Source organism: Perognathus longimembris, chromosome 11, assembly GCF_023159225.1.
Source record: "Perognathus longimembris pacificus isolate PPM17 chromosome 11, ASM2315922v1, whole genome shotgun sequence".
In the NCBI taxonomy this organism is placed as follows: Eukaryota; Metazoa; Chordata; class Mammalia; order Rodentia; family Heteromyidae; genus Perognathus; species Perognathus longimembris.
In genome coordinates, this window is record NC_063171.1 from 65,474,370 (window position 1) to 66,611,222 (window position 1,136,853).

The 1,136,853-nt window shown below is 44.7% G+C and overlaps 13 protein-coding genes, 5 long non-coding RNA genes and 5 other non-coding genes across 47 annotated transcripts; 13 read left to right on the forward strand and 10 right to left on the reverse strand.

Moving 5' to 3' along the window:
- Window positions 1-1,194: 1,194 nt before the first annotated feature.
- On the reverse strand, window positions 1,195-93,380 carry Cdc73 (cell division cycle 73). Its single transcript, XM_048357445.1, has 17 exons — window positions 93,050-93,380; window positions 89,883-89,988; window positions 86,779-86,848; window positions 83,921-83,983; window positions 83,776-83,828; window positions 81,615-81,703; window positions 78,610-78,826; window positions 74,112-74,210; window positions 72,770-72,848; window positions 70,263-70,327; window positions 29,120-29,177; window positions 20,820-20,855; window positions 20,284-20,371; window positions 10,288-10,449; window positions 8,175-8,275; window positions 2,664-2,805; window positions 1,195-2,237 (listed from the first exon to the last, which is right to left on the reverse strand). Exons 1-17 carry the CDS (start codon window positions 93,178-93,180, stop codon window positions 2,201-2,203), a joined length of 1,596 nt encoding a protein of 531 aa, XP_048213402.1. The 5' UTR covers window positions 93,181-93,380; the 3' UTR covers window positions 1,195-2,200.
- LOC125359639 lies at window positions 34,819-53,278 on the reverse strand. Its single transcript, XR_007212592.1, has 3 exons — window positions 53,267-53,278; window positions 47,439-47,442; window positions 34,819-35,152 (listed from the first exon to the last, which is right to left on the reverse strand). It is a non-coding gene; the product is annotated as an uncharacterized LOC125359639 (long non-coding RNA).
- B3galt2 (beta-1,3-galactosyltransferase 2) lies at window positions 43,579-51,948 on the forward strand. Of its 3 annotated transcripts, none has more exons than XM_048357447.1 (2): window positions 43,579-44,443; window positions 48,241-51,948. In XM_048357447.1, exon 2 carries the CDS (start codon window positions 48,963-48,965, stop codon window positions 50,226-50,228), a length of 1,266 nt encoding a protein of 421 aa, XP_048213404.1. In that variant the 5' UTR covers window positions 43,579-44,443; window positions 48,241-48,962; the 3' UTR covers window positions 50,229-51,948. The 3 variants fall into 3 exon arrangements, with proteins under 3 accessions (XP_048213404.1, XP_048213403.1, XP_048213405.1); XM_048357446.1 differs by having other exon boundaries at window positions 48,841-51,948; XM_048357448.1 differs by lacking the exon at window positions 43,579-44,443 and having other exon boundaries at window positions 47,927-48,404; window positions 48,841-51,948.
- On the forward strand, window positions 55,590-56,667 carry LOC125359638. The gene is made up of 2 exons (XR_007212591.1): window positions 55,590-56,366; window positions 56,588-56,667. It is a non-coding gene; the product is annotated as an uncharacterized LOC125359638 (long non-coding RNA).
- LOC125359637 lies at window positions 57,154-58,131 on the reverse strand. The gene is made up of 3 exons (XR_007212590.1): window positions 57,961-58,131; window positions 57,587-57,589; window positions 57,154-57,396 (listed from the first exon to the last, which is right to left on the reverse strand). It is a non-coding gene; the product is annotated as an uncharacterized LOC125359637 (long non-coding RNA).
- An 8,401-nt stretch (window positions 93,381-101,781) lies between the features above and the next one.
- On the forward strand, window positions 101,782-106,852 carry Glrx2 (glutaredoxin 2). Of its 2 annotated transcripts, none has more exons than XM_048356759.1 (4): window positions 101,782-101,943; window positions 104,258-104,324; window positions 105,406-105,582; window positions 106,591-106,852. In XM_048356759.1, exons 1-4 carry the CDS (start codon window positions 101,831-101,833, stop codon window positions 106,747-106,749), a joined length of 516 nt encoding a protein of 171 aa, XP_048212716.1. In that variant the 5' UTR covers window positions 101,782-101,830; the 3' UTR covers window positions 106,750-106,852. The 2 variants fall into 2 exon arrangements, with proteins under 2 accessions (XP_048212716.1, XP_048212717.1); XM_048356760.1 differs by having other exon boundaries at window positions 101,828-101,927.
- Window positions 106,853-107,086: 234 nt separating this feature from the next.
- Window positions 107,087-112,591, forward strand: LOC125359644. Its single transcript, XR_007212593.1, has 3 exons — window positions 107,087-107,098; window positions 110,294-110,298; window positions 112,459-112,591. It is a non-coding gene; the product is annotated as an uncharacterized LOC125359644 (long non-coding RNA).
- Window positions 112,592-114,979: 2,388 nt separating this feature from the next.
- Ro60 (Ro60, Y RNA binding protein) lies at window positions 114,980-137,340 on the reverse strand. 2 transcript variants are annotated; one of them, XM_048357464.1, is made up of 9 exons: window positions 137,196-137,340; window positions 130,079-130,663; window positions 125,963-126,183; window positions 124,114-124,260; window positions 122,816-122,953; window positions 120,392-120,508; window positions 119,208-119,321; window positions 118,843-118,989; window positions 114,980-117,090 (listed from the first exon to the last, which is right to left on the reverse strand). In XM_048357464.1, the coding sequence occupies exons 2-9, from the start codon at window positions 130,656-130,658 to the stop codon at window positions 116,938-116,940; spliced, it is 1,617 nt and encodes a 538-aa protein (XP_048213421.1). In that variant the 5' UTR covers window positions 130,659-130,663; window positions 137,196-137,340; the 3' UTR covers window positions 114,980-116,937. The 2 variants fall into 2 exon arrangements, with proteins under 2 accessions (XP_048213421.1, XP_048213422.1); XM_048357465.1 differs by having other exon boundaries at window positions 130,079-130,679; window positions 137,196-137,296.
- Window positions 137,341-137,574: 234 nt separating this feature from the next.
- Uchl5 (ubiquitin C-terminal hydrolase L5) lies at window positions 137,575-168,010 on the forward strand. 3 transcript variants are annotated; one of them, XM_048357467.1, is made up of 12 exons: window positions 137,576-137,779; window positions 143,822-143,885; window positions 145,171-145,276; window positions 150,272-150,397; window positions 150,478-150,539; window positions 150,665-150,795; window positions 152,465-152,528; window positions 155,482-155,584; window positions 156,286-156,399; window positions 159,034-159,132; window positions 162,504-162,647; window positions 168,000-168,010. In XM_048357467.1, exons 1-11 carry the CDS (start codon window positions 137,704-137,706, stop codon window positions 162,546-162,548), a joined length of 990 nt encoding a protein of 329 aa, XP_048213424.1. In that variant the 5' UTR covers window positions 137,576-137,703; the 3' UTR covers window positions 162,549-162,647; window positions 168,000-168,010. The 3 variants fall into 3 exon arrangements, with proteins under 3 accessions (XP_048213426.1, XP_048213424.1, XP_048213425.1); XM_048357468.1 differs by having other exon boundaries at window positions 137,578-137,779; window positions 156,289-156,399; XM_048357469.1 differs by lacking the exons at window positions 162,504-162,647; window positions 168,000-168,010 and adding an exon at window positions 160,339-160,374 and having other exon boundaries at window positions 137,575-137,779.
- On the forward strand, window positions 141,307-141,440 carry LOC125360304. Its single transcript, XR_007212698.1, has one exon. It is a non-coding gene; the product is annotated as a small nucleolar RNA U109 (small nucleolar RNA).
- Cep170 (centrosomal protein 170) lies at window positions 167,309-262,637 on the reverse strand. Of its 14 annotated transcripts, none has more exons than XM_048357450.1 (20): window positions 262,304-262,637; window positions 238,562-238,707; window positions 234,041-234,130; window positions 230,357-230,435; window positions 223,238-223,296; window positions 222,987-223,149; window positions 221,518-221,652; window positions 214,290-214,766; window positions 209,131-209,294; window positions 208,436-208,729; window positions 197,702-197,851; window positions 194,100-194,223; window positions 191,816-193,624; window positions 185,504-185,738; window positions 180,644-180,821; window positions 178,085-178,255; window positions 174,871-174,959; window positions 169,933-170,026; window positions 169,258-169,309; window positions 167,309-167,746 (listed from the first exon to the last, which is right to left on the reverse strand). In XM_048357450.1, the coding sequence occupies exons 2-20, from the start codon at window positions 238,664-238,666 to the stop codon at window positions 167,457-167,459; spliced, it is 4,758 nt and encodes a 1,585-aa protein (XP_048213407.1). In that variant the 5' UTR covers window positions 238,667-238,707; window positions 262,304-262,637; the 3' UTR covers window positions 167,309-167,456. The 14 variants fall into 14 exon arrangements, with proteins under 14 accessions (XP_048213407.1, XP_048213413.1, XP_048213406.1 ...); XM_048357456.1 differs by lacking the exon at window positions 262,304-262,637 and adding an exon at window positions 261,965-262,293 and having other exon boundaries at window positions 185,504-185,630; XM_048357449.1 differs by lacking the exon at window positions 262,304-262,637 and adding an exon at window positions 261,965-262,293.
- Window positions 184,233-184,358, reverse strand: LOC125360296. The gene has a single exon (XR_007212694.1). It is a non-coding gene; the product is annotated as a small nucleolar RNA SNORA40 (small nucleolar RNA).
- Window positions 262,638-262,887: 250 nt separating the features above from the next.
- Sdccag8 (SHH signaling and ciliogenesis regulator SDCCAG8) lies at window positions 262,888-446,596 on the forward strand. Its single transcript, XM_048358258.1, has 18 exons — window positions 262,888-263,108; window positions 272,547-272,699; window positions 273,806-273,891; window positions 275,927-276,040; window positions 286,620-286,745; window positions 292,340-292,480; window positions 293,522-293,586; window positions 295,812-296,000; window positions 306,387-306,525; window positions 313,181-313,333; window positions 320,383-320,517; window positions 324,233-324,349; window positions 354,816-354,958; window positions 387,218-387,345; window positions 389,407-389,515; window positions 400,450-400,581; window positions 446,268-446,394; window positions 446,534-446,596. The coding sequence occupies exons 1-18, from the start codon at window positions 263,042-263,044 to the stop codon at window positions 446,594-446,596; spliced, it is 2,187 nt and encodes a 728-aa protein (XP_048214215.1). The 5' UTR covers window positions 262,888-263,041.
- Window positions 446,597-450,939: 4,343 nt separating this feature from the next.
- Window positions 450,940-641,318, reverse strand: Akt3 (AKT serine/threonine kinase 3). 3 transcript variants are annotated; one of them, XM_048357470.1, is made up of 14 exons: window positions 641,259-641,318; window positions 630,436-630,574; window positions 537,930-538,055; window positions 517,259-517,370; window positions 509,575-509,719; window positions 506,641-506,772; window positions 502,761-502,826; window positions 501,614-501,682; window positions 490,351-490,473; window positions 483,421-483,549; window positions 471,357-471,571; window positions 464,668-464,755; window positions 455,320-455,422; window positions 450,940-451,105 (listed from the first exon to the last, which is right to left on the reverse strand). In XM_048357470.1, exons 2-14 carry the CDS (start codon window positions 630,479-630,481, stop codon window positions 451,020-451,022), a joined length of 1,440 nt encoding a protein of 479 aa, XP_048213427.1. In that variant the 5' UTR covers window positions 630,482-630,574; window positions 641,259-641,318; the 3' UTR covers window positions 450,940-451,019. The 3 variants fall into 3 exon arrangements, with proteins under 3 accessions (XP_048213427.1, XP_048213428.1, XP_048213429.1); XM_048357471.1 differs by lacking the exon at window positions 641,259-641,318 and adding an exon at window positions 632,206-632,479; XM_048357472.1 differs by lacking the exons at window positions 501,614-501,682; window positions 641,259-641,318 and having other exon boundaries at window positions 630,436-631,484.
- A 6,349-nt stretch (window positions 641,319-647,667) lies between these two features.
- LOC125360340 lies at window positions 647,668-647,770 on the forward strand. The gene has a single exon (XR_007212727.1). It is a non-coding gene; the product is annotated as a U6 spliceosomal RNA (small nuclear RNA).
- A 110,848-nt stretch (window positions 647,771-758,618) lies between these two features.
- On the forward strand, window positions 758,619-758,741 carry LOC125360294. Its single transcript, XR_007212692.1, has one exon. It is a non-coding gene; the product is annotated as a U11 spliceosomal RNA (small nuclear RNA).
- A 1,652-nt stretch (window positions 758,742-760,393) lies between these two features.
- Window positions 760,394-760,500, reverse strand: LOC125360317. The gene has a single exon (XR_007212707.1). It is a non-coding gene; the product is annotated as a U6 spliceosomal RNA (small nuclear RNA).
- A 50,294-nt stretch (window positions 760,501-810,794) lies between these two features.
- Zbtb18 (zinc finger and BTB domain containing 18) lies at window positions 810,795-818,868 on the forward strand. 3 transcript variants are annotated; one of them, XM_048357487.1, is made up of 3 exons: window positions 810,795-810,866; window positions 812,841-812,924; window positions 815,166-818,868. In XM_048357487.1, exons 2-3 carry the CDS (start codon window positions 812,912-812,914, stop codon window positions 816,746-816,748), a joined length of 1,596 nt encoding a protein of 531 aa, XP_048213444.1. In that variant the 5' UTR covers window positions 810,795-810,866; window positions 812,841-812,911; the 3' UTR covers window positions 816,749-818,868. The 3 variants fall into 3 exon arrangements, with proteins under 3 accessions (XP_048213444.1, XP_048213445.1, XP_048213446.1); XM_048357489.1 differs by lacking the exon at window positions 810,795-810,866 and having other exon boundaries at window positions 812,277-812,924; window positions 815,166-815,853; window positions 815,966-816,103; XM_048357488.1 differs by lacking the exon at window positions 812,841-812,924 and having other exon boundaries at window positions 810,810-810,866.
- Window positions 811,001-812,269, reverse strand: LOC125360235 (translation initiation factor IF-2-like). The gene is made up of 2 exons (XM_048358259.1): window positions 812,242-812,269; window positions 811,001-811,833 (listed from the first exon to the last, which is right to left on the reverse strand). Exons 1-2 carry the CDS (start codon window positions 812,267-812,269, stop codon window positions 811,001-811,003), a joined length of 861 nt encoding a protein of 286 aa, XP_048214216.1.
- Window positions 818,869-1,016,841: 197,973 nt separating the features above from the next.
- Window positions 1,016,842-1,028,742, forward strand: C11H1orf100 (chromosome 11 C1orf100 homolog). 2 transcript variants are annotated; one of them, XM_048357498.1, is made up of 4 exons: window positions 1,016,842-1,016,897; window positions 1,021,510-1,021,602; window positions 1,023,478-1,023,641; window positions 1,028,000-1,028,742. In XM_048357498.1, the coding sequence occupies exons 1-4, from the start codon at window positions 1,016,842-1,016,844 to the stop codon at window positions 1,028,110-1,028,112; spliced, it is 426 nt and encodes a 141-aa protein (XP_048213455.1). In that variant the 3' UTR covers window positions 1,028,113-1,028,742. The 2 variants fall into 2 exon arrangements, with proteins under 2 accessions (XP_048213455.1, XP_048213456.1); XM_048357499.1 differs by having other exon boundaries at window positions 1,023,565-1,023,641.
- Window positions 1,028,743-1,030,798: 2,056 nt separating this feature from the next.
- On the reverse strand, window positions 1,030,799-1,062,411 carry Adss2 (adenylosuccinate synthase 2). Its single transcript, XM_048357497.1, has 13 exons — window positions 1,062,107-1,062,411; window positions 1,051,837-1,051,939; window positions 1,050,667-1,050,735; window positions 1,048,295-1,048,345; window positions 1,042,326-1,042,392; window positions 1,041,835-1,041,942; window positions 1,040,375-1,040,456; window positions 1,038,889-1,039,015; window positions 1,037,384-1,037,538; window positions 1,036,967-1,037,091; window positions 1,035,547-1,035,644; window positions 1,031,181-1,031,330; window positions 1,030,799-1,030,863 (listed from the first exon to the last, which is right to left on the reverse strand). Exons 1-13 carry the CDS (start codon window positions 1,062,293-1,062,295, stop codon window positions 1,030,811-1,030,813), a joined length of 1,377 nt encoding a protein of 458 aa, XP_048213454.1. The 5' UTR covers window positions 1,062,296-1,062,411; the 3' UTR covers window positions 1,030,799-1,030,810.
- LOC125359661 lies at window positions 1,054,712-1,060,938 on the forward strand. The gene is made up of 3 exons (XR_007212597.1): window positions 1,054,712-1,054,722; window positions 1,056,953-1,056,959; window positions 1,059,423-1,060,938. It is a non-coding gene; the product is annotated as an uncharacterized LOC125359661 (long non-coding RNA).
- A 3,566-nt stretch (window positions 1,062,412-1,065,977) lies between the features above and the next one.
- On the forward strand, window positions 1,065,978-1,133,345 carry Catspere (catsper channel auxiliary subunit epsilon). The gene is made up of 22 exons (XM_048357500.1): window positions 1,065,978-1,066,042; window positions 1,067,036-1,067,084; window positions 1,068,362-1,068,435; window positions 1,068,766-1,068,835; window positions 1,071,784-1,071,854; window positions 1,073,482-1,073,506; window positions 1,074,333-1,074,410; window positions 1,083,386-1,083,492; window positions 1,087,102-1,087,610; window positions 1,096,473-1,096,940; window positions 1,101,464-1,101,906; window positions 1,102,338-1,102,396; window positions 1,103,707-1,103,782; window positions 1,108,725-1,108,777; window positions 1,110,079-1,110,129; window positions 1,110,916-1,110,949; window positions 1,111,244-1,111,323; window positions 1,117,028-1,117,127; window positions 1,118,976-1,119,062; window positions 1,120,464-1,120,621; window positions 1,127,951-1,128,004; window positions 1,133,084-1,133,345. The coding sequence occupies exons 1-22, from the start codon at window positions 1,065,978-1,065,980 to the stop codon at window positions 1,133,235-1,133,237; spliced, it is 2,865 nt and encodes a 954-aa protein (XP_048213457.1). The 3' UTR covers window positions 1,133,238-1,133,345.
- The last annotated feature ends 3,508 nt before the right edge of the window (window positions 1,133,346-1,136,853 follow it).

Below are 1,136,853 nucleotides of genomic sequence, written 5' to 3' on the forward strand. Positions count from 1 at the left end.
CTTGTTCCCTGGAAATCTGCATTCTGAAACTCTTAACACCAAGTACAGTCCAGCTACTTGTAATAATCCAGTGGGACTGGAAGCACGCCATTTTGCTATTTACTGAACGCCTACTATGTGCAAGGCACTGTGTTAGGTGCTGCTACTGTAGGAGGGTCACAAGAAAATGATTAGTTTGTGTTGTTTTGGTTTAAATAATTGATAGAAATTAATTACATGGGCCTAATTCCTTAATTTTCTTCCAAGCTGAAGAAACCCAATTACATACAAAGGGTCTGATCTAAAAACACATGGTATAGCATATTTGTACTTTACCTCATGTTCCATACAGTATTTCCAAGTTTTTTTTAATATATATAAGGCAAATTTAAAATAGAAAAATAAACCTTGTTCAAAGTAGATGTTAGTTTTAACCATACTCTGTATCAAGTGAATTTCATATACAAGTATAAATACCAAAAGTCGTTATGGAAAGGTAGTTCATGTCCACTTGCAGTAGTCCTAACAGGTAACTGTACGATGAAATGCTACAGTCTGTCCTTGACTAGGTCCACATGGACAAAGTTTACACAATTCATAATTAATTTGAAAACAGACTTATATGCTGAGAAATTCTAATGTGAACAAAGTGAGTTTTCTTTTATTCAAGAAGAAGGGAAGTGCAAAGAGGAGGAAAATGTAAGCACACTGTTCAAATCTTACAAATATACTAAGCCTAGTCATTTAAAATGCTGACTGCTTTTCTTCTAAAGAGCCCTGTGAGTTCCATCTGAATTAATACCTGTTCTAGATCTTATTTGGTATGGATTTGTGTGGTGGCTTAAAAAATAATGATTGCTTCTAAGCTTTATGGTAACAGTAAATCCCAAAAAGGCTAGGTAATGTCAGAGTAGTGGCTAAGAGCTGTTGAAAGACGAGAGAAAGGAAGAAGGGAGAGAGGGAAGGACAGAGAGAAGAAGGGGGCAGGGAGGGAGGGGAAAGGCTAGCCTAAGAGCAAATGGACAGCAGTAGTTCTAACAGCAGAGACAAGGTGGGGAAGTTCCCGGCCATTCTACAGCAGTGTAACCAGGTCACTCCTTGTACCTTGAACACAACACTGCCTGAAGGAGAGTAATAGTAAAATATTTACTAAGTTAAAATATGTTTTATATTTTATAGCATATTGAATACACACATAAAAATACCAGTGTTTTCTTTTCCTTATCTTGTTTCTGTTCTGACACTTGAGCAAATATGTTCTTTGGTGCCTGGGAGTTCATCAGTACTTAGGGATAATGAAAGATAAGACCAAAACTGACCTGCCTAGAAATAGACTTGAAATTGTACACCATGTAAAGTAACCATCAAAAGGGGACTTAGGAGAAGCAATAGGAAGTGAAAGATACACTGCAGTAGGACCAATGCACATTCTTCTCCAGCTCCCCAATAAAAACCCCTCCACGCCCAGTATACACACGCAGTACGCTTTACATCTGTTTTGAGATTTTCCAAGTGGAAAGATATCCCAGATAGAAATATATCTTTCTAAGTTTTAAAATCATCAAAGTCAGTGAGAAGAATGTACATTCATTCAATATATTCATTTATAAAAGAAAAAAAAGGCTGAACATTTCAACCAAAGATGAAGCGTTGTTCTTGATTTTTCATTATTCCTTTCAAATAGTTAAGTATAGATGTAGTATACATACAGGCTGACATTTTGATTCATTCAAAATAGTCACATCCCTTTTATGTGTGTTCCAAGTTCCAAGTCTACAATTTAATACCACTCATGACACAGTATTTTCAGTGGAAGGGATCATAGAGCAATGAAAAATCAGAAGCAAGATGGCTTAGGAAGCCTTATAACCTCTAAATATACACACATTTATAACCTGGATTTATTTCTAAAGAAACAAATTTTAAGTAATGCTAATTTAACCCATAGAGAAAAAACTTCTATCAAAATATACAATTTCCATTACAGACTAGAAGGCTAATATTAAAAAAATAGTTGTAAGCCAAAAAGTTTGCTGATACGGATGGTGGACGGCACCCTCTGCAGCACAACGCGTCAAGCAAGTCTCAGGAAAGACTGCGGTGACCTTCCTTTCCAAGTTCATCACCAATTCATAAAGCTGAATCCCAGTCTCTAGGTCAAGGTATTAAGGTATTCCACGCTTCTCAATCCAGCTTTTCACGAGAGGAACCTCCAAAGACTTCAGAATCTCAGGTGGGATTTATGCTTCACCATGTACCTGGAACACAGGAGAGCAGGTTAGGATGGGGGCAGCAATCACTGAGCAGGAGCTGCAGCCCTCGACTTGCATGAGCAGCTGAGATGAATGGAGAAGTTAAACTCCTCTCCCAATACACCCCTAATGCAAGCACCCTCGAGCGAGCGAGCACTCGGGGTGCTGGCACGTGGACGCACGCTGGTACGCAGGGGGCTCAAGTCTGTCTTCCACACTCACGGTGTAGGCCATAAACTTTGCTCCAACTATCTCAAAGGTCAATGTATCCAAGATACTTATCTTCTATTAGAGCCCAGCCTCAAATTAGACAATATTTGAAGAGGGAAACTGGGGAAGATGGCTCACACTTGATGGAATTTCAGATGCAACTGATGAGAGAAAATCACTAGAATTCACACACAGGTTAGTGCATGTTAGGGTCAGAATTACCTATCCAATGTTTCCCAGAACCGCAAGAAAACCGGTCTGTCTAGATGGCGCTTGTGATAGCTGAGCTCCAACACCGTGACGTCCCATTTCTGAACATTTGGGTCTAGACGGACTTCATCATACTTAAGATGGAAGGCTTTAACTGTAGGAGGCAGGGAAGAAAAAAGGTCTTTTCTATTCAAACTGTTCTCAGAATCAGGAAAACATCTATACTCTGTGTGTCTATATCTAGTGTTATATTAACAAGAAAGCAAAAAAATGGGAAAAATTTTAAAAGTTAAAAAGAACCCTCAATCTTCCAGATATCAATTGAAGTTACATAATCATCAAAGTGATCTTTTAAGTAGATGCTAAGCACTCTACTATTGTCAGAAACCATCAACCTTTTAGTGAGCATTTATATAAGTCAGCCAACTGGGGATTAAAAATGAAGAACAAGGTAAAATAAAGTGTAAATGGCTCAGTGAAGAATAAGGAAAACACTATTCATACAGTAAATATAACAAGGGCAGTCAATGTCAGACTCAACATAGTATCCTTACCTAGACTCTGAATCCCAAAAAGGCTTGCATAGGCAGTGGGTGTCTAGTCTTAAGACCATAAAGGTCAAGAAAGAAATAAGCGGACAATGCAAGTGGTTCAGCTATAGCAAGAGAGCAGATACTTGAGGAAACAGGAACTTTGTAATCTCCTTACAAGCGTATGATACAGAATAACGCAGGAAGGGGATAAAAGACTTAAGAACAGGGGCTGGGAATATGGACTAGTGGTAAAGTGCTTGCCTCTGGGTTCAATTCCTCAGCACCTCATATATAGAAAAAGCCGGAAGTGGCGCTGTGGCTCAAGTGGTAGAGTGCGAGCCTTGAGCAAAAAGAAGCCAGGGACAGTGCTCAGGCCCTGAGTCCAAGGCCCAGGACTGGCAACAAAAACAAAAAGACTTAAGAACACAGGGGGTTCAGAGCAATGTTGTGCTTGAAGCCTATCATCAGAGTGTGTACTTTTGTTCAAGTAACATGGACAATCACTGTCAAGTATTTAACACTCTGCTACAATTTAGTAATCTCAAAGAGGAAGAGATGGATTCTTTCAACTAGGTAGAAAGTATACAGAAGAGAAATAATCGAGAGAGAATTGGGGAGTAAGAACGGGACTAAGAAAAAATGATGAAGAGAAAAAGAAACATTGACCATTAAAGACACGGAACCTTAAATGAGTGACCCCCACTTGGCATGCACATTTTAGATACCGTGGATAAACCAGTGACCAAAGCAAAAGTGTCCGCCCTCAAGAAGAACATTCTAACTGCGAGTATAAGAGAAACAGGTGATAGGCAGGCAGCATAAGTGCCACTGAAGAAAACAAGCAGGGTAAGGAGACAAAGTAATGAAAGTGTGTGAGGAGGTGTTTTACATTCCATGTTTAGGGAAGGCCTTTTGAGGAGGTGACCCAGAGGCAGATAAATAAAAAGTATGTCTTGCAAAGACTTAAGAACATCCAGGCAGGAGGAACAGTTGCTACAAAGGTCCTGAGGTACACAAACAAGCTTAGAATGTCTTATAACTTTAATAGTTCTTAGAGGCAATGGTTTATGCATATGAATCTGAATTTTATTCCAAAGGTGAGACAAAGCCAATGGGAAACTCAGATCAACAAGGTAACATGGTGTGGTTTTCATTTTTTTGTTTGGTTTGTTTTTTGCCAGTCCTGGGGCTTGAACTCAGGGCCTGAGCACTGTCCTGGCTTCTTTTTGCTCAAGGCTAGCACTCTGCCACTTAAGCCACAGCACCACTTTCGGCCTTTTCTATATATGTGGTGCTGAGGAATGGAACCCAGGGCTTCATGGATACGAGACGAACACTTTACCACCAGGCCATATTCCCAGTCCCTGGTTTTCATTTTTAAAAGACAGTCATGGTGGTGCACACCTATAATCCCAGCACTTCAGAAGGTAAGGCAGGAGAATAAATTCCAGGCCAGCCTGGACTATATAGTGAGACTCTGGCTCAGTCCATCAATACATAGCAACAAAAATCCCTAACTCCAGGGTCAGGGCAGATATAAGACTTCAACAGACTTTATCCTGGACAATCCAGCGGACACACCCCAAGTAGTTTACTATTGTACCTGCAACCAGTTTCTTACCAAATAAGCTTTGTTTTTCAGGTACATATGCAAAATGTTTATTTTTTTCCCCAGGTTTTAAGATTTTTTTACTAGGATATAATTTTTCCTGTGATTAGCATCACCCATATTGGATTTCTAACAAGAAAAATAGTGACATCATTGAACATTTTTGATAGCTATTCTATTTATTGTTCCATAAAGCACACTGGCATATTGGCTTTTGAAAATATTAACTACTCATCAACATTCAATTCTTGATGGAAGTTTAAAATCAGTAATTTGTGCCCAGGAGAAAAAGCACAGACATGTTGTTGCTAAATTACTTGTTTTTAGAAACAAAATCCTCTTCACCAGAGGCAAGTTATTTATTTTGAAGTTAATTAAATCAATTTGTTAAGAGTTATATGCTATGGAGTTTGGAAAAGCCACTCTTAAAATGAAAAAGTTGCCAATTCTTAAAATTATTATCGATCTAACTTCGTCAACTTTGGTCTTCCTATTGCATGTTTTACTTTTTTAATATGGTTCCTGGTTTTCTTTAAATGGTGTCCATGGCTCACGCCTTTAGGCAGAATCCTGAAAGCCCCAATGGCCAACTATTAAGATAAAGGCCCTCTACACCCCCCCCCCCCATGCTCTCCGCGTGTGCCTGGAGGAGCACTGAATCAGGACGGCACGACACGCATGCACTGCTCGCGCCCTCACCTTCTCAAGAAAACTAGATAAGCAGCCAAACTAGATTCTTAGATTAGGAATCAGGGTTCGAGGCAAGCAGAGGCAAAGAGCAGCAAGCAGGACTCCATCTCACTCTGGCTGGGCAAGGTGGGGGTGGGGGGGTGGGGGGTGTGCCTGTACCACCACCCTGAGGCATGAGGCACAAGGAGTAGGGGAAACGTCCAGGCTGTGGCCCAGGCGTAATGTGAGACTCACCTCAAAAAGAACCACAACCAAAAGGGGCTGGAGGCGTGGCTTCAGTGGTACAGTACCTGGCTGGCAAGCCTGGGGCCCTGTGTTTAATTCCTAGCACAGGAGGGGTGGGGCGTGCAGCGGATGGGTCCCTGACTTCCTACACCTGCCCGGCCACTGTACAGTTGCCAAACCATCTGGGAGAGTTCTAATTTTGTGCCAACAGTTGCCCTGCCTATTACATAATAGATCCCAAGACCAGGCAACTGGCTCTTACTCCAACTGCCCACCTCATGCCTCAAGTGCACTGTCACTATACTGGCACCTCATCCCTAGCGTCTCCCCACTCTTGGTGGTGGTTCTGCTGCGCCTGCAGGTGCGTCTGAGCTCCCAGAGAACCCAACAGAGAACCTGGTAGAGAACTGCAGTCTGCCCGGGCCCAGATCTCAAAGTGGGACTATAGTACCACAGGAGCATTTTTCTTAATTGCTAGAAGAAAAGAAGCAGTACAGAAGCAAGACTGAAGAAAAAAAGCGAACAATGTGTGTAAGAAATCACCAATTGAAAAAGAAGTGTCTTCTATGTTGAAAATGAACTATACAATTGTGGGTGGGGATGGGAGGGAAAAACTGGGGGAGATGGGAAGAGGGGTAACACTGTCCATAAGAAATGTACTCTATCTGCCTTATGTAACTGTAACCCCTCTGTACATCACCCTTATAATAACAATTAAAAAGATTTTTAAAAAGTTGTCCCTAAGCAGTATGGAATTTAATAAACAATAGTAACAATAAAGACATTATTGTATTTCTAATGAAATCCATACAGCTGGGATAATATTTTTATATGCTGAGGATTTTTTTCCTTGTTAAAATAGTATTCAACAACACAATCCAAGTATACAAAAGACAGGATATTTGCATTCACTGACATTTTGCTTTCATTGAATTCTCATTCTCTCTGCATATTTAGCTTCTATTTACCAACTCTCTAAACATTACTCTAATGATAACATAATGACAGTAATACTGCAATTCATTTTATAAATAAAGAACAACAATAAATGAGTCCAGCGTGGAGTATTCATGGCAGAACGGTGGCACCAGCCACAAAACCAGTTGCAGAAAAGCTGCGCCCTCACGCTAGTGCCCCATATATTCATCATCAAACATCAGAATCGTTTACAATTCTATAATGTTACTACTTTAACTGCATCTTCCAGCTAAAGAATCATTTCAGTAGTCCTCCCGAGCCAATAAACAGACGCGTGAACTTGGTCGTGTCGGTGGACACCCATGTGTTCACTAGAAGATGCAATCCACGGGCAAGGCTGTGCTCGGAGGAGCTTCCTGCAGGGCTCTTCCGAGCTGAGAACACAAGGGGGAGGAACACAGCAAAGGCGTCTCTGCGGGTGGAACTTGCATTCCGGCCACACAAAGTTGCAGCAGAGACCCAAGTGCTCAGAGTCCCGTCAAGGAACTAAAATAGCTAAGAGAGAGGAACTCGGAGATGATGGGCAGAGGTCTGAATGATTGAACTGAGGTCTGAAGAAGGAGAGAAGGCCATTCAAATTACAATTATGCCATATGATGGAACTGGCTGGCAAGGGTCAGAGGGTATGCTACGCAGTTTTGGTCAGCATAAAAACTGATAATTCACCAGGCAATGAGGGTTCATGACTGTAATCCTAGCTACTTGGGAGGCTGAGATTGGGAGGATCACAATTCAAGGCTAGCCAGGACAGAAAAGTTTGAGAGATCCCTTTTTGGAGAGCAAGATGTGTGCCAGGTATTCTGGCCACAACGGAAAATCTAAAATGTAACAATTATGGCCTAGGTACACCCTGAGCAGGAAGTAAAACACTAAGTTGAAAATAATCAACATAAACTAGGGCTGGAAGCATGGCTCAACAGTAAGAGTGCCTATCTGGCAAGGATGAAGCCCAGAGTTCAATATTGTTAATTTAAAACAACATCCAAAAAAAGAAGAAAGCTGATTATCATTGGATTCATGTGTCAGTGAAAACTAATTTGTGTAATTCATAAAATACTAGCGCCAGTAGTGGTGATGTACATCTATATGTATACATCTACACGTATATCTCAGCAGTCAGGAGGCTAAGGCAGGAGGAGAATGGCAAAGTTGACGCCAGCCTGGGCTACAGAGCAAAACTTTGTCTCCAAAAACACACACAAAAAAAGAATCAGCTATAAATTTTAACAAAAATATGCAGACATACAACCTATTAATGATTAAGTGACCTAAAAGAAATATGAGTTGCAAACTAATTAACAGTCACTTCTATATATAACTACACAGAAAATATTAACATAGGAAAGGGCTTAAGAATATTCCCAGGGGCCGATGTGCTACTTAAAGGCAATCCTTTAATGTACTCATCATGTATGCAGAGCCGTGAGACTTTTCCTCAGAAAGAACATTTCTATGTAGGATAAGCAGCAAATATACAGAGAAACTTACTTTTAGCAAATATGTCAACTGGTGATCCATCAGGCAAAAGCCACGGCCAGCCTTTGAACTGCCACGCAGGACCTTGGACAAACACTGCTACAACTCGGTCCCTATAAGCAGGCGGTGGGTGGGGGAGAAACGGAGAGTATCTCAAAGTTGGGCTTCAGGTACTATAAACTGCTAAGAAAACAGTCCCCCGTTATTCACGTGACACAGTCTCCTGGGAGGCCTGGCAAGACATGGGGTGTCTCCATCGCAGCACTTTGAGGCTGCTGTCCCTCCCAGGCTTCTGTTGTTTTTTCCTTTTCCAGCTAACAATTTTTTTTTAATCCTGGTAGCTGCAGAAAAGGGTTACGAGTATGCTTCTTGGTCAATGTCACCCCTTCCTTCAACCTCCCCCACTTCCCCCCTCCTGCTCCTACCCCCACAGCTCATGTTTCATATAATGTACACTGACCATAATGACTGCATTTGCTCACCTTTCCTGTCTTCATTCCTGTGCCCTCCCTCTGCTCACTCCCTAAAACAGGCTTCCACCTCCTGGGACTGGTGGTGAACAGTGCATGAGTTGTTCAGAGGATGTATGTATGCCTTTGGGCTCCTCCTGGAAGCATACCCCCCTTTACCCATAGCCCCGGCTGTGACCAGGTATGGCTGTAGGGTTTTTTGTTTGTTTTGGTTTTTTTGTTTGTTTGTTTTGGCCAGTCCTGGGGCTTGAACTCGGGGCCTGAGCACTGTCCCTGGCTTCTTTTTGCTCAAGGCTAGCACTCTGCCACATGAGCCACAGCGCCACTTCTGGCCTTTTCTATATATGTGGTGCTGAGGAATCGAACCCAGGGCTTCATGTATACAGGGCGAGCTCTCTACCACTAGGCCATATTCCCAGCCCCTGTTCTGTAGTTTTTATCTAGCTCCCACATGAAAGCATGCACCAGGCATCGGTTTTGTGCACCTACGTCTTTCACACATATTCACACAACAGTCTTATATGATCTTCTCTGTCTTTTCCTTCCCATTAACTGAAGTAGCGGTGTACTTTTCCAATGAATAGGAATTTCTAGCTGATGTATTAACTAAAACATTTTGTTTTAAAAGGAACAAACTTAAAATTCAGGTACATCTTAAATATTTTGCTTTAATTAAAATACAGTAGATGAAGCTCTGTTTTCTAGTTCGTCAGATCTTTAGAAACTACCTTCAGAAAATCTGACTTCATTTTCTGAAGTGCTTCATGTACCCAATATGCTGTATATTTGTTCCCCCCCTCCCGATTCCCATCCTCCCCTCAGTTCTGAGCCTGAACTATTCCAACTGAACTATTCCAACTGATTTGTCAGGAGAGAATAAATCTCTTTGTAGGCTCTTATATTTCATTATCTTGTACAATATTAGTTGACTATCATAAGTACTTCAGTGAGTAGTTTAAGGAGGTAACCACAGAGCTGTGAGCAAAACACACAGAATGGCTACTATCAGTCATGAAATATAACAACTATGAGCCGTATACAAACATCTATGAGTCATATACACACACTGAGCCTTCAAAAACAACCTGTAGAAACCAACACTGCCATTCTCCATTTTCAGATGAGGAAACAGAAGTGCCTTGGTACACTGGGGAAGAATCCACTACCCAGGAAGCAAAGGGAGAGGGGCAGGAAGGAGACCAGATGATGAACTCTGGGTACCGGGGCGTAGATGGCATGGTTCCTCTTTAAGGACTGGAAACAGCCACTCAGTCAGTCATCTATTATAGAGAGTTTTGACCTTACAATTCCAAGGGAAGGGTCTTGGAAATGCCCAGAGACCTGCAGACTCCTCACATCCAATAAAACCTCAACACTGCTAAGGAGAACTGCAGCCTTAAAATTCATAACCCTGCTCTGCATTTCTGGAGCTACAATTAAACCTTAAGGAAAAAAAGAAACCTTCATTCCATGGGATACATGCCCCAAACTGTCAAAACCATCTTTAGCACTGCATTAAAATGAATTTTACAATGTAATTTATGCCAACAATAGCTGAAATACTACAATAGTACCATTATTGACAACCAAGTTAGAGCTACCTAATCACAGTTTTCAAAAACAATACACATGCACACACACTCTCTCTCTCTTACCAGTCCTGAGGCATCAGCTTAAGGGGCTGGTCCACCACTCTATAGGGTACTGTGACGCTAATTGCAGCACCCCCTGGCTGCATCTGATCTTTTCTTCTCTGTATCAGAGTTTCATTTTCTCGTTGACAACCTTGTTTCTTCTTTTCATCTGATGGGACAAATCTTTGAGTAAACAGAAGAAAATCAAACGTAGTCAATGTGATGAAATTAGGAAAATACATTTTGAAATAATCTTTAGAAGACTGTTTTTAAGCTAAAATGTTTAAAAATAAATACTGTATGCATATATAGATCATGCTGCCTACAGAGTATGGACCTTTCCTTTGTCAACATGTTTCTATTCATTTAACACATATATAACATTTACTACACTAAATCTCCATTTCTCAAAACTATCTACTAGAGAAAAACTTTACAATAAAGGAAACTTTATCAAAGAGGAAGAAACTCAGGTGGCTAGATAGGCTTCTCCACTGGCAGCTTAGTTTATACCAAACCTTCATATAAGTCCACCCTTTTTCACAGTACTGAGCTTCAGCAAAATTAGGAAAATGCTGTAAAACTTGAGTTGCTTTAAAGATTTTAAAGTAGGGAAATCAATGTATATGGTAGTCTATTTTAGTAAATACCACCAATACTACTGACTCAACCTTAAATGGTTCAATCCTCCATGCGCTCCCAACAGATCTTTAAAAAGAAACGCTGCAGAGTTACTGTTCAGCTATACAATTGGGCTGTGTACACTGCCATTTGAAACAATCATCTAAGAGTCCCTTCAATGGCATTTGGCCAATACAACCAATGCACCAATACAACCAATGCAAGGGTGAGAGCTGAGGTGTACAAGAGCTTGCACTCTGTGGAATTCCGGGAAGTTTCAATGCCACACCTTGTATTCATCACACAGAGGCATCAACTTCGCAGTCATGAAGGCTTTTGTGTCTTAAGCTGACTGATTGCAACACTGTTTTGAAACCTGATTTTAAAAAACGAAGGTATCCATAACATTAAAGAAAAAAAAGTCTCCCAACAAAAGTCACCAGTGATGCACACCTGTCACTTTAGACAGTCAGCAGAGTAAGATCTGGAGGACAGAAGTTCCAAGCCACCCCTGACAGAAAAGCCTATGAGCTTCTACCTCCAAAAATAACCAGCAAAAAGCAAGGCTGGCGGTTGTGCACAGTGGTACAGTACCAGCCATGGGCAAATAGCCCAAGGGAGAGCATCCTGGGGTCAAGGACTGGTAGTGGCAAAAACAGGTCACCCCAGATAATCAGCTACTCTTCACACATTTTGGTTTTCTTAATCAAACTCACACAGAAAATGTGAAAAATAGTACTAACATCTAGAGATAACATACACTGCTGAATTCGAGCAGAAAGCCACAACCTACGAAAACAATATGTACAGTACACAGTATTATTTTCTAATCAAGATTATTGCCTTCAAAGTACCGCCTCTATAGACATAAAATGCATTATTTCAAAATGCTTTTCAGCCTTAATCAGTTGACAACTTAAGGACAGCAATGATCCCTTGAACTGGAATCTACTAGAAAGATTAGCATTCTACAAAAGGTTAATAGAAAAATTTCCTGTGCACCCTACAGTAATTGGTCAAATCTAACACACCAATGACTGTGAGGTATACTATTTACATAATACCACTATGAAAGAAAACAACTGCCAGTTAAAACCCCAATATTACCTTACCCTTCCACACCTAAACCGGAACCATCAACCCAGAGGGAACTGGAATGGTTGCTTCTCCTGACTGCAACTTCCTCTTTGATATTGTGAGGGGAAATTCTTTTGTTCTCGGGAATAAAGTAAACAAAGGTTCACATAGGTAGGAACAACTACCTCATTCCACAAAATACTTCAGTTGTTGTTTGACAAGAAAGCATTGAGAGCATTCCTTCTACTCCACTGCTTCATTTCAGTTTATTTCTACACAAACAGCATTTTTATTGACATAAAATTTACACACTATGAAATCTGCAAGCTGGTTTTTATACAGACCCAGTGTGTGCACCATACCAATCATGACAAAGACCAGAACCAGGACACATGCATGCACTCGGTGGCCTTATGCACCATTCGGGCAGTTACACCCTGGTACCCATTTGCAACAAGCACACACGGTTTTGTCACCATTCATTACTTCTGCCTGTCCTGAGAATTTAGACATACAGTAATACAGGTGTATTCCTTTGTACCTGGCTTCTCCAAACAATTTAATGTTTCTGATATCCACCCATGCTGTGGGGCTTATCAGTACTTCATTCTTTTATTGCTGGGTAGAATCCTACGGTAATAATACATCACAATCTATCCATTTTCCTGCTGGTGGGTATTTGGGTATCTTGGTCTATTTGGGATGCAATAACAAAAATACCACAGATTAGGTGAGTAATGAACAACAGAAATTTGTTCTCACTGTCCTCCTCAAGAGGCTAGCACCTCAGGGGTCTCCTGAGGAGCTGCTTAGTGGCTCTGACCGACATGCCTCTGTTGTGCTCTCACAGTGGAAAGGGGCAGGGGAGCTAGGTGTTCACTACATAAGAACACTAAGCCCAATTCTGGAGGCAGAATTCTCCAGACATAATCAGTGAAACAGCATCCTATCAGAATCAAGCTTCAACACATGAGACTGGGGAAAGAGATCGTGGGTGTATACAAGCATGCTGTGTATAGCAGAGTGGTTGCAAATGTGGGCACTGCAAATAAAGCAAATCTTAGTAGTACTCATAGATGCATTTATGAGCCTTTGTGAACATATGTTTTCATTCCTCTTATGTGAATACCTTTGAGCAGAACTGTTGGATCAGGTGGTACGCTTGACTTTACAACTAACTGTGAGGAAGTTTTCCACAGTAAGTTTTTTTCTGGTTTTAGTTTTCCTTTTTTGGCCAGCGATGGGGCTTGAACTCAAGACTTGGGCACTATCCTTGAGCTTTTTTGCTCAAGGCTAGCACTCTATCACTTTAAGCCACAGCACCACTTCTCTTTTTCTGGTGGTTCACTGGAGATAAGAGTCTCACAGACTTTCCTGATTGGGCTGGCTTTGAACCACAATCCTCAGACCTCAGCTTCCAGAGTAGCTAGGATTACAGGCATCAGCCACTGGTGGCCAACAGTCTTCTTTAGTTTTGCTGAAGAACTATCTCATTATGTGCCTACAGGATATTTGTGTGCTCCTTTCATGAAGTCTTCTGCTAATGCTGATTGCCTTTTTAATGTTCATATATAGGAGTCCCTCATACATTCTCACACAGACTGTTAAAAATATGCAATGATAATATTTCCAAACTGTGCCAGGAATACCATCTAGCCCTTGCAACTCTAAGATGTCAACAATTAACAAGATATATCCTAATTTCAGAGACATTAAGATATTTTTAAATCTCTATCTTAAAAACAGAAGTACACAGTGCTTCAGCCAACGAACCCAAGGGCTATATGATGGTGGGACTGTTAGTTTGGCTACTCTAGGCCAACTGTCAATTCTCAGTGAGTGCTCTTCCATTATAACTGCATCCACAACTTGCAACTATGGGCCAATAATGATAGCAATGGCCAGATTAAAGTAAACAAAGCAAACACTAAGCCTATCAAGTTTGACCAGACTAAAGTCTTAAAGTAGCACACAGTACTATTTTACAACCTTGGGCAAGAAGTGTGAAGAAATAAGTACGGCTTTACATCAACTACTGTCATCATTTTCTAGTCTGTAAGGTGGCATCTGGAGAAATAATGCATCTGACATTTAAATATGAATGAGATAATTTTGGTTCCCTAGCCTACCAGATTTTAAATGTATTTCTAAAGATGGATTTAAATTTACTTAATTCTAAATTTAAACCGTGTGTATTACACTTTGGATGTATAAATGTATTGCCTTTATTCAAAGTAGCATTTAATTTTGTTGTATTTTGCAAGTGTTTTCTTTACTGTAGCAATTTACATAAGCTGTTATTTCCCTACCAGAATTGTAGGCTTCCTGAAGGAAGAACTAGCTATTTGGACATGGCCATAGCGTTCATACCAACTAGTGTGCTGCTCTGCCTCTCCCAAGGTTCAGATACTAGCTAACATGGAAAACCAACCGGAAAAATTACTTAAGATAGAACCATGTTATTTAAGTCTCCTAAGGGTTCTGAAATCCACTCATGAGCTGTGACAACTGTATTCTGATACTTATTTTGGAAAAGATTTATTAACAATGGCTTGAGCTAACACAAACAAATTATGACCTTTGGCTAACTAGGTCTTTTTTTCTTTGTTTCTTACATTGTTATTGTAGAGTTGATATAGAGGGGTTACAGTTACATGAATCAGGTAATGAGTTATGAGTACAATTATTTTTGAACCATGTCTCCCCTTTCATCACTCTCTCCCAGACTTTCCCTCCTACCCATGATATCCAATTCATTTTCCACATAGTATCACTGTTGTATTTGTTCACTCTTGTTCCACCTTTCTTACGTCCTCCCTTACTAACAAACAAAAGGAAAAGAAAACAAAACAGCAACAATCGCAACTAAAAAAATGTCTCCTTTCCTCTTCTTGAGTTCATTTCAGAGTATTATTTTCTATGATCATCTGTACATAGCTATGAAGACTTTGTGCACCACCCTATGCATGTCCTCCTTTGGCCTCGGTATGTCAATGACTAGGGTCCTATATAATTTATCATGTCCCAGTGTGTGTTGAGATATATGTGTGTGTACATATATGTATATATATGTATACACACACATACATATATACGTAAATTCAGAGTGTTAACTTGTAGATTAATAGGCACATTCTAGTTACCACAAATGAGGGAAACCATGAAAGCCTATGTTTCTTTGGTTCTGACTTACTTTGCTTAAGGTAATTTTTTCCAAATCCTTCCATTTCCTTACAAATGGTACAATATCATTCTTTCTGACGGATGAGTAGAATTCCATTTTATATACACACACACACACACACACACACACACACACACACAAACACACACACCCCACACTTTGACCCATTCACCTACTGAAGGACATCTAGGTTTGTGGCTTTATTGTAGCCTGGTTTATGGTCCACTGGATAAATGCTTATGAGTGGAATTGCTGGGTCACAGGGAAGTTCTATGTTCAGTCTTTTAAGGAACCTCCATATTGCTTTCTAGAGTGGTTGAACAAGTTTGTGTTCCTACCAACAGTGTAATAGGGTTCCCCTTTAGACCACATCCCTGCCAACATTTGTTATTGTTAGTTTTCCTGATAATGGCCATTTTAACTGGTAACCAGGTCTTTTAAATATGCTCCTGATATAATATGACAAACTCCCTAAGTAATTGGAATAATGCCTCCAAAAAAACTAAAAATTATTAATAAAGGACTTCAAGATTCTTAAAGGTACCTCTGAGTAATGAGCAAAAAAAACTGTAGACCATTTGGGTGAAGACTAGAACTCAGAAATGACCCTGTGCTTTGCTAGGCATAGCAAAGCAAGCACATTCCCTCATCTCCTTGGGCTTCTTTGAGTATAGGAAACAAAGCTCAGATCCTCTCACTGTAGGGAATCTAGTAAGGGTTACTTCTCGCATAAGCAGACTCTCTGGGGCTAAATTCAGTACAATGGTAACACTAGAAAAAAAGCCCAAACTTGTCTGCTTTTCTTCCCTACCTTTCCCTAAGACATAAATAACCTTTACCCAGGCAACTGCAAAGAATACCAAAATGTCTCAAAACCGAATATGCAGCAAAAACAACAATACTGGGACATTTAATCCTCAAACTGGCTAGGCATGGTGGCAATTACCTTTAATCGCAGCTACTCAGAATTTAGAGATGGAGAGGATTATAATCCAAGGACAGCCCAGGCAGAAAGTTAGTAAGACCCTCATCTCAACTAGCCTGTGGTGCAAACCACATGGGAAGCATAGGTTAGGATTGTGATCCAAGATGGGCCCCCTGTAAAAATATATCTGAAACTACCTGAAAAATAAAGCAAAAAAGGGCTGTGGATGTGGCTTATGTGAGAGTACCTGCCTAGCAAGTTCAAGACCCAGTGTCCCGGTGTTCCCAGCCCCCATGCTAACACAAAAACAAAACAGACCCTCAAATGTAGAAGCTGAGGGGATGCTTACAGGAGGTATTCAGTAAACCTGCTCCACATGTTCATTCACTGAACACACTCAGTGTCCTCAGAAAAACATTCCAAGGGATAGCTATGTGAAGTCATAAAGGTCAAGCCTCTGAGAATCATCATTGGCGATAATCCACAGATTTAATTCTAATAAATCCCAAATAGCAAACATAGGAAAGACCTCCACACCTAAGAACAGCAGATACATTTTCAATTATCTTAAAATAATCACACAAGGCAATCTCCCTCCAATGACCGATTATCTCAGTGAAGGCTAGCTTATCTTCATCAAGAAAGGACCTAGAAGCTACTGCAAGAAGACTTCAATGTGGCAAGAAAACTAAACATTGCTGTATGAGTTTCCAAAGCAGCTCTAAAGTACTTGCATCGCCTGTGGTTTTAACATGGACAGCTGAGGACAGTTCCTGTCATGTGAGCTCCAGGAACTGCCCTCATCCTGGCTGCTTCGAGTCGCTTCCTCATAGGCAGGCACACAAGCAGACCCTCTGAACATTCCCTGTGCAATCTCTCCTCTTTAGACTCTGCCATCATGGCCAGAATACATGCTCTAACTAATTGGTTTATTTTTAAATAACCTACTACATTTCTTTCAGGTTTGCTATTTAGGATGTTAAAAATTAAGCCTAGTTTTATTTTTGTTTCATTTCCTTATTGAAGGGGCTACAAAATTGAGGAATCTGTGACTTTACATAAAACCAAACAGAATCTAGTCAAACTGAACCTGAGTTACAGCCAGTCCTAAAATTGTGTGGAGGAGGTTTCAATTATGCATTAATTACATAGCAAAGCCTCCAGCTGACTCAAGCAGTAGGGGAGATGTCAGTTGCAATGAGGTGTTAAACAATGAAGGGAATGTTTTGAACTTGGAAGAAAACTAGCATAATCTACCCTCAAAATGTAGTCCATTTAATTGTTTGGCTTCTCTACAGCCAGGCTTTCAAAGAAAGACATTAATATATCTACTTCGTGATTTCTGTTCACCAGAAATGCTAGATTCGTAATATATTAAGAAAAACATTGCAAAGGTTCTAGAGAATGAAGAACTGGTAACAAAATTTTTCCTTTTTCCTTCTGGCCAACAAATGCTTATTAAATCAGAAGTCACAAATCAAGTCAAAACTTCTTTGCTATAAAAGTCATATAATAATGCCAATAATACATTGCCAGCCTAATTATGCCAGCAGAGTTCCTTTCCATTCCATTCTCTGCACACGCACAATTCTCTCCACCACGGCTGGCCATTCACTGGCATCCACTTCTCAAAGTGTCCAGTGGATCAGGGAGGGCCAGGTAAACAAGCGGGGTGCAGGCAGAGGCCTGGGCATCGGCCAAAAGGGGGTAGCCACAAGTTGCAAGTGTCCCTGGGCTTGGCCAGAGTCAGACTCAGCTACAAGAGTCCAAGAATTCCACCTGTTTCCAATTAGATAGCAGAACTGCTTGAGTGTTTAAAGTACTTTCACTTGCTACTTATAATATACAGCCATTCAGGGCAGGCGGGAGTTGGGGGGTGGGGGGGAGGGCTGACCACTTTAAATAGGAATATTTTGGCCATTTTAAATATGTTAAAATGAGATGAACAATCAGAGGCAGGGAAATTTCTGTTGAAAACCAAATTATCTTTCTCCAAAGATAGTACAGCTTCAGACAAAATAAAAGCCAATAAAGACAACATTTCTGTCTTGATAGCAAACATTTTCTTAACATTTCACCAACTTACTGTGAATGTGTGTAATAAATACGTTTATAAAAAACTTCAGTCATCAATTACTAAATATTGTGAGAATTGAATAACAAATTACCAAATCCTAAAAAATGAGTTAAGAGGTTTAAAGATCATCTTATCCAAAAATATAGAGTAAAAAACTTGATTAAGTACAAAACTTAATGTTCTAAGGATAGACATGACATATATCAAATACATTTGATCACAAATTGATACATCACTCACACTCACACTCACACACACACTTTGACCTTTCTATTTAGTAGAAGAAGAAATCGTTTCCTAGATAGTTTGTAAATCAAAGGCAAGACTTACTATAATGTCATCAAAGTCTGAACTGAATTTAAATTTATGTTACCATAGGGGACCAGAATTCTTTAAATAGGAAATTTAATACATACACATCTCAAAAACTTAAGGCTTTGGATATTACTGGAACATCTGGCAAAAAAATCACAAAAATCACTCTGAAAGGGTATGTCATGGATCTAGGATTTCCTCAGATAAAGCCATATTAAAGATTAGTAAACCATAGTCCAAACTCATATCAAACGTCAAGATTAAACCACCAGGTATGTATGCAATTGGATAATTTGACAACTTCTGTTTAGTAACAAGTGCCATAGGCAAGTGCCAATCACCACGAAAATACTGCAGCAGAATACAGTTAACCCTTTGGCTATCACTGGTGTGCACAGCATCTCTTACCCCCAAACATAATGCACTTTGAATTTGTTCCATTTTCTTTCCCCTGTATGACAAGAAGGCTGGGACAGAAAAACCTGCACCACCCATCAGTGTTTGATGGAGTATGTAAAATACATAGCCTTTTCAGCAACTAGTGTATGAGAAGAACAAAAAAATCCAAAAAGAGATTCTCATTTTGCCATGCTGATTCAATAAATCTGACAGTATTCTGAAAGTCACCTAAATACAGCTCATTTTAAATCTTGCTAATAATGTATGTATCACTGAAAATTATTTAAAACAACTTTCACATTACCCATATTTCCACAGAGAAAAAATACAAACCATCAAGTTATATAAACACAAAAAAGTACTTATGAGTGGTAGATGTACACTCGTCAACATAAAGAAAATTGCTAGTGAAAACATGTAATCTCATAGTTAAATTTTAAGTCTGAGGATGATTGGAAAGAAATTTACTTTGTTCCCATTTACCATTATATTTATGAGAACAAAATGAACTGTAACTGTACTTTCTTTCAAAAAAGGAAGCTCTAAAAAAGGTAAAGTTCAAAAGGGCTACTCAGCTGTACCCAGATACAGGTTTATTTTCACACCCACAGCCTTGGGTTTTGCTTTGTTTTCTACGCTGCTGTTGGTGGTGAGGATGATGGTATTGAGTTTGGGCTCTATTTCTTGAACTTTTACTGCTGTCTAGGTTAAATAGCTGTTCTCCCCACCTTGCCTCTTCATCCTCCTGAGAAAATAGCTGAACTTATTTTTTAAATAATCCTTAAGGTCTTCAGAGAAAAAAACAAAAACAAAGCAATTCATTTGAAAAGAATAATGTCCTTTTCTTACAATTGTAGCCAGAAGTTGCTGTAACTTTCTCTTAAGGATCCACACATAAAAGAATGTACTAAGCCAGGTAGGTGCCAGTGACCTACATCTGTAATCCTAGCTACTAAGGAGGCGATCTGAGGATCACAGTTCAAAACTGGCCCAGGCAGTACAGTCTGTGAGACTCTTATCTCCAATAATTTACTCAGAAAAGGCCAGAAGTGGCACTGTGGCTCAAATGGTAGAGCACTACCCTTGAGCACAAAGAGGCTCTGCTCCAGACAACATCCAGGCCCTGAATTCAATTCCCCAGGACCCCAGGGAGGGAGGGGGGAGGGGAGGGGAGGGGAGGGGGGAGGGGGAGGGAGGGAGGGAGGGAGGGAGGGAGGGAGGGAGGGAAGGAGGGAGGGAGGGAGGGAGGAAGGAAGGGAGGAAGGAAGGAAGGAAGGAAGGAAGGAAGGAAGGAAGGAAGGAAGGAAGGAAGGAAGGAAGGAAGGAAGGAAGGAAATTAAATAAAATTTGACTCAGTGGCAACTAACTTCTTAGGGATACCTCAGTGTCCTAGGAAAAGAAGCCTCATAATGCACTTACTTTAGATCCTGCAGAAGGTCTTTCGCATTAAGCATGGTTATTAAAGAAGTGGTAGCAGCAGGTATTATGATAATGGGTGTCCGTGATCCTGTAAAGACCAAATTTTAAACATAGCAAGTATATTTAGTTTTAGAAGCAATTATACTTGTTCTGTCTGAAATTTTCCGAATGTATAACTAATTCTTTAGAGCTGAAAAAAATAGTGGTTTTCAACTGAACAACTCATGGGGGGGAGAGGGAAAGGGGGAGGGGAATGAAGGAGGAGGTAACAAATTGTACAAGAAATGTACCCACTGCCTTAAGTATGAAACTGTAACCCCTCTGTACATCACTTCTGACAATAAATAAGTAATTATTATTTTTAAAAAATAGTGGTTTTAACTAGCAATAATAGCAATAGGAAAAGTATTTATAATCAGCGTGTCACAGGACTGGGCCAATCAGAACAGGCACAAAGCACATACATGAATGGCACCAGCACTGGTTTTGTACCTGGTTCACCCACTTTTACTTCTTAAGTAACTTTAAAATTTTACCTTTCTTCTGATTTGGAGGAGGTCTTGCTTGAGAAACTGTAAAGAAGTGAAAAAGAAAATCACAACGGAGTGTTACAAAAACCATATTCTTATTTTCAAACTTCTACAATAGAGGCCTAAAAACTGCCAGTATTCACATTACTAATCATAACATTTAAAAAAAAACATACAAAATATTTTCTCAAGTACTGTTACCTCTCTGCTTCATAGAAATATGAAAATGCCTTACATTACTGAGCAATGTTTTGTGTTTGTGAACACTAAGGCAGGAAATTGTCACACAGTAAACGTTAAACTTCTACATCTACAACACCAGTGGATAAGAATACACAACCAGGGGCCAAAGGGTGTACATCAAAGGAAAGAGAGCCACTGGGAGTTAGGACCTGAGTGCCCACTCTCCAAAGAATTTTTAATTTCTTATTAGGAAAAGAAGAGACCATTAAGATAAGGAGTAAAGTATATTTGAAGACTTCTGTTATGTAGATGTGACCTTATTAATATACTTATGCTACCAATAATATTAACATAACACTGACGATCTTATTACTATTAATGATAGGGTAATGGTTACAATGACACAGATTATGATGTTGATTTCAGTTATGATTAAGTAATTGTGGTTATGTTAGAAAGTATTTTGTTTTACTTTTTGTAATGGTGGTAGACCCATTTGAACCACATCTCCAGCCCAATTTTACTGTTTTTTCAGTATGTGAGAGACTTCATAGAACACTGAAATGTTCATTAGTATTATGGCAACTATTAACAACTGATGAAGAACAAAGGTAAGTGCTGCAAGTCAATTTTCAGCATTTATCCATGTAATAAAATCTTATCAACTGTTTTCTATGCAGCATATGCAATGTTGGAGGTGATTTTATAAAATCACACAAAAAATTAGGAAATATGAAATTCTCATTCCTTCTGCATGTAATGGAGAGAACACAAGACACTACGAATTGTCAAGACCACAGAACTTCACAGCACCAACATTGATTTGTTAAAACTCCTTAAAAAAAATAAAAAATAGGGGCTGGGAATATGGCCTAGTGGTAAAGTGCTCACCTTGTATACATGAAGCCCTGGGTTCGATTCCTCAGCACCACATACATAGAAAAAAGCCGGAAGTGGCGCTGTGGTTCAAGTGGTAGTGCTAGCCTTGAGTACAACGAAGCTAGGGACAGTGCTCAGGCCCTGAGTTCAAGCCCCAGGACTGGCAAAAATAAAAATAAATTTTAGAAAAAACATTGAGCATGGTGGAGATGACAGGATGGACTGCACACCGTGACGGGAGACCTTGCGCTGCCCGTGTAGAACAAGCTCACTATAGGAGATGGGGACAAGGTGGCAGCGCATCTCCAGGACTGCAGGCAAAAGGAGCTGCCCAGAGAAGAAGGGAATCTAATCCGTGTGCCTGTTACACACCAGAGCATTCTGGGACTGTCATAAATGTGTACAGTACTGTGTGCAATCACTGCGTATGTCTGCCAGACTGCAATGGGCAAGGGATTGGTGAATAGTAGGGGGAAACTAATTCAACTATCAGGTTTTAGAAATAGAAACTAAGAAGATCAGACAGTTTTGGAGTATGTTCCCTTTGGAGACAACACCCTGCTACATTTTTAATCTTTCATACTCTTCTGTACAATTAGTTGGATAATGTGATCTGCCAGGTACATATAGCTCACTTAAGTACATATTTAATTGTCTTTTCAATATCCTTCTTACTGAAAAAAGACACTGAAACTTTCTCAAATCATTTCTAGAAAAAGAACTCACAAATCTGATCATAATATTTTAGTATTTGTTTGAGGAAAAATGAATGACAGGACAGTCAGTCACATGAATGATCAAGAGACAGAAGTTGCTATGAGTGCAACAAAGGGAAGTATGCCAACGATGGAAGGGGGCAGGAGGGAGGGAGGGCAGGAGGGATGGAGGGAGGGAGTCTGCAGCACTTCAGTCACAGTTGATCTTTCTTTTGGGGAAGGGAGTCAACAAATGGACTCAAAAATTGAAAATAAAGCCTCAGAAAATCAAATGTAAGGAAAGGGAAAAACACAAAAGTCCACAAACGCCAGGTGCCAGGAGCTCATGTCTGTAATCCTAGCTACTCAAAAGGCTGAGACTTAGAGGATTGTGGTTTTAAGCCAGTCCAAGTAGAAAAGTCTGCAAGAGTCCATCTCAAATTAACCAGCAAAAAAGCAAGACTGGAAGCAGGGCTCAAGTAGTGGAGTACCAACCATGAGTAAGAAAAACAAGGCAGTTAACACCTCTGAGTTCAAGGCCCAGTATAAAGTATGTGAAGGCATGAGGCTCGGAGATAGTCCACACCTCCTGAAAAATAATGATCAAAGGTTTAAGAAAAAAAGGACCAATGCAGGGGAACTGTGACACTCCATCAACCTGATAAGCTTGATTCAAAAGGGGCAAGGAGGTAAGACATCTGCGTGTAAAGTGTACAATAGTGAGGTCCTGCTTTTTTGTTTTTAATTTAGCAAAGATTTGTACAACAGGTTAAAATAGGGAGAGAAATAGATTAAGAAACATTGCCTGCTCCCCATGTAGGAAAGGGGAATTTAATTAAGACCCCTTCATAGCAAGGGTCTGCTTCAATGACTTAAATGTGTGTCCCCATTTGCCACTGCCAGGAACATTACTATGGCAAGCTGGTTGACTGTGCTTAGTTAGCACCAGTTTCCTCCTATACACAGGAATAATTTTCACATCATGGTAAGTGGTGTGTAGACTTTTAAAGCAATAGGTATACTGAGTTCTTAGCCAGGTCATGGTATGTATTTATGATTTCCTGACCCTCCAGCTAGAGCTAATGACAAATGCTGCTGCAATGACTCTACTACATACACAGAGTGACTCCAATGGCACGCCAAGAAAGGGCCATGAGGAAAACCACTACTGCTGCTCTGTTTCATTCCAAATGACTGCACTCTCCACATAAGTAACATTTATACAGAGCCTCTGTACAAAGTCTGTGATTATTAAATGTTAAGTAAAAGAGCAGTTAAGCTTCTCATTGAAAGGACTCTCAGAAGACTATGAGAGACAGATCCTATGAATAATATACACAAAGGGAACATATTAAGGAACAAACTGAATGTGTACGGCAAAGTGTCTTTTAGATATGATATTTAGAAAAGACCTCTCAACGAAAGTGACATTTAGACTAGAATTTTTGAAGGGTGAGAAGACGCCAACGTGCAAAGAACAAGTGAGTTAACTGTCCATGGGAATGTTTGCAAATACAATGGGAAGGAAGAATCGCTGCATTTATAGAACTGAAACAAGGCAAATGTGTAGACCACAGGGAAGGAAAGAAGGGCAAGAGATGAACTCACACACATAAGCAGGAAATCAATTCTCAGAGACTTGTGTGCAATATTAAAGTTTTAATTGTCATATGGCCTATGTTGTTTAGGCTGGTTTTGAACTCCTGGACCCAAAGTAACCTCCTGCCTCCAAGCAGCTGAGACTACAAGTTCACAAAACTATACCAGTCCCAAATTCATAATGGGGAAAGGGAGGGGACAAGTAAGGAGTTTTCAATTCAGGGCCTCATGCTTTACTAGGCAAAGGCACTTACACTTGAACTATGCCCCCCAGCCCTTCTTGGTGTTTGTTTTAAACAAAAGTCTATGTGGGGCTGGGAATATGGCCTAGTGGCAAGAGTGCTTGCCTTGTATATCTAAGCCCTGGGTTTGATTCCTCAGCACCACATATATAGAAAATGGCCAGAGGTGGCGCTGTAGAGTGCTAGCCTTGAGCAAAAAGAAGCCAGGGACAGTGCCCAGGCTCTGAGTTCAAGCCCCAGGACAGCCCCCTCCCCCCACAGTCTATGTGTAGCTGGAATCACAGGTGTGTACCATGCCTAGCCCCTGAGTTTGTAATTTTAGGACTAACACAAAATCTTGTAACTTCTAATCCAGAAAGTGACATGATTTGATTTTCACGTCACACTTTCTGCAAAAGAAAATAATGGCTTTAGACAAGAGATCAAAAGGGGAACAGTGTGAAAGCACAAAGCTCAGTTAGAACAGTTACAGTAATCTACAATGGTGCTCCTAAATCATTTGTGGCTTAAGGATAAGAGGCTCTTTCTCTTTAAATTCCAATCTAAGACCACTGAATTATTTAAAAAAAAAAAAAAAAAAGATGATCCAGCACTTGAATAGTTTGACAGTAATTTACCCTTAATCTCTTGTATCTGACTGAGGTCCAGAAACAAATAACAGATGGACAGCTACTGACCTGCTGACCACAATTGAAGATGCTCTGGTCTAGATATATGGTGCTCTTCAGTTGAACAAAGAAGATAAAACAAAAAAGGTCAAGTAGGAATGCAGTCAAATAATCTGACAGAACCCAATGGCTGACTAAGAAAGGAGTAAGGAAATGTGAGGAACAAAATAGGTCTGTAAAGGTGTTCAACTATTAAACAGAGTTAATGGAGATACTACTTATAAAGAAGCAGAAAAGTGTTCAGTAAGAGATTTGAAGGCAAAATAGTTTTACAACATCTATGTCATACCTAAATGAAAAACAGGTATGCTAATACATAGGATGGAGGGTCTAACTGAAGACACGGGCTTGGAAGTCGCCAGCACGTATGTGTAGAAGTATGTCAAACAGTATGTACATTATAAACCATATGGATAAATAGAAGAAATTTTTTTTTTTTTTTTTGGCCAGTCCTGGGCCTTGGACTCAGGGCCTGAGCACTGTCCCTGGCTTCTTCCCGCTCAAGGCTAGCACTCTGCCATTTGAGCCACAGTGCCGCTTCTGGCCGTTTTCTGTATATGTGGTGCTGGGGAATCGAACCTAGGGCCTCGTGTATCCGAGGCAGGCACTCTTGCCACTAGGCTATATCCCCAGCCCAATAGAAGAAATTTTTATTGAGCAGATAAGCAACCTAGAGCTATATGTCATTTATTCATCTCAAAATACCTATGAAATACAAGAAGAGAATTAAGGCCAGAAAGTAAAGTGCGGACTGTGTGTCCATTAGAAATGAAGAAGGAAAAAAATGAGGTATGTGCAACTGGTTTAATCACGCAAGAGGAAAAAACAAAAGACAGCCAGCTGCTAATGGCTCACACCTGAAAGCTGAGATAAAAATCAGTTTGTAGACAACCCAGGGAACAAATCCTCAAAACTCTAATGTCCAATTAATCACAAAAATTGGAACTGGAGATATTATTCAAGTGGCAATGTCAGCCAGGGGAAAAAACCCAAACCAAGAGTGCTATGCCCTAGGTTCAAACCCCAGTAGTGACACTCAAAAAAATAAAAGACAGTGAGGACTATGGCTTATCAAGACTTGTATTTCTAAATTCAATGGAAAATATTTGTCCATTTTCAGTTAAATGCTCTGAAGAAATTCTTTAAGGTTTAAAAATTTTTGGAGTTAAAATGTTAAATTTTAGCCAGAAATTTGCCTAGTACAATAGTACTAAGTAAATATTTGACACAAAGGTACAATAAAAATTTTGAGCTGCTCAAAAATGGAACTTCATACTTAAGTTACCTCATTCAAGAAGAGACTAGATTCCCATTTCCAAATAACACGCAAACTCTACTTACTAAGAAGCAGTCTCACATATTACACACTTACTGTCAAATGCACTTTTGATGTGTGGGGTTTTTCAGATTTAAAAAACTAGTAATATAGGTGCACATGTCATATATTAAGCAAACGTCTAAGCCAGGCAGCATTCCATAAGCAAATACATTTATTTTTCAATCCATACCATCCACTGAAATTAGTTCTTAATACCAAGTGAGCACTAAAAAATATATTTCTTACAGAAGAGTAGGCTGAACTAAGGTCATATAGGAGTCAAGAAAGTAAGAAGGGAGGTTTCACACGACTAAGATTATTGGTAAGTATTAGGGGGCTGGGGATATGGCCTAGTGGCAAGAGTGCTTGCCTCGTATACATGATGATGCCCTGTGTTCAGTTCCCCAGCACCACATACACAGAAAATGGCCAGAAGCGGCGCTGTGGCTCAAGTGGTAGAGTGCTAGCCTTGAGCAAAAAGAAGCCAGGGACAGTGCTCAGGCCCTGAGTCCAAGCCCCAGGACTGGCCAAAAAAAAAAAGATTATTGGTAAGTATCAGACTAACTTCCATCATCAGATAGCTAACTAGTGACACGTTACTATCAGTAATCAATCTACTGACCGGTAGAGTAAAAAGTATAATGGGTTACTAAAAGTTGAAAGATTCTCACATAGATGTCTTAGCCACTTCACTTTGTTTTATCACAGAGCATACCAGAGAAAACAGCTCAAGCCTACTACTACTCCCTCTTCTTTCTGATGATTTCACCAAAAAAAAAAAACCCAACAACAACAAGAAAAACTGGATCGGGTCTTAATTTTTTAATTTTTTAGATCATTTTTGGCTTTCTCCAGTTATCTTTGTTAGAATGACAATGTAACTTCCTCTCCTACTTTTCAAAGAAAGATTCTGAGAATTTTATCTCTAAATCTTATCTCCAATTTGCCTCCAAACAGCAGCTTGAAGTGGGACTGTGGCTCAAAACATGGATAGAGCACTAGCCGTGAGCACAAAACTAGTGACAGAGGCCAGGAGCTAAGTTCAAGCCCCAGGACTGGCGTGTGCGCACGCAAGCACGCACGCACACACGCACACACACACACACACACACACACACACACTCCTGTCGCTTCAAATATATTACATCCAACTACCCCAATTCCAGTATAACATAGGCCTTGCTCTCCTCCCCCTCCTCCTCAAAAGATAGGAATAACACAGAAGAAAAGGTCAAATGGAGAGAGGGAAGGGATGACACTGTCCAAAAAGAAATGTACTCATTAGCTGATTTCTGTCATTGTAACCCTTCAGTACAACACCTTTACAATAACAATGACATTTTTAAAAATTTTAAGCAAGGGTCATGTCTAAGGGGAATGTAAATCCAGGAAATAAATCATTCTAATTCAAGTGTCAAATAACTTCAATGCAACTTTTGAAGCACTTCCAGAAATACCTAGTATTTATCACGTATAGTTTTAAAAGTTGCTTGTATGAGAACATATAACAAAAAAAAAAAAAAGCAAATCTGCAGTTGCTACTACAGATATTTTGAGGAAAATCACCCAAATTTTTGTCTATGCAGTTCCAATTCTTCTCATTTTCTTTAGTCACACTGAAGAGTAGAATGTAAGGGGGGTGGGGAGGGAGAGAAGATGGTATAGACTAGCACTTAATTATGCTAAATAGAAAAAATAAAACATCAAAAAAAAAACCCACAAATCCAAAGCACTTAAAACAAATGTAGTATTGCCATCTCTAGGTATCTATAGAGACTTTTCTGGAGAGTAAAGTACCAGAAAATAACTTCAACAATACCCTTGCTTAACACATATTTTTATGTGATTACAAAAGTTTTAGGTGCTCTGTAACAGAGATGTCTGAAATTCTCTTATCAAAGCAAAACAAATACCAGTCTATTGAAATTATGATGATGTACTTCAACGTTTACACATAATGATCATTAATCTAGTAGGTAAGAAAATGAATACACACAGCCTTTTGAAAACACTTCTGAAAAAAATTCTTAACCAAAACAAAAATATCTTAAAATATTCTTTTAACTCTTTGACTGTGTCTACTTGTTCTCATGATAACTTTAAAAATCATTATTATAAAGCATAGTGCAAAGAACCTATGCTGTCAGATAGCGTTAAACAATCTATTTTGTCAATGACCTTTAACCCAGATTGAGGAAACTATTACTTCAGCAAAGAATATTACAAAATCCAGGCAAGCTGTATAAATATAGTACAGGAAAACAGTGGTCCGATACGCTTTTCATTTCATTATGGTTTTCTGTTGAGCCTACAAAGATTTTTTTTTTCTTTCTTTTGCCAGTCCTGGTGCTTGGACTCAGGGCCTGAGCACTGTCCCTGGCTTCTTCCTGATCAAGGCTAGCACTCTACCACTTGAGCCACAGCGCCACTTTTGGCCGTTTTCTGTATATGTGGTGCTGGGGAATCAAACCCAGGGCCTCATGTATACGAGGCAAGCTCTCTTGCCACTAGGCCATATCCCCAGCCCAAGCCTACAAAGATTTTTAATGATGCTACAGTTGAGCAAGCTTATTTATAAGCACTAAATTTTGAGGCATGCACAATACTGGTTATGTAAGCTTTCAATTTCTTAAGAGTTATTATACATATAATTAAAACAGACAAAAATCATCGTAATGATTACGTACAGGAAAAAGGAAAAATCAAAGTTTTGTATTTTTACCTGGCCTCGGTACAGGCTGGGCTGCAGGAGTTTGAGTCTTACGAGCAGATGCACCTTCCTAGTAAAAACAAATAATAACCATGTATAACATCAAAATTCCTTTATATAACAGTTAAACAATTAATGCCAAGAAATCCTACACTGCTCTCAGTTCAGTCATTCATCTAAACCCTAAGAGTATGGAAGATTAAAAATAAATAAATGAAACTATCATTATTATTAGTCCTGAGGTACAGCAATACAAATCTTCAATAGAAAGTAAGTTTAAATTGAAGAGGCACTTATATACAAGCATGTAGTAGGGTTTAATAATTTGTTTAATTGCTGACCATTTTAATATTCTCAGAAATGCCATTAACTGCTTTAAAATCAAGTCAAATAATTTTCTCTAAAGAGGTCCAAAATGAATACATGACACAAAACCTGGTGTTAGCAAGATATAAGCAATATTACTTTAGAGTCCACTTTAAAAACACACAAATATTTTGAATAAGTAAGTACCTTTAAAACTGGATAATATTTCTTGTATTTGAATTATGAATAAGTAAGAATATCTTAAAAACTAAGTAACAAATCTCAACTAATGACTGAGCAGGTAACATGGGCAAAGAAATAAGCTACAGGTTGAATCACATCAAGTTCAATACTCAGGAACAGATGCTTCCAAAATGCCTGTAATCACTGGCAAGCAAACCCATGTTTCATGGAGAAAACGCAGGCACAGAGTACTGAGTGACAATAACATGCCGAAAGAGGCAGAAGGTTAGTAATGTCTTATACACCTACCATCTAGTTTAATGTTCTGACAGGTACTTTCCACCCCTCATCATTCATTAAATGCCCCACCTCACCATTCTCCACACCCTACATAAGACAAAACAAGGTATGCAGTTTATAAGTAATTTTTGCTTGCCTTATTTTAGAAAATGTGACCATCTAATATCTCCTTGGAAATAGAATAACAGTATTGCTTGGCATCAAAATTAAACCAAGCATTATTTTATAAGGGAGTTGGGGGTGGCGGTTATTAAGGAATCAGTTTCTTGAAATGAGCTAAGAAAATACATTGCTTTTTTTTTTGCCAGTCCTGGGGCTTGAACTCAGGGCCTGAGCACTGTCCCTGGCTTCCTTCTGCTCACTCTACCACTTAAGCCACAGCACCACTTCAGTTTTTTTCTGCTTATGTGGTACTGAGAAATAGAACCCAGGCCTTTCTACATGCTAGGCAAGCACTCAACCACTAAGCCACATTCCCAGGCCTACACTGCATATTTTGTGATGAAGATAATAGTTTACATTTTTAAGAGCTCTTACAGCTTCATCCTCCCTTCTTTATCCTTCAGACATACTTTAATATTTTAATAGAGACCACTTTAGCTTTCCAATTTATCCCATGTACAAATATTGTGTGGTTGTGGATACTCAATGAAATTTTAAGATAGTATGCTGTTGAATACATTCGTGTTCATTTGAAACTTATGAGTGCTAAATTCTAACACTAAAAATTGGTTAATGCTCCACAACAAAATGTGTAACATAAAAATAAACATTCAATTTCATAGATACTGTCTTTCATGCTGGGTGTATTACACAGAGTCATCCCAACTGGCTCCCAATACATGTGACCTCAATTATAAACAACCTGACCCGTTTGTACTTAAATATAATTTTTAAAATATAAATAAATAAAGCAGTTTGAGCGTTTTTTAAATTTAAGAAATTATAGACACTTATTTATACTCTATGATAGACGAATAGCAGAATTAACTCACTAAGCTATATGGATTGTCTCCAGTTAAAACAGCAATAAAAATCATAATAGGAATAATTATTGGTCTAATAGCCTTGAGCTCATATTACCTCCCTAGGAAGTATTATGAAGATGTCAAAAATTTCTCAAAATATAATGTCACTCAGTTGAAAGAAACAATCCACTGCTCTGTACTCCTTGGACAGCAGCAAGCAGCAGGACGATGGATGTAAACAATATAAACAATCAAAACAGGGCCCAATATTGGGAAACATGGGAAATCATGCTTTCCTTGAATCTAGTCCAAATAACCAATCTTAGAAATGAAAATCAAAATTGTAAGACTCAAACTTCCAAATTTCAAAACTTGGCATAAAGACAAACATATAGATCAATGGGATAGGAAGCCCAGAAATAAAGTCACATACATGGTCACCTGATTTGCTGACAAAGGTGCCAAGGCTATTTAATGAAGAAAACACAGTCTTCTCCACAAATGGTGCTAGCAAAACTGGATATCAACATGACAAAGAATAAAGTTAGATGATTATCCTTTTATATGTAAAAACTAATCTCAGCCGGGCACCAGTGGCTAACACCTGTAATCTTAGCTACTCAGCTGGCTGAAATATGAGGAGGATAGTTTGAAGACAGCTCAAGCAGACAAATCAATGAGACTCTTCAGTTAGCCAGCAAAATACTGGAGTGGTGGCATGGCTCAAGTAGCAGAGTGCCAACCCTGAGCCAGAAAGCCAAGGAAGAGTTCAAGGCACTGAGTTCATACCCCCGGACTAGCACCAAATGCCTAAATTTTAGACCTAAGATTTAAACTTTTAAAATAAAAAAGAGGGGGGCTATGAATGTGACTTAGTGGTAGAGTGCTTGCCTAACATGAACGAAGCCCTGGGTTGGATTCTTCAGCACCATATAAACAGAAAAACTTGGAAGTGGTACTGTGGCTCAAGAGGTAGAGTGCTAGCTTTGAGCAAAGGAAGCCAGGGACAGTGCTCAAGGCCCTGAGTCTGAGCCCCAGGACTGGCAAAAAAAAAAAAAAAAGAAAGAAAGAAAAAACTTCACAAATAAGGTTTGGCATTCATTTTTTTTGGACATGAAATCATAGACAATGAAATAACAAATAAACTACACTATCAAAATTAGGTACTTCTGTGCAACAAAGGGCACTGTCCACACAGTTGAAAATCTAACTCACACAAGTATTTACAAATCATGTATCTGAAATTAATGTCTAAAATATGTAAATAAGTTCTACAATTTAGTAAACATACACACACAAAACAAACCTTCAAAATTGGGTAAAGGAAGGCCAGTAATCTCAGCCTCTCAAAAGGCAGAGACCAAGACGATCAATGTTTAAGGTCAGTCTAAGCAAAAAGTTAGAAGACACTCATCTCAACAAAAAGCGGGACAAAATCTCGGCTACACAAGAAGCAGTTGGGAAAATCATGGTCGCAGGCTGGCTTCAAGGTAAAAATTGAGACCTTACCTAACAAACTAAGAGAAAACACACACACACACACACACACACACACACACACACACACACACACACACACACACACACACACACACACCGCACACCACACACATACCCCAAGCTGAAGTTTCAGCTCAAGTGAAACCCAATACTACAAAATATAAGTAAAATAAAAACAGGCAATTGACTTGACTAGATATCTCTTCCAAGATTATATACAAACGGTGGGTTCAACATCACTAACCTTTAGGGAAATGCAAACTAAAAACCATGGGATGCTAGGTCAGTTATTGTCAAAGCAGCAGCAACAACAACAAAACACATCTGAAAATAAGTATAAATGAGAACCTGGAGAAATTAAAACACTTTGTAATTCTGGTAATAGTGTAAAATACAATTTTCCCTGTACACCATGTGTCAGTTATTTTGACAGTATTACAAACAAAAACAACACGCATGCACAATAGCCATGGGTCTGCAATTCTACTTGTGAGTACACACTCAAATGAACTGAAAGCTGAGCCCCTAACAGCAACATTATTCACAGAAGCCAAGAAGTGAGAAGCCAAATGTCAGCACTGACAGATAGACAATGGATAAGCAAACCCTGAGACAGGCATACAAGAGAATGACACCTGCCTTGAAAAGAACAAAATTCTGTTTGTTTGTTTTTTACCAGTCCTGGGCCTTGGACTCAGGGCCTGAGCACTGTCCCTGGCTTCTTCCCGCTCAAGGCTAGCACTCTGCCACCTGAGCCACAGCGCCCCTTCTGGCCGTTTTTCCATATATGTGATGCTGGGGAATCGAACCGAGAGCTTCATGTGTAGGAGGCAAGCGCTCTTGCCACTAGGCCATATTCCCAGCCCAAGAACAAAATTCTGAACACACCACAACATCAAGAAACCTTAAAGACACTACACGCAATGAAATAAGCCAGACACTGAAAAGCAATTATTTTATAATTTCATACATATGATATATGCAGAAAGGTCAAATTCCCAGGGACTGGAGGCACTAGCAAATTGGGGAGTCATGAACACAGAGTTTCAGTTTGGAATGATGAAATGTTCTAGAGATAATTTAGTAAAGGCTGTAAAACATTTTCAATATAGTTAATGCCACTAAATTACATACTTTAAAACTGTTAAAATTTTCAAAATCAAAAACCAAAAAACAAGCTGGGCGCCAGTGGCTCATGTCTGTAATCCTAGCTACTCAGGAGGGAGGGTAAGATCTGAGGATGGCAGTTTGAAGCCTGCCCGGCCAAGTAAGTCTGTAAGGCTATCTCCAATAAACTACTCAGAAAAAGCCAGAAGCAGTGTTTTGGCTCAAGTGGTAGAACGCTAGCCTTGAGTCAGAGAAGCTCAGGGACAATGCCCAGGCCCTGAGTTCAAGCCTCAAGACAGGCAACACACACACACACACACACACACACACACACACACACACACACACACACACAAAAGGAAAAAACTATGCTTAAAGGCATTAACAAAAAATTCAAGTGCCAACTGCAGTGGGCTCACTGGGGAATGTCTACTCAGCATGACCTGCCCTTTGCTCAGAAGTGCAGGACCCAGAGCCAATGACACGCATGCGCTAAACTTACCTAGCCACATTTTCTCCCCTCAAAGCCACACTGAGATGGAGTGAGTAATCCAAACTAGAGCTAGATGGAGTCTTGTTGGTTTGGGGTGGGGGTGGGGGGTGTGACTATGCACAAAGGACCAGAAAGCTCAATAGATAGACGCAGAAAAGAACAAGTAGTCGTGTAACATCACAGAGAAACAAGGCATGTTTCCTTGATTTCTGACAAATTTCCAATTTCTCACTGTATTCTTTCAAAGGCCAAGATAACAATTCTTTGCCTGAGGTTTTATGAAATATTCCTATAGTGTTATAGTGGATATATTTTTCTTTAACAGAACAGAGTGGTTTTCTGCAACCTGAAAAGTATTATAATCTCAATGGAATAAAATATGCTATTCCAATCAATATCTATTGATAGTAATTAAAACTTTGACCTGGGAATATAACACTAATTTTATTTATAGTCACAGAAAAACTGGGATACACAGAGCTAAGTAGTAACAGTAGAAAGAAGCAAGATACTGATTAAAAATAAGTAATACTAGTTTGTTGTTTTTTTTAAACAGAAGTCTTTAATTCATGTTCTTTGTACCTAGCAGTCAGTCACTGGCCACCTGAGAACAGTAAGGTGTTTTGGTTTTTATAGTTTTTTTGTTTTGTTTTTGCTGGTCCTGGGGCTTGGACTCAGGGCCTGAGAGCACTCTCCCTGGCTTCTCTTTGCTCAAGACTAGCACTCTGCCTCTTGAGTCACAGTGCCACTTCTGGCCATTTTCTATATATGTGGTGCTGGGGAATCGAACCCAGGGCTTCATGTATACGAGGCAAGCACTCTTGCCACTAGGTCATAGTCCCAGCCCCTACTAGTTTTTTCATTCAGAATGCTCTCTTGGTTTGAAAATTAAACTAGTTCAACAGTAAATGCATCATACCAAAAGAGAAGCAAGAAAAAACTTAAAAGATTGTTTAAAAAGTCATAAAGGGATCATGAAAATAATCTCCTCAGTCACTAAACACATTCTAAAATGTTTGGCAGGCTGGCACCGTTTTCTACATGTGTCACCAAACCAAGTGGCAATAAAAGGAAGAAGACTAAAATGGTTAATTGTGCTGGGCAGTGGTGGCTCAAGCCTGAAATCCTAGCTACTCGGGAGGATGAGATCTGAGGGTCATGGCCAAACAAGGCAGGAAAGCCCAGAAGCTACAAGTGGAGCCGTATTCAAGTGGAAGAATGCTAGCCTTAAGCACAAAAGCTCAGGGCCTGGGTGCTATCTCTGAGCTCAAGCTCTAGGATTGGTACTTCCCCCCCAAAAAACAAGATGAACAGACTTGGTGACTGCCCCCATCCAATCCATAGCACACCCGAACAGAACAAAAGGCAGACCGAGACAGCACTCCCTGACTGTGTTCTAGCAGAGAACCATTCTCCTGCCGCCACAGAATTCATAGTGCTACAGCTCTTATGTACTCAGGCCTTTGGAAATGAAACAATACCACTGGCTCCTGTGTCCACACCACGTAGACTGTAGACCCTGTGCTTCTGAGGCTCCATAACTGTGTGAACCAATTCCTAAAATAACTCCCAAAATACAGATTAGCAGTTGAGTATCAGTAATCCAAAATGCTCCACACTCTTGTAAAGCATTCTGAAAGTGCTATAGCTACTTCAAGTGACAAGTTCATCATCAAAATGCAAGCACGTTAAAAATACAAGGTTACATTAATCTTCAAAGAGTGCATATAATGCATATCTTAAATATAAACAAAATTTTAAATATAAACGAAAGGGCTCAGTGGCAAAGCACTTGCCCAGCAAGTGCAACGTCCTGGGCTCATCCCCAGGAAGAGAGAGAGAGAGAGAGAGAGAGAGAGAGAGAGAGAGAGAGAGAGAGAGAGAGAGGAGGGAGGGAGGGAGGGAGGGAGGGAGGGAGGGAGGGAGGGAGGGAGGGAGGGAGGGAAAAAGAAAAGAAAAGAAATATAAGTGAACTTGTTTATTAGGCTTAGGATCTATCCTGGGACATCTCATTATGGACATATTAATATTTCCAAAATGCAAAATCTGAAATACTTCTCAGTAATTACAGAAGAGCTGTCAAGTGAAAAACTAAAAATGGAGTAGCACTGGTGCAGGGCAGTTAAAATGGAGTTGGGTGCCTCCTTTTTAATTACATCTCAGACATATCCTCAACTGGATCTTTGAAATGAGCTGCAAACTTAGCAGATGTAAACTGGCCCTTGAAACACTGCTAACTTCTGTGACCTGCACAGCGGATTCCTCTCCCTAAGTTACCCAGAGACTCAGATGGCACCCAATCCCTCCAATCCTTTTTTTGTTTTTATTTTCACTTTTGTTTTTTTGCTAATCCTGGGGCTTGAAATCAGATCTGAACACTGTCCCTAGGTTTTTCCACTCAAGGCTAGCACCACTCATTTAGCTTGTCGGTGGTTAATTGGAGATAAAAGTCTAACAGACTTTCCTTCGTGGGCTGGCTTTGAACCTTGATCCTCAGATGTCTACTGAGTAACTAGGATTACAGGCGTGGGCCCTGGTACCCCAGTCCCAGTCCCTTTCTGAGCAAGACAGCTTTCGCTTCTGCTAAGGCCTAACACATGGGACTAACATATGAGCCATTCTACAGTTTAAGTCCTTAAAAAAAAAAGAAAGAAAGAAAGAAAAAGAAAAAAATATAGCTAACATTTTAGACAACATTTGGAGCACTTTTCAAGATCATCTGAACCTGTCTTTTCCCATACCTCAATACTAGTTCCAAATAAATATAATTTTCTTTATTTTCAATATAATCTATATTAACAATGTGGCTTGTAAACATATAGAAACAGATCCTCTTGGCTTATTTCCTATAGAGAATGTAGACTAATACAGAAATTAAAATTGGGCCCAAAGAGAGGAATAGAAGAACTAGGGTCTGTGTAATTAATATCAGCCAACAATTAAAAAACAAAGGGGGGGGCTGGGAATATGGCCTAGTGGCAAGAGTGCTTGCCTCGTATACATGAGGCCCTGAGTTCAATTCCCCATCACCACATATACAAAAAACGGCCAGAAGTGTTGCTGTGGCTCAAGTGGCAGAGTGCTAGCCTTGAGCAAAAAAGAAGCCAGGGACAGTGCTCAGGCCCTGAGTTCACGGCCTAGAACTGGCCAAAAAAAAAAAGAGGGGGTGGGGAGGTAATTCACTCAACTCAATGGTAAAGGTTTGCTTAGCATGCTTCAAACTCTGGGTGGGGAGGGAGGAAAGAAAAGAAAGAAGAAAAGAGAGTAAGACAGAATATGAAATCTTAAAAAGTATATGTTGAATACATGTCTCTTATCCAGTGATTGAAAACCTGCACCCACATGAATGAAACTGAAGTGTTACATTACAGAACTGTAATTAGCAATCAGGTGCACGCACCACTCACTGGCTTACACCCAGAAAGATGGGATCTGAGGATAGTGGTTCGAAGTCAGCAGGGGGGTAAAGTCTTGTCTCCAGTTAATCACCAGAGAAAGTGGGAAGTAGAATTGTGGCTCAAGAAGTAATGTGCTAGTTTAAGCAAAAGATGCTCAGGGTCAGCGGGACAGTGCCCAAGCCTTGTGTTCAAGTTCAGGACCGGCACAAGAAAGTGAAAAAGAAAAAGAAGTGTAATTAGTAACCATACATTGATGATCTTCAATATCAAGGTCTTCTAGACAAATGAATAATTCTTTTTCCCCCTTTGGTGTATGTACTAGATCTAGATCTTGAACTCAGGGTCTGTGCTCTTGCTTGGCTTTTTCACTCAAAGGCTAGACTCAACTCCACCACTTAAGTCACACCACTTCTAATTCTTTTGCAAGGCTCACTGAATTGTAACATTTATAGTGGCATGGATTAGGAAGAAGGCCCATTTATGTAGCTGAATGGGTCCAAATTCACGATGGAACTATCAGGAGGCAATGCTAAGAAACCTGCTTTTACAAATCTTGAGATTTAAGTTCTAGCCCTGCCTTTGCCACATTAAATAGGACTTTTGGAAAAAAATCTTGACCTCACAGGAATTTAGTTACCTGCCCCATCCTGATCTCAAAGGTTCAGTTCTGCTGATTCCATATTTAATGTTCTTAATGGATGAAAACTTAAGACCTATCTAATATGTTTTTTTCTTCAATGACAGTAGGATCAAAGTCACAAATTTTTTAATGTAAATAGAAATGAAAAATATTCTCCTGCATAATTAGCTCTGTATACCAAAGGTTATGGTGCTTCAAATTAGTTATTTTTCTGCTTTGCAAAATTTCTTTGTACTAATGACCCTATACCTAATCAGTCTATAAAGTCACATGATGGTCACATGAATGGAGAATCAAGCATGGCTAACTGCGCCCTTCTTTCTAATTTTTGTTGCTACATATGTTGTCCTGCACTAATAATGTTAAAAAAAAAAATAGTGCTAGCAATGTGTTGGGCCTGAGGGAGTATAGTGTATGGTGCCTCAATTATCTTACTCAAATATGCTGACCTAAAGGCTTTACAACCTCTTCATATTAAGAAATACTTTTTGGGGCTGGGGATATAGCCTAGTGGCAAGAGTGCCTGCCTCAGATACACGAGGCCCTAGGTTCGATTCCCCAGCACCACATATACAGAAAACAGCCAGAAGCGGCGCTGTGGCTCAAGTGGCAGAGTGCTAGCCTTGAGCGGGAAGAAGCCAGGGACAGTGCTCAGGCCCTGAGTCCAAGGCCCAGGACTGGCCAAAAAAAAAAAAAAAAAAAAAAAACTTTTACAGATACCTCTAAACTAAGAAACTTACATGGGATGAATTGGTATTACAACTAACCTATGCATGTATCTTTAAAATGTACTTATAATAAAATACCTATTTTGGTATACAAATCTAAAGATATGTCACTCAAGATGATTAAGTAGATGCTAATACCTATACATAAAAAGCTGAGGCCAGTAGCTCACACATGTAATCCTAACTACTAAGCAGGCTGAGATCGGAGGATCACAGTTTGAAGTCAGCCTGGGGAGGGAAGTCTGGTGAAACTCTTATCTCCAATTCACCACCAGAAAAGCCAGAAGGGGCACGGTGGGGCTCAAGTGGTAGAGCACTAGCCTCGAGCAAACAAAAACAACAATAACAACAACAAAAAACACAGGGACAGCACTCACCCTGAGTTCAAGCCCCAGAACTGGCACAAAAGGCAAAAAACAAAACAAAAAGACAGTGAATACAACAACGTCACAGATACACTGTACTAGTGATTCAATTGCTATAAACATCATTGATATAACTTTTTTTGGAATAGTGAGCTAAGTACTGACAAAGTTCAGTCCAGCATGAAGAAAAAATCCTAAACGTGAGTATCTGCTCAACGACTCAGTAAAAACTGAATGAGAAAAATAAGATGGCAAACACTGACACTTGTGGTCATTCTGAGATTGCTGATCTGCAGTTCGGTTAGTCTGTCCTTTGTAAGCTCAAAGAAAAGTAATATCTATCATTAATGGGCTTCAGAGGGAATTTTTAAACTTTTAATAAACATTTAATTTTTCTTTAAAAGGGAAAAACATTTACTAAAATTAAACAACCAAAAATAGGTCATTCACCTAAATCTTTCATATAACAAAAAAATTACATCTGTTTATGTGTGTGCACCCACACCAAGCCCTCCCTCAGCTTGCTTGCCTGCCTGCAAACGGCACTCTACCAGACCTACAGCCTGGTATTTCACTATTTCTTTTCTGCTGGAGAAGGCTTAGACCCTTAACCTTCCAGGATAACAGAAAGGAGTAGCTAGGATTATAGGTGTGAGCCACCAGCACACTTCAGGTAACATTTAATTTTAAATAAAAACAGTTAAAAGGTATAAACTCCAAATATTACTATGCAAAATTATCTAGAGACCTCGACAACTGATGCACCTAAGTAGCCATGTCAAATGGCAGTTTTCAGAGTGATATGGTGCAAATTACATCTGACCCAAAAGATTAGAATCTTAACATTGAAAAGGATAGCCAGTTCTGATGAGCATCAGGTTAAATAAGTGTCTTAGATTTCAGTGCCAACAACTCAAACTAAAATAGGAGTAGAGAGTAGATTTCGTCTCCCTTGTGATATTGTCCAAGGCCATCTTCTGTTGCTCAGTGCTTTATGTGTTCTCCCCTTCGAGTTTCTTTTGCCAAGGACATACAGATGAACGTGAGTTGTACTAGGTCTAACTGGATGGTGAGCATGCTGAGGTTTACATCTGACTGATCACCTTAATAATCACCCAAAAACCACTAACTACATGAATTAAAGGAACAATTATTTCTATACAAAACACAAACTAGGAATTAGGTATTAATCACCAAGTTCCTTAAAGGCTCCTCCAGGGTGACAATGATCAAGATGCATTTCATTGTATTTACAAACTGCTTTGTTGAATGGTAACTCCTTTGTACAACTATTTATGTGATTAAAAAACAACAACAACCATTCCTACAGATATGTTCAAGAAAATCCTAGAACTGGCTATACAAGTCTTAGTCATAATACACAGAGTAATGGACACAGAATTTTCCATCAGGGGCCTGGGAATATGGCCTAGTGATAGAGCGCTTGCCTCGCATACATGAAGCTCTAGGTTCGATTCCCCAGCTCCCACATATATAGAAAAGGCCAGAAGTGGCACTGTGGCTTTACAGGTAGAGTGCTAGCCTTGAGCACAAAAAAGAAGCCAAGGACAGTGCTCAGGCCCCGAGTCCAAGCCACAGGATCGGCCAAAACAAAACAACAACAAAATACCCTAAGATACATAATAACATATGCAGAGGGACACCCAAGAGTGCACTCAAAAGAACAAAGAAAGGTGCAAGTACTGGTGGCTCATGAGCCTGTAATCCTACCTATTCAGACCTGAAGATCACAGTTCAAATCCAGCCCAGCCAGAAAAGTCTGTGAGGCTCTTTATCTCTACCTAATCAGCAAAATGCCAAAAGTGAAGCTATGGTTCAAGTGGTAGAGTACTAGCCAATGAGAAACTTTTCAACTTTTTTTTAAAGTATTAGCAAAAATTATTTATTGCAATACAGTATAAACATGTGAGATATAACAAAATTCCCTATGTACAATTAATATAAGCTTAAAAAATTATCTCTCTCCTTGGAGAAAGAATGGAGAATATTTCTAAATCATCCTCATACTTTTAACATTTAATATGCTGTGCCTAAATGTAAATGTTACTATATAGTATTGGATCAATAGATATTTTTGAAAAGTGAAAATAAAGACATCATGGTATTGAATGATTCCAGGAATGCTGTGTTGGGGGTAGAAATCCTCAGTTTCTCCAGCAGTTGTGTCATCTAATGTTTAAAAGCGGGTTGTAAGAACACAGAAAATCTCGCTTTGAAGTTCAGCAAGACCTCTTTCTCATCACTCCTTACCTGACTTACCTGACATTTGAACTGATTAATACCAGGCTCCAGCTCACCTTGAAAATAATGTAAACTAAAACTATCTCGAGGAACAAAGGTCATTTTTTATAACAGCTCAAACGTAGTAAAAAATTACTTGACCTTTGTTCCTTCATGATAGAGTTTTACTACACATAATAAAAACAAATTGGGGAATATGTTCAATAAACGGGCAGTGCCATCTACATCTACCTCACAGTCAAATCCTATAGTATGGCTCACTGTCAAACATTACTCTACAAAAATCTACTTCTGGGCTGGGAATGTGCCCTAGTGGTAGAGTGCTTGCCTAGCATACATGAAGCCCTGGGTTCAATTCCTCTGCACCATGTGTAAGAAAAGGCTGGAAGTGGTGCTGTGGCTCAAATGGTAGAGTGCTAACCTTGAGCAAAAGAAGCCAGTGTTCAGGCTGAGTTCAGTCCCCAGGACTGGCAAAAACAAAACAAAACAAAACACCCGACATCTACTTCTGGAGACTCAATAAGTACGTGCATAAACAATATTCTCTTGCCTAGTTTGTCTAATTGCTATCTAAAAAACTGGTGAGTAGGCTGGGAATGTGGCTCAGTGGTAGAGTACTTGCCTAGCATGCATAAAGCCCTGGGTTTGATTCCTCAATACCACATAAACAGAACAGAAAAGGGCAGAAGTGGTGCTGAGGCTTAAGTAGTAGAGTGCTAGTCTTGAGCAAAAGAAGCTCAGGGACAGTGGCCAGGCCCTGAGTTCAAGGCCCAGGACTGCCCCCCCCCCCAAAAATAGTGAGTGTTATAGTGTGAGTGGCTATAAAAACTAAATGCCAAGGTCTGGGTTCTAGTCTTCTTCTCCTTAAAGTTCAATCCAGAGCTGGGTGCTGGTGGCTTATGCCTATAATCCTAGCTACTCAGGACGCTTAGATCTGAGCCTTGTGGTTCAAAAGCCAGGCCGGGCAGGAAAGTCTGTGTACTCCAATGTCCATGTCTCCAATGAACCACCAGAAAAGCAGAAGTAGAGCTGTGGCCCCGAGTGGTAGAGCGCTACCTTGAATTCAATCCCCATGAGCAAAAGAAAAAAAAAATCAATTAAGAAGTCAAAGCTATAGGCCTATGTTTTCTGTTTATAACACTTTTCTTCTCTTTCATAATAATCTTTCCACTATTTCTAGAAAAATCACATTATAAATAATGGAATAAATGCTTTTAAATCTTTATTCATTTGAAATAATAGGTATTTTCTGTGGAAACAAGTAAGATGAAAATTATGTATAACCATGAACATATAGGCAAATCTCCGGAATTGTAGTTTCTGAGAGTTACAGTCACAAGAATATCAGAGGAAAACTGAGAATTTATTATTAAAAAAAGCAAAAACAGGCTGGGGATGTGGCTTGGTGGTAGAGCGTTTGCCTAGCATACATGAAGCCCTGGGTTCAATTCCTCATAACCACATCAACAGAAAAGGCCAGAAGTGGGTGCTGTTGCTCAAGAGGTAGAGTGCTAGCCTTGAGCAAAAAGAAGCCAGGGATAGTGCCTGAGTTCAAGCCCCAGGACTGGCAAAAAAAAAAAAAGTAAATAAATACATAAAATAACAACAACAAAAACAATCCATCACCATATTCACAGAAAAACAAGATACCAAAAAATGCTAAGGAGACTAACCATATTTAGCAGTTCAGAGTACCCAATACAAAATCTGTTTGGTGGCAATTTAGTACACCATCTTGAAAAGCAGCAAAAGTAAACATAATTGTGACAAATCTCATCACCAAGAAGAGGTTTCAATAACAGTATATCACACTGTATTATTTTGTTTAATTTTATGATACATGAACTTTTAAAGGAAAAAATACAAAACCGTTGATATTAAAAAGTTACTAAAAGTAAACTTTTCTGCCTTCAAGAACACTAGGAACCACAGAGAACCAAGTCAGTAAGTAGACTGTCACACTGCACGTGGAGCAATCCATGACAGTCCATTTACATTAACTGCAGAAATACAGGGGAGAAAAACCTAGGTTACTGATGGAAGGATAAACAGTCCATCCCTATTAGCCCAGACCTTACCAAAACCAGAGCAGTTAAAACAAAAAACACCTTCAAGACCCGGCATGCACTGAAAGGGTTAACTTAATTCAGCTTATATTAAAAAGGCACATGTTGGTTATACCTTCCAGAAGCTTGTAAGAAACATAAGTGCCACCATCTAACACAGAAAATATTTAGAAAGCCTATGCTTTATTTTTCTGAAGAAAATTAAACTGTAAGAAAATCATAATCCCCGTTTCATAATCATTCCATTTTCATATTATCCACTCATCACTACACTTGGTACTGAATATATAGGATTTGCCACACAGAAGCAAAATTCCTAAGCCTCTCCCTACCTTAGGCTTTTAGTCAAAATGAATGCAAACAATCACGTGGGATTCAGCCAAGCAGTGACGTTAAATTCTGCTCTGTCAGAGAGAGCATCTGTCAAGCCCACATTTAAACTGCTGCCTGCCTGTGCAGCAGCTGAGGAAGCGTGGATTTCATATTACAGCCTAAAATCCCAGTGAAACTGCTCAAAAATCCTTTCTGCAGCTGCCAGGCAACAACCAGAGGAGAGGAAAATCCCGTTCTTTCCCACACACACCCGGAGCACCAGATTCGGGCTCTGCTGCTTCACAGTGCAGCTCAGTGTTATTACTAGAAATATGGATACTGAGAAGAGAACACAGCACTGCATTGTCCAGCCAGGAAAACAGCAGATGTAAAAAGCTTCAATGCATCAACTGTCGGAAAGAGTCAACAGTGCTCCAAATACAACGGACAACTCTGGCTCTTTTGTTTAACAAAGGAGAGAGAAAATGAAAGAAAGGGAAAATCTCACAAGACGAGGACCCATATGAACCAGGAGGCTAACTGGAAGACACACAGACAGATGGACACTGGACCTTGGAAAGCAATCGCGGGAGGCAGACTGTGGGGGATGTGCGCATGTTCTATAGCATCTTTCTGCTGAAGTGATGGCGTGCCAAAAGTATGTTCAGTGGCATAATCCTCTCCACACAAATGGCCTGACCAAGGAAGGTATGTTGCTATCTTGTATATGATACTCATTTGAATGTGTTGTCTTTTTATGGCCCTGGAGGGCACTGATACTTGATAAACAAGTTCATACAGTTCACTGCCCTTGAAACTGTGAAAGGATTCCTAAATATATGATCTTAAAATCTGTTTTGTTTAGAAAACAAGCTGTCACCGCTTTACTCAGCTAATATGCAGCTTGAAGTAATTCTGGAATATCAACATGAGAGACAAAAAAAAAAACTAGATATAGCTAAAGAACTATCTGAGAAAATAATCTTAAAATCTGTAGCCCTTTACAGTAAGCACAGCAATCCTCTATCAAATTAGGTCAAATTGAATCCTGATCTAGTAAATTAAAGAGCACTCTTGAAAATGGCTATCAAGAGACAATGCAGTGAAATTACATTAAGCAGTATCAAGTATGGTCTTGGCATTAGAAGCTTGGCTGCGAAGTCATTTTAAAACAAAATCTTAATAGCTCATAGTAATGAAGTCTTTCTTCTAATACCCACCTCCCCAAATAAAGGGGATAGAGAACAAACACAATCTAAGAACATGCCAACTAATTTTGGTTATTACTGAGCTACAAGAACATACTAGAAGGAAAACATGAGCACAGGATCACAGAGGTTGTGTGAGTTTATGAACAGCATACACCACAGTAGTCACATGTTCACAAACAACTTTAAACAAAGAGATAGCAATAACTGTTTTGGTTAATCACGCTATTTGAAACAGTACACTCTTATTTTAGGTAATAGACTTATTCTAAATGATCCAATATAAAATTATTTCCAGAGATTGTCTTAAAAGTAAAACTCTAACACAAAAAAATACTTAGATATTTAAAAAAATCTACTAACAGCTTTACAAGATCAAAACATTCATATAAATGCAGCTAATGTCTTCTAGGCTATATTAACATGCAGTAATGAACTGCTGCTACATACGTGTGTAGAAGACAAAGCTAAATCAAACAAACTATGTTAGCAACAATCCTCATCGAAATAGTAACTCAGGACTGAAAAACTCAGATACTACTAAAATTGTCCAAATCCATCAAATCTTGATTTGTCCCAGCTGATTCATACAATTCACTACCCTATTTAATTACAAAAGGCAAACATTTTTAAGAGAGGTAAACACTGTATTCCAAAATTAAAATTAAACAAGTTCAATATTAATTATCAACCATATTCATGAATGTTTATCTTAATGAAATTTAAAATAAGGTACTACAAATAAAAACATGGTTGGTTATAAAAATCAAGTCCCTCTTGGTACCGTGATCAATGTTATAGTCACCAATTAAGCAGTTTTACAAGCTAGGTATTCTCAAAATGAAAGTTCAGAACTTTTTCTATAGAAGCAACACTTAAATCTAGACCATTCCATCAAACTAAATACATTAAAATTTGAAAGTCAAACCATTAAACTATGTATGTGTGAGAGAACCACATGTTATAACAGCATGCTTACGAACTTCATAAGATACAAATACATATTTTGAAATTATCAAGGCTAAAAGATAAATCATAGCTATTTCTATTCTATAAATATAAAGTGCAAAACTATTTTATATACCAAGATATTTAACTTCCCTGTCTTCTCACTTTGCAAGATTTAAAATACAACATACATTAACCAGACAATAAGTTTCTCATTTATTTAAAGGTGAAATAGTTGCTTTAATTTTGTTTTCTCTGTCACAGCAAAAATATGGTAAATATCTAAAAAACTTTTAACAAAAAATTTTGAAGGCTAGAGTTTCACATGAATCTCATTAACAAATAGGCTTGTGTGGACGTCAAGCCTCTTCAGATTAATATTCATAAAATTACAACCATCATAAGTAAGATATATGTTAATCATGTGGTGTTATAAAATTATTTTAGAATCACAATTATACACTTATACTAGAGTACATACAACTTGCTGTTGTCTGTAATAGGAAATACTTTGGAACTTATTACTACCATACTACCTCCATTCACTTCTTAAGTCTTCTAGTCACTCAAGTATCTGATCTTATATTTATTGCTTCTTAAATGATAAATTTGTACTTTTAAAAGACAAGCAAAAAAGCCTCAACCAGGTTCTAAACACTACTCTTAACAACAGAAAGCTGATACGTGTAAGTTATGTTTAGACTACTTGAAGCAGATCAAATAAACCTTTTTCTTTTCAATTTATACACATAGCCCTCATATGCTCCAGTCTCTTTATTATGAAGGGATACCACTACTATCCAGAAAATATATCACTTTCTTTCATTAGCTTTAAAGTCCTAGTCTAGACAGAATGGCCCAATATTTATAAAAATAGGAAAATATGGAGTTTCTAAATCAAAATATTCAGCTCTAATACTTTCAACTTACTCATAGCATAACAGTAATTTCTGTTGATACAGAGACTATCCATGGTCTTATAGCAATGTAATATTTAAAATTCCTGTAAGTAAACTAATGAACAGTGAGCTCCTTTTTAAAATTCCAACTTAAAAAAAAACCACTGTATAACATTTATCAAAACTTTTCATTAATTTTTACAATTGACAAATATTATAATTGCTGAAAGCACAATGTAATTTCAGAAACTAGAAATTATGGAACGCTGGTGTCTGCTGTTACACTTTCGAGATTTATTCCAATTCCTACCTACTTGCTCCTCCTAGTGGCTATTGCTAGAATAACACTTTCATTCATATACATCTAACACTTTCAATCAATATTTTCAAGGTACCTATCATTATGCATGTGAATTTTACTCTACAATTATTCAGCGATATGGGGATTTGCATGCTAAATACACGCCTAAAATAACTCATATCAAAGTTAAATATTTCACTGAACATGAGTTACTTATGTCATAGGTTAAACACATTCATTTACATGAATAATTTCAAATAAACAAATGTTCCCACATTGAAATCTTACTATTTTTCTTTTGCTTAAAGAAATAATTTTCAGTAAGAAATTCAAAATTAAAACTACACATTCCTTTAGTACCTATCCCAAAAGTTTCTCTTCATAGAATTCAAATTCCATTTCATTTACCTCTATTCCCCCACCAGCCAAATCCTTGGACCAGAAAAATCTAAGTATGCAGAGAAAGAAACTGAAAATAAACAGAAACAAGTTTGTGCTGCACAGTAAAAAGGCTTTTTAGTGTGTGACATCGTGAACCTCCCACACTGACATTTCTCTTTATTAATGATCATTAAGCAGTTGGACAAAGGAGTTGACATTTCTGACCTCTGATCATTTGTTTTATTTTTATTTTTTGCCAGTCCTGGGGCTTGGACTCAGGGCCTGAGCACTGTCCCTGGCTTCTTTTTGCTCAAGGCTAGCACTCTGTCATTTGAGCCACAGTGCCATTTCTGGCCGTTTTCTATGTATGTGGTGCTGGGGAATTGAACCTAGGGCTTCATGTATACAAAGCAAGCACTTTACCACTAGGCCATATTCCCAGCCACTGATCATTTGTTTTAAATATAGGGGCCTTTAAGTGTTAGCCTACAAGACTGAAAATTACAAAACTCTATGCATTCAAACACAGCTTAACTCAAGAATGTTTTAAAATGTACTTTGTGAAAATTTTATTTTTAAAACCATAGATAACTAAAGATAATTGCTTGTTATAAAGTCAATCTCAAAATTCAAGGACAATAACTTTTACATACTTCATATTTGAAGTGGAAGGTTAAATTAGAAGCGTACTCTCAAAACCGTTAATCATTTATTACTGCTTAAAAATCCTACCCTGCAGTTACTGGATCCTGAAATTCATTTTGACAGGTGCATCTTCTCACTGACTTTCTCAGCACAGTGGGGGCCAAAGGAAACATGACAAGCAGTGTACTGTGTCTGCTATCATCAACCTTGCACCGTCTGGCCCACGACTGATACATGACCATTTTACAAAAAAGGCCAGTGACAGAACACCATACCTACCATCAATGGTATGTCAAATCAATTTTAATTAATGCCAATAAATTTTCCATCTGCTCTCAAGGCCTTCTTACACAGCCTCTGTCAGGAAGCTAGTAACATTTTTCTTTTCTGTACACATGCAACTTTTAAAGCTTTAAAAACCTAGAGTAAAGGTACAAATGACCAGAGCTACTGAAACAATGACATGAACAGAAATAAAATCTATCATCTTCCTCTACCCGCTCATCATGCCACACACATACAAAAAGAAATGAATTCTGTTCCCAGTGATGCCATTGTATTACCAAAAGGAAGCAAATTTCAGGCTCTGCTTCTGAGCTAGCCTATGTTCACAGCTTAAAAACTTCCTTCCTATTTGCCTTAATTTTACTAGTATCCAGAGCCCCTTTCAGACCATTTTGAGACATATTGCATTTTTAAAACCTTTATTCTTTGTCTTTACAGAATGACTGTAGGGGACACGTGACCGACCTGAAAACAGATGACAAAGAGCAGCACTGACTCTGGAGAAAAAGCGGTATTTGGGGCCACCAATATCTCACACACCATTACTGGATAGTTACAACATGCTTCAGTGGAGAAGACGGCACTGCTGCTTTGCAAAGATGACCTGGAATGCTAAGAGGTCTCTGTTCCGAACTCATCTTATTGGGGTACTTTCTCTAGTGTTTCTTTTTGCTATGTTTTTGTTTTTCAGTCATCATGACTGGCTGCCAGGTAGAACTGGATTCAAAGAAAATCCTGTGACATACAGTTTCCGAGGATTTCGTTCTACAAAGAGTGAGACCAACCACTCTCTTCGAAACATTTGGAAAGAAACAGTCCCTCAGACTCTGAGACCCCAAACTCTAACTAACTCCAACGACACAGACCAGTCACCACAAGGAGTTACAGGACTGGAGAATACACTCAGTGCCAATGGGAGTATTTACACTGAAAAGGGTACTCGGTATCCAAATGCTTATCACTTCAAATATATCATCAATGAGCCAGAAAAATGCCAGAACAAAAGTCCTTTTCTAATACTACTAATAGCTGCAGAACCTGGACAAATAGAAGCTAGAAGAGCAATTCGGCACACTTGGGGCAATGAAAGTCTAGCACCTGGCATCCAAATAACACGGATTTTTTTGTTAGGCCTAAGTATTAAGCTAAACGACTACCTTCAACATGCAATATTGGAAGAAAGCAGACAATATCATGATATAATTCAACAAGAATACTTAGACACATACTACAACTTGACTATTAAAACATTAATGGGCATGAACTGGGTTGCAACATACTGTCCACATATTCCTTATGTCATGAAAACTGACAGTGACATGTTTGTCAACACTGAATATTTGATACATAAGTTACTGAAGCCAGATCTGCCTCCCCGGCACAATTATTTCACTGGGTACCTAATGAGAGGCTATGCGCCCAACCGAAACAAAGACAGCAAGTGGTACATGCCACCAGACCTCTACCCAAGCGAGCGCTACCCTGTCTTCTGTTCTGGAACTGGCTATGTTTTTTCTGGAGATCTAGCAGAAAAGATATTTAAAGTTTCTTTAGGTATCCGTCGTTTGCACCTGGAAGACGTGTATGTAGGGATCTGTCTCGCCAAGTTAAGAATTGATCCTGTGCCCCCTCCCAATGAGTTTGTGTTCAATCACTGGCGAGTTTCTTATTCCAGCTGTAAATACAGCCACCTAATTACCTCTCATCAGTTCCAGCCTAGTGAACTGATAAAATACTGGAACCATTTACAACAAAATAAGCACAATGCCTGTGCCAACGCAGCAAAGGAAAAAGCAGGCAGGTATCGCCACCGTAAATTACACTGAAAAAGAAGATTGTTCAAGTGTACAATCTGTAAATATTGCTAAAAAGCATGTATAGTTAAAATCGATGACATCTATAGGTCAAGTTTTAGTTAAAAATGCACCACATAAAAGAATTCCATTTTTTAATTTCTGAAGGTAATTCTTAATACTGCAATGTTATATGATTTTTTTACAGCTTCCCCAAAAGAATCTATTTTTAAAAAATGTATAATGGGCTTCTGTGTATTAACATGCAATAAGAAGCATGCATACATCAGTGGGTCAAGTCTTATGCTGGTTGGGGCCAATAAGATGTATTGCATACATTTTCAACATAAGTTTTCATCTAAAAAATGGACGCAGTCAAAAAACTTCATTTTAGATTTAACTTCTCATTTGAATATAAAAATTAAATGTAAATAAAACACCATTATCAATTTTAAGAAACTTTGTAATTGTGTAAAGGACAAATTTTCAGACCTATAATAGAGTTCTAAAGACATATTCATGCACTAAGATTTAGTTCAGTTATTGTCCATAAACTCATTCATAAAGTTCAGATGTTTTATCAATGCAGTTCTCGCTTAAGGATTTACTTTAAAAAAAATAACTGATACTCAATTTTATTTTTTTTGTTATTGCTCATATATATTGGGAACGTTATTTTGACATGACATGAAAAAAATGTGAAAAAATATGTCTCGGGCTCAAATTTTTACTTTCAAAAGTTCTTAAATGCTTCAAAACAGATAAATTTTCTTTCCTCACTGGTATTAAAGGTCCCGCTAGTATTTCAATGAGTTGATTAGATCAAATACTGCACTCTTCAAGAGTAACACTTTATTTAACTTTAACTCTGATATCAAGTATGTCTATAAAAACCAATCATGTTCCTCACACAGGCGAAAGTAATCACTTAAAAGGCAACAAGAAGATGTACTGTTGGAGAAAGAATACAATAGCAGTTTCATTCCATTCATTTTTATACACATGTCTGACAAACTGCAACATACAGGAAGTTTCTTTACTGGCAACAGGTGTGGACATGCCTTATTTATTTTATGGCCCCTATTTCTTTCTCTGGGTGCCAAGTTTACAAGGCTACAGTTTTTAATTTGGTAGATGACAAATATTCTACATCACCAATTAAAAACTTCTGGGGAAGAATAGGGAGAAAAGCTAAAAATGTTTGATGAACACTTGATTCTTGGAAGAGCAATGTATACAATGCACTTTTATCAAGTTTTTAATAAAAAAGTGAAACAAATGAGCCTTCACTGAGTGTCATGATACAAATACTTTCAAAATTTTGTTTGGCTGCATTATGAATTTTAAAATCAAGACAAACTAATCCACTAACTTTAAAGTAGTATTTTTATCCCCCATAAGGACATAAATTTCTTAAACTTAAGTCAGGATGTTTCTTCAATTCTAGTAACAATCATTTTTATTCCTGATTGTATTATGAAAGGATAAAGAACCAGAGTAGCTTAACATCATGAAAAATGTTTAAGTATTTCCTAGTTAATGTGTTGAATCTTAATTCTATTTATCTCTTATTTTCTAACCGGTAGCCTAAGTGTTTTATTCTGCATCAAGTAATTCCAAGTAACAAGCTGTGAAACACTCCCAGCTACTGATTCAAGCCTAGTTTTCATTTAATTTATTTTATATATTGCAGAATGACCAACACCACTAAGCAAAAGTCATACAAGGATAACCCAATCAGATGTGTGTATACAAGTGTAGAAACAACACAAGTGTTATTTGTATAAACTATGATAATAATAGTATAGAAACTTTTAAGAACAGTATTTCTCTTTTGTAAAAATTCCATAAAAATGAGACTGTATTTCAAAACTAAGCACAGCAAAAAAGCTGGAGATGTGCACAAGCATAGAGAGTTTAACAAAGCACAAGGTCCTGAGTTCAAATACCTGTATCCTTCAACAGGATTCTTAGCAGACATTTAAATTTCTTTTTCAGGTATAAATTTAAAATCGTTTCTATGTTCCTAATAATTCTATCTTGAAAAACGACAGTAATGTGCTGACATTCTGAGTACTAGAAAAGCATTAGACTAGTGAAGTTTCTTAGTAAAGCCAAAAATCCTTATTTTTCAGTGTGGTGGTTCATGCCTATAATCCCTGCAGTCAGGAGGCTCAGACAAAAGGACAACAGCAAGCTCAAGGTCAGCCTAGGCTACACAGCTATATCCTGTCTTTCAAAATATACTTTATTTTAGATAAAGTCAATATTCTACATTTATTATGAGACTTCACTTTTTGCACTTTGCAAGTTAACTGTTTGAGCTAAGAAAGCTAATACTTAAATATATCACCAATTGTTAACTGTTTTCTTTATCCAACTACTATGTAATTTCTGTATGTATAAAAATGTAATTTTGAATGACAACACTGGATTTAAAGAAAGATTACAAAATAACTGTGTATGTTATGCTTAGAATGTGAATAGGTATTTTAGAAGAAAAATATCAAAACTCTGTTTACAATGCTAGTTTAATAAGATTAGATATAATGAAATTCTATGTCACCTCAATAATTCAAACTTCTCATTTCTTTCTTGTATATGGCATAATCATATGTTCTAACATAAAACCTTATTTATACCTATTTCCAAGAAATTCTACAAAAATAATACCAACAACCACAGAAAGACTATTTACTAACTATGGAAGCCATGTACTTGTTACTGCATTACATACAGTATTTCACATAATCTTCAGAGAAGCACTAAAACATAGGAAAGACTCATCATCTAAGATGTTAGAGCAAAGCTAGTAAAATCAGATTTGATAAAAGACATTTCAAAGATCATGCTGTTAACCATTCCATTGTTCTAAGTCGTATCTCACATATAATGGCTCTGAGATGGTCTACAAAGCTAAGCACACCGCCTCTTCTCTATTCTCCCATTCTCTGCTCATTCTCCATTCTTTGCCAAGGACCTCCGGGCTCCTAGCTATTTATGTGCTGAACTATGGCACCAGATGTTAGGTACAAAGAAAGAAATGGAGGGGATATGTGATCTCCTAGTACTTTTCTCCAGTTGTTGGGGAGTGACACCACAACCACTGAAGAACATGGTCAGTTTCTCTTGCTCCTTTTGGCTCTGACATGCATCTGTAAGTAGCAGGTAGCACTTAGAAATTATAAAAGGTGCTTCTTTTGAAGTACTATTGGTAGTTTTTTTTAACAGACAAACTAGCAGTGCATCTCCCCAGTAGGCTATTCAACCATTTATTATTTGTGGTGAAGTGTTTGTAAAGCCAGATAGCTGGTTCAGGCAAAATCTCCCCATTTCATGTTTATTGCTTGCTTAGAATATTTGACTAACAAAGAAGTAAAAAGAAAAAAATGATTTCTTACATACATTTGTAAACTGTATCACATAAATATTACTTGCAACAGACATTGGTAATATACTTCAGTTACTAAAGCGAGACACTGTGAATTTCGCAAAGAAACCTTTCACAGTACACTCCACCAACACACTCTCACTTAAGGATTCCCAGAGATGAACTGCTCTCAAGATATAGAAAATAACTTCCTCTTCCCCTACACCACACAAATGGCTTCAAGCACCCGAAGCTAAAGTACCCACTTGCCTCCATCCATGTATTTACTACTCTGTTTTAATTTCAAACAATCTCACAGGTTTGGCATTTGAATCTCACTTCAAACAGTATCCTAAACCTTAAAAAAAGACAATTCCAATAATCAATAGTATCACAGACAACTAAACAGAAAGCTTTAACAAAATATGTAAAATCTCATGCTTTCATAATGTAAAATAATGAATTTTCAGGACTAGCAGTGTGGTTCAATGGTAGATCATTTGCCTAGCAAAGCCCTGAGTTCAAACTCTCAGTACTCCCCCCTCCACCCCACAGAAACTAAAACTAAATTTCTGGAGGAGTTTTAGGGCTAGGTGGCAAGACCAAGAGAGCCAACGGTGTCTAGAACTCTGCTTTTGTCTTAACAGCACCTCCACACTATGTGTGAGTGTGTCTGCGCCAGTCCTGGGGCTTGAACTCAGGGCCTGGGTGCTGTGCCTGAACTTTTTGCTCAAGGCTAGTGCTCTAACACTGTAGCCACAGTTGAAACTTCTGGATTTTTGGTAATTGCAGATATGTATCTTGTGGTTTTCAACAGTAATCCTCAGATCTCAGCCTTCTAAACAGCTAGGTTTTCAGGCATGAACCACTGGCCAGTGCCTAGCCACCTGTTCTTTTTTATACTTTAAATGAGGCCAGGCCAAATGAATGTTCATTTAAAAAATGGAAAACTGGCAACTACATGAATGATTCTTAGTTATGAACACAGAAAGACAAACTTTTGCATACTATGAGTCACTAGGATCTACTAACTTGATGGGCTTGAAAACACTTAGAAAATCAGTCAAAAATAAAGACAATAAACCACCATAAGAACCTACTATCCTATGTGGGAACAATCTTATTCACAACAGTAGCATATTAAAAATAATAACAAGAAAGTGGAGAATTCAATGGGGCAAAGTTAAGAAAATGGAGAGTTCAAAACCTATCTTAAGGGGCTGGGGATATAGCCTAGTGGCAAGAGTGCCTGCCTCGGATACACGAGGCCCTGGGTTCGATTCCCCAGCACCACATATACAGAAAACGGCCAGAAGCGGCCCTGTGGCTCAAGAGGCAGAGTGCTAGCCTTGAGCGGGAAGAAGCCAGGGACAGTGCTCAGGCCCTGAGTCCAAGGCCCAGGACTGGCAAAAAAAAAAAAAAAAAAAAACCTATCTTAAGAGAATTTTGTGAAAGGTCTTTCAATACAGGTAGGTTTTAAGTAACAAAAACACTACAAAGGAAACTATCACTTCACATGTTTTGTTCATCAACATATTTAACTGTTCTATGGGGGAAAGTTATGTTATGGGATTCATATAAATGCTACAAAATCCTTTTTTTTCCCATTAGTGCTAGAGATGGAAGCCAGGGCCGTGCACAATTAGGCAAGCATTCTGCCACTAAGCCACATCAAGAGCTAAAAACACTTGGTAGATGATGTAAGATTCTACTTTAAAGCAACAATGATTCTGATGTGAACAGGCACAAGAATTAGGCAGTCAAGAAAAAAATTAGGGTATAGTTTCAGTGATAGAGCACCTGCCTAAGCAAGCATAAAACACTGACTTCAAACCTTGACACCAAAAAAGATATGAAAATTATTATTATTATTTGTTGTTGTTGTTGTTGTCAGTCATGGGGCCTAAAGTCAGGACCTAGGAGCAGTCCTTGAGTTCTCTGCTCAAGGATAGTGTTGTTTCACTTTGAGCCACAACTCCACTTCCAGTTTTCTGGTAGATTAACGGAGGTAAGTCTTACAGACATTCTTGCCTAGGCTGGCTTTGAACTGCAATCCCCAGATCTCAGCTTCCTGAGTAGCTAGGAATACGGGCATGAGCCACTAGAGCCCAGCTAATTTGGTATCAGAACAATTTAGAAGTTAATAGATCACACAGTACCTCATATATAATAGATGAATTGGCTAGTGGAAGGAATTTAATGTTTAGGCATTCAAGTTAAATTCTCCATTTAAATTGTAGTTGAGATAGATGGAGGAAGAATGATCAAAGTGGTGACATCAATCAAGATGCATTGTACTCATAATTGACATGTTGAACTGAAACATTTTTGTACAACTACATGAATTTTAAGACAGAAAAGAAATATGATAGTAAATGTTTAAAAACTGTACTAATACAAAAATAAGATTCCAGGAGACATACTGTATTAATAACTATCAAATACCTAACTACTGTTAAGCTTCTGAATGTGAAGGTCTCAGGAAACTAGTTCATCACACACTACAAAGCCAGAAAAGAAATTTTTAAAAAGAAGATGGGGAAGGGGACTGAGAGGGAAAATTTTTAAAAAGTAATAATAATAAAGTAATAAATGTTTAAAAGAAGATAAACAGAACAGTAATTTCTGCATAAACACAATGCACTTCCACTAAAAACAAAAGGCTAGCAGAATGCAATGGGGCCTATCATTTGAGCTACTCAGTAAGCTGAGGTAAGAGAATCACATAAGCCCCAAAATTTCAAATCACTATAGGCAAGATAGGAAGATTTTTCTCAAAGTATGTTTTCAAAAGGGAAGAGGTGGGCTGGGAATGAGGCCTAGTAGTAGAGTGCTTGCCTTGTATACATGAAGCCCTGGGTTCGATTCCTCAGCACCACATATATGGAAAATGTCCAGAAGTGGTGCTGTGGCTCATGTGGCAGAGTGCTAGCCTTGAACAAAAAGAGGCCAGGGACAGTGCTCAGGCCCTGAGTCCAAGCCCCAGGACTGGCAAAAAAAAAGGGGGGAGGGGAGGGAAGAGTTACAAAGGGCAAAGTTTACCTATTGACAAGATATACTCTTTTAACAATCCCACTCTGATCCCTTAAAATAAAAATATCCCAAAAACAATGAACTATTCATAGTTCTTATTCTACAATCACAATCACATATAACCAGAAAATAAAAATACTTTATTTCTGGAAAATGAGTAATGTTTGATTCCTCACATTTTGCACATTTTTTCATAAAAAAGTGAAAAACAAAGTCATTAAGGAGCCAATGAGCAGCCTATCAGTTCATCTATGTCTCACACAATTATTACATTCACTGCTCAATAAATCTGTAATTTAATCAAATGTCAAATAAATTTAAGATACTGTACTTATACTGTTTAGAACTAAAAGGTAATAATCAAAATCCTAATAAAGTTACAAGAATAGAACTTTTTTGAACTTAGGGACTAGGTGCTGTCCCTGAGTTTTTCTGCTGAAGTATATATTTTTTGTCTTTTTTTTGGGGGGGGGGGCGGGTACTGGGGATCGAACCCAGGATGTTGCACTTGCTAGGCAAGCACTTTGCCACTGAGCTACATCCCAGCCCTCTGCTCAAGTATAGCACTCTACCACTTGAGCCACAGCTTCACTTAGAACTTGGCTTTTTTGGGGGGAGGGGGGATGTTAAATAAAAGATAGTAAGATAGTAACTTTTAAATAAGGTATGAAAGTCTCAGCAACTCTCCTGGCTTTGAATGGCAATTTGCAGATCCTAGCCTCCTGAGTGGCTAGGATTGTTACAAGGAAGCCACTGGAGCCCAGCTTAGACTATGAAATGTTTAACACTTCAGTCACTCTTCCAACATCCTTAAAGTGCCCACTATTTTCCAAATACTGACATTATTATAATGACAGCCAGATAAAATATGGTGTCTTTAGTAAGTCAAATCTGTATAACTGAACAACCATATGAAAAAATAAATGTTGGCTTAACCATACATGAGAATAATTTCGAAAGGGATCAAAGATACAAAGGTAAACGAGACAAACTTGAAGTTGGGGTGGGAGACAAAACCCTTTATAATTTAGAAAAAGGGGAAAGTTCCTAACTGTACACAACTGAGAAACAAAGATTTACAAATATGATTACATAAAAACTTGGAAAAATTATTTCTACAGGAATTAAAATATCAACAGAATCAGAAGCCCAATAGTAAACTAGGAAAGGATACTTGCAATCTATAAAGGCTTATGGTCCCAAATATCAAACATGAGACAGAGACAGAAAACCACTACCACAAACACTACTACCTTGTTAGAAAATGGGCAAAAAAAATTTAGAGTTCATAGATAGTATCTCCCCTAAACCAAGATCAACCTTGGCCGTAGACAAGTGTAAATAGAAACTTCACAGAGAAACCCCTCATTACATATGGAATAAGCAAAAACTTCAGACTGGCGTATTTGCTTCCTAGATCTCTGAGGAACAGAAGTGCTCACATGCTCTGGAAGAACGCAAAGGGTAACAACTGTTAATACCGCCACCATCACAATGCTCTTAGTAATGGCTATGACTGTCACCAAGAGAAATTACATACTTGCAAATGATATTAAAATTGTTACAAATATCTAACATGGGGTTAGGAATATGGTCTAGTGGTACAGTGCTTGCCTTGCCTACATGAAGCCCTGGGTTTGAGTCCTCAGTACCACATATATAGAAAAAGCCAGAAGTGGTGTTGTGGCTCAAGTGGCAGAGTGCTAGCCTTGAGCAAAAAGAAGCCAAGACAGTGCTCAGGCCCAGTTCAAGCTCCAGGATTGGCAAATAAAATCTAACATATTATCTATGCTCATACTTTAAAAATTCTGCCATTTATTATATTTGCCACTAGGTCTTATGATCCATTAGTAAAGCACAAATTACCCTGTCATAAATGCCTATACTTAAGATTTTTGATGATGGGTTTCCCTTATCTTATACAGTCTAGTTTTATTAATTAAAATTAGCATTCAGATAGATACCAGTGGCTCACACTTGTAATCCTAGCTATTCAGAGGGCTGAAATCTGAAAATGGATAGGAGCCAGCTCAGGCAGTAAAGTCCATGAGAGAGGAGAGTATGTGTGCATGTGTATGTGTGGGCCAGACCCGGGGCTTGAACTAAGGGCCTGGGTACTGTCCCTGAGCTTTGGAGCTCAAGGTTAGCTCTCTACCACTTGACCTACAGCTCCATTTCTGGTTTTTTGCAGTTAACTAGAAATAAGAGTCTCATAGTCTTTCCTGCCTGAGCTGGCTTCGAACCACAATTCTCAGATCTCAGCCTCAGGAGTAGCTAGAAATACAAGCATAAGACACTGGTGCTTGGTTTACAAATAAAGTCAAATAAGGCAATTCCCTAAGCCTTGTTAATGAGTCGAGTAAAATACGATGATGTGTTAATTCTAACATTGAATTATAATCTACATATCTGAAGAAATACATTCTAACTGGGAAGGGATTAGTCAGACCTAACAGCAAGGAACAGAAGTCCTAATAGCAAACGATGACAAAGCCTGTCCAAGCAGTGGCACATTCACACTCTCGGACCATTAAACATTTGAAGAATTATTCTGTACTTGTTATGCAGCTATACTGCAACTTCCAGTATTCGCTCTTTACACAGAGAATGTAGGTATGCTAGACGGAAGGTGTGATCTTGTCCACTGTATTTCTTGTTATGAATTAACAAATCAGCATTTAGGATGGCAGATGTAGCTCAAATGGTAAGAATGCCCACCCAGCAAGCTCAAACTCCATATGGGAATTTTCTTTTAAAAATAAAAAAAAAGATAAATCAGCATTTGATGCCAGATGTTACACTGATAAGCTTGATTAAAAGGAATTAACTCAAACTTTATATCAATGTTACTTTTCTCTTCACCATGATGAGTCACTAAAGCAATGCCACCCTCTGAGGAAACCTGGGATGCGAGCAGCGCACCTTCCCCAGGTACCACAGCTCTGCCCTCCTGCTCCTCACCGGCCCATCCTGACGCATTACATATCAAAGGTGACATCTATTCGGGACCAGAGAGTGCAACTACACATTAGTCTTCAGTGACTTACAAGAAGTTTCCCATGAACAATGCAAATAGCATTTCCAATATGACACAATTAGAAGTATGTTTTCTAAGGCCTACTATACTGTGATCTTTATGCTGGTACTTATAGAAACGTTTAAAAAATACTAATACATTTACAAAGTTATCAATAATTCATATACTTAGATATACACAGAAAACACGGATCTCCTCAAAACTGACATCTATCAATTTGTTTGAAGCCATCAGGTAATCAACATCTATAATCTTTTAATCCAGATGAAGAAAAACTATTTCCCAATATCAACTTAAACAATCAAGTTTTATTTTTTCCTCTGCAGTGATGGGGAGTAAATCCAGGGCCTTACACATGCTAAACAAGCTTCTCCTCCACTGAAAGATAGACATCTCAAGTTTAAATAACTATGTTCCTATAGTTTCTTTTCCTGTTACTGTTAAAGTAGTTTTTGTAGCTTAAGAAATACATATGCCAAAGTTCATAATAAATTACAATGTATTACAAATTTATCACCAAAATGACCAGTACAAATGCCACTTTACTTATTTTAAACTCCATATTCCTAAGGAGAGTATTTTTTATATATACCCTTTTAGGATACATTGTTGAAATAAATACAATGACACCAGAAACTGAATTTGGCAAGTTAGTTTTCACAAACAAAACTAATATGCCTGTAAACCCCAAATCTAGGAAGTGTCAGATCAAGAAGATCATAGTCCTTCTAGGCCAGCCCCAGAATACAGTTAGCAAGAACTCATCTTAACAAATAAGCTGGGCATGGTGATGAATCCCAGGAATCCCAGATGAACATGAGGCCATAGGTACAAAGACTGTAGTCCAAGGCCAAACCTGGGCATAAGAAAATCCATATACCTTTTTCAAAAAATCTAAACCCACCCCCGCAAAAGAGAAAATTAAAAGCTACCTATTAAATAGAAGCTAAATTTCATTAACTTTTAAAAGATCAAAGAGTTGTTGAATTGTAGTTCTCAAATTTGATACACTGAAACATTCTACAATTTGGGGAAAGGGTTGGTACTAGGGATTAAATTGGGGGCCTACAAAGCGTATACCACTTGGGCCATGTTCCCCTCTTACCCAAATAGCTTTAGGCTTCTGTTTTTGTTTTGTTTTTCCAGATAGGGTCTCACACATTTGCCTGAGCCAGCTTTAGACAATAGTCCTCCTACCTCAGCCTCCCATGTACCTGGGATTATAACCACAACAAACTGCAGGAAAACTGAAATTTCTATCTACAAAATACTAAACTTAAGGAAGCAAATGTTTAAATGAGTAATAGTGCCCATAATTCACAATAAGACTAAACCAACTCTTCCTAATTTATGAAATAAATTGCAAATTAAGTCTATATTTGATTTTTACATATGCTGCAAAAATTTAAATGTAAAGAACCTGTTTTTTCAATGACCAATAAAATACCAGCACCACAGTGAGATGATATCTGTGTTCTGTGACAAGACTGTTGTCACAAAGTTGAAAAAAACAATATCTTGAACTGTTTCCAATTCTAAATATTTCAAATAACTACGTCTTCAACTTATTCACAGCAAAGCACCATTCCAAAATTTCAAATAAAAACTTAAGTTTCTAATAGATTTGTCCAGACCAAAACCAAAAGTTTAAAAACAAGTATTTAAAATAAACATGGGAACAATCACTCACAGAGGAACATGAGAAGCAGGAAAGACAAGAAGAACAACACTAAAAGAAACATCCATCAAGAAAAAGACCTGGAAAAGAAACCAAAACTTAGAATTAAAGATCAGGTGAGGCTTGGCAGGATGGGGGAGGGGAGAAGGGAGGAATGACCTAACTAGACAACCCCAAAAATATTAAGACAAAAGTACTAACACAAAAATGAAAATAATAATTTGAATGTAAGAATTACATAAAAGACTGAAAGCTCACTTAAGATTTAAATTGATTATGAAGATCTAGAAATTGATAAAACAAACTAAAGCACAGCCTACAAGAGTCACTGAAAAATAGCAAGACATATCTAAAAATATAGCATGCCATTAATTTTCTTGGGATTTTTCCTATGAACAAAAGGGTTTAGGATCTTCCATCATGAAATTCTTATAATATGAAGATTCATATCTATTCTTCAAAACAATAAAAGTAAACATACAATAACTGAAACATTTCTATGTTAAATAATAGTAGTGGTTAGTCTAAAAGTAGAAAAAAGATGGAATTTTAATGTTTTGAAATATGCTTGGTATAAATACTAATCTTATTTAAATTAGCTGAGATAAATTTGTATCAATGCAGGAAAACAGAAAAAGAGACTGTTGAACTTTTAAAGGAGACTGTTAACATGAAAGAAAATTAGTAGGGCGTCAGCCAGTGGGTCACATCTGTAATCCTAATAACTCAGGAGGCTGATATCTGAGGATCAGCTAGAGGCCAGCTGGGGCAGAAGAGTCCTTGAGATTCTTATCTCCAATTACCACAGGAAAAAAAAGAAAACAAAAACCCAAAACAAGTGGAGCTGTGGCTCAAGTGAAAGAGCACTGGCCTTGTGCAAATAAGCTCAGAGACAATACCTACACTGACATAAAGCCCCAGGACCAGCACAAAGCAAAAAGAAGGAGGGGACGGGGGAGGGAGAAACCAGAAGAAAATCAAAATTTGCTTCTGTGCAATTCTTTTTTTTTGGCCATTCCTGGGCCTTGGACTCGGGGCCTGAGCACTGTCCCTGGCTTCTTTTTGCTCAAGGCTAGCACTCTGCCACTTGAGCCACAGCGCCACTTCTGGCCATTTTCTATATATGTGGTGCTGGGGAATTGAACCTAGGGCTTCATGTATACGAGGCAAGCACTCTTGCCACTTAGGCCATATTCCCAGCCCCACTTTTATGCAATTCTTAAGAGTCACATGCCTCTGTATATAACCTTTATAATGACAATTAAAAATTTTTAAAGATTCATATGGAACTATGTACAAAGACAAAAGAATATAAATATGTGTAGATTGTAATTTCATAGCATATATTTTATGTCATCAATAAAATATCTTTTTCTATTTCTATTATTATTAAAATATTCTCAAACAAGCTGATATCAAATTTATATTTACAACTTATCAATTGTTTTCAGATTATTCCTAGCATATGTGCCAATAATAACTTTGTTTTAAAAGTAATCTCAAGAGTATCATGTCATTATTTCTGTGATAACAGACAGATTCATTTTAAAGGTTATGCTATACATATTACTGAAATCTCTACAACCTAGAACTAGGTTTTAGTAAACCAATTATTACTCTTTAAGAAAATACAAAGCTAAATTAAATGAAATTTGATTACATAACATGTCAAAACTACTATCCAGTGTGCAAGGAATTTTCAATAAATACTAGTAGCATACATAAACTGGAAAAATTACAAAAGTTACCTTGATTTTATATGTATTTAAAGTTCCTTGACATTCACTACTATGTTGTTATAATTCACTAATCTTGATGTATATTAACATCTAAATACTGATTACATATTTAAAATATTAAATTTGGATTCTAGCCTTTTTACCACAAAGAAATTATAAATGTAATAAAATTAATACCCACTCATCTAAGTAAGTATTCTGTTCTAAATATAAGCTGCACAGGAGAAAAGGGCAGTCTGCACTACACAGTATGAAAAGTTCATGAATATTATATATACTTACTTACTAGAAAGTGTTTCTGTAATAACTACAATTAGTTCCATGTTACAGAAACCACACCACAAAAAAATATTGAATAAAGTACATATACCCACAATAAGCCCCACAACAAAGCATTTCACTACTCTTCAGATGAAAAAAAATTAATGCCTGGTTTACTGAAATAAACAGGCCAGCAAATCATAATACAAAGTAATTTCTTCTATCTCCCTTATAACAAGATCTAGCACACATCTACAGCCACCAGCATAATACAAATTTAAAAATTAATAAAATTAAAGTAGCGGGGCTGGGGATATAGCCTAGCGGCAAGAGTGCCTGCCTCGGATACACGAGGCCCTAGGTTCGATTCCCCAGCACCACATATACAGAAAACGGCCAGAAGCGGCGCTGTGGCTCAAGTGGCAAAGTGCTAGCCTTGAGCGGGAAGAAGCCAGGGACAGTGCTCAGGCCCTGAGTCCAAGGCCCAGGACTGGCAAAAAAAATAAATAAATAAAATTAAATTAAAGTAGCAACAGCAGTACTTAAAACTGGAAAAATTGCAAAGGGAAAAATTACTGTAAGTATAAAGAAAAACCACTATGTATTCAAGTTACTGATAGTTTCTTAAATTGTATAATATTGTGTGTCATTTCTGAACTATCTTGTGTAACAGGTAATAAATTTACAGAATTTATTTTCAAAAGCTTAAGGGATAATAAGGGTTATATATTTCATTTTTGTATTTTATGAAGTGTTGATATATTCATATGAGACTTAATGTTCTCCTTTGTTTAGAGGGTGCACACTTACACAATCAGATTAAAATATGATAGAATCACCTATGCCCTTTAATATAAAGACAATAAAGCAGGGCAACAGGAGTTTACACCTATAATCCTAGCTACTAGTAAGGAAGCTGAGATCTGAGAATCAAGGCTCGAGGTCAGCCTAGGCAGACAAATCTGAGAGACCTTTATCTCCAATTAACCAACAAAAAAGCTCCAAGGTCCTGAGTTCAAGTCCCAATACTGGCATGCACACACATACTCCAAAAGACAATCAAGCGTTAAAATTTACTTAGAATACAATACTCACTATACCAGTCTAAATGTAAACCACAGAAAAGTAGTATTTCTACAATTTCGTGACAATAATCAAAATTACAAATCCTACTGATGCAGTTTTAGATTCTTCATATATATGCCCTAAGGGGAGATGGAACAGGCTAACCAAGCTGTCTTATCATTTTGCATAAGAACTTCTTTACAACTGTCTTCTCTTAAAGACTAAAGTTTTCTTCTTCAATAAATACACACAGCTACAGAAGAAGTCGTCCTCATGTGACTTTGATTGGCACTGCATTATTAATGAAGCTACTGCTGATATTTACATGTAAATCAAATTTATCTAGAATTATAGAATATAAATCTAGAGATCTACCTCGAATCATAAATTCATAAGGAAGTAATCACTTGATGAGTCCTGTCTGTGTTAAAGCACTTTTACACATTTTCTTTCTATTTTTATTATAACTTACACAGAATGAATAGCAAGGCTGGGATTCAGAGCCAAGACCAAATTCAAAGTTTTACATCTTTAGTGATTCAAACTGACTGAATTCTCTGTAATAAGCTAGCACTGTCTTTATTTAGATCAGGGATTTCAAACTCATAGTATCTATAAAGGAAGCATGAATAAATCAAGGGTAGATAAAAAGAAATAGAGGGGTAAGGCCTCTGCCAATCTAAAAGAAACTAGAACAGGTAGCACTGCTCAGGTGAAAAAGTGGCTACGGCTACATGAGATGGACACCCATTATACACTCACACTAGGTAGTTCTTGAAAGAATTCAGTCTGAATTTCCAGTTTGTGCAACCAACTTTACTTTTTAAATGCTTGCAAGTAGAATGAAATGTTAAGTGAGAATGGCCTGACACAAAAAATGATTCCAGAAGTATGCTCCACAAAACATATGGGACAATATACTGACATCTAACTATACCTAATTCTACATCTAACTCTGAGAAAAAGCTCTGCTGGAGCTGTACTTAAATCTATACAATCTAAGGGTCTTCTTTCAAATCTTTCTAGTTGCTATGCTCTTCCTACAATCTCAGAGCTTTTTTTTTTTTTTTTTTTTTTTTTGCCAGTCCTGGGGCTTGAACTCAGGGCTGGAGCACTGTCCCTGAGCTTCTTTTGCTCAAGGCTAGCACTCTGCCACTTGAGCCACAGCACCACTTCCGGCTTTTTCTATATATGTGGTGCTGAGGAAGCAAACCCAGGGCTTCATGCATGCAAGGCAAACAGTCTACCTTTAGGCCATATTCCCAGCCCCAATCTCAGAGCTTTTAATCTGTCTGCTAATCCTAAAAGTTTTCCTGCCATCTTCATAATGTTAACCCCTACGAAAGTTACAGATTTGCCTTCAAATACTACTTCATTAATGATGTTTGTGGATTCCTACAACAAATCCCCCATTTCAGGATCTCAGGGCACAGTGTCCCTCCTTACACAATCACAATTTCATCACTAACGTGCCTGTCTTCCACTGTCCGCTAGGCCACAAGGAAACTCTATAGCACATGTCTGCTTTTAGTCATCTCTGATATCCCAAATCCCAAGAGAGTGAGTGCCACAGAGCAGCTACTGTACAAGTGTTTGCTGAAGGACCAAAGGTCAGACAGAACATTGCTGCTACTATAGTTCCACAGTACTTCCACAACACAACATGCAGAATTGAAGAACAAATTCTCAACAAACAGAGGAGAAGAAAGCAAGCTTGGTAATGAGGTGACTAATTGTATGCAGCTCCTAGTGGCTCAGACTTTAGTCTAGCTATTGAGGAGGCTGAGATCCGAGGATCACAGTTCAATGCCAGTCAGGCTGGAAAGGCTGGGAGACTCTTTTATTAACCGTCAAAAAGGAAGTGGATGGGCTGGGAATATGGCCTAGTGGCAAGAGAGCCTGCCTTGTATACATGAAGCCCTGGGTTCGATTCCCCAGCACCACATATATAGAAATCGGCCAGAAGTGGCGCTGTGGCTCAAGTGGCAGAGTGCTAGCCTTGAGCAAAAAGAAGCCAGGGACAGTGCTCAGGCCCTGAGCCCAAGGCCCAGGACTGGCCAAAAAAAAAAAAAAGGAAGTGGAGCTGTAGCTCAAGTGGTAGAACACAAAGGCTTGGGACAATGCTCAGGCCCTATGTTCAAGGTCCAGAACCAGTGCACGTGCAAACCCCTACACACACACACACACACACACACACACACACACACACACGGGACAGCACTCTAACCTGGAGTTCACACCCCAGTACCAGACCAAAACAAATGACTAACACATTTTAGGGAAGAACTACCAACTAAGAAAAGCTCTCCAGGGGCTATAGGCTGGACTCAGTTGGTACAGTGCTAGTCAAAAAGTGTAAGCAGCAGGTACTGAGTTCTTCAGTCCTGTTCTTAGGCCTAAAAAAAAAGAGAAAAAGAAAAAAAGCTCTACAGTTACTCAACAATTTTACAACTTGTGCTTCTGGAAGTTTACTCTGAAACAGTTCATTTTTTAAGTTAAAAATTAAAATTAAAAAATAAAGTTAACCTGAGCTAGGTTTGGCAATATATGATTATACTCCCAGCTAGTTAGGAGGCTAAGATAGGAAACTGTCTTGAAGCCAGGACTTCAAGACCACCCTCCACAACACAGTAAGAGACTATCTCAGAGGAAAAGTCAAGCATATTAAAACGCAGAGATCTGTAACTTAAAGAAACCTAGAGCTGGGCCCTGGTGGCTCACGCCTGTAATCCTAGCTACTCAGGAGGCTTTGAAGACCTGGTTCAAAGCTAGCCAGCGCAGGAAAGCCTGAGACTCTTAACTCCATTAACCATCAGAAAACCAGAAGTGGACCTGTGACTCAAAATGGTAAAGAACTAACCCTGAGCAGAAAGAGCTCATGAACAGTGTCCAGGCCCCGAATTCAAGCCCCACAACAAACAAAAATAAATACAGATACCTGGAATTCTATTCTTAAAGGAAATTTCAATAAATTACTACTTTTATGTTATAACACCCTGCCTAGGTATTTCCATAACAAATTTGTTAACTTTGTTTCCATAACAAATTGTAGTAACCTGCGATTTTTATTAAATTTACTTACTAAAATATTGATATAAAACTTGTTCATTTTTACATCTAACTCTTGCATCCATATCTGACACTAAGAGGTTAATCCTGGTGTAGAATACTCCAAACTTCATTAAGTTTGTTTACAACAAGTATTTAACTCTGAAGAACAATAGCAAAACTAGTTTAGCACAGTATGTAAAGTAACAAAGCCTTTTAACAAAAAGGTAAGAGCTGTGTGTGTCTGGTTAGACAGTGTGAGACCTGTCCTCCCTGCACAGCACAGAATGGCCTAGAGCTCCCAATGTTGGTATCTTTGCCTCTAGAGGGCTGAGATTATAAACATGCACCGTCACACCCCGCAGGGTAACTTTTGTAACCAGAGAATAACCTAAGAATTTGGTAAAACTCACAAAGTCCGAACCAAGTAAAGAAGGGGAAGAAAATACTAAGTTGGAAGCTTAAGTCTGAGGTACAACTAAAAAGAAATGATTATCTAAAAACCTCAAAATGTTTAAGTTAATGAAAGGATAGGGTGGGGTCAAGGGGAGAAAGGTAGACAAATGAAGAGGGGTGGAGAATGCAGTCAAGAATTCCATGTATATCCTACAAAATTAAGGATGACATATAGGGGCTGGGGATGTGGCCTAGTGGCAAGTACTGCTTGCCTGTGTACATGAAGTGCTAGGTTCAATTCCTCAGCACCACATATATAGAAAAGGCCAGAAGTGGCAGCGTGCTAGCCTTGAGCAAAAAGAAGCCAGAGATAGTGCTCAAGCCCTGAGTTCAAGCTCCAACTGGCGCAAAAAAAAAAAAAAAAAAAAGAAATGATAAATAGCAATTTGACTATTTTCATGATTATTCTTTAAAATCCTAAAGCGTAAATTTGTTTAGATACACCTTGTTTGAATATATTTTAGAATAAAGGTTCTGAACAGGAAGAATGGTTATCAAACTCACACTGCTCAATTAAGGTATCCTTGGGTTCTACAAAAATTGTTCTGTTTCAAGTATCACGTCTAAAAAGTATCATTGCTTTTACTCTTTCCATAGAAGCTCATATAATGAAATAAATTTTATGGCCTTTTTAGAGCTATATATAAGAGAAAAACAACAGTAACAGTTAAAGAAAAAAATTAATTTTGATGGATAATTATAATAACTTCGGTTTCCCTAGTAATTCACCTGGGGAATAATCAGAGGCAAGGCTGGTGTCTTTAAGAAAATGTTAGTAACTGAATCAGGTAAGAATTAAATAAACTATTATAGTCATACACTATAGTTCTTAATAATGGTAAGAAAAGCACATCTCTGTGTATCAACTCGCCACTTCTGCCCTCTATCACAAAACTGAAACCGGAGGCACTGGCCATCATGCTTTGATCTACTGGCCCTCAATCTTACCCCATTTCACTCAGCAAGAATGTTCTTCTGCCAGGACTCTGTTCTAGTCAGCGGTGAGAGGCTCTGACTACTCTCTCCTAAAGAAGTTTATTCACAACTAAACAGTATTCCATAGGTACTTGTTGAATGATTTAATTTCAGTAAAAAAAAAAAAATCTGATGACAATTTAAAACCAAATAAAACATCTGATACTCAATCCCAATTTGAGGTCTATAAAAAGATACAAAGGTTCTTAACTTTTCAATCAGGTTCTCTACATTTATTCTGTCTGCTTCTGGAAATGAATGAGTGAAGCATGGTAAATTCCAAACTGACATAAAGGTCTTTCTTAATTGTGAGAAATTTTGTGTTAAATGGAGTCTGTAAAGATCTGGTGATTCACAAGCAAATATAGAAGTAATTTCACTATTAGTAGGTTTTCAGTATACAGATACTCTAATGGATATACACTGTATTTTAAAGTATAAAACTTCTAGGGCATAAATGTGCAAACGAAGGTAACAGAATTCCTGCTCTACCTCACCAATTAAAGTTAACAGTGTTAAGTATACCTTGATCAGACATCTAGAAATAAATCAGTTAAGAGGAGCCAGGCAGAGTCACCCTGTAGCTTCAGGTACTCATGAGGCTGATGGAGAAGGGTCACTTGAGCCGAAGTGGCCAGCCTGGGCAACACAGCAAGTGGGTAGGAGGTGGCAGTAGAGAGCTTAAGGGAGAAAGAAAAACGGGAGAGGGGAGTGGAGGGAGTGAGGCCCCTCGTGAATATCGAGGGCGTGACTCTGTCAGGTGTGCGCTGTGTCAGTACCCCATCATCACTGCATTCTTTCAAACTTTTTTCTTTTTGGATGCCAATCCTGGGATTTAAACTCAGGGCCTGGGCACTGTCCCTGAGATTCTTTTGCTCAAGGTTAGGACTCTACCACTTGAGCACAGCACCCCTTTCCAACTTTTTCTTAAGTTTGTTGAAGACTCTCACAGCCTTTCCTGCCTGGGCTGGCTTTGAACTGCAATCCTAAGAGCTCAGCCTTCTGGTTAGCTAGGATTATAGGAGTAAGCCACCAGTGCCCAGCCACTCTAACTTTTTAAAACACATAAGGTATTACATCCAAAAGAACAAGAGATAATGCAGCCAAGAGCTTGTCCCCGAGTGACTCTTAAGTTCCTGTGTGACCTTATATACTCCCTAACGATATAGCACTGCCCCAGTTGCAAGCTAGTAAAAAAGTTTTTATTTACACATACTGAAGCTTGGAGAAAAACAAAGAAACAGGACTACCAGGAATCAAATAACCACACAGATCTATCAGCACAATTGATCATTAAAAATACATGTTCTGAATAGGAGATATTAGAAAACAAAAATTCTCTTCAACATCTGCTACTCACATAAAATGCCTGAAGCAAAAAAGCTGTGCAGTCAGAATGACTTACCGTTACAGACTTCAGTGTCATGCCATGGTAGGTGCCCATCGTGTCGATTTTAAAGCCTTCCGTTTCTATAAACAAAAGGGGGTTGGCTATTAAAGATTATTTATTTCATGATAGATAAGAAATCTAAAGTTAGCCAGGAGCTGGTGGTGCCTGTAACCCTAGCTGCTACTCAGGAGGGCTGAGATGTGAGACTCTCGATTCCATGCCAGCCAAGGCAGGGAAAGTCTTTGAGACTCTTATCTCCAATTAGCCACCAGAAATCCAGAAGTGGAACTGTGGCTCAAAGTGGTAGAGAGGGGCTGGGGATATGGCCTAGTGGCAAAGAGTGCTTGCCTCGCATACATGAGGCCCTGGGTTCAATTCCCCAGCACCACATATACAGAAAACAGCCAGAAGCGGCACTGTGGCTCAAGTGGCAGAATGCTAGCCTTGAGCAAAAAAAGAAGCCAGGGACAGTGCTCAGGCCCTGAGTCCAAGCCCCAAGACTGGCCAAAAAAAAAAAAGTGGTAGAGACCTAGCCTTGAGCAAAAAAGCTCTGGGGAAGCACCCAAGCCCTGAGTTCAAGCCCCATGACCAACCTACCCACCCCCAATCTAATGTTATCTAAAATTATATATGAAAGCCAAAACATTGTAACAAAGCTTTGAATCTTCTATGTATAAAATCTTTATAGAAGACACCAGCCTCAAAAATATATTCTATACACAGCAATAAACCTACTGCACAGAAACTGGTTAAGACTATCTCTGTGACTATGCTCAAAAATTAAATTTAATTCTCTGAAATCTCAAATTATTTACTAGCAATAATCAATAATAGTACCACTAGAAGAACTAATAAAAATAGTTCTTAAGTTATAAAAAGTTGTGTCCCAAAGTTCCAATCATGTTATTCATAGCTTGTTATTCATACATGTTATTTATAGTTTGTTGACAGCACTGTTGTAATCAGAGCCCCAGGACACTACCAAGCCTCCCTTGCACAAAAAGGGTGATATAGGAAATATTTAACACTTTTCAAGCCACAAATCTGTCCCCATATCAAATTTTGCCATTATAATGCCAAGACAATATAAATAATATTTGCATATACAAAGAGCAGGGTGGAAATAGTCCATAAAGAGTTGGACCTGGGGCCAGGAGTGTGGCCTAATGGTAGAGTACTTGCCTAGCATGCATGAAGCCCTAGGTTTGATTCCTTGGTACCAGATACACTGGAAAAACCAGATGTGGTGCTATGGCTCAAGCGGTAGAGCACTAGCCTTGAGGAAAAAAAAAAAAAAGCAGCTCAAAGACTAGGGCATGAGTTAAAGCCTCAGGAATCGCAAAAAGAAAAAAAAAATTGGACCTGTTGCATGAGCTGCTTTATATGATTCATTCTATAAGGAAAAGTTACAGTGAATACAAGAATGGATCACTGTCTTCCTATGGCATTTACTCAGGGTACGGCTTTATTAAGTAGATTAACCTCAGTAATAAGGTAACAGATTCTTTAAAGAATGTTAAATGGGGATTTCAAATTATGCTGAGAGAAATGGGAAGGGATATTGGTCCATCAATTATGGAATCATGCAGAAAGGGTGTGCTACTGCATTAGCCGGAACTCTACATAGAAATCACAAGGAATGCCTCGCCTGCTCACAGAAGGTCCACACTGCTCAAGTTTTCAATGTACACATTTCTAATTGGAGATCATGACTTAATACATAGAATCTCCATCCTAAAATAAATTCCCTAGACAGAACTAGTGTTGCTGGGCACCGCTGGCTCACACCTTTAACCCTGGCCACTCAGGCAGATATCTGAGGGCAATCCTCAGATCTTCAAAGCCAGCCCAGGCAAGAAAGTCCATGAAACTTATATCCAATTAACAAACAGAAAACCGGAAGTGGCACTGTAGCTCAAGAGGTAGAGTGCTAACCTTGAACAAAAAGAGCTCAGGGGCAGCACCCAGGCCCTGAGTTCAAGTCTCACAACACCCTCCCACACCTTGTACCCACACAAAAGAACTAGTGTTACTAATAGCAAACTTTTGTAGATAGTTTCTTTCGTATCAGACATCTTTTTAGGAATATCCTCTTTTTTTAAGAAGTTTACTTTCCAACAATAACCCTATTAGAAATGTCTATCTTTACATGAGGGAAACACAGACAGAATACAGGTAATACTAAAATTTCACACAATATAATGAGCTATGACACAAGCTATCTGCTTGTAAAATCCAAACTACAACCAGAGATTAATTTTGTTTGTAAAGTGCCAGTTATTACTTTAAAACTTTGCCCACTATATTATCTCTGTCAAAACAACATCAATTGTGCTGTCATAGAACTAAAGAAAATATACAAATGAATTAAAATGGCTGTGTTCAAAAAGATTTCTATTTACAAAGATATGAGTGAGGCAGATTTTCCCTGCAAAAGACTTTCCTAGTTCTAACATCAGAACATACCGCCTTCGAGGTCAGCACAACCACAGTAAGAGGAAGGTTAAAAGCAAGCAACTTGCCTTCTTTCCCTTTGAATCTCTCCTGGTCATATCTGTTGTAGGCAGCTGGGATAGGCTGCTTAGTACGCAATGTGGGATCCTGAGAAAAAATAAATTATGAGTTACATTAATATTTAAAATCTTACTTTAGTATTAATATCTAAAGCTGGTCCTGGGGCTTGAACTCAACTCAAGGCTTGGAAGTTATTCTTGAGCTTTTATGCTCAAGGCTAATGCTCTACACTTGAGCCACAGCTCCATTTCCTAATTTTTTCCTGGTTCACTGGAGTTTCCTAAGACTTTCTTGCCCCATCTGACTTCAAACCTCAATCCTCAGATCTTAGCTTACTGAGTAGCTATGATTACAGGAATGAGCCACTAGTGTCTGTTGAGGTATTTATTTTGTTTGCCCCTTTTTTATATAGACCATAAAACAAAACAAAACAAAACACAACAAAACAAAAAAGGTGAATAAGCCACATTTGATGACTAATAGTCATTTTTCAGATACTATTGTTGCTAGAAAATTACTGTCCTTACCAAAATAAGGACAATGCCACATATACGTACAAGTTTATACTTAATACCAGTGGCTACTCAGGAGGCTGAGATCTGAGGATCACAGTTTGAAGCTAGTCTCTGCAGGAAAGTCTGTAAAACTCTTATTTCCAATTAACCCCCAAAAGGCTATAAAATGGAGCTGTGGCTCAAATGGTAAAGCACTAGCCTTAAGCAAAAGAGCTCAAGCATCCTTTCAAGCCCCAGAACTATCACAAGAAGGGAGGGGGGGGGGCCAACAGACAAAAAGCGAAATGTCTTCAAATTACAATGTACACCAGTACTTTCATTAAAATTTCTATGTGTAACAACTGTACAAAGTATTACTGTTTTGATAAATATTTAAAGGCCATGGAATAGTTTTCTTTGTTGGTTATAATAATTGCTTTAAATGGACAATTTTTTGGTCCACTCTATTTTATAAATGACTGCATAGGACACAAAATAAATTGATTCTGATATAGCTGTCTAGGTGAATGCTGAAACTATTCTGAAAATTAGGTGCTATATTGTTTTTCCAACCTCAATAAAAATATTTTAGTACTGAAAAAAAAATTCTATGTAGGACTGGGAATATGGCCTAGAGGTAAAAGTGCTCGCCTTGTACACATGAAGCCCTGGGTTCTATTCCTCAGCACCACATATAAAGAAAAAAGCCAGAAGTGGTGGTGTGGCTCAGGTGGCAGAGTGCTAGCCTTGAGCAAAATGAAGCCAGGGACAGTGTTCAGGCCCTGAGTCCACGCCCCAGGACTGGCAACAAAAACAAAACAAAACAAAATTCTATATAAGCAGAAAGCATTCTTACCACAGGTGCTGCGTTTGGAGCTGGTCGCTGTTCGGGTGCTCGCCCTTCTTCTCTGGCTTTTACAGATTGAAGAATTGCAAAAATATTCTTGGAAAAGTTCTACAACATAAATGAATTCTAATTAAGTCTATCTAGGTACACAAAGGCAGTAAGCAGCTCTCTTCCTCTCAGTTCTTTCCTGTTTCCCCAGGCTTCATTAGTAATGCTATGGCTAGGATGTGGCCTGTCTCCACACGTTCACAAGCTCAAGGCCTGTTTATCAGTGTGGTGATGCTGAGGTTGGGGAACCATGACGTTACTGCAGTCAGAAGGAACTGATGCTGGCCTTGAAGAGTTCTTTCTCATGGGCAGGCTGGTGTTAAATGAGTTAACTGCAGACATTTGCTCCTCCTAAGCTCGAGTTAGCTGGGCAGCCTCAATCCTTGAGATGATGAGCCGTTACTGACACTGGAGTCACCAACTATGGAGGGTTGTTCTCCATTATGGGTAACTCTGTCAGTCCCAAAGTATCCTGTGTCTATGGCACATAGCATGCACATAATGTTGACAGCTTTGGGTTTTAAGGGGTCTCTCCATGCTGGTGTGACATACAAAAGGCCAACAGATAGGTGATCCAACCTTCAACTTTTAACCTCCCAAACTGTAAGCTAAAACTTGTTCTTCCCCTCTGGTTTCCCCTCTCTCTCCTCTTCCCCCGACTGATGATCAGACCTAGGACCTCACATATGCTAGGTAACCTGTGGCCTAGCCATACACCTCCCTTTCTTTTTAAGTATGCAACTTTACTTTGGTATAGCAAAAGAAAACACATTTCAATGGCACACAAGTAAAATCCAACCACTAGAAAACTGGTCCACAGTTCAGTGATCATAAAACTAGTGATACTTCATGATTTTTATTCACTTAGCATAATTACCTACAGTTTTATTCACGTTCAGCCTCTATTGAAACATATAACTAGGAAACAAGTTAACATTTGAATAAAATAGAATTACATTTGCACTCTTAGGAAATAGGTCCCCAGAGACATTAAAGTCATAATATTTACCACATTGAAAATTAAAACAACTTTTAAATATAATTGATTTAAAATAAGAAAAACATGATTCTATGGAAACATAAAAAACATACAGAAAATCATTTTCCAAAAGGTACAAAAAGACAAGAATGGGGCTGGGAATATGGCCTGGTGGCAAGAGTACTTGCCTCGTATACATGAAGCCCTGGGTTCGAGTCCCCAGCACCACATATATAGAAAAGGCCAAAAGTGGCACTGTGGCTCAAGTGGTAGAGTGCTAGCCTTGAGCAAAAAGCCAGGGACAGTGCTCAGGCCTTGAGTTCAAGCCCCAGGACTGGCAAAAAAAAACAATGATGCTTCACTACTAAAAAGACAAGAGTGACACTGTTTTAAAGACTGGAGGCATAGCTCACATGTAGAGCTCTTATCTTGCAAGCTCAAGGGTCTGAGTTCAAAGCTAGCACCAAGAAAAAAGTGACCTTGTTTTAAATTTCTTTAAACTTCCTAGTATAAGAAGATAGCCGTGGGGGGAGGGGGGTGGGGAAGGAGTTAGAGAAGGGGAAAGGCAGGAGAAAAATGAAGGAGGTAACAAGTTTGATAAATGTATTCACTACCTTACGTATGAAGCTATAACCCCTCTGTATATCACTTTGACAATAAATCAATTTTTAAAAAAGAAGACAGCCGTATTCTCATTTACTTCTCCATCCAGTATTTGTTGTGCTCTCTTATTATTAGTCAAATACTATAGAGAACAATTATATAGAGCCTCACGATTAGAAAAAGGAGAAATACAGTATAACTTTGCACATAATTGTGGATATTCCTTATCTTACATCATACCAAAACAAATGGCACTTGCTTTAGGTAATAGGTTTGGAAATCATCTTAAAACTTATTGATCTATCTTGTACTATTTTTGGTACTGTGTTATTTTTATAGAATAAGATATATAATTTAATGGCATTAGAAAACTGGGTTGCATTATTTGGGGTGTTTTAATATAGGTACATAAAAGAATATATTTCTATTTTTTATGGCAATTTAAACCTGTCTTTTTTTCCCCTGAAACTCAGAAAACAGAGAAGTCCTGATTACCAGAAATAATGAAGGTCGGTCTAAAAATCTGTTCAGATTAAAGTTTAACAGAAAAAAATAGTATACTTTAATACTGAAGCAAACCTAAACAACAATTGTTAAACTATTAACTCATTTTTTAAATAAGGTGGTACCAGTAACATTAAATTAAATTAGACCACTAGGTTTTTGAATTGTGGTACAATCCTGCCACCTACAGCTTAAAGAAAAATGTTCATCTCAGTTATTTGAAAATTTACCGTTTGATGTAAAGACAAAAAGGAGGGCATCAGTTGTTATTTCTTTACTTTAAGTTTAAAATTTCCAGTAATTATCAGGATCTCTATAAGCCACAGTATGTTTCGAGAATTAGTCATACTAGGTAATGAAAATGAATATGTAGGTCATTTAACTGTAAACTAACAAAAGTAGAAAAAGAAAGTTCTCAGCATTAGATTTCATTACAGTTCTAAGCTCTGGAATATGATTCTTTACTCATAACTTGTAAGTTATGTGTTATTCTTTACTCATATCAAGATTTATGGTATTGAAACGATTTTATGTAACTACTTAATATAAAAATAAGCCAGGTGCCAGTGGCTCAAGTCTGTGATCCTAGCTACTCAGGAGACTGAGATCTGAGGGTTAAGGTTCAAAGCTAACCTGGGCAGGAAAGTCTGTGAGACTATCTCCAATTAATCAACAGAATACCAGAAGTGGAGCTGTGGCTCACAGTGGGAGAATGCTAGCCTTGAGAGAAAAAGCTCAGGGACCTGGCTCAGGCCCTTAGCTCAAGCCCAACAACCTATGGGAAAAAAAATTTTTGACAAATGAAAGTAAGAAAAACAGGAAGGGCTGAGAATATGGCTTAGCGGTAGAGTGCTTGCCTGGCATGTATGAAGCCCTGGGTTCGATTATTCAGTACCACATGAACAGAAAAGGCCAGAAATGGTGCTCTGGCTTAAGTGGTGGGGTGCTAGCCTTGAGCAAAAAGAAGCCAGGGACAGTGCTCAGGCCCTGAGTCCAAGGCCCAGGACTGGCAAAAAAGCAGGAAGAATTATTTTCTTCATGTACTTTGGTAACAACTTTATTCTCTTTGTGTGCCTTTCTTGGGGCCTGAACACAGGGGCGTTTGTCCCTGCGCTTCCCCCCCGCCCCCCCCCCCATGCTACCACTTGAGCCACAGCTCCATTTCTGACTTTTTGGTAGTTATTTGGAGACAGGGGTCTCTAGCCTGGGCTGGCTTCAAACAATGCTCCTCAGATCTCAGCCTCCTGAGTAGCTAGGATTAAAGAAAGGTGTGAGCCACAGGCACCAGGCATAACAGCTTGACTCTTATATGGCACAGAGAACTTAAGACTGTGGGGACAGGAGGAAAAAACTGGGAGAGAGCAAAGGAAGGGGTGACATGTCCAAAAAGAAATGTCTTCATTACCTAAGTCATGAAACGGTAACCCTTCTGTAACCTTTGTAATAACAAAAAAAAATAATTTCTTTCTAAAAAAAGGATTTAAGGCTAAAGTCCAGAAGTTCAATGATCAAAATCACACTGGAAGAAGGTGGGAGAAAAGGGCGGGGGGGGGGGGGAAGGTAACAAATATGAAAAGAAGTGTAAGCCCTCAGCTTGATAATAAAATTAATTTATAAAAAGAAACAGTCTGTACTAGATGTTGGGGTATACACCTACACTTCCAGTACTTGGGAAGCAAGAGGAAGATCAGGGCTTCAAGGCCAGCCTGGGCTAGAAAGTGAAAACTGTGTCCAAAAAGGGATATATACTTCTTTGTTTCTAAGTAGTAATCCTTGGCTGTACAGATACAAATGCACAGAACTGTACCTTGTCTTTTAATGCATTATGTCTAATAGTGAAAAGAATAAAAAGGAGAACAGAGAAGGATAATGGAAGAGAGAAGCAAGGGGACCAAAAAAACAAAAACAAAAACAAACCAGGAAGAGGAAGACAAACTCCAAATTCCTGAGGCAAAAATAAAGTAACATTTCCATTAATAAGGAACTAATGTCTACCATCCACAGAGAACACAATGTATAAAGACAACACATATTTGTTGACTGCTAACTGTATGTCCTCTATAAAAAAAAATAATTAATGATTATATCAGCTCTCCAGTGAGTCAGAAAGCTTATAATCAGTATCCCACTACATCAAGTTTAGACAAAATTCTCGACATGAAAACTAAGCTACACTATGATTCGCAAATGATGCATAAAGACTTTGAACCAGATTTTGTTTGTTTATTCCATTCTTGTGAATGGAATAGCATATATGGCCACTTGAAGATTTATATTACTACTGATTGCTCAAAGACATATAATTTGAACACTCCTCCAAATCCTAATTTATAAATAATTTTGTAACTATGGGACGGGTAACACTGTGATTACCTTTCCTGTGCTCTGTAAGATAGTTGTTCGCGTCCTCCACACTCTCTCTCTGCTGACAATATCGCGGGTCACGTCCACCTCGGCATCCACAAAACTCCTCTGTTTAAGGGCAGTTATATCATCATCTAGATCAGTCTTGATAGTAGATCTTTTCTTAGCCATAATTTTGGCTTTGATTGCAGCAATTTTTTCCACTGACATAGCTTCAGACAAAGACCTAAAAGCAATTTATTCTTAAATTTTTGCAGCAGGTTTTACCTAAGCATGTATTTTCATATATTTATAAAATTCCAGTAAAAACTTTAAATAACAATAATTGATATTTTCTTATATATAAAACTGATATGCTTGATATACCATATAAAAGTTCATGTAAGCACCGGTGGCTCATGCCAATAACTATAGCTACTCAGGAGGATGAGAAGTGAGGACTGCAGTTCAAAACTAGCCCTGGCAGGAAAGTCCATGAGACTCTTATCTCCAATTAACCACCAATAAGCTCTGGTTCAAATGGAAGAACACTAGCCTTGAACAACAAAAAAAGAAACACAGGGACAGTGCCGAGGCTGAGTTCAAAAACTGTTGTTCCTGAGCTGGGAATGTGGCTTAGTGGTTGAGTGCTTGCCTAGCATGCATGAAGCCCTGGGTAGATTCCTCAGCACCACAGAAAAGGCCAGAAGTGGTGTTGTAACTCAAGTGGTAGAGTGTTAGCCTTGAGCAAAAAGAAGCCAGGGACAGTGCTCAGGCACAGAGTCCAAACCCTAGGACTGGTAAAAACAAAACAAAACTGTTCCTGAGGTTTCAAGTGAGAATAAGAACCCTGTCTGGAATTAAGAGTAGAGGCTTTAAAAAAACAAAAGTAAAAAAACTAGTGTAGCAAACAGGTCCTTGCACCCAGACTCTGAATTAGGCTGAACTGAAAAGTAATGGACTAACTTGACAGACACCTGTAATCACTACTCAGAAAACGTTTCTAAGAACTGGAAGACAGATTCAAAGCCAGCCCAGGCAGAAATGTCCATGAGACTTCCTGTCTCATTTACCAACAAAATGCCTAACTGGAAATGTGGTTCCAGTGGGCAGAACACTAGCTGTAAGCAAACAAGCAAATATGTGAGAATGCAAAGCCTAAGTTTACACGCCAGTAAAATCTTAAAAAAAAAAAAAAAAAGACAAAAGTAATAAGACTAATTTGGAAGAGAAAATTTTCAGGAAGCTCAGTACAAAGACACTAAGGCTACAGCTGCTTTTAACCAAGTTAACAGAGAGAGAACTGTGAGCAAAAATAAGATTAGAAAGATCTAAAATACTTGAACTTTGGCTGGGAATGTGACTTAGAGGTTGAGTGCTTGCCTAGCATGCATGCCTGGGTTTGACTCCGCAGCACCACATAAACAGAAAAAGCCGGAAATGGCACTGTGGCTCAAGTGGTAGAGTACTAGCCTTGAGCAAAAGGAAGACAGGGACAGTGCTCAGGCCCTGAGTCCAAGCCCCAGGACTGGCAAAAAAACAACTTGAACTTTCCAAAAAAATAAGCTCATAGAATGCCAAGCTACAGCTTGGGATGATAATGGGTCTCCTTGACATCTATCTACATGATGCTGTTTTTGTATGCATACATAATCCAAGAAGAGCCAAGGAGGCATGGAGACTTCCACACAATTTCAAAGGAGGGTCTGGGAGGCCCAGCAACATGTGGTAGGGTCAAATCTCTGCAAACAGGGAGAGAGAGTGAGCAATGTATGAAATGATGAAGGCGAAGCTGAAGATACCAGGAATGTGGAATGTCTGTTGCGCTGCAGGCAGTATACAGTGGCAGCCTGAGGTGCCACGTGAGCTACAAGTGGCAAGGCCATTCTAGGGGGGCTGTCCCAGCCCAGCGCAGCTCGCTTCCTGACACACATACCACTGAGGTCAGACATGGCACTGCAGGATTTAATATTTTTGCCCTGCTGGATTCTGGTCTGCTTTTGTCCCATTCCTCCTTTCTATGTCCACATTCCTACTTTTCAGAATAGGAATGTGTACTGTCATTAAATGTTCAAAATATGTACTGTGCTTTTGAAATGTTATGGAGGCTCACAGCTAAGAGTCTGCCTTGAGTCTCAGAAGTCTTGAACATTTGAGAAATGGAGACTTCTAGAGATGGACTGAATTAATTTTATAATACGAAACCAACACAATGAGTACCAAAGGGGGGAAAATTATGGTTTAATTATAAAATGACCCCAGCGGGCTCATGTTTTAAAGGTTTGATCCCCACAGACAGGACATTGTGGAGAGTGGGCTTAGTGGGAGGGTAGACTCTGAGTGAGAACAAGCCTCCCTCCATGATCAGGGGCTTTGCCTTACTGCACCTTGGCCCAGAAGCAATGGAGTCAAGTGGTCTTAGATAAACCTCTGAAACTGTGAATCAAAATAAATCTTCCATCATTTTATCAGGTATTTGTCACACAGAAAGTCTAAACTGTAACACATAATCTAGAAATAACTTAAAGGATACAGAGGGGGCTGAATATGGTGGCCCATACCTATAATTCCAGCCACACAGGAAGAGGAGAGGGGAGGCTCATAGTTCTAGGCCAACAGAAGCAAACAAGGCATGCCTACAATCCCATCTATGTAGGAGACAGATGTAGACGAAACATAGTTCAGGGATAGCCTAAGGCAAAATGCATGAGACCCTGAATGAAAATTAATTAAGCAAAAAGGGCTGGAGGAGTTGCCCATGTGGTAATGCACTTGCCAAGAACGCTCAAGGCCCTGAGTCCCCAGTATTGGCAAAAAACTAAAATTTAAAAAAATACAGCAAGGCAAGTATAGGATATATACAAATATCATGCTATTTTATATAAAGGAACAATTACTGATGGAGTCCAAGGGATAATTAATCTTCTGAACATAGAAACAGAGGCATATAATGAATGAAGGAGGTAAACATGAATGCAGATGGCATTTTCCATATACACTTCTACATAACTCCTGTCCACTAAAGCAACCCTTACCTGATCTGTTCAGTCTGCACAATGCCTTCTTTATGGCCCTCCAGCCGAGCAGCCAACCTTTCTTTATCAAGGCGTACACATTCTTCATCCTGGAAATAATCCCTAGTTAGTCAACATCACATTTTTATTTAATTCTGAAATCACCTCAGAGATTTTTCTTACCAAAAAATCCCCCTTGCAGTTTCAGGTATTCCTGTACTTAAGCCAATGTAAGAATATGTATGAATAGTCACATAAAGATGGGTTAAGATGGAAAGGAACCATATTTTCCTTAACTTAGGGTGGGATTCCATTCTTTTTTTTTTTTTTTTTTTTGCCAGTCATGGGCCTTGCACTCAGGGCCTGAGCACTGTCCCTGGCTTCTTTTTGCTCAAGGCTAGCACTCTACCACTTGAGCCACAGCGCTACTTCTGGCGGTTTTCTATATATGTGATGCTGGGGAAATCGAACCCAGGGTTTCATGTATACGAGGCAAGCACTCTTTGCCACTAGGCCATATTCCCAGCCCGGTGGGATTCCATTCTGATAAACCCAAGATTTAATAAAAAAAAAAAATACTAACTACTTAGGAGGCTGAGATCTGAGGATAGTGGTTCGAAGCCAGTCTGAGCAACAAAGTCCATGAGACTCTCATCTCTAACTAATCACCAAGAAGCTAAAAGTAGAGCTGTGGCTCAAGTGGTAGAGTGACAACCTTGAGCAAAAAAAGCTCAGGGAAAGTGACCAGGACCCAGGACAGGCACACACACAAAAAAGTCCTAAGCCCAAACTGTGTTCACCATACCTATCCTACTCAATAGTATAGCTTGACACATGCACCAATCCACATGAGCCAAAATAACCTAACACAAAGCCCATTTTAAAGAGCTTGGCAACTCTAATAATTCATTAAATACTATACTAAAAGTGAAACATTTTGTAACGAATGTAGGCCTATCAACTTTTGTACCATCTAAAAGTTAAAAAACCAGCCAGGAACTGGTGGCTCACACCACCAGTGGATCCTGGTTCAAAGCCAGCCTGGGAAGGAAAGTTCAAATGATTCCATCTCCAATTAACCAGCAAAAAGATGGAAGTGAAGATGTGGCTAAGGAGTAGAGCTCTAGCCTTGAGCAATCAAGTCAAGAAAGAGCACAAGGCCCTAAATTCAAGTCTCACTTGTGTGTGCAAGAATATACGTGTGTACGTGCATACACATGAACACACATGTGCATGCACACACCACTCATGACCATGTGTAAAAGCTTATAAACCTTCTTAGACACTTCATCCCACTCTATCTATACATGCTTCAGGAAACCTAGAATGTTAATGAAGCGACTATAACAAGTACTCAGTGCTCACAGATGAGAGTAAAGACAACTCCCACCCCGACCCCAGTACAGGAGTAGGAAAACCATACCCAAAGCCCACTACACTGCCAAAGCCAAGCCATCATCCATCTGTGATGGCTTTCACAACACAACAGAGTGGAGGAGGAGCTGCCACAGACCATGTGTACCAGGAAAGATGATGTACCACTTTTTTCCGAACTTTCACAAAATTAAACTTTGCGTGTTTGTCTGGTGGTACTATGGATTAAACCCACTGTCTTCTGCCACTTGGGTCCACCCACAGCCTTTCTGGTTGTATTGTTTTTGAGTGAGGGTCTGGCTAACTGTCCAGGCCAGACGTGAACTGAGATCTTCCTGCTTCTACTCCAAGTAACTGGGACTACAGGTGTATACATACTACCACATCCAGCCAGAAAACATATCCAACCTAAAACTTAGCACTATATTCCCAAGAAAAGCAGAGATAATAAAAGTACTGTCAGTGGTACTCACTAAACACTACTTTGAAAATGAACTATATAACTTATAGGTAGGGACAGGAGGGAAAAACTAGGAGAGGGAAGGAAAGGGTGACAATGTCCAAGAAGAAATGTACACATTATCTGGCATATGTAACTGTAACCCCTCTGCACATCACCTTTATAATAAGTTTTTAAAAATAAAAAAAATTATTTGTCTATCACAAAGCTTGGATGTGAGAGTTAACACTGTTCAAGCTAACCAACTTTTTTTTTTCACTTCAAAAACATTTCCAAGAAGAAAGAGCTTCTAGAATTACTACGATTCAGGTACTAGTGTGAATCGGCTTTAAAACAAAGTTGTATTACCTCAATTCGTGGTTTCTTTGCTTCGGCTAAAACTTCATCTGAAGCTCGTTTGACTATTAAAAAAAAAAACAAAGGAAAGTAAATAAATGTATAGAATTTTGGAATGGGATTTTGGACATAGAAAATAAAGATGTGACAAGCGTACCTTGAGTAGATCTCTGAAGACCTATTTCCAGGGGGGCACTTCTGTCTATACTTGCCGATGTTGCTGAAAATGTAAAAAGACTTACATAAGCAGATCAGTATTTGAATACCTATATTAGATATTATTACAAATGCAGGGACTTCACTAGGTAAAAGTAAGTTTTAGCCAGGCACCAGTGGCTCACATCTATAATCCTAGCTACTCAGAAGGCTGAGATGTGAAGGTCATGGTTGGAAGCCAGCCCAGGCAGGAAAGTCCATGAGACTCTTATCTCCAGTTAACCCCAGAAAAGCTTAAGTAGAGTGGGCTCAAAGTGGTGGAGTGCTAGCCTAAAAAAGCTCAAGACCTGAGTTCAAACCCTATGACCAAAAAAAGTAAGAAAGCAGCTCAGTGAAAGTATTTATTAAAAAGGTTAATCTAGATTGCAAAGTCTGTAAGAAAACAAACTATTTTTAACAATATGACTGAAATTAATCAGTAATTGTGAAGAATATAAAACACATGTAAAGAAGTATACTGATAATAAATATATATGCGTGAGGCAAAGTTTAAGTTAACATTCATATTAAATGTGCAATTTTTGGTTGCACATAATCAGAAAACTTCAAGTTATCTTTTCTATTTACTTCTTTATTTAGTGCCTGTCCTGGGGCTTGAACTCAGGGTATAGGCACTGTCCCTGAGCTTTTTTGCACAAGGCTAGCACTCTACCACTTGAGCCTTAGCTCCACTTCCTTTTTGTAATTTTTTAATTTTTTCTGTAGTTTAGTGGAGATGAAAGTTTCACAGACTTTCCTGCTCAGGCCAGTTTTGAAGCACAATTCACAGATCTCAGCCTCCTAAGTGGCTAGGATTACAGGTGTGACCACTGACATCTGGCTCATATTACTTAATTTTTGAATGACTCGACATAATAAAACTATAAAAACCTACACCAAGATAAGAAAAGGCTGCACTTATTCCCATCTACCTTTTTCCTACCACCAATGTAACATGCAATCAATGTTATAAATGATATGTATTTCTTTTAGATTTCCCTTTTGTACATACAAGAAATACAATTATTAGACACTATATGGTAAATGAACTAAACAACTTGTGGGTCGGGACCAGAGGGAAAAACTGGGAGAAAACAGGTGACACTGTCCAAAAAGAAATGTACTCATGCCAGGCGAGGTGGCTATACACAATATTCTTTTTTTTAGCCAGTCCTGAGCACTGTCCCTGAGCTTCTTTTGCTCACTCTATCACTTGAGCCACAGCACCACTTCTGGCTTTTTCTGTTTATGTGGTGCTGAGGACTCAAACCCAAGGTTTCATGCATGCTAGGCAAGCACTCTACCACTAAGCCACATTCCCAGCCCCATACACAATGTTCTGAACCCTGCTCTTACCTAACAGTGTCATGTCAAATATGTTTCCATACCAGAACATGGGGAATTTCCTTAACTTTTGTACAATTATTATATACTAATTACAATTTGCTTAAATAATTCCCTATGGATAAGTATTTCAATTCTAAGTCTTCTGTCCTTATAAATAATAGTATGAGGAAAATCTGGGTGTGTGTGTGTATGTGTATATGTGTGTGTGTGATTTCATAATTTTCAAATATACCTCTTAGATACAGTTCTAGAGGCAGGATGACTACGTCAAATTTGCAATGATAAACTGTCACCAATTCCCCCAAAGATTGCATCAAATCACTTCATATCCAACAATATAAAGTATACCTCCAGTTTCACTCAAGTATACTCAAATTATAAGGGTAAAAAAAGGGCTATCTTTGTAATGTTGCAATTTGTAACTTATGAATAAATTAAGCATATTTCCATATAATTTTGTGATCTTCCTATATGACTATAGTCCATTAAATTATTGGGGTTTTTTTGCATATTATTCCCAGGAATACTTCATGTATTAGTGAAACTCTGTTTTTTTGAAACTGCCTCTTTTTCTGTGATAGAAAGTAAACTTTTTTCCCCCCCAGTTTATCATATCTTGTTTCATGCTGGGCTTGGTGGTACACTTCTGTAATTTTATCTATTCAGGAGGGAAGCAGGAAGATGTTGAGTTCAAAGCTAACAAGATTAGTGCTATCCTAACACAAAAACAAAATAAAGTTAGGTACTACTGGCTCAGGCATACAATCCTAGCTTTCAGGAAGCTGAGGTCTGAGAACAGGTTCAGTGTCAGCCCAGGGAGACAAATTTTCAAGATTCTTATCTCTAACTGGCCAGCAAAAAAGTGGAGGTATAGGTCAGGTGGTATAGAGTCAGCTGGGAGCAAAAAAGCCAAGCGAAAGCACAAGGCCCTGAGTTCCAGCCCCAGAACCAGCACCATCCACCCAACCACAGACTACCAAGTATAAAAGCCTTAAGAATAAAAGAGCTAAAAGACTAATGAGATGAAATGCTGTGATCAAATAAAGACTGGTAGAAGATGAGGTCACAGAGATTCAAGCAGAAGCAAGATCAGGAGGCCAGAGTAAGGAGTAATAAGCATTAGTTTAAGTAGATGGAATCACAGAGGGCCTTTGTCAGGTGAATGATACAATCAAGTTCCAAGGTTTTTCAAAAACCAGCAAAGATTGAATCTTAACAAGCCAAGCCTAGAAGGACATACCTGCAGTCATAGCTGTGGGGGAGGAGTAGGATATAAGGGTATAGAAGGGTAATCTAAAGCCAGCCACAGGCAACAATGTGAAACCTTACCTGAAAAACTCAAAAGCAAAAAGGACCCAGGATTGGGGGAAGGTGACTACAGTGGCAGAGTGTCTACGTAGCAAACAATAAGTCCCTAGTTCAAATCCCAATATTAAAGAAAAAAAGAGTGGGAGCAATTAAAACACTACTCACATGCTTCACCATTGAGATACCCAAGGAGATCTTTTCGGTCAGGTCTTCTAACCACAGGGATATTTTCAGTCTGGAGCCAAAATTTGAAATTAATTATTAAAAAGACAACTATATGAAACTAATCCAAAAACGCTAGACTAAAAAAATTTTTTCAATGCTGAAGAATTAAAAAAAATGCTAGACTAAAAAGAACTACAAACCATTTTAAATGTGTTCATTTTTTGTAAACTTTTGAAATTCTACTAAGATATAAAAGATAACTATTTAAAAAGCAGCAATGTGGGCTGGGAATGTGGCCTAGTGGCAAGAGTGCTTGCCTCATAGACATGAAGCCCTAGCTAGGTTTGATTCCTCAGCACCACATATATAGAAAAAGCCAGAAGTGGCGCTGTGGCTCAAGATGGCAGTGTTATTATTAGCCTTGAGCAAAAAGAAGCCAGGGACAGTGCTCAGGCCCTGAGTTCAAGCCCCACTACTGGCAAAAAAAAAAAAACAAGAAGCAGCAGCGATAACCATCCCTGTTCAAGGTCTCAATCAAGTCCTTTTTTCCCTTTAACTTATTGTAAATATTTATTCTTTAATTAAACTCACAATAGTATGTGCTTGAAACTTAACATCTTAGTCCCTGTTGTCTCAGTTCATAAAGTGTCAGTAATTTCTCATACACAAACCAGACTTCAAGATATTCAACTTGAACTCTTTAATTAAACTAAATTAGCTACCAAAACTAAGCTTGACAATGAAAGATGCATATTTTTTCACATAAAATAAAGTGCAAGATATTTTATAGGAAAACACTAACAGTGGTGGTCATTTACCTTCTACATCAAATACTTCTTTTTACATATATTTTTTTTTTAATGTAAGTCCTTGGGCTTGATCTCAAAGCTAGAAATCTACTACTTAAGCCACAGCTCTACTTACAACCTTTTTGGGGTGGTTAATTGGAAATAAGAGTTTCACAGACTTTCCTGCCCCGGCTGGCTTCATTCAAACTGTGATCCTTAGATCTCTGCCTCCTAAGGATTACAGGCATGAGCTACAAGTGCCCAACATCACATAACTTTTTTTTTGGTGCCAGCCCTAAAGGTTGAACTCAGGGCCTGGGTGCTGTACCTCAGCTTTTTGCTCAAGGCTGTCGCTCTACCACTAGTGCCAAAGCTTAAGTGGCTTTCCGAGTGTTAACTGGAGATCAGTCTCAGAAGCTGGCTTCAAACTGCAATCCGCACATCTCAGCCTTCTAACTAGTACTATAGAAGTGAGCCATTGGTGCCCAGCTTAATTTTCTTTTTATTTCTTAATGTGAATAAATTCTGTAGGCAGAAGAAAGATTTTTAAAAATTAAATCTGAAAAGAGGATATGCATCTTAGAAAACTGGGTAGTTTTCCTGTAATTACCTACATTAGTAATGTGTAAAAAGATGAGCAAAATGTCCACACCAGGCAGTAAGCCAACTTGGACTTTTGAGTGACTTTTATCACTCTCTTTCTAATGTACAGTGCAGTATAAACCCAGTTGAAGTTCTTTGTCATCTAAAATGAATAAGAACTCTATGTCTCCCTGACTATTACCTCGTAACACCACCAAACATCCTCACTTACTTCTTGTTGACTTGTTGAACTATACTTCATTACTTAGAAACTAATCCCTAGTCATTTTTTAAAAAATTATATCTATTTTAGTTTCTCCTTATAAGCCTTTAAAAGCCCATAAAGTTTTTCTTGTTAAAACAAGTCTGCATGGAATGTTATAAATATTTGAATTTCCTCTAACTTTCTGTTTCTAGTCCAACAATGCACTCTATCATTTAGTCATTACTGAATTATGTACATTACAGCCACAGGATAAAGATGTTACATCTACTGACATTCAAATGGCACTACAGCTGGGTACCAGTGGCTCACACCTGTAATCCTAGTTACTCAGGAGGCTGAGATCTGAGGACTATGGTCCGAAGCCAGCCTGGGCAGGAATGGTAATGAGATTAACCAATTAACCACCAGAAAACCAGAAGTGGTGCTGTGGCTCAAAGTGGTAGAGTGCTAGCCTTGAATGAAAAAGTTCAGGGAGAGCACCCAGGCCATGAGTTCAAGCCCCAAGGCACTATAGTTGAGCACCAGCAGTTCATGCCTACCTAACTCAAGAAGCTCAGATTAAGATCTGAGGATCACAGTTCAAAGCCAGCTGGGGCAGAGTAGTCTTCAATACTCTTGATCTCCAGTTAATCAGCAAAATGCTGTGGCTCAAGTGCCAACCTTGAGCAAAAAAAAGCTAAGGGAAAGTGTCCTGGCTCTGCATGTGAAACCTCAGCATCAAAAACAAAATCAAAAACAAAAACCAAACCAAACCCAAAAAAGCCCATTAGAAATTAATTCTGGAGCTAGCAATGTGGCTCGGTGGTAAGAGTGTTTTCCCAGCATGCATGAAGCCCTGGGTTCAATTCCTCAGTACCACATAAACAGGAAAGCCAAAAGTGGCACTGTGGCTCATGTGGTAGAATGCTAGCTAGCCTTAAAGAAGCTCAGGGATAGTGCCCAGGGACTAAGTTCAAGCCCCAGGACTGGAAAATAAAAATTAATTCTGAAAATGTGTCTGTTAATATTTTTAAGATTAAAACAAAACAAACAAAAAACAACCTGTCTTGAAGCCAAGTGCTAGTAGCTCACACCTGTAATCTTAGTTACTCAGAAAGCTGAGATCTGAGGATCCAGGTTAAAAGCCAGACAGGGCAGGAAAGTCGATAAGACTCTTATCTCCAATTAACCAGGAGTAGGGCTGTGGCTGAAGTGGTAGAGCACTAGCTCTGTGAGACCCTCAGGACTGGCACAAAAAAGAAAAAAGTCTTGAGATGAGAGTTGCAGAATATCAAGAACCTTTCACAGACTTTATAAAAATAAACAGATGTTTATTCTTAAACATCTGTTTAACTGTCTGTAAAACTTTCATTGGTATCAACATTACACCAATCACATAGTAGCCTAATTCTGCCACTTACGGAGACTTTCACAGACAGGAAACCAAAGGAAGGGAGCTATCCTTGATGAAAACAATGCCTTTTCGTCAATGGAGTAACTGAACAAGTTTGAAAATGAATTCTACTTACAGCTGCACGTCGAACGTAAACTGGATGAGAAAGGTGCACATTATTAAGCAGAAATAAGATGGAATCCAACGTGTAGTATTCTCTGGGCTGGCCTTCCTTCCCGGTTCTGCAACAATTACAGAAAGATTTATTTATTTTATTTTATTTATTTATTGGCACTGGTCCTGAAGCTTGAACTCAGGGCCTGGGCACTGCCCCTGAATTTTTCTGCCCAAGCCTAAGGGCTCTACCACTTGAGCCATAGCTTCACTTCCAGCTTTTTTGGTGCTTAATTGAAGATGAGGGACTCATGGAGTTTCCCACCCAGGCTAGCTTCAAACTGCAATCCTCATATCTCAGCCTCCTGAGTAACTAGGATTACAAGCATGAGCCACTGGTCCAGAGAGGAAAGATTTTTATTCACAACTCAAATTCAATTCTTTGGGCTCAATTGCACATATTCTCTTAGCTATAACCCATTTAAGCTATCTAGCTGTATATTTAACATTTGTCTAAAAATACATAAATTATAAAATCTAATAATAAATGGACTGTCAATAGGGGGAAAAGAACACAAAGGAAGACAAAAGCAAAATAGAAACTCCTTTTACAACTACTTAAAAGCATTTTTAACGCAAGAGACAGAGGAGGAACCTGAGGGGAAGCAAAGGAGAAACTAAATAAAACAGTAAGAAAGTGGTGCTGTTGCTCAAAGTGGTAGAGCGTTAGCCTTATGCAAGGAGCTCAGGGACAGAGCTCAGACCCTGAGTTCCAACCCCATGACCCACAAAAAGAAATGATCATGATAATAATAAAATATACTTAAAAGTAGCAAAAACATAATAGGAAAAGCAAATAAATTCATACTCTAAAGTACTACATACACTTCCTAGAATTAGACCAAATTAGGCTTTGGAGAAAGAAACTAGCCAGTTACACACTGGAAACTATCCTTAAGAGAAAAGGATCAAACCATTAGTGCTTAACTTAGAAGAAATGTATTCTATGGCTCTTTTTAAACAAAATACTGCTGAACAATTGAGCCTGTAATCCCCACCAACAGGAGAGGTATGTAGGAGACCATGAACCAAGGGCTCACTCTGGCAGAAACACGAGATACCATCCAAAAATTAACTAAAGGAAAAGGGTTGTAGGAGTGGCTCACAAGCTCAAGGCCCTGAGTTCAAACTCCAGTATCAACAAAAAGTATCAACCTAATCAACCCTAATCTATTCATCATAACTCAAATTTATTATCTGAATTCATCTACCTACAGCCCACTATAATCAACCCCAAGTCTACTTTTCTGGCCTCTACCATAACTTTTCCTAAAAGTCAATGTACTTCAAACCATGTATCATTTGCAAGGTTTTTGATGTTTTTCGTTTTGTTTTGCTTTTTGGTGCAGGTACTGGGGCTTAAATTCAGGGCCCGGGAGTTGTCCCTTTTCTTTTTTCATAAGGCTAGCACTGTACCACTTGAGCCACAGCTCTGCTTAGACATGGGTGAATTTTTGTACAAAGTAATTTAACTCCATTTTTTTCTTAATGTAATTTTACTTTATTTATTTATTGCTAGTCCTGGGGCTTGAGCTCAGGGCTTGAGCACTGTCCCTGGCTTCTTTTTGCTCAAGGCTAGCACTCTGTCACTTGAGCCACAGCGCCACTCCTGGCTTTTTCTATATATGTGGTGCTGAGGAGTCGAACCCAGGGCTTCATGTACCCAAGAAGAGCACTTTACCACTAGACCATATTCCCAGCCCCTCTTAATGTAATTTTAATGTAATACTATCTATGCACCCATGTACACACAGAAAATGAACACCTTGTGTGTGGTTCGCTGCTGAGGGCGTTTGAAAATAGCTGAAGCATTCCTAGATCACTGGCACCAAAGAACTGCTGTGTAAACCTCCCCTCCAGCTCCATCCCCCTTAAGAGTTCACCATTCCATTTATGCACAGAATTCTCGCCCGTTCTGTGTGTGCATGTGCTGGGGGGGTGGGGGAGGAGAAGAGGCTTGAACTCAGGGCCTGGGCGCTGTCCCTGAGCTCAATCACGGCTAGTGCTCTACCACTTGGTCCGCAGCTCCACTTCCAACTTTGGGCTGGCTAACTGGAGATAAGCTTCAGACTCTTCTACCCTGGAACAGTGATCCTCAGATCTCCGCCTCCTGAAGTGGCTGGGAATCCCAGGCGTGAGCCCCCAGATGGCTAATTCTTCCCGGCTTATTTATTTCTTCTGTCGGTTAGGCAAGCACCCTGCAGGATGCCAACGTCGAAGGCAGCGCCTCGGAGCCGCCGTCCCTAACTAAGTGCCCCCGACCGGACCGTGACGTTCTTAGTCCTATAAACCGGAACGCACTTCCTATCTCACGGTCAGAGATAGTCTCTCTCCCACTCCAATTAAGGGTACCGAGGGCTCTTCTGTTCCTCAGACTACGCTGTTCTACACCTTGGTGACACGGGAGCCGGCTTTAAAAACGCACACAGACCCACCAACTAGTATCCCACCCATGCCACACTCCTTTACCAGGATGGAACGCGGGGAGCTCAAGGCACGGTGAATCAACTCCGTAAAGCCCTGCCGGGCAAAGGCGAGGGGAGGACCCCAAACCCCCCCCCCCCACGAAAGTCCTCCATCGACCCTCCCTCCACAGAGCTCCTTCCCGTCCGTCCCGTCCACACCAGACGGGGAGCCCCGTTCGGAGCGTATCCACGCGTGACAGCGACGCCACGGGAGAGGCCGGGCCCGCCGGCGCGGGGCTCGCCCGCCTCCCCGAACCTGCCGTCCGGAACCCGGCGGGAAAGTTTCGCCGCACCCGCCCCCCCTCTCCGATCCCCCGCGACAACTTTCTCTCCCGGAGGAAACCCCAGCCCGATCCGGGCCCCGGCCGGCCGGGTGGGCGGCCCCGGTCTCCCTCGACTACGGGGGAGCCGCCGACCCCCGACGACGCGGGGGGACGGACGACGAGCGGGGCGACGCCGGCGGGCAGGTCCCCGGGACGAGCCCGCGCGGCCCGGCCTCCCCACGCCCCGTCCCGGTCCCGCCCGCCGCGGGCCCCGACGGCAACTTTTTCCCCGCGCGCCTCCGCGGGCCCCGGCGGCCCCGACGGCGGGGTCGGGGGTGGGGGGGGGGAGGCCGCGGAGCCGGCACGGGCGCCCCGGCCCGCCGCGCCCCGGCCGCACTCACCCCCACACCACGTAGTTGGTCTTGACGTTCTTGGGCCAGGAGAACTCGCCGAAGATCACCTCGTCCCCCTTCACCACGATCTCCTTCTTCTGGATGTTGTACTGTCGCAGGACGCTGAGCACGTCCGCCATCTTCCCCCCCCCTCGCCGCCGCCCGGCCCGGGCGCCGCCGCCGCCGCCGCCGTCACCGCGCCGGCCGCCGCCTGCCCGCCTCGCCTCGGCCTGGGCCGCCGCCGCCGCCGCCGCCGCCCCCGCCGCCGCCGCCGCCGCCGCGAGCCAACAGCCGCCGCACCAACAGCCGCCCCCGTCTACGACAGCAGCAGGGGCAGTCGCCGCCCAGGCCGCCGAGGACCCCGCGCTGAAGGCGAGGCCCCGCCGAGGGCTGCCCGCCGAGAACGCCTGACTGCGCGGCGCCAGCGCCTCACGCCTGCCGCCAGGAGGCGCTGCGCGGGCCGGAGGCGCTGCGTCCGCCCGGGGCGGGGAGGGGAGGGGCTGGAAATGCCCCTCCCAGACTCCCACGCGGCACGCGGCGGACTCCCCGCCCGAAACGTGGAGCGCGAGAGGCCACGCCCCCAAGGGGCGGCCCGCGCGCTCTCGGGGAAGCGCTGGCGGCCCGGCGCGCACGCGCACTAAGAGCAGGGACCGGCGTCCTCCCCCGGGAGAGCGCTCGGTGACAGGTGCGCGCGCAGCGGGGCGCGGAGCTCCCTGGCGCCCCGGGATTCTTCCCTCCGGACCCCCGTGCGTGCCAGGAGCACCTCCACCCGGGGCCGCGGGCTTGAACTCGGGCCTGGGCGCTGCCCCTGCGCTCCCCTGCCCAAGGCCAGTGCTCCCAGCACTGGAGCCGCAGGTCGGCTTGGAGCCCTTTGCTGGTTAGTGGGCGGTGAGAGAGCCTCGTGGATTTTCCTGCCTTGAACTGTGATCCTAAGATCTCAACCTCCTGAGTAGCTAAGATTATAGGTGTGAGCCACACCGGTGCCTGCTGGCCTGCCTACGGTTTTAAAAAGTTGGAATTGTTATTGTAAAGGAGATGTACGCTTGCATAAGGTATCTCCTCTCCTTGACACGTTCATGGGTCAAAACCTAGCTCATTGATTGCTTGCCTGGAATAGGAGACCGGTATCTGCAGCCAGATTAGACTTCATTTTGAGTTCGTGTTAAATAACTTGCGGTAGTGCTATATAGTTCGGATGTGTTTTGAGTGCGTCGTTTGTTTGATGTTTGGTTCCCCAGTGTAGTGATGTGGCTCAAGTGGCAGAGTGCTATCCTTGAGCAAAAAGAAGCCAGGGACAGTGCTCAGGCCCTGAGTCCAAGGCCCAGGACGGGGGGTGGGGGGGTGGGAAGTGTGGCATAAATGCACAATAGAGTTTTACTCACCTATCAGGAAAAATTATCGATATAACGTCATTTGCAAAATAAATGGATGGACATGGAAAAAATTAACTAAGTCAGGCCCAGAGACAAGGAATTCATGTTTTTCTCTCACATGTGAAGGTTAGATCTAATTTACAAATAAAAATATATGTGTGTGCGTAAACAAATGCAGGGTTGTGTTGTACTGGAATTCAGTCATGAGAAAAAGAGAAGCCACATTTTGAGAGGTTGACTTGGAGAGCCAGCGACTGCAGGTGGACTCCTGTCTCAAAGATCTGCAGCCCTGAAAAGAGCTAACACAAAGCTTTTAAAGACAAAACCAGGTTTGGGGTAGAGGCCATACCCAACGGAAACAGACCATACAGGGAAATGCTCAGGTACAAGCAAAACTTCTCATCTAGGGAAGTAGCCCAGGAGTCAGCTACAGTTTCCACATAGGGGGGGGGGGAACTCAGAGGTGAGAAAAAAAAATTCAGGGAAATAGTCAGAGACAAAAGTTCTCTGTAGCAAAGCTCTCCTGGGGCCAAACAGTATGACATCTACACTTCAATAAATAGCCTCTCTCATCCCTAGGCTTTTGAAGCTGGGTGCAAAGCCCCCGTCACCCAGCAAGGCACCAACAAGGAGATGTTACACTTTTTTTTGTTTTGCTTTTTTGTTAGTCGTGGGGCTTGAACTCTGGGCCTGGACGTTGTCCCTGAGCTCTTCAGCTCTAGTAGCGCTCTACCACCTGAGCCACAGGGCCACTTCCGATTTTCTAGTGGTGACTGGGAGATAAAGAGTTTCATGGACTTTCCTTCTTGGGCTAGCTTTGAACTGCGATCCTCAGATCTCAGCCTCCTGAGTAGCTAGGATTATGGGCATGAAGCATGGCACCCAGCTGAGATGTTGCTTTGACCCAGTCTCCTTATTTTAGTAAGCACAGGTACACAAGCATATGGTATATGCAGGGGAGGATTCCTGGTGTAACTACTTAACACAACTAGCTCACAGTCTTATAAAATGGATAGCAGGAAACAGGTACTTGAGGTATATGGGGGGGCATAGGAATGAAGAGAGGAACAGGAAAGAATGCAGTAAAAACATTCAATATTTAGCCTATGAAGCCAGGAAAATTGAAGGCATGGGTGGGGTTGAAAGGGTTGAAGGAGAATGATGAAAGAGGTGATACTAATCAAGAAGCATTGTATTTATAAGCAGACATGTTGAATTGTAATCCCTTTGTGCTATTACTAAGAGACAATAAAAATAAAATTAGAAAAGAAAGAAGGAAAGAAAGAGAAAGGGTAATCATGGACTGATTTTGCTCCCAGGTTAATTACAGGAGTTATTTTTATATCTTAAAAGACTCCTGAGTGGTCTTGTCTAATCTTGATACGTTGTGTTCATATGTGTTTCCTTTGATTATTGATGCTCTGTGAAGTGCTCAGCAGAACATCATGCTCCAAATGTTGGCACCAGTCAAGATCAGTGATGACAAAGCCTACCTTCCTCTTCATTGAGGAGGTCTGGGTTTGGTCTGACCTATCACAGATGCCCTATGAGATTTACCCTCTACATTAATCAGCTTGACTAGTCTTTATTCTGTGTTTGAACTTCATGTGGTGGAGAGTTGGTGACACAGAAACTAAAAGTCAAATATCAATTCTCAACTGTGTGCGTGCCTGTGTGCCTGTGTGTGTGTGCGCGCGCGTGCGTACGCGTGTCTATAGGTCAGTACTGGGGCTTGAACTGGGGCCTTGGCACTCCTGCTTGGCTTTTTTCCTCAAAGCTGGTGGGTGCTTTACCACTTGAGCCACAGCTCTACTTCTGGCACTTTGGTGTTGATTAGCAATAAGAGTCTCACAGACTCTTCTGTCCAAGCTGCTTCAAACCCAGATCCCCAGATCTCAACCTCCTGAGTAGCTAGGATTACAAGTGTGAGCCACTGTGGATTGAACTCAGGGCCTCTACCATTTGAGCCACGCACAGCCGGATGGGAATCTGTGATCTCAAAATGTGGATCCCAGTTCCCCACTCCTCTAGGGAGCAGGTGCCCAAGGACTCAGAAGCAGGCCACACCTGGCTGAACCAGACCCGGCCAGTGAGTGGGTTTACACAACGGACTCCTGGAGCCAGGCCTGCATAAATCATTCTTGGCCGAAACCACAAACTTGCCAAGCACGTCCTGAAACCTTTTGTACCCTCCAGACACTTTTAATCTTACCCCATTCCCTACCTAGACCTCTTCACCCCCTAGGGCTCCCCAGTACACCTCCTGGCCTTGGACTCCCTGGACTCCCTCCCCCCACTCCCACCCCAAATCACCTGGCGTCCATCTTCAAGGTTCACTAAAGTTGATCTGGTCTGTTGAGGTCGGTATTTTTGTCTTCCTTTGTCCTTCCTCCCCAACCCCCGCCCCCCCCCCCCCCCCACAGCAGCACTTCTGTAGTTAGTACGTTTCAGGACATTTTCCAGATTGGGACTTGCATTAACTTTGTTGCCTTAGACTGTCCTCTTACCTGAGCCTCCCAAGCAGCGGGGAATACAGGTCTTCACCACCAGGTGTAGCACTGAACAAGTTTATCTATGTGAACCATTCAAATGCAGTGTCTGATAGACCAATACGCATGAGCTCGTTTTCTCTTTTGATAATTTGATTCTGCCCTCTATTTAGAAAGCCTTTTTTTTTGTCAGTCACAGGACTTGAACTCAGGGGTTGGGTGTTGTTCTTGAACTTTTCTGCTCAAGGTTAGCACTACCACTTTGAGCCACAGGTCCACTTCCAGCTTTTCCGGTGGTTAACCGAAGATGAGAGGCTCACACTTTCCTGCCTAGTCTGGCTTTGAACCACAATCCTCAGATCTCAGCCCTAGTAGCTAGGATTACAGGTGTGAGCCACTAGCACCTGGCTAGGAAACATTTCTTTTCCCAATTCTGCCTACTTCTCCTGATTCTTCAGAAATGATAAAAGATACAAATTAGGAGGAAAATAATCATTGTTAAAGTATGGTTGGAAATTGTACTTGTGAGTCACTATCAAAACCCTAAAAACTGGGGCTGGCAACGTGGCCTAGTGGTAGAGTGCTTGCCTAGCATGCACGAAGCCCTGGGTTTGATTCCTCAGTACCACATAAGCAGAAAGAAAAATAAACCTAAAAACAGAAAAGTGATGCACTTATCATATAACCATTTGACTCCTGCCTGTCATCCTAGCTACTCAAAAAGCTGAGATCTGAATATCACAGTTCCAAGCCAGCCTGGTCAAATCTGCGAGACTGTTAGCTCCAAATAACCAGAAGAAACCCAGAGGCGGAGCTGTGGCTCAGGTGGTAAAGACTTGAGTAAAAAAAGCCCGGCACAAGCATGAAGCCCTGCGTTCAGAGTCCCAGTAAAGGCCACACACAGACATACACAGACGCACAGACACACAAAAGATACATAGGTAAAGAAGTGGCACTTGTCAGAAAACCAACCATTGATAGCATACTGGATGCAATGTCTTCAGAAGGGAAGCATAGACTTATCACAGCCTTTAGTGTTGTTCCCTTAATCCACGATGCATTTCCCATCTTTAGGCTAAGCACACTAGGGAACGCTGGTTCAGGAATGTCTTTTGCCTGGTTCTCCTGTGAAGACACAAAATAGCCATTCTCTGAATCCCTTTTAGCTTACTCTCAGGACTCAACACATTTTAATACACCTTAGTTTTGACACAAAAATGGATCTGAGTGCTGGGGATATGGCCTAGTGGCAAGAGTGCTTGGCTGGAATACATGAAGCCCTGGGTTCAATTCCCCAGCACCACATATACAGAAAATGGCCAGAAGTGGCGCCGTGGCTCAAGTGGCAGAGTGCTAGCCTTGAGCAAAGAGAAGCCAGGGACAGTGCTCAGGCCCTGAGTCCAAGGCCCACCAGACCCCCCCCCCCAAAATGGATCTGAATAAATCCTTAATCATTTCTTACTGCCAGATATTTTTATCTACCTAAGAGAAACATTTACTAATCTATTTCTGAGGTAGGTATGAACCTGAACATGCTTAAATGCGACAACTTCAAATAAAATCAAAGACACTCATAAGTCATGGACTTTTATCTCCAGGTTTTTTTTTGAAACAAAAACACCAGACAGGTCCTTTGGTACAATAAAAAATAATGCAGCCAAGTGCTGGTAGCTCATACCTGCAATCCTAGCTACTCAGGAGGCTGAGATCAGAGGATTGAGATTCAAAGCCATCCTAGGCAGAAAAGTCTGCAAGACTCTCTTATCTCCAATTAACCATCAAAAAGCCAGACGTGGAGCTGTGGCTTAAGTGGTAGAGCACCAGCCTTGAGTGAACAAAGCCAAGTAAGAACAAGAGGCCTGAGATCAAGTCCCAGTAGCAGCGTGTGCGCACACACACACACACCACAGCAGTATATATTTGGTCCTTGCCTTGGTTCAGTTCCAGGCACAGAGTTTCTAAAACCCTTGGAGTTTCTGAATAATAGTAGAATCTTGGATCATTCACCATGAGCTTTCTTCCTCTGTCCTGCAGTTTATGCTGGGGTGACCCCATGAGGGACAGGAGGGAGCTTTGCTTCCCTTGAAGCAGCTCGTTTGGACCCTTCAACTCCCACCATGATGGTGGCAGGGAGCTGGAGATTGATTCAGTCATCGATAGCTGAAGATATAACCAATTGTGTCTTTGTAAGGAAACTGGGCTAATTAACGTTGTCCCATGAGAGGTGCGTAGGACTTACAGGCTGAGGAGCCTCTAGGTGGTGTGCCTGGGATCCCCTTCCCCCTTCCTCTCGTGCAGGAAACCCTCCTGCCCTGCTGTCCCCAAGCTGTGCCTTTTACAATGAAACCTGAATGAACCCGGCACCGGTGACCTGTAATCCTAGCTACTCAAGAGGCTGACATCAGAGGATTGTGGTTCAAAGACAGCCTGGGCCCTGGGCTGCAAAGTCCCTGGGACTCTTATCTCCAATTAACCCCCAAAAACTTGGAAGTGAAGGTCTGGGTCAAGTGGTGGAGCGCTAGCCTTGAGGAGATAGTTCCCATGCCCCTGGATAGAACCATAAAGGAAAAAAAATTCATGAGTCATTCCAAAAGATTCCCGAAAGTGAAAGGTCACGGGAATGCCCAAATTCTGGTGGCCTGGGACTCTTGCATGGCGTTGGTACCTGATGTGGGGTTAGTCTTATTGGACAAGTCCTTGACCCTGTGGGGTCAGTGTCAACCCTGGGGATTTAAAAGTGGGGATTTAGTGTCATTGTTGAACTGTAGGACGCTCAGCTGATATCAGAGAGCTGGATTATTGGCTGCTCTTTCAAAAAAGCACATAGTCCTCATTTTCCTATGAAATAACATTGTGTTGTAATGTTTGTGCTTGTAGAATGAGAAACTCCGTAGGACAAAAACCTTACAGTGAAACTCAGCAATAATTTTAAACCAGCACAATTTCAGTGATAGTGGCAATATATTTGGAAGGGGGGAAAAAAAGGAAAAGTTGACTAGAGACCATTGAAGTTACTTAGTAAAGCAATGTGAGGCAAAGCCAGCACACATACAGACAAGAGAGTGTGGGCTGGGGATATGGCCTAGTGGCAAGAGAGCTTGCCTTGTACATGAGGCCCTGGGGTGGATTCCCCAGCACCACATATATAGAAAACGGCCGGAAGTGGCGCTGTGGCTCAAGTGGCAGAGTGCTAGCCTTGAGCAAAAAGAAGCCAGGCACAGTGCTCAGGCCCTGAGTTCAAGGCCCAGGACTGGCCAAAAAAAAAAAAAAAGAGAGAGTGGGCAGGGGGAGAGGCAGCTGAGCCTTCCTCCAGCAGAGAGATTTGTAACGTGTACAGGGCACTGGGGTTAAGCATTCCTTGAGCCAAGTGCTTCTTTGTCCTGTGTACAAGTCTATCCCCAGGCACTCCTGTTGCAATAGTACTCTGACATCATCAGTTCAGCCCAGACCCATTACTTCCGAGATGCTATTTTGGGGGTGCTTGGAATGAAGACTTGGGCTTCTGGTGACTTTTAATGGCTACCTTTTGGATGGAAGGAGCAGGGAGGGGCCCTGGCAGTTTGCTGGAGAGGCGCATGGTGATCCTTGGGGGCACAATAAGGGCCAGAAGAACGAACAGGGGTCATTGGGTCAGGAGGGAGGCCGTCTTTTCTGTCTCTTCTTTATTGTTCAGTGAAGGAGTTTGAAGCCAGGCCCCGGATGCTACCACAGAAAGTGTAAGTTGGAGGATGTCCATCTGAGATTGGCCCTACAAAAGCTGCGATCCTAAAAGAATCTGAAAAGTGAAACGGGCTGGGGGGCACTACTTAAGTGGTATAGTACTTGCCCAGCAACTGCCGGGTCCTGAGTTCAAATCCAGCACTACCCAAAATGACTAAAAAAACAAAAATCTCTCCCTCAAATTATAGAGAACATACCTTTAGTTAAAAAAATTATATTTATGAAACGTGATTTTTTTTACCCCTTTAGGCACTATTTTTTTGGGGGGGGTAACTACCTTTTTAGGAAATTATGACATATAGCCCACTAGAAAGGAGGGAGGAACGTCTGAAACCGGACTTCCCGGTTGCTACTTTGGCTCTGTGGATCTCACTGAGTTCCAGGGTCGTCGGCGTCCAGTCCCGGTGGTTGGTTGTGCACCAGCACGGTCCTGGCTTCCGGCTGGCGTCTCCCAGCCTCTCTAGCCTGGGCGGGCCTCGAACCGCGATCCCCAGGCCTCCGGGGCTGGCGGGGGCGCGAGCCGCGGCGCCCGGCCTGCCCTCCCCGTCCACGCCGAGGGCGGATGCCGGGCCGGCGGGCGGGTAACAATTTCCAGGTGACCTTCGGGGTCTTATGTCACACAGGAGCCGGTCCGGCCGCCACGCGGGCTCGGCAGGCCCCGCACGCCCCGCACGCCCCGCGCTCCGCGACGCCGCGGCCGGACGTCCCCGCCTGCTCGCCCGTGGCCGGGATGCCCGCCCGGCTCCCGCGCCGCCGCCGCCGCCCCGAGCACCGGAGGCCTTGAGGGAGCCGGCTGGCCGAGCGCGCGGTCGCCAGGTGAGCCGGGCCCGCGGCGGCCCCGACGCTGCCCCGCGTCGCGGGGACGCCGGGCTCCCGAGTCGCAGGAGGAGGCGCGCTCACGAGGCCAGCGGCGGCGGCGGCGGGCGCCTCGGAACTGGGGCGCTTGAGAACTCGGCGCGTGCACGCCAGGGGCGGGGCCGCGCGCAGTGGGCGGGGCCGGAGGGGGCGGGGCCCGCGGCGACGCGTACAGCGCTGGGGGGCGTGGCCGCCAACGAGGAGTGTGCCTCCCACGGGGGCGTGGCCAGCGGCGCGGCGTGCAGCCGGGAGGGGCGGGGCTTGGCGCGGAGGGCGGGCCATCCCGCGGTGGGGGCGTGGCCTCCGGCGGCGCGGGCCCGGAACGCGGGGCTCGCGGCCGCCTAGACCGGGACATGTACCGGTGCCGCTTAGCTACTCTGGTTGGGACCGGGCTCGTCTGGAGCGGGAGCAGCTCAGCGGGGCGGCTCGGCCGGGCGTCGGTGGCCGCCCGTGCGTGGGCCTCGGGGTGCGCGTCTCCGGGGCAGGATGGGTCCTGCGGGGCCTCGAGGCCCCGGTAGGGTGGAGCGGGGCGGAGGGGCCGGGCGCCGAGCCCTCGGGCCCGGGCGCGGGAAGCCGGTGTCGCGGCGCCGGCCGGCCGGCCGGGGTTTCCGGGGCGCGGCGCGGGCTGGCGCGGGGCGTGCTTCAGGACCGGGCTTTGCCGTTTGCATCCCGTGCTCGGTACGGGACGGCCGCCGCCGCGCTTCCTTCCGTTCACCCCGCGGGTAGCGGAGGGCGCGCTGCCGGGTGCCCGTCGTTGGCGGGGCCTGGAGACCCAGTGCCGGCGTCGGGGGACCGGGCCCGGTTACATGGCCGCGTGGGGACGCGGATGCTCGTTCCTCGGGGCGTCGCCTCGGCCGGGACCTGGCGCTGCCCGGGGCCCCGCGGCCTGCAGCCCTAGGCGCCGCCTCCGCGATCGGGCGCCCCTCCCGCTTCGCCAGCCTCTCCAGTCCCCAGCCGGAGGCCCCGGTCACCCCTGTCCGGGACGGTCGGGTCCTCCGGCGGGGCCCGGCACTCCCGGCCCGGGGCGCTGGGCCCAGTAGCGCTCGGCTGCTCGCGGACTGGAAGGAAGGTGCTCGCGATTAGTGGGGTGTATTTCCCCCCTAGGTTTCTATTATTTACCAAGGAAAAGGTAATCTTCTACGAAACAGGCTTTTGAAAATAATCGGCTCATGCATTTCAATTTAAAAAAAGAAGTGAAATGCTAGAATTATAAATGGACTGTGTCAAAAGTTACTTTGAGCTGGCAGCGGGAAAAGTGATCTGAGGATCACTCACTCCGCAAAGCCAGCCTCCTGAGCAAAGTCCCTGAGACTTAACTCCAGCCAACCACCGGTGGAGCTGTGGCTCAATGGTAGAGCACCAGCACTGGGCAAAGAGGTTCGGGGTCAGCCCCAGGCTCTTAAGTTCAAGCTCCAGAACCGGCACTAAATAAGTTAGTGTGGGAGCAGGCATCCATTGGTATTTGCAAAATTGTATTTACTTAGTGCTGGTACTGAGGCTTGCAATTCAGAAGTGGATGCTGTTCTTTTGCTGGTTACTTTTTGATAGAACTTTCCTACCTGGGTAGGTTTAAACCCTGAGCCTCAGATCTTAACCTCCTGAGTAGCTAGCATTACAGGCAGGAGCCACTGGCACTAGGCTTTACCTTTTCTTTTGTGGTTTAGGCTTCACACATTCATCTAACTCTTTTTCCGAAAGCTGGCACCTCCACCCAACTGGAACATCATCTCCCTAACTCCCTATGTCTTGCTGAGATGAGTACACAGGTCTTTTAATGTTTTTCTTGCTAGCCTATTGGGAATAATAGGTGATAAATGTTCGGTAATTATAATCTTTAGGCACAGTAGCTCTGACTTGTGCTGGAAGTATGTATTATAGTTTTCTTGTTTATTGTTTTGGCGGTGGTACTGAGATCTGAACCCAGGGCTTCAGGCTTGCTAGGTAGGTACTCAACTACAGAGAGATGCTTACTTTTGTATTTAATAGCATTTGAATTTTAAGTGCAGTCACAAGCTTCAATATGGAGGATTTTTTTCTACCTAAGTTTGAGTTTTGCCACAAAAAAGTTAACTTTCTAAAGGTATTTGGACCTTCATTTTTGTTTAAGAATTCTTCCAATCCTTAGATATTGAAATGGTTCTTTTTGAAGCACCTATTCCTTTAGTAAGAGAGATAATTTCCCTCTGTATGACTGACATCCCCCACTTCCCCTAAAAAAATTAAAAATGCTAGTCCTGGAGCCTGAACTCAGGGCCTGGGTGCTGTTCCTGAACTCTTTTGCTTTAGGCTAGTACTGTACCTCTTGAGCCACAGATCCATCACTTTTTTTGGTGTCTAAGTGGAGATAATAGTCTCACAGAGTTTTCTTCCAGGGCTGGCTTTGAACTGTGATCCTTAGTCTCAGCCTCCTGAGTAGCTAGGATTACAGGCATGAGCCACCAGCGCCCAGCACATTTATAATAGATTAATAGATAGAGATAGATAGATAGATAGATAGATAGATAGATAGATAGATAGATAGCCAGGTCATCAATGAGAAAAATGTTTGAAATTCTTATGAGTAAGAGGGTCTCAAACTTTGAATACAATGACTGATTTTGTTAAATGACTAAGAATATACAGCATCTGATTAGATAAGCACACAAGCCCTTTTGGTTTAAAGAATCACGTATTTTGTTAATTGGTATCTTGTATGGATAAGTGATTTTCCAATTTCATATGCTTGGGTATATTAGTATTTGAGGTTTCCTTTGACTTTTGGATTTTTGGTTTTTTTTTAGAATGGGGAACACCACCACATCATCGTCTTTAGGGAAGTCAGCAAGTACTCCTGTGAAACAGATCCAAGTGAGTGACAGGGGAGATGTATGCAAATCATATCTATGGGGAAAGTTGCTTTATATACTTAATTGCTTGATCTGTGTACACCATTGGTTGAGTCTAGCAAATGCATTCCTAAACTAAGCCATGTGCCAAATTCTGTCTTATTTTGGTAGTCAAACTTTATGACATTTATTAATAGAATTTGTACTCCAAGTTGGATCTGTGAGGGTGCTTTCCATTTTACCTGCTGTAAGTCCACTGTTGGTGCCTGCCAGTCAAGCTGCCCTAACTGTGGATACTATTTGATTTTTGGCCTGGTTTAACAGCTTTCTACCCTAACACAAAAGCTAGTATGTAGTAGTTACTCCATGTTTCTCTCAGGGATGCTGTCGATTGCTATGTTCCTTGATGGTTTTGTTTTTCTTTTGGAATTTGAACTCAGTACCTCCAGCTTGCTAGGCCAACACTATACCACTCTAGCTTTTTGCTGGGTGTAGTGAACTTTTCTGCCTAAGCTGCACTTGAACTGTGACCCTCCAGATCTTAGTCTCCTGAGTAGCTAGGACTAGAGTCTCAAGCCACTGGTGCCCAGCTTTACTTTCCTGTTTTAAGCTTTCCTATTGACCGTGCTGCTTGTGATCCACCCCTTAAGAACAATCTAGAGGGATGCTTTGGTGCCTGGCCTGGGCATTCAAAATCTGCCTGATGCCAAACCTAAAATCTCTCGGAGAGATGCTTAGAACAAAGCAAACCTCACAGGTTCTTCAGACATATAGAAAAATACCTTTCCCACTGTTTATGATTTGGGGGGGAGGGGATGGTAATGGGACTTTAAATCAGAACCTGGGTGCTGTCCCTTAGCCTTTCCACTCAAGGTTGGTGTTCTGTCACGTGGGACACTACTCAAATTCTGGCTTTTGGATGGTTCATTAGAGGTAAGAGTGTCAAGGTTTTGTCTGCCCAGGCTAGCTTCAAACTGCAATCCTCAGATATCCTCCTCCTCAGTAGCTAGGATTACATATGTGAGCCTCTCCAAACCATGATTTCGTTTCCAAAATTTAATGTCCAGAATTAAATCGAGTTTTCACTTTTGTTTTTATTTCAGCAAACCATTTCTGACAATTGTGTGGTGATTTTCTCAAAAACATCCTGTTCATACTGTAAAATGGCAAAAAAGATTTTCCACGACATGAATGTTAATTATAAAGCTGTGGAATTGGACATGCTTGAATACGGGAACCAGTTTCAAGATGCCCTTTGCAAAATGACCGGGGAGGGTACAGTGAGTATCTTCTTAGCATGCCGGTGGCTGGGCGGGCGGGCCCCCAGCGGGCAGCCCTTCGGGGTAGGGAAAGCTAGTCGCGCTCTGTGAGGCAAATCTAGAGCCTGGTTCTAAGAATGGGGAAGAGCAGAGTGAGTTCATTGTCGTTTGTATTGTTTGTGCGTGTGGGTTGGGACTACCATTGTGATCTCGTGAGTGCTGCTTGTCTGGACCCCTTTGCAAAAGAAGAGACCATTCTTCTGTTATGGTGCTAATATAGTGCTTAGTGCTCTTCGCCTCCTTCTGGATTCTTGAGTTTATAGCTTTTTCTGTAACATGCATAATCAGTCTTGCTGCTGTTCCTTGTTTATATGTCCATAGTAGTCTACAAGGAATGTATTCTTAACTTCTAGTAAACATACAGAAAAGCAGTTATTAAGTCCAGTGCTGGTGGCTCACACCCATAATCCTATCTACTCAGAAGGCTGAGGATCTGAGGATCATGGTTTGAAGCCAGCCTGGGCAGAAAAGTTCATCAGATTCTTATCTGCAACTAACCAGCAAAAAGCCAGAAGTGGAGGAGCTCTGGCTCATGTGATACAGTGCTAGCCTTGAACAGAAACATCCAAGCTGCAGTGCAAAGTCCTGAGTTCAAGCCCGAGTACCAGTACATATTATTAACATTATTAATAATGACTATTTCAGCTTTTATGTACCGTAGTAATTAGGATCTTGGGCAAGCTGTACTCACTCATCTTTCTCCAAAATTGGGCTAAACTTGGGCTGGGAATGTGGCTTAGTGGTAGAGTGCTTGCCTAGCGTGCATGAAGCCCTGGGTTTGATTCCTCAGCACCACATACACAGAAAAAGCTGGAAGTGGCGCCGTGGCCCGTAGTAGAGCGCTAGCCTTGAGTGAAAGAATCTCAGGGACAGTGCCCAGGGCCCTGAGTTCAAGCCCCAGCTTGAACTCAGGCTCAGCTTATTACCCAGCACGTCAGCCTCTGTCATTGTCTGTCGGTTATTCCACAGGTCCCACGCATTTTCGTCAACGGGACGTTTATCGGCGGCGCAGCCGACACTCATCGGCTACACAGGGAGGGGAAGCTTCTGCCCATGGTGCGCCAGTGTTACTTAAAGCAGAGTAAGATGGAGGGGGTCAGTGAAACCGCGACCCCTCGCATGCTCTGAAACCCAGGATCATACCGTAGCTCCTCTTACACGCCTCAAGATGTTCCTGAATCACCTTAATGAACAGTGAAGATAATCAAAGATAAATTGTTGTGGAAAAGTCGCCTTCCCGTCATTTCTTTGTGGGGCAGTAGTTCAGTTTGAACTCGGGACCTTCAGCTTGCGATACATTCTCTACTACTTGAGTCATACCTTTCTCTTTCTCTGCCTTTTCAGGTAGGGTCTCATGCCAGTTCCCGACTTGAACTCAGGGAGGGCCTGGGCTCTGTCCCTGAGCCTCTCTGAGCTCAAAGCTAGAGCTCTACCTCCTGAGCTCACACCACCAGTTCCGGCCTTTTCTGTGTATGTGGTACTGAGGAATTGAACACAGGGTTTCATGTGTGCTAGGCAAGCACTCTACCATCAGGCCAAACTCCCAGCCCGGGTCTCAAATTTTTGCCTAGGCCTGGCCTTTGGCTGCATTCCTACTTATGGCCTCCTGTTTAGCTGGGATTACAGGTACAAAATGTCATGTCCGATTTGTTGAGATGAGTTCCTGCTATTTTTTTTTTTTTGCCCAGACTGGCCTTGAACCTCTCCCTTCCACATAGCTAGGATTATAGGTGTGAGTTACCCAGCTTTGCCGATTCTTGAGCAAAAGAGATGCTATTTACTTTTATTATGCCATGCCTGGGGCTTGAGCTCAGGGCTGGGGCACTGTCCCTGAGCTTTGGTGCTCAAGGCTAGTGTTCTGCCACTTTGAGTCAACTCCACTTCTGGCTATTTCAGTGATTCGAGTTTAATCTCATGGACTTTCCTGCCTGGGCTGGTTCTGAACCGGGATCCTCAAATCTCAGCCTCCTGTATAGCTAGGATTACAGGTGCGACCCATTGGTGCCTGGCTAAGAGATGGTATTTATGAGAATGGGGTTGTGTCCAAAAGGAAAGAATGTTTAGGAATTGGTGTATGCATTTTATAACTAAGAGCTAGATTCTATTCTCATATTAGGAGTTAACACCTTTCCATTTTAAAAAAAAGGAATAATGTATGTTTTGTCTCAAATTTCAGGCTGTCACTAATAGTGGTGAACTAGGGAGGGTTATCCTACTGTGACATGCACTGACACTTTGTACTCTGCAGAGCAATAGAGAGATATTTAACTTGTAGGCTGGAGTGAAGTTTATCTTAGGGAAACCAGATTACTCACCTGATGGATGACTCGCTAGATGTGGGGAATGGGAACGGAAACGGACCTATGGGCAGAATCACCACTGTACGAGGACGAACTTTGCAAAGTGTCCAGCAATGCACTTATGCTTCCAGAACATATTGAACAGAAATTTAAGAGGAGCAGGTATTTTAAGTTCAGACTCAGTGTTCCTTCTATGGTCTAACAGGGTCTCCCAGAGTTCCTCTATTGGAAGCCTAGTCTGACTGCTGCCGCTGGGTTGGCAGGGAATTAGACCATGAGGGAAGATGGATGAGTGCGGTTACCCAGGGAGCAGTGCACTCACTCACTGGTGGACAGGGTTCTCCTGAGGATCATGCAGCCTGTCTCTCCAGTGCATGGCCTTCTGGGATGGGATGCCCTGGGCAGGTGTAGCCCCTTGATCTTGTCAAGCTCCTCCAGCTAAGAAGAAAACGTGTTATGTAGTCTCAGCTATTTCTATTACAAAGTGAAGAAGATAGTCCTATCGTCATTCCAATGTCCATATTCTGTTGAGTGAAACTACTATCCAGATTGGTTTCATTTGAGATAAAATTTACAAGATTTATCCTATAGGAAGTCTTGTTTTACAGTAATTGAAAACAATTTCAATGCTTTATTAATCAAGTCCTACTTCCAGATTCCTATGAAGATTTCAGTGCCAGCTGTCTTTTCCTAGTTGATTCCGTCTCCTGGGGCGTCGGGGGGCAGCTTACCAGATGCCAGGGAGCCTCTTCCTCTGAGGGCTAAGATGAGGGACAGATTTCCATACAATAAGCTCCCGCTTCTTGCTCACAGTAAGCATCTTTAGCCAGTCACCAGTAGCCAGCTCATGTCTGTAATTCTAGTTACTCAGGAGGCTGAGATTGGGAAGATCATGGTTTAAGGCCAACCCAGGCAAGTGAGACTTCATGAGAAAAAGCTGGATTTGGTGGGGCACACCAGCAATCCCAACTAAGTAAGGGCACCGTCTAGGCCAATGTGGGCATAAAGCAGTACTGCAAATAGAACCTACTATTTTCCTCAGGGTGATTTTCTTAAGATTTAGTAGTTAAAACTTCGTTTTCATGAAGAAAGTCTAAAAGTTAATTGGGTTTTGATGGGTACATTCTGGTGCAACTTGCTCTCACTTGCCAAAAACCGGCACTGAAACAAAACGTCTTATTTTCCCAGTGCCTTCCTCCTGACAGTGCTGTTTATGATCCATCCCAAAAAACAATCTAGAGGGATGTTTTGGTGCTTGACCCTGTGCATTCAAAATCTACCTGATGCCAGACCTTAAACCTCCCATCTGGCTCTCCACGTTCTCATTTTTGCTCAAAGCTGGTGCTCAACACTTGAGCCACACTTGCACCTTTTTGCTGATTAACCCAAGGAAAGTCTTGAGGATTTTTCTGTCCAGGCTGACTTCTAGCCTTGGTCCTCAGATTGCAGCAACCTGAGAGTTTAGGATGACAGGTGAGTCATGGGCACCTACCTGGCTTTGGGTAAATTTTCAAAGAATCCTATTATGAATGCTCAGGGCTCACGCCTGGCATCCTAGCTACATGGAGGGCCAGAGCCCAAGAGACCTCTTCTCAGTGGAAAGAAAGTAGCTGAGGGTGATGTGGCGAAGCAAGGCATGATGCTGAGTGCGTGCACACACACGCACACGCGCACACACACACACACACACTCACACACTACATCTCGACTAAACCCAATGGTCTTGATTCTATAGTCGAACTCTACTGGAAAAGAAAACCCAACTAAAGCTGGGTGCCAGTGGCTACTTAGGAGGCTGACATATGCAGACCACGGGTCAAAGCCAGCCGGGGCAGGATAGTCGGTGAGACTCCAATCAACTACCAAAAAAAATCTGGTAGTGGAGCTGTGGCTCAAGTGGTATAACCCTAGCTCTGACCTTGAGAAAAAATGCTTTGGGACAGTGCCCAGGCCCTGAGTTCAAGTGCTAGGGGGTGGGGGTGGGGAGAACAAACCACAAGTTACACTTAAATGCCTATGTGCACGTTTCAGGCATTAAAACCTAACTTTACTTGACTGTAAGAGATTACTTAAGGGCATTAGATATAAGGGACATTATCAACTTTTAAAACTCCCAATTTCTTAAATGAAATAGACAGTGATTGGATGTGCAGAGGATTTATTTGGTACACCTATCAATTTCTACAATAAACGGGCCACAAACAGTCGTCATGCTCACCTACAGTCTCTGTGTGCAGTGACTTAGACTGGACAAGCCTAAGTGAGAAAATTCAAAGTCTCAGGCGCTCTAGACTTGGGGCCCCTTCAGGTGCCAGCATGATGGCACCAGCGGTGTGGGAAGCCACTCCTGACCTCACGCGACAGCCTGCAAGTAAATGTGCACACACTAAAACCACAGCCGCCTTCCCTGTGTGTAAGGTGTGCACGGCACCTCCCCAAGTGCTCTCCTATGTATGTGCAAATAGCTCCAAAACCTGAAACATCCCCCAACACCCCCAGAGCCAAGCCTTTCAGAAAAAGGACACTAGGCTGGTGTTCAATAAAGTACTTTGCACTGTTAGAAAGGAGAAAAAGATTGCACAGTATTGGTGATACTTTTTTTTTTATAATGATGTCAATTTAAAAATTAGAGTGTTCATCCATTCCTGACGAGAACATGGCAGAATCAGAGTGCTGTCTTATTTACAGAGGAACTTGGAAGACTTGACAGAGCATCAGTTAGGTAGGTGATCAGCAGTCCTGGCAAAGCCCCCGCTGCCCAGTCAGGCTCCTTTCCTTGCAAATGAAATAAACTTGGTTTCTATAACCGTGTACCCTGCTCCAGGTTGACCGCTGAAAGCGAGGTTTTCTTCCAGTTTTATAAAACGTTGCTGTCTTTGAAAGGCAAGGTAAAGATGTGAGTGCAATTTTAAAATTCACAGGTCTGTATGCTTCCCAGTGCAGTCATCTCAGTGTTCTGGCTCTCTGTCACAATTTGCTTGTAGGATTCAGAGAAAATAACTAGCCTTTTGTCTTGAAGAATTCACTTAAAAAGCGACCGTTTTTGGAACCACCATCACAGTTAAATATGCAAGTTGGTCATGATAAAAAGTTCAGCTTCTTGGATAATTGGTTTTATGCAAAACAATAAAAAAAATACTACCATAGAACATTACTGATGTTAGTCACAACCCAACAGTGCACCCAGATTATTCTACCCATGTTTAAAGTACTAAAGTACAATCAGGTTTTTAAACAGTCAAAAGTCTCAGTTTTTATGAAAAATTAATAGCTCAAGAAGACCCTTTGAGTTCTACACTTCATAACTACTAGAACACTATTAAGGCATTCCCTAATGACAACCCCAAAGTAAGGAACTAGTATGCCTGTGTAGGAGAGCTAGTCAAATATTAAGGCAGTCAAAGGGTCTTTTTTTTTTTTTTTTAAACTTTAAGGCCATTAAGATACTTAAATTGATCTATGCAGACATTATTCAGGATAATTTAAATATTCATCAAGTGGCCAATTCTGGAAATGAAAGCTATTACATAAAGCAAACAGACCTTTCAGAAAGGTTGCACTAGCCCCTCCTCCCCCAACTTTAAAAGGGATGATTTCCTATCTTGTTCCTTTGAAAAGTTGGTAATTAGAAACTGGCAATACAAGGAAGACAATGTAACTCCAACACATTACAAAGGAAGTCTAGTCCACACCACACCAAATACAGCTGGCACTTAGATGTGAGTGCAAAAAAAAATTTTTTTTCTTTCATTTCTACTCCTTAGAGGCTTATTTTAAATTTGGCTTCAGTATTAGAACTTTACACTGCAAACAGAGCCTAAGCCATATAACTCAAGTATCACTAAGTTGTATTGATAGAATATTCTACCAATTATTTATGATGATATGTCTAACATCAAGTGTTTAGCTTCACTCACCACTCCAAGCAATCTGTTATTTCCCTGCATAAATACAGATTCTGCTAACATGTAATTTTAAACTTCTTTTCCCTTTTGGTGCCAATATTGGGGCTTGAACCCTAGAGCTTTGGTGCTCTACCTGAATTTCTTTTGCTTAAAGTTAGTGCTCTACCACTTAAGCCACAGCTCCGCTTCCAGCTTTTTGGTAGTTTATTAGCTACTTTCTTGCCTGGGGAGCTGACTTTGAACTGTGATCCTCAAATCTCAGCCTCCTGAGTAGCTAAGATTGTAAGGTGTGGACCATCAGCTAAGTTTAAACATTTTAAAATAAAAGATGGAATTTCACTCATGTTCATAAATCTAATACATACATGCCTAAATTAGAAACAAAGGGAATAAATAGTCACCTTAATGTCAGTGATAAGACTTTGCCATCTACTTTCTCTTATTTTCTAATAGATGCTGCTATATTCACGGTTTAGGAAAATGTGTCATTACAGTTTTACTCAAATGCTAAGCTCAGGCCACATCACTAGTATTCTGGGTAGAAAATATTATCAAAGAAAATAAGAAATTACAAAGATATTGAATGTCAGTACATGTTATTTATAAGGCTTTTCACACTGGGTGCTTCGAAGGAAAGACTTAATAAACCAGAAATCCTGACAGAAGTGCTTACAGTGATGGAAACAGAAGAACGGGGCACACTGCTTCAGAGCATGCTTGATCACTCTTCCAGGAAGGCTCACTTAGAAAAGCACCTTTCTAGAGCCCAATGCCGGTAAGCACATCTACAACTGCTAACAAAGGTTGGACCTCTGAGTTACTGAGAGCCATGAAATGTCTGGACCATGCAGTTTACCTTGATTTGGGAAGAGAATATACCAGTCCAGTTACTATTTCAAGAAACATATCCATCTTTAATCCAGAAAAAAAAAAAGGATCTTAATTCTGCCTAAGACAAAAAAGTAATCTAAGCAGATGCCAAACTCTTACACCTGTAATCCTAGCTACTCGGGAGGCTGACACCTGAGGATCACAGTTGAAAGCCAGCCAAAGCAGGAAAACCTATGAGACTCCCATCTTCGATTAATTACTAAGCCAGAGAACAAGGAGCGGGGGCTCAAGTGGTAAAGTGGTAGGTAGCCTTGAGTAAAAAAGCTCAGTGACAGGGCCCAGGGCCCAAGTCCAAACATAAAATCTATAGACACCCATTCCAAACCTAAATCTGGACAGCTTTCCTGGCAATCATTTTATTACCCAGGTATACTAGACTACAAAAAGGACAAAAATGGGAGAAGGAATTCACACAAAAAAACCCCAATAATTGTTCATGAAATAAAAGGTTAGTGCAAATACCAGTGAAACACTAGATTCATTCAGGGAACACAATCTAACTCCACAGTATCACCTATTGCTGTTTCCTGATTTTTCCTTGTTTATGTTTGTAGTGAGGCTCTATGACATTTCTGAGGTCATCTCAAACTTGTATGACTCAAGACGTATGTTTTCATTTTTGCATACTTTTACTAGGTAGCACTTAACAAGTTTACGCTGTTAACTTTAGGTCAAATGAAAATAAACACAGCAGATAAAAATGGTTTAGCTTTTATTTACTTAGATATAGCTTTATTGTGCTTTCATAAGGGTATTTCTCATGTAATGGTTATATTCTGAAATTTACCCAGAAATTCTGCTTTATCTTTCATATATATATATTTTTTCAAAACCTAGACAATGAAAAAAAATCCCAGACATTTATATGTTTCTTAGTTTAAAACATTAATCGTTTTTTGTTGTTGTTAGTAGTTAGGGTGAATTTTTCTAGGTCTACAATACCCAAGAGGATCTTTGATTTGCAGTTTTTATCTATAGAGAAGTGTGACATCTTAGTCACTATCTTAACTGTGAAAACATTTTCCTTTCTGAATAGGCCTGTGTTTCTAAAACATGTTTTACAAACTTCAATCATGGACTCTTCCAAGCCTTGATATATTCTTTTCTGAAGATAGCAGGCTTCGGCTTCCTGGCTGTCTGCAATCACACAGCACCCAGCAGGTAACACTGCAGTTACCCCAGCAGGTAACACTGAATTCCATGCCCTTGCACACTGCCTTCAGTATCCTCAGAGAAGAGCTGCTACACAAAATAATGTGAGTTTTGGTTTTTTTTCCCCAATCCTGGGTCTTGAACTCTGGGCCTGAGCACTGTCCCTGAGCTTCTTTTTGCTCAAGCCTAGCACTCTACCCTCCTAAGCCACAGCGCCACTTCCTGCTTTTGCTGTTCATGTGGTGCTGAGGAATCGAACCCAGGGCTTCATGCATGCAAGGCAAGCACTCTACCATTAGGCCACATTCCCAGCCCCATAATCTAAGTTTTAATAAATGGAATATCTAAGGGCGTTCAGCTAATAAAAAGGATAAGATTGTAGGATTAAGTTTTTGTTTACTAATTAAACTTGGAAATATTTACAATGTTAGGTAATAATGTTTTTCTCAGACTTGTGTTTTTTAAAAGGAATGGTTCCCCAAATAATAATGTGATAGTAACTCTAAAAATAGTTCAGAAAAATGAAACTTTTTTTTATTACTTTATAATAAGGTAAAGACTTCGTTTTATTTTTTTCTGTAGGACTATGTTATATAGAAACATGAGCTTATTAAAACAGTTGTGTTTAAGGATTACTACAAATTATAAAATTATACACATTCACAATCTGGTCCCCTACTCCTATAGCAGTCATATTTCACATCGTTTCCTAGCATCTAAATAAAAGTTTACAATTCTGAGCAACGTGCTCCTATGCCATGAAAAGAGAACACTGGGTGGGGTAGAATGGGAGAGAAAAGGCTGGGATTTTTTTTTTTTTTTTTTGCCAGTCCTGGGCCTTAGCACTGTCCCTGGCTTCATTTTGCTCAAAGCTAGCACTCTACCACTTGAGCCACAGCGCCACTTCTGGCTTTTTTCTATATATGTGGTGCTTGGTGCTGAGAAATCAAACCCAGGGCCTCATGTATGCCAGGCAAGCACTCCACCACTAGGCCACATTCCCAGCCCAAGGCTGAGATTTCTAAGTGATGCTGTTCAGACCATATTGTCTTAAGACTCTGGTTCTCTAAAAGAGTCAAAAAAAGGATTCAAAGTTTCTCAAGTTTCTTCCAAGTCTGTAGTTCCATGACTTGAAAATACAAATTACTTGTGGTAATGGCTTCTTTTAATTTTCTTTTCTTACATCTTACCCCAATCCATTTAACTAGATCAATCTAATATTTCAAAGAGGTACTTCTAATGCTACATTTCTGGTGGGTTCAATACTGGATTCTAAGCATACCATATTGCCTAAAAATCCTTTAAATAGTGTGTAACTCATAGAAATAAACTTTCCCATTCTACTTAGCATCTCCATTAGGAGTTACAAAGTTAAATCGTTATAATTTTATTTTCAGAAGATCCTGGGTTCAAAGAATTCCTAAGCTCATACAATTAATTCTTAGGCTCTTTAACTTGATTCTGCTGGAACACACCATTTTTAGGTGTCAAAAGTAGCCAAAATGTTAACTTCCATGCTTGACAAACAGTTAAAATGAGAATAATCATAGACCCAATGCATATTTGACACCGAAGGTACTTCGAGCTTTGTGAGCCACAATGCCCTAGGTAAATAATAGTTGCTACCAGTTTCCCTGAGGCATGTTTACATGCCAGAGCTAGTATTAATGTGTCAAATCTATTTGAAAAGAACATTTTCTCATTATTCCTAGAGCCTACATTTCTCATGAAACATAAAGAAAATATGTACAGAAATCCTCACACTATCAAAGCCTTTTACCATATATAAAAAACTTCTAATCCCCAGGCACACACAGGGCTTTAATTTACACTAACTAGTGTCTGACTTTTCACATAACAGTGAGAAAGGTTTTACTACTCCCACCCCCAAATCTTCAATTAATATTGAAAGAACAATGCACCTGTAAGCTATCTCAGATATCATTACAGAATTAAGAGACTGGCATCTTAAACCTTCAATGAAGACAGAATATTTACTCAAGAAAAGAATAAGTATAGTGAAAAAAAATTTTAATTTCCTATAGACTTTTAAAATTGCCTTTTGAGGACCTAACCTGTTTTTTTCTTTTTGTTATTAAAGAATCGATAGTGGATGAGGCCACTGACAGGTTTACAATTTCTAGAAAATGAAATTAAAGCAATTTTTTTTAAGAGCAAGGTAAGTCCAAATCTGATTATAACTCTTGAATCTTTATACTTTCAAGATTATGAATAGAGGACTTAAATGCATGAAACATCTGAAGTTATTTTTGTCTACCAAAAGGACAAAACGCCTGTGAGTAAAGAGCTAGGTTGTTGCTAAGAAGAAATCACTTTTCCTCGGGTGTTTGCTCCTAGCAATAAAATATGATGAAGTGCATTCACCTCCTGCAGACCTGTGAAGAGTCTCTTCTTAAGGGTTTCATTATATTTTGCCTAAATGTTAACAAATTCTAAAAGTAAATAAAACAAGCATTTAAGGATCTTCTCACTGAATAAGCTGTTCTTCATGTGACCTTAGAAAGCTCTGAATTTGTAAACCTCATTCATAATTTAATCAAATGTTTTCCTTTGTTTTTTTGGACCCCATGGCATAAGTCCGCACGAGTCTTAACTCCCCTCACAGTTACATGGTCTAATGCACTGTAGAGATCTGGACATTATCAAAGCTTTTTCCAATGAAAACGTTTTAAGAAAACAGTAAGCAATTCTTAAACAGGTGATATAATGTGGAACTGCCCATACTTTAGGATCTCACACCTCTTGGTACAAATGTTGGACTATCTGACTGTCTACTAACAACAGAAGTTTTTTATGATATAGAGGAAGCTACAGTATCTTGAACCTACTTCCCAAGTGCTAACTTAGTAAACAACCACGGGCAACTCTTGTTTTGCTCCTTCCTTCTCTCCTTTTTCGTGTCTTGTTTCCCTTCCTTTGGTTGAAATAAGTTCCCATTCTGCACACACTGGACCACTGTCAGTGCACTGATAGTAGCAGGGAATTAGCAAGTGTTTGTAGAAGTCAAGGAGGGCAGCGGACCTTTTAGGCCACACTGGTGCTTACGGTTAAATCACATCTAATGTGAAATTTCGAATTACATCCAGAGCGCCAGTATCAAAGCCACACATATCCAACATGCCTCTGTCATCTGGGTCTGCAATAGTAAAACCATTTGATGTCATTCCACAAACAATCAGTTTAGCTGGAATATCCATTTTCTGTGGGGAAAAGACATGAAGAATAGTAATTATACACAACACTCCAAAACTAAGACTCCAGGGCTGGGATGCAGCTCAGTGGCAATTTCCTGGGTTAAATCCCCAATATCATGAGACATGGAAAAAATATAGGTAAAAAAATTTGAGACTCTTAAAACCATAATGTAAGTATTATTGTGTTTGTTTGGTTTTGGGTGCCGGTCCTGGGACTTGAACTCAGGGATGGGGTGCTGTTCTTGAGCTTTTCTGCTCAAAACTAGCCCATGCTACCACTTGAGCCCCAAACTCTACTGCTGTGTTTTGGTGGTTAATTGAAGGTAAGAGTCTCACGGACTTTCCTGCCTGGGTTGGTGGCAAACCTTCATCCTCAGATCTCATCTTCCTGAGTATCTAGGATTATAGGTATGAGCCACAGAAGCCTGGCTTACAAGATTTGTTTGCTGGCCAGTATTTTTGGGTCAGATTATGTCAACTGTACAAGAAAGTAGGATGATAAAAATGATTTACCTGAAATTTTCTCACTCTGCCTTTTACTTGTTTTATGGTCTGCAGAGTACAACCTGAGCAGCCTGAAGACTTTGTGAAACAAAAGCTGTCAGCATCTGCAGGGTGCTAGGCATTATATCAAGATGTCAAATGTAGGGACTGTGAAAGTATGTATTAATGTAAGGACATACTTCTCTAGATTATCAGCATCTGCTTTACTTTTTTTCTTTCACCAGTCCTGGGTCTTGAACTCAGGGCCTGAGCATTGTCCCTGGCTTCTTTTTGCTCAGGGCCTAGCACTCTACCACTTGAGCCACAGCGCCACTTTTGGCCTTTTCTATGTATGTGGTGCTGAGGAATAGAAACCAGGGATTCATGTATGTGAGACAAGCACTCTACCACCACGCCATACTCCCAGCCCTGGTTTCTATTTTTTTTTTTTTTTTTTTTTTGACCTTGGACTCAGGGCCTGAGCACTGTCCCTGGCTTCCTTTTGCTCAAGGCTAGCACTCTGCCACTTGAGCCACAGCGCCACTTCTGGCCATTTTCTGTATATGTGGTGCTGGGGAATTGAACCCAGGGCTTCATGTATACAAGGCAAGCACTCCTCACTAGGCCATATCCCCAGCCCTGGATTCTATTTTTCACATGTGTGATAAAGCCTGTTATCTACAGTTACATTTTCTTTTTTATATTTGTGCTGATGACTGGAGCCAGAATCTGGCATATGCTAGGCAAGTGCTTTACCACCGTGCTGTACCCACAGCCTCTACATAAACTACATTTCATGTTAAGATAAATAACTGAATATTTGAGAAAACTAAAGGAGTGAATTGTCAAGACACTACAGTGGACTCTTTAAACAACGCATATGGTGTTCTTTTTGTTTGAATTCAGAGCCACTGCCTGCTAAGGAGGTGCTTGGCCATTTGAACCACTCCACCAGTCCCTTTTTATGGTAGGGTCTCACTTAACACCTAAACCAGCCTGGACTTTGATCCTTCTATTTGTGCTTACCTTTGCTGCTTGAGTGACACGTATACACCCCTGTGAGCGGTCCCTGTGCTTCCACTGAGGCTTTTAAGACAGGAACAGGACACTGCATCCAGTCATTGGTTGGGATAGGGTCTGTCTCACAAGCTTTTTTGCCTGGGCTGGCCACACACCATGACCTTCTCATCTCCACCTCTCAAATAGCTCAGCTTCTAGGCTAGCCTCAGTGTACTGAGCCCCATTAGTTGTGCCCTCGGCCCTCACTTGTTTTACCTTTCGATACTCTCTCAAAGCCACAGCAGGGTGGACACCTCCAGCAAAGGTCTCGTTGTCAGTGAAGACGATGAAGACGTCAGCAGCCGTGCTTGTTTTCTGAGCCCAGATCATGGGGAGAGCGCAGTCAGTGCCCCCTGCCGGGATCTAACTCAGACACAAGCAGGACAGAATAAACAGTATTCCTCCTTGTCCTTAGTGAGATGTCCAAAACAATCAAATATTTAAAAGTGCTACTATTTTAGTACTTTTCTTTAGCCACTACACATTTGATTTCGTGCTTCTTTTGGAGAAAAACGAATCAGCATGATATAAAGTTAAAGTTAGAATACAAGATATGTTAAGTCCATTTAATAGGTTCTTACTTGATTCATGGCCACTAAAACTTGCTGTAAGGTCATGTCTGTAGTCACTGGACATGGCACCATTTCATCTGAAAAAGCAACTATGTAAGAATCTTTCTCTGTTCTTGTGACCACCTGAAAAATGAAATGACAAACATTTTCAGCAGATCTGGAGAAAATAAATATGGTCTCTTGATGCTTATACAACTTGATCTTTCTTTTTTTGTTGCCAGCTCTGGGGTTTGAACTCAGGACCTGGGCACCATCCTTGAGCTTCTTTTGCTCAGGGCTAGCACTCTACCATTTGAGCCACAGTACCACTTCTGGCGTTTTCTGTTTATGTGGTACTGAGGAATTGAACCCAGGGCTTCATGCATGCTAGGCAAGCACTCTACCACTAAGCTGCATTCCCAGCCTCCAATTTGACCTTTAAAAGAAAGACAATGATATGAATTTTATTTCGAATCTGGTATTACTGTGCTTTAAAATATAAAGTCACAGTAAAATAGCTATCAAATTCTTTTCACAAACTGTTTTTTTTTTTTGGTAGGTTGTGGGGCTTGAACTCAGGCCTGCTCCACTTCCAGTTTTCTAGTGGTTAGATTGGAGATAAGACCGTCTTTCCCTGGGCTGAGATTCTTAGCTCAGCCTTCTGAGTAGCTAGGATTACAGGTGTGAGCCACCAACAACCAGCTTCTATTCACATTTTACCAAAACAACAACAACAACAAACCCAAACCACCAAAAACCCACAAAAGAAACAACCCAAAAAGCTCCACAATAGCCCTTCGAGGTAAATAAAGGTTATGATTTTCTTCTATTTCATTAAATTAGGAATAAAACCAGAGTTAAGTTATTAAGTTTGCCTCACGCATCTGCTTCTCATCACACTAGGGCTAGAAAGTTTCCTGACTCTATGTATCAATCCCTAGACCCTTCAACTTTTCTAAGTAATTTTCTAAAGCATCATTTACTTCCTCACAAATACTATTACTATTTAGTGTGTTATAAAATCTGAAAGTTCAACTCTACTTCTTGGATGTGCTTTCAATGTAATTAAAGTCTACTTTACAAAATTGTCATCAGAGATAAAATGGCAATTGTGGTCAAAACTTAAAATTGCTGAGGACAGCTAACTTTAGACCAGTGAATGACAAGCACGTCTGCTACCGGGTCATGCCATAGAGTGCTTCCCATGCTCTTACCATGCACATGGCCGCAGCCACGGTACTGGCATCCAGTATGCTGCCCAGGACTCTCTGGTTCATAGATGCACTGACATCAACAGCCAACAAAAACCGCTTTCCAGTTGGCTCAACTGTCTGTTATACAAGAGAAAACAAAATAAGACAACCATTAGTCACAGAAATGGTAAGGAAGATAAAGTACGTAAGACATAGTCTTCCCTTATCTTTAATTCAAAAGAGACTCTTAGGCCAGGGACTGATGGATTATGCCTGTAATCTTAGCTATTTGGTAGGCTGAGATCAGAAGGATCACAACTGGATGCCACAATGGGCAGAAAAGTTTGATAGACCTCCCCCTCTCAACCCATACTTGGGAGCAGCTGCATATGCCTGTTATTCCAAGCTACGCGGGAGGCTGAAGATCAGGAGAAAGGTAGTATCAGGCCAACCCAGGTAGTTAAGACTTTCCCCATGGAGGGAAGCTGGCTCAGTGGTATGCCGTTCCATTGACAGCGTGAATGAACCACTGCCCATTGTGGGTCTAGATGGCAGAAAGACCCTCACTGGTTAGTGAGAAAGAGCTGGGGGTGTGGCTTAGCATTATCACATCAACCTAGCAAGAATCAGGCCCTGAGTTCAAACATCAGTACTGCCCCCCTCAAAAGAAAAGACTTAGATGTATGTTAGCTTACTACAGGTAAAACAAACATATAAGAAATAAGGTAATCTACTTGGTAATTTTATTTAAATAAGTTACTATCCTATGTTTTATTCTTTTTCACTGAAGTGAAACAAAAAAACCCAGTCAACACTAGCATTAGGTACATTCACAGTATGTACCATTCTGTCTATCCTCAGTCCCGCCCACTTTCCATCCTGCTTTCCTGCTCAATAAGTAGCCTATTTTACACACTTTTTAAAAATCATGCAATCATATAATACTTGTTCTTTTATCTGGTTTCTGTCACTTAAGCTGTTGGTTGACCCAGGGCTGGGAATGTGGCTTAGTGGTAAAGTGCTTGCCTAGCATGCATGAAGCCCTGGGTTTGATCCTCAGTAACACATAAACAGAAAAAGCTGGAGTGGCTCAAGTGGTAGGATGCTAGCTTTGAGAAAAAGAAGCTCAACGACAGTGCTCAGGCCTGGAGTTCAAGCCCCAGGACTGGCAAAAACAAGTTGACCCATGGTATAGAATAGATCAAACTTCATTCCTTTGTAAGGCTAAACAACATATAGATTTATATAGATTTATATAAAGAAGATTACTTTTTTTATATTTACGATTATGGCACCTGAGTACAATGGTGATTCTACTGAGTTCAATGGTAATTTTATTTCTTTTCCAATTCGGGTAGTTTTAAAAATAAATAACCTTGACCACTTGTCTCTTTCTTGGTGCTGAAATTTGAACTCAAGGCCTTGTACTTGGCAAGGCAGGTGCTCACTACTTAAGCCAGGCCTCTCGGATCTTAAGGGAAAAACTTTCAATTTTTCACCATGAGAATATTAAGTTAGGATGTTCGTTATTTTTTGTTTGATTTATTAAAGATTTTAAAAATTAGTATGCACTAGGGGTTTCAGGGTGACAGTTCCACACATGCATAGTATGTACCCCAGCCTCACCCAGCTATAACTCTCCCTGGCCTACTTCCCCACTTCTTTTTCTTTGGTGCCAGATTTGGGGCTTGAACTCAGGACATAAGACTACCCACGATCACCTGAGCCACAGCCCTTCTTCCACTTCTTTGTGGTTAGAGTAGCTAGGATTACATATGTGAGCCATTGGTGCCCGGCTATCCTCCCATTCTTAAAAATGAATTTCCCCAGGTTTCACTGCTGTATTTTTATACATGCATATAAGGCACTTTGACCACTGTTCGTCCTTGCCCTCCACTGGTACTCACCCCAAACAGACACTGTACCGTGTTAAGGAAGCCCACTATTCTACTCCTAGCCTATTAGGTGCATGTGTATCTTTAATGCTGAAATGATGATAGGGTATAAAGCATTTTGTTGGTACTTTTCCTAATTTGTGTGAAAGTCACTATCATTAGTATTTTAAGTTTATGAATATTTCTTCTTAGTGTTTCTTGTAGCAACTACTCATATTAAGGCAGTTAGTTACGATTTGATGGGCACCAGGACCTAAAATGTACTTTTACAAAAGACATTTATTTACAAGCTGGGTGCTGGTGGCTCACACCCACAATTCTAGCTATTAAAGAGGCTGAGATCTGAGGATCGAGGTTCAAAACCAGCCCAGGCAGGAAAGTCCATGAAACTCTTATCTCCACCAAAAAACCAGAAGTGGCACTTTGGCTCAAGTAGTAAAGCTAGTCTTGAGCTGAAGAATTCAGAGAACTCAGCATCCAGGCCCCAACTTCAAGTTCCACAACTGGGGGGGAGGGGGGGAAGCGGGGTAGAAAGAAATGAAAGGATTACCTTAAATGTTTTATAAAAAGCAGCATCCAATGCTTTCAAGATTTCCTCATCAGGGGACCACTTCAGCTTTCCTCTGAGTCCATGGCCTGCCTTGTAAGTTTCTAGTGCAATCAAAACGTGAAAAGGATGTATATGAGCCTAGAAACAAATAGAAAAAGGACACAGTAAATGCAAACTCCAAGTGAAAGTAGCAAATCTACGTCTTCCTTAGAGTTTTGTTGTTGTTAATGCAGTTACTAAACATACCTAGCAAAATAGAGTAACCTTAAGAGTCAAAATGCAATTTAGTAAGATAGAAGTTTCAGAACATCTAAAAATTCTGATTTCCTAAGACTTTGGAGCCCACTTAAAACAACCAATATCTTATTCTTTTATTTTGAAATTAAGAAGTTGTACAAAGGAGTTACAATTTCTTTTTTTTTTTTGGCCAGTCCTGGGCCTTGAACTCAGGGCCTGAGCAATGTCCCTGGTTTCCTTTTGCTCAAGGCTAGCACTCTGCCACTTGAGCCACAGCGCCACTTCTGGCCGTTTTCTGTATATGTGGTGCTGGGGAATTGAACCCAGGGCCTCATGTATACAAGGCAAGCACTCTTGCCACTAGGCCATATCCCCAGCGCCCCAAGTTACAATTTCTTAAGTAATGTTGTAAGTACAATGCTTCATTTTCATTCTCCTGTCCCTACATATAAATTTCATAGTTTTTTACATAGTGTAGATTGAATACAATGACTGCGTCTGTTCCCCCTACCTCCCTCTATTCCTCGTCTCCTTGCCCCAAAAAGGTTTTCCTAATATTCTTTCTTCTTTTTGTTTTCTGAGTGGTTAATTGAAGAGTCTTATGGAATTTGTTGCCTGGGCTGGCTTTGAGCCACAATCTTCAGATCTCAGCCTCTTGAGTAGCTATGATTAGATGTGAGCCACTGATGCCCAGCTCCTGGCATTTTTTTCTGATAAATAGTTTATTTGCTCAGAAGAGTTATGACTTTGGATTCCTCCAAGTATACCATCCTTTGGTCAGTTTGTATGTGCATGTATCATGCCCAGTTGCATTTCATATCTAGCTTCCACATGAGAGAAAACACGAGCTGTTTGTCTTTCTGAGCCTGACTTATTTCATTTAAGATGATTTGTTCTAAGTCCATCAATTTCCCTGCAAATAACATAATATTCTTTCTGATGGATGAATAAAATTCCATTGTGTATATATTCCATTGTGCCACATTTCCTTGATTCACTCCTTGGTTGTAGGAGCCTAATTTTTCAAGTCAGTAGTAACCATGGCCACTGTGAATACATACCTTTTTTAACAGTTTTTCATTACACAGTTTTTCACACACTAAAGACACTTCAGAATTCCCTGGTTCAAGCACTGAGTTAGCAGTCATCTTTCCCAGATTCCTTAGTAATGCAGTAAGAGGCATTTCTTGTAACAAGGCCTTCCACACCTATAGGAAGACAGAAGGAATTAAAGGGACTCATACAGGTAAAAATACACAAAACTAAGAGGAAATGAATTACAACAACATAGCCCTATCAATGCTAATATTTATAGCATATTCTCTAAGATTTTTGTTTTAGGTTCAGGGACTTCCACACTCAAAGAAGCTAGCTTGTTCTCTATTAGAATGGTAACTGGAGTACAGGAGACAACTGCTATCTGAGGTTTATGATTGCAAGGAGACTTTGGTGAGGAGAACCCTGTGTGCTCAAGATGGAGAGAGTTCACCACTGCACTGTGGATATTTGACTCATTTTCCTCAAAACTGTGCCTTTCAACAAGTCTCTTAAAGTCTTTCACTTTAACATATAACTGGACATAAAACTAAAGCACATTCACTTTTACTAAACTTTTGGGACACTACCTGCTGGAATGGGGACAAAATTAAGCATAGGGCAACACCAGCAGACAAACACCATTTAAACACCACCGGTATTGTAGGATAAGTTAGAGCTCATCAACTGAGCTGTGCTAATAGGTGCAAAGGATCTTAAAAGGTTTTTGAAAAAAAATTTTTAGGGGGGCGGGGGTGCCAGGCCCGAGTTTTACCCTCAGTGCCTAGGTGCTGTTCCCCGAGTTCTTTTTTGGTATAATGCTAGCTCTCTACTCTTTGAGCCACAGCTCTACCTCTGGCCTTTTTTGGTTGTTAATTGGAGATAAAGAGTCTCAGAGACTTTCTTGCCTGGGCTGGCTTTAAACAGTTATCTTCAGATCTCATCTTCCTAAATAGCTAGGATTACAGGTACGCAACACCAGCTCAAACTGACCCTCAGATCTCAGCCTCCTAAGTGGCTAGGATTATAGGCATGAACTGCTAGGCTTGAAATGTCTTTTGATTTTTAAAAATTATTTTTCTTGATCAAGCTTTATCAAATTGAGTGTAAACAAGATGAACATACTGGTATTTTATCAAAGAAATACATATATCTCCTTAAATGCAAAAGATAGCATTTTTTTTTGGAGTGGAACTAGCATAAAATGCTAATTACATATGGGTGTTGTATTATGCTTTATTTTATTTATTTATTGCTGGTCCTGGGCCTTAAACTCAGAGCCTGAGCACTGTCCCTGGCTTCTTTTTGCTCAAGGCTAGCACTCTGCCACTTGAGCCATAGCGCCACTTCCGGCCGTTTTGTATATATGTGGTGTTGAGGAATCAAACCCAGAGCTTCATGTATAGGAGGCACTTTTGCCACTAGGCCATATTCACAGCCCGATTTTTATTTTTTCAATCAGTTGTGGGGCTTGAACTCAGTGCCTGGGCCCTGCCCAGTAGCTCTTTTGCTCAGGGCTAGTGCTCTACCATTTTGATCCACAGCTCCACTTACAGTTTTCTGGTGGTTAACTAGAGATAAGAATCTAATGGACTTTCCTGACCAGAGTGGCTTCAAACCACGAACCTCAGATGTCAGCTTCCTGAGTAGCTAGGATTACAAGCAGGAGTCATCAGCACCTGGCTTGAGTTTTGAGGCAGGGTATGGCCTACAATTCTGCATCAGCGTTCTTGCAATCATGGGCATGTGCTACCATGCCCAGTCATATTAGTAATATTAATCAACATTTGTTTCAAGACCTTTTTCTTTGGTGATGCTAATTATCAAACCCAGTGCCTTACACATGAGTTTTTTCTCTTGGCAATGATTACTCACCTCTTTAGACTTTAAGTGATTTGTTAGCAGATGTTCCCTAACTAACCTATGCTCTTCTATTAGATGAATGACTTCAAGTTCATCTTTTGTACGCTTCACTCTCTCTACAGCCTCCAGATACTTCAGCAATTTTTCAGACTCCACAGGAAGTGCCTTTTCTTTATATAATTCATGGACTTCTTTCCAGCCCTTTGTGATATATTTGGTCACAATGGCAAGTCCTGTAACAAGATAATGAATTAACAAGGCAGGTAGGATTACCAAGTAAAAAATAGCACATGATTCTAGAGAATACATCATGATCCGCTTAACTAGACACAGTTAAACTCTCAAATTAGGCTGCTGCTTTCTGCATACAACAAGCACATTATGTATTTATAGATATTTGTGGAAGTTAACAGGTAGAGAGGTCCTTTTCAAATTGACGATTTTCTTTTAATAGCAGAAAGAGGCTTGGGGTTAAGGAAATCTGGTTGTAGCCTACAAGTGTCAACAAATGTTGCTCTTCTGTGAGGAAAAAGTCAGTAGGGCTATGGCAAGCTGAAGAGCATGCGCATTGACTTGTATTGCTGCCCTCTTCTGGTTTAGCACTGTCAAAATTGTACTTTCAAGAGAAGTCAGAAGACAAAATTTTAAGTTAGGCACTAGTGGCCCGCTGTTGTTAGTCTAGCTAGCTATTCAGGAGGCTGAGACTTGGAAGACTGTGGTTCAAAGCCAGCCTGGGCAGAAATGTTTACCTGACTATCTCCAAATAACCAGCAAAACATAGGACTGAAGGTGTGGCTAAGGTGATACAGCACCAGTATAGGCCCAGGAAGTATGTGCATATGTGAGTTCAAACTCTACTACCAAAACTAGCAAAAGAATATATATATATATATATATATATATATATGTTTTTTTTTTTTTTTTTTGCCACTCCTGGGCCTTGGACTCAGGGCCTGAACACTGTCCCTGGCTTTTTGCTCAAGGCTAGCACTCTGCCACTTGAGCCACAGTGCCACTTCTGGCCATTTTCTATATATGTCTGAGCCTATATGCTATACTTGAACTTAAAGAATTGATTAAGAGTAAGTGCTAGTTCAGACGCCAGTGGCTCATGCCTGTAATCTTAGCTACTCAGGAGGCGAAGATTTCAGGATTGTGGTTTGAAGCCAGCCCACACCAGGAAAGCCTCATTTTTAATTAAACCTCAAACAGCTTGAAGTGGAGCTCTGGTTTCAGTGGGCACTAGCCTTGAGCATAAAAGCTTGGGGACAGCGCCCAGGCCCCAAGTCCAAGCCCTAAGATCTGCACCAAAACAAACAAAATATAAAACTAAATACGAACATATGGGACTTGAAAAGCGGGTCTTATCCTACCCAGTTTTATACTTACACTGGCACATACGTGCATAATCAACAATTAACTGAAGCATACTTTGACTTATTTTGTCTGTTACAAACACCCATTTTAGCTAAGACATTAATATGTTATTTATTCGGTAGCTAATTTAAGAGTTTGAAAATAGGACTGTGAGAAGCTTAAGGATCTTCTATGCCCAATGAGATAATAGGGCCATGTCTTTTGTCCAGGTGAGCCTTGGCTACAATCCTCCTAGCTATTCTTCCACCCGTAGGTAGGATGACAGGTGCACATCACCATGCTCATAAGATCTTGTAACTTTTCTCTGGCCTGGAACCTTGATCCCCCTGAATCACTCTCCTCTGTAGTTGGATAGCTGACCACTAGTGTTGGCTGAATCAAGGTCTTTCAATCATGTTTGCCTGGAATGGCATAAAATCTCAATTCCTCCCAGTCTTAGCCTCTAGAGTAGCTGGGATTACAGGCATGAACTTCTAGGAACAGCTTAGAATGAAAGAACTTTATGTGTGGGCGTTTAAGGAACATCTAACTCTTCATTTTATCAATCAAAAAAAGAAAGCTCAGAGTATTATGTTCACATACTTAGAAACTAATTTATGTAATTAGAATGAGTAATAGGTTTTTTACTCTAGTTTCTGCTACATACCATCCTGCAATGTCTCAACGAACAAAGCTGGGTGCCTAGATCCTTCTCATACTGCATCAAAGAAAAAGTATGCGGGCTACTGGTGGGGTGCCCCTGAGGTCTCAGCTGTGCAGAATGCTTAAGTAGGAGGGGATCCTGGTCCACCGCAAAAGGCTGGCCTCCAGCAAAAATACAAGACCCTATCTGGAAAAGGAAGTAAATTTAAAAAGGTCTAGGAGTAGGGCTCAAGTGGTTGGACACCGACAAGCAAGCCCCAGGCCCTGAATTCAAACTCCCCAACCCACTAAAAATAAGTGTAAAAGATAAAACAAGTAAGTAAGCCCACAGATAAACTGGGTGCTGGTGGCCCACAACTATAATCCTTTCTACACAGGAGGCTGAGAATGGGAAGTTAGTGATTGAAGGAAAGCCTGGGAAGAGATTCTGAAGACCCATTCTCCAATGAGAGCTAGGCAATCCCAGCTACTATGGGAAGCCTAAAATAGGTCATTGCAAACCCAGGCATAAAGCTGGGGAGGAAGCCAGACCCTGCCAAAAGCAAAGCCCTGAGCTCAAACCCTAAACTCCTATGCAGCCCCAAAACTAAATAAAAATGCCATAGATTGCTTTTAAGACCTGAATGTTCTAAAGTCTTTACTGACCTAAAAAAATAGCAATTCTTTTTAATGGAAAGTATATAAAGGTCTGTTACATATTTGTGTTGTAAAGCACAATTAGTATATAGGTAGGAGAAATTTTCAGTAATATATAAATATATCACGTATAGTGATTAATTCTCAAGGACAGAACTCATACTTTCTGTGTCAGTTTTCTGTAATATTCAATATCATAAAACCCAGGCTCACTTAGAACTCTCCATCTTCCTGCCTCAACTTCTCTGTGTGCCACTATGCCCAGTGTGTTCAACTATCTAAAAATAAGCAATACCTAATTTTAAAAAACAAAATAAAGTGTTATACACAAACACATGCAATGCTGGGCATGGTAGCTCACGCTGCCAGTAATCCTAGCTACTTAGGAGGCTGAGATCTGAGGATTGTGGTTTAAAGCCAGCCTGGGTAGGAATGTCTGTGAGACTCTTACCTCCAATTTATCACAGAAAAAGCTGGAAGTGGAGCTGTGGCTCAAGTAGTAGAGTGCTAGCCCTGGGCAAAAAGGAGCTCAGGGACTGCATCCAGGCTCAAAAAATAAAAAGGGAAAGAAACAAATACCTGCAACACTTTATTGCTAAATTTAATTGGAAAGATCATTTCCATCAAAACTTGATAATCATGGGTTACTGAAGAGATTCTGGGCATAAAGCTACCATTATACAATACATATAGAAGAAAGAGGGATAAAAGGGAGGGCAATTCTACTACTACCAGGAACCTTGTTGCCTAAGTATTTTAACACACATTTTATCACAACAACTATAAGGGTTAATTACTTCTCTTTGCCCCTCATTTAATGGAACAGGTTACAAAAACTTAGAAACACTAATTCATTTCACTTAAGGACACAAAGCAATGAGAACTAAAATTTGAGCTGAGTAGCCAAAAAAAAAGTCGAAGTTTGAGCCTGCCTGCCAACTTTTGTAGAAGCTCAAACTTTGTTATTCTTTCTCAGGTCTTGTTTCTCTTCTGAGGACTAGTGATTTTTGCAGATGGGTCTACTTGTGAGGACAGGAAAACTGCCCCAAGCTAACATGCTTGAATGCTTGCGGACAACCTCCTCAGTTAAGTTCAGCACTAAAATCCCATGGCCTTAAGGCTCCTTGGCAGTTATATTCTAGGAAGCCAGAGAGGGAAAAATGAGAGACTAGGGCAGCATAGCCTTACTATCTGCCATCTACTGACAAGCAGCTGTTCTGCTACAGCGTTGGTCTGCGTTGTACTCAGAACCTATGGTTACCTGGGTGACCATTCAAGTTTTTGGCATGGTGACATTTAGCATGGAAAATCTGTCATTCTTTGGGATGAAAGCAGATGTTTAGTTCTAGATTGACATTAAATATACTTGAATTAATTAGTCAAAAGGTCCTGTGAATAAAAGGCCAGTTCCAGAAAACAATTACATGAGAATATGAGACCACTACACTACCCCTCAGGAGGTCTTATGCTTACCTTCACTGGAGGGTTTAAGATGTGACAGTCTTAAAAGGTCTTTGTGAGACCAGCCATTTCTTTGTTTGTATTTGGTGACTGCTAGAGCAAGCGCCATGCCACCTTTTTCGTTGTACCAGTCAGCAACGGCCTTCCGAAGAGCACGGCCCCACATTCCACATCTCAGGCTCTCCTTCAGGTCTTTCTTGAACTGGATAAAGGTGAAGAGATGGGTAGGGATGCGACAAACTTCAGCAACAGCTTTAAACGCTGCTTGTTTTGTGCTGATGTCGGAACACTGGGAACAAATAGCCAGTGCAAAAAGCAAAGGCTCTTGCTTTGCTGTTCTGCCTTCTTGACTAAAAGACTTTATTTCCTGTATCACTTCAAATCCTCTGCCATCTTCGATCAGTCTAATCAAAGCTTCAGCATTCTCCAGGCCCAGCTTCTGTTCCTTGATGTAGTAAGTCCCACCTTCAGAGCCGAAGCATAAGAACCGATGTAGGCGATTCATGTCAGTGACTTGCCACACATTTCCACCTTCAGAGTTGGCTATTTGCTTCTCATTCAGTGGTTGCATCTGGTTTGGTGACTCCTCCATTTTTCCTGTGAGAAAAACCCACTGAAAAAGCAACATATTATAAGTAAATGGACATGATTTACAATTATATAAGAGAAAACAGTACTTACTAACTTATGCTTATTGACATCTATTATGAAATCTTTTAAAGCTAATTACCTTGAAACTCAGTCTTTCAATACAAAATCAATATAAATGGCCCTAAAAAAAAAAGGTAGGATTTTTTTTTTTTGCCAATCCTGGGGCTTGAACTCAGGGCTTGGACACTATCTCTGAACTTTTTTTTTTTTTTTTGCTCAAGGATAGCACTCTACCACTTGAGCCATAGCACCACTTCTGGCTTTTGCCTGCGTATGTGGTACTGAGGAATCGAACCCAGGACTTCATGCATGCTAGTCAAGCACTCTAGCCACATTCCCAGCCCAGGGAAAAAAAAATGACCAACTACTAGTAGTAATACCTTGCTTAAAGCTTACTTAAGTTTTTTCAAGTGTTTTCTTATTTTTTAAATCTCTTTTTTGTACGCTAGTTCTGAGGTTTGAACTCAGGGTCTGGATGCTGTCACTGAGCTTTTTCATTCAAGGCTCTTGCTCTACCACTTGAGCCACATCTCTACGTTCAGCTTTCTGGTGGTTAACTAGAGATGTTTCCTTCTGGACTGGCTTTAAACCACAATTCTCACATCTGAGCCTCCTGAGAAGCTAGGATTGGATTACAGCCATGAGTCACCAGCACATGGCTACATTCACATTTGTATAATGTAGGGAAATGTAAAATATTTTAAAGCAAAAAACAACACACACACACAAACAAACATGGGATTACTGCCACAGTAGCACAGAGATCAGAAATAACTATTGTCACATCTTTCTTTTCTTTTTTTAGGTCCAGGACTGGGACTTAAAACTTGGTACCTGACACTAACAAACAGCTTACTCCTTGAAGAACAGTGCAGACATGTTTGGTTGCCTATCTGATGCCCAAGCTTCTCTTTTTCCCTTCTTTCTGGCCTTGGAGTCCCTTAGAAGTTAAGAGAATTCACTGGGATTGACCAATGAATTTTAATTACACTTTGTGTGCATCAAGATTACTGTCATACTGGTTAAAATGTAGGACGTGGAGGTTCGCCTTGGCTCTTTCGTGACTGAGAAGGCTCGATGTGAAGCCTAAGCATGTGCACTACTCTGACCCCAGGCTGATGCTGCAGGACTCAGTACTGGCACTCGCATTGGTCACAGCTCACACAGCCCATGCTAGGTTCTTATAAGATTTTCTTCAATTCTCAATGGGAGCTTAGCTTCTTAAAAACATTGTTTCTATTTTCTACCATTGCAGGTGATACTTGGAATAGTGACAGTTACCTTTTAACTTTACAGGCCTCTTAACTCAGAAGAATTAACTCCAGGTGGCACATCAACCTGTCTATTTCAGCTCACTCAATTTATTACACGAATAACACTGAAATGTTACTATCAGACTGACTACACCTGCTTTCCTTCCCCAAGGCTCAAGTGGTGGGTGGGATTTAAAGGTCCCAATCCAAACCTTAAAATACCTACCCGGGCCCTGTCAATGTTTCCCTTTCATTACTTGTGAGCACCTCTATTTACATAAAGCTTTGGCTTGCTTGTGAGCAAAGACCAGGTTTCACGATTACAAAGAATCCTCCTCTGTACCCAGAAGACCCAGCACCATTTTACAGCAATAAGTATCATATAGTTAAGAAAAAGTAAGAATGAAAGTTGGTTTCCTGAATCACTTGTTTTATGCATTTTTTCTTTCCTGCAACTCATTTGTTTTAAAAAAAAAAAAAACAACCTCAACATGTGTGATAAAAAAAAACCAATATTACGAGTTGACATTGTCCAATTACAAATGTACTCTTTACCTGACTTACGTAACTGTAACCCCTTAGACCATTACCTTATAACAATAAAAAATTAACACCATTCCCCCAAAACAATGTGAACAAGCCTTTACTATAAATTTATAATCACAATAATTAATGCACGTGTAACAGAAATACAAAAAAATAAAACATTATCAAAATGTCACCAAGGTTCTCAAGCTTTTTCTAAGATATTCAATATTAGCTATTCATGTATTTTTTGCAGAACATGTGAAAAAGTACAGTTTTAAAACTGGGAGCCTGGAGCTGGTGGCTCACACCTGTAACCCTAGCTACTCAGGAGGCTGATCTGAGGATCAGTTCAAACCTGGCCCAGGGCACGAAAATGTACTTTGTTCAGAGTGCCTAAGCTAGGCTTCAACAAATCAGACTAAACTAAAATTCAGTCACTCATGCTGCATAAACAAATTGAAACTACTTTTGTGCTCAAGGCTAGCCCTCTATTACTTGAGCTACAGCTACATTTTCAGCTTTTTTGGTGGTTAACAAGAAATAAAGTTTCACAAACTTTTGTGCTTGAGCTGGCTTCGAACTGCGATCACTAGGTGTTAAGTGGCTAGGATTTATAGGCATAAGCCACTGGTGCCCGGCTGCAAATGGACAATTTTAGGGGAGCAAATGCTCAAACAGACCAATTTCCTGAAAACAGGAGTTTTCTAGTCCATCTGGGCTCGGAACGAGTTCCCCTCCTTTAACCTAGAAAAAAATAAGTTAACCAGCCAGTTTTACCCTATTATTTTGTTTCTTCCTTTCCATCTCACTAAGCCACAATTCAACTAATGCCTAGTAATACCACTCAACTTGTCACAGAATAAGGTGTTGCTTAAGTCTAGAATTACAAATAAAAGACTAAATAGAAGACAGTTATCTGCCAGCTACTCAGGAGGCAGAGGCAGGAGGATCTTGAACTGAGTGTCAGCCTGGGCAAAGTGTGCTGAGACCCTATCTCAAAAATAAAATACATGGGCTGGGAATGTGGCAGAGTACTCGCCTAGCACGCATGCAGCCCTGGGTTTGATTACTCAGTACCATATAAACAGAAAAGGCCAGAAGTGGTGCTGTGGCTCAAGTGGTAGTCTTAAGTAAAAAGAAGCTCAGGGACAGTGCCCAGGCACTGAATGGCAAAAACAAACAAAAGAATAAAATACAAAAGGGCTGATGCATCAAACAAGTTTGAGGCTTAAGTTTAAACCCCAGTATGGCAATATTAATAAGTGTTGGTAATAAATTAAATATATTCTGCTATTAGGAATATAACTGATGCAGTGTAGCAGCTGCTCCATATAGCTCCCATTTGATTTAGGAATTATCCTATGTATCCAGAAAAATGAACACAGGTGTCCTTACAAAAACTTGGTAAGATTTTCTTGTCATAATTATTCACAATAGTAAAAATTCAAATTTCCATCAACCAAGGAATGGACTGAAAAAGGTGGTATATCCACATTATGGAGTATTATTTGGCAATAAAAAGGGATAAAATGCTGGACACCAGTAGCTCATACCTGTAACCTTATCTATCCAGGAAGCTGAGCTATGGTTCAAAAAAGGTGACAGTGCTCAGGCCCTGAGTTCAATCACCAGTAACTGCATAAAAAAAGTGATGAAGTCCTGATACATAAGACACATGTCTTAAAAACATTATATCACATGAATGAAGCCAGTCACAAAAGGCCACATAATGTATGTTTCCAGAACAGGCAAGTTTATAGAAAGAAAAACCTAGTGGTTGCTGAAAGCCAGGGGGAGGGGAAATTGGCAAGTATCTGCTATGGAAGGGATTTCTTCTGAGGTAATAATGTTCTCAAATTACACAGTGGTGATGGTTGTACAACTCTGTGGCTATACTCAGAGCCAATGTATTGACTTTAAAATAATTATTTAAAAATGTACTTTAAGATAATTAAACACTATCAGGATTCTAACTTTTAAAAACTAAATATTTAAAATAACCAGGCACACCTACACTCCTAGCTGCTTGGAGGCTGAGACTTGGGAGGATTAAAGTTCCAGCCAATCTCTCAAGATTAAGACCTACATCTTAACCAGCAAAACCAAGTAAGTCCTGGACATAGTAGTGCATACTGTCATCTATGCTAAAAGGGAAATGTTCACTAGGAAAATGGTGGTACAGGGAAAGGGGCAGGGAGTAAGGGGTGTAGTGTTAGAAAGGAGACTCTATCTGAACAAATAATAAAAGGTGTGGAGATGTGGCTCATGCAGTAGAGTACCAGGTAAGCAAGCACAATACCTTGAGTTCAAACCTTAGTACTATGCCTCCCATACCCTGCACCAAGAAAAACAAAAAGGGCTGAGGACATGGCTCAAATGGCAGGATAAGGACCTTCAAACTCCAGTGCTCAAAAAGAAAACAAAAAACAAAATGAAAAAGAGAAGAAAAATTGGCTAAATTTGAAAGTACTTTAATAAATTGCACAGAGTGACTGTAGTATAATGTATGATACATTATAAATGATGTATAATGTATGATACATAGCTGTGTGTATACTTTTTATGTATGCCTTTGGAAAGCAACATGAGATACATATGGAAACTTAAGCTCTTTCCGCAGCTGTCAATATTGCTCTCTCTTCAAAGCTTAAGCTCCATATGTAATTTTGAAGGCAGATAGGCAGTAAGGTCAAAGACAGGTCATTGGATAATCCACTACTGAATAATCAAGGATTGCAAATGCACATTAACAGCAATAAAATACATAAAAACAGTTAACTATCCTTTGTGTTGTCCTAATCTCTTCAGGCACATTTACCCAAAGAATTTTAATTGGTCTAGGGCTGGGAATATGGCTTAGTGGTAGGGTGCTTGCCTTGCATGTATGAAGCCCTGGGTTCGATTCCTCAGCACCACATAAACAGAAAAAGCCAGAAGTGAAACTATGGCTCAAGTGGTAGAGTTGCTAGCCTTGAGCAATAAGAAGCCAGGGACAGTGTTGAGACCCTGAGTCCAAGCCCCAGAACTGGCAAAAACAAAACAAAACAACAACAAAAAAAAAACAAGAGAAAAAGCCAATAATAATAATAGTAATAGTACATTATTTGAAAATACCCTTATCCCCAAAACCTAAATAAATGTGCAGCTTAATCCTTTTACAATGAAGTCAGGGCTGACTCCATTGGATGAGTGAAAGGTATAAAACAATTGGAAAGAAGCTACACTACAGAAACAACTTCATCCAGATGGTAATGGTAATGGCAATAAGTGGTCAACTCCTGCGTGCTTCAATACCTAATGGTGAGGAAAAGTGGCAGACATTGGACTCCTTAGAAAGGAGCTGGCCAACTGGCTGCCAATGGCTGCAAGCTTTGTCTTGTCTCACTTTCCTCAAGATCTACAAAGCAGCTTTTGATGTAAATTCTCAGTATTAAATTAACAAAATTAAGGAATAGCACTTTCTGATTATTTCTATATTGTCCCAATGGCTAAATTTTCAGTGTGATCTTTCCACAATAAGTACCATGTTGAGCACCAACTTATTTATTTTGAAAATGTTTTCAAGTTCATAGCAGTATTACAGATTTTTAAAATACTACTCACGCCCCTGAGATCTAATGCCAATTATTCTAAGAATGGCTCAGAAAGAAATTAGGCCAGGAACCCTCCAACTTCTCCAATCAGCTACCACAAGGGTAGATTTTGAACAGTCCCCACCTCCTCCATCATGTGAGCCCTTCAAGCTTCATAAACTTGTCTTGTTTTAAAACAAAGCTATTTTGTTATTTCTCTCTATAAAAACACCTATGTTTTCAGCTGTTACTGGTGGCTCACATCTATAATCCTGGCCACTTGGGAGGCTGAGATCTGTGAGTTATGGTTCGAAGCCAGCGAGGGGGCCGGAAAAGTCCGCGCGAGATTCTAATCCTCAGTAAACCACTAAGAAAAAGCAGGAAGTGGCTCTGTGGCCTAAGAATGCTAGCCTCGAGCAAAAAGTAGCTCTAGGGGCAGAGGCCCAGGCCCTGGGTTCAAGTCCGAGGACCTGCCAAAAAAAAAAAAAATCCACGTTTATTTCGTGGCTTCATCAATTGCTTGGTCGATAGTTCCTAACTCCCAAGATACCTACCTACCAGTCAACTAACTGGAACATAGGGGCCTGGTCAAATAGTACCCGTTCTTGGTTTAATTCATCACCTAGCCCTAGAATCGCCCTAAATGTTTTTAGTTGAGCCCGTTAAAGAAATAAGATCCCCACTGGCCTTTCAGTCATCGCATCCCCGCCCTGTTAGGGCCACAGCTTTCAGGTCAGACTTTCCTCGGCTCCCCCCAAAGCATCAGCCGGGCCTTCCAACTTCCCACAAAGCGCCTCCCGCCCGAGGCCGCGCCAGCGCGCGCGCAGCGGCCGCGGCGGGGCGGCGCCGGGGGAGGAGGGGGGGCAGGCCGCGCGCGCCGGGCGGGGGGGAGCCGGCCCGGGCTCGAGAGGGCACCGGCCCGGAACGGCCCCGTCCAGTGCGGTCCGGCGAGGCCAGGCCCACCTCGGCGCCGCCTCCGCTACCCGGCGGGTGGGGCGCAGCGAGAGCGGCGAGGCGGAGGCCCCGGCCCCGGCCCCGGCGGTCGCGGCGCGACCGCGGGGTCTCTCAGACCGCACAAAGGTCCCCACGCCCCCTTACCCAGCCCGGCTCCCACACATGCCTCACCTGTGCCAGGAAGCCGGCCCCCCCAGGCCCGCGAGACGCTCGGTGCGCAGCGACAGAAAACGACGGGAGAGGCCGGCCTGACGGGCGGGTACCAGTTCAGCCCCACCCCCGCCGGGACGCCCGCGGTGCGGTCTCGCAGCAAGCCCCGCCCCTTTCCGCGAGCCCCGCCCCCGGCGGACACCCGAGGGTCCCGGATGTGGCCGCCTTCCGCGCTCGGAGTCCCCGCCCTTTCTCCGTAGGCCACGCCCCTTCCTGGTCGGCTACGGGTCCTGCGGAGGCGCGAAGGCGTTCCGGCGTCGGTCGGGCGGCTAGAGCGTCCTCCCGCGCTCCGGCGCGCAGCAGGTGGCGGCTCCCGGAGGCTGTCGGGAAGGAGGCGGGGTGACGTGGGGCTTAAGAGCTCCGCGGCGAGTTTGCCGAGGTCGGTGGCCGGCGACGGCGGTGGCGGCACCGGAGGCGGCGCTTGCTTCAGAGCCGGCGGCGGCGGACGGGGCGGCGTGCGGCCGGGGCCATGTCGAGCAATGCCGGGGAGTGGTGTCTCATGGAGAGCGACCCCGGGGTCTTCACGGAGCTCATTAAAGGATTCGGTGAGAACCGAGGGGACCGTCCTGGGCCGGGGAGCTGGGGGCAGGCCCGGGCCCCGCGGCCGCCCGCGCGGGAGCCTGGCTGCGGGGCCCGGGACGGGCTCGGCCCGCGCTCTGCCGGACGCCGCCCGGGACTCACACTTCCAGGCTCGCGAGCTCCCCCGTCCCCGGTGCCCCGCGCGTCCGTCTCTTCCCCGCCGGTGCGGCCGGGTGCGGCGCTGCGGCCCCCAGCCCTGCCGGGAAGGAGCCCGGGAAGCCGGCAGGGCGTGTCCCCTCCGGGGTGGCGGCCGAGCCCCGCGCGGCTCCCGGCTGCTCGCGGGGCGAGCCGACCCCGGGGGCGCGGCCCGGCGGAGCGGCGTGGGTTCTCTCAGCGTCGAGCTCCCGATCGGAGGCCACGTGCTTTGCTCCCCCAGCCTCGGGGATCTTTTTCTTCCCTGCTGGTCCCCAACGCGGGACTTGTGCCCTTCCTTCCTGCGGTGCGCCCTGCCTCGCCTGGGGGGCGTACCTTTGTGTTGATTTGTCACATTTCCTCGATTGCTCTTTGTAACTATTTTGTCAGAACTTGTACCCGGAATCACAAACGCTAATGCAAAATGTCTTGTAGCACACTGATGAAGATTTAGAATAATATTTAGTATATGTTGCTTGTCTCGGGCATACTGTTAAGGATTTGGGCATTTTTATTGCAAATAATGTTTTGAAGGACTGACAGACCAGGGTAATTGTTAGATTAAGAGCATGCGGAAAATACTCAGAACTCAGGTCTTGGAGGTACACGTGGAAAAGGAAAAGCTGTTTGTTCCACTTAAACAGTTTAGGAAGCAGCTGAGATTAAAAAAAAAATGTCACGGTCTGGAAGAGTTGGATCTGAAGGTGAAAGGGTAAACTGAGGCCATTGTTATGGGGTCCGGAAATACACGATCAATGAGATCACTCAGATGACAGTCAGGGATGGAAGGAATTTTATTGAGCTAGAAAGTACTGAAGCCAGGACTGCACTCGAGGGAGGTCGGGATCTGCAGATGCAGCTGTCATGGCAGGCTGCTTACAAAACCAAAAGCCACAGGAGTTTCCCTTTTAGCATAACCACAGTGCCTAGTTACTTTAAACAGTCCCAGACTGGTCAGGGCGCCACGACCTTAACTGGAAATCATCTGATCATCAGGTGATAAAACAGGATAAATTCTTGGGGGGGGGTGCTTAAGGATGTGGGCAATACAGTGAGAAACAAGTGAAAAACAAGTTGGGTAAGTACAGCTCAGGCCAGGTTACATTGAACAATACCAATCGTAGTGGTTCAAAGCGAGTGTCAGTAGATGGCCAATTTTCTGCATTTACATCATCTCACCATGTTGTATCTTTGGGATTGCCCTGTTGTCACTGGGTACTGTAAGAGATTTTCAAGTATTTTGGCAGAAGAGAGAACTTATTCAGCAAACTGCTGGCCAACTGCTAAACCCAAGGCACTGTGTAGACAGATGGTTGGGGGTCGGGGAGGTGTGACTTCAGAGTGGGGGCCGGGAAGTATCTGCCTCTAGATAACTAGTGAGAGCTTTAAACAGGTGCTGGCATCTGCATTGAGCCCTCCCTGGGGTGGACCTCACATACTGCCTTTCCCCTGGCTACTTCTTGCTGGCAAGGGGCGGGATGAGGCAGCAAACAGCAGTTGTCCCTTGGTGGTAGGTTCTTAGACGAAGTCTCCAAGAGGTCTCTTGATGCCAGGGTTGGGTCTTCAGGTATTCGAGACAGCTTTACCTTGGTAGGCCCAAGTCGGGGGGACCAGGTGTACCTCTACGTCAGTGTTGGTATAGAAGAGCAGTAGCCCTTTTTAATCTTGATAGATGAATCCACTGTGGCTGTCCCTTGAGCTTCACCTTGGTGGGATTGGTCAACAGAACCTGGTGAGGCCCTGTCCGTATAGGATGTAAACCAGATGGAGTAAGGGTCTTGAGAAACACTTGATCCCCAGGCAAGTGGGAAAGGGGCCTTCATGAGGCCGAGGGAGACATTGCTCAGCATGTTGACGTAACATGTGCTAAGAAAGGTTAGGACAGGAAGGTAGTCTATTAGTGGAGTCTACCCTCAGTCGGTAAATTACCTAGAACAGGCCTTCTATACATTAATTCAAAGGGGCTGAGAAAAGTAGGGCCGCGGGGAGAGGTATGTGAGCGCCAGAGGTAACAATTCTGGCCAGGATTGCTGGAGCTCTAAAAGAAAGCTTAGAAAGTTGTGTTTTAATGAGCGCATTCGCTCACCCAATCTTTCCAGAAGACTGAGGCCTACAAGGAATGTAAAGATTGCACTGGATATTTAGAGAGGCTGCCACCTGTTGGGTCACTTTGGAGATGAAGGCCGGTCCATTGTCAGATTGAAGTGACTTGGGTAGGCCAAACCTAGGAACAATTTCTTTTATTAGGACAAAGACAACAGCAACAGCACTCTCTGTTTTGGGATAGGCCTCAGTCCGTCCTGAAAATGTATCTACCATAGAAGGCCATTAGGATAGGTTGTCCAGTTGGTACTGTGGCCAGATATAAGTACAAGAATGAATTAGGAGTTTTGGGTTGATGCAGTCCTTAAGGGATAAAACCTCCAATGAGTGCAGAAGGCATTCCAAAGGGGTTTCCTGCATCAGGCCTGAGTTGAAGCACCCCATTAGAAGCGTGGGAGGAAATAAGTTTGGTGAGTAAATGAGAACTTAACTGGATGGAAGCAGCAACCAGGCCCCAGGCCTGAGAAGTTCTCTGGTGTGGTACCATGTCTGGAAAGAGCGACAAACCTGTAGAGCGAGTTCACTCACCAGAGCGATATGAATGTAGAGGCCAGCAGTGGTATTTATTGGTGGCGTCTCACAGCAGCTCAGTTTGGGGAAAAAGGGCCATCTGGACTGGGGATACTCCTCAGAAAAGAGGAGGAAAAACGGGAAAAAACACGGAAATCTGCCTGCCCTGACTCAAAGCCCTTTCAGGGTCTTGGCATCATTTGTAAGAGATTTTCAAGTTGGCAACCAATGATAGAGAACTCCACAACCTATTGGGGCTGAAGAGAGCTTTATTAGGCCGAACTGCTGGCCTGTGACTAAATCTAGTCAGGAGTAGAAGGCTGGAGAGTCACTCTAGTATGATGCCTTACCTCGGGGGGGGGGGGGGTGACGGGGGAGGTGTGTCCAGGTGGATTAGAGTGTGACCTCAGAGAAGGGGGAGGTAATTGCTTGCTTCCAGGAATGCCTAGGTAACTGGATGGAGATTTAAAGTGTGTGTGGGGGGGGATCTGCATGGAGCCCTCCCAGGGGTGGACCTACTTACTGTCAAAGGGATTTGGATGAAACTGAAATATATTGAAATGAGACGACTTTTGGAAGCCAGACATGTTATGAGTGTGGCGTGCCTAGTGTGGCTGAACGCTGTGAGCTCACTTCACAGACTAGAAGTCTCAACCTTAAAATGGTGAGAGTGAGGTGCCTGGCTTGACAGTAGTAGTTGAGTAGAGAGGGGAATGTAGACAATCCTTGGCTGTGTTCGATTGACCTCTTGCATGTGGAAATGCCTCTCCTTCTTTCTTGTGGAGCAGGAATACATCCATAACATGCTACATTGAAGTAGGAGTCCTCAGGGCTGCCAACCTTCCAGTAGAGGTTGAGTAGTAGTATATTTCTCCTACATCAAAGGAAAGAGAAGTCAACAGGACTACTGAAAGGATGTGGGGGGAAAGTGAAAATGACTCTGGTTTCTGCCTTGGATAGCTGGTATAGTTCCAAGAACAGGCTCAATTTTGGGCATAAACTTAAGTTTGAGATAGTTCCAGGTTTCCAAACCTTAGCTGTCATAATATTTTAAAAGTTGGCATTCACAAGTATTACAACAAGAAGTTTATTTTAAAATTAATGCATTTACAGGGTCTTGGGGATCACACTTGTAATCTTAACTACTCTGGAGGCTGAGATCTGAAGATCACAGTTTGAAGCCAGCAGAGGCAGCAAAAGTCAGTGAGACTTTTTCTAGTGGTTAATTTGGAGATGAGTCTCATGGACTTTACTGCCTGGGCTGTCTTTGAATCACAGTCCTCAGATCTTAGCCTTTTGAGTAGTTAGGATTACAGGCATGAGCCACTAGCACCCGGCTTAAAAGTTCTTATTTACACTAAGAACCTGACAAAATAATTTGTTTTAATTGTTATGGTGCACACCCATAGAATACATACATGTGACAAAACAAACTGATAATTTACTAATAAAGATTAACAGCTGTAGGTATAGCAGGATGCGCTAGTAATTTTGCTGACTCTGTTTTGGCCTGAGAAAGGAAATCTGGAGTACCAGTTGAGGAGTAGAAATTAACAGGGTGAAGCTAGGTGGCTCATGCCTGTAATCCTACCTACTCAGAAAGCTGAGATCTGTAGGATGGTTTGAAGCTAGTCTGAGCAGAAAAGTCTACTAAACTCCATCTCCAAAATAGCAAAAAAACAGAGATGGAGGGCATGGTTCAAGGGGTAGAAAGTGGTAGAGTGCCAGCCTAGCAAGCAGAGCCAAGAAAATGATCTGAAATAAAAGTGCCTAGACTCTGGGACCAGATGTGGCTTTTCATTTCCTGGAACACAAACTAGCTGTAATAAATTTTGTCAAACCATTTAACATTCTAAATCCTCTCTCATTAAATTCCTGCCTTGTAGTAGTTAAGAGAAAATGCATTTAAAGCACTGTAGATGGAAGAGACACTGGTAGATGTAGTCATTGTTTTGTATTGTGTTACACTAGCTAGCGTTTAGTGGGGCTAGCGTGTAGTGCTAGGCTGTAATGTTTTTTATTCCTTTAGCAACTTGGAGTATGGGGAATGAAGAGGTGAAAGGTCATGTACTAGTAAATGGAGGAGTCATGATCCATACTGGTATTCTGAGGTTAGGTGCTCAACCACAAGATACATTTTACTGTCTGTTAACAGGGTTTCTCAGCTTTGGTTGGCATTGTTGGCATTTTAGGCCAGATACTGCTTTCTGTTTTGAGATGGGGGTCTCAATGTCTGTCTCATGATGTTGCCCAGGCTGGCCAGGACTCCTAGGCCCCGAAAGTTCTGCCTCTACCTCCCAAATAGCTGAGACCACAGGTTTGCACAGTCCTGCCCCTAGTCAAAGTTCTTGTGAGGGCTGTCCTATGGCATGTAGGTCTCTCCCTTCCAGTAGACCTCTACCACCTCTGTTGCTCCCTCTAGTGACAGTAATGAGTGTCTCTGCTGGGAATGTGGCTTGGGGGTAGAGTGCTTGCCTCGCATGCATGAAGCCCTGGGTTCAATTCCTCAGCACCACATAAGGAGAAAAAGTCAGAAGTGGCGCTGTGGCTCCAGTGGTAGAGTGCTAGCCTTGAGCAAAAAAAAAAAAAAGCCTGGAACAGAGCCCTGGGACTGAGTTCAAGCTCCACAACTGGCCTTAAAAAAAACAAACACGAAGAATGTCTAGACACTGCTACGTATTTCCTGGGGAGTACAGCCTCCCCATATGTAGCAACTGTCCCAGAAGCAAAGAATATTTGGAGAGGGAGATGGGTAGAGTACATTGTAACTTGTAAAAGAGGGCAAAGAAAGGGTAGGGGAAATTTAATAGAGGAGGAAGAGACCAGGATTGAAAAAGAAATGGAACAGTTGGTCATAGGGTGCTAATATAATGGAAATAACGTAATTGTGAATAATAGAATAATATATTGAGAATTAATAGCATTTGGTCATGAGCTTTATCACTTTTCACATACTAATTTGTGTGTCTTAGTGGCTTCTTATTTAATTTATTGTAAAGTGATGTACAGAGGAATTACAGTTACATAAGTCAGGTAATGAATACATTTCTTTTTGAATTGTGTCACCCCTTCCCTAGCTATCTCCTAATTTTTCCCTCCTGACTCCCTCCCACCCCAAGTTGTATAGTTTTCAACATAGAGGCTAGTGAGTATCTCTGCTGCATTTGTTCACTCTCTGTGGCTTTTTAAGTTAATGCTGTACTTGGTGGTAAAGGAAAAAGTGAATTAGTTTGTTTTCTAAAGAAAGTAAATTTTTTTTTCAGGTTGCCGTGGAGCCCAAGTAGAAGAAATATGGAGTTTAGAGCCTGAGAGTTTTGAAAAATTAAAGTAAGTAAAATTCAAGCTGTGTTAGAAATAAGATACCTACACTTGTGACTTTTAGGCCAAATGCATTGTTTTCTCTGAGTGTTTTTAATGCTGAGGAATACATAGTATTCCAGTTTTATAACCATGAACCTGAGGCTCATCGGTAGATAACCTGTGAGGACCATGGTCATAACTGTGAACAGAGACACGTTCACAGTGCACTGGCTGGGTTTTTTTTTTTTTTTTTTTTCACAAACTTCACTTATGGGTAAGTAATGTTAGGCTATGGAACACATTGATCATAAGAAATATCGATTGGGTCAGGCTATGGAAGTGTGTTTAGTAATTGCTTCTTGGAAAAGTTTTAGTATAAGTTCCAAATGTAGTAATAACAGGATGAGTCTCCCCATCCCTGTCACCTCTAATTCTGACTTCCCCGGACCTCCATGGTATCCAGCTTCCACTCTGCAACCTGCAGACGGAAGAGCAGAGGCATTTCATTGTTGGGAGTGTTATTGGGACCTTGCAATAGGGACAGAATAGGTTTTTGCAAGGAAAAATGGGTGCTGGGCAAAGTGGCTCACTGGTGCCCAGGAGGCCATAAGAATTATGGTTGGAAGCCAGCAGTTTGTGCAGCTCCTTCGTGTTAGAAATCTAGGCTTGGGGTGTTGGAGGAATGACTCCGGGAGTAGGGCACCAGCCAGTGAGGAAAGGACTGGATACCAAGTTTGAGCTTCGGTCTCGAACAGAACCAACCAGGCTGTGCCTGGTGTCATGTGCCCGCCATCCTAGCAGTGCCGGGAGAGCGGGATTCATGCGGGATTCATGCTGGTACGAGCAAATTGAGATCTTGTTAATATCGAAAGCCGGAAGGCCTGGAGTATAGAATTCAGAGTTCTACTTAGGTTCAAACTCTAGTACTACCAAGAAAAGAAAAGGAAAATGGTAACTTGAAGGTATGGCTACTGTCATTGTGTGTGTGTGTGTGTGTACTGGTCTTGAGGTCAAGGCCTGGGTGCTGTCTCTGAGGTTTTTTGTTTTTGTTTTTGTTTTTTTTTGCTCAAGGCTAGGGCTCTCCCAGCTCCACTTGTGGTTTGTTTTTTGTTTTTTTGATGGCTAATTGGAAGTAAGTTTCATGGACTTTCCTGCCTGTTCTGGCTTCTAACTGCTATCCTCAGGTCTCAGCCTTCTGAGTTGCTAGGATTGATTACAGGCATTAATTAAGCACTGATGCTTGGCTGTAGTTAATATATTAGTAATGGGTTATGAAGGATTTGATGTCACTAATTTTCTTTTTATTTTGTAGGCCTGTTCATGGATTAATTTTCCTTTTCAAATGGCAGCCAGGAGAAGAACCAGCAGGTTCTGTGGTTCAGGACTCCAGACTTGAAACAATATTTTTTGCCAAGCAGGTATGTATGGTCTCTGCACGATCTCCAGTCCTGAAGGCTTTGTGCTTTTAATGTGGTGGTCCTTAGACTTTTTGCCTAGAGGCTCCTTTACACACTTAGAAATTATTTTTATGGGAGTATATGTTGATATTTATTATATTAGAAAGTAAAACGGAAACATTTAACAAAATATTAGGTGGCTTAAAAATAGGAACCGTAGGGCCTGGGAATGCATCTTAGCTGTAGAGTGCTTGCCTAGCATGCATGAAGACTTGGACTCAATTCCTCAGCACCAAATAAACAGAAAAGGCTGAAGTGCTGGGGTTCAAGAGGTAGAGTGCTAGCTAGCCTTGAGCAAAAAGAAGCCAGGGACAGTGCTCAGGCCCTGAGTTCAAGCCCCAGGACTGGCAGAAAAAAAAAAAAAGGAACAGAGTTTTACATAAAGGATAAATAAATATCCTTTTTTTGGTGTCAAATGAAGGGCCTCATGCATACCAGGCAAGAGCTCTACCACTAAGGCACATCCCAATGCTAAAGTAATACTAGGTGAAATTGAACTATATTCCCTAAAACAAAGAAGTTGGTGAAAAGAATGCCTTGTTTTAAATATTTTCAAATCTTATGTCTGGCGTTATAGTACCCAGCTGGATTCTCCCCTGTCTCTTAATTTGAAAGAAATCACCTTGGTTAAAGTGGAGAGAAGGAAGGCCTTGAGACTTGCTATAGAATTAAGTGTACATAGCAGAGGCCTAGAGAAACTATAGGAGAGTACACAATATACCATAGGTAGAGATAGGGGCAGAGAGATTTCAGCAGGTCATACTTAGGAAGTGGAGTAATTAGTACCTCTAATGCGTAATGGATTGAATGAGAATAGAAGAGGAAGACATACCAATTGTTTTTTCCTTAAAATTAGAATTATTGCTGGTTGACAGTGGCTCATACTTAACAATCCTAGCTACTCAGAAGGCTGAAATCTGAGGATCGTGGTCTGAAGCTAGCATAGCCTGGTCAGGAAAGTCCATACAACTTACCTGTAATTAACCACCAAAAAGTCAAAAGTAGTAGAGCATGCTAGCTTTGATCCAAAAAGCTAGGGAAGGTGCCCAGGTCCTGAATTCAAGCCCCAAGACTGGCACATACACACAAAAAGAATAACTACAACTTTGGTTAGTATTTGGTTAGTATTAGAGATCAGGGCTTTCTACTCTCACTTGGCTTTTTCCCTCAAGGATAATGCTTTACCACTTGAGCCACACCTCTGGTTCCATTTTGCATGTAAGATTTAACCTGATAAAGTATGTTCTTTGTGATATTTTTTGAAGACTTTTCCTACTTAATATTAAGATTCAGTGTAAGTTGTTCATGATGGTTCATTTACTTTGCATGGTATCTGATACCAGTTGTGTGGCCATATTGTTGTATACTGTCATTTGGGCTTTCCATTAGAGTCCTGGAAATCATTGTGCTCTAAGTATTGTTATACATCTCTCCAGTATATCCATAGTAGAGTAAATTCTGTTCAAATGTACAGTCCCACTAGCAAAGTGTCAAGAGTTCAGAGGTAGTGGGCTGGGAATATGGCCTAGTGGTCCTTGCCTCGTATACATGAAGCCCTGGGTTCGATTCCCCAAGCACCACATATATAGAAAAAGCCAGGAGTGGCGCTGTGGCTCAAGAGGCAGAGTGCTAGCCTTGAGCAAAAAGAAGCCAGGGACAGTGCTCAGGCCCTGAGTTCAAGCCCCAGGACTGGCAATAAAAACAAAAAACAAAAATAAGAGTTCAGAGGTAAATATTACAATACATGGTACTGCTGAGCTTTTAAAATTTTTGCATGCTAATTGGTTCTTAAACATCTTCATGATCCCTTATATTGAAATAGCATTTTGTTGTTACATTGCATTAGGTCTCTCTGATCACTTATATTGAAATGTTACTTATATGTATTCCTGTGTCCTCCGTGAAATTCCTTTCTCCTTTCTATCCTGGTTTTCTATGGGGATAAGTTCATTTGTAGGAGTTGTTGATCTTTTATGGTTTCTTTCCTTTGTCTTTTTTCCAGCACTAGGGTTTGAACTCAGGGCCTTATGCTTGCTAGATAGGATATCTACCACTCCAGCCATGCCCCCAGCCCTTTTTGCATTAATTATTTTTGAGTAGGTATTTATACCCAGGTATATCTAAACTGTAATCTTCCTTTTTATGTTGACTCTCTCTCTCTCTCTCTCTCTCTCTCTCTCTCTCTCTCTCTCTCTCTCTCTTTGCCAGTGCTGGGGCTTGAACTCAGGGCCTGAGCACTTGTCCCTGGCTTCTTTTTGCTCAAGGCTAGCACTCTGCCACTTGAGCCACAGCGCCACCTCTGGCCTTTTGTGCTTATATGGTGCTGAGGAATCCGTCCCAGGGCTTCGTGCATGCCCCGCGAGCTCTCTACTGCTAAGCCACATTCCCAGCCCCTCACTTGGCTTTTTCAAGGAAGACTGCTGTCCTACCACTTGAGCCACACACCTCCATTTCTAGCTTTTTGAGGGTTAATGGAGATGATAGTCTCCTGGACCTTTTTACTCTGGCTGGCTTTGAACTGCCATCCCCAGGTATGTGGTAGTCAGTTGTAGTTAGGAGTCTCTTGCCTGGGCTGGTTGGATCCTTAGGTCTCATTCTCCAGAGTAGATAGGATTGCACGTGTGAGCCACTGCTGCCTGGCTTGAATGCATTTTTTTTTTTAATGTTCTTTACTATGTGTCGCATAACTTCTTGGTGGCACTAAACTTTTAAACCTTGAGGAGCTGGTTTTATTCACACAATACCACAATTACTGTTCTTCACACACATGTAAGATGAACTGTAATATGTCATAGACAGTATAAAATATTGATGCCTAACAATGTCTAAATACAGGAGGCTTTTTTTTGGCCACAGTTTTCTAAGGAAAATTTTCAGATGCTAGATTGCAGATTTGAAGTCCTTGATCACAGATGTTTCATAGGATATCTACTGTAGTTTGCCCACCTTGCCCAGCATTCACAATATGTTTAATATTTCATGATTTTGAAAAGTGTGAATAAGTGAATTTTAACTTCTAACTTCACTCTTGGTACTCCATCCTCGGATAACTTCACCCCAAAAAGGGAGCATAAAACATTGTTAAGAATTAGCCACATTTAAGGTCTCCTGTAGTCACTAAAACTTTTCATCCAAATTTACTGCAGGATTGTGCCTCAGATGAAAACACTTGTAATAGAAACCAGCAAAAGTGTTAATTAGGTTCTAATTACGTTTTCACGTGCTACCTTCCAGAATTCATTATTCTGTACAATGGTATATAATGGTTTTGAATTGTATGTGGTGGCTCTCAGAGAGGATTTGCAAAGGGTTGGTATTGTGATTGCTAATATTTGGGTGTAGAAGACTGTTCTCCAAGGGAGAGCATAGTCTTGCCAAGGGATTTCACAGACATAGCACAACTAAAACATATAAGCAATACTAAATACTCGTCAGACTTTTCGAGCCTCTGGCAAGACAGAAAGTCAAGGGTTGCAAGAATTAAAAGGGACCAAAGAGTTGAAGTATTTTCTTCTGAGACAGGCAGGATAATTTATTAAAATGTAAAATCATAAACTAACATTACTGGAAAGATTAATTCAAAACAACACTTGTAAGATAGCAACAGAAATGACAGGACTAAGCCATCCTTTTTGAATTCATTCAGCTCTGCAGTTAGCCTTTTTGGTGCTCCCTCTCATCATCTTGGGTGTTTTCCTACTGGACGCTCTTACAGCAGAAGTGCTGTGGGAGTGTGCCTTCTTTTTTTTTTTTTTTTTTTTTTTGGCCAGTCCTGGGCCTTGGACTCAGGGCCTGAGCACTGTCCCTGGCTTCTTCCCGCTCAAGGCTAGCACTCTGCCACTTGAGCTACAGCACCGCTTCTGGCCGTTTTCTGTATATGTGGTGCTGGGGAATCGAACCTAGGGCCTCGCGTATCCGAGGCAGGCACTCTTGCCACTAGGCTATATCCCCAGCCCGGAGTGTGCCTTCTATTGTATAGGAAATTGCATAATGGCTCCCTATGCAGATTCTAGATCGCTTGATTCTAGATCCTGATCAACTTTTGCTTATGTATTCCATGGGAAGTTTCATAACCTGCATGCACCTCAGTGCCCACAGTATAAAAAAGGATAAGAACTACTCCTTCGTCATCGTTGGTGGAGGAATTAAAAGAATTTGTAAAGTGCTTAAGAAAATGACTTGGCCCCTAGTAGGTGCTAGCGAAATGTTTTCTCCTCTGGATAAGTATAAGGTCCATGTAATATGTTAAATATGCATTTGTAAAAGCTAGATGACAACACTATATGATTGAGTAAAAACAGTACATGGACAATAGTATACCCCTATTAGATCAAATTAACATGGGTTGTTGTAGAACTTCTTTGACAGCCAACTATGTGTGGTTGAGGTTGTGCTAGGTACTGAATTAAGGAGTATATTTTGGAAGGCAGAAATAAGCAAAGGAGGAATTGAAGAATAGAGAAGGGAGGACAAGTTCTTTTGGAGTGGGGGGATGTCCTGGGACTTGAACTCAGGACCTGGGCACTGTCTTGAGCTTTTGTGCTTAAGTCTAATGCTCTACCCCTTGAGCCACAGTGCCACTTGGAGCTTTTTGGTGGTTAATTGGAGATAAGAGTCTCAGCACTGATATCCTCATATCTCAGCTCCTGAGTAGCAAGGATCACAGGTATGAATGACTTGGAGGATAGGTTCGTGATGAGCTATGTTTTCAGTTGGGAAAATTGGCCTTTTTACCTAAAGCTGGATTGGCTATCACTAATGTCATAGATGACTTACTTAGTTTTAGTTCCTAAAATGTACAATTCCAGGGATGGCAGCAAATTCCTGAAAACAGACAAGAATAGAAATTATATAATTTGAATTAAATATAAACATAAATTCATCGTTTTGGGTTTCTCAACAGATAATACATTTTTGTAAACAAACCCTTAGTATCTTCACGTGTCTGTTTTGTAGGTCATTAACAATGCGTGTGCTACCCAAGCCATCGTGAGTGTGTTACTGAACTGTACCCATCAAGATGTTCATTTAGGAGAGACATTATCAGAGTTTAAGGAATTTTCACAAAGTTTTGATGCAGCTGTGAGTATGGTCTTTTCTTGATCCTGAAGTGACTTATTCATGATTGGTCTTGTTTTAATCGACTTTTCAAATTCTTTTAGATGAAAGGGTTGGCGTTGAGCAATTCAGATGTGATTCGACAAGTGCACAACAGTTTTGCCAGGTAAAGGCCCTGTGTTAAATATGTCCTCTTCTCTCCCCCTGTGTTAAATACGTGCTCTTCTCTCCTTTGTTCTGCTTTTCTTAATTCTTTTTTGCTTCTTTATCTCTGTGTTTTCTTTACCATAGACAGCAAATGTTTGAATTTGATACAAAGACATCAGCCAAAGAAGAAGATGCTTTTCACTTCGTCAGTTACGTTCCTGTTAATGGAAGACTGTATGAATTAGATGGATTAAGAGAAGGACCAATTGATCTAGGTAATCTGGTTCTTGTTACTGAGTGTTTGTTAACTATTATTTTAGCTACAATGCTGCTCAAATTTTAGAGGTGAAAGTTACTGTGTGGTAGTATTCTAGGATGGTCTTAAGCTGCTCACGAAATTATTTATTTTAAGCCAGTGGCTTACTCCTATAATCCTAACTACTCAAAAGGCTGAGATCAGAGGATTGGGAGCCAAAGCTAGCTGGGCCAGGAAAGCCTGTGAGACTTTTATCTCTAATAAACTACTCAGAAAAAGCTGGAAGTGGCTCTGTGTCTCAAGTGCTAGAGTGCTAGCCTTGAGATCAAAGAGGCTTAGGAACAGCACCCAGGCCCTAAGTTCAAGCTCCAAGATTGGAAGAAACAAAACAAAACAAAACAAAAATGGCCAGGAGTTTAGCTCAGTACTAAAGTACTTAAAGTACTTAAAGTACTAAAGTACTTATCTAGATACATAAAGTCCTGGGTTGTTTGCTTCATCCTTGAGAAATAAAAAATTTTTTTTAAAGTGCCGCTTCTGCGCTTGGGCTCATGGCCCAGGTACTTTTTTGAGCTTTTTAAAAAGCTTTTTTTGCTCAAGGCTGGTGCTCTGCCACTTGGGCCACAGCTCCACGTCAGGCTTTTTTGGTAGTTAGAGACTAGAATATGTCAGTCTTTCCTGTCCCATGCTGGCTTCAAACTGTGATCTTAAGATCTCAGACTCCTGAGTAGTTAGGATTACATACAGACTTGAACTATCAACACCTGGCTTGTTTGTACTTTGAAAATAAAATCCTGCATGTAGGATCAATAGTCTGTCTTGTGCAGAGTTGTGTGCTGTTTTTAATGCTTAAAAGTATTTATCTTTCTGTGTCTAGGACATTTATTTTTCCGTGTCTGAAAATAAGTAGACTATCCTTTAATTATGTTACAGGTAATTTTCCTGTTTGGGTCATTGGTCTGATCTCTGCATTTTTTTCTGCTGACTTCTTTCTGGTCAGCCATTCCTAATTCATTAAAACCATAAACATGGAAGAAGTGAAAAAAAAAAAAAACAGCAGCCAGTTTACTGCAACTATGCTTTAATTTCTTGCAAAAAGAGTTAAAACATTTGAGTAGAATTGGTCTTCCATTATGGCTGGATTCCTTTCTCCATGTCAGACAAGAGCTCAGCGTCTGCCTCTTCTACTCATTGGCTGTGCCTCTGCCTGCTGCGCCAGGCCTCCAACCCTGTCGTTTTCATTTTTATTTTTCCTAAAATACAGTTATGATTGTGGAGAGGCAGACATAAACAATTAGTTTTTTCTTTCTACTAACATTGACTGGCTTATTCAAAGCCCAAGTTTCATCAGTTGTAAAATGAGGGTCCTTAATTTCCCAGAGTTTGGGGCTAAATATTTGTTTGATGCCTAAGATGTCACATGATAATGTGACAGTGCAGGTCATGCTAATACTCTTTCTCCAGCTGTTGAAGGCATGGCGGCTCATGCCTGCAATCACGGCACGTGGGAGCCGGGGGTAGGGTCTGCCCGAGAGGCCTCACCAGGACCCTGTCTTAAAACAAAAAGGGAAAAAGGGACTTCTGTCCTGGATTTGCTAAAGTATGTGTATAATAGTTTAGATGAAACCTTTGAGAGACCGTTACTACCGCTTTTTACTAATTTTAACTGTTTTTACATTTCTTTCTAGGCGCATGTAATCAAGATGACTGGATTAGCGCAGTAAGGCCAGTCATAGAAAAAAGAATACAAAAGTAAATGCTCTCCTAATATTATTGGCATAACATTGTGCTTTTGTTTTTGCATTCACTTGATTCTTTTCACCTTGTGTTTGTTCATGTACTTGATTTGACTAACTCATTCAGGAGATCTATTCAAGAGTCAGTGAGTCTTACTGAGAAATGTGGCTTGTTGCTGGGCATGGTGATGTATACGGTAGTTAGTCTCTGCATTCTTGAGGCTGACGATGTTGAATTGGAGGATGGTGAATCTGCTATGAACACTTTTCTCCTCAGGCTGCCTTCAAGTCATTTTTTTTCCAGGTCTTGGCCTTGTGGGTTGCTGGGATTATTAGTCACTGCCCTGCTCGTTAGGTTTTTGTTTACTGTCGATACCCTCGTGTTCTTTCTATACTTTAGATGACATTCCCTGGTCAGACTCATTGCCTCCAGATAGTCTCGGGCCAGCTTGTTATCATCTCTCATGAGTGAGAAGTCTTAGTCCAAATGAAGTGTGCTTCATCAGGATTGCCCATTTATTCCTGGCTCCCTTGTAGTCACATGCTGTTGCTTTTTGGCCTGAGCCTAGATGGTACCGTTCTGTTTTCTTGCTTGGTACACCTGCTTGGTTGGATTCCCATAAAGGTTTTTACATTTAAGTCTGTGGTTAATTTTGTTTTTGTTTTTTTGTTTTGTTTTTGCCAGTCCTGGGGCTTGAACTCAGGGCCTGAGTGCTGTTCCTGGCTTCTTTTTGCTCAAGGCTAGCACTCTACCACTTGAGCCACAGCACCACTTCCAGCTTTTTCTATATATGTGGTGCTGAGGAATCGAACCTAGGGCTTCATGTATACGAGGCAAGCACTTTTACCACTAGGCCATATTCCCAGCCCCTGTGGTTAATTTTGAAGTAATTTTCATTTGTATATGTGTTTATTTTTACTTACACATATTCAGTATTTCTGTCACTACTTGTTTAAAAGCTTACCATCCTCACGTAAATTCGTGTGAAACTTTTGTTAGAAAAAACAAACAGGGCTTGCTTGGGTGATTCTATTTCTGGGTTCATTGTTTTTTTTTTAACTTTATCCTTTTTGCCAGTACACAGACTTGATTCCTATAGTGAGTAAATCTCCGCATGAGGTAGATGAGAGAACTCTACTTCATTTTTCTTTAAATGTAATTTTAGTTATCACTAACTTGCATATGAAGTTAATATAAACTTAATGATTACTTACAGTAGTTTAATTTTGCCCTTTCTAAATTTTTTTCCACTTCTCTGTTTTCCTTCCCATTTTGCTGTTATTCAAACACTTTTTTAAAATCCCGTTTTTATCTGCAGTATTTTTTGAGTCTTCTCAGCATATTAGAGTTTTAGAGTAATGAGCATAACCTTGTCTTCTTTCCCTGTTAAAGACACAATTATCTTTGTAATTTCTCTATATGTTATGAGAAGATCAAGTTCAGTTTTTGCTTCAATCATGAAATGATGGAACATGAGAAGGACACATACTGTATTTATCTATACTTTCACTCTTTCTCTGGTGTTCCAGGACTCCTTTCATCATTTCTTTTTCTGTTTAGAAACTATGTTTTAGCATGGGTCCTCCAGGAACAGAGTCCTTATTTTTCTTCATCTGCAAATCCCCTGATTTCTCCTTCCTTCCTCAAGCATATTTTCAGGCATGTAGATCCAAGTTGGACAGTCTTTCTTGCTACACAGGAAGAGAGTTTTATCCCTTCCTTCTGTCATCATGGTTTCTGATAATAAGCTCCTGTCAGCTTCCCGTAGGTGTGGTGTTTCTCATGCTATTGGAAGAAGTTGTGGCCTGGGCACCGCCCTGGAGGTTTTGTGCATAAGGCAGGCACTCTACCACTTGAGTTGCAGCGCCACTTCTGGCTTTTTTCTTCTTAATTGAAGATGAGAAACTCATGAACTTTGTAGGAGGAAGTCTGGCTGCCTTTGAACGGAATTCTCAAACCTCAGCCTTCTGAGTAGCTAGGATTACAGGCGTGAGCCAGGCACTCAGCAAGTCTTTTTCTTTAGTTTTAAGAAGTTTGACTAAGATATTTATTGAAATAAACTCTAAGAAATGGAGATAGAAGTTTTTTCTTTGTTAAAAATAATAAATACGGGGGCTGGGGCTATGGCCTAGTGGCAAGAGAGCTTGCCTCGTATACATGAGGCCCTGGGTTCGATTCCCCAGCACCACATATACAGAAAACGGCCAGAAGTGGCGCTGTGGCTCAAGTGGCAGAGTGCTAGCCTTGAGCAAAAGGAAGCCAGGGACAGTGCTCAGGCCCTGAGTCCAAGGCCCAGGACTGGCCAAAAAAAAAAAATAATAATAATAATAAATACGCAAAAAATATATCTAGAAAAAAAGGTTGACTAGGATGTTTCTTACTGTGAATTACTTCACACTCATTCCGTCTGGATCCTGCTTAGCTTCTTAAATCTCTAGAGTGCCTTCCCCCTTGAGATTTGGGAAGTTTTCAATTATACCTTGTTTATACGTTTGTTGGTGCCAGTCCTGGACGTGAGTGAGAACCTGGGTCCTATGGCTCTTCCTTGCCCATAAAGGCCAGTGCTCAGCCACTTGAGCTGTACTGCCAGCAATTTGCTGGTTACTTGGAGACAGAGTGCTACCAGCTTTCCTGACCTGTATGGCTTTAAATGTTAATCCTCAGATCTCCTTAGGATTTTGTAGTTTTTATAAAGTTAGGGAAATATAATGGAAACAAACGTTCATCATTTCTATTGTTTTAAGTGGAACTAGCATTGTTTTAGGATATTTAAAAGTAGTTGTGAGTGGTAAAATTTAATTTGTTTGCCATAGTTAAACTCTCATCTACAAACCTTTAAAAATACCAATTTTTATTGTGAGACAATTGATCGATTTTTGTTTATCCTGAAAAACTATATGGTAACCATAATTATAATGATGGCTCTATCATTTTATTACATTTAAATTTTAAAATAACTTTTTTCTAGGTACAGTGAAGGAGAGATTCGATTTAACTTAATGGCCATTGTGTCTGACAGAAAAATGATATACGAACAGAAGATAGCAGAGTTACAAAGACAGCTTGCAGAGGTTTGTGACCGTGTTTTATTACAGTGCTGTAGCTTATTATCCTGGGAAATGTATGTGCTTTATTTTTCTATTTTTTTAAACAGAACACGCTTGGGATTCAGGCCTAGACTTGGGTTCTAGCTTTGCCACCTCTTGTGGTACGAGGCTAGTCGCAGTTACTGCTCAGGTCATCTGAGGCCCAGGGAGGCCGTGCACATACAGAACCCTTGCGTGTAAGCCACTTACTAACCACAGTGACTGACAAATGCCAGACAAGGGTTAGCAATGAACTCGTCTTGCGCTACACAAGTTAGAACTTGTCTCAGAGTTTGCTGGGTATATATTTACATTTACATGGAATCTTTATGGTTACTTTTCCGTAGTAAATATGATAGAAAAGGACAATTATTAGTAGAACAAAGTCTTAGCCTTGATTACATTCCTTAAGAGGATACCAAAATCTACTTTGTAGCATAGTAGAGGACTGTAGCAACATTGTATGTTACAGACTTAAGTTTATCTTAGGTGAGAGATTTATTTGCATTATTCCAGGAATCTGGAAAGTACTATTCAGGACTTGCTCCTTTCATTTTGCTATTACTGGACTGAAACTGTCTCGGACGTGAGGAGTAGGAATGTGAAAGTTCTGGGTCTCTGTCAGCCATTTACATGTTCTGCACATAAGCTCAGTCACTAGGGTGTGCCATTTCCTCTTTCCCAAGGAGGAACCTATGGACACCGATGAGGGCGGCCACACGTTAAGTGCTATTCAGTCAGAACTGGCCAGGAATCAGATGCTTATTGAAGAAGAAGTACAAAAACTAAAGAGATACAAGGTATGATTCAAAACCTACATTCCTCTAATGCTTTAATAAAAGTAATGTGGTTTGAGATAAGGTTGCTGAATGCTTGGTGGCTTTTCTTCTCAATTTTCAGCATAACATGTTGATTTTCTGACACCCTACAAAGATGAGGAGTGTGGTTCCTTTTAAACATTTCTTTGAGCTGGGGACGGTTGGTTCACACCTATAATCCTAACAGATCTCAGGATCATGCAGCCCAGGCAGGAAAGTCCATGAGACACTTCTTTCCAATTAATCACCAAAAATTCGGAAGTGGAGCTGTGGCTCAAGTGGTACAGGACTAGCCTTGAGCACAAAAGATCAGGGACAGCACCTGGGCCCTGAGTTCAAGCCTCAGTACTGACACCGAAATTTAAAACCCCACAAAACTGTCCTCGTGAGCAGATTTTTAAATCTATTAGAGCTTCAGCTTACTATATTATTCCTGCTGATGTCAAATCACCCCATCTACAATCCATTGGGAGCAACTTTCGGCTATCTCCGAAGGCTTCTCCCCCTCCCTCCAGAAGGGATTGAATTCAGCAAGTACCTTGCATTCAAGGTTTCCTTGTTGACAGCTGGTGCTCTACTACTTGAGCCACAGCGTCAGCCCAGCTTCTTCTTTTTTTTTTTTTTTTTTGCCAGTCCTGGGCCTTGAACTCAGGGCCTGAGCACTGTCCCTGAGCTTCTTTTACTCAAGGCTAGCACTCTGCCACTTGAGCCACAGGGCTACTTCCAGCCCTTTCTGTTAGGTGTTACTGAGGAATCGAACCTAGGACTTCATGCATGCTAGGCAGGCACACTACCACTAAGCCACGTTTCCAGCCCCTGAGATACTCTTATTTCTAGTTAACTAGCAGAACAAGGTGAAGTTGTGGGTCAAAGTGGTGGTAGAGCGCCGTCCTGGAGCAGAAAAAGCCAAGTGAGATTGTGCCTGAGCACTGACCCTGAGCCTCTCCGTGCTCAGGGCTGGCGCTTTACCACTTGAGCTACAGCACTACTTCTGGTTTTTTCTGTTGATGTGGTACTGAGGAATCAAACCCAGGGCTTCAAGCATGCTAGGCAACCACTGTACCACTAAGCCTCACTCCCAGCCCAGGCCCTGAGTTTTAGTGATAGATAGATAGATAGATAGATAGATAAAATAATAAAGGATTTAACTTATTTGACTACAAAAACTGATAAGAGGCCATAGAAAGTCTGAGATGTGAAAAAAAAAAAAAGCAAACCCTCACATTTTAATGAAGAGAATGTTGCAATGCGTTTACAAATGGCGGAGCTCTGTGCTGTGGAAGGGCAGTCAGTTGCACCCCTGTCAAGCCCAGTCTGCAATAATTCAACGGCAGTGGAAATTCCATCACTCAGGAAGCGGTCTCTAGATAAGCCATTGTTTCCCACTAATTCACATATTTTTCCTTCTTTTTTTTTTGGCCAGTCCTGGGCCTTGGACTCAGGGCCTGAGCACTGTCCCTGGCTTCTTTTTGCTCAAGGCTAGCACTCTGCCACTTGAACCACAGCGCCGCTTCTGGCCATTTTCTGCATATGTGGTGTTTGGGAATCAAACCCGGGGCCTCATGTATACAAGGCAGGCACTCTTGCCACTAGGCCATATCCCCAGCCCTTTTTGCTTCTTTTTAAATTTGGTGCCAGCCAGTCCTTCAGCTTTTTTTGCTCTATGCTACTATGCGCACTATCACGTGAGCCACAGTTCCACTTCTGGCTTTTTGTTGTTTAATTGGAGATGAGTCTCTCAACTTCTACCTAGGCTGGCTTTGAACCACAATCCTCATATCTCTGCCTCCTAATTAGCTGGGATTATAGGTGTGAGCCTCTGATACCCAGCACATTTCTCTTTTTGATAAAAATAATCCCAAAGTTTGTCCTTGGTCACAAATCAAGCTGATTAGTTGTAGCAGTACAGTAGCAAGTATTAATTTGTTCATGTAGACCTTAAATATACTTTTATAATTTCTTTATGGCAGTACTGGGGCTTAAACTCCGCGTTTGCTATGCGGATGCTCTACCACTTGAGCTACACCTCTGGTCCCACTTTTTGCTGAGTATTTTGGAGATAAGAGTCCTGGGCTGCTGGGCTGGGGATATAGCCTAGTGGCAAGAGTGCCTGCCTCGGATACACGAGGCCTTAGGTTCGATTCCCCAGCACCACATATACAGAAAACGGCCAGAAGCGGCGCTGTGGCTCAAGTGGCAGAGTGGCTAGCCTTGAGCGGGAAGAAGCCAGGGACAGTGCTCAGGCCCTGAGTCCAAGGCCCAGGACTGGCCAAAAAAAAAAAAAATAAAAGAGTCCTGGGCTGGAGATATGGCCTAGTGGCAAGAGTGCCTGCCTCATATATATGAGGCCCTGGGTTCGATTCCCCAGCACCACATATATAGAAAATGGCCAGAAGTGGTGCTGTGGCTCTCAGGCCTTGGCTTCCTCAGTAACTTGGATTATAGGCCTCAGACACTAGTAGTATGCAGCTTATAGTTTGTTCTTTTGTAATTAGCCTTAGATTGCACATTTAACAGCCACTGCTATGCTGGGGGTGGGAAGCTAGAGCACATTTCTGTATTAAATTAGATGCAAAGTAGAAGTGTAATCAGCGTAATTTGATGTTTTACTTTCAGATTGAAAATATCCGAAGGAAGCATAATTATCTGCCTTTTATTATGGAGTTGTTAAAGACACTAGCAGAGCACCAGCAGCTGATACCGCTCGTAGAGAAGGTAAATATTTTAAGGTTAATGAGTAATAGCTTTTCTTTTGCATAAGCTGAGGTAAAATTTCTTGAAGCACTTTTAGTTTTATTCTTTAGCATTTACCTGTTCTAAATTCTACAAGAATTGGTTTGGCTGAATACTATGGTATAAATACAAAGAATTGCCCAACAATTTTAGTATTAAACCAAAATTTAAAACACTTTTAGTTGAGCAAAGCCTAAATTTAATGTAAATAATTTAGATAGCAGATTTTTCATATCTAGTTTGGCATACATTTGAATTGATATCATAGTTCTGGGTTTTTTTTTCTCCTCTGTTTTGTTTTTTGCCAGTCCTGGGCCTTGAACTCAGGGCCTGAGCACTGTCCCTGGCTTCTTTTTGCTCAAGGCTAGCACTCTGCCACTTGAGCCACAGCGCCACTTCTGGCCTTTTCTACATATGTGGTGCTGAAGAATCGAACCTAGGGCTTCATGTATATAAGGCAAGCACTCTTGCCACTAGGCCATATTCCCCCCTCCCAGTTTTCATATCTAGTTTGGCATACATTTGAATTGATATCATAGTTTTGGGTTTGTTTTTTTTTTTTAAATACAAAGTTTTGATCTGTAATGCACGTGATAGGGGATCAGAGACTAGTCTGGACTAGGAAATGATCCATCCAGGATCTTATCTGTGAGGCTAACAGAAATTGAGTGAAAAATGATGTCTAAGATTCTTTTCTTCACTCAAAGGCACTTAATATTTGTATCATAAATGCAAGGCAATTAAGTTGTTCCTAAGTTTATGCTGTAAATCAGCGTTTCTGCAAATGACCTCACGGGCAGCACTCTTCACCATACCCGTCCGTCGCCCGGGCCTCCGCAGACATTGTGCTAGTAAAGGGATCTTGACTAAGTTCCCCTAGCCATTCTAATACAGCTTACCCGAGTACCACATTTTGAGCAACACTTTGAGAAGCCTAGCAGGAGCTAGGCAAATAACATTCTGGACCATTAAGATAATATAAAGACCAGAACATATGGTAGGTATATTTTCCTTACTAATTTTTAAAAGTTTACAAATCAGCTGTTTCTCACGATCAGTTTCAATTAATAGGAAATTTGAGTTCTTTCAGATTTTGCTATTAAATGTATCATGAGTTCCAACTTTAGCAGTAGATTGCTAAGTCTTTTCTTTCACACATATTCTTCTTCCTCTTTATGCGTCTCAGAGTATTCCAACATGGGAAGCTGAGTTTTAAATGAAAAATTAGGCTCCTGTGGTTTTCAGAATTGCATGGTTAAAGTGTTCTTTGTACTAAATACCATGAGATGTTTCTCAGTGAAAAATAATAACATTATCTGCAGAATTGATTTGAATTGGATTGAAACCTCTGGTAAGGTGTCACTGACATTGTAAGTGTTGCCTTAAGGTTTGTCTTTGATATTTTATTGTGCAAAGTAGAAAAAAGTTTTCATTTTTTTATGGTAGTATCTGCCCCAATATTGATTGATTGATTGGTAGGCGTGAGGCTTGAAACGCAGGGCCTGGGCACCGTCCCTGAGCTCTTGCTCAAGGCCAGCAATTGACCACTTTGAGCCACAGCTCCACTTGCGGTTTTCTGTTGGTTAATTGGAGATGAGTAGCGAGGATTACAGCCATCAGCCGCAGGCACCCAGCTTTGCCCAAGTGTTCTGAGGGCATTCAGAGCACCAGATTTCCAGCTCAGTGTTAGAATCGTAAGCAGTGGGCCATAGCACTTTCCCCTGGACACGAGGTGGCAGTGTGTGATACCAGATATCACTAGGACACCTGCTCCATTTGTTCTGTTTGCATTTTATTTTTGGAGGAAGTACTTATTGACCCACTTGTGCCTTTTTCTGGAAACCATTCTAATAATACTGTATATGTGATATGAAACACATGAAATCCTTGTATATATGCAGTAGCTGCTATTCCTCCTACGTTCTGAAGAAACTGAGGCTCATCATTAGTTTGGAATTCTTGAAGTATTTTTAGTTATTCACCAATGTAGCTGTAACTATTTGCTGGCCAGGGAGGAACTAAGGATATGATAAATGGTGGTACTGGGTTTCAATTCAGTTCTTTACTGGAAGGCATGTTTTTGCTCTGGTTATTTTTTGGATAGAGCCTCACTTCCTGCCCAATCAATTGAACTGTATCTGCCCATATCAGGCTTTCCTTCACATGTAGAATAACAGCCCCAGTAATTTTTAACATGCTACTGGCACATTATAGAGGATGGTGTGTTTTTTTTTCATGCTATTTAGAAATACGGTAGTATCTTTCATTTTTAGCAAAGACGATAGTGCCAATGCTCTGAGTTGATTCTTGGGTAACACACAGGGGATTGTACCTGCTGAACCTTTGAGCAACTGAATGAAATCTGTTTATAAAGTATGTGGGAATGCTCAGTTATATATCTGAGTTGAGTATATCTGAATTATACAATTTCATGTATGGGTTGTTTTTTTTTAATATTTGCTGATTGAATTCTCCTACAAAGCAATAAATTTATTTTTGTAAATTTTCACTAGACATTCTGTTAAGTATATTCAGATATCAATAGGAAAGAAGCGTGTACATTCATTTAAAAGAATGCCAGAAAATAAACTGCATTTTCATTATTTTAAAATAAGAGACTTGGGCTGGGGATATGGCCTAGTGGCAAGAGATCTTGCCTCATATACATGAGGCCCTGGGTTCAATTCCGCAGCACCACATATATAGAAAACGGCCAGAAGTGGCGCTGTGGCTCAAGTGGCAGAGTGCTAGCCTTGAGCAAAAGGAAGCCAGGGACAGTGCTCAGGCCCTGAGTCCAAGGCCCAGGACTGCCCCCCCCCCCAAAAAAAAAAGAGACTTGTCTGGGTATACTGACGTGTGTGTGTGTGTGTCTTGGGGCTTGAACTCTTAGAGTCGACACACTGTCCCTGAGCTTTTTTGCTCAAGGCTGGTGGTATTCTACCACTTGAGCTACAGTGTGTTTTTGGTGGTTAATTGGAGATAACAGTCGTAATGGCCTTGACCTATCCAGGCTGTTTTTGAACCAGCCCAGGGGCGAGCCCCTGGCGCTCAGCCGATTTTTTTTTTTTGTTGTTGTTGTTTTTCCTGTGTAATCTATGGGAATTCTTTCAGTTTTAAATTGTGTAATAGCAAGGCCATTGAATGTGTTGCCGTCAAAGTGCACCAGGCCTCAGATGGAATCCCCAGAGCAGTGAGGCCTGCACGACCCCACGGGGGATGCTGGTCGGTTCGCTGAACCGCGCGCCGGGCCTGGGCCTGGCCGGGGCTGCCCGCGCTGCCCGCGCTGCCCGCCCCGTGCGCGCATGCGCGGCGCCGGCCTGGCGATTGGCTAATCGGCTCGCTTCCCTTGCCAGGCAAAGGAAAAGCAGAACGCCAAGAAAGCGCAGGAAGCCAAGTGAAGCGGCCGCTCTGGGATGTGGACGCGGGCGCGCGGTTTCTCGCGGGGAGACCGGCAGGGAACGGGGGCCACATCCCGAGCCGCGTGCACGTCCCCGGCCGTCCCCGGCCGCCCTGGCCACTTGTCTTGACTGCATGGACTCCACCCCCTGCCCGCCTCCTCCGAACGCCAGCGCCTGCTCACCCTCCTCCTCCTCCTCCTCCTCGACGGCGGGCCTGCCTGCAGCGGCGCAGCCGCGCTGAGGACCACGGCGAGCCCCCCCCCCCCCCAGCCACCCCTGAAACCGGCTCGGAACACCGCGTGATGCCAGGCCGCTCGGGAGCGCAAGCAGCTTCTGCCTTTGATTCGCCGGGAGGATCTGGACGCTGGATCTCAGCGAGCACACCGAGCTCCTCCTGCGAACCACCGGGCGGCTCCCGTACAATTGCTTTCAAACCGCTGCCAGCAGGGCACGTTACCCGGTAAATCGCCGCGGCCAGTCTTACTGTAACGAACGTTCTTAAAATGGGGTGGCTTTGTTGTGGGACTGTTCCAGGAATTCTGGATGGTATACAAATTCCCGCTTGCCAACACCTTGTAGGCTGGAGGTGGGAGCGCGGCCCCTCCCCCACCAAAAACTTGTGAAGCGGCGTGGTGGCACTCTCGATTTGGCAGAGTGTTCTTTATGGAGAACAATCTCGACCCTGGTTCAACTTACGTGCTTTATAAAGGAAGGTGGCAGCTGCACTAGAGAATACTTTTATCCTATTTAAATAAATTTAGTTCAGCCACTGTCCGTGAGCCGTAGACAATTTGCATACAACAGATTTTTTTCCCCTTGCTTGGGGTTTTATTTTAGAAAACAATATTGTATTATGATTCTTGCTCCTATTCTCTCGCCCCCCCCCCCCAAGTTAAACTTTAAAAGGCAAGTTATAAAACTTTTTATAAAATAACCTGTTTTGTCAAGCCACATTTGGGGGGGGGGGCTAAGTGACTTTTTAACATTTTATTATAAATAGAATGTAATTCATTTTATTGATTTGAACCTGTACTCCTCCTCCCCCTTTCTAGCTTCACATGAATTTCATAGGGTTATTTTAAGGCTTACTAATCACAGTACTGTTAAATTACTCAGAACTCCCAGGAGGAGCCTGGGACAAAACTGAGTGGGAAAATCAGTGAGGTGTTGTTGCTCCTCCATAATTTCAGTTGCAAGTAATTTAGACTCTGTTTTTCCCTTGGTTGTGGGTGAATACTTATTTTCCTCATTCCAAAAGTGGTGATAGATGTTTTTCCAAAGCTGTCGTACAGTTTAAATTTTAACCTAATATTTTTATTGAGGATTCTTTTGGGGTTAAATTAGACTCACTTTGACACCATTTCTGTGCTTACGCCTCCTAAAGCAGTAACAAGGCCCCAATTATTGCAGAGTAGTAAGCCACAATTCAGTGCGTAGAACAGGAGAGAGACCGGGAAGCCAGGTTAGTGTGTGTCTGCTGATTTGCGAGGTGGCGGAGAAGGAGCGTTTCCAGCAAATGAGCCAGAGAGAACTGTAACAGGACTGTAGCTGGACAGCAGAGGGGGCATGTGTGTGCAGCAGCTAAAAAGAAAGATGGTTTGCAGAAAACCGGTAAAAATCTGTGGTTTTCTTTACATCACAGAAAGCAATAACCATAAGATAGTTTATTAAAATAAAAATCTCATCATTGAAGTCACAGTTAAGAGTAGTGTCAGATGATGCTTATGAGCTACAAGGATTCGTCTTTATCTAATTCTGGTAAAATTCTTTGGTAGGCATTTCCATACTGTAATGGCTTGTTTTGTCTGCAGCTTCTTTGATTACAAATGCTTTGTGAACCTTGAAATCATTTCTGCTTGTGAATAAAGACTTATGACTTGTCCCTGTTTTGGCTCATGTGTTGGTTCGAAATGTCATTAAGCAAAAGGGCCGAAAAGAAATCCAGAAATGGATGTATGTAAAGTGGCTGGTTTTGAGCGAATAATTGAAAGAAAACTTCATTTTTGCCTTTTCTAAAATTTCATATAATGACTGGGTAGGTGAAGACTCTTTAAAAATTGTTATGCTTTTAAAAAGGCAGTTCTGGGCTGGGAATATGGCCTAGTGGCAAGAGTGCTTGCCTCATATACATGAAGCCCTGGGTTCGATTCCCCAGCACCACATATATAGAAAATGGCCGGAAGTGGCACTGTGGCTCAGGTGGCAGAGTGCTAGCCTTGAGCATAAAGAAGCCAGGGACAGTGCTCAGGCCCTGAGTCCAAGGCCCAGGACTGGCCTATCTCTGTATGTATATCTATATCTATCTAGGTATCTACATATCGTAGTCCAGGCTTGCCCAAGAATAAACCAAGACTCTTCCTTGAAAATCATCAATGGAAAAGGCTCTGGAGGCATGGCTAAAGGATGCCTTCTCAGCCAGCTCAAGGCCCTGCAATACTATCAAAAGGAAAAAAGAACCAAATAAACAGCCAGTTCTGTGGACAATACTTTCTGCAATTCTCAATGAAAGCCTGCCCACACTAGTGTGGGCTAGGCTAGCAGCTCATGCTGTCCTGAGGTGGATGCCCCTTTCCCAGCAGAGTCAGCTCACCCTGCTCACTAGAACACACACATGCTTGCTTCATGCAAAGACATTTTAATGTCAATGCCTCTTTGGTGGTGGTGGTGGTGGTCAGGGGGCTTGAACTCCAGGCCCAGGCACTGTCACTGAGCTTTTTTAGCTCAAAGCTAGCACTCTACCACTTTGAGCCATAGTACTATTTTCCGTTTTCTGGTGGTTAATTGAAGATAAGAGTCTCATGGATTTTCCTGCCTGGGCTAGCTTTGAACTGTGATCTTCAGATCTCAACATCCTGACTATCTACAATTACAGGCTTGAGTCACCAGGCACCCTGCCCAAATGTCCAGATACTTTACTTTTCCAAACATCACTGTCAAAAGGAATTCAAGGCTGGCTAAACATCATGAAAGTGAATTATACTTAATTTTCTAATTTAAAGTCAAAACATTTCCAAATGGTCATGTCAATTAAAACAATGGTTCAGTTGCCTTGGAAAGTGGTTTGTAAATAGTTATGTGGGAAACTGATGAATTATTAGATGGTAGAAGAAATAAAATATGTAATCACTGTATAAAGTTCCAGAAACACTTTATTTAAAAATGGAGTTGTAAATGCATAACAAAATAACATAATAAATGTAATAAAAATAAATAAGGAGAATAATGTATTATATAAAATAAAAACAACATAGTAAAAGGTCAAAGGCTTATAATTGAACAAAACTGTAAACAAACAATAATATATGCAGAGTAGATTCTAATACTTCCTGAAGTCCTTACCTTCTACTCCCATGTGGATATGATTAGTACCCGAAGATAAAAGTGGGAACAATGATGCTTAGTTTAACTTTCTTGAAATGGACTGACCCTGTTTTCATGTTTTATTTGTTCCTTCAAAGCATTTATCTTTTAATTCTTTAAAACCCTTTTCAGTATTCCTTTATTAGAACGGGGAATTTAGCTTTACAAGGAGAACAGTTCATTTAACTTTTTCAATTTAAAGAAAAATACGAGATCCATTATACAACAGGCTTTTTTTTTTTTACATCTCTACAAAACAATTCCGCATTTTAACTGATCCAACAGTAGAGGATTTCTTAAATCCTGTGAAGATTTAAAGTATAGTTACTTGGTTTCTTAAAACAAATGTAGCACAAGGTATGGATAAAATATTAAAGACCATTTCATAAAGTTGCAGTTTAACCGTTATAGACTGATGAGGTCATGGGGGTAAATCTGGGTCTCCTAACAATATTGAAAAGAATTAAAATTCAGCCAAATTATAGTGCTCTGGAAACAAAGATAGTACTTTCTTTCAAACTCATCCAAATGAAATGTGAGCGGATGAGAGAAGAGAGGAGGTGGGGAGAGAAAGAGGGAGAGTGAGGAAACTCAAAGAAGAGACAGAAAGGGAGGAAGTGAAACCCAGGTGTGAAAGACCTCACTTAGGCTTTGTTAGCAGCGCGCGCCCAGGCCTCGGCTGCGTCTTGCAGGTCCGTGTGCGCGGGAAAGGCTGAGACAGGATTGACCACCGGGTGCTATGGGAAGCAGGCAACTCCTTGCTGGGAGTGGAACTATCAACTCATGACTACTGGCTCTCCAATCCTAATGACAATTTGCCTTCATGATCATTTCAAGGGGGAAAGGTTTTGTTTTTTGGGGTTTTTTTCAACTGTCTCATATAAACTTGGTAACACAGGGCAAATGTACATGTTCTTAGTTTTAAAAATATACTCCACCTAAACTATGTGTCTAGCTTAATGTTTCTAGATAACTGTTTAATCTAAAATGACAGACAAAAATCTTCCATTAAAAAAACTGGAAAAAAGTGCCAAATTGATCTTTGTGAAAGTGGAGTAAAACACGGGGGTTAACACAAAGTCGTGTCAGTTTGCTATGTACAAACGGTTAGTTAGTCCTCACCGGTCTGCAGACAGGCGGGCCGGTCACCCCCGCGGCCCCGCAGGGGACCCGGCGACCCGCCCCGGCGGAAATCCCCGGGGGCTGAGGACGCTCGGGCGCTCCCGGGCCAGGGCGGGGCGTCCGCGCCCCGGGAACGAGCGCGGGGCGGCGGGTTCGGGGGCAGTTGGCACCGGAGACGGGGTCCCGAGGTGGTGGGGGCTGGGGTGGCTGCGGGAGGGGAGGCTGCGGGCCCGGCGGCGGGGGCGGCGCGGGAGGGGCGCCCCGCGCGGCTGGGAGGAGCTGGCGGACCTCATCCCAGGTACAAAATAAATAAGACGACCGAGACGGGCGGCCGGGGCTGCGGCTGACGGAGCCGTCTTGTTGGTCAGCGCTGCGCCACGGGGACGTCCCGGTCACCCCGGCGGCTGCGCCGTGCGTGCGGGAAAGTCATTCCTGCACCGCCACGTCCTCCTCCTCCCCGTCGGGGTTGAACCTGTTGAAATGGATACTGAAGTCGGCCTCCGACTCGGCGTGCTCCAGGTCGGCGGGCGCGGCGGGCGCGGCGTCGGGCGCGGCCCGGGCGTCGGGCGGGCCCAGGGTGGGGCTCGGCCCCGCGCCGCCGGGCTGGTGGGCGGGGCTGGGCTTCTGGGTGGGCGGGGACGGCAGGGCGGCGTGGGCAAAGCCCATGTTGTTGAGCGCCTCCAGCGTCCCGTCGGGGTCGATCATGGTGTTGATGGCTGGGGAGAAGGAGGGAGGCGTCACGGTCTGGAGGCGGGGAGCGCGCACGCAGCCGCCCCGCCCCCGTGGGGAGCGCGCACGGCCCAGCGGAGCCAGGACGCGCGCGAGCAGCGAGGACGCGCGCACAACTCCGCGAGGCCCTGGAATCGGCGCTCACGGTGATGAACGAGTCACGGAGACACCGAGAACGACTGTAAGTCTACGCTCCCAGTCCTAACCCATCTGTCACGGGTCAAAGGGGGTCACCCCAAGGCGGCGGGACCACAGCGCCGCGCTCCCTCCACCGTGCCCCCTCCACAGCGTGCGGGGTACTGGCCGAGGGCTGAGCACTGACATCCCCCCCCGCCCCCCCGCCCGCCAGCTCGGGGTGGGGAGGGCAGGTCTCACCCAGGGTAAAGCACTGTCGACGACAAAACCACTCAGGAGGCTTTTCAAAATACAGCCTGATTCTATCATCCAGAGTCACAGTCTTTTGTTTTAATTATGACTGGGCGTGCGCAGGATGGCAATCATCAAGCAGCATTTTTAGCTATATATGCTCCTTAGAGTTATTTTAAGGCATACAATGTTTAGTATTTAATTGGCTCATGATGCTCAAGACTCAACATCCCTGTAGATGTGATTATTTTATATTGGGTTTTAAACTTCCCTCTTAGCCAGGTACCGGTGGCTCCCACCGATAATTCTAGCTACTCGGGAGGTTGAGATCTGAGGATCTTGGTTCAAAGCCAGACCAGGTAAGGAAGTCTGTTGTCTCCAGTTATCCACTAAACAGTCCCAAGTGGGGCTGTGGCTCAAGCAGCGGAGCGCCAGCCATGAGCAAAGAAAATGCCCGGGACAGCGCCCAGGCCCTCGTCCAAATCCAAGGATGGGAAAAACCCTTTCCTCTCATGAATGACGTGGATATATGGAACTGCACCTTCTCATAAACAGCATTACATTTAATCAATATTGTCCCAATATTTTATGAAATACCTCCTAGAGTGCAATAGCCCTTAACTGTTCTTTGTCTTTAATTCTCTTTCCTTTTTTTTTCTTTTGGTCTGTTGAACTCTCGGCCTGGGCTCTGTCCCTGAGCTATTCAGCTCAAGGCTAGTGCTCTACCACTTGATCCAGAGCACCACTTCCGGTTTTCTGGTGGTTAATTGGAGAGAAGAGTCTCACAGACCTTCCTACCGGGCCTGGTTTTGAACTGTGATCCTCAGATCTCACCCTCCTGAGTAGCTAGGATTACAAGTGTAAACCACCAGCACCCAGCTGCTTTCCTTTTTTTCTCCTTTCCTTCTTTTTCCCCCCTCCTTCCTTCTCCTCTCACCTCTCCACCCCTCCCTTTCCTTTGTTCCTTTCATCTTCCTCTCTTTCCTTCCTTTTCCTTCCCAGTTGTTCAGCTCCTAGAATACTTTGCAGCTGCAGATCATCCAGCCTTAGGCTAAGTGCTGGGATTACAGTGGTATGCCTTCACATCCAATGGTAACATCACGTGCTCTACCCACGTCCATGGCAAATTTACCTTGTAATTGCTTTTCAACTCTTTTCAGTTCCTGTAAGATAGAAGAAATCTCCTGCAGAGAAAGCAGTAACAAACATTAGCTCACTACAAAACATTTTCAGTTGACAAGCAATGCCTCCCAATCTTCTTTTTTTGGACATTTTTATGGGAAATCGCATTAGTAGAAATATGAAATAATTATGACATCCAGTGAATAGGATTCAAACTTAGAATCTTAATGTTACTTTTTTTTTCAATGACATTTTGACAGCAGAAGGTAAAAAAATTCAAGATAATATTATACTGGTCACTCAACAGCTTTGTAACAAAGTGTCTGCCGATTTTCTTTGGAGAAATTTATAAACTACAATTTAAATACTTCTAGAACTATACTTTGAGCAAAATAATCATTGGTACAATTCTTTTTAAAGAAAGACAAGTAGTGTATGAAATGAAAATGACTCATCAACTGCAATGTACAATTACTATAAGAACAAGATAGGTCACAGTAAGAAACACAAAAGCTCCTCCTTCAGACCCTTTGCAAAATCATCAACCTTTTTAACTCTGTGCATCGTCAGCTGAAGGGCTGCATTCCCTAAACCTGTACAATCCTTCCTGTAGCACAGTGCACACCACCAAACACCTTTCCCACCGCGGCTGCACGCGCACATCTCTGAGGAGCGCGGCACGTACCATGCTGGAGGTCTTTACAATGGGGACTTCACTCTCAGCTCTCAGTTTGCTCTCTATTTCATCCCAGTTCCGATCTTTGTCTTTGAATAATATCCTGTAAGTAAAAAAAACAACGACGTAGCACTTAATGTTTCATATATACAAAAATCTATCACGGGCTGGGGATATAGCCTAGCGGCAAGAGTGCCTGCCTCGGATACACGAGGCCCTAGGTTCGATTCCCCAGCACCACATATACAGAAAACGGCCAGAAGCGGCGCTGTGGCTCAAGTGGCGGAGTGCTAGCCTTGAGCGGGAAGAAGCCAGGGACAGTGCTCAGGCCCTGAGTCCAAGGCCCAGGACTGGCCAAAAAAAAAAAAAAAAAAAAAAAAAAAATCTATCACATTTTTGTTAATATAAATAGGATAACAGTAGCTAATAACCTTAATGAAAACGCCTTAACTTATATATCTTAACCAAGATTTAATCCTTATATCTTAGTATCACTTTTTCTGGACAGTGCTAAAATTCAAACTCAAGACCTTTGCTCTTGCCAGGAAGCACTCAACTATGCTTCTTTCTGAAAAGTCCTTCTACACTTTTGGTGTGGTCCTGGGGTCGAACTCAGGGCCTAGGTGCTCTCTCTGACCTTTGCTGCTCAAGCTCTACCACTGGAGCACAGCTCCTCTTCAGGCTTTTTCCTGTGTGTTTAACTGCGAGTGTGAGTATCATGGACTTTTCTGCCTGGCTGGCCCGTGTCAGCGTCCTGAGCAGCTAGGATGACAGGCGCGAGCCACCGGCACCTTGTGTCCGCTCTTCCTCTGCGTCCTCGGGCCAAAGCTCAGGGCCTGGGTGCTGCCCCTATGGCTTTCCTTCCTCTTCTGGCCTTCTGGTGGCGTGGAGAGAAGAGTCCCACGGCCTTTCCTACCCAGGCTGGCTGCCAACCCTGACCGTCATAGCTCAGGATTATAGGCGCGCGCACCAGTGCCTGGCAACTTTATTTTTTTATTGGTTGAGATAGGGTCTTACAACTTTTTGCCCAGGCTGGCCTCAAGCTCTGATCCTCCCTGTCTCCACTTCCAGAATAGTAAGGATTATAGGTGAGTCCTTCTGCTAGGTAAAAAGCCTATATTTAAAACATAACTGATTTGATGTTTATTACTGCATGCATAACCCCTTAATGTTTACCTCGCTCACAATTGAAAACTGGGTATAAAAAAAGTATCGATGGCATAACCCCTAATAAAACTTAACTGTTTTTTGGTTTTTTGTTTTTTTTTTTTGCCAGTCCTGGGGCTTGAACTCACTAAACCACATTTCCAGTCCAAACCCAGATTCTTGTATGCAGGTAAGCAAGGACTCTATCACTGAGATATAGTCCAGTCCAACATTGCATATGTAAGATGATTTTAATCAATGTGTATCTCATTTATTCCTCCAGTGAATAATTTTTCCACAATGCCTAGTTTTATGAGACTCTAATTTTAGTGGAATTAAATTTGAAATAAGAACATTCTCTATTCTTCAAGTATTTATATTAAGTCATAAGCAGTCCTGGGACTGGGACAGGTTTCTTAATTCACATGTACTAAGTAGCCAGCGATGCTGCGTGTTTTCAATGAGACAGACTGGAGTTTCTCTTGGGTCAGCCCGGGGAATGCAGCCACACAGGAGGACGGCTATACCAGGGAAGAAGAGCTCTCTCATGGACAGAAAATGAGATCAGTGAGCTTCAGGTTGGTGTGTCATTAAAAGAAAAGAAACCTTGCTGAAGACACTATTAGAACACTACTCAATCACGGAGAGGGAATAAAGTGCATTGGACTCCTAAGTACAGATTTTATAAAATGTATTCTGAAGTTGTTTGCAATTAAAAAAATGAATGACAGATCTTAATTTAATAAGAGTCCAATTTATTTGCTGAAATTCCAGTGATCCTTCACCTGTTGTAGCAGTTGTGTTCCAGAGGCCTCCACGGCCTCCAGTAGCCTCAGTTGGTGGTCCTCGCCCCATGGAGGGTCACTTAGTGCTGCTTCACAGATCTTCACCTGCCGCAGGGTCTCTGCAAACCGCTCCCGCGCTAAGTGCAGGATCACTATCTACCCTCAAAACAGTGAAGCCCCAGTGCGTGAGGCGTGACATAGTGAGGGATGACTGTACTATTTTCCTATTTTTTCAATCTCTTCTAGGTTTTCTTTTTCTTTCTTTTTTTTTTCTGCTTGCCCTGCCCTCAGGGCATGGTTGCTGTCCCTTCAGCCATAACTACATTTCCAGCTCTTGGGTGATTGTGGGCTTTCCTATCGTGCTGGCTTCCAACTGTGATTGATCCTCAGATCTCAGCATCCTGAGCAGCTGGGATGACAGCCGATGTGAGCCACCCACAGCTCGCTCGTTTCGCTTTTTGTGCTCAGGACTACCGCTTGAGCCAAAGCTTCACTTACACTGCTGGCTTTTTGGTAGCTAATTGCACATAAAGAGTCTTAAGCATTTTCCTCTATGGCTAGCTTCAAACCTTGATCATCAGAGATCTCATCTTCCCGAGTAGCTAGGATTACAGATGTGAGCCACTGTATCTCACTATGTTATTTGTTTTGTTTTTTTAAGTTTTTATTATAAAACTGATGTACAGAGAGTTTACAGTTTCACACGTTAGGCATTGGATACATTTCTTGTACTGTTTGTTACCTTGTTCCTCATACCCCACTATGTTATTTGTTATTAAAAAAAAAAGAAGTGCTTAAAAATAAAATAATGCAGAGTAAGACAGTATAGGTTACACCCTCTCTCTCTCTGTCTCTGAACTCATCATGTATTCTACTATTTGAGCTACTCCTGCAACCATTTTTTGCTTTGTTTGGGGCCATCCTTGATCCCTATGCTACCATGCTTGGCTTTAGAAAGACAATGAAGAGAGGAACTGGTATCATTTTAGACATAAAAATACATGAGCTTAAAGCTGAGCACCAAGGGCTTCAATCTGTAATCCTAGCTACTCAGGAGGCTGAGACAAGGGGGAATCAAGGCTCCAAGCCACCTTGACTAGATTCCATCTTCAAAATAGCCAGCAATAAGCTGAGCTTGAGGTGTTATCCAAGTGGTAGAGTGTCAGCCAAGCAAGGAAGCTAAGCATGAGGTCCTGAGTTCAAACCCTGTTTCTAGCAAAAAACAAAAAAACCCACAAAAGCCCAAAGCAACAATAAAAAGCTAAAACTTCTAGTAGGCTTCAGGAGGCTGGCATGTAAATTTCCTGGGTCACAGAAAAGTTCATATACTGTCTCTATACCATTAAGAAAGAGGAAACCAAAGTTTGAGTTCTTATGGTAAAAGTAGCATTTAGACTCTGCTATTATTACTGTTGTTGTTGTTGTTATTACTATTACTTTTCCAGTCTTGGGGCTTGAACTCAAGGCCTGGGGACTGTCCCTGAGGCTTTTTTTGTTTTGTTTTGTTTTTGCCAGTCCTGGGCTTGAACTCAGGGCCTGAGCACTGTCCCTGGCTTCTTTTTTGCTCAAGGCTAGCACTCTGCCACTTGAGCCACAGTGCTACTTCTGGCCATTTTCTGTATATGTGGTGCTGGGGAATCGAACCCAGGGCTGCATGTATACAAGGCAAGCACTCTTGCCACTAGGCCATATTCCCAGCTTTTTTTCTTTTTTTTCAAGGCTAGCACTCTACCACTTGAGCCAAAGCTCCATTTCCAGCTTTTCCTGCTTATGTCATACTGAGGAACAGAACCCAAACCCAGAGCTTCATGCATGCTAGGCAAGCTCTCTACCACTAAGCCACATTCACAGCCCAGGTTCTGTTATTGTAACTTACTATTAATTTTGTGAAGAAGGAAATGTTTCTTATTAGTAAAATTAGTCTGGGTGGTTATAGCTGTTAATTCTCACATAGAGGCTCACACTGAAGACATCGTTCAATGTCTAGCTCTTACTTGTGCCTGAAAACCAAGGAGCAGAGCAGAGACCTGCTCAGGGTTCCATCAATTCCTCCCAACAGGGAAGCCAGGGATTTAAAAAGAAGCAATTCTCTCCTAAGAATATCCTCCTTTGGTCTCACTCTGTGAATGCTTAGAGTCCTGTTTAATTTATCACGTCCAAATGTAATTTTTTTGTCTTTTATTATTCATTGGGTTTACTTGTAGATTTATAAGCACATTCTATTATTACAAATGAGAGAAACCATGCAATCTGTTTCTTTGGGTCTGGCTTACTCAACAGCTATGTGCATATCATCATATAAAATGATGCTTATTGAAATGAACTCTCCAAGAAATGGTTTTTTTTCCTTCCTGTTTTTCCTTTGGTTGTTGTTTTTGATTTCTGTACTTTTGTCTTGTATGTATGTGTACCTGATTTGGGGAGGAGAATGGGAAGCACAGAAATATGGTGGACAAAGTGTGAACTAATTCAGCAGTGATTCTCACTAAGCACTAGTTGGAAATGAACTATAAAACTTGGCAGGAGGGGAGTTGGGAGGGGAAAAATGGGAGAAACTGAGGGCAGGGGAACACTACTCAAGAAAAAATGTTCTCAATACCTGACTTATGTAACTGTAACCTCTCTATATATCACCTTTACAATAAAAAAATTTAAAAAAAACCAAAAACAAAAAACCAGCAACCCTGGGCTGGGAATATGGCCTAGTGGTAGAATGTCTGCCTCACATACTTCATGAAGCCCCAAGTTCCATTCCTCAGAACCACATACACAGAAAAGGCCAGAAGTGGCGCTGTGGTTCAAGTGGCAGAGTGCTAGCCTTGAGTAAAAGGAAGCCAGGGGACAGTGCTCAGGCCCTGAGTTCAAGCCCCAGGACTGGCAAAAAAAAAAAAAAAAAAAGGAAAAAGAAACCCCTTTGTACAACTAAAGACAGTAATAACAAATTTTAAAAAGTAAAATAATAAAGGAAAAACAAAAAAGAAGTGATGTAAAGCAAGATTAGAGCAACAGCACATACCTGATTTTTCCAGCTGTTTTGTCTATAGACTGTCTTATCTTTCTAGAGAACTGAAAGACAGATGACAGCAGCAGATTATCTCCCATGACCTGAAACACAAAGGAAAGAGTAGGTTGGCTTCTAAGAATACTAATCACAAGTTACTGTTTCCCATCCTTATGCTAAATTTAATTGAAAAAAATAAAAAACAATGAAGTAAGTTATGAGTGGGAAATATTAACAAAGGAATTCCTGCAACCCATTTTACCCTCCCTTCAACTACTATCCCCCTCTCAAGTCCAAATCATCAGGAAAAGAATAATTCAAGTAACTCTGGGAGTTGGGTGCTGGTGGCTAACACCTGTAATCCTAGTTACTGGGGAGGTTGAGGCTCGAGGACCACAATTCAAAGCCAGCCAGAGCAGGAAAGTTTGTGAGATTCTCATCTCCAATTAACCACCAGGAAACTAGAAGTGGCGCTGTGACTCAACTGGTAGAGGTCTAGTCTTGAGCTGAAGAGCTCAGGGACAGCGCCCAGGCCCAGAGTTCAAGCCTCATGACCAACAAAAAACCAAAACAAAACAACTCTGGGATCTAAATTCTTCTATCAAGAAATAGCCATATACAAATTAAGAGGGACACAATGCTTGTTTTTTTACTTGGAGAGAGGAGTGAGGAATTTTCAAAAATTTACTCAAAAGAGTAAGTTTTCCTGATGGGGTTGAGCTACGGACGAAGTGGGCGCTGTAGGACGGGCCACAGAAGCAGGCTGCTAGGCCTCCCCGGTGCGGGGCTGCGGTCCTTCCTTCCCTCAGCTCTCCAGAGCACTGAGAGAGGGCAGCGGGCAGCGGGCCGGGCGCTGTGCTATCCACAACAAGAAAAGTAGGTGAGCTGCCGCTGGTGAAGCTCTTGTCTGAATCATGAAAGGCAGAGATGGTACGGTATTCTAGAAAAAGGACTGACTGACTTTGAGTATACTCATGGATCCCAAAATCAGCCTGTCTATACATTCAGGACCATATCCTGACTACAAGAAAGCCTAGAAAAACGGAGATTGTCTGAATACCTGCTTTCAAGGCCCACAGCACGGGAGGTAACAGCACTCGGGGAGTATGTGCTACAAGTGAGAAATGTTGAGAGGCAGTGCTGGAAGAACTGTGAGTGGACTTAGCTCAGTAAAGGTGACATAATAAAAAAGAGGTCATGGGAAAAATGGAACAAAGACAGGAAATCAGTAGAAGACAAATGGTTTACTTAGGATGTAAAAAATAATATAAAAAAAGCCATCTAATTTGAATGGGATTTAGGGTCTTCAAGTACAAGTGGAACACGGAGTCGGGTGTGGTCTCACACCTGTGCTCCCAGCTAGAGGGGTGGCAGAGATCAGGTGGAGCATGGTTCAAGGCCAATCTCAACCAACAAGCCAGACATGGTGGCATGTGCCTGTAATCTCAGCCAGGAAGCTACAATTAGAAGACCCTATTCCTGGGTGGCCCCTGCAAAAATTCATAACTGCACTTGAATAATAAAGGGCAAATCAATGGTGGGGCGATGGCGCAACTGGTCGAGCACCTGCTCAGCAAGTACAAAGCTGGTTCAAGCCCCAGTACTGAAAATTTAACAAAATCAAAGATATTCTCCAATTAGGAGAGAATGAGAAAGAGAAGGACAATCTAAAGAAAGATTTTAACATAGAACATGATATTTCTCTTTTGTACTTCATAAAGCATGTATTAAATACATTTCTAATGTCAACCTTGTGATTATCAATCTACATATTTCAACTCTAAAGAATATAAACATCTTTATAAATAAAAAAAATGATTAGTTACAGGACCAGCTGTCTCTGAAAATACCCGCTCAGAATTAGTCTGGTACCCTGAAAGAATGAGCCCCTTTCCGGGTGTTAAGAACAATGCCCAGGAGGCCACGACAGCGAAAGCATGCTGCGCAAGTACCACACTGAGTGTGGCGTCCGAGCTAGCCGCCTCATTTCCCAGTGGGAAGGACACATATCTTCTAACACATGAACTTTCAAAGTCCCATTGTGTGTGTGTGTGTGTGCGTGCGTGCATGCATGCACGTGTATGCGAGCTGGTTCTGGAGCTTAAACTCAGAGCCTAGGTGTTACTCTTGAGCTTTAATACTCAAGGCTAACACTCTACCACTAGAGTCATGGCTCCGCTTCTGGCTTTTTGGGGTTAACTGGAAATACGAGTCTCACAGACTTTTCTGCCAGGGCTGTCTTTGAACTGAGATCCTTATATCTCAGTCTCCTGAGTACTAGGATTACAGGTGTGAGCCCCTGGCAGCATTCAGATCCCATTCTTTGAAACAGGCATCTTGAAATATCAATCTATGATCCATTCCTCTTTCTCAACTCTGCTTGCTGTACTCTTTTACTATTTACCTCTTGATCAATGCACACAACTCTGCTATTGCTGGTCACTTGAGAGATGGAGCCGAGTGAGCTTTTCGGCCTGGGCTGGCCTTGAACTGCCATCTTCCAGATTATCAGCCTGCTACGTAGCTAGGATTACAGGCACGAGCCATTGCTGTCTGGTGTTAAAACTTTTTGTTTTTGCAGTAGCCTTGAGGCTTGAACTTACAGGCTTTCCTGCTTGAGCTGGCTTGGAACCTTGATCTTCAGATCTCAGCATCCTGAGTAGCTAGGTTTATAGGGGTGAGCTACCAGCACCATACTAAACTATTTTTTGATTGATAAAAGTCCTTAGTTTTAGGGCTGGGAATATGGCCTACTGGCAAGCAAGAGTGCTTGCCTCGCATACATGAGGCCCTGGGTTCAATTCCCCAGCACCACATATATAAAAAATGGCCAGAAGTGGCGCTGTGGCTCAAGTGGCAGAGTGCTAGCCTTGAGCAAAAAGAAGCCAGGGACAGTGCTCAGACCCTGAGTCCAAGGCCCAGGACTGGCCCCCCAAAAAAGTCCTTAGTTTTAATATATTTAAATTTATCAATCTTTGAAAGTAAAAAAAAAATCGTGTAATTTAAGAAATTATCCCCTACGAGAATGTTGAGATATTTTTCTATGACTTTTACTACATTTTTATAGTTTTCCTTTTGTCATTTAAGATATTAATTCCTTCAGAGTCAATTATCTGTAGATGATATGATATGCAGATGCAATGCTTTCTGCCTACAAGGCAACGGCTTTGTCCCAGCCCACCTCTGAGGCCTGCCCCCGTTGCCACGCTAAGGTCAATGGCTGACTGACCTCATCCCTGCTCCAGGTTCTCCGTCTCGTAATGGTGAGGTGGTCAGGAGGCTCTACCGGCTGAGCTCTCCAATCACCAGACCGACCATTGTTTCCTTCTGGAGTTTTAGAATGAACTAGTGGAGGGATTTTTCGGAAGTTGAGACTTTCATCAAAAACACGATCAACCAACTAATGAGACAAAAGCAAACCCTTATGAGAACAGAGTAATGTTGAAAAGTTTAGACACTAATATAATTTCTTTCATTTGACAGAAGTTACTTCATTCTATAGAAACAGAAACATGACATCTTCAATAAACCAATTTATTTTTTATAATTACTTCAAAGTAATCCCTTAATAAAACAGATGTTCATCTACATAGATTTTATTTTCAGAATCCAACATGTGTAACTAGGCTAAATGCAATTCTTCCATGAAAAAGATTTTTTTCAACTGAAGAACAGATGCTACCAAGAAAATAACTAAGCCATGTAGATGGACAAGGAGTGCAATTACTCATGCTGTCTTACAAAGTTGTATTTCTATTTCTTTTTTCCTATCTTGTTTTGTCCAATCCAAATCCACGTGCCAAATTTCTTCATAAGACACATATATTGCATATTCTAATTAGGTTTACAAAAGGAAAACCTTAAGTATTTTGTTCTTAGTCAAGATGATATGCTGCCATCTACAGTGCCAATCAGACACAGTTTACTGAAGAGGGGTGAACTCTTAACGTTCTGAATAAAACAGAAAGGGAAATGGACTCTAGCAAATGAAATGCTTCATAATCTTACTGGGTCTGGGTAAATGTTAATAAACATGTTAGGGAAGTTTTAGTTAGAAAACAGAAAATAATATCATCATTTTAAATGTACCAGGCACATGTGTACGTCTTGTCACCAAGAAAAGTTTTTTTTTAACCAAAAAGGATGATTTCATTTACAATTACAACTCATCAGGTGGTAACAAAACTCTACACAGACTGATGAAATATCATTTAACTTAGACAATATATGAAAGAAAAAGAGACAAAAAGTGATAATTAAAGAACTACATGAAAGAAGAAATGTGACAAAAAGCAGCTGAAGAAAACAGTTGACCAGAATCAATAAGGCTAGCTGTTTTTGGCTACTACTTTATTTATTTAATAATGTTATTATTTAATAAAACAAAGGAAGTGAGTCATCAAGATCAAGGGCTGGCAAACGTTTCTGTGGCAATCAGTACCTTAGGCTTTGTAGCCATGTGGTCTTTGTCTCAGCTCTGCCCCAGTCAATGGTCAAAGCAAGGGACTATGCCACATGGAATAATAAAACTTTAGTTATGGTCCCTGGAATGTGAATTTCACACAATTTTCATGGTATGATTTCTTACTTTCTATTTTTTCAATCCCTTAAAACTATAAAAATGGTTCCCGGTTTTTACATATACAAAAACAAATTCATTTACTTATACATTAATTTTGTTGTTGTTTTGCTTGAGACAGGGTTTTGCTATGCATCCCAGGCTGGCCTTGAACTCACAATCTTTCTACCCAAACACTGGGATTAGAGGCATGCTCATTCACACCTGGCAAACTTCTGGCAGGTGTTCTACCACTAGAGCTATGCTTCCAAACCTTTTAATTCTTGTAAATGTCAATTATTTGGTTGCATTTCTGCCCAGATCAAAATAGCATGGCCAGAGAGTGCAGTCAATACTGTCTATGTAAGATGATCGAAATGGATGAACAAGTAACATGCATGCAACTTTCTCTGTCACTCCCCAGCAACACAGCGCACTACCTTTTTACACAGTGCTCACATTGCATGAGTCTAGTGTGGAGGGATGCACCAAAGTTTGATATGTGACTAAATCACTTTCTATAAGAGATTGAGTATCCTTACATTTTTATATCTGTAGGGAGAGGAGGGAGATTCTGGAACCAATCCTCTACTGATATCAAGGAATAAGAGACCACTGTACCATTAGCTTTCTGTTGCGGGAACTTTCTGGAAGAATGTTATGCAGATAGTGCCCTGTGAAGTTTTGCTGCACAAGGCTTTGATGTGGGTGAGTCAACAGTCTACTGTGCTAATTTATGTCCCATAGTTTATAGAAATAATCTGAGCATTTATATATGTATGTACACATTTGTTATTAAAATATTTCATTTTATATGTTAGTATTCATCAATAGAATTATTAAAGTATTGAAAACTATCAAGTTTTTCACTTTGTGATTAACATATAGTGCCCTGTGAACTAGCAAAGAGAATTGGAGTGTTATCAGTCAAAATTTACTGAAACTTTATGCACTCATTTGTCAGATTTTGGCTTGCTTTTCAGATATCATGTATACTCACATTTCAAGTATAGTTATGGACCAGGAATTAGCTAGCAGGCAAAGTGCGTATACTAATGGCTTTTGTTAGTAGTAGACCAGATGTTAGCCTTTATTAGTTGTTACAAAACAAAATAAACTTGCTAAAGCAACATGGAAAACGCAGAGAGTCATGCAAACAGGAAGGGGGGACATAAGTAAAAGAAATTAAGCAAAAAGCTAAAAGAAAAAGAAATAAAGAAAAGAAAGAACCTTATGCATTTCTCCATGAAGATCTCCTACCTCTTCTCTAGTGTCTATGGCAGAGCCAGGGGTGGTGGCAGCAGTGCTTACTGTGGTGCTAGGGGCCGTGCCCGAGGACGTCACCGAGTCAATCTCTCCCGCCACGTCGTTGATCTCCCGAGCAATGAGGGCGAGATCTTGGCTGATCCTGGTGGTAATTTTAGGAAGGAAGTTTAATGCCACTTAAATACCAGCTCTAGAAACACAATCATGCCAGAACTAGTTGTGGAAACTGCATATAATCAAGACTTAGGATTCTTTGGAAGTGTTCTTAATTATTTTGATACTAAAAAGTCTTAGATCTTAACTCTAGATAACTACATTCCGAATAATCTACAAGATAACACCTTGACGCTTTAAAGTAGAGACATACCTTTAAATATATATAACACATGATAATGACTAATGGTGCTATCACGGGGAGGTAACTGAGAATTCAAGCAGTTTCTGAACAAGAAGAAGCAATCGTATTTCTACTAACCTGTCAGTAACTGATGTGAGGTATTTCTTTCAATTATAAACACAGGAATAAGCTCCAAGTGTAGTAGTGATACCGGTGATTTTTGTAATCCATTATAGTTGAAACCACATTACAGTTGCTACATGTACCTCAGAGTTCATTATAAGTCACCAATCCTTCAAAGTTACTTAAGTCATTAACTTGCAATACTGTTTTATTAAATATGTTAGTAGGGGATCCTATGCTGTTACAACACCTGAAATAATTGGATAACTGGAATAATCAAATATAACTAGAACTCTAAGTACTCTGTTTATGATTTAGACACACTTTTGAGATGGTTCCCTAAACCCCACCTGAGAGCACAGGGAGCCCGGGCTCCATGCACTTTACATCATGCACAGACAGCACTGTCTACTGTGGACTGGGTCATCTGACTATCCTACTCCTTCCAAACCTCCCAGAGGAACAAATTATAAAAGAACACAACATTTTCACTTATGGCTACAATTTATTTGCTTCCTTGGTAATATCAATAAAAATGTAATCTTAATTTTAAGATCTAATACATCATTCAAATTTATTTTCATTTCCTTAGGACAATTTTTAAATTTAATTTTATTGTCAAGGTGATGTACAGAGGGGTTACAGTTACATACGTAAGGTAGTGAGTACATACTTGTTACCCCCTCCCTATGGCAAGTGTGTGTGTGTGTGTGTGTGTGTGTGTGTGTGTGTGCGCGCTTGCCAATAATGGGGCTTGAACTCGGTCTGGGCAATATCCCTTAGCTTTCACACTCAAGGCTGGTTGCTCTACCACTTGAGCCACATCTCCATTTTTGGCTTTGTGGTAGAAAACTGGAGGTAAGAGTCTCACAGACTCTTCTGCTTGGGCTGGCTTCAAACCATCGTCTTCATCTCTCAGCCTCCTGAGCAGCTAAGATTACAGGTGGAAGACCATAATTGGCCCCTGTTTGGAAAATAACTTTTGGTATAAATCATGAGTCTACCTATAATAAGCTCTCTTTTCTCAGACAATAGTATATACACTGCTTTCACAGTGGTTTTTTTTGTTTGTTTGGTTGGTTTTTTTTGGTCAGTTGTGGGTCTTGACCTCTGGGCCTGGGCACTGTCCCTGAGCTCTTCAGCTCAAGGCTAGTATTCTACAACTTAAGCCACAGCACCACTTCTGGTTTTCTGGTGGTCAACTGGAGATAAGAGCCTCACGGATTTTCCTGCCTGGGCTGGCTTTGAACCGCGATCCTCAGATCTCAGCCTCCTGTGCAGGTAGGATTACAGGCATGCACTACTGGAGCCTGGCCACAGTTAGTGTTCTTTAATGCAGATTTGAAGTTATCTTGCTCTGCAAAGCACACAAAATATGAATACCCATGACCTGGCTTCAACAATTCCTATTATTTGGCCATCGTTGTCCTAACTTTAGTGAGCTCATCTAGTAAGTGAATATTTTTTTTCTTTGTTTGAGCAGAACATCATACATTTCAAATCTGACACACTACAACACAAGGACAAACCAGACACATACACACCTTGGACTCTACTAAGTATATTTCTATCTGAGTCATCCTCATGGTCTCAGGCTAAGCACAACAGGAGTGCTTAAAAATGATCTGTTGAGTTGAGGGGGACTTTGTGTGTTTGTATACATACATACATACATACATACACATGTATATGTAGTTAATTGTGAATGTATGTGCATATCTATGTATGTGATCTATCTATCTATTGTGTAGAAGTAAATTTAATCTAAAAGAATTCTGTATGGGTATACAAAAACTGGTTACTTTTGCAAATAATGCTCTCAACTCATAAAGATAAAATGCTACAGGTTGGCTTTATCTTTTAATCATGTCTGTGTATAGAATATGAATGTACAGGATAGAATTATTTTTCACATTTTTAGTTTATGATTTAAAGTATTTGAAAATAATTTTTCTTACATCATGCTAACTTACCTACTGCCCAATAAAAATGTAAAATATCAACATTAACTTTCTTTCCTTCTATACTGTATCCTTCATTCTTTTCCTCTGTTTCCCATGAAAAACAAAACAAAGGAGTTCTATGGTGCTACAATATGTAAACAAAAATGTGTCTTGAAAAATTAAGATTCTAAAATTTGCTACTGGAAAATAGAGGACATGCATGATAAGGGGGTGACCAGCTTGTTTCTAGAGCTCTGCAGACAGAAAAAACATAAACAAGGTAGTGCTGCACTGCACAAAGCAAAACAAATCCAAGTGAAAACAATGTCTGGTCACTCCTCCCACCCCTTGTGTTACCTTCCCAGAAGATCAAGGCTATTAGTCTTTCTAGTGGAGGGCACAGAGAACTTGAGGGGTGGGCTGAGACATATAGTCTAGTTTTCTGGTCCCTCCTTGACCTTGTGCAAGTGGGCATTTCCTCATAGGAAAGAGATAAGGTGAAACAGAGCAAGACCTGCTATAGTCAATTATGTCCAGAACAGAAAATGTGATGTTTTTCTGTACAAACATTTTGTGGGTCCACGATGATCTTATAGATTCCAGAGCCTTTTCTTGACATAAAAAGTTTCAGTGACTATCATCTTTATCCATTCATTTAATAAAGGTACTTGAAAATTAAAGATACTTGGCAAAATGAGATTAGAAGGTTAGGTTCTGTAAAAAGTAGAGCCGTGCAAGTAATCAGTCATGAAACATAAAGGACTAAAGACTATTTTAAATTAATGGGCCAGAAAAAACAAGTCACAGAAGTCAACAAAGAGAAAACACCATTGAACTATGGTAAAAGATTGTAAACCCATCAGTGGATTAATATCATATGCATGTTACTAATACTGCCAAGCATTAAACTTAATATCCTAAAAAAAGAAGTAATTTTAGCATGTATGCAACAAAAATGTCTAGGTAACATATGACATACTACAGTAAATTTAGTATCTTACAAATATGAAACACAAGCACTGCATTTGAACCATGGTTACATCAGTTTGATTGCAACTGCTCTTCATTTATTTTACCTTTTACATCAACTGTTCTCAGAGCTAACCTGTATGAGTTAACAAACTCCAACATTGCCGAATACTGTAGGAATCATATTCCTTCTTACATCTAACAAAATCTCATACTCCACAATAAGATCTGGGTTGCAAAAGAGAATTTACTGTTTCCACCTGTTTGTAAGGCTTTGTTACAAATTAAAGACAAACATGCAAGTGCTACTGCTCTTTAATTTTATTTAATTATTTATTTGTTGATCATGGGGCTTGAACTCTGGGCCTGGGCACTGTCCCTGAGCTCTACCACACAGTGCCACTTATGGTTTTCTGGTGGCTAACTGAAGATAAGAGAATCACAGACTTTCCTGCCGGGGCTGGCTTTGAACCATGATCCTCAGATCTCAGATTCCTGAGTAGCCAGGAATAGACATGAGCCACTGTTGCCTGGCCATAACTACTCTTTAATGTTCAACCAAAGTAAGTTACTAAGTAATCACATCTGGAGCATGAATTTTCCTTTTTGTATATAATCTAAAAGTTATATCAAAGTCATTTAACACTCATATCTTCATTTATTAAAGGGTTGAGCTAATTATACTTAACTCATCAAAGTATAATGGAAACTGTGTATAGAGGCACAGTTCTGTATATTCCAGTTGTTTGGAGGCTGAGTTGGGAAGATTGTGAGTTTGAGGGCAACCTGGGCTACAGAGAAAGATCTCTCTCTCTCTCTCTCTCTCTCTCTTTTGTCAGTCCTGGGGACTGAACTCAGGGCCTGGGCACTGTCCCTGGCTTCTTTTTGTTCAAGGCTAGCAATCTACCACTTGAGCCACAGGGCCATTTCCGGATTTTTTCTGTTTATGTGGTGCTGAGGAATCGAACCCAGGGTTTCAAGCATGCTAGGCAAGCACTCTACCACTAAGCCACGTTCCCAGCCCCAGACTCCCCTCTCAAAAACAACAAAAACAAACTACAAGAACAAAGGGAAAATTTATCCACTCTACTTTTCCCAAGAGAATAATAGCGACATATCTTAAAGATTATTACTTTCTTGGAAGTTAAAAAAGATCAGCTTCCTGTAGAATTCTTAATTAGGTAGAGCTGATACTCTATTAGAAATTTTAAAGGGGAAAGAAATCAAAATCAGTTCATTCTACAGCAATGTGTTCTACAGTGTGTTGGTAGCATGGGCATTTAAGTAACTGAAAAACAAGGCAATTTTAAAAACAAAGGAAAAAAGCTGATGGAGAGTAATTCTCTTGACAAAAAACTGAGTTTGCCATACCTGTGTACCCCAGAATCTTTATTAGTAGTACAAGTCAAGCAAAAGCCAATTTTGTTGAAATAAATGTTGGTGGAAACCAACCTGGCTATCTCTTCTCGATGAGCAGTCCAATCGCGGATGTAGTCTTCCTGTTCTTTGATTCGGTGCTTGAATGAAGAACTAGCAGGCATTGCTGATCCAGAGCTCTGCAAGCGAGTGGTTTTCAGGGCTGGAGAAGTACGTAGACGGGTATGTTTAGGGGAATTACGGTTTGATCCAAATTCATCTTCTGAGGTGGAAGCATAATCAGTAGGAAAGCGCCTCCATCTTGAATTTACTAAATTAGTTTAATTATTAAAAAAAGAATTATTATGTTATCATTTAAAGGAGATAAAATAAGTATGATTTCAAAACCACAATGAGTGCACACACAGCACAGTTGCCAGTTACTGACACACATACCTCACATAAACTGTAAATCCACTACTCCTTAAAGATACAACAAATAAGGAAAAACAACCAAAAAGACTGTTTTCTATTGCGTAGTGAATAGACATTCAGATGAAAATTTCACTGATGATGAACAACTAAGCAAGCTCTAATCAATTGCAAATATTCTCATTTGCGTGAAACTATGGATGTTTTCAAAAGGACAGAAACAACACCAACACCAACAAAAATAAAAACTGGGGAAAAGATTTCCTCATGCCACATGGACTTCCAACATGGAGATGGTAAAAACCCTCTTTTCCCAACAGACAAATGTGCATAATTCCTGCAGTGGAAATTATGCCTTTATGGCAGAAAAAAAACATTACCTCTGTCATTCAACATCCTGTTATGCTATGGTTGGAAAAAAGCTTTTTACATGGTAAAAAAAACAACAAAGCATCTTCAGTAAAACTTTCTGCTTCTTGGACACTGAAAGCATATGGTCAAAATAGACAATGGTGTAAGAATCTGGAGAGTGCAATTTTAAGCTATTTTCACAATCACTGACATTTATGGCACAGGAGATACTGTGAATAATCACATTAAAGAAAGTGACTACCACTTTCTTATTTTAGGGGAGGACATTTAAAAATGGTACTGCTGAGACATTTGAAAAATCAGAAGACAAATATGCAGACATTTTACTACTGTTGATATGAAAGCCAAACATATGCCAATTTGTGAAGCATAAATAGAGGTAAAAAACAAAGAGATGACTAATTCACAGTAAACAAGGGCAGGAAACGTATAATCCACTAACACATACCTAGTAGCTAGTGAATGACTGGCCAGCAAATGTTTAATAAGTATTTTCTTCATATTTTATCTTTGGTGGCAGTACTGGGGCTTGAACTCAGGGCCTGAGCTGTCCCATAGCTTTTTCTGCTCAATGTTAACTAAAGCTCTACCACTTGAGTCACAACTCCATTTCCAACTTTTTGGTAGTTAATTGGAGATAAGAGTCTCATGGACTTTTCTGCCCAGGCTGACTTTGAACCTCTATCTGCAGACCTCAGCCTCCTGAGTAGTTACAATTGTAAGCAGAAGCCACCATGCCTGGAACTTATTAAGTATTCTCAAATTAATGAGCTTCTGGATGTAATGCATTTGCTTTTCTCAAGATTAGAAGCAGCCTGAGATATTTTTAGTATTTTAATTGACAAAACTTTGGCATCTGCTGTAAATTCCTACTAAATTGCTACTAACATTGGAAGAGTTTTCTTTTCTCTCTCAATATGTCTGTCTATCCATACACACAGGACCTTGATCTAATTTGAACAGCAGATTGGTCAAATCCAGAATTTCCTCATCCTTCTCCACTAGACTTTTATACCTTCCTTGCCTTTTCTTAAAAAAGAATTTTTTTGGTTGGTACACTCTGAATTAGGTTATGGAATAGAGAAATCAATAGCAAGAATATGCCATAAATTAGGGCCAACCCAATTGTTCTAATTCCCACCTTGGAACTCTGGGGCTTAAAACAATGAACCTATACAAAACCTTTTGGCTCTATAAAAATGTATGCAAACATATAAAGAACTATAGGTAATTAATCACAGATTTTTTCAAGTCAGACTAAAATATAAATTTGGATTTTAACACTGTAAGGTAACATTACATAGATAACACCTTTACCATGGTAGAAATTCACTCATTTCAACACTTATGCAAACTCTCATAAACTGAAGTTATTTTGATACTTGAAACCATTGTATAAAAACGTTTGTAAATCAGAGCAAGAGGTTAAAAATATGGCAAACAAGTTTTTACTTTGCAATAAAGGCATTTCATAAAATACTAAATGTGTGTTTATTTAATATCTTAGAGATAAAAAAAGAGGCATTTTTACTTATCAGTCATTGAGCTTGAACTCAGGGCCTGGGCACTGTCCATGAGCTCTTCTGCTCAAGGCCACTGCTCTACCACTTTGAGCCCCAGCTCTACTTCCAAAAGAATCATTTTTAGTTCATATAACCTATTTTATAATTTCAAGCTATGGTTGACATATCTACAATTGAAAACTGTCTTGAAAAAATACCCAAATAACATCAGAGTTTTAATAAGTTACAGAATAAATGAAAATGTAAAGAAGTATGATTGATGAACATAGGGTAATTTAGGAAGAACAGCATCAATCAATAGCTGGTGAATTTCTTATGTGGCAGAATACATAAAAGCAGAATGAGAAACCAAACCAAGTCCTAACGATCAAACTACAGTTTATCTTATAGAGCCACATTCAAAGTAACTTTTAATGTGAGTCCCAAAATGTATAAAACAATTAGCATTTTGAGGAGGAACAGTAAAAAACAAAGAAGGCAACAACAAAAATGTTTATTATCTCTCTCTCTCTCTTTTTGGTGCTAGTACTGGGCCTTGAACTCGGGACCTCATACTTTACTTGCTCATGTTGGTGGCTCTACTATTTGAGCATCTACAATTTGGCATTTCTTCTGGTTAACTTGAGATGGCGTCTCAAGGCCTTTTCTGCCTGTGGTGTTTGACCCACAATTAGGTCTCGATATCCTCAGTAGGTAATATGGCAGGAGTGAGCTGGAGGCATCTGGCTATTAGTTTTATAGATCTACTTAGAAGTCTGTACAAATACTAAAGCATTTAGTAATATATTTAAAAACAAGCAAAAGAAGAGTGTATATTTTAAAAATTGGAGGACATCTTTATAATTTCACTTAGGGTAAAATGAGAGGGTGAAATACTCTAAAACATTTTCTAAGGGTATCAATATGTTTTTACTTTCGATGGTGTGCATTTCATACATAACCAAAAAAAACCAAAAAACCCTTGCTTTGTTTTGGCTACTCAAGGTCTATAATTATGAACATGTTATTCTAAATAAGACTGTATGGACATTTCTATTGTAGTAATATTGAAAAAAATGTCACTGAAAGAATTTGGAGGTGGGGCAATTTGGTAAGACTCCTACAAACAAATTACATCAGAGTGGCATAAAAGGACTTAATATAAAGTTGGCAAATCAAACTTTTCCAATGATCAATTTTTGTTTTTGTTGGGGTTTTTTTTGCCAGCCCTGGGGCTTAGACTCAGGGCCTGAGCACTGTCCCTGGCTTCTTTTTGCTCAAGGCTAGCACTCTACCACTTGAGCCACAGTGCCACCTCCAGCTTAAAAAATATATATATACACACACACACACACACACACACACACACACACGGTGCTGAGGAATTGAACCCAGGGCTTCATGTATATGAGGTGAGCACTTTATCACTAGGCCATATTCCCGGCCCTCAATGATCAATTTTGATCATATATATTCCTATAAAAACTTTTGTTAAGATTACAGAATATACAACTTAAAATATTATTTGTTTAAATCATATTTCAAAGGCTAAGCTTTTATTTTTCCATTCAAGATTATTACTATTTTAGGCCATTAGAAATGTCAACTACCAAAGATACCTAACTACCTTATTTATACTACCTACTATATGTAGCTACTGTAATGTTTTCCCCACTAACTGTAAGATCATGGCCACTAAATTTCTAGATCAGATATAGTACTATAAATGGACACCTAAATGGACATTTATAATACTATAAATGGACACTATAAATGTATGATAAATGGTGCTTAAGAGAATCTGAATTTATACTTTTCAATTGCAATGTGGCTTTAGGTCCAGAGAGTGGAATAAAGGGCATAAACTAGGTAAAATAGCAGACTTGCAAAAAATTTTAATACACAACTGTGATATTGTATACTGAACTTATATACACTTTTGGTAATCCAATAGATTTAAGCTATCTTCCAGAAGCTGGCAATGTGTTTTTCAGAGTTAAGAGTAGATGTGGCAGAAAGCAACAGGCTGGTAATGAAAGGCACTGGGCTCTCATTTTGCTCAGCAGTGCTAAGCTATCTGGACAGAGCAAGGTAGTTCAGCATCCTGGTCCCTAAAGGAAATATCCTTTCTACTTCTTAAATTCCATGACTGTCACAACTTAATATATGACTAGTACATTTTTTATATACTGTCATAAACATATGGCATCTCAATTTTCCCTAAGGAATTTTAAGGAATTCAAACTTCTTTTTAGACAAAGAAAACTGAGTAACAATTTCTGTATTCATAGTAGAATACAAATTAGTATATGTAAGTAATATGGTATCTTGTTTTGTTTTATCAGTCCTAGGGCTTGAACTCAGGGCCTGAGCACTGTGTCCCTGGCTTTTTTTTTTTGCTCAAGGCTAGTACTCTACCACTTGAGCCGCAGCGCCACTTCCAGCTTTTTTCTATATATGTGGTGGTGAGGAATTGAACCCAGGGCTTCATGTATGCGAGGCGAGCACTTTACCACTAGGCCATATTCCCAGCCCAGTAATATGGTATCTTATGGTTCTCAAACTTACTAAAGCAATCACAGTCTCACAGTATGCAATGAGGAATAAAACTAGCTCACTTATGTGATAAGAGCTAGTTACCAGTATACAAGGAAGAACTACTCTACACTACTTGGTATCAAACAATTTATGATACAGCTTATGACAGGATGGAAGAATATTGAATATTTCAATGCACTGGAATGGAGGGAGGGTGACAAAACAGCGAGGCAGGAGAAATTTACAGGATACACACCATAGAATGCAGCACAAAGGGAATGTGAATTGAAGAGGTACTAGAGCCATAAGAAACAAAGAAAACATTACTAGATAAACACAAATCAAAACACAGTAGTCATCAAATACTTGGCAATCAATTTTTAAACAACCAATTAAAGCTCAACATGTAGAAACAAGGGTTAAAGTAATTTAGAAAGTCCACAATTGTGTGTTCTTCAGTTCCAGCATGTATCTACTCCTACCACAGACTATGGCTACCATTATCAAACCCACTAGCCAACAGAAATAAAAGTAGAGGAAAGCAGCAGGGAAGAGGAAGAAGAGGAACAGAAAGTGGAAAAAATACATATTCAAAATTACCTTCAGTTTTGAGTCTTGTGTGATATGTTGTGGTAGATGTAAATCAAAAAATAAAAGATAAAATTATACACCAACTTTCCTTCTACTCTTAATTCAAGACTGGGCACTTAAGATGTTGTTGACTGAAAATAATGATAAATCTCCCAGTTTTATAATAGATGGATTATCCACTGACCTTTTGTAGCCACACCCATAAACAAAGCTGCTTATGAAGTAATAAGAGCATGCTTACAGGATACTTACATAAATATCTACACCTCACTACTCTAGTCACACGTGTGAAAGAATATTAGGTACACAGACAAATACACCAACAGCAGTTAAGAGTCTAGGTGTCAGTTTCTGGAGTTTTTATACTCAATTACAGTTAACTACTACAATGAAATGAGATAGTAACAATACTTGTGATAATGCTCACAGGTAGCTAATTTCTACAGCCTAGTTTGAGCCACATGCACTTAGTGACTGCTCATGATGTCATCTTCTTCCAACGAAATAAGAATTAGTTTTCACCTATTCAGTAATAAACTTTAAAATATGTAAGTATAGAAGACACTTCAAAGTAAGTAGATAATAAAAGAAAAAAACATAGATTTCTGTCTATCTCTGTCAAGACAACAATGCACTGTGCTTCTTTTCAGGTCTGTAAGGGTTTTGAAGTACCTGTCTTTAGAAGCACATTATTCTATTATGTAAACCACTTAAGTACTAATGCAATTTTGACACACAAATCCATCTTTGTGTCACCAAATGGAAAACTGAAACTCCTAACTCACTTCAATCAGTTGGCCCGAGTACTTTTAGAAGTGTATTTACTTCTGAATTTTCCAACTACTAAGCTAAGTAATATCATTTTTAAAGGAAGAACAGTAACTGGATTTTAACCTTTATCTTGACTATTTGGTGAAGAAATTTAATTCAAACAGAACAGGCTTATGCTATTAGAAATCTGGATACAATTTACCTGAAGAAGAGCCATGAGATGAGGTCATACTTTTGACTTTGGAATCTGATAGCCGAGAAATACTGTTAGCTCTAATTCTAGGAGAAAATTTATCTGATGGCATTAATCTCGCTCCACTTCTAATGATGGCTTCTGCAGTGCGTGAAGAGGCACTACTTCTCGATATTGTTGCTTCGGAGTCACTTCGGGCTGATAAGGAGCCAAGCCTCGTTCTACGAGGCTGAGCCAATAGATCAATCCTAGAGATGTTGCGCCTTCCTGTGGGGGGCTTGGATGTGGAACTTGTGGTGGATACTTCAGAAGCAACAGATGCCTTGTCAGCATCAGCAAGCTCGCTGTCTGAAGCCTCACCAAGCCGTGCTCTGCGCAAGAGGGAAGTCCTGGTAGGTCTAGGCCTTGGAAGAGTGGTTGATTTACTGGATGAACCGGAAGCTACTGGAGAAGTCTTAGACTTGGGTCCTTTGCTTCCGTCCAGTTTGGAATGTATGTGCTCTTCAGTGGAGGTAAGAGGAGTCCTTCCATGAGATTTGCAAGAGTATGTTTCCTGGTCAGATGACATGATATCAGAGATAGCAGAATGAGGTACACTGGACGTCTGGTCATCATCTGTTAAGTCTACTGAAGGCTGCCTTATTCTTCCACTGGATTGTACAAATTTTCGACCATCTGCTCTTGAACCTATATCTGTGGAGCGACTTTTTGTTTTCTTTTCAATTTTCTCCCGAACACCTGAAGATGAAGATTTTGTAACATCTTTGGAAGGAGAGCTTGTGGAACACCTATCTTTGTACAGGCTAGTGAAGCTTTTCCGCTTTTGGGTGGACTTTCTTTCCGTCTCTCCAGTGACCAGACTAATTGTGCTAGCTGTATCCACGTCGGATTCTGGGGAGATGGAATTGTCTCGGTTGTAACTGGGAGTATCTGGGCCTTCATCAGTTTTATTATCTTCACGTAGTTTGGCTTCTAAAAAAGCCATCACTGCTTCTGTGTCTTTGAGAATAAGTGTTGTATCCATACTAGAGTCAGTCTCCACAGAGTCACTTCTGTCTCGAGGTCTGCTTGCAGAGGTGGGCGGTGCCTGCTTGTCTATATGGGGAATAAGCTCTATTGGGATGTTTGGGCTGGGTTTTTCTATAGTGAAGCTCCCTTGTCGCACCAAAGACTTGGAATATTCCTTCCTGTCCCCTCCCTTCGAAGTCTGACTTTTCAGGATTTCCTCGGCTTTTTTTCTCTTGCTTTCATTTTGTATTATCCTGTCTCCCTTGCTTGTAGAAAGTCCCGGAAGTTTTTCTGGAGGCTGGGACTCTTGTTTAGAAGTTTCTTCCCTACATTTATCTATTGTACCTGAAATATTTTTTGATGACAGCTTAGTAGGTGTCCATGGGGCCTGCTCCTTCTGTTCTTGTTGCTGCTGGATTTTAGCTAATGTTTGCTTTACCAAAGAAGCTTCTGAATCACGTTCGGTCCTCTCCTTCCCAGGAGAGCTGCCTAGGTGAAACGGGGTTTTATCTCCACCAGTTTGAAGAATTTCACCATTGACTGCCCGGTTCACTTTATTCGGGGTTCTGTCAGCATCTTGTGTGTCTTTCTGGTGTATCTGTGTGGGAGTTTCTTTCTCCTGAAGTTCTGTGTCTTGCTTCTCTCCGATCTCTGACCTCTGTGTCGTAGTCTTTGTTCTGGCACTCTCAAGGGCTTTTTCTTCATTTGGAAGCTGGGGAAGAGTTCGTCTCCTCCTCTCTCCCTGACTAATCAAGGAAGCTGCTGAGCCAATATTTCGCAGTGACATGCCTGATTCACCAGTATCTGTCTCTGTAAGATAAAAGCCACAAATAAGGAACCAACTGTGGTTAAAAAAATAACAAAGGGTGGATAATATATTCAATTTTGATTTTAAGTTAAAAAATGATTTGTCAAGGTTGGAGGCATGGCTCAGGTGGTACAGCCTGCCAATGAGCATAAAGAGTCAAATATCAAGTTGAAGTCCCAGTCTCAAAAAGCAACAACAAAAATGACTTGTCAACAGCAAGCTAGGTGACTGGTTCACACTTGCCTTCCTAGCTACACAAGAGGCAGAGATCTGAGGATCTGTGTGTAAAGCCAGCCCAGGCAGGAAAGTCTGTGAAACTTTCACCTTCAGTTAATCATCAAAAAGCCATAAAACTTAAATGAATGTTTGCTTAAATTTGTTTTTTACTATACCAACTTAATCTTTAAAAAAATACTGGTTTATGACTCACAAAAGGAATCAAAAAAAGGAGGAGGAAAGGAAAAGAAAGGAAATGACCATTTTCTAAAGGAAGAGATGCAGCTAATTCAGTTATCCTGTCTTCTTGATCATGCCTTGTATGATTGGCAGCCAGACTAGCCCACTGTGAAACCCAGCGCTTGCTTCCAGATGATGTGCCTTCCTAAAAGAGAAAAATAAGACCATGAAATAACAGAGTGGACAGCTCTGATTCTCATGAAAAAGAAGTTCATTTAGTCATAACTATCATCTACCTTCAATAAACAAATACTGTGTTCAGCAGAAACCAGAATAAAATTCCTCCAAGTCAAAGGGGAATAAATAACATTAAAATATAGTAACTGCTTTGTTTTGACAGTTTCCAGAAAATGGCAAACCATAGAGGTATCATTTAATCATCAATAAGCAATACATAGATCCCTTTACATGTCTATAAAATATCTTATTTGCCAGGTGTGGGGCTCTTGTAATTCTAGCAACACGGGAGACAAAGATGGGGAGGGCCACAGTCCAAAGGCAGCTTGGGCAAAATGTTTGTGTGTTCTCATCTCAATAAAAAAAAGGGGGGGAGTGAGTAGTGGAGAGGGCTGGGAATGTGGCTTAGTGGCAGAGTGCTTGCCTAGAATGCATGAAGCCCTGGGTTCAACTCCTCAGCACCACATAAACAGAAAAAGGTGGAAGTGGTGCTGTGGCTCAAGAGGTAGAGTGCTAGCCTTGAGCAAAAAGAAGCCAGGGACAGTGCTCAGGCCCCGAATTCAAGCGCCAGGACTGGCAGGAAAAAAAAAAAGGGCCTAGCGTGGTGGCACAACCTGTCCTTTCAGCTATGTGCAAAGTATAAATAGTAGGATCCCCAGGCTGGGGATATGGCCTAGTGGCAAGAGTGCTTGTCTCATATACATGAGGCTCTGGGTTCAATTCCCCAGCACCACATATACAGAAAATGGCCAGAAGTGGCGCTGTGGCTCAAGTGGCAGAGTGCTAGCCTTGAGCAAGAAGCCAGGGACAGTGCTCAGGCCCGGAGTCCAAGCCCCAGGACTGGCCAAAAAAATAAAAAATAGTAGGATCCCGGTAGACACCAGGACAGGCATAACATGATGCCGTATTTGAAAAAAAATCAAAGCCATGTATGGAAGCTCACGTCTGCAATTCTAGCTACTGAGGCAGCAGAGATCTGGAGAAATGGTTTGAAGCTCGAGGAGAAAAATGCCTGCAAGACTGATCTTAACTCAACCAACAAAGCTGAATGTGGTGGTGTCATTCCAGCTATATGGGAAGTGCAAACAGGAATACTGCAGTGCAGGCAGGTCAAGAGTTATACTCTTAGAATAATAATGAAAGCAAAACCATTGCGGGTGTAGTTTAGAGCACCTGCCTACTAAATATAAGTCCCTGACTTAAAATCCAGTACAGCCAAAAAAAATTTTACATCTCATACAACTATAAATAAGATAAATGTAAGCAAAACGGTACACTTTATCTTTTGTTTTGCCAGTCCTGGGGCTTGAACTCAGGGCCTGAGCACTGTCCCTTTTTGCTCAAGGCTAGCACTCTGCCACTGGAGCCACAGCGTCACTTCTGGCTTTTTCTATGTATGTGGTGCTGAGGAATCAAACCCAGGGTTTCATGCATGCAAGGCAAGCACTCTGCCGCTAAGCCACATCCCCAGCCCGATTTCTTTTTTGTATTTGGTATTATTTACCATTCATATATCATAAATTAGCTTTGTTAAAGGCAGCATAACATAATGAGTAAGAGAATTAAGTCAGCTTCAGATCCAGATTTTGGTCCCTCAAACAACTTGGCCAAAGTGTCCTATATACTTCCAGTTTACTTATTTGTAAATGTCACACTAAAGGCTTCCATTGAATTTTACCTTCTATTTACTTTTTATTTGTTATACTCTGATCTATATACATTTTTACATTTCTTTTTTGACACATCAAATAGATAGGAAATCTGATGCCACAAGTATATTGAACAAGTCATCCTTAATCTCACATTGTTCTGATTACATCCTGGCCTGTTCTACAATGACTTACTGAGGTATGTAAGTTGTATTTATCAGAAAGTGCCTTTCAGGCTGGGAAGATGGCCTAGCGGTAAAGTACTAGCCTCGTATACATGAAGCCCCGGTTAAACTCCTCAGCACCACATAAACAGAAAAAGCCAGAAGTGGCGCTGTGGCTCAAGTGGTAGAATACTGGCCTTGAGCAAAAAGAAGCCAGGGACAGTGCTCAGGCCCTGAGTTCAAGCCCCAGGACTGGCAAAAACAAAACAAAGTAACAGAAAGTGCCTTTCACATACACTCCTTGGCATAACAGATCTTTGAATTCCAGACATACACTTTTTTTTGTTTTTTTTTGGCCAGTCCTGGGGCTTGGACTCAGGGCCTGAGCACTGTCCCTGGCTTCTTTTTTGCTCAAGGCTAGCACTCTACCACTTGAGCCACAGCGCTACTTCTGGCCGTTTTCTGTATATGTGGTGCTGGGGAATTGAACCCAGGGCCTCATGTATACGAGGCAAGCACTCTTGCCACCAGGCCATATCCCCAGCCCTAGACATACACTTTTTGGAAAATATAAGCAGTATATATTTCTGGTTTTGTCTCATAAGGCCATTTAGAATGATAAGCATAAAAGCTTATTAATTTACTTTTCCTTACTAACAAAAGGATATTAATTTAAAAGACTGAGAAGGGTTGCTGTTCAAGTAGAGCATGAACCAAGAGTTTGCAAGAACCATCTCAAATAAATAACAGTGGTGAAGGGCCTATCACCCACCTACATAGGAAGCATAAATAGGCGAATCATGGTCCTGGACTGCCTAAGAAAAATATGCAGCCCTATCTGGGGGAAAATAAGAAAAATGAAAGCACACATGGCTTGGATGTGGTTTAAGAGGTAGAATGCCTGCCTAGTAAACACAAGGCTATGAGTTCAAACCAGCCTACTACAAAACAAATGGACATACTAGGGAAGGGAAAGGGAATTATCAAAATTAAGAGACAAAGGATAAAAAGACAAGTGCCTCCAAAACTCATGGGGGGGGGAAGGGGGAGGCCTTGAGGGAGGAGGTAACAAGTTGAACAAGAAATGTACTCACTGCCTTACATATGAAACTGTAACCTCTCTGTACTTCACTTTTTGTTTGTTTGTTTTGTTTTTTTGGCCAGTCCTGGGCCTTGGACTCAGGGCCTGAGCACTGTCCCTGGCTTCCTTTTGCTCAAGGCTAGCACTCTGCCACTTGAGCCACAGTGCCACTTCTGGCCGTTTTCTGTATATGTGGTGCTGGGGAATCGAACCCAGGGCCTCATGTATATGAGGAAAGCTCTCTTGCCACTAGGCCATATCCCCAGCCCCTGTACTTCACTTTGACAATAAAGGGAAAAAAAAAAAAGAATGAGAAAGAACTTCGAGCTGCTGACTCAGCAGCTATGTTGGGGTTCAATAAACTTTATAATTGACAGGTTGAAAAAAATCCTAAAAACTAAGCCAAAATTGCTTCAGACTTTTGTTAGAAAATTAGTGAAGATTTAGATTTTACAACTGTTTTAAAAGGGGATCTATCATTAATGTACGTACACGTAGTAAACATTCATACTTATGCATATAAAATGTCAAGTACACAGAAGAGATGAATACCTCCGAGCTGTGGAATCCAGGTGTGCTAAGTGGCTTTCTTTCTTCCATTACTACTGAAGCAGAGCTGAGAGCCCAATCTTTGATCAGATCCTTATGCTTTTCATTGATAATGGGCCTATTATAATCCTGATTGTCATCTATTCCAAACACCTATGAGGAAAAAATTATTTTGTAAATAAAAATGTAAGTCTGAGCACCAGATTAATAATTAATATGTGGATGATATCAATAATTTCAGAGGCAAATAAAAATATTCTAAATTAACTGCAACAGGGATTTCAATAACAAGGAAACTTGTTTAATGGCAGGGTAATGTCCAAATGGGAGTAGTAGCTGGAGAAGAAAACAGGAAGTTATAATTTATTGTCCAAGTAATCACTTTTTAAAAATAGTAAATGTCCTGGTCAATAAAAAAAATAAGCAATATTTAGGGAATCCACTTGATTTTTTTTTTTTTTGGCTAGTCCTGGGGCCTGAACTCAGGGCCTGAGCACTGTTCCTGGCTTCTTTTGTTGCTCAAGGCTAGCATTCTATCACTTGAGCCACAGCGTCACTTCTGGCTTTTCCTTTTCTCTCTTTTTAAAACACATATTTCTTTATTGTCAAAGTGATATATAGAGGGGTTACAGTTTCATACGTAAGTCAGTGCATATTATCTTTATCCAACTTGTTACCGCCTCCCTCATTTTTCCCCTGCCTTTCCCCTCCCCGCCATGAGTTGTGCAGTTAGTTTATACCATATAGTTTTGTAAGTATTGCTGTTGCATTGGTTTGTCTTTTATTTGTCTCTCCATTCAGATATACCCCTTCTCTTCCCTAGTTCCAATAAACATATATACAATATCCAGGGTACCAAAATCAGTTACAGTGGCTTTTTTTTTTTTGCCAGTCTTGGGCCTTGGACTCAGGGCCTGAGCACTGTCCCTGGCTTCTTTTTGCTCAAGGCTAGCACACTACCACTTGAGCCACAGCGCCACTTCTGGCTGTTTTCTATATATGTGGTGCTGGGGAATCGAACCCAGAACTTCATGTGTATGAGGCAAGCGCTCTTGCCACTAGACCATATTCCCAGCCCCTACAGTGGCTTTTTCTATGTATGTAGTGCTGAGGAATTGAACCCAGGACTTCATGTATGCAAGGCAAGCACTCTACCATATTAGGCCATATTCCCAGCCTCTTCACTTGATTTTGTTACAAGACTTAACAGTGTATGAAACATGACAATAATTCAGAGTTAGGAAAGAGAACCTCTTCAGGATGTCTTCAGCTTGATTGTCTGCTCACCTCTTTTTTTTTTTTTCTCAAATTTTTATTATCAAACTGATGTACAGAGAGGTTACAGTATCATACGTTGGGCATTGGATACATTTCTTGTACTGTTTGTTGCCTTGTCCCTCATGCCCCCCTCCCTCCCCCCCTTTCCCTACCCCCCCCCAGGTGTTCTGCTCCCCTCTTTTTGACAGTACTGGGATTTGAACTAAAAGGCCTCAAATTTGTGAGGCAGTGCTCTATCTACCACTTGAGCCACATTCCAAGCCCTTTCTGTTTTCAGTTATTTTGGGGTAGGCTTTGAGTTTTTACCTGGACTGCCCTGTGATATTCCTACATATGCCTCCCACATTACCAGGAATCACAGATATGAACTACTATGGCTGTCTTATTGGTAACTTTTTGCTTCTTTAAGCTGGGCTTAAACTATGATATTCCTAAGAAGCTGAGGATACAAGTATAAGTCATTGTGCCTGGCTCTGATCTATTAATTTTTGGGAACCATGTTGAAAAGCAATAAACATATGACTCTTTTTATCTGTTCTTTCCATATCAAGCGGTTAACATTAAATGTAAGTTAAATTCATATGCATAATTTTCAGTTTTGGGAGATAAAGCTGAAGGCCAGTTGCTTGATAAGCAGGTACTCGTACTGCTTGAGCCACAACTCCAGCGCTAATTTTTACTTAGTACTTGTTTTTTTGCTAGTCCTGGGGTTTGAACTCTAGGCCTGGGTACTATCCCTGAGCTTTTTACACTCAAGGATAGCACTCTACCACTTGAGCCACAGCGTCACTTCTGCCTTTTTTCTGTTTATGTGGTACTGGGAATCGAACCCAGGGATTCATGTATGCTAGGCAAGCACTTTTACCACTAAGCCACATTCCCGGCCTTATTTATTATTTTTGACACAGGGTCTTGCTTCCTGCCCAGAAAGAAGCCTCAGCCTGATCCTCCTGTGGCATGCTTTCTGGAAGCTAGGAAAACAGGTACATAGCCATTGGAACCAGCTCTTCAGTGAGAAGATGTCTCTTGGAACACCTTTCTGCTGGGGCTGGCCTTCAACTGATATCTCAACCATTTCAGCTTCTCAAATATATAGGACTCCAGGTGTGAACCAGTGGCACCTTGCTAAATTTATACATACAGTTTTGTTGCTGTTATTTGTGCTGGTCCTGGGGCTTGAAGTCATTGTACAACAGTGGGAATGAATTAAAGTCACACTGAATTTTACTATATATTCCGGTTGGACTCAAATTCCAATTCCAATTTTCCTGCCTTGGCTTCCTGAATGCTGAGATTGGTATGTACTGGGCACGAATAGTAAGTGTGTGTGTGTGTGTGTGTGTGTGTGTGTGTGTGTGTGTGTGTGTGTGTGTGTGTGTGTGTGTGTGTGTACCAGTACTAGGGCTTGAACTCAGGGCCTGCGTATTGTCCCTGAGCTTTTGAGCTCAAAGCTAGTCATCTACCACTTGAGTCATCACTCCACTTTCAGCATTTTTGGTGGTTAACTGGAGTTAACAGTCACATGGACTTTCCTGCCTGGGCTGGCTTTGAACTGCAATTCTCAAATCTCAGCCACAGCCACTGGTGCCTGGATGAGTTGCATATTTTTAATGACCAAAAGTATCCATTTTATGCTATGTGAAATTTATTTCAATTTTTTAAAGAAGATGTTACTTTACCATATTTTCTCCTTGGTTCCTTTTTAGGTGTAAGGTATGTTCTTAAATCTTTTTCCTCTTTCTTAACATATATATAATATATATATATATTTATATATATATATTTGCCAGATCTGGGCCTTGGACTCAGGGCCTGAGCACTGTCCCTGGCTTCTCTTTGCTCAAGGCTAGCACTCTGCCACTGGAGCCACAGCGCCACTTCTGGCCGTTTTCTGTATATGTGGTGCTGGGGAATCGAACCCACCCATGTGGTGCTGGGGAATCGAACCCACCCAGGGTATAAGAGGCAAGCACTCTTGCCACTAGGTCATATTCCCAGCCCCTGATTCTTCTATTTTAGGAATCGTATATTCCCTTTTTACCCCTTCATTTTCCACATCATTTTCTAGTGGCTCCGTTACTCCCTGTATTTTCAACGTATTTTCTAATAGTCTCTTTTAATACTTTCAAATTACTCTCATTTTATGTTCCGTATAAAGTAAAAGTGTTCCATTTTTCCCTTTGATGGTTTTCACTTGGTCTGCTACTCTGTTGCTCTCATGAGCATCTTAGTTTATGTTTGGGTACACTTTGGACATGTTGTGTTTGGACATGTTACTTTGCCTTCGATTTTGTCTGGTCCACATTAGTTCTGATTTATCATGGTTCTCTCAGTTCTGACAAAAATTTTTGCTGTGTCCAGACCCAGGACCCACATTCACAGCAAGGACTTTGTTGGACTAAGACTCACTATGTTCTCTATGTTGAATTTCTAGTCTTGCTACACTCTGGTTCTGGATTCCTTCCCACAAATTGAAATAGAACTAGCACAAACTACACTCCATGAGGGAAGAGAATGTGCTAATAATAGTATTTTTGTGGGAAGGTAGGTTGGCAACAGTGGATAAGAATCAAAACACAGGATAAGCAAAAATGTTTTTCTCTGATAGGAAATTTAAGAGGATGAGAGATCCTCTTCGCAAGCCCTTTACAATGATCCATATTTTTCATCTTCATTTAATGTTCAGCTTTCCTTTCTCAGGGCAGTTTCTCTCATAGCTTGGAAGGCTAGAAAGGAATAACTGGGAGGATCTTCCTTACCCACAGTAGTATCTTTGAGGAACAGGGGGAAGAAATTGGTACTATGATGGGTTCTCTGGGAAGGTAGGTATCATAAAAAGGTCAGGACGGGGAGAAATAAAACTATTTTATGGGGGGAGATGACTTTGTTCGATTGAGGCAATAAATAACACTTTCAACAAGTACTGTTCATAATAAATAGTATTTTTCCATATAGGTTTTGATGTAAAACTTAAGAAGTTTTTATAAATCTCAGGCAAGTGTTAAGAATATAAAAGGAGAGCTAGGCTATGATAAGGATACCTGCAATACAGCACTATTCACAATAGCCAAGATATGGAAACAACCCAGAAGACCCACAATAGGTGAATGGATCCCAAAAATGTGGTACATATATACAATGGAATTTTACACAGCCATAAGAAAGAATAAACTAATGTCATCTGCAGGGAAATGGATGAAACGAGAACAAATCATGTTAAGTGAGGTACGCCAAGATCAGAGAGAAATAACACGTTCTCCCTGATATGCGGATATTTGACTTAAAACACACTGGGATAAGACAAATTACCCACAATTCTACATACCCACATACAGTGAGACCAACAGAGGACAGTTCTAGGAGAGAATCACAAAAGTGCAATACTAAGCAGCTCTTCATATGAATATAAAATAATACACATAGTGAAATGAACTCCAAAGATATGGAAACAAAGGACTTTTGTCTTAATTTGCTATTTCTTTGTTGTTGTTGTTAACTGTATTCTTTACCGTATATAGGGTATATTCACATGTACATTTGCAGGAGGATGGGAGAGGGCACAGAATCAGAGGGAAAATGGAGAAAAAGTGCAGCAATAGTGCACACTAGCTGCCCTAGTCACTGATGAAAGCGAACCATGCAACCCATGGGTGGAGAGGGGAGGGAGGGAATGGGAGAGAATGAGGGAGCAGATGGCACTGTGTATCACCTCTAAAACAGTAAGGTAAATTTAAAACAATATAAAAGGTAAATTTGAGCTTATGTATAAAATAATGTTACATACAGAAAGAAAACAAAAATAACAAGAATTCAGGAATTTCACAATGTGAGGGTGGGGAAAAGAATCTGTCAACATCTTAACTACTGGTAACAGAAAAGGAAGGATATAGCATTTCAACATGGCTATTTAAAAAGATCTTATTTTAATTGTGCACAACTTCTCTTGGGCAGAGATCAAATATGTTGCAACCATCCTTAGATATGGGATTACAATGTTTTGTGTGGAAAACCAAAAAGCATCCAGTGCTTATTATATTTAACATCAGTATATCATGTGATATTGTTGCCTACTCATTTCTCTTTCATATTGATGCCAAAATGGTATTTTGCTTATCTGATCAGACTTATGTCTGATCTGATCTGATCTATGTCTATCTGATCTGATCTGGTTTGCTTATCTGATCAGACTTATGTCTCCTTCATCCATCATTTCTTTCTACAGCAATGTTAGTGTGGCTAAGAATTTCACATTTTCTATTTACCCATTTGTCTAGTTGATTTCAGCCCCTATTCAATATTTAATTTCCCTTTATTTTCTTTTTTTGAATAGTGATAATGGAGGTTTAAACTCGGGACCTCATCCTTATTAGGTAGGTAATCTACCACCTGAACATTTGAAACATCCCACTTATTTTAAAGTAATTTGTAATTCGTAATTTTTTGTGCGTGTGCATATATGTGTTTTGTTCCTGGGGCTTGACCTCAAGTCCTGTCCTTAAGCTTTTTTTGCACTCTTCACTGAGCCAAAGCTCCACCTCTATGGTAATTTGAGATGAATCTCAAGGACTTTTTTGCCTGGGCTGGCTTTGAGCAGCTATCCTCAGATCTTAGCCTCCTAAGTACCTAGGATTACAAGTGTGAGCCACTGGTGCCAACAGTAAATCTGTATTTTCAATCTAGATTTTTTGTTTTTTACCTGAGATCCAGACATTTATAATTATAAATTGCCTTCTCTATTTCTGACCTTTCCAACTTCTAATCCATAGTATATGCTTCTGACAGTAATTTGAATGTCCTACATAAAGTTTGTTTTCCATGATTCTCCATTGCCTTCAGCATTAAAGGAAAGAAAAGGAAGAAGTAGAAAAAGAGGACAGCCAGGCACCAGCAGCTCACAACTGTAACCCAAGCTACTCATGAGGCTACCGAACTGAGGACAAGAGTTTGAAACCAAGCTGGGCTGTAAAGTCCCAGAGACTGTGTCTTTAAACAAACAGTCCCCTTCTTAAAAGGCTGGATGGAGGCATGACTCAAGTGACACAGTGCCAGCCATCGATGAAAAAGTAAGAGTGTGAGGCTTTGAGTTCAAGCCATGGTACCAACACAAACAAACTAAAGTCCATGGTACCTTTATCTTTATTTTTTGGTGGAACCACAAGTTTGAATACAGGACTTGACAGGGGTTCTCTACTACTTAAGCCAGACACTCAACTTCAACCCTTTCTGATTCCATTATTTTTCAAACAGAGTCTCACATTTATGCTTAGGCTGGCCTGGACCTCAATTCTTCTATTTATACTTCTTTTTTTATTTGTTGTTATCATAAAGGTGATGTATAGAAGGGTTACAGTTGCATAAATCAGGCACTGAGAAAATGTATTTATATTCTTGAATGATTATATAATGATCCATCTTTTTGTTGGTTAAAATAGGGCACCACTACATCTGGCCCAGCTGTACTGAAACTGGGATGTTTCTAATCTTAACCTCAGGAGCTTGGATTACAGGTGTGAACTACTGTGCCAGGCTCAAATGGATTTCTTTACATGTGAATCAGTCTCAGAAAATAATGTAGTGTTCTAGATTTTAGAGGAACAAGCACTTAGCTTTCACTGCTGATGGTCATAAATGTTGTTTATTATGCTAATGTTTATTCCTTCCACATCTAACTTGTCAGGAGATAATTTAATAAGAGGGTCTCACTAAAGAGGTGGAAGCTTTAGCAAGGATTTACTTTACCATAACAGGATAAAGGAGAGAGAGGTGAAAGAGAAACATTTATTGCTCCCCAGAGGAAATGGCAGGTAAAGATTCTATGTTATTAGTTCTGTTCTTTTTCTTAAATAATGAAAGTATGTAGGATTTTGTTAAGTGTTAGGATTATGGGCTTAAGACACTGTGTTTGACTAGTCCATATTTTTTGAAAACCCAATGTGTCGTGTCTACTATGAGATTAATTACATCTTCTGAAAACTAGCTGACAGGCAATTACTGTTCTTATTGAGGAGTTTTTATATGGTGACACTAAATTTCGGTGGTCATGGATTTGACATTTCCCTATCTCCTCCCCATAGGAGAAGTGAGGAAACAATAACATAAGCAGGAAAATAGAAGTCGTGACAAAGTTTACACTCATAGAGGAACAGGCTGATGGCAGTCACATGGAGGTTTTTTTTAAAGACATCTCCAACAAATATTTCTTCTTGCAAGCTAGTCGGATCTTTCCTTCAACACCTGATACCTAGCAGAAACATTTAACATACCATTTTAAATTTATTTGTATTTACTCATTCCTCACACACAAAACCTAGCACATTACCAATGACAAGCCAGTTATAGAGTGAAAAAGGAGACACCATGTGAATTGTTCAAGACCAAAAACCACCGAGGTTCAGATGCACAATAGCTGCCCTAACTTCTGCCTCACACACCCGAACACAAGGAAAAGAAGAAATGACAGAGCTCATAAAGAAATTTGACATGAAGCCAGAATTTACTCCAAACCTCTGCAGTGCTGCTCATTCCCTCGAGCTGGCTCTTTTCTGCCTCTGTTTCCCACACCCACAGATTACTTCATGTTTTTCAGACATCTGGGTCTTGGTTCACTTCTTTTGTTTCCTGAATGCCAGATCTGAATTAGCCTCAATCCAGCACTCAGCATTAACCACAGCTAACAGAATCTCAGCTCTTTTACTTTGGTAGTCACAAGATAAAGCAGTGACCCTTGCTTTCTCTGAAACAAGGTCTCAGCTTGGTTTTCTGTTTCATATATATTAAGAAAGCCTGACTTAAGTATGTAGTTTCATATTGTCATTACTCCTTTAAATGAATCCTGTTCTTAAATCTTGGGTTTCTCTATTCCTAACGTGACTATACAACTCGATGTCAAACTGGGGGCCCCCTGATGACAAAAAGATGCTTATAATACAGACAGTAGGTATAAACTAGATTCTTTAATCTCCTTTTGGTCCAACATCCTAAAGGGCCTCAACTTCAACAATGACTTCTTTCTTGGCTATATTCTATCCTAGCTAAAGGCCCTTACATGGTACCTTTCACTTTGGCTTCACATTTGACTCGTTCAGTGCTGAAAACTCTTCCCGGGATTTGTCAATACTTTGTGTTGAGGTAAGTAATAATAAACAGAGGAACCCTAAAGCCCTGTGAGGACTATGACTTCACTAGTGAGCTTGGATAAGACCACCAGTGGAAACCCTGGTTGTGTGGTTGTTTACACTACATCTAAGTGAAGACCTAAGATTACAAGTATTTGACCTTCTGCAGTAAACCTGTCAAAAGACAAGAGGAGTCTTTATATGGACTTAATGCTTCCTGATTTCTTATTTTCTACGTCTTGGAATGTACCCTTGTATTTTCTGCATAACTCTTTTAAAAAAGCCTGGGCCAAACTGAACCTATAGAAATGGAGGCTGGGAAAGACACCCTCAGTTTTATCTTGTCTGTCATTTAACCCATTCCTTGCCCCATTGTGTTATTAGGAGATTATGAGGTAATACTGCATAGGCATATTCTTTATCTGTCATCTCTGAATCTGCTGGCCAAAACTGGCAAATAAACACAGCTAATTTTTTCTTTCTTTCCTTCTTTCTTTTTTTTTTTTTTTTGCCAGTCCTGGGGCTTTGACTCAGGCCCTGAACACTGTCCCTGGCCTCTTTGCTCAAGGCCAGCACTCCACACTTGAGCCACAGCAACCACTTCCGGCTTTTTTCCCCATTTATGTGGTGCTGAGGAATCGAACCCAGGGCTTCATGCATGCTAGGCGAGCACTTTTACCACTAAGCCACCTTCCCAGCCCCACACAGCTAATCTTTATAGGGCTCTCATAAGACCTATGATAAGGCTATCATGTATTTAAAACACTCTTTTAGAAACCTAATTAAATGTCTTCCATTTTACAAATGAAACCCAGATTTAAGGAAGTTAATTTACCCAAGGGCACATATTAGTATCTGAAGAGTTTGTACTTCATGCAGACATGTCTGCATTCTTAAATGTTGAAATACACACATACACACTGCTAATTGTAACAATATAATAAATCTTTTTTTTTTTTTGAGCTGATACCAGGCTTGATTTTAAGGCCTCAAGTTCTTTCTTGGCTTTCTTGCTCATGGCTGGTGCTCTTATCACTTGAGATGTTTACTGGCTAATTGGAGATGGAGTCTTAAAAACTTTTTGGCAAGAGCAACTAGGATTATAGGTGTGAGCCATGAATGTCCAGCTAAAATAATACTTTATGGAAAAAAATCAATCATTATGAATAAAGTATCTATTTCTTTCTAAATAACGTACTCTTCAGTATACATACTTTTAGGAATTGTGTATGTGTAATACATTGTATTGTAATGCATTGTATGTGTAATTAATACATTGAATACACTATAGGATACACTCTAAAGTGGTATGGTTTACATGGTAGAGTGACTTCCTAACAAGCACGAAGCTTTACATTCAGACTCCAGTATAGCAGAGAAAGAAATAAGCAAAGAAAGAGGAGATTAAAAAAAGTGAACATAAATCCTAATATTTTTTTCGGCATCCTAGAAGGTTAGACATCTTGTCCGTTTCCTGGGTAGGATCATTCTGGAAACTAATCAGCTAAACTAGAGCATCCCAAATATTAATGTGCATATGAATCACATGGCCATCTCGCTTTTACTTCAGATTCTGATTCAGTATGTTTGGAGTGGTCCTCCTGATGCTAATATTGCTCACCACTGGAACACACTTTAACCAGAATTTAAGTAAGAGATTTTTAGCCAGGAGGTGCAACAACTAGCTGGTTCTAAAGTCAACTTCCAATTAACACCATCAAAATAGAAAAAACCTACTTCTTAAAAACATTCAATGCCCATTGTAAACATCAATAATGTCAAAGAAATATCTGAAATGTAGATAACCATTATCACTCGGTATAAATTTGGGTAAGATGAGTACAATAAAAATGATTTTGTTCTCATACACTTCTTTTTTATCCCCAAAGACAAAATAAATAGAAATAAAGAAAATAAAAATTAGGACAAAGTTCATTAAAACATATGTAATGTCATCTACTTCCAAAATCACAAACTCGGTATGCAGTAAATCTGTAGTTAATATTTAAGTTTATGTTAATAGAATTATAGCAACCTATTTCACTGCTTAATTTGGATAAAAATGAAAGCAAAATACTATTTTTAAACCTGAGGTTTACATGCGTTTAAAAGATTCAGTTTAAACTTGGAAGACCTTACATACAAAACTCAGACAAATGCAGAATGTAAGCTAAGGAAAGCAGAAAGCATTTGTCTTACTCTCAGTCTTCTAGATCCCTAACAAAATCCTAAGGTTCTCAGACCACTGACTGCATAAGACCATTTCATTTGATTCTCCAAGTAATTTCTAACAGTCAAATATACCACACAACAACTAACATCATGCTCGCATTCAGTTATTTACCTTGTCAATCATTTTTCTTGCTTCCACTTCCTCACTGTTGGGATTCTCTAACTCAATGGTATAAGTACCCTTGTCACTTTGGTCATCATCATTATCCTTTTCTGAAGTGGCAGAAGTAGCTTGATTTTTTAAGATTTTATCCATCTCCTGGCTTGGTCTGTGCCCAAGACTCCCTGAACTTCTCAATAATGCAGTTTGTAGGAAGGGTATTGACACCGACGGCTCCTCTGATTTCTGTTTTAACAATTTCCCATGTGGAACACCATGCCCCCCTCTGTGATGCGCAGAGCTAGTCTGTAAAGACAAAGAAACCACTTTGGCATCTGCTGTTGTTGAGTTTGCTTTTTTAAGTTTTGTTTGTGGTGCTGAGCAAGTAGTTTCCTGACAAAGGATTCCTATACTTTATCTTCATCAATAAATGCAATCGTGCCTGGACCAGTGACTCATGCCTGTTAATCCTAGCTACTCAGGAGGCTGAGATCTGAGGATTGTGGTTTAAAGCCAGCCTGGCCAAGAAAGTCTGCAAAACTATTATCTCCAATTAAGCACCAAAAAAAAAAGCCAGAAATGGAGCTGCAGCTCAATGGTATACAATGGCCTTGAGCTGAACGCTCAGGGACAGTGCCTAGGCTTGAGTTCAAGCCCCAGGACCGGCATCAGAAAAAAACAACAATAATAAAAGCAGTTTGACTTACAACAGGTTGATCTTGATGTCTTTCAGTAGCCTGGACCTTTTGTGGCTTTTTCTGTTCGGAGTGGTGGCGTCTTAAGTGCTCCTCAAGAGTAGCACGCTTGCTACAGCGCCTATGTGCCCCAACATTCTCTGAATCACTCTGTGTACCATCATCATGTTTATTTCCTGGGCACAAAAGAGAAGTCACATAATAGAGAAGAAAAGAGTCCCATGTAGAAAATTAGAGGCATATACAAAAGTGCTATTTGTTTTGGTTCCCTCCCCCTTTTCTATCCAAAGTCATATGTTCTTTTTAGTAACAGGCTCTGCAAACTTCCCTCAATTGCAATGGTTACATTCAAAATTTATCAACCAACAATGAGGTCCATTATAAATAACTGAATCAGATTACTTTCCTTTCTCCAAATCTTAATGTTATAGTTTCATCAGTGTCTTAACAAATAAGCTATGTTCTATCATCTGTCATAGTTTGTATTCATAGCCTAATACACATTGCTTCTGCCTTCAAGTCTTAAATTCTGAATTAAAAAATTAGGTTCTAACATTAGAATGCAAGAAAGAGGGTGATACTACTGAAATAGTTATTATGAAAAGAGAATACCATAAAATGTGATAAATCTTCATGTGTGGTAATACTGAGTACTGAAAAGTCCAGCATCCCCTTTGCTTTAATGAAAAGATTCAAATTTATAGTTCTTACTAGCAATAGCACAATTTTCTCAATTTTTTCTAAGTATGATAATTTTGAAAATTACATTTTCAAAGCTATTCTAATAGCTTCAAAGAGGGCTTAAACAAAGGATGCTAAGAAGTCTTTCAAGGAAAAGAATAACGATGACTTTTTTTTTTTTTTTTTTGCCAGTTCTGGGGCATAGGCACTGTCCTTGAGCTTCTTTTTGTTCAAGGCTAGCACTGCCATTTGAGCCATGCACCACTTCCCGCTTTTTCTATTTATGTGGCACTGAGGAATTGATCCCAGGGCTTCATGCGTTCTAGGCAAGTACTCTACCATTAAGTCACATTCTCAGCACAATTATGGCATCTTTAATCTTTGCACCTATGGGCAAACAACACAGGACTAACTGTAAACAGACATCCTCAACATCAAGCATATACAGTCAAATTACAGTATTTGAATTTATAAACTTTATTTTCTTCAGGTTTTCCTGTAAGTAAAAACCATTAAGTAGTTAATTACCTCTTATAGTTCTTTTAGAGACTAGATGTGACACTATGAACTATTTGATCTTTTACTGATTTAACATCAACTTAAAATTTTTCCTACCTAAATAAAAATTTCATTAGAATAACCAGCTGGGTGTTGGTGGCTCACTCCTGTAATCCTAGCTACCCAGGAATATGAGATGTGAGGATCATGATTTGAAGCCAGGCTGGGCAGGAAAGTCTGCGAATCACTTATCTCCAATTAATAACTAAAAAGTTAAAGTGGAGATGTGGCTCAAGTGGTAAAGTTCTAATCCTAAGCACAAAAATTCAGAGACAGTGCCCAGGCCCTGAACTAAAAAGATAATCACAAATCAGTGTTTAAATAAATGATTTCACTGAAAGCTACAAAGAACCTGGTACAGGGAAATGTGGAAGCACATTACAATACTTCCAAAACTAAAGATGATTTTTAAATATCTCTGGGTTACAAATTTTAATGCAAACCAATGCCTGTTCAACAATACTATACCTGACAAGATAATGAGCAGAAGTGAAAGGCTGGAGAGATGGAAGAGAAAAAGTCCTGTCTAGGGAAAAAGTTGAGTTTTAATGTTCCTGGGTTTGTTCCAAATCAATTTAGAGGCTACTAACTGGTAGTAACAAAACAGTAAATTATTTGTAAAAATGTGCTAAAAAAAAGGAATGAGAAGACTCACTAAGGAGTGGCAGAAAATGGTGATGGCAGAAAATGGTGATGTTTTAGAAATATAAGAAAAATAAAGAGCAAAACTAAGGGATTTGGGGAAAATTCCTATCAAAGTGATATTAATACCATAATAATCAAAATATAACAAAACTAAAACTTTTTGAATCATTATTCAAATTACAATATGTAAAGAAAAAAGTGTTTAATGAAATTCCTGCCTCAGATAAACTAGAAATTATAGCGAGCAGAGGAAAACATAACTGTAGCTCTAGTTCAAATACACAAGTCATTGAGAACATCACATTGTACCACTGACTTTACTGTTGCATTGGATATAAATGAAAAGGAATCCAGTTTGTAATAGCCAGAAATAATAAAATTCCAATTATTTCCTATATAATAAGACCAACATAACTCTTAAGAAACTTCCACTTAACTGTCCTAGTGAAAAATATGATTGCTATAGAACTTACATCTTATTCCAACATATAAAGTTTGGCCCTTAGTTGTGTCAGGCCCTTTCAGATATCTTTCATATAAATTATAGTTTAAAATTTTTTATAAATATAAGCCATTTTTTATTTGGACCATTACTCTTCTTTCTGTATCAGGGAGATAACTCAATAGAGCTACAACCGTCTGTATTCAAAACAAAGATCACTTAGAAACTCTTAACCAGGCGTTCCCCTGCCGCTGCTATCATTAGCCATACCTAAACATACTCAAGTTCTTTTCAGGTAGGTTAGCCTAGATGTACTTAGTAGCTATAGCTAAAAGAAGCTGCAACTCTCCTAAAGGGTGAAAGTGTATGGGCTTTGTGAACATTATTTTCCTCACTGTCCCAAAGCGCGTGCACTTTACTCTTGTAGGAGCAAGGTGTTTTTGTTTTGTTTAATTTTTAAACAGCTGAAGTCTAATTTTTGTAAAACTGTTACTACTTGCTAATTGTATTTATTTGGAGTCTGAGTTATATCTTTTGACATCCTAAAAATTTAGAAATGATATTTCTGTAACTTGGTAAGTAAATAACTATGGCTAAGGTAGTGATACAGTGTGCATGAGGATATCAATGGCTATTTAAAATTAGAGTCACAAATGGGACCTTTCTCAAGAACAGAGAATGATAGCTTAAAAATAACAGTGAATACAGAAAACTTTTATCCTGACTAAAAAAGGATTTAACCAGTATCTTAGAAAATGCCATATTCCTTTTTGTTTGTCTGTTTTTGGCCAGTCCTGGGGCTTGAACTCAGGGCCTGGGTGCTGTTGCTGAGCCTCTTTGTGCTCAAGGCTAGCACTCTACCACTTGAGCCCTAACACCACTTTCGGCTTTTCTAAGTAGTTTACTGGAGATAAGTGTCTCATAGACTTTCCTGCCTGGGCTGGTTTCAGACCATAATCCTCAGATCTCAGCCTCCTGAGTAGCTAGGATTATAGGCCTGAGCCACTGGCGCCCAGCTAGAAAACAGTATATTATTTTTTATTTTTTATTTTTTTTGGCCAGTCCTGGGCCTTGGACTCAGGGCCTAAGCACTGTCCCTGGCTTCTTCCCGCTCAAGGCTAGCACTCTGCCACTTGAGCCACAGCGCCGCTTCTGGCCGTTTTCTGTATATGTGGTGCTGGGGAATCGAACCTAGGGCCTCGTGTATCCGAGGCAGGCACTCTTGCCACTAGGCTATATCCCCAGCCCAGAAAACAGTATATTCTTAAAGCGTCTTTTGAACTCATTTCTTATGTAGTTAAATGTGGATTACAGAAGATTTTCTAAATTTTCACTTCACACTAACACTTATAAGCCCATTACGATACTGTACAGTTTTCAGTTGTCAGCTTTAATAGTTTTCAATTATGTATCTGTATTATTTAGTCTAAAAGTAAAAAAACAAAACAGAACTATAATCACGTCTGAAAAGTACATATCCCAGGTAATTGTTGTTGACTATAACGAAATATTCTAATAGATGCCAACAAAGAATTAGGAAATTACATCATGTTACTATTCTGAAATGTCTTAGGAACAAATCAGAAATAAATAAAAGGTTATCATTTCTTCATCACTTGACCAAAATCCCAGGATAAAAGGGACAGGTTAAGTCAGTGTATATTCTGTCATTGACAGTGAAGTCATTACTCAGCACCTATCACATGCTCAAGTCCCTGATAAAGTGTTAAGTTATAAAGTATGGTTCTTAAAAGAATATGTTAGCGAAGGCACAGAACAATCAGATTAACATATAGTCACAATTTGTCCCAAATCATTCTTTTATAGGTAGAGTATTAAATAAAAATAACAGTAACAGAAACCTGTGTTCAATAATTCTATAAAAAATTCAACTGACAAAACTAATGAGGAAAAATGGATCATTTGGTATCATGAAAGTACAAAGAGTTGTACAAAGTGAAAAGAGAAATTTTTGTTTGTTTTTGTTTCTGTGCTGATCCTGGGGTTCGAGCTCAGTGCTATAAACTGTTTCTCAGCTTGTTTTGCTCGGCTAGCATCCTACCATTTGAGCTACAGCTCTACTTCTAGATTTTTGGTGGTTAGCTAAAAAAAGTTTCATGAACTTTCCTGCCCAGGCTGGCTCTGAACTTTGATCCTCAGATATCAGCCTCCTGAGTAGCTAGGGTTATAGACATGAGCCACCAGCATCTGGCAAGGAGAGTTTCAAAAGTATTTTGGTCAAATATGATATTAATAAAGAATAGGGTTATTCACAAACGAACATTCTCAGTCTTAACATTAAGAAAAATTTGGATTAATAGATACTCAGTATTTCTAAATAAAAAGTAATGTTTTATGAGTAACTATTGAGAAATAGTTTGACCTAATCAATGGTGTGACTTTATTATAAAAGTAGAAGTTTGGGGTCATAACCAACAGCTTAAAATTTTTTTTTAGAATCTAGATATTAATATCTTTCTAGAAGCAGTATAAGAGAACAGAACTGTATGTATCTTTTCCTCAAATCAAGAAAATGATGGCAATTATCTTCTAAGGAAGTCCATTGGTGAGCTGAGTTTCATATTTCCATAGGAAATATAATTTAATGACAAATTGAAATTTACAAAACCTATTTGGTTTTGGCAAGAAAATGAAGAAAGACTATTTTTGAATGAGTAAGTTGGATATAAGCAACATGGTTTGCTTTTGAGCTTTAAAATTAAATGTAAACTTCAAAAAATCCATGATTCAAATATAAAATACTTTGATAATTATGGAGGTCAAAGTTTTTGGCTTTTTTTGTTATTAGACAATACGAAGTTCTGAAATGATCAATTCACTTTACCTTTCAACCTTTTCAAGTATACTGGAACATCACTTTTAATACTTTTAGAATCCTCTTCTGTTCTTTCCCATACCATTTGAGGAGGGTTGTTTTGTGCTAGCCAGTCAGCTACTTTGTTTTCTGGTGCCATCATTCCAGTTTGAATTCCCGGCAAGTCTTGAGTTCCAGGAGAAGACTTCTTTGACTTGTGGCGCTGATCAGAAGTAAATTTTGTCACATGGTCTCTAATAGTTACCTTTCCTGGGGTACTGTCATCAAATTCAATGGTAAATGAAGCATGCCCTGCACCTGTTGTATGAGAACTTGGTGTGTCTTTTGTTGGGATTTCATGAATAGTGTTCTCTGTAATTTGTGATGGTTGCTGGAATTCTTTTGTAGGGATTTCAAAATAACTTGGTTCCCTACAGAAAGGAAAAAGCACTTCTTCATTTGCAGCTGCAGACTGTTCCTCAACTTGCTTGGCATTTACGCTGCATCCTAATGAGAAAAATAAGAGAGAATTCAAAATATTTGGGGACTTGTAGCATTTGAGGGACATTGGTAATGACCATTTGCATTTCTCTCAAGAATCAGAAGGCTGATTACAGCTGGATGAACAGAGGCATTTTTATCATGGCCCTTTAAAGTTCAAACTTAGGTACCTATCAGAAAAATAAAAGTAACAAAGAAGAAAAAAATCTAGATTATGAACATACAAGATAAGCAGCAGCAATGGCTAAGCACAGCAAAGGAATCAAGAGATGGCCCTTGCACAGACAGCTCTGTCATTTTCTAACTTGATCTAGATAGAAATCATCAAGGTACAAGACTTGAAATCAAATGGAGATGGAGATACAAGCTAAATATAAATATTGCTGGATGGATAGAAAAAGCATGACTACTTCATCAAGTCAGCAGGATGAGATACTGAGATTTGTGAACTAATGTAGTGCTCCAATGAAGAACAGGTACTCAAATGAGTACCTGTAAAGTAAAAGGGTAAGTGATGCTTTGGAAGTAATCATCACACTTACCATTCTTTAGCATTACATTCATGATGTTTAAGATGTTAAAGTAATATTCTTACATTTTATAAAGACCAAAGAATGATTAGATAAAACAGGTGATTTGTTTGTGTAGTAAGGAGGTCAGATCTGGCCAGAGGCATCATTGGCCACATGGTGAGTGGTACTGTCTGGCATCTTGTGTTCATGGTTGTGGATGAATTCCGAGAGGAAGGGAAGTCCCACTACCAGGTGATGGGTGTTCCTCAATCCCTGGAGACGGGGTTGGGCACTTGGTCTATAGGTTACTGAACCTGTCAGTCAAGTGCCTGGGACTGGGAGCTTCCTGTGACCCTGCCCCCTGACCTGACCCTATTTAGGGTCAGGCCAGCTCAGGCACCATCATGGTCATGCCATGCCACACGTCTCCATGATCAAGTCCTGTGTCCTGTCTCTTGGCTCATCTCCGGTCATCATGGCGTCCCACTTCAGCTTTCCAGTGGAGCTGAATTGGTGGTTTGTTGGTATTGTTTTTGTTCTTCCTTTCCTCTCTGGCCTGTTTCCTAACAGTGTTAAGGCTATTTAGAGATTGCAGGTCTTCGTAACAACTGGCTGCCTGCAGACTGCTAATGCTCTAATAAAGACTCCAAGATTAGATCTTTCAAAATGTGGCTTCTCGGATTATTTACCAAATAACATTTTCAGCATAGCAATCCAAGCAACAGTATGAAAGAAATAATGTAAAATTAGACAATTCAGTTGCCAGTCAGTAATTCTGAAAGATGATTACCTTGCATTTCTATATAGCACAATGTGTACGAGGAAAACAAAGTCTTTGGAGGAAAACCGAACTGAAAACCTCAGATGAGAAACAACTGGAAAGAGGAGCAAGCAACTATGGAATGCTAGGTTGTTGTGTTGCCTCTAAACAGAAAGGCATGAAAACAGATGTTTTTACAAGTAAGATAAATGATAGTATGTAAATGAAATAACTAAAATGCCTTATGTTGTATGTTATTGGGTACGGCAAATGCACAAGAAAAAAATTAAAGTAAAAAAAGTGAAAGAGCCAGGCACTGATGGCTCATGCCTGTTATCACAGCTACTCAGGAGGTTGAGATTTGAGGACTTTGGTTCAAAGCCAGCCTGGACAGAAAAGTCCTCATGAGATTCTTATCTCCAATTAACCACTCAAGAGCTGCAAGTCACCTGTGGCTCAAAGTGGTAGAATGCAAGCCTTGAGCAAAAGAGCTCAGGAGCAATGCCAAAGTCCTGAGTTCAAGTTCCATGACCACCACCACCAACAACCACAAAGAGTGAAACAACTGCATCTATTATTATGAAGACCTATTATCAAGAATGCATTTAAACAACGTATTTTTCTCTAAAAAAATCCACTCAGTATTCAAACATATTGTTAGGAAAGTAAGTTTGCATATAATTTATTAGGAAGAAAAGGCAATAGATTATTATTTTTTGTTAAGTGAAGAATTTTGTCTTCTGAAATCTCTTCCAATATTCAATATCTTTGTGAGATTCATCAGGTGCCATAATTGATTTCTTGATAGTACTCTGAATATGAGACCATCATAAAATTGTCTGGTTAGGCTACAGAAGAACAAGAATTAACATCCCTGTAATCAAACATATAAGACATAGTATAGAACACATCAAATTCCATTCCTCAAATAATACTAATAGTAATCATGAAAATATAGTGTCAAAAAAAATCTACTCTGGGCTGGGGATATAGCCTAGTGGCAAGAGTGCCTGCCTCGTATACACGAGGCCCTAGGTTCGATTCCCCAGCACCACATATACAGAAAATGGCCAGAAGCAGCGCTGTGGCTCAAGTGGCAGAGTGCTAGCCTTGAGCGGGAAGAAGCCAGGGACAGTGCTCAGGCCCTGAGTCCAAGGCCCAGGACTGGCCAAAAAAAAAAAATCTACTCTGGCATGATGGATCTTGCCTATAATCCCAGCTGCTCAGAGGCAGAAATGAGAGGATGGTGGTTTGAGGTCAGTCATAAACAAAAATTTGTAAAATCCCTATCCTAACCAATATAGCAGCACATGCATCACATCGTTTGCATGAAAGCTCATAGGCAGCAAGAAGATAAAAGGATTATGAATCTGAAGCTAGTCTTAGATTAAAAATAAGGTCCTATCTGAAAAATAGCCAAATCAAAAAAGGCTAGATGAATGACTCAAGTGGTAGTAGAGTCCTTGCCAAGCCTGAGTTCAAACACGAGAGCTAAGCAAAAAAAGGGGGGGGGAACTAAACTGAAGACTAAGAATATTTCAGGACAATAGTTTTAATATACAGTTATTATTTTCAAAATTTACTCAGTGGTTGAATGTTTGCCTTAGTCTGAGTTCAAACCCTAGAACCACCACCAAGGAAAAAGAGCTAAACAAAAGACTAAGAATTCTCAGACATAATAATTTTAATATGAAAAATATTATTTTCAAAATTTACAGAGTTTTGTTTATCTTTGAAAATGAAAAGATTAAATTTGCAGATAAGAGGCAAGACAAAAAAAAATCTATCAAGAGCCTAAAAATCATTGAGCTTCAGTGCCATCTTGTATATACAGCAGTCTTAGATACTAGGCTCGAGGACATCACTGTAAAGTATAATTCAATACTTGTTTTCATAGCAAGGATTCTGAGTAATAAAGAAAAACTTTAAATTGCATTCCATCTACTTTCTTTGCTTAAGAAGATAGTGATATGTGTAGTATGTTTAACAGAAAGGAAATGGTTTCAACTATTTAAAAAACTCAGTTGTAAAAGTAAATTAATTCAACTAGTATAGAACATTCATTATGTGGAGAGATTCGTGTTCCTGACCCCTGCCCAAAAAACCCCAAAAAAGTGCTAGAAATGTGGTCCTCTTCCCAGTGTCTACTAGAAAAACTGTTACAGATTATGATAAAAAAACTTATCTTTTCTTAGAGCATTGAGAACATATTCTGTAATTTCTGAATTTACCAATCATTTCAACATATATTTTGTTTATGCCAAAGTAAACATCACATGCTATTTGCTTATATTGATATTTTATTACTAATCTTCATTATTTAGATTTGAAAAATTACTTGGTAACTTGTTTCACCAGCATGAATTGTGTACATTTTATTCAAAGGAGATCAGCTGATGATAGTCTGTTTTTCAGGTATTTCATGACTGTAACTTTCCAGGAATACTTGTAATACTTATATCCACAGCACTTATTGTTCTATGCTAAAACAAAATGCTAAATCAATTCAAGGCAACAGAAACTGATCACTATGACTTGCTCTGCTTAAGACACCCACACTAGACAAATTGAACACCTTGATACTGTTGTTTCTTTTGCCAAAAAAGGAGGTACAATCTGAATGTTTACAGATTTAGTTTTACTTGTTCAAAACTAATATAAAGGAAATATGCTATGTACAGTTATGTGCCTTTACAAAACATACTTGACATTTAAAGTCCTTAATTGTAACCTAAATGAATGTTGAGAGTAAGTTAGCAAGTAGAAGCAAAATTGCAGCTATGTAAGCTAAGGATATATTTTCTATAATAGGATTAAAAAAATGAACACAATTTCTAGACAACCTGATTGCTCTAGTGTTTGCTTTTAATATTTTTTAGCTTATATGGCAAGTTGTCAGGACATTGTAGACACATGTAGACCCACAGAGGGGACAAAAGAATGATTATGTAGTTATCACTCTGGTAATTCTTTGTAGAATGTTCCATCTTTTTATAGTAACATAAGTGCAGTTTTTAAATTAAAAAAATTAGTAACCAAGAAAGAAATCACTTTTTTTCTGAGTAGCGAGATCAAAATCAGGGCCTCCTATGTGCTGAGAAATTATTTACTACTTCACACCTCCAGCCCAAAACTCATTTTTTGTTTTGATTAAGAGAGTATCTTTGGAGTATAAGTTTTTAAAGCAATAATTTACATTTCATGTGAAGCACTTAAAACTGTTTAAATTCCAAAAAATATTGTAATTTCAAAATTATCAAAGGTATACATTTCAAATCCTACTCTATAATACCTGCTGACTTCAGAAGCCATTAAGTCAATAATCTTCTCTATTCTAAATTATAAAAAAAACTGCAAATGATACAGTAACATCATCCGATAAACATGAGGAAGCAAATAAGACTCAATCAACAACAGTTAACCAGCTGAATTTGACCAATTTAAAGCTATTTAACACAAATCACTTAATTCTTTATTTCTCAAGACATTCATACCTTTCCTTTCTTCCTTTCCTCTCCTCCTTTCCTTTCCCTTTCTCCCTCCCTCCCTCCCCCCCCCCCCCTCTTTCTTTTTTGGTTGGCTGTGGGACTAGAACTTAGGGCCTGGGTGCTGTCCCTGAGCTCTTCTGCTCTAGGCTGGCCATCTACCACTTTCAGCCACAGCACCACTTCTGGTTTTCTGGCCGTTAATTGGAGTCTCGTGGACTTTTCTGCCGGGACTGGCTTTAAACAGCAGTCCTCAGATCTCAGCCTCCTGAGTAGCTAGGGATTACAGGTGTGTGCCACCAGTGCCTGGCTGACAATCACAATTTTAAGAGAGCTTTTGATCACTTGGAAGAAATGACAATGAACAGTGCAACTCACTGCCAATTGTTTAAAATTTTAGAAAATTCTGTTAAATACTTCACAATTTTAATATTACTACATTATGCTGAGATAAAAAGGATCGGTTTTCAACATCTGTTTTCGGAGTTTAAATCTTTGCACGTTCTGAATTATATATCGTTTTGAATTTTATCTGTATGTATATGTGTTTATAAGAGTAATACGTCACTGAAATTCTAATTGTTTGTTAAGAGATTTGGAGCTTTGAACCTGGGTTCAAATCCCAACTCCATGATTTGCTAGTTGGGTGACTTTGGTAAATAAATGAATATTACTGTGCTTTCGTTCTTTTATCTATAAAATGGATGCAAATAACTGTCTTCAGGTAGAGCTATGAGGATCAAATATACAATGTCACTTAGAAGAATTTCTACATAAACTAAGTATCATTGAAGTATAAGCTAAGTCATGGTTTTGTCTCTATACTGTATGGCTGCTTTACCCTTCCAGTCTGGTGTCTTTATCTTTCTCTTTTCCTCTTCCCTTTACCTTCTCCTCCTTCACACTGTTTCTCTCTCTATTTTGCTTGTGGGGCTTGAACTCAGGGCCTGGGCACTGTCTCTGAGCTCTTTTTACTCAAGGCTAGCCTTCTACCACTTTGAGTCACAGCTCCACTTCCAGATTTTAGGTGGGGAATATGGCCTAGTGGTAAAGTGCTCGCCTTGCATACACAAAGCCCTGGGTTCAATTTCTCAGCACCACATATATAGAAAAAGCTGGAAGTGACACTGTGGCTCAAGTGGTAGAGTGCTAGCCATGAGCAAAAAGAAGCCAAGGGACAGTGCTCAGGCCCTGAGTTCAGGCCCTAGGACTGGCAAAAAACAAAACCAAAAACATATTTTGGGTGGTTAACTGGAGATAAGAGTCTCATGGCCTTTTCTGCCTGAGCTGGCTTTGAACCGCAATCCTCCTATCTTCAGCCTTCTGAGTGGGTATAAGCTACCAGGGCCCAGCACAGTCTGATGTCTTTTCAATATCCTTACAGGGCAGATCATTTTTCTTCCACTTTATTTTCTGGAAAACTTATATTCTGGTTTTTGACTATTTAGTTAACTACTCCACTAACAGATTTCCAGTTTGCTCATCTGCACATTAATCTGACCCAGAACTTCATTTACTCTGGCTGCCTAGCTTAGTAATCATGTTGCTATCATACCCCCAAAACTTAAGACGCCCAAGTTTTAAAGAAATTATCATTTTATATCACATTTCTGGACATAGTAGAAATAATTTATGTTAACATGAGTATGAGCTTCTGGATAAGACAAAATTCACTTGTACCTACTATTTTTGTCAAATTTATTTTACCAATGTTTATTCAACATAAAAATATCCAGTTGTATCAATTAATCTGTAAGTTTTAATGATTTCATATACTGGAAGAAACTTTAAATGAAAGTGCTACACAAAGATATTGAAATTAATATTTTATGTGAGATAAAGACTTCATAAGAAATTTCTATTGAAGTAAGTCAATTAAAACATTCATTTGACTTTAAAACCAAGTAACAGAATAGTAAATCACCCCTTTCACCCCTTTGATGAGACTATAAATGCTTTCTAAAATACTCATTGAAAGACAACTACTGAGATGTTTTTACCTGATGTTCCAGTTTCATGACTTTTCTCTTCAGACTTGCCATTGGATTTGAAAGCTTTCTGTTCATCCACTTCATCATCACCCCACCAAGATGGCTGCCCGTACAATGGAGTGCCACGGGGCACAGCAGAAACATCTGGAAGGTGAAAATAAAATCTGTCTAAAGTAGGTGAAACAACAACAACACACATTTTTACATAATGCTAGTATTGTTCAGTTGGTTAAAAGTTCTCTACGTTGAATGAAAACTCAAAAGATTTTTGTCATTTATATGGTTAAGACTTCTTTAGTATATAACTGAGCCACTTATAAACCTTTGGTTTGAAAGTGTAGACAGAAGTATCTTCAGTAGTAACAAAATTAGCGAATTAGCTAGGAAAGAATGAAATCAGTCTGATCAAAAGTGTCATTAGGAATAAATGCAAAAAGTGAAACTAAAATATATTTTGTCATGACTAGTTACTTTCAATTTTGTTTTCTTTTTTTTGCCAGTCCTCGGGCTTGGACTCAGGGCCTGAGCACTGTCTCTGGCTTCTTTTTGCTCAAGGCTGGCACTCTGCCACTTGAGCCACAGCGCCACTTCTGGCTTCTTCTGTTTATGTGGTGCTGAGGAATCGAACCCAGGGGTTTGTGCATGCTAGGCAAGCACTCTACTACTAAGCCAGCCTGCAAAACATTTTTCATACTTCCTGCAACTGTAATTAATCTGATGACATTATGATGATGCAAACATTATCAGGTTTACAACTTTCCCTTACATGACAAAAGAGGAAAATTAGAGCAATTTCTTTAATAAACTCAGATGTAAAAATTCTCAATAAAATACTTGCAAACCAAATTTCCCACAGTGAAAAGACTGTAATATACCACGGAAAAAGTTCCTTTTAACTTCAATGGTTATAATTATGAAAACTGCAAACACAAAGTATATTGATTGCCTTTAAATATTCAAAATACATTTATTTTCCTAAATATTTACAAATATTAAGCATGCCTACATACAATTACAACAATTATGTTTTCTAACTTTGGTTTTTTGTGGTAATGAAACCAGACCTTGAGCCATGCCCCTTAGCTCTTTTCTCCACATTTAATTTTTTGGATAGGGTTTTGAACTTTTTATCCTGGAGGCTGGTCTCAGAGTGTAATTCTCCTACATCTCTTAGGTATCTTGGGTGAACCACCATGCCTAACTTGTTGGTTGAGATGGAGTCCTGCTGATTTTTTTTGTCTGGGCTTACCTTAAACCACCATTCTACTTATCTCTACCTCCTGGGATTACAAGCATGAGCTACCACACCTGGTTGTGCTTTATAATGCTTAATACTGAAATCATCCAGTGCATTAAGATACACTGTGGAATCATCATCACTATAAATAATTTTTATATGTACACAGCCAGTTTTTTGAGAACTAGTGTGATTTCTTCCGAGTCAAGTATAATTTGGTGTTTTTAGGAGACTGGCTTACCTGTGGACTTTTCCTCAGCCTTCAGGACCTCTGTAGCTTTGTGTGGCACTTCTGGAGCAGCATCTGCAACCTTTGAATCCGCACTTTTGGCACATGCAGATTTTGACAATTCTGATTCTGAAGATTTCTGAGACAACTGAAGCTGAATAGTAAACTTCTCGTGCTAGGAAACATTTAAAAATTGAAGTGATACACTGTGAATGAAACCAAGCCCCCAAAGGCTATGTTCATGAAAGATGGGAAATTTTTACCTTAAGGGCTTCTTCAGGGACCCTCAGCTCTCCTCGGACTACAGTGAAAAGATTTGTATGTAAACGGGGCTAAGGAAGAATAGAACTCTGAAATCTTGGTAATCAGCTTAAAACTAATTTAAAAGACTGCCTTAAACAAGGACTTGCCACAGCAGAATATGAAATGTTAAAACATACTTATAAATACAAAAATTTCATCCAAAGTACTTTAAAAAAGCCCTAGAGCAACTATTTCTAAGCCATAGGTAACATTGGCTTTTAAAAGCCAAATAATTAGGTAACTAATTAGAGCTCAAACCCTTTTTAATTTTTATAAAATGAACTGTTTGAGATGAAAAAAAAGCACCTACAGTCAAGTTATCTTGATAGCTAGTCATGAAAATGTAAAAGAAGTCTGTCCTAAGTGATTGCCCAGCAGCAAATCCTGAAGAAATTTGATTACTTAAATTTTCATGCATTTGGATAAAAACTAAGTTCATTTTACAAGTCCAAAAGAAATGCTATAACTAAAGTATTACTGCAAACCAGGGTCACATTACATTATCAACAACAGATTCCATACAGATTACAACCAAGTACTAGATATGAATGCCTTCATTATCATGCCCAATGAATAATGCCTCTGTACATTAAAAAGATTTACTGAGTAAAGATCCTATCTCCTCCTCCCATTATTTAACATGTAAAGAAAGGAACTTTAAACCATGTACTGTGATCTGTTCTTCTGTACCTATTTATAACACTCATCATCACTTCTAGGGTAGAAAACAAATTAGCATGACTACTGGGGGGGGGGGGGGAGGGAAAGGCAACTTCCAAAACATAATAGAAGCAGTACACTTATTAACAGAACTTTTTAGAATTGTGATGAACTTCGGAGAATATCTATTCAAATCCATTCATCTTTGTTCTTGTCTTACAGATAAAGAATTTGGGTATTGGAGAGAGAGAGAGAGAAGCTAAAACAAGAATCTAGTTACAGAATCCAGAGCTTTCCTACCACTTCATACACAACGATCTTAACAGCTTTGAAATACTAAAAATTTCCTTTTCTGCCAAGTACATACACTGTCCTATATCTGCTTGTATGTATGGAATACACACTTCATAAATAAAAATATTTACTAAGTAACTTCTGTTAATATTTTACCCCCAAGAAACTTAAATCACCTGGAAAAGATTGACAGCTTTCCTACCATTTCAACAGAAATAATAGCATTAAAAGTGTTATTGGTTTGGGCTGGGAATGCGGCTTAGTGGTAAAGTGCTCGCCTCACATGAATGAAGCCCTGGGTTCAATTCCTCAACACCATACACAGAAAAAGCCAAAAGTGGGTGCTGTGGCTCAAGTGATACAGTGTTAGCCCTGAGCAAAAAGAAGCCAGGGACAGTGCTCAGGCCCTGAGTCCAAGCCCTAGGACTGGCAAAAAACCAAACCAAACCAAACCAAAGATGGTGGTTTTTCATAGAAAACCTAAGTAATTCCAGTATGTTGTAATGACTTTCTGGGCTTCAGCTTTACCTCCTGTTAATATGTGAAGGTTATTATTTAGGGCTAGTCTAGGCTATCCTAAGATCTAGACATGTTTTACGCCAGGGAAGAAGTGAGAGTCCATGCCTCTTAATTCAAATGCATTTCTTGAATGTGGACACAAAGACCATCTCAAGGGTTCTTGTGTATGTCATGAATTTATCTGAGAACTTCAGACACCTATAGGATTTTGAGAGTTCCCAAACCCAAGCTCTTTCCTTCAAAGCTATGGTGCTGATCTAAGTTGTTACTGGTGCTGATTAAGGTTTTAAATTTGCTAATCAATAAAAATGATAAACTGGGCACAATTACTAATCATATCTGTAAATTACTAAAAGCCTAAATGTTTATTATTAAAAAATAACTTTGCCTAATTAACATTTGTGGAGTGTTTGCTCTCAAACAATGCATATCCTTTTCACACAGATATGGATCATTTACCTAGAACTAATTCTGTGCTATTGAAAAATATGTAAATTAAAAAAGATTTGAGATACATTTTAGAATACATTTAGAATATACAACTTGGCAGAGTTCTGTTCACTGACTACAGGACAATTAAAAATCACTAACAGATCTCTGCAAAATTCCCCAAATATCTGGAATGAACTTATATAACTCAAAGAAGAACTCAAAAGGTTAATTAGAAAGTATACACAACAGTAAAACAGCATTTAGGAGGAATTCTATAGCAGTGAACACATGTATGACAAAAGGAAGTCTCAAGTGAATAATGTCAGTTATCAACTTAAAACAAAAAAAGGAAACAAAGACACCAGAAAGCAAATTATAAAACAGAATGCTGCTGGGTGCTAGTAGTTCATGCCTGTAATCCTCACTACTCAAGGAGCTGAGATTTGAGGATTAAGGCTTGAAGCCAGCCCAGGCAAGAAAGTGCAAGAGATACTTATTTCTAAGTAACCATCAGAAAACCAGAAGTGGAGCTGTGGCTCAACATGGTAGAGTACTAGCCTTGAGCAAAAAAGCTCACAGACAGTGTCCAGGCCCTGAGCTCAAGCCTTGCAACAACAACAACAAAAAAATTAAAAAATAAAATAGAATGCTAAAATAAAATAATATTTATCAAAGTGAACTCCAGGAAGTAGCAATAAGGTTTTTTTCTTTGTTGTTTTCTTTTCGTCTTCTCTATTTATTTTCTTTAGGTGGGTAAGGGGGCCACAGAAATGGAGGTACAAGGAGTGAACAAATGCAGCAGTGGTACTTGCTAGATATTATGTTAAAAATGATCTATACAACTTATGGGTGGGGACAGGAGGGAAAAACTAGAAATGAAGGGGGAAACGTCCAAAAAAGAGTACCCATTACCTGAGTCATAGAACCATAACCCCTCTGAACATCACCTTTATACTAATAAAATCTTAACAAGTAGAATATAGAACTCAAGTGTAAAATTGTGTGTGTGTGTGTGTGTGTGAATGTGAAGACTTCTCCCCAGTCAACCTGTTCTACCAACAGAATTCTCTAGGTCACTTAATAATGCTTTCATTCTTCTTACTGCTCAGGCCCAAATCTTGGATCTTCTTTCCCTCACTAGGCATCCAATCAGAAAATCTTATTGGCTTTATTTTAAAAATATACACAGAATCCCAGCATTTTTCTCATAATCTCCACATTTACTATACTGGCAAATGGCATACCTCCTTTATGAAGCTGAGCGACTGCAATACCCTAACATTAATTTCCTTTTTAACACGTCCTCCCCATCTTCCCCTCCAGTCTCCTTTGGACAGGAATGGCTCAAAGATCTTTTCACACGCATTCACTGTCACCTTCGGGTTAGAAACCTCCACTGACTTCCCATATCACTCAAAAGAAAAGTCAAACTCCTTATTTTGGCCTTCTAGGGCTGATATATTTTGCCTACCAAAATACTAATTCTATTACACTTGCTTTAAAATGACATTCCTCGAGCATGCCACACACTAGCTCTATAACCCCTTTCAAAATTTTTATGAAAAACAACTTATAACCTTCTAATCTGTCCATTTTTTTCTGTGTGCTGTTAGAACTCTCCAATTCCATTGAAGAATAAGCTCAGGACAACAGTAGTACAATCTGTCCTTTATTTTTTCTTTGTAGTACTGGGATTTGAACTCAGGGTCTCTTGTTAGGCTGGTGCTTTACCACTTGAACCATGCCTTTAGTTTTCCTTTTTGTTGCTTATTTTTGAGATAGGGTCTCTTGAACTTTTCTGTCTGGGTTGTCTAGAACTACAATTATTCTGCTCTCATCCTCCCCAGCAACTAGGATTACAGTCATGAACTACTAGCACCCACTTGCAATAGGAAATGTTTAACAAACGCAAAATGAATGAATGTGGGCCTCCTTATCTGCCAAATGTTGAACAATTAAAGAACTTTCTAAAGGTTACCTTGATTACTGTGTTTTTGTGCATCTCATGAGTTCATTTTGAAAATGTGGACATTTGGCTGCGCACATGGTTTAAAAAGTGTTTAATCCCTCTAGAAAAAATTTAAGGCATGTCATGTTCTCTAATTCTAGTCTCAATCCATGATAAAATGTTTTTCTTGAGATAGGATTTTTTTTTTTTTAATGTCAGTCATATTGCTGAACTCAAGGCCAAGGCACTGTCCCTGAGCTCTTTTGCTCAAGGCTAGTGTTCTACCACTACTTTGAGGCACAGCGCAACTTCCAGTTTTCTGGAATGTTAAGTAGAGACAAGAGTCTCATGGACTTTCCTGTTGGGCTGGCTTTTAACCTTAATCCTCAGATCTTAGCCTTCTGAGTAGCTAGGATTACAAGTATAAGCCACTGGCACCTGGCTCTGAGATAGCATTTTAATTAGAATACTCTTAACATGCTGTGCTCTAAGGCATACAAGTTTCTAGATTGGTTATTAAAATTAAATTTTATTTTATTTTTTGTTCTGAGGACTCAAACTCAGTATCTGATGCTTTGTCAGTTGACTTGCACTCTATCAATTGAGCCATGCCTCCAACTCCAAAACTAAAATTTAATATGAATATAGCTTAATAATCTTTTATTTTGTTTTGTTTTGTTTTGTTTTGCCAGTCCTGGGGCTTGGACTCAGGGCCTGAGCACTGTCTCTGGCTTCTTTTTTTTTTGCTCAAGGCTAGCACTCTGCCACTTGAGCCACAGCGCCACTTCTGGCCATTTTCTGTATATGTGGTGCTGGGGAATTGAACCCAGGGCCTCATGTATACAAGGCAAGCACTCTTGCCACTAGGCCATATCCCCAGCCCTTAATAATCTTTTAAATCTAGTATAGTTAGGACAGAAATAAATGTTCTCAAATTTTCATCCTACTAATAAAATTTCTGCCATTGTAACGGCCAATTAGCACTTACATAAAAGGTTCACATTCATAATCAATTAAAGATAAACTAAATGAGCCTACCTGCAAATGGGTATAGCCGTTGTGGCTCAACACTCACTGTATAACCCTGAGAAAATCGTATGGTATGAAACATTTACTTTAAGACAATTTTAGATAAGACATATTATAAGTTAGCGTATTAGGAAAAATTGGCTAGTTTACTATTAAATTACAGGGGAACCTGTAGAGTACAGATTATTTCTTAAATTTCTTTTCTCCTTTCTTTCTGAGAATTTCTTAACGTCTATCTTCAGGCTCAAGTAATCTTCTAGACACAGGTGTATACAATACCCATTCTATAGATTCTTCTTGAATTTTATTCCAAATTAATTTTCTATACAGTTTTATTTAAACCTCAATTTCAGTATTTTCATTTTAAAACAGCTGCATAAAAATTAAGGAAGTAATGAAATACAAAATATACTTGCATTTGATTCTCTGAAAAAACTTATTCTGGTTGAAAATGGTCCATTCATGAAGGTTAACATGCTAATTCTTTTATTCTTTTGTATTGGCTTATACCAGTTATACAAGGAAGGGAACTGATTATTACATTTCTACATGCTTAATGCATACTCTTATGTAAAACATATATACATGTGTATGTGTGTGCTGGTAGTGGGGCTTGAACTCAGGGTCTTGAGCTCTTGCTGAGCTGTTTTGCTCATGGTGGTGTTGTACCACTTCAGCTATGCCTCCAGTTCTTGAGATGTGTGTGTTGGATTTGCATGCCTTGAAATTGATCCTTAGATTTCAGCCTCCTAAGTAGCTAGGATTATAGGCATGAACCACTGCTGCCTAGTGGTACATGTATTTTAAATATTTTAAGTATACAGTTGCTAAGTATTTAAGTTGTTGATACTTATATATTCATTTGGGTTTTCAAGGGTTAAATATAAGATGTGCTACAAAATTTTTCTACAAATACATTTAAATTAAAAAAATTATATTTCACAAATTTTAAGTGTTAATACTCTAAGTACTATAAGTGCATTCACTGAGCCACCAGTACTTTAATGGACACTACACCTCTCATCTTAACTACTCAGGAGACTGAGATCTGAGGATTGCAGCTCTAGGGCAGACTGGACCTTAAAGTCCATGAGACTCTTATCTCTACCTAACCACCAAAAAGTCGGAAGTGGAGTTTTGGCTCAAGTGGCAGAGTGATAGTCTTGAGCACAAAAACTCAGAGGCAGTGCCAAAACTTTCTGCCTTGTACAAATAGGAATGTTTTAATTTTTCTTCAATTATATTCCTTCCCACTACTGGAGCTTATTTAAACTACCTATGTAGAATAATACAATCTTACCTTTAGCTATCAGACTCTGAATTTTGATTTTTGGGGTGGGGGATACTGGGATTTAACTCAGGTGCTTGCAGTTGTTAGGCAGGTGCTTTACCATTTTGAGTCACATCTTTAGCCTTTTTGGTTTATTTTTCAGATAGGATCTCATAGTTTTGCTAGGGTCAGCCTCAGACTGCCATCCTACAACCTTCAGTTTCCAGCAAAACTAGCACTACAGACATATTATCATCACAGCAGGCTTACTGAGTGGGGGTTCTTGTTAACTGTTTATCTTGCTTGCAGTGAACCTTAAGCCTCCTGGTTTCTGCCTTGCATGGAGCTGAGATTTCAAAAGCAGGTCTGCCCATGATCTTTAAACAGCAGAAATTCAAATACACACTAAATGTCCCAAGTACTGTTATCAGAGGACACATGATGCTGAAAGTTTGAATTAAATAGGTAACATAGATGTAATGCTTAAAAGAGTTAGGGGAGAGATGGAAAGAAAGGCAGGTTGAAATTCTTACATTCCCTCCAGGGGGTTGACATGGATCACTGTAATCTACCAGAGAAGAATTCCTGAGCTGAGCAAAAATGAAATGCTCTCCAGGTCCTCTCTCCAGGTACATTCTTCCATGCCGAGTGCACCAGTATGCAGGGAGTCTGCTGCTAAGACTACATAAAGAGTAAGAGAAGGAAAAAGAGCGGAGGCTATCAATTTTCCACAATGATTTTTAGGAAGAGACCTAGTAAATAAAAAAATATTTTTGAACATGTATTATTTTAGCATGGGAAGGGATCCAATAAACAGATTTCTAATATTCTTATATTGATAATTGGTATATCTTAAAAATGTTAATTTATACCAGAGCAAATATCTTTGAATACATTTAATAAATGCACAAAATCACATAAGGATATCATATCCAAATCTCAGCTTATCTTCAAGCTTCAAAGTGATATAAGTCTGTTCTGGAATCCTTACATCATTGACAAAAGTCTGCAAAGAAAAAAGAAGATATTAGGTTAGATAAGAAGTATAATTTTGCACATTCCATACAAATTCCAATCAAATTCTCCAACCTCATATATGTTATATTGTATACATATCATATGATGGCCAATAGAACTTGTGTATGTATCCTCAGATGCACCATGTATCCTACAGCATGATACATTACTCTCTAGCAAGCCTTTCTCAGAATTACTGACAGCAAACAAAGACCAAGGTGCTGCCAGGATGAATATAGGCACTTAGCACCATTCTGAAAAACGATGCCAAGAAAGCTCCTACTCTGAATTCAGCCAACAAATTGGAAAGAGGGAAATATTTAACTCTTACTATATCAAGCTTTACTGATTGCAATTGTAACATTTAAGGAACACTATATTTGTTAGGACTGACATTTCATCACTTTTATTTTTAGCACTAACCCAAAGAATAAAAAGAAACTTTACTTAAGAAAAATTTCTATGTTACAACTGCTAGATAGCTTCTCTGGGTAATTTAATGAATCTAAGATATATAATAGAATCTTAGTGAGGTAATTTTCCTATATTTTCAAATTCTGCTAGTTTATAATCATTTTAATTGTTTCATCTTTATTCAACTATTTCTAACAATGCTGAAAATTACTAAAATAGTAAGAAAAAGACTAGTAGAATAACCTTACACAGTATTACTCAACAGTATACTGCGAATCACAAAGTAAACCATGAACACTTTAAATTTTCTAGTGGCCACAAATAAAGGTAATGAACAGATAAAACTAACTTTAATAAAATATTTTAAATTTAATCCAGTGTATTCCAAAAGTGTGCCATTTCAGCAACCAATAAAAAAATCATCATGTTTTTTATATGCATATGTGTGCATATAGAAAATACCTAAAATTAAATTTGGGGTATATGGATTATTTTTATTTTGACAAGTGACATTTCCAGTACTCAGTAGCCACACATGGCTCATGGTCACTATAATGAGAAGCACAGACCTCGGGGAAGATGCCACAGTGAAACGATTCATCATTTTATCATCCAGTTTTCTTACTGCAAGGCCCAAAATACTACATGAGCTTCTCAAGAAGACGTGAAAGACATCTGGCGATACTACCTTTATGAGGTTTGTATATTAAACTATCAGAGCACTAATGAAAATTCAGAATTTCTGATTTACTGCCCATAAAAATAAAGAGAACAGGAAGAAAGATATTTCTTAATTATAAAAAATATAATAAGACATAGATGGCACCATTCTATAGACTAAGATACAATGATAAATGATACTATGGGAAAAATTATGAGACCTTCAGGTCTTCAGAGAAAAATGATCATATGTGAACTTTCTTTAATCCAAGAATTAGTGAGAATAGAATGTTTCTAAAGGCAAAAAGAAAACAAAGTATAGGCATTGAGTTATATATTCAATAGGAATCATATGATATTTTTTAGTAAGAATCTGATTTTGTATTTTAAAAGAAATGTTACCAGTATTCTTTTTGTTAAATTGGTTTCTGTGGTACAGTTTGTAAGTGGATAAATGCCCAAGGCCAATTGTCTACTGCCAGGTGACTTAGAGGAAAATAAAGGTACATCATTTCTACAAAATGGTGTAAAAATAAAATTATAAGATTTATCTATCTTCTATTTGTTTATAAATTTAAAATAAGAAATATTTTTCAAGAACAATAATTAAAACTATTAAATGAACTGCTACTAAAATGAGTTAAAAAGCTACTAAAGTTTAAGCTGGCTTTCAAGTGACACTGCCAACTGTGTATATCAAGTGCCTCTGAAAACTAAAAAAGTACAGAACAAAAGCTTGCTTACCATACCTAAATTTTGATGAAAATTTCAGATTGTTTTTATTCTCTCTATGCTTACTTCTATAAATTATATGTGAAAAAACTTGAAGTATATATGAAATTAAAATGTTCTCTGGACACAGAGATGGTAAAATGTGATGACTATTTTTGCTTGAATTCTGAGAAGACTAGAATTCATTAGAAGTAAAGAACACTAAAGCAAATGTGGAAATCATCTAAAGATTTTCTTTGGTAAATTGAAACTTTCTTTCCCTGAAAATTCCATTTTTCCATTATACTTTATTTCAGATACTTGGAGGGCTTGTTTGGAAAGGTTCCTCATGGTGAGGAAGTTTAAAGGGCCTCCAGTGCTGAATGATAAAATGCATAAAGGGATTATGCTATTACTGTCACATTCTCAAATTTCTGTGCATAATTAGCTCTTTGTAATATGTCATAATCAAAAGTAATCTTAAATCATAACTTGGGGCTAGAAATGTGTCTAGTGGTACAGTGCTTCCTTCTCTAGCTTGCATGAAGCCCTGGGTTCAATTCCTCAGTACCACATAAATAGAAAAGGCTCAAAGTGGTGCTGTGGCTCAAGTGGTAGAGTGCTAGCCTTGAGAAAAAGAAGTTCAAGGACAGTGCCTAGGCCCTGAGTTCAAGTTCCAGGACTGGCAAAAAAAAAATCCAATAAAATCTCAACTTTCCAACATACTGTATATAAAGGTTGAAATGTTAATGCAAAGAAAACAAAGGCTCCTGGGATTTATAAACTCTAATTTATATTCATTTATAACATAAGCATGTCAGAGTGTTTTAATTATTTTGTTTTGTTTTGTTGTCAGTCATGGGCTTGAACTCAGGGCCTGTGCCTGTCCCTGAGCTTTTTCGCTCAAGGTTAGTACTCCACTACTTTGAGTCACAGTGCCACTTCTGGTTTTCTGGCCATTAATTGGAGATAAGAGTCTCAAGGACTTTCCTGTCCCAGCTGGCATGGAACCACAATGCTCAGATTTCAATCTCCTGAGTACCTAGGATTATAAGCGTGAGCCACTGGTGCCCACTTAAAGTTATGTTCTTAAGCTTACCAAAACAGAGTATAACTACAAAACAGAAAAGCCTAGGAAAACAAAAGCATAAAAATATTCACTGATTATTGTATGCAGAAAATAAGCAAGTAGGTAGGTACATAGTTAAGAGGAATGCCACAGTTCTGAGTCAATTTTATTTAAATCTATCTCATAGTAAATAAAAAATGAAACATTTACTCAATAGGTCTAAAATGACCTATCAAACCCATTTAAAGCATAATCACTCAACTCTCCTAAATATAAAGCATCTATAGTATGACATTATGTACTAGCCATTTTTCAGAGATCATGAAACAATTTTTAACATGATGTTATGACAGATATATTCCCTAAAGTTTAAAAAGACCTAGGAAATAAGCCAGACAAAATTTCAGCTCACAAGAATGTAAGTGAAAACATCTGGGAGAAAAGAATCTCCTGCAGGTCTAAAATTGCAAAAAGAAGAGAGAAATTTTCAAACAGTAACAGGGAAAAAGAAACATGCTAATAAATCACATATAGGAAGCTAAATAAGATTTGTTTCTATGGCAACACCATTAGATCACAACTTTACCTCTGTCTGTCTATAGGTGGAAGAAAAATGGGGCACAGAAAAAGGAGTTATAATCAAGACCTCAGAGTCTAGAACAGAAATTCAGATTCAGCTCTCTGAACTACAAACCATGCACTAGTTCATCAAGAAGGTAAGCTGTGAGAAATCAACTTACCCCATTCAGGCTGCCTAAATCTTTCACCAAATGTTCATCTGCAGCGGTATCATAATTGATTACGGCATGTTGCTTATCCACACTGCGAGACTGAAAGGAATTTTTAAAGTCAATAAATACAATGACGTATTAGAATACTATCAAAGATTTTAAACTAGATGCATAATATTATTAGATTAGTTGAGAGAATAGGGAAGTACCAAACAAAAGTGCATTACATGAGATTAAAACTGTATTACTATTATACAACAAATTCACCATAATTCCCCAAAGAAATTAGCAAAATTAAAAAAAATTATTTCTACTCAATGTACATGTTCTAATTCTGAGAGAATTTATATGAAACTTTTCATGGAAATTATGTTGTAATATTTTATATGTTTTTCTCCATAATGTTAGGGGTGGAACCCATGTCTCTGTGTGCTAGGTTAAGTGATATGCCATTGATCTACATCCCATCCTTTAAATGTTTTATTATTTAAGAAAAAACCAAAACAATACCCTGAAGAATCTTTTTCTTTAAATACTGAAAATTTTAATTGTACAGCAACCCAAAGACTTATATAAAAGAATCATAATGAGGTAACTCTGTCTTTAATTATCCTTGCTTGAAATGTGGATTCTAAAACTGGGTTTCTTGGGTAAGCTTTAGGAGTGAAAGAAAGCCAATAAAAAGGAATGTAATAGTTTTTTAAAGTTCCTTTTAAGTCCCTTTTTAAAGTCCTCTCCCCTCTTCTCTCCAGAAGTCAGTTGTGTGTAGATCATTTACAAACCTTTGGAAACTGCTATTGAAAAGAAGTATTAGTACAATCACAGGAAGAAATAGCTTGGGAACCAATGAACCTTAACACTGTAACTATTTACTATAAGGCAGCTATGTAAACTTTTAAGCAGCAAAGGTGGCACCAGAAATGGCAAGGAAATATGACTTCTACTTTACTGTCTAATATGTAAACAACTTGGAAGTTATCACCTCCACTCCCATTAGAAAAATATGGAATAGGGGCTGGGGATATGGCCTAGTGGCAAGAGTGCTTGCCTCGTATACATGAGGCCCTGGGTTCGATTCCCCAGCACCACATATACAGAAAACGGCCAGAAGGGGCGCTGTGGCTCAAGTGGCAGAGTGCTAGCCTTGAGCAAGAAGAAGCCAGGGACAGTGCTCAGGCCCCGAGTCCAAGCCCAGGACTGGCCAAAAAAAAAACACAACAAAATGGTGGAGCACCAGCCTTGAGTGGAAAATGTAAATGACAGTGCCCAAGCCCTGAGTTTAAATCCAGTACCAGCACACATTCAAAAAAAAAAGAAAAAAGAAAAATATGGAATAAACTGGGTGTTGGTGGCTCATACCTGTAATCCTACCTACTGAGGAGGCTGAGACCTGAACATCCCAATTCAAATCCAGTAAAGGCAGTTAAGTACATGAGATGCTGATCTCCAATAAACCACCAAAAAAAACAGAAGTGGAGTTGTGGGTCAAATGGTAGAACACCAGCCATGTGCACAAAAGCTCAGGGATAGCACCTAGGCCCTGAGTTCAAGCCCCCAAATACACACACACACACACACACACACACACACACACACACACACACACACACACACGAACAAACAAAAACCAAAACGTCATCTCAGGATGGGGTTGGGCTAAGAAGGAGGGTGAATAAGAATGAATATAGTCAAAATTGTTTATTTCTATGTATGAAAGTAGAACAAAACCTGTTGGAATTGTTTTTAGGAAGGGGGAAGAAGGGCAAGGGGGACCAGCAGAGGGGTTGAGACTGATGGGAATACTCTGTATACATGTGTGGAAATATCACAATGAAACCTCACCTTGTACAATTACATTAATTGTAAAATGATTTAGAATAAAACAATAAAAACAAGAATAACACCTATCTCAGAAGGCAAATTGCCAAGTGGGACGTATGAAGATAAGCGAACAGAGAAAGACTGGCTTTAAACATAACAATTCTTTTCTTTTCCTACGTCGTATATCTAGAAGCCCAATATATATGTCAAGGTACTGATATATCTATCAGGGGGAGGGAAAAGGCATCCACAATGGAATATATCTAGGGCATTCTGTTTCTGGTCCCCTATTCAAAAACGTGTGCTCAAAACAACTACTATTTTAACCAAATCCTAACAAAGGAGAACAGGAATCCCCAGTGCCAACCCTTGATATTGTCTAACTTATCTAACGAGGCAGAAAGATTAAAACAAACAAACAAACCACCAAAATAACAAAAAACCCTAATAATTAGTACTTTGGTACTTTGGAAGGCCATAACCCCAGCTAAGTTTGAAAACTAGTCACAGTATTATGCTTTGCTTCCACAAACAACCTTATCACACCAAGTGAAGCTTTCATGGAGAACTGAAAGCTCAGATCCTGGAAGGACTCTCTAGTTTCAAACCTAACACAGGAGACAAAAACAAGAACACAAAACACAAATCAAATGAACTCCTTATAACAACGTGCTGTAAGTCCTACCTCAAATGATCTCTACTACAAATAAACATTTATGAAATTACAAATTAAAAATCCCTAAGTGACTTACCAGTCCAAATTGGCAAGATTTCCTACTGTCATTTGGAATTCAAAACTCTATAGTACGTAGAAATTAATGTCATATTACTTAAAACCTACATATTTATCAAACATGTTTATTCTTCAAAGCTTTAAAGGTAATTCTTAGGTTTGGCTAAGTTTTCATAGCAATTGAATTCCAGAGAAAGTACCAATTTCATAATCAAAATGTCTCCTGTGAATGTAATATTGCTGCCACTTCTCTACTGTCAACCTTGAAAACTGTCTATCTTCGTCATAACTAATCATTTACAGCTACTGGCATAAAGCACCTGCATTAAAGCTAAAACTTAGGCTTCAGTTTGATTATTTGGGTATCACATCACTATTCGATTAGGCAACAAAAGTGAAAACAAATATTTGGGCCTATCAAAATAAAACGCTTCTATATAACCAGGAAAACAATCAACGAACTAATTTGGAAATCCAAGGGAAAATGTTACATATCTGGTTAGAGTTATTAGCCAGAATTAAAAGAGACAAACCAACCAACAAACAGAAGCCCAAAAACTCATATAACTCAATAGTGAAAAAAAATTCAATTTTAAAATGAGCAAACCAATGATTAGGTATGTCTGGAAAGAAATGAAAATGGCCAAGCTGGTATGCAATTGCTTAAAAACAAAAACAAAAAGACCTTGGAGTTGGACGCATTGCTTAGACAGATAGTAGAACACGAGCCAATGAGTGAAAGCGTGAGATGCAGAGCTCAAGTCCCAGTCTTGGACCAAAAAAAAAAAAAAAAGTATACAAGTGCTTAACTAACTTAACCATTAGGGAAATGCAAACCAATGTTGTAGCTATATAGAAAACAGTATTGAGGTTTCTAAAGAAATTAAAAATAGAACTACCATATGACCCAGCAATATGTTCTGGGCACATACCATAAAAAAGTGAAATCCACTGCTTAAAGACATCTCTACGCTACCATGAACATTGTAGCATCATTCACAATAGCCAAGCTATGGAAATAACCTAAAATAAAATGGCTATATGCAGAAATAATGGAATATTATGCAGCCCTAAGAAAGAGTGAGAACCTTCCATTTGCTCCTACACATATGGTAATTGAAGGATATGATGCCCAAAATATACTAATATAGAGAGCATGATCTCACTTCTCTGTGGAAACATTAAGAACTACACACATACCGACAGAAAACAGTTGTTAGCTGGGCAGTAGGGGTAGGGTAAGGAAATGTAGGTCAGAGAAGACAAAGCTGTAGCTAAGTAGGAGTAAGTCTAGAGATCTAATATACGACATGAAGACTATGTCACAAAATTGTACTGCATTCAGGATTCATACTAAGTGAGGTTTTGTAGCTATATGATAGGACTGATATGCGAATTTGCTTGATTACAGTAAATATATGTAAATATATATGTACATATCCTAGCTCAACATATTAAATACCTTCTACATAAATAATACATTTCATATTCACCCACCCCCCAAATCTTTAATTATGTTCAAGTCATAGTAGTATCACATTCTAAAAGAATCAGTGAAACTGAGTTTAGTATCATTAAAGTGTAGGTTAAAATTCAGTTTTATGGGGGGCGGGGGGGAAGGGAAGTGGAGAGAGGGTAAGGTGGGGGAAAAATGAGGGAGGAGGTAACAAACTGTACAAGAAATGTACCCAAGGACTAACGTATGAAACTGTAACCTCTCTGTACATCAATTTGACAATAAAATAAAAATTAAAAAAAGAATAAACATTTCTATTCCAAGACCTCATCTTAAAAAATATAATCCTCAAAACTTAACTTACAGATGATTCAAGGGCAAAATGATGATGCTAGAGTTAAAAAGTGCGACAGAAAGTTTACCAGTAAGCACTGTGATTCTCTAGCAAAAAATTTCATGTCTAAGTGAGTAGAAAAGCATTTTGTATGTCACTAACGACATATAAAAGGTAGAATCATACCTGTAGCATGAGCTCGCAGTCATCTCTTCCAACAAAAATCATTTCCCGAGGCAGCCTGTGGCGAGTGCCTCCACTGCTCACCAAAAACCAGGATGTTAAGCTCATTTTCTGCTTAGCGTCTGAGTCTTTGGCAAAGCTACGTCATCCTGCAATAGGGAAGGAAACACACACTTAGATATACTTAGCTATAGTATCTATTTATAAATCATATAAGTCGGCCTAACCACAGTATGGCAATTATCTTTGTATCCAATGTATATTAAGTTGTCATCAGTAATGTAAGCCACATATTCCATGAAGCATCCAATTAAAAAGAAAAGAAATAGGTGGCCAGTCAATAAAGTTTCAACCATATTTCTGAAAAGCCTTTAAAGTAGCTTATGAAAGTCTGCAATCTTCAAGTAAAGGTCCACATTAATACAATTAGAAAATAGCTGTGCTGTACAAATAACTGTCTTATTCATCGTTTTAAGAAGAATAAATTCAAAAGAAGTGCACATGATATGTAGCTAATAACTACTGAGGCCAAAAATGGACCATTAGCTGGGCAAAGTGGCTACTAATCCTGGCTATTTTGGAAGCAGAAACCAGAGGATTGCAATTAGAGGCCAGGCAGGGCAAAAAGAAGCCCCCATCTCAAACCAATAGCTGTGGATAGTGGTGTACACCCGCCACCCCCACTACACAGGAAACATACATATAAGGATCACAGTACAGCCTGTCACAAAGATATGAGACCCCATTAAAAAATAATAAAACCAAGAAGGGTTCGAGTTCAAGCGGTAGAGGGCCTCTCTAGAAAGACAAAGCTTCTATTTCAAAACGCTGTACTACCAAAACACCCTTTTAGTTTCTGAAAAACAATAATAAAATCACCTAAAACTCAAAATGTAAATTTTATAATTCAGTATTGGGCCTTGAGACCATGCAGTAGCTCCTGTTTTATAAGTGGGAAAGTAATAGAGAGCTGCTCCCTGTTTTTATTTGGAACACTCTCCCTACGACAACTACCCCCAGCATGAGTAACACAACACCTGGTTGGTTGTTTTTGGCAACACTAAGAAGGTTTGTGCGACCCAGGCTCCTTTAGATGACAAAAGAGACCTTTGGTTTGAACTTGTGTAAGACATGATCCAAGTTTTACCGAGATGTGAAAACAGCCATATTATGTTTCAGCTTTCAGATTAGTCAACAAGACATGGAAGTTACAGTTGTTTCTGAGTTAAAATTCCAATCATACTTCCTAAGTGACTGTAATACATATTCACACAAGATATGTGATATATGAGATTTATAATAACATAACTATATAATTATAACATATAATAATTTATAAGATACAATTAAATAATGTATATCATTTTGTATATAGTAATGCTTCTACAACTCAGGTATTTTATCTATAAGAAGGAAGAAATCAAGTACATAGAACTAAGACAAAAGATGTAACTACAGAAAATATCTGAAGAATCTAGTTTGGAACAATGGTATGTATTAAAATTAAGTTTCAGTTTTTTCCATGGCAGTAGTTACTATCACCCATCCACTACGACAGTAACTACAAGGACTCTAGAGACAAGACAGGCAATAAGGGCCTAGAATCTTTGGGCTGTGTGTGTGTATGTGCGTGCACACACACATGAGCATGCATGAACATGTATGTATGCGTGCAGATCCTGGGACTTGAACTCAAGGCCTGAGCACTGTTCCTGAGCTTTCGTGCACAAGGCTAGTGCTCTACCACTTGAGCCACAGCTCTACTTCTGGCTTTTTGGATATAAGAGTCTCACAGACAACTGAGGGGCTAGCAAAGGCAGGCCACCAATTTTCAACCATCACTGGCTTTTATAACTTCCAAGGGATTAATAAAGACAGTGTATGTTACTTTCCCTTCTTTTGGAACATCTTTTAAATCTTTATTAGGCCATTAGCTGAGTGAAGAGATGACAGATTAAACTTTACTAATCATACACAATGATTATGCACCTAGGATGCATAGGCCATAAAGAGGTTTCAACTGTTAAGACTCAAAAACTGTTGAAGATTCAATGGGAAAAACCTCTAAATCTGAAGACATCAATATACATACTGAAGAATTCCAACAAACTCCAAGCAGAGACAAACTAAAAGAGATTCCTAAGAAAACATGTTACAAAGTATCAAAACCTAAAAAAGCCCCACACTTTGAAAACAGGGAACTCTATGCCCCAGGGACCCTCAATAAGACCAACACATTTCCTTTCAGAAAGTATAGATTCCAAAAGGGAATGAGGTGGCACAAAGTCCTGAAAGAAGTGAATGTCAACCAAGCACTCTAGATCTCACAGTCATCTTTGAAACATGAATCAGAAATTAAGCCAGAAGTGGTAAATCATGATTGTAATCCTAGCTACTCAGGAGGCAGAGATTGAGAGAACTACAGTTTGAGGTCAGCTCGGCCACAAAGTTAGCAAAAATCCATCTCAACTAAAATAAACTTAAAAAAAGAGCTGGGCACAGTGGTATGCACTGCAATGCCAGCTATCTGGGAGGTCATGAGGAGGAGGATCACTGTCTATGTGAGAAAAGAGGGCTAGTGCTAAAGTGGCAGAATGCCTACCTTGCAAGTCCAAGGCCCTGAGTTCAAAACCTAGTCAAACAGAAACTAACCAGGGCACCGGCTCATATAATGTGATGTCATATAACTCTATGATAATGGATGAAAGTGTTTTTGTTTTAATTTATAATTTTAAAATATATAATCCTAGCTACTGAAGGGGCTGGATCTGAGGACCATGGTTCAAAGCCAGACAAAAAAAGTAAAGTCTATGAGACTCTTATCTTCCAATAACCAAAAAGTCAGAAGTAGAGCTAGGTCTCAACTGGTTGAGAACTAGCACTGACCAAAAAAGAAGCTGAGGGACAGCACCCAGGCTGAGTTCAAGCTTGAGGACTGGCACAAAAATAAATAAAATTAAGATGTTTCTAGTGAAATAAAAGCTTAGAGTTCATTAGACTTTCTTAGGGGAGGGAATGTAAGAAAGAGACTTTCAGGAAAGGACACTAGATAGTAACCTAAGATCATAAGGGGAAAAATCAGTAGTACAGTTAACTATTATAATAAAGGTAATAAATCCAGTGTTACTGTACTTTTTTTTTTTTAAAAATAAACTTTAGAAAAAAAACAGAGCTGGGAATAGAACCAAGGGCTTCCCATCTGCTAGGTAACTACCACTGAACTACATGCCCAGATCTGTGTTGTTATTGCATTTTGGATATAGTTTGTAACACTTATTTTTTTTCCTGCATGATTTGATAAAGGCACAAAGCAGTAATCATAAAGGTTACTTGGTATATTATCTATAAAGGTAAGCCCATGACAATTGCAATACAAGGATAGAGGGACTGGTACACACCAAAGTAGAAAATACTGAGTTGATATTGGTTAACCTTGGTTTATAATTTTGAGATATTAATTATAGCATGTAAGAAAATGATCTAAGTTATCAAGAAAACAACTAAAGTAAACAAAGAAAAATGAAAGAAGGGAATAAAAATACCAAGGTACAAAATAATTAACTAAAAATTTTAAAAAGCAATAATGAAAATTTCAGGAAAATGTATAACATACATAAAACTAAACAAAAGTGAAGTAAAAGCTTTACCAGAAATTACATTAAACAGAAAATTTCCTGCTAAAAGGCAGAGAAAGGCTGGATCAAAGAAAAGGTTCTATCTATACACTGCAAAATTTACTTTGCAGTTTCAATTACATGGGATTCAAATATATGAAATGGAAACTTTTATAAACCAACACTTGTTAAGATTTATTTACTTATTTATTGCTGATCCTGGGGCTTGAACTCAGGGGCTAGGCCCTGTCCCTGAGCCTATTTGTGCTCAAGGCTAGTAATCTACCACTTTAGCCACAGTGCCACTTCCAGTTAACTGGCGATTAACTGGAATGAGTCTCATGGACTTTCCTGCCTGGGCTAGTTTCAACCCAGGATCTTCAGATCTCAGCCTCCTGCGTAGCTAGACAGGTGTGGTTTAATAGAATTTCACTGAAATACATACTTATCACTTTACAAGGAGTTAAATAGCTGCAACAGAGGCCATATAGCGCCAAAGCCTAAAGTGTGTACAGTACTGATAGCAGTTTTCAGTCTTACCATTTTGGGTGAAATAATTTTTAATATATTTCACATTTATCTACCTTTTCAAATCAAAATTATGAATTCAAATGAATTTTAGTAGTGGTTCATGACAGCTATAAACAACCAACATACTATGCCATAAAGTAACTCTACATTACTTCCTCAGAATTTAGTATGGAGTAATGATGTATACTAATTATATATGTTACATATAATTATATATGAGACTCTGTACTTGCATTTATGGTTTTTCTTTTCCCTATTAACAGTAGATTCATCATAATAGTCACGTCCCTCCTCCAATGCCTAAAAATAATAAAAACATAAAATACAACCACTTTCTGTGGTTTAAATTACAGGTCAGGCATCCCTAACCTGAAAACATGACATTCATCATGATTTTTTTTTTTTTTTTTGGCCAGTCCTGCGGCTTGGACTCAGGGCCTGAGCACTGTCCCTGGCTTCCTTTTGCTCAAGGCTAGCACTCTGCCACTTGAGCCACAGAGCCACTTCTGGTTGTTTTCTATATATGTGGTGCTGGGGAATCGAACCCAGGGCCTCATGTATACGAGGCAAGCACTCTTGCCACTAGGCCATATCCCCAGCTCCTCATCATCATGATTTTCTTCAAAGGGTTTCTTTCTTTCTTTCTTTGGTCGGCTGTGGGGCTTGAACTCTGGGCCTAGGCACTGTCCCTGAGTTCTTCAGCTCAAGGCTAGTGCTCTACCATTGAACCACAGTGCCACTTCTGGTTTTCTGGTGGTTAACTGGAGATAAGAGTCTCACACACTTTCCTGCCTTGGATGTCTTTGAACCTTGATCCTCATATCTCAGTCTCCTGAGTAGCTAGGATTACAGGCATGAGCTACCAGTGCCCAGCAAGGGTTTCATATTTTGAAGCATAGTTTCAGATTAGGAATGCTCCTAGAGCAAGAGTCCCAAATCCAAGGAACACAAACCTGAAATACTCTGGTGTGCGGTATTTTGGGTAAGGGACATTCAACCAATGCATGTAGTTTCATAGGCTGTTAAGACAAAAATTTTGTCACTGATGGCTTTAGGTATTCTTTTTTTGTTGTTGTTCATTAGTTGGTAGGCAGAATTCTTTTTTTTTTTTTTTCCCTCAAGGCTAGCACTCTGCCACTTGAGCCACAGGGCCTCTTCTGGCCTTTTCTATATACATGGCACTGAGGAATCAAACCCAGGGCTTCATGTATATGAGGCAAGCACTCTTGCCACTAGGTCATATTCCCAGCCCTGATAGGCAGAATTCTAGAGGTGAGATGTTATTGAAAAAACAAATGTCATCTTTCCGAGTGAAAGCCTAAAGTAAGTAAAAAGATTTCCTAAATTCAAATAAATGGATTTGCTACATCTAGGGCACTGTTTTTGCTATCTACTACAACAGAAGAATTTTATGCAATAAGTAATTTAAGAGACTAAAACATTAGCCCCAAAACTTTAAGTGAAGTTTCAGAGATTGGATCACATAGTATATATTAACTCACTACTCATTAAAAATAATCTGTGTAAGACTTAGGTTAACTCTCAACAACACATGCAGGGTCTACAAGTTTTATAGTGTGTGTGTGTGTGTGTGTGTGTGTGTGTGTGTGTGTGTGTGTACTTGGGGCTTGAAATTAGGGTCTTGGACTCAGCTCAGCTTGCTTTTTTTTTTTGCTAGTCTTAGGGCTTGAACTCTGGGTCCAGTGCTGTCCCTGGGCACCTTTTGCTCAAGACTAGCCCTGTACACCACTTGAGCCATAGCACCACTTAATTTCTTCTGTGACTAACTGGAGATAAGAGACTCACAGACTTTGTTGCTGGAGTTGGCTTTGAATAGCAATCCTCAGATTTCAGCCTCCTGAGTAGTTAGGATTACAGGTGCAAGCCACCAGCACCCAGCTTTTGCTTAAGCTTTCTTGATCATGGCTGTTTCTTGGCCATGTGCTAGTTAATTAATGATCAAAGTCTCATGTATTTTTCTGTGCTATCTGTGAACTGCAATTCTAGAGCTTTCAACTGCCTGTAGCACAGGCGTGAGCCACTGGTGCCCAGCTATACAAATTTTATTATTTTTTTTTTGCCAGTCCTGGGCCTTGGACTCAGGGCCTGAGCACCGTCCCTGTCTTCTTTTTGCTCAAGGCTGGCACTCTACCACTTGAGCCACAGCGCCCCTTCTGGTCGTTTTCTATATATGTGGTGCTGGGGAATTGAACCCAGGGCTTCATGTATAAGAGGTAAGCACTCTTGCCACTAGGCCATATCCCCAGTGCCTATACAAAATTTTTGAATAAGAAATCTTGCCCTGCCATGATGGCATACATCTGTAATCCTAGGAGGAGGGAGGTGGAAACAGGAAGATCAAGAGTTCAAGGCCAGCCAGGGGCTATCCAGCAATACCTTGTCAACACACAAAACCAACAATAACAAAAAGAAAACTATTAAACATTTTTGTGTACAATAGGCAAGAGTCTTAATTAAGACAAAATAGCTAATATTCTAGGAACTCAATTGTGATTTACACACATAAAAGACTATTATCAAGAAATAAATGTAATTTTGTCTCATTTAGACTGATTAATAATATAACTTAAGCAAGATTTCAAACTCTTCCATTTTCCAAATCAGAAATCTTCATTAATCTTTTCTGTTATCATAATATATCTTAAAGCAGACTAAGTATAACATAAAACTGTATGTTTTTATCTTCTGATCTGTGTTTAAGGAAGAAATCCTAGGCTGGGGATAGTAGTTGTTAGAGGATCCCAGCTACCTGGGAGGTGGAGAGAGGAGGATCATGGTGCAAGGTAAGCCTGGACAAAAAGTTAATGAATCCCTATCTCAAAGACTATTGCAGGCACAGTGGCTCAAGTCTGTAACTCCAGCTACATGGTAGCAAAGGTAGGATGAACAGGATGATCAGGTTCTGAAGCTGGCCCTGGGCAAAAATCACGAGACCCTATCTAAAAAACAACTAAAAGGCAAAAAGAGTTGGGGGTGTGACTGTAGTTACAGCACTTTCCTAGCAAGTATAAGGCCTTTGTTCAAACCCCAATACAGCATAAAGAAGGAGGGATATAAATTTCAGTATATGATTAAGTAAACTGAAAAGATCTGTTCTTTTATAAATTTTTCTATTTCTCCATGACAGCCATTCTTTTTTTCCCCAAGAGTTCCATAATACTTCATTCAAATATTTATAATTTAAACTCTGATTTATGGTATTGTACTGCAACTACAAGATTATGTCTCTAGTTGCTGAGCACTGGGAAAGCACAAAACTGTCTTTGTCTTCCTCCCTCCCTTCCTCTCAACAAACCCTTATTGAGAAGCCTCCCAAATCCACGGCCTAGAAGCATCTAGGACACAAAGCAAAGAGCAAAAGACTCTTGCCTCGGGGAACTCAGTCCTGTAGGGAATGCTGGTCAGTACTCCATATTGTACAGACAGTAGCTGTCAAACTGTGTGCTGTCCTGAGTGACACCATTTTATGAAACCATTTGCTCTACTTTGAGAGCAACTGCTGAGGCAGGATGACTCCATCTTGTTTGTGAACTAAGTAGCCACTGTCTGTCCAGCCCCAAAACCTGGGACAAAAAGGATAGGTAACTTATTTACATGAGTGAAACTTTACCATCTTTGAACGTATCAAAATAAACAGGGACAAAATGGACACATGGGAGTATCAAACCTGTCTCATACAAAAAAACAAGTCCACAAAGTCATCTATCACATTAGACCCAGGAGTACCGAGACCTCTCTTGTATCAGGTGCACATGGTGGGTATGGTGTGGTCATCACAATGTCTGTGCACAAGTCAGGGTCAAGAGGCAATGTACTCCTGACTCTAGGGTTTCAGCTCAGCTTGATCCCTGGGCCTGACAGTAGACCGCTGGAATTACAGATTTTTAAACTGTCAGATCTAGTAAGAATGAAATCAATTCTGCACCTTGAACCAGTATCAAGGAACAGCTCTGATGTTTGACACCACCTTGCCTCAACAGCATAGGTGGATGGGTTCCTTATCTAACCACCTACAGTGAGTGTGCATCTTTATCAACTCCAGTTTTTGCCTAGACAGCAAGGTCTCTTTGAATCTTGGGGTGATATTATCTCTTTCTTAAGCTTCCTGTGTCCTAATATTAAGTTAATATCAGTAATTAAAATTGGAATAAAGGACTGCCAAGTGGCTCATGTCTATCAAGCAAAATCGGCAATACTTGGCAAATTAGTGCCAACAAAATTGAAGCTTGTGAATGTATTGAAATCCAATAGACTACGGCATTATAGAGACACAAGTGCGTCCGTTTGTGTTTTTTACATAGCTTACTCAGGACAGATGGTACCACTCCAAATTAGAAGAGGGCTAAAATATGCAGATATTTCATCTCTGTATCTTGGAGCCTACAGCAATGTTTCACCATGCCAATATTGGACAAGTTATTTTCTTTGGGGGGGGGGGTGGGGAAGACTGGTGGGCTGTGTGGCTTGAACTCAGTCAGGGCCTGGGAGCTGTCACTGAGCTTTTCTGCTTAAGACTAGTGCTCTACTACTTTAAGCCACATCACCACTTCTGGTTTTCTGATGGTTATTTAAAGATAATAGTCTCACAGACTTTCCTGCCCGGGCTGGCTTCTAACCTTGATCCTTAGATCTCAGCCTCCTGAGTAGCTAGGATTACAAGTGTGTGCCACCAAGCTTTTTAAAATGAATGAACAAGTAGCTTTGGAGCTGGTACATATCTGGAAGTTTGGATAATCTGAGTATTTCTAGAAGCAGGAAGAAATTATCATTATATCTTAAGTCAGAGACCTTTTGGAGCTCTCTTTTACTTTTCTCTTAGGAACATAGGGTTTTACGCCATAAAAAAGTTTAAAGCTGGGCTGGGGATATGGCCTAGTGGCAAGAGTGCTTGCCTCGTATACATGAGGCCCTGGGTTCGATTCCCCAGCACCACATATACAGAAAACGGCCAAAAGTGGCGCTGTGGCTCAAGTGGCAGAGTGCTAGCCTTGAGCAAGAAGAAGCCAGGGACAGTGCTCAGGCCCTGAGTCCAAGCCGCAGGACTGGCCAAAAAAAAAAAAAAAAAAGGTTAAAGCTCAAACATTTCAAATTCCTATAAAAGCAAAAAACAATGCAGCCTCACAGTTCCATTTCTATGTTCCTGAGATGGAGAGCTATGTTTAATAGTGGACTCTTCTTGGAATCACAGTGCATTTCAGTAGTGAGTAAACTGAAATTTTATTCCTTAAGGTTTAGATCTAAAAAGAGAAGAAACAAAACCCTTGTAGTTGTTAAGCAGAGCATACAGCTTTACTCACACTCTAGGTTTTAACAATACACATTTTACTGCTTATATTTATGTTAAGGAATATTGGTTCTGGTCAATTTGGGAAATGATAGCAAGTGGGGTTTGATATTAGTGTAACTGTAGTAAGTGTAACTTTACAGTTATGAGATAGGTAATGACACTGCAACTACAAACTACTGCATTACAAAACCCATGGCAAAAAAAAAAACCTCAACAGTTTACAGACATGATTAATTTGTTAAAAAAAAAAATAATAATAATAATCAGGGCTGGGGACATAGCCTAGTGGCAAGAGTGCCTGCCTCGGATACACGAGGCCCTAGGTTCGATTCCCCAGCACCACATATACAGAAAACAGCCAGAAGCGGCGCTGTGGCTCAAGTGGCGAAGTGCTAGCCTTGAGCGGGAAGAAGCCAGGGACAGTGCTCAGGCCCTGAGTCCAAGGCCCAGGACTGGCCAAAAATAAATAAATAAATAATCGGTGGATGCAATTGCTTGAGCAAAAACACATTAAAGACAGTCCATCCTTATACTCTGAAAATCAGCTGGCTGACTCATAAGAAGGCTTTACAGAGAGTAAGTGTCTTCTTATCCCACAATTCGTGCTATTGCAGAGAAAGAAATGGTCTCACGTTAGGACCCTCAGTGTACACAATGGAAAATACTTTCCTATAACCTAGGCATTTTTATTTTAATAAAATATTATCTACTTCTGCATCCATGTGACAACTTTTCTTCTTTTCCTCTGGAGGCAGGAAAGAGTGATAATGATCTTTATGTGCCTGGCTCAAAATCTACTTCTATTTCCCCGAATGATGTGATTTTTTCCTAAGTGAAAATGTAAACAAAGGGAAAGAAAATGATAAACATTGTCATTTAAGCCAGCAATAGGGCTTACAAATTAAAATGAACTCACTGATGGGCAATGATAGCACACACCTGTAATACTAGCTACTCAGGAGGCTGTGAAGCTCCTGGCTTGAAGCCAGCCAGGTAGACAATCTGAGAAAAAAGACCCAAGTGGAGATGTGGCTCAAATGGTAGTGTATCAGTCTTGAGCAGAAAGAGCTAAGCGAGAATGTAAGGCCCTAAGTTTAAGCCCCAGTACACTGCAAATACACGCATGCGCACCCCCCGCCCCCCAGAAAAACCCTCACTCAGCAACTTACTTTATGAACTTGATAGGTTTTTATAATTTGTATTATCTTTGTTTTTTTTTTTTTGGTCCTAAGGTTTGAACTCTGGGCTTGGGCACTGTCCCTAAACTACTTTTGCTCAAGGCTAGCACTCTACCACTTGAGCTACAGCATCACTTCTAGCTTTGTCTTTGATTAATTAGAGTCTCATGGACTTTCCTGCCTCGGCTGGCTTTGAATTGTGAACGTCAGATTTCAGCCTCCTGAGCAGTTAAGATTACAGGAATAAGCCACCATCACCCAGCTTGTACTGACTTTTTAATCTATCATACCAAGTACCTAAAGGTGTACTTCAGAATTCCATTTCACATTTTCCCCATATTCAGTCCCTAATAGAAAATATCCTTGACATTAAAAGTTTGTTATCTTAATACCACATATTTGTTTAAATAAAGTAGCTTTCTGTAACTGCTTATAGTCATATATATGAAAGGACCATATATTTAGTATTTTATGTGGAACTATATAATTGTTTTAAACTAAAAATTACGCAGTTCTGGGAAATGGATATAAACATTACACACTAATTACACAAGACTCCAGTCTTATACAATTATAAATTGAATTAATCCATTTTTTTCATTCACAAGGACTCCACATTACAGATAATAGGGAGAGAATAAAGACCAATATTAAAAAGTTCCTAATTTCATGATAGCAACTACAGATAGCTATATAAAAAAGACCATTTCAGTGATATTGAGGAGGAAAAAGAAACACAGCAAAAGGATGACATAGTAGCTTAGGGCGGTGCTTTTTAGGCTGGATGGTCAGATGAAATGTCTGGGAAACTGACATGCTTAGAAAACTTGCAAAAATTCAACTTTGCTGTATAATTAACTTGATCTGGGACAGATAATGAAATGCACTCTTGGGAAAATTGGTTTGTTTCTTTCTATCCCTGCCCTCATTTGTACAGTTACTCCCAAAAAATATATCCACAGCTGTGCTTGTTTTGGATTTCTACCAAGATTTGTACTCCATGCTCATGTGAACAAACTCAGCATTGGGGAAAACTATGTTCTCATATACTCATGATTAGTTTGGAATAATTGTTCTGGAGTGCTTCAAATTTTTACCTTTCTCATCTGCCACATACACAATTCTTTTTTTTTTTTTTTTTTGCCAGTACTGGGCCTTAGACTCATGGCCTGAGCACTGTCCCTGGCTTCTTTTTGATCAAGGGCAGCACTCTGCCACTTGAGCCACAGTGCCACTTCTGGCTTTTTCTATATATGTGGTGCTGGGGAATCGAACCCAGGGCTTCATGTATACAAGCACTCTTGTCACTAGGCCATATTCCCAGCCCTCATTTTTTTTTAAAGAGTAGTTAAAATAAGTATGTACCAAGAAGAAATAGAATTTACAATTTAAACCTGGAATAGCATTAATGCTAAAAATTACTTCTCATAAAAAACAAGTGAAGGTGAATACATATTCCATATCAGTTTTACAGTATATTCTTAAAAGAAGACAGATTTGATATAAGAAACTACAATATCATGAAACATTCTTTCATAAAAACATTGTAATAAAATGCTTACAGAAAATTTTAAGGGGAAAAAGTTACACTTTTACATAAATAATTTAGGCATTAAAAGTTCTTGTCAAGTATTCTCTGCCAGGCTATTTAACTATTTTGCTGTATTAACAACAATCAAGTCTTAGATTCAAACCTTTATCAAACATCTGTTTGTATAGTAACTTTCCTAGGCACTTACATTCCCATTCTTTCATTTAACTCCTAAAATTGGCATTTAGAAGACATTTTCTCATAAGAAAGATGAAGTTAAAGGCTTACTGTAGGTCACAAATGGAGTTGTACAAATCATATAGACTCAAATCCTATACCATTATCTCCTTATCCTGGTGAAAATAATTTCTAGTCTCAAATTTGGCTGACAAGTTTGTAACATGTTCTCTGACACTATCTTTTTCAGCATTAAACTGGAAGTTTAAGCAAAATTTAATCTATCTTTGAGCTGCCCTCTGATTTGCCTTTAGATCCCCAGTAGAACTAGCATTCTGGACTTGAGGGATAGAATCAGTTATCAAAATCAGTTGACCAATCTAGGAAAATAAGGCAAATTTATTAAGTCAGGGTGCAGCATAAATCAGAACCCAGGATGTGAAAGAAGCATAAACTACCTCTAGTCTCGTGGGGCTACTATGAATCTGAAAACTATAAGGTCGTAGAGCACTAGGAAAAAGTTCATGAAAGTACCTCTAAAATCTGAAATCAAACTAGGGGTGATAATTATGGCAGGAAAGCAGTATGAGTTCGGGTCTTTAAGATTCTGAAACAGCATTTTTAGTTCTATGGCAATTTCTATTTCTGTCATTTGAATGAAATTGATTTTTACCATATTACTGTCCCACACGCTTTTTAAAGGTAGTTTCTGTTTTCCTCAACACCTTCTCTCAAACACTGTATGTTAACTCTTTGGAGAGTAAGTATAAGTCACTTCCATCACAGTATTGCTGTAATACATAAAAACTGAAATGAAACTCAAAACAACCAACATGCCTCTGAGTTTGTTTATTTGCAATAGGACCTTGCTATGCTATGTCACCCCAGTGGGTTTTGAATTTGTGATGCTTGTGTGTGTGCCTCCCAAGTGCTAGTAATACAGACATATGCTACCATGCCTGGCTCAAGAGTATGTTTTAAGCAAGAATGCATTTTATGAAGGTATTACAAATGTACACTACTGTATAATATGTTGCTAATCACTAGCTTAAACTATGCAATTTTTCTTATTACCTACTATAATGCTTACAAATAGCTCTATACTTCCACAATGCAAAAGAATTGTGATGGCGGAAATGTTCTACGTCTTATAGTCTTGTAAGCTGACCACAAGCCACATGTTAACTATTGAGTACTTTAAGTATGTAACTGAGATTTATATTTTCTTTAATTTTAACTTACATATTCAGATATGGTTTTTAATCTACTCTAATGCTATTCCAATAGCAACCCACAATTACTTACAGTGAATGGCTTGATTAAAGTAAAAAACATACTTTACTGTCTAATAAAATGAGAAAGGTAGCATCAGGATGACTAGCAAATAAATTAGTAAATTAAATAAGCATCAAGTCTCGCCTTTTGGTTAAAATTTTTCAATAACCACTTCAACTGTTACTGAATCTGTTAAGTTTGTTCTTTCAGAATCTATAACACTTTGTTATCCTTATTGAAGTTACTAGGCTTGTCCTTACATGAAGCACATAAAAGTTCACTGAGGATATTCTGGAGTATGATTAGTTCTAATAAAGTGCATTACATGAATTCTGTTAAGGAAGAGCACCTTTAGGCATAACCAGCCTAAATAATTCAGACATTTTTTTGAAAAAATCTTCAGTAATTTGGAGGATAAAATGTACTATAATGGCTAAAAGATTACTGGTATCATCAGGTAACACAAGTAAACAATGCAAATTGTCCATGAATAAATGAATGGATAAGCAAATAATGTTATAAAAATATTGAAGATATGCAGAGTTCAGGATGCCATGTCCATGGCTTCTGCATCTGTGGATTCAACTAACCCCAGATGAAAAAAGCATTGGGAGAAAATTGTTTTGAATACATATGGACTACTTTTTCATTATTTCCTAAATTGTGTTACCTATTATGGATAATACAGAGATGATTTAAAGTATACTGGAGGATGTGGATAACTTATATGCGAATACTATGTTTTTTTGCTTCTTAAATTTTTATTGTTATTATAAAGGTGACATACAGAGGGGTTATAGTTATGTAAGTCAGGTAAAGAGTATGCTTCTTCTTTGACAATATCATCCTTTCTCTCAACTCTCTCCCATTATGCATTTTAAGAGATTCAAGTATCTAAGAATTTAGTCCTCCTTGGATTCTGAGGGGGTGACTGCAGTTTTGAGTTTTGATCCTGAGGATAGAGCCCAAGACTTACTATCAGCTAAGTACAGGGTTTACCACTGAGTCCTCATCTGCCATATTTTTAAGCTATGGTCCTACTGCCTCAAAAATCTTACTACAGAAACTCTTCTATTTACAATCAATATTTGTTTGTTTTTATACTTTACCCCCATATCATCAAGTAGGCTCCATTTTCCTGTCCTCTGCTTTCCTTAAGTCAGTGTTTCAGATGGTTGCCTGGAGTTCAAGAGTCCTAACGGACTTGTGAGATTTATATATTTTCTTTTTTTTAATATTTATTTATTTATTTATTTTTGGCCAGTCCAGGGACTTAGACTCAGGGCCTGAGCACTGTCCCTGGCTTCTTTTGTTGCTCAAGGCTAGCACTCTGCCACTTGAGCCACAGCGCCACTTCTGGCCATTTTCTATATATGTGGTGCTGGGGAATTGAACCCAGGGCCTCATGTATACGGGGCAAGCACTCTTGCCACTAGGCCATATCCCCAGCCCATATATTTTCTTTTTCATGTAACGTTTTACAAACCTGTAGGTAGTATCATCCATAGAAAAGTCAGTTAAAAGACATTCTTGTTGATCTGCTAATAAAAAAAAAAACCAGTAAGTGAACTTTCCTACATTTTTTTCTGCCTAGGACTAAAAAGAAGAGTTCAGGATTAGAGGATGGTACTATCTCAAAGCCTGGTTGTTCTTTTCCTCTACTAGCATGTCATCCTTTGCCCCACTCCCAATTCTGTAAAGTTATATGCAAAACTGCCTTGGGCATGGAATCTACAGGTTGTAAAAACTATTTCTACAGTGAGAAAGAAAAGTATTTTTCTCACTCTAGCCAATATAGTTATTTAGAACTAACAGTAATGAGATGGTATCACATTTGGAGAAATATGGTAAGGAGATCCCTATCTGTAATTACACTTTCCTTTTGTTTATTATATCAATTTCATTGGGGCATCATAATAAACTCTGAGGTCTTTGCTCTACTACTACTTTTAATTTATAAATGAAATTGAGCTCCTGAGATTAAGCAACACAGTCAATACCACACAACAGTAATACTATAGTCAGATCCTGATAAATTCTCACTAACTTTACAGACTCTCTGTTGAAATCTCAATAGCAGGAAATCGCAGTAACCTACTTATGAGTACAACTTTGCTCAGGCCTTTAGATTTAGTAGTTTCCAGGGAAGAGTAATTGTGAACATTCTTGTTTATAAGCCAGAATGAGAAGTTTTCTAAGAGACCACTGGCAAGTTATTACTCCTTTCTGAAAAATAATTCAGATGATTATAGAGATGGAGGTGACTTATCATTCCTTTTCTAAAAACACTTTCCCTTTTGGCTTCTGGGGCACTTATTCTAGTTTCTTCATACCTTTCTGGTATCTTTCAGTCCTTCCTGATGGCTTCTTTTGCTACATTTTCAATGGAACCAGATCTCCACCCTTACGCCTCTTCTCACCCTAATTAATCCCCAGTCTACAGGTAATACTTAAAATCTATTTTCAATCTGATTGTCACTTCTGAATATTTATATATCTCACTGTCTACCTGAAGTGATTAACAAATATTCCTAACTTTGTTTCTAAAAGTTTTGATATTTTAAAATTGGAAGCAATCACCAAGGCTGTCCAGTCTGAACAATAACATCTTAGTCTATAGCATTCTAATTATTTCTTAGCTCATTTCTCTTACTACCCTACAACCTATTATCCATAAAAAGATCCAGAGCCCTCCTTTAAAAACTTTCAGTAAACTCCATCAGCACTTACAGTTTACCAATAAACTCTTTACCCAATCTCAATTGCTACTCTTCCCTTTGCTCACTTATCCTCCAATCAACTGTAGCCTCCACTCTCTGAATTCTATCCATCCATGTGAACAGAACATTCTTCACTTAGTTACATGTCAGTAGAATAATCTCCACCTAGATAATACATGGATTGTCAACTTCTCTAGTACAAACCTGCTAAATATTATTTGACTGAGAAAGTAGGAGGGGAAGGAGGGAGAGGAAGATGCTCCCAACCACAAGAAAATAGCAGCATTCAAGGGACAGAGGCAATCCTTTATGTCAAGGAGGAAAGAAGAGTTAAGAACACCTGTTTATTTGCGTTTGTTTGAACTGAAGGATATATATATATATATATATATATATATGTTATTTATTGGATCAGGACAAAAGGTCACTGGGTCACTAAGGACACAAAGAATAGGAGTGGAAGAAATTTTCATATTATGTTTTTTAAATATTTTTTGTAGTGAAGCAGCAATTTTATTGAAAGTGAAAGATTATAAACTCCCAGTTGAGAGAGGCTCCAGAGTTGGAGTTCCAGAAAACTGACTTTTTGAATTAACCCCTGTAAAGTTAAGGACACACAAAAAATGCAGTTTTTCATCCTTCACTCTCTTTACCCTGAGTGATTTTTCTTCATGGTACCTTGATTTTTTTTCACAGCTACTTAACTTAAGCTTTGCATCATTCCACTATGTAATTATACAGAGCACTCATCAAATATGTTTTCTTCTTCTTTTTTTTTTTTTTTTTTTTTTTTTTGGTGGTATTGGGGATTGAATTCAGGGCCTCATGCTTGCTAGACTGGCTCTCTGCCATTTGAACCAGGTCTCAAGCTTTGCTTTTGAGATGGGGCCTTGCTTCCTGCCAATTTTAGGTTTCTTGTTGTTGCTAGGGTCAAGTGTGAACCACCATGCCCAGCTTCTCTGTGGAAATTGAGGCTTAAGAGACTTTTCTGCCCAGCCCAGACTGGAACTGTGTCATCTGAATTTCTGGTTTCTACATATCTTGAGGTGACAGCAATGTACCACTATGCCCGGCTGTGAGTTGAAAAGGGGTATTATGAACCTTTCTGCCTAGTCTAGCCTTGAACCTCCTCCTGACCTCACCCTCCCAAGTAGCTAGGATTATAGGTATGAGCCACTGATGACTAGCTAGCATCCACCAAACTTAGAAAAACAAATTCCCACCACTTTAAATTTCACCCGGGTCCTTTACTATTAAGAGGATGTAAGAGTTTTATTCCTAACCTTATATAATTATGAGATTATATCACCTACTAAACTTTAATTTCATCCAATTATTTTAACTACTAGAGGATACAAGAGTATTATTCTTAAAACAAGTAAAACAAAACTCTCCAAATGATTTTTACTATCTTTGTATCACACAGCCCCCCCCAATGATTTGTTTATATAACATTCGTTCTATTTATAAATCTGCTTGGTTTTGTCCTTGGCTATATTCAGTACACCACCGGGATGAAGACATTAGAGATCTTGCTTGTTAAATTTATACATTTCGCAAGGGCAGGAAGGGAAGAGAATCCCTTGGATGATAGAATTATGATTCAAAAAGATATCAACTAATTTGTGGTTAAATCCAAGAAGATGAAAAAATAATAGAGAATAAAGATAAATTACTGCTTCAAAATCAAATTTAAATTCAAAACATAATTTAAACAGAATGGGAGAGATATAGGTAAATGAGTAGTTCCAGCTAAATTTTTCAAAAAACAAAGTGGGAACCAACATAAGGTGCTTTTAACCAGTTATTTAAAATCACTAAAACAAAATAAAAACTCATAATATCAAAGAAGCTTACTGGGGCTGGGACTATGGCCTGGTAGTAGAGTGCTTGCCTTGCATGCATGAGGCCCTGGGTTTGATTCCCCAGCACCACATATACAGAAAATGGCCAGAAGTGGTGCTGTGGCTCAAGTGGCAGAGAAAGAAGCCAGGGACAGTGCTCAGGGGAGGGGGAGGAGGGGGAGGAGGAGGGGGAGGGGGAGGAGAAAGGGGAGGGGGAGGAGGAGGGGGAGGGGGGGAGAAAGAGGAGGGGGAGGAGGAGGAGGAGGAAGAGGAAGAAGAGGAGGAGGAGGAGGCAGCTTACTGCTTACTAACAATATCATTTCATTAAGAAAGGTTACTTTCGGCCAGGCAGTGCTAGCTCATGCTTGTAATCATAGTTACTGGGGAGGCTGAGATCTGAGGATCAAGGTTAGAAGCTGGCCTCAGCAGAAAGTCAGTGAAACTCTTATCTCCAATTAACCAATAAAGAGCAGGAAGTGTATGTGTGGCTCAAGTGGTAAAACATTAGTCTTGAGCAAAATAGCTGAGCAAGAGTGTGAGGTCCCAAGTTCAATTCCCAGTACCAGTACATACAACAAGGAAGTAGATTCACATTAGAGAAGCAAACGTACAGAATCTAAAGGAAAAAAAATCCCCAATACATAAATTGATCTTGGAAATCCACAGAACATTTTTTCCCATTGTTTTTGCTTAGAAGTAAAAAAGACATAACTGTAAACACAAGTGTACAGCTAGAAATAAGGGACAGTTTCAGTACACTGCATTCAGGCCATAACTGTAGAGCTAAAATATGGAAACTAGATCAGAACAATGAATAGCATTGGCCAATGTGATTGAGCCCAGATATAGAGAGGTGAGAAAGGCAAAGGAAAACATTATATGAAGTTGCAATATTTAATTTGGTAAGAGAAATATTAGTAGAAGGCTAACATATTGGGGGGGGGGACCATTCTAGTGATAGAACTGTACAAATGGGAAGAAATTGGGCAGAAAACCAGGTACTAGCTCAATTTAAGTAAGATGTTGTAACAGGGATGCCTTTGCTCCCCTTAAAGGAGCAAGGTAATTGGACCAACTCAGATTATGCTCACTGCCTATTCAGAGTACTTGGACTAAGGGCCTGATCACTGCCCCTGGCTTCTTTTTCTCAAGGCTAGCACTCTGTCACTTGAGCCACAGCGCCACTTCTGGCCTTTTCTATATATGTGGTGCTGAGGAATTGAACCCAGGGCCACTCATGCCACTAGGCCATACTCCCAGTCCCAGTAATAATGATTTGAGTCAGCAAAAACCTAGCAGAACCAATGCTCAACCAGCTCACAGGGAGACTAATATTGCCTGACTATGCTTGCTTCTGGTTCCTCTGTCTTTGTCTTTCCTCTACAGAACCCTGGAACTATTACCAGTACCCCTAAAGACAGGACCCAGGATGCTAATCACTGGGTTCCTTCCCAGAGTAGCCATAGGAAATAGTTCCTTTTTTGCTTTACCACCAGTCTCTACTCTTAAGTATGTGATAGCTAGCTAAATCTAGCCTGCTGGCAAGCCCTCAGTCCTAATGCTCTAAGTAATAATTTTTTCTTTAACCTAAATGGGCTTTCTCTTAAGAGCTCAGGGAAAGATTCATGACAAAGCCACATTCAAAAACATCTCTGGAGCAGGAGTTGGAGGAGGAACAGCGACAAGGGAGTGAATCTGATCAAGATATATTGTATGCACCCATGGATATGTCAACATGAAATCTCCTTGTACAACTGATTGATTAAAAAAAAAAACCCAAAGAGAAAAACATCAGGAATAGTAATAGGTTGCACACTGTATGAACAATTTATAAAGCTTCTTCCAACTCTAACTTAGGAATCAAAGGACGGGAATGCAAGTGCTGGCCATTTAACTTACAATAAAAAAAATGGGTAGAAATTTGGCTTTGGTCAAAAACAGAAAGTTTCCATTATAACTTGGTAATATGCCACAGAAACTTATTCAGTAGCTTTTGTGTCTAAAATCTGTTTGACTTTAAGTGTGTACAACAATATATTTAAGGAGAATGTGTGCAAATTAAACACACACAAAAATCACTTCCTGACATAATAAATATGGTGTCCCAAATACTGATAATTTTATATCACTTATAATTTACTGATATACTTAAATAATGACTTGTTTTCTTCTATGTCTTGTTTTTAAATCTATGCTTTTGGGGGTATTCTCACCCACTTCTATGAAGTGCCTATTAGTATGCAAGTAATTTTTATGACATTTTCCTTAACCTTTCTTTTTTTCACCTTTGACATAAAAGTAGGCTTTATACATATTTTAATTATATTTCATGTTGGCTAAAAAGTTATATTGTTACACAAGTATTTCAACCAAACATCATAACCAGTTTAATAACTTTTTTATTCTTTTTTAAAACTTATTTTTATTATAAAGGTAATATACAGAGGAGTTACAATTATGTAAGTCAGGTAATGAGCAATTTCTTTTTGGACAATGTCACTCCTTCCCTCACTCCCAGTTTTTCCCCTGCCAGCTATAGTGCACTTCAACATAAGTGTCTAGGGAGAACTACTGCTGCATTTGTTCCCTCTCCGTCCCTTCATTTCTGTGCCTTCCCTTACATATTATTCTTTTGATACTTCAAAATGTCTAACTTGTTGCTGAACACACCCCTCACTAGATATTTAAGTAAATAAATTTCATTTACCACAGTGTTTATTATTACAAATTCCCATGATTAACAAGTTTAATTTTTTTAAAAGATGATCTGAGAGTCTTCCTCATTAAGCATAAACCTAATTCTTACCAAAACAGACGAATGCTCACAATGCTACATCACCTGAATGCTAAAATAAGACATTGCAGAATACTTATTCCATCCAAAAATAATTTTACAATACCATGTAACTGACCAGTAAAATACATTGGAAGACTAACTGAATATGAGTCACACAGAGTTCACAGATTATATTTAAGTTGTTTAAAATTTAAGGGAAATCAATTCTACAGAAATGCCTGATACAGTAAAGTATAGCATTAAAAGGCTAAAATTACACAGGTCATCATCAACAAATACTGCATTGTAAAACTAACCTAATTTTAAAAAATAAAGCTACTTTTGCTCAAAAAGTAAACCCTGGTTTATGTTGAAAGTAACATAAAACTTGTTAATTGAAGAAAGATATTACAACTTCAGTCAGGTGGACATTTTAAGTTTGTAGAGTTACTATAATTTGGTTACTAATAAGTGGGAAAACATTCTAGTAGTTACTTTTTAAGAAAAGCACAAGTTATAGGATCTTTTCTTTTACTTTGTAAAACTGAAGTTTCTTTTTATTATAAGTGCTAGTTCTACTTCACAAAGACAGAGTTGTGTTAACAGAGTTGTGAGCATCAAGTTCAATTCTACCAACCACTCACGCTACCAATAGAGCCTTCCATAAATTCGTACAAGTGGTAGGACTAAAGGAGACAGACCTGGGTTTTATTTGGCTCTGTTTTCTCATGAGTTTGGCTTGCAAAACTTTCAAAGTCTGTCTTCCTCTGACTCTGTCAAGTACACTTAAGACTACCTATCCTGTAGCAAGGAAGAATGGTGCTCGCCTGTAATCCAGACCTGGGGAGGCTGAGCTAGCAGATCCAGTCCAGGTAAGCCTGGACTACAAGGTAGAAACTCTGCCTTACATAAACAGAAAGAGGAACAAAACTAAGCAACAACAAAAAGCCCCTAAAACTCCAAAATTTTAAAGCATTTACAATGTCAAGAAGAATTAAGGGCACTTGGGTTTTAGTTCCTTTAAAAAAATAATGGCAATAATAATAACAACAACAACCAGGTTGGGTTCCAAAGCTTAGTTCCAGAGCTTAGTTCCCAAGTCTCTGAAGCATAAGAGAATTTGTACAGATTGTACTATCTACAGTGTGACTCTCAGTTCGCCCATTATTCTTCCACCTGCCCCTCCCCTCTCTCCTCCATCCTCTCTTCCGCTGCTTGCTTAAAGGAGAAACGTCAGCAAAGGACTGTTAAGCCCTGGAAGCCTCATTTTCAAATCATTTTTAAAAGATGCCTTTCCAGCCAGATATATCCTCCGCTTCAACAAATTCCTCTCGGTCGGCTGCATTTTCAACAACAGAATAAGAAAAGAAAAGAAAAAACAATTGCAGAAACAGAAATATGCCAGGCCTATTTTTTTTTTTAATGTTTTGATGGCTTAAATAACGAAGCCTAACCTATTCCCCTGGGGACGAGAATGCATTACCCATGCGATGGGCGGGGGGGGGGGGGGGGGGAGGGAGGCGGGAAATAATTCTGCTGCTTCATTTCCCTGCTGCCCAACAGCCTGTCAGCAGCCCCTTCCTCGCGCAGTCCTCATTGTCACTTAGCAATCTTATTCCGCCGATCCCCTCCCTCGGTCTCTGCCTTCTTCACGCTCTCGGAAAACACAGACAGAGGCGAACCTCCACTGAGAGCCGGGGAGCGGGATCTAAATCCGTCCTCCCGCCCGGTGTTCAGCAGCTGCTGGTGTATCCCCCCCCCCACCCGCCCCCCGTGCATAAAATAGCCGGGAACTGTATCTACCAAGCCCTACACACTCAAGTCTCAGGACAATGAAGCCGACGGCGAAGACCCCGTCCTGGCCGGGGGCTGACGGCCGAGCCGCGCGGCCCACGCGGGGGAGGGGGGGCGGCGGCCTCCCGGCGGGGTGCGTGACACCCCGCGTCCTCCATCGACCACGTCCCTCTGGGCCGCCCCGCCCGACGCCGACCGTACAAAAGGGCCCGGGCGCCGCGGTCGTGGCTGGCATCCCGGAGAAAGGCCCTTCCCGGCGGCGCCCCGCCCGCGCCCGCGCCCCGCACGCAGGGGCCCGGCGGAGGGGGCGCTGCACAAAGCCCGGGCCGGGCCCTGCACCGCCCCACCCCACCCCGCCCCACCCCGAGCGCGGGGCGCTCGGGCACCCGGGGGCTGAGGGGCTGGGGGTTGGGGGGGCCTGGGCCGCGGGGGTCGCGGCCCGGTGGGTGGGGCGGGGGAAGGGAGCGCGGCCCACCGGGCCCGGGCCGGGGGAGGCCCCCCGGGGGGGGGATGGCGACCACGCGGAGCGTCCGGGAAGCGCCCCCTCCCGTCGCGGGCCGCGTCCCCGACCCCGCCGCCATCCTGGAGGAGGAGGAGGGCGGAGGGGCAGCGGCGGGCGGCGCGGCGGGCGCCGGGAGCCACCGGGCGCATCACTTACCCCTCGCCGTGGAGAGGGACCGGACGGGGAGGCGGGGTGTGTCGCGTCCCGTGAGTCGCTGGCGCGCCGTCCTCCCCCCACCCCGGCGGCGTCGTCGTCGTCGGCGTCGCCGCTCTCGCCGCGGCCGGGCTCCGGGGCCTGTGGCTCCGCTGGGCAATAACGTTATTCCACACACGCCCCACACATAGCGGTAACGGCAGCGAGCGGCCGCGCAGTGCGCAGGCGCCTGGGGAAGGGCGAGGAGCCAGGCCCGCTCCCTCCGCCGGCCCCGGCCCTGCGGCGCCCAGTGCGCAGGCGCCGGGCCCAGACAATGGAAGTGGGCTTCGCGGAGGGTCTCACCCCCGCGCTCCGCCGCTGCCCACTGCGCACGCGTGCCCCCAAGACTGGCTCCAACAATAAGGCCTCAGCCCGGGCCACGGAGCGAGGACTGCGGCTCCCGGTGGAGGTTGGGTGGCGGGGCTGGCGAGGACTGCGGTGCTGGCCGCCTTCACGGCCGGGCTGCAGGGAACATCTAGAAGTCCTTGTTCTGGAAGATGTGGCTGTTGGGACAGATGTCGAAACTAGACTAGGGCTCCGGCGCTTGTGATAGGCGTCCTTGAGGGGCCTCCAGGGGTCAGCTGCGCGGCCGCACACTCGGAAGCGCCCAAACCTCCCTCGGGCGAGCCGCGTTGGTCACCCGGGTGGTCCGCACTTGAGGAGGGCGGGGAGGAGGGCGGGACTAGGCGAGACTGGGCTGAAGGGAATTGGCGCGGCCTCCAAGCCTGTCTCCTAGCAACAGGCTTCCGCGACCAAACGGCAGTGCGGGGCCCAGAGCGCGCAGCCTTCTGGGAGTGGTAGTGTAGCTACCGGGCTCGGAGTACCTTCCAGGTTGTGGACCTCGAGCCTGCGGACTACAACTCCCGACGTGCACCTCGAGGGCCAGTGGTTAAGAAGCGCCCAGGAGCTGGGTCCGGGTCTCCAGGCCCCTAGGTGACAGCGGCGCTTCGGAGCTCGCGGGCGTCCCTTGGTACTAGGCCTTGACCTCCGAGAGGGGCGTGCACTGGCCTTTCCCTTGCATAACTCGCTCCTCTGGGCCCCATGGAGAAGTCCCCGGGGAACTCTACCCTGGAGGAGAGTCTGGGGCAATACCAGCGGAGTCTCCGGGGTGAGTTGCTCCGGACCTCACAGCCGAGCTCCTAGGTACCCGGGGCCGTAGTGGGCGGGACAGATGGCTGCCTTTCCTCACGTCTCCGCCGGGCTCCAGCCAGCCAGGCTGCCGAGGGAGGCGATGGAGGGGGTTCTCGCAGTTTGAATTTGTTTTCAGGGTTAAGCTGCTTTGTTTGCTTTGACTCTCTGAGTGACCTGAGCCAGCAGGATTGCCCTGCTCTAGACTTGGGTCTCTTTCTCAACAAGTGCCAGCCGAGATTCTTGGACGGTCCAATCCCACTCTGGTCTTGTTTCATTCACACTTGGCTGTTAAATTCAATAAAGTCCCGATCCCCACTTGTTGTACGTTCAAATCATGCTGTAGTGGGTCCAATGTGACTTTACAAGACCAGGAGCAAAACACTAACCATTATGTGAGATATGGCACTTCCATTGATTGGTATAAACTTTTAACATACTGTGGGTCATTTACAAATTACAACCATCTTATGACTATCCCTGTGGAGGCTAAAGTTAACAGTGGTTGAGTTATAGGCCAAAGCCCACACAACTGGTTAGTGGAGAGCCAGGTGTTAAATTCAGGCCGGCCTTTCAAAGCCTATGTTTTTCTTCATTGAACAAGTCAAAGGTATTATTATTATTATTATTATTATTATTATTATTATTATTATTATTATTATTATTGGCCAGTCCTGGGGCTTGAACTCAGGGCCTGAGCACTGTCCCTGGCTTCTTCTTGCTCAAGGCTAGCACTCTGCCACTTGAGCCACAGCGCCACTTCTGGCCGTTTTCTGTATATGTGGTGCTGGGGAATCAAACCCAGGGCTTCATGTATATGAGGCAAGCTCTCTTGCCACTAGGCCATATTCCCAGCCCTTAAAGGTATTATTTTGTTATTTCAAATTTTCTTAGGTTGGTACCCTTATGAGTGATTAATTTGGAGAATTAATGTCTATTATTTAAGCTTTGCTATCTCCAACAATACATGTATCCTTTAGAAATCTCAATTCTCAATACAATATATGGAAATTGTGGTGTTACCTTCCGGGGTATAATGAGAAACAAAGGAGTAATGTACACAGAGCAGTAATTTTCAGACTTGTGAATATTGTTACCCATTGTAAGGGAAGTCGAGACTGGGGATGGAAAAACAAAACAAACAAAAACGGTTTATATGCGATACATCATGTAAACTAGAAGAAACATTTCATCAGGGATTTTTTTTTTTTATCATGCTAGATCCAATACCCTCTGTTTTCTATTCTGTTGCATTTTTATAATGTCCATCAGTCATGACTAACAGTAAAATTTGAAACATTAAAACCCAAATGTATTGAGCAAATATTCATTCAATGCCTACTATGTGTTAAGTTTACTAGGTGCTGAGTTTAACATAAGGAATAAGATAAAATCCCTGTGTTGTAAAGTCTCCAGGTTTGTGGGAGATAAATGTCCGAGGCAAAGGAATTACATATAACTCTGATAGCAAAGATAAAGATCAGTATTTGTCACATGCATGTTCATTAATTTTTAGCTGCTGTGTATATTTGATACTTGACGCAAAATGAAGATTTTGAGATTAATGAGTATGAATGACTAAAAAGTTTTAAATTTTGTGGGATTGATAGTAGTGCCATTAGTGTTCAAACTGTAAGAGTTAAAGAATAGATCTTCACCAGTATATTAATCAACATATTCATGTTACAAGAATGTTGCATATCAAAATAACCACCTTTCACTTTTCATTTGGAAACAAAGCATTGTACACAGTCGTATGAGTGAATATATTTACTCTTTTGGACTGGTCATTTTTTTATCATTCTCTCTCTCTCTTTTTGTCTTTTCTTTTTTGCTACAGGAGATCAAACTCAGGATGTTGCACTTGCTAATAAGCAAGTGCTTTGCCACGGAGCTATATCCCAGCCCTTTATGTCTCTTTTGATGTTTCTTCTCTGGCCTTATTTTGAGTCTGAATGTACTCATTGAATGTACTCATTGAATGTAATTTTTGTGGTTCTGGTGATTGAACCTAGCTCGGATCTTGTGCATTCTAGGCAAGCACTCTACCACTACCAACTTAACATAATTTTATAGTAATATGTTTAATGCCATTAATACTGCTTTCAGTAATTAGAAAGTTTTCAAAGTTAACATATTTTAAAATAAGCTTAGTGCAATAACAGTATAATGTAGTCAGAACATTTTATTAGTAGCAAATAAAAAGAAAAATGGTAAACAATGAAATGGTTAGCCAAAATTTTTATAGTGAAACAGAAAATCACCCCTGACATTTTTATGGGTTTCTAGGATTTATTTTTAGTAGCATTTTGTTTTTACATTGTAGTTATTACTTTTAGAATTACTTCTGAATTTTAGCACACTCAAGTTCATGACCGCTTTTAAACAGAATAGTTCACTTTAAAATAAAATGTTGTTTTTGAATAATCAAAGTAGGTGGATTTGGTATGTGGCGATTCATTATTTTGTTCCTAACAATTGTGTTGACAAAATATTTTACTTAGTTCATACTAACAGAGGCTAATGATGTGTTTGTCTTTCCTTACTGGTTATTCTTTTTTAATTTAAAGAATACTTTATTAGTTTCTGTAATCCCATGTAGAGATGACTGTACATATTTAATATAGTGTGTTTACCCCTGTACAAATGGAAAAAATTAAGGTTAACATTTCTAGAACAATATGGATATTAATTTTTTATTTTTATTTATTTATTGTCTGTCATGGGGCTTGAACTCTGGGCGCTGTCCCTGAGCTCTTCAGCCTAAGGATAGTGGTCTACCCTTTTGAGTCACAGCACCGCTTCTGGTTTTCTGGTGGTTAATTGGAGGTAAGAGCCTCAGGGTTTTCCTGCCTGGGTAGGCTTTGAACTGTGATCCTCAGATCTCAGCTTCCTGAGTAGCTAGGTTTATAGGTATGAGACACTGGTGCCCGGCAAGACTATTCGCTTCTATACAGTTTTGCCAACTCAACACAGTAAACTGAGGTACTTTTTCCAAAGTTGATAGCATTGCTAAAGTTTCCAAAAAGTCACACACACACACACACACACACACACACACACATGTTCATATATATATGTATGTATGCACACATGCGTACATACATACACCAATAATGGCAATATGTTATGCATCAGTAGCTTACTGGTTATTCTTATGATTTAAAAATACCTTTCATATAAATTTCATATAAATTTTAAAATGCCTGTTTCTTTCCGCTCAGCAAGGAGGTAGCCAGTAAACATGCAAAAACAATTCATAGTTTCTGTAATAATATCTTCATTTAAAATAGTTTTACCTTGTTTTTTTAGTACTAGTAAATACTTTCAGAACATTTTCTTCTTTTTATTTGGGACTTAAATCTCCTTGCGTAGCCCAAGTTGGCCTTGACCTCAAGAACCTCCTGCCTCAGCCTTCTGACTGCTGGAATTACATATGTGTACCACCACATTGCCTGGTAAAGGAAGAATGGGAAATGCTGGAAGTGGAGGTGTGGTGCACACACACACACACACACACACACACACACACACACACACCCATAAGAACCTCCTGCCTCGGCCTTCTGACTGCTGGAATTACATATGTGTACCACCACATTGCCTGGTAAAGGAAGAATGGGAAATGCTGGAAGTGGAGGTGTGGTGCACACACACACACACACACACCCCCATAAGAACCTCCTGCCTCGGCCTTCTGACTGCTGGAATTACATATGTGTACTACCACATTGCCTGGTAAAGGAAGAATGGGAAATGCTGGAAGTGGAGGTGTGGTACACACACACACACACACACACACACACACACACACACACACACACACACCTATAAGAAAAAGTGAAATACTGGCAGGAAAAGCAGAGATAAGGTTTACTCTCTGGGATCCATTCCTGTATTTGACTTTAATGATGCTGAAGCAGCCATGAAAACAGAAAAAGTATTCTCAGACTATAAGTTCACCTCTTGTCTTTTACAGTTTTTCACACATATTCATTGTTCACTTCCTCCAAAGCTTCTCCTTTTTTTTTGGCCAGTCCTGGGCCTTGGACTCAGGGCCTGAGCACTGTCCCTGGCTTCTTCCCGCTCAAGGCTAGCACTCTGCCACTTGAGCCACAGCGCCGCTTCTGGCCGTTTTTTTCTGTATATGTGGTGCTGGGGAATCGAACCTAGGGCCTCGTGTATCCGAGGCAGGCACTCTTGCCACTAGGCTATATCCCCAGCCCCGCTTCTCCTTTTTTGTTTGAGTGTCTGGCAATACTCTCCACTCCATAAAAAAGATTGTGTGTTCCCAGATATCTCGTGCTTTGGGTTGCCTATGCCTTTTTGTGAGTAATTAGCCAAGCACAGTGGCTTATGCCTGTAATTCAAGCATTAGGAAGACTGAAGCAGGAGAATTGAATTTGAAGCCAGCCTGGACCAATAGCCAGACCTTAAGGAAAGAAGGAAGGGAGAATAGAATAGAAGGGGATGGAGAAAACTCAGAGGAAAAAAAAAAGCTGATTCTGAAGGAAGAGATAGAGGAGAGAAGGAAGGAAGAATTGGAGGAAGAAAGGGATGGATGAAAAGATTGAAGAGTTGTAAGAGAGGGAAGGAAGAGTCAGAAGAAACGGGAGGAAGGAAGGAAGGAAGGAAGGAAGGAAGGAAGGAAGGAAGGAAGGAAGGAAGGAAGGAAGGAAGGAAAAGTTAAGAGTAAAACATTATTTTCCTTCAAAGTGAAGAGTTCTGACAGGACACAGGAATGGTTCACTGCCTGGAAGATCTTTAATGCTATTCCTACATAGTCCATGTCCTAGAAGTTTCCAGTGTAGTAAAGTGCAGTATGTCCTTGGTGTTCCGGGAGCTGAGGGGAGTCTCCTGACAGCATGAGTAGGTGCACATTTACTCTATAGGAAGTACTAATTCAAAACCTACAAGGGCTGAGAAATATTTGTAATTGGGGAGGATAATAAATGCCTGCTCTCTAATTTAAATTTAGTACATAGAGACATGGCTGGTGATAGAATGTTTGTCTAGAGAATGTGCTCTGTGTTTGTTCCCTAGCACCACAAAAATATATACATTAATAAATTCATCATTTTATAGGTCTGGAGACATTTTTGACATTTTGGAGTATCATAACTTGAGATGGAAGGGACTTCTACTGGCATTCCATAAGTAAAAGCCTGGGATGCTGCTAAACAGATATAATTGAATCCCTTTCAACAGAGTTATCATATGTAAAATATCAATAGCACTGAAGTTAAGAAACTATGACCTAAAGCCAGGAAGGCTTTGTTCATATCCCTTGCTTTCCAGGAATCATACTTCATGGCAATTGCGATTAAGGATATAGACAGTATTGGCTGGTGATTTTGCCCACAGTGTTTTAGCAGCCTAGCTAGGATTAGTGGAAGTGACAGGTATAAAGCTTCTCAGCTGGTGCAGAAGAAATGGCAGGTGTATCCCATGATCGGACACAGGTAGTCTTTTGCATTTGGCTCCTCCCATTCATTATTCATGATCTTCTAGACCCTGCTTTCTTAACATGTTTTCATTCTTGTTCAGATTATCTTTTGTTTATGATGCCTACCACTTTAGCATGTTTTCAGCTATTAGAATCTTGTTATAGTATTCTGAATAGTATTTTCACTTCTGTAATTGCTATGTACAGAATTAGCCTTGTCTGCCATAGGATTGTGCTGTTTTTACCTTGATTTTGGTACCTGCCAATCTTCTAGTAAACCATGACAGCAATCATGAAAATAGGCTGAGGTCCAGTTAATAGTGGACAGACGCATTACTCTTTTCTTACTGTGGTCCTATTTTCCTGCTTGTATTCTCTTGTCTAAGCTTATGTCGGGAACTGAGGTGTATCTCGATTTTGGCTTAAGGGATAGTTTTCTCAGAGACAGCTGGGTGCTTTGCTGGGCACTTTCCCCGTCACCAGGGCAATTCTCTTTCACGTCTTCCAGAACAGATGGAGACTGTTGCAATTAACAATTCATGCTGTGTATGGAGTTTGGTGATCCTTCCTAGACTGAGATAAATCTGCATTTTGTTAGAAAACTTCATCCTGATAAGAAGCTCCATGGTGAGCTGGGAGATAGAGCCTAGAAAGCAGGGAAATGGACTGAGAAAGTGAATAAGTGAGACTTAAAGCTCACCAGCATTCACAGCTCAGGAGCCTTTTAAGTGCTTATTGTGCTGATCGGTATTTGGGTAATGGACTAGCAGAAGTACTGTTTACTTGTATTTCTGTTCATGAAATCTCTGGGACTCACTGAAGTTCTGTTTGTATTCATACTTACAATTTTTTCTTCAGTCTGGTTGGTGCCCGGGAGAAGTCAGGATGCGTTCTGAAATGTGCCGCTGTCCTCTCGGGAGAAGAGGAAGTGAGTGCTCTGTCTCCTGGTTAGATAAAGCTGTGTTCCATTAGCAGTGCAATGGGAAATGATTTTTAGAGCCTCCTGTCAACTCTGGTTTCCTTAAGCCCCAGCAGCAGAGAATGTGTCTTCATAAGGAGGAGGGGGGTGGGTTCAGTTTTAATGTCTTCAGTTGAAGAGTGGTGAGAGTTCATCTTGAATCTTCTGAATGCTCTCATTCCTGAGGGTTAACTCAAATTGTGTCATAGTGTGTAATTATGTTACTATGCATATATTTGAATATCCCTTTACATGTTTTGAAATGCAATGAAATAGCTTTAAAATGTCATTTACTTCCTTGATCTTTTCTAACACAGTTCTTATGAATTCTGTCTCTTCTCTGATGCTCATAACTCAATCAGTAATTGCAACCACCCCCCCCCAAAAAAAAAGCCTTATATATTACTTTTCTTTGGGGGTAGTTGTTACATAACTCATTATTTCACATAATATTATTTTCTTAGTGAAAGTTGGCAGGCACTCTTTGAATGTTATGAATCCCTAAAGATTGAACAAAAGTATTAGAAAAAGAGGTAAAAGGACTATTAAACTCTGACATCAGCCATTTTGTTTCTTTACCTCTCAGTTCCTTCCTGGGGAGCAGGATGTGCTTTTCTGTTTTTCCCTCCCTTAGCCCTATAAGAATGAAATAACTTGAATAAACTTAAATAAATATCCACCAAAACAACAAAAAAAGTTCTGTCATCAGACTGAGGTGCAGTGGATCAAGTGGCTGGATATTTGTCCAACATTCACAAGACCATTGGTTCAGAAACCAATCAAGCTGGGCACTGGCGGTTCATCCCTGTAATCCTAGCTATTTAAGAGGCTGCGATCACAGGATCCCATTTTGTAGCCAGTCCAGCAAGAAAACCTATAAGACTTGTATCTCCAGTTATCCACCAAAAAGCTAGAAGTGTAGCTGTGGCTCCAGTGGTAGAATGCTAGCTTTGAGCAAATAAGCTGAAGAACAGCAAGCACCCAGATCCTGAGTTCAAGCCCCAGGACCAGCACAAAAACACAAACAATGCATCAACACCACCAAAAACCCCTGTTATCATTGTAATCTGATGAAAGGACTCTACTGTTAGCCATTTCCAAGGATGCGCTTTTCATTCCAGATTTCTTCTCTTTTTCCTAATATAGTTTATTAGCTTTTAGTCTGAATAGGTATAAATAAATAATTATCCTTTGTCTTAGAGGTGAATTCAATTGATAGCTCCAAGGAGCATACTCCTAATGTTAGTCAAACTCTGTGTTTCAGTTGTAATGGATGCAATAAAGACAAATGCCTTATTCATAGATTTAAGAGCATAAATCTAAAGCTCTGAACTAAATTGCTTAGCATATAACACTTTGGTTTTCCTTTTCCATTTATGTCTCCCTAGAAAATACTGAGTTACTGAAAAACTATTTCTGCTATTTATATTGATCAAAGTAGGAATGCATCTTATCTGGACTTCCTATAATTCAGAATGAGGAAGTGGAGACGAGGCTTGGCTAGTAATCAGGACCACATTTGTGTCAGGAAGATTTATGTGAAAATAGTATTAGTATGGAGAAAAATGTAGTGATAGACTCACTAAGTCTCTTGAGTAGTCAAGTAATGGAATTACACTGTTTAATAGAGACTTGGAAGATTTGTTCTCTTTAGTTTAATCAAAGTAGAAAATGAGTTGCTATCGGTAAAGATATGACTGCCTATTTCCGTAACAGAATATTTTTTCTGTTAAGTAATATGAATATTGTTCTAAATTTTGAAATTAATGAACTGAGAGAAAATTGGGTTTGTTTTTCAAGGTCCTATAGAATATGTTATAAAACATTTTCACACATGAAAATCATGATTGATTGGTAATGAATCATTCCTTTTCCTGCCATTGCAGTTTAACAACCTCTTTTACTAGAGTCTTCTTGGGCTGTCAGAGTAAATGGTAGGCTTTCCTTCTCCTTGTAGTCACAATGCCTTTCTGCTTATGGCCTTTTTACAGGTCTTTGCAACAGGCTGGTCAGCTTCTAAAAGCAAATATTCCAGTCAGAAAAAGCAGAAGCAGTCAGTCCTTCTAACCATGACACTTAGTTCATGGCCCACCTTCCACAGCATTCTGATGACAGGCCTACTCATTTTCAAACTAGGAAGTGAGACTGGGTGCATGGGGCTATGTTTAGAGGCTTACTGTCACAGTAAAATTACCTTGAAGTACTTTAGCTTAGGAAGTTTATATTATTTATGTGCCTTAAGCTTCTATTCAAAAGGTGTTCAGTTGTGTTGATCAAGAATCTACATGACAGCTGGTCAGTACAGTACATAAGCACCATACAGTAGGATCTGCCACCATAACCCCTTCAACTCCTGATCAAAACTAGGCTAGAGCCCAAGGCCAGTAGCTCATGCCTGTAATCCTAGCTACTCTGACGATTGTGGTTGAAGCCAGCCTAGCCAGTAAAGTCCGTGAGACTCTTATCTCTAGTAAATTACCAAACAAAAAAATGCACATGGTGATGCAGATCAAAGGTAGAATGCTAGCTTTGAGCAAAAGAAGCTTAGGGACAGTGTCCAGGCTCCAAGTTCAAGCCCTAGGTCCAGCCAAAAAAAAAAAATTAGAAAATAATTGAAAAAAAATCAACAAACCTAGACTGGTCAGTTTGATTTCTCTTGGTAGGGCAGAGGAGTACGAGGTTCTCAGAGACAATGAGGCTTCCCTAGGCCAGAGTCTGCTGTGACTGAGTCCCTCTGGCTGGTCCTACCACTTACCTATGCCTATAGGTGGGGTCAGCACCTCGTAAAGCTGAGGAGGAGGAGAGTGCATCAGGGTAGGAAGAGCTCTGCCATTCCAGCCTCTGGGGTGGTGGTGCCATATGGAGTGATGATCAACAGTTTGTAGTGACAGGAACCATATCATAAAGTCTAAAGTCTAACCTCTAGTAAGTGTCTGTGTTACTACAAACGTTTTATCAGCTCTGACTTTTATTAGGTGCTTTTTTTTATTGTTCTTTTAAATTATTGTTGTTAGAACGTGCCAACAGAAGCATTCACCAACTGAAATGTGCCTTGAGAGAAGGTGAGGTCACTGTTGAGGAAGGAACCCTGGATCCCTCCTTTAACATCACTGTAGACAATGAGGACGCTGGGACGGCTTGGCATGAGCTGCAGCATAGCCACGCTGGTGAGTATGAATGTCAGTGCTAGCCTGCGTGGCACTAATGCTTCCTTAAGACTCCACAGAAAAATGACCTCATACCTTTCTCTATTCTGCTGCTGGGATGTTATTCTTGAAACACAAACCAAGTAATATTACTCCCTGATTAGTTTTTAATACTCCCTAATACTGAGAGTCCAAATTCCTTAGAAAAAGAACAATATTTTTTTTAGAGATCTCTACAACCTTCCTTCTCACACTGTCCAGTTATCCTAACTGCCCTTCTTACAAATCACATTCTCATTATAATAATAACCTATTGCTGCCTTTGCACGTGCAATGACTCCTGATTCTTCCTTTGCTGCTTGGGGAACTCCTGTTGCTATTCCTACTATTAGCTCCTCATTGAAAACAAGCACAGTTACACATCCTCTCCTCTTGTGGCACTGTGGTGCATATTTATTTTGGTAGTACTGGGATTTGAACTATCAGGGCCTTGGGCTTGCTAAGCAGGTTTTTCTGATGAATCATGACCCCAGCCCAAACTTCTTATATTACTATAGCTCTTTTGCCCACTGAATTCCTAGCTCTTAAGAGGTCTAGTTTTTATTGCTTGTCCTTGTATTCCCAGTCATTATCATAGTTGTTAATGCCTAAAAGAAGTTTAAATTATTTCTGGGATGTATGCAAGGATGAGTAGTTGATGACAAACTTGTTAGTCAGCTTTTTATCACTGTAGCAAAGAGCTGAGATAAGTAAATATATAAAAAGAAAAAGGTGTATTTGGGCTCACAGTTTCGGAAGGTTCAGGCCATGATCAATTAGCCTCATTGCTTTGAGGCTGTGGCAAGACAGTCTATCTTGTCTAGAGAAAAAATTGGTGTGCCTCCTGGTTGTAAATGGAGAAACAAAGGAAAGGGCTGGGGCTGTCTATTCACCTCAGGATCATACCTCTAATTCCCTGAAGACATCCTACTTAACACACCTCTTAAAATTCTCACAATCTCCTGTAGCACCAAGCAAGGGAGTAAGCCTTTGACACATGGCCCTTGGGGAACATTTGTGATCCACCCTGTAAAGTAAACCATGGATTAATCAAGCAAGTTAATAAATCCATTGCTTTTGCTTTGCAGTTAATCAGCTCAAAGCCTTGTTGCGCCAACAAGCAAGTAAGGAAAATGAGATATCTCCAACGAGAAGACGAAAAATGTCACCTTTGGTATGTATCAACTTTCACAAATGGACTAAAGCATTTAAGTTCTAACTTTTCCAGTGTTGTTTCAGTAGTGCATGTTGTAGACCTTTCTGATCATAATAATAGTGTAAAGCATTAGAAGAAATTCTATCCCCTCTGAGTGTTTTGGCTGAAGAGAAAGGTTGTCATGGGTGAAGGGAATCTTGGTACTTTTTGTTCATTTGCTTAGAAGTGTAAACAAAAAAGTGCTCTGAAAATTCGTTTGACTACTGATATCAATTGTACCAAAAAGGGCAGTAACTATAAAGCATATGTTTTATTTCCTTTTTAGAAAATCATGTCTATTTTCTATTATCTTTCAGTTACTCAATACTTACAATATTATTGGAGTGTTAAACTAAAGTATGTAATATTATTTTACATGTAAAAATGTATGATTCTAAAATTGTAAGGGGTGTTGAAAGGAAACCCCCATATGGTTCAGGTAGAAGAGGGTTTATTGAGAGAGGGAGAGACCAAACTGCCGCCTGCACAAAATTGAGACTTGCTGGGGCAAGAAAGCTAATGGCAGGAGGAAAAAGAGTATATAGAGGCGGGTGGGGAAGAGGGGCGTGGCCACAGCAGATGCGATGTGACCTCAGAGGATGGGGAGATCAGAGCCTGAGAGACCTCCCACTGCCCCCAGGTATCCCGGTTGCCTGGGTTACAAGTGCTGAGCAGGGACTTCTAGGGTACACAGGGAGAGAACCAAGGGAAGGGGCCATTTCTCTCAGATGGACCCAACAGGAAATGTTGTCATTCTAAGGTTGATTTTCCTTTTATCCCTCTCTTCATTTTTCTTCTCTTCTCTTTGTGTGTTTGAAGTCAGGGCCTTGCACTTGCCTACCACTTGAGGCACACTCTGAGTCCCTGGTGTTGAAGACTAAGATCAGGAAGATTGTGATTCTAGGCCAGCCCAGGCAAGAAAGTTCATGAGACCTCATCTCAGCATAAAGTGCTGGGTGTGGTGGCACACCTCTCTCATCCCAGATACGGTGGGAAGTGTAAATAGAAGTATTGTGGGCATGGACAAAAAGTAAAACCCTATCTCAAAAATAACCAGGGCAAAAAGTGCTAGAGGTTTGGTTCAAGTGGTAGAGTACCTACCTAACAAGCATAAAACCGTGAGTTCAAATCCCAGTACTACAAAAAACAAAACAAAACAAAAAAACAGCCATAGTATGATACGATAAACCATTTCACAGCATGTCAAGGTAAGGTAAGGTATGCGTTAAAAGCTCCAGGAGTGCTGTGGAGCTAAATCACATTAGAACTCTTTGTGAGATGTCTTAGGAGGACTCTATGTAGTTTATCACTCAGTTTTGGGTGGCTCTTATTTAGGGTTCTAGTCTTGGCTATTCTGTGCACCAGAAAAGTATGTTTTTAGATTTCCTGAATACTAGGTCAGAAATTTAAACAAAACTCATTTTTAAGTTGAAAAAAATGACCTCATTGTCACACATTTAACCATATGTCCTGTCTTAAGAAAGCTCTTTCTGTTGGGGGTGGAGGCACATCCCTGTAATCTCAATACTTAAGATGTAGAGGTAGGAAGGCTGAGTTTGAGGTCATCCTGGGATACAAGGTGAGATCTTGTCTAACAAAAAGCAAAACAACCACAAATACACAAAAAAACAAACAAAATAAACCATAGATTTCTCTAATCAGCGGACCTGTAATTTCAGCCGGCAGCCCTCTTCCATGGTAGTGTCCTGGAGGGACTTGTTCCTTGTCCCTCAGCATTTCTGAATGGGACGTCATGGTGTCAGGGTGTTCAAACAAACAGTCAGTCCACACCAGTTCCACTTGCATGAGCTTCATGTAACACTATTTTAAAAAAGATGATACTCATATCCTTGATCTTGTGTATTTGTGGAATTTCTAGAGATATAAATACGATTAGCCATGCTGTTATCTATCCTGTGTTTCTATCATGTCAGCAGTGCACTTGAGTGTTGAGAGAATGGTTGCCAATTGGTTGCGAAATCCAAACCTGCTTCCTTTGTGCTTTGTGCCTCAGAGGTCATCAGAAGGTGAGGAGGCCAGCATACCCACGCTGAACAACCTGGTTCCCATCATTAATGACCAGTCTCAATACATTCATCATTTGGAAGCAGAAGTCAAGTTCTGCAAGGTACATCTTTCATTAAAAATGAATATGTCAAGATAGTAAAGCTTATACCAGTTACCTCTTACATAAAATATGCTATTATTGTGTTTATAACAATAATTGAAAATACCATTCTTACATTATTTTTAATTTTTATTTGTGCCAGTAGTAGGCTTGAACTGAGGGCTCGCCTACTGTCACTGACCTCTTTTGCTCAAGGCTAGCATTCTACCACCACTTATGCCAGAGCTCCACTTCTGGCTTTTTTAGTAACTAATTGGAAATAAGAGTCTCAGATTTTTCCTGCCTGAGATGGCCTTGACTATGACAGCTCATTGCTTAATTCCCTTTTAGCCCATTATAGTTTTAATGATTTCATACTGTGTTCCAATTTTCAGCACTTTTCCTTTCTATTTCATTTACTGCAGCAAATGCAAATGTTTTGGGATTCTAATACCAGTGATGTATCCTCCCACTCGTTTCAACCTATGAAGCTATGATGCAACCATCAGGAATTCTAAGCTATAGACTAAATTTGGCCCAGTGTTAATATTAAAAGTCTAACCTTGATTGTGAATACCTGTGAAATACTCATTATAGATAGTAATGATCAAGAAAAAGAAATACACCTATAGCTTGTGTGCTATATACAAGAAATATAGATTATATTTCTCAACTATATTCAGTTTATTAATGTCATTAGAGCCTTTATACTTTCCCAAAATATATTAGTGCTTTAGAGTTTTCTTCCTACATTTTTTCATTATAATTGCATAAGGTAGTATGATTATATTTTACTTTGTTTTATTTTTTAATGCTGTAGATTGAATTATGTACTTTTTATAGGAATTAATGATATTTTTGTATCATTTATTGTATTATTAACATTTTGGGTGCTCTCATAAGGTCTAAGGACAGTATATAATTTAATGAATTTAGATATTTCATTATCTAGAGTTTATAAGAGAGGGCTGGGAATATGTCCTAGTGGTAGAGTGCTTCCTTTACATACATGAAGCCCTGGGTTCAATTCCTCAGCACCACATATATAGAAAAAGGCAGAAGTGGTGCTGTGGCTCAAGTGGTCGAGTGCTAGCCTTGAGCAAAAAAAAGCCAGGGACAGTACTCAGGCCCTGAGTTCAAGCCCCAGGACTGGCAAAAAAATAAAAAATAAATAAATATAGAGTTTACAAGAGAGTTCATGATTTAACATGCAGTTTTCTACTTGTCCTTGGAGGGCATAATCATTAGCACGGACAGACATTTTAGGATTACCAGTAAAGCCAAAATGATATACCAGTAATCATTTCATCAAGAAGAATCTACTAGCCTGGCGCTGGTGGCTCATGCCTTGAATTCTAGCTACTCAGGAGGCTGAGATCTGAGGATGTTGGTTTGAAGCCAACCTAGGCCAAAAAGTCTCCAAGAAACTATTCAGAACAAAACAAAACAAAACAAACCAGAAGTGGCACTGTGTAGAGCATTGGCCTTGAGCACAAAGTAGCTCAGGGACCATGCCTTGAGTTCAAGCCCCACAACTGGAAAGAAAAAAAAAGAAAGAAAGAAAGAAAAAAGACGACTCTGCTAATCAATGCAATATGTGGGTAAAACTTAAGAAATAATAAATTTGCCATTTGATTTAGGTGACAGAATTATTACCTGTGACTACCATAATAGTAGCATACTAGAAAATTAAAAAATAGTATTTTATTCCATGATATAAGTGTAATTGTAGTGTGACAAGAAAGTTGTGAAAATCTCATATCTTGCAGGTATTATTTTTGGTTATATTTGTTTTTGTTTTGAGACACTGTCTTGCTATTCTTGAACTTTCTCTTTCTTCTCCTGGCTTACTGCTCTAGTAAGTAATGACCCTCAGTATTTGCCGACTCTCTGTCGGGCTTAATTTCCACGACGGCAAGCCTCTAATTGTGGGGGACACTCGGCTCTGTGCGCTGCTCCTGCCGGCGGGAGGGCAGAGTGTGTCCCGGTTAGGATAAGCTGAGCTGGGATAGGGCTGCCCAGATGCCCCGGATCCCCAGCTCCCCTTACATTTAAGAGAAGGCACTGCACATGGAGATTCCGGGGGAGCCGTCCGATGGTCTACCGGCTTCCAAAGGGTTTTATTAAAGGGAGGGGTTTATATAACAGTAATGGCGTCAGGAAGAGGAGGGACTAACTGGATATTAATGATTGGCTTATGAACTGTCCATCACAGTGATGTCACTGAACTTCCCGCAGAGGCCCGGCCTCTTGGCGCCATTACAATATCACATGTGGCCGAAGTGGAAGGTGGGGCTGGTTTGCTATCTCTTCCGGTAGAACCCGGAAGGAGGTGGGACTACTGGCTAGCAGCCAGCCGTCACCTACAACTCTCCAATTTTGGAGGAGTGGTGTTTCCTGGGGCCTCAATTCTTTGATAGGTCTAAGATCTTTGCTTTTCAGTTTATACAACATTTTTCTCATTTGAAGATGAAATTCATGCTACATGCCAGAAATTTGGAAGTCTGAAATATGGTTTTGCATTACAGATTTCAAGTACAGCTTTTTCCTTTCTTTGTGTGTCTTATTTTTCTCTTTGGCAATTGGAGTTTTTTTTTTTTTTTGCCAGTCCTGGGCCTTGGACTCAGGGCCTGAGCACCTTCCCTGGCTTCTTCCCGCTCAAGGCTAGCACTCTGCCACTTGAGCCACAGCGCCCCTTCTGGCCGTTTTCCGTATATGTGGTGCTGGGGAATTGAACCGAGAGCTTCATGTGTAGGAGGCAAGCACTCTTGCCACTAGGCCATATTCCCAGCCCTGTTTTGTTTTTTATAATTTATTTATTAATTAAACAAAATTTTTTTGACAAGGTGTTGTGCAAAAGTGGTACAGTTACATAGTAGGGCAGTGTGTACATTTCTTGTGATATTTTACACCCTGTTTTTCTTTCCCTTCCCTAGGTCAGGTAGACATATATACAATACACAGTGTACCAAGAACATATACAGTATCCACGTGGCCTATGCCAAAGAAAATTCACCTAGGGCTTTAAATGTAATGTCACCAGTAGACAATATGTCGACAATAGTCTTATATGAACTTACATAGCTTTTGAGCTATTGTGATCCACTGAGAGGTCTATTTTTGACCTTTATATGTTGAGTAGTTGTTTGGTTTTAGTTACATAATGTAGGGTCACTGACCCAAACCTGTGATATACCATTGACAAGAAGATTTTGGTTTCGCAGACCTGGTCTCTACTGTCTCTCCCTCCCCCCTCCTTAACAGTCATATATCAAGGAGATCATGCCCCTTTGTTATCTGTGTTCTAGGCTTGTCTTGCTCAACGTTATTTGTTCAAGTTCTGACCATTTCCCTGAGAATACCAATATTTCACCATTTCTAATCGCTATGTAATATTCCATTGTGTATAGGTACCATATTTTTTGGATCCATTCATCTGTAGACGGGCATCTGGGTTGTTTCCATATTTTGGCTATTGTGAATTGTGCAGCGATAAACATGGAAGTGCAAATGTCTTTTTGATATCTTGGGACCTGTTGTTAAGGATAGATGCCTAGGAGTGGTATGGCTGGGTCACAGGGTAGGTCTGTGTTGAGCTTTTTGAGAAACCTCCATACTGTTCTCCAAAGTGGTTGTACTAATTTGCACTCCCACCAACAATGAAGAAGGGTTCCTCTTTCCCCGCACCCCCTCCAGCATTTGTTGTTTCCTGAGTTCAGAGTATAGGCCATTCTAACTGGGGTGAGGTGGTATCTCAGGGTTGTTTTTATTTACGTTTCCTTTACTAGCAGGGATGTTGAGCATTTCCTCATGTGTTTCTTTGCCATTTTTATATCTTCTCCAGAGCTTTTTGGGCATCGACTGAGATAACAATGTGATTCTTGATTTTAGTTCTGTTGATGTGGTGAATTACATTGATTGATTTACGGATGTTGAACCATCCTTGTTTCTGTGGGATGAAGCCTACTTGGTCATGATGTATAATTTTCTTGATCAATTTCTGGATCCTGTTAGCTAATATTTTATTGAGGAGCTTTGCGTCTGTGTTCATTAGTGATATTGGTCTGTAGTTCTCTTTTTTTGTTGGTCTTTGCCTGGTTTGGGGATGAGTGTAATAGAATGAGTTTGGGATTTCTCCCTCTGTTTCTATTTCACGGAAGAGTTTGAGGAGTATTGGTATTAGCTCCTCACTAAAGGTTTTACAGAATTTGCTGGTGAATCCATCTGGGCTTGGGCTTTTCTTTGTTGGGAGGCTCTTGATTACCCCCTGTATCTCACTGTAAGTTATTGGTTTATTTAGTTGATTTATTTCTTCTTGGTTCAGTTTGGGCAGTTTATACTTCTGTAAGAATTTATCTATTTCTGTAAAATTATTGTTTTTTAGTGAGTAGACGTTCTGGAAATAGTTCCTTATGATTGTTTGAATATCGTGTGTATTTGTTGTAATTTTTCCGGTGGAGTCCCTGATTTTACGTATATGAGTCTCTTCTCTTCTTTTTTTTGTAAATCTTGTGAGGAGTCTTTCGATTTTATTTTCTCAAAGAACCAGCTTTTAGTCTGATTTGTTTGTTGAATGGTCTTTCTATTTTCAATCAGATTTATATCTCATCTTTAATCTTTGTGATCTCTCTCCTCCTAGTCATTTTAGATTCGATCATTTCTTGTTTCTCCAGTTGTTTTAGTTTCATCGTGAGGTTATTCACCTGCTCTGCTTCCCTTAGCTGTATCCCACAGGTTTCTTTGTGATGTATTTTCATTGTCATTGTGGCTTACGAATTCGTTGATTTCATCTTTAATTTGGTCTGTGGCCCATGTGTTGGATAACAGTGTGGGGTTTAGCCTCCAAGAATGTGTATAGCCTCTGTGGTAACCGTTGTTATTGAAGGTTACCTTTAATCCACTGTGATCAGATATAATACATGAGATGACGTCAATACTTTTTTTGGCCAGTCCTGGGGCTTGGACTCAGGGCCTGAGCACTGTCCCTGGCTTCTTCTTGCTCAAGGCTAGCACTCTGCCACTTGAGCCACAGTGCCACTTCTGGCCATTTTCTGTATATGTGGTGCTGGGGAACCGAACCCAGGGCCTCATGTATATGAGGCAAGCACTCTTGCCACTAGGCCATATCCCCAGCCCACGTCAATACTTTTGTATTTGCTGAGGTTCTTTGTGTGGGCTATGACATGGTCTATTTTGGAGTATGATCCATAGGCTGCTGAGAAGAAGGTGTATTGTGTCTCTGTAGGGTGGAAGATTCTGTATAGATCTGTCAGATCCATTTGGGATATGGTGTTACTTAGGTCCTCAGGTCCCTTGCTGATCCTCTGGGTGTTGGATCTGTCTCTTGGAGAGAGTGGGGTATTAAAGTCTCCCACTATGATTGTGTTTGCGTCTATCTTGTTCTGTTGTTCTGTGAGAATTTGCTTGACATATGTAGGGCTTCTTTTGTTCGGTGAGTATACATTCATCACCGTGATGTCTTGATTCTGGATTTTTCCTTGTATTAAAATGTAGTGTCCTTCTTTGTCTTTTTGAGTTGATTTCAATGAGAAATCCAGCGTGTCTGAGATCAGGATGGCTATTCCTGCCGTTTTGGTAGGTGCATTCGCTTGGAAGATCTTGCTCCATCCTTTCATTCGGAGCCTGTTTTTATCCCTTGCTGTAAGGTTGGTCTCTTGTAGACAACAGATGGCAACTTTTTGTTTGCGGATCCACTCTGCCAGTCTGCTCCTCTTTATTGGAGAATTTATACCGTTTATATTCAAAGAGATCAAGGATAAGAGTGTTTTTTTCCCCTTCCATTTTCCTGTTAGGCTGTTTTTCCTCTCTTTTTTTTTTCTTGCCTTTAGTGAGCTTCTCTTTCTGTTTGGCTCTGGCTATTGTAGTTTCTTTCTGTTTCTGTCTGTGTGTCCTGTACGATTTCTGTTGGGTGGGGTTCTCCTCTTAGAATTCGCTGTAGGGCTGGTTTTTTATTCACATACTCCTTTAGATTCTCTTTTCTATGGAAAGATTTGTTTTTTCCCCCAAATATGAATTCTAGTTTCACTGGCTATCTAATTCTGGGTTGGCAATTGTGGGCCTGTAGGACTTGGATTGTGTTCTTCCACTCTCTTCGTGCATGGTAGGTTTGTGTGGAGAGGTCTGCTGTTATTTGGATCCTTTTCCCATTGTAATAAATCTTTTTCTTCGCTTTGGCTGCATTCAAAATTTGCTCTTTATTCTTGAGATCTGAAGTCTTGATTATTATGTGCCTGGGCAAGGATTTTCTAGGGTCTGGTCTGCCAGGCGTCCTATTGTCTTCAGTTACCTGGGTGAGGTCCCTTGTGAGATTGGGGAAGTTTTCTGCAATCACTTTATTGAAAATATGTTGAAGCCCTCTGCTCTGGTATTCGGCTCCTTCTTCTCTTCCAATTATGCGCAGATTATATCTCCTGTCTTTGTCCATTAGCTCCTGGATTAGTCTGCCCTGGAGCTTTACCGTTTCTTGGAGTGTGGTAATTTTCTGGTCCTTATCGGCTGCATCATCGTCCAAGAGAGAGATTCGGGATTCAATATGGTCAATTCTTTGTGCTGTGGATTCAAGTGTGGAGTTTATGGATGTCAGGGAGCTATTTATGGTTACCAGATCAGCTCTGATCGTGGAAATTTCTTCCTTTAAAGAGTTGTATTTTAAATCTATTTTTTCATGCATTTCGCTTCTCAGGATGTTAAGGTCTTCTTTAACGGAGGTTTGCACTGTATCTTTTTGCTTCCATTTCTTTCTTGTCTTCCTGAAGATCCTTTGAGACTTCCATTCTAAACTCCTGGAATTGTTTTCTGAATTTGTTCCTGAGGCTTTCCATCATTTCTGCTATCATAGCCTCAGTTGTTTTTTTATCCCTCATCTCCTCTTTGGTCGTACTGCTTTTTGGAGCCTGCGAGTTGGCTTGCCCTTTCATGAAATTTGTAATATTTCTTTGTGATTTGCGCATCTGGAGATCTGTAGGTGGCTTCCTTGGCTTGGCTTTGTGCTGGTTCCCACTGGTCCGTCAGTGGGAAACTTGTTTGTGTCCTGGCTCTGGGTTTGAGTTTGGCTGTTGAACTTTACTGCCTAATGGGTGAGCGCCACCGTGTTGGTCATTGCTGGGGTGGTCACCTTCACTGCACTTGGAGGTGGGTAGGTTCTGTGTCTTTCTCTGCAGGATAGTGTCCTGCTGCTGTGTTGTGCTAACTCTAGCGTGCCCCTGGTGGGGGTTTGCGGGTCACTGATTCAGTGTGGCATGGAGGCTTTTCTCTTCTTTGGTTCTTTTTTCCACTCGGTGCCTTGGTCAGAGGAGCTCACCTCTCAGATTGAGATTTGCTGCTGGGAGGCAGCTCGCCCCCCTGTGTGGATTGCTCCTGTTGGAGCAGGTGTTGCTGTTGTGGGGCAGCCCGCCCACCTGTGCAGAATGCGCCTATCAGAGCGGGTGCTGTCACTGGGGGGGCTCTGCCCACCTGTGCTGGGTGCGTCTATCAGAGCGGGCAATGCCGCTGGGGGGGAGTGCACCTATCAGAGTGGGTGCTGCCACTGGGGGGCCCTGCCCACCTTTGTGGAGTGCACCTGTCAGAGTGGGTGCTGCCACTGGGGGGCCCTGCCCACCCGTGTGGAGTGCGCCTATCAGAGCAGGTGTTGCTGCTGAGGGGGCAGCTTGCCCGCTTGTGCGCTCCCGCAGGGGGTTGGGCAGGAGATCCTCCTGCTGGAGGGCTAGCACGCTGGCCCTCTCGGGGGCGCATGCATGTGCACTCTAGTGCTTCTTTTGGGGAGCGTGCTGCCCCAAGTTGTTGGAGGGTGCTTGTGCCCTCTCGCGAGTTTGCTGTGGGGAGCGGTATGTGTGAGCCCCATCAGGGTCAAGTGTCCCAAGCGCGGGTTGGTGCCCACAGACTCTCTGCGCCTCCGCTGTGAGGGGGGCATGTGATCGGGCTCAAGTGTCCCTACTGTGCTGGTATTGCACACCAGCGAGCCTGTGACTGTTGTTCAAAAAGTCTGCGAGGACCAGGCGCCTCAGGTGGGGCTTCTAATGCCTACCAGTCCCCGGGCCCCTGCTGGGAGGGGGCAGGGCTGGTGCGGACAGGTTCAGGCTCCTCTGTTGGGGCTTCGGGGGGATGCCTGATTAAGGTGTTTCCCGGTCCCCTTGTTGGGCGCTGCTCCACCTCTGCTAGTTCTCGTGTCCTCCCAGAGGCTGTAGGGTCCTAGAGCTGCCAGAGATGGGGCTCCTTTGTTCCCTTGGGGTAGGGAGGGGGAGGGAGGGAGCTCTAGCTTCTTTGTAGGTTTTGGGTCTCTGCCAGAGCTGGGTCTCCCATGGGGGGGGGCTAATGGGGAACTTACTGGTCCTGGATTTTGTGTGTGTGTCCCGTGCTGCTGTGGGCTTTTTGGGGCTGGGGTGCTGGGGTGTGGCAATCGGTCGTTTGGTGGTGGTGGTCCCAGCTCTCCCTGTCTGCAACGCGCAGTTCCCCTGCTGTTTATGGCTGATCCCGGCCGTTCGGTCCTGCACCTTCGGTCCCTCACTGCCACCGTCCGTCTCGGTCGGTCCGCGCTCCCCCTGGGGTCCGTGGAGCTCATGCTGTCTGGACTCTGCGCTCCTGGCGTGACTTTTTGGCTGTTGGTTTGCCAGTGCTGGGTCCCCTTTCCCAACCTGGCCCTGTTTGGGCCAGGGTCGGCAGGTGTGGGGGGGGGGTACCCCGGAGATTTTCTGGCTCCGTGCAGGTTATAGGCTCTTCTTTTTCTGTTCTTTTTTTTTTTTTTTTTGGCCAGTCCTGGGCCTTGGACTCAGGGCCTGAGCACTGTCCCTGGCTTCTTCCCGTTCAAGGCTAGCACTCTGCCACTTGAGCCACAGCGCCGCTTCTGGCCGTTTTTTCTGTATATGTGGTGCTGGGGAATCGAACCTAGGGCTTCGTGTATCCGAGGCAGGCACTCTTGCCACTAGGCTATATCCCCAGCCCCTTTTTGTTCTTTTTTGTTTCCTGTGTTTCTATTTTGCTTCTGGTTGTTGAGTTTGCTGGATTCTTGATGGGGTGTTGGGTGCTGGAGTTCCCAGCTCACTATTCAGTTGGAGCGAGTTGGGGTGCCTCCCTATTGTCATGGTGCCATCTTCCCTCTCTCTAGAAATTGGAGTTTGAACTTGGGAGCCTTGTATTTTCTACATAGGCTCTCTATTACTCTTATTTTGCCCCCAGCCCTTTTGACTTTAGTCATTTTCAGATAAGGTCTTGGACAAAATTTTTGCCTGGCTGGCCTGAGCCCACAGCGCTCCTTCGCGTGGCTCCTCCCTGCGGCCTGCTGTGTAGCTGGGATAACAGACGTCCACGTTGCTTATTTGTCTAGGCTGGACAACTTCCCCTCCCGAGAAGCTGGATTCTGGCATGAGCCACTGTACCTGGCTTGGTGTTGGGTTTTGTTCCTAAATAAAACAGTTGCTAGGAACTTACCACGATATAATAACTTTTTATTACACTAGGTTAAGTATTGATTTTTTTGGGGTGGTGGTATTTTGGCTTGAACTCAGAGCTGTCTACTTGCTAGACAAGTGCTCTACCACTTCAGTCAGCCAGGTCTCCATCCCTTTTGCCTTTTTATTTTTCCAGATTACCTACAGTTTTCCTACCTCTGTTCTACATAGCTGGAATTACAGTTGTATACCACTATGCCCAGCTTATTTGTTGAGATAATATCTTGTTAACTTCTTGCCTATTTTGTCCATATTGGACTTGAACTGCAATTCCCCCAATCTCAAGTAGCTGGGATTACAGGTGTGAGCCATACTATGTCAATATCTTTGACATTTATTTTCATACAGTGAGGTATTATTTAATAGCAATTCTGATCGGTTTTTTTTCTGTAACTTCATGTTACAGATACTTTATATTATACCCTACAAGGCCAAAGGAGAACTCAAAACTTTCTATCAAACCTCTTTTCCTACAATTTCTTTCCATCTGATACCAGTTCATTAAAAAAAAAAAATCACCACACATTTCTGTGCTTTAATCTCAGAGTCTCCTTGTTTTATTCTTCCAAATTACTGACATTTGATCTTAATATGTCTTAACCTTAGTTTTCAGCATCATGTACTACATTCTCAAAAATATCAGAGATAACTCAGACCTTTAAAAGCCTCACTCTGTGGAGAAGGAAATGGTCAGGAATTGCACACTTTATGATAGTGCACCCTCAGCTCTCACCTTTACTTTGTTAACTAGTGTTTATATAGTTTTCCACATCTAAATATGGCTACAGTATTTTCGGAAATTGATAGCATAAGAATTGCACACTTTATGATAGTGCACCCTCAGCTCTCACTTTTACTTTGTTAACTAGTGTTTATATAGTTTTCCACATCTAAATATGGCTACAGTATTTTCGGAAATTGATAGCATAAGAATTGCACACTTTATGATAGTGCACCCTCAGCTCTCACCTTTGCTTTGTTAACTAGTGTTTATATAGTTTTCCACATCTAAATATGGCTACAGTATTTTCGGAAATTGATAGCATAAGTCTTCCATGCCTCATATTGTTCTAGATTGTCTAGCATTCAGTGTTTAAAAATATGTGACAATGTATTTTGGTTTCTGCTTTTTGTAGGAAGAACTCTTTGGAATGAAAAATAGGGTACAAGTGGTGGTACTTGAAAATGAAAGCCTCCAGCAAGAGCTGAAATCTCAAAGGCAAGAGGAGACAATGCGGAAACAACCCCCCCAGGATGCATCTGTAAGCATGTTTTATAACCATACATTTTATTTTTCTTTGAATACTCCCTTCTGCCCTCTCTCCCAACCCTCTGAACTGCTTAGATTCTCTCATGGAAGTTTGGCCAAGGTACTATGCTGGCATTTGCCTGATGCCTCACAAGTTAGAATTTCCTGTGGCAGATTAAATCCTACTGTGAACCCATGCACTGATGCTAGCAGTCACTCCGTTTTCTGGAGTGTTGCCTTATCGCTTTTAAAGCCACATGTACACAGTGAGGTTGAAAGCGGGAAATGTTACATCGGAAAGACTTCGTTAAATCTAGAAACTGTCCGGAACCTGCGTTAGGTCTCCGTTGGATTTCTCTAATTTTTCTTGACCTCTAAAATCTTAATAAGTCTAATTAGGAACATGGTGTGTCAGAAAGAATGTTGTCCAAGAATCAAAATCTCAGTCTTCCCATTGTTACTAAGAAGCTGATATTTAGCAACTTTGTTCTTTGTAGTTTGATCTGTCAGGTAAGACCTTGAGGTTCCTGGGGCTTCTTCCTGATTCTGTCACTTAGTTTGGTATTAAGATCTCATATTGATGAGTTTTTAATGAGTTGCCACAGTGGCTGTCTGTGGCCCATAGTTTACAGTAGATTAGATAATCTCTGTAATTCTGACACATAATTTTGTGGCGATATGTAAATCAAGTCTAATTTTCATACCTTTGACTTATCAGAGATCTTTTTTTTTAATTTTAAAAACCACTTTTATTTTTAAAATTGACATAATCTTTGGGTAAGTCACAATTAGCTTAGGCATGTTTTAGAAGGTTCTGAGACTAAGGTCTCACCTCAAACCAAGAGCAATAGCTTATTTGATTGGTAAAAGGATTGAGGTGGATTTCATGATGCAGAATGAATAGATTACCGAAGACAGAATTCCATACAAAAAGCTTTTTTGCAGTATTCTTTTTTTTAAGTTACCAGTTACAAATATTAAAAATACCTCATCAGATCAATAATACCCACAGCTTACTTGCATTTTACTAAAGTTTCTACACAGAACGCCACGTTCTGCAGACTTCAGAATCATTCTTAAATTAATTTAATCCTTCACATTAAGCATAACAACTAAAAACTAGATTCTACCCAGTGTAGTCTCACCATCCAGGACAACAGTGTCCTGCTGACAGAATGCCATCTACCTGGGCACCCATGAATCAAAACATAAAGCAAGCCAGAAAAAGACTCCTTCCATGCAGCAGTTGGTAGCTCCCATTTCTCCCAACTCCATGCAGAATCAGCCTGAGCTGCAGAGAAGGAGTACGGGCACAGGTTCCATATCACCTAACTATCAGAGATCTTTTTGCACTAGTGATGTTTTCTACTCTTTTGCTACAGCTCACAGTTAATCATAGCTTTTCTGCTTTTTTTGAGACAAATTCAGTGTTCCATGAAAGTTTTCATACTTGCCTATTACAGACTTAGTTTGAAATAGATTCTTGTGGTGTTTGAGTAATTGCTACTAGTAAACAAGTTTTGTTAAGAAAAATGAAGCTCCAGCTTGGTGTTTGTTTGTTTGTTTCTCCTGGCTAATTGGCAGTTAGGAGTCTTGTGGACTTGTCTTCCTGGGCTGGCTGTGAACCTTGAATCAACCTCTGAATAGCTAAAAGATGTAAGCCACCAGTGCCTAGCTTGATTCTGTTTTTGAAGTTTATTTTCCAAATCTGACCTAGTATTTCATTTCCTATCCCCAAGTTCTATGTGTACTAGAATTTATATGTATAGCGTTTCAGTTTTATTAACTCTGTAAAATAAAGTTGGCTGATTACTGTTTCATTTTTCCCCCGTTTACATTCAAGTTTGTGGTCAGTTATTTTTCCCTTAGCTTTATATTTTTTTCTGAAGATGTATATATGTGTGTGTGTGTGTGTGTGTGTGTGTGTGTGTGTGTGTGTGTGTTTAAAATTCCATCTTACCTACTTTAATGTCCATTTGAAGAAATCACCATATGAAAACTACACAGCTCATTAAAAATATTCTTTTTGCCTTCCTTGTAAATATGTAATGACTTAGTGAGTCAATTATTCATAGAAGTGGCATAAGGGGAAGAGAACTGAGAAAGGAAATCAAGCAGACCAGTGAGTCACAGAGCAGGGGAAGTGAGGGGGCAGAGGAAATGGCAGCACCCTCTCCTTCCAGTGTGTAGCAAAGGGAATTTGTCAGAAAAAAACTACAGTCCTCAGTGTAGAATGGACAAGGTTACAGGGAGACCCTGCTAGTGATCTTAAACATTCACTTGGTGTACAATGTCAGACAGAAATCAAAATGATTGTTGCAGCTAGGTCAAGTGACTTTGATATTTAATTAATATTAGGTTAAAATTTTTTTTCCCCTTTTCCCTCTCCTGAACCTGAACTCTGGGCCTGGGAACTGTTCCTGCACTTTGTGCTCAAGGCTAGTGCTCTATAACTTTGTTCTATTTCTTACTTTTTGGTAATTGATTGGAGATAAGAGTCTCAGGGACTTTCCTCTCCAGGCTAGCTTTGAACTTTGATCCTCAGAAGTCAGCTTCCTGAGTAGCTAGGATGATAGGTGTAAGCCACTGATGCCCAGCGACTTTTGTATTTTTATTATTATATAATTGTACCCCCACTTTTTACCTTTGTAGGTGAATTGATCCATTTTATAGACATACACATGCTACTATGTTGGAGATTTAATATAAGTAACACTTTTTTTAGAATATCTTGAATATAAACCAAAAAGAGAGATTGTATTTTTTAGAGGAGACTTTTTAAATGACTCCATTAAGGTGTTGTCTATTACCCATGCTATTAGCTCATTTGAATATAGATTTTTCTAGTGTTTCCTAATGTGTTCTTTTGTAAAAATTGCTAAAACAACCATCATGTCATAAGGAACATGTATCTATGACTTCATGGTTGTATATGTTAGCCACTGTACCAGGCACATTGTTGGCACTGTATTTGAGCAGTGTCCTAGTGCATGCACAAAGCAGGTGGTATTATCTGTTTATTGTTACATGCACAACAGTGAAGGAACCTAAAGAACTGGTCTAATGACACAGATGTATAAAATGGCAAATCCAGGATTTAAACCTCCACTATCAGAGTCCTCAAATCTCTTTACCTTCCTTGAACTCATGCTTCCCTTCTGCAGAAATTAGATAGAGCTAGTCAGTTTTGAGCCAAATGGTTCTAGAAAATTGAAATATTCCATCAGAAAAAAAAATATAGACCTCCTACTCAGTGTATCTCCCTGTTAACTCCAGACTGGCCTCATATATGACCTAGATGTTGAAAAGGGAAGCTGATTATTTTTTTAAACCAAAATGTCCAAGTACCTTTGTTTTCTGTTTTCGTTTTTCGTGGCTTCTATTTATTTTCATGAAATTTCTCTTCCTTGGAAAGCTTTACCTAAAGTTAAAAATTTAAGACAATCCCAAATCAGAAATGTTGGAATGTGTACTCATTCAAATATCTGAAAGTGTGTGTGTGTGTGTGTGTGTGTGTGTGTGTGTGTGTGTGTGTGTGTTTGAACTCAGGGCCTGGGTGCTGTCCTGAGCTCTTATGCTGAAGGCTAGCACTCTACCACTTGAGTCACAGCTCTACTTCCAGCTTTTTTGGTAGTTGTTTGGAGATAAGAATGTTATTGACTTTCCTGCTTAGACTGGCTTTGAACCATGATCCTCAGATCTTAGCCTCCTGAGTAGCTAGGAGTATAGGTGTAAGCCACTGACACCTGGCTTTAGAAGCTTGTTTGTTTTTTGAAGTATAAGTTTTTTTTTTTTTTTTTTTTGGCCAGTCCTGGGCCTTGGACTCAGGGCCTGAGCACTGTCCCTGGCTTCTTCCCGCTCAAGGCTAGCACTCCGCCACTTGAGCCACAGCGCCGCTTCTGGCCGTTTTTCTGTATATGTGGTGCTGGGGAATCGAACCTAGGGCCTCGTGTATCCGAGGCAGGCACTCTTGCCACTAGGCTATCTCCCCAGCCCCTGAAATATAAGTTTTCTGAGTTATTTTTTTGTACGTTTGTTCACGTTGGCTCCATGACCAGCACTCTCCTCAATAAGAAATAAAAGATCACAAATGATATATAGGGATTTAACATACATAGATTAAACAAATCTTGGTTAAATACACCATTCAAATACTTTTATTATTTTTCTCTTTTAATTTTATTTCCTTTATTTATTGTTTATGTGGTGCTGAGGAACTGAACCCAGGGCCTCATGCATATTAGACAAGCACTCTACCACTAAGCTACATTCCCAGCCCCCATTCAAATTTTTAAACATTATCTGTGGAAAAACAGAGTGTTCATTAGACCAGAACTTTTTTCTAAAGAATAATTGTACTTATGAAATGGCAACACCTCTATACAACATCTTAACAATAACAACAAAAGTATATTAAAAAGAACAATAGTACTTTGTATTATAATCCAGCAGTCTGTGGTCTACAGGGTTTCTCCAGTTTCTCCATGCAAAATTTGTGTCCCTTTCCATTTTGGTCTCAAAAGCAAGTTTTTGTTTTTTGTTTTTGGGTTTCTTTTTTTTATTGTGAGGCTTGAACTCTGGGCCTGGGCACTGTCCCTGAGCTCTTCAGCTCAAGGCTAGTGCTATACCACTTTGAGCCACAGCACTACTTCCAGTTTTCTTGTGATTCACTAAGTCTCATGGACTTTCCTGTCTGGGCTGGCTTTGCACCGCGATCCTCAGATCTTAGCCTCCTTAGTAGCTAGGATTACAGACATGAGCCACCAGCTGCCCAGCTGCAAAAACAAGTTTGAATGCAATCAAATATTGGGAGATTTGACCCTGCCTTCAGAATCGAGTACATCTTTATTAGCGTGGCTGTGTTACCGTTACGCCCCTTATTTGATTATCAAGTTTCATGTTCTGGCATGCATGACCTTGTACTTTCACCTCTTATGATTCTTGCAGTTACCATGCTCTTTCACACTTCTCTGACAATTTTAGTGACGTTCCCCTTCCCCATCTGAATAGCCCACTAGGGCCAAAACTTCTCCAGAGAGTTTACATTTGTATTCTTCTATTCTAGCCTAGTTCTCCATGCACATCACTGGCTTAGCACTTACCTTGACATGATAATTGAAATTGAAATGATAATTGCTTATGTATTGCACTGTAAATAAAATATACATTAAATTCCACTTACCCTGCCTCTGTGACCATCACTAAACTGTGTGGGAATATGTAAAGCAGCGTCTGGCACATAGCAAAGAGCATGTGTGTTTGCAGTTTTTACTGTTATTAGCTATGTGGCTCTGAAATGTGGGAAGTGACAGACAAGACAAGACAGGGGACGTGTTCCGAGAGTGTCTGTCTTCAGAGGAGTAAGGGATAACCCCTATGCAGAATGCTCTGACACGCAGCCCTCTTTGTTCACATTTGACTTCATAACACCTGCTGTGCAATAGGACCCTAACAGCCCCGAATGTAACATGATTTCCTGTAGTTGAGAAGCATATGCTTTCCCCTCCTGCAACATGCGTAAAAAAATATCAGCATTTGGTTTGTAAAGTCTGCATGCTTATTTAAGGTTGAATGCCAATTATAATTGCTAATACATTTTTCTTTTAGGGAAATATGCAGAATTTGTGGGTTAAGACAGGTGAAGATTCTAGGTTGGATAAAGCTGCCAAGAGATCATTCCCTCTGGCTGATGTAGACATGGGCACAGCTGTGTGTGCTGGCGAGGCTGAAAAATGGAAGGTGGAACTGGTGAGTCCCAGGGTGCTTGTTGCCTATACAGTTGTGTCTGTCTGTCTGCTTGTCTGTCTGTGCCTGCCCCCGCTCCAGTCCTGGGACTTGAACTCAGAGCCTGAGCACTGTCCCTGGCTTCTTTTTGCTCAAGGCTAGCACTCTTCCTCTTGAGCCACAGTGCCACTTCCAGCTTTTTCTATAAATGTGGTGCTGAGGAATCGAACCCAGGACGTTGTGTATGCTAGGCAACCACTCAACCTCTAAGCCACATTCCAAGCCCCTTAAATATCTTTGTATGTGTTTGTTGGGCATTTGCTGACCCCTATTTAGAGGTCCATTCAAATTTCTGTGTCTTCTTTTTCTTGACATATGTGATACTGGAAATCATCCTCCTAGTCTCTTAGTATTTGCTCAGTGAAGCTTTCTTTCTGGCTAAGTTAATGAAGTATAGGCCTTTCTGATTTTGTCTAGTCTTCTGCATATCTCACTAGTGCAAATGCATGTAAATGAAATTGTTCACCTCTCTTTCTATTCCTTTCTAGAAGATAAGCTCCTTGAGGTTTGAAGCTCCTTTGTTTTAGATATCTAGTAAATAGTTGCTGAATTAAAGAACATTTGGAAACAGCAGAGGCTTGTAATAGGTAGTGGACCTGTTTGGCTTTTTGTTGTGTAACTTACACATTTCCGTTGTATAATTCACCCAGCACACACACATTGTATGCCAATTAAGCTGAAGTCATGTGGGGTGGGGGGTGATTCTGATAATATTTTAATTTTTTCCTCACGGTCATAATTAGAAAAGTTAAGGTTGTTTTTCTCAGAGTCATATTTTTAGGGGTAATACCTACTGTATGCAATTTTGATGAAGAAAATAAAGATCAGCTGTTGCTATTCAGTGATTCAATAGTTCCTGGTAGGCATTCACCTAATGAAACTTAGAGTAAGCCAGCTGAAAGGTAAAAGGAAAAGAAAAGTTTAATATATATTAGTAATTTAACTTTGTTTATTAAATACAGGACATGTAGAAAATGCATTTTTTTCCTTTTTTCTAATCTGTAGGAGAAGTTAAAAGTTATATATGAGGCCAAGAGTGAAATCCTGGAATCTCAGTTGACATTTTTGAGGTAAAGTGAAATCCTCCATTGATAATTGCAACAAAAACATGATGGTCTTAAGCACACTTGAATGCTTAGTGTTCTGTGAGTTTTGTTCAATATTAGAATTACTTAATAACATTTTGCATGCAGTGTAAAAACGTTCTCAGATTATTAATGGGTGAAAGAACAAAAAACTGTGCATTCTTTTCTAAATCTCATTTGTATGAGCTAAACAGTAAATTCTATCCCTTCATCAGTTGTAGAATATTTATGTTTGCTCACCGATATAAAGTTTACTAGTTGTCCCTATAGATTATTCTTTTGTAGTAAAGTGGTGAAAATAGAGCACTCAGTTTTGAAATTACAAGCATTTTTTTGTGCTCTTCATCTAATTTTAAACTGTGGCAATAGTATGATTGTTTGAGTTTTGTGCAAAAATTGAGTGTATTTGATGAATGGTCATGTACTTTAGTATGGACTAAAGTATCGATCTATAATATATAGGTGTTATAAATCTCAATATAACCTATTTATTATAGATTAACCATTAGTGATTTGTGTATACTTAGAAAAAGACTTGTTTTGTTAAAAGTTATTTTAAAATAGTGGTAAGAAAGTATTTTTAAGTCAAACACTTTGAAATTTCAATAGTGTTTTCAGATTAAATAGTTTTGTAATTCAATTTTAGTAAGTCTAATTTAAAATAAGTATTAAAATCTTCTAGCCCATATGTACCAACTAGATACAACTAGAAGATAAGAACTAGAACTCATGTCTACAGTCCTAAGGACTCTACCACTTGAGCAACCCCCCCCCCCCCAGTACTTTTGTTTTTGAGACAAGATCTCCCTATCATACTCATGCTGGGCTCAAATTTTCTATTTTCTTGCTTCTACTTCTTGACTAACTGGATTATACTCTTGTACTACCATGCCTGGCTTGGTGCACTTATTTATTTTTAATGTATTCTTACGCTTTTCCTAGTTTGTCCTGATGAGTCTGAGGATTTTGATAGATGTTTTTACTTTTTCAAAAAGAAACCTAACATTTAAAAGTAGCTTAATATTTACTGTCTTGCTTTCGAATTTTACTTCATTAGATTTTAATATCTATTGTGGTTTGACATTCAGAATTTAACTATCCCTTATTTAATTACATTAAAACACCAATTTGGAATGATTTATATATATATTTTTTATTCTTGGGTTTCTTCACTTGTAGCATAATTTTAAGATTATTAAAAAGCATTTTCTTAAAAAGATGAGATCAATTTTCCGAAGTTCTAGCTCTTTAAATTTTTTCTCATTTGTCATGTCTAGTAGCCAAACCTATGAGTCTGAACCTGACAGAAATTCAATAAAGGAGCCCTTTGAACTTTGGAATTTGCTTCCAAAGTTCAATTTTTTTTTTCTTAGCCTCTGACACTTTTTAAATAAAAATTCTCTATGTCAAAGATGCTATCTTGGAGACGGGGCAAAAACACCTCCTCTTTTATTTTAATTTTTCTCCCCTACTTTGGACTGTCACTAGATTAGCTTTTTCTTTTTTTTTTTTTTTTTTTTGGCCATTCCTGGGCCTTGGACTCAGGGCCTGAGCACTGTCCCTGGCTTCTTCCTGCTCAAGGCTAGCACTCTGCCACTTGAGCCACAGCGCCGCTTCTGGCCGTTTTCTGTATATGTGATGCTGGGGAATCGAACCTAGGGCCTCGTGTATCCGAGGCAGGCATTCTTGCCACTAGGCTATATCCCCAGCCCAGCTTTTTCTTTTAACCCTCCATTTTCCTGGAGCTGCTCAACCCAAATGTTGCAGATGTTGTGTCACAAGTAGGTGTGTTGGTTGTGGGCTCCTCTGGCACAGTGATCAAGTTGAGATATGCTCCTGCTACCTGCCTTCCCCACCCACCCCCACCCGCCACAGACCCTACCTCCACACCCCGGCACAGAAACGCTGAGTAATAGAGTTCTAATGTGAGTAGTAGAATGTTAATGGAAGTGAGATTCAGTTAAAAGACAAACTGATCTGTATTAAAATCTTACAAGAAATTGAGTTAATTAGTATAATTAAATCTCCATATTCAGTGTTAACTAGGATAACCACATCAGTCTTTCAGGATTATGGTAAGAATTAATAAGACACTGTGTGGAAAGCACCTCATAAGTTAAACACCTATAAATGTTGGTAGTAGTTTATTGTGATGAAAACCATATACTTTTATCTGGTCAGTCCCTAGAGTTTTTTCCTCTTCTTTTTAGAAAGGACTTGGCTGAAAGTCAGAAGAATTGTGAAGACCTCAAGGGGCAGCTGAAACACAAAGAGTCTCTTCTTGCTGCTAATATTCCCAGCCGCGTTGGTGGGCTTTGCTTGAAGTGTGCTCAGCATGAAGCTGTTCTTTCCCAAACCCACAGCAACGTCCACATCCAGACCATTGAAAGGCTGACCAAGTGAGTATGCATTCGTGCGCAGAATCTCTGCCAGCCAGCAAACCCTGTCTTTGGAGGGCTTTGTGCTCTTCTGTCCCATGCTCACTCACCTGTGAAGTGAAGCTTCAGATAAAGAGGATTTTAAAGATTCCTTCACTATAACTTGCTTGAAGAAAGAATGGGGATGTTCTCCCATCTGTAGGTAATCATGTCACTTTGGACAAATAATTTCTTTTCCTTTTCCAGAACTGGGCTTTGAACTAAGGGTTTCTCACTCTTACTCAGCTCATGACTGGCATACTACCTCTTGAACCATGCATCCAGCCTGGCTTTTTGCTGGTTATTTGGAGATGGAGTCTTGCAGACTTTTTTCCTCCCGCGGACTGTCACCAGATCTCAGCCTCTTGAGTAGCCAGGATTGTAGGCATGATCCACCAGGCACCCAGTTTGGACATTTTTTTTTGGGGGGGGGGTCCAGTCCTGGGGCTTGAACTCAGGGCCTGGGCACTGTTTCTGAGGTTCTTTTGCTCTACCACTTGAGCTATAGCTCTACTTCAGGCTTTTTCTGTGTATGTGGTACTGAGGAATCAAACACAGGGCTTCATGCATGCTAGGCAAGCACTGTACCACTAAGCCACATTGCCAGCACAAATATATTTTTTAAATCTCTTTTAGTCTTTATTGAAGTAAGGGAATAAAAGTAGTTTCTTTTTTGGATTTACTGAGGTTGGAAATCAGGGCTTCAAGCCTACTAGGCTGGCACTCCAGCCTAGTTAGGGCCATGCCTCCAGCCCTACTTTTTGCCTTTTTTTTTTTTTTTTTTTTTTTTTTAGGTGGAGTCTAGTGGACTTAACTTGTTTGTTTGGAACCATGATCTTCTAGATCTCAGCTTTTTGAATAGCTAGGATTGCATGCATGAACTACCAGTACCTGGCTAAACTACATAATCTTTATAGTTTGTCTAATTCTAGGTCTCTGAATCTCTCTCATTTATTTGTTTGTTTATTTGTTTGTTGAGACAGGTTCTCACTAGGCAGCACAGCTGGTCTGGAACTTGTAATCCTGCAATCACAGCTTCCCAAATGTTGGGATTATAGGTGTGTGCCACCACACCTGGCTCTCTGGCACTATTCCTAAGAACCTGAGTGTGCCAGGAATTCCTTTGATTTTTACCATATCTTGAGTTTCCCTCTTGTAATTCAGATAGATTTTGTTTTACATCTTTATCGTGTATCTGTCATGAGGAATATTGAGAGTAGACAGCAAGAAGTAGTGATGCTATGGCAGTATTATCATTTTAGGGTTGAAAGGACTAATTATAAGTGAGCGTTCATGCCATCACATTTTCATCGGAGCTGAGATACTACAGTTCTTTGTTTGCTCTTCTTTTGTTCTATTTTCACTCTGCCAGGGGAAGCTTGTGTCTGTGGCAATTTTGTTCAGTGGAAGTTGAAAATTATTGTTTTATTATAGAATCCAAAAGGCTTGGGAGTATTCTCCGATATCCTACTTTTCTCCACATTCTGTTCAGCTCATTTCAGTAGCTCAAACATTACTTCCTCTTAGAAGTAATCTAAATATGTTGAGCCTTGTCTCACTTGCTCCTCAGCAGACTTAGGTCTCTCTCTGCTGTGATTTTATAGTATCATGTATAGCAATGGGATTTTCTTTTTTTTCTGGTCTTGAGGCTTGAACTCAGAGCCTGGGAACTGTCCTTCTATCCTTGAGCAGCTCTTTGTGCTCAAGCCTAGCACTCTACCACTTGAGCCACAGTGCCACTTCTGGCTTTTTTTCTGAGTAGTTTATTGGAATTAAAGTGTCTCATGGCCTTTCCTGCCTGGGCTGGGTTTGAACTGCGATCCATAGATCCCAGCCTCCCGAGTAGCTGGGATGACAGGTGTGAGCCACCCGTGCCCGGCTCAGCACCTGGATTTTGATGGCTTCTGCAGCTGCTTTCTACCAGAGTGCTTGCTTTCAGCAGGCCCGCAGTGTTTGTATTTGCTGTGAGGAAGCATCTGTGGCTTCACAGTCAGAGACCCTGCCACTGAAACCCATGAGGAAGTGAGGAATGACCGCACGCCAGTATCGCTTATGTCCTCAGCTTCAGACACACCACTGCTCTGAGCTTTCTGCTTTTTGGAGAAGTGATAGCCCACTTCTTGACCATGTACTGAAACTAAAACAACTTTGTCTTGTGATCTGGAGCACTGCCTTTTTTTTGGTGGGGGGGGGAGTGCTAGTTCTGGGGCTTGAACTCAGAGCCTGAGTGCTATCCCTGAACTTTTGTTTGCTCAAGGCTAGCGCACTACCACTAAAATCACAGCTCTACTTCCAGATTTAGTGGAGATAAAAGTCTCATGGACTTGCCTGCCCAAGCTGGCTTTGAACCATGATCCTCAGATCTTAGCCTCTTGAGTAGCTGGGATTGTGGATCTGGCTTTTTTTTTTAAATTAGATTTTATTGACAAGGTGATGTGCAAAGGGGAGTACAGTTACATAACAAGGTTGTGAGTACATTTCTTGTCATATTTGTTACACCCTCATTTTTCTTTCCCGTCCCTATGCGCCTTTGTTCTCTGTGTTCTAGGCTTGTCTCGCATATTTTATCATTTCTAATTGCTATGTCGTATTGCATTGTGTACAGGTACCACATTTTTTTGATCCATTCATCTGTAGTGGGGTATCTGGGTTGTTTCCACATTTTGGCTATTGTGAATTGTAGCACTAGCTTTTTAAGCAGACTATTTGAGTCCACAACTTCCACGTTCTAAGAACAGCCTGTCTGTTTGATTTCTGTGGTATCCGCAAATGATTAACTTGGTTGTTGTATGAAAACTGGATTTCCAATATGGACTGATTGGTAGTTCTTAAGCTTTGCATGAAAATTTCACATTTTAATTTAAATGTTTTAAATGTTAAATGTTGCATTGTTTAATGTGTTATTCATGTGTCCTCAATATAACCAGTAAATATATTGGATATAAATGAACTATATTTTTACATCCAACTAATATAAAGTGAGCACTTACTGTTTGATAGGAATCATTTTGTCAGTTCAAAAACAATCTCTTCTAAGCTTGGATATTACTGTGCTTCTATTAGAGTTGGGTAAACTAAGGTTCAGAAAATCTAAAAAAAATATTTGTTTTGAAAAAGAATTGAACTATACAAAAGAAAAGACAGTTTTAAAAATCAAGTATAATTCAGTCTATAAAATATTAGAAGTAAATATAAGAATTCTATTCTGAGATTTGGACTTCTTATAGTTTAAATAGGTCATGACATAAGAAGTGAGAGTCAGCCAGACACCAGTGCTCACACCTGTAATCCTAACTATTCAGGAGGTGGAAATCTGAGGATGGAGGTTTGAAGGTAGCCCAGGAAAACAAACCTGCAAGATTCTTATCTCCAATTACTAGCAAAAAACTGGAACTGGAAACATAGCTCAAGTGGTAGAACACTATGGAGGCCCCCAGTTCAAACCCTGTCTGACACATAAGACACACAAAAGTGAAAGTCAAACATAATGTCAAGGCATACACAAAACTCTATAACAACAACAACAAAAAATCTAGAAATAGAGCTGTGGTCAAGTGGAAGAGTGTTAGCCTTGAGTGAAAAAGGTAAGGGACAGCGCCCAGGCTCTGAGTTCAAATTGTACTCCAAGTACTGGTGGCAAAAAACAAACAAAAAACCAAAAGGAAAACTCATGTATCTTATTCAGAATTCAGTTATCTATTGGGGTGGGAGGTGTGGCTCAATTAGTAGAGTGCCAGCCAATTAGCAAGAGTGTCAGTTACCAAGTTTGAGTCCTGGTCTTAGACAGAAAAATGAACAAACAATGGAGGTTTATACCTGTGGTTCAAATGCTTGGGAAGCAGAGACAGGAGAATTGCAGGTTTGAGGCCAGTCTAGGCGCTATTACAAGAGTCTGTTTCAAAAATCAAGGAGTAGGGTTAGAGATGATGACTAACATGTCTGAGGCTCTTGGTTGATACCCAACATCACTGAGTGAATGACTGAGTGAATGAGATGTAGCATAATGGTAGAGCACTTACCTAGCATGCCCAAAGCTCTGGCTTTCATCTTTCCAGCACTGTCAAAAAGTAAAAACAAGTAAGTTTATTATGATAAAAAATATTACAAATTAATTTGAAAGACTAGGAATAATATTTCCATCAAAACACATGATTGGTTCCATATATAAAAAACTGTCTCTGAAACAACAACAAAAAAAGGCCAACAGCCCAGTTGCACTGTAAGAAAGGAATTGGGAAGGAATAAAGAAGGAAGATGTCAGCACATGAAAATGTTTTAATTCTGTTTGTGTTCAAGGAAATCCAGTCTAAACCTAACCTGGCATATTGGTGAAAATAGAGAGTATATAGATAATTCCAAATGATGATGAGATCATGGAGTAAGGAATATTTTCATGCCTCTCTGATGAAACTGTCACTTTGGGAATAGCCACTCGGGCCTTTAGCACTATCTGTTATTATTCAAATTACATATAACACTTTAATGTCTGCCCTAGAGAAAAAAAACAAAAACTCATGTGCTGGAGGCATATGCTTTTGCAGCATCATTTGTGAACAACTTGTCTTTAAATGAGAGTAAACTGTGGTTTTCTTGGAGATGTGGCTCAGTGACAGAGCAGTTACCTTACAATAGTGGAGCCCTGGGTTTGACCACTACAACAACAAACTAAACTGTGCTTTGGATAAACTATGATATGGAATGTACAAAAAGAAAGACACCCTTTAAAATGCATTATTGAAAGAAAGTAATAAAATGACTAAAGTAAGACCAGGATGAAGTCATTTTTATTTTCTAAGTTCATTCCACATTATTTACTTCAGGCTCATATGCATACATATGCATAGAAAAAGACTTGAAGGAAATAGACTCCAAAAACTTCACGGTGGTTAACTGGAGTGGTAGAAAAAGGGCATTTAAATGGAAAGTTTATGTCATGTATGTTTTTCAACATGTTGACACCTAATTTTTCAAGGCGAATATAATGAAAAATATAGTTTGAAAAAGAAATCACATCCTATGTTATACAGATTTAAAAAGACAACATTTAAAACTAGAAGTATAGCAAAACCAAGAAACTAATAAAAATCTGTTTTTGTCTATATTACTTTGTGTATTCTCCTAGATCAATAGAAAAATATTTTAAAATGAAGTTACAATATTTACATTGATGCAAGTCTGGTAGTCAGTTGGCAATTAGATTCTTACTCAGTTATGTACTCCTTTGTCTCCATCCTGTTTGATCTCAACTGCTTAAGTCACTGTCAATCCCGAACTTCCCTTTCCAGCTGTGTCAGCATACCTTTGTCTCATGATCTGATTTAGTAACAGAGAGTACAAACCTTCAGATTATATTATCAATGAAGCATTTCTTATCTATTTAATTCCTTTGGCCTATGTTGGCATTCAGCTCCATCCAAACTTATGCAACACTTTTTAGCTTTGGATTTCTAGTTTTATATATGTAGAATCTTGATGCTTCCCCCAATAATCGGTTAGCTTATTACTGACTGTAGGACTGTAAGGAGGAATTTTTAATAAGTGTATTCTACATGTGAGAAATGAAGACTTGCTGGCCGTTTTTGGAAATGTGGTATTTGTGACAGAGCTCCAAGCTGCCTTATATTACCCTGTGGCATGTGTTTTGAATTTTTTTTTTTTTTTTTTTGCCCAGTCCTGGGGCTTGGACTCAGGGCCTGAGCACTGTCCCTGGCTTCTTTTTGCTCAAGGCCAGCACTCTGCCACTTGAGCCACAGCACCACCTCTGGCCGTTTTTTGTATATGTGGTGATGGGGAGTTAAACTCAGGGCCTCATGTATACGAGGCAAGCACTCTTGCCACTAGGCCATATCCCCAGCCCCATGTGTTTTGAATTTGTGGCACAAAATGACCCTGTGTAGTTGACAAGGAGTTCAAGCACAGCTTGGAGACAACATCAGTCACAAATACATTTGTGGTATTTGTTAGCACCCAGGGCCTCATTACTGAGTGCTTTTAACAACTGCTGCTGATATTGGGTATATATATATTTTTTTTCTTCTTTTTTTTTTCAAAATTTTATTATCAGACTTATGTACAGAGAGGTTACAGTTTCTATTGGGTATATTTTTAAGGTTGATTAAAAGTGTGTCAGAACTTCTGCCTTCCACTTAAGGCTGTTTATCTAAGTGAAAGTAATATTAACCATTTTTCTCCTTAGTGATCAAAGTTTCTTCAAGTGACAATCTAGATGTAACTCCTTTATGTTAAATTCCTTTTGCTCATCCACAGTATCTTGGAAATTTCAGTATACTATTTTTTAAAATTAAATTTTATCGTCAGGGTGACGTACAGAGTCAATGCACTCTTTTTTACAGTGACCAATGATTGCCACCCTCCTACCCTGAGACTGCAGTCAGGCTTATGATTTTTGAGCCAGATCAGTGTCAGAGTTGTGTACTGGTGTTGGAAGATTTTTTTCAGGAACTTCTCAAAAATGCGGAACAAGAAATGTTATAGTCAGCTTTCTAAATTTTCTTTTTAAAAACAGTAGCAATAATGTGTACCTATGGTGCTTAAAATTGATAGTGATTGTGGATAGTGATTGTGAAGTAGAGCATATGGTAGGTACTCCATCTTTCAGGATCAAGTGTATGCCAATAAATTCTCTTGTTTAAACAGTACTCTTTTGCTTAAATACTTGACTGAAATTATTCAGGGATCCGGGACCTTTCCTGTCTGATAACTGGACTAACCTCCTTAAATGTTAGTGTGTGTAAGTTCTTGTTTTTCCAGCCCTGAATGGACACGCCTGCTCTTTCATCATCTTTCTGCCCAGTAGCCTTTCGTCAGGCCAATGGAATGTTGGGAGATCAACACTGGCTTGCTCTTTTTCTTCAAGAAATTCCTTAAAACATTCACAGGATGTTTTTAAAGCAACTTACAGAACTTTTGCCTTGGAAGATAGTGATTTGAGAACTTCCTTCCAATCACATCTGTCCCGACCGTTTCCTCTTCTGAGAGCCTCCTTCAGGCCTGGCCCTAGGCCCTAGGCAGCAGGTCTCTGGAGCAGGACTACAGCTGGCTGAGTAGGGAACCTGGCTGATGGCACTGGACAGATAACATATAACTCTGTGAGGTCTGAGGGCTGGCTATGTGTGGGGCTGAGAAATACAGTCAAGAAAGTGAGAGCCAGATGAACAGGGGAAGAGTGATGGAAGCAAGCTCTTGTGTGGATGAGAAGGGGCTGTCAGAGGCTTTTGCAGTTTTGCTCCTTTGTATGTAGCTTGTCAAGTTTAAACAAACCAAAACGTTGAGTCTAGGTGAAAGGTCTTAAGTCACCAGCAACATTCCAGAGGGCAGCACCTGATGTGTGTGTCACACGGAAAATGCAAGTGTGTCTGTCCGTGGCTACATACACTTTCAGTTTAATTTTTTTGTGTGGTCTATAGAATGGTGGGCTTAACGAAACATTTTGGGGTTTATTTCTAATGATTTTTGTCTGACTCAGTAGGCCAAAGTTGCTTTTGAGATATTTTTGAGCCAGAGTAATGAATTATTTACTTTCCAATTCTAAATAGTCATATGGCCTTTTTGAGTTACAATATTAGAAATGGGAGGGATCTTCACTTTTGGTGTCCTCCTTTTGTGAATTTCTGTATTCATGCATTTGTTGTTTTGTTATTTATTTTGTGGAGCATCTACTACGTAACAGGTTTTGCTCTTGATACGAAGATATCCTGGAAAGACAGTACATTTTCCATGAGGAGTCAACTGTTTTTGACTTTGGGATCTGTCATAAATATGGAGCTAGTTTTCTACTGTTTTCAACATGGAACTCTGGCTTTGATGATGCCATGGTATTAGGAAAGGATAAGAATATCTTTGAGAAGTAGTTTTGCCTCTCATAGGGACTTAGAAACTCAAGACAAGTGACTGTAAATGGGGATAACCATTAATACCCTTAATAAATTTTCTTCTATAATCATATGTCCTTTTGGACTGTATATCCTAGATTATGCCATTCCCTTTTTTTATAATGTTAATTAATAGGTTCAATTTTTTTGCCTCAATTTTTTTTTTTTTTTTTTTTTTTTTGCCAGTCCTGGGCCTTGGACTCAGGGCCTGAGCACTGTCCCTGGCTTCTTCCCGCTCAAGGCTAGCACTCTGCCACCTGAGCCACAGCGCCCCTTCTGGCCGTTTTCCATATATGTGGTGCTGGGGAATCGAACCTAGGGCCTCGTGTATCCGAGGCAGGCACTCTTGCCACTAGGCTATATCCCCAGTCCGCCTCAATTTTTTGACTTTAGAATGATTTATTCTTTCTTTGAATCTTCCATTTCAATTGTGTTCCATTGCATTTGATTAGAACATCTTGCTCCTTTTTTTATTTCCTTTAGAATAAAAAACTAATTTGTATCAATTTAAAACAAATCAGGAAATTCTAAAGCAGAGGTCTTCAGTCTCACAAATTTCATTTTATTTTCCTTTTTCACATTTTATTCTGTTTATATTTTGAACAAAAGTTTTCAGTGAAACATCTGATGATTATAACTTTGTTCACCACTGTGTTTCTTAGCTTGTGGCTACTTTCCAAATTCCACATATAGTTTGGGTTATTTCACTTTTAAGATGTTTTCAGATGGAGTCATTGGTTAATTCAGGAGATGATTAAACTCAATATTTCTTCATTTTTATTTTTTATTTTTCTTGTTTATGTGGTACTGAGGAATGGAACCCAGGGCTTCATGTATGCTAAACAAGCATTCTACCACTAAGCGACATTCCCAGCCCTAAACTCAATTATTTATACTATACACTATGACTAAAGTTTGATGAGTTAACAAATCACAGCTCTTTTCTGATAGATTAGAACATGGCAATGAAAAGCAAATTGCAATATTTTATTTCAGCTAAGTTTAGTACTGTCATTTAAAATTTAACTTCTTTAACAAAACCTACAATAGTATATATAGTAGTCTGAAGTACTTGTGTTTTTATTGCTTTGTGAACATAGAACGCTTTCTGCCTGACCTTTTTTTTGTCTTCTGAACATCTTTTCTCAGATTTGGTGATACGTTATAAATATCCAGGAAATTTGATAGGGGATTTTTATGTGAGTGCATGTCAGTTCTGGGGCTTGAACTCAGGGACTGGGTACAGTCTCTCAGCTTTTTGTTTTTTCTCAAGGCTGCTGCTGTACCACTTGCGCAGTTCTACTTCTGGCTTTTTGGTGGTTAATTGGAGGTGAGAGTCTCATGAACTTTGCTGCTCAGCAGGCTTCAAACTGTGATCCATACATCTCAGTTTCCTGAGCAGTAAGATTTCAGGCATTAGCCACCTGTAGCACCCAGGATGTATTTAACTTATAAAATTGGGTCCTTACTGTTTTATATCCAAAGCCTTTTGGCCCTGGCACTGATGGCTCATACCTGTAATCTTAGCTACTCCGAAGACTGAGATCTGAGGATTGAGACTGAGATTGAAGCCAACTTGAGTAGCAAAGTCTAAGAGGCCCTTTATTTATTTCCAATTAACCAAAAAAGACAATGGTAGGACTGTGGTTCTGCTGCTGAAGTGCCAGCCTTGAGCCTCTATACTTCCATTAAAAAAAAAAAATCAGTTCGTTAATTTGTTCTCTTCTATTGCCAATAAACACTGTGGCTTAAGGGACTTGTGAGAATTGCTGAGGAGTACTGCTTGGCTGCAGTCGAACCCAGTGGGGTAAAATCTACTTAAAAAAAACATGTGTAAGGAAGGAGTAGCAGGGATGTCTCAGCACCCTACACAGAAAGAATGAACTTGTGGGTTTGATCATCAGTAGGTGAAAGAGAAGGGCAAACAGGAAGACTGTGGAGGAAGATAGAAAGCAAATGGCACAGAGTACTCCAAGTAAATGAGAGAAAATTCAGTGCCACAAACAAAACCTTTACTAGTCCTTTAACAGTAAGATGGTATAAATCTTTATCTTTTACTTAGTCTGTTCTTTAAGATGATGGCTTCTACTTTGAGATGCAGTGCCAATTTTTAGTCCTGTGTTGCCTTTTTGTTTCCTTTCTAGCCTCCTCTTCCTTTTTTTGACGACTTGCTCTTTTCAGCACTTCATTCCAGGCCTCAGTGTGCCAACCCTCTCCACAGTAGGTTCCTGTCCCACACAGATGAGGCCTGGCCATGAATGTGTCAGCCTTTTTGGCGTCTCTGCCTGCCACCAGCTTAGTGAGAACAGAGGATCATTCTCTGGATTATGCTTTAATATATGCTGAACTGGCCTCCTGGCTCTTTTCCTGGTGCATACTAGCTCTTCTTCCCTCCCCTCCCCCCCCAGCCCCCTGATTTATGAGTATGTATTTGCTTGATCACTTCTTGTTTTGAATGTTCATTTTGTGCTGACAGAGAAAGAGATGACTTAATGTCTGTGCTGGTTTCCGTGAGGAGCAGCTTGGCAGATGTGCAGAAAAGAGAAACACGTGCCTATGAACAGGTGAAACAAGCTGTGCTAATGACTGAAGAAGCCAACTTTGAAAAGACCAAGGCAAGTCTAGAAGGGTGAAAACAAAGAGATCACAGAATTGCTTTTTTCTTTTCCTGAGTATTTCCTTGGTTATAACTAAACTCTTCACAAACTAACAGATGCCAATCTGTTAATTTTGACTTTTCTAAAATTTGTTATTTGTGTTTGTTTTTTTACTCCTCCACAAATAATCTTATTATATCACTATTGAGAGATTATAGTACAATATGATAAAGTACCTGTATACTTTTAGCTGCTATGAAATTTTAACACCTATAGTCACTGGTTTATATCTGTTTGTTTATGACTAAAAGCAAATGTTTTTCTGCCAAATGTGGGAAATGCTAAACACATCTATACATGTGGAAGGTAATTCCACATGTATATTTGGTAGCATCTTCAGTTGTGAGTTTGGATCCATCGTAAGCTAAATCAAACAGAACAGCCATGGCAGTGGCCGTAGTGGTTGGCATGAGGTGATGGGCAGTGTTGATTAATCCATTACACTTGCCGGGAACGGTCCCTTGACACACTGGCCATCCTCCACCTGTTTAATAGCCGCAAGTGGCCAGTGGCTGCCAGAGAAGAGATCAGGTACTGATGCAAAACATTCCTGTCATTGTCAAAACAGTGGTCTGAACCAAGTATGAGTCAACAGCTTGAACTTGAAGTGCACTGAAACCTGAAGTACAGTGAAACTAAAGTACACTGAAATAGGAAACTTTTTTGATTATCAACATCTCACTCAAAAATTTTTGGATTTTGGAACATTTTGGATTTGGGATTTTTGAATTAGGCTTGCTCCAATAAAGTCGATATTACATACTGTGTTTCAATGTCCCCAAACCTCCAAAATCTGAAGAACTTCTACTCAGACATTTTGAATACTGATGAAATGTTCAACCTCTAATAATATCAGCATTTTATTAAAATACAAGAGTTGTTCAGTTCTGTGTTATCGTAGTCACTGCCTATCTACTTATCTCTGTTCAGTGCTTGTGTAATCTTCCCAGACCATTTAATCGCCAACTTTGCTGTGTTTGAAACTGAGCTTTGCTTCTGAGCCTACTTTGTACCCTTAAATGCAACTCATTTCTCCATTTGTCTTGATCTCTGTCTTTCCTTTAGTGGTGGTTTGAGCCTCAAAACCTCTGAGCAAAAATCCCTTTCACAACTCACATGGCTGTGATAGAGGAATCAGCATTTGCCTTGCTCTTTAATGCCACATCTGCACCTTTGTTTGGCATCTGCTTCTGGTTTATGTTTCTCTTTGAAATTAGGTTACCATTCTTCTTTGAAATCCATATTGTTTTCTTTCTCCTTAATCAGTGAACTCCGCCTAGGCACTTTAAGAGCTCTAACATCTGACCCTTTCCCCCTCCATTCTATCGCCTTGAGTCATCCTTAAAAATTTCAACATCTTTGTGCTAACATGTGCAACACCAACCATCTTTGGCCTCCTTAACTCTCAACGCTTTTCTCCTACCAGCTGTAATTTCCATATAAACCCAGGTGTCTCTAAGATCTCAAATTTTGAAAACACTCACTCTGGCCAAAGCCTTTTCTTCCTTTCCCTCTCCTTCACTTGCCATCCCAGTTTTTAATCTGCTCCAAGTTCTCTTTCCTGCCCGTAGCTCTTAAGCCTCTTCTCTTCCTGCCCTCCCCCACCCCCTGTCTCCTTCTTGTCCTTTTCTCTGTTGTTTCCAGGTTGGATTTCTTTCCTTTTCACCTAATTGTGGATTTTGTAGTTTGAAATAGAACTTTTTATACTCCCTCCTTCACCTTCCCCATTCCCCATTCCCCCAGTTCCATAAGCGGCTCCTCTGTGTTCTCGCTGAAAGGCACCCTTCTCCATGACCCCCTCCTGATTGGAAACATGGACATCAGTATTTCCCCACTCCTGCTTTCAGCCCATTACTAAGTGTAAGCCTTAGTCTCAACATTTTTTCCTCACTAACACTTTTCTCATCTGGCAAATTTCCCAAGTTGAGGGCCACCCCTCCGACAGCAGTTATCAGAACATATGATTAGTGCCTATCTGTCTGTACCCTTCATCATCTCTTAAAACCTCTGGCAGTGAGGAACTGATCCAGTGTGATGCCTGTCCCTCACTGGTGGCCAGCAATGTCCACCACGGCAACGGCAGCTCTGTGCTCACCAGCTCTCAGGGATTCCTCTGTTCTGACCTGTCTTACTTTTCCAGTTGTCTCACTTTTCCTGGGAATGTTGAGCTCAGTTACATGTCAGTTTTTCTTTTGCTGTTTTCAGCCTACCAGACATTGCTGAAGGAACCAACTGAACTACCCTCCAGTGATTGAAGTGGCAGCATAGCCCTTCTCTCCTCTGTGATCAGCTACACTATGTTTCTACACTCTGCTCACCCTCCTCACCTTCCCACCTCTACTCCCGGCACATATGATTCACTTCTCCCTGAGGGCAACACAAAGGCCCTGAGGCGCCTCCACAGCTTCCCATCCCTGGATGTCTTTTCTATTTTCTCCCTCCCTTCTCTTTCCTTCTCTCCCCTTTCTTCCCCCTCCCCCTTCCCTTCTCTCCTTTTCCCCTTCCCTTCCTCTTCCTTTCTTATCCTGTTATTCCCACATTGCTTCCCATCCTCTGAGTTCCTGCTGTCTTCTGCTTCTGGAGTCCTGGTCTAGTTATCATCAGCCACTCCACCTTCCTCCTTTGCCTTCCTCTTCAGCTCCACGCCAGGCATTTTTCTTTTACACAGAAAGCAGGTTTCACACAACCAGCTTCCACTCAACTTCTTACCATTAGTCTATCATTTTCCTGGCAGACTTTGCAAACAGTTGTCTGCTGTGGTAGCTGTCCCTTCATTTCTAACCACTTTGCAGTCAGACTTTCAACAAGTTGTACACTAATTTGCCATTGAATTGCTCATTTAATTAGCCCTGGTCCTTTCCCCACTACCAAATCCAGTGCCCTCATTTCAATCTTCGTAACACTCATGCCCTGTGATTCTGAGGTCATAGTCATATACTGGGAATGAATATAGCTTATATGAAAGAGTGAGGTGAAAGACAATTCTAGAAAAGTTAGAACAGGGCCAGATCGAAAGATCTGGAAGGTCATACTAACATTTATTTTATCATATGTCATGCTATATCATATGTCATACCATATCTCTTTTCCTTGCTTTAGTTATATTTTACTTGTATGGATACCCTTTAGATGGCTCTTGTCTACTCCCTTTGGTCTGGCCTAGCTTTTTTTTCATATCCCTTGAATGGAGATGTTTGCAAATGCTTATTCCTACCCCTTGTCCCATACTGCCCTGTTTCCTGACTCATTTCTCCACTCATCTTCAAACACTATCTTTGTTTGGACAGACCCACATTTGTGGCTTTCTTAAGCTAACCCAGATCTACATTTCTTGCTGCTGCTAGGACTTTTTATATGGATGGTATTCTACTGGCATTTACTGTACAACTAAGTGGCTAGTTCCTCCACATACCTGTCTACCACTTTTTTTTTTTTTTGCCAGTCCTGGGGCACTGTCCTTGACCTTCTTTTCCTCAAGGCTAGCACTCTACCCCTTGAGCCACAGCGCCACTTTTGGATTTTTCTGTTTATGTGGTACTGAGGAACCAAACCCAGGGCTTCATGCACGCTAGGCAAGCATTCTACCACTAAGCCACATTCCCATCCCTACCACTTCTTTTTCTATCTACTATTTTCTATATGTTATTTAAAATAATGCACCCTCACCTTACCAATAATTCTACTTTATATTCTTTAAAATATCCTAGCACTTTCCCTTCCCGTGCTCTTGACATCAAAGCATTTGCCAAGCTGTCTTCAGATCTCCTGTTCTGCCCCTGCTTCCTACTTCTATGCCCAGCCCCTTCACATGCTCCTATGTACATTCATAGACTATCACAATGGCCTTCTGATTGGCTTCCCTCAGCTTTCTTTCAGTTTCCACGTATCTACCACAATGCTGCCTTAGCATTCCTGGAGTTTAAATCTCTCTGGTCAGGTAGCTCCCCTCGTACAGTAAATAAAAGATAATTCCCTTAGTACAGCTCCCTTCTAACTTTCCCATAATTGTCTTCTGCCTCACTGTCAGTGCTCATTTCCAGTACACAAACTACAGTTGGCCACTTTCATGAGTCTGCTCAGCCAGTGCTAATCTCCTTCTGTTTATGTATGAAGTACCTATTCAGTAAACGAGTCTCTGTCATTTCTGAAGTTTCCATAGCCTCTCCCTCCTTGTAATTAATCTGTTTCTCCTCTGAATCCCCACTTACGTTGTCTAAACTTCCAGTGGGTGTGTACATAACTGTCTCGGTGGAAATCAGGTCTGTGACATCTGTCACTGCATCTCTCCTGCCCATATACGTATTAACTACACAACTAACGTTTGTTGAAGACTTAATTTTAAATATTAATGTAAAACTTTATTATAATTGGTGCCTTTTCAAATTTAACAGTAAAGAAAAAGCATAGGGTATTGCAAATAAACCATTTTCACAGAATTAGTAATAATGAACCCAAGGACTGACTACAAGCAGCTTACAAGATATGATGCGGGTCTAATAGTTTTATCTAGAAAAAATGAGGGAACATAGGTATTTTAATTTTAGAATCTTACTGAGCTAGGATACTTTGCTCTTTAGTTTCTTGACATGTTTCGCCACCTAGTGTTCCATTTGTGACTTGCATGCAAAGTTAGAAGGACCTATTTTTGTGTTGTATTTTTTGTGTATATTTACATTGACAGTAGCAGTGACAGTGCCTGAGAATTTTATAAGGATGTAAGTGTATAATATGAGAAGATGATGATGTCTTTCATAGATGCTTTCATGGAACTGCTTTGGACCAGATCACTTGGACAAATTATTTTAATGTTTTAAAGCCCTGGTTTCTCAAAGTGATAAGTATAGGTTAAAATTTCTTGTTAGAGCTAATTAAATAATCCATGTAAACCATTCAGCAAAGTATCTAGCACATAGTAAAGTGCTAGATGACTTACTGTTGGAATTTTCAAATTATTACACAAGTAGAAAGGTAGAGGGTTTATAGTGTCATTGGTAAAGCCACAAGAAACAGAGTATAAGAGGAACTGGCTTCCCACCACCTGCTTATGTTGAAGGAAGACATTGGAGATGTCTATACTAGAGGACCTTTCTTTTTTTTTTTTTTGGCCAGTCCTGGGCCTTGGACTCAGGGCCTGAGCACTGTCCCTGGCTTCTTCCCGCTCAAGGCTAGCACTCTGCCACTTGAGCCACAGCGCCGCTTCTGGCCGTTTTCTGTATATGTGGTGCTGGGGAATCGAACCTAGGGCCTCGTGTATCCGAGGCAGGCACTCTTGCCACTAGGCTATATCCCCAGCCCCTACTAGAGGACCTTTCTAAAGAAAGTTATACAATACCAACCTGGAAGGTTGACTATATGCTTCCAAAAATCTTCCCCACTCTTCCAAACTCTGGTGGCTCACACCTGCACGGCAAAGGACACACAAGAGAGATAGAAAGCCCACAGGCTGGGAGATCTTCACTGGCCATCCAACAGACAAGGGCCTCATATCTAAAATATACTTATTATTGCTTTTTATCAGAGGTACTTATAAAACTATGGATAAAACTTACAGTGCATGCTGACAGCATTGCCCTCTCAAATGCCCCCAAATGTGGCTGTCAAATTTGTGGTCACACAGTGTGTAGCTCACAGGCCCTGGTTTCTTTCTACCAATTCAGGGGAAAATAAAGCTCACATGAAACATTTATTGAAGATAAAAGCTACTAAGATAATTCCTACTCATTACAGAAAGAATGTTCTGATCTCTGAAAATGACAAGTGGAAAATTTAGGCTAAAGTGCAATTATGAACTTTTTTTTTTCTAGTCCTTTGGGCTTGAACTCAGGGCCTGGGCTCTATTCCTGAGCCTCTCTGTGCTCAAGGCTAGTGTTCTACCACTTGATCCACAGCACCACTTCCAGCCTTTTCTATTTATGTGGTACTGAGGAATCAAACCCAGGGCTTCGTGCATACTAGGCAGGCACTCTACTACTAAGCCACATTCCCAGCCAATCATGAACTTTTATCAGAATTGGAAGATGAGTCATGAGTCTTCACAAAACTAGGTAGTGCATTTGTTTTTGATATTTTTCTTGCTTTGGCTGTAACTTAATTTTTACATTAAGAAGAGTGAAGTAAATCTTGGTTGTACTGAAGTTATTAATATAGTGAGGACCAATAGATGCCTATGTATAATGAAATATAGTATTCAGTATGTCATTTAAAAATTTTAATCTCTTTATCATTTTAAGTGTACAAGTAATTTTTAATTATGAGGAATTAAGGAATCAGTAAAGCTTGTATATTGATGCAGCATGATCATGACATGTAATTAAAATACTAGGACAGCTGATTTTTCTGAGCCCCTTTCCAAACAGAAGCAAGGTCTGCTCCTGGAGTTTTGTAGTTGACTAGTTTATATATCCTTAATTGTGTCTATTAAATATATGAGTGCCTGTCACATATGGGTACTATTTTAAGTCATTAACTGATGCTGACAAACACAAACTCATTTTCATAGACTTTATAGTGAGACTTTAAGTATTTTAAATAAAAGTGAGGCTTCATTGTGTCATTTCTCCTTTATTTTTTTCCCCCCAAATATAAACTCGTCTTTCATCTCTCTTCCTGGCAGGCTCTGATCCAGTGCGAGCAGCTGAAGAGTGAGCTAGAAAGGCAGACAGAGCGACTAGAAAGAGAACTTGCATCTCAGCAGGAAAAAAGGGCTTCGGAGAAGGAGGCGATGAAGAAAGAACTAAGGCGAGAAAGGGAGGAGGCGGAGTCGAAGGTAGGAAGGCCTTAGTTGTCAGCCAGTAGCAGTTGCCCCAGCATGCCTGTGAGGGTGCCCCTGAGAAGCCTGGGGGTGGCCATTCCTGGATGAACTTTAAAACATAAAGCCTTTTTAACTAATTACATTCTTTCCTAATTTAGAGTTCATTAAGAGTGGCCCAATTTTCCAGATGTTTGTTTTTTCAGTGAGGCTTGTTCTCTGACCTTTGACATAACCACTTAGGTTCTATGTCATGAAATTCAGACTTTAATTCTGCAGGAAGTCTGTGTGTCTTTGTCTCCGCTTCCTTCTTTGTGTCTCCCCCTACTCCCTCTCCTCCTCCTTTACCACTTCCTCCTCCTCTTCTTTCCTCTTCTCTCCTTCTTTTTTTTTTTTTTTTTTTTTTGGCCAGTCCTGGGCCTTGGACTCAGGGCCTGAGCACTGTCCCTGGCTTCTTCCCGCTCAAGGCTAGCACTCTGCCACTTGAGCCACAGCGCCGCTTCTGGCCGTTTTCTGTATATGTGGTGCTGGGGAATCGAACCTAGGGCCTCGTGTATCCGAGGCAGGCACTCTTGCCACTAGGCTATATCCCCAGCCCCTCTTCTCTCCTTCTTTCTCACACACATTTGCCAGATGAGGGAGCCTACTCTGCAGATAACCAGATATATATCAACTTCGACCTAACTAAAGAGAAATGATTCCTCAATTTTATCCCTTACCCCAAAGTAAGCATGTATAAGATAAAGTGTAAGAAACTGAGTAAGCAAGGAAAAGTGACTATACACACAGTATGAAATCAATTCTGACATATTACATGATGAAAAATAGCCAGCACCACATGAATAACTGAAGGGCAAAAGGATTTAGATGAGATGAAATTTATAGTGTAAGAAAGAGCACATACCTGGGGAGAGTAGAACCTACCTTTAAAATTGTTTCATGGGGCTGGGAATATGGCCTAGTGGCAAGAGCGCTTGCCTCCTACACATGAAGCTCTCAGTTTGATTCCCCAGCACCACATATATGGAAAACGGCCAGAGGGGGCGCTGTGGCTCAAGTGGCAGAGTGCTAGCCTTGAGCAGAAGAAGCCAGGGGCAGTGCTCAGGCCCTGAGTCCAAGGCCCAGGACTGGCCAAAAAAAAAAAAAAAATTGTTTCAATAAAATGAATTTGAGCAAGTATCTGAGCAAGTAATGAATTTGAGAAGTAACCAAAAAAAAGCTCTTTCCTGTTTCTTTTAATGGGGTCTTATGGCTTCTTCCCTACATTCTGTTATAATACTGTAATGCGTGGTCATTAGTAGCTTCTGTAGCAAATACTTATGCATGTCTGCTATGTTCAAGGCAATGTAAAGAAATATAAGTAGAAAATCCACTGCTTCTGTCCAACCAGCTCTTACTCCAGTGGGTAAACTGAGGTATTGATTACATATTCCTAGGTCTTATCCTTTTTAAAAAGTTACAGTTGTGAGAACCGTATGGCAGCTCAATCTAACTGCTCCTCTCTGTGGCTGAGACTAGTGATCTCAGTGGGTGAAATTCCCTGGCGGAGAGTGGCTGTGCACACCGGTGTCCAGTGCAGCCAGGCAACTCTGTGTGTGTGTGTGTGTGTGTGTGTGTGTGTGTGTGTGTGTGTGTGTGTGTGTGTGTGTGTCCATTCTCACTCTTCAGCAGAGATTATGGGAGGGAATAGGATTGTGATAGTCGCAGTCCAATGCGGTTTTCCTTGTGGAGCGGACACACTCTTGAGAGAAGTAGACTTTGAACCAGTGCTTTCATCAATGGCTTTTCATCATAGTTGTGCTAAGTCTCTGAAGGCTCAATAGAGCTACTTCAAGACTGACCTGACCTTGCCACAGCAATTGTGGTAGACTTTCCAGCACAATGAGATTTTTGAAATGAGACCTCTAAGGAGGAGGAAGCGTGTTTAGATAAAGAGATGGCAGGAAGAAATGTTCATGTCCAGGAAAAAAAAAACACACAACATAGCCAAGACACTGCTAGAAAACACTGTGGTTTGGGGGAATGTGGAGAGCACCCAGGTGGTTGGGGTAGAGAGGGAGCACGGGGCGGCCCAGGGCCAGTGAGGGGAAGTGTGGAGCCGCCACGGCATAAATGGCCCATGTCCAAATTTAAATTTGGATTTGAAATTTCATCCAAAAAAGAATGGAAAGTCATTGAATGAACTATACAGTGAATCTTGACTATTCTTCTTCTTCCTTATTTTGGCCTCCAGTCTCATCTTCCTTCATTTTTCTTTCTTACATCCCCGCTCTTCCAACCTCCTGTGCTTCACCAAACACACAAATAGGTCAGTCTTACATGGATTTCATTTCAGGGTTTTGCATGTGCTATCCCTTGCATGTGTGACCCAACATCCTTACTCTCTGGCTTATTTTTCTCACATAAAATCTTATCCAATATATGTTTCTTGGACAAATGAATGAATGACACACAAGGAATAAAAACAAAGGGGCTCATACCATTGGAAAGATAGCACTAAACTGTAGGGATTGCAGTGATAATGCAGGAGATAGTGAAAACATTTGAAACTGCATAGGATTTAGAAACAAGTACGATGGTGGAAAGAAACTGCTCCTGGCTAACCCTACTAAGACTTGGAAGGAGATAAAGTGTGGATTGAGTACTCTGGGAGACAAGGGCATGAATTAGCAAGAGGAAGCAATAGCAGAGTTTCATTTAGGGGAGTGTTTAGTGGCAGCCATTAAGTTTGCCAGGATGTTTTACTACATGAATGTATGCTAATCAGGCTTCCCGATAAGAAAGGTAAAAGGATGGCTGCCCCTATATTAATTGTATTCATACATAACAGAATATCTGAGACTGCCAAATATTTCATGAATAAAGGTAGCAACTAAAATATAACACATTTTGGAGCTTGAGTCATTTATGTATATTTTGTCTCCCTAAAGCTTTGGTGGATATTTGGTCCTAGCATTCGTAAAGATATGTAAGTAAAGACTCAGCAGTGGCACTAGCACTTTGGAAACTGCTCTCACCAGGGAAAGCAGGTGCGGAGAAGAGGGATTCAGGTTAAAGTCCAAATTGACCTTCTGGTGACCTTGACACTTTTCCTTTTTTTTTTAGTCTGTCCTGGGGGCTTGAACTCAAGACCTGGGCACTGTCCCTGAGCTTTCTTACTTAAGGCTAGTGCTCTACCACTTTGAGCCACAGGGCCACTACTGGTTTCCTGGCGGTTAATGGGAGATGAGAGTCTCACAGACTTTACTGCCAGGGCTGGCATTGAGCTGTGATTCTCAGATTTCAGCCTCCTGAATAGCTAAGATTGCAGGCCTGAGTCACCAGTGTTCAGCTTGATACTTTTTAAAAAAAAATTTTCTTTAAGCTTCAGAAGAATAAAATTGAAAATATTTACTTCAAGGACTTTATAGGATTAAATGATGTTTTGTAAATGTAATACTCAGCTTGAAGTGGGCAGTGAATAAAGTTCAGTTTGTGGCTTTTGTTATTATTATTATAGAGAAAGACAGCTTTATTGAGTAGCTTTCTTGGACTTTCATGTTAGTAAAAGTAGGTAGATTTAAATATAAAGCCCAGTGTACCATTTATTAATCATCTTAAGTAAATTTGAGGGCTGGGAATATGGCCTAGTGGCAAGAGTGCTTACCTCATATACATGAAGCCCTGGGTTCAATTCCTCAGCACCACATATATAGAAAATGGCCAAAGGTGGTACTGTGGCTCAAGTGGTAGAGTGCTAGCCTTGAGCAAAAAGAAGCCAGGGGCAGTGCTCAAGTCTTGAGTTCAAGACCCAGGACTGGCAAAAAAAAAAAAAAAAGTAACTAAGTAAACTTAAGCTTATATTTAGTTCCTGAAGCTCATTCCAGCTGAACTGAAAATTGATCCAATAGAAGTATATAATTCAACTATATTCATATCAACTTAAATCCAATGTAATTCCTTCTTTTAAAGAAAGACTCTCTATCACATTGCCTAGCCCAGGAGCAGTCAGGTAGGGAGGCAGATTTTCCACCATAACTTTGTGAGCTCTAGGTAGCTAAAGTTAGAGCAGGCCGCTCTTCCCTCCTGACAGGAGAATCAGGGGGAAGATTGAGAGGCATGGGTTGTCTATATTTCTTTTAATGTTTTTTCTTCTTTTCTAATATTCTTTCTCAGACAGACAGACAGACAGAAACACACACACACATATACACACAGACATTCCATTTGTGTGGAAAGCTCTAGCAGAGCATGTGCCTTCTCCATGCCTAGGTTTGCATCCTTCTGCCTTGATTATTACTTGCTGAGAGTTTTGTCTGGTGCCTTCAGTAATGATCGCATCTACACGGAGCTACACAGGTGTGTTAGTTCATCAGTCACTCGGTAGTGTTTATTTGGCCACCCCCTATGGCCCACACATTTTCTTAGTAGGTTGTTTTGACACCAGCCCATTACTAGCATCCTTAGTTCTTGTATCTCTTCTCTTCTACATCCAGCACGCAGGGGACTTGCTTTGCAGGAATCTCTGTTGAGCTCTCCCAAGCTTGCTGTCTTTGTCTTTTCTTTGCCCCTGTCAAAGTGTAAAGAACTTCCCTGATGTCAAAGCCGTGGACATCCAGCAGTGTTGCAGCTGTCTGTGTTCCTTCTGGCTCTGCAACAGATGTGGATGGAGAAGCTCCCGCGGCGCCACGCTGACTTCCAGATGGTGGGCATGGGGAAAAGAAGGCATGGCGCTGGTGGGGGGCCTCTGGAAGTGGGTGACAGGAGGCGACAGGCGGGCCGTGGGCGAGGAAAGAGATGATGGGTGGCCGAGGAAGAGAATCCTAGGGCAGGGAAGCAATCAGGTATGTGCCTTGTGATGGCAGCTGACTCAGAATTTATCCTTAGCCAAATAAAGGTCTGCATCTTTGCTTGAAAAACTCTGTGTGCTATTAATATAACTACCAGGTTTGTCTCCATGTTAGTATATAACTTTTAATAGCTGGTCATTAAAATTTGTTGCTGTTGTATAAGTTCAGGAAAACCTATAATTGCACATTCATTATGAATTTGAATTGAAAATTTAGGAAATTAAATTGATACTCATAATTTGTTCCATTTATCTTCTTTTGACCTTTGATTTAGGTTTAAGTAGTAATGAAAGTTTATAGTTTGTCATTAACTAAAGCTAATTTTATGTCAAAATTAAACCTTATAGACTATCTTATAATGATAAGGACAGGTAAACAACCATAAGTTAAATATACTATTCATCACAATCTTCAGAAGCTCTTCATCTGCCTAAAATTAGAAAATAGCTACCAAAACTCATCTTTTTCATACAGGTCAACTTTAGCTATTTACATAGTCCAAAGGCACCTCATTTAGTTTCATTTCTATAAAGCTCTTAATTTATCAAAAATTTGGCTCAAGGATTTTTTAATTTTTTTTTTTTGCCTGATCCTGGGGTTTGCACTTGGGGTTTGGGTGCTCAAAGCTAGTGCTTTACCACTTAAGCCACAGCTCTACTTCCAGCTTTTTTTGGTATTTAACTGGAAATACAAGTCTCGCAGACTTTCCTGCCCAGGCTGACATTGAACCTCAGTCCTCAGATCTCAGCCTCGTGAGTAGCTAGGATTACAGATGTGAGCTACCAGTGCCTAGCGCAATGTTATTTTTTATTCCCAATTTAGTTATTGATTTCATTGGTAAAGCTGAATTCATACATGTCTGGGTACAATAGCAAATTTCAAGTACCATTATTTCCGATTTATTCTTTTTTAACAGATAAAAGCTGATAGGTATCCTTACATGTAGGTTCATTTAAAACTTCTAATTTAACTAGGAAAAGTGGACTGAGTAGAACAGATGAAAATGTAATTATAAGCAAAAACTATGAGAGCTAATTCTTAAGATCTAGGAAGCATTTTTAATCTGAGAAGAAAAGCACAGTAGTACTTGATATTGATAGAGTTTTGCAAAAGCAGGTATTTTAGTGATTTATTCATCCATTCCTAGCACAGTTATTGGCTTTAATGAACCTACTCTTAGCAACTTCTAGCCAGAGAAATGCAGACAATTAGAAACAGTATAATTCAGTGCTATGGTAGAGCCTGGCACGGTGGCCTACGCTTGTAACCCTAGTGACTGGGAGGCAGTGGCAGGAAGATCATGTATTTAGGCTAGTCTGGGCAAGAGGTAGCAAGGCTCAAAGACAGAATTAGAAACAAAAGGGGTGGAGTATAGCGGAAGAGGTAGAGTTTATTTACTTAGCATCTGGAAGGTCCTGGGTTTAAACCTCTGTACTGAAAAAAAAAATCAAGGCTTAGTAAATAAAAGTACTGTGGTAGAGGTATACAGAGGTTGAGGGTGGCAAGGCTTCGTCATTCCAGGATGCGTTCCAGGGTGTCAGCAGTGAAGCTTAGGCAACAGCGGGTCAATGTCTGCGCTGCAGACACCTGAGCTGAATGCCGGTCCTGAGCAAGTGGAAGCCACCTGTGTGCTGGGAGCTGATGTCAGAGAAGATTCCTCAGAGGAGAGGACAGGAGAGCACTGGACAGTGTGAGGACGAGGGAGGAGGGGACAGGAGAACATTGGTGTGAGGACAGAGGAGGAGGACAGGGGAGCACTAGATAATGGGAGGACCGATGAGGAGGGGACAAGAGAGCGTTAGACAGTGGGAGGACAGAGTGGGAGGACAGGGGAGCACTAGATAACGTGAAAAATGGGGCTAACCAAGCGAGTGTTTGTTTTGAGGGAAGGAGCGTGAAGTCGTGGCTCTCTCTAAAGCTTGAATTCTCCCAGTCAGTGTGTTTGTGCTTTCTGTGTGGGAGAGGTTGCCGCCTTTCTCCAGGCCTCATCTGCAATGCGTTTCTGAACCTGTTCCATACCTTCCTTGGCTGTCTGATACCTGTCATTTTAGGTCTTCAACCAAACCTTAGGTTTCCTCATCTTGTACATTTTCTGTAGTAAGGGTGGAGTTCCGAGGATGAATAAAAGTCATGGATGAGCTGAGGGAGCAGGGCAATGGACAGACCCGGTGGCTCTGTGAGACTACTAATTAAACACGATTTTAGAATTTGCTTACAACTTTTATTTCCCCTCTACAGATGTTGCTCCTGTCTCAGAATATTGCCCAATTGGAGGCTGAGGTGGAAAAAGTTACAAGGGAAAAGATTTCAGCTGTTAGTCAACTAGAGGACATTCAAAACCAGCTTTCTTCAAAAGAAATGGATGTCACAAAGGTACAAAAAGATTTGAATTTCCTGATTACTTAAGTAAATATTTTTGTTATTTCAAGAAGAATACAAATTTACTTAATGATCACTCAGCAGGTACACATCTGCTAGATATAACATACAGGTACTGTAGATTCAAAGATGAATTAAATTTGAATAATGTCGTCCATCAGCTAGTGACTCAAGTGCCAAAGACAGACTTGTAAATATGAGTTATATAATGTTAATTATTGAATATTTAGGAAAACTTGTATTTCTAAATTCTTTCCTCCCCCTAGAGTAGGGCTGCTCTTCATAGTAATTGTCAAAGATATCCATTTGCAGTCTGATATCTGTTTACAGTTCTTAATGTAAAAATTGCCACTCTCCGTCTTATTTTCCATATATGGCTTCTAAAAATCAAGAGTCTAGCATCATAGTTGTTTTTGGTACCTAAGTTTGTTTATTAAGACACCCCAGCATTTGTGCTTGTGGGCATCACCAACTCATGAAGCAAGTCCTAGAGGTTTAGTGGTTTTAACTGGGTAAGGCTAATATGTAACATCGCTGTTTTAACAGATACTCTAGTAATTTATCTAGATTCCAAGTCAATTACTTTAAAACTAAGAATCTAAATGAGATCTTGCATAATATAGTAAATTAAAGCAACTTATTATTTTCTACTGCATACACAGTTTGTGTAAGATAGATGTCTCGCCCACAATTTCCTAAAATTTGGTACATTTTTAATGCCATTGTTGTTTTATAATTCAGTAATTCAAATTAATTTTAACTGATATCTTAGGAAAGAGAGCCATCTCCCCCACGTTTTTCAATTTTGGTCCCTAAAATTCAAGCTAGCTAATATAGAAAATTAAAATTATATTTGCCAGTATACCTGATGTTTTTGTAGAGATAGGGTTGAGGATAGGGAAACTGGGTGCAGATGAACGGATGCCTCCCGACATTTATAGGTGAAATCGATCGTGACAGCTTTCAGTTCATTATGGGGAGAGAAATGCAAAGAATGAATTTCTGTCTCCAAAACTCTCCAAAAGGTCTTGACTAGAATGAATGGCTTTGAGACTCTGGTTTAGTTTAGATTGCTGATATATTTTAGATGGCATTTAGGTGTTACCAATAAACAAATGCTAAGCTGAAAATATTAAGACGAAAGAAGTTTAAAATTAAATTGAGGAATAAAAAGCATTTAAAATAAGACATGATACTCAAACTTTTTAAAACATAGCCAGATTATTGGTGTTGGGTTTTAAACTATGGTGTGTAATTATTACTTTTTAGTATTATCAATTTAAGTTTTGCCCATTTCATTCACCAACCTCAACAAAATAGATAGGAATAGTGAAAATTAAAAAAGAAAATAAGTAGAGGGCTGGGAATATGGCCTAGTGGGCAAGAGTGCTTGCCTCGTATACATGAGGCCCTGGGTTCGATTCCTCAGCACCACATATACAGAAAATGGCTAGAAGTGGCGCTGTGGCTCACGTGGCAGAGTGCTAGCCTTGAGCAAAAAGAAGCCAGGGACAGTGCTCAGGCCCTGAGTTCACGGCCCAGGACTGGCCAAAAATAATAATAATAATAAAAAAATAATTAGAGCTTCTTTAATCTTCTAAATTTCTGTCCCTAAAATTTAAAATTTTTATATAATTATACAACTAAAGGGTTTTTGTATTTATAATGTTTTGTCTCTTTTCTGGGGATTTAATTCAGTATGTTGCACTTGCTAGGCAACTGAGCTCCATACATCCCAGCCCAGTCTTTATAACTTTTTGACATGGGAGAATCTGTTCAGAGGTTGAAACAGCTTTCTAGTTTTTAAAAATCATTTCCTGTTCCTTTTTGATGGACACTTGGGAAAAGCTTACTGGTATTCTCCTTTCTTGTCATTACACTTTTAAACTCAGATCCCTTTATTTCTTTAAATATATTATTTAAATACACTTCTTCAAAAACCATATAGGTTCTAAATCTTATGTTAATGCCTCATAAATATGGGATTTATTTCTAGAGTTTCAAAATCATTTATCTATTAATTGCATTGGATTTATCTATTAATTGCATTCTCAAAGTATATATCTGCATTTGTAGTGGTCCTGGGTTGGGAAAAATGCAAGTTGTATAAATAATGATACACAAAATTTAATATATATTCTTACTTATTGATGTATTAAAATTATTCATAATTGAGATATTAAAATAATTGAAGTATTAAAATTATTTCAAGTCAGATACACATTTTCTTTTCATATTAAATGCTCCAATTATAATTTTCAGGTGTGCCAAGTGCTAGTCTAGGACTTTTGCCATCATATATTCCTTGATTTGAGTGATATTGTACACTGACTACTATAATACTGCTGTTGTTTGGACAGTTTGCAGTAAGTACTACTGCAAACCAAAGTATCAGTCATACAGTCTTCTAGAGGAGAGAAATGGCTTTATAAATTTCCTTACATAAAAGGAATTGTTGAAATCTTCAAAGGAACATTGTTTTTATTTTTTTTTAATTTTTAATTTTGCCAGTCCTGGGGCTTGGACTCAGGGCCTGAGCACTGTCCCTGGCTTCTTTTTTTGCTTAAGGCTAGCACTCTGCCACTTGAGCCACAGCGCCACTCCTGGCCTGTTCTATATACGTGATGCTTAGGAATCAAACCCAGGCTTCATGTATACAGGCAAGCACTCAAGCACTAGGCCATATTCTCAGCCTTCAAAGGAACATTTTTTTTTTCAAATTTTTATTATCAAACTGATGTACAGAAAAGTTACAGTTTCATATATTAGGCACTGGATACATTTCTTGTACAGTTTGTTACCTTGTCCCTCATACCCTCCTCCCTCCTCCCCCTTCCCCCCCCCCCACGGAGGTGTTCAGTTCACTTACACCAAACAGTTTTGCAAGTATTGCTTTTGTAGTTGTTTGTCTTTTTTTACCCTGTGTCTCTCAAATTTGGTATTCCCTTTCAATTTCCTACTTCCAATACCAGTATATACGGTTTCCAATATACTCATATAAGATTACAGAGATAGTGTAGGTACAACCACAGGAAGGTGATACAAGAACATCATCAATAATAGAAGCTACAGATACACATAGGACGTTGAAAGTAGTTACAACTGTTTCCATAACATGGAGTTCATTTCACTTAGCATCATCTTATGTATTCATAAGGGTATAGCTAATAGGCCTTGTGATGCTCTGCTATGACTTGCCTAAACCTGTACTAATTATTCCCAATAAGGGAGACCATAGAGTCCATGTTTCTTTGGGTCTGGCTCACTTCACTTAGTATAATTTTTTCCAAGTCAAAGGAACATTTTTTAACATAGAGTGAATACTTAACCAGAAAAACCTGAAGGAGAAAGAACATAAGGAAATATTTTAATTACTTGTTTTTACCTAAAGTTTGGATGATACTACATTTCAGTCGGTAATATCCAATTGAAACTGTTTCACAGAAAACAGTCTTTGAGAATGTCACTTAAATTACTTAGTTATGTATTTCTTTATCTTGATCTGAAATAATTAGACTAAACAATCCCAGATTTTTGCTTCCAGATCTTGCTAAGGCTATATGGAATACTCTCCAGTAGGTTATTCTTAAAGAAAAGCCTCTATTGTATTTCATGCATATGGCCTGTAGGGGGCACCAAAAGATCTAATTGCAGACATCGTCTGGCGGCTTCCAGAGGCTATATTCATTTACTTTTTCTGATGGAACAGGTGTGTGGAGAAATACGCTTCCAGTTGAATAAAACCCAAATGGAGAAGGATGAAGCAGAAAGGGAACACAGAGAATACAAAGCAAAAACTCAAAGGGATTTTGAAATTAAAAATCAGGTAAGGGATGACACGTTGTATAAGCAGTAATTAAAGATATAAGCAATATTCTCTCTGAAGTTGGTTCAGAAGTTATTTATTTTGCTTATTATTCCTACTATTGTTCCTAAATAATGCGATGATCCAGTTTATACTATTAAAAGAATTTCATTTGTAGTTGCTTAAAATTATCACCTTTCATAGGAAGTAGTGAGAATACAACTGCATGCATATAAAATTCCAATCTGACAGGTCATAAATATACATTTGGATATGTGTATCCATTACTTAAAAAAGTTAAAAAAAATGTTCTAATGCACAGTTTGAACCTAAAATATACGTACATGAAGTTTTTGAAAAGTGCCAATTTGCATCCAATTTTAAATGAAAAAGTTTAAAATTTGTAAGATGAGATGAGTTGATATGTAAATATGTCAATCAAATTGATTGTTGGCAGAGTCAAACCAGTTTTAACTAAGATAACCATGAATACGTTTCCTCAGGAAGCCTAAATACAGCAAATGTAAAATGTTTGGGAAGGAATGCTGCTTGCTTTAATTTCAGTTTGAACAGATGTTTTACATTGTAACTTTGTTGAGCTCATGTAGATGCTCCCATTTTAATTGACAATATGGATAAAGTTTTTAGAGCAGCAGTTCTAATAGGTTAACTGGTTCTTTTATTATATTTTAATACAGGCCATTGAAGGTTTGCTTTTTTTTTTTAATAGCCAAGGGTGGCAAGTTGTTTGTTCTGTTGAAATGATCATGCTGAGTTCTTAGTGTCATTATTTTAAAGAAACCTCTATAATTCAGAAGTGGGTAATTAGCTTCAAATCATTTTTCTCAAACATATTTCTGTTCAGTGCTTTTTTAAAAAAAATCTTGTGTTTCAACCTTTTTTCTCCTTTCAACCCAATCAACTCTTTGTTACTAATGCCATAAAGACAATTGAAAAAGTATTGAAAATGAAGCGATAATGAAATTTAGTATAAAAAATTTTCCAGGTCACATTTAAAATCTTTAGTACTAAATTCCAATCTAGAATAAAATTCTCCTTCTATACCAGTGTATTCAAGGTGTTACCACAAGCTTTACGTTTTTAGAAAATTGTTCTTTATTAACCTGTGTGTGTGATGCAGCTTTTATTTCATCCCGTGGGGGGCGTTGCTGACAGGAGAATAGAAGCGGCCTCCTCAGGGGCTGAAGGCCCAGGACGAAGCCAGGCGCAGAGATTTTGTCCTTTTCTGATGTGCTGCAATTTTTCAAAGCTATATTGGCTTACCTTCCACATTACTAAATACCCTTTATATTATGAGACAGCCTTCTGGTAGCACAATATTTTGAACGAAACTGGGAAAAATTCAGCATCAAAGAATCTGAGTAAAAAAAAATTATAATATTTTAGAAGAAAGCAACCTGGATTAGAACAATAAGAGCATAATGAATCATGCATTTAAAAGTATTTGTAATACTTTTCTTTTAGCACTACATCTTTTGTTAATTAGCCAGTAATAGTTGAAGGCTCAGGCTGCAGTAATCTGAAGCAGTAGTTTTTATTTGTAAACATTTCGCAGAGATAGTGAAATAGTCACAGTTTTCTTAATGATTTTTGGTGATAATTAGATTCTTAGACTGATTCTAGTGATTCTTAGATAGAGTTGTACCTTTTCAGAGGGCCATACTCATTAGGAAGAAAATCTCTGAAGAATTACAAGATGTTTATAATGTGATACACTTGTTACCATGTCTCCTTGGACAGGCTGAGGGAATTCTATGGGTATTCTTTGTAACTACTTTGTGTTTTAGAAAATGAAAGTGGTAGGGTCTCATTCCCTGGATGACTTGGAATGGCAAAGCAGCCATTGTTCTTTGGTCTTTGAGCCATGACCTGACCTTCTGCTGTAAGACCAAAGAGCTATTTTGCTTGGCCCCCATCTTCACTCAAGAGAGAAATCTGCATTTAACTTTTAAGAGCCAGACATATTGAACGTCTATCTGAAATATCTATGAAGCATAATGCATATTTAATTTTAAGGTGTTATATAATTGAGCATAATGAGAAGGCTATCTCTCGGTTTGCAAGCAGGTGTTCTTCATAATATAGTCGTTTTATTTCTATTTTAGTGCATCTGACAACTTGATAGATTTTTTTAAGTAGGTGGGAAACAGAGATGAGAATGTGCTGGGACCACGAGCTTTTCTGATGTACACAAAGCAGGGCGAGCTCTGGTCACCAGGACGGTTTCCTTACAGCCTGAACCCTGACTCTGGCCTGGTCAGAAAGAAAGGTTGGGAGAGTGACAATGGCCATTTCTCCCACCCATGCTCTTCTTTTCTTTTTTCTGTGTGTCAGGAACTTCCTTCTCATCAGCTCTTTTGTATCTGTCAGTCACAGAGGATACTCTGTGTATCCATAAATGGGACAAGACTTAGTGAGGTGGGAAGGCATTTGGTATGGAGGAGAGTGAGAAATTTCTTCCTTGATTTTTTTATTAGAGATTTTTTTGTAGGCTGTAGTTTGTGTGCATGTGTGCGTGAGTGCGCGCGCGCACACACACACACACACACACACATCCCGCCACGTAAATTCAAAACCATATGAGGGTAGGACAAAGCAGTTATATCCATTTCCTATGTCCACTCTTTCCTGTGTCAATCCTGCTGCATCTAATTCACGTCTTTTCTCTCAACTCCTGCGGCTTCATTGTTGTCTTCTTTATCTTTTGTCATCATCTTTTTCTTTTCCATTTTCCTCTTCCTCATTCTGTCCTTCCTCCACCTCTCATCCTTTTGAAGAAGCATTTAAAGTAGATCTCAGATATCATGATTATTATTTCACTCATAGATATTTCAGTGTGCCTCACTGATGAGTATTTTGTACATAATGAGTGTGCTACCTTCATACCTGACAATACTAACAATAATTCTTTAATAGCAAATAATTCTCAGCCCAGATTCAAATGTCTTCATTTCAAAAATATTTTGAAGTTGCTTTCTTTAAATTGGGAAAATAATTGTGTTCTTATATTTTAGTATATCACAGTTTTATGCTCTTTGAAAGGAAATAAAGAGAACTCGTACTAAAATGTCAACTTTCTTTGACTGCTGTTAAATTAAATATGAATGTTTTCATTGTGCTTTATAGTTTCAAGTGACTCATCATCATTCTAAAGAAACAGGAATGAATCTCTGGCAAACTGTTAGAAGGAAATGGCTACCACAGAGCACTGCTGATCATAATGCCCCAAAAGAAGCTCTGTAGAGTCTTAAGCCTAAAACTATAGTTTTAGAGCCTTATATTTTAGAGTTAGAGATCTGCAGCCAGCCCTGAAACATGGAATTTCCTGTACCAATGTACATTTTATCACTTAATCTCAACTTTTATAGCTCCTGACCATTTATCAGCCTAGGCTAGCCTTGGAACTCACTACATAGCTCAGGATGTCCTTGAACTTACCATCTCCTGCCTCAGCCTCCCAAGTGCTGCAATTACAAGCATGTATCACCACTGCTCATTGCAAGGCCCTTCTTAACCTTGTCTATGTGCTTGCACTGACCTCACATCCATGAAGTTACCGTAGGGGCGGAACGGGCAGGAATCTGCAGTGCTAGTGCACTTATAGACACTTAGCTGCAGAAACAGACGTTGACACCTATTTGCTGTGTCCATGCACCCTGCATTCTTAGAAGACGGTGAGTCACTGCATGCGAGTGGCCCTGGATATCATCCTTGGGTGATGAGGATAGCAGTTGGAGGCCAACCTATCAGAAAAGTTCATGAGACCATTCTTCATTTAATAATAGCTGGTCATGTGGCTTATACCTGTCATCCTAGCTACAAGGTAGGCAAAGATCAGAAAGACAGAGGATACCGGCCAGCCTAGGCAAAAATGTCTGCCAAGACTCCCATCTCAGTGGAAAGAAGCTGGTCAAGCTTGCCATCATAGCTGCCTAGGGAAGCAAAAGGATGTGATTGCAATATAGGTGTGTTCCTGGGCAGGAAGCAAGACTCTATGTCAAAAATAACTGCACAAAGAAAAGTTAGAGATGTGGATTATCGCTTCCCTATTGCTGCAGGAGGTGCAGCAGAGACCATGAGGTCCTAAGAGCCTGAAATCTTTATTATCTCATCCATTCCAGAAAGAACTTCCCAACCCTCCCTCCACTAGATATGGGGTGTAAAGTTCTCTGCCTTTACTGGAATACTTTGCATTTGAAGAGCATCAATCTTAAATCTACTACTTAGTAGTTTTAGAATGTTTGCAGTACAATAAATGTGCCACATTCCTGATCTTTCAATCTTCTAATGGCATTGCCAAATGAGTATATTACTAGCATATTTTTTCAAGAAGAAAGTTACCTGATTTTTTTTTAAATCATCACTATGGAAAGGATAGGAACAAAGCAACTTATTACAGCAACTGAAAACCACTTTAGCTTGAAGGAAGAATTTTCTGACAAAGATCAAAGTAGATTATTGCAACAGGCTATAGGACTTTATTCCCTGACATTTCTAGCTTTAAAAAGTAGCCACAGTGTGAGGTCCATTGCCTTCTAACTGGATTCTGGAAACATCCGTAGCTGTAGATCACCATATCTGTTAAAAGTGGGTAACAGCAGTGTTAGTCTTTTCTACTTGTGACTTGGCACCTGCGGTAGATTAAAATCTCAGGAAGTTCTGTTCTGTGCTTTGTGTCTGTGAAGGTATGTGCTCTTCGGCAGGCGGAGAGAATGGGTGAATCTCGAGAGCTAGACTTCAGAGACTTACCAAGCTACCGCCTGCAGTCTCACTTCCCTCTCTTCAGTCTCTTCTCCAGGGGAGGGCCACTTGGGCACGCAATCACTCGGCCCTGGTGATGACAGAGCTTCTCGCCAGCCTTCTTCACACCCTCTCCCAGTTCTGTAGGCTTTGCACATGCCCATCCTGTCTCCTGTCTCAGATGATAGCTTGACTTACCCAGACCCCAGTAGTAGACCTGCAGTGGGGTAGACTGGAAGACCAGGCCTTGCCCTTAGGGAGATTATATTCTAGTGAGGAGCCCCGGTACACATTTGTACATGGCTGAAGAATACTTGCAAAGCAGCTTCTCGACAAGTGCAAATTAATGTAGTGTGAACCACATGCTGGCTACAGCCTACCACAGGGGAATCTGCTTCCATGTGTGATGCAATAAAGCTTTTTCTTTCCTTTCTTCTTTTTTTTTTTTTTATAGCATCTTCTCTAAGTATGCCCTAAAGCATTGTTCAGCATACTTAGAGGAATTTGTGTTCTTATCACAGCCTAACCAAGATTTCTGAGAAAATTCTTCAGCCTAGCGTATGGCTATAAATCAGCATCTTTTGTTCTTGTCCTTAGGGATGCCTGAATGTGCCAATAGGATTTATTGGACTATACAAATAATTCTAAATATATTCACTTAATAAAACTCTTGAATTATTGCACTTTTTTTCCCCTAAGTCACCATGTCAAGTTCATTTCTTCATTTAAATCATTGTGTGGTAAAGTCATAAAATAGAAAAAAAAATCAAATCTTTTTCCTTTTTTGCTTTTAATCCTAAGAAACAGTTCCCAATAAATTTAGTGAACGATAACAAATTGGAGATATTCAGGGCATGTTGGACTCAATAACTTGTTAATAATTTGGGCAGGCTTTTTCTTTCTGGTAGCAATGTACATATAGAAACATTACATATAAATTCATATGCTCAAAAAAGAGTCTGGTAGTTCTTATTTGTAATCTGATTTTTCAGAAAAGATGATAATTTCATTTTTCATGATTTATTTTTTAAAAATTAAGGAGATACACAGAAATAGTATCAAGATCAATTGAAAATGTAAATTTAGGTGTGTTCCAGGAATAAGGGCACAAATGCAAGCATGCCAAATTAGAAGTCGCGTGCTTTATGGGATGAACAAGAACAAGAGGGAAGTGTTTACCTTTGGACAGGAATATTAAACTAAACTGATCTCAAAGAATATTTTTTGTGTTAAATAATGCATATAATTCTGCTACTGGCCCTAAAAACATTTCTGTACTTCAAATTGGTGATAAGTATTTCAGTCTTCGAGTTCTGTTTCCTTTGAGTTGCGGTGTGGACTCGGCAGGCTAGCCTGCAGCCTTGTGGAACTGTTTGCTGAGGGTCTGCGTAATGACGCCCTGGGGTGGCCGTCGTTCTCTGACTGTCCATGTGTGCAGGCCCACCCAGAGAGCATTTGACACCGGCGACAAATGTGTTTCCTTTGCCTTCCCTATCCTTCCTCCTTTCACCTTTCTCCTTGCCTTTTCTGTGCTGGTCCCAAGGCTTGAATTTAGGTCCTGGGTGGTGTCTCTGAGCTTTTTTCCCCCAAGGCTGGCGCTCTACCACTTGAGCTACAGCTATACTTATGGCTTTTTTGTTAATTGGTGATAAGAGTCTCACAGACCTTTCTGATTGGGATGTCTTCAAACTGTGATCTTCAGATGGTAGCCTCCTGAGTACCTAGGATTACAGGTATAAGACACTGGCCACCTAACTATATATGCTTTTTCATAATCCAGGATGAATATTGCTAATTCAGATGTGGGTATGCACTTAAAAACACTGTTTATTGTGTGAACAGAGCATGTTAACAGGAGCCCATATGCATATAGAAGATTTGCAAGTAGTAAACATAGCCTTTTCATTTTTATTTTTTTACCTAATGGTGTCTTAATCATTTTTGTATGCTACTCCTTATATTTATAGTGTTCACCTTAATATAGGTGCTTACATATAATTTTAAAGGAAAATGACTTTATTTTTGCTGGTACCAGGGTTTAAACTGGGCCTCATGCTAACTTGCCTTGCTTGGATGGTTGGTTGCTGCTCAACCACTTGAGTCATGCTTTGAGCTGATTATTTTGGAGATGAAGTCTTGTGGACTTTTCTGCCTAGTCAAGCTTCTCTGGATCTCAGCCTCCTGAATAGTTAGGGTGAGCCACTAGTATCCAGCTAGGAAAATGACTTTTAAAGTCATAGTTTGAAGAAAATAAGCACTATGACAAACTTAGAGTTCTACCCTGAACTTCATCTGTTGCCTTAATTTTAACAACCATATATATGTGCATGGTGCTGGTTTATAGTGAATTTTTGTTAGAAGGGAATATGTAAGATGAGTATGCAAATAAATATAAGTCAAAAGGAACATAGTAAATACCATAAAATTACATAAAGGTCTATGGATATAGAAGAGGGACAGACAGCTGCCTTTCAGAATGGTTAGTATGAGAACACATAGAAGAAGGCATTTGGCTAAAAGGTCCAATATGATGGGTTGACCAAAGAAATAGGGGCAGTAAGAAAGGACACATCTAAAGAACCATGTTTCTTTTGATTCCTTAGCACTGTATCACCAACAGAGAGGTCACCTTCTATTTGGGGAGTCTTTTCATATGTTCTTCATTTCCTTTGTATTCTTTTCTATATGATGGGAAAACATCTATCCAGTCTAGGGATTGAACCCATGCAAACACTCTACCGCTGAGCCCTACCACCACAATAGTCTTGCTATGTTGCCCAGGCTGTTCTTGAGCTCCTTGGCCCAAATGATCCTCCCACCTCAGCCCCATAGTAGCTGGGACTACAGTTATTTGCCACCATGACAAACAGAACAACTTTAGATTTTCAGGTAACATACAGTACCACTATGTTAGCAGTCTTAGAGTCAAATAGGATGTATTTCCTCAAAAGAACTGAGTTATTTTAAATTATAGAAGACTAGCACATGATTCAGGATAGAAGATGAACCATGGATTATGCAAGAGTACAACTTTACTATGCACCATGAGCCCAAAGATGACCTTTTGAAAACATTTTCTGGTGCTGAGGATGGAAGCCAGAGCATCCTCCCTGTTCAGCATCTGTGGCCATGAGCCACACCTGAGCCTGAAGAGGTTCTGCTTTGGCTTTTCAGATGACTTACTCAGTACATCTCACAGACCCCTACTTGGGAGGGGGTGGGGTGAGTGGAGCTAAAGTTATTTCTAGTTCTAGAATTTTTTTTTTTTTTTTGGCTAGTCCTGGGCCTTGGACTCAGGGCCTGAGCACTGTCCCTGGCTTCTTTTGCTCAAGGCTAGCACTCTGCCACTTGAGCCACAGCACCACTTGTGGCTGTTTGCTGTATATGTGGTGCTGGGGAATTGAACCCAGGGCCTCATGTATACAAGGCAGGCACTCTTGCCACTAGGCCATATCCCCAGCCCCTAGATTCTTAAGTTTCTAGAAACAGTGGACATATTTCTCTGCTTGCCAATTAGGAATTATTAATAAAATTTAAAAATCACATGGAGTCTCAAGGGTCATTCCATATTTTTCACTTCCTCTCATTTTATAAAAATGACACTCTGTTAAGATTGTAAGGATGGATTTATACTGTTGTCAGCAATTTTAGATTTTATTCTTTTTATTAAAATTAATAAGCAAGAAATCCCTTGCCTGTTAAACAGGTGAACTTTATTATAAGGTAGATACCATTTGATTTTCAATAAGCATGATTTAAATCCCAACTTTTTTGTAATTTTTAAAAAAATTATTTATTGTCAAAGTAATGTACACAGGGGTTACAGTTTCATACATAAGGCAGTGAGTACATTTCACAGTTCTTACCTCCTCATTTTTCTCACACCTTCCCTGCTCCTGGATTCCCCCGCTCCCCAGTTGCACAGTTGGTTTACAGCATATTATCTTGTAAGTATTGCTGTTGCATTGGTGCTTTTACCCTTTGCCTCTCTCTTTTGCTGTTCCTAGTCCCAATAAACATATATACCATATCCAGGGTACCAAACTCAGTTACAGTGACATCAGGGGAAGAAAGGCAAAAGAAAAAGGCATAATTTCTCATGGTACATTGAAAATAACAACAACCAAGATAAGCCACTTATTTCCAAAACTTGAAGTTCATTTTGCTTCGCATCATCTTATGTGTTCCTGTGTACATAGCCATTGAGCTACTGTGCTCCTCTGCTAGGACTATCCTAGACATGTACTAGTTATAACCAATGAGGGAAACCATGAGTCTGTTTCTTTGGGTCTAGCTTACTTCACTTAGTATTTTTTCCAAGTCTTTCCATTTCTTTAGGAATGGAGCAGTGTCATTGTTTCTGATAGAAGCATAGGATTCCATTGTATATATGTACCACATTTTCCTGATCCATTCATCTACTGAGGGGCATCTGTGTTGCTTCCATACTTTAGCCATGGTAAATTGTGCTGTGATGAACATACTTGTGCTGGTAGCTTTAGTGTGGTCTTGCTTGTAATCCTTTGGGTAAATGCCCAAAAGCAGGGTTGCTGGGTCATAGGGCAGCTCTATGTTTAACCTTTTGAGGAACCTCCACACTGTTTTCCAGAGTGGTTGAACAAGTTTACACTCCTACCAATAGTGCAGTAGGGTTCCCTTTTAAATCCCAATTCTTAAAAATTCAGTTCTACTGGAAAGATTCTATTTTATTTTATTTTTGTGACTGGCATAGTCTTATTTTATATTTTTAAATTTTATTATAAAGGTGATGTATGGACGAGTTACAGTTACATAAGTAAGGTAATGAGTACAATTCTTTTTTTTTTTTTTTTTTTTTTTGGCCAGTCCTGGGGCTTGGACTCCGGGCCTGAGCACTGTCCCTGGCTTCTTCCTGCTCAAGGCTAGCACTCTGCCACTTGAGCCACAGCGCCGCTTCTGGCCTTTTTCTGTATATGTGGTGCTGGGGAATCGAACCTAGGGCCTCGTGTATCCGAGGCAGGCACTCTTGCCACTAGGCTATATCCCCAGCCCTGAGTACAATTCTTGTTGAACAGTGTTACCCCTCCCTCATTTCCTCCCACTTTCCCCCTCCCACTCCCCTCCCCCAAAGTTGTAAAGTTCATTTCCAGCATAGTGTCTAGTGAGTATCACTGTTGGCATTGGTTCGTCCTTTGTCACAGTTTCTGTGATTCTCCTTCCCTTCCCCAAATCAGATAAATGGTACGAGAAAAATTTTAAAGCACTCAGAAACTGTCAGAGGCTGGATTTGGAGGTGGAAGACAGCTTTTGCAGAAGTGATAAGATGTAATTAATATCCTTAGACAGAGTTTCTTATGATCATATGGCACATCAGTGGACTACTTAAGTAATGCAGAATCAGCCATGTGCTTGTGGCTCACGCCTAGTCCTAGCTAGTCAGGAGGCTGATATTTTCAGATTGCGGTTTGAAGCCATCCAGGCCAGGAAAGTCTGTGCGACTCCTACCTTTAATTAACCAGTTAATTAACCAATTAATGTTTCTCTTCCCATTCTCACGGGTGTTCTCACAAAATGCTGTGGCAGTGTTGGATACAGAAGACCCAGAATATGATCATATTAACGCTGGAGGTTTTTTTATTTATAGATAATTAAAATGAAAACTAAATATTCAAATTTTTTGTCCAGTGTATCTCCCTATAGATTCTGGAGACAACTCTGGGCTGCTCATAATAGTAATAAACTCTAAGGTGTTTAGATTTTCATATTACTCTTATTAACAGATGGTTGAGTTAATCTAACCCGATTTAGTATTGATACTTAAATGAATTACTTATAAGAGCATTTAGGGAAAAGGGAAGAAAGCTGCAGGGTCTTTGTTTCTTTTGTCCCTAGGAACTTCTAGAGCTCTCCATGAAGAGAGGGAAGTTCTTTGCATGGAATGTCTACTTGTCTATGATTTCCCCTCCCTGCCTCCATCCTTTCATTCTTCCTCATTCTCTTCCCCTCACCCTCACTACCTTGCTTTTTCCTTTCTCTTTTTCCATAATAATTATGCAAGTAGTTACACTAGCCTGTCTAGGTGTCATTAGAAGTTTCCTTTAAAGGTAATGATCATATATTCATAGAGATTTGGGGAGAGGGGGCTGAGTCTGATGTTTACAGTGTCTAAATACTAAATTTAACATACTTCAGGCTCACTTCAACAGCCAAGAGAGCAAGAAGACTCAAGCATTCCTAGATCTAAAATCAAGAAGAATAGAGGAAAATTTTTTAAAAGTTAGGAGGAGAAAATGGGGAAGATTTTAGAAATGAGGACACTAAGTGCTTATACTAAAAAGAATGTTTATACTTTGGTCACTATTTTCACTTCTTCAACATTCAACTCTAATTCCTATAAGGCAGCCATGACCACAGAGCCTTCAATGTAATTCATCAATGTTTTCCAAATAATGGATTTATAAAATCTATAGTTGGTCTAACCCCCTTCTCTTCAACTATTTCTAGTTAAGAATAAATTCATGTATCTTGGTATTCTTCAGAAGATGCTTTTCAAACACATGGCAATAAAGTTTACAAAGTGGGAGAGGGATGTGGTTTGGTGGTAGAGCCTTTACCTAGTGGTCCTGGATTTCATCCTACTCATTGGAAAAAAATGAAGACAATTTTTATCTTTAGGCCCTTAAATTTCATTCCCAATGTAAAAAAGAATAAAAAAGACTCTCAGGTAACAACGAACAATGGCTTAGTGGGTCAAAAAAGACCAACCACTTAATCTACCATTCAGTTTGTAGATTATTAGATGGTAACATGAGAGTACTTACCTTATTTCTATTCATCCATTTATTGGACTCAAGCCTAAGGGTTGTAATGAGAAATAAAACATACATGTTGTTCCTAAAGTTCTCTTAGTCTGAGGAGGAACTTAAATTTAGACAGCACTCAGTGAAAGGTTTGGCTTACTTTGGAGGGAGACAGTTGACAAAGATTCCATAGAGCTGAGTGTGGTAGTTCACAGCTCTAATCCCAGACACCTGAGAGGCTGAAACAGGAGAAATGTGAGTTTGGGGACAGCCTGATACATTGCAAGATCTTACTTCAATAAAAGAGAAGATTCTAGACATTTGTAGCCAATTTATTTCAACAGAGTCAGTAAGAAAACTAATAGTCTTTTCCACAAATGGTACAAGTAAAGAATGAAGTTTGCGGAGTTAGAGAGTGATTAGTGACAGAGAATGTACTTGGCATATGTGAGGCCCAGCCACCAAATTAACAAACAAACAAAAAGAACAAGAATGGAGGTAAGTTCCTATTGTGACCTTGGATTAGTAATAGTACTTTTAGATTTGACTTCAAAAGCCCGAAAAACATACACAAAGTAAATTGGACATTATCCAAACACTTGAGATTCAAAGGACGCTATCAAGAGAATGAAAAGACAATCAATAGAGTGGGTGAAACTTTTAGTAGGTCATGTATTTTGTAAGTCTTGTATTTAGGACACAAAGAATGCTTACAATTTAATAAACGAAAGATAATCCAACTTAAAAATGGGCAAAAGATATGCATAGATCTTTCTTCAAGGAAGATGTCCAAATAAGCATGAGAGAAGACACTCGATGCCAATAGATAGCTATCAAAAGAAACTAACGCAAAACCAAAATGAGATGCTACCTCATACTTACTAAGGATGTCTCTAATCAAAGGACAAGTGCTGGCATAGATGTGGAAATTTGGGATCCTCATGCATGCTCATAGGAGTGATATAGCTGCTTTTGAAAAGTCAGGCCATTTCTTAAGATGTTCAACACAGAGTTATTATATGACCCAGAAATTCTCCAGGGTGCATACCAAGAAAAGTGAAAACTTGCCTGCCCAAAAACTTGTGTATGAAAGTACAAGTACAATGTGCAGCATTTTCAAATGCTGGCATTCTCATGTGTCTGTCAAATGATGAATGAATGAAGAAGACATGATCTAGTTGTCTGCTTGCATATCTATTTATCTAATTTAAAAGTGAAACAGGAAATACTGATACATTTTGTAACATGGATGAAACTTGAAAACATCATGCCAAGTGATAGAAGCCAGTCACAGAGACAGCATGTTGTTTGGGTTTATTTATATGCGATTTCTAGAGGTAAATCTATACAGAAATAGTAATGATTGCCTAGGATTGAGAGGATTGGGGGGCAAAAAAGAGAAACTGCTAATGGGTGTGGAGTTTCTTGGGGGTGACAAAATATTCTAATTTTGTTTGTGCTAGTAGTTTCCCAGATCTATGAATATACTGAAAGTCATTCAACTACATACTTTAAATAGTTGAATTCTATGATCTGAATTATATCAAGAAAGCTGTTATTTTAGGGGGAAAATAGTGATTGCAAAAGTCACTTAGCACCAGGTGCTGGTGGCTCATGCCTATAATCCTAGCTACTCAAAAGGCTGAGATTGGAGAATCACTGTTCAAAGCCAGCCGAGGCATGGAGGCCAGTGAGACTCTTATCTCCAATTAACTACCTAAAATGCTGGAAGTGGATCTGTGACTCAAGTGGTAAGGCACTAGCCTTGGGCAAAAGAGCTCAGGAATAGTGTCCAGGCTCTGAGTTCAAGTCCCAGGACTGGTAATGTGGCATGACAGTCAGATGAAAGAGAGACTAGGCAAAGGCACTGTTGTACTTGTTGCACTTTTGTACTGTCTGTACTTGGACAACACAAAGGAGACTTCACAGATGAGAATGGAAACAGTGCCCTGAGCACTAGGATTGTGCACCAGAAGCATCTGTGATGCACTCCGGAGTCTGAGTCTGTGTCTTATTCTTTGTTGTGTCTCTAGTGATCCCTTCCCAGGCTACCATATTTTAAATTGTACAGCATTTCTTCCCTTTTACTGCCTCATGTGTACTGTCTGTCTTATATCATCATAACATTAGCTTTGTGAAGGCATTTCCTCTTCAGTCCATACTTGACATATTAGCTAAAGCAAAGTGTGGCTTTCATTTAATCATTTTTCCATTCACTTAGAAACGTGAAGTCCATACTCCTTTCCATAGTCTACAGGACCCAGAATAATTTGACTGCCACCTGTCTTTCCATGCTTTCTCTTCCACTCTTCCTTTGTGTCTCCATTCCCTAGAGTCTCAGTATTTTGCCTTAACCTCTCAAACATGCCAGAACCTTTGGACAGACATATGCCTTCTGTTCTTCCTAGATTTATTCAGTTATTTCTTTTAATGTCCATTCACATGTCTATACTTCTCTAACCACTGGTATGTATTTCACCTTTGTTATTTTCTCATAGTACCTTGTTTCTTTCCTTCATCGAGCTCATTATATTATTATTACTTTGTTATTTGGGAATGGAAGTTGAGGACAGATACTCATACTTATCTTAACCACTGTTGTATTCCTGTGCTCCAGTGCCTCGCCTGTTATTAGAGTCACAGGAAATTGGGTGGATGGATGGATGGATAAGTAGCCAAGAATTCAGACATCTGAAAGATTGCCTGATTCTTATTTTACTACCTACTGCTTACTGAACTTGGAAAAACTTCTTAATTATTTTCAGGCTTTGGTTTAATTTTATGTAAAACGAGGATGGATGAAATTCCTCTTTTATAAGGTATTATAAAATTTGAGGCAATCTGTATACTCTTGTAGTACAATCCATGCCATACAACAATTGCTCAATAAATGTTAGTGATTATAAGTTTGCCAATGTTAAGATTCTTATTCTTTACTTTCTCTGGTGTCATCTCTCTCCCATGTTCCACTTTGTCTAGTAAATTTCTAAGTCATGACAGTAACTAGGTGTTACTCAAACTTACATTTGCTTGCTTTCAGATAGTACATTCAATCAAAACCCCTAATAACCTTTATCTGCTACCTCCTAGGGGAAAGGAAAATACAAGTGGGCTACCCATAATTCCAAGTTGTTCTCTAAATAATATATAAATTAGAAATTTAGGGGAATAGAATCTGTCTATCCATTCCTTAAGGCTTTCTTTTTTTTTTGGCCAGTCCTGGGGCTTGGACTCAGGGCCTGAGCACTGTCCCTGGCTTCTTTGCTCAAGGCTTTCACTCTACCACTTCTGGCCATTTTCTATATATGTGGTGCTGAGGAATTGAACCCAGGGCTTCATGTATAGGAGGCAAGCACTCTTGCCACTAGGCCATATTCCCAGCCCTCCTTAAGGTTTTAAAAAGTGTTCTTCCCTAGTTACTGTCTTAAACCTATCCTTTGTAATTATGTGAATTTTCACAGACTGTGTATTTGATAGTGTATATAAAAGTGTTTTATGAAAGCTATTCCATTATATGTCTATTGTGATTGAATAGATTTTCAGTAAATTGAACAGATAATCTTATGCTTTGTGTGTATATATACTGTTAACTTAAAAGAACTACCCTTACAACATTTCATTAACTAAAGCAGAGACTTCATACTTGGGAACTGCTTGCTAAAATTAGCTTAAAAAATAGGTCATTTTTTTAAAAAAGTAAAACTAAGTGCAATAAAATCAAGTTCCTCAAATAGAATTTACAGAAATATTTACATAACCCATAGCTAAAGTGAATTTTCTAAAAATTCCCCATAAGGTGAGATCACATACACCAAGTTTCAATACAGAAGGATTTTTCCCCCAATCACTATGTCTCTAAAAATAAACCTAGTTTTGTTGTTAGAATTTAGTTTCCTCTTCACATATGAGCATCTCATTAATTTGGGGAAAAACCTTCCAACACAACAAGGTTGAATTGTCCATTGTCTCAGTAGAAGAAGATCCATTTTGTGTCACCAATGACAAGGGTAACAGCCAAGAGGTAAGTTGAACATATACATGCTGTCGAGGTGTCAGGATACTTTGAATCTATTCAAGAGTATTCCGGCAAGAGCCTGCAGGTTCAAGTGCTTTTCGTATGCTTTCAGCAATGTTCTCAGGCTTCTACTGTTTGGTGTTTATAGAAGAGCATCGGTATGGATGCTGCCTGCTGCCAGGTGTAACAGGCCAAAGCAGAAACTGGCCAGGAAGAATGGGAGGTGACCTCAGAGAGGTCCAGTATGCGTATGTGTGGGAAAGAAGAGCCATTGGACTCCATTCTCTCTTTTATTAAGTTTTCCAGAACACATAAATGGGTTTCTTTTTCTCCTTTGATGTTGATTCAATAACAAATTAAAGTGTAATTTCTTATAACATAAAATCATTCAGGTTGAAGTGGAAGCCTACAGATCTTGAATGGGTAAAATGCTGGAGGTTGTCTTACTTTGGGGGAAGAAAAAATTATTTTATCTCAGTTTCTGCACCAAATAGTATTTTTGATAAAAAATGAACTCTAAGAAAACGTATTTTTTCTTAATTAAGAAATAACATACTATCTTATGAAGCTAACTTTAAAAAAGTCTTAAATTTAAATCACTCATATTATAAGAGACTGAAAGAATTTACCAAAAAGAATATAGGGAGCAAAAAGAAAAAGTTCTTGTTGAATAACACTTGTCAGAGGAGAAACAGATGATGTGGTTTCTTTATTGCATTTAAAAATTAATTATTGCCAATTGAAGCTTGCTTATGCTTGTGACTGAGTTAGCGTTGCTATTTGGCATTATTCTACATTTGGAGGGAGAGGAATATGACCAAAATTGGGAGCCTGGTTTTGAGTGAGTGATCTGATCCAGTTGGACCCCAGAGCTTTTCATCTGCACAGTGAGGGGGGTAGATTAGGATGATGACTGAAGAATCAGCAGATCTCCGGGTATATGCCCTTTTCCCACCCGTCCTGCCTCCTTCCCTCACTCCTCCCTTCCTCCTTTCCTTTTGCTCTTGCTTTGTGGTGTTTGTAGTGCTAGGCATTGAACCCAGGGAAAATGTGTGTGCTTGGCGATGCATGGATTATTTCTAAAAGTCTGTTTTTTTGAGGCTTGTATTTTTTTAATAAACAACCAAACAAAATCTTGATAAACAGAGATGTTTATTTCCAAACGTCTTAGAATCTCACTTTAGAAAAAAAAAAGCATAACGTTTTAGCAAAAGGCATTGTATTGTTTTATGTTTTATTAATTTACTTTATTGTTATTATAGAGGTGATATACAGAAGGGTTACATTTACATGTGTCAGGCAATAGGTCCCTTTCCTTTCATACAGGTCGTCTGTTCCTCATTCTCTCTCATTCCTTACTCCCATCTCCACCCACGAGTTGTGTCATTCACTTTCATCAATGTCCAGTGTGTTACACTGCTATACTTATAAAAAGGCATTTTATTTGCCAAATTAAAAAGATTATACATTGGATTCTTGAAAGTTTTTTGTTATTGTATTCCCTTTAGGGATCAGAATATTTAACTGATTATTTTCCAGACTTCTAGAAAAGCAACACTATGAGTTTTAGTTTATGGTAGTAGAAAAGTAATAAAAATGTGTGCATTATGTAGGAGACTTTTTTTTTTTGCCAGAATGGCTTGTTTTTCTGATAAAGAACAAATGGGCCTTTTTTTTCTTTTTCTTTTTAAGAAACAGGGTCTCACTATATAGCCCAGTCTAGCCTCAAATTGACTCTAGCCTAGGCTGGCTTCAAACTCATGATCTTCCTGTCTTAGTCTTCCTAGCGCTGGGATTACAAAATTGTGCCTCCATGACTGGCTTCCAGGCTTTTTTTTTTGTTGTTTTTTATTCAGTAATTTTTAATAGACGATAACAACTGAGAGCCTGTACTAACTGAAAGGATGAGTATTCATTTTACTTTCTTCAGAAATTGTGATATTGTAGCTGATAGTTCTCTTACATTAAAACTATTTCTGGCTTTGAAAAGCATATTATGTTGTATACTTACTATCATAGTGTCTAAGAAAACATGTCATTTGAAGCACAAATAAAATGTAGCAAAGTATTTAGGCTGCTATTTATTTTCAAGTTCAAATAAACTGTTCAAAAACTAAGTGATTTAGGATTATGAAGAGCATTGCTGTCTTTTATGTATTTTTAATCTCATGAGAAACTGGAAGCCCTGTCACTAAAATTAATTATAAAGATATTTTTGGAATTGGCAATATTAAAATAATAAAACTTCATATGTTTAAATTTACCTACTAAGTTTTTTTTGCAAAGTCAGATATAACATTAGAAGCAGCAATATTCTCATCTCAAGTTAAATTTCTTTGAATAAATAGTGCAAACAGTTTAAGCCTCAAAATGCCTTTCTTTCTTTTATTCATACAATTGTTTAGTATGGTTTTTATATGCACTCTGGTAGCATTTCTACACACAGAGGATGCAGTAGTAGCAGCACTGTGACTCATTGTTGTTTTGCTCTTGTATTTCAGTGTGTTTTCAATTGAATTTTTACATTGGAAAGTGTTAATAACCTTAATGGAGATATAAAATGAATACCCTAAAATGTAGTGATATGCTGTCAAAATGGTGGCTAATCTTCATGTAACAGGTTTTCTAGAGCCTTTCTTAACATTTATAAGGTATCTTCTGCTATAAAATTATTGAACAGAAGTGTTCAAAATGATGATATATCTGTTTTAATAATTATCAAGGACAGTAGGAAAATTAAATATTGTACACACATTGTGTATATGTGAATATATAAATACATGTATATATAAAAATTGGCCATTTGGAATCTGTGTGTGTGTATTCATATTTATGTGTCTGGTAAGAGGCGCATAGTATGTATTGAGAAACCCTGTGCTGAACTGAGGACTTGCAAAAGTCTTTTTTCTTTCATCTAGAAGGTGTTTTTTTTTTTTTTTTTTTTACTAATTATACTGTTCATCTTTAATAGAAGTAAAAAGCCTATAAAAACAGTGTCTTGAGCTTTGAAAAGACTACCTTTTGTTTGTGTGTTTATTTTGCTAGTCCTGGGGCTTGAACTCTGAGACTGGGTGCTGTCTCTGAGCCTTTGTGCTCAAGGCTAGTGCTCTACCACTTGACCCACATCTCCACTTCAGACTTTTTGCTGATAAGAGTCTCATGGACTTTCCTGCCCTGGCTGTCTTCAAACCACGACCCTCTCAGATCTTACTCTCCAGAGTAGCTAGGATTACAAGCATCAACTACCAATGCCTGTCTGAAAAGATCACCTTTTACAGAGGGATGTCTATGGGAAAAGAGAGCTTCTCACTTTTAATTACATTTCACTGTGAAAGAAACAACTCGATGTTTGTCTTTCTTTTCAACCATAGTTCTTGTAGCAACCAAAATACTTTTGAACTGCTTTCAAAAGGATTAGGTCAGAATTTAGTGAAGCTTTTTTTTTTTTTTACACAAAGTAAACTTAGAGCTGCTATTTAAAAAATGGTGTTAATTTGCTAGCAAACATAGATCAAAGACTCCTTAGCATTTGTGACTCTTACTTTCTAAACAGTGTTGTCTTCACCAGCTAGCCTCTCTGCCTCTCTGCCAAGGGATGGTAACTCCATTCTCAGGGAAGAATGGAAGGGTCACAGCTACTTCTTCTTGGCTCTCTCTTCTCTTTGATGTCCCAAGGGCTAGTATGTAACAAAAATCAGTTAGATACATTACATTTGGTTAATAAATGTATTCATATGTAATATAATATATAGTATGTACATTTAAGATATATGTATATTTTGGATGTATATAAATATATGCACATACAATTAACTTTATATTAGCATTTTAAGTGTAAAATATTTTCTTTTTTTATCAAATTGGGTTATTAAATACATTGCTGGTATAAAATTTATTTCTGGAGAGATACAAAACCTATGACCTATTTTTAATCTGTCTTGGGTTTACAAGTTGTACTTCAAGTGAGGGAACAGAAATCTGCCTTATTGGTGTTTGTTATATTCACTCTACAAACATGGCTATGTGACTTGACCTACTTAAATGTTTTGATACAGTGCTTTATGTAGGTGAGGTAAAATAGATGCCATAGAGTCACCAGATCTGTGAAATAAAGGAACAGCCCCCCTAATTCTGAGTGTCTTCTGTTTACTAACTTCATTAATGCAGTACTTACAGTCTGGCTGTGGACGATGCAGAGTTGTTCTCTTGGGTGGTTTGCACCAGGCCTAGGATACCTTGGATTGCAGAAACATTGATCTGGTGGTTTTCTAGTAGTCAGGCATCACTGCTTATTCACAAGTGTGTGTGGGTGCGATTAGAATGCTGTTATCTTCATAGTTATAGCAGGCCCTTTACAGTTGTGGAGATCAATTTCAAGATCTTCACAAAAGATAGCAAAAGCAAAGAATTCCTCCTGTTAAGTATCGTAAACTATAACTGAACCATTCAACCTCTTGGATGTTTGTAAATATAGAGCACAATCATTCATTAAGCCATTGAAGTACATCTACTAAAATAAACTTTCATTATAGTTAAATATTTCAGCAGAGGATTATCTTTAAAATTATACTTTAAAGGTCAATTTTCCATATGATCAAAATTATTCTTGAAAATTCTTCTAAGTTCCTCATTACTTAATAGTCTAGACAAGTTTGTATGTATTGATTTTTTATGTGTTTAGTGCCACATATTCTTCTTACCACATCAATATTTAAAACCTTCCTCTAAAATTTAAATCTACCATCTTCCACTGTTGAGTTTGATTGCTCTTTATGTCGACAGAAACCCGGTAAACAAGATGACTTGTGTTGGGGATGTTTTATATGAAAAATCTCCTTATATTGTTGGATACAGTGGCACATGCCTGTAATCTCAGGTTCCTAGATGGACAACAGGAGTATATGGAGTTACAAGTCAGCCTGGGTAAGGCTAACTCATCTCTATCTCAAATACAATGAAAAACACAAGGTCTGGGGCATGGAGTGGTAGAGCACTTGCCTAGCTAGTGTGAAGCCCTAATTCAGTGTTCCAAAGCGTGCACGCACACGCACACACACGGTGCCCATATCTTTGATGACACTGAACTTAGTGTGCCAGGATGGTCCCTCACACACCGTGTGTGTATGACTGCCCTCAGGCCCAGCACACTTACGTCTGCTTAGTCAAGTGCAATGGGGATCGTCACCAGCACCTTGTCCATTTCTCTCTCTTTTATTTGTTACAACTCCACTGTATTCTTCTACAGCAGTGATGTCAGTTACAAGCCCTCTGATTCTGAGGTCAAAGTGGAGATAAGAATTAAATGCACCACTGAGGACCATTGTCAGACTCTAGGCAGAAAAAGAGGAACTTTCAAGTTGAAAACGAATGATAGGAACTGGGCCTCGGCAAGTGCACTTTCTATGTGATCTTAACCCACTTCTCCCAATTACTCTTAGTCATTCACATTTACAGTACTTGTTTGCAACCTATCATCTGAAAACTATGTCACTTCCTTTTTCTTATTTACGCTCATCTGAGTTATCTTAATGTTCTTTTATGTAATACCAGCAGACACAAAAGGCCAGCATCTCTACCCATGGTGTTTACATCGTGAATGTGGAAGCATAGACGGGAGAAATATTAATTCACTCTTTTATGCTGAAAGAACTTGAGAGAGGTAGAGGCAAAAAAGATCACTATTTTTTAATGACTTTATACATGGCCTGATATTTTGTCTAAAGAAAACTTAACCTTCATGAGAGTAGAAAACATCCTGTTTCGCATAAAGCATTTTTTAGCCAGTTTAAAAACGCAGGGTTCTCATATAAACTCTTAAGTAAACTGATTACTGAACTGTAATGATTACTTTTGCCCTGGGTCATCTGGCATGACAGAACAGTGATATAAACTTGGTTATACTGGTATTGGAAGTAAGAAATTGAAAGGGAATACCAAATTTGACAGACACAGGGTAAAAAAAGACAAACAACTACAAAAGCAATACTTACAAAACTGTTTGGTGTAAGTGAACTGAACACCTCCGGGGGGGGGAGGGAAAGGGGGAGGAGGGAGGGGGTATGAGGGACAAGGTAACAAATAGTACAAGAAATGTATCCAATGCCTAACGTATGAAACTGTAACCTCTCTGTACATCAGTTTGATAATAAAAATTTGGAAAAAAAAGAATATTTCTCTGGATCTTATGCTTTTCACCTTAGGAAGCATCTCTAGTTCAAAACTCTTGGAGTTGGAAATATTTCATATTGCAGAAACTATTTTTGAAATTTGAAATATCTGCAGACACATAATAAGTTGTCTTGCAGACAGGATCCAGGAATGGAAATTACTTATGTTTCATGTATACATATATATGTGTAATACAGCTATCACTACATTTATATAAAGTAAACAAGAAAAACATTTCTATTATCTTCTTTAATAATTTTGTGCATGAAAAATTGTCATGGTATATAAATTTCCACTTGTGATGTCATGTAGACAGTCAAAATATTCCAGATTTTGGAGCATTTAGAATTTCAAATTTTTGCTTTAGGGATAATTAACCTGTACCATTGTTATACTTACATTACTCCAAAGGTAATGTGTTCTTTCTTTCAAGTCATGATTAAGATGTTAATTCTAAAATTTCTTACTTGTCTTTCTATATGTTTGTACTGCATTATTTGCTCAATATTTTTGTATTCATCTTTTAAATGAAAACAATTGCATTTTTGAGCAAGTAAGACTTTGAAGTTCTATGTTGTTCAGTACATTTTAAATAAATTTATATTCTAAGCATAGGTAAAAAAAATAATCTGCTGCATGGTTACAATATAATAGAACCAGTGTCCTGTCAGATGTCTTGATGTCTTCTGTTCTTTAGACAGACACTTTTAGAAGGGCATGTCCTTTTTACTGGTAGCCCTATCTGTTCTTAGTGTGTTTTGGCTTATGGAAGTGCTTTTGAGTGATCAGTTGATACCACTTCTTTTACCATTATACAGAGGAAACAAACACATTTCTCCAAAGTCTTTAAGTGGTATGTGCCTGGAGTAGGGTTTGATTCAGTGACTCTCATACATGGTGGCCTCAGGCTTGTATTTCCAACTACTTGGGAGGCAGAGATCTGGAGATCCCCATTCCAGGCCAGCCTTGTCAACACTAAAAGTTCCCAAGAACTTCCCTACCACTGGCCAAATGCAGTGGCAAGTGACTGTCTTCCCAGCGACAGGGGAAGCATAATGGCTGGATGTATGGCCTGTCATTTAAGCAGCACAGGCAAGTACAAATGAGAGAATTGCAATACAAACTGACCTGGGCATAAAGGCATACCCATTTACAAAATAACCAACAAAAAGGAACAGAGGATTAGCTCAAGGGGTAGAGTGCTTTCCTAAGGAGTTCCAGCCCCATAGTTCAACTCCTATATCACACACACACACACACACACACACAAACACACACAAAGTGGGGAGGAAGGGAGAGAAGAGGAAGAAGCATTGGAAATTGATTTTCACAGAAATACCACATTTGATTGAGAAGGCTAACCTGTCAAGCCCTATGTTTGACTCATGCTGGTATGGATATTGTTTTAGAAAGCTAACTATGAAACCATAAAGTCTCAGGGAAATGCTTCCTCGAAGTGCACCATGCCCATGCCTTTGCAAAGGGAGATTTGGGTGGCAGGGTGTTTGATCCGGGCCATCTGGATTACTTCTCTCAATGTCTCTGTTATTCATGTCTTCTACTTATGCCAAATTGCAGACCATGAGGTTTTTAAAAGCAGACTGTGTCATTTCCTCTTTATTTTATGTTGCATCTAGGTTTGTTTGGGTAGAGAATATGGTATAGTAGAAAAATTATGAGACTTGAAGTCAGCCCAACCCAGTTTTGAATCCCAGCTCTGTCACTGTATAATCTTATATAAGTTACTTAACATCTGTGAGCTTCAGTTTTCTCATCTGTAAAACAGAAATAGAATACTTATTTTTATAAGGTTGTCATGAACACAAAATGAAATTTTAAAATATGAAAAATTAAGACAGAGCCTGGAACACACTGAGCATTCAGAAACTATCCATGACATTTGGGTTTTCCAGAGGCCCCACAATAAAGGCATACAAAATGAATGTTGTATGCCACCATTGTTACCTGTGAACAGCGATTCAAGGGTGTACAGTAGGGGCTGGGAAGGTGGCTTGCTGGTAGAGTGCTTGCCTAGCATGCATGAAGCCCTGACTTCAATTCCTCAGCACCACATACACAGAAAAAGCTGGAAGTAGCACTGTGGCTCAAGTGGTAGAATGCAAACCTTGAGCACAGAGAGACTCAGGGAAAGCACCTAGGCCCTGAGTTCAAGCCCCAGGACTGGCAAAAAAAAAAAAAAAAAAAAAGTTTCCAGTAACTCACTTGCCTAGCAAGCGTGAGGCCCTGACTTCAATCCTTAGTACCACAATAAGTAAGTGAATGAATGAATAAATAGCTAAATATATAGGACAGCCATTTTTCACCCTTTCAAAATTGACTTAGTTACTAATTATAATATCTGTTCACACAGGCTGGCTTCCTAAGAATAATTTGGAGTGGTAGGCTTACAAATAAATGCGTGAGTATTGCACACCAATAGAATTGCCGTCCAATAGAATTTTATGTGAGGATGAAAATATTTTATATCTGCACTGTTCAGTATGGAGGAATTATATTTTTTTTCTTGGCTAGCCGAAATTTAAATGGCCACAGGTAGCTAGCACAGTTCTAGATGAAAAATACTATAATTTGATAAAAATCAAGCCTAACATCTATAAGGTGAAGTATAACTGGTGAATACTAAATTCCCAGTGAGAACTTTTTTTCACAATGATACTGAGGTTTGAACTTATGGTACTGGGGCTTTTCTGTTCAGGGTCTTGTGTTCTTACTTGGCTTATTTTTTTTTTTCCTGCTCACAGTGGGGCTCTACCACTTGAGCCACTTCTCTACTTTGGTTTTTTTGTTAGTGGTGGTGGTGGTTAGCTGGAGATAAGAGTCTAAGATTTTTCTGTCATGACTGGCTCTGAACTGTGATCCTCAGATCTCAGCCTCCTGCATAGCTAGGATTACAGATGTGAGCCACTGGCACCTATTGCATTGGGTACATTCTTAATGATAAGTTGTTAATTCTTTTTTTAGCCACACAGAACTCAATAGAAATAATGATAAGTTCTTAATGATAAGTTATGTTTCCATTTTCAAGCATAATGGACTGTCTAAAATCGACACATGGGGGGAGAGGGGGAACCTTTCTGTGTTTTGCGAGTGTCCTCCAGTGGTTTATGCTTTAGACACTTATTCCTCAATGTGGCAGTGTTGGTAGAGGGGGCGTAGTCTTGGTTCATGGGGCAGAGTCCGCCGAATGGCTATGTGCCTTTCTTGCATGGGTTTGCGCTGTGGTGGGACTGGACCTGTGGCTGCAGGAGGGGTTGTTACAGAGCCAGGCTGCCTCCGTGCTGCTCCTCTGCATGCCCTGCTGCCTCTTCACTCGGTGCCATGAGTTGACACAGCAGTAGGGCCTGAGCAGATGCAGCTGCCCATCCTTGCATTGCCTTGATTCCAGAACCATGCGCCAAAACGAATTACACTTAACAGTGGAAAATGGATTAAGACAAACCTGGAGGAAAGTGAGACAACAGACAATATTTAAAATATCAGTAATTAAAAAGTGAGACAATATTTAAAATGCTAAGTATTTCTGATATTTTAGCTGGGTGTTGGTGGCTCACGCCCATAATCCTGGTTACTCAGGATGTTGAAATCTGAGGATTGTGGTTTGAAGCCAACCCAGGCAGACAAATCTGAGACTCTTATTTTTTTTTCATTTCTTTATTGTCAAAATGATGTACAGAGGGGTTATAGTTTCATACGTAAGGCAGTGAATACGTTTCTTACCTAACTTGTTACCTCCTCCGTCATTTTTCCCCCTGCCTCCCCCCTCCCCATTTCCATCTTCCCCCTATGAGTTGTACAGTTGGTTGGGAATATGGCCTAGTGGTAGAGTGCTTGCCTTGTATAAATCTGAGACTCTTATGTCCAGTTAACCAACAAGAAGCTGAAATTGGTGTTGTTGTTCAAGGGACATCAGATCATCATCCTTGAGCAAAAAAGCTGACCCAGAGTGTGAGGCTCTGAATTCAAGTTCTAGGAACAGTGCACTCGCATGTGCATGCACACACACACACATGCACACGCACACACATGCACACACACGATTCTAATCTTCTGACTCCTGATACTTGATCCATGATTTGCTTCTTTGTTGAAGTTCCTTTCTGGAAACTGTGATTATCACTTTCCTCCTCATTTTTAAGTTTTACGATGATGGACCTTGGAACAGGCCCCCTTTCATTCTTCATGTTCTGTCTTTAGTAGATGCTTTCCAATCACTAGGCTAATTTCTTTCCTTTCAAGATACTTTCTCGTATTACTATCTTAAAATATTTTGAGGTCATACAGTTACTAAAAAGAAATAAAATAGGGAAGTGAATTGGGTGCATGTCTGCAGTTCCGTTGCTCAGGAGGCTCTGGCAGTGAGTCATTGTACTCAGGAGTTTGAGACTAGCCTGCTCAACATAGTTGAGACACTTCCCATCTCAAAAGATGAAAAGCCCTACACAGTGAGTCCCAGGAATACTAAAGGAATGTATAAGAAGAAAGCAGTGCTTCTTTCTGTAGTCAGCAAACTTTCCATAATCATAATGTACATTAACTACCAACTGACGATTTACTGAAAATGATTATGTGAGCCCATCAGTTGGATATGAGTTGGACAGTGATGTCTAGGGTAGAGTGAAACTCCTAGTCCCAAGTTCTCCTTCTGTCTTGCCTCGTGAGTATCTGAAATTGCATGAACATACCAGAGGCAGATTGCCACTAGGTAATCTACTAGATTGATTACTTCTGTGTGTGTGTGTGTGTGTGTGTGCACACGCACGCACGCACATACATGCACACATGCGGGCCTGACCTTTTGTGCTCAAGTCTAAGCTCTACACCTTGAGCCACAACTCTACTTCTAGTTTTTTGGTGATTAATTAGAAATAAAAGTCTCATGTACTTTCCTGCCTAGGCTGGCTTTGAACTTGACCCTCAGATCTCAGCCTCCTAAGTAGCTCAGATTACAAGGATGAGCCACCAGCACCCAGTTGATTACATTTTTTAAGTGAAGACTACACATAACACCTTATATTGCAAAATCAAGAGATAGCAATATTAGTATGTGACTTAATAGTAAGTTAAATGTCAGAAGGACTGATGATGTACCTTGGGAAATCGATTTGGGGATGACTAAAAGGTAGGACATGGGCACTGCTCTTCTTTTGCTATGATCATTTGAATATTATTTGACTTAAGTTAGGTGATTACTTTGATAAGAACATTTACTCAAGAATAGAAATAAAGGTATCTATATCCAGGGTTAAGAAAAAACTTCTTTCATTGACGTCTACTGTGTTTCATATCTCATATATGCTACTGTTCTCCTGAGGTAAATATTTTTAACAGCTTCTACTTCAGTTGCTTTGGTGGTTATTTTATTTTATCTTGTTTTGTTTTGGTGCTGGGGGCTCACACCCAGGGGTCTTGTACATGTTAGTGAATGGCTTTTGCAGTGCATTGCACCCTTCGTCCCTGCGTTCATGATCTGAAGTCTGTTGTGTTAAGGTGTAAAGCTATCTGGGCCTGCCTTTGCCCAGTTGGCCAAAAGGTGGCCACCTCAAACTGCTTTGCAGCCATGCAGGTTAATAGCATGCTTTGAGAGCAATGTACATTTGGCCTATGACTGCTGTTGGTCTTTCATCCCTGAGCCACAATGGACAGCCAAGGGAGCAGCCCTGACCTAGTTGGGTGAGGCAAAGGGTTATCTTGCCAGCGGGAGCATGGCATTTCTGGCAAGTGATTTCTCTTCTAACTGTTAGAGTTGATGCCATGGCAGATTTTCCTGACTCGGGAGTAGGTGTTGAGCCCTGGTCCAGCTGGTTAGATTATTTGTTGGTTTTGATTATCTGCACCAATAAGCCTTTTTGCTGGCTCAGATAATCAGAAACAGGGAGTCATTTTCCATTTTCCTAACAAAATGCTTTTTGCATTTTGAAATGACAACAGGTAAAACTTGATTCCACTTCTACCATGAGATAGGGGAATTTTTATTGAATTAAACCAAGAATTTTTTTGTTTGTTTTGATCTCAGGCAACATTAAGATAGAACCCAAGGCCTCATGCATGCTAGGCATGCATTCCACAGCTAAGCTACATAGGCCCTACATTGAGAAGACTTGAGATAGTCAAATATCTGTAGACAGGTCGGTTTTCTACCTTCACTGCTGATGCTGTTAGGTGTCTTTTACTCGGCTCTCCTCTGTACCAGGCACTGCGGGTCCTCATAGCAGTCCTGGGAACATCTGCAGTAACACTTTGACGTGAGGCTGAAGACACTACCTGCTCGTTGAGTTGACTTGCCTAAGATCTTGAAGCTGAAAGCGTGCGAGCTAAGTGTGGAGCCCTGATGTGTGTTCTTCCTCAGCCCGGGATCTTCTCCACGTGTTTAGCTGACTTATTGTGCAGCCTCTGGCTTTCTAGCGCATGAAAATAAGAAAGCAGCTAATTTGAACTTAAAGCCTACTTGTGTCATTATTGGATAATGCTGACAAAAAATATAGTTATTCTTTGTAAGAAAGTTTAGAATTTCCTGTTTTCTAGTTCTGTCATTCTTTTTACCCTCTCATTTCAATGTTTTGGAATCATTTTTGTTCCCCAGACATCTTTTATTCCATAAAAATCACGTACTCTTGGTATTTTGGTTTTAGGTCTTTCTATTCCTCCTGCCTGGATAATTGCTGCTAGCTTTTCATGGTTTCTCTTCTGACATCCCTTGCCATCTGAAATTGATTATGTACATTGATCCAGTTTTTTAAGGCTCGATTTTTGTCACATTGCCTATGCGTGTAAACCATTGATGTCTCCCACCATTTATAATAAAAATAAAGTTTTCATGTTCCACACAAGTGGAGAGACACAAGTGGTAAAAAGGGAACCAAGGCAATAGCAATACTTACAAGGCAGTATGCTGTAAGCCAGCTGTACAACTCTGGGGGAAGGGGAGGGAGTTGGGGAGGTGGGGGAGGTAGCAGGAAAATGAGGAAGGAGGTAACAAATTTGATAAGAAATGTACTCACTGCCTTACGTATGCAACTGTAACTAACCCCTCTGAACATCACTTTGACAATTACTTAATTAATGTAAAAAATAAAAATAAAGTTTTATTAGTCTCCACTTCCAGATCTTTCATAGTGTGATGTGATCCGTTGCTCCACCAGGTACTGAGCCCCTCCCTTCCTTCTCACTCCTCTCGCCCATGCTGGGCTATCCCCTCCTCCAGCCACTGAGGCAAGGATTTTCCGTACAACCTATTTGTTGTTTATGCATTGCATTTTAATTGTTTTTTTATATGTGTATGTCTCATTTACCCAAATAACTTGTTAGCTCCTGAGAAGTATCCAACATATTTAACAAATTTTATTGTAAATATCACTTAGGAAAAAATAAAGTAGTTTTTAAAGTCAATATACAATTCTAACTCTATACTTCTTTGTTATTGCTAATTTCATAAAGGTAGACAAATAAAACACCTTTCCATTATATTTTTCATTTTTAATTACTGTAAGATTGGAAATGTATTATCATAACTGCAATAACATAGTATGTTAAATAAATAAACCACTCTCACTTTTTCAGTCTGAAACATACAAAAAAATCTACTCTGAATCAAAGTCATATATTCATCATTAGGCTTTTAAAAATAGAACAATATTTGAGAACTTGTAATATGTTGTTTTATTATACTGTTGGTAAAGTAACTGGATATAATGTTATAAATGTATAAAATATAAATGAGTTGTTTATTTACATGCTGGATTAAATAGAGTTGGAAACTGTTCAGAATATCTATTAATGGCATGAGGGAATTAAAAACTATATTTAAATACTGAGTGTAAAATGATCTGCTTAGATGAGATTTTATTTTCCCAAATCATGTGTTTTTGTGCCTAAATTACTTATTATTTTCTGGTTTTTGAACTTGAAAATACCTCTGTCCTTTTTTAAATCTTGTTTTACACATTCAACTCCTATTTTGTTTTGCTTAAATTTAAAGATACTTCATGATAAATAAATATTCTACCCTAATATATAAGCAATTTAAGATATGTTCAATATAAGGCATTTTTGCTTCAAAATATTTGAATGAATTTTAGTAAAATAGATTAATTTATTCCTGAGACCAAACAATAAGCTCTCATAATTTTTCATATATTTACATACTCCTATTTGTTTGTCTTAGAGTCCTTTTGTTACCTTTTTTAAATGAAAATATCAGAACAATATTATTGTACTTCTAAAATCTTATACACTTTTAAGGTTAAGGGCTCTCATAAGTAGTTTTCCCTAAATTATTTTTTCTTTTATATTTCTTTCACATTTTTCCAAGAGATAAATTATTTTTTCTATGTGTTTTTTTATGGCATCCAGTTGGAATCATAAATCTTTCATATTTGATGAAAATCACTGCATGTATCTGATCAGATCTCTTAAAACAAGAACGTTAGGTTTTAAAGGATGTGGCATTTTAAGTTACGATGACTTTTTAAAGGGCACAAGCCTTAGAATGAAAGTCTATGTTATCCATTTGGACTACTCTCATTTCATCATTTTCTTTTTAAGATCAGACTTCATCTTACTCAGGCAGCCTCACTAATGTGCTTTTGTGGATGTGCTAATCCCTTTTGTCATGAGACAGAAACTAGCCTGAATTTCCGACTCCCTTTTCATGATGTTAACATTTATGGCAGAAATAAAAGTGAGCTCATTTTGAATTCAAGTACATATATTTGATATGGATATTTTCTCCTTCTCTCTCCCTAAGGAAATGGAGAAATTGCGACTGGAACTGAGCGAAAGCAGGCAGCACGTGGAGGAGGAGCAGCAGAAGGCAGCCCGGGCCAGAGAAGAGTGCCTGAAAGTCACAGAGCTGCTGGGGGAAGCCAAGCACCAACTGCACCGCACCAGGTATGCTGAAGCCCGTCACGCACACCAGCACCCCGCGCATGCCACTGCTCTTTGCCACAGGCTTCCAAACGGTTGTTAGACTTAGTCGTAGCCGTTGAATTCACACACAGCTTCCAAGCATATTAAGAAAAGTGGGGACGTGGAAAGCAAAACACCCAGACATGTGAATGATGAGTGGCAGGGGGTTACTGGTATATTACAAAACTGTTTGTCTACAGTGCTCAAATATTTAGGTGAGTCTCCATCAATATAAGCAAAATGACATAGTTGCCCTCCACCTCCACTACCTCGCCTGTTTATTCCAAGTCTAATACAAATGTTGGAATGAAGGCTCTGAACGATATATTTAGGGAAATAAATCAGATACTGTCAGTGGTGAAAGACAAAATTAAAAGAAATCCTGACACAAATTGAAATGCAGCCGATACAAAATAAGCAATCTGTATCCTAAAAAGGTGTCACATTTAGAGATGAAGTAATTGATTGGCCGGCACTGTTCATATTCAGATCATTGCCATTACCATGACTTCAGGTTTCAAATTGCAGTTTCCATTATGAGATACTTCCATGTGATCATCGTTGCTATGAAGTTTAATCAGAATATAACACAGTCATGAAATAAGACTCTCTAGATTGAGATCATTGTGACTTTGCTATAGTAGAAATATACATACACGTAAATATATACACAGAAAAACTCACACAGATAGAGCTAGTAGATATTTCACTTTACTTTGTAAGTGGTATCTTCTCCTTTTGAGTTTTAGTGTGTTTTTTAAAGTGTTCAGATCAAGCCTTGGGTTTTGTTCAGTTCTTAGAGTTTTTCAGTTTTTAGATAAAATTTTGTCTAAATACACATGTAAGTTTATGATATTGGGTTTAGTTTATAAAATAGGAAAACACTGGTCTTCCAATTACAGTGCTGTGTTGAATTTAAACTATGAAAGGGGACTGATCCCTTTTACATTAAATATGACAATGTAATTCTGAGCACGGTATGATAACAGATGGAGAAAAGCACCACTTGAACAGCCTGCATTTGGAGAAAAAAATATTCTAGAGGTTGGTGAACCTCCCAAAGTTTTGGGTTAGTGTTAAGATGCCTCTAGTTCTGTTAAAATCAAACTTTGTTAAAACATTTTGTTATGATAATATTCCAAATGGTTTGACACCTTCCTATTTAAACAGTGAAAGTAAATGAGAGGAAAGAGAAAGAGGGAAGAGAGGGAAAAGAAAGCATTTATGCATGTATGATATCTGGAAAATCTCCCAGCAGTTAAGACACTTTTATGAGGAAAAATTGCTTAATACTGCAGGATAATAGCTGTTCTTTTAGTGCCTATTTGAAGTGTTGTCATTGTGGAACTGAGAACACAATATTAACGTGGTTCCCGTGGTGATTTAATCTTAAAAGTATTAGAATTTGCCTTCATCATGATAATGTTACTAGTTTTTCTTTTCTGTCAGACTTCTATTGAGAACCAGCCATTTGTGTGCTAAGCACTAGTAAACCACCGAAATAGGACAGCTTTTAATGTCTCCGTGTGGCTGAGCTTCAGCAAATAAATATTAATGCTGAGTTTGCTCCTTTTGCAATTCTATCTTATTCAGAGACTTAATTTCTGAAGTCAGAGTCTGTAGAGTTTCCTGAGCAGGATCAATTTGTACTGTTTGACAAGATCTATTTCTTCTAAGTAGAGCGTATTAAGATGCAGTCACTGCTGAAAGCCACGAGTGCTAACCAGTTCCTTTGTTCTTAAGAAAACTGTTTTGTTAGCTTCCCTAGAAAGCTTTTTTTGCCCTATTTAGCTTTATTTACCTCAGTTCTGCAAAAAATTAAACCTAGGAAAAGAAAATGAAACTTAATCACCTATTTTCTAAGTGCTGTGCTTTAGTATAAGCATTATGCTTAGTTTTATTTCATGTTTTATAAAATCCACATTCATAAATTTAAAGGTGACCAAAATGCAAAGAATTATATTTTATATATACATATATGTATACACATATATTCTCTATATGATTTGGTTGTTGAACCATTTCTAATATGCTTTTATTTATTTACTTTTAAAAAGACTTTGCTAGCTCTCACCATTTACTGATTGAATACATTCAGGTGTGTGGCTGGAAAACATTGCCTCTTTCTTTTTTAGTATATCTAAGCTGAAATACACAACTCCCATGCAAACAGCACCTCTCTACTCAGCCTCAAACATTTTGAATGACATAGTGTAAGCGAAGTTTAAAATTATATGTGCAAACTATGTTATAAGGTAATAATGAAATAGGGAGCTAAATCTTTAGGGGTTAAGAAAAGTTAAAAACTAGAATAGAAATATGTTGATTTGTCTGAAAGAAAAATATGGTTCCATACTCTGATGTTTGTTCTTATTTGGATTTAAATTTGATTTAAAGGTGGAAAACAGAAAGTCAGCATTTATTATGACAGTTGGTGAGTGTATCATCTACTTAGTCACAAATATTTATTGAGCACCTACTATCCTTCCTTTTTATTAGCATATATTAATTCTACAAAGGTGTTTCATTATATTCCTATATGTGCATATAATGTACGTTGATCAAATTCAGCCCATGACTTTTTCCTTCCCCACCTTAAACAGTTTTTTAAAACAGATTCTATTATTCATTCATTCACTATTAATGCATATCTATAAAGTACTTTGGCCATATTCCTGTCACTTATTTTTTTAAGGGCTAGATTCTGCATATGAAGGAGAATAGGTGATACTTCTCTTTCTCAAAGTAGGTGATTTGGGGGCTGGGAATATGGCCTAGTGGCAAGAGTGCTTGTGTCGTATACATGAGGCCCTGGGTTCGATTCCTCAGCACCACATATACAGAAAATGGCCAGAAGTGGCACTGTGGCTCAAGTGGCAGAGTGCTAGCCTTGAGCAAAAAGGAAGCCAGGGACAGTGCTCAGGTCCTGAGTTCACGTCCTAGGACTGGCAAAAAAAACCAAAACAAAACAAAGTAGGTAATTTTGCTTTAACATAATCTCCAATTCCATCCATTTTTCTTCTTTATGGCAGAGCAATATTCCATTGTGTATATATATATACCATTTTCTTTGCTCATTCAGTGGTTGATGGGCTCCTAGGCTGGTTTTATACTGTGAACTAACTTTGGGATACTCTGATTGGCCATAGGCATAGAGAGAAAACTAAAACTCAGCTTCCACATTAGGTTAGTCAGCTTGTACTCAAAAGCTCACTCTAGCTGAAGGGAGCGGATCTACATATGCAGTTGCAATAGATATGTCAGTAGTGCATCACTGGAACTAAAGACACCACCGAAGCCCAGAGGAAGGGAACAGCTTGCTCTGTACTAGAGGTGTAGAAGATAGTCAATCAGGTAAAGACAGGTGGTAGAGAGACTGCTGTTGTGTAGTAATCTTGATTAGTGAGTTCATGGGTGGGAGTTTTAAAGGTGGGGTGGTAACCCAGGGCCTTGGTCTAAGCATAGACATACAGATGGGAGACAAAACCAACCCCACAGTCAGGTTAGGTGTTCGGTAGGTGATAAGAATAGAGGAGGAATTAGCTTTTATACTTTTTAGTAATTGAAAACATTAAAAATAATATGCAAACGATAGACTATATAGCTTTGTGAGACTCCACTGTGATCATGTTTCATTTGCTATATGACTCTACCACAGCTGAATTGAATGTGGTCTCCAAAACCTAAGCTAGTTACGATCTGGCCATTTATCGGGAAAGTTGCTCAGATAGGAGGTTCAAGATAATGGGAATCAAGAGACCCTCAACTTTAGCAATTCAAGTTTATATTAGAAGATAATTAGGTTTAGAAGACAATGGAGGACATTGTGAAAATTGGCTGGCGATGGTTAGCAGGGCTCCAATGGACTACAAGCAGCATGTAAGAGAATAGTATTGCAGTCCTGGGCCTCAGCTATGCCAGTCCAGCCTGCCGAGTAGATGGGAAGTCGTGTTCAGAGACCCTGAGAGCAGCAACCAGCAGAGACAGAATTAAAGGTGACCCTGTACATTTTAGTCTCAATTAACTATTAATTCTTTAATCTGGTAACTATGGAATTTAAAAGATATAGCCAAGGAAAGTGATACATTTTACCCAAATCACAAGAGATGTCCAATATAGACTGTATGTGTGGAAAAAGGTGCTGTCCACAGGCTGAGTTCTGGGTGCTGTTAGCTTGGAGGCAGTGATTCTAACCAAGGGCGAGGGTGGAAGCACATAGAGGAGACTTTTTTTTTTTTTTAGTGCTGAGTATTGGACCCAGAGCCTCTTTGCCATTGAGCACACAGGACGCCCTGGTCCAGCACTGCCACAAATGTCTGTCATGCCTACCACTCATTTTGACATGTCTTTAGGCTCTGCTCATCTGTCACATGATCTATGAAAGTAGTCTCCTAACACCCTTCCAGTGTTTTGCTCACCAGGGAATAAGGAGTATTCATAGGCCATAGCTTTGACTCTAGTCTCCCTTATTATTCTATCAAGAATTTTCTGAAATACTCTCCCACCCTTCCATGGTGCTGTACTGCGCAGGTGCACCGATGGCCCAGGCCACACCACATGGCCTCTGTACCGTGCTGATGGGCCTCACTCTCCAAAGCCTCGCATGCTGGCTGCTGGCCAAATGCGGGCACTTGGGGGCTTGTTTCCCCTGTGGTTTTTGACCTTCCCCCCACTCTCTACCCTCAACCCCTGGAATACCCTGTGAGTTTCTGGCCTTTTCACAATCCTCCCTTCTTTTCCAGGCCTCCCTGAAATCCCAAGCTCTCGGCTGTAGCCCTCCCTGGTAACTCCTGCCAGGAGAGAACAGGTTTTCCTAGATGCCTTCTGCCCACTTTGAGGAACACTAGAGGTTAAGGAGGGAGCCATCTTCCTATCTGCCTGGGGCAGAAAAAGAAAGGGAGTAGCTGACCTGTGAGCAAGCTTTCTGGGTCACAGTGCTGCTTCTAAAAGCAGCGTGGAATGCTTCTCGGAGTCCCTCTGGCAGTTCCTCTCTCTGCAGACTCTTACTTTCCCTAGTTCACAGCTGAGGCAAGTAGGCCTGGAGAAGTAAAATGAGTCATCTAAGGTCACACAGCTGATCTGTTATGGGAGCGGTAATTTGTCTGCCACACTTATCCCTATCCATTAGGCTGTAATTCTATGTAAATTGCTAGGGAAATGGATTAATGTGATTATTCTCGAGAAGACAACTGGGAAAACGAATACCATAAATTTGTAATAGAAGTGATAGCTGTTCTTTAATACCAGTAGAGACATATGTGGGTGAATTTTGGTCCAGACCGTTTCCTGTGGCCCTTTATTTGCCTTAGTCTAATGTATTTTATGGACAGTATTAATGACCAGCAACAAAAAACTGTCATTCTCCTCTACTTCCTTTTTACCAAAAGGAAACAGGCTTCTGTAAAAAAGTGGTTATTGCTTTGCAGATTTGATTTTAATGTGTACATCTTTTGGACCATAACACTTGAATGCATCTCACATGACTACCATTTACATATATGTGATAGGTTAATTTATGATCTAGCTCACTAAAGCAACTATTTCTGAATGTTTATGTGACTGTTTATTAACTACTTAGAGTAGCAAACACTTGCCCACAAATCTACTGTACATGTATTGAAAGAGATTCTTTCAAACCCTGCATCCTTTTCTTATAAATGACTAGAATGGCAATGATTATAGAAAGCCTTATTTTCTCAATTACTGGAAGAGTTAGAATTATCTGAAGTGCAAAAGGGAGAGAAACTTGCCATTAAACTTGAAGCTTCAGTTTCTATTAGCATAACCCTCAAAATTCTTAGCTTTCTTCTCGCATAAATGGCATTTTCAATAATGTACTTCAGAGAACTTCTCAAAGTGGGGAATTTAAGTGAGAGACCACAAAGTGAGTGTTAGATTATGACCTACTTTGGGGATCCTGATGGGAAGACCTGACCTCTGACCTCTGACCTCTGACCTAAATAGGTAGCAGACTGAGCTACAGCATTCAATCTTTTTGAAAAGAGGTAGGACATACAGGGGTGTCACAAAGCTATCCTCTTATGGTGAAGAAATGCATTGGCAGAGGTGACAGAGGCTTTGTTTCCAGAGCATTCCGAGACATGTAGCTTCTTTATGTTCACTAGCTGAACTACTTGTTTGAATGTCCTTCTTTAACCACTCAGACTTCTAGTATGAAACAGAATTTTAATTTTTTTGGTTGAGGTGTCAGAAAGCTTTAAAAGGGGAGCTGATGAGTTTTTATCTCCAGATTATGTTCTGCCCCAGTGCAGCTGATTTGAGGGTTTCTTGAACCAGGGAGTCAAGCCAGCATGTGTGCTGTCAGATTAGAACTCTGCTTCTATATGCATGCTGTTCGCCATCTCAAATGCTTCAATATCCTGGAATCATACCCTTTAGTCTGAAATCGAATATAATGGAAATTCCTCTAATTTCAAAATGTGAGAATTTGACATCCACCCTCCTCTACCTCCAGTTTCAAAGCCTTTCATTGCAGGTTCACCCCGTGGAAGCAAATTGAGTCGTGTATACATGTGCCCTTCAGAGTGCTATGCGATTTCCCCCATAGCCACAGGTGGCCAAAAAGAGAATCTCACTTGATAATGTCAGGGACCCTGGACAAATAAACCAATAGGTTGATTGCTATATATTGCCCCTGTTGTTTCAAAAGAATACAAAATTTCCTTCGGCTAAGAAATGATTTAGAGTGGAAAGAGAAGAAAGAAGAAAGCTTAGCTGAATGTCAGTGGGTCACACCTATAATCCTAGCTACTTGAGATGCTGAGAATGGGGGAATTGCAGTTCAAGGCCAACTGAACAGCTCAGATGACTCCATCTCAATGGAAGAAAGTAGGTATTGTGGACATACCTGTAATTCCAGCTCTAGTAGGAAACCTAAGTGGATGCCTGCGTAGGAAGTGAGCCCCTACCTCAAAATTAAGCCGCCAAGAAAAGGACTGGAGGTATGGCTCAGACCACCTGCGTAGCAAATATGAGGTCCCGACTTGAAACCTCAGTCTTGTTCAAAAACAAAAACCAACACTTTTTTGTATGCATTTGAAGCCTAACAATCCTGGATGCAACATGTTAGAAGTCCCAGGAGGCATGGTCATTTCTTCTTCCCAAGACTGAGTCATTGTCTTCTTGAGTATAAAAAGAACAAGGTTCAGGACGCCAGGGGGATTCCCCAAGGCAGTGCTGGCTGAAGTCCGTGGTAGCTGGCAGCCACTGGTCTATGATAAGCTGAGCACAATGACTGAGAGCAAGTGTCCAGAAACCTTTGTGTCAGATTATTTATTTACCTATTTATTCATTTATTTAGCACATGACTACCTCTTCATTATACCTGCAGTTTCTATATCAGTTTTACATTGCTACAATTATGACCAGTGAGCTGTAGCGGGGTATCTTAAACAACACATTTTGGTACAAAATTCGTTTGCATTGCATTTTACAAAACTAGTGCTTTGCAAAGGGTCAGACATTCTAACAGATTTATGTTTGACTACAACATGTGTGCCCTGTTTCATTTCTTGATGCTAGCGGGGGCGGGGCTGGAGGTGAGCAGCCCTTGCTGAGTGAGGAAGCGGGGTACGGAAGGGGAAGCCTGAAGCTGTAGCCACGGGAGAGGAGGAGGGTCCGTCAGGCTCCACAGTCACCCCAAAACGTGGAGAAATGTACTTCAAAGCTAGATAGAAAAACTTTGTGGGCTGTAGAGCACCAGAAAACAGGCTCCTTTCATCTGCGTGTCCTCAGCACCAAGCTTGGCATGAGGCATTGAGCAGGTTCTCTAGAATTGCTGAATAAATTTGCCTCGGCTATTTATTGTTAGAGAAAATGAAGAACGAGCTGCCCTCATCAGTCAGCCTAGGTCAGAAACCCCCAACTTGTACCCTGGTCCTTTGAAGAAGATAGTGTAACACTCGAGTGCATTCTTGCCGTTCCACGGTGAACTTTTATCATTTTTCTCCTGAGTTTTATTCAAGAATTTTTAGCCTAAAGTTTCCATTTAAAAGTTAAGCTCATTTTTTTCCTCTTGTACTCCTTTCATGAATAAATTAAGCAGAGAACGTGTCAAAAATAATTTTAAATGGATATATGTGCAACCAACATCTTCAAGGCTCAAAATAGATGGCCTTGGTGCTGTTATAAATTGCATCCTCTTTTCCTTCCCTCATCTAGTATCAGAGAAAAACAGACTGTCAGAGAGCCAGGAAAGAAAAGCCTTTCCTTTTGCTCTGGTGGACACTGCGCTGCCTGGGCCCGCTCTGCTCCACCTGTTTGACAGGCGAGGCACCATGGCCTCCTTGTGGCCTGGGGCAGAGAGGTTAGCATCAGAGGCTGCCAGCATGTGTGTCTGTGGGTTCTGCTTAACGGTCCCTGGCTCGCCTCCCCTCCGCGCAGCAAAGCCCAAATGTGTGTGCAATGAAAATCTACACTGGGGATGCTCTCTTCTCCCCTGCCACACAGGCCCACAGCCTGGAGCATGGTGGCAGCAGCCGCCAACTCATTTTCTGAGGAAATCGAGCAAGTATTGCCCACACCATACCACTCCCCCCAACTCAGCAACGATGAGTATCAAGTTCAATAACAACAGAAGGGAAAGACGCAAAAACATGGAATTCCTGCCGGAATAGACCCAAGTCTATTTTCCTAAAAGAAAATTCTGTTCTACTATATTATTTTAGGTGGACCCACATTGCCCTAATTGGGTGTGTTTGGTAGGGTGTGCTTGTTATTTACTAGTTCCTTGGTAGCCACAGTTTATTACACAGTGAATCAATGATTGATTCTAAGATTTTAGAATCAAAGCTTATTAAGGATCCTGAGAAAGTAAGCCCCTAGGAGAATATGTAGTCTCCTCAGTGACCCATCTAGAGGCACGCCTCATAACACATTTGTGTCACACTGCGGATAAAACACCGCAAGATCAAACAAACAGAGCACAGTCAAGTCCAGGAGCCCACAGCAGCACCAGGTGGGTGGGGAAGCAGCCCGCGAGGCCAGCCCGGTCAGCTCACCTGGGCTCAGTGTGGCCTCTCCCCAGCAGGCACAAAGTCACCTGGGCAGGGCGGAGCCTCTGCTGCCTTGCCAGAGCCATGGAGTAGAAAGGAAGAGAGAGGAGGCTTCGTCTCAGAATGTCAGAGGATTGCCTTCTCCAGGAAGGGCGCCGGCACATAAACAGTGCAGCCCCCTGGCACCTTCGTGTCCACCGGAGGCCTGTGTCTGACCAAGACACGCCAAAAGTACATACCTAGAGCTAGAAGAGCAACTGTAAATGTAATTCTACCCGCAGCAGAAGTATCCACGGTAAAGTAAGAAGTCACTGCTGGAACATGTGTACGGGCAGATGGAGGAATGCTCAGCGTGGAACGTTCTTGTCTCTTCTCTACTTAAGGTTCTCAAGTGTGGTTGGTCGGGCTTAGCGTTGCCTGACCCTGACCCTTGTCCTGCTCTGTTTCTGATCATCTTTGGTTACCTTGGGAAAGACATCCTACCATGCTTTATTTCCTGCAGTTCTTAACTCAGATTTTTATGAGGATAAATGCCAGTATGTACAATCACTTTAACAAATTCAGGCTTCTATCAATGTAAAGGGCTGCTTGTCTATTCAGGGACTCCAGTGACTTTAATATGAATTAATGTAAAATAAATTAATTAGCTGTCACAGTGCATTGATCCATCTAGGAAACTTTAGGGCAGCTGAAGGCATAACCCAAACAATCCAGCCATTTCTGGCAAGGTTGTGGTGTTGACAAATTAGGGACACAGAGAGTATATCATTAGATACATGACTTCCTATTTTCTACATCTCATGTGGTAGGTCCTCTTTGTCTTGAGAGAGAAAACCATCTTGCTATTCTTGATACTAACTCTTCATCCAAACAGTGTATAATGGAGACAGATCTGCACCCCAGGGGCTCCATCCACTCTGCATCATGCACTGATAGCCATTCTGTTCTTCAGCTGCTTCTGTATCCAGGCATTTCTTCAGAATCATTTGGTATGGAGTTGGTCAACAATGTTTGGGCTGAGGAAAGATAATATATTAAGTAATGCTAAAATTCATCTGTACTGAAAAGATGGGCTGGGAATATGGCCTAGTGGTAGAGTACTTGCCGGGTATACATGAAGCCCTGGGTTCGATTCCTCAGCACCACATACATAGAAAAAGCCAGTAGTGGCGCTGTGGCTCAAGAGGCAGAGTGCTAGCCTTGAGCACAGAGATCCTACTCAGAGCTGTAGAGGAACTCAGATTCAGATCCTGAGTCCAGGTCAATTTGCAGAAAGAATTATCTATTCAAAGTAGAAGGAAGAGTGACAGCATGAAACAACTCGGTAACTAATAAACTTTTTAGATGCTGTTTCATATGTTTGCTTTTCATTAAATTGAGGAATGGTTGCGACTATGTTGTTGTGATTCAGTCAACATTTATTCCTATCTGTTTTTCATATACAAAGGCTTAGGGGTGCCAGGAAATAAACTGTTAACGGAGAATTAACTTCTTTGGCATGCTTTCATACTTATCTTCCAAATTAAAGAAAATGAAATGGGCAGAAACAGAGTGTAGATTACCTCCTTTTTGTCAAAAATGGTGGGAATTTGAAAATTAATAATAAAAAAGGGAACAGATGCAGTAACATGCCAGAGGGAGATTAATGTGGAGAGTAAAATCTGTGAGCAACAAAACTGAAGCAAACTGAATCAGTGGGAGGTGGTTGTACAATCAAAATCAGGATAAAAGAGAAATTACAAACAACCCTGCACTTGTCAAAGTAGTAGTAATGAAATCCTGACTCTGCCAGCAGTGAGAACCTGTGTTAGCACTTTGGGGTAAGGATGGTAGCCGGGTGCCAGGTAGGAGGGCAGTGTTAGGTTGCTGGGCAGCAGCCATCTTGTATAGAACAGATGGCACCGAAAGCTGGCAGGGGAGGGGCTCCTTAGCAGAACTAATCAGACAGTAACAGATAGGGCAGCTGGGAAGACTGACCACAGAGAGGGAGTCTGCGGGGTAGCTGAGTGCCATGATGTTTGCAGTGGTGTGCCCATTGGTCTGAGATAAGACCTTGCAATGTCTTTCCCATGTATGGAAGAGTGGAAACTTTTCTGCAAAAAGGAGAATTGAGTTGAATTGGGTCAAACTCGGGTTGGGGGTGGGGTGGGGTGAATGTTAGTAGAGAGACTGAGAAAGGAAGAATTGTCTGTCCCTGGGTTTCTTATGGGAGTTTTTGGTCTCAGCTTCCAAGTAACTTTGATTTTTTTTGCTGCCTGTGTGGCTCTGCCATTCTGGTCTATAGTGTGGCACATGGAATGATCACTTTGTATATTTTATGCATCAGAGAATTTGCAATATGGAGGCTATAGTTAGAATTAGAAAAGATTTTTTTATATGATTTCTACCACAAGTCCTTCAGAAGTGCATTTCTACTTAATTCTTTGTAACCTAATTTCCACTCATTGATTCACAGCTGCCTGCCCTTCCTTTCTTCTCCTGTGTAGCTCTGGGTGAAACATCAAAATATAAGTCCAATTTAGAGCCCAAAACTATTAAATTAAATAAAATTATTCTGTAGGAAATGAAAAGTTGACCTATTAAATTTAATTACCTGTTAAAGAGTCATTGTCCTTTAAATATAGAGTTGGGACATTCATGCTAAAACTGAGACTGACAAAGAGATCAGGTCTCTTACATCTGTTTTTGAACTTGTGTATTTGTCTTTCTTTGCAGAAGGTTTATAGCTTGGCTCAATTTATTCATTTTGGAGGGGGAGGGAGAAACATTACCAGGATTTGCAATAGGTGGTATAACATAGCCATATGCTATTTATGCAGCAGTTTCTGCAATAAATCTAATTTGGTGCTGTCAAAAAATTAGACTTATTTGATACAGCAGCACATTAGTAAATGATTGTGGCAGATTTAAAGTTGTCATTTAATCTCTTCTTACTCTTAAGAGAACCGAAAATCCATTCCCCCCGTGATGAACACTCCGAAAAAGTCTCCATTCTTTGTCCTACAGTCCTACAAATATTTCCACATCTGAAAGAAGGTGTTGCCCGAGGTAATGAGGACTGGACGGGGGCAAATGTGTATCCTCTGAGGTTCAAGACACCCTGACTAAATCGGCAGACAAAAATAAATAAGCCAGAGAAAACGAGGAGTGTTTTCCTCATTTGCAGTTCTTAGAGAAGTGGGGCTGTTAGTCTCATTCGGAATGTGGATACACGAAGGTCAGCGCTTTATTAATGAGTCCTTCCATCCTGCATCCATATGCTGTTTTAGGAGAACTGGCATTAAATGTGAGCCACACCAGTTCTTGTCCTCACCTAGCAGTGCCCTCAGAAACCGCTTTCCTCTTCCGTGCTGTAACCTGGCAACATTACCACAGTGCCTTTTTTTCCTGTAAAATTTGTGTTTCAGGTGTTGATATCAAACTACACTTTTTCTTAGTTTTTCTATTTAAAAGATCAAGTAAGCATATTCCACCTTAAACAGAAAGAAACTCGTATTCTCTAAGTTCCTAAATTAGTCCATGTGTAAAAGTAATCATGATTCGCTCCTTTCTCCTTTTTCTTCTGCGTTTATGGAAGGGAAACGTGTGTGTATGTGCATCCGTGCATCCGTGTGTGACTGTAAGTGATGTTAGAACTGAGTGGGTTTTTTTTCCCCATTTGTTTATGTTCTTATCAAACCGATTTCCAAAAGAAGGCTCCCAGTGTGTTTTGGAAACACAGTTTACTAAGAACGGGGAGTTCTTTCACGGTGACTTAAACTAGCATTTTGCTAATGCTTCTTTCTTTCATATAGCAAATCAGTTCCTAGAAGTGATCAAATTACCAGCACTCTTTCAATGCCATTCAGAGCCAGGGATCTAGCTGACCAAACTACTATCAGGCACTAAGGGGGAAAAAAAAATCCAGAAAAATATTGACAAAATTGCTGGGTAAATTTCACGGCATTTTTGAAATTTTCTCAAAATAGAAATTATGTTTTGAAAAAGAATATGCTTTCAATATGTTAAGTACAAAACCATATATTAAATTGAATTACATATTACATAAGAGGGATTTATATGGAATAAAGTATTTCAAAGGCTAATAATAAAATGAAAATTACATCAAAAAAAGAATATTTCTGCACTTGAATTTTAAGCTGTAGTTTTTGCTTTTTTTTGTATTTAGTATCAAAATTTTATCAAGTCCAAAAAGCCTGCCTTGATAAAAATTTATAAATTAGGAATCCTTAATTAATTAGAAATCTCAGATTTAAAATTTAAATTCCATGTTTTCTAGACTTCTTTTTTTACTGAAACTGTCACTTTTATGTCTTCAAGAAAAGCTTTTATTTCTATTTTCTAAAAGAATTTAGAAAACTTTACAGACCTCATGGATTTTATTTATTGCAAGCATACTATGCTTAAATCTTAAGATAATCTTTGTAGCTTTAGGACAGCCTTATGTGTGAAGGACTTTATTGATTTTATTTAAAATAAACATTTGTAATAGGATTAAATTTTAGGATAATTCTACAACATATTAAATCAGCCTTATGCATGAACAGCCATTGGGTCACATTTAGGCTCATACTTGTGTCAGTGCTTTGATTAAATTTTTATCATGTTTTTGCTCCTGAAAAATAATCTTTTCTTTGGAATTTGAATTGAGAAATTTTAATGAACTCATTGGTCTTTCCTTTTCCTGAAGGACACAGTTATCTTGAAATACTGGTAAATAATTCAACATAATTTTTTGTCTGATTTATAAAAGGAGAGTAAGTCTTTAATAGCTGTACATGATCCAGAATAAATTCAATTTGAGAGCATAAATTTCACCTAATTTCTAGGAATTGTTTTTCCACCCACAGACCTATTGACGGAACTTATATTTCTGCAGGTAGATTATGTGGATTTTTTGGCATCATATATTTAAATATTTCTCATATAGAACCTTCCATTTAAATGTTGGAATTTAAAATACACATGAATTTATTTGTATATTATGGGTTAAGTTTTTCCAAACCAGTAATAGAACTGTATGTTAATCTATAGCTTATAATTGAAATGGTACATACAGATTTGTACATTTTAAGCCTTTCAGACTAAAATTTCTTCATTGGAATACTCTCTCCCTTGGCTAATTCATTAGTGAAAATATTTATCCCTCAAGTTAATGCTACATAGTATCAAGCAATTTTTACATCGTGTAAGCTTGTTTGTGATATTTTGATTTCACTTTAAAACTTTTATTTAGCTTCTTATACATATAGTTCATACCCAGTATAATGAGAAGTGCAGACACACATGAAGAAAATACATATCAGCTGTCTGGTTTTACAAATGATCATTAAAACAACCATGCTTTTACTACTTTGACTCCAAATTATTGTCTTCTCAAACCCCAAAGTAATTTTCACAAGTACATTACACAACAGAACTTCATCGTGTGCTGGTTAGCAGTAGAGGATTTAAATCCATGCCGACAGTTCATTTGACAATGACCTTGAGGGGCTTTGCTTCTTGAAGAAGAAAGCAGAAGCTTGCGGTAAACAAAGTTCACTTCTGACAGATGGATTGAATGACAGAAAGGTTGCGAGTGCCAGAATAGCCCTGGCAGAGGAGGAAATGTTCAGTGGAATCCAACAGGAGAGGAGGTGTGAACAGGTGCAGGGTTGCTGACGGAAGGGGAACCAGATGGAAGGAGCCAGAGCCAGTTTATTTAAAGGAAAAGGCAGAAAACATTGAAAGGCTGTGCGATCAGTGGCTAAAAGTGTTCATAGAGGAAGGTAAAAATTCACAAAGCAAAACTGCACAGTGGGGTAGCTAACACTTAGCATAATGGTAGTAATTTGTGAGTTTAGTTTGGAAGTTGCAATTGAATTACATTCATCTTGGCTCTTGACACCATCAAGTGTAGATATTTGAAAGTTGTTTATTTTTTTAAGTTTCTAAGATTTTTTTTATCCATCCATTAATTTATTTTTTTTTCAAGCTAGAAGCTCTGTTGTGATAATACTAAAATTGTGTTGTCAGCGAGGAAAGGAAAAAAAAAATAAAGTGAAGGTTAACATTCCATTCAGATTTATCCTGTGATGTCTTGGTTTTGTTCACATTTGGAAAGCAAATATGCACACTGTTTGTTGGGTGACATCTGTAATATCTAAGACATTTGCAACATTAGAATAGATGCTGTTGGTTGCTTTTGTTGTTTTGAGTCTGTTCATTTTGAGCAGTCCACTGTGATCATTTCAGTAAGAAGAATGTCCCTGAAAATACATGCTTGCCTGCCATGATCTCTCTTCAGGTTAATGTCCACTGCTGACATTGCCCTAGGCTTCGTGGGCTTGTTGTGACCTGCCTTCCAGCAAACACCTGCAAACACATGTAAGATTTACAATAGGAGTGGGGCAAGAAAAGAAAGCTGCCTTCTTGTCTTAGACCTATTAAAATTAAACTTTCTCCTTTGCAAGACAAAGACATTCTTGCTAATTATCTGGTCACATTGTGCATGGCCACTTATATGGGCCTTTGTCCACCAGGTTATCCTTGAAATGGTTTCTGTATTGCCACACCAACAGGAGATGGCAAAGAAAAGATAACCATTAGGAAGCAATTGCTAAGAAAAAGGATAAGAGCGCCAGTAGCGCAGTCGGTTAGCATGCAGTACTTATAAGAAAAAGGATAAAAATGCACAGTTATTTTCAGTGTTTTTTTTAAGGACCTGGTAATGTACCTTCAAAAGTTTCTTTACCCTTTAAACACCAAGATTAACTATGTGGGGAAAAGTGAGTGAGCACGCTTCTTCACACTCCACGTCTCAGAGCCTGGGTCACGTGTAGTTAACACCGGACATTTCGCATACAGAGATGATGTGTAGGACCCATGGCATGTTTTTGCCTGTAGATAATAAGAATTGAAATTTGATTAGCAGCTATGGAATGTGTTTATTTGATTCCATTTGTTTTATGAAGGTCAACATTGTTAGTCTTTTCTGTGTTTGTTTTGTATAGTTTGGGTAAGGCTATATATGAATATTTAGAGGAAATCGTATATGGTTTCTTCTGATAAAAGAAACCAATAACCTGTATCTTAAAAGGTCCTCTGAAATCTCTTTTCTCCCACTTACTAAATTTTCATCTATAGTTAACAATTCTTTTTTTCTTTTCTTTTTTTTTTTTTTTTTTACCAGTCCTGGGGCTTGGACTCAGGGTCTGAGCACTGTCCCTGGCTTCTTTTTGCTCAAGGCTAGCACTCTGCCACTTGAGTCACAGCACCACTTCTGGCCATTTTCTGTATATGTGGTGCTGGGGAATTGAACCCAGGGCCTCATGTATACGGGGCAAGTACTCTTGCCACTAGGCCATATCCCCAGCCCCTATAGTTAACAATTCTTATAAATCTAAAGTTTTACTTGAACTTGATTGGAGCATACTTGCTTCAATTGTAACAAACTGATTTTCCCCTGTCTTCTACCATGGTTTGCTGATGGCAGGGAGTGGTGGTGCTTTTCTGTGTAAAGTAGCAGCTCACCTGGACTATGGGACATACACTGAAAAGGGATAACAAAACCCTCTGAACCAATTAGTGTTGTCATTTGACATTCACACCACAGATTTAATTGCCAAGTGCATTCTAGGTAGAACCAATAGCTTCCCAGAAATACATATGTTTAGTTGTGCCCAGAACAGCATCTTTGGTTGCTGACCTCTTGCATTGTTTTGAATGAAGGGACAATGGTCTGATTGCTATTAAATAGGTATTCACTTCTCATTAACTGAGCACTTTTGTCCCAGCTGTACCAGCCACTGTTTGTCTTATCATGAAGAAGACATGATCTTTCTTTGTAGGTATTGAAAACCTAGTAAAGTGTATATAACTACTCACATGCCTGCATTTGTGTGTATATAAAATCCAGAAATCAGTCAGGCACTGGTGGCTCACTCCTGTAATCCTAGCTATTCAGGAGGCTGAGATTTGAGGATCAAAGTTCAAAGCTAGCCCAAGCAGGAAAGTCCCACAAGACTTATCTTCTACTAAACACCTAAAAACTGGAAGTAGGGCTGTGGCTCAAAGTGGTAGAGCACTAGCCTTGAGCAAAAGAGCTCCGGGACAGTGCCCAGAGCCTGAGTTCAAGCCCCATGACTGACAAAAAAAAAAAAGAATCCAGAAATCAGCATGAAGACTTACCAACTTAACTCAGATCAGTTGAATGATCAGCAAAACTGTTGGTGTCATGTGTGTTTTTTGTTTGCGTTGCTCAGGCTGGTCTTGAAGCACAGTTCTCTCATCTTTGTCCCTAAGTAGTTGGGATTACAGGCGCGTGCCATTATGCTTAGCCCACTTGGCTACCAGTTCTTGAAACAAAAAGAAGCTTTGGCTTGCAACAGCATTTACCAAATGCTGTCTCTGGAACACTTCTGAAAGTGGAGGTAAAGGGGCTCCTGTGCACACTGTGGAATGATTGACAGGTATATGTCACTGGCTACGCTCATATCATTCCCATTACACACACACAACAACACTACCTGCAGATTTCATCATGAGCCCCCCCCCCCCCCCCCCCCGTTAACAGATAAGCAAACCAAGGCAGACAGAGGTCAGTACTTGAGTACTGTCTCTATGCTATGCAGTGGTGGGATTGGTTTTGGAGCCTGGGCTGCCTGGCTCCAGGCTGCAGTCTTATCCTTAATACTGCATAATTCTTACAGTGGATGTTGCAAAAGATGAGTTCTGTATTTGCTCCTTCTGGAAGGTTTTATTACAGTTCAAGCAGGTTCTTCACGATAGGACTTCTCAGAGCCTTCATTACATCTGTGCTCATTGTCAATCTCCTAAAAAGGAATTAGTTTGCAGTGTGTCCCAATTTTATATTATGGAAGCTTTTCCACTGAATCTCTGCATGTCTCTCAGAAGTCAGGGTTTTAACAATGTACTTTAACGAACACCTGAGAATTGTCACATGGACTGGTCCTTCTGTCTCATCCGTGCATCCTACCCTTTGCTTCTCCCTCCGGACTCCTCTTTTACGATAATGCTTGTGGATCATAGAAAAGAGCCTTTGTGTAAGTTTAATCCGTCCTCTGAGATGGCCGCAGGATGGAAGGAACATCTTTGACCTTTGCCTGAAGAGTACCTCACTTCCCTGGCCAGTACAGGACTTCACCTCCGCTGCCCCAGCTTCTCTTGTGTGTTAATCATCGCTCTTAAAGCAAATGCAATGCCTAAATACTTAGAAGCCAACTTTTTATTTGCACTTAAATGCTTATTTTCCTTGAACTGTGCACCTGCCATTGGTTCTCTGCGTGTGGAGCCTTCCCCATACTCTGAAGGAGTCAAGCAACTCGTGGGCAGTAAGATCTAGAAGTGGAAAAGTTTCAGTGCTTGTGATATGTTAATCTTTCTGCACATATAATTTGTAACTATTTCAAGCAGCTTATATCAGTGAGGTTTTCTATAAATAGCCATCCTGTAATGAAAACAACTGGTATTGGGATTCTCAAAGGAACTTACTTATGTGGGTTCCTTTTCTACCTCCTCTACTTTCTGGGTTTTTTATTTATTTTTCTTCCAGAAATTTCTATAGAGGTTTGAAAACATCTTTTTTTGTGTGTTCCACTAGGTGCAGTTAATGTTTTATATGAAGTGCAAATTACAAAGGCAACAGATTAACCTATCGTGCAGTGGTATAATTTACTAACTGCCTGGCAGATTGATTAACTATGCGGTTTCTTGAACCTTGACAGTGTTAGTTTCATACTAGAAATAAATAATGAATAATAGGAACTGGAAACAGGAAAGAAATTCATGCGAGGAGTTTCTCAGATAATCATTTTACATTTTAAAACTATGGAAAGACTAGTGATAAACATTTTCCACTTGTATTAGGTAGGAGTTTGTAATCCATATACACAACTGGATATTTGTGTGTAATTCACCAGCTTGGCTGTAATGGAGTAACTTTTTCATAGGCTTCATAATTTTAAATGTGAATATATATTTTGAGAGTTACTTCAGATAAGATTTGACTTACACAAAACAAAAAGATAGCATTTGCTGTGTGTGTGTGTGTGTGTGTGTGTGTGTGTGTGTGTGTGTGTGTGTGATTCAATTCTGGGAATGGAACTCAGGGCAAGAGCTCTACCTGTAAGCTATACTCCTAGCTTTCTCATTTACTTGTTTTTAAAACTATATTTTTTTGGTCTTTTCTTTTTTTGGTATTGGGGATTGAACCCAGTATGTTGGTAGGCAAGCACTTTGCCACTGAGCTACATCCCAGCCCTCATTTACTTTTGTATAGTATAGAGAATACTGCAGCTTTGGTGGGTCAGTATCTTGTCAGAATTCTTCTCCTTTGTTTTTCTTTTCAAATCATGATGGCTGACTAGCTTAAATGTGATAATTAATGTGATTTAACTTGGTTTAGTTTGGCTTTTATTAAAACTAAGATTCTTCTCCGCCCTCCAGTTCTGGGAGTTGATCTCAAGGCCTGGGCACTGTCCCTGAAATTTTTCTACTCAATGCTGGTACTCTACCATTTGAGGTGCAACTCCTCTTTCAGCTATTTCGTAGTTAGTTAAGATAAGGGTCTCAGGGACTTTCCTGTTTTAGCTGGCTTTGAACCACAATCATCAGATCTCAGCCTCATAAGTGGATAGGATTTCAGGCATGAGCCACCAGCACTCAGCAAAACTATTGACCTTTGACACCTTGAAGAAGCATTTGAACTTAGTAATTTATAGCAATTGGGTTATTTTTATTTGTGGAACTTCAGGATTAAGATGCAGTGATATAGATTGGTAGATTTGGACTCAGACCAGTGCTAGCCAATAGAAATATAATAGGAACCATGGAATGTAAGCCACACATACACCTCTAAATTTTCTGATAACCACATTTTAAAAGTAAAAGCAAACAGGTGAAATTAATTTCCATTTAATCAGTGTGCAGAAAATAATGCAGTTTCAACATATAATCAGTGTGACAAATTCTTAGAGATATCTTTGACTCTCTTTCCTTTGTCAGAGCTCACACTTCCTACTACACTTGCTTCACAATCCTGGTTCACTGTAGCCATACTTTAGGTCTGTGGTAGCCTCCTGTGGCCAGTGGCTGCTGTACTAGCTTTAAAATTTTCCTACAGTGCCCAACGTAGATGTAGTTGATTCTCATGTGCTTAAACTCTGATTCTATGTCTACAGCTATGAGAATCATTAATAAAACAAAAGTGTCATGCCAGCTGTTCCTTTAATTTGGAGGAAGTAACAAGCCCTCACTTTGGTTTGTCTTGTTGGGATGAAGCAGAGGGGGTTGGAGGACAAAGGATGCTGCCATTCCCTGAAGAGCAACGGACGAAGGGCAAGTGGGCCAGCATCTGGACATAGGAAGCTCTAGCTCTTGCTGTCCTGTCTCTGAGTATTAGGATTGGTTGACAGGAAAATTGCAGTGCCATGAGTGAGGACACTATTCATTTCCATGGTGATCAAGCTGCTCTGTGCGGGTACTTCTAGAACCCTGAGAGTGTCACTGCACATAGTCACACACCAAAGCTGACAGATGATTTGATTTTATACTAGCTGGTCCATGCAGAGCCGGGAGTCAAGCCGGGGCCTAAGCACAAATCTACCATGCCATACCACTGCCCACCTCCCCCTTGCAGGACAGTTTTAATTTTTCCTCAGGTCATGGCTCCCTCTGACATGAATATGCTAAATGTAGATACCTTGTGGACATGAGTTTAAAGCTAGACTGAAGATAATGGAAGACGTGGGGCATCAGCAAAAGGACAAGTCTGCCACAGTAGGACTAGTGAGAACAGACTGTGAGGTAGCTAGAAAAGGAAAACCCAGCAAGCATTCACACTTACTGAAGCAGAGGAAAGGAACACTTAAAAATGTAGATAGGAGGCTGGGAACATGGCCTAGCGGCAAGTGTGCTTGCCTCTATACATGAAGCCCTGGGTTCGATTCCCCAGCACCACATATATAGAAAAGGCCAGAAGTGGCGCTGTGGCTCAAGTGGCAGAGTGCTAGCCTTGAGCAAAGAGAAGCCAGGGACAGTGCTCAGGCCCTGAGTTCAAGCCCCGGGATTGGCAAAAAACAAAATAGATAGATAGATAGATAGATAGATAGATAGATAGATAGATAGATAGGAATTATGACAAACAAGAATTACAAAGCCACATGATAAGTATGTTCTCATAAAGTAATTCACAGGCAAAATATTCTGATGAAGAATAAGACCTAAAACTGGCCGGAACAGTGGCTTTCTCATGTGGGAGAATAGGGTACCGCAGTGAGAATCTGAGGACAGGCTCAGGCCAGTGTTCTCTCCTGTAAATGTAGCCCTCTTCAATTCCATCAATGGAGGGGTGACAGACATTTTTTTTTTTTGGCCAGTCCTGGGCCTTGGACTCAGGGCCTGAGCACTGTCCCTGGCTTCTTTTTTTGCTCAAGGCTGGCACTCTGCCACTTGCGCCACAGCACCACTTCTGGCCATTTTCTGTATCATGAATACGAGGCAGGCACTCTAGCCACTAGGCATATTCCCAGCCCGACAGACATGTTTAATAAGCTTTTAAAATAATCTGCTCTTCTTGTTACCAAGTAGAACACAACCCTAATTCCTGCACACCAGCAGAGTGGATGCCTGGCCAGCGGGGCTCCATTCTGCAGCAGTGAACTCTGTCCTCATTGCAGCAGCGCCCACCCGCTCACACCTGTCATCATGGGAAACACAGCTAGCGCGTGCAATATAAATTCGAAAGTGCCTCAGAGGCGCACTCCCATAATCCTGGCATGCAGGAGGCTGAGGCGGGAGGACCGCAAGCCCAGATCTCCAAGACTCTCTCCAAGAAACAAAACAAACACTTAGAAATTACTTGCTTTATTGTAAATATAATTTTATCGCTAGTATTCAGTACAGAGGGGTTTCCACTTCATAAGTCAGGCAATGAGTACACTTTGGGGACAATGTCACTTCCTTCACTTTCCCCAAATTTCCCCCTCCCATCCCTGTCCACAAGTTACAAAGTTCATTTTCCATGAAGTATATACTGAATTGCATGATTCCCTTTTGCCCCCTCCCCCAAACACACACACACACACACACACAAAAAAAATAAAACAAATACCATCACCAACACCCTCAACAATAATAAACCCTTTTTCCATTTCCTGGAATTCATTTTGATAAATAGCATTTTGAATGTTCAGAGGAGTTATGCCTTTGGGGTCCTCCCCTGAGGGTGTCCCCCTTTAGTCTGTGTGTGAATGCCTAAAGTCATGTATAAGTTATCATGCCAGTTATATTTTAGATTTAGCTTCCACATAGGAGAGAAAACATGCACTGTTTGTCTCTAAGCTCAACTTATCTCACATAACATGACTTGTTTTAGTTCCATCCATTTCCCTGCAAATGGCATACTCTTATTCTTTCTAATGGATGACTAAAGTTCTATTGTGTGTATGTACCACATTTTATTGATCCACTTATCAAAACAATTTTTTATTGATCATGGGGCTTGAACTCTGGGCCTAGGAACTCTCTGAGCTCTTCAGCTCAAGGCTAGCACTCTACCACTTGAGCCACAGTGCCACTGCCAGTTTTCTGGTGATTAATTGGAGATAAGAACTTCCTGGGATGGCTTTGTACAGCAATCCTCAGATCTCAGCCTCCTGAGTAGCTAGGATTACTTACAGGTATGACCCACTGGTGCCCAGCTAAAAAAAATTTAAGAGTGAAATAACTCCAAACTCATAACCCTTTTCTATGCAGAATCAATGGAACTATCTAATGGCTTAAAAAAAAACTATCTTAGGGTTTTTAAAAACTATCTTAGGGTTCTCTTATAAAAGCATCTGAAACTTTCCTTGTAATACATAATATTGAGTGGTTTATGTTTTCAGTCAGTGTGTTGGGAAGTAAAGACAATAATGAGGAAGCATGGTAGTACATGCTTGTAATCTCAGAACTTGGCAGCCTGAGGCAGGAGGTGGGAGTTTGAGGATAGCCTGGGCTACATAGCCAGATGCTGTCTAAAACAATTCCACACCTTTCATAGAAAAGTTTGAAAATATATAAAATAAGAAAAGCCACAATGGGCCATGATCCCCAAAGCTTCTTCACACAGATGAACTAGCAGAAAGAGGGCCTCATGTGTGACTTTTCATCCTTGACCATCACTGAGAGCCTCTTGTGTTTGATGTAGTTTGCTTAAGAAGGTAAATGCATAGCTGGTATTTTTCTACTGCAAATGGTCAGAGCTCTGTTGCCTAGAAGCTTTCTTCATGTGCAGTACCTCTCCTACATTTCAAATAAATGAAGCATTGCTCTATCATATTAAAGAAATGTGCTACTATAAAATATATTTGATAATGGTATTTCTTTCTCTTATAGCATATTTCTCAAAAATTTGATGGCTACAAAGGAACCAATATCCCTCCCCAACTTTAGCAACTGGTCCTATAAATTAATTTCTAGAGCATTTCAGTAATGGAGTAGAACCATTTCAATTAGCTATACAATTAGAGGATGAAGCATATCCATTGACAAGTAAAAGAAATGCAAGTATAATGTACATTGATCCTATTGAGATCTGATTTAAATTCCTCATCCGGTTTGATTACTAGGATCATGTAAAGAAATTGCTACTTATTTCAGAAAAGAAAGGCAAGAATGGACCAGTCATTAGTTCCCATACAGAAATCAGAGATAGAAAATATGAGTTTTTGGCACTGTGCAAATACAAGGGCAAAAATGCAATGTATTTTTTAAGGCCTATTAGATATATTAGAGCTATGGGAAAAAATAAACTCAAGGTAGAAGACTAGAGAAATAGGCCTTTGGTGGTAGTCTAGCCTCAGTATTGACCTGAGCATCTCCATGGCTAAAGAACCTTTGTAGAAATTGCTCTTACTATTGCTGTAGTAATAAGTGCCTTCCTTGCTTCTAATGTTGTCCCTTCCCCATCTGTTCCCAAGCTGCAGCCAGAGTGATCTTTCTCAAGCATGAGTGTGATCACAACACTCCCCTGCTTAAAACCCTACGTTGGCTCCCTATTTCCCTCAGGATGAAGGCCTTAAAAATAGCTGCAAGTTCTGGCTCCTGCCTCCATCTCTAGTTGCATCTTTCTTCAATAATCTCCCCTTCACCAACTGCTCACTATTCCTCAGCCCCCCACCCCCACCCCCCACCCATTCCAGCCTCCCATCATACCACAATTATTGCACTTTTCCAATGGCACCTGGCTATCTCGACTTCCTGGGTCTTTGCGCATGCTATCCACTTCACTTGTCACAATTTTCTTCTCATTCCCACTCATATTTTAAGCCTGTAAGTTTTTAAGCCTCCCCCACCCCCCACCCCCGTCTCCAGCCACTCCTTCATGCTTGTTCTATCCACCTAGGTGACAATGAGAAGAATCTAACCCTAACCTAATATTTGCCAGACTCTAATAGTTAGTTGCCTTTGTGTTTGAAGCTTCTTTACTGAGTTCAATGAGTGATAACTGTGGAGGGGTGGTCTGTGGCTTGTGTGCAGTTACATCTCCATACTTTCATGGTTGGCACAGAAGTGGCTTAAGTATTTGTTGAGTGGATGAGCATTACACTTTTGGATTAAACAAACCCCCTCATGTGAAACAGTACCATGGAATAAAAAGAACACTGGACTTGGAGGGAGAAGACAGGTCTGGTTCCAGCTCTGCTACTTACTCACTGTGTGGCTTTGAGCAAATCTCTTAATTCCCTGAGCTTGTGCTGTTTTCTGTGTCACAGGGAGATGTCTGCTGCACCTCCCTGCCTCCTAGACTTGTTGGAAGTCAAGAGAGGTCAGCGCATTTGAATGTGCTTTGTTAAAGCAGCAAGCACAGACTGGGGAAGGGCTAGGGTGGTAGGGAGAGTGCAGGGGGCTTAGTTCAGTGGCAGAGCACTTCCCTAGTTGGATGTGAGGCCTGGGATTTCATACCCAGCACCTAACAAAGTTCTTGAAGTCAATACAAGTTGAGCAGGTGTGACCAAAACAGAAACTATCCCCCCCACACACACACCTTCCCTGTACATTCCTTTGAAAGAAGCCTTTCTCCTTTTACTTTCTGTTTTCTCTCCTAGACATGACTCATGCTGTGAGCTGAGAACTCATATTTCAAATCCTAACATAGTTTGCAGTGAAGAAAATAGAAGTAATTACCTCTAGGAAATGTGAATGATGCCATTGAGGGTTTTGGTTTTTTTTGCAGTCTTGAGGAAGTAGGGGTTATAGAACCTGTCTCCTTCTCCTGCTTGTTCCCTCCCAGTGGATCTGCATTGCTCAAAGATGAGAATGTAGTCCCTGCTGGAAGTACACAATCCCAGGATATTTGGTTCTTCTCAACATGGAAGACATCATTCTGTCCACTAATGTAATGATTATTTTTGTAGTGTTATTTTCAGTTATAACAATAATGACACTAAATTCTTGGCTAAAGTAGGAATTTTCGTTTTTAGCCATTAGTCAGGAGGACACACCTATGAAGTACATAGTAATTCCCATCTCTTAACAGTTATTCATTCATTTGTCTATTTATTCATTTGTTTATTTGCTGACTTCACTATTGCATGGCAGCTGCCATTCCAGGCTCTTGGGTTCAAGATCCAGATTCTTCAGGCCTTTTCATTCTAGATAAATGCACATACCTCATCTTTCCTGAGAGTCTCTGGTCAGCTCTGGGCAGATTTATTAGTGGTTCCTTTCAATGTTCTTGCGAAGCTTATCCATTTCTTTGAGGAGGATACAACTAACCAGTGGTGTCATTGCAGGAAGAAGTGGTCCAGTAGCACCTGGAAATAGGAAAGACAAAGACGACTAGTTTGGGATTTGGCTTTCTAGCTAGATGCTGTGGACATTTAGCTTTTAACCTTCTCTCACTTCTCTGCATCTCTTATAAGTCAGACTAAAGCAAAGTGCTCAGTGTGTGGACTCCAGTCAGAGAGCCAGGGTTTCCCGGCTTTAATAACTCGAGAACTTGTGCAGTCCCTTTCAGCCTCAGGTTCCTCATTTACAAAGGGACACTAATAAAAGGTAGGAGGGTAAATAAAAGAAGATGGAAATTGCTTCACTTATGGTAAACATTAATAAATTGTAGCTTAGTAAAGTGATCTAGACTTTAAGAATTTTTGCTTTAGGTGAATAAAGAACCTAAGATTAAAAGGAAAAATTTGGGGGCTGGGGATATGGCCTAGTGGCAAGAGTGCCTGCCTCGGATACACGAGGCCCTAGGTTCGATTCCCCAGCACCACATATACAGAAAACGGCCAGAAGCGGCGCTGTGGCTCAAGTGGCAGAGTGCTAGCCTTGAGCAGGAAGAAGCCAGGGACAGTGCTCAGGCCCTGAGTTCAAGGCCCAGGACTGGCCAAAAAAAAAAAAAAAAAAGGAAAAATTTGCTCATCCATAGTCATATAGATAAAAAGTTGGCATATGCCATTCTCTGAGATCTAGCTCTCTGAGCTACCTATTGTTCTCAACTGTTTTTCAAGACCACTTTCCTAAAATGCAAACAGAATCAATTACAAATGCTATGTGTGCACTTGTAAAAACAAAGCGATACATGTTTCATTCTAGTTACTGGTAGATTTGCCTTCTACAGATTAGCAATTTTGAAACTTTTCGCAACTTTCCACGTTTGAATAAATAAACATGTTGAAAAGAGCAGTCAAATTTCTTACTACTGAAAAAGAAAATTACAATTTCCATAATTCTCTGTTGTTGTATTATAATGGAAAGTATTGGTATGAATGTTTATATGTCATGTTTATATCTGTATTACTAGTTATATTCCTATTTATACATGTATATATTAAATCCTTTTTTTTTTTATGGTTCTGGGACTTGAACTGAGGGCCTAGGCACTGTCCCTGAGCTTTTGCTCAAGATTAGTGCTCTACCACTTGAGCTATTGTTCCAGAGTCTTTCTGGTGCTTAATTGGAGATAAGAATCTCAGAGACTTTCCTGCCTGGGCTGGAATCGAGCTGCAGTCTTCAGATTTCAGCCTCCTCAGCTAGGGTCACAGATATGAGCCACCAGTGCCTGACTACATTGTGCTCTTTAAATGACCTAGAAGCAGCAGCTTCACAGTAGCAGTGAGCATAAACTATTTTGGTTTATCCAATAAAATGCACAGAGATAGCTTGTTGGACAAATGCTGAGTCCAAGGCTGGTGCATCTTGGGGATATAGAGCCAGAAAGTACACAGGAGACATGTCATAGGAACCAGCTTGAAGCTGGCTGGTTCCAAGATGAGTGGAACTTAAAAAAACTTCTGCTGCTGGGCACCAGTGGCCCATGCTTATAACCCTAGCTACTCAGGAGGCTGAGAGCCAAGGATCAAGGCTCAAAGCCAGCTGGGGCAGAAAAGTTCTTGGAATTCTTACCTCCAATTAACTGCTTAAAAAAAAAAAAAAGCCAGAAATGGCACTTTGGCTCAAAGTGGTAGGTCACTAGCCTTGAGTACTATAGCTCACACACAAAAATAACAAAACCATAAAACAAACAAACAAATCCTACTGATCATAATGGAATACAACTCATTAAACAACACCAAAAAAAAAAATAAAAGAATGTAGAACTCTATGCTGATAATAGTAAATTGTCAAATGAGAAGGTGAAGTACTTCCATGCAGGACAATAACAAAGTAGAGAAAGAATGATAGAATAAAAAAATCATTATTAGATGTAAGACTACTAGGTGAGAGTGGAATAAGATGTTTTTATAGTGCCAGCTACTTTAGTTACAAAGGGCGAAGCAATAACTTTAGCCCAGGAGCACTCCCCTGGCCTCCAGGGGACTGGGGCCGTCCCAGTCAGCATCTCCTGCTGATAGTGCCTTTTTCTTCCCAACCTGATAATCAGTGATGTCACTTTGATCGTTTAAAACAGGGGAATGATGGAAAGAGTGACATTAACCAAGATGCATTGTACTTATAAGTTGATTTGTTGAACTGAAACTCCTTTGTACAACGACTGAAAGATAATTAAACACAATAAGACTGTGATGAAAATATCTATACTTAGCACTGCAAATGAGAGATTCCCACCCCAATCCCTGAGACTTAATGCCTCTTAGCATGCCGGTAATGTCAACCAAGAGATCAAAGCTAATATCACCAGTATTGGGACAAATGGACATCATGTTATCATGTGTCTGAAATCCCAACAGCTTTTTCCGTATTCGTTCAAGAATATTTGTCAACTAGTATATTATATATCTTATGGAGGTTTACTTATTTATTTAATAGTGCTAGAGAGGGCATCTAGATCCTTGTACATTCTAGGCAAACACTTTAACACTAAGCTATGCCCCAGCCCTTCTTGCAAGTTTTGTAAGACACATAGATACATTAAAAGTGATATGTATGATACTTTATAAATGCAACACATTTTACAGGTTGTTTGAGGAGTAGCAGCACTTCAGACCTCAGTAAAGAGGTGAGCAGAGACAAGGTAGATAGGTGGACTGCCTGGTCACTGACAGTGCCTGCTGCGCATAGGGAATACATTAGACTCAGACTGGAGCATTCAGGATTATTGTTGAACTTGAGGATCATCAGAAACTCTCGATCCCTCAATCTAGCTATAAAATTAAAAGTAAACTTTAAAAATCTATCAAGTCATATTTATGTTGTTATATAGACATACTGCTCTTGGTTGACACGCATGTCTTAGGTAGCACTGGCTTGTTCTGTTGTTGCTGGAGTGTTATTACTCTCTTGTAAGACTATACCACAGTTCTCTTTGTCCATAGGTGATGGACTTTTAACTTGTTAGTGGTTTTGCACCACTGTGACCTTCAGCCCATGTTATTCACTACCCAGTATTCCTCTTTATTCCTTTGCTTTTATTCTGATTTGTAAAATAGAGCAAACTGCTAGCTTGGTCAGATGCCACCATCAGTGTGTCAACTGTGACCTAGAAGTAAACCAGTCGTGGGAAATTGGCCTTACTACCCTTCTCTAGATTGCCAGACCTGCTGGTCTCTTACTTTTCTACACTTGGGTAGTTTTCCCCCTTATACCTTCCTTTTGGGTTATTATCCCATCACCTCTTTTGTCTGTTTATCCATTTGGAACTCACTAGTAGGAGCCAGGATTATGCCTTATGTGTTTTTATCTAACCTGGTACCTAGCATGGTGTCTTTTACATAAGAGTGTCACAATAAATACTTAATAGATTGATTTGAATTCGTTCCTTGTCCTTTCCTTGATACCTACTTTTTTGTTGTTGTTTGGTTGCTTGGTTTTTGTTTCTGCTTTGTGCTGGTTCTGCAGCTTGAACTCCAGGCCTCCTACTCTCACATGGCTTGCTCGCTTATGGTTGGAGCACTACCACTCAGTCATGCCTCCACCCTAGCTGTTTGCTTGTTAATTGGAGGTGGAGTCCTGAGGACTTTCCTGTCCGTGTTGTTTTTGACCTTCATCCTCCAGGTCTAAGCTCCTGAGTAGCCAGGGTTACAGGTGTGAGCTACTAGCTTCTGACCTCTAATTCTTTAATTCTTTCAATCTATGATTGCATCATCTTTAGATAATGAAAAAGCAGATTTTTCCGAGTAAATAGTTTAATCCTACATTTGCATCTAAGTCCATTCATTCTGCAGCTGTAGGAGTGGATTCTAAATTCTGTGTGGCCCTTGGCGCTTTAATGTGGTTGTTTGTTGTTGTTATTCAGCTATGAGGTGAGGAGGTTTGATGAAGCAAATTAGAGATTCTCTTTCATTTCTAACATTCTGAGGTCTTAAAGAAGTCTTTCTAGTCAGGAAGAGCCTGCAAGAGGAGAAAGCAATATGAGAGCAGAGGGAAGGAGATGTAGGTAGGAAGTAGTCATATGCCATATTTATTAGTTCAATGTCATTTCCCAAATAGAGTGAATGTAAAGACGGGTAGGAGAAACACAAAATGATGCACCACTCAAGGATTTGTGGATAGAGGACTTTGAAACTGTTTTAGTTTATTAGTGGTCCTTTTTTTTTTTTTTTTTTGGCCAGTCCTGGGCCTTGGACTCAGGGCCTGAGCACTGTCCCTGGCTTCCTTTTGCTCAAGGCTAGCACTCTGCCACTTGAGCCACAGCGCCACTTCTGGCCGTTTTCTGTATATGTGGTGCTGGGGAATCGAACCCAGGGCCTCATGTATGCGAGGCAAGCACTCTTGCCACTAGGCCATATCCCCAGCCCTTAGTGGTCCTTTTTTTCTAGTCAGTTGAGAGTGTCTGAGTGAGGCTGGCAGCCCTTTTTGTTGGGGACCCATAAGCCCCAGTTTGCAGCAGTCTCGGGTATAACTATTATTTTGGCATAATTATTAATGATACCCATTTTCCCTTTGCAATGGACAGGGAAGTTATGGCCGCTGATTGTGAGGGACCTCAGAGGCCGTCCTGTTCTCCCTGCCCATGTGCTCTGACTCGCACTCCCACTCGGGCCTGGCCACCCTGTGGAAGCTCCGTGTTCCTTAGAAGGTGTTCCTCCAGCAGTGGTGTCCCCAGCTGTTAGTGCCCCCCCCACCTCGAAGAGCCATCTGTGCAAGCACTCACGTGAGGTGTGTGAGAAGGTTTTGCCCCATCATGTAAGTCTTGTGCAGATTTTCCAGGTTCACTTCATCTGCACCCTTCCTTCTCCCGTATGGAAAGGATCATTAAACATTCACTGCCCCTTCCCCGTGAGCCAGGTACTGACGTGGGCTCTGGGTAGAAAGACCAAGGTGACAAAAGGATACAGACATGTAAACCAACAGCCAAAGTGAGAAAATGTTTTTGTAGGATGTCACAACATATACTGAGGTCACTGAGGGAAGGAGGTGTGTTCTGGAGGAGGAGGCAAGGATAGGCAGCATTTCGAGGAAGGCCCCAAGGGAATACCATACACATGCAGAGGCTGTGTCAGTGGGTGAGGGCATTCCAAGAAGCAGAAACATGTGCAGTGATCTCCAGCCAGAAAATTTGTGGTGTGATGGGGAAGGCAAAAAGGAGCCTCGTCTGACTATCCATTTGTTGCAATATACTACTTTGGAACTGAGTGTGAGACAAGACCTTGGACCACTTCCAGGGGGGTGTTGTTGTTAGAAGTACCAGAAGGGACCTTATTTCACATTTAGCATGGACCCCTGATGATTTCATTTGAGTGAGGTGTGGGTGTATTTTCATTCTGGAATTTTACACTACAACATTACCACATGCATTGACCAATTTCAATACAGGCTTTCCTTATGTTGCTTTATAATTAGAAGCCAGTGAATTGAAGTTCCACAGCGGTACATAGACTGGTAGTGATGGCTTTATGGAATTGTTTATTTTTAGTTTGGCAAAGGCTAGGCAGTAAATATCTCAATTAGTAAACTAAAGCAGCATGGTTGAGAAATGCCCACAAGGTGATCAGGAGTTAGAAATAACTAAGTCCTTTAATTGAAGGAAACCTTCGTATCATTTTCTCATGCTTAGAGCTTGAAGAACCAGCGTGGCTCTTAGCCGCTGGTGGCCTTTCTCCCTTTAGGAGCCATGGGCTGAGGTACAGATCCTTGGGCTAGGAGGATGGCCTACCTCGGTGGAATGAGATGCTATCTCTGACTGTGAAGCTTCTCACCCTGCCATAGCTGTTAACACAATCTAAAGAGATTTTACTAGGAAGTGCTACGGACATCTTTTGGTTTGCATCTTCATAGTCGCATTGTGTAAGCCTGATGTGTGAAAATACTTGGTATACACACACACACACACACACACACACAGACACACAGAACCGCTTGCTGGCCTGTAGAGAGGGTCTCCTGCATGGCAGTTGAGATTCCATTCTAAGTGTCAGAATTGTCTACAAAGCTGAGTTTTAGGAATCTCAGTTTTCCTTAAGAATTGAGTTGTGTTGTTTCTGGAATAATCTTTAGGAAATATTGACCACTCAGAAGAAGAAAAATTCATTGCTAATGCAAAACAGTAAGAATGTTAAGCAAAAGGGTGTATGTGTGTGCCTGAAGGCTATAGAATTCAGTGCTGAATTGTCATAATTTTTTTCTTTTCATTTTAGAACTTAGTCCCTGGGTAGTCAGTTCTGCCATGCGTTTCACCTTGCATGAGGGAGCCTTTGACTTTTCCCCCTTCTGGGGTTGGGAGAGCTGTGGAGAGACAGTCTTCGTATGTTTCACAATCCACTGCCTGTCCACTCTGTGGTCTGCAGGAGGTGCGGAGGGCTAGGCCCCGCAGATCCCATTTCTGTATCTTCTCTCTGTTTTGCAGACTGGAAAAAGATAGCATTCAGCAGAGCTTTAGCAACGAAGCAAAGGCCCAAGCCCTTCAGGCTCAGCAGCGAGAACAGGAGCTGACACAGAAGATACAGCAAATGGAGGCCCAGCACGACAAAACTGGTGGGTGGTAGGGAGAGATTAGAGCCTGGGCACTTGCTCTCCAGCCAGGCCCACGCCTTACTGTGAAATGACATCAGGAACACCTGTAACCTTTGGCTGGCCGAAGGGAGCAGATGCTAACTACACCGGAGATTCCGAATTACATATTAGTTAGCGTTTAAAAGAGAAAATGGAAAGTATTGCCCACTGTCTGTTGATTTCAGAGTGCTGCTCACACATCTGTTGCACCATCTGGATTATGAGTTTATTTACCTGTGTTCAAGAAACGTAAAGCTGAGAGAGACCACAACAAAGTAGAAAAACAAAGGGCTTGTTTTTGGCTGGGTTTTCAGGCACACATGTTATATAAAGAAAATAGCATCAGAAGCTCTGCGGGAAATGCTCTGAGCTTACAGTTAGAGGCTCCTGAATAGCACTGAACAGTTCCCACAGTACACACATTACAGCTACTCTAAAAGCCTAATGAGTTTGCTTCAGCATCCAAACTGGAGAAAAGCTTTAGCCATTAATCGGTTCTTAATTCACTGTCGCAGCTGGATGTAATTCAGTGGCTCCAAATTGATACGTTCCTTTATTTAATCTTTGCAGCTTCGAACATTTTTAGCATTTGTATGATTTCCCCACCTCCCCCAATCCAATCTTGAGTGATGTTTAATCCTTTGCATTCTTCAAGTTCTCACAACTGCTGTTAAAATTCACTAATACAAGGCACTGACCACAGCTGGCAGCTTGGCGAAAAATTGCCATCTTTCATCACGTTGGCAATGTTCTCAGACTGAGTTGGCCAGTAACTCTTTACCTTTAATTTGAAAGTAAAATGCACTTTGAAAATAGGCAGTTTGATTTGTTCAGTCAGAGCATTCTGTAGTTCCTTTCACTTTTGAGTTGTGTGTTCACAGACAGTGTTAGTCAAAACAAGACAGTGTCAGTCATTATAATTCCACACCACATTTTCTATGCTGTATACTATTAAAACGAAAGTTTAATTGATCCTGTCTCTTCCAGAAAGATGTTGCTTAATTTTAGTGACTTGATTTATTTTGCTTTCTAAGTTATATGCTTTTTGCCAATCATTAGCTAAAATTGAAAAATAGTAATAATTACTTAGAGGTAATTTTCACAAGATATACTGTATGTTGTATTCATTAATATATTAAAAAATATTTCCTTTCCCATAGGTGAAAAATCACTAACATGAATCCATTAAACAATATATTTAATTATAAAAAAGGAGATGCTATAATGACTCACATAATTCCCTTCAGCCCTTGTAGTGGAGATTTCCTCTTCACAGCATGTGGCCAGAAGAATTTAAAAATCACCAGATTTAGAAGCAGTGTTTCCACTAAAAGTCACAAAAAGAAAATTAAAGGTTAAATGATCATTTGCCCCCAGCTGCCAGCAGAATTCTAGTGACCCCAGGTTTGTGGGCGGAACCTGAGCAGTACATACGAGTTTTCCATTGCTAAAATCTCCTCGGAACACTTCCTTTTATTACACTTTTTAGTTTCTTTGACCAAATATTCACTATATTGGCAGGGACACAGTGTTGACGGTAAAGTCCACTGTAAGATTATGTATTTCACCTTCATAATTTGGGAACATATGTAAAATTCAAGGAGGCATGGTAGTAAATTTTGTGCAAATATAAAATGTAAAATGTGAGTTACAGCCTCCAAGAGAATTCCTTGATGATTTTAGTTCAGAATTATCTGGTTGTGAGAATTTTGACACTGTTTATAGTACAATTGTCAAAATAAAAATATAATATCTTGCATATTACAAAGATATAAGTATCTATGACTTCACTTGAGGTATTTGACAATTTATGAACGTGCTAAAATGTTATACAAGCTGATATGATCAAAAATGTTACTGATGTATAATTTTATTATGAAAATAAATGTCTCACAAGAAACAGTGTCTTGCCAGATGATACAGTCTTTAACTTAGGACACTGAAAGCAATTCAGTGCCTTCTAAGAAATATGTTGTGGATATAGGACATTGCACAGATAGAACATTAAACATCTTATGTTGGTGGATTTATTGTTAATTCTAGAAAATGAACAGTATTCGTTGCTGACCTCCCAGAATACATTTTTGACAAAGTTAAAGGAAGAGTGCTGTACGTTAGCCAAGAAATTGGAAGAAATCTCTGAAAAAAGCAGGTAAGTACTGTTATACAATACTTTCAGAGTGCTGCTTGCCTGGTTACTTAAATTTTTCTTATACTATGCTGTCATCTATTGTTAAAATTAGTTACCTGCTGATGCAAGTTTTCGGTGAAAATAATTTTTCCATGTGAACATTTTAACAATTGTTGGTGCAGACACATTTATTTGTTTGTTTTCTGGTGCTAGGTGTGGAACCCAGAGGGCCTTGTGTGTGGTAGGCAAGCTCTGGACCACTGAGCTATATGCCCAGCTCAGCCTAAATGGTTTTCAATAATTATAGATGCCTACTGTTACCTGACTTTTAATGCTTAGAATTGAGATGATGAAATTTTAGGAAACAAATATCAATGTGGCAATTATTGTAATAGTAGATGCAGTAGGGCAGTTTTTAAACCCTCTAATGATACAGTTAACATATTTTAACCTATTCTGACAAGTCTCCATGAACACACAAAAGATATCTTTCGGTCAAATTATTAGGGAAATTGATGAGATGAAGATGATTGATACATGCATTACTTAATTCCCACAGTAGCTTAAGACAGGAATTATGATCTTCTTTTACAGGTAAGGAAAGAAAAACTGTTTACACAGCTGGTGAGTGGGAGATCTAGAGGTCTATCTAATCTAAGTACTTCTAGTTCCCAAGTCTATAGACTTTCTTATGATAGCTGTAGTATTTTATGTTCAGTCCTGCCAGATGTGGAGACATGCATCCAGGCTCCCAAATCTTCAAGAAGGTAAGGCAGAAGTTTGCTTGAGCCTAGGAGTTTGCGGCCAGCCTAGGCAATGTAGCCAGAGCCACTATCTTTAAAATGAGAAGGGAAAAAAAGAAGAGGACAGGAGGGGAGAGGACTTGAGGGAAGGACAGGGGAGGAGAGGGGAGAGGGGAAAAGTCTGGCTACAGTAGCAATGTGGGAAAGGTTACGAAGGGAAAGTTAACCTTTCAAGCCCCTGGAGTAGTTGCACTTGGCAGGCAACGGTTGGACTGTGAGTCAAGGTGAAGCTCTAGCATGTGTCCCTTTTCTCCCTTAGATCTATCAACTTACTCTGTACACATCTAGGGAACTTGAATCCCAGTGCCTCTTGAGTCTCTTGCTTCTTATTCCTCCATCCCCTGACCACTACTTTGTAAGCTGAACATGCGTCTTTGTATCTGACACATAGATGGCACCCAACGCATGTTTATTGAATGAGTGACGAATGCATGAAACAAACAGGTGCGGTGCTATACCCCACATGCTGATCTGATTTCTGATGCCAGCCTGTTTCTTTCTTGATGACAGGCAGGATGCAGAAAAGAACTCTTTGGAATTCTAAAAGAAGGAGAAAAGCACATACACACCCATACATATATCCATGTGTGCATGGGTACATACATATGTACATACCCTGCCATCTTGCAGTATCCCCAGAGGATTGGTTGGTTTAAGGACCCTGGGATACCCAAATTTGCAGATGCTAAATCCTTTATATAAAATGATGTATTTGTATATAACTTAGATATATTTTCCTCTATGCTTTATCTTTGCCATGTTTTGGATGGAATCCAAGACCTCACACTGTAGTAACCCAGCTTTTTTCATTCCATGATAACCCCCACTTCCAATCCTAAGTCTCTGGCCTCCAGAATACTGTCTGCCTGGTCCTGACCACAGCTGAAAAGTATCCCCACCTCAAGTATCTTTGAGCACCTGTAAACTGCCACCGTGTGTGATTCTGACCTAAATAAACTCTGCCCCACTGTAGGTCAGGGCAGTCACAGCCAGCCAAATAAAACTCCTTGTCACCTTTGTCTGTGCTTCCACGGATTTTCTCGACTCCAAGGTCATTACAACATATGCTATGCAAGTAATCTACCATTGAGCTACATTCCCAGTTCTATCATGCATACTTGACATCCTATCTCGATTGCTGTAACATCTGATGCAATGCAAGTGTTCTGTTAATAGTTGTTAATACTGTGTTGTATAGGGAAGAATGACCAAAAAGAAAGCATGTTCAGTAGAGACTCTGTATTTTTTTTTTTTTTTTTGGCCAGTCCTGGGCCTTGGACTCAGGGACTGAGCACTGTCCCTGGCTTCTTTTTGCTCAAGGCTAGCCCTCTGCCGCTTGAGCCACAGTGCCGCTTCTGGCCGTTTTCTGTATATGTGGTGCTGGGGAATCGAACCTAGGGCCTCGTGTATCTGAGGCAGGCACTCTTGCCACTAGGCTATATCCCCAGCCCGAGACTCTGTATTTTAACCCATAGTTATCTTCACTCAAGGGTTCAGAGCCACAGATATGGAATGCCAACTGTAAGGCACCTTGGCCAGTTTTTACCATGTAGTAACAGACCCTGTACTATTGTTGTCATTGGTGCCTTTATCTGAAGGGCCTTAACTTGGCAATTTCTAACTTTTCACCAAGCTCTTATTGTTTTGGCTGGTGAAGGTCTAAGTGCCATTTTCTGACAGGCCCCAAACCTGTGTATTACTGTGAGAACCTTTTCAAGGACAAAGCAGCATCAGAAAGGGGAGATGTGGTTGTAGTGGATATCATGTTCTGATACCTAGTTTACTAAATCTGATGACTTAAAAATTACAAGTAGGTGATTAAAAACTAAGGCCTGCGTGTAAATTACTATCTACTACTTTTTAAAAACTTGAAGGGGCTCCTAAAGTTTTCAAAAGGTGTATTTTGTGTGCCTAACAAGAAAAAACTAGATAGACTATGATTTTACTATTGTTTGTTTGTTGATTTCTTATCAATCCCAGTCTCATTTCTCTCTGGCTTCCTACTATGACATTTCCAAAAAGTCATTCATGCCAAACTTCCATTTTGATGTGGCTCCTGCTATGGAGCCACCTATAAAACCTGAAGAGTTCTAAATGTTTCTTTTTTATTTACTTTTTTAACTTTTAATTTTACTGTTATTGTAAAGGTGATGTACAGAGGGCTTACTGCTACAGAATCAGGTACTGAAGACATTTCCTTTTGAACAGTGTCACAAATATTTCTTTTGAAATGATAAAAAAAATTGTAATAAGCACTCTGGGATATATTCCTGTATACCATATACTAAACATTGGGTTAAATAATTTCTACTGTGCTTTGGTGCAAGGAAAATCTTAGCACTTTGTCATTGTGAAAACTCAGCTCCAAAATCATTATTTTATCCATATGGTAATTTGGGCCCAGATTTTCTTCCCAAGTACAGTAAAAATTTTTCTGAAAGTAGATGTATTTATTTTATATTGATTACTAATTCAAAATACATTTCTTTTGCCTTCCTTTCCTTACAAGCAACATTTCTGTGAGCATTTTGTGTTATTCAAGTGACACACTAGATAAATGTATTCAGACCATTTGAAGTAGCATTTTTGCTCAGATAGATCTAGGAATCACTAGAGAAACTGACAGCCTGGATTCACCATGCCCGTATACTCCTCCTCTCCGCTCATCCTCATGAGATGCTGCTCTGTGAAACATTTTGAAACAATACCGTGTGTGTGTGTGTGTGTGTGTGTGTGTGTGTGTGTGTGTGTATTGCATGCGCTTTCTCTCCAAGTAGGCCGGACGTTGCATTGAGAACTGCTTTTGCTCTTACGCAGCCTTCCTGATGATTAGCACAGAACCTTGTGCCCCTGTGTGCTCTGCACTCTGCATGTGGTTGTGTCTGCAACCTAGGGGGCTGAGAATGGCACGTCACATACTGGAACTAAAAAGGACCTGCCGGTTTTGTGTTTTTATAGCTCATGTGTGATCATCAGGCAAGAGAATGAATGCCATCTTGTCTGTAATTGGCACCAGGCAGACGTCCTGGCTGATTTTAGTCAAAGCCACATGAACTTTCGCTATCCCTTCTGTCTGCATCCCCAGACTCTGAAAGCTGATTACAGGTGTGAAGTTGTTCTGGGGTGAGCTCAATGCAGATACTTAAATATCTTTGTTACATCTGTGATTTTTCTTTATCAAAGTGAAAGAACTGCCTCCTCTCCCCAGGCAAAATATTAACAATATGATTTGCAGTGTGATCTACACCCTGGCCGGGTGTAGCTGGACCGAGTTGGCTGGGCGCTGGCTGGGAGTCATTCTCTGCCAGCCTGGGAGAGGGGCGGCCTGACCCTCACCCACAGGCCGGGCTGTCCCCATCCTCACAGAGAGCAACCGCACAGAGCTCAGAACCAGGGCCATGTGCTTTCGCTTCTTGCATTCCCTGTCATTGTCACTTTCTGGGTTGGTAGGCTTATGGATTGATGTCTAACATTGCCCATTGTGTATTTGCGATTTGCTTTTTGTAATTAAGGGGAACAATGGGAGTCCATGGGGTCTCGTCATATATAATGGTTGGTTTAATTTGTTTCACTTCTATCTTGTTAATTGTAAATTGATCATTAAGATTTGAATTCTAATCTGTCACCAGGGTTGTGAGTATTGAGGCTAGAGCAATCATCCTGGTTTTAATCACTGATGATGAGAAACAAATTTTATAATTTTGGTACATATTGCAGTTCATATATTTTAACACTGTATTTTATGGTGCTATAAATATTGTTAAATGACTTTTAGTGTAGTTTTACTGTGTGGACTATAATGTATAAATTATATTACTGTTTTGGCAACAGTAGGTCTCCAACTGTGTGAGTTTAATTGAAGTAAAAGAACACACACCCGATTTAACTGTGGGTTTTTTTTTTCCCCTTGCATGGTTAAATGACATTAGGTTGGAATACTACAAAAATTATATTACACAAGAGGAGATTGAGATCAGCCTTATGCTAATGGTTACAAAAAAACCCCAAACTACAACCCAAAAGAATAAAAAATGAAGGTGTCACATTTTTTTTTCTTTATTGTAATCTGAATTATAGTAGTAAAATGTCTTACATTTCGTGAAAATGTAATTACATATAGCTAGTATACAAAAAAAAAAAGCAGGGGTAAGTTCATGATTCTATAAAGCCAGAAATCACCTATGGAAAAACATTACAGTCAGTTCTTTTATAGAACGCAAGCGTAAGCATGTCATAATATATCTTGAAAACTAACATACAAACTGGTAAGTTTACTTTTTGGACTCTACGAATAGTTGTGTGATGTGTTGTGAGCTCTGCACAGATGAAAGATGACATGTGTGCACATATGCCAAATTTGTACTGAACAGTGGAAGGTGGTAGGCAACTTCCCCCATTACAAGTAAGGGAAAAACACAAAATTGGAAATAAAGCAAGAGGTTGTTACAGTAATACAGGTTTGTATTAATGAGTGCTTTCTAGTAACATTTGTATTTTGTGATTATGTAAGACTTACTCAGTGTAGAGATTTTGGTAAATACAAAGAAGAACTAAGGAAACATTTTCCTATGACACGACCGTCCTGAGATAACTGCTGTTCACTTTTGACGTATTTTCAGTCATTTTTCATGTGTATGTAAATGTGTTTCATTTATATTGTGATTAAGATTGCACTACAAACATAGTTTTGCCACTGGCTTTTTTCGTAATGTTGTCTTACTACATAATTCTACAGTAAATACCCTGGAAACAAAATTTTAACTAAATAATTTTTATTTATTCATGATACATTAGATATTTACACTTTGTAAAAAAATGTACTTACTATAAATGACCATATGAAAATCACCTAATGATCCCCTTGGTAGAGATGTCTAAAATGGATCCCTGCTCCAAAGGCTCTGAGTTTGCCTAAGGCTATTAACAAGGGCTACCTACCCTAAGTTCTGCTCCTTTTCATCTTCCCCTATCAGTGTGTGACATCCAAAATGAGAAACTGAAGAAGAAAAGAGGGAGAGGTGGTGTTTCAGATGGGATGGACTCCTTCAGGCTGGGTCTGGCTACTCACCATTTGGGTAGCCCTAGGCAAATATCTAAACAGCATGTTTACCTCACACAATGAACAATTACCCTCTAGGTTAATTGAAATCATTAAAGGATGAATTCCACTGTTTAGGTAGGCATGTAATAAATATCAGACAGTAGTATCGGGTTTTATTTTGCATTTCGTTGTATAATAATGAAATTGACTATTATATAAATGTTTATTGACTATTTGTATTTCTGTAGATATTTTTTATATTCCTTGTACTTTTCTGAATTGTAATTTTGTTAGAATGGGATTAATACTTTATTTAATGATGCTGTTCATGTTTGTTTTTTCGTATTTTTTATAAATATTTTCCTACTTCTTTGTATTTTTAAATTAATCACTTTATTTGTAGAGCAGTTTTAGTAGAAAGAAAGGAAAATTCTCACATATTCACTGTTCCCCACCATAACTTCTGCCACAATTGATCCTACATTTAGTTTTGATATGAATGTTTTTCACAATAAAACTAATTTTCTTAAAAAGCATTACATTGGGAGGGATAGAAGAGAATGATGAAAGGTATGATATTAATCAAGATGCATTGTACTTATAAACTGACTTGTTAAATGATAACCCCTTTGTACAGGTACTTAAAAGATAATAAAATACTTTTTGTGTGTGTTTGCTGGTCTTGAGGCTTGAACTCAAAGCCTGGGTGCTGTCTCTCAGCTCTTGTGCTCAACGCTAGTACTTTACCACTTGGTCCACAGCTCCACTTCTGGATTTTGGTTTTTGCTGGTTAACTAGAGATAAGAGTCTCATGGACTTTCCTGCCCAGGCTGGCCTTGAACCATGATCCTCAGATCTCAGCCTCCTGAGTAGTTAGGATTATAGGCATGAGCCACCAGCTCCTGGCTAAAAACACTATTTTTTTTTAAAGATTTTTAAAAAAAGCATTACATGTCCATTGTAAAAGTTCATAAAATATATAAAAAGTATTTTTCTAATCTTACCACCAGAAATAATCAGTATTAATGCATCCATAGCATTTAGGTCAAGGTAATTAAATTATGGAATGAAATTGCATTATGCAGGTTTATTTTTAATATTTCCCATTTTTTATTTATTAGTAAGAATGTCACCTTAAAAGTCAATAAATAACACTAATAAGTTCCCATATTATCAGGACAATATCTTGGTGTACTCCATTATATAGGCTATTTAACCAATATCCTTTTCATAGTTTTCTGAGTTAAGCAACACTGAGCAATTTTTTTTTCTAGGAAAAACAAACTTTTTTTTTTTGCCAGTCCTGGGGCTTGAACTCAGGACCTGAGCACTGTCCCTGGCTTCTTTTTACTCAAGGCTAGCACTCTGCTACTTGAGCCACAGCGCCACTTCTGGCCTTTTCTATAAATGTGGTGCTGAGGAATCGAACCCAGGGCTTCATGTATATGAAACAAGCACTCTTGCCACTAGACCATATTCCCAGCCTCCAGACAAACCTTATTAAAAGAATATTCTCACATAAATATGAGTTTTTCAAATATATGACTTTCATGTGTAACAGTTTTACATTTTTATATTGTAAAATCTATTATGTCCTTGTAGATTCCCTTTTTTTAAATGCTTTGAAAGGATTTGAAAATAAAGGTTCTTCTGAATTTTTTTCCTAATTTGGTTTGAGGATTTTTTCTCCTTTTATTTATTTTTAGTGTAAAATTAGGAGAAATATCAATTAAAATATATTATTACTTGTAAGTTCTTTTATATTGTAAATGGCTCTGAAATATAAGTCAATATTAACTCTTTTAGATTATTTCAAATCTGGGTGTTTTTTTTATCAGGAGAAGAAAGTATGTATTATTTGAGCTGAGTTTAAAAATGAAATAGGCTATGTTCTTACCTGTAATCTAGCAAGAAAGATAATCGCATAGATTACAACTCACAGGAATGAATAGTAGTCTAGTATATGCATAAAAACTAGAGATTTTAGAAACCGTGCCGACCGAAAGAACTGCAGAGACCTGGACAAGCTTATTTTGGAATGACCTTTGCTCCAAGATGAAATGAAAGTGAGAACAAAGAAAACTGAACTTGGCCCCGCCCCAATGTGCTCTGTTTTATATCAAGAGTCTTTCATAATCTTAAGAAGACAAACTAATCATGATATTATAATATAGGAGGATTTTATACTTTCACTCCCAACTAGAAAGGCATTAGGGCACAAAGGGATGGTGGCAGTGGCAACAGTTTACAATTTAAAAGAAAGATACAGCTTTCTTGACTAGATTCTCTTCTAATCCGTAGCCTTGGAGACTTGAAATTGTCGCCCAAGACAAAGATACAGCATAGGTCCTGAAGGGCCTCAGCCATCACCCGAGGAAATGTTGTAATGCCAGATGGAATAGGCAAAGACAGAAGCAATAGAAATGACAATTGACTTAAGAGTGGAGAAATATCAGACTTCACATCTGCAGAGAGGAATAAACGTGTCAAACAAGCCTGTCCAAGCAGCACCAGTGGCTCACACCTGGAATCCTAGTCGGGAGGCTGAGATCTGAGGATTGAAGTTGGAAGCCAGCTCTGGCAGGAAAGTCCGTGAGACTCCAATCTCCAATTAGTCACCAGAAAACAGGAAGTGGAGCTGTAGCTCAAAGTGGTAGAGCACTAGCCTTGAGCTGAAAAGCTGTGGGACCGCACCTCAGGCCTTGAATTCAAGCCCCTTGGTCCAACAAGAACAAAAGCAAATAAACAACAAAAAGCTGATTTGCTGCCAGAATCTCAGAAAAACTTGGAGAATGGGATGGAGCTAAAACCCAAACCAACTATCCCATCTTCAGTCCTTACAGCCAAGGACTGCTTCAGTCCCACAAAGACTCTGGGGCTTCTTGTCTGAAGAGACCAAGCCAGAGAATTCTGACTATCCTGGGGGCACTGAAGTCAGAACAGAGGGATTAAGAAAAGCTTGTATTCTGAACCCACCCCGTGACCGCTGGCTCCTAGACCTTGGGCAGTCAGAGCTGTGCCCTGTTGCAGGAAGCTGCAGGTTCCTCCTCTTGAGAAACAGTGGCTAGCGGAAAGCATGTGGGGATCAAGCATCGGAAATGACGGCTTGCCCTTCAGTCACCCAAGAGTATACTCAAGTGTACATATAATCACCATCTAGTATTTGGACAGCAAGGACCAAGTATTTATTGTGATGAAACTACTGGCATTAATTGAACTACAACTGAAATACTGGTCCTAACATGGAAACTAGGTGGGAGAATAAGCCAGTAAGAGAGTTCAGTCTCTGTCAAAAAAAGTTAGCAGAATCTCAATTGATGGAATAAGAGCTACTGGTGTGAACACATCTGTAAATATGGAGGCAAACACCAAAGAAATAACTTTATAAAAATTGAAAGTATGAGGCTGGGAATATGGCCTAGTGGCAAGAGTGCTTGCCTCGTATACATGAAGCCCTTGGTTCGATTCCCCAGCACCACATATATAAAAAATGGCCAGAAGTGGTGCTGTGGCTCAAGTGGCAGAGTGCTAGCCTTGAGCAAAAAGAAGCCAGGGACAGTGCTCAGGCCCTGAGTTCAAGCCCCAGGACTGGCAAAAAAATAAAAATAAAAAAATAAATTGAAAGTATTTGTCACCTCATGGTTTGATTACAGAGTCACAGAGAAGGCGACTGCTATTTTCCCTTTGAACCCAGGGTTTCATGTATGCTAGGCAAGCACTCTACCACTAGGCCACATTCCCAGCCCCTTCACTACTAATCTTTTAAAAGAATTTATCTTAACCAGGGTTCTCTGGAGAGGCAGAACTAATAGGCTGTCTATCCATTGGTCTATTGATTGGCCTATTGATTTAGATCTACATCAGTCTAGGTATAGGTAAATGGAGACTTACTTTGGCAGGCTGGAGAGACCAGGAAGGATTGTAACTCAAGTTGAAGTCCAATCTGCTAGCAGCAAATCTTTTTTTTTTCCCTCAGAAGTTAGTCTTATTCTGTTAAGCACTTCATCTGACTGGAAGAGGCCCACCAACACTGTGGGGCATAATCTGTTTTACCCAGTGTCCACCCACTTAAATTGTTAATCTCATCCTTAAAACACCTTCAGAAAACACCTGGAATAATATGTGGCCAAATGTCAGGGTACATGGTCCAACCACATTGACATATGAAATATCAGTATAGAACGATTTGATTTTTAGCCATATGCTGCCAAATTGGTTACACTAGCGAAAAAAGCACTCTGTGTTATAGAAATTAGGCCTAGGGATGATCCTTTAACATCATGGGACTGGTAAGCATATACCAGATACTTGTCTTTTAAAAGAGAGATTTGATCATTATTACTTGTGTCTTTTGTCTTGAACCATTTCTATTAGAGTAAGTTATTCCTTCATCCCTATAATTCTCTGCTAGGCATTTTCTGAAATATTCTCATATATATAATATACGCATTATATATGTAGTGATTTAATATTTATTACACAGTTAATGATTGAGTATGGAGTTTGAGATAATGCTCTACCACAAAACATGCACTCGATGCTGAAAGTTTACAAGACCCCGTCTCAGCGGATAACAGAAGGCTAGGCACGGGGTCAGGCACCTGTCATCCCAGTCACTGTGGAGACGCAAATAGAAGGATCATGACCCATACTGGCTCTGTCATAAATAGGAGAATCTATTAAAAAATAACTGAAAAGAAAAAAAGAGGATTGGTGGTGTGACGATTGGTAGAGCACCTACCTAGCAAGTGGAAAGTCCTGAGTTCAAACCTCAGTACCGTTGAAAAACCATTTAAAAAAATGTATTCCAAGCTGTGCACTGGTGGCTCATGCCTGTAATTGCAGCTACCCAGGAGGCAGAGATCTGAAGATCACAGTTAGACGCTAGTTAAGGCAGGATAGTCTGTGAGAGTCTTATCTCCAATAAACTACCAAAATACTGAAAGTGGATTTGTGGCTCAAGTGGTAGAGCACTAGCCTTAAGCAAAATGAAGCCCAGGGACAGTGCTCAGACCCTGAGTTCAAGCCCCAGGACCGGCAACAACAACAACAAAATGTATGTTAGTAGTAAGAGCCTTTAACCCCTATTATTTCTGTGTTTCTACTTCTAGATCCGAAATAGCTCAGCTCAATCAAGAACAAAGGTATACATATGAGAAACTGGAAAGGTTGCAGAGGAGGAACAGTGAACTGGAGGAGCAGTGCGTGCAGCACGGCAGAGTGCACGAGAAAATGAAGGAGAGGTAATGATGGGCCCGAGGTCGAAGGTGCTCTGATCATGGCAGAGGCCGTGCAGGAAGTGAAAACAAGCACCAGTGGACTGCCCAAGGTGTGCACCAGGTCATTGCATTTGCAGTGTTCTTAGGACATGCAGAGAAGGCACTGCAATCCTTATTTGCTCTTTTCTAAAGATACTGAATCCGATTTCATATAGAGCAATGGAGGAAACCCATCCAGCTTTAAGATCTAAGTTGGTGATCTTATAAAGGAATTTCAGAACTGTGCTTCTGAAATGAGGCTTTATGTGCTTTGTGTAAGACAAAACACATAGTAGACTAAATGGTAAATATCAGAGGTTGTATTGAGAGTGTTACTACCATCAGGACTTGGCTTCAAACTCTGGGCTCCTATCTTTTGCTTTGGAATTTTTTTTTGAGACAACCTCCCTCTGTAGTCTATACTGGCCTGAAACTCATCTTCCCGCCTCCATTTTGTAGTGCTGAGATTACAGGTGTACACTATACTACCACCCCTGGCTTCTCTCTAATGGAATTCCTTGGGCCAAGTCACTTAACATCTTGGAGTAGTGTGTCTTCACTTGGGTATTGGTGTTGTACTGATAATGCCCGCCTTGATATAAAGATCAAGGAAACTTCCTGCTTCATAATAGCCACCTCCAAGGTGTTCTCTTCTTAGGGATGGAGAAACTCAGTGTACAGGGACTGATGGATTTGACCCAATTCAGAGATCAAGCTCAAATCTCGATCTTTTGAATCCATGTTTCTTTTCCTTTTAATGTAATATTGGACTTTGTTGTGGCTTGGTAAGAAACATAGCCTCTCAATATTTTTAATCAGTATGCAATTTCTGAATCCTGTGTGATAATGGATTCATCATGCGTTGGTTCTGTGGCTGGGACTGCCCTTGTGATGGCTGTCATAGCAGAAGCAGTCAGCCTTGTGGTTTGACTCCCAACTCCCCACCCCACTCCCCAGCCGCCACGTGCTCTCTCTGTGTCAAAAACACTTGTTGACATCGCTAAGGATGTGTGAAAATGCTGCAGATTTTATTTATTTTTTAAGCTTAAGAAAGCAAAGCATGGGAAAAGACACTGGTGGTATATGAACTCAAGGCCTGGGTGCTATTCTTGAGATTTCTTTGCTCAAGGCTAGCACCCTACCTACTTTGATCCCAAGCTCTTCTTTCTGTTTTCTGGAGGCTAACTGGAGATCAGTGTCTCATGGACTTTCTTATCTGGGCTGGCTTTGAACTGAAATCCTCAGATCACAGCCTCCGGAATAGCTAGGAATACAGGCATAAGCCACCAGCAACTGGTCCTTGAGCTTCTTTTTGCTCAAAGCTAGCACCCTATCTTTTGAGCCACAGTACCACTTCCAGATTTTTCTGAGAAGTTATTTGGAGGTAAGAATCTCATAGGCTTTCTTAAGCTCAGGCTGGCTTCAAACTGCGATCCTCAGCCTCCTCAGTAGCTAGGATTACAAGCACGAGCCATGGCACCCAGAGAAAGATGCAACTTTTGAGGAAGAGAAAGAACCATGTGTTTAATAGAAGAAGAGAGAGAGCATAGCACATGATGAGGTTAGAGAGGTAGGCAGGGCCTAGCTTGCTGGTGCTAAGGGGAAAAAAAAAAACTGTAGAGAATAATGTGGCCAGATTTGGGATTTAAAATAGCCCAGAGTAGATAACGGAGTGGAGCAGAACCATAGTGTTTACAAAGAACCAGCGGGGAGCTACTGGAATAGTCAGGTGGTAATGATGATGATTGTGATGATGATGGTGATGATGTTGATGGCTTGAGCTAGAGCCCAAGTGAAGATACACAGAAGTGAGCAGATTGGCACATCATGTAAGAGATTTTCAAGTAGACAAACAATGATGCAGTATTCGGGCAGAAGAGAGAACTTTATTCAGCTGAACTGCGCTGGCTGCTAAATCCAAGGCACAGGTGACAGGCTGGAGAGTCACTCCTGAACCATGCCTTATCTGGGGCAGGGGGTGGGAGGTGTGTCCAGGTGGGTTAGGTGGATTAGGGTGTTTCCAGGTGGATTTGGGATGTGGCCTCAGAGGTAGGGGAGTGGGGTAATCGCCTCCAGGTGTGCCAGTCACCTAGGTAACTGGACTGAGATTTAAACAGGTGTGTGTGTGGGGGGGGCATCTGCATGGAGCCTTCCCAGGGGACCTTACATTCCAGCCTTTTAATAATTATGAAAAGGGGTGCCCACTCTCTCTGGCTACTTCCTGCTGACAAGGGGCGTTGACGTTAGGGGTAAAAGGCGGAGAGGTGACCCCTCCTGGAGGAGGCAAGCAGCATCTGTCCCTTGGTAGTTAGATGCCAGTCCTTGAAAGAAGCCTGGAAGAAGTCTCACAAGGCAGGGGCTGTAACTTATTAGGAATTGACCATAAATACTTGTCAAGAGTTATTTCTCTAAAACTGTCTGCTTTTTCCTTTGGCTTGTGGAGTAGATCAAACCCAGAATGGCTAGCCTTTGAGAGGGAACCTAGAGGGGGTCCCTGGAACCCAGCCTGCATCTCACTCTCGAGGGCACAAGCCAAAAGGTTGGGCTTTTGAACTGATTTTCTAGCGTATAAGGTGCTCTGACTTTATGGAGTAGTCTGGCGAGGACATAGGAGTCCACAAGGATGTAGATGGGGGTTCACAAGGACATCGACAAAGGGTCCGCAAGGTCGTAGAGTCAAATGCTCAATTCAGGCATCCCTGAAATGACAACAGACTGGCCACAAAGGCATAAGGATAAGGGGTCCCTCTGGCATGATCAGACAGAGGACCTGTAGACGGGAGTCACTCACCAGACGTAGAGAGGAGATGGTGTGGTGGGTGCGTAGCCAGCAATGGTCAAGGCGAGAAGTCCGAGGTGAGTTTCCTCCAGCTTTTGGCAACTTGGTCCAAGGAGGGGCGGTCAAGGAGGCGGATTAACCCTCAGAAGAGCAGAGGAAGGAGGGGAGCCAGTGACTCCTGACTCTGTAAGGTTCACCAGAAAGGAAACCCACCACATGGTTCAGGCAGAAAGAAGTTTATTGGGGGGGGGGAGGAAGCAAACTGCCAGCCCACACAAGATGGAGGTGTGGGGAGACAGAGGGGCAGGAAGAAGGGAAAAAGAGAGAAAAGAGCAAGAGAGAGTAAGAGAGAAAAGGAAAGAGAGCGGGGACTGCGCTGAGCCAGATTATATAGGGAAAGGTGGGAGATATGGCCAGGTGGATTGGATGTGACCTCAGAGAAGGGGGAGGTAACGGCCTCCAGGTGTGCCAGTTACCTAGGTAACTCAGGTACTGGGCACAGACTTAAACAGGTGGGGAAGATCTGCATGGAGCCCTCCTGGGGGTGGACCTTACATTTAGGAGGTACACTCAACAAGACAGTTGAGTAAAGAAAGGATGTCACCCATGTTTCTAGCATGAGCAGTAGATGCCAAGTGATGCTATGTATTGAGCACTAGAGAGCACACCAAAGAAGCACACCTATGTTTGGGATAAGACCAAGTGTTCAGATGTGTCTGGGCTGATTGTAATGTTCATATGGCTATGTTGAATAAGCAGGTGGGCAGAAGGGGCTGGAATCAGGAGAAAGGTCTGAGCTGGGCTGGAGACAGAAATTTCCCTCTGTCTATGGAGGATATTCAAACCTTTGTGGGAAATGAGGTCACCAGAAAGAAACACAGAGAAAAGGAAGGAGGGCTGACTGGCCGAGGAGCCTGTGCTTTTAAAGGTAAAATACAGGTTGGGAAAAAGGAGAGACACTAGTAAGCCTGAGAAGCAGGAACTGGAAGTGTACGTTGGTGTGTGTGCAAAAGGAGACAGTGATCAACTGGATGCCGCTGGCAGTTAATTAGCCTGGGGAGATGGGGTGTCCTTGGTGACACTCACAGTTCCGGTTGCAGGGGGGGCTCAGAAGCCAGATTTGAGTGGGTTGAGGTCATGTGCAGCAGCAGATTTCTACCACTTTTTCATGAGGGGCTGCAAGGAGAAGTAGGAAGCCCCAAGACTGAGTAAGTGGGGACAATGCAATGTGTAAATTCTCCTTGTAATGATCACTACAGTTCAGTCCCCCAGCTGGCAGCTTAGAACCTCTGGTGTCTACAGACAGTCTAGGGAATCCGTATGAAGGCTATGACTTTTTAAATTCTCTTTCTACTTTATATAGAATTTTGATTCACAAAATATCCCCTGAAAAACCGAAGCTTTACGAGCACTTAAGTCTATACAGAGTGAACCAGGCGCTGACTCCAAGATCTTTCATTACTGTGTTCTCTTACCCGGCTGTGTACTGTCTTCAGGAGGCTGAGAATGAAGAGCTCGGGGATTCACTGTTCTTTGCAGTGTGACCTGCCTCAGATGACCCAACATCTAGGCCCCACCACCTTCCAATAGTGTGAGACAGGCTCCACGTCCTGAATATGGGGTCTTTGCAAGAGCTTGTCAGCATTGCAAGTTCACAGTGGAGGGTAGCCTTGACCCAACCTCCTGTCTCCTGGGAGCCACTCTTGGCTTCCAGAAACCCCAGAGGCAAGAAGAGTGTTTAGATGCCACTCTCCATTGGTAGTTGGTTGTCCTTGATGTTTTCCTGATTTCATGTTCACTCTGATTTCTAGAAAGCATAGATCTTACTGATGTTAGGTTTAGGATAGTAGTGTTAAAAACAGAAAGCCTGTCCTTAAGGTATTTTCTTGAAGTTAGAAGAGTCATCACAATATAGACCACAGCTCCTGGGTAGTGATGGCCAGGAGACAGTCTCAGTACTCATGGACAGTTTTAAAGCCACTAAGTGAATATTTGCGAAATAACAAAATTTGGTTTTTATAAATTAAAACGACTTACTGAGAATGCCGCTTTCTCTTTCTAAGCTCCTATGATTCGTGGGAAACATGTTCAGCGACTACACGATCAGTATTGTATTGAGAATATTTAGGTTTTCAAATGCTGCTGTTTTGCTTTTAATTACAAATTTAGCTTCACCATAATAATTTGGTTTGTTTTGGAATATTTTGTTAACCTCCTGCAGGAGTGCAGTATTACATTCTTGCTTTAGCAGTGTGGTGGTTTTCCAATAATGACATTTCAAATTTGGTCTGGATTATGATTCAGAAATGAATCATCTGCATCTCTTGTTACAGCAGATGGATATATAATCTTTGCCTCCTACTCCTCCATATCACACATTTTCTGAAGAGAGGAATTCCTTTTGTGATATGCTGTTTGCAAATTGTTTTTATATCTGACAGCATACTAATAGAAGGAACTTGACAAAATGACTGAGTTATGTTAGATTTGCATGCTGTCTTGATATAATGTTATATTCCTCATTATCATTAGATACATTATCATTAGATATATCACTACATTACTTCATGATCATTAGAATTTATCTTGCTGACCATGGACTCTGTGGATTCTGTCAGATGCCTCATCCATGGCTTCTAAAAGCAATCTGAAAAGACATACAGGAACCAAGACAGCTTAGAAAAGTTTACTCATCTCCCCCAAATTACACAAAAATTATACTGTTGAGATTAACAGCAATCTCTTTCCTAAGTTCAGCATTCAGTGCATTGCAGATAAATCCCTACGAAGACTGGGAGCCATGTTTTCCTAGACTTTATTGGGAAGACCTAAAATCAGACCACTCCCTCCCAATAACACAAGAAGTTTCTACCCTACTTATTAGCTAATAAGTTATTTTAAGTAGCCCATATACTGGAGCAAGGGAGAAACAACAATAGCCAATCACCGGAAGAAGATTAAATGTGAGAGGAACTCAACCAAAGAAACAGGGCAGTGTACTTTTTCCTGTAAAAGCTCAGTACTTAAGAAAAAGAAAACAGATTGCCTTTCACTAATGCACCAAATATTTATTGAATATTTATTTAGCTTAGTCAGCTTTCTATTACTGTAATAAAATACCTAAGCTCATTAACTTGTGAAAAGAAAATGTTTCATTTGGCTCATAGTTTTGGAGGTTCCAGTCCATAATCAATTGACCCTGCTGATTTGGACCAGTGATGGGATAGCACAGCATGCATAGCATTATGTCACAGCCAGGAAACAACAGAGAGGAAGAGGAGGAGCCCAGAGTCCCACCATGCCCCCAGTGACTTGCACAAGCCCCCACCTCAGAAAGACTCTCCCACTCCAGGAATCAGAGTTTAAGACATAGGCCTTTGGAGGACATTGACCATGCAAACTGTATGTCAGATCAAGCAAGGACTCCTGCTCTTAAGGAACTCATATTCCTTAAGCCATATTCAGTGTTGAGTCCTCTGCCTTGAAGCCCTAAAGTGGAAGGTAGAGAGACAATGTGCATTGTAGTTAAGAGCATGCACCCTAGAACCGAACTTTCTAGATTTCTGTAGTTTACTACTGTCTAGCCATGTGATTAGAAGCAAATTCTTTAGCCTTGAATCTTCATCACTTTCTTTTTCTGTAAAATGCTACCTGGTAAAGTTAAGAAAATTACCTAAAATCCATAAAATGTCTTTGGAACAGCACTTGGTACAGAGTTTGTGCTCCACAAATGTTTCACACTATGACTCCTTTGAAGTCCTTCATTCATGGAGGATGTAGCGGGAGCCTCAGGTTCTCCCACTCTAGAAGGTTCTGCATTTACTCTGTGCTTCAGTATTGGCCCTCATGGGTTTCATCTGTGAAGCAAAATATTTTGTTCACATAATGTTATTTCTGAGGGAGAATGCCTTCTAAAATTTTGACATAGCTTTTGATTTTGGACATTTTGGACCATGACTTGGACTATGCCTGTGATGTTGTGTGAGTGTATGAAAGAGTGTGTGTGTGTGTGTGTGTGTGCGTGCGTGCATGTGTGTGTGTGCGCGTGCATGCATGTGTGTGTGTGTGTGTGTGTGTGTGTGTACCAAACAGAAATAAAATTTCAAGGTGTACATTTATATAGTTTTTAAAATCACATTTTTAGGGCTGGGAATATGGCCTAGTGGCAAGAGTGCTTGCCTCGTATACATGAAGCCCTGGGTTCAATTCCCCAGCACCACGTATACAGAAAACGGCCAGAAGTGGTGCTGTGGCTCAAGTGGCAGAGTGCTAGCCTTGAGCAAAAAGAAGTCAGGGACAGTGCTCAGGCCCTGAGTCCAAGCCCCAGGACTGGCAAAATAAATAAATAAAAATAAATTTAAAAAAATAAAATCACATTTTTAGGATAGTTGAGCAATAGGAACAAACCTTTTTCCTTCAAAGACTTCAGAGCAATTTTAGTTTCATGGCAAAACTGAGAGGAAGGCAAGAAGTTTTCCATATATTTCTCGCACGAGAGTAGTACAGTTGCTGCAGTGAATCAGCCTGCCTTAGCGTCCATGTATGTTAGGGCTCACTCTTAGTTTTTCTGTTCATTAAGTTTGTCTGCATATGACATACATCCATAACTCTAGAATCATTGAAAGCATCTTCATTGCCTCTAAATTCATCCCTCATCTTTCCCAGCTTCTAGCTACCACTGATGTATCTTCTCCATGGCCTTGCCTTTTCCAGAATGCCATTTCCTTAGAGTCAGCCAGTACACATAACCTTCCCATCTTATTTCTTGCACTTCATAATAGGCATTTTGGTTTCCCTCCCATGCTTTGACAGCTCAATTCCTTTTAGTGCTGAACCAAACTCCGTTGTTTCTATGTACCATAATTTATCCTTTCCCTACAAAAGCACATCTTGGTTGCTTCCATGTTTTGGTAATTATGGATAAATATAAATATGTGTATGTAAGTTTTGGTGTGGCTGAATACCACAATGTATTTATTACTGCACCATGTAGTGAGTGCGTGTTTAATTTTGTAACCTCCAAGCTGGCTTATGGCTGCACCATTTGCTTTCAATCAGCAACAATGAATGGAGTTCCTGTTGCTTCACTTCCTCCAATTTCTAGTTTCTGGGTGGTTGTCATAGTTCTAGAAGCATACTGGTTTCTCTTTTTTTTTTTTTTTTTTTGGCCAGTCCTGGGGCTTGGACTCAGGGCCTGAGCACTGTCCCTGGCTTATTTTTGCTCAAGGCTAGCACTCTACCACTTGAGCCACAGCGCCACTTCTGGCCTTTTCTGTATATATGGTGCTGAAGAATCGAACCCAGGGCTTCATGTATGCAAGGCAAGCACTCTTGCCAATAGGCCATATTCCCAGCCCACATACTGGTTTCTCATTGTTGTTGTAACTGGCGTTTGCCTGATGATTATGAGGTGGAACACCTTCTCATATGCTTTCTGGGGACCTGTGTCTTCTGCACCTAGGTGTGTATTAAAATCTTTGTCCTTTATTTTTTTGGTGCCAGTACTGGGGCATGAACTCAGGGTTTTGCAACTCTTGCATGGATTTTTACTCAAGACTGGTTTTACCACTTGAGCTACAACTCTGCTCCTGGCCTATTTGTTGGTTAGTTGGAGGAGAGAGTTTCTCAGATTTTCCTGCCCTGGCAGGCTTCAAATGACAACCCTCAGATCTTAGGCTTCTGAGTAGCTAGGAGCAGGATGTGAGCCACCAGGGCCCCGCAGATTGTATGTTTTCTTACTGCCGATGTTTAAGAGTCCTTTGTGTACTTAGTACTAAATTTCTTCATTAGATGTGTCCTGGTCTAGAGATGTAGCTCAGTGATAGAGCGTATGCATTTGCAAGGCCCTTGGTTCATTCTCTAGCATTGGGAAGAAACCAAACAAGTAAACAAAAGCTTTATAAATATTAGATATGTCCTTTGCAAATATTTCTCCCTAGCCTTTGGTTTGTCTCCTAATTTTTTGATATTGTCTTCTGCAGAACAGAAGTTTCTTTTTAATTATCATGAAATCTAGTTTATCAATCATTTTTAAAATGGATTGTACTTTTGATGTTGTAGCTCAAAAGTCATTGCCATATCCCTGGTCCTCTGGGCCATCTGTTACCTTTAGATGTTATCTAAACGTTCGGCAAACCATCTGTAACCACCCAGTTTTAATGGTTTTTAAATATTTGTTATTTTTGTTGTTTTAGATGTTATCTTTTAGATGTTATATTTTGTGTCTTACATTTAAATCTGTGATACATTTTTAGTTAATGTTCGTGAAAGCAGTAAAGTCAGTGTAGGCTCTTCTCTCCCTTCCTTCCTTCTTCCTTTGTTCCTTCGTTCCTTCTTTCCTTCTCTCCCTCCCTTTCTCCTTCCTTCTCTCCTTCCCTCCTTCCTTCTCTCTCTCTCTCTCTCTCTCTCTCTTTTCTGCATGTGGATATTCAATTGTTCTAGCACTGTTCATTGAAAGGACTGTCCTTGCCCTGTTGGATTACCATTCTTCTTTTCTCAAGGCAGGTGACTGCATTTATCTGGGAGAATTACTCTTTTTTTTTGAGCATGGAACCAGTTGTACAAAGCATGGTATTTCCACACCTGTATACAAAGTGCTTTGATCATACTCACACCTCTGTTATTATATCTGATAACTACCCCCTCTCCCACGTTTCTCTCCTCTACTGCCTAATAACTTACCTTTTACTTTCATGTCGTTATGCCCATCACCTTCCACATATGAAAGAAACACGGAATGCTTGCCTTTGTGAAAGAATGTTATTTCACTTAACATTGTGTTCTGCAGTTCATCCATTTTTCTGTAAACAACATAGCTGTATTCTTTTTCTGGCTGTAGAGAGTCCACACTTTCTTTATCTGGTCATCTGTAGATGGACATCTCGGTGTATTCCAAAACTGGGCCACTCAAGCAGTCCTAGCTTCATTAGATCTTTTCCTTAGAAACAAAAACAGCTAATGGAGTTTAATTTCAGTTTCTGAGAGGGAAAATATTATAACATTTTAAAATTAAGAAGAAAAAACCGTTAAGAACATAAGGTACTAGGAAATAACTAATGCCTGCTTGGAGGCAAAATTTTTGACAAACCATCTGTAAGCAACCAATTTTAATGGTTTTATAATATTTGTTATTTTTGTTATTCATATAATTAAACTTGGGTAATAAACAATATTCAGGTAGTAATAATAAGAGGCATGAATACAGCTCAGTAGTAGAGTGTTCACATAGCATGCACCATGCCCTAGGTCCAATTCCAAGCACCAAAAGGGCCATGGTATCTCACACTCGGAATGACAGCTACTCTGAAGATGGAGATCCAGGAGGATTGTGGTTCAGAACCAGCCAGTGCCAGAAGTTAATGAGATCCCCTCTCAACCAGTAAAGCTGTGTGTGTGTGTGTGTGCATGTGTGTGTGCGTGTGTGTGCACGTGTGTGTGTGTGTGTGTGTGTGTGTGTGTGTGTTGCACCTGTCATCTCAACTACCTGTAAAGATTTGCTTTCTGTTGACCTGGGCATAAATGCTTAAACTCTGAAAAATGCCTTCCTGCCTTCCTTCCTTCCTTCCTTCTTTCCTTCCTTCCTTCCTTCCTTCCTTCCTTCCTTCCTTCCTTCCTTCCTTCCTTCCTTCCTTCCCTTCCCTCCCTCCTTCCTTCTTTCCTTTCTCCCTCCCTCCCCCCTTCCCTCCCTCCCTCCCTCCCTTCTGATTTAACTCTGGGCTAGGCAAGTGCAATATCAATTGAGTCACACTTCCAGTCCCTTTCTTCTCTGGCCATTTTGGAGATATGGTCTTGCATTTTTGTTTAGGCAGCTGGGACTGTTTTTACATTGCTCCCCATATAGCTGGGATGACAGGCCCATGCGATCACACTCAGCTTTTCTTGTTGTTGAGATGAGGCTCACTTATTTTGCTCCCCTGGGGTGAACCTGGGACTGGGATGCTTCCAATCTCCATCTTCTGAGTAGCCGGGATTGTAGTCATGAGCTAATATACCCAGCGGTGATCTTGATTTCTGATTTTGATGTTCTCAGTTTTAGTTTTTAATTCTAAAATGTCTGTTTGACTCTCATCTAGGCTTCTTGTGGAAAATAGAGGTGGCGTGGGATCCTCTGTTGCTTCCTTGGGATTAGTTGCAGTGATATGTGGAACTGATTATTTAATTTTTAGAAATGTGAGCCATTTAACATTATGCTGATATTTTTAAATTGGCCATGAGTGAAGTATTTAAATCACAGAAAATTTCAGTCTATAACTCTTTTTTTCATCAAAGAGCTGTTTTTTCAACATTTACCACCATACTACTGATGGGTGTTGCTTCTGTCCTCCCTTTGTGAATGGGATCGGGGCAAGAGAAGACATTATCCAGAAGCAGGTGCTGTTTTGCATCTCACCTTCTGGGAAGGTCTCTGGTCCCATTTCTAGAAGCTAAGGCTTCTTTTTCATCTGAAGAGATTGAGTCTAGTAAGTGCAGCTTCATCCGTACGAGGTGAACACTTTACCACTAGGCCATATTCCCAGCCTCCCGCCATACTCTTGACCTTTGGCAATTTACTTCATCTCACAATGTGTCAGTGAGTGTCAGTTTATGAAAAGACGAAAGAAGAGTTTTCACTTCATTGTGTTGTCTTAAGGCTTAATTAAGTGAGCTTAGAGCTGGGCATGTGGCCTAGTGGTAGAGTGCTTGCCTAGCATGCATAAAGCCCTGTGTTTGATTCCTCAGCACTACATAAACAGAAAAAGCCAGAAGTGGCGCTGTGGCTCAAGTCCTAGAGTGTTAGCCTTGAGCAAAAGAAGCCAGGGACAGTGCTCAGGCCCTGAGTTCAAGCCCAGGACTGGGGGGAAAAAAATAAAGATTTAAATGACCTTACACTCAACCTGGCATAGGAAAATAACACATGCTTTTGTTAAATAAAGTGATGTTACTGGATTTTGTGTTGCAGTTCCAACTTAATAGTACTAAAGGGAAATAAAAACAGAACAACAGGAATTCAAAAGTATTACTTTTCTAGGGAATTATGAGTTTCTTCCTAAGGTAATTTTTTTTCTTTTTCTTCGGGTTTTTGGGGTTTTTTTTGGTGCCAGTCCTAGGGTTTTAACTCAGGGCCTGAATACTGTCTCTGATCTTCTTTTGCTCAATGCTAGTGCTTGAGCCACAACTCTGCTTCCAGCTTTTTTGGTAGATAGTTGGAGCTGAGTATCACAGACTTTCCTGTCAGGTTGGCTTCGAACTGTACTCTTCAGATCTCAGCCTTACAGGTAGCTAGGGATATAGGTGTGAGCCACTGACACTTGGTAGCCTTTTTTATCTGACTAGGGGAAGAGAGCACTCCACTCCTGTCGGTGAGCCTGTGGTCCATTCAAGGACTAGATGAGGGCTAGAAAGGCCCGGTCTTGGATTTGAGGCCCTGTGCACTGCCCGGCAGGCCTCAGCGATTCCTTGTGCTCATTAGCTTTTTGAGGTTGCACAAAAGATTGAAATCTAGACTCACTGGAATACAGTGAATTACTTCATGGGATGCCCGGCCTTTCCACATTTCTTTGGTGAGTATTTAAACAAAATAACTTCTGGGGGGCTGGGAATATGGCCTAGTGGCAAGAGTGCTTGCCTAGTATACATGAAGCCCTGGGTTTGATTCCTCAGCACCACATATATAGAAAACAGCCAGAAGTGGTGCTGTGGCTCAAGAGGTAGAGTGCTGGCCTTGAGCAAAAAGAAGCCAGGGACAGTGCTCAGTGCTCAGGCCCTGAGTCCAAGGCCCAGGACTGGCAAAAAAATAAAAAATTAAAAAAAAATAACTTCTGGGGGAATTCCTCCAGGAGAGCAGTCAGCACCTTCAGTGCTTTAACAACAGTTTTTCTTTGTCTAGTTGAAGGCTTGCATTTAGGGAAAAGCAATTTCTTGTATTATGTTGGGCATGTATAATATGGGTTTGCAGATAATAGAGGTTTAGCAGATTAGGGAGCCTGGTTTTGTGATAATCTCTTGATATATAGTAATATTTTGAAATCTTTTCTTTTCGAGAAATTAGTTGGTTTACAAGTGCCTGTTATGCATAAAATGTTTTTTTTCTTTATGTATACGAACATGGGAAGATCCATTTTTGCCATACAAGTCATTCAAAATAGACAGCAATTTAAAGAGCAGGTATTGTAAGAACGTTCCTATGAATGCCCAAAAGGAACATTAAAGTAATGTTTGAGTCACTCTTTTCCACTAAATGTAAATTTTAATGCTAGGCAGTGCATCATTGTAAGAAAGTAGGCATCCATTTAGCTGGTCTACTGCCAACTCCGGCTGCTAGGAGAGACTCCTGCCGTCCTCTGCAGATTGGGCTGAGGTGGGCACCGAGGTGTTAGCCTGTCTGGCCTGCTGCTCGTGCAGCAGTATTTTCTAGATAGCTAGCGCTACTTACCTGCCACTTCTTCACCTCCTTCTTTGTCTAGTATTTTCTTCACATTCTTTTACATCTTTGTTCATGGGTCTGTTACTTTTTTTCTCTATGTAATCTCTACATCATTTCCAGAATGAAGTTTATGGCCAGATACATACTGTCATACAGTAGAATGGTACGCACCACTGTGACGTTTTATTAACTTTCGTGCTGGTGGGCTTTTATCCAACATCTGACTCTTATTATGAAACATGGAATTTTAACCAACCATCTAATTGCCAGAAAACTCTGTGTTCTTTTAAAACTATATAGATATGTCATGTAGACTTTGGACTACTTTAACATTCAGGTTGTTTTATGGAAGCCAGCTCAGCACTTAGGAAGAAATCAATCATCATTGTCAGACATGATAACTCATAGTCCTCTCTACATTTTCTCCACTTTGGTATAGAAAGAAATGCCTTACGTTTAGCTTCATTATTAAGCATTATAAAAATTCATTCCAAAAAGTTTGATTGGTCACAGGAGAAACCTTATTTACTTGTCCAAATCTTAAGTTGCACTCAGTACATTACATCTATATGTAGGCCTACATTAAGAAGACAGTTTTCCATGTCAGATGGAGAGGCCCTTTCAAGTCTAAAATTACCCAAACCTTGTATTTTCAATTCCTGAAATACTTCATGCTGGTAGCAATAAAAATAAATCCACAGTGGTGAGTAGCTAACGTATAAATTGAGCTGTGTAGTAAATGGTTTGTCCTGTTATACCCAGAGGTGATTTTTACACTTAGATGGACAATATTTCTTGATACTGAGGGTTTGTGGGGCTGGCAGTTTGTGGCAGATGTGTCTGTACCTCTGGCATCTCTGGCTGTAATTTAACTCTAGAACTGTCGCAACCATCTGGGTAGCAAAGTGTCTGAGGTCTGCCGCAACCCGTGAACTAAGTGTGGAGGAGATGTGTTTGACTTCGTAGCTACTAGATTTGTATAAAGGCGATTGTCAAGCAATAACGTTGTGGCATACGGCGGACTGTGGCTGTAGCCAGCTTCCTGCGGTGGCCTTCCCATTGACAATCAAGGGCAGCGTTCAAGTGTGTTACAATGCCACTGGATTTTATGTCAGTTCTCCCTTCAGGCTACTGTCCTGATTTTCATGGTTAATCTAATCTGCAGAAAGAAAGAAAAAAAAAACATGAAAGAAGGAAGAAGGGCCATATAGCACTTTCTACTAATATGCGAATCTTGCCTTCCCCACCCCATTTTTTTTAAAGAAAAAAACAATTCAGAGTATCATATCTGCTAATATTGAAAGTTGAAGCTGATTTTCTCTACTTGGAGAAATGCTTACAAACCTTTTTGGTTCACTTTAGGATCAATTCCTTAGACCACTTATCTTCCTGATTTGTGTAAATGTTTGGCACTCTACCTCTAGTTAGAACTATTAGAGTTTTTGCTGATTTGCTTGGCATATCTCCAGCAGAATAGTCCATTTAGATTCAAATCCTTTCCCAATAATTGAGACAATCAATTTACGTTAAACAAGGCACAATTATAATTTTTTGTACAATTTAAATTCTATAGAAAATAATCAGTGTGCAGTAAAGAGAGACACTTATTTTGATGCAGAGGGGTATTTTTTATAGTCTGCATTAAACAAATCTTTCATATTTTCACCATAGTCCCTCATTAGCTGTGGTGTGGATCAGCTCCATTGTGTTCTTCTGTTTGGAGTAGGATTGAGTGTGTATCCAGCCTTCGTGTTTGATAAGCCATACAAATTTCAGTGTCATTGACATCGAGAGGATAGAGACAGAACAAGGAAGTACTGCTTGGTTTGGAGCAAGTCTTACAAAAGGACAGACAGAGCCCTTGCATGCTGAGTTAGTTGCCTTTGTGCCAGCATTAGTGCAATGGGCATCATTCATTCAGTATCGCCCTGTTGTCACAGACTAGGTAGCCATTGCCGCCAGGGCTTTTGTTCGATCATCAAAAGATTGTTCAAGAGCCTGGGGAAAGGAGGCATGGGGCAGGGGTGAAGTCACTTGGTGGTGTGCCTTTGTGTTGAAAAGTTGGCTGGGAAAGCTTGAGATCCCTGTGAGAAGCCCCCCAAGGCCGCCAGCCCCCCGAATCCACCCAGTTCTCGCTTGTAAGCTGCTAATGAGATTAGTGTGCTGGTCAGAAAGTCCAAAACACTGGAGAAATATTATTAGGAAGAATACAGTAAAAATAATGACAAGATAGAAAACAAATCCTGTCAGAGACCGAGACTCTATTTGGCTTCCGCTTGCTGTGTCTGTCTGTTGCCATAAACGGCCCAGAATAGAAACCGGATGTTTAAAATGGTTTTCCCTTCCACATGCTCTCCTCCCCTCCTGTCTTCCTTCCTCTTCAGTATTAGTAGACTTACTATTTTTATTATTTTTTATTTATATCCCTACTTTTCAATATTTGCCATTTGTGTGGATAACACATTAATTTTTAATGAAATATTTTCAGACTCTTGGAACTCTTGGAATAGCTGAATCATAAAAGAAAACTTGTAATTGATGTAGACTGCAAGGCAGCATTTAAACTGAAGATGACACTTGCGTTGCTTTTCCTACTCACAAATGGAAAGTGGTTATTTTAAAGACGACATGCACTTGGATGTAAGTCTTTAATCTTAAAAGTTTAGTTTGTTTTATTTTTGTGGTATAATGTGGGCACCATTTTTATTAATAATTAAAATGAAATATTAAGATAATATACTAGCCTCCAATCATTTATCTTTTTGTCCTAGAAATGTATTTTTGACAAGCTGATAAGACAATTCAGGTGTGGCTTAAATTGACCTCCACCCCCAACCCTTTTTCTGGTGCTAGCTAATACTAGAGGTGAATTCTGGGTCTTGAATGTGTTAGGCAAATGCTCTACCACTGAATACATCCCAAATCCTTTAACTTGATTCTTGGGTTTAACTTATTTTAGTATTCTTCTAGAACTAAAAATTTCAAAGAGAGTGGCATTTGTTTCTTGGTGTAGCTTATCTTCTCCGACGAATAATTGTTTTTGTTTTATATTTAGAAGTTGAAACTAGTACTGTAAATTACCTAGACAATTTTATATTGTGTGTTAGTCCCAGAGTGATGGCTTTGTAATCTACTTTGGGACCATAAATTTAAGAGATTTGTTCAATAGTTTTCTTTATTAACACAGTAGAAGTGTGTGTTTAAGATGTAACAGATCTCTTTTCATTCTAAAATTATTATTAAATTTATGTTGGCAATTTAAATCTTAACTTTAATCATTTACATTCATTCATACATGTAGCTAATTTTGTATTTTCCTTTTTAAGGAAAAACCCAAGCAATTTTTTTTCTCTCAAGTAAATTGACTTACTCTCAGCATTAATAATTATTTATATATTCCCTTCTAATTTTCCTTTGTACTGATAAAGACCAGCAGATATTGTAAGGAGCCCTGCCTATTGTATATGAGCCCAGTTGCAGAGAATGGCATTTTAGAGATCAGCAGAGAACAGAAAAACCATCGAGTCCAACTCCTGCTCTTGTCATTTGTGTCCACTGTCCATCACATCCCCAATACACACACTTTACAAGTGGGGAAACTGAGGCCCAAGGAGTTACACTCTATCTTTCCTGAATTCTGGTATAGCGCTTTCCACTAGGATTAGGGAGGCAGCCTGGTTCTATTGATCTAAAGGAACTTATTGAACAGACACAGGACGCTTCCACTGGAGCTATCTGTCTTATATGGTGAAGTTGAGACCAGAAGTTGGATCATTAATGAGAAGCTTAGGAAATCATTTAAAAAAATGATGCCTATCATGATAGGCCAAAATGTTTTTTTTTTTTTTTTTTTTTGCCACCCCTGGGCCTTGGACTCGGGGCCTGAGCACTGTCCTTGGCTTCTTTTTGCTCAAGGCTAGCACTCTGCCACTTGAGCCACAGTGCCACTTGTGGCCGTTTTCTATATATATGGTGCTGGGGAATTGAACCCAGGGCTTCATGTATACGAGGCAAGTGCTCTTGCCACTAGGCCATATCCCCAACCCAAAATGTTTTCTTAAAATCTATATAACCTGGTTTGGAGTGCCCTCCTTTTTTATCTCGATAAACTGCACCCAAGTGGCACCTGGGGTTGCCCCAACTTTGGTTTCTCTAAGCCCACTAGACACTCTGGGACAGCAGCCTCCAGGCAGAGTCTGCCCCACCAAGGCGGTCACCTCTGGGTCCTGCATGCCTCACTTGATAGCTGATTTCATGTGGGGAAATTCCGTTTTGTTGAATCTTTCTAAACCAATTTATTTTATTTTCATAAAATCAGCAACCTTGGGGCTGGGAATATGGCCTAGTGGTAGAGTGCTTCCCTCACATACATGAAGCCCTGGGTTCCATTCCTCAGCACCACATTTATAGATATATACAGAAGGGGCACTCTGGCTCAAGTGGCAGAGTGCTAGCCTTGAGCAAAGAGAAGCCAGAGACAGTGCTCAGGCCCTGAGTTCAAGCCCCAGGACTGGCAGAACAACAACAACAAAACAGCAACCTTTTCTTTTTTTGCCAGTCCTAGGGCCTGAGCACTGTCCCTGAGCTGCTTTTGCTCAAGGCTAGCACTCTGCCACTGGAGTCATAGCACTACTTCCGGCTTATTCTGATTCTGAGGAATTGAACACAGGTCTTCATGTATGCTAGGCAAGCACTCTACCACTAAGCCACATTCTCAGCCCTCAGCAACATTTCCTAACAACCATGTTTCTGAAATCCCTAAGTATTTAATTGGATTTATGCAAATAGCACGTTATTTGGGAAGAATGATGTAACTGGAGGGAGCAGACAGCCCCTTTGTGCTAGAGCAGCAGCAAAGGCCCTGAGTTGCCAATGAATTTGTACTCAGAGTGGGACACCAACTTCTCTCAGTGTGTTTGATGGAGAGAAGAGAGAAATGTTGGTTCATTGAGCAATCAGAGAGTTTGGTCCATCTGAGCACTGTTCCTGCACTAACTCTGTTACTGTTACTGCACTAGAAGGTATATCACCACACTTCTGGTCAGAATGAAGAGAGTAAGTGCCCCCTCCAAAAAAAGCTTATGGACACTCCAAAGGGATTTCTGTGTTTTTATATTATTCCCTCTCAGAAATCTAAATCTTGGGCTGGGAATGTGGCTTAGTGGTAGAATGCTTGCCTAGCATACATGAAGCCATGAGTTCAATTCCTCAGTACCACATAAACAGAAAAGCCAAAAGTGGCACTGTGGCTAAAGTGGTAGAGTGCTAGCCTTGAGCAAAAGAAGCTCAAGGACAGTGCCCAGGCCCTGAGTTCAAGCCCAAGACTGGCAAAGGAAGGAAAGAAGGAAGGGAGGGAGGAGGAAGGAAGGAAGGAAGGAAGGAAGGAAGGAAGGAAGGAAGGAAGGAAGGAAGGAAGGAAGGAAGGAAGGAAGGAAGGAGGGAGGGAGGGAGGGAGGGAGGGAGGGAGGGAGGGAGGGAGGGAGGGAGGGAGGGAGGAAAGGAGGGAGGAAGGAAGGGAGGAAGGAAGGAAGGAAAGGAAGGAAGGAAAGGAAGGAAGGAATCTAACTCTTTTCTAAATGTAAATTGATAGGAAGAGACTCGTGTCCTCTCATTTCTTTATAGAGACTTATTGAAGGCTTAGGTATTGAAAAGATGCAGAAGACAAGCCTGCCTCTGGCTTCCCCACCTTGCCTTCCCCTTCGATGCTTGGAAAGACACCTCAATAGCTACCTTCCTCCCTTCTTTTGTTTTCCTTGTCTCTTTCATCTTGGAAATTACTCTGGAACAGCTGGCCTGGAACTTGCTGTATTACACAAGCTGGCCTTGAACTCTCAATTTTCCTGCCTCCACCTCTTCAGTGTTGAAATTTTGGAGTTGAATTGTCATGCCTGGCTTATTTGTTGAGATGGAGGTCTTGCTAATTTTTTGCTCAGGTTGACCTCCAAAAACAGAATGCTCTGTCTCTACCTCCCGAAAAGCTGGGAATTACAAGTGTTTGTCACCACACCCAGTCCTTTGTGTCTCTTGCATATAATACAAGACCTGGCACTTAGAAGGCATTCACTAGATATACTTGCAATCTTTTTATTTTATTTTTTAAATAATCCTTTCTAGTCTTTTTAAATTGTAGGTAAAAATGAGACAAAAGCAGAATGTGCTGTGCATGGGTAACATTTTAAAAATATTTTAAAGCCTCTCATCTACATCCTTACATTTGCTAAACCTACCCACTGTCTGTGTATATAATTACAATCATTAAGTAACAAAATCTAAAATTTGATTGAATAATGATATGCACCCAGTGGGCACTTAATTCATATTAACAACAACTATTAAAGATGCTTTGATCTTATTAAGACAGTCCTCTCTCTACTCTATTTAGGCTATGTAACAGCTCATTGTGTTACTTGTGGGTCTTAGTTTTGAAGGTTGATAGGTCATATATAATGGAGCTACTTGCTAAAGTTGTTAGTAGTTACATAAGTGACTTTGACTTTACAAATTTATGACAGTCATTTGAAGTGAGTTATATATTTTTCAAGCTTTTGCTTTACCCAGTGGCCTGATACATTAAAACATGATTTGGGTTTTTTTTATTCAGCTAAATTTGGCTTTTTTACATAAAGCTAATGACTTCTGTACCGTAGATGGAGATATTATAGAATTGAGGCTTGGAAACTGTGCCTTTCACTTCATTTGGAAGAATGATCTTTGGAAGGTGACCTTTGAAAAGAGATTGTCATTTGTTCCCCTTTTAAATCTTTTTAATTTTTTAATGATTGCACATACATTTATCACAATTTACAGATTAGTTTACAGGTACATATACAGATAGAATTTCAGCAATAAAGTTCCAACAGACCAGTTATATTCAAATCACTAGATCCAAAGAAGCCAATTAGAAAACTTCACCTTCCATAAATTGTATAAATAAATAAAATCTGACAGGTTTGGGCTGGGAATATGGCCTAGTGGCAAGAGTGCTTGCCTCGTATACATGAAGCCCTGGGTTCGATTCCTCAGCACTACATATATAGAAAAAGCCTGAAGTGGTGCTGTGGCTCAAGTGGTAGAGGGCTAGCCTTGAGCAAGAAGAAGCCAGGGACAGTGCTTAGGCCCTGAGTTCAAGCCCCATGACTGGCCAAAAAATCTCCAAAAAACAACAACAAAGTCTGACAGGTTTGACTCCTAGTTAAATGGAAGAGGTATTATTACATTTCATCACCAAGAAATGGAAATATTACCGGTTTATTCTCCTTTATGAAAAGCCTTTTTATTAACATATTAGTTGTCTAAGGGAAGAGTTTCATTGCCATGCACATGTACAATGTACTATGACCAAACTTCCTTCTTCCATCCCTCTCCCTCAACAGGTTTCGGTTCTGTTTTGTATAAGTATATAAAATACTTCAACCATACCCACCCCCCACCTTCCCCCCCACTGCTGGCCCTCCCTCCTACTGGTGTGCTTGTTCAAGCCAGGTATCTGTAACTTCTGTATCTCTTCTAGTTTAAAATGATTATTTTTGTGACCCATGTATGGCAGTGTGCCAGTTTTCCACATGACTTTTAATGCACTGTGTTAATGTTATGTATCCTTTATGTTTCTCATTTGAATTATGCCAGTGTTCCTGGGCATGGTTAGCTGCAGCTGAGCCCATCTGGATCAAGGCATCCTGGACTCTTCTTGGCTTTTTGCCCCAAATAGGGAAAGCCAAGAGGCTGCAAATGGGGACAAAACTCAGGCCGTCCTTCTGGCCCTTTTCCTTACTCCCACCTTGGGATTCTGCCTCTCCCTACTTGGATTCAGGAAGCAAGTGTCTGTGTGGAGAAGCTCGAGGCTGTGTCAGGTCTGAGCGCTTGGTGTTCCATGAGAAACACTGTGTCACAGTGGAAGCTTTGAGAGCCGATAGTGAGGAGAGGGTTAACAAAAACTTGAGTTCTTACTGCCCCCTGACTCTATACTGTTAGTAACTTCCTCCACTTCTAACTCATTACTTCATGGCCTTTGTTCCTTCTGTTCTTTGTGGATTGAGAATTCTTCATAGTAAGACACGTTACCAGTTTCCACAGTATCAGTCTGAGAAACTATAGTGAACCAATGCGTAATCCTCTATGAATGGACATTGTTTTAATTTCAAAGTTGTTAGGGGGTTAGTTAATATAGGTTGGCTCCTGTGTTCTTTGATTCCTTTAGAACGTGAACTCAGCTAGCTTTGTTAACTATTTTCCTGCCTGTTTAAGTTGTAATAATCTATTCAAAACCAAAACAAACCCCAAAGTGAAATCCCATTGTCTGACACAATCTCTACAAGCCTTGGCAACTCTACCCTAGCTCTTGCCTCAAATATGTTTGTTCAAAGACATGTATGATCAGGGTATCCTGGACTATAAGTAGGGGGTAAATTAGGCATTGAAACCTCGCACACATGCTCACATATGTGCAAATGCACATACACACACTGATATGCATACCAAAAAAAAAAAACCTTGAATGTGACTGTTCTTACTGAGATGCATGTTTTTTTTCTCTACTTATTAAAAAGTTGATGTGGTGCACTATATTAATTTTGTGACCTACCAATGTGTCATGACCCAGAGTTTTCAAAGCTGTGTATAGAGGTTACGTGTTGACTTTTTATGTACTCTTGTGGAATCTCACTTCTCAGATTTCCAAAATATTTCTTCTAAACACCTAGTGGGTACAGTTTTCTCCATTTCATTACACATGCACACACATACATGCACATGTGCACACACGCACACACACACACACGATAGCACACACCCTAGGATGCAGAACATTAGCAAACTAGGCAGGGGAATTATTGTCATGTTTTTTCTCAATGCACTCTGCAATGATTTGTAAGTTTTCTGCACCGAGCTGCGTGTTCCTTTGGTGAAAAGAAATGTAAACAATAAAAGGCAGGCTCAGCTAAGGCTTTGCTCTCCTAGGAAGCCTTCCTCGACTAAGCCATCCAGTAGGTTTTGGTTAATCATTTTGACATTTTAATTTCTCTCTAGCTCTGAACATACACTGTTGCCTTACCACAGTGTTTTTAAAATCATGTTTTCCTTCCAGTTTGTGATGGCTTGGGTAGATTTTTTCATCGCTGAAATAGACTCTATCCGCCTCCTGAAATGGGATTCTTAAGCTGAAATCAATAGATGAGCTTTGAACCTTTGGAACCATATGCAGAATTTCCTATTTATTCACTTCTTTTCTGGAAAGCAAGCAGACCCAGTTATTTTCTGAGTGTGTTCATTGTGCCATGCCAGGATCTAGGTCTGAGCTGTCATAGCCAATGGAGACATCTGAGAACTCTTAAGCCATCTTTCTCCAAACTCTCCCCATTCATGAGCTTTCTGCCTCTAGATCGCACATCGCAGATGTGCCCTCGGTGAGGACCTTGCCCACTTTTCTTAGCAAGGATTTCCTAATGCCTAGAAGAGCGCCTGGAGTAAGATTGTGTACAATGTGCTGAATGGGCACTGTGAGGCAGAAAAGACATTTTATTATTCTCACTGGTCACACTTGATTAAATATCACTATGTTATGAGAGGAAGCAGGGAACAACCAAAGCCTCCAACCAAGACTGTGGGAATTCAGATGGGGTGGTGGTGGTTCTAAGATTGGTCTTGGAGTACTTTCCTTTGGCATCCCAGCAGGCATCTGTCTCCTTGTCCCAGAGGCTGGACTCTGTGGGCACCCGGGCCCTTTTTGACTCCAATCACACGTCTTGGCTGGCCCACGGCCCTGGCAGGAGCCTACAGGGCCAGTGACTCTTGGGTTAAGGAATATGGCAGCGTTCCTGAGTTAATCTCCCCTTGGCTTCACTTAATGTGGCTCATTCTGTTTCTGAAGGTGGTTTATTCCATAGAAACCAGACAGGGTGTTGTTGAAATAGTAGGCTGATGTCTCAATGTAACATATTGGCCCACTGAGATCTGCAAGGGTGTGAATCACAAGCCCGCCTCTGTACATCTCTGGTGTGGTGTGAATGTTCTGATGCGTAAGAAAATCCTGTGAGGGATGATCAGGTTATCTCATTTTGCCATAGTCGTATTTTGAAATGTTAAGTTGATGGAATAACTGCTGTTCCTGGCTAACTAGATTCTCTCAAGTATAGCAAAATAGGGTTGTTGTTTTTAAACCAGGTAATTGAACCTCTGATCCACATTGAACTGGGTTTGTTTTGTAGACTCTTCGTATGAGTAGGCCTGTGTATTTAAAGCTCAGCGCGGCGTGTGGCTCTCCTGTGGTGATTCAGTACATAAAGTAAGACGTTTCCAAAAGCCGGCCTGAGACCCACACTCCGCAGCCGCTCAGCAGCAAAGCTCCACTGTGGGTATTTAACAATAATTGTGAGCTTTCTATTGGCTTTACATAAACTCAGATTAGTAGTAAAATCTAAGTACCATCCCATTTGGCAAACTCTTACACTTCAGGCAGTTACAAATCTGCTTCTGATTGTGCTTTTCATTCTCACCTAGTTCAGTTTTTTGCCTGATGCTTTTTTAAATCCTCTGATTTACATACTGTGGTAAATTTAAAATGAGAACAGATGAATGCTGCTAAACTTTTCTATTTCACTGATGAATATGGTATTTTGCTTCAACTATCTAGCTGTTATATATTCAATGACCTTTAAAACATGAAATAGATACTTCTTTTCATATATACTATGCAAGATGGATTATTAGTATTGTCTTGATCTTGAGACTGTAATCCTAAGGCACCGAGGCTGAACAAAGCATCTGAGAACTAATTTCCACAGGGCTGAAATTCAGAGTTTCCTGTTCATGGAGCGTGTGCCTGGTCGTCTGGGCAGAGAGGCCTGGCTCCCGTGTGGCCCTCTGGGAGCCGCAGGAATTGATGTGTCTGCTGTGAATGCGTGTCTCCACACCTGGGTGTGCCAGAGCACAGGACGTCTGTGTTATTGACCCCACTGAGAGAGTGAGTGCCCTGGATGAAGCACGCCCCAAAGGCCCATCTCGTCCCGATGGCTTCCGCACCTGTGGTACTGTTGGGAGGTGGTGGGACCTTTAAGCCGCGGGATCCGGTAGGAGGAAGCTGGGTCACCAGGGCTACATCCCTGACTGGGTTCTTGAGACCCCAGCCCCTTCCTCTGTCTCTGCTTCCCTGCCATCCTGAGGTGAGCAGCTTTGTTTCACCATACACCGTCCACAAGATGTGCTGCCAAAGGCAGTGGGCCCAGCCCTCAGAAACCGAGACCTCTGAAATCCTTAGTCAAAATCATCTTTCCTTTTTAAAGTTGGTTAGTTAGGCGTTTTGTCATAGCAACTAACACAGACTGTCAGTACGAGGATGAATAAGAAAAGAGATAGAATTTTTTGAGTGCCCAATCTGATTTGGCTCTAGCTGACTGTATCATTTGTTATCATTAATAATAGGAATAGTATTGAGACATGGAGAAGTTAAATTACTCAATCACTGAGATACTTAGCATCCGTGTGCTTTCAGTGACGTGGACCTGCCCCCTGTTCCCGTCCTGACCGTGAGAAGGGAGAGATCCCTCATTTGCCCCTGCTCCTTGCAAGCCCTTCCCAGCAGATGGCCAGTCAGGCTTCAGTACACATGGTAATGTGCCGTCCGCCGGGCTGCGCGTCTGGGTGGTCCCGAGGCAGAAACGGAATGCTTCACCAGGCGAAGAACCCACCAGGCCGTGCTGGGTTTGGTACACACCCGTAATGGCAGCTCTTAGAAGGCTGAGGGAGGAGGATTCTAAGTTCAAGGCCAGCCTGGCTACATAGGGAGACCCTGCCAAACAAAAAAATCTGAAAGATGAAACAAACAAAAAACCCATGGCTCATCTCATGATTTTTAAGTATTCATGTTGGTTTCAAGTCCCTGTTAAAATTATACTTACTACTTAGGTTTAAAGTACCATTTATTAATAGAACAAGAGTAATCCAGAACATTTTAAAAGAGAAGTAGAGCAGTTTTAAGAGGAGGAAATCGTTAATTTAGGGGGAAGCATTACCAGGGTTTTGAACTTAAGCCCTCATGTTTGCTGGGCAGTACTCTGCGGCTTGAGCCTTGCCTCTAATCTCAGTCTTTCTATTTAAAAAGGAAGGAATTTTGCAAAAAATGTAAAGCTCTAATGGAAAAATTTCTGGAAGATTTTGAGGTTTTATTTTACCCTGGAATTAAAAGGTGGACCAGTTGCTAAACATTAATTACTTTATTTCCATCAACTTGATAAGTGTCAATTATGCTAAGACTTTACAAAGACTCTGAAACTTAATAAATGATTCTAATTCATTGTCTGACTCCAAGTCCAGCTAGATAGAATACCAGGCTCTTGCCACTATATCTCACTTGAAGCAAACACAATATATTAAATTAAAATTTACAAAATGGATTAGTTCAGTGGTCCTTCTTCACTTAGCAGTATAATTTGTGGCAGTAGACTTCCCCTGTAATGTTTATAAATGTGAGTCTGTTTATTAGAACCCTCAGTATTTGCCACATTTCAGTATCAAATACATCTAAAAGTATTGCCCAACAAACCAGCAATTTCAGACTTTCCAGAACTTCCTGGGAAGCAAATAGACGGGTCAGTGGGCTCCACTCGGCCCCGTGAGCCGGTCAGGTGGGGCGGAAGGGCTGAGGCGGCTCAGCGCACAGGCTCCCTGCATCGTCCTTGTTTTCCAGGAGTGTGCCCGTCTGTCAGTGGCGGGGTGGGGGGGGGGGGAGCCTTGCTCCTCAGCGTCTGACCACAGTGAAGCCCACTGTGAGGGGGTCTGAGTCGGGGGTGGGGGTGGGGGGGTTCATCCTGGGCCATGCGGAAATCCACAAGTAGCTGGTTCTGTGTCTGGCCTGGATTGAGAGGGTTTCTTCAGCTCCCTGGGCTGATAAGGTTATTGGAAGCTTAGTTGATCATCTTAATGAATCTGTTGGAATAAAGTCAGATCACAAAAGAGAAGATACAGTGTTAGAGTAAATAGTTCCTTTAGAAAACGAGTGGGTTATAGTTATTATACTTGATAAACAAGTTTGGGAGAACTGGCATGGAGAAACTTAAAAGAATTCAGAATGAGCTGTTTATTGTGATCACAATTATGTGAATACATAAGGAAAGCTAGCCTTTTAGTTGTTATTTTTATACCAGTTTGTCCCAGTCAAAGCAGGTCACTGTCATGATTTAAAAGACAGGGAAGTAGTTTCCTTGTTTGTTTTTAGTGTGGGGGAGTAGGGTTTTTTTCCCCTTTCTACCCTGAAGCCAATTTTCCATCTTTCTCTCTTCATCCTAATACACATTTCCTTGTCCTTCCATTCTAATCATATTTAGCTTTCTGTTGGAGAACTGAGCTAGAAGATCCAAAGTTCACACTGAAGGCCTTCGGGTAGATGCTATATTTAATCCTTCATGATACTGTTTGTGGAGAATATTTGTTTGTATTATCTGAGGAATAAAGAAGCAACCAAGTCTGTTTTAGTTAAATTCAAGATTTGTGGGAGCAGACTGTCACAAAATACACAAAAAAGAAAAAAAAAGGTGGAGAAAGCATAGGTGTTTTTCACACATGCTAGAAATATTAGTGCTTTCTGAGTAACAAACGGACTGTCTCTTTAGGTTGGATGCATGCTACTTTGCAGTAATTGATTTGTCAGTTGATTTATATTTTGTCTTTATGGGAAAAATAGAAAATATTCAGATCCAGTTTGTGCCTCTCCTGTTTTGTTGTTTATTTGTTTGGGAGTACTAGGGTTTGAACTCATGGCCTGTGCTTGCTGAGCCACATCTCTAGCCTGTTTTTGTGCCAGTTGCTTTCCACACGGGATTTTGTCCCGCAGGTGTGTGCCTGGATACAGTTTATGTATTTCAGGATTCTCGTTATATTTAGGATGACTGGCACACATCACTGCGGCCAGCTCTTGCTTGGCAAGGGTTCTCACCAGCTTTTTTCTGCCCAAGATAGCTTTGAACCATAATCCTCCCAATCTCAATCTCCCAATTAGCTAAGATTCTCTGTGTGAGCCTTCAGCACCTGAGTCTATCCTGTTGATTTAAAGATGCAAGAGAGTTTCATTCTCAGTGTCCGTACCAACAGAAGATCATCAGGAATCCAAAAATGATTCTGTTGAGTGTTCACATTGTCTAATAATTGATTTTAGATCTTAAGCACAGTTCTTTCTCTTTAAATCCATCATTCAGGATGGTTATTTTAAATGCAGTATAGGAGCCCTACAGAAAATACATGGAAAAGATACATTTGAAATGAAAGGGTGTCTGGTGTGCTCAGCCCACCACGTCTTCGTGTTCACAGTAGCTTCCCTTTCTGGTGGGCATCACGCCTTGAGAAGTACTTTTTCAAATGCATTATTTCCAAACTTGCTGCCGGTAGCAGTTCTTGTGCAAACAGGATGCCCGTAACACTGATGGCTACTGTCTATGTACAGTACTCCTAAGTCCACTTTTTCATATCAGTTTATGAAGCTTTTGCCCTTAATATATTGATTTAAGCCACTCAGACTTGATTCTTGAAAGAGATGGTTTATGCACTTGTGTAATTGCAACCCAGGCCCTCATTCCCCTGTTCAGTCTGTACCCTGCGGCTCTGCTGCTAAGTGGGTGACAGAGGTGGCTATTCCCGTTTAAAACATGAGGAAACCAAATCTTATGAGTTTACCACAGCTGGTCTGGGAGACAGCCCTGCTGTTGTTCGGTTGTTACGTGCTTGCTTCTGCTTTCTAAGTAGGTGACAAAACATAGCTGCGGCGCCCAGGTACTTGTCTCTGTCACAAGTGTGACAAGGAGCCCTCCTCCATCCTCACTGTCACCCTAGGGGCCCGCCAGACCACCCCAGAGGCTCTGGAGGCAGCGTTCCAGCTGAACTTGCTCTCGGGTGAGTTACCGACTGTAGGGTGTTCTTAGGAATATGGCTGACTGGTCTTAAGACCTTGCTGTCAGAGACACTTGACTGTGCGCTTAGACACCCAGGGCCCTGCCGGCTCCGGGGTTGTGCTCCTGGCTTCCCCTCTGGAGTCCCAGTCACTACTGTTTCCACGGCCCCGAAATACTAACATTTTCAAATATGCTCGCATCACCTTCCATTTAAAAGGACGATTCAGTGGAATCTTTCCTTTCATAGCAGTAGGACTGACTCGGGTGCGGACAGCTCACTCTCGCACTGCCGTTCCTGGGTTCGAAAGCCCTCCCAGGTGCCTCGGTCCACAGGTAAGGGGCCTCGGCCCACGGGACAGGCAGGGGCCGCAGCTGCCCAGTTGGCAGAGGTGAGGGCAGCGTTGACGTGGGTGGACCTGAGGAGCCCACGCTCTCAGCCGGCCACACTAGCTTTCCACGTCCCCCGGGTGAGGAATCAGTGGCTGTGTTGGGGCTCTTAGGATGCAGTAGGATGGAGGCCTGAGGCTCCGCAAACGCTTCCCGGAGCAAGAGTCCTTGCAGAGTGGTGTGACAAGAAGGCCAAGCGGGGTTGGGCATGAACGGAAATCAAATACACCCGCTGCAGGAACGAGTGGGAACGGAAGGCAGTCGCAAAGCATTAGGAATCTGGAAGTTTCTGATTCGTTACCTCATGCTTTCCAGTGTTCGTGTTTATGACCACTCCCTGGTGAAACAATAATTCAGACTTTTTAGGAAAACCTCATAGCATTAGGTATTATGGTGACCCTCGGGTCTACTGCCCATATGTCCACTTTTGTTTGTTCTTTTTGAAAGCTTCTCTGCTTTTCTCCTTTCAGTTACCATGGCAATATTAATGCTTATTGATCTGAGTGAAACCGGTTTATGTTGCACTTCGGCATACACAGATGTATAAGGAATCTCCTTAGATCATTGTGCCAGTTGTTAACGCATATAGAACCTCTAATTTGGGGTGCCTCTATGGGAGGAAACACTGCTCTATGGGGAGGGCGCGGGGGGACACTGCAGTACATTCGGGTTTCTCCGCGGTGAACTGAGAGGACTGAACCCCTGGCCAGGTGTGGCCACTCCGAAAGTGGACATGGTGAAACTGCACAATTCCAACTGTCAGCAGATGAAACACCTCAGTCCTGAACACACCTGAGTGTCCACGTGACACGGATGAAGGTGGTTCTGGAGATGAAAAGCACAAGGAGCCGTGAGGCGGGAGGTGAGCCGGGGCAGGTGGGCCGGGGCAGGTGGGAGACGGGGAGGTGACGCGGCAGGCCCCTCCTCCCGTTCCCCGGCTCTCCCTTCTCCTGTCTGCATGCTGCACGCCCTCCACTTCTCAGGTGGCTGGAGTCCATGGCCTCCCTTCCAGAGCCTCCCACACACCTGAAAGGAACCCGAATTCTCTTCAGGGCATTGCCTGTTGTGTCTTCATGCTTAATTATTATACCTTTTTAATGCTACTTAGAACATTGTCAGCTGTTGAGAAAAGGTAATTATCACTAGTCAAATGAAAAGCCCTTTTCTGGCTGCCTTCTGCATACACATTTTATTGGTACCTTGATACATAATGAAGCCTGATAGCAAAACTTTTGCTTGTCTCTTCTTCAAGCCACAGCTGTTTCCCTGCTAAATTCATCCCATCTGTCTTCTCTTCCGTAAAGCTGTAGGCAGTATAGCATAAGTACAGAAGCAGTTCAGTGCTATTTTGGATAAACATAGCTGAAATTTGAATCTTTGCCATTTGCGATGCACACATTTTGTTTTACTGCTGTAAAGAGAGCTGTCAAAATACAACTACATGGATAATTTACTAAAATACAGTCAAATATAAGGTTGATCAAAGGGAGCATCCCCAGGGTCAATGTGACCATTCCCCTGTGTGCTCTGAACTGTGTACCTGACCTACAGGTTCCCATGACATCGGCGGGGGCAGGCAACACCTCAAGTCTGCTTTAATTCTGCAGCTCTCAGTAGTTACCAGTTCATCGTACCTGCCTGTGTTGTGATTTGGAGTTTCTAAGAGACTCTAGAAGTCCACTGATTTTAGTCTTCAAAATCATTTGCATTAGTGGGAAATGTTCTGTCTTTCTTGGTACAGCCTGGCAGTATCATATATGTGTTTTGAAATTAATTGTACCAAAATGTTTGTTAGCAGTGAGTCTACCTATCTTCTTTATGTCTGGGTTATTGGTGTGTCTAAAGGTATTTTGCATTTTTTTAAATGTGCGTGTCAGTCCTGGGGCTTGAACTCAGGGAGTCTGCACTTACCACTTGAGCTACAGCTCCACTTGCAGCTTTTTTTTTTTTTTTTTTTTTTTTTAAGGTAAGAGTCTCACTGACTCCTTTCTGGGCTGGCTTTTCAAACCTTGAGCCTCAGTTTTCAGGTTCCTGAGTAGCTAGGATTACAGATGTGAGCCACCAGTGCTTGGCTCTACTTTTTTTTTTAATCAGTAGAAATAGTTGCTTGGATGGATTTCTTTTCTGAATTTTAAAACTTCTCACTTCTACCTAGACTACTCCTGTCACCTATCTTCTTCCCTCCCCCCTCCCCCCAGTTTGGTGTTTGGGACCAAACTCAGGGCCTTGTACTTGCTAGACAAAAGCTCTTCCAAAAAACTCTTCTTGAGCTAAATCCTCAACTTTTTTTTTGGCCAGTCCTGGGCCTTGGACTCTGGGCCTTCATGTGTAGGAGGCAAGCGTTCTTGCCACTAGGCCATATTCCCAGCCCCCTCAACTTCTTTTTTTCCACGGGTGAAGGCTTTTTCTAGACCAGATTGGTTGTAACTTCTTTGAGGAGAGGTACAGATATCTACTCTAAACACAGAATCCCATCAAATCATTCCTTAGCGCAAGGAGTAGATTTACCTTCTTTCCTCTCATTCACTTCTCAGCCCTGCACCAAACAGTGCAGCAAAGAAGGAATGCATAAAGCTGGGGGAAAGGTTGAGAGGCCCCGTATTCTGTTCTTACTCCATCAGTCACCTATCAGCCATGTGCACCCAAGTGCCACAATGTGACCCCACGTTTCTGACTCAAAATAACCCTCAAGAGAGAGGAGACAGAAAGCAGAGTCCTTTTAGGTAAGGGGCTGTGTGCATCCAAAGCAGGCACTTCGGTAAACTTTGTGAACTCATTAGCAACTCTAACCTTGTTAGAGTGAAATCTTGTCTTCTCCTGTGTAGCCAGTACCTGGCAGAGAAGCCATGATAGGTCCTCAGAATGTTTACTGACAAAAAGAGGGCGTTAGCATTTTTTTTTTTTTTTTGCCAGTCCTGGGCCTTGAACTCAGGGTCTGAGCACTGTCCCTGGCTTCTTTTTGCTCAAGGCTAGCACTCTGCCACTTGAGCCACAGCGCCACTTGTGGCCGTTTTCTATAGATGTGGTGCTGGGGAATCGAACCCAGGGCTTCCTGTATTCGAGGCAAGCACTCTTGCCACTAGGCCATATCCCCAGCCCAGCATTGTATTTTTTCATACGGGTCTTTGAGTAGCATCCTGCACTGTGTGTTGCATCTGCACAGGATAGCTGGATCCTGGTGCTGCTGCCGCGAGCTCTGTTCCTGCCATTCCCGAAGGCACTGCCTTCTTCTCTCCAGATTTCTTTCGGGGAGGAGAAATGCATGTTCTCTAGAAGGCAAAAGTAACGTGGCAGCCCGGCCGCAGCCAGCTCTTCTTTAGCGGAGGATGGCGGCAGCTTTGTCTGTGCTTCTTTGCAAGCCGCCTATGTGAAAAAGAAAAACAGATCTGCACGCCTCCCCGGTCCGTACCATCTGGTCTAGCGCCAGGAGGTGAGTTAGAGGCCCAGTCAAGTTGATGCGAGGCCATCATTAAGATGCACCGCTCTCCTCAACCTGTCCGCCCGTCAGGCTCTGTGCTGGGTGCCGCAGCACCAGGTCTAGCGCTTCGTCCAAAGCGCTGCATCCCAGTGCAAGGTAGGGGTGGCCGTGATGCACACAAGAGAGCGGCCTGGGAGACAGGAACGCCTCCCCGTGACCTTTGACTGCTAAGCAGGTGCCCAGGCTGTGCAAGTTTCTTTCAATTGCATACTTTAGAAATTCATTTTGGGTTTAAGACCCGAGGTACGAAAAAAACCATACGCCTTTTCCCTGCCTCCCCGTCCTTCCTCTCGATGCCACGCCAGGGTTCTGTGCCTTGTTGGAGCTGCCGAAGGCCCAGCCAGCCTCGCAGGCCGTCCGGCCCAGGCTCGGCCTCGGCCCCGTTCCCGGGCCCGCACAACACAGTCGCCTTTCTTTCTGGGGGAGGGGAGAACAATACACCTAACGAAAAGTGTCGTATAGAGTAATGTGTGTTTCAAGCATTTTCCAGTAACATTAACGTGTTCTTCTCTATGGTAATGATAAAGCTTGAGCTCTGCTTTGAGTTCACTTGCATGCATTCAAAATATCCTTGTCCACGTCTGACTGGAAGGGCCATTCTGTCGAGGGGCGCACGGGCAGCCCGTTCCTCAGTGGACAGGCCGCGGGCGCATGTCCCTGCCCGAGAGAGTGGGCCGTGGGACTCACCCTTCACTCAGGGCCTGGTAGAAAGTCGGGCTGCCCCTGTCAGGGCCTCTTGCTACAAAACGATGGACGTGGTTGGACAACTGGCGGTCGCTGAGGGGAACTAAAGTGGCTACTGAGATCCAGCCGGGCCCTGAGGGACACCTGGCCGGCAGAGTCGTATTTGGTTTTTATAAATGCCGCTTTAAAGCCTGGAGTAGTATTGGCGGTGCTTTTAAATTATTTTCTTAATATTATTTACTCAGACTTTTCAGCGAGGCGAGCTGAGATGGGTCCGATGAACTTTAACCTTCTCATGGGATATCTGCTAGAGGTCACCACCCAGTGCTCCTGCTATGTCAGTGCAGCGCACGCATCTAGCAAGGTCTGGATTTGAAAGAGGCAGAGGTCAGTTAGTAGTCGTTAGTAGTCGTCTGAGCTGATACTTAGTATTTCAGCGGGCAAGTGAGGCTGCGCAACTCAGCAAACCAGGGTGCCAAGGAGTTCCTAAAAAACCTAGTAGTCATTATGAGACATATTTACACACTGATCTGCTTCAAGCCAGTAATTCTGGATTAAAGACAAAATAATACTGTGTATTTACATAACACCATAACACCTTTCAATAGAAAAATCTCAAGCCTTCACTAACCAAACTGTGCAGCGCCCAGTGGGTGTGGGGGAAGGAAGGTAAAGCGTGAGCAGGGGGGCGGGGGAGGGACGGGCTTGCCCGGGGGAGGGGGTTTCCCTGGGCGGTCAAGGTCCCCCACCATGAGACACCAGCCCCAGGAACCCCGGAGCATCGCGCTCTGGAGGCTGTGGGGGTCCTCGTTCTCGCAGTGGAATTGGCGAGCCGAAGGCACAGGGTTGAACTCACCCTGGCCATTGAGCCATTGTTTAGATTCAATTTTTTTTTTCTTAGCCAGAACTTCTCACTCAAGGGTGACAAGTGTATTTTCTAGAAATGCTAAGGGTCGATCAGCTGTGTTCTGGTCCACAGGAAAGGCATGAGTGGATGCTGTTCTTTTTGAAGACAGTTAGGGCTGATGAAGGCATCCTGGAGCACCAGGTCTGCCTCAGTGGCTCCAAGCCCAGCATCTGCTCTGACAGGCCTGGCATGGCACGGTGGGTACAGAGAAGTCACCAGAACTGGTGAGGCTGGGGGCCCCCGCGGGAGCACAGCTGGAGCAGGGGAGCAAGGGGAGTCGGGAATTGAATTTCCCCTTCTACTGGATTTCTAAAAACGACAACAACAAAGGAGTCCTGGAGCTCGGTGCTCAGCAGCCTCCCCCCCCCCCCCCCCCCCAGATGCACTCACCTGATCCCGACACGTTTCCTCTCCGTCTTTCTCACAGTGAAGCCCGTATTCTGGCTTAACCTCTCAGATAATTCAGGTGTCACAGATATCCAGTATACATGGTTTTCAGACACTATAATTTAAATGTCTCTGAAATGCAATAAATAGAGCTTCGTCTGGGTTTGGGGGAATCATGTTGTCTTCCCAAGCAGCTGTTCATTTGTATTAGCAGTTTCCTCTGTCTCTAGAAGCGAGGCAGCATGTCTTTTCACATACAATGCCTTCCTCGCTCTCACCCACTCCCTGTGCTCAGCCTGTGGTCTCATTCCTGTTCCTGTTCCTGTGTGTAAGGCCTGCCTCTTGCCGTGGCTTGCATGCAGCGCCTTCACCTTCTGTGTCATGGGCTGGCTAGTCACGGTCTTTCCGTTCACCAGAGGCCATTTTGATAAAGGTATGGAAATGTCAAGTGTAGTGTGGACAAGTTGTCACCCTGTCTTTAATTGGCAAAGCCAAAGATCCTTTGGTTGTCAGTTCGAGGCTGTGATGGTGATGGTGATGGTGATAGTGATAACTGTTAGGAAAAAATGGAGAAAGGAGCAGGCCAGACTTTCAACAGATTGGGGCTGTTTATTGAGGCACAATAGCAAGGGGCACAGCTTTCCCACAGGAATGGAGGTTGTGCGGGGAGGTGGGATTGGAGGTAGGCTTTGATGGGGTCAGAGCAAGGAGACAGAGCTTACTTTAGTTCAGGACAGGAGAGGTGGCTGCAGGTGTATACAGAAAATAGAGTACGCATACATAGTGATCACTGACTCCCTTACCCAAGGTCTCAAGCTTTGTAATGTTCAAACAGCTCTCCATCTGCCTTTCCTTAGCTGTTTGACCTTCTTGGGGTCCAGTTCTCAGCCTCTTAACCCTTTCCTGGTCTCACAGCTTGGCCTCAGAGTTCCCTACAGGTTAGGCCCACAATGGAAGGTTTAGTCAGGCCTGGGGTTTTGCCTGATGTCCATATGCATCTGGGATAATAGGGTGGGGTCAATCTTTCAGTAACTAGCACCTAGCATGTATCAGTGTTTAATAGATCTGGTTTCCTATCAAACTTGTGAGTTTCCTGTTAATGGAATGCCACAGTACTTTGAAGAAATGAGGCTCAAGAGGCTGGTGGGCTGGGCTTCGTACCCTTTCCACTAAATGCCTCAGACTCACCCCATGGAAGAGCAGCGAAGAGCACTGGCTGTGAGCTACACTGTGTGGGTCCAAAGCCTGGCTCCACCCCTTCTGTGCTCACGGCGAGCTGCTGAGTGGAGCCCAGTGCTGTGTGCGTGGGAAAGTTCTTTAGATCTCCTGGTTCAAGCCAGGACTCAATAGCCTACAAAACCAATGAAGGACAAATCATGTTAAAGGTCTGCCTCTGGGACGGACTGAGTCTCCCAGGGATAGGCAGCGTGCAATCTCTACCCAGGATGGGATCCAGGCTCGTAGTGGTACATTCCAGAAGCCTTCGGGACTGTACCTTAAGGGACTGAAACCCTGGGGTGCCTTGTACTGAATTCCACCAAGCTTCAAGCAACACAGCTCCCTTCGTAATCTCCTGGGCTCAGGGACTTTTCTGGAAGTGGCTACTGGCGGTCTGATAACAGGAGCACAGATGTTGAAGTATGGACAGCAAAGGTGCTTGTGCATTTGTTTTGAAGGTTGAACAGGACTAACGTGAGCCTGTGGTCCTGCAGGAAATCAGTCCAGCTCTGTTAGACCCAGCAGATACAGGGAGGAAGCGAGACACATGCCTGAGATGACAGTCTCCTCATCTCCTCTGACCAGAAATAAGATGGGAGTTCCGAAGAGCAGCGCGTGGCTTTCCCGGGAGAGTGGGAGGCAGTTAGGCACGCATGCGCCCGCGCCTGAGCCGCACTGCTCACTGCTGCCCATTTTCATGACAGGCAACTGATGACAGTGTTTGCAACATTAAATCAAAGTCCACACATAAGACTGTCACCGCATCCTAGTGCGTATGCCATGCCCCGCCTTCATGTCGGTTGTCTTGGGAGCACTAAGCACGCCGCGGCGTTCACGGGTGTCCAAGCAGGCCTCTGCTGGTTGGTAGGCTGTACCGTATACTACCTACTACCGCAAACTGAGGCAAAATGTTGACAGTGCCCATTAGCCTCAGTCTTGTTACCCATAAAAATGAGCATCATAATCGTATCAACAAGACCATGGGTTGCAATGGACATCGTGGAGCTGTGCTTACACTGCACCTGCGTGTAAAGGAAAGGGTGGTGACAGGCCTACAGGCTCGGCTCTCGGGAGGCTGAGGCTGGAGGATCCTTTGAGCCAGGGAGTTGGAGAACAGCCCGGAAAATGTGGCAAGACCCTATCTGCAGAAAACAAAAAAGGCTTGGCACAGATTGTTTGCCTCAGTAATTTTTGATATATTGAATCTCAATTACCTCATTCATTAGGTAGAAGAAACACTTTCTGCATTAACAGAGATATTTTCAGTTGAATGAGCTAATAGATGTGAAAAGCACTTTATACGCTCTGAAGTACCCTATTAAAATAATAACGATAATACATTCATTTATTGAAGATCTACTAAGTGCAAGGCACTTTAAATACTATCTCTAATTCTTACAACACTCCTGTGAGGTATGTAGGGCTATTTTACGTTGCAAGTGAAATAACAGTCTCACAAGAATTTGCTTAGGATTATGTTGAGATTCAACCCAGGCATGTTTGGTTTTAATTTCAAACTCATTATTCTACATAGCCACATCTCCAGGTTAGTTCTATTTTCTTGTTCATATTGATGACACCATTTAGCTCTCAATGTCCTGTTTAAGCTACATCGTGTTTGAGTATTATAACACTGCTATATATGTTTTACGATAAAGTGTGTAATGCTGATGAAATGCACTGAGTACATACTCATCTAACAAGCATCTAGCATCAGAACATGGGTTGGGCACTAGCTTAAGCCCTAGGCAGTGAAAACAACACCTTTCCTCAAGGTGAATAGTTAAAAGGGCATCGTGTGTGTGTGTGTGTGTGTGTGTGTGTGTACACACACGTATATAACATATATATATATATATCCTGAGTATCATAAAATTCAGTGTTTCTGAAGTTAGACTTCATGGTTTTACATTTCATTTACATGAATTTTTATTAACACGGTCAATTGTTAATAAGCTGAACTTGCTGTTTGATGCCCCTGCTTGCATACTGATGGTAGCTGGCTTTGTGCTCAGTAGCTCACAGTGATTGCTTGATATATTGGATTTGGGGCACAGTTGTGCTGTGTGTACCTTTGTACAGATGTTCCTGTATCCTAGAACCTAGTGTTCAGTCCAGAGATAACATGGGCTTTTATGGTGGGGGGGGGGGAGTTGTGAGGCTTAAATTCAAGGCCTGGGTGCTGTCCCTGAGCCTCTTTGTGCTCAAGGCTAGCGCTCTACCACCTGAGCCACAGCGCCACTTCTGGTTCTTGAGTGATTAACTGGAGATCAAGAGTCCCGTGGGGACTTTTCTGCTTGGGCTGACTTCAAACCTCAAACCTCAGATCTCAGCCTCCTGAGTAGCTAGGACATAGGCGTGAGTCACCAACTCCCAGCAAGCATGGGCTTTTGAGTTTGGTCCTTTGCTAGCTCTACCATTTTGGTGTGAGGCTTTTTGTTTTTTAACTTATTAAAGCCTCAGTCTTCTCAGACTGGCCTGGTGGTGCCCAGCACATACTTACGTACATACATCTTTCCTTCCCTCTGTTCTTTGTCTGAAAGTGTAAGGCCTACTTCTGCAAGAGTGAAATATTTGCTTTCCTTTTGGCTGTAACATATTTCCATGACCTGAAAAACCATGTCTGGCCCAAACCAATTGACCAGGAGGTCTTTGCTTCCCACCTGTGTGAGGGAGATTCCCAGGGAGAGCTGCTCCCTCTGCAGGACGGGGCCACCCAGAGGCAGAGCCCAAGCCCTGGCCGCCTGCCCTGGTGTAGCTGAGGCAAATACACCTCTCTCCCTTCTTTGTAGCCTCCCTCCCAGCCTCCCTCCTCCCTTTAAGTGTTTGACCCTGAAGCCAGCATCTTCCTTCATCCCTCACATGCGTACTACCAGGTACAGCTGGTCCTTCAGGAGAAAGCTGTGATTTTAACCTGTGTCTTTTGACCTCTAGTCTGATACCAATTTTTCTAATGTACCCCAATTCCCGGACTGCTCCAAGTCACAAATAGCCAGATTTCAGTCATCAGAAGAAGAGAATGTATGATTTCTTGCAGCCTGTCTCACTGGGGGCTGGATTCCAAGGAGGCAGCCCATTTGCTCACAGGCCAGGAGAGCCAGGATTTTAACAGTGTCAACAATCTTTGCTCCTCACACTAAAAAACCCGGTGTCTGTGCTGGCTCATTAGCATACAGCCGAGCTGCCTGGCTAACAAAGCAGTTTCTGAGTATCTGCTCCTTTCTCTGCTTGTCTGTCTTCTTTGACCAAAAAGAGAAGAAATAGCTTCAGGCGAGGGCTCTGTCCCTTTCTGGTAGAGAGCTTTAAAGTGTTTTCAAGTGATCACCCTTTGGAGAAAAGAGACTATTGATCCTTTGTTTTTCTGATCTTGTATTAAATCATCCACAGAATTCCAGTACTACCACCTCAAATAGCCATGTTGTGTTCGTAAAAATTATTGAGCCCAGAATAATTCCTGGTCATCCTTTTAATCCTCTTGTTTTTTGAGAGTGCTTAGAAAGAACTGGCCCTCTGGGCAGGGCACACAAATGCCCTCCTCCGGGGCTGTCTGTCTCCCCGCCTTTGTTGGGGGATGGCGGGAAGGAAGACGTACAAGCAGATGTGCTGCTAGATCTACAGGCTTCTGCCAACCATATGGCATCTTAAAGAAAGATGGTTGGAGCGTCTGGATTAGCAAAGAGTCGGGATGGGAAGCCATGTGTCGTGTTGGTACAGGCAGTTGTTTGAGCTCTCTCTAAATGGCTTCAGGAGATTGTGTAATGGAACAAATGGTCCTGCGAGCCGGGAGCAGCCTTGCCACTGCTGGAGAGGCAATCGGCCCTCAGGCGGTGCTCTTCCGCACCCCTCCTCCCCAGCATTGTGCATTCTTCCTTTAATGTTCTTTGAACTCTGAGAAATCACTAGAACTTTCCAACTTATTATTGCATGGCGAGCTCCCCTGCCCCAGGTCCAGGGAACTCTTCTCTCCCCCTCCTCTGCTTTCAGGAGTGCTGCGGATCTCCTGGTGAGCGGCCTGCCCCCCATGAGCGCGGAAGGGGGACGCCTCTTTCGGGAGGCTGGGGGTGGGGGGCGCCCACCAGCGCTCCTGAGGACCCTGTGGGGCAGGCATGGCTTTCCTCTGTTTCGGATTTCCTGTGCAGCCTTGAAAATATCATGCTGCTTCCACCATAATGACCACACCGGACTATTAGCCCACGAATGCATGTAGTGAGCGAGCTGAGACCCCGAACTCCACTCCCTGTGGCTCAGGGTGGTAGCGTGCCAGCCTGGAGCCAAAAAGCCCGGGGAGAGCACCGGGGCCTATGACCAAGAAAGAAAGAAAGAAGAGCCCCGCCATTACCAGGGGCCCAGCAGCGCCCAAGTGGTGGGGGGGCAGAGGAGCCGAGCAGCCCTCCCCCCCCCAGCGCACCTGGAAAGGTGGCGTTGCACGAGCTCTTGAGGCGTCTCAGGCAGGGTTTAGGACAAACACATCTTGTTTGGTGGTGGTTGTAGTTTGAAGGCCACTGCACACCTAGTGCAGGCTCTTCGGCGGCTGGAGAAGTCCCTCCGCCTTCTTGGGGATCGGTAACTCCAAGACCAGCAGCGCGTGCATCCTGAGGTGTGGTCAGTGGCGGGGACCACGGCTGGCTGACTAGGCCAAGAGCCCGGGCGAGGCTGGAGCTCGGGGCCGCCGCCCTGGGCCTCCTCCCTCTTCACCAGCAGCGCCACCAAGTGCCTGCCCCAGGGGGTTGAGGAGGACGCGGAGGACAGGAAGCCACCGGGCGGGGCCCTGCGAGCAAGGACCGCCGCGCGCTGTGCTGGCTTTGCCGGGCAGCAGCGCGAGGGCCCCGGGAGGGGGCGGGCGGGCGGGCATGGGGGGGAGGGCGTCCACCTGCCCTGGCTCAGGCGCTGATGGCGACTCTGCGGAGTGGGGGTCTCCCGCCTCCCCCGGGGTCCCTCCCCCCAAGGCGACCTGGAGAGCCCCGCCTCGCTTTCGGGTGGGTTCCTGGTGTTTGTGTTAAGTTGGGTTCTTAGGCGCCGGGGTGGACCGCACTCCGCTCCCGGAGCTCAGTCCTGGCCCCGGGGACGGCGCCGGGGCGCCTGGATCCGCGGGGGGCCGGGCTGGGGGCGCCGTGCGCCCCCCACGCCCCTCCCTTCCCCTCCCCTCCCCGCCGTCGGCCCGGGGGTTCCCTGAAACAGTGCAATCAACGGGCAGCCGAGGTCCTGACACGCTTCATTAAGACGGGGCTTCACAGAAGCCCTCCCCTCCCCTCCCCCACCCTCCACCCCCCTCCGCCCCCTCCCCTCCACTCCCCCCACCCTCCACTCCCCCCGCCCCCCCCCCGCCCCTTGGCCTTCAGTGTCGGGAGGGCGTCAGCTTGGTCCGCGATGCACAGGATGCACGCGGCGCCCCGGAAACCGAGCCCGGGAGAGCCTGGGACCCCAGAGGCGCGGCCAGGGGGACCCCGAGCAGAGACCAAGCCAGCGGGGGGGGGGCGGGGGGGTGGCCCGGGCCCCGCGCGCCGCCGCCGGTTCCGCCGCGGTCATCCACGAACCGGGATGCCCTGTGTACCCACACGGAACCGGGGCACGGGGGGGGGGGGGGGTGCCGGCCCGCGGGCCCGCCCAGGCCTTCCCGGAGCCCCTGCGGGGCGGGGCGGACCCGGGGCGGGGCCTGCGGGCAGGGGGCGCGGTCTGAGGGCGGGCGGGGCGGGGGCGGCAGGTCCGAGCTGCGGTTGCCCCGAGGGCAAGGGCGCCGGGCCCGCACCCCGTCTCCCCAACGTCCCGGGGCCGAGGCGGCCGTCTTGAGCACCGACACCCCGACTCCCGCAAGTTCTTAAGACCGGAGCGCTCTGTTGACAGTGACCCCAGAACCCGGCCTGGGGACGGGGCCCCCCAGACCCTCCCGACCTGCCCGGCCCGGCCCGGTCACCCCCGGGGCCCGCAGCCAGGAGGGCCTCCCCTCCCCTCCTGCAGGCCAGGCCCTGGTTCCCTCCCCCCCCCCCCCCACGGACGACGGGAGGATGGGGAGGATGGGGATGGGGAGGATGGGGATGGGATGGGGAGGACTGGAGGATGGGGATGGGATGGGGAGGACTGGAGGGTGGGGATGGGATGAGGAGGATGGGTTGGACGGGGAGGACGGGGACGGGGAGGATGGGTTGGACGGGGAGGATGGGGACGGGGAGGACGGGAGGATGGGGACGGGGATGGGGAGGATGGGGATGGCGGGAGGATGGGGATGGGAATGGGTTGGACGGGGAGGACGGGGAGGCCTGCTAAGGCGCCTCCCGGAGCCATGTCAGTTTTGGTTTCTCGTCCAGCCTTCGCGGCTCCCTGGGCCCCGGGCTCCTGGGCAGAGCGGAGGGAGGCGGTGGCAGCAGGCTGCCACCCCCTTTGGCTAAGTGATTTGTTGCTCTCCTTCCTCGGGCTGCGGCTCTTATTGGGGAGCCGCCCCGTCGGGCTTCACGGCCCCCTTCCGTTTCCGCGGTAGCCAGCGGGCGGGGGTCTTGGCCGCCCCGGTAAAGCCGACAGGAGCCGAGCCAGGCGCCCTGGGCAGCCGCCGTTCTGTGTGGACGGCCCGGAGCTTCCATCACGCTCCTCGCCCTGAAGCGGAATGGAGCCGGGTGCCGGGACGTGGCACCGCGGTGGCCGCGTCGGTGCCCAGTGCGAAGGGGCGTGAGGCGGACCTGAGGCGCCCCACGAGGACCGGGGTCCCTGGGAGCAGCCGGGGAGGGCGTTCGCACAGAACCTTCCTGAAAACACAGCACAGAGCCACCCAGCCCAAGACTGCGAGGGAGCAGGCCCCCGGCATCCAGCCCCGCACCTCCCCCGGCATCCGGCCCGCACCTTCCTGCCCGGCGCCCACGGGCGAGGGCGACCGGCCTTGAGGCGCTGGGGCGAAGGCGTCCGAAGCGCCATGGCAGCGCGGTGGCGAGGTCTTTATTTTCGGGAAGGGCCAGAGAGGCAGCGCGAGGTCAGGGGAGGAGCTGGAGTCGGGTAGTGAGGCAAAGGCGGCGGGCAGTGTGACAGGGGGCCGCTCACCAAGCTTCTCCAAGACAGGAGCACCCGGCTGTGGAACGGGGCGACCCCCCCCCCCCCCCCGCGGGGCCGGCTGGGGCGGGAGCGGCCCGGAGCCCCAGCTGCAGGGCGTTTAGAACGGCAAAACTCACCCGCAGGCGCAGGCGCAGGCGCAGGCGCAGGCGCAGGCGCGCCGAGGCCAAGGCGGGTGGGGGCCTCGTCCCGGCGCCGGCGGTGGGGTCACGGCCCGTCGCTCTCCACGTGTTCTCTCAACCGTCGTGGGGACGCGCTCCAGGCAGGGCACCGGGTGGTGGGGAGGAGGGCGTCGTGAGGTCCGGGTGGGCGCGGAACATCCGGGAGCTGCGCCGGCGTGGAGGCCAGTGTGGCCCGCACCCCGCAGCGCGCAGGCGCCCTGGCCCCCCCCGCCCCCGGCTGAGACCTCACCCCGCCCCGCAGAGACGAGGGAGCCGCGCGGTGGCGCCTGGCTCCCGCACCCCTGCTTTGCGGTGGGATTGTCCCGCGTTCCGAGTCTGCTCGGGGAGAGCTCGGGCTGCACGCGGGCGGCGCTCCGAGCCCTCGGCGACCCTCCGCGGGCCTCGTGCGGGGCGTGGGTGCCGCGTGCTCGGGCCGGGAGGGCGGCGCGGGCTGCGGGCCGCCAGGGGGCCTCAGCTTCCCGCGGCGCACCGAGCCCACGCGGCTCCGTTCGGGGGGAGGGAGGGGGGGAGGGAAGGGATGGCGAGGACAGCGAGGGAGGACTCCGCGGGGGAGGACAGCGAGGGAGGACTCCGCGGGGGAGGACAGCGAGGGAGGACTCCACGGGGGAGGACAGCGAGGGAGGACTCCACGGGGGAGGACAGCCAGGGAGGACTCCGCGGGGGAGGACAGCGAGGGAGGACAGCCAGGGAGGACTCCGCGGGGGAGGACAGCCAGGGAGGACTCCGCGGGGAGGACAGCCAGGGAGGACTCCGCGGGGGAGGACAGCGAGGGAGGACTCCGCGGGGGAGGACAGCCAGGGAGGACTCCGCGGGGGAGGACAGCGAGGGAGGACTCCGCGGGGGAGGACAGCCAGGGAGGACTCCGCGGGGAGGACAGCCAGGGAGGACTCCGCGGGGGAGGACGAGGGAGGACTCCGCGGGGGAGGACAGCGAGGGAGGACTCCGCGGGGGAGGACAGCGAGGGAGGACTCCGCGGGGAGGACAGCCAGGGAGGACTCCGCGGGGGAGGACGAGGGAGGACTCCGCGGGGGAGGACAGCGAGGGAGGACTCCGCGGGGGAGGGAGGACAGCGAGGGAGGAGTGTAAGGGAGGACTCTGAGGGAGGACTGTGAGGATTCCATAGAGGGAGGACGGCTGGTGTGAGGACTCCCAGAGGGAGCTTCGTGTGAGGGAGGACTCCACGAGTCAGGATTCCTCAGTGAGGACGGAGCCCAGGCCGAGTTCCACGCGGTGCACATGGCTTCGTCTCCCTGAGTGGCCGCCACCATGACGTGGGGCTGTGTGAAAGGCAGCGACAATCCTCAACTGTGAGGACAAAGCGGACGAGCTGAACCCGGCGCGGGAGGGCGCCCTCCCCTGGGCGGGTGGGTGTGTGCGTGTGTGTGTGTGTGTGTGTGTGTGCGTGTGTGTGTGCGCGTGTGGTGTCACCTGGGCGGGTGCGGGTGCATGTGCGTGTGTGGTGTCACCTGGGCGGGTGTGCGTGCGTGTGCGTGTGTGGTGTCACCTGGGCGGGTGCGGGTGCATGTGCGTGTGTGGTGTCACCTGGGCGGGTGCGGGTGCGTGTGCGTGTGTGGTGTCACCTGGGCGGGTGTGCGTGCGTGTGCGTGTGTGGTGTCACCTGGGCGGGTGTGCGCGTGTGTGTGCGTGCGTGTGTGGTGTCACCTGGGCGGGTGTGCGCGTGTGTGTGCGTGCGTGTGTGGTGTCACCTGGGCGGGGTGTGCGTGCGTGTGCGTGTGTGGTGTCACCTGGGCGGGTGCGGGTGCATGTGCGTGGTCACCTGGGCGGGTGTGCGTGCGTGTGTGGTGTCACCTGGGCGGGCGTGGCTGTGTCTCGGGTGGAGCTGGAGAGAATCTCCAGGGTCCCCGGGCTGGAAAGTCGGCCGCCCCGGGCCTGGCGTCGGGCGGGCGGTGGGGAGCAGCCGCGCCGGGCACGGGCTGGGCTCCACGGGAGGCGCGTGGGTCCCGGCGGCGGCTCCGCAGTGCCCCCATGGCTGCCGCCTGTCACTCACCAGCTTTCTGTCTCTGTGACGAGGAAGCCATTGCTGGATGCAGGGAGCGCAGCGCGGGTTAAGCGGGTGAGGCAGTGGGGGTCCTCCCGTGCGGTCCTCCCGTGGATGTCCTCCCGTGCGGTCCTCCCGTGGATGTCCTCCCGTGCGGTCCTCCCGTGGGATCCTCCCGTGGGGGTGCTCCCGTGCGGTCCTCCCGTGGACGTGCTCCCGTGCGGTCCTCCCGTGGGGTGCTCCCGTGGATGTCCTCCCGTGGATGTGCTCCCGTGGATGTGCTCCCGTGGGGTCCTCCCGTGGGTGTGCTCCCGTGCGGTCCTCCCGTGGACGTGCTCCCGTGGACGTGCTCCCGTGGGGGTCCTCCCGTGGGGGTGCTCCCGTGGGGGTCCTCCCGTGGATGTGCTTCCGTGGGGTCCTCCCGTGCGGTCCTCCCGTGGACGTGCTCCCGTGGGGTGCTCCCTCCCGGCCCGAGCCCTGTGGCCGGGGGAGTCTGCTGGGCCGGGCCTCGGGTGCGGCGGCCCCGTGTGGCGGCGTCCGCCCCGGGTCCCCGCTTCGCGCCCGCTGGCGGCCCCGCAGACGCCATGCAGGTTCCGGGCCCCCAAGAAACCCGAGCTGCCCGGCCGCGCGCCAGGCGGCCCCGCTGCCGGAGGGGAGGGGCGGGGGGGGGGGGGCGGCCCCGGGCAGAGGCCACGCGGCTGCTGTGGGTCGGGACGGGAAGCCCGTGGGACGCGGGCCGGGGAGAAGCCGCCGCCCGCCCGCCCCCGTGTCGCCTCTCGCCATCGCCGCCGCGTCCACGCATCGCGAGCGGCTGCCGTGGCGGTGGCGTGGTGGCTGGCGTGGCCGCCGCTGCGGGGCTCCGGGCGGGCAGGGAGGGCGCGGGCTGAGCGGCCCTGAGCAAGAGCAGCCCAGGCGCCGAGTTCAAGGCCCGGGACGGGCACCAGCAGCCCCGCCGGAGCGCAGGCGAGGCGCGGAGGGAGGGGAGGCGGTGACCGGGCCCTGACGGGCGCCCGCCCCCCTCCCGGGCTGCCCCAGCCGCTGCCCTCCCTCCTGCCCCCCCCGGGCGTGGCCGGGCCTCGTGTGTCCGGCGGCGTGCGCACTCGGGTGGTGAGCACCCACGCGTCTCCCTCCGGGCCCCGCCGGCTTCCAGGGCCTTCAGGCGGGCGCGGGCGGGGGGGGGGGGGAGCGGGGTGCCGGTTCCCGCCCTCCGCCCCAGCCCTGCCTCCAGGAGTTCGAATCCCAGGGTGAGGGTGGGGGAGGCGGTGAGGGCCCCGCCACGGGCCCGACGCCCCGGGGGCCCCAGCGGACCGGCCGCCCCTCACCGCCGCGCTTCTCCCCCGCAGGCTCCGGCAGCTGGACCGGCACAGCCAGGCCACCGCGCTGCAGCTGCTGCGGCTGCTCAACCGGCAGAGCCAGCGCCTCCTGCGGAGCCCGGGCCCGGCCCCGCGCGCCCGCCCCGGCCCCGCACAGGTGACCGCCCGCCCCCGCTCCGGCCCCGCACTCCCGCCGCCCCGCCCTGCGCCCGCCCCGGCCCCGCACAGGTGACCGCCCGCCCCCTGCGCCCCGCACTCCCGCTGCCCCGCCCTGCGCCCGCCCCGGCCCCGCACAGGTGACCGCCCGCCCCGCACTCCCGCCGCCCCGCCCTGCGCCCGCCCCGGCCGCGCACAGGTGACCGCCCGCCGCCTGCGCCCCGCACTCCCGCTGCCCCGCCCTGCGCCCGCCCCGGCCGCGCACAGGTGACCGCCCGCCGCCTGCGCCCCGCACTCCCGCTGCCCCCGCACTCCCGCTGCCCCCGGCCCCTGCTGCGCACAGGTGACCGCCCGCCCCCTGTGCCCCGCACTCCCGCCGCCCCGCCCTGCGCCCGCCCCGGCCCCGCACAGGTGACCGCCCGCCCCCTGCGCCCCGCACTCCCGCTGCCCCGCCCTGCGCCCGCCCCGGCCCCGCACAGGTGACCGCCCGCCCCCTGCGCCCCGCACTCCCGCTGCCCCCGCCCGTCCTCGCCCGCCCCCCCCCTCCAAGGCGCACGTGCGCGGGGTGAGCCGCAGGGCCTCAAGGCTCCGCAGCGACCCGAGCCCCAGCCCTGCCGCGGGGCGGGGACCCCGGACGGCGCCTGGCCCCGGCCGAGCTGGTGCGGCGGCGGCGGCACTGCTCGCGGGTCACCAAGGCCGCCGCGCCGCCCTCTCCGGGGCCTGGCCGGGGCGGCGGGGCTCGTGGGTCCCGGCGGGCTCGGGCGGGGTCTGAGCGGCTGGACGGGGTCCGGAGCCTGCGGCCCGGAGCCAGGGCTGGGGTGGCGCCCATGCGGCCGGGCAGGGCCGGGAGCAGCCGGGCCGCCCTCGGGGGCTGCAGCCGGGCTTCCGGGCGCTCCGTCGGGGCGGGGCGGGGGGGGTGTGGTTCCCGGGCCCGGGCCGTTGCTCGCCGGCCTGCGCTTCCCACCATCCGAGCCCGCGCCTGCCCGGCCGCCCTCGGCGGCGGCGTCGGGGGCCCTCGGCTCCCCTCCCCGCGGGGGCAGCAGGAAGGGGCCCGGCCCGGGGGGGGGGGGCCCGGGGCCTGCTGAGGCGGGCGGGGAGGGGGGCGCGCGGGGCTCCGGAACCCAGACTTTTCTGGAAAGAATTCTAAGCAGATGCAAACAAGCGAGCGGGTTCCAGGCGCGGTGTTGTCTTGTTTTCATGCGGATCCCGAATTGTCAGCCTCGAAAACAAACACGGCGCCTTCCCGGAAAACGCCCGCGCCGCGGGGGGGGGGGGCACACCCCCACCCGTCCTCACCCCCCGAGGCCCCCGCCTTCACCCCGCTCCCTGGCCGCCACGCGCGGGACGCCAGGCCCCGCCGGCCGCCCGGGCTCCGAGGAGGGGAGGGAGGGGCCGGGCGGGCCTTTCCCCCCCCCCCCGCGCCCCGCAGCGCAAGTTCAGCCCCGCAGACCAGCAGTGAAGAGTGCGGCCCCGCGCCCCGCGCCCCATCCCGGGCTCCCCGCAAGACGGCCCCGCGCCCCATCCCGGGCTCCCCGCAAGACGGCCCCACGCCCCATCCCGGGCTCCCCGCAAGACGGCCCCGCGCCCCATCCCGGGCTCCCCGCAAGACGGCCCCGCGCCCCACCCGGGCTCCCCGCAAGACGGCCCCACGCCCCATCCCGGGCTCCTTGGACCCCCCGTGCGCGGGTGACGGTCAGGGGGACAGGGCCGGCTCGGGCCTTGTTGCCCAGACCCGCACAGAAGCTTCCAGAGCGCAGCCAGCCGGACCTCTTGGCCCAGGGCCCAGGCTGGGCGGCGCGGGGGGTGGGGGGGCGGGCGGCGCGGAGGACACGCGAGGAGGGGGGGCGGGTACCGAGGGCTCCCCGGCCCCGCGGTGCTCGGTGGCGGGGCGGGCAGAGGTCTGGGGGATGAGGCCAAGCCCGGCCTGGCCCGTGGAGGCCGCGGACCCGCACCGCGTCCCCGGAGACCCCGAGGGCGGGCAGCGGGCCGGGCCGAGCCGCTGAGCCCGAGGGCGGTGCCACTCGCGTTTCACCCCGCGTGGAACTCTCAGCCCAGACCCCGGTGGGGCGCCCGGGCCCGGAGCCTCCTGCGCTGCCCCCATGGGGGGAGGGGGAGGGGGCGCCACGTCCACCCCAGACCCCGGCTCGGCCCCCCCAGCACCCCCTCCCCGCACGGGGGGTTTCGGGGAGCCCTTGGCCGGCATCTCACCTTCACTCGGTGTAACGGATTCCCACCCCAAGGGGGGGGCATTGGGGGCGAGGCTGCTGCCCCCGTCCGCACTCGGAGGGTCCCAGTGAGCCAGGCCTGCGGGGGGGGGGGGGCGGGGGGCCCGGCCTGCGGGGGGGGGGCGGGGGGGCACGGCCTGCACGGGGGGGGGCGGGGGGGCACGGCCTGCACGGGGGGGGGGGGGGGCGGGGGGCCGCCACCCGCGAGGACGCGACCGGAGGCGCGGAGCGAGCGCACCACCGCCTTAAACTGACGAGTATTCTGGTTTGTTCCAGCTTCCCAGCGCGCCACAGCCCGACGGCCGACCTGCGGGGACCGGTGAAGTAGACGGCTGACGAACACGTCTGTACGTTCCTCTCCGCGCAACTGGACGGTCCCCCGCCCCCCCCTGCCCGGCTGGACGGTCCCCGCGCCCCGTCTCCTCGCTCGCTGGCACGGGGTCGCTCTAGGGAGCGGCACACAGCCGCAGGCCACGGCTCGTCCGGTGTCGGAGGCCCCGCCTTCCTCTCCCCTGCCGCCGGGCTCCTTCCCGGGGCGGCCTCCGGCTCCGCGGTGCTCCGCCCTGCCCGCGTGCCGTGTCCGCCCTGCCCGCGTGCGCTCGGGGCTCGACGAGGACCGGGCAGGCGGCGTCCTGGGCTCGGCGGCGTCGGATCCCCAGCAGCGGTGCTTGCGCCTCCGCACCGTGGGGCGGGAGCGCGGTCTCCGAGCGTCTACCGCGGCGGGCCCTGGAGTCCGCACGTCCAGCCCGGGACGACGGGCACCGCGCGGGCCCCGCAGACAGCAGGCGCGCGCGGGCCGCCACCCACGGACCGTGCGGGGCGCGGAGGCTGCGGCGCGAGCCACGGCCGCTCTCCGCGCCTCGGGTCTGCGGCGAATGAATCACACAGGACTCGAGAAATAGCACCGTTGAACAACTCGAGGTCGCTTTATTCCGGCCTCCCGACGGCGGTCCCGCGCGCGCGCCCGCCCCGGCCGCCCGGCCAGGCCGGGTGCGGGGGCCGCGGCGCGGTGAGGTAAAGTCGGAGGAGGCCTCGATCCGCCGACGGCCACAGCCGCCTTGGCGCCGCGCGGGGAGGGCGGCGGGCGGGGCGGCCCTGTGGTCCTGACACGGCGTCCACGGCACATCACCGCCCGCCGCGGGGAAGCAGCACAGGCTCCGGTCCAGCGCCCCGCACAGTGTCCTGCGGCCGCCGCCCGGGCCGCGCGCGCCGCCGAGAGCAGAGTTCCCGGGAGGACCGACAGCGACGGCAGCGCAGCTCCTGGGGTTCGCGGCCGGGATCCTGCGCGGACCTAAGGAAGGAGCTGGCAGGGTCAAGGAAGGTGGCGACTAGAGCGCTACGGGGAGGTAAGCAAGGACCCGCGTGGAGGTTTGCTCTTTATTTAAATAAATACTTTACATTTCATGCTTGCCTGTGGTGCGCTATCTGGAGCAGACCCGGGGTCTCGGTGGGCGGCGGGACGGGCAGCGGCGCGCGGGGCGTGGGGGCTGCGGGCGGGCGGGCGGGCGGGGCGGGCGCGGAGAGCAAAGCCCAGAGCCCCCGCGGCCGCTCCTCCCGGACGGGCCGCGGACCCGAAGGCGAGGCCGCCCGCGCGCCGCTCCATGGAGAGCCAGGAGCCACCCCGGGCCGAGGTCTGGGAGGGCAGCGCCGCCTCCCCCGCCTCCTCCGCGGCCGTCCACGCCGCGCGCGCAGCCGCGGGCCGCCACCGCCAGCAGTGGTGCTGGAGCCAGAAACCCAGGCCTCGGCCCGGACCGCGGCCGCCCCGCCCGCCCGCCCGCCCGGGCCGCGGCTCCTAGCACCGAAGGGATGGACGGACGGGAAGATGGCCGCCTGGAAGGCGAGGCCTGCGCGCTCCGCGCCGCGCCGCCCACGAGGCCGGCCGGGGCTTCCCCTCCCGTGCGGGCGGCCGGGCGGAGCCGCGCCGAGACGGTTCCGGTCACTAAGCAATAAATACTACGGTGGAGGGCGACGCCCGCGGGGCCACGCGCGCCCCGGCCACCCCGGGCCCGCGACGGGCGAAGCTCCGCGGCCGCCTCTGCGGGCCCCACGCGAGCCGCCTCCACGCGGGCGTCCGCACTCGCCGTCCTGGCACAGCGGCGGCCGCGGGTCACCTCCGGGCGGCGCGAATGGAGCCCGGCCCGCCCGGCGCGGCCCTCCTGCCCCGGAGAAGCGTCGAGAAGGTGGGGCGCGCGGGCTCCTCCTCCTCCACAGTCACGCGGCGGCCTCGCACTGGAATACGACGTCATGCAAAAACAAAACCCGGAGTGCGCGTGCGTGCGTGCGTGTGCGCGTGCGTGCGTCTCGCGGCGGCGGCGGCGGCGGGCGCGCTGCCGGCCAGGTCCAGGAATCCTTTCCAGTGACGCGCGGAGGGGCGGCGGGCGCGGCGGCGAGGCGAGGCCGGCTACTCCCGGCCGCTGGCCGAGTAGGAGAACTGCGGGAAGTGCGGCCGCCGCTCGCTGTCCACGCCGTCCATGCCGTCCTCGTCATCTGCGCACAGCAAACAGCCACGTCACCGCCCTGCGCCCCGCGCGGCCCCGCGCCCGCCCTGCGCCCCCTCCACCCCTGCTCTGCGCCGGGCCCTCTCCACCCCTGCGCCCCCTCCACCCCTGCTCTGCGCCGGGCCCTCTCCACCCCTGCGCCCCCTCCACCCCTGCTCTATCCCCGGGCCCTCTCCACCCCTGCGCCCTCTCCACCCCTGCGCCCCCTCCTCCCGCCCCCGCCGCCTCGGCTAGGAATGGGGGCGCCCCCCCCCCCCCGCGGAGGGCGCTGCCCTCGCTCCCGCCGAAGTGTTTGAGAAGCGGGGCCAACTTGCATTAACCAAACGTGACCTTGACGGGAGCGGGCTCAGGAGGCCCAGCCTCGCCCGCCCGCCCCCGCCGGGGCTGTCCGCAGCTCCGCGCCTATCCGAGAGCCGGAAGCGCCTGTGGATCGGCACGTGCCGGCCACGTGTCGCACACGCAGCTGTTTCCGGGCAGCGCGCTGGGGCCCCGTGTCTGGGAAGCCACCCGGGGCTCCACGGGGTGGGGAGGGAGGGGGAGGGGGAGAGGGAGATACTGCTTGCCATCCACCGAGAACCAAGACCACCTTCAGGGTCTTGCAGTAACCCTCATCACACGTCTGGATAGGAACAAGTCCAGACTGCACAGATGACACGACCTGCAGAGCACACGCAATCATCCGCCGGGAAGATGAGGCGGAGCACTCCTATGCTCCATCCTCTCCCGCTGCTGCTGTGGGCTTTTTTTTGGGAGGGGGGCCAGTCTTGGGACTTGAACTCTGAGCACTGTCCCTGGCTTCTTTTTGCTCAAGGCTAGCACTCTGCCACTTGAGCCACAGCGCCACTTCTGGCTTTTTCTGTATGTGTGGTGCTGAGGAATCGAACCCAGGGCTTTGTGCATGACAGGCAAGCGCTCTACCACTAGGCCCCATTTCCAGCCCCATTCTGTGGGCCTTCTACTGCCTGGGGCCAGATGTCCCATTCCCCAAGGCACCTAAGTCCCCCGATGGTGGCCCCTCCACGCTCAGGATGGTTGGAGTGGGGAGGGCTGGGGGGCAGGGGTGGACACGGCCTCAAGAGCAGGGGTAACTCTTGCCATGAAAGGCCCCAGAGGTATGATGGTGAGAAGTGCAAGAACCACATCTAGCCATGAGCCCTCTGCCCTGCACCCAAACCTCTGGTCCAGACGATCTCAGGTGTGTTTTTCTTAGCACACTTAACAAATTAATTCGATGGGAGTAAAGCAACCAGATCTCAGAATTCTTTTTTCTATAGAGGAAGGCAAGGGCCATTAATGGACATTCCAAATCTGCTCAATTAATTAGCACCAGTGAGGACAATCTGCTGTCGCTGCAGCTGCGAGTGGAAAATGGAACGTTTTGCTTTTCTTTTATACCCACTGATTTGCTCTAACAACTTGGTTCTGTTTCGGAAGGGCTAGGTGGTGGTGAAGACATGCTCACGGCGGTGCTCCTGGGGGCTTGGCTGCAGATTCTGAGCAGCCCCGGTCCCCAGAGGCCAAGAACAGCAGCTGCACCCAGGGGACCTGGGCCAGGCCGCACAGATTCTCCAAGTCTCCCCTAAGCACCTAAAGTGGCCCTAGGGACTACCACCCTGAGCCCCGGGCCGGTGGCTCACACCTGCCATCCTAGCTGCTCAGGAGGCTGAGATCTGAGGAGCGTGGTTCAAAGCCAGCCGAGCAGGAAAGTCCATGAGACTCTTTATCTCCAATTAATCACCCAAAACTTGAAGGTGGAGCTGCGGCTCAAAGTGGCAGAGCACAAGCCCTGAGCAAAATAAGCAAACCCAAAGCTGTTTAAGAAAGGACACTGCAAGAGGCTGAAACCAGGGCCAGGGATGTGTCAAGCTTCACTCTTCTGAAAAACATGACTGCTCTGTCCCCAAGTGCTCGGGGACGCCGGCACAGCGCCTGCGCAGAGCAGCGGGGGCCCCGCCCGCCCCCCTCGCGCATTCACCGCCTACTGCTTCCTGAACATCCGCTCGGCGGCAGGCATCCAGTGAGGCAGTGGCCGCCCAGCGGTCAGCCACCCAGGACCCTTCCTCTCACAAGCTGCTGTGAGCAGAAAGACACAGGCGAGTAAAGGGGTTCACTCAGAAGACCGAGAATCAAGGGTGTGGTCAGGCTGTACCGTTCTAGGACCGGAAGGACAACGGCAGCTCTCTGACAAAGTGATGGCCATCCGCACAAACCCGCAGGACGGGGAGCAGGGCGGCTGGGAGGCTAAGGCACAGCCACGGGGAGTCATGCACGCCCACCAGGAATGGCAGGAGCGCTAGGCAGGGCCAGGGTGAGAGCGAGGTGTGCCATCGAAGAGTCTGGAAGGCTTTAAGCCAAAGAATGATGGTCCAACTGTTACATCCAAGTGGCAGCGCCCAGCAGCGAGAGCTGGCGGGGGCTCCCCAAGTTCCTGTGGGGCCTGGCCAAGGCCTGAGCCCATGCTCCATGCCTTTGGCTGCTTCCTCACAAGCCGTAGGCTTTTGAGCACTGTTTCTGATCGTTAAGACTCTGCACTTGTACACGCTGCCCCTTCAACACACAGCTCACCGGCACGAGCCCAGGTGGTGGGCCGGGCTCCTGGCTGCTGCGGGGGGCTGGGCCCCATGCGTGGGACCCCGGAGCAGCTCAAGTTCTCTTTGGGCTACAATTTCTTCACTTTTAAAACAAAAGATAAGAGGTTCTTAACTTCTTTTGAATTAAAAAAAAAAAGAAGACAAAGCCAGGGACGTAGGCACACACAGTTTTGCCTTAGGTTTCACAGTACACACAATCTCCTGTTGCCAGGGCACAGACCCAGCTCAAGAACTCTCCATTGAGAAGATGGGCACTGGGGGCTGAACCCTATAGTCCTAGCCACTCCAGAAACGGATCTGGAGGTGTGCAGCCAGCCTGAGCAGACACATCCAATTAACGAGAGAAGCTGGGCCTTGAGGTAAGTGAGGCTCAAGTGATAGGACCAGCCCTGAGGGAAAACAAGAGTGACGAGAGCCCTGAGTTCAAGACGCAGGACCAACACGAAAACAACTCCTAGCTCATGTTCTGACACTCAGATCAGTTAATGCCGATGAGGAGGGACCAGGGCTTCACCCCCCGCCGACAGCATATGTGAGGACTAACGAGCAGAGAATAAAAAGGACAGAAACACCAGCGTGAGCTGGGTATGGTGGTGCATGTCTGTAACCCCAGCTGGGTGTGAGGCGGAGGTTAGAGAATTCCAAGCTCACAGCCAGTCCTAAGGCCAGGCCAAAGGGTAAAAACAAAAACAAACGAGGGTAAGGCCCAAGTGATAAAGCGCTTGCCTAGCAGGCTCAAGGTCCTGGGTTCCAGCCCTAGCCGCATAGAAACAACCAAGCAAGAAAACCCACTGAAACGAGGCTAGTGTGTGAGCCCCCGTGTGTACCTTAGGGAATTCCTCTAGTTACCCCAACAGCATCCCAGCCGCTATCTTGTCCTCATTCCTGCGTCAGCACGGGCAACACTACAGCTGACAACGGCTGGCTCATGCCGCGTCTCAGATTTGGGGCGCATATTATATGGAATAATTGGCAGAAGGGAATGAATATATAGTTCAATAAATTTGCAATGTATATCTACCAAAAATTAATAGCAAATGAAATTATGCCTTCACAGCTATAGGTACTTAAAAAAAAGTTAGTTGAAAGGAAGAACTCCAAGTGAGCGCAGACAAACTGCTAAGTGAGGAGAGGAGGGCACCTGGCGGGGGGCGCGTGCGAGCCCGGCGAGGGGGACCGCTCCTGACGCACACCTCCTCAGCTGAGTCCCCTAACCTGCTGGAGAGCGGGCGGCTGACGCCCGTCGTCCTGCCTACGCAGGAGGCTGAGACCTGAGGGCCACGGTTCAAAACCAGCCTGGGCAGGAAAGCCCGTGAGACTCTTTTCTCCACTTAGCCACCAGAAAACCAAAGTGGTGCTGGGCTCGAGTGGCAGAGCGCTAGCCTCGAGCTGAAGAGCTCAGGGACAGCGCCCGACCTGCCAAAGAAACAAAGCGACAAAGCATCTACTGGAGGGTGAGAAAGGACTAGTTCCTCTGTGACTGGGTTCACAAGTTTTCACGTGCAGTTTCTCTTGTCCAGTCACCCCTCTCTGCCCTATCTACTCGGCTCTAAATGTCGCACAGAATGCGCGAGCAGCGCACGCACGGGGGCTGGCGGCCAGCGCCACTCACATCTCTCGGGCGGCGTGATGGTGATGGTCTGGGCTGTGAACTCCTCGTCGAAACACCTGGTGTCCGTCTCTGAGGTCACCTGAGGCTTGAAGGGAGGCACGAGCTGCAAGAAGGAGGAAAGAGCCGGTGAGTGGTGTCAGTTCAGGACACTGCACTTCTAGGGAAAACCCGGGGCTTAGCAGCGAGGTGAACAGTGCCCAAGACCAGCAGGCCGAGTCACCGAGCCACTGTGAGGACAGAGGTGCCTGGTGTCCGCAGGCAAGCCTGAAGACAGCTTGGGAGTGCTCGGGGACTGTGCACAAAGCTGCAGGCATCAGGGGACACAGGACACGGGGCAGGAGGCCACTGAAAGCAATCTGAGCAGCTCTTGTGTGGTAGCAAGCAGACACCTCTGGAGGCCACCCACCGTGCTGTCACCGCAGACAGTCTTGCAGCCACGCACCAAGTCGCTGCCAAGGATTTTCCTGATCTACCCCTATCTACGGCCCTTTCTCCTCACACTGCTGTATTTTTTCTCCAAACACACACATAAACACATACACATACAAACTGCATCACCGCACTGCCAATAAAATACAAATGTTTTGAAGCATGATTAACACCCACTACCTGTGTACAATTTATACATTTACATCCAGAAAACTATCTCCACTGTCAGAACAAACAACATGCCCACCACTTGCATGCATATAATGTGTGTGTGTGCACACACGTTTGGCAGTGCACGCTAGGCAAGTGGTCCGTCGCTGAGCCACATCCCTGGTCTACATCATGTAACTCTGTCCCTCATCCCCCTACTGTGACCCGTATGCTCGCTATTATGAGAAATTCATTTGTATTTCCTAGAATTTCATAAAATATGTGCTCTTTTGTCTAGCTCCTTTCATCCAACCTAATTACTTTGACACCAGCCGTATCACCACATGCGCCATGAGCTCTTCTCTGTGACTACTGGTAATTTTCCGAGGCACCCCCAAGTCACAATGCACCCCAGTCAACAGCAGAGTTGAATGTAGTTTGCGGCAACTACAAAGAAAGCTTCCAGAAAGCTTTACGTAAGTCTTTGGTGGCCAGGCTCTGGTGGCCCACACCTGTAACCCTAGCTACTAGGGAGGCTGCAATCTGAGGATCATGGTTCTAAATCATTCTGGACAGGAAAGTATTAACCTACAAAAAGCCAGAAGTGGAAGTGTGGCTCACTGGGAAGAGTTCTAACCTTGAGCATAAAAGCTCAGAGCTAGCACCTAGGCTCTGAGCTTACGTCTTTGCATAGTTGTCAGAGTTACTTTTAGACAAATAGCAAGGACTTTCAGCAAAACTGCTGAACTGCTCTTGAAAGTGTGTTACAGCACTTCTGGTCACCACTAACAGCCCAGATTTCCTGCCACTCCACACGCGGATTATGTCTTCAAAATGTAACGTACTAATACGTGAAGGGGCTTTGCTGCAGCTCTGAACCCCAGTCCATGGTGGACCGTGGTCGTGAATGCCTTTGCTACAATGTCTGCCTTTATGCTCTGGTCACTAAGAGCCACAGCGTCCTCTGCATGTCCTGCAGCACTGCTCTTTCTCAGACACTCTCCCACTTACCACAGCGTTCCTTTCATTTCATTTACCCTGTATTTGAGGAAGATAGGTTCTTCAACTGAGTGAAGCCTAATTTATCAGTTTTCCTTAATGAATCATGCTTTTGATCTTACTTTAAAAATATCACCAATGCTGGTAGTATCGCAATCCCAGACCTCAAACTCTACTACAGAGCTATAATAACAAAAACAGCTTGGTATTGACACAAAAATAGACCCAAAGATCAATGGAACTGACTGGAGGACCCAGAAATAAATCATATATTTACAGCAATCTGATATATGTTAAGGGAGCCAAAGATACATGGTGGGAAAAAGCCTCTTTGACCATTGGTGTTGGGAAAATTGGGCACCCGTATGCAAGAAACTAAAAGTGGATCTCTGTCTGTCACTGTGCACCGCATCAACTCAACGTGGAACAAAGGCCTGATGTCAGACATCCAACTTTGAAATGACTGCAAGAGGGAGTAGGAGAAATACTAGCACTCATGGGCAGAGACCGTTTGAAGAGTCCATGGGCACAGCAGATAGGAGACTTGACAAATGGGATTACATCTGAGTAAAAAGTTTCTGCACAGCAAAGGATAAAGTTACTAAACTAGAAAGACAGCCAACAGACTGGGAGAAGAGCATTACCAGCAATCCATCCAACCAAGGCCTAATAATCAAATACACAAGGAACTAAAAAAAGAATCCTCCCAAAGTTAAAAAAAAAAAAAAACAGCCACTAAATGGGCAGAGGAGCTAAGGAGGGACTTCTCAGAAAAAGAGGTAAAAATGGCAAAGAAACACATTAGGAAATGATCAACATCTTTGGCCATAAAGGGAATGCAAATCAAAACAACTCTGAGACACCATCTTATCCCAGTTGAATTGGCCAACATCACACATTCCAACAACAAATACTGGCCGGGAGGCGGGGAAGAGGAAACATGCTGCCTGGCTGGTGGGAATGTAAAGCTAGTCCAACCACTCTGACGGCAGCCTGCAGGTTCCAGCTACCACCCAGCCATGCCATTCCTGGGCATCTACCTCAATTGTCACAAGCCAGGATACCACAAAGACGCTTGCACATTCATGTTCATTGCTGCACCATTTACAATAGCCAACTTATACACACAGCCCAGAGGCCACGAGCGGATGAGTGAATCCAAAACATGTGGTACCTACATACAAAAGAATTGTACATAGCTATTAGAAAGAATAATGCTACATAATTTACAGGGAAACAGACAGACCTAGAACAAATGTTAAGCGAGGTAACCCAAGCTCAGGGAGATAAACAGTACATGTTTTCTCTCATGTGTGGAAGCTAGATCTAAAATACACTGAGACATGATGATTTATACCAGGCTCTAGGCATTCACACAGTGAGACCAGAGAAGGAGACTCTTAGGGGAGGATCACAAAAGTACAGTGACTATGGGCCTCCGATCATATGAAATAATGCTTATCAAAATGAACTCCAGGAAATGGAAAGGAGGGTTTTTTTTTCCTTTGTTGTTGTTTTTGTTTTCATTTTTGTCTTGTCTGTTTATCTGTCTTTCTGAGGATGGGGGGGGGAGGGCAAGGAAATGGAGAGACAGAGAGTGAATAATGCAGCAGTGGTACTCATTCGACTGCTGAAAACAAACCATACAACTTGTGGGTGAGAACTGGAGGGAAAAACTAGGAGAGAGTGAGGGAAGGGGTGACACTGTCCAAAAAAAAATGTGCTCCTTACCTCACTATGTAACTGTCACACCTCTGTATATTACCTTTATAATAACAACAAAAAAGGACCCAATATCACAGAAACTTTCTCCACTGTTCTCCTACAGGAGGCTTTCTATTTAGGCTATGGTTCATTTTATACATCGCACAATTTATTTTCTTCTAAAAAGGATCCTCAGTGTTAGCACTCTATCTTGTACTGCAGTGGCCGCACAGGTGCAGCTCTATTTCCATACTCTCCATCCTGTGGTAAGGATTTCTCTCTCCACCTTGATGCCAGCAGTTAAGCACCTTGAGAGTTGGAGATCAGTGGTAAGTCTTGAAGGCAGAAGGGTGAAAGGTTTTCCAACTATATTATTAGTATATTGTGGGGCTTTTGTGTTTTCCATAAGTTTTAGAAGCCGTCTATCAATTTCTACAAAGCATCCTGTTAGAATTATGATCACAATTGTGTTGAATTCATGTCAATTCAGAAATAATGAAAATCCTAAAAAACAAGTGTTCAAAACCCTGCTTGCAGTGTTTCTCTCATGGAAAAAATTCTTTCAGCCAGATGCTAGTGGCACACGCCTGAAATCCTAGCTACTCAGGAGGCTGAGATCCGAGGATCATGGTTCAAAGCCAGACCAGGAAGGGAAAGTCCACAAGACTCGTATCACCAATTAACCACCAGAAAATTAGAAGTGGAGCTGCGGCTCTAAATGGTAGAGTGCTAGCACTGAGTAAAAAGCTCAGGCACAGCACCCAAGCCCTGAGTTCAAGTCCCACGACTAACAGAAAGAAATAGACTAGGAACAGTAGAAGATGAAAGGAGGGAGGAGGGGGACTACCGGGTCCGGTGGCGCATGTCTCAGGAGGAGGAAGGTCCTCTGACTTGATCGTTACACGCTGGACACGCGCACTGGCACCACACTGGGTCCCATCAATAGGAACAACTGCTTCATGTCAGTCAAAAAAATGCACTCAACACTTCCCTAACCTCCACCTGCCAAATAAAATGTTCCTTTTCCTGTTCTTTTTTTTGTAATTTTTTTTTTATTTTTTTTTTTTTTGCCAGTCCTGGGCCTTGGACTCAGGGCCTGAGCAATGTCCCTGGCTTCCTTTTGCTCAAGGCTAGCACTCTGCCACTTGAGCCACAGCGCCACTTCTGGCCGTTCTCTGTATATGTGGTGCTGGGGAATCGAACCCAGGGCCTCATGTATAGGAGGCAAGCACTCTTGCCACTAGGCCATATCCCCAGCCCACTTTCCCTGTTCTTAAACTAACAGATAAAAAAGGAAATCGAACATAGTACAGTCTGAATAGATTCAGTGATTAGCCTATGGAAAAATAAAATCAATGACAGCAATGTTTAAAGAGATAAAAGGGAAAAATGGGAATATTGTTACACATTACTGGCACTATCCAAGAAAGGAGATAGTTTATTTGGAAAGCAACATGAAGTTACTTATAAATGTATGATTCAAACTCAAGGGCAAGCAGTAAAAATATAGGTGAAAGAGAAGTATAATTAATTTGACATGCTATGTGAAAGAAAAGATGCTGTCTTATAAGTTCTTCAGTTAAGAGCAGAGAAGGCAGAAAATGTGCAGAACACACACACGAAACAACAAGGACAATGAATAAAAGGAATAAATATACCAAGTAAAAGAAACTCTCAGAGTGGACTGGAAGAAGAACAACACCTCAATATCCAACTATACTATGCATAGAAAATCCATTTTAAATATGAAACAGACAGAACAAAAAGGATGAAATAACGATAAATGTCCTACAATCAAAAGAAAGTTGAAGTAGCTACCTAAGGATGAAAAAGAACTGAGGGCAAGGAATACTGTCAAAGACAGACAATCGGCATCATAAAAGGTCACTCCTACAGGAAGACAGCAGTCTTAAATGCTACTCGTCTAACAGCAGAAACAAGAGAAACTGACAAAACCAGCTGAGGTCAGTCACTGATCTGGTAGGATGAAAACATCGGTTATGGATATAACTGAGCTAAAACAGCACCATCAATCTATCAGAGCTAATCAACATTTAAAGAATATTTTGTTCAGTAATAGCATAATATACAACTCTCAAGCTCACATGAAACATTCACCAAGAGACTTTCATATGGTCAGTAAAATACATTTCGACATAATGAAAAGAATAGATATTATATAAAAATATGTTCCTAGACCTCAAGGAAATATGCTGGAAGCCCACAACAGAACAGCATAGTCATCCATGCCCCAAACAACACATTTATCATATTAAGTACACTGAAACCTACTTAGGCCCAAAATATTGTTGCAGGATTTTTGACACTTGATCATTTTATCTCTTTATATTTATTTTTTCCAGTGTGCATGCGAATTGGTTGCAGGTGAGATTGTGTGTGTGCGTGCTGGACCAGGGCTTGAATTCAGGGTCTGAACTTTTTTGCTCAAGGCTAGCATTCTACCACTTGAGCCAGCCACAGTTCTACTTCTGACTCTGTGTGTGTGTGTGTGTGTGTGTGTGTGTGTGTGTGTGTGTGTGTGTGTGTGTTTAACTGCAGATAAGAGGCTCACAGATTTTCCTGCCTGGGTTGGTGAAATTCAAACCAAGATCCTCAGATCTCAGCTTCCTGAGTAGCTAGGATTAAAGGCGTGAGCCACTGATGCCAGGCATAGATGAGATTCTTTTAGAGAACCATCTAGGTATATTTTGCTTTGAATCCAATTTGAAGGCATTTTCCAAATCTCACACTATTTACATTTCATGAAATATCTGATGTTTGTTTTGAAATTTATCTGTGTTCTTTTATATTGTAAGTAAAATACTTTATCAAAAGACAATTGTTAACCATCAGATATCTAGACTACAATTTTTATCTGACACTTCTATTTAAAGAGCTATCATTTGAGTGATAAAAAAAAATATCATGATGCTACCAGGAAACCAATTTTTAGAGCTTTAATGCTCTTTTCTGCTAGTGTTCCCATTATGTAAAAACAATAACAACCACTAATGTCTGCACAGCACACATCAACAACCTAACAAAATAAAATTTTTAGCTGCAAAGTAAAAAGTGATATCTCAGGAAGAAAGCCCCACTGTAACATCTATACTACACTGCACTTTTGATACATCTTGCAAAAAGGTGTCCTGGAATCTCTATCGTGTGTGTGTGTGTGTGTGTGTGTGTGTGTGTGTGTGTGTGTGTTTGCAAGCACTCTGTCACTGAGGTGGATCACTAGCCCAACTGCAATTCTGGACATGGCTATTTTCCTGTAGTTGATCTCTGTGTTCCTATTCTCTTTCCTCTCCTACCAACTTTCTATCCTCCTCCTAGAGTTAATGGTTTTTCACAACTCTAGTTAAACTGGATTCCCAGACAGTCACATTCATTTCTGGTGGCTCTCAAATGTTCGTCTGTATTTCTAGCCCTTAAGACAATTTCATCTGTACAGAAACAGTACCCAAACCAGCTGTACTGCCCATCCTCAGATGTCCTCACAGTGACTCTGTGGAACTCACGCTTGCTTTTCCCTTTGTTCTACTTATCAGCAACGTAACCCATGCCATTACCCAAGTCTCTCTTTTCCTGACTCTTCTCCCCTGAAACATACTACCAAGACCAGAAAAGGTTCGAGTAGCTCGTGCCATTTCCGAACTTCAGGAACAGTACTGTTCTGAGAGAAGGCAGCGGTGTGGGACCCCGGCTCCCAGGGAGGCACCGAATACCAGCGCACCCCTCGGCGCTTGCTCCATTCTGCCTCCTCCCATCAGCAACACCGTTCACCTGGGTCACTCTTCACTGCTTTGTTTTTTCTTGCACTGTTCTCCTTTTCTTAAATACTTCTATTATTTCCAAACCTGTCTTTCTTTCAAAAGCCGCCTTCTTTTCTGTGAATCTCTCCTCACTCCAGCAGAGCTGAAGCAGCCTTAGGACAGAGGAGCAGGGACAGTGCCAGCCTTTCTTCCCTGACATGCTAGCTAGGTCTCAGAACTTGTCCCAATTGCACTTAACACGGACAGCTGGGCACAAAAGGAAACCAACCCAATACACTTCAGTTTTCCTGCAGGGATGAAAAGTCTGTCTTGCTCCTTCTTTTAGTAAGCAGTGACATGCTGTTGCCCTGATCACTGTGTCTTAAAGAAACTTCTTCCTTCCTTCCTTCCCTTTCCCTCTTTTCCTTGAAGCTAGAGATGGAATCCCAGGCCTTCCACATGCAAGGCCTCACTACTGAATGACACCCAGGTCCACTTTGTTTTCAGCGCATCCTCTGTGGACAGGACGGGGTATGCCGAAGGGATGCAACTTGGCTACAGGGGACAGTTATTAGACCACTGAAGGCATCCGACCAAGTATTATTTGTGAATTTGTGGGAGACAGCAAAACCCCGAGCTTTCCCAGTTTTCTGTGGTAGAATGACACCACCAGAACTCATGGCTGCCCAACCGATGTAGGTACACATCTCATGAGGAAAAGTGGAGGTGAAGTTGCCTATATGATGTTAATAAATAAATGTTAGAACATTTAGGAATAAGTACAGGACTCACGTAATAATTGTGAGGACCCAATGCTTTATCCCAGTGCTTTTACCTGATAGAAATTCAAAATCCATGAGATGGGTGCACTTGAAGCCTTGAATCGGTGTGTAATGTGGTTGTAACTATTTCAAATGCTTCAAATAAATGAATAGAAAATCACCACACTCCTTTTTTCCAATAACATAAGGCAGAAATGAAATACCCCTTACTTCTTCATAATTCATGCCACTCTCCTTAAGGGATTAGTGAAGATGAGTATTTGACAAAAAACAAACCCTATAGAGATGTCACTGGCTGGAAAATGTTTAAGAACAAAATTAAAAAAACCTGGAATAAAATAATAAATTGGCTAAACAAAATAGATTAAACCTTCTAAGTAAAACTGTAATTAAAAAATTATATAAGCGGGGCTGGGGATATGGCCTAGTGGCAAGAGTGCCTGCCTCGGATACACGAGGCCCTAGGTTCGATTCCCCAGCACCACATATACAGAAAACGGCCAGAAGCGGCGCTGTGGCTCAAGTGGCAGAGTGCTAGCCTTGAGCGGGAAGAAGCCAGGGACAGTGCTCAGGCCCTGAGTCCAAGGCCCAGGACTGGCCAAAAAAAAAAAAAAAAAAAAGAAATAATAAAAAAAAATTATATAAGCATTTGAAAATAAAAATGATAAATGACTGTACTAACAATATTTATAGTAGTTTAAAAAAGATGTAGTATACACAATGATTTCCCAGTCCTTAAGAAAATATTATAGTATCAAAAACAAGTAATAAGATTATAGTGAATATAAAGATATGTACAAAGGAACATCCACTTTGTGGGCAATAAAGTTATGTTTCCAAAATCAAAGAAATATCAACTAGGATTAATGAAGATATTAAATTACTAAATATTATAACTATCTTTTAGATTCCTCTTAAAATAAAGATTTACATAAATGAATCTTGTATTTGCCCTAAAATGAAAGACATGAGTAAACTTAAATTTATATTATTTGCTGATTTTACTAAGGAAAACCAAAACATTTAGGTGTCTTTTTTTCTCCAATTGAAGAAATAATGATGCTCTGAACTAGCGAACTGAGAGGAGGAAGAGGAGGAGGAGGAAGAGAAGGAGGAGGAAGAGGAAGAGGAGGAGGAGGAGGAGGGGAGGAAGAGGAGAAGGAGGAGGAGGAGGAAGAGAAGGAAGAGGAGGAGGAGGAGGAGGAGGAGGAGGGGAGGAAGAGGAGAAGGAGGAGAAGGAGGAGGAGGAGGAGGAGGAGGAGGAGGAGGAGGAGGAGGAGGAGGAGGAGAGGGGGAGGAAGAGGAGTAAATTCTTCGACAATGTGGAATAAGGATTCAAGAGTTGTTTCAGTGATGTAGGAATTTGTGCTAAGCAGTCACTAAGTGTCACAGTATAGAGTAGGAATGCCATCACCCCTGGGAGTGTGCTGTCAGCAGTTGTGACGGAGCAGAGTGTACACGTACACACACACACACACACACATACACACACACACACACACACACACATACACACACGGCAAGCCTACCTTTTTGTCATACACATCCTGCCAGTTGACTCCGGAAAAAAAACTGTGTCTCATGATTTCTTTTGCATCCTCTGGTCCTCCACCGAGGCTGTGAGGAGAGAAACAACGCCGAGTGAGTGTAAAACATTTATAGAAGCCCAACGTGTCAAAAGTACTCTTGTGGAAATACAATTTTCAAAGTGATAAATAGTTCTTTGGATAAATTGGCACCAAAATAAAAAGCTTTGCTCTAAGATCTAATTTTCTCAGCATGCTGCTAATAAAAATGATCTCTGGTGTTATGGGCAAGCATTCCTGGCGCAACGAGTGGGCTTCCTCTCGGCACTCCCATTTCCACGTGTGGCACGGCCACACCTTCCCAAGGTGACACCAAGAGTCAGAACCAACAGACGTGGTGCCGAACCAACAACGGGGGGCTGTTATTACCGTCAACTGGCCAAGACAAATTCCTTTCAGGACAACTCAAGTCAAAAGTGTACCTCTGTTCACTTAAATTCCGAAATAATTCAATCATTGGTGAGAAAATAATTTGCGAAGCACTGCTACTAATAAACACTCATGAACTACATCATATTTCAAGAGAATTCAACAGGAATCCTATGTTAGTCTATAAAATAGCATTACATTGTAGCTTGTTAGGCAACCCACAATGATGAATTAGAAATGAAAAAAGATGCCTCTGTCTCTGAAGATAATCTTATTTAATCAATATCTGGCACAACAGGAAATGCAAGTCCTTTTCGGCTCCCTCAGTTTCACTAAGCATATTTGAGTCACTAAGGAAAAACCAGAGGGAAAGCAAGTGAAATGAAGAGTGGGGAGTGAGAAGAAAACATGACAGTTACAAACAAGAAAATAAGTCAAAGGCCAGGAGCTTAATCCTAAACTTAATACAGTAGGTTTAGTCAGATTTATTTCAATTGCTCAAGTTAAAAGACTATGTGTGCTGATAAAAACATGGAAAAACCATGTATGGGTGTTACAAACTGTTATAAAGTTATTGATATAAAATTGATGTTATTTCTACACTGAAACAGAACCTCACTGAAAACTTTTGTTTCATTTTGCTCAACTCTAAAGTCAACTGCAGAGCCATACCCAAAGAAACATGGACTCTATGGTCTCCCTCATAGGGAATAGTTAGCACAGGTTTAGGCTAGTCACAGCAGAGGATCACAAGAGCCCAATAGCTATGCCCTTATGAATGCATAAGATGATGCTAAGCGAAATGAACTCCATGTTATGGAAACGACTGTTATGTCACTGTTGTAATTACTATCAACATGCCATGTGAAACTGTAGCTTCTATTGTTGATGATCCTCTTGTATCCCCTTCCTGTGGTATACCTGCACTATCACTATATCCTGAGTACACTGGAAATTGTATATACTGGTATTAGAACTAGGGAAGTGAAAGATAATATCAAAATCAGGAGACAAAGGATAAAAAGACAATCAACTCCAAAAGCAATACTTGCAAAACCATTTGGTATAAACCAACTGAACAACTCATGGGGGGAGAGGGAAAAGGGGAGGGGAGAGGAATGAGGGAGGAGGTAACAAACAGTACAAGAAATGTACCCAAGGCCTAACATGTGAAACTGTAACCTCTCTGTACATCACTTTGACAATAAATAGGAAAAAAATAAAGTATTAAAAAATAAAGTCAACTGCAGTGGAAATGATTCTTGATCAGTTCTGACGTGATCACTGTTTGATGTTTTTTAATTTGTTAGAATCACAGATGAAAGTGACACAACAGAGACATATCAAACTTTGTCAGCCACGAGTGACTTCTTTGATGGCTAAGTATTTGTGGAACAGGACAAGAATATTTAATGTTTTTGTGCCATTTACAATGTAACAGACACACACAGGACACACTTTAACATTTAATCTGCACTTCTAGCATGCTCTCCCTCCATCACTTTGTTAAATCTAAATCAAAACAATAAATCAAACCCTGACTTCCAGCACTGGCCATTCTGGTGGGTCAGGTCTCTTCCACCAGAGCCAGTTTCAAGCTGTCATAGTAGCTGTCAATATAGCCTTCATGAAGATACAACCTCAAAACACAGAAAGCAGGAAAATGTAACTAAGCTAATAAAGAGTGATAAATTTTGAGTATTTAGTACTTTGATTCACCATTCTTGGTTTAATTTATGAATTTATATAATTTTAATAATGACAAACATCTAGGTTACAACATTCCTGAAAATTTACCATTTTGCTTTGGAAAGCTCCTACCTACCAAGTGTAATACACTACTAGGCAGAAGGGAAACCCAACAGGTCATGGAAAATGGACAGTTACTTCTCAGGAATTCTGGCTGTCAGGAGTAAGAAATACATGACACACTGTCATAATAGAAAGTCAGGTGAGGCTGGGAGTATGGCCTAGTGGTAGACTGCTTGCCTCGTATACATAAAAAGCCCTGGGTTTGATTCCTCAGCACCACATATATAGAAAAAGCGAGAAGCGGTGCTGTGGCTCAAGTGGTAGAGTGCTAAACTTGAGCAAAAAGAAGCCAGGGACAGTGCTCAGGCCCTGAGTCCAAGGCCCAGAAAAAAAAAAAAAAGAAAGTCAAGTAATCCGTTGATACTTGGCTATCTGCTGGTGAGCAGTTCCCACAGAGGGGTCACCACTGTGAGCTCTAGAGAGAAATCGCTACATGAACTACATCACAGAGACAGGTTTTAAGATGGCCTCCGTTTACAACTGTCATGCTCACACTTGGGCCTTTTTGTCTGGCAATTCTCTATTAATTAACACGTTCTCTTCCTCCCACTGTGTTGGAGGTACACTCATCTCTCTTAGTAGGCCGGAACTTCTGCGGACAGAGATCAGGCTGGGTAACCCAAAAGGTATTCTAAGTCCACATAGGGACAAGAAAAGCAGAATTACCAAAGGACCTGTCTCTGAGAAGTATTTAATATTCTATAGTATAAAATAAGGGAGTCTGCATGGAAAGGAAAATCAGAACTCCATGTCCTTTCTGACACTGGGTCACAATGGGATGACTCTTCACAGTTTTACTGTATTTAATGTGTGCTTGACAAGGTCCAGGAGGTGAGAACTGAGCATAGAATCTCATCCATTTCATAACTGAAAAGTTTTCATTTGGCTTCTTCTTTGTTTTTGAATGAAACCTCAGTTCTTTAGTAATCGTTTCGTTTGGGATATGGCTAGCCCAACTTACTAAATATACACATAAAATAATGCTCAGAAATACAAAGTCTAGGATCATAAAGTTTGTTTTAGAATGAGAAGACATTCATTAGTACTTCAATACGATGTCAATAGCTAAGGGACCACGTAAGATTTCAAAATAGTATCAAAGCGTGCTAGAGAAAGGTGGTTATTTCTAAGAACGTTAAACTCCGATATCAGAATGTCAAATGAAACCCCTGGCTCCTATGGAAGTTACTTAATTTTTGGCCAGGGAGGGGGTGGGGCGGGAGAAGAAGCACTGTTGTTTGAACTCATTTGCCTGGCAGATGGTTTACTGATTTAGCCACACCTCCGGACCGGCTCTTTTTCCTTGTTTCTTTTCTCAGTTTTTCCCAGAGCTGGGCTGGACCGTGATCCTCCCCCCACCAGCAGCCTCCCACACTGTAGGGAGTGCACCATCACTCATTAAGATGGAGTCTTGCTAACTTCTGTGTAGCCGTCTGGACGTGCAATCTTTCCTGTTCTTTTCTCTTGAGAAGCTGAGATTATAGGCGTGAGCCACTGTGCCAAGCCTCTGTATACTTTATAACTAGAAACAACACAGATTTCCTGCTTTTCCACTGTACTAGATGCAACATGAGGCATGTTTTTCCTGTAAAGTGCATGGCATGGGAAAGTAAAGGATTAACAGAATGGCCACAAAGTAACAGAACAAGAAATATAAGGGAAATTAGTGTGTGCCAGAAATGGGCTGGATCCTCAGCACCATGCAAGGACGAACACCAGAAACACCCAGGCTGAACGGAAAGAACCCGGCTAGGAAAGGCAAGCTGTCTATGACACTGGTGTCTGATTGCGACTCTCACACCTCCCAGGGAGGGGCCTCTGATGGCTCTTCCTTACCTGTGAACTTGGACGTGGCTGGGGTTCTGCCCAGGCCCTCTTCTCTCTACCGTCTCTCTCCACTATTTCTTTGCCTCTAGATGTCCTTGTATTCAATGACTGGTTTAAGTGCTGGTATTATCCAACTGCCTGCTTGTCATTAGCAGTTGGTACCAGCTTGTGCTCCTTGAGTTAACAACACCCCATTCTCTAAACTAGTCACCCTGAGAACTGCTAGCTATCCTTGACTCCAGCAACTTCTTGATCATTTCTGTTCACTCATTTGCATTCAGAAAGGGCCTCAATTTTCATTATTTCTGTAAATGGAACTGGGGTTTGAACTCAGAACCTTGTAGCTTGCTGGGCAGGTATTTTAACATTTGAGTTACTCTTCCTGTCCTTTTTTGTTATTGGCTAATTTTCAAGTAAGATCTTGCTTTTGCTCGGGTTGTCCTGGTCTGTACCTCTTCTTTATACTTCTCAAGGGCCCTAGATGACAGGCACATGTCATTGTGCCTGGCTACTGATAGGGGAATCTTGTGAAATTTCCGCCCAAGCTGGCCTGGAACTAGGACCCTCCTGATCTCCACCTTCCAAGTAGCAAGGGTTATTCAGTATGGGCCATCACGCCTGGCTTCCACTTACCTTCTACACAGGGCTTCACTGTAGCCAGGCTGACGTAGAACACAGTCCTCCTGCCTCTGTCTACTAATGCTGGCATTGTAGATATGAACGACCACACTGGGCTCCAGAAGCATCCTTAACTGCTCGCCTTCCCTGCATCTAACTCTTCTAAGCAGTCTACCAAAACAGCTGCCAGAATCAGATTTTGCTTTCTTTTTTTATTCTGTCAGTCACAGGGCCCGAGCACTGTCTCTGAGCTCTATTTTTTTTTTTTTTTGCCAGTCCTGGGCCTTGGACTCAGGGCCTAAGCACTGTCCCTGGCTTCTTCCCGCTCAAGGCTAGCACTCTGCCACTTGAGCCACAGCGCCGCTTCTGGCCGTTTTCTTTATATGTGGTGCTGGGGAATCGAGCCTAGGGCCTCGTGTATCCGAGGCAGGCACTCTTGCCACTAGGCCATATCCCCAGCCCCCCTGAGCTCTATTTTTGTTCAAGGCTACACTTGAGCCACAGTTCCACTTCTGGTTTTCTGTTAGTTAATTGGAGATAAGAGTCTCATGGACTTTCCTGTCAGGGCTGGCTGTGAACTGAAATCCTCAGATCTCAGCCTCCTCCTCAGTAGCTAGGATGACAGGTGTGAGCCACCAGCACTAGTCTTCAGAATTACACTTTTATAATACAAATCTTATACCATCTCTTGCTTTCAAATACCACATGGCTTCTCATAACTTTTTGAATAAAGACTAAACATCATCTAAGAAACATTAGGTCCTTATAACCTAACATTTCAGTTTCATCAAACTTCTCCAAGGCCACCTTCATTTGCAACTCAGCTACACTTTACACACTTGAACATCACCTCCAACCCTCTTCCATGAGCCCATTCACCCCAGCCCTCACTAACTGTCCTGACAGCACTGAGCGCAGCAAGCACACACAGGCGCACCTGGCCTCATCAGTGCACCGGTGTCTACGGCAGGGCCTTGCTCATGCTGGGCCTGTGTGCCGGGCACTAGGTGGCGACACCGTGGGGCCCGATGCGCCTTAGCAAACAACAAGGCAAGTGGTGGATACGGCCTTCTGTCTCTGGAGCACCGTTGGTCTCTGGCAGGAGAAACTACATATCTGGCCTTTAGATTTATAAAAATTCACCTGGCCTTTGTTTACTGGAATGGAAGTGAGCCCACACGAACAGACAGATAGACATGGACATGAAACCATGAGCAGTTTTGTTCCACACACCTCTAGAGAAAGGCATGTAGGAGGAGGAGTGGGAAATCCAAATTTCAGAATTCATTTGTTCTGCCACTCAGTAAACTTATTTGTCAGGCGCCACAAACAAAGCCTAGATGCGGTGGGACTCAGGGAAGTCACTGTCCTGGTACTTTAGTTCATCATCCTGCTGAAACTGTCAGGTCTGCACCTGGATGCAGGGACCCAAGTATGAGCGCTCCTATTACAAGACACCTTAAAATGACTAGTCCTTTCACATGCCTGATGAAGTGTGTGAAGCAAAAGCATAAGGGATATGTGGCTAACTAAGCAAAGTAACAGACTGCAAAGGATGCAGGAAACTCCTTTCAGCCCCACATAGAAAATATGCTTTCAAATAATAAGCAGAAACAGAGCAAGAAATGTGAATATAGGCTGGGATTGGGACAGAAGTAGGAGAGGGTAAAAGCACATCTATTCTTTCTACAAAGATTGGAAGGCCAGAGGAATAGAGTGAAGAGGGTCCCCTCACCCCACACTATCAACTAATAGACAACTAAGGCATTGTTCACACATAATGTGGACAGTTTGTGAATCTACATACAATTTATACTAAAAGAGACTTTTATGGAAATTTTAAATGATCTGCATTATGCAGTTAAGAATAATTCATTATCTCAATGGGAAGATGGCTACACTCAGTACATTGCTTCTTGGAGTTAGTTTTATTTGAACTGATTTCCATGTATCACAATTTCCAACCACACCCATCAGTAATGCAGCAAGCATGATTTGAGGCTTACCGTTTATTTGGATCCTTTATCAAGAGCCCTGAAAGCAATGATTTTGCATCTGAGGAGAGTGTTCGAGGAAATTTTATGTCCTCCATAAGTATTAGTTCAAAAAGTTTCTCATGATCCTGGTTGTAGAAAGGCAACCTTCCACACATCATTTCATACATGACAACACCCAGGCCCCACCAGTCCACTGCTCTGCCATAGTCGTTATCTTCCAACACCTAAAAGCAAACCAGCAAAGTGATTCATTATTGACTGCATGTTAGCCTTTCAGGGGACAGTGAACAAAACAAAATAAGGCTCTTACAGGTAAGTGAACCCCAATGTATAAGGCTCAGGTAAGTCTAATTCTAACATCTTGACCTTTGAACAAAACATATAACGTGTACATATACGTGCAATATTGTAGAAACTGTCAGTATACTAAGAAGGGACGCGCGCGCACACACACACACGCACAAACACACACAAACCCTAACGTAAACGAGCATATCCAAGGATCAAATTTAAAAAAAGTACCAGCATATCCATATACATTCTCTGAGGTCAACTCAAGTGTTCATTCTGAGTCCCACTAAGGTGGACTTTAACAACTTAAAGTTAGATGGTGCTAGAGACAAACACTGAAGAATACATAAAGGTTTTGGGGTTGTAACAAGTTTTAGCATTCAGTCTCAATAATTAAAAACAAAAAAATTAAAAAAAATTAAACACCACCCAAATCCCCTATTTGAAATCTATGTGGTATGCGTCCTTACATTTGTTTCTCAAGATACATACACTGCACTGGGTGCCAACAGCTCATGCCTATAATCCTAGCCAATCAGGAGGCTGAGACCTGAGGATCAAGGTTCAAAGCCAGCTAAGCAGAAAAGTCTCTGAGACTCCTATCTCCAATTAACCAGCAAAACCCTGCAAGTTGTAGAGTGCCAGCCCTGGGCAAAAAAAAAAAAAAAAACAAGCGAGACTGCAACAGGCCTTGAGTTCAAGTCCTGGTATAGGCAGAAACAAATATATCAGATGCAAAAGAAATTTTAGACATTAGCCAAGCACTTGTGGCTCAAGCCTGTATTTCTAGCTTCTCAGGAAGCTGAGAGCTAAAGATTGAAATTCAAAGCCAGCCTGGGCACACAAATCTAGGAGACTCTTTAAATAATCAGCAAAAAGCCAAAGTGGAGGTGTGACTCAAGTGGTAGTGAACCAAGCTTTGAGTGGAAAAAGCCAAACAAGGGCACGAGGCCCTGAGTTCAATCATGTCCCCAACTCTTACTACGACCCCCCCCAAAAAAAGAAAAGAGAAGAAAAAAAGGAGTGATATGAAAGTATAACTTTGTGTTAGAACAATCTATTTAAATCAGAACATGGTCATTTACAATTTGCCTCCTATTTTTTATCATATATGTTTCTTATTTGATGACCTACTCCTCATGCATAGACAACTTCAAGTATTTTTAGATGAGTATGTTTTAAAAACTCTTCAACAATTAAGATGAAGGCTAAGATCTCAGGAGAACAGTATCTCTTCAGTAAGCATTTTGGCAATTCTGTAATTTTTGAAAATTCAGCTGTAAAAATGTTTCAGGACTAAAGAGGTCTAGGAACAAATGCAGCAGCGATACTCACTAGATACTATGTTAAAAATGAACTAAACAACCTGTGGGTGGGCATGGGAGGTAAAAACTGAGAGTGAGGGAAGAGGCGACACTGTCCAAAAGAAAATGTACCCTTTATCTAACTTATGGAACTGTAACTCCTCCGTATATCACTTTTATAATAACAATAAAAATATAAATAAAACCCAAGTCTAGGAAATGCATTTGTAACTTAGACCAATACAGTTCCTGTTCTTGCAAAAGAAAAAAAAAATTCCAAGACAAAAAAAATTCTGAAGGAACAAGAAATTCTAGCTTTCATCACTGGCCAAAACATATTTTAAATTTCTAGTTGCTTGAAATGAGTAACCTGAGAACACGCAGAAATCGAGAAACCCCCTAAGATGTGTGAGGAAGTCTGCTGCGCTCATGGGTCACAGGAAATGCTACTGTGTATCTGTGGAACACCAGGGACTTCTAGTGGCTCAAGGCCTGTCTCGTGGCCAATTAGCAGAATGTACTGCTTTGTGAGAACTGATGTAATAGGATGCAGGATTCTAGCTAATAACCAAACCAAAAAAAATTTAAATCTAAGTAATCCTTCACTGCATTCCTACACCACCAAACAAAATAGTGGCACACTCAAAAAGGAGCCAAATGTGGTTTTTAACCTCTTTTTTCTCAGAAGCATAAAAAGCATAAAAGCTGGACTAACTGCCTCCCGAACCTACATTTCAGCAGCCGGGTTCTCATCCCCAGCTGGCAAAACTGGCAATCCGTTATTTTTGTTTAAATACCTGGTCTGCCGCCAGGAGAGAAAGTGAGCACATAAAAAGAGGCTTTTCATTTCTAAAGAGAAATAAGCAACTGAAAAATAAAACTGCATTACGAAAAAATCTATTTTGTAAGAGAAAATGTTCCATTTAGCTCTGTAAAATACTCAGCTTCTCACAACAAGCAGCACTGCTTCTGTGCATCCCCGCTTTACACATGCGCAGGGCTGGAAGCAGGACTGTCTACTGAGCCCCACACACAGCCACCCCGACGTCCTGCCTGACTGAGCAAGTCACCTACAACCAGCCACCATCTCTACTTAACAGATTCTACTCATCAATACAAACAGTAACCTGTATTCAATGCCTCTCTTCTGATAGCTATGTGGAAGGTGAAATCTACAAGAAAGAATAATAAGAGTGATTACATTTCAATTGTGGGAATATAATATGAGCCACCTTCTCTCTACACATTATGTCTTTCTTTGTGCTAAGTTTAAATTATTTCAAAACACAGCACTGTGAAATACTTCGAAAAATCCCCAAATAAAATTATCTTAAGCCCAATTGCCTATTGTACATTAGTTTTAAATATTATTTTTAGATTTCCTTAAATTGTTGTTGTAAAGGTGATGAATAGAAGGGTTCCTAATTCGTAAGTTAGGTAATTGTTTGTTTGTTTTTGTTTTTGGACAATGTCACCCCTTGCTTCACTCTCTATATTAGCTTTTTAAAAAACATTAAGTAGTTGTACAAAGAATTTACCATTCTAAAAGACAGGTTATGAGTTCCATGCTTCTTGGTCAGTGTCTCCGCTTCCCCAGTTCCCCATACCCTCCTCCATTATGTAGTTCATTTTTACATAAGGTACACTGAGTACAAAGACTGTTTTCTCACCCTTCCTTCATTCCTGTGCTCCTCAGACTAGTTTTGGAAGATAGATTTTTCTCACTAAAAGGACTTCTTTTTCTAAAATTACAGTAACATATACATTTTCCTATTCTTGAATCTCAGTGTTGTAACGCCCATTGTTTTTCTTAGTGAAAAGGCAATTTTTTTTCACTGTTCTAGAGAAAGCTTATCTTTGGGGAAAAGTAGAGGTACAAAAATGGTAAAGTCCATTCCAACTCTGTTAAAATACCATTTATCATATCATTTGGATATACACAGATGAAAACATGCTTCCAGACAAAGACTTAAGAAAGACTCATCTTGATGAATTAAAGTGTCTCTTCTCCATAAATTCTGACTTTCAAGGCAGTTGAAGGCGTAATTATAAATAGTGACATCTGATAAACTTCCTCCTTTCCCTAAGGTCCTTGACCACCTTAGATGTAGGTCATACTTTATGAAACACTAGTGTTAGTGAGAGATGAGAGCTCACATGGAATCAAAACTGAACACAGTGCAAACTTCAGGAAACGGCCCGATTTCAATGTTTTCCACCAGGATCCAGAAACTACTTCACTTCAAGATAGAGTAAGACCCGAGATCTAAGGAAGTTGCAGCAAATATCAATTAATGCTCAATGTTCTCTAATATTTGATAAGTCCATCTGCATAAGACTAGGTGAAAAAAAAACCATAAATAAAACACCACAAATTCTTGACTATTTACTAGTTTCAAAGAATGATGTTACATGATAAATTATGTGTTTTAAAATGAGACCATCAATTGAAGGTCCAATGTAAACACTTATTTGGTAATAGGTATTTCAAAAACCATTTTTATCCTGCATGCTTTTACCTGTCGGGACGTGCTGGGAGGCTGAGGGACACCTTTCTTAGCTTGTACCTTAGGGCAGCAATTACAGGAGGCTGTGTGCCCTGGAGTGGCTCACTGCTCAATCAGTAAGCCTGACAGAACAGATGGGGGAAATTAAACATCTAAATAAAGTGTCTACACACCTACGTTGTGAAAGTAAACTGCGAACTTGGACAAACCAGTTTATACTAATTTAATTTTTTTCTGGTTTACATTTCAGGTAAATGATATGTATGTGTTTTATATATAAATATAACTATAGTACTTCATACTTTACAGAAGCCTTTTGTAAATTCTTAACAACACAGTAAAGGAATAACTGTAATTTTGCCAATTCAGATTTTTAAACAGATTAAACTTTCAGGTGAAAAGTTTATACATTCCGTGTTTTCTCAATATTTTCTTCATGAATATAACTATTTCTCAACTGATCTAATAATTCTTCAGAGACTGTACTTGTGAAGACCATTTGGCTTTAAGTTGGAATGTGGAACACTTTATAGACACTGCCTACATGCATAATGCTTACATTCAGCTAAAATCACAATCTCTAAAGCAATCTCAGCTTAGAGCAAGAAGAATTCTTGAACAAGATAAAAGCTACAAAGATATAATCAGGATAGTAAAATCAAATTTAGACATACTTTCCTATAGATTCCTATACTTTTAAAACCATAGAGTAAAAAACATTGGATTCTAAGAAACAGGATCACTACAATCCAAGTAAAAACAACCCAAATAAAATACTACAGGTCATTATTAGTGTACTCAGTGTAACTGAGTTTCTAAACCCATCGTCAGGATTGAGGATGTACAATCAAGCTTTGTGATTTAATTGGAATCCAAATCAATCATATCAAATATTCTCATCATTGATGCCCCAAACTACATACCATGGAAAAGAAGTTTAAGTGACAAATAGCTACTCTAAGAAATGACAGACCTCTAAATAAGTAAAAGCCACTACTTACATAAGCCCTTGAGGCATTAATTTCATCTTAGTTCACATTTAAACAATATTCAATTCTGGGGCTCGATGGAGTGACTGCTAATATTACCCACAAATAGTATAAAATAGCATTATAACAAGGAAGTAAATGAAACATCAATGAAATAGTAAACCAACTCTTACAAGTGAGCTCTTAAATATAAATTCTAACTATGAAGCAGATAACTGTATGTGAACTAATGGCTGGGCCCTAAAGATCCCTGTGAACATTAATGGTTAGACCTTTCAGGACTACCAGGAAAATGAAAGTGTTTAAAAATTACCTTTGGAGAAACAGGCATAATATGCATTATTATTATTTACATTTTAGATTACTATAAAGGTGATATGTGGAAGCGTTACAGTTTCATAAGTCAGGTAATGATTACATTTCTTTTTGAACAATGTCATTCTTTCCCTCCCTCCCAGTTTATCCCTCCCATCCCCACCCACAGTTGTGTAGTTCATTTTCAACACACTGTCCAGTGTTGTATACATTTTAGCAAATAAAATATTAGTGTGGAATACTGTTTTTGAAAGGTTAGTGAAGTAAATAACTCTTTTAACAAAAGCCTAGAAGTTTTGAGACTAATTTCTCAAGCAGTAGCAGTACAGAACTTTGTCCAAGGTCAAATAAAAATATAACTATTTGTTACTATTTTTAACTGTAAATTAAATGGAAAAACGTGTAACATTAGCCTCATTTGTCTTGCTTAAGATTTCTTAAAGACAAGATGCAAAGAAGCTACAAAAATGACACATTTTACATTTGCTTTGTGTTGGATTAGAAATGAACTCCAGTTAGTGCTTCAATCAATGTTTAGTCCTAGCTGCTTCCCCCAACTTCATAGGAAATTAATGTGATTTGAAATTTATAAAGAATTAATTTCTATTTGTGCTAAGATTTAGCACAGTGAAATAAATCTTTGTAACCAAATAGTCATCAAAATATTCAGGTATAGTTCAGATATTTGCAATGTTATATATGAGATGTTAAACACAGGTTTAAAAAGAAAATGAATTTAATGATAGCAACTGAATGCTTTGTAAATTAGAAATGGAATTCTGAAAACTAAAAATACATCAGAAATTGCATTTTCACCTACAGGAAAAATCATTTTGTACTTAGATAAAATTATATATTCTTCCTCAGTAGAAACACATTTGTATTTCTCAACAATCAAGTCATTTTCCAACCATCTTTTTGTTAGTTCTAACTTGATTATCAAATAATTTTTATTTTTACATGATTACAGAAGTGCATTTCTCTAGGTTTCCAAAACCACCTTATTCAACCTTCCCCATCTGTCACCATCTGCTTCTTTTTAGCGTGTACTTTTTGTGTGATCACATAAGCATGTGAAAAATAACTAACATTCAGATGATTATCTGCTGGTACATTTGAGGACTGGGCATAATAAAAGTGAACTGCCAAAACGTACTTAACACTTTTAATTTTGTTGGGTCTTGCATGTAAGCTACATTTGATTTTCAAACTGTTTTACAGTTGGAAAGTTGATCAAGTACTGCTAACTCAAGAGCAAAGCTGAGACTCTAAATAATTAGCACTGCATAAAATGGTTTGGACTCAACTGGAGCCGAATCAGATAATAAAATTTAACAGTAAGAGTTTATATGTGACTTCTAATTTCTTTTCTATATTCTAGGTGTGAAAGCACAGCATAGTCTGTGAAAGCAGACTCCTTTAACACAGCTTCTGGCCCATAATTTATTAGAGGACCAGTTCTGTTTCCTTCTAACACAAAAGGAAAAGCAGACTCGTTTATACGTACACATATAATGCATTTCTAAAGATGCAACACCCTAAATGTATAGCTTATATGCTTACTGAGACTCAGCTCTGTAATTTCTCACCAAATCAAACAAAAAAAGTCCTGAAAAATGACCCAGTATATATTTTCTCTTAACAATAAAGACCCATAAGCTTCGTACTAGGAAAATTTCATTGTAAGCTCCATTCTTTATCGCAAGAGGTGGAGAGAACACATTAAAAAATATTCTTTTTCCAACAAATGGTACTTTATATGCAAGACTTATTTTTTCCGGTGGTGTTTATCACAGAAAACAAGTTGAGCAGTTTATTTACAGATCTGCTATGAGTCTAACACAAAGACCATTAAGTAAAGTGGCTCTGTTGTTTTGAATATCCTTCATCTGTCTTTAACAGCACATCTTTCCCACCTGAGTAAAACAAGTGTCATGTAATGGCGGACTGGTGCTAGATGAGAGGGGGGGCGGTGCAGCAAGATATCTGTACAGTCAGTGGGTCCTCACCAGAGCAGAAGGGAGCCATTCACAGAGAAGCAGTCAAGAACGTCTTCCAGCTCTCAAACAGATCGGGCTTATACTGCAGTCCAAGAAAAGGCTAGCAATAAGAGTGGCGCACACTAGAAGTTTCAAGGTACAAAAAGTGACAGACATTGGATAATAAGGGAAAGGCTAGTTTTAGGCCTGCTAATCCTGACCATGTCAATTGCTCTAGATAGCCTCCTTGCATGAAACTCACAGTGACGCTTATCCCAGATGACCTAAATGCTGGCATTCCACTCCCTGTCTTTGCCCTGTCTCCCTCCCCTGAGGACCCCAGCAGGTTCAGTCATGTCAATGTAAAGCACTTCCTTTCTTGCACAGTAATGACGCAAGGTAAGCATCGCTTTCTGTACCCATGGCACCAGAGTGAACTGCACAGCAGCTGAAGACAAGAATGACTTTTCACTATTCTCATATATGTGCTATTGAATATAAGGCTTGATGCCTGATAAATATTCAGTAAATATTCCTTAAATGAATCAACAAATGAGTGGTCTTCAGTGAATGGCTTGTAATAAAGAATAAGTGCCACGATAAAGCACAAATATTTAAAATACATAAATAAAATTTATGAGTAATTGTTTTGAAATACTTCACTCGCAACAATAACTACAATTATCACTCTTATGAAAATAAGGTGTCAACATTTTAATTATGAACTAACCTGTGTCAAACATGGATGGATATGTAAACAGCTTTGAAAACCAGACCTATGTGATAGTTACAAAAGGTACACAGAAATGTTTTGTTTTTAATTTGAAATTGATAATTTCTTGTGAATTGTAAACTTTCTATTTAGAAACAATTGAAAGTTTTCTTGCACTAAATTTGTGGTTTTGTTCTTTAGTGGATGACATTTGCATAGAAAACAATATCTTTGTTTCTTGGGAGATCATCTGTTTCTGAAATGAGATATATTTATCTTCAGAAATAACTCCCCCTAATTGTGACACAACTAATTTTGGTACTCTAAATATGGCACATCACCATTCACAGAAAATGTATAGCCAGAGTAACTGAATACCAGGGAAACAAAGAATTGGTTTTTCATGACATTTACAAAAACAATCCTATTCTAGAAAATATGATCTTGTATTTGAATAAATGAAGAACAGTGTTTCTGAAATTTTACCTAATTCATCCACAAAAGTAGAGAATTTCAAACCCTAAGTTCTAACAGAGAAAATGCTATTTTGGGCCAGATAATATTGGCTGGAAATTTATGATATTTTAAATATTAGCATTGGTTTACAATGATAACATATTTGAAAAGAAAACTTAATTCCTACTTGAAAAATACTATTATAGTAAACCAGTGTGGGTTATTTTGTAGATAGGAATGTCAGTATCAATGTGAATTTATTATTCTTCCTAATTTCTTCAGTTCCTATTGAGCATTTGTAAGACATCTAAAATTATAATCACTTACTTCTGAAATTATCCTTGAAACTAACTTTCTTGGGCAATTATGCATGTAGTTATAAATATAAAAGTGGGCTTTGTGGTCAGAAAAATCAAATAAGATCTTGATTACTGTACACTTCTACCACCTCCTAGGACAGATTACTTAAAAAACAATTAAAACCTCTGTCATTTCACCTTTCAAAAACAGATCAGGTTTGCTATACATATCATAAAATCTTATTTGAAATATCTACTGAAACAATCTTTAATGGACAAGAATTTCTATTTAATTAAGCATCAAAGATTACTAGTGTCTTCATAATTGACTTCAGCCACAATAAGCCTACCCCACATCTGGAGACTAAATCCAGAATGGAGCACATTGGCAAGAGCTCTACCACTTGTACCACACCTATAGCTCTTCTGTTTTTGTGTTTTATTTATTTATTTTGTGTGCATGCTCATTCTGAGCTTGAACTTGGGCCTGGATGTTGTCCCTGAGCTTTTCCGTTTAAGGCTAGTATTTTATCACTTGAGCTACAGCTCCACTTATGACTTTTTGGTGGCTAATTGGAGATAAGAGTCTCATGGACTTTTTGTGCCCAGGCTGGCTTTGAACTGTGATCTTTAGATCTCTACCTCCTGAGTAACTAAGATTACAGGTGGGAGCTACCACACTGGGCTGTATTTTGTTTTTGAAACAGAGTTTCTCTAATTCTATATGGGCTGGCCTCAAACTCTTGGTGGTTTTACTTCTGCCTCCTGAGAAGCTGGGATTACAAGTGTGTACCATCATGACTGGTCACACTAACCTCCTAGCAATTTAAGGGGAAAATCAAATTGCTCTGGCCTCAGTTTTCTCACTGGCTGCTCTCTTTGCAGGACCACCATTCCCTTCTTTGTGTGGCTCAAACCTCTGATCATCACAGAAAACCTCCATCCTGCTCTTCTACAGTGGGAAATGGTACCTATTTCCATCCCTTAAATCTGTGCAGGCTGGTAACTCCTTCCAGCAGTGCGCCTGTGGCAATAAAGTATAACTTCTGAAGCAAGGCCACAAAAGGAGATGCAAACGTGAATGTTTATAGCAGTGTAAGTTGTAACAGCCAAAACTAAAATATCGAAAGAATCCACGTGATGTGGTTAGACAGCCATCTGAAGGCATGTTACACTGCCATACAGAGAAATGGTACAACAGGGGATGAGCCTAGAAGACAATTTGGTGAGTGAATAAAGCCAAGCATAGAAGAATCCACGCCCTACAACTTCATTTATATAGAACATACGGCGTAAGGTGTGGAAACAGAAGTACACTAGCTATTGTGGGGGAGGAGGGGTGGCTAATCTTGTTGGGGTGATGAACAAATTCTGGAATTAGAGATGCACGACTCTATGAAGAAAGAAAAAAAATCAGACTTGTACACACTTAAAAACAGGAGTTTTATGGAATGTGAGAATTATACTGAAATCCTAAGACATACCCCTATGAAACAAGTTAAGCTCCTGACAGGTTAGTTTCTAACTTGTTCCTAGGCCATGCACTGTGAGAGCTCAAAGCCAAAATGCTGTGAAGTTGAAGCTGTCATTGTGAGGAACGCAGGCCACGCGGAGAGGCCGCGCCCAGAGCCCACAGACAGGCCGCAGGGAAAGGCTCCTGTCAACAGCCCCACGAAGGCGGCAGAGGACAAAGGGGAGGGGGCAGCCTCCAGCCACCGCCCAGGCAACAGAGGCACGAATGGGCATGCTTCATTCAGGACTCCCATCTTCGGCCAGGCACCTCTCACTGCCGTCTCTCTGGCTGAGGTGACACGCACAGGCAGGGCAGGAGTAGCCGTCCTGGCTGCCCGGCCTCGTCACTCAGAACCAAGTAGCTTGTTAGACGGCAGCAGTCCTGGTGTGCCTGTAAACAGCCCCATGACATCTACACGCACCAAGGCTTCTAGGGCCCCACCGCCTCCATGGCCACGATCCCTATGGCCCCACAGTCCCTATGGCCTTCACAGCCATCATGGCCTCCACAGCCCCCAAGGCCTCCACAGCCCCCACGGCCTCCACAGCCCCCACGGCCTCCACAGCCCCACGGCTTCCACAGCTATTCTGTTATCCACTCAGGGTTGCTCGGGCCCTCTTCACTGTCAGCTCTCTGAGAGCACAGTGCTTTTCTGTCTTGTCCTATGAGCACAGTGTGCAGAAAGCCTCGCAGTGCAAAGCAGACACAAGATGCTGGTGGCTTGCACCTGCAGTCCTGGCTACTGAGGCTGATATAGGAAGATCACATTCTAAAGCCAGCTTGGAAGAAAAGTCGATGAGACTCTTTATCTCCAACAAACCAGCAAAAAGCCAAGAGTGGGGATGTGGCTCAAGTGGTAGAGCATCAGCATTGGGCCAAAAAAACAAACAAGAGCACAAAGCTCCAGACTGGCACACATGCGTGTGCGTGCACACACAGACATGCATTTATTGGTTCATCTGAATTGTTGTGGAGCCTTTGCACAGGTTTGGAACATGAACTCCACAATGGAGATAATCAGTTCACTAGCCTTCTAGGAGTCAAGTGTAAAACCTTTAGGATTACGAACCAATAATCACTATGGTCTTTGTTTCTAAATAAAGTCCAAGATGGTTTTAAGATTGAAATTCTTGCTGGAGTCATTCATAATGTAGTAAAAAAATGGGCATGACCAAGAAATAAAATGTACAGACTAGAAATAAAATTTGTTTAATTTACTTTTAGTTAGGGCAACTGTATAAAGTTCATTCTTTGAAGTATATCCTCTAGTATCTCATTATCCAGGCATAATGGCTCACACATGTAGTAACAGTTACTTGGGAGAAAAGTGGTTTGAAGCCAGCCTGGGTAAAAACTTAGCAAAACTCCATCTGTAATAACATGGCTATAGTGGTGCATGTCTGTCAGCCCATCTACCTGGGAGGCTTAGGTTGGAAAAATCCAGCCTAGGTCAACCAGGGAAAAAAATGTAAGACCCTATTCAAAAATAACTTGGGATTAGCTCAAGTGGTAGAGGATCTAAGAAGCAATCATAAGACCCTGAGTTCAAATCTCATCATACAAATAAAGCAAAACCAAACCACTACATTAAACAAGCCAGAGCAAATAAATTCAATTCAGGCTGAAACCTGGTGAAGGTAGCAATAAGCTGTTTCTATTTGTAAAACTTTACATTACCGTTCTTTTCCTAACAGGGACTTAATCCTACCTCTGGTGCTAGGTACTCCGGTGTGCCACAGAATGTCTTCATGGTGGCTGCATCTGTGATCCCTTCTTTGCAAAGTCCAAAATCTGTAATTTTTATATGGCCATCTTTATCCAGCATCAAATTCTCCAACTGCACATTAAGAAGAATGGAAAAAAATGACATCATTTATTCTAGAGTTTTCAAGTACAGGAAAATACTATTGTGAAAAATTCCTGAATGCTGAGTAGGCTATTTCCAAAAGAGTACACAGTTTTAATTCACAGAACTTTTAGCACTTACCTATGCTATAGCTTCATGTATAAAGAAAAAAATATGTTCATTTTGATGATTAGTTAATGTGTGCTGATATCAGGGCTTGACAGGGCCTCATGTTCACTTGACTGACATTCTACCATTTGAACTACTCCTCCAGCCCAGCTTTTTGTTGGTTAATCAGACATGGAGTGTCTTATAACTTTCTGATGAGGCCGGCTTTGAACTTCCAGCCAGGTCTCAGCCTCCTGAGTAGCTAAGATTTATAGGCAGGAGCACGCAGTGCCCAGCTAAACACAATATGTTCTATCAAATACTTGATAATGATAAAATTATTAAAAACTGTGGTATAAAATTATTGGAAAACGGTGATAATAGTTTTTTACAGTGGTATAATTCTATAGTAATACAGAAAGAGTTTTAAGAGACAAGATTGTGTAAGCTCTTTTTTTTTTTGCCAGTCCTGGGGCTTGAAATCAGGGCCTGAGCACTGTCCCTGGCTTCTTTTTGCTCTAGGCTAGCACTCTGCCACTTGAGCCACAGTGCCACTTCCAGCTTTTTCTTTTTATATGGTAGCTACATACAAAAGAATCAAAATATATAAACATTGCTTTAAAAATATTAGGCAACGTGTATGTTTAAGTAATCCCAACTTCTACCTAGTTATCTACTTTTGCATCTCAGCTCCAAACCTTACAAGGCTAAGGAGTGAGGAATAAAAGGAAGAACAAGAATAGGGCTGTCCAGAAGGAAATGTATGCTTGGCCTGACTGTAACCCCTTTGTAGAGGGTTGGATAAGAAACAGAGGACACAGGTGACAACTGTTCCTAGTTTGTCCAGAGCAGAGGGTCTTTCTAGGATGCAGGACTTGAAGGTGCTATTAACTGCAGGCCTGGGCAAACCAAGATACTTGGTCACCAGACTTGTTTTATAAGCCAGCTTTAAAAAAAATGACAATGACATAGTAAGAAATGAAGCAAGCCTAAGGATAATTGTGAGAGAGTATGGGTCATGGCAACGGGAGGCAGTAGAGAGCTAAGAGGGTCAAATGTGTAAACACAAATCTGAGGCTCACACTAAATTTAGAACTGACCCTTTTCCACTGTGTGGTCACAGGCTTGACCTGTGTTAATTTCTATGTGTTTTATCCAAGGCGAAGATTTTTAGAACTCACTGTGAAGTTGAAAGAACTTAAACTGTAAACATTCAATAAACAATCACTCTTCTAAACATGGAGAATTTCACAGTCAATTCCTACGTTACCAAAACGTGGGCCCTCCTAGAGGACACTATTAAAGAAAAGCGAAAAGTTCAGGAAGGAAACATCACGAAAGCACTTAGCTCAATGACTTCATTAAAAGTACTTGTCAATATACAATAAATCAATTGAAAAGACTAAAACAAATATGTAATAATTTCAGGTTAACTATTTTATGTCTGCTATCATCATCAATTATTTTTCTCTCACCACCTCAAAATGTCATTTGCTGATTAAATAATTTTTTTCATCACAGATATGAACAGAGATGCACTGTTTCAAAACATATCCTTAAGCTTAAAATAACCCACTAATGTGAAATCTTTACAAAGCAAATGGTAATCTCACACAAAGTGCACTAACAATGTTACCATAAAAACAAGTACAAAAAGTATCAGAGTTATTCAGGACTCTGAAGGCTACACACAAAAAAAGTCTTTTAAGCAAATCAATGACATGGAGATAACAGAGACGCCTAGAAATCAGGCCCTCAGTCCTCTTAACATTACTATAACTTGAGTATTTAATCCAACATTTATAGGCTTCCTCCTCCTAGGGAAAGAGGAAGAAAACGTATTTACAAATTATCTTTCTTCAGCTATCTCTTCTACATCTCCTGGTTTCCCTTTTTCCTTTCATTAGCCATAAAATGCAAAATGCATCTGGTTCCTGATTGTTCAAGCACTGTCTATTTGGAAACTGTAAATGCCTCTGGATTTACCATTATAGATACTCATAGTTTCCAAGACAGAATGGGACTGTACGCTCATAGTTGAGGGGTTCACCTACTGGCAGAAGCAAGGATGAAGTAAAACAGGAGGTTATGAGAAAAAAGATCCTCTGGTAACACCTAGATTATACTACCTGGACTAGTCAGAGGGCTGTCACCCACAAGCTCATGCTTCTACAGGTGGGGTATAGTATAGAACAAGGGTAGGACACTTGCGTAGTAGCATGCATAAGGCCCTAGGTCTAATACCTTGTACTACAAAACCTAAATAAGAGAAACATACCTTTTAGAAAAAATTAGACATATACACCACAGAAGTTTTACACACAGACACACACACACACACACACACAAATTGCAACAGTTTTTGAAGTGGGCAGAGAGGAATTCATGACTTGACAGAGGTCTTAACTCAGTGTTCATTTGAAGTAATGGCAGATTTTGAAATCTTGTCCTCTGTGTATTATGGACAAAAATTATTAATCACTAAATCACCAGTTTTTCTGGTGCCTAGAACAAACTCTAAGAGCCTTACATATTTTTTATTCTATTACATTTCATGGAATAGGGCATACCCAAGTCAGTGGAGAAGCTGAGGCCCAAACTCCTGCCTGGGAAAGGAGGGGTACCGCTGACGGCTGTGCAGGCAGAAGGAAGTCTGGCCTGCCTTTAAACAAATGAGAGGAACTAGTTCCAATGGGTTCTTGCAGCAGTATTAATAAACAGCTGTCCTCCACTCTTACCTCCAACTCCTCTTTAGCTTTCTCAAGATATATCATGCCGATACCAGTAGCTCACAACTATAATCCTAGCTACTCAGGAGGCTGAGATCTGAGGATTGAGGTTCAAAGCTGGCCAGATAGGAAAATCCATGACTCTCTTATCTCCAGTTAACCTCCAGAAAGCCAGAAGTGACACTGGGGATCAAAGTGGTAGAGCGCTAGCCTTGAGCAAAAGAAGCTCAGTGACAGAGCTCAGGCCCTGAGTTGAAGCCCCGGGACCAGGAAAAAAAAAAAGGTAAACAAGATACATCAAACTCAGTGTTTAGGCACCAAGACTGCCAAGGCCCATCAAGGTAGTAAGGAATCCCTGTTCTACACATGCACATCTACGTTTATGGGCATCTAACTGCCTAATGTCACAACATGATGTCACAGACATCAATACTGAAAGAATGAGTCTTGACTTCCAACCCACCCAAATCAGAAAATAATCCACACTGTACGATACTGGAGAACCTGCCCTGCGACCCACCCCTCGCCTCTCCCGGCTATTTTAAGAACCTGATAGAAATAAGGACCAGGGCCCAACAGTACAGTTTAACTTCAGAGGTAGAAGCTGTTCTTAATACCTAATTAGTGCCTACATTTTCTAGAAAGGAGTCAAAGAGACAGGTAGTCTGGTTAGAAGTGAGGGTGGAAAAGTCTTTTCATTTATAGTATTTATTTGAGATGGACACCAGGGAGAGTGTTGAAAACTAGGAGGGCTACCTCTGTGCCATCTTAGGGTGGCAAAAATGGTTTAAATCTACATATTTATGATATAATCTACATATTTATCATATAAATATGTTCTAGGTAGAAAGATTAGCTGTTCCAAAAACTTAGCAACAGTTAATTACTTTATGCCCTCATAAGTTCTAGGAAAAATTAATTCTTTTTTTTTAACTATTATTGTAAAAGTGATGTACAGAGGGGTTACAGTTACAGAAGTCAGGTAATGCGTACATTTCTTTTTGGACAATGAAACCCTGAGAAATTAATTCTTAATGTTTCTAGCATTAGTATGTTCACCTTTTAAGTGTCTGTTTAGTCGTGCCTATATTTGGATGGTCATACATAAAGTAGCTACTTAATGATGACATTTAGTACATTTAGTCTAATTCCATCATCAGAAGCAATAGAGAATAAAGTGATCATTTGATGAACCGGACTATAATATACTGACTCATTTGAATAGAGATGACAAATGGAGAGTATTAACAAAGATTCTCCTAATTTTAACAGTCCATATAAATGCTAGCACATCAAATGAATGTTATTTATGCTAATAATTCTAGTTATACATACTGTGAATGTATTACCCTCTACTTCAAAATTGCTCACATCCCTAAAATCCACACTGTACCCTTCTTGCTCCTAGAAATAAGATCCTTAAAACATGAAGTGGGTAAAAGAAGGAGACTCAGGAAGGAAAAATATATTTGGGGAATTAATAAATATTTTGTCATGTTATAAATTAATTTCTTTAAAAGCAATATCTTCTAATCCAGACACTTACACACTAATACACTTAGCCACATAGACATTAGATATAAGAATACTGAATTTGGGCTGGAAATGTGGCTTAGCGGTAGAGTGCTTGCCTAGGATACATGAAGCCCTGGGTTCGATTCCCCAGCACCACATAAACAGAAAAAGCCAGAAGTGGCGCTGTGGCTCAAGTGGCCAGAGTGCTAGCCTTGAGCAAAAAGAAGCTCAGGGACAGTGCTCAGGACTTGAGTCCCAGCACCAAGACTGGCAAAAAATAAGAATATTGAATTCTATCACATCCTTAGTCATAAAAAGATTTCACGCAGTTGATTTATATTCATTTCTAGTTTATTTTGATAGTTAGACAAGTAACTGCCCTGGAATTGGGTACTTTTTCAGTTGCATTACAGTTTGTTTTCCTAAATGCAGTATCTTAAGAGTCTTCGTTATATTTTTGTCTATTTTTTTGACAGAAGATCTTGCTATGTATCTTGATCTCACCTCAAACTCACTATTGTGCCCAAGCTCACATCTCGGTAAAAGTTTAATACTTAATTTATTATACAACTACATACTATATTTCACTTGTCACTAGACAAAGTTGTATTTCACAAGAAAGTTACTATTTGCAGTTACTTATAACATCAAGGAGCATAGTAGAAACACCTTAATTTTCTTACATAATAAGATAAATTAAGAGTCACAGGTATTTTTTTAAGAAAGAAGAATATAATTCTGATTTATTAAGATGTACACTTAATTTCACAAATAAAATTCCATAAAAAATCTAAGATAACTTCTATTACTTTATCTTGTGGGCACTAGTGTCTGGACGCAGGGCCTCATGCTTACTCAGCCGGGGCTTTACCACTAGTTACTTGGAGATGGAGTCTCACAGACTTTTCTGGCCAAGGCTGCTTGAAACTTGCAATTCTCAATATCAGCCTCCTACGTACTTAGGTTTTAAGGTGCGAGCCATTGGCACTGGCCTAGGTACTGGTACTTAGTCAACAAACCAATTCTGCATTTAACTTTTAAATTGCCAGTCTTGGGGCTTGAATTCAGAGCCTGGGCACTGTCCCCGAGGCTTTATGCTCAAAGCTAGCATTCTACTGCTTGAATGACAGCTCCACTTCTGGCTTTTTGGTAGTCTCACAACTTTTCCTTCTCTGGGCTAGCTTTGAATCACAATCCTCAGACCTGAGCCTCCTGAGTAGTTAGGATTACAGGCATGAGCCTGCCTTGAACTAGACTACTACACTACCAACATTTTCATCCTAGTAGTGGGTATTGAACATGGGGAATCACATATTCTAAGCAAGTGCTCTATCCCTGAATGACATCCCTGGTCTATTTTTATTTGGGGGAGGGTCTTACCAAGTTTCCCAAGTTATGATCCTCCTGCTTCAGCACCCTGAGTAGCTTGAATTATAGGCACGTGTCACTATAGTTGACTTACGTTTCCCCCACCCCCCATGCTAGGGATAAAACCTTATGTATGCTAGGCAAGCAAATTACCATGAGGCTATTACCCAAGTTCCAAGATTGACTTTTAATGAAGTAGACTACAACATTTAGAATTTGTTCAAAATATGACATGGTAAAAATTTCCTCAACATAGGCAACCTCATTTATGAGAGTGATGGGAATTATTATAAGCTTACACATTCTGTTTCAGGGATCTATAAACTATGGTATGTAGACCAAACCAAGACCACTGCCTGTTTTTGTAAATAACATCTTATCAGGACACAGGCAAACATACTCAGTTACATAATGTATAGGGTTGTCCATATAGAGAGCTGAGTGGCTGCAACAGCAACTCTGTGGGCAGGAAAGATGGAAGTATTTATTATCTGACCTTTATAGAATGTCTGCCCAATCTAAGCTGTCCTTGGAATCTCATCCTACTAAAACTCTTATTATCAATAAAACACAGACTCTGCTTTTGTGAATGAAAAGCTTAACAAATAACTGCCTATATTAAAATACATCAGGTATTTAAGCCTACCAAAAAGTAATAACTATAAGCGAAATGAATGTTTTCCTTGTCTTATTTATTGTAAAAGCTTCGTTATAAACACTACAGGATGGTAGAACACAATAATCAAACTTGTTTTAATATATCACTTGCAAAGTTATTTAACTTGTACTCAGATGTTCAGAAATATTTTTATAACATATATAGAAAATGAAATTACTACTAGTAGGTCAGTTGATCAGAAGAGTCAAGCAGCAATCATATTGCTCACACACACAGGAACCCTATGCACCTTAGAGAATGGAGCTTCCTGTCAAAGGCAGCAGGACACTCCTAAACAAAGTGCTTCTTTTTCTGAATTAAATCTGCTTTTCTAAAAATTGTGTAACTTTTTAATTACTTTGTTTGTCCCTATAGTCTCTACAGACAACAAATTTTGATTACTTTTTTTTTTACCTTGAGATCGCGGTACACAATCTTTCCAGAATGTAGATAGTCCAAGGCAGAGACAATTTCTGCACCATAGAAACGTGTGCGGTCCTCAGAGAACACTCGCTCTCTCGACAAATGGAAAAACAGCTGCAGGGTAAACAGCAGGGACAGGATTGTAATAATTACTGATTTAGTGGGGGAAATTAACACAAACATAAAACACTTCTCACTGCCATATTGTGATGATAGATAGTGTACTCTCCGTGGACACTCGGCACTCTTAGACAGCAGCTGGCTTATCTTTCCCAGGTTTCCAAAGGGAAACCAAGAGCTGTTAAATCAGCGTTTTAATCAATATACCAATCTTGTTTAAGACATTCTGCTTGCTACCCATTTAACCTTCAGTTACCAGAGGAAAAAGGCATGCACCATTAGACTGCACTTCCTCTCAGTATTCGGCTGCTTCATTTGTACAGGACTAGCTACTGACAGAGAGAGAAAGGTGTAGGGGAGAATACGATCCCAACATTCAATGCATGTCCTATAAAATTAGGAAAATTGAGGGCAGAAGTTGGTGTGAGAGGGACGTGGGAGAACTGCACTTATATAAACTGGTTTGTGGAATGGTAACTCCTTTGTATACAACTATTTGAAAATAATAATAAAGAAAGAACCAATAAACATTACACCTATGCTTGTGCTCATTTTTAACAAAGAATTGAATTTAATTATTTAGATTAGTTTGATTACTAAGAATGGCCAGTGATTTCCTCCAACCAATTTATTTGATCTTGTTATAGTTTACAACTTGATCACTGTATCTCTAGCAAGTTTCAAAGTTTGAAGCTACACCTTCCGCAGTGAAAAACATCTTCTATTCCTGCTATCATCCCCAATATATATTCATTATATTTTCAATAATATCTATACCATTTTTTCTCATATCATCATTTAAAACTATTCTTTAGTTATCCACTATTCACTTGGAAACTTGCTATGTCCAAGTACCTAGATATCTACTTCCTGAAAAGGCTGGGAGTAAAATGCCTTTAAATTTTTAGCTACTTGGGAGGCAGAGATGAGGAGGACTGTGGTTTAAGGCTAGTCCAGAAACAAAGCTAATAATACCCCATCTCAACAAATAGACCTGGTATAGTGGCTTTATAGCTGAAACCTTAACTATGTAAGAGGAGAAGGTAGGAGGGTCATAGTCTGACTTTGGACAAAAATAAGTAAAATAGAAAAGGACTAAGGGCTGACAGAGCTCAAGTGGTATTATAAAAAAAAAAAGTCTGCCCTGCTAGTACAAAAAGGGAAGGAGGGAGGGAGGGAGGGAGGGAGGGAGGGAGAGAGGGAGGGAGGGAGGGAGGGAGGGAGGGAGGGAGGGAGGGAGGGAGGGAGGGAAAAGAGAGACAAAAGACAAAAAGAATGTAGATCTCATCTCTTACGTTCTACCACGTACAAATCCCATCTCTTGAGCAGAGATGTGGGAGTCTTCTTTCCTAACATGCACAAGGCACTGCAGAGAAGAAGAAAACCCCAAACCACATCACGTCCTTCATTCTGACAACGTACTAGAGGAGCAGACTTAGGAATTCAGGAACTAGACACTATCAATCCATGGTCTATTTCAGTGTATTAAGAAATCTGCCAAGAACAAGGACCATGGGTCACAGTGCTGAGTACTGCCATCAAGGTACTCAACACGTGTCTGTGACTGAAGAAAAAAGAAGCAATAAATGTATGCTAGACTTCAAGTTCACAAATTGACACATTCACATGGATCATGGACTTTTAATGCCCCCATAAGACGGTTAAATTTTGTTTACACAACAAATTATCATCTGAAGTAATGTGAAAAAGTTCACTACAGTTTCCTTCTTCCCTTTTCCTACTGCTTAATAACCTATTATTGTTTTCTTTGTTTGGTTTTGGTGATATTAAGGACTGAACTCAGGGCTTTGTACCAGCTAGGCAGATGCTCCCATTGCTTAAATCTTGCCTCTAGTCCTTTTTGCTCTGATTAGTTTTAAGATGGGGCCTTGTTTTTTCCTCAAGCTGGCTTGGCACCATGGTCCTCCTAATCTCAGCCATCCACATAGCTGATATGACAAGTGTACCCAGCTACTGATTGAGATGGGCTGTTGTACCATTGAACAAGATCCTACCAATCTCTGATTCTGAGTATCTAGGATTATAGGCTTGAGCCATTGTGCCTACCTATTATTGTCTTAAGGCAAACATTAATGCATTACCTACTAGCCCTAGTAAAAAGACTATTATTGTCAAAAATATTTGAACATTAATTATATTAGAATTAAAATATTAGACAAATATTCTCTAAATTTTAATATTTACTGCCTTATTTTCCCCAAATGCCATTATAATTTAGCAATCTAAGGTGCTTGCGTCTGAAATGCCACTTTATATAATACCAAAAAAGAATGTTATTAACTAAAATTGTGATACATTATGTACTAAAAATGCATTCTGACTGCAGAATGTTGTGTCTTACAAATGATAAAACTGTGGAATGCCAAAAGTCAAACCGATTTATACAATTATTCAGTGACAATTATTATTTTTAATGCATTGGCATCCACACAAGGGTAGGGAATAGAAAGTAGCATGGGTTAGCAATAAGCCAGTGAACAACTTCTTCCATGGTTTAGAACACTGGCTTTGATGAAAGAAGCCCTATGGTAGCTATGCAGAGTTATGGAGATTTTCTAATGGGATAAGATAGTGATTAAGTGTCTAAATTTTCTTAAAAGAAGGTTACTCTAACCATTGCTCATCTACTTTAGAAAGGGGAAAATAGCTTCCCCCCCTCCAAAAGTAGTATAATATATTCATGATTCTAGATCTTTATTTAGATTATATATCTTCAATTTGTCTTCCAGCCAATTTCTATAAAAGTATCAGCTAAAATCTTAATTTACAGAGAAAAATTCTATGTGCTTCTCAACCCACCACCATCTGATGTCTACTCTTGCTTCTTTATGGGTCTATTCTCTCTTCTTTTTTGGTGCCAGACCTGGGCTTGAACTCAGGGCTGGGGGCTGTATCTGAGCTTTTTATGCTCAAAGTTAGCACTACTACTTGAGCCACAGCTCTACTTTTGGCTTTTTGGTGGTTACTTGGAGGAAAGAATCCCACCAACTTTCCTGCTCTGGTTCATCCAAACTAAAACTCTCATATCTCAGCTTCCTGAGTAGCTAGGATTACAGGTCTGAGCCACCGGTACCTGGCCTGTATACCTATGTTTGTAAGAGTATTATGCACACTAGCCAAAATATACAATCAATATTTAGGGGCCTATTAACCAATGATTAGATAAAGGAGCACACACATACATATATATGTATCCACACATATAAATACATACATATACATATACACAGAGTAATATTCAGCCATAAAGAAGAAATAATGTCAGCTGCAGGAAAACAATTAGAGATCATTATGTTGTGTGAGATTAGCATGTTAAAACAAATGTTTCACATTTGCCCTCATCTGCTGACTCTAGATGTATATAATAATAATATGACATTGTTGTAGAAGGTAGATAGGTTTTTTTAGGGGGGAGATGAAGAACCAGTGGGACAGTGAGAAGAGAGAAGGGAAAAAAGAGGGTGACAGGTGAATATGACATATACATTTATAATATATATGAAATAGCATATATAAATCCCATAAAAACTATCTTAAGAAGGTTGAAGAAAATATGGAGGTCAAACATGAAAGATTAACAGGTATAAATTTAATCAAAGTACATTATATGTATGGAAATATTGCAACAAAATACCTGTTTCTAATCAAGTTTTGCTCCTAATTAAAAAAACAAAAACACACTATGTATGAGGCCCTAGGTAGGATTCTTAGCACTGTTATTGTGCCAAAAAGCTGAACAATGGCTCATACCTGTTATTATATCTACTTGGGACTTAGAGATAGACCAATGACTATTTAAGGCAACATCAGGAAACAAGCTGGCAATTCCATATTTCAAAATAACTGGTGCATAGATGGCAGTGTGTTGGAAGCATAGGTAGGAGGATTGTGGCTTGAGGTAAAAGTACTAGAACTTATTTCAAACCATAACTGAAGCCAACAAGTAGTGGGGGTGGGGCTTGAGTGGTATGCTAGGCAAGTGCAAGGCCCTGAGTTCGAACACTGAACTATTTTTTTTTTTAAGGTGAGGAGAGGATAAGAAGAAAAAACTCAAATCGAACCCAAAGTGACTAATAGGAAAAATAAACAAGTAATGAACAAGAAAAATAAAGAACTAATGAACCAGGCAATTAAAACCTGACAGAGGAAAAAAAAAGTCTGTGAAATTTAAAGCTGGATCTTTGATAATGCCAATAAAAATGTCAATATTAGAAACAAAGCAAAAGGTATCTATATCTCCTACAAACATTATCAAAATCTACAAACACTGGGCAAATTCCTGAGTACATACAACAACTAAAACTAACTCCAGGAGAAGATAAAGTACATGGATACACACACACACACACACACACACACACACACACACACACACACACACATTTTTACCTTCCAACAAAGACAATTCTTACCAACAAAATTTGACTGTTGGTGAGGGCCTGGATACCTACAGCTAAACACACTACACAGACTCACCCTCTCCCCCCTCCCCTTCTCCCTCCCTTTTCCTCTCTCTGAGTAAAATATGTCAGAAAGCGGTAGAAGTAGTGCTGCTCATTTTAAGAAGTCACTATTAGTCTAAATTCAAACCCACAGATAGTACTTTGGACAAGGTGGCAGGGAAAGATACTCACAGAATGATGTTCCTAATGATAACCAGACTTATATAATTCCCAATAGTATTTTAACAAGTGGAATCCAACAATAATACATTAAAAGGATACTGTTTTATAAAGTACAGTTTATCCAAGAAATGAGAAATTTGTTAACATTCAAAAATCAAACAATGAATTCAAGACAGTAATGATGAAAAAAATATGACCATCCTAACAGATATAGAAGGAAGTCCTTTGAAAAAACTTAACAGCTTCTATGTCTCTAAATGTAAGTCCACACACTAGGAATGAAGGAAGCTTAAAATTTCATTAAGAGCACTGATGACAAACCTATAGCTCACAGCATACTTGAAGATAAAGGCACAGATGCTTTCACTGTAAAATCAGGCACCAGGAGGCCATCTTCTTTCCCAACAATGCTCTCCATGGTGACTAGGGATGCTAAAGCTCCACTACTACACATAACTGGTCAAAACGCACTAAACTTTATAAAATTTATAAATTGATGATTATGGCAAATTATGCATAAAGTTGGAGTTCGCATTAAATTGTACTTAAATAAAATTATACACAAGACAAAGTTCTCTATCACGAAATAAGGAAAGCTGTAGAACAGGAAAATCATTTGCAAAACATGCTATGGAAATACTTATATTTCAATTAATTTTGTGGATTTGGGGTCAAACTCACAACAGCACAATTCCTTGACAAAATCATAGTTCAACAAAACAAACACATGTAAATGAGAACTTGAAAGAGTTAGGGTAGGGTCAAGAAGAGGTAAATGGATGAATGAAGAGAAAAAGGGTCGGGGGAGTGCAGTAACAACTGCAATGTATAACCTACAAAATTAAGAAGAGTGAGAGACAGGGTGGAATGGGAGGGATGAGTAAGAATTATGAAAGGGGAACATTGATCAAGATACGTTGTATTCATAAACTGCTTTGTTGAATGGCAACTCCTTTGTACAAGTACTTAAAGCTAACAAAACTAATTTTAAAAGTATTTATAGCTAAAATATATAAAATCTGACAATTTGGTATCAAGAAGATACCAAAGACAAAGAGCTGGGCACCTGTGGCTCATGCCTATAATCCTAGCTACTTAGGAGACCGAGAGCCAGAGGAAGGCAGGTCAGAGTTGGCTGGGCCTTTAAAAGGCCATGAGACGTCTCCCAAATGTAATGATGATGCATTTAAATAGGATTATAGTAAGTATTATGGGCAATCTTTTTATGTGGAACACAAAAGACTACATATTGTGGTTCTGGGCTACAGATTTAAGTAGTATTTTTTGTGTCATTGTCTTGAGTATTCAATCATACATATGTTGCTTTTCTTTTTAGCTTCTTGAAATGCTTACGCTGAGGTAAAATACCATGTATGAGAAGTCTAATTATTAACAAATGATTGTCTTATGCCATAACCACACGAGAGGGAGAGGAATCATGAAAAAAGTTGCTGATCGGTCCAGTTCCAGGAAACTCATCTAAAAATATATTTGAAAACATTTTACACATGGAGGCAAGTTGAGTCTTTTCATGTTGACTTTAATTGCAATGAGACCTTGGTTTCACAATTCACTTTAGGAACTGGCCTAGAAATACTATACAATTATAAAGTAAATATGGCATATAAAGTAAAATTTTAACTTACTTTGTAATTGTATAGCATAACTTTAGATGCCAATGCGAACATTATAATCTATCTTTCTTGGCTTGGAAATTTTTGAAAAGATTAGGGTGAAGGCAATAGAATTTTGATATGACCTACATAAATGTTAATAACTCAGACTCCTGACAATAAAGATATTTATATACCTATAAATTTAGTAAAAGTTTAAAAAGCATCACTATGAATACGAAATGAGGTATTTTTAATGTAAAAATCACCCAAATCACACGTCTATAAATTAGTAAGTGAAACTCAAATGCTGACTGCCGGCACTTCTGTCTTATGTGAATTTAAAATGAGATGATTTTGGTTCATAGAAGACAAGATGCCAGCCAAATAATAAGAAATCTGAATAAGAGAGGATTTCAAGAATGACATGAAACTGAAATTCATATGCAAAAATCTGAATTTTATCAACGAAACCAAGATAGAATATGCAAAGAGCTAAGTATGGATAGTAGTAGTAAGTGGGAGCATAGGTTCACTATACCTATATAAAGAATGTGAAGAATTTGTCAGGTGCATAACATGTCTACATGGTAGTTTCCTTCATTCTGAATGAAAACCTGACTTCCAGAAAATTTCCAACAGGTGAGAGATCATAGAAATACAATTTACAGACTTGAAAGAAATATAGGTACTAAAAAGATTTGGGGGAGAGTTTTAACGAGGGACTTCCTAAGCCAAAGGGAATAACATACCACAGTTTTCAGTTTTAACCCAGGACATGTTTCTGCTTCTGATGTAAATGTAGTAATACCTAAGCTATTAAGAGTTGCACAAACCTGTCAGCAGCAATGTGGGTGGCCACATTATTAGAACTATTTTACACTTCATTCTACAGACGCAGATTTACTCCCCACCAAGTTGCACTGAACTCGTTTTCCTGACTGCTCTAGACCAATCTTGTGCATTCTGCACTTTATCCAAGGCACATACATGGCACCAGCACATGTGTCATGCAGTAGACATGTCTATGTTGTTATCTTACATGCTGTTACTCCTCATAACTTCTAAGGCTTCTCCTGTCCTGTTCCTTCTGCCCAGTGTTTTCCTGTGGCCATTCTTCTCTTGAGTACCGAAACTGAGAAACCTGGACACTCAACTCAAGTATTACATACTTTTCCCACCCTTATTTTTTACCTTCTTGGTTTTAGCATTGCTGGTGATACCTATTTTATCTCTGAGTGAACTCTGTGATCTCTACTGTAATTCATTTCTCTTCTCATATTTCCTATCTTTTTTTTTTTTAAATTTTTGTCAGTTGTGGGGCTTGGGCTCAAGGCCCAGGCACTGTTCCTAAGCTTTTGTGCTCAAGGCTAGCACTCTACTACTTTGAGCCATGGCTCTACTTCTGATTTTCTGGTGGTTAGCTGTAGGTAAGTCTCATGGACTTTCCTGCCCACAGTGACTTTGCACCCCAATTCTCAGATCTCAGCTTCCTGAGTAGCTACGATTTTAGTCATGAGCTACTGGCACCTGGCATGTTTTCTATCTTTAGGAATAACCCAATATAATTCACCTAGCAAAAAACCCATAAAATAATATGGAATTTTTCTCCTATATATAATCCTCACATTCTAGCAACTCTAGTACCTAGATAACACCCTAATGTGATTTCTTTTCACTAACACTGCCTCAATTAGTGACCCTACTGTACGACAACTCTTGCACCTCCCAGTATCTTCCCCGATCCCACCTTTTTCCTCTTCCTGTATTCCTACCAAGTAGTCCTTCTAAACATTTTTTGCCCATTTCCCTTTCTGCCTTCAGGACAAAACCTAAACACCTCTGCAGAGAACTAGCCCAATGTGGCTCTGACTTGTGGTTTTTCTTTCCTGATTACAGTCTGCAAGGCTTTATGCCTCATTCACACCTGGTTCTTGGGGGTGTCTGGGGAAAGGGGAGGTACCTGCTTGCTTCTGCACATTCTTTATAACGTATTTTACCTGAATAGCAATGGCCTCTTTTCCCTGATGTAACTCAGATATACTCATAAGCCTTAGTCAGCACTGAAAAGTTTTCTCTTCCCTGGCATCTTCCCCTTTCCATTTCTCTCTTCCTTCAACATTAATTCAAGCGTTCTGCAGTATCACAGCAACCAGTAAAATCAAGGCAGCAATGACATATCTATATCTATATCTATATCTATATCTATATTTATCTATATATATATATCTCCATCCTATCCTCAAACAAAAACTCAGGAAGCAGGGCAGAAGAAAGAAGTAGAAAAGGCATAAGACATGTCAAACATGTAAAACATATTTTTTAATGCAAAAGAAAAGCATCTGGGGGAATGAGGGAGGAGGTAAGAAACAGTACAAGAAATGTATCCAATGCCTAACATATGAAACTGTAACCTCTCTGTACATCAGTTTGTCAATAAAAATAAAAAATATATATAATAAAAAATAAAAAAAGAAAAGCATCTGGCTAGTCTGGAAATCTGCTCTTGCATAAAATGTTCAGCAATCATCAATTAATTAATCTTGTAAATATTCTAGGTTTACAATATAAATTCACTCGTGTTGCTAGTTCCCTCCAGAAAGTTCTCCATCATGCGGTGTCCTATCCTATGAAGACCCACAGCCATTCAGTTGTGCATCTAACACTAGACACACTCATCATTCAGCATAATTTTTATCTTCTTCATAGACTATAAACTCTCTGAGGTAAAATCTATGCTGAACTCTGATTTGTACATCCAACAATATTTACCTGAGTATCTTGTATACAACTCAATAGAAAGATATTTGTAAATTGTACTCATATACCCTTATTATAAAACAATCTGTAAGTATTCCATAGATGTAAATACAGGAGACTATATAAAAAAGTTGGAAAGACATTAGAAGAATGCTGTCCAAACTTCTGATTGAGTTAATCATTTTCTCTATATTATTTTCTTCCTTGGTCAGCCATATACTTATCTGATTATTTTAAATTATAAATAAATATCCGTAGATGGTACAAAATACAAAAGCTACGGAAGAATACATAATTGAAAAGTAAGTCTTCCTTCCACCTTGTGTCCAGCCACCCAGATTATCGACCCAAAGGCAAGCCACAACACCCAGTGTGTAATTACACAGACAATGCACAAACAAACACAAACATACATGTACATGGTCTTACTGTCTCGTAGCACAATACATCAAACTTCCCATCTTGCTTGTCTTTTATTAGTCAGACTGGGCTGCCTCACTGTACTTAGTAGAAATTGATTCTACTGTATGGATTTGCACTCTTTACCTGAGCAGTCTTCTTACTGAATGTTCATTTAAGGTAATATAATGTTGCAGTGAATATATTCATTTATGGACCAAGCTGTGGTATATATCTATGTCTATAAATAAATGTCTGGAAGTGGAACAGCTGCGAACAAAAATATGTGCATTTTTATCAAGATACTGATAAGATACGGGTAAAGACTTCTGGATAGTTCCTTAATTTAATTCCTACCTCCCTAGGTAAACTACCACCTCCAAGGGCATGCTTTCCAAACATAAATCCCCTTCCTTAATCTCTGTGACACTGCCACACATATATTCTTCAGAACCTTAGGAAACACCTGTCAGAATGAAATTAACCTTAAACCAAAAAGTTATGCTTTTTATAACATCATTGTACAGGTTAATATTCTCAGAGTACTAACAAAAATCATGTATTTTTTCTAAGTTGTGCCAATCTTATGGTTCTAAGACTTTCGTCATCTTCCTATTTTTTTCAGACATCTGACCATAAGCACCACATTTTGTATGCCTGGGTTATTATGATTACCCTACAACTCAAGGTTTTCCTGCCTTAGGCACCTCTATCTAACTGGACACATCATCCGCTCTGCTGGAAGCATCTCAACGCACACCCTGCTGGAATTTCAACAAGTTCACCTTACATGCTAGATCATTCATAATTCTTTAAAATGTACTCCTAAGAGAAAATCATAGATTTCTGACGGTAAGGGTAATGTCTTAAAACATTTAGATAAACCCACTTTGCCTAGGCATTCAAAATGTGTTCCATGAATGAAGTCTTCAAATAAAATGATTCCTACATAATCAGACAAATCTAGGAAAAAAGTGTCCATAAACAGTATTTACTTTGGCAAATAACAATATTCATAAAATACAGACATCTATATAATAATTAAATTTATTTCAGAAAGCTCACAATATATTTCCAGTTAACTATTTATATAACGTACATTTGCCCTTACATTAATTTTGTTCAAAAACAGGGAAGAGAAGGAATAACAAGACAAATGAAATGTGATAATAGTGATTGGATTTCTCTTCAAAACTGTAAGATCTCACTTTGACAATAAATAAGTATTAAAAAAAATCTGTAAAATCTTTTAAGTCTAGTCACAATGCTCTAATTACTACACAGAAGAGAAAGTCTGACCACAATTTACCTATGAAATATTTCTCTCCTTAGTTTAAAATAGGTAAAACTTACTAACGTTGAAACAAGTTTCACAGGAAACCTACTTGAAAAAAAACTTTTTACAACATAATAATTCTTACATTTCTGGTTTGTAAAATTTATTAACATAATTCCAAAAATCATATTGTTGGAAGACTTTTAAGATACTTAAAATATAGGAAAAGCATTATTATGTTTTCCAATATATACAAGTATTTATAAAAAAACAAATGTTCATGATACTTCATTAGAAATTATTAAAATCTCATCTACTCAGGAGTAGAGAGAGTTATACAAATCTACCAGGTAGTGAATTACTATAACTAGAATTTTAAGTAATATTTAAAATAATAAAAAGTTGCTATGATGAAAATGCTAGATTTGCTTTTGACTCACCTCTCCCCCATTAACATATTCCATCACAAAACACAAACGGTCTTTTGTCTGGAAGGAATATTTCAAGGACTTGAAATGAAAAATAAAAAAAAGTTATAATCCTATACTCTTACCATTATAATAGTATAAAAAAGAACATTTAAAAACTGTAAGTATAACTGATGAGACAACACTGTTTAAGAAACCAATAGGGAACATTGCGTTAAGGAATATGAAATTCCTTCACAGTCTATTTACTGTGGTCTTACAGAAGAGTTTAGAAGAAATCTAAAGCAAATTTTGTGTTGTCAAGGGGAATACTAGAATTATAAGTAAAATTAAACAGTAACTGCAAAGACAACTACTGCTCAACCCATTACACATCTATCTGAAACTGTTGGTAATTGAAGTTCTCACCCATGCAACTTTAAAATATAGCTTACAAATTACACCAGTGCAGGTTCCCCAGGAATATAGTTCCTGTTGACATTTTGGAGTTTCTAATGCTATACATAACCATGGACAATAAACATGCAGCAATGTAACACAGGAAATCTGGGTATCTAAGGATACCCTTGAAAATTTCTACTTCCGATATTTCTAAATCTTTAGTCAAAGGTTTCTGAAAATCTGTCATTCATAATCCGAATGTACTTCACTGGATCAGGAACATAGAGGAACTTTATAATTGTCCTTGTATCACAACTATATGCATTAAGTACAGCTTATACTTTGTCAAGGGAAGAAACTATATGGTGACTTATTGACATTTAACATTGGTATAATTCATTTATGATTTCTGGCTTTCATATTTGAAGACAATGTTACCTGATCATTTAAATATTTATCTGAACCCAATAAGCAAAAGAAACAAAATTGACATTTAATATTTAAAAGCTGTTTTAAGTCTACCATTGTACCAGTGAACTTATGCCACAATGATCCATTTGCTCTTGGTTATTTTTTTTTAATTTCTTAATGATAAGGATAATCATAGGAAGGAAAAAAGTTTCAAAAGGTAGCAGGTGAATAATGGGAGTGATAGGAAATTAATACATGTGATAAACTTAGCCCATGTATTCCAAAAATTTTCAAGACACTTAATTTATGGTATTTCCACACCTAAGCAAATCTGTTATGACTATCACTAGAGTCCCTAGGCACTTACGGTTAAAAATGGATGCCTGGTGTTCTTTAATACTCTGCTTTCAGTTAGAGTATGTGCCACTTCATCCTAAGGAGAAAAAAAGCAACATATTAGTACACGCTGTAAGCATTTTCACCATTTTTCCAAAATCAGAAGCAGATATACTCAGAGGTACAAAACACACCAGCATGCTTCATTATTGCATACAGCCGTCACCACCTTCCAAAACAAAACAACAATAATGTCAGAAGAAACTCACATAACTAACTCATACTTGATCAAAGCATATTAATAATATAAACACCAAAAATACCATACATGGAGAAAATGAAATTGTATGGTTTTCCCCTCAAGGGGAATGGCTTATCAGCTAATGTTTTAGCATGCAGTAGTTAATATTTCCATGCTTGCAGGGAACATACAGGATGTAGTTCGGACCATACAGATTCTAAGTCTACTTAAAAGAAAACCAGCTCTTGAAAAAGGGACCACAGAATATACACAGAAAACTTAATCCTAAATTATACATTTTATAAATAGAAACAGCTCAGTGGTTACTTAAGTAGATTCTTTTACTCTGTTTAATAATTTTCTCCAGCCCAACCACAGGTCTACAGTGATAAGTCTATCAGAAGTTAACTGAAACCTGTATACATTATGTTTTAAAGCATTGTTTCCTTTACCTTTCCAAAGCAATAAATGGTATGTAGAAGAGGAGACTGAGTAGAAGAAAGAGAAGCGTTCAAGAGGGCAAGTAAGTATTACCACAGCACACTTACTTCATTACTTGGTTTAATGTCTCTACAAGCCAGTGCACACCATAAAAAATGATAACAAATACCAACACATATAGATTGGTATGTTCTTCAAGGTTTTATAGTTTTCATTGTGAGTTCTTTCAGCTCAGTTAAGTTTATGCCCAGGTGATTTTTTTTTCCTCTCTAGGCTCTTGTGAATGGAATTGTCTTCCTGATTTCTCTTTCAGCCTCTCCATTATTGATATATCGAAATGCATTGTATGTTAATGTTACACTTTTGTCTTGCCCAAGTGTTTATGATTATTTAGGAGGTTTTTGGTGAAATCTCTAGGATCTTTTAAGTAAGGAATTAGAGATCACCTGGGTTCTTCCTTAGATATCCGGACTCCTTTTGTTTCTAATTCTCATTTCTCTGGCTAGGGATTCTAGTACTCTATTGACTAGGTGTGAAGAGGGTGAAGTCAATGCTTAAGATCCTAGCACTTAATGATTCTATATTATTTTCAGTTTCCGACTAGAGAACGTAGGAACAAATTTTTCATATATATGTATTTTATGTCCCATATTTAAAAAAATTATTAGCATATATGAGGCACCTTTAACTCACACAAATTAAGAGTTTAGAGCAAAAAGCTCAAGAATGCTGACAAGAAGTAATCAGAAGAATCTTGAGCCAGAAAATTTCTGGACAGAGACAATTACTGGCTAGTTCTCAAGCATTAATTGAAAATTTCTTTTATGACTAAAGAATAAAACATAATCTTAAAACCTGAAATACCTGCATGTCTTAAATAATATCAAAGAAATGAGTTAAGAAGGAATGTATGTCCTGAAGAGTTCTATAATAGAGAAATAGTTTAATAAGAATGTCCTGCTGGAGAAACGCAAGGAGGTTCTCATTATGCTCAGCAGCAGGTACTCCCTCTTTTAGTTTCTTCCAATAATGAAACCAATGAGAAGCTGCCAGATACCATCACCATATTCTATGTTCCTAGGAAGAGCCCTATGAGCTTTCAACTGACCAACCAATAAGTGACTTCGAATATGAAGAAAGATCAACTCTATGACCTACAATCGTGTATTTGGAAAGCTACCACACTGAATGATAATGCAAAACTCTGAAAAAGGTAAGAACAAATCAGCTCAGGGCGTTCATTTCTGACTGAAGAAGTAAGAACAAGCCATTTCATGGGGCTCAATTGGTTTCTTCACAGTTGTAGGAGAACCAAATGACACAGAAGACAAAACATTTGGTTATACACTGATAAATGGGTGGCCATTTGTCAGGTTGCGTGGAAAGGGTAATGGGCGAGGGAAAACTAGACAATTAAAGGGAAAGAGAATTAAGGAGGCACAGTGCTATGGACGTCAGTATGGAAATTTTTAGGCTGCATTAAAATAGGACAAGTTGATGCTCATCATAATTCTTTCAGAATAAAAAAACTAGAGTTAAAACACAGTGGCTATCAGGGTTCAAGAACATAGTAGACTGGGAAAAGGGAGCTGCAACATTAGAGATGAAATGCCACTAACATATTCCTCTTGTACTCTTTTTTTTGGCCAGTCCTGGGCCTTGGACTCAGGGCCTGAGCACTGTCCCTGGCTTCTTCTGCTCAAGGCTAGCACTCCGCCACTTGAGCCACAGCGCCGCTTCTGGCCGTTTTCTGTATATGTGGTGCTGGGGAATCGAACCTAGGGCCTCGTGTATCCGAGGCAGGCACTCTTGCCACTAGGCTATATCCCCAGCCCTCCGCTTGTACTCTTGATGTATGAAATGCCACTAAAATTGTCCCCTTTGTCAGAAAGAGAAAAGGGACTTCAAATAAACTACAAAGCATTTCCCAGGAGCAGGCTCCTAATCTCAACATAACTTCCAAGTACACTACACACTGCACAATTACCAGTATCCACCAGAAGGTATAAAAGGAGGAATGGACACTCTGGATTGAGTTTTACATAGCTGGTAATAGATGCAAAAGCTCAAAACAACTGGAAGTCCCAGGCACTGATGGCTCATGGCTGGAATCCTAGCTGAGGATCTAGACAGATCTGAGGACTGTAATTCAAAGCCAGCTGGGGCAGAAAAGTCCATAATACTCTCAATTAACCAGCAAAAAGTTAGAAATGGATATGTGGCTCAAGAGGCAGAGTGCCAGCCTTTCCCAGAGAGAGCCAAAGAGATACCCTGGTTCTCAGTTCAATCCCCAGGGCCAGCGAGCATGCATACATATTCATTAGTACACACACACATGCACACATGAGCACACACACACACATGCACGCACGCATGTGCACACATACAAAACACACACATAAATTCAAACAAAAGATACTGTACTCTCCCGATTACATGTCATTATGCCAAAAGAATATACTTTAGAGACCACAGTATCCAAAGATGGTAAAAAGGTACCTCATCAAACAAACATATAATGTTTTCATGAGAATGATAGACGGATAATCGAGATCTGGAATGGGAAATCAAAATATTTGTTGTCTAAAATAGGAGGAGCTAAAGATGAAAGGCAGCATAGTTGTCTTCACAAATAGGGGCTCGTACCCAGTTTGATGAGGCCACAGGAGAGCTCCTGCTTGAATGACCCCTCAACTTTTCTGGAGGTCATGAGAGGGTGAGGGAGGATGTCATTCAATTTTTTTTCCTAACACCTCTACTTTCTTTTTCTCTGCCTAATGCAGTGATCTTGAGACCACAGCTGTGACCGTGGATGCCAAGAAATTGTTACTGTACCTTTACATCATTATCCTGGGCCTAATGGGATGGGTTCTGCCGAACTTCACTCCAGTTAGGAAAGGTGGGACAGGGCTAGAATGTGAGAATGAGAATGTATGGTACTGCCTAGGGGGCAACAATCTCCTACTTCTGTAACCAGAAACCCTCCATTCCACACAGTGAACCAAGAGAGGGGTACATCCAGTAGTCTTCTACTTCAAGCAAGATGGGTCAGGAGGTGAAAAGGTCATTACTGTAGGTATCTACAAATTCATTTCCTGGTGCTGATATACCAAATTATTAGAAACTTAACAGGAAAAAGAATCATTTATTCTGTCACAGGTCTGGAGACCAGCACAGACACATTCATACCACAAACAAAAATATATCCTCAATTCTTATAATCAGTTACCTTTGCAATTATGACTTCTTTCTTCAGAATCTTCATAGCATAATATTTGCCACTTGCTTTCTCACGAACCAAAATTACTTTCCCAAAAGTGCCTTTACCTAGTAGTTTCAAATAGTCAAAATCATTCATTGTCTGAAAAACACAAGTTAGAAAATCTGTTATAAATTATTTGAAACAGGAGCTGGGGATATAGCCTAGTGGCAAGAGTGCCTGCCTCGGATACACGAGGCCCTAGGTTCGATTCCCCAGCACCACATATACAGAAAACGGCCAGAAGCGGCGCTGTGGCTCAAGTGGCAGAGTGCTAGCCTTGAGCGGGAAGAAGCCAGGGACAGTGCTCAGGCCCTGAGTCCAAGGCCCAGGACTGGCCAAAAAAAAAATAATAATAATAAAAAAAATAAATTATTTGAAACAATCTGTTAGCATATATAAATGTGTGCATGTGTATATGTAATATCCACTCCATTTTTTTTTACCAACTTCTAAGTAACTATAAATAGAAAGAATCAGATTGCCACTGTCTCAGCAGTAGTCATGGATATTAAAAAAATAAGTAGTTCTCAAATACTGGACAAAACCATTTTGAAACTAGAATCTCTCAACAAATGAAAACTTTTAGTAGGTGGAAAAATTTCAGACTCAAATAGATTTAGTAATACTGATGCCCTTAAGACCATCATACACACTCATTCCTAAACATTAAAGGGACAGCAGGTTTTGAGGGAGGTACCTAAGAGTGTACTCCAACAAAATAAGAAGGGCATCCAAGAAAGAAAATACCCTAACAAACGTTGAGAACATCCTGGAGCTCAGTGAAAAGAAATCTAACAAAGATAGCAGTTGTGCCTCCTGAGAAAATGACTTGGTGCAATGGGTGGGCAGACAGCAATAGGAAATGTGTAGTGAATCTGCCCTTTTCCACTTTATTATTAGTCTATTGGAGTCAAACGATTTCTGAGATTTTGCAAGACATATATTCATTTTAACACAGTTCTTTGTCCATAATTTTGTTTTCTTCAAATATCAAGTTATAATGTTAGCCATTCAGTATTATATTGAGTTCAAAGAAAATGATAAGCAAAAAGGAAACCCATGTGGCTCTAAATATGGAAAATAGTAACAAAGCTAATATCATTTAGACAAATAAGAGGTAATATAATTTGTTAATATATTTAAAAAAATCAGAAAGCCAGGAACTAGTTGGCTCATACCTATAATTTTAGCTACTCGAGAGGCTAAGATCTAAAGATCTCAGGCAGACAATTCTGCAAGACTTTATATCTAACTAAGTGGCAGTTGTGAGTAAAAAGGCTGAGAAGTCCTAGTCATTGAGCTTAAGCCCCAGATACATACACACCCATCAAGGGATAAAAAGCATTTAAGGCAGGTAGTCTACTAAGCTGCTTTCCTTCTTTCCATGAAAAGGAAGACTAAACTTGAACACATACATACATATTCTCTACATATTCTCTCTCTCTCTCTCTCTCATTACCAACTTCTAAGTAACCATACATAGAATCAGACTGCCACTGTCTCAGCAGCAGTCATGGATATTAAAAATACTAAGTAGTTTTCAAATACTATACAAAATCATTTTGAACCTAGAATTAAATAGGGTAGAGTTGGAATAGCTTTTGAATATGACAGTATAAAATTCAAAGGATTAGATTAAATTGGGACTTGGTTTTAAAGTTATCAATTAAAAATTTGAAGTTAATGATGTACATGTGCACATATCTGCACAAATTGAACCTTCTTATCTCTAAGCAGGTAAGTAAAGCTAGATTGTGTTTTCTTTTTGAATAAGGAACCAGTTATGTTATACTGACTTAAGAGATACTCAGTTTTTTTTTTTAAAAAAAGGCTGTCTATAAAAGAAAACAAAAACTGTGTGCACATATCTTACCAAAATCAAGCATAAAATATCATTTTATGATAAACAAAAATTTTGCATTAAGGAAGAATAATTAAGTCTATAAAGCCATAACTGCTATTTCACTAAGTTCACATGTTTAACATGTGGAAAAGGAAGGGTTTCAATGCAGGCAGTTTAACTCCAAAGAGCTCTTAATACCAAATTTGGGGCTGAAAGTATAGCTTGTGCATACTTGTGTAGCATGCACAAGGCCATGGGTTTAATCTCTACCTCCTTTCCTACAAAACACTAAGAAAAAAAAAACAATTTTACATATAACACTTGGAATGTTTTTGCTTTCTCATCCAAAGACTCATTTACAACTTACCCTATATATATATATATATATATATATATTATACTATATATGGGCAAATAACATGTTGATATCTTTCAAAACTCCATCTTTAGAGTTAAGATACTTTATTTTTAATTAAGGAGAAGTTACTCTCATGTTTTTGTAGCAGTAAAAACATCTGTAATTTCCATTAAACATCAAGTGTTCCTTATTCTGGAGTGCCAAGGGAAGGACAGCCTTTTCTCGCTGGCTGGGGAGCAGCCATCATTTACCAGGCCACTCTCCCTGTGCCTAGTGCTGCTGGGTGGCCCAGCCCGGCGCAGGGAGCACTGGGGACCCTCTTCTACTTGGGCTTTCAGTGGAACACAGGATGCCAAATGCAAAAGGAGTAAAGCATTTAGAGAAAACATTTACTTCCAAGTTTATAAAAATGAAAACGAGGGGAAATGCAATTTATGATGTTGTTTGATAGCACATCACTGCTGAAGTATTACTGATCAATTATTTGGTTTTATAAATGACAGGCATTTTAGGATGATGTGGATAAAATAACTTGATACATACATATCCTAAGAAAACTGGAGGGCCTCCCTCTCAAATAGCAGTTTTTTGTTTCCTAGTTTTTGTTCTTGTTTCCACTTGCTGGAGTTCAAACAGCAGTTTATAATCTATTTTATGCAGACAAATGTGTTCAGAGCATTAAGATGCCACTGTCTTCTACCTTTCTTTTGTGGTGGGTTGTAGAAGCATCCATCTCTTCCTCTCCTATATTGTCAATCTGGGAAGTTGGACTACAATTCATTCTCTCCTCTTCTTGCCTCTGCAGTCTGTCTGCCACAGCCTGGATAGCTTCTGTCCATTCTTCCCTACAGAAAGAAAGAAATGAGATTCCCCATTAACTGAAGATGATGAATGATGGTAATCTTTCATAAGGATACTGTACTGAAATCAATAGCAAAAGTATATTACTGCACAGCTCCTTGTCTTCTTCCTCTCTCTTTCTTCTACTAGCCCAAAGAGAAAAGCATTTTCACTGTAGGTGTAAAGTCAGGTAGCATTTATTTGAAGGTATGTTAAGAGAAAAAAGTGAGGAATTTTAAAATCCAGTTAAAAGTCACTTGAAAGTACAGCTAAATTTTGTTTGTACATATCTTACCTATGAAGTAGGTTGGTCCTGAAAAGTTTGCTACAACATTTTTTTGCAAGTTTTGTTTACCACCTCAATCCAATATAGTCATTTTCAGGAACTTTATGTATGTGGCCCAACAGAAGTTCCAATACATGACTGTTTTCTTTTTATTATTATCATTAAGTAGTTGTTCAAAGAAGCTTCCATTTGACAAAGCAGTTTATAAATCTTGATCAATGTCACCACTTTCAACATGCTCACCCATGCCTCCCCTATTCACTCCATCTCTCACTCTTCTTAATTTTGTTGCATATACATTGAATTACTGACTGCATTCTCCCCCTACTCCTTTCTCCTTGACCTCACTCTACCCCTTTCAAGTAAGACATCCCTTCCTGAACTTTGATTTTGGCTTTCTAAGGAATTACATCATTTGATATCTCCCAGTTAATATATTTGTATACATTTGCATGCCACCCAATATATTTAATTACTTATAAGTTGATGAGCTAAATCTAGCTTCCACATATAAAGCATGCATCCTTCAACTCTCTTGGCATGATTACTTTACTTAGCCCAATTAGTAAGTGGGCTAATGAGCTAAAGAGAATGTTAGAAGTAAAACTGGTCAATATCTCCAGCCATAAAGGAAATGCAAATCAAAACACTGATATTCCACCTGACCCCAGTTAGCATGGCCATTATCAAGAAAACAGATGCTGGCAGGGATGTGGCCAAAAGAGAACCCTAATACACTATTGGTGGGAATGTAAACTTTGTTCAACCACACTGGAAAACAGTAAGGAGGTGCCTCAAAAAATTTAAACACATAACTACCCTATGATCCAGCAATCCCAAACCTGGGCATTTACCCAAAAGATTAAAAACCAGGATACAGTAAAGCCACCAACATAACCATGTTCATTGCAGCACTACTCATCATAACCAAGTTATGGAACCAGCCCAGATATTCTTTAATGAATGAGTGGATCAAGAAAATGTGATGTGTGTGTATATGTATGCATATACACACACAAACACATATACATACAATAGAGTTTTACTCATTCCTTAGAAACAAAGATATTGTACCAATACAAGATTTATAAAGGCAAACATTTTACTGTTCCCGTACCATTTTTCTTTCAATCTGTTAGAGCTCACTGATGTGTATAGGATTTGTATCTCCCTCACATTCTTGCCAGCATTTACTGTTTTTTTCTTAATGACAGTCATTCTGACTGAGGTGAGATGGTATCTAAATGATGTTTTGATTTTCATTTCCTTTATATGTGTAAGGATATAGTAGAGAACATTTTTTTTTCAGGTATTTACTGGCTATTTTTATTTCTTTTGACAAATGTCTAGCTGACTCTTTTCTCATTTACTAATTAGACTGTTTTGTGTTTTATATATTGTGGTATTTAGCTATACAGTCTGGATATACAGAGCTCAAAATCTTTTAGCTAATGACTATCTGGAAAAGATTTTTTTCCCACCCTATAAGTTTTCTTTACACTCCAGTAATTATTTGCATTGATGTGCAGAACCTTACTTTAATGTAATACTATTTTTCAGTCCTTCTTATTTTTTATGCAATTAAAGTCCTATTCATAAAGTGATTACCTATGTCTAAATTTTCAAGTGTTTTCCTCTAAGTTTCAGGTCTTACATTAAGATCTGTTTTGAGCTTATTTTTGTACAGGGTAAGAGATAGGAATCTAGTTTCAATGTTCAGCATGTGAATACTTAATTTTCCCACCAACACTGTTGAAGAGTCTGCCTTTTCTCCAATGTATATTTTCCTCATCTTTGTCAAAAATCAGATGGGTGTCATGTGAATTTATTTCTGGATCTTCTATTATATTACATTGGTCTACCTGTTGGTTTCTGTGCCACTAACCTGAAGTTTTTGTTACTATATACTAAGTAGTATAACTTGAAGTTGGGTATTGTGACACTTCCAGTATTGCACTTTTTGTGCTGGATTTCTCTGGCTATTCACCACCATCTTTTGTATCACCATGAGGTTTAGACTGATTTTTATATTCTATACTAAAGATCATATGGACATAAAGACAGCTTGCTAGACAGGTGTTCTGACTGCTGGGGCACACCTCCAGCCCTATTTCTGTCTGGCTGCTTTTGAGATGGTATCTCACTTCCTGCCTGAACCTGCCCCTGCACATGACAGGCTAATAAAGCCCTGAGTTCAAACCCTAGTGTTATCAAAAAAAAAAAGGTTGCCTTTACTTCTTAAAGCCTGCTGAGAAAAATGTATGTTTTGTAGACATCAGGTGAAATATTTTAAGGATGCCTTTAAGTACACATTATCTGTAGAGTCATTAAATCTGAAGTTTCCTTGTTGATTTTTTATTTTTTGAATCAGGATTATGAGAGTGGTATATTAAAGCAAATAATATATTGTTAGGGGTCTGCTTTTGCGCATGCGTCAATACTGGGCTTTGTGGGCTGGGGATATAGCCTAGTGGCAAGAGTGCCTACCTCGGATACACGAGGCCCTAGGTTCGATTCCCCAGCACCACATATACAGAAAAAACGGCCAGAAGCGGCGCTGTGGCTCAAGTGGCAGAGTGCTAGCCTTGAGCGGGAAGAAGCCAGGGACAGTGCTCAGGCCCTGAGTCCAAGGCCCAGGACTGGCCAAAAAAAAAAAAAAAAAAAAAAAATACTGGGCTTTGAACTCAGGGCCTTACATTCTTGCTTGGCTTTTTCAATCAAAGCTAGCACTCTACCACTTGAGTTAGACTGTCCAAGTCCACTTTTTTTTTTTTTTGGTTGTTAAATTGGAGATATAGTCTCTTGGACTTTTCTGCCTCAGTTTGCTTTAAACAGTGACTCTAAGACCTTGGCCTCCTGTAGTAACTAAGATTATAAGCATGAGTCACTGGTGTATTGTGGATGGGAGTGGGATGTCTATCTTGCTTTTAGGTCCTGTAGTCTTTGTTTTATGTAACTACATGTGTTAACATTTGATAATATTTACAATTTTTATATCTTCCTGATGGTTTTTTTTTTTTGTTTTGTTTTGTTTTTTTTTGGCCAGTCGTGGGCCTTGGACTCAGGGCCTGAGCACTGTCCCTGGCTTCTTTTTGCTCAAGGCTAGCACTCTGCCACTTGAGCCACAGCGCCGCTTCTGGCCGTTTTCTGTATATGTGGTGCTGGGGAATGGAACCTAGGGCCTCGTGTATCCAAGGCAGGCACTCTTGCCACTAGGCTATATCCCCAGCCCCCTGATGGGTTTTTATATCAAGTGATCACTGTGTTTTCTACATAATTTTCGTTTGAAGTCTGCTTTATCAGTTAGGAGTATAAATACTCGGCTGGGCTGCATTTGCTTGCAATATCTTTTCCCATACTTGTCTTTGTCAGTGACGTACATTTTCTTGGAGGCAATAAATGCATTAAGGTGTATTTCTTGTTTTTAATCTAACTTTTGGTTGAAGAGTTAACACTAGTATCACTTGAGTTATTACTGAAAGGTATGCAGTAACTATTGGTATTTTGCTTTTGTAGTATTTTTATTTCTCCCTGCTAAACATTTGTAAAACTATCTAGTAAGATTTATTTCCTAGATGTTCATGGTTGTGTTTACCTTCATCTTTTGTATGTAGGATTCCTGTGTCTTCTGTAGTACTGGGTTGTTGTTTTTGTTGGGGGGGGGTATGAATTCCTTTGATTTGTATACATCATATTTTATTTCTTCCTCAATTATTAAGGTGAGCTTTCCTAGACACAAATAATATAGGTTGGTAGTTATTTTCTTTTGAAAATTGAAATGCATTATTCAATGCCTTCCTTGATTTTACAGTTTATGTTGAGAAATCTGCGGTTATTCTGATGGGTTTACATGTATGGGTGACTTGGTGTTTCTTTCTTGCAACTTTCAATATTTTTTCATTGCTCTGTATGACTGACAATATGACCATAAAATTGCCTGAAAAGTTCTTATTTCATCTTCTCTGTTTTCCTAAATGCCTCCTGTACCTGGATAACCAGCTGTTTCTCAAGATTTGGGAAGTTTTCTGCTATAACCGTTAAATTTCTTTTCCTTTTTTGTGTTTTTATTTTTCTGGTAACTGGGGTGGGGGGGTAGGGTGTTAACCCAGGACCTGGGCTTGAACTCTCCCTGAGCCTCTTTGTGCTCAAGGCTAACGCTCTATCACTTGAGCCACAGTACCACTTCTGGCTTTTCCTGAGTAGTTTATTGGAGATAAGAGTCTCATAGACTTTCTCGGCTGGGCTGACTTTGAACTGTGGTCCTCAGATCTCAGCCTCTTGAGGAGCTAGGATTATAGGTGTGAGCTACCACAGCTTGGCTAAATTTCTTTTCTATGCTTTCAGATCTCTGTTCTTTCCTTTACAGGCATGAGCCACTGGTGCCGGGCATGAAGTTTTTTTTCTTTTGTTTTGTTTTGTTTTTGCTAAGCCACCATAAGTCTTAACTGGCAGTAAGTTTACAGAAAATCTCCAAATACTAGATTTCTAATGAATACAGAAAGGCATACTGCAATGTCAAAAATAAATATGTTATTTTTCATTTTTACTTGAATGACTTTTTTCTACTATTCATAAAAATAAACAAAAACTTATGCAGAGTATAGTATGATACTGTAATAACAGCACATGTTTTTAGTGCTTAAGCTCCAGCTCGAGTCTAGCTTTATAAATATAAATGGCAAAGCAAATCAAGCTTGAATAAGATGCTGTCAGTTTACTGGAAATAGTATTCTCAAAGAATTTATGTTTATGGGAGTGTTCCATTCATTCAGCCAGTCAACAATTATTTCTGTGGTCAGGTATTGGACTGTATGCTTGATAAAGAAAGAAAAAAGACAGGAAGGAAGAAATAATCCTTACTGTTAAGAAATTTACAGGCTGTTTCTAGAATCAAGTAAAAATGGAGCTGAATGCTCATGGCTCATGCCTGTAATCCTTGCTACTCAGGAAGCTGAGGCCTGAGGTTCATAGTTCAGACAGAATAGCCTGTGAGACTCTTATCTCTAACCTCATAAAGCTGGAAGTGGGATGTGGCTCAAGTCGTGGAGCCCCAGCCTCAAGTGAAAAGTTAAAGGACAGTGCTTAGTTCCTGAGTTAAAATCCTAAAACTAGTGCATGCATTCACACACACCCATGAGGAAGTACAAATGGCCAAAAAAAAAAAACATGAAAAATGATCAATATTCCTGGCCATAAAGGAAATGCAAATCAAATAACACGAGATTTGTCACTCCAGTCAGAATGGTCATCAAGAACATAAATAATAATAAAATGCTGATGAAAATGTGGGGGAAAAGGAATCCTAACCACCAACACTGTTGGAAGGAATATAAACTACTGGAACCAACATGGAAATTAGTATGGAGATCCCTCAAATAATTAAAAGTAGAAGTATTCTATGATCCAGAAATACCACGTTTGCTGTTTATCCAAAGAAACACGAATCAGGAAGAATAGAGATATCTTCACAAGATTGTTCACCACAGCACTGTGCAGAGTAGCCAAGCTATGGAGACAATCCTATACATGATGAATGCATCAGGAAAATACAATATACCTATACAATGGACTATTATTCACAAAGAAAGAAATTATATCATTTGCAGGTAAATAAAGGGATCTGAAGACCTCATACTTAGTAAGCCAGGTTCAGAAGGAAAAAGATCATGTTTTTATTCATATGTGGATGCTAGACCTAAAAGATAAACACATATGTAAACACATACAGGAATATATGTGATCTGATTAAAGTACATGATATGTGAGATACCATGGTAAAGTTCCTTTGAGCAATTTACAAAAACATTAACAAAAATGAGTATTGTGAAACTGAGACATGTCTGATCTAGGATGTAGCTACTAGTGAGGCAAACAGAACAGTAAATTATGCTGAAACTGTTTGGGAAGGGGGAAAGTGAAGAAGTAATGAAGGAAGTGACTGAAAAGGAATTGAGCATCTACAGGTCGTAAATCTTAAAAAAGGAAAGGGAAAGAAAGACAAGGCAAGGGAGAAAGGAACAGAGGGAGGGACGGAGGGAGGGAGGGAGAAAAGGAGGGAGGGAGGCTGCTTACTTAGACAAATAACACAGTCATGACTCTTGTATGACAGACACAGATAGACACCTACTAATCAGTACAGACAGGGAGTCTTATCTACCTAGTCTACAAAAGTCAGGTTTTGTGGGAAAATTGTCATTTTAGATCTGAAGGACGGATGGGAATTAACCCAAACATGATTATTGAACTCGTTACATGAAAAGGTGCATTGCAGAAGAGGGGCAGGAAGTAGAATGGAAGTCAGTATCAATATTGGAAGCATAGAAAAGAAGCTATTATCATGCTAAACTCTGGTTACAGAATGACAATTATGAGTAATTTCTGAATCTTTTCTATGTTTCTTTTCTGTATTTCCTAAGGTAATCAAGCATTACACTAGAATTATTATCAAAATAATGTTTTAGAAGGAAAAAAATAACTTTAGGTAGGTCTAGGATTGTAACTCAATGGTAGAGCATTTGCCTCCTATGTGCAAAATCCTATGCTCCATCCTTAGCTCTGCAAAAAAGAAAAATAAATAAATAAATAAGTGCATGTTTCCATTTAAGAGTTGTAGACTTTTTTGACTTAATTAAAATCTTAGAAGACTATTATAAGAAAAGTTTAATTTACCCATTTGAAAATGAGGCACTGAACTTCAACAACTAAGATTCTATACAATAACCTCTGTGTGGAAAAGTCATCTTGTGTTTGCAGTCCTTAGTGTGAGTCCACCAGGTAAGAGTAGTAAGTCAGAACTAGAGGAAGGGAAGGTGTAGTGAAGTGTAATGAAGAGGATGGAATAGGACCCTGAAAGCCAGTGAGCTGGAGGCCAATGTGCTACAGCCATGCTAATCAGTCCTAATGCTCCCCTCCCCCACATGGAGCTAGACCAATCACACAAGGCTGGTCCACTCTGAGCACACACTTGGATTAACAGAAAAGGGCACATTATTTGAAACTTGTGACTATCCTATTTTCCTTAGAACTCAAAATAGGAATATAATCAAGTCTATGATTTAAGAAAAAGGCAGTTTGGGAAATGTTCTACTTTCTCTGAAGAATTATATCTTATGCTCAGCAGTTCTGGTTTAGTATTTTGCAAGCTCTGATTATTTTTGTATGCTATGTGAAACACAATGGTATAGTTGTAATGACTTCAACTACAAACACATCATTATATTGTTGCTCTTGCACAACATGGATAAAATAAGTCTCTTACCTTTCCTCTGGAGTATCGACATGAAATGTTCGCTCTATAACAGTGGTCCACTGTAGACATCTGATTATAAATGTGTTTGGCTTTGGTCTTTCTGTTTTCATTAACTGGCATTCTAGAAATAAAACAAAGAATCTCTTTAAATATGTATGTACTTAAGCCATGAAATAAATGGTTGATAACTACTGAGTGCTATTCTACACAAACCTTAGTGTAGCCTCACAGCTTTCTATGGATGTCTTAGAATTCTTCCCCCCTTCCACTGAAACTATTCTTTCCAGTTTTTGATGGCTAATTGGATATAAAAGCACTATAAGGAATTAAAGTAACATCTCAAAAGATGTATATTTTGAACACCATACCTAAATGTGGTTAGAATAGTATGATTTAAGGAATTTCTTAGAATTGGAGGTATGACTCAGGTGGTAGAGTGAAAGTGTGAGACACTGAATTCAAGTCCTGGTCTTGAACCACAACAACAAAAAAAAGGGACTTCTCAAACCTACAGTTTTAAAAGATATTTAAAATATTATACTGTCAGATTTCAAGTGGTTGTAAGTTCTGGTAATTTTCAAAGCTGTCAAAGATGACAATAAAATTAGTTTAATTGTCACTTTGTGTAGGGGGTGGGGTGGGCGGCTAGGGTTTGAACTCAGAGCCTGAGTGCTCTCCCTGAGCAGTTTTTGCTCAAGGCTAGGCACTCTACCACTTGAGGCAGAGCTCCACTTCTGGCTCTTTCGGGAATTAATTGGAGACAGTAGTGTGTTACATGGGGTTCCTTGTGTGGGCTGATTGTGAACTCCAGTCCTCACATATCTCCTGAGTAGCTCAGTTTATAGGCATGGGACATCCATGTTCAGCCTTAATTGTCATTCTTTTTTTTTTTTTTTTGGCCAGTCCTGGGCCTTGGACTCAGGGCCTGAGCACTGTCCCTGGCTTCTTCCCGCTCAAGGCTAGCACTCTGCCACCTGAGCCACAGCACCGCTTCTGGCCGTTTTCTGTACATGTGGTGCTGGGGAATCGAACCTAGGGCCTCGTGTATCCGAGGCAGGCACTCTTGCCACTAGGCTATATCCCCAGCCCCTTAATTGTCATTCTTAAACAGACCATGGAAAAGAACTATTTAGAAAAGAATAAAGCATTTGTATTTCAGTATGGCATAGTTTAGAGATGTATTAAAATAACAACAGAATAACCAAAGTACTCTGTACAAATCAACCATTTTGAACAAAGCACTATGCAAGATACTGGGCACATAAAATGAGGAAGAATCTGGAAGTTTATAGAACAACCATATTCTACTACTTATCATTTCACTAGCTATAGTTAATCAGGGTTTCTAATAACTCTAGTCTAACAAAATATTCCATGTAATTATAAACAACCCAGATTTAATAGGTCTTAGCACCAATTATGTTAAATGAAGTAAGTCAGACTCAGAGACACAAAAGGTATATATTTTGTCTCACATGTGGAAGTTAAATATGTTACAAATATGAAAACATATACAGGGCATAGATATACAAACAAATCGACTATAGTATGGTAGGTGCAGGGTAGGATTTCTCTGGTGTAACTTCTTTGAACAATGAACTTAAAGTTTAACAAAATGAATATCAGGAAGCTGAAGCATGTTTTATCAGAAAAGGGTGAGAAAAAAGGGAGGAAGGTAGATGGAGAGAGGAAGGGTGGATGAATACAGTCATAATATTCAATGTACATATGTAAAATGGAACCAGGTAAACTGAGGGGGTGGGTGGGGTTGGGAGAGATGGGGGGGCGTGAATGATGGAAAGGGAAACTGATCAAGATGCATTGTATTCATAAGCTGACATGTTAAATTGAGACGTCTGTGTAAAACTACTTACAAGTAAGGGAAAAAAAAGGAGTCAGATGCCTTATCTTAATGAGAGGAAAACAGGTAACAAAAAAAAGTCAGTTTTATCACTTGCTAATAACATCTATAGAAACTAGCTATATCAACATTGGATTCACTTATTCAAATAATTTATTTACATAAATCTATGTAAATATTATTTTGCTTTCAAACTTAGGTACTTTAACATATCAGAATTAATTAAAAAACCAAGGAGCCCAATTCTCTGGGAAGTAATGCTCTTGAACTATAGAAATACCGGCTTGGCACAGCTAGCCCTTTGACGGGAAAGCTGAGTTTTGCAAGGCAGAACAACTGGGGGAATACTCTGCAAAACCACACCTCTGCTTCTTGGCATTGAAGTCAACAGAAAAGTAGTCTGTGGGGATTCACTTCCAGAGCACTTTTGCTTTGGGTATAGGAGAGAAACAGAGAAACAGAGACAGAGACAGAGACAGAGAGACACAGGGAGGGAGGGAGGGAGGGAAGCAGAGAACCCAGGAAGAAAACTGTGGAGGATATAATCAAAAGCCAATGCTCTTTGAAGGTGAGAGGCCTCGTGAAACAGGATGAAAATGATATCTTGGAGTCTTTGTCACCAATACTGCTATTGTCATAGTTGTAGTGAATGAAAAGGTAAAATATCTAGAAGTTTAAAAAAAAAAGCTGAATTTCTTTTTTTTTTTTGGCCAGTCCTGGGCCTTGAACTCAGGGCCTGAGTACTGTCCCTGGCTTCTTTTTGCTCAAGGCTAGCACTCTGCCACTTGAGCCACAGCGCCCCTTCTGGCCATTTTCTGTATATGTGGTGCTGGGGAATTGAACCCAGGGCCTCATGTATAGGAGGCAAGCACTCTTGCCACTAGGCCATATCCCCAGCCTGAATTTCTTAAGTGCATTTTCTCAACATTTATTTCTGTCAACGTGCTTTCAATAAATGGATTTCCAATAAAAATACCTTACCGTGAATCATGTTTTAAATTAATACCCATTAGATTGAAACCTTATAAAAGAAGCAGTTACTAAGACATACAAGTGGTAGCTAAAACATACTAAGATAAAAAAAAAAAAAAAAAGCTCTATCTTGGGGTTTGTGGCATGAAGAAACAACCACAAGTAAAAGAACTATATCCAAATATGAACTGGTTGTGACTTTAAATCGCCACGATAAAACAAATGACTAGGAATTAGTAAGTGGAGACATGAATATCTCCCACAGCTCTGTGAAATGGAAAGAGGATGTCACAAAGGTTCTACTTCACATCACCGTGGTCTGGAGACTCCTTGTTGAAGCAGATTCTCAAGAGCATGATAGTTAATCAGTAGGCTAGCCAACACTTCTATAGGAGAATATGTTCTTTTTTTTTTTTTCAAATTTTTATTATCAAACTGATATACAGAGAGGTTACAGTTTCATATGTTAGGCAGGAGAGTATGTTCTTTTTCATTAGGTAAAGAGTCCCAAAACAAGTCAAGTCAATTTAAGTATGAGCAAGTGTTACAGAGATTTTTTTAAAGATAGTAGCCAAAAGTTTGTAATTTCTGAAATCATTTAATGCACATGGATTGATAGTGGTTCTTACATTAACTGTAGCTAACTTTTATTATAAGGTGTAATACCTTTTGGTATTTGCTCACTGGTACTGCCGTTAGACTGTTATACAAGTTAAACTCCTAAACAACTCGAAATAAGAACTAAATTTCAAACATTTTGCTTACTTTACACTATTCTGAACCACAGATGACCAAGTTTGTTTGAAACTGTAATTACTCTGCAAATGTGAAAGCCAATTAACAGTACTGCAAGATGCCAGATCAAAAAAATACACATACCCATAAGAAATATTTGGTGATCATATGTTCAGATTTTATTAAAAAGTTAAAGATTTCACTGCAACCTCTTTAACCTTTTAAATGTTAACCTTATCTTTAAAAATAAATTTTATTATAAACATGGAAAAAGTATGATGTAAAAAAGTGTAATATATTCCTCTTGTAATTATAACTTACAATTAACAACGAAATAACCTAAATCTTAAGCTATAGTAATCACAAATCAAGCTTCATTTTAAGTTCCTGAACATAAGACTATTTGATATTCTTAAAGGCCTGTTCAAAGTTCTTAAAAGGGAAAAAAAAAGTATTTGTGCATTGTGTCATTGTATTTGTGTGACTGCAGGCCCTTGCATTTGTTAGGCAAGTATTCTACCACTTGAGCCATGCCTCCAGCCCAAGAATATCAAGAATTGCACTTTTGGTGGTACAAGGGTTTTGAGCTTCAGGCTTCCTGCTAGCTAGGAAGGCACTCTACAGCTTGAGCCATACCTCAGCCCTCTTTCTTCTGTTTCATGTTTTCACTACAGAGGGACAAAAGTATGCCAAGCCCAATTAAGACTCAAAACATCAACCTTAAAGACACTTCATTTGAGAGTGCTCAGTATGTGCAGACACTGCTCACAGAGAAGTTCCTAAATGGTTCTTGTTTAATCCAGAGCACAGACCTCTCATCCATTTTATAAACAATCAAATTTGTAAGATTCAAACAAGCTAAGTAACTTGCCCCAAATACTCAGCTTGTAAGAAACTGTCAAAATTTACTCCAGGTCAAAAACTTCGTGTTCTTCTGAAAAAAAGTACAGTAGGAGGAAAACTTCTTTTCAAACTTAGTAGCCTCTGGAAGCAAGTCTTTCTTCTACACTTTTCTAGTAGTTTCACTGTGCTTAGCCATTCTCTCACCCATGACATCTTTTCCCTGTGAAGAAATTCAGGAGTTTTCCCCAGTTGGCAACGTGGGGGTGTGTTTGCTCCTGGCTGTGATCACCTATTTATAGAGAGGCTTATCAATGGACACAGAGTAAGCTGTAAATGTAAACAAGAATTACCCAAGATGCAGAGTCAAGGCCTATCTTTAAGCAGCTGTCTTGAATGCTGCTTCCCCTTTTTAGTCTCCTCTTCTTCCTCTTCATTTCACTAACTCAAAATCATCACATATATGAGGGTCCTTTGTTACCTGTTTACTTGATCAGTGAGGTAAGTGGTAGTCTTTCCTTCTTGTTAGATATTTTCTTTCTTCTCACCTCCACTTTTGTTGCACTTGATGTTCATGACTGATTTTACCAGGGAAGTTTTACCAGGCACTAGCCATCATTTAGTGTTTCTTGGGGGATCTTCTTCCAAATGGAGCTATTCCCATAGGCTCCAACCTTTGTGCTGTGTCTTTATTTTGTGATAATTTTCCCCTTAGTAAATATGGAAAATCATTGAGCAAATAATTTATTACATCCCTGAAGAATGCCAGGGGAAAATCCAAATAAAACAAAGTCTTGATATTTCCTGAAAGTTGGATTTTACTGAGAAGATGACTGGTCAAGCAATAAATAGGCAAAACAACTTATAACACAATAGGTGCTTGTTAGTACCATACTATGAAAAAAATGTATGAAGGACAAAGAATCAGGGTGACAAGAATATTGTATTATTTTAGAAAGACTAGAAATGCAGAAACGATAGATACCTGGAGAAGAGTGATTTGAGCAGTGCTATGAACCATGCTTGGAGGAGCCCAAAGTCTTGTTCCAAAAACAGCAGGACACCCAGAGAGATGATTGAAGTTGGTTAGGAAGTGGTAAGAGATGGAATTATGAAGACTCCCAGTGAGGACATACTTATTCTATATTGGAGAATGGAGCAGTGCCCATTTTTTAATTGCAAATAAAGGCTATTAAGATTTCTTCTACTACACAGTGGTGGGGTAGAACCAGGGCCCTGTTCATGAGGCAAGACAACCAGAACTAAGCTACACCCTATCCCATTTAAGATATTTAAACAGGAGGGGTTGGGAGGAGAAATATCATCAATGAGCTGGTAAAGATTAGTATATGAATCAGGAAGGCTCTCTGAGGCTTCTAGACAGCTGTTGCCTGATGTTTGATGACTCTCAAACCTATTTCTCTAGTCCCAGCCCCTTATGTGGCAAAACTGGTGTCTCTCTTTAGAGTCCTTCATTACCTTATTCTCAACATACTAAAAGAGTTTCGTGTGTTTGTGGGTTTTATATTTTCAAGTTGAAAATTTTGATACCAATGGTTTTTCTTTTCACTTTATTCCTCTATCATTTTTCAAATCACCCAAGAAACACTTTTGCAGTCACATTTGACTTACCCCTCGCTTCCAATCCACAGGGCCAAATCCACAACACTCACAATAACAGTTCTTTCCTATGTCTCTCCCAGCCATCACTTCTTTTCACTGCTAACACCAACCCTGGAACCTGGGTTCTCTGATCTGGATCTCTAAACGGCCTCACAGATGGTATCCTCTCTTCCACCTTCTGCTTCCACAAGTCGGCCTACATACTACTAGCCAGATTAGTCTTTCTTATCAAATTCTTATTCCATCTATCATCCTTCTACAAAATATTCTACTCTATGCAGGACAACGTTCAAATGCCTTAGTCTAACTATTTAAATGATTGATTCATAAGCAAGCACTATCCTTGAAAACAATGAGACTATTTTTCATCACTGAGAACTATGAGGACATTCTGCTAATAAAGATGTCTCTTCAGTATCCTTTAAAAATTCCAATTATATTCCTCCTATCCCATGATTTGGGGATTAGACTCAGGACCTTACAGAAGCCCCTTATCATGATGTTATTATCTCCAGTCTTTTCCTGAATTAGTACTACCTTGGGAATTTAACTCATGTTGTTTTCTTCACCTGAAACTTCTGTCCTCTTTATCTATATCCTAGTTATTTTAGATTTTCTCTAATTTTCCCACTCTAAACTCCCCACCCCATGAAGATCTACTGTGCTGTGCATCTTATGTGTTGATAGAATAGTTTATGTTATGATTCTGTTTCGTTGGGATCTCCCTAACTATACTGTAGCTCCATGAAATTTGGAAAAAATTCTCATAGGTTCTTTTTAGTCCTCACAATGAAGTACACACAGACTGAATCTTAAAAAAAAAAAAAGATTTTAGAGTGTTTCAGGTACAATACAATTTATCATAACTAATAACCTCAGTATTTTAAGGTTAATTCTTTTAAAAATAGAAGTTATTTTATGACCTCTTTCCATCTATAAACTTTATATGAAAGTGTTTCTTGGTCAAAAGATCATTTAAGCCAGGGAATCTGAGATCAAATCTGGGCAAAAGGATGAGACCCTAAAGAGTGAAAACAAACACAAGGAAGGAAAACAGAAATGAAAAGGAAAAGGAAGGAAAGAGGAGGGGAGTACAGACTATACAGACAGGATGGGGGAAAATAAGGAACAGGAAAGGAGGAAAGAAGGTGGAAAGAATGTGCTTTAAACTTGTGTATGTGTATGTGTGTGTATGTTTATGTAAGCCTCAAGAGCATAATTTGAAAAGAAATATATTTAAATCCTACCCTATTCCGATAGTTCACACCTATAATCCTAGCTACTCAGGAGGCTCAGATCTGAAGACCATGGTTCAAAGCCAACCCAGGAAGGAAAGTCCATGACACTCTTATCTCCAATTATCCACCAGAAAACATGAAGTGACACTGTGGCTCAAGTGGTAGAGTGCTAGCCATGAGTTGAAGAGCTCAGGAACAGCGCCCAGACCTAGAGTTCAAACCCCATGACCAACAGCACACACACACACACACACACACACACACACACACACACACACACACATCACATTCTTCATTTCAGAGCATCAGTTCTAACACTTAACCCTTCTTTGTCTAGAGAAATATTTAATTTATGGAATAAAGTTTTTTCCTTTGCAGAAAATAGAAAGTAAACAGTAGACCCATATATGCAGAGTAACACATAGCATTAATTAAACAATGAATTTTAAAGGATTATAAACAAATGGAATAATGTCATTAGAATTATATAAGAGAGCCAAATAGTCATTACTAGGATCTGACCTCCCGAGAAAGCTGCCAGAAACTTTAAGACAAAAGAATAGATGTTTTCCTTTTGTCCTTGAGTATTTACTACAGTTATTTTAGACAAGAACACAATCCACTTTATAAAGTTCACAGACAGTTAAATGAAGAGATTGTTTAGAATAACCAGCTCATTGTTCATCTCTACAATTCAAAAGTAAATTTAATCCCAAATCTTTACCAATTATAGGTCAGTAAAGAAATTGCTTTCCATTGTATTCGTGTCAAAACTTCTTAAATAGGGGCTGGGGATATAGCCTAGTGGCAAGAGTGCCTGCCTCGGATACACGAGGCCCTAGGTTCGATTCCCCAGCACCACATATACAGAAAACGGCCAGAAGCGGCGCTGTGGCTCAAGTGGCAGAGTGCTAGCCTTGAGCGGGAAGAAGCCAGGGACAGTGCTCAGGCCCTGAGTCCAAGGCCCAGGACTGGCCAAAAAAAAAAAAAAAAAAAAAAAAACTTCTTAAATAATTATCTAGTATGCAATTATTTTAGTATATTATCAGTTACTTCACCACAACATTAAGACTTCACATACATGCTGGGCATGATGGCTCACATGTTTAAACCCAGTTATTCAGATAGTAGTGATGGAGAGAATAGAAATTTCAGCCTTGCCCTCTTAAAAAAGTTAACAAGGCCCTGTCTCAATTAATAAGCTGGTGATGATGATGCTTATCTGTAATCCCAACCAAAGGGGATGTCTCAATAAAAATGTGATCTTACCGGTAAGATAAGTAAAGCAAAAATGACTGGGGCACAGTTCAAGTGGAAGAGTACCTATCTAACAAGCACAAGGCTCTGAGTTCAAACCTCAATATAAAAAAAAAAAAAGCTCTAGATACATTACTTCTCATATAATCTTCTCGGTAAAGTTTTACAGCATTTTTCATCATGTCTAGTTTATGATTTTTTTAGTTGTTTAATCTCTTATTTGCCATCTATACACCTAATATAGGACTAATAACCAGAATGTACAGGTGCTCAAAAATGTTAAAACTCCCCCAAAGAGTCAGTAAGCCAACTAATAAATGGACAAAGAAGCTAAACAGACACTTCTCAAAAGAAATTCAAATGACTAATAGATTCAGAAAGAAATGCTCAACATTCTTTGCCATCAAGGAAATGTAAATCAAACAATACTTAGATTCCATCTCACTCCAGTCAGATTGGCCACCATCAAGAACACAAGCAAACGGGTGCTGGTGATGATGCAGAGGAAAACCACCCAACACACTGCTGGTGGAATATAAGCTGGTGCCACCACTATGGAAATCAGTATGGAGGCTCCTCAGAAAACTAATTACAGAACTACCTATGACTCAGTACTATCACTCTTAGGCATTTACCTAAAGGAATGTGAGTCAAAATATAACAGAGATACCTACACACCCATGTTTACCACAACACTAGTCACAGTAGCCAAGCTATACCTACCTTACAAGCCCACCTATCCTACAACTGATGCATGGACCAAGAAATTGTGGTATATGTATATACAATGGGATGTTATTTCAGACATGGAGAAGGATGAAATTATGTCATTTGCAGCAAAATGGACAGAGCTGTTTAAAAAAAATAAAAAAGCAAAACCCTATTAATGGAAGTGAGCCAAGCTCAGAACAAAGGTTGCATGTTCTCTTTTATATGTGGATATTAGACCCTAAATGCAAACATATATGTATGAGCATGCATGTGTATACACACATGCAATAATAATAATAATAATAAAATGGTGTGTGGGATCAACCTAGCTAAGAACATAATATTCTCAGGTAGGAGGCCTACCATGTAAAATCACTATGAACAATCACAGGCATCATAACAAAAGAATTATCATGTTCAAACATGTCTAAATTGAGGTGTGGAAAGTGGTGGGGTGGAGAGTGAATTTGGTCATGATATTCTATGTACATATATATTCTATGTATATATGTATAAATGGAACAAGAAAACACGTAGAGACTGGTTGGGGAAAAGAGGCAAGTGAGAAGGATGAAAGCAGTAGCTCTGATCAGGATACATTATATCCATATACAAACATGTTAAAATGAAACACCCTGTACAAACAATTTATGCTAATAACAATTTAAAAAGTCATTCATTTAAAATCATCAAGCAATATAACTTGAGTCATAAATTAGGCTTTCTAGCTCTAAATTTTTCACTCATTTCTATCACTGCTCGCTGTCTTAAAAATGTTCCTTGCTTGTAAGAGAGGAAATAAAGTTTTATTTCTTTATAACAAGCTTCATATATTTCATTAGCTATTTGAGACAAATAAACTGAAATAGTTGACATGTACAGTACTGAAATATATTTTCACCCAGAGAAAACTCCCACAAATGACCAAGCTTGTTATTTAGTACTCATGCACTGAAAACAACTGCTATTAACCTTGAAAAAAATAATTACTACTAACAATTAAAATAAAAAAATCCCATTTGGAAGTTATCTCTCTGTCATTATGACATTATTTGAACGAGGCTGAGAGTACATTCAAAATATTTATTGGCCAAAATATTAAAATCTACCATGAGTTAACATATAATCAGAGTTTCTGGAGTCTAATATCAGAATTATGCAGATTTGTTCATCTAAGCCAACTTTGTTCCTTAGTCATATAAAAAATTTAAGAGTAAAGAACCATTAATGGGAAAGGAATATAGATAACTCTGTAAGATCAGAGAAATTTCAAAAGATTTTTTTGAGGTGAACAGTGAGTATGGAACTAATACAGTTTGACAAATATAAAATATCAGAGTTTTCTATGTGACCTTTAAAAGGAAGAGCTCATATGAAATAATAATGTACACTAAATCATAAGAAAACCCTACAGAAACAAACTTTTATCAGTGTGCTCTAGGAAGTAATAACTGTTGCTAGTTGGGCAACTCAATTATCATGAACTATTCTGGCATGTTTCAAAAGCACTGGCATTTTACAAACATAGAAAATGTCTAAAAATGCAACTATAGTAATAGATTCTGAGTGCATGGGTTGGGGTTGAGGGAGAAAGACAATGACAAATTGGTCCAAAAGGACACTGAGACTTTATAGTTGGAAGACCATTGTGCTGACAATTAGTAACAGAGGAAGCAGAGTACAAAACAAATGAATGAAAAAGGCTGAACTTGCAATGAAAGACCTTATTATAGTGCAGAGACATCATTGTAATAAAGAGGCAATGTACTCTCCTCTGCAAAACTTCCAAACAGGCACACCACTCTTTTCTCTTTCCCTGTGTTTCCTTTTTGTCATTAGCATCTGCTTGATTATGCACTAGTTCCAACCCAGAGCAATTCCTCTACATCTCTAAACTCCAAAGTTGGAAGGCCTGCTTCCCCCCACTCTGGCCTTAGGCCACATTTAACAGTATGGAAAAATATAACAAACGCCTTTTAATTAATAAAGATATAAAGGAGGAAAACCAAAGATAGCGATTTAGTGTTGACAATTAAAAGCAGAAACACAATGTGATCTTTGAGTCTAATTTGTTAAAAATGAGATGATTTTATAGTCAAAATTATCCAGATGATCTTAACCTCTAAAAAGTAGTGTTTGTACTATATTTTGTTATGTATAATTAGAAGACCAGTGCCCAAACTGTCATATACTAGTGATTCTTCTGTATTAAGCTTCAGTTTCTCCAAACAGAAGTAACCAAAACTCTGAAATATATCTTAATGTACTAGACAGAACAACAAGATATGACCCAGGATACTGACAAACTAGACACACAGAAAGTCCATACCTTCTAACTGCTTATCCTAGAACAGCTTTCACCCAAGACCCTCAAGCAGTTAGATAAAATTTAGTTAGGTAGGAAGACAAAAAAAAAAAAATGCTAGGCTCAATGTCCGAAAACCTGTGGGCTTTGTTAGCTCCATCTCTTAGGATATATTCTAGGAAATTCCTTGAGCTAATTTCTCCAACTATAAAAGATAATTTCCCTGCAAAGATGTTAAACATTAATAGCATTATGTATATAGTAACGATAGTATTATGTGTATATAACATCCAAGTGCTCAACAAGTGGTGATTTACTATTAGTACTTCTCAACACGCTGAATAATTAAAGAAATTACTGTCGGCCGCTAAAAGCCAAATTACTGAATTTTAGAAGAAAGGTCTTTAGAGAGCCTTCAATATCCTTTACATATGAAAAAACGGAGCCTCAGGATAGTTTCCTTACCAGCTCAAAACTGGCTACCACATCCATACCAGCTCTGCTTCAGCACAAGTAAATTCCACTGTATACAAAAGAAACTATTAAGCCACTGTGCACAACACCTGGCCCACCTCTCTGTTACTGTGAGTATGGCCTCTCCATTTCCTGAAGAGAGTTGTCATCTAACTCACCCACGACTGAATGCATCAAAGCCAGGTATCAGGCCAGAGCTGTGTGTGTGCACACACACTTCTGTCTCTCTACCATGACTGGGGCTTGAACTCATGGCCTGGGCATTGTCTCTGAGCTTTTTTTGATCAATGCTAGCACTCTAACATTGGAGCCACAGCTCCACTTTGGGCTTTTTGGTGGTTAGCTGGAAATAAAGACTCTTACAGACTTTCCTGCCAGGATTGGCTTCAAACCATGATCCTCAGACCTTGTGTGAACTAAGGACACCTGGTTTCATTATCTAACTTTTTAAAGTATGGCATTTATTTTATACTGTTTTTATGACAAATGTACTAATTAGAAATAAAGCAGCTAGTATATAGTAGGCTTTAAAAAATGTCCATTGAAATCTCTTCCCTCACGCCTGTAAGCCCCTCCTCCTTCCTTATGTGCTACTCTTTTTGGTGTTTTTTTGTTTGTTTGTTTGTTTTGGGGTGTGTTTTTTTTTTCTTTGCCATTTCTGGGGCTTGAACTCAGGGCCTGAGCACTGTCCCTGGGGTAAGGTTCACAGGGAAGGAAACCTGCCACATGGTTCAGGCAGAAAGGAGTTTTTTGTGGGGAAAGCAAACTGCCAGCCCACACAAGATGGGAGGCATGGGGAAACAGAGGGGCAGGAAGAAGGGAAAAAGAGAGAAAAGGAAAGAGAGCAGGGACTGCGCTGAGCCAGATTATATAGGGAAAGATGGTATGGCTAGGTGGATTGGATGTAACCTCTGAGAAGGAGGAGGTAATGTCTCCAGGTGTGCCAGTTACCTAGGTAACACAAGTATTGGGCACAGAAGTAAACAGATGAGGGACATCTGAATGGAGCCTTCCCAGGGTAGACCTTACATCTGGCTTTTTTTTTTTTTTCCTCAAGGCTAGCACTCTACCACTTGAGCCACAGTGCCACTTCTGGCTCTTTCTATATATACATGTGTTCCTGAGGAATCAAACCCAGGCTTCATGTATATGAGGCAAGCACTCTACCACTAGGCCATATTCCCAGGGCACCCCTATGTGCTACTCTTAAGATGGGGTTAAAGCACCAACTCCAATGAGTCTACAATCATGGTTCCAATTATAATGGTAAAAAGAAACTATATAGTCAGGCACCAGCAGCTCACCCTTGTAATACTAGCCACTCAGAAGGCTGAGGTCTGAGGATTAGGGTTTGAAGCCAGCCTGGAAAGTAAAGTCTGTGAAACTCTTATCTCTTATTAAGTCACAAAAAAAGCTCCAAGAGGCACTGTGGCTTAAGTGGTAGAGTGCTAGCCTTGAGTAAAAGGAACTCAGATACAGTGCTCAGACTGGCAAAAAAATAAAAAGAGTGAAAGAGAGAGAGAGAGGAAAAAGAAAAAGAAAGACACTATACGACCCTATACAGTCTACTTTCTAGAAACTAACAATTTTAAGTTAAAAAATGATTTACTGATAAAAAGTACTCAATAAATAAATCAAGTTGTTATCCAATTCCACAAAAAAAGATCTACAAGTTTAATCAGGTCACATAACAAAATTATTTTTTCCCATCCATCCATTCATGAAAGCGTGTCATGGAGGAAAATGGGATCAGTAGTAAGATAATTTAACAGTACCAGGATCAGTAGCTGGGTATCAAAAGCTACCTACTGTTGGATGGTATTATATACTCAGTAAGTGCTTACCTGCAAACCATTCAGTGCAAAAATATTCTATAATAAGCCCATCACCTGTGCCCTATCACACACAGGGTGCAAGTGTGCATCCTTCTACCTCTCCTACAGCAAAAGAGTAAGATTTGAAAGAGATCAAGTGCCTGCCAACCTAACAGCTACAGTTTAAAACTTTTGTTCAAAATAATTAAGGACTTTAAATAGGTTATTTACTTGTGTCAAAACTGTATGCTACATTCTCTTACAAGAGAAGATGAGCATCAAGGTTACTATAGAAACTCCACATAAAACAACAGGTGAGCTTATCAGGCTTCCCAGCGCTGAACTCTGACCCCAAGGAAAGCAAGATATCTGCTATGATTAAAGCATTCTGTTAATGATTTCAAATGCCACATTTACTTCTTTCATGTATCCTTCTTTCTCCTTTGATAATTTTTCATTCTATTTAGGAATCAGGAAATAACATTCCATCTGGAGTTTTCATTTATTCCTGAGGATTTCATGCCTGTTTAATTCAAGAGGAAGACAGCCAAAGTTTCACAGAAGTGGTTTGTAAAATTAATGCTCTCATTGTTACCTGGAATCTACTTTATCTTTTGAAATATTTCTATTTTTCTGAAAAAAAATTTCAATTTTCTAAGATGCTTTCGCTTTGGAAGAGGTTCCATTCAGTAATACAGTTCATAGATTTGATGGTGACTGGTAAGATTTTAATTTTAAGGAACACATGCATATACTAGGTGCAGAGATGTGCAGATGAACCCTTGGGACCCGACCCTTCCTTCAAGCTGCAGACCCTGGGATGCCAGAAGTGGCTTCTTCTGTTTTAGGAATGCATTCTCCTCTCAGCAATTTCTTCCTGTCTCTATCCAAGGCTGGGAACTTTTTTTCTTTCAAGGTACATTGAGGTAACATAATCTGTGGGCCTTAATTTATTGACTCTGAAGTTCCATCTTTGGTTGCCTCGGCGGGGCCAGAACAAATGATCTTCCAGATCTACATGGCCCAAAGCCCCCGAAGAACAGTAGGAAACATGCAAATCCAGAGAACCTTGAGTCTTTTACCTCACCACCTTTTTAGACCTTTTCTAAGTAAGAAATGGAGCGTTTATCTAAGAGTCTAATGTTATTAATAGTCTTACACACAAGCCTGATTACTGTAATCTTTCTTGACTGACAACATAGAAGATTTAATACGACAAAGAGAAAAAAGCAGAGGTTTTGGGAAGCAGTATTATATTATCATTTCTTTCAGGTCAGAATGACTGCCTGAAGATGAGAACACCAAGTCAAAATTTTAAACATTAAGTATGTATAATTTTTTTTGCATAGAACCTTTAGTTGTATTCCTGTAATTTTAAAGCATTATCCAATATTATATTTAATTATAATACAGTAGATAGTTGGAATGAACTCAATCAACTATTAAAATTGATTTATTTTCAAGTAGCTGTCCATTAAAAATAGAAAAATATTTTGGGCTCAATGTGTGTGTATATGCTTATTTAAGTGGCTACTACACAAAATTCAAGAGCAGGCAAATCCATTTCATGTTTGTCATAGAAGCAACTCTAGTCATATAATGTATTTTTTTCCTTTGATTTGCATATTTGTAAACTTTTCAAAATATCAGTCAGTTGACTGAAGTTATGCTTCTCCAATGGGACAAAATTAAATGATCTGGTATAGTATTGCTGTCACTTCTTTTTGTAGCTTAAAATGTATAATTTGGTGTTCTAAAAATGATGAAACTATGGAAGTTGAACAAGTAATATATAGCAAAACCCTTGGAATACTTTTAATGGAGGGATTGGAATCTCCAGAAAACTGTTTTTCTTTTAACAATTGAAGTATCTGTTTTAGTATTTAAATATTCTCACTGCTCATTCTGCCAATTATAAAATGCTTTATTATTAAAATAAAATCTAAGATGCATTGTACTCATAAATTGACACGTTGAACTGAAACCCCTTGGTACAACTAGTTAAATGTAATTTTTAAATTTAAAATTAATTTAAAAAGAATAAAATTGAGCTGGGCACTGGTAGCTACTCAGAGAGCTGAGACCTGAGCCCCCAGGCAGACAAATCCTCCAGAAGATTCTTTCATCTCCAGTTCACCAGGAGAAAGCTGGAAATGAAGGGTAGTGGGAGAGCATCAGCTCTGAGTGGAAAAAGTAGGTGTAGGGCCGAGAGTTTAAGCTTAAATACCAGTGTGTGTATGCATATGCATATACGCACGCGCGCACGCACACACACACACAAAATAAAAGGAAGAAAAAAAGAAGAAAGAAGTAAATTAAAATCTGTATATTGACTTTAAAAAAAAATCAATCATCAAATTGAAGCCCCATAATTTCCTTACATGGAAGAGGAAGGCAATTACAGAGGAGAATATATATATATATATATATATATATATATGTTTCACTTCATTTTGGGAATGGCCTAGAAATGCAGAGTGACCTATTTTTTTATAAGACAAAGTAAAAAGAGGTTTCAGAGAAGGCTATTTTAGGTTGGGCCAATATTTTGTAGCATACATACAGTTCAGTTCTAGAAGGTGCTCTTGGGACTAGGGCTGGCATGTCTTCCTTCGCACCACAGAGAGGATAAAGGAACCTTTTGGAAACAGAATGAGCCCAAAGACATACAGGCAAATCCTCAAGTCCTGCATATAATTGCTTCCCACTGACAGCTGAATAAGCTGGGCGTTCAGTGAAAAGATGGTAACTATCAAAATGTCAGAGGGCACAACTACCAAGTAGAAAAGCCTCTTGGTTCAAAGTACCTTTAAGCACAGCCTTGAAATAATATGTACCTCCTACACTCTTAAAAAAAAAAACAAAACACTTTGCTTTTTGTACACCAATGATCTCAACCTACAACCCACACTTCTGGTCAGAGATGAAGTTTCTATAACTACATTAGGTACATACAGAAGGCATCTTCTCATATGGTTCATATTAGATCTACATACACAAAGAAGGATAAAGGCCAAATAGCCACATTCCATAGTACTTGGAGAGCTTCCCATTCTGCATGCCGAAGGGTACTTAGCAACTCAAGTGTTGGAGATTGGACCTGAAATCAGGTCTCATTGCTCTAAATCTGTGATCATTATCTGCTGCAGTTTGGATCTCAGGAGCCCTCCAAAGGCCTACATGCTGCACTCATGGTCTTTAGCTTGGAGCTCTTGGGAGGTGCTGCAAACTTTAAGGGTACCTGGTCAGAGGTCCATAAGCCACTGAGTGTTGGGAATATAGAGATATGTGACCATGCCTTGCAACCTTTTCTCTTATAAACTGATTATCTCAGCTGGCTAACACAATGCCATCATATGAAGAAAGGAGTATAACATTTAAATGGCAATTGAGTGATATACATTTTAATCTAAATATTGAACTATCTACCAATACATTCAATAAACTACTAACTTTCCAAAGGTCTCATTTTCTCATTTTGAACTAGATGATTTCAGATATTTCTTCAAGAAGAGATATTAAAGCCATTATATGTTGATACTAGGAGATATAAGATAAATAAAACTAAGATATCTTCCCTAATAAAGATGGATAAGACTTAAGCATGAAGAAGATAACCAAGGAGCAATGTGATAAAAACAAGATAAGAGCTTTGAAAAAGAAAAATCATTTCGAAAGAATAGAGAGGGGAACTTAAGTTAAATCATGGATGAATGATTGTCATGATTAAAATTTAGGGCAAAAAAAGGACACAGAAGGACATTCTATGCAGAGAGGAACAAAGGCTGAGTAGAAAAGCAGCTGAGGTTGTATAAGAAATCATAAACAGTACAGTACTTCTGAAGCAAATCTGCAAGCAGAAGAGACATGAAGCAACAGTTGGAAGGAGAGGCCAGATTGAAGAGATCCTTATATGATATATTAAGAAGCTGGACGTTATCCAGCAGGCAATAAAGATCCAAGGCAGGGCTTTTAGAGGCAAGTGGCATAGTTAGGATGTAATTTTAGAAAGATCATTTTGACAGCCATGAAAAGGAAGAACATGAGTGATACAAACTAAACACAGAGAATCTAGTTAAGAATCTATAGCAGAGATGACGAGTGTTCATTCCAGGGTGATTATAGCAAAAGACATAATAGGCTCAAGAAATAAGAAACCAATCAGTAGGACCAGAAATGGATTCAAAGTGGAGTAAAGATGTGACAAAAAAGAAAAAAATGGAATAGATCCAGGATTCTTCTTAGAAAGAGACAGAATGATATTGAATATAAGGGAAGCAACAGAAAAAAATTATCCTGAGTTCAATTTAGGACATGTCAATTTCAAAAAGTCTGTAGGGTAGAAATGTGTTACAGGCCAGGTTAATACAGTAACTTAAGTCTATCTGAGGAAGCTGCATTCACACTGTTAATGAAACATTAGGGGTTATTATGACCACAGGGAGAAGCTATAATAAAGGTGTAAGTAGGATTCCTGGCTAGATTTTTTTTTTAAATACCCAAATCCTGTGCACTCAAAGGGAGAAAAGCTAGGTGACAGTGATAGAGAACACAGTGGGAGACGTCATCACAAGAAGGAGGTTGTCATCACCAGGATGCAGTGTGGCCTGGGTGTAATCCTGGGGGGGGGGGGGGGAGGAAGGGAAGAGGAGAAGAACTGTAAAAAGAGAAAACAGTAGAAGCAGGAAGGCCATTCTCATCTTCCTCATACCCATTTCCTCTAAAGCAGGTGGTAAAACATAGGAGACTTTCATTTGAAGCAGGTGCTGATGTCTCATTTGAGAGGTACATTTACTATTCCCAAAGGAAAGAATCATCCTTATCTGAAGGCACAGAGAAAGGACACAGAAAAATTTAACAAATAGGCCTCACTAAGTTCCTCACTGATCACCATTAGCTTACACTCCTATGCCAGTCACACTTCCATGATTATCATCACACCTGAGCTTAGGGCTCTGCCTGGTGGTACACTATGACCCACCAACGGGAGAGGGGCCAGTTGTTGACAAAAATCACTAAACCCTATCGGAAAAAATGAGTGAGTACAAAGGGCCCAGGCATAGCTCAAGTGATAGAAAACCTGCCTAGCAAGCATGAGGCCATCTAGTTCTGTTTAAAAACTGCCAAAATAAACATCCCCTTGCCCCCCCTACCACCCACCCCCAGAGTAAAAGAGGCTAAGGTGAAAGTAAAAGTGGCACTATTGGTGAAGTAACATTATCTTGTTCCAGATGCTGCCTAAAGTTTCTGTTATCGGAATTCACATTTCTACTTCACTAATGAAGAAATTAAAGAGAATGATCTGTGAAGTCATTTTTCCAGCTTGTGCCAAAGTTGAAACTTCACTAATATCATTTCCCTGAATTCATTATTTCCTTAGGTGATTAGTTTTAGTAGAATTTAAGATTATAATACAGTCAAGCTTTAAAAATAATAAATTAAAACAATCTACTTACTCTAAGACTCACACTAATAATAATATTGAAAACATTGTTACTCTGAGTCAAGTACTGACATTGGTGACACAAGTCAAGGCTGCAGATGTCAACTAATACTCATTCTGTAGATCAGATGACTGTCAGTCACTGAACAGGATCTCTCCCCATGAGTACAGCATTTATTTCAGCCTCTGCCAGTGGAAGTGTTAGAGCAGATGTTGGCAGACTGTGACATACAGTCTGTCTTTAAAACTTGTTGGGGTGTGAAATTGCATAAGGTCAAGAAATGTTCCATTTTGATCAGCAGATACAGAAATTCTCTACATTTATAAATTATTTCAGACAAACCAACAGAACTGCATATAAACTAGCCAAACAGAACTATACTGGCTAATATATGCTGCTAATATTTTCAGCTATTTTCTATCACTTTAAAGCAATGTTCATACAAAGGATCTTTAAAAGAAAAACAGGTTTTCAAATCAATAATAAACACAAGATAACACTTCAAATATCAGAAAGATTAAAAAATAGTCTCCTACTGAAAAAAGCCATTACTATCTAATAAATAGTTTGATGGGGAAAAAGATGTTTTCTTAAAGTATACATAAGAGAGGGGTTTATTATCTTCATTTATAAAGAGATTTCAATTCAATATGCCACGTTATGAGTATAATGTATCTTCTAGTGTCTCCACTTCCATCTTTTTCCTTTCCACCTATCCTAACTTGAATGGGATCTCTTAAAAAAATTTACTTTTGCTACTTAGGAATCTACTGATATAAACATGATCATTCAATTAATTCTATAAAAAGTTTACTTTATCTTAAAAACTGTTTAAGCAGAAATAAAAAAGACCAGGCTCTTACAACAGTAATATGAAATTTGTAACATTCAAACACCGTTGTTTCTTGGATTTTTTGGTTGTTATTTAACTGGATTTTTAACAATTTTCTAAAATATCTTTTCCAAACATAGTAAGAGATCCAAAATGAAAATGAAGGAAGTCATCTAGCTAAACTTTTAACCTCAATTACACAGATAACAGAAGTTGATTTAAACTTAACTGTAAAATGCTTTACTTCTGAATTAACAAAGGAAAGTCCTTTTACTGAGAAAACAGAAGGTCTGAACAGTGGTTAAAAAGCATGGGTTGTAATGTAATTTTAATAACTGTTATTATCAGTTTTTTTCCAGTTAATTTTGTGCTATGCTTAAATAAATGCAGTATTTCAAAAAACACTTTTTGTTATACATTTATGAGAAAAGTATACCTACAAATACTAAATCTTTCAAGACAATTATTCCTAGTACTTCTTTTCCATAGACTTCTCAGATATCCCAACATGTTTCACATACACGATTCTAAGAAAAAGTAAATGGGAGGTGACTCACTACCACAGTGGACTTACTTGCCACTGAAAAGTTGTTGAGGGGATAGGGTAAGTCCGCATCCTGAGGTTTCTCCTTATATCCTATGAATGAGCCGTCTGTCTTCAAGAGGAAATATCGCGGCCTCCAGTTTTTTATATATTCTCCTGCAGGAGGAAAACACACGTGTTAACGCTAAAAGCAAATGAGCGGTAGCTTTTATGTGAAAAATAAATGATGGTACAATTTATGTCCTACAATATTGGCCTCCAAAAATTTAGCTAGGCAATTTTCTTTTAACTAAGCTTACAAAAGAAAATACATAAACCTACAATTAAGATTCAATTAAAACCCAAACATGTTTTGTTTTTAATAATTCCACACTTTGATAATTCATTTGCACCATTATTCCTCCAGAAGTCATTCATCTGAGTAAGCATTTTGTCTGGTTTTCTAGTTTATCAGATGAGAGTACATTTCTAGCAGTTTTAAAAGCCTTGGTAAAAATCAAGCCTACAGTATTTATGAATTTAGGTGGAAAATATTTATAAGAATAATAAATAGGTATTTCTCTTTGACTACTTGTGTCACTTTTTTTTTTATAAAGGGAAAATAATTTTAATGCTTTTAATGCTGGTGTTGGGTCCTAAAATCAGGACCTGGGCACTGTCCCTGAGCTTTTTTGCTCAAGGCTAGCACTCTACCATTTGAGCCACAGAGCCACTTGTAGTTCTTTAGTGGTCAGCTGGAGATGAGTCTCTCACGGACTTTCCTGACTATGCTGGATGAGAATCATGATCCTCAGAACTGAGCGTCCTGAGGAGCTAGGCTTAAAGGCACTTGAGAGCTAATAGCAAGGCACAAATATCCAGTGAAGGGCTGGAAAATGGAACCAGATGGTCATGCAGTTTTCCTGGTGTCACAGAGCACCACTGTAGCTTAATGTTAGGAAAGTCTACTTGGGTTGTCTAGCTGGAAGTATGTGTAAATGTAATAATACACACATTTATTGACTGTGTGTTGTTAACAGTTATATCTTTGTATGTATATTTGTGTATAGTTTTAAGCTTTGTTTCAACCCATGTTCTTTCATTTTCTTGACTTATTTCTAAGTTTTTATTTATGAACATTATTTTCCTATGAAGAATAAGGTTTAGTAAATATTTAACAATAAAAATTGTGCATGGCAGCCCCACCTGTCATCTCAGTACTTGGGAGACTGAGGCAAAAGAATTTGAAGTTGAAATCAAGTTTGGGCTACATAGTGAGACCCTGTCTTAAGAAAAAAAAAAAATTAAGCCAGGTGCCAGTGGCTCATGCACATAATCCTAGCTACTCAGAAAGCTGAGATCTGAGGGTCATGGTTCAAAGCCAGCCCTGGAGGGAAAGTCCATGAGACTAATCTCCAATTAACCATCAAAAAGCCAAAAGTAACCAGGCGCTTGGTGGCTCACACCTATAATCCTAGCTACCCAGGAGACTGAGATCAGAGGACTGCAGTTCAAAGTCAGTCCAGGTAGGAAAATCTGTGACGCTCTTATCTCCAATTAACCACCAAAAAAGCCAGAAGTGGAGTTGTGGCTCAATTGATAGAATGCTAGCCTTGAGCAAAAGAACTCAGAGACAGTACCCAGGACTGAGTTTAAGCCCCAGAATCAATACGTATACACACGTATACACACACACACACACACACACACACACTCAAGACTTCCAAAGGCTTTGTTCTAAAGACATCCATGAATATACATCCAAAATTTGCCTGCACTCAAATGTAAGTAAGCGCAGTGTGACAACTGGAGAACATTTCTAGTACAAACCTTCAGTCAACTTTCTTTACACCTTAGCAGGTGTTTTACTTGTTCCTTTGGCTGGATGTTGTTTTGAACTACTATATCAACATTACCAAATACACCATCACGTTTTACTTAACAGCAAGATACTCTGAGAAAAGCATTTTTTAAGGCAATTTTGTCATTGGGCAAACATTAGAAAAGTATGCTTATACAAATCTAGATGGTATAGCCTGCAAACATCTAAGCACAGGTTTGCTGGCCAGAACAAGCACGAGGAATGATGTGAACCATGACTAAAATCTTATTAGACAACAGGAATTTTAAATCCTCATTATAGGGGCTGGGGATATAGCCTAGTGGCAAGAGTGCCTGCCTCGGATACACGAGGCCCTAGGTTCGATTCCCCAGCACCACATATACAGAAAACGGCCAGAAGCGGCGCTGTGGCTCAAGTGGCGGAGTGCTAGCCTTGAGCGGGAAGAAGCCAGGGACAGTGCTCAGGCCCTGAGTCCAAGGCCCAGGACTCGCAAAATAAATAAATAAATAAATAAATAGATAAATAAATAAATAAATAAATAAATCCCCATTATAATCTCTTGGGAACATTGTTCAATATATAGTCAGTCACTGACCAAATCCCTGTTATGTGAACATAACTGCATTTCCTAGCAAGGATTCTGGTAGTTTAGCTTGTATACTAACCTAAATAATACATCATTCAAACATGTATCCATGCTAATCTTTGAAACTTACATGACATCACTTTATTTGGCAAAAGATGTGACTTAAGTGAATGATTTTGAGAAAGAGCTTCTGTCAGTTGATCTGGGTGAGCCCTAAATCCAATATTCACTGTCTGTGTATGAATGGAGTAATACAGAGAGAAGGTAATGTAACCATGGAGGCAAAGAATGGAATGATACACCATAAGCTAAGAAGCACCTAGAGCCACCGGAAGCTGTAAGAAATAAGGAATGGACCCCTAGAGCCTTCAAAAGGAGTAGTCCCTGCCACATGCTGTTTTCTAAGTTCTAGCCTACACAATTTGTTATTTTAATCCATGTACCCTACTATACTTTCTTACAATCACCATGGGAAATACAAGTTTCTAATTACTATAACCAAAGGATTATTCACAGAGCAGCCACAAAACAAATTTAATTCATTAGTTCTTGGCATGGAGTAATATACAGATTCAGTTTATACCTCCTGAATGAAAAAGACAAAAATCCTTATACCTTGTATAAAAATGAGAGAATCTGACTTTGGTACACTGGGTATTATATGTATATTTATCAGAACTAGGAAAGGGGAACACCAAAACAGACAGACAAAGGGTAAAAGGTGAATCAATGCAACTGCAATACTTACAAGACAATATGCTGTAAACCAACTGTACAACTCAGGGGAGGGTGGGGAGGGTGGGGAGGGAGCCGGGGAGGGGGAAAGGTGGGAGAAAAACGAAGGAGGAGGTAACAAGTTTGATAAGAAATGTACTCACTGTCGCATATATGATCTGTAACTCCTCTGTATATTACTTTGAAAATGAAAAAATAAATTAAAAAAAATGAGAGAATCAAATTTGTGAAATGTGGAGTTGGAAGAGGTTCAGAATTTTCTAGAATGCAGAGTTTTTCTTATAATGACTCTAGATTTTGGACCTTTGCCAACTTTCCCACACGACTTAGAATTTATTAAAATACACATATGATTCCTCTTAAGGCTAGGTTGTATTGAGTCATAACTCTAAGTTCAAGAGAAGGAGAAAATTGGACATGAGATGTACTATGTACAAACTGCTGTAGCAATGTTTACTTATTAAAGAGCTACTCATCTACTGGAATCCCAAGCTATGCTATAAACTAGACTATGCTAAAATCACAATTAGGTAGATTAACTTATATTTTACTAGAACAAGCACAAACATAATCCAAATGAATATAAACCCGCATTTACTTATTTATGTAGACAAAAGTCAGTTTATTAAAATATGCTACTTGCTTAAATAACATAGAAAATAAAAATATCCTAGACAGTATCACTTCCAAAGCAACCAAACTGAAATTTTGAGTTTTCTAAGATACATGGAGGATAAAGATTTTTTAAAGTACCACTGCCATTCACATTTGTTCCAAGTATCACTGGCGTTAAGAGCTAGTTACTCTGTAAGGAACAAAGTACAAACATTCTCTACTCTACCTCATGGTTTAAATTCTCTCATGTAGTCAGTCAGACATGATGGTATACACCTGTAATTCCAGCACACAGGAAGCTGAAGTAGAAGGTGTATAAATTGAAGACAATCTGGAGTACGGAGAGGGAATCTAAAATTTTTTTCTAAGTAAACCATGTGCTAGTTAAGAATTCTTGACTATAACATTGATTAGCTACATGAATGCATCCACTGTATTATATTTACCTCCTTCATCTGGACAGTGGGTATCATATCATACCAACATAATGGGTTTTTGTAAGGGCATACTGTAAAACTTTTTAGCATATCACATTTAACACAGTGTTAAATACTTTTAATTAAATGGAAGTGCTAATTATGATAATATAATTTGTAGTGGTACTGTGATTATTCAGGAGTATTTACATAAATAAATTTAGTATTTACACACTAAGCTAATAAATAGTAAATGAATAAATTTATCCCACAGCTGGGCATAGGGACTCACATCTGCAGTCCTCACTACTTTGTGAGGCTGAGAATGGGAGGATTATGATTCAGGGCCAGCCCAAGCAAAATCGTAATGAGACCACAATGTCAACAGAAAAGGCTGTGTCTAGTGGCATGCTCCTGCCACCCCAGCTATAACAAAAAATATAAAATAGGAAGGTGGAGTTTAGGACAGCCAGGGAAAAATGAGACCCTATCTCAAAATTAAAATCATAAAGGGCTGGGGCATGACTCAAGTGACAGGGCACCTACCTAGTAAGCATGAGGCACTGAATTTAAACTTCACTGCTGTCATGTATCCCCTTCCTGGGGTTGTACCTACACTATCTCTGTATCTTATCTGAGTACACTGGAAACCGTGTATACTGGTAAACAGTGATATATAGGGTAAAAAATACAAACCACTACAAAAGCAATACTTGCAAAACTGTTTGGTGTAAATGAACTGAACAACTCATGGGGGGAAAAGGAAAGGGGAAGGGGGAGGTGGTAATGAGGGAGGATAACAGTACAAGAAATATATCCAATGCCTAATGTATAAAACTGTAACCTCTCTGTACATAAGTTTGACAATAAAAATTTGGGGGAAAATCCATTGATAAAACACCAAAAAAAATTTTTAATAGATGTACAACCAGTCTTTCTGATTTTTATTGCTATACACAAATGTCCAGTACTAAGAAAACATAAGCTTTTTAAAAAAATTTCCAGAGAGCAGAATTTTAAACCAGAAAATAGCAATGTTCAGTTAAAAATAATGTAAATGCTTTATGAACCTATCTTCAGCAATACTCTTAAATAAAAGTCTACTTCAGACAGCAGATTTAATATCAGTGTGAAATCGAATCCATTTCATACTTAACTATATAGTAAACATTAGTTATTTGTTGCCATGGGCCAACCAAATTTACACATATGAAATACCTCAATAAAAACGTGGCTGGCTTTCCCCACAAATTGACTTCATAAATAAACAGCACTAAAAACAAATGCTAAATATATAACTCATAATTGTATGATTTATTATCTGAAAACCAAATATCATTACAGAAAAAGGCATAATATAGTAAAATACCTGAAATCTTTAAAAAAGTTTCCTGCTATGTTTTTATACAGAGAAGTCCTCTAGTACGAACAGAGCCCTGTCCATGTCTCTCAGAGAGCAACATACTCTATTCTATACATGCCTCAAAATTAATCCGGATGATTTTATCTTATATTATTTATAGTAAACTACTGTAATACTTTTTTAATTGCACAGAGGAAATATGAAATGTAACTTTAAAAAGATGCAAGTGCTTTGGTCCTTATTAAAATGTTCTATATATATATGTTATTTTATGTATGTATATGTAAAATTTTACAGCTTCTATGAACTTACATGTTTAAGTTATCATTTCCTTTTCACCAAGTCCTTCAAATATGCCCTTTGCTTGCCCTTCAGATCAAGTTAAAATGCTAAATTCTACTGTGACATTAATGCAGCCAGTTTTAGGTATGCTGGCTTGAATAACCACTGAAAATTAGGAGAGGTCTAAAACTTACAGTTTCCAAGATCACTCATTCTAAGATGCTGCTCAATGAACATCACAGGTCAACTATTCATTTAAAAACATGTATTTAGGGACTGGGAATATGGCCTAGTGGCAAGAGTGCTTGCCTCGTATACATGAAGCCCTCCACCCCACCCCCATTCGATTCCCCAGCACCACAATATATTCAAGTAGCAAGAACGCACAACACAAACATTGTCAAGTCTTAGTTCTAGTAGGCAGTTATAAGAAACTGAACACTGAACAAGAGGATGAAGTCAACATGTTTAACTCAGAATAAAAGTGGGATCGTCTGGAGGCCTAGCCAGGAGGACTGCCTGAACCCCAAGAGTTTTCATTCAATCTGGGCAACTTAGTAAGATTGTCTCAAATAAATCAGTTTTGAAGTGAAAACCTCTCCCATTTCTTTAATCATTCTTGGTGAAGAATGTTTAGGCTGCGGCTTTTCCCCTTCACAAAGGCTCTCAAATGTTCTTTCCTTGCCCTCGCCCCCGACACCTGTGAGAGTTGCTGTTGCACTGTGCGGCCGCAGCATCTCCTACCCCTGCTACTTGTCTGTGCCTTCAGAAAGGGACATGGTTCCTATGTGGACAGCACACGAGATTCTGCAACACTTCAAGATGGGGTACTGTGCAGTCCTCTTTGAGACGTCTGGCTGCTAACAGACTGGTCACCATCACCCTCCAACTAGCCACATGGAAGTTGTTTACAATTTTGCCAACCAGCTTTCTGTGCTTCCAAGATGCCTTAAAAAGCTTTCCAGATGTAAACCCATTCTTCTGTTTTACTGCATGTTCCTTCGTGATTCTTTTGAAAAGTGTATTATGGTCAAGAAACTTTGCCTCCACTAATAATGCATGAATCTGTCATTTTTACCTTAAATAGTTTTCATATCTACTTCCTAAAGAAGGCTGAGGTCCATGTTTTGCTTTGAAGCTGAGGCAATGAAAAGAAAAGAAAAAAATCTAAGCACTGAATACTACAAGATGTAGGAAGTCAAACTTCTTGGTGTGGCTAGTCTGTCAGTACTTTTTCTGCACTGTCATTTCCTTTTACTTTCCTGAAGCTTCCATAATTTACCTTCTACCTTAAGCATTCTGGTATTTGTTTCATGACATTCCATAAATCAGTTAATCACATCTTGCTTCCACATGTTTCTAGGGAATATTAGACTTAAACCGAAAAAGTGATACTTTTTTCTTTCTAACACAGCAACATCATAATAGAATTACAGTGTCCAGTTTTACTCTGAGAGAAAAAAGCCACATGGATGGGAAGAGGAATGGGGGAAATAGAGAGAGGATGGGAAGGGGGGGTCAAAGAGAAATGAGAGAAGGGAGAGAGAGAGGGAAAGACAAAGGAGAAAAAAAAGAGTGAAGGAGGGGGAAGAGAGGGAGGAGAAAGCGGGAGGAGGGAGGAGGGAGGAGAGAGGAGAGAGGGGAGGGAGAGAGAGAGAGAGAGAGAGGAGAGAGAGAGAGAGAGAGAGAGAGAGAGAGAGAGAGAGAGAGAGAGAGAGACAGAAACATTCACACAAACCAGCCAATGGAAAACAACATCCTGGCAATTTGGTGAAGAATAAACCATGAGATTAGTTTACATAGCAGTAGATATGTTGTGGAGAATTACTCAATCTGTACTCAGCTTCCTGCTGGGTAAATGTGAGCTAAATTATTATTTTGCTTACATTTACACCCTGTAGGTTGTGAAAGCAAAGCTTTCTTTTTAATCTGCTTTCTGCATAATAGCAAAGTCTCCATTTCTACACACTACACTGCAGTGAATATGAAGTCATTTCTATACAATTTTAACAAAGTATAAAGTATTGCAACGATACAGGACAACTTAAAATTTTTACTTCTTCACTGTAGCTATTTTCCATTTATCACACCACATTCTCTGAATATTTAAGTTAATGTAATATCCTACATTATATAGTAACTGCAGTAGATAATCTTACTATGAAATGCAGAACAATGTGTCCATAACTGACTTGCCATGTATCCCAGCTACCAAAGAGCAGAGAGGCAATAACCACTGCCTCAAGAAATAAATACCACTACCAAAAAAGTAAGTTAAAAAACAAACAACCAAAAAAAAAACCCAAGGATAAATCTCACTATAACACACTTCCACACCTCAATTCACTTTTTGGGTATGGTATACAGTAACAGAGCTGGCAGTTGGGGGACTGGCAAACAAGGTGGTAGCCCTTGCTCACCAGGAGGCCTGTGCCATAGGGAAAGCACATGAGTGCTTACTTGCTCATGCTACCTCTCTATTAAAGCCACTGCCTAGATAACAAAAATTAACATAACAGAATAGGGCTTGACTTCGGATTCTTGTCAAGAGGTCTCTCCTACCATGCATTTATTTCCAGTGCTTTGGGATCCAAACCTGATTATTGCATCAAACCCACGGGTTCTGGATATTCTTAAGAATAACTCAATGCCCTATGTTTCCTTAGATTATAAATGGAGACCTTCACTACATCAAGTTAAAGGTGAAAGGAAGAGTGGTATGGTGGAACAAGAAAAAGCAAGGAAGTCCTCAGCTCTGCCCTGAGACCAGGCTTCACCCACAAGAGACCGGCTCACAGTGGTGCTGAGAGGCAGGTGCCACAGCATCCTTAGACCGTCAGACACAGAACCACCCGACAAAGGCAGGGTCGAGATGGAGGTCACCTCACTGCCCTGCTCTGGCCTAGTGCCGTGCTGTGGTTGGGAGTGTACTCAGAGGACAAACTGCCCAGATTCAAATGCCAGAAATGCTCTTAAGTCTCCAGAATCCTCTTCTAAAAACTGAAAGCACTAATAATGAAGAAATAAATTAATATTTATGAAACACATAGGACAACATCTGGCTCACATTAAGTATTACATAAATATTTGTTAATTGAATAAGATATAGTATGGTGAGGAAAGCAAAGATTTGAGTGCCTCATGAGTACCATATACTAGAGTACATGAAAGTACAGCTTTTAAAGTAAAATTAAATTTGTCCATTTTGCTAATTAAAACTGTTCCACATCAGTTGAACAAATAAGGGGATTTTGTGGATAAAATTTCAATTTTTGTCATTTCTTTACAGTTGTTTTCAACTACCATTATTAGTAATAATGAATTGTTTCAGGTATTGGTTTCAGGCTCACTCCTGCATTCCTAGCTCCTCAGGATCACAGTTTGAAGCCAGCCCACTCCTGAATGTTCATGAGACTCTGATCTCCAGTTCACCACTAGAAAGTGAAAAGTGGAGCTTTGGCTCAAGTAGTAGAGCACCAGCCTTACCAGAAAAGCTCAGGGACAGCACCCAGATCCTGAGTTCAAGACTTAGCACTGGAAAAAAAATTATCCTAACTGATAATGGTGATGATGATGAACTGCATCTGACTCATGCTTAACCAGTTGAAATTACTAGTTAAAAACTGACAACACGCTCACTGGAATCCTTTCTTAAGTAGCTATAACACTTTAAAAAATTTAAAGTGCTAAAACTGAACTAATTATTAAACACCTTAATGTTTCTTTCAAATTATCTCATGAAAAAGTTACCACATATGAAAAGAAAGAACAGTGCAAAGGACACATATAATTATTCTGACATTACTTCTTTCTAATTCATCTTCTTTTATTATACAAGTGAATCATCATTTAAACTGTTCAGACACATTAAGCCACACATTACTATTAGGCCTTTTAAAGAGAATAACGGTATATTTCAATTGCTTATATATTTATATAGAATCCTTTGCATATCCAGTGAAGTAATTATTCTTTAAGCATATTTTAAAGATATAATATGTGCTTCCATCCCAATGAATGCTGCTATACATTCAAATATAAGACTGTAAATAGTTTTAACTACTAGAATATTACTATCAAAGACAAAAAAAATAAAGTAAAATCTCTTTAAACTCTCCAGATAATTTTCTTATACTATTTGTAAATCAGTCATTATGGTCAATCATCTGTTAATCATTATTTTAGAGAAGAAGTAAATGTGACTAAATGTGGCCACCAAATTCAGGTACACACATACACTTAACACTTTAAAAATAACTGAACATATCAAAGAAATGCAACCATAAATAAAACATTATTGAATTATTTAAATAAGCCCATTCTCCTCTCCACACTTGCAGATCAGCTAAACAATAGCAAAGCTATTTCAGAATGTTAAAAATGAACTTACTTACCTTGGCCCTCTGAGGGCAGTGTTACCTAACACACAGCTAGAAATTTCAGAAAACAATCTATTATGCTCATAAAAAAATGACAACTCAAAAGTGAAATAGACCCAATTTTCTCACTGCATATAAGTATTTCTATCTTCATTATTCTCTGACTTCCACAGTCCTTGTTTTCAAATGGTTCTAGTCAGTTAAATAGAAATGTTCTTAAAAGCAAGTCATTTGAAAGGAAAGGCTTTCCAAGTTTCACATCATGAAAGTCATCCAAATTGCAATGAAATAGTTACATGAATCATTCTATACTGTGTAGTTAAGAAATACCTATTCATATATTTCCTGTACAATATACAATAGTGTATGCTTAAAACATTTTGAAACAACAGAATGTACAATCATGCACTAAAGATTAATTCTAATTTTTTTTGTAAAAAGTAGCAACTGGGATCATTTGTTATAAAGCACTCACTTGTTAGTAAAAGATAATGCAAATGACACAATAATGCACATCTGCAGTAGAGTACACCCCTGCTTTGCATAGCTGACAGTATGAAGCATTTGTGCAGGGTATTAGTTACCAACTTTCTTTCTAGCACCACAGAAAGCAGGAATGGAGTTTTCTGCAGTTTACTTAGTCACCACTTTTGCCAAATGCAGAGTAACTGGCAGGATAGTATTCAATGGTATGACAGACTTTTCATTGAAGAACATAAAAAGTGTTCATCTCCCTGTCAGAATTTTATATAGAAGTAAAACTGGTGATTATCCAAGTCTAAACTTCATATCACTAACTTCATATCACTCTTTAAAACATAAATACAAAGAAAAATAGACCTAGGTTTAAAAAATGAATCTATTGCAGAAAGATGAACATTATTACAAGGAGGTAAACATCAAATTTCCTTTTATACAAATGATCTCTTGACATATGGATGCCATTTAATCAAAATGTACTTTTAGATTTAATATTTATTTATTTTTTAAGTCCTTGTGTATAAAACTTAAAATATAATTCACTCAGAAACTATGTCATTATTTAGTATAACTGAGTAAACAGAGTGTTCAAATTTTATTAGTGGAATTAAATATTTTTATTCTTTTTAAAAATAAAAGCATCTCTATTAAAAAGCTAAAGAGTTCTACACAGTTCCCACTACAAAAGTACAATGAGGTATGTTAACAGTTAGCTGAACACAGAGCAAATGTAGAGAAGAAGGTCATCTTACAAAACTCTTGAGCATAGTTTGTAGACTTAAACTTCAATGTCTTTTCAGAAAGATGCCAAAAAGCAACAGCTGCTGTTCCACACACTTTCACTTAAACATATATAATTATGAACTTGATGCAGAGTTTTAGTCTCAGACAAATAAGTGACTTTCTTTGCCAAAAAAAAAAAAATACACCAACTTCATGGTTTATGCCTTTCCCGCCTTTGTATCTTAATCATCTTCTGTTCTAAAAAGTGCTCCCAAGTTTACCAACATCTTTAATCAGATTTTCAAGAGACTAAAAACACATTAAAAATTTAAAGCCAAAACATGTCTGGAGCAAGACGTCTTAAAGAATATGTCAGACAGCGAAATATTCTTCTGTTTTCAACATACTGGCCAATATTTTTTTTTTAACTCACTACTCATACAAGATTATTCTGAGGCACAATTCAAATACGTCTATATACCATGAAAGCTAGAAGCTCCTAGAAGAGGAGAAAGAGCGAAAGCCAGAGAGATCCTGACAATATGCTAAGTGCAGTTTCATTCATTTGTGAAGCTGTCCTCACAGTATTTTAAAATGCTTTTTATCCTTATCTGTTACACAATAGCTCATAGGCTATGGGATATTCCCTCTTGTTTATTATGTAAGTTGTTTTTAGTAAACACAGTATTATTTTTTTAAGCCAGACTGTAACACTTAACTATCTGTGCATGGATTTTGGCATCTGTCACATCATTAAGTATTAAAATATCCTTCAATGAAATTAGTACTGCATTCATTTTCCTGGTATCATCAGTTTATTCTTTGAAACCAAACCAGAATTCCTCAGTCACTATCCTCAGTTCTGTGACGCTCTCTTAAATGCTGAAATAAGCAGCAATCCCAGGTACAACCTTGGCTTATCATTCCATACTGAGTAATATTTAAAGCTGAAGGCCTAACAGAAACAAATTGAAAAGAAAACCCTTAAAAACCACCAGCTATATCTGTGTGGAAATTAGTCATACTATATGTTCTGAAGTTACTGATGGCCTCAGGTCAATAAATGCCATCACCAGATTATTCCTCTAGGAACATACTTCTAATCTCAGCACTCCCCGGTGTGAACTTGATCTGTTTTCTCATCTGCAAAATAAAGAGTCCTGATGAACAAATAAATACATTACAACTTTATGAGAAAATAAAATACTCTTTTTAGTGCTATTGGCTCACTTATCATCAGCATTACACGTGTTAACTATGTTTTAAAATCTTACTGTAAAAATAATTTCAACCTAAATACAGCTTATATATTGGTCATAACAGAGAAAATGGAGCTCTTAGTTGGGATTAATATGAATCAAAAGAATGAAGACAATTTTGTGATCTTGTATTGAATTTTCAAGTAAAAACTATTTTATAGAACCTGAAATCACCATTAAATAATCCTATCACATATTCAAATGTTTAAATTCAACAGTTTTCCCTATATTCTCTTTTAAAGAAACGACTTCCTTCCAGATTTCTGAAACAATGTCATTAAACATTAGATTATAAGCAAAAAAAACCTGTTATTTGTGACAATTCCCTTAAAACAGCCTCTATAACTTTTGTATGTTCACTTTACAGTAGTCAGAACATTATATTAACACTACAATTTCAACAGTTACAGACCTCTAGACTTGAACTAGACTTGCCTAACAAAAATGAAATATCAAGAACTGCAACTGAATTTGTTCCATATAATCTGAATACACTATCTCACTTAGTTCCCTCAAAATCCTTCCAAAGCAGTTGTTTACTTTTTTGACAAGATAAAGTCATGCTTAAATACTTTCATAGTTGTTCTAAGTTGTTTCATGGTTGTACAGGTTGCTAAATTTAAATCTTCAGGCACTCTGCCTTCATTATTTCAGTCATCTTACTGGGTATATATACTTTCCCACAATTGGCAAATGGTGCTAACAAAATGAGAATAACAGGCGTGGACAGGCAAGTTTGCATTATTCCAGCTAGCTTTGTAACCACTCTCTCACTTCAAGGACAATGGTGTTCTACTTGCCCCAAACTTAACAGGGCTATCAGGACTGATTACAAGGCAGCATGTAAATTATTCTACAAAAATATGGGCATATTTATGACTTTCTAAATAAAAGAAAAATAATAAGTGCATAAGACAAAAAGGAGGTCCAGTGCAGCAGAAGACTATGACTTTCCAACAACTATGGGTTAAGAGTCACTGTAGAGAGTGAAATACAAAGTTTTTCTAGGCACATCTGTCTTTTGAAAAGTAGAAAATAATACTTTCAGAAAGACACTGCTCCTCATATCAAGCTTAGTTGGTACATTGGCATTTAAATCTCACTTTAGGCATTTTTAATTAATCTTATGCAACAAATCCTTAACTATTTTAGAAAAGTATGACTTGACTAAAACTCAGAATAAGCAATTTTTAATTCTGCACATATTTTCTTCTCTTTTGTTTTGGTAAAATAAATTCAAATGAAAATAAATAGGAAAAAGGCAACAAAAGCCAGGGCTTCTCACTTTTCTTTGGGTTTGGTTTTGGAAGTTAAAAAAAACTTGGTGTCCTAGAGCACATGTTAGGAAATCTTTACCTAACATAACTGTGTCTTCTCAATTATTAAAATTAAGTAAGAAAATAGAAAATTAAGTAAATGTACTTACTTCTTCCTAACAATAAACATTTCAGCATTTAAAAGTATTCCAGGTACATCAAATCTACTCCCAACACTTAATGATAAAAATAGACCAGAAGGAAATATACAACCAACTCGTTAATGCTTGATGAAAACATGGATCTGTCATCAGTAGAAGAAGGAGATTAACCAAAAAGGCTAGGTTACTACATAACTTCTAACAACTAGGAACATGAAAGTTCAAGTATCATGGAACTACTTAGTAAAATAAACCTGGTCCTCTCTGACCCTTAGCAGGAGCCTATAAAACAAAATCATTTCAGACATTTAGTTCCAAAGGATAGTTTAAGCATTAACTAACTTCTTGAACTGTTAACATAAGTATTTAAAGGCATGACAATTCAATGATTACTTAATCAAAAGTTTCTATGACTAGTTAGCAATTCATACTGATCTACCATCTACATGGGGAAATAAGAAAGTTTGTGTTGCCATTTAAGAAGTTGCTTTCTGAAACTAGATGTATACAAGGGAGGGAACAGGAAGTATTAAACGCCTAAACTAATTAAGGAAATGTGGGGAGGGGGCATGCAGGAAAACAATGATAATTAGTATGTACCCTCGGTTAACCAAATCCACACACACATTCATTCTGTATGTGCACACACAGCAGCAGCATCATAAACCGTCTCAAGTTCTAGCCATTATTCAGTTCGACATCTGCACATGTTTATGCGTCTCTCCAAACAACCTCTTGAACACCCTGCTGGAGCTGTCATTTTTTTCTTCTCCCTATCTGGCAGATGGCAAGTCAACAATCGGCATCAACAGCAGCCGAGTATCTCCCCCTCCATGCTACCCCCCCTAAACAGACACAATAATAACTTCTTTGTGCTTCCCCACAATGCAGCTGCTTAAACCATTTCGCTACAAGGCTGCTTTGCCTTAATAAAAAAAAAAAATCCCTTCTGTCAAGTCTAAAAAGCAGCATAATGTTAAGCAAGCTAAAGCCACAGCACAGCTGCAAGCGGGCAGACGCATTGACAGCTCCTCCCTTAACAAAGCCCTGTGAATTGAAGGGGGTTCATCTGAGGCTCACACAGTAATTAGTATAAAAAAGTCCCACAGCCTCTATTATGCTAAGGGAAAAAAAAAACTGGACAGAACTGGGCTGCTGTTTTGCGTCAAGAGTTCTGTTGCAGAGTAGATAAATCATGTTGGGTTTTTTCCTCTCTTTTTAAAGACAGTAATAAGGAGGATGAGAGAAGCTAATTTGAAAACTTGGACACAGTAATTGTACCATATGGTGAGCATTTATCCTTTCTGAAATGCACGCTAACAGTCACTTACATGCACACTGCTTTGTTTTACAGTTGTTATTCTCTCTACCATATTCATAAAATGGATTTGAATATCTGATAGTCAAGAGAAGTTGTGTGTAATTAGCAACAGAACTGCCTAGGTTTAATTTATTGGCCTTGCACTACAATCTAGTAAAATACAAAACAAAATCAAACAATGTGTCCACTGTGTAGAATTTTTTTCCTTAGTTCAATTTTAAAAGCCTAGTGAATCTATGTCCACAGGAGGGTTTCTAAGCCATCAATATTATTTGAAGTTCCAACAGAATAAACTGTAACTATTAATAAGATTTCTGAGATATGTACTTACTCACAAGGTATATGCATGTGTGTAAACATGTCTTATATATGTCCTAAAACACTTTTCAAGAAATGCTGACAAACTGTTATTAAGAATATGTGCCACATATTTTGGTAGGCATAGGAAAGATGTAATATAATTCACATGTAATTTAAAAATTCTAAACACAAACTGACATTTTTGACTACCTCAAAATTTAAAGGAAAACTTGACTACTAGTGGAAAACAAAGACTTCACAGCATCAGTACATCAAGACCAATATATACCAAAATAATAATTTTCTGCAAAAAAAAAACCCTGAAAGTTAGTTTGATAGTTTAAACACAGTTTAGTGTCACTGGTATTGCCTTTTAGATCAAACGGTTAGGTATTTATCCATCTACTAAATTATGTGTTAAACATTCTGACTTTTACTTACAGAACTCCTTGAAATTTCACATGAAATAAAGCATTAAACTTTTATTATTACTATTCCATGACACTGCAATTGAAGACAGTGCAAGTAAAATATTTAAAGAAATTTTACCTCAAGCTAGACCTCAGATTTCCAACTTAAGTTTGAAGTGATTTGTCTGTAATGATCCTGCCTCCCAAAGTCAGAAATAACTACATTTAGAAGGAACAGAAAAGCCCATCTAACAAGTACCAACAATCATTTTCTGTAATACATCTCTATCTTAGCTTAAAAGAAGTACATTTTCTCATCTACTACTGGCATGATGGCTTCCCTCAATGCTACTAGGATTAAGCTAAGAGATCAATTTACTTAGATAAAAATTTGGTTTTGCACACTGCTTTACAGTTCACTGAAAATCTCATTATGTTGGATCAGGATTGGTTTGACATATGCAGATGTTCTGTTTGGAAAATATTTAACCAGCAACACATGTCCAATTCTGTAAACTTTTAAGCCAGGTAAATTCTATCATAATAACAAGGTCATGACACTATGCTACTACATGGTCTTAAGAAAAAAAAGTCTATTAGCAGAAGGTGTAAAACTCTTACTGTTCTAAAAACTGCTTAATAAGAAAAAAGGAAAGTGTCAATGTTTAAAAAATGGATTCAAAGATGAAACGAGGGGGTAACAATGTTCATCAAGAAATGTACTTATTACCTTACTTATGTAACTGTAACCCCTCTGTACATCAACTTTACAATAAAATAAAAACTTTAAAAAAGATGTAACAAATGATTGATTTCATCACCACTGTGATGACTTCTAGAAACAAAAACTTGATTTTATTTAAAAATCAAATGGAACATATGTATTTTATTGAAAGCTCCATTTTTTTATATGTTAGTTAGGGTGAACATAATATCTGAAATTTTTGGAATACTGATAGACTTGACTTCTGAAAAGATAATGTTACCGAATTTGATAGGTTTTTTTGCTATATTATTTTCTGTACTATGTAAAATTGTTGCATTATGTCAATGGCCTAATTGCAAATTTAACTGTCCACAGTGATGAATTAATAATATTTTAGGGGGCTGGGGATATAGCCTAGTGGCAAGAGTGCCTGCCTCGGATACACGAGGCCCTAGGTTCGATTCCCCAGCACCACATATACAGAAAACGGCCAGAAGCGGCGCTGTGGCTCAAGTGGCAGAGTGCTAGCCTTGAGCGGGAAGAAGCCAGGGACAGTGCTCAGGCCCTGAGTCCAAGGCCCAGGACTGGCCAAAAAAAAATAATAATAATAATATTTTAGAAGCTTCTTTTAATAAGAAGCATTTACTGGGGTAAGCACTATGTCTCACGACTATAATCTCAGCCACCTAGAAGGTAGACATTGGGAGAATTGTGGTCCAAGGTCAGCCTAGGAAAAAAGTTAGTGAGACTCATCTTCTCAATAAATAAGCCAGGCATGGTGGTAGTTGTCTGTAATATCACCTATGTGTGAGAAGCATAGGAAGAATGATTACAGTCCAAAGCTGACCCAAGGCCAGCCCAAGTAAAAAATGTGAGGCTCATCTGAAAATAACTAAAGCAAAATGGACCTGGGGATATGGCTAATGGTATAATGCCTGCCTAGTATGTGCAATATCCTGAGTTTACCACTAAAAGAAAAACCATTTGGCAGCAATTGATTCTTGATATTTTAACATTTGGCAAGTTATTTTTAAGAAGATTATGGCCTTAATTACAATTCCAACATTCTTTACATATGGGGTGATGAGGAGAAAACAATTAGACAGAGCAAAGCTGAAAGAAATAGTCATAAACAGGATTCTAAAATCCAATGATACTAAGTAGCATTTCCAATTTGATTTACCTATAATGAATCTTTTAAGAGCTAATATAGGTTACCAAAGTACAAATCTGATGTTTTCTTATTAAATGTGAATAACTGATATCCTCAAAGAGGTGTACAAGTACAACCTGTGTGACACACTTAGAAGTATCTGGTCACAAGTGTGATACCACTAAGAAAATAATGCAGTGGTTTAGTGGCTTACTCCCATGATGGCTTCCTGAGACACGAAAAACAACACACTCCCATGGACCTCCTCCGGAGATATTCAAGCAAAGTAGCAGGTGACTACAGACTTTCCATTTCTATAATAAAAGCAAAGTAATCAAGACGATAGATAGTTAGACCCCTGGTATTAGTGGTACCTGGTTCCAAAGAGACCTCTGTAGAGGAAAAACTGTATGCACAATGCACAGAATTCAGATGTACTGCAGATGCCGGATTCACTGCTCCCACAACGCTACCCAACTTCTGTTGCCACCTTTCAACATATCTCAGATTTTTACCTATCACTTCAGTTAAGCATGTTCACGTGCATCTTGCTTTTTGACAGGTTTCTTTTCCCAAAATGAAGGGCAAGAAAATGGTAAGCAGCTCACACAACAATTTCAACAAAACTGATGGTAACACAGGTCTAAGCAAAAGCTCCTCCACATTAACTGAGTTGCATTATGTATACAATGGAATTAAAATTGTTTTTTTATTTTTTTAGTATTTTATTTATAAATAAGTAATGTCTTACCAACATCCTAGTGACAAAGAGATGTGCAAATAACAGGTTCCCAGTCCAGGATGGTTACAGGCTTAAAACAAGACCTTATTCCCAAAATAACCAAGGTAGAAAGGGTCTGGATCAAGTGATAGGGTATATAAACTTAGCAAGCATAAAAGTCCCAAGTTCAAAGCCCAGAACTGCCAAAACAATACAGATGTGAAAAAGAAAAGGAAAATACAATTGGCAATAATCACCATGTTGCTTTAACTAGAGAGTAAAAAAAATCAGTTGAAAAGGTAATCTCCAAAACAATGAAAATATGTTTTGTTTTTCTTTTCTTTTGTTTCTTTCTTTTTTGGTGTCTATCCTAGAACTTGAACTCAAGGCCTGGGTGCTGTCCCTAAGCTTTTTGACTGAAGTTTAGCACTCTACCATTTGAGCCACAGCTCTACTTTCAGCTCTTTTGTAACTAATTGGAGATAAGAGTCTTGTACATTTTCCTACCCAGCCTGGCTTCAAACTACAATCCTTATATCTCAGCCTGCTGAGGAGCAAGGATTACGGGTGGACGCCACTAATACCCAGCATGAAAATACCTTTTAAAATTATAAACTAAATAAACATTAAAGGTAAAGCATCTGGGGCCAAACAGTAAGTTTTTGCTCTTTTCTTTTTATCTACATCTTAGTTGTTCCAATTTCTAAAAGCTCACACAGCATACCTGTCAGAAAATTAAGCATGTTTAAGTCACTGTTTTTAAATTTTTTTTGTTATTATAAAGGTGGTGTACAGTTACAACCTAAGTCAGGTGATGAACACATTTCTTTTTGGACAAATGTTACCCTTTCCCTTGCTTTCTCCCAGTTTTTCCCTCTCATCCCTACCTACACAATGTAGTCATTTTCAACATGATATCTAGTGAGTACCACTGTAAAGTCGCTCTTTTAAATTATGTGTCACAACCCATTAAATGGGCAAATAGGGATGCCTGATACAAATAAACACTACCCTTATAATTCTTGAATTTTCTATTTTTCACATCATAGAGAGAATAACCTGGGAAATGTATTGTTCCAACGTAATCCTATCACTTAATCCTGTTATCAGAATCAAAGAATATCAGTACTATAAGGAAATAGACACTACTGGACAAAGCAAATCAAAGGTAGGACTGCCCTACAGATTACTCTTTTTGTAAAACAAATCAGATGTTAAGATTGCCTCACATTCTTTTTATGAAGTAAATCACAGGTAAGATTGCCCTATGATTAACCTAATATGATCATTTTTATCTTTTGTAGCAAATATGAATTCCTACATATTACATAAGAGATCCAACAAACCAAATAAACATTCCAAATAATTTCTGAACACATTACAGAAATAAGTACACTTTAATTTTACTAGTTAATAAAATTTACACAGCTTAAAGGTCATAAATGCTATACTATTTTAATTAGCCAAATGTTTAATATTGAGAATGGCTCATACATTTTGAAACATCTTCTATCAATATTCATATTGCAAGTATTATCCGCTGATTTCAGTTTTTACTATAGTATGCTTACATTGTCCTGGTTACTATAAGAGATATATATTTAAGACAAAAACTTATTCACACTGAAAATAAAAGCAGCTAAAATTTACTTAATACAAGAATTTTAGCATTTCTAAAATGACTTTTCAGTGCCAACGTACCAAATATTGTTTTACAAAAGATATTCTAATCACTATTTTCAGTGATTTTCACTATTTTCCCACCTACCAAAGCCTAAAGACTCTTATATTACATAATTTGTCAACTTTCTAGTTAATTAACAGCCAGAATATAATCCAAACTAAGAACCCTGAATGAGAACAACCTGCCCAATTTCTACTAGAAAATGTGGATGTCTTTCTTACATCTTCCTTCCTTCCTTCTCTCTCCTTCCTTCCTTCCTTTTTCTTTCCTTCTCTTTCCTTTTCTCTTTCTTTCCTTTCTTTGTCTCCTTTTCCTTTTCTTCTTTCCTCTTTTCTTTTTCTCACCCTCCCTCCCTCCCTCCCTCCCTCTCTCCCTCCTTCCCTCTTAGTACTAGGAATTTAAATTCAATGCCTCATACTTGTTAGGCAGGCAACCTAACACTACATAGCCCTTTCCTGTGTATGTTGTTTATTTTGTGCAGGTACTGAGGCTTGAACTCTGGGCTCCACTCTGTAGCTCAGCTTTTTTATTCATAACTGGCACTCTACCACTTGAGCCACACATCCACTTCTGGCTTTTTGCTGTAGCTGGAAATAAGGATCTTAAAGATTTAGTTACACAGCTTGCCTTCAAACCTTGATTCTCAGATCTCGGCCTTCTGAGTAAAGATTACAGGCGTGAGCCACTGGTGTCTGGATTGATTTTTTTTTTTTTTTTGAGATAAGATCTCCGCTTACTTCCCAGGTGTCCACCTAGACCACCATCTGTATACTTTAGCTTTCTGTTAGTAGTTGGGATGACATGAGCACAATACCACACTGGGCCACTGGAAGACGGACTTTTGGGACTTTTTTTTCAATGTGGGATAGATAACCTTAAATTGCAATCCTCTCTGATCTCCACCTTCTAAGTAGCTAAGATTACAAACTTAACCTGCCACACACACAGCTAATATTTATTTTCACTGAAAATGTTCATGGTAAAACTTGATGTGTATGTGTTCTTTTAAAAAATTTATCAATTTAGGTGCTGGGAATGTGGCTTAGTGGTAGGGTGCTTGCCTAGAATGCATGAAGTCATGGTTCTGATTCCTGAGCACCCAGCCAGAAGTAGCGCTGTGGTTCAAGAGATAGAGTGCTAGCCTTGAGCAAAAAGAAGCCAGGGACAGTGCTCAGGCCCTGAGTTCAAGCCCCCAGAACTGGCAAAAAAAAAAAATATATATATATATATATATATATACAAGTAATAACAAGATCAAAATTGCAATTTATAAAAATATATTATGCTCAAAAATAAACCATAAATATTTTGCCCAGCTCTTATCAAGTCTTTTATCAAGAAGTATTATTACAAAGTAGTTAAAAATTCAATCTGAATATAACAAAAATAACGTTAGCTGGCATAGGAGAGTGTTTTGAAGTACTTTCTGAATACCTCAGTCTCACACTCCGATCAGGAGCATCTGTCCACCAACTGTCAAGATAACATCTAGCCTAGGAGTTTTTCTGAATTCATCACTATTCATAGATGCCTGTCACTACTCAAAAAGAGGGAAGGGGACAGAGGGAGAGGGATGGAAGGGGGGAGGGAGGGAGAGAGAGCCACACTTTTGAAGCTATTTTCATTTTCTATACGTTCTGTGAGATATGAATACACAATTTGTCACTGTAAAAGCTAGTCTGGTCCAAATCAAGTGTCCCTCCATCCCCAACTCTAGAAATCCAAGTTCAATTTTTTTAAAAATCCTGAAGATCATTTACCATGATGCATCAGTACTTTATTTAATCAGGACTAATTCAAGAATCTGATTCAAAAACTCCTGATTCAACAATCTGATACCTATATTGAGAATACAATCTAGCCATCAACCCTCCCAGGGAGAATAACACAACAAAGAAAAATAATTGTCACTGGCTTCTTTTTAGATAACATTGCAAAATTCAAGTTAAATAAAGTTGTTTCACATAAAATGCCCTTTAAAAGTAAGCCCTACAAAATGTACACCCTTAGTTTCTATATCTGATGCAACAAATCCAATTTTCTAACTCATAAATAATCCTCAAATTGCTATACATAGAAAGCTTTTCTGCATAATTTGTAACATTGCTGTTCAAGACAGGAGAGAAAAATTGGAGCCCTGATCCCTAGAGTTCTCAATGAAATGTCTATCCTAAGAAACCAGGAGATTGCTAGGGATGGAGGTCAGTGAGAAAACGCTTCTCTAGCATATTCAAAGTTTGATCCCTAGCACTTCAATGAAAGAGGTAAAGGAAAAATCTGAAACAATATAAGACAAGGCAAGAAGCAAAAGAAATGGAGTGTTTTAAAACCATCATTTTTTTGAGGTATACACAAGTGCTATTTGGCACTTTACAAAGTAGCCAATTCAGTTGGTTATAATTCTTAATTTCACACACACACACACACGTAACCGAGTTGGGTGTAGGTATGCACGCCTATAATCCTAGCTATCCAGAAGGCTGAGATCTGAGAATGGCAGTTCAAAGCTATCCCAGAATAAAAGTCCATGATAATCTTATATATAATAACAACCCCCAAACGAGAAATAGAGCTGTGGTTCAAAGTGGTAGAGTGCTAGCCTTGGGCAAAAGGGCTCAGGGGCAGCGCCCAGGCCCTGCGTTCAAGCCCCATGACTGACCAAAGAAAAAAAATAGTAACCAAGATCACATACTGTGAATCACCAAGGTAATTTTCAAAGATATATTATCTCAAATACAAGAGGGATTTTTCTGACACTATAAAAATAGAGTAAGATAACAATTATATTTTTTAAAAACTGTGTTTAAAATACTTACAAGCTGAAAAGCATTCTTATGAATTCTCATCACAATTGAAAAGAGCCTTAAATTTTATAACTTATTAGGTCTACTTAATGTAAGTGTATCCATCTTCCAAGATCCCAAATCTAGAAATTCTAATTTTAGTTTCTGAGAGATTTAACTTTTAACAAGCATTCCAGGGGATTTTGAGACATATGGCCTAGAGGCCACTCTTTAAGAAACACTAACTTAAGAGAATTATTCCTGGGAGGAAAAAAGAACAAAACTTCAATTTAAGTAGAATCTATACTTTATTCATTGAGCAAATCTCTGGTCAACAAAAAACTTGTAAGGGGTAGGTGTGAGGTGGTTGAATAAAAAGCAATTACTATTCTAAGACAGTTTCCAATCTAGATGGAGAAATCATGTACATAAGTAACAAAGCTGTGGTAAGACACAATAGCAAAAGTTCTGACAGTACTGGAAGAAGCATTTTTTTTTTCCTATGAGAGCAAGGGAGAAGTAGATAAAGTAGAACTGCAGCTACACTTCGGAGACTCATGGGTAAGTAGAACTTCACTAGCTGACAAGAATAGAGAAAGTACTTTTCCATCAGAGGACAGGGGTGCAAAGCAAAAAAACAACAACAAAAAAATGACAGTTATGCCATTCTTGGGGAAAAGGTAAACACGATGTTGAGTTAATGGAGCAACAGAGAACAGCCCTTTTTCATGGGCCTACACAACACTGCTTACAGCCCAGGATGATGATTGTAAGGGCTGAGGGCAGACACAGGACCATGGCATCAGGTCTTCCAACAGCAACTAAATAAAATGCTTGAGAGCATGTACCTGAAATTTCTGGCTAAAAAAATAATAATATACAGTACAGATATATTTTAATTCTTCCAAAATCAATGCCAAGAAAATTAAATACAAATGGCAATTGGTTTATATGACTGAGCTACATTAATGAAAAGCATGCATATGCCACATACAATGTGGCCAAAAAAAGTTAAAATTAATTCAAAGAATGCAAATAGGTAATGCTTCCTTACAATTAAGTAAAATGCCTGCCTCAAATTTTACAAGTACTAAGCATTTGAAAGTATTTGCTTAGAATGTTCAAAGGAATAGGTTTCATGCAGGCAGGAAGGAGCTTTCTGTGGCTACTCACAGACCAGGAAAGTACTGATCTCTCTGAAAAAATCTGTAGAGGGCAGGTGTGAGCTTGACACATCCAACATCATGTGTGCTGACAGTTTTTTTTCAACTCTATTTTTATTTCTCTATTGCCAGGCATCTTAACAGATCTTGAGTTTCAGGAACTGGAAGTTACAACTTGAGCATAACCCATTCCTCAAAAGAAAAGCCAAATCTATTGCTAATCCTTATGAAAGGTAGGTAATAACAGGACAAAATTGATTTAATACATACTAGAACACAATTAAGTAAATTCCACTTGCAAAACATTTTAAATTGTGAAAAATGCGAGGTTATCATCATTTGACTGTCCTACAAAATGTTAAGAATATTTTCTTCAATACATTGAACTCGATTTAGGAAACTTAAAAATATAACAAACATACATAAAATAAGGTTGTTCAGTTATATTTAAGTTCAAGTTCTATAGCAAGTTACAACAGCAATTTCTTTAAAATAGCAGGTGTAAATTTTCCTGAAAACAGGCTATGTTTGTTCAGCTTTGCCAACCATACTGTCTTTGTCAACCCAAGAGAAAGTTCTTTACAGACAAGCCTTCAGTAAAGTTTGACCTCTTTCTTTGTTCTCAAAGCCTTTGAAAAGCAGGGAATTCCCAGGAAAAAAGCAAGAAAGGATTTGATAGACATAGGTTAGAAAGCAAAAACAAAACTTGTTGCACTCTAACATCTGGACATCCATAGCAATATAAAGTCAAAGCAAAGCAATTATGTTTCTACCAATCTAGTCTGTTAGGCAGTGACCTAAGTGGCCCAGGCAAGGCTCCTGGCCTGCCAAAGGGATGTCAATATCGGGTGAAATCTGCCTCATCAGTCTTCCAACAGATTCTTTCCATGCTACAGGTTATGAAAGAAAAATGTGCAGTTCATGTAAGTATAGATGAGACATGTAACACTGACACACTTAACCCACACTGAGGATGACTATATCCCACTACAGAGAAAGCTCAGCCTAACATCCCATAGGAAGGGAGGAAAAGGGAAGGGTTGACAAGGAATATCTAACTGGTGGTCAGTTTGCTTAAATCAGTCTACAATGGTAAGTTTACCAGTATAAGGATTCGTAATTATTTGTAGCTATTGAAACATGCAAAGTCGAAAACCTTATTCTATTTATAACCTAGAAAACTAAATTTCACATAAGAATCTCATGTAAGAGATCACATCTACAGAAAAAAGACCTCTGCTTTTATCTACACTTATATTTAAAAGTATTTTTAGCAAACTGAAATAAAAATATTTGTTTTTTGCTTTTTTTGCCAGTCCTGGGGCTTGAACCCAGGGTCTGATCACTGTCCCTGGCTTCCTTTTGCTCAAGGTTAGCACTCTACCATTTGAGCTACAGCACCACTTCCAGCTTTTTCTGTTTATGTGGTGCAAAGGAATCAAACCCAGGGCTTCATGCATGCTAGGCAAGCACTCTACTGCTAAGCCACATTCCAGCCCAAATAAAAGTATTTCTAGCAAACTGAAATAAAATACCCTAAAATATGAAACATCTTAGCTATTTTTTGAGTATCAATCTAAAAAACATAATGGATCTATGAGTAGTTGGGACGGGTTGGGGCGGGGCGGGGGGGGAGAGAGAAGAAAAGAGGGAGGGAGGGAGGGAGGGAGGGAGGGAAGGAGGGAGGGAGGGAGGGAGGGAGGGAGGGAGGGAGGGAGATTTGATGATTTGTTAGCCACAAGAGTGTTTATACTTTATAAAAGTTGACCTAACTAAGCTGAACCCAGCTACAATGCTCTAAAGGAAGTAAAGAATTTTTCATTCTAACTGCTTGAAGTAAAATGTGATTCTAAAACATTAATAGCTTAAGCAAAGTGATACACAATTTAAACACTGAAGACTGAAACTATGAACTCCCAATACAACTTCAACTTACTGCCTATATTAATATGACTTCTCTATTCCAGACACCTGGGCCTAGCAAATAGTCTGACTGTTCATCATTGAAGTGTGCAGAAACATCACAATTTTTCCAATGAAAAGTATCCAGTTTCTAAGTCTTTGAATCCCTTACTGTGTACAAGATCTTTAAGCAAGCATAGCCACCACACACACACACACACACACACACACACACACACACACACACGGTCTTGTACTGATACTGACCCCTCTCTCTCTCTAACACGCACACACACACGCACATGTCTTGTATTGAACCACCTCACACATAGCACACACACGTACACATGTCTTGTATTGAACCACCTCACACACACACACAGTCTTTTACTGACCCACCTCATGCACACCGGTACACACATACAGAGTCTTGTATTGACCCACCTCCTACAAAACTGCTTCTCAAAAAGTAGAAGTATGAATCAGGTAGTGGAGTACCAGCCTTGAGCAAAAAAGCCAGAATGTGAGGCCCTGAGTCAAAGCCCTAGTACCAGCACAAAAACACAACCCTTGGTTCTCAGTACCTACTGCTCGATTTCAAATATACAAAACTATGTGATTCACAAAATACGAAAGAAACAAAATACTAATGACATCTCTAGATAGTAAAATCAACAATTATTTTCATCTTGCCTATATTTTCAGTATATCCCTTCCTGTTTTCCTCTTTCTAAGAGCATTCAACATTTACATGTTTTACAACTTTAAATATCACTGGATAATTTGTTTGCAAATTTATAAGTATCCACCTCTAGCCAAAATGAAAGTGAAAGAATGCAATGCCTCACTGTAGGTAATATTATAGTTTGTAGTAGTTCACTTACAATCCTTTTCCATCCATTTAATTAATTTATTTATTTTGGGGGAGTACTGGAATTTGAATACAAAGTCTCATTTAAACCACATCTCAGTGGTTTTTATACTTTAAAAAAAAATTGCAGATATAATCTCATACTTTTGCCCACGCTTGCCTGAGAACTATTATCTCCTATCTCCACCTTCAATGATCCTTTTGTCCCTACCTCCACATAACTAGAATTACAGATGTGAGCACCATGCCTGACTTATTGTTTGAGGTAGGGCCTCATGTTTTACCTGGGCGCGGCTTTAAGCATTTCTCCTAAGTCTACCTCCTGAGTAAGCTTGGATTTCAAGTGTGAAATCACACATCTGTACTTTTAAATGTCATGAGGGTATCAGCAACAACAAGGCAAGAAAATGGAGGAACTAGAAGAACTTAGAGAACAATTGTTATTCACTTGAAGAAGGAAGGGTCCAGAAGAGAGGTCAGGAAGGGCTAGTCCTCAGAAGAGTGACAAGGAATGGGTACACAGCTACAGGCTTAGAATTAGCTGCCATAGTTACTTCAGAGTCATTGGAGAGATTCTGCTTTAGACTCTCTATATTCAAAATGACTGTTCTGTGAAGAAAGGGAGAAAAAAACCCAAGACATCAGAAGTGAAAGCCTGAGAGACAATTTCATACCTCAGTTCACTTGGAAAGGCAGGGTTTGTGCCTCTAATAATAATATCTTTTGAGTCTGAAAGCTCTGAGTTAGAATTCTAGCACTAGAGGTTACTAAGTTGTGTAACTATGAATCAATGACTGCCCTAGTCCTCAGGGCCTTCTTTTAATTTGGGGGTTATAGTAATCCTACTTGTAGGACTGTAGGAAGATAACATGAAACCCAAAGACAGAGCTACCTGATACAGAGTTACAACCGTTTTAGTTTCCTTCCCTGCACTTCTCTTACGGACCACTCTGTCATACCCACATAGCACTTGTATTATTTAACAATTAACAGTGTTGTTCATATATAGGTTTGCATTTTTTCCCAAATCAGTTTAGCTTCATCTTAATAACTCTTCTCAATGAGAAAATGAATATCCAAGTAGACAAAGGCTATGTATATATGGCGCAGAACGCTGACCCACAACCAGGCTGGAGCAGGCCTGAAAAGCAGAACCCGATATCTACAGAGCAGAGCTCACAGCAGTCAAATCTTAGGCAACAACTACCAGCTTTCAACTCAAGACCAAAAAGACAAAGGGAAAGATACTCCCTAAACCAGCCACAGAAGATGTCAAATCCCAGCTTCCCAGACCCCTCCCCTGACCCCACAGGGAAGCTTCCCCTCCCCCACCTGACTCCAAACAAGGAGGTCCTGTCTTCATTTGCAGGGTCTGTGTGGCTCTCCCCACCTCGACAGGGCAGGCTGGCAGGCTATTCATATTCTTCTACTATATAAAAACAAATGATAAAGGTTACAATGCTTCCCATGGGCTGCCTAAAATCTCACTCGTTACTCTGGGAAATGCTGTGCACAGGTCTGGGCTTCCAGACAAGACTGGCCAGCCACCGGTAGGATTCCCAAACTGGCTAACAATATAACCTCTTGCTATAACACAATGCCATTAGTACATACATACGATATAATACATAATGCCCACGTGTATGTTATATAAAGGTAAAAAGCTTCCTCTTTAATCTACATAAAAGTGTCCTCTCACTGAACACTATGTTGAAAATGAACTATACAACTTGCGGGTGAGATGGGATGGAAAAACTGGGAGTGAGGGAAGGGGTGACATTGTCCAAAAGGAAACTTGCCCTTTGCCTGGTTATTAACGGGAACCTCTTTTAAGCATTTTTAAAAAGTGTTTTCTCCAGTAGTACTGCCAAATCAGTTTCTGAGATGTGTCAGTGCTATGGGAATGCCACACTGAGGCTCTAGGATCCACAACTTCATTAGGGCCAGGCATGGAGCATGGGTGTGGTAGTAACGGGAAATGAAACAATAACCTTAGCCTTCAGTTTTCAGGTGTCCTGTGACCCTGGTTTATATCTGTATTGCAAGGACATCACATCTGAAGTTAACACAGCCCTGCATTGAACAATCTGAAGTCACACTAGAACATTAGGAAATACAAATATGTATTGTGTTTCTTGATTTACAATGCAGATCCAGTGTTGTTGTTGTAGTCTAGAATCTTCATTGCAGATTGAGTTGAGCTAGCCAGAGTTTGAATGTTTCTCAACCTTTGAGATTACTAAATATGTCAAATGTTTTTTAAAATAATAAAACTTAGAAATTTGAAACATTACTGATTAATAGTAACTTACTTTGAAGAGATGCTAGATAAAGGTCACTAAAAAGAACAAAAGTTTGTGTGCTGACAATGGTAACTTCAGTGAATAGTACAGGAAGTTTAAAAAATTAAAGCAACCACTAACAGTCACTGCTCTCAACAACTCTATGGATATATGTTGACCCACCCAGGGTTCTGTGCATTTGCCAATCAGTATTGTCCTGTTTCGACAAAAACTCCAGTGCACCAGACTGTAGCTAATTATGTATATTCAAGTGATTAGCTAGCACTTGTTGCCTCTTTCACACCACCCTCCAAACAGCAGCCTTTGAGAGGAGAATAGACTGCAAATTTATTGAGAGCACACTGTTAATCCTTTGGGGAGAATGTAAATGTAAACAGGACTACTCTACATCAAGGTGCTTTGACAACAACAATCATCTGCATAAACACATGCTCAACAACAAACAGGTGTTCTGTTTCACAACTAGCACCCATTTGATGCTTTCAAGTAGGCATTATGCACAAACTGTTAGAAGTACTTTGAAACCAGCTGCAATTACTATAATTAGCTGCTTTCCTATACTTTATTTCCTTTTACCTGCTCAGCACTGTGCTATGACAATTCACCACTGCCAAATACAATGACCAGCTCAGGACTTTCACTCTTCAGGCCTGGGGAGAAGACCAAGTAGAGTCAATTTAAACTAATTCAGCCAGAACCATCTTTCTGCAAATAGCTCAAACCCAAACAAAATGCTGAAAGTGAAACTCACAACTTTCCTTTTGAAACATTCTAGCTCTTTTTCAAAAGTTGTTTCAAGTGTCTCAGAAGAGACACATTATTATAGAATTGACTGAATAGAAGAGGAAAGGGAGAAATATTCCAGAAGTATACCAATACCAAAAAGTATGAAATAGTATGCAGCAATGAAAAAGCTACAGCCAAAGGAAGGGAGGAAGGGAGGGAGGGAGGGAGGGAGGGAGGGAAAAAAGAAGGAAAGAAAGAAGGAACGAAGGCGAGAGGGAGGAAGGGAGGGAAGGAGGGAAGAAGGAAAGAAGGAAGAAAGGAAGGGAGTGAGGGAGGGAGGAAGGCTGGAGGAAGGAGAAGGGAGGGAGGAAGGGAGGGAGGGAGGAAGGGAGGAAGGGAGGAAGGAAGAGAAAAAAGGAGGGAAGAAGGAAAGGGAGAAATGGAGGAAAGGAAGGAGGGAGGGAAAGAGGGAAGGAGGGAGGAGAAGGGAGGCAGGGAGGAGAATGTAGAAAGGGAGGAAAGGAGTTAGGAAGGGAAGAAAGGAGGAAGGGAGGAAATAAGAGAAAGGAAAGAAAACAGAAAGGAAAAATTGATGCAAGTAACAGTGGAAAAACTTGCAATCTAAGTAAAAAATATGTACTTTGGAGTTAAGATACCTGGATGCAAGTTCTAGCTCTGTCATTTATTATCACGGTAAACTAGATAATACTGATGCTTCTGAAACTTCATTTCTTTCATGACAAAAATAGAATAAATAGGCAGGACATTGGTGGCTCCTGCCTATAATCCTAGCTATCAAGAGACTAACCACCTGGAGGAGTCAGCTTCAAAGCCAGCTTGGATAGAATAGTCCTGTAGGCTATTTCCAATTAGCCAGAAAAATGCCAGAATGGAAGCATGGCTCAAGTGATAAGCCACTGGTCACGAGCAAGCAAGCAAGCTTAGAGTGCCAAACTCTAATTTCAAGTCCTGATAGTGCGCACGTGTGCACACATGTATGCACGCCTGGCCAAGCATGGTGGTTTAGATCAGAAAGCTCAGCTACTAGGGAGGCAGATGGAAGAGGATTCAAGCCCAGGCCAGTCAAAGATGGCCCCGGCCATCTTTGTTAGCCATGAGTGTCTATCTGTAAAGCAAACTAAAGCACAAAGGACTGGGAAAGCACCGCCAACAATAGAAGGCTGCCTGGTAAGCCTGAGATCCTGAGTTCAAAACTCAAATGCCACCAGAAAACAATCAAAGCTCCACCAAACAGTTATTTTAAGATTTAAGTTTTATTATATATTATCAATTGGCACACCACCCTGCATTTACTGTAACAAGTAATCTTTTTTGTTGTTTGTTTTGTTTTTTGCCAGTCCTGGGGCTTGGACTCAGGGCCTGAGCACTGTCCCTGGCTTCTTTTTGCTCAAGGCTAGCACTCTGCCACTTGATTCCGGCTTTTTCCATACACGTGGTACTGAGGAATCGAACCCAGAGCTTCATGTATACGAGGCGAGCACTTTACCACTAGACCATATTCCCAGCCCACAAGTAATCTTTATAGTTTAGAAATTATTATCAAAAATCATTAGCAGCTGTCATAACCAGCCTTCAAATTCCAAACAAAACTGAGGTCACAAAGAAAACCAAATAGTCTAAAATGCCTGTACCTGTTGCCCAATGTCAGAGCAATTCACTAGAAACAAAAACCAACCCAAAAGGTATTAAAAGAAGGCCACAGGAAGCCATCCTGGAAGACAATGACTAGAGGTGGATTCACAAGTCAGAAAACAAGAGCAGCACAGCTATTCCGTGCTTATGGCTATTTTAAAGGCAAAACAACAAAAACAAAAAGAATGGGAAATACAGTAGTAAAGGACAGTCATGACTAACACAGGAACCATGGAAAGCACTACATGCTAGCAAGGGGCTTGCAAGGGGCCGTGCCCCTACCTTACTGCAAGCTAGCAAAATCTGAGAGGTTCCAAGACGTGGCTCCAGATTCAGTCACTGCTAAAACCCCACTACACCATGCTACTTTCTTTCCACCTTCCAGCACACCGGACTCATATAACTACACTGTATAGACAGCCACACAAGTATTCACTGGCAATATGAACCTTAGAACAATTAAATAGCAAATATACATTATCATCTGAAGTATCTGAAAGCAAAGCAGTTTCCTCACAGGCTCATTCTCCCCAGCCTACACATCCACACTGAACTGCAGATATAAGTGTGCTGCCTCCATTTCCCATCCAGTGTAACATCACTCAGCTCAACCTCCCCAAGCTCCTCAAAGCCCTCGTGGCTCTGTCACGTACAAAGCATATGAGCTTGGACATGCCATCATTTCTCCATGCCTCAGTATACTCACTTGCAAAATGAGGTAACAGCATTTATACCTCATAAAGCTGTAGTTGACTAAGGAGATAATTCATATAAAGCATTTAAAACTGTTTATGCCACACAGTAACTACTCAGTAAAATACGGCCACTAACTTTAGTCTCTAACACCCAAAGTTCTCTCTTTTCCAACCACAGCATTTACCAAAACGTACACTCAAATATATTTTACTGAGGAAGATGAGAATGTAACAACACAAAAATGTAGAAAGAAATAAAACAAGGCCAGACTCTGGGGGCTCAAACCTGTAATCCTAGCTACTCAAGAGGCTGAGATCTGAGGATCCAGGTTCAAAAGCCAGCCCTGGCAGGAAAGACCATGTCCAATTAGTCACCAGAAAACCAGAGGAAGTGATGCTGTAGCTTAAGAGGTAGAGCGCTAGCCTTAAGCAAAAGAGCTCAGGGACAGCGCTCAGGCCCAGAGTTCAAGCTCCAGGAACAACAACAATAAAAAGAAACAAAAGGAAAACTGGATACTCAGGACAGACAAGACAAAGTAAGATAAAAAATGAAAAGGGGATCTCCTTCAGACATTGGTAAATAAAACTCATATCAGCTCTCCTCTGAGTCTACAAAGATTCTATACTAAATATAATGTGCCTATGACAGTCCACTGGGAATATGAATGAACAGCAGTAATGAAAGCAAGATTTGTTATGAATCAGATGAAATAACATCAAGAAGAGAAGAAATCCTCCATCTTAACTAGATTATAAAAATACATATAAAAACTGATGTAGACAATAAAGTAAGATACACTTAGCAAAGAAGATCAAAGAACACTTGAAGTATTTTGGTTTCTCTTCCTACAAATTAGCTGTTCATTTTAAACTAACTTATAATAGCATTATGAACAGAGATTAAGATAACTAATATACTCAAATTGCATCAACTACATGTAAGGCCTAGAGAAGTTAAACAGAAGAAAGCAACAGTGAATAGACTCTTCACCAAAAAAAGAAATGTTTGTTTTTGCAGGTTAGTTCCACCATTTTTTCCACATTTGCATCCTAATAGTTCTCCTTGGTCTCCCCATTATGCAACAGTCCTTTACAAGACAGCCAGCTCCCCTGACAACTGGGCTTCTCCTGCCAGGGTGGCTTTGTCTAAATCCTAAAGCTGTGCTGGGCTCTGCACTGAGCCCAGGGAGGGCCTGTGATCTGAATGCCAATGGAGAGCACAGACCCTGCTGGCTAACGAGCCAGAGACCCAGAGGTCTCTTTGGGGTCAATAAACTGTCTCGACTACTTTCATAAGCTTAAGAGCCTGGAAAATGAAGCTAGAAATGCATCTTTCTTTCTTAAGAGGACAACAGAGGAGAAGTACCAAGTATTTAGGGTTCAGCTTGAAATAGGGAGGAGTGTCTCATAAAGCTTCACATGTAAACACTGTACTTGTTCTTTTAAACACAAATATGCTTCGTCTTAACACAGAGAGTAAAAGTGAATAGATTCCACAGTATTAAATTTGAAAATATCTAGAGAATTTATGTTTAGGAAAAGTACATGAGCTCCACTTGGAAACTAGTTGAAGGAGATAGGCAGAAATGACAAAGTGATAAACCATCACACTGGAAGATGTGGTATGCACTTACAATCTAAGATAAGCAAAATTTAAATTATATAAAAGCAAACCAGCGTGTACATCTAATAAACAGAAAATACCAATGCTAAAGGAAAAATCTAATAGCAGTAACCACAGGATTTTCATTTGTCAGTGAAAAGTGCACTTGCTGGTTTGCATGTTTTAATTTGCTATTCAACTACTATACACTTCTGTATTATTTCAGTGCTTAACAGTTCCCTTTTGCCTCCTTACAAGGAACTCAACCCTCTCTCATGGAATCAAATGCCCAACGGGCCTGCTTCCACCTCATTGGGATGTGCCACTCCAGGTCCTGTCAGGATCTCTCCCTGGGACAGAGTGGGACAACAGACATACAATGTCATCAAAGGTGGTAATTTAGAAGTTCCTCAAACTACATACTTTAATGACATTAGGAAAATGCAACAGGGAAAATCAATTGAAGTATTTTATGTAATCAACTACATCCAAAGCATGATTATTTCAACATGAAATCAATAAAAACATTTTAGATATTTTATTTTCATATAATGAATTCAAACTTCATTATACCTTTTACACTTACAGCACAAGTTCATTCAGCACATCTCCACTAACTTCAATAGTTTAAGTGAAATATAATTCTATCAAACTAATAAAGAAAAACTAGTTTAACGTGTTCCAAATTTTTAATTAAGATTAAAAAAAATGTATATACACTTGCTCTTCAGCCATGCTGGCCACATTTCCAGAGCTCATAGACACACATGGCCTCATGGCTGTTTTGCTAGACACTGAATCAACAGGGCTTCAATTTTTGCCTCTTCTGACTCACACCCAACATACGGAAAGGCAAATTATTCAGATCTTAAGACTTAAAAAGCCCACTAATCCCTTCTTACATTAGTTTCCCGCAAAACCCAACTATTAGAAGGTTCTAGTAACAAGGGACTCCTCTTCTCTTTGAGCCACCATAAGCCCCGATTTCCTTCCTCCTATAACACAGCTTGCTAGTCTGTCCGTGTTGGGATGAATTTCTGCATGTTTATTCATTCACTGGCAAACTCTTCTTTTCCCTATCCCTGCCAGTAAGCCACCACCAGCGGACCCCTCAGCTCTCAACTTTCTCTTTCTGCCTCACCTGCAAGCTCAGATGAGGAGGGCGGGAACAATGTTGCTCCCACTCACTGAGGCATCCTCTGCTTTCTCAAAATGCCTGCCATTCTCTCCCCGAGAAATATTAACCAGTCCTTAGAGCAAGCTGAGGCTCCTAAGTATGCGGAAAGCATGCTTGAACATCTCAGGTAGCAAGAAGTTAAGGTCTCTACTGGGAGTTCATTTCAAGGCTAGTTAGTATCAGTAACTAAAAATGGGCTGACAAAGGAAAATTGTCAGAAGAAATACTTTGACATCAAGATTCTAAAAATGGAACAAGGCTACACTAAAGCTACCAACACAACCATGTTTATTGCAACATTGTTTACCATAGTCAAGATATGGAATCAACCCAGATGTCTCTCAGTGGATGAATGGATCAAGAAAATGTAGTATATGTACACAATGGAATTCTATGCTTCCATAAGAAAGAATAATACTGTACCATTCACAAGGAAATGGAAAACATTGGAAAAAATTCTATTAAGCAAAGTAAGACAGGCCCAAAGAAACATAGGTTGCATGGTTTCATTTGTGATAATTAGAATGTGTCTATAAATCTACAAGTAAACACAAAGGATGGCAGAAGACAAAAAATTGCACTTGCACATGATAAATTACACAGAACTCTAAGCATTCATACAATGAGACCAAAGGAGGATAGCTTTATCTTCTTTTGGATAGGATCACAAAGGTTCAAAAGCTATGTGCGTATGATCATATAAAGTGATGTTTACCGAAATGAACTCCAAGAAATGGAAATGAGTTCTTTTTGTTTCTCTCTCTCTCTCTCTGTCTCTCTCATTTCTGTACCTTTTGTCTTGTAAGTTTATCTGTTTGGGGGAAGGTAAGGGGGAACACAGAAATGGTGGGACAGAGGATGAACAAATGCAGCAGTGATACTCGCTAGGCACTATGTTGAAATTGAACTATACAATTTGTAGGGGAGGAGGGATTGGGAGGGGAACACTGGGAGAAAACAAGGTGACACTGTTCAAAAAGAAATGTACTCATTGCCTGACTTATACAACTGTACCCTCTCTGTACATCACCTTTACAATAAAAAATAAATCAAACAAAGTAGGAGAAAAAACATTTGCAAAATTGGACTATGTAGCGTGAACTAACACTTTATGTTCATAAATTCTTCTGAGTCCACTGAAAGGGCAATGCACCTGCATATCAGGCTGTTCCCCATATCTTTTTTTTTTTTGCCAGTCCTGGGGCTTGAACGCAGGGCCTGAGCACTGTCCCTGTTTTTTTGTGGGGTTTTTTGCTCAAGGCCAACACTCTGCCACTTGAGCCACAGTGCCACTGGGGAATTGATCCCAAGGCTTCATGTATACAAGGCAAGCACTCTTGCCACTAGGCCATATCCCCAGCCCAATGTCCCCTATATCTTATAAGGGAAAGTTAATTAGTACACTAATTCCAAGTTTATGTCTTTATTCATTGTAATTCTGGGGAGATAGGCTATTTCATCTGATAAATACATTTGAGGCAAAAAATCTTGATGTGCAGAACTCAACTCAGATCCTACTCTTCCTTTTGAAGCTGGTGGGCTACAGAAAATAAGTTTGCCTTTGTTCCTTAGGGATCAGCAAACACACAAAAAACTAGAAGCCTGTTTCTAAATAAAAGTTTTATTGGAACACAGCAATGACCATGTTACCTATGGCTGTTTTCTTGCACCACAATCACAGAGATGGGTAAGATATTTAGCACCTGGCCCTAACTCCATAGCATTGTCTTACTTACAGGGTCTGAAATGTGTTTGGGAAAGTCTGCCTGATTTCATAACACAATCAGCAGGCCAGTGGGTTTTCAGTACTTTATCAGTACATTTATCCCCTTGTACATGTCTTCAATTTCCAGGGAGAAATAAAACATTTATGCAACTTATGCTTTAAATTTTATGCTGTTCTGACACATGTTGAACTCTTTCACCACCTGCCTATCCACTCAAGACATCCCTGCTTATCTACCCAGGACACAAACCATACCTTTGTCCCATCTATACTGTCTGTACAACCCACCTATTAGTCCCTTAGCACCTGTTTCAGCTATTTCATTGACTGAAACCACATTTTTATGTCATGTTATCGCAGTGATGATAACCCTTGCACAGTAGCCAATGCTATATCACAATATCTACAGTATTCACCTTGTTTCAACTTCATCTCATCACGGAGACATGGTTTCATCTCTTATGACAAGAAGGACTGACAGTATAAGAAAACATTGTGAGACCACACAGAAACAATTCTTACCACAGTACAGTATTTGTTTTTCTATTTTATTATTAGATATTGGTGCTTTTTTTGGGGGGGGGGTTCAGTCATGCAACTTTGTTGGGGTTTTTAGCCCCCGCAACACCACCCCCCTGCACTCCCCCAACCCGTGGGAGAGATGGGGAAGGCACGCCCTGACCAGACGAGCCAAGAAAGGAAAGGGTTGGCAGGCCGCCTGCACCCAGCCCTCCCTCACCGGAGGACAATCAGGCCTGGGAGTCAAGTCAGCACAAGATCTCGTTTATTGGGGAAGTATGTGCCACTAATATAAGGCACAGGAGCCAATCAGGTCTAAGATCGGCAGGAAGGGGAGGGATGAGCTGTCCATCAAGGGCGGAAGAGCTGGGGCGTCACAGCCCACAGAACCGCCTTCGGGTTATCACCAAAGACACTTGTAACAGCTGCGCATTGTTGTTAGGCGCTGCCATCTTAGCCACATGTGGCCCCAAGACTGAGAAACAGGCGGGGCCAGCTAGTTGACTTCCAGGTGTGCCCCACACAACTTGAACTTAGGGCCTGGGCACTGTCCCTGAGCTTATTTGCTCAAGGCTAGCACTCTACCACTTTGAGCCACAGCTACACTTCTGGTTTTCTGGTGGTTAACTGGAAGTAAGAGTCTCACAGATTTTCCTGCTTGGGCTTACTTTGAACTGCAATCTTCGGATCTCAGCCTTCTGAGTAGCTAGGATGACAGGCATGAACCAACAGTGTCCAGCTTGATTGGTACTAATCTTTTAGTGTGCCTATTTTTAAACTAAACTTTGTTATAGACAGTATATACACAAAAACAGTAACATCTACAGGTTTTAGGACTATCTGTAGTTTCAGGCACATACTAGTGGTCTTCACAGATATTGGCCATGGATTAGGTGGTAGCTAAGAGTGCATTTAGCCTCTCTCCTCTTTGTATTGTATCTAATACTGTATAGAAGACCAAGTAGGGAGGAATGAGGGAGGAGGTAACAAACAGTACAAGAAATGTACTCAAGGCCTACTGTATGAAACTGTAACCTCCCTGTATATCACTTTGACAATAAGTATTAAAAAAAAAAAAAGAAGACCAAGTAAAAAGAGTATTTAAAGCATGACCTCCAGAAACCACAGTATTTATTTTATATAAACTCTCTAAGAATATTTATTAAATTTGGAGGCACAAAATCTATGGAGAAAGGTCTCAGTCATGTTCTGAGGTACTTGAAGTGTGTTTTGTGAAGAAAATGTTAGCCCTTCACTCGGGAAATTTAAATCACACATATAAAACTGTATGTTCTGTATACTGTCAAGAAAGAAAACACGCAGTATAAACTTGGCCCAGTTCTTTGCATTTTCATGTTAGTTCTTTTGTTTCATGAAGACATGTGCCTGTATTTTACTGTAGAAATTCTGCTGGTGTTCTAACACTAGAGGTTCTTTCTTTTTTGTGGGAAAGTACTGGGGTGTGAACTCTTGGCCTGGAACTTGCTAGGCTAGTGTAATACCACTGAGTCATGCCTCCAGCCCTGAGGTTTGCTTCTTTGAATGCCTCTGCTTCCTCCTAACTATCTTCCTGTTATTATACAATGGCGATTATGAACTCAAGCTTATTTTGGGTTGTTCAACTTCTAGAACAAAATAAGCTATGACATATAAACAAGAACTTTTCATAAGAGATACTTTTATTCAAAAAAATAAAAACGAGAAAAATCTGAAAAGGACTGTGCTTCCCTAAATATTTTTCATCCCTGTTAGCTGTACTTTGTATTCAATGTCCAAAAATACTTATAGAATACAATCTTTTATATAACCGTCAGTACAATCTATGTCATACGCCTCCCTGTGACAACTGTCACCTTCCTAAAGAAAATGTAAAAAATAAACTAAATATTTAAAATGCCTTAATGTTATGAAAATTATGAGATTTTTATGAATATTAAAAATAAGAACTTTTTCTCATTTTAGTAGTATAATAAGCAAACTTTGTTCTTTTTATTTTCCTGGTACAAACCAATTTTTCCCCATATTCTTTTTTTTTTTTTTTTGCTTTATAAATTTATTTCCTATTGTCAACGTGATATACAGAGGGGTTAGTTACACATATAAGGCAATGAGTACATTTCTTATCCAACTTGTTACCTCCTCCCTCATTCTCTCACCTTCCCCCTCCCTATTTCCTTTCCCCCCATGAGTTGTACAGTGGATCAAGAAAATGTGGTACATATACACAATGGAATTCTATCCTCTGTCAGAAAGAATGACATTGCCCCATTCGTAAGGAAATGGAAGGACATGAAAAAAATCATGCTAAGTGAAGTGAGCCAGACCCAAAGAAACATGGACTCTATGGTTTCCCTCATTGGGAATAATTAGTACACATCTAGGATAATCCTAGCAGAAGATCACAATAGCTATATCCATATGAACACATAAGATGATGCTAAACAAAATGAACTCCAAGTTATGGAAACAAGTGGCTTATCATTGTTGTTATTTTCAACATACCCTGTGAAATTATGCCTTTTTCTTTTGTCTTTCTTCCCCATGGTTTTACCCCTAATGTCACTGTAACCGATTTTTGGTACCCTGGGTATTCTATATATGTTTATTGGAACTAGGGAAGGGAAGGGGAATATCAAAATGGAGAAACAAAGGATAAAAGACAAACCAATGAAACAGCAATACTGAAATTACAAGACTATATGCTGTTTCCCCATATTCTTAAATTGTCTTTAAGAAAAGCAGCAAGCTAGGCTTACAAAAATTATAGACATAAACTATTTTAAGGTTTCCATGGTATCTTTAAAACACACACATATCGGGGCTGGGGATATGGCCTAGTGGCAAGAGAGCTTGCCTCGTATACATGAGGACCTGGGTTCGATTCCCCAGCACCACATATACAGAAAACGGCCAGAAGTGGCGCTGTGGCTCAAGAGGTAAAGTGCTAGCCTTGAGCAAAAGGAAGCCAGGGACAGTGCTCAGGCCCTGAGTCCAAGGCCCAGGACTGGCCAAAAAAAAACAACAAAAACAAAAACACACATACATATATGTAGACCATTTGCTGAGATGAAACTATTAGGTCACTTAATGAAGACTGCTACAATAGACACTAACTGGAGTACATAAACTCTAGAGCACTGATATGGTCACCACAGCAAGCAAAGTGTCCAAGAGGAAGAACACTAGCTTTTAAGTGCCTCTGTCCAAAGTGACACTTATTTCCTTCATAGAACACCAGTCAGAAATTAAGACCTATGATCCCTACTTAAGTACACTGAAAGCCAGAAGATGTGAGAGCACATGGAAAAGTCCTATGATGTCTACCACAAAAACATAGCTCAAGGAAGCTCAAAACTGTGTCAAAAATAAATCTGTAACTGATCTAGTTTAAATTACTCTCTCTAAAATGTTTAGTAACTTTTTTCTTATAGGGAAAAATGCATTTGTTTAAGCTACCTCATTTTGTTCTTTTTTCAAATACAGTTTCAATAATCTTACTAACACTTAAAATGTTAAGTATCTGAAAATAATTTTAAAATATAGCAAGTAATAAGATTTCTCAAAGAACTTCATTATCTATTAAGTGATCAAGCCAAATGTTTAAAATAGTACCTAATTTGTAATGTCCCTTTTTAACATAATACCTGTCTGTCTATCTGTCTATCTAGTGATGTTTCTGGAGATCCAACACACACTTCACTGAGCTATACCACTAGCATAGGCTTACTATTTTTTGCTGCAACAACCATACATTTTAGTTTTCTAAATAAATGGAAAATATATAAAGTGCTCAATTTTATTAGTCAGCAACAAAGTATAAATTAAAACCACAATGCCTGTCTTGTAAAGTGGGCACACATGTGATTTTAGCACCCAGGAGATTCAGGCACAGGCACAGTATATGAGGGCAGCCTGGGGTACACAGCAAGACACTGTCTCACACACACACACACACACACACACACACACACACACACACACACACACACACACACACACACACACACACACACACACACACACACACACACGGGCTGGGGATATGGCCTAGTGGCAAGAGAGCTTGCCTCATATACATGAGGCCCTGGGTTCAATTCCCCAGCACCACATATACAGAAAACGGCCAGAAGTGGCGCTGTGGCTCAAGTGGCAGAGTGCTAGCCTTGAGCAAAAGGAAACCAGGGACAGTGCTCAGGCCCTGAGTTCAAGGCCCAGGACTGGCCAATAAACACACACATACACACACACACACTACAGTGACCCCAATGCCTTAATGCTTTCTCACTACATATCTACTTAAATACCTAGAAAGAAAAGGATAATCATGTTAGTGGGGAAAAAAATGAAAGAAGTCCATAGTCTGCTATGAGAACTTAAAGAAGTTAACACTCCAAGAAAGCATCTAGCAGTATCTGCACAAGCTGAAAATAGGCATATTCAATGACCCAGCAGTTCCATTTCTAAGTAGACACCTAGAAGAAATATGTACACATGCATGTCAAGACATATACGGTCAAAAATCTAAACGTCAAGCGTCTAATGGTAGAATACATAAATAAATTAGGGTCTAATTATTAATGGAAATAGTACATAGTAATGGGAATGAAAAGTACATACAACATGGGCAAATCTTACAAATATAATACTGAAAAGCCATGTGAATCTATAATTAAAAATAGGCAAACAAACAGGTATATAGAATAGAAGTTGTCCTGTTAGCTTGGCAGAACCCAGCAACTACAAAAATAGAAAGTGAATGCTTATAAGGTATTTGGGTGCTTTTTATTAATGGCTATTAATTATCTATTTAACTGTAATACTCACAGTGAGAATTCAGAGAGCCATAATCTACAATTCTTTTATTTTTTTGGTATGTATCTCACACTTCAACAGTTTGCTAACAGAAATGGAGTCTCTTGGTTGGTCTGCTTTTTGTACCGCCACGTGTTAGGCCAGGATTACTGTCTGGCCTCCACAGTCACTTCCAACATGGCTGTTCTTTCCACCCCAGGACACTCCCACTGGGGTGAGGCGTGCTCAGGAGTGCTTACTCATGAAAAGGTATTTCTTTTAATTTTTCAAAAAGATGTTCTTTTGCAAGCATAGAAGAAGTCTTACATTTTTCTTTAATCCCAGGGGGAGGTAAAGTGCTAGGTTTAAACCCTAGCACCTTGCTTATGCTAGGTAAGAAGTCCTACCAATTAACACCTGTAGCACTAAAACGGCTCACCAATGATCACGCTGATGATGCAGTTGGGAACTAGAAGTAGGGAACACATCCATTTGTTCAAAAACAAGACACGACAACCACATAATACTAACTCCAAAATACTGCAGCATGCCAAAAAAATAATGATTTTAGAAGTTATTTAGGTCTCTTTTTCTTACTAAAACACAGTAGAGAGCTTGCTTTTACAAGGAAGAGTCTAATAGACCAGACTAGCCTGGAACTAACAATATAGGCCTGGCTTGCTCTGAACAAGATTCCCCTGCTTCCCAGATACTTTGATTACAGGCATGCACTACCATACCTGGCTTACTTTTCCTTACAGACTGTTCTCTAACATTTACTACTAGCACTATAAATGGAAGTTTTATTGTGCAAAGGAATTTTCTATAGCCTGCTTTTGAGACTGGATTTAGTTAATTCAAGACACATAATTATTATATAAAGTGAGCATCTGCAGTACCAATAGTATTCATCCTGCAAAATTTCCAACAATTAATTTAACCAGTTCTGCACTGACTGTGGAATACAGCTTTTAAAGTATCAACAACTACAAAAACACGAATTTCCTAAGTAGAAACAAAATGATCTTTCAGGTTCATTGAGTTTTGTTTAAACTTAGCCTTTTCTTTATTTCCACTTAGCTCTACTTTGATGCTTATTTTACTAAATTGCAATATGTATTCGAACATATTATACATACACAAACATTCACACACACATAGCAGGCCCATTAATCCTATGTCTTTTTACATCTTTCTCAATCATAGTTGTTACATATTTTCATATCTAAATCATATCCTATTTAACTGATAACTTAAGATATATTACCTTTTTACGCTGCAATAAACATGCTTAATTTTGATCATTTTTTCCTTTAAATATTACTCCATGCTTGTGTTTGATAAAAGCTAATGTTAAAACAAAAACTTCAGAGAAAAATTTTTGTCAACCATTATGCCAATAAATAGATGTCATTAATTGCTACTTGCTTGGATTATGTGTGCCTTCACTTTATTAACAGAGAACATACACAACACACACAAGAAATCAAAAAAAATTCCAAGATTAAAGAACTCAGTCATGGGCAGACTGCATTTTTTATTTTCTATTATAAATACCCTCTTCTGAAAAGATGAGGAGTACTGATGACTTCAGCAAACTTAATTCTCTGATATCTGAAAGAGAGAAGAGTGTGTGTGTGTATGTGTGTGTGTGTTTTAAGAAATGAGTATATTGGAAGAGTAAGGGGTTGATGTTTCTTGTGAGAATCCTCTGTAAGCTTATGAATATGCTTGATGCCTAGCATGAAAACGAATTCAGAGGAATAGAGGACAAAGAAGGCATCAGCACTCTTCAGGCCTGTGTGTTACCTCTGGAGAATTCTTATTGTCATGAAGAACATGAACGTGAGAGCTGGGTCGGCCAGTACAGGGAAGAACAACTGCAAGCTGCCATGCTGAGTTCAACAACAACCATCAAAAGGGGCTTTGGGAGCTCACCAGCTGCAAAGTTTTTGTATTAGGCTGTGATTCCACTGGGAGGATGGGAGCCCCTAAATAATGATGTCAAAAGGGTTTTCACATGCCCGGGAAGCTATTTCAAGCAAACAAAAATCTACATTTGTTCCTAATGGAGGTTAAGGCCTCGGGGATTAGAGATAGAGTATAGACTCCTATTATCTAAATAAATTGATTGTTCTTAGCACAAAAAGGAATATATTCCCCCCGAAGAAATATATAATATTTTCATTGTAAAACTCCAAAGAAATAAAATGAAAAATTTCCTTGTACAAATAAAAAACGTGAGAACAAAGCTTCATTTGGAAAGTTATTTTACAACCTGAACTTGAGAACAAAGCAGGACATGCAAAATAAAGAGAAATTTCATTAATGGACAGTTTCTGAACCACTTTAATGCTTTTTCTAAGTCAGTCTGTAATTTAATGACAATGCACTATATATAGTGTATGTATATAAAAGTATACATATATACACATTATATATTGTCATTGTTTATATAATGTGTATATAAATATAGACACACACAATATATACTGTGTGGTACAATAGAAATATATACTAAATACCTAAAATTTAGTCCTAATGTATGTTTTCCTTTCATTGTAGCTTACCAGTCTAGGCCACAGGTTCCAGGACTGATGCAAAGACATTTCCTGATTAACATTTGTTTTTCTATAGACCATCACAAGCTAGTACCTTTCCAACTGAAAAGGCAAGCAATATATTGGGAGACACCACAGAAAACTAAATTAAAATTAAAACTACCTTTGTCTATAAACAACAGTAAAAATGAAAAGGAATACATTTACGACAGTTTAGAAGAAGCAGTATATGTTTTTATACCAACATGGCTACCAGATCATAATGAGTCAAGCACTGAGTAAGCAATGAAAGGAAACATGTAGAAAACACTAGGGTATGTGGCTAGACACATCACAGGCAAAAAACCGTAGCAATATGCTTTTCCCAATGTAATGATCTACAAATTGTTTTATGTTGAAAATCAGTCATTCTAATAATGCCACATAATCTGACATCTACCCTGTGTCAGACGGAGAAAACTTTAACAAATGAAAATATAGGGACAAAAATATACTTCAGAAATATATACTGTGTCTGGGTAGTGTTAAAATATGTTTCTATTGAAGTCCATGTATTTGTCTGTTTTTTGTATGTGTTAAAAGTGCAAACTATTCAGCTGGTCACTGTGCCTCATGCCTGTAATCACAGCTACTCTGGAGATTGAGATGTGAAGATAACAACCAAGGCAGGAAAGCCTGTGAGACTCTTCTCTCCAATAAACCACGAGAAAAAAGCCATGACAGGAGGTGTGGCTCAAGTGATGGAGAGAGAGAAGAGACAGAGGAGAGAGGGGGAAGAGAAGGACTAGAAGGGAAGGGGGAGGATGAAGAGGGAGAGGGAGGAGAAAGAGGGAGAGGAGAGAGGGGGAGCGAGGGGGAAACTGAGGGAGAGGGAGAGGGAGAGGGAGAGGGAGAGGGAGAGGGAGAGGGAGAGGGAGAGGGAGAGGGAGAGGGAGAGGGAGAGGGAGAGGGAGAGGGAGGGAGATATATCAGGGATAGCACTCAGGCCCTGAGTTCAAGCCCCAGGACTGGCATACACAAAAAAGCAAACTGTTCAAAGTCTTTGAAAGAACCAAGCTGAAAAACTGTTGCTGGCAGTTTTTCAAAACCTGTCAAGCTTTCTAAACATGACCTCTAGTAGGCAGACAATGAAGGCTTCCTTCTAATACAGAACAGGATAAGGATTCACAGATTCAATGTAAATATGCCCTAGCTTGACAACTTAAAAAAGGAGTACCTTTATAACTGCATGTAAAAATTTATTTGTCCCCATATAAACAGAATGAATTTAACAGACGAATGATTTAATACTAATAAAAAATTATATTCATAAACATTGATATTGAACTTCAGAAATTAAAAAAAATTAAGGTTCAAGGAATAATAAATATAACTGTTCAGTGTGATCAACATAGTTAAAACACACACACACACATAAAGGCAATACCAATCACATAGACTTTTCAAATTTGCTGGCTTATTTTTGTTATAAGCCAGTTGTCCTCTACAAGAAATTGTATAGATGATATACCAGGATAGCAAGAAACTGACCTTAGAGATTACTAGGATCTGCCTGGATATAATGTGCAAATCTCACTTTCAAAGTCCAGAATCTTAAGGCTAGACTTACCATGTGAGTCACAGTGACATCTAGTGGCAAGTTCACTGAACAGCGGGTACTTTGTACTTCATTTCTTGTAATAAAAATGAACAGTACCTAGCACAGTGTAAGCACTTAATTACTGCTGCACGAATAGTCTACCTTTGATAGTTTAGGTTATTACAATTTCTTCACTCCTAATCAGCTTCTCTTTTCTTTTCCTTACCACTCGGGTCCTCTATTCTGTTCCTAGCTCTAAGTTCCACTTCAAGCAACTCATTTTCATATCAGCCTATATTTTTTTCATTTATTTTTGCTTACATTGTATCCATCTTTTCATTCCTAGCCCTAAGTATATATAATCTACTTTCAGTGTCCTGGGGCTTGGACTCAGGGCCTGAGCACTGTCCCTGGCTTCTTTTTGCTCAAGGCTAGCACTCTACCTCTTGAGCCACAGCGCCACTTCTGGCCATTTTCTGTATATGTGGTGCTGGGGAGTTGAACCCAGGGCTTCATGTATTGGAGGCAAGCACTCTTGCCACTAGGCCATATCCCCAGCCCCTCTTCTAAGTACTGCTAAAATAAGCCCATCTTAAATTGATGCAACTCTGCCGTTTTTTTTTTTCTGTATATGTGGTGCTGGGGAATCGAACCTAGGGCCTCGTGTATCCGAGGCAGGCACTCTTGCCACTAGGCTATATCCCCAGCCCCCCAATGAGATTTTTATCAGTGGCTTCTACAGGTGTCATTCTCCTTAAATGAGAATAACAGCTTTCCCTTGGCTTCTATAGTATAGTAATTTTTCTTAGTCTCTTCTTACAACCTTTCCAACTCTTCCTCCACCTACTTCTCATTGAGACTAAGTGCAATATGGTCTGTATACACACTTCAGCAAAATAAAGCAGTAAAGATGTGTTTGTAAAAACAGCAGCTCAGATAATAAGTAAAAACTACTGTCTACAAATTCAGCCCATATTTACATTCTGGTAATAAATTTCTTCCTTCAAAATACTACTTTAAGTCACTTCATTGAAACTTGTCCTAATTACTTCCAATCAAAATTCAGTATTTCCAATATATTAAATTTTAAATATTTGCATATATTTTGTCAATTTTAGATGTCCTAATATCTGTTGATGCTTTCCATGCTCGCTTACAAATACTGTATGTCTTCATCCCCCAACCCAACCTGAGAATTTTCCAAAGGCAGCAATTCTTGCAGTTTTCTTCTAATTCTGAGGATTTCCTCAAAATGCCCTGAATTGAAACATACTACCTTAAAAAAAAAAAATCATGGCCTTGCACTCATTCGGCTTGCTCAGCTGGTGTGCTCTACCATGCTAGCCTGGCTTTGTGCTGGTTTTTTAGAGATGGAGTCTCACTGACTCTCAATCCTGAAGATCACAGCCTCCAGAGTAGCAAGGATTATAGGCATAGACCACTAGTGTCTAAACAGTAAGCTTTTTGTCTGTTTTCTTTTTGTTCTTGGTCTAATGAAGAGAGGGTCTGCTGATTCTTCATGGATATATACCACGGGCAAATCTAGTCCACTGTTTGGGGACACTTTAGATGGGGAGAAATTCAAGGAGTCGGATTCAGAAATGCAACCTGGGGAAGGGAGAAACATTTATTGTTGAATGAACCTTTGTCTAAGGAATAGGCCTGAGGCATGCATGGAAGAGTTAAAAGAAGACCCAGCCATGGAAGGGAGAATAGGAATTGCTGAGGCAGGATAGAGAAGCAGCATGACGTGATTGAGGCTCAATTCTTAGGTGCTGCTGGCTGGTTCCATTTAGCCATGGCATTACAACTGCTTAAGGACACTCTGATTAACCAATATGCTATTCACATTGGCTCTGTATCCAGCCAAAGCCCTACTGGCTCCAGGAAAAGGTAGAAGAAACCATAAGTCTGAAGAGCTACTTAGACAGCTGCTGAGCTGGTAGTGCTGTGTACAGGATTTCAAATAGCTTGTTAAAAGACCTCCTTATTTAACACAACAAAGTATCACTTACTTCTGGTACAAAACCAAGAATATTTATTGAGCTAACATTGTTAGCTAAGAAAAAATTCTCAATTCTGAAAAGTACAAAAAAGCATATATACCCAAAATCAAGTATGTATGTAAAGTGACATGGCGTTGTAATTTAAATGTCTTGAAACATTCAATCTAGTATTTGCCCAATAGCTTTGGTTCCAAAACGTACTTTCTACACTAATTTGGCCTTTTGGTGGCTGGTTGGATAAATGATACAAAAATTGTATGCTATCCATATTCATTACCTAAATTCCACATAATAATAGGTTAATCTTACCTTAAAATAGATTAAAAAATTATTCCTTATTAACAACCACTTCCAAATCTAATTTTTTAAAACAATCTTATTTCGGGCTGGGGATATAGCCTAGTGGCAAGAGTGCCTGCCTCGGATACACGAGGCCCTAGGTTCGATTCCCCAGCACCACATATACAGAAAACGGCCAGAAGCAGCGCTGTGGCTCAAGTGGCAGAGTGCTAGCCTTGAGCGGGAAGAAGCCAGGGACAGTGCTCAGGCCCTGAGTCCAAGGCCCAGGACTGGCCAAAAAAAAAAAACAATCTTATTTCAGTCATATATGTCTCATACCTGGTATTTTAACTTTTTATTACTTCAAACTCAAATAGAATTTAATTTATTTCGTTGGGGGGGTGTTATTTTGGGGTTTGAAGTCAGGGTTTTACAGTTGACCAGGCAAGTGCTCTACCACTTAAGCCAATCTACCAGTCCTTTTTGGATTTGGTTATTTTTTACTGATATCAGTCTTTTTTTGATAAATAGAATTAAGGAAATATGCCTGTGTATGTAAACATGTGTATATACATATATGGATGTATATATGTATATATACATAATTATACTTTACTGTCTGCATCTATATATTGAAAACTCATTCCTGACGAACACCAGTTAGTTATTCCAGCTTTCCCCTTCGTACATTTGTAACTTTCATTAAGAAACTGAGATGGTTATCTGCAATCTATTATTTATGTGATCTGTCTCGTGTTTGTAACCAAGATCTCAGTCATATCAGCCAAGTGTTTGCTGTACTTCCTTGGTTGAGCTTGACTCCTTGCCCTCTAAAGTGCCCACAGCTGCCTTTCTCTCTGGGTACCAAGCCTGAGTGTACCAGGAAAAAAAAGAAGCACATCACATTTTAATGCATACATTGGGAATCAAAGACTCATGCCTAAGTAAAGGCAACATTTAGAAAAATTAAGGAAGATCAAGAGTGAAACATGTATGAAGACTGGTAGAAAAAGAGTATGAAAGAAGACTATGTGTTGGGAATAGGTCAAAGGCATATCTGCCCTTTTCAAACACATATTTAGGACCAATTCTGTACCTGGGAAATGGGAGTAAAAACTTCAACACTGTAGGGTTGTAGATTTAGGTGACATTGTAGCCCTAAACCTGATACTGACCAGTTTTCTTTAGATGAGTTAGGTAGAACCTTGTGACAGTATCTTCAAATTTAACAACTATTCATAGCAGCATTATCTAGAACAGAGAAAAGCACTCTGAGTACATACATGCTATTAGTCAACTTAAAGAGCAAACCTCTTACTATAAACCAAGGAACTACCTGCAAAGTGGTTTTCAGTTACTGAAAAATTTAATCCCACTACCTAAATGTGAGACAATCTGCACATTCAAATACTAACAATAAAAACTGGTGTGGCTAGCGTTCTACCAACTAAGCCAAGCCTCCAACCCCACAAACTTCTTATATAATAGAATATCTTTTCCTAAAAATTCACAAAAGTATTCAGGAATACTCACCCTAAAATAAATCATAAGGAAAAAGACTATTAGTCTTACAACTTCTAGGTATAAAATTATTTCAAGGTCCAGAGGAAAAAAAACTGGGAGAAAATGAAGGAGGGATGACACTGATCAAAAAGAAATGTACTCATTACCTAACTTATGCAACTGTAACCTCTCTGTACATCACCTATACAATAAAACTTTTTTAAAGTTTTTATTATAAAACTGATGTACAGATAGGTTACAGTTTCATACGTTGGCATTGGATACATTTCTTGTAATGTTTGTTACCTTGTCCCTCATACCCCACTCCCCCTCCCCCTTACCCTTTCCCCCCCTGAGGTGTTCAGTTCACTTACACCAAACAGTTTTGCAAGTATTGCTTTTGTAGTTGTTTCTCTTTTTTTTACCCTGTGTTTCTCAATTTTGGTATTCCCTTTCAATTTCCTAGTTCTAATACCAGTATACATGGTTTCCAATATACTCAGATAAGATTACAGAGATAGTATAAATACAATCACAAGAAGGTGATACAAGAACATCATCAATAGTAGAAGCTACAGATACACATGGGATGTTGAAAGTAGTTACAACTGTGATATAACAATCATTTCCATAAAATGGAGTTCATTTCACTTTCACTTAGCATCATCTTATGTGATCATAAGGGTATAGCTATTGGGCTCTTGTGATCCTCTGCTGTGACTTGCCTAAACCTGTGCTAATTATTCCCAATAAGGGAGACCATAGAGTCCATATACAATAAAACTTTTTAAAAAATTATTTCAAAATATAAATTAAAAATAAAGTGAAAATGTCTTTACATTTGTATTGTACATTTACATTTTACACAGATTTATCTAGTAAAACAGTTTAAACTCTTACAGGCTATGGTAGTACATTTCCTTCCTTCACTTACTATCCATTCAACAAATATTAAATGGCAAACTTTTTGACAAGCACTAGGAGCATGGCAGGAGAATAAAGTCACTGCTTTCTCGGGTTCATCTTTTGATGGAGGACAAATTAATAGCATGCATAGCGTGTTAAATGCTAAGGAGAAAGCCATAAAATAGAAAAGAAGTGAATGTGAGGCTTTGGTGAGGATTAAAGTTTTAGACTTACAAGGTCATCAAGGAAATCTTCATTGAGGATTAGGGTCAATAGGGTAGAAAACTTTCCTAACAGCAAATAGCAAAACTTGGGAGATGGGAAAAAACCTGATGTATCCCAGAAAAACAAAAAAGCTGGAATGGTAAAGCACAAAGAACAGAGAAGCTGAGCAGCAAATGAAGTCAGGGAGGTGATGAGGGGGCCAGATCATCTAGGCCTATAGATCACAGAAAAGGCTCTGAGAAAGGTAAGAAACCACAGGAGGTTTGGGGGCAGAGCAGCTGCATCCTCTAAGTTGTAACAGGATCCCTAGAGCTGTGCCTAGAAAACAGAATAAAAGGGGAGAGGGACAGATTCACTAAGAAAAGAGGGTAACAATGACTAATTTCAGCTTCTCCAACTTCTCATTAAACACAATAGAAACCTGGGCTGGCAGTGTTGCTTAATGGTAGACCACATTAGTACAGGCCCTGTTTTCAATATCCAGTAAATAAACTAACAAATATTAAGCAGAAATTATGTTTTGTACAGAACTGGCAGATAATGCCTGTAATTCTAGATACTCGGGAGGTTCAAGTAAGAGGATCAGAGCTTAAAGTCAGACCAGGCAGAAAAGTCGACAAAATTCTACCTCGAATTAATCAACAAAATGCTTGATCAAATGCATGGCTCAAAGTAGAATACCAGCTGTAAGCAAACAAGCTGAGTGGCACTGCGAGCACCTGAGTTCAAGCCACAGCTAGGAAAGGGTAGACTGGGGGAGGGGGTGAGAAATCAGGTTGTGTATGAAGATGTCATGATGAAACCCACTAAAAATATACCAAGTAAGCTGGATGTTAGTGGTTCCTGCTTGAAAGTCTAGTGACTCAAGAGGCAGAGATCTGAGCACTGTGGATCAAAGTCAGCCCAGGCAGGAAAGTCTATGACACTCTCATCTTCAAATAACTACACACACACACAAATGACTACACACACATACACACAGCCAGAGTGGAGCCATATGTAGGTCAAGTAGTACCTGCAAAGACTGAGCAGAAAAAGCTAAGGAAGAGCCAAGGCGCTAAATTCAAGCCCCAGTAGCAGGCAGCCCCCCTCACCATCAAAAAAAATAATAATAAAGGAAAAATACACAGTATCAATATTGGCTGGTGCCTATAATCCTAGCTATTCCAAAGGCAGCCCAAGCACAAGCATGAAAACCCACTCAATCAGTAGATTGATATAGTGGCACACATCTGTCATTCCAACTACAAGGGAAATAGGTAAACTCTGGTCAAAGTCTACCCAGATATACTCTTTTTTTTTTTTTTTTTTTTTTTTTGGGCCAGTCCTGGGCCTTGGACTCAGGGCCTGAGCACTGTCCCTGGCTTCTTCCCGCTCAAGGCTAGCACTCTGCCACTTGAGCCACAGCGCCGCTTCTGGCCGTTTTCTGTATATGTGGTGCTGGGGAATCGAACCTAGGGCCTCGTGTATCCGAGGCAGGCACTCTTGCCACTAGGCTATATCCCCAGCCCCCAGATATACTCTTATACTCTATATTATACATACTTATATACTCTATATTCAAGAAATAATGAAGGCAAAAAAGGGACCAAGAGCATGGCTCAAGTAGCAGGAATCTCTGTCAAGCAAATGCAAAGCCTTAAGTCCAGTACTGCTAAGAGAATAACCTCCATATGTAACGTTTTAATCCTGTCGAGTGTCCCTCAGTACAAGAAGCTTACAATGTGCTTTATGCAGAAAATGTGTGCTGTTTAAATGAGCTTCATACAGTCATGAGTTACAGTGACGGTGACCATATGTCAGTGTTATTGAATAAATAATATTAATTAATTACACAGAAACAAACATAAAACAAAGTTATGCATTGCTCAGTTAATGACAATGCAACCAGAAAATTATAGGAATCTAACCCTAAATTTCTTCTAGAAGCCATGGTTCAGTATTCATGGCAACATTATATAACATAATACCATGAATATCAAGAATCAACAGTTTTGATAAACAGTACAGAACAAGCAAACACCCCAGGAGTTAAGATCCAACAGAAACTACAAACTATAGAAACATACCTACAGGGACTTCAGACAGTCAGAGCAAAGCATTACATACAGAACGTAAATAACACCAACTAAGCTTGATTTGTGTTCAAAAAGATAAAGGCCAGACATGAAACTTTCAACAATGATAAAAGTCTGTGACAGTTAATAAGAAACGCAAAAATAAATTTGAAAATTGAAAAGTATTATGCCAAAATATAAGAACTTGATAGATAAATTCAGTATATATAAGACAACCAGAGAAAGAAAGTGAACTGAGAAACAAAAACGTCTAACCATGGAATCCTCCCCTATGAAACTATGTAAGCTAATTTTAAAAAGGACAAAATGATGGACAAAGGAGATAAGATAAAGATATAGGATATAGGATATTTTACAAGTTTTTAATTGTCATCCTAGATTAGAAAGAACACAAGTCAAAACAATTATTTCAGGAATTAATGGCTATGAATTTTTTTTAATGATGGAAGATATCTATATATATGAAAAGACAGCTAATGAATATTGTGCCTAAATGAAGCTAACATCTCAGTAAGTATCAGAGGCTCAAAGGCAGGGGTGACATCCTCAGAGTACAAGATAATAAACTCCAGTTTAGACCTCTCTACTCACTGAAAAAGTATCTTTCAAAAATGGAAGCAAGCCAGGTACCAGTAACGCACTCTTAGCTGTAATCTTAGCTATTTAGGAAATTGAGATCTAAGGATCACAGTCCAAAGCCAGTCTGGGCAGAAAAATCCTTCTGAGACTACTTACCTCCAATTAAACACTCAAAAACTGTACGTGAAGCTGTGGCTCAAAGAGGTAGAGCAGCTATCCTTGAGCAAAAGAGCTCAGGAATAGTGCCTATATCCTGAGTTCAAGACCCACAACTGATAACAACAACAACAACAACAACAAAAGTAAATTTTCACACAAATAAAAACTAAAATACATTTAAGAATGAATAGGAAAACAAAATGTGATACTTGTATATGCCTACATTCCTCATCTTTAAAAAGCTCTCCTGCCACTTCCTACAATGTGGGTAACTTTGAAGTCATTATGCAAAGTGGTCTGGGCCAAAAATAAATGGTCAAATACGACATGAACCCACTCAGCCATTTAAAAAACTACAAAGTACACAGCACAATGTCTGATAAGTAGTAAAGAGTCAATATTAGATAGGAAGAAATAACAGTTCACTTTAAGATATTTGATTTTCTTAAAACAATATGAATGCAATAATATGAATGTACCTTAAAGAACATAATATGTATTTTAAGAAATATAGTATTTTGTTCTCAAAGCAAAAATGAACACAATTTTTGTTTTCTTTGTCCTATGGACCTCTCTTGTTGTCTCATCTACTGACAGCAATCAAAATTTCTTATCTTATAAGAAATTATGACTCTAAAACAATTTCAAAAAGTCAAATATATATATGTATATATATATTGGATATATTGGTGCCTGTGTTGGGGTATGAACTCAGGGCCCAGGCACTGTCCCAACTTGAGCCAAAGTTCTACTTCTGGCGTATCTGGTGCTTAACTGGAGATAAGAGTCTCATAGACTTTCCTGCCTGAACATGATTCAAACCACAATCCTCAGATCTCAGCCACCTGATTAGCTAGGATTATAAGCAAGAGCCATTGGCCCCTGGCCAAACCAATATTTTTTTAATATTTTTTATTAGCACACACTATTTGCCCAAGGGAATTTAACTGTAACATTTCCATACATGCATACAATGTACCCAGATCAAATATATGCCTTTAATCACTCCCCCTCACACCCTTAAGGAGAATGAAATGGTTTTAAAACCATTTCTTGGGCTAGGAATGTGGCTTAACTCTAGAGTGCTTGCCTAGAATGCATGAAGCCCTGGGTTCAATTCTTCAGCACCACATAAACAGAAAAGGCCAGAAGTGGTACTGTGGCTCAAGTGGTAGAGTGCTAGCCTTGAGCAAAAAAAAGCCAGGGACAGTGCTCAGGCCCTGAGTTCAAGCACCAGGACTAGCAAAACAAAACAAAACAAAAAATCAATTTCAGCAGGATTCATATTCTACTTTCATACATGTGACATATTTTTGACCATACCCTCATGTTATCTGCTGGGGTCCCTTTTTGTTAGCATCTCCCTTACCCTGAATAGTGTATTATCACTGACACAAGAAAAGCCTTTAACAAAATTCAACATCCAGTTAAGAAATAAAAGAACTCTACCTCAACAAATAACAAACGTACAGCCAACCTCACACTAAATGGGGACAAATTAAAGTTTCTCCTAAGGTCAAGGATGAGACAAGAGTGTCCTTTCTCTTCACTATTTTCTTCTGTTTTTCTGGGCATGAAGTAAAAGCCTCACATATGCTCAGCTTTCTTGCTCACACTGTTGCTCCACCACTTGAGCCAGCACCTAGAGCCTGGCTTTTTGCTGGTTATTTTGCAGATGGAGTCTTGCATACTTTCTGCCTGCGCTGGTACCAGACTGTGACTCTCAACCTTCTGAACAGCTAGAATCACAGGCACGAGCCATAGCACCTGGCTGCTGCCCACTCTTACTATGGCAGTAGAGTTCCTAGCCAGAGCAATAAGGCAAGAGAAAGAAATCATTCAAACAAGAAAGCAGGAACGCAGAAACATTTTTTTTCAGATATTTGGCAACTATAAATGATTAAGATCGACTAAAGTTTCCCCTAAACTTCTGGGGTAAATATAATTTTCATGGTAATTTTGAGTTTTTGAGAAGTTTTGGCATGTATTTAATGACTAAATCACATGACATGGATGGACTTAAAATATGTTTATTAAAACTAATCTTTCATTCCTAGAGGGAAAAATAATCATTTATTCTCAGACTAGACTGTGGTTCATCTGTTCTTGAGTTTTTTGTGTCAACAGCAAAAACTAAAATAAAATCATACAAAATATATGCAATATGTTTTCAATTGCTCTATTTGGATGATTTTCTAATACTTTCATCAAGCTAATGTTTTATAGAAACACTACTTAGGTAAGGAAAGATAATATCAAAATTAAATTTTTATCTGACTTATGTAAAATCAATGATCTGCCCACACAGATGGCTATAAAACCTGCTTCTCTGTGACAGTGCATCATGTACCACACAGAATGGACTGCTTTCCATGCTAGTAAAAACACTACTAGAATGCTTCCTCTCAATCCCTTCTTTTCAACCACTAATCCATCAAGACTTACAAAGTCAATTCAAAACTGACCTTGGCAAACCTGGCATCATAAATGATACATGGCAAGGTAAAGAACGCTAACAGGTATATGTAAAATGTAAATCTCCTATTGTTGCACAATTATTTACTCACTATTCCAGAAGCTCACCTACAATGAAGCCAAGTACTTATAGTGATTTTCTTTAACACTGGCTTATAGATCTGATACCTGTCATTTGCTAAGTTTACGACATAAAGACAGACTTATCTGAATAGAAAACATTTGAACAACTATGAAAGCAAGATGATATCTCTATGGATTTCAAATGTGAAACCCAACCTCATTTATTTCACTGTGTCTCTGAATTGTTGAAAAGTTTACATCTTTATATTATATGTTTAAATTTATATTATATTAATATAATACATTATAAATGTACACTATTTTATTATATTATACATTGTCATATATAATTGTATCATATTTATTTCTAAATTCTGTAGCTATATTAATAAGTATAGTATAAATTATATATTTTAGATATATTATAAAGTATATGTTATAAATATATTGTATATGCATAATATGCTGCATATTTACAATTTATTTTAAATGTCTAAATTTGAAATATAAAATCTAACCTTTGAAAAATAAAAACACAGGGGCTGGGAATGTGGCTTAGCAGTAGAGTACTTGCCTAGCATGCATAAAGCCCTGGGTTCGATTCCTCAGCACCACATAAACAGAAAAGCCAGAAGTGGTGCTGTGGCTCAAGTGGTAGAGTGTTAGCCTTGAGCAAAAAGAAGCCAGGGACAGTGCTCAGCCCCTGAGTTCAAGCCCCAGGACTGGCAAAAAATAAAAACAAACTGGAAGTCAAGGTGTTATGGTATTTTCTATTGGCAAAACTTTTACTTCCAACTCTTCTCTACCAAAATGTAAACAAAATGGTATTTTAGTAATAAACTCATTTCATATTACAATAGCATAAAGTCATTTTGATTCCTTTTTAATTGATGATCTTAATCAAGCAATACTCAAGAAACTAGTATTTTTAACTATAAAAGAAAAAGGATTTTAGAAGTTAGTGTCTCAAAATGAAAATAGTAAATCTGTAAGAGAAAACTACCCATCCATGCTATGTGTCGAAGGTAATATTTTTGAGTCTTCATTCAAGAGCAAAGCAGTGTAGTGACATTATAATTCCCATTCATTTAACACTTCATTGTGTAAGTGCAACACACATGTGTGCTGGGGGCAAATGCGTGCATTTTTAAGAAAATTCCACTAAAATGTATGCCAAGTTGGAATTACATATTCATATTAACATTGTAAGTATAAATTGTTAATTCCTGAGTACTGACCTTTAGAAAACAAAGTTAGTTTTAAAATACACAGTAACAAAGAATGGTAATGAAAGAAAAGAAAGCAAAAAGTCTCTACTGAACTGGCGGTTCAGTCATTAGAAAGGTGCCCATAACCACCATATGTTCCTCAAATATGTTATCACACCTACAGTTTCATCAGATGTCTCCCAAGAAATTAATTAGCTCTAACTTTTTCAACTTTGACAAAAACGTCTGCATCAGTCAGATTACTAGCTGTTGCAAACATTTCAAAATTCAAAGCTTTCTTCAGCTTGTATTTAACCTTTTAATTACTATTAATCATTTAGCAACATTTAGAACAGCATTCATTAGACAGATGTCTAATTCTAGAATTTTGAATAATGTAAATTCATTCACACATGTATTTATTTTTGGTGCATATATGCTTAGTGATTTTAAAAAAACAAAACCAATCTAAGGTCTAAAACTACTTACTGATACATCATTTCACAGCTGTATTAGACTAAAGGAGAAAATACTTAAATTTTGTACTTTCCCCAAACATAAGGGGAAAAAATAATTTGTTTAGATCATATAACTCAATGGTTATATAACTTAAAATTTAAAATTAGAAACTTAAGAGAACATGATACTTTAAAAGACTACAAATCACCAGCAGTATCAAAATCAAATGTGACTGTGAAGCAAAGTTTCATAAATCCCCACTGACATCCAAACTTTCAAACAAACAAACACCTTATCTGTTTGATTCTCAATCAAAAGTCCAGCTGCCCTCAACTATATAAACAAGCTTCTACCGCTACCATTTCATACTGTTATGGCTACTGAGTACTTGTAACGTTCATTTCCCAAGTACTAAACTATAGTGGGGCTAGAAAGAGAAAATAAGCATGATAAGTCAATTACACAGTATATATCAGTAGCTCTAAGTATTAGTGCCTCCTTAATCCCTGGTCAACCAGAGTAAATGTTACTTAATTCTTTCTTTGATTCCCTCCACTACCAAAATTGTGGATAATCTAAAGGTAATCTCTACCTAGGAAGGAATTAGGTTTAAATTCTCAAGCTACTACTCTAGCTAAAGTAAGGGTTGGCCCCAAAACGAGGTAGCCTCAGGAATGAATAGCCAATACTTTCTGGCTGGTGGCTCAGTCTTCTCTTTGTAACCACCCAGGTTTTCCTTACTACCACAGAAACATTTTTTAAGTTGAGAAGAGCCTTAAAGGTATCATAGGGGATATCTCTTAGGAAGCTTTCCTTCACCTCTCCAAAGAGACAAACATTTTGTTCTCTCTACTTCTAAATTCTGTGAAAAGTAGGAATGATGTCCCTATTTCTCTTGGTATTCACCAAAACTACCTTAAGTCTACCACAAAAGAAGTCTGACTGGTTCTGTTCTTAGAAAAATCAGTTTTGTGCCAACAGAGTGTATCCTTTGAGAGTACCTGCTACCCACTTGGGGAGGGGCACCCATTCATAGCCAATGCGTATTTGCAGAGCTAGCTTATATTAAATATACAAAAACAAGTACAACTGACAGTCTCTGCCATCATAAAGAAGACATCAAAAGAAAAAAAGAAATGATTCTAAACTGAAATTATTTCTATAATAGAAATAACCGTCAGTGGCAGTCACACTCAGGAGACAAAGTAAGAACTATTGAATATGATAAAAGATAATGACCACCTGTAGAGAAGAGTTTTTTATACCTAGATCCCAGTTAGTCATTGTCATGAGAATGAGTGGAAAGACTAATCATTAGCCCGGGCATGGCAGGCTCCTAGACAGGAGGTAAGATCAGTCAGGTTCAAAACCAGCTCAGCCCACCCCTAAAAAAAGGTTAGCAAGACCTCAACTCAACTAACAAGCCACACTTGTGGCTCACACATGTAATCTCAGGTGTGCAGGAGGCACAGGGAGAAGGGCTGCAGTTGAGGCCAGCCTGGGCAAAAACGAGACCCAAGTGGCACGGTGCCTCAAGTGGCAGAGCGCTAGCCTTGAGCACAAAGAGGCTCAGGGACAGCACCCAGGTCCTGAGTTCAAGCTCCACAACCACAAAAAAAAAAAAAAAACCTTAAGCAAAAAAGGACTGAGAGCGTGCCTCAACGGGTAATACAATTTTTGCCTAAACAAAGACGAGGCCCTGAGCTTTCAGTATTAAAAAATAAAAAAAAAACCAAAAAACCTAATAGTATTGACACCGTACTTGCATAGGATCAATTTTATAATTTTATAAGCACACTTAATAGTACAAGAAATGAATAAGCAAATAAAAATGATGTGAGTAGCGGTTACTATTTCTATGAATAGGTGACTATTTAAATAATGTAACCTTTTTCCATAAGAAAAAATGTTTCAGGTTTAAAACGTAGCAGCCTTTTTTTTTTTTAAACCAAATTCTTGTCAGTTAGAGGGGAAGGAGGGGAGGTGAATGATGAGAGGAGGGGGGAAGAATGCCATCATAAAATTCAATGCATACCTTACAAAATTAAGAGAACAGAGAAAGAGGTAGGGTTGGGGGGATGGGTGAAAATGATGGGAGGGGTGACATCAGTCAAGGTGCACTGGATTAAAAAAATGCTTTGCTCAATGCCAACTCCCTTATACAACTACTTAAAGATAACAAAAATATCATGTGAAACTAATACAAGCTGGGTGCTGCTGGCTCATGCCTATACTCCTAGATACTCAGGAGGCTGAGATCTAAGAATCGGTGGTTAAAGCCAGCCCAGGCAGTGTGTGAAACTCCTACCTCCAATTAATCACAGTAAAATCTGGAAGTTGAACTGTGGTTCAAGCAGTAGAGACCTAGCCTGAGTTTTCAAGCCCCAGGACCAGCACAAAACAAAAATCTGAAATGATATAATGCCTGAGATTTGTTGAAAAATAACCTAGGGGTAAAGGAATATGTAGACAGATAAAGTAAGGTTGGGAATGGCCATAAGCACAAAATGTTTTGAGGCTCATGATGACTATACTGACATGGTTACACCATTGTACTTTGGTGCTTGTATCTTTACACAGCATTTGTTTTTTTGAATCAGGATCTCTGTATGTAACCCAGGGAGTCCTATCACTATGAAATCCAGACAAACCCAGAAATACCTGTGCCTCAGCCTCCTGAGTGCTCAGCTAAGGGCACGGCCAGTGCTCATCTGGATATTTCCTTAGTAAAATGGTTTAGAACCTAATAGAAAACAGATGTAGTAAATAATAACCTAGTAAACTAGGTTCTGAAATTAACCTCAAAACTGTCAAGAGGAATGCTATTGTAGACTTTACGTAAGATGAAAAGACCAGAAACTTGGCCTATAAAATATATGAACATAGAAAGAAGATATTCTTCAAGTCTAGAATAAATTCTAGAATTCTGATTTCACAAAATTTTTAAGTTATAGGATGATGTCATCTTAAATATATATACACATACATATACATATAATATAAACTCTGCCCTTCCAGAAGTTATGACATCTATTTTTCATAAGTATTATGGTACTGCTTTGACTCTCTGTGAGATAATTAACTTATTTGAAGCCATAGGTCTGGCAATCATACAGAGTTACAGAAGGAATACTTACATCTATTACAGCTAATGTTGCCATTGCTGCCGGCTTTTTCACCTTTGAAACCTCACTCGGTCCCACAGATCTCTGCCACAGTACTACCCAGCTCAAAAGTCTGTTTCAATGCCACACCACACACAATCCTGCATCCACCATTAACAGTTCATTTTAGTTAAGATCCTGTCTTTTTTTTAAGTTGAGATTTAATTCACATTCCATAAAAGTCATTTAAAAGCACACAATCCAGGATTTTTAATACTGACATGTGTGCAATTATCACCACAAATTTCAGAACTATCTATCACAGTCAGCAGGGTATTATTCCAACTTCTCTATACCTCCGCCAACACTTTACTTTTTTTTCTACAACAGTCATTCTAGTGGTGGTGTAGTATATTGTATAAACACTATGTCCTGCTCTGCTGTTGGACATGTACTCCTCTAACTACTTATCATTTATGGATCTTCGGTGGGGGGGAAGCATTCAGTTCCTTGGCCCATTTTCAAATTGGATTGTCTTTTTAATTGTTAAATTGTAAGAATTCTTAGTATATTATGGATACTTGACTGTTGCCAGGTAATGCCTCACGTTTTTGCCTGGACAGACCTCAGATTGTATGCCTTCCGCATATCTGGGCTCACAAGAGACATACCACTGAGCCCAACTTCTGGACAGAATCAAAGGTCTCACTAACTTCTTTTCCAAGGCAGGCCTAGAACCTAGATCTTCCTGATCTCCACCTCCTGCTGCTTACCTAGCATTAAAGGCCTATGTCACTGTACCTGGTCATATAGTGTCTTTTAACAAACAAAAGTTCTTAATTTTTACAAAATCAAGTTTATTTTTTTACTCTTTCTGTGCTCTTGATGCCAAATCTAAGAAATTGATGCATAATCCACGTTCCCAAAAAATTCACCCCTATATCTGCTTTCAATTTTATTTTGGTCCTTACAAGTTATGTCTGTGACTCTCTTTGAGTTAAGTCTTATATGCATGTAAGACAGGATTCCCATCTCACCCATTTGCAGTTGTTTCACAATTATGTATTGAAAAGCTGGTTCTTCTCATTTAATATAGTCTGGTCATTCTTATTTAAAATCAATTGACTATAGATGAATAGGCTTACTTCTGAACTTCCAATTATGTCCCACTGATTTGGGTATATCCTCCATGTGTTTTTCTGATTGTAGGTAGTATGATAAATGAAATACAGGAAGTCTTCAATAAAGATTTTCAGTTGAATAACCAGCCCTGTCAATAAGAAAATGGTAGAGTTTCTGAACTGAGAAAGGCCCTAGAGAACATTATCATTTTTAATAACACAATAATAATTTTAGGAATATCAGATTATTTAATAAGTGAGTGGGGGCCAGAGAGGTTAACTGATCAGTTCAATGGCAAAGAACAAATACATTGAGAATGGGATCAGAATTCAAGGCTCTTGATTCCAGTGCAGGCTCTCGCCAGAGTATCATGCTCTTTCTCAGACAAAATACAGCATTTTAACATCCACCTGTGCCTGCCTGTGAGAATCTGTGAGGACATGAAAAGACAGGGAAAGGTAGCATGGGTGCTAGTTCATAGTAGAACCTGTCATAAGCATAACTCACCAAAAAGTCTTATAATAAAAACCAGACAGAAAATAAAATACCCCAGAAAATGTTTCCTTCACACAACCTTTCTCTAATGTCTAGATCAGAACTCCATGTTATGGAAACGAGTGTTACATCACTGCTATAATTACTTTCAACATGCCATGTGAAACCATAGCTTCTTTTCTTGATGATCCTCTTATATCCCTTCCTGTGGTCGTACTCACGCTATCACTGTATCTCATCTGAGTACACTGGATACTGTATATACTGACATTATATACTGGGAAGTGAAAGGGAATATCAAAATCAAGAGACAAAGGATTAAAAGACAAACGACTCCAAAAGCAATACTTGCAAAACCATTTGGTGTAAACCAACTGAACAACTCATGGGGGGAAAGGGAAAGAAGGAGGGGGGAGAGGGGGAATGAGGGAGGAGGTAACAAACAGTATAAGAAATGTACCCAAGGCCTAACGTGTAAAACTGTAACCTCTCTGTACACCAATTTGACAATAAAATTTTAAAAAGAGGGGCTGGGGATATAGCCTAGTGGCAAGAGTGCCTGCCTTGGATACATGAGGCCCTAGGTTCGATTCCCCAGCACCACATATACAGAAAAACGGCCAGAAGCGGCGCTGTGGCTCAAGTGGCAGAGTGCTAGCCTTGAGCGGGAAGAAGCCAAGGACAGTGCTTAGGCCCTGACTCCAAGGCCCAGGACTAGCCAAAAAAAAAAAAAAAAAGAACCTAGAAATCTCTCTCCATCTTCAGATTATCCACAATTAAAGAAAACATGAGAGCAAAACTAATAAAACCATCAGGTGTTTGTCTAATTCTTTTAGCCTGATACCTTCTATGTCTCCCACCACAATTATGATCTATCACTCACCATAAAGTGTCTTAAAGAATAAAGAAATACCATCCAGTGTGTTTCATGAAAAATTATACATGACTCTAGACATTCACACAGTGGGAGCAAAGAAGGATATTCTTAGGAGAGGATCACAAAGGCTCAGTAGCTATGGGAATATGATCATATAAAATGATATTTATTGAAATGAATTTCAAGAAATGGAAACGAGGATTTTTGTTATTTTGTTTTTGTTTTCTTACATGTAAGTTTATCTATTTTGGAAAGGGTAAGGGAGAGCATAGAAATGGTGGGCAAGAAGTGAACAAATGCAGCAGTGATACTACACACTATGCTAAAAATGAACCATATGACTTGGGGGCGGGAGATGGGAAAGAAAAAGAGAAGAAAGGGAGAAAGGGAAGGGGTGATACTCATTACCCGACTTATGTAACTGTAACCCATCTGTATATCACCTTTACAATAGCAATAAAACAAAAAGAATTGCAGAATAGAGTCTGCCTAATTCCAGACACCAAGGAAATTACCAACCCAGGTAGTAAAGTCTACGAGACTAACTACGATTAATCACCCAAAAAGCCAGAAGTGGCTCAAGTGGTAGAGTGCTATCCTTGAGCAAAAATCTCAGGGCCAGTATCCAGGCCCTGTGTTCAAGCCCCAAGGCAGGCATAAAGACAGACAAACAACAGCAACATCAAGAACAAGAACAAAAATAACTTTAAGGCCACACATGCATAAACCATGTTAAAGCCTCTCTCTTTTCTAGCAATAGCAGAGTTAGGATACATCTATAAGCCAGACATGTAAATTGCTATTAATACAATGAACAAAGTACTTCTTAACAGCATGCTTACAAGGCTTGCTCTTCTTTATGTTATTTCACCTCTTAATGTTATCACATACTTTCCATCAAGGAGGAGTAACTTTATTCTAATACTCCCTATGTAACATTTATGCAGGGAAAATGATGATGATGATAGGCTAAATACATTACTTTTTATGTTTCAGGCACAATGCTGTGTCATGTCATAAAGTACTGTGAAGTACTCAGTGTTGTAAACTAAATGGTTGTGCCCTGCCAAAATTCACACATTGAAACCTAATCCTCAAAGTGACTCAGTTGGAAATGGGACCTCTAGGCTGACATTAGGGTAGAGGTCATGAAAATAAGACCCGTGTGTGGGGTTTATGCTCTTATAAGAAGAGGTCTAAGATAGCTTATTCTCTTGTGAAAGCAAGAATCCATAGCCCTCTACCATGCTGGTAGCTGAATACTGAGCACACAGTCTGCTAAACTGAAAAAATAAACTGCTACTGGTTATGGCATCCAGTCCATATTTTGTTACGATGACCTCAACACACTAATAGAGTAGGTATTGTCATTTCCTCACCTTACAGACAAGAAAATTAATTATAACTTAGACTAAATAATTATCTAAAGTGACTCAAGGAGACAGTGGTACAGCCAAGATTTAAATGCAACTTATGTGTGCGTGTGATACACACACACACACACACACACAATTATTGGAAGTTGAACTAAGAGCCTTAGCATTGTCCCTAAGCTTTTTTGCTTGAAGCTAAATCTTTACCACTAGGGCTCCATTTCCAGCTTTTTGAGTGGTTAAATGAAGATAAGACTCTCACAGAATTTCTTGTCCGCTCTGCCTTCAAACCACAATTCTCAGATCTCAAGATTACAGGCATGAGCCACTGGCACCCAGCTTTAAGTCCAACTTTTAAGCAACAGTGTTGAACTTACTCTTAGATGGTTGAGTGCTTAATATGTGTGAACTTTGTTGAATGGAACAAATAAAAATAAGTTTGCACCAAAGGAACTCATAAACCTAATCATATAGTACAAAGTACATACTACCAAAGAATGAGTTCCTTGGAACTTGAAATCCAAGCAATTTTTATTGAAATAGAAATACCATCACATAATGATAATGTGATAAGTGTTATATAATTAGATCAAATCAAATAACACAAAGGTTTGTAGGAGGAAGCAGATTTGATGACAGTTAAATCAACCACTGTAAAGAAAGTATGAGAGAAGCTATAAAAGAAATAAATGCAATGCAGCCAGAAACAGATACAATCAGTTACTAACATATGAACTATATTTTGAAAGATGAATAAGAATTTCATTGTTGGGATCAGAGAATTCTATGTTGAACAAACTATATAGGCAAAAACCATGCAATTTTGAAAATATGCCTGCCCATCTGTACTTAATCCCTTATTCAACATTGCAGCTTACAATACTAAATGTCTTAACAGGTGTTCTATCTCTTATCTCCTCCTTTTAAAAAAATTACATAAAACATAAAAGTAATTATCTGGAACAGATCAGATCATATCAATTGCTTGTTCAAAAACATCTACTAGCCCAACTCTGCCTATAGCATAATATTTAAATCCTTAAGCTAGAATGTTAAACATCTCATAATCTATCCCTGTTTTTCCTTTTCCCCCTGATTTACCTTCAGTCATGAATCCTCTATGCAGAAGCTATCCCACATTATTTGTTAGTTAAACAGACCATTAAAATATTCCCATCTGGACTCCCTGCCTACTTTCAACTGTCAGACTTTCTCTGAAAGTATAATTGTGTCTATTATCTCAGTCCTTATAGTAACTTATCGTACTTCAATTCCTGATTTTCTCTCTCAATTAAAGACGGTAAGCTAGAAATAAGTTTAAAAAAAATTAAATATTTTAAGCTATTTGGAATATGGCACCTTTTCCATAGGCAAACATATCAAAGAAAACAGAAGCAAGTACAATAAGTAAGTTAACTATTACAATGCAGTACAATAAAAAAAAAAATGAGATAATCACATAGCTCAGCCTCCCACAAATTCAGGACAGACTCTCAAGAGAAAATGACTCTAAGAAATGAATATGGCCAAGCACCGGTGGCTCACATCTGTAATCCTAGCTACTCAGAAAGCTAAGATCTGATGAGTGAAGTTCAAATTAGCCCAGGCAGGAAAATCCATGAGATTCTTATCTCCAATTTCGGCCAAAAAAAAAAAAAAAAGGCCAGAAGTGAAGCTATGGCTCAAATCAAATGGTAGAACACTAGCTTTGAGCACAAAAGTTCAGTGATAGCACACAGGCCAGTGTCCAAGCCTAAGACCAACACCAGAAAAAAAAAAAAGACTATGAAGGAGATACACATAACAAAATATGCAAAAGTAATGTGGTGTGTGAAGAAGAACTGCAGGAAACTCAGCCACTAGAACGCCAAGTGTAAAGCTGCCAGGGCTACTACCTTTACAAGACAAATAATGACTTTACTTAATAAGTTAGGAACATCATGCTGCAGATTAGTGATTTGGAAATATAAAGCATAAATGTATGCTGCATCAATAAAAAAATCTCATCACATTTCTACCTGGCATCTGCACAGTTTATATATATGTTGCCCCTTTTCTCTAAGTATTCGTTTCTTGTTTTTTCTTCCAAAGTTACTTCATAATAGAAAAAAAATGTATAATTTATTCTTTCCTCCTTTACCCTAAATGTCTTTTTTTTTTTTTTTTTGGCCAGTCCTGGGGCTTGGACTCAGGGTCTGAGCACTGTCCCTGGCTTCTTTTTGCTCAAGGCTAGCACTCTGCCACTTGAGCCACAGCGCCACTTCTGGCCATTTTCTTTTTTTTTTTTTTTTTTTTAGCAGGATTTAAAAAAATATTTATTTCTTTATTGTCAAGATGATGTACAGAGGGGTTGCAGTTTCATATGTAAGGCAATGTGTACATTTCTTATCCAACTTGTTACCTCCTCCTTCATCCCCCTTAGCCCTCCCCCCTCCCTGTTTTCCCCCTCCCACGAGTTGTACAGTTGATTTACAGCGTATAGCTTTATAAGTATTGCTGTTGCATTGGTTTGTCTTTTATCCTTTGTCTCTCCATTTTGATATTCCCCTTCCCTTCCCTAGTTCCAATACACATATATAGAATATCCAGGGTAACAAAATTTGTTACAGTGATATCAGGGGTAAACCATGGGGGAGAAAGACAAAAGAAAAAAGCATAATTTCACATGGTAGTTGAAATTAACAACAATAAACAACTTGCTTCCATGATATGGAGTTCATTTTGCTTATCATCTTTTTTTTTCTCAAATTTTTATTATCAAACTGACGTACAGAGAGGTTAACAGTATCATACGTTGGGCATTGGATACATTTCTTGTACTGTTTGTTGCCTTGTCCCTCATGCCCCCCTCCCTCCCCCCCTTTCCCTCCCCCCCCCCAGGTGTTCAGTTCACTTACACCAAACAGTTTTGCAAGTATTGCTTTTGTAGTTATTTCTCTTTTTTTACCCTGTGTCTCTCGAATTTGGTATATGTGGTGCTGGGGAATTGAACCCAGGGCCTCATGTATACAAGGCAAGCACTCTTGCCACTAGGCCATATCCCCAGCCCCCCAAAATGTCATTTTTAAAGTACCAAATATTTAAGAACTCCTAAAGTCAACAATAGTGATGTTTGGATGGTAAGACTATGGGGGGGGGGGCGGTTAAAATGTTTCTGTATTACATATTTCTTATTGAAAGACATTATTTCCTAAAGAAAAAAATCAAATTTTTATATTCTTGTAAATAAGCAATATTCTAACAGGATTTTCATGGGTCTTAAGATCCCTGAAGAAACGATATGTTGGTTTTTTTTTTAACCATTCCTCTTCTAATTGCCCTTTAGACAAGAGTACCAAATCAAATATGAAATACAAAGAGATGAGACTTTCCTCGGGGAGATCAAGAGCTGTTGTAAAACAGCATAATACAAACACAGGCTAAAGAGAATGCCTGAGTCTCCGGGGAAGCTGTAACTAAAACTCCATAAACCAGGTGGCTTATAAGTGCAGGGGAGGAAACATAACCATGACCCACCATCCTGGACACAGTCCTGTCTGCAGGGATCCAAAGACTTAGTGGTAAAGAACTGGTTCTCATAGCTGGTGGCCTCCTGCTCTATCCTCCGGAGATGGAAAGAGCCAGCCAGCACCCTGCTTTGTAAGAATGCTCATCCCGTTCATTAGAGATACTTCCTCGGGACTTAATCATCTCTCAAAAACCATACACAGAAGATTGGTTTGAACATAGAAATTTCAGAGTTGAAGAGCACAAATGTTCAGACTGCAGCAGACAAGCACATACCTCAGAAATAATCAATATATAAATATCAATCACCAATGTATGACTAGAACAATGGTGATAAATTAATGGACATAAGACAATTACATCTTTGGAAGAAAATATTTGATTTCCTTACTTTATATACACACACCCCATTACAAGTACATTAAAGAGCTAAATTTTAAAGATCTTGAAAGAATTACACACATAAGCACACACACACACATAAGCACACACACACACCACACAGGAGAGAGAGAGACATGGACAGACTCTGGTAGCTAACTGAAGCCTGTGATGCAATATATATGCATCTAATCTTCATCCCTAGCTCCTAGATTCTTGGCACAAAGTTCTCCAAACTCTTGCAATTTCCTGAGTAGTAAGAACCTCTTTTATTGTGAAATTTGGCTTTAGTTCTCTTTTCTAACATAAGAGCATCTAGGACCCTTAGACTCTCCATAGCAGCAAGTGTTCTGTACTAAAATTAGACAAGTCATGGCTGGAGTCCCAGAGGAAAAAAGAAGAAAGACCAAGACATGATTTCAGGTCAGAATTTTCAGCTGCACTTTACCCTCATCCTCTTGAAGAAAGGGTTATAAGCTGAATTAATCACTTGCTATAAATTGAATTAATCACTGTTCAGGGATTTGATCAATCATGCCTACATACACTAAGCTACTGCAGGGTTTGGGGAGCTTGCAGTTGGTGAAGTCCTCCAACTGTAAGGAGGTTGGACACACACAGGACAGAAGCTCATGGGCTCAAGGCCGTTTTGTACTTCACCCTGTGTCTGCATCTAACGGTTCATCCATATCCATCAGAATATCCTTTTTAAACTGTTAAGAGTAAGATGATTTCTTCAGTACTGTGAGCATTCTAAACTTAAGGAAAGAGTGGTAAGAACCTTAATTGAATAGCCAATAGATCAAAAGTGATCAGCCCAATATGCATCGGACCATACAAAATAATATTAATAAAAATGAACTCCCGGAAGTGGAAATAAAGTTTTTTTCTTTGTTGCCATTTTTGTTTTCATTTCCTTCTGTCTTGTTTGTTTATCTGTCTTTGGGAGGGTAAGGGGTGGCATAGAAATGGTAGGACAAAGGCTGAATAAATGCAGCAGTGATACTCACTAGACACTATGTTGAAAATGAACTACAGTGTACAACTTGTGGGTGGGGACAGAAGAGAAAAGCTAGGAGAGAGAAGGGGTAACACCATTCAAAAAGAAATGTACTCTCTATTTGATTTATGTAACTGTAACCCCTCTGTATATCACCTTAACAACAACAGTAATTTTTTTTAAAAGTGGGTTAGCCCAGAATTTTCAATCAGCACCTACAGTGGGCATAAGAAGAGAGCAGTCTTATGGCATTGAGCCCTTAATCTGTGAAATGTACACAAACTTTGGGTAGTGTTAGAATTAAACTAAATTGCAGGTGACTTAGTTGGTGCCCAAAGAACTGGAAAACTCATGCACTACTTGCTATCAAAACCGATGGCTCATACCTAAAATCTTAGCTACTGACGAGGTTGGGGATTGGTAAGAAGTCTGCCTGGGCAAGAAAGCCCATAAAGACTCTTATTTCCAATTAACAAAAAAAAAGCCAGAGGAAGAGCTGTGGCTCAAGTGGTAGAGTGCTAGCCTTGAGCAAGAAAAGCTAAAGGATAGCACTCAGGCCCAAGCCTCAGTACCAGCACATATACACAAATACATACATGCAACACACACACAAACACACACACACACACACACACACACACACTACTGTGTATAGTAGAAATCATAGAGGCCCAGTATAATCTCCTGTCACCATGGGCTGATGGTCGATTGTGACTTCAAAAGCTAGGACATAAAGACACTAGTTTTTGCCTTATTCTCTTGGATCACTCACACTCAATGAAGCCAGCCTGTGTATTATAGAGATACCCACGCATCAGTAGTAAAGGAGTTTCTGAAAGAGAACTGAGGCCTCTTGCCAAAAGCCTGCCCCAGTATGTCAGCAAACTATCTTAGAAGCAAATCAGCCAGCAAGTCTTAAACCCTGAGACGACTTATGCCCTGGCTGGCAGCTCAACTGCAACTTCCCAAGAGACCAGGACCCGTACTACACAGCTTGGCTGTGCCCATCTTCCTGAACCTGAGAAACATAGGAATAACAAATGAGTTTTGTCTCCATCAAATTGATTCTGGTGATAACTTGTTTTGCATCAGCAAATAATTTTAAAATATATCACCATAACCCTCAATGTAGAAAAGGAAGTTCTTAAATATTATATCAAAAGCAAAACAATGAAAGATAGGTAAATGTGCCCATATTAAAATGAAAAATTTTGGAAGACTGAAAAACAATATAATGAAAAAGCCAGAAACTGAGAAAAGGTATTTACCACTTAATTAACAAATTATTGACATCTAAAATACCTGAAGATGCCTATAAAGAAATATGAAAAAAAATTGCCCATTCAAAATGGTTATGGAGTCGGAGGATAAATGATAGAAAAAAGCAATTTACAAAAGTCAAAAGGCAGTAACCAGTAAAAAGAGTTACTTAACCAGTAACCAGTGAAATACAAACTTAAAACACCAAATACCATCTCTCACACATCAGACTGAAAAACAGTATGTACAACAAAATGAAATGATGGCAAAGTCATGGCAGAATGGCAAGTCTCATCAACTGCTGGTAGAAATGAACTGGTAGCAAGTATTTCAGAAATTACTGTATAGAGTCTAGTAAAGTTACATGACAGCACACCTATTACCTGGAAGTTTCCTGTGGACAATAATGGATTCCAGGAAAAAGTTCAACACACGTGTGTGTGTATGTATATATATATATATATATATAAGTGTGTGTGTTTATGTATGTATATATGTGTATACATGTATATATGTATATATGTATATGTACACATATATAGTGTGTGTGTGTGTTTGTATATGAACATTATCAGGGGGAAAAATGGCAACCACCTAAGGGCCTCTCAACAAAAACAGCTGAAGTGTATTTTATCCCAGCAATACTACACAGTATTGAAAATGAAGAAACTAGAACTCCCAAGTTTTAATCATACAGGAGCAGTAGCTCAATGATAGAATGCCTGTCTAATGTCTATGAGGTCCTGGGTACTATCCTAGCACACACACGCACACACACAAACACACACACATGCATATATCACATAGCATTTGTACAAACTGATAAATGGGCATCACAAAATAAAAATTGCACTGGCAGGGTAAGAGAGCAACTAGGTAAGAAGGATTACATACACTTGTAATCTCAGCTACTCAAGAAACAGAGACTGGAAGGACTGAAGTTCAAGGTCAGCCTAGGGAAAAAAGATAGTGAAACCAACTCAACTGACAAGCCAGGTGTGGTGGGGCAGCATACTGTGATCTAGGATATACAGGCTGTATCTACCTGTATAAAGGGATTATGGTTTGAAGCCCATACAAATATGTAAGACAAATATGAAAAATAACTATAGCAGAAAAAGCTCTAGTGTCATAAATAATAAGTACACTAACAAACTAATAAATAGATGGCAAAATGTCCAAGCAAAAACTTATTAGCAATTTTTCATTCAACAAGTATCTGCTGAGTCTCACATGGACCAGGAAGTCTCCTGGGCTCTCGTAACACAGCAGTGAACAAAGACACTTCTCAGATCCTCTGCTCATATGCTAACATAGGAGTATGCTAACAGGAATAAAAATTTAAACAAGAAGCAGGATAGTAGTATAAACAACACAAGAACAAATAGGTATACTTTATATTGGTGTTCAAAGACTAAGAGAAAACCCGTCTTGAGAAGTGAGTGATGAGAAGCTAAGGAAAGAGTATACCAGGAGTGACAGGCCAGAGTATGCACAAACATACCCATGTGAGGAACAGAAAGACTAACATGTCTGGGTTTCAGGGATGAGAAAAAACATATGAGACAGCTAATGCAGCACACCGGACAGGTTTCTGTTCAACTATAATCTTATAATCTCACAAAATTATGAAAAACAGAAGCTGGTTCCTAACTTCAATACTTACTTGGAATGAGGAAAGAAGCTACATAAAAGTATCAATATTTTTCTGTAACTGACAACCACATCAAAATATTTTTAATAATTAACTCTAACACACGTTCATAATAATGTTTCTAGCCTGTCCTACCTAAACAGTACCTGACTTCTTTTTATGTGGCAATGATTCTGTAATGTAATTTTCTATACCAAGACTAGAGAACATAGTCCTCCATTAAGATAGAATGAGGTTGAAAATTTACTTTTCCTTACTAGTGGGTTTTAAACGTTTCTAAAGTTTCTCCAAACGTCACAACTATTTAAGAAGTGGTATAAATGCTTCACATTACAGAATTTGTAGGAATCTTTTTCATCTCTTTCACTCTCACATGCTTCCTATGCTGGCTGGCTGTCACAGAACAAGTTCCTAGCACTACGCACCATCCAGTCCTGGGACTTCAGATGAGCTGTCAAGAGCAGACATACATGAAGGTTCCTGGATTAGCTATCAAGAACTACAGTGAACACAAATGACTGAAAAATTCATGTAAAAGTATTTCACTTCTTTTCTCCTTAGGAATGTCAAATAGCCTGTGCCCACCTCAACACAACCTGAAATGGTGGGAGGTAAGATGTGATAGCAAGGAAATTAGTTTAAAAACTACAGTGACCATAACCAACCTAGATCCAGTTTCAGAAAGGCGCTGTGTGAATGACAGACCTTAGGCTTTTTAGCTTTGTAGGAAATCTATCTACCTCTGTTCTGATCATTGAGAGCCACAAATATCAGCAAGAACAGTCCAGATTCTTTTCTTTTGCCTGAGGGGGAAAAAAAGAAACAAAACAAAACAAATATGCAAGGTTTTAAACAAGGAATCTAAATCTTCTTTTAATAAAAACACAGTAAAAAAAAAAATGCACCGACCTAAGGCTATCCATCCTCTAGGGTTATTCAAGTACAAAGTTGAACAAATAATTATGCTTTTATCTCCTGAAAAGTTTGAACTATCATTTTCTACATACCTCTGTATTTACAAATCTTACATCTCACCCTTTTCCCCTAATAACTTCCATTTGAAAATAAAGTACTAAGTGTCTCAACCTACAGTATAATAGCTAATCAATACAGTAAAGAACAGCAACCTTCAATAGCAAGATTCTCAAGTTACTAAGTACTCTTGTTCAGCTCTTTTAGAAACAGAAAGAATTATTTCCAGGATACCAGTAGCTAAGTCCTGTAATACTACCTACTCAGGAGGCTGAGATTGAGAGTATCATGGTTCAAAGCTAGCTCAGGCAGAAAAGTCCATGAGAGACTCCATCTCTAAAATAATCAGCAAAAGGGAGGGAGGAGGAAGGAGTGGGAAGAGTTGGAGTGGGGAGGGAATTAAGAAGAGAAGAAAGGAGGAAGGGAAGGAGGAGGAACAGATAGGGAGGGAAGGGGGGGAGCACAACTTACTAGCTATGAAGCCCTGATATAAGTAGCCTCGCCCCTCCACTGATTCAGGGAGACCCTCAAGTATCATCAATAAAACTCCTTTATGCATAAATTAACAAAACTTAGTAACAGTTTTTAAAAGCAATTAAGAACGCTGAATCTGGTAAATATCAGTCACTCATGAGCCCCACAGCTACTAAAGATATCGGAGGTGCAAATGGCAAAAATAAGCAGTTAAACCAGAAATGCTGGAGGGTGACGGCATTCAACCCCTGCAACTTGCCCACAGTCTCCTTTCTGTGTGGCTCTTGGATCTACACTGAGTACAGTCATCCCACAACAGCTTCTCCCACAGTTATCCTTGCAGCTGAAAATGCTGGAGGCGCTGTTAAGAAAAGTAAATGCCCAAAATGAAATAAATTAAGAGTTCCATGTAAGAATTCATTTGTGAACACTTCATAACGTAAACTGTGCAGAGGAGCGCAATGAAGACATAATGTGTAAGGACAGGGGACACAAAATAAAAGTATTGTTAGATTAGGTGATTTGATTCAAGCCTTGGTCCCAGAGTGGGGATGGCTAACAGCCTTTCAAGTAGGTATATTCTCTGAGCACACTGGAAAGCAAATAGATACCCCATACTAAAAACAACCAGTGAAAAATAGGGCCAGAAGCATGGCTCAGCAGTATGGCACCAGTCCAGCAAGCATGAGGCACTGAGTTCAAAGTCTGGTACCACCAAAAATAAAAATGAGGGTCATGTTATTATTTAATATAGTTATTATAGTATAAGCACAGAAGGGGAAGCATATGCTTTATACTAGCAACAATAACTAAAATAAAACAAAGGATAAGTAAATGGTGAGGAAATCCTTTTCCCTGCCGCCCACCCCCCCCCCAACAATGCAGGTGAACCTAAATAAGGAACGTCACTTTTTCCAGTCTAGTTCCCTCAGCAGAAACAAGAGGAAGAAAAACATGCTGCCAGGGGCAGGGTAAAGAACAAGTTGTGCCCCTCCAGGCTCCATTCAGTAGCTGTGGGTCAAATGAACCAACATGTTTATCTGCTAGTACAGCTGAGCTCATTTTAAAGTGCTGTGCACTTGAAACTTTAAAAAAAATGGAACTAGTAAAAAATACAAAGATTTTGTTTTTGTTAGCAAATTCATTAGGCTCATCATTTATGAAACCAAAAATTAACAGAATAAATCTTCTTTTGTGCCAAAATGTTGCTTCTCAGTTGAAGATTTAAGGAAACTCAGGCTCTAAAACATTTGATCTAAGTGTCAAGGACAGTCTGACTTCTTAGCTCTGCCAGCAAATTTTTAAAAGTTGCTTCCTGTACTAGAGAATGTCCACTGTTCTTGCTCAAACAACAATAAAAGACATTTATACAACTACCTTGATTAGTCTTTCCTTTTAAGTTCACTGTTGGGTAAAAGTAAAGGCTACAATGGTAACCCTAGTAAGCAGGTTGAGTTTTTCTATGTTTCTACTATTGATTACTGGTAAGAGAACAAAACTAGATTTCATGGCTGAGTGTATTGCTAGAGATATAGCTATCCTTCTAGTAGCCAAATACACACTATCATTCTAGTAATCTCCAATTATCGCAAATCCTCCAAACATTAAATGAAGCATAAAACAGTAAATTTATCAGGAGCCTCGATATCCACATAAGCTAGGCCATAAAAAAAAAGATGTCTTAAACTTCATAGATCAAGGTCACACAATGCATGGTTAGGGTCATCATCTTATAATTAAACTTTTAATTTGCAGACCAGGAATAAGACTCAAAACAGGGAAGTTCCACCTATCATACATCTAACTTCATGGCCTGTTCCACTTCCCTTGATTCCCCATGCTCGTCCTACCAGCAATATGGTGGCAAATACATTAAATGATGATGAGAAAAACGTGTTGCAAATAAGGCAGAATTAAAAGCACAGGAATGGTATTCAAAAAAAAGTATATACTTTTGCCAAGTGCTGGTGGCTCACACTTGTAATCCTAGCTACTCAGGAGGCTGAGACCTTTAGATCAAAACTCGAAGCCAGCCTAGGCAGGAAAATCTGAGATGCATTTCCAAATGACCAGCAAAACGCTAGACGTAGAGCTGTGTGGCTCAAGTGGTTGAGCGCCAGCCTTGAGTGAAAAAGGGAAGGAAGAGTGCCTCAACCCTAAATTCAAGCCCGAGGATGTGAAAAAGTTAGTATTCACTTTCAACTAGACCACATGTGCTTCAAGACATGGGAAAATAATGTTCCCTCTTAACATATGCCACAGTATCCTAAGAATAAAAGAAAAAATCAACATTTATTGAAACCCCAATGGTTCTTAAGAGCTGGGGCAAGTAGTTTCAGACTTTAATTTCACTATCACAACTGCCTTCTGATTAGACACTATATTCATCTTACTAAGACTCGGAAACATTAATCATCCAAGGTTATGCAACAGAAAAATGGCAGAGCCAGGCACTGGTGGCTCGTACCTGTCATCCTAGCCACTCAGGAGGCTGAGGTCTGAGGTTTGCACTTCAAAGCCAGCCAGACAGGAAAGTCCATGAGACTCTTATCTCCAATTAACTACTAGAAAAACCGAAGTGGTGCTATGGCTCAAAGTGGTAGAGCACTAAGCTAAGAGGAAAAGCTCAGAAACAGCAGCCAGGCACTGAGTTCAAGCCCCACAACTGACAAAAAAAAAAAAAAGGACAGAGATGTAATTTGAACTCAAGTCTAAGAAACCACGTAACCATTTTCACACACACACACAGAGTAAAAGACATTTTTACTTTTCCCTTCACAGGAACAATGTATTTTATCTCCTTATTCTAAAAATTATTCACTTGCTCTTATTATACATGTAACACCCATACCTCTTTCACTACCACCAGCTTCTTGAAAACGTGCTTTCAAATTTGCCCTTCACTTAACATCCAACGCCACCATAACATGGTTGTCAATCCTTTACCTCGGCAATTGCTTTCTCAGTAGTCACCACGGAGCACCTCTCTTCCAGCCACTCATCTTACTCCCCCATTTGCTTTAACTTCTACACCTCCTTTCATATGACTTAAAACTGTTCCTCCTTAAAGGATGAGTGGAGGAAAAGAATCGGTCCGATGCTCTAATCTATACAAATTACTAATGCTGAATAATAATTTACCCCAAAAGTTAGCATTTCAAATACCGTAAACTTGTACAGTTACTGTAAGGCAGGAGTGGCCAGCTGGGTGGTTGTACAACAGACAATACATTGGCAGAGCTAGAGTCAGAGGCCCTACTTGGGTTGGACCTGCTCCTAAGATGTCTTGATCACAGGGCAGAAAAGTTTGTGATGACTTCTGGCTTATAATTGTATTTGTGACAAAGAAGAGGAACTTAATGTTCTTCCCATCTTTACATGGCTCAAGATAAAGTTTTTCCAAATTGTTCATCAGACTGTCTCAACTCTCAAGCTAACATATCAACTAGTTATCTTCAGAATTTTTAAATCCCAAAATATGAACCACTTCACTGCAATTTTATGAGTAGCCGATTGAGAGCAGGATAATACATAAAAGTTTGGTAAAGATGATCAAAAGCTGAAGATACCTCAAAAGGGGATAATCTGACCCTTTTTCCACTAAACAAGTCTCAGAATTGCTGGTAGACAACACCCTGCTGGTTCTGACATGACCTTTTTAGCCCTACTAATAAACATATGATTTACATTCTCAGTGAAAAACATTAATAAATTCCATGAAATTAGAAGAAATTTAAAGTTTCTGCTATGTAGGATAGATATGTGAAAACAAAACTAGAGAAGTAAAAACAGAGCAGAACTAAAGCCCATACTATAGAAAGTCTTTATGAAAGGAACAGAAATTTGAATAACTGAAAAGACAAATCACAGCTTGGTGTGGCAGTATAAACCTATAATCCCAGCCTCCATGGGCAGAAGGAGGACTCTCACAAGGTTAAAACCATGGACAAAGGTAGCAAGACTGTTGGGGGGGGGGGGGGGGAAGGGAAGGAAGGGAAGGGAAGGGAAGGGAAGGGAAGGGAAGGGAAGGGAAGGGAAGGGAAGGGAAGGGAAGGGAAGGGAAGGGAAGGGAAGGGAAGGGAAGGGAAGGGAAGGGAAGGGAAGGGAAGGGAAGGGAAGGGAAGGGAAGGGAAGGGAAGGGAAGGGAAGGGAAGGGAAGGGAAGGGAAGGGAAGGGAAGGGAAGGGAAGGGAAGGGAAGGGAAGGGAAGGGAAGGGAAGGGAAGGGAAGGGAAGGGAAGGGAAGGGAAGGGAAGGGAAGGGAAGGGAAGGAAGGGAAGGGAAGGGAAGGGAAGGGAAGGGAAGGGAAGGGAAGGGAAGGGAAGGGAAGGGAAGGGAAGGGAAGGGAAGGGAAGGGAAGGGAAGGGAAGGGAAGGGAAGGGAAGGGAAGGGAAGGGAAGGGAAGGAAGGGAAGGGAAGGGAAGGAAGGGAAGGGAAGGGAAGGAAGGAAGGGAAGGGAAGGGAAGGGAAGGGAAGGGAAGGGAAGGGAAGGGAAGGGAAGGGAAGGGAAGGGAAGGGAAGGGAAGGGAAGGGAAGGGAAGGGAAGGGAAGGGAAGGGAAGGGAAGGGAAGGGAAGGGAAGGGAAGGGAAGGGAAGGGAAGGGAAGGGAAGGGAAGGGAAGGGAAGGGAAGGGAAGGGAAGGGAAGGGAAGGGAAGGGAAGGAAGGGAAGGGAAGGGAAGGGAAGGGAAGGGAAGGGAAGGGAAGGGAAGGGAAGGGAAGGGAAGGGAAGGGAAGGGAAGGGAAGGGAAGGGAAGGGAAGGGAAGGGAAGGGAAGGGAAGGGAAGGGAAGGGAAGGGAAGGGAAGGGAAGGGAAGGGAAGGGAAGGGAAGGGAAGGGAAGGGAAGGGAAGGGAAGGGAAGGGAAGGGAAGGGAAGGAAGGGAAGGGAAGGGAAGGGAAGGGAAGGGAAGGGAAGGGAAGGGAAGGGAAGGGAAGGGAAGGGAAGGGAAGGGAAGGGAAGGGAAGGGAAGGGAAGGGAAGGGAAGGGAAGGGAAGGGAAGGAAGGGAAGGGAAGGGAAGGGAAGGGAAGGGGAAGGGAAGGGAAGGGAAGGGAAGGGAAGGGAAGGGAAGGGAAGGGAAGGGAAGGGAAGGAAGGGAAGGGAAGGGAAGGGAAGGGAAGGGAAGGGAAGGGAAGGGGAAGGGAAGGGAAGGGAAGGGAAGGGAAGGGAAGGGAAGGGAAGGGAAGGGAAGGGAAGGGAAGGGAAGGGAAGGGAAGGGAAGGGAAGGGAAGGGAAGGGAAGGGAAGGGAAGGAAGGAAGGGAAGGGAAGGGAAGGGAAGGGAAGGGAAGGGAAGGGAAGGGAAGGGAAGGGAAGGGAAGGGAAGGGAAGGAAGGGAAGGGAAGGGAAGGGAAGGGAAGGGAAGGGAAAGGGAGAGGAGAGAGAAAGGAGAAAGGGAAAGAGCAAGTGAGCAAGCAAGCAAAAAGGGCTAGAAGCATAGCTCAAATGATAGAGCACTTGCCTAGCAAGGGCAGGGCCCTGGGTTCAATCCAGAGCAAGACCTCTACACCACACAAAAGAAGACAAACTGTAAAAATTCACTAAAAATGAAGGAAAAGGAAGATATAAAATTTAAAGGAAATCAATGATATGAAAGACAGGCCATAATCATCATAGAAAATAGAGGTCACTATGCTACTGTGGTGGATAAGATGGCAAATTCATTGCTATTCTTCCTATCAAGAAAGGGACTCTTGCAATCTTGGTAACTCACGAATTCTTTGTTCAACAAATTGTATTGGAACAGTGCTGTGCCATTTCTCAAACGAGTCTGTAGAAAGGCCTGTAGCTTCTGCTCTAGGCATCAATCCCAGGCTGCGTCATAGTTCAGGTTGCCCTTCAGGGAAAAGGCAACATGGAAGAAAATTGAGGCACTCTCAGCCATCCATGACCCAAAATGGAAGCAAGCATTCTAGAATCTGCTCATTCATGCCAGCTACCTTAGTCAACCACGTGTGACCCTAGCTGAGATCAACCAAAGACCCACGGAACTAAAACAGAATCATGAGAAATAATAAATCATTGTTCTTTTAAGTAACTGAATACTAGATTGGTCCACCTACACAACAGCAGATGATTAACATAGCTACACTGATCTACAAGACGATACTGGAAAAAATGCATTACTATCCCTGTAGTCTGCAATGTAAGATATGTATATCTTAAGACCTTCCTGAAAGATACCTAGCAAGTGTAAAGCCGTAACTCAACTCTAGCACCATCAAAAGGAAAAACAAGCCATGAAAGTTTCCATCTTAAAACAACTAAAAATGAAGCTTATTTCAAAAACCCAGCTAAAAGCAAAAGCCTTTCTATTTCTATTATTCACTTACTACCTACAAAGTACTCAAAAACTCTATTTGTGGATTAAGTCAAACATAAAAATATTAATGTATCTTCAAATTTTATAAAAGGTGTTTTGAGAAGTAGTCTTAATGGGGTCTGGGAATGTGGCTTAGTGACCGAGTGCTTGCCTCACATGCATGAGGCCCTGGGATCAGTTCCTCAGTATCACATAAATAAAATCAACAAAAATTTAAAAAAATTAAATAGCTAAAAGAAAGAAAAATAAGCAGTCTCAAAAATTCTACTTATGGGGCTGGGGATATGGCCTAATGGCAAGAGTGCCTGCCTCATATACATGAGGCCCTGGGTTCGATTCCCCAGCACCACATATACAGAAAATGGCCAGAAGTGGCACTGTGGCTCAAGTGGCAGAGTGCTAGCCTTGAGCAAAAAAAAAGAAGCCAGGGACAGTGCTCAGGCCCTGAGTCCAAGCCCCAGGACTGGCCAAAAAAAAAAAATTCTACTTATGAACTAGGCACCAGTGGCTCAGCCTATAATACTAGATACTTGGGAAGGTGAGTGAATTTCCTTATATTTTCAGCAGAATGCCAAACCTTATATATTTATAAACATTTAAGAATGTGGTGCACAATTCCTTTAATTAAATTATAGTTCTAAATCCAGACACCAGTGGCTCAGGCCTGCAATCCTACTTATTCAGGATGCTAAGGACTGAGGATCACAGTTCAAAGCCAGCCCAGACAGGAAGTCTATGAGACTGTTATCACCAATAAACTACCAAAAAGTTCAAGAAAAGCTCAGGGAAAATGCCCAGGCCCTGAGTTCAAGCACACGCACATATACACACACTCACAAATTTATGTTTTATATAAATAAGATATAAGTAATATATATTTTATATAAATAAAAAATAAGTCATATTAATGTCAAATAAATGTGACAAATTGAGTCTAGGAACTCCTAAACATTTTCCTTTAATATATTTTTCCACAAAATATGCTTATAAGATGTATTCACATTAGGAATATTACAAAACACTAAGGAATGTAATGAAACAAAATTTTCACTCTCTAAAATAAGCACTTTTAGAATTTTGGTATATTTCTATCCAATCACTTTATATACATATTAATACATAAAACATTCTTTATCTTCACAATTAGGACATGTAAAATAGATTCATTATTAATGTATATACAAAGTAGAATATATACACTCAGAAGAATATCAAAGGGAAGACTTGAAATTGTCCACCACTCATACATAAACATCCTGATTCTCTAAATCACTACCTTTAATACTTGGCATCAGGGCTGGGAATATGGCCCAGTGGTAAAGTGTTCACCTTGTATACATGAAGCCCTGGGTTCGATTCCTCAGCACCACATACATAGAATAAGCCAGAAATGGCACTGTGGATCAAGTGGTAGAGTGCTAGCTTTGAGCAAAAAGAAGCCAGGGACCGTGCTCAGGCCCTGAGTTCAAGCCCCAGGACAGGCAAAAAACAAAACAAAACAAATACTTGACATCATCAGGCTTCTTTCTTAGTTATTACCTATACCCACATCGCCCGACTTCTACAAAAGAAATCAAGATTCCCTCTGTGAATAACTTTCCAATTTTTGTTAGCCTCATTTTAATTTGGTTTTACCATTGTTCAATATTACATATCTATATATCTATATAGATATATATGCCTTTACTTCTTGACTCATGAATTCTGTATAGAACATATCATCTTCCAACCATGTAATATCAGAAAATTAGTGTTCCTGTAAACTTTTTTCTTATTTATTGTCAAAGTGATGTACAGCGAGGTTACAGCTTCTTATGTTCCTGTAAACATTTTTAGTCATAAAGTTTAACCACAGAATGAAATTAAAATGACCAGCCGCATACCAGTGGTTTACATCTACAATCCTAGGTACTCAGGAGCCTGAAATCCAGAGTATCACAACTCAAAGCTAGTCTCCATCTCCAATTAGCCAGCAAAAATCCTGGCTGGAGGCATGACTCAAGTGGCGAAGCACTAGCCAAACAAGCTGAGCAAGCATGAGACCTTGAGTTCAAACACCAGAATAGACATTATTTGCCTAATATAATTCTCAATGAGGAATAAAAATGTATGTACTTATTGCTTTTGCACAGACTCATCTAAGACAAAGTGTTGGAAAAGACAGAAGTATAATGAATACAGAAAAAAGCTAAAACTGGTACTTCCATAATGATTTCAATAACAATTACTGAAATGTAAAATTTTATATTATAAAAGATGAGGCCCAAGTAAAAGAGCATAATATACAGGAAAGACAGGGGAGAGAAATAATCATTTCTGTTTTATACTCATCCTCTACAAGTATAAATAATGGAAAATTAAAATAGTGATACCTAAAGTCACTGTGTTGATTCCTGTTAGCACCTATAATCTTTAAAAAAGAATTTATTGTCAAATAATGTACAGAGGGGTTACAGCTACCTATGTAAGGCAGTGAGTACATTTCTTATCAAACTTGTTACCTCCTCCTTTGTTTTTCTCCCACCTTCCCCCCTCCGCAGCTCCCTCTCCATCCCACCCTCCCATGAAATGTACAGTTAGTTGGTTTACAGCATATTGTCTTTTAAGTATTGCTGTTGCACTGGTTCACCTTTTACCCTTTGTCTCTCCATTTTGGTGTTCCCCTTCCCTAGTTCTGATAAACATACATGCAATACCCAGTGAACATCTGTAATCTTTCATTAATACAAAAAATTATTTTAAAAAAGAGTGCCTGGGAACTGAGCATTCCCAGCCAGATGCCCTGAGGAGGAGGCTTTAAGTATGGTCAGAAGCACTGTGAAAGAGGAGGGGGCATGTGGCGCACTAACAACTTAGCAAATGAAGACAAGTCAGGGGATTTTCTTTTTTTTTTTTTTTTTTTTTTTTTTTTAAGGAAAAAGAACACAGCTTTTATATTATTGAGCTTTATGTACAAAATCATTTGATTTCAAATAAACATTTAATGTAAAAACAAATGTTCTTTTAAACTGAATTTCTTTTACATCTACTGTACCATTCAAATGCTTTATCATCTTACATGATTTCTTCAAAATCTGTTATCAAGGGTACATATAGAAAAGCATTTTTTATTATAAATAGAAACAAAGGGTTTTTTCAGCTTTTATTATAAGATGACATAAAAAGTTTACTCAACAGAAGTAATTTCATTACTATTTGGGGGAGGGAATCACCAACTTTTTGTGCAAACAATGCTAGCCTTCTTTTAAGCATTAAGAGCATTAACTGCTTAAGAAATGACATAAGCAATAATTCTACACCTACGTCTCCCCTAAAATAATCTATTTTTTTCTTTTTTTTTTTTTTTACATATGTGCACAGCTTTAGCAAATTAAAGCCCGAGAGAAATGCTGGAAACCCACTACCCAGAGGCAAAATGGGAGTTTATGGTAACTCCACAGGGAGTCAAGGAGTCTGTAATGAAAGCTGCAGTTTCCCTCTTTTCTATTATTTTTTAGCACAAAAATCAATGACTAAGAACTTAATACTGGATGACAAATCACATCCACATTATTAAATAGCCTCACAGTTAAACACATCTTAAAGACCAACCAAATCAGTATTTACATTTTATAAATTTCTGAAGACACCATTAGAGGATTTTCTTAATGTTCTGGTTTGCAGTGGCTTCTTATCCTAATGGAAATAAAAAACGTGCAAGAAAGCTTTCAGTTACTCGTAATTTTAGAAATTCAGAGTACAGTTCTTTCTGGATGCTTCCTTCCCCATAATCATTTGTGAGCAAGTGTTTGTCTAGAACATGATTTAAATGTCTCTCCTTAATATAACTAGATCGTAGGTGATTAAAAAATTCCCTATTGTGCCTTTTGTTTTCTTCTACTACAAATAAAGCCAAAATCTTACATGTTAATTCATGTGGTCCTAAACTGCCCACCTTGAAATATGTATTATAAAATAAAATTTCATGATTAAAGGGTTAAAAAGAGTTCCTGGGAGTATAGCTTCATGGTAGAGGACAACCTGGGATGGATGAGGCACTAGCTAGGTTCAATTTCAGCACCGCAAAAAAAGAAAAGAAAATCAAAGAAAATGTTAAAAGGACAAATATCCTGCTAATTTACACAGAAGAAAATAATGAATCTAAATACTAAATTTAACAGTATAAAACTGATGCCAAACCTAGCAACATTCTTTGAATAAAGATAATATATAAAATAGGTACTGTTTATTAACTAGTATGTCTCATGCACTGTGCTAAGAGATAATTATATATTATGATCTTTAATTCTTGTGACCATTTAAACAGGCATTACCATTACTTCCATGACAGATAACCTTGGGTACACCAAGTATTTGGCCCATAGTCACTAGTAAATGGCAAATCAGGACTTGAAATTGTCCTAACAACCGCACTTCAAAGGCAAAGACAGAGACAGACAGACACACACACACACACACACACACACACACACACACACACACACAAAGTACATAAATTTTTAAACAGATAGATGAGAACAAATTCACTTAGAGCAAGCAATGCCACACTGACCACTCCTTTTGAGATATCATATTATAGGTATAAACAAATTTCTAAGACATGATGCCACGTATGTAAAGTTAGACAAAAAAGATGCAAATATTTACATGAAATAAGGTGAACAGTCTCATTTCTTAAATCGTTCCTTCTTCTTGGGTCCCACTTAATCTTGTTAGTCTCAATTTCCAAACACTACTTAATGGATTTGACCTATTTTATTTGTTGTTATATACTTAAGAAATTTTTTGGATTTTTACTGACATGTACAATTTCATAGAAATTATTTCTGAAAAATAAGAGTAAAGAAATCACCATTGTATTCTATATATTTACTATTTGAACTTTTCCAAAGAGAAATTCATGTATTACTTAAAGTAGTAATTTAGAAACAATAGTAGATAGGAGGTATTAAATGCTGTCTTTAAAATTATAAAAGAGACAAAATGATCATTAGAGGTTCTATATGCAGTGAAAGCATCCCTCAATAATGAAGATTAAATGAAATGAAAACCTTTACATCTTTTTCAGTGAGTATACTAGTCACCAATAAATGGGTTCTAAGATAAGTGGGGAGAAAAGTTCTTCAGATTCAAGAAAAATAATCTCAGAAACAAGTCTTTGGAAGAAATCTTTTAAACTTTAAGTATGTAAATATAAAACATTATATTTCTCTTGTTCTTAAAAAATATGGTTCAAGTAAAAATGATCTATGAGGCTTATATCACAAGGAACTGAAGAAGTGGGGTAAATCTAACAACAGTATTTGTAAAGGTTATATATTTAAAATAAAGTAAAATAAAAAGTCTATATAAACTGTTAAATTAAGGATTCATACTGTAACCCCAAGAACAGTTTCCCAACCTTCAGCAATACTGATATTTTGAACTGGGAAATGGTTTGTTGTTGGTAACTGTCCGGTGCATTACAGAATGGTTAGCAGCACTGTAGTCTCTACCCACCAGATATTTATAGCAACTTCACCCCCACAATGTATCAATTAAAAATGTCTCCAGGCACTGCCAACCATATCTGGGGACAAAATCGTCTTAGCTGAAAGCTATTACCCTAGAAATCACTTAAAAAATAAGTGCAAATTAAAATGGTAACAAAACAGCATTTCTCTAAGTTGTGTCCATGTTTCTAGACTTTCCCCTCCATCATTATTCCCTCTAATCTAAGGGTTTTCTGGGTATTCTCCAAAAAACAATTACAGTTGTGGGGAAATCTCACCCACATGAGAATGTACAGGGAGATAAAACTGCAAATAGCATGGGGGGGGGGGGGGGAAGTAGGGCTAGGAATATGGCCTAGCGGCAAGAGTGCTTGCCTCGTATGCATGAAGCCCTGGGTTCAACTCCTCAGCACCACATATATAGAAAATGGCCAGAAGTGGCGCTGTGGCTCAAGTGGCAGAGTGCTAGCCTTGAGCAAAAAAGAAGCCAGGGACAGTGCTCAGGCCCTGAGTTCAAGACCCAGGACTGGCAAAAAAAAAAAAAGTAAAGCCAAGGAACTTTTTCTACTAGGACTAACAGAAAATAAGTTAACAATAGGTCAAATTACAGTTCGTTCGGAAAAGGCCATGTACTGAAGGCTAGGTCACCAGCCTGTGGCCCTACTGAGAGGTACGAGATTAGGAAATGGGGCCTAGCTACGTTAAAACACTAGATTAAAACTAGCTAGTTAAAACACTGCTAGTGATTCCTTGAAGGGACTTTGGGACCCTATGGCTCTGTCTGTCTGTCTCTCTTTTCTTCATGAGCATGATGAGGCGAGCAATAGCCTTACCAAGGCCTCCCACCACAATGTACTGCCTCACCACAGGCCCTAATGGCCGCAGCAGGGATAAATTCCCATGGACTAAAAAAAATCTCTGAGATCTGATCTGGAATAAATCAATCCTAGCTTTAGGTTGATTTCTCAGGTAGTTGTCATACCAATGGAAAGTTGACTAACACAAAACCTAGACTCAATTACATCAACAATAACACTACAAACTAATAAAAATTTTAAGCAGCAGCATAGCTAACAAATAGTGAAAACCAAATATTGAAGTTATAACAAATCATTATAAGGCAAGAAAGAAGGGAAAGGAAACAAATAATAAATGGCCCAAGTAGGAAATTCAGCCATTAAACATGAAAGACCTAATGAAAAAGCTGACTTTCAAAATCATTTTAAAAAGCAGGACCCACGCACATGCAATCTGTAAGAGAAGCAGTTTAGCTGAAAAATGCTGACAGCCATTTTTTGCTTGCATTGTAAACTATGCAAGCAAGGATTTTTTAAATCTGGAATAGTCCTACTGATACCTGACACTTGCATTTCAAGACTACTACCAATAAAAAGAGGATACACAGAGAGAGCTGGTTGTGGTGGCGCATACTTGTAATCTCACTTCTCAGAAGTGGAAGAGGGGAATCTTTTGGTTCAAGGATAACTCAGGAACAAAAAATGAAATGCCAGCTAGTCAGGAGGCAGAGGTAAGGGATCTTGATCCACGCCTGACCTGTGGCAAAAAAGTATGAGACCTTATCAGGAGAAAAAAGAAAGCAAAAAAGGACTGGGGGCATGGCTCAAGTAGTAGAGTGTCTGCCTACCAACCACAATGCCCTAAGTTCAAACCCCAGTATCTCCAGAAAAAAAAGAAAGAAGCAATGAGCCAATATGTCAACCAGCTACAGCATTTAAATGTAATCACTAATGGCGTGTCAAAATATCTAAAGCTGAAAAGGCAGAATTACAAAGAAAAACAGATAAATTCACAAGTATAGATTTTAGCACCCTCAGAGTAAGCAACAGAACTAGAGGGGAAAAATCAGTAAGTAAACACACACAAGATAAAGCTCATTAGTTATCTTGACCAAATCTGCCTTTTCTTGTCTATCTGCCTGCCTGCCTTCCTTTTCTTTCTTTCCCTTCCTTTCCTCTTTCTTCTCCTGCCTCCCTTCCTCCCTCCTTCCCTTTTAGGGCTTGAACTCAAGTCCTCACACTCTCACCTGGCTGTCTTGCTCACAGCTGGGTCCTACCATTTGAACCACACCCTCCAGTATTGTGCTACGAGATGTGTTCTCACAGTCTTTTTTTACTCCGGCTTACTCTGGCCTCAGTTCTCCAAGTCTCCGTCTCCTGAATAGCTAGGATTATAGATGGTCATGACCACTGGTAACTTTTTTTTTTTCTGGTACTGAGGATGGAACTCAGAACGTCATATTCTCAGGACTTGCTCACTCATGACCAGTGTTCAATCATGTGAGCCGTGCTTCCAGTCCTCTGACTAAACTTTTACAAAACTCTATAGTCCCAATAGCAAAAAACTAAGGCAGACCAGAGGGTGGAAAACCACTAAAAATAACCTCCAATTGGGTAAAATTATGCAAAGTATCTTCCATAAGGACTGCCCAATATAGAACAGAAATCAATAGTACCAATATATCTAGAAAACCCCATAGTTTGAAATAAAACAATACTGTTCTAACGATGAATCAGAGAAGAATTCAAAAGGGAGGTTGGAAAATATGTTGCACTAAGTAAGTGACAATGAAAACACATTATGTCAAAACTTACAGGACACAGGCAGGGACCGTGGCTCAAACAGATCATAGAATTGCTGATTCAAAGTCAACTCAAGCATAAAAGTTCATGAGACCTCAATCAATGGGGCACAGTGGCAAGTACCTGTTATCTCAACTACAGGGAAATCACAATGGCTAGACACCACGATACTTGTCTGTCATCCCAAGCAACACAGGAAGCACAAGTAGGACTATCACATCCCAAACCAGACCCACACATAAAGCAAGACCCAACCTCAAAAACAACTCCTATATAAAAGGTCTAGAAGTGTACCCTCTGCATAGCCAGATCCGGGCCCTTTATGCTACTGATAAAATCATGGAATGAGGTATTTACATTTTTTTAAGTTTAAAAAGTCATCTCAGCTTCTATCTAAGAAGCCAGAAAATACAAGAAAAACTACAATCAAAAGTGGTTACACAGAAAACAAAGGATGAAGTTAATAAAGCACAAAGTTGGCTCTTTGAAATAATAAGAAACAAACTCCTAATAATATTATTTAAAAAATCATATACCAGTGCCAATTATAAGGGAATATTAATAAAGAATCTGAAACTTTAAAAGGATAAAGGAAGATTAAGAAAATCTTTTAACAATTTTATGTTCAATACTAACAAGCAACTTAGATGTAGACACTCTTTAAAAAAATACCATTTACCAAACTGACACAAAATGAAATAAAAACATTAAAAAATATATATAATCCACGTATGAAAATTCCTTTAAAAATAAAGAAGCATTGAAATACTTCCCAACCAATTTTATAAATCCACCAAAACTTGAAATGAAAATTATTAACTCTTATAAGTATAAACAAATATCCTTAATAAATCCAAACTTATGCTTTCAAATACATCATGATTGAGATTTATTCCAGCAATGATCATAATTCACATTCTTAACAGATTCTAAATTAAAAATTGGTTACTTCAATTTTGAAAAAAAATTGAACAACCCATTTCATAAAAATCATCAAGCCAGGAAGGAAAGGAAGCTTTTCAACTTAACAAAAGGTAAGCAATGAATAGGATACATGGTGGCAAAATATGTTTTCCCATTAGGATGAGAAATAAAGTAAAAATGTCCACTCAATACTTCCACATGTCATGTTCTACCAGAGATCCCACCCAATAAGAAGTGACCAGAAAAAGATACTAAAAACATAAGGATTGGAAAGAAATATAACTGTGGCTCTAGATAGGCAACCTGAAGATCAGTGTAGAAAGACTTTTAAATAACTAACATTAAGGGACACAAAAAAGCATTTCCTTCAGAATGCGTTTTTATAAACTACCTGTTAAATCGGCACCACTTTCAAACTAGTAGCATTATGAGCTGACTACTACTAATACATTAGATTTTGTGATGAAGGAACTGACCACATTATAAGGTACTGCTTAGCGCTACGACTTGGGTAGAGTGGGTCACCTGAGCCCAGGGTGGCACTTAGGGGAGGTCATAACACCTTAGGGGAGGGGCATTACACTTAGAGGGAAGTCTTCGGAGCACTGAAGGCATGCTGCTGGAAAATAGTTCTCCAAGGATTCTTTTAGTTCTCACAAGAGAACTTATAAAACTTATGAAAGGTGTAACCCTGGCCTCTACTGGCTTCTGGCTTGTGCCACCTGCCACCTGCCAGGGAACTTTCACCAGACCTGGATGGCATCATGCAGCTGCCATCCCTTGAACCTCCAAAACAGCTGAAAATACTTCTCTTTATCAAGAAGCTTCTTTCAAATATTTTATTATGATATTAAAAAAACAGGCTAATACAGTTAGGTTTTTTTAAAGAATTATTAAGCAAATAAGCCTTCATAAATTAGTATAAATCTTCAATGTTATTGCAATTTACTGAATTCTATCATTTAGACCTTGAAACTGGTGAAATTTCCTGCTTCATTAACAAACTATCTTCAAAGCAAATATAACTTCTAACTATATAAAACAAACTAAGAAAACTAAGGAAGCAAAATACGCAAGCTAAGAAGTAAAAAAAGTACTTTCATAAAGCACTGAAATCTGTAAGTACTTTCCAAATTAACATGTAAATTAATCTTAATTCAGGCACTGTAGTTTTTAAACACATATTTCTTATAAAGTTAAACATACACTTACCGTATAACCCGACCTCATTCCCAAATTTTTACCCAAAACAGATAAAAACGTACCATTCAGACATGCACTCGAATGTTCAGAGAAATTTTACTAATAATTTGAAAACTAGAAGCAGCCCAAATGTCCACTAACTGGTAAAAAATAAATAGTAATATATCCAGACCTGGAAATTCTACTCAATGTTAAAAAAGTAACAAAGTAATTATATATACAGCCTGAATGAATTTTAATAGTGTTAATAGTGTTAATAGTGTTATTCATTTAACTGAAACTCTAGAAAAGGAAAATTAGAATAGAAGAAAGCAGATTAGTCATTGCCAGAGTGTGAAGGACCAGCACTGGACTAAAAGAGGCAGAAAAGGAACTTTGCGGAGTGATGAAAATGTTCTGTACTGTGGTTATAATGTTTGTGACTCCACTGTAGACACATGACACAACTCATTAAAATGAAACTTAACATTATTTAATTTTGATGTATGTAAATTGTAATTGAATAAGGCTGATTTGCTCAATAATTCATACCTATATTTAATTTATTGACAACAAGTTTTCAGGACAAGTATTAACTACAGATCTTTGAATACTATAAAAATCTCATTTAAAAGGTCACTTTTAACCAGAAGATAAGGCACATAGAAACTAAAATGTTCTGAGAATAGAACAATTCATACCCTATGCTTGGCCACATGGATAAACAGTGGTTGCTTAGCAACTAATCTAAACTCTTAAGTTCTACACATGGAGCATGTAAGCAGGTACCCTGACAGGTTATCAACTAAGCTTTATAGCAAAGAGTTCTTTCTTAAATAATAAATTTATACTTCTTTATGTAATGTAATATAAACACAAAGTATTAAAACTGCATAATGAAAAATTAAAATATGAAATGAATCTCTCTCACACACACAGAAAATCCTGGTCCTTACTTGGCCTTTTACATAGAATTTCACTTACCTAATTTATGGTACTAGGGTTTGTAAGTAAACCTTTCCCCTTTACTGTTTCAAGTCCTTCCTCACCTACCACCCAAACTACCTTAACTGGATACTTTTATTTACATATTTATGTTATTAAATGTGTATAAGCAACTACTTCTAGATGTCAAGTGATTCTCAAGAGATACCTCTGAATTATAGAATCTCTGGACTCCACAAAAAATATAGCAGTAAACATGTATGGACACAACATACCAGAAAGTCAAATCTAACTTCATAACTAGATTATAAATTATTGTAACTCTGAAATGCAAAGAAATGCCTAAATAAGCATATCTTTAACATACATGTTAAATACCATTTCTCTCTTAGATCACAGTTCACTTTAACAGCATCAGAAAAAATATCAAGACGCCAACCACTCACTGCTCAGCAGTCTTACCAATATTATTTTCAGTTTTCTTGAGCACTTACCCCTCTTCTGAACCCAACCTTCTTTCACAATGGTAACATCGCTCATGATGGCTCCCCTCTGAGCCCCAACCAGGAGAAATCAGCTTTGGGGTTTGAATTCTCTGCTGCTGCCCTTCCCGCTCTCTAGTGATGACTCAGCCTGGAAGGAAGTATTGAAGAAAGAATTTCTTTTTTTTTTATGTTCCATTCTTGCAACTCACATAGCAATAACAAACAACTAATTCTTTGTAAATGTCTTCAAGGGGCCTGACTGCAAATAAAAGTCTGGCTCTTATTTATTTAAAAGTTGTAAATGAATGCATTGCTCTGGTCTTGAGACATTTCAAATGATAGTGAAACTTTTAACTCAAGAGATTACACTAAGATGTGTCTTAAGAAAACCTCTGTCACACTTATACAAATAGTACAGAAAATGTATTCACTGATGTGTGTTTGATCTGAAAAGAAAAGAGAATGAAAGTACCCGAATCCCTGTAATTTCAGAAAGAGTTATGTCAAAGCCACTGTGAATATTTTAATTGCTATACTTTATGTAAAATACAATGTGCCAAGAAACCAACACTTATGTATTCTTACTCTGATTTGTTCCAAGAAATATTTTAGGTAGAATACATGAAGTATATAATATAAAATTATTTTTGAAAATAGACAGAGAAAGTGAAACAAATGGAATATGAAAGTAGAAAAGAAACTCAGTACCCAAGATAAGCCAAGAACTGTTCGCAGTGCCTACCTCTGTCAATCTCATCTTCACAACCCTCTAAGGGGACTATTAACTCCATTTCACAGACAGGAAATCTGAGTCTCATAGAGACTAAGCAGCTTGATAAGTTTCAACATAGCCAATAGGGGATGCAGGCAAGATGTGAACCCAGACTATACGACACCAGAGCTGGCTTTTTTCTTTTTTGCCATATTGGGGTTCAATTTCCAGCACACCAGCTCAGCTGGTGTTCTACCAGTGAAGCCCTCCAGACAAGCTTTTTGCTTTTTGAAGATGAAGTCCAGCAAATGTTTCTGCCTAGGATAACCTTGAAGAACAATCTTCAGCTCTCAGCATCCACTGGTCTCTGGCCAGAGCCTGCCAGTAACCAAGGCATAAATTTTAGATAAACAAGAACAACAGGACTATTCAGTCAACTTGAGTTTTGATCAATACTGCATGGCATTAAATTCAAGTTAAGATCCCCCAAAAGTACTACAGTATGCTACAGGTCTTCTCCAATGTTAATTATGGATGATTATGCTCTGCATAATTTACATATTAGAATAAGTACTAAACATCCTCTAAACAGCCTGACAAAGACTCAACAGACAACCCTCCAGTGGGCATGAGGCAGGGGCAAACACCTACGGGCAAGGCTAGGTCTATTCCAAATCATCAGACAAGTCTGCTATTATAGCAATATAGCGATAGTGCTACAGCACTTGCCTAGCATGTGCAAAGGCCCTGAGTTCCATTCCCACAAGAAAATAAAGCTAAAGAATCTGTTTATCTCCCCGAAGTATGTTCACTTGACAGGATAGTAAATTAAAGAAATTTGAAGAAATAAGAAAGCTGGAGAAATTCTTTGTTAAAGTTTAGGAACATTTTACACACCATGTCCTCTTGAAACATCTCTACTAATGTATTTGTCTAAAATAAATACATATAACCTGATTTATCATAGCAAAGTCTAAATACATGACTTAAGATCCATTTCATGTTTTTTAGAAAAGTCCTTAAGTAGAGAATAACAAGATCATGGCTACATAAACAAGACGAACAACCTCCTTATTCTGCGCCAAGAGTTTTTCGTGAAGTCCTAAGGAACGTGGTAAAAGCGGTGTCCTCCATCCGCAGCCCTGCGCTGGAGCCCTTCCCTCTGGTGGCACGTACAGCAACACACTCTGTTTCTCACTATAAAGCCATGTAACATGAGCAAAAGAATCCATAGCTTATTGTTCCTGAGTACCAAAGTGGAATAGAAATCAGACTAACAGCAAAAACATCAACTTCCTATTAAAATATTTACCTTTAATTCCCTTATGAGAACAGTAGGGAAAAAAAGTATTTTCAAAACTGTTCCCAATTTTTTTTTGTCTTTTCCTTTTTGGTACTGGGGATCGAACCTAGGACGTTGCACTTGCTAGGCAAGCGCTCTGCCACTGAGCTACATCCCAGCCCATGATCCCAATTCTTAAATGGACATTACCCGAACCTTCCAGCTGGAGGGACCTATGCTTTACGGCTAAAGAAATAGAGGCCAAGACAAGACAGATGGAGTGGTTTGCTGAAGACCACAAAGCCCTGAATGGCAGAGCGAGACCGGACTTCAGTGCGTTCCTTCCCACTGTGCTCACTGCCCCTTCAATACTAAAAAACACTAAAATGCCCCAGCACCCCAATCAATGGATGCTTTAGAATGGTACTGCTTCTGAAAACAAATTTTAAAACGTATCCGTGTTTAGGTGTTACTATTAAACTCTCGCAATGTATATTCAATAGGAAAAAATTACAATTATCAGGGCCACCAAACCAAATATTACAAAAATGGTTTTATCTATTTGCACCTTAAACTGTTACCAAATGCTATCTATAAACAACCACAATTTCCATCTTTCAAAATTGCTCCTGGGTCTGTTACCTAAATTGATGCCTTCTTTGACATCTTAAAAGATGTCATGTTATAGATATACTATTATCAACAGCTTTGCAATAAATGCCATCTTTCATATATAAGAACATTGATCCCCTAAACAGTAAATCATGTAGATTTGATTTTCCAAAGTAGCAATGCTCTTGCACCAAGTCATCTATACTCTTTCACTGTCTTACATGTTTACTTAAAACACCAGTCTGAAAGATGAGCTAAAACTCTGCCACCTGTTTCATAGGGTAAACTTTTCCTTCTACAATAACTTGTCTAGAGATGTATTCTATCCTGTGAGTTATACCAACAAGTTCTGGGGTTTTTTTTAAGTCTTTTGTATCGAAACATTTATTTTACCTTTTCTTATAAAAAGACCAACACAAAGCCAGGTGCCAGTTGCTCACACCTGTAATCCTAGGTACATAGGAGGCTGAGATCAGGGGATCGCAGTTCAAAGCCTGCCCAGGCAGAAAAGTCCCCATGAGACTCTTATCTCCAATTAACCAATCAAGAGCCAAAGGGGGCATGGTGGCTCAAGTGGTAGAGTGCTAGGCTTGAGCACAAACAGGCTCAGGGACAGTGCCCAGGCCCAGAGTTCAAGCCCCACAACCAACAGGGAAAAAAAAAAAAAAAAAGACGAACACAAAATTCATAGCAGAATCAATCTGAAGACTGGTGCCAATGGCTCAGTCCTAGCTACTTAAGAGATTAAGATATGAAGATCATGGTTCAAAGCTAGCCCAAACAGGAAAGTCTATGAGCTCTCATCTCCAATTTACCACCAAAAAGCAGAAGTGGAGCTGTTGCTCCAAGTGGCAGAGCACCAGCATTAAGAAAAAAAGCTCAGGGATAGCTCAAAAAAAAAGGAAGGAAAAAAGGTCAATTTTTAATTTATATACACTAAGGATAATTTCATTCGGGACTTAAGATTTTGGTGATTACAAACTGTATTTGAATTTCACTCTGCAATGTACAAAACATTTCATATCTTTGATGATTAAAACACTGCACTTTGTTGTTAATACAGGATGAATAAAACACAACAGGAGCAAAGATGTAGCTTTTGAAACATCAAAAGCTTGCTAAGCCAGCAAATAATGTAAGTCAACAAAGAAAAGGGTACTATACCATGTTAAAAACTCAATTTAAACATTATGGAGGTGTTAATGCATAAATAATCAAACCTACATATAAGTATAAAATTACAGTAAATATTCTTTCCTATCTGTTTAAGTGTATATTACTCTAGACCACCATGATTTGCAAGGATTAGTAGACATTAAAACTATTTTTGATGTTTGTGCCAGTACCAGAGCATTACACTCAAGGCTGGTGCTCTACCTCATACCTTCACTTCAAACTCTTTACTGGTTAACTGGAGATAAGAGTCTCTGGGATTTATCTGCCTCAGCTGGCTTTGAACCACAATCCTCAGAACTCTCTGCCTAAGTAGCTATAATTATAGGAGTGAGCCACCAGCACTGCACAAAACTATCCTTTTTCTTGACATTTTTTGACAATTTTTGTTGAAACCATTAAGTATCAACTCAAAAAATGTTTATATTACAAAAATTATTGTGGAAGAAAAAATGGGAGACTGGAATATTTGAATACTTCAAAAAACTTTTTTAAAGGTAATTGCTTACGGCAACCAATCGTGCAATTTTAAGAAAAAAAATGATGGGTATAAGTATGTGTGTATGTGTGCATGTATATGCACAAATGCGCATGTGCCAGTAAACATATATTGATTGTCCACTCTGTAACTATAACTATAATGAATTACAAGGAGGATGTAAAACAATGTATTTTGTTTGGTTTTCTGTGCTAGTCCTGGGGCTTCAACTCAAGGCCTGGGAGCTTTCTCTAAGCTTTTTTTTTTGCTCAAGGCTAGGACTCCACCACTTGAGCCACAACTGGAAGTAGGAGTCTCATAGACTTTCCTGCCCAAACTAGCTTCAAACCATGCTCAGCTCTATGTCCTGAGTAGGTAGTAGTATTACAGGTGTGAGCCACCAGCGCTGACAAAGTATTTCTTAAAAACATCTTTTCCGGGGCTGGGGATATAGCCTAGTGGCAAGAGTGCCTGCCTCGGATACACGAGGCCCTAGGTTCGATTCCCCAGCACCACATATGCAGAAAACGGCCAGAAGCGGCGCTGTGGCTCACGTGGCAGAGTGCTAGCCTTGAGCGGGAAGAAGCCAGGGACAGTGCTCAGGCCCTGAGTCCAAGGCCCAGGACTGGCCAAAAAAAAAACAAACATCTTTTCCAATGCTGTAATTTGTTATCCAAGAGCTTTTTATTTATATCATTTTAATTGACTCTGACATTAATCTACATAATAGCTAATGTAGCCATAGTTGTAAAACTAGGAAAACTGAGACGACTCAATACCATTGATAGCACTTCCCCACAGCTTCCAATTCAACTGGTAACAACTGGCAAGAATGACTACCTGCAAATAAGATTTCCTATCAGTTTGGTATGTTTTCTAGCAAATAACAAGGCATGAGCTCTCAAATATATGTAATTATCACTTGAAAATACTTCTGAACATTTTCTCTGTCAAGTGACCTTCCAAAAGTCCAGGAAAGCAAAATGTTTCCAAGTAGAATATGTAAATGTGTATGTCTGTGTGTGCTGAAATATCACAAATGAAATCATAGTATCAGAAAACTAAAAGTAGGTTGACATAGACTAAATAGTACCCAACAACTCTTTCAAACAAATAAGAACAAAATTCACAGGTTAATTACTTCCTCCATGTTAATTCTCAGTTAAAAGCCAAAATATAACTTTCTCTAAACTACAAACTTTGGATGCAATGCTCTACACCACAGGACAACTTCTCCTATACATCAAAGAATTCTAAATTAGTCTGTCCTCTTAAGGAGTCGTTTATTTGTTCACAAGAAGAAATACAGAGAAGTGAGCTGCCTAAACTGCCCATTCTTTTTTTTTTCTATGCATGTATGCCAATCATGTGGCTTGAACTCAGGGCCTGGGTGCTGTCCCTGAGCTCTTTTGCTCAAGGTTATTGCTCTACCACTTTTAGCCACAGATAGCTCCATTTCAGGTTTTCTGGTGGTTAATTGGAGATAAGAGTCTCACACTTTCCTGCTGGGGCTGGATTTGAACAGCAATCCTCAGGTCTCAGCCTCCAGATAGGGTTACAAGCATGACCCATCAATATGCCCAAAATTGCCAATTCTTTTTTTTTTTTTTGGGGGGGGGTCAATCATGGGGCTTGAACTCCAGGCCTGGGTGCTGTCCTTGAGCTCTTCAGCTCAAGGCTAGCACTATACCACTTGAACCACAGCGCCACTTCCAGTTTTCTGGTAACTAGAAGTAAGTCTCATGGACTTTCCGGCCAGGGATGGCTTTGAATGGTAATCTTCAGATCTCAGCCTCCTGAGTAGCAAGCATTACAGGTGTGAGCCGCCAGCGCCTACCTGGCAATTACTAATTCTTAAAAACCAACTTTATCAACTTGAAAACATAGCAACAAAAACATAGGGCATATTCTTCTCCCCCCACTATTTACAGCATCAGAGTGCCATTTCAAGCACATCCATTACATTACTAAAAAAAAAAAAAGTTGATATAATATTCTAATCTGAAACACTAAGAAAAATGTTTACCAGACACTTACCACCTAACCCTCTAAACAAGCTATTGATAAAATTTTAAATTATTCCACTTCTCATGTAAATTTCATCTTTATGTGAATTCACCTATAAGATGAGCAGATTGAAGACTGTAGGCTGGAAGAAGGGGGGCAGAGAGAGGGAGAGAGAGAGAAGGTTGGGCGATACAATTATCTATGGTCCACTGAAAGCACAGCTTGACAACCTTTATTCCATTTAAGCAGAGTTAACCAGAAGGTCTAGAATCCTCTAACAACTATCCCAAAGGTGCATTAAAAAGAGCAGCACTAGAAACCAGGTGCCAGTGGCTTACATCTGTAATCCTAGCTACTCAAGAGGCTGAGATCTGAGGATCACTGTTCAAAGCCAGCCCAGGCAGGAAAGTCCATGAGACTCTTATCTCCAATAAACAACTCAGAAAAAGCCAAAGTGGCACTGTGGTTCAAGTGGTAGAATGCTAGCCCTGAGCATAAAGAGGCTCAGGGACAGCATCCAGGCCCTGAGTTCAAGCCCCAGTACCAGGAGAGAAAAAAAAAAAAAAAGAGCACTAGACAGAGCAAGAAACGGGTTTCTCCTCACAATTCTGCCCCATCCACAGTAATGCTACCTAATATCCCTTAAGTTTTCTGTGCCACAATTTCCTCAGCCATAAAGAAAATCTGTGTATAGTAGTACATGCTTGTAATCCCAGTATTTAGGAGGCTACAGTAAGAAGATGAAGAATTTTTGATCAGCCTCTACTTGGCAAATTCCAGGCCAGTTTGGGAAAGGAAGAGGAAAGAAAGAACAAGAGAAAAATGTAGTATGAGATGCGTCCTTAAGCTTTATAGTTAAGAAGATAAAACATTAAAAGACTCACCTCAGACAAAATGTGGGCTAACTCCATTACTATAAAAATATTTCTTCCTTCCCCTCACTCCCCAATCACCTAATTATAGTAAGAGCCTATTTTACTTAATATAGAGGAGGAAAAAAAAAATCTCATTCGAACATTTCCCTGAGTTTTCTAGTAAATCTCTTGACTTTCCACTCTAAACATCAGTAAAATATACCCACTTAGAAATGTGAAGTATCTGTTTTTGGTGATAAGCACTGAAATATATTAAAATAATGATTAATTACTGAAAAGATTTTAAAATACACATATATATCAAGAAGCAACCAGAGGAAGTTTACATCCAACTTTATAACAGACTGACATGCTACAATAGAGTATGTAAGCAGTTGATATATGAAACAAGTTAAATAAAAAGGAAGGTTAACAGGTTAATCAACACTTAAAAAAAACTACATTAACTTGATTTGGTAGAACTCATTGTATTACTCTATCCAAATATGTCAATGTCACAGTGAACTCTAAGATAAGCACAAATAAGTTAGCGAAAACACGACAGAAAAAATGTGTTTCAGAATAAGGAGAGTTGACATGTATCTCTGTGCCCTGAGAAGTGTTTCTTTCATAACACAATCACACTCCAAAGTGTAACAAGGCTATTATAAAGATTAAATTTGCTAATACGTGGAAAACACATCTAACAGGGCTCACCAGGCAGTGGTGAGCATCAATTGGAAATTGAACCCAATGCTATTACATCTCATTTGTTAACGTCAAAAACATACAGGTTGCCTCTCCAGAAAGCACAGGCTGCAGGACACCAGCATTGAGAACACTGATGCACATGGTGAAATTTGGAGGTGGGAACAATTTTAAATGACTTGAATGTTTTAAAACATATCTTCCATAAGTATTATATGCCTTAGTAATTAATATTAACTTAAAAATGCAAGCTACACAAGACTGATTTGGTAAAGCAAAACGGTAGTTTTCCTATTCTTACATTTTGTTGTTCAAACCTGCAATAGTATTAAATCATTATTATTTTTTAAGTGCCATAAGCAACTGCTATAAAGGCAAAATCCTGGCAAATCATGGTAAAGATCCAGTTAACCCAATGCTAACAGGAATTGACTTACCATTCCCCCCCCAATTCCTGAACTAGAAGTTAATAAGAAAAAAAGTAAAATCATGCAAAGTTTTAACTAAAATTTAAATTTCCATAAAAATAGATTCTTACTTCTAAAGAAGCCTAAGTAGTTGGAAATATCTGTATTTTTCATCACAAGCTATTTAAAAAATCTTAAATTCCTATGGTGCCCAAGCTATACTGAGCACATTTGCCTCATGATAAGTTTAACTAACCTATTTATTTAGATTTGCAGTGATTCTGAGCCAGAAAGTCTCTTTCGAATGACAGTGATATTCTAAATGAAATGTAAAAATTTCTTACTCAAACTAGCATCACTACTCTAATATTTGTTCAATAGGTAAACTTTTAAAATATATTTTAGTTTAAAATTACATAAACAAGGCTAGCATAGTGTCACACACTTGTAACCCCAGCACTTTGGAGGCTGAGCATGAAGGATTGTGAGTTTGAGGACAGCCTGGGCTACACAGAGATCCTGTCTCAAAAAGACCAAAAATAAAATAAAATTGCATAAACAAGTTGAAAGCAGGAGAGTTAAGGGCTCTGACAATCACAACTTAAAACAAATATTGTCCAGAGTAAACTAAGACTAAAGTTGCAAAATGATTCACTAATCACTATTTTAAAAAATCTAAGTGAAGGAGACAGAATGAACACAATTACATCAACTTTTTTGCAAAATTCCTTGAAAATAGTCAGAAAGCATACTACTGTAAATGCAAAATGCAAGCATACAACTAAAATCCCACAAATATTCATCTACAAAATCCCAAAATTGTCTCATTCATATATGTTCTTCACTTTAAAATTAGAAGCTAGAGCCAAAGATAATGAGGTTAACCTCATTAATAACAAACCTCTTAAGGATCAAAATTATACTGCCAAAGTAAAAAAAATTCCAGTTTTGATGTATATAATACACATGTGTATATATGTCTTCCACAGTGTGCATTTGATTATATATTCTAAGAAAAGTGGGAATCTAAGCAATAGATGCTTAATAAAACTGTTTTAGACAACCATCTCCTGGAATATTCTGATTCATTTATACATAGAATTTCAGGCTTTCCATAAGTTAGTGGATTCTTTTCCACCTTATGATCAATCGTTTAACAACAACACTAAGATTCCAAGTTGTACCTAGACATTTGCAGCTCCTAGATCCCAACTTTGTACAAGACTAAACTTTCTGTCCCACAGGAAGTTTAACCAACAGATTTACTGAGATTTGCAGTGATTCTAAGCCACAAGTTCTTTCTCATGAGAGCACACTCAACGATACTCAAGTTCTGAAGACTAATTTTCATTTCCTAAGCCATCTTGTTAGTTGCCCAAACTCTTCCAAAGTTGGCCTTCCCAACTCTTTTTCCCCCCTAGTGACTTTAAAACCTAGTACAATGAATGGGTTTCCACCCAAGACAAAACCCCGTGGCTGCCTATGGATGCGGTTCTAGCACGCTTCCAAGCGTCCATTCCATACATAGTAAGGCGGGCGACTAGCGACTGGTGACAACCAGCGGTGGAATAACCACCAAGTCGTTCCTGCTGCACGCCTTCGGCTGCACGACCTACTGCAGCCCAAGTGTGGGCACCTGATCGCAGGGCGCGGAGGACGCAGGTGCGCGCGGCCCGCGGTGGGAGCTCCGGCCAGGCTGGCACCGGGGCCCTCCGCTGGGCTCCCCACCAGGTAAGGGTCCCCCGGCCCTCATCCAGGGGGAGGTGGGGCTGCTGGGGAAGGACGCCCTGGGCGCCGGGCCAGCGCGCGGGCGCCCTGGGACCCCACCCACCGCCCCCCGCGGACCTGGGCGCCGGGGGGCGGGGGGGGGGGAGGAGGAGGAAGGGGGCCGGCGAGCGGCGGGTTTGTTTACGCGGCGCCGGCAGCGGCGGATCCGCCGAGCCCAGCATCTTCCGCACGTTTCTATTCTTAGCCCGCCGCTCCCGGGCGGATCGAGCCCCGCGAGGAGGAGGACCCGCAGACGGGCGCGTGGCCCACCGCCCCGCGCACACCCGGGTCGCGCGCCGGCGGCGGGGCGGGGCCGGGCGCGGCGGGGCGCGGCGGGGCGGTGGGGGACGGAGACCCCCGGGGTACGCCCGAGCATCCGCGCCCCGCCACGCGCGGGCGGCCCCCTCCCCCACCCCCGCCCCCGACCGCGGCCCCGGCGCCGCGTTACATAACCCGACCCGGCGCGGGCGCCCCCTCCCCACGCGCGGCCCGGCGGGAGGGAGGGAGGGGCGGGAGCGGCGCGGGCCGCGCGGGCACGGGAGGCGCCGGCCGGGCCGCGCACACGCTCCGCACCGCTAGGCCCGGCGCGCCCCCCCCTCCCCGGCCCGCGGCGGGGCACCGCCACCCCCAGCCCCTCGGAAGGCGAGGGGGGTCGGGGTCGCCCGCGCCGGGCGTCCCCGGACCACCGCCCCCACCCCCGCCGGCCCCCGCCCCGGCGCGGTGACAGCCCGAGGCCCCCGCCGCACCCCGCCCGCCGCGCCCCGGCCGGGGGGAACGGGCAGGGCCGGGGCCCCGGGGCGCGGCGGGCGGGCGGGCGGGCGGGGGCGGTTACCTGCAAAGGCGGCGGCGGCGGCGGCCCCGCAGCTGCTCGCGCGGTGGCGGAGGATGGAGCCGGGGGGCGGGGGGAGGAGGGGGCGACTCGGGGGTCCCCCTCCCTCCTCTCCCCTCTGTCCTCCCCCCACCCCGCAGAGCCTCGGCCCCAGGAGCCCGGAGCGGCCGGCGGGCGGGCGGGAGGGAGCCGGGCGGGCGGGCGGGCGGCGGCGGCGCTGGAGCGGGCGGCGGCGGCGGCGGGAGGCGGGCGGCGGCGCGGGGAGGAGGGGGCGGAGACTACGTGGGAATCGGATGCCGGCCACACATTCAGTTCATCCCCCGACGACCGCGCTCCGGCGGGGGCCGGGTCGCGCCGGCGGCGGCCCGGGCGGGGCGGGGGGTCCACGGCCTCCCTCGCCGGCCGCCGCCCCGCGCCGCTCCGCCCCGCGCCCGAGGGGCCCCGCCGCCGCCGCCACGCCGCCCCCCCCCCCCCGCCGCCCTCCTCCCGGGCCGCCGAGCGCTCCCGCCGCCGCCGCCGCCGCGGGGCTTGTTGTTGACTTTGAGGAAAACTCCTGACGTCAGGGCGGGCGCTCCACGCCCGGCGGGAGCGGCTTCCCCGCGTCCCCGGCCGGCCCGGCCCGGCCTCGTCCGCAGGCTTCCCCGCGCCCCCCGGGCCCGCCGCGCCCCCTCTGCTCTCGCGAGAACGGCTCCGGGCGGGAAGTCCTGGGCTTTCCCCACGCCGCGTGGCCCGCGGCGAGCCCCGAGGCCGCAGCCCGACCGCGCGCGCGCGTGCGCGCCGCACCTGAGAGCCCCGCGTCCCGCACCGCAGAGCGGCGCGCGCGCCGCCGCCCTCCCCGCCCGGGCCGCGCCCTGCTGGAGCCGCCCGGGGCCGAGGCCGGGGCCGCCATGCTGCGGGCGTTGCAGGCAGCCCCGGCGAGCGCGCCGCGTCTTTGAGGCTCCTGGCCCCGGGAGCCCGCGGCGGCGGCGGCGGGGGGGGGGGCGGGGGACGCGGCTGGGAACATGGCCGCGCGCCGCCGGGCTCGCCCGGGAAGGCCGGCCAGCCCACCCGCAGACCGGGTCTCGCCGCCCCCCTCGCGGGCCTGCCGCCCGGCCCGGCCCCGCAGCCCGGTCCCCCCCCCCCCCCCGCGGCTCCGTTCCTGCCCCGCCGCCGCCGCCCAGCCAGCTCTGCCGGGCCGCCTTTTGCTCCACTTGGGTGCCGAGCGCCGGTAGGTGAGGAGTTCTGCTGCCTGGGCTGGCAGCCCTCGGCCTTTCTCCGGGTGCCGACGGCCTATGGGCCGAGCTGGCAGCCTGTGAGGCCCCGAGCCCCATCACCAGAGGCCAGACAGCCCGCCAGGTGCGCAGGTCAGGGGCCATCGCTGGTATTGCTGCTCCAGGACCTTGGGTGGCCTCACCGGCACCCTCGCGGCCCCTGGAGTTCCCCCCCTCCTCCAGCACCCCGGGCCTTGGGTGTCCTCACCGTCCACCTTGGCGACCTGCTGCTTCCCTGGAGCCCACCCACCCCACCCCACCCCACCCCACCCCACCCCCAGCAGCCCTCACCTCCGGCCTTCTCCGATAACCCCACCCCAGGTCATCTCAGCAGCTTCTAGGGCTACTGCTGCCACTGAACCCTTAGTGAAGGTCACGAGCGGGCAAGAAAAGACTAATTCAAGAAGCCCTCCATTAGACTCATCATTGTTGCCAAGGAGAATGTCTGCTGGTTGCCTTATCAGTGGTCTATCTGGGGTATTGGTGTTAACGCAAATGAAAGATTGCATGTGCACCTACCGCAACCCAGCTTCCAAACCCACCAGCCATGGATGGGTGCTAGGGACTAATCACAAGTCCTTGCTGAGTTACTTAGGAAGATCTCTCCTCGCCATCTTGAAAGAGAAAAGCTGTAGACCCATCTAAGTTCCCCCAAGCGGAGACCACTGTGGTGGTGCTGACCTGCAATCCTGACACTCCACAGGGCAGGAGGATCGTTAGTTCTAGGGCAGCCTGGACTACATAGCAGAACTCGCTATCACGAAACTTGGGGCTGGCGGCTCCGCGTTACAGCACTTCAAAAGGCCTGTTTTCCGTCCCCAGTGCTGCCAAATGAAGTTCACAGAGGCTTGTCTTAGCTTCACTATTGCCTCCCAAGGCCCGTGTAAGTTGTCTAGGAGACCATGATGATTGCAGCAAGGCCTGCTGAAGCAGGCATCCTGGGCTTCCGCTGCAGTGTTCTGTGCAGCTGGAGTTGTAGCCTTTTCAAGGCAGCTGGGAGGTGTCAAGGCAGCCAGGCTGCGGTAAGGACACACCCACTGGTCCCCAAAAGAAGGGCAGCTGGATTAAGAGCTCCCAGCTCAAGGCAGTGGGGGCACAAGGGAAGAGTTTGGCAGCTGTCAATCAAATGGTCAGTCAGTGCCTCCCAGTGCTTATGTCATTAGAAGGAAAGTAAACACTAAAGGGTGCTTGCTAAAATAAAGCCCTGCCATTAACATTCCTAACAGTGTTTAATGCCCCTAGGAGAGCTGAATCCCTCTAACCAGTCTCAGCATAGCTCTTCTCTATTGGGAGGATAGACAAGAGTAGAAAACCTAGTAAGAAAGAAAAAGGTTTCTTCTTTAAAAATTAGGGTTTGCCATTTAGAACTCAAACTTGTTTTGCCTCTCTATTCTAGAACCGAGTTTGCCGTTTTTAAGACATATACCTCAGTGACAGAACACGTGTGTGCAAAGCCAGTTGCCAACTTCACAAAAACAATAAGCAACAATTCATCTGTGAGCACATCTTCAGTCCTCCATTACTGCCTTTCCCATTTTCACATATTTCACAAGGGCCACGTGCTGACTCAGAAACATAGACTTAAGTCCTAATGCTACTCAGTGTGCATATAAAATATACACAATTTATTCCCATGATTAATAGACCTCCAGCTATAGCTGTTGGCAAAATAGTGGGATTGCAGGTTTCTTGCTGTAAAACACAAAATAATGGGTCAGAATTTTATTCTATAATCGCCCAACCCACTTCTTATTTTTAAGAAAACCACCCATTATGACAACTAGTACTAAAAGAAATGTCAAGCTCTTAAATATTTAAAACTAAGAGTTTAGGTGTTGTGGATTATCAATGAGATCTAATCACTGGAACATTTGGTGTATGATGCGGCCTCCCCTTCCTAATTCATAAATAGTGGCTTTTTGTAGTATCCTCAAGGAAGTGACCCTTTCTGGGCATGGTTTGTTTTGACACAGAATCTCACTGGCTATCCCAGCTGAAATTACAAGAATACACCACTACACTACGTTTGGGGGGATTTGTAGTTGTTTAACTCTGGGGAAAAAACCCAGATCCACTAGCTAAGCAAGTGCTCTTCCACATTCCTAGCCACTGACTTCTTTATAATCGCCTAATCCCATTTGTAAGAGCCACCTGCCTTATCATCTTTGGGATGTGAACTTCAACATCTTCTTGACCTAATTGTCAGGAAATCTTGTCCAAAGAGAGTGTGGCACCAAAAAAAAAAAAGCACAGAATAAGTATTTCTAAGATTGATGAACAAGTAAGAGGACAAATCTATGCACTGTGTGCAATCTGCGTAGTATTTTTCTCTTCAGATACAACATGGTTTGTTGGAAAGAACATAGATGCTTTGGAGACTCACAAATTTGAGTTCACACTATGTGTCATCTCAAGCAAGCTAATTTTTCTAAGTCATAATTTCCTCATTTGAGAGATGGCAATTACAACTGCTTAAACAATTTATGTGAATTAAACTTTATGAAATATAGTACCCAAAACAGACTGGTTAACAAGTCAAAAATTCCTTACTGTAAATGTTAACATATTCATATTTATGTATTAATAGTCATGGCAACCAAAAAAAATCTACATCACAGAATAAGGGAAGTGCATCCTGAGTAACAAGTCTCCACAGAGAATTTATTAATGGGTCCCACTTCTTATTAGAGCTCTAACATGTCTAGTATATAATCACAATCCCAAGGGAAAAGAAGGATCAAGGAGTCAAGCACTGGTGGCTCATGCCTGTAATCCTAACTACTCCAGAACAAAAATCCAAGGATCTTGGTTTGAGGCCAGATTGGACAGAAAAGCCTGAGATCCTCTTATCTCCACCTAACCAGCAAAAAAAAAAAAAGCCAACAGCACAAACACCTGGGAGTGGAGATGTGGACAAGTGGTAGCGCCATCCTTGAGGGAAAAAGCTAAGTGTGAGCACAGGGCCCTGAGTTCAAACCCCAGTACACCTCTCAAAAGTAAGAAATCTCCTAAGCCATCAAACTAGAAGGCAAACTACCAAGTGGAGTTTGGGCTCAGGAAGAAGAAAATGATTTAGAGAATCACTAGTCAGTCTCTGAAATAACCATCCTAAATCTACAGCTGTAATTTGTAAATATCCCAGATGACTAAAAGAAAATTTCAAAAGCATAACTTAGAGATACAAGTAAAATGCTATTAGCTGGGTGCCAGTAGCTCATGCCTGTAATCCTAGCTACTCAGGAGGCTGAGGACTGAGGACTGGTTCAATGCCAGTCCAGGTAGGAAAGTCTGTGAGACTCTCATCTCCAATTAACTACAAAAAAGCTGGAAATGGAGCTCTGGCTTAAGTGGTAGAGCACTAGCTTGAACAAGAAAACACAAGGACAGCACCTAGTACCTGAGTTTAAGCCATAGGACTGGAACACACACACACGGATTTTGTCTCCCCAACACTCATACTGATCCTACTGTGACAGGAAGTGGGTCTTTGGGAGGCCTCAAGGTCATGAGGATGGAGCCCTATGACTAGGATTAGTGCTCTTGTAAGAACAGGTGCCATGGGAGCTTGCATCCTTTCTCTCCCATGAGAGATATGACAAGAGGACTGCTTTCTGCCAATGAAGAAGCCAGTCCTCACCAGACACTGGCTGAGCTGGGGACTTGACTTGGTCTTAACAGCCTCCAGTACTGTGAGAAACAAAGTTCTGTTCACTAAGTCGCCCAGTCTAAGAGACTTTGGTTATAGGAACACCAACCAAGATACAGTGGAACAGTTTGGTGCAATAATTACTATTAATAGTTGTCTTTTTTTCTTCTTTACAGATTTCTTTGTAAAACATAGGTCAAGTGCCTATATGGTAACATGAGAGGTCCTGAGCACCAGATGTTACTAATTTGGTGCTATGTGAAACTGATTTGCCTATATTCTGTGAAAACCTCTTTATTGTCCAATTCTTTTGCCGTGCTATATTACTAGAATATGAATGAAATTTTTCATTGATATCACACCCCCCCAGCTACATCTGTTAGTAGCTTAAGCAATCTCTCAGCAATACATTTTATATTTCATGACACTTGGGTCACAGAGAGTTACTGACCGTAATTAAATAACTGCTTGTGAAGCTTCCAACTAGAAATTGTGTTCCAATTCCAAAGCAGCAAGCATGCATAATTATTATTATTCCTGGATGTGCAGAAGAATCATGGCATGCAATAAAAATAATGCATACATATTTTGATCCCAGAGCTTCTTTTTACTATGTAATTTTATCTTTCTGAGGTGGTGTGCCTTCCCAGTTGTTTCAAAGCCTGCTCTGTGGGGATTGAACTTTTCAATAAAGTTACAGTGAAAACAACATTAAATTTCTACCCTCCACCTGGGTAATTACCTTGTCTTTCTTCAGTTATCTGAAGTAAATAACAGTTGTATTCCACAAAGTTGTACCCATTTAAACACACACTTTCTTGCTAATAAAAAGTAAATGGAAAGAAAATGTGTGATTTGAAATTAGAAAGTCTCAAATCTACAACCAACTTTTCTTTTACTCTTTTTACTTATCTATGATAAAGTCTTCCAATTGCTAGTTATGTGCTATTGCATTAAATGATGTGGTTGGCTTTCTTAGTCGAACATGTGAAGAGCAGATGTGTCCTTTGCTCAGTTGCTCTGTGTTACAGAGCACAGAAGCTTTCAGGCTGGCCGGTCCTGAGTTATTACATCGTCGTCATCATCACCTTCATCAGGCAGTACTAGGGTTTGACAGGGTTGGCTGTGCTCAGGGTCTTGCTCTTACCTAGCAATCACTCTACCATGTGAGCTGTGCCTCTAGCTTCTGAGTGATTCCATCTCATAAAGCAGCAGCTTTCCCAGAATTATATTTTGAGTACCAGTTCTAAGGCAGAATGACTTGGTAACTCGTTTGGGCAAGTGAATAATCAGAAGATGATGGACACACAAGACTTACTGAAAGAAAATAAAAGTCAATTGGGTTACATGGCACCATCATATGGCATAAAGTGATAACTTATTCATAAAAAATATTACAACGTGAACTAATCAAATTAAGTGACAAGGACCTAAGTGCATGGGTACATCAAGCCATATCAGAAATACTAGACCTGTAGTTTATAAAACACACTGAACCAACAAAGAATGCAAACCTATGTTCACTTTGGCAGTATATATATGCAACTGAGGACAATACAGAGATTACCATGCCCCTGAACAAAGATGACACACAAATTCTTGAAGCATTCCATATTTTTGCACTGGATCGAGATACATTGTATTCAAAGACTGCTTTGTTAAATGGCATCTCCTTTGAACAGTACTTAAAAGATAATAAAAATTGTTTGAAAATTATGCAAACCCTTTACCCAAAACATATAAAAGCAGGTCAGCTAAGACTAAACTTAGCAGCACACACTTCCACACTTATCATCCTCTTATCAAATCACCTGGTATATGCATCACCAGATTGCCAGTCAACTAATTTCTATCTCCTTCTTGGCAATGCCCACTCAAAAACTGTAAATCATCCTGATCCTGCCAACATGGTTCTGTGACTTGCTGACTGTGCTACCGGTTCAGAAGCCCTTATCTGACCATCTGAAGTGACTGCCTTTGTATCAGCTCTCCATCTTTGTCTCTTTAAATCCTGTGGCCACTTTTAACCTTTTTTCCACCTTTCTATTATCTATACAATATGTGTGTTCTAGTTGTAAGGATTAAAATGGAATAAAGAACTTGGAATTGCCATGGTCAGGGTTATCAAGCAAAAGCAAGAATACTCAGCAAAGTGAAAGCCAATGAAGCTGCCATAGCTTGAGAATTGAATATGAATATATTCAATAAATTCTGACATTGTGGAAAGACACAGATATATTGGTCCATGCTTCTGGTAGCTTTCTCATGATGAGAGGAAATCTAGTCTCAGAATTCTTCTGTTAACCTTTAGTTGCCAGACAGAACAATGGCAAATTTAGAATGTAAACACAACCTCAATTGGGTAAGGAGATTTTAATCACACTTTATGACTTAGAATTTGAGTTTTCTTTACGCTAAAAGCATTAAAAGGTAGGTATGCAGCTTCAGCTTTTCCATTTCTCCATTTTGATTTCCTCCTCAACTGAAAAAGTCAGTCTCTTCATGAAAGACAAAAAGTTCTTAGCCAGCTGGCACCATTATTACATTCTTACCCAATTCTTACCATTATTATCCAGCGTTCACTCTCTCAGCCTGGCGTGCAGCATTACATAATTTTCAGGGCCTAGAGTAAAATGAGAATGCCAGGTGCCTAGCTGCATAGGAATTAAGAATTTCAAGATGAGTGGAGAGAATGGACATCCTTGTCTCATTCCTGATTTTAGAAGAAATCGTTTTAAGTTTTCACCACTAAGTATAAATGTAGGCTGTAGGTTTGTCATAGACAGCCTTATTATTATATTGAGGAATGTTGTATGGATTCCTCGCTTCTCTAGAATCTGGATCTTGTCAAATGCTTTTTCTACATTTATTGAGATGATCATGTGGTTCTTGTCCTTGTTCCTGTTGATGTGTTGAATTACATTAATTGACTTGTATATATTGAACCAGCTTTGCAGCCATGGAATGAATCCCATTTGATGATAGTGTATGACTTTTTTGACTAGCTGTTGAATTTGGTTGGTCAGAATTTTATTGAGAAGTTTTACGTCAATGTTCACCAAAGATAGGAGTCCATAGTTCTCTTTCTTTGATGAGTCCCTATCTGGTTTCATAGAATGAATTTGGTAGTGATCTTTCCCTTTCAATTTTATTGAAGAGTTTGAGGAGTATTGGGGTGAGTTCTCCTTTGAAGGCCTTATAAAATTTGGCTGTGAATCCATCTGGTCCTGAGAGTTTCTTGGATGGGAGGACTTTTATTGCCATTTTTATTTCATTACTTGCTATGGGTCTGTTTAGTTGGTTTAAATCTTCTTGGTCTAGTTTGAGTATTTGTTCACCTGCTCTGGAAAGCCGTAAGGCGGTTCCTCAAAAGTCTATAAACATAGAGCTTCCCTATGACCCAGCAATCACATTCCTGGGCATTTATCCAAATGACCACAAACCAGGCCACTAGCACAACCATGTCCATTGCAGTATTGTTTACCATAGCTAAGATATGGAATCAACCCAGATGCCCCTCAGTGGACAAATGGATCAAGAAAATGTGTTACATATACACAATGGAATTCTATGCTTCCATCAGAAAGAATGGCATTGCTCCACTCATAAGGAAATGGAAAGACTTGGAAAAAATTATACTAAGCAAAGTAAGCCAGACCCAAAGAAAGATAGGCTGAATGGCTTCCCTCATTTGTAGTAATTAGAATGTGCCTATAAATCTCCAAGTAAACCCAATGGATAGTAAAAGACAAATAATTAGACTTGGGCACTATTAATTAAACAGCATTCTAAACATTCACACAGTGAGATCAAAGGAGGATATTCTTAGGAGAGGATCACAAAGGCTCTATAGTTATGTGCATATGATCATATAAAATGATGCTTACTAAAATGAAATCCAAGAAATGGAAGCAAGAGGTTTCTTTTTTACTATACTATCTGTGGTTCTTTTTCTTTCGTTCTTTCCTTTGGTTTATTCCTTTTTGTCAATGTTTTGATTTCTGTTTCCACATATGTATATATACATACATACATACATACATATATATATATACATGTTTATCTTATTTGGGGAGGGGAAGGAGAAGCACAGAAACAGCGAGCCAATTAAGCAGTGATACTCACTAGACACTATGTTGGAAATGAATTATGCGACTGGGGAGAAAGAAGTCTGGAGGGAAAAACCTGAAAGAGAATGAAGGAGGGGGCGACCCTGTTAAGACATAAATGTACTCGTTGCCTGACTTATGTATCTGTAACCATTCTGTACATCACCTTTACAATAAAATTTTAAAAATTAACCAAAATTTCAAAATTGCTTGGCTTGGTGCATCCCGTACCTTGCATGTGCTCAAGGCAGGTTGTCTAGGAGCTCTTTAGAATGCTACTCCTGGCTCCTTTCCTTGCAGTCTCCAGGATGCTCCAGGGTGCTGTGCTTCTTCTAGCTGGAAACTCCTGATCACCCCCGGCTTCAGTTTCCTTAGCCTATGGCAGTCCTCCCACCCTCTGACAGAGGCTCTTACACAAGACTCAAGGTGGCTCCGGGCCAGTTCTCTCTTCTTGTCGGAACTTGATCTGGGCCACAGGAAACATTAAAACAATCTCTGCCTCACAAGCCATTCTCTCCCTCTCCCGTTACTACTTCATGGCAGCATTTGAGCAGCTCATTTCCCAACGGCCTGATGGGGAGTCGGATCTCAGCCCACAAAGTGACCCCACTGCAGGAAATTCATCAAACTCTCCACATCAGGTTGTGGAAGCCGATGGAAGGCTCCTGGCAAGAACCCTTCTATCTAGAATTTTCTCCACTGTTCGATATTCTTAAAGTAGATGGCCACATTTGGGTCAAAATATAGGGTTTTGAACTATTTCCTTTATATGGGTGACTGAGCTTGAAATTGCATACTTTTTGCAATTTTACTTGAAGCTTTAATTTTAAATTCCTATTGAAAAATATATTCTACCTGGGCCATACATATTTTCTCAGTTTATTGTTTGGCTATATACTTAAATGTATAAAAAGTAGCAGCTATTATGGAATAAAAATATATTTAGCTTAACAGGTGTTCAGGGCTCAAAATTAATTAAAATGTTATCTTCTGTGCATTTGTTTGTATTTCTGTTTGACTAATATGTACCAACACATTTCCTTTTTCATACATTGTTACCTACTTTGAAGTTACTAAATATTTTAGAGGCTCTTGCCCTTGGCTGATTTCTCAAGTTTTTTTTTTTTTAAACATTTGAATTGAACATGATGAAATCTTATCCCTGAAGTTCCTATGGTACAAATGCTAGAAAAACAGGGCAAAACCACAGTTAGTTTGTTAGCAAGTTAATCGCTTAGACAAGGCTTACTCTGAGCCATGAAAACACCTAGACATCAACATGAATTATGACTCGGGTGGACTTATCAAAAAACAACCTAAGACTGTCTTGTCTATGATTACCAACAAGGTGCTACCTTCCTTTGTTCTATATCAAAACATTAAAATTCAAAAGGGGCTGGGAGCCTGGCGCATATGGTAGAGCACCTGCTTATCAAATACTAGGCTCTGCATTCAGACCCCAAAACCATCAAAACAAAAACAAAAAATTTCAGGAAATGATTTGCAACTTTGTGTTCAAACATTTTGTTATTCCATCTGTAGTGCTACTATGAACCCTGAGTACATATAAAAGGTTCAGAAAATAGTAACCTATGAAACAAATGTCATGCTTGTATATTTCAGGCCCCTTTCTGCCTCTCATTTTTCTGCAAAGTTGCTTCTTTCTAGCTATGTCCTTTCTCCAAATACCTGAGAAAGGCCTTGGGTTGTGTGTAATATTACATAGAAGCAGGTGGACTCAGAAATATTACTTAGAAGCAGAAGCTTCTCTTGATTCTTTAGGGAATGTTTAGAAAGACTGAGTAAAGAAGCAAACTCCCACTTCTGATAGTCCTGACACACTTTCTCCTTAAAGATGGGTTATCAGAACCTCTGGTCTCAAATCTCCAATCAGTTTTTCATACGACATACTTGCATATTTACCTAGTCCCACTGTCTTCCTTGATAACATGTTTCAAGCCTCAGACCATCTGGTTCATATGCTAACCACTCACACCTTAGTTCCATAAACTTAATTCCCTAAATATTTATTCTCTTCACAGACAAAGATCTAGAGAGAGGCATGAGTATGATTACAGAGCCTATTCAAGATGATTCTTGTATACAGGAAATCCAAATAAGTAAATAGCTACAATTTGAATAAAGGAGATGAGAACACTCCACAGGGAACAATTAAGAGTAGGATGAGAAGGAGAGAGTCCAGCTAAAGAGAGAGCTAAAGAGAGACTAAGGATATTTCAGATGAGTGTTGAAGTGAGGTCAGAAATCAGAGATCAAGAATCAAAACACGGGCTGGGGATATGGCCTAGTGGCAAGAGTGCTTGCCTCGTATACATGAGGCCCTGGGTTCAATTCCCCAGTACCACATATACAGAAAATGGCCAGAAGTGGTGCTGTGGCTCAAGTGGCAAAGTGCTAGCCTTGAGCAAAAAGAAGCCAGGGACAGTGCTCAGGCCCTGAGTCCAAGCCCAGGACTGGCCAAAAAAAAAAAAGAAAGAATCAAAACACGCAGCGGAAGTACACTAGGGACTCCAAGCAAACAAAAGGTGCACCAGGAAAGTTGCTGTGATAGGAAGACACCTGAGCTGGACTTGAAGGATAATCACGGTTGGAAAGAGGAGAGTATGTGAATTCAGCAGCAGTAGAGGACAGAGAAGGAGGCCTCCAGAATAATTTATGACTTAGACTTGAGTGACTGGATTGCAAGCAGAGAGGTAGTGAAAAGAAAGACTGAAAGATGGCTCAGCATTGATGTGGAGAGAGACAGAGAGGAGGAGGGAGAGGAGGACAGAGAGAAAATGCATGCACTGGGGTGTTGTTGCTTATTTTTGAGAGGAAATTATCAAGAGTATCTGCATAGATGGGTACCAGAGAAGATAGCATTGCTTTTATGATAGTAAACACTAGACTGGAAAAGGAGCATGAGTGCCTACATTCAGTGAGCTGTGAACACTTCACCCAGAAACCAAAGTATAGCCTCTTTGGGTATGGGAGCAGGCATTCTGGCCAACTTGTTTTCCAGACACTGGGGACTCTGAATGGGCTAAGTGTCTAGTTCATTCCTTGCCCCATCTCCCCCATCTTCTTGGCAATAAGGAGTGACAGAGGCGGGGAGTCTAGCTTTCACACACATAGAAGCAGAGGGCATGAAGAAAGGAGATTGCCCCTTTCAGATCTGTTCATTCACTGAAACGGAACTCCCCAAGGCTGACCTGCTTCCACCCCCATGCCTCCAAGGACTTGGGCTTCTCTTGGGATCCACAGTTGCAAGCAGGAACAGGGGCTGATCTTAGTGTCTGCAAGCTCTGCTTCGACCCTTTGGGCAAGGAAAGAAAATACTATGTAGTGTTTGGGTGGCTCTTCAGGGTGATAAATGGCAAGTAAAGAAGGCCAAGGAAATCCAGGTCCGGTGGCTCACACCTGTCCTCCTAGCTACTCAGGAGGCTGAACTCTGAGGATCACGGTTCAAAACCAGCCAAGGCAGGAAAGTCCGAGAGACTACCATTTCCAATAAACCACCAGAAAAACCAGATGGGTGCTGTGGCTCAAAGTGGTAAAGTGCTAGCCTTGAGCAAAAAAAGCTCGAGGGTAGTGTCCAGGCCCTGAGTGAAGCCACACCAACCAACCAAAAGAGAGAGAGAGGGAGAGAGAAGGAGAGGAGAGAAGGAGAGAGAGGGAGAGGAGAGAGAGAGAGGAAGGAAGGAAGGAAGGAAGGAAGGAAGGAAGGAAGGAAGGAAGGAAGGAAGGAAGGAAGGAAGGAAGGAAGAGAAAAAAGTGTCAAGGAAGATGAAGATAAACATGATATGGAGGATAATACAGAGAAAAACACGCCAGTTCCAACCTAGAAGCCCATAGCTCTGGACCTGTAATGCACAGCAGTTCTTGCCTAAGAAAGAGTGAGTCACGAACGGAATCTGCCCCGACTCCCAGCCATTAGATTCAAATCATTTTCCCCTTATTCTCTGAATTCTGGGCTTAATTCAAGAGATTCGTAAAGAACCAAGAGTGCTGGCTCTGTTACAAAGAAGAACTGCATCAGCATTTTGCTAAAATCAGTTTTACCATTAACTTAATTACATTTTATTACTAAAAGATAAGTAGGCTAAATGAATCTTCGTATCAAAACATCTATTATAGGTTTGCAGTGGTGACAGTAAGGATGACACTATTTTTTATTAATGCCTATTTTAAAATTACTTTAATTTGACCTTATTTTACCCCAAATTACCCTTTGAAATAAATTTTCAGGCTTAGTACCATCTTAAGAATGGCTCTGAAATTTTTCAATAGCAAGAAGATAGTTAAGGTTTAGTTTGCTCTGAGAAGGAAAAATGAAGAAAACTTTGGTTCTCTGACTAGTCAAATGTCATATTTTACAAATTTCAGATGAATACACTTCTCCTTCTGATCTTAATTCTTATTAACCAGAAGTAATAAGGTTTTAAGAACTACAACACATGTATTTGGCCTTTTCTCATCTGTTTGGATCAATGGTAGCACTTTTTTTTTTTTTTTAAGAACTCAGGACTTCATGCTTGCTAGGCAGAAACTCTACTCCTAGAGCCCGCCTCCAGCCCTTTTCGCGCTGGTTTGAGATAGGGTCTAACTTTTCCCCTGGATCAGCCTAGACCTTGACGCTCCTAGTTATGCCACCATTATTTGTCATTTTCCCAACATTCTGCTATCAATAAAGTTTTTAGGTGCTTCCTCTAGCGCATGCAGGTTTCATACAAAAATAGAAGCTAGGCACCTGTAACTTTTCACTTTTTATAGTAAGATGGGGGGATGTAGGGGACAGGAAGAGATGGGCCTTCACTGCCCCCCATTTGTGGGCATATCTGGGATAGACGAAGGAGTAGGTAACAGGACGCCCGAATGCCCTGCTCTCAGAGGTGATGATGAGTTTGCACTGAGCTATTGACACTCATACCTGGGCCTCTTGTGATCAATGACACTCGATTTGGAGACGGCTGACTGGGGTTAATGGTGCAATCTGTGACTCTGGAACAGAGTTCTTCTCAATGTGAAACTAATTGGCCCATATGGGGATTAAAGAGGCAGCAGTGTCCTCATTTGTCAGCCCATCTACTCAGCATTTGACTCCGGTTGTGGCTGAAGACTGCCCCGAATTCAATCAATGTCTTTGCAAACCACCATACCTTCAGTGAAAGAAACAGGCAAGTTTTAAATATACAAGTAATTTATCAACCCAAATAACAGCAAGAAAATTGTAATACATTAGATAAAAATATTTTTAAAGGACTGCCTTGTGCTGAGGAACAGAGGAGGTATGTCTATGTAGTATAAAGTACATTATTCCACCCCCAAGTCAAAATTGACTTCCAAAATAGCCAAGGCATACCTTCAAATGCCCTCTTCTGAGGGCTCATGACTGCTCGGAGCCTTGCCACTCTTCACAAAACTGCCCAGCTCTTCCCGAAACACCAGACTTAGAATGTGAGACTAAACTTTCTTTCCTTCACATCATCTTTCCTTGTTTCTGTATTCCCCGCAGACTTTCTTCCATCTTGACCCACGAGTATCTTCTAAATCAATTTACCAATTAAATGATTAATGTCTTGACTTTGAAAAAAAAAAAAACCAACAACACTGCATTTGCCACATAATAGAAACCCACCCTTTAGTTCTGATTTAAAGGATTTTCTCAAAAGTACAAGAAATTCAAAACTTTGTAGATCGACTTCTCTCTCTCTCTCTCTGTTTCCTTCATGATTACCCAATGCCCTTCTCTAATTGATATTAATATTTGACTAACAGTAGAAACAAACCCCAAATTACCAGTCAAGTGTGCAGTGGTGGAGTCTGCAGTAGAGGGGAAACAAACAGCTTAAATAGGAAGCCAAGTGGGCACAGCAATAACACACTCATATCCAGCAGAAAAGTATTTCTTTATCATTTCTCTGTGTCAGCTTGACTGGATCACAGATTCAAATATCTGGCTAAACAGTATTTCCGGGTGTGTTTGTGAGTTATTGGATGAGAGCCGCAAAGCAAAAGATGCACCCCATTGTGGTGTGCCCTCTCCAATCCGATTAAAGGCTTTACAACAATAAAAAGTGGAAGAAAGAGGAGGATTCTGTCACTCACTGTCTGATCACTTGATCAGAAATATGACTCTTCCCTGGCCTCTACACTCCGGGTTCTTAAACCTTCAGAGCAGGACTGGAGACTACACCATCTCTTTCTCTTTGTTCTCAAGCTTTTATATATGCCACTGGTCTTCTAAAGGCTCCAGATTGCAGAAGGTAAATTGTGGGACATTTGAGTATCCAGAAGTTTCATAAACCAATAACTTAGAAAAGAATATGTTGAGTAATTAGTGTGTGTAACATGTTATATTAGAGAGAGGCAAAGACACACAGAGAGATACACACAAAGCAAACTGATATGTATGAAATTAAGTTTGTAGGGGTTGGAGACATGGCTCAGTTGGCAGAGTACTAGCCAATGAGTGAAACTGTCAGGTACTGAGCTAGGTCCCAGTCTCAGACCTAAAACAAAAAAAGAAAAGATGTGAAGTTTGTACACAGGACTTTTTAGTTCTGTATTGACTTTTTAGTCTTCATTTTTAAGAATTGTGAAAGGTAGTACTTACACAGAAAGTATATAAAACATAAATATATACTTACCAACCATTTTAACATGAGCTTTAACATGAGTTTTAACATATAACTATTCACACAGGTCCAGAAGGCAGAATCCTGCATGCCCTTTCCCAATGGCAGCCCTTCTGTTCTCAGGAGTAACCACTGCCCTTTGGGATAATTGCCTCACTATGGTGAAATTCAGGATAATTTCCATTATATTGTTTCCTACAATGTAATAGCCCACAGGTACGTTTATGCTTGTTGGCCTTTCTCCTTGTTTTCAGTATTGTATATTTAAGATTCACCTATAGTAACTGTACATCATTTTTACTGCTGTATGATATTCCACTCTGTGAATATATCATGATGATTATTATTACTGGCTTGTGGAAAAATTAAATGATATTTAATTGAGGTACATCACTATACAAATACACTAATTTGGCATGAGAATGGGGCCCTAGTACTGTTTGCAGACCTTCCCATTATATAGGACTTTAGACTTCAGAATTTGAATTCTGTAACTTCTAAAGTAATTAGTACAATAATAATTGCCATCTCAATAGAAGATAAACAATAATTTTCTCAAAAGCAGTGAGTTAAGAGGAAGGCATGAAGAGGTCTGGCTGAGGGGCATGGGCACATCTTAGGTCAAGGGTGTAAAGTAAAGCTCATCAAAGAAACTTTAAGACAGACAGCAGCTGAAAAGCACTACCCAGACTCCATTTCTTGCCATTCCGTGAAAAGACTTATTGGAGTAGCCAAGATCTGGTAGAAACATATGCTTATGAGGGACTTGGAAGGAGGCAAGGACGCTACTAATTAGCCTCTGTAATAGTAGGGACTTCGTAGCCAAGGCAATAGCCCTATTAACAGAGAAGTTGGTAAAGTGGCTGAAGGAAGCCAACAGATAGTATTTGCCAAAGGCTTTATGTCTTTTCATTGAGCTAGGGTCTTCCAAAAGAATACCTTGATCAACTACGGAAAGTGAAGGTGGGAATCATCTTTCAAAGAAGACAGGAGAAGAAGAGGAGAAAAAAAAGGGAGAAGAGAAGGAAGACAAAAGAAACAAGAAAACCATTTTGTCAATTGCTATATTAAGTGTAAATGAACAAAATCCTCTAGTTAAAAGGTACAGTTGTCAGAATTGACTTTTAAAAATTCATGCAAAGCACAAGTCTACTGAAAAACTCAAAGGAAAATGAAAATGATGCTCAAAGTAAAAGAATGAGGAAAAGCACTGTATAGAAATAGCAACCCATAGAATGCTCATACAGCCACTCCACACACATACATTATGTCTATATATGTGATACCCACATATGCTTGCATATAGTCACTTATATATATATACAAAATATATTCATCCAGATTGGTATATGTTCCTATGGCTCTATAGGACCCTGTGTCTTCTCTCTCTTTTTATATACACATAGCACAGCACATAACTCACACATCTGTAATGAGGATAATGTTAAAAAAAATAAAAGAAAGAGACCCTGCACATTCCACACAGGATAGGCTTAGTGGCTCAGTGCTTACCTAGCAAGCAGGAGGCCCTGGACTCCATTCCTTGTACCACCAAACAAACCAATGAATGAATGAATGAATGAATGCATAACACACTCAATTAAGAACAGTAGTTAATACTCAATAATAAACCATTGTTACTGCTGAGGTACTTACCTAGTAGGTAAGTCTTTATTTGAGAATATACTCCTACTGATAAACCAAAAGCTTACTGTAATACAGCATGCACCTTGTGTTTACCAACTGTCTGGATCATATCTTTTTTTCTTAAACTTGATCTAATCTCATGTTGTTTTGTTTGTCATGGCCCTGGGAGCAAACGGCTCTCTCATGCATAGACACTTTGTAGCCTGGAGAGGTAGCAGACTGTCCCAGCTTGATTTGTGCACACGCACCCTGTGATGTTCAGATCATGATGAAACAACACATTTCTCAGACCCCCAATCCCTGAATGATGAGCAAATGTGCCTTTACTATGAGACAACACAAATATTGTGGTCAAAAGCACTACTAGATGGGCTGGGGATATAGCCTAGTGGCAAGAGTGCCTGCCTCGGATACACGAGGCCCTAGGTTCGATTCCCCAGCACCACATATACAGAAAACGGCCAGAAGCGGCGCTGTGGCTCAAGTGGCAGAGTGCTAGCAGCCTTGAGCGGGAAGAAGCTAGGGACGGTGCTCGGGCCCTGAGTCCAAGGCCCAGGACTGGCCAAAAAAAAAAAAAGAAAAGCACTACTAGAGATAAAGAGTGTCTCTTCATGATTGAAGGTTAAATTTAACAGGAATCTGTAAGAATGATAAATTTGTATGTTTCTAAAAACATATCCTTAAAATACACAAATAATTGAAAAAGTGATAACATTTCAAGAAAAAGACACAAATTCACATCAGAGTGAAAGGTCTTCACATTCCTCTCTCACGACTTGACAGGATATGCAGACAAAAACTGGTGGAGATGCAAAATACATTCATCATATGATGTGTGTATGTGTGTGCCCGTGTGCGCACACACGTGCACACTTGACTTGGGCTTGAACTCATAGCCTGGCATTCTTGCGCAGCCTTTTTTTTTTTTTTTATCAAGCCTGGCACTCTACCACTCAAGCCCAATATCCACTTCTGACATTTTCTCATTAATTAAAGATGAGAGTCTAAGATGTCATTCAGGCTGGCTTCAAACTCTGATCTTCAGATCTCAGCCTTCTGAATAGCTAGGATAATAAACGTGAGCCACCAGCACCAGACAGATCATATGATTTTTAAAAATAATATCTTAATAGTACACTCAACTATAGAAGACATATTCATTTGAAACACAGTTGTAGACCATTTACAAAAATTAAGCAAAAGCTCAGACACAAAAGGAAGCATTGCTATATTTTTAATTTTGAGTCTAGTATCACATAAAGAATAAATCTATCTTTTGATTAAGAAACCCAAGTCACAAAGAAATCATAGTATAAACATTATTTTAAATTGAGACAATGAAAATATTACATTTCAAAGTATATGAGTTGGCATTAGGAAAACACGTAAAGCCTTGCATATACAATGAAAAAGAAGAAAAGCTAAATATAACCCTGCTAATCATTTATCACAAGAAGTTACAAACAGAACTATTAAATAAAGAAGAATGAAGACAAAAATGTGGTCGTAATGAATACATTACAAAATAAGTAGCAAATCAACCTAGTAACTTCCCTGAAATTGTGTTTGAAAACCCTGGCAAAATAGACAAACCTCTGGGCAAGAAAGAGCAAAGAAGAAAATGGGCATAAATATTCCATATAAAAAGTGAAAAACAGGAACATTACAGAGTCATAGACATCAAAATAAAATGAAAATATACTATACTAAGAACTTTATTACTATAAATGTAAGTTTAGATAAAGTACAGTTGTATATTATTATTATTTGGTTGTAAACACAGGGCCTCACTATGTAGTCTAGATTGCCTCAAAGACATACTCTCCTGCTTCCACTTGCTGTCTGCCTTACTGTTAACAGACCGTGTCCTTCGTGAGGTACTGTGCCTCCACACACCCAAAGCAACAGATCCAAGCCTCTACAGACCGAAAGCTCTGAATCCATGAGCTAGAATAAACTTTTCCTTCTCAGGCACTGTGTCGCTGTAATAGAAAGCTAACATGGTTACTCAGTAAATTTTGACAAAGCACACCAACTAATGTCATATTCACCTAGGTCATTCCTGGACTGCATCCTCAAACCCCTCCAGAGCCATCGCCTTTCTCTACCAAGCTAACGGCACTTTTAACATGAGTAACGTCATACACTGGTGTTGCCTGTTTGTAAAATGTATGTGGCTGGAATCTGGTGCTTTGCACCTGTGGTAGCACAGTACTTCATGGTGGAAGGTGTAGTGGGTAAGGGGTATGTCCAGCTCATGGTGGCCAGAAAGAGAAACGAGGAAGGACCAGGGTCGCACAATCCCCTTTGGGGGCACATCTCTAGAGACCTAACTTTCTTGCACTAGGCCCCATCTCCTTTCATTAACTCCACCAACTGGGAACCAAGCCCTTAGCACAGGGACTTTTGGAAAACATCCACTACGCAAACACATTACAACACGCAGCTATATAGTATTCCATTGTAGAAATGTGTCCTATTTAAAAATGAAATCCACATCACTGAGGATGGCCATTTAAATTATTTCCACTCTGGGATTGTTAAAAATAATGCTTCTATGAGCATTTTGTATGTTATTTAGTGCACACATGCATGCATTTTTTGGACAAATAATTAATAATGGAAATGTTGGGTCACAAGATGCATATGTACTCAACACTGCTGCTACAATGTTCTCAAGAGGAAACTTACCTTTACTGGAAGCTGCAACTTCTGCTATTACTTCACATTTTAAAGCAGGGACCTCTCTTCTTATAGGCTGATTAATAATTCTTACTTAAAATATATTCAGAACTTCAATATAAATTTTGCTAAACTCCAAATTTGTTTTGAGTACAGTAACTCTACAGCACATATGTGTATGCATATTTATGAGTATAACAATTTACAGATAAATTGTTATATTTGTCTTATTAGTGAATATTATTTTGCATTATTTTGCCATTTGATGAGGAACTCCTTTTCCAGTAACTCAGTTTCACTGGTGTGGTATGGAGTGTTTTTTTTTTTTCCTGAAGACAAAATACGGATTAATTATATGATTTTTCTTTATTATTTTGCTGTTGCCCAGGCTTGAACTCAGGTCTTTGCACTTTTTTTTTTTTTTTTGGCCAGTCCTGGGCCTTGGACTCAGGGCCTGAGCACCGTCCCTGGCTTCTTCCCGCTCAAGGCTAGCACTCCGCCACTTGAGCCACAGCGCGGCTTCTGGCCGTTTTCCGAACCTAGGGCCTCGTGTATCCGAGGCAGGCACTCTTGCCACTAGGCTATGTCCCCAGCCCAGGTTTTTGCACTTTTGCTCTGCTTTTTTAATCACAACTGGCCCTCTAACATTGAGCCACACTTCCAACACAGACTCTTTTGCTGGTTAGCTGGAGATAGAGTCTGGTGGAAATTTTGCCAGGCTGACTTCAAACCATGATTCTCTGAACCTCAGCCTCCTGAATAGCTTGGAGTAGAGAGGTGAGCCACGGGTGCACACCTTGTGTCTTTATTATTTACAAGATCATGGAAATGGGAACCTTAGCAATGTTACAATTGACAACAACGTGTGGCATCAACGAGTAAGAAACTCCATGATCCATAGTAGACAAGAAACAACTTAAGTGTCCATCAGTTGAAAAATAGATAGAGGAAAATGTGGTACATATACATAACAGAATACTATTCGGCCCAAAATTCTGTTAGTTGTGACAACATGGATTGAACTAAAGCTAAATATGTCAAGTAAGATAAGACAGTAACAAGAGAAGCATTGCAAATCTCATTTGTATATGGAATCAAAAAAGTTAATCTTGTAGAAATTGAGAAAAAAATAGCCACTACAAGAGTGTAGGTGGTAGAGAGGGGGTAGCATGTAAAGAGGATGGTCAATGTGGTTACAGTTCGGTGGGAGCAAGAAGCTCTGGTGTTCTGTTCATAGAAGGGTGACTGAAGATATCCGGAATGTACAGCATATTTCAAAAGTCTGGAGGAAAGGATTTTCAAAGTTTTTACTATAAAGAAATCATGTGAGGCCTGGCACCAGTGACTCATGCCTGTAATCCTAGCTACTCAGGAGGCTGAGATCTGAGGACAGCAGTTCAAAACCAGCCCAGGCAGGAAAGTCCATGAGACTCTTTATCTCCAATTGACCACCAGAAAACCGGTTCTATGGCTTAAACAGTAGAGCACTAGCCTTGAGCTGAACCAAAAACAAAAAAGAAAAGAAAGAAATCATGTGTTTGATCTGATTTAAATATTATATAATGTGCATCTGTACAAAATACCATGTTACTCTATTAATGTTTAATGTTATCATTAATATGCCAATGTAATAGTTTCATGTTTTAATGTCCCACTAAAAGTAAATACAGTTTAGAAATAGGTTTTAAAAGAAGTAGTAAAAGAAGTCTGTAATCTTGTGAATCTTAAGGAATCAATTTCGACTAGAGAGAGAATTCAGGAAAGACACCAAAAAAAAAAAAAGTCACTAAGTACAGGATTTAAGAAAGGCAGTTTAATGTCATGAGGCAAAATTTAAGGTTACATCTGGTAAACAACAGCCAGAAAGGACTGATTTATGTCCTTTGCTCATAAATTGTTTTTTTTTTTTTTTTGGAGAGCAATCCAGTTTACTCAGGAGGGGCTCACAGTAATATAGTAGTGATGACAAGGATTGAGCATGAGCTGTGATAGGCTGGTGAGCTTGTCCATCCAAGAGCAGTTCCCAAGGACCTCCCTCATGGGCTAACGTCACTTCCCATAGTACCGCCCTGTGTGCTCGCTGGCGCAAGGTGGGGGATGGTCTCAAAGCTACCCCTTCTGGTTCCAGGCCCAGTAGGAGATAGGTGTGGCTCACTTCCACACTGCCCCAGGGCTGGGGGAAGGGCGGCATCTTGGGAGCACTCTCCTCGCCCTTCCCCCCCTTAAGGCCAAGGGTGAATGAACCCCAACATCTGCCCCCTTTTTTTTTCTTTTTGAACAGCAGGAGGCGCCATACTTGAGGGCGCACCATGTCTTAGGTTGCCCCCCCATGGGGGATCTTACCTGTCTTTGGCTAACACACTCTTTGCTCATAAATTTCATCAGCGTATAAAGGAAGAAGAATTAGGATTATTGACCTGTTTTCTAGAAAACCATAAATAATTACACAAAAGAGTAGGTTAACAAAGGATTTAAAGAATTGATATTTGTGGTTGACTTCTGCACTTGCTCTAGGAAATTAGGAAAAAAATATATGTAATGAGACTTCAGTTTGGTCATCTGTCAAATAGAGAAAATACCAATACTTAAATCATGACTGTTGTAAAATTAACATGAGAAGCTTCTGGAAGTGCTCTGGAAGATGGTCAATTTCATGTATCAACTAGACTGGGGCAAAGGATGTCTAGACAGAACATTCTCTCTCAGTATTCCTATGTGGTTGCTCCCAGTGCATACTCAGTGGAGCAGATGAAGACAATAGTGTTGACCAACATACACAGGCATCATACAGTCCTGTGAAGGTTGATTGAATTAAAAGTTGGAGGGTGAGAAAATTCACTCACTTTTCTTGATGTAGTGTATCTACCATCTCCTGCTTTTAGACATCATCTTTCTTAGCTCTCTGGTCTTCAGACACTAAGACTTACACCAGCATCCCAACCCCCTGCTCCAATCCTTTCTTTGCCAGGCCTTCAGCATTGACTAGGATTTGCATCTTCAGTTCCCAGGATCCTCCAGCTGGAAGACTCAAACTAAACCAGCTCACTGGACTGCCTGGCTCTGTAGTTTACAGCTAACAGTTCAGGGGCCTCTTGGATTCCATGATCTTTCTGGGAACTTGACAAATATACCCAGTAGACCACAGAATAAAATTCTAGGCCAGAGATCTATTATTACCCTCTCCAGATGTTAGACCTTTGACCTTCAACTCCCAAGACTCCAGAACTATATGATACAAACTTCTGTTTTTCATAAATTACCCTAGAAGAAGAAGACAGGGGAAGAGGGAGGAGGAGGAGGAGAAGGAAAGGAGGAAGGAAGAAAGGAAAGAATGGGGGGGGAGGGAAAGGAAAGGAAATACTTTTAAGTTTTCTTGTGGTTAAATACTCATTTGGGCCTCTGCCTCCCCAAATTCCAAGGTGACTATAAATCAATGAGACATGTAACCTAACAAGATCAATGAAAAAGAAGAAACTGATAGAACAGGAGTTGATTCCATGCTTGGAGAGTGGAAAGGTAAACGCCAAAGCTAATGAAGTGGAATTGACTTAAAACACAGGTAGAGAAGGAGTTGCCAAGGTTGTAGGAATGGGTAGTGGCCTTGAGAGGCCTCTGCTCAAACTGAGGTTGATGATATAAAGGCGCACAGAGAAGCCATTGCTAGATCCTACGCTCCTACACTGCGACTCAATGCTAGGTGTCTAGCATTGCTGAATTTGGGGGAAATTTCTTGTCCACTGATGATTAATACAATCATGTAGCTGTGATAACAGACCCACCAGGTGGCTTATTTGTTGAAACATGGTCAACGTTTCCCCCCAACTGGCCTTGGACTGCAGTCCTTCCGAGCTCTGCTTCTGGAGTAGCTGGGGATGCAGACATGAGCCTGAGGGGTTTTGATTCTGTCTGTCTGCTTTTTTGTGGTTGCTGTTAACCTTTTGATAGTTTAATGATAATTATTTATGTATGTATATTTCTTACTATGAACTTCCTATTAACAAAAACAAAAGGCTTAGGCAATAAAATTAATTTTATTCAATTATTCGACGATGGCACTTAACGTTAGGATTTTCAAACATGGACAATTTTTAATGCCACAAGTATATTAAAGTCACTATCCTGAAAGGTGACATTGGAAGTAGGTGAGCAACTGATCAAACTGTGGAATAAAGGCGGGATTGGGAGGTGCCCGGTGCTTCTGCCGGTTCTAGAATCTTCTGTAGGTAGGAAAGCGCTCTGCTCCGGAGGGTTCGGCTGCTGCACGCGCTGCCCTCGGCCGAGCAGCGGCCTTCCCCGCAGGGAAGGGAGCCCGGGGCCCGGACTCTGGTACTCCGACATAAAGCGCTTCAAAATAACCCTCCGCCAGTAAAACACGCGGGCATCCACCCCGGAAGCATCCCGGGCTCCGTGTGCGTCGCGCGGCGATGGCGTCACGGCGCGGCGATGGCGTCACGGCGAGGCGCCGGCCTGGAGCAGCCCGAGGGACGCGAAGCTCCGCGCGCGTGCACCTGCTTTTCTTTATTTACGATGTGCTGCGTCCTGCCAGGGAGCTGTTTGTTCCCCCAGGACACGAGTAAGAACTCTGTGAGCCGTGCTAGGGCCTGGACGTGGGGCCTGGACGCCGGGCCAGGGCGCGGGCCCGGGTGTGGGCCCTGGCTCTTCGGCCCAGGACAGAGCTCAGCTCCACTTCCGGTTTCCTGGCGGCCCAGGACAGCGCCCAGCTCCACTTCCGGTTTTCTGGCGGCCCAGGACAGCGCTCAGCTCCACTTCCGGTTTTCCGGCGGGCCCAGGAGAGCGTTCAGCTCAACTTCCGGTTTTCCAGCAGCCAAGGAGAGCGCTCAGCTCCACTTCCGGTTTTCCGGCGGCTACGAGGAGATGAGCCCTACGACTTTCCTGTCCCGGCTGCCTTCGAACCTTGACCCTCAGATCTCAGCCTCCTGAGTAGCCAGGGCCGCAGGCGTGAGCCACCCGCCACCAGGTCAGTTTATGAATTTTTCACTTGAGTTTTCATTTACTTTTAAAAGACTTTAGAAAGTTGGTGTTGGTATTTAATGATAGAAAATTTATTTCCACTGCTGACTCGATTACACTGTTCCCAAGATTTTGGTGTATCTTTAGGTCATTATCCCGATTGTAAAGAAATTGTACAGTTTGCTCAGCATTGCCCTTTGACCTATGTGCTTACTGGCCATTTTTCAGGGAGAAAAAAACACCTGGTTTTCTATTTCTTTATTTGTTAATTGGATTTAGTTGGATTGCATTATGATTGTCAGCCAAATCTTTGGGATTTATCAAGATCTTCTTTATGGTCTAAGAAGTGGTTACGTTTGTGAGTGTCTATGAGAACCTGAGAACTAGGTATTAATGTTGGGTTTGGCAATTCAAAAGATGCCTGTAAGTCCACCTCATTGACTTTGCTTGGTCTTGAGGTCTACTCCATTCCTGAAATGTTTAGCCCTTTGATCTTGGTTTGAGAAATCTTAGTTTCAGAAGTGATTGTTGAAAACAAATGTTTAAAAAGACATGACAAAATGAAAGACTTAGAAAAAAGAAAAAGGCAGAATTTGGAAGAAAGCTATACATAGAAGATAAACCCAAAGAAGCCAATACAATAAAAGCATTAAAATATAGAAAAACACTTTATAATATCAAAGATGATAATCCCAATGGAGAGGTAGCAGCCATTAGTATTTATGTGTTCAATAAAATAGTAAAAATTTGCATGTACCAGAAACCACAAGAGATAAGACAATAAAGATAAAAACATACAAATACTAGAAGAATTTAACAGATTCCTTGCTTCCCTTTCCAAGTTTTACATAGATGTGCTCTTTATTTGCTCTTGGATCCTGCTCTGTTTGGATTTTCTGTTTTGCAATTTATCCCCGCTATGGGACTTGGTCTTGTAAGGGAGATTTAGCTTGTTCATTTTGAGACTGTAAGACCACCACTGCTTCATTAGACCGAATTTACACCATTAGCCCTTCTTACAATAGCCACCCCCTTGTATTAGTCACCACTCTCTTTTCTGGAAGCTTCTCCCAGTTTCAGCTGTTGTCCTTAGCTGATTTTTGTGGGAAAGGTACTAGAAGGAAGCTCATTTATCGCCGCTCTATTTCTTCCATGCTAATGGTGACATTGCTCAGACCTCCTGGCTGAGGGTGTTTTATACTCAGGGGATTAGGGAGATACCTTATCGCCAGATTTGTCACCGAGATCCCTAAAAGGCCTTTCATTTGCTAACCTAGTTGCTCCTTTTGTTTTTAGGGGAAATTAGGGAAATTGAAGGTGCTGCCTCTGCTTCCACCTTCTCAGATGCTCTTGTTCTTTCTAATGCTCCTTTTGTGCCATTTTAGACCAGTGGAAGTATATTCAATCAGGCTTCTCTTCCATTTACATAGGAAGCTATTAGTTCTTTAGTTTTCTTAGTTTATGACACAAGAGACATTTCAAGATGTTGTACGTATTTGACCTAGTCTTTGAATGGGCATTTCTCTTTGAAGAATCCATTTTAGAATTTAAAACTCCATTGTTCAAAGCGTTTTTACATTAAATTTCCTCATTATTGTAGGCAGATAGGGTATACTATGGCAGGCATGTACTCTGGGCTGCAAGACTCCATTCTAAAATCCCCAGATGTCACGCGTCTGTATCCACATGCTGTGCCTCAAACTAGGATAACAGCCCTATGTCCTTACAGAGCTCACTCCTCAGAAGGTTAAAATAGAAGGGCAGAGAGGATCAAATATCACAGGCAGGTAGGATTTCTCGTACAAGGCAGACTCTGTTCAACGGCCAAATTATTTGGAGAGAGACCATGAGGGCATCCCTCAGTTTAGCATTATGTAGTGACCCATCCCGCTGGGAAAAAACATCAGATTCCCCACAGCTTCCATGCAATGAGTCTTTACCTAAACGGTCCACTTCATCCCAAGAAGTATAATTCTGCCTTCCTAGTAAATATCACTCTTTACAATGTTCTTACTCTTCATCGCTCTTTTGCGCTACACTGAAGACAGCATGATAATCTTAGATGCTGTACTCAAGACCAAGGACCATCTGGTCCATCTAAAACCACTTGTAACACATCTACCTGGGCAAGGAAACATTATCTGGAAAAACCTGAACAAGTCCTGAGAAGGTTTGTTGTCACCAGAGAGTAGATGAGAGTAGACAAGTTTCCACACAAAATCAAAGTCCTTGAGATCCTCTCATGAAAAGCATTTCAGGTGACTCTCCAAGAGGCTCCCACAAGGTGAAAGTTTTAGCCAGGATTTATTCTAGTGTAACAGGATTCACACAGAGAGAAATATTGCCTGCTCCCCACACAGGAAATGGGGCTTAAAACACTCAAAAAAAATGGCCATTCTTAACCTGTAGCTTTTATACTGAGCTAGGCAAATAAAAGCATGTGATCTAGCAATTTGTAATCCTTACACAATGGTTTTGGGCAGAAAAGGCAAGGGAGGCTCACCCAAAACACAGGTTATCTTCAGGACTTCCTTTTAAAGAACACTGATCCTATGATATTGGAGCCCATACTTCTTTAACTTTGATTACTTCTTTATAAGCCCTGTCACCAGAGACACTCCGATTAGGAATTGGGGCTTCACCATATGAATTTTAGGGGAACACGGCCTATTCTGAAGCACAAAGTGGGAGTCCTGCACCTCCCCTAGACCCTTCTGCTGGGACCACAGGGGGAAAGGTAGGAGCATCTCACTCTCCCTAAAGGAGGTGTGACACACCTGGGGGGATGGAGAGAACTACCTGGGGATGATGAAGTTAGGTTTTGCAGGTCTTGCCTGATCAGAATGCAGGAGAAACGTGTCATGCTGTGAGAGGGAACCCGGTGGCCCCTCGTTGTCTGAAGCTACCCTGCTGACAACGAGCAAGAGAAGGGAGCCTTAGTCCTTTCTCTGCCAGCTCAAGAAAGGAATGCTTTTCTGTCCCCTGCTCACACCCGACTGCCACCTTGTAAGACTCCAAGATCAGAATTCAGCCAAGCTTGCTTGAACTTCTGACCCACAGAAGCTGTAAGATAATAAATACAGTGCCTTAGCCACTATGTTGATCATCTGTTATAGTGCCATAGAAAAATGAATACAGCAACTCCAGTTTCCAAGTCTTTCCTTCCTATCTGCGTTCGACTCCTTCACCCTATATAATGCACCAGGACCATAAACAAGGGATACACAGAAACATTTTGGGATATGCTTAATGATTTCTTTACAGTAAAACCTTACCAAAAACTTAATGCATTTCTTGCCATATAAAGTAAGTAGGCTTATCAGAGAAAAGTCTCCTCTGCCAAAGTTGGAGGAAATGACAAAGGGTAATAAAATTTAATATGGGAGGAGATGGGAACAGATGGACTGTAGGCTTTTAAAAGATGAATACTGGGATCTCTAAGGTGAATGAATCTTTTATGACTAAATATGGAAGACAGGTTTTATAAGTATGTAGAAAAAAACGGCAAAGTTTAACTATCATGAATAGGATTGAAAATAAAAAAGTTAAAAGGCACAAGTCTATGATTAGCATCAGAAAGTACATCTGTGCCAAGCAGCTAATCAAAGAATAAAATAAAACAATTTTAATAAGGAAAATAGTAGGAACAAAATGTCTTCAAATTAAGAAACACAAAAGGCCACGCAAAATCACTATGAAGCAAATAATGATACTGCTGGCATGCATGTTAAAATACCACCGAAGAAACAAGTTTCCAGAAGCACAAATATGCCAGTCATTTCTTGCCCATTTCAAAATTCCAAACGAAGTTGGGTCCAAGATACAGCATGAGTCTCCTGCTAGCCAAACATCATATTATTTTCTCCTCAATTAAATCTTCTCGGTGAGCCACAAATGGTTCTTTTGTCACTAACCGCTCCAGGTGGGCCTTGTTAGCTCCCAGTTTACTGCCAGATTGTGAAACCCACTGCTCAACTGAGTGCTGTCACTTCCTCCACTTCCTGCGCTTTCTACCTCCACTCTTCAATCACAACTGCTTAGCACTCCCACGCTTCCCTGGTAGGCCACCTCCTCATGTGCTCCCACATGGCCCTGCAGGCTGCAAACAACATTCTCCCACCATCTGACTTCACCTTTCCTACACCCCTCCCTGAAGCTCAGGGTGGATGACAAACTGAAGTAGCACGGAATCTTCTGACCAACATAATCTCTCTGCAATCTCAGAGATCTCTGTTCTCTCCATATGTCCTTGGGTCTTGATTGCTGAGCAAAACTGAATTGTGAGTCCGAGAGGTAGGGACGATGCTAGCAGACCCAAGTCTGTCTTTTGGCAGAGTGAAAAAAACCAATGCTTGGGAGACAAGAGTCGGTGGGAAAGAAATCATTTTTATTCAAATAAATTGGTTTTATTCTTGAAGGCCATCTTGGAAGAACTCAGACACACAGAAGAACATTTATGCTGAGGGAAAGGGGATGCCTCAACACTGGACAGGAGGCTACCTGCTGCTAAGCGGGGGGTCTTCACCATCCACGGTGTGACTCTCTTTCTTTCATTACAAGAATATGGCACTTGACCTTGGCAGTTTCTGTAAGCCAGTTTGAATATGTTCTAGACGGCAGCTTGCCTGTCTTTAGAGAACTAAAAACAGTTCTCAGCTGACAAGGGCAAAGAGGGTCACTAGTTAATTGAGTCAAGTACTCATTCAGTATATGCATCTTTTTAATTACATGATAAATATTGCTTGGTGCTACCTGTGCAGTTGGGAAGCATAGTAGGTTTGATCTTGAGACTTTCTGTTAGCTAGGCAGGTTTTCTACCATTGAGCTGTACCTCCCCTCCTTTTTTGACTGGCTGGTTTTGAATAGGGTTTTGCTTCCCACCTGGGTATGCTCCTGGACCTCAATCTACCTAGTTTAGGCTTCCCCTCTTAGCTGGGATAACAGGCATGTGCCATATTGCTCAGCTTCCTTCTCTGAGAAAGAGTATCATGAACGTTTCTGTCTGGGTTGGCCTGCAACTATGATCCTCACAACCCCAGATTCCTCTGCAGCTAGGATGATAGGTGTGTGCTACTGCCCCCAGATCTTGGCTGATAAGGGGTCTCACATGTATGCCCATACTGTTATTGTACTTAGATCCTCCTGATTTCACCCTCTCAAGTAGCCAGCATGACAGATGTGATCCACTGGTGTCCAGCTTTAGTTTCTTCATACATAAAGATGGTGTCACTCTCTGATGACATTTGTGCCTAGCATGCTTGGGACCCAAGGCTCAATTCTCAACACTAAAAACAAAACAACTGTACAATAATAGTCAACCATCATAATTAAAATACAGCGTGCAAAATAATAGTGCCTTCTATTAGCTGTTTCTGTTCCTTCATCTCGCTTGTGTTTGCAACATGCGACATTTCCAAGGGTTGTGGATTCAGGATCCAAAGAGCCAAGCATCAGTAAGAATAGCTATTGAAAGTCTGGATTGTGGCTCAGGTGGTAGAATTCCTGCCTACCAAATGTGAAGTCCTGAGTTCAAACCGCAGTATTGCCAAAACGTCATATAGTTATTAGCTTTTTACTAATTAACCCATTAACTTGTTTCTGCAATGATTGGTACTTTTTGTCTCAGCCACGTGGAAGGCTGAGACAAGATATTTTGGAGTTAGAAGTCAGCCTGGGCAAGGCAATATAGTAAGACTTGATTTCTTTAAGGGAAAAAAAAATATGAGCTGGGTGTTATGTCTCAAATCTGCAATCTTGGTCCTTTGGGAGGCTGAGGTTGAGGGATCATGAATTGAAACAAGCCCAGGCATGAAGAGTTTACAAGATATCATCTCAAACCATGGCCGAGCACAGTGGTGCACACTTGTCACCCCAGTGATGAAAAGAAGCACAAATAGGAGGATCACAGTTCAGACCAGCTCGGGCATAAAACAAGACACTATCCTGAAAAACAACAACAGTGCACGAAGGGGTTGTTGGAGTAACTCAAGCAATACATACAGTGCCTGCTTAGCAAGCACAGGCCCCATTCAAAACCCAGTAAGTACTACCAAGGGGAAAAAAGGAAGGAAGGAAGGAAGGACGGACGGACAAGGTCTTGTCACATTTTTATAAAAATGCCTTTTATATTGTGATGCCTTTACACATGTTAAAGGGTAGTGCAGTTGGGCCATACTAGAATAAACCTTAAAGAACCACACCCAACTAAACACAGCATCTTTGTAGTTAATCATAACCTCTCTTTCACTATCCCAATTTTCCTTCAGAATTCCAGAGGGGAGGCAATCAAGCCCAGTCACATCTCTTAGAGTTAGATTACTTCCATCAGGGTAGCACTGAATGATTTTTTTCACTTACGAAACTCAACAACCCTCACTCAAAGGCGACTTTATTGTTCTGTGTGGTGCCACTGTGCCTCTGCGTAGGTTTGCATGGAGTGCCTGTTAGACACCCACGCCGCAGAGAAAGCGGCCGCATTAGGTCTCTGTAGACTCCTCTAGAGCATCTGATACCAGCTCGCAGCCTCTACATCACTAATGAGTTTTCCCAAAGAATTTTAACAACTTTCCCTTCAAACTTAAATTTTTATCTTCAAGAAAAGGTGCAGCCACACTATAACATCCAAATATTCTCTTCTAGAAAAAAGGTGGTAGCCACACTATTAACTTCCATATGCCAGTCACAAGAATCTTGCTGCTTGGTTTTCTTTGCAATTAAAAGGGTTTTGTCATTGGCCTAACTTCCTGTCTTATTCTTAACTTTCTCTCCTTTATAATTTCTGGTTTGTGCACACTCCTGTGGGTGGCCACCCTTCGTCCTTATATGGAAAGACAGGGCACTCCTGTGTCACGTCTGCTGGCTGGGCCACCTCTGCAGGGGTGCACCCCCCAGAGCAGAGAGGATCTTCTTTAGTTCCCACGACTCTCTCCAAAGCAGGGCTGGGCACAGTGTACTTGCTCAGGGTTTGCTGAATCACTAAGCACTACATGCTATCCATTGCAGCCCTCTGTTCCTTCGCCCTGCTCCAAGTAAGAGCTGCTTTAATCACTAAGCACTACATGTGTCTGTCCATTGCAACCCTCTATTCCTTCACCTTATCCCAGTTAAGAGCCGCTTTACAATCATAGTTGACACTTGACAGCTCTAAGAAATAAGTATCTAGGGCTGGGAATATGGCCTAGTGGCAAGAGTGCCTGCCTCATATACATGAGGCCCTGGGTTCGATTCCCCAGCACCACATATACAGAAAATGGCCAGAAGTGGCGCTGTGGCTCAAGTGGCAGAGTGCTAGCCTTGAGCAAAAAGAAGCCAGGGACAGTGCTCAGGCCCTGAGTCCAAGCCCCAGGACTGGCCAAAAAAAAAAAAAAAAAAAAAAAAGAAGTATCTAAATGGTCTCATCATTGTAGTCCTAGTTAAGTAGATGGTATTTAAACAAACTACTTTCTGGCTTTAAAGGTTGTGTTAAATATTGAAATAGTTCATAAGAGTGTCACTAGAAAGTAGCAGTCTGTGTGTAGTTCTTTTTATTTGTGTGCTGGTGGTGGGGCTTGAACCCAGGGCTGGGTGCTGTCTCTGAACTTTCTTGCTCAAGGCTGGCATGCTACCACGTGAGCCATAGCTCCACTTCTTACTTATTTGGTGCTTAAGTGGAGATAAGAGTCTCACAGTCTTTCTTGCCAGCGCTGGTCTCAAACTACAATCCTCAAGTCTCATCATCTTCAGCAGCTAAGATTACAGGCATGAACCACTGGCACCTGGCTCTGTGTATAGTTCTTGGTAAAGTAGACTTTTTTATATTGCTTATATATATATATGTTGCTTCTAAAAGTCCATTCTTTGGAGATGACTCAATTCTAAACTGTGCCTATAGCATAGCATACTATAACATACTAAATATACATACACATACTATACATACTAAATAAACATACTAACATAGCATACTAAAGAGTTAAGATTTGTTAAAATTATTAAGCTTTACTAATCTTTTAAAAATAAAATACAGTCTCTGGGAGAAGGATAACTTTTATTTGCATTCATTAGGGTGATGCACTCACTGACACATGGTTCTAACTTCACTGATTTGGAAAAATTAGTTTCTGTGTGATAACTCGTACATTGCAACTAAAGGTCTCAGGGTTTGATTTGTACATTTGTGAATATTGTCCATAAATACTAATATTTTCTCCAGAGTTGGAAATTATTTGTGTGGCATACATACATTTCTTTTAAAGAGCTTAAGCAGAGAGAGCTTTAATTTTCAGGAGAGGTGTACCAGTGTTTGAATTTAGGGTCCTATGCTCGCTAGGCAAATACCCCATCACTTGAGCTGCTCCCATAACTCTTTTTTGCTTTGTTTTGCTGAATGGGTCTTGTGATTCTTGCTTCCTGGGGCAGACTCAGACCTCAGTCCTCCTACTTATATCTTCCAGGTAGCCGGGATCATAAGCATGAAGCACTACATCCAGCTTATAGGTTGAGATGGGGTTCCTATTAGATTGGCCTTTTGAACCTTACAAGTAGCTGGGATTATATGTGTATGGCACTACACCAAGCTCAGAGAATTGTTGAATTCTTGAATTCAAGAGTAAGTTTTTGGCTAAGATTGTTTTCCTTAACAACATTTGATATAAATATGTCACTCCCTACCCCACTTACATGCCATTTAACAGACTTTTAAGAGGCAGGGTGCTGCCCTTCCCAGTACCCCAGGGGCTGCAAATAGTCCCTGGGAATATAGGAATTGCAAACAGTTCCTATATACTTATTTTTCTTCTTTCTTTTTCTGTGTGTGTGTGTGTGTGTGTGTGTGTGTGTGTGTGTGTGTGTGTGTTGCTAAGAACCAGGGCCCTGGGCATGTTAGGCAAACATTCTACTGAGCTACACCCTAGGTCCTTGGTTTTTCCCTAGTCATTTCCTTAATGAACCCTTACATTAGGAGTGAGGAGGGAGGGTCTTGTTAAGCTCTTCACATAAACAGTTTTAATCATTAGATATTGTCCCTAAACTTTCAATCAGAAAATTTCCAGCATAGTCTTCGTGAAAAACTTGCCAGAGCTGTTCAGAGCTTGTGCTTCTTAGAAGCCCTTACTAATCTGTCAGAGAGAGGAGAGGGAGAGGGAGGGAAGAAGGAGGGAAAGAGAGAGAGGGAGAAACAGAGATTGGGGGCGGGGGCTGTTTCTCTGAGCAACTTGGGTCCAGAAACGGTTTCTAGCAGAAAAAAGAAGGGATGAAAATTCTAAGCAGCTGTTGTGCTGGGTGAGGGTGGGCACAGCGCTAGAGACTACCTGCTGCCTGCTTGCCAGCCTGTCCACACCACCCAGGAGGCGTCTGCACCAAAGGACTCAGTTACAAGCCGATGACACTCAGGTTTGCGGTCAGAGTCCCGGTGACCTGCGTCTGAGGGACTTTAAGGAAGTGGAACTGAACTCTTGAGTGAATTCGCCAGTGGCAGCTGCCTTCTGGTGTGAGTCTGGCTGAAACATTAAGCCAGGAGGCTTCATTCCCTGACTCTCCTGGTCGCCGATTGGAGGCCACAGAGGAGCACTGCGAAGGCCTGAGTCACACCTGCTCCTAGGGGTCCAGTTGCACCGTCCAGGAGAGGGCTGGCTGCCTCTGGGTGGATTTGGGGCTGCTAGCTGTTCCTTAAGCAGGACTTAGTAATAGTGAATTGTAGAGAAGTAAGTGCTCCAGGTGGCTAGCAGTTGAGGAGGCGTGCAAGAGCAGCCGACAAGGTTTATTAGGGCCGGCTGTGCTGTTTGTTCTTTCTCCACCCCTGGGGGCACAGATGTATTGATGTGATGTTCAGAGACGCACAGCTTGTAATGGGCTTCCACGTGTTGATGGGCTAGAACAGTGGTGTCTTTATGATGGCCAGATCATAGCTGGCCAGAGGATGTGAAGGGCTGCAGCCCCGTAGGCCAAGGGCAGGCTCTGCGATGGAGAAGGTAAAAGACAGCAGGATTGGGGCCTGGCTTCAAGTCATATAGTGTCCAGAGTACTGTTGCTGACTTTGTATATATCTTACTCAGAATCATTATATTCTAGATTTAAGTGTCACTGATGAAGAGAGTCTTGAAGATCAGCCACCTTTTCCTTCCCATTCCTACCACTGTACCTCTAGCACTGTAAAGGTGACCAAAGATTAAAAACACTTGGTGCACCTTTGAAATAGACATGAAATGTACAGATGGTTAAGGATAGTGAATGAAACACATAAGCCACATTGCATTTGTATGTGTGCGAACTGACATTTCCTGCTCTCTTTTTTGTTCTTGGCTGACCCTGTACATAAGAAACACACAAGTGGATGTAAATCCAGAAATGGAATATATTGGTTCATACAACTGAGCAGTTCTGGGTTCTAGCTTCAGGCTAAGCTGGATCTAGCTACGAAACAATGTCATCAGGAGTATCTTTCATCTCTGTTTTACTCTGCATTGGATTCCCCACTGATGATTCTGAGCAATTCTACATTTTCAGTCTTAGTAACCCCAAAAGAAAGCACCCTGCCCTCTCCCAATAGCTTTAGCCAGAGTCCAGAATTGAATCTCATTAGCCTGACTTTGGTCTGGGGCTCATCCCTAAACCAGTTACTGTAACCATGGGGATGGAATGTGTCAGGCAAGGTCTAGTCCAAGTTGTATACACTCCCAAGGGCTAGATGGACTGAAAACCGGTAAAGGGCTGGTTCTCTAAAGGAAATCAGCCCCTTGTCCTGATGGAAGGAGAAGCTGAGCATGAAAAAAACCAGGTTTCTACCTCAGTTGGTAAATGCGTTTTGTTTTTGTTTTGAGCGCCAGGGCTTGAACAGGGCCTCATGCCTGCTTGATACCCCAAGCACAATGTTCGTTAAAGGGCAGAGACTTCTTTTTAAAAAGCAATCCTTAATAGTCAAACACAATTTAAAAAGCTATCTGCTTATTTAAATCACATTGTCTTTGAAACAGTGTGACTTTTGGAGCTCCTCTTTTTGAATCGCCTCCTAAGTTTAAAAGCTGTGAAATAAAATTTCTCTCATTAATTTACAGCTACAAAATATTTTTAACCAAAACATCTTCCCTTGATCAGGATTGCTTTCCATTGTTTTGAGAATCAATCTACCAGACAAGACAAAAGGAAATTCCCAAGATGGAATTTTAAAAAATGATCTCAATGGAGGAATCATTGAATTGAGACTAGAACCTCCACAGCCTGTTTCTGAAGGCACATACTTGCAGAGAGCAGCCATCTTAATGCAGTCTCTCCTACCCCCAGGAAAGCTTGGCTGTACTGTGTTTCTCACTGTTCATGCAAAAGGAGCCAGGACGTTTATGAGCTTGCTTTCCAGAGCTGCTTCCTGTGTTTCTGGGGGAGTGGACTGGTTAAAGATTGTGGAACAACCTGACTACCAACATCAGCATCAAAAGTGCTGGGCTTCCCTAGCCTCAGTACTTCCGAGATTTGAGAAGGGCGGTCCTGAGCAGATGGTTTGACAGACTAAAGCATTAGTTTGCTGATCCTCTGTGCTTGCTAATTAATTCTTCAGTTTACTAAAGGGTTTAAAATAATTGTTTAAAACAAGATATCCCTTAAAATAAACGCTAGGTGAAAGTCTCAACCTGGTATTGATTATTAAGACGGTGAGTTCAAACACCTGAGGGTTGTTGGTAAGGAGCAGAGTTGCCCTGTCTGTTCTGTTGGCTTAATTAATCTGTTTGCAGTTTGTAAAAAGATTATCTACTGTTTTAATATGCATATTCTTCTGGATTGTGTTTTTCAATTTTTGAGCTAAAATGGTAAACAGAATTCTCTAGTCGATTTCATTTTACCATTCAGATATATCATATACTTGGCATTTCTTACTAGGGATATGAAGAAGCTCCGTATTGCGAATTAAAAGTTCTAAATCTTAGCTTTGACACAGCTGCTTTCTGTGGTGCACGCAGCACCTAACTTCTGTGCGCGCTCTCCTGCCAGCAAGGCAGGACTCGCCACCGGCCCGCCTTGTTCAGAGCGCAGTGCGAACCATGTGCTCCGAAGGATGCTGAGATCTTGCAGTACTTTCACTCTACCGAAGATTAGGAAAGGAAATGGAAGGCTTAAGATTTTTATTGTATCAAAATTTTAAATTTTATTAAAGGTGTTTTCCGGTAGGTTCTTTTTATATTGGAATCCTGATACTGGAATTGGGTATGAGCTTTGTGGTGAGCCATGGATTTAAAACACTGCAGGGAGTCTCCAGTGCATTTCTATAATAAGGCAGGCTCTTCACGTGCATATTGTTTTCTTACAATAGAAAGTATACTTCAGAGATGTCATCATTTAGACAGACTGTTGTCATTTGAAAAGGAGCACTATAATCCGGTCACCTGAGATCTCAAAGAATCAGCATAAATCAATGAAGGGCATTGGACACACACAATAAAAAATAGGCTGTGGAGTAAGGAGCACTAGGGCGGTGTTGGTCAGGGTGCTCAGCTTCAATTAAATGAGAGACTTTAGAAATCTGTTGCCCAGTATAGTGACTCTATTTGATTACAATATACTGTATACTTGAAAATTGCTTAAAAAAAAGTTTTAAGCATTCTTACCACAAAAAATGAAAGACAGTCGGATAATGGATATGTTAATTAGATTGAATCATTCCAAAACGTGTGTGTGCGCGCGCATGCGTGTGTATGGTAGTACTGAGGTTTGAACTCAGCCTGGTGCTTGCTAGGTAGGCACTTGAGCCGCTCCACCATCCCAAATAGATTTTATTTTGCCTACTTGACAGATTATAATATAGAGAAATAATGGATATAAATTAAGTCGAGACACAGTTTCTTCTCTTCCTGTTTCTTTTTTCCATTGTTGCGATTCTTTCTTTGAAGTTATTGTTGTTTGGTGGTGCCGGCGTAAGAAGTAAATGCCTTCCATTAGTCAGGCACTCGACCACTGCTGTTAGACCCCCATGACCTTTTTACTTTGGTTGTTTTTCAAATAGAGTCTTGCATTTATATCCAGGGTTAGCCTGGACTTTGAGTCTGCTATTCATACTTTCTGCATAGCTGGGATGATAGGTGCAAGCCACTGTACCCAGCTGTTAGTTGACTTGGGGTCTGGTAAGCTTGTTGCTCAGGATGAGTTCAGCCCATGGCCCTCCCAATCTTGACCATCTGAGCAGTTAGGATTTCAGGCATGAGCCAGTGGGCCTGTCTCTCCTTGCAGATCTTTAAAAGAGCTACGATAATTTTCCATCTCAGTCTTTCCCCTGATTCATTGCCTGCCACATTCCTTCACTATAAGCTTCTCAGGACTTCTATGAATTTCTCAAGCTTTCTCTTATCCTCACAGTTTTGTGCATGCTGCTTCCTTTTCTGCTAACATTTTCCCTCATCTCTCCTCCTTTCTTCTTCCATCCAGATGTTGCTGCTGAGTCCAGCTTCTCTGTAGGTTTTATTTATGTGGATGCCTCCCTGTGAAAGTCACAAAGCCCTGTTCTACCTTTACACAAACACCCACCACACTGTCTTACTAAACGCAGATCTCCACCACCAAGCTAGACATTTCTGGAGGTCAAGGAACGTACTTGCCTTGTTCAGAGTTCTATCTTCAGAGGTTCATGTATGTAGATGCCCAATAAGTATTTGCTGGATAAGGGAAAGAAATGAAGAGTACTAGGGGTTATCAAGCAAATCCCTGTCTTCCCATTCCATATGGAGATAGACTAGATGCACCCTTGGGGAGATTCATGGTACCCTGATCATTGCTTTCATAGAAGTTTTTTAGAGGAACTGTCAGGGAAACAGGAAAGACTGAGGGAAGAGCCTCTGAGCTTACATTGGACAAATGATTAAGTCTATCTTGGGGACAGAGGGTGGATTGAGACAGAGGGATGGGTGTGTATAGAGGCCTGTGTGTGCAAGAGCTCAGCAAAGGCCAGAGTTTCCTGGGCTGATGTGTGGGCTGAAGCCAAGACTCAGGAAAGGAAGGCAGGGTTGATGTCATGTCATGCTCAAGTCTTGAAGGTTTTGTCATGAGTTAAAGAAGAATCAAATCACTAAGAGGCAGAACTCACCCAAGGTTGTGTTTTGGAGCATCATTCGGTCAACAGAATGGGGCTTCCTGGAGTTCTGAGCGGCGGAGACGTCGGAGTCCCTGGGAGCGGAGTAAGAGGAGTCACAGGAAGGGGAGGCTAGAACCGGAGCCATGTTGACTGCAGTGCAGTCACTCCTTGTGAGGAGAGCACAGTTCCTGGTTCTCCAGAGCTCGGGCCCTGCACTTGTCTTGCTGCCAGCTCAGTGGTGGACAGTTCCTGGGGCCTCTCTACCTTCCCAGGGATGTGGGTGCCTTCTTCCTTTCTATACACTTCCCCAAAGGTAAGACTTAGCTGATTGTAACTTTTAACCCAGTAGAGAGCCCTGCCATCCCTACCCCACTTTCACAGGCTTCTAGAGCTGGATCTCCTTGCAGACCAGTGTCGCTCGCTCATCAGCTAAGGCCAGTACATGGCCTGTGGTGACCACAGCACTGTGGCCCTAGAACCCCCTCCCAGCAGGGGCTATGGATGCCTCAGGTTTTCTAGGGTTTCTCAGAGAAGTAGAGCTGAGAGGCTCTGCTCTGGGGGTGTGTGTGTGTGTGTGTGTGTGTGTGTGTGTGTGTGTGTGTGTGTGTGTGTGTTCCTTCAGATTCACTGTTGGGACCTCAGTTCTTCAGGGCAGCCGTGTTGGGAGGTGAGACCCGGGGCTGTGAGCCCTCTCCTTGACAGATTAATGCTGTCTCTGGGAGGGAGAGAGGGAGGGAGGGCTTGCAGTCACGTGGCTGATTAGTTCCCGAAGGTGCGATGTGATAAAGCAGCTTATCCTTGTGTTTTGCCTCTCCCTGATTACCCTTCCACTTTCCCCCACATACCATAAGGCTGCATGAGGACTTTATCAGCCATAGCTCTCCTCTTCTCAGTTCCTGATCTTTAATTTACCAGCCTCTAAGACTAGGAGCCTGTGTGTGTGTGTGTGTGTGTGTGTGTGTGTGTGTGTGTGTGTGTATGTGTGTTTTGCACCAGTCCTGGAGCTTGAGCTCACGTCCTGGGTGATGTCTCTGAGCTTTTTTGCTCAAGGTCAGCTCTCTACCACTTGAACTACAACTCCATGTCCAGCTTTTTTTGCTGGTTAGTTAGAGATAATAGTCTTACAGACTTTCCTGCCCAGATTGGCTTCAAACTGTGAGCCTCAGATCTCAGCCTCCTGAGTAGCTAGGTTTACAGGTGTGAGCCACCAGAGCCTGGCAGACTAAGAGCTTTTAAACAAGTGTCTTCTATAAATTACCCAGGCTCAGATATTATGTTATAGCGGTAGAAAACAGATGAAAGTGGACCCTTACCTGGGCCTTATGAATTTAGGAGCTTAGGCTACAGTAGGAGACCAAATGAAAGGATTCTGTATGGTAAGACATATGAAGCTAAAGATGTCAAGAATTATGAAAAGGAGATGGATAGGGGAGAATGAGGTGAGAGGTGACATCGATCAGGATTCATTGTACTCACATACCAACATGCTGAAACTTCTGCACAACTACTTAAGTATAACAAAATAACGATCATTTAAAATGTATTAGGGTAGTAAAATTGGCAGAACTTGGGGATGTGATTGGATTTGGGATGTGAGGATGCATAGCTTCTAGGTAGAAATGGGATGGCTCTTTCTAGTAATATACAGTAAATTAGTAAGCATCAGAAAAGAAGAAATGTAACTCTGGATGTGTTTGGCGTTTTGGTATCTATAGGACATTAAGGATTGACCTATTAGACAGTTGGGTAGCAGGTCTGGAGGAGATATGGATTGGCTCCATGGATTGGTAGACTTCAGGAACACGAGGCCTGAGGGGGAATGAGACAAGAAGCTAGCCAGGGGTGAACCGAGGTAGGTAACCAACAGAGACCAACATGACATCACCAAGCAGGTGTGTCCCTGGGAGAAACCTGATGCACTTAAAGCATTCATATCTTATACATTCATGAGGCAGTTTGCCTATCTGAATGTACTCAATAATGCATATATTTGCATCTCAGATTTGGATGTAAGTCTGACGACCAACTCTGTGAGATGTTTGCATCTCCATTTCTATGCTGTCACAGGTACAATGCATAGGCACGGCTAACGGAAGTATAAAGGAACAAGTACAAGCAGTTCTTATCTGAATATTTCTTCTACTTTTGCCACCTCTTGCCACACTGCCAAAGTCATTAGTGAGTTACTTCATCATTTTACCACTTCCAACATTCTCTGGTAGGAAATCTTTCTTAAGGCAAATTGGCATAAGCTCTCTAACATCTTTTTTTTTTTTTGGCCAGTCCTGGGCCTTGGACTCAGGGCCTGAGCACTGTCCCTGGCTTCTTCCCGCTCAAGGCTAGCACTCTGCCACTTGAGCCACAGCGCCGCTTCTGGCCATTTTCTGTATATGTGGTGGTGCTGGGGAATCGAACCTAGGGCCTCGTGTATCCGAGGCAGGCACTCTTGCCACTAGGCTATATCCCCAGCCCCCTCTAACATCTTAGTAATGTCTTTTATTTACATTTTGAAGGTTTTTCTACATATTTTCAGGTGCATATGGAGCTAAAGTAGGAGAATCCCAGATTACCATTTCTTACATTGTAAATTACAACCAACTGAGCTATGAAGTTAATATAGTTCTATCAGGCTTGAAACAATTTAAGTGAAATAGAATAGAAAATACTTCAGCATATCACATATAGAAAGAGCTAGTTTTGTAAAAAAATATATTTAACTATATTGAATACCTGACTGACATGTATGTGTCCCTATCAGTTTAGCATTGGGATATAAAGCCAATTTCTACTGTAGATTGTAATTTCTGACAAACACTGGCTCATTTGCATCTGGGTTGATCCATACTAACTATGGCCCCATCTTAGACCCTATCATACTGTCAAGTCTTTTGTTTATCTAGGTATTTCCAGATTTTAACACAATGCCTTACATGGAGCAGACGTCCAAAAAATGCCCATAGAATAAATAAGTGGATGAGTTGTTGAGTGCTAGTGGTAGAATAACAATGGGTTAATTTTCTCTGAACTCATTATCCTACATTTTCTAGATAGGCTGTGATACAGCGAGAAAATAAGGACAAGAAATCAACCAGTCCCTCCAGGAGCTTTAAAAAAGGAAACCTGATTTAGACAGAAACAATTATTATGCATTTCAGCCACTCTACTGGGCAAAGAATGCTTGAAATGCTAAATGGAAATGCTATGTATAGCACATTTATAAAGTTTTGAAATATCATACAGCCACAATCTTGTTCATCCTATTTATAGGAAATATATCACTTAAACAAAAACCAACCTTTGTTCTGTTAAGAAGCCATTTATCCTGGTTCCTGAGCTTTAGTCTGAAATTGTTCTGCCTAGTGTGTATCTGATGATGGCTAGGACAAAGTCAGGTATTCTAATGTGCATGTTTTCCACGACGAGCAGAGCTGCAGTGCTTGTACATCTCAGACACTCGGGTCATGACACCTTATCCAGTGACACCTTCCCAAGGGGAAGTTGTTCTTTCTGTAATGAGCTAAGTTTAGTCAGGTCCTCAGCTGGAACCGGAATGCAGAGAAACTCACAGCTAATAGAAATGGAAAAGAGCAGGTGAATCCCACACCTCTGAAATTACTTGTGCTACATCCTGAGACATGGAACACACCACCTTCTTCTACGGGGGAGGGAAGATTACATGTCTTCAGTAGTCATATCTGAACAGCCTGTGCTATTTTATCGATAGTTATTTTCCCCCCTCTTAGCTATTTAAAAAAAAAAGTCATTGTGTCATCACCAGTGCCAGAAGTAAATGATGAAAGAATCAGAGTCTTTCATCAAAACTCTTAAGCTGTGGCCTGTTTTGAAAATGCAGAATTATCACTGGCCTCACAAGTAGCTGCTTGCATTCTCCAACGGAAAAGTACTGTTTGAGGCTACTATCCTGTTTAATACATTTATACAGTAATAGTTTCTCTACGCTGGAAGAACTTCCAGATCGCCATCAAATATTGGCTTAGCAACTGGTACAAGACTCAGGGGATATTTGGCCTTTATCCGTTCTCTCATCTCTTCTTCGCTTTTCTTTCTTGAAGTATTGAGGATTGAACTCAGGACATTGTTCTCTTGCTAGTCAGGTGCTGTGCTACTTGAGCCCACATATCCAGTCCTTTGGCTTTTATTTTGTTTTTGAGATAAATTCTTGCTAATTTTTCCCAGGCTGGCTTTGAACTCTTGATCCTCCTGTCTTTACCTCTTAAATACCTGAGACTACATGTGTGCACCAACATATATGGCTTATATTTAGTTTGTAATAAGCGAAATGGCCATATTTGCATGTCTGTTCTTTGTTTTTGAGGGATTCTAGATATCATATTTTTTATGCACTTAATCATTTTATTTTGGTCCAAAACCAGAATTTGAACTCAGTACCTAATGCTTTCTCTCATTGGCTGGCACTCTACCAACTGAGCCATGTCTCCAATGCTTATTCATTTTGAGTCTGGGGATGGAACCCAGGGATTCCAGCAGGCTGGGCAGATGCTCTACCACTGAGCTACACTCAAAACCAGTCTCACTTCGTTGGTGTTAACTGTCTTCATGGAAAAAAATGAAATTACAGTGACTGTTTTTTTTTTAATATTGGGTGGGGGGGGGAAGGACATCAATTCTTAAATGGAGACAACTGAGCTATGCTAAGCATATCCAGCATTTGAAACACTGCCTAGGTTCTTTGCAGAAGCAAGAAATGTTCCATCCCCGGGAGCATGCGTTTGGAGAGGACCTCTCAGAATCCTGCCCTTCAGTGGCTCTTAGAGCCCCCCCAGCCCTCTCTCTTCACTGAGGATGGATTTCCTCCCAAGTTCCGCATAATGTTCCTATCACGAATTTGGTGCCTAGGAGGAAGTAATTAGTTAGAAAATATGCAGAGTGGTTTCTTTTTTTGATGAGGCTTTCTCAAATATGCAGCATTCTAGATTCTTTAATGATCCTCTTTACAGTATATATGTATATATACACACATATATACATATATATTAAAGAGAATTGTTAAAATGAACCCATCTTTGTCGAGCCAGTTTGCTTCCTGTCCCTGCAAATGATTTTTTTTCCAGTTCTGAATAATTCATCCAATGAAACCAAATCCCCACAGGAGATAATTGAAGCATATTTTGAGTTTATTATAATAGTATTAACTTGTACTTGGGAAAATAGGTTGACAGTAATTTCAAGTGGCCATCTTCTGAACTATGATCCTTAATCCCAACAGCTTGTACCATTTTATAGACATGGTGTTAAATTGTCATCATAGTTACTAATCCCTCCCATTGTAGTGTCATTTACGATATACAAAGCTGGTTCATCATGGCCTTGCTTAATCCTTGTGATAATTCTGTGATATACTCAGGGAAGAGTTTTCAGACATGGTAAGGCAGAGCTGAAAAATGGCAAATGACTTGCTTATGGCTCAGCAAATTAGAAGCACTGGGACCAGAGTCCTGACTGCAGATCTAGAGCTTTCCCACCAAACCAAGGAAACCTCTATCTCAGTATGAAGATTAATTCTCTTCAAGTTTGCTAACATCTGATGTTTAATCCACTAGAGAGAAGGCACATCAAAGAAATACCTGATCAATGGTGAGTCTCTGGTAAACAAACTTGTAGGTCAATTTGTTCTCTCTAAATAGAGTCAAACAAACAAGACTGGCTTTCTACTGCTCTGTGTGTATAATCACCACAGTAAATATTGTTGGCAGAGTACTGGGACACTGTTAGCATGTAAAACATAACTGAAAAATTGTAATACTTCCTACTGGGTACAACCCCAAAAGTCTCTAGGAAAATAGTGTGTGTGTATGTGTACATTTGACTATTGGTGGCACATAGAATTTTTCCACTTACGATTTTCAGTGACCAACTCGAAATAACCTTTCCTCTCAGTTTTTTTTTTCTTTCACAAGAAAGATCAGTCCAGAATAGTAATGGCAGTTAGTATTCTGTGAGCAGCAACCCGCCTTCCGCTGCAGCGGCAGGATGCAGACAGCCAAAGCCAGACGCCATATGACAGGAACTCATTCTTTTATTTATTTATTCTAAACGCATGTGGTCTCTGCAACTCCATGGCTCGGGATTGTGATTATAAGGGCACAGTGACAATTTCCGCCAAGGAAAGTGGTCATTTGCTTAGCTGAAGTGTAAGGCTACTTAAAAGCAGGCTACTATGAAATATAGAATTAGCTTATACTTTTACCTCCTGGCTCTAGCAAGTCGGCTACGCTCAACAGTTTCTTAAGGGCAGAGAGAATTCATTTTGGCTTTATATCAGGCAGATGACTCCAAATAGACAAGAGAAATAAACCCAAGAGCAGGACCAGGAGATAAAAGAGCCCTTGTTAGTGGACCAAAGTGGTTGCTACAAATAGGACAGCGGAAGGAGCGTTGGGAGGGGGAAGAGCGAAGCAAGGTCAAAGAAGGATGATATCAATAGAACATCTCCAAATAGCACAGAATGCAGCAAGAAGTAGCGGCAGATGTCAGTCCAGCCCAGTGTCAGCCCCCGTGGAGCTATGTAGAAAGACTTGGAATGAAACAGCATCGCTGCAGTTGGCATTAAGAGTCAAGAGGCAGCAAATGACACCTTTCTCCCCATGAGTTGAAAGTCACGACTTGCCACGGGCCACAGCCTCGTGTCTTTTCAGACCAGCCCCATTCAGGCATTTCAGGTTTTTTTTCTCTCTATTTCAGATCTTGACTCCCGCCTTTCCTCTTGGTTTCCTTCCCTCTTCCAGGTCCCGGCTGCCAATTCCGACTCTGATCATCACCCCACTGCTGCTTCTTGTCGCTGCCACCAGGTACCTGCTTCCAGATGCTAACCCTGGCCTCTGCCATGTTCCAGGCTAAGGAGGCAGCGCTCAAAAGATTCCCGTCGTGAGTTTAGACATTACTGGCATGGATTGACTTTCATAACTGTGGAGAGATGCCAAAAATGTATAAAGGAAGTCTGTTTTCAGAGTTCCTATCCCTTAATTTTAGTGAATGGATGTGGGTGTGTTGAAAACTTCGTTTCTTAAGAACTGCCTAAATTTCATAATTATGTCATTTTCATCCGCTCACAGATGGCTTTGCCCTGGGTGTAAAAATTGAAGAGCCAATGTAAAAATGATGCTACCTTTCCTCTGGCAGTTACATTTTGAATTTCCAACCTTGGTTTTCAGAACCTTGGAGAGCATTGAGCTCAGCTCTCCGCTTCCTCACTGGAGCAGCTCAAGTGTAGGCTGATTTCTCCAGTAATAACGAGAAAGAAGGATCATGAGAGAAGTTGACAGGAAGATCAGAAAATCCTCAACAGAAACGTTTTCTACAGTGGCCTGTGTTTATCATTTCAGTGTATAAATTTTGTCATGTATGTTGTGTAGTGCCTATAAAAGTGGATGTGCAGACAGTAAGTTCAGTAAGTTTGAACAGTAAGTCCAAAGCTAGATTCTGCCAATTCCTAACACTACCACCTGGGCAAGCCAATCTTCCTAAGTCTTAGCTCTTTTTACCTGTAAAAGTGGGGCTACAAATAGTAGGCCTGTTTCTTCCTGCTTTCTTTCCATTTTCCCTCTTTTTTCTTCTTTCCCTTTTCTTCTATCTTTCCTTCCTCCTTCTCCTCCATTAGATCATGTGTCTACTTATTCTTTTGTTGTTGTTGGTGGTGGCCATGGGGCTTGAACTTGGGGCCTGGACATTGTCCCTGAGATGTTTTGCTCCAGGCCAGCACTCTACTACTTCAACTACAGCCTCTCTTCCTCTACTTATTCTTGTAATTACTTATTCTCACCCAGTGCTTCAATGGTTTACCACTTCTCTCCCTGTGTACAGTCTACTAGGTCAAAAAGAAACAAGACATAGCTTCTGTCTGCAGAAGCATGTCTTTCTCACAGGGGTGGGATGCAGAAGTGCTTATCTACAATAGAATATGGTTTGAGAACATCGGGTTTTGAACTCTCTTTGCATATAGAGATGTGAAGGAGCCTTACAATTGTTCTTTTTCCTTCCTTCCTTCCTTCCTTCCTTCCTTCCTTCCTTCCTTCCTTCCTTCCTTCCTTCCTTCTTTCCTCCCTCCCTCCCTCCCTCCTTCCTTCCCTCACTCCCTGCCTTCCTTCCTTCCTTCCTTTCTTGCTGGTCTCAGGGCTTGATGTTGGCCTAAGCACTGTCCCTAAGCTTCTTTGTGCTCAAGGCTAGCACTCTACAACAGCACTTCTGGCTTTTTTTGGAGTAGTTTATTGGAGATAAGAGTCTCACAGACTTTCCTCCTGAGGCTGGCTTCAAACCACGATCCTCAGATCTCAGGCTCCTGAGTAGCTAGGATTACAGGTGTGAGCCACCAGCTCTCTGCTTGTTCTGTTCTTTAATCTGCACACTGACTCCAGGTTCAGGACCATTATCTTCTTGTAGCGAGATGAGACTGTGATCCCCAGAGATAGAAACTGAGGCAACAGCAGCAAATGACTCATTAAAGACCACAGTGTGAACATGATGGAAGACTGAGTTGAATCCACATCTGTCTGATTTTGAGCAGTTACTTATAAAACATATGCTGCCCCTTATAAAATAAGAGTGATAAGTCAACTGACAGTGCCATGGGCTGATTTCATGAGATAATGCCTATAAAACCTGTAGCAGCTAGCAGGTGCCTCCTGCTTTCTCAAGCATTACTTCCCTTGTTGGCAGCAGCCGTGAGTATCAGTATCAGTACAGAGGGCTCTTTGATTTGCTCCCTTGCATGGGGTTCTAGAGCTCTAGGGGAAGTGATAAGGCTGGGAAGGAAGGAGACCAAGCAGGCTTAGCTATGTCCATCACAGCTTTGTGCTGTAGGATAGGAGACTCCCTTTGGACTCATACACTACCTAGAATGTTCACTTGACTGTGGGTTCCTTATTTGCCTGTGTCCACTGAGTTATCAGGTATGATTGTATTTTCTTGCAACCTTCTCAGTAACAGATGAATCATATATACATTTGCTTGTTAATTTCACATAAATTTATGATCACCCACTTTCTGTTCAGTATTTTTCTAATGCTTATGAAGGGTGATAAGGGTCAGGAAAAGAACATTTTTTTTTCCCTCCTAGGAGGAAACTTCTCACCTATAGGACTTATTGGGGCAGGTCGGGGCCTCCCTCCCACCTCTGGGAATCTGAGAGGCTGGATCATTTGTTTCTCAGTCTTCCATATAGCCGAGGACCTGGCTCAATCTAGACTCAAGATCAGTCTTGAGTCTTTAGATTGGACTGAACCAAGATGAGACTAATCTAGACTCTGCCTCTCTGGATGATCCGACAGCGTACATATTGGGAAACAGGCTTGCTAGTGTCTACAGCAATAGCAGCCAGTCCCCATTTCCAGGGACTCCAGAAACCTTGGTGCTGGCAGCAGAGTCCAGCCCAGTGTGGGCCATGCTGGGGCTGTGCTTTACTGTGACTCGTGCTGGAGCGGCCAGGCTGGTTTAGTGGCCTGATTGTGACTGTGATTCTGTCTGCATGGCCTCCCTTCCCCCCCTGCCCACTTTCTCATGGTCATTCTTGTAGTCCTCCTGCAAAGTCTATTCACAAACTTACTATCGTTCTAACAAGTTTTTCTTTTTGCTAAAACCAGCTAGTCATTCTAGCTTTTCAGCTAAGAGTTTCGACTCCTTTTGCAGAGACTCTAGTAATCCTAGATCAGTATTTAAAAGTTGGTTGAACTTGGCATTATTGTCTATGAGCCTCAGGCTTTCCACTATAGCACGTGGAAAATGGCAATAAAGTGCTTCTCTTATCCTATCCGGAACATAGAAAGTACACAATATATTAATATGCTCTAGGGATAATGGGGACAAGAGACACAGAAAGGAGGTGAACTGAGTGAATGTGTTGACTGTACAATATATTACTTGCTATAGTTTAGATTTTGAATGTCCCCAAAGGCACCTGTATTAAAGGCTCCATCTGCAGGGTGACTATTGAGGAGTCATAGAGACTTTAAGGGACAAAGCCTAATGGGAGGTCTTGAGGTTACTGGAGGGGGCTATGGGACCCTAGCCCTCATTCTCTCTCTCATGCTCTTTCGTGCTCTCTCTTGCTCTTCCTGCCCATGTGAGGGGCAGTTTTGCCTTGCCCTCTCTTCTCTCCATGATGTGCTATTTTGTCATAGGCCAAAATATAGCAGTGCCGGGGGCTGGGGATATGGCCTAGTGGCAAGAGTGCTTGCCTCATATACATGAGGCCCTGGGTTCAATTCCCCAGCACCACATATACAGAAAGCGGCCAGAAGTGGCGCTGTGGCTCAAGTGGCAGAGTGCTAGCCTTGAGCAAAAAGAAGCCAGGGACAGTGCTCAGGCCCTGAGTCCAGGCCCAGGACTGGCAAAAAACAAACAAACAAACAAACAAAATATAGCAGTGCCAAGCAATCATGGACTAAAAATTATAATCCAAAATAAACCTTACACTTCAAAAGGAAATTAACTCGGGTATTTTCTTATATTGTGATGGAAGGTTGATACACACACACTACTCAAATAGGAGAGAAAATCCTGGTCACAATTCTTTTAAATCATTTCAATGATTGAGAATATGATTTGTTATAAAGAAGGAGACATTTTAAGCCAATAAATTTTAATTTCTTTCTGTGTTCAAAGCATTAAATGAAGTCTGTTTTTTAAATTTCACATGGAGAATATATTAAAATGCTTGATTGAGTTTTTGAATTACAGCTTGGTATTTAAATAACACACATATATAGATACAGAAACTTGTGGTATTACAAGATTACAAGATCCTGTGCTTTTCTAGTACAGTTCTAAGAATTCAGATTTGCCTCTGTTGTTCATAAATGTCTACATTTTTAATGCACAACCTTTCCCCCAAAGAACCGAGTGTCTGCTGTTGTTCTAGAGGCTTCTATAGTAGTCTTGGATTACTCCTGTGCCTTCATATTAGAAACTTGTGTTTTATGTCTAAGCTAAATCTTTTTATAGCTAATAGAACCAAAGGCTTTGTACTGTTTATGGCGAAAGTCAGCTTGCCTCAACAAATGTTAGTCTTCTGGGATGTTACTTTATGAGAACCATAGCAGACACAGAGATAGAATTAGTGCAATAATCTTTCACAAGAAACTAGTATCTTGCAATTTAAAAAAGAAAATTTCAAACTTTAGTACCAATTATTGCTTTATTTTTGGCATAGCTGTTTGTTTTTTGAATTATTTAATCCAAGCATCTATATAGCAGAAGTAAATTGCCTGTGGCTGTCTATGTAATTCTTCAAATAGTTTATATGCATGCCTAGATTTTGGGCAAAATAATTGTAGTGTCAATTCTCCCAGAAGCATCCAGAAGGGTCACATTATTACTACTTTCCCAATAGTTTTCACTCAGATTAACCTCTTTTTCATACCTAGCTCCAGATCCAAAGAGTTTGAATAGTAAAATCTGAAAGATAGATGAGCTGTACAAGAGCATGAAGATTTAAACAGTTGGACAGGGAACGTGGAATGAAAGTTGTTGCTTACTGTGCATGTGAAGGTATTTCTAGTAGGAAAGATTAACGATTCTAGAGCAGGGAGATGGGGTGTGGTATGGTATCCAGAACAGAACCCACAAACATTGAGGAGTAAAACAGCAATTGACCGGAAAAAAATGAAACAAAACAGGAGAGACCCCAGGATAATTCCACACAAACTATTAAAGATCGCTTAGAAATAAGTTCTTGGGGAAGTAGTTTCCTTTTAATTAAGAAACTGTACTAAAAAAATACCTTGTCTTTTCTTTCTTCCCTCCCTCTTTTTCCTTCCTTCCTTCCTCCCTTCTTCCCTTTTCCGTCCCTCCTTCCTCCTTCCTTCCTTCTTCCCTTTTCACTTCCTCCCTCTTCCCTCCCTCCCTCCCTCCCTTCCTTCCTTCTTCTTCCTTCTTTTTCCTTTTGGTCTTCAAAGACAGGGGCTTGATATGTAGCTTAGACTGACCTCAAACGTATGCAAACATAGGATCTTCTTGCCTTGGTCTCATGATTGCAGACATGCACTGTAACTGAGAGAGTTTCTCAAAGGACGAAGCCTTTGTGGTTGTAAATTTTACATCACTGTGACCAGATCTCTGAGAACAGCAACTTGAAGAGAGGAAGGTTTGGGGTGTTTTTGTTTTTGCTTGTGTGGTTTCAGTCCATGTCCAGCTGGATCCATTGTTATAGCCCATGGTAAGGCAGATCCCTGCACTGCCCTCACCCATGGTAAGTCAGAAAGGCACGAGGGAGCAGAGCTATTTACCCATATCTGCCAAGAAGCAGGAGAGAGAAACACAGGAAGGTTTCAGGGCACAGACCCTTCCACAGAGACCTACTTCCTACTATAGCTCACTTGGTAAAGTTTCCAGGGCCTCCCAAAATAGTGCCACCAGTTCTTCAACACACGAGGAACACTGATTCCCTCAATATGCAAGCCTTTTGGGAGATACTACGTAGCCAAACCATAACACTGCTGTTTTAAAATATCACTTTTCTACCAGGTGCCAGTGGTTCACATCTTTACTCCTAGCTACTCAGGAGGCTGAGATCTGAGGATTGTTGTTTGAAGCCAGCCAGGGCAGAAAGTCCACAAGACTCTTATCTCCAACATATTTCTCAGAAAAAGGCAGAAATGGTGCTGTGGCTCAAGTGATAGAGTGCTGGCCTTGAGCAAAAGAAGCTCAGGGATAGTACCCAGGCCCTGATTTTAAGTCCTATAACCAAAAATTTAAAAAATCACTTTTCTACTTTGTTAGCAGTATGAAATGTAATACTCTTAGAACTGTAGAAGAATTTATGCTCTTAGAACTATATAACAATGTATAAACATTTATAAGAAATGTTTACATTTCTACTTTTTATGTTGTAGTGTTGCCTCTTGATCTCTGTATATTTTTTTTTAGATTTCTTTTATTCAAGTGTTACCTCTTTTACTCCAAAACCCCTTTCTTCCATTATTCCTGTTATTTGACGTGCTTTCTATAGTGTAGTTTGAAAATACCCTCTTCTTTTAGACAAATTAGTTTTTTCAAGCAAAAAAACTTCTCTGGGGTGGTGACCTGTCAAAATAGTGTATATTGGTAAAAGCCTGAGGCTGTTATTTATCAATGGGACCTGCATGTCAACTTGTGTAGAAAAATTTGAAAATTACCCTTGAAGAACAGTGGGATTCTAAGCAGAATACAGATAGGAATCCACGTCAGAACAGTTTCCTGGGAAAGGATTCAGTCAAATGCAGCACTGGAGGAAAGAAAAATTCATGCTATAAAATGTACTTTGTAAATACTTCTTGTTTGAAACAGCTTATTCTGTGAAGGGTGCAGGTTAAATTTAAGAAAGGAAGATCTGGGCATGGGGGCTCATGCCTGTAATCTCAGTTACTGGGATGGTTGACATTAGGAAGATCACAGTTCAAGGTTAGGCCAGGCAACAGAAATAATGATAGGATCCCTTCTCAACCAATAAAAGCTGGATGTGACGGCAGTGCCTGTGGTCCCAGCTGTGTGAGAAGCACAAACTGGAAGAGTAGATCAAGGCAGCCTGGGCATAAACCCTGTTCAAAAAATAGTGCAAAAAGGGCTGGGGGCTTGGATCAAGTGGTAGAGCACCTGAGACTGAGAGACAGAGACAGAGAGAGACGGAGAAAGCCAAAGACTTTATGACATCTGACATCAGAGACCATAGACAAAATGAGAGTACTGTAAGGCGCCTTAAAGCTCTCAGAGCTTCCCCCCCCCCATGGGAGATGCGGGTATGGTGTTGTGACAAAAGGAAATGATAATAGAAAGGGTCTGCAGTGTATCATCTGTTGTTGTCCAGCTTTCACAATGTGTAAGGCAGGTGCTGCTCTTTCTGTATGCATCCCTGAGACACTGAGGAAATTCCTAGCATGCATCTCTCACAGGGAAAGAGCTCAGGACCTGTGCCAGGCAGACCACCTCACTCCAAAACCCAGACCTGTTGTGGCTTATATGTCAGAAATGGACCTTACTTTTATTTTCATTTTCCCCAAATGGCTTTGTTTGTGCATGCAGTGTCCTTGTCTGTGATTTAAGGTGAACTCCCTCTTCATTTGTGTCACCATTGACTCTTGCCAAGGCAATGCCTAAGATGGAAAGAAACTCACGGAGCACTCCTCTCCCAGAGGGGATCCTTCTGAGGGATGAATTTGCACTTGAATGAATCTATGAACTAGTTGATTTGAACATTTATGCTTTCAGTATATTTTACTGATGACTTACGAGTGAGTGAACGAAATGAGGTTCTTACCCTCACTCAGCTCCAGTTCTGGTGGGGAAGGTGGACTAGAAACTAGCAAGGAACACAGACACACACGTTGCAGGTGGAAAATAACCTGTGGGTGACATTGGAGTTGATGACAGAATGATAAGGAAGTAGAAGCCAAGCGTGTCTTTGAAGAGGCAAAGCAAAGCCACGTGGAGCACAGCACCCCAGACAGGAGAGCAAACCTGGAGTGGTCAGGACAAGAAGTTCTGCAAGGCCAGATCAGGTCAGATCAGGGGGAGAGCAGGAACTGTGCAGGTGTCACACACAGGGGGATATAGGAATGAGGACAGACCCCAGGTGTGGATGTAACCAGTGGCGTGCACGGTGCTGAGCCATCTACTGAGAAGTGGGAGTGGGTGCCGAGGGGGAAGTGGGCCTGGGGAGGGAAGCCCAGAGCTGTATTCATGGGTGCATTACCATTGAGGACTTAGTAGACAGTGAGCTAGTGGCGGCCATAGGAGGCAGTGAGGCTCTGTGATTCAGGAGCTTGGAGAGGAGGGTCATACCGAAGATTGTGTGTGTGTGTGTGTGTGTGTGTGTGTGTGTGTGTGTGTGTGTGTGTGTGTGTTGTTTTCATACAGATTCTTTTTTTTTTTTTGGCCAGTCCTGGGCCTTGGACTCAGGGCCTGAGCACTGTCCCTGGCTTCTTCCCGCTCAAGGCTAGCACTCTGCCACTTGAGCCACAGCACCACTTCTGGCCGTTTTCCATATATGTGGTGCTGGGGAATCGAACCGAGAGCTTCATGTGTAGGAGGCAAGCACTCTTGCCACTAGGCCATACTCCCAGCCCTCATACAGATTCTTGATCCAGGTTGAACTCGAACTCCTACATTCAGCGTAGTAGTCCTTCCTGCCTCAGCCTTTTCAGTAGCCGGGATTGAGGCTCCCAACTATAACCTCGCTTTCAGACTCCCCTGTAGAGGGAACTTTTTTCTCCTGGTGTTGGTTCTTGGGCCTTGGCACAGTCCCTGAGCTTCCATGCTCAAGGATAGCCCTCCACCACTGGAGCCACAGTTCCACTTCCAGCTTTTTCTGGTGGTTTAGTGGGAGATAAGAGTCTCACGTACCTTCCTGCCCAGGCTGGCTTCAAACCGTGATCCTCAAATTAGGCTGAAGTTTGAGTAGCTGGGATGACGGGCCGGAGCCACGGCACTGGCTTCAAGGGGACTCGAGGGGAAAGTAGAACTAGTGTGCAGGCGGACGCTCTCCTCCACACAAGAGACCTTCTGTCCTGGGAAGCTTTGATGCTGCGTGTGCTTTAGTGAACAGGGAGCCGCCTCTTTTTCACCACTGGGTGTGTGAACTCCCGTGTGTGGATGAGGCAGTTGGGATGGAAACAGATGTGTTTGTTTAGGTCAGCTCCCGGTGTAGACGAGGGGGGCCTGTGCCAGTGACAGCCACAGCCACGTGACGGCAGTGGAGGACACGTGCTTGGCAGCCTCCTCCCACCTCCACGCTAGCTGGCCTCATTTGTGGCTCAGTTTCCTCATCTGTAACATGTACCTGATACACAAGGTTGCTATGACTCACACACGCTCTAAGGCCTTGGGCCTGGCCCAGTGAACGTGCTGAGGGCCGGGACGTGGCTCTGTGGTAGCGCCAGTGTTTGAGTAGCCAGCACCAAGAGCCCTGCTCAGTGCCCCGCATCCCATACAGACAGCAAGCAAGCAGAGAGGAAGCGCCCCGTGCGCCAGGGGAGAGGAAGAGGGCTGATGTGGAAAGATTTCAGAACTGAAGACGTTGGGGTTGCATAAGAGTGAGCGACAGTGGACAGAGGAGGACAGCCCCCCTGGTTTCCACCTGGTCCTCCTTCCGGGGCGACGCTCCCACAGCCCCGCCCCAGCCTCCTGGCACAGCGTCTGCACGTGGAGCTGAGGGTGGGGACGGGGGGTGGCCGGGTCCGGCTGGAGCCGGGCGTCCGGGCCCCGGGGCCCCTTGTGCCACACGGGGCAGGCGCGGGCAGCTGACGCCTGGATCCACCTGCTTTCCCACCAACTACAAAGGAAGGCCTGGATCTGGGACGCTGTCACCAAGGGGCAGGCCGCTCAGGACGCACGCCCGGGACCAGAGCTTTCTGGACTGCTTCGGTCTTTTCCCGCACGGCCACTAATCCTTCCTGCTGATTTTGTGAGCATGTAGGCAGCCAGGCTTAAGCTCTGCAAGGGTGAAGAACCACACTGCAAGCTTTCCTGAGCAGCTACCTTTCCTTTTCCCTCCTTTGCCAGAGGGCCACCAACACCTCCCATTGTTTCGGCCCCTCATCATCCAGTGACATACTTCTTTCTCTGTTTTATTTCTCCCCCAGTCACCTTGTCCTCCTATGTGAAAAGGAGGACAAAGGATTCTGAATTGTACATTCATAATTGTCCAGACAGGTCTAATCAAATAGCTTGCTCTCAGAACAAACGATGTTTCTCTCACGTAAGGCAGGAAATATGGTCACTGGCAGAACTCGGTGAAAATGTACTCAGGAACCCCCCAAGTATCATCTGAGGAACACCCTGTTCGGGGTCCCACAGGGAACGGGGGTACAATCAAAGGAGTTGCTTAGGAGTACAGAGGGGGTGCAGTTTGAAGGCAGGGCTTCCAGGAGGAAGGTACAATGGAATGTGTCAGCAGTGCATTGGTTTCCAGATAACCCGTGCTTTGAATGGCTTGGGGAGGACCTAGACCCAACTCCCCACCCCATGCTCACAAGGTGAGGAAGGATCTCTGAGGGTGTAGGGGCAGGAAACCCCAGTGCTGGGGACTGAACCCAAGGTTTACCACGTACTGCACAAGTATTCTGTTTCTGAGCGACACCCCAACGCAGAACCTGTATTGACAGTCACTTGGCTGTTTCTGTGGTGCTCAGCTGAGCCTTTGGTCCGGATTAAAGCATGTCCAATAGTGGTGGTCGGGGTCGGGGGGAGATAGTTTGGGGTTAATGCAACAGCATTTGCAAGTAGAGCAGGCCTGACAGATCTTATTTGGCCCAAAGGTGAGTAGCTAAACCATTTATCCCCAAAACATAGGGATTGGTATTTCTGAAACTATATAAAAAGCCTTTACTGCTAGGTTATCCCCTTTGCTTAATATTTTTATTACCCTAGTAGAAATCAATTTAATTACTTAGGAAAAAAGCATACTATAATGCTTGACTTATAACTCCCTTCCAACAATACACACACATATACATGCACCCCACACACACTGAATGAATATGATAAATATATCTGATTAACAGAATGACAGACACCTGTTTTTCTGTGGATTATGAGATATCTCATGCAAAGTTTTAGGTAAAAGGTAAACTCTTACTCTAGAATCTAGACTATTAGGTGAATGTTTTTACATATAATTTTTAGCAATGGTATACTTTAAAGGGAGGGCCTTACTGGGCTTATCAGGCTCCACTGTGCCAGTTGAGCGGCACCGCCAGCCCCCTTCTCTTTGAGCTGGGGTTTTCCTTTTCTGCCAGGCTTGCCCTTGGCCTGTTATTTGCTCAGTCAGCTTCTATCACTATGGGAATCACAGGCCATGTCACCACCTCAGTTTCCCTGGGTGGAGGTGGGGTCTTGTGGTCTTTCGGCGAGAGGTGGTCTTCCAAGTTGCTTGGGATGACCCCTACGGGGAAGTGCCAGTGAGCCTGGCCATGGGCTGAGAAGCCACCTCATCACATCAGCATTTCCATCCTGGCGGGCTTCAAACTGCAAGCCTCCAGTTATCTTTCAAGTAAGCCAGGATCACAGGTGTGAACCACCAGGGCACAGATAAAACCTTGCGGGTCCGTTATAAAGATAGGTAGCTGTGTCATAAGTCCTTTCGTGCAAATAAGAGTGACAGAAAAAAAAATGCTTGAGAGCCCACATTATTGTATAGGACAGGATTGTAAGCAGTGGAGACTTCCCGTTTGAAGTTTTCTGGTGACACAGTGCTAGGCATGGAGGCATTTATTAATTTTCTCAATCAGGGAGACATTCAAACTATGTTCTATTTCATGACTTAAAGCTTCAAGTCTTCTGACAAACACTGTTGTAAATGTTATCTCTGGCTACTTTTCTCTTCCTTACCCATAATTCATTGCTGCATGTTTTAAAGAAGTCATTTCTCTGTCTGCACTATGATTTAATTTCACACCTGCATGCAGAGGTTTCCTAAAATCTGCACTGAGGTGTAACTCAGCACTAGAATATGTGCCAGCACAAAAACAACGAAAATACCCACCTCAGATCTAACCCTCCAGGGAAACCGTTTCTACTTAGCTTAAAGGAGCTTTCAGCTGCATCTTCAGCATTAAGGTTTAAAGCCGTTCTCAGAAAATGTTTGGACCAAAAGTTCACAATCGCCCAGATTCTGACCCCATTAGCACATGCAAGTGCTATCAAAATAGCATGTGTAGTATTTATCAATAGCATTAAATATTAAATAATATCAATATTAAAAATCGTATTTATTTAACGCCTGCCCTTTTAACCTCCTTGAACTCCTGAAGTCAGGGACGACCATTCATACCAAGTTCTACAATGTATCCCCAGAAACTAACATGAAGTAACTCAAGCATGGCTGTCAAGTACACATGAATTTTCATAGACTGAAAATCTCATCTTACCCTCTTACCAATAATTTTTGCATGAAAACTCTTGAATTTCTTGGGGCCGGTGGCAAAAATCCATGCAGACTGCCTGGTTCGTGTGTATGTGGCGCTGGATTCAATCCCTAACACCAAACCAAACAAGCAAACAATCGGACAAATTGAACATTTCTTCACATGGAAGGAAATTACTCACTGATCTCTTTGTGAATCATCTTCCATCAGGCTAGGAGGCACGCTTTTTTGCTCAAGTGTGCGAGGGCTCAGCAGCTATCTATTCTGTGGGGTCTCCTAATAGGGACATACTTGCGCCTTTCGTGTCTATTTTTAATGCCAGAGTCTGTTGCTTTTGCTTGGCTCTAACTTGGCTCCTTCACTGAGCAATTGTTGTCTGTTGAGTGCGTGAGAAGTACTGGAAGGGGCGCTAGGGATCCCTTCTGAGCTACTCAAAGGTGCACATCAGCATCCACAAGAAGCAGTAGAGGGTTAAAAGAATAGCCAGTGGAACAGATAAAAGGGGGAAGTTCTGATGTGAAAGTGAGTGGACAGAAAAGATACGTGAAGGATGCGGAATGTCGCGTTTGGAGAACAGGACCGTGTTCGGCTGTGAGAGAGGAATAATGTGAACAAGTGCAGAGCAAGGGTTGACAGCACATGGCCAGTGACGCCGCTGCTGCCCAGTGAGGGAATTCGGGAAGAGCGTGGGGAAGTCTGGAGGATGTTGCTCTTGGGGCTTGCTTCAATAGAACCAAAAATGGAAGGCGAGGAAGCCCGGTTCCCATTGCCTAGCCTCACACCGGGATAGTGAGTAGCCGTCTCAAGCCTGATGAGGTACAGATAGTAGCAGCAGCAGACCTCAAGGGAGGATACTTCATCTGCCATCCTTACTGAAGTCAAGCTTACATTTAAAGAACAAAAATAATCTCACTTTTTTTTTCCTTTTCTTTGAGATGGGTCTTGCTATGTAGTGTAGAGTAGCCTTGAACTCTTGATCCTCCTTTCTCATCCTCCTGAGGGCTGGGTTCACACTTGTGCATGATTCACCTGGCTCTAGTTTAACCTCTAACACATCTTTTTCAAAAAAACTTAGATACTTTGGAAGCAATCTATCTTTGGTCAAGAAGAAATTGTCTAAAATTCAAGTGATAACTATCAGTTTCACTTAAACTTATTTTTCCTAGTTAAATTCAAGTAAATTTTAATGTTTTTAATAATTCAACACAAATACTTTGCTATTTTTTTTTTTTTTTTTGTCGGTCATGAGGCTTGAACTCAGGTTCTGGGAGCTGTCCCTGAACTTTTTTGCTCAAGGCTACCATTCTACCACTATGAGCCACAGTGCCACTTCTGGTTTTCTAGGGGTTAATTGGAGATAACAGTCTCACGGACTTTCTTGCTCAGGCTGGCTTTGAACTGTGATCCTTAGATCTCAGCCTCCTGAGTAGCTGAGTGGCGTGAGCTGCCAGTGCCTGGCTATTTTGCTCTTCTCGCTGAATTATTTCTTCCTATCTAATTCTCCATCCTGTATCCACTGTACATGTACAGTTATGACTTGAACAGTGCCAATCAACTGTTAATATGGTTGGTTCTGGGCACTGGAATTTGCAGTGACTTGTTACTTTTTCCATGCACTTTAAAAAACTGTTTAATTAAAATGAGTGTACATCATCTTGATTAAAAAAAAACAATTTTGTTACTGCTTAAATGTATATCTGGCTGAAACATGATAGAATCATGGAGACAAAGGCTATTCAAAGAAAAGAAATTAACTTTTCTAATGATCAGTTTGGCGATAGAAATCCAAGCTTGCTTCTTAGTGTTATAGCCATTACATTGCATATTTTATAAACAATTCACTAGCTTAGAGATAATATTTTGGATAATGTAGACCACAATTATTGTTTACCAATACTTTTTTATTTTTATACTCAGGAAGAGCTCCTGCCTCACTCTTGGGGTCAGTCTTGAATGGTCTAGTCCATTCCTGCTGATGTCATTTCCCTTGCCAGTGACGGGTTAAGTGTAGGTGTGTGAAGCCAGGCCTGTCATCATTAGTGGTGTAAACTTGTAATCCCAGCACTGAGTAAGCTGAGGTAGCAAGACCCTATTTCAAATACATATGTACATACATACATGCAAATATACATATACATACATACATACATACACACACACACACACACACACACACACATATATATATATACCAGTGACCTTCTATAGACATTCTTTAGAGCCTGAGGAAAAATGCCACTACATTGACAAGAGAGAGCAGGAAGAAGGAAAGATTTGGGCCCTTGATTACAGAGGCCTGAGTCTAGTCATTGATGGATCTACCTCTAGTTTTGTTATGCGGGTAATCAATGCTGAAAGGCATAAGGCTCATTTAGCTGTGTTTTCTGCTCCCAGAGCTGATGGCTGGCTGCATCCTGATGCGTACAGGCCGCAGGAAGCACTGTGCTACACACATCAGACTCTAGGGGCAGGAAGTCTCACGGTTCTCTTCTGCAATCGGAGCCTAGCTAGAATTAGAGAAACATTCTATTTTTTACAGCTTCATGAGTTCCATTTTAGCCGTATCTTGATACAAAGAAGACTGCTGTTTATGGAAAGCTCACCCTGTGCTGAGGACTTTATATCATCCGTCTCCACAACAAATTGTAGGCTTCCCAACATGAAAAATCTGAAGCTCAAGGATTTCAGGGCAAGGTCCAGCAAGGAAGTGGGACAGCCAGGATGTAACGTGGGTTAACAGTTCTTTCTATTTGCGGCCATTGCTTGCTCATTGTCAGATTGTTGAGACCTGCTGCAGAAGCTTCATCAAGGCAGACTCAGGGCTACGTGTGCATGGACTCACTCTCGGGTTTGCCTTCTGCTGAGGGAGGGAAAAGGGTGGTGCTCTTTCCGGCTCCTAGGGAACTGTGTTCACTCAGCTGTCCGCCTCCTGTGCTCCGCGCCCCACCCACCTCTAGGAGACAACCATCACGGCAGGTGCTACGCGTGTATGGTGTCCCCATGGCCACGGGCTCCTGACGTGGTGCCCAGCCTGGCACTGGGAGGTGGAAGCTTTAGGAGGCGGGGCCTCCAGTGGGAGGCCTTCCAGTCACTGGGAGCATGACCTTGAAGCGTGACCTTGAAGAGCCCCTGCCCCCCCCCATCCCACTACTTGGTTTTTAGTGTTCTAGCCATGAGGTGTGTGTGCTTTACCCTGCCACGTGCTCCTGCCACGCCATGTTGTACCAGCAGAAAGCAAGAGGCCACTTAATCATAGACTGTGACTTTCCCCACGAGGCTTTTCCTTTATATGCTGATTCTTGCCGGCATTTGTTACAGTAGCAGAAAGCCAACACCCTGGATGAAGCATTTTGAGCCTGAATGTCCTGGGAGGATGGTGTTAGGAACTGCAGCGGCCCTTGTTTCCCACTGTGGGTTGGAAGTTCTTACCTGAGCTCAGTACTTACTTGAAGGGCTTCTGGTATTGTGACTTCCAAACAAAACCTGTGGCCTATGTGGAAACGCACAGCAGTATAACACACAAACACTCAAGAGTCAGTTTCACTTTGTTATTCTCCAGAGCAAGCTGGGCATCGCCATGGTGTATGGGCCACCAAGGAAGGATGGACACTGGGCTTTCTGGGCACCATGCTTCCCTGCTGAGTGCAAAGAGCAAGGACTCAGCCCCAGGAAAAGCAACCTGATTGTTCCTTAGCTTGACACGACCCAGACATGACAAGTATCCAGAGTCCACAGTTGCACACTGGAACTCAAACACAGGCTAGAGACCCTCCGCGGGGAGTGAACGGGGAGTCCGGGCTCGGAAGGCAGGCTGAAAAGCCGCTCTGGCGTGCTGCGATCCCCTTACCCTCTGGAAGGACTCGTCCTCACCTTCCATAAGCTCCATGACTATGAATTGTTGTGGGTTTCCACTCAATTTTAAAACTGTGGTAGAATATTTGATATAAAGGTGACTATTTTAGCCACGTTTAAGCATACATTTCTGCAATACTGTATACACTCACTAACTGTGCGTCCACACCATCGCTCTTCTGAACTTCCCCATCACCCCAGACTGAAACTCGGGACCCATTAAACAGCACCCCCGCCCCCCGGCTGCTGTGGTCACTGTTCTGCTTTGTGTCTCACATAGTAGAGTCACACAGTGCTTTTTCCCCTGTGACTGGCTAATTTGACTTAGCATGACATGCTCAAGGTTCACCCGTGTTGCAGCATGCCAGCATTTCTTCTTTCCCAAGGCTGAATAATGTCCTATTGTATTACACATTTTATTGCTCTTTGATCTGTAAATAGATGCTTGGGTTGCTCCCATCTTTGGGTGGTTATGAATAATACAGCTACGAATATGGGTGTACAAATATCAGTTTTGAGTGTACATGCTTTAGAGTATATATCTTTATATACCCAGAGTTTTGGTGTGGTTTCTTGTAAGATACTGTAGACTCTAGTAGAGTAGATACTCTACTCTTTCCTCTACACTCTGTGGAAACCTGCTGGGTGGAGTATGTGGGCTCATTCTCCATTTCCTTCTCCTCTCCTCATATGCTTCTGTGGCTGCTTTGGCTTCTGGAGGTCAGGAGGTTGAAGCTCTGGTCTGGAGGCAGGAGGACAGGACTGACTCTCTCTCATGGACCAGTAATCCCCCTCAGAACCAGCATCTGTCTGTGCTTTTCCTTTGGGTGCTTGTGGATTCTAGCATTCTGTTCCTGGGCAGGGACCAGCCAGTACCAACAAGGCGGAGGGGAGTCGTCTCTCTGGAGGTAGGGTTCTTTCTTTTTTTTAATGACAGCACTAGACTGGCCCCTGTGAGCTGTTGGTGGAGGTGTAACTTCCTCCTTTGCAGCCTTTCTTCTCTCAGCCCACCCGTCTGCAGTTATCTCCTGGGTTTAGATTTGCACCCTGGAAGAGCTGGACACTGTTGCCCACTTTCCTGTAAGTCCTACAGGACCCACATGACACTAGTAGGAAGGATTTTGTCAAGTTTCTTCTTTGTCTCCTCCAGTCAGTACTGGGGTTTGAACCGGGGCCTCTCGCTTGCGAGGTGCACTGCTGCTAAGCTGTGCTTCCAGCTCTCAGTGAGATTTAAAGTGGGGCAAGCCCCCTCTTCCTCTCACTTGGACTTTCTCATATGCAGTCCATCGCACCCCTTTCTGTCCTCCCCGAGGTTAGTGATGACTACACTGGCACAATCAGGCCCACAGGCCGTCTTTCCTCCCAGCTGGCCTGGTGTCATCCGCTAGGGCAGGGTTTCTTCCCCACAGTGCTGTGGACACTTGGGGCCAGTTAATTCCTTGCTGAGAGACCTATCTTCAGCAGTTCCGACTATGCAGCCCAACAGCCCTGGCCTCTGCCCACTCCATTCCGTCTATCTTCTCTCCAGATAGGACAGCTGAAAACGTCCCCCTGGGGCCCAGTCACCCCTGCCTAACATGGACTGCTCCAGAGTCTTGAGAGCTCTGAGTCCTCATCACCCCAGAGTCCAACTGCTCATCCCCTTGCAGCTGGCTTCCCACCTAAGAGAGCGAGGCCAAGGCAAGGCTGGCTGTGGACGCAAGAAGACCTGTAGTCAGTAATCATCACCACTGCCAATTCTGTTTGGTTCCTCCTTCTTGTCTCTTCATAGAACTTCTTCCTTCCTTCCTTCCTTCCTTCCTTCCTTCCTTCCTTCCTTCCTTCCTCCCTCCCTCCCTCCCTCCCTCCCTCCCTCCCTCCCTCCCTCCCTCCCTCCCTTCCTTCCTTCCTTTCTTCCTTCCTTCCTGCCTGTTCCCCCCCTTTCCTTCCCTTCCTTCGTTCCTTCCCTCCCTCCCTCCCTCCTTCCTTCCTTCCTCTTCCTCCTCCTCTACCTCCTCCTCCTCCCTTCCTTTCCTTCTTTCTTACATGGTAGTAGGCTTTGAACTCAGGGCTTCGTGCTTATAGGACAGGTGCTTGAACACTGAATTGTGCCTCCAGTTCTTACTTTTTTGTGTGCTGGTTATTTATTTATTTATTTTTTTTGGCCAGTCCTGGGCCTTGGACTCAGGGCCTAAGCACTGTCCCTGGCTTCTTCCCGCTCAAGGCTAGCACTCTGCCACTTGAGCCACAGCGCCGCTTCTGGCCGTTTTCTTTATATGTGGTGCTGGGGAATCGAACCTAGGGCCTCGTGTATCCGAGGCAGGCACTCTTGCCACTAGGCTATATCCCCAGCCCCTGTGTGCTGGTTATTTAAAAAAAATTTTAAATCATTTTCAAATAGTTGTACAGAGGGTTCCAATTCAACATGTCAACTTATGTATACATAATTGTGCTGGTTATTTTTTAGGTAGGATCTCACTTCCTTCCTATACTACAATCCACTACACCTGTACTGCAATCCTAGACAACCACACCATACCTGGATTTCAGTCTACCAGTTATAGGCTTCCCCCTGTTGGAAACACACGACTCTCCAATGTCAGGAAAAATTAGACGCACAAGAGATAAAGGGGGTTTTGTCAAGGCAATTTCCTTCTGTGCAGAAGGGTGCCTAGGCAGTCTCCCCAGGTTAAACGGGCACACCCCATGGGCACACCCCCCCCCCCCCCGTGGGCAGTCTGTTGGGTTTTTATCTTGGCTCAAGGCATGATGCTGTCCCTCCTCCTTGTCAGGAGTCAGGCTCACATTCTTTTCACAATTGATTACCAGGAATTGGTACAAGGAAGTTAGAAATCACTCCAACCATCAGTGAAAAAGTCCCCTCTCAAAGGGGAAGGTCTGTTCTTTAACTCCATTATTGAGGACTCATACCCTTAACACAGCTGGCTGCTTCTAAACAACACAGCTAACAGTTACAGTTTGAAGTCAAGAAGCAAATAATTGCAGGAAATATCAGTACAGAATAGCAACGTATTACAAGATGGAGACTTTTTGGTTTGACAGACAAGATTGTTTTCCTCACATCCCCATAGCTAGGGCGACAGTTGTGTTCTCCCACACCTACCTTCACAGACTTTTCTTCCACGGCTAGCCTTCCAGTCTCAGCTTCCCAAGTATCTAAGGTTACAGGTCTGAGCTACAGGTGCCCAACTCAGCGACGTCTTGTTTGTGTGTTGCTGCCTGGTCTCAGCTGCAGCTCAGGGTGTGAAGAGGAAGGTGGCGGTGCCACAGTGGGCTGACCGGCCCCAGGTTGTTGGGACATTGATCCTCAGCAAGCATCCATGGGAAAGAACACAAGATCTAGGTTTCAGGAACCCACTGTTCCCATACAGAACGTTTCCCTTCTCTGTCAAACCAGGCACGTCTGAGTTTCCTTTTTTCTTTTTAGGAACTTAGTGACTTAGTTAGAAGATTCTGTAAGGATCAGACAAGCAGTAAGACTCAAGGTATAGGAGCAGAGCTGGTTCAGTGAATTCCACCCTGCGTCAGAGTTGTCCCCGACACGGAGCAGGCAGAAAAATGGACAGACTGCATGCAGCTCTTGGTGACTAGATGGCCAGATGAGAAAGAACCCTGCTAGCAAGATAATTGCTACTGAAAAATTAATGCATCTGATGGTTATTCATGGGAGCTAAGTGAGGATGGGACACTGGCCGACTGATCGCGGGCCTTCTGCTTTACCCTTGCTGGCCACTGAGGGAACTTGCCAAGGAGCTGACGGACTCAGAGACTAAAGTCACAGCTCAAACTGCTGACTGCACCCACCGAGTTTTTAACATTTCTAGTGAAGGAGATGGGTAGATATCCAAGTGGAATTCTTCAAGCATGGGAGATGATAGGAGAGAAGGCTCGGAGACAAGCATGAGTAACAGAGTTGCTGTCGTCAGAAAGAAAACCACACAAAACACCAGCAGAATGAAATCAAATCATAATAGGGAATGCCTGGAAAGACAAAAACTAAATCGATTTTATTATAATATCCCACCTGTTTGCAGCTGTTCCCCAGGGTGGTCACGGTGTTAGACAGTGGCAAGAAGATGGGACCTGGCCTGAGATGTACAACGGAGACAGTGTCCTCTCTTCTCCATATCTCCCCACTGACAGCTGGTTGACAGAGACTTTCATTTCAGCAGTGCCTTGTGACTGGCAGGTTTTCCCCCCATGTTGTTGGTGAATGGTCTAGGGAAAGACCCGAGACTTAAGTGGCCAATAGGATTCAGGAAGCCGCCTTTCCTGGATCAAAAAGGAACCTAACCCAAACCAAGCCTGTTGTTGCCTCCACCCCTTTCTTGTATGCTACGACGTCTGTGATAGAATATGATCCCGGAACCACTGTTAGCCATGTTTGGATTCTGAGCTGGCAATCATTACCATGAAAATCAAGTATTCACAGGATACTGAGACAGAGGAAAAGACGAGCTAGGGCCTATGAGAGGTGACCTACCCAGAAGGCACCACCTTCCAGATGTTCAAGAGAGCAGCAGTGAATCGTCTTTGTTGTTATTTTTACCACACTGAGCATGGAATCCGGGGCCCTGTGCTTGCTACGTGTGCCCTCTGACCGCCAGGTCACGCTCCCAGCCATGGTACATTGTTTGCTTCCTCAGGACCTAACTCGTGGGAAGAGGGTACTCCAACTCCTACTTTACGTTTTTAAAAATTCTTGTGGTTTTCTTTTTAATCTTAATTTTAATTGGCACATAATAGTAATCCATATTTATTAGCACTTGAATACAGCGCATAATGATCAGGTCAGGGCAATTGGCGTATCAGTGCCGGCAGCCGCTTGTCCCTTCTTTGTTTTAGGAACACTCGGGATCCCCTCAGATATTTTGAAAGATTGAATTAGTTGCTGTCAACCATGTTTCTCTTGCTGTGCTTTAGAATGTTTCCTAGTTCTTTAAAGGACCTCTTAAACCCAATTCTTAGGAAATGACTTACATTAGAAAAAAAAAAAAGAACAACTTAAATCCTGAGAGCTGAGTAAAAGGATATGGAAAAATAGAATTCTTTATAAAAATAACATGCTTCATCCATGTTTTGCTTGGTATTGTAAGAATGTCTTAGACTTAGAGAAACATTGTATAATATCTGGTATTGTTGGTCTTGGAAGTGGTTTTCTCACTCTCTGTCCAACAATGCATTCCCCACTGAGTAGCAGTGTGGACTTTTACCCCTTTTTGTTCTGGTGATGCTAACTATCTCTTGTTAGACACAGACACAGAAAGAAGGCAGGAGATAAATGGGGGATTAATTCAACTCACATAGGATTTAATGAGTTGATCTAAATTATAATTCCCTCACTGGCAAGGTTATACCTACTTCTATTATTGTATAGTTTCTCTATGCCAACAGAGTGGCCACTGAGTTTAGTGCGACTTGCTATTTGTCAATAGAGGTTTAGTGGCCTGAGGTTTTGATCTGTGGCTTTTGTTCAAGCTAGCTATTTTCATGCAGTTTAAATTCCTTCCAAGAAAATAGTCACACGCTACACAGCTCTCAGCTTTCACTTGATGACCAAGTTTCCTCTCGGTTTGTCCTCTTATTTTTCTCCTAAAATGAGGGGCCAGAACTTCAATTTTTGTTGTTGCTGATATCAGAAAATTATTCGAGCCGCTCTTTCTCTCCCCCTTCGTCCCGGGAAGGAGCGAGGCTGGCAGAGCTTGGGACTGAAGGTCATTCTGCCTGGCTTTGTGGGGACAGATGGTCATTGCTCATGGTGCTAGCGAGAAGCTTGAAGCTCGCTTCTGGCCATCGGATGCTCACTATGTATATTAAGTGATCATTTAGCTTCAGGTGGCCCAGCCCTGGCGCTGTCGGGTCTGCCACCTTAATGGACTATGTTTGGATAGCAGTGCTCCCTTCCTTGTCTCCCTCCATGAGACAAAATCAGGCTCTTCCACACAGCCAGTGAGGGTAATCCTCAGTGCTGTTGAGCTCCAGCTTGGTTGCTAGGGCTCAGGGCCTTGTCAACTAGGTATTCCAAATTTAGAACTTTGAAAAGAGAAGTCAAGCAAACCAACCCAAGCCAGCCTTGTGAAAATGCAGCAGTGGTGGCCCAGGCTGGTGTGGGTAGGAGGGAACAGAGCGGGGCAGGGTTGGAAAAGACAGTGTGACACCTCAAGAAGGGCTCCAGGACTTCACTTCAGAGCAGCACTCCCTCAGTCCCTTGGTGTGGCTGTACTGGTACATTCTCTGTTTCTGCAGCAGCTTGATGTTCTCTGGAGGAGTTACATCGCTGATTCTCATTGCATTCCTGTAAGTCAGTGTCTCCACAAGTAAGCGGCTCCCAGCACCAAGCAGCTATTCCTTAGAGGTCTGTTAAGACAAGGGTCCCAGTTTGGAGGTTTTAGGGTTACTTCTGTACTTATTTTTCTTTGATGTCCTACAATGGACTGGATATAGGGTTTAGAAAACATTGCATAATAACAAAATATCAAGTCAGGACTGAGAAGCTATACATAGGATTAAATACATGAATCATAAAATCTTCTGCTAAAGTGATAAATAGGAATCTATGAATTGTAAAAGCAAAGGAAGTACTTCCGGTTTCGGAAGTCACATTTATGGAGGGGGGAAAGTCTATTTCCCAGGAAAAGATGCAAGTTCTTCCTGACTCTCATGCTTTTCTCAGACAGCGTACCAGCTGCATCTTCACCGTCCACGTGGACTCTGTCACATGCAACGGGCACGTCCTCTTCCCATCTCTGTGAACAAGTGCTGAGATAAATCAGAACGTTTATTTGGGCTCATGGACTTAGAGGTATCCGTCAGTCTAGGGTCGTGGGCCCCGTTGCTTTGGCCCTGTGGCAGCGCAGGACATCGTGGCAAGAACACGTGCTCAAGGCTTCCTGTTTACCTCAGAACGTCTAGGGAGGAAATGGAGTTCCAAGTTTCCATCCAGGCCATGCGCCCAGTGATCTCACTTCCTCCCACGGGACTCCTAAAGAGCCTCTGTGATACATGTTAGATTCAGACTGTAGCAAGGCCAAAACCGTAATCAATGCTAAATACCAGAGCAGGCTTCCTACTATGAAGAGCAGCGTCTACATGAGGCTGAAGTCATCCGGCTGCCTACGCCGGAAGGCCCTGTAGAGGCATTTCTTCCAGAAACACTCCTTGCAGAGGTTGGATTTTTGGTCTTGGGCAGCTCCAGGGAAGCCCTTGCTCTCAATTCTTCGTGTTCCTCTTCCCTTTGCGCAGAGATCTCAACTCGTGACTATCCGTGACTGATTTCCTCAGACACTCAAAGCTGGGGAGGCTTCTTGAAGACCCCATCGTGATAACTGACCGCGGCAGTAACCAAAGAGACAGCTGGAGTCTTCTTTTTTTTAATATTTTTAAATTATTTTTAAGTAGTTGTACAAAAGAAGAATCTATGAATACAGTGTGTCTTGATCAATGTGTCATACCTTTCAATATTCTCACGCTCCCGACCAACCCCTTCCTTCACTTTTCTTAATTTTTAGGGTATGTATTGATTTTTTTGCCATTTAACAAAGCAGTTTACATATACAGTGCATCTTGATCTGTGTCATCCCTTCAACATCTTCACCCTGCTTTCACCCCCTCCTGCCCTTATTTCTCTCAGTTCTATGGTATATACAATGCCTTCTTGCCTATCTTCTCCCACCTCTTGGCCCCACCTCCCCTCTTGCAAGTAGCAGTTTCCTGGTACTTTTTTTGTCGGGCTTTGACTTAGGGTCTTATTTAGGTGTCTCCAGGCTTTACAGTGAAACAGGTTGGTTTTTTTTCCCTCTCCTTCTTAGACCAGAAAACTAACCAGAGAACCAACATGATGCTTAGTAATTTGTTTCTAAGATAAAAGGAAAACGTGTGGGAAGCAACCTAAATTCCATAGCAGAAAGAAGAGAACATGTTAAAGGGTGAAAAGGCCTACCTGTAGTCAGGGCTTTTCCAATGTTGTCTACCAAACAGGAGACGTAGAAGATTGTCTGAAGAGTTTCCATGCCTTTGGGTGCCTTCCCAGGAGAGATGTTTAATAAGGCCTCCTCTTTGGGATGACCAGAAAAATGTGAAAGTATTTTTAGTACACTTTCTACCTTGAAAAGAACTTAACAAGCACACTTGATTCCCACACCATTCCTGAAAAGTCAACCATGATCAACCCTCATTCTTGATAAAGAAATTGGGGCTTGGGAAGATGAGGACACTTTTCCAAAGGGTTGAGCTCGAGTTTGCCTAAAACCAGCTCAGTTCCCAAGGGCCTGGCCACTAACCCAACAGAAGAGGAACAGTACCCCGGAGAGTGTCTCCGGTCAGTAGGTGCTGTGCTGGAGATGAAGTTCAGTGGAGTTGTTGCCTGGAGTTGGCCTAGCGTATGAAACTCCCCTCCCTCCATGTGTCGGCATCTGCACAGTGGGGGTACTTACACTGTAAGTCTCACACGCCGAGAGCTGGGGAGTGAAAGGCAGGATGCCTTTGAGTGCTTCAGTGAGCCAGAGCCGGCCGCTACCTTAGTGCTTGGGGAAGATAGGTGCGAACCTCCAGCCCGGTAGCACCTGACAAAGTTAGGCCATTCCCCCTGACATCGCCGTTCTCTTACTCCCCGAGCCGTGGACCCGTTCCTGGCATCCTGAGCAAGGACTCCATCTGAGAGCTAATTCTCCTCCTCTCCCGTGGGACCTCCTGGGTTTTCACTCTTGTTGGACCAGAGGTACTTTTTAAGACTCGCAGGGTGTTTTCCTTTAAGGCCTCGGGTGGGCTGTTCCAGTTGCCCTCCCGGGCCTTGGGGCCAGGCCGGGTCACTTCCTCCCTCATCAGAATGCATAGCACCCCTGGGCCAGAGAGTGTGGGAACCCTGGGCTCTGTGGCGGGGAACCCGCTGGAATCCCTGCCTCCCAGGGCTGCGGGAGCACACGGACACAGTAGGGCTGGTCCCTGAGCGTCTAGGGACCTGGAAGACGCTTGGTGTTGGCTGCAAGCACAGAGGGGATGGCGGCCCTGGCGGACCAAGGGGCAGAGGCTGGAGAATGCCCGGCCGTCCCCTCATCTCCATTCTCTCATGCCATTGAAGATTCTCCTCCCAAGCTGCCCCCTCGGAGGAGCCCAGCTGCAGCTCAGCGGCGCAGCCCTGCTCTTCCGCCCTCAGGGAATTGGGAAGGGAATGCTGGGCGCACCCTCCTTTTCTGGTGAGTGTGTGCAGAGAGCACCGCACAGAGAAAGAGAACTCCAAACCATGCGGGTTCTTGCTTCCTCGACGGGATGGGATGATGGTTTCTCTCCCGCAGGCCTTCTGGTGACCTGTCCTGTGAATAAGGGCCGGTGTGCACCTTGTCTGTCACTTACAGGAAATGGGGCTGAATGCAGCATGCATGCGACTAGAATCTCCGTCTCCTGCTTTCACTTGCAGCCACCAGAGGGGACACCCAGAGCCACCCAAATTTGGATCTTTATTTTGTTCTTTTAGACAGTCTCATCATTTTGCCCAGGCTGGTCTTGAACTCCTGGACTCAAGAGACACTTCTGCCCCCACCTCCCAAGTAGCTGGGATGTCGCATCAGCACCTTGAATGCCCCATCCTTGTAGCCTGACCTGCTAAAATGCTGCCACGTGATGTTGTCCCGGTGGAGAGGGTGGGAGAGAAGGGACGCATGCGTGTCCTGAGGCCCGAGAGTTGGTAACGTTTTCAGTACCTGTGACATGCACAGGGGTGAGTTGGTGACTTCTCATTGACGCTACACTTCCGGATGTCATGTTCCCCATGGCTGGAGAGAAAGCGGGGGGTGGGAGGGGGTGCAGAGGACAGTTGGCTGTGGTAAATAAGGAGGGCAGGAAGGGAGTGCCAAGGAAGGACCAAGACTGGCTAATCCAAACCTCCTCCTCCACGGAGTCTTTAGAACCTTAACCATCCTCTCCTGTCTGTCCCCCGATTGGACACCATGGTGTTCTTTCCTGCAACAAAACCAGCTGAAGAATCATTCTCCTGGTCTTGCAGATGTGGAAATCTCTTACACAGCCAGGAATAAGATGCTATTTTTGTGGAAGCCTCCCTTGTCCCAACCTTGCTGACTGGGACCAGGTCAATGAGATAAGAAAGCCGCATCTAGAGGAGACCCTTTTAGAAAAGGCAGCAGTTCTCAAAATGTAGTGTGAAGAGCATGGCAAGGGGTGGGGACCGGGCCTGAGCAACTTCCATAGAGTCCACAGTAGAGCTTTTTGTCACAACAAAACTGAGCTGTTTCTTTTCCATTTGTATTGTACAGTAGTCCTTCCTTCTCCGTATGGTTCTCTTTGCACAATTTCAGTGAGCCAGTCCACTTCAGTGCAAAAACATGCAGCGGAAAAATCCCAGAAAAAAACAAATTTATAACTTTTAAACTGCCACCATTCAGAGTATTGTGGTGAAATTGCATACTGTCCTGCTTTATCCTTCTCCTCATCCCGTATGACCACACCACGAATGCCCACCCAACTCTTCGTCACTTAATAACCATGTTGCTTCTGGACCAGGATGTCGTCCTGTCATGGTTTATGGTGTCAGAGTGCTGACATGGTGGTGTCATTCTTATTGGTGTTCACTTGGTCATATATGCACATTGCAGTACCTCACACCATCACAATGAAAAGCATAAATACAGTGTACTAAGGTAGTCTCAGACAGAGAGAGAGAGTGCACATTCACATAACTTTTATTACAGCACATTATTATGATTGTTCCATTTTATTATTGTTGTTAATTCTTTATTGTGCCCAATTTATATAGTAAGCTTTATTGTAGTTGTGTCAGTCCCAGACATCCATTGGGGATCTTAAGAGCACATTTCCCTTGGATGGGGGAGCTACTGAATTGATTTTTACATGATAAACATTTTTACAAATAGGCTGAGTGAATATCGTGGGGGAAGAAGATGCTTGAACATCAGCAAGAATCAAGTAATGCCATCACACTATCCCAGTAGAGACTACGCTAGTCTCTAGTCTGCTAATCTGCTTTTCACCGCACGCTCATTGCTAACCTAACAAATTTAAAAGTCATTCACGATGTTCTTGATGAAGCAATGAAAGTGATTTTGAGCCAGACTGAGTGGCACGTGCCTGTCATCTCAGCACGTGGGAAACAGAGGCAAGAGGACAGTGAGTTTGAAGCCGGATTTGATGAGTAGCAAGCCCCTGTCTCAAAAAAATTATTGATTTTATTAAATCCCACCGGTTGAAATATACATTGTAAAGGTATTTTTGAATGAAAATGCGAAGTGTGGAACTGGAGGCATGGCTCAAGTGGTACAGTGCCTGCCTAGCAAGCGCAAGTCTCCAAGATCAAAATCCCAATACCACTGAAAATAGAAAGTATATAGGTCAGATTTCTATTACTATAGCAAATACTTGCTCAGCCCACAATCCGTGGTCTCCACCATGGTGAGGGACATGTGGAGCACAGCAGGATACAAAGAAGAGAGGACGGCCTCTTCAACATCATCTAACAGTACCCAGTAGGCCCCTCCTCTTAGACGGCCCACCTCTCCCAGTAGCAAAATGAGCTGTGGACTAAGCCTCCAGATGAGCCTTTCAAGGGGCGTTCCAAGTCTAAATTGAAGTTAGAGGATGAAAAAAGCACTTGTGCTGGGGAGGGAAAGGGGGGGAGGGAGGGGGGCATGAGGGACAAGGTAACAAACAGTACAAGAAATGTATCCAATGCCTAACGTATGAAACTGTAATCTCTCTGTACATCAGTTTGATAATAAAAATTTGAAAAAAAAAAAAGCACTTGTGCTATATACTATGATACGGTATTTCAGGAAAGTACTTGTGCAATTATTTGAGTTGCTAGCTAAACTGGCAGCATTTACATGTAACCCTACTATTACTTAAAAGATGATAGATGGAAAATTATTGTATTGGCTTGAAGAGTTGGTGATTTTTCTCAACAATAGGAAAGAGGATGGAGTGAGGCTGTCATTTCAAGGAACATAACTGACAGTATTTGTTGTCAATAATAAAGTTTAAGCTACTAGGTGAAATTGAAGTTTAGAAAACTTTTATCTTCCACTTTGAACTTGACTGATTGCCATGCTTTTCAGGTAAGATCAATGTTGATGTTAGTGATGTGATTTTTTTTTAATGAAATCTGATGAAAGTGTCAACATTCAAGAGAGATGCTTAACTCAGCAAACTAGTATTTTTCTAAATGATCAATGCTTTCCAAGTCTCTGTGTGCCAGTGGATTTTAATGCAAAAGAGTAGAAAAGTACATCAATGCAGTTTCAGATTCCACATAGCACTAAAGCTTTGAGGAAGTTTGAATATCACATGTTTGTAGAATAGCAAAGAGGAATCTTTACAACTCTGAAAAGGGCCGTTAACTTTTCCCAACTATGTGACTGCACACAATCACAACCAAGTTCTCTTCCTCTACTTCAACCAAAGCACTGTATCCCAGCAGATGAATGATGGTGTTATGAGACTATCTTCTTTTAGGCTAGACATTAAAGAGAATTGCAAAGTCATAAACCAATACCACTCTCTTCACATTTGTTTTAGACAAATCTAGTCATTTTCCATAAAAAGTATGGTTTATGTTGGCATGTTATAAAATTTTGTTGTAATTTGAAATGAAAGAAAAAAAACTTTCAGTGTTTTCTATTTTAATTCCTTATTTGGAAATATTGGTGGATGGAACCCACATAAACCAGATATCTGTCTCTTTACAGTATTTCTGAGGGGAGAACGTGTGTGCTGAGTGAGATCCAGAAGAGCGTTGCACGAGGAAGAGCCCGCGCACAGAGCTCACGGACAGGAAGGGCTCGACACCCCAGCACAGAGGTCGCGGACGGGAAGGGCTCGACACCCCGGAGGTCAGCAGGCACACAGGCCGCCGTGATGATGATCTCCAGTGGAAAGCGCACGTGGACCTCCCTGGCCTGGGGCCTGGCCCACAGGGTGAGGCGCTCTCCTAATGGAGTCAGGTTCTGCCGGGCCGCACGGCGGGTGGCTGGCCGCGCTGCCGTGCCGTTGGGCAGCTCAGTCTCTGTGGCTCTGGTTTCTCTTGCAACTGGTGGACTACGTGTCCACAAAGCTTCTTTTTAGCCTTGGTGCTCACAAAGATTTCTGTACGAATGCAGTTCCGTGTGGAGGCCTGGTTCCCGGCCTGGGCTTGCATCATCTCAAAGCTCGGTAAGAATGGCCAAGGGAATTGTGTTGGAAGAAAACATACTATTGTACCGGTAACACCAGTACTGGGGGGGCTGAGGCAAGTTCTAGGCCAGCCTGCCCCCACCACACTTATGACAGTTAAATGAAGAAAATGTTTACATATATAGAGAGAGAGAGAGAGAGAGAGAGAGGGAGAGAGAAATGAATAAAAATCAAAAGCAAACATACATGGATCAACAAGGAAAGATTAATTAAAAGACATAAAAACACCAGGAATCAAAGGGGGACATGACTCTATACCCTTATACATTAAAAAGATAATAAAGCTGGGGGCCAGTGGCTCACACCTTTCATCCTCGCTACTCAGAAGGCTGAGATCTGAGGTTTGAGGTTCAAAGCCAGGCCAGGCAGAAAACTTCCCATGAGATTCAGCTTGAGTTAACCACTCAAAAACTGGAAGTGGGGCTGTGGCTGAAAGTTGTAGAGCAATAGCCTTGAGCAAAAGAGCTCAAGGACAGTGCCCAGGCCAACAAATAAATAAAAAGAGGAAGGAAGGAAGGAAGGAAGGAAAGAAAGAAGATAATCCAAGAGTGTGGTGGTACATTCCTGCCGTCTCAGAACTTAGGAGGCTGAGGCAGCATGGTCTTGAGCTTTAGGCCAGTCTGGATTACATAAAAAGACCCTGTGTGAAACAGCAAACATACTGCGTGTTCCACTGGATATCTTATGCTTCGTGGTAAGTCTGTGGAGCCCACATATGTGTAGTTAGAAGTACAGTCTATTCCCTCACGTCTCATGAAGAAGATGGCCTTAGTCATTACTTACTGTGGTTATTACTTATTAAACATATCCTTATATTGCTCATGGAAGGTGTAAATCTCTGCTAAGTTGTTTCCATATAATTGCTTCCATGAAAACATGTATGGATTGCCAGTAGCAAATCCTCAGGTGATTTCTCCCTTGGCTTCCTTATTGAAGACATTTTCACTTTGGAAGAGTGAGTCTGCTCTGTGCCTTCAGGTGGAGAGGGTCAGACTCCAGGGTGCTGTCTGCGTTTGTGTTTGTAGCCACACTATGGTTTCTTACTTTATTTACTATCTTGTTGAGCTTATCCCTAAGGAGTGCCATATTTAGGAGTGGGTTTAGAACATCTTTAGTCTTAGGGTTGACTGAGAGAAGAAGCGTTTTTCTGTAAGCTGGTATATGAAAAAAATTGAGTCCATGAGACGCAGAAGCCTTTTGCAAATAAATTCTCTCATGCCACACAGTGGGATGACAAAAGGGAATGACTTTGCCTTTTCCTGCAACATTGTGTAGTGATTTTCCGGTGGTAGTGGGGACTGAGCTCAGAACCTCATGTTCACTAAGCAGTCACTCTTCCACTTGAGCCACACCTCCAGTACCTCTTTGCATTGGCTGTTGTTGACGTAGATTCTTGTGTTGTGCCCAGGGAGGCCTAGGCTGCCTTCATCCTGCTTGTGCTTTCCTGTGTCACTGGGGTAACCGGCTTGAGCCACTGTGCCCACCAACACACTGCCATTTTGAGAAGTCTTACTCATTTATTTATATTTCTATCCATCCCAGGGCCTGCCCCATGCTAGGCACGTGTCCTCCCACGGAGCCACACCATATTACCCAATCACACTGTCATCCATTTAGCTCTGGATGTCAGTCACTCATCACATTTTTGGGCAGTGATGGGATTTGAACTAATAGCCTTCTGCTTGCTTAGCTGGTGTTCTACTGCGTGGGCTACTCCTCTAGCCTTGCTGTTTGCTGGTTCTTTTGGAGAGTCTCATGGAGTGTGTGTGTTTGTGTGTGCGTGTGCACGCGCATGTGCACATACACATATACATGCATGTCAGTGCAAGGGCTTGAATTTAGGGCCCCGCACTCTTGCTTATTAGCCTTTTCTGCTCAAGGCTGCCACTGTATCCCCTGAGCCACACGCCTGCTTCTCACAGACTTTGATAGCACGGGTTGGCTTTGAACCATCGTCGTGTGGGTGTCAGCCTTCCCTGCGTAGCCGGGATCAGAGCCACTGCTGCCCAGCCCGGTGCTTATAAATTTGCCTTCTCTCTCTGTAGACATCTTTATTACATTAAAATTTTTGTTTTAGTGATGTGTTTCCTTGAGTAGGTTTACAGAAGGAGAACAAAGTAGAATTTTAAAAACGAAGATGGAATATTTTACAAGACTTTTCACAGAATAAAGTATTTTTAGTTTGCTCTCATGCATGAAGGACTTACTGTCATGTAGTGAGAGAATGGCTCATCATTTTTTTTTTCCTAGAAAGTCTGAGGACGCCGTTCACTGACTTGAAGTTGCGGAAGGAATGGTGCCGCAACTGTGGCTTTCTTCTCTATAAAAGGCAAGTGCTGGATGGAAATGTAGCATGGTGGTGAAACACTCGCCTGCCATGCGTGAGCTCCTCTGAGTTTGGTTCACCACACCGCAGAAAATAAAAATAAACATGAAATAGGAATACTTTCTTGTCTCAGAGTTTTAAGAAAAAAAATTCTCTGGAATTTTGCAAGTGTGATCTGGTAAGAACTTTTTGTATAAAGCATTTCTTAACTTCTTTTGGAGACGTTAATGTTCCTGGTAAACATGTTTAAGTCATTTAAAAATAAATTTGAATGAGCTTAGAGCCTAGCTGTAAGACATGAACTTCCCAAGGGGCCTAATGATCTCTTTGGTTTGTGTTTTGTTTGTGGTGTTGGGGGTGGGACCCTGGGCCTCCCAGCCGCCAGGCGCGCGCTCTGTGATCAAGCCACGCGCCTGCCCTGCACTCAGCTCTTGACTGGGGCAGGCTGCTCTGAACTGAATCTGACTCTGCCCGCGGCAGCACACAGGGACCCGGGACTCAGAGCGGCCAACCCCCCGGCCTGTGGGCAGGGAGAGCCTCCCAGAGCCTCGCCGCCCACGTCGCTGCGTCTTCCTCCCCACGGTCGTGCATCCTGCAGTCCCTCTGTCAGCCGCGAAGCGTCTGGCCTCTTTCCGTGTCTTCTTTGAGTGGACAGAGCCAGGAGGCACAGCAGAGACGTGGAGTTTCGTATAAAAAAAACAACAACATACAATCGATGGGCAATTTATTTTCACCTCATTCATTCTCAGGGGTGCCTGGTTTTCTGGGTTCGTTGACTTGAAGCCTGCTGTTTGTGGGAGGTCGCTTCATGTCTTCCCAAGCTCTTTCTCACTGCCTTGGCTGCCCTCTACCTCTGCTGGAACTAGTTTGAACCTAATCCCCCTGGCTTAGCTACTCAAAATGGCACTTGCCCTTTCGGTAAGGTGTTGTGTGTTGTAGGATCTTGTTCTGACTTGGAGTGATCGTGCCATTTATTCTGTAGTCTAGTTCTTCCATACGAGGACATCAGAGACTGGGCAGTTGAGTCGTGCGGCCAGGAATGTGGCGCAGCTGCGACTCTCGAGTAAAGACAGAATGAGTCGGAGGTGAGGCTCGGTTGGCAGAGCATCAGCCAGCGAGCAAAGCCTCAGGTACTGAGCTTGAGTCCCCGCTTTTCAACAACAACAAAAAAAAATAGAAGGGGGAGAAGGGCAGGAGACATCAAGATACATCAATTTGGATACTTTGGGCTACAAGTAGCAAACATTTGATACAAATGGACTCTATTAACCAAGTCACTTATCATCCTCCATACCAAGGAGGCCTGAGGTAGGACAGGCTTGGGTGTGCATGCCACGATCACACCTGGGCTGCACGTCTCCACGCTTCTGTGGTTCTGCACCACTTCAGTCTGCACGTGTGAGCTTTGTTCTCACACAGTAACCCAGTGACCGCAGTGGAGGCGCAATACTCACTGTTGTCGATGGGGACGGAAAGAGTTCAAGAGCTGGGGAGCACGCTCCGAAGTCCTCCTGTCCAGGCCGACAGAGCTAACTTCTAGGTGAGACCCAGGCCCCTAGCTGCCAACAGTTGCTAGAGGTGGCCACACGTGGAATTGGCATTCCGAGGCTAGCCTCCACTCTAAGTTCATTCCATCAGCGCTTGGCTCTGGAAATGGGAAGGGGCTGATTTCCCGTGCATCACTTGAGTCTCAGAGAGGAAATCTGGTCGGGGTTCGCAGGAAGGAAGGCAAGGGGAGGGGCTGGGGTGTAGAGGCAGCGAAGCACACCCTTCATAGCAGACACTATTAAGCCGTTGTCTTCCTCTGTGGAGCACACAGTACAAAGCCTGCCTGCAGTGGACACATACACAGTAACAGCCAGCTCTTGGTGCTGTTCTGCTGGCTGTTTATGAGAGCCCAGTGGCTTGTGGGTAACTGCCTCTTGGACTTGTCCTGTGCTGTGGAGGGAGGGATGGAGTGGGAAGGGCCCAGGCCTCGCCTTCTCCTCCCTGTGGAGACACGATCCTGTGATGACAGTGACTGGAAGGAAAACAGAAAGTGGGGGCGCCTGTATCGGACTTGCAGAAGGGCACCTGTTGGGGGTCGGGCGGATAGGAGGCCTGTCTGGAGGCTGGGGCACAGTGGGAACCCCAGTGTGAGTAGGCATCCGGCGGCCTGGAAGGGACTTTGGGGCTAGCACAGAAGGAAAGGAAGATTGGGGGAGTCCCCTGAAAATCCTCTCATGAGTGCATCAAATTCCAACAAGCTGTTCTTCCCAAGTGAGGCTGGCAGCGCGTCTCCCGTCCGAGTAACGATCATGACCCCCTCCCGGCCCCGGGGGGGGGGCTTTCTCCTCCTCCCTGAAGCTTTCATTTATTACTGTCTCTGAAGGCTGGTCTCAGGACGGAGTCCCCCCTCCACTGCAATGCATTGTGTTGACTTGGGGCGGCTGCTGGAACTTGTTACTATTCTGAACACCACTCATCTCAATTTATTGTCCTGCTCTGGGGCTGCGCCGCGGGGCGGGGTGGACGGGGGACACTTTGAGGTCTGGGAAAAGCATTTTGAGAAACTCGCAGTTAGGTAACATCACTGGTTTCGGTGATCCCTTTTTAAGCACTGCCACCCTCTACATTAATCATTCTGGTTTTGATGCCCAGACAAAGGCTGTGGAGCTGTTTGGGGAGGGCTTGGGGAGGGAGGGGCTGCTCGGGGAGCCGCTTCTCCCAGACTGGAGAGGCAGCTTCGGGCTGAGCTGTGGGGGCGGCGTGCAGAAGCTTCTGGCTCCTGAATTACAATAAGGATTTGAATCAAGAGAGCCCACAAAGATTCTGCCCATAAAGCTGTTTCACTCTCATTTTCTTTTCTGGGAAGTGAGGCCCCAAGTATTAATGTTTTCTCCCCACTGAATACAATTTTGCATGTGGAGTGTAAAAAAGGGGGGGGGTGTTCTGGAAAAGTCTTCTCTCCCTTGCTTGCTGGCTCACGCCTCCAAGGTGCTTGAGCTCTCGGGATGTGAGTGAGGCGACTCTGTTTCACACCCGGGGGTTCTGTCATCGCCTGGGATGTCCGGTGTGATGTTCTGTGGTCTGCGGGCTCAGTCCGATCCCAGGTACTAGAGTAAGTCCTGGCGGTGGAAATGTATCTGCAGTCCAGTCTCAGCCCCGGTCACCCTGCGGAGGGAACCGAATGCCCCGGCTCTCGGGATGGCATCCTGCACCACGGCCGCTCACTTCTGTGCCGTGCCCACCGACGCCCTTCCCTGCCAGCCAGCTCCCAGGCCCAGGGACTCTCAGCCCCGGGGGGCTGCCTTTCTTGTTCCAGCACCCGTTCCTCCCACAGCTCCTACTGAGCAGAGTCCTGTCCCGGGCCCCGAGCCCCGAGCCCTGAGCCCGAGCCTGCTCGGTGCATTTGCCCACGCTGTACGTGGCTTTGGCTGGGATTTCTCCCGGGAGCCGATCCAGGCCCTTCGCCTCGCACTTGGTCAGCAGTCTCAGCGTCCACATGGGCTCTGACTCCTGAGGGAGTGACTTCTGCCTGGCTTTGTCAGTGCATGGAGCAAACCATATCGACAACCGTCTGCCCGTGCCGAGCGGCTCGGCCCTTTGACCAGTGGTAGGAGCCGAAGTCTGTCGCTGCTGGGACAGCGCTGGAGTGTTGCAAGGGAGACAGGCATCCATCTGTCCGCCAAGCCTTGTCTGGACTGAATGCAGAATGTCTTATATAAATACACTCATTATGTTTCGAAAATGTGTGTGGATGCTTCCGTGTCTAATTTAATTAGACATAGATCTGTTTCAAAGCATGACTGAATTCTTAACATCTTTTGCCATGGCGTATCTTCTCAATCAATCATTGGATACCCAAAATACAAAGTCCAACACAGGATCATGTTGAAGTGTAAGAAGGGCTGTGGTAGCAGTCATTTGGCCTTTGCCGGCCCTTGCCAATCTGCTGATTCCCTCGGTGGTGGGATTGTGCCTGCAGTGGCAAAAATCTGAAGACTCAGGTCATTCTCCACTAAGCACAAAGCTTTGCTGGGAGTATTTCCTGCCAGCCATGAGGGGGGTGCTGAGTTCATAGCTCTTCCTCAGTGGTCTCCATAGCGACCTCAAGGAAAGTCAGTTACAGAGATGACCTGGCCTAAAAGGCACCGAGCCTGTCAGTGATACTTCATGGTGACAGTACTGTCTCCGCGCTGCTGGTTGGAAATGTTCCCTAATGGCTCCCGTGTGGGAGGGTCATTCCCAGCCTCTGGTGGAACCATTAAGAGGTGGGACCTAATGAGAAGAAGTTAGCCCCTCAGGAGCAAGCCCTTGAAGGGGCTCTTGAGGCCCTGCGCCTTCTCTCCGTGTCTCCCTGTCTATCTGTCTCTGTTTCCCTGTCTCTCTCTCTCTCTCCTAGCCCCCATGAAGCAATACCATCTTTGCCACTGGCTCCCACCATGATGTCCTGGGCTTACAAAACCCAAACAAACAGGACAAAGTGACCACAGATCGAATCCTCGGAACCTGTGAGCCCAAAACCCTTGTTCTCCTTTTAGTTGACTAAAATCTAACATGTGAGCCTTTATTTCTCCTCAAGACACACGGGAGCCTCCCTTCGTTCTCATTCATTTAGAAAGGAAGTTGCAGCTGATGAGACTCCAGCCAGTGTCCTTCCAGATATCTACTTCTCCTGGGATGAGTGGAAGGAAAAGACAACCAGAAAAATGACTTCCACATTACTCTTCACCAAGAATAACCTCATGGAAATTCCTCATGGAGCCTGGGACTCCTCTTCTCCACCGCCATCCACTCTATCCCTGCCCATGCGCATTCCCTGTGTGGCCTCGGGTAAGTCTGCACTGTTGGATCCCAAGGGTAGTCCTTGAACTCTGGGGTAGAGAGAAGCCTGGCCTAGAACCAAATGCCACCTTCTAATGGCTAACCCCCGAACCACTGAGGCCATCCTGGTGGTTTGAAGGGGTGACAGAGGAGATCCAGCAGAGGGCTAAGTCCTGGGAACCTTACTCCACCCCAGGATATAAGTCTTCAGCCTCATCAGCCCCAGGGCAGCTGTCCTGGTGTGGACAGACCATCTGGCTGCCTGCTTCCCCTGCTGGAAGAGCTATGTCAATAGAGTTTGGGCCCAAGGACTCCCTTGTCCCAAGTGGAAGAGGGGTGGGACTCGGCCCCCTCTGTGTGCAGGGTCCTTGGCTACCCCTTCTGAGCCGGATGAGGGCGAGAGCCTGTGGGGGTAGGAGAGAAAGTGGGAACATTGGAGATGGCACCAGGTCACCTGAGAACTCCAAGGGAGAGCTCCTGGACTCTGCAAGAGATGATGATAGCCCAGTTCTTGCTCCTGCACGGTTCTCAGGCGCTCCAGCACAAGTCTAGGACCAGGGCACTCTGATCTCTATGTGCACTGTGGGAAAAGCCAGAAAAGTAAATGGCATCCTCTCTTCTTCACGCTGTGCTGTGGATATAATGCAGAAAGATGGCTATGGTGTTCACCTTCATAGAACTTGTGGTATGAAGGAAGGCACAAAAAAAGAGAAACAAATGTATCTGTTAACTACATGTTTGCACAGAGAATGATAGCAGATTTCCTTTAGGCACTTGGAGAGGACCGCTTATGGACTGGGAATGTGGCCTAGTTGTAGAGTGCTTCCCTTGCATGGATGAAGCCCTGGGTTTGATTCCTCAGCACCACATACACAGAGAGGACCACTTATAAAGAGATTATATTTAGTACTGAGTTGTAAGGATAAGAAGGACTCAGCTTACTCGTGGATGTGGGATAAGTACCTTGGACGTGCCAGGTGAGGTGATGTGTCCTGAAATCCTAGCATTTAGGAGACAGAAGCAGGAGGACTGAGATTTTGAGGTTGGTCTGGACTACATAGTAAGACCCTTTCTTAGAAAATCCAAGGGCAAAGTGCTTTAAGCAGAGGGATCAGTGAGTTCAAATGTCCTGGGGTAGGAAAGGACTTGCTCCTAAAATGAATATGAATAGTTTCTCATAGTCAGAAGAGCAACCTTCCTATCACTGGCCCATGGAAGATGATGGAAGATGATGGATTAATGATGGGCTGAGCCGTCTCAGTTGGATCCAAAGTCACCATTGCTGAGGGACATAAAACTGCCTAGGAGTCTACTCTCACTGAGCTTGAATTCTCTGCCTAGATTTCTTAAATTGTATAGGTAATGTACAGAGGGGTTACAGTTACATAAGTAAGGGAATGAGTATGATTCTTGTCGAACATTGTTACCCCCTCCCTTCATTTTCTCTCACTATCCCTCTCCCATATCCTCTTCCCAAGTTGAAAAGTTCAATTCCAACATAGTGTCTTGTGAGTATCGCTGTTGAATTGGTTCCTGGGCATTTACCCAAATGACTACAAACAGGGGCATGCTAAAGCTACCAGCACAACTATGTTCATTGCAGCTTTGTTTACCATAGCCAAGACATGGAACCAACCCAGATGCCCCTCAGTGGACGAATGGATCAAGAAGATGTGGTATATCTACACAGTGGAATTCTATGTTTCTATCAGAAAGAATGGCATTGCCCCATTCATAAGGAAATGGAAATATGTGGAAAAAATCATATTAAGTGAAGTAAGCCAAACCCAAAGAAACACAGGCTACATGGTTTCTGTGTAGATTTTTATTGACTCAGCAGTGCTGAGATTTTTTGCTACCAAATAGAATTCTATTTGAATCATGACATGTGCCTTTAAAAAGAGACAATGGCTCTGTTCTCAGCTGGGGGAAGTGACTGGAAAGAGGAAGTCTCAGGACAAAGAAGGGATTCAAGGTAGGGACCAGGCGCTTATCTACACAACCCCAGATTTTGGTCAAGAAAAGCCGAGTGAGATCAGAAAGGAGTCTTAATCTGTGATTAGCAGATGCAGAGGTTGGGGCTGTCTCTGGTGAGCCTGGGAAGAGCCTAAGGGACTGGATTTGGAGAACGGAATTTTCTAGGTCAGGTTGGTCCACCTGGCACCATAGGTAGTCTGAGAAAAGCTGTGATTGTGTAATGTTTCCATTCAAGACCAGAGCCAGACACTAGTATGGGGACTAACGGCTGCGGAATGTCTGCGCACACACGAAGAACACAGCACGATGGCAGGTGGTATCTGCTGAGCACCTTCCTGGGCCTCAGCAAAGTCCTGGGCAAGCCATGAACCCCAAACCCTGCATCTGGTTTGCTTCCCTGTCCTTCTCCCTGTGGCACAAGACTCGTGTCTGCTTGTGGGAGATCTTCAGACAACGCCTTATGCCAAGAGGTAGAAAGCAATGCCTCAGGCTCCAGTCACGGGGTGAGTCTTGCTTTGGAGGTGGCCACGGTAATGTGAGGGCTGATACAGGGTTGGGCTAGACTTGGCTGCGGTGGGGAGGGATGAAGAGGATTGCTGAGACTCCTCCGGGGGATGGTGGCCACCATGGATTGGGATGGGTACACCTTAGGCCACAAAGTACTGTCTGGAAAAAAATGAACAACACTAGCTACATTAGAAACAAGCAGCCCGGTCTGGTGTAGTAACAGGAAGCGCTCCTTGCCAGGGCCTCGCCCCAGCAGCCCCTGTGCCCTGGGTCATCCGCAACTGCGTGTGGATGGAAAGCCTGTGGTCTTCCGGAACAGCCCCCCTAAACTCTAGGGGGGTAGCCTGGCCCACAAGGTTGTTTTCTGCCTGAAATACATTGATCACAGAGGTCTTGGTTTGGGTAGTTATTTATTTATCTATTGTGGTGGTTGTTTGGAGAAGAGAATTCATGGGAGAAATTAGGCCCATTTTCTCCTACAAAAGTGCATGGTGAGAGACAAACTGGAGAAAAGTGAAGGAAGGGGTGACATTGTTTGAGATTTTTTTTTTTTTTTTTTGGCCAGTCCTGGGCCTTGGACTCAGGGCCTGAGCACTGTCCCTGGCTTCTTCCCACTCAAGGCTAGCACTCTGCCACTTGAGCCACAGTGCCGCTTCTGGCCGTTTTCTGTATATGTGGTGCTGGGGAATCGAACCGAGGGCCTCGTGTATCCGAGGCAGGCACTCTTGCCACTAGGCTATATCCCCAGCCTGGGTGACATTGTTTGAAAGAAAAATGTGTACATTACCCGAATTGTGAAATGGTAACCTCTCTGTACAACACCTTAATAATCACAACAAAGTCATATAAAAACAAACACAGAAGTAGAGCTGTGGCTGAAATTGTAGAGCACTAAACAAAAAGGCAGAACAGGGACAGTGCCCCGGCCCTGAGTTCAAGCCAAAGGATTGGCAAAAAAAAAAACACAAAGGAAAGAACATAAGAAGTGGGGTTTCTGTATGTCAGTTCACACACCCAGTGAAAGTCCACTGACCTTTTCAGTTCACATGAGGAATACTCATTTAAAGGACTTCTGCTAGAGGCACACATGAGAATTTCAGTCCATGTTAGCTTAGCAGCTTAGCATCACCTGTTACCACAGGTGATGTAGCAGAATGTTGTTTAGTGGGACTGAGTAGGACTTAGATTGGAATTATGTCACACAAGTCCACTTAAGAGACAGAAAATTTGACTGCTAATTTGTTCTTGAGTCCTAGTCTGGTGAGGAGCTGACCTTGACAAAGCGGAAGACTCACTGTCCTCCAGGTTTTTGCACTGCCCAGGTGCTCTTTCTTTCTATCAGTAACGCTCACTCAGTAATAGCTGATAAGTCAGATACCTGTACTTTGAGAGAGCCATAATTCACTCCATTCATTCAAGTTCCAGCGTCTATGAGAAAAAGGAGGATCATAACTGTGGATGTTCAGGAAGAGTGTGGGCTTGAAGAACAGAAGGTTCCAAGTTGTTTGGAAGACATGTATATAACACATGTGTAATTGAATACATGTATTTTGTATAATGTAAAATATGGGTATAATATGTATATTATCCATCTTACATAATGCACATGTACGTGTATGTGTGATACATATAATGACTATATGTATTATATACTATGTATATTATAATGTAAACCAATACACACGATATTTTCTTTACCTCTTGATGGGTACCTAGGTTGATTACATAACCTGGCTGTTGTGTAATGTCCTAACACACATGGTGGGTACACAGATATCTCTACTATCACACACACACACACACACACACACACACACACACACTTTTTAAAGTCTCCTTTTATTACAAAGAATGAAATCCAGGAAGCTGCAGCTTCCTTTTGCTGCCCGACCTCCCTAGCCTCCTCCCTTGCCTTCTTCCTTAGCAGTGAAGGGGTCAAAGGTGTAGCTCAGTGACAGAGTTTGTGCTCCTCATAGATGATGAGATTCTGGTTCAGCTCCTAGCACAAAAATAAATAAGGAAACAAAAGAGAAAAGTAAATAGCTGTCCCTGTGAGTGAGATACGTGGAGAAGATAAAACTGTGCTAGGTTAGAGGAGGCCCTGGCCCAGTGACTCGTGTCCTTAGGAGAAGAGGGAACCGTGCACACGCGAGACCACGCACCGAGGACGGCCACGGCTTGCTGGCTGTCACGAGAAGCCAGGAAGGCCAAGAAACATTGTCCCTGGGACCTTAGGAGGAGCCCGGCCTCAGGGAATCCTTGCATGGAGACTTCCAGAACGGAGAGAACGAAGCTTCGTTGTGTGAAGACGCTTACTTTGTGCTGTCATCGCACTCCCGGGCACGGGCACACTTTCCTCTCCCCAAACTTGCACATGAGAGGTTGAGTCCCTGTGAAAATTGTCACAATCCAATGGAGGTGCTTGTGTTAAACCATAACCAAGAGTGAAGCCGGAGGCCTCGCGTGTATGTGCGTGTAGGGGCCAGGTGGCGAGAACGGGCCAGGAAGACCGCAGGAGGCACAGTGTTCCCTAAGGTTCCCAGAAGACCCTCTGGCCAGGGTGTCTGTCCAGCAAATGCCGATCCAACCTTGGACAGAGGCCACCTTTGTGATCGGTCCTCATATCCAAGGTGACTGATCCACAGGGACCCTCCCAGCCTCTCAAAGCCTCCCTTGCCTCCCCGTGCCGGAATGCCCCCCTTCCCACCGCCCTGCTCTGCTGCCCCAGGGGGAGGATCCCGCCCCTTCCTAGGTCCATGGTCCCTAACACAGCGTTTGCCTTCCGCAGGGCTTCTGAACACCTTCACTTATTTCTGGCCCAGGCAACAAAGAATTCCAGGAGAATAATAGCGGGAGCCAGATGTCAGTCCCAGTTCTCCGGTCTGAGTGAAAGAATGCGGAGCTGAGCCAGTGAGGGGCACAGTGCTGCTTGTTACCCCGGCGGGGCCTGGACCACAGTCCCGCTGCCCCAGGTTCCGCTGAGAGAGCTGCCTGGTCAGGCGATCACAATGAGGAGGGCTGCCTCAGTCATCTCCAGCCAGTACAGCTCCTGGGGCTGGCCACTGTTTCAGTGACGTCTACAAAGGAGATAGTGGCATTTGGTATCGTTTTATTGCTTCATAATGTGTGGTTCCAAGTTTACCCACCAGGAGACCCATGGTGTCTCCCCACACACACCCAAGAACCTCGCTTGCCATTAGCCCAGGCTGTGACGGGATGGCTGGACTCACCAGTGGTGTCACCTCGAAATGACTCATGTTCTGTGCCTGCAGCAGGTGCTGAAGAAATACTTTCAAAAGATAAATGAATAAATAGTTTGGGGACCCACCTCACCCCTGGTTGTTCAGAATGTCCTTCACTTGTGGATGGCACTGACATGTAGGTGGTTTGTCAGGCCGGAAGCCCTGTTCTCATTCATCACCGCACCAAGCCAGCTCTCTGCTCACCTCCCTAAAACAAGCACAGCTGTCTGGCCTCCCACAGGTCACTGACAGCACTGAGACAGATAGGAGCACTTCAGCCGACAGGTTTACTGCAAGGAGCCACTGCCCTTACGTGGTCTCTGATGGTCTCCAGATGTCAGGCCTCTCTGCCCCAGGGCGGACAGCACTGGAATCTGTCCCTGTCCTAGAGTCTTTGATCCACAAACATCATATCAGTATATCTGAGGAAGCCCCTGGATGAACAGAGGGCATTGTACATGCTTGGCTGTGCTTGTTTGTTTTACAAGTTGTTGATTTGTTTATTGGCAAATAGAATCCAAATAAGGTCCTTACTGCACAGTACAAGAAGCTTACAGGAAGCAGCTGCCATCCTAACAACTATGCGGGTGACTCCTGGCACAGTCTTAGGTCGGTCCTCCGAAGGCCTCAGGCCTTTTCCCGGGACGCCGTGGGCTGACGCACGGACAGTGGTGGCGTTACTTTGAGTCTCTAGGAAAGTGACCCCTTTGTGCTGGCCTGCGTGAAGGTATGGGTTAAGTTACGGATGGCTCTCCACAGGGAGGAAACGGGAGCCCCCCCCCCCGGGATTTCTTCATGTAATTCAGTGTGCTCACATACTCAGAGACGGCATCTTCCCCTCAACGTTCCAGAGTTGAACAAAAACCCTTTCTGCCTCGAAGCAGAGGGCTCTAGAAGGAGCAGTGGCCGGCACAATGGACTCTTCCCAAGCATCAAGGTGATGGGAGGAGCTTAATTGGCCTTATTTACCGTTACGGAATTCATTACATAAAATAGAATGTATAGTCCCAATTTTTTTTTAATGTGGCAGTGCATTGAGAGTTTCCACAGACATGTCTCTTGCTTCAACAGCGTTTGGACAGAACAGACCTGAGGACTCTGTCCTCTTTTTAGCCCCCCCAACTGCCTTTGGGTCTCCTCTCCAGTCAAAGCCTCTGAGCCCTATCTTCTTACCCAGCTCCTGCTTCCTGGACAGCCAGCACCGTTTCTTGGGGTTAGCTCTGTATCCATGACTAGCCTTGGCCTCCCGCATGGTCACAGTGAATCCACGGAGGTGGATCCACCCAGTCAGTTTACACCTACCTCGCACCTGAGAGTGGCCGGAGGAAAAGCGTGCCATCGCCCAGGGTCTCCTGAGGAGGCAGAGGCTGCGTGGCAGCCTTGGGCTCTCGTGGGACCCACGGGAGCCTGCTGGTCACTTCCCAGAGCATGGCCGCCCAGATGAAGAGCCGAAGCTTAGCAAGATGGGCCACCGCCTGCCGCGCTTCCAGGCGGGGGCTCCTCAGGCCCCGCTGGGCCTCACCGTCAAGCTGGGCACGGACCTCTCCCGGTGCCTGAGCCAGCACGAGGCCACCAGCTTCCCAGGGGCTCCTCTGCGGCTCCTGGAACCAACTTGAGCTCGAGTCTCTCCCTCCAGCCCCTGGACAACTTCTTAAACAACCACTTTGAGCTCCTCTCAAGCCCGTAACCAGGCTTGTTTACGGAAAAGAACAGTACCACAACTGGCCTGCGTGGTGGCACACACCTGTAACCCCAAATCTAAGGCAGGAGCTTCACCATTGCTAGCCTGTTTTACATATAAGGCCTTGTCTCCGAAACTCAAAATAAGTAGTGGCTATAGGAAGACTGCCCCGCCTTAAAGACACCACCGAGACTAACAACCAAGTAGGATGAGGTAGTGTTGTGGTCACACGCTGCCTCTGAGGCGCAGGCGCCAGTGCACGCCTCCGGTGGCCTACCAGTAACGCAGCTGTGCTGGAGGATGCCCTCTGCATGGACGTGCGCGTAGAGATAAGGACGCCAGGCCAGCATAGCCCCAGGGAAACCATTTAAGGTAAATGCAGGTGAAGGGGCATTTATACTTACTGTATTATTTCGGCTTCTCAGTAAGACAATTTTCAAGAACTTGCTAGACATCTTGCTATCTATTATTTTTCTAAACATACAATCTTTTTCGCTAGAACAGATTGAAACATTTTAACATAAAAAATCAAATCGTCGTGATAAAATTGTATATTGGTAGCATATGTTTAGGCAGTGTTGAGTTCTATGATATTAACCATTTTAAAGTGTGTTGTGCACTCTACTTCCACTTCTGTGACCGTAATATTCGTATGTTGTGGTGGAATTACTGAATAAACAAACGTGCTACATAAAATACTTGGCAGTTAAAGAAAAATTCCAGTCTTGCAAAAAAAAATGTTTTAGGAACAAAAGGCAACCATTCCCTTGCTTTTACGAAATTATAAATGTAGGTGATAGTTGTTTTATGTTAAAAGCTTGAGAAGCCCCGTTGATGAAGATGACGGTGGCGGTGGCGGTGGTGGTTCTCCTCCTCCCCTTCATTCTTCTTTTCCTCCTCTTTGTTTCCTCCTCTCCTTTCGTCTGCACTTCCTCTTTGTGAGACGGGGCCTCCCTCGGTAGCCCAGGTTGGCCTAAACCTCATGATCCTCCCGCCTCTCCAGGGCTGGTGCTGCGGGCCTGTGACGTCGTTCTTCATACACGTGACTGGGCTAGAGATTTGCCTGTGGAGCAGAGCTGCTCCGGAGCTTGCTCTTTGCTGCTCCGTGTTCTCCGGCATTCGTTACCACATGGCACCTATAAGAGACTGCAGTGTGTGTGTGTGTGCGCGCGTATGGCCAATGGGCTGAGGCTGCTAACGTCTGAAGGCAACTAGCCCAGCAGGCTGCCCCCAGGATAATGGGGTCACTATCTTGGCACCCTCATAAGCCATCTGGGCTGCACAAGTGTGCCATGGTCCCTAGGTTAGGGAATTCTTCCATGCAAAAAGAACAGCTATGCGTTGCTTTGAACATGATTTGAAACATTCGCCTGGAAAAAGTTATCCACTGTGCGTCTAATAAACATGGATTCCCACTGAAGATAGTATGACTAGGTTTAGCAAGCACTGCATGGCTGGGATTGCAGAGTCCTCGCTCGGTGACCCATCTCTCTGACACGCCTTTGTCCGTGTCATCACGCATCCAACACTTGTTATGATGGATCTTGAGCTGTAACAAGGCTGACAATGAGAGGGACTCCTGCCGGAGCATATGGACCTAGCTCAGAAGCTAATGTTGCATCTCCAGCTTTGGTGATTCAGTCCAACTTGAGTGGATTGAGATGGAGCAAGAAAGGACTCTATGAACAGAAGCCTAGACTGCAAAAGCTAATCCAGTTTCATCCTGATCTTTTAAATAAAGGGACACTTCCTGTTCAAAGTTTAATATTCTGAAAATCTAAACATTTTAATGTTTTGCTACTTCTCTGTTAGGAAACTGCTTTGTGCTGTCAGTAATGGTGCCAGGGACAGAACCCAGGGCCTGTGTGTGCTAGGCAAGTATTCTCCTCCTAAGCTGCAGCCCCAGCCAGAGAGTGTTTTAGTGAAGAAGAAAGCCTGATTAAAGTGTTATTTTAACCCTCCCGGTACATCAGGATTGCCCAGTGAATTCTTACAAACACAAATACATTGGGGCTGAGGCATAGCTCAGTGGTAGGGCACAGGTCTAGTATATGCCAAGTCCAGGGTTTGATTTCTAGCACCCCAACAAGCAAACAACCAACCCACACATACCTGTCTTCATCACCCAAGGATTCTCATTCAGTTGGTCTGAGATTCTACTTATAAAATCATTGCAATGCTGGGGACTGAGCCCAGCACCTTGCTGCATGGTAAGCATGCCCTCTGATAGAGCATACCCCCAGCCTCTGAGCATACCCCCATTCTGGCTTTAAAAATCCCAGGCCCCACTGACTCCATTGATCCAAGAATCAGAAGGTTATCAGTAACAGGAAACTGAGCAGCCTTATGTGGTTCATGGGGGTGGATATTTAGCTCAGCCTAGAGCATTTACCTAGCACGCTTGAAGCCCTGAGTTCCATCCCCAGCAATACACACACACACACACACACACACACACACACACACACACACACACACACGGGCTTTAGAACCATGAGACAATTTCATGATGGAACTGCTATAAATTTCTTTCTGTCTTAGTTTTCCCCTAATTTCCCACAATGGCTGAATTCCTTCTTTCTACTCCTCACTGAGGACTCACATACCTATGGTTGTCCAGAAGAAGTATCTGGAAAGTAGCTGGGTAAGCATGGGTGACAGTGCTGTTAGTGGAGGATGTATGTTCTTCCTGAAGCCAAATAACAAGGCTAGTGTGTCATTTATGGGTCTAGATCAATCATGGCTCAGCCTTGAGCCATTAACTCAGGCACCTTGAAGTTCCCTGCATGAGCCAGACATCTGGGAGTAACCAGGAAATTAAGTTTAATTCTAGACTTCTTTTTTCCGTAATACAAACTTGACATTGAAAACAAACACACATAAAAAACCCCTGCAAATGGGATAGTTCTATAGCCTAAGGTAAAGGTGTGGCTTTAAACTCATGCTGACATATACAAGAATCAGTTAGTGTGATCCTGGAGAAGTTAAAATCATGGGTTCAAGTGTGATAATAGTGACTACAGTCCTGGCCTGAGACTGGCTGCTGATGTGTGGTGTTTACCGCCTGTTAGGCTCCGTTCTGTGAGCTTCATTCCTGCTCACTCACTCAGTTCCCACCACAACTATAGATTAGACGAACACTATCACCTCATTGTACATGAGGAAACTGGCAAGAAATAAAGGTTAGTTCTGAACTTGATTTGCCATTAATTAGATATGTATGCTTGGATGCACTCCCTCGCCTCTCTTGAGTCTTCAGTTTCTGGTTGGATTAGCGGTGGTTCAGTGTCCTGTTAGTCACTAATTCTCTTTGTTTCATGTAACCAAGACAATCTACTTCTGCCTAGCCATCTTACTGGTTTGGGCAGAGACTTAGACTTTTTTGTTGTTGTTGTTGCCAGTACTGGGGCTTGAACTCAGGACTTGGGCACTGTCCTGGCCTTCTTTTGCTTAAGGCTAACACTCTTCCACTTACACTTTTTCTGTCCTTACTTTACTTGGTTTTCTATCAACCTCTATCCTGCTCTTTCAAAGCTCTTCTACATTTTAACAGGCTTCAAGAGGTGGATAGCTTGTCTATATCTAGCAAGCCTAGGCTCTAGGTCCCCTATGTCAGAGCCAAATGCAAGCCTTGAAGCAGCAGTGAGGCTAGTCTTGTCGTCTTCCTGAAAAGAATACACACGCACCCAGGCGCAGGTGGCTCACGTCTGTAATCCTAGCTACTCAGAAGGCTGAGATCTAAGGATCAAGGTTCACAGCCAGCCTGGGCAAGAAAGTCTGTGAGACTCTTCTCCAGTTGACCACCAGAAAACCAGAAGTGGCGCTGTGGCTCAAGTGGTTGAGCGCTAGCCTTGAGCTGCAGAGCTCCGGGACTACGCCCAGGCCCCGAGTTCTAGCCTCACGACCAACAACAACAACAACAACAAAAAGAACACACACAGAACTAGGTGAGAAAATGAAGAGATGAACAGTAGTAGCCTAAGTACCCGCGGTGTGAGTGATGACTTCTACGTTATCTTAATGAGTATCAGTCCTAGCCTCCTGTCCTGACTACAGCTGATAATGTCCTAGTGCAAAGTCCAGAGTGTCTTCTACTTCAAGAAGTGAGCCTGGGAACGTGAGAGACAACTGCTCTGGGCCCCCATGAGTTCTGAGGCTCTGCTTGCTTCAGATAGCTTGCTAACAGTGGACAGCACGTCCCCGGGGTGCCTTTCAGTGTCAGAAAAGAGCTACCTAAGGGAGAAGCTTATTGCACTAGCAAGTTTCTACAGCAGTCAGGTCTTTTTCTCTGCTCTGCCCATTGCAGCCCTGAGTGTGTGGTGTTCTGTGGTTTGTCTGCATATCTGAGGGTTCTGGCCACCATATTAAGCAATTACATAAAGAAGCCAGCTAGATGATGAAAATATTCTGAGCTGTCTGTGCCCACCTGGCATTTTGAGCACTCAACTCTATTTTACATGAAGTTTGTGGATTCTTCCAAGTGTTCAAATGACTCACATCAATGAAGGCGGTAAATATGTTGGACCAAAACACCATCGGAAACATCTTTGTCAGCAGGGAGCAGAAGTTATATTAATTAAAATGTACCAAGGAGTGTACGGGGTGCACTCCCAACGAGTCACAAAACTATTTTAATCCTAATTAAAGATGTTTGTTCCTTCCTGGCATCTTGCAGCACAGGGAATTGGAATAAAAAGTTGGTGGCATTTCTAGAAGTAGGGTCGGCAGATTCCGATTGTATCTCCCTAGCTAGGTTGGGCATATTTTGATAGGAAGCTACCATGATAATGAACTGATATTTATTTACTTACCTCTCCTGGTTTAGAGAAGGTCCAGAAAGCATTCAGAAATGGATGAAAGTTGAGGAGGCCGGTGAAAGACTTGGGTTATTGAGATGATTACTGGCGCTGTAGAGTTTGTGGGGTGGCAAGGGTTGCCATGTGGGGAGACCGCAGGTCCTGTGAGCCACCAGTTCCTTGGAGCCCTCATTGTCATGTAGCAAATGCTGTGCGTATTGTCCACTTCCGAAAGTGACGTGAGTCAAAAGTGACTTGAGTCAAAAACCCAGAGATTACAATTAGGGCTTCTTAAAAAGACTGATTGGAATGAGAAAAGAGAAAAACATTACTTGGTAATTTGTGGTGAGATAGAATATTGGAGTTGTAAGTATGAAAATACTTTTATTTTTCAATTTTCAGGCTGGAAGAGCATGTGAATAAGAATGGTTTGTGTTGGCACTAGAGAAGTTGACATTTGGGAAAGAAGAGAGAAGCTAGATTCTAGCAGGCGGACGACCTCCTGGGTTTGAGGATTTCTACCAGGAACTGGAAAGTAGGTAGGTCTGGCCTCGCTGCCCGGGTGCCCCCTTGGTTAACGGTCTCTAGAGCAGAACCCAGAAAATGGGAGTATGGCATGGACATTAATCCACATGCAGTACTCTTGTCAATTAAAAGACCAATAAGCAGGCCGTTTAATAGGACATTATGCCAGACATTGCTCTAATCGGCTTAGCATATTGATTTCTGAACATTCTCAATTTGTTTATCAGAACAAAGTTTATTCTTTTTTAATTACTTTGCCAATTTGTTGCTGTGCTCCATGCCTTTTGCAACATATAGTTCTACATTATTGGAAGTTCTCTACCATAATTAGTATCGAAGTGGCTATCATGAGCTGGTTTAACATGATGAAAATGTTGACCGACAACACGTTATCAGATAAAAAGTTGGGATTGCAGAAAAGATGGCCAGATAGATGGGATGTCGTGGTAAAGGAAAGAATTTTTTTTTTTTGCCCAGATTCAATCTAAATACATCTCTAAAAATTGTAAAATAGAATCTACCAGCTAAAACTAATGAGCACAAAACTGCATTGATTTGGCCCTGGGTGGACAAATCGAACATCTGGCATATTTGGCACCAATGACACAGCTGGCATTGTTGGAAACGTTTCTGCAGAAGGTGCAGATGCAGAAATGGGAGAATTGGTACAAACAGTGCAGATGGAGCAGTTGGAACAGATGACAGTGGGCAGAGCTGGCGATGTTGGCACAGGTGTCGTAACCTCAACAGCTGGCACAAGTTGTGACAATCCTGGGATTTCTTAGTACAAGGCACATGTTCATTTTGGCTTTGGCTGCAGAGAGATAAGAGCATTTTATAATTAGTAAATGTGCCATTTAAAAAAGAACTTCTTTCCCCTCCATCCTTAAGGACATCCACCTCCAACTGTTAAAGCTTGGAAAGTAGAGCATTTTTGCAAATTAGAATTTCCCCGAGAAAGCCATAATTGATAAATACAGATTTCATAGAAGAGGCAATTAGATATTTTTTCTCTCATATAGATAAAATTCATGAATGGAATTTCTTCATAGGAGTTAGGAAATAAAGGTCGGAGTTTTGGAAGTCAAAGTATGCTTTGCATTTAAATGAAATTTATTTGTTATCAGATCATAGGGTTATTTGTTTCTGAAGAGAAGTGACTATTTCTCATTCAAATGAAATTTCCCATGGAATCACACTTGGAGATAGGGTACAGAATTGGAAACCTGTCTACAGAACAGGTTGGGAAAAGAGAAAAAATACTGGAATTTAAAATAGGGAGAAATCATGATGTTACCACTTGCAAATACCATAGGGACTTGACTCCAATTTCATCAAAAATGCTTTAATTTGGGGCTTGAATTAAAAATACAATATAGTATAATCTTTGGGGCAGTAACATTTAACACTAGATGGAAAGTTGAGAGGACAAAGCAGTTGTTTGTGTCACAAATCATCTTTTTCTCCTAGTATTTGCACGGTAACCAAGGTAGGCTCTTATCACAGAAAAAAAATTTTTAAAAATGACTCCCTAACCATAAAGTAATTTTAAAAAACCTTTACAATGGATTAAATCATAGACTTAAAAAATTTTAACCTTGTGTTCTTGAACACAGTAGTGCTCCTTAAATTCTTGCTGGATAAATGAATAACAATAGTCAGAATTTTTTAAACTCAATAATTGTTCTCAAGATTCATGAATAATCTTCTATTAAGGAAAAACAAAGCTAACCAAGGCCTCAGATTTTATCATAAGAAATGTGCGCATGCGCTTCAGCTGCCTTTTGTCTCCAAAGAGAAATCCTGGGTGAGCAAAGCTGCTGGGCCATCACCAATTCTTTTTCCCCCAGGTAAGTCCAGAAGTCTTCAGGGTTTATCCTGAACTAACATCAGCCTAACGAATAACTTCTATTCACAGTCAGTGCAGCCCAGAGAAGGTTTTGTAAAGAATTCTGAGACTGGGAGGATACCATTATTTGTTCTCTCTGGATGTCAAGTTGGTGGCCATTAAAAACACGCTGGCTTGGTTCCCAAAGACCCGCGCGCACGTTACCTGTTCTTCCTAAACGCAGCTGTTCAGAGTCCTCCTAGCCTATCCGATGTCAAGATCCCCACTACTTCTGCTTTGTAATAACCTCATGTGGAACTCAACTGAACTATTCTTGTTATTCAGAACTTTAATTGTAGCTCAACTTTAGTTCCTTTTTTTTTCTTTTTACTGAGCTGACAAAAATGTTTCTGCTTAAAACAGATAAAATGCATTCATGTGTTCCCTGTATTTTTGTGACAAAGAGCAGCTAAGAGCGGGAGGAGGAGGTACGAGGGCTTACTGTTCCCTCTGTGCACAAAGATGGTGACAGATGGGGTAGTTCACAGAACAGGCTGCGAATGTCCATCTTGACTTCGTCGAAACACCACTTCGTGGCTGAGACTCAGCTAAGCACTGCTTCCAATCAATAAGTACTTTATGAAAAACAAGTGACTGGGGTGGGGGGGAGTAAATAGGGATATTTCTAGGCTTTGGCATTCGAGGGGTGGGCAAAAGTTTTCCTGAAGGATGAGGATGAGAGTGAGTCATTCCTTTGAGCCTCTGCCTTCTTTAGGAATTAAGTGAAAATTAAACATGAAAGATGCAGTCTGCTGCGGCGATTTGTTTCCTCTATGGTCGTCCCAGCCGCAGTCTCTCCCTAAGCACGTTGAACTGCCCCGCTTGCTGGCGTCGCATCTAATGGAAATATCCTCTCCCTTCTCCTAGCTCCAGGCCGTCGGGGTGTGCTTTCATGTCGGCCTTCAATCAGCCCGTCCACGTTGGGCCTGTGTGCGCTCCTGGAGGGCTCTGGGGGCTCTGGAGCTTTGCTGGACGAGGGCCCCGCACGCTTCTTTCATCGAGGGGACGTGGCACCTTGTGTACGTGTTTTTTCCTGGGCTTAGGAAGTCGCTGTGGTGGTGGGAAGATAGATAGTGGTGGCGAGCACAAAAATAAAAGCACCTAAAGGAAAGCCATTCGCACGTGCAGAACACGAATCCAAGAGCAATTTATATATTCAGTTCCAAAAGGAGGGTAACGTTTTGCTTAGCCATGGCTTGCTTTCACCAATGCGGATTCCCCACGCGGCAGCTCCTCGCAGAGTCACGAGGTAGAGCACGGGGGGGGGGGGGTGCGAGCAGCAGGCTCATGGGTGTGAAGGCAGGGTGTGCCCACCCTCACTCGGCCCGGGGGCTGCGCGGGGACCCACGCGGTGACCGTGCCGTCTGTGGGAGAGCTGGGTCCTCCCCACCAACGAAAACGGTGCACGGACGCAGTGACTGGGCACGCTCGCGGGGAGTGGGGAAGGCGGGAAGGAGAGAGCGGTGAGAAGCACGTGTGCCGCTGGTCTTTCGGGGTAACTAGAGTCGTCCTGAATGGAGATGAGTGACTCACGGCAGCTTGGACTTGGACTTATTATTGGTGATTTGTGATTTAGAACTGGCGAGCGGCCAGGCTGGGGGTGGGGTGGGCCGTGCCTATAACCTTAGTACTTTGGAGGCCAAGGCAAGAGGACTGTGGGTTCGAGGCTGGGTTGGGATGCCGTACAAGGTAATCACGTGCTCCGTGTGTCCAGGTATCAGGCCATTTGCGGGTTGATTAATGAGGAGCAGCTTAGATCGCTGAGTGATTAGTTAGCAACTGTGAAACTCAGAATGAAAGTTTGTGGTCTGTTTTTTGGGTTTTTTTCGGTTATATTTGCCAATACACTAAGCCAATTCTTCATTGGTATATAACCTGTGCACAAATGGTTGGTCCAGTTGATTTCACGGACATACTGCTACGCTATTCCCTGCTTAGCCATTCATCATTGTGATTGTCCAGTGTTCCATGAATTCAGTATAGCAGATAGTACATGATTTGCTTTTTACTTAACATCACTGGCAAACAAATAGAATATACATAAAAATATGAAATATTTGGAAGTTAAATGACAGGGCAATTCTAAAGTACAGACATCCAATCTGTGGGAAAAAACACGTAAAATTTGATTGTCTGGATTAGATTACTGCTAATAGAACTATATTATGTATTAAGACATTTAAATTATTTTGGGTGCTAAAGACGAAGCCCAGGGCCTCTTCTATGCTAATCACGTGCTCCATGTCTCAATTACATTCCCAGACTAGCAAATATTTTTAGGTGGTACTGGGTTTTTGTCTATCCTAGGCCTTGGACTCAGGGCCTGAGCACTGTCCCTGGCTTCTTTTTGCTCAAGGCTAGCACTCTACCACTTGAGCCACAGCCCCACTTCTGGCTTTTTCTCTTTATGTGGTACTGAACAATTTAACCCACGGCTTCATGCATGCTAGGCAAGCACTCTACCACTAAGCCACATTCCCAGCCATTTTGTTTTTTTTTTTTAATTTTAATGAAAGCACTAATCTCATTGGATTAGGGCTAATAAATACAAAACAGAATCTTAGTAAAGGCAAACACAGATATTTTCAGTAACACACGTTGCCATTTGGAGTGAGATGTTAATGATGGTAAGTTCCTGTCTACATGAAGCGTGAAGTTTCAGGCGTAGGGAATTCCCGTCCTTTCATTTTATCCATACTGCAACCTGATGAGAGAAGATATTTGGACAGATGAGAAAACTAGAAGCCAAACCACTTGAATACCTATGTGTAAAGATTGATACAAAAAAGACAAAGCCAGACCCACTTGGTCTTAACCTCTTTTGTTCTGGGGAAAACAGTTGTTTCCTAAGGTCCACCTGCAGAGATCCCACCATGGAAGCTTCCAGTTTGAACCTTCTCTACCTGCTTCGTGGTTTCAGGAAGTTTAACTGTCCAGATTCCCACAATTATTTCCTGTCTACTTGGCAGAGGGCACATTCAATTGACTCTGTAGTCTTAACTCCCTTGGACTCTTTGAAAATCCCTATCTACCACACTTCTGTTAACTCACAGGAAAGCTGGCAATTCCGCATGCATTTCTCTTGCCTTTTCTCATGAAAACAGAGGAATTTGGAGAGGGACAAAGTACAAGACTTGAACGTATATAACAGGTCATCTCCTGTGATTCCTTCCTGAAATTTCTACAGCCTCTGCTGGGAAGGATTGCTTGATTAAACCACAAGTTTTCAATGTGAGTTCAAACAACCAGACACCTGAATTCTTTTATAAACAAGAATTGCTTTTCTTATTCTCCTTCTCCCATCTTTACACAAACACATTTAATTAAAAAGCATTCTGGGGGCTGGGGATATAGCCTAGTGGCAAGAGTGCCTGCCTCGGATACACGAGGCCCTAGGTTCGATTCCCCAGCACCACATATACAGAAAATGGCCAGAAGTGGCGCTGTGGCTCAAGTGGCAGAGTGCTAGCCTTGAGCGGGAAGAAGCCAGGGACAGTGCTCAGGCCCTGAGTCCAAGGCCCAGGACTGGCCAAAAAAAAAAGCATTCTGATTAAATATATATTTAAAAATGGAGAGCTGTATGGCTTTTCTTATGACCTTTTCTTAATCTTATGATTCAAGAACTATGCTGATTAAACTTCAGAAATAGTATTTTCTCATTGGTTAGTTTCCTATTGGAGCCTTTTTTCTGGGTCTGGAGAAAATGTATGGTGCTTTGGACACCAATGCTAAAATAAACTTAGGAAAAGATCAGATCCAATGCAGAAACAGTGAAAGGACACTTTTGTGTCTTGATAAAGGCCCTTCAAGGCTCTATGGTTTATACTCATTATCAAACCAAACTTGAGGGGATGAATAGGGAAGGAATAAAAAGGATGAGAGGTGACAGTAACCAAGATGCAATAACATATTGAAGCAAACCCCCTTTCTACAATGGTGTAAAGATAATAAAAACTTTAAATAACTACAACTAGGAGCAAAAATGAATGTATGTCAAAATCATGTTTTAAAGACGGAGCTATATTTAAATCCTGACAACAAAAACGGGAGAGATAACAGGAGAAACTTGAAGAAGAATGATTTAAAAATCATAGTGTGATCTTAAGAACCCTGTGGAGTCCCTGGCAAAGCCCAAACCACCGGCCCTGATCACTGGCTTTGGATCACTCAGAGCCACAGGGGAGAGCTGCCGGCTGCCGGGGAGGCGGGGGGCAGCTCACCTTCCCGGCTCCAGGACGCCCCCAGCCTCCTCTGCACTCCCCACCCTTCTGTTCCAGCCCTCTTCCTCAAGACAGTGGAGATCTTCTTTATCACGTGACTAAATTTGGGCCATTTCATCTTTTCCTATCTCACTCTCCATCTTTACAATGACAGACTGCATTCAATAATTGCTGTCTTTTGTAATTGTTCTATCTCCAAATTGGCTGATTAGGAGAGAGACACAGCTGTCCATCAAAATGGTGTGAAGCGGCTAAAGCATCCATCCCCTGAGCTGGAGAAAGTTAATTGTGCTTTCTCAGGCTCCCCCCAGTAGGGAGGTGCTGAGAAGGGCTCCTCAAATCTCTGTTAATGGTGGGTATTTTTTTTCTGAATATGTCCATTTGTAACCTGGAAAAAAAAACTGCAGTAGCCAGCATGTTAATTAGATTTGGAGATGAAATTAAATCAGGAAGCATTGGAAACACACCAGTGAATAAAGGGAGAGGCTACACAGAGTTTTAGAGGTTAAAAATAGGGAAAGGATCAAATGAAATGAGAATTTGGTCAGACAGGTATAACCCCATGCTTTAGGGAGGGGAAAGTCACCAAAGCACGCAGCAAGAAAGTCAAATCCAGAACACAATAATGTCAGAGAGGCCACAGGGACCGTGGGCAACCAGTTAGATGTGTTCGCAGTATGCCATGGAAGCTAATGTGATTTGGGGCTTTGTGTGTGGAGATATCACATCACGAGGGAGAAGTGGAGTAATTTAGTGCATTTGGCAAAACATACCTGGAATATTAGGTCCAGATCTGCTTATCGTGGGAGCAGGTAGATATAGAGGAACTAGCAGGAAATCGGCAGAAAAGAGCAAAAGAAGTTAACCTGTGATGGGATATTTATGACAAAAATGACTTTTGACTTGGCTTAAAAGAAAGTGAATGAATTAAAGCATTCTTGACTCTGAAAAAACACAAAACAACCCTGAAATAATAACTAAAGAAGAATGGGGCCGGGGGCATGGCTCACATGGCAGAGTACTATAGTTGAATATGAAGTAGAATAAAAGCTATGAGATAAGGAAGGTATCCTTTTAGGCATGAAAGGAGAGCCGTGGGTGGAAGATCCAAGTTCACTTTGTGATCAGACTTTCCATTCTAAAGCCCTTAGATGGGCGCCAAGGCTGCCTTCACACTAAGCACTAAGGGGAACTGCTCCTCTTGGAGACCCCTGATTTTCTACAAGGTTCTACTCAGTGACGGCCATTGCACTGGACTGTAAGCCAAGCGCTGGCGGCTCACGCCTGTCACCCTAGCTACTCAGAAGGCTGAGATCTGAGGATCACGGGTTGAAGCCAGCAGGAAAGTCTGTGAGACTGATGTCCAATTAACTACCTAAAAGCCAGAAGCAGAGCTGTGGCTCAAGTGATAGACCACTAACCTTGAGCACAAAGGCTCAGGGACAGCACCTGCCTGGTGAATTCAAGCCCCAACACACACACACACACACACACACACACACACACACACACACACACACACCCCACAAGACTTGGTAGTAGCTTTCCTTCTTGATGGTTGCAGAAGGCGCTGACCCACGGCGCGGCACTGATAGGTATATGCTGCCGTATCTCAGGTGGCTGGGAGTTGTCCTCTTATCTGAGCACTGACTTGTGGGGGCAGAGGAGAGATAACTGCAATTTAAAAAGAAAAGAGTCTCAGAGTGATCACTGGAGGAACAGCATTTTGTGCTAGCTCGTGAGGCTAATTTGTTCCTAAAATATAAATTGCTTTGCTTCTTAAGTTAAAATTCCCTTCCGATGTGTAAGCACGTAAGATATAGCTGTGGAGGTTGAAGCAATGTGTGGTGTTGGTGTTTTGTTCTTTTTCTCCTGATTTAGAGTACGTTGTAAGAGATTTTATTCCGGAAGTTTGGGGAGAGTGCTACTTCCTGGCTTTGATGACGTGGAATGATCATGATAGAGTGAGTTTTATTTTATAAAAAGGGGGTGTGTATCAGTTAATTTCTTTATTCCTGGCTAGCGGTTACGTTATAAAGGATGTTCATGAGTTGGGACGTTTTGATCTTCTCATCTGGAAAATGAACTTGGAGGAGTATATTGCCTTCAAAGTAATTAAAAAATGCAGTGACAAATACTTTATTAACATCTCAACACTTAATTAAATCTGCCTGAGAAAAGGTTCTTATTCCCAAATCAAAGCATTTCTCTTCTTTCTGCACACAGTGGCGGGCAAAGGGAGTGTTCTGTGGTTTTCCTACAGAAGATGGATCTTACTGCAAAGATCAGAGCAGAATCTCTAGATAAAGCAAACAATAAAAGGAAAGACTTGGCTGGCTGCTGGTGGCTGATGCCTATAATCCTAACTCCCTAGGAGGGAAGATCTGAGCATCGGGGTTTAAAACCAGAGTAGGCAGGAAAGTCTTATCTTTTACCTTTTACTCTCATGAAGCTTATCACATGACACTGCTATCTCCAGTGAAGCTGCGAAAAGCCAGAAATGGAGGTGTTGCTCAAGTGGTAGTGTGCCAGCCATGAGTGAAAAAGCCAAGGGACACCCTTGAATTCAAGCCCCAGTACCAGCACACACACACAAAAAGGGGAGACTTTAAAAACTAAGTAGCATTCATGCTCTATTCATCCATTAATTTTTGTTTTGTTTTGTTTTTTTAAAATAGGAGTTAGAACCACATTCCGGAAGAAATAGACACTCTTAAAATGGGGCAATGACACTAGCGCTTTAGCTGACCAGAACCTTACCGTCCACACTGGCTAAGGGGTGCATGCCTCTTCTCCGCCCTTCCTGCCACCGTCCACTCCCTAGTGCCGGACACACAGCCGCCCCGGCCTTACCTCAACCGCAGTCCAGATGGTGGGACTAGGCAAGAGTGGTTATTAAGGTGAAAGAACTGACTGTCCCCTTTCTAATACCAATCATTCACACCCAGACAGTTAACACTGTTACTCAGAGGAGAATAGGTTTTTCCTGACCTCTCTTTGTTTTCGTGACAGAGCAGACAAGAGCCCCCACCACTTGAGACACAGAAGCCCTGGCATGAAGCCTGACCTTCCCCCTTCAGCCTGGCCTTGGCAGAGTTCTCCTGAGCTCCCGTGGACTGTGTCCTCTGCTTCTGCGTGGTGGGGAGCGTCTGCGGCCGGTCGTGGAAGTTGAAGGGGGCGTCTGCCAGCGCACCACACGCAGACGCCACAGGCCCGGCAGGAACAAGGCAGCGGCCAGTGCCGGGTTCTTGTGGGTGGAAAGAATGGACGTCGACTAAAGGGTAGGGCGAGAAGGTCCTCGATGACAAGAGCTGTCCGTGCAGCAGTTCTGCTGGGCGCTCTAAAACCATGGCGGGGCTTGGAGACATAGAGCGCGCAATGCTACTCACCATCATTGTGTGCACAGAAATGGCGGGGGGGGGGGGCGGCCAAGGGGGACCCGAACAGAGCTGGGAGTCACTGGATACTGCAGAGACAGATCGGGGTGGGGAGAACCACACCCACCCCAGTAACAGGAGAGCTAAGGCAGTGCAACGCCGCCCCTTCTGCAAGAGGGTGAGCTAGGGAGATAGCACATAAGGTAGGATAATGAAAATAACTCTGAACAGCAGGGACGGGAGCTGGGGTTACGCCCACCCACGCGGACCCGAATTGTGCGCACAAGCCCGGTGGGTAGACATGAACTGCTGTGTGTGGAAGGAAGGGGAGAGGCTAAGGCCCCCGGCTCACCTTGTAGGAAGCTCGACACTTCCCCTATCTGTCCCCCTCCACTCAGTGAGTGTGGGTATGGGGACCCTCTGTCCCCCCTCCCCGTCCACTCAGTGTGTGGATATGGGGATCCCCTGCCCCCCTCCCCCTCCACTCAGTGAGTGTGGATACGGGGACCTCCATCCCCCCCACTTCCACTCAGTGTGTGGATATGGGGATCCCCTGCCCTCCTCCCCCTCCACTCAGTGAATGTGGATACGGGGACCCTCTGCCCCCCTCCCCCTCCACTGAGTGAGTGTGGGTATGGGGACCCTCTGCCCCCCTCCCCCTCCACTGAGTGAGTGTGGGTATGGGGACCCTCTGCCCCCCTCCCCCTCCACTCAGTGAGTGTGGGTATGGGGACCCTCTGCCCCCCTCCCCCTCCACTCAGTGAGTGTGGGTATGGGGACCCTCTGACCCCCTCCCCCTCCACTCAGTGAGTGTGGGTACGGGGGCCTCCGTCCCCCCCACCTCCACTCAGCTTCTTCACACTCCTGACAGGCACTCTGGCCCTGCCCTGCCTTGCCCTGGTGGAACTGAAGGCCTTCCGCAGAGCAGCTCTGGGGCCCGGGGGCTCCCCTGGTCAGTGCCCACAGGCAAGCTCTGGACGCCCTGCCACCCTCTGCCCAGGTGGCTGTCCTTGGAGACAGGACGCCATCAGGGGTTCCTGGCCTAGACACTGATTGAGTCTCATGTGCTGCTGCCCTTCCTGCAGCTCCATCCGGCCCCTCCTCTGCTCACTGAAGCACGAATCCCTTCTGTCCACAGACTATGGTGAGACACCCCCCCCCCCAAAGGTGCCGAGGCGCTGTCCATGGTGCCCATGTGAGTTCCTGGCTCTTTCCTACCAGGGGATGTATGCTCGCTCTGCTTTTACTTCTGACAAGTGTCCTCGTTACAGACAGGAGGGAGGACCGTGGCAGAAACTAAAATGATGAAGCAGGGTGGAGGAGAGCTGGGAGATGGATTCTGTGACTTTTCCCAAGGCTGTCTTCCCTGTGTTTATTTAAAACTTTAACGGATGCATCAAATGACACGAACATCCTTCTTAACCATCTGCCAATTATTGGTTTATGATCTTCCATGTCGTATCACTGATATAAACGTTGACAGGCAAGTATAAGTTCAGACATAGTTTTAAGTTTTTAAAAAAGTTTACCTCTCATTAAGACAGTGTACGCATGCGAAACAACCCAAGAAATGGAAGTGATACATTTTGAAGTGGCAAAAATTTTAAAGAAACAATATGCAAACACTTTGTTTTTAAGCTCTTTAGAATTAAGCATAGCCTTTTCCTCCTAATTTCCTTTTGATTGTGATACACATATACATAAAATTTGCTGTAAAACTCCACATTCTTGTCCAGGGACCGCTCCCTCAGGAGAGCGCAGGAGGAGGCCAGCAGAGAGTGACGTTCACTGGGTTTTCATCAACGAAAGCAAAAGGCCAGGCTGCGGATTGGCTCTGTGAAGGCATGGCCCTAAGTTTAAACCCCAGTGACAGCAAAAACAATAAAGCAAACAGAAGCCTCACTACTCGTAAGCTGTTTTTGTAAGGGACAATTGGGGGGCATACTGTTGGGGATTCAGCTTGGCCTTGAAGGGGGAAGGGCGAGGAGAGCGCTCCCGAGACGCCGCCCGTCCCCCAGCCCTGGGGCAGTGTGGAAGTGAGCCACACCTATCTCCTTCTGGGTCCGGAACCAGAAGGGGTAGCTTTGAGACCAGCCCCCCAACTTCTCACCGGCAAGCACGTGTGCCCCCCTTTCGTGGGCTTTGCCCAGGGGGTGGTACTATGGGAGTGACGTTAGCCCATGAGGGGGTCCTAGGACAAGCTCGCCGGCCTATCGCCAGTTCCTGGTCTGTCACCCCTTTTCTCATCATCGTTGCCGTATAACTGTTAGCCCCTCCTTTATTAAACCAGATTGCTCTTTGAAGCCTTCTCCGAGACTCTGTGCGTTCCTGGCCTCCTTGGAAGAGAAGGAGGGAGGATGAGGTCTCCATGGTCTCGGCCACGTGCACCTGAGGTTTGCCCGTGTCCCTTCACTCCACCTTGGCCGCCCACAGATCAGGCGCCCAGGGGAGAGGGTGAAAAGGGGAGCACTGATAAGAGAGTAAACTTAGCATCCCCGGTCCCGGGAGAGGTAAATCTAGCCCGGCAGCATACATTGTAATTTTTTTACCACACACTGGGATGGATGGGAAATCAGCAGGGTTGGGGGAGCAGACAGCGGTGCATTTTCTCTCGGCTGTGGCTCAGCCTCACAGTCACATGAAGAGCTGGTGGCACCATGCTTTTCTGGATCCCACATCTAGTTGAAATGTGTACAGGAATCGTTGCTCTCATATCTCTGGCTGCTTGGGTACAAAATGAGTTAGAAAACTAATTCCGGTCAGTGTGGAAATTTAGAATTAAAAACGGTTTATTTAGAACTAATTCAGATCTTGGGAGTCATTTTATAGTCTAGTTGTTTTTAACACATGGAATTAAAAATTTCCCAGAGGTTGTGTCAGAGAACAGCTCATTGAATGCTGCTGTTAGCCAACACTGCTTTCAATCTTGTAATTTGCCCGCATAATGAGTGGCCACTTCTGCGAAGGTGACGGTGGCACTGGCATCTTCTTGCAGTTGGAATTGGCGTGGCCACTGAAACTACTTTTTTTACTGAAATGTTGGGCTTGGGGATTTAGCTCAGTCAAGTTACTTGCCTAGCAACTTCAAGGCCCTGAGTTCAGCCCTTGCTTGTGAAGAAAACAGAATAAACTAAAATGTTCTCTAAAGATTATCAAAAACAGGAATAAATGGAGACACAATGGTCAAAGTGTGTAATTGTCTACATAGGCAAGCTGAATAAACGGGAGTTCTAATGCATAGCATGGTGAGTACCACTTAAAACCAGAAATGAAATGAGAAGATAGAATAAAAATTTCAATGATTTTTTTAAAGAAGATTATCTCTATCATCACAGAGCTGCCCTGTTGGAAGGTGTATTGTTATGACATGCATGCGATATGCCATTGTCTTCTAAAGGAAATGCAAAGCCAAAAAACATAACAGAACAAAGGCAGATTCCTTGATGGTATCTTGAGACTCTGATGCGAGTTTATTCCAAGGACTCCAGGATGAAGCACAAGGAGTGGGGGATCAGGACATCAGGGTTCTGATTCTGACTCCTAGAGCCTCCTGTGAGAGCGGTTTCCTTAGGGAAGCGCCGCTGGGACCTGCCCCCCGGGGTCTCCCCAAGTGCGGCTGACGTTATACCAAGTGGCCATGGTGCCTGCCCTGCCTCACGGGCAGATAGAATAAGAAGATGGAAGACGCCATCCATCCAGGAGCCGTCTAAGGTAAACGACACTGAGGAAACTAACAAGTGCCACCTTGAAACTTTCTCTTTCTTTCCTCCTTCATGTCTTTCTCTTACGTTCCTTCTCCCCACTCCTCTCCTCTTCTTTCCTTACTCTCCTTCCTCCACCCTTCCCTTCCCTTTTCTTTCCCCTTTCTTTACCTCTTTTCTCTCTTTCCTTATTCTCTTTGTCTTAAAACTGTGTCTATGTTTCCCAGGCTGGTCTCGATCCCCTAGAGTCAAGCCTCTCACGTTAGCCTGGGTAGTCGATGACAGTAGCCGTGACTACAGGTATTTGCCACCTTGCCTGGCTCGAGAGTTATTCTCGATGCACATTTACATCGCAAAGGTAAAGACAACTCACTTTGAATTCTGGCTTGATTGAAAATCTGTCACGCGTATGGCCTGGAATTTTTCTGTTCCCTGAATAATGATTCTCTTCCCCTTAGCACAGCCCCGCAGGTGCCGTTTGCATTGAAAGAGGAGTGATTTTTGTTTTCAAAGAGAGAAATTTTACAAACAGCGCTTCACTTTTATTTCAGCTTGAGCTGTTTTCTCCTGGGAAAACAGCTTTTTGCTTGGCAAAAATGGATGTGAAGCATTGGCGAAAACGAAAGGCCGTTTTCATTGCAAAGAAAACTGCCTTTTGCTTTTGCCAAAAAAAGCAAAACATATGAGACAAAACCACAATATTTCCCTGTTTGCAAACCCTGTGAAAACGTGATTTTTCACCAGTGGTGAGAATATTTTCCAACATAATTCTTCCCATTTCTAAAAATTATGGTTTCAAATTGGAGAAGTCATGTTACACCTAAACCACCTTGTTACTGGAATCGAATAACATGAGTATTAGTATTAAACATGTTAAATGTCTTTTCCATCAGATGTGACATTGGAGGAGATACAGTCCTGACACAATAGAATTATGGTCTCCCCAATGTGAGCAGGCACTGAATCCTAGGAGAATACTAACCCTGAAAAATGAAGGTCAGAGGGGAAGACTTTCGAGGCTCCATTTGGCCACAATGTGGGCGGTGTCCAGAAGAGGCTTCTTAAAACAGTGAAGGCCACTTGGTGGGAATGCCAGTGTGTGGCTGGAGACACCACTGAGGTGGTGTTGAAGAAACTGGTCCAGCCCTAAGGGCAGGTCAGCTGTCTGCCCAGCTGTTGGTACATTAGTTCGATGACCTGGGTCCCAGATTCCATGAGTGGAACTGACCGTATCTAATTCAATAACCAGATTAGAGGTGCATTTGAAAAAAACACATCCATCATGACTGTCCGGGGTTTTTTTTTTTTTGCCAACAGACTCCCTTGATTCCAGAGTAGCCTAGTAAAGTCAGGTGATTACTTTGTTCCTTTAATAGTTTATATGAAGACGATCACTTAACAAATTTAAATGGAAATTTCCTTGTGCTTGTACCTTTAATATCAATTTGCTTTTCTTCATAATTAAACTAAGCCTTTCATCCAGAATGAAGCTCAAATTATTCTCATTTTTCTTACTTATTATAATATTTTAAAATAATAATAGAGATATGTCCCACCCCAAGCAGATTTGCTCAGGGAAGTAGAGTGTAAATATATTTGTGATATGTAGTCATATTTTGAAAATATGTGTCAGATACTGGACTGTGTATATCCATTCCTCCTCCATTTATCACTTGTTGCTTGATTACTGACCAGTGTTAGCTGCTTTCTGTATTCTGTCTCCTTTATCACTGTAGGGAGTCTTTGTAATCCCAACACCCAAATCCTCCCACAGGCTAGTGTGCTGGTGCAAGTGTTGTTCCTCAGTCCCCTGGGGCAGGGGCCGAAGCCCCTCCCTCCGCAGAATGGCCATCTCTTTGTCTCTCAGTCTCCCGCCCACTCTGTGGGGTTTTTATTGCTGTTGTTTTTGGTACTGGAGATTGAGCATGCAGCTTTGACCTTGCTAACCTGGTGCTCTACCACTGAGCTACACCCCCAGCCAACCGACAGGAATTTTTATAGATGCATTTGGTTTGTTTATTTAAAAAATAATATTAAAGATGGGCATGGTTTGTGCAAACCTATAATCTCAGCACGTAGGGGGCTGAGGCAAGAGGATCTGGAGTTCAAGGCTTGCTGAGGTATATATAAATAAACTCTGGCTCAAAAAATTTGAATAATTTTTAAGTGTAAAATTGAGTTTATTTTAGTTCATTCACTAAGTTGTGCAACCATCACTATTCTCTAACTCTGTACTCATTAGTGGTCACACCCAACACCACACCTGGGGCGTCCTGGGGTCCCTTTGTGGATTCCTGCTTGGGACATGTCATGGAAATGGAGTCACACACTATAAGGCCATGGAGGACTACCTCATTCACTGAGCTCAGTGTTTACAAGGCTCGTCTGCTCTGTTTCCTAACATTTTCTTGCTTCGTTATGGATTCATTTCCCTTCTTGTAGACTTTTTCGAGAATTCTTTCAGAGGCAAAAAACTGTGTCATGACATTTCCTTAGACCTAAGCTTCAGAATGTCATTTCTCAGTCATAGTTCAATAAAAGATGAATGAGTGCAAATTTTTAGACTCCAAGTTCTTTATCTTCATTACTTTAAAAATATTTCTCCACCACTATCAGGGATTCTGATATCAGTCTGTTTAAGGATTTGTTTACTCTCGGGGTGTGTGTGTGTGTGTGTGTGTGTGTGTGTGTGTGTGTCTGTCTGTCTGTCTGTCTGTCTGTCTGTCTGTCTGTCTGATGTTAGAGGTCAAACCCAGGGCCTTATACGTGTCAGGCAAGAGTTCTTGCTACTGAGCTGCTTTCCAGCTCTAAACTCTGTTTCTTGTTCTCTAATCTGATTTTTTAAAAGAATTTCCTCCCCAGCCTTGCTATTCTTACATTTCTCTATGATGTATCTCACTGTATTTTTCCTATCCTTTTCAATCTTGTTTAGCACTAGATATAACCCCTACAGCCTGAAGCATTCTTTCTCTAACTCTGGAAAATTATTTTCCCCAATATCATGTAGATGAATTGTTTTACTTCTCTATTTTTATACCATTTAACATCTCTGTCAGTTTTTCTTTTCCTGATGCTTTTCAGGGTTACTTGACCTGGATCTTCTAGTTCATTCCATCTTTTTTCACAGGCATCTGTGATTTCATCTGCTCATTGGCTCTGCTGCTTGGAAAAGTTTGGGTTTTTTGTACATAATACCTTAACTGGTTTCATCTTCACAGCTACTTGCTTATGTTAGGGGCTATTAGTCACACTTGTTTTAAGTTCTTATGCTGTCTTTGCACAATTACAATTACAGTAATAAAAACAACTGTGCCAGGCACTGATGTCTCATGCTTGTAATCTTAGCTACTCAAGAGGCTAAGATCTGAGACTCACAGGTCAGAGCCAGCCGGGGTAGCAAAGTCCAAGAGACTCTTTTCTCCAATTAACCACCAGAAAACCCAAAGTGGCACTATGGCTCAAAGTGGTAGAACACTAGCCTTGAGTGGAAGAGCTCAGGGAAGTACCCAGGCCCAAAGTTCAAGCCCCACAACCGAGCAATAATGATGGTGATGACAAGAATAATAATTTATGATTACTATTATTATTTATGCAAGTACTGGGTATTGAACCCTGAGACTCCTGCAGGCTCTGCAAGCATTCTGCACCAGTCTAACATCCTAACCCTTTTCCCACTACTTTTGCTTTCTTTGGAATGGTGTTTTCCACTGTGAATTCCTCTGTTGCACTGGGGCAAAATGAGTTCCTCTGGAGCTCCTGAAGAGAAGAACGTCAGAAAGTCAGGCAGAAGGCAGGCAGACATGGAGAGTCATCGAGCCCATGGTGTACAAAACACGACTACTATGAAGGTAAAAGAAATGTCTCCCAAGGAATGAAGCCAAGCACCTGGTACACATGGTACAGCCAGCTGGGAGAGGCTGAGAGTAGATGTCAGGAGTCTCCGGGCGGAAGCTGGAGCCTAGCAGAGGAGACAGAACACCGGGGAGCCTGGTGTTTGCTTTGGGGAGAAAAGGAAGAAGTGCTACCTGTGCTTTCCAGCATCGGTTAGGTTTGGAGTCTGCAGCTGCTCCTAAAGTGAACAGTTGCTGGATTGCATTCCTGCTCAACCGTTTCGTTTTCCTTATCTTTGACGCTGTCTGTCATGAGGGAATCTTCCACAATTTTCTGGCCTAGGAAGACAGTCGTGTCAAAGGGGACACGATACCTAGTCCCCTGCCAGCCTTCCCTTCTTCCTCCATGCTTCCTATTTCAGCAAGCATGGATGTTTCCCCAACTTCCCTCCGTCCTGCTCTGTGTTCTTGTTCAGAGTGGGAAAGAAAACAAAGTTAGGAAGAACCCAGCGGCTTTGGCCTTTGCCCTCTGCAGACCCCACGCCACTGTGTGAGTTCTCAGCGGCGTCAGGGGTTCTCAGTCTCCGTCCTCTTCAGCACTGTCTCTGCGCGGGCCACATTCAGGGGTGGAAGTTGGCACCCCATATTATTTTTCTATCTTTCATGTGTTTTTCCAAATATGAAGGAGATATTAAGTTCACTTAACCCAAGGCTATTTCAACCCTTGATTGGTAGGACATTCAAATGAAAACCTGTAAAGCACAGCCTTTATATACAAATGAGACTCTTCCAATACTCAGTCAGCGATCTGATTCATATTTCCTCTCCATAGCAGCCCAGATAGATGCAGACCAGGCCCAAGGAGGTACTCTGCTTCCAGTCTGACAAGGATTGGTTGATGTTTGACTTTTAATTTCCAAATATAGAAGATAGAAAAGTACTTATGAAGATTTCTGTCTGTACACTTGCCATCTTTCAAAAGAAACTCATTAATATAACTAGGAGAAAAGAAGGCCCGGGGCAGGAGAGGGTAACTTTGAGACATCCTTGAGTTGAATCAGTGAAATCATTGTTTTATACCAGAATGTATGCTAAGATCTTCATAAAACATTCTTTTATGTGTGGAGTACCCACGTGTGTGTGCGCATGTGTGTGCGTGCATGGTGTGTGTGTGTGTGTGTGTGTGTGTGCATATGGGGTACTGGGGCTTAAACTCAGGTCCTCACGTCTGCTCCATTTGCTTGCTTGGCTGGCACTCCACCGCTTGAGCCACGCCTCTAGCCCTAGGAAGCTTCTCTCTCAGCCCGGGGAAGATCACGTGGGAAGGAGAGGAGAGCCCCAAGGGGTGTGCAATGTAGGAGCGGCAGATGAAAATGAAAGATGATCAGAAGACTGCCAAGGTCCGAAGTTCTTCACTTCCTAAGAAGTGAAACTGTCTGTCAGGACAAACAGAGTCAGTTACCTAAAGTTTTTAAGTTACTAAAATAAATTCTTATACATGGTGCCTGTGCCTCATGCCTGTAATCCCAGCTTCTTGGGAGGCTCAGATGTAAGGAGGTTGGTGTGAAGCCATTCCCAGCAGAAAAGTCCTCCTCATCCCTCCCTTCTCTCCGTCCAGCCAAGTGCGATTGGGCCTGCCTGTCATACCAAGCCAAGGCTGGGAGGCTTATGGTACCAGGACAGGCGAAGTGTTGAAGTCTGTGAGGCTCCATGTTCACTGGAGGAAAGCTGGATATAGTGCTTGATGCCTGTCATGCCAGGGATTGCAAGAATCCTAGAAGTCGGCCGATCACAGCTTATGCCTGTGCCAGGCAGCAAGGGAATTCTTTCCCTAAAAATAACCAGGGAAGAAATAGGGCTGGAGGCTCAACTCAATGGTGCACGTCAATATAGCAAGCTTGAGACCCTAAGTTCCAACCCCAGTATTGCGGGGGGAAAAAAAATATATATATATATATATATATATATATATATATATATACACACACACACACACACAATAAATCCTCATTAAATATATTCAGCCAAAGATTTTTTTTTTTTTTTTTTTTTTGCCAGTCCTGGGCCTTGGACTCAGGGCCTGAGCACTGTCCCTGGCTTCTTCCCGCTCAAGGCTAGCACTCTGCCACTTGAGCCACAGCGCCGCTTCTGGCCGTTTTCTGTATATGTGGTGCTGGGGAATCGAACCGAGGGCCTCGTGTATCCGAGGCAGGCACTCTTGCCACTAGGCTATATCCCCAGCCCAACAGCCAAAGATTTTTAAAAAATAAATACATGAGATTAAAGAATCTTTCCCAGAGTAGATCACAAAAGGAATAACAACAGTTAAGTATCTGATTGATAACAAAATAAAAGAGGTGCTAATGCTTGGGGCCCAGGCCACTGGAGCCCAGCACTTGACTTTCAAGTTGAGCCCTGAGTCTGATGCTGTGGCATGAAGACTCGTCAGCAGCTTCTCACCAGGCCCCGTGGGAGTCCTCCACATCCGGCCCTGTAGCAGGGGCTGGGGGGCGGTGCAGATGACTCCCACAGGCCCACTGGGGATTGGCCTCGGCCTGGGCCTCGGCATTCCTGGGAGCTGGGAGAACCTTTCTGAGGCAGGGCTGCTCAGTGGGAGGGAGTTAGGTCATTGCGGAGGTGGATGCTAGGATCCCTGGCCCATCTCTTCTTCTTCCTTTGCTTCCTGGTTACCACGGGTAACAGGAAACTGACTTACACGGAGCGGTCCAGGGCATGCTGAAGTTCTGCCTTTATCCTGGAAGCAAAAGGAATTCATGAAGTGATTTGAAGGCCCGTAGGGCATCTGGAAAGGCCATACACGGCCGCTCAGAGCGAAGGAGTCAGAGCAGCCACAGACAAGACAATTCCCAGGTGTCAGGCAGAGGCTTGGAATGGAGGGGCAGGGGAGGGGAGCAGCAGAGCTGATAAGAGGGACATTTTAGTGGTAAAACAATCACTAGGACATGATACTGACGTCAATATGGAGGAGAGGAAGTTGCCTGAAATTAGTCTAGAGTGCCGGCTGGACTAGATTGCTAGCAGTGCCATGTACTGTGAGACGGAACCTCAGGGATGAGTGGTACATTGTGGTGGTTCCAGGTAGGCCGTTCCCCGGACTTGCCCTGGTCGTGCTCTTTGATACCTCCGTATGTGCCTAACGGGCTACGTGGCTCAGGCCATTGATTGCTCAGAGACATGCTCTGGTAAACAGTTTCCCAGGCTTTCGGTGACCTGTTGGAAGCTGCGAGGACTACACGAGTACCAGGCTCTGCTCGGGCCGTGTGGGAAGGGAAGAATCTGCTCGTTATGGTTCAGCATCAGCCGTTCTGTCTTGCACAAGCTCTTCTCCATTCCACACCTCCTTCCACACACTGATGAGTGGGCTAACAAATGTGGTGTGAGTCTTCAACATCTTTCCCTTTCATTTTCTTCTGGTTCCTCTGGAACTTCTGAACAGAAAAAATGTCAGAAAGGTACACAGAAGACATGACTCAGGAGGATAGGGAAATGTACAGAACCATGGCATACAGAATGCCACTACTGTCGTGAAGAGGCAGAAAGGAAAAGAGAGGCGCAGGGCATCTGGGTGGTTTGGGCACCGTTCAATCAACTCCGGGGGTGCAGAGGGCTTGTGGTCTCCCGGTATGGAGGCTGAGAGCGGGACAGGAACGGGGCGGAGGCCCTGGCTTCCGGAGGGCAGGATGGGGGCTAGCGGGCACCTGAAGCTTGGGGGAGCATTGGCGATACGGCTTGATAGACTTTGACCACATCTTGCTATTTCTCTGGAAGGAAATCTTGAAAACTCCCAGCTCCTCAGCAAATGAGCTAGTGATATACATCATGAAAATTATAAAAGCACAACTCTGCAAGTTTCCCTTTCTCCAATTTACTTTATAAGATGAAATTCTGTACATCAAAGTATTGAAGTAGATTTTTTTTTTTTTTTTTACAGAATGTTGAGTTTGTACTAAGAAGGTAAGGGCTTTCCCTCATCTTGAGATTAACGATTAACAAAGTAGTCACACAGAATGAGGTGTAGGACTCCTGCAAAGGTCTTTGAATGATGTCATGAATTTATGTGGAGAACAGCTTGAATAGCATTCCTGGCTCTGTACTGTGTGCCTTTGTCAGATGCCAACACAGAGGTTAGTCATGCAATCATCACAACATCCTGTTAACGAGGTAGCATGGCCTCAATTTATAAAGACAGCCGAGGGTCAGAGGCGTTGGTTACAATGGCAGTGTAGCACAGAAGCAGTCGAGTTCTGCTGGATCCTGCTCTAGTGTTCTGCTGAGCTGTTCTAAGTTACTCAACCAAAGCAGGAGGTAGTAACCCCTTAATCTATCAGGAGTTAGGTCTAACCCCTTGATTCAGTCACAAGTTTGGAAGGCCAAGACCAGACTAGCAATTGGCATGTAGCAAGGGCCAGCCATCTTGTGAGACTGTGTCTTTAACTTGAGACCTGAACTAACTAGTATCAGAATGAGTAAACCTGAGGGGCACCCAGAATTGGCAAGTGGCTGGCATGACCCACCCCCACTTGCTCACTGTCAGTAACCAGGTGTGTGAGCACAGGGAAAACAGTGAGGTCCTTCTTACTGTGACCCTCAAGTGCCCTCCTGTTTTCCTTTCTAACTCTAGCTTCTTCCACTGATGTGACATACACACCATACACACACACACACACCACCACCACCACCACACCATACCATACCCCCCCCCCACACACAGACGCTTTCATGCACTACCCTGACCCAGGAGCCCAGGATTTCCAGTGTGACTACTTAACACTTACGCTGACAGTACAGAGTGCCTGAGTCTGTTGGTATCCAAGCTAGATTCACAAAATGCTGACATACAACTTTATGTAGAAAAAAGAACAAGAGTGGGATTGGAGGGGAATCTCCTGGCTCCGTTCTCTTCTGAGGCTCAGTGTAGGCACAACTTGACTCGAAGCCCATAATAGAAATTTGTGTTGGTGGCCTTGACCTTCCATTATTTTTAAGTAGCTGCAGCTGAACAAAAGACAAATGAAAACTTTCTCTGGGTGACATTGAAAATATTACTGGCATGTTCAATGGTAATTCATTAAGGAGTTCTCATTCATCAAAACAATTCATTTTTGTTTGAAGAGGCTGAATAAGCAATTTCTTGCTGATTTCGCTGTTGGCTTCCCTGGCCACATGTGGTTGGTCCAGATCATTTGTACTTATTCTTAAATGTTAGGAGTATTAGGGGTATATGTGGAATATTTTAAATCAAATTTAGTTATTTTAATTAGATAAATTCATATAAACTCATCTTCCCTTTTATTTTATATTTTGTAATTTTAATAGATCCAGGACTTGCACTTGATTACTTTTGTAAAGGCTGGGAATATAAATACCAACTACATTATTTTTTTCTCTAAGTTGAAATATACCCAATCGATTTGAATCTACTTCTGCCCTGAATGGAGGAAAATGGCCTCAGGATAATTTTTAAATACTTCCATAATATGAGAATGTGTTGTTCTGGAGTCTCTTAGAATCCTGAGCACTAATTAAACTTTCTAAATGTATGATTTAGAAAATCCCTAATTATAAAACACATCTAGAAAAAGGGCTTGTGCCGTGAGCAGCAGCTTGATTGCCCGGTGTGCGAAATCGACATCAAGACATGTCAAAGGCATGATTTTTTGGTATCCGGGCAGCTGGTGATCGTTGGTCCCAGTGCCCTTATAATAAGGTCACAAACAGCAAGGTGTATATGGCATTTAGCTGATGAATTTTTATTTAATTGGGTTTGTTTTTTTGTTTTTGTTAGTCCTCAGGCTTGGTCTTAGGGTCCGAGCACTGTCCCTGGCTTCTTTTTTGCCCAAGACTGACACTCTACCTCTTGAGCCACAGTGCCACTTCTGACCTTTTCTGTTTATGTGGTGCTGAGGAATCGAACCCAGGGCTTCATGCATGCTAGGCAAGCACCCTACCACTAAGCCACATTCCCAGCCTTGCTTTTTGTGTTTTTTTTTTCCTGAATAATTACTTATTTATTGTCAAAGTGATGTACAGAGGGGTTACAGTTTCATACATTAGTTCATGGGTACATTTCTTATACAATTTATTACCTCCTCCCTCATTTCCCCCCCTCCCCTCCCCATTTCCCTCTTCCCCCATGAGTTGCTCAGTTGGTTTAAACCAAATGGTTTTGTAAGTATTGCTTTTGGAGTCATTTGTCTTTTTATCCTTTGTCTCTTGATTTTGATATTCCCTTTCACTTCCCTAGTTCAAATACCAGTATATACAGTATCCAGGGTATTCAGATGAGATACAGTGATAGCGCGGGGACAACCACAGGAAGGGGATACAAGAGGATTATTAACAAAAAAAGCTATGGTTTCACATGGCATATTGAAAGTAATTACAACAGTGATATAACACTTGTTTCCATAACATGGCGTTCATTTCACTTAGCATCACCTTATGTGTTCATAAGGGCATAGCTATTGGGCCTTGTGATGCTCTGCTATGACTTGCCTAAACCTGTACTAATTATTCGCTATGAGGGACACCATAGAGTCTATATTTCTTTGGATCTGGCTCACTTCACTTAGTATAATTTTTCCAAGTCCTTCCATTTCCTTACAAATGGGGCAATGTCATTCTTTCTTATAGAGGCATAAAATTCCATTGTGTATATGTACCACATTTTCCTGATCCATTCGTCTACTGAGGGGCATCTGGGTTGGTTCCATATTTTAGCTATGACAAAATATGCTGTGATGAACACTGTTGTGCTGGTGGCTTTAGTGTGTTCTTGTTTGTAATCTTTTGGGTAGATGCCTAAGAGTAGGGCTGCTGGGTCGTAGGGGAGCTCTATGTTTAGCCTTCTGAGGAATCTCTATACTGCTTTTCAGAGTGGCTGAACCAGTTTACATTCCCACCAACAACATAGTAAGATTCCCTTTTGGCCACATCCCCTCCAACATTTGTTATTGTTAGTTTTCCTGATAATGGACTGGAGTGAGGTGGAATCTCAATGTCGTTTTGATTTGCATTTCTTTTATGGCCAGTGATGTAGAGCACTTTTTCATGTATCTCTTGGCCATTCTCCTTTCCTCATCAGAGAAGTCTCTTTTTAGGTCTTTAGCCCACTTGATGAGGGGGCTATTGGTTCCTGGCGGTTTTGTTTTGGAGGAAGGTAATTTTTTTAGTTCTGCATATATTTTAGATATGAGGCCTTTGTCCATTGTATGGCCGGTGAAGATCTTCTCCCAATCTGTGGGCTTTCTGTTTATCTTGCAAGCTATGTCCTTTGCCCTGCAGAAGCTCTGCAGTTTGATGCAGTCCCATTTGTCCATCCTTTCTTTGATCTGTAGCATTTCTGGGCCTTAGAAATATGGAAGGCTTCATGAATTTGCGTGTCATCCTTGCGCAGGGGCCAAGCTAATCTTCTCTGTATCGTTCCAATTTTAGTATATGTGCTGCCAAAGCCAGCACTGTTTGTTGTTTTTTAAAATGCGTTTTTGTGCTTTACTGTGGATAACAGAACATGATTAGGGACACAATGCTGAAAGTGAATAAATCCATGTTTTCATTGCCCAAGTATCTGGTTGGGAAAACTATTTCATGTGTTAGAAGTTTCAGCAAATGAAATACTCCAGTCCCAGTATACAGTGCAGCCTTCCTTTGTCTGTGTAAGAATCACAGGGGCTGGCTACCAGTGGCTCCTTCCTGTAACCCTAATTACTCAGGAGACTGAGACCTGAGGGTCGGGGTTCGAAGACAGCTGGGGCAGGAAGCAGAGACCCTTGTGTCCAGTGAACTACTGGGGAGATGGACGGGGAGTGGTGCTGTGGCTCAAGAGGTAGAAGCTCAGGAACAGTGCCCAGGCTGGGAGTTCAAGCCCCAAGACTGGCAAAAAGAAAAAGAAGATTGGAAGCCAGCCCAAGCCAAGAAGATCAGTGAGACTCTTATTTCCAATTAACTACCAAAAAAGCCAGAAGCTTGTGGCTCAAGTGGGAGAGGGCTAGGTAGCCTTGAGCAGTGCTCCATCCTCAGGCTCTGCCAGGCTGACCCCCCAGGACTGGCACACATGCTCCAAAGCCAGAGGACAATCATGTAGACATTTTGAGTCTTATAAGGTTTCTCCTTAATGATAACAAGTTACTATAAAAAATTCCCCTCTTTTTTTTTTAAGGGAAAAAACCCCCACACATCTAGTTTGTTCTCTATGGTATCCCTGTTTAAGTACCACCAAAATATACCTTCAAGTTTCCCAAGCTTTTCTTTCCTCAAAAATCTTTAGTCAGGATAATTTCCCAACATGTGATTTGCATGACCCATCTAGTAGACTCCATCTTCAGAAGGATCATTCTCCCTTCTCCTCTTCTCTGTCTCCCCCATAGGTCAGTGCAGATAAGCCTCAACATGCTGACTGAAAGCAGACAAGACCAAGGAGCCCCTTCACCAGGGAGGAGATGGCCTCCATTACTCCAGCTGAGTCCTAGGGAAGATTCCAGAACCTCTGGGTCACTCACTTCCAAGAGATTGCAGAAGCCTAGATGTTAGTGTGAAATATTTTAGTTTTAGCAGTAGTCAGTTATCTTTATTATTTTTTAAATTTATTTTTTGGCCAGTCCTGGGACTTGGACTCAGCACTGAGCCAGTGCTCAGGCCTGAGCACTGTCCCTGGCTTCTTTTCCCTCAAGGCTGGCACTCTACCACTTGAGCCACAGCGCTACTTCTGGCCTTTTCTGTTTATGTGGTCCAGGGGAATTGAACCCAGAGCTTCGTGCATGCTAGGCAAGCACTCTACCGCTAAGCCACATTCCCAGCCCCTATCAGTTATCTTTAAAGGCTAAGGTCATCCCTCTCTAAAGCCTGTAGAGATGTCGTGACTACAAGAAATTAACATCTAGGAATGCAGTGCTGAGTGTTATCCCTGCTCCATCTCCTCAGTTCTTGGCCAGTGGTTTTTGCAAGTTCTAGTGTTGTCTATGAAGCTGGGGGCGGGGTCCTGTTCCTTCCCAAGGTCAAATCAGGACCAGAGTGCTCCCAGAGAAAGATTGAATAGTAGCAAATGGACCAAGGAAATGTGGCATATGAGTGTGTGCACACCTATAATGGAATATTATCCCATCATAAAAAATGAAATTATGACATTTTTAGAAAATTGGATGGAACTGGAGAACATTGTGGTAAGTGGTGTAAGCTAGGTTCAGAAGGACCAAGGATATATATATACATATATATGTACATATATGTACATGTATATATATGTATATATATATGTATATATGTATATATATGTACATATATATGTATATATATCTCCTTTCATATGTGGAAATGCACCTAAAAGCTATGGATACACAGAACATGGTAATTGTGAGAGTGTTTAGAGGATAGGGGAACGGGAAGAGAATATTGGAGGGTGAATAATGTTGAAACATTATGTCTATGCACGAAGATGGATGGTATAAAGAAATTCATGTTGAATGGTAGAGGTGTGGAGGATGGAGAAATAGAGTAATTGAGGGGGTTCCTCTGATTAAAGTAGAACATATGCATGTGTGAAATGCCACCGTGGAAGCCCTCTGTACAGTTAATATACAGTAATAAAACTGAATGACAGGAACATCAACAGGCTCTGTGGGGGGTGGGTGCCGGGGGGAGAGGGAAGGGGGAGAGAGAGGGTAAATGAGGATTCCTATGAAGTGCTTCATATGCATGTGTGAAAACAACAACAACCCCTGTTGAAATTGGGGGGAATTAGGAAGAGAGGTAGAATGGGTGAATTTGCTCAAGGGACATATATGGGTAGAAATACCATCATGAAATCCTTTGTACAAACAATACATGCTAATAATAAATATAAGAATAAATACATGAGAAGAGCAGCCAAGTCCCAGTCTTTGTTTGTCTCTTTCCTTTGTCAGTCATCACTCAACAACACAACAGCAGGGAAGAATGGGCAGAGACTTAGGCCATGTCACACAGGGAAACTCATACACACAGACATAGAAACCCACAAAGACATGTATGCATAGACTCACAGGCACATATAGAGAGACACAGATAGAGAGACACATAGCTACACATGCACATGCACACACAGACATAAATATACATCCACACATACAGGTACACATTGGCACATGTGCACACAGACATGCATAGGTACACTCAGAAGTACATGTTTATACAGAGAAAGAAACACACCTGTACATCTAGACACATCCAAGCACATAGGTACCTACCCACACAGAGAAACACTAAGACACAACACATCCATCCATCCACACAGCTTCAGATTCACACACACATTTACAGACAGTAATACTGAGACACACCCATATCTCTGCAGAGAGAAACACACACACAGGCTACCACATACCCACAGAAACACACACACACACACACACACACACACGTGCACAGCTATCATTTCCTGTCTCATTTTCTTCTCACCTTCTCGTGACGTTCATTTTCACTTGACTTTTCCTGGATGAAGAATGTGACACCTCTGAGATGTCCAGGGCCGTGAGCAGGACTGAAGAAGCAGCCGATGAAATGATACAGCCCCCGCCCCGCGCCCCACCAGGCTCTCGGGCTTAGGTGAAATGGCAGCCACCCCTGGACACCCTGCCAGCCTCCCCACTCCAGCAGGACATGGACACATGCCCTGGCCCCTGTACAGGGCTGCTGCCCCACGCCAGCCTTTGTCACACTGGGCTGGACCCATCCCGGGGTGTTGCCATAGAACCTTGGCTTAGTCGTGCACCCGCAGCCTCTCTGCTCACCTCAAAGGCCGTAGGAAGCCCACCGGCCCCTCAGGCTCCTGAGAGTCACCAGACTTCTCACTTGGGCACTGGGACCCATGCACCTGAAACTTCCATAGATCAGTTCCTGTTTCTTTAGAATGTAAACGTTATGGTTTTAATAAAGTGTTCTCAGTGGAGGGTATTCCCTACAGCCAGGAAAGAAAAGGTGATTTACGTGGGAGCAGCCCAGATGCCCTACAATAGATGAGTGGATCCCAAACGTAGTATATCTACGCACAATGTAATTTTACACAACCATTAGAAAGAATATTATGCCATTTTCAGAGGAATAGATGGACCTAGAACAAATCATGTTAGGTGAGGTAAGCTAAACTCAGAGACATAAACAGCACCTGTTTTCTCTCATGTGTGGAAGCTGGGATATGCAGGTACATACAAGAATACAGGACTCTAGGCATTCACACACAGTGAGACCAAAGGACACTTGAAGAGAGGAACACAAAGGCGATTACGCTTATAAGCCTCTGATCATATAAAATAATGCTTAGCAAAATGAACTCCAGGAAATGGAAACAAGAAGTTTTTTTCTTCGTTACTGTTTCCTTTTTCTTTTTGTCTTGTTTGTTCACTTATCTGCCTTGGGGAGGGTAAGAGGAGAAATGAACAAATGCAACAGTGGTACTCGCTAGACGCTATGTGGAAAGTGAACTATATAACTTGTGGGTGGGGATGGGAGGGGAAAACTGAGAGAGAGGAAAGGGTGACATTGTCCAAAAAGAAATGTACTCTCTACCTGATTTATGTAACTGTAACCACTCTGTGACATCATCTTTATAATAACAATTTAAAAATTCAAAAAAGGAAAGGTGGTTTATGCTGTGCCATGTCCATACATTAATTAGTCCACAGATATGGAAAAGGAGGAGTTGGCTGAGTTTTAATAATTAAGGATTTATATAGTACTTACGTATTTTATAAACTAGTTTATTGAACAGAGGTCTATACTGTACATACATGTATTGAAGGCATTTTTGCAGGTATCTCTCATTTTTATTTTTATAACTACATCCCATGGCTCCACCAGCATGAAGATAACAAACTCACAGAACACTGTTGAATGGCAGAGGTCGGGGGTGGGGGGTAGAAATAGAGGCAGTAGAGGGGATTCATCTGATTAAAGTAGAATATTTGCATGTGTGAAATCCTTTTGAACAATTAATATACACTAATGAAAATGAGTGACAGGAATAGAAACAGCTTCTGTGGGGATAGGTGCCGGTGTGGGGGGAGGGAGGAGGGGGAATGAGGATAAATATGGTTGAAGTACTTTATAGGCACATATGAAAACAGAGCAACAAAACCTGTTGAAACCGTTTTAAGAAGAGGATAGAATTAGGGAGAGAGATGCAGAGGGTGAATTTGATGAAGGGACCTATTTTCATGTCCCTTGCAAAGAATTTGTTATCATATTTATGTTGTAATTTTAGTGCTAACTGATGGTCTAGTGAGATCTTTTGGGAAATGGTATTAGGTAGGATGTTTTGGGTGACAAGAAATAGAAATAAAACTCAATGTTGTTGTTGTTGTTTTTTAAGTGTGTTATCTTTTTGGTCCAATGGCCAAAGCTGTAACCATTTTTTTTTTGGCCAGTCCTGGGCCTTGAACTCAGGGCCTGAGCACTGTCCCTGGCTTCCTTTTGCTCAAGGCTAGCATTCTGCCACTTGAGCCACAGCGCCACTTCTGGCCGTTTTCTATATATGTGGTGCTGGGGAATTGAACCCAGGGCTTCATGTATACGAGGCAAGCTCTCTTGCCACTAGGCCATATTCCCAGCCCCAGCTGTAACCATTTTTAAAAAGCAAAATAAGCTAGTATTGGATAACATAATGTATAAAATATTTATGAGCCCATCACTTTATTCTGATATAAATTGATTATTGATTAATAAATAAACAAAAGTGAAAGACATCTTCTTGTTGAAGAATTCCAAGTAATTTATGTAACTCCTCTTTAAGTATGGACTGTACATAGTAACTTCCTTCCCAGGAGTACGGCATAGAAAGGGGACAAGTAAATTTGCAGTGGATAAGACTGTCAAAACTTACCTTGGAGCCCTGCTCCAGTGGCTCACACTTGTAATCCTAGCTACTCAGGAGGCTGGGATCTGAAGATTGAAGTTCAAAGCCAGCCTGGGCAGGAAAATCTGTGACTCTCTCTCTCTCTCTCTCCTTTCTTCTTTCCTTCCTTCCTTTCTTTCCTTCTTTCCTTTCCCCTTTTTTTCCTCCCAGTCATGGGGCTTGAACTCAGGGCCTGGGTGCTGCCCTTACACTTTTCATGCTTAAGGCTAATAATACTCTTCCACTTTGAGCCACAGCACCATTTTGGGCTTTCTGATGGTTAATTGGAGATAAGCATCTCAGGGACTTTCCTGCCTGGGCTGGCTTTGAACTTTGATCCTCAGAGCTCAGCCTCCTGCGTAGGTAGGATGACGGGTGTGAGCCAGCAGCACCTGGCTGTGAGACTCCTATCTCCAATTAATCACAGAAAAAGCTGGAAGTGGCACTGTGGCTCACGCGGTAGGGCAGAGCACTAGCCTTGAGCAAAAAGAGCTCAGCGACAGTGCTCAGGACCAGCCCCCACCCCTGCCCCCGCCCAAATCTAAAGTGTACCTTGGGCAGCAGACAAAGGTCAGCGTGAACGCTGGGCGTAAGCACATACATGGTTCAGATGCTTGCTTTCCCTGAAAGTCCCGTGTGTTGGAGGCGTGGTCCCTGTGCAGCGGTGCGTAGAATCTCTAAGGGGTGGCCCCGGCACGAGGTCTTTAGTTATTGGGGCTGGGCGTACGGACTCGTTTGTGGGATGTTTGTCTCCTGCTCCTTGGCCAGGAGATGAGTGGTTTTAGTCCACTCCCACCATGATGCGCTGCTCCGGAGCAGGCCCAGGGCCGCGGGACCGGCTGATGATTCGCTGACACCGCCAGACTGAAAGCCAAAGCAAGCCTTTCCCTGGGACGCATCGCTGTGCAGCTCCCTCAGATATCTGTTACATAATGCCTTTGCGAGGATAGAATGATCCTGGCACTGTGACCCCCTGGAAGCCTCCTGGAGCCCCCAAATTACCACGAGAAGCACATCAGTCCAATCCCAGTGGAGGATGCCCCACGAAGTATTTCCCCAGCTTTTCTCAGAACTGTCAGTCATGCAAAACAGGCCACCTGTGAGAGCAGCCGTGGCCGGAAGAGCCCAGGGCGGCGTGCGGAGGGCCGGGGAGGGGCCTTGGGGACAGTCCTGCCTCGGGCGGGACGCGTGGGGAAGCCAGGGCTTCCCGCATGAACTGTGCAGTGAGCCAGAGCAACCGCAGGCGGGCCTCGTCTTTCTAACACGCAAGATTTCCTAAGAAGGGAAATGGGGTAAGAGAGACACAGAAATCCTCGCTAGCATTTGCTCAAGTGCTCCGTGCAGCTCAAGCCATTCGAGAGGAGAACGTGCCTCTCAAGCGTCTTCCCTGAAAGCGAGGCAGACCGGGCAGGTGCAGCGCGGCGGACTAACATGCTCAGCGCAGGCTCCGCACTCGGGGCCTCCGCACTGCTCTGCTCCCGGCAGGCCCTCGCCTCCACTTCCGCGTGCCTGCGAGAGGACGGCGCCAGTGCACACTGCACACGCGGACACGGGCGGACACGACACCAGGGGCACACCACGCAGGCACACACGACACCACACCACGGGGCACACCACGCAGGCACACACGACACCACGGGGCACACCACACAGACACACACGACACCACGGGGCACACCACACAGGCGGACACCACACCACGGGGCACACCACGCAGGCACACACGACACCACGGGGCACACCACACAGGCGGACACCACACCACGGGGCACACCACACAGGCACACACGACACCACGGGGCACACCACACAGGCACACACGACACCACGGGGCACACCACGCAGGCACACACGACACCACGGGGCACACCACACAGACACACACCACACCACGGGGCACACCACACAGACACACACGACACCACGGGGCACACCACACAGGCGGACACCACACCACGGGGCACACCACACAGGCGGACACGACACCACGGGGCACACCACACAGACACACACGACACCACGGGGCACACCACACAGACACACACCACACCACGGGGCACACCACACAGGCACACACGACACCACGGGGCACACCACACAGGCGCACACCACACCACGGGGCACACCACACAGACGCACACCACACCACGGGGCACACCACACAGACACACACGACACCACGGGGCACACCACACAGGCACACACGACACCACGGGGCACACCACACAGACACACACGACACCACGGGGCACACCACACAGGCGCACACCACACCACGGGGCACACCACACAGACACACACGACACCACGGGGCACACCACACAGACACACGACACCACGGGGCACACCACACAGGCACACACGACACCACGGGGCACACCACACAGGCGCACACCACACCACGGGGCACACCACACAGGCGGACACGACACCACGGGGCACACCACACAGACACACACGACACCACGGGGCACACCACACAGACACACACGACACCACGGGCACACCACACAAACACACACCACACCACGGGGCACACCACACAGGCGGACACCACACCACGGGGCACACCACGCAGACACACACGACACCACGGGGCACACCACACAGACACACACGACACCACGGGGCACACCACACAGGCGCACACCACACCACGGGGCACACCACACAGACACACACGACACCACGGGGCACACCACACAGACACACACGACACCACGGGGCACACCACACAGGCGGACACCACACCACGGGGCACACCACACAGACACACACGACACCACGGGGCACACCACACAGACACACACGACACCACGGGGCACACCACACAGGCGCACACCACACCACGGGGCACACCACACACGCATACACGACACCACGGGGCACACCACACAGACACACACGACACCACGGGGCACACCACGCAGACACACACGACACCACGGGGCACACCACGCAGGCACACACCACACCACGGGGCACACCACACAGGCACACACGACACCACGGGGCACACCACACAGGCGGACACGACACCACGGGGCACACCACACAGACACACACGACACCACGGGGCACACCACACAGACACACACGACACCACGGGGCACACCACACAGACACACACGACACCACGGGGCACACCACACAGACACACACGACACCACGGGGCACACCACACAGGCGCACACCACACCACGGGGCACACCACACAGACACACACCACACCACGGGGCACACCACACAGGCGGACACGACACCACGGGGCACACCACACAGGCACACACGACACCACGGGGCACACCACACAGGCACACATGACACCACGGGGCACACCACACAGACACACACGACACCACGGGGCACACCACACAGGCACACACGACACCACGGGGCACACCACACAGACACACACCACACCACGGGGCACACCACGCAGACACACACGACACCACGGGGCACACCACACAGGCGCACACCACACCACGGGGCACACCACACAGGCGCACACCACACCACGGGGCACACCACACAGACACACACGACACCACGGGGCACACCACACAGGCGCACACCACACCACGGGGCACACCACACAAACACACACCACACCACGGGGCACACCACACAGGCGCACACCACACCACGGGGCACACCACACAGACACACACGACACCACGGGGCACACCACACAGACACACACGACACCACGGGGCACACCACACAGGCGCACACCACACCACGGGGCACACCACACAAACACACACCACACCACGGGGCACACCACACAGGCGGACACGACACCACGGGGCACACCACACAGGCGGACACCACACCACGGGGCACACCACACAGGCGCACACCACACCACGGGGCACACCACACAGGCGGACACGACACCACGGGGCACACCACACAGACGCACACGACACCACGGGGCACACCACACAGACGCACACCACACCACGGGGCACACCACACAGACGCACACGACACCACGGGGCACACCACACAGACGCACACGACACCACGGGGCACACCACACAGACACACGACACCACGGGGCACACCACACAGGCGCACACGACACCACGGGGCACACCACACAGGCACACACGACACCACGGGGCACACCACACAGACACACACGACACCACGGGGCACACCACGCAGACACACACGACACCACGGGCACACCACACAGACACACACGACACCACGGGGCACACCACACAGGCGCACACCACACCACGGGGCACACCACACAGACACACACGACACCACGGGGCACACCACACAGACACACACGACACCACGGGGCACACCACACAGGCGGACACCACACCACGGGGCACACCACACAGACACACACGACACCACGGGGCACACCACACAGACACACACGACACCACGGGGCACACCACACAGGCGCACACCACACCACGGGGCACACCACACACGCATACACGACACCACGGGGCACACCACACAGACACACACGACACCACGGGGCACACCACGCAGACACACACGACACCACGGGGCACACCACACAGGCGCACACCACACCACGGGGCACACCACACAGGCGCACACCACACCACGGGGCACACCACACAGACACACACGACACCACGGGGCACACCACACAGACACACACGACACCACGGGGCACACCACACAGGCGCACACCACACCACGGGGCACACCACACAGACACACACCACACCACGGGGCACACCACACAGGCGGACACGACACCACGGGCACACCACACAGGCGGACACCCACCATGGTGCACACCACACAGACACACACGACCCCACAGAGCACACCACACAGACACACACGACACCACGGGGCACACCACACAGGCGGACACCACACCACGGGGCACACCACACAGGCGCACACCACACCACGGGGCACACCACACAAACACACACCACACCACGGGGCACACCACACAGGCGGACACGACACCACGGGGCACACCACACAGGCGGACACCACACCACGGGGCACACCACACAGGCGCACACCACACCACGGGGCACACCACACAGGCGGACACGACACCACGGGGCACACCACACAGACACACACGACACCACGGGGCACACCACACAGGCGCACACCACACCACGGGGCACACCACACAGGCGCACACCACACCACGGGGCACACCACACAGGCGCACACCACACCACGGGGCACACCACACAGACGCACACGACACCACGGGGCACACCACACAGACACACACGACACCACGGGGCACACCACACAGACACACGACACCACGGGGCACACCACACAGGCACACACGACACCACGGGGCACACCACACAGGCACACACGACACCACGGGGCACACCACACAGACACACACGACACCACGGGGCACACCACACAGACACACACCACACCACGGGGCACACCACACAGGCGGACACCACACCACGGGGCACACCACACAGACACACACGACACCACGGGGCACACCACGCAGACACACACGACACCACGGGCACACCACACAGACACACACCACACCACGGGGCACACCACACAGGCGCACACCACACCACGGGGCACACCACACAGACACACACGACACCACGGGGCACACCACACAGACACACACGACACCACGGGGCACACCACACAGGCGGACACCACACCACGGGGCACACCACACAGACACACACGACACCACGGGGCACACCACACAGACACACACGACACCACGGGGCACACCACACAGGCGCACACCACACCACGGGGCACACCACACACGCATACACGACACCACGGGGCACACCACACAGACACACACGACACCACGGGGCACACCACGCAGACACACACGACACCACGGGGCACACCACACAGGCGCACACCACACCACGGGGCACACCACACAGACACACACGACACCACGGGGCACACCACACAGACACACATGACACCACGGGGCACACCACGCAGGCACACACCACACCACGGGGCACACCACACAGGCACACACGACACCACGGGGCACACCACACAGGCGGACACGACACCACGGGGCACACCACACAGACACACACGACACCACGGGGCACACCACACAGACACACACGACACCACGGGGCACACCACACAGGCGCACACCACACCACGGGGCACACCACACAGGCGCACACCACACCACGGGGCACACCACACAGACACACACGACACCACGGGGCACACCACACAGGCGGACACGACACCACGGGGCACACCACACAGACACACACGACACCACGGGGCACACCACACAGACACACACGACACCACGGGGCACACCACACAGACACACACGACACCACGGGGCACACCACACAGGCACACACGACACCACGGGGCACACCACACAGGCACACATGACACCACGGGGCACACCACACAGACACACACGACACCACGGGGCACACCACACAGGCACACACGACACCACGGGGCACACCACACAGACACACACGACACCACGGGGCACACCACACAGACACACACCACACCACGGGGCACACCACGCAGACACACACGACACCACGGGGCACACCACACAGGCGCACACCACACCACGGGGCACACCACACAGGCGCACACCACACCACGGGGCACACCACACAGACACACACGACACCACGGGGCACACCACACAGACACACACCACACCACGGGGCACACCACGCAGACACACACGACACCACGGGGCACACCACACAGGCGCACACCACACCACGGGGCACACCACACAGGCGCACACCACACCACGGGGCACACCACACAGACACACACGACACCACGGGGCACACCACACAGGCGGACACCACACCACGGGGCACACCACACAGGCGCACACCACACCACGGGGCACACCACACAGACACACACGACACCACGGGGCACACCACACAGGCGCACACCACACCACGGGGCACACCACACAGACACACACCACACCACGGGGTACACCACACAGGCGGACACGACACCACGGGCACACCACACAGGCGGACACCCACCATGGTGCACACCACACAGACACACACGACCCCACAGAGCACACCACACAGACACACACGACACCATGGTGCACACCACGCAGGCACACACGACCCCACAGAGCACACCACACAGGCGGACACCACACCACGGGGCACACCACACAGGCGCACACCACACCACGGGGCACACCACACAGGCGGACACGACACCACGGGGCACACCACACAGACACACACGACACCACGGGGCACACCACACAGGCGCACACCACACCACGGGGCACACCACACAGGCGCACACCACACCACGGGGCACACCACACAGACACACACGACACCACGGGGCACACCACACAGGCGCACACGACACCACGGGGCACACCACACAGGCGCACACCACACCACGGGGCACACCACACAGACGCACACGACACCACGGGGCACACCACACAGACGCACACGACACCACGGGGCACACCACACAGACGCACACCACACCACGGGGCACACCACACAGACACACACGACACCACGGGGCACACCACACAGACACACACGACACCACGGGGCACACCACACAGACACACACGACACCACGGGGCACACCACACAGGCACACACGACACCACGGGGCACACCACACAGGCACACACGACACCACGGGGCACACCACACAGACACACACCACACCACGGGGCACACCACACAGGCGGACACCACACCACGGGGCACACCACACAGACACACACGACACCACGGGGCACACCACGCAGACACACACGACACCACGGGCACACCACACAGACACACACCACACCACGGGGCACACCACACAGGCGCACACCACACCACGGGGCACACCACACAGACACACACGACACCACGGGGCACACCACACAGACACACACGACACCACGGGGCACACCACACAGGCGGACACCACACCACGGGGCACACCACACAGACACACACGACACCACGGGGCACACCACACAGACACACACGACACCACGGGGCACACCACACAGGCGCACACCACACCACGGGGCACACCACACACGCATACACGACACCACGGGGCACACCACACAGACACACACGACACCACGGGGCACACCACGCAGACACACACGACACCACGGGGCACACCACACAGGCGCACACCACACCACGGGGCACACCACACAGACACACACGACACCACGGGGCACACCACACAGACACACATGACACCACGGGGCACACCACACAGGCGCACACCACACCACGGGGCACACCACACAGACACACACGACACCACGGGGCACACCACACAGGCGCACACCACACCACGGGGCACACCACACACGCATACACGACACCACGGGGCACACCACACAGACACACACGACACCACGGGGCACACCACGCAGACACACACGACACCACGGGGCACACCACACAGGCGCACACCACACCACGGGGCACACCACACAGACACACACGACACCACGGGGCACACCACACAGGCACACACGACACCACGGGGCACACCACACAGACACACACGACACCACGGGGCACACCACACAGACACACACCACACCACGGGGCACACCACACAGGCGGACACCACACCACGGGGCACACCACACAGACACACACGACACCACGGGGCACACCACGCAGACACACACGACACCACGGGCACACCACACAGACACACACCACACCACGGGGCACACCACACAGGCGCACACCACACCACGGGGCACACCACACAGACACACACGACACCACGGGGCACACCACACAGACACACACGACACCACGGGGCACACCACACAGGCGGACACCACACCACGGGGCACACCACACAGACACACACGACACCACGGGGCACACCACACAGACACACACGACACCACGGGGCACACCACACAGGCGCACACCACACCACGGGGCACACCACACACGCATACACGACACCACGGGGCACACCACACAGACACACACGACACCACGGGGCACACCACGCAGACACACACGACACCACGGGGCACACCACACAGGCGCACACCACACCACGGGGCACACCACACAGACACACACGACACCACGGGGCACACCACACAGACACACATGACACCACGGGGCACACCACGCAGGCACACACCACACCACGGGGCACACCACACAGGCACACACGACACCACGGGGCACACCACACAGGCGGACACGACACCACGGGGCACACCACACAGACACACACGACACCACGGGGCACACCACACAGACACACACGACACCACGGGGCACACCACACAGGCGCACACCACACCACGGGGCACACCACACAGGCGCACACCACACCACGGGGCACACCACACAGACACACACGACACCACGGGGCACACCACACAGGCGGACACGACACCACGGGGCACACCACACAGACACACACGACACCACGGGGCACACCACACAGACACACACGACACCACGGGGCACACCACACAGACACACACGACACCACGGGGCACACCACACAGGCACACACGACACCACGGGGCACACCACACAGGCACACATGACACCACGGGGCACACCACACAGACACACACGACACCACGGGGCACACCACACAGGCACACACGACACCACGGGGCACACCACACAGACACACACGACACCACGGGGCACACCACACAGACACACACCACACCACGGGGCACACCACGCAGACACACACGACACCACGGGGCACACCACACAGGCGCACACCACACCACGGGGCACACCACACAGGCGCACACCACACCACGGGGCACACCACACAGACACACACGACACCACGGGGCACACCACACAGACACACACCACACCACGGGGCACACCACGCAGACACACACGACACCACGGGGCACACCACACAGGCGCACACCACACCACGGGGCACACCACACAGGCGCACACCACACCACGGGGCACACCACACAGACACACACGACACCACGGGGCACACCACACAGGCGGACACCACACCACGGGGCACACCACACAGGCGCACACCACACCACGGGGCACACCACACAGACACACACGACACCACGGGGCACACCACACAGGCGCACACGACACCACGGGGCACACCACACAGGCGGACACCCACCATGGTGCACACCACACAGACACACACGACCCCACAGAGCACACCACACAGACACACACGACACCATGGTGCACACCACGCAGGCACACACGACCCCACAGAGCACACCACACAGGCGGACACCACACCACGGGGCACACCACACAGGCGCACACCACACCACGGGGCACACCACACAGGCGGACACGACACCACGGGGCACACCACACAGACACACACGACACCACGGGGCACACCACACAGGCGCACACCACACCACGGGGCACACCACACAGGCGCACACCACACCACGGGGCACACCACACAGACACACACGACACCACGGGGCACACCACACAGGCGCACACGACACCACGGGGCACACCACACAGGCGCACACCACACCACGGGGCACACCACACAGACGCACACGACACCACGGGGCACACCACACAGACGCACACGACACCACGGGGCACACCACACAGACGCACACCACACCACGGGGCACACCACACAGACACACACGACACCACGGGGCACACCACACAGACACACACGACACCACGGGGCACACCACACAGACACACACGACACCACGGGGCACACCACACAGGCACACACGACACCACGGGGCACACCACACAGGCACACACGACACCACGGGGCACACCACACAGACACACACGACACCACGGGGCACACCACACAGACACACACCACACCACGGGGCACACCACACAGGCGGACACCACACCACGGGGCACACCACACAGACACACACGACACCACGGGGCACACCACACAGACACACACGACACCACGGGGCACACCACACAGGCGGACACCACACCACGGTGCACACCACACAGACACACACGACACCACGGGGCACACCACACAGACACACACGACACCACGGGGCACACCACACAGGCGCACACCACACCACGGGGCACACCACACACGCATACACGACACCACGGGGCACACCACACAGACACACACGACACCACGGGGCACACCACGCAGACACACACGACACCACGGGGCACACCACACAGGCGCACACCACACCACGGGGCACACCACACAGACTCACACGACACCACGGGGCACACCACACAGACACACATGACACCACGGGGCACACCACGCAGGCACACACCACACCACGGGGCACACCACACAGGCACACACGACACCACGGGGCACACCACACAGGCGGACACGACACCACGGGGCACACCACACAGACACACACGACACCACGGGGCACACCACACAGACACACAGGACACCACGGGGCACACCACACAGGCGCACACCACACCACGGGGCACACCACACAGGCGCACACCACACCACGGGGCACACCACACAGACACACACGACACCACGGGGCACACCACACAGGCGGACACGACACCACGGGGCACACCACACAGACACACACGACACCACGGGGCACACCACACAGACACACACCACACCACGGGGCACACCACACAGACACACACGACACCACGGGGCACACCACACAGGCACACACGACACCACGGGGCACACCACACAGGCACACATGACACCACGGGGCACACCACACAGACACACACGACACCACGGGGCACACCACACAGGCACACACGACAGCACGGGGCACACCACACAGACACACACGACACCACGGGGCACACCACACAGACACACACCACACCACGGGGCACACCACGCAGACACACACGACACCACGGGGCACACCACACAGGCGCACACCACACCACGGGGCACACCACACAGGCGGACACCACACCACGGGGCACACCACGCAGGCACACACGACACCACGGGGCACACCACACAGACACACACGACACCACGGGGCACACCACACAGACGCACACACCACACCACGGGGCACACCACACAGACACACACGACACCACGGGGCACACCACACAGACACACACGACACCACGGGGCATACCACACAGACACACATGACACCACGGGGCACACCACGCAGGCACACACCACACCACGGGGCACACCACACAGGCACACACGACACCACGGGGCACACCACACAGGCGGACACGACACCACGGGGCACACCACACAGACACACACGACACCACGGGGCACACCACACAGACACACACGACACCACGGGGCACACCACACAGGCGCACACCACACCACGGGGCACACCACACAGGCGCACACCACACCACGGGGCACACCACACAGACACACACGACACCACGGGGCACACCACACAGGCGGACACGACACCACGGGGCACACCACACAGACACACACGACACCACGGGGCACACCACACAGACACACACGACACCACGGGGCACACCACACAGACACACACGACACCACGGGGCACACCACACAGGCACACACGACACCACGGGGCACACCACACAGGCACACACGACACCACGGGGCACACCACACAGACACACACGACACCACGGGGCACACCACACAGGCACACACGACACCACGGGGCACACCACACAGGCACACACGACACCACGGGGCACACCACACAGACACACACCACACCACGGGGCACACCACACAGGCACACACGACACCACGGGGCACACCACACAGGCACACACGACACCACGAGCACACCACGCAGGCGGACACGACACCACGGGGCACACCACACAGGCGGACACCACACCACGGGGCACACCACGCAGGCACACACGACACCACGGGGCACACCACACAGACACACACGACACCACGGGGCACACCACACAGACGCACACACCACACCACGGGGCACACCACACAGACACACACGACACCACGGGGCACACCACACAGACACACACGACACCACGGGGCACACCACACAGACGCACACACCACACCACGGGGCACACCACACAGACACACACGACACCACGGGGCACACCACACAGACACACACGACACCATGGGGCACACCACACAGGCGGACACGACACCACGGGGCACACCACACAGGCACACACGACACCACGAGCACACCACGCAGGCGGACACGACACCACGGGGCACACCACACAGGCGGACACCACACCACGGGGCACACCACACACGCACACACGACACCACGGGGCACACCACACACGCACACACGACACCACGGGGCATACCACACAGACACACACGACACCACGGGGCACACCACACAGGCGCACACACCACACCACGGGGCACACCACACAGACACACACGACACCACGGGGCACACCACACAGACACACACGACACCACGGGGCACACCACACAGGCGCACACCACACCACGGGGCACACCACACAGACACACACCACACCACGGGGCACACCACACAGGCACACACGACACCACGGGGCACACCACACAGGCACACACGACACCACGGGGCACACCACCCGAGATGACCAGCGCAGCGCCCAGGGACCTCAGCAGTGTGGCGTCCAGGGGTGGTGGCCTTGGGACCCACTGGCCTCTTCCATCCCCTTTCCAAAAAGCCTGGTGACGCCCATGGCCTGACTTGCGCGGTGGTTTTGTCTGCTCTTTGCTGCCCCAGGTGAACGCGCCATCCGCTCCCTCCTCAACGCTGCCCCCTTGCCCGTGCTGTCTCGGAGGCTAGCCCTCAGCTTCTGCACGGAGATGGAGTGTATTCTTCTCCCGTTTTTTCTCATGGCTGCCTGAGGGCCTTAACGGGCTCTGTTACTCTCTCTTCAGAAGGAAGCGGACGGTGCTTGGTCCTCCCCTGCTGTGGTGGCTCTTGTGTTGCTTCCCAGGCTAACCCCCTGGTTTTCAGGAGTTGTAGGGAGCACTCCCTCCCCCGACTGTTCTTCAGAAATGCATGGAACAGACCCCCGTGGATTCTCCAGACGCCAGCCAGTGCCTGTCCTGTCACGCTCCTGAGCCTCTCCCATTTCCTTTTCTCCAAATGGTGGGGAATGTTATTAAGTTAGGATGCTGGCTTTTCCATCTCCAGTTCTGTGCTTGCTAACAGGTACTGAAGTAACTATTTACAAATAATTAGAATTGATCATCTGGGTCCCATGGTCTTTTCAGATGTAAGGTGGGAGAAAAGCCTTAAAAGCAAGGTAAATTACACACCCAAGTAAGGAACAAGTGGCTGCTTGCCTTCCTAAAACCAAGGAAAGGAGGAGGAAGGGAAGAGGAAGAAGAGGAGATGAAGACGCACAAGAGGAGGAGGAAGAAGAGGAAGAGGGAAGAAGGAGAAGAAAAAGAGGAAGAGGAAGGAAGGAGGGGAGGGGAAGAAGAGGAAGAGGAGGAGGAAGAAAGGAAGGAGGAAGAAGGAAAAAGAAGAAGCAACAGGGTGGGAATGAGAGCGCACTGAAGACCTGGATCTGGAGAGAATCGACGGCATGGCTCACTGTGACAAGAGCCCTCGGCTTTGAAGCAAGGCTACACTCCAAAGAAAGAGAATTTTATTCAGCAGAATATTCAGCAGAATTTTATTCCAAATGGGAAAATGGACGTCAGACAGGTCCCACTGAGTGTCACCCACGCATGGGAGAAAGGCGATGAAGATGACAAGCGAAGTCTCCAGTTTAGGCAAAGTTAGAGAAACATGAACAGTTTCTCATTTTTTATAGTCAGAGGCAAATAAAATGTTTTTAAAAACTAAGTGAAAAGAGTTGATGATGCGTTCTGAGTTCACATTAACTCCTGAGGACATCTTCATGTTTCTTCTGTTGGAAACAGAGCACGTTGCTGATTGGATAATAAGTAGACTCAGCCCCGCCCAGTTCGGTGGGCCCATGGGTCTCGGGGACAGCAAACAGGTGTTTCCTGGGTCTGTGAGTGTATTACTGGGATGGACATATGTACTCCGTTTATGGCAGAACTCCACAACTCTGCTGTGTGAACTTGTGGAGCCACAAACAAAAGAAAAGAAGGTCAGATGAGAAGACTAGAGACTGCTCCTGACCCCGGCCAAGGGGGGCCCGGAGTAGGAACAGGGGCTCGGGTCAGGTGTAGGTCAGGTGTGGGCGGTGATGTCAATGGCTGTCTGTGTGATGGTAGCGAATGACGAAGAGACCCGCTGTTGTTACAGGTATCTGTGGTAGGATGAGATGCCGCGTGGAGTTCATGGCAAGCCAGTGGAGACTCAAAGACCCCGAAGGTTCTGGAGCATGGCCATGCCATCTGCAGCAGAGAATGAGCTGTGTGCAGAAGAATAGCCCAAGCTGATTTGGAGCGCCTCACCAGGGACATCGAGTGACCGTGCGGCCAGCACTGCCCGTAGGATCGGGCTTCTGTCCAACCCATCGAGTCAAAAGGTCAGCAGGGGCCAGGAGCCATCCATTACACGCTGGAAGTGGTGCGGCCGGGGGGCGCCCTTGGCACCCCAGCCCCTGTCCCTGGCATCGGCGGTGGTCACCTGTGAGAGAACGCTGGCGGCGAGGTCTCTTCGGGATCAGTGGAGAAAGGAGAAGGCCGGGCTTGGTGGGGGGAGCGTGGGTAAACAGGTGATGGCCCCTCTGGGAGTGGCCTTGAGAGACGGGCGAGGGCAGGTCCTGCTCCCGAAGATGGGTTGCGCTTGGCACACTTGAGTGTCACCCACAGACACTCGTGGGCAGGGACACTGAAAGTGCCTGGGATAAAGGCGTGAGGCACGCGTGTGGATGGAACTACGGGAGGCCTTCACTAGCACTGTCTGTGTGCTAGAGCACGCGCGTGCCGAGCAAGCTCTCTGTCATTGAGAGAGACCCTCCCGTCTCTACTGCCGAAGACACTAGACAACAAGTGCAGTGACTCACTGGTCAGTGCGTGAACATGGCGCCTCTTCCGCTGCGGTGGGCTCGCCACGCTCACCCACGCCGGCTCCCACTCGTCCAGGCAGAGTTAGTCACGGCCACTGCTGAGCGCGAAACCTGCCAGCCACAGAGGCGAAGGCGGAGCCCTGGGCGGGGACGGGGGGGGGGGGGAGCCGGTCCCCAGAGACCATGCGGCCCCTCAGGGTGTGGCTCGCACCCCGCCCTTCTCCCCCAGGAGGGGAAGCAGCTGATCTCAACTGGCAGCGTGGGAGATCCCTGCCTTCGGGGCCTAAGCTCCTCTCCCGGCCCCACGGGGGTGCAGGAGAGACAGGGCAGCCGCGGGACAGCCAAGGAGAAGAGCAGGACATGTGGCCACGGACTGCGCTACACCTGTGCAGTGAGGGACTCCAGGGGACCTGGCAGAGACACGGCCTGAAGCGGGGTGGCTGTTTAGCACCACGTTGGAGATGATCGGTTGCCACTTGGGACCCGACTCCTCGGACCTTTGTCAGTGGCTTTAAGTGGGGGTTCCGGTAATGGAGCGAGCACACGGATCTGGGAAGGAAGGAGTGAAAGGAGACACAGGTCTCTGCCCAGCACGCCCAGGACGAGCTTAGGGAGGGGTGTCCCCCCCCCCCCCGCCCCTGCAGTGTCTGCCCTAGCAGAGAGGTGATTGTGGCCACGCAGAGTCAGGGCTCACCAGACGTGCACCCGGTGACCCCTGCCGGTATTTACCCCTGCTCTCCGGGGCCCGGCAGCCGCTGTGTCATCCCGGTCTCTGGAGACTGAGATGGGAGGACCTCAGTGCTGACTCAGCCCACGCAGAGAAATAGGGGAGACCTCCATCTTTATGGGGGGATGCTGGGCACCCTAGCAAGTGCGTCGACCCAACAGTGATGGAAACCTAAACTAGTCCTGGATGGGAAGAGAGACCCGGTCTCAAAGACAGCCAGACCACAAAGAGGGCCGGAGGCAGGTGTGAAGCCCCGAGTTCAAAGCCCAGGACAGAGACAGACAGACAGACGACGGCTAGGCAGAGAGAAGACCTCACAGACCGAGACACCGGCCGGCTCCTGCCAACCAGGTAAGCACGTTGACGCGTCTCCTTCTGTACAAGTTACCGACGTCTGTGTTTAAACTCTGCTGGCAAGAAGTATCAAGTCGCTGAACAGTCCCAGTTTATATTCTAATTTTTAGTAAACACAGTCCAATTCCTGTCATTTTGAACCGAAATCGAATGCTGGAGAGAACAGGGGCAAGTCTGTCACTCGGGTTCACCTAGCAGCTTCCGTGGGACAGGCGTTTATGAATCACAACTAAGTAAACAAGGTTCAGATTCAAGCGTTTGTGTTGGGTGACGAATATTTCAAACTTTTTTTTTTTTGCTGACAAAACTTTGGATTTTTTTCCCCTCCACTTTTTCCACCCCCAGCAGGAAGGCACAATCATTCTAGAATACTGCCAAATATAACAAACATCTACAGATGGGTTGGTCTGCAGCTGGAGGCTTTAACTTTGTAGTATTTATTTGGAATATCCAAGCCAGCAGAGCAAGGCTAACGCACACTGGGCACAATTCACAGTGTTTTGGCTCTGGAGCAAATAGCAGTTGAACTTGGTTTTTTCAGCTAAAATGGAATTTATGCAGATGTGCTTTGCACTAAATTCATTAAACAATTACATCCTGGTGCAGTTTTCACATTTTTTTGTAAAGGATCTGCCTAAGCACTAATTAGATCTGAAACAATGTTACTGGGCAAATTACAGTGCAGATTGCTCGCCTAGCCTGCATTCCGCATCTGCCTCGCCATGATGATGATAATTTAGGTGCAAGCCATACAAATGCCGGGTTTTGTTACATTGACTAGAAATATTTATTTAAAGCATACTATAGATTAATTGATAATGCAATCATTTTTAAAGAGCCCCCCAGAATGTTTTCCCACGGACACTGAGTGGAAAAGATTCAATGTGAAAGGCAAAAAAAAAAGCAAAAAAAAAAGCAGTAGCTGAAATTTCTCACAATTACTAGCTGGTGTTTTCCTCGGTGGGGTTGGCTATTGAAAGGCAACTTTGCATTTCATTTGGCTTCAAGTGCGAGCCGGGCTTGCGAATTACAGTGCAGCCTTTCAGAGGAGGCATTGATGTCAAGGCCCGCAGACTCGGTCCACACCCCAGACACGGAGGCCCACGCTGCCTCCTCTTTGGTCCGCCCTGATCCACGGTGACTGGATTGGAAAAACTGTTCAATGGCCTGAGTCGTTCAGACGTTTTCCCTCGCGTTTGTCTTCTCTCTGTTTGGTATATCATTAAATGGCGAAGCCGCATTCACATTTAAACATAAAATCAACTCTGCAGAACACAGGGCATTCCCACGGGGCTTCTATGGCAACCCTGAATGCACCTACTTAATTCAAGGCCTGCTCGGGCGCGGAAGTCACCCCCACCACCGCCCTCACCCCGGCCGGCTCGGGAGGGAGGGAGCCACGCGCTGCGTCGGTGTGGCTTCTGGTGTTGGCAGGACCACGCCTGTGGTTGGGACTTCGATGGCTTCATGGAGCCCGTCGGGGAAGGTTTGCTCAAGGCAAGCCCCAACCGGGACGATGGCAAAACTGCCCGAGTCCCGGGCCAGGTGTGCGGGAAGGCGGCGGGGAAGGCCCCGCCCGGCCCGCTGGCGGACCTTCCGTCCAGCGTCCAGGGCCGGCAGGCCTCCCTCCGCAGCCCTGCCTGCGAAACTGTGTCCATCTTGGAGAAAACACCATCCACACCAGGGCTTTGTGGCTTAAAGGGAAAAAGAAAAGTGCTGCTCTTGCCTACAAGGTCATCCATCCAAGGCCATTTGTTTTACAAATGATTTTTTTAAAACTGTGCTGCTGGGATCAAACCCAGGACACTGCCACTGGGCTACACCTCAAGCTTATTTTTTTTTAATTCTTTTCAAGGTAATCTTCTTGAAAGAAGTTCTCTCTATGCATCCCAGTCAGGTCCCAAACTCAGTCCTGCTGCCCCAGCCTTCGGAATGCTGGGATTATAGGCAGGGACCACCTAGCCCGGCTGAAATGTTATTTTGTGACGTCCCTAGAGATAGAAAGCATAATTAACATTTCCTAACTTGAATATCAAATTGGTATTAATTTACCTTTGGAAGATTTTTTTTGTTCTGTATTTCATTTCTGTGTTAGGTTCTATGTTAAGGGGAAATAAATGAAGAATTCATTTTTACCAAATTAAACATAAAGTGAGTCCTTTTTTTTTTTTTTTAGCAAATTTCATTTTAAAGGTGATATACAGAGAGATTACATAAATCACATAATGAGTACATGAGTTATTTCCTAAACTTCCAAAATCTGGGGCTGGGGATATAGCCTAGTGGCAAGAGTGCCTGCCTCAGATACACGAGGCCCTAGGTTCGATTCCCCAGCACCACATATACAGAAAACGGCCAGAAGCGGCGCTGTGGCTCAGGTGGCAGAGTGCTAGCCTTGAGCGGGAAGAGGCCAGGGACAGTGCTCAGGCCCTGAGTCCAAGGCCCAGGACTGGCCAAAAAAAAAAAAAAAAAATCCAAAATCTGCCTTTACTCTGAGGGCAACTTGGGAAAATTCTAGCCAAGACATTGAAATTTTAGAAAGTTATGAACAACTGGGGGGGGGCGGAGAAGGGTAATTATGACAACATTTTCATTCATAATAGTGATCTTCGCTCCTGTGGCTGACAGAATAGTCTGTGCAATTTCTGAAGAAATAGTTAAATAAAACAGCGGAGCACTTGGAAAAACTGATTTAATTTCACTGTTGTACCTTTGGCCACAAAGAATTTGATTTGTGTCCCATTGATCTATATTACAGAATTTATTGGTCCTAACTCTCTTTTGTGTCCCTGAATAGTGGGATAGTGGGACCTGAGGGATATTCATATTCTCTCTCTCTCTCTCGCTCTCATTCTCTCTCTCTCTCTTCCTGCTGCCTTCCTTCCCTCTTTCCTTCCTTCCTTCCTTCCTTCTTTCCTTCCTTCCTGTACTGAGGCCTGAACTCAGCACTCAGCCACATGATCCATACCTCTGTTCTTTTGCTTTTAGTTTATCAGCTGGAGGCTGGCCCGTAATGGAGATCCACCCATTTATACTTCCCTTGTGCTTTGGATTATAGGCAGGAACCATTATGCCCAGCTTTCTTTTGAGATAAGGTCTTACTAAGATTTTGCCCTGGACTGGCCTAGAACCTTGTGTCAGCCTCCCAAGTAGCTGAGGTCATTCTTGGCTCCATTTTATCTCTGTTCTTCTTCCCCCGACTTCTTCTACCCAGAAAGAATCTCAGGATTCTCTCTCTGGGCCAACTGTCATGTTAAGTCCTGTGAGCAAGAGCTCTGTGAGCCAGCAGTCAGTCTTGCCTTTGTGGAATTCACGGTTTCCTCCAAGAGGCATCTGCTACAACTCCTGTCCAAGGAGGCACACACTTAATTGGTTCTGATCAGCTTAGGGTATTTGGGAGTCGGGTGGGGAGACTCAGGTTGAGGCTAAAGTCATTATGAAGCAACCCTATCTACTTATTGGACTAGAATCCTGAATTTTATTGGTCAGAATATACTATCCAGTAGAATTGTACATATGTAAACTGGCCTACTTACGTTCATCCAAGAAAATGCAAGCTGCCTGTCACTGATTTGCTGAAGAGTTCCTCTGCCCTCCAAAAATGCCTCTCCAGATGGCCCTGTAGAAATTGCTAATATTCAAGTTCCCTCTTAACAGAGTCCTCTGTAAGGAGCTTATTTCTTTAACCAGTTTAAGTTTATATTAACCAGATTAAGGCAAAGCTGGGTGTCTGAGACCCAGGGGCCCCCACGCAGCACTGGAGAAAGCTTCAAGGGGACACGAGGCTAACAGAGTCCATCATTTTACTGGGAACTCACCCTTCCTGTAGCTCCAGATCTTCCTTTAAAACACTCAGCAGAATGCATGTGTACGGAAGGAATTCAGTACCGGGCTGGGCTCTCTGTGCCCAACTTGGGCGCATTTTAAGCCCCCGCTGCGAGCCTGGCTTGTGCTGTGCTCCGACGACTGTACGTGGCTCCATCAGTGGCCCCTTCTGGCCTCCACATGCCCCTCTTTGGGGCAGGAACCACGTGCCACTCCTCCTCGTGCCTCAAAACATAGCCCAGAATCCGGCACGCAGCAGGTGTACTCTCTGCTTAGGAGAGACTCCTAAATGACTTCCGTGCGAACCGGTAGGTGAGGGATCCATGAAACCCCGCAGGACAGGCTCTTGGCCCACCTTCTTGACATCGAAACTTTACATTTTTAAACATTTATCCGCTGATGTCTTTACGTATTTTGTACTTGGGGGTTGAACCCAGGATGTTGCACTTTGCCACTGAGCTACATCCCAGCCCTCTTGGCCCAACTCCTGGAGAGTTAGCAGGGGATAATGGGGGGGGGGGGAATCCAAAAAACTTGAAGTGGGCTTTTGGGCAGAGGCGGCAGCAGGGGGCGCCGTGGAGGTCCGCGAGGCGAGTGTGACGGGAAACACGGCGAGCGCGGAGGTGTCCCCGCTGGGCGCTCGGGGGGCCGTGCAGAGGGCGAGCCTGAGGGCTGCCAGGAGGACCTTGGGTTTGACTGTGTACAGGGGAGTCACACGAAAGGCCTGGGTGCAGCACCCCAGGCCCACCGCGAGGCCCCTTGTGGCAGCACAGTAGCTTGTGTGTGCCAAAGGCACCCAGCTGCTAGGTGCACGTCTCAGTGCTGCTCCTGACCTTTCTTTCTTGAAGAGACAAGACAGGGAGCTGAATAACGCAGCAGAGGCCGCGCCCAGAAGTGTGGCACTTCCGCTCAGCCCCCGCAGGAGACGGGGCACCGCGGGCTTCCACGGAGCCAAGGTCATGCCAGCGTCTCAACATGCTTAGTCACCGGGAAACACAAACCATAACCACCAGATACCACTGCACCCCTCCCCCCAGCCCCCGGGAGCCGAGAACTTCTGGAAAAATGAGGTAGTAAGCGTTGGAAAGACAGGCTACGTGGAACGGTGCGGTCGGCCTGGTGGCGCAGGTTAACAGCCCTTGCCAGACACGCAGGAAGTCTTGGATTGGATCCTTAACACAGTACAGTGGAAAAAAATTCAAAATATGATTACTAACTATTTCAGCAATTATAATTCTGGGTATAAACCCAAACAAATTGAATTCAGGGTCTTGAATAGGTATTTCTATACCGATGTTCATAATTCACAGTAATTCATGGTCAGCATAGTTCACAATAGTCAAAAATCAGAAGCAATCCAAGATAAATGGGCAAGCAAAACACAGTATATCCGTACAATGGAATAACATTCAGCCTTGAAAACAGAAGAAACTCTGATACATGCTACAATGTGGACAAACCTGGAGGCCGTCATGCTGGATGAACTAAGCTAGACACTGAAGGATAAGTTCTGTCTGACTGTGCATTCGCATGGGGGCACTGGAGTCGTCGGGTGTATAGACAGATAGTAGCATGGTGCTTGCCAGAGCTACGGAGAGAGCAAACGGGAAGTTATTATATAACTCGTACAGAGTTTCATTTTGCCAGATGTAGGATTTGGAGAGGGGTTGTGCAGCAGTGTGAACATACTTAATGAGCATTACACTGAAAAATGGCTAAGATATTTTACCACAAATTCTGAGGGAAAGACACAGGATCACATGTAAACATAACCCGTTAGCTGCCTGTCACCGTAATAAAATACTCGATGCAGCCAACTTGTAAAGACAGAAGGCTTATTTAAACTCAAGAGTTTTGGAGACTCCAGTCCAAGACTGGGCAGAGGCCTTGAACCTCTGCTGGGCGCCTTGATTGCAAGGAGGGTGTGGTGGCAAAATCCTGCTCACCTCATGGCCAGGAAGAGACCCTTAGTGCCAGTTAACCAGAAAAAAAAAAAAGCCAGAAGCGGAGCTGTGGCTCAAGTGCTAGAGTGCTGGCGGGGGGGATGGGCCAGGGTCCCACGGGGCCTTCAAGAGCACACCCCCAGTGACCCTCTGGGTCCTCCCTGCATGGCACCGGAACCCAACCTTTAACAGATGGGCCTTGGGGCACATTCCCATACATGGCACGAGAGCACCAGTGCCCGGTTAGGACAGCCCCGCCTTTCTGTCAGAGCTGCCTGCCATCCATGTGTTCACCCCCCCGCCCCCCGGAAGTGGCCCTCTTCCTCCTTGGGTCTACCTCGCAGCCCGTGGCTTCTTGAGGGAAGAAGCCTGCTCCAGTCACAGTAGCTCAGTGGCCCTGGCGTGGGTCTAGGATCTGAGCAACTGGATCCCAAATCGCCCTCGGACAGCAGGCCTGTAACAGGCGAGTGCAGGCTACGCACAGCCAGACGTGTGGTTTTCTCTTTGAAAATGAGGAAAAAATAAAATGGCCTTCTTCAAGAGGATTACGCCACGCCCTGGGAAGCATCAACTTCCCATGTGCGGTCACTTTCCTCTAACCCAAAGTCACGTTCAGTGGAGGCTTATTTTTAAGGAATCAGCAATTAAAGAGAGAGCTTGTTGTTCCAACAATTACATATTTTAATGGGAGAATTTGAAATTAAGTAATGTTTATAAGGGTAAACTGAATTTCTAGAATTTAGAGATCATTTACATTATAAAGGACTTCCTTACTCTTTTTCTGTTCATGAATTGGCTTAAAATATGGTGATGACTACTATTGTTCACAGTACCACAGCTCTGACTTACAACAGACAAAAATGCTTAAAATCACAAATTAATTGTTAATGAGAATATTGCTCTGGAAGTGTTCTATTGTTCACAGACAAGGCTGTATGTTGTCAGCACTTGCGACAGATGAACAGAGCCAGCTTCCTCCCGGAGCCCCCTGCCCCGGATCAGGTAGACTCGAAGGAAGAGATGTCGAGATTGCAAGGATCAAAACGATGCCTTGCCCAGGCGGGGATGCGGCTCAGTGGTGGCGTGTTAGCTCACGCCAGGCCCCGGGTTCCACGGCCACTGCCACAAACAAACATGAGTGAAAGTCCCGCCGGTGTCACGGAAGAGGAGGATCAAATGCAGTGGCTATTTTCAGCAAATGCACCTGATTTTAAACATTGGTACTTCGCTCCGGGCCCCCCTCCCTAGTCACTGAGCTTCTGGAAAACCCCGGCTGTGCTCCGCCACTCTGGGAAGCACCTGGAACCCAGAGGCAGCTGGGCCACAAGAAGGAAGTGCGGGGCCCAGCCCCTGGGGACATGAGGCAGCCGGAGAGGAAGGCAGGAGAGCAGGTGACCCCCCCCCCCCCTCCACCAGAGGTGCCTCCACCCCAATCGCCTTCGTCTCCACAGAGCCCGCGACTTCTGGTCTCCTCTGGAAGTCTGAGCCTCCTGCGGTTCCACCCGCCCCTTCTCTTGAGTAATCAAGGACTTGCACCGGCACCCTCCTAAATGACACGCGTGCGCTCTGGCAGCATGACTGTGTCCTGGCGACCCTCAGGCCTGGCGCGGGACGGGGCTCCAAGTTCATCAGTGTCCCGCTGACCGGCCGGAAGGCGAGCGAGGCCTCCTGCCCGCCGCTGTCCTCTGCTGCGGGAGGCCATGCTTCTGCTCCCCGCCCAGCTTCCGCCGCCGTCGAGCCTTCGCCCTGTTTGCTGGAGAGGCGCGGCCCTGCCTCCCGGGTCGCTGCCTCCCGGGCCTCGCCTGCCAGCGCGTGGGGCCTTTCGGTAGGCGTCGCCGCGCGCGTTGGGAGCCCCGGCTCCGATCCCCAGCCGGCCGGGTCACAGAGCCGTCTTGAGCGCACGGAGCTCCGGACGCCCTCAGCGGGCACGCGCGCCTCTCGGTTTCCCCGGAGCACCCGCCGCACACGGCCCCTCCTCGCGCTCGGGTCTGCGGCGCCCACGAGGCCCTGTGGCCGTCGCCCGCCTGGTTCGGCCTGGCTGCCTGGTTGGCTTTCGGACTTCTCAGGACGCACTCGTGAGTGAGCAGACGTAGCTCGTCTTGCCTGCTGCACAGACATCTGACAGCAAGGTCGGTGATGTGTATTATTAAGTGAATGTGAATTTAGCACACACACACACACATACACACACACGTGTTGTGTGTGGTTTATGCCCTGCTAATCTTGTGCCGCGGTCTGAACAGACTCTTCGGAGGTCGCGTGTGGTTCACACACACACGCACAGGAGCGCTGTGCCTTCTTCCCGCGTGGAATCTGTGAGGCAGGCTCTGGCTTGTGTCGCACAACAGAAGCCTTGTAAGTGTGTGGTCATATTCTCGTCTGTGTGCAGGCTGCCCCCTTGGGGTTTGAACATTAGTATTTGCTGATTTCTTTTTTACAGTATGAATTTAAGGGCAAAGCGTTTCATTTAGAGGCACAAAGGCCCTGAGGGGGAGAGGGGGGGGTCTAATTTTTCAATAATGCTCTTGGTATATATAAAAGGGTATGTATAAAAGGCAGGTTTGGGAGACTATTTATGAACTACTGACTGTTTACAAGCTGCATTCCTGTTATTAGGATAAGGCAAGCTAAACTCAAAGACTAGTTATTAAAAAAGAAAGCATTCTATGCATATATGTATATATATGTATGTATGTATGTATGTATGTATATACGTACCACAACATTAAATCCAAATACTCTTTTATTTTCCCTTCTGTCTGCAGTTGATTAGAGCACTCACAGTGTTCTTACAAGGAACCTAAAAATGATGATCCCATTTTAGAGTTATTTGATCGTTTCAGAACTACAATCCCGTAGGTGTACATTAGCTGGCCTCTTGTTTGAAAGGGTCTTTGGTTATAGACCAGGTTGTTCTAGGCTGGGTATAATCTACTTTCTGAGTTTTCTAACTGAAAACAAGTTAATCAAATTTCATCATACTGTAGCCAGTTATTTACCAAGAAATGCATTAATTCTTTCGTGGATGTTAAATGAGAAGCCAGGCTGCTGGGTACAGTTTTCCAAGTGTCAATAGTCCACCTGCGCCAAACACTTTTTCCTTTTTGAGTGTTCGTGTGTTCACAGGCACTCTGTCCAATGCTTGGAGATGGATACGTTGTTCCACTCAGCAGCTGATGGATGCCAGACCATTCCCTGCCTAGGTGGGGCGGGCGGGTGGACTCGCGGGCAGTGAACATTTCACTATGAGCATACAGCCACTGGCAAGTGAGCATGTGACCTGCTCCATTCATGCAGGGTTAGCCGGCACTCTATTGCTAGAAGACACTGACTCCGTGACCTAAGAAGCGGTCTGGTTTGCATTGCGGTCTCTGCAGTTTTACTCTGCAGTGGCTTGGAGCAGTTACTCCAGGCCTGTAGTGACACACAGGGCATCACATGAGGAAGAAGTTTGTGGTGGAAGAGCTGCTCAACTGTGGCAGCCAGAAAAGGCAGAGAGAGAAAGAGGATACACGGGGCCCCCGGTCCTCCTCAGGGCCTCCTGAGGTTTCCCCTCCACCCAGCAGTGCCGCAGGCCCGGGACTAAGCTGATGGCATATGGACTTTCACTCAGGGTGGTTAACATCCAAAGCATAGCATAAACTAAGCCAGCGGCCGTGACAGCTTCATCCGCTGCCTGAAATCATAGGTCATTTTGTTCAACTGCGTGGTAAACCAGGCGAAAAGATGCCACGAGATGTTTGTGTGTGTGTGTGTGTGTGTGTGTGTGTGTGTGTGTGTTTATACATATATATGTATGGCAGCTGGAACAATAAAAGAGAAGATCTCCACAGAGTCCCACGATCTTCTTCAAGGTCACACCCAATAGCCCAACTTCCTCCCATGAGATGCCACCTCCTATTATGTGTGTATGTACATATAAATGTAGATTTAGATATGCATGTGTGTATATATATGTATATATATACATATAGATAGATAGATAGACAGATAGATAGATAGATAATTAGGACTTGAGCCCAGAGCCGCATGTATGCTGGGCAAGGATTCTACTACTAGAGCTGTGCTCTAGACCAGGTCGTGGTTCAGAGAGATTCAAGAGAGGGGCTTTGAAAGCCAGCACCCTTAGGTTCCATATCCGGGCCCTTCCTTTGGAGATTGGGATGCAACAAGTCTGTAGTAAGGCCCTGGCGTCGGTGCTTTGGCAAAGCTCCAGGATAAGCATCAATGGCTATAAACTGGTAACCAAGGCAGTGGTCCTGTCTCCAACCCTGAGTAAATGGAAAGAGATTGGGGAAAGATGAAGCTCATTTGCTCTGGCTCCCCGCAGAATGCAAGTGAGGGCTGAAGGGTTTGGGAGGGTTGTCCTGCAGCTCAGAGCCATGGTCAGGTAGCTGAAAATCTCTTCCTTCTCCCGCGAGGCACAACTGGCAAAGCTGCGTGATGCCCCATGGGCCTGGGCTGCGGGTGACCTCGGCATCCCGTGGGGGACCCCTGGTCTCCGCCTGTGCCTGTGCCATGCTGGGCTCTGTCTGTCCGGTGGGCTTCCTCTGGGGTCACAGCACTGGGGTTTCTGGCCAGCCTCCCACTGCTCCCCGAACACGGAGACCTGATGAGAGTCTTCCAGGCCTTTCCGCTCACCACTCAAAATCTGCATGAGCAGCCACAGGTTGCACCTTGTAGATCGGTGGTCACAGACACCCCACATTCAACAGCCTCCAAATGGGGCTTCCTTGGAACATACACAACCCTATCAAAGGTCTTTTTTAGCCTAAAACTCTTCCTGGTTTTACAAAAGCTTTGTTGTACAGTTTGTTTGTACAATTGCTTCTTGTGTCCTATATAAGCATCAACATTTCCAGTTTCCCTAGTGAATACAAAAACTAAATTCATGTTACATTTCTAATGAATAGCCAGGCCATAAAAACTTATACTTCATTCAGGAAATAGATAACCCCTCAGAAAAAAAATTTACCTTCTATCGTATTCCCCAAATCTCAAACCTCTGAAAGAGATTTGCACTTCAAAAACTGAAAAGGAAAACAAAACAAACACCAACAAAACATCTTATAGGTAGTTCTGAAATGGAGGTTGCAATTTTTTTGTTAAATTCAAGAGTCTTGAGTTAGCTTTCCCTTGCCGTTAGAACATTCCTGGGATTTCCTCTGGCTCGTGATTTCCAGGTGTTCGGTCCATGGCTGGCTCCTCCAGGGCTTCTTTAGGCAGGTGATGAGGCAGAGCATCATTGTGGAGGAGCATGTGGAGGAGGAGGCTGCTTACCTGATGGCAGCCAGGAAACAGAGAGAGAAAGAGCGGACAGACAGACAGGCAGGCAGGCAGGCAGGGAGAAAGAGGAGAGAGGGCCAGGTGCAAATACTCCCTTCCATGGTAGAGGACACTCCCACCAAATAAGGCCTGGCTTCTAAAGTTCTTACCATATTTCAATAGCACCACCAGCTGGGGACCAAGCCTTCAACACAAGCCTTTTGGGGACCATCTGGTCTGGATCCAAATTATAACAAATCTCATGATAAATGTGACAGAAAATAACTCGTCTTTTGATGCAGGCTACAAACTCACTATCAAGTTGAAATGGAATCTTGGACTCTATTCCTCTAGAACTTATGATAATTTGGGTTCTTTTATTCTTAAAACTTACTCCATTTTTTTATCCCAGTCATTTCTCAAATGGATTGTCTTTAATAAATTGCCTAACATCTATATTGTCCAGCATCTTCTATCTATCTATCTATCTATCTATCTATCTATCTATCTATCTATCTCTATCATTCTATCGATCTCTCCATCTGTCCATCTGTCTATCTACCTATCTACCTACCTACCTTCCTTTTGAGTACCTAACCCCATTAAAATGCCCTACATGATTGTGATCTGAGACCACTGAGCGTACACATAAGACCCGTTCTTAGGGAATAGCTGGATGTGGTGATGAGTTCCTAAGAGCTATGTGAGCGGCTGACATTGGGAGAATGGTGGTTCTAGGGCAATGTCGTGGAGGGGGAAGTCCAAGGGGCTCCATCTCAATGGAAGAACCCACATGGGTGTGGTAGCTAGGGTGGAAAGCAAGAAATAGGGGGATCGTGGCTCAGGCATGCACCTGAGCAGAAATCAGGGCTCTAGAAGTAACCACTGCAAATAAAGGTTGGAGCTATGGCTTAACACAGTGTTTGCCTAGCAAATGTGAGGCCCTGAATTTATACCCCAGTACTGTTTAAATCTACAAACACTCCAAGCAAACTCGTTCCACCTCATGCGATAACCTACCATCCCAATAGCCCATAAAAGTAATTTTACAGTAACACGTGAAACTTCCTATAGGACTTATAAGAGAAAGTCATCAAGTTGTACCTGCCTCAATGATCAATTTTTGTCTCTACCACTCTACTCTAGATCTCTACTTGAATGCATGTTGACAGTTGAGAGCCCTATGTACTTTTCTTAGCATCCTCTATAGTTGTTAAAACATTACCCTCATGTGAACAGTACAGGAACATGGAGTAGCCAGAGCTCATAGTGGAAACTGACATTGTGGAAAGTTCATCTGGCATCATCAAAAATGCTTAGAAGTGGGGCTGTGGTTCAAGTGGTAGAGCACCTGCCTAGAGAGAAAAAGTTCAGGGACAGCACTCAGACCCTTAGTTCAAGCCCCAGGATCAGCACACAGAAATGCTTGAGAAACAATGTTGTTTTTTTAAAATTTGAGTTATGTTTGAGCTGGAGATATATCAACATGAAGATGACCGGGAAGGGCATTGGTATATAATGAGCTTTATTCTTGAATATGTATTTCAAACAGGGATGTTGGAGACACACATTTCTGTTAATTTACTGGGAAAGAGAAACTCGGTGCCCGGGCTCTGCCTCTTCTTCCCCAGAGTGCCGTTAGCTGGAATTTCCCAGCATCTCGTGCAGTTGGTTTGGGGCCCTGTGAATGGCTTCTGAGCAGTGGAGTGCTGGCAGAATATTTGTCAAATGCCACTGAGCCCTAGACTAAGTAAGGTCTCCGGTGTATGATCCCACCGCGATGTGAGGTACTCTCTTCTCTCTGAGGACTTGAGAGGCCACGTGTGCAAAAGGATCTGAGTTTCTGATGGCCAGAAATAGTAAGGCCCAGCCCCCAAATGACTGCACAGAACAGAGACTGGCAACATTAGAAATAAGCCTTCAAAAAAAACCAACAATTAATATCTTAGTTTCAAAACACAGAAATGGCTTTTATCTAGGACTAAGTTTGTATATTTGCTCGTCTATTTAAAACAATCTTTGCTATTTATTTTGTTTTAATTTTTTTAATGTAACTCAGGGTTATATATTTTGATTGAACTGATTACCATCATCAAGCTAATTAACATATACATTTCTATCTATGGTTACAGTGTGTGTGTGTCTGTCTGTCTGTCTGTCTTGAGTGTATGGTGAGAACACAGCAGACCTCTCTCTTGGTATATTTCAGGTATAGACTGCAGCACTGTATTGCTGTATTTTTAAACTAGTTTCTATGGTGTCCATTAGATCTACAGAACTTATTAATCCTACACAGTTGTAACCCTGTATCCCTTGATTGAGACTAGCCTGTACCCACCCCCCATACTGCTAGTCTCTGCTTGTATGAATTTGATTCTTCTTTCCTTCCTTTCCTTTCTGTGACTGAATTTGACTTGTTTTATGTTCCTCATGTAAGAGAGGTCATGTGGCACTTGTCTTTCTGTGGTTTGTTTCATTTAATATGTCCTCCCACTTTATTCATGTAACATGATTGGATATCCTTTTTTAAGGCTACATGGTATTTCAGTGTGTGTGTGTGTGTGTGTGTGTGTGTGTGACATTTTCTTTATACATTTGCTGATGGGTACTCAGACTCTCCTGAACTCCTGTGAATAATGCTGCAGTTAGCACCGGCATGCAGATAGCTCTGTGGGACACTGACATCATCTGTTTGGATATTTATCCAAAAGAGAGATTGCCCAATCTTATGGTAGTTCAGTTTTTAACTTTTTGAGGAACCCCCATACAGTTTTACATAATAACTATACTGATTTACATTTTCACCAACATGATTTATTTTTTATAGAAACCAAGTTGGGGCGGTCAGCAGTCGTGGGCTGGGATGATTATGTAGGAAGTCCTTGAATTCAGAAGAACCTTCCAGATCATCCCCCACCCCCAGCCTCCCTATAGTGGGCTCTCGTCCTCAAGGACCACAGTGACAGCCAAGGCTCCAGCCATCACAAAACGTATTTCAGACAGTAGAAGATAACAAAAAAGGAAACAAAAGAGAAAGGAGCCAAAGGCTTATTGGCCACCTTAATGAGGTTTCCTTCCTGCACACTACATAAACCACTTACTTATAATTCCGGAACTTGTCACATGGTTATCTCTAGCTGCAAAGGAAGCTGGGAAATGAGTTTTATTTCAGGGTAGATACTGGTAAAAGTTGCATTTTATCACTAAATAAAGAGAACTGCTATTGGAGTAGACGGCCAGAAATAGTTATCTAGTGAATAACTATAAAGGAAAATCAGTATATTCAAAATACAATTCTAGACATTTAGCTAGATACATATACACACTTTCTTGTTTATATTTTTAAAATGTGGGCAGGGATATCGATCAGTGGTAGAGGATTTGCCTAGTAAGTGTGACATAGTTTCAAACCCCAGCACAGATAGATACACACACACACACACACACACACACACACACACACACACAGTGACACCAAGCTGTTAGAAGTCAGCCTCTAAGGAAGTTCTTGAGACTCTCCCTCAGTTACTTAATGGCCTGGCTCAGTGGAAAAGCACAAGTAGAAAAATCAAAGTCAGTCCAGGCCTGACCAGGCATAAAGCAAAAGCCTACCTTAAAAATAACGACAACTGGGCTGGGGATATGGCCTAGTGGCAAGAGTGCCTGCCTCGGATACACGAGGCCCTGGGTTCGATTCCCCAGCACCACATATACAGAAAACGGCCAGAAGTGGCGCTGTGGCTCAAGTGGCAGAGTGCTAGCCTTGAGCGGGAAGAAGCCAGGGACAGTGCTCAGGCCCTGAGTCCAAGGCCCAGGACTGGCCAAAAAAATAAAAATAAAAAAAAATAACGACAACCAAAAGTGGGGTTGAGGGCATAGCTCTCAAGTGATAGGCACCTACCTTGCACATTTAAGCCCTGAATTCAATCCCCAGTGCTGCCAAAAAATAGAAATTGTTTTTAAAAATAAAGATACAATGTATATAACTTTCAATTTTAGTCTTAGCCCAGTAGAATTCCTTTGTAATCGCTGATTAGCTTTCTCCAATGTTTCAGGCATATATGTAACTGCATCAGATAGGAAAGAGGCATCCGCATACACAGAGATAATTATATGTGTAAGAGTGCAAAATAACAGACTGCAATCGCTTCAATATAAGCAAGGCCAGTATGGGTCATTGCGTTGATTTGTGAATAGACACCACTCAGCCTGTGTGCGTGCATGCGTGTGTGCGTGCGCACATGGACGTGCATATATGAGGGTTTGCTGAAAGAACTTTCTGTATCTTTTCTGTAATGCATACTATTGAATAGAAATCTAGAAACTTCTGGCAATACAAATATGTCATAGATAACTTTCTTTAGGTTAGCTATATGGCAGATACCTTTACCTGTTTCCTTTTGGTGAACTCTACACACACGCACACACACAACCAGATTTCACTCTTGTTTGCTACATTACTAGGTACAGTCTCCCCCTATGATTCCAGGTAAGTTGCATTTAGTTGTACCTCTCCTTTTCTTTCATTCCCAATCCACTTAGTCGCATCCCAACGCTGCTCCCATGTTACCCTAAGGAGGCAGAATAAGTACTTGAGGACTTTGGAGCCCTCAAGGATCCATGTCTGGGAACATCCCCAAACTGACTTCTAGGAAATTAAAGTTCCATTCCTGCCAGGCAGGGTCTAAAGCACATTCCTTTACAAGAACAGTCATCCCGGGTTCTCCACCAACTCTATAATGAAGGTGCATGCTGGAACTGTCTTGCCAGCTTTTCGCTGCAGTGGAAACTAAGGCTTGCACGGTGACTCGCTTACGGTTAGGTAGCCAGGGGCTGCCTCACATCAGATAGGGCTCTGCCCTGGAGCCCACGCTTTAATCATAGGGCACTGCCGATACCATGACCCCCGAGCACCCCCAGGCCCCCAGCAGACAAGCAGGTGGAGTTGTGTACTGTTGCCTTACACTCGGTGCTTTGTCCAGAGATGCACAGGACAGCCTGTTTCTCGTTAGGAAGCTAGCATAATAACACTTTCTAGACCAAGTCCTCCGCCCTGAGCACGCTGACCACGGCAGTAGCCGCTTGGGCCTGCGGGAGAAGTAGAAAGCAGGGCGGCCTCGGTGGCTGACACTTGGTGCGTGGCTTCCTCTCAGGACAGCAAAGGTGGGGGCTGAGGTGTTGGGGCGCTGCACTCATGCGAACCTCACCTTGACTGGAACCTAACCGTTTACACGAGCACTCCCTCCTCTCCAGGCCCGCTTACCAGCCTTGCAGCCATGTTGCTCGTTCTTCACATATTCTGAGCTCTGCGCGTTGGTTCACTGAAGGAGGAAAAAGCAACTGATAAAGAGAGCGGTAATGGATCTCTTTGTGCATAAAAAGACTTCGCCTCTTCTCTTCTCACTTGCTGTCCTTAATTCCCCCCTTCCTCCTCAAAGTTCTACTTTTCCTCACAATGTCTGTGCACACCATATGACAGTGATTTCCTGCAGTAATTGCTTTATTCTTCCATACGAACCTTTACAATAGCAAACTCCTACAATACTTATGTGTACATTCGGGTTGTTCCAAGGCAAACATTGCACATCGTCGTTTTCTGACAGTTTAAAATATCCTCGAACACGAGTAAAACTTTTTTGCCTGATGCCCCAACCATTTTAAAAAATAATACCAACTCTCCTCTGCATCTAGACCTTCCTGCCTGCATTCGGTTTTCCAGTACGGAACCTCAGCAAAGGCAAATCATTCGTTCACCTCAGCGGAGGCAGCTTAGCGAGCAAAGGTGTGTTCCCTTCTGCTCGCCACACAGGTGTGTGGAAGTGTGCAACGGCAGTTTCCAGGTGAATGGGCCCCGGGACTCTTCACAAAACGTGTGCCTAGTCCTGTTGTGTGGGGCCGAGCGTGGGTAGCATCCCGGACGCAGGGCCAGCCCGAGGGGCACAGAGCACCCCTTCCATGGGGCCCCCAGAAGAGCGGCTGCTGGTGGCAAAGCTCCATTCTCTCACTTGCAATAAGCAACAACAGAGGAAAACCGTCATCCCCCCCACCCCCCACGCCATCTGTCCTGCGTGGTGCAGACACAGCTCCCCTAGTTCTACAAATTAATCTTTCACACATTCCTAACAAAAAAAGTGTTAATGTTATAAAAGAGAAAAAAAACAAGGAAAACAGAAAGGGCTGTGTAGAAAATAAATTAAATTTAAATTTGATGGCAGTTATGACTTTTTTTATTGACTATAAGAGCAAACAGTCACATCAAATTGGTGCCACTGGCATATAATTAAAACTACAGGGCGCCCTTAATGATCTCTGACAATGATCGCGTGTGTTTTTTTAAATATAGCATGCACATTTTGTCCAATTTGGGCTCTTTTTTCCTGTTGCTTTTGTCCTCTTTTTGAGTGGATATTATTCATGAATTGAGTCTGTATTATCTATTTGGCCATCTGCATAGCTTTGGCCATTGGCCCCTGTATTGTAATTTTGAGTGCAAATAAAGACTATTGAAGATTGCAACCCTAAAAAAAATATATAGTACTCACATGCCTTAAGAATGCAAACAAAGAAAGCATCAAGAATGGCGCGTGGGGCAGAGGTGAGGGTCGGAAGCCCCCCCGGCATGCAGGTAGGAGCCATGGCTCACTGGGGAAATGGGGTCTGGTGTTCACACTGACCAAGCCAGCATCTCGCCCATGGCCGCACGTGCAGCTCCGTGGTGCTCAGTGTCTTGCAGAGGAAAAGCCATCTTGGTTCCCTTATCACCAAGACTTCAGCTTCCAAAAGTTCGTGTCCACCACACATTAGGTCCCTTACCTTCAGTGTGGTGACGGAGAGGGTTTTCTAAAAGGTCAATTATTAGAACACATTATTTCCTTTTTTTTTTTTTTAAATGTGGAGGCTAGGGTGTACCTCAGTGGGGAAGCCCTTGCTGGGAAGTTTGCTCCAGCCTGGGGCTCCATTCCAGTACTTAAAGAAAATATGCCCCCCCCCCTCAAATATGCTTCTTGGGAAAAAGACAAACAACATTTCTAAAGTAATTTTATTTCTAAAATTTTTGCCTATTTTAATTGGATTCTCTTCATCTTCCTCACCCCCTTTGTGATTTTTTTTCTTCCTGAAATTATCTTCATCTTTTTCTCGCTCCTTTTATCAGATCTTTGCTACCGCCACTGGACAGACAGCAAAATTGGTTGAATGTGGGGTAAAAGTTGATTAGCAAAGAAACATACTCCTAGGACGAATAAATACATAAGGCTATCACACGGTTATGAGTAGTTACGACCATGACATTGTTGTATCAAGTGAAAATGTACAATACTCTATTTGTTTCTTAAAGTTTCATGGGTTATTTTACTTTAGGTCCATGCCTATTAAGCTAATCAATACAATTAAAGCTATGTGTTTTCTCTCTGTCTTACACACACACACACACACACACACACACACACACACACACTGCTCATGGGCTAACCACCAAAGCAAGATGAATGCCGTCAATTATCTCATTATTTAGCAAATGAGTTATTTACTTGCACTTAATAGTGGCTTAAAAATAACTTTCTGTATTTGTCTTTCCCTCCAAATTGGTTGCTGTATGTAGATAGAAGAAACCCAAATGGCATCATATTTTCAAATTTGGAAAGTACAAGCTAATGACTTTAGTATCCATATTGATTTACCTAAAAATAATGAAGTTCTAAAATCAAGAGTGATAGCCCAGTTTCAAAAACAGCCTCTGTGTGGCTCAAACTGACTAGAATTTAGGCCACATACTTTTGCTTATTAGCATAAATGAGTAAGCTATTAAGAATGTATTTAACTATTCATCTTGTATGGAAAGGGTATTCTTAAGAATATGTCAATTATAAATATGACAATAGCCCAGAAGAAATATGATGCCTTTCTACCCCATTGAATGGCAAGCAATTTTAATTGGCATTGTTAAATATATTATAGTCAGGTATATATGCTGCATGAAATTTGCACCAAGTAGAAATACTCTGCATTATTTTACACACATGTTTTCAACCACATAGTTCCATTTCCATGAAATTGGTACTGTGGTCATTGATCTTTTCCAACTTTATCCACACTTTCCTAGCACTGGAAAGACTTTGGGTTAGATGTCTCTCCAACAAACTATTTTCAGGCCTGTTTCTTTTTCTTATTTTTTCATTGTTATTATAAAGGTGATGTACAAAGGGGTTACAGTTATATAAGTCAGATAGAGAGTCCATTTCTTTTTGGATAATGTCACCTTCAAACCTGTTTCTTCCAAAATGAAGAACAGAGACAAAAATTTCCCTCCAGTACAAAATTCCAGTTTTCCCCCCAATAGCAGTCCCATAGTCAGGAGCATGCGCAATTGACAATGGTTCTACTCTTATAAGAGTGAAGTAGTTTAAAATCATTCCTTAAAATCTTTTTAGCAGTATAAGAGAATACAAGTATTTCTAATACATGAAGAACCACTGGGATTCCGGGGAAGGTCTACATGGACGCTCTGCGTTGTCCCTTCGTCTCCTACCCCAGACGTTTTCTTGTGCTGACCATCACGTGATAGCAAACATTACCTCCTAGCCGTACCTTCCAGTCGCTCGGAGCCTAACCAGAAAGTTCAAGTCGGAGCCCTGTGTACGGCCTTTCTCTCCAGCCACCCCATTGGGCCTGAGTTTGTGTGTTGTTTAGAAAAGCACACTTGGAGAGATGCAGTACTAAGTTGCTGGGGCAAAGTCTTTTCCTTCTAGCATATTTACACACCTGTGTGTAAGTGTCACGGATTGCTCATCCCAGACACTGGGTAAGAAGAAAGATTCTCAATCACACTTCTGACCAGATCTCTCCTTCTGGCGGGGAGACTTGAATTTTCATTTAAACAACAGTCAATAGAGGCATGAGGGTTTGAGATGAATTATGTAAGCCCTTTAGCCATAACCATTACATTCTGCCACCAAATGAGCTGCTGTTCCCACTTTGTTTTATGGGCTCCGTGTAGCTTGTGATATTATATCTGCCAAATAAAACCTAGCAAACCATGCAACTGGAAACGCGCTCTTTGCTCTCACGGTGGCAGGGTGCGCCACGTCTAGGTTAGTGGCGTCCGCGGCGTCGGATCCCCGCCCGGTGCGGGGAGGGCGGCCACCGTGGGCGTCTGCGGGGGAGGCGATGCTCCAGAAGCCGGGGCTCGGCTCGTTCGGTATATTTTTAGCTTGTCTATCTGGTTCAGTGGAAAGCGTGGACTGTTTTCTTAAGAATAAAAGCGACTATACTTTTTCCCCAAGCGAGAAAGACTCTAATTTGTTTTAAAACAATGGAGGCTTCCGCTGGGCTCTGTTCCCCGCTGGCTCTCCCCGCGCCGACCGGCCTGGCCTGCGCCTCCCGGGACTCGGCGGCCCGAGCACCGCGCCCGGCGGGGTTCGCTTTCGGCCTCAGAATGGCCTGGAGGAGAGCTAGCGCCCACAGTCTCCACCTTCCCGTGGGGCCCTGGACGAGACGCTCACCCCTCCCATCGTCTCCACGCACGCAAGACAACCGCACGGCAGTGCAACAGCACCCCAGCACTCACCCAGAACACATAAGGCTTTTTCACTAAAGAGACAGCCTCTCGCTCTCTTGCCCAGGCTGGCCCTGAACCTCTGGCGAGGAAGGACCCTCCCGCCTCAGCCTCCTGCATCGCTGGGATCTCAGGCGTGTGCCCCGACGCCCCGTGAGGGGAAATACTCTCCCCCGATGACGAAGAGTTGCTCCGGTCCTACCCGAAGCCACGCGGGCCGCCCCCACGGGCCTCTCCCTTCCATCCCCTCCCTCCTCGCCCTCTCCTTCCTTCTCACCTGCCCCTCGACGGTGTGGCACGCGGGGCAGCATGCTGGGTGCTCAGGTGCAGCTCTTCCCCTCATCCTGAGAGAGCTTGCGGCCTGACCAGGAAGCTGGGAGGAAGAAGCAGCCGAGGGCCGGGGCTGCTGCTCAGGGGTAGCGCACCGCCCGGCCCGGAGGAGACCCGCGGCCAAAAGCCAGGCCGTCGCTCGGGACGCTTTTCTGTCCCGCCTCATCAAAGACCCAGTGCTCCACCTTGCTTCTCGGCGGTGGTAATTTACGCCTCGGGTAAGGGCCCTTGTGCCATGGAGGCCAACACGCCCGGCACCAGGCCCTCTGTGTCACAGGGCTCGGGAGGCTGGGGAGTGAATGCGTGTATTTCTAAAATGATGTCAGGTGGCTGGGAAGTTCACATTCTTCGTGCAGGGTTGGTGTCCCCTAAGACTACATAATGCAAGTCCGAGGCTCTAGATGAGGAAATTATAGTTTATAGCTATCTGGTCTTACCGGAAAAACCAACCCCAAGACTGGCACACACTCTCTCTTGATCACACACAGACACACAGACACACACACAATTGCCCTGTCTGTGACACTTCACATCAGGGAATTGCTGAACGCATCAGTGCTACTCCTCTGCTCTGGGCTAGCAATTTCCTGAAACATGGCTTCAGGACAATTAGCAAGTGGTAGTTGGATGAAACATAATGGCGTAGATGAGCAGGGGCCCAGGCGGGAGTTCTGACATCTCTGCTGTCAGCCCCCCACCCCTCCCCCCAACATCCTCACCATCTACCTCCCTCGGGATCCTTCCTTCACCACTGCTTTTCAGTGAGCCCAAACCCACCCTCTTCTGGCTCTTCTTTAATGCCCTTCTCCTCCTCTGCAGAGCAGCTGTCCTTACCTCTGTCTTGACCTGGCTCATCCCTATCTAAAATGCCCAGTTGCGTCTAGGTCGTGTTGCTCCGTCTTAGGGGCCATGGCCCCGCGTCTGTCTCAGAGTCTCCGTGTTGACGCATGCTGGGCAGGGTAGCCTGGCTGTCAGTTTAGTGGGGTTTTTGTTTGCATTTTGGCCCTTACGACCTGGCCGGACAGCCTCAGTTTTGTCCAACAGCTTCTGAGCGATGGGCTTGCAGGGTGAACACAGCCGACACGCCACTGGTCACCATGCACGCCCGGGCCCCCCCAGCGGGGCTGAGGCTCCGTTCTCTGCATCCTACTCAAGCCCGGCACTCACCATTGTCCTCATCCTCATCACCGTGGATCCAGTTTAAAATGCTTATTTTTACTGAGTTTAATTTAGATACACATTTGCATTGTAAAATGGGTACTTTAAAAATAATCATTTTAGTCTTAAGCATAAATGCTAGTTCTTTGTAAGGGAAGTAACTTCCTGCGTCGCATGTGATTGCTAAGGGCAAAGGAAGTTTCTGGAGCAAGATTTAACCTTCTGTCTGCTCCTGCTACTACAAGTACTTTGAATTTGGTAGGTGTCAAGACTTTTTTTCTTAAATATATAGAATATACATTTCTCTTAAATGTATTATAGCTTTTAGTCGAGAAATTTTGAAATAAGGACTGGGATTGCTATGCATTTATTTGGCAGCAACTATTTTTTGTCACTGAAAAAAGTCTTAATATTGTCCATGTTTATACATAATAAAGATCAGTATAAAGGGGATGGCATTTTAGTATATTGCTGTCAGAGGGTGGGCAGAATCACGCCAACCGCGCTTTGTATGTCTGCCATGTGTCGCAAGTTCTCTGGGGGTGAGTTCAGAGACGATGGCTTTCCTTCCCGCTGGCTCGGGTGCACCAAGGTGCTGAGTTCAGGGGTCCTGAGTTCAGGGGTCCTGTGACACAAGGCTTCTGCGTGCGGAGCAGGGCTCACACGCACACTGTCTTCTTTGGGACGGAGACACCGCACCGGAATGGTTCTGAGCTGTGCGGGCCACCGGCCAGGGGATGGCTCCCGTGTGTTCTTCATGAAATCTGAGTTCCTGGGCACCCTGAATTCCCCGCAAGTCCCAGATGAGGCAGCTGGATATGCTGTTTACTGCTTAAATACATAGAAAGTCTATTCTTTTATTTTGAACAAGACAAATGCCTTTTATCTACCACATAGTTTATACAATTTTCAAACCAGAAAAACCTAATGACTGAAATACACTGTCTTGATCACATACAATGTATGTGTGTACACACTCATGTGCCTGCACACATATACAATTGCCCTGACTGCGGCACTCCATGTCAGGGAATTGTGGAAGGGATATGAATGTCCTAGGTTCTAATTAAATCTGTCTTTACTAGAACTGACTCATCTGAAAAAGTCTTTATGTTTCAATTATTTTTGAAAATTAAATCTGGAATAAAAGCCTACAGATGAACATATCTTTCAGTTATCCAAAGTAAGTAAATTCCAGCGTGTAGTTTTGGGAGATTCAAGGATGGTACAGCTGCCTGTATCCATTTGTTTAGGATAAATTTAAATAATTTTTAACTGGAACATGAAACAAGTGGTAGAATGCCTGCCTAGCGAGCACGAGGCCCTGAGCTCAAATTCCCAGTGGGACCCAAAAATAAAAATAAAGTAATTTTTTACCAGCTTGATTTCCCATGACAGACTTGAGGAGGAACTTTTGTGTCGCAAGGAAAGGAGCGAGCGTGGGGTTTGAAAGGTGCCGGGGAAGGGCGGGGGGTGGGCAGCAGGGGGACCCGCCTGGCACCAAGGGCCGGGCTTCATCCCCAGCAGGGGAAACAAACCTACATTTTAAAAACGTTAACTATAAAAGCACCATTATGCAGTTGTGTAGTATACTTTCTTGACAAAGCGAGAGCGAGAACAAGCTGAGGAACAGGCGTGGATTGAATGGCACCTGAAGAAGCCCTTTGCTTTCTTCCTAGATTCTCTGGCCAGTCTAATTCTAACTAACCTGGGCAGATCTGCCTCCTTCAGCTGCCCTGCTCTCTGTACAGTGCTCATTTACAGGAAGCAGCTGAAAACCGGCCACACGGGGCGGGCGGTTCTGTGCCCTTCTCATTCCACGGGCTTGAATTCCTGGAGGCTCGTCATCAGTGTAGTGAGCCCCAGTGCTGGTGCAAATCCTGCGTGCCCCTGGGAAAGTGTGTGTAGTGAATGTGTCCTCGAGGCTGAGATGTGGCCAAGTTCTCTCCAGTGCAGGGTTGTCACAGTTCAGGAGCTCAAGGAACGGCTTCAAGTATCACAGAACCTACAACCTGGTATATAACGTGATCTGCAGATTTAGGATCTTTAAGGACCATGCTACACGTGATAAGACGAGCACTGTTCATTGTTGTGGCATGTGTTTTGATTTCTTTACATGTAAGTGCTTGTCTCAGTTGTGTTCCTATGCCTCCTTCTCCCTTCAGACCACATCCATCAGCCTGCTCATTTCTAAAAGCTAGGAGTAGGGCTGGGACCATGGCCTAGTGGCAAGAAGGCTTGCCTTGCATGCATGAAGCCCTGGGTTCCATTCCCCAGCACCACATATACAGAAAATGGCCAGAAGGGGCGCTGTGGCTCAAGTGGCAGAGTGCTAGCCTTGAGCAAAGAGAAGCCAGAGACAGTGCTCAGGCCCAGAGTCTAAGGCCCAGGACTGGCAAACAAACAAACAAAAAAGAAATATAGGCTAAAAGCTAGGAGTGAGACCGGAAGGAACAGGAGAGGTGTGATGGGTGGAGGAAAGATGGGGAAAGTCATTGTATTGATTTTTAGTCCATAGGTTAGAACAGGGTTAGAACGCAGAAAGGTGAGTCTCAGCTACTTGGGAGGCTGAGGCAAACACATCTCCCGAGGCGAGATTCAGGGCAGCCTGTGCATTGCGGGGAGCCCTCCCCTCTAAAACAGATAAGCTGGGCACAGGAGGCCCACACCTGTAATCCTACTTACTCAAGAGTCTGAGATCTGAGGATCATGGTTCAATGCCAGGCCAGGAAGGAAAGCCCATGAGTCTCTCATCTTGAATGAGGCACCAAAAAAAGCCAGAAGTAGAGCTGTGACTCAAGTGGTAAAGCAGTGGCCTTGAGCAAAAAACCCTCAAGGCCTGAGTTCAAGCCTCAGGACTAGCACACACAAAGATAGATGATAGACAGATAACCATGTTAACTTCTAGTCACAATTTGTTTATTTATAGTTATTATAAATATCATGTTCTTTGCCTCTCATTTTTTAAAAAAAGCTTCTAATTATATGTGAACAAGTTTATGCAAAGCCAATATTCAGTACTGAATCTTGCCAGGTGTGGTACTTGTCATCCTAGCTACTCAGGAAGCTGAGATCTGAGGATCAAGGTTTGAAGCCAGCCCTGGCAAGACAGTCCTTCAGACTCTTGCCTCCAATTAACCACCAACAAGCCAGAAGTGGAGCTGTGGCTCAAGTGGACAGTATACAGGCCCTCAGTTCAAGCACCAGGATTGGACATGTGCACACACACACACAGAATTTCACAGGTCAATTTTCAACATAAGCAATTGCATCAAGTGTAATAAAAAACCATCACCGATGGTTTCAAAGATTTCACTTGTGGTTCACATTTTAAAAGACAGACAGACAGACATTCATTTTATGGAGCTGCCTGTCAAGTTAACTTTTATTTGATCTGTCACTACTTTATACAGTTAGGTCGACATGCATGTTACTAAAACATAAAACTTGTTCCCTTGCAAGAAGCATAACCATGACTTTCTCTTGATTCCCCCGCACCCCTAACTTCAGGACTCCCAAGAAAGCAGGGATTAATAGAAATTATACAGGAATGAGGTACCTGCAGAGGGCAAGTAAAGGTGGTGCAGAGGGGTCACAGTTACCTAAGTCAGGTAAAGAGGACATTTCTTTTTGGACAATGTCGCCCCATCCCTCGTTCTCTCCATCTTCCCCTCCCATCCTCACCCACAGGTTGTATCGCTCATTTTCAACGTAGTATCTTCTGAGTACCACTGCTGCAATGGTTCACCCTTTGTCCCTCCTCAACCAACGCTTGCCTAGTAGCCTTCATGGTTGACTTGCTGTACCTGTTGTACAGAGGCAGGCACTGTACTGGGAAAGGGGTATGCGGACTGATGTTTTACGTCCTCGTTCCAACGGATGTTGAATAAGAAACCGTAATCACCCTGTAGCGTAGGACACCCCAGGCAGCAATCACACTTGGTGCTGACTTCCTAAAAAGAACTGGAAGTATTGTACAGGCTTAGGAGGGGACTGAAGTGAAGGCAGAGAAAGGGGAGCGAGAAAGGAGTAGAGAAACCGCAGTTGGCTCGGGGACCTTGGGTAAGATGGCCGTGGGAGCGGGCGCCGGCCTTCTTCGCGATCGTTTCATCTGTCTCCGGGCCACGGGATCGAGTCTCAGAATCAGGTCTAGTTACGAATGCCGGGCTGTTACCGAGCCCCAGGTTCCCCCCGCAGAGCCTTCGGTTAAAGAGTCGTGGCTTTGTCTGGAGGCCGCACAGGTGACCCATCTGGGTATTCTCGCTTTCTCACGAGTGTGCCCGGAGTTGTTACTTGGCTTAAACTTGCGGGGGGGGGGGGGCAGGGGTGAGGAGGCCCCGCGGCCTTTCCCGTGCTAGCCCCCGTTGGGGGAGCGCGCCCTCCCTTCCCGGGTGTTCCCCGTCGCGAAGCGCGCCTCGGCCATCGCCGCCGCCGCCGCCGAGGTCCTCGCCGTGAGGCCCGTGCGGGGGACGCGGGCGCCGCGCGCGCGGCCGAGCCGGGAATCCCTCCCTCCGCGCGCCGGCCGGGGCGGCCCCGGACCCACCCCCGGGCCGCGTCCCGCTCCCTCCCAGCCCCGCACGGCCGCTGGCCCCGGGGCGGAGGCGGCCCGCCCGCGGACGGGCGCGGGGCCGGCGTTGGCCCGCCGGGGACGGGCACCGAGCGGAAGTTTGCTCGGGGAGGGCGGGCGGACGGGCGGGCGCCTCCATCTTCCCGCCGCAGGGAAGCCGCGGCTCGGGGCCCGTCCGTCCTTTCGGGGAACTACTTCTAAGGGAACGCGGGGAAACTTGGTTGCTCGGGAGTAAGTACCACCGCGGGCGCCGGGCCCGCCCCGACGTGCACCTGCGCGGGCCGCGGGGACCCCGCCCCGCCCGGGCTCGGGCTCGGGCGCCGGACCCGCGCGGCAGGGGCGGGCGAGGGGCGCCGGCTGCGTCCCCGCCGTCCCCGCGCGCCCCGGACGTCTCCAAGTACGTGAGGGGCCCGCGGAGCCCGCTCGCCGCCCCCGGGGCGCGGGCCTCCGCCCGGACGCGGCCCGCCCCGCGCAGCTGTCGCCGCCGCCCGCGGGCTCCTTTCACTTTCTCACGGCCAAGTCACCCGGAGGGGCGCCGCCGCCGCCGCACCCGCGAGCCCCGCCCCGCGCCGCCGGAGCCCCGCCCACCCCCCCAGAGTCGGCCCCTGCGATTGGCCCGCGCGGGCGGCAGCTCCGGCTCGCCTCTCCCATTGGCCGGTCCTCTCTGTCAGTCCGGCTTCTGCCCGCCGCCCCCTCCGCCCTCCCGGAACGCTGCCCTCCTATTGGAAGAGTCTGCGGCCCGGGGGCGGGCGGGGAGCGGGTCCCGCCGCTCGGGGTCCGCCGCAGACGCCCCGCGCGGGCGGGGGCGCGGAGGAGAGGGGCGGGCCGGGGAACATCTGGCCGGCGCCGCCGCGTGCGTGCGTGGTGCGTCCCCCGCCCCTCCAGCCCCCGCCCCGCCCCCCGGCCGGCGGCCCCGCGCCCGCTCCCGCCCGCTCCTCCTGTGTCTGGCAGGCTGCGGCCGCCGCTGGGCTGCTGCCATGGGGAGCCGTTGAGCGAGGGGCCCTCTCCGCTCCGCCGCGCGCCTCCGGCTGCCAGCGGGGGTGGGTGGGAGGGAGGGCGGGCGGGCGGGGGAGCGGGCGGCGGAGCCGGGCTCGGGGGGCGGGGGGCGGGGGGCCCGCGGAGGAGGAAGCCCACCAAGTCCGGCGGCGGCGGCGGCGGCCGGGCGGCGGCGGCGGCGGCGGCGGCCGGGCGGCGGCGGCGGCGGCGGAGGACGCGCGGCGGCGGCGGCGGCGGGGACGCGGGGACTTCGGGCCGCTCCGTGTGAGTCCCGGCGCCGGCCCTAGCCCTGACCCCGCGCCCTGCGGGCCCCGCGGGCGGGGGCGCCAGCTGTGCGGCCGGCGGGGCGGGCGGGCGGGCGGGCGGGCGGCCGGGCCGAGCGCCCCCCGCGAGCGGAGTTAGTTTGCGGGGTCGGAGCTCTCGGGGCGGCGCAGCTGCGGGAGGCCGGGGCGCGGGGACGGGCGCCGCCGCAGCTGCGGGGTCGGGCGGGTGCGGGCGCCGGGCCCCCTCCCCCGGCCGGTGCAGCTGCGGCGCGGGGCGGGCGCGGGCCGGTGCAGCTGCGGCGGCGGCGCCTCCCGGGTGCGGAGGGCGGCGGGCGGGGGAGGGCGCGGGCCGCCGCAGCTGCGGAGGCGCCCGGGACGGCGCGGCTCGGGGGAGCGGTGCAGCTGCGGAGGCGCCCGGGACGGCCGCGGCTCGGGGGAGCGGTGCAGCTGCGGCGGCGCCCGGGGCGGGGCGCGGCGCGGGGCGCGGGGCCGCCGCCTCCCCCTCGGCCTCTTGCGGCGACTTTTCTTTTGTTGTGGCCGTGACCCGGCTCGGCTTCCGCGGCCGCGCTGGAAGGTGCCTCCCCGCGGGCCCCGGCGCCCGCCCCGCGCCGCCGATCCCGGGCCTCCGCCGGCCCCGGGCCGCGTGCGACCGCGCCGGCTCCGCGCGCCTCCCGCACTCCCCGCGGCGGGACGCGGAGGGCCAGGTGCGTGGGGCGGGAGCTCGGGGCGCCTGAAACCGCCGCCCGCGTCCGCCCCCCGCGCCCCCCCCCCCGCGCCGGGCGGCCGGGCTGACGAACGCCGAGGGGCCGGCGAGGGCGCCGGGGCGGCGCGGGGCGGCGCGGGATGGGCGGCGGGCGCGGGCCCTGCCCCGCCGAGTTGGGCAAAGTTGGGTCGGTGACTCTGAGGAAGCGAGGCCGGCGCGGCGCCCCGGTGCTGGGAGCGGAGCCGAGCGGGCGCCGCAGGCCCGGCTGCGGAGGTGGACGGCCGGCCGGGCCCGCTCACCTGACCGCGGCCGCCGGGCCGGCCCCGCCAACTCGCTAGAAAGTTCCCCGCCCCCCCTCCCCGGGCTCCCCGGGGGCCGCGCGCGTCCCCCCCCCCCCGCGGAGAGCGGGACCGGGCGGGCCGGGGCGGGGCGGGCGGGCGGGCGCGCGGCGGAGCCCCCGGTGCTCCCGGCCCCGCTGAGGCGAAGCCCCGGCCGGGATCTCGGCGAGTGCGGCTTCCGGCCGGCGCGGGCGCCCGGACCCGAGCTTGGCACTAAGCGGGGCCGCGCGCGCGCGTGCGAGGAGGCGGCGGTCGGGGCGTCGCGGACTCGGGTGGGCTGGGAAGGTGAGCCCGGCGGAGGGAGGGAGGGAGGGAGGCAAGGGCTGTCAGCGAGCCCGCCAGCGCTCGGGGCGCCGAGGACATGATCTCCGCAGGGGAGGAGAAAGAGAAAATAAGGCTGAAATGGGACTGGAGATGTCAACCGGGTGGGTTTAAAAATATCCCCCGGCTGCCTCGAGACTCCACGCCGGAGTCGATAAAAGTGAATCTGGATTTCCTGAATAGCAAGCACCGGGGCTGGGGTGTGCTGTCAGCGTGGAGCCGGTCCACCAACTTGAGACAGAAGTGTTGCTGTTCCATAAATACAGCAGAACTCCATATGCTGAGTTTTTCCAATTTCTTCTGTTAGAAAGTTTTGGGGGGGGGGGAAGAAAAGGAAGACTTTGAAGTATTTTGTTTATACTAACAGAAGAGAAAAGTTCTCCTAAGAAAAAGCGGGTGGCAGGAGTGTAGAGGAGTAGCATATGGCATTAAAAGGAGCACAGCTGGAGGTAGCATTTCCATCTGAGCATGATGTCAGAGCAGCTGACAGCCTGCCATCCCTCAGCCTTTTATTCTAACACACAGACAGGGAGCTAGTGTGTGCGGATCTGTGGTGGAGAAGGTATCGCATTCCTCTCCAACATCATCTCCACTCTGCATCTGTCTCCCTTAGTCTGCTTGTTTTCCACCGATGTAAGAGACCTGGAGCCAGCAAGACTCAGAGGAAAGGACTTAATCAAGTTTATGTGTCCTCAAGGTAGGCGTAGCAAGAGACCGGATTGAGTATTTTCTCAATCTCCTTTGGTGTTTTATTTAATTTTTTTAAGAAATCACATTGCTTTTCTAATCCAGTTTAGGACTGATATATGGAACTGAGTAGTAAGTGGTGAGCTGACTGGAGTTGAAAGTCTTGGGCTTAGTTTTAATTTTTACTCCTCTTACTTGAGCAAGTAAATTAATTCACACATATTTCAAGTTTTGAGCTGTTAAGAAAGGCTTTGAAATACAGCCTTTTGAGATCACTTTGGATTAAAATGCCTTTTTGTTGTTCACTGTTGTTTAGATTCCTTTTGTTTGATGGGGGGGGGGGGTGTAGAAATAGTAAACTGTCTGGAATCCAGCATTCAAATTGATAGGAGAAGATGATTCTAGTTAAGAAGCGAGGTGGTTGTGTAATTAATTCCACTGTGAAACTTTATTCTTCAAAACATTCAGCAGCACTGCTGAAACATACAGCTGGAGTGTTTTTGAAACCCGAGGTTTCTTAAGGGGGGGGGGAAGAACTTTTGTCCTTAGGAGAATAGTTTGACTAGTTTCCTCATTTTCTCTTTCAGATATGTGTTTAAGAGATCTTTTATTTCAGCATAACAATAATTATTTGCAGGAGTTTTTGTGTTAGCGACTAATTTAGAACTTGTAGATGTGAGCTGCCTGAATTGGCCAGACAGCTGTAATCGCACTCCCCCATTCTTAATCTCTTTATCTGGGCGGCAGCTGCCATATGGCCACTGTCAGCTGGATCAGATGTTTATAAGCTTCCTTCTCTGTCCCTCTGTCCTCTCAGCCTCCTAATTTGATCACGGCTACCTTGTGAGCTGCCCTCCAATCTTTATTTTTAGCCCTCTCAAGGATTAGGATTGATGGTAGCTGTGGGGCACTTAAAGTGATTGTATTGTAAATCTTGGTGTGCTCTAGCAGTGGCATCTTGCGGATATGTCTGGGGTTAGGGTGGCAGTTTTAGTCTGTCTCAAGCAAAGTGTAGAAGGGCAAGGGAAGGGATTTCTGAGAATGAACTTCATAAGCCTCCCCCAGAATGCTCTTGGGAGGTGGTCTCCAGAGGGGAAGTGGGGTTCTCTTTATCTCTGTAAGGGCTTTGCCCACTGTAACATCTTTGTCTTTGCCTGACCAGAAAGCCAGCAGGGCAGAGAAGCACACACAGTTGAGACCTTAGAGGCTAGTGGGAAAACAGAATCTAGCCAGTTAGGTTGAAACAAAGTATTTTCTGCTGGTGAGGTAATTAAGGCAGAGCCAGAAGAAAAGTTTCTTTTCTAGAAAAAGGTTTGTTGGGTTTGTTTTTTTTTTCTTGCCCCTAAGTGTCCAGCCTGTATAAGTTTTGTAATTCATTGAAGGAGGGATATGCCTTTATTTTTTAAAGTTTGTGTTAATTTTAACAGGCTTGCCTTGTAACAGATTGAAGTTTAGGGGAGGATTTTCAGAGTTGGGTGAAGCCCCCTCTCATTGCTAATACTGTAGAAGTGCAGAGCATACAAAGAAATAGAACCTCTTTTTTTTTTTACCCTCTCAGTTCATTAAAAAAAAAAAATCTTTGGATTTGTTCAGAGTAAGGATGATCTTTTCCATCTGTTGGTGTCGTTCCTTCTGATCTCGTGCATGTGTGCCATACCTGCAGATCTCAGGCATTAACATCTGTTTTTATACACAGGGCTTTTGTTGTTGTAACACTCTGACTTTAAAAGTAAGTTGTTTGCTGATTTCTGGTCTAATTATGCAGTTTCATTTTTTTCTTGATTCAGCCAAATGTGTGTATATTTAAACTGTGCTTTCGGAGTAAAGACAGGTATTGAAAGGAATAAAGCAAGTTGTTGTTGGTTTTTTTGTAACCTTTCAGAATCTATCTGGGACTTTCTTTTGTTACATAAGTTGCTCCCTTTGAAATTAAACCTACCTGCGGGTTTTATTGGATGAGCAGAGATGGCTACATTTTTCCCAAGAGATCTGAATTCTTGTTTCTGTAAGAGGCGGTGGTTAGAGGATAGCTTTAAAAACTTGAGCAGAAGTTTGGGGCAGGTTGAGAGGCTGCGGGGTTGGGAGAGGCGGTGGAGAAGGTGCGGCTTTCTTGGTGGGCTCAGGTCTGGTGTGTATGGCTCGGTGGTGGTTGGGGCGAGTGGTTACTGTGACTTTCCCCGGGGGCTGGAGGGAGGGCTGTGGCGGGCTCCGGAGCAGAGCAGGCGCTAATGAGAGGCTCTTCTCTTCGCAGGTTATGAAGACAGCATGGAGTTTCCAGACCACAGTAGACATTTGCTGCAGTGTCTGAGCGAGCAGAGGCACCAGGGCTTTCTTTGTGACTGCACGGTCCTGGTGGGGGATGCCCAGTTCCGAGCGCACCGCGCTGTGCTGGCTTCGTGCAGCATGTATTTCCACCTCTTCTACAAGGACCAGCTGGACAAAAGGGACATTGTTCATCTGAACAGCGACATTGTCACAGCCCCCGCCTTCGCTCTCCTGCTTGAATTCATGTACGAAGGGAAACTCCAGTTCAAAGACTTGCCCATCGAAGACGTGCTAGCAGCTGCCAGCTATCTGCACATGTATGACATCGTCAAAGTCTGCAAAAAGAAGCTGAAAGAGAAAGCCACCACCGAGGCGGACAGCACCAAGAAGGAGGAAGACGCCTCCAGTTGCTCGGACAAAGTGGAGAGCCTGTCGGACGGCAGCAGCCACATGGCGGGCGACCTCCCCAGCGACGAGGACGAAGGCGAGGAGGAGAAGCTGGCCCTCCTGCCCGGCAAGAGGGACTTGGCAGGCGAGCCTGGGAACATGTGGATGCGCTTGCCCTCGGACTCGGCAGGCCTGGCCCCGGCGGGCGCGGAGGCCGAGCCGCACGCCGCGGCGGCTGGAAAAACAGTGGCCAGCCCCTGCAGCTCCACAGAGTCTCTGTCGCAGAGGTCTGTCACCTCCGTGAGGGAGTCGGCAGATGTTGACTGTGTGCTGGACCTGTCTGTCAAGTCCAGCCTCTCGGGAGTTGACAATCTGAACAGCTCTTATTTCTCTTCACAGGACGTGCTGAGAAGCAGCCTGGTGCAGGTGAAGGTGGAGAAAGAGGCGTCGTGTGATGAGGGTGATGTTGGCACTAATGACTATGACATGGAACATGGCACTGTGAAAGACAGTGTGGGCGCCAACCACAGGGTACAGTACGAGCCGGCGCACCTGGCCCCGCTGCGGGAGGACTCGGTGCTGCGGGAGCTGGACCGAGAGGACAAGGCCAGCGACGACGAGATGATGACCCCCGAGAGCGAGCGCGCCCCCGGGGAGGGCGGCATGGAGGGCAGCCTGCTGCCCTACGTCTCCAACATCCTGAGCCCCGCGGGCCAGATCTTCATGTGCCCGCTGTGCAACAAGGTCTTCCCCAGCCCGCACATCCTGCAGATCCACCTGAGCACGCACTTCCGGGAGCAGGACGGGCTCCGCAGCAAGCCCGCGGCCGACGTGAATGTGCCCACGTGCTCGCTGTGCGGGAAGACCTTCTCCTGCATGTACACGCTCAAGCGCCACGAGAGGACGCACTCGGGGGAGAAGCCCTACACCTGCACCCAGTGCGGCAAGAGCTTCCAGTACTCGCACAACCTGAGCCGCCACGCCGTGGTGCACACGCGCGAGAAGCCGCACGCCTGCAAGTGGTGCGAGCGCAGGTTCACGCAGTCCGGGGACCTGTACAGACACATCCGCAAGTTCCACTGCGAGCTGGTGAACTCCTTGTCCGTCAAGAGCGAAGCGCTGAGCCTGCCCACGGTCAGAGACTGGACCTTAGAGGACAGCTCTCAAGAACTTTGGAAATAATTTTACATATATATATATATATAAATTATATATATATATACATATATATACATAGATTCTATATAGTTGTGGTACGGTCTAAAAGCAGTCTTGTTTCCTGGAACTAAGAAGTTGGGATCTTAACTTGTTTTTGCACTTTAGAATAATAGCATGAGACTCTCACTAATTTAGCATTCTGATAAAAGAAACCTTAGGACGAGTCGGAGAATAGAGGGGCGTCTTTTCCTTTGAAGGGCAGGCGAGGAAGCCACCAAGAGCCTTCTCTGCAGGTGGCCCCGTCTCATGGGGCTTGACTTCCACAGCGCTGTAGTGCCCTTTTTTTGGTGTGTATGCCCCACTTTTTTTGTTCTTTTGGGTTTTTTGTTTTGTTTTTGTTTGTTTGTTGTTGTTTTTTTTTTAAAGTAGAAATCCCCTCCGGTTTTATTAGCCTCTTCCTATGTCTCAAATTGCATGAATCTTTTCTGGCTGTTGGAAACCTGAATGCTTTTAGACCCAAATGGAAAATTTCTGAAATGCTGGATTATCTATTTTTAAACAAGCAGTTGACTTAAAACTTTCTGTGGCAACTTCTGGTTTTCTGACAGTTCCCAGTGCGGGGAGATCTGCGACTACACTGGGTCACTGGGACCCTGTCTTTGTGAAGGTTTGCTTGGGATGAAAAGGATATTGCAGCTTCAGCAGTGTTGAAGTGTGTGTTTAAAAATGTGAATTACTGTTCTTGTATACTGTAATTGATTACCTGGGCTGGGGGGGTCAAAGAACTTGACAGGTTGTGTTGATGCTCTTAGTTGAGTCTTGAAAAGTAAATATTAACGCTACAGAAATGCATGAGTTTCAATATATTTTTTGTCTTTGTTTGCATTGTATAACTTTAATGAGTGAGTTTAAAATTATTTAATTTTCTTAGAAAAAAATAGCACCATTTGGAAAAAAAACCTGGTGTTATGAAGAACGCAAATGCACTGTTTTTATTTTTATTTTATATAATTTAAATTGACTTCCCACTGTCTTTAAGTTGAAACTGTTAAGCTGAATAAAAATTTAAGCTGCAAAATTGATAACTTCGCTACTTAACAAGGAACATATAAATGTTTACAAACGGCTTAAAGATTTGCATGAGCAGTGTGCGTTTATAACAAACTCCTAACTGCACAGGGTCCATGCCAGCTCAAAGTTTAGATGTACACATTTACCCAGTTGAGCGTTCTAGAATAACTACTGCACACATTGACAATAGGTCATTCTCTCTCTCTCTCTCTTTCTCTTTTTGTGCTCCTTTTCTTTTTCTCCTCTTCTTCCCCCCTCCCTCCCTTCCCTCCTCCTCCCCTCCTCCCCCCACCCCAAACTCATGAAAAGATTCTATGGACTGAAAAAGCCCCGGGCTGAAGGGACTGGACTGCCTTGATTGACAGAAGGGCTTGGAGGGCGAGCAGCTCCGGCTGCGGCCAGGGGCTGCTGGAGTGACCTACGCGCTGGGCGAGAGCGTTTTGCACAGTGTTTGTTTTCCTGTCTTGCACTTACAAATATGGTCTATGGAGTAGCATGGAAAACATTTGCTGTTTTTCCCCTTTTTTTTTTAAAATTGCTTTTGTTTAAAATTTGATCGCCTTAACTACTGTAAACATAGCCTATTTTTGTGCTTAAGATACTGAATGGAAAACTCCATTGTGTGTTGCTGGACTGTTTTGGAAATATTTGGTCAAATGTGTGTTAATTTGGCTGTGATGGCATTTAAAGCAAACAACAACAACAAAGCTGTGAAAATGGCCTTGGAGCATTATCTTTAGTTACTTGAAGAGTTTCTAGTTTTTTTTTTAAAATACAGTTTATGTTAAAATGATTTTTATTAATTTAGAGAAGACAATCGATGTCTGTGAGAAAGCGGACTTTTCTTTGGGATTTTCTTTTGTGGTCATTGTGAGCGATTGCTTTTTCCTGTACTTAGGTTCACATTCTTCCTCTGTTCTAAAACTTAGACTGACATCTAGCCTTGACAATCATAGTATGTTTTATTTTCCTGAAGGGGGAATAACTTATAATGCTGTTTAGTTTTGTACTATTGGTGTGTTGGTGAATTTTTAAACTGTGTGCTAACTGCAATAAATTATATGAACCGACAATCTCCTGTGTGTTGTTTGTTACCATCATGAATTGCCTAGATTCTAGGGAGGTCTGGTAAGTGACATCTTTTATTTTAATGTCCATTCTATTTGGACTTTATGAAATGAATAGAATGCCTTTGGTCACCCAAATGGAAATGTCCAAACATTTTAGTCATTTAAGAAGATACTAAAGTGCACATTAAAAAAAAAAAAATCAAGTCCCATTCTGTAGAGGATGGATGGGGCGTGCTGAAGAGATTCCTGGAAACTTGTGGGTCCATGGGCTGGTGGTGGCAGCCTGGGTCCCCGGCACTGTGTGAGCCCTCACCGGGCGCTCTAAGGCTCCTTTCAGTTGTCATTTCTTCCAAGTTGATTGGGCAGACCTGTTCTCTGGTGGTCCAGTTAAAGTGGACCGTTGAAGGAGAGGAGTCTTAACATGGAGGAAGACTGCTGGGCTAATGAGTGGTCGCCTAGGCAATTGAATTCACAGGCTTTCCATTGCCCAAGGGGAGCTGGGAGAATGGGAAGAGGTGTAATTTTAAAATTGATCCGGATACTGCACCATTAAGAGAATCCTATTCCCTCTTCTTCATTACCATCCCAACTCCTGCCTGTCAGGTTTGTGTCACAGAAGCGCTGCTGGCGGAGGTAGGATGTTCACACACACACACACGCGCGCGCGCACACACACACGCATACGCATGCAAAGCCACCCACCCCAGGAGTTGTCACAAATATTCCTGGTGGGTCTGCTGGGCCAGGCACTGGCCTGGGAGGTTTTGTAAACCCTGACATCTCTAACTCCACAACTCGCAACCCTAAAGACATAGGAAAACAGTAGTTTTATCTTACCTCTGTCAACATTAATGCACCCCCAGGTAAAATGGCTCGTAGGAAGCTTAATAACTCGACAGAACACAGACTATGAGACTGGAGCTTGGGAATGCATCTGTAAGGTGTCTGGATATTACATAAAGCACAATTGGAAATTTGCACCTTGGGAGTCTTACATACCGTTTTGAATTGAAAGAAAAGTAATATGCAACTCAACTTGATTTTAATCAGCGAGGCATTCCTAGTGGAGTGTACATCGGGCTCCACAAAACTTGCTGAGCGCTTATTAGCTTACAAAGGGAGAGGACCCTTATACTTCTGTAAGTCAAGTCTTTGCCACTGAAACAGCCCCTGAGAGCTTCAGGAGATGTTGAGAGTTTACTTGTATCATCTAGTTCTTCACGGACAGTCTACCTTGAAATAAGCATCACCTTTAGGAATTTAGCTGGATGTACCCACCAAACTATTTTGGCATGCCATTCGGAAATACTTAAAACACTGCAAAACTAAGACAATTAATTTTACAAATTGCCACATATTTGAAAAGTGAGATTTGGAAATAAGTTACTACACTGAAGAAAGAAAATTTGTCACTGAATCATGTTGAGAACCATTCAGCATTGATTCTCTCCGTTGACATCTGACTGATGGATAAGTATATGCTAGAAGTATGGCTTCACTTACCTTCGAACACATCTGTTTCTTTCAGATAATCAGGTCCTAGGCCCGGCATTGTGTGCTGGGAATAGCCTGGAGGGTATACCAAAAAGAAAACGTTAAGGATGTTGGTTTGGATTTTTTATTATGCTATCAAATTAATAGAAGAATCAGGTGGAGTTTTTAACAAACTTGTCATGAAGATCTACAAACAGGTTTCGGGGACGTTAGGAAAAGGCAGACACTATATTAAGATTGTACAATAAATAGTTCATATTAGACTGACTGAAGTGCTCCTTTTTTCTAAACATGTTGTTTTGAACTTTCCTCAAAGAAAATAGTTAAGTTTTTAATCCCAAAAGTAGCTTTACTTAAAAAAATACTGACTTCCAAATTTTAAAGATAAAACATATACACACACAAAAAGATATTCAACACTTAAGAAATCTTGCTGTATCAGATAAGGATTTTGTAAAGGTCTTACAATCTACCAATGTTATGTTTTGCTACCTCGTTCCTATAAAACTTTTAAAACTTGCACATGCCATGGTAGGCAAGTTAGGTAATATTCTATTTTAATTGTAGATACAGATAGAAATGTTTCTTACAATTATTTTTTAGGATGTTTGAAAGAAGTGTGAATTTTTAAATACAGTATAGAAAAGCTTCATTATTTTTATTGAAGTCCTACACTATTGAAATGTTACAGATTATGTCACCTTTAAAAATAAAGCAATAATTTCACTTTTTAAAAGTAAATAGCTCTTAGGAATTTCACTTGGCTAGAGCCCAAGTTTACTACACTGCCGGGATTTTGTCCCTTATGCCCCTTTTGCCTACAAGAAACAGCATAGTCTCTCCGTATGCCATCGTTTGGTGGAAACATTTAATATTTTTTCGCCCTTCTACACTGGCTTAATTTTTTTTAATATTATAAAATAATAAAGCAGTCAGATCTTATTGGTGACACTTGAGAGTTTTTAGAAATAGCAATTCATTTTCATATGCTTTACAAGTTAAATTACATGGTGGGTTTTTTTGTTGTTGTTGTTGTTTATTTGTTTGTTTGGTTGGTTGGTGTTTTTGCAACCCAACCATTTAAGGAAGAATCCTTGCTAATTAACTTCCATAATTTCTTGTGGAGGAAGCAGAACTTGCCCTGCAAAGCACAGTGAAAGGAAGGGAGATAGAAGGAATGGAGCAGAGGCACGCTTTTTCTTCTTCAAATCCAAAGCGCTTATATCTCTCTATGCCACATAAATTGACTTAGTTCTCCCAGTAATCTAGACACATCAACTAGTTTCTCCTAAAATATCTATGCCCTTGAATGAAATCAGCATTTTTGGAGGAGAGGAATGAAGATCCAGTTACCTTTCCCAATTCTATCCTAATACTGACTGTCCAGCACCATTCTTAGTTAGCTTCTGTGAACATTATGCACAGTCTTTAAGGCGTCTCCTTTTCTGGTCTTTAGGAACTGGTTGCAACTGAACTTGCCGTTTGCTATAGGGTGCATCCTCTCTCATTTGGCCAAAGAGGAACGGAACCCAATTTGGCTTGAAAGTGTAGTTCATTTAGTCAGGACCAGGGGCGATACGGCTCCTCAGACAGTCGGTTCTCGGAAACGAATGCTTTCCGTTCACTATGTTCTCTGTAGTTAATCATTAGTGGCTTTTACTAAGCATAGGAGGCATGCTTAATATCACTATAGGAATTTTTTTTTAGTGTCACAGCGCCCTAAATATTTAGGCTTAAAAAAATGTGTTTACAACTAGTACAAAGTACAATGTGGAAGAATGTATTTGAAAACTAGTAAATGTATGGGGTGGATAAAATTTGTTGTTTTAATACACAGTACATATGTAATGACATTGAACTTGGAAAACACACATAACCTTAGTTATGCTGGTAATGTGTGCTAGCCAGGACAGAATTTAAAAGAATGTCTCTTGCCTAGTGCCAGTGGCTCACATCTATAATCCTAGCTATTCAGAAGACTGATATCTGAGGATCACAGTTCAAAGTCAGCCAGAGCAGGAAAGTCTGCAAGTCTCTTATTTCCAGTTACCTACCAAAAAGCCAGAAGCAGAGCTGTGGCTCAAGTAGAGCGCTAGCCTTGAGCAAAAGGAGCTTAGGGACAGAGCCCAGGCCCTGAGTTCAAGCCCCAGTCCTGACACAAAATGAAAAAATAATTCTATATGATTTATAAATACACGTAACTTAAAGTCATTTTAAGACTTATTTCATTTAAAAATCATAACTGCATTAACAATTCACTTTTCTTCTGAGAGAATTATTAAAGACCCTGACATTTTATATGGCTATTGCTCTGAAATGATTTTGATGAAGTAAGAATATGTAGGCCTTTCATTTAGATGTCTTAAAACTTTGTTGTTTTGTTTTTCAAAAGGGATTCAAAATGTACATAAACCTTTGTTTCACATACATGAACTGTGGGTAGACATGAAATGTCATTTGCAGATTCTCTAGATAGATGGCAATACTCCTTAAGAAGGTCTATTTGGACAAGTTTTGAAAAAATATAGTAATACAATAATAGATAATTAAAATATTGAAAGTAAATATTCATGGGCTATGAATCATAGCTACCAGAGAAGTTGGAACATCTATTTATATTTAGTGTTTAAAAAAATCAACGTTTTCCCCTCATAACAGTTTCTCTGTCACTTAACATTGTCACCAAATAGAAGAAATTTGAGCATAAAGCCATATCCCAAGGAAATGTAGTTTGTATAGTTATTTCTATGACTACCTGGCTTCGAGCTAGTGGGTCTCGTGTTTCAGCATGTGATGGGAGGAGAAGCCACCATGTTTAGATTCAAAACATCATCATTGTGTGTGAGCCTCGAGTGTAAAATTTGTTTGGGGATTGCTACAAAATCCTCCAGATTCTGCGATTGCCTAAACCGACTGAGACTGAAGTCTGGCAGATGGAAGATTCCTTTAGGTTCTGATTTTTGTTGAGACTCAAACCTAAAATTCCTATTTTGTAGTCTGCTCTCGAGTTCATCCTTTTATTTACAAGGAGAGGGTAAACTGTATGCATCCAGTGATTTTGACACCGCACGAACAACTGAACTCCTTAGCCAAGTTGTTTTTGTATCTGACTTTCCACCATTTTTGAGGGGAAAAAAGGAAACAAATTTGAAATGAAAACTGCATTTCTCATTGGCCCTATTTACTACCTTCCAGATGAGCAAGCTTGCATCCATCCTAGATGGAGGCCGAGCATGCAGAGCGGGGAGCTGACGCCTCCCGGGGCTCAGTACAGCCCAGCAGTTAGACAGGGGTGTACACCTTCGGCTCAAGGAGGAAAAATGAGGGGCTCTGTTGGGACAGAGAGAAGTTTTGCTTTTCATGGTGAATGTGAAGTCTTGAAAATGGGTGGCTGCTCATATTCTAGTTGTTATTTTACTCCAGGCTGCCTTGAAGCACTACTTGAATTGCTTCTGTGCAAAAGGCAGAAGGATGGAGGTTTTGTCGTCCTTTGTTCCGTTTGCTTGGTAAAGGTGCCTCTCTCGCAGTAAAAATAATGCTTTAGCCAAAATATGACAGGCGGTCTGTAGGCTTGACCGGAGTGGCAGGGTTGTCAGTGAGGGAAGTGTTTCTATTTAAAAGTCAGTCAAACAATACCCTGGAAGAATGAGGCGGCCAGACATCACAATGTCATTTTTATTTCCATCTATGTGTGTGTATGTATATGTGTGTGCAAACCCTAAAATAATGTAACAGCTAAGTATCACAAGCAGAAACAAACTCAGGCTTGTTACATCTGCATCTTGAATTTGAAACTTTGTATTCTGTACTGATGGCCTTGGATATAATGAATTAATTTTGTCATTCAGATGAGAAAAATCCCTGATGTGGGTGTCTGATAGGCTCCCCGGGTAAGAGACTGCTGTGAACGTCGCCCTTTGAGCCTGAGAAGGGGCAGCGGTGGCTTCGGGCCCAGCCACCCTCCATGCTCTGCCCAGAGGTCGCCCATTGCTCAGGCCGCCGGCTTCTGAAGATGGCCTTTCCTGGCTCGAGGCACAGGAAGGCCAGGGTCCTTGCTTTGACACGTCCTTGAGCAGGATGGAATCTGGACCTGCCCCTGTGGTTTTGCCTCTGAGAGTATGTGCATTGTGCAACTGGGCACTCACCACCGGCACACTTACCATTGCCTGCTTCGCACACTCACAACGCGCAGGTGACATTGGCACGAGGCTGTTTCTTCCCCCAGCTTTGGCCCTGCAGACTCTGTAACAAATGTCTGCCGCAGGGCGCTCTCGGCCGGTGGCACAGTGCTCCTGGCCCCTCTCCTTGGGCTCGTCAAGAGCTGGAAGCTGGCACGATCGTGTGGCACACTCCCTCTCCCTCGGTGCTCCCAGCCCCACGAGCGTTGGCTTGGCTTGCTTTGTTGGGTGGCTGCGAGGCGCCCTGAGCTGGGCGGGCAGGCGGGCGGGCCCTGTGCAGCACACGGCCCTCCAAACCCGCTGCCCTGCGCACGAACCCAACACGCTTCCACCTCATCTGAAAACTGGCCTTGGCCTCGTGGGACGCTTCCGGCAGCCATGCCCAGGCAAACACCCGAGGAAGCCCACCCTTCCGCCCGCCCCTCTGCATTGTCACGCGGAAAGGAACAGTGCTGTGCTCGTAACTCGGTTACACTGATTGCATCCCCCAATAAAACCTCTCCTTATGACAAAGCTCCTTCCCACAGATGTGGGTTGTTGTGAATAGAATTTTATAATTCATCTTGATTGAGTACTACTAGTTTCAACTTTATCTCACTACTAGGCACTCTTTGATAAAAAGTGATTTCTGTACAAAGTGTGAAAATTAAAGTAGTAATCTTAGTAATTAAAAAAAAAATCCACATGGTCAGGTGGATTGTACGCATGTGCAAACCTTATAGAAAAGATCACATTTTCAGTTGCTTTTTGCCAAATCTCTTAAAGCCATTTTCTGATTAATCTGAGGCAGGAAAAAAACAAGGCTCAGTTGGGCACGGGCGTTTTATTTTTCCCTGGAATGCCGAAGAAGTAAGAATGAAAGTTGGGGGCCTTGCTGACTGGGGAGCTAGCCGCAAGTAGAACAAAAAGCGTGGCCACGGATCCGGCCTGACAGCGGCCAGCTGCAGCTCCCGGGAAGCCCGCAGACGGAACTGATTCACCCGGGGATGTAAACCACCGACACCACCTCGCCGGGAGAAGGGGCGGGCGCTGGGTCGGGGCTCAGGCATCTCAGAACCAGGCCTCTGGTCGGGGCTGTGCCCTTTGGGGTGTTGTTAGACCGGCATTGTGGTGACACGCAAATCTGTGCAAATGAACCCTCTTGGAGACACACCTGGGAGAGGCCACAGAGCAGCGGCAGGGCGCTGAGGGCTGGTTGGGACACTAAGTAAATATGACGTGGGTCAGAGTTATGACCCGACGTTTTCCCATACCAGAGCCAAGTTCTGGGTGGCTACAGAGCTCCGGTCCTGTGGCGGTCGGCTCTCGGGCCGCTGCCAGGCCACAGAAGCTTTTGAGCCATCAAAATGATGCTGAGCTTTTGCTCATCTCTTTGCCTTTCCTTCTTCCTTCCCTGCTATCATGACACACATCTTTCAATTTTATAATCACCATCAGTTTTTCTTTTAAAAGGCAATGACTGCAATACTACACGTGTAATGGGGAAAAAAGTGCTTTTGATTGCTATACTTAATGGTTTTGTTGAAAGAAGTTTTTTTTAAAAAAAAAACAAACAATAACTATAAAACAGACCAAAAAAGCAGCAGCCCCCCCCCAAAAAAGCCCCACAAACTTCCCTGTGCTTGGTGCCACAGACAAGAGTCCAAAGGACATTAGCTGCTCCGTTGCACCGCTGGAGGGAAGGTTTGCTTTGAGCTGGGCCCTCCTAATGGACTGCAGCTCTGTGGAAGGTTGAGAGGATTTTGTTTAACCGTTTCTGCATGGGCTTTTAATGAGCACGTGACGGTTGGCAACGTGGGCCAGGTTGTGCGCTGGGCAGCCCCTCAGCCGGGTCCTCTCCCTGCCGACCTGCGGGGTGGGCACCTGCCTTTCTGGCCGGGCCACCTATGGGAGTCGGCGGAGGAGCCATCTCCGGCCCTGTCTGCATGCCAGGCATGAATCATGCAGTAGGCAGAGCGGAAGGAGTCTCTTTGTTGACAGCTCTCCATCTGGACTTTGGATACGGCCGACCATTCACGTAGAGCCTCGGGTGGCTGGAAGAAGGGGGCAGCGCGAGTCAGCCCTTCCGCAGGGCACCCGTGGGGGGAACATCCGCCAGGAGCTGCCCAGGGCAGGGTGGCCCCGCGGGGCGGCGAGCAGGCCACCTCTCCCGGGCTGCTGAATGTGGATGGCCCCGCGCACACGAGAAGGCCTTAATAGTCAGTAGGATCATCCATCGCCTCATCAGATAATCCCGCCGGAGGACACCTGAATAAATATCAAGCTCAGGTGGCTACAAACTAACCCCTTCGGGATGAATAATTAAAATAAAACAGCGGCGACAGTGCATTTCAGCTTGCCATGTATGAATGGATGAAGTTCCATCAAGGATGGGAGTGTGTGGTTCACACAGGACCAGGATGGCCGTGTAATAAATACACTTGTTTCCACAGCTATTTCACAACAAAAAGAAAGAAAGTTAGACATGGGGTAAGCTTCTGTGATATAGAGTGCACCATTCTGAGTCTGGGCCACTGCAGATTTTTCTTTTCTATTCTTTTCTCTTTTTTTTTTCCTGAAAGATTACTTCTTGGCAAACTAGATATGCAAACGCCAGAATACAGTAAAACCACATTTAATTGGACCTACTTGCCAACTTCTTGAACACAGCTTGGATTATTTCACTGGAGGCTGCTTCTGTTAAAGCTGGGGGAGGAGGCAGTGGCAAATTGACAAGGCCCCCGATCATTTTTTTTTCCCTCTCTCCACTCGAAGTACAATTATGCAATGAGCCAAGTTTGGAAGTATTTTACTATGTTTAATAATTATTATTAAAGATATTGTAAAACATATGCATTTGTTAAGTGGAATATAATGGGAGTAGAAATCATGTCATAAATTTTACTTTGGATTTATTTTCCTATTTTGTGTTTTATTTGACAGCCTTCCAAATTGATTCTAGCCCAAACCGTGCACTCTAATACATAGCATACTTGGTATCCGAGTGACAATGTGGGTAATTTATAGAACCCGAGTGGCAGTGCTGGTCTCCTCGCCAGCTTGCAGTGGACTCGCCACCTCTGTGCAGGGAGCACAGATGCAGCCGCTGCCCGGGGCGGGGGGAGCGGTGAGCAGGGCCGGGGAGTCCTCCAGGGCTCCCCACGCCCGGGCTCCCCACGCCCCGGCTCCCCACGCCCCGGCTCCCCACGCCCGGGCTCCCCACGCCCGGGCTCCCCAAGCCCGGGCTCCCAGGTGATTGTTCAGCAGACCCGGGCCAGGGAGCCGGACAGCGAGGAGTGCCCCGAGTGCGAGTCTGGAAGCGGCCTCCTCGCTGCTGACAAGTGGGGCTCCCCACAAGCGGGGTGCAGTCAGCACCGTGGCTCCGGGGGTGCTGAGGAGCACGGCCGCCCTCGCCCGCCCGGGAAGCCGGCGGCGGCTTCTTGCGCCCCTGGAGCTCCAGCAGAGGAGCGCTGCCTTGACGGGGCCTCCCAGCTGCAGGGCGGGGCCGGCCGGGGCGAGGGGGGCGGGCGGCGCTTCTGACTCGCCAGGCACGGGTGTCATCGTTGCGGTGAGGTGCAGGGAGGGTGCGGTCCCACGAGTCAGGTGGCAGCCGCTCTTCTTGGAAGGGAACGGAGGCGCCACCTCTCCCGGCTGGCGCCCTGCCGCCTGCTCCGTGCAGCCCCCGCCGGGGCCCGGGGGCGCCCCTTCCCACGGGGGCCACCGGGCGCTCGGACCCCCGGGGGTTCCAAGCGCGGCCGTGTCCGTGCGCTGCTGTGTGCCCGGCCCCTGGACGCCTCCCCGGGGCGGCCCCCGCCCTGCCTGGTCCGCGCCCTGAGCCCCGCGCCCTGCGCCCTGCCTGGCCCGCGCCCTGCGCCCTGCCTGGCCCGCGCCCTGAGCCCTGCCTGGTCTGCGCCTTGCACCCTGCGCCCTGCGTGGCCCGCGCCCTGCGCCCTGCGCCCCGCGCCCCACGCCCCGCGCCCTGCGCCCTGCCTGGCCCGCGCCCTGCGCCCTGCGCCCCGCGCCCCGCGCCCTGCGCCCTGCCTGGTCTGCGCCTTGCACCCTGCGCCCTGCCTGGCCCGCGCCCTGCGCCCTGCCTGGTCTGCGCCTTGCACCCTGCGCCCTGCGTGGCCCGCGCCCTGTGCCCTGCGCCCTGCGCCCCGCGCCCTGCCTGACCCGCGCCCCGCGCCCTGCCTGGCCCGCGCCCCGCGCCCCGCGCCCTGTGCCCTGCGCCCCGCGCCCTGCCTGGCCCGCGCCCTGCGCCCTGCGCTGCGGTGTCCGCGTGAGCGGCCCACGCGCGGGCTGCGGGGAGCCGGGACGTCCGCACTGCGGCTCCTGCTGCTGCGGGCTTGGGAAGCTCAGGGCGCCAACCCCCAGAGCCTGCGCCGGGGGCTGCAGGTGGGGCTGCGGGGCCCGCGAGGGCGAGCAGGGCGCGCGGAGGAAATCCCAGTGCGGGGTGGCGGCGGGGAGGCGGGGGGGGGGGGGGGGGGGGGCTCCGCAATCTGCCCTCGCGCCCCGCGGTGACTCCCTCCTCTCCTCTTGAAAATGAAACCCCGGGGGCCACAGGCTTCTGAGATTCTTTCCAGCTCTTTCTTCCTTCCTCTCCCGCCCGCCCCACCCCCACCCCCACCTTCTTAACCTGTTTAACTGAAATGCTGATGGGTCTCGAGCAAGGACAGCATTTCCAGTAAGAGCACACGTGGGGACTCGGGCCCTCTGGAGGGCAGACGCGCCAGGCACGCAGGGCAGCCAGCCCTTCCCGCAGCCCTGCCTGGGGACTTTCTGCACCCGCTGGCCACGGGCGGAGCGCCCACCTTCTCGAGTCTGTGGCCCTGTGGCCACGCCCCGTGGGTCTGGGTTAAGCTTTACAGTTTCCTAGGAGAAACCCTAGAGAGGCTGCGTAGATGGGAGGTGAGCGCGCACCTCGCTCGCCTGGCCCTTCTGCCAAGGGATTTTCTATCACAGTTCCTTCAGTTTTGTTTGGACAGCTCCCAGCCTTCTTCCAGGAAAGTGCCGTGTGCACCGCAAGGCTGATTCTGCTGCTTAGTCTGCACAGGTAAGGGCTGCTCAGAGCCCCGCGCCCCCCCCCCCCCCCCCCGCTTGTGGAGGGGGCACCTGGGACTGGCGGAGGGGCCCGCAGGGGCCCTGTGAGTTAGGCCCAGCATCAGAAGACAGCGCACCGTGCTTGCAGATGGCTTTGAACATTAGAGCGGACCGGATTCTTTGTGCCAGTCGTGAAAATCCATGATGCTCCCATGTCAGTCTGGCCACTGACCTATTCATGTCCTGCATTTCTAGAGTGTTCTTAATCTAGTCCAACATGGAGGAAAACTCTACCAGAATACTTGTGTAAAACCAATCCAAGAAAACAATTAGACTAATTTGTGCAGAAGTCTAATTCAAATAGTTTCCCTGTGTGCGTGTGCATGTACATGAGTGCACGTGTGTGCGTGTAGATGTTTGCGGGTACTTGAGCTTGAACCCGGGGCCTGCACGCTATCCCTTTGCTTATTTTGCCTAAGGCTGTGATCTAACACTTCTGGCTTTTTCTTGGTTCACGGTAGATAAGAGTCTCACAGACCTGTCTGCCCCGGGCTGACTCGATCATCCAAGCTCATCCCCCTGAATAGCTAGGATTACAGGAGTGAGCCACCAGACCTGGCTTCACTTTTATTTTCCCTTTTTCATACTCAGGTCACAAAGTAAAATGGTTTGAGGGCTTCATCATTAGCATGCAAGTGAGGCTGAAATAGGACTACAATCTCATATTAGTTAAAATTCTTTTACTTGTAAAAAAAAAAAAAGAAAGAAAGAGAAATCCAACTTAAGCTAGTTTAAGCCAAAAAAGAATTTTTATCATCAGGCTACTTGGATTCAATGGAATCCAAACGAGGAATATGGCAGGGCCTTGGGAGCCGCTGGGACGAGGAGCTCCAGGGCTGTCTGGGTTCGCTCTCCTCCCCTCGGCCCAGAGTCTCTTTCCGTGATTGGCATTTTCCCTTCCTCAGCCCACATGGTGCAATGGGGCTGCCAACTGCTTCTGCATCCACATGTCTTCATTTTCAGACACCCAGAGAGACACTGACTTCTTGTCAGTTACAGGTCCCAAGTCCTGGGGGACGCCTCTGATTGGCCAGCCGGGATCAGGTGCCCACCTCTCGACCAATGGCGAGTGCCCAAGGCGAGGCCCATTGTGCCAACAGGCAGGCTCCTGCAGTGCCATATGCACGTGGAGGGCTGTATAGTCAAGGGGCCAGGGCAGGGAGCCATTCCCAGAAATGAGGCTGGTGCGGAGCTGACAAAACAATAGGGGGCCCATTATGTTTCTAGACTGAATTTGAAGGCGAGCTAGGAGCAGATACTATTGATTTGGAAGTGAGAATAATATATCTTCTCCCTTGTGCGCTAACAGCAGTTAACTCCTAATGCGCGGTCCAGCGATTACATGTGGGTAGGCCCCGTGATTAGGTGTGAGTTGGTTGTTGTTTTTTTTATAAGTACTGTGGAATCTAAATTAATTTGTTTCAAGATCTTTCATGTACTCCCTCCCTTGTCACTTGATAACCCTGGAGCCCATCCATCCACATTTTTCTCTCGAGTTCTGGCCTGCTTCGCCCTGTCGACAGTTTGGAGCTCCGCTGGGATCAGTTCCTCTGTTGTTCCACGGCGGCCTGGCGCACAAGGGCGGGGCAGCGGCAGCTCAGACGAGAGAACAAAGGAGACATGTTTTCCTTTCTGCTTCTTGGGTCCTGCGTGGAGATTCTGCATTCACAGCAAGGGGGAAATGAGGTCCTGCGCCCGAAGACCCAGAAACCCGTGCAGGAGACGTGTGAGAACCCAGGGGCGCTGTGTTCCTTGAAGGAGCCGAGTCTGAGCGCCAGGGACCATCGATCAGAGCAGAAAGAAGCTGCGCTGCCTCCCAAGAAACCCTCCCCGCGCCTCTGCTCACCGCTGGGGAAGGACTCTGGGTCCCATTCCCCAGGGAGGGGAGGCTGAGCCCTGGGGAGCCCCAGGGAGAGCCACACGGGTTGTTTTAAATGGTGGCCTGGGGCCAGTTGGACGAATGGCTTGCCAGTCCTTAGGTCCTCGTCCTATTGCTAAAGATGCAAACCGAGACGCTGAAGAAACGCCGGAGTGGTTGCGTTGGGCTCTCAAGGTCAAGTGAATGAGCACCGGTGGAGGGCGTCGCGGATCCTGGAATAACAGATGGGTATTTCAGACGCGCAGATCTCACCGATGCTGCTTGTGCTCAAATTGCTGCCGTTGGTAAAGTAGCAACTTGGAGGACAAACAAAGGGGGCTGTCTCCTTGCCAGCCGCCGTGACCTTCTCCCCCACCTGGCCGCCGCGGGGGCCGGGCGCAGAGCCCCGCCTCGCCAGGCTCCGGTTGTGCGAGGCTGGGTGTGCACTCATTCATCGCCGTGCAAATCCTCACCCCCCTTGGGAGCACAGGCGGATGAGGACTCCCCAAGCACGGCCAGCATTGTCTCGGTTGGACCCTTGCAGTCCCGGCGCCGACGGACAACGGCCGCGAACTAGCTTCAAAGAAGCAGAGCGGGGATCACCTCCCTCGCCAGGGCCCGGGGTGAGGGCGGGGGGGGGGGGTGGGGGTTAGGGGCAGGTGCTGTCATGGCTCCTTCCCCTTCCCACCCCCACGTTCTTGGGTTTGCATCCGTATCGTGGAGGCTGGGGGGAGTTGGACACAGACCGAGATGACCACATCCCAGCTGGTAAGCCCGGAAGGAGAGGATGACGGCCTCTAGAACATTCTAGAAAAGCCTAGACACGACGTCCTTCTTAAGGCCCTCAAGGGGACCGGGAAAGCGAGGGGGTTTTGAGGGGCTGCAGACGGAGGTCGGGCGGCCCCCGGTCCTCTCTCTTTCTGTGGGGGAGGACACGGCCTCCAAGGGGGACAGCACTCGGGTGCTGAGTGATTTCCCCACGCGCGGCCTTGGCCCTCCCGGCCCGGAACCACGGAGCGCGGGAAGATGGGCAGGGGATGCCACGCGTGTCCCGAGGTTTCCCAGGAAGCAGCGAGTGGGACTCCGGGGTGGAGGGCAGGCCTCCGGGTACGCGCACAGCCCCCCCCGCCCCCCCGGGACTCGCTGGAGGGAGGAGCACGAAGGTGCAGGGCCCGCGGGCCGCTGATCCAGCCTCCAGAACAGCATCGATCACAAGGGACTCCAGGAAACGGACTCAAGGTGTCCTTGTCGATTGTTTGTTCGTCTGTCTTTGGGAGGGCAAAGGCGGGGCACAGACATGGAGGGATGGAGGGGCACCCACACGCCCGGGCTCACTGGACACGACGTATGGAGCTGTGAGGCCCTGCACGTCGCCTTTGTAGTGACAATAAAGACAACAGCCCCGTTGCTTCTGCGTCTCGTTTCCTGGGCCTTGATTCGCCTCTGCAGAAGAGACAGCAACGCCGGCTCTGCCGAGGCTCCCGGACAAACTAAAGGGTGACTTGCATGGTGACACAGGCGCACCAACATGTGCTTCCAGGATCAGCTGTGCCCTCCTCCCGCCCTCCCTCCTCCCCCTCCTCCCCCGCCTCCTCCGACATCTGCTTGTGGGCAGCTGCCCCACCCTACCCGCTGCCCACAGAGAATCCTGTCCACTGTCCTGGAACCTTCAGGAAGCAGTTCTCTCCCTGGTGACTCCTAAGTGGCACCGGCTGTAAAGCGGCAGGCCGGGAAAGGGGCGTCCTGGAGCGCCGGCCCGCGTGCTCTGCTGTCTCCGGCTCCCTGGTCCTGTGCCTGTGGGCATCTCAGGGCCAGGGCCTGGCCGGCTGCCCCCCCCCCCCCCGCCAGCGTGGCCCTCCTTCGCCATGGTCCACACCTCATCTCTCCTCTCGCCCGCCCACCCCCACGTAGAGCTCTTGGTCTGCTGAGCTGTGTGCAGATGGGCACTGAGTTTATTTCTAGTGATGTGTTAGGCCGTGAGCTAAGGGAATTTTCCAGTCTTCGTGTTGGTGGTGCTAGGGTTTAAACAGGGCCAGGCACTTGTCAGGCAGGTCCCCGACTGCTGAACCATGCCACCAGCACGTCTTTGTGCTGCTTCTCTTCAAGACGCCGTCTTCCTTCCTGTCTGTGATATTCCTATTTGTCACTTCCCATGGGAGCTGGGATGCCAGGCTGTGGCTGTGCCCAACTTCTTCCTCTGAGGGGGGCCTCACAGTCTCTTCTGGCCAACCTGGCCTCGAACCTCAGTTCTCCCATGCAGGTGGGGTGAGACGCACACCTGCCCCACCCCAGGCGGGGCCCGTCCCGAGGGAGCGGCCACACGAGAGCGCTCCTCCCCGACCGGGAGCAGGCTGGTGGGGGCCAAGGCCCAGCGGGGGCGGGGGTGCTCGGCGAGGGGGGGCTTGCTAGTGGGGCGAGGGGAGAGCCCCCCCCCCGGATGCATGAAGTGTCACTAGTGGTACATTTGATATCGCTTGTGCTGTATTCCCACAAAAGTGATTTCTTTTAAGGAGAGAAAGGCAAAAGCTATTTCCAGAACCACTTAACATTCTGGAAACTCTTTTTAAGATAAAATAAAATCTCTCAATGCGGTCAGAACTCAGTCTTTGAGTGTAGAGGCGTACCTAGATTTTGTGCGATCTCAAGTTTACATAATTGGGGGCAGCAAGACAAAGCGCGCACACACACACCACTGTGGCGAACCTCACGAGAACGCAAGCTGGGAACCCTTCGCTGAGCCCCTTCCCACTGGAAAGCACCCCCTCATGCAAGTGGGGAGCCCTGGCAGCTTGTTCTCACTAGGCCCATGCTAAGTCCTCCTCCAGGCCTCTGCTAACTTCCCACCAAGCTTCAGGGAGATCAACAGCCACCAACGGGAGGAAACAGAGCAGCCGTGGAACTGGGCATGGTTCCTCTCCCATAAATGGTGCTTAGCAAAGGGCTGCTAAGTCGATACAGCGATGCGTGAGTCCAGCTCCTTTCCCCACAGAGCACTCGGATCTGTGTGTTGGTTCTTGGTATGCTGTCTTCCGTGTTCCACTCCACCTTCCTGGAGCACGCCTTGGAATTTTCCAGTCCTTTACAAAGTCTCCCCCCACGTGATGTGTGGAGTGGGTATGCAGACGCCGTAGATGAATGAACTGTGTCCTATGAATCACCCCATGAAGCAGGAAGTTCATCGTTAGACTCGCTTAGAACGCCACCTAAATGAGTTTTCCAGTCGAAGCTGTCAGTTCTTGGTGCCTACATGGCTGGTGCTCAGTTAACAAAAGAACAGGAAGTGTTGCAGCTGGGCGATGGGAGATACCAGGCCTTGGGCTGCGGCAGCGGCTGTGTCCCGGCCTTCCTGGCTGGCTGGTAGCTGGCGTTGGGAGGCGTTGGGGGGCAGGCAGTGGCGGAGGATTGCTCAGGCCGTGATAAGGCACAACAACCGAACCAGGCACAAGCGGCTCAGGATAGCAAGTCCAGAGAGCGTGTCGGACAACCGGGGGGGGGGGGGGGGGGTGTGGATCGCTTGCTTTATTCAGCTTGAATAGATTGCTGCTGAGGAAGGGCTCATTTCCCAGAGCCCCGGCTAGAGAAAGGTGCTTCTCTGTTTACTTCTCCAAAGGTCGCTGTGAAGATTGAAGGGAAAAAATTATGTGAAAGGGCTTCATCAACCCCAAATGCCACGTAAACATTCTACATTCTTGCTACTGTTCTGGCTGCGTTGGCAGCGCGACCCTTCCTCCCCTCCTTTCCCACCCACCAGTTACCCGGAACGACCATCGTTCTTCAAACCCACATGTGGGTTTCCAGGCCCTGCTGCTCCCTCTGACGCGGGTAGCTTAGCTTGGACCACGTACGTGCTCTGTGCCTGTGCCTCAGATTCTGGCTGTAGTAGTCAGCCTCCCGCCACTGTAACAAAACACCTGAGACCATCCACTTGAAAAGAAGAAAGGCTTATTTTGGCTCAGGCTTCAGTCCTTGATCTCTTGGCCCCCTTCTTTTTGGACCTGCAGCAAGGCAGCAGAACACAGCAGGACTGTGGGTTCATCTCATGGCCCAAGGCAAAAAAGAAAAAAAAAAAAAAAAAAATGGAAGAGGAAGCGATGGGAGTCCCACAATCCCCTTGGGGGCATGCCTGCCCGCGGCGTGACCCAAGACCTTCCACCAGGCCTCCCTTGTCCAAGGTTCCATTCTTTCTAACAGTGCCTCGATGGAGACCAAGTTGCTGGCACACGGGCTTTTCCCCAAAGGCCCAGTCCAGGCCCCTGTAGCTCAGAGGTCCTTGAGAAGAGAAGGGGCGCGCCGTGTCATGCTGAGGCTAGCTCCCCGCACCGGAGGGGCCTGGGAAAGGTTGCTGGCTGGGGACTGCTCTGAGCTGGTGCTTGGGTCACTCATCTCTGCCGTCTTCAGTGGTGTGGCCTTCCTGGGGGTGGGGGGGTTAGTTTCCAAATTACCCTCGGCTGCGTTACTACCTTAAAACAAAAGCTCATTCCCCTCTGCTTTTCCTTTTGGTATGCGGAACATTCTCGGTCCTGTGTGACTCCTAAACCACTCCTGCTTTCACCCGGAGGAGTGTCTCTGGCAAGGGGAAAGCCCCAAGGAAGGAGACAGCCACGCCTGTGGGTTTTGATCCCCATAATCTGACTCCATCGGGTCTCGACTTCACCGTGCGTGATGCCAAGATGGCAACCCTGTCCTGCCTTCTGTGTGTGGGGGGGGGGCAGTGTCCCCCTCTCGGTACCGCATTTACCTAACCAAGCCCGGCAACCTTGTCCCTCTCTCAGGACAATCTCTGGCAAAGGCCCTGGAACACACCAAAGGCATTTATTGATACACAGTGGTTCAAGGTTGACAAGAAGCAAGTGCTAGAATCACAATGGGGGCTGCTCGGAGGACGGCTGTTGCCATGGGGTTGTTCTCACGACGCCGTCTCCTTCCCGGCTTCCCCTGCGTTAGACGTGGGTTTCCACCAACACGGTTTTCTGAGTACACCTTCCTCCCTCCGAGGCCCACACAAGCGGTCTCAAGTCTCTGCTGACGTTGCACTGGCTTCCATCCCACTGGTCAAGGTCAAGCCTCCTGGCCAGGTTCAAGTTCCACAGGGAAGGCAGTGGCCGGGCACACAGGCGGAAGAGCCCAGGGCCCCTTTCACAAGGAACCACGGGGCTCAGGGACAGCACAGGCTCTGCGTGTTCCTTCACTGCTCTGTATCGGGGGACGCCCAGGGCCTGGCCTAAGTAGCTGATGAATAAGCAGTAAACAGACAAATCCTGTCTTGGACTGTTAACAGACAACGACGCTCAGCAAGCCTTAGCTGTGTAGTGAATTGGTGCTGTTCAGCTACTTCGCACGTGACCTCTAACGCTTGCCGTAGGCTGTAGTTTGGCTCTGGAATATCCCCCATCCTGTCCTGCTACTGGTAGGGCCCCATAGGAGGTGACAGATCATTTGGGGCAGGGCCCTGAAGGACCTGGTCCCTTCCCCTTTCTCTGACACACCCCAGCCATCGAGTAATGTCTACCTCACTACCGGCCCCAAAGCAGTGGGGTCAATTCCTCATGAACTTAAACCTCCAAATCCATGAGCCCAAACAAACCTTTCCTCTTTGTATGTTGCCTCGTAGCACGCAATCGGTACAGTAACAGAAATCTGACCGACACAGGCAGTGCACCTTATCAGTATCATTTTACACACAAGAAAATTTGAGATTCACCGTTGGTAATTTGCCCTAAATAACCAAGTTTCTAATAGAGAATTGGGGTTAGAATTTGAAAGAAGTGTAACTGGGCTGTTAGCCACTTGCTTGCGGAGGTTGTTTTCGTGTTTGTATTTTAGTAAAGGCCTGAACATGTTTCTAGTTTAAAATACCCTGCTTCCTTTTATTTACTGTGTTAGTCTTGAGTTGGGAGCAGTGTGCTCTCTCGGGTCTCTTCCCGTCTTCCTAGGGGACGCAAAGGCCCTGTTAACACCTCATAATCAGCCTCCCTCCACGAGTCAGGAGGCGCTTTTGGCTCAGGGAGTTCACTTGTGAGGTCAGCAACAGCCCCACGCCTGAACGACTGCTCTTGACAAAGCAGCCAAGTGGAGGGGGGCCAGCACTTCACCCCGGAGGACGATAAATCCAGCCCCCCCCCGCCCCCAGCCCCCAGCCCTGCTGAGAGGCGCTGGAACCGCTTCGCGGGGCCCGTCCAGGCCTTGTGGAAAGGAATTCCTGAGCGAAGATGGGCTCGGGAGTCCACAGGGCTTCCAAATCACCATTGTTTATTTGGAGTTGATCGTTAATCAACTCCACAAACATTTATTTAGCACTTACAGTATTCCAGTCATTATGCTACTCACAATGGGAGGACGGAAGGGAACACGAGCTCCTGCTGCTTAGACGCTCAGCTAACCAGATAATTAATGATTTGACAGTGTGTTGAGTGTGCCGGTGGAGACTCGACCAGAGGGCCGAGGAGCCCGGTGGGCGGGCGGGGAGGGCGGGAGGGAGGCCGGGGACGGCGCTGATGCTCGCCTCGAACCCAAGGCAGCCTCCGACAAAACGGTAGCGGCGAGCTGTCAAGCGCGTGAGCTGAGGACTCTGGCAGCATCGCTGCCTCTGGCCCCGGCTACCGAGGCCGCTTTGGAGACAACAACTCCCCTAAGCCTCAGTTTACTTATTTATAAATTGGGCTAAGAGCAGCATTCGCCTTAGAAGGTTTTAGTGAGGGGGAAGGGAGGGAGGGAGGGAGGGAAGGAGGGAGGGAAAAGGAAAGAAAGAAGACAGAGAGAGAGAGAGAGATGTCAAGTGCTTAGCATAATTTTGGGCACCTAGCGAACTGTCCCTGACAGGCGGTTGCCGGTGGTTGAGATTCAGCTCCCCTTGCCCCTCACTTTGTCTGGGGGTGCTGGACACGCCTCTGCCTGCACGGCCTGGGCCTGCTTCCTCTCGGCCGGGGCTGATCGGCTTCGCCCTCCGAGGTCGGCACAAAGGCAAAGCGAAGCCCAAGATGGAAAGGGCCAAGCGGGGATGGAAAAGGCCGTGGGAGGCGGAGGAAAGCGCAGCCCCCTCTTCCTCCGTGGGCCCCCGGGGGACACAGGGCAGCGGCATCCTGAGATGGGTCTCACGCGTGGGCAGCCCGAGTCTCCCACTTGCGGCTCGCAGCTCGCCCAGGCCCTCCGCGCACGCGCCCTGCGGGTCAACTCTCGCACGAGGCTCCCGGGCTACAACGCAGCGGTGTCTAAAACCCCACCCGCTTCTTTCCTGATTACAGCAAACGAGTCTCAGCCATAGGAAATCAGAAGCTAATTTTTCAATAAGCCTCCTCATCTCCAGGGACAGTCCATACAATCCAAGAGGAAAATACCTGGCCAATCTAATTTATTATCACAATTAAATGATGCTAAGTGGCGATTTGAGGGGTAAGCTTAAATTAGGGAATTCTATTAGAAGCTCTAATGGTCTGTGATGATTCAGAATCGACCATTTTCAAGTTGCCTCCCACCTTGAGGTTACGGATCTGATTGTGACGGATAGCACCCTTCTTTAATCCCCTCTACCCTTAGACAAGATGGCTTGCACCCTCGGTCCCGAGAACCGCGCTCCAGTCCCCGCCTTCCACTGCCACCTGTCACGTCTGCCTTGAAGTCCTCGTTCACGGCAGGGAAGACGAGGCTGGTTTTGCAGCACTGTTACGAAGATTCAAAAGCTGTAGTGTTTATGGAGTTACAAGGGCCGACGTCGACCGGACACTCAACAAGGTGTTGGGAACACAAATGAATGCCTATGACATCAGACGGTAGGTAGTGTTTATTAACTTATTTAATCGCCACAGGCCTAGGGAACCATGATTTTGCTGTTAAGAAGATTGAAGTGCCAGGACCTTTAACAAGTTGATACAAGTCTGAAAATAAATAAGGGGTCTGGCTCCAAAGTCTACGCGTTGAGGGCTGAAGCCCACACAGCCGTCAGGGCGTTTGGCCTCTCGGTGTCTCTTCGCTCAGAGCTCTCCGTCCTGTGCTCAGACATCAGACACGGAGCGACCCATGGGAGAGGGTGCAGCCTCCCCCTTTGACTCTCCATCTTACCCCGTTACCAGCCCGCCATTGGCCTGGAGAGCCTCCCTAGTAGCGGGGTTACACGCATGAGCCGCCATGCCCGGCCGCGTGTGTTCTGAGGACAGCATGGGGCCTAGGAGCCTCTGGGTCTCCCCTCCACACTCCCAAGCCCTGGCCCGAGGGACTAGGAGCTGCGCTGACACGCGCACGTGCGCGTGAGCACGTACGTGTGTGTGTGTGAGATGAGGCTGGGGCAGCAAAGGACCCAATCGAGGGGTCCGAGGGGCCCTGCGCGGCCTTAGGGGCCACGGTGCCCCCCCCCCCCCGCTCCTCACCCGGTCTCCGCGGGAGCTCACGCGGCGGGGCGGGCGGAGCCGTCGGGCTGCACGCGCCTCCGTGGGAAACGCCGGTGGGCAGCCGAGGCCCGACGCGGGAGCCGTGGGCGAGTTAACACGTCAGGTGCAGCGCGGATGAGGTCGCGTCTGCCTCCGGCCGGCTGTCAATGGCTTCCAGGACGCCGCGGGCCGAAGCCGCCTCACCTCGCACCCCGAGCCTCTGCCCTCCGTCAGCCCCGGCCTCCCCCAGCCGCACCCCAAGCCGGCACCCGGAAACAGGCCAGTCACGGGCCGCCAGCGGGACCGCCCGGCCTGAGGGGCCGTCCTCCCGTCCACACTGCTGCACGGCGGGCGCGGGTGCGCGAACCCACTCCCCCCCCGCCCACCGTGCTGCTGTTCAAGTAGCCCTGCAGTGGGGCCTCTGCGCCCCGAAGCCATGGCCGCCAGTTCACTGCTGCCACTGCTGCTCCTCCTCCTCCTCTCCCCACCTCTGCCCCAGCAGTGAACTCTGGCCCCCTTCCTTCCTTCCTTCCTTCCTTCCTTCCTTCCTTCCTTCCTTCCTTCCTTCCTGCCTGCCTGCCTTCCTTCCTTCCTTCCTTCCTTCCTTCCTTCCTTCCTTCCTTCCTTCCTTCCTTCCTTCCCTCCCTCCCTCCCTCCCTCCCTCCCTCCCTCCCCCCCCTCTCTCTTTCTTTTGCCAGTCCTGGTCCTTGGACTCAGGGCCTGAGCACTGTCCCTGGCTTCTTTTTGCTCAAGGCTAGCACTCTGCCACTTGAGCCACAGCGCCGCTTCTGGCCATTTTCTATATATTTGGTACTGAGGAATCGAACCCAGGGCTTCATGCATGCAAGGCAAGCTCTCTACCACTAAGCCACATTCCCAGCCCCCCTCGTCGGTGCTCTCACTTCTCCCTCGCTTTCTCTGTCTCTATTTCTCTTTCCCTCTTTCTGTGTCTCTCTGCCTCTCTGTCTGTCCCTCTTTCTGCCTCTCTGTCTGTCCCTATCTCTTTCTGTGTCTGTCTGTCGCTGTCTCTGGTACTGGGGATGAACTCGGGGCCCCCCACCCTTGCGCCGCTCCCAGCTCTGGCCCCGCCTCTCTGCACAGCCGCCTCCTCCTCTCAGCAGAGGACGACGAGCTGTCTGACAGCACTTTCCCTCCGCGCGTGGCTACGGCGCCCATTGTGCGAGTAGCGCCGCTGTTCATCCCTTCCTGCGCTCCACGTGTGACTCAGTCTCTCTCGGGTTGTGTTTGTAGGAACACGCGGCAGCGTAGGGTTTGGTACTCTACGGGGCACCAGGGCTACATTGGGGTTCTGAAGGCACCCCCGCCCCCGTGGAAGAAGGGGCCTGGGGCGTGCTGGTGAAGGCCACGTTGGTGGTTTGCAGTGGAGAGGGGGGGCTCCGTGGGTTCTCACGCCCCGTGCCGGGCGCTCTCCTCGCGCTGGGCCTCCGCAGCGTGGCGAATCCTCCGCGTGGCACGCAGGACAGGACCTGCCGGCAGCCCGGGCGCCGTCGGCGAGCTGCTCAGCGGAGGGCCTTTCCTAGCGCCCCAGAACAGGTTAATTAGGCAGAGCTGCTGGAGGGGTCTCCCTTGGCATGGGGAAGGGAGAACAGGGCAGCCTTCGAAGACCCCCCCCCCCGCGCCGGCTGGCATCCTCACCCAACGCTGGGGGGATCTTTACACCCCAAAAAGGGAGTCCTGTCTGGCCTCGTGCTGCCTTGGCTCTGGGCAGCTCTCAGTCTCCCAGCCAGCATGCCGAGGTCCTCGTGGGCCTTCTGTCCTGCTGCAGCCGTGGGAGGAGGGGCCGGGTCCTGCGTGTTCCGTGCGGAGTGGGGAGGGGAGGGGGAGGGAGGGAGAGACGCTGGCTCCGCGCTGCAGAATTAATGGCTAGCGTCTGCTGAGGCTATTTGTACTGTAAACGAAATGAAACAACAAAACCAGAGACGAAGCAAAACAACCCAAATGATCAAAAAACATTCTGGTGGTGGGTGTAACACGCACGTTCTCTCGGCGGTCCAAGTCCAAGTGCGCAGACCAAATAGGAGAGAGACTGCCGAGCAAGATGGAGTACCTTGTAGTCGTGTGCTGGGGACACTCGCGCGTTGCGAAGGGAGCTCACAATTCGCTGCCCTGAGAAGCAGCACACATCCAAGTAGTAGGTAGCATGGGCCACACTTGAAGGAAGGCCCGAGTCTCCCATGCCACATGCTGGAGAGCTGGGGAAATTCTCAAAAGGGCTGAGTAAAAGCGGTTTGGTTTTCATGCCAGTCCTGGGTCTTGAACTCTGGGCCTGGGTGTGAGCCCTCAGCTTTTCTGCTCAAGGCTGATGCTTTATCACTTGAGCCACAACTCTACCTCTAGCTTTTTTGGGTGGTTACTTGGAGAGAAGTGTCTCTTGGGCTTTTCTGCTCAGGCTAGATTTGAACTGCAATCCTCTCAGATCTCTGCCTCCTGAGTAGCTAGGATTACAGGCATGAGCCCCGGGCGCCCGGCAGAAGGAATCGCTTTTAACCATCCCCCCGCGTCATCAAGCCGTGTTACGGTCAGCTCATTCCACGCAGGCTTGTCTGCTTTTCTACCTGCCGTGGTCATGGTTGGGAGCCATGCTGACAGGTGGGGTGGCCTGCACTTGTGTCAGCTGCTCAGTCTGAGTGGGGTGGGTCAGTCCTGGGGCACAGAGCTGGGCCGGGGTGGGGGGGTGGGGGGGTGCTTTGAACCGTCATCTCCTGGTAGCGCACGAGAAGCCTCTGGTGGCTCACTGCCAGATTTTAAGGAACTATAAAATCTGATTTCTACAACTCACTCGGGGTTCCCCGAGATGCAGCCTGCTTTGGGGGCTCAGGCTCCTGTCCGGCTCGTGGACTCTTGGCTGCTCAGCCCCTCGGCTTCTTGGACCTGGGGGAGGGCTCCTCTCTGACGAGGCTGCCCCCCCATGGGGGGGGGGGAGCCCGCTCCTGAAGCTCCTGGGCCAGAGGCCAACCAAGTCAGAGGATTTTTTTTTTTTTTTTGAGATTGAGCTAAAAGTACACATACTAAGCTTGTGTTCTACAACTACCCCAGGACCCAGATCAGTGCTTTTACTTGCTGGCTGGTACTGCGGCTTGAGGCCCCAGGCACTGTCCCTGAGCTGTTTTTTGCTCAAGGCTAGCGCTCTACCACTCCAGCTACAGCGCCACCGTCAGATTCTCACTGGTTAATTGGAGAGAAGAGACCTGTAGACATTCCTACCCCGGCTGGCTTCAAACCACAATCCTCAAATCTCAGCCTCCTGAGCAGCTAGGATTGCAGGCACGAGCTACTGGCACCCAGCTAATTTTTCCATTATTTTTAGAAAGTATTTTAAGGCTCAACAAAGTTTTAAAAGCAGTCTGAAGATTCCATGCACTTGCTGAGCTAATTTGCTTACATGTATTTAAAAAAAAAAAACAAAACTAGAACCCTAGTGCTGAGAGGCAAAAAACAGAAGCTGGAAATAGATTTCCACTTTTTGGTTCGAGCAGTGGCAGAAACTTTACAGATAAGTACACTCGTGCTTAAATGCATTAGAATCTATCACATAGAACGGAGTGATGCAGCAGTTAACTTTTAGTCCCCCTCCCCATCTTCAAATTGGTGAAGTTTTCCCTCCTCCCTTCTGGCCTGTCTAACTCGTGTCTCAATATATTCTATATTAAAGGTGGAGACAACAGAGCCCAAGAAAAAATTGTATCAGAGCCAAAACGCTACCGCATGTATGAACGCTACAGTCCTGCGGGCGCCTGACTTGCATCCCCACCTGCAAAGCAGAAATGACAATAGAAACAACACAGCTGGCGCTGTCGAGGGGCGGTTACACTCCAGACGGCTAAGTGGTTGGCCAGCATCACTTACCGTTATCCTCCCGCACGTCTGTAGCTACCACGCGATGGGCCCCTCTGTGCGGTGACCCGGAAACACCCTGCCCACACCCTACCACTTACCAAGTTTGAACCCAAGTGTGTGTGTTTCCCAGGCCCCCGTTCTTCTCTTAGCGAAGGAAGGGGTTTCCAGGCGCAGGGGGAGGGCTGGAGATCTTGCTGACGGGGGTCTGTAAGAAGAGCTCTCGGCCAATGCCTATGTCTTGGAGGGTTCCAGCTTAACCCCGACTTCAAGTAACCTGAAGACCACTGTCACACAGTTTCCATTAATTAACACTGATGACTTTGCTATTGTTCCTCACATTTCAAGGGCGAGTCTAGGTACTTGGATTATTTTTATGGCTTTCTGGTTGTTCTTTCCTCCTCCTCCTCCTCCTCCTCCTCCTCCTCCTCCTCCTCCTCCTCCTCCTCCTCCATCCTAGGTCCCTCAAATCTATACCTTGGTTTCAGTCATCTGGCACATCATTGTCTTTGCCTTAGAGGAATTTTGTACTTATGTATGGTGCTCATACTAGAGCTTGAACTCAGGGCCTGGGCCTTGTCCCTTAGCTTTTGTGTTCAAGTCTGGTGTTCTACCACTTGAGCCACAGCTCTACTTCTAGGTTTATTTTTTACTGGTTAATTGGCGATAAGAGTCTCCAAGGACTTTCTGCCTGGGCTGGCTTAAAACCAGGATCCTGAGATCTCAGCCTCCTGAGTAGCTAGGATGACAGGTGTGAGCTTGCTTTAGAGGCTTTTTATCTTTGCACTACCCCCCCACCCCCCCACACACACCTAAGCCAGGAATCTCTCCCAAGAAAGCGATTCCATTGTGTTGCTTCCCGTCACTGCCTAGCCTACTTGTGAAGCTCCAGCTCTCTCTCCTCTTTTTTCATCCCTGACATCTCTGTTTGCCTTGTTCTTTTCTTCTTTTTCTCTCCTCTACGGGTAGCCAGGTGGTTCTATAGGATAGAGCCTGTCAGCTGCGGCCGGCTAGGAGGGGCGGGGAGGTGCAGTAAGCGGGTGGGGGGGGGGCAGTGAGGAGGGGGGTGCAGTGGGGAGGGGGAGGGGAGGCCCACACTGAAAACTGCTGATGGAGACAGAGGATCCTTCCGGGGGCCGGCTGACCACTGACGGTGCTCACGGGCGTTGGGCAGGTGCGGCCCGCTCCCCTCTGCCACCCAGGCTGGGGCGGGCGGGGTCTGCTGGCGGCATTTGGGTTTTCTGGGGCTGGGTTTCTAGGTGCAGAGCGGGGTCCCGGCTGCTCCCGGCCCGGCCCGGCCGAGCCCCCTTCTCCGATCGATCGGCATCTCGACCAAGGGGCACCCCACAGTGCCCGCAAGTCGGCCCGCCCCCCACCACGAGACCACCAGCCCGGCCCCAAAGCTTTCCTCCACAGCCCAGGAGGCGAGGGGGAGAGGCAGGGACGATCAAGGCGAAGCGCTACGCGCAAGCATGGCTGCTTCCTCAACCTCTGGTGCTGGGGCTCGAACCCCGGGCCGCGTGTGCGCGGGCCACCTGCCTGGTGGCTGAGCTCACCGCCAGCCCCTCTGGGCCTGCTTTCATGGGAGGCTTTCTTTAGCTGACTCTGTTCAAATGCTAAAGTTACTGTAACTAATTCCTGGCAGATGATGGATTTTTTTTTTTTAAGCGCAATTAAATTAAAGCAGATTTGCTTTTGGTAAACTATTTTTAGCAGAATGCATAGGATTAGGAAAAAAAAAAAAACCTAACTCAACACTAACAATATGCTCGAGCTGGATGTGAAAGTATGTTGTTAGCTGAAAGCATTATACACATTTTATTAATACCATTGAAGACATGAACTGGCTTATTAGTCTACAAGAAATGTAATCGTGTATAAATATGGACAGGAAAGCCTCATGCCTCCTTAGAGGTACTCAAGTGAAAAAGTTTGAAACTGTTAAAAATGCTTTTAAAAAAATAGCCCGGTGCCAGTGGCTCACACCTGTAATTCTGGGCATTTAGGAGGCTAAGATCAAAGGACCTTGGTTCAAAGCCAGCCCAGGCAGGGAAGTCTGTGAGACTTTTATCTCCAAACGACACCAGAAAACCAAAAGTGGCGCTGTGGCTCAAGTGGTCGAGGGGTAGCCTTGAGCTGAACACGCGCATGCACACACACACACACACACACACACACACACACACACACACACACGCACACACACCCCAGGACGTCACTATGTTTTCAGGCCAGCTTTCCACTCATGGTGTCAGCGGTTCTCCTGCCTCGGCTCCCAGGGTAGCAGGTCTGCAGACGCGCCACCGCCGGCTCTCCATCACTTCAAAGCCAATTGTAAGTCACGTAAACAACCCATTACCGAGTCTAGATGATGTGGTTAGGGATTCAAGTGCCCAATTACATGCTTAGCAAGGAGGAAAGGCAGGGAAATCCTTCATGAAAGGTTGATTTTAAACTCAGCGGGAGGTGGGGGCTCAGGCCTAGAAGTCTAACGACTCAGGAGGCTGAGATTCGATATCATGAATCAAAGCCGGCCCAGACGGGAAAGTCCCTGAGACTCTCATCTCCAGTTAGCCACGAAAGAAGCCAGAAGTGGAGCCGCGCTTCACGTGGCGGGACGCTAACCTTAAGCCCAAAAGTCAAGGGACAGCACCCAGGCCCCGAGTTCAAGCCCCAGGACTGGTGCAGAAACGCGCCAACCACCAAGTAAATCAGTAAGCACACACGGCGTGAAGTGAGAAGTGCCAAGTAGAAACGGTCTCGACGCCCCCCACCTCCCTCCTCCCCTCGCTCCCTCCCTCCTGCCCTCTTAGCGACTGAGGAGAGTGACGAGTGCGGAGGCACAGCCCACCGAGCCGCCAGCCCGGGGCTGGCACCCGACTTGATTCATTGCCCCGGTGCCCCCGGCCCACCCCGCCCGCGCCCACGGAGCCGCCGCCCGCCGGGCCCGCCGTCCATCACCCTCCACCCAACAGCTGTTTCCCGCTCGCGCTCGGTGCAGCGTGAGTTCCTAAAAGCTGTTTTTATAAAGGAACAGAAAATGTTTCTATGGTGTTCACGCTTTCCTTTGGGGACCTAATTAAACGACTGCTATTCTTCCTTCCTCCCCCACCCAGCGCCCGGTGCCCCCAGGTCAGCCTCCCCGGGATGGGGACCCGCAGTGCCCAGTCCCTGGGGGCGGGGGGGGGGCGGGGGGACAGTCCTCTCGGCCTTGGGCCTGGGGTTGCCCCTGCACAGCCACCACGGGGACCAGGGGGCCCCAGAAGGGGGTACCCGGAACCCCGCAGGGAGCAAGGCAACGGGGCGACCTGCGCAGGGCACCTCCAGCTGGGACGGAGGGGAAGCCAAAATGGAGACACTGGCAATCCTCTCCACGGCGGGATTCCCCTCAGGAACGGAAGCGCGTCTCCTGGCCCGGGAGCTGGGCCTTCAGAGTTCTGTAAAATATTCTTTTGATTTTTAAACATTCTTCCTTTTCACCATTTGTGCAGGGGCGCAGGACTGGCCTTAGGAGCGCTCGCTCTCTGTCCGGGGAGTTTCGGAGACACAAGAGCAGTCATTTGCTGTAAGACGCCGTAGTGAAGCTAGGCACGGGCGGCGCGGGCCTGGTGCTGCAGTTGCTCAGGAGGCTGCGAGCTGAGGATTCTGGTCTTGTCAGGCAAATCCACAAGACTCTCATCTCCAATTAACCAGCAAAAAGCCAGAAATACAGACGTGACCCAAGTGCAGTGCTCCAGCCTTTGGGTGGAAAACGCTAAGAGATAGCACCTAGGCCCTGAGTTCAAGCCTCAGTAGCAACACTACACACACACACACACACACACACACACACACACACACACACACATCGTGATAAAATGTACATTGGAAGTTGAAGGGTGATACAGATCTGTAGGACAAACCTGGCCAGGTGTTGAAAGTCCGAACAACGCGGTGAGCGCCGTATCAAAAGCAAACAAAAGGACCTGGGAGTCAATATTGTTTGAGTTCTCCACTTTCGCTGTGACCATTGCACCCCACACACGATAATCTTCAGGAAACAAGCGTTGCCGCACGGAATCCCGCACTCTTACCCATCTGCTGGCATGTTCTCGGGACGACCTGAACTATGAAGTCATATCGGGGAAGCTTTGGCGCCGCATCTGTCAGGTGAGATATTTTCTCCACTTTCTTGCGGCCTACTTGCCATATTTTTATAAACAGAAGTTATTCGTTTGGTGCCTTGGAAAATAATTTTTAATTTGTACTTGCCAACAAAACAAAACAATACAAAGGAACAACAAAAAACCCAACAGCTAGAACTACAATATACACAATCTCTGGGGCTTCAGGATTGTGCATCGTTTGGTCTTTGGATGCAAACTGTCAAAAATCAACCCCTAACCCTGCCTCGTTGACACATTTTATAGCTGTCTAAAGGTTTAAAGCAATACAGATTGCCGGAGCCCATACGTTGGTTTGGTGAGAGTGAAATGCTAATGAATCTTTGATCCGTGCCGACACCGGTGAGCTCGAAGCACAGCCTCCGCCCGCGCCTCTCGCCCGGCCAGCTGTCTACAAACGCCTGCCATGGGGGGGGGGGGGCAGGCCGGGAGGGGGACCCGATCAGTGCAAATCCATCGTCCCTCCAAACGCATCGCGCCGGGGCCTCTGCGAGGCAGACCAGCCGCGTCTCCTGCCATGCAGAGGTGCGCGTGTGGCGATCTAGACGCGTCCGTTTACAAACATCGGTGCTGGGTTTAAAACACTCAAAGCACAAGCCTTGCAGACAGGTGTGTTCCGTGTGCTGCCAGCCAACGTCGATGGTTCGTACGGCACGAGTGGGTTCGGGAGTCGCTTGTGTTTCTGGAGGCGGTGTGCGAGCGGCCAGGCTGGGCGGGGTGGGAAGTCCGAGGGGCTGGTGGGGAGGGTGGGGAGGGTGGGGAGGGAGGGCAGGGCAGCACACATGGCAGCCAGGAGCAGCTGGGCTCCAGCGCCGCTGAAGCAACTGCAGCAGCTGGACAAACGCAGGAGGTCAGGCCGTGTTTGTGGACGCTGACTTCTCTCTGGGATCCCCGGGTGGTAGAGAACATCAAAGCTCCGCACCCGGGAAGAGCACTCGGGTTTTCTGAGCCCCTCTGAGATGCCGACCCAGGGTAGCACCTCGGCTCCAAAACCCGCGCGGGAGGGAGCTGCTTCGGACAGGCACGCGCTGTTTCTAGAAATAGATTCTGTGCTGGAGGGGCAAAGGACCTACATTCCAGTTGCATGGAGAAGGTGGAAATGAAAAGTCAATTTCCTTTGCTGTCTATTCTGTCTACTTGCTCTTGATTGTGTGTGTGCCAGTACTGGGGCTTGCACTCAGGCCTTCAGACTCTTTTTTTTTTTTGGCCAGTCCTGGGCCTTGGACTCAGGGCCTGAGCACTGTCCCTGGCTTCTTCCCGCTCAAGGCTAGCACTCTGCCACTTGAGCCACAGCGCCGCTTCTGGCCGTTTTCTGTATATGTGGTGCTGGGGAATCGAACCTAGGGCCTCGTGTATCCAAGGCAGGCACTCTTGCCACTAGGCTATATCCCCAGCCCTCAGGCCTTCAAACTCTTGCTGGGCTTTGTCATCCAGTCCTGGCACTCTACCACTTGAGCCACCCCTCCACCATTAGCTTTGTGCTGGTTCATTGGATCTAAGAGTTTCATGGACTTTTTCTGTCTAGGCGGGCTTCAAACTATGATCCTCAGGTCTCAGCCTGTGGAGTAGCTAGAATTCCAGGCCTGGACCATCAGCACCTGGCTACTTTCTTTTCTAGTGAAAATTCCTGTTAACCGTCACCAGATTTTATTAAGTGATCTACATGGCGCCAGCACTGATGGCCGGGGGCGGGGACACGGCCGACTGCGTCATGGAGGGTTCCCCGCTAGCTCCATAGCACACCCCCTTTTTTTGAGCCGTAGAATATGTAAGCTTGTAAGAGATTAGTTTATTAACAAAAAGGCTATTATAATAAAAGCTAGGAAGGAAAATGTCATATTATCCAGAGCCTCAGAGCTAAGCTGATTGTTGCTCGCATTGTTGATTGTTCAAGCACACAGGAATGAACAGATGCACCTCCTTATTGGGAAGAGGGGTGCACGCTGTACAGGAATGCAGAGCAGAAGGAAAGAGAGTCAGTTCATCCACGTCGTCATCCCAGTTCTGTGTAGAAAAGGCCAGAACCCCACATGGGCCAGTGCTGTCTCGGGCCTGCTGCACGTCCAAGGGCACGCTTCCCTTTCTACATAAACGAGTTAGGCTCCGAAGCGGCGTTGGGAAGTCTAAATGAGGGTCTGTGCTGCTCTGCCTCAGAAGAATATAAAGATGATGCAGGAATATTCCCGAAAGCAAGGTTTCCATGATAACCCTAGGAAACACTCTTTCTCCTCCCCCGGGGCCTGGGTCCCCAAGCCCACCGGTGACCTCAGCTGGCAGTGGCGGCGGTCTCCCCTGACCCGTGCTGTCCCAGCCACGTGGGCACGTCCTTCCTTCATCCGGCCAGGATTCTCCCCCTGCGGGACTTTGCAATGGGTTCCTCGTCAGGTCCGCCCCCTTGCAGGCAGAGGTGGGCGGTGTGGGTTCCGCCTCTGCTCCTCCACGCACACCTGACCTGAGCACGGTCGTCCTGCCCCTGCTTGCTCACAACCCGCTCGGCCCGCGTCCCTTCCCGTCCCCAATCACCACCCGAGACACTGGCCGGCCGACGGTGCTCACTGCGATCCTCCTCCCCCAGCTCAACCCCCCGGGGTCGAGACGGGTCTGTGTTGCTCTCTTAACCTAGACCAGTGCCTGCCACAGAGTCCGCCCCCAGGAAACCCATGGAGGACGGACAGGAGGGGGAGATTCGTGTTCCCAGCTCTTTGGGTGCAGTGAACTTGAGTGTCCAAGGCCCCCTGGGAGGCCCCAGTGGCTGGCCCCACGCCCCCTGGTCCCCTGGGACACAGGCTTTCTCGGCTGCCCGCAGCCCCGCTGGGGCTCACGGGTGGGCTTCTGCTGAGAACACGCCTGGGCAGCCCTGCCGTCCCGGGCCTGCGCGGTGGCGGGTGTTAACTCTCCTGGGAGGCCCCGGGGCTCTCACCCCCCCCCCCCGTGGGAGCGGTGGGGACGGGACTGGGCCCTCGTAGGGGGACTGCGGGCCCCTTGCTGAAGGTGCTGGCGGAGGGGCTGCGCAGATGAGCCTCGGCCTCTTCTGTCCGCAGGGGGAAGCCATCAGACCCGAGTTTCTCGGGGGGCTCCCTGGGGTCCGCCGGGGTGGGGGGCGCCTCTGCGTGGCACGCGAGCGTGTGGGCATCTGCCACGCGCCGTCTTCCTTCCGATGACCAGAATGCGAATGCGGCTTCTCAGAGCCTACCTGAGAAGGAGGGAGGCAGCCGGCCATCTGCTGCTACCATAAGGCTCTGCCGTAGGGAGAGGTGAGGAGGAGGACGCGGGGGGGGGGGGGGGAACGGCAGGGCCCTCGGGCCGCAGCCCCCCCACCCCACTCCGCCCTGGGCCTCGCCTCGGCCCGGGGGCCAGGCTGCCCTCCCGCCTCCCAGCCCTCTCTCCAGTCCAGCGTAGCCTTCGCGCGCACGCTGACATTTAAATTTCGAAGTAAAATTTGCAGGCTTTTCTTTACAAATCCTGAAGTCACCTTTGAAATTTTAGACAAGGGCAGATGTCACTTAATGTGACTGGCAAATGTTCCGCACGCCATTTGCTGCGTGTGGTCGTTGTTTTTCCTTTTGCTGCTCCCTCTCCCCGCCCCACCCCCACACACATACTTTTTCAAAAAATTACCATCGCACTAAAACCAATTAAAACAAACTTTTCAAAGATGCTTATTTCCTGGCTGTGATATTGCAACCTCTGACTTTTTGTGAAGCGCGAGATAAGACTTTCTGATTAACTGGGGGTGGGATGTGGATTCAATCTGTTCACTTTATACATCACGGATACTGCTTTTTAATTTTCATGCCATGTCAGTGGCATATACTTCCCGAAATTAATAAATACAATACATACTATCAATGTGTGAAATGGAAAAAAAAATAAAACAAACCAGATTTCCATAGTTTGACATACAAAAAATGTACTCACACACTTTTGAAATCTACTGTCAAATCATTTCACATCTGTACCTAAAGCAAACAGACATAATGCTAACAGCTTGTTAGAATTCAGAAATGCCACCCGCTAATCAGCCCACCTGTGGCATTCTCAGGCCATCTTGCAAGCGGCATAGCTTGCTGCCAAGAAACATGACAAGAAAATGTATATTAAATTATTGAATAAGATTGGAAATATTGTACAGTGTGGGATAAAGAGAGTGCGCAACGTGCGGCCAATGAACATACTGTACCGTCTCCGCCTAATGCCTGCTTGGAGGTCACCTCGCCTCCTCTCCCTTTGCTGTGAATGAAGGAGCTACCGCTAAGTCCCCGCGTGCAAAGTCAGCAGCGAGCGTTCATTGTTTCTATGAGGTTTTGTTATGTGACTACCACTGGCATTGCTAAGACAGAAACCAAGCACAAAAACCGTGGAGAGCGAATTAGGAACCCAGTAAACAACCTTCTTTCCATCGAATCCTGTCCTGCCGTTCTTCAGAAATCACAATCCCACAAGGTCAATCAAACCCAATCGCTAGGTATTACTTAAAAATCTAGAAAAACCAGCTTTTGATCTTTCTGAGAAAAAAAAAATCACCCAAAATGCAAAAGTGAAATGAAGCTACTAAGATCGTTGGAGCAGAACCAGGCAGCACATTCTGGAATAATCGGCCTTGCCCTCTGTTCACACCCAAAGCTAAGGAAATCAATCCTTGTGTAAGCTGTGACATTTCTACAAATGATGATTCCTATAGACTAGAAACTAATGTGCTCACAAAAGTATCTTCTGCTCTGGGGGTCGGTGAGTAAGAAACGTTAGTTTAGCATCTGTTCTTTTAAGGCTATTTGCTCTGGGAAGGCAGTGTGTTTTGCCATAAATTTAGGTCATTAATTTGTATCTGTTCTTTGTTTATTTAAGAAACAGGACAAAAGGGCAGCTGCTGAACCATTTGGCTGTGCCGAAGGGTAGTGGGCCTGACATGCTGGAATTCTGCACATGACCAGCTTGAGTTTGTATCCACAGCTACAGGACAGAACTTTATGGAATCACTTTGCCAAGCCATGTGGCGCCCGCTTCCCTTTGCATCAATACCCTTTTAATTACCTGGTCCTGAGGGGGAGAGTGAGAGAGAGAAAGTGGGCAAGAGCCTACCAATAGCCAACCATCAGATCTCTCCTCTCTCTCTCTCTCTCTCTCTCTCTCTCTCTCCCTCTCTCTCTCTCCCTCTCTCGCTCTCTCTCAAAATGGTGACAAATGCCTGAACAATTATTCTAGAGATGTACACTCTGCCACTAGCCTGGAAAGGTAACACTATGACCTATGTAATTTTGTATTTGTAAACAGAAGCACAATAATTCCCAGTACACTGAGTGTAAACAGCATTTAATGCTCAGAAATTGGCCATTCGTGTGGACACCCTTGCCAGGCTTCATTCGTACTGTTGTGAAGCATTGCAGTGGTTGGATTTATGATCACACACCTAACGGACCCAGTGAATTAGGTGTATTTCCAAAGGTTGCTGGCGGCTGGTGGGGTGTTGAGCAGAGCAGAGCAGAGCAGAGCAGAGCAGAGCAGAGCAGGAGGCTGCCGACCCACAGGTAGGAGCCGCCCCAGTGCACAGCACAGACGCAGCGCCGCACGGATTTCAAGTCACTGCAATGCTGGACAAGGAGTGCAAGGACCGTTGGAAGACTATATATGAAAATCATGGGCTTCCTGTTCTGAACTACAGCTTAGGAATTACGGAGACAAAGAAAAAGCGTTCGCAGGTGAGTTATAAATGACGGAAGGTTGTGCCTGCCTTGCGTTTCTCGTGGATTAAACACGGTTGCCCCTCCCAGCCTGCAATCCCAGATTCTTCCTGGCCCGTCCGTGGCAGGGAACGGTGAGGTCAGGAGACACCTTGAGAAGTGGCTTGCACCTGCCAAGGGGAGCTGGCCACACAAACCACTTGTACTGATGATGGTTTTGGAGAGGAAATTTAAATTATTTTTCCTGTGGAATGTATTTTCATGCGAATAGAGGCCAAGTTTTCTTTTCAGATTTTTAAAAAAATATCTTAAAATATAAGTTGTAACTCTTCCAGGACAAATCACCTCTGCAGGTGCTTCTCTGGAACTTTCTGAAAGCCCAGAAAGGCCCTTACAGGCAAAAGTGCTGCTGGCGTGCCTGGATGCACAGGCGGTGTCTCCAGAGGGGCCGGACAATCTGTGATGGGCGACAAGGATGGAAGGACATTTGTATTTCCTCCTAGCCTGTCCATGGATTCGTCACCAGGGCTCACGAACACCACTGTCTTGCTCTCAGAACAAATGTTCACCTGGTTCAAAGGAAGGACGCGCACTTTCCTGTCATTGTGTTTTGTGCTCGAGTGCACTGAGGAGAAGGTAGGAGGTGTCAGGCTGTGTTATTCCCAGGCAAAGCTGGAAAGATCCTTTATGACATGGGCACAAAAAAAAAAAGAGGAAAAAAATGAAATCAATTAGGTCTGAGACTTGTATCTCCCTGTACTCTGAGACTGCGTTAGAAGAAGAAAATACCAGAACGATGCTCTGTGCATAAGTGCACAGTAGTCACTTGGTGTTGCGTGTGTACTCTATTACATTCACGAACAAATGTTCAGATGGCATCCAGGCCTGGAGTTATCCAGAATCTTCTATAGGTAAGGGAAAAAGGCCCCCTATTGTAATGTGCACTGTCTGGGAGATAAAATAATTTTTAAAAGTTGTACCAGGAACTTTGGTGCACCAGAAATTTACCTAGAGTTTGGTGTCAAATTTTAAGAAACATAGATTATTCCACAAAGGGAGAGCCAGGTGCGGTGGCCCCCCATTGTAGTCCCAGCCACTCAGCCCTGGGAGGGAAGGGTTGCTTGAGTCCATGAGTTTGAGACCAGCTTGAACAATCTAGCAACCTCACTCAAATAAATGAGGACGCACATGAATAAATACCAAGTTAGTTACTGTGTAAAATGTTTCATAAAAGAAATGATATCGAGCATGTATCTGTCTTAAGGAAACCGATCACGGGACACGAAACCCTTTGTGAGGGCCTCGCCAGCCATTGTGCTCATCCTATTCATGTCTCGGTGCTTTTTCTTTTCTCTTCTTTGTTCTCCCACACTGTCTCCTGCTCCCCAAGGGTTCAGTGAATTAAAAAAGCACACACACACACACACACACACACACACACACACACACACAGAGAGAGGAAGATGTTGGAGGCCAAACTCTGTGGCACAGCCAAAAGATATCTCTCCAGTTCTTCACTGGGCTCTCCCTGGCTACCAAGAAAAAAATATTTTGCATGCCTGACAGAAATATCATGTTGATACGCGATATCGAGGGTCCCATCTTCTGTCTTGCCTCCTGGTTTTCTTGCTATTCCGTTCTACTCCAGCCGCCCTTATATGTATGGCCCGGGCCTCGGCTTTCCTCAATGTCCCTTTCCCCTCAGCCCAGCACACATGCCCTCCGCCTTCCCGCGGTGGCGGTGGCTTCTGGGATGCAGGCTAGGTGTTAAAGAAGCGATTATGCATTGTGATCCCCAAGCCTGAGAGCCCTCCTCTCCTTATAGAGGCTCTGCTCCCCAGAGAACACTTTGGCAGCATTTTGCTCAAAGTGGAATAAAAATGCATCACACTAAAAAAAAAAAAAAAACCCACATGGCATCTCTCAGGAGATGTTGATACAGGTTCCATTTCTGTCAAGAGAAGAGGAGATGAGGGAGTGGGGGGAGGGCCGGCTGGGACCCCAACCCCGCCCTGGAGCCAATGGGTAAGATGGGAGCTGCTGCCTCTCTCGGGGTCTTAGGTCCCCAGTGGAAAACCGGAGGGTGGGACCCGGTGGTACCGGCTACAACCCCGTCCTTGCGGTCCCTGGGTCTAGGAAGTGTTCTCCAGATCCAGAAAGGACCATGCATCAAACCAGGGCCCCATGGAGGGCAGGGCGAAGAACTCCGCTACTACCCGCAGCCATTTCTGCGGCAAGCCAGAAAAACTCGGTCCCTGCACCCCCTTCCCCCTTCCCCGCTCTTCCCCTGTACCCCTCCCTCCTGGCCCTGCAGTTTCTCCAGGAAGACCGGAGAACAATCCCTTGAAGTGCAATTTCCCTTAAGAAGCTGATTTCTTTTGAAGTTCGAAAGCGATATTCTTCCTCTTACAGCAACATCTACGCAGTGAAACAGCAGATAAATGAGAAATAGCCAACCTCATAATTGCATCTGTGTGGTTTGGGGCTCACTATACTGTATCCAGCTCGTTTTGAGAAATTACTTTAAAAAAGAAATCTTGCTTAAAATTTCTGATTCTATAGCTACAGTTAGATTAACATGGTTCTATTATCTATACACAGACTTGTTTCTATAGTTTATTATATATGTATTTAAAATGTTTAAGTTATATGTAATTATAAATATAATATATAAAATGTAATATATTATCATTAAAATGTTATTTTTTCCCCAGTCCTGGGCCTTGGACTCAGGGCCTGAGCACTGTCCCTGGCTTCTTTTTGCTCAAGGCTAGCACTCTGCCACTTGAGCCACAGCGCCCCTTCTGGCTTTTTCTATATATGTGGTGCTGAGGAATCGAACCCAGGGCTTCATGTATACAAGGTAAGCACTCTACCACTAGGCCATATTCCCAGCCCTATAATTTAAAATTTTATATATGTAATTATTTGTAATTTAAAAAATAACATTAGGAAACCTCTTTCTCTTTCTGTTTCAATAAATATCTCACATTATTTTGTGTTGGTAAGATTTTCATTTTGGAATTGCATTTCAAATACGCTTGAAAAACTGTAGAGGGTCAAAAAGAAACAAAACCCAAAGAAGGAGCAAAAGTGCTTGTTATTTGCATCAGGCAAGTAGAGAAGAGAGAAGGGAGAGGGCCACGGTGGAATGAGGAGACAGACGGGGGGCTGGCCATCAACTCCACGCACAGGTGCACCGGGTCATGGACAGCGCCATGGCCACCACCACCATCCAGTCATGCAGGAAATCAAACATGGGGGCTCAGAGGTGCTCTCCTAGACACCAGAGAGCCTGGGGTCCCCGTTACATCACGTGACCTAGAGAGGCCTTTAAGCTGGTGCTTTGGAAAACAGAAGCCTTTAACTTCAGCCAGTTTTCCTCACACCCCAAGGGCGTGTCCCAAGGCGCCCTCTGAGCTGTGGGCACCCATCAAGCTTCCCCCACACAGAATGCCCTCAGTGTGCAACGAAGGCTCCCAGTCCTGTGTCTGAGGCTCCCCGTGCTTGTCTTCAACAGTCGGCCCACGCTCCGGACTGACTATCTCAAGTTAGGACCCAAGTCAGAGTCAGGTGGCCATCTCACCTCCCCCCACCGCCCAGCCCCATCTGAGGATACACCCAGAAGCCAACCTTCATGCATGGGAATTCCTCAAATGTATCACAGCCCCAAGGGCCAAAAATGATGCATTGGAGAATCAAGGCCATGCGTCACCGAAGGGACATTGACTAGTGTGTCTCCCTGTTTCCATCAGCACCAGGTAGCTGCACAGGAGGGCTGCACCTTGACTTCTCCACCTGTGGCCTCGACTAGACCCACCCGTGCCCTATCCCCCGCCCCCCTCCCCCTTCACCCTCTCTCCCTCTCCTCACCCCCACCCTCTCTCCCTCACCCCTCCCTCTCCTTGCCACCCCCCTCACCCCCACCCCACCCCTACCCCTCACCCCTCCCACTCTGCCTCTCACCCTCTCTCCCTCTTCCCAAGCCAAATCCAGCAAGCTTGCGTTCCCCCCCCACAGGAATAGATACAATGGAGAGCTCACAGGAGGCGGGCAGGCGGGTGGGTGTGAGGAGGAGGCGGGAGGGCGGGCGGGTGTGGGGAGGGGGGCTGGCGGGCAGGGTGAGGAAGAGGCGGGCGGGGCACGAGGCCCTGTGGCTCAGTGGTGCACTGCTGGCCTTGAAAGGCAAAGGCTGAGGGACAGCGCCCGCCGCGTCCTCAGTTCAAGCCCCACACGGAGCGCACAACAGGATTCAGAGTGAGTGAGAAAAGCCCCCCCTTCCCGTGTGTCCTGACGGAAACTGGAACAGAAGAGACGCCCCGGAAGGGCGGGCACTTCACCCTCTGGGACGGGGCCGTCCCCGGTTCTAAGCCCCCCGGGCATTGTGGCCGCCCAGCGGTGGGTCACCCGAGCTCACGGCAGCCAGGCGTGTGGAACCCCGCCAGGTGGGTGAGAGCACCCCGCTCTTCTACAGCACAGAGGAGAAAGCCTGGTGCCCCAGCGGCGCTCGAGCCACGGGGCTTTCTCCGGGTCTAGTAGTTGCTCGCTGAATACAGCCCCACCGTCTCCGTCCTGTTCTGGGGGGCCACGGGTCTGTGCTGCCGAGCCCCTGACAAGAGGGAGGAAATCCTCCTGTTACTGCACTCAGAGGAGAGGTCATTAAGCATTTCTAATGAACACTCGCTCGCCGTCCACAGGGGGCTTCCCCGTGACGTTTCCACGCACGCGCGGTGGAACTCCGTCACGCTCACACCCCCATCACGCTCACACCCCCATCACGCTACCGCACTCCTTCCTAGCGTCTTTTTCCAAAAAATTCCAACAGGTTTCCTTGTTCTATCTTCATGCACTGCTCCGAGCCTGCTCCTCCTCCATTCCCTCCTCCCCTCCTCCCTCGACCCCCGACAGAGCCTGTTGGACTTTGCTGCCATTCACTTTTTTCTCAGTGTGTAGTAATTGCACCGACGGGCTTCACGGTGACATTCCAGACGTGCATATATTATATTTGCTGAGAATAACCGTCGCTCACGTCCTCTTGAGGTACATTTTTTAAAAAAAAAATCATTCATCGGTCTTAAATTTGTAGCTCACTCTTCTGAACGCTGAAGAAATCAAATAGCTTTCTGAAAAACAGGGTTTAAAATTTTTCATCTTATAGTAGTTAACTATTAATCAAAGAAAAAAATCTCTATGCACACAGCAGTTAAATCAAGACGCCAAGATCTACTTCAGTGATTCATCACAAGTCTGGGCTCTTTGGGGACTGATGGGAGGATTTACCAGTGATAAGTCAGGTTAACACACAGGGTCTGTTTAAAGATTAATTTTGGCGAAATCTGGAACTCTGATCCTGTGTGTGTGTGTGTGTGTGTGTGTGTGTGTGTGTGTGCAGGACTTGCTAAGGTTCTGATGGCTTACTTTTACCAGATACATCATTGTTTTGACACAGAAATATGGCAAAATCTAGGAGAATCTTGTGGGTCAGAAATTGCTTGTGGACTAGTAGGTCTAGCTTTTAAAACTATTTTGTTGTAAAGGGCAATCACTATCTTTTTTCTTAATTCTCAATCATAGAAAATATTATTTTCTTTTTTTATGGCCAGTCCTGGGCCTTGGACTCAGGGCCTGAGCACTGTCCCTGGCTTCTTCCCGCTCAAGGCTAGCACTCTGCCACTTGAGCCACAGTGCCGCTTCTGGCCGTTTTCTGTATATGTGGTGCTGGGGAATCTAGGGCCTCGTGTATCCGAGGCAGGCACTCTTGCCACTAGGCTATATCCCCAGCCCGAAAATATTATTTTCGAGGCACCATGGGTACAATAATGCTTTTTTAAAAAAAAAAATCAGTCAAGAGTAACAAGTTGCCGACACCCAAAACGCACCTTGATGCGTTATTTTAAGAGAAATATACATGACTGATGGGTTCCTCTTAAGCCAGATTGTAAATCCAGTAGCATGGCTGGAAACGTGGCTCGGTGGTAGAGTACTTGCCTAGCATGTAACGAGGCCCCGGGTTCAAGGCCCAGCACTGCAAAACAAACAAACCAATTCACAAGTAAAACGTAAACATTCAGGGGCAGCTGAAGCGGGTTTGCTTTATTTGGTTATTCAACCCTTCCTTCTGCGTCTGGGCTCCCTTCTGAGTTTCGGATCTGGGGGCCTTTTCCCCCATTGTTTCCTCCAGTGATTTAATCTTTTAATGTGAGGCTTGAGACTGGTTATCCAGCTTTTTGTACAGCAGTACAGTTCCCCCCCCCCCCCATTTAACACATCGCAGGGAACTGAGTGTCGGGTTTCTATCTCATATGTTCTACAGTTCTGTGTTGTGGTGGGATGCTGGCAGAACTGGTGTAATTTGAGACAAATAGTGATCTTTCCAAGTTTCACAAAACAAATGCTTATAATTTATAGAGATTAGAAATGCAAATATTGAAATGCTTTAGACTGGCACATGGTTACATTTAAAAAAAAAATGTTAGAGGCAGTGAGTATTAAACTGACCTGATCTCTCCTCAAATGACAGCTAAGGTTCTAGATTATTATGACCCTAAATAAAATGTTTTCCCGCAGAATCAGGACGGAGGAAGAGAAAACATCCATCTCCCCGTCACGTCCTCTGCTTCGGGCCGGGCGAAAGGCACCCACGGCGGGTGGATGGGGCCGCGCTTTCTCACGCGTCCGCTCTGTCCTGGGAAACCAGGCAGCACTTAGGTGGGCATACCCATCGTTCTGTCAGTCGCCGCAAGTCGCCACCACGGATGCCAATTGTGTTTTCCCAAATGTCTTAAAATCTGTCTCAATAAAAATGTCAACCCCTCGTGCGGGTTCTGACGTGGTGGGGCGTCTGAGGTGATCCACGCCCGCCGTCTGAAGGAGCTGCCCGTCTCGCTTTGCTCAGTCACCATGCGCTCGGAGGGGGGAATCAAACGCCCGGGTCCCGGGTAACTGACGCCCAGGGCAGAGTCCTCCTCACTCCTGAGCATCTCACCCGTCCACCTTGCTCCATTGCAGCTTCACCTGCTAGGGCTCCGGAGGCCCCTCGCGCTCTGTGCTGAGCCAAGTCTCTCCCACCTGCTCTGAATTGGGGACGGAATCTGCTCCCTTCACTACAGAACAAACCTAATAGTCTAAGGCAGTTAGATAAATGTCTTCCTCGGGGCTTCTTTTGCATAGCGTTTCCCAGTTCCTTTGCATAGGAGAAAAAAAAAAAAAGCCAAAGCAGCGAGATGAATGCTTAGTCTTCTTCTGCTTGGCTCTAACGGTTGCTGTTTAAAAATGGTGTGATCGTCAGTGGGACTCTTAACCACTGCAGTCATTTAGAGATTCCTGTGTAAAATGGTACACTCATTCCTCTGCTTGCCTGGTGGTGTTGTTTGGGGGAATCAACCCCTCTAAAAACCGTTGGGTGTTGTGGCACAAATGAGACTGTCACAATAGCACGTTGTTTTTAGCTAACCCCCTAATCCACTACCCTTCCTGTGGAGGTAGCTGCAGTTTCTCATCGTGTTCCTTCAAATGTAGACACACTCATATTAAATTACTATTCACCCATCATTGCCTTGAACAAAGTACAATAGAAATGAAAGCGAGAGAAAGGAAGACTTGAAGTCACATTACTTAAAATTTCTTGTGTTTTAAAAAAAAATTCTTTCCTATTTGAATCCTCATAGTAACCCCATCAGGCATGTGTTATGCAGGTCAGAAAACCTTTGAAATTTGGAACTGTTTGTTCGTGTTGTTGATGTTAATTCGGCTTTTATTGTTTTTCACTTCACCCTGTGTCCTGTGACCCGTAATTCCCATGTTGGGAGCCTCCATTTCCATGACTGGAGAAGCAGAGGCTGGGGACACATTTTCCCTGGCTGGGGGACAGTTGTCACTCAGGGGAAGCTTGTAGTAGCTCAAGGCTTTCGGGTTTCATTTTCGTTTTTTCTCACATGTAATTCTCCTTGTCTTATGCTATGTGACAGGTGTAGGAGAACCTAAACTCAAGACCTGTGCCAAGCCTGGAGTGATTACAGGTTACTCACACTCTATTTCTGTTTAATAATTCATTCAAGCTTCTCCTGGGGAACAAATATCATGGTTACAAATTTTAACCTTGCCATATCTTGCTATGCCCTTTATGAAAATGGAGACATTTGTCTATCTGTCCTTTCATACTTCCTGTTCTTATTTTCTCTCCTCTTCTTTCCCTGTTTTCCTATATTCCTGCCATTCTTTCCTACCTAAGGAAATTAATAAATACAAATAACTAGAAGAATTTAGTGACATATGAGCTATTATTGTTCATTCTATGAGTATTGACAAGGATTGTGGATGCATTGGTGACTACAAGGAAAATGCTTCTTGCCCTGGCAAGTCCACAATGGGGCATAGATTCCTCAGGGAGATCAGTAGTGACTGCTCTTTGGGGAAGTGACGTCAAAGCCACAATCTGAAGAATGAAGAGTCACACAGAGAGCGAAGGCTTTCCCAGTGGAATCCCGAGATTGTATTAACCCCTTCTTCCAGAGCCTGACACGCAGATTTAATTTTAAGAAAAGCTAAATGTATGAACCATGGTTCCTTACTCAGCTTGATCTTTGACTATCTGTTGGTGGTATGTGTAGGAGCATTTCAAATAGGAATGCCATCGTCCCTCTTGGAGAAACTAGAAATCAAACAGAAGTAAGTTATTGTAAGCGGGGCACCAGTGGCTCATGCCTGTAATCCTAACTACTCAGGAGGCTGAGATCTAAGGATCACGGCTTGAAACTAGCCTGAGCAAGAAAGTCTATGAGCCTCTTAGCTCCAATTAGATACCAAAAACACTGAAAGTGGAGCTGTGGCTCAATGGGTTAAGCACAAGCCTTGAGCAAAAAACTCAGGGGCCAGTGACTAGGCTCTGCATTCAAACCCCAGGACTGGCACCAAAAAAAGGTAAGGGAGAAGTAAGTCATTCCATTTTCTCACCCCTAAGCATTAAGCGAATCTCATCCTGCTCACTCTCTCTCTGTGTGACTGTGGCCCGGTTTGAGTTTTCACCAGCTCCCCCTGATGTGGAAGGCTGCATAATGACCCACTAAAATATCACCTCTTAATCCCTGCAATCTGCCCTCTTACTTCACATGGGGAAAGAGACTTAGCAAATGGGATTTCGTTAATGATGTTGCGATGGAAGGTTGGTTATCCCTGTGGCTCCTGAGTGTAATCGCTGGGTCCTTTGAAGAGGGAGGGAGAGAGATTTCACAGAAATGGAAGAGGAAGAGGCAGGTTGGGCTACAAGCCCGTGGGTGATGGGGTCCCCTAAAATGGCGGTAGATCCAAGGATGGGGTCTGCGGCTCCCGGGCTGGGGTGGCAGCTGACGCCACTCCCATTCAGCCCACCACTTGGCTTTGGGATTTATGGCCTCCAAACCGCCAGTAAATACATTCACCTTGTTTTAAGACACTGCGCTGGTGGTATTTTTTTTATAGCAGCTATAGGCAATTGATACACCTCGTTATAGTTTTTTTTCTATTCCGGAATCTATTTTGTAGTCTCCTTCAGTTCTGTGGGCCCCCTCCCTTTTCCCTGCACGAGTCTGCTCCTGTCAGACATGGCCTGCGGGCTTCGCCCTAACCTCCGCCTCGCCAAACTGCTCTCCCGATACCACCACGCTCTCTTTCAATGTTGCTGGTTAGAGGCTGCAAAGATAAAAACCTAGTTTGGACAGATAGATAATGCTTTTCACCAGGAATGCTTACCTGGTACTTCTTAAAACCCAAGATGCTTTGCTCAGCAAATTACAACGCCTGGGCTAGAAGCCTTCTGCCCTCAGCCCTTCCCGCCAGCAGCCTCCGTGGTCCTGCGGATCTCCTGGGAACCTGCTGCCTGTGCAGGACGGATCGTTTAGTGTCTCCTCAGGACGGATCGTTTAGTGTCTCCTCAGGACGGATCGTTTAGTGTCTCCTCTGCGTCGTCTGTTGGAAGTGGGTAGTGAAGTAGATCCCAATGTAGCCACCACAAAAATGTCGTGATGACTTCTTTTCATATTGGAAAGGTATTAGCTTTCCATCACTATGATTAAAAAATATTGGGGGGGGGGGGCTGGGGATATGGCCTAGTGGCAAGAGAGCTTGCCTCGTATACATGAGGCCCTGGGTTCGATTCCCCAGCACCACATATACAGAAAATGGCCAGAAGTGGCGCTGTGGCTCAAGTGGCAGAGTGCTAGCCTTGAGCGGGAAGAAGCCAGGGACAGTGCTCAGGCCCTGAGTCCAAGGCCCAGGACTGGCCAAAAAAAAAAAAAAAAAAAAATTGGGGGGAAATAAAACAACCCAAAGTAGGAAAGCAATAGTTTGGCTCATGGTTTCAGACATCAGCACATGGTTGCCTGATCCTGTTGACCTGGGACAACACAGTACACTCTGGCAGAGAGGGGAGGAGCGAGGGGGAGAGAGAAAGAGAGAGGAAAGTGGAGGCGAGGGGAAAGAATGGGAGAAGAAGAGAGGGAGGGAAGGAAGAAAGGAGTGAGAGGAAGAAGAGGGTGGGAGTTCCACAGTCCCTCTCAACCCCCCTGAGCTGACTTCCCTCCCGGAGGCCCTACCGCTGGAGGCTCCTTCCCATCGCACCAGAAGACCACGCGCTCCACACAGGGGCCTTTGGGGGACACTCAGGTTCCAAACTGTAGCCCAGAGATATTTCCCATTGTCTCATCTAGTGTTCAAAATTATCAAGGCTCAGGGAAAGATATTTTGGAAGAGTCCAGAACAGCCCACGTCTGGCATGTGCGCTCGTCCTATGTAAAAAGTCTACACAGAAAGCATTGAGCAAGGCAGCACACGGAGGAGTCATGTATCGCTATTGAGTGGACGTAGCTTTTGCTCTCAGGCTGACAGGTCTGTTACAAAGAGGCTGAGGAAGGAATTTGAGTACAAAGGAGAGAGAAGTTGCTGGAAGGAGCTGTGGTGAAGAGGATGCTGGCACAGAGGGAGGGACAGCAAGAGGAGAGAGGAGACAGGTTTGACCTACATTCCCAGCTGCTTACTCCTGACTATCAGAACTCAGTTCCATGTTGCCCGGGGAGGGAGGGGCAGAGAACAGAACTTCCAGGAGCCTGGAGTCCACGGGCCCGCACACCCCACGTATTCATTTTCCAAACGGCATCCTAACGCCCTGCCTTTGGCTTCCAGGGGCTCATCTTCCAACAGGGTATGTTTGCTTTCTCTGCTGAGATGAAACTAATTTATTCTGCCACATGCTTCAGAAATGCTTAACCCTATGATCCCGGAGCCATGTGTTTTTGCACAAAGAAGGAAGAGTCATCTCAACTCTTTTGCACAGAGGAGGTAATAGATGAACTATAGAATCCTCGACCTTTGGGAATGGCCTGGCTTTATTCACACAGGCTCAGACTCACCTCAGTTCACCACAATCCAGTAATGGCATCAGTGCCAGGTTACTTTCCTGTTCCCGAGAAACTAAACCTAGTCTGCTTGCAGATATTTTTTTCTTTTCCTTTCTTTTCTTCTTTCTTTCCCCTTCCTTCACTCCTTCCTTTGTCCCCAGCCCCCACCCCCCACCCCCAGTGCTGATAATTCAATCCAGGGCCTTATAAGCACTCTGTCAATCATCTCCATTGCCATTCCTATTTGTAGATCATTTTCAAAGCAAAGATAGCAGTGAAATGATGTTAGGATTTCTGGGTGTCAGTTTCTCTTGTATGTCTGCATTGACCTTCTATAGCTGCATGTTGCTGCCTTAACTGAGGTCCAGCTCTTGCCTTCTGGAATTCTCGTGGATCCTTACAGAGCAACTACTGAGCTGCGAGCTGGGTTTTTCACTTCATGAAATGCACGAGGTCAGATTCTCGGTCCTGGAGGGGAGCAAACACAGTCCTGCTGGAGCCCAGCACTCCCTCCTAGCAGCACACCTGGCAATAGGTAAGAGCTAAGCCAGCGATGGCCATGTGGACCAGGGGCCCTCCGCTCTGCGTCTCCACAGGGCCCCTCCTGAGGCACAGAATGGGAGAAGGCCACAACGAAAACGCTAAGGATCCCGAATAGGAGTTCAGAAGTGATGGATACCAGGACCAAGAATAAAGGCAAAAAAGTTTATTTTCCAATCCAGGTCCTCCATGAGGAGGAGGCAGGGAGGCCTGGGCTTGTGATTTGAAACGTCAAGAGATGACTAAGAACCCAGGAGTCAGGATAACAAGTATCTGAATACTACACACACACACACACACACACACACACACTTTAAGAATTAGTAATGTGCCAAATGTCACAATGTTAAGGAAAGGCAAGATTGCTAGATGTTGATGGTTCACACCTATAATCTTAGCTACTTAGGAGGCTGAGATCTGAAAATTGCAGTTCAAGTCCAGCCTGGGCAGGAAAGTCCATGAGACTCTTATCTCCAATTAACCACCAGAAAACCAGAAGTGGGGCTGTGGCTCCACTTAAAGTGGTAGAGTGCTAGCCTTGAGCAAAAATGCTCAATGACAGTGCCCAGGCCCTGGGTTCAAGCCCCACAAGGCATGATTGATATTTCTGATTTTCCCTTTCTCTCAGGCTCCACAGAGAACCTGCAAGTGAGAGAACGAGGTCACGGAGTGAGGCCGGAGTCACTGGAAAGGTGTTGATAGCGGAAGTACACATTCATGTAGTTCTTTCAGGTATATAAGCATGGCTGGAACAGAAGGCCAAGGTGGAGGAGGACAGTCAGATGGAAGACAAGACGAGGGAAGGCGGGTGACGGAGGGTGGCTGAGGATAAAGATGTTTTGTCTTCGGAGGAGGGGACTCTCACTACCCCAGTTTGTCAGCTGGATTATAGGAGGACTTCCTTTAGGGGAGCCCAGCAGCATAGATGAGGAGTCAGGCTGGTCCCGAAGAAGAACCATCCCAATGACATGGTAGGTGCAGCGAGCCAGCAGAACCCTGCCAGCTGCGAGGGAATAGAGGAGGAAGGAGCGGGAAGGGGGGCCTCTGCAGCTTTCTGGGAGGATGTTGGTCTCAGCCTCCCAGGAGGAGTCTTTGGCAGCATCTGGCATGAGGAAGCACCGAAAGGTGGGGTAGAAGACAGTGCTAGGGAGGCAGGAAATCTGACCTGCATGGAAACGAAGGGCTTTCGAATAGGGGTGCTGAACGCATAAGCAATGGAATAAAGGTCAAAGACTTGGTTTCCCGTTTCATGTTTCTCAAGGGTGGAGCACAATTTGCTTTTTGGCTGAATAACTCTACATCACATGTTGAATTATACCCCATAGAACACCTTAGGGTCTGCCGGCTCCCACCCTCCTCCATCTTCTCTCCGGTAATCCCGCTAGTACTTTCCGATCGTTGGGACAACTGGAAAAGGCCCACATATTTTCAAACTCTGCCTTAGGGTATACTCCTCATCCTCTGACCCAGGACCATCGAGAACTCTTGGGGACAGAGGAGAATCTGGATTCAGGGTAAGAGTTGTCCAAATGACCAAGAAAAAAAAAACAGCACAATAGAAAATCGAGAGGAAAACGATTCCCAGTCAGTGGAAAATGGAAGTGTGCTTCTCTCCACACCTGTAGTGACTTTTTAAAAAGTGGGGGGAAGGAAGAAAAAGTTAAGGGTTGTGCTGAATGGTGAGAAATTGGACAGCTCTACTTCCCCCCGGGGAGGGATCAATATTTATGATTCATTAGTACTCTAAAGTTCACTCAGTTACACAGTTTGAGAATTTAGCTTAGCATATGCATTATTTGTACATTTGTTCGTGCGTGCACAAGGACGGATTTAAGGGAGGAGCGGTTATAGGAAGGAAAAATGTTGATCGTGTTGTGGTTCCGTGCCCGTTAGTGCCATGTGTGGCCCGGTCTGCCTGACGCCGGGTAAACAGCCCTCCCTTCTTTCCACACGTGAAGAGTGCTCTTGTACATGTGTGTGGAGGGAAAGGGGCGACATCATCATTTCAAAATGAACTTGCCAAACTATAAATGGTAATTTTTTATAATGAACTATAATTAACAAGCTGATATGAGCCTCTTCCTCAGCAGTCAAACACCTTCAAACATGTTTGTGCTCTTGCCTCAAATTCCTTTGCCTTCCTAGTGTGTTCTGAAACTCACATAAGCTTTTATCGTGGCTTTGTCTTTTTAGAGTATTCTCCGTGGGAAGGAAAGGGAAGAAGGTGATTTGTTTTGCATCCTGCCTCTACCCATCTTACACCCATCTTACACTTGGACACTTGATTCAGCATACGGGCTCTTGGATGACCAAGGTTTTGTCCGTTTCTACCATGTTCTCACAGCTGACATAATTCTGTGCATGAGCATTCCTATCAAAAATCTGCCTAGATTGTTGGTTTGGGAACATGCCGTTCGTCTAACTCATGTCCGCCTCAGACTGGAAAATAAACTGTGGAGTAATATTCCTAAACATAAACTCCCCTTAACGGTTCTTAATTCCCCTCTCTAACACTCGCATTGTTACCAAAGGTCCTTTTTGCCATCTCCTAATGTTCAGAATGATCTGCCCTTTTATGAATGCCTTGAGACTGTTGCAGAGCGCGAATAGGGAGGGAGCAGATGCCTTGTCCAATTCCAAATAGAAGGAAATCTGTTGTCTCAAATAATCCCTAAATTCAGACACTTTCAGACAGCTATTATCAAGAGACCACATTCTAAGAGCAGATGTGTTATTAAGGCTGAGAAATGTTATGAGGACTTCGTGATCTGACAAATGATTTCAATCTAACATTCCAACATTTCATCTTTTAATAAATTAGAGATTAAAATATCCATTTTGGAGAGACAAGTGGTATAAGGTGGTTGGGAACATGGGCTGTCACGGGTACTTTATTGCCACGTGAACCCTCCAGAAACAATGCTCATAGACCTCGGTTACATAGACGCTCCGTGCACTGGATTCAAGCAATTATCATGTGGTCGAATCTCTGCATTCAGCCCTATGGCTCCTTTGCAAAAGACAGGAAGGGCCCCTCCTGATTTGCAGTAAAGGAAATACGAATCCACGCCGACAGCCTTCACTTGTCCCACTACATGTATGTGCTCAACCACTTCTTTATGTCATTAAGCCTACCTGCGTGTGACTCCTGTATGTAAAGCTGCTGAAAAGAAGCTCCTGTCCCCTGCTGCCTCCCCTCCCCCTCCCCTCCCCCTCCCCATCTCTCCTGTCCTCTGCTGGCCTCCCCCATCCTGCCCCCTCCTCTCAGATATCCCTGTCCTCTCCTCCTCCCCCCTCTCTCTTTTTCTCTCCCTCCCTCTCCCTCCTCCCCACTGTGCCTTCTCTTAGAATTGACATTTCTTGGGTAAGAGACTCTTGTCCTGGGTTCAAGTGGATGTTTTCATCAGCCCTATTCAGAACCACCAATGACAAAACACGCTTTCCTTCCTCTTCTGGACTGCTTCTTCCCGGGCTTCGCGCAGATCTGAAAGCACCCACCGCTCTTCTTGCATAATCCTGCTGTTGGCGCGTGAACAGCCATGCCTAGAACTATCCCCAAGAGCGACAGCGGCACCCCAGGTCTGCTCGCTCGCCTTGTGCCTGGCTGGCCCCCCAAAGTAGGCATATTGGAATTTATCATCCACCTGACCCTACACATTGTAAACAAGATGTCCTTGACCGGTGTAATCACCAGGAATCTGTCACCTGGCTCAGCTAGCGGTGGCCTTGGTATGAAATGTAGAAGTAAATCATCCCCTAATAGTCTCCCAAGACTGGTAATATTTTTATCATTGACCTTAAGAATCAGAATTTGGCAGTTAGATTTTGAAAACAAATGACATTTACATTATGATTTTTAAATGTCAAATTGCTAAAATGTTAAATGTGGAAATGTATCACAACAACAAAGCCGAGTTCCAGCACAGCTGGGCGGAGGGACATCTTGGCTCCGCCCACCTGGGGTCCTTCTGAGACAAGGTCTGATTACATAGCCCAGGCTGGCTTCAAACTCATGACCCTTTGGCTTCTGCCTCCCCAAGGACTGAGGTTGCAGGTGTGTGCCACCAGACCTAGAAGCAGACAAAGCTGAAGTCCGTAAGGAGGCACAGGCTGCAGCCAGGGTCAAGGAAGCAGGAAGCACCATCCGACCTGGGTCTCGGGCTTGCGGGCACAGAAGGAGGCAGAGTTTCGTCCCAGGTAGAGAAAGAACGCACACAAGGGTGGGAGAAGGCAGAACTTTGGTGAAACTCCAAGCGCTTTGCAAGGCGCAAGGTCTGCGTTTGTTTCTTACTGATTTATCATCACCTGCTGCTTTTCTAGATGGAAAGGACTTTACCCAAAGAAAGAGTCTGAAGGTGTATTGGGGGAGGGGGAGGAACCTAAAAATAAGGGGGGGGGAGGGCCTGGCTGGGATGGACCAACAGCCAAGGGGGGGCTGGGCACGGTGGGAGGCGGGGCGCGGGCTGGAGCAACCCTCTGCCCGTCACCAGGGGTAGCTGCGCTCCCTGCGGTCGATCCTTCCGCGTTGATCAGAGAAGCCAGGGGGCAGAGCTTGAGTGGACGGATGAAGACTCAGAAGCCCTGGTGACGTGGAGGGAGAAAGAAGGGGCAGTGGAGGACTGCACGGGAGCCCGGAGGCACGGAGAGCTTGGGGGAGGGAGAGAGGCCAGAGGGAAGCAGGCTGGCGATGGCGGAGGGGGTGGGGTGGGCTCCATGACGAGGGACAGAGAGCGTGACGGGGGGCTCCGGCCGTGAGCCGAGCGAGGCGTGGTATCTTCACCACGTCCTCACTGAGCACAAGCATGTTTCACGCTCACCTCTGGAGCGTTCGATGTCCTCCGTGTGCAGTGAGACCGTCTCACTGCCTCAGGCTGGCCTGGAACTCGTGCTGCTCCCGCATCGACCTCTTGAGAACCGGGATCGCGAGCACAGCCCGTCGCTCCTGGCTTCCCGTGGGTGCTCGCAGGGAACGTGCCAAGCCCGTCTCGCTTATCACAGTCTGGACAGCGCCTTTGTCACATCAACACTCGCTCGTAGTTCCCCTGAACTACGTGATCAGCAGCAGACATGGCTCATCAAGGTAAACCATGTCCATGGAAATGTGATTCCACTTTAACAGGGAAAGGGAGGCTCGGGGACGGTGGGGCTGCTATTTCACACCACCATGGAAAAGAAGAAACTCACATTATGGAGACCTAGTTTAGCTTCTTTATATGTGTTCTCATACAGCCTTCTAGAAAACCCTGACCTGGGCTCCAGGGTGTGGAAATTCACTCAGACCAACATCTCTCAAGTAACCAAGATGGAGGACAAGCTTCAAGCTTCTGTTCTCTTCACCACTGGGGAAAACTTACTTAAAATACAAATTAAGGTTGAGGCGCTATCCGTTTCTCATAGAGTGCAATATTATGGGGTTCACATCTTAATAAATTGTGCCTGACAGGAAGAGAGGTTTTAAAAAAACATACTGTGGTCCATCAGGCACCAGGGGCTCACACCTGTCATCCTAGCAACTCAGGAGGCTGAGATCTGAGGATCGTGGTTCAAAGCCAGCCTGGGCAGGATAGTCCATGAGACTCTTATCTCCAATGAACCACCAGAAAACTGGAAGTGGAGCTATGGCTCAAAGTGGTAGAGCACTAGCCTTGGGCAAAAAACCCTCTGGGACAGCACCTAGGCCCGGAGTTTGAGCTCCATAACTGACAAATACATATAGATAGATATAGATAGATAGATAGATAGATAGATAGATAGATAGATAGATAGATAGATAGAGGTATATAATGTGGTGACATTGTCCAAAAAGAATTGTACTCATTACCTGACTTATGTAACTGCAACCCTTCTGTTCATCACTTTTATAATAACAATAAAAAATAAAAATACATATTTTTTTGAAAAACTTGTGTCAGGTTAGCTAGCTTTCCCCTAGTGTAACAGAGCTGATCTAAATCAGCTTATACAGAGAGAATATGTAGTGTTGGAGATTGCAGTCCATGACAGGGTTGCCCCATTTCTGGTAGATCGGTGAGGGGGTGTGGTGTTCAGGAACTTGGGGCACAGCAAACTGTTCACCTCATGTCCAAGAATGAGAGGGGGGAGGAGGAGAAAGGGAAGAGGAGAAGGAGGAGGAGGGGGAGGAGGAGGAGGCTGGGAATATGGCCTAATGGCAAGAGTGCTTGCCTGGTATACATTAAATCCTGGGTTCGATTCCTCAGCACCACATACACAGAAAATGCCAGTAGTGGTGCTGTGGCTCAAGTGGTAGAGTGCTAGCCTTAAGCAAAAAGAAGCCTGGACAGTGCTCAGGCCCTGAGTTCAAGCCCCAAGACTGGCAAGAAGGAGGAGGAGGAGGAGGAAGAAGGGGAAGGGGAAGAAACTGGGTCTACAGTCTCATTTTGGGGCATAACCCCAATGACTTAACTTCCTCCCACTGGGCCCTACTTGTTAAAGGTTCCACCACCTCCTAACAATGCAGAGATGAAATGAGACCAGACAAGGATCACGCCTGCAACACATGGGCCTTTGGGGAACATAGAAGATCCAAACTATAGCCCCTCTCTCCCTAGGACTATTGTGAGGACAGTAACCTGTGCCAAGGACATTCAGAACAAACACTGAACTCGCCTGGCCACAGACAGCACTCGTCCTGCTTGCTCCTTTCTCTTAGGCTGTGAGTTCACGCTTTGTCTCTTCACCTCGGTGAGAAGAAGCCATCCGCTCAGGAGAGCCGGGGCCACAGAGACAGCTGAGCATCGATCGGCCAAGGAAGAACAAAAGAGACCAGTAAGGTGGACGCTCTGGAAAGCCCGAGGCCGTGCCGGCTTGTAACCTTCAGAAGGAGATCCCGGGGGCCCAAGCATAAAATAGTCCTTTTAAACGCAAAACAGAATTCTAACATATTAAGTGTTTCATTGAAAGCCCCAATTATGCCTAGAGTTTTGCACAAAGTTATTTTTTAAAAATATCTCAAAAAGCTGGTGGTCCTAATTTTCCCATAGACTTACACATGATGCGAATCTGTCTCTTTATATTTAGCTTCAGGCCACCTAACAAGTTCTCAGGCAAAACACATTATTTTGTTAGCACGAGAAGAATAAATACTGTATTTGGAAAGTTCCAATGTTCTTCTTTAAAATACTGCTGTTTCCATAGCAATAACATAATGTACTAAAGAGTAGAATCGTGTTTCTTTAGAAACCACGTGTACAGACCCACAAGAAGGGCTTTGAAGCGCCTCACCTGCTTTGGGTCCAAAAATGGAAGGACAATAGGAATGGAAGCAGCCATCCACCATCCTATGGACGGACGGCAGCTCGACCAGGGCCCCGCGGCCCATGCTGGCCAGGCCAGGCCTTGCTTCTGGTTGTCCCCTCCCTCCTCCGCCCGAGCTCCTGTCGTCATCAAACCAATGCGGGTTTATCCAGCATCTTTGGTACTGTTCCAGACAACTGGACAGCACGGCACTCTGGAATTCACATTCCCCTGGTAACATACTGTCTAAATACCAGGGAGCATCACAGTGTGTGTGTGTGTGTGAGTGTGTGTGTGTGCATGTGTGTCACTGAGGTATAAGCGCAAGGCTCCGGGCCCTTGTTGACTCTGGTTATTTTTTGGATAAGGTCTTAATCTTTGTGCTTGGGATTAGCCTCAAACTTTGATCTACCCCCACCCCTCCCACACGGCCGGGATTTCACGTAGGTACCACCATGCCAGCCTTGATGGTTGAAACGGGGTCTCCCTGACATTTTTCCTGGGCTTGTCTTGAGCTGAGCTAACCCTGATGTCAGCCTCTGGGGAGTTGGGGTGACAGGGGGGTGTCACCCCGGCCTGCCTTGTGTCTGCCTTTGTTGCCCACAGGACACAGGAGCAGGGAGCAGCCCACGCTGGAGAGGTGGTGGGGGTGAGGGGTAGGGAGAGGGGGCTGGAGGAATTGTGACTGTGGCCTCCTCCGGGGCCCTGTGCCAGGGCTGCAGAAGCCCCAGGGTGAGCCTTGTGTGTCATGGGGGGGGCAAGGAGGGGGTGTCACAGGGGTGTCACGGGGGTTGTCACGGGGGTGTCGCGGGGGTGTCACGGGGGTGTCACGGGGGTGTCACGGGGGGGTGTCACGGGGGTGTCACGGGGGTGTCATGGGGGTGTCACGGGGGTGTCATGGGGGTGTCACGGGGTGGCGGGGGGTGTCACGCGGGGGTGTCACGGGGGTGTCACAGGGGGGTGGTGGGGGGTGTCACGGGGGTGGCTGGGGGGTGTCACGGGGGTGTCACGGGGGTGTCACGGGGGTGTCGCGGGGGTTGTCACCGGGGGGTGGCGGGGGGGTGTCACGGGGGTGTGGCGGGGTGATTGCAGACTCCATGTGAAGGTAAAGGCTTGGGGTGACTCGTGGGAGCACATGCGCTTCAGGAAGACGGGGATCCCTGCAGGATTTCACGTTGCTCTTTGACACCTCACGGGGGAGGCGGCCTGTGCCCGCCCCCCTCCACCCTCCCGACCGGCGCCTGCGGGGTGGGAGTGGGGGTCGCCCTGGGGACGGACTGGGCATCGCAGCGTGGCTGGTCCCGCCCCTCTCCCTCCCCGTCCTTCCCCCCCTTCCCCCTCCCCCCCTGCCCCTGCCCCGGCCCGGCCCGGCCGCCCTGTCCACGCCCAGCTCTAGGCTGACTGAAGGCCGGCCCAGCGGCATGCGGGGAGGGGGGGCCCCGCACCCCCAAGCTGGCTCTGCGCCCCAGGGATTCGGCGATGGGGAGGGGCCTGGCTCCCCCAGGGGCGGAGGGGGGCGGGGGGGAGCGGGGGGAAGCGGGGGGTGCCGTCACCCCGTTATTGGAAGCACCGGGATTCCTTCGGAGGTTCGGGTTCTCCGCAGCACCAGGCCGCCCCACCTTCCATGGGAGGCACCGACGGCACGCGGGCCCCTGCGGGGAAAGCTGCCCCCTGAGCCCCGACCTCCGCGGGGGCCGCCCTGCCCCGCAGCCCCCCCGCCCCCGGCCCGCACCGGGGGCCTCGGGAGGGGGAGGGGGAGGGGGAGAGGTGTCCGTCCATCTTTCCCTCTGCTTGTCCAAGATGTGTTCGTGGGAAGGGGAATGCGGGGCGTCCCGCCTTCCCCGTCCCGTGGCGGGGGGGCTGACCATCCAAGGGAAGCTGCGCCCTTTGCCCAGCGGGGAATTGACTCTCCCCGTCCTGGCGGGGCCCGTGTGGATCTCCCCTCCCATCTCCTGGACGGAATTCCGGGAAGCGCTCCGGGTGCGTTAAACTCCCGCACAGGAACTGTGGCTGCTTTGTTCTCATCCCGTTCTCCTCATCAGATCAACACGGGATCTCTATCGCTAGGTATGAACTTACTGAGCGCCTCGGGGTGCCAGGGACTCACCCCTGTGACCCCAGATCCCGCCGAGGGCTGAGGCCGGAAGCCCGTCCAGGCAGGAGATCATGGCGAGGTCGTGATCTCCACCAAGCCAGGAAGGGAAGGGCAGCTCCAGGGGTGAGGGCCAGCCCTGAGCAAAACGCAAAGAAAGAAGACCAAGCGCACAGAAAGAAGACCAAGCGCACAGAAGACCAAGCGCACAGAAAGAAGACCAAGCGCACAGAAAGAAGACCAAGCACACAGAAAGAAGACCAAGCACACAGAAAGAAGACCAAGCGCACAGAAAGAAGACCAAGCGCACAGAAGACCAAGCGCACAGAAAGAAGAACAAGCGCACAGAAAGAAGACCAAGCGCACAGAAGACCAAGCGCACAGAAAGAAGACCAAGCGCACAGAAGACCAAGCGCACAGAAAGAAGACCAAGCACACAGAAAGAAGACCAAGCGCACAGAAGACCAAGCGCACAGAAAGAAGACCAAGCACACAGAAGACCAAGCGCACAGAAGACCAAGCGCACAGAAAGAAGACCAAGCACACAGAAAGAAGACCAAGCGCACAGAAAGAAGACCAAGCGCACAGAAGACCAAGCGCACAGAAAGAAGACCAAGCACACAGAAAGAAGACCAAGCACACAGAAAGAAGACCAAGCGCACAGAAAGAAGACCAAGCACACAGAAAGAAGACCAAGCGCACAGAAGACCAAGCGCACAGAAAGAAGACCAAGCGCACAGAAGACCAAGTGCACAGAAAGAAGACCAAGCGCACAGAAAGAAGACCAAGCACACAGAAGACCAAGCGCACAGAAAGAAGACCAAGCACACAGAAAGAAGACCAAGCACACAGAAAGAAGACCAAGCACACAGAAAGAAGACCAAGCGCACAGAAGACCAAGCGCACAGAAAGAAGACCAAGCACACAGAAAGAAGACCAAGCGCACAGAAGACCAAGCGCACAGAAAGAAGACCAAGCACACAGAAAGAAGACCAAGCGCACAGAAAGAAGACCAAGCGCACAGAAAGAAGACCAAGCGCACAGAAGACCAAGCGCACAGAAAGAAGACCAAGCACACAGAAAGAAGACCAAGCGCACAGAAGACCAAGCGCACAGAAAGAAGACCAAGCACACAGAAAGAAGACCAAGCGCACAGAAAGAAGACCAAGCGCACAGAAGACCAAGCGCACAGAAAGAAGACCAAGCACACAGAAAGAAGACCAAGCACACAGAAAGAAGACCAAGCGCACAGAAAGAAGACCAAGCACACAGAAAGAAGACCAAGCGCACAGAAGACCAAGCGCACAGAAAGAAGACCAAGCGCACAGAAGACCAAGTGCACAGAAAGAAGACCAAGCGCACAGAAAGAAGACCAAGCACACAGAAGACCAAGCGCACAGAAAGAAGACCAAGCACACAGAAAGAAGACCAAGCGCACAGAAGACCAAGCGCACAGAAAGAAGACCAAGCACACAGAAAGAAGACCAAGCGCACAGAAAGAAGACCAAGCGCACAGAAAGAAGACCAAGCACACAGAAAGAAGACCAAGCACACAGAAAGAAGACCAAGCGCACAGAAGACCAAGCGCACAGAAAGAAGACCAAGCGCACAGAAGACCAAGCGCACAGAAAGAAGACCAAGCACACAGAAGACCAAGCACACAGAAGACCAAGCGCACAGAAAGAAGACCAAGCGCACAGAAAGAAGACCAAGCGCACAGAAAGAAGACCAAGCGCACAGAAAGAAGACCAAGCGCACAGAAAGAAGACCAAGCGCACAGAAAGAAGACCAAGCGCACAGAAAGAAGACCAAGCACACAGAAGACCAAGCGCACAGAAAGAAGACCAAGCACACAGAAAGAAGACCAAGCACACAGAAGACCAAGCGCACAGAAAGAAGACCAAGCACACAGAAGACCAAGCACACAAAAAGAATACCAAGCACACACTAGCAAAAGTTTTGCAATCACCCCAGGTTTATAAAATATGGATGGCATACCATGCAAGTAAGAAAATGTGAATTTGAATAAGAAGACGTATTATAAGCCTTAGTAGGAAAAAACATTCAATAAAGCAATGTAGCTGAGTGTCCATGGCTCATGCATATAATCCTAGCTACTCAGGAGGCTGAAATCTGAGGATCATGGTTCAAAGCCAGCCTGGGCAGGAAAGTCTGTGAGACTCTTACCTCCTATTAACCACCAGAAGTGGAGAATTAAGGACAGCACCCAGAGTTCAAGCCCTATGATGAACAAAAATAAATAAATAAAGCAATGTATAGCTTCCCAAGTCCACAAACAGTGAGTATTTGGGAAGAAACTAGTAAACATAATCCAAAATGTGGATCTGTGATATTGCCTGCCTCTTGGGAAGCAAGGCTAGAACAGCGCAAAATGGCAAGAACTCTTGCCACCTCTCTCTTGTCTGTCATGTGTAACAACTTTAAAGACATGTTTTTCCTCCTCCCAGTGCATCAGATATTCTTAAAAATAAAACTTCCTAAATCTGACCGTAGTTCTGTGGAAGTCATGTGTGAGCTCTCCACGCCCTGGGAAGGCCCTGGTCCCTCGAGGAGCTACTTCCTGGGCTGTGAGTTCCCCAGGTCCTGACTTGCACTCAGGCTCTCAGAAGTTCACTGCAGAGGAAGACAAGACGGGGCTCCCCTCTGCCTGGACTGTCCCTAGGGCGTTTCAGCGAGGGCACAGCAGGGGAATTGACTTGCTTCTGATATCAAGAACACATAGCTTGTCTGGAGGAGGAATACACAGAATCTCTCTCTCTCTCTCTCTCTCTCTCTCTCTCTCTTTCTTTCTGTCTCTCTCTCTGTGTCTCTCTGTCTCTCTGTCTCTTTCTGTGTCTCTCTGTGTCTCTCTGTCTCTCTGTCTCTCTCTCTCTCTCTGTGCTGGTCCTCAGAGCCTGGGCACTGTCCCTGAGCTTCTTTTACTCAAAGCAGGTGCTCCACCACTTGAGCCACAGCGCCACTCCTCACTTTTTCTGAGTCGTTTCTTGGACATAAGAGTCTCACAGCCTTTCTACCTGGGCCGACTTCAAACCATAAGTGTTAAGTCTCAGCTTTGTGAGGAGTTAGGTGCCACCAGCACCCAGCTCACACTGCGTTCTTACATCATTAACCATAACCATTCATTTAATGACTCGTTAACTGCCAACAATACACTAATCAATACTAATATAGTATATAATATTATATAATAAACATAATATAACATTATATAATATATAACCATAGTATATGCTATAAGTATATGTAATATATAACATGTAAGTGTATAAGTTGTACATTATATATTATGTAATATATACTATAGATTATATAACATAATACATTATAACATATAATGTATGTATACATTATATATTCATAAAGATAACTATGTATTAGCATATAATATATAGTTTATGTATTGCAAGACAATTTTATATATAGGTATATGAAATACATATTATAATTACATGTAATCATATGATTATATAATTATAAAATTAATCATAATTATATGTGATATATTATATTAAAGTATATTACATATTATATGATATATGTTTTATAATTTATGATATGTTATAGTATATAATTATATAAAATATATAATGTATATAACTGTATGATATATTATAACTGTATATAACTATATGATGTTATTATAACTATATCATATAGTTATATAGTATATAATTATACTACATATGTATGATTACATAATTATATAATCATGTACTACTATGTAATACAAATTATAGCTATATAATTAATTGATATGTTTTATAAAGACTATAATAATTCTTATTGATAATAATTGTATAATAATTATCATAACAAAATTATTTTTAGTGCTTGACATCAAACCCAAGATTTCCAGTCCACCTCCCAGGGCTAACTACATGATCTTTCGGCAGCCTCTGGTGGTTCTGAGACACAGAATAATGACCTCTACAAAGAGCTCCGCATCCCATTCTTCAAGCCCATGAATGCCTGGCCCTGCAGGGCAAATAATTGAGATCTTGAGCTGGAAGATGAAGTGAAGGAGGAAGCAGAGAGCACAGTGTCCCTGTAGGGAAGGCATCTGCTGTGGTAGGAGTTCACCGCTCACAGTGGCTGGCTTTGGAGCCGGAGAAAGGTCATTAGGGTCACCGAAGGGAATCTGGAGACTAGGGATGGCCCGTGCAAACCCCAGCAAAGCCCCCGGGAAAGCTGTGTGCCATCATGGTTCTGCCCAGCGCGGCCTGCACCACACCCCAGCCCTTCCAATGAGCAAGATCATGAACGCGAGGGGTTTGTCCTAAGTCACCAAGTCAGTGGCGACTCGTTGCAGCACTAACAGGAAATGAATCCCCTTGTGGAACAAATTCCTTTTTTCTTTCTGAGGATTCTACTTGAATGCCTCCACACCCCATTGTTTTCAGGAAAATCCATGGAGACACTCAAACCAAGACAGAGAGCAAAATGGATTTGGGAGGATGAGGCGTGTCCTAAATGCTAAGTGTAACAAAACTGTGTATCGTTTTGATGATATTTCCTGAATCCCTCGGAGGAAGCTGCGATTTTAGCTTCAAGAGATGGTGTGTCTCAGGTTGCCATTACTAACACTGGGTTGTTTTCAGAATTTAAAGAAAATAACAAGGTGCTTTCACGTGGATGCTTTAGCCAACAGAACGTAGAATCTGAATTTTAATGCCTCCATTTTGTTTAATGTAGTTTATCTCATGACAAACTCAGTAGATAATGGCAAAATTGATACCTTTAATGTTAGTTGAGGGACATCTTTTAAATCTGTGGGAGAAGTCTGGATCAAACAGTTTCTTTTTGTTTCATTCTCTTTCATCAGGGAAGTTGGAAAGGGAAAAGACCCACTAGATCATGAATTAATGATCCTGTGTTAATGCAGATGTTCCTGCTAATTAATAAAGGAAAGAAAAACACAAGGCTTGAGTCTGTCTAGGTATCCTTCAGTCATCTTCAGAAAGATTAAAAAAATAAAACTACTTTGCACAAAAATTGGATTTGTAAAATCCTGGCCCCCAAACTTAATCTGGGTGATTCTTTCTTCGCAGATTGTGGTCCTCCGTGAGGGGCAGACCCAGCTGGACAGCCCCGGGGCGGAGGGGACACCAATCCCGAGGCTGGGTCAGGAGAGCGTCTCTCCCGCTCGCCAGCCGCTGCAGCTCGGGCGCGGTCCTCCTCAGCACGTGGAGGCCGACTCTCTCCTTCTAGGGGGTCCAGGCACAGTACTCGGAGCTCCGGGCCTCCGAAAGGGAGAACACGGTGCCCTTCGCACTGTGCCACGGGGCGTAACGCAGGAGAAGGCAGAGGCTGAGCAACTGTCCCCCGTCATCTGACGTTGCCCGGCATCACTTCCGCGAGGCCCTGCCGGCTGCACGGGGCAACCGGGCTTCTCCAGACCGGGACCGCACAGGGGAGTGGACTCAGCGCCGGGGAGCCGGGAAGCCCATCCGGGAGGCGGCCTGCCACGCACGTCAACCACAGTCGACGGGCTGGGCCCCGCGGGAGCTGTTCTTGCAGGACAGTGTGCTCACTCCCTTCTTCCGGTGTCGGTGACCGTGATCATGATGAGGGACCTTGAATGGAAAGACGGATAGCACTGCGTCTGAGTCAAGCCCATTGATAATCTCTTCGTTGTGTTTGGATCTGGAATGTGCCCCCAAAGGCCCGTGAGTTTTGAGGCTCAGCTGTCAGCCTGCGGAGCGAGGGAGACTTTTAAGAGATAAGCGGGGCTTAGTAAAGGATGAGGTCCCCAAGGGCACAGTCCTGAAAAGGATTGTGAAACTCTGTCTCTCTGTCCCTGTCTCTCCCTGTCTGTCTCTCTGCCTCTCTCTCCCTCTCTCTCTCTCTCTCCCTCTCTCTCTCTCTCTCTCTCTCTCTCTCTCTCTCTCTCTCTCTCTCTCTCTCTCTCTCTCTCTCTCTCTCTCTCTGCTTTCTCTGGCTTCCTAGCTGTCTTAAACTGAGCAGCCTACCGTACCATTTTCTCCCACCATGATATACTGGGCCTCCTCAGGCCTAGAGCAACAGGGCCCCAAGTTTTTAAACCATGGGCAAACCCACCCCTTTTCTCATTGTAAGTCGAGGAGCTCCGGCACTGCGCCACAGCAGTGGAAACGTTGACTAGCACTTTTCTGTGTTCTTCGAGAGAATTTTCCTTCTTTCTCAGTGCAAATGACCAAATGCTTTCTGTGTGACTTTCTACCAAATACTCTCAAGGCTTGCCACTGGATTTATTACATATGTGAAGAAAGAATGTCATAGTCTCTTTTATATCCTTGACAACCAGCCTCTTAGGCTTTAATGCTGATGAAGTTACTAAGCATTGAGCAGCGGTGGACATGATTTGGAGATTGTTGACGAGGCTCTGAGGCGAGTGCATGCCGACACAAAAGCAACAAGACACCAGGGTACGTTGTACTGCTGTAGCTACCCAAGACGCAGAGCCAGCTCCTCAAGGCCAAGCAGATGTGTGCTGTCCAGGTCAGACTCTTGATAAGTGAAGAAACCCTTGACTTAGAAGACCTCGTGGGGGCCGGGGATATAGCCTAGTGGCAAGAGTGCCTGCCTCGGATACACGAGGCCCTAGGTTCGATTCCCCAGCACCACATATACAGAAAACGGCCAGAAGCGGCGCTGTGGCTCAAGTGGCAGAGTGCTAGCCTTGAGCGGGAAGAAGCCAGGGACAGTGCTCAGGCCCTGAGTCCAAGGCCCAGGACTGGCCAAAAAAAAAAAAAAAAAAAAAAAAAAAGAAGACCTCGTGGCCTATGACATTTCCGAAAGGGCCTCGCGACATGGGAATTCTGTAACACTCTGCGTGGGTATCCAGTGAGCAGAAACGAAGAGCTCAGCGCATTGAAAGACGCCCATAACTATGTTGCAGGAAATGGTTGGTCAGCCAACCATTAGCCAGGGCCACCCCGGCCTTCACTGCAGATACAAGGAAACGCAGGTGACTTGAGAGTGGATAGCTTTTGTTGACAGGGACACTATTTAAAGTTCCTTCTCTGATCTGAAATCCAGGTCTCCTGACTCTCCCAGGACATGTGCTTTCACAACTGTGTGTGGACTCTTTTCCTTCGGAATGTTCTAAGCAGCTTAAGGAGCTGTAGGAGCACAGAGCTTTTGTGTTGCAGGCAAGCTGCATTCTGGTAACGTTCCAGCTGAAAATCTCTCCCCTGCCAGACAGGTCAAGAGCGAAGCAGGAGTTTGGGGGAGTCGAGTCTCCGCGGGGAAGATCTGGACCCCGTGATGTTCAACACTGAAAACAGAAACATGGGAAGTGTATGGTTTTCCCCACTACAGTTGCCCCCATCTGTATATGGGCTCACATATAAAAAGGTAGAGGGGCCCCGCTAATTCCCTTTTATTACTACCTATAGGAAACCAATCTCTTCCCAAATCATGGTGATGGTTATTGTTTTGCCTTACCTGACCATGCAAGTATCTCTGTGACCTTGAACTTGTTTCAAGTAAAATGATACTATAACACGGTTGACATTAAAGAACAAATATCAAAATAACTCAAAACTGAATCAAGGAAAAATAACATTCTCCCAAGGTGCCCCCGTGAAATCCCTACGTTATCTTGCTGTATTCAGTGAGTGTCTTATTTGCTCTCCACTAGACGGAGTTCTCTGTACTATCCATCTAACTCTCAGAGCAATTAGTGAGCAGTGCCCACGCTACAATGTATGCTCATCAAGACTGTTGAGCCAGGCTCTGGTGACTCACGCCTATAATCCTAGCGGCTTGGAGGCTGAGATCTGTGGATGGTGGTTCACAAGCTAACCCAGGCAGGGAAGTCAGTACCAGAAATGGCGCTGTGGCTCAAATGATAGAACACTAGCCTTGAGTAAAAGAAGCTCAAGGGACAGTGCCCAGGCCCAGAGTTCAAGCCCCAGGACTGGCAAAAAAGAAGATTGTTGAAGAAATCAATGAATGCGAACACGAGGAGAGCAACCTGCACTAAGCTGACTTATGATAATGCAGGCAGGAGAGGTCGGTTTAGAACACAACCACAAGGCGTGCGGCCTGGTTGTCTGATCGTCACGACTGTGCTGTTGAGCGTGCGTGCTGACCTCGCTGACTCACCCGCGCCCTTGACAACTGTATGGGGCCAATAACTGTTCTGAGTTCCAAGTTCTGCATTATCTTTGGGCACATAAACATCCTTTTATTGAACTACAACATGCCCACAAAAATGTGCACGAGTTTGCATTGTTGCAACCAATATTCTTGTATAACCTATGCCCAGATTAACAAACGGTGAACCCTTCTTTTCGAATCTCCAGAACACTCATCCCAAAGGAGGGTAGTTACTGTCCTGCCTTCTAATGGCATAGATTAATTTTGACTATGTCATACTTTGCATAAAGGAAGTTGTATTTTTTTGTGTTTGGTCATTTATACACATATATATTTTTATTACATATATATATATATATATATGTACTGCCTGAATTGCTGTCTTCATAAGTTGTGTGTGTGTGTATGTGTGTGTGTGTGTGTGTGTTCAGAGGCAAGAATGTGAGTTCTGTCCTATCACTTCCTGGTAGAGCCAAGCAGATGACAGAAGACTGTTGTGACAACAGGCATTGAACTGGGCGCTCCTGACTTTCTCACTTCACCTCGGCTGATGAGGCTGCGGACAGAAGACCTTGCTACAAACTCGCCGTCTGAAAATGAGCATCACTTTCTATTCTAGTCTTCATTCCCAGACACTATTCTATATGTGTGTGTGTCAAAATGTTTTTAGGTCCACCCATCACTGCCTCAGTTAACCAACATTTATGAAAATGAGCCTGTGGAAAAAAAAATCAGCATTTTCCCATCTTCATCCCATTGATGGAGGTTTTCTAGACTGGAGTTTACTTGTTGCTGGTCTTTTGAGTTTTCCTGAAAGCTAGCCCCATGGCTTCTTTCTGATTTCGTTATTGAAGGGCAAGCGGAGCCATGGATGATTATGTGCCAGCAGGGTTTGGGTGTTTTTCTTTCTCTCTGAACTAGGAAGTACTCGACTGCTTCAGCACTGGTAGACCTGTGGCAGAGTCCACCCTCCTTCTTTGTCTGACAGATTACCACTCGTAAGTCTCGCTCAAAGCCAGGCAAGTGATTCGCCACTTCCTGCATGGAGAATCATTTTCTCTAGCCCTGACTTGCTTTTCATTCCCCAGCACCCCGGTTGCCCTCGACTCCCCCCAACACTCAGCACGGAAGCCAGTGGGCTGTTCTGCGACAGGAGGACCGAAGCCCTTGAGATGCAGCTTCCTCGGGAAGCCATTCTGGGAGACGCTGACCTAGCAAATGGCCCCGGGTATTCACTGTGGCTGGCCATCTGCAAATAGCCACACACAAATCCTGCTAAGTCACGGCATCCCCAGCTGCTGACCGGCCGAGGGAGTGGGAAGACGGCGGCTGCGCAAGCAGGGAGGCGGGCGGGCCGTCTGCAGCCCCGCGCGGGGCGGGCTGGGCCTCCGATGCACTGCGCTGCGCTGGGAAGCAAGGTTTTTCTGTCCGCTGCCTCTATTGTTATTTTTACTCGAGCCAGCTTGGTGTGAGACGCGGGGCCAGCCCTGGGGCTTGCCTCCCACATCCATCTGGCCATTGCTAACTGCTCTGGAAACTTCGTCTCCTACAGGCAAAGCACCAAGAATAGCAATTCAAGATTCACAGGGTGCTTTTGCTGTGTGCTGAGACTTTCTTTTCTTGCTTTTAAATTGGTTGCGTGGCTTGAACTCAGAGCCTGGGCGCTGTCCCTGAGCTTTTTTTGCTCGAGACTAGTGCTCTACCACGTTGAGCCACAGCGCCACTTCTGGTTTTCTGGTGGTTAATTCAGGATGGGAGTCTCACAATCTGTCCTGCCCACACTGCCTCTGAGCTGCAATCCTCAGCTCTCAGCCTCCCAAGTAGCTAGGATTGCAGGCATGGGCAGACACGCAACCTTCCTAAGGCAATGGCTCACAAGTACACTCTTCAGCAAGAGAGCCAAGGAGCCAGAGACCCGCCCCTTCCGTCTACTGGCTCACATGCAGTGGCTCAGGGGGACTCCAGCTGCACCTTCCTGGAGCACAGAGAGCCCCGGCAACGCCCAGGCTTCTCAGTTGCTTTGCCTGTCCAGGTGGCCAGGAGGGCTTTTCCTGCAGTGCCAGGGAGTGACCTGCCCGTCTTCCTTGGTTGCCATGGCAGCAATCACCAGGGTGTCCACTTGGACCCACGGGCTCTGTTTTAACAAAGAAGATGGGAAGGTATGTTTTCTCGACCCTTCACAGGAAATCCTGCCCAGCACACACAAGAAGGCAGCATTTCCTGGAAGGCTGGGTGCTCAGATCTGTTCTCAAACATGGGGCTGGAGGAAATCCAGAAAAGGGGCACATGTTCTCAGCCAGGAAGAAAACCTGACAGCCATTACCAGATCTGAAGGTGCTTTAGAAAAAAACCCAGCAGGAATTCACTGGGCCCGTGGGATGTTTTCAAATAAATAATGACACATGCCTCTTAAAGAAGACTGGAGGAAGGGAGAAAAACACATCTGATCTTGACTCTGCTGGGTTTTCCGACTTGGCTTTCGGCTTCTTACACACTTTCTTGCCACTGAGGACGGCAGGTCTAGATGGAGGCTAAACGGAATGACCTAGAAAGGTGAGTGCTTCCCTACCTCAGGGCCTTAGATACAAGCCATTGCTCACAATCTGTATTTTAAAAGCCATGGACCTGAAACTAAGAAAAGAGTGACTTCCTGCCCAGTCCCTGGTGAAAGTCTGGGGGACAGACAGCGTCCGGCTGGGTGGCTGGGCACGAGGTCTCTCTCCCACGGTGGTGTGGGGAATGGCACTGGTGGCTCTGAGCAAAAGTCATGGGAGGAACATCTGTCTGCGACTCTCTTTCCCAGGCAAATGGCACTTGCAGTTTTTATTTTAGACTTGGAAGTGTTCCTTCTCAAAAACAACTTTGGTGTCACTGCATCTCCCTCCATTTCTGGATGTGGGGATCACTTTCTCCTTATCTGTGACTTAAGACAGTTTAAAAACAAAGATGGTAAGCGCAACAAAATGCATGCAGTTCTCTGATTGGAAGATAATGGGGTGAAGAGAACAGTGCGGGGGTGGGGGGTGGGGTGGAGGTCCTTACATGGGAACAGAGAATTCGGCATTTTCTTTTCCTTTTTGGTGCTAGAGGTCAAACTCGGGACCTGTGCATGCTAAGATATAATCTACCTTAGAACTATACCCTAACCCCATTTTTTTTCTTTTTTTCTTTTTCCTAACAAAATTAAGGGAAGCTAGCCAGGCACTGGCGGCTCACGCCTATAATCCTAGCTACTCGGGTGTCTGAGATCTAAGGATTGTGGTTCAAAGCTAGCCACAGTAGGAAAGTCCATCAGCCTCTTACCGCCAATTAACTACCAAAAAGCTGAAGGAGAACTGTGATTCAAGTGCTAGAACACCAGCCTTGGGCAAAAAAGCTAAGGGGCAGTGTCCAGACACTGAGTTTAAGCCCCAGTATTGGCACAGAGAGAGAGAGAGAGAGAGAGAGAGAGAGAGAGAGAGAGAGAGAGAGAGAGAGAGGGCACCTTCTTTCTACTCTCCTGTTATCAGGAGACGGCAGACCCAGGGCAGGCCAGCTGGCGGGTGCTCAGAATGCCTCAGGTGCCCCTTAAACCCCTCTGGCTCGCCCCTCTTCCAGTCCTTTCTCCCTGCCCCTTCCCTTCCCTTCCCTGGTGTCTGTCTTTCCTTTGGGGGAGAGAGGAAGCTACTGCCTCCTTACTTAAAAGCACCAGGTCCAGCCCTGACCTGGGAATCCCTCATCCCAGAGGGGACCTCCCGCGGCCGGCTCAGTCTCTGAGGTGCAGAGTCACGCGGGGGCCACGGGCGGGCGGGTGAGCATCGGGACCTGGGGCTGGGCCTCTCGTGGTCAGGTCCGCGGCTCGGGCCAGCTCAGCCAGCCACGAGGAGATGACTTGGGGAAATCTCAGTTCCACACCTCCTGTGCGAAAAGACAGTCCGGGAAAAAAAAGTAACTCAAAGCATTTCAGAAAACGTAATTTTTAATGTCACACACAAACCAGGGATTTTGTTTTTTCAAATCTTAGAATTCTGCCATTAGCATATTAGACAATTCACACATTTCCCCCAAATAAAACCTGGAATTATCCATAAAGGAAGTGCCTTGGGAAGCCTAGAAAGTTCTTCAGATCCATCCAAGGGGCCTCGACCGTGTGGGATCCGGCCTCGTCTTGTGCCTCCAGGCCCCACGCAGGGAGCTTGCTGGCGATCAAGGGAAACATGGACAGGAGGTGACAAGAGAGATTATCGTTGAAAAGCAGAGGCGTTGCTTAAGCACTCAACCAAAAGACCCAGGATGATTGATACTTGCTTTAACACCAAACACTGGGACGAGGAACTATTGGAGACGGGATCGGCACTACTAATTAAATTGACAGCAGTGTCCAATTGTGCCTGAGTCTGTCTGTTCTGTGATCAACAGCTACCACCCCCACCCCACACAACATCTTGCCAAGTGAATAATCTCCGTAGTTCAATTAAGCTGTTAAGAAACTGGTGTCTTGTTAGATATGGAGACTGGCTTTCTAGAATGCTTATTGCATATACTTCTTTAAAAAAAAATAGCGTAGGTTAGTTGCAAAGTAAGCTCCATTATGACATTTCCACATATGTATATAATATACTTATCCCTTCTCCCTCAACCCTTCCGTATTCCTAGTGGACCCCCTTTTACCTTCATATCCTTTTCCACCTAGACCTGATATATGAGAGAAAGTGTGCAATGTTTGTCTATATAGGATATATTTCACTTAACATGATAATCTCCAGTTCCATCTGGCCCCCAACAAATTGCCCAATGTCTTCCTTGTTTATGGCTGATTAGAACTCCGTTGCATATGGAGACCACATTTTCTTTATTAACTGGTGGACACCTGGGCTGCTATACTCTATTCTGATACAGTTAGGGTTTGTTTGAAGGTAGGAACATGTTTTGATAACTGCTTTGGTTGGTGCTTGTCTCTTAAATTACAAGGTTAGGATTTGCTATCTGTGCATAAATGTGGAAGGTCTCTCACACTATTGCTGCTATTCATTATGAGTCTATAACTCACCAATGCAATTGTCCTAACAATTATTTGGGTCTATAATATGAACACATCTAAAGGAATTCATTTACTACTCACTAGACCAAGACTGATAAGTAAATGTACAATAAAACATTGGTTCTCAAAGCCTACTCCTTCAAAAAGGAGGAGCAGTAATGAATGCATGAAAATACTTGACTGGCACAAGATGTCTCCAGATCATTTAGGCAAAAAGTTAAAGATGCTATTTAAACCATGGACTGGTGGTTGATGCCTGTAATCTCAGCTACTCAGGAGGCTGAGGTCCAGAGGAGCTTGGTTCAAAAAGTCAGCAAGTCAGCCTGAGCAAAAATGTCCACAAGACTTTCTCCAATTAACCAAAGATAAAAATATGAGAGACAGAATGACAGAGAGAAAGAGAGAGAGAAAGAGAGAGATATGAAGGGATGGAGGCAGAGAGGGAGGGAAGAAGGAGAGAGGAAGGGAGGGAGGGAGGGAAAAAGGAAAGAGTAGAGTGACAGCCAAGCAAACTGAGAAAATTCAGGGCCCTGAGTCAAGTCCTAGTACTACGGAATAACAATACTGCAACTCGTTACTCGTATACAGGAGCATCTTTAAAGGAGGGCTGTGCGACCATTTCAGCAGCTTATAGTAAAAGCATCGGTGGAATACCTCACCCATTAACAAGAGACGGAAGGAAAGAATGCTGTACTGACAGCCAGACGAGGGCGGGGTGGAGGTGAAGTCAGGGGTTCTGTGGAGAATGGCTATGCGCCATCTCGAGGGATGATTTGCGCGTGCATCTTCCGCAGAGCTCAGTCCATTCAGGCTAACTTCTTTTTTTCCCCCCCTTTATTGTCAAAGTGTGATACAGAGGGGTTACAGGTTCATACAGAAGGCAGTGAGTACATTTCTTGTTCTACTTGTTACCTCCTCCCTCATCCCCCCTCCCCTCCCCCTCAGGCTAACTTCTTTCACCCTGTGTTTTGAAAAACATGACCAGGAATTGCACCTTCCTCATTCTGAATGTTAAGGAGGTAAAACAAGTCACAGCGTTTACCACACAACGAATACCCAACAAACTCCATCTCTCACTTTCTCTCTGGGCAAGGTTGAAAAACAAAACAGAAGAACTAATCAAGAATTGTAAAGCTGGAACTGAAATCTTGTACACACACCTAAAGGCTTTTCAAAGAGAAGTGCTGCTCCTTTTAATCATAGCTTTGTGGATTTAGGATGCAAACTATGGGCCTCTTGTTCTCATCTGAGAAAATGGATAATGAAATCTACCTAAAGTGGACACTAATTCCCTGCCTTTTATTTCCACACACCCGCTACAGATGTGGGTCTGAGGCCTTCCCACTGTGAGACCCTACAGATGTGGATCTGAGGCCTTCCCACTGTGATCCCCCTACAGATGTGGATCTGAGGCCTTCCCACTGTGTGACCCCTGCAGATGTGGATCTGAGGCTTTCCCACTGTGAGACCCCTCCATTACAGATGTGGATCTGAGGCCTTCCCACTGTGATCCCCCTACAGATGTGGATCTGAGGCCTTCCCACTGTGAGACCCCTGCAGATGTGGATCTGAGGCCTTCCCACTGTGAGACCCCTGCAGATGTGGATCTGAGGTCTTCCCACTGTGGGACCCCTCTACAGATGTGGATCTGAGGCCTTCCCACTGTGAGACCCTACAGATGTGGATCTGAGGCCTTCCCACTGTGAGACCCTACAGATGTGGATCTGAGGCCTTCCCACTGTGAGACCCTACAGATGTGGATCTGAGGCCTTCCCACTGTGAGACCCCTCCATTACAGATGTGGATCTGAGGCCTTCCCACTGTGTGACCCCTCCATTCCAGATGTGGACCTGAGCCCTTCCCACTGTGAGACCCCTACAGATGTGGATCTGAGGACTCCCGCTGTCCTCCTCCCCCCCAGATGTGATCTGAGGCAGAGTGAACCCTAGGGCGCAGCTCGGGTCTCACAGGGCACTGCGGGGCTTCACATCCACACACTTGGAGTTGTAGCCTGCTGGCCTTCCTCCCACGCTATGGTGAGTGGCCAGCTCATGGGCCCCTGGGACCGGGGGAAGTGCTGGGCGGCCAGGGCAAGGCCACGTTGTACAAGCAGAGGCCTTATGGGAAGGCGAGACTCAGGAGAGGGGCCCTGTCCCCGCAGAGACACGCAGGCTTCGCCTACCTCACCAAGCGTCTGCTGAAGCTCTAATTCCTCAGGAGAGGGCAAGCCAACAGGAAGGACTGCCGGCCCGCAGGTAGGGCTTCCCACTCACAATCACCTGCTACCAGTGCTGCTGCTCAGAAGCCTGTTCTGGGGGGATGGGAGCCGAGCCCACAGGCTTCAGACCGGCGCGCTAACACTTCAGAACCCAGCTCCTCTCCAGCGTGACTAAACCAGGACATATTTATAGATGAACGTGAACCCAGTGCTGAGCGTTGGAAAGCCCACACTTCTGAGAAAAAGGCAAATGGTCTTGTTCTCCTTTAACTGAGATGGTAGAGAGCCAAGAAACAACATGAGTTTGAAGTTTTATTTATTTTCCCACATGGCAAGTGCAGATGGTTAGGGGTTCACAGCTTGGCCCAAGTCAATACTTCCTCTATGTAGATAGACGTAGAACTTTCTAGAACTTTCACATTGGGTAGGTACTTCCCATGGTCAGACCTCTTCACCTTTCAGAAATGGATTCTGTGAGGACAGTTGCAGCTGAGTTAGGAACCACTCCCAACCAGCATCACATCGAAGGTGCAAAGGCATCCAGAGAGCTACAGCAGTCCTGACCACATTTGGAGGCCTCTGAATTCCTGTCATCAAAAGGAGCTCTAGGGCTGGGACGGTGGCTTAGCGGTAGAGTGCTTGCCCAGCATGTGGGAAGCCCTGGGTTCCATTCCTCAGCACCACATAAACAGGAAAGGCCGGAAGTGGCGCTGTGGCTCAAGTAGTAAAGTGCTAAATAGTGCTCAGGCCCTGAGTTCAAGCCCGGGACTGGCCAAAAAAAAGGAGTCCTAAAATGCCAGGAATGCCAAAACTTGATGTCATCACTTACTACAGATTCCAAGTTATGCTTACTGTTGATATCAACGTCTAGAATGCGGATTGGTGGTTTCTGGAAGACCAGGAGTGACTGGCAGAGCAGAGGCCCCCATGGGACTTTGTCTCGGGCCATAGAAGTTTCAGAAGCACAAAACACTAAACTGCAGTATTCACATGATCATAAATAATACTCAAACCTGTTTGCTATAGTAACTTTTGTGGTTGTAAGGAGAGAATCCCTAAATCGCACATATTGCGGTGAACTTGAGGCCCTATTCACGCCCAAGCTAGAAGTCAAACATTTGAAAACATTACTGCAAATCAAAGTATCATAAATCTGGCAATAAAGTTGAGATGCCATCTCTTGCACACGGTCTAAAGTCAGAATTCCCCACTGATGTTATTTCTACAAGTTGCTTCTTTAAGACACAATCCCAAATTATTTATCATGCTGAATATACATATTATATATATGTTTGTGTGTATGTATGTATGTATGCACGTACGACAAATGTTTAAATAAAACAAAAAAGGTACTCATAGGCACCGTGATATAATATCATTTCAAATATTTCAAACTTAGTATTCTTTTGAATCATTTGATGTGAGTCCTACGCTCTGAGCCGGTCTCGCCCCGGGATCCACGGGTGCTTAAAAAGAATCCTGAGCAGTCCATTAACTCACGTATCCTTGTGGTCTTCTGGGCTTTCTGTCTGGCCATACATCCATTCACCATATAACCTCTTGCTCACCTCTTAGCCCTTGGATTGCGCTAGGCACCGGGGAACGTCACAAGGAATATGACAGACATGGCTGCATGCTCCTACCGTGGGAGAAGCTGGCACTGTCCGGGTGATTGCATGAATGCTGGGGTTGCACGTCTGGATGCAGGACTCAAAGAGACAGACGTGCGGCGTGCGTGAGGGCATCCGAGTGCAAGAGGACATGGGCAGTGGAGGAAGAGCGAACGCAGCAGCAGCGTGCTCACTAGACGCTATGCGGGAGGTTAACTATACAACTTGGGGGAGGGGGGGGACTGGAAGAGAGCAAGGGAAGGGGGGCACTGTCCAAAAAGAAATGTGCTCATTACCCAACTTATACAAGAAGGCATCTGTAAGCTAAAGGAGATGACCTTCAAGAGGCGCAGGAACACACGGCTGGTTCTGGAATGTTCCTTACTAAACGACAGCTTTGTCCTCCTACCCAGCCCTAATGCAGCTGTCACTCGGGAACTTCCATTCTCTCTCCAGACAGCAGCGTGGAATATCTGTGGAATATCTGCCGACCGTACTTGAAGCTGGCTTGAGACACTGGATTTCTTTGCTGTTCCCTCTATCACTACTCGTCTTCTTGAAGTGTAACCTTTTGCTTTGTAGTTTTATCTCTTAGAAGAATTTGTGCAACCTCCCTGCCTACAAACGTGGTGTCAAAACAATCGTCTCCCCTGCTGTCAGGCTGCATTCTGTGAAACAGGGATTTAAACAGGAGATTTCCGCTCTCCCCGCGCTAGCTGTCATTCCCCCCATGAGGCCCAGTTCCGCTCAGCCGCAGCCTCTCTGCACGGTTCCTCCGCCGCCTCCCATGCGCTCGCGGGCCAGCAACACTGTCTGGGTTGTTTGCAGTCAGGGAGGCAAAGAATCCATTATCACGCATTGATGCAGGGTCTCGGGTCTCTGACTCAGGCAGGCCGAAGGGCAGTCCCAAGCATGGTGCTTCACCCAAAGGTGCTCCCATCCACACACCCCAAAGGTGCTCCTGTCCACACACCCCATAGGTGCTCCTGTCCACAGACTCCAAAGGTGCTCCTGACCACAGACCCCAAAGCTGCCCACCAGCCCATCCCAGCACTGACGGCACAGAAGCCCCAGGTTCATCGCCCGTCCACCAGCAGTCTGTCCAGCAGCGGGGGCTCTCTCTATACCCTCACTGAACAAAAATGGCACTTGGCCAAACAAAATACGGTCGCAAGGCTGCGTAAGGTAGAGCACGCATACATGATTCAAGGTTACCATTCATACATCTCAAGAGTCGGAGATAGCTAGCTACCTGGGAGGTGGGGGGGGAGACTGGGGAATTGTGAACAAAACGTTTGAGAGACTCCATCTCAACCATCAATGGCTGGGAATGGTGGCGTGTATGGGGGGAGATCATAGTCCAGGCTGGCCCTCGAAAAATGCAAGACCCTGTCTCAAAAAGTAACCAACCCTAGAATGGAGCCAGGAAGCTTGCAGGAAGAGATGGGAAGGGACAGGTGGAGGGGGTAAGAATGATAGAAAGGTGACACTGATCAAGGTGCATTATGCTCATAAACTGATTTGGACTGAAACCCCTTTATACACCTACTTGAAGATAATAGTAGTGGCTGGGCACCAGTGGCTCACACCTGTAATCCTAGCTACTTAGGCAGTGGAGATGTAAGGATCATGATGCGAAGCCAGCCTGGGTAGAAAGTCCATGAGATTCTGATCTCCAAGAGATCATCCCAAAAAAGCCAGAAGTGGAGCTGTGGCTCAAGCGGTAGAGTGCTAGTTTTCAGCTAAAAAGCTCAAGATTTAAGATTAAATTTGGAGGTCTTATCTATCTATATTATCTATCCATATAATACTTGGAATATTTAGGAGGAATGGAAAAAAATTTAAGAAAATATTCTAATTTCACATTTCAATTTAAACATGAAATTGAAGTTATTCCTTCGACTTACAAGTCTAAGTTGAAAGCTACAAGAGGATTTTTCTAAGGTTTTAAACAAGACAGAAAGACTTTAAATAACTTAAGATTCATCATAGGTAGACGTTTCTTTTAATAGTAGACACAATATGGGTACTTAGGGAAGTTTTGTTCATAGACAATTTAAACATTTTAATAAGAAATTGAGTATATTGCTTTTTAAGTAACATTTGAGGTGATGTAACTGCAAAGTGACAAGTTCCTTAAAAGTAACTGCAACACTTGCAAGATTTGTAAACAGAATAAAAGATGTATAAATCAAGTGACAGGATTGGTGAGCTGAGCCTCAAAGCTTAAGGGAAATCAGATTTTATTTTTCATTACAAACCACGTAATTCCTTCCTAAAAGTCCTTTTCCCCTTAGGGAATCGGAAAACTTCACACTGAGGACCGGAGTTACCAGTGATTTATCACCGTTCACCTTTCCTTGATTGGGGGGGGGGGGGGGGTCAAGGGTCAAGTCTCACCCCAAACGAAGTTCTATGACTCTGGCTCGTGCCATGCACGGTGTCACCTCAAGACGGGTTGGGAATCTGGCAGGCTTGGGGTCCCCGAGTCCATGCTGAGGCCTGTCCCGGGCTCGTCCTCCGGTGTGCTGCATGGTGGGGGGGGGGAGGGCGGGGGGGGGGGGACTCTCCTGCCCGGGAAGCGCTCCACACGTGCGCAGTCGTCGTGTAAAGTTCTGCACTATTAATAAACTTGGCCGTGGTTGGCTGGCGGGGGGGGGGGGGGGGGGGCGGGGCTGGACAGTGGCCGGGAAGGCCCCGGGTGGGGTCGGGGTGCGCGGGGACGGGGTGCGAGGCTGAGCCCCGCGAGTGCGCCCCGGGCCCCGGGGGATGGGGGGGGGGGGCGGGCACGCGGCCCGGGCCGGTGGGGCGGTGGGTGGGTGGGGGGGGTGGGGGGGGGCCGGCAGGATGTGCACCCGGGCGGGCGGGCGGCGCAGCTGCTCGGGGCCGCAGCACCAGCGCGACAGCTGCGAGGAGCGGCGGGCGGGGGGGGGGGGGGGGGAGGGCGGGCGGGGCTGCGCGCACGCGGCCCGGCGGCGGACAGCTGAGAAGCAGCGGCCCGGGGGCCGGGGGGGGGGGGGGGCCGGGCCCGGCGCTCCCCGCGTCTTGTGGCCGGGGCGGCCGGCACACAGCTCCCCAGCAGCCGCACCTGCCAGCCCCAGGGCCGGGGCCCCAGGCCGGGGCTCGTGGGAAACGGCCGGGTGGGGACCTGCGCGCCCGCCCGGAGCCTCCCCCACCCCACCCCGGGCCAGCACCACCACCCCGGCGGGGAGCCACGGGGGTCCCACCCGCCTGAGGCTGCAGGGAACGCCCCCCCCCCCCCCCGTCCGACCGTCCGTCCACCCCGCCCCTCCGGGCCCCCTGGACGGCTCCGCCCCCAGCCCGCCCCGCCCCGCCCTCCTCGCGCCTCCCCCAGGTCAGGCCGCAGGCCCGGTGGGTGCCTGCCCGGGGTCTCTCCCGCCTGAAGGGGGTGGGATGGGGCACACGGGGCTCCCCCCCCCTCCATTGCAAGCTTCAGGTCTCCACCCACTCCCCCGTCACGGTCACCGGGGACCACCCTGCTGGCCTGGACGGGGGCTCACTGCGAGGGTGAACGGCCCTGGGCCACTTGCCTCCCTCACCAGTGTGTGTGTCTCTGTGTGTGGACGTGTGCACACGCGTGTGTTTGCATGCATATGTGTGCCCGTGAGTGTTTTGAAAGCTGGGGCAATGAAGTAAGTTGCACCTACCAGCCGGCTTCTACCAGCAGCTGTAGTTTGGGACATACTTTCCAAACTGAAGAGTCATTTTTTTTTCTACATTATTACGTGTGTGTGTGTGTGTACTGGTCCCAGGACTTGAACTCAGGACCTGGGCATTGCCCCTGAGCTTTTCTTGCTGGAGACTGGCACTGTTCAGGCTTTTGAGTGGTTAAATGGAGATGAGAGTTTCATGGGTTTTCTTGGCCAGGCTGGCTTTGAACCCTGATCCTCAGATCTCAGCCTCTGAGTAGGTAAGGATTACAGATGTGAGCCACTGGCACCTGCTTGGTGTTCCAACGGGCTTGAGCAACTCCGTGACCATGTCTCCCAGATTCAGAAGGGCTCACCCCGGACACCCTGTCACAGAAAACCGGGTTGCCTTCCTTGCACAAGGATAACTGCTTACTGATCTTTAAAAACATAATAATTAAAAACAACTCCGTGAAGTGTTTGAAAAGAAAAAAAGATGTTTAACTTCTCCCAAAAGTTGGGGGGGGGGGGGAATGTGCACATGTACTGTGCAATATTACACATGTGTTTCCGGCTCCACCTTTTGCCACTGCTGATCTTTGACTCTTTTGAAACTTTTAAGTTGCTCTTTCTTTTTTTTGCTGACATCTTAACCCAATCCCTTCCTGCTTAGCCCACCCGCCAGTCCTACAGTGCCACAACCACCGAGTTACCTCCGTGCCTCACCAGTCTTCCTACCTAGTTTCACTGACAAGTAACCCAAAGGCTGGCCAGTTAGCGTATTTGGTGATCCCTGCTGGCAAATCCAAGCTGGCGCCTGTGGTTGGGACAATAGAGATGAGCTACACTCCACTCGGGGAGTGAACACGTATCAGGGGCTAGCCTCAGGCAGGATGTGCTTCAGGGGCTAGCCTCGGGCCCCCAGTGCCAGTTGTTGAGGCCTCCTCTCTTCCTGTAGGGGGGCCCCACCCACCCCAGCAAGAACCAGTGAAATGATGGGCCTCCTGGGCAGACCCTTTGTTAATTTCTGTTTTACAGCGCAGGCCTCGATGCTGGTCAGGTGGTGTCTGTCTTTGTGTATTTTCTTGATCCCAAAGATTTCCTACGAGCCCATCAGCCCTGACAAAAACCCTGCTGTAGCAGGCATGCCCTTAGTGGCATAGAGAAATCCTCACCCCATCCCTCCCCCAGCCGCCATTAGCTATTACACACTACCACTATTCCTTGAACAAATGAATCTGTCCTTCCAGAGGCTAGCTGAATCAGCGGGACGAAAGCAAAGCCATGTATATACAATATATGAATTTAATAGGTGCACTTAATATATACAGATCAAATCAGAATAGTTAACATTTCCATCTCCTTATCATTACTTTGTGTTTGGTGCCTTCCAACTCTTGTTGTTGTGCATAAAGCAGATAATAAGGTTATTGCAAACAGTAGTCACCTCTGCTGCAGAACACTGTAGCGTTCGTTGCTTGCTAACGGATACCTTTTGGCATGTGTTATCCAACTTCTTAGAGTATACACAAGTTTACAGACTTGACCCCGAGGCCTGTCCCCAAGACTGGGCTGACCTCTGAAGGGCCAAAACTGACCACTTACCCTCCCTGATCAGCTCTCCACCTACCCGTCTACAAGTTCCAGAGTATAAATCCGGGAGAGGGACTGAAACCGTCCACCCTCTGTGGTCCTCAAACACCATGCATTCCTAGACACCATCAGAACCATACCGACTGGAACTCCCTTCCTGCTCAGACTGCGAGAACACGCCGTGTGTGTGTGTGTGTGTGTGTGTACACACGTGTATGTTTGCATGCATGTGTGTGTGCCTGAGTGTTTTGAAAGCTAGAACAATGAAGTAAGTTGCATCAGACATTTGCATTCCATGTACAAAAGCCAGCGCCTTGTCTGTCGGGGTAGCTGGCGAGCGAGTTGCCCGGGGTTAAGTGCAGTCCTTTGACCTATGGCTTTGTGGGTGGCCTGAGTGGGGACTGTGACCCAAGGTTCCCCAGGAGAAAGGGGAATCAATGAGAAGGTAAAGGACTCATGCTGAACTTAAGCTCGCCGCCCTCCAAAAAAGAGGCCTCTGAAGCATATTTCTTCCTCGGCTAATTAAGCATGGACAGGGAATTTATGGGGCAATTGTGGCAACCAAGCAGCCATTTTCCATTTTTTTCTTACCTATGGCTATGGCACAAGAATGTGGTGGGAACAGGGATGTCCATAAATAGTCTGGCTCCGGCTCGCAGAGACTAGGCTCTCACAATCCCAGTGCCCACATGTGCTGAAAATGACAATGCCATCCACTGTCAATAGTTCCGGGGGACCCTTCACTCCCGGTTACAGCCATAAAACCGCTGGTGGGTGGTCCCCGCTAGCGCTCGTCTTCATTACCATTTCATTGTGCTCGGGGCCATGCACTTTGGAACTCTCCGGCTTTCTCAAAGCCTTTCATGCACGGGACCAGCATGACATTCATATTTATACATCTCGCTTTCCTGGTAGCACAATTCCCATTCTGGAGATCCTTTGTGTGGTCAAGGTCACACCCGTGGGAGTGGGAATTGTGACAGACCCTGAGAACCTCAAGCCGTCGTCACTCAGCCCCGCGGTCCACCTTCCCTGTGGGTGCGTGGGTGCTTCCCAGTCCAAGTTGAAACCTAGAGGGAACTTGTTGAATTAAAGAGAATGTGTGTTTACCTTTGAAAATGTAAAGGGGGGCTGGGGATATAGCCTAGTGGCAAGAGTGCCTGCCTCGGATACACGAGGCCCTAGGTTCGATTCCCCAGCACCACATATACAGAAAACGGCCAGAAGCGGCGCTGTGGCTCAAGTGGCAGAGTGCTAGCCTTGAGCAAAAAGAAGCCAGGGACAGTGCTCAGGCCCTGAGTCCAAGCCCCAGGACTGGCCAAAAAAAAAAAAAATGAAAATGTAAAGGGATAGATTTTCACCGCCGTTGAGGCACATCCCCTAACAGTTTTTTAATAGAATTATTTGTCTTTTTTTTTTTTCAATTCAGCACGTCGGTGTGAGTGCAATGCATCTTGACCAATGTCACCCTTCCGTCACCCTCGCCGGCTCTCCAGCCCCCCCCCCACTGTTGCACTTTAAAAGAAAAGGTGGATTTGTCTAAATCACAACACCCAATGGGTGCCACACTCAACCCCCTTTAGTTCCACTCAGTCCTACTGATAAAATATCCCACACCTTCACCTCATCCTGAACCCCTAGGCTAGCTCCTCTCCCTCGGCCTTCTATTCTGTAGAGGACAGAATCCATTTTCTACTGAACAAGCCTAAGCACTGCAGCAGCACCGCAGCCCTGGGAGTAAATGGCAGCACCCTTAGAACTGTCTGAAAGACTACTGCCAGACCCTGGCCATCCCCCAGTGCCCTGGAACTCCCTTCCCTTCCCTTCCCTTCCCTTCCCTTCCCTTCCCTTCCCTTCCCTCTCTCCTCCTTACTCTCCCCTCCCCTTCTTCTCCCCTTCCTCTTCCCCCCTCCCCTCCCCTTCCCTCCCTTCCCTGACAGGGCCTTGCTCCCTTGGCCTCTGGGCTTCGGCCTGTCCTTGCCCTGCACTGTACGCTCTCTGTTCCCTGGGCTGGCTTCTAGTGCTCCTTGAAATCTCAGTGTCAACTAATTCCACCCCCGCCCCCCAAGCTGTTTCCTTTGAGAGCCCTACAGGGCTAAGGTAGCGAGGCCTGCCCCGTCCCCCTACCGCGCTAGCCAGCATGGTTTGTGGATGTGCTGGTCTGTGTTCATCACGGACCTCAAGCTCCTTGTGCTGGGGACTCTTCTTCTTCTGGGTCCCCATCAGTTCCCCAAGGCTGACCCATGGCGAATGAGCGCGTGATCACTGACCCAAAACCAAATAAATACTGCTAAACCGTCCCTGAGCTGACCCTGCAGGCGGGTAGACTATGGGAAGGGTGTGAACCGTCCTCACGGTGGCCGCCAGCCCCGTGCCGGCCTTGGTGCACGGAGGGAGCAGCTGAGCCCGAGGCTCTGAGCGACGGCACCGCTGCCCGTGTTGCCCGGGCCCAGGCTGGTTTTGTCTGCTCGCCTGTAGAGCTCACCTGCCATTTCCCGCAGAAGACATGGGCAGCCACGCCGGGAGTCTCCCCTCCTCCACGGCCACGCGTGGTTCCCGGGAGAGCTTTGCACCCCCCAGCGCGAGAGGCAGCAGGCCCTCGGGGCAGGTGCGGACGCCCCGCAGCTCACGGGGGCATCTTCCTGTCTTAGTTGGGGTTCTGGACCCCAGCTCTGGCTCTCTCCATCACGTGTGAGACGGGGTGTTGTGCGCATGCCTACGTGTCATTCGCCTGTGCTGGGGTCTCATTTCCTGCACCTGGGCACAGCCCGCCAGGTCTGCACCACGACGCGCAGCTCTTGGGGGAGAAGGGGGTCTCCAAATCGTTTCTACCCACGATGGCCTGGAACTATGACCCTAGCAAGCTCACCCTCCCAAATAGCGAGGACTTCAGGGGTGACCCACCACACCCAGCCCCCTAGAGATAGTTTAGCCAGTGATTGACAGGCAAGATGTCCTTGCCTAATCTCTGAGCGCGTGCCCAGGATTGGGCTAGGAGAGCTACTTTGACAGGAGAGAGGGAGGGAGGGTGGTGGGCGCCCTGGGCCTCCCTTCCTGTCCGTGCTTCCAGGAGCTTCTGGCGGAAGGACTGGCAGTCTTGTACTCGTCTTTGGGTGGCTTTTGTGTAAGCATCGCACGGGTATCTGCAAGATTATCCCAGTGATTTCCGGTGTCAACTGTAAGTAGCTTGTGGGCCGCAGGCCCCCCCTCCATTCCCCACGCGGCGCTGGCTTGGTGTGCAGACACGAAGGGACTCGGCAGGGCTCTCCCACGGCTGCCAGCTCCCTCGGAAGGCGCTGGGGCCGGCGTGGGAAACGCCTGGCTGGTGCCCTCCGCTGCTGACCTCCAAGGTGCTCCGGGCTGGCCGCCCCCACCGTCAGGCCTCCCCGAGACCCTCCCCAGGACACCTCGGTGGGGTGTCCCGGCAAGGTGTAAAGCCCACGGTGAGACTGGAGGGAGCGTCTTCTCTTCCTCCAGTGCTGAGCAAGCTCTGACTCAGTCCCTCGCCCATAGAGTTTCCTCTGCCGGGGGTGGGTGGTGAGATTCCTTGAGTGCTTTTACCTCCCCTCTCGCCTTTTCCTCCCGCCCCAGTCCCTTCTTTTTTTTTTTTTTTTTTTTTTGGCCAGTCCTGGGGCTTGAACTCGGAGCCTGACCACTGCCCCTGGCTTCTTTTTTGCTCAAGGCTAGCACTCTGCCACTTGAGCCACAGCGCCCCTTCTGGCTTCTTCTGTGTATGTGGTGCTGGGGACTCAAACCCAGGGCTTCCTGCATGCTAGGCAAGCACTCGACCACTGAGCCACGCTCCCAGCCCCAGTCCCTTCATTTTTAGGAGTTGTTGGAAGCATCCCAGGCCTGCCCCACCGTGGAGGCTTTGCCTCACTGACCTCCCCCGGGGTTGGTCCCGAATTCCTGCAAGGAGGGCGGCAGTGACCCAAAGCCCGGGGGGACGTCCCCCCCCCATACGCAAGGACCCCCACGGCACACGGCGCTCTCAACTCAGACTTGTCTATGATCTGCTCACATCTTCCCCGCAGTCGTGCCCTGGGTGTTTCTGTTTGTTTGGTTTGCTTTGCTTTGTTTGGGACGGTGTCACCAATGTGAGGATTCCTCCATTCATCTCATAAAACCATTTTATTAAACATTTCCCATGGATCATGGGACGCTCATCTCAGCCTTGAATCCGCCCTGTTACAGTCCTGACTTGCAGTGGAGAGAGACAAGAAGCGAATGTATAGGAAAGAAACATGATGTAGAGCCTCTTCTTTGAGCCCTGTGACACAGGACGGGGAATTGGGGAGAGAGGCTGCGTGTTGGGGTGCGGGGGGGGGGGTTGCTGCACTGAGGCCCCCAGGGAAGGCCAGAGTGGCAGGACTCAGATCCTGAAGCTGTTTTCGGTTGGATTTGGAGAGTAACTGAAAGAAAACAAAGATCTTTAGGCAAAGACATGGTATTGACTGATTTCTGCTATAGGAAAATGGCTCCACCCGCAGCACTTACTCAGGGCTTGGCGGCAGAGTTCAGGGAGGGAGACCCGATGTCCTTAGCCTGTCAGTGAGGACAGGGGCCCCAACACAGCGCCCGAGGGGGACTTGGTCCAGCGAGCTAAGGCAGCATCCCGGAGGGCAGGGCGGCAAGGGGGGGCAGAAGAGGCCGTGGTCCACAGTGCAGGGGAGAGCAGAGCGCTGGCACTCGGCTTTGACCTTGGTAGCGGAGGTCATTTCTATGCAGTGATGGTGGCACAGGTTTGGGGGGGCCGCGTCTGAGAGGGGAGGAGATGGGGGAAGGGCGAGCGCGTCCTCTCTGGTCGCCCAGTGGAGGGGCTCACCAGGCGCTGCGTCTCTACCGGGAGAGGGATCCAGGTGCTCGGGGCTGTAGTTTTTGCCGCGGGCGCGCGCGTGTGTGTGTGTGTGTGTGTGTGTGTGTGTGTGTGTGTGTGTTCGCTGACGGATGGAGAGAGAAGCTGCGGAAGAGAAAGAAGCAAGCACTGCGGCTTCACGCCCTGGAGAGGCGCTTCCCATCTCAAGCGGGCGAGTGGGCCTTGCACGGCGTGGAAGGGGTCAGAGGCCCTCGGGCCAGGAGGGCTGCGGGGAGGGGGGAGGGGGGGACTTTGACAAGAGCAAGGGTCAGGACACCTGTAGACTGCGCGGCCTGAGCCAGGAGCTGCGGTGAGCCCGAGTCCTGGCCCGCGCCGGTGCCCCGGTCTTTCTTCACCAGCCCTCCTGCGAGAGACGCAGCTCGGGCGGCCCTTGCTCCTCGGTCTCCCTCCCTCTTGCCCTGCCTGTCCCCTGTCTATCTCCGTCACCTCATCCTTCCATTTCCCCAGCACAGACAGACAGACAGACGGCCACCAGCGTGAGGCGGTAGGGGTCTCGGGAGACAGCACACTGAGCACGGTCGTGCCCCGTGTCCCGGGTCCGGCTGTGTGAATGCGGGGCTCATCTCTAGAAGAAAAGAGCAAGGTGATCGGGGCCCCGGGTCTGACGTGAAGCGAGATGAATTATGGGTGCGGGCATGAGGCTCTGGGGGGGGGGGGGGAACCAGCCGGCAGAGGAGCCTAAGTCCCCCCTGAGTGGCAGAGGGACACTGAGGGTAGGAGGTGGGGGGGTGGCGCAGGCAGGGGGAAGAGGAGGGGAGGTCACCGCTTCCTCCAGCCACCTTGAAGCTGTTTTTCCTGGACTCTCAAACCTTCCCGCCCCCTTACTGGCGCCGCTAGGTGCTGGGTGCTGGGTGCTGGGTGGAGGGAGGGTCCACCCACCCTTCCACTCACTGCCTGGGGAATCAGGAGGCCACGCGAGGCACCTTGCCACCAGGCCACGGGAGAACTCGGCCTCCGAGGGCAGCCACCCACCCGGGCCTCCCCAGGACAGCCAGGCCTGCCCCAGCTCCCCCCTCGAGTCCTGAGTACCGGAGCCCACGCAGCACAGATTCACCAAGGCCGCAGGAAGAAGACACGCGGAAGCCAGAGGGCCGCACGCCAGACGCCGTGGTGTCCGAACGGGCTCTGAGCAAAGCGAGTGCTCTCCACGCCTCTCCCCGCCTTGGTCTATACAGTTTGTTTCCTCGTGCGGTGTTTTGAGACTGCTCCTGTCTAACCGAAGTCACCAGGCCACCTGCTCATGTCCGCAACTGCAAGGATGTGAAACTAGACCCATCCCCGGGGTGAGTCGCCATGACGATTCTGTAACCTCACAAACCGACATCACGTTGTCAACTGACAGAAGCCAAGAGGCAGAAGTTAAGAAAGTGCACACCGGGGCTGGGGATACGGCCTAGTGGCAAGAGTGCCTGCCTCATATACATGAGGCCCTGGGTTCGATTCCCCAGCACCACATATACAGAAAATGGCCAGAAGTGGCGCTGTGGCTCAAGTGGCAGAGTGCTAGCCTTGAGCAAAAAGAAGCCAGGGACAGTGCTCAGGCCCTGAGTCCAAGGCCCAGGACTGGCCAAAAAAAAAAAAAAAAAAAAGTGCACACCAAGGAAAATGAGATTAGTAAAATGATGGGTATTAGGGAAACAATGGGTTCAAATGAAAGTGGTTTTAATACTAAGATTGGATACATAGCCAATCACATATACATACACATAAATAATGCACTTAATATGTACAAATAATACTTAGACTTAATTTGCTTTCATCTTTTCATTAAATACGTGGTTACGTTTAGGCAAATAAGCAGTCAATTCAAGCAAATATTTGATTTGAAAGAAAAATTTGAATCCGAATGAACGTGTCAGTGTGGTAGAAGCCTTTGCTTGCCAGCAGGATTAGAATCCTTAGCTTACATGAGCTAATTGAAGGAGCTCTATGATGTCCAGGGTCAATAGACTTGAACAAACTTCTGCTATTACAGAAAGTGATAGGAGGCCGAAATTGGAAAACTATTATGAAGCCATGCGCACTTGACACTTGTAATGATTAAAAACCAGAACTTATGAAATTATCCACAGTGATGATCCGGATGGAATTGCCACGTGTATGATAATCTATGAGAAACACAGAAGAGACGTTGAATAGTACCTCCCCAGCTACTGATGGCGCCTTACAGCTCTTGGCTACAACCATTCGCAGGAATAAATCTGGGTTTGCTGAGAGGGCCTTTCCTATAAGGGGAGCCTGATTTTTTTTTCCTCCAAGTGGACCTTAATTTTCTCCCTAACCCCAGCCGTTTTCAGCCTAGGTAAGCAGGTGACTTTGGTGACTTGAAGAGACATGAGGAAGAGTTGCCAGGACTCAAGTGCTAGCCTTGAGCAAAAAAAGGTCCAGAATGGTATCCAGGCCCTGGGTTCAAGCCCCAGGACTGGTAACAATAATAATAACAATAACAACAACAATAATAATAATGACAAAATAGATCACTTGATACATTCAGGGGAAGGAATTTCTTTTCCCTGTATGTATTCCCCAACATACGGGCATCTAAGAGTCATTGGAACTTTGGGGGTGATGAGCAATCTGAGGGGTGCTCTTCTGGGACATGCCAGCGTTTCTGGATTAGAAGCAGGGCTGCATCCTCACCCCGAGGCTTCCCAAAAGTCATTCCAAGCGTCCACGCCCTTGGCTCCCACCTGAGCTCCTCCGGTTGTCAGAGTCATCCATCCGCCATGCTGTTTTTATCAATCCCAAATAGAATTTGGTGGGAGTATTTGGTTCAGATCATTGGTACAAACGCTCTGCTATGTGCAGGCCTGCTTTGAACCTCATCTCTTTCTTATTTGAAGGCATTAAGACAAAAAAAAAATCCACCCTCACTCAGCTTGGGAGCACAGGCAGGCAGCGTGCGGACCTGAGTCAGAGGTGTAGGTTGGAGCCCTTTGGTTTCTTCGACGAGATGGGAAAACAATCCCCGAGCCGGGGCATGTGTGAGACGCACAGCACCGGGAGGAGCCGTTAGCATCTGATCTGGGGCCATCTCTTCCTCTGTGACAACAGCCCTCCAACTGGGCTTCTGCTTCTACGATCGCTGCCCCGCAGAGCAGCCTTTCTTAAACCTATGTATTAAGCGCATTCCTTCCGGTAACATCCAATGGCTTCCGGTTGCCCTTAGACTCCAGGCCTTGTACCCCAGACACAGGGTGCAGATGCCCTAGGTGAGCAAGTTCCCACCCAGCCAGCTCCTGAGCGGACACAGTGCTCCCTGCCTTTCACACACCACCCTAGGCCTTCCGTGCTTCGGCCGTGATCACTGAGCCGGGCCCGGCCTTCCTCCTCCAGGGTGCTGTGCTCCAAGCCAGAGCTGGCTCATTCCCATCACGTTGTTGCTGTGGCTTTCTTAAATAACTCTTCCCAATCAAACCACTCCCAAGCTTTTTGAGATATAATTGATGAGGAAAAATGGAGCCATTCAAGGTGTGCAACAGGATGTATTAGTGTCCATATACATTGTGAAAGGATTGCTTCCATCTAGAGCTAATTTGCTGAATGGTATCACATGTTACATGGAGGGAGGGAGGGACGGAGGGAGGGAAAGAGGGAGGGAGGGACGGAAGGGATCTCTAGGATCTACTGTCTTAGCAATTCCCCAGTAGACATCACATTATTATTAATTACAGTCACCATGCAGTCCACCAGGCCTCCAGAACCCATTCATCTATGATCACGAGCGGGATCTTTTGCCCACATCTTTGCATTTCTAGCTGCCGGTAACCAGGAGACTCCGTTTCTATGAGTTCAACTGTTTTCGAGTCTACAAACAAATGAGATCATGCGACATTTGTCTTTCTGAGTCTGGCTTGTTTCATTTAGCATGACGTCCTCCAGGTTCACGCCTGTGGCTCCAAATGGCAGGATTTCCTTTTCTGAAGGCTGAATACTAAATTCTGCATTGTGGACGTACAGCACGCTTACTTTATTTATCTGCTGACGGGTACCTAGGTGGTTTCCACGTCTTGACTGCGGCGAGGAGCGCAGTAATGGATGTGAGACACGGATTCCATTTCTTTGGGATCTATGCACAGGAGTGAAGCCAGTCAGTCTTAGACAGCTTTCCTTCGACTCTTCTTGGTCTTTCTTTGTGTGTGGGTGTGTGGGAGTACACACTCACACATGCACGTGCCAGGACTGGGGCTTGAACTCCGGTCCTTACAGTCTCCTTCGGCTTTTTCACTCAACGTTGGCTCTCTACCACTTGAGCCACACCTCCACTCTGGCTTTTTGCTGGTGAATTAAGACTTTTCCCCCCAGACTGGCTTTGAACCTTGATGCTCAAATCTCAGCCTCCTGAGTAGCTAGAATTATGGGCATGGCCACTGGTACTCAGCGTGTTCTCTCTCTCTCTCTCTCTCTCTCTCTCTCTCTCTCTCTCTCTCTCTCTCTGTTTCCTTAATAGCAGTACCACATTCTAAAAGTATCTTGTAAGTTGATTTGATACTTGTTTCATTTCTCACTTTCCTATGGTAGATAGTAAACTCCACGAGAGCAGGATTTGTATTTAGAAAATAATAGGAAAATAAATAATAGGTTAATAATAATAATAATAATAAAGGAGTAGCAACAAATGAGTTGATGAGAGAGGGAATATGTTCAAGAAATTTCATGAAATTCTTACAGTAATCCCCCACACCAAAAATAAGATAAGTTTTAATTACAATATGGATTTGCATGCGTTTGCAGAGCGTGGAGTGTGTTAGTGCATCTGAGTGACAAATGGTGTTAATGGTGATCGTTTTAGAACGCTAAGAACACGGCCACCGTCTCCGAGTTGGTGAGTGTGCTTAGTTCACAGGAAATGAAGACCACGTGCGCGCTTCTTCCCTGCTCTCGGGTGGAGTATGGACCTGTGGGGAGAAGGGGAGAGGCCCTCCCTCCGCCGCATGTCTTTCATTCTGCAATGGACGCTTACACAGGAGACCCGACGCCTCCCTGCGTCTGTCTCCCCAGGTACCCACCTGGCCCCCTCCCGGGGAGGGAGAGAGGCCAACGCGAGGCTGGCCTTCTCCCGAGCCCTCTGGAACGCAGGCGCGTGGAGACGCCTGCCCCCCCACCGGGACCCGCGTCCAGCACGCCACCGCGCCTGCCCAAAGGCACACTGACCTCGGCCTCTTCGGAGGCAAAAGTGGATCCATTAGTGTTCTCCTGTGTTGGTTTCATAAAACATTTGGATGGGTCCTTCTCCACAAATGAATAAAAATGAGTGAAGTCCTCAGAATCAAAGGAAAGCCAGGACTACCTTCCAGAAGCACGAGGCAACCCAGAGCGTCCATCTGCAGCCAAACCATGCAACAGACCCAGACACAGCTTAGAGGCTGGCAACAAGGCTGCCTGCGGGCTCTGCCAAGGAGCCAGATGCTGTTGCTTCCCAAGCTTGGCATGAGGGCCCCTGATTGCCATCCAACAAAGAGGAAAAATAGGAATGATATAATGTGGTGGGGTAAAACACATCCCACCTCAACCTTTTTTATTACTCACTGAAAAAAAATATGGAAGATATTTATGGGAAAGTACCAATGTTTTTGGAAATATTGTACATACATTAGCTACAACACCATTTTTGCCAAATGGGAAATATATTTAAATTATGCAGTCTGCGTGGGTCTAAAAATAAATTGTCATCTTTTCTGATCAATGTATATGTCCAGGATATGTAAATGACTCTGCTAATTGAGGATGCTGTCAACCAGTGCACGGAGAAGTTACCAAGAAATAAAGTTGTGAAGAAGTCTGTCTGTGCAGGCGCATAAAGTAGCAATTAATGTTGTTGTGATGTAAAGTGAATAGAGGAAAGATTGGGCTTGGAGAGAGAGGAACTAGCCAATGAAGGTGGGGAGAGGAATCGCCTGGTTATCTAAAGTATTAGGAGTTATGTTAGGTTGGATGAGATAAGATGTTTATGAGAAAGTAGAGCGCGCAAGGAGATGAGCGTGGCGCATGCCAAGGCTCCGGGTTGTATTAATAACTCACTGTATATGACAAAGTACTGGGAAGAACTGAACACCGACTGTCATGGCTTCTCATCTGGGCCTGAAATTAGCAAGTGAATGTCACCTTTGATCACTCCAGTGAAATTTCCATTGTTGGGAGAGTGACTCAGAACGCTACATCTAAAAATTGGAAAAGCAAGGCAGGAGAAGAGATGGTGCCGTGTGTGTGTGTGTGTGTGTGTGTGTGTGTGCGCGTGTCAGGGGAGGAAAGGGGCAGAAGGGGCACCGTGGCACCTCCCTTTTCCAGAGGGCTCCACATTCACCTGACACCCTGCCCTGGAAGTTGCCGCAGACCCCGCTGACTCCAGTAGGCTTCCGCGAAGACGCCCAGCACACAGGCCAATTTGTCATCCTGCTTGCTGACAGGCGCTGGAGGCGAGGGGCAGCCTGAGAGGGGGCGCCCAGCCTGCGGGCCGAGGCGGAGGGGGAGCCTCGGGCTCCGGACCACAGCAGGGAGGAGGCGGCGCTGCCAAGGATGAGACCCCGAGGCAGAGCGCAGCCCCTCCTCTCCGCCTTGCCTGCCTAGAGCATTGTTGTATTTCCTGCCTCAAAACCGAGAATCTAAGGCAAATGTCTTTCATTTAAGAAAGAAAGTTACAGTGAAAAAATACAGTTGCCGCCTTTCCTAAGTCCCCCGTTTACACGGCAGGGCAGCTCAAATGTGAATTGTTGCTGGGCGTCGTGGTCCACACCTGGAACCCCAGCCCTCAGGAGGCTGAGGTAGGCAAATCCCACGTTGCAGGTTTTCAGATGTTGAGAGAGCGGAGTGCTAAGGTCTCCTGAGGACCGTGGGAGAAAGACTGAGCTGTTCTGATCCCCCACTCCAGATAGTATTAAGAAGATGGAATGGGGACATTCCCCCCAACAATACAACCTTGTCACTATTTGTCCTCTTTCCCATTGGTCCCAATAAGAAAAGCTTCTGAGCAGAACACCAGCAAAACCCCCAAAGAGGTTTTGAAAACTAATGATAATAATCCACTTGCAGTCCATTTCCACATTGGAGCGGGAGGGCGGGCGTAGCCCGCGTTAAAAATGCAGGGGTAGGAACACAAATTCATCACCTTGCAGCGAGCAAGTCAACGTTCCCGGGTGCCGGGCAAGGACCAGAATTTGTGTGGCTGCCGAGCATGATAAATCACAGCTGAGCGAGAAGAGCCACGGTCGCCGCCACCGTGTAATAGCTCATGATGCACCCCGATCTTTTCCAAACGTCATTTACGGTTATCAGGGGGTCGATGACGGCGAGGCGCAAATGGATATTAATCTTCGCTCTCCCGGGCCGGGCTGGGCAGGCTCTGGGTTCCTGCTGCCCCGGGTCTACCCCGCCCCTGCAGCCGTGTGCTCGGCTCTCGCCACGTGCAGTCTGTCCAAGGGGATCACACACCAATTTCCAAAAAGAAAGAGCGTTTCTGCCCCCATCAATCAGAGCCCGGGAGAACTGGGACTGTGCCGCTCCGGGCAGGACCGCGGCCGTGGGAATTCATTCCAGGGAGAAGCAAGGGGGGGGCGGCTTTGGAGAGAGGAGGGGCAGGCGGACGGAGCCCCCAGGAAGCTGGAGGGAGGGGGCTCTGCTAAGCAAGACCTTCTGAGATGGAACTGCAGCGTTGACTTCAGAGCCCTGGGGCTCTAAAGAGCGAATGGGTGACTCCCCCCACCCCCAGCTCAGGTCAGGACTCAGCGAATGGGTGATGCCCCCCCCCACCGCCCCCCCCCCCACCCAGCTCAGGTCAGGACTCTGCTCCCTCCCAAGCCCCAGCCCTAACCCCGCCTTCCACAGGCATTTACACAGCCCCAGGCCCTGCATTAAATACCGAAGGCATTTTCTTAACTTCGAAAATACATTTTAAAATTGTGATTTTGCTTCTGGATTTTTGTGAAAAAAATTTTTTGAGTGATTTCAATTATGATTGGCAGTGGTTTCCTAGCAGCTCTTATGCCTACTTAGTAATTCCTGTAAAAAAAAAAAAAAAAAGAAAGAAGGAAGGAAGGAAAGAAAAAAAGAAAGGAAGGAGGGAGGGAGGGAGGGAGGGAGGGAGGGAAGGAAGGAAGGAAGGAAGGAAGGAAGGAAGGAAGGAAGGAAGGAAGGAAGGAAGGAAGGTCTCCGTGTTCTACTGCACCTACATGCAGGGCTGCTTATTAATACAGCCGGCCCTCGGTATCTGCAGGTTCTAGATTTGTGAATCAGATTCAACCCTGGACAGAAAATATTCAGGAAAAGTGAACACTGTCCCCGCCCCGAGCTCACGCACCTCCCAGCTTCTCGTCCTTGTCCCCTGCGCAGTGCCGCGCTCCGCGGCGCTCTAGAGGTGATCTGAAGTGCACAGGGAAGGGTGTGTGCGCACACGCGTGGATGTGTGTGGACACGTGTGGACACGCATGTGTGTGCGCGTGTGCACGTGCCACACTTTGCACAACAGACTTGAATGTCTCTGCTCTTGGAGTCGTGGAATAAATCTCTCATGAATACACAAAGATGACTTCCTCCGCAGGTCAGCCATCAGGATCCCAGTTCTGCAAATAAAACACTTAGGAAGGCCCACGCTGACGCTCTCTTTGGGGCTACACCGGTCTGCATTCCCGAGTCCTCACGGTTCCTGCGTGCCGCGGGTGGAACCGCGGGCACCGGCCATGTCACGTGCTCAGGACTGGAGGCCGTCAGGAGGGCGGGGGGCGCCCGCTCACCCCTCCCTCGTCTCTCATAATCAGTCACACCGCCTCGCTGGGGCCGAGGACACTGTCCTGTGGTAGTGGGGACCCCAGGGCGGCTCCCTGGGCACAGGGGTGCCCACAGGACGGCTCCCAGGGCTCAAACGACAAGACCAGCCTTCCTGATTCTTGAGATCTGACCAAGGCTCCACCCGCCATCTTTCTAGACTTGAGGCACGGTTTTGCAGCCATGTCCACTGCTCAGCAGAAAGTTTCCTGAGGATGTAGGAGCTAGACGCAATCCTTCCCATGTTTCTATCCAGCAGAAAGTGAGAGAAGGTGCAAAACTCTACTTCTCTACTTGGAGAGGGTTCACCTCCACGATTTACCTCCCTGGTTTATTCTGCTCACAGAATCTTACGGAGAGATACAGCTTATGATAAATAATGAGGATGATAAATAATAATACATGTTTAATCTATAAATGACTAGTAATAAATATGATGAATAAATAATAAATATTCTAACTACCCCGTCATTCAGTAGGGGCGGAGGTACGAGGTCTTCCCTCTCCCTTTTCTGGTGGCGGGGTCCTTTCTCTCCGGCCTCTCTGCTGGGAAGGCGCTACCTCGGGCCAGTGTCTTCCTTCCTGCCTTAGGCAGGACTCTGAGCCGTGACTCGGACCCCGTCAGTTCTCCCTCACGTCTAGCCTCGGGGCTGTGTGGCACTCTTCTCTCTGAGTGTCATCCAGGCTAGGCACAATACACACCTCACCCACCACAACCCATCCATGCCAAAATAATCCCCCTACCTCCCAGGCATGACCCACAATGACCAAGGCACATTTGGGGTTTTTAAGGCAACACTGCCGGGCGTGGTGGATGACGTCTGTAATCCTGCCGGGGAGGCAGAGGTTGGGGGATTTCAGCTCAGGCTAGCTCAGGCGTAAGCTTTCCTGAGACTTCACGTCAACCAGCGACGCACCTGCTCGTCCCAGCTGCGGGGGAGGCACAATGGCTGCGTTCAGCAGCCCACCTGTCATCTCCAGCCACACCGAGGGGCACAAGGAGGGGGGGGGACCCTGCCTAGAAAACAACCAAGACAGCAAAGAGCCAGAGACGTGGCGCAGGGGGTAGCATGCCCGCTTAGCAAGTGGGAGGCCATGAGTTCAATCTCCACTACCACAAACTCGTGAACACACCAACAGAGGCAGCCCTCCGTGCCTGCGGCCTTACCTACTGAAGGGCTCTTGGCTTTCTTCCTCGCCCCCTAGCCACATTCCTACGGTGGCTCTGTCCAGCTGCCACATTCCCTGGAGCCCATCCTGGCGTTGATGGTGGTGCCTTCTTCCCTCCCCGCCCCCCCGCCCGTGCCCTGCCTGAGGGAGCCCTGCGCGCAGCTTCTCAACCTCAGCACCCTACTGGAGTTACTTCTCCAAGGCCTCAGCACAGAGCGCTGGCTGTCCCGATGCCCCTGAATTCTGGAAGATGGAATTCTGCCTCCAAATTGCCAATCACCAACCAACCAACAATCCATCATTAGGATTAGTTACCTCCCCGTATTCCTGAACCTAACTTTGTCCTGTTTTTTTCTTTTCTTTAAAGACCATGCCAAGAGGTGGCATTGATCAAGATGTATTGTACTAGTAATATGAGTTATGGACTCGAAACATCTTTGTATACTACATAAGAATGACAACAACAATCATAACTAGACATAGCTGCTTTTATTCATTTATTTATTTTTAATTGATTAATTGTTTGTGGCACCGAGGATGAAACTCAGGGCCTGAAACTTGCTAGGCAGGCACTTTGTCACAGAGCCTCACGTTAGTCCTACAATGTAATTCGCTTATTTCCTGTAATGTCATAATATACATTTCTTAATCTTCCTGCCAGAATGTCAACTTTACAAGAGCAAGGATTCCTGTCCGTTTGTTCTCTGTTGTAACACAAATATGTAGAGCATTTCCTAACACTTAATAGATATTCAACAAATATTTGTTGGACAAACAAATGAATATTTCTTCCAGCCCCTAAGGTAAAGGTTTATATAAAAATCTCTCCTCATTGGCACCATAGACTCTTGACATTAAGGGTTCACACTGATAAAAATGCACCCTAAGAATCTCATCTGAAAGTCTTACGTGCTGTGCAGAAAGCTGGTTACCTACACCCCAGAAGCCTGGTGCTCTCTGTGAGGGCACCTATTAGTTCCCACTCCACCAGAACGCATCTTGTTTAACTGAGAATTTACCGGTTGCAAGAGTGACCCTAGCAAATGTAACAATACTTTACTTGTCTCAAAATGCTCTTTTCCAGCGAATCTTAAACAACTTATAAAAATGTCTACCCAAGAGAAGACAAACTGGAAAGGCTCAACTGTAGAAAGATGCCATCCTTTTTGCTTTGCTTTTGAATGCAGAGTTTCCACCATACAAGAGGTATCAAGAACATCCTCCCAACGAGGCCTATTCAGAAAGGCAGTGGCTGTCTTGAATGGAGAGGGCTGTCGGGCCCCGGAGGAATGCACACCTAGGCCGGGACCAGCACTGCCTGTCAGGGGCGACCCGGAGGACCAGGGCCGAAGAGCCACTTGGGTGGCCTGGGACAGCCTTCCTGGGCTGGGGTTCTGTGAGGTTCATGAATCCATTCCCAAACCCAGTCTTTCTGAAAGACCAGGCATAGGCTCGTAGGGAAGCATCATGGTTTGAACGTTAAATGTCACCGAAAAGCCGTGCGCTGAGAGCTTGGTCCCCGGGTCTGCCGTGCGGAGGGAGGGGGACCTCTTGGGGCAGGGCCTGGTATTAGGAAGTGCGGCCCCTGGGGGTGTGATTTCAGAGGGAATGGTGGGACCTGGCCTTCCTCTCGCGCTCTCCAGTCACCGTGAGGTGAGGAGAGCACGTCCCCATCTCAGCCCAAAGACGGCGGGGCCGAGAAAGTATGGGCTGCAACCTCTGACGTGCTGAACCACAGCAAACCTTTCCTCCTTTAGCGTGGATTTCCTCAGGTATCTTGTCACAGCAGCAGAAAGTTGACTAACATAACGAGTAAACTGAGACGTGTGAAAACCGAACAGATGACCTGAATTTTCCAAGTAGTGAAAATTTCATGAAAAGAACACCCATATTTCTGAATTCCATTCTCCCTTCACTTCAGATATAATTAGCTTTCGGAGTGAAAAGTATCAATCAAATATGAAGGGCAAGGCAGAAATATTTCCGTATTCTTTCTGCCTGGATTAAAAGGCATCAGCTTCCCAGAAATCAAAATTCACTTTGCAGAATCCAAAATTAGGTGGAGATAATGGAATAGGATTGAGAAACCATTTTTAATTGCATCTTGGAGTAGTAAAACATATTCCAAAAGGGAGAAGACAGAGAACAGCTAATACAAGCATCTGAGGTCTCGCACAAACAGCGGAGGTTAAAGCATTAGCGATCTCCGACTTGGGTCTGAGTTGGTTGAAAATGTAGTCATAGCCAATGGTGCTTCTCAGATAGATGTTTGTATTGATACTTCCCATGAGCCCCTTCTCTCCCCTAAGCTTGTGAGCAATCATGTAAAGTTATTTTGGAACCTGTCTCTAGAATGGACATGATAGGACACATATAAGGATCTGGACAGTCAGTCCCAAAGATCCCATGTCACCATTGTCACTACCCATCTCGCTGCTCCTAGATGGAGTGACAAGGCTGGACCATGCCAGGGGCGTTGTTTGTTTTCTGGGCTCCAAGAAAGCTTAGATATTTCATGGTGGGAAAGCAGGAAGTTGAAGTGGCCAGAATTGTATAGACCTTAGTTTCAGAACTGGAAGGGGTGGTCTCCTCTTACTCTTCATCTTCTAGGGAGTTCCAAGTGAATGTAACAACATGGACCTCTTTGGAGCAGTTTTCCTTGGGAAATCTGGGCTCCAGTGTTTTGAAGATCACTCCTCTTATTAAAGAGAGAAAACTCAGTGAGAAAGACATGGTATTAAAGACCAAAAACAGGATGTTAAATAAAACTACTGCTTTGGTGGTTGAGCCCATTGAGGATACTGAGATGCTGAACTTGAAAACTTAGAACTCCATCCATGCAGATCTTAAGGTCTTTTTCTTTTCCTATGTTTTCTTCCTAAATTAATTTTTTTCCTTTTATTTTTATTTGATGTGGTATCTTGCTATCTATGTAGGCCAGATGAGGCCTCAAACATTCGATTCTCCTGCCCCAACCTTCCAAGCCCTGGGATTGCAGGATGGGGCAGCACAGGAGAGAAGCAATGCATAAGGAAGAAAAGGGTTGGGCACACGGTGGTCCCGGCTCGCTTGGCTCTGCTGTTGGAGGAGGGTGGCAGGAGCGTGAGACAGGCCCGCCTTCCTTCTGCTAGGCCTCAGCCACTACAGGCTCCCCATCCCCACCCCCAGGCTGGGCCTGGGCCTTTACCACATCACCCCTGGGAGGACTGGCCTTCTCTTCTGGCTGGAAGTTACGGCGCCCCCGGGATCCTTGCTGAATTATTTTCTTGCTGAAACCGACGTTTGCTTTTGGCCTCCTAGATGGTCTAGAAACTCCTGGAGGGGTGGGGGTGCTGCGTCTCCCTCATTTCTGTGCTGCATCTGTGGTGCTTGGCACAGGACAGGGCGACAGTCAGGGGCCAGTGCATGGAGGCGTGAGGACACCTGACTGATGCGTGCGCGGGTTCACGCGTGCGTGAGTCCCCTGACTGACTGCTCGGGAGAACGAGCCTGTGAACACTCACCTCGTCCTCTGAATAGAACCGTACAAAGAGAACCTACAAAAGGAAAGCCGCTTCCAGCAGAAGCCGGAGCCAGAGGCGCTCCAAAGGACCCAACTGGGAGCCGTCCAACGGTCCACATCCAGGCTCCCAGGGCCAGCCGCCAGCTCCCGGGCCCGCATCCCCCACGGCCCCGCTCTGGAGCCCCGCCACCTTCCCTCCCCTGCAAGGGCCGCTCTCCTGTCCCCAGTCCCCTCTGCGGCACGGGGGAAACAACGCAAAGGCAATGCCTTTCCTTCAGGCTCCGGGGCTCCGTGGGAATTGGGGCTGCTTGCCGACTCGTGAGGCAGGAGTTCGCTGCCCGCTGTCCTCTGGGGCCAGCTCCTCAGCCCCAGGACTGTTCTCCACAGCCGGGGCAAACCCTGTGATGCCAAGGTGCCCAGGCTGAGCGGGGCACCCGTCCTTGGTTCCTTCTCCTGGCTGAACTTGAGATCGTTGCTGCGGTGCTGGGGAAGGAACCCGGGGCCCCCAGCGAGCGAGGCGAGGGCTCAGCACGAGCCACGCCCAGGCCTCAGCTCCACTGCGAACGCACAGCACAGCTCCTCTCTGCTCTGGGGAGCTCGGGGCTTACCCGTGGCTTCTACTATTAGATGGTTGATAGATGATGCTTTCACGACAGGAGTCCCTGTGCCATGACAATGATAAGAATGGCTCCGATGCTGGCAGTCTTCCGGACCACCGTCTCCTTGGTGTGGACGGCTGGGGTAGATGATGGGATCTGATCTTGGCTCTGCCTCCCACTAGCTGTGTGTTCACGGAGAGCGCACAGCTGTTCCGAATCGCAGTGATCTCACGGGGAAATACACAGCCATACCTCTAGCTGCAGAACTGCTACCGGAATCCAGCGAGGTCATGGGAGTGAGATTGCTCTTGGACAGCTGCAAGGCATACCAGTGCTAAGCGATGGGTAACACTGTGTACCAGTGCTAAGCGATGGGTAACACTGTGTACCAGTGCTAAGTGATCGGCTAATGCTGTGTGCCAGTGCTAAGTGACTAATAGATGCTACCTAGAGCCAATAATTGGTCTTTTTGGTTGGCGGTGGTGGTGAGGGTCCTGGGGCTTGAACTCGGAGCCTGGGTGCTGTCCTTCAGCCTTTCCGCTTCAACACTAGTGCACTCCACTTGAACCACGGCTCCACTCCCAGCTTTTCTTTTCTTTTTCTAATTTACTTTCTGGTGATTAGACATAAAAGTTTTGCAGACTTCCCTACCCAGGCTAGCTTTGAACCATGGTCCTCAAAGCTCAGCCTCCTGAGTCACTAAGACTGCAAGGGTGAGTCACCAGTACCCAGCTATGCTCAGTAATTTAGTACTCAACAACCACAAACGAGCCAAAGTAAAAGAAGACAAGCTAGGGTTTGGATGCTCTCGGAGCCCCTGAACTCTACCCTCTTCCTCCCCCAAGAAAACTCTACCCCAGCACCATACCTGGGGAGAGGCCATTGCTGTCAGCTACAACAGAAGCGGGCACCTGCAGCTCAGGGACAGCCACGGCTCGCGTTCTCTGCCCCCACCCCCAGTCTTTTCTGAGCCAGGTTCCTCTGGACGTAATGCCATTGCTGCTCCCAGCCTCCCCGCACCCAAGCACTGAGCCAGGTGGCCGGCCGGGCCGGGGTGGGAGCCTCCCCTCCAACCTGCCGAGGGAGGGAGCCCCGACGGTGGGTCTGGAGAAGACCCAGGCTGCACACAGGGCAGGAGCAGGGCAGCCTTCCTGCCCGGAAGTGCTGCGGCTGGGGGTCAGCTCCGAAGAGCCCGTGGGGCTGGCAGGGGCCGAGCCCCCCTCTGTGGCCCTCCACTGGGCAGCAGGTGTGGCGGGGCTGGGCCTTCGCCAGCCTCTCAGCGTGCTAGAAGCATGGAGACCGCAGGGCGAGGAGAGGAAGCAGGCGAGAGCGGGGGCAGATGGAAAGATGAGTGTCAGGGAAGAGGTGAGCGGAGCAAGCAGGAGTAGGAGGGCCGCGGGGAGGGAGGGCAGACCAGAGGAGGAAATGGAAATGGCCAACATCAGTGGTGACTGAGAAAACCACCAGCCCCACACATCGGGGTGTGCATCCATTTCTGGGAAAACCAAGGGATTGTACCGAGCAAGGACAGTGAAAGCTTGCCATGACTTCAGTGGAAATTGAAACAGATTTGACCGGCATGTGCAAGGGAGGGAGGGAGGGAGGGAGGGAAGGAGGGAGGGAGGGAGGGAGGGAGGGAGGGAGGGAGGGAGGGAGGGAGGGAGGGAAAATAACTCAGAGAAGTAATGCAAAAGAGGGAAAAGAGGCAGTGGGTGGGGGGGGGGGTGCTGGTGGCTCACGCCTATAATCCTAGCAAGGAGACTGAGATCTGACAATATTGGTTTGGTTCAAAGCTAGCCCAGATGGGTAAATCCTTGAAATCCTTGTAGACTCTTACCTCCAGTCACTCAGCAAAAAAAAAAGTCAGAAATGGAGCCGTGGCTCAAGTGGTAGAGTTCCTGCCTTGAGCAAGAAAGCCAAGCAAGAGATCGCTGACCCTGAATACAAGCCTCAGGACCAGTAACAAAAGAGAGGGAGGAGGTAGAGAAGACTGAAGATGTGGTACGGACAAGGAGAACTTGGAGGATCCAGAAAAGAGCCAAAACTAAAATTCCCATCAGAATGGAGTTCAGAATGAAAGACGTTGTCCTCGAATCCCTTCTCTCCCTGCCTTCTGGGTCTCTCTCCACTCTCTGCCAGACCACCAATTCTGCCTATAAAAGGAGAGGGAGAGGGAGGGAGGGAGGGAAGGGGGGAAAGGGGAGGAGGAGGAGGAGGTGGCTTGCAGGGCAAGAGGTTAAGATCTGACGATTGTGGTCCAAAGCCTGAGCAGAAAAGTCGATGAGACTCTTATTTCCTATTAACCAGCAGAAAGCCAGAGTGAAGCTGTGGCTCTAGTGGTAGAGCATGAGCAAGGACCTAAAGAGTTAAGACAAACAAACCCAAAACAAGCTGGTCACTGGAGGCTCACTCCTGTAATCCTAGCCACGCAGGAGGCTGAGATCTAAGGATTCGTTCAAAGCCAGCTGGGCAGAAAAGTCTGTGAAATGCTTATCTCCAATAAATTACTCAGAAAAAGCCAGAAGTGGCGCTGTGGCTCAAGTGGCAGAGTGCTAGCCTTGTGCAAAAGAAGCTCAGGGACAGTGCTCAGGCCCTGAGTTCAAGTTCCAGGACTAGCAGAAGAAAAAGAAAAACAAAAGAAGAAAACAGTACTCAGGCACTGAGGTCAAGCCCCAGGACTGGCGCACACACACACACACACACACACACACACACACACACACACACACACACACGAAAAAGGTTGCATGTCTCCTTTTTCACCTTGGGTGAGAAAGACAGAATGCCAGTGGAGCCACTTAGGATGAGGGGCTCCAGAGTTCCGGGAGAGCTGCTCCCCGTTCTGTGCTAGGAGCAGGCCCAGGGCCCGGCTTTGCCCTGGCGGCGGGCCCCGAGCCCCAGATCCAACAGCCGCGCTGCCGGTCCAGCGCAAAGCATCCATAACCTCGCCATGCAGCCTCTGGCAGAGCACAGGGCCTGGTGAGCTCCAGAAGCTAACGACCTTGAGACTCTCCATTTATCTTGGCCTTTTCCCCTCCCTGAGAGATATCAAACACACCACACACACACACACACACACGCACGCACGCACACGCGCACGCACGCACACGCCAGTCTCTTTCTCTGAAGAAGAATGAACAGCACCCGAGAGCCAGACCTCACTGCAGCGCTGCCTCCTGGGCCAGGCCCAGCGCTGGAGAGGCAACGGGCAGCCGAGGGCAGGGGAAATCGCTCACCTGAGCTCCGCCGCAGAGCCCGGCAGCTGCCGGCCCCTCCATAAATCTTCCTAAGCAGACAGTGCTGCTCGCTAGCAAACCTCCCGCTCGAAGCCAGACGCTGGCGCGGCTCTCCCAGCCGGAGCCATGTTGGCAGCCCGCGGTGGACAGTGCCGCCCCTGACGACCTCCGCCCTCCCACCAAGCCCAGGGGAAGGGCGGACACCCCGAGGACCCCGAGCCCCCCCGAAATCAGCGGCCCGGCATCTGCTCCTGCGGCTGCCCGCGCCCTGGCACGGGGTGTGGGCTCCCCACTGGGCCCGGCCGAAGCCAAGAGCCGGCACTGAGAGCCCGGGAGCCGCCCTTTGTTTACGGCCTGGGCCCTCGGGTGTGGGTGTGCACGCGCTCAGTGGGGTTTAGGTTAAACACCAGTTCGTGGGCCACGGCCGGGTTGGAGAAGGCGACCTGGCTCCAGCCTGCAACGCAAACAAACAAACACGGAAGATCAACAGAGGAAAATAAAATGTCTTTGTGTGTGGAGAAAGCAAACCTAGTATTAGGAGAAAGGAAACCCACCCACCCCCCCATTCCTGTGTCTGGATTTGGGGTGCTCTCCGCTTGCTCCGTAGCTTTCCCGTTGCTCCTCCTCCCCTCCAAAGTTCTATTGCTCTTCTTCAAGCTGCATTTCTCTTCTCCCAAACCTGAGCACATTAGGGCTCCTTTATCATCCGGCTTTCTGGCATCACCTCTCCAAGGCCATCCAGAGGAGATAAGGAGGAAAGGCATTTTGCAAACACATCTTGAGGTGAGGGGAAAGGATGAAATGCGGGGCTGATGTGGCCACCCCCCCCCCCCACGCCAATGATAAGTCTGTCTCTTTAGAGCCAATTTTTGTTGGCATTTTTTTGGTTTTTCCCCTCTAAATCTGGTTTTAACAATAAAGATGTGTGTATTATATTATATAATTATATTTTATAAAAATATAGCATACATAACATTCTATGTGCATGCGTTGTAAGATAAATCTGTGGTCATTGTCTAAATTCCCAGCCTGCCCTGGATGCAGGAAGAGGTCAGTGAGTTTGCTTGTGACTGTATTACTGTGTGAAAAGACAAAATTAATCCTTCCATAGGATGTCTGAATAGGTTATTAGAAGGTGCTTAGAGATTTGGCAGGCGAAGCCCCATCTTTCTTTCAAGATGTTAAGAAAATAAATGTAAACGCAGGAGACACGGCGTGTGGGGCATCTGCTGTCCAACTTTACAGTTTGAATGTCAGGCTGATACTCAGGAAAAGTCACCCAGAGTGACAAGGGCACAAAGCTCACTGGACTGGATTCTTCCGACCCTCTGTGGAGGCTCAGCGGAGTCTGAGAGACCTGAGACTTGATCACCTTCCAGTTTCCCCAGTCTTTTGTTTTATTTAAGACTCTTTTGTTTTCTAACAACAACAAGAAGAAAAAAAACTTGACCTACTTTGAACCAAAGAGGGGAATTTATTAAAAAGTTACCAGGTCATCTCCCAGGATCCAAAGGCAACGGGCCTCTCCAGGAGAACAAAACAGGAGCTAGAAAGACATCTCCACTCCAGCTGCCCTCTTGCTCTATTTGTTTTTCTCTGTGTTTTCTTTCATTCTGCTCTTTTCTGGAGGTTGGCTTTCTCTACGCTGCGTTCTTACAGGAAAAATGGCAAAGCCCATTCACTCCAGGGTTTCAAAATATATCTAACTCCACCCCACAAGGGGAATATGACAAACCCAAGTTGGAATTTCACTTGGGCAATCAGAATTACGCCTACCATCGCTGAGCTCCTTCTGCCAGCTCCATTTGCACTGGTGTCTATTTGCTTCGTTCCTTGCTCAAAGCGGCTGATTCTTGTTCTATCAATAATGTGATGCTTCTCATCTCTTTGCTTGGGATACTAATGTATGCTGTTGCTTATTTAATTATCAGTTTTCTTTTGTGTTCCCTTAATTCCCTCTTTCTCTTTATCAGAGTCAGTTTACTGTACTTGATTCTGCTTATTTTATTTTCACGCTACCCATGAAACCCCAAGACCGGGTTAACTTCGTCTATTTCTAAGTAGGTGAAAGCATGCCCTAATTGGTTTGTAGGTAGGTTAGGCATATATGTACCTTTTGCTGATACGTAGGTCCATTTTCCTGCCCTTTCATAAATGAAGTATGGGGGAAATTTGCACGAGTTAACAAATGGCAAGCTTAGCTTCAGAAGAAGCAAAGGAGGGCTAGGCCATGTAGGGTAGCAGCGCCGGGTGTAGAAGTGCTTCTGAATGAAAAAACAGGAAGGTCTTTACTCTGGGACCCTGACGTCACCCTACTTCCCTTTGGACGAGGCCCCTTTGGTTTTTCCCTTCCTGGAGCTAGACAGAGTTGGTAAGCACGGCTCTGTAACTCAGTAAGTAGCGGCGCGTGTCTGCCGCACGAGCTGGCCTCCGTGTGGTGCCTCCTGGGTTGCTGGGACCGCTGCTGCCTTGCTCTATTTTGTCTCATTCCTCTCTCCACCTGCCTTTAAAGTTCACACAAACTTGGTGAAAGATCTTGCCTGCGGGTGTCTAGCTTTATATTTATGGACTTCTTCCTTGACACTTCAGTGAAGTATCAGGAGAGAGAGATCCCTGTGCCCATCTTGGCATCTTGAAAGGGAAATTGGCTAATTCTAACTTCAAATTCCCAAACAGACAGTCTGATTGGCTAGATCATGTGGCATCCCTGGTTCAATAAAATTAAATGGGAAGGATTGTGGTTGCCCAGGTAGACATGAAAGCAATTCTCAGAGAAGAGGAGGAAGGGCATTTGTGCCCCAGAGAGATGACCCTAAGAAAGCCAGGATACCATTTACAAGGGTCTGTATTTTTGTTGTGTTTGTAGGACTCAAGTCTTGTATAACTCCCACATTTTATAGCAGGATGAGTTCTGCAGTGAACTAGACAATGTCTAGCAACGAAAAAGAGGGGATTCCTGATCAACAGCATTTGTTGGTTTCCGTGTTGCAAATATGCCCACCACAGTGGATTTCAAGATCTATATGTAACATCGTTGACCTTGGAGCTAGGGAAAGAGGCACAAATCAAGCTCGGAATGTGTATTCAGGTCACCGTCAGTAAACTAGTGATGAGGTCAGATTCTTCCACACAGCTCTAGCTAAAGCAGCATCAACCAACAGAACTGATTTCCTTGCGCATAAGGATCAGAACACAGACATAATTAAATTTAGCACAAAAGAGAACTGTATTGAGAAGAGCCTGTGAATGGCTGTGGAATGCAGGGATTGCTGAGCGCTTAGGACTTTGGAAGCACCAACATTCCCCTGATGACCCAGAAGCAGCACTTTCTGGACCTCTTCTCCCATGGTCCGCCATTTTGGTGACTAGACTCCTGTTTCCAATTTCCAACTAGGTGAAATTCCTGAGAATGTGAATGCTCTCAGATTCGGTGTCCTGGGCTAGGGGTATAGCCTACTGGTAGAGGGGCAGCCTAGCCTGAGTTTGGCCCTGGGTTAGTTGCCCAGCACTGAGCACTGACACACACACACATAGATGTCAAAGACCTTCATCCCAAAATAAAATGTAGGGCCTTTTGTTCAAAACTCATTAAAAAAATTTGATGACAATACAGTAGAGCATTTACCCAACAGTCCTAAGCATAAGCCCACTGGTGACTGCACGGGTCAGGGACCCATGGTGTCTCTGGCCAGGCTCCTTCCCACAGTCTGATTGTGACGTCTCTCTTGGATTCCCTCTTCTTTCTCTTGAATTACCATGAGAATGTCATCAGGCAAACCTGTGAACATGGAAGAGAGTAACACCTCTTCTCCTTCCACCCTCCTCCAACAAGCTTGGATGACGCCTTCAACCTCAAGGTTTGCTTGATCCATGCCTGCATTTCTGACACCCAGGAACTGTGAGATAATGTGTGTTGTTTTAATGTTTTGAGGGCAACTCATTACCTGATGATAACTAATATACGCTACCATTACTTCTGGCCTGTGGGGATGTATCATTAGTCAGGTCATAGGTTATATCGACATTTAGTTACATTCACCCTCAAAAAAAAAAAAAAATGGACAAGTGCCTATAAAAATTCTTACAAAGAGTTGGGTACCAGTGGCTCATGCTTGTAATCCTAGCTGCTCAGGAGGCTGCCATCTGAGGATTGCTGTTCAAAACCAGCCAAGGCAGGCAAATCTGAGAGACTCTTATCTCCAATTAACCAGCAAAAAGCTGGAAGTGGAGCTGCCATGAAAGAAAAAGCTAAGCAAGCGTGTGAAGCCCTAAGTTCAAGCCCCAGTACCAGTACCAGTACCAAAAAACAAAATCCCATAAAGAAAATAGATATTGAAATTAATGTTGAGGAAGTAAACCAAATCCTCCCCCCACACACAAAATTGCTCTTCATCAAATATAATTTTGGGTGGGGAGGGGAACCTATATCATCGAATCTGGCAAAATGGTTCCCACCAATATTAACATTTTGTAATATGAATTTACACCCACTTAGAATGTTAGCTAAATGATGGAAGTACGTGTCTAAAATGATAAATGAGCAAATGTTTATACGCTCATGCATACCCCAAAATAATTCACTGATGAGTTGCATGACGCAGAGCATTCGGTGACAGCCAAGTCCCTGCCGGAAGCAGGGCGGTAGAGAGGACCCTGTCCCCCAGCCTAAGCCTACCTGGTTGACACAAGGCGACTGCAAGTGACGGCCATGGAAGGGGCCTCCAGGGAGCCCGGTTGGCAGCTAGGAGTGGCACTGAGCAGAGTGCATGGCATTTCACGGGCAGGCGGAGGGACTTCGCTCCCCACACGCATGCGACGGGGACCCACTCTTCTCATGGGGATGAAGAAAGGGATGCCAAAACCCTGGAGACCCTTGGGAATACTCAACACTATGCACAGTGGGTTTCTTCAAACAATGTTGTAAATTGTCATAGTCCCTCAGAGAAGTTTAAAACGCGTATGAACAAGGTAAAGATTACCAGATAGTAAACCGTTTTACCTACTGCCCAGAAGAATGCTGAAACTGCTCCGCCACCCTTCCCAATAAATCCCACCTTCTGATTGTGACTTTTATAATAACCCCTGTTGGGGAAGGTTTACTGTACAGGTTTTTGCACATCATCCTCATTGACAATATGGTTTGGTGTTACCTGTTTTTAATTTTTCCTACTATGTAGAGCCTCACTTACATGCACATGAGTTTCTCAAAGATCCAGGGCGTGCTGGGAGCGCTCAGCCCTAAGCTGCATACAACTTGAACCGTTTGTTTAAGTTAGGCAAATTATTTTCCAAGTCAGGTTCACCCTCCCTCACCAGCGGTGCAGGTCACTTGCCATGTTTACACACCTTCACCAACAGCAAACAGCAATGTCAGCCCTAAGTTGTTGATAATCTGATAGACGCTATCTCTGTGGCGCCTTTTTGTTCAGGCTGTCCTTGAACCACAATCCTCTTATCGCCACTTCAAGCTAGCTGGGATTATAGGTGTGAGACACTACGCTTTGTCCTATCTGTGTGTCTCTGAGCTCACACCACACTGTAACTTAACTCTCGGTGTCTGGTATAACAAGTTCTCCCACTTCATTCATAGTTGTTCTTAAAGAGAGCCTGGGAGTCTTCGTAGTCCCATAGACATTTGTAGATTAAATTGTTCACTTCCATAAAATATCTTGCTGAGATTCTGATTTACATTAGGATACATGGAATCTACAAACTGATTTTGAAAAATAAATCTCTTTCCAATATTGGGCCTTCTCTTCCATGAACATGGTCTATTTCTCCATTGGCTGAGGTTTGCTTTAATATTCTTCTGTGGTATCATATGTGTCCACAGGTTTTTTTGTTTGTTTTCACCAGTAGGTCCTAGATCATAACTTTTCCCAAGGAAACAAGGCAGAAACTCTGATCTTCCCTCCTCTCTCTGACTTAGAATGGGACATAAGGAAATTCTCTGTGCGGCCCTTGTTTCCCAGCATGATGTGGCTTCCTCCTCGTTCTGGGGGGTCTCTCCAGTGTCCAGGGAAGTGCTGCAGCGAGGCCAAGAGGAAGGTGAGCTCCCGGGGCTTGCAAGGGCTCTCCATTCTCCACCAGACTATTGGCCACCATGCCCAGTCAACAGAATCTCCACGGAAACCTAGGAGGGCAGGGTTCACGTGTGTCTTCTCCCCTGTATACTTCGTAAGCTTTCTTATAATAAATAAGCCAGGACATCGAAGTATGTCCCTGCATCCTGAGAACCATTCACACTGACAGATCTGATTAGAGGAAGGGATTGTGGGAACTCTGCCTTCTGGCTTTCAGAAGCACAGGGTGAAACACAAGGCTTGCGACTTGCCTCTGAAAGGTGAGTGGAGACCCATCTTGGGGGCCCATCCTTTAGCCTGCCTCCAGGAGGGTGCAGAAGTGAGTTGAATTGGGGGACACCTGGCCAGAGTCCGGCACAGACTTGCCTGGCTCTCTGGTGAGGAGAAATGTTAACACGCTTGGGGCTCCGAGAAAGAACCTACTCAGAGTGTGAAGTCAGAAAACCCGAGTCTGAGTTGGTTTTTCTTCTGCCTATGAGATCTCTCCATACAGTTTCAAACATTTTGTCCATATAGGTCTTATTTATTGTCTTAAATTGTTTCGTATGAGTTGCTTCCTGTCCTTTATGTGTGGTGGTGGTGCTTTGCAGGAATACGGCGGAGTTTGTTGTAATGTCATTGTATCCACTCTAGTTTGGACCTGGAGGTCCCTCAAAGCCCATGTGTTAAGGGGTTGGTCCCCAGCTTGACTCTGTTGGGAGGCGATGGAAACTTGAAAGAGGAGCAGAGGTCTTCCATCATCAGGGGCTTCCTTGAAGGGAACTGTAGGACCCCAGCCCCTTCCTCTTCCTCGTTCACTTCCAGGCCCAAAACTCAACTCTCGTGCAGGTCATTCTCATGTTTATGGATGTACCTTGTACTTTTGCAATACCAAAACCTCAGTGAGAAAAGTCTGTACACACGGATTCGTCTGCATTTGGTGGATGGATAGCCGTGCTGCAGACGATCTCTCTCATCGTGGAGTGCTTACCACAACAGAAACCACAAGCTGCCTGATCCCTAACGACCAGACCCACAGGGCCGAATCCACTCCCGAAGACGGAGAGGAAGGCGGAGACTGCGCAGACAAGCCAGCCGGGGCAGCGCCGGGGTGCACAACCGGGAGAACGACCAGTTCTTGGCACTTTGAAATTCATAATTTCCTTCCCAGATCCATGTGTGTGCTTGCATTTGTGTGTGTGTGTGTGTGTGTATGTGTGGTGTGTGTGTGTGTGTGCCGCACTATGTTCTTACTGCTCTTGTCTGAAAAGCAGCCCCTTCTGTAACCCTGGCCTGTCCACCTGTCCAACCTCGATCTCAGGACACTCTTCCTTCCTCACTGTGTTCCAGTATGGCTTTCTGTTTTCAATTGCGAGAAATTTCCAAGCTTTTCCTATTAGTGTTCCTTCTATCTGGAGTGCTCGTTCTACCCTCCCTCCCCCTGGCTGATCTCTCTTCTTTGTCTGTCACGTCTTGGCTCAAGTGTCATTTTCTCAGGGAAATCTATCCTTACCTTAAGCATTTTGCTTAGCTCCCAGGAAGTATATGACCCAAGCACCTGTACTTTTCCTTAAAAGCTCTTACCACAATTCAACTCCCTTGTTATTATTTGATTAGTCCTAATCCCTAGTGGATTGTGAGCTCCAGAAGGGTGGTGACTGGCTAGCTCACTCCCCACTGGAGTCCCCGTACTTAGGCACATCTGGCTCCGACCAGGCTGGCCGCCGTCCTTCCTCCCAGAATGGACAGCTCTGGACCCTCACCATCTCAGCACCCTGAAAACTCCGTCCCTTCCTTCCAGGAGCCCCCTCTGCATCGTAGACCCTCGTGGAGCCCCACTGACCCTCACCAAAGATAGGTTCATCCTGCTGCTGTCCGCACGGGCACAAGTACCAGGCATGGAATAGACACAGATATGTGTTAGCTTGAATACATGAATAAATTCAAGTGAATAATAAACAAACATGGGGTGTGTGTGTTTAGCGTAGAGCAATCTTTTTAAATGAGGCTAACCTATTCTGTTTCAAATTCTTTATAATAATCTGGTAATTCTTCTCCCTTTGAGAGGACCAGAGGTAGAAAACATGTGACGCTATATTCCAGCCAGTCGTGAGCAGTGTTTGGTTGTGGGTGGGCTGCTGGAGTGTGCACCATGGGTGGCTGTGTATGTAATATATCACATACATAGATTTTTTTTCTTTCTAAAAAAACTTACAAAAATAAAGAAAATGCCAAAGCCTTTTAAAGGGCGCGATCGCACTGAGTAATACAACCCTTCCTTGATTTTTTTTTTTTTACATTACTTCAGTAGGAGATGTTTTTATGGCTCTTACTAAAAATAAAAGACATTTCAGAGTTTCTCGGTAAATGAAGCATTACAGACTTTTCAGTTTTGTTGTTTCCCCTAAAATTAATATAATTAATTAAAACTCAATGTTCGTCTGATTTACAATCTGTGAGTCAATGAGTCATAGCATCTTATGCTAATAGGGCAGAGTGGGGTTCCGGAGCTCTCCAGAGCACACTGAGAACTGTGTCCCGGCAAAGGGCAGAGAGCGGGCGGGGGGGGGGTGACAGACCCCGAGAGAAAGACTCTCGTCTCCTGGACACCGGGCATCTGGGAGCCACTGGGAAGACGACTGCTTCTCACCGCGTGTGCGGGCTGCGTGCGGGCTCTGTGGGAGGGAGGAGCGGCTGGGGAGGCCCGCTCCTCGCTCAGCCTGCTTGCTTGGGAGCCACACCTCCATGCTGCTCCCTGGAAGGACTCCACCTCCAGCCTTACCTCGTGGGTCTCAGCCCGTGCTCCAGGCTGCAGCCACCCAGCAACTGGAAAGAGGGCACCGGGTGTGACCCCCGGGTGACACCCCTGGGAAGGCCCTCTGCAGTCTGTGCTATCAGGACCCCGTCTACAGGGCCCCCAGGACCACGTCCAGCACCCTGTCTACAGGGCCCCCAGGACCACTTCCAGCACCCCGTCTACAGGGCCCCCAGGACCACATCCAGCACCCCGTCTACAGGGCCCCCAGGACCATGTCCAGCACCCCATCTACAGGGCCCCAGGACCACATCCAGTGTTCTTGCTGATGATGCCAACGACTCGTGTTATGCAGAAATTGTTGACTTCAAACACTGGTAAGCTTTCTCAAGGCCCCAACAGGCAAGACAAAGGGCTGGTGGGGGTGGAGGGGAGATGAGATTCTATTTCACTAAGCAATCGAGGGGAGTGCACACTGTAATCCAAGCTATGTGAGAGGCAGTAGGGAGAGAGATGATGGTCTTCGGCCAAGCCGGGCCAATTCCTGAGACCCCACACAGGATCCCCTCTGCAAACCCCACCCTGAATTGTGGGGCCCGGCGCCTCTGCGTGGGGTTGTAAATCAGCCCTGCAGGGGAGGCAGTGCTCACACTGTGGAGATCCCTTCAACTGGGCCAGATGGTACAGTGTCAGGGCTTTGGCTTCCCTACCAGGAGCCTTTGGGTTATGGTTTTCCCCTTGATAAAATATCAATCTTTGTGGAATGTGTGACAACTCTTAGTCATCTATATCCTGGTACTAATGAACTTACAGAATTATTTGTAGGATGAAAGATTTTCTTAGACAGATAGGAAGAAAGAGTGGAGGGTGCTAGAAAATGGGGGAGGCTGAGCAAGGACAGGAAGAATGGCTTGGGGGTGCCCGGCATTCCCGGTACCACTCACCCGCCGTCGGAACCTGAGCCTGTATCGACTCATCTGGAACTGGGCAGCCGGCAGGGTTACCTTAGCCTCCGACAAATCACCGACCTCCAACTCTGTTTGGATGCCACCTGAATTTCTTTCCTCATAGACAAATTTTCTGGAGCTTCCCTCTTATCAGAAATGTATTGGTGGTGGTTTGGGTGGGTGGGGTTCTTGTCCCTTGGGAAGCCACTAGATGACAAGGTCCTCCCAAGTGGGAGGCAGCCAAAGAGGTGGGAGAGTTCCTCCTTTTCCACGGAGGTGCCCAAGCAGCAGGGCACTGCCCAGCCGTGGCTGAAAATGCAATCTCTCTGACTACCCAGCCCAAGCTCCTTCGCCCACGCACCCCGTGAGCACTGTCCGTAGAACGCGTGGATGTCAAGGCTGGAGAAGCAGGGCCACTGTCCACTCTCAACCCTAGCCAATTCCACACCGAACTCCAGGCCTCTTCACCGACAACTCCTTTCCACTGAGTCCACTGTTCTGTCATAGCTGAGGACCGGATGACTGTGGTTGGGACAGGAGAAGAGGTCAGAGAAGAAAGACAGTCCTGTTTGCCAATGCTACGTGTACTTCCTGCCTTATGCCCAACCACTTCCTGCCCACCCATGCCAAGCCAGGATGGGTAGCACGGGGTGACAGGAGATCTGTTCTCGGGTCCCCCCAGAGATACCGGGATCTGGGCTTCTACAGCGAGGGAATCGCAACCAAAGCCGGGGTGGTTTGATGGGAGAAGTCCATCCCACTGTGTTCTCCCTTCCTCAGGTGGGAGGACGGCGGCCTGCCCGGCATCTCCCAGGTCCCTGGGCACTTCCCTGGGGTTGGGCACAGCAAGACACACACGAAGTCAGCCAGGCGTGTGTGCACAGACCTCCCGCCCCGCTCCTGCCACAGACTCTGCGTGGTACCTGGCCGTCCGTGGACGACCTCAACTGCTCCAATAAGAGAGTGGTCCCCATGGGGGATTGAGAACGAGGGCTAACACCCCAGCACTGACTGTCCTGATGCCTAATGATGAGTTTGCAGAGGAGGCAGAGCACATCTCCCAGGACCAAGAATGGAGACCCCACTCCAGCATCGGCGCCCCGCGTCTTGGAGGCTCTCTCCTATGACTGAACCCAGCTCACATGCAAGTCAAGAGTTCCTGGACAGGGGCTTTGCAGGGGTTTGGCAGGGGTTGGAAGGTAGAAAGTCCCCCTAGATTTATGGAACTATTAATAGATGTCGGTGACATTTTGGGGAGAAATCCCACCACAAGCGCCTTGCTGCTCACACCGGGCCTGGTTCTCTAGGTGGGGGTAGAGGAAGCCAAAAGACTGCTCAGCAGTTCAATGAGCATTCTGCTTCCTTGTTTGCTTGTCTGGGCAGTACTGAGATTTGAACGCAAGACCTTGTGCTTGCTAAGCAGGTGTTCTACCACTAAGTTGTGTCTCCAGCTATTGTTCTTGAGATAGAGTCACAATTCCTGCCCAGATTACGCACCTGAGCAGCAGTCCGGCTGCTTTAGGCTTCTCATTGCCCTTCTCACGGTGCTCCTGACCTCAGCCTCCGGGGTAACTAGGATTGCAGGTGCAATGTGATTCTGATGCTAGAGTAGCCCTCAAACTCCAGGAGATGACAAAGCCGCGGAGAAGGGGTCTGCAATCTTGAAGGGAGACAGAGCTATATGCAGCTCTTCCTGAAACCCTTCCTTGCCATGCATGGCTGGGTGCTCGTTACCCAACAGCACGCTTGCCCACAGCCTGAGACCCCATCTTGTTTCTAGGCTATACTCTTTCTGTCAGGTGCCTTTCTCAAGTAACGTCATGTGGTTCCACCACTGCTGTATCTGTGACCAAGTGCGGGCTGGGAGAGGGCGGAGGGCTGGACTGGCGGCTGGGCAGGGGACGGAGTCCCGGCCCCCGGCCCTCGGGCTCAGACCAACGTTTCCAGTTCAGCCTTGGCATCGCAGAGCAGCACGGGCCAGGAGTGGCCCTTTAAGACCCCACGGGCAACCTTGCTTCCTGCCCGCAGATCACCTTGCACGGAGCCCACGTGCGAGCTGCTCACTCAAGTGTCTCGGCCAGGTGGTGGTTCTCCTGTGGTCCTGGACCTTGGCTGGAAGCGGAAGATGACCCGTGTCACCTGGCGCCCTGATAACAGAGAGCAAATTCCAGCACACAGTGCCCAGGCCTCGCTTGGCCGTTACCGAGCCCAGCAGGCTCCCCCCGCCATCTGGCCGCCTCAGCGAGCCCGCAGCCGCCCCCGCCGCGCCCACCTGGCTTCAGCTGCCGCCCAAGCCCAGTGACAGGGCGGCGCGGCCAACGCTGGCACACGCGGGGCGCGGATGGACCCGCCTGGCTGCCCCGGGGGTGCGGGGCCGGGGCTCCTGATGTGCCGGTGCCCTAGATTTGCACTGAATGAATCCCCCCGCCCCCCAGTCCCGCAGGGCGAGCGATGCTTCAACCTCATTTCCACGCGGAACACTGCAAAGCCCCGTGCCCGCGCCACATCGCTGAGGGGCTGGGACAAGAGGGGAAGGAAGACTTGCACGCGCGCGTGCTGGTGTCGCGAGCAAGCCGCGTGGACGGCGACCGGACGGCCTCGTGTCCTGACACAGAAAGACACGGCCCGACGGAGGTGGTGACAGAGGCCACCCAGAGCCCAGGCCACCAGCCCCGCGACCTCGGCTGCCTGGCTCCTCCCGCCAGGGGACAGCGCAGCAGGCTCGCACACTGGCAGGTGTCTTGCACACTAGCTTCTTGCACAGGCGGGTAACAAGAACACACATGATGAATGCACCACCAGACATGCCCGCCACACCACACACCGCACAATCACAGGAGAAGGGACAGCCGGGAAGCACGCGCTGGGATCACAGGGGCCTCGGGGAGCACGGCGGGCACTGGGCGGGGGGGGAGCCTGGAGGGGCGGACGACGGGACACCTCCTCACCTCACCTCCTCACCTCCTCACCTCCTCGCCTCCTCGCCGGTGCTGGTGACCTTAGCCGACATCTGCCTGGTCACAGCTGGCTCACACGCAGCTGAGGTGCGCTCCTGACTTCCAGCAGTTCAAGAAGCTGGGTCAAACCCAAGGGGGTTCTCCTTGGGGCCCTAGCCAAAATCCTTCTCTCCTCCCTTCCCCTCCCCTCCCCTCCCCTCCTCTCCTCTCTGTTCTCTTGTCTTCTGTCACCCTCCCTCACCTGTCCTCCCCTCTCCCTTCCTCTCAACCCTCCCTTTTCTTCTTCTCCCCTCCCTTCTCCTTCCTTTTTCTTTCCTTCCTTTGTTCCTGCTCCCCTTTCCTTACTTTTCTTCCTCCCTTACTTCCTCTGTTCCTTTCTTGCTTCTTTCTCTCTTTTTTCTTTCTTTCTGAGACAGGGTCTCACTGTGTAGCCCAAGCTGGCCCAGAATCCCATTTCCTCCTGCCTCCGCCTCTGTGTCCGCCCCCAACATGTTCTGCAACTCATGTGGTAAGGAGAAAGAAGGCCATCACCAGTACGTGACTGGGCTAGGCCAGAGGCTGGGGAGGATAGTGAGGCTCCTGGAGCCCCTTCCGGGGGAACTGAGCCGATGTTTGCCCCAGTGCACCTGCTAGTGGCCTGTGGCTGCTGGTCCTGAGATAGCCCTCCTCTGTCTACTTAGGTACCCAGTGCCCCTCCCCCCCAACAAGGGCTTGTTGAGGCCAATACAGAGCATCCAGCTGGAACCTTTGCCCCTCCAAACAGATCCGCCCCTCCTTGCCTTAGAGCCTAGAAAGTTCAGCAGTAGTCACACATACAATGGCTGGTGAGGGTCCTATTTTAAAGTCTAATAACAGAGTGCTAAGTATCTACATGGGTTTGTTTATGTGCTAAGTTGAGTTGAAACATACTTCCAGTAGAGTGTCTAGCGAGAGAGAAGCATGGAATGGGGGCCAAATCTTCTCATAATGAGATCTAGGGGCCGTCCAGGACCCCTGGACCTTGGGGAGGGAATTCCAAGCAGCAGAACAGGGCAGAATGGAAGGAGCTGCCCCCATACCTTGCCATTGTGCTAACGCTGGCGGGTGGGTCGGGGACTGCCATCAGTTCCCCTCGGTGGCCGTCACGTAGGCAAAGTGAACTGCTCGTGTTACAGGTATGCACTTGGGTCTCCATTTTTGAGAGAAGCGAAGTGTATTTCGGCCTTCCAGCCTCACCCTGGGTTTGTTCTGACAGAACCCCCACCTTAGGCACCAGAGGCCGTCTCCGTCCCCTGACTTCTCATCTCCTCCTATGCCGTCCTCACCAGAGCCGAGCGCCCCCCTCTCGCCAGGAACCCGTGCCGCTAACCGTGACTGCCAGTCCACACCAACACACAGAACGCGGGGAGCCGCACGTCGGTGCCTCCATAGCCAGTATTTAATTATGTCAGGTACAGCTCAAGGCTGGTTGTGTTGTGCTGTGTCTGGCAGGAGAACAAGGTAAGTTGTACTCTAGCTTGTACTAGAGTTTAAAGCTTCCTTCTAGGTTTCTTGTCCTTGAACTGTAGTTGGGTGTTGCTATAGTCTGGATCGAGAATGCCCTCAAAACCCCTGTGTTAAGGGTTTGCCACCCGTGGTGCTATTGGAGGGGGGCTGGCTAAGAGGTGAGGCCAGACAGCAGAAGTTAGGTTGTTGGCATGCCGTGGGGGAGTATTGAGAGCCTCTTTTCCTTTTCTCTTTGCCACAGGGTGAGCAGTTGGGCACCATGCTAGCTTTGCTCTTATTAATTATCACAGGTATGCTGTGACAGCAAGGGAAACGCAGCGAGCGCAGACATCTTTGCACCTCCTTTAGCCCTCCCTGCACAGACCAGTGGCTTTGCCATCAGAGGGACCTGGGCTCGAACTCCCGCACAGCCACTCCGATTCTGAACCTCCGTTTCCCCATTCAGGGAGAGCTGCATAACGCCACCTCTGCAGAAATCTTGTAAGGATACAATCAAATACTGCGTGCAGGACGTTCCTGACACTCACCATCACCAGGATGGGATGTTCCTTTGTACCATCATTTCACAATCATCACAATTCTCACAACTCAGCCCAGACCGAGCTACAATTTTTCCATTGGCTTTCTCGTCCCTGGGGGAAAGGCACTGCGGTTTGGGAGCCCTGGTTCTGCATCTCGGACCCTTCGCTGTGAAGGCCATCACTCTGTCACCCGCGGGGACAGAGCTGTCTCTTCGCTGGGCTTCCAGGAGAACCCATGTGGTGGAGAAGGAGATAACAATGCCCACATGTACTGAAGATTGGGCTTCCCCTCCCTTCTTCTTTCCCCGTGTTAAAGTAATTGCACTGCGTGGCATATAAAAATGGCAGGTGCCACATCTGCCTAAAATCCTTGTGATGCTACGGGCTATTCGCTCGGGGATCTGCTGGTTCACCATAGGTATTAATCACCTAATCAGACAAGTTAATTTATACTCCTCTGTTAATCAGGTAATGGCGCTTCCCTAAGTATTTACATAATGCCTGTAGCCAAACAACAACGAAAAAATTAGTCTCCCCAAGGCTCTTGGAAAATATGTCTAGGTTGAGTCTGCCACGGTCAGAGACAGTAGCCATCTTCAGTGGATCCAGTTCCCAATAGCAGCCCGCCTGCTTGAAGCCTAGAGGAAATCCTCACGTCTGCACACAGCTGCCCCTTGCCTGCCCTTTCTTCCTACTCCCAGACACAGCACAATACATGGTTGACGCATAGCTGAAGCCGCGCCCTCTGAGTAGGCTGGGGTGGCATCAAGACATAGGTCCCAAGCCCGGACTCTTCTCACCTGACAAATGCGACTCTGAGCAGGGGGACCCAGGGACAACAGTGAGAAACCAGGACCGAGGGGCACTTTGGTGTGCACAGTGTAAGGTAGGTGCAGGGAATGCAGTGAATACTGGGGGTCTATGAATGTGTAGTGGGGGATCTCTGTGTGTGGTGGGGGTCTGCATGTGGGTAGAGGGGGGTCTACGGGGGTGGGGGGTCTACATGTGTGGTGGGAGTGTTGGGTCTACAAGTGTGTGGAGGGGTGTACGTGTGTGTGACGGGGGTCTACGTGTGTGATGGTGGGGCCTGAGGTCTATGTGTGTGTGGGGGGGTGTTTCTACGTGTGTGTAATGGGAGGTGTATGTGTGTGTGACAGAGGTCTACTGTGTGTGGTGGAGGTCTATGTGTGTGTGGTGGAGGTCTACGTGTGTGTCTACGTGTGTAGAGGTCTACGTGTGTGACAGAGGTCTACGTGTGTGACGGAGGTCTACGTGTGCGTGGTAGAGGTCTACGTGTGTGACAGAGGTCTACGTGTGTGACAGAGGTCTACGTGTGTGACGGAGGTCTACGTGTGCGTGGTAGAGGTCTACGTGTGTGACAGAGGTCTACATGTGTGACAGAGGTCTACGTGTGTGACGGAGGTCTACGTGTGCGTGGTAGAGGTCTACGTGTGCGTGGTAGAGGTCTACGTGTGCGTGGTAGAGGTCTACGTGTGTGACAGAGGTCTACACACGTGTGGCAAAGGCCCGTGTGAGTGTGGTGGAGGTTCCATACGCGTGGTAGGAGGAGAGCGTCTCGGGATGGGTGTTACAGGGCTGGTGGTCGTGGTGCACTCTGACAGGACTTTAGAACCTGGAGGGCCCTCTGTGCTCTGGACTGTAGCGACGAGCCGCTCACTGCTGCGGGGCGTCCATCGGTCATTGGAGAAGGGATTAAGTATTTCCATGAAGGAAGCCTGACCCGGGTCGTACGCCATCAGCTCTGCCTCCAGAGAGCTATTCTGGAAATAAGTCACATCATCTTTCAAAGCAGGAGGAGCCTCAACGAAGGGAGGTCACAGACGGACAGAGGCCGGGGAATGATTGGCGGGCGTGTGGGTGAGCCTCTCAGGGTTAAGTGATGCTGCTACTTTTGAAAGATGAGCCACAGGCTAGTACTGAGGCGTGGATACGGTCAAGCAACCACTTGGGAGGCGCTTGATGCGCGTCTGCGCAGAACAGCGCTGATGGGTGGGGACTCGACGAAGGCTCTACGTCGGGTTTGGGCTGAGGGAGCTAGCGCTGTCTGCTGTCAGCTCAGAGATGAAGGGAAGTGAAGAGTGGCACACTGTCCTGCGCTTGGTGTGGCCACTGCCGCCGCCGCCGCCATGTTTGCTGAGGCATCGGGGAAGGAGGCCCTGCCATAGCCTCCCAACATTTCAGCACTCTGGTTGGATAGCAGGCGTTGGTGGGCAGAGGTGGGTGTCCCCATGGCTAGTTATCTGATTAATACCAATCACTCCGTTGTGGGGGTCAGGCCAGAACATACAGGGAGGCAGAATCAATACTCTGACAAAGAGGAGGTGTTCTCTGATTTATAGTGAGCTCCTTTGTGCTGATTCACTCATTAATTCAATATCTTTTGTTGGCACATTGTATGACAAGCAACAGAGAACGCTTGAGTGGAAGATGGAGGGGAGGGAAGATGCCCATGTTATCACAAGGATATAGAAAGAGACATCTTTCTCTCTGACTACGAGCCTCACTGGGGAGAGCCATGTAAACATCAAATCCGAATATTGCATTAATAAACGCTGCCTTCGGTGTTTTAGAATTCCAGGACCTGTGAGGGTGCACAATATTCTGAGGAAGTCCATGAATGCTGAACTGAGGAAATGACATAAGGGCTGCACCTTGAAGGGCCACGGAAAATCACCAGCCCTGACGGGGATGGGAAAATGAGAAGAGGGCCGCGTTAAAGTCAGTCAGAATGTACTCCTATCCCTAGATCTGGCTGTATAACCCTGCACTGAGGTGGAGTCTCCATAGGCCTTACTTCCTCCATCTTCAAAATAGAAATAATAATGCCACACAGTTGCTGTAAGAATTGGGGATGGGGGCTGGGGATATGGCCTAGTGGCAAGAGTGCTTGCCTCATATACATGAGGCCCTGGGTTCAATTCCCCAGCACCACATATACAGAAAACGGCCAGAAGTGGCGCTGTGGCTCAAGTGGCAGAGTGCTAGCCTTGAGCAAAAAGAAGCCAGGGACAGTGCTCAGGCCCTGAGTCCAAAACTGGCAAAAAAAACAAAAAGAATTGGGGATGGCCTGTGTTAAGTGTTTGGTAAAAGAATAACAGAAAACAAGGAGTGGCTTTCTAAATGTTCCAGCTGGGGTTGCGAAGAAGGGAAAGGGATTGCCAAGAAGAGGAAAAGGCATGGTGTCTTGGGAGGAGAGAATAACAGGAGATGAGGCTGGGCAGGTCCGCTGGTGTCCGCTGGTAAAGGGCCCAGTTTTGTCTTAGGTGAGAAGAAACATTCAGGCTTGGCAGCAGTGGCTCGGCCAAGGGCTGTCGGTCAGTCTGCTTTTCCAGGTGGCTTCAGCCGGCTCCTCCTCTTCCTTCCTCCTCCTCACTCCCCCGAGCTCCGTGTGCCACCCGTCCCTATGCTGCTGTCATCAGCTTGCCACACACTAGTCCCTCCTCTACAGGTCTGCTGAAAGTCATTCCTATCGTTTTCCCTAAAGGTGCATCTCCAATAAGAATGCCCCAGAAGCTGACCTGCCAGCACACAAGCCAAGAAACAGCAGCCTCGGCGGTGCGGGGACGTGTGGCTGTCCCGTCTCCCTGGGGGCCCGTGGGGGGGAATGAGAGCGCCGACCTCACAGGCACGTCACGAGTAAGTAAGAAAGTGCCCAGACGTGGTTGCTATTTACTGTCATAGCATTGTCTCACAGAATAATGTGACACTCCACACACTTGAGCGCTTACTACGTACAAAATATCAGTTCTTTCACAAACACATGAACTTTTCCTGCAGATATGTTCGACAGAGAAGAGAGCACACACATACAGGAGCATTGCAATTTAATCCACACCTATAGGCCTCACAATGCTGATGAAAACATTCTCACTTCTAAATGCCAGAAGCTGCTTTTTCCTGTGATTCTCCCCCTGGGAGACCTGAGAGGAGTGGCCATCGGCTCCTTGTGAAGCTTGGCGGTTCTAGTGCTGCCCTCTCCCTGTCATTACATGGGGGAGGATGCCTTCTTCTCTCTCTCCTCATCCTTCCAGCCATACTTCCTTCAGTGGGAATTGTTCTCTATGAGGGTGAGTGTGACTGACATTGTGATAAGAAGAGCTAACATGGCTGGGGATATGGCCTAGTGGCAAGAGTGCTTGCCTCCCATACATGAAGCCCTGGGTTCAAATCCCCAGCACCACATATACAGAAAATGGCCAGAAGTGGCGCTGTGGCTCAAGTGGCAGAGTGCTAGCCTTGAGCAAAAAAGAAGCCAGGACAGTGCTCAGGCCCTGAGTCCAAGGCCCAGGACTGGCAAAAAAAAAAAAGAAGAAGAAGAAGAGCTAACATTTGTGAAGACAACTCCACAGCAGTTCCTTCCACCATTTCCCTGTCAATCCTTTCAGCAAGCCTGTGAAACCAGAGCGATGTGAACCAAGGCCAATTTCCATTTACCCAAAGGAACCATAGTTCCAGGTGGCTAAGTCATCTGCCCAAAGTCTCTTGCTGGTCATGATGCAGCTGAGACCTGTTCCCACCAAGGCTCAGAGTCAGAGTCGGCATGCCAAGAGAAGAAGCCTCAGCACTCGGGAGCACAGTGGCTGTGAGCCGAGCCCCTTCTTACCTTGTGACTCCTAGTTAACTTAACCAAAGCTTTTCGTACACAGTCTACCACAATGTGTTCAGATGGCTTAACCAGTGACAATATGGAGACCCAGGCCTGGACAATCATGTTCAGTAGCTGCCTCCTCCAAACAGATGACTGATGAAATCTGTTTTGACAGAAAGGCCAGCGAGATTTAAAACTGGAAGTGAAAGAACCTTTGAAGTCTTTGAAGGTGAACCAGAAAGGAAAACGGCAGTAAACACAGAGAGAGCTTGTCAACTGAGACCAAAGGGCAGGAAGGCCAGGGGGAGGGCCAAGGGGAAGGCCACCAGGAGAATTCAGTGAACAAATGATCAAGATGGTCTGTAAGGACATTTCTCATTCCTGAAATGCCAATATTCAGGGAGTAATGCTATTTTTTAAATTTTCCAGTTGTAATGCTTTCAGTTTTGTGGAATGATACACAGTAGATCAATACAGTTCTGTCTCTTAAACATTTCCACATCCAAATTCCTCTGGGCTTTGATCTATCTGCATCCAAAACCCAACACATCGGTTCCACTGCTCCTTTTGTGTTCTGTGTCTTCCCTTAGATGGTGGTCTCACCATCCCTGGCCACCCTGACCCGAAGCTCAGGCTCCCCCAACTGCCTCCACCTCCTCAGGCTCCATCCGACTCGTCTGCCATGCCGTCAGCAATGCCACCAACACTGCCATCGTCTTCCCTCTTTCCAGTTCACTCCTGCCCCAGTGGTAGTGGCAAGTCACAATACACAGGGATGTAAGTCAATCTTTCCTCTCAAATAGCTCCCATCCCGGAAAAGGAGGCAGGCACACAGATGCCTAAGTCAAGATATTATGGCAAGGTACCTTGTGGAAGTAGAGTAAATGTACTCTACATGAAGACGTGAACGGCACTTGATAACCTTTCCCTGAAACATAGAGGGCCCTCAACCCTCATACCACCATTGTGCCTCCATCCAGCCCCCTCTCCACGTTGCCACCACAATGGCCTTCCTGTGTTCATGTCACTTTGTGCTCCAGGCTGCTGGTGGCTTGCGCTTGTCTATGGAGAGGTCATGTCAAGAGCACATTTTCTGAGTCATGGTGCCCCTGGCTGCAGTTGGAATGATGGGAGCTTTTGAACTTGTTCAGACAACGTGTGTGGAGTAAGTAGAGAAAAGATAGGAATGGGACTCTGGCAAAACAGTGGTTAGAAAGCCCAGTGAAAGAGCCAGCAAAAAGCCCGAAGGAGACTATGTAGCTCACGGGTAGAACACAAGTTTGCGGCCCCAGGTTCAATCCTCAGCACTGCAGAGCTGGAGAGTACTCACAGACATGAAGGAAAAAGTTTAAAAAAAAAAAGTGTATGCGATAATAGTGTACAAGAAGTTGAATGCAGCCAATCAGTGAATAGCGCTGGATGCTGCTAGAATCTCAAGCAAGAAGAGAACTGAAGATTGGCGTTTGATTGCCCATAGATTTGTCGGGGCTAAATGTTGCAGTTGATTAGGGGGAAGATGGATGAGGCTTTGATGATCTGAGGTTTGACTGTGAAGTTCGAAACCCTAAGCTGTGCTTGCGAGAAGGTTGTGGATGGAAGGTATATATTAGTAGTCATTCGTATTCAATTTGAATCTATGGTGTTGGCTTTCAGCGCGAAGAGCACAGACTGTCTTGTTAGCCTTTCTAGCCTTTCCATCCCAGTAGTGTTCTATGCATGGAGGCTCACTAGGACAATGTCAGTTTTTTGTAGTTAGCTCTTCTAAAAATACTTGTGGATGCTTGAAACTGGTTTCTTCCACAGGTGCTTTCAAATGCTCTTCTGATCATTTCATTCTCTAAGAAGAAGCAGTTACGTAAAACATTTGCAGATTCGCATTTGAGTTAGCAACTTAGCATGGCCCAAATTAAGATTCCTCATTGTACTTTCAGCAGTCCATGAATCTGACATGTACATTGATAAGAAAGTAAGGTTTGAATTTTCTTAGCTCAGACCACCACAAAGAAAATTAAGAGACCCCTTGTTGGGACTCCTTCCGCATAAAGCCAAGTTCTACCAGCATGCCACAGCCAGACACCATAGCGAGCTTTATGACGGGTTTGAGTTCCCAGTGCCTGATATTTGATGTTCTTTCCAACACTAGATCCCATTGGCTCTGCACACGATTCCACACGTGATTTTTCACAGAGGAAATTACAATTTCCTGTGAAAACATCACAGGCTACCTTCTTTGTGTATGTATTGATTTCTATTATATTTAAGAGGTTGTACTAGGGGCTTTAATTCCACCTATCAGCTTGTGAGTATGCGGCATCTTGATCAACGTCACCTCTTCCATCATTCTCCCCCCATCTCTCCCAACCCCCCCCTCCAGCCCCTCACTTCACCTGGTTCCATGATTGCCTATGTATATTGAATATTATAAATGCATTCGCCCACCCTCCCTCTCTTCATTTGTGTGTCCCCCTCCTCTGAAAACATACATCCCCGCTTCCCAGTATTCATTTCGTTAAACTCAAGGGAGTTAGCCCACGGAAGCGCTGCGCAGAACATACGTCCCTGACGATGTGGACATACGGATGCATACAATCCCGGCTCGCTCCTTAGCCATCCCATGCCTCCTCCCGAGCAGCTCTTCCTGGGTTCGCCCAGGGTGTTCTGGAAATCTCTTCAGACATTCACCTGGTACCCATCTCCTACTCTGAAGTCCTCCCCGAATCCAGAGCCGTGGGGGAGCACTGTTTCTGTGGCCCAGGCCCGGGCCTGGTTAAATTCTCCCACCATCTCCTAGGCCTCCCCGGACCGGAGGGCTCCCCGCCTGGGCACAGCCGGCACCCACCCGGCCTCCTCTGCTCTCGGCTGACTGGGCACGCACAGCTGGGGTCCGCAGTGCCAGCCTCCACCAGCCGAGTCTCTGTGCACAGGCCAGGGGCCACAGTGGACATCTGCCTCTCTCCAGGGCACAGGGGGAAGGAAGGACTCACTCAATACAAGGCTGGATCCGCATCATGGGCCGAGGAAGCGATGGAGCTGAAGACGTGGGACGGCCGCCATGGCGCCCTCTAGCTTCTGCCTCCTGCAGTGCAGTCAGGAAACTACTCTGTGCCTGCTCAAGGTGTAAGTGAGCTCCGAGGCCTGCACCCCCAAAGTCATCCTGCTTGTCCCCACGGCTGCAGATGAGGCTGTGCCGACGTGAAAGCAACCCCCGGCCATCCTAACTCAATCCCACTCCTCCCTGCACCACGCGGTCTCGGGAGCAGCGCAGAGAGGAGGAGGCAGGCCGCAGCCTGGGCCTCCAGGGGAGGCCTGCATTTCTAACTGACATTTAGCGAGGCGGCTCCCTGAACCCACTGCCAGCCGAACGCGGCTTGCCCTTGCTTCATCTCAGCCAAAGAGGCACTTAGTCATTTCTCCTCTTGTCCATCAAGACAGGCTTTGCATCCAGGACATTGCCCAACCCAAATCCTGTAATTCCCTCTAAGTCCACCCTAACCTTCCAAAATAAGCTTGTTGGTTTTTAAAATAGCCTTGTAAATAGCACTCACCAGCCCGCACTGCAAATAATGACTTATACCTCAGCGAAAAAAAGCAGGGAAAAGATAGTGCTCATGGAAGAGGAAAGAGTGATACATGTATGGGCCAGTTGTGTGTTTTTTTTTTAATCTGTAGGCCACAATGTTTAAATCTCTCGTTGTTCTTGTTTGTCACCGTGAGAAGGAAACATGATCGTGAGGGAAATTTCAGAAAACACGGCTAATGCAACGAAATAAATGGAATGCCCTCCGCCACCACAATGGAAACAGAACTTGTTCTAGTGTTCCGGCTTGTACGCTTCCTTCCCACGTTTCCTTCTCAAGTTCACCACCACGGTGATGTCCCAGCCCTCTCAGCAGGGCCATTTCACACGGCAAAACGGGCATCACAAAATAACTCTGAGCGCCCCGGACAGTTTGAGCCGCTGACACCCATCCAGCCCTTGGGTCGGGTTCACGCGTTCAGACCCCGGTGGTTTCGTCTGAATTCCACGCCGCAGCTCTGGGAGGGGCCGGGAGGACTTGGCGGGAGCCAGTGTGTCTGCTGGTCCTGAATCAACAGCAGAGCCAGGACCCCGGGCCTCGGAGGGCAGGCGGGGTGGGGAGACGGCAGGCGGACGCGGAGGGCAGGCTCGGTGTGGCTCGCGCCCCTCTGCGCGAGGGACCCAGCGCTCTTTCCACCCGCGGGTCCTGTGGTTGCCCTGCGCTTGGACTCAGGGCAGGGGGGAGGGGCTGTTTATTTGGCGTTTAGCCAAAGGCCCCTTTCAGAAACATTGGATGGGAGAGGCCAATTACGGCAGCATATACTGTGGAGAAAGGAGGTCCATTTAAAGAAAGTTTAGATAAAACAACAGCACCCACAACAAAGCCGCCTCTCTCAGGGGCGGAGATGCGGGCACAGGGCTTCGAGGGAAGGGACGCTGACCCCGTTCCCTTGAATGTGCATAAAGAGCTCACCAAGCCCCTCATTCATACGCATGAAAGAGGCCCTCCTGGCTGGGGACCAGAGGCTCTGTCAGCCTTGACACAATCAGCCCCATTAATATGGAGGTCTTAGGACAGCAGCGAATTCCTCCAGCAGCCAGCGCGCCTGCACTGTCTGCCAAGGCTGAGCTGGGTGAAGTTTGCCCTCTGGTTGGAAACATCAATACTTTGAGGGTCAGAGAGAGGGGGGGGGAGCTCAGATTTCTGAGCTCTTGCTAACTGCAAAGCATTCCCTGTGATGTCTGCAGTTTAGTTTGTTTGTGTGTTTCCACGATCCTGGGGCTCCAACTCTCACTTGGTTTTCCCACTCAAGGCTGGTGCTCTACCAGTTCAGACACAGCCCCGCTTCTGGCTTTCCACTGGTCCCTTAGAGATAAGAGTGTCATGGACTGTCCTGCCCAGGCTGGCGTTTTACTGTGACGCTCAGGTCTCAGCCTCTTGAGTAGCTAGGATCACAGGCGTGAGCCACCGGGGCCTGGCTCCGCTATAGTCTTGACAATAGCCACAGAAAGCTCAGTATCATTGTTCTGATTCCACAGACGAGGAAATTGAGGTTTGGATTGCCTAAGAAACTCAGGGTCCCCTAAAAAAAGCGTCCACATTCAATCCCGTGGGCTGGTGACCGTTTCAGTGTCATTCTGAGTCAAGTCCCCTACGTAAGGTTCTTGTTGCTGTACTGTTGATTCAGTCCCCCTTCTATCAGAAAAAATGAGGTTTTTCCAGGTGACCATAATGGCTTGCCCTTCGTGCCAGAAGACTGGAAAGTCGCAATGGAAATTGCCTTCACATAGATGCAACCTTTGTATCTCTCTGCCCAAGCTTACTTAACAACAGAAAAGCACCCATTGCACAAAGACTTCTTAACGTTTGATATTTATCTAATGCTTAGCCAGCGTTCCAAAAGACAGACACAAATAAGTCAAGAACGAAAAGGCAAGCCGGACACCTGTACCTCATACCTATAATCCTAGTTACTCAGGAGGCTGAGATCTGAGGATCGCGGTTCAAAGCCAACCAGGGCAGAAAAACTTGTGAGACTCTTATCTTCAATGAACAACCAAAAAGCCAGAAGCAGAGGTGTGGCTCAAATGGTAAAGCACTGGCCTTGAGTGATAAACCTAAGGGACAGTGCCCAGGCTCTTCGTTTAAGCCTTCCTCCATCATACTGGCACAAAGGAAGAGGGAGGGAGGGAAGGAGGGAGGGAGGGAGGGAGGGAGGGAGGGAGGGGGGAGGAGGGAGGGAGGGAGGGAGGGAGGGAGGGGGGAGGGAGGGGACAGGGAGGACAGGAAAGGACAGGGAGAGACAAGGAGTAGAGAAGACGTTCAGGGTTTGGGGGGAGGTGAGAAGCCCCCTCCCCCGGGCCCCGGGTCATGCTGTCCTCTGGGTGGGGGAGGGCCGTGCTGTTCTCAGCTGGGCACGGACAGCGGTGCATGCTGGGAAGGCCTCATCCGCGGGACACAGGCTTGCAGCTTTGCAGGGGTGGGGCCTGTTGGCCCTGGGCCATCTGTGCCCTCTCGCTGGACCCCACAAGGTTTCGCCGTGACAGCTGAGCAGGGCTAAGATTGCAGCCTTCAGCACTCTGGAAGAGACCAGCTGCTGCCGTTCCTTCGCTGCCTGGCCTGGCCTCCATTGGCCAGGGGACATTGGGGCCTTTGTTATGCACGCAGCGGGCAGAGTCTCGGTCCATGTAAGGAAGGAAGCCGCGGGGCAGTCCGGCCCGGCCTGCGGAGCGCCGGGCGGTGAGTCACTCGCTTGGGCGCTGTGAACTGCAGGTGAACCCGGCCCGCCTCGGTCGCGGGCTGCAGGCTGCTCCCGAGTGCAGCCAGCGGAGTCCCCGGGACTCGGAGCGGCCTACAGATGAAGCCACATCAAGCCTCCTGCGCCATAAACCATGCTTTCTGTTTGTTGTGATAACACTGGAGGAGAAGAAAGGGAAAGGGAAAGTTCAGGTCTGGGAAGAGAGCAAACGCGTGGCCTCCTTGGTGTCCCCAGGGGGGGTGCAAGCAGCGAGGGCCAGGGTTTCACCCCAAGGGCACCCCGGGCAAGGCTGCGCCAGAAAAGGGCACCGAATGGAGCGCGCTCCCTGGAAGAGGGGCCGGGTCTGACGCGTGGGGCTGGCGGCGCCTGCGAGCCTCCGTCTCTTTCTTCTCTTCTCTCCTCGTCTTCTGTCTTCAGCTCACAGCAACTGAAAACAACGCCATGGCGGCTGTGGAAGCCGCACGTGTGAAGCCCCCGCGTGCGCAGGGCCGGCGCCGCGGGCTCTCGGGGAGAGCCCCCCCCTTCCCGCGTCCAGCCTCCGCCTCCACCATCGCCCCCGTAGCGTCTGCGTGCAAATCCCACCTCCGCGGGCTCGGCAGGGCCAGGAGCGCAGCCCCTCACGCCGCGGCGGCCGTGCTCAGCACGGGGAACCCCGAAAACACTGACCAAAGGCCCAACAATCTACACATAGGCACATGTGTGTACACGTATACGCAGACGTGCGCGCACACACGTATACACACTTATGTATGAGTATCTGTGTGCACACACCTAATGATATGCACGTACACGCATGCCCACATGTGCATGCTCTTTGGTATTCAGTACACACGCAGCCTTCGCGTAGGGGTGTGTGTGTGTGTGTGTGTGTGTGTGTGTGTGTGTGTGTGTGCATACGGCCACAGGCTGGGCTGGTGGAGGGAAGATGTGGAGCTGCGGGCAGAGGGAGGGAGGGTGCGGCGCCCGGCACCCAAGCCCACCTGTGGGGACAGGGCTGCGGGAGGGGCCCGTGGATCAGCCCGGCCCCGTTATCAACACAGCAGCGATCAATCAGTCCCACTGTCTGCAATCCCCACACACGGAAAGCAGAGGCTGAAGGTGCTGCCAAGACTTCTTAAGAGGAAGACCCAGGGGAAGGCAGAAGCTAAAGTGCCCCGAACACACACACACACGCACACACACACACACACACACGCGCGCGCCGAGGGGGGAGGAAGGATGGGCCCCCTGCCGTCCCAGGCTGCTCTGCTTCTGTAGACTCTCCTCCCACCTCCCACCGTCTGGGGGAGTCCCATTCCCAGGCCAGCCGGGGAGGCCCCCGGGGGGGAGGGAGGAGCGGCTGGCTTGTCTGTCCATGCAGCTATCCCCGTTTTCGCCCTCTGTTCCAGACTTGGCCTCCCCTTTACCGGGGGGCCTGGGCAGCAAGCTGTCCCCAGCAGAAGGGCCCTGGAGGACAGGCGCAGGCCGAGTCCCTGTGGCAACTCCGCTCCCACTCAGAAAGGGACTCGGAGTCTCCGCCCGGGGCCGTCTGTCCGTGCTCAGCCTCTCCGGGGCTCTTCTGAGGATCGAGCACAGTTCTAAGATTGGGATTTGTACACGAATGCCACGCTGTACACGGGCACGCCCTTTGGGGATTTGCACACCGTGGGAACATCGACTCTGGATTGGGGCACTAACGCAGGTACAACATTAAAAGTGTAAAGCTTAAGTAGACGGGAGGATCCAACACTGGAGCGAGTAGTGACCATGGAAATTACTTTTTTATGTAAGTATTAAGATGCATCGTGTTTTAAATTGGGATAGTTCACCCGAGACCTGGAGTTCCTGTGTGGTACGACCCGCCGTAAGGCCTGTTCTTACAGACGTGCAAAGACACACCGGGCACGGAGGCAGCGCCAGAGCCTGGCAGGCAGGTGCACACCGGAAAGAAATGTGGGGAGCTGGGGGGGTCACGTGCCTGGGACAAGAAGAGGAGCCCCCCCCCCCGAGTGAGCAGAAGATTCACAGTGAGAGTGTTCACCTCTCTCTGGCCTGTAGTTGTTAGCTAGATATGTAAACTACAAACAATCGCGGCCCTGATTCCTACCCAAGGACCTTTCCTCTTATCTCTCGTCACAAAGTCTGGGCCCTTCCGGGACTCGTCTCTTCCTTTTATCAATGCCGAGACTTTAGAACTTCCTTTGCCACCCCACCCCCCACCCCACCCCACACCCCGCACTTCCCAGGCCCTGGAAGAGGGCAGCCAGGACAAGGAGGCTCCAGGGGGGCTGCGATGAACCCAGCGACCAATCCCAGGAGACGGCCAGGCCAGGACTCCACCTGCGCATTGTCTGCAGAGCCACACAAAGTGCTCACTGTGGGGCCGGCCGGCCCACAATGCCTGCCTTTGTGACCTGGAGCAGGGACCGGGAGGGGCGGAGAGCAAACCCGGCCAGCCTGGGGCCTGGGAGGGGCTGAGCACGCCAGCCTCACACCGCAGCGGCCAGTGTGCTTCCTGAAGTTAAAGGGAGGCTGGAGGGCGGATGTGGGAAACACCGTCTCTACCGAACACACTGGACGACAGCTGCCCGGTACTTGGGGACAGAGATAGAAGACACCCACCACGAAGGGCCCAGCACAGAGCGCTTGTCTCGTGTGTGTGCGTGCGCGTGCGTGTGCGTGTGCGTGTGTGCGCCAGTGCTGGGGCTTGAACTCTGGCCGTGGGTATTTTCCTTGAGCTTTTTCACTCAAGGCTGGCTCTCTACCACAGGAAACCACAGCCCCACGTCTAGTTTTCGGGCGGTTCACTGCAGGTAAGCGTCTCAAGGACTTTCCTGCTCAGGCTGGCTTTGAACTGAGATGCTCGGCCTCCTGAGTAGCTGGGAGGACAGGCGTGAGCCACCAGCCGAGCTCTTTCTTGTCTTCCCGTGCTCATCTCTGCCATCAAGCCAGGGCTGTGTCCCAGGAAAGCTCTCCACTGTCCCCAAGACGCTGCTATAAGGACAAAGCCCGGGCCTCCGGGCTCACCAGACACCCGGCGTCCGCGATGCCAGCCCCAGCGGGGAGGCTCGGGGTGGGGAATCCGGACCGCTGGCCTTGCGATTCCCAGGCCCACGGTGAGCCCCAACAAGAGCCGCGCGGGCTCGGGTGCCACGGCCGGCCCGGCTCCTTCTTCCCCGGCCTCCTTTGCGTCTTTGAACCTGCCCTGCCGGGTCCTAGCGCAGTATGCTTGCTTTTCTCAGCCCCTGTGTCAGCCTCCTCCGAGCTGAGCACTGAGGACTGGCCCGGAGTCCTCGGCCAGCCCCATAACCGCTCCGCGGGCCCTGAAGAGCGCTCAGCTGAGGACCGAGGCAACCCGCTGCTCTGGGACGCGGGGGGAGAAGAGGCCGCTGGGCCCCTTCACCCGTCCTGGGGGAGGATCCGGAGGCCCCGGCCCCTGGGTCAGGGTGCTGACGCTGCCCCGGCAGAAGCTGGGGGGGGGAGGATGGGGGGCAGGCGGGGCGGGGTGGGGCAGGGCTGAGGAAGAGCCACTGGCTCCAGGAGAAACGGCTGCACGCGTGCCCAGGCCACACACCTGCCACTCGGGACTCACGAGGCTGTGACGGGAGAAGGAAGGAGGTGGCCGACCCCAGCCGGTGGGGAGAGAGCCCCCCACCCCAGCCAGCGGGGACAGAGCCCCGACCCCCCCCCCAGCCAGCGGGGAGAGAGCCCTGACCCCCCCCCCAGCCAGCGGGGAGAGCCCCGACCCCCCCCAGCCAGCGGGGAGAGAGCCCCCCACCCCACCCCAGCCAGCGGGGAGAGAGCCCCCCACCCCACCCCAGCCAGCGGGGAGAGAGCCCCCCACCCCACCCCAGCCAGCGGGGAGAGAGCCCCCCACCCCACCCCAGCCAGCGGGGAGAGAGCCCCCCCACCCCACCCCAGCCAGCGGGGAGAGAGCCCCCCACCCCACCCCAGCCAGCGGGGAGAGAGCCCCCCCACCCCACCCCAGCCAGCGGGGAGAGAGCCCCCCCACCCCACCCCAGCCAGCGGGGAGAGAGCCCCCCACCCCACCCCAGCCAGCGGGGAGAGAGCCCCCCCACCCCACCCCAGCCAGCGGGGAGAGAGCCCCCCCACCCCACCCCAGCCAGCGGGGAGAGAGCCCCCCACCCCAGCCAGCGGGGAGAGCCCCCCCACCCCAGCCAGCGGGGACAGAGCCCCCCCACCCCAGCCAGCGGGGAGAGCCCCGACCCCCCCCCCCAGCCAGCGGGGAGAGAGCCCCCCCACCCCACCCCAGCCAGCAGGGAGAGAGCCCCCCACCCCAGCCAGCGGGGAGAGAGCCCCCCACCCCACCCCAGCCAGCGGGGAGAGAGCCCCCCCACCCCACCCCAGCCAGCGGGGAGAGAGCCCCCCACCCCACCCCAGCCAGCGGGGAGAGAGCCCCCCCACCCCACCCCAGCCAGCGGGGAGAGAGCCCCCCCACCCCACCCCAGCCAGCGGGGAGAGAGCCCCCCACCCCAGCCAGCGGGGAGAGCCCCCCCACCCCAGCCAGCGGGGACAGAGCCCCCCCACCCCAGCCAGCGGGGAGAGCCCCGACCCCCCCCCAGCCAGCGGGGAGAGAGCCCCCCCACCCCACCCCAGCCAGCAGGGAGAGAGCCCCCCACCCCAGCCAGCGGGGAGAGAGCCCCCCACCCCACCCCAGCCAGCGGGGAGAGAGCCCCCCCACCCCACCCCAGCCAGCGGGGAGAGAGCCCCCCACCCCACCCCAGCCAGCGGGGAGAGAGCCCCCCCACCCCACCCCAGCCAGCGGGGAGAGAGCCCCCCCACCCCACCCCAGCCAGCGGGGAGAGAGCCCCCCACCCCAGCCAGCGGGGAGAGCCCCCCCACCCCAGCCAGCGGGGACAGAGCCCCCCCACCCCAGCCAGCGGGGAGAGCCCCGACCCCCCCCCCCAGCCAGCGGGGAGAGAGCCCCCCCACCCCACCCCAGCCAGCAGGGAGAGAGCCCCCCCACCCCACCCCAGCCAGCGGGGAGAGAGCCCCCCCACCCCACCCCAGCCAGCAGGGAGAGAGCCCCCCCACCCCACCCCAGCCAGCGGGGAGAGAGCCCCCCCACCCCAGCCAGCGGGGAGAGCCCCCCCCCCCCCAGCCAGCGGGGAGAGCCCCGACCACCCCCCCCAGCCGGCGGGGAGAGAGCTCCCCCCTTCCCAGGAAGCCTGGCCCAGAAGAGGCTGGAAGGCGGCCCTGCCCCCGAGGCCATGTGCACAGGACGCAGCGCTGTCACTTCCCGCCACCCTCGGGGCCCCCAGCATGGCAGCCGGCCGTCCCCTCGCGCTGTCACCGGGGCCTCCACTCCCGTCCCGGCTGCCACAGCCCGGCAGGCCGCGCAGACGGGAGGGCAGCGAGGCCAAGGCCGTGCGCCCCGGGGCGAGGGGCACCCCCTGCGCGGCTGGGGGTGGGGGGCTCCCCTTCCGCTGTCCCGACCTCGCTGTTGGAGATGCCCCCGTGGCTCCGCGCATCACACGCGCTAACACAGCACACACAGACGCGCACACGCCCACCTCACGCAGGCGCTCCCACTCGCGTGCACACGCGCGCGTGTCCCACGCGCACACCCCAGCAGCACGGGCCACGGAGATTCTCTACAGAGCGACGTCTTCACTCAGACTCAGCAGAATCCATGCTCAGGCGGAGCCCCGGGGCGCCTTCCACCCCCGCCGCGCCTCGCACGCGCCACGCGGGTGATTTGGAACCCCCCCCCCATAACGGAGGCTTGGTGGGTGGGCAGGAACGCGCCGTCCCGGGTCCCCCGCTCCCCCCGGGCAGCCCCGCTAACTCAGGCACCAGGACGCAGTGTGGACGGCTGGCTGGGCCCCAGCGAGCTGGGGATCCGCTCTCGGGGAGAGGGGGAGGGCGGGGGGAGGCCTTGGGGGCACTGCCCGCCACCCTGCGCGGCACCCCGGCGATCGGTGGGCGAGGAGAAGCCCACCCGGACTGCGGACTCGCGACCACCCCCCTTCATGGAGAGAGGAGACTGAGCTCTGGCCAGTGCAGAGGCCGAGCCCGCAGCCAGGCTGGCAAACGCCCTCCCTCCTGGGGACAAAGCTCCCCAGTCTTCTCAGCACCCCAATCTCAAATCGCCCACCTCCACGACCGTGGCCGTGTCCCGGTCTGCTGGTATGGGGCGCCCCCCAAACCCCCTTCGCAGACGGCCGCGGCGCGTGGCTCCGCGCGGGGTAACTCGGCAGGGCGGGTCTGCCCTAACGGGGGAACTGAGCCCGCCACCGCCGAGCAGAGTGACGGCAGGCATCCCCGAGGGGAAGAGAACAAAGGCACCCGCCATGGGCCCGGGAGCCGCAGGTGAAGCGAGCCGGTCTTCCCACATGGAGACCGAGGTCGCCACAGGCCGAGACCACCTGCCCACCAGATGGCATCTCGGGGCGTCACGGAGTCCCAGGCTGCCACGGGGGCGCGGGGGACAGAGCTGACAGGGTGCCAGCGATGGGGGGGGGGGGGGAGGAGGGGAACGAACGCTTGTTCTCGCAGCTGGGCGCAGATGCAGTTCCCTGGGGAGCTGTCCTCTCCCACTGTCCGCCCGGGCCCCCCGGCCTTTGGCTCTGGCGGAGTTTAGTGGGTGCAGCTGGACTGCAGTGGGTGGAAGAGGCCCGAGGAACCTTCCCCAGGCTCTGCCCGCCCCCCACCCCCACCCCCAGGAGCTCTCGGCTCTTGTCAGACAGGGAGGGCTTCTCCCGGGCCCTTGCCTTCCGTGGCTCGGCTCTCCCCTGCAGCCCAAAGCCTCAGGTGGGAGCAGCTTCCCTCTGCCGAGCTGGGGTGCTTCATCATCCCCCTTGTTGGGTTCCTTAATCTGTTCACACTTTTGTTAATAGTCCCTGCAATTACGCCCTTGAATGAGCCATCTGTTTCCTGCCAGGATCCCAGGCAAGTGAATTTGGGGGACATGTTGGAAAATTTGCAATGCTTATTAGTATCTTAAGGCTCCAAAAAGTCCTACAGAAAAGAAACTCTTGAATTTTGTTTGGTCTATGAGAAAAAAAAAAAAAAGAATTTTTCATGGAATACCTGCTGGTCCCTGCAGAGTAGAAGAGGTGTTGCTGTTCCCCGAGGGTCAACCGAGGCTGGCACGAGGGACACTCGGAGGAAAGGGGCGTGCCCTTGGGAAGGGTGGACGGGAAAGAAGAGGCGGCAGGCAGTCCAACCGGACCGTGGGGAAGAGTCTCCAGAGGCGTGAAGGTGGGGTTCCAGGCGCGGCCGAAAGCCAGTGACCTGCTGGTCTCTTCCGCCTATCCCCATGGCACACCACACCCCAAAGGATGGAGCCTCTGCCAAAGGTGGGTCCCGAGACCTGGGGCCCCCACCCCCTCTTATCATCATCTTATGACCTGAGTTCCTTTCATCAGAGTCCTTACCAAGGACACAAAAACACTATCCCCTATCCAAAAGGTCGAGAGGGTCTCACAATAAAATCTGCCAACTCAATCCATACAGCTCTTTCCTCTGAGTGGCTGTATAGGTCAAAATCAGGAGTATTTCTGGCTCAAGTGGCAGAGTGCTAGCCTTGAACAAAAAGAAGCCGGGGGGGCTGGGGATATGGCCTAGTGGCAAGAGTGCCTGCCTCATATACATGAGGCCCTGGGTTCGATTCCCCAGCACCACATATACAGAAAATGGCCAGAAGTGGCGCTGTGGCTCAAGTGGCAGAGTGCTAGCCTTGAGCAAAAAGAAGCCAGGGACAGTGCTCAGGCCCTGAGTCCAAGGCCCAGGATTGGCCAAAAAAAAAGTCTCAGAAGTGGAGGTGTGGCTCAAGTGGATAAAGTGTCAGATTTGAGCACAAAAGCAAAAAGGACAGTGCACAGGCCCTGAGTTCAAGCCCAACCTCTGGCCCAAAGTGTAAGCCAGGATGTTGAGGGGGACCATGTGGGGGGGGCAATTAATAGGCTAACCCTTGGTCTCTTTTCCTGAGCAGCCTCCTTGGTCAAGGGTCTTGGAAGCTTGGTCAGGACGGCTTTGGCCACGCCCACAGTAAAACTTAGCTGCTTTACCTTTCTAATTGTCTACAAGCTCTGTGGACCAACATCAGCCGGGCATCCTCTGCTTTGCATCGCCACCCTGGAGAGGCTCCGTCCGCTCCTGTTTCCCTCCACTGTCATCGCTACCCAGGTGACCTTCTCCCAGGTTATCCACCCACAGAGCTGACAGCCCGGGCTCCACCCAGACCCTTGGTTAAGGTGCTGCCATCCATGTCCAAAGACGTGCAACACGGAGAGGAAGCGTTCCGTGGATTCTGGAGTCCCGCGGGAAGTTGGCCCTGCGGGGCTGGCACAGCGGAGGACTGGTGCACTGCTCCCTTCCTGCAGGAGTCTTGGTCAGAGGGAAGTGTCTTCCGGATGGTTTGGATGCTGCCCTCCTGGGGAAGCGTGTGGAGACGGGGAAGAGCAGTGCGCGTCTCCAGTGCTGGCACGGCTGCCGGAGGAGAGCGCTGGGGATCCGACCAGCAGACCTCGAGCACCGACGGTCAGAACGGCCTCCCACGCTCCAGGTGACCGGCAGCACCGACGGTCAGAACGGCCTCCCACGCTCCAGGTGACCGGCGTGCCCACGCCCCCTGTAACGAGCGAGCACAGCCCCGGCCGGGTGCACCGATGACGGGGCGTGACATAGTCGCGGAGGCGGAAGAAAAGTGGAAACTCCCCCTACCTCAGCACTTGACTTTGCTATGAAACTTCAACTGCTCCGAGAAATAAAGTCTGTTTTGAAAAATGACAGACTTGGGCTCAATTTTCCTTGAGCTGAAGGAAACCTCTGGCATCTGGGTTGACTTTCAGAGAGCCCCCGGAGAGTGACAGTGCTGAGCTGTCTGTCACAAGAGTTCATCACAGATCCCTTCTACCTGTGCTTCAGTCCACAGCAAGCAGGGCGGCACAAGCAGGGCGGCCTCGCCATCGATCTTCCATGTGCAAGACGGCCAGCATGAGAACAGGCAACTAGAGGGACCAGAAAAAGTTCTCTCAAGGAAAGTCTTAGTGGGCTGGGAAGGTGGCCTAGTGGTAGAGTGCTTGCCTAGCATGCATGAAGCCCAGGGTTCGATTCCTGAGCACCATATAAACAACCAACAGTGGCGCTGTGGCTCAGGTGGCAGAGTGCTAGCCTTGAGCAAAAGGAAGCCTGGGACAGTGCTCGGGCCCTGAGTCCAAGGCCCAGGACCGGCAAAAAGGAAGGAAGAAAAGGAGGGAGGGAGGGGGAAGGAAGGAGAGAGGGAGGGGAGCGGGAGGGGAGAGGCAGCCAGGAGCAGGGGGTGGGCAGAGGGAAGGCCTGTCCGAGGTGTGACCACGTGTCCACCCTCGGTACTGTCCGGGTCCCGGGAGCTGGGAGGGGGAGGGGGAGGACAGCCCTCCTGTGCACTTGGTGCAGCCTTCGCAGGGATGCGTGCACTCGCCTGGCACACACCGGGTTGCACGGTCAGGAAAGGCCCACAGAGCAGCGGGGCAGGAGCTCACACCCATGAACGCTTCTAGGAAGAGGAGCCCGAGCCGTCAGCCGGCACCATGGGAGAAAGCCCAAAGCCTCGTCCCCCCCTCTCCCCCCTTCTGCGACTTCAGCCCTCTTTTTCCCTGAGGGAAACAGTAGAGAGTAGTCGTCCGGGCCTGGATGCTGGAGGCAGAACTGGACCTGAGACCCCGAGCTGCCCAGGGCTCTGGCTGGGGCCTGGCCAGCCCCTACCCCACGGCCCCCTTCCCAGGTGGGGGTACAGGCTTGCCATCATGGATTCCCCAAATATTCCCCACTGCCCATGCTGTCCCTGGGAGGAGACGCTGAGGACACTGAGGCCCAGACCCAGGGAGGAGCGGGGCTTCATGGTGGGCTTCGTGACGGGCTTCATGGAGGGGCTTCATGGAGGGGCTTCATGGTGGGCTTCGTGACGGGCTTCATGGAGGGGCTTCATGGAGGGGCTTCATGGAGGGGCTTCATGGAGGGGCTTCATGGTGGGCTTCGTGGGGGGCTTCGTGGAGCCCAGTGACCCCATATCCCCGAGCACAGTCTACCTGCCGGGCTGCCTGGCCTGGCCGAGCTCCCGCGCAGCTCTTCCAGGGGAGTCTGGGGGGCAGGGGCCTGGGGCCCAGGTCGGAGGGCACCCCCCCACACACACAACTCGCGAGGGGGTTGCCGTCTCCTCCCCTCTGGGTGCGGCAAATGTGAGCTCGGCCCTCCCCGTGCAGAGGCCCGCGGAGCAGCTGGGCAACACCTGCGTGCCAGCCGTGCCAGCCGTGCCAGCCGCCCGGTGAAACGCGAGCCGGCGCACCATGTCCAGCTGCTGCACCGGGCAGGTTGGAGGAGGACCCGCAGAAGAGAACTTCCCACGGCTGAACTCAACGCGCACCCCCTCTTCTGCCCGCCTCCCGCCCCAGCATGTCAGGGGCTTCCTAGCAGAGACAGGGTGGGGGGCTGACACCCCACGGCCAGGCAGGGTGGGCTCCTGAGGCGTTCCCGGGGCTTTTCAGCGTCAAGGCAGCTGTTCTGCTTGTGCTGCACGTCTGGGGGAAATGTGGGGGGGTCCTGGGTCGGCGGGCTGCCCTCAAAGCAGGGGAGTCGGGAGACCCTTGAGCTCATCTCCTGCCTGGCAGGACCCCCTCCTACCACTGTGGCCACACACACACACACACACACACACACACACACACATATACCTATAAACATACACATATACATACATACATACACACACATACACATACACACATATACACATACACACATACACATACACACATATACACACATACACATACACACATATACACACACACACATATACCTATACACATACACATATACATACATACATACACACACATACACATACACACATATACACATACACACATACACATACACACATATACACACATACACATACACACATATACACATACACACACACATACACACATATACACACATACATATACACCTACACACATACATACACACAACATATACACACCTATACATATATACATACACACACATACACACACATATACAGCTACACACATACATACACACAACATATACACATACATATACACACAACATATATACACATGCACACATACACACACATACACACATACACACATATACACACACACATACATCCTCAGAACCCCAAGCTCCCCTCCCGTTTCCAGAGACACATCCCCCGCCGCAGTCACCTCTGGGGCTCACAGTTGGGGCGCATGTGGAAGAGGGGAGGAGAAAACATTGCAGAGGTGCTGGGGGTGGGGGGCAGGAGAGGGAGGCGGCAAGAAAAGAGCCAGTCGCTTCTGGGTATCAACTCACACAAATGAGAAGCTGTCGTTGCGTATAACAGACCACTGGGCCTCGAGTTCAGGGCCTCGCCTCTCACTTGGCTGTTTTTGCTCAAGGTGGGTGCTCTACCACTTGAGCCACACCCCCAGCCGCCCTTTTGCTGGTTCGTTGGCCTTAGGAGTCTCACAGACTTTTCTGCCCAAGTTAGCTTCCAACCATGATCCTCAGCCCTCAGCCTCCCGAGTAGCTAGGATGACAGGTGGCGGCTACATGGATTATTTGCTTCTTTATTTATCAGCCACCCGACCCTCCCTCCCTGAGAAGTCATTCCCATTATCGTCCCCAGTGCACAGATGAGCAACCGGGGCTCTAAAATTAAGGCATCTGCCAAAGAAAAGACGTGAGCTCAAAGCTGGCCCGGGGCCTTGTACTGAATGGAGGGTTGGAGGTGGCGCTGGCCACGCCCCTTCCACGGTGCCAGGCCTGGCCAGGGCGGGGGGGGGGGTGGCTCGGCCCTCCGGATCAGCCTTTCAGACCCCATCCCCGCCCCGGCGTCCCCGGAACCCCGTCGTCACCGCGCTGCGTGGCTCTGGCTCGGTCCTGTCCGAGTGTCATTTTCACTCGCCCCTGGAAAATCAATACGGAGGGGTTCTAACGCTCCAGATCCCGCTCTTCCAATAGAAATGTGAAAATGGAACGCCGCAGGATTGGAGAGCGCGTGCTTCCCCTTCTCCAAGCCCGGGGTGGCATGGCGGACGCTCACCGGGACGGGGCTGGGGGGGGGGGCGGGGGGGCTTGGTAGGAAGGGAGGTCAAGAAGGGCTGATGCGTCTGGAGGGACACTCTGCAGGATACTACGAGGGAAGACTGCTCGCCAAGGACTCAGCAGCTCTTCCTACCAAGCATGGCCTGGCCGGGCTCTGCCACCACCGACGGGCAAGGCCACAACAGGAAAGGCTTCACCCAGAGCCAAGGCCCGGGGAGCCCCATCTTCCCGTGGCTCTGTTCCTCGCCTCGTCTCCTCCCCCCGGGGGAGGCGGGAGGGGAGAGGAGGAAGCCGTCTGCAGGACGACGCCCTGGGCCATGCCCGGCTCCCGCTCCCCTGCCGCCTCCCCCGCCCTCCCCCTCTAACGTGGGTTGAACAGCCGGTGCCCTGCGGTATGCAGTGCTGTGGGGGGGGGGGGGGGGACTCCTGATCCACCCACGAGGACCTCAGACGTGGCGACGATGCCGCCCTGGGCCTCCAGACTCTGCCCGGGGAGGACGGGGAGGGGAGGGCGGGAGGAGGAGCGGTCCCCGTGAAGCCGAGGGCCCCCGGGACACCGTGCCAAGGGCAGAGCCGCCCTCGGAAGCGCGTGTCCCGGGCTCGGGGCGGGTCACGTCGCTCCTGGGTGCTCCGGCGTCCTCAGCTGTTACGCAGGTTAATAATAGCGAGGCCCACGGTGGCCCAGAAGCGGCCTGGCAAAGAGCGGCCGCCGAGCAGCCTGAGACGGCACCAGAGGGCACTGAAAGAGAGAGCACAGCAGCGCAAGAAGTGCACATGGCCCCCAGGGGACTAAGCCCCCCACCCCCCCGGAACCCAGGCACAGGGAAGGTGGCGACCGGGGCTCAGGTTCCTTGGCTCCGTCTCTTGGTGGCTTCCACACCAACCCAGAACTGTCCGGAGACCATGGCCCCCGAGAGCAGAGGGCAAGGGTGGCGGTGCAGGTCGGCTGGTCCAGGGCGCCAGTCTCGGAGAGGGCGCTGCCCAGAGGACAGGCAGGAGCCTGTGGCCGGGTCAGAGCGACCACAACTGCAGACGGCAGGTGGTCAGGAAGGCCACAGCACGGCCTCCTGACTGGAACAGTTGTCCCCAAGGCCAGCAGGGCCAGCGCCAGTGAGAGAGGGCTGGCTTCCCAGGACCGTGTGGATTCTAGACAGGCACCACCAGCCCCAAACCATCAAAACCATTGCTGAGCAAGGAGGCTGGGATCGGAGGGTCACAGCCCATAGCCGGCCCGCACACATCCATATATAAGGACATATGCAGAGCTCTTCATAGATAGATAGATAGATAGATAGATAGATAGATAGATAGATAGATAGATAGATAATAGATAGATAGATAGATAGATAGATAGAAGATAGATAGATAGATGATAGACAGATAGATAGATAGATAGATAGATGATTGATAGATAGATAGATAGATAGATAGATAGATAGATAGATAGATAGATAGAAGATAGATAGATAGATAGATAAATAGATAGATAGATGATAGATAGATAGATAGATAGATAGAAGGTAGATAGATAGATAGATGATAGATAGATAGATGATAGATAGATAGATAGATAGAAGATAGACAGATAGATAGATAGATAGATAGATAGATAGATAGATAGATAGATAGATAGATAGGAGATAGATAGATAGAAGATAGATAGATGATAGATAGATAGATACATGATACATGATAGATAGGTAGTACGTACGTACGTACATACATACATACATACATACCTATAGATAGATCTGTAAGAAATAAAATTTGAGATGAATGCTTGGTGAAAATTTGCAACCAAATAGCAAGGAGACTGAGCATGGTCCAGACCTCCCAAGATGTTCCAGAAATAGTTTACAGTTGTACACTTTTACTTTTTCTGCATTTCAAAAGGCTGTGACATGTCCGTCTGACATGTCCGTCTCCATCTGTCCATCCTTCTCCTCATCCGTCTGCCCCCACCCCATGACCCGTTCCTCTATTCCAGGCTCCAGACACGCAGGACAAGGCCCGTAACACCGGCTACAGCGCCGGTGGCCAGGGCGCCAGGCACCTGAGAACCATGCCCTGCGTCCCTGGCCCTGGCGCGGGGCTGAATTCCACTGGGGACCTGCAGGTGCGAGTCCTAGGAGCTCTGAGGGTGCAGAGGCTCCTGGGGGCCGGGGCCACAGCCGGGAGCCCCCTCCACCCAAAAGGCTGAGGCGGGGGGTGGGGCTTGAGCCCACGCGTGAGAACCTCTGCTGCCTGTGCAGCGTAGCAACATGTGCCATACAGGAAGGAGCGCTCTGGGGAGCAGGGCCGGGGCTTGGGGGGGCGGGGGGACAGCGCAGGCAGGCTTGGAGGGGTGTGTGAGAGGGAGACAGACAGGCGGAGCCCGCACCCCCGACGCAGGACTGAAATCCAGTCACCCTTCCCAGAGCCACACAGAAAGTCAGTGTCAGAACAAAGCTTCTGCTTCAAGCTCCCGCGCCCCCAGGCCAGGCAGGTGCTCGGGGTGGGCCTCTCCGCCCAGCTGCCCGGGGTCGGGTCGGGGGGCAGCAGCGGGGGCAGCAGCTGGCCCCACAGCTCCCCGCCCCGCATGGATCATCAACCTCACCCGCCAAGCGCGGGGCCACCTGCTGCTGGCCTCTGGGCGAGTCCACCCAGCAGCTCAGGCCGTGGCAGATGGGCACAGCGCTCCCGGCCCACCCACCGGCAGGGCTCCTGCCCCCCTCCTCCTGGAGGCTCATGGCGGGGGGTGGGGCGCAGTGCTGAGCCCATCAGACAGAGGCAGCCATGCGCTCGGGGGGCCTGGCCCCAGAGCCTGAGTCTGAGCTGGTCGCTTGTGTCCAGGCGCTTTCCTTCTGAGCTGGAAGTTGGAGGGTCTGAACTTCCCTACTAACGGCTCATCCATCCCTCCCGGACCCAGCATCTCCATCTGAGGTGCTGTCAAAAATAACAGGGCGGTGGGGCTGGGGATATGGCCTAGTGGCAAGAGTGCCTGCCTCATATACATGAGGCCCTGGGTTCGATTCCCCAGCACCACATATACAGAAAATGGCCAGAAGTGGCACTGTGGCTCAAGTGGCAGAGTGCAAAAAGAAGCCAGGGACAGTGCTCAGGCCCTGAGTCCAAGCCCCAGGACTGGCCAAAAATAAAAAATAAAAAATAAAAAAACAGGGCAACAGATGGATTCACCAACGAATTCTATAAAACCTTTAGTGAGGAGCTCATACCAATACTCCTCAAACTCTTCCACGAAATAGAAACAGAGGGAGAAATTCCAAACTCATTCTATGAAGCTAATATCATACTCATCCTCATCCCCAAACCAGGCAAAGACCCAACAAAAAAAGAGAACTACAGACCAACATCACTAATGAACACAGACACAAAGCTCTTCAATAAAATATTAGCTAACAGGATCCAGAAACTGATCAAGAAAATCATACATCATGACCAAGTAGGCTTCATCCCACAGAAACAAGGATGGTTCAACATCCACAAATCAATCAATGTAATTCACCACATCAACAGAACTAAAATCAAGAATCACATTGTTATCTCAGTCGATGCCCAAAAAGCCTTTGACAAAATACAACATCCATACTTATTAAAAGCTCTGGAGAGAACAGGAATAGATGGAACATTCCTCAAAACAATAAAAGCCATATACAGCAGACCAACTGCTAACATCATATTAAATGGAGAGAAACTTAAATCATTCCCCCTAAACTCAGGAACAAGACAAGGATGCCCACTCTCCCCACTTCTTTTCAACATAGTTCTGGAATCCCTAGCCATAGCAATAAGGCAAGAGGAAGACATCAAATGGATCCACATCGGCAAGGAAGAAATCAAACTATCCCTGTTTGCAGATGACATGATCTTATATCTGAAGGACCCAAAAAACTCAGTCCCCAAACTCCTACACCTAATAAACCATTTTGGCAAAGTAGCAGGATACAAAATCAATCCACAAAAGTCAGCAGCTTTTCTGTACACCAGCAATGTACAAGCAGAAAAGGAAATTATGGAAACAATTCCATTTACAGTAGCCAAAAAAAGAATAAAGTACCTAGGGATCAACCTAAGCAAGGATGTGACGGACCTATTTAATGAGAACTACAAAAATCTAATAAGGGAAATCAAAGAAGACACAAGGAGATGGAAAGACCTCCCATGCTCATGGGTAGGCAGAATCAATATAGTGAAAATGGCCATATTGCCCAAATTGTTATACAAATTCAATGCAATCCCTATCAAAATCCCAGTTACATTCTTCACTGAAATAGAGAAACCAATCCATTAGTTCATATGGAACAGCAAAAGATCTAGAATAGCCAAAGCAATTCTAGGCAAAAAAAAAAAAAAAGCAGTGCAGGAGGTATCACAATACCAGACTTCAAGCTCTACTACAGGGCCATCATAACAAAAACAGCCTGGTATTGGTATAAAAACAGACCGGAAGACCAATGGATCAGAACTGAAGATCCAGAAATGAAACCGCACTCTTACAGTCAGCTGATATTCGACAAAGGAGCTAAAGACATACAATGGAATAAACAGAGCCTCTTCAATTACTGGTGCTGCGAGAACTGGGCAGCCATATGCAGAAAACTCAAAGTAGACCCAAGCCTATCACCATGCACCAAGATCAACTCAAAATGGATCAAAGACCTCAACATCAGACCTGAATCCTTGAAACTACTAAGGACAGAGTAGGAAAGACGCTAGAACTTATAGGCACAGGAAGAAACTTCCTGAATAGAGTCCCAGGGGCACAACAAATAGGGGAGAGACTCGACAAATGGGACTACTACAAATTAAAAAGTTTCTGCACAGCTAAGGACATAGCCACCAAAATAGAAAGACAGCCAACCATATGGGAAAGGATCTTTACCAGCACAACAACAGACAAAGGCCTAATATCTGTCATCTACAGAGAACTCAATAAAGTAAGCCCCTCCAAGCCCAATAAACCCATTAGGAAATGGGCAAAGGAGCTAAAGAGAGACTTCACAAGAGAAGAGGTAAAAATGGCAAAGAAACATATGAGGAAATGTTCAACATCCCTGGTAGTAAAGGAAATGCAAATAAAAACAACCCTGAGATACCACCTCACCCCAGTTAGAATGGCCTATACGCTGAACTCAGCCAACAACAAATGCTGGAAGGGGTGCGGAGAAAGAGGAACCTTTCTCCATTGTTGGTGGGAGTGCAAATTAGTACAACCACTTTGGAGATCAGTATGGAGGTTTCTCAAAAAGCTCAACAATAGAGACCTACCCTATGATCCAGCCATACCTCTCCTAGGCATCTATCCGGAACAGCAGGCCCCAAGATATCAAAAAGACATTTGTACTTCCATGTTTATCACTGCACAATTCACAATAGCCAAAATATGGAAATAATCCAGATGCCCCTCCACAGATGAATGGATCCAAAAAATATGGTACCTATACACAATGGAATACTACATAGCAATTAGGAATGGTGAAATATTGTTATTCTCAGGGAAATGGTCAGAACTTGAACAAATAATGTTGAGCGAGACAAGCCTATATAACACAGAAAACAAAGGGGCATGATCTCCCTGATATATGACTGTTAAGATGGGGTGATAGAGAGACAGTAGAGACCAGGTCTGTGAAACCAAAAACTGCTTGTCAAATGGTATTTCCCACAGGATTGGGTCAGCGACCCAACATTATGTAACTAAAACCAAACAACTACTCAACATATAAAGGTCAAAAATTGACCTCTCAGTGGAATACAATAGCTCAAAAGCTAGGTATGTACGTTCATATAAGACTACTGTCGACATATTGTCTAATGTCCACATTACATTTAAAGCCCTAGGCGAACTTTCTTGGGTTTGGCCACGTGGCTACTGTATATGTTCTTGATACATTGTGTATTGTATATATGTCTACCTGACCTAGAGAAGAGATAGAAAAACAGGACGTAAGATATCACAAGAAATGTACACACTGCCCTACTATGTAACTGTACCCTTTTTGCACAACACCTTGTCAAAAAATTTGTATTTAATTAATAAATTACAAAAAAAAAATATAACAGGGCAAGTTGGTGCCAGTGGCTCACACCTGTATTTCTAGCCACTCAGAAGGCTGAGATGTCATGACTGAAGTTCAAAGCCAGCCTGGGCAGACGAATCTGAGAGACTCTTACCTCCAGTTAGCCAGGCAAATAAACAGAAGTAGCGTCTGGCTCTGCGTGAGAGTGCCAGCTTTGACTAAAGAAGCGGAGGGGCAGTATCCAGGCCCGAAGTTCAAGCCCGAGTACTGGAAGAATGGGGGAGGGGGTGGAGAAGAGAGAGAAGAGAGAGAGGATATGAATTACGTTTACTGAAGGTAAAAGGCTGTGTCCGTTCACCTTGGTGGGGATCTGGAAATCGTAGCGTATTGGAATCAGCTTACACGAGGGTGATCTGAATGCGGAAGCTTTTCCTCGCGTTACAGAGGCGAGGAGAGAGGGGTGATGTCCTCACCACACAAGGAACCCCGCTACATTGCCTGGAGAGGCTTCCTGCGAGGCGTGGGCCGCAGCACCGTCTGCGAGCACCCTCAGGCGAGGTCTTCGGTGACAGCTCTCCTTCCTCCATTTGGGGGAGGAAGCGTGGGGCGATCGGGCACCGTCTCTCGGCTGATCCACTCGAGGCTGGCGTTCTACCACCTGAACCACAGCTCCACTCCTGGCTTTTCAGGGGTTAAGTGGAGATGAGAGTCTCCCTGGTCAGACGCCTTGTGGCGAGCAACCTTCCCCTGCAGCTTCTGAGAAGACGGTTCTAATAAACTTGGCCAGTGGGTACTTGCCACATAAGTACATGTCTAAAATAAACAAGTGGGAACCTTCGATGCTGTTCCTGATGTTTCCTGTCGATCGGGCACATGGCCAAGGCCATCTAAAGTCATCAGACAGCACGAAAGGGCTGCCGGTGCCTGTGGCTCCTACGGCAATCCGGGCCACTTTGGAGGCTGAGGTTGGGAGGATCCAGGTTCCAGGGCGGCCCATGAGCCTTCTGAATCCACACCCGGGTGCGGTGGCATCGCCTGGCACTCTAAACCATGGGGAAGGCTGAGAGTCGGAGGAGCCGGCTCCAGGCCAGGCTGGCTCTAGCTCCAGCACCAGAAGCTGGACTCCGTGCGTCAGTCGGCGTCCTGTTACTGTAACCAGTGCCTGAGACGGGTCAGCCCACGAAGAGGAAAGGTGTATTTGGGGTCCCAGGTTTGGAGGCCCCGCGGCGTTGGGTCTGGGGCAGCACAGCGTGGCAGGGGGCGAAGCAAAGCCTTGGCCAAAGGCCCAGGAGTGAAAGGAAAGACACAAACACGAGACCAGCGGCCCACAGTCCCACCGACTCCACCTCCCGATACACAGTGGGCTTTAACACAGGGGCCTCTCCAGAATGTTCTAGACCCCACAGTACAGTGCAAGGGGGGAAGGTGGAGGGGTTGAAAAGCAGCTTTCTCCGTGTAAAGTCGCATCTCTTTGCTTGAATGGCACATGCCCCAAATCCTTCTTCCTGAATCTCCCAGGCGCTGATGAATGAATGGAAGCAGAGGAGAGGAATGCCATCAGTGAGCTATATTGACGTGCCACAGAAAAGGGGAGCCACCAAGGACGGGAGCCTGAGGGAGACAAAAATGCTGGGTGAGCAATTGGGAACACGGCCCACGGTGGCTGGGAGCTAGGAAGGGCTGCTGGAGCCTGGGCAACGGCGAGGAGCCCATCCTGCCAGGATGAGCCATTTTTCAGTCGGTTCACAGCCAGCCTGGACCTACGACGACATGACAGCGAACAAGAAAGACCAAGTCCCATGGCCTGTGGCGCCCGGATGGCCTTGACCGGGGAGAAGAGCGGCAGGGCGGAGTCACCCTTTATTCCAGTCTCAGGCCGCTTAACGAAATCGTCCTTGCGCCTGCCTCTCCATGCTGTGCCGCAAGAGCATGGCTACTCCTTGACGTGGTGGTATCCATTTATGGCTTCTTTCTGTTTTTGGTCATTCCTGGGGCTTGAACTCAGGGCCTGAACTCTTTTGCCCACGGCTAGTGTTCTACCATGTTGAGCCATAGCTCCACTTCCGGTTTTGGATGGCTAATTGGAGATAAGAGTCTCATAGACTTTCCTGCCCGGGCTGGCTTTGAACCGCGATCCTCAGATCTCGGCCTCCTAAGTAGCTAGGGTTACAGTCGTGAGCCACCGGCTCCTGGCTTCCATTTTTGGGGGCTTTTAAGAAAGAGATTCCTTTTTCTTTTTCACATATTTTTGATAAGTGACAGGCTGAATATTCCTCGAGACTGCCTAGCTTCTTTTTCCAATGATTTCCAGTGATCGAAACAATTGAACAGCCCTCCAGGCCCCTCCTCCACCTCTCAGACTTTGCAAGAGTCTGTGCTCCACTGACCTACTTAAGGAACAGTCTGGAATGTGCCTGGCATCGCTACAGTACATAGCAACAAGTGCTGCTTTCTCGCAGTAGATTTCTGAGCAGTGTCTACAGCTAGGGCTTCCGGTTACAGCTCCATAGTCACATAATTCAACATCAGACCGGGTATCTACAAACAGTAGTTTACAAATAATTCAGAAGCCATGACTTACTTATGGCTGGTGGTATTATTTTAAATTTATGAAAGATCACACAGTATGACATAAATCTCAGTAATGGGGTCTGTAAGTGCTGAACAGCTTTCTGAATAAGAGCTTTACACAATCAAATTGTATTTTGCTTCCACTTGGTTATGACCTTCAGATCTTACAAAAATACTACTCTACACAACCAGACACTCTCCCGTCTTGAAAGTGGAATACCATGATTTTTTTTCTTAATTCTAAGTACAAAAAAAATGTATCAGCAAGAGAAAGTATGCACATTCAAAGAAGAGGCGAGGGGGGCTGAGTTCATTCCCCAAAACGAAGTAAGCCAAACAGGAATGGCTAGTAGGAAACAAATGGCTATCGGCAATTAACATTCGGCTTAAGGCAGTTGCCATTTTCCACACTCTAGTTCTTCATAGAGAATGGCGCTGTCCGTTCGGACCTTGGATGTGTGCACGGACGGGCTCCTGGGTTGAAGTCTTGCTCTTGGGGTGTTGGCACTCTTGGGAGATGCTGAAAACTTCTGGAAGTGGGGCCTAGAGGGAGGAAGTGAGGTCACTGGGGGCACTGGGGGCAGCCCCGGCCCCTCCCTCTTTCCTGTGTCTGCCACCACGGGTGAGTAGCTTCCCCTGCCTGTGCTCCCGCCACGGAGGACTGCCTCCCCACGGCGCCCACGCATCTGGCCCCACGGCAGGCAGGGGCCGCACCCTCTGAGACAGAGCCAAAGCACCCTTCCAGCGGGGGACACCCATCCGCACGTCTAGCTTCTCAGGAGGCCGAGGTCAAAGAATCGCAGTTCAAAACCAGCCTGAGCAGAAACGCCTGTGAGGCGCCATGTCTAGAAAACTGCGCTGGAGGTGTGGTTCAAGTGGGAGAGCACCAGTCAAGGAAGCATGAGCTCCTGAGTTCAAACCTCAGGACTGCCACAAGTAACGTAAGTAAATAAATGCAAGCTCTCCTCCTTGTCAGTTGACTACAGTAATGGAAAGCTGTCTCTTCCTGTCCTCGCGGAAACAGCCACGGGGAAGGGATGGAAGCAGGTCTTCAATCCAGAACCTGTGTCTTTACGGTCGTGGGCCTGCCCTCGGGGACGGGGGAACAGTGGCAGAGAGCCCGGACGGAGCCCGGGGCCGCCTCGCTCACACAGTGGGGGGAGACTCCCCGAGCACCAAAGCAACAGCACCCAAGTTCCCGGTGGGAAGGGCGGGTGGAGGGGGGGGCTGCCTCGGGGATGAGCCGCCGGGCTATGAACGGAACTCGGCACTGCGCAGCGCGGCCACCTGAGGGGCGACCAGCTGACCCCAGCGGCCTCTCTTCCCCTCCCAGCCTGGGGGGATGCGGGGGAGGCGCCCCGACCGCCCGCCGGGCCCGGGGCTGCCCAACAGACACCCGCAGCGCAGGACGTGGGTCGCGTGATCTCCGAAGCTCCCGTCCAGCCCAGCCTGCCTCGTGGAAACCAGGCACGCAGCCGGCCAAAACGCAATTTGAAAATGTGCGTGTCGTTTATTAATATCCTCCTTGTCTGTCAAGCAGTCTTCAAAAACATGTTCTCCTCCTGCGGAAAGAAGCAAATTGTCATGAGCGCCTCCATGCCGAGGATCTCGGGCCCCACCGTTCCCCACAAGTATTCCGAGGGCGCCCGTCCTCGAGGGACATAACGCCCGCCAGGCCCCGTCCTCCGTCCCCGGAATCGTCCCCAAAATGGCCTCCTCCCCAGCAGAGCCGCACTTGAAATCAAAAGGATCGCTCGAAATCCCCCAAGATGCCCGGGCGTCCAGACGGGGAGCCGCTGGCTATTTGGTGGGGATGGTGGGGGTGAGAAAGAAAACGCCCTGGCATTTTAGATGACTCTGACACACACTGGTAGTTGTCATCGACCTTACGTCAGCCAAATCTTTGCAATCAATGAAATCAATAAGGTGGCAGGGCACCGGTGGCTCACGCCTGTCATCCTAGCTGCTCAGGAAGCTGAGATCTGAGGATCAGAGTTCAAAGCCAGCCCAGGCAGGAAAGCTCACGCAACTCTTGACCTCGAATTAATCACCAAACAGCTGAAAGAGAGTTATGGCTCAAGTGGTAGAGCCCTCGTCTTGAAAGAAAAGGAAAAACAAGCTGGAGGAGAGTGCACAGGCCCTGAGTTCAAGCAGCAGTACCAACACACACACACACACACACACACACACACACACACACACATCAAAAGAGTAAAATGCTAATAACTGATACTTGAAAAAAAAAAAGGGTTGACAAGGGCTGGGATTAGCTCAGGGGCAAAGCGCTTGCCTAGCAAAGTGCAACGTCCTGGGTTCGATCCCCAGTACCAAAAAAGAAAAGATAAGAAAAGGGGGGGAGGGTTGACAAGCGTCCACTACACATTTCAGTGGTTGAGCATTTGTGCACAGAAGAGAAAGATGCTGAGAGGGCACTCGCCTTCTGCCAGCCCTCGCCTCCTGAGAGCCCCACCTTCCCGAGACGGCCCTCAGCCCCCCGAGCCAGCTGCAGCCCCCCGAGCCAGCTGCAGCCCCCCTGAGCCAGCTGCAGCCCCCCTGAGCCGGCCCTCAGCCCCCCGAGCCTGCTGCAGCCCCCCTGAGCCAGCTGCAGCCCCCCCGAGCCAGCTGCAGCCCCCCCGAGCCAGCTGCAGCCCCCCCGAGCCAGCTGCAGCCCCCCCGAGCCAGCTGCAGCCCCCCCGAGCCAGCTGCAGCCCCCCTGAGCCAGCTGCAGCCCCCCGAGCCAGCTGCAGCCCCCCTGAGCCAGCTGCAGCCCCCCTGAGCCGGCCCTCAGCCCCCCGAGCCAACTGCAGCCCCCCTGAGCCAGCTGCAGCCCCCCGAGCCAACTGCAGCCCCCCTGAGCCAGCTGCAGCCCCCCTGAGCCAGCTGCAGCCCCCCTGAGCCAGCTGCAGCCCCCCTGAGCCGGCCCTCAGCCCCCCAAGCTGGCCGCAGCCCCCCTGAGCCGGCCCTCAGCCCCCCAAGCTGGCCGCAGCCCCCCTGAGCCGGCCCCGGCCGACCCACTGAATCTGGGCGTCAGCCCTCACGGCAGCGAGCGGACACTGAGCCCCGTGAGGCAGGCACCCTGTGAAGCCCCGGGTCCCCGCGCCCCGCGCCCTCCTGAGCTCCGTCTCCAGAGGGGGGGACGGCCCCAGAGGCAGCGTCCCCCGGGCCCCGGGCTGGGCAGTGCCTGGCCGGCTTTCCTCCCGCGCTCTTCCCACGTGCGCCCACCTGCGCCTTTCAGTGACTGACGTCACCGCGCGTCTCCCGGGAGGGCGCGGCCTCGGCGACGCGGGCGGCCTGGACCCTCGCCTCGCCACGCACGCGGAGCCCGCGGCCTCCTCCTCATTCTCTGAGGGCGGTGCCCAGCCTCTGGAAGACGGGGCAAGGACAGGACTAGTGAGGGAGCCACGGGGGCCCCCCGCGCGCGGTCCCCTGGGAGTCGAGGCAGGAGCCCCAGGAAGGCGCGGGGAAAGGGGCTTCTCGGGGCCGGCTCTGTGCGGCATCGAGGCCAGGGGTCAGGGCACAGCACAACTGGGGCAAGCCCTGGGGTCACCCGCCCCCCCAAGAGTGAAGCCTCAGCCCGGGGAGCCGGCCGCCTCTGCCCGCCCATCTGCCCACGCCAGCCCCGTGCCTGGGTGTGTGGATGTGCGTGGGTGCGCGTGGGTGTGCATGTGTGTGTGTGAGAGAGAGCACAAGCATGTCCACACTTCCTACCATCTTCACATATCACCTGAAAAGAAACGTTTCCAGAGCCGGGAGTGCTTTGGAACAGAAAAGCACGTCACGCGTGAATGCGTCTATTAACTCCTGCATTCGGGGAATGCTTGTGGAACATCTAAGAGTCACAAGGAGCGAAGAGGAGGAGGAAAGATGCTCCATGCTGGCCTGGCTGGCGGGGGGGGGGGGGGGGGGCGTTGGCAGGGGGGTGCTGCGCACCCCTCCCGGCAGATGAAGAGAGGGTGTTTGGCTTCTGGTCGCCTTCTTGTTTGAGGCTCCATGAGATGGAAGACACAGCATGCTCCCTGACTTCTGGAAGCTTCTCGTCTTAGAAGGGAAAGAAACAGCTCTCGTAACCTCCTAAGTCCACCAAGGGTCCCAACCTTGAGGGGGCTCAGGCAACGTTAAACAGGGAGGGATTGTCTTGGTCCAGGCAGGGCTATGCTCAGGGAGACCTTTGTATGGGTCACATCGTTGAAAAAGAAGGGGGCATGGAAACCAAAGGAGCAGAACAGTCTAGAAGGAGAGCCCTGCTTGGGTCCGTCAGTAAAGAAGAAAGGCCTAAGCTGGGGGCTGAGGGCTCACACCTGTAATCCTAGCACCTGAGGAAGCTGAGATCTGAGGAGCATGGTTCAAAGCCAGCCTGGGAAGAAAAGTTCATGAGACTTATCTCCAATAAGCTGCTCAGAAAATGCCAGAAATGGTGCTGCGGCTCAAGTGGTAGAGTACTAGCCTTGAACAAAAGAAGCTCGGGGATAAGGTTCAGTCCCTGAGTTCAAGCCCCAGGATTGGCAAAGGAGAAAGGAGAGAGAGAGAGAGAGAGAGAGAGGAGGAGGAGGAGGAGGAGAGGAGGAGAAGGAGGGGGAGGGGGAGGAAGAGGGAAGGGGGAGGAGGAGGAGGAGGAGAAGGAGGAGGGGGGAGGGGGAGGTAGAGGGAAGGGGGAGGGGGAGGGAAGAGAGGGAAGAAGAGAAAGAGCAGAAAGGCCTAAGGCATGCTCAGGAAAAACTGCCAAAGAAGAAACAAAGAAAAGCAGCTCCAAGCCCCGGGCTTCACAACCCTGCAAAACTTCTGGAAGACTCCAGCGGCGTGACTCACACCTGACCGGGAGGCCACACGGTGTGGGGCCCCGGGGGAGGCTGGGGCTGGCCAACGCCCCGTGTGCTTGTCGTGCACACTGCGTGTTGGGCTCGGGGTTTGCACAGGAGTTGAGAACCGAGGCCTGGACGGCGGCGGCGGCCTTGGCTTTGAAGGGGCTGAGAGGGCTCCCCGGGCCGCCATTGCAGAAGGCCGAGAAGGAAGGAGGAATCGCCGTGCCGGGGGCAGGGTGGCGAGGGCTGGGGACGAGGCTGTTACGTAATGCCAGCCTTGTGCTCTCCCCCCCCCCCGTGCCAGCCCCCTGCCCGCCCCCGAGTCCCAACCACTGTGCCCGCTGAAGAAACGAGAACCGAGTCCCGTCCAGGAACCCAAATAGCTGCTGTGTGCGCCGGGGCTTCGCTCTAAAAATGGCATCGAGCTGTCTTGCTTGACAAATCGCTCAAGTCCCCTGAGTCCTGAATGGCTGTTGACAGGGAGGGGACATTGTTAAGGGGAACTGTGGGGTTCGCTCAGAAGGCTGAGAGCCGAGGACAGTGGTTCGAAGCCAAGCTAAGCAGAAAAATCTCATGAGAATCTTATCGCTTTCTCACTGACAGAAAGCCAAAAGTAGAGGTGTGGCTCAAGAGACAGAGTGCCAGCCTTGAGCAAGAAAGCCAAAGAAGAGCAGGGGGCCCTGAGTTCAAGTCCCAGTAACACACACACACACACACACACACACACACACACACACACACACACACCACACACACCAGGCCTTGGAAACCCATCAGAAGTATGAGCCCCTCTACAGCCAATAGGACACCCTGGCTGTCCTTAAAGAGCTCCTGCTCTTGGAGAAGCCGCGCGCAGGGGCGCAGGGGCCGGGAAGCCCCGGTTAAGCCAGCTCCACCCACCCCTTCCCCGCACAGTCCCCGCCACGCCCAGGAGCCGCCAAGGCCCCAGAACCCCCGTTCCGGGTCAGCCATTCCACCTCCTCGGGCTCCAAGGGGCTTCCCATCTCCGCGCCCTTCTCCCAGGATCCTTTATTTAAATCAAGCCGATGAAAGAGAAGGATTCTGATGGAGCCAACTGAGAATTTTTCTAATTTCCACATCTGACTCCTATGACTAATTCATGTGGGAAAGGGCAAAGTCTGGCTAGGTAGGATGGTGTTTTGCATAAACTCTTATGCATGCAGTGGCTCGAGACAGGAGCCAGATTTCAGAATCACTCTAACAAGCACTTTACTAACTGTAGTCAGACTCATGGTAAAAAAAAAAAACAGAGAAGAGCCGGGTGCCCAAGGCTCAGGCCTGTGATCCTAGCTACTCAGGAAGCAGAGATCTGAGGATTGTGGTTTGAATGCAGCCCAGGCAGAAATGTCCAGAGACCCTTATCTCCAGTTCTCCAGCAAAAAGCCAGAAGCGGAAGTGTAGCTCGAGTGGTAGAACACTAGCTTTGAGCAAAAAAAAAGCTCTAGGACACATCCAAGCCCTGAGTTTAAACCCCAGTACCAAAAAAGTAAAGAAAAAATTGTCTGGACTCTGGTTAAATGCAGCCGCTTCCTTTGCAGAGCTGGGACGTGGCATTTCTTGCCAACCACCGGAAGATGTAGGGGACAGTTCAAGGTCCTCAGCACCCACAAAGATGATGGAAGCAGGCACGCAGACATTGACCTCCACTACGTTTGTCCATCCAGGACTTCTGCGGGGTTTTCACCCTTCTTTTTTTTCCTGGCACAGAGCTCAGTTTGGGATAGCAGTCTTGTCTAGCAATGATGGATGGATACATGGGGGATGGAGGGAGGGATGGTGAATGAGGGATGGGTGATGGATGGACGGACGGATGGATAGATTGGGTGACAGCAAGTAGAAACAGGTTCTCTTGTTCCTGAGTTTACTAAACTGAGACAAATCTTGAAGTTGCTGGTGGATTTCTTCCCACCTGTAGTGACAGAGAGTGAGTTAGACCTATATAGACAATTGAAAGAAGCGTAGCCACAAGGCTGCCTGAGTTCCTGAAGACAGTCAAACCTGATGCGCATTCACTGCAACCTCATGAGTCAATAATTTGCTTTTCCATTTAAATTGTGTTATTCTCCATCACTTACACATTAAAGAACTCTGGTTTATCTCACAGATAGGGCAATTTGAAGTAAAAGCAGGAGGAAGGATTTCAAAGCAATTCCTAAAGGCTGGTTTCAAACTCGCTTGTGTACTGGAATGTTTGCTCCGCCTCTGCCTGACAGCCCTGTGCATGGGCAGCAGCCTTCATCTTTTCAAATGGTCTCATAGCCTCACTGTAGCCCATCTGGTGAGACCATGTGGTTAAGTGATCTCAGCGCCCTGGCCAGGGGAAAAGGGGTCCCTGCAGGTGGAGTGGAGAAAGGATTCCTTGAGGGGATCGAGTGATCACTACATGTCTGACCTCCACGCCACAGGTAACACCAGAACAATGAACCCGAGCTTCCTCACCAAGCAATGTTTGAGTACCTTCTCAAGATGGCATTTTCCAGAAGCAGCGCCTGCCTCACCTGCTTCTTCCTTTAAATAGGTAAGGCTTAAATTAACATGGGATTTTTTTTTTTTTTTACTCCAAATCAGAGTCATAAATGGCCTCGTTTCCACTTGCAGCCGTAGACGTCGCTGCATCGTCCCGGCCCGGCAGAGACTCGCTGAGGGTCTGACATCTGCACCACCGTGCGCGTGCATGCAAAGTATACCAAGACTGCCAAACCCCCGCTGTTGGAATCGAGGTCATTGTGTGGTGAGTCAAGAGGAAGAGGGAAGAAGGGGTTCCCGCTTCTCTTGGTGACTTCTCTATTTCAGACGCGGTCCACCCCACCCTGGACACTCAAGTTTCAACCTCAGGGCCTTTGGACTCTTCCCTCACTGTTTCTTCCTCCTGGTCTGTGGGAGACAGATACCACCCTCAAGCTGACTCACCCACCTCCTGGGGCGTCAGCCCCGGGCAGGTTGTAGTTCCCAAAGACGCCCTCCAGCATCACCCATTCTTTCTGTTCTCCCCACGCGACACGCTCATTCCGTTCCAGCTCCTGGAACCCAGCAGAAATGATGCCGGGCGACTTCTTCCAGGTAGAACCTAAAAAGCAAAGGCACCCCGCCCCTATTTTCTTGGGGAATTTATCTTTGCGTCCTTGATTGCTGTCGATGATGTTTAAGAAGGCCATGTAAGACTCCAGGTGCAGAAGTTTGTAACGGGAATGTGGGGCAAGAGACCCCTGCACAATTCTTACCCTGGTTGACCTAAAAAGACAGAGACAGAGATGAAGAAAGAGACAGAGAGAGAGAGACAGAGAAAAAGACACAGAAAGAAAGACAGACACGAGAACACACAGGAACCCATAGATAAGCACCTGGCCAGATTCTCACACCTTACCTTTCCCAGGACTTTCTGAAATAACTTCTCTGTTTGGAACAAAGAAAAACAAGGCAGTCTGGTTTGGCGAGAGAAAGCCTCAAGTAACAGTGTTGAGCCAGCCAGGAGTAATTTGTTTCTATTCTTTTCCATGTGGCCAGCAGAGGTTATCCTGGTTTTTATTAATCCAAACTTCTCCTTTTCAAAAGATAATTCTTTGAAATCTTCTGGGAAATTAACATGGCTCAGTCTGGCTCTGGCTGGTCACCACATGCTCACAGAATGAAAAGAACCTGAGATTGTTAACCCTTTGAGTGACATCTGTGTGCACACAAAACTCAGTGTACCTTTCTAGATGTGTTATTTAATGGGCCATAAAGAGAAAACCCACACTGAACAAGCTTCAATGGCTAGCTTTATCATGGAAAAAAAAGTTTCATCTAGATGTGTTCCAAGGCAAGGGTTTTACACCCTGGAAGACTTAGTTGCAAGGGAAACTTACTGAGACCCTTTCTCTTAAGAAATAGTGGAGCCAGGCACCAGTGGCTTGTGTCTGTAATTCTAGATACTTGGGAGGCTGAGAACTGAGTTTCGCAGTTCGAAGTCAGCCCAGGCAGGAAAGTCTGTGAGACTCTTATCTCCAATAAATTACCAAAAAAAGCTGGAAGTAGCACTATGGCTCAAGTGGTAGAGCGCTAGACTTACGTGAAAGAAGCTTAAGGACCTTGCCCAGGCCCTGAGTTCAAGTCCCAGGACTGGCCAAAAAAAAAAAAGAAAGAAAGAAAAATATCAGGGACTAACTAATATCCAAGAAGAGACCATTAAAAATGCTAATTATCTTTCAAATTCTTTAAGGAAAATTTATTCAGAATTAGTAATACAAGGGGATTTTAAATTCAAATTCTGTTCCATGTTATGATCAATTGTATTTTTTTTCAGTTTGTCTTTATCCATTTTAATTTTCTTCCTAGCTGGAAACCTTAATAACAAAGTGACACAATTTAGGCCACTAGATCCTTGTAGTTGAAGCATTTCCAGGTCTACATTCCTGGCGATTAAAACTTTTGTTTCCCTCTGGGAAGTCTGGTGGAAAGACTGGTGAAGAACAAGGCCTGTGGCTCCCGGGCCTGCCGTTCTGACAGGCAGCACGCCTGAGCACGCCTGAGCACACCTGAGCACGCCTGAGCACGCCTGAGCACGCCTGAGCACGCCTGAGCTCACCTGAGCACGCCTGAGCCAGGTGCATGCCTGAGCACGCCTGAGCACGCCTGAGCACGCCTGAGCACACCTGAGCACGCCTGAGCACGCCTGAGCACACCTGAGCACGCCTGAGCACGCCTGAGCTCGCCTGAGCTCACCTGAGCACACCTGAACACACCTGAGCATGCCTGAGCCAGGTGCATGCCTGAGCACACCTGAGCACACCTGAGCCAGGCGGCACACCTGAGCACGCCTGAGCACGCCTGAGCACACCTGAGCATGCCTGAGCACGCCTGAGCACACCTGAGCACGCCTGAGCACGCCTGAGCCAGGTGCATGCCTGAGCACACCTGAGCACGCCTGAGCACACCTGAGCACACCTGAGCCAGGCGGCACACCTGAGCACACCTGAGCCAGGCGGCACACCTGAGCACGCCTGAGCACGCCTGAGCACACCTGAGCATGCCTGAGCACGCCTGAGCACACCTGAGCACGCCTGAGCACGCCTGAGCCAGGTGCATGCCTGAGCACACCTGAGCACGCCTGAGCACACCTGAGCACACCTGAGCCAGGCGGCACACCTGAGCACACCTGAGCACGCCTGAGCACGCCTGAGCACGCCTGAGCACACCTGAGCACGCCTGAGCATGCCTGAGCCAGGTGCATGCCTGAGCACGCCTGAGCACGCCTGAGCACACCTGAGCACGCCTGAGCACGCCTGAGCACACCTGAGCACGCCTGAGCACACCTGAACACGCCTGAGCATGCCTGAGCCAGGCGGCACGCACACCTGAGCACACCTGAGCAAGGCAGCACGCACACCTGAGCACACCTGAGCAAGGCAGCACGCACACCTGAGCACACCTGCGCACACCTGAGCACACCTGCGCACACCTGCGCACACCTGAGCACACCTGCGCACACCTGAGCCAGGCGGCACGCCTGGAGAAGGGTTTATTTGGGCTGCCGTTTCAGAGGTTTCAGCCCAGGGTCACCTGGCCAGTTAGCTTTGGGGCCGTGGTGGAGAGACTGTGTGCTGGAGCAAACCGCTCACCCCGGAGGCCAGGAGGCAGAGCAAGAAGCGAGGCTGTGATCCCGCAGCACCGGCCAATGGCGTGGGTCCTGTGACCCACTTCCTCCAAGCGTGTCCCACCCCTGAAGGTCACCCTGAAGGTCTCCCTCCCTGAAAGCCCCAGCTCCTCCCAAAGCAAACTTGGGGACCGAGTTTTCAGTGCCGGAGCCTCGGAGGAGCCTCCCAGCCACCCCCCCTCCCGCTCCACCCGATGGGGAAGCCCGTGGTCTCGCGGCCTGCACCGCCCCCGGCCCTCTGCTCCTCTCTTGGGCCATCTGTTATCTTTACTTTTAACAAATGGGTGGGCGGATGATAGATAGACGGATGGATGGATGGATGGATAGATAGACAGATCGATGACCTACTAAAGCCCAAGTGCACGTTCCTGGAGGAGGGGGATGGATTCCTGTCAAGGCAGCCGGTGGCTGCTCACTTTTTCAAGGGGTGGGGCCTGATACTTGCAGGACAGGAGCTCTACCACTGGAGCCACACCCCACCAGCCCCTCTTTTGCTTTGGTTTGGTTTTGTCAGTCATGGGACTTGAACTCAGGGCCTGGGTGCTATCCCTGAACTCTTTTGCTCCAAGCCAGTATTCTGCCATTTGAGCTACAGAGCCACCTCCAGTTTTCTGGTAGTTTATTGGAGATGAGAGTCTCAAGGACTTTCCCGCCCAGGCTGGTTTCGATTGGCGATCCGATCCTCGGATCTCAGCCTCCTGAGTCACTGGGATTACAGGCGTGAGCCACCAGAGGTAGAGCCTCACCTTGTACCCAGGCCCCCCTGGCTGGTGGCCCTGCTCGCCGTCCTTCTCTGTGTTTGGGGGGATGGCAGGTGAGCACCACTGTGCCAGCCGCTGTATTTCCCTCGTAGCTGCCACCAGGTGCACGCCACCAACCCAGCTGGGCTATGTGGGGAAGCGGGGAGAAGAAAGGGAACGTGAGTGGACTTCACCCAGCCAGGCCACTGGCAGCCCAAGTAAAAGATGAAGAGAGCATCCGTTCACTCTCCCCTTCTGAGCTGGGTCGCCCAGGGTCTCTGTGCCTTAACAACGGGGCTCACACTGGATCAAAACACCAGCATTTCTGCCCCTCCAGCTTGCACAGGGCAAGGAGAGACTTCTGAGCCTCTATAATTGCAAGAGCCAATCCCCATAACACATCCATAGATCAGATATTATGCAACTTTTCGTATGTATGTGTACCAGTCCTGGACTTTGAACTCAGGGCCTGGGTGCTGTCCCTGAGCTTTTTTGTTCAAGGCTAGCGCTCTATCACTGACAGCATTTTGGTGGTTAACTGGAGATAAGAGTCTCAGGAGTTTTGCTGCCTGGACTGGCTTTGATTGTGATCCTCAGATCTCAGCCTTATGAGTAGCTAGGATTACAGGCGTGAGCCACCAGCGCCTATGTATCTTATTGGGTTCTTTTTCTCTGAGGACCTCTTGACTTCTAAAGGAAGAAAGCACTGCAGTAGTGGTTGGGATCAGGACTAGAGCCTTGGATGGCAAAAACTTCAAACAAGTATGAAATCTCTGGTAAGGAGAGGAACGTGTGGACAAAGGTGAGGTGAAAGGAAAGAACAAAAACATAAACAAAAGTCTCCACTCACCTGTGTGTGAGCCAACTCAGATCCCCAAACATGAGGACATCAAGCGACAAGAAAGGAGGATGGGGGCTGGGGATATGGCCTAGTGGCAAGAGTGCCTGCCTCGGATACACGAGGCCCTAGGTTCGATTCCCCAGCACCACATATATAGAAAACGGCCAGAAGCGGCGCTGTGGCTCAAGTGGTACAGTGCTAGCCTTGAGCAAAAGGAAGCCAGGGACAGTGCTCAGGCCCTGAGTCCAAGGCCCAGGACTGGCCAAAAAAAAAAAAAAAAAAAGAAAGGAGGATGGTGGAAGTTAATTGGCTTCTCGTTCTCGTTACATAATCTCATGAACAGTCTGGAAAATAGCTTTTAAAGGACATTTATAATCATCAGTTTGATAATAAAAATTTGGGAAAAAAAGGACATTTATAATGTTCAAAGACATAAGTGAAACATTTTAACAGACCAAGATTATGTGGAGGGGGGAAAAAGAAACAAAAGAGCAGATGTACATAATAAGAATCAACTAGAAAACTTAAGATATAAAAATAGACTTTTATGTTTCTGTTTGGTTAGTGGTTTGTTTGTTGGGTTTTTTGGTTTTTCTTTTGGAGACAGGGTCTTGCTATCTACCTTGGCTAGCCTAGAACTCACTACATAGCCCATGGTGGACTTGAACTTGGAGTCCTCCAGCCTTAAGCTCCTGAATGTTGGCATTGCAGGCCTTAGCCACCACAATGAGCTTACATTCAGGGTTGTTTGTTGGTTGATGTGCAGTACTGAGGTTTGAACTCGGGTCCTTGTGGTTGTTAGGCAGGCTTCAACCGAGGCCATGCCTTCAGCATTTTTGCTTTTATTTGTATAGGGGCCAGCCCCAACTGCGATCCTATTTAATTTTTCACCATTACTGAAATGACTGGCACAAGCTACCACATTGAGCTTATTGCTGGTTGAGTTGGAATCTCACGAGTTTTATGCAGGCCTGAACCAAGATCTTCCCCGTCTCTGCCTTTGGAGTAGTTAAGCTTATCATACCCAGCCTTAAATGTATTTTTAAAAATCAGTGTGTAAGATCAGTCTAGACTGGACAAATCTAAAAAGAATATGCTAATGAGAAAGGAATACTGTATAATTCTTCCAGAGCAAAAATCAGGAAAGATAGATAGATAGATAGATAGCGATATTCAAGTGCTATAGGTAATAACCATGTACTGTTTTCACTACAAAGAAATGATAAATAGTTGAGAAGATAAATATGTTTTCCCTGAGTTGAACATTATCCATCTTTGAAACATCCCATAGTACCTCATAGTGCTGTTACATATGTTACATGTCTGTGTATATGTATGTACATACACATACATGTGATGATAACTTCTATTCACACAACACTTGAAAGACATAGGCGCTAGATTAAGAAATTCCTAGATATATTTTGTAATATTTCAAAAGTAAGTGACTAGATCCTGAGGGAGCCAGTGGTTCAGGCCTGCGATCCTAGCCACTCGGGAGGCGGAGATCTGAGGACTGCAATCCAAAGCCGGCCCGGGCAGGAAAGTCCCTGAGACGCTTATCTCCAATCAACTACCCAAGATCCCAGAAGTAGAGCTTCGGCTCAAGTGGTAGTGCACCAGCCTTGAGCAAAAGGCCCAGGAACAGTGCCCAGCCTGAGTTCAAGCCCCCAGGACTGGCACTTTAAAAAAAAATGGTGAGGGCTGGGAATATGGCCTAGTGGCAAGAGTGCTTACCTCCTACACATGAAGCTCTCGGTTCGATTCCCCAGCACCACATATATGGAAAATGGCCAGAAGTGGCGCTGTGGCTCAAGTGGCAGAGTGCTAGCCTTGAGCGGGAAGAAGCCAGGGACAGTGCTCAGGCCCTGAGTCCAAGGCCTAGGACTGGACAAAAAAAAAAAAAAAAAAAAAAATGGTGAATGGGAATTGAGGACAAGGTTCTGAAGTTGTATGGAGGAGGAGGATGATCGAAGTGCCTTATGTGTGTGAATGGAAACTTCACAATGCAACTCCTTATCTGCACAATTCATATATGCTAATAAAAACAATTTTTAAAAAAATAGTGTTGGAAAGGACAGATGTATTATCTATAAAGCTATTGCTATGGATTCTCCATAACTGAAGGGAGACATGAAATCTTATGGGAAAGTGTCCTCAATTCTCTCAGTATATAAGGCCTTCATCTAGGCTCATTACAGTAAAACCACCAAAGCACACAAAGAGAAAGTCTTCTGAAGCATAGGGGGAAAAAAGGAAAACAATGCACAAAAAAATAACAATTAGGTGCTTAGCAAACTTTTTTTTTTTTTCCAGTCCTGGAGCTTGGGACTCAGGGCCTGAGCACTGGCCTGGCTTCTTTTTGCTCAAGGCTAGCACTCTGCCACTTGAGTCACAACAGCACCACTTCCAGCTTTTTCTGTGTTTGTGGTGCTGAGGAATCGAACCCAGTGCTTGGTGCTAGGCAAGCACTCAACCGCCAAGCCACATTCCTAATCACCTTAGCAAACTTTCTGCCATCCCCAATAGAGACCAGAAAGTTGCAGCTTCAAAATGTTGAGGAAAAATAACTATCAAGTTTGAATTTTATACTGAGCTTTACAATGAGAGCAATGAAAAGATTCTCAGACAAAAATTATGATTGTCGGGCTGAGACAGTAGCTCAGTGATAGAGCACCTGCCTAGCATGTATAAAGCCCTCTGACTCTTGACACTGCAAACACACACATGCATGCATACACACACACACACACACACACACACACACACACACACGGAAGAGCACCAAGCTGATCAAGTCCCTGAAATGTTTCTGAGCCTACTGTTCAAGGGACACTGTGATATTGACACAGGGCTGGGCAAACAGAAAAGAACAGAAGAAAGGGTGAGAAACACACCAGCCTTGGATCAGAACACTTTTGGCACACATGGCATTTTGAATTTTGTCTACGCAAAGAACTCTTAAAACTGCTGCATTTGTTCTCTTTGTCCAACCATTTATGTGCTCCCTTTTACCCTCCCCAAAGGTAAATTTACATACAAGCAAAAGGTACAGAATTCAAAAACAGCAACAAAGGAGAAAAAAGAAAAAGAACCAAAACGACTTCTTATTCCCATGTGCTGGAGGACTGGGAGAGAAAAACAGAGAAAATGAGGAAAGTGACACTATTCAAAAAGAAATGTACTCAATACCTGATTTATGTAACGATAATTACTTTATACATCACCTTATAATAATAATTTTTAAAGTAATAGGCTAGAACTGAAACCTCTTTGCACAAGTATTTAAAGATAATTAAGATATTTTTTCAGGCTGGGAATATAGCCTAGTGGTAGAGTGCTCACCTCGTATATCTGAAGCCCTGGGTTCAATTCCTCAGCACCACATATATAGAAGAAGCCAGAAGTGGCACTGTGGCTCAAGTGGCAGAGTGTTAGCCTTGAGCAAAAAGAAGCCAGGGACAGTGCTCAGGCCCTGAGTCCAAGGCCCAGGACTGGCAAAAAAAAAAGATAATTAGGATATTTTTAAGGAAGAACTCTTCAAACACAATAGTCAAAGGACAGGCAATACAATTTAATAACTTCGAAAAGATAAAAAAAGACACAAGTGGACATTTCATAGGAGAGGATATACAGAAGGCACATGCAAGTGCTGGGATTTTTTAGGGGAAAGAACAAAGAATATCACTGCTCAGAGTGGCTAAAATAAAATAGAGTGACAACCCCATGGCAAGGAGGTTCAGTATCCCACCAAGTGCCTCCTGGGCCCCAGTACACAACCTTAGTGCAGCTCCTTGGCCTCTCTATGCCCCTACCAAGAAGCTCAGCAGTTCCTGCAGAGGGTGACAGGCTCAGTGAAATGGGGCAAAAGAACCTTAATAAACTGCTAATGAGAATGCAAACTTGTTCAACCACTTTGGAAAGTGGTATGGAAGTTTCTCAAATAACTAAACATAGACCTACCCCAAGATCCAGCAATTCTACTCCTGGGAAGTTATCCAAAAGGTTACAAACCGGGATATAGTAAAGCCACCAGCACAACCATGTTCACTGCAGCACTATTCACCATAGCCAAGATAGGGAATCAGCCCAGATGCCCCTCAGTGGACAAATGCAGTAAGAAAATGTACCATATGTACACAATGGAATTCTGTTCATCCATTAGAAAGAATGATATTGTATCATTTGCAAAGAAATGGACAGTCTTGGAAAAAAAATTATGTTAAGTGAATAAGTCAGGCCCAGGGAGACAGAGGATGCATGTTTTCTCTCATATGTAAAAGTGAGATCTAATTTATCAGTATACAAGTAAACATATACAGGATTGTATACAAATACATATAAGTATACTAACCAAAGTATGGTATTTTGAGAGGAGAGTTCAAATGATGTAATTCCTTAAAAAAAAAAAAAACTAATTCATGTCCAACAAGATGAGGACCAGAAAATGGGTACTTGAAGGCTGGGAAGGAGGACAAGGGGAAGAAAGTGAGAGAAATGAAGACAGAGGGGGGAGAATGCAGTCATAATATTCAATATATACCCTACAAAATTAAAAATATTGAGGGAAGGTTGGGGTTAGAGAGGGACCAGGGGAATGAGGAAGGGGTGACAGAGATCAAGACGCATTGTACTTATAAACTGATTTGTTGAACAGTAACTTCCTTGTACATCTAAAAGATAATAAAAATATAATTTAAAAAATAAAAACATAGGACTAGCTTGTGTGTTATTCTTTATTTCAATTGCCATGGTAAATAAAATACAATAAATGCATTAAAAAAAACACCTTAAAAAGAAAACACCTAGATAACTCAGCACCAAATATGACAAGGAGTCAAATCCTTTACATTATAAAGAATTACAAATCCTTCAGTAAGATTGCCACTTCCAGTCAATATTTTAAGAAAAGCAAACCCTGACCCTTCAGAATATGGAAATCATCCATGCATCTCTTGTCTTACACACTGGAGAGCAAGCTCAGTGTGGAGCACTGTGGTGGAGAGCCCTTCTGTGCCCCGGAAGAGGAAAGACTCCAGTGTGTGACTCCCGCCGTGCCTCTCACAACATTCCAGTACCTCCCGTGACCCCTCAAGGCCTGCAGAACACATGGGCATGCCGGGTGTGGCCCTGATCTGAAAATAGCCCATCTCCCTTCCTGCTTTTGCAGGTTCCTGCTGGAGAGTGAATTGAGGTCTGGCCCCAGAAAGGAGAAGTCCAGATGCAAAGATGTCCACGCCTCCTGGGACAGGCAGGAAGGCCACCCTCTCTCGTGGTCCTGGAACTGGATTCAAGCTGCACACCATTTGGTAAGTGACTTCCCTGCACACCATGTTGTAGGTGACCTCACTCTGCATAGCATCCTGTAAGTAACTTCCCTCCATGCACTGTCCTGTGACTTCGCTCAGCACACTGTCCAGTGACCTCTCTGCACACCGTCTTGAAGTGACTTCACTACACACGCCATCCTGTAAGTGACTTTGCTGAACACTGTCCTGTGATTTCACTGCACAGCATGCCGTAAGTGACCTCACTGCCTGGGTCTCAGAGACCACATCACCTCCTGGCTGCTCTCTTCCTCGACCAATGGCTGAAAGCTGGGCCTGGCCCTCAGGGAAGAAACTACCTGCTTCTCTAAGATCCTCAACCACAAAAACTGAACCTGGAGACCTTGGACTTAGCAGAGCTAAGAGCGAGTACGGCCTCCAGGCACTACATGAATGTTCGTACTTCTTGGAGGTCTGAATGCTGCGAGGAACAGGAAGTGCTCCCTCCAGGCTCCTCCCACACCCTGGCTGTGCCCACTAACATAGTCCCCACCCTTGTACCCTCACCGTCTGGGCTGGAGAAGGCCCTGAAACCCTCCTGACATCATCTAGAGTAAGGGGAAGCCCTGCACAGTGACTCAGTCTGGTCTTCAAGCCGAGTTGAGACCTGGGGTGCACAGTTTCTTTTCTGTTTTGTTTTGTTTTGTTTCACTTCATTTTGCTGGGGACAGAACCCAGGGCCACCTTCATGTCAGGCAAGCAGTCTGCCCCTCAGGCCACTGGACTGTCATTTGTAAAGAGAACATAGGATACGAAAGTACACATACAAGACCTCACCACCCCCTGGGAATACTTCTTTAACACTGGACGAACATTTATTGGGAGCCTACGATGCAGGCAGGAGCTCAGCCGGGGGCAGATGGTGGTTCCTACACAAAAGCCAGTGTTCTAGGCACCAAACCCCTCTGGGTGGGAAAGGATTCAGTGAGATGATGTGGTACAAGGCCTGGCATGACATGGTGTCAGACTTTGCCAAGACAGCCAGCGCCCATCTCAGATTCCAGTCTCCACCGTCCCTGTCCAGCTTTCTCGGCTCCAACGCTTGTGACTATGCTAGTGAGCACCCTACCTACTCATCCATCTGCCTTGGAGGTTCAGCCCTCACCCCAAATGTGTACATGATCCCCAAAGTGCAGGCATTTGGAGATAGGTCTCTGGGTTAGAGTGGCTCTTGAAGAAAGCCCACATGACCAGGATTGACGCCCTTCTGAGAAGGGACCAGAGAGTTTCCGTTTCCCTCTCCGCCCCATTAGGGGAGAGGCAAAAGGACAACTCGCAAAGCAGGAAGGGGCCCTGCACACACTGGGTCCAAGGACACACTGATCCCAGACATCCCAGAGCCGAGAGAACGAAGGCACCACACGCGTGCATCTCCTTATTCGGTTGTCACGTCCCTGGCGGTAAAAAGGAAGAATTCTCCTTATTAAGATGGTAGGCAGAAAGGCCCGAGCCGGCCGGCACGGCCCAGCCTGCAAAGGACAACAGTTCCCCTTTGCTTAGACCAGGAGCAGGCGGAAGAGACGTCAAAGACCAAGTCCTGCTGTTTTTTTTTTTTCTCAGTAAATTTATGTCCTGAGGAAAAAATAAGAGTTATGTTCATTTGTCTGTGTGTTCTCGGTGGCCATCTGCATGCTGGAACCTCCTGAAAGAGTCGTCATCGCTGAGGCATTTAAACTTTACATCTAAGGCATGGCTCTCAAAGACCAAAAAGTTGACCGCTGGCCCTTTGCAGACAGTTTGCTGGTCTTCTACTGTAGATGCCCACCATGGTGATGCTAGAAATTGCTTTTAAGCTCTGCAGTCAACCAAAGTGTACAAGGCCCAGAAGCTGGAATTGAGACCTTCAGTGAATCTGGAGGTTAGGAACAAGAGGCCTCTCTGTGTGGCCTCTGGCCTCTGGCCACGTAGCCTTCATGCCAACTGTAGGTTAACATAAGACTTGGACCACACGAATGGGTGTGTGGGTGATGTATGTAATAGGGCTTGAACTCAGGACCTCATGCTCTTGACCTTTATGCTCAAAGCTAGCACTGGACCATGACTCCACTTCTGGCTTTTTGCTGGTTAACTAGAGATAGTTTGTCATAGATTTTTCTGCCCTGGCTGGTTTTGAATAAAAATTCTCAGATATCAGCCTCCTGAGTAACTAGAATTATAGTCTTGAGCCACCAGCACCTCGATAAAATAAGCCTTTTTTTTATATCAATAAAAATAGGATTGAGGGGCTGGGGATATATATGGCCTAGTGGCAAGAGTGCTCGCCTCGTATACATGAGGCCCTGGGTTCGATTCCCCAGCACCACATATATAGAAAACAGCCAGAAGTGGCGCTGTGGCTCAAGTGGCAGAGTGCTAGCCTTGAGCAAAAAGAAGCCAGGGACAGTGCTCAGGTCCTGAGTCCAAGCCCCAGGACTGGCCAAAAAAAAAAAAAAAAATAGGATTGAAGCCCAGTACTAGTGGCTCATGCCTATAATCCTAGCTACTCAAGAGGCTGAAGTCAGGCTGGGAATGTGGCTTAGCAGTAGAGTGCTTGCCTAGCATGCATGAAACCCTGGGTTCAATTCCTCAGCACCACATAAACAGAAAAAGCCAGACGAGGCATGGTGGCTCAAGTGATAGAGTGTTAGTCTTAAGCAAAAAGAAGCCAGGGACAGTGCTCAGGCCCTGAGTTCAAGCCCCAGGACTGGCATTTAAAGAAAAAAAGGAGGGGAGGCTGAAGTCTGAGAATCACAATTGAAACCCAATCCAGGCAGTGAAGCCCGTGAGACGCCTCTCTAATTAACCACCAGAAAACCAGAAGTGGCACTATGGCTCAAAGTGGTAGAGCGCTAGCCTTAGCAAACCCTGAGTTCAAGCCCCATGACCAACACCCCCCCCAAAAAAAAGGACTGGAGATGTAGCTCAGTGACCTTGCCATTGATGAGGCTCTGGGTTCAAGTCCCAGTGTTGAAATAACCAAATAAAAACAAAGATAAGCATTCTTTAATTGGAGGCAGCAGCGTGGAATGAAAGCGGCCCTGACGAGGGCCATGGCTCCGGCTCCAGCCCCTCAATCTGGCACCCATTAGCTGTGTGATTGGGGCAATCACCTCTTTCCTGGAGCTGGTACTTCATTTGCAAACCAAAGCTCTGTGCAAATCACAGCTCAAGCTCCTCCTCTAGGGAACCTGCCATGTTGGACGTGGCCATTCGGGTCCTGGTAATCTCTGAGATGCCTTTCCAACTCCAGAGCTCAACGGAACCTTCAACTGTTGCGAGGTCTCCGCAGCCTTTGCAGAGCCATGGCGCCAGGCGCCGGAATTAACATGCAAAGTGCTTTGGATCCTCCGGCATTGTAATGACACTCGCCACGGTGGCCATCGACCACCATCTCCCTTTCCAAGTGGCTAGCTTAGCGGAAGGCCATCCACGCGTCCAGCTGCGGAGGGAGGCCAAGCCCCTGGACAGCGCGGGACGGGGCCTTCGGCTTAAACCATGTCACCGGGGCTGGGACAGGCAGATCGGCGTCCTGAACCCAGCTTCCTTAGAGCAGCCCGAGCGCGGGTCTACACAGCTGACACTCCCATCCGCAGACACGGCGAGGCCGGCTCACCACCGGGGTCCTCCCCGCACCGCGGCCACGCGGTCCAGACGGCGAGGAGCAAATACATCCTGCAGAGTGGGGGCCGCTGGGACCCCCGCAGGCCCGGGGGGGGGGGGACTACCTTCCAGAAGCCCCGGCTCCAAAGCCCGTGGATCCCCTTTGGTGGGCCCTCCTGGACCGCACGCCCTGTAACTCCCATCCAGGGCAGTGACCCCCCTTGTGGCCTCGCCTCCCTCCCGAAGCGCAGATGCCAGCCCGATTTCCCTCTGGAAGCGTCCCAGCCCAAACATGGAACAAAAGTTCCCTCTGACCAGCCTGCCCGGGTTCCAAACGATGTTTTTATGTTTGTTGGCAAAAGGAAGCGCCACCAGCAACAATGACACCAGTGTTTCCCCTCCACTGAAGCGACTTCATTTCTTCGCACGGGTCCCCGAGCGGAGCTGGACGGAGGGACAATGTGGGCCAGGCAGCTGGCCAGCGTCCTGACCCCCGGCCGCCCAAAGCAAACACCGAGGTGAACCCCAGACTTGTTTGTCTGAACTCTCCTCGCCTGGATTTAAAAAAAAAAAGAAAGAAAAACGAGAAACAAACCTCCCACCATCCTGTTCATCAATGGAGGCACTGATGGGTTTGGGGGTTCGTTTTTTTCTTTCCTCCCCCCACCCCACCCTACCCCCCCATACCCCCCCCCCCCCCCACTTCATTTCTCACTTTTGGAGAAAGGCAGCTACAGCCCTCTGCTGGAGCCCGAGGGCGGCCGGCTTGCCATCGGCGAGGCTCTCCTGCCATCTTGTGGCGGGCTGGAGACACACAGGCTGGCACAGTCTCCCGCTCCGGACGGCACAGACCGCCGGGCTGCCTGGGGCAGGCTCCACACCGACCTCCTTCCAGAACAGCATTGCAGAAAGTGACACAAAACTGTTGGGGGGAAACATGGCCTTGAAATCCAAAAGTTGGTTCTAAATTCAAGGACTCGACAACGGTGAGATCGCATTTGAGCAAATCCTTTTTATGGACCTGTTTCCCCACGAGGGTCACCACAAATACACGGTTATTGGGGGTTCGTGAAGATACTGCGAGCAAAAGGTGACCTTCATGGCGAGAATGTGGCTCATTGTTACTCTGCTTCTTTATACGTGAATGGGTTCAATCCCAGCACACACACACGCACGCACACACACACACACACACACACACACACACACACATTAAAAATCCCTAAAGAAATTCTATGCTTCCATCAGAAAAAATGACGTGGCCCCATTTGTAAGGAAAGACTTGGAAAACATCATATTCAGTGAAATAAGCCAGACTCAAAGAAACATCGGCTCCATGGTTCCCCTCATTTGTAATAATTCATATATGTCTACAATAGTCCTAGCAAAGGATCACAATAGCTCAATAGCTATGTACATATGACCATATAAAATTATGTCAATTGAAGTGAACTTCATAATATAGAAACAAAAAGTTTTTCTTTGTTTGTTTTACCAGTCCTGGGCCTTGGACTCAGGGCCTGAGCACTGTCCCTGGCTTCTTTTTGCTCAAGGCTAGCACTCTGCCACTTGAGCCACAGCGCCACTTCTGGCCATTTTCTATATATGTGGTGCTGGGGAATCGAACCCAGGGCTTCAGGTATGCGAGGCAAGCGCTCTACCACTGTGCCACATTCCCAGCCCTTGTTTGTTTTCGGTGTAGTGTTTTCGGTTATTTTCTCTTTTGTTTCCTTCCTCTGTTTATTCCCCATGATCCCTGTTTTTATTTTGATGCCCTTTGTCTTGTATATGAGTTTATCTGATTTCGGGAAGCCAGGCGCTTCGGGGCCAACCACGGCCAAGGAGGGGGGCTGAGTGCACGCGGGCAGCGCTGGCCGGCCAGGGGGTGCAGGAGAGCCAGCCCTGCGGGGAGAACTCGGGGTGCCCACGCCGGGCGAGGCCGCGGTCCGGGAAGGGCAGGTGGACTGGGGGACCCCCGGCCCCCCCTCCCGTGGCCCCACGCGGGACGCCCTGGTAACGCAGCCCACGCCAAGCCCCTCGGGCCCCCCGTGGGGGTGGCAAGGCAGGGGCGTCCCCGGGGGTCCCCCAGGCCGGCGGGCGGCCGAGCCCCAGCTGCCCTCACGGAGCCACGCGCCCAGAGCCCCACGCGGCATGGGCAGGGCCCGGCCCGGACACTGTCAGACCGTGATCTGTGCGTGTGTGTGCGTGTGTACACGCGTGTGTGCGTGTGTGTGCATGTGTGTGTGCGCACACGCGTGTGTGGTTTATTCGCCCAGTAGGACGCTAGCTGGGCATGAAGGGGCCTCGGCCTGACTGGCCGCAGGGCTGGGGGGGCCCTGCCCTCTGGAGGTGGGGGGCACCCGGGAGCCAGGCAGCGCTCGCCACGGTGCCCACCGAGCCGGGCGCCCCCACTCCCGGCCGAGTCCCCACCGGGCAGGGGCGGCCGTGGGGCTTCGGTGGGAGGAGGGCTGGGTCAGACCCACGCGCCCCCAAAGATGCCCCTGTCCCGCCTGGGCTGCCACCGCGCCAGCCCTCGCCAGCCACTCACAGGGGCGAGTGCCGCAGAGGTGAGCCTGGATGGTTAGCAGAGGAGCCCACGTGGCCGCCCCCGGGCCGAGGGGACCCTGCGAGCTGCACGGCCCCTGGCGGCCGGCTCTGTTCAGGGGAAGTGAAGGCCAGGCAGGAGCCCCGGCGCTCCCTGAGCCCCACCTCCGTGGAAGAGAGGCGCCCGGGAGGCGGGCTCCCGGACAAGGCCTCCCCGCGGCCTCCTCACCTTGGAGCGCGCCTGGCTGACCTTGGCTGACCTTCCCCGGGCTGCGGCAGGTGCGGGCCTCGGGCTGGCTGTCAGCCGGCTGCAGGACCGCCTGCTCACCCCGCCACCCCAGCTGCCACCGCGCCAGCCCTCACCAGCCTCTCCCCTGCCACGGCCGCGCCTCCCCCAGACACCTCACCAGCCTCCCCCAGGCGTCAGCTGGCCCGGGCGCTCGGCCGCGGGGGACCCTGGCCCGGGCGGCCGATGGCCCTGGGCTCCGGGCTCCTGAGCCCCGCGCCCCTCCCGGCTCCCACGGAGGCGGCCGGGCGGGAGGAGAGCCCCGGAAGCTGTCCTCATCGCTCACGCGCCTCTTTCCCCTCGGCACTCGGCAGGGCTGGCAATCAGTCACCCGGCTGAACACCTGGAGCTCGGTGGGGACCGTCATTAGGAGGCGCGGGCCAGGTGTGGGCTTGGACCCGAGGCCGCTTGGAACCGGGAGGACCTCGCACCTTCCAAGTTTCCTCGGCTCAAGTTAGAACAATTAACCTCCTTTCCCCTTCACACAACTGTTCCCCCAGGCCCTCTGCGGGCAGGGCCAAGGTCACCGCGTCCCGTCCCCCCCACACCCCGGCAGGAGGAAGGGCGTGGGGCCCCTGGGGGCCCCTGTCCGCCACCGCACCCCCTCTGCCCCCACTCACTCCACCCTTCCCCCCAGGAACACGCCCTCCAGGGCAGGAGTGCTGCGGACAGGACTCGGTGGGAGCTCCTCCCTCACCGGCTCCTTTTGACATTGGCTGGGCTGCGGGGGAGACGGGGCGCGGGGCACGTGCGTGTTGCAGGTGGCAAGGTCATTCCCAGACCCTGAGGATCCCAGCTTGTCAAGACAGAGTTGCCAGCACATTCTCCTTCTCAGGCGGCCATATCTCCCAAGACACACACACACACTTGTAGACACTTGTGCACACACCCATGCACACATGCACATGTACATGCATACACGTGTGTGCATGCATGCATGTATACACACACGCATGCCCTCACACACACACACCACTCGATCGGTGACACTAACCTTCAGGGAATCACAGGCTCCTCTTACATAACCCCACGGCTCCCGTGAACCAAATGCTTATTCCCTTCTGGGCACAGTGCTGGTGATTTTCATGCGCTAACGACCTCATTCAACCCCCACAATGAATCCTCCCAGGAGGCACGCAGGGGAAATGTGAGGCTTCAAATCAGAAGCAGACAGCTCAGGTCCCACAGCTAGTAGGTGGCGGAGCCAGGGCTGGAGCCCCCATCTTGCTGACAGGAGAGGGTGAGCTGTGATTTGGGGGCTCCGCTGTAGCAGTTGAGGCCCTGCCTGGCCTAGCTGGGCAAACCCCTGCCCCAGACGCCGGCTCCCGTGCACGGGGCCTGCGTGCTCGCTGGCCTTTCCCGGGCTGGGCGGGCAGGGCAGGGGCTGGGGGAGCCCAGCCTCCCGAAAGCGCCCGTGGCCCTGCTGAACACCAGACCAGCTGCTTTCAAGTAAGCTCCATGGCAGATCATCAAAGAAGAGACCGGCTGCTCCCTGTTAAGGGTACATGGAGAGGATCCCCCAAATTCACATATGGAGACTGGAGTTCCCTGTGGGACGGTGTGGGAGGGAGTTAGATCCTTAAGACTCACCAAAGAGTGAGTGCTCTCTCTCTCTCTCTCTCTCTCTCTCTCTCTCTCTCTCTCTCTCTCTCTCTCTCTCTCTGTCCCCACCATCTCCCTCTCCCTCTCCCCCTGCAGATCCTGGGGAAATACAGATATTTGTCCCCTTTCCGGTGGGGGGTGGTACTGGGACTTGAACTCAGGTACTCAAGCTTTTCCACTCAACCGCTTGAGCTCCGCACCGCCTCTCCCGGCTTTCAGCGCTCAGTTGGAGATAAAGGTCTCATGGACTTTTCTGCCCAGGCCGGCTTCAACCTGTGCGCCTCGGATTCGACGGGATTACAGGTGTGAGCCTCCACACTGGACAATTTCCCCGATTGTTCTCGCACTGCTGTTGCCTCTTTCTCAGTTCGTCCTCCCTGGGATTCCTGGACATGTGGACCAATGGCAAGGAAAACAACCAACCAACCAAAAGAGCCCTCTGAACAGTTGCTATAACAAATTAGCAGCGGAGAGAAAGTGATTCACTGCGAGAGTCAAGTACAAAACTGCAAGCCTGCCTTTGCTTGGCTGGGTGGAAGGCGGGCGCTGCTTCTCCCTCTCACAGTGAGTCTGTGCCGCGGTGCCGACCGCCAGGGCCGCTGCACCTGCCGGCCTCCTGCTGTGTGAGGCCGGGGGACGGACGGGGACAGCAGGCCACACACGTCCCCACACATCACAGCGTGGGGGGCCTGACTGCTCAGCCTCGTGGCACCTCGTCCGGTCCCCTGAGAACCGCGCTCGCTCCCTGCTGCTGACCTAGACACGGCCCGCGTGACACCAGCCGCCCGCCCAGCGTCTTCCTAGGTCACCCACGTTCCCCAGGGAGGCCAGGAAGCCGCGGGCTGCCGCAATGGCAGAGAGTTCATCCCCCCAGACACCCCGGAGCCAACACGGCTGCACCCCCAGCTCTGAGCTCCACCCAGACACCTGTGGCCCCAGCGATGCAGGGGGCGGGGGTGGGGGGGACGGACCGCCCAGGCCGGCGAGGGCAGGCCACCTGAGCTACGTTGGGAGAGGGGGCTTTGGGAGGAGGGAAGGCCTAGGCGTGCACACGATGAGCAGCCGAGGCAGGCATGGCGGAACTCTCTCGTCCTAGCTCCTCCGGGAGATGGGGTGAGCGTGGTGGAGTTGGGGGCCAGCTGGGGACCAGAGCAGCACAGGAAGCAGCCTTTGCCCCCCTCTCTTTCTCCCTCTGCCCTTGGCAAGGCGGGGTTTGAGTCCAGGCCCTGGCACTGGGGGGGGGGGGGGGGGGCAGAGGTCCCCGTCGTCCTTGGCGCTATTGCTTTTGTTAGTGAATGGTTCTTCTCCTCCCCGCCCCTCTCCCCACCCGCCCTCCTCCCTCTCCTCATCCCCAGGAGGCCTCCCCCCCCACGCCCCCACCCCCAGGCCACCCCGAAACTTCTCTGTTCCTCCAGAGCAGCTTGTGGGAGGAACACGGCGCCCTGCTGCCACCTAGTGGCGGCGTGCGGAAATTCAGAAGTGGGTTGGGTTTGAACCGGATCAGGCGTGCACCAGGCCTGCAGGGGCTCCCGATCCTCTCGGGGAGCCCGGCCCTGGAGGCTCCGCCCCCCACCCCCCCCACCCCCCCAGCCCCAGACCTAGAAGCTGGGCCTACACGGATTTGCAAACCACTGGCTCTGCAAAGCACCGGCTTGTCCTGTGTCCCGGGAGGGGGATTCGCACTGCTCTCGCTGCCATGGGACCCTGGCAGGGCGGGGGGGGGGGGGGGGCGGGGGGGGGGGCGGCCCAGCCCGCCCTGCAGCCTGAGGCAGGTTTTCCAGTAACTTCTTTTTCCTCTAATGGCTCTGCAACTTACAGCACAAAGAAAGATTTAGCAAATGGGGGAAACTAGAAAGTCAAGGGAGGCCGGAGTCGGGGACCCCGGCAGGCGCTGGAAAGGAAGAACCCCGGGAGCTTCCCGCACGCACCGAGCGACCGCGGCCCCACGCACCGTGCTGCATCGCTGCTGTTTGTGTCTGACTTCTTTTTTTTTTTTTTTTTTTTTGGCCAGTCCTGGCCTTGGACTCAGGGCCTGAGCACTGTCCCTGGCTTCCTTTTGCTCAAGGCTAGCACTCTGCCACTTGAGCCACAGCGCCACTTCTGGCCATTTTCTGTATATGTGGTGCTGGGGAATCGAACCCAGGGCCTCGTGTATCTGAGGCAGGCACTCTTGCCACTAGGCCATATCCCCAGCCCCTGTGTCTGACTTCTTGAAAAAGGGAGTAACCCTGCCCCTTCTGCGCAGGCCACTGAGTCACGGGAAGCTTCCAGAGGCTGAGCTTCCCTGCCTTCGCCTCCTCCCCGCAGCTGCTGCTTTCTCGGGGCTGCTCGTCAGCGCGCACAGCCAGGGTCCCCCCCCCCCCCCCCCCGGCCTGCAACCGCGGCTCTGGAGTTTGGCTTGGAGGAACGGGGCTCCCCCCCAGCTCGGCCACAGCCCTCTTGATTTCCATAAGAAGAAAGGCCCACGTGCCCCCTGCGTGCCCCCAGGAAAGGCAGGGGCAGCTGAGGGGTGCGAGGATTGGGGGGAAGAAGGCCGGAGAACAGACTGGTGCGTCCTGGAGGAACTCGGCGCCTTGACTGTCAGATTTGAGGCAGAAAAGTCCAGGTGAAGACCTGAAGAAGATGGCCGTCTACAAGCCCAGCAACGGCCGGGAGCCATCTCCATCCGCACGCGGAGTCCGGGAAATGCGGGCGCCGCTCTGACGGGCGCCATCTCGGCATCTGGCGGGCGATGGGGACTTTCTGAAAACCCTCGGGGGTGAAATCCCACCCCTGCCCCAGGCGACAGGCCAGCTGAACGCCTAGAGGCGGGGACGTGGACAGGAGGCTCCTGCACCTGCCAGCCCTGCGCACGAACTCCAGGGGCTCTCTGCCCTGGTCACGCCCCGAGTCAGGCCCCGCCCGCCTGGGCCTCCGTGTGCGGGCTGGGGCGGGCTGGGGCGGGCTGGGGGCGGGCGGGTGCGGGCTGGGGCGGGCTGGGGCGGGCTGGGGCGGGCGGGGGCGGGCGGGGGCGGGCTGGGGCGGGCTGGTGCGGGCGGGGGCGGGGCGGGGGCGGGCTGGGGCGGGCTGGGGGCGGGCGGGTGCGGGCGGGTGCCGGCGGGTGCGGGCGGGGGCGGGCGGGTGCGGGCGGGGGCGGGCTGGGGCGGGCGGGTGCGGGCGGGGGCGGGCGGGGGCGGGCTGGGGCGGGCGGGGGCGGGCGGGGGCGGGCTGGGGCGGGCTGGGGCGGGCTGGGGCGGGCTGGGGCGGGCGGGGGCGGGGGCGGGGGCGGGCGGGTGCGGGCGGGGGCGGGCTGGGGCGGGCGGGGGCGGGCGGGGGCGGGCGGGGGCGGGCTGGGGGGCGGGGGCGGGGCGGGCGGGGGCGGGCTGGGGCGGGCTGGTGCCGGCGGGTGCGGGCGGGGGCGGGCGGGGGCGGGCTGGGGCGGGCGGGGGCGGGCGGGGGGCGGGCTGGGGCGGGCTGGGGCGGGCGGGGGGCGGGCGGGGGCGGGCGGGGGCGGCGGGGCGGGGGCGGGCGGGGGCGGGCTGGGGCGGGCTGGTGCCGGCGGGTGCGGGCGGGGGCGGGCGGGGGCGGGCTGGGGGCGGGCGGGGGCGGGCGGGGGCGGGCGGGGGCGGGCGGGGGCGGGCGGGGGCGGGCTGGGGGCGGGGGCTGGGGGGGCGGGCGGGGGCGGGCGGGGGCGGGCGGGGGCGGGCTGGGGCGGGCGGGTGCGGGCGGGGGCGGGCGGGGGCGGGCTGGTGCGGGCGGGGGCGGGCGGGGGCGGGCTGGGGCGGGCGGGGGCGGGCGGGGGCGGGCTGGGGCGGGCTGGTGCCGGCGGGTGCGGGCGGGGGCGGGCGGGTGCGGGCTGGGGCGGGCTGGGGGCGGGCGGGTGCGGGCTGGTGCCGGCGGGTGCGGGCGGGTGCGGGCGGGGCGGGCTGGGGCGGGCGGGGGCGGGCTGGGGCGGGCTGGGGCGGGCTGGCCGCCCCGGCCACCGCCGCCCTCCCGTCTCCAGGAGAGCTGATCTGGCTGCGCAGATGGCGTTGCTGCTGTCCTTACCCCCTCGCGGCTCAGTTTCCTGACAGTACGAAGTGCATCCGAGCTTGCGAGTTTTGGGGGGCCGTGTATCCGCTCACAGTCGCGGGGTTTCTAATAAAGCACTCTGGATCCCACCTCTCAGAATGCGGCTTCTATCTCATGAACAAATTCCTATATTATACCCTCACTCCGCATTGTTTCCCCACCTAACATTTCTATGAAAAAAAAAAAAAACCAGTAAGAGTGGTAACAGATTGGTGTCATTGAATGAGAACCAGCACACATGCTTCTTAAAAGCAACTTTCTGGGTGGGAGGGTGGCTTCATGGTGGAGCGCTTGCCAAGCCCACATGAAGCCCTGGGTGCGAGTCCTCAGCACCACATACACAGAAAAAGCTGGAAGCTGTGGCTCAAGTGGCAGAGGGCTAGCCTTGAGCAAAGGAAGCTCAGGGACAGTGGCCAGGCCCTGAGTTCAAGCCCCAGGACTGGAGGGGGGAAAAAAAGAAACTTTATTTGCTACAAGAGTAGAAGAAGGATGTTTGCTTTGACAGCACAAGAACTAAACTTAGAACAATAAAAGGAATATCTCATGGCCCCAGCCACAGCTGAGGTAGGGAGATGACGGCTTCATGAAGCTCTTCCCTCTTCCCTTACAACAACTAGTTTTCTGCATGTCCCTGGGACAGCCACTCAGTGTTTCTGCACACCCAGACGGGGTCTTCCAGCTCCTCACGGGTGAAAGGCTCCGCCCGGCCATCCCCGGGGGCCATGCGGAGACAGTCACAGGCAGGAGAAGAAGGTTCACGAGGTTTACGAGTGGGGCCATAGCCCCCCTGGGAGAGGGAGCAACATGGCGGCTGGCACCCTATCCGGGTGGCAGCTTCTCTGGGGCTAAAGGGGAAGTAGGCAGGTGTTAAGGGGGAGTGGGGGTGGCCCATTATCCTTCTAGGGCGGGGAGTTTAGGTCTGGGTGGACCTGGGGGGCTATGGGAGGCGCTGAGGACCTGCGGCGGGGGAAATGCTAACAAGAGTGACAGACATGTTTCACCTCCTGTAGTTCTGGGGTTTCTCCTGACTCCCTACAGCCCGGAGGCTCAGATCTTTCCCGGTACACAACGGCAGTGCCATGGTGGCAACACTGAGGGACGCCACGGTGACTCCACCTGCCTAACGGGAAATCCACCTCCTCCGCCCCTTCGGCAAGCCGAGGTCCCCGGGTTGCTGTGGATTAGCAGCCTGTGAAGGGAGAGGCTCGGCAGGCAGGGGTGAGGCTCAGCAGCATGCATGGGTGAGGCTCGGCAGGCAGGGGTGAGGCTCGTCAGGGGTGAGGCTCGTCAGCATGCAGGGGTGAGGCTCCGCAGGCAGGGGCGAGGCTCGGCAGGGAGGGGCGAGGCTGGGCAGGGAGGGGCGAGGCTCGGCAGCATGCAGGGGTGAGGCTGGGCAGGGAGGGGAGCGCCTGCCCCGAGTTCAAACCCCAGCACCTCAAAGGAAAAGCCGGCGCGTGCAGCCCGAGGATGCTGTCCAGGGCCCCACGCCGGCGAGGACAGCGGCCTCGGGGTTCAGCAGCCCGGACCCAGCCCTGTTCCCACGGGGCGGCTCTGACGTCACCCGGGCTCCCTGAGTCTCCAGTGTCCCCTGGCCTGCTGGTCCTCGGGGAGGGCGAGGGAGGGCGGGGGGAGGGCGGGGGAGGGCTGGGGAGGGCAGACGGACTTGGACGGGCTGCCTGGTCCTGCAGGGACAGAGCCTGCTGTCTTGGGGTGGGGGGGGGCCCTAAGAGCGCTAGCAATCAGGGTGTCCAGGGGCATTGGCCCTAATGTTTCAAGCGGCACCTCCACATTCCATTCCTCGCTCATCAGCGCCCTGCGGGCAGAGCCGGGGCCCAGGTACAGAGCTTAACCCTCTCCGCAGGCCTACAGCTCTTCCCGCGCCCCCCGAGCCGGTCCCCGCCCCTCCCGTTCCTCGGTTATGGGAGAGGAGGCTCACGGCTGCCCCCCAGGTGCCTGGGGCTTCCACGCTCAGCCGGGCACCTGCGCACGGGCGACGGCCCTTCCCAGGTCATCACCCCGACACCAGAGCAGAGCGCACAGGACCCTGTCTCAAGCGCTGGCAAGGTGCCGTGATAAATACCCGCCTTCTCACCGCCATGAAGGCGTCCAGGGATCAAGGTCCACACCAGCCTGGGCAAAAACCCAATTTCTATCTCAAACTAGAACTAGAACAAGCCGGATGCTGGCGGCCCACGCCTGTAACCCGAGCCGCCAAGGGGGCTGAGAATCGGGGTTAGAAGCCAGTGGGTGCAGAGAAGTCTGAGACTCTTATCTCCAGTTAATCAGCAAAAAGCCAGAAACGGAGCTATAACTCAAGCCCCAGCACACACACACACTCACACACACACGCGCACACACACACACCGCATGCACACACACACGTATGCATGCATGCATACACGCACGCACGCACACACAAGCAGCTCGGGTTACAGGAAATAAATCATCTCCCACTTGACACAGGACTCCTTCCTTCTCCCCTGGCACAGAGGCCTGTTGAACTGGTTTACCCAGTTTTGCAATTCTTAGTCAATTTTATTTCAGCTTTTGGGAGAGAAGTCCCAGAGGGCCCAGAAAAGGACAGTAAAAGACCACGGTGAGTGTGAACTGTGGGCGTGACAGTCAGTGTGTAAACCCTAGTAGCCTTTGCCAATGAACCCTTCAAAAAGCCATGAATCAGAGGTCACCACCTTGCATTTACTTAGTGGCTTAAAACACAGAGTTTGTTTTGGCTTCCAGAACATACTCCAGCTATGACTCAATCGTGACTCAGCTCCCTGACCCGTGATTTGTAGGACCAAAAACAAAACAAACTCCAGCCTGGAGGAGTCACGCGGAGCCAGCCTCCTGTCCCCGAGAAAACGGAACTTGGCTTTGTTATTTCCCTCTCCTTAAAAGAAAAAGTCCTTTCGGAGAGATTTCAGGGAATTTTCTTTTACGTCTGTGAAAAGGGTGAGGAATTGGGGTGTGGAGTTCAAGTGGTAGAGCACTTGCCTCCCGTGCACAAACCCTGGGTTCAATCCCCGGTACCACACCAAGAAGACATGAATATTCTAGAATAGACAAAGTACATGGGATTACTGGTTGCAGGCAGGTAAAGACGCGGGGAGGAGCTGTGGTCCCGGGCAGACCTAACATTCTAGGCCTTCGATCGTTATCAGTGGGTGCTGATTCTCTTCGGCTACTTTCTGCTGGCGAGGGGCATCAACGTTACGGGTAGAAGACAGAGTTGTTGGGTCTGGGAGAAGGCCGCAAGCAGCACCTGTTCCTTGGTGGTGAACGCGTACATGTGTCCTTGGATAAAATCCGTAGGAAATCTTGCCAGGCAGGGGCAGACACAGAGCAGAGATGGCGTGGTGGATGCGTAGCCAGCAATGGTCAAGACGAGACGTCCCAAGTGAGTTTCCTCCGGCTTTCGGCAGTTTGGTCCGAGGAGGGGCGGTGAAGGAGGCGGATTAACCCTCAAAAGAGCAGAGGGAGGAGGGGACCCAGCGACTCCTGACTCTGTCCCCTCCCGAGTCACAGCACCAGATGAAAGGTCCACAGGAAAGGAAACCCGCCACAGGGTGCAGGCAGGAGGGAGTTTATTGGGGGGAAGCAAACTGCCAGCCCACACAAGATGGAGGTGTGGGGAGACAGAGGGGAGGGAAGAAGGGAAAAAGAGAAAACAGGGCTTTTTCTTGCTTCTTGTATTTGAAACTCTTTCTCAAAACACAAGGATGGATGTCTTTCCCAACTCACCGGCCCCTCAATCACTAGGAAAACCTCCAGCTGTGAATGCATTTTGTTTTGTTTTTCACTATGTTGTCTGCTATTCCCACAGCTGCTTTAGCCTTCTTAGGCTAACGGCCGGAACGCGGAGTCTTGTTCTGGGACTTTGCTTTCTTCTTGGCGCATGCTTTCTTTTCAAAGGGGGTGTCCTGGAACCGCACACGCCGGAGCCCCGTTGCTCCGGGACACTGACACGGAGCCCTGGTCTCTCCCCTGTTCCTTGGCACACAACGTCTAAACCGCTCGGAATCGCCAGGGCGGTGCGCTGCGCGTGCTGATGAGCTGCGTGCTGACGACGGCTTGGGGCTCGGGTGACGACGGGATGAGGCCGGTTGCCAGGGGAACAAGCCCCGGTTCCCCTGAGACCAGCTCCCACCCCACACCCACCTGTCCCCCTCCAAGCTCAGGCAGGGAGAGGGGCGACAGCTTGAGTGGATCCCCAAAGTCAGGGAGGGGGCCCACCTGCCTGAGCAGGGAAGCTTCCAGGCGCGGAGGGCCTCCGCTATCGTCGTTATCGGGGGTGTGACCACAGCCCTAACCCCCCCCCCCCCGCAAATGCACACGCGCGTGCTCCTCCGAGTGCTGCGCGCTGAGCTGAGGGGCAGGGGCGGGGCTTGCTGGAGATTCTGCTCGGTCGATAGGTGACTGAGCAGAGGGGTCAGCCAATCACACCCGGCTCTGACGCGGTGTTCTCACCACGCAGCAGGTGCAGGCGCTCACCTAGCAGGGGCCGTGAGGAAAGAACGCTCTAGACACAGGATGGACGGGCCACAATCCGTGCCCCGGGGCCCCAGCCCCCGTCATTCCCGTGGCTCCCCCCAACCTGGGGCCCTGGGAGGGGGAGGGAGGCAGCCCCTCTCCGCGCTCCTGAGCAGCAGCGGGAAGCCCAGAGGCTCATTCGGAGTTGCTTTCCCTGCAGTTTTCCTCCTCCGTGAGACGCCTTCGCAGGAGCACCTCCGGGGCTGTTTTCTGCTTGCGGTCTAACTCCTCTCACCGCACCCCTGCGGGCTTGGGCTCAGCACCTCCCGGTGCAACTACCATGCGGTCCAAGATGGAGTCAGGTCCGCCCTGTCTGCCCAGCGAGGCGGCCCCGGGGCCCGCTGTGGGAGGGCATGGGGAGGGAGGCACCTTTAGAACAAAGCCCCCTCCCCCATAAACGGATTCCTCCCCCCCCCCGAGGTCACACCCTCCACACCCCACCTCCCAAAATACCGCCCACCGCGCACACTTCACAAGGACCACCAGGCCTCCAACACCGGAGCCTTTGGGGACAGGTCAGGTGGGAAACCGTTTGTGTCCGGGAGAAAGGGGGAGCACTTCTCTCCCGAAACCCAGAGATCAGTCAGCCAGGCACTGCAGGGCTCCCCGGGCCCCGGCCTCCGATTGCTGGCACCCTCTCTAGCAGACACTTCTGAGGGGGGCCACAGCCCCCAAACTCTGGACTTGGAACCTTAGCAGGGCTTCTAATGTGAGGTGGGATGAGGAAACACTGCGCACAGCATTTGCCCAGGTCTGCCGGGCGGCCATGCCCACGCTGACCACAGGAGACAACTAGAGGGAGGCAGGAAGACACCCACAACCGCCTGCGATGTTCACAGAAGTGCACATAGTCTGGTGTGGGGGGGGGGGAACCTGTACAGCCCAGGGTGTCTGTGCAAAGCTGGGGCATGGGGTCTGTGCAGAGCTGGGGCATGGGGTCTGTGCAGGGATGGGGCGTGGGGTCTCGCAGGGCTGGGGCGTGGGGTCTGTGCAGAGCTGGGGCGTGGGGTCTGTGCAGGGCTGGGGCGTGGGGTCTGTGCAGGGCTGGGGCGTGGGGTCTGTGCAGGGATGGGGCGTGGGGTCTCGCAGGGCTGGGGCGTGGGGTCTGTGCAGAGCTGGGGCGTGGGGTCTGTGCAAAGCTGGGGCGTGGGGTCTCGCAGGGCTGGGGCGTGGGGTCTGTGCAGAGCTGGGGCGTGGGGTCTGTGCAGGGCTGGGGCGTGGGGTCTGTGCAGGGCTGGGGCGTGGGGTCTGTGCAGGGCTGGGGCATGGGGTCTGTGCAGGGCTGGGCGTGGGGTCTTGCAGGGCTGGGGCGTGGGGTCTGTGCAGAGCTGAGGCGTGGGGTCTGTACAGGGCTGGGGCGTGGGGTCTCGCAGAGCTGGGGCGTGGGGTCTGTGCAGAGCTGAGGCGTGGGGTCTGTACAGGGCTGGGGCGTGGGGTCTCGCAGAGCTGGGGCGTGGGGCCTGTGCAGAGCTGGGGCGTGGGGTCTCGCAGAGCTGGGGCGTGGGGTCTCGCAGAGCTGGGGCGTGGGGTCTGTACAGAGCTGGGATGTGGGGTCTTGCAGGGCTGGGGCGTGGGGTCTGTGCAGAGCTGGGGCGTGGGGTCTCGCAGGGCTGGGGCGTGGGGTCTCGCAGAGCTGGGGCGTGGGGTCTCGCAGAGCTGGGGCGTGGGGTCTCGCAGGGCTGGGGCGTGGGGTCTCGCAGAGCTGGGGCGTGGGGTCTCACAGAGCTGGGGTGTGGGGTCTTGCAGGGCTGGGGCGTGGGGTCTTGCAGGGCTGGGGCGTGGGGTCTTGCAGGGCTGGGGCGTGGGGTCTTGCAGGGCTGGGGCGTGGGGTCTGTGCAGAGCTGGGGCGTGGGGTCTTGCAGAGTTGGGGTGTGGGGTCTCTGGGGCGTGGGGTCTTGCAGAACTGGGGCGTGGGGTCTTGCAGAGCTGGGGTGTGGGGTCTCTGGGGCGTGGGGTCTTGCAGAGCTGGGGCGTGGGGTCTGTGCAGAGCTGGGGCATGGGGTCTCGCAGAGCTGGGGCGTGGGGTCTCGCAGAGCTGGGGCGTGGGGTCTTGCAGAGCTGGGGCGTGGGGTCTCTGGGGCGTGGGGTCTTGCAGAGCTGGGGCGTGGGGTCTCTGGGGCGTGGAGTCTTGCAGGGTTCGGGCGTGGGGTCTCGCAGGGCTGGGGCGAGGGGTCTTGCAGGGTTGGGGCGTGGGGTCTCGCAGAGCTGGAGTAGCTGAGTCTGCACTGCAAATCACAAATGCTCTGCCCTTAAAAGACAACCAAGGAGCCCAATGGGGTCCACTGTCACGCAGCTCTTCTTCCCGTGACTCCGAGGGCAAGCTGGTTTTTCTGCTAGCTTAATGTGACTAAACGAAAGAAATTCAGGGTCCCTAACCTCTGCCTGGAGTAACTCCGGCTGCCGGTGCTCTGCACACACTGCTGCTCCTGGGCGAAGTCTAGGGAGACAGCAGCTTACACGACATGAAGTCTGCCTTCCTGTCCTCACAGTCCTCTACAAATGATGGGTGCGTCCGTTATGATACTCCAGCGGGGTGCCCCACATCGCTCCCAGACCGCCCGTACCCCTCTGCCTTCCCTCTTCTGGGTAATCGGGAGTAGGTCTAAAAGACAGGACCCTGCCCCGCCTCCCGACCAGCCTCTTCCCACCGGTCACTGGACCACAACAGCCTCCACCACCCAGCTGCTCTCAAACCAAGACACTAAGATGATCACCCATCCCCACCGCGGCTGTGCAGAGCTCAGGCTGAATGAGCTGCAGACCAGCATCAGCTTTGGCCTGGGACTCTGACCCGCTCAGAGCAGTGAAGTCAGCGAAGGAGGTTCCGGTGAAGGCCTGCTAGGACCCCCTTTCATGATTCCCGTGGAAACTGAATCCTCACACATGGGGCGTGGCCTCGTGAGGTTAGGGCGTCTGTAAAATGGCTTGACAAGATGTATTAGTGGTGGAGATGTTTATGTTAGTTCTTGTGTTGCTGTTTCTATTTTTACTGGGAGCAAAGGGAGGGTGTAGAAATGGAGGAAAGGTGAACAAATGCATCATGCTATTCAGTGTGCACTCTGTGATAAATGAACTATGCAACTTGTGGGCAGGAGGCAAAGGGGAAGGAGGCGTGATACTATCCAAATAAGAAATGTACTCATTACCTGACTTCTGAAATGGTAACCTCTCTGTACAGCATCTTCACAATAACAATAAAATTTTATGTGTGTGTATATATATACATTTTATATATACATATATATACATTTTTTTCCAAGTGGCTAGAGACAGTGTTTCCTTCTCTTGGCCTTCCTCCTTCTTGCCCGTGAAGACACAGTGCTTCCTTCTCTCCAGAGACCGCCATCTTGGAAGCAGACCACAGCCCCCACAAGCTCTTAAGCTCTCCCGGCCTGTTCTCAATAAACCACCCAGTCTCGGGGATTCCACACAAAGCAATCAGACTGGGCGCCAAGTGGAGAAGTTCAGAAGGAGGCTCTACTTCTTGAGCTGGACCTGTCTTCCTCCTCCTGGCTTCCAGGAAACTCAGCTTCGACTCCGTCTCCCATGAAGGTGTTTATAGGCACCAGCTTGGTGTCGTGTAACTTGACTCCCCACCGAAGGGCTGTATTGAAAGCTGTGGCGTCTTCAGAAGGGAGATGGAAGTCCAACCACATGGTGAAGCAGCCTTAGGAGTGCGTTTTAGGCCTAGAGCCGCCCTGAACTTGTCAAGACAGCTGTGGGTGCGCTGCAGGCCCTGGGTTCGTAGAAAAGCCATCAGGGAGCTCCGGCCTGGACAGCTCCCAGATGGCAGGATAAGCTAATACACGGGAACCTGCGTGACGATAAAATGGAGGTCAAGAGGCCGCAGAACAACGGGGAAGACGACAAAGCAATGAAGGGGTGAGGACAGGACAGTACCCCATCAACCAGAAAGGACTCAAATTCTCCACTGAACCCAGGCCAAAATGGCGGGGCCCTGCTCAAGCGCAGCTGTCCGAAGGCATCTGTGTCCCCGGCTCTCTTCATGTGTCATATTTTTCTTCTAATAAATGTTCCTGTCACCTTCACTTAAACTCAGGGCCTAGGCACTGTCCCTTAGCTTTTTTTGCTCAACCACAGCTCCATTTGTGCCTCTTTCCTGGGTAATTGGAGGTGAGTCTCAAGACATTCCTGGCTTTAAACCGAGGCCCTCACCAGCCTCCTGAGGCGCTAGGCCCGAGCCACAAGCACCTGGCAAAGTGCGACTTTTTCGGGTGTGGATTCATTGACTGGTAGTCACGGGACTGAGAAGGCAGGACATGTGGTAAACCCACCCCCGCCAGGCCCGGGCCCTGCCCTCCCTCTCCCGGAGCCGAGCCGCTCGGTCTCCACAGAGTCCCGGGATTCCCTCGGCATCCGGTTTGGTTGTGTGCCATCAGAAGCCCCTGGCTTCTCTCTCCCCCGGGGTAACCACCAGGCCTTGCCGTGTCTCCTAGACGTGCACAGACACCTTTTGGGGGGCAGAGGATGGGGTGGGCTAATAACAGGCCAGGTGTTTTTCATCATCCCTGCCATGATCCCTGAGCCTTACTGTGTGTGCCCTTTCTCCCCTGGCTGCCACGTGCAAGGTGGATGCAGCCCCCCCAATCCACACATGGAGGCACTAGTGCAGCTCAGAGACAAGGTCGTTCCCCAAGGTCACCTGGCAGGGAGGCGGAGGAGTGAGAATCTGGGTCCCATTGGGAAACTTTTCCCTTAGCATTCACCCCAGGCTCGGCTCCAAACGTTGGCACTGAAGATGGAAGCAGGGCTTTACCCATCTGATCATCTGCTCTTGTACTGAGCCACACCCATGGCTCTGACCCCCCCATCCTCACCCCCCCACCCCCCACCCCCCCACCCCCGCTCCAGGGCCCCTCATTTACCCCCTGTGTTACCAACCAGCTTTTGAGAGGGGAAAGCAAACTCTCTGGGGTCACACATGGGCTTAAAATTGATTTAGCCACTAAAGAGCTTGTTCTGTGGCCTTCAATAACTGCTTGCTTCTCCGGGCCTGCTCTTCTCCCGTGCAAAGCACGGCAATCAAAGCTACCTCACTGAGCAAACACGGCGGCTCACACCTGTAATCCTTGCTAGCTGGAAGGCTGAGATCTGAGTCTCACAGTTCTAAGCCAGCCCAGGCAGGAACATCTGTGAGACTTCTCTCCAATTAACAACCAAAAACCTGAAAATGAAGATGTGATTCAAGCAGTGGAGTGCCAAGCCGTAAGCAAAAAAGCTAAAGGGCAGCACCCAGGCCCCAATGCAGCAACGCATACAAAGTTAGCTCACCGTGGAGAACTGCAAGATGCGAACCTGACCATATATCCTTCCAATCTTCCACCACAGAGCAGATTTGCCCGCCCATGAGTCTGGGTTCATTGTTTCAATCTCTTTGTTTAAAAGCCAAGTTGTAAACCAACAAAACTGTGATGCCACTTGCAGAGGGTTTCACAGATGAAGTTTCTATTGAAATCTGCAAATTTGCATGTATACAAAATAGGGTATAACAATGTCACTCTGGCATTTATTCCAAACGCAGCCATTAGGCAACAAAGACGATGCACATCTCCAAACACAATGCTTCCTGAGGAGGGGCCCAAGGACCATGCTGGGGACTTTCTCCAGGCCCCATCAATGTTTTTCGTTGTTTAAAGACACACATTAATTTAAAGTCTCCTCCCATTCTCTCCGTAAATTACAGCATTCAGAAGAAGTGGCAGCTGCTGTAATTAAGACACAGTTAATTGCCTATCTCCTTAATTGCAATGATAGGATTTTGACAGTTTGGTAAATAAGAATTGTTTGGTTTCCTCTGGCAACTTCAGCCTCAGCCTCCTGGCAAGTGCTGAGTCACCCAGTTCTGGGACAAAGGGCTGTGGTCAGGGGACAGAGCAGGAAGGCCCCCCACACACCCCCCGGGGCCCCCCAGCTCTGCCCCGCCCCTGGGGCCCTGAAAAACCCTTCCAGAAGTGTGGGTCCAAGGTACCCAACCTCCGCCTGGGCGGCAAGGTGGGAAGGAACCGGAGGTTTCCTGGGCTGCAGGGCAGGCTCGGTTGTGGGGTGCAGTCCATGCTCGCTGGCCTGGGGCAGGGGCAGCAGTGGGAGGAGAACCAGGCTGGGGGCCACGCTGGGGGCCACCCGAAGTCACCCTGAAGACCACGCTGGTGACCACGATGGGGGTCACCCTGAGGGTCACGCCGAGGACCACGATGGGGGTCACCCTGAGGGCCATGCTGAGGACCACGATGGGGGTCACCCTGAGGGCCATGCTGAGGCCCATGATGGGGGTCACCCTGAGGGCCACGCTGAGGCCCATGATGGGGGTCACACTGGGGACCACGCTGAGGCCCATGATGGGGGTCACACTGGGGACCACGCTGAGGCCCACGATGGGGGTCACACTGGGGACCACGCTGAGGCCCATGATGGGGGTCACACTGGGGACCACGCTGAGGCCCACGATGGGGGTCACCCTGAGGGCCACGCTGAGGCCCATGATGGGGGTCACCCTGAGGGCCACGCTGAGGGTCACATTGGGGTCACGCTGGGGACGACACCGGGGGACATGATGGGGGTCACGCTGGGGAGCACGTTGGGGTCACGATGGGGGTCACATTGGGGAGCACACTGGGGTCACACTGGGGAACATGATGGGGGTCACACTGGGGAGCACGTTGGGGTCACGCTGGGGAACACGATGGGGGTCACGAAAGGGGCCACGCTGGGGTCACACTGAGGACCACGCTAGGAGCCACACTGGAGGTCACGCTGAGGGGCTGGGGTCACGCTGAGGGGCACGGAGTAAGGGGGAACTCACTTGGAAGTAAAACCTGTGAACGAAAGTGAAAACCCGCCACCCGGAGCGGGGGCACGGCGCAGGGGGGGCGGGGAGGGGACGCGGGGGGGTGCGGGGGGGGCGCGGGGGGTCAGGGAGGGGCGCGGGGGGTGGGGTGGCGCGGGGCCGGCTCCGCCCGGCTGGCGGGAAGGCTTGCGCATGCGCCGCCCTCGGCTCTTCTCACGGGCTGAGCGCGCTCCCGGGGCATTCTGGGAGGAGAAGGAGCCCGAGCAGAAGGCAGCGGTGGAGCGAGAGCCCGAGGCACTATGGGAACCAGGAGCGCCATAATGGAAGGCCCGTCGTCAGCGGCGCCCGCCGGCCCGCCCGCCGCGCTCCCCCCGTGCCCGGGGCCTGTCCTAGCGAGGAGGCCTCGGTGCTGCCTCGCGCACGCGCACGCGCACGCGCACCCCTGCTTTGCGTTCCCCTGCGCTCCGCACGCTCGGTGCTCAGTCGGCGGCCGTCTGCACCCCGCGTCCCCATTCCAGGCCGTCGCAGGCCCGGGGCCTTGGGTCGTGGCGCCCGCCGGGGACCCCGTTCCCGAGTCCTCCTAGGAGACCCGGCGAAGCGCTCGCCCTCGACGCCAGCAAAGCCGAGCCGAGAGAGAGAAGGTTCCCGCCACCGGACGGTACGCGCTCCCCTCCCGCCACGCGTTCTGAAACCGTGGGACCCCCCCCCGCCCCCCGCCACCTGCGGGGTCCCAGGGAGCACGTGGGGCTTGGAGGCCGCCAACGGGGCCTGGTGTGGAATCGGGACCCCTGGGGCCCCCCGGGGCCCGGGAGGTGCCGGTGTCAGGCTGGGCCACCCGCCCCAGGGTGCCAAGCCAAGTACAGACCCGGGGTGAGGGGCGGGAGGCCACCGTCCAGGGGCAAAGCCATTCGCCTTAGGGTCAGGAAGGGAAATTAGGGGCTGGGAAGAACGAGAAAGCCATGATGGAAAGTCCCAACCAAGTCATCCTGTGTTCAGAGGTGATTCCAATGGGCAGGTGGGGCCTTGTGAAGAGGCGTTGAGAAGCTGGGTGGGACAGATCTGGGGGCTAGCTGGGAATGTGGCCCAGTGGTGGAGTGCTTGCCTCATGTACATGAAGCCCTGGGTTCGATTCCTCAGTACCACATATGTAGAAAAAAAGCCAGAAGTGGCGCTGTGGCTCAAGTGGCAGAGTGCTAGCCGCAAGACTAGCAAAAAAAAAAAAAAAGAAAAGAAAAAAGATGAGGAGACAGAGAAAGTGTGTTACTTTCAACAAGTATCAAAAGGGCCAGACTCAATGTGAAACTAGGAAGTCAACTGAAAAAAAAAAAATATCCCATCGGACCTCCTTTTCTATGTTAAATTACAAGGCTAGAAGATGTGGGAAGGGCTATCTAAATCTGCCTTACGTCTATATTTCAAATATAAAAGGAGCTGTCTAGATCTGCTTTCTTTGAAATGGTAAAAATCTGGCAACTTTTCCGAGTGGGTAGAGACAGAAAGAAAGAAAGCCAGGCATGTCTGGCAAGAGGAACTCCTGAAGGTTTCTTGTGTTGTGGGTGGGCTTCACCTGCCTTACCCACTCAGCTAAGGGTCTGGCGTTGTTAGGCCACATGGATTTGCCAAGCTCAAAGTAGAAAACTGGTCGGGAAGATGGCGCCGCCACAGTAGGGAGGCACCCCGACTCGCTCCAACTGAATAGCAAGCTGGGAACTCCAGCACCCAACAGCCCATCAAGAACCCAGCAAAACCAGCAGCCAGAAGCAGTGGAGAAACGCAGGAAAACAAAAAGGAGCAAAAAAGAAGAGCCGAAAACCTACACGGAGCCGGAGAATCTACGGGGCACCCTCCCCCCACCAGCCGACCCTGGCCCTGGGAAAGGGGACCCGGCGATCGGCAGACCGATTGCCGGGAGCGTAGAGTTCAGACAGCGGGACTCCACGGACACCAGGGAGAGTGCGGACCAAGACACATGGCGTCCACACCGGGAATAGACGTAAGCGGCTGGGGAAAGCAGCGGTGCCGAAGGGGAGAGCTGGGGATGCCACCACGACCTTTTGCCACACCCGAAGGACCAATGGTGGTGCAGGACACACACACAATCCAGGACCAGTGAGTCCCCAATAACCCCTCCCCCAATGGGAAACCAGCTTTCAGAGACCCAAACCCTACAAAGAAGCTAGATCTCCCTCCCTCCCCTCCCCACCCCGAGGGAACAAAGAATCCCCAAATCGGGTGGGAAGCTCCCATCAGGCGCTGGGAAGTCACAGGCGTTTAGCAGTGGAAGGGCGGAGCAGCCCCAAGGCCGCCCAGGAGCCTGAACTGGCCGAACCGGCCCTGCCCCCTTCCCAACAGGGGCCGGGGGATGGCCAGCAGTGCAAGCCCCACCCGAGGCGCCAGGACCTCACGGACTCTTACAACTAAAATCACAGGCGCTGGTGGGCAATACCAGCACAGCAGGGACACCTGGGCCTGATCATGCGCCCCCCTCGCAGTGGAGGCACAGTCTGAGGGCGCTAACCCGCACACGGACAGTTGATCCCACTGGGCCCCACACATACCGCCCCCCACAGCGGACTCGCAGGAGGGCGCAAGCACAACCCAACAACCCGGGGCTCACTCTGGTAGGCATACCCCGCTCAGATGGACGGGGCCACAGCGGCAGTGCCCGTTGTAGTGGGCGTACAGGTGGGCAGGGCCCCGGCGACAGCATCCGCTCTGGTAGGCCTACCCCGCTCAGGTGGGCAGGGCCACAGCGGCAGCGCCCGCTCTGGTAGGCGCGCCTACACAGGAGGGCAGAGCTCTCCATCAGCCATGCCCACTCAGTTTGGTGCATTTCGCACAAGTGGGTGGGCCGCACCTCAACAACACCGCCCCGGAGCAGTCCACACAGGAAGACGAACTGCCTGAGAGGTGAGCTCCTCTGACCAAGATACAGAGTGGAAAAAAGAACCAAAGAAGAGATAAGCCTCCACGCCACGCTGAATCAGCGACCAGCAAACCCCCAACAGGGGCACACTAGGGTCAGCACAGCGGCAGGACACTGTCCCGCAGAGAACGACACAGAACGTACCGGCCCCCAAGTGCAGGGAGAGTGACAACCTCAGCAACAACCAAGAAGGTCACGCTCACCCATTGGGAAGCAAGGTTCAACAGCCAAACCCAGAGCCAGGACACAAGGCTCCCACTGACAGACCAGCGGGAACCAGCACAAAACCAAACCAGGGGAGTCATCCACAGATCTCCAGATGCCCAAATCACAAAGAAATATAACACAGTTCATCAAAGGGCAAGCCAACTCGCCAGCTCCAAAAAGCAGCATGACTGAAGAGGAGATGGAGAATAAAAAAGCAAATGAGGCCATTTTAACAGAAATGATGGAAAGCGTCAGAAAACAATTCCAGGAGTTTAGAGTGGAAGTCTTGAAGGACATCCAGGAAGCCAAGAAAGAAATGGAAGCAAAAATGGATACAATGCAAGTCTCCTTTAAAGAAGACCTTAACATCCTGAGAAGTGAAATGCATGAAAAAATAGATTTAAAATACAACTCTTGGGCTGGGTGGCCTAGTGGCCTAGTGGCAAGAGTGCTTGCCTCATATACATGAAGCCCTGGGTTCGATTCCCCAGCACCACATATATGGAAAATGGCCAGAGGTGGCGCTGTGGCTCAAGTGGCAGAGTGCTAGCCTTGAGCAAAAAGAGGCCAAGGACAGTGCTCAAGCCCTGAGTCCAAGCCCAGGACAGGCAAAAAAAAAAAAAAAAAAAAAAAACACAACTCTTTAAAGGAAGAAATTTCCACGATCAGAGCTGATCTGACAACCATAAATAGCTCTCTGACATCCGTAAACTCCACAATTGAATCCACAGCACAAAGAATTGACCATATGGAATCCAGAATCTCTCTCTTGGACGATGAAGCAGCCGACAACAACCAGAAAATTACCACACTCCAAGAAACAGTGAAGCTTCAGGGCAGACTAATCCAGGAACTAATGGACAAAGACAAAAGATATAATCTGCACATAATTGGAATACAAGAAGGAGCCAAATACCAGAGCAGAGGGCTTCATCATATTTTCAATAAAGTTATTGCAGAAAACTTCCCCAATCTTACAAGGGACCCCATCCAGGTAACCAAAGCCTATAGGACACCTGGCAGGCCAGACCCCAGAAAAGCCACCCCAAGGCACATAATATTCAAGACTTCAGATCTCAAGAATAAAGAGCAAATTCTGAATGCAGCCAAAACGAAGAAAGAAATTTTCTACAATGGGGAGAGGATCCGAATAACAGCAGACCTCTCCACCCAAACCTACCAAGCGTGAAGTGAGTGGAAGAACACCATCCAAGTTCTACAGGCCAACAATATGCAACCTAGGATTAAATATCCAGCAAAACTGGAGTTCACATTCAAAGGGAAAACCAGATCTTTCCATAGCAAAGAGGATCTAAAGGAGTATGTGAATAAAAAACCAGCCCTACAGCAAAGTCTAAGAGGGGAATCCCACCCAACAGATTGTACAGGACACACAGACAGAAACAGAAAGAGCAGCTCACTAAAGACAAAAAAAAAAAAGAGGAAAAACAGCCCAACAAGAAAATGGAAGGAGAAAAAACACTCATCCTTGATCTCTTTGAATATAAATGGTATAAACTCTCCGATAAAGAGGAGCAGACTGGCAGAATGGATCCACAAACAACAAGTTGGCATCTGTTGTCTACAAGATACCCACCTTACAGCAATGGACAAAAACAGGCTCTGAATGAAAGGATGGAACAAGATCTTCCAAGCAAACGCACCTACCAAAACGGCAGGTGTAGCCATCCTGATCTCAGACAAGCTGGACTTTTCATTAAAATCAACTCAAGAAAGACAAAGAAGGACACTACATTTTAATACAAGGAAAAATCCAGAATCAAGACATCACGGTGATAAATGTATACTCACCGAACAAAAGAGGCCCCACATATGTCAAGCAAATTCTCACAGAATTACAGAACAAGGTAGACACAAACACAATCATAGTGGGAAGAAACTTCCTGAATATAGTCCCAGGGGCACAACAAATAGGGGAGAGACTCGACAAATGGGACTACTACAAATTAAAAAGTTCCTGCACCGCTAAGGACATAGCCACCAAAACAGAAAGACAGCCAACCATATGGGAAAAGATCTTTACCAGCACAGCAACAGACAAAGACCTAATATCTGTCATCTACAGAGAACTCAAAAAACTAAGCCCCTCCAAGCCCAATAAACCAATTAGGAAATGGGCAAAGGAGCTAAAGAGAGACTTCACAAGAGAAGAGGTAAAAATGGCAAAGAAACATATGAGGAAATGTTCAACATCCCTGGTAGTAAAGGAAATGCAAATAAAAACAACCCTGAGATACCACCTCACCCCAGTTAGAATGGCCTATCCTCTGAACTCAGGCAACAACAAATGCTGGAGGGGGTGCGGGGAAAAAGGAACCCTTCTCCATTGTTGGTGGGAGTGCAAATTAGTACAACCACTTTGGAGAACAGTATGGAGGTTTCTCAAAAAGCTCAATATAGACCTACCCTATGACCCAGCCATACCACTCCTAGGCATCTATCCTAAACAGCAAGTCCCAAGATATCAAAAAGACATTTGTACTTCCATGTTTATCGTGGCACAATTCACAATAGCCAAAATATGGAAACAACCCAGATGCCCCTCTACAGATGAATGGATCCAAAAAATATGGTACCTATACACAATGGAATACTACATAGCGATTAGGAAGGGTGGAATATTGTTATTCACAGGGAAATGGTTAGAACTTGAACAAATAATGTTGAGCGAGACAAGCCTAGAACACAGAAAACAAAGGGGCATGATCTCCCTGATATATGACTGTTAAGAAAGGGAGACGGAGGGGCTGGGGATATGGCCTAGTGGCGAGAGAGCTTGCCTCGGATGCATGAGGCCCTGGGTTCGATTCCCCAGCACCACATATATAGAAAACGGCCAGAAGTGGCGCTGTGGCTCAAGTGGCAGAGTGCTAGCCTTGAGCAAAAAAGAAGCCAGGGACAGTGCTCAGGCCCTGAGTCCAAGGCCCAGGACTGGCAAAAAAAAAAAAAAAAAAATCTAAAAAAAAAAAAGGGAGACGGAGAGACAGTAGAGACCAGGTCTGTGAAACCAAAAACTGCTTGTCAAATGGTATTTCCCACAGGATTGGGGCAGCAACCCAACATTATGTAACTAAAACCAAACAACTACTCAACATATAAAGGTCAAAAATTGACCTCTCAGTGGAATACAATAGCTCAAAAGCTATGTATGTTCATTCATATAAGACTACTGTCGACATATTTTCTAATATCGACATTACATTTAAAGCCCTAGGCGAATTTTCTTAGGCTTGGCCACGTGGCTACTGTATATGTTCTTGGTACATTGTGTGTTGTATATTTGTCTACCTGACCTAGGGAAGAAAAAGAAAAACAGGGCATAAGATATCACAAGAAATGTACACACTGCCCTACTATGTAACTGTACCCTTTTTGCACAACACCTTGTCAAAAAAAAATTGTGTTCAATTAATAAATAATTTTTTTTTAAAAAAGTAGAAAACTACACCTAAGGCCGCCATTTTGAGTCTTTAACTCATGTCTCCTGCTCAAGGAGCAGGACATGTCTCCTCTCCTTTTCTGTTTCTCCCTACTGAAACTTATTTTGGGAAATAAGTCCTGGCTAAAACTTTCTAAAGAAAAGTGATTGATACCTGGCTGGTGGTTTGGCCCTACCTGGCTTCCAAAATGGCTGCAAGATGGAATGGCTCAGGACGAAAAACACGAGTACAAAATAGAAGTGACTGGGATGCCCGGCCTTTATCCTGCTCCCAGATATGGAATCAGTGTTTTAGCAAAAAGAAGCAGCATAAGCCAGGTACTCTGGCTCACACCTGGAATCCTTTGAGAATCAGGATTCAAAGTCAGCCCAAGCAGGGAAAACCATGAGACTGTATGTCAAATGAACCACCAGAAATCCTGAAGTCGAGCTGCGGCTCCAGTGGTAGAGCACCAGCATTGAGTGAGAAAGCTAAAGGACAGTGACCAGGCCCTGAATACAAGCCCCAGTAATGCCACACACAAAAAATAAGGCAAGATATGGTGGTGTTTGTTTGGGGTTTTGTTGTTGTCTTTTTGTGTGTGGGGGGGGGGGTAAAATGAGAGCACAAGAATGGAAGGAAGAAGGGTGAACAAATGCATGGTATTCAGTATACACTATGTAAAAAATGAACTATGCAACTTGTAACTGGGAGAAAGCGAAGGGAGGTGTCACATTGTCCAAGAAGCATTGCACTCATTTCCTGACTTACTGAATTGTGACACCTTTGTACAACAACTCCCTAATAATAATTTTTAGAATGACAATTTTAGAAAGAGAAGAAACAAAAAATGTAATAAATTAAGTTTTTAAAGCTTAAAAAATAAGATACATGCTGCGAGCCCTAAAAATGCATCAGGCTAGACTAGTGCTCTGCCAATAGCTCTATTTCTGGTTTTTTGCTGGTTAATTGGTGGTAAGAGCCTCCTGTACTTCGCTGTTTAGCCTGGCTTTGAAATGTGGTCCTCAGATGTCAGCCCTGAGAGTAGCTAGTAGTACGGTGTGGACCACAGTGCTTTGAACTGTATTCTAGGACAATTAAGAAGCCTCCTGAGATCTCTTTACCAGCAGCAGGACAGAGCCTAATCTAGTTCTAGACCGGAAAGATCTGGACTCCCCTGCCCTGGTGCCAGCCCAACGTCCTCAATTCCTGCTTGCCAAAGGCAAGTACAGCTCCACCCAGACTCTTGACCTTCCATCACCCCTGGAACAGTCTTTACCAGGGAGAAAGTTCTAGCTAGGCTGCCATGGAAACTACAGGAACCTTTATAAGCTCCATTCCTGAAAGGCATTACCAGCAAAGCCTTCTAATCAGCACGCATCATAATCTATTCATGATGTCAACGGTTCAGCTCCCTCTACTCCGCAATGTGTCCTTGCAGTATCACCAACACCAGACACTAGCTGAGTATTTGCTACACCAAAGGACTGCATGTAACACCAAGGAGGTCCCGGCTCACTGCGGTCTGTAGGTATCACCAGCCTGGCGTGGCTGCCAGTGCCTCTCTCCACGCACTTTACTAGCTATAGTATTAACAGCCAACCCCATTTTGAATATCCTAGAGATGGGAACTCGCAACTTTAGAGCAAATCCTTATGGAAAACTTTGTGCCAAGAATTGTCTGAGCCAGTGAGGAGTTACCTTTCTCAACTTTGAATGGGTTTTAGGAGTATTAGCTCAACATATGTGTTTGTTTTTTAAATTTTTGATGGTAATGGGATCAAACTCAGGGTCTTGTGCTTTGCCAAGCAGGCACTCAAGCACCTGAGCCAGGTTTCCAGTCCCTTCTACTTTTTTTTTTTCAACCTCTCCTTGTGTTTTCCCTGGGATAATCTGAACCTTGATCCTTCTATTTATGCTCTCCACATAGCTGAGATGACGGGAGCACATGCCATACCCAGCTTAATGGTTAAGATAAGATTGTACTAACTCTTTGCCCAGGTGGACCTTGAACCTCAGGCCTACTATTCTTCACCTTCTGAGTCACTGAGTTTACAGGTGTGAGCCACCTGTACACACCTTATTTAGTTTCAAAGAAATTGGATAGATCCATATTTCTTAAGGTGTCTGGTATTTATTATATAAAGATGCCAAAGTTTTGAAAAGTGTTTGCCAGGTAACACTGAGCGCCTCTTGAATAGGGAACACTCTATGGACAAGGACAGAGCAAAGAGAGGGGTTGTCAAAATTCAATGCCCCCCCCCCAAATATCTAGGAGTTTATAATGTAGCCACAGAGGGCTGCTCTCTGAAGTGATTACAAAACAGAGTTGTACAAAACATAAAATGGTATTGTTTGAAGAATCTCTAGAGTCTTGTCCTGAATGTGGTGTAAAGTTGTCACTTAAGAGCTAGTCTTTCAGATGTTAGCACGAATAAATTAATATTCTAGAAAGACCCAGAATCAAACTTCACCAGAGCATTTGTCAAGGTTCTGGGATGTCAGAAGGGCGGCCATGGACCCCTTGGAACTCAAGAACTGAGGTCGGAACAAGGAGTGTTCTAGGCCTTGAATAAGGCCTGAAGAATGGTAGAATTTAGAATCGAGAAGTACAAAGGAAATAGAATCTACAACAGGAGCGATGCTGGAGAGAGGGATGAACCTTCCAGAACTTGTTTCCTGAGGGAGCAATTAGGAGGCTCTCAAAGCACCTCGGTTACTGAATACCACCCTCTGGATTCCTTCCACTAACATGGCACTAGCTAAGCAAGCGCTGTACCACCCAAACCACACCCCGAACTCTTTCTTCTGGAGATAGGGTTTCCCTATGTAGCCCAGGCTGGCCTCAGACACAATCCTCTTGCCTCAGCTTTCCAAGTGCTAGGATTACGGCTGTGTATACTACACCTTGCCAACAGCATTATTTTCAACTCTTTTGCATCATGAAAATAGATGCCAGTTTTTGAAAATATTTTTAAACCAAGCCCAGCTTTTGGTAGCAAATCCTGGCAGGAATATATATAAGGAGCAGAGCTTCTTGTGGTGGTTGGGGGAAATGAGAAGCGAGGAAGTGGCTAGAATCCTGATACCCCTCCAAGGTCACATCCCCTGTGCCTGGAAGAAACTAACCCCATCTCTTAGATTGTCACCACTCCCAGAGATCCAGGCTACAGACCAAGCCCTTGACATGTCTTTGAGAACAGTCCACCCAAAGTGACCTAGGGCATGATTGGAACTCATGTCTACTCCAGAAGTTTACCTGAGATGCATTTAAGTAAAAATCTTCTGTTAAATCAACTAAATATATATATATATATATATTTGAAAGATGAAAGTTACATTATTGTTGATTCTGAGTGTAGCTATTGTACTGACTGTGGTGTAACTAACATTTACTACATGTTCATACATGAGTTTACCACTATACTATACTTTTAGGACTGACTAAAATACAGCCAAGTACCAGTGGTTCACATCTGCTCAATCCTAACTAGTTGGGAGCTGAGATCAGGAGGATCACAGATCCAGGACAGCCTAGGTAGCAAACTCTGCACACTCCATCTCAGTGGCGGAAGGAAGGCGTGGTTGTGCACATCACTCATTCCAGCTACGGCAGGGAGCCTAAAACAGATCGTGTTCCAGGTGCATGCTGGGAAGGGAGTGAGATCCTGCCTCAAACACAACTAGCCAGCTAGTGCCAGGTGTCCCAGGATTCTCGTCAAAGGCCCGCCCCAGTAACCTAGCTTCCTTCTAGTAGGCCCCGCCTCCAACAGGTTTCATGGTCTCCTAGGAGCACCAAGCCTTCCGCATAAGACCCTCTGGGGAGGGGCTGGGAATATGGCTTAGTGGCAAGAGTGCTTGCCTCCAACACATGAAGCTTTCAGTTCGAATCCCCAGTACCACATATATGGAAAACGGCCAGAAGGGGTGCTGTGGCTCAGGTGGCAGAGTGCTAGCCTTGAGCGGGAAGAAGCCAAGGACAGTGCTCAGGCCCTGAGTCCAAGCCCCAGGACTGGCCAAAAAAAAAGACCCTCTGGGGACCCTGCAGGTCCAGACGGTAGCAAAAGCTTATACCTTGAAAAGTGTGGAACCTGGCAACCAGACAATTCACTGCATAATTATTCTGCTTCAGATTCCCACCTGTCATGACTGCCATCCGACTACGAGAATTTCTTGAGCGCCGTCCGGTGATTCCTCCCAGGTAAAGTTCTTAAAGCTGGGGTTTTTATACCTCACACCTAAACTCCACATGTCTGGTTGGGACAAATAAAGATACATGGTCAAATACAGAGAAAGGAGTTGTACTATGTGGTAGCCACAGGAAGACAGCACTTCCACAGCCAATTTTGGAGGCTAAATAGGGAGAGTTAGGAGTAGGGGTGAGAAGATATCCATAGTTAAAGCAGTCCTAAGTCCCAGGTGTGATCAGAGGTGGCAGTCAGGTGGTCTGATGGCTGATCGGGGCCCTTCCAGAATTCCAAGATGGCCACAAAGTGGTTGCAGGATGGGATAGCCCAGGAGAAAGCACATGGGTACAATATGGAGGAGTCTGGGGAGTAGACTCAGCCTTTATGCTGCTCCCAGCTCATCTGGGGGCCTAAGTAAGGTCTTCCGTGAAGGTCAATTTGCTTTTTGTACAGGACAAGAAGAGGTAAGGATCTAGTTTCATGTCTTCTGCATGTGGATATCCAGCTTTCCCAGCACCGATGTACGTTTTTGGTACCTTTGTCAAGAATCAAATGGTTGTAACTGTAAAATGCTTTCAGTAATATGACCATTTTCTTAGTATTAATTCTCTCAATCCATGGATATGGAAGGTTTTTCCATCTCCTAGTGCTTTCTTGAGTAGATACACGTCACTGTTTTAAAGTTTCCATGGCACATGTCTTTTATTTCCCTGGTTAAATTTATTCCTAGTGTAAAATCAGATTTTTTTTCCCAAGTGCTTTTGGTGGGGAAGTGTTGTTGGTTTTGGTTTTATTTTTGGTTTGGTAGTTAGGGGAAGCGCTATGAATGAGATGTTATCCATTTTTTTTTTCTCAGCATGCACACTATTGGTATATAGAAAAGCTATTGATTTTTGTATGTTGATTTTCTTGGGGGATACTGAGACTTGAACTCAGGGCCTCTTGCTCTTGCTTGGCTTTTTTTTTTTTTTTTTTTTTTTTTTGCTTAACACCGGAACTCTACCACTTTAGCCACATCTATACTTCCTGCACTCTGATTTTGTACCCTGCTATTGAGGAAGGTGTTAATCAGACCTGGGAGGTTTTTGGTAGTCTTCATGGTCGTGTGTGTGTGTGTGTGTGTGTGTGTGTGTGTGTGTGCGCGTGCTGGTCCTGGGGCTTGACAACTCAGAGCCTTAGCTCATTCTCTCAAGGTTAGCATTCTACCATTTGAGCCACAGTTCTACTTCCAGCTTTTTTTGGTGCTTGATTGGAGATAAGAGGCTCAAAGACTTTCCTGCCTGGGCTGGCTTTGAACCTTGATCCTCAGATCTTAGCTCCCTAAGTAGCTACAATTACAGGTGAGAGCCACCAGCACCTGACCTCTTTATTGTTTATTCTCTCTCTCTCCTCTTCCCTTCCTTCCTTCCTTCCTGTGACAAGCTCTCGCTATGTAGCCTTGGCTGTCTTCAATCTTGCTTTCCTCCTGACTCAGGCTCCCTAGTGATGGGCTTACAGGTCTGTGCCACCATACTGAGCTTCTTTTTGCTTGTTTGTTCCCTTTCCCATTTTTATTTGTGTATTGTATCTACATTCTGTCTGCCCTTAAGTGGAAAAAGCACACTGTTTACTAGAAATAATGTTCTTCTGAAAAGAGAAAGTCATCATAGCACAGAAATGATTCATGGCTCTGGCTTAGTTCATGTGACCTCTCCGAGCCTCTTCTCCCTGTGATAAAGCAGGGCATGCTTGGTTCTCACAGGTGCCTCTGGAACTAGTCGCCATCTTCTCTGCAAAGTGAGGCATGAAGCCTCACACGCGGGGGGCGGGCGGGGGGGGAGCACAGTCTCCGTACTCACTCCCTTGGGCCACCGAGCAGCCCTGCACCTGGCGTCTTGGGTCTTGTCTGTGGCTAGGCCCGGATCCTGCCCCAGTTACAGTCACTTTCCTGGGGGTGTTTGCTCAGAGCCCAGCTGTCAGAACCTTGTCAGTAATGCACTTGGGCATCTCCCACAGAGAGGGGAGGGAGGGCTGACTCGGGGATCTTGAGCCCTGGAGGGCTGTGCAGCCAGGGCTGGGGTGACAGTCACCCGCTCCTGTGGGGGGAGCTGCCCCTACTGCGCAACCGCAGGCTCGCCCAGGCATGGCCCGCAGGAGGGACGCTCTCTCTGACAAGTGGACTTTTTTCATCTCCAAATGAGAAGCATTTTCACATTTGGGGAGAAGGCCACATTGGGGGGGGGGGCTTGGGATAGTTGTCTAAAGCGCTCCAGGCAACATGTGTCATCTTCTCCTCCCCCCCCCCCTCTACGTCTCTCTCCATGCCGACCTCCCTCCAACGGAAAGCCTGGCGTGCCTGCCTGCTCGCGCCACACTCCCGCCCAGCCTGCGTGGGGTGATCCCAGCTGTGTCGCTGGGTGCTGGGGAAGGATGCTAGGTGCTCCATCGAGCAGCTGGTGCTGACCCATCTGGAGCAGTGCCGGGCTCCCCCAGCTCCCCGGCGCCCTGGGCCGCAGCACGGCTCCGGGGGGCCTTGTGAGGGACGGGATGGGGGCCCAAGACAACAGCGTCCCGCCCCGCGTTCAGACCTGCCATTTGTTCCCATGTGGAAGCCAGCTTCGCCCTCCCCGCGTGACTTAATCCCCTGCTGGCAGCCAGGGCTGTCGTGTTATCCCAGCCACCCAGCGAGTCTAGACACGCTGCGGTTTGTGGGAAATCCGCCCTCCCCGCATCCTGTCTGCACAGACAGAAGCAAAGCCTGCCCTGCTCCCGACTTCCTCTCCTACAAGACAGGCAGCCCCCCCCCAACGCCGGAGCTCAGCCCCTGAACACCTTCCAAGGGCTGTGTGCCGGAGCTCAGCCCCCGAGCGCCCTCCAAGGGCTGTGTGCCGGAGCTCAGCCCCTGAGCGCCCTCCAAGGGCTGTGTGCCGGAGCTCAGCCCCCGAACGCCCTCCCAAGGGCTGTGTGCCGGAGCTCAGCCCCTGAACGCCCTCCCAAGGGCTGTGTGCCGGAGCTCAGCCCCTGAACGCCCTCCAAGGGCTGTGTGCCGGAGCTCAGCCCCTGAACGCCCTCCCAAGGGCTGTGTGCTGGAGCTCAGCCCCTGAACGCCCTCCCAAGGGCTGTGTGCTGGATGTTTGAGCCCCAGCTAGCGGCATGGGGTGGGGGGGGAGGTGGGCCTAGTGGGAGGAAGTTAGGTGCCTGGCGGGCACACGGGCCATCAGCCCCGCCCGCCCCTTCTCTGTTTCCCAGCTGCCGGGAGGCGAGCAGCTTGCCCCACCACGCTCGCCTCTGAGTTCGTTTTTGGCCTTCATTCACCAAGGGCTCTCGCCGTAATGCACTTTGAAGACACAGTCAGCACAGACCAACGAGGCCAAGCCGGCGATGGACGGGAAACCTAGGGCACACTCTCCTGGGAACCCCTCCCCGTCCATGTGCTCCCCCGGGGCCTCGGAGGGACCAGCGCCCCTTCCAGAGCCCCGTCCACAGCCCCAGCGCCGCGCAGGCCCCATGTGCTCCGCGACGCCGGCTGACAAAGGCGCAGTTCATGTCCACTCATCGTCTACGTCCACTGGAGACGTGACGTGCCCACCTCGTGCCACTGTGCTCCTTCCAAGCACGACCAAGGGCTCAATCTGAGATGAAAGATTAGAGGAGACCCAGCACCCAGACAGCTTCCCAGCACCCAGACAGCTTCCCAGCACCCAGACAGCTTCCCAGCAGCGCTCCTCTTCCCGTGCTTTGCAGACATGGCAGCCCTCTTCCCCGCGTCGGAGGCCTCTCCAGTCCCGGGCACTCCATCTGTGCTCTGAAAATCTCAGCCGGTGACTCCCCGAGAGCGCCAGGCTGGACATCCTGCCTCCGCGGGTGCACTGTATGTGCACACACACGCTCACACACGCACACACACACACACACACGCACTCTGTCCTCACAGGCTCACATCTACGACTCCAAAGGGCGCCCCCTGGTTTAACATCACAACGCGGCTTCATCTCCATTCCCACACACGGAGTCAGCACAGTTCAAAAAGAAAACCTTACTATGAAATCTTGCAGCTGTATCAAAAATAAAGTAAATAAAGCACGTTTCAACACCTATCAACATGGAGCCCATTGGCTTTAGATATTCTCTCTCTGTTCCCCCCCCCCCCCTTTCTCTTATTGGCTGGTACAGGGCCTCGTGCTCTTGCTTGGCTGTTTTGCTCGAGGCTGGTGCTCTGCCACTCGAGCCACAGCTCCTCCACTTCTGGCTGGTTAGTTGGAGATGCCTGTCACAGGTCCTCCTGCCTGGGGTGGCTTCAAACCGCAATGGAGTCCCAAATCCCTGCCTCTTGAGTAGCTAGGATTACATTACAGGAATGAGCCAACTGCACCCAGCTTTTTCGTTCTGACAAATCCTGAAAATAAGTACCATTTGACTACAGAGACGGGGGCTGAAAGGGAGGGGAGGCGGGAAGCCCCACGCAGGCAGGACTGGCACAGAGAAGCTTGTTAGGAGCAAAGAAGCTTCCAGAAATCCCCAGGCTTTTAGCTGCCAGGAGCCTGGGACAAAGTTCAAAGCTATTTTGTATGACAGACAGTGCCCTGTAAAAACAAAAAAAAAAACGAATTGTAATGATTGCTGTTTTCTCCCTACTTTGCCTACTAGTATATTCATTACTCACCAAGGAAAGGACCTCCAAGGCTACTACCCAGGGCAACTGGCAAGACTGCATCGCGACTCCAGTGCGAAGACATCCAGGTAGGCGCATGCCTTATCTTCATTTCCAAGGTGGTCAAAGGCAGAATGACAGCATGATGCAAGGTGCAGGAACGACATGGTCTCAACAATAATGGCAACGGCAGTTAAGGGTCTATTTAATAGAAATCCTTAATAGGAAAGGTTTAGGCTTAGAGATCTGGCCGAAAAGTCTGTCTCTTTTCTTCAGTTAACCATCAAAAAGCAGGAAGTAGCCGGGCCCTGGTGGCTCAGGCCTGTAATCCTAGCTTCTTAGAAGGCTGAGATCTAGGTTCAAAACTAGCCTGGGCAGAAAAGTTTCCATGAGACTCTTCTCTACAATTAACCACCAGAAAACCAGAAGTGGTGCTGTGGCTCAAAGTGGTGGAGAGCTCGCCTTGAGGTAAAGAGCTCAGAGACAGGACATAGGCACCACGTTCACGCTTCACAATCGACAAAATCAAACAGGAGGTGGAGCTGTGTCAAAATAGTTGAGCCTTGAGCTATAAAGCCAAGGGAGTTGAGAGACCTTGAGCTCAAGCTCTGATACCAGCACAAAACAAAACAAAAACAAAAAAACACTCAGTAGGGGCTGGGAATGTGGCTCAGTGGTAGAGTGCTTGCTTCATATACATGAACCCTGGGTTCGATTCCTCAGCACCACACATATAGAAAATGGCCAGAAGTGGCATTGTGGCTCAAGTGGCAGAGTGCTAGCCTTGAGCAAAAAGAAGCCAGGGACAGTGCTCAGACCCTGAGTCCAAAGCCCAGGACTGGCAAAAAAATTTTTAATGGAATATTATCCAAAATGTCACTGTTCCAATGTAATTCTGCACAGCCTATTATGCAAGTCTATTCCAAAATAGTATAGAATGGAATTGTGATACTTCATTTTCATTTTATCTATTTACAATTTTTTGGTACCAGTTCTATTGGGATATATCACATACTATTCAAATAATCCACTTAAAGTGTGTTTATACTTAATATGCTGTCAGCCTTTTCCATCACAAATTTGCTATTCTAAGCCAGGCACCAGTGACTCCTGCCTGTAATTCTATCTACTCAGGAGGCTGCGATCTGAGGATTGACACACAAAGCCAGCTGGGGCAGGGAAGTCTGTAAGACTCTTTTCTCCAATTAACCATCAAGCTGCTGGAAATGGCGCTGTGGCTCAAGGTGGTAAAGCACTAGCCTTGAGCAGCTCATGGACAGTGCCCAGGCCCAGAGTTCAAGGCCCGGGTAGACACCCCCAAAAAGCATAATTGTACAGCATTGTTTTTAATAGTAGCATACTATATTTGCATGCCTATATTACCAACATAATATTCCCTAGTCTTTAAAAATGTTTACTTTTGATTGCCACATAGCAATTACACACGTGACATTGGGGTTGGAATCCACGGAGGTCACATGTGAGAGTCGGAGAAGGGCAGTTGGCCTACGTGGCACCTCAGATGGGTCCCTAGTATTTTTTTTCACAGAGAAGTATCCCTACTCTTTGTGTCATCGTTAAAACAAGCATGCTCAGCACCGTGTCTTTGTGGATGGGCGTCCCCAATTGCTGGAACAGCTACACCAACACACACGGATATTTGTAAGGTCTTGCCACTTATCACGGGTGTCCGTTTGCATGTGTGTTGCAAGCCGGGCCCGTGCGCGACACCTTGGCGAGGGTCAGGAGGCCTGCTGGCTTTCCCTGCTGCTCCCGTTGGCCCTGTGCGAGTCCCCGAGCTGAGTGGAGGAAGGTGAGGACGGGCCCAGGGCTGTGGAATGCCCAGAGAGAAGGCTCCATGACAGACTCGGGGTCAGCCTTGCTCCTCGTCCCCGCGTCACCTCCGGGGGGAGGGGGAGACGCCTCCCCCACGGTGCTCATCTAGCCCGGCCATTTCCATTTAGACCCATAGACCTGTCCGTCCCAGCCAAGACGCCGTATCAGCCTCAGTTAGACCAACACACGCTCGCGCGATACATCTGCTTTCGGAGACATTCGCAGCCCCCGGAGCCGTGGCACAGGGAAACCACTTACCAGAGAGACTTCGCCCTGCCCTTCTACAAGATCGGTAAGTCCCCGCAGGCGAGCCCCCGAGAGGAGCCGGGCCCGCGGAGAGTTGGCGGGGAGCACACCCGTGTGCCGGGGTCGGGGACGTGAGCAGGGCCCCGTGCGAGGCCGCGTGCGCCTCCTTTGCCGCTGCCCGCGCGTGGCACTTCAGGGACGAAGGTGAAAAGGTGTCCCGAGAACGCGGCCGCAGCGGGAGCCCTGGCCACGAGGCGGAATGGTGGCCGCACCTAACAGGCTGCCGAAGGAACCTCCCCCTCACATGTTAGGACACAGCTCGACACCTTCGGGGCGTGGGGTAGAAATTCTGACCTCCCCTGCCGTGTGTCTGTTGTGGCACATGTGCAGGAAGGAGGGCGGGCGAGCCCGCGGTGCCCGGGACGCCAGCCGCAACCTCCCGGCCGTCCTGCCAGCACGGGGCTGGGGGTTGAGTTCATTGAATGAATTGCTTTGTTGGCAGACTGTGTTTTCTTCCTTCTTTTTTGCAGTACTGGGGCTTGAACTCAGGACCTTGAGTTTTCTAGGCACGGTCTCTACCACTTGAGCCATGCCCATGTTAATTTTTTTTTTCTATTGGCCAGTCCTGGGCCTTGAACTCAGGGCCTGAGCACTGTCCCTGGCTTCTTTTTTGCTCAAGGCTAGCACTCTGCCACTTGAGCCACAGCGCCACTTCTGGCCATTTTCTAGATATGTGGCACTGGGGAATCAACCCAGGGCTTCATGTATACGAGGCAGGCTCTCTACCACTAGGCCATATCCCCAGCCCCCGTTTTAATTTTTTAAATAAAGTCTCATGTTATGCCTGGTCTAGTTCCAGAGCCTGAGTCTCCTATTTTCACTTCCCAAGTAGCTCGGATGATCAGCACAAGCCACTGCACCCGGCTCACTGGCAGACTTTGTGATAGAGGTGGCCAGGGGGCTCGGGCTATAGGTTAGGGTGAAAGGAGGGACCGAGAGGCTGAGAGAGGATGCTACTGGGTCAGCTGAAAAGAGATGCTACTGAGCTGAAAAGAAGAGCTGGCCAGAATGCCAGCAGGGCTTCTGGTCTTCACAGCTGGAGCACATCTGTCCTTTCCAGATGACTGGAGGTGATAGCATCTCTAGTAGGAGGGAAGCCGGCTAACCTGTGACTTCCAGGGTCAGGAAACAGAGCCTCCTTTCCAATCCTTTATGGGGACAGAAATCTCATTAGACAGACAGACACCGAAGGCCTTCTCCTTAGCTTATTTTACACAGTCCCTATGTATTTCCAAATCTATAAAGCCAAAGAATACTCAGCAAAGCCATGGACAATTTGTCACCTGCTGTGTCCCCAGAAAGTCACTAGGAAGGCGAAAGGTGACACATTAATGCCTCAGAAACCAAGTAGCTACAGAGAGGAGCAGCCCGCCTGCCAGGTTTTGGCTGCTGGCACGCCTCTGCCTTCCTGAGACAGTTGTTTTTGTCTGTGATTGTGACTCTGGTGGTTCTTGGAGAGCATATTTGTAACAACCGACATTTGATGTTGGGCTCACTTTTGTTCATTCCTGCAATAAACACTTAATAGATCCTACTTATGTGGCAGTCCACATGCTGCTAGGTTTTGACAATGCAGGATGAAGCAAAGAGACACATGGTTTCCACACGTGAGTCAGCGGGTGAAACAGCACAGGCACACCCATGAAGTTCCACTTGCTAACTGTTCTGAAGTCGAGTGTGTTGCTATGGCAGCCTATTAACAGACCAGTTTTCCTTGAGAAGATGATTGAGAGCTGAAGGATGAGATAAAAGTTAAACTAGGGAAGGAATAACAGCATGGCTTGTGTAGACTGTGTACAGGTGGATGGAACAGGACACGAGGGTGAGGGCCGGGGACTCAGGAACCTGCTGAGGCCAGATGGGGATGGACTGGAGGCGCCGCGGGGGATAACTTGCTTTCTAAAGAACCTGCAGACAACAGGGCTGAGGGGCTCATATCTACAATCCTAGCTTCTCAGGAGGCTGGGAGCGGAGGATCGAGGTTCAAAGCCAGCCCAGGAAAGAAAGCCTGAGACACTTATATCCAATGAACCACCAAAACACTGAAAGTGGATCTGTGGCTCAAGTGGCAGAGAGCTAGCTTTGAGCAAAAAGAAAAAAAAAAATCACAGGGACACTGCCTAAGCCAAGTTCAAGCCCCAGGACCGGCACAAAAACAGAAAAAAGAATCTGCAGACAGGCAAAGGTGGTCTGCCAGAGGCCTGATTAGGACACCAGGAATCTGTGGGAAAACCTTTCCCACAGAGAAAGGAAAGGTAGGTTAAATTTTATCAAAGCACGGGGCCTTTACACCATGGCCTGTCTGTGGGGTTAGGTCTCCCCTCCTCCGCTGTCTTCCCCGCGCAGGACAGAAGCCAGTGCCTGACACTCAGAGGCAAGTGTGCCAGCTCTGAGCTGCACCTCTGTGAGTGGGGGTTTGAGGGCAGAGGCACATCTAGATTAGCAATGATTTGCATCTCAAGTCACGTGCTGAGGTTTCTGCCTTGGGACCTGTTAAAGAACAGGCTAAATATAGACTATGAGAGGTTGTGGTTATGCCCTTCAAAGAATTCTTCCTCCACTAGGATGCTCAGTCCATTCCGTTTCATTGACTGATTTAAGAACTGCTCAGGAGACACTTGAGCGTCCCGTGGAGGAAGAACAGGCAGGCCGGGCCCTGGAAGAACTCACCCTGCTACAATTCCTCTTTTAAGCCAAGTACCGGATCACATCTGCAACCCCAGCCATGCAGCAGGAGGCCGAGATCGAAGGACCACGGTGCAAAGCTAGCTGGGGCAGGAAAGCTCATGACTCTTAACAGCCAAACCAGAAAAAAAAAAAAAAAAAAACGGGGTGGGGGGAGTGGATCTGTGGCTCCAGTGGTAGAGCACTAAGCTTGGAGTATGAAAGCTTAAGGACAGCACCCAAGCTGAGTTCAAGCCCTATTACCAGCACAAAGGAAAAGGCAAACCTCCAGATGTACCAATGCAGCATTTCTACTGGGCTGTTGTTTGCTTCCTCTGTGGGACTCAGCAATGAGCCCCGGCTGCAAGCTTGCTAGGCGCGTGCTCTACCGTCAGCCAGGCCCAGTCCTCTAGCTTGTATTTGTTTCTGAGCTAGATTCTTTGAGCGTTGCCCAGGCTGGCTTCCACCTCCCCATGGTCTTGTTTCCAACACTTGAGTAGCAGAGGCGACAGCCATGAGCCACCGTGTGGCTAGCTTTTTGTTTTCTTTTTGTGCCTGGCTTGGACTCAGGGCCTCCTGCTCTCGCTTAATTAGCTTTTCTGGCTAAAGGCTGGCACTCTACCACTTGAGCTACTCCTCCACTCCCACCTTTCTGCTGGTTAACTGGAGATAGGTCTCACAGGCTTGACCTTCCTTCCTGGGCTAGCTTGGAACCCAGATCCTCAAATCTCAGCTTCGAGTTCATTTTCCTTACCAAGAAAAAGTTTGCCAAAGCCAGGTGCTAGTGGCTCACGCCTGTAATCCTAACTCAGGAGGCTGAGATCTGAGAACCATGGTTCAAAGCCAGCCAGGGCAAGAAAGTCCTTAAGTCTCTTATTTCTAATTAACCACCAGAAAACCAGAAGCGGGGCTGTGGCTCAACATGGGAGGGTGCTAGCCTTGAGCAGAAAAGCCAAGGGATAGCACCCAAGCCCCATGACCAACAAAAAAGAAAACAAAACTTTCTTTTACATGTGGTTGACTTGCTAAGGATGGCGGAATAGAACAGTAAAAAGCTAGAACCTTTGGAGTCTGAACTTCCTGGTCAAACTCAGGCTTCCCCTCTGAGCTGTGTCAACTTGACACATGAGCCAGTCTTGGAGATGGTGGTTGATGTGTGTGTATTTCTGAAGGCCAATGTACATAAGATACCCAACAACGTAACAAAGCTTTGTGCGAGCTGTCACGAGAGACACCTCCACCTCACAGAAGCCAAGCCTTCCCAGCACGCTGCCTTCCACTCCAGCAGGGCCTTCAGTGAGGTATGGGAACAACCAGAATGTGGTGCCAAAAAGACGGTACAGTGGAACCCACTGACAATGCAGCACTGAAAGGGCTTGGCAATCTACAATTGGGACTTTAAATACCCAATAGCCCTATTCCTTGGAGACTTTTTGACTAAGTCTTTTTCCCATATATTAAATGCATACTTTTGCCTTAAATCTCCTAAACAAGTTTGTTTCGGGGCACAAATGCTAAGAGGACTACTAGTTAAAATTTTCAGGGGGCACTGGAGGCATGGTTCAAGTGCTAGAGCCCCTGCTAAGCAATCACAAGGCCCTGTTCTAACCCTAGTCCCACCAGAAAATAAAAAGTAGAAGTGGTAAATAAGATAAATCATTCAGTTGTTTTAAATTCCAGGCTGGGACCAGAAATTAGCCACGGTTTCATCGTGTCCTGCACCACTGAATTCACTGCCAGGGATCTACCAGTGCGAAGACAGAAGCAGCTTTGGGGGAAATGGCTTTAGCTAAATGAATCATGGCATTCACATCAAACAGCTTTGGGCATTCTTATCGACTCTCAACTGAGCTAGTGGCTGCAGAACTACTTTTAACTTTGATGTGTATATGGGCAACTCTAATTCTAAAATGTCTCCAAACTGCCAATTCTTTTCAAATGAGGTTGGTCAGCCTAGACCCAGGAACGCTCATGATCCAGCCTTCAGAGAAGGGGTTGGGCAGAGCCCTTGCCGAGCTCAGGCCTGGGTCATTATGGGTAGTGTGATCCCACTCCCATTCCCAATGTGACCCCCCAGATTTGCTGGAGAAACAGCAGCAGACACACAACACAGCACCCAGGCAGCGTGCTGGAGACCTTCGTCTAAGCCCGGCGGAAGGTTACCACGTAGCTGGCGCTGTACCAGGCTCCCCCCCAAGCATGCATCGCTTTGGCAGGGGGGCCCGGGAAGACCAGCGAACTCCATATGTGTAGGCCTGTGGCTGTCCTTCTGCTGTGGTGTTGAGTGGACCAGGCATTTGGTAAGGTCCCACACGGTAGTTTGGGCAGAAGTAGTACACGTAAGAGAGCCAAACTGGTATCCAGAGTGTCTATTACAGGAGCAGCAAAGCGCGCTGCTCAGCTCAGGTGGAAACAAGTCAGCCGTAGTCAACCTGTTACTAGGGGGCTAGTCAATCACTCCAGAGAAAGAATGGTGCCATTCTGTGGGCCCAGTTTGGTTCTCATTCATCGTACCCGGTACTTTTCTGACTATGTCACATTAACTCCATTCACAAGTATGTTTAGCATGTTATCCCCACCACAGTAATTTCAACAAGACTGTGTGCTTGCCTGCCTAGCACATATGTATGCACAGCATATATAATTACATACATAACTGTCCAATACAACTTTAACACTTATCAATCATTTGAAAGACAGAACAGATTATCTCTCATTCGATTAACAAATATCTCACTTTTAGAGAAATAAATACTTGCCCAAAGTTGAAATCGACTTTATTTTATTTTTTTGCCAGTCCTGGGGCTTGGACTCAGGGGCCTGCACACTGTCTCTGGCTTCTTTTTTCTCAAGGCTAGCACTCTGCCACTTGAGCCACAGCACCACTTCTTGCCTTTTCTGTTTATGTGGGGCTGAGGAATCGAACCCAGGACTTCACACATGCTAGGCAAGCACTCAACCGCTAGGCCACATTCCCAGCCCTGGTTTTTTTCTTGTTGTTTTGGCTTGGGTTTTTTTGTTTGTTTGTTTGTTTGTTTTTAAGGTACTGCTGACTTCCTGATTTGGAAAGGAAGAAAGTTCATTGTACTTCCTTCAGAGTCATTTCTGAAAATGTTTTAATAATGCAGTGCTTATATCCAAAATAAGCATATGGGCTTTAAAAAGCCACTGAATTTCCACTAAGATAAACAGAATTTATCACAGATGATTTTTACATACAGGTCACTGATCTATAGTGGGCTTGTGGGACCACCTATATGTTTGTTATTTATTGAGCCCAATGATGCTGCTCCTATTTTAGAACTTTACTTGGACCAACTATTAATAAAAATGGATACACTGGAGATAAAGGATATTTAGATCTTCACAAAGGTTTTTTCTAATGACTCCTTACCTTGCCCACACCCTGCAAAGAAGCAGCTCTTTATGCCATGTCTCTACTGCCAGAACAAACCACAATACACAAAGCATACTAGAAATATTTGGTTCTTTTTAATCAGCTATTGATGGCATAATAAAATAAATTTAAGTGGTAACTAAACATTTACTAGTTCATGGGAGGATAATCTACAACACAATATGTTATGCCTAACTATCAAAACAACACCCTCCCTTTTTTTGTCTAAGAAAGAAATGAAGGCATGATCAAAATTATGGCCAACAATTTGGGCTCATTAGACACTTGCATATGATTTTGTATATACTGGCAGGCACAATGTTGAAAAATCAATCCATTAGATTTAGATTTTTTTCAGTTCATGTCTCAAACTAAAGAAAAATATCCACCAAGTATCATAATAGATCTTTTAATGACTATTTTCTTTTAAACATGAAGGTTGTTGCTGGGGGAAACATCTTTTCTCTTTGAACATTTAACGCATTAAATAATCTGAAGAGAGAAGTAAGTTCTGTACAAACTAAGGGACCCGTTATGACATTCCCCCCACCCCGCCAAAGCTCAGTTTTGCAATGGTCTCCGCTAACAGTAACAGTTCCTATGTAAGACAGAATTCCTAGCATTATGGAGTTTACAGAGCCATCCTGCCATCACTTTTTCTAACAACAAAGATTACAAGGAAAGAATGATCAAAATGTAGAAATGCTTGTGCAAAACTGCATTGTCCTTACTATCTACAGTACTAGGGGGCAAAACTAAGGAACACACAATGACAATGAAGAAAACCTACACTGGAGGAGACTTGGGAGTTCAAACAACAGGGATTCTACCTACTACTAAACAACGACAGGAAACGTGGCACCGTGAGCAGCAGGAGCAACAGACGATTCGGCCATTGTGCCAGGTAAGGAAGCTGGCACTGGAACATGCCCACGCCTATCTCCACACCAGCCACCACCGTCCAGCCTGGAAACAGGAGCCAGGCTCCACACCCGCTCCATGTCCTCATTCTGGAACTTGTAGGTCATAAGGGAATATTGAAGTGAGTCTTTTCCCTCGCTTGTAGGAGTGTTTCTTGCGTCCCCTGGCCATCCTTAAAAGAGTTGAATCATAGACTCTCTGGATTTACCTACACCAATCCATTTCACTGGAGAAAGACAAAAGGACACAAAGACCATCAGTCGTCACATCCAAACCTGGGGGTTGAGAGAGAGGTGGTCCCCCACTTTTCTCAGGTCCCTATTTCCCCTAGCAGGGACAGTGCTCAGGCCGAGTCCAAGGCCAGGACTGGCCAAAAACAAAAAACAAAACACGTCAGTTAAGGCAGAAACAGAAGGGCTGCCTGCGGTATGGCGTACCTAGCAGCACAGAGATTGGCCCTGAGGTCAATCTGCAGTTCCCTGCTCCCCAAGACGATTATTTTTCTTTTTAATAGAAAAAGATCCTAGTTCACAGAATGTTTACCTGGAATCTGAAGCTCATCTTCAACGAAGCGAACATAACGCTGCGCATTTACAGGTAGTTCTTTAAACGTCCGTGCATTCGATATGTCTGTGTTCCATCCTGGGAGAGTCTTGTATTGGACCTCAACTTTATTTAAGACATCATGGTTTGCTAAAAGTTAAGGAGCATATATGTTCATGGTACATCCTGTTTATTGTTTATCTTTCTGACAAGTCTCACACTTATTAAAATCCTTGGGATCAGAAATGTGTTGAAATTCAGAATTTTCTGAGGTTTTTGAAAGGTAACAACAGCAACAAAAAGTAACAACAACACATACACCAGGTGGGGAGGTTTCCTGAAGCAAACACTTCTAGAGCTGTATGTTGTATGTGATCACTCACTGTCAGTGGAGAAGGGTCGCACAGTTCTAATCAACTCCCATCAAAGCAGTCCTGAGAAATGGCATCTGATGCCAGACATAGAACTTTCCATATTTAGAGCGTTTCACATTGCTATACTATCAATCGTGGATCTTGTAATGGCAGAACCTCACAGAAGGCTTGCACATACTTATCTTCTGAGAAATCTGTTGTTGGGATTGACACATCTTTCATTATTTCACCTTAAGATTTTCTTTTTTTTTTTTTTTTTTTTTTTGGCCAGTCCTGGGCCTTGGACTTAGGGCCTGAGCACTGTCCCTGGCTTCTTTTTGCTCAAGGCTAGCACTCTGCCACTTGAGCCACAGCGCCACCTCTGGCCGTTTTCTATATATGTGGTGCTGGGGAATCGAACCCAGGGCTTCATGTATACGAGGCAAGCACTCTTGCCACTAGGCCATATCCCCAGCCCTCACCTTAAGATTTTCTCTGTATCCCCTACCAGAATGGCGAAGGGTGCTGTGCACTGTTCCGCTTTCCCATCAAGACAGAACTGTGGGCACCGCCTGCACATACTCTTACTTCAGAGCCTCCCTGGCCTCACGCTTCTGTATGCATCTGATGACCTGGCGGGGTGGGGACACAGAGGACTCGGCCATTCCGCCTAATGTGGGACAGCTCCAGAACTCCCCAAAGGATCACCCAGGGTGACACCACAGGCCAACTTCTTTCTCCACCTGCCTGCCCGTTTCTTTCACAGCTCACTGCTCAGAGTCCTTAGGAACCGGTGCAAATATCCACAGTAGTCTGTTTCTAGGGAACTCAGCTTCAGACGGTTGGAGCCGAATGACTCAGCCCCAGTGAATATCCTGGTTCCTCTTCCGCTGTCTACCACAGTAGTTATGACACATCCTCTCCATCTAGTTTGTCCCAGCACATTCTTAGTTGTACACAGCCAGCTGTCAACGCCTCATGGGAGGGTGCGCATTATCAGTATACTCTCACCAACATGGCCCTTCCACGGCTTCTCCCTTGATGCGCACTACCTGCTGCTAAATGCTAAGCGGGTCCCACAGACCATGTAGAACCTGGTCCCTTTCTGTATAAGGGCTTTCTTGATTGGAATTCAGCCTTTAGATTCTCTGCTGATGAGGAGGGAAAACAGAGGTAGATCTAAGACAGTCACATGGGGCCCTTCAAGGCCCTGAAGGTTTTAACTGCATCAACCCACTGTCTCAGCCAACATCTTGTCATAGCAAGGGGCCTTGTCACAGCAGATTTGTTGGCAGTTGAAACTACAACATTCTTTGGAGCTCTACTGTCTATGTAACCAAGTCCTAAAGCTAATCCTCTTCCCTCCCTCCTCTCCCTATAGGAGATGAAATTCTCTCCAGATAATGCTGAAAAAGGCTTCTGACACATTTTGCCTTAAACTGCCCTAGTCATCTTCATGAATAGCATTCATCAAGAGCCATCCATTCCCACTGTCCCAGTGTGCTGAGTGTTCAATGTTCTTAGTTCTCAATTCCTCAGAGATTGCCAGTGTTTTGCTTTGCATTAGTGTGACAAGAATGCTTAATAGCTTATTGCTTAATAGCAACTCCACCACCCATGACGGTGATCACTGCCAGGGACCGCCATTTTCAGCCATGATCAAACACATGGTTCCAGACCAGTTCTGAAACTATGACAACTGAAGACTAATGCCAGGAAGGGAGACAAAGAGACAGAAAGGAAACTTAGAGCAAGTCCTCTCAGGACACAGGCATGGGCAGAAAATGGCAGCTCCACCAACTGAGGAGGAAGGTGGCAGATCGCAAGTGAAGCAGAAACAGTCAGATTGGCAAGGGAGGGAGCAGAGGGAGCTGTAGACACAGGGCCCCAGAAGAATGGTAGAATGCCACGGCCAGATGGCCATGGCCATAGCTAGACTGCTGATGCAACAGGCAGAACTGCAAAGTAAAGACGGCAGCTGCTGTACCACCGAGGGCAAAAACTAGGGTCAAACAGGGCTGGTGAAGGAACAGGTGTACAGAAGCTCTGCATTGCTAGATTCTGGAAAGAGCTCATGAGCACCCTTTAGTAAATGATCTGGCTTCCAGCTGGTATGCCAGAAAGGTTATTCCTTAAGATTAAAGCCACCGTCAACCTCCCCACACCCCCCGCCCCAGCCCCCGATGAAGCCTAATGCTCCACCAAGATCCAGAGGAGAGAGAATTGCTAGACTGATACACGTGCGTAGGGAACATCTTGGGCTTTCCATAAGTTTATTAGCACAAAACCAAGCAATACAACTTAGAGACGACTGGTCTCAAGTAGATGGAGCCCTAAAACAAGAATCAATACTACTGAGAGGAAGACAGCAGAATCTCAGTCTCTGCGCTGTGGTCTACAGAGTCACCAGGCACAAACAGTCATTGGGGATTTCACAACGAAGGAGTAGATTAGTGAGGAGAAACCAAACTCAAGATGATTCCGATGTTACGCTAACAGGAAAGGAGCTAATATTAAGAAAATTCAGTCATTAAGAAAGTGTTAAGGGGCTGGGGATATAGCCTAGTGGCAAGAGTGCCTGCCTCAGATACACGAGGCCCTAGGTTCGATTCCCCAGCACCACATATACAGAAAAAACGGCCAGAAGAGGCGCTGTGGCTCAAGTGGCAGAGTGCTAGCCTTGAGCGGGAAGAAGCCAGGGACAGTGCTCAGGCCCTGAGTCCAAGGCCCAGGACTGGCCAAAAAAAAAAGAAAGTGTTAAGCTTAAAAAGAGAAAAAGAAAATTGAGTCATTATATGTGAACTATGGAAAAATGCCAGTAAGGACTAGATTGACAGAACAATCTAGTCATTAATTATAGTCAATCCGTAGAAATGATCAAGTCTGAAGAACAAAGAGAAATAAGGAAGGATAATGAACCCCAAGGATTACAGAAGGATTATCAAAGTTTAATACATGTATACACCTTGTCCCAAAAGGAGAAGAGAAAGTACTTAAAGAGGCCAGAAACCCACCAGATAATGAGCGGCAGCAGTAAGAACAGGAGCAGTATTGTGAAAGGGCTCAGAGATGACTATCTCCTCTAAACTCCAGGGCTGATGGCTAACACAGGACTGGGAAACCTGACAGCAAGAAAGGATAGGATCCCCAAAGACCAAAGCCTGGCCACCCCACCTCCTTCAGAGACAAGGTGGGCTTCATTAGCATTAGGCACAGCACTCAAGCTAACAGAAGGAACCAGTTGGAAGACAAGTAATCGACAAAGGCATCAGTCTGTTTTCATTTCAAAATGAAATTAAGGATTATCAAGGTGCTGGGGGCAATGTCCCAATAAAAAATAATGACCACCAAGTAACCTCCAAACCTGAACTACTTTTCACAACTGGCTATCTGTGACCGAGAGGCTAAATCTTCAGGGGGTTCTGCCCCATTCAGCACAACAGCTAGTTGAGACAGTAGTGAGACCTTCCTCTACGCACTGGGGAAAAGGGATATCTAGTCATTCTGAAGATGGTTAGACACAGGCTCAAGGTGACACTGAAACCGAGGCACCCCTGTTAATGACAGAGCCAGATTATAAATGGCATCTTGGCCAAGTCCAGCTCACAGGACCTCACTGGTTTCACAGATTTATCTATTCCTCAATTGTCTAGTCATCAAATCTAACTTTGGAACATGCTAGAAGTTCCATCTTGGTTCCTTGGCATGTTACCATGGAAAAGCAGCCTTTGAAAATCTTTAAGGCCAGGCGCCGGTAGCTTACACCTGCAGCCCTAGCTGCTCAGGAGGATGAGATCTGAGGATGGCAGTTCCAAGCCAGCCTAGGCAGGATAGTTTATGAGACTCTCTCCAATAAATTACTCAGAAAAAAAAGTCAAGTGATAGGGTGCCTTGAGCAAAAGAAGCTCAGAGACAATGCCCAGGCCTAGGTCCAGAGTTCAAGCCCCAGATGGCAAAAATAATAAATAAAAATCTTTAAACAGACTGAAGAGGTGGGGGGGGGGGAAGAGTACCTGGAAAATGAGGTATGATTTCACCATCTAACTTGTAAGCCACTCCAACTTTGATTTCTGTAAACATGTCCAAAATGTCCAACTTGGTAAGGGCCAACCTAATTTTGAAGAAAGGCAGTGTTAAACATCAACTCTTAATACTTAATCTGATTCATGTGAGAGTAGGAGAAAACTCATGCAAAGCTCAAAGTTCCAATGCAATTCTGAAAACAGGTTAGGACAGTATTTTAAGGCATGGCATGCATTGATATCTACTCCTCCACTGTGTTACTTTCTTCTTCACTGGTGGCTCCAGATACTCTCGCTCAGGCTTCTGATGACAACACTGGTCGTGGGAGGCACCTGGAGTGGTTACAGGTGCACTCTGTGCCCCACTCTGGGACACAGCAGAGATCACCGACCCACGTGGGGACCACAGGATGAAGTGCACTCGCATACATGCCCTGAGCCCGCCCTCCTGGCTACCATCACTTCCACCCTTCATGAGTAAAGAAACTACCTCAGGGACCCCTTCATGATACATCAAAATTACCCAAAAAACGGACTAAGGGAAAATCTCTGAAGAGTAGATAAAACCATAGCCTTGGGATTCTTCTCCACAATTAAAAAAAAATCTTTTACTATTTGGTAGCTCAGCCTAATTGATATAAATATGATAACACATTTACTTACCTATTAACGTTAATAACTTTTAGTGCATAGTCTCAGTGAGTCAGGCAGTGAGCTTTCTAACCTCACTACATTTCTCACCTCACTGTCAACGCACCTCCTCTGAAATAGGTAATAGCACAATTTCACTTTCAAGGATGATGAAATAATGACTGAGAAAGATGAATTCACCCAGGCACAAGAGCATGTCAGATGTTAAGCTGATGCACTCTTGCTACACTAACCCCATTCTAAGCTGACTCCATTCTGTAGATGTACATTGTGCATCCTCTAACCTACTTAGCTTGCCTTCGGCACTTTCTTACATGTGAGACTATTGTAATTTTTTTTTTCTTTGTTGGTCTTGCGGTTTGAACTCTGGGCCTGGACACTGTCCACGAGCTCTTCATCTTCAGCTCAAGGCTAGTGCTCTACCACTCTGAGCCACAGCTTCACTTTCAGTTTTCTGGTGGTTCATTGGAGATGAGTCTCACAGACTTTCCTGCCCAGGCTGGCTTTGAACCGTGATTCTCAGTCTCCTGAGTAGCTAGGAGTACAGCATGAGCCACAGGTGCCTGGAACCACTGTGATTCTTTTATGCTAACACTGAAGAGCTAAGAACAGAATTGGGGTCTCTCTCCTGCCACTTCTACCTAGAACTACAATTTCAATTTGGAGACTAGGAGTGAGATTTTTCTACCAGGGCTTTACCTAAATCAAACAGGGCCAACAACTCTCCTACGATTTCCTAAAATGTGGAGAGACCACTCACGCAGTAAATCCATTGATCATATGAGCGTATTTGATTGAAACTAGGTCCAGCCAACCACATCTTCTTTTCCTTCCAGTAGTGACACCAAACTCCATACCCCTTGTTTGTAATAATTCTCCGATTTCCTAGAGAATGAAAAACAGAACTTAGAAATTAGGATGCCAGCCAGGCGCAGGTGGCTCACATCTGTAATCCTAGCTACTCAGGAGGCTGTGATCTGAGCAAGTTTGTCACAAGAATGGAAAGCTAACACACCAGTAATAATAGAAGAATCCAGCCAATTATTCTGACCATACTTTGATATTAAATGAAAGGAAAAGCACAGGATACCAGAGTTCATTAAGGGGGGAAAACGTACCACAGGCATGCCTTTTTCTTTCCATAGTTTTAACTGGATTTCCTGAGAAATAGACTTACATTGTCCTGTTCTGTAGGGAAGGCGCCAATACCAACTCTAGTGGTATAAGCCTTCACTACTCCATACACTTCTCCAACGTTCTGAGGTGGCATACCCAAACCCGTACAAACACCTCCAACCGTACAGTTTGACGAAGTTACGAAAGGGTAAGTCCCTAAAACAGAAACAAGCATTAAGACAGGCATACTTTCGTATACACTTTAAAAGAGAATTACCTTCGCAAACTCTACACTTGAGTAGATCGTAGGTTTCTGAGAGATTTGACAGAGCAGAACTGCCCCTGCCCTCCTCAAGGGCTCAACGCCGCCTTTCCTTTGTGTGGAGGTAAATGCACAGGTGGAGAGCTTTGTGCGAAGAGAGGAGCTGGTGGGCACATGCTGCCTCAGCTCTGCCGTGGGATTTTCTCAGAAGTCCACCCATACATTCTAACAGAACCAGCTACCTGATACAGGTATTTAAGGTGCAGCAGCAACCTGGAGTGACAGCTACGCGGTAAGAATTATGTGACATTCCACATAATCCCCAGCTCTGGGTGTCTATCCAGGTATAATCTCAAGTTACAGGAATGGTAAAGAGTGGTGCACTTTTTCCCTCCTTCACACTAATTGTTCACTCTGCTAGTTGAGATTCGGCTTTCTTCCCACTGGCTAGGCAGAGGTGATATCACAAACCCATATCCATTATGGAGAAACACACTCACTTTAGTTTACTAGGGGTCAAAAGCCAGTGAAATGTCAGACCTAGCTGAGAATGAGCAGCATAATTTGGGGGTAATTATGATTGGATGCAATCATCAATAAAGTAGCTACAAATAAAGAGGGATAGTAGTTCAATTCAAAGAAGATAAGCATTGACCTTCTGGGGATAGAGAAAAATCTCTGAATCCACCCGTAAAGCCTCATGCTCAGGAAGAATTGGCGTAAATAGGCTCTCACAGGTCTAGCAAAATGCATGTTTAATGTATACGCTTTTTTTCAAGCCACAGCACCACTTCCAGTTTTCTGGTAGTTAATTGGAGATAAGAGTCTCATGGACTTTCCTGCCCCAGTTGTCTTTGAAACCACAATCCTCAGATTTCAGCTTCTTGAGTAGCTAGGATTATAGGAGTGAGCCACCAGTATCTGGCTCCTGTATATTTCTTTAAACAAAGGTTGAATAAAAGAACATTCTACCATAGAATGTCATTATTTTATCACTCCAGAGAAATGAGGCTTGGATTAATGAACCAACTAATGAACTTAATAATTCACAGAACTCCAAATCCACTGATTCCAAATGACTACATTCCCCCCCCCCCCCCAGTGAAGTACCAAAGCTAGTACATATATTGTGTTTCCTACAATGTCTCTTTAAAAAAAAACTTTGGCATGAGATGACAAATTTCCACCATGTCTGAGCACGAGCTGAAAGCATCGACTTGGAGCTCCTTGCTGTTGGCATTCATTGTTTACATCTTAAGTACTTTAAGCTCAGTCAGGCTCCCTAAGAGTCACATGGCACTTACCAAAATCAATATCTAATAGTGCTGCATTTGCACCTTCTACCAAGATTTTCTTTGGTGGTCCATGTAGGGCCTCATATAGGAAATAAACTCCATCTCTCACCATTGGTTTAATCCTTTCCATATAACCCTATGCACAAAGACAAAAACCAGTTTCCATGTACACCAATGTATTCACAAAATAACCAGTACAAGTATAATTTCCTGACTTTATAACTGTGAAAACTGATAAATGCAAAGTAGAGCTGGGCACCAATGGTTCACACCTATAATCCTAGTTATTCAGGAAGCTGTGATCTGAGAATTAGGGTATGGAGCCAGCCCAGGTAGACAAACTTGGAGACTCTTATCTCCAATTAACCAGAACAGCTAGAACTAGAAGCACTGCTCAAATTGTGCAGCATCATTTAAAAAAAAAAAAAAATAAGAACCCCTACCACCTATGAAAATCTTCTTACCCAATTCCACTTACTATTCTTCATCTACTTCACATTCACATGGAAGATGTGTAAGTAGACCTGAAAAGCCATATCTATACTTAGGCACATCCAAGTTGCTAATAATAAATTTAAAATATTGTTGCATAACAGAACAAAAAGATGGTAGTCTACTTTCTAAACAACAGTCAAAAGCACTGAATTACAAATATCTAATATTTTGGAAATATTTTTAAGTTGGAAATACAAACAGACTATTCATTGAAGACTATTCTAGAACAACTTATAGTTTGTAGACTCCGGGAATTGATTATTATAATTAGCATATACACAGTTCATCAATAACTGTAGAGCCTCCATACTGCTGACTAACTTAATCACCTCTAACAGGTAAAATCTGCCAGGGGTAGGCCTCATCGATGCAATGCTAAAGAAATTGACTGGGGTGAGGGGGGAGGGGGGAGGGGAGGGTCATCATCACTCCTAAATAGTCTGGTTAGTTTTACGTATCACCCTACACTGTCCCTTTGCTGATCTATACCATAGTTATTTATGATAAGTGCAAGTCTAGGCTCAGAATGAACCAACAGCTCTTCATATCCCCAGAACAAAAGCTACATTACCTACCATTACATGCAAGGCCCATGCTCTACTCCTGCTCCCGTCTAATGTCCCACCTACACCACACAGTGTCGTCACTCAAACATGCCAGCTCCAGGCATAACTGGTCAATGTCTTTTGCCAGTTTTTTTGTTGTTTTTTCCAGTCCTGGGCCTTGGACTCAGGCCCTGAGCACTGTCCCTGGCTTCTTTTTGCTCAAGGCTAGCACTCTGCCACTTGAGCCACAGCGCCACTTCTGACTTTTTCTACATATGTGGTGCTGGGGAATTGAAGCCAGGGTTTCATGTATACGAGGTGAGCACTCTACCACTAGGCCATATTCCCAGCCCCATCTTTTGCCATTTTTACACAAAACTGGATTTACTAAAAGATCTACTTATCAATTTGGAAATCAATTTTTAAAGCATATTAAAGAGCTCAGAAAGCATTACCTTGAGTTTCTGTAATTCACCTTCAATGTCTACTTCCAAAGTAGGATATATAGATTTATACTGGTTAGCCAGAAGTTTGAACCTAATAAATACAGAGAAATTAACAACACTAGCTCTTTTCAAAAATATTTCAAACAGTCAATACAAATAAATGGCTTCTGCAGACCCTGAGTGGTCTTAATAGCACATTATTCCTGAGGCTCAAGACAGTTGTCTTTTTTCCCCTTGTGATGGTCCTGGGGCTTGAACTCAGGGCCTGGGTGCTGTTCTTCAGCCTTTTTGTTCCAAGTTAACACTCTACTACTTGAGCCACAGACCCACTTCAGCTTTTTTGGTGATTAATTGAAGATAAGTGTCTCACAGACTTTTGCCTAGGCTGGCTTTGAACCACAACCCTCAGATTTCAGCCTCCTGAGATGATAGGATTACAAGTGTGGGCCACCAGTACCCAGCTAATGATAGTTTTTTGAGAAATAAAATTTAACAAAGGAAATCATCTGTATGAACAAATGATACTCCCAGGATATTTATTTTCAAGTTTAAAACTAAGCATAATTAGGGTAACATGTGTGCTGGGAAAGAAGAAAAATAGAATGAAACCTGTAAAAACACAAAAAGGCTTAAATCTGCATTCAATTTTAATTTTTTTTTGGGTAAAAAAACAAAGACCAGGGCTGGGGATATGGCCTAGAGGCAAGAGTGCCTGCCTCATTTACATGAGGCCCTGGGTTCGATTCCCCAGCACCACATATACAGAAAATGGCCAGAAGTGGTGCTGTGGCTCAAGTGGCAGAGTGCTAGCCTTGAGCAAAAAGAAGCCAGGGACAGCGCTCAGGCCCTGAGTCCAAGGCCCAGGACTGGCAAAAAAAAAAAAAACAAAGAGCATAGTTCACATGATGTAAAAGAGACAGAGGTAGGTACTTGCACTTTGTCTCGAGTCTCAGTGGAGCCGCCCTGCAGCAAGCACACGGCACTTAAAAGAAAGGAGTGCGGTAAGCTTGTCACTCCAGCAATGCTGCTGCTCCCTAGCGCACAGCGGTCTGGTCACTAGGTTTCCACCCGAGAGCTTCCACAGAGAACACCATCACTGGGGCAGCTCCATTTTTAAAGGATTCTTGAGTAACTGACCAGGAGCTGAGGAGCACACTGTCTTTGGATCTGTAAACCCAAAGCTCAGCCGCTGGGACGTGGGGAACACGCCCCCGAGAAGCACTGCTTCTCAGGAAACCACTTCACACACCAGCCCTGAACACAGTCTGGCCTTGTCTTCTTGTGATATTGCTCCTATCTCATTACCATGGGATTTCTCATCAGCTAAATCTGAAACTAAGAACTAATTAGAAGGCAGCAAAAATAACTTTGCATTTAAGTGATGGCTTAAAAAACTATCACTACATATAGAATACTGATCTTGGTATTTCTTTAAAATCTGTTTGTTCTTTGAAACACAAGCTAGTTACCTCTCAGAGAAGCCACTGAAGTCAGACATAAGATCACACATCCGAAGTCCACTTCGAGCAGCTTTGGAAGAATAAACTGGGCCAATGCCCTTTTTTGTGGTACCCAAACTTGAAAACAAATTACAACAAGCTTTGAGTTATTACGACAATGGCAGGTATTGTGGTAAGATTAAAAAATGAATTCACATGACTATTTCCTATTTGTACTGTTTCTTACGAGTTTACTTTCATAATTTTACTGGTTTTCTCGGAATTAAAAAAATATTTAAACTTCTAGCCTGAAACTTACATAAGGATAAGTACATGTTTAACTACACCCAAAACAATTTTAAAATTAAAAAAAAAACATATTGGGGGAACAAAATCATACTGGGGAAAAGTGAAAGAAGGATGACATCCCCAAAGAAGTGTAGTCACTACCTGACTTTTGAAGCAGTAACCGTCTATACAACAATAACAACAATAAAATTATATATTTTTAAAAACCATACTTTTTTCCTGCTTGTTCTTGTCTTTGTTGTTCCTGGATCCCATCAGCTGCTTGATGAAAATCAAATACTAAGGAGAAATAAAACAAAACCACAGTTGCTGTTGAAATAAAGACACAAGAAACATATTGTGCTTCAAATTACGGAGGCTCAAAGTCATTTCAGCCTTAATTCACTATGACAAATTATATGGATACATTTGAACAAGTGGTAATGTCAGGAGTGAGATTATAATGCCAACTGACTTATTCTTAAAAAGTTCAGTTTGCAGAGTACCAGGCATATATATACAAGCATCTCCTGGGCTGAATATGCCGCTTTCTAGAACTTTGTGCACATTCAGATTCCCCTCTCCCCCCACTAATATGCAAAGATATTAGGACAATATCCATTTAGTCTACTAACTTCCTGTGCCAACAAGTTCCCAAATAGTTACTGATTGAATAAATAGCTAGTTTATGATGAGGCAGCCCTAGAATTATGATCTCTGAATTTGTAACCAAGGTTTATTTCTTATTTTTTTTTGTTTTTGTTTTCTTTTTGTTTTTAAACAGCTATATGGAAACAGAATTTACAGGCCAAAAAACTCACCCATTTTAAGTGTATAAGTTCTTAGTAAGTTGAAATGTAGAGGTGTTAAAAAGGACTGATGTAAGAATCTTGGAATTAGTGGTAACATTTGTAACAGAACTTCTAAACAATAAAAGTAGCACTAGAGGGGCTGGGGATGTGGCCTAGTGGCAAGAGCGCTTGCCTCGTATACTTGAAGCCCTGGGTTCGATTCCCCAGCACCACATATACAGAAAATGGCCAGAAGTGGCGCTGTGACTCAAGTGGCAGAGTGCTAGCCTTGAGCAAGAAGAAGCCAGGGACAGTGCTCAGGCCCTGAGTCCAAGGCCCAGGACTGGCAAAAAAAAAAAAAAGTAGCACTAGAAGAACAGTGAAGTTCCAGACAATGAAGCTAGACTAGTGCCATTAAACCTGGCTAGAAGCACACTCCTCTAGTCCCCTGCTTTCCAGACACTTATGAAAAGATCAAGGCAGGCTCCCCTGTTGTGCAAGGTGATAGCCGCAGCTTTGGATGATTAGCAAGCACCTGATGCTCTTACTAGTGGAGCTTGATACTTACAGACTTTAAATTTCCATTATGTCATTTAAAATTATCCAGTAAACCAAATATCTGCACTGGTGACACATAAGTAGGTAAACATAACATTCTTAAAATTACATAGCCAAGGGACTGGGAAGGTGGCTTAGTGGTAGAGTCCTTCCTTGCCTAGCATGCAAGAAGCCCTGGGTTTGATTCCTCAGTACCACATAAACAGAAAAAGCTGGAAGTGGCACCAGGGTTCAAGTAGTACAGTGCTAGCCTTGAGCAAAAAAGCTCAGGGACAGTGCCCAGGCCCTGAGTTCAAGCCCCAGGACTGGCAAAAAAAAAAAAGAAAGAAAGAAAGAGAGAAAGAAAAGAAAAGAAAAATTACATAGCCAGGTGCTGGTGGTTCACACCTAGTAATCCTAAATCTGAGGATCACTGCTCAAAGCCAGCTCAGGCAGGAAAGTTGGTGAGACTCTTATCTCCAAATAAACTACTTAGAAAAAGCCAGAAGTGGTATCATGGTCCAAGTTGAGGGACAGCACCTAGGCCCAGAGTTCAAGTCCCAAGACTGGCAAGAAGGAAAAAAAAAAAAAAGAGGAAAGAAAAAAGATGACATAATGTACAATTTTATATAATTTGCTCAAAGTACTGTGTGATGAGGCGTAGGAGCAGTAAGATCAGAAGCCACCTTAATGAAAGGCAGCAGACAATGACTACAAAGCATTGTCACAGTGGCTTTCCAAGGTACTAGGAAGGTAGTGATGAACAGAGTAGAATGTGTGTTTTTGTGAACTTTAAAATAGGTGCTACATGTGGCTTCAAGACTCTGGCCAATAAGCTCCTATCAAATGCTATAGGAAATTAGTTTTTCTTTATGCCCCTATCTTGCTGCCCAGACAATAGTCTTTCTTATTTACTGAGGGGCTAGGATTCATCATTACATTCCAGCTTTGCAAACCAGTTATGGCATGACTGAGGTAGAGGATGTACTCTACTAGGTAAAATGCAATTGCATTTAAATTCTATTCTATTGTTAAGAAGTTAAAAGGCAAGTGGCAAGCCACAAATAAATGCTTGAAGGAAAACAAAGAATTATGCTTTCAGAAATTAATTTAGTACCCTGCCATAAACTTAATGTTTCCCCAGACCCCAGGAAGCTCTCAGTGTAATCCAAACAGTGAGTTTTAGAAGACTTCATCATGGCACAAAGCCTTAATGCCTCACAAATAACAGTTTGGATTTCATTAAGGAGTTGGGGATAGGCTTTACAAATCCCGGGCAAGTACTCCCACCCTGAGCAACATACCCAGGCCTACAATTACTATTTAGGAAGAATAGTCTTTGAAGTTACTTTGAATATTCCTTCCATTTTTGGCAGCCTAGACAGCAGGAAGGGTGACAGAAATGGCATGTTGTTAAGTCCTCTTAACACACTCGGGTTACAATGCATTCAGTGCAAGCCTCCATACAGGCATCTGCTCTGGCTTTCTCACACCTTGCTCCAGGGCTGACTGAAATGCTGCTTTTCAGGGAAGCGGCTTAGCCACTTCATCTGAAATTACAGGTTCCCATCTACCTCTCCAAACTGCCCGACCATACCTGGGGCTCCTTTCTTTGACCTTTCTGTGCCGACACACTTACTACCTTTGCACCTTGTTTATGTTCACTGCCGTACTATAAGCCCCACTAGGGAATTTTTTTGTCTTTCCTCCTCTTAAATCCTCAGTGCTGAGCATCACACCCGGCACAGGGCAGCCATTCAACACAGAAGAACAAAATAACAGACGCCCAACAAATCTGCAATTCAGAGTTAAAATGGTTTAACCAGTAGCCCTTCCCAGACCACTTTTCCTCAATAAGTATCTCTCTTACTAAGAACTAAGTTGTGAGATTCAGGGGGACAAGCAAAAGGATGACATAAGAAATCCTTGCATCAGTTGCTCAACTATGTTAATAATGTAGGGAAGTACTCAACAATTAAAAAAAATTTCAAATAGACCATTCAAAGCAAAAACATTAATAATGTACTGTAGAGTTAACAATATATTGTAGTCATGAAATAAATTATAGTAATAGCACAAGAGTAGACAAGGACATGGAATCATGCTACTGGAAGAACTAGGTAAGGCAAACATTATTTGCAGGTAGGTTTTTGTTAAGGATATATATTATGAAGCCTCTAGCACCTACTAAATTTGTAAAGTAAGTATACGTAATAAGCTAGTAGTAGAGATAATATAACAAATGCTCAACGAAGACTCAACTCTTTATATTTTGTCAGTTATTGGACTTCAACTCAGGGTCTAGGTGCTATCCCTAAGCTTTTTTTGCTCAAGGCTTGCACTCTATTGCTTTGAACCACAGCTCCACTTCCGGTTTTTTAGTGGCTAACTGGAGATGAGTCTCATGGACTTTCCTGTCCAGGCTGGCTTCAAACTATCATCCTCAGATCTCAGTCTCCTGAGTAGCTCAGGGCTGAGCTACAGTGTCCAGCGTAACTCTATTTTGTATGTAAGAAATGTAGCATAAACATAAAGATACAAATCAGTTGAAGATTACTAGCAGACAGAAAAGATACAGTGCAAATATTAATCTGAAGCAGTTCATATATGTGTATGTATATATATACATATACATACACACACATAACACACACACACACATACATATATAGTGCTGATACTGGGGCTTGAATACTACTCAGGGTCTCACTTGGCTTTTCACTCATGGCTGGTATTCTATCACTTGATGGCTTTTTGCTAGTTAATTGGAGATAAGCGTCTCAGACTTTTCTGCCTAGGCTGACTTCAAACCATAATCCTCAGATCTCAGCCTCCTGAGCATCTAGGATTACAGGCGTGAGTCCCTGGTGCCTGGCCAGAACACATATTCCAAGTATGTCCATTAAGACCTAGTTGGGTAGAGCACCTGAGATAGTTGCTGAGCAAAAACATGACTGAAACAACCGTTCATCTTTCCCCCATGGCCACAAGCTTATTTGAGGAGGAGCACATGCCTGAGCAGAAAACCTATAATCAAGATCTGGATCCAAAAGCTCGTGGTGCCTGTTCTTACACTGCTCCTTAGCACCTAACACATTTTACAAGTATTTAATCTGTTGTTATTATAGAAAAAATTTGCAATGGGGCTCAAAGAACTGTCCTTTCAGACCCAGGAAGGTAGAGAGAAACAAAGATCTGAAATGTTACATTCCAAATGACATGATTTGCTCCTTTCCACCATTATAAAACTGTTAGTATTACTGTACATGTTTTGTATACATACAAACATATACAATATATACAATATATTACATGTACTATTACTAACATCTAAATTTTAGTCTCAGTTCATGTCTAGGATCAATCTACCTCGTCAGAAATGTTTCTAAAGACATTTGTGGAAAAGGAAAATCATTATCAAAGAAATAGAATAAAAATGTAAGTAAAATAACAAGAATTTCTATGTGTCATGGTATAAAGCAACTACTTTGCTGCTACCCTGCATCTCTGACCCTCTCCTGCCTTGACACTGCCTCTGGCTGCCCGGTGGAGTAGAAACTGCTCAGTAGCTTGTCACCACACTGTGCCGTGCTGAGTCAGCACGCAGTCATGAGGGCTTGCACAGCTGGTCTGCATGGAGGAGGCCGGGAAATCCCACTTGCTCGCACTGACAAACAGCTCTCCACGTCCTGCGTGCAGTACAAAGGGAACCAGCCCGCTCAGAGAACTCCCAGAGCAACTAGACTCAAGTAAAGATGTTTTGCAATGACAACACTGAATTGTTTCTTAATTTCACATATTAAGAAGCCCATGACAAGCAATGTAGTGACAGAGAAGGCACACTCACGCTAACTGTAAGATAATTTCAGTACAGTTCACTTCAAATGAGTTATTTGGTTGGTTACTAATATTATTCCCAGGCTCTAAATCCATAGGGCTGTTTCTGAAGACACCATTGTCTGATTTCTATACTCAACTGAGACATTTTACAAAAACTGTGACAAGGCTGCCACTTAAAGAGAGGTCAGTACTAAGTCTTTAGCAGCTACTGCCTGAGGCTACATACAAGTTTAAATAGTTCCAGTTCAGATCAATCATACTGAAGAATCTTACATAGTTTACAGTTACTGTTCTTTTTTGGCTATTGTCTCAACTGTGCAAAGGCTAATTAGTCTGAAATGGTTCAGAAACAGTAACAGGGGAGAGTAAGCCAAAATTTACTAGTGGCAGTTAAAAGTAATCTAGTTTCTTCTAATCAATGGAGATTGGACTGAATAAAAGGCAGTAATTATTACATTGTAGGCACAAAGAGTCATTCTAAAGATTTGACAATGGGTAGATGTAATCTTACAATATTTACTCTATGCAAATAAATGCTCTTTGTAATTTGATATGGTTTGTTCTTTAACAGAAATAAAGATGTCTTGTGAAAACTGTTTGTTATTCCTTTGCTAATCTTAATCCTATCTTCAGAAATAGGTGCTATTTCAGCTTAGCCCTGTCAAAAAAGGGGGAAAAATCAGAAAGATCTTATGTATTTGGAACTCTACTACAATCTATCCTCCTTAGGTTAAATTGAGACTAAGAGACAAAATCAATCATAAAGGATTTCATTTTTTTATTTTTTTATTTTTTGCCAGTCCTGGAGCTTGGACTCAGGGCCTGAATACCTTCCCTGGCTTCTTTTTGCTCAAGGCTAGCACTCTGCCTCTTGAGCTACAGTGTGTTACTTCTGGCTTTTTCTGTTTAGGTGGTGCTGAGGAATTAAACTCAGGGCTTCATGTATACGAGGCAAGCACTCTACAACTAGACCATATTCCCAGCCCCGCATTTGAAAAATTTTATAAGATAGTTTAAATAAATGTAATCCATACCAATATGAGCTCTGTCAGATATAACAAGTCTTTTTTCCCAGCCTTCTAGACCTAGAAAAAAAGAAAAGATACATTTTCTCAAACATTTTATGCATCAGTTTCTAAATTTTACTTTCTTTAAAGAATTTCTAAAACTTTCTTTTAAAAAAACTGAAGCAATCATGTTAGTGGCTTTTCTTCTGCATAGAAATATGTTCAACAAGTTTCTCATCTGACATTCATTCAATATAAAAACGTATTCATACATTCTTTGAGCAGCTGGGGAATTTAAACTCTGGGCCTTACCTTAGAAAGGTCCTTTATTAATTGAACCACACCAACCATTTTTGCTTTTGTCATTTTTTAGGTTTTTTTTAATTAGCATACATTAGTTGCACAAGGGAGGTGTTCACTGTGACATTCCCACACATAATAAAAATGCATTTCTGTACATTCCCCATATGGTTACTCCCCCCTCATTTTCCTCCCCTTAAAACAAGCAATTTCAGTTGGTTCATTCATCTTTCATTCACCGCCATTCACCTTCTTCCTTGGCCTTCCCCATTCCTGTTGGTTGCCCCCCTGAGCTGGGCCTTCAACTTTTCTGCCATTCATTAACTGTGTACTAATTGCACTGAGGAGTTTCACTATGGTATTTCAGACTTGCATATGTGTTATATGTTGCTCAGAAATAATCCCTTATTGCTTTCTCTTCCCCCAGTATCCCAAATCCCTATTAAGTGTTCATTGAACTTTCTTGTGCAAAAAGTTAGTGAGAAACACCACCCCCCAAATCTCAATCAACAATCTGGTGCAGGCCTACAATCCAAGCTATGGAGGAGGCATATAGGTGAGGATAACAGCCCAAGGCTGGCCTGAGTAAACACATTAAGATCCCACAACAAAAAGAACTAAAGCAATAGGGCCAGCACATGGCTCAAGTGGTAGAGACCCTACCTAGCAAGCACAAGTCCTGAGTTCAAACCTCAGTAATACCAAGATAAAAATAAATGGAAGGATTGGGCTGGGAATATGGCCAAGTGGTAGAATGCTAGCCTCATATACATGAAGCCCTTAAGCACCACATATATAGAAAAAGCCAGAAGTGGCACTGTGGTTCAAGAGGTAGAGTGCTAGCCTTGAGCAAAAAGAAGCCAGGGACAGTGCTCAGGCCCTGAGTTCAAGCACCAGGACTGGCAAAAATAAATAAATAAAAAATAAATGGCAGGATAGATGTAAAGAAGAAGCTTTTGTCATGCATAGGCATCTAGGTTTGATTGTTAACACATAATAATTAAAAACAAAAATAATTGGGCTGGGGATATAGCCTAGTGGCAAGAGTGCCTGCCTCGGATACACGAGGCCCTAGGTTCGATTCCCCAGCACCACATATACAGAAAACGGCCAGAAGCGGCGCTGTGGCTCAAGTGGCAGAGTGCTAGCCTTGAGCGGGAAGAAGCCAGGGACAGTGCTCAGGCCCTGAGTCCAAGGCCCAGGACTGGCCAAAAAAAAAACAAAAATAATTAAATTGGTAAAACATTGTCAGTAACATCCAAGATTTGTTTTGAGTTTATTCTTCATAGAAAAGAAGGGCCTCCCTGGTAATACACTAAAAGGTAAGGCTACAAGTTAGTGTAGGGCCTATTCTAAGGTCAGGGTTACAAAGACTCAAGAAAAAGGACTCAGCAGATGAGCCTACCACCAAGGCCAGCAGAGACCAGCACAGGAACCCCAAAGTGGCCAATTCTCAAGGCAGGGGGTAAGACACAGGTCCAAATGGAGGGAGGACAACAGAGATAGCAGCAAGACAAGAGGTTCTACAGCCAGATGGAATAGTTAAGGACGCTTGAGGACAGACTGCTACTTTTAAACCTAACAACAGACTGTAACATCAGTAAGTGTGGTATTTTCAACTCTAAGGGGAAACTATACAATGGGTGTCAAATCCTCCTCCCCTCCTAAGGAGGCAGCCTAACAGAGCGGGGACGGCAGGGGGTGGGAATGGACACACTGCAGGGAAGCAGCTCTGTCCTCACTGGAGTGGAAACAGCCCCCTTCCACCCTGGGTCATCAGTCCAGGGGATCTAGGCACCTGGGGAATTCCCTAGAGTCCTGTCATGAGCTCGCCAATTCTAGACACCTTAAGGTCAAGTTTGCAAGTGTCCAATCAGTGCACTGAAAATCTGAGATCCACATCAAGGTATTATTATGAGATTTTGTTTGTTTAAAATATTAATTATAATAAATGAAATTTAGTAAATGAGCAAAACAAATGTTCTACAATAAATAACCTAAAAATTTAAGTACAAGGCAAAAATGCTAAAATTATCTGTATATACTCCTCTGCTTATAGAAGAAACAATAGGTTAAAGGTTGGGCTGGATCTTCCATACCTTTTCCTTTTTGAACGTTTTTCTCTACTTCTTCAAACAATCCAGGCAGATGAATTACCACACCATTTCCTAAAGCAAACACACAACCCTCCACTTTTAACATCTGTACTTACAATGTATACTTATATAGAACATTAAAATATAGACACTGATAATAACTTTAACTAGAACGAAGTATAAGGTAATGATTAGGACATTCTGAATCACCAAGGACTTACGCAGAAATTATTTTAAGTTTTTTAAACAGTGTAATGTAAATAAATAATAGAATACCGTCTACTGAACTATTTTGAAAAATTATTATGAAGAAACTATGTAGTTTTAGTCACAGTAGAAACAAGATCAATGTCAACCAATGTCTTTCAAGTTAGGGAATCACATTCTACTAGTAATTATAAAATCAATTTGGTGGGTGATTAAAAATTTTAAAGACAAAATAGAATAGAAAATAGCAGAAAGCTTCACTTGTAAAAGAACTTGGAAAGCTGATAAGATGTTCTTTTACTTCTTTAAAGAATTAAGATTGCCAATGATCACAGATGCTCCCAAAGCAGTCATCACGGAACATACTACTGATAGAAAATCAGAAGAGGGGACTGGGGATATGGCCTAGTGGCAAGAGAGCTTGCCTCATATACATGAGGCCCTGGGTTCGATTCCCCAGCACCACATATACAGAAAATGGCCAGAAGTGGCGCTGTGGCTCAAGTGGCAGAGTGCTAGCCTTGAGCAAAAGGAAGCCAGGGACAGTGCTCAGGCCCTGAGTCCAAGGCCCAGGACTGAACAAAAAAAGAAAATCAGGGCTGGGGATATAGCCTAGTGGCAAGAGTGCCTGCCTCGGATACACGAGGCCCTAGGTTCGATTCCCCAAGCACCACATATACAGAAAACGGCCAAAAGCGGCGCTGTGGCTCAAGTGGCAGAGTGCTAGCCTTGAGCGGGAAGAAGCCAGGGACAGTGCTCAGGCCCTGAGTCCAAGGCCCAGGACTGGCAAAAAAAGAAAATCAGAAGAGTTGCAAATAGCTGGTCTTAGGCACATTCCAGAAGGCTCTATGGTCAAATTAACAAAGGAGCAGTGAATCACAGTCTAGCAACAAATGAAATCAGCTTCCATACGAAAATAAATACCATCATCAGCCCCCAAGTAAGTAGTTCAGTTCTGATACTTACCAATGAATGCGGTAACATTTGGATTAATGATTCCACTGGGTAAAAGATGGAAGTCATATTCTACAGAATCTACAACAACTGTATGGCCGGCATTATTTCCTCCCTGAAATAAAAAATAAGGAAAAATTGAGCATGACAATAAGTATCTTCTTCCAAAGCAAGTAAGGAAATTAACAAATTAATGAATTCCTGCTAGAATGTCAACATAACTTAAAGAAGCCAAATATTTGCCTTGAATACTGACTCACATTATAGATTTGGCTTGAAAATGTCCATGTGTGAAAATGGAAAAACAAAACCTGAGATGGGTTTGGGATATGCGGAGGGAGGAGGAGGGAGAGATGGAGATGGAGTTTGATGAAGATAAATTGTATACAAATATGGACCATCAAAATGAAACCTCTTTATTTTTGCCAGTCCTGGGGCTTGAACTCAGGGCCTGGGCACTGACCTCGAGTTCTTTATGCTCATGGCTTGCACTCTACCATTTAAGCCACAGTGCCACTTTGGGCTTTTTTTCCCCCTGTGTATGTGGTACCAAGGAATTGAACCAGGGCTTGGCGCATGCTAGGCAAGCACTCTACCCCTAGGCTAAATTTCTGGCCCTCAAATGAAACCTCTGATAGAGCTACTTGATGCTTTATTTAAAAAAAAAAAAAAAAAAGGTCTAGTTTTTGTTACTTTCTTTCTCCACTTGCCAGGTGACCCTAAAAGGACCTAGAAATGGGAACATTCAGGTTTCTGGAAGGCAATAAAAAGGAAATAAAAGTGAAAAAGTATAAAATCCATTTATTAGTCTGTCTTTGGCAGTAAAGAAGATGTATAGTAATGTAATAACTAATATTTATCATACATAAAAAATTCTCAAGACAAAATGGTATTCATAAACTGCTTTGTTGAATCGCAACTCCTTTTACAACTGAAGATAAATAATATTTTAAAATTCTCTAAGATAGAAAAAGGTAATCTATATGGTTACATTAACGATATAAATATTCACTTAATTCCCACCATCCTTAAGAGTGTCATGAAGCTTCATAACCTGAAATCTGTATTTCTACATGAACTTAAATGTCAGTTGTCCTAATGCTCTAATATGTACATTAGTCATACACGTTCTGCTATTGACAGATCCCTAGAACCTGCTCATCTCTGGATAAGGCAATGGTTCTTTTTTTTTTTTTTTTTTTTTTTTTGCCAGTCCTGGGCTTGAACTCACGAGCCTGGCACTGTCCCTGACTGAGCTTCTTTGCTCAAGGTTAGCACTCTACCACTTGAGCCACAACACTACTTCTGGTCTTTTCTGTTTATGGAATACTGAGAAATTGAACTCAGGGCTTCATGAATGCTAGGCAAGTGCTCTACCACTAAGTAACATTCCCAGCCCCAAGAGGCCTTTTCTTAGAGACTTTTGAGGCAATGTCTTACCAGGTAGCTCAGGCTGGCCTTGAACTTACTCTGTAGGCCTTCATCTCATGATCCCTGACTCAGCCTCTTTTCTGATGGAATTTCAGGAATATTCCACTACACTTGGCTCATTGGGGAATCTTTCATGTTCAGAATCATAGCATAAGGCTATGCTAAAATTCCCATTCTACAAAATTTTGTCTACATGGTCAATAAAAAGTAAGTGCCAAATTATAAAACTTATGTTCAAAGAAAGCTAAAATTAAGTGACTGGATAATTTTTCTAACTTTTAAATTAAAAAGCATGGAATACATGCCAAAACTTATAATACTAGCAAGCCATTGAAAGTTAACAATAAACTAGAAATATACAAGTAAGAAGTATAACTCAAAACTGCATCTGTTAAATTGATTACAAGTTACTCTGTTTTTGCTTTTTGAGTCAGGGTCTCACTATGTAGCCCAGGCTAGACTCAAACGCTACACTTTGCTGCCTCAGCCTCCCAAAGGTTGGGACTGTAAGCATATGCTAGGACATGGCCCCTACAAGACTGCTTTTGACAGAATAAATGTTACTCACTCTTTGTTTGTGGAAATGGATTGAACCCAGAGTCTCACACATGCTCGGCCAAGTACTCTACCATTTGATCCACACTCATTAGTGTGTGTGTGTGTGTGTGTGTGTGTGTGTGTGTGTGTGTGTGTGTGTGTTGGTCCTAGGACCTGAACTCTGGGCCTGGGCACAGTACCTGAACTTTTGTACTAAAGACTAATTGGAGATAAGAGTCTCATGGAATTTCGTACTTACACTAGCTTTGAACCACAATTGTTTCTGAGACAGGGACTCCCTAACTTTGCCTAGGCAGGTTTCAACCTTGAGACCCTTTTAATTCCAAAGTAGCTGGTTTTACAGGAGGTACCACCATGCCGAGCTGTTACTTTTCATTAAATCATCACCACTCCTGAGTGCACAGAAATGCTAGGAAATTAAGTCCCATCAAAAACTCTTCAAGAAATAAATGCCTACCTATACTGGTTTTCACTGTTGTCATATATCATGTAATAAAAAATTAATCTTGAGGGCTGGGGATATAGCCTAGTGGCAAGAGTGCCTGCCTCGGATACACGAGGCCCTAGGTTCGATTCCCCAGCACCACATATACAGAAAACGGCCAGAAGCGGCGCTGTGGCTCAAGTGGCAGAGTGCTAGCCTTGAGCGGGAAGAAGCCAGGGACGGTGCTCAGGCCCTGAGTCCAAGGCCCAGGACTGGCCAAAAAAAAAAATTAATCTTGAAACAAAAGCCTGCAGAAGGGTCTTGAGGTGGAGCAGTTACACATATGGAATTTCTTGATAAGGTAGCCATATGTATAAGCTTTGTAGTACAGTCATATTTCATAAAATTAAACAAATGAAGATTCAAATTTGAAGTGTCTAGTTGGATGTTAACCTAAAATATTAGACTTAAGAGCTTGGACAATTGTCCACAAATGCATTAAACTGTCAGAGGGGGGAAAAAGGGTCACATGCGTTAGGAGACAGCAAGACAAGTTTTCTGTAAAATATGGGATTCACCCTCAGTGCGGGACACTTGTCCTCAGATGCACTGAACTGCCAGAGGGGGGTTACATGTGCCAGGAGAGAACAAAGTCATGTTTTCAATACGAGAGCTACTGGCAACCATGCCAATGCAGGAGGACCATGGTGTGCATGCTTGTATAGCAAGGTCTATTTGTTTCACCTTTTTCTATTCTTTATTGTTTTTTTGTTTGTTTTTGGTGACAGTGTCTCCTAGATAGCCCAGAGTGGTCTGGAACTGGTTATATAGCCCAGGCTGGCCTTAAACTCACCTTTTTTTGGGGGGAAGGGGACAGTTTGCTAGTCCTGGGGCTTGAACTCTGGGCCTAGGCATTCTCTCTGAGCTTCTTTTGCTCAAGGCAAGTGATCTACCATGTGAGCCACAGTGCCATTTCCAGCTTTTGGGGGGTAGTTTTATTAGAGATAAGAGTCTCACAGAGTTTTCTGCCCAGGCTGCCTTTGAACTGTGATCCTCAGATCTCAGCCTCCTGAGTAGGATTACAGATGTGAGCCACTGGTGTCCAGCAAGATTATAAGCTTCTCACTAACTGTAAGGTTAGCCAGGAAGGAAACCAGGTTCAGACTGAAAGGAGTTTTATTGGGGGGGAGAGCAAACTGTTGGCCTGCATGCACAAGATGGAGGTGTGGGGAGACAGAGAGGAAGGAAGAGAAAAAAACAGAAAGAGAGAAAAGGAAAGAGAGAAAGAAAAGGAGCAAGAGATTAAGAGAGAAAAGGAAAGAGAAGGGGACCATGTTGAGCCAGATTATACAGGAAAAGGTGGGAGGTATGGCCAGGTGGATTGGATGTGACCTCAGAGAAGGAAGTAACTGCCTCCAGGTGTGGCAGTTACCTAGGTAACTCAGGTACTGGGTGCAGACTTAAACAGGTGGGAGGGGGCATCTGCACGGAGGTCTCCCAGAGATGGACCTTACACTAACCTAGAATAAAATGTATTCTGTCAGAGAACAATGAAATAAATTAAACCATTTTGACAGAAACAAAAGCAAAGAAGCTCAAACTCTTTAAGTTCTAAAAGTTGAATACCAGTATTGCTTTATACAGCATTTAGTTTTCACAAAAATATTTTCTGTTGCACTCCCAACTAAAATAATTTTTAAATAACTCTAATTTTTTGGGGAGGGAGGCAGGGACTAAAATTCAGGGCCTTTAAGGGCTGAGATGCTGGGTGCTATCACTGAGCTTTCTTTTCTTTTTGCTCAAGGCTAACACTTTACTGCTTGAACCACAGCTCCACTTCTGGCTTTTTGCTGGTTAATTGGAGAGTCTCATAGACGTTCCTGACTGGGTTGGCTTCAAACCACAATCCTCAGATCTTAGTCTGCTGAGTAGTTAAGATTATAGGCATGAACCACCAGCACCTGGCTTTAAACATTCTTTCTTCCAGAGAAAAACTAGAAAGTCTGCAGTATATAAAATAAAACCTGGAACATAATTTACAACCACAACCCAGGAAGAAAGTCTCCTGTGACCTTGCCTTCTAAGAAATCAACCCTAAGTTGATATTCAGCCCCTCATTTGCAAATCATGAGAATCACACCTGTCCACAGTGATTGGCCCGTCAGGGAAATCTGATCCAGGCTGAACCATTCAGCTTCTCCGGCTACATGAAGGAAGGCAGGAGGTTAAGATGCCAGTTGCCTGGCAGAAGACAAAGACTGCCAGTTCTGGCTGCTGAATGCCAGGAACAGCCTTGCTGTCTGGTCACGCTCACTTCCAAACAAATCCTACACCTGACTCACAAAATAAATTCATTACAACACAGTATGGCTGCATCTGGCTTTCTGAGTTCATATCTTATAGAGGTGCTGACTGAATACAAATACAATCATTAGTATTACACATTACAATCTTAATAATAGTTTATGCTGCCAAGGACAGTACTTTAAAACATGGCATTGCAGGATATGGTAGTTCTTAGTCACTTCGGAATTGTTCAGTTTGCATGCCCATTTCCTCCGAATTTAATGTTAAGTTGAAGGTACTAGAAACCAGTATTTTGCTTATTTCCATACTCCACAGAGCCAATTCTAGACTAAGAAACTCAAATAGAAAAATTGTTGATATGAGTTAGAGTAATTATGAAGTTCCACAGGTGCCAGAGAAGTTTACAAGAAAAAAAGTTTGTAAGGAAATAAAATTAGTCTGCAAAAATGACTGTTGACTCTCAGCTTCATTTGGTATAGGCCTTTCTTTTCCTTCCCCCAAACCAGCCCCTGTTCAGAACTCCTGCTGAATGGTCAAGAGACATAAGACTACCCCTTAATGACAATGCCCAAGCAGCACTCTACTCACAACCTGACTGATGAGATTATAACCCCTTTGTTCAACTACCTACTAACAACAACAATAACAACAAAGAAAAAAAAAGCCTATCTAGCCGCTGTGTCCAAGTGATGAGGACTAATGATTTCATGCACAGGACCCAGAGCCATTTCTCAGGCTACTTAGGCCACTGAAATGGAGGTTCTTCTCTGTCCTTTGTGTTCTGAATACATGAACACTGTAATCACAGAGCCCAAGGTGAACTCCAACCAGATGTCAGAGTCACCACGATGGACTACTGCAGAGAACAGGAATGACTCATACCCCTTGCCCTTGAACTATCCAGCAACCAAAAGGATACTGCCATTTCTTGTCGAGTCTTCAAGCTCTTAAAGAAGCTAATATTCTTTGGAGTCAATGCTCATTATCAATGCTGCTTTCTTGGACCTTTCCTTTCCAGATGAAAACATTTCACTATTCATCAAAACTAATGCATTTGTCAAATTACATCAATAAAGTACTTATAAGTTAACTGCTTTTTAAAGGATATTCAATTTTAAAGATATTCAATTGCAATGAGTTTATGACCCCAAAGTAGATCAGGTTACTACCTGTACATTGATCAAATCAATAGATAGGGCAGAGAAAATAAAAGTATCAAACTCCTTGCATTGCTCAGCTACCTTTGAAAGGCATAAAGACACCTAGTTCCCTTTATACAATTATATCACAGTCTCAGTATTTTGAAACAACTCACACTGACAGTAGACAAGGGCCTTGCCTCGGAGGAGCTTCGGTTCCTAATGAAGGCGCTCCAGACCCCTGGGTACCAAACTTGAACATCATACACACTCACTAAACCAGGTCGTAAATAGAAGGGAGAAGGGGGGGAGGGGAGTAAAAACCAATTATGTTATACAGTTCTTTGTAAATGCTTTATAAAACATCACCTAAGGAGCGATGGCTCAAGCGGTAGTGGGCTAGCGTGAACACAAATGCTCCCAGGCCCCGGAACTGGTACACACAAAAAGAATTCTCTTAACTATAAAATAAAAGTATTTTCTTCAAAACATGCTGAAATTGAACTGGAGAGCAAAGGTCAAAAGATAAAGGGGTTTAAGATGAATAAAACCCTTTTAAAAGGATTTTAAAAGCTATACATAAAAATCCTACTTCTTGAAACTTCCTAGAGCATCCTATTTGTTAAGGAATTTTATTACACTGAATTAAATATAGCCCCTCATGCTCGGGGAGCCTGAGCAGCCTAATTAACTCCTTTCCTTCACTACTCCTTTCACGGCCATCACCAGGGGGTACTGGGGACCCTAATGTACCTTTTCCCATAAAGAATTCAAATAATCACTACTCTTTTATGTCAAAATCTGACACATTCCCCAAGAGATAAAAGAGCTAAATTTGTATCCAGTTACCATAATCTATTATGTACCTATCAATTTACCAGATCACTCCAGATCTGTTCTAGGCAGCAGTTATTTCTAGATACGTGAATCTATCCTTCCCACTCAATCCTGCCAATTTGAGAATAACTTGGGTTAGACACTGAAATTGTTGTGTATAATTTTAAAACTCATGCTTCAGAAATAGAGATGACAGCCAGGCACCAATGGCTTAGGTGGGTAACCCTACCTACTACAAGAGGACCATACATAGTTCAAGACCAGCCTAGACAGAAAAGTTCCCTAGACTCCATCTCCAAAGTAACTAGCAAAAAGCAAGCCTAGAAGTGTATCTTAGTGTACAGCAGGCAGAGCAGGGAAATGATGAAGGTATGTAATATTTAATAATCTTTATTTTTTTGCCAGTCCTGGGGCTTGAACTCAGGGCCTGAGCACTGTCCCTGGCTTCTTTTCTGCTCAAGGCTAGCGCTCTACCACTTGAACCACAGCTCCACTTCTAGCTTTAGTTTGGTAATTCATTGGAGAGAAGAATCTCACACTTTCCTGCTGGGCTGGTTTCGCACCAAGATACTCAGATCTTCCACCTCCTTGTGTAGCTAGGATTACAGGTACTAGCCACCAGTGCTTCATTTTGTTCATTTCTGTAGTAAGCTTTCATATATAGCAAGCAATAGGATATATTTTACCTTATAATTAATTTTAGTTCATACTTTGTATTACTTTAAAACCATGGGAGAATGGGGCTGGGAATGTGCATAGTGGTAGAGTGCTTGCCTAGCATGCAAGAAGCCCTGGGTTTGATTCCTCAGCACCATGTAAACAGAAAAAGCTGGAAGTGGTAATGTGGCTCACGTGGCAGAGTGCTAGCATTGGCTCGTGTGGTAGAGTTAGCTAGCCTTGAGCAAAGGAAGCTCAGGGACAGTGCCCAAGCCCTGAGTTCAAACCCCAGGACTGGCAAAAACAAAAACCACCAAGGGGGAAGCACAAAGAAAGGGATTACTGCTCTAAGATTTCCAGTTCCAGTTCTTAAGCCATTGCATGTGTGCTGTCTTGTCACCAAGACCACCAGGCTCTCATTCTCCAAGAATAAATAAGCCCTTTCTTAAGGCCTGATATAAACCACCACAATTAAAATGTCTACCGTTGCTAATCAACAAAATAGAAGAAACACATGTATTTTTTACTTTGAGAGAATTTGGAGAAAAATCAGCAGATTTCCTAAGGAAACAACTTTTGTGTGGTGTGAAAAGGGCCTCCTTGTTTCCACATTGGAAGCCCTTGAAAAACCTGTACTAGCACCATTCTCCAGCCCCGCCTTGCCAGCCGTGTTTATACCCACAAGGCTGTGGGCCCAGTATGCACTTTTCAGCTTTCTTCCACCAGAGCTAAGTAGGTGGCTCTGGCCTATGCTCTAGTACTTCTCTGTTCTTAAAAGGTCATTAATCTAAAACCCATTGGTAGTCATTGCCCTTTGTCCCAAAGCCTACATACTGCTACAAAGTTTTGCGTGCCTCCACGTATATCCTGAACCTGAAAGTGAAAAATGCCTTAAATTCTGCATCTATTCCTATTAAAATGAGTAGTTTATGTTAGTTTAAAAAGAAAAAAACAAACTACACTTCAAACTATTTTATACTGAGAGAAATTTCTTATTTTATGCTTTTATTTTTGGAATATGACTACATCTTGTGTATATCACTTATGGGAAAATAATGCTTAAGTTCTGGAAAAATGAAAGTTAAGTTCATTGCTTGACTATGGCAAATACCAATATAAACTCTAACAGAGGACATATTTCCACTAACACAAATTGAAACATCTACACCAAGTGATCCAAGCCTGACTTTCTCTTGCTTTCCATAGTCATGAAAGAAGTTCAACATTCCAGTTTTCAACTTTACAACTAAGGAAAACTTCACTAAGTAGATGCCAAGTTACTCACATGAATCACAAGACATGCTTCTATCCTTACTTAGCTACTTATGACTAAGGAGTGTAGTAAGAATTATATAAGGCACAAAAATTATATAAGGAATATCACATACCAGATAAAGAAGTAAATGGTTTACAAGTGAGAAAGTCAGCTAACAAGTCTGATTATTTACTCTCTCCACTACCTTCAGCTAACATTCCAATGTCAAACAGGGCTCCTTCCTCAATCACACAGTAGACTTTCCAAGGGCATCCGATCAGATTGGCCAATGACCTCCCTTAAGAGTACATTCTTGGTAACATAGTAACACCTCTTGTCTACAAACTAACTAAAGTCAGTCACTTTCAAGGGAATGTTGAAAGTGAGGATGTTTTGGAATGCATGCTACAAATGGCTACACTGCCCCCAATCCTCAGCACCCACATAGCTCAGCCTCAGGTTAAGGAAAGAGGATGTCAAGGACGGAGACACAAACAGAACTCAGCTTCTCCGATCCAACTACAGTTCGGCATGCTTCTAAGTCTTCCCCGGAGGCCTAGCCGGATCCGTGCTGCAGGAGCAGCGTTCAATCATGGTGTTCGCTGCCAGATAGGTGGTCCAACGGAGTCGGCGGTAAGATGTTCTAGCTGACGGCTAGGGGCTGCCTGAGCCAAGAGGTGAACTTCTAGAAGCACGCGGGCACAGAAAGATAAGGAAAACCGAGCGAACGCGGGGGACATTTGCATTTCCCCTTGACGGACGGAACTGCCCGCAAGTTCTTTGTGTCGGCGTGCTCAGGTGCCGCTCACCGAGGCGTAGGTGAGGTGCAAAGCTTCCGGGCCCCGCGGGCCCGAACACTAACTTGCCGGGGCACCGGCGGGGTGGCACCGCCACGCGGGGGCCCCCACGCGCCGTCCTGGACGCACCCACGGCAGCGCGTTCGGAGCCCGGGTGGGTCCTGCTCGCCACATTCCCAATTCCGAAGCGGGGGACGCCCTGGGAAAGCCTTCCGAGCCGGGGCCGGCGGCGGGGAGCCCCCGCGCCGGGGACCACGTGTCTCCGGGAGGCCGGGCGTCGGCGCCGCGTTTTCCCGAAAGTGAACTTTCTAGCGGCCCCGGGGACGGAGCCGCCGCACAGCCCACGGGAAGCCCGGGGCCCCGAGGGGCGGGCGCCGTCCGTGCCCCCCGCTCTCACTCCGCGGCCCTCCCGAGGGAAACAAAAGCCCACGCCGGGGCGCCGCGGTCCCGGAGCCCCGCGGGGGTCGGAGGTCCGCGGCGGGCGGAGGCCCGGCGGCGCGCCCGCCCGCGGGAGGCCTGCGGCGGGGAGGGGGGGGCGCGTCCGGACTCCCGGGCGGTGCCCGGGGCTCGCCCCCGCCCGGCCCGGCCGCCCGCCCGCCCGCCGGGGACGCGGGGACGGAGGACCGCAGCGCCCGCCCGGCCCTCCGGGTCACGCCCCGAGCGGGGAGCAGGCCGCGGACCGGACCGCGCCCCGCCGCACCCGGGCGGGTCCGCGGGCGCCGCGCATCCCTGCCCCGGGGCGCCGCCCGCCCGCCCCGGCCGAGCCTCGGCACCCCGGGGGCCCCGCGCCCTCCCGCCGGTCCCCGGCGCCGCCCGCGCCCCGGAGGCTCAAGGTGACACCGGGGCGGCCGGCGGCCCGCGCGGCCCCGCGCCTCACCTGGCAGCGGCACACGATGTCGGCGTCCTGCGCCAGCAGGTCCACCACCTTCCCCTTGCCCTCGTCGCCCCACTGCGCGCCGAGCACCACCGTCACCCGGTTGCCCGCGCGCCGCGCCGCCGGGCGGCCGCAGTCGCCGTTCGGCAGGAAGGGCGCCGCGGGGCTGGGGCTGGGGCTGGCGAGCGACATGGCCCCGGTGTGCCGAGCTGAGGCGGAAGCGGGCGCGGCCACCGAGAGCGCGCGGGCCGGACTGCGCGGCGCCCGCCAGCCACATGCGGAGGGAGGAAGGAGCCCGAGGCCGGCCCCGCCCCGCGCCGGGCGGGACCCACACCGCCCCGCGCAGGCCGGTCCGGGCAGTGCCGCCGGCAGGCTCCGGCCCCCCGACGCCTCAACGGCCGCCGCCCGGGACGAGGCCACGCCCCCTCGCCCGGCGCGAACCCGGCCTGCCGAGGGGGTGGGCGGGGCTCCGAGCAGCCCCGCCCACTCCCCTTTAAACCCGGGAGGCGCGGACGTCCGTGTGGCTCGGGGGACTACAACTCCCGGCATGCACTGCCCGGCGCAGCTGCGCCGCCTCTGGCGCCCTGGTGGGGGCCGTCTGCGGGTTTCCGTCCCTGAAGAAATTCCTTTTTTTGTGGGTCTGATTTATTAAGGAACCGGATTGCGCGTGCGGGACGCGGCCAGACGTATTTCAGAGCATAAGCAGGTTGAACCACGTGAGTTTAGAATTGGAAATCAGAGGTGGTGACAGGCACTGGAAGGGCAAAGTTGTGTAAACCACTAGACCCGGAAACAAGGTGCTAGTCCTTCTCATCTCTTTCTCACTCTCTTCTCATCTCACCATCTGAGGAAGAGCCAGCTGCCGGTGGCATGTACATTCTGTGGTTCACTTGTTTTTAGTGTGGTGTTTGTTATTATTATTGTGTGTGCTGGTACTGGGGCTTTAACTCAGGCTCTGGGCACTGTCCCTGAACATTACCACCTGCACCACAGCTCCCCTTCTGGCTGTGGTTAAAGGGACGTAAAGAGTCCGCAAGGACTTTCCTACCCAGCTGGCCTTGAACCACAATCTTGAGATCTCAGCTTACTGAATAGCTAGGATTATAGGCATGAGCCACCAGCACCCAGCTTCACCTGGGTTTGTTTTTTTTTTTTAATGTGTGTGTGTGTGGTCCTGGAGCTTGAACTCACGGCCGGGAACTGTACCAGAGATTTATTGTGCAAGTCTAGTGTTACGGGGTTCGAGGGAGGAGGTTCCACGTCACTCCAAGAATCCACCACGCAGAGACAGTCTCAAGCAAAAAGATGGATTTATTGGGGAAGCAAAAAAGGAAATTGGGCTGGGAATATGGCCTACTGGCAAGAGAGCTTGCCTTGTATACATGAAGCCCTGGGTTCGATTCCCCAGCACCACATATATAGAAAGCGGCCAGAAGTGGCGCTGTGGCTCAAGTGGCAGAGTGCTAGCCTTGAGCAAAAGGAAGCCAGGGACAGTGCTCAGGCCCTGAGTCCAAGCCCCAGGACTGGCAAAAAAAAAAAAAAGAAACTGACTCGGGAGTTGAAACTGTGACCCCTAACAGGCCTGGAGCTGGGGTTTGTAAAGGTAAAAGCATAGGACAGATGTAGGGAGTAGAGCAAACAACAAACAAGTTAAGCAAGCCATTTACAGAAGCAGAATTTTGCGGTCAGGTTGACCTAATATTTAACTTCATTTTAACAATTGCTACCATGTTTCCCTAATCAAGATGGAGTCAGCTGTACTCCCAACACTGACATTTTACCACTTGAGCTGAAATTGCTCTTCCAGCTTTTTGGTAGTGTAAGAAAAACTGTCTTTTCTATCAAAGTGTATTTCTTAAAAGTGCCTAGTTTGGAGCTGGGAATGTGGCTCAGTGGTAGAGAGCTTGCCTAGCATCCATGAAGCCTTGGGTTCAATTCCCCAGCACCACATAAACAGAAAAGCCAGAAGTGGCGCTGTGGCTCAAGAGGTAGGGTACTAGCCTCGAGCAAAAAAGAAGCCAGGGACAGTGCTCACACCAAATCCAGTCTCCAGGACTGGCAAAAAATAAAAAATAATAAAAATAAAAAAAGTTCCTAGTTTGGCCTGGTGGCTAGGCTCTTGTTAAAGAAAAGAGAAACTGCCTTGGGATATGAATTTGTAAAATGTAAGGTTTTGTCTTAAACTGGCTTATTTTCAAGATAGAATTACAGCATACCCCAAACTGTCCAAGAAATAGCTGAGGGTATGGGAATATTTTGAGATTACTTGTGAATTGTTCATCTTATTTCAAAATCACCTTTTGTAAATACCTTTTACCTTATTCAGACTAGTCAATCCTGAGCAGATTATGAACCTGAATTCAGCCCATCTGAAGAGAGAGACAGAGCCTGATGCATTAGTGATAAATACCTGAGCTGACTGCCTGTTCTTTTTTTTTTTAAAAAATTTATTGTCAAGGTGATGTACAGAGGGATTACAGTTATATATGTAACGTGGTGAGTACATTTCTTGTCAACTTGTTTCCTCCTCCCTCATTTTTGTCCCAAGACTGCCTGATTGCTTGCCAGATTTTTGGCTGGTGGTGCACCTGTCTGCAAAGGAGGAAATTTTCCCTTGCTGAGACAATTTCTTTCTTTTGTGTCTATCGTTGTGACTCCAGTGGTACTTGGAGAGCATATTTATAACTGTGGTTGTCAGTAAGAATCTCATGCACTTTCCTGCCAGTACTGCCTTCAAACTGAGATCCTCAGATCTCAGCCTCCTGAGTAGCTGGGATTACAGGAGTGAGCCACCAGCACCTGGCTTGCTCTAGTCGGTTTTTTTTGTTTGGTTGGTTTTTTTTGATGGGGGGGGGGGGTTGTTGGTGTTTTTTTGTTGTTGTTTTGTTTTGTTTTTTGCCAGTCCTGGGCCTTGGACTCAGGGCCTGAGCACTGGCCCTGGCTTCTTTTTGCTCAAGGCTAGCACTCTGCCACTTGAGCCACAGCGCTGTTTTTCTATATATGTGGTGCTGAGGAATCGAACCCAGGGCTTCATGAATACGAGGCAAGCACTCTTGCCACTAGGCCACATTCCCAGCCCTCTAGTCATTTTTTGAGATAGAAATTGGTGCAGTGAGTTCCAGTGGTAATATAGCTGGTGTTAGGAAGGCTGGCCAGTGAGCCCAGGGAGTTTATGTTTCTTTAGTTGTTTGAACACCAGGGGTCACTTTTAGGCTTTTTCTGGCAGTACAATCTAAACTACATCTACTCAGATAGCTGCTTTATCATAAGGGGACCTCACCCTGAGTATTGCTATGTGGATTAAAAAATGGATCCACAAAAAGTGTAGAATTGGGCTGGGGATATGGCCTAGTGGCAAGAGTGCTCGCCTCGTATACATGAAGCCCTGGGTTCGATTCCCCAGCACCACATATACAGAAAATGGCCAGAAGGGGCGCTGTGGCTCAAGTGGCAGAGTGCTAGCCTTGAGCAAAAAGAAGCCAGGGACAGTGCTCAGGCCCTGAGTCCAAGCCCCAGGACTGGCAAGAAACGGAGCACAGACTCCTTCACCGCACCCTTCAGCTTCTTTCCCAGTGGCTTTGCGGGTCCGCGTTCCCACAATCGGCGGCTTGCACTTTCCTCACTCACCCCCCCCACCCCACCCCGCGTGCCCCGCGCGTGCCCGTGGGGGCGTCACGCGCATGCCCGGGGAGGAACGCCACGCACGTGCCGTGCATGGGGGGGGAGGGGCGCGCGCGCCGATGGAGGCGGGGGGGGGGGGGGGGGGGGAAGGAGGGGACGCGCCCGCGCGCGGAGAGGCCGGCGCGCGCACGCGCAGCCGGGGAGTGCGCGCGTGCGGCGGGCGGCGGGGCGGCGGGGCGGCGGGGCGGGCGCCATGTCGGCCGGGCTGGCGGCGGCGCTGCTGTGCTGGCTGAGTGGCTGCGGCTCGGCCTTGTGGAGGTAGGGCGCCGCCCCGCCGGGGGGGGCTCGGGGGCGCCCGCGCTTCCCCGGGGACCTCCCCGGTGCGCGCGCAGCAGCCCCCGGGGCGAGGCCGAGCCCGGCTCCCACCCCCACCCCCACCCCCACCCCGAGGCGGGGGGGGGGGGGGGGGGGGGACCGAGAGACTGGAATGCCGATGGGCACACGGGTGCGCACCACGGGGCCCACGTGACCGCAGCCGCCGGCAGGGCGGGCAGGCGGGCTGGCCTGAGTTCCATAAAGGATCAGGCAGCACTTGGGGCTTTTTCACGCAATGCACCATCTACGTGGCGTGGGTCATCTCTGCCCCGCTTAGAGGAGAGCTCGGCGGGCGTGGCTGTGTGCCCATGACAGTCCATCTGCGTTTAGGGAGCTCACGCCTGGAAACCTAGCTATTCAGGAGGCCAAGGTCCCGGTGATGCGGCCCAGTGCCAGCCTGGGCAGGAAAGTCCATGAGACTTCCGTCTCCAATTCACCACCACCGCCACCACCAAAAAATAAGTGGCAGTGGAGCTCAAGAGGTAGAACACGTGAGCCAAAAGGCTCAGGAACAATGTCCAGGCTCTGAGTTCAAGCCCCAGACCCTGCACCAAAAGAGAGGGAGGGAGGGGAGGTGTCTTGGATAATAGTTCAAAATGATCTTCAGGGTTCTGAGTAACAAGTACTAGTTATTGTTATCCAGATCTTTTCTTTGGCTTAATTCAGGTTATAAATGAAGGAATCAGATACAGTATCTTCACTGATTTTGATCCTAAAAGCCTATGTGGAGAGTGTCTACTTCCCACTTCATTTGTAACTTCCTGAAGCAAGCCAACCATAACATAGGGAGGGAGGCGTCCCCTTCCCGGGAAGTGGGGTACCTACCATCCACGCAGGCCCTTTCTTGCCAGGAAGTGGGGTACCATCCATGCAGCCCTTCCTTTCCTTTGGAGGAGAACTCACTGTTAATATTCGTGCTTGCCCTTTTCTCTACAGATACTCCACTCACAGCCCAGACTATCGCATTTTTAGTACCAGAAGTGCTGTAAGTGTTCAACAATCAAATCTATGAAACAGCAGGCATTATGATCTTCATCTATAAGTTTAAAACAACAAGAACAGTATATATGTACCTGTAGAGATGCTAGAGAGAGAAAGTGGGGTCCAGCTCTGGCTAACTAGAGACAGGAAATGTTAGAAAGCGCACCAGGCTGTGTCAGAAGTGCCAAGAAAATCTCGAAAGCGCCGCGAGGAGGCTAATAGGAAGAAAATAAATAAAAGCGATCAAGTCCTGCTGATTGGCAGTGATCGGCAAATAATGGAATCTGAATTTAAAGTGGCTTTCCACCGGGTCCTCAGACCTGTCTCCTCCTAGAACTTCATAGGTGATCTTTGAAGTAAAGTAGAATAGGATGGGTGTTGGGCATGGGGGTGCGGCCCGGAGGAAGAGCCTGCACTTTGCGTGTGAGAGGCCCGCCTCCAATCCTCAGCCCCCACGGAAAGAGTTTAAAAAGCTTATCATCTTTTGGAGAGAGGAATGTCTCAGGAAGCTGTGTTTTCTTTGTGATGTGACTTTGTACAGCTTGGGAAAAAAAAAAACTGAACTTCAATAAATAAGACCCAGAAAATTGAACTGTACAACTGAATACAGAGGGAAACATTTTGTTTTGTTTTTTTGGCCAGTGCTGGGCCTTGGACTCAGGGCCTGAGCACTGTCCCTGGCTTCCTTTTGCTCAAGGCTAGCACTCTGCCACTTGAGCCACAGCGCCACTTCTGGCCGTTTTCTGTATATGTGGTGCTGGGGAATCGAACCCAGGGCCTCATGTATACGAGGCGAGCTCTCTCGCCACTAGGCCATATCCCCAGGCACGAGGGAAACATTTTGAAGCAAAGTTTTCCCTTTTTTTTTGTACAGTGGAGTCATTTTATGATATTCACATCATAGTCACCGCCCTCACCTCTGTAGAGAACGTGTGCATCGATCTTAGTCCCACCCCAGCCCCCGCCAACGTAGGTCCCTTCTTGTCCCCGTGTGTGGGACATTTCATATAGAGAGCCCTGCAGTGTGTGGTCCTCCGTACCCGCCTGCTTTCCCAGAGCCTAACACCTGCAAGATATGGGGCGGTACAAGTCCACTCCTCATTCCTTTTTAATGGCTGAATGCTATTCCAGCGTTTAGATTTACTACATTGTATTGACCCTTTCATCAGTCACACACAGCTGAGCTGTTTCTACTTTGAGGCTGCTGTGATTATTGCTGCTATGAACATTCACGTAGGAGGAGGAGATTTTCCACCTGGGATCCTTTGCTTCCTTTTGTAGATTATAATACAGTATGAAGGAACAGCATTTTCTGAGTGGAGTGTGCCAGCAACTTGCACTATCCAAAATAAAAGGTAACATTTTCACCACAAGATCACTGCGTGTCTACATCTACACCTACCTGTAAAAAGCACTCACATAATATGCACATTCAGAATTAAAGCTGTGACATACATTCAGTTTCCTTCCATTAAACAGATGTGGGAAGAAGGACAAAATCACTTTAAGTTAAAGATTGTTATGTTCAGTTTTCTTCCTATCAGCATACAGTTGAAGGTTTCGAGTTTAAAGATGGTGGGAGAGCTGGGCACACATGCGAACACACACACACACACAGTGGAAGAGTGTTTGTTCACCTCGGGTTCATCTCTAGTTACTGCTTTTTTGTTCTTTCTCCACACTAGCTCACCCACAACAGAATTGCGTTGTTTCATTCCTGGTACTCAGGTTATAAAACCAATAGTTACAGGCCCGGTAAGTTGATTTTAATTATAATTTATTGATTGATTCTTGTTTAATTGTCCCTGTTACATTTTATTTTGCCTTTTGAGCTCTTCAACCACAGTCCTCAAATCTCAGCCTTCTAAGTAGCTAGGACTATAAGAGTGAGCTACCTGCACCAGTGCCTTTATTCGTTTTGAGTAGTGTCTCTCTCGCTTTTCATTGATCATGATACGGCTATTTAGGCTTCCCACGGAGCTTAGAATGACAGGCATTGACTATGCTCAGCTTTGCATTGGTTGAGACGGGGACCTTGTAAATGTCTACCCTGGGCTGGCCTTGAACCACAGTCTTCCTGGTCTTCACCTCCCGAATTTTAGGATTACAGTGATGAGCCACCGTGGCTGGTCTGGTTTTGCTTAGTTGTTGTTGTTTGCAGTACTAGGGATTGAATTCAAAGCCTTGTGCTGACAAGCATTCTACCACTTGAGCTGTGCCACGTTGCTTTTGTTTTTAGTTTGTTTTTCAAATAGGGCCTCATGCTTTTTGCCCAGACCAGACTTGGACCAAGATTCTCCTGCCTTTGCCCCCTGCGTAGCTGGGACCACAAGTGTACACTACTGCTCCCAGCCGAGACTGGCCTCAAGCCATGGTCCTCCTGGCTCCACCTCACAAGTGGTTGGGATTATAATTGTGCTCCCACTTTGGGATCATAATTCTTTACTTGGTAGAGAGAAGGACTCACAGTCCCTAGAGTGCATGCAGCCGTGCCTCATTTACTCTTACTTTCAGGTAGATGTCTGGATTCAATGGGAATACCCAGGGCTAAAAGCGATTTTTTTTTGCTTCTTCCTCTTCTTGATTTTCTTCCATTCAAGAAAACATGTGGGGCTGGGGATATAGCCTAGTGGCAAGAGTGCCTGCCTCGGATACACGAGGCCCTAGGTTCGATTCCCCAGCACCACATATACAGAAAACGGCCAGAAGCAGCGCTGTGGCTCAAGTGGCAGAGTGCTAGCCTTGAGCAAAAGGAAGCCAGGGACAGTGCTCAGGCCCTGAGTCCAAGGCCCAGGACTGGCCAAAAAAAAAAAAAAAAAACATATGTGGTACATTGCATCTGTGAACGAAGACAGGGAAGCAAAACTCACCGAGCTGTTGACTAATAGGCTTTGAGTGTGGGGAAAGCGCAAAGGGTGGGCAGTCTGATTGAAACACTTCATATATGCGTGGGGAAAAACCACAGGGTATACGCTAAAACATGTGAATGACAGGAATGGGAAACAGGTCCCATTGTGGGAGGAGAAAGGGTGGACAGAGAGAGAATGTGGTCAGATACTCCATGAACAGGTGTGAACATGGAACAATGAGACTTGTTGGGAAGGGGCATCGCGAAGAGTGAAGGAGGGGTGAGTCTCGTCAAGCAAGTTACTTATCAAGATGAAACCCCCACGTGCAACTCGTTGGTGCTCATAAAAATGTAAAGAAGCCAGGTAGCGGGCACCTGCAGTCCTAGCTACTGGGAAGGTTGAGATGTGAGGATCGCAGTTCAAAGCAGCCTGGGCAGCAGAGCTCAGGAGACTTCAATCCCCAATTAACCACAAAAAAAAGCCAAAAGCAGAGGTGTGGCTCAAGTAGTAGAGTGCTAACTTTGAGCAAAAAAGCTGAGGGACAATGCTCAGGCCCTGAGTTCAAGCCTCAGGACTAGCAACAACAACTGCAAAAAGTAAAGAAGAAAAGAAAATGAATGTGAACGCACATGAACGAGAGTGATGCCGAATCCTCTTTAGTGTGCCAAGCAAACGCCAAGCCAAAGGAAAGCAGTGAGGCCCTCACACTTTCAGTATTTGAAAGGAGATGTTGGCCATGTTGGCACGTAGTAGTTGACAGTGTATCTGACAGATTCCTTGAGAACCTGGGGGCCTCTGCCTCCTCGTAACTAATGAACTTGCTTTTCAGGATACCATGGACAGAGTGCTCTGCGAGAGGACACCTAAATAGTAACTCATTTGCCAACCTCCACAGGTTGGGACAATGTGATGGTCTGAGCCTAGGAGTGTTTACCATTTCTAGGAACACAGTCCATGAAGCATACAGGAGTCTCGCCCCTTTTGTTTCTACTGGAAGCTCCTATCAGTGTGTCATGTGTAAAAGTAAGCATGCACACTTACGTGCAAATATCTCTGTCCTGTATGAGTCTGACAACAGCTGAGGAAACACACCAAGCTTTTGGTGTATATTCAAAAACAGTTGTAACAACCAAAAGGGTTCTCATGTGTCACCAGATGTTGGGGGAGGGCGGGGCGGGGGGCCAGAATCATCCCTGCGAGAACCGTGGAACAAGAAAACTGAATCCATGAGGAAGAAAAATACAGGAGAAAGAAACAAGAAAGACAGGAAATCTTTATTGAAATACTGTCTCCATTTGTCACTCTTGACAATGCACTACAGTTACAGAGAGTAAGTAAGCAATGGAGCTAGAACACCCAAGGGAAGCTGGGAGGAGGGCGTAGAATGAGTGGAAAGAGGGTGGGGAAAAAATACCGCCGAGGGGGCCCCTCAGCTATCTTGGACTTTGGTGAGAGTGAACTAAGCAACTCATGGGCGGGGATGGGAGGGGTAGAATGAGAGAAAGAGAGGGAACGGGGTGATAGTTAACAAAAGGGGGGAAATGTGCGTATCGCCCGACCTGAAAGAAATGGTTTTATTGTTCAAGTTTATAGGGTCTGTACGCTTCGTAGAGTAGAATGGTGATGTTCGTCGTTGGGAAGGCTAATCTGTACACTGGGAAATATACATGGTGACTTAAACTAAATTTTTTTTTAATTGAGCCAGATTCGTCTGTATGAAATCCAGTGGCTCCTCTTCCTCTGTTCTTGGATGCGTGGCTTGGGTGCTCCGTGACTTTTACGCAATGTTTGTGTTTGTGTCCATGTGAAAAATCGCCCTGCTTCAGCACAGTCTCTTTTTGCTTTTGCTTTTAGGAAGAAGAAGAAGCACGATACTTGCTTGTGGAACATTCTCATATCTGCTTTCTGTGGTATTACACAGTGACGTAAGTCCTGCACTATGAAACACAATACCACGGTACTTAGATTTTAATTACTCACAAATGATTGATCTAATAGAATTGTAAGTTTGGGTGAGTTAAATAATTAGCACAAAAATTCCAAGCTTAGCCAGGTGCTGAGGCTCACACCTGCCATCCTAGCTGCTCAGGAGGCTGAGATCTGAGGATCAAGGTTCAAAGCCAGCCCAGATAGGAAAGTCTTGTGAGACTTCTATCACCAGTTAACCACCCAAAGTCCAAAAGTGGAGCTGCGGTCCAAGTGCTAGAGCGCTAGTCTTGAGCAAAAAATTATGAGCACTAGCACCCAGCTTGAAATGTCATTTTAATGCAGGGCTGTCCCTCTGCCTTCTTCTTGCTTTGCTTTTCAATCTACCTCAAACCCAAGAAAGCCAAGGACTCTGAGCAGCATTCAGCGGAGCTGCTAAGTCAGCTTTTCTTTTTCACTGTCATCATGTTAACCTCAGCAGAGAATGACTCCTGTTCTACAAGGTTACAGTATCAACACAGAAGCTCCCTTTACCGTTTGCACAGGTCTCCTTCTGCCTTCAGATCTGCCTTCTCAGATGCACTGGTAACCCGCTGCTCCACTTCTCTTCTTCTTTCTTGTATGTCTGATAAGTGACATAGAAAAGGGCAGGTCTTACTAGCCCCTGAGTTAGGGAGATGTGTGTGTGTGTGCGCGCGTGCACGTGCGTGTGCGTGTGTGCCAGTACTGGGGCTTGAACTCGGGCCTAAATGCTGTCCTTTAGCTTTTTCTGCTCAAAACTGGCGCTCTACCACTTGAGCCACAGCTCCACTTCTAGTATTTTTGCTGATTAATTGGAGATAAGAGTCTCATAGACTTTTCTACTCAGGCTAGTTTTGAACCATGATCCTCAGCCAGCTGAGTAGCTGGGATTACAGGTGTGCACTACCACCGAGAGCCCAGGAATTCCTTTGATCACCCTTGGGGTTCACCGAGCCCCACTTAGCCATCAAGCTCTGTAGCCCCTTCCCTTGCCATCAGCTGAACACACAGGAACTGCTGCGTTCATTGCAGAGTCTTAGCAACCCACTGCATCTCGTCTGCTGGTTCTCTACGTATCGGCATTTTATTTTCAGCAGAATAATGTCCTAGACACTGTTGAGCCACCTGCAAGGGGAAGCATATCATCCTGAGGGGACATGACAAAAGCATATACAGACAACTGGAACGGGGGGAACACCCTCACTTTCTAAAAGGCATACGACTGGACGTACAATGAGAGCTGTTCCTTTCAGGCTGGAGAATGAAAGATGAATGGGTGTAAATCACACCTGTTAACACCACTCTTTTGATGTGAGATGGAGGCGTGGGTTGAAGGCGGAGGCGTTGTGGCCTTTGGTGGTGCACAGTGCAGGCTGGCAGGGAAGTGTGCCCGCACACACTTGCTCCACCTGCTGTGGCTGCCAAGGGAAGCCGTCCTTGCACTGGTAAAGAAACCAGTAGCGATTCCGAGGTGTCTGCCTGCGCCTTTGTCTCTTCTACGTAGCCTCTAATTATGTATATGTTATGGAATATGAAGAGAATATTCAAGGTGCCGCAGGCAGCAAACTGTTAACTAAAGTATCTTCCCTCATTTTTTCTCGACAGAAATAATCTGGAGAATTTGACCCAGGTACGTTGTGTTTTTTAATCACTACTGTATTTGCCTCTTGTGTTTTATGTTTTCCAGATGAATACTTTCCCAAAGTAATTTTTGTCGTACAATCTGTGTGCGTGTGTGTGTGTGTGTGTGTGTATGTGTGTGTGTGTGTGTGTGTGTGTGGTGGGGTCCTGGAACTTGAACTCAGGGCCTAGGTGCTATCCCTGAGCCCGTTTGCTCAAGGCTAGCACTCTACCATTTTGAGCCACCGTTCTACTTCAATCTTTTTTGTTTAATTAGAGATAAAAAAAAAAAAATCTCTTGGACTTTCCTGCCCAGGCTGGCTTCAAACCGTGATCCTCAGATCTGTGTCCCTGAGTAACTAGGATGACAGGCGTGAGCCACCTCGGCTTCATAAACTCTTAGAGCACAAGCACTCAAAGCATTTCTTAGAGGCCCCCATCGACCTCCTCGGGGGCTGTGAGGTCCACACTGCAAGGACACCCCCGGGTGAGGATTTTTCCCATAAAAACCAAGCACACAAAGAGCAGAGCAGAGGCGGTGATCTGACTGTCTTCCTTTGCTACAGATAAGAAGGAAGTTGAAGAAATATATGGATAGATAGATAGATAGATATAGATATAGATATATATACACACACAGAGCCAGTTTTCTTACCTCAGTAGGTCTTTGGATTGTTTGAGGTTTTAAAAACACACGATTGCTTGTGATGTTTTCCAAATGGAGCAAATAAATGGAGCAAAGTCACTATAATGAAAACATTCTGTGGTTGTGTGGCCACAACGAAAAAGTGAGATGTGTGTAGGGTGTGAAGAAGTGCACATGTTCTCTGTTGTAGACGCTCACGATCTGGGTGTATGATCCTGAACACTCAAACGCCGACGAGCTTCAGTGGAGTGCAGACACCCCGTCAGAGGTCAGTGGAAGCAGCCTTACTGCACAGATAAGATGCTTGCTTGCTTCTGGAAGGGAGGGCCGGGTGTAATTTATAAGCAACTGATAGGATATAACTGTCCAGAGCTACCTTGAAACATTTTCATTACCCAGCTCTTTTGTCATTACAGAAATTTTGAACTTGTACTCCTGCACTAAAATTAGAAACTTTTCTGGAGTATTTTTACTTTTCTTATTTTCTATGAACTTCATTATCCATGAAGAGAACTATCTATTAACATGTCTACATTGAAGCCATCCCTCAAAAATCTCTCTAATCCTCGGGAGTTCCTGAAGTGTCAGCACAATGAAAATAGAAGTCCTTTCTTCGATTTGTCATATGTTGGCCCCTCTTCTAAGATTTAAATTCTGTCTCTTGTTACAAATGAACTGAAGTCAGGCATGATGGCTTACCCCTAAGTCCTAGCTGCTTGTGAGAGGGAGAGCATAGGAATGAAGTCTTGAGGCTAGCCCAGGCATAAAATTCATAAGACTCCACTTCAACCAATGATTGGACATAGTGGCCCTGCCCATCACCCTTGTAGCACAAGAAGGCATAAACTAGTGGCTGCAGTCCAGACCAGCCCCGGCAGCAAGTGAGACCCTAGCTCAAAAACAACTAACAGGGCTGGGAATATGGCCTAGTGGCAAGAGTGCTCGCCTCGTAAACATGAAGCCCTGGGTTCGATTCCCCAGCACCACATATACAGAAAACAGCCAGAAGTGGCGCTGTGGCTCAAGTGGCAGAGTGCTAGCCTTGAGCAAAAAGAAGCCAGGGACAGTGCTCAGGCCCTGAGTCCAAGGCCCAGGACTGGCCAAAAAAAAAAAAAAACAACAAGAACAACTAACAGCCAAGTGCTAGTGGCTCATGCCTATAATCCTAGCTACTCAGGAGGCTGAGATCTGAAGATCATGGTTCAAAGCCAGCCTGGGTAGAAAAGTCCGTGAGACTCTTACCTCCAACTAAGCACAGAAAGAGCTTTGTGCAGAAAAAGCTCAGGGACTGTGATGGGGAGCCAAGCCTTAACAACAGTGTTAAGCAAAGCAAACCATATACGGAGACACTCGGGCGAGCATTCGCTGTAGCCAAGCGTTCCTGCGTCTCAACAGCATGCTGTCTGCCTATTCAAGAACGGCCTTTTGGAGCCCTTTTTGGAGCTGGATGAAAAGCCCTCCCCACCCAACAAGGCCCTGGGATGGCAGGGAGGACCAGGAGCGAGACTTAGACCCAGTGTCCCTATTTCAATATCCTCCTCACTCAGCTCAAAATATTTGCTACCTTGGCCACCTTTAGGATTCTTCTCTTATTCTTAAGTTGTGTGTGTGTGTGCGAGTGCCCATTTCTAACTTTCAAATAACTGAGAAGTTTCTGTTTACCTTTGGACTATTGATTTCCAGCTTAATTGCTTATAGCCAAATGAATTCAGCCCTTCAGTGTTTATCGAGGTTTGACTTTAGTGCAATATAGAGCCAAGACTTTTGTAAAGCACTCGTGTATTCTTGAAAAATTTGCTTCCTGAATGTTAGTTTTTTATTTGCTCTGTCTGTTTTGCTTTGCTTTTGAGATAGATTCTCTGTACATGGCCCAGACCAACCGGGAATCCACGCCGTAGCACAGGTCGGCCTCAAGCTTATTATCCTCTTGTCTCAGCTTCCCTTTTCGTGATGGTTCTGAGGCTTGAACTCAGAGCCTGGGTGCCATCCCTGAGCTTTTGTGCTTCAGGCTAGTGCTCTACTACTTGAGCCATAGATCACTTGTAGCTTTTTGGTGTTTAGTTGAAGATGAGACTCTCATAGTCTTTTCTGTCCTGACTGGCTTTGAACCACAATCCTCAGACCTCAGCCTCCTGAGTAGGATGGTAGGCACGGGCCGCTGCAGTCCGGCCTTGTCGCCTCCTCCTGGGTGCTGAGGTGATAGGTGTACCTGCCTAGCAAGCATAGGCCCTGAGTGCCACAACCAAAAAAAAGCTGGAGGACTCCTTTTGTTGCTGTTTTGGTCAGCACTGGGGCTTGAGCACAGGGCCTTGGCACTGTCCTTGGGCTTTTTTGCCCAAGGCTGGTGTTCTACCACTTGAGCCACATACCTCCACGTTCGTGGTGTTTGTTTTTTTTCTTTTTTTCACAGACTGCCTGTGCTGGCTTTGAACCATGATCCTCAGATCTCAGTTTCCTGAATAGCTAGGATTATAGGTATATGCGACTGATATCTGCCCCCCTCCCCTTTTTTTTAAAGGTATTCTTGCTTAGTTTCAAGAACACAGTATTTACTTGAGCAAGCAGGAAAGGCCAGAGGGAAAATGCTGCTCTCTTCTCGTTTCTCACTAAGTACTGCCTCATGCAAAGAAAGCAGCGAGCACTTGTCCCTTGCTGCTCTCCAGACCCCTCCCAGGCCCCGCAGTCCCTTCTCTTCTCCCTGCTGCCTCGCATTCAGCCGTCAACGGATCATTGCACGTTGTCCACCTTTTAGATACTGTGAAATCTTTTGTTGTTGTTAGGAATTGTTCACAGCTGCAAATTCAACCAGATTCTTTTTTAAATATATTTTTCGTTGTTCTTATATAAAGGTAATGTACAGAGACATAACAGTTACATCAGTTAGGTAAGGAGTGCATTTCTTTTTGGACAATATCATCTCTCTCTCTCTCTCTCTCTCTCTCTCTCTCTCTCTCTCTCTCAGCTTTTCTCCCCTGTCTGCCTCTCTGAAAGCAACCATCCAGAAGAACACAGGAGCACAGTCATGTACAGCAAAAGGCGTTTATTGTCACCAAGGACTGATGAGGCCAGCTCTCTCACAGGAGAGGGAGAAAGGGCGCTCGTCTGTGTTTAGGGGCATTTTAATGCAACCATGGGACTAGGGGCAGGAGATCCTCTGCGTGGGCAGCTGGATGCTGAAGATGTGTAGACAGGGCAGAGGCTGGGTCCGGGCGGAGAACAGCAACTGACCACCTGACCACCGATCCTGGAGAAGCCAGCAGGAACCCAGGGGAGAGTCCTCTTTTCTCTGTGAAGGGCAGGGTAGAGCTCGGGCCTGGGCAGAGGGCCCTCCACAGATGCAGCTGGGGGCTAGAGATACGTGCTGGGGGCCTAGGATAGACACGGTCAAGCCCAAAATTGAACAGCACATACCAAGTTGTACAGTTCATTTTCCACATAGGGTCTAGTGTGTACCACTATTGCATTTGTTTACCCTTTGACCCCCCCCATTTCTGTGTCCAGACTTGCCCTCCCAAAGATAGATAAATGAACAAACAAGACAAAAAGAAAATGACAACAACAAAGAAAAAACTTTTTGCTTCCATTTTCTGGGGTTCATCTTGGTAAATATTATTTTGTATGATCAGAGACACGTAAGCATTGAGCCTCTAGGAATATGCTTCTTTGGTCTCATTGTGTGTGGCTGCCTAGAGCCCTGTATAATTTGCCATGTCTGGTGTATTTTAGGTCTAGCTTCCACATATGAGAGAAAAACTGTGCCATTTATTTCTTTGAGCTTGGCTTATCTCACTTAACATGATTTGTTCTAGGTCCATCCATTTCCCTGCAAATGACATCATCTTATTCTAATGGCTGTGTAAAATTCCATTGTGTATAGGTACCACATTGTTCAGATCCACTCATCTATGGTAGGGCATCAAGATATCCAAGTGTCAATTCTCCTAGCAAAAGAAGAAGAATTGCAGAGTGGATCAAAAAACAAGATCCATCCATCTGTTGTCTCCAAAAGACCTCTCTCACAGCCAAGGACAAAAACAAACTCCAAGTGAGGGGATGGAAAACGATCTTCAAGCAAATGTACCCAGCAAGAAGGCAGGGGTAGCTATTCTGATTTCTGACAAGCTAGACTTCTCATTAAAATCAGTTCAAAAAGACAAAGAATATCAATACATATTAATAAAGGGAACAACCTATAAAGAGGATATAACAGTCATCAACTTATATTCACCAAATAATGGAATATCTAAAGACATCAAAGACTCAGAACTACAGAACAAGATAGATCCAAATACAATAGTAGTGGGAGACTGCACTCTCACCAAGAGACAGGTCATCCAGACAGAAGATAAGCAAAGAAGCCTCAGAACTACAAGACACCATATCCCAAATGGAACTAACAGACATATACTCCACCCAACAAGAACTCAATACACATTCTCAGCAGCCCATGGAACATACTCCAAAATAGATTATATAGTTCAAAGAGCCTTAGTAAATACAAGATGATTGACATTATCCCTTATATTCTATCTGACCACAGTGGAATCAAACTGGTCAACAACAAAGCATTCTGCAGAAATTACTCACATACATAGAGGATGAACAACACTACTGGATAACACCTGGATTACAGAACAAATTAAAGAAGAAATTTAGAGAGTTTCTGCAATTCAATGAAAATATATCACAAAGGAACCTCTGAGACACAGAAAAAGCAGTGCTCAAGGCCAAGTTCATTGCCCTGAGCTCACACAAGAAGAAAACAGAATCAGCTCAAGTGAACAACCTCATGATGCAATTAAAACTACCAGAAAGCAGGAAAAATTTAAAGCTACTAGAAGGAGAGAGATCACAAAGATTAGGGCAGAAATCAATGAGATAGAAACTTTTTTTTAAGCTATTCAACAAATAAAAGGCTTTTTTCCCCCTAAAATTAATAACATTGACAGACCTCTTGCATGACTAACAAAAAGGAGAAGAAACCCAAATCTGTAAAATCAGGGATACCACAGGAAAAATTACAACAAATATACAGGAGGTCCAAACAGTCATAGCTATTTCCAGAACATATACTCGCTAAAGAAGGAAAACTTCACAGAAATGAATTTTTAGAGAAATATAAACTTCCCAAACTAAACCAAGAAGATATAAATCAATTAAAGAAACCAATAACATACAATGAGATAGAGGAAGCAATCAAAAATCTTCTAATAAGGAAAAGCCCAGGCCCAAATGGATTCACCAGGGAATTCTATAAAACTCATCAAGCTCTTCCATGAAATAGAAGCAGAGGGGGAAATCCCAAACTCATGAAGCTAATATCATACTCATCCCTAAACCAGGCAAGGCCCCAACAAAGAAGGAGAATTACAGACCAATCTCCCTCTTGAACACAGATGCAAAGCTCCTCAATAAAATATTAGCCAACAGAATCCAGAAACAAAATTTTTTAAATCATATGTTATGACCAAGTAGACCTCATTACACAGATGCAAGGCTAGTTTAACATGGGGAAATCAATCAATGTAATTCACCACATTAACAGAGCCAAGGACAAGAATCAAATCATCTCAGTCAATGCCCAAAAAGCCTTCGACAAAACACAACACCCATTCGTGTTAAAGGCTCTGGCGAAAATAGTAATAGAACTTTTTTTTTTTTTTTTTTGCCAGTCCTGGGCCTTGGACTCAGGGCCTGAGCACTGTCCCTGGCTTCTTTTTTTTTTTTTTTTTTTTTTTTTTTTTGCTCAAGGCTAGCACTCTACCTCTTGAGCCACAGCGCCACTTCTGGCCATTTTCTATATATGTGGTGCTGGGGAATCGAACCCGGGGCTTCATGTATACGAGGCAAGCACTCTTGCCACTAGGCCATACTCCCAGCCCAAGAACATTCTTTAAAATAATAAAAGCTATATACGGCACACCAATAGCTAATATCATACTAAGTGGGAAAACCTAAAACCATTTCCCCTGAAAGCAGGAACAAGATAAGGATGCCATTTTCTCCACTCCCATTCAATATAGTTCTGGAATCCTTAGCCAAAGCAATAAGGCAAGGAAAGGACATTAAAGGGATCCACCTAGGGAAAGAAGAAATCAAACTGTCCATATTTGCAGATGACATGATCTTATACCTGAAGGACCCAAAAAATTCCACTCCCAAACTCCTAGAACTAATAAACTGTTGGGGCTTTTTTCCCCTCCCGGCTCGGACTCTTCCTTCTTTCTTTCCACCCTCCTTTCGTCCTTTCCCCTAACCCTCGGCCTGCAGGTAAGTTAGAGTGGGACGTGGGGGTCGCTCCGACCTGACGAGCACGTGATCTGCCGTAGATGTGTGATCGCCTGCAACGAACACAATCAACGGGGCCAGCTTCTTAGAGCGAACTGACTTTATTGAGAGAAGGACAAGGGGAGATGATTTTGAGGGAAAGGGGTTGGCCAGGATTCTGATAGGCTAAGAGCTGTCACCTGAGCCCCAAGGGCTAACGTCACTCTGAGCACGCCGGGCTGGCTAGAAGGTTGGGGGCTGTTTGCCCAACCGGTTCCTCTGGATTCCAATCCAGAGGGGGTAAAAGGGCCGCATTCCCCAGTGCTGGGGGAGGGGCATCAAGCCCCTTCCATCAAGGGGAAAGATGGATCCCAACAATAAACCATTTTGGCAAAGTAGCAGGATACAAAATCAATCCACAAAAATCAGTAGCCAGGGCCTAGGAATGTGGCCTAGTGGCAAGAGTGCTTGCCTCGTGTACATGAAGCCCTGGGTTCAATTCCTCAGCACCACATATATAGAAAAGGCCAGAAGTGGCGCTGTGGCTCAAGTGGCAGAGTGCTCAAGTGGTAGCCTTGAGCAAAAAGAAGCCAGGGACAGTGCTCAGGCCTTGAGTCTAGCTCCAGGACTGGCAAAAAAAAAAAATCAGCCTTTCTGTACACCAATAATGTACAAGAAGAAAAGTAAATCATGAAAACAGCACCATTCACAATAGCTAAAAAAAAGAATAAAATATCTAGGAATTAACCTAACCAAAGATGTAAAAGATTTATTTAGTGAAAACTATAAAAATCTAAAGAGAGAAATCAAAGAGGACAACAAGAAGTGGAAAGACCTTCCATGCTCATGGATAGGTAGAATCAATATTGTGAAAATGGCCATACCGCAAAAGATGATATACAAATTCCACGCAATCCCTATCAAAATCCCAATGACATTTTTTAGTGAAATAGAAAAACCAATCCAAAAATTCATATGGAACAACAAAAGACCTAGAATAGCTAATACAACTGTAAGGCAAAAGAAGCAGGTATCACAATACCAGATTTCAAGCTCTACTACAGAGCCGTAATAACAAAAACAGCTCGATACTGGCACAAAAATAGACCCAACGTTCAATGCAATAGATTAGAAGACCCAGAAATAAAACCACATACAGTCAGCTGATATTTGACAAAGGAGCCAAAGACATATAATGAAAAAAACATAGCCTTTTCAACTATTGGTGCTGGGAAAACTGGGCAGCCACATGCAGAAAACTCAGAGTGGACCCTAGCCTATCACCATGCACTAACATCAGCTCAAAATGGATTAAAGACCTCAACCTCAGACCCAAAACTCTGACACTACTGCAGGACAGAGTAGGAGAAACACCAGGACTCATAGGCATTAGCAGGAACTTTCTGAACCAAGTTCCAGGGGCACAACAGATTGGAGAGAGACTTGACAAATGGGACTACATTAGAATAAAAAGTTTCTGCACAGCTAAAGACAGAACTACTAAACTAGAAAGAAAGCCAACCAACTGGGAAAAAGATCTTTCCCAGCAATACAACACACGAAGGCCTAATATCCATCATATACAGGGAGCTCAAGAAAAGAATCCCTCCCAAACCTAATAAACCAACCAATAAATGGACAAGGGAACTAAAGAGAGACTTAAAAGAAGAAGAAATAAAAATGGCAAACATATGAGGAAATGTTCAACATCCCTGGCAATAAAGGAAATGCAAATAAAAACAACCCTGAGATACCACCTCACTCCAGTTAGAATGGCCTACACTCTGGACTCAGGCAACAACAAATGCTGGAGGGGATGCAGAGAAAGACGAACACTACTGCACTGCTGGTGAGAGTGTAAACTAGTACAACACTCTGGAAAGCAGCCTGGAGGTTACTCAAAAAACTAAACATAGACATACCCTGCGAGCCAGCCAGCCTGCTCCTAGGCATATACCCTGAGCAACAGGATCCAGAATACGACCAGGACACCTGCACCTCCATGTTCATTGCTGCACTGTTCACAATAGCCAAGATAAGGAAACAACCCAGATGCCCCACTACAGATGAATGGATCAAAAAAAAAATGTTACCTGTATACAATGGAATTCTACACAGCTACCAGAAATGATCAAATAATGGCATTCTCAGGGAAATGGATAGGTCTAGAATAAATCATGTTGAACAAGATAAGCCAAGAACAGAGAGACAAACAGCACATGGTCTCTCTGATATGGGGGGTGTTAAAATTAAATATCAGAGACATGACAAAGCAGTCCCCAAGATACAGTTCACAGGGCTGGGAATGTGGCCTAGTGGCAAGAGCGCTTGCCTCCTACACATGAAGCTCTCGGTTCGATTCCCCAGCACCACGTATATGGAAAACGGCCAGAAGGGGTGCTGTGGCTCAAGTGGCAGAGTGCTAGCCTTGAGCGGGAAGAAGCCAGGGACAGTGCTCAGGCCCTGAGTTCAAGCACCAGGACTGGCCAAAAAAAAAAGATACAGTTCACAGCGAGACCAAAAAAGCCGGGAGTGGTGCTGTGGCTCAAGTGGTAGAGTGCTAGCCTTGAGCAAAAGAAGCTCAGAGACAGAGCCCAGGCTCTGAGTTCGTGTAAAAGGACCGGCAAAAAAAAACAATAATAATTTATGGTTAGTTATTCTCAGTGACACCCCGGTCATCCGTGGTGTTTTCCACAGGCCGGGCACTGAACTGTGCCTTGATGGACACTTTGCGGGCTGGGGACGGAAGCCAGAGCTCTGCACACGCTGGACAAGGGGCGGCACACGCATCCCGGCCCGTGGCTAACACAATTTGCACTGTTCTCCCAGCGAGGAAGCTAGACGGGCCAAAGCAATCGAGCTGAGTCCTGAAAACGGAGAGCACTCGTAAACACAAACGGTATCTTAGCTGAAACAAATCCAGTACGTTATGGCGTCTTTTCAGAAAATAAAAACCAATTTTGTTTTGTTTTTCAGAAATCCATCGTATTAACCAAGGTACTGTCAGCCTTGGGACAGCAACCTACAATACATACACTTTTGAAGAGAAGAGTTTACTCCCCAGCTGACATCCAGAACGAGGGGTATGCATTCTGTGTGTTGGGGGGGGGCACGTGTGTGCGCTCACCCACTGGCTCATGCCAGTCCTGGGGCTTGAACTCAGAACCTGGTGCTGCCCCTGTGCGTTGGTGCTCAAGGCTAGCACCCCACCATTGGGGCCACAGCGCCACTTCCAGCTTTGTTTTGGTAGTTAATTAGAAATAAGAGTTTCATGGACTTTTCTACTCAGGCTGGCTTTGAACCAAGGTCCTCAAATCTCAGCCTCCTGAATAGCTAGGATTATAGGCATGAGCCGCTGGTGCTTTAAAAAATTTTTTTCAAATATCTTTAGAAATCAAGAACATTTGAAATTTAAAAGAATTGTTTTTCAAAGTCTACTAGGATTTTCTTTTTTTTTTTTTTTCTTTTTTTCTTTTTTTTTTGCCAGTCCTGGGGCTTGGACTCGGGGCCTGAGCACTGTCCCTGGCTTCTTTTTGCTCAAGGCTAGCACTCTGCCACCTGAGCCACAGCGCCCCTTCTGGCCTTTTTCTATATATGTGGTGCTGAGGAATCGAACCCAGGGCTTCATGTATACAAGGCGAGCTCTCTACCACTAGGCCACATTCCCAGCCCACTCCTAGGATTTTCTTACGATACAAAACAATTGTGAGAATGACTCCCTGTTCCTCCAGCCGTGGCGCTCCTCATCTCCTGTCCGTGGCTCTGCCCAGTTTGGGTAGTTCAGGTAGCATGCCGTCCTCGGGTCCTGTGCTCGTTACAGATGCTTCACTCTCTTGTGGTGGTGGTGGTTGCTGTTTGGTTCGGCGTGTGGATACATCCCGTTTGGAGCAGTCCTTCTGCCGCGCATGCGCGTCGCGGCTGCGGCCCTCCCGGGGCTCCGGTGAAGCGCACTGTGTGAAGTGCAGGTCTGGGCCCCCAGCCACCAGGCACTCCTTCCTCTTGGGACCGTGCTGAGGACTGGGCTTGCCAGCCGTCTTCCTGCTTGGTGTCTTGAGGAACTGACAGACTGTTTTGTGCAGCCGCCACACCGTGTCACATTCCCACGGGCAGTGTCTCACCAACACTTGTTATGTTTCATTTTTAAGTTACGTAACGACTAGAGAGGGCATGCAGTACTCTATTTCAGGTGCTTCTGGATTTTTCTCATCACTAATGATGCATTTTTTTTTGTGTGTGGTGGTTTTATCAGAGATAAGAATCTCATTGACTTTCTTACCCCGGCTGGCTTTGAACCGCAATGCTCAGATCTCAGCCTCCTGAATAGCTAGGGTTACAGACATGAGCCACTGGTGCCTTGCATAATCTCTTTTATGTATTAGTCCTAATCACTTTGATAGATTCTTTAGAGTTTTTCTGTATACAAGGTCATGTTATTGGTAAATATAATTTTGCTTCTTGTTTTCCAATCTGAAGGTTTTTTATTTCTCAGTACCTTTTCATGATAAAATAAATAAATTCAAAAAATTAGGTATGGGGAGAGAGAAATGGGGAGGGAGATTGGGAGAAAATGAGGGAGGAGGTAACAAGTTGGATAAGAAATGTACTCGCTGCCTTACATATGAAACTGCAAGCCCTCTGTACTTCACTTTGACCACAAAAACAATTAGGTGTGCAGAAACGTCACCTCAACACAATGAAGAGCATAAGTGACACTTGCAGCCAACTCATACTCCCTGGGAGTTGAAAGTTTCTCCTCTAAGATCAGGAACAAGACAAGGCTGCCCACTCAGCACTGATTCTCAGCAGAACTGGAAATCCAAGGCAGAGAAATAACAGGCATCTTCAAAGGGAGAAAGATACCAACTCGTCTCTGTTTGCCGACATGATCTCACGTAGAAAAACAAAACCAACCAACCCACAACACCTTAAGCTCTACCAAAAAGTGCTAGAACTCACGAAGAGATTTATTGAGGTTTCCCATACAAAGCCAACATTGGAAAAGCAATAATTCCTTCCTATTATCTAATAGTGACAATGAACAGTAGTCCTTTACCTAAGAACTATAATGTGCCCCAAAAGGGCTCATTGGCTCGGTCGCTTTCAACAGCCAAGGCCACCAGGCCCCTTCCCCGTCTAGCCATAGGGGACCTGCTCCCCGGCTGTCAGAGCTCGCTCCTCAGAGATCCCAGTCAGCCGGTGGGTCTCCAGTGTATCGCCCTGGCCCACTATGCATAGAGAAACCCACAGTTCCTTGGTGGCTTGATGCTCACTGTGCCTAGCAATCAGAGAGTAGTAGCACCCGTAGTGCTACTGTCAAGGCGTTGGTGTGTGGGTGACAGCTCAGGGGCCACCGACTTCAGCAGAATTCGGAGGGGCCCCTTTGTGGGGTGGGTCACATAGAAGCCTCAGTCGTTCCTCTTGGCCCCTTCCAGATGCGAGTAGAGGCAGGATGCGTAGTGAGCCTCTGGAGTTTGGAGGCAAAGAGCTGCTAGTTTTTAAGGGGCCCAGGATAAGCGGGGGTCCTTGGCCCCTGTGCTGTCTCCTCTACCACCCAGGCCATAAGACCCTACAGATGTGTTAGCGGCAGACCAGGGTGCTGCTTAGCACCCTCGGCAGGCCGAGGGTTACAGGCCCTAAGGATACTTGGACCCAAGCTCTGCTGTCCGATCTCTGCCTTTATCTCGGGGTCAGCTCGGGGTCAGCGCTTGCTCCGCGACCAGGCCCCAGCCGATGCTGACTGCTTGACCACGGGCCACGCAGCTGCTCTCTGCGCATGCAACCCAAACCGCCTATCATCACCCAAGTGTTGCCGACCACTGAGCCTTTGAGTCGTGTGTGTGTGCAGCAGGTCAGTACTCCGCCCTCCGGGGGAAACGGCGTCTACGGGGCCCGGCCCCACCCGACCCCACAGTGGCCTCCGTGCTAAGGCCCCCCCATTGTCCAGCCACCCTGCCCTCTCTCTCCCAGCTCGCGCCTAGGGCGCCATGGGATGAGCGGAGCTAGGGACGGGTTTGCAGCGGGAAGTGGGCCGTGGCAGCATTCCAGTGCGCAGTGACGGGAAACGGCAGCGCGCAGGGCTCCTGGCTCGTCTCTCTGCACGCGAGTCCGCACCGGCTCACGGGCCGTGGCCGATGGTGCGGACGGTGAAGGGCCTCCGAGGGGACCGGAAAACCGGTGACGAGTTTGAAGAAATACCTGGCTAAACCCCCGTGTAGACAAATGGTTTAGTTCCTTGTGTGTGGTGTGAAGGCCCAGCAGAGGGAGGTGGACGGGCCGGGCCGCTCTCGGGAAGCCAGGCAGCTCCTTCCCCAGGCTTTGCAGCCATTGCACAATGGGCTGCTGAGCGAAGGGCTGCGGTGGCGGTGGCGGTGGCGGTGGTGGCGGTTGGGCACAGGCCCTGCAACGGGGACTTGGCATCCACCAAGGTCAGGCTGGCCAGGGCCTCTGCCAGCAGCGGGAGCCGATGCTGAGCTCCCAACATGGCACGAGTTCCTAGGGCGACCAGCCAGGACAGCGGGCGTTCCATGCTGGAAAGGGACGTGTTTGCGTCCTTACTGGGGTGGACTCCACCTAGGGGTTTGCCCGCGAGCCCCGATGCTCGTTCCACAAGTAGAATCTGCGGGCCTGCCGAGCGCCCGTCCGCCATCGTGGAGGTCCACGTTCTCACTTCCCTTCCCTCCTGTTTCTCTTAGGACCTGGACAGTCGAGATACCCATGACCTCCGATGATGTGCTGAAGGAGATCAAGGGGAACCGGGTGGATTTTCAAGATTGCTTCATCGCGAACCTTCCTTTCCTGCTCATGGCCCCTCTGCGGACCATCCCGGAGGATCCTGGCTTTTTACCACTCACCTCGCCCGCTGGGACGCCGCTGATGACCGTCTGGAGCACGTGTCGGTTTTCGTTGGTTGTGGTGGTCGCCAGCATGGAGACCTTTCAAACCAATGATTCTTTTCATACTTGGACCAGAGTCAGAGTGCCGCCGGGCGTTCTGAGTGACGTCGAAAGGCACAGCGTGACTGACGTCATCCTGCTGACCCAGGAAATCGTTTTCCTGATAAAGGGCTCTCTCTACCTGAGGACCTTGCAGGAATTCACGAGGCTTCAGAGCAACGAAGGCCTTCCTCGGGATGGAATCCGTGGCATTGAAACAAGGACATGGTGTGCAAGCATGTATGTGTTTAAGGTGAGTGGAAGATTCTGTCTGTATGTGTCTATTACAAACACACATCTGGAAGTGTTTACTATGCAGTGTACTCACGGTAACATCAGAGATAAAACAGCATTCTGCATCCGTGTTTAACCTGAAGCTGTCTTTCCCACTCAACTTCTCAGAGGAGAGGCACCCCCAACAACAAAGGATTAAAATTCGTCTTGTTTGTTATTACTCCGCTGTTCGGTCCTATGTGGGTGGGGAGGGCAGGGGTGGTGGGATCTGGGGCTTGAACCGAAGACCTCACGCTCTCCTTCGGCTTTTTTGCTCGAGGCTGGGACTCAGCCCCTTGAGAGACAACTCCAGAGACGGCTTCTGCCTGGCTGGACTCTTGAGTGGTTTAAGGGACCGTGGATATTGTTAGGGTTGGGCATAAATGTACTATTTTTGTGTCTATTTTCTGACAATCCCATTTAGCCTCTGTTCCTTCGTTTCTCCCTTCTTACCTCGTTCTGGACAGTTTTATTTATTAATTTTTTTTTTGCTAGTCCTGGGGCTTGAACTCAGGGCCTGAGCACTGTCCCTGGCTTCTTTTTGCTCAAGGCTAGCACTCTGCCACTTGAACCACAGCGCCATTTCTGGCCTTTTCTGTGTATGTGGTGCTGAGGAATGGAACCCAGGGCTTCATGCATGCGAGGCCAGCACTCTACCACCAAGCCACCTTTCACTCCCTGACTTTATTTCTTAAGAACCGCTATGTTGTCTCCTACGTTGGTATTTACCCAAACTATTTTATCCAGGCTATTTTAATGGGTGTATTGAGATTTACAGTAATGTATAAGGTGCCAGTGTAATATAACTCATTGTAGCATAAGCATAAGGCTTTATGACTGCATAGTCCCATTCAGTTCCCTTGAATCTTTTCCACCCATCTCTAAATAGGATACACGCCCCGTCGTGTGTATCCTGGGCTACCCTCAATCCCAAGATCCTCCAGCCTTGACCTTCCAGTTGCTGGGGTTGTAGAAACGACCCACCACACCTGACTCCATCCTTGGTGTGCTTTCTTTTTTTTAAAAGCTATGATTTTATGGATATTATAAAGGTGTTATACAGAGGGGTTACCATTTCACAAGTCAGATAGTAAGTGCATTTCTTTTTTTGACAATGTCATCCCTTCCTTCACTTTCCCTCGATTTCTCCCTCCCACCCCTTCCACAAGTTGCATAGAACATTTTCACATAGCATATACTGATTTGCATGATTGCATTTGTTCTCCCGTCCTCCCTCCCTTTCTGTGCCCCTGTTTATGCCTCCCAAAAAGACAAAAAAAAAAAAAAACCCTAAAAACAAATACCAAAACAACAGCAGCAAGAACAGCAGAGTCATGTTTCTATTTCCTGGAATTCATTTAGATAAATCGTATTTTACATGTTCACCGGCTTATAGCTTTGGGGTCCTCCCCAAAGGGCCTCCTCCTTTAGTCTAACTGTGAATGCCTGGAGTCCTGAATGGGTTATCATGTCCAGTTATATTTTAGCTATAGCTTCCACATGGGAGAGAAAACATGCACCATTTGTCTCTCTGAGCTTGGCTTGCTTCACTTAACATGATTTGTTCTAGGTCCATCCATTTTCCTGCAAATGACATAGTATTATTCTTTTGAATGGATGAGTAGAATTCCATTGTGTGTAGGTACCACAGTTTTGAATCTACTCATCTATTGTAGGGCATCTGAGCGGTTCCCATAGCTTAGCTATTGTGAGTACTGCAGCAGTGACAAGGGTGTCCAAGTGTCTGCCATTTCCTGTCTTGCAATGATCTGGGTAGATGCCCAAGAGTGGTATGGCTGGATTATAAGGAAGTTCTCTTTAGTTTTTTCCTTCCTTCCTTCCTTCCTTCCTTCCTTCCTTCCTTCCTTCCTTCCTTTCTTTCTTTCTTTCTTTCTTTCTTTCTTTCTTTCTTTCTTTCTTTCTTTCTTTCTTTCTTTGTTGTAGGGCTTGAACTTTTTAGGCACTATTCCTAAACTCTTCGGCTCAAGGCTAGCACTCTACCACTTGAGCCACTTCTGGTTTTCTGGTGGCTAATTAGAGAGGAGAGTCTCATGGACTTTCCTGCTCAAGCTGGCTTTGATCCACAATCGTCAGATCTCAGCCTCCTCAGTAGCTAGGATTCCAGGCAGGAGCCTCCGGCACCTGGCTCTGTTTAGTTTTTTGAGGAACCTCCAGACTGCTGTCCAGAATGTTTGCACAGGTTTACAATCCCACCAACAGTGCAATAGTATTCCTTTTCCCCCGCATCCTCACTAGCATCTTTGGTTCTTCCAGTTCTTGCTGTTGGCCAGTCTAACCGGGGTGGGGTGGGATTTCAGTGTTTGCTTGGCATTTCCCCTGCGGCTGGGCCTCTGGAGTGTTTGTTTCCTCTATTTGCCCAGCTCGCTTCTTCTTTTGAGAATTCTCTTTAGCTCCTTTGTCCGTTTGTTGATTGGTTTATTAGTTTTGGGGGCGTAATTCTTTTAGTTCTTTCTTTGCATATTTTAGATATATTCCTTTGTTGGATATGTTACTGGTAAAGAGTGTGCTTTCTTTTTGTACATTGAATTGCCATTTCACTTCTCTTTAACCTGAAGAACTTCTTGTATTTTTTTTTTCCCTCAAGGCTAGCACTCTGCCACCTGAGCCATAGTGCCACTTCTGGCCTTTTTGTATATATGTGGTGCTGGGGAATTAAACCCAGGGCTTCATGTAAAGGAGGCGAGCACTCTTGCCACTAGGCCACATTCCCAGCCCCTTCTCGTATTTTCTTATGTCACACACTCATCATTTGTTTGTGGTGGTGTGCGGGTTGTTTTGTGTTGTTTCTATTTAAGGCGGGTTCTGCTCTTGAAGTCCTGGGCTTGTAGATCCTTCTGCCTCAGCCATCTGAGCTCTGGGAGGCTACAGCCTCGTGTCCCTGAGTGGAACTTGCATTTGTCTATATAATAGTGTTTATCATCTTCACTGTAAGGGTTTTGTTCACCAAGTAGATAACTACGGGATGTTCAGTGGTTTCTATTATTGTTTTGTTTCTAACACAATTTATAAGCCAGGTGCCAGTGGCTCACACCTGTAGCCTAGGAGGTTGAGATCGGAGGATTGCCGTTCAAAGCCAGCCTGGGCAAGAAAATCCATGAGACTCTTACCTCCAACAAACGACTCAGAAAAAGCTAGAAGTGGCGCTGTAGCTCAAGTGGTAGAGCACTAGCCTTGATCACAAAGAGGCTCAGGACAGTGCTCAGGCCCTGAGTTCAAGCCCCAGGACCAGGAACACCACCACCAACAAAAGTACAATTTATAAAGATGCCAATCCATTCTCTCTTACATTTGACAAGAAGTCAGCCTTCATTTCTATAATTGGTCTGCAATATACAATGTATTGTTGTGCCAAGTCGCGAGACCACCACCAAGAAGACCACGGAGACTCAGACATTCCAAAATGCAAAAGCAAGGCAAGGCTTTATTTAAGCGAGCTGCAACTCGGGCCTCGTCCTACCCACCGACACAGCGGAGGTTAGGAGGAAGCCCCGAGCTGTGATTACACAGGGCTTATAAAGGCAAAGAACAAGGTTACAACAATCAGCTGTTCAAGCAAGATTAGGACACAGGTACAAATCTGATTGGCTCAGGGTCCGAGGCACCCCAGGGGTCGTCAGAGTTAAGCATTCCCAGCTGTTAGATTTCTAGACCGGCTGGGCCCTAATGGGCTTATCCTGGGTCTGCTCACGGGGCCTGCTTATCTCAGGTTCACGTGGTAAAGTGGGGTTCGCGTGGTAAAATGGGGTTCACGTGGTAAAATGGGGCCTGGCTTCAAAGTCTGGCACTTCATTTCCCCCTTTTTCTTTTTGGTACCTTGGGAGCCAATCATGGCTCCATTCTGTCCATTTCAATGGCTTGCATGTCTAGGGGATGATATAGAGGTAAGGCATGGGCCAATAGGGCCCAAAGTAGTAACCAAAGGGCCTGTCACCATTTCTCACAAGTACAGTCTCTGTACCTCTGTTTTGCATGCCTCTAGTTTATCCTGCCTCATCTTCCAAAAAACAACTCTGGTCCCTCGGTTTTTAAGGGGGGTCTGATGGGTGAAGATCATCCATCTTCTGTAACTTCTTCAGGCTGACTCAGGGGCGTTGACCTTACCTAGCCAGGAACCTATAACCTTAGTCTACTTCACCAAGGGACTGCAGGATTACTGCAAACTGAAAATTAACTTTCAGCTATACAGACTTACCATCAGCTGTATAGTGTTTAGTATCCAAATGTAAACAACAAAATAATACATAAACTTCTCAGCTGTGCTCTAAGGGTCGGGTGGCTATACCTGTATTCTTGAGCAAGCCCAAAACTACCTAAAATAAGGGAGTGAGCTGCCAAAATAACATCAACACTAGCCAGGGTAGTAAGGAAAGAAGGCAAAAAGAAAATTATAACAATATTCAGTCTAACTTTCTTTTCTTGAGGCGAAGGCGAAGCGGCTGAGTTGGGTGCTTGGAGACCTCCCATGTTCCACCACGGTAGTCGTCGTCCAGGGCAAAGGGGTCAGCTGGCCTGGCGTGGAAGCAATGAACCCAAGTGGCAATGCCGTCTAGCGTTCCTTCCACCGTGGTTCTAAGGATTTCAGTCCCCTGGTCTGAATAAATGGGGGGTAGGGACAGAAGCGGAATCATATAATGCCTTAAGTTGGGGTCACATTCTTGTGCACGAGCTGCAAATAATCGAGTTTACACAAAAATTCAGCATCATCCAAATCAGCAAGCAATTCAGTCTGAAGCCTAGGGATAATGGACGGGGGGTACCTGTACATTATTTCAAAAGGAGTAAAGCCAAGCTGATAGGGAGAATTTCTTACTCTAAGCAGAGCAAAAGGAAGGAGTGACACCCAGTCTGCGCCAGTCTCTAAGGCCGGTTTAGTTAAGGTCTCTTTTAGAGTCCAATTCATTTTTCTCTACCTGTCCTGCACTCTGGGGTCTATAAGCACAATGCAATTTCCAATCCGTCCCCAGTGCAGCGGCTATTCCCTGACTTACTTTTGAGACGAAAGCCTGTCCGTTGTCTGACCCAATGGTGGATGGGAAGCCAGGATCTTCTTAGCCACTACATTCGCAGTCTCATGCTTTGTTGAATAGGCTTCAACCCATCCTGAAAAGGTATCTACAAAAACTAGCAAATATTTGTAATTTCTGTGAAATCTACTTCCCAGTACACGCCTGGCCTATTCCCACAGAGGCGAGCTCCTTTAGTAACCTGAGGGCATTGGCAAGCTGACAGGCCTTGCAGTTTTTAACAATATCTTCAATAAGTTGATCTCCTTGTCTAATTTTCACTTTGGAGTGTTGGAGCAAGTCCTGCATTTTTCGGGTTCCCATGTGAGAAACTCAGTGGATTCTCTTAAGGATCCCCTTACCCAGCCCTTGTGGCAGGATAAGTTTCCCTTCACAAGTTTTCCACCAGTCATTGTTTCCTTCTCTGTCCAGAGGTTTGTGGGCCATGGGAATTTTCTTTATCCACTCCAAGTCTTCTTGGGAATACTGGGGCACAGGAGGCAAAGCTCGTGGCCCTGGGTCTACTAAAGTCTGTTCCCAGGAACTCTGACTTGTCTGGCTGATTTAGGCACAGGGATTTTCAGCACAGTCTCTTTACGTGCATCTGACAGCCAACACTTGCCCTCTCTTAATATGAAGCCCAGATAGGTGACTTCAGGTTTACAAATTTGTGCCTTTTAACATTCTAGTTTGTAAAAGCTTTTTCCTGACTGGCTGGGGAACTGATCTCTGATGACCTAAAAAAATTACCTTTGCAGGCCTTTAACAGATCTCAATAAGGACACAATCTCAGGTCTACAAGCTTTCCTAAACAGATGTATCAGCTTAAAATTCTCACTGCCAGTCAGAGCTTTGAGTAAATGCTGGGGTGGGGGGGGGGTGAGATTTTAATCTATCCTCTCATTTGACAAACTTACCCTTAATAACCACTATCACAGATGACTGGCAAGTTACTGCCCAGTAGACAGACATGGGCATTGGAAAGCCATGCTTATGAACTATTCTTCTAGGACTTCCCGGCTTTGATTAACTTTTGAAAGGCCAAACAGGAGTGACTCTAGGATCTGACACCATCTCTGCCATCCAAGCAGTGGCTTACTGCCTCTGGATGCTCCATCACTTTTGTCCCAGGCGGAGTGACTTTCCACTGGTCTTGGACTCAGGGCCTGAGCGCTGTCCCCCAGCTCTCCAGCTCAAGATTAGCACCCTATCACTTTGAGCTCCACACAACTCCGTTCCCAGCACTCTGCTGGCTGCTTAGAGACAAGTCTCTCACAGGGACCTTTCTCTGCCCAGGCTGGCTTCCAACCGCAGATTTCAGATCAGTGAGTCTTACAAGAGGCCACTTTACTCCAATTAGAAGCAACAAGGTGGTCCACACAGAAGTAGTTTTTAAGCATGCTCTCTTACCTGGAACTTATTAAGGGCCAGTATTAGATCTTGACAAACTTGTAGGAATCACCTGTGCTTCTCTGTGGGCCTGCTGGAAACTGTTACAAAAAAACCTACAAAGAAGCTGGAATGGCAATTAAACTTTTTGGTAGCCATAATTCTCCTTTTCTCACTTTGCAATAATTATTTAGGACAATTTTACTTCCAAATTTCTTATCTAGAAATGTATTCTTGATTTCCAAAGCCTTTTTAACACTAACACAACATTTTAGCTTTTATCTGCATCGGAAAAACTGAAGCTCACAGGCATTCTGAAACCAGGTGCCGCCCTTTGCCTACAGGCTGCTTGTTTCAAAAGAGCCTCTTTTTTTTTCCTTCAGTCCCAGTTACTGCATGGCATGAAGACCTTTGAATTTTTCCTTAATGCAAGAATTACAATTAGAAATACTTATCCATTCAGCTTTCCAATATATTAGTGAGAAACATTGGCCCATTTTGCCATTTCTTCCTACATACATAGAGTTAATGAGAGTTTACTTCTATCCCCATTAGTTTAGTGTATATATATATATATACATATATATACATATATATATCCTTTTAGATCCAAATTTCCGACACTTAGCTCTGATTTTTTTTAATTTTAATTAAAGAACCCTGAGAAATCTTTTAAAGCATTTGGTAATGCCCAAACTTGATGACCCCTTGACTTTAAACTTAAACTTAGTTTTGCATCATACTGCAGTCTTGAACATGTTCACACTCACACATGCACACACACATACATTTTCAAAAGATCTTAAAGCGCGCTGAATAAGCATCGGCCGTACATTTTAAGACAAAAACCTTTAACAAATAATTTTAGCATTCTCCAGCCTCATTTTCCAGGGCTTGATAGTTTTAGTAAAACATTTTAGCACACCAAATAATTTTCTGCTTAAGAAAGCTGGGTGGGGGCCCTAGAGTTCTTTTTTGCGGACACTCTCACTGATTGACTGATTGTGGGCTGTCACCTGTACATCTTTCCAGTGAGCTAAAGTCAAGTCCAGGGGAGTGGAAGGAACGTTCCCCATCATTCATTTGTCAGTCAGGCACAGCGCAAGAAAGAAACACACAAAAATAATCACAGGCACAAAGACCAGACAACACTTACAGACAGGAAAGGAATGAGGAAGACCACTCAGTTTGCATGTTTTAATTTAGGGGAAGTTCCAGAAAGAGAAAGATCTAAGGTTAATTAAGTTAAATAGGTAAATAGTAGCACTCAGAACCAAGAATTGTATTGCTTTGATTGCTTTGTTTACCGGAGTTCACTGGGATTGTAATCACTAGCCACAGTGCTGCTTCTGCACGTCTGCTGGCTTGCTTTGCCTAACTTGCCAGGCCACCTGCGTGTGGTACCTGTGATTTTTGCCTTCACAAACCCAGCCCCATGGAGGCCCAGTGCGGTGCCTCACCTTCCCGGTGGTGGCGATCAGATGCTGTGCACAGCTAAATAGAAGACTCCTAGCCCTAGTGACTGAGTGCTGGTTCGAGGCCCACCCGGGTGTCTGGTTACACAACAGGAGTAGCTAGGACTACAGGTGTAAGCCACTGGCACCCAGCAAGATTTTAAAAGGGAATTAAGATTTGTTATTCCTCTTAATAGGAACGATATGTGAGAGGATAAAATGGATGTTATCGTTTATTTTTATGTGATGTAATGTATTTTTCCTATTTTGATTCGTTTATATCAGTGAAGGGGGGAGGGTCATTGCTACGTCTCCACACATTTATGTTGTATTCCAATCACTCATTCCCTTATGATTGATGCACTTTTATTTATTTTTAGCATAATTTTTTAAATTTATTTGTTTATTAATTGAACACAAATTTTTTGACAAGGTGTTGTGCAAAAAGGGTACAGTTACATAGTAGGGCAGTGTGTACATGCACTTTTATTTTAATATACTTGCAAACCTGAAGTATCATTGTTAAACATACTACCACAAAATCGACCATTAGTGGGATTTGATTTAATCATTTATTTTCTTGGTGCTGAAGGGACCAAGGGCTTCATGTATTCTCATTACCTGCTCTACTGCCAAACCACAGCCTCGCCCCTGCCTTTCTTTTTTTCTTTTTTTTTTTTTTTTTTTGCCAGTCCTGGGCCTTGGACTCAGGGCCTGAGCACTGTCCCTGGCTTCCTTTTGCTCAAGGCTAGCTCTCTACCACCTGAGCCACAGCGCCGCTTCTGGCCGTTTTCTATATATGTGGTGCTGGGGAATCGAACCCAGGGCTTCATGTATACGAGGCGAGCGCTCTTGCCACTAGGCCATATCCCCAGCCCAGCCCCTGCCTTTTCATTGTAAATGGAGACCACCAGACACCAGACATTGGTAGCTGTCTCTCTAAAACTCATTTTTCTAATTGTGTTTCCATTTTTCTCACAGATGAGAAAAGGCCATAGTGTCATATTGGCCTGGACAGAACACGAAATTTACCTCGGATACTCTTCATTCAAGTTTGTCAAATTAATAACCACAGCAGAACTGAAAAGTATTCTTGGTCTTCCGTCTCATGACACTCTGACCATACAACACCTGGGGTACACCCTGCACCCCGCAGAGTTCGCTGTGTTAGTCCAGCACTGTGTCTCCTGCACTGCCGGCACAAAGGTTTACCTCATGACCTATAACGAACATTCCGCCCGGTGGGCTTCCCAGGACTTCGCCCTGGAGATTCCCGTGGACACCGTACTCAGATCGCGTTTCCTGTACTCAGCCATGCCAGATCTGGTGATGTGGGACAGAAACAAAGTGTACTATTGTTACCAAAACTTCACCGTGACCGGAATTATGCAAGCAACTACTGGAGAGGAGGACCTGTCACTGCTAGCCGGTGGCAGCAATATTTATGATGTTTTTGTAGGTGAGATGCTCCCAGTCCTGCTAAAAGGGTTGTGGCTTTTCCTTGTAACTTCCTTGGGAGGATGTGGTCATTTCAGATGCCGGGTTCGTGGGCCTTTGGATGGTTTGTGGCACACTGCTCACCGTCTAGCAACGGATGGATCTGAAATTCAGCTACTGTTAGCCGGGGTCCCACGGAGCAGCCTGCAGATCCAGCTTCCCGCCGCTCCACCAGCAGACGCGAAGGGAAGCAGTGGACTCGGGCGTGGTACGGGTGGACAGGGCTGTGCTCTGTGAATCCTGGACCGGACCCTTCCGGTGGCTGCTGGAAATCCCTGCCCCCCTGGCCTTCCAGTCTCAAGGGCCACCACGTGGCTTCTCGGTGTGAGTCTCTGTCTCCACATGGCCCCGTCAGACGGGGCGCAGGGCCACTCCCACTCCAGGAAGGAAGACACGGTCTCAACAAAGTCCAACAATCCTGATTCCAAAAGTGCTCCCACTCCTAAGTGGTCCTGGCATCAGAACTTGAATGTAGGGGGCTGGGAATATGGCCTAGTGACAAGAGTGCTCGCCTTGTATACATGAAGCCCTGGGTTCGATTCCTCAGCACCACATATGTAGAAAACGGCCAGAAGGGGCGCTGTGGCTCAAGTGGCAGAGTGCTAGCCTTGAGCAAAAAGAAGCCAGGGACAGTGCTCAGGCTCTGAGCACAAGCCCCAGGACTGGCCAAAAAAAAAAAAAAAGAACTTCAATGTATCCTTTAGGAGGATGTAGTTAAACCTATTTTTAAAAAAGTGTTGTAGAGCCTGGCTCAAAGCACACCTGTAATCCTAGCCACTCAGTAGACTGAGAGCTAAGGAATCACAGTTCCTGGGCAGGAAAGGCCCTCTGTGAGACTCTCATCTCCAATCAATCATGAAACAACTGGAAGTGGAACTGTGGCTCAAGCGCTAGAATACTAGCCTATCACAAAAGCTCAAGGACACTGGTCCTGGGTGGGCAAAACCACCACCACCACAACCAGAAAAATAAATCATAGTAGGTTTAGATAGACTTGTCTTCAAATCTATAAACAAGCCATTCAGGTCTCTCTAGGCCTCAAGTTTCCTAATCTATACTATAAAGCTCCCATTTCAATTCTATACGGAATTGTAACTGAAATGCTTAGGAAAAAAATGCTTGATATTTGTTAATGTCACCTTATCAGAGAACCCCTTCCCAGCTCTTACCTTAACAAGTTAGATGTGTAATTGTTTACTAAACAGATCTTCCACAAGTAGCCAATCTGGGCCTTCTTTCTGTGCTGCTTCTAGCCCTCAACATCTAGAACAATGTATAACCAGTATTCTTCAGAATAAATAAATGAGAAAAAAAAACATTCACTAAGCACCTTGTTTGCAAGGCACTCTTCTAGGGACTGGAGCCGTCACACCAAATCAGACACGATTCCTACCGTCCCGGAGTTTATAGAATAGCACAGGATGAACAGTATGCAGATGGGGCGTGTTTGTCTCTGCCGCAGAGCCAGTAGATGGCTCTATAGACAAACACAAATGAATCTGTACCTAAATTTGGGGGTGCTGAGTGGGGACTGAGGGAAGATTCCGAGAAGAAATGGTGTTTAAAGGGAGATCTGGGAACTAGGGATTGTTGAGTAGGAAGAGAGTGACGGCCCAGAAGCCCAGACAGTAGGAAAGAGAAAGTCAACAGACTAGACACACAACAAACTAGAGAAAAGGGTTTCTTCAGCAAAAATAAGAGTCAGGTGATGAAAAGCCTGACAAGCCTTAAATGTTCCCTCTCCTCAGCCCCCTAGAGAAGCTGAGATGGGTTTTAAGCCAAGAGACTCGGGATGTGTTAGTGTTTTTATCTTTTTGTGCCAATCCTGGGGCTTGAACTCGGGGCCTGGGCACTGTCCCTAATCCAAGACGAGCCACTACCAGCTAAGCCATACCTCCACTTCCAACTTTTTTGAGTGCTTAATTGGAGATAAGCGTCTCACAGGATTTTGTTTTTGTTTTTTTGCCTGAGTTGGCTTCAAAAAACCATCTTCATATCTCAGCCTCCTGAGTAGCTAGGATTACAGGCGTGAGCCTATGGTGCCTGGCTTTATGTAGTGTTTTTAAAAGCTTGTGGGCCACCGTAATGAGGAGATTCATCAGAAGGACACATTGGGGGACATTTAAGAGGACTTCCACTACCAAGTTGGTAATGCTGCCCCTCAGAAATATGAAGTAAGGTGTTTAGGCTACCCAACCTGCATGAGCCCCAGGGCTGAAGGTCCCTTCCGTTCCCCTTTCCATCAGCTCACACCTCCCCACACTTGCCGGAAAGCAAATGCATACCTTCAAAGCAGCTCAATACACAGAACCTGACACCATTTCAGCCATTGCATAATGTTCCATTTTCTGTGTTCAATGGTGTTTATTAACAGAGCTAGAGATAGTTAGATACCAAGGCATGTTAGGACTTAGTTCTTTTGCGGTTACAAGTGATACTCAGAGAATATGCAGATACACGCACACATAAGAGTTTCTGTACAGGGGCTGGGAATATGGCCTAGTGGTAGAGAGCTTGCCTCACCTACATGAAGCCCAGCACCACATATATAGAAAACGGCCAGAAGTGGCGCTGTGGCTCAAGTGGTAGAGTGCTAACCTTGAGCAAAAAAGAAGCCAGGGACAGTGCTCAGGCCCTGAGTTCAAGCCCCATCCCTGGCAAAAAAAAAAAAAAAAGGAATTTCTGTATAAATAGCAGAATTCCTGAATGAGAGGTAAGTTCTAAGTCCTCTAATCAGCCTCCAGCAAGATTTACCACAGGCTAAACTCCTCCAAAAGTACATGAAAGTCTGCATTTCTTTTTTCTATTACTTACCATTATGTAGAAAAAGTGTAATTCTCATTTGACTGCATGTCTTTTTTTTTTTTTTTTCCAGTCCCGGGTCTTGGACTCAGGGCCTGAGCACTGTCCCTGGCTTCTTTTTGCTCAAGGCTAGCACTCTGCCACTTGAGCCACAGTGCCACTTCTGGCCATTTTCTATATATGTGGTGCTGGGGAATCGAACCCAGGGCTTCATATATACGAGACAAGCGCTCTTGCCACTAGGTCATATTCCCAGCTCCTGACTGCATGTCTTGTAATTAGGTGTTTAGTTTCATATATCAGCTGTATTTTTTGCTTTTAGACACTTATAGACACTTTTGCATGGGGTTATCTATATGCATATGTTTGGTGGTTTGTTTTTTTGTTGGTTTTTTTTTTGCCAGTCCTGGGGCTTGAACTCAGAGTCTGAGCACTGTCCCTGAACTTTTATACTCAAGGCTGGCACTCTACCACTTGGGCCACAGAGCCACTTCTGGCTTTTTGGTGGTTCATTGGAGATGAGCGTCTCATGGACTTTCTTGCATGAAAGATCTTTTTCCATCCTTCACTTGGAACTTGTGTTTATTTTTGACTGTGAGATGAGTTTCTTGGAGACAGCAAATGGTTGGATTCTGTGTTTTGATCCAATCTGCTGTTCTATGTCTTTAGGTTGGGGAGTTGAGCCTGTTGATGTTGAATGTTAGGATGGATAAATATGTCATATTTCCTGCCATTTGGTTGTTTTCCTGTAGTGTGCTTTTTTTCCCTCTTGTGTTTACTAAGCTAGTCTGCTAGCAATTTTTAGTCAGTGTTGTGTTTTCTTGATTTTGATTGTTTTGTAGTGCTAATTCATGAATTCTGTTCGTTTTTGTCATGAAAGCTTTTAGTTTCACCATCAATTGTGCGTATTAGCCTCACTGGTGAGCTTTATCTTTCTGCTATTCTGAGGTCACATAACTGTCAGGATAGAATTCTGGCAAGGCCTCTAGGCCTGGGTAATAGACAGCCACCAGTCCTAGAGATCCCGGGGGAGGGGAGATCTGTTCCTCTTCTAGCAAGGACACCAGCCCATCAGATTTGCACCCCACCCTAGGACCAATCATCTCAGGTCCCATGGGCCCTTTCTTCCCGAGAGGGTCAGGGCTTCCCACAGGAAGGTGAGGGGAACATCTCAACAATACTACCACAGCCAAGTCCTGCCCAGATCTTTTCCCACCATATGCTAATCGAAAGAGATCCAGTGGCCAGAAGAGAAGTGTGTTTGGGAAAGGAGAAGAGTTCTCCACTACCGATAGAGTTCAGAGCTCACACTTGCAATCCCATTTCCTAAAAGCATATTGTGATTGTGAAAGACATGATTTGGATTAAAAGTATGCCCTGGGTGCTAGTGACTCACGCCTGTCATCCTAGCTATGCAGGAGGCTGAAATCTAAGGACCGAGGTTCAATGCCAACCCCGGGCAGAAAAGTCTGTGAGGTGCTTCTCTCCAGCAGCAGAGAGCTGGAAGTAGAGCTGTGGCCCACATCGTGGAGTGCCAGCCTGGAGGGGAAAAGCCAAGCAAGAGTCCAAGGCCATGAGTTCAAGCCTCAAGCGTGGCACAAAAAAAGAAACTAAGCTTCCGTAAAACAGAGTGATTCCTGGCTACTTAAAAGTAATGCACACTTTTCTCTCTTTTTTTTCCAGATTATTTTGGAAATATTATAGTACTCATGGAAAATAACGTCATGTTTTACTCCAAGATTAATGTGAGAGATGCAATAAAACTACACGCGTGGACAAGTGAGGGGGTGGAATCCTCCTTTGCGCTGAGCGCGTCGTCGAAGGTGTACCTGGTGACCGTGTCGGAGGACGGCACGGTGCGACCACAGGAGTACCCCTTAAAGCTGGAGGTGCAGAGCGTGACCTCGAGAACGGAGGACCAGTGCCCGTACATGGCATTTCATAATAACATCTTTCAACTGTTTTACTTCTTGGACAAAGGAGAAGGCTTCACTGTTTGGTCTCAGATCATTTATCCGGAAAACGCTGGTGTCGATATTGTTGTGGAATCCTATGGCCCCAAAATCTTAAAAATGCAGAAAGTAACGCACTATGAAATCGCTCAGGGCTACTGCACGAAGACCATAGTAAGTTCATATTTTAAATCCTTTCATTTGATTTTTAATAAATATACAAAGTATAATATTAATATGTTTGTTTCTTGGGGGTCTTGTTTTTTGATTGTGTGTGTGTGTGTGTGCACGCGCGCGCGCACGCGCGCACCCTGGGGCTTGAACTCGGGGCCTGGGCACTGTCCCTGAGTGTCAGTGCTCAAGGCTAGCGCTCTACCACTTGAGCCACAGCGCTACTCCTGGCTCTTCAGATAGCTTAGTGGAGCTAAGAGTTTCATACACTTTGCTGCCCAGGCTGGCTTTGAACCTCTGCCCTCAGATCTCAGCCTCCTGAGCAGCTGGGATCGCAGGCGTGAGCACCTGCATGTGGAATGCCACAACACTCCATCAGCCTCACCTGCCTTACACACTTCCCTGCCTTACACACACTTAACTTTCTTTTTCAGACCATTACCTTTTCTCAAGATACAAATTATGAGTCGATACAGGATTACTTCAAAGTGCAGTAAGTGTGGCTTTTATTTATTTATTTATTTGCCCGTCCTGGGCTTTGAACTCAGGGCCTGAGCACTGTCCCTGGCTTCTTTTTGCTCAAGGCTAGCACTCTACCACTTGAGCCACAGCGCCACTTATGGCCATTTTCTGTGTATGTGGTGCTGGGGAATTGAACCCAGGACTTCATGTATACAAGACGAGCACTCCTACCACTAGGCCATATTCCCAGCCCCTAAGTGTGGCTTTTAAATTTGCTACCCCAGTTGTTTATTTTAGGTATCCTCTTACTAAAGTGGCTCCATATATACTTCCAAATATCCCTTGCTCCTTGCTGCTCTCTGCCCTCGAGTGGCCTGGGATCGTTCCTTCAGGTGTGGTTTGGGTTGGGGGTATTTGCTGAGAATTACGTTGGAATTACGTTGCAGAACAATACACAGCAGATTGCCCGGGATGTTTTTGTTTCTTTTCCTCCTAGCTTTTTGTGTATGAATCGGGCTTTTGCATTTCTTTTTTCTGTTATTTTGGAGCCGTCACATTTTGTCTGGACACAAAATGATTCATGCACATGTGATAGGAAAGGCTTTCTCTGCAGGGTGTTGGTGGCTTATACCTGTAATCCCAGCTACTCAGAAGCTTGAGGTCTGAGGGTTGCAGTTCAAAGCCAGTCCATGTAGGACAGTCCATGCAATTCTAAACTAATTAAGCACACACACACACACACACACACACACACACACACACACACAGAACCAGCATTAGACCTGTGGCTCAAGTGGTCGAGTGCTAGCCTTGAACAAAAAGAGCTCAGAGACAGGGCCTAGGCCCTGAGTCCGAGCCCCAGGATTAGCACACACACATGCACACATGCACGCACACGCACACACACACACACACACTGCACTCTGTCTGACCTCCCTTTGGACTGCCGTCTGCTGACACTGCACATGTGCATGCGGTTGGGAGACCAATTACGCTTTACTGTTCTGACGCCCACACCCCGGAGAGGGGCCTGTAGGGCCTGCAGGAGATCCATGCAGGGACCCCTGAGTCCTCACACCCGCCTTCACCCAGGAGCAGGCAGGACCGGACACCCCATGCAGAGCCCGCCGTCCAGAGGCGGGAGACGTTTCCGCTCCCCACTGGGCCCACCATCTGTGGGGGGGGGGGGGCCTGGGAGACGGGGGCTGCTCTGCCAGCATCCCCCAGGCCGCCCTCGGGAGGGTCAGCCGTGTCTCGCGTCACGCGTGGGGAACCGAGACGTGAGCCAGTCATGGCGCCCCCTCTGTGGTTCTCTAGTGACCTGTGGGTTGCTTTTCCTAGAGAGAAGAACTCGGGCCTGGTGCTCGTTCAGCTCCGAGCTAGTGAATACTCGAAGACATGCCCAGTCGCCCAAAAGGTAAGTGTGACGTGGGTTGGCTGTCACACCTTCACCGCCTACGAGTCAGTTCAGCTGGTGGGCTTCATGGCCATGGTGGTCTCCACTCTCTACTTGGCCAAGGTTCTCAGCTCCACGTGTCCAGATGGCATTGTTTTTCACTTGAAATCTTCCTCCTGAGAGTTCACCATCTAAACTGGGCTATATAAACAAGTACAAATGTGTAAAATAATTGGTGTGTGTGCACATGTACGTGTGTGTGTGTGTGTGTGTGTGGAGGAGAAGGGAGGTGTTGGTACTGGGGCTTGAACTCAGAGCCTCACGCTCTTGCTTAGGTTTTTTTTTTTTTTTTTTTTTTGCCAGTCCTGGGCCTTGGACTCAGGGCCTGAGCACTGTCCCTGGCTTCTTCCCGCTCAAGGCTAGCACTCTGCCGCTTGAGCCACAGCACCGCTTCTGGCGGTTTTCTGTATATGTGGTGCTGGGGAATCGAACCTAGGGCCTCGTGTATCCGAGGCAGACACTCTTGCCACTAGGCCATATCCCCAGCCCTTGCTTAGGTTTTTTTGCTCAAGGCTGGTTGGTGCTCTACCACTTGAGCCACACCTCCACTTCTGCCCCCCCCCCCATTAATTGGAGATAAGAGTCTCACAGGCTTTTCTGCCTGGGCTAGCTTTGAACCTCTAGCCTAGATCTCAGCTTCCTGAGTAGCAAGGATTACAGGCATGAGCCACTAGCGCCCAGCCATCATTGTTGAAAGGCTTGAAGATCAGACTGTGTGAAGGGAAATGGAAACTCTTGGGAGCAAGTAAAGCCGGGTTGGGTTTGTTAAAGATGTCTGCCAGTCTGTGACCACACTGCTCCCACATTTATTCAATCAAAGACACTCAAACGTGGCTTCATCCACACCGCTCTCCCCTGTGCCCGTCCTGCGTCCGGGGCGGGAGCTGGCCACGAGTGTCCGGAAACCACCGCCCTGGAGTGTGCGATCCACGCTGCCGGTGCCCCTCCCTCCTCCCGGCCTCCCCAGCCCCTCGAGCCACCCACCCGAGGAAAGCGGGCAGGGCTGTGTGCCCGGCTCCACCTCCGGCCGAGGCGGAGAGGCCGCTGCCAAGCGCCGTCCTGGGTGGCTGTCTTGCTGGGACACCGTGGCCGGCCCACCCCACTCGGGCCTGGAGGCCCCACCCCAGCCCGCCCGGCGAGCCTCCTACCCCGAGTTCAGACCCCAGCTCCGCTGCTCCTGGCTGGGGTGCTCCTCCAGCGCCCCGAGGACCCCCGCACTGCTGGCGAGGGGGGGCGACCCCAGCCCCGCAGGAGGGTTGAGGGGGTTGCGTGAGGGCACGAGGCATGGCATCCCAGCAGTGCCGTCGTTACCAGATGTAACCAGATCTCTCCTCCTCGTTCCTCGGTGCTTCCCGGGCACGCACGGTTTCGATCCAGCCACCTCTCGGGCCGCCACGCAGCAAGATGCCCGCTGAAACCCACTGGGAAACACGCAGTGGCCCTGGTGGACATCCGGAAAACACGGCCTTGTGGCGGCAGGTCCTCTCGCTGGCCAGGAACATCCAAACCGGTACCCCGGGGGCCCCCGCCACTCTCTCCCCGTGGGCTTCGCCACACTCCAAGCCCTTGTCTGCCAGTGTTTCTGGGCCAAGGGCCGCTGGAGTGGCCAGCTCGGCTGAGTGGCTCTGCCCACTGGGAGGGAGGCTTCCGAGCCCAGCATGGGGCCCAGGGCAGCTGCGGCCGCGCCTCCTCCGGCCCTTACCTGTGGCCAGTCCCGGGCTGGGCCAGCCCCGTGTCTGCGGCCGTCCCGGAGACATCTTCATCCCTGCCTTTGCACCCAGAGCATCGTGTCAAGATCCACCTGCGGGGCAACTCACGCGTGTAATCCGAGAGTGGTTGCTGATTCCGAGGCTCCTGGAGATGTTTGAAAACGCAAAAAATTACACCAGGAAAAATGATATCACAACCCCTCAAGAGGTGGTGACCGCTGGTCCTGACGGCCAGATCCGAGGACCCCCGCACCCCGGGGTTCCGATGGACCGTTTAGGAACGTGAAAGGCCGCCGTCTCGGAACCTGGCTCCTGGGGAAGCAGAGCAGGCCTTGAAATGAGGCCCTGGGGAGGCGGCCCAGCCCCGGGAGAAGCAGGACCGTGAAGCAGGACCGTGCTCCGTGCCTGGCTCTCGTGTCGAGGGCCTACGGAGCAAGGCCAGCCGCAGAACGCTGGGCACAAACCCACCACAGCTGCGGAAGGAGAGAGAGGGGCTGGGCACTGGAGGCTCAGGCCTAGAACCCTAGCTACCCAGGAGACTGAGATCCGAGGGTCAGGTTTGAAGCCAGCCCAGGCAGGAAAGGCGAGACCCCTCTCTCCAATCAACTAGCAAAAAGCCAGAAGGGGGGCTGTGGCCCAAGTGGCAGAGCACTAGCCTTGAGCACACCAGCAGACACTCAAGGACAACGTCCAAGCACTGAGTTCAAGCCCCAGGTCCCAGGTCTGGCGCGCGCGCACACACACACAAACACACACACACACACACACACACACACACACGAAAAGAAGTCATGTCTCCTCAGTGGAGCTCTCATGAGTTCTCAGCCTTATTCTTTTCAATGCTTGCTATCTTCTTAGGTTTGAATTTAATGTACATACAGTAATTGTTTAAATTCTGCATAATCTGAATATTATTTTTAAGCAACATATACTCAGCATTTATAGTTAGGGTAGGGTATCTGGTACCAGTTCATTTTCTTAGTGGCAGAGGTTTAATGAAGTTAATAATCTTCCCATCTTCAATATAATCCAGGCCAGCTATTAAATATAACCTATCATCTTAGAGAAGCTCCACAAAGAAAAAACGCTTTTCATTTAAATTTTCACCCGTAATATTCATTCTACTTGGGGCTGGGAATATGGCCTAGTGGACACAGAGCTTGCCTCGTATACATGAAGCCCTGGGTTCGATTCCCCAGCACCACATATATAGAAAACGGCCAGAAGTGGCACTGTGGCTCAAGTGGTAGAGTGCTAGCCTTGAGCGGGAAGAAGCCAGGGACAGTGCATAGGCTGTGAGTTCAAGCCCCAGGACCGGCAAAAAAAAAAAAGAGCCTCACAGACATCTGCCTGGGCTAGCTTCGAATTGCAATCCTCAGATCTCAGCCTCCTGAGTAGCTAGGATTACAGGCCTGAGTCACGGGTGCCTGGCTCCATGAATACTCATTCTGCTCCATCCTTCCTGGGAGCCATCACTACTCCCAGCAGAAGTATCCTGGGGTACATGCAATGTGCTGAACACATCAGGGACCGGCAGAGCGGCGTTCGCCTGCAGACGCAGACACTGGGCAGCCGAGGCGGGGCGGTCGCTTCACTCATGAGTTCAGGACCAGCCTGAGCAACACAATGAGACCCAACTCAGAAACGGAACGTATATGTCTGTGCGCATAAGTGTATATGCATAAACGTGTGCATGTGCGCGCATGTGTACGCGTGTAGGCGTGTGTGTGTATGCGCGAGGTTTACGTTGGTTCTTTGAATGTCCCCCGTTCTCCGCCCTGCGGTCCCCGCCCGGGCACCGCCGTGTGGGGAGCAAGGCGTGGCGGCACGCGGGGCCGGCCCAGTCCATGGTTGGATTTCCCATTGCCTTTTGCCGCCGGGCCCCCCGATTTCCTCTCAGGGCGTGTGGGTCGTGCACGCGACGCTCGTCGCAGCCCTGCGGCAGACCCCGGGGGCCGAGCTCTCCGGCCAGAGCATCCAGGGCCAGTTTATTTATTTTGTTTTTCAAAAAGCATGAACACCGGGCTGGGGATATGGCCTAGTGGCAAGAGTGCCTGCCTCGTGTACATGAGGCCCTGGGTTCAATTCCCCAGCACCACATATACAGAAAATGGCCAGAAGTGGCGCTGTGGCTCAAGTGGCAGAGTGCTAGCCTTGAGCGGGAAGAAGCCAGGGACAGTGCTCAGGCCCTGAGTCCAAGGCCCAGGACTGGCAAAAAAAAAAAAAAAAAAAAAAGCATGAACACGGCGTGCTGGCTCATGTCTGTAATTTCAGGAGGCTGAGGCGGGAGGCCCGCGCGTTGAGGCGACCCTGGCCCACGTAGTGAGAGCCCATTTCAAGAGGCCAAGCTGGCACCCAGGAAAAGTCGCACGACGTGGGGCCTGGCGGTGTTGCCCATCACCCCCGGGCTAGCAGGGGTCTCCTCATGGCAGCCCGGCGCTTCCTCCCAACAGAGCAGAGCTTCAGGCGGGAGCCGGAGGCGGCCGCCGTGCTTGCACTGAGCACTGAGCACTGAGCACTGAGCACTGAGCAGTCAGCACTCAGCACTGAGCACTCAGCACTGAGCACTGAGCACTGAGCACTGAGCACTCAGCACGCTTGTGGACAAAGGAGCAACTGCTCTCTAAGAAAGGACCAGGTCACCGCGGTAGCTGGGCCGCACAGGCCCCCACAGCTCAGGGACACCCGGCGGCAGGTCGGGAGGCTGAGAAACGCCCTGCAAGCCATCAGGGCAGGGAAGGCAGAAGGCAGCCAGGAGGAGAGAGCGGGCAGGGCGCCACCGCGGGGCCTCCGGGGGCCGAGGCGGCTGCAGGCGGGGCGGCCCTCGCCCGGAATGCGAAACCCCAGGATGCCCCGGAAATCGGGACGTTTATTTCTGTTCTCTTTTATTTTATTTTATTTGTTTATTTATTGATTTGCCAGTCCTGGGCCTTGGACTCAGGGCCTGACAAAATGGGAACGTCCTTGAACCCGACCAAGCCCCCCTCAGGCCGTGCGTCCAGGGAGCGTCCACTGTGGGCTCCTAGGCAGGCCTCTCCCTCGGCGCCTGCGGGCCTCCCGCGCCGGGAAGCGGGAAGCAGGCGCAGCTCTGCGGCAGTTCAGGCCCGCCGTGCAGCTGCCGTTAGCTGCCGTCCCCCCCCCCCCCCCCCCCCCGCAGCTTCCGTGAGTCACCATGGACGTTTCTCCACTTGCAGGTGTTCCAGATAGCGGTGGGCTGCGACTCTCATAAGTACATTGCGGTTGGCGGGCAAGTACACCTCCGCGTCGCCCGCTCTCCGGGAGGGTCCTAACGCCGTCCTTAGCAGCCCTTGCTGGTGGTGCTGACGGCCACCGACTGACACGCCCCTCGAAATCCACAACTGAGCAGGCACGGGCACAGTTCCGGTCCGCGTGAACTCACTGCCAAGTCACCGCCCGTGTGACACCCACTGGGAAGGAAGGGGTCTCCTCCTGCGTCACCGGCGTGTGTTTATTCTCCTCCTCCCCTTTTTTTTTTTTTTTTATTTATTTATTTTTTTGTCCAGTCCTGGGCCTTGGACTCAGGGCCTGAGCACTGTCCCTGGCTTCTTTTTGCTCAAGGCTAGCACTCTGCCACTTGAGCCACAGCGCCACCTCTGGTCATTTTCTATATATGTGGTGCTGGGGAATCGAACCCAGGGCTTCATGTATACGAGGCGAGCACTCTACCACTAGGCCACATCCCCAGCCCATCCTCCTCCCCTTTTAATAAGCAGTCGGCCCGTGGCCGGCTCCAGCGCACGCCCCCCGCCTGGCCCAGCGCCGCTGCCCTGTGACCCACCGCTCCCAGCCTCCTCTCTCTCTCCAATTCTTAAAATAAGCACATACGACATAGCATCGGTGAATCCGTAGGCTTCACATTCCACTGTCTTCAGGAAACATTTAGGAAGCTGATTTTTTTTTTTAATGCAACAAGAACAGGAAAGAAAAGGTAAAAGAAAGGGCAGGCAGCGTAACTCAAGGGGGAGAGCACCTGTCTAGCACGTACAGGGCTCTACGTTCAAACCCCAGTACCTGAAGAAGAAGGAAGATAAGGAGAAGAAAGGAGGAGGGAGAGGTGGAGGACTCGTGATTCTAGGGGCACAAACTAACCCAGAGTGTGGTTCAGTGCACACACACGTGTGGCCGTCTCGGGTCAGAGAAGGGCTGAGGGGCTGGGGGAGGGGGGGCTGAGGGGATGGGGGAGGGGGGCTGAGGGGAGGGGGAGGGGCTGAGGGGAGGGGGAGGGGGCTGAGGGGAGGGAGGAGGGGGGCTGAGGGGAGGGGGAGGGGGTTGAGGGGCTGGGGGAGGGGGGCTGAGGGGCTGGGGGAGAGGGCTGAGGGGAGGGGGAGGGGGCTGAGGGGCTGGGGGAGGGGGGCTGAGGGGAGGGGGAGGGGCTGAGGGGCTGGGGGAGGGGGACTGAGGGGAGGGGGGAGGGGGCTGAGGGGAGGGGGAGGGGGCTGAGGGGAGGGGAGGGGGCTGAGGGGCTGGGGGAGGGGGCTGAGGGGAGGGGGAGGGTGCCGACATCACCTGGCTCTGTTCCATTTGCAGGTTTAGTAAAACCGAATGCCAACACCGTGATTTTTCTTACATTATTGACAAGTAAGAAATGTTTTCTAACACAAGTACTGCGTTGGGTATCAGTGCACTACTACTAACTTACGAGCAGTTAACGCTGCAGTGAGGTCCTGTCAGATCTGGGGCTCTGGCTTGACATTGGGTAGTCCGTTGCAAGCTTAAATGTGTAGACATGGAAAGGAACCTTCTGGGAGACACCCAGGACAAAGGCCCACCCGGGGTCTCCATCTGACTCAGAGTTGCAGAGCGGGGTTCAGCCCCCAATCTATGCTATTCCTTCCTGTCTAAGGGAAACATAAAGGGGCGTTGTCTTCCTACATCCTCTCCCCTCGCCCCCCATGACTGCAGTAGAGAAGCTCGTCACCGTTTGCCCAACTCCTCTGAGTTCATGAGAAAGGAGGACTCCATGATAGGGAGACATCTAAATTGGGAGGGAGCCGAAGTTGCAAAGGACGCATCTATCGCTGATTCCCCAGTGCCTTTGTTCCTTTGTTACCATTCCAGGACACACGCACGGGAACAGCACAGTGACTCTGGGCCTCAGAACCCTGCCGCTGTCCGAGCAGGAAGGAGAGGGAGTTGCAACCCTGAGCAACGCGCAGGCCGCAATCTGAGAACGTGTGGCTTGTGCCGGGGGCGTGGGGGGGGGGATGTGCTCACGGATGCGAAAACATGTGTAGAAGATGTCCAGTCATTTTTTAACCCTGTTTAGCTACTTTTGTGATCCCTTCTTACCTAAAAAGAAGTCATCATTTCCAAGTTTGAAAAGAGGAAAGGGAAATAAGTAATGAAATAGGTCTTCCTTTACAGGTCCTATCTGCGACAGCAACCACCTAAAGACTTGGTAAGAAAATGAATTCTGTCGGGCTGGGAATATGGCCTAGTGGCACGAGCACCTGCCTTGTATACATGAAGCCTTGGGTTCGATTCCCCAGCGCCCACATATAGAGAAAATGGCCAGAAGTGGCGCTGTGGCTCAGGTGGTAGAGTGCTAGCCTTGAGCAAAAAGAAGCCAGGGACAGTGCTCAGGCCCTGAGTCCAAGGCCCAGGACTGGCAAAAAAGAAAAAAGAAAAAAGAAAATGAATTCTGTCAATGGGCCAAATACACACCATAACTGAAGTGCTTTTCTTTTTCTAGAAGGTCAGGTATGACTGGGGGAAATTTGGCTGTCCATTGAGACTTGATTTCAGAGAAAAGTTTCAACCTTTGATTCAACTGTAAGTACAATTCTCATTTAAAATCTTAAATTATTTAAAAAATTTCAAAATATTACTCATGCATTTAATGACACATATTCTTTTTTTTTTTTTTTTTTTTTTTGCCAGTCCTGGGGCTTGGACTCAGGGCCTGAGCACTGTCCCTGGTTTCTTTTTGTTCAAGGCTAGCACTCTGCCACTTGAGCCACAGCGCCGCTTCTGGCCATTTTCTGTATATGTGGTGCTGGGGAATTGAACGTAGGACCTCCTGTATACGAGGCAAGCACTCTTGCCACTAGGCCATATCCCCAGCCATGACACATATTCTTTAGCATAAAATACATGTAAAATTTGGCTTTGAGTGCTAGTTTTTCAGAGTTAGGCAAAAATAGCCCCTGCATATGGAGGGAGATTACATAGTTCGGCAGCTGGGGTTGCGTGGAGCTGTGGACTAAGGCCTGGTGTTTGGGGGTTTTATGTTTTTGCTTATTCCCTTGTTTACATAATGCTGAATCCCTGAGATATGTGTTATATATAGTATGATAGAAGTTATGTATATGTTATATATATATACATATGTGTGTGATAGACAGATGAGAAGTACACTCTCCAGTCCTGTTCATTAAGCACTAGGAATTCACAGATTAATAACAGAATTTCTGTATTGGAAAGTACACGAGTCTAATGAACCAGGAACTTAGGAGTTTCTCTGCTAAGTAGAATATTAAAAAAAGGACATGGGTGGCTAGCACTGAGGCTCAGAATGAGAGAATCCAACCCAGCCATGAAGAGAGATGGTTCCAGAAACAGTTTCAGAACACCTGCACTGAGTCACTGAGTCTTACAGGATGACGAATATTTAGCTGAGTCAGAGAGAGACGGAGAGAACTGCAGAAGGGATTAGTGGATATCACCGGGTAAGCCTTCAAGCAAACGCTGAAGGGAGACATTTACTAGGAAAGGTCTGGCGTTGGAGCACAAGGTGAGTGGGGCCAGCAGGGCGGAGTCCAGACCATGGAAGGTGTCCAGTGAATTCTTATCATGGAGTGGTATGATCAGATAACGTACTAACACCAACGGCATGGCTGTGGTATGGCTAACTCGTAGCAGGGAGACCAGTTAGTAAAACTGGGACCAGGAGGAGAAAAAATGACTGGAAAAGTTACAAGTGCCCATACCTGTGTGCTGTGTCTGTCACTCCAGGGGAGTTCTGCCACAGAGAACGGCTTCCTGGGCCCCCAGGTGCCCTCTCTGCTGGACCAATCAAACGCACAAGCAGCGACAAAGCCTCTCTGGACCTCACCCTGCAGCTCCTATCCTTACTCTCTTCCCCGTGCTCTCCCAGCCTCTCTGGCTGGCTTCGGAGTCGACCACACTATCAGCACGGTGGCCAGTTTGGTCAATGCTCTCATTTCGTTAAGCCAGTGGCCCCAACTCTCATTTACAAAAATTGACACAATAGGTCACTCAGTCCTGCTTGAAATATTCTCTTCTTGGCTTTTCTTTTGCACCATTTGCCTAGTTTACTTAGAGTAATTACTCATCTAATGCCATTTGAGTTCCACAGAGAAGGGGATTTTTTGGTGTCTCCGTCACTGCTGGGGCCCCTAGTGCTCAGAACCATGCCTAGCCAATAGAGGCCGCCATTAACTACTTGCTGACTTGAGCCATGTCTGGAAGGATAACCGTATGCTGTCCATTGTGATACGAAATAGAGACCACAGCACGGCTCGGGGGGAGGGGTCAGTTGGATTTCCTACACTGAATTTGACAATCGGTTGGCATCCAGGAGCTTCTTGCCCCAGAAAGTGTGCCATTGCAGCACTGAAGCCCGGGTGAACCGTCTGAGCAGCGCCGGGAGGCCAGGGGCAATGCCGTGGGGTCCAGAGCAGCTGTGCGTGATCAGAAGTTGCCGGGTGTCTAGGAGGGTGACAAGGGCATCTGAATAGGACAGCTAAGAGCCACTTGCTACTGACAAAAATAGATGGGTAGCTGTGGCTTCCGTTTGCAGAACGGGACCTCTGCTGCCGCCACGGAGACCACCGTGAAGACAGAGGCCGGGGCGCTTGATCACTGCTGAACTTTCTCCTCCTGGAGGCCAAGTTAGATGTAGAACATAAATGGGGCCCTAACAGCAAGCCATTCCCAAGATGAAGCCCCTGAGGCAGAGTGCACATGCCCAGCTGATTCCTCGGAGGTTCTGCTCATTCGGCTCCCTCCGCATAAAGGGGGCACCAAGAGCGCTTTATCAGATTCAAATGAGATTCCCCACGCAGGAGGTGCCCTCCCTTCATAGAATCCAAATGAGAAGCAGGGTGTGGCAAAGATGACCCCTCCCAACACAAGAGGGCACTCGAGAGTAGAGGGAAGGGTCCAGAGTAAGTCCCAGAAAGAACAGCCACAGGAAGCTAAGGACACCTGAGAGAAGGAAGAATCTCAGGAACCAAGAAAATGAGAATGTTCAGGGGAAACTGTATTTTTCCTGGCAAAATGAAATTTTTGAAAGAAAGCGTCCCATTCAGAGACCTAGTGAGCTGGCCCTAAAATGTACCCGTTGCCTTTGACACTGGCGGGTCATCGCTTCTGCTCTTTCCAAGAGTTCTAGGAGGGACAGAGGCCGACGTCGGGACATCTGCGACGTGAACTCGAGGCAAGTGGAGGCAAATGCCATCTACGGTTTTCCAACTCTCTGGAAAAGAGAGGAAAGTGAGGCTGCGGAGAAAAACCTAAGCAAGGTGCCGGTGGATCACACCTATGGGTGCTGCCCAGAGGCTGAGATCCAAGGACGGCAGCTCAGAGCCAGCTCAGACAGGAAAGCCCGGGGGGGGGGGGGGGAATGCCAGAAGTAGAGGTTGCTTTTTAAAGAGAAAAGCCAGATAAGCATATTTCCAGTTGGAGGATAAAGGTTAAAAGTGAGTTGTTGCAATTATAGCGACATGGCAGACTGAGCCAATGAGTCATGTCCACCCATAATAGATGTGCGTGATTACGGATACATCATAGCAAAGATGCGTCGTTATTCAAGTGAAAGAGGAAGGAACAGCTGCCGGGGGAGAGAAGTAAACGGAGAACTCGGGCCCTCCGTGATGAGCCAGGCCGGTCTTCATCCGGGATACCGGACAGGGCGCTGCAGCCTCTGTGGGGGCAAAGGCGCCGTCCTCACTCTGGGACGTGTGAAGAGCTTTGTGCACTAGAAGGGAAGGAGGCGTGGTAGGGCACGTCTGTCCTCCCACACCCGGGAGGCTGAGGCAGGAGGATCTCAATGAGAGGCAGGCCAGCCCGGCAGCACGCTGAGATTCCAGCCCAACAAGGGAAGGAAAGGGGAAGGGAGGCATAAAAGGGGAAGAAAACTACAGCAAAACACAGTTGACGGTGGCACTCAATCGGACATTTCTCACCGGTAACGTCAGGTGCTCACTAATTAGTTGTGAGGATCAGGCTGGCTTCGACAGAGGAAGCTTTGGGACTCCGGCAGCAGTGAACCATCGTCTAGATCTCCGGGTTCTAACAAAGTCCCTGCTTCTGTGGGGAATGACTCATGCAAAGTCAGGCAGAAGTTTACAACTAGAAGGATAACAAGCTGGGTGCTGGTGGCTCACGCCTGTACTCCTTGGCTACTCAGGAGGCTGAGATCTAGAGGATCAAAGTTTAAGGCCATCCTGGACTAGACTCCATGTCAAAAACTAAGCAGCAAAACGTTGTGCTAGAAGCATGACTCAAAGTGCAGGCTAGCAAGTCCCTGAGTTCAAACGGGCTATCACCAAACATCAAAACAACAAAAATAACCTAGATTCATCTCTAAAGGGTGACGGCAGTGAGCCCCTTGGGTGTGAACACAAGCCATCCCAGATGGCTCTGCTCCCAGCACTAGGGATGCAGGAAGGGTTGGGGGCCTGTGGTCTGGGTACAAAGGTGGCGCCGGGAAGGTTGCTCACTGCCCTGAGCCCCGGAGAACGGTACAGCTCCCTCAAGATTCAGCAGAGCCCCAAGAAACAAAAGCCATAATGAACACAATGGATATCCACTGTGCTTGTATCCCGTCAATTGTAGATTGACAGCCAGGTCTCTTCCATTCCAAAATGGAAAAAAACCAATTGCTAGGAGGTTAGTGGCCCATCGGTGACATTTCTGGATCTCTGGACCTCTCCAGTTTCATTAGTATTCTAATCTATACTAAGGCATGCTAACGAAAATAAACACTTCTTGTCAAGGCAAGTATGTTTGTCACATATTCTTAATGAAATGGAAAAAGAAAAACATGAAAGATGGTTCTAACCAGGTCATGGGTCATGCAATGCATGGCCACGGCCACAAGAGGGCACTGTGGCCTTTTGTGCGTGTGAAAGTAAACTGGTGGTTCAATAGTTGTGTTGTGTGTGGTTTGTTTTTTAATTTTTAGTGTTTGGTGGTTATCTTTTTTCTTTTTTGAAAATATAGGACTTTGCAACTATTAATAATTCAAGGGCTTCATGACTTTTGGAAGATAGAGTTAGAAATTCTGCTCCTTTAACGAAGATGCTAGAGTTAGAGCTTTGCACGTCCTAACTTAACTAGATAACGGCGTGCGTAGCTCGTTTCTGGGTTTTTGTTTTCCGTGTTTTTTGTTTTCCAGCTCAGGCCGGAGCCCCCTCCCCCCACCAGGTCAAACATCAGAAAGCCAGACAGCGCAATCTGCAGCCGCGATGGGGGGTAGGGGGGATGATGAGACACTGTCTAGGTCTTATATTTTATGATGTGTCAAGTGAGATATTAAAATCGGAGGGGGAGCAGGTGCCTGAGATCAGGGTTCCCCCAGTGGGTTTAGGAAACCGTTTCATTCAGAAATAGGAGCCGTGACTGCTGGAGAAAGCAGCCCGAGCCGCGTTGGTTCTTGTGAGTCCGCGAGTGCGAGGTTGTGCGCTGCGCTTCGCTGGGCGTGGGCTGAGTCTCCCGGCGCTGGTTTAACGTGGCAGGAAAAGCCACCCTTGCCGGAAGCAGCGCCGCTCTGCAAGCCACGGGGCGGCACCAAGGCCCGGCGTCCCAGGGGGCGCTGCCCGGGCTGACCAGGGTATGGGCGTCCCTCACCCACGCGCCACGCGTGGGCTGCCCTGACCCCTCCGCAGCCCGGCCTTCTCAGCTCAGCCCGGACCAGGCACACCTTCCAGATCCTTCCTCCTGGGAAGTCCGCAGAAGCCGGGTCCTCCCGTCCTGGGGGTGCTTTCATCCCCATGCCTCAGAGCAGGCAGCCGGTGAAGGCAGATGAAATGCTGGGGAGGAGCCTGGCCTCGCCCTCCCTCCTCCCCCACACAGTCCTCCTTCTCCTCCCTCCCGACCAGCAGAACAAAACGTGGTCACCCAAGTCGGCGTTCTACCCCTCGAGTCACCCCCCCCCCCCGCGTCCCGCTCTTTGCTGGTTAATTGGAAGTAAGAGTTAAGTGGCTGTGTCTGCCCAGCCTGGGGCTGGCCTCACCCCGTCATCCTCGGATCTCATTCTACGGGGTCCTTAGGACTACAGGCTCCCTGACCTCACTCTTGACAGAAGGAACTTTCCAGCACGCATCCCCCTTGCCCAGAGGCAGAGTAAGGGCTGGAGACTTTAACTTCCCCCGGGATCAAATCACAGAGCTACAAGTGATAAAGACAGGCGCCAAGCAAAAGCCCGTCCGTCGGATTCCCAAGCAGAAATCCTCCACCCACCCTCCGGCTTAGACTAAACTACGGCTTCTGTGTCCATTGCTCCTTTCAGGTTTGATGAAAATGGCTACGTGAAGGACGTTGATGTAAACTTCATCGTGTGGGAGGTTCATGGCCGGGACGACTATAGTTTTAATACCACCATGCTCCAGGTAGGATGGCTTTGAAGCTGAGCAGAATCCAATTCGCAATTAGACACGTCTTTCCAAGGAAGCTGGAGCCACGCTGCGTTCCACTGAATTTTTTTTTTCTCATGGGGCTTGAACTCAGGGCCTGGACGCCGTCCCTGAGCAATTTTAGGTCGGGATTAGCACCCTACCACTGTGAGCCACGGCGCCACTTCCAGTTTTCTGGTGGTTCATTGGAGATAAGAGTTTCGTGGGCTTTCTTGCCCGGGCTGGCTTTGAACTGGTATCCTCAGATCTCAGCCTCCCGAATAGCTAGGATGACAGGCATGAGCCACCGGCGCCCAGCTTCCATAGAAGTTTTTAAGCCCCATATTACTTCTGCTTTAAATTTAATAGCTACTAAAATTCATTTGTCACAAAAAAAGCCATTGCCTTATAAAATAGACATGAAGGGGTCAGGGGGGAAAAAAAAGCATAATATGTTTAGAGTAGTGTAATGCAATCGCATGGGAAAATTTTCTCCCTACACTGTTGTTCGAGTTGGATTGCTGCCCAGCGACATTTTCGCCCCCTTCACACCCGACACAAAGGCCCCTCCCTCCCTTTCCCGGTGGCCCCCAGACATCCCATCCTGATGGCAGCCTAGAAGTTACCCACACGAGCTCCTGATGCCCCAGCTGTCTCAGACTGAAGCCAACAGCTTCCCAAGTGGCCTTCGTCTCTGCCAGACCCGCCATCCACGAACAGCACGTACGTGGCACCGGGACTCCTGGTCCCCCGGCCGTCCCCAGGGGCTGTGGGAGCCACCGTCCAACCAGGATCCTGAACAAACCCAGCCTGGAAGGAAGCCTCTGCTCCTCTCCCTCCCTCCCTCCCTCCCTCCCTCCCTCCCTCCTTCTCCCTCAAACCACTGCATCTTCCTGTCCACGCCCCGCAGATCCCTGTCTTTCTCCAGTGCACACCCTTTCCTTCAGCTCCGTCAGGCCAAGGCTGTGCTTCCTCTCCCTGCGTGTCTGGGAACGCTGTGGGTCAGTGCTCCTCCCGTACCCCATCATCCTAGTGTACCCCACTGCTTCAAGTCCAACTCCAGGCCTGGGCCCTGCCTCCCGGCCACCAGCTCCCAGGCCCCACTCTTAGCTGATGTCATTTATCCGTCCAAGCTGGCTTCCAACCCCGACCTTCGCCTCTCAGGTCTGAGCCGCTAGGATTACAGGCATGAGACCCAACAATGGGTAATTTTTTTTAAATATCTTCCCGCTGAAATTGAGAAGAAAACAGGGGTGGCTGTCTACCACCATTCCCACGCAGAATTGTTCCTGGGGACCTTTACAGTATGGTGAAGAAGAACCCTCAAAATAAATATGTAAGACATATAAACTGGGAAGGGTGAATTAAAACTGTCCTGTCCATAGCTGGGCACTGTGGCTCACGCCTGTACCCCAGCTACTCAGGAAGCTGAGATCGGAGAATCACGGTTCAAAGCCAGCCCAGGCAGGAAAATCCCCAAGACCCTTATCTCCAACTAACCACCAGAAAAACAGAAGTAGAGCTGTGGCTCCACAAAATGGTAGAGCCCTAGCCTTGAGCAAAAAGAGCTTAGCAACAGATCCCAAGCCCTGAGCTCAAGCCCCAAGACCGACAAAGGACAGACCAACCTGTCCCATCATTCGGCAGGTGACAAGTGCTCCCATGACAGCAGTAGAGCATGCTGGGAAGACGTTGGCGTGCGCGTGCTGTGTGACTTTTTCTTCTGTTTTCTGAGTAGTGATGGCAGAGGTGGTGCGCCGTAGGCCGTTTCCTAAGCCAGGCAGTGCGCACGTGGCCTTTCCCCGCGTCACCCCCTTCCCCGTGGGCTCTGGGGTGTTTTCACAGAGCGGATGTCTAAACGAAGCGCAAACGTGGGAGCTGATGGTGGCGCGGAACCCACACCTGCCGCTGGAGGAGGTGTGGGGACCCGAGGTGAGGCCCGCGTGGGGGGGGGGGGACACCTGGGGATTGAGTGTGGGAATCCCTAAGGGAAAGCTTTCCTCTCTGTTGAACTGTATTATTTCACCACTGGGGTTTGTTGTCCTTGTTGTTGTTTTGCTGTGCATTCTGCTACTGGTTTGTCACTGCTGAAAATCTGCAACTGCGGATGATCAGACGGCCAAGAAATGTGTAGAAGTATCTCGTCTTTTCCAAGACTTCTTCCCTCCATTTCTTTCTTAAATGCTCCTTAAGGTGTCCTCTTTCTGTGTGTGGCACTAGGATGGGAACTCGGGGCCTTGCATTTACTTGCTGGCGGGGATGGGGGGTGGGGGGGTTCCATGCCTCGGCCCCCTTTATTGAGTGTTGATTGTAAAGGCCTGACATTGCCACCTGGCCCAGGCTGGCTGGGGTGACAGGTGCACCCACCACGCCCGGTTCCCTTCGGTAAAGGCCTCCCTGGCCACCCTACCCGAACCAGAACGCCGCCCCAGACAGCCTCGCCCTCCCCCCAGGACGGTGCGCGGTTCCCGCCCCTCCTATGGCTTCCCAGCTAGAGCAGGGTCCCCGAGGGGGCGCACGCGCGTGGAGCCCCACAGCCCGGGAACGATGTTGTGGGACTGTGGACGCGGAGAGGAGAACTGACCCATGCCGCAGACGTGGCGTCTCCCAGGGTCTCCCGAGCCAACGCCGGTGGGAGGAGAAAGCACGCGGGGGCGGGGGCGGGCTGGGCGCACAGGTGTGGCCGTGCACGCGGTGAGTAGGGTGACAAGACCCGCTACTGGCAGAATTGGAGTGTGTGGTGAGACCCCCCCCCAGGAGACACGGCTGGGCATGTGGCCTAGTGGGTAGAGTGCTTGCCTCGTATACAAGAAACCCTGGGTTCAATTCCCCAGCACCACATATATAGAAAAGGCCGGAAGGGGCACTGTGGCTCAAGTGGCAGAGTGCTAGCCTTGAGCAACAAGAAGCCAGGGACAGTGCTCAGGCCCTGAGTCCAAGGCCCAGGCACTGGCAAGAAAAATTAAGAATAAAATATAAAGAAAAGCAAGGGATAAAACATCATCCCTTTAGTGTGTGCTCTGAGACCCATGGAGAGCCACAGAGGGCACCAAGCGCCCCAGGGGAGACGAAACCCCTGACCGCTGGGCTCCTCCTCATACCCAACTCCAGTGTGGCCCCAGACGGCATCTCGACGCTCCCACGCCATGCCGTGGTGTTCAAGGGAAGACACGCGTCTCTTCTCCACCACGATGAAGGTGTTTTCACACACAACAAATGGAGCCTGGGCTTCTGAGAGGCCCCAGAAGCTGCCTATAATGAATGCATAGGATCTAGCTTTGTTTATTAAAGCCAGAAAATGATCTTAAAGTTTTGTCTTTGTTTCTCGTCCAGAACTATAGGCCCTGCTTTTCGTATGCTATTGGAACACCAGGAGACTTGAATCAGCCCTATGAGATCATCAACATTTCTAATTATAACCATTTATATTGGCCCAATGACCACACAGGAATGTATGTGTTTCGTGTGAAGATCTTGGATCCGAACTATAGGTAAAGATAAACGTGTGATCACAATAATTTTAGCATTCATTGCTCAAAACGAAATTGTGGTTTTCTTGGTTTCATTTAATGCCAACGAAACATCCAATTGTTGCTTTATTTCTGTATTTCCTTTGCACTTTCTAGGCAGTGTGTTAAATATCCTTTGGGGTGATAGGACATTTTCTGCTAAGCATTAAATCACTCCATTTGAAAGCACACTCTGAAAGCACACTCGGCCGTTGCTACGAGACCCCCGCGCCTGACGCGGCTGCGGTGGAGTCCCTCGGGAGCTTGGGACGAAGCCACGTGGGGAGGAAGGGCCAGCGAGGGGGCCCCCAGCCAGGCGAGCGCCTTCTCACACGGCTGGCGCTGCCCACGGGTACCACGGGGAGCAGCAGGGAACTTTCCGGAGGACAGGGACAGTGCTTCGTTGACGCATGCAATGACGACGGGAAGATGGCTACCTGTCTGTGTCCAGCGCCTTGTCCCCTCCTCATCTCTGGGCTCCGGTTAGGGGAATCCTCACTTAGAATTCCATTGTTCTAGCTAACTCAAAGGCAAAACAATGATCTCCATACCACCCCTCCCCCCCCCCGAAAGAAACACTACCCTGTTAGTTGGGGTGGTCAAATAAAATCCCATTATTTTAATCACATAGTCTAGAGAAGTTGAAATCATGCCAGCCCTCTTGTCCTGTCACATTAGAGCAAATAAGTTCTTCTTTCCTCACACACTTGTTGGACCCTCCCTCCTCCTTCTGGCCAGGCTGCCTGCAGCCTTGGGGAAAACTCCCCTGTATGCCACTCTTTCTGCCACTTCCAGCAACCTCCTGGAACTATGTGTTCACCCCTAGAGGGCACAAAAGGCCCTCAGATTGTGGGCTGAAACTTAAACATCACCAACTCCCCTAAATTCATCTCCTTTGCTGGCACCGGTGGCTCACACCCACAATCCTAGCTACACGGGAGGATGAGTTCTGAGGATGATGGTTCGAAGCCAGCTAGGGCAGGAAAATCTATGAGATTCTTATCTCCAATTACCCCCACACACACCAAAAGTCAGAAATACAGCTGTGGTTCAAGTGGTAGAGCACCAACCTCGTGTGAGCTGCTAAAGGGAGAGTGCCCTCAGATTTGAGGCTGGATTTCAAGTTAGATGGGCTTATCATAATCGTAACCTACCCCAGAATTTAAAGAAGCCCCAGCTTATATGTGTTCAACAGAAACAAATGCTTGTCTCTTCTGCAAAAAATTCACATGAAATGCAAGCCCCAAAGAACTCCCAGAGGAAACATTTCAATAAGCGAAACATGAACAAGGGTCAACAGAAACAAAGACATCCTGCAACAACCTGGATTTATTACATATGGATTATAAAAGATGTATGGTTGCATGTCTATCATTCTTAAAGAAGGCTTTGAAAGTATAATGGAAAAGTAAGAAACTCATCAGAAGAGTCAAAGAAGGAACACAGAAAACTCCTGGAAATGAAAACGATTCTCAAAGCGAGATTAAGCAAGAGAAGAGGCCCAGCTGAGGAGAAAATCAGCGAACTGAAAGTGAGCACGTGACCACCGCAATCCGCATTACCATTATCAGAAGCTCCCCAACTCCTGAAGAACAACTCCAAAATCAAGCCCACCTGTCCAAATGGAGTTATGCCTAAATCCCCAGAGCCGACCTGGCACACACGTTCGAGCAGAAGACAGTGAACTACAAAGACGCAGCCCTTCCCAATACCAGTGGTTCGTATTTCGTACTTCTCTGCATTGCTAGCAAGCCCTGCAGAACAGCCACAGTCTTCACTGCTGTGGAATCCGCGCTTTCCTCAGTGAAAGACAAAGTGAGAGCTGGCACGCCCAGCCCTCCCCTCATCCCTAAACTCGTGCTGGCAGGTGGGGAAGGGTCGGCCGCCCGTGGTCACAGGCTGAGTGCTGACCTCGGGGTAAGAACTTTACAGTCTCTCCAGTGACCCCTCGTGCTTGCTTTATGACCTCCATTGCTGTGTAATTCATCATCCAAACTTCTGAGAGCAAAATGAAGGTGGCTACCAAAACCATTGTAGGTGGTCAGCAACCTGCCTACCAAGGGCAGGCCAGCCCTGAGCTCCAGGCATGCCTTCCTTGGATATAAAGGGAGGTCCTCGGTCAGAAACAACCGTCTGCGGCACGGATTCACACACAGAGGACACTCGGCCGGTCTCTACCTGGTGTTGCAGGCAGGAGTTGCACGGAAGAGCTGAGTACGTGGCGGGAAGAATCAGCATGTCCTGCAGTGGCGTGAGCCAGCCACCAGGCGGCAGGCTGAGGCCTCCGCATACACACCCCTCAGAAGGATTCAGGTCGTCCCGACTGGAGGCAGACTGGACAGTTCCTAGTGATAGCAAACACCTCAGCCCTGGAGAGGGGAGATTGGGCACTTTGGCCACGTGGTTTATGGACCCTGACAAAGCATTTGGGGGGCTTGAGAAAGAGGCTCTTTTGATAAACATTCATGGGAGCTTCAAATATTCTAATTCTTTTTTTTTTTTGCCAGTCCTGGGCTTGGACTCAGGGCCTGAGCACTGTCCCTGGCTTCTTTTTGCTCAAGGCTAGCACTCTGCCACTTGAGCCACAGCACCACTTCTGGTTGTTTTCTATATATGTGGTACTGGGGAATCGAACCCAGGGCTTCATGTATACGAGGCAAGCACTCTTGCCACTAGGCCGTATTCCCAGCCCCCAAATATTCTAATTCTTTAGTCTTGTTCCAAGAAGTTCATCTACACGCCTTTTCCCAAAAATTTCTTCTCATCGGTTCTTATTTCATCTAGACATTGATGTGCCTGATGGATAGATACTGATCCAGATTCGGGTCTACGATGATGCCACAGGCCGCCGCTCCTCTTATAAAAAGTACGACAAGGTCTGGGAAGGTGGCTTAGCGGTAGAGTGTTTGCCTAGCATGCATGAAGCCCTGGGTTCAATTCCTCAGTACAACATACACAGAAAAAGCCAGAAGTGGTGCTGTGGCTCAAGTGGTAGAGTGCTAGCCTTGAGCATAGAGAAGTTCAGGGACAGCACCCAGACCCTGAGTTCAAGCCCCAGGACTGGCACCAAAAAAAAAAAAAAAAGTAGGACAAAAGATCTTGCTCATGGGCTGGGAATGTGGCCTAGTGGCAAGAGTGCTTGACTCGCATACATGAAGCCCTGGGTTCAATTCCCCAGCACCACATATATAGAAAACGGCCAGACGTGGCACTGTGGCTCAAGTGGTAAAGTGCTAGCCTTGAGCAAAAAGAAGCCAGGGACAGTGCTCAGGCCCTGAGTCCAAGGCCCAGGACTGACAAAAAAACAATCAAAAAAAAAAAAAAAAACCCCACCAAGATCTTGCTCATTCTCTCAGGCTTTGTTCGTCAGGACTGTCGCTGAATGGAGCTACAGTCCACATCTGGATTCGGGGCATTACGCAAATCCTCCTTTTTTCTTTATAGTCAATGAAGTCATGAAGAACTCCGCATGTCCAGGCAAACTTGAGCTGTGACTCGACTCTGCATGCGTGTCCTCCCAAGCCCCGCTCTGCCCTCAATCACTTACTCTGAGGGCCTGCACTTCACCACAGGGGTCAGCTGACCTCACCGCGCCAGCCGCAAGCCGTCCAGGCCTCAGGGTCAGCGAGGCGACCACACTGTCAGCTCAGTTCCCGCCGAGGCCTTCGCCCTGAGCTGTTTCTCAGAACCATTTGTGGCAAATAACGTTTGCATTCGCTTGAGAACCAGAGGCGCCTTCTGACCTTCCTCATGTCGCCAGACAGGCACGCATCCTCTCCCCAATCTGCCAGGGCCTCACCAAGCACCGGGGCCGTCTGGAACCTTCCCGTCCTGCATGTGTGTAGAGAAGACCACACCTGCATGGGGCGTGTTCCCCTCAGATCCAGAGGAGGACGGAAAGCACCCTCCGCGCTCCCTCGGGACGCGCCCCTGCAGGCCGTGCCGCCCCTTGGTTCCCAGCAGTGACATCCCCGGGGGCAGTGGCGGAGGCAAGCTCCCCGGCCACGCGCCCTCGGGGGTGTGGTCCTCACGCAGAGGCAAGGGCTGGGCCTGCTTCTGGTCTTTCTGCCTCCTCCGTGTACTGGAAGACAGCAGGAGGGGCTGCTCGATCTCACCAGCGGCTGGGTTTGTGTTGATGCGCTTGGGCGAGGCAGCGGCCCTGAGCGAAGCCGCCGAGGTCTCGTGACGACGGTCTCCTATCCATCCTCCAAGCCCACCCATCTCCTGGAGCCACAGGGAGACACAAAAGTTACTGGTCGTTCTGTGGCTCAGATTCCTGGGGAAGTGGACTTGGAGGTGAAGATGAGCCTGCCGGAAGTTTACTGAGAAGCATTCTGGGATCCCCTGCGTTGGAGGCGGTGGCGGAGGTAAAAATGGGGGCGCACAGGTGGTCAGGGCTGCAGGGCGACTCGGCAAAGCCCCCCGCGGACCCCACAGGAAGCACAGGTGTTCTGAACTGGAGGACAGGAAAAGGCCCTGGTGCCTCTAAACCAACAGCGGCCGAGGCAAAGGAGCAGGGAGGGGCTGAGGTGGGGGGGGGGAGGGCAAGTTCTAGGAGGGCCTCCATCGGTTGCTCCCCAGATGAGAAAATGAGTGCGTCTGTCCTGAAAGGAGGATCCAAAGCCATCTGCCACGCTGCGCACAGCACTCCCGCCGTCCGGACCAAGGCGCCGCGATCGTATTTACCTGGTTTTGTTTCTCCACTTACTGCTAGGGCGCGGATCAGAGCCGGGTGCTAGTGCTTGCTCCAGCATGAGCCACCTGCAGCCCGGGCCTGGCGGCGACAACGCCAGCGTTTGCTTCCCATGGTCTTCCCCTTCCAGTCCTCATGGCTCTTTTCCACACAGAGCTATTTTCAGAATTCAGTGTGGGGAGTTCCACTGTCTGTTGAGACACCTAGTACATCTCCTCCAATTATGCATTGAGGAATAGAGGAAACATCATAGAAGGTGGCGGCACGGGTGCTGCGGTAAATGAACAGTCAAAACCCCACCCGTCCCTGCCTGCCTTGTGCTCCCATTGCGCCCAGGGGGCCACCTTTAGATCGGCTCCACTGTTGAAAGAAAAGCCTGAAAGTGCCGGGCATTTCTGCTTTCCCAGTGCACATTTTCCCTGCAGAAGGCAAGGGGGAAGGTTTCAGACAAGGTATAAAGGTTGCCTCCATGGGTTTCTTCCTCAAGGATTTTCATAAATTCAAGGGGTTTTGAAAACATCAGCAGACAAGTACAGGAATTAGGTTAAGTTCCGTGGTCCTCTAGGACAGCGGCTTCTGTCAGGCAGCTGTACATCAGGTTTACTTTGGTTGTAGGAATCAAGTAGGATCTTGGAGAGCTGCTTGTGTATTTCAGTCCTCGAGGCCCCATAATCAACTATCCACACCCAAAAAATTAACTCAAGTCTACTGCCATGGAAGATAGTTTGTTGAAGGGACGCAGCCTCCTTCATCTTTGCTGAACCATTGGCCTTTGCTGTAAAAGGTCCCTTTGTCCTTACTAAAGTGGAAGGACCAATTCCAATGCTACTGTCTCCTTCCTGATACCTCAGCCTAGAAAACCACCACAAAACACTGCTTCTGAGCCCAGTAACTTACATCTGATAAATCCACTTCAACAGCCCTCTTTCCCTGTCTTTAAATTTACTTCTAAACAGTGCAATAGGGATTCTGGCATCTAGATTTTTATTTAAGAGAGCACTTTTTCTGTCTACTTGTCCTATCTATTTAGAAAGAAAAAATGCTGAAGTCTCCAAGTATACTTAGGGACTTCACTGTTTTATATTTTCCTTCTGTCAGGTTTGTTTTTTGCCAGTCCTGGTGCTTGAACTCAGGGCCTAAGCACTGTTCCTGAGATGTTTTTTGCTCAAGGCTAGCACTCTACCACTTGAGCCACAACTCCACTTCTGGCTTTATTTTTTTGGTAGTTTACTGGAGATAAGAGTGTTAATGGACTTTCTTGGCTCATTTCAAACTGTGATCCTCAGAGCTCAGCCTCCGGAATAGCTAAGATTACAGGTGTGAGCCTCCAGCACCCAGCTGGTTCTGTTTTTGTTGCATGTATTTTGAAACTTTGTTTAAGGTGATACGCTTTTAAGATTATTATGCCATCTTTATTGTTGGGTAGTGTCCCCTTTCTATTCCTTCCTAGTTCTGACCAGACAAAGAAAATTTCAGGCCTAAGCAAATTACCCACTTCTTTATTTGTTAAATGGGTTGGTAAGCCCTATTTTATAGTATTCTTTCATTTTTTCTTGAGACATGGTCTTGCTGTAATAGCTCAGGTTGGCCTAAAACTTGCTAGGTAACCCACGCCAGCCCCAAATTTGTGACCTCCTGCCTCAGTCTACCAACCCACACCGTTATCTTACAATAATTCTGAGAAATGACTACTTTTACTGAACATTTAGCAAACAACTCCTTCTGCCTTTGCCCACATGAAAGTAGATGAAGTCGTGTAAATGGTTATTTATTAACATTCTGCCTCGCTGCAAGCGACATGCTGTCATAACTACTGATTCTCGGCCACTTCAGAAATGGCAATGCCACCCCCTCTTTTGAGCTCCTGACACTCAGAGAAAAACCTGATTTCAAAGCCAGGTGCCAGTGGCTCACACCGTAATCCTAGCTACTCAGGAAGCCGAGGTCTGAGGATTATAGTTCAAAAGCAGCCAGGAGACTCTTATCTCCAATTAGCGATCAAAGAGTTGGAAATGGAGCTGTGGCTCAAGTATTAGAGCACCGGCCCTGAGTGAAAAAGCTCAGGGACGGCATCCCAGGCCCCGAGTTCAAGCTCCAGGGCTAGCACACATTGGAAAAAAAACAAAACACAGTCCCGAACTCAAACCCAGGCTCTGTTACTCAAACAACTGTGCAAGACCTTTGCAAGTTTCATCCGGAAGGAAGGGTTTCCACGAGGACCACAGTGCACGTGGGCCCCTAGCACTACTTGAACCCAGCAGACGCCCAAGTCGCACTCATCTCCAGGGAGCAGACACTGGGTGGGCGGGAGCTGTTTCTGTCCCTACCTGTTAGTGCTCAGGAGCACTGTGAGCATGCGTCTGTTGCCTTGGGAACCACTGACGGAGGGGGGGGGGCTGGGTGGCCTGGGGCTTCATGATTTGCTCTGGGGACCCTCACTGCGGCCTGGGACGCGGAGATGGAGACATCCCCACAGTGGACTTGGCGGAGAGTCCTCTTCTGAGCCTTGTCAGGAAGATGATGCCTTCGTTAAACTGATTTGATGGTTACCGTAGAGATGCGTGGGGAGGTTTTAATAGAGCTCATGGAATCTTCAATATGACTTTTCTGATTTGCAGTTTCTGTAACCTGTCGGCCATATTTGCTGTGGAGACCTACGGAGTGATCCCCAGGTAAAGACCAGGGCGTGGGCTCTCGGGGTGAAGGGGAGGAAGGGCGGCCCAGGGGCTCCCCCAGACAGAGCCTGTCTGTGCAGCAGAGTCCCTGGGACCAATCCTATGACACAAATGTGATGTAGGATGTAAGTGACACGAGTCTAAGAATAAGAGCCGCCTTGGACGGTGTTTTCCCTGCGAAGCCGGTGGCTCTCCGAAGTCCTGCCCGCGTTTTCCACGGCGTTGGTGGCTTTGGCTTTGATTGGCTATCTAGGAAATGATTCCCCAGATGATAGAAACGGGCTACTTTCCTGAACTGCATATATTTCCATTCACCACAGGTCGTGTGTGTCCACACAGGATGGCTTGAACACAGTGTGTTCCCTGTCAGGGACTCAGCCAGGAGAGCTGAGACTCCTGCTCATCCCTCGCTCACCCCTTTGGTTCCAAGAGCCCCCCAGCCCCCCTGCCCATTCTGTCTCCACCACACCTTTCTGGCAGGCTCGCAGAACGCCGAGGGAGGGGCCACCGGGCCTCCCCACTGCAGAAGCCTCCGGAACACAGGCAGGCACGGCATGTCTGTCTGCCTCTGCGCTCAGCACCGGCCCTGCAGAGCAGGGCAGTGCTCACACTGAAGGGACAATCCCCAATGACATGGCTTCTCTGTCTGAGGCTTGGTGTGTGTGATTTTTGTTTGTTCTCTTCGGCTTTGTTAAAATGTTAAGTACGAGTAGCGGACAGAGGTTGGAGGTACAGCTGAGTAGAAGAGCGCACAGTGCTCTGGAGTCTCCCCCTAGCACCCAGACAATTGCTTCGGTTCTTGCGGCTCTATTTAAAGCACTACTGACTTTATGCTGTTTTTGTGTCTGAGCTAATGAAAGGTTCATGGTCTGAGTAACCCACCAATGGGAAAAGGCAAGGGCTGATTTTTTTTTTTTGCCAGTTCTGTGGCTTAAACTCAGGGCCTAGGCACGGTCCCTGAGCCGCTTCCTTTTCTCAAGGCTAGCACTCTACCACTTGAGCCACAGCGCCATTGCTGGCTTTTTCTGTGTATGTGGTACTGAGGAATCAAACCCAGGGCTTCATGCATGCTAGGCAAGCACTGTACCCCCTAAGCCACATTCCCAGCCCGAAGAGCTGATGGTTTAATTTTGGTTATTTTGGTGTTGGTACTGAGGCTTGAACTCAGGGATTAGACGCCGTCCCCGAGGGTTATTTTTTCCCCCTCAAGGCTGGCACTCTACTACTTGGGCCACACTTCCACTTCAATTGGAGGTAAGAGCCTCACAGACTTTCTGGCCCCCACTGGCTTCTCCCCGCCATCTTCGGAGCTCCACTCCGAGTAGCCAGGGCTGCAGGTGGGCAAGAGTTGGTCCTAAGCCACTGTGGGAAATGGACCTGGTTTACAGCAACTTCCCTTCCACACGGGGCTGGTATGATTGGTCAATGAGCATGGAAAGCAGTTATCTGTCCACACACCCACCAGCAGGAAGGGACGGCCCTGCCTCCTTGCACCTGCTCCCCTAACGGGGTTCCAGCAGCCAGGGCCCCGTGGCTGAGCTGCCCTCCAAGCCAGGGCTCTGCAGGTGCGGGAGGCCAGGGCGAGTGGCGGGGAGCCCTGCGCCCTGGGCTGTAGGGGCAGAGAGCTTGGTTCTTCCTGCTTCCCTGCTCAGCAGTGCTCAGCCCTTCCACCTCTTCTCCAGCTTCTCCATCCTGTTCGCTGCCACCCTGAACCCACAAACCACCTCTGGGACACAGAGGCTCTCCCCTGAGGACACAGCTGCACCTGCGCTCTGTTTTTGATGTGCTCCCTGCACCGCAGGGCCCTCTGGCTCTTCCAGATCGGTGCCGATCCTGGGTCCTCTTCTAAGCAGGCGCGCCTGGTCCTGGGCTCAGGGCACCTGGCCTGAGCTCTTCCCGTCCTCACTGCGGCCTTTCCAGCCTCCCAGGCTCGCTGTGGACCGCGGTCCTGCCCACGCGAGCCCCGTCCATGTCCCTGGCCAGCCCTGCCCGCGGCAGGCCCTGCCGACCTCGCCTCCCGGGCACCTCGCCCAGTCTCCCCCATGCTTCCTCGGCCCCATTGCTCTTCCCTTACCACCGAGTCTTCTTTTGGCTACTGTGTAACTCCATGGACTTCTAAACTGTAGCCTGTCTTTCTCTCCCCTCCCCTTCCCAGTAGCCATTAAACCGAGGCCCCGTTGAAGCCTGGCCTGTCTTCTGAGCTGCTCTGACAGCTCATCCCATCCCCGCAACCACCACCACCACCACCACCGTGTACACGTGGCTCCCATCCCCACAACCACCACCACCACCACCGTGTACACGTGGCTCCCATCCCCGCAACCACCACCACCACCACCGTGTACACGTGGCTCCCATCCCCGCAACCACCACCACCACCACTGTGTACACGTGGCTCCCATCCCCGCAACCACCACCACCACCACCGTGTACACGTGGCTCCCATCCCCGCAACCACCACCACCACCACCACCGTGTACACGTGGCTCCCATCCCCACAACCACCACCACCGTGTACACGTGGCTCCCATCCCCACAACCACCACCACCGTGTACACGTGGCTCCCATCCCCACAACCACCACCACCGTGTACACGTGGCTCCCATCCCCACAACCACCACCACCGTGTACACGTGGCTCCCATCCCCACAACCACCACCACCACCACCACCACCACCACCACCACCACCGTGTACACGTGGCTCCCATCCCCACAACCACCACCACCGTGTACACGTGGCTCCCATCCCCACAACCACCACCACCGTGTACACGTGGCTCCCATCCCCACAACCACCACCACCACCACTACCACCACCACTGTGTACACGTGGCTCCCATCCCCGCAACCACCACCACCACCACCACCGTGTACACGTGGCTCCCATCCCCACAACCACCACCACCACCACCGTGTACACGTGGCTCCCATCCCCGCAACCACCACCACCACCACCGTGTACACGTGGCTCCCATCCCCGCAACCACCACCACCACCACTGTGTACACGTGGCTCCCATCCCCGCAACCACCACCACCACCACCGTGTACACGTGGCTCCCATCCCCGCAACCACCACCACCACCACCACCGTGTACACGTGGCTCCCATCCCCACAACCACCACCACCGTGTACACGTGGCTCCCATCCCCACAACCACCACCACCGTGTACACGTGGCTCCCATCCCCACAACCACCACCACCGTGTACACGTGGCTCCCATCCCCACAACCACCACCACCGTGTACACGTGGCTCCCATCCCCACCACCACCACCACCACCACTACCACCACCACTGTGTACACGTGGCTCCCATCCCCGCAATCACCACCACCACCACCGTGTACACATGACTCCCATCCCCGCAACCACCACCACCACCACCGTGTACACGTGGCTCCCATCCCCGCAACCACCACCACCACCACCGTGTACACGTGGCTTGCAGACAGTGGGCACCAGATGCCACTGCCTGCTTAACCTCTTCTACATTGCTCAAGGGCTGACCCAACTGGGCGTGTTCAGAAGTGAGCTGACACTCTCACCTCCCAGTCCTGAACTTCATCATCTCTTCCACAAAGGGGCTAAGTGCGTCCACTGTGTGCCTGTCCCGGTCCCGCTCCAGGAAATGCTAGCCGCATAGGCCGTAGCGGATGGTGATGGTGGTATCAACTGCGGCTCTGTAGTGACTCTGTTTTCCACAATTCCCTATCCCAGGAAATGGTACACCCGGCTGCAAGCCAAATGCCAAGGAGTAAAAAACCTGGCTTCACACTCCTTACTCTCTCTGGCTCTATTCCCCTCCACGCCCTGTTCTCCCTGAGCTTGAGACCTACCAGCCTTCATTCTGTCCACAACCCTCTCTGTATTGTCCCACCACAGGACCTTTGCACATGCACTTCCTCTATCTGGAATTGCTTCCTTTCCTTCTTTTCCACAAAGGGAGGTATAGAAAAACTTGACGAGTGTCACTTCTAAAGACTGAACCCTGCTCCAGTGTGCCTGCATCCATCACACTGTGTCTCTCTGCTTCTTGACTCATCAACTTGTGATTTCAGATCCCATTGCTCATTGGTTGGTTAATGAGCATCTCCTCCCCAAGGGGTAAGCTCTCCAAGGGGGGGGCTCACCCCCTCTTCTCGATGTCCATGCTACCATCTCGCACAGTGCCTGACAGCTAGCCAATGGTCATGGCACTTAATTAAGGTAAAAAAAAAAAAACTACACTCTGGAACCGGCTTATGTGTGTGACTGAGGAGGAGGAAGGTCAGACTCCGTGGGGCCTGAGGACTGTAACACCCCCAAAAAGTTACAGCATAGAAGGAAACCAGAAACGGACGGACACCACTACTAGGACAGCAAATAGAAATCAGCACTTAGGTGACCCAAGAAACAAAGCCACTCACACAAGAGGCACCCACACAGTCCTGAGCCAAGAGCAGAGGTCTGGCACCTAACTGGTAGTGCCAACAAGAAGTGGCATACACACTCATACACACCCACCGGACTGACCCTCCCAGTCAGCACACTCTAAACCAGCCTGGGCAACTTAGAGAGATACCTCATTTGCTCAGCCACCGATTATAACACCACCACACGGGCTTTCCTGCCTGCCCACCCCACGTTCCTTCCTACCCCTCGGGGAGTCCCGACACGCCACTCTGCCTCCCCCCTTCTTCTCTCCCTCAGGGCCCCGGGCAGGCGAGGCAAGCACGGTGCCCCGAGCCTCCCCCTGACCCCCCTCATCCTCATCTCTGACCGCTCCCCCTGGCCCCCCAGCTCCCCTCAACCTGAACCCGTTTCTGCTCTCCAGCAACCAGGAGTGATGTGCCACTTCTCCATCCTCCACAGCCTGGCACGCACCCTCCACTTTGCAGGCACCGCTCAGCCTGTCTCCCCGCCGCCAAGGCCCTTGCACACTGCTCACACTCACTGTGCCCAGTGCCTGGAGCACACACCGTGCCTCAGAAGTCTGCGTTCTCTGGCGATGACCCAGTAAGTTTGAGTGAGTGAATGAACAGCCAAGTGTGAAGAAAGACTTCCAGTGACTTCTGTCATTGTTCTTATTCCAGGCCCAACATCTACCTGGTGGTTTCCTTACTCTTCGTCCTGGTACTCGTGTTCTTGTCCATCCTGGTCTTCAGCTACTTTTACTACCTGGGGATTTACAGACAGTTCATCTACGAACCGCTTCACAAGCCAGTGGGTAAACAAAAGAAAAGTTAGGGGTAGCAAAAGTTTGTTCTGGAAAAGTGAATATAATGTGTGTGTGAGTATGTGTAGCTATGTTGAGTGTGTTTGACTAAGAAATACTTGAATCAAATTCAAGATCTGAGGAATGTTCTTAAATTATATAGTGTTATTAAAACTTTTGTTCTCATTTAAAGACATCCAGTATTGTTATGCAGAATTTTTTTAAGGCTAAAACTTAATTTGGGGGGCTGGGAATGTGGCTTAGTGGTAGAGTGCTTGCCTAGTATACATGAAACCCGGGGTTTGATTCCTCAGCACCACATAAACAGAAAAGGCCAGAAGTGGCGCTGTGGCTCAAGAGGCAGAGTGCTAGCCTTGAGCAAAAAGAAGCCAGGGACAGTGCTCAGGCCCTGAGTTCAAGCCCTGGCACTGGCCAAAAAAAAACCTCAAAACAACCCCAAAACCCGACAACTAAATTTAGTTGCAATAATTCTTCCCAACAATGAAAGTACATTGTGAAAAATGTGTAGGTGTGCCAAATATTATTTTGCATGAAAAATTTTCATATGGCTGTAGTTTATATAAAAATGAATGCAGAATTAGAGAATGTCTTAAACAGATTTCAGAAGATTTCTAGTTTCATGTATGAAACAAGGCAGCTGGTGCTAAGCTCTAATTCTAACTTTCCACATTTCCCTTTGGTGCTCAGAATAAGTTTCTTAATTTGTTAAAATATTACAGCTATCTAGACAATTAGTATTTGTACCAGTCAGGGTAGGGAAGGAGCAGCAGAAGGAGGGGAAGAGTGGGTATGTATGTGTGTGTGTGTGTATACACATGTATTGTATATATGCATACTTTGTGTATGTGGTGTGTTTATATATGTGAGCATGTGTGGTATATGTATGTGTGTATTGTGTGTGTGTGTATGTGCATGTGTATTTATGGGGAAAAAAGTGGCTAGACAAGTCTAAAACCCACAGCTTAGGGACCAGGAACGAATACTCATCTGCACGTCAGAGTTGCATAGCACAGACAAAGCTGTTTTCCCCAAAGAATTTCTTGTTTTACTAAGATCAAGAATAGGACAGAGGGCTGGGAATGTGGCCTGGTGGCAAGAGTGCTCGCCTCATATGCATGAAGCCCTGGGTTCGATTCCCCAGCACCACATATACAGAAAACGGTTGGAAGTGGCGCTGTGGCTCAAGTGGCAGAGTGATAGCCTTGAGCAAAAAGAAGCCAGGGACAGTGCTCAGGTCCTGAGTCCAAGCCCCAGGAATGGCAAAAAAAGAAAAAAAGAAGAAGAATACGACAGAACGGCAGGCACTGGTACTCACACCTCTAGTCCTAAGTCCATGAGACGCTTATCTCCAATTAACCACCAAAAAGCTGGAATTGGAGCTGTGGTTTAAGTGATAGAGCACCAGCCTTGAGGACAACATCCAGGGCCCGAGTTCAAGCCCCAGTACTGGCAGGCCTGGGCGCACATGCGCACGCGCACACATACAGAACAAGATGGGGATACCTGCTATTTTTATACCATGGAAGTTCTAGCAATAACCATTGTACACTTTGGGGAAAAGATAAAATTCTCTCTTTAATAGAATTACACACAGCCAAAATCTAAGCGTTGAATTGGAGCTGCAGAATAGAGCAGTGACCATGCTTTCCGAAGTCAAGAGCCCACTCTGTTGTAATGACACACAAGAAGCAGCCTCACACAGCCTACAACAACTTAGTCTATGAGGCTCTGGTTAGCATCTATTTACACACATTCACACACACACACACACACACACACACACACACGCAAAACGGAGGATCTTTGAAGCAATTGTCTCAATAAAAAGTCATGGTCCCTTGCAAAGTCCCCAGACCAGAGTAGGTATTCAGGCCCAGAACTCACTAGGCACTGGTGGCTCATGCTGGTTAATCTAGCTACTAAGATGTGAAGGTTCAAGTTCAAGCCAACCAGCAGACAAATCTGAGAGATTCTTATCTCTAACTAACCAGCTAAAAGCCAGAAATGGAGCTGTGGCTCAAGTGGCAGAGTGCTAGCCTTGGGCAAAAGAGCTCAGTGACAACACCCTGGCTGTCCCAGGCTTCTGAGGCTGTGATAGGATGTTTGCTCTGAGCTGTTCTGTACGATCCTCAAATCTCAGCCTCCTGAATAGCTAAGATTACAGGTGGGAGCCCCCAGCCCCTGGCTCCACATCTTTTTTGTGGTACTTAGATTTGAACTCAAGGCCTTGCTGTGCAGGTACTCTGCCACTTGAGCCCCTTTTGCTTGGGATTGGGTCTAGCTTTTATGCTGTGGCCAACCTGGACCGCAATCTTCCTATACCCCAGCAGAGTTGGAATGACAGATGTGTCCAGAATGTTGGGTGAGATGGGGTCTTGTTAACTGTTCTTAAGCTGAGGCTGGATTTGAACTGCAAACCACACCTCTGAAGCAGCTCCATGCCTTTCAAGTAGTTTACAGTACAGAGGCGAGTGAGCCACCTCTCCTGGTTGGTTCAGATCTTATAAATGCCAAAAATGCCCCAAAGTCTCTTAAGTTATTCTTGCACCTTCTCATCCTAAAAAAAAACAAAACTCAAAATTCAACCAATTAGCCAGTTTCACAGATGCTACCTCCAAAATATTTCAGTTGTGATTTTCTCAGTCTTCTCCAGTATCAACATCTAAGCCACCTTTGGGCATGGCATTCTTTTTTTTTTTTTTTTTGTCAGTCCTGGGGCTTGGACTCAGGGCCTGAGCACTGTCCCTGGCTTCTTTTTGCTCAAGGACAGCACTCTGCCGCTTGAGCCACAGCGCCACTTCTGGCCGTTTTCTGTATATGTGGTGCTGGGGAATTGAACCCAGGGCCTCATGTATACGAGGCAAGCACTCTTGCCACTAGGCCATATCCCCCAGCCCATGGGCATGGCATTCTTGAATAGCTTCCCCCCACATGGCCCCTCCCCCCCAAACCTTTGCAACTTAAAATGCCATTTTCCCTGTTCTTTGGGTTGTTTAGGTGGTTCATTTGGTGAGGGGAAAGCGGATGGGACTGGAGAGATGGTTTAGGAGAGGTTCACGTGCGTGCATCAAGGTGGGTTGGGTGTCAGCTGGATGCAGGTAATGACTTCACCTGTGCACCCCATCCACACATCAGGTGAGCCCAAACTCACTCAGATGGTGGTGGTCACAAGGCTCCCAAGGCCGGTAAGTCTCAACTCCGAAGTGCTTCTTGAGGCTCGGTATCATCACATTTGTCCATGTCCCACTGCCAGAGTAAATTGAGTAAGTTACAGTGCAGACAGCTAGCAGTGGTGATGGGGAGACACTGGCTACTTTTGCAAATGACCAGGCCTATGCGGCTCCCACCTCCTCTGCCCCTCTGAAACCCATCTTTCTTTGACACAGCAACAGAAGTCACCTTTTTTTTTTTTTAAATACACAGTACACATTCATGTGGTTGCCTGGCTCAAACCCTCTCAAATTTTCCTTTAAAACCTAAGCCCTGGCCCAGTGCTGGTGGCTCACGCCTGCAATCTGAGCTACTCAAGAGGCTGAGATCGAAGGCTCAAGGTTCAAAGCCAGCCCAGGCAGGAAAGTCTGTGAGACTCTATCTCCAGTTAAGCACCAAAGAAGCTGGAAATAGGGC

Coding starts and splice junctions, on each gene's coding strand:
- Uchl5 (XM_048357467.1), top strand. CDS start 137,704: ATGTCGAGCAATGCCGGGGAGTGGTGTCTCATGGAGAGCGACCCCGGG. Junction 145,277..150,271: donor CAATATTTTTTGCCAAGCAG/GTATGTATGGTC, acceptor TCTGTTTTGTAG/GTCATTAACAATGCGTGTGC. Junction 152,529..155,481: donor ATAGAAAAAAGAATACAAAA/GTAAATGCTCTC, acceptor ACTTTTTTCTAG/GTACAGTGAAGGAGAGATTC.
- B3galt2 (XM_048357447.1), top strand. CDS start 48,963: ATGCTTCAGTGGAGAAGACGGCACTGCTGCTTTGCAAAGATGACCTGG.
- C11H1orf100 (XM_048357498.1), top strand. CDS start 1,016,842: ATGACTGCCATCCGACTACGAGAATTTCTTGAGCGCCGTCCGGTGATT. Junction 1,021,603..1,023,477: donor TCCAGTGCGAAGACATCCAG/GTAGGCGCATGC, acceptor ATTTCCATTTAG/ACCCATAGACCTGTCCGTCC. Junction 1,023,642..1,027,999: donor CCTGCCCTTCTACAAGATCG/GTAAGTCCCCGC, acceptor TTTAAATTCCAG/GCTGGGACCAGAAATTAGCC.
- Glrx2 (XM_048356759.1), top strand. CDS start 101,831: ATGTACCGGTGCCGCTTAGCTACTCTGGTTGGGACCGGGCTCGTCTGG. Junction 101,944..104,257: donor GCCCGTGCGTGGGCCTCGGG/GTGCGCGTCTCC, acceptor GTTTTTTTTTAG/AATGGGGAACACCACCACAT. Junction 104,325..105,405: donor CTCCTGTGAAACAGATCCAA/GTGAGTGACAGG, acceptor TTTTTATTTCAG/CAAACCATTTCTGACAATTG.
- LOC125360235 (XM_048358259.1), bottom strand. CDS start 812,269: ATGTCCTCGGCGCCCCGAGCGCTGGCGG. Junction 811,834..812,241: donor GGCGCCCCGAGCGCTGGCGG/GCTCGCTGACAG, acceptor CCACCTCCGCAG/CCGGGCCTGCGGCGCCCGCT.
- Sdccag8 (XM_048358258.1), top strand. CDS start 263,042: ATGGAGAAGTCCCCGGGGAACTCTACCCTGGAGGAGAGTCTGGGGCAA. Junction 324,350..354,815: donor ATTTTGAAATTAAAAATCAG/GTAAGGGATGAC, acceptor TCTCTCCCTAAG/GAAATGGAGAAATTGCGACT. Junction 387,346..389,406: donor GGCCCAGCACGACAAAACTG/GTGGGTGGTAGG, acceptor TGTTAATTCTAG/AAAATGAACAGTATTCGTTG.
- Cep170 (XM_048357450.1), bottom strand. CDS start 238,666: ATGAGCTTAACATCCTGGTTTTTGGTGAGCAGTGGAGGCACTCGCCAC. Junction 230,436..234,040: donor ATTTAGGCAGCCTGAATGGG/GTAAGTTGATTT, acceptor TTTTCTTTGCAG/ACTTTTGTCAATGATGTAAG. Junction 223,150..223,237: donor TCCCTGAAGAAGCCCTTAAG/GTAAAAATTTCC, acceptor AATGTTTCCTAG/CACGAGAAGTTTACTATTCA.
- Akt3 (XM_048357470.1), bottom strand. CDS start 630,481: ATGAGCGATGTTACCATTGTGAAAGAAGGTTGGGTTCAGAAGAGGG. Junction 502,827..506,640: donor AAGAAGTCATAATTGCAAAG/GTAACTGATTAT, acceptor TTTTCTCCTTAG/GATGAAGTGGCACATACTCT. Junction 501,683..502,760: donor CCAGGCATCCATTTTTAACC/GTAAGTGCCTAG, acceptor TTTCATTTCAAG/TCCTTGAAATATTCCTTCCA.
- Ro60 (XM_048357464.1), bottom strand. CDS start 130,658: ATGGAGGAGTCACCAAACCAGATGCAACCACTGAATGAGAAGCAAATA. Junction 124,261..125,962: donor ATCACTTAAAGTCTAAAGAG/GTGAGTAATCAT, acceptor GTCTTCCTATAG/GTGTGGAAGGCCTTGTTACA. Junction 119,322..120,391: donor TGGCTGCGGCCATGTGCATG/GTAAGAGCATGG, acceptor TTCATTTTTCAG/GTGGTCACAAGAACAGAGAA.
- Adss2 (XM_048357497.1), bottom strand. CDS start 1,062,295: ATGTCGCTCGCCAGCCCCAGCCCCAGCCCCGCGGCGCCCTTCCTGCCG. Junction 1,040,457..1,041,834: donor TTCAGTGGCTTCTCTGAGAG/GTAACTAGCTTG, acceptor TGTATTTATTAG/GTTCAAACTTCTGGCTAACC. Junction 1,035,645..1,036,966: donor ATGATCAATGGATTTACTGC/GTGAGTGGTCTC, acceptor CTTCAAAATTAG/GTTGGCCCTTACCAAGTTGG.
- Catspere (XM_048357500.1), top strand. CDS start 1,065,978: ATGTCGGCCGGGCTGGCGGCGGCGCTGCTGTGCTGGCTGAGTGGCTGC. Junction 1,068,836..1,071,783: donor AACCAATAGTTACAGGCCCG/GTAAGTTGATTT, acceptor TTTTGCTTTTAG/GAAGAAGAAGAAGCACGATA. Junction 1,074,411..1,083,385: donor GTGCAGACACCCCGTCAGAG/GTCAGTGGAAGC, acceptor TTTGTTTTTCAG/AAATCCATCGTATTAACCAA.
- Cdc73 (XM_048357445.1), bottom strand. CDS start 93,180: ATGGCGGACGTGCTCAGCGTCCTGCGACAGTACAACATCCAGAAGAAG. Junction 83,984..86,778: donor GTATCTCAATGGTGAAGCAT/GTGAGTAGTGTT, acceptor TTACATTTTCAG/CAACATCGGCAAGTATAGAC. Junction 74,211..78,609: donor TCTTACAGAGCACAGGAAAG/GTAATCACAGTG, acceptor TTTATGTTGTAG/AACTTTTCCAAGAATATTTT.